At 38.8% G+C, this 1,118,632-nt stretch overlaps 49 protein-coding genes, 5 long non-coding RNA genes and 8 other non-coding genes across 106 annotated transcripts; 28 read left to right on the forward strand and 34 right to left on the reverse strand.

Annotated features, from left to right (window-relative positions):
* Positions 1-26,700: 26,700 nt before the first annotated feature.
* tigarb (TP53 induced glycolysis regulatory phosphatase b) lies at positions 26,701-36,280 on the reverse strand. The gene is made up of 7 exons (XM_042511650.2): positions 36,144-36,280; positions 35,795-35,832; positions 34,466-34,587; positions 32,619-32,696; positions 32,402-32,512; positions 28,190-30,139; positions 26,701-28,020 (listed from the first exon to the last, which is right to left on the reverse strand). The coding sequence occupies exons 1-6, from the start codon at positions 36,173-36,175 to the stop codon at positions 29,714-29,716; spliced, it is 807 nt and encodes a 268-aa protein (XP_042367584.1). The 5' UTR covers positions 36,176-36,280; the 3' UTR covers positions 26,701-28,020; positions 28,190-29,713.
* Positions 36,281-37,948: 1,668 nt separating this feature from the next.
* Positions 37,949-57,397, reverse strand: LOC121961335 (G1/S-specific cyclin-D2-like). Its single transcript, XM_042511282.2, has 5 exons — positions 56,973-57,397; positions 55,555-55,770; positions 50,093-50,252; positions 45,403-45,551; positions 37,949-41,641 (listed from the first exon to the last, which is right to left on the reverse strand). Exons 1-5 carry the CDS (start codon positions 57,165-57,167, stop codon positions 41,477-41,479), a joined length of 885 nt encoding a protein of 294 aa, XP_042367216.1. The 5' UTR covers positions 57,168-57,397; the 3' UTR covers positions 37,949-41,476.
* Positions 57,398-86,447: 29,050 nt separating this feature from the next.
* On the reverse strand, positions 86,448-93,508 carry usp18 (ubiquitin specific peptidase 18). Of its 2 annotated transcripts, XM_042511573.2 has the most exons (10): positions 93,008-93,508; positions 91,231-91,327; positions 90,971-91,113; positions 90,810-90,889; positions 90,592-90,726; positions 89,821-89,916; positions 89,588-89,749; positions 89,381-89,512; positions 88,659-88,702; positions 86,448-87,678 (listed from the first exon to the last, which is right to left on the reverse strand). In XM_042511573.2, the coding sequence occupies exons 1-10, from the start codon at positions 93,060-93,062 to the stop codon at positions 87,606-87,608; spliced, it is 1,017 nt and encodes a 338-aa protein (XP_042367507.2). In that variant the 5' UTR covers positions 93,063-93,508; the 3' UTR covers positions 86,448-87,605. The 2 variants fall into 2 exon arrangements, with proteins under 2 accessions (XP_042367507.2, XP_087928813.1); XM_088072687.1 differs by having other exon boundaries at positions 89,381-89,749.
* A 147-nt stretch (positions 93,509-93,655) lies between these two features.
* pex26 (peroxisomal biogenesis factor 26) lies at positions 93,656-97,783 on the reverse strand. Its single transcript, XM_042511166.2, has 6 exons — positions 97,618-97,783; positions 97,316-97,527; positions 96,117-96,257; positions 94,899-95,212; positions 94,672-94,812; positions 93,656-94,574 (listed from the first exon to the last, which is right to left on the reverse strand). Exons 2-6 carry the CDS (start codon positions 97,519-97,521, stop codon positions 94,462-94,464), a joined length of 915 nt encoding a protein of 304 aa, XP_042367100.2. The 5' UTR covers positions 97,522-97,527; positions 97,618-97,783; the 3' UTR covers positions 93,656-94,461.
* A 1,247-nt stretch (positions 97,784-99,030) lies between these two features.
* llph (LLP homolog, long-term synaptic facilitation factor) lies at positions 99,031-99,829 on the forward strand. The gene is made up of 2 exons (XM_042511168.2): positions 99,031-99,247; positions 99,363-99,829. The coding sequence occupies exons 1-2, from the start codon at positions 99,031-99,033 to the stop codon at positions 99,524-99,526; spliced, it is 381 nt and encodes a 126-aa protein (XP_042367102.2). The 3' UTR covers positions 99,527-99,829.
* Positions 99,830-100,363: 534 nt separating this feature from the next.
* Positions 100,364-108,072, reverse strand: hcls1 (hematopoietic cell-specific Lyn substrate 1). The gene is given in 15 exon segments (XM_088072685.1): positions 100,364-101,274; positions 101,370-101,438; positions 101,511-101,661; positions 101,881-102,024; positions 102,155-102,303; positions 102,416-102,485; positions 103,274-103,397; positions 103,399-103,522; positions 103,603-103,713; positions 103,815-103,869; positions 104,708-104,818; positions 104,974-105,097; positions 106,486-106,559; positions 106,643-106,726; positions 107,947-108,072. Coding segments are annotated over 14 exon segments (1,524 nt in total). The 5' UTR covers positions 107,947-108,072; the 3' UTR covers positions 100,364-101,140.
* A 1,066-nt stretch (positions 108,073-109,138) lies between these two features.
* Positions 109,139-134,204, reverse strand: golgb1 (golgin B1). Of its 2 annotated transcripts, none has more exons than XM_042511627.2 (20): positions 134,088-134,204; positions 131,821-131,899; positions 130,237-130,407; positions 130,041-130,154; positions 129,754-129,918; positions 128,781-128,903; positions 127,209-127,322; positions 126,303-126,984; positions 126,131-126,207; positions 124,331-124,391; positions 118,052-123,041; positions 116,888-117,299; positions 115,942-116,175; positions 114,188-115,024; positions 113,826-114,019; positions 113,579-113,738; positions 112,950-113,050; positions 112,511-112,582; positions 111,570-111,657; positions 109,139-111,453 (listed from the first exon to the last, which is right to left on the reverse strand). In XM_042511627.2, exons 2-20 carry the CDS (start codon positions 131,887-131,889, stop codon positions 111,316-111,318), a joined length of 8,802 nt encoding a protein of 2,933 aa, XP_042367561.2. In that variant the 5' UTR covers positions 131,890-131,899; positions 134,088-134,204; the 3' UTR covers positions 109,139-111,315. The 2 variants fall into 2 exon arrangements, with proteins under 2 accessions (XP_042367561.2, XP_042367560.2); XM_042511626.2 differs by having other exon boundaries at positions 129,754-129,921.
* A 4,177-nt stretch (positions 134,205-138,381) lies between these two features.
* On the forward strand, positions 138,382-141,702 carry guca1aa (guanylate cyclase activator 1Aa). The gene is made up of 4 exons (XM_088072698.1): positions 138,382-138,793; positions 139,696-139,845; positions 139,935-140,028; positions 140,944-141,702. The coding sequence occupies exons 1-4, from the start codon at positions 138,596-138,598 to the stop codon at positions 141,069-141,071; spliced, it is 570 nt and encodes a 189-aa protein (XP_087928824.1). The 5' UTR covers positions 138,382-138,595; the 3' UTR covers positions 141,072-141,702.
* A 1,269-nt stretch (positions 141,703-142,971) lies between these two features.
* orc5 (origin recognition complex, subunit 5) lies at positions 142,972-154,449 on the reverse strand. Of its 2 annotated transcripts, XM_042511257.2 has the most exons (15): positions 154,293-154,449; positions 154,003-154,162; positions 152,369-152,461; positions 150,881-151,066; positions 150,490-150,564; positions 148,145-148,256; positions 147,730-147,860; positions 147,500-147,548; positions 146,189-146,279; positions 145,978-146,033; positions 145,616-145,728; positions 145,420-145,467; positions 145,219-145,329; positions 143,372-143,484; positions 142,972-143,273 (listed from the first exon to the last, which is right to left on the reverse strand). In XM_042511257.2, the coding sequence occupies exons 2-15, from the start codon at positions 154,114-154,116 to the stop codon at positions 143,228-143,230; spliced, it is 1,338 nt and encodes a 445-aa protein (XP_042367191.2). In that variant the 5' UTR covers positions 154,117-154,162; positions 154,293-154,449; the 3' UTR covers positions 142,972-143,227. The 2 variants fall into 2 exon arrangements, with proteins under 2 accessions (XP_042367191.2, XP_087928822.1); XM_088072696.1 differs by having other exon boundaries at positions 154,003-154,435.
* A 1,279-nt stretch (positions 154,450-155,728) lies between these two features.
* lhfpl3 (LHFPL tetraspan subfamily member 3) lies at positions 155,729-223,731 on the forward strand. Of its 8 annotated transcripts, none has more exons than XR_015775533.1 (6): positions 155,729-156,612; positions 199,399-199,629; positions 202,248-202,303; positions 204,436-207,227; positions 207,319-207,432; positions 207,953-210,534. XR_015775533.1 is itself a non-coding variant. In XM_042511540.2 (4 exons), exons 1-3 carry the CDS (start codon positions 156,177-156,179, stop codon positions 202,268-202,270), a joined length of 690 nt encoding a protein of 229 aa, XP_042367474.1. In that variant the 5' UTR covers positions 155,729-156,176; the 3' UTR covers positions 202,271-202,303; positions 204,436-210,534. The 8 variants fall into 8 exon arrangements, 1 of the variants encoding a protein (XP_042367474.1); XR_015775532.1 differs by having other exon boundaries at positions 207,319-207,402; XR_015775528.1 differs by adding an exon at positions 223,580-223,731 and having other exon boundaries at positions 204,436-208,576.
* fgf23 (fibroblast growth factor 23) lies at positions 223,580-226,444 on the reverse strand. Its single transcript, XM_042511625.2, has 3 exons — positions 225,081-226,444; positions 224,860-224,963; positions 223,580-224,044 (listed from the first exon to the last, which is right to left on the reverse strand). The coding sequence occupies exons 1-3, from the start codon at positions 225,313-225,315 to the stop codon at positions 223,592-223,594; spliced, it is 792 nt and encodes a 263-aa protein (XP_042367559.2). The 5' UTR covers positions 225,316-226,444; the 3' UTR covers positions 223,580-223,591.
* A 124-nt stretch (positions 226,445-226,568) lies between these two features.
* LOC121961429 (fibroblast growth factor 6-like) lies at positions 226,569-255,390 on the reverse strand. Of its 2 annotated transcripts, XR_015775534.1 has the most exons (4): positions 255,253-255,390; positions 251,818-251,905; positions 235,583-235,686; positions 232,183-232,218 (listed from the first exon to the last, which is right to left on the reverse strand). XR_015775534.1 is itself a non-coding variant. In XM_042511418.2 (3 exons), exons 1-3 carry the CDS (start codon positions 236,538-236,540, stop codon positions 232,042-232,044), a joined length of 624 nt encoding a protein of 207 aa, XP_042367352.1. In that variant the 5' UTR covers positions 236,541-237,303; the 3' UTR covers positions 226,569-232,041. The 2 variants fall into 2 exon arrangements, 1 of the variants encoding a protein (XP_042367352.1); XM_042511418.2 differs by lacking the exons at positions 251,818-251,905; positions 255,253-255,390 and adding an exon at positions 236,198-237,303 and having other exon boundaries at positions 226,569-232,218.
* A 182-nt stretch (positions 255,391-255,572) lies between these two features.
* Positions 255,573-260,114, forward strand: rad51ap1 (RAD51 associated protein 1). Of its 2 annotated transcripts, none has more exons than XM_088072737.1 (9): positions 255,573-255,852; positions 255,945-255,991; positions 256,841-256,976; positions 257,486-257,592; positions 257,675-257,764; positions 258,142-258,270; positions 258,358-258,543; positions 259,382-259,519; positions 259,602-260,114. In XM_088072737.1, the coding sequence occupies exons 1-9, from the start codon at positions 255,836-255,838 to the stop codon at positions 259,724-259,726; spliced, it is 975 nt and encodes a 324-aa protein (XP_087928863.1). In that variant the 5' UTR covers positions 255,573-255,835; the 3' UTR covers positions 259,727-260,114. The 2 variants fall into 2 exon arrangements, with proteins under 2 accessions (XP_087928863.1, XP_087928862.1); XM_088072736.1 differs by having other exon boundaries at positions 255,578-255,852; positions 259,379-259,519.
* Positions 259,590-265,740, reverse strand: LOC121961430 (uncharacterized). Of its 3 annotated transcripts, none has more exons than XR_006107045.2 (4): positions 265,630-265,740; positions 261,848-261,916; positions 259,816-259,904; positions 259,590-259,731 (listed from the first exon to the last, which is right to left on the reverse strand). It is a non-coding gene; the product is annotated as an uncharacterized LOC121961430 (long non-coding RNA). The 3 variants fall into 3 exon arrangements; XR_015775536.1 differs by lacking the exon at positions 265,630-265,740 and adding an exon at positions 262,051-262,077; XR_015775535.1 differs by lacking the exon at positions 265,630-265,740 and adding an exon at positions 261,999-262,071.
* Positions 262,130-269,828, forward strand: LOC121961427 (putative polypeptide N-acetylgalactosaminyltransferase 8). Its single transcript, XM_088072735.1, has 12 exons — positions 262,130-262,277; positions 262,433-262,635; positions 263,493-263,736; positions 264,304-264,470; positions 264,706-264,889; positions 265,526-265,723; positions 265,838-265,952; positions 267,279-267,464; positions 267,584-267,721; positions 268,403-268,498; positions 268,574-268,741; positions 269,645-269,828. Exons 2-12 carry the CDS (start codon positions 262,443-262,445, stop codon positions 269,819-269,821), a joined length of 1,866 nt encoding a protein of 621 aa, XP_087928861.1. The 5' UTR covers positions 262,130-262,277; positions 262,433-262,442; the 3' UTR covers positions 269,822-269,828.
* On the reverse strand, positions 269,309-277,868 carry ada2b (adenosine deaminase 2b). Its single transcript, XM_042511417.2, has 10 exons — positions 277,759-277,868; positions 277,113-277,488; positions 275,871-276,090; positions 275,568-275,778; positions 274,369-274,496; positions 273,086-273,176; positions 272,847-272,955; positions 272,586-272,743; positions 272,047-272,249; positions 269,309-270,289 (listed from the first exon to the last, which is right to left on the reverse strand). The coding sequence occupies exons 2-10, from the start codon at positions 277,411-277,413 to the stop codon at positions 270,202-270,204; spliced, it is 1,509 nt and encodes a 502-aa protein (XP_042367351.2). The 5' UTR covers positions 277,414-277,488; positions 277,759-277,868; the 3' UTR covers positions 269,309-270,201.
* Positions 277,869-278,016: 148 nt separating this feature from the next.
* atp6v1e1b (ATPase H+ transporting V1 subunit E1b) lies at positions 278,017-288,542 on the reverse strand. Its single transcript, XM_042511306.2, has 10 exons — positions 288,406-288,542; positions 288,222-288,284; positions 285,786-285,851; positions 283,362-283,471; positions 283,057-283,123; positions 282,237-282,326; positions 280,974-281,042; positions 280,633-280,727; positions 280,443-280,530; positions 278,017-278,754 (listed from the first exon to the last, which is right to left on the reverse strand). The coding sequence occupies exons 2-10, from the start codon at positions 288,252-288,254 to the stop codon at positions 278,692-278,694; spliced, it is 681 nt and encodes a 226-aa protein (XP_042367240.1). The 5' UTR covers positions 288,255-288,284; positions 288,406-288,542; the 3' UTR covers positions 278,017-278,691.
* A 1,673-nt stretch (positions 288,543-290,215) lies between these two features.
* On the forward strand, positions 290,216-294,700 carry LOC121961690 (uncharacterized). Its single transcript, XM_042511756.2, has 2 exons — positions 290,216-290,375; positions 293,523-294,700. Exon 2 carries the CDS (start codon positions 293,688-293,690, stop codon positions 294,423-294,425), a length of 738 nt encoding a protein of 245 aa, XP_042367690.2. The 5' UTR covers positions 290,216-290,375; positions 293,523-293,687; the 3' UTR covers positions 294,426-294,700.
* Positions 294,701-296,260: 1,560 nt separating this feature from the next.
* Positions 296,261-296,347, reverse strand: trnay-gua (transfer RNA tyrosine (anticodon GUA)). Its single transcript is given in 2 exon segments — positions 296,261-296,296; positions 296,311-296,347. It is a non-coding gene; the product is annotated as a tRNA-Tyr (tRNA).
* Positions 296,348-296,701: 354 nt separating this feature from the next.
* Positions 296,702-296,788, reverse strand: trnay-gua (transfer RNA tyrosine (anticodon GUA)). Its single transcript is given in 2 exon segments — positions 296,702-296,737; positions 296,752-296,788. It is a non-coding gene; the product is annotated as a tRNA-Tyr (tRNA).
* Positions 296,789-297,113: 325 nt separating this feature from the next.
* On the reverse strand, positions 297,114-297,200 carry trnay-gua (transfer RNA tyrosine (anticodon GUA)). Its single transcript is given in 2 exon segments — positions 297,114-297,149; positions 297,164-297,200. It is a non-coding gene; the product is annotated as a tRNA-Tyr (tRNA).
* Positions 297,201-298,065: 865 nt separating this feature from the next.
* LOC148185858 (uncharacterized) lies at positions 298,066-311,341 on the reverse strand. Its single transcript, XR_015775558.1, has 3 exons — positions 311,291-311,341; positions 309,399-309,469; positions 298,066-301,245 (listed from the first exon to the last, which is right to left on the reverse strand). It is a non-coding gene; the product is annotated as an uncharacterized LOC148185858 (long non-coding RNA).
* On the forward strand, positions 302,838-305,668 carry spic (Spi-C transcription factor (Spi-1/PU.1 related)). Of its 2 annotated transcripts, none has more exons than XM_042511797.2 (5): positions 302,838-303,128; positions 303,295-303,382; positions 303,640-303,761; positions 303,868-303,964; positions 304,937-305,668. In XM_042511797.2, the coding sequence occupies exons 1-5, from the start codon at positions 303,090-303,092 to the stop codon at positions 305,416-305,418; spliced, it is 828 nt and encodes a 275-aa protein (XP_042367731.2). In that variant the 5' UTR covers positions 302,838-303,089; the 3' UTR covers positions 305,419-305,668. The 2 variants fall into 2 exon arrangements, with proteins under 2 accessions (XP_042367731.2, XP_042367729.2); XM_042511795.2 differs by having other exon boundaries at positions 302,840-303,128; positions 303,865-303,964.
* spi2 (Spi-2 proto-oncogene) lies at positions 305,819-309,786 on the forward strand. Its single transcript, XM_088072872.1, is given in 6 exon segments — positions 305,819-307,512; positions 307,515-307,535; positions 307,625-307,709; positions 307,792-307,892; positions 308,715-308,859; positions 309,223-309,786. Coding segments are annotated over 6 exon segments (915 nt in total). The 5' UTR covers positions 305,819-307,257; the 3' UTR covers positions 309,531-309,786.
* Positions 311,342-313,486: 2,145 nt separating the features above from the next.
* On the forward strand, positions 313,487-355,790 carry mybpc1 (myosin binding protein C1). 12 transcript variants are annotated; one of them, XM_088072418.1, is made up of 33 exons: positions 313,487-313,757; positions 320,749-320,775; positions 324,883-324,957; positions 326,454-326,669; positions 330,224-330,271; positions 332,194-332,235; positions 332,708-332,743; positions 333,504-333,614; positions 333,907-334,055; positions 334,829-334,946; positions 335,033-335,084; positions 335,724-335,780; positions 339,673-339,839; positions 339,939-340,071; positions 342,157-342,281; positions 342,388-342,493; positions 342,627-342,793; positions 342,904-343,069; positions 343,145-343,251; positions 343,357-343,493; positions 344,957-345,116; positions 345,734-345,838; positions 345,923-346,111; positions 346,666-346,800; positions 347,985-348,152; positions 348,292-348,380; positions 348,456-348,651; positions 349,755-349,894; positions 349,987-350,146; positions 350,478-350,686; positions 351,253-351,439; positions 352,879-352,917; positions 354,912-355,790. In XM_088072418.1, the coding sequence occupies exons 1-32, from the start codon at positions 313,736-313,738 to the stop codon at positions 352,896-352,898; spliced, it is 3,819 nt and encodes a 1,272-aa protein (XP_087928544.1). In that variant the 5' UTR covers positions 313,487-313,735; the 3' UTR covers positions 352,899-352,917; positions 354,912-355,790. The 12 variants fall into 12 exon arrangements, with proteins under 12 accessions (XP_087928544.1, XP_087928540.1, XP_087928543.1 ...); XM_088072414.1 differs by lacking the exon at positions 352,879-352,917; XM_088072417.1 differs by lacking the exon at positions 352,879-352,917 and having other exon boundaries at positions 350,550-350,686.
* Positions 355,791-357,128: 1,338 nt separating this feature from the next.
* On the forward strand, positions 357,129-369,122 carry chpt1 (choline phosphotransferase 1). Its single transcript, XM_088072734.1, has 8 exons — positions 357,129-357,557; positions 362,189-362,336; positions 362,440-362,581; positions 363,166-363,250; positions 363,725-363,856; positions 363,939-364,097; positions 364,735-364,860; positions 367,536-369,122. The coding sequence occupies exons 1-8, from the start codon at positions 357,318-357,320 to the stop codon at positions 367,650-367,652; spliced, it is 1,149 nt and encodes a 382-aa protein (XP_087928860.1). The 5' UTR covers positions 357,129-357,317; the 3' UTR covers positions 367,653-369,122.
* Positions 369,123-371,288: 2,166 nt separating this feature from the next.
* gnptab (N-acetylglucosamine-1-phosphate transferase subunits alpha and beta) lies at positions 371,289-397,009 on the reverse strand. Its single transcript, XM_042511316.2, has 21 exons — positions 396,710-397,009; positions 395,203-395,288; positions 394,691-394,810; positions 393,330-393,380; positions 391,676-391,878; positions 391,083-391,147; positions 390,772-390,906; positions 383,768-383,929; positions 383,497-383,676; positions 382,943-383,113; positions 382,524-382,647; positions 382,217-382,432; positions 380,802-381,853; positions 380,325-380,524; positions 379,662-379,881; positions 379,431-379,544; positions 379,216-379,301; positions 379,029-379,127; positions 378,736-378,903; positions 376,435-376,525; positions 371,289-374,236 (listed from the first exon to the last, which is right to left on the reverse strand). The coding sequence occupies exons 1-21, from the start codon at positions 396,869-396,871 to the stop codon at positions 374,165-374,167; spliced, it is 3,777 nt and encodes a 1,258-aa protein (XP_042367250.1). The 5' UTR covers positions 396,872-397,009; the 3' UTR covers positions 371,289-374,164.
* A 3,030-nt stretch (positions 397,010-400,039) lies between these two features.
* dram1 (DNA-damage regulated autophagy modulator 1) lies at positions 400,040-406,131 on the forward strand. Its single transcript, XM_042511245.2, has 7 exons — positions 400,040-400,430; positions 400,767-400,834; positions 402,018-402,160; positions 402,252-402,429; positions 402,675-402,733; positions 403,778-403,870; positions 403,955-406,131. Exons 1-7 carry the CDS (start codon positions 400,300-400,302, stop codon positions 403,991-403,993), a joined length of 711 nt encoding a protein of 236 aa, XP_042367179.1. The 5' UTR covers positions 400,040-400,299; the 3' UTR covers positions 403,994-406,131.
* washc3 (WASH complex subunit 3) lies at positions 406,118-412,004 on the reverse strand. The gene is made up of 8 exons (XM_042511428.2): positions 411,782-412,004; positions 410,408-410,522; positions 409,346-409,444; positions 409,174-409,239; positions 408,958-409,095; positions 408,499-408,615; positions 408,346-408,410; positions 406,118-408,258 (listed from the first exon to the last, which is right to left on the reverse strand). The coding sequence occupies exons 2-8, from the start codon at positions 410,456-410,458 to the stop codon at positions 408,159-408,161; spliced, it is 636 nt and encodes a 211-aa protein (XP_042367362.1). The 5' UTR covers positions 410,459-410,522; positions 411,782-412,004; the 3' UTR covers positions 406,118-408,158.
* Positions 411,377-417,173, forward strand: LOC121961080 (uncharacterized). Its single transcript, XM_042510931.2, has 9 exons — positions 411,377-411,554; positions 412,097-412,299; positions 412,380-412,481; positions 412,560-412,655; positions 412,749-412,859; positions 412,946-413,063; positions 413,830-414,622; positions 415,156-415,214; positions 415,312-417,173. The coding sequence occupies exons 1-9, from the start codon at positions 411,521-411,523 to the stop codon at positions 416,826-416,828; spliced, it is 3,033 nt and encodes a 1,010-aa protein (XP_042366865.2). The 5' UTR covers positions 411,377-411,520; the 3' UTR covers positions 416,829-417,173.
* Positions 417,174-417,596: 423 nt separating this feature from the next.
* LOC148185860 (uncharacterized) lies at positions 417,597-427,562 on the forward strand. The gene is made up of 4 exons (XR_015775448.1): positions 417,597-417,723; positions 418,525-418,619; positions 418,733-418,813; positions 427,202-427,562. It is a non-coding gene; the product is annotated as an uncharacterized LOC148185860 (long non-coding RNA).
* On the forward strand, positions 420,500-425,490 carry LOC121961194 (tetraspanin-7). Its single transcript, XM_088072651.1, has one exon. It carries the CDS (start codon positions 420,802-420,804, stop codon positions 421,888-421,890), a length of 1,089 nt encoding a protein of 362 aa, XP_087928777.1. The 5' UTR covers positions 420,500-420,801; the 3' UTR covers positions 421,891-425,490.
* Positions 427,563-428,183: 621 nt separating the features above from the next.
* def6c (DEF6 guanine nucleotide exchange factor c) lies at positions 428,184-437,476 on the forward strand. The gene is given in 13 exon segments (XM_088072779.1): positions 428,184-428,694; positions 429,542-429,682; positions 430,852-431,034; positions 431,652-431,882; positions 431,965-432,111; positions 432,259-432,367; positions 432,804-433,033; positions 433,106-433,213; positions 433,489-433,573; positions 433,576-433,654; positions 435,165-435,363; positions 435,485-435,575; positions 437,000-437,476. Coding segments are annotated over 13 exon segments (1,911 nt in total). The 5' UTR covers positions 428,184-428,598; the 3' UTR covers positions 437,212-437,476.
* A 993-nt stretch (positions 437,477-438,469) lies between these two features.
* mcat (malonyl CoA:ACP acyltransferase (mitochondrial)) lies at positions 438,470-442,971 on the forward strand. Its single transcript, XM_042510943.2, has 5 exons — positions 438,470-439,061; positions 439,753-439,840; positions 439,939-440,156; positions 440,876-441,013; positions 442,000-442,971. Exons 1-5 carry the CDS (start codon positions 438,639-438,641, stop codon positions 442,276-442,278), a joined length of 1,146 nt encoding a protein of 381 aa, XP_042366877.2. The 5' UTR covers positions 438,470-438,638; the 3' UTR covers positions 442,279-442,971.
* On the reverse strand, positions 442,447-446,510 carry bik (BCL2 interacting killer). The gene is made up of 6 exons (XM_042510944.2): positions 446,447-446,510; positions 446,330-446,358; positions 445,161-445,263; positions 444,771-444,923; positions 443,918-444,032; positions 442,447-443,709 (listed from the first exon to the last, which is right to left on the reverse strand). The coding sequence occupies exons 3-6, from the start codon at positions 445,253-445,255 to the stop codon at positions 443,599-443,601; spliced, it is 474 nt and encodes a 157-aa protein (XP_042366878.1). The 5' UTR covers positions 445,256-445,263; positions 446,330-446,358; positions 446,447-446,510; the 3' UTR covers positions 442,447-443,598.
* An 845-nt stretch (positions 446,511-447,355) lies between these two features.
* Positions 447,356-460,202, forward strand: ttll1 (tubulin tyrosine ligase-like family, member 1). The gene is made up of 10 exons (XM_042511426.2): positions 447,356-447,823; positions 447,945-448,068; positions 449,285-449,493; positions 449,579-449,759; positions 450,076-450,213; positions 450,574-450,682; positions 451,404-451,547; positions 453,986-454,072; positions 455,636-455,799; positions 458,108-460,202. The coding sequence occupies exons 2-10, from the start codon at positions 447,956-447,958 to the stop codon at positions 458,235-458,237; spliced, it is 1,275 nt and encodes a 424-aa protein (XP_042367360.1). The 5' UTR covers positions 447,356-447,823; positions 447,945-447,955; the 3' UTR covers positions 458,238-460,202.
* trnay-gua (transfer RNA tyrosine (anticodon GUA)) lies at positions 452,333-452,419 on the forward strand. The gene is given in 2 exon segments: positions 452,333-452,369; positions 452,384-452,419. It is a non-coding gene; the product is annotated as a tRNA-Tyr (tRNA).
* trnay-gua (transfer RNA tyrosine (anticodon GUA)) lies at positions 452,818-452,904 on the forward strand. Its single transcript is given in 2 exon segments — positions 452,818-452,854; positions 452,869-452,904. It is a non-coding gene; the product is annotated as a tRNA-Tyr (tRNA).
* Positions 456,190-456,276, forward strand: trnay-gua (transfer RNA tyrosine (anticodon GUA)). Its single transcript is given in 2 exon segments — positions 456,190-456,226; positions 456,241-456,276. It is a non-coding gene; the product is annotated as a tRNA-Tyr (tRNA).
* On the reverse strand, positions 457,470-457,557 carry trnay-aua (transfer RNA tyrosine (anticodon AUA)). Its single transcript is given in 2 exon segments — positions 457,470-457,505; positions 457,521-457,557. It is a non-coding gene; the product is annotated as a tRNA-Tyr (tRNA).
* trnay-gua (transfer RNA tyrosine (anticodon GUA)) lies at positions 457,805-457,892 on the reverse strand. The gene is given in 2 exon segments: positions 457,805-457,840; positions 457,856-457,892. It is a non-coding gene; the product is annotated as a tRNA-Tyr (tRNA).
* Positions 460,203-462,668: 2,466 nt separating the features above from the next.
* On the forward strand, positions 462,669-490,782 carry pacsin2 (protein kinase C and casein kinase substrate in neurons 2). Of its 4 annotated transcripts, XM_042511030.2 has the most exons (12): positions 462,669-462,827; positions 473,666-473,757; positions 474,012-474,168; positions 474,435-474,670; positions 478,076-478,231; positions 478,961-479,136; positions 479,276-479,396; positions 480,316-480,363; positions 482,529-482,659; positions 486,349-486,498; positions 487,652-487,833; positions 488,926-490,782. In XM_042511030.2, exons 2-12 carry the CDS (start codon positions 473,701-473,703, stop codon positions 489,036-489,038), a joined length of 1,527 nt encoding a protein of 508 aa, XP_042366964.1. In that variant the 5' UTR covers positions 462,669-462,827; positions 473,666-473,700; the 3' UTR covers positions 489,039-490,782. The 4 variants fall into 4 exon arrangements, with proteins under 4 accessions (XP_042366964.1, XP_042366967.1, XP_042366966.1 ...); XM_042511033.2 differs by lacking the exon at positions 486,349-486,498; XM_042511032.2 differs by lacking the exon at positions 480,316-480,363.
* A 1,158-nt stretch (positions 490,783-491,940) lies between these two features.
* On the forward strand, positions 491,941-502,227 carry arfgap3 (ARF GTPase activating protein 3). Of its 2 annotated transcripts, XM_042511448.2 has the most exons (16): positions 491,942-492,111; positions 493,239-493,357; positions 494,279-494,351; positions 494,470-494,601; positions 494,773-494,853; positions 495,297-495,390; positions 495,482-495,541; positions 495,633-495,679; positions 495,788-495,936; positions 496,606-496,737; positions 496,842-496,967; positions 497,889-498,029; positions 498,184-498,310; positions 498,501-498,588; positions 499,727-499,851; positions 499,947-502,227. In XM_042511448.2, the coding sequence occupies exons 1-16, from the start codon at positions 492,043-492,045 to the stop codon at positions 499,962-499,964; spliced, it is 1,581 nt and encodes a 526-aa protein (XP_042367382.2). In that variant the 5' UTR covers positions 491,942-492,042; the 3' UTR covers positions 499,965-502,227. The 2 variants fall into 2 exon arrangements, with proteins under 2 accessions (XP_042367381.2, XP_042367382.2); XM_042511447.2 differs by lacking the exon at positions 499,947-502,227 and having other exon boundaries at positions 491,941-492,111; positions 499,727-499,890.
* Positions 502,228-502,496: 269 nt separating this feature from the next.
* On the forward strand, positions 502,497-507,911 carry ikbip (IKBKB interacting protein). Of its 2 annotated transcripts, XM_042511281.2 has the most exons (4): positions 503,254-503,717; positions 503,809-503,926; positions 506,835-507,047; positions 507,238-507,911. In XM_042511281.2, exons 1-4 carry the CDS (start codon positions 503,512-503,514, stop codon positions 507,802-507,804), a joined length of 1,104 nt encoding a protein of 367 aa, XP_042367215.1. In that variant the 5' UTR covers positions 503,254-503,511; the 3' UTR covers positions 507,805-507,911. The 2 variants fall into 2 exon arrangements, with proteins under 2 accessions (XP_042367214.2, XP_042367215.1); XM_042511280.2 differs by lacking the exons at positions 506,835-507,047; positions 507,238-507,911 and adding an exon at positions 505,103-506,649 and having other exon boundaries at positions 502,497-503,717.
* Positions 507,912-508,957: 1,046 nt separating this feature from the next.
* Positions 508,958-512,648, reverse strand: ckap4 (cytoskeleton associated protein 4). Its single transcript, XM_042511414.2, has 2 exons — positions 512,231-512,648; positions 508,958-510,509 (listed from the first exon to the last, which is right to left on the reverse strand). Exons 1-2 carry the CDS (start codon positions 512,549-512,551, stop codon positions 509,325-509,327), a joined length of 1,506 nt encoding a protein of 501 aa, XP_042367348.2. The 5' UTR covers positions 512,552-512,648; the 3' UTR covers positions 508,958-509,324.
* Positions 512,649-515,465: 2,817 nt separating this feature from the next.
* bltp3b (bridge-like lipid transfer protein family member 3B) lies at positions 515,466-561,186 on the forward strand. Of its 5 annotated transcripts, XM_088073051.1 has the most exons (25): positions 515,466-515,905; positions 529,351-529,513; positions 531,678-531,716; positions 534,643-534,734; positions 535,549-535,738; positions 535,831-535,971; positions 537,818-537,985; positions 538,967-539,147; positions 539,389-539,472; positions 540,818-540,979; positions 541,425-541,540; positions 541,651-541,792; positions 542,815-543,008; positions 543,178-543,918; positions 544,856-545,535; positions 546,649-546,732; positions 547,476-547,624; positions 548,855-549,012; positions 549,211-549,361; positions 552,111-552,152; positions 556,299-556,558; positions 557,875-557,983; positions 558,148-558,305; positions 559,552-559,724; positions 560,670-561,186. In XM_088073051.1, exons 1-24 carry the CDS (start codon positions 515,862-515,864, stop codon positions 559,678-559,680), a joined length of 4,377 nt encoding a protein of 1,458 aa, XP_087929177.1. In that variant the 5' UTR covers positions 515,466-515,861; the 3' UTR covers positions 559,681-559,724; positions 560,670-561,186. The 5 variants fall into 5 exon arrangements, with proteins under 5 accessions (XP_087929177.1, XP_087929176.1, XP_087929178.1 ...); XM_088073050.1 differs by having other exon boundaries at positions 515,467-515,905; positions 559,552-561,186; XM_088073054.1 differs by lacking the exon at positions 515,466-515,905 and adding an exon at positions 528,034-528,257 and having other exon boundaries at positions 559,552-561,186.
* LOC121961262 (complement C1q-like protein 2) lies at positions 530,676-532,659 on the reverse strand. Its single transcript, XM_042511175.2, has one exon. It carries the CDS (start codon positions 532,642-532,644, stop codon positions 531,910-531,912), a length of 735 nt encoding a protein of 244 aa, XP_042367109.2. The 5' UTR covers positions 532,645-532,659; the 3' UTR covers positions 530,676-531,909.
* Positions 561,187-566,571: 5,385 nt separating the features above from the next.
* Positions 566,572-850,998, forward strand: anks1b (ankyrin repeat and sterile alpha motif domain containing 1B). 6 transcript variants are annotated; one of them, XM_088072744.1, is made up of 29 exons: positions 566,574-567,253; positions 636,800-636,880; positions 643,385-643,541; positions 662,076-662,228; positions 665,212-665,355; positions 673,756-673,831; positions 676,152-676,253; positions 683,076-683,198; positions 685,190-685,374; positions 691,421-691,552; positions 712,907-713,063; positions 729,102-729,238; positions 743,620-743,806; positions 765,810-766,465; positions 767,841-767,963; positions 771,174-771,243; positions 774,191-774,297; positions 790,216-790,314; positions 792,811-792,963; positions 821,793-821,900; positions 824,942-825,145; positions 828,303-828,428; positions 833,852-833,923; positions 836,163-836,249; positions 839,953-840,090; positions 841,428-841,595; positions 845,437-845,559; positions 848,388-848,479; positions 849,671-850,998. In XM_088072744.1, exons 1-29 carry the CDS (start codon positions 567,123-567,125, stop codon positions 849,717-849,719), a joined length of 4,140 nt encoding a protein of 1,379 aa, XP_087928870.1. In that variant the 5' UTR covers positions 566,574-567,122; the 3' UTR covers positions 849,720-850,998. The 6 variants fall into 6 exon arrangements, with proteins under 6 accessions (XP_042367239.2, XP_087928870.1, XP_087928866.1 ...); XM_042511305.2 differs by lacking the exon at positions 845,437-845,559 and having other exon boundaries at positions 566,572-567,253; XM_088072740.1 differs by lacking the exon at positions 845,437-845,559 and having other exon boundaries at positions 836,166-836,249.
* Positions 665,218-673,727, reverse strand: LOC148185862 (uncharacterized). The gene is made up of 3 exons (XR_015775541.1): positions 673,184-673,727; positions 667,745-667,849; positions 665,218-665,348 (listed from the first exon to the last, which is right to left on the reverse strand). It is a non-coding gene; the product is annotated as an uncharacterized LOC148185862 (long non-coding RNA).
* A 49,637-nt stretch (positions 850,999-900,635) lies between the features above and the next one.
* On the reverse strand, positions 900,636-920,811 carry LOC121961180 (uncharacterized). The gene is made up of 4 exons (XR_006107031.2): positions 920,363-920,811; positions 919,010-919,067; positions 913,864-913,936; positions 900,636-904,844 (listed from the first exon to the last, which is right to left on the reverse strand). It is a non-coding gene; the product is annotated as an uncharacterized LOC121961180 (long non-coding RNA).
* A 709-nt stretch (positions 920,812-921,520) lies between these two features.
* On the reverse strand, positions 921,521-973,580 carry apaf1 (apoptotic peptidase activating factor 1). Its single transcript, XM_042511053.2, has 27 exons — positions 973,428-973,580; positions 971,882-972,062; positions 971,164-971,353; positions 970,675-970,872; positions 969,709-969,901; positions 968,395-968,507; positions 968,112-968,243; positions 967,060-967,298; positions 966,750-966,917; positions 966,505-966,636; positions 965,330-965,443; positions 964,288-964,472; positions 963,781-963,907; positions 963,022-963,147; positions 962,769-962,909; positions 961,988-962,113; positions 961,756-961,902; positions 960,907-961,035; positions 960,478-960,603; positions 959,603-959,722; positions 959,140-959,265; positions 952,805-952,930; positions 950,945-951,076; positions 950,712-950,837; positions 947,656-947,781; positions 944,325-944,471; positions 921,521-923,190 (listed from the first exon to the last, which is right to left on the reverse strand). Exons 2-27 carry the CDS (start codon positions 972,023-972,025, stop codon positions 923,044-923,046), a joined length of 3,780 nt encoding a protein of 1,259 aa, XP_042366987.2. The 5' UTR covers positions 972,026-972,062; positions 973,428-973,580; the 3' UTR covers positions 921,521-923,043.
* A 1,492-nt stretch (positions 973,581-975,072) lies between these two features.
* tcp11l2 (t-complex 11, testis-specific-like 2) lies at positions 975,073-984,989 on the reverse strand. The gene is made up of 10 exons (XM_042511788.2): positions 984,864-984,989; positions 981,567-981,747; positions 981,131-981,263; positions 980,407-980,527; positions 979,968-980,191; positions 979,682-979,818; positions 978,252-978,427; positions 977,916-978,097; positions 976,554-976,726; positions 975,073-976,403 (listed from the first exon to the last, which is right to left on the reverse strand). Exons 2-10 carry the CDS (start codon positions 981,733-981,735, stop codon positions 976,141-976,143), a joined length of 1,578 nt encoding a protein of 525 aa, XP_042367722.2. The 5' UTR covers positions 981,736-981,747; positions 984,864-984,989; the 3' UTR covers positions 975,073-976,140.
* Positions 984,990-985,858: 869 nt separating this feature from the next.
* LOC121961113 (4-galactosyl-N-acetylglucosaminide 3-alpha-L-fucosyltransferase 9-like) lies at positions 985,859-992,406 on the reverse strand. The gene is made up of 2 exons (XM_042510977.2): positions 992,217-992,406; positions 985,859-988,834 (listed from the first exon to the last, which is right to left on the reverse strand). Exon 2 carries the CDS (start codon positions 988,824-988,826, stop codon positions 987,714-987,716), a length of 1,113 nt encoding a protein of 370 aa, XP_042366911.2. The 5' UTR covers positions 988,827-988,834; positions 992,217-992,406; the 3' UTR covers positions 985,859-987,713.
* Positions 992,407-997,907: 5,501 nt separating this feature from the next.
* depdc4 (DEP domain containing 4) lies at positions 997,908-1,004,588 on the forward strand. Its single transcript, XM_042511545.2, has 9 exons — positions 997,908-998,010; positions 999,487-999,910; positions 1,000,358-1,000,512; positions 1,000,607-1,000,802; positions 1,001,006-1,001,256; positions 1,001,444-1,001,586; positions 1,001,757-1,001,882; positions 1,002,192-1,002,270; positions 1,002,420-1,004,588. Exons 1-9 carry the CDS (start codon positions 997,908-997,910, stop codon positions 1,002,617-1,002,619), a joined length of 1,677 nt encoding a protein of 558 aa, XP_042367479.2. The 3' UTR covers positions 1,002,620-1,004,588.
* Positions 1,004,589-1,005,642: 1,054 nt separating this feature from the next.
* scyl2 (SCY1 like pseudokinase 2) lies at positions 1,005,643-1,021,997 on the forward strand. Of its 2 annotated transcripts, XM_042511468.2 has the most exons (19): positions 1,005,643-1,005,801; positions 1,008,533-1,008,729; positions 1,009,145-1,009,302; positions 1,009,715-1,009,859; positions 1,010,614-1,010,763; positions 1,010,869-1,011,090; positions 1,011,519-1,011,635; positions 1,012,397-1,012,522; positions 1,013,041-1,013,217; positions 1,013,492-1,013,503; positions 1,013,703-1,013,825; positions 1,014,097-1,014,210; positions 1,014,425-1,014,557; positions 1,015,731-1,015,849; positions 1,016,037-1,016,137; positions 1,016,381-1,016,450; positions 1,016,597-1,016,674; positions 1,017,079-1,017,201; positions 1,017,289-1,021,997. In XM_042511468.2, the coding sequence occupies exons 2-19, from the start codon at positions 1,008,553-1,008,555 to the stop codon at positions 1,017,925-1,017,927; spliced, it is 2,784 nt and encodes a 927-aa protein (XP_042367402.1). In that variant the 5' UTR covers positions 1,005,643-1,005,801; positions 1,008,533-1,008,552; the 3' UTR covers positions 1,017,928-1,021,997. The 2 variants fall into 2 exon arrangements, with proteins under 2 accessions (XP_042367402.1, XP_042367403.1); XM_042511469.2 differs by lacking the exon at positions 1,013,492-1,013,503.
* Positions 1,021,998-1,022,056: 59 nt separating this feature from the next.
* On the reverse strand, positions 1,022,057-1,028,135 carry LOC121961580 (uncharacterized). 2 transcript variants are annotated; one of them, XM_042511631.2, is made up of 12 exons: positions 1,027,968-1,028,135; positions 1,027,845-1,027,884; positions 1,026,829-1,026,958; positions 1,026,256-1,026,400; positions 1,026,059-1,026,179; positions 1,025,892-1,025,970; positions 1,025,302-1,025,415; positions 1,024,941-1,025,040; positions 1,024,572-1,024,677; positions 1,024,391-1,024,472; positions 1,023,460-1,023,632; positions 1,022,057-1,023,377 (listed from the first exon to the last, which is right to left on the reverse strand). In XM_042511631.2, the coding sequence occupies exons 1-12, from the start codon at positions 1,027,968-1,027,970 to the stop codon at positions 1,023,316-1,023,318; spliced, it is 1,155 nt and encodes a 384-aa protein (XP_042367565.2). In that variant the 5' UTR covers positions 1,027,971-1,028,135; the 3' UTR covers positions 1,022,057-1,023,315. The 2 variants fall into 2 exon arrangements, with proteins under 2 accessions (XP_042367565.2, XP_042367566.1); XM_042511632.2 differs by lacking the exon at positions 1,025,302-1,025,415.
* An 819-nt stretch (positions 1,028,136-1,028,954) lies between these two features.
* Positions 1,028,955-1,034,848, reverse strand: LOC121961443 (protein mono-ADP-ribosyltransferase PARP12). 2 transcript variants are annotated; one of them, XM_042511431.2, is made up of 10 exons: positions 1,034,792-1,034,848; positions 1,033,302-1,033,399; positions 1,032,433-1,032,652; positions 1,032,182-1,032,326; positions 1,031,305-1,031,437; positions 1,031,101-1,031,221; positions 1,030,916-1,030,994; positions 1,030,717-1,030,819; positions 1,030,108-1,030,231; positions 1,028,955-1,029,758 (listed from the first exon to the last, which is right to left on the reverse strand). In XM_042511431.2, exons 1-10 carry the CDS (start codon positions 1,034,805-1,034,807, stop codon positions 1,029,697-1,029,699), a joined length of 1,101 nt encoding a protein of 366 aa, XP_042367365.2. In that variant the 5' UTR covers positions 1,034,808-1,034,848; the 3' UTR covers positions 1,028,955-1,029,696. The 2 variants fall into 2 exon arrangements, with proteins under 2 accessions (XP_042367365.2, XP_087929046.1); XM_088072920.1 differs by having other exon boundaries at positions 1,030,108-1,030,228; positions 1,034,792-1,034,847.
* An 802-nt stretch (positions 1,034,849-1,035,650) lies between these two features.
* On the forward strand, positions 1,035,651-1,040,063 carry LOC121937713 (uncharacterized). The gene is made up of 4 exons (XM_042481034.2): positions 1,035,651-1,035,805; positions 1,036,779-1,036,872; positions 1,037,269-1,037,356; positions 1,037,435-1,040,063. The coding sequence occupies exons 1-4, from the start codon at positions 1,035,733-1,035,735 to the stop codon at positions 1,038,125-1,038,127; spliced, it is 948 nt and encodes a 315-aa protein (XP_042336968.2). The 5' UTR covers positions 1,035,651-1,035,732; the 3' UTR covers positions 1,038,128-1,040,063.
* Positions 1,040,064-1,040,129: 66 nt separating this feature from the next.
* epyc (epiphycan) lies at positions 1,040,130-1,060,003 on the reverse strand. Its single transcript, XM_042511721.2, has 10 exons — positions 1,059,780-1,060,003; positions 1,056,029-1,056,232; positions 1,046,935-1,047,124; positions 1,046,130-1,046,567; positions 1,045,627-1,045,821; positions 1,043,982-1,044,098; positions 1,043,628-1,043,786; positions 1,043,324-1,043,526; positions 1,042,573-1,042,668; positions 1,040,130-1,040,727 (listed from the first exon to the last, which is right to left on the reverse strand). The coding sequence occupies exons 2-10, from the start codon at positions 1,056,218-1,056,220 to the stop codon at positions 1,040,557-1,040,559; spliced, it is 1,761 nt and encodes a 586-aa protein (XP_042367655.2). The 5' UTR covers positions 1,056,221-1,056,232; positions 1,059,780-1,060,003; the 3' UTR covers positions 1,040,130-1,040,556.
* Positions 1,060,004-1,062,292: 2,289 nt separating this feature from the next.
* On the reverse strand, positions 1,062,293-1,070,036 carry kera (keratocan). 2 transcript variants are annotated; one of them, XM_042511758.2, is made up of 3 exons: positions 1,069,852-1,070,036; positions 1,063,404-1,064,278; positions 1,062,293-1,063,270 (listed from the first exon to the last, which is right to left on the reverse strand). In XM_042511758.2, the coding sequence occupies exons 1-3, from the start codon at positions 1,069,881-1,069,883 to the stop codon at positions 1,063,101-1,063,103; spliced, it is 1,077 nt and encodes a 358-aa protein (XP_042367692.2). In that variant the 5' UTR covers positions 1,069,884-1,070,036; the 3' UTR covers positions 1,062,293-1,063,100. The 2 variants fall into 2 exon arrangements, with proteins under 2 accessions (XP_042367692.2, XP_087929000.1); XM_088072874.1 differs by lacking the exon at positions 1,069,852-1,070,036 and adding an exon at positions 1,065,501-1,065,654.
* Positions 1,070,037-1,076,463: 6,427 nt separating this feature from the next.
* On the reverse strand, positions 1,076,464-1,080,031 carry lum (lumican). The gene is made up of 3 exons (XM_042511309.1): positions 1,079,953-1,080,031; positions 1,078,113-1,078,991; positions 1,076,464-1,077,850 (listed from the first exon to the last, which is right to left on the reverse strand). Exons 2-3 carry the CDS (start codon positions 1,078,984-1,078,986, stop codon positions 1,077,696-1,077,698), a joined length of 1,029 nt encoding a protein of 342 aa, XP_042367243.1. The 5' UTR covers positions 1,078,987-1,078,991; positions 1,079,953-1,080,031; the 3' UTR covers positions 1,076,464-1,077,695.
* Positions 1,080,032-1,090,448: 10,417 nt separating this feature from the next.
* dcn (decorin) lies at positions 1,090,449-1,115,791 on the reverse strand. The gene is made up of 8 exons (XM_042511406.2): positions 1,115,443-1,115,791; positions 1,106,837-1,107,069; positions 1,100,416-1,100,528; positions 1,098,349-1,098,562; positions 1,096,293-1,096,406; positions 1,095,807-1,095,900; positions 1,093,840-1,093,978; positions 1,090,449-1,091,849 (listed from the first exon to the last, which is right to left on the reverse strand). Exons 2-8 carry the CDS (start codon positions 1,107,048-1,107,050, stop codon positions 1,091,649-1,091,651), a joined length of 1,089 nt encoding a protein of 362 aa, XP_042367340.2. The 5' UTR covers positions 1,107,051-1,107,069; positions 1,115,443-1,115,791; the 3' UTR covers positions 1,090,449-1,091,648.
* Between the last annotated feature and the right edge of the window lie 2,841 nt (positions 1,115,792-1,118,632).

Here is a 1,118,632-nt window from a genome sequence, read left to right on the forward strand (position 1 = left end):
GTCAGTTTTTCTGCATGATAAAATATGATGCTTTTAGTTGTTTTTAGTCTTTTCTTCAAAATGCTTCACTATGATGTGCCTCGAAATGCTATTACATCGCATAGTATAGTATGGCAAAAAGGTGAAAATGTGAAAACTCAAAAAACCTTTTGACCCGTCCTAAAAATGGCTGAAGAACACAGTCAGAAAGACGCCCCATAGCATAACGTGTTGGAAAAAACAGCGCAAAAAAATGACCAAAAATCGCATACTATACTATGGCAAAAATCTCAAATTTTGACCCGTCTCAAAAATGGCTATGACCTATATAAGCGGTTTTCAGCCATTTTTGAGACGGGTCCAATTTTGAGATTTTTGCCATAGTATAGTATGCGATTTTTGGTCATTTTTTCAACATGCTAAATTTGGACTTTTTGGACTTTTTTTGGCCCTGTTTTCAACATGCTATGCTATGGCGCGTCTCTCTGAGCTATAATAAGCAGTTTTCAGCCATTTTTGAGACGGGTCCAATTTTGAGATTTTTGCCATAGTATAGTATGCGATTTTTGGTCATTTTTTCAACATGCTAAATTTGGACTTTTTGGACTTTTTTTGGCCCTGCTTTATGCGTGCTATGCTATGGCGCGTCTCTCTGAGCTATAATAAGCAGTTTTCAGCCATTTTTGAGACGGGTCCAATTTTGAGATTTTTGCCATAGTATAGTATGCGATTTTTGGTCATTTTTTCAACATGCTAAATTTGGACTTTTTGGACTTTTTTTGGCCCTGTTTTCAACATGCTATGCTATGGCGCGTCTCTCTGAGCTATAATAAGCAGTTTTCAGCCATTTTTGAGACGGGTCCAATTTTGAGATTTTTGCCATAGTATAGTATGCGATTTTTGGTCATTTTTTCAACATGCTAAATTTGGACTTTTTGGACTTTTTTTGGCCCTGTTTTCAACATGCTATGCTATGGCGTGTTTCTCTGAGCTATAATAAGCAGTTTTCAGCCATTTTTGAGACGGGTCCAATTTTGAGATTTTTGCCATAGTATAGTATGCGATTTTTGGTCATTTTTTCAACATGCTAAATTTGGACGTTTTGGACTTTTTTTGGCCCTGCTTTATGCGTGCTATGCTATGGCGCGTCTCTCTGAGCTATAATAAGCAGTTTTCAGCCATTTTTGAGACGGGTCCAATTTTGAGATTTTTGCCATAGTATAGTATGCGATTTTTGGTCATTTTTTCAACATGCTAAATTTGGACTTTTTGGACTTTTTTGGCCCTGTTTTCAACATGCTATGCTATGGCGCGTCTCTCTGAGCTATAATAAGCAGTTTTCAGCCATTTTTGAGACGGGTCCAATTTTGAGATTTTTGCCATAGTATAGTATGCGATTTTTGGTCATTTTTTCAACATGCTAAATTTGGACTTTTGGACTTTTTTGGCCCTGCTTTCAACATGCTATGCTATGGCGTCTCTCTGAGCTATAATAAGCAGTTTTCAGCCATTTTTGAGACGGGTCCAATTTTGAGATTTTTGCCATAGTATAGTATGCGATTTTTGGTCATTTTTTCAACATGCTAAATTTGGACTTTTGGACTTTTTTGGCCCTGCTTTTCAACATGCTATGCTATGGCGCTGCCTCTCTGAGCTATAATAAGCAGTTTTCAGCCATTTTTGAGACGGGTCCAATTTTGAGATTTTTGCCATAGTATAGTATGCGATTTTTGGTCATTTTTCAACATGCTAAATTTGGACTTTTTGGACTTTTTTTGGCCCTGTTTTCAACATGCTATGCTATGGCGCGTCTCTCTGAGCTATAATAAGCAGTTTTCAGCCATTTTTGAGACGGGTCCAATTTTGAGATTTTTGCCATAGTATAGTATGCGATTTTTGGTCATTTTTCAACATGCTAAATTTGGACTTTTTGGACTTTTTTTGGCCCTGTTTTCAACATGCTATGCTATGGCGCGTCTCTCTGAGCTATAATAAGCAGTTTTCAGCCATTTTTGAGACGGGTCCAATTTTGAGATTTTGCCATAGTATAGTATGCGATTTTTGGTCATTTTTCAACATGCTAAATTTGGACTTTTTGGACTTTTTTTGGCCCTGTTTTCAACATGCTATGCTATGGCGCGTCTCTCTGAGCTATAATAAGCAGTTTTCAGCCATTTTTGAGACGGGTCCAATTTTGAGATTTTTGCCATAGTATAGTATGATTTTTGGTCATTTTTTCAACATGCTAAATTTGGACTTTTGGACTTTTTGGCCCTGTTTTCAACATGCTATGCTATGGCGCTGCCTCTCTGAGCTATAATAAGCAGTTTTCAGCCATTTTTGAGACGGGTCCAATTTTGAGATTTTTGCCATAGTATAGTATGTATTTTTTGGTCATTTTTTCAACATGCTAAATTTGGACTTTTTGGACTTTTTTTGGCCCTGTTTTCAACATGCTATGCTATGGCGTCTCTCTGAGCTATAATAAGCAGTTTTCAGCTATTTTTGAGACGGGTCCAATTTTGAGATTTTTGCCATAGTATAGTATGCGATTTTTGGTCATTTTTTCAACATGCTAAATTTGGACTTTTTGGACTTTTTTTGGCCCTGTTTTCAACATGCTATGCTATGGCGCGTCTCTCTGAGCTATAATAAGCAGTTTTCAGCCATTTTTGAGACGGGTCCAATTTTGAGATTTTTGCCATAGTATAGTATGCGATTTTTGTTCATTTTTCAACATGCTAAATTTGGACTTTTTGGACTTTTTTTGGCCCTGTTTTATGCATGCTATGCTATGGCGCGTCTCTCTGAGCTATAATAAGCAGTTTTCAGCCATTTTTGAGACGGGTCCAATTTTGAGATTTTTGCCATAGTATAGTATGCGATTTTTGGTCATTTTTTCAACATGCTAAATTTGGACTTTTTGGACTTTTTGGCCCTGTTTTCAACATGCTATGCTATGGCGCGTCTCTCTGAGCTATAATAAGCAGTTTTCAGCCATTTTTGAGACGGGTCCAATTTTGAGATTTTTGCCATAGTATAGTATGCGATTTTTGGTCATTTTTCAACATGCTAAATTTGGACTTTTTGGACTTTTTGGCCCTGTTTTCAACATGCTATGCTATGGCGTCTCTCTGAGCTATAATAAGCAGTTTTCAGCCATTTTTGAGACGGGTCCAATTTTGAGATTTTTGCCATAGTATAGTATGCGATTTTTGGTCATTTTTTCAACATGCTAAATTTGGACGTTTTGGACTTTTTTTGGCCCTGCTTTATGCCTGCTATGCTATGTATGGCGTCTCTCTGAGCTATAATAAGCAGTTTTCAGCCATTTTTGAGACGGGTCCAATTTTGAGATTTTTGCCATAGTATAGTATCACGATTTTTTGGTCATTTTTCAACATGCTAAATTTGGACTTTTGGACTTTTTTGGCCCTGCTTTCAACATGCTATGCTATGGCGCTGCCTCTCTGAGCTATAATAAGCAGTTTTCAGCCATTTTTGAGACGGGTCCAATTTTGAGATTTTTGCCATAGTATAGTATGCGATTTTTGGTCATTTTTACACCTGGTTAATTTGGACTTTTTTGACTTTTTTGGCCCTGTTTTCAACATGCTATGCTATGGCGCTGCCTCTCTGAGCTATAATAAGCAGTTTTCAGCCATTTTTGAGACGGGTCCAATTTTGAGATTTTTGCCATAGTATAGTATGCGATTTTTGGTCATTTTTCAACATGCTAAATTTGGACTTTTTGGACTTTTTTGGCCCTGCTTTATGCATGCTATGCTATGGCGTCTCTCTGAGCTATAATAAGCAGTTTTCAGCCATTTTGAGACGGGTCCAATTTTGAGATTTTTGCCATAGTATAGTATGCGATTTTTGGTCATTTTTCAACATGCTAAATTTGGACTTTTTGGACTTTTTTGGCCCTGCTTTTCAACATGCTATGCTATGGCGTCTCTCTGAGCTATAATAAGCAGTTTTCAGCCATTTTTGAGACGGGTCCAATTTTGAGATTTTTGCCATAGTATAGTATGCGATTTTTGGTCATTTTTCAACATGCTAAATTTGGACTTTTGGACTTTTTTTGGCCCTGTTTTCAGCATGCTATGCTATGGCGCGTCTCTCTGAGCTATAATAAGCAGTTTTCAGCCATTTTTGAGACGGGTCCAATTTTGAGATTTTTGCCATAGTATAGTATGCGATTTTTGGTCATTTTTTCAACATGCTAAATTTGGACTTTTTGGACTTTTTTTGGCCCTGTTTTCAACATGCTATGCTATGGCGCTGCCTCTCTGAGCTATAATAAGCAGTTTTCAGCCATTTTGAGACGGGTCCAATTTTGAGATTTTTGCCATAGTATAGTATGCGATTTTTGGTCATTTTTTCAACATGCTAAATTTGGACTTTTTGGACTTTTTTTGGCCCTGTTTTCAACATGCTATGCTATGGCGCATCTCTCTGAGCTATAATAAGCAGTTTTCAGCCATTTTTGAGACGGGTCCAATTTTGAGATTTTTGCCATAGTATAGTATGCGGTTTTTGGTCATTTTTCAACATGCTAAATTTGGACTTTTGGACTTTTTTGGCCCTGTTTTCAACATGCTATGCTATGGCGTGCCTCTCTGAGCTATAATAAGCAGTTTTCAGCCATTTTTGAGACGGGTCCAATTTTGAGATTTTGCCATAGTATAGTATGCGATTTTTGGTCATTTTTCAACATGCTAAATTTGGACTTTTGGACTTTTTTGGCCCTGTTTTCAACATGCTATGCTATGGCACGTCTCTCTGAGCTATAATAAGCAGTTTTCAGCCATTTTTGAGACGGGTCCAATTTTGAGATTTTTGCCATAGTATAGTATGCGATTTTTGGTCATTTTTTCAACATGCTAAATTTGGACGTTTTGGACTTTTTTTGGCCCTGCTTTATGCCTGCTATGCTATGGCGCGTCTCTCTGAGCTATAATAAGCAGTTTTCAGCCATTTTTGAGACGGGTCCAATTTTGAGATTTTTGCCATAGTATAGTATGCGATTTTTGGTCGTTTTTCAACATGCTAAATTTGGACTTTTTGGACTTTTTTTGGCCCTGTTTTCAACATGCTATGCTATGGCGCGTCTCTCTGAGCTATAATAAGCAGTTTTCAGCCATTTTTGAGACGGGTCCAATTTTGAGATTTTTGCCATAGTATAGTATGCGATTTTTGGTCATTTTTTCAACATGCTAAATTTGGACTTTTTGGACTTTTTTGGCCCTGCTTTCAACATGCTATGCTATGGCGCTGCCTCTCTGAGCTATAATAAGCAGTTTTCAGCCATTTTTGAGACGGGTCCAATTTTGAGATTTTTGCCATAGTATAGTATGCGATTTTTGGTCATTTTTCAACATGCTAAATTTGGACTTTTTGGACTTTTTGGCCCTGTTTTATACATGCTATGCTATGGCGTCTCTCTGAGCTATAATAAGCAGTTTTCAGCCATTTTTGAGACGGGTCCAATTTTGAGATTTTTGCCATAGTATAGTATGCGATTTTTGGTCATTTTTCAACATGCTAAATTTGGACTTTTGGACTTTTTGGCCCTGTTTTCAACATGCTATGCTATGGCGTGTCTCTCTGAGCTATAATAAGCAGTTTTCAGCCATTTTTGAGACGGGTCCAATTTTGAGATTTTTGCCATAGTATAGTATGCGATTTTTGGTCATTTTTTCAACATGCTAAATTTTGACTTTTTGGACTTTTTTTGGCCCTGTTTTCAACATGCTATGCTATGGCGTGTTTCTCTGAGCTATAATAAGCAGTTTTCAGCCATTTTTGAGACGGGTCCAATTTTGAGATTTTTGCCATAGTATAGTATGCGATTTTTGGTCATTTTTCAACATGCTAAATTTGGACTTTTTGGACTTTTTTTGGCCCTGCTTTTCAACATGCTATGCTATGGCGCGTCTCTCTGAGCTATAATAAGCAGTTTTCAGCCATTTTGAGACGGGTCCAATTTTGAGATTTTTGCCATAGTATAGTATGCGATTTTTGGTCATTTTTTCAACATGCTAAATTTGGACTTTTTGGACTTTTTTTGGCCCTGTTTTCAACATGCTATGCTATGGCGCGTCTCTCTGAGCTATAATAAGCAGTTTTCAGCCATTTTTGAGACGGGTCCAATTTTGAGATTTTTGCCATAGTATAGTATGCGATTTTTGGTCATTTTTCAACATGCTAAATTTGGACTTTTGGACTTTTTTGGCCCTGTTTTCAACATGCTATGCTATGGCGCTGCCTCTCTGAGCTATAATAAGCAGTTTTCAGCCATTTTTGAGACGGGTCCAATTTTGAGATTTTTGCCATAGTATAGTATGCGATTTTTGGTCATTTTTCAACATGCTAAATTTGGACTTTTTGGACTTTTTTGGCCCTGCTTTTCAACATGCTATGCTATGGCGTCTCTCTGAGCTATAATAAGCAGTTTTCAGCCATTTTTGAGACGGGTCCAATTTTGAGATTTTTGCCATAGTATAGTATGCGATTTTTGGTCATTTTTTCAACATGCTAAATTTGGACTTTTGGACTTTTTTGGCCCTGTTTTCAACATGCTATGCTATGGCGCTGCCTCTCTGAGCTATAATAAGCAGTTTTCAGCCATTTTTGAGACGGGTCCAATTTTGAGATTTTTGCCATAGTATAGTATGCGATTTTTGGTCATTTTTTCAACATGCTAAATTTGGACTTTTTGGACTTTTTTTGGCCCTGTTTTCAACATGCTATGCTATGGCGCGTCTCTCTGAGCTATAATAAGCAGTTTTCAGCCATTTTTGAGACGGGTCCAATTTTGAGAATTTTGCCATAGTATAGTATGCGATTTTTGGTCATTTTTTCAACATGCTAAATTTGGACTTTTGGACTTTTTTGGCCCTGTTTTCAACATGCTATGCTATGGCTGCCTCTCTGAGCTATAATAAGCAGTTTTCAGCCATTTTTGAGACGGGTCCAATTTTGAGATTTTTGCCATAGTATAGTATGCGATTTTTGGTCATTTTTTCAACATGCTAAATTTGGACTTTTGGACTTTTTTGGCCCTGCTTTATGCCTGCTATGCTATGGCGTCTCTCTGAGCTATAATAAGCAGTTTTCAGCCATTTTGAGACGGGTCCAATTTTGAGATTTTTGCCATAGTATAGTATGCGATTTTTGGTCATTTTTCAACATGCTAAATTTGGACTTTTTGGACTTTTTTGGCCCTGTTTTCAACATGCTATGCTATGGCGTCTCTCTGAGCTATAATAAGCAGTTTTCAGCCATTTTTGAGACGGGTCCAATTTTGAGATTTTTGCCATAGTATAGTATGCGATTTTTGGTCATTTTTTCAACATGCTAAATTTGGACTTTTTGGACTTTTTTTGGCCCTGCTTTATGCGTGCTATGCTATGGCGCGTCTCTCTGAGCTATAATAAGCAGTTTTCAGCCATTTTTGAGACGGGTCCAATTTTGAGATTTTTGCCATAGTATAGTATGCGATTTTTGGTCATTTTTCAACATGCTAAATTTGGACTTTTGGACTTTTTGGCCCTGCTTTATGCCTGCTATGCTATGGCGCGTCTCTCTGAGCTATAATAAGCAGTTTTCAGCCATTTTGAGACGGGTCCAATTTTGAGATTTTTGCCATAGTATAGTATGCGATTTTTGGTCATTTTTCAACATGCTAAATTTGGACTTTTGGACTTTTTTGGCCCTGCTTTTCAACATGCTATGCTATGGCGCGTCTCTCTGAGCTATAATAAGCAGTTTTCAGCCATTTTGAGACGGGTCCAATTTTGAGATTTTTGCCATAGTATAGTATGCGATTTTTGGTCATTTTTCAACATGCTAAATTTGGACTTTTTGGACTTTTTTGGCCCTGCTTTTCAACATGCTATGCTATGGCGTCTCTCTGTTCTATAATAAGCAGTTTTCAGCCATTTTTGAGACGGGTCCAATTTTGAGATTTTTGCCATAGTATAGTATGCGATTTTTGGTCATTTTTTCAACATGCTAAATTTGGACTTTTGGACTTTTTTGGCCCTGTTTTCAACATGCTATGCTATGGCGTCTCTCTGAGCTATAATAAGCAGTTTTCAGCCATTTTTGAGACGGGTCCAATTTTGAGATTTTTGCCATAGTATAGTATGCGATTTTTGGTCATTTTTCAACATGCTAAATTTGGACTTTTGGACTTTTTTGGCCCTGTTTTCAACATGCTATGCTATGGCGCTGCGTCTCTCTGAGCTATAATAAGCAGTTTTCAGCCATTTTGAGACGGGTCCAATTTTGAGATTTTTGCCATAGTATAGTATGCGATTTTTGGTCATTTTTTCAACATGCTATATTTGGACTTTTGGACTTTTTTGGCCCTGTTTTATGCGTGCTATGCTATGGCGCGTCTCTCTGAGCTATAATAAGCAGTTTTCAGCCATTTTTGAGACGGGTCCAATTTTGAGATTTTTGCCATAGTATAGTATGCGATTTTTGGTCATTTTTTCAACATGCTAAATTTGGACTTTTGGACTTTTTTTGGCCCTGTTTTCAACATGCTATGCTATGGCGCGTCTCTCTGAGCTATAATAAGCAGTTTTCAGCCATTTTTGAGACGGGTCCAATTTTGAGATTTTTGCCATAGTATAGTATGCGATTTTTGGTCATTTTTCAACATGCTAAATTTGGACTTTTTGGACTTTTTTGGCCCTGCTTTCAACATGCTATGCTATGGCGCGTCTCTCTGAGCTATAATAAGCAGTTTTCAGCCATTTTTGAGACGGGTCCAATTTTGAGATTTTTGCCATAGTATAGTATGCGATTTTTGGTCATTTTTTCAACATGCTAAATTTGGACTTTTGGACTTTTTGGCCCTGTTTTCAACATGCTATGCTATGGCGTCTCTCTGAGCTATAATAAGCAGTTTTCAGCCATTTTTGAGACGGGTCCAATTTTGAGATTTTTGCCATAGTATAGTATGCGATTTTTGGTCATTTTTCAACATGCTAAATTTGGACTTTTGGACTTTTTGGCCCTGTTTTATGCATGCTATGCTATGGCGCGTCTCTCTGAGCTATAATAAGCAGTTTTCAGCCATTTTTGAGACGGGTCCAATTTTGAGATTTTTGCCATAGTATAGTATGCGATTTTTGGTCATTTTGTCAACATGCTAAATTTGGACTTTTGGACTTTTTTGGCCCTGCTTTATCATGCTATGCTATGGCGCTGCCTCTCTGAGCTATAATAAGCAGTTTTCAGCCATTTTTGAGACGGGTCCAATTTTGAGATTTTTGCCATAGTATAGTATGCGATTTTGGTCATTTTTCAACATGCTAAATTTGGACTTTTTGGACTTTTTTGGCCCTGCTTTTCAACATGCTATGCTATGGCGTCTCTCTGAGCTATAATAAGCAGTTTTCAGCCATTTTTGAGACGGGTCCAATTTTGAGATTTTTGCCATAGTATAGTATGCGATTTTTGGTCATTTTTTCAACATGCTAAATTTGGACTTTTTGGACTTTTGCTGGCCCTGCTTTCAACATGCTATGCTATGGCGCGTCTCTCTGAGCTATAATAAGCAGTTTTCAGCCATTTTTGAGACGGGTCCAATTTTGAGATTTTTGCCATAGTATAGTCTGCGATTTTTGGTCATTTTTCAACATGCTAAATTTGGACTTTTGGACTTTTTTGGCCCTGCTTTCAACATGCTATGCTATGGCGTCTCTCTGAGCTATAATAAGCAGTTTTCAGCCATTTTGAGACGGGTCCAATTTTGAGATTTTGCCATAGTATAGTATGCGATTTTTGGTCATTTTTCAACATGCTAAATTTGGACTTTTTGGACTTTTTTGGCCCTGCTTTCAACATGCTATGCTATGGCGTCTCTCTGAGCTATAATAAGCAGTTTTCAGCCATTTTTGAGACGGGTCCAATTTTGAGATTTTGCCATAGTATAGTATCACGATTTTTGGTCATTTTTTCAACATGCTAAATTTGGACTTTTGGACTTTTTTGGCCCTGTTTTCAACATGCTATGCTATGGCGTCTCTCTGAGCTATAATAAGCAGTTTTCAGCCATTTTTGAGACGGGTCCAATTTTGAGATTTTTGCCATAGTATAGTATGGATTTTTGGTCATTTTTTCAACATGCTAAATTTGGACTTTTTGGACTTTTTTTGGCCCTGTTTTCAACATGCTATGCTATGGCGCGTCTCTCTGAGCTATAATAAGCAGTTTTCAGCCATTTTTGAGACGGGTCCAATTTTGAGATTTTTGCCATAGTATAGTATGCGATTTTTGGTCATTTTTTCAACATGCTAAATTTGGATGTTTTGGACTTTTTTTGGCCCTGTTTTCAACATGCTATGCTATGGCGTCTCTCTGAGCTATAATAAGCAGTTTTCAGCCATTTTGAGACGGGTCCAATTTTGAGATTTTTGCCATAGTATAGTATGCGATTTTTGGTCATTTTTTCAACATGCTAAATTTGGACTTTTTGGACTTTTTTTGGCCCTGTTTTCAACATGCTATGCTATGGCGCGTCTCTCTGAGCTATAATAAGCAGTTTTCAGCCATTTTTGAGACGGGTCCAATTTTGAGATTTTTGCCATAGTATAGTATGCGATTTTTGGTCATTTTTCAACATGCTAAATTTGGACTTTTGGACTTTTTGGCCCTGTTTTCAACATGCTATGCTATGGCGTCTCTCTGAGCTATAATAAGCAGTTTTCAGCCATTTTTGAGACGGGTCCAATTTTGAGATTTTTGCCATAGTATAGTATGCGATTTTTGGTCATTTTTTCAACATGCTAAATTTGGACTTTTTGGCCTTTTTTTGGCCCTGTTTTCAACATGCTATGCTATGGTGCGTTTCTGTGAGCTATAATAAGCAGTTTTCAGCCATTTTTGAGACGGGTCCAATTTTGAGATTTTTGCCATAGTATAGTATGCGATTTTTGGTCATTTTTTCAACATGCTAAATTTGGACTTTTGGACTTTTTTGGCCCTGCTTTATGCGTGCTATGCTATGGCGCTGCCTCTCTGAGCTATAATAAGCAGTTTTCAGCCATTTTTGAGACGGGTCCAATTTTGAGATTTTTGCCATAGTATAGTATGCGATTTTTGGTCATTTTTTCAACATGCTAAATTTGGACTTTTTGGACTTTTTTTGGCCCTGTTTTCAACATGCTATGCTATGGCGCTGCCTCTCTGAGCTATAATAAGCAGTTTTCAGCCATTTTTGAGACGGGTCCAATTTTGAGATTTTTGCCATAGTATAGTATGCGATTTTTGGTCATTTTTTCAACATGCTAAATTTGGACTTTTGGACTTTTTTGGCCCTGTTTTCTACATGCTATGCTATGGCGCGTCTCTCTGAGCTATAATACGCAGTTTTCAGCCATTTTTGAGACGGGTCCAATTTTGAGATTTTTGCCATAGTATAGTATGCGATTTTTGGTCATTTTTCAACATGCTAAATTTGGACTTTTTGGACTTTTTTTGGCCCTGCTTTTCAACATGCTATGCTATGGCGCGTCTCTCTGAGCTATAATAAGCAGTTTTCAGCCATTTTGAGACGGGTCCAATTTTGAGATTTTGCCATAGTATAGTATGCGATTTTTGGTCATTTTTCAACATGCTAAATTTGGACTTTTTGGACTTTTTTGGCCCTGCTTTATGCATGCTATGCTATGGCGTCTCTCTGAGCTATAATAAGCAGTTTTCAGCCATTTTTGAGACGGGTCCAATTTTGAGATTTTTGCCATAGTATAGTATGCGATTTTTGGTCATTTTTTCAACATGCTAAATTTTGACTTTTTGGACTTTTTTTGGCCCTGCTTTATGCGTGCTATGCTATGGCGCATCTCTCTGAGCTATAATAAGCAGTTTTCAGCCATTTTTGAGACGGGTCCAATTTTGAGATTTTTGCCATAGTATAGTATGCGATTTTTGGTCATTTTTCAACATGCTAAATTTGGACTTTTGGACTTTTTTGGCCCTGTTTTCAACATGCTATGCTATGGCGCGTCTCTCTGAGCTATAATAAGCAGTTTTCAGCCATTTTGAGACGGGTCCAATTTTGAGATTTTTGCCATAGTATAGTATGCGATTTTTGGTCATTTTTCAACATGCTAAATTTGGACTTTTGGACTTTTTTGGCCCTGCTTTATACATGCTATGCTATGGCGCTGCCTCTCTGAGCTATAATAAGCAGTTTTCAGCCATTTTGAGACGGGTCCAATTTTGAGATTTTTGCCATAGTATAGTATGCGATTTTTGGTCATTTTTCAACATGCTAAATTTGGACTTTTGGACTTTTTTTGGCCCTGCTTTATGCGTGCTATGCTATGGCGCGTCTCTCTGAGCTATAATAAGCAGTTTTCAGCCATTTTTGAGACGGGTCCAATTTTGAGATTTTTGCCATAGTATAGTATGCGATTTTTGGTCATTTTTTCAACATGCTAAATTTTGACTTTTTGGACTTTTTTTGGCCCTGTTTTCAACATGCTATGCTATGGCGCGTCTCTCTGAGCTATAATAAGCAGTTTTCAGCCATTTTTGAGACGGGTCCAATTTTGAGATTTTGCCATAGTATAGTATGCGATTTTTGGTCATTTTTCAACATGCTAAATTTGGACTTTTTGGACTTTTTTGGCCCTGTTTTATGCATGCTATGCTATGGCGCTGCCTCTCTGAGCTATAATAAGCAGTTTTCAGCCATTTTTGAGACGGGTCCAATTTTGAGATTTTTGCCATAGTATAGTATGCGATTTTGGTCATTTTTTCAACATGCTAAATTTGGACTTTTGGACTTTTTGGCCCTGTTTTCAACATGCTATGCTATGGCGTCTCTCTGAGCTATAATAAGCAGTTTTCAGCCATTTTTGAGACGGGTCCAATTTTGAGATTTTTGCCATAGTATAGTATGCGATTTTTGGTCATTTTTTCAACATGCTAAATTTGGACTTTTTGGACTTTTTTTGGCCCTGTTTTCAACATGCTATGCTATGGGCGCGTCTCTCTGAGCTATAATAAGCAGTTTTCAGCCATTTTGAGACGGGTCCAATTTTGAGATTTTTGCCATAGTATAGTATGTATTTTTGGTCATTTTTCAACATGCTAAATTTGGACTTTTGGACTTTTTTTGGCCCTGTTTTCAACATGCTATGCTATGGCGCGTCTCTCTGAGCTATAATAAGCAGTTTTCAGCCATTTTTGAGACGGGTCCAATTTTGAGATTTTTGCCATAGTATAGTATGCGATTTTTGGTCATTTTTCAACATGCTAAATTTGGACGTTTTGGACTTTTTTTGGCCCTGTTTTCAACATGCTATGCTATGGCGCGTCTCTCTGAGCTATAATAAGCAGTTTTCAGCCATTTTTGAGACGGGTCCAATTTTGAGATTTTTGCCATAGTATAGTATGCGATTTTTGGTCATTTTTTCAACATGCTAAATTTGGACTTTTTGGACTTTTTTTGGCCCTGTTTTCAACATGCTATGCTATGGCGCGTCTCTCTGAGCTATAATAAGCAGTTTTCAGCCATTTTTGAGACGGGTCCAATTTTGAGATTTTTGCCATAGTATAGTATGCGATTTTTGGTCATTTTTCAACCTGCTTAATTTGGACTTTTGGACTTTTTTGGCCCTGCTTTTCAACATGCTATGCTATGGCGCGTCTCTCTGAGCTATAATAAGCAGTTTTCAGCCATTTTTGAGACGGGTCCAATTTTGAGATTTTTGCCATAGTATAGTATGCGATTTTTGGTCATTTTTCAACATGCTAAATTTGGACTTTTTGGACTTTTTTTGGCCCTGTTTTCAACATGCTATGCTATGGCGCGTCTCTCTGAGCTATAATAAGCAGTTTTCAGCCATTTTTGAGACGGGTCCAATTTTGAGATTTTTGCCATAGTATAGTATGCGATTTTTGGTCATTTTTTCAACATGCTAAATTTGGACTTTTTGGACTTTTTTTGGCCCTGCTTTATGCGTGCTATGCTATGGCGCGTCTCTCTGAGCTATAATAAGCAGTTTTCAGCCATTTTTGAGACGGGTCCAATTTTGAGATTTTTGCCATAGTATAGTATGCGATTTTTGGTCATTTTTTCAACATGCTAAATTTGGACTTTTTGGACTTTTTTTGGCCCTGCTTTATGCGTGCTATGCTATGGCGCGTCTCTCTGAGCTATAATAAGCAGTTTTCAGCCATTTTTGAGACGGGTCCAATTTTGAGATTTTGCCATAGTATAGTATGCGATTTTTGGTCATTTTTCAACATGCTAAATTTGGACTTTTGGACTTTTTTTGGCCCTGCTTTATGCCTGCTATGCTATGGCGCGTCTCTCTGAGCTATAATAAGCAGTTTTCAGCCATTTTTGAGACGGGTCCAATTTTGAGATTTTTGCCATAGTATAGTATGCGATTTTTGGTCATTTTTCAACATGCTAAATTTGGACTTTTTGGACTTTTTTGGCCCTGCTTTCAACATGCTATGCTATGGCTGCCTCTCTGAGCTATAATAAGCAGTTTTCAGCCATTTTGAGACGGGTCCAATTTTGAGATTTTTGCCATAGTATAGTATGCGATTTTTGGTCATTTTTCAACATGCTAAATTTGGACTTTTTGGACTTTTTTTGGCCCTGCTTTATGCGTGCTATGCTATGGCGCGTCTCTCTGAGCTATAATAAGCAGTTTTCAGCCATTTTTGAGACGGGTCCAATTTTGAGATTTTTGCCATAGTATAGTATGCGATTTTTGGTCATTTTGTCAACATGCTAAATTTGGACTTTTGGACTTTTTTGGCCCTGTTTTCAACATGCTATGCTATGGCGCGTCTCTCTGAGCTATAATAAGCAGTTTTCAGCCATTTTTGAGACGGGTCCAATTTTGAGATTTTTGCCATAGTATAGTATGCGATTTTTGGTCATTTGTTCAACATGCTAAATTTGGACTTTTGGACTTTTTTGGCCCTGCTTTATGCATGCTATGCTATGGCGCTGCCTCTCTGAGCTATAATAAGCAGTTTTCAGCCATTTTTGAGACGGGTCCAATTTTGAGATTTTTGCCATAGTATAGTATGCGATTTTTGGTCATTTTTCAACATGCTAAATTTGGACTTTTTGGACTTTTTTGGCCCTGCTTTTCAACATGCTATGCTATGGCGTCTCTCTGAGCTATAATAAGCAGTTTTCAGCCATTTTTGAGACGGGTCCAATTTTGAGATTTTTGCCATAGTATAGTATGCGATTTTTGGTCATTTTTCAACATGCTAAATTTGGACTTTTTGGACTCTTTTTGGCCCTGTTTTCAACATGCTATGCTATGGCGTCTCTCTGAGCTATAATAAGCAGTTTTCAGCCATTTTTGAGACGGGTCCAATTTTGAGATTTTTGCCATAGTATAGTATGCGATTTTTGGTCATTTTTCAACATGCTAAATTTGGACTTTTTGGACTTTTTTTGGCCCTGTTTTCAACATGCTATGCTATGGCGCGTCTCTCTGAGCTATAATAAGCAGTTTTCAGCCATTTTTGAGACGGGTCCAATTTTGAGATTTTTGCCATAGTATAGTATGCGATTTTTGGTCATTTTTTCAACATGCTAAATTTGGACTTTTTGGTCTTTTTTTGGCCCTGTTTTCTGCATGCTATGCTATGGCGCGTCTCTCTGAGCTATAATAAGCAGTTTTCAGCCATTTTTGAGACGGGTCCAATTTTGAGATTTTTGCCATAGTATAGTATGCGATTTTTGGTCATTTTTTCAACTTGCTAAATTTGGACTTTTGGACTTTTTTGGCCCTGTTTTCAACATGCTATGCTATGGCGCGTCTCTCTGAGCTATAATAAGCAGTTTTCAGCCATTTTTGAGACGGGTCCAATTTTGAGATTTTTGCCATAGTATAGTATGCGATTTTTGGTCATTTTTTCAACATGCTAAATTTGGACTTTTTGGACTTTTTTTGGCCCTGCTTTCAACATGCTATGCTATGGCGCGTCTCTCTGAGCTATAATAAGCAGTTTTCAGCCATTTTTGAGACGGTCCAATTTTGAGATTTTTGCCATAGTATAGTATCACGATTTTTGGTCATTTTTCAACATGCTAAATTTGGACTTTTTGGACTTTTTTTGGCCCTGCTTTATGCGTGCTATGCTATGGCGCGTCTCTCTGAGCTATAATAAGCAGTTTTCAGCCATTTTTGAGACGGGTCCAATTTTGAGATTTTTGCCATAGTATAGTATGCGATTTTTGGTCATTTTTCAACATGCTAAATTTGGACTTTTTGGACTTTTTTTGGCCCTGCTTTATGCGTGCTATGCTATGGCGCGTCTCTCTGAGCTATAATAAGCAGTTTTCAGCCATTTTTGAGACGGGTCCAATTTTGAGATTTTTGCCATAGTATAGTATGCGGTTTTTGGTCATTTTTTCAACATGCTAAATTTGGACGTTTTGGACTTTTTTTGGCCCTGCTTTATGCCTGCTATGCTATGGCGCGTCTCTCTGAGCTATAATAAGCAGTTTTCAGCCATTTTTGAGACGGGTCCAATTTTGAGATTTTTGCCATAGTATAGTATGCGATTTTTGGTCATTTTTTCAACATGCTAAATTTGGATGTTTTGGACTTTTTTTGGCCCTGCTTTATGCCTGCTATGCTATGGCGCGTCTCTCTGAGCTATAATAAGCAGTTTTCAGCCATTTTTGAGACGGGTCCAATTTTGAGATTTTTGCCATAGTATAGTATGCGATTTTTGGTCATTTTTTCAACATGCTAAATTTGGACTTTTTGGACTTTTTTTGGCCCTGCTTTATGCCTGCTATGCTATGGCGCGTCTCTCTGAGCTATAATAAGCAGTTTTCAGCCATTTTTGAGACGGGTCCAATTTTGAGATTTTTGCCATAGTATAGTATGCGATTTTTGGTCATTTTTTCAACATGCTAAATTTGGACTTTTTGGACTTTTTTTGGCCCTGTTTTCAACATGCTATGCTATGGCGCGTCTCTCTGAGCTATAATAAGCAGTTTTCAGCCATTTTTGAGACGGGTCCAATTTTGAGATTTTTGCCATAGTATAGTATGCGATTTTTGGTCATTTTTCAACATGCTAAATTTGGACTTTTGGACTTTTTTGGCCCTGTTTTCAACATGCTATGCTATGGCGTCTCTCTGAGCTATAATAAGCAGTTTTCAGCCATTTTTGAGACGGGTCCAATTTTGAGATTTTTGCCATAGTATAGTATGCGATTTTTGGTCATTTTTTCAACATGCTAAATTTGGATGTTTTGGACTTTTTTTGGCCCTGTTTTCAACATGCTATGCTATGGTGCGTTTCTCTGAGCTATAATAAGCAGTTTTCAGCCATTTTTGAGACGGGTCCAATTTTGAGATTTTTGCCATAGTATAGTATGCGATTTTTGGTCATTTTTTCAACATGCTAAATTTGGACTTTTTGGACTTTTTTTGGCCCTGCTTTATGCCTGCTATGCTATGGCGCGTCTCTCTGAGCTATAATAAGCAGTTTTCAGCCATTTTTGAGACGGGTCCAATTTTGAGATTTTTGCCATAGTATAGTATGCGATTTTTGGTCATTTTTCAACATGCTAAATTTGGACTTTTTGGACTTTTTTGGCCCTGCTTTATGCCTGCTATGCTATGGCTGCCTCTCTGAGCTATAATAAGCAGTTTTCAGCCATTTTTGAGACGGGTCCAATTTTGAGATTTTTGCCATAGTATAGTATGCGATTTTTGGTCATTTTTTCAACATGCTAAATTTGGACGTGTTGGACTTTTTGGCCCTGCTTTCAACATGCTATGCTATGGCGTCTCTCTGAGCTATAATAAGCAGTTTTCAGCCATTTTTGAGACGGGTCCAATTTTGAGATTTTTGCCATAGTATAGTATGCGATTTTTGGTCATTTTTTCAACATGCTAAATTTGGACTTTTTGGACTTTTTTTGGCCCTGCTTTATGCGTGCTATGCTATGGCGCGTCTCTCTGAGCTATAATAAGCAGTTTTCAGCCATTTTTGAGACGGGTCCAATTTTGAGATTTTTGCCATAGTATAGTATGCGATTTTTGGTCATTTTTTCAACATGCTAAATTTGGACGTTTTGGACTTTTTTTGGCCCTGCTTTATGCCTGCTATGCTATGGCGCGTCTCTCTGAGCTATAATAAGCAGTTTTCAGCCATTTTTGAGACGGGTCCAATTTTGAGATTTTTGCCATAGTATAGTATGCGATTTTTGGTCATTTTTTCAACATGCTAAATTTGGACGTTTTGGACTTTTTTTGGCCCTGCTTTATGCCTGCTATGCTATGGCGCGTCTCTCTGAGCTATAATAAGCAGTTTTCAGCCATTTTTGAGACGGGTCCAATTTTGAGATTTTTGCCATAGTATAGTATGCGATTTTTGGTCATTTTTTCAACATGCTAAATTTGGACTTTTGGACTTTTTGGCCCTGTTTTATGCATGCTATGCTATGGCGTCTCTCTGAGCTATAATAAGCAGTTTTCAGCCATTTTTGAGACGGGTCCAATTTTGAGATTTTTGCCATAGTATAGTATGCGATTTTTGGTCATTTTTTCAACATGCTAAATTTGGACTTTTTGGACTTTTTTTGGCCCTGTTTTCAACATGCTATGCTATGGCGCGTCTCTCTGAGCTATAATAAGCAGTTTTCAGCCATTTTTGAGACGGGTCCAATTTTGAGATTTTTGCCATAGTATAGTATGCGATTTTTGGTCATTTTTTCAACATGCTAAATTTGGACTTTTTGGACTTTTTTTGGCCCTGTTTTCAACATGCTATGCTATGGCGCGTCTCTCTGAGCTATAATAAGCAGTTTTCAGCCATTTTTGAGACGGGTCCAATTTTGAGATTTTTGCCATAGTATAGTATGCGATTTTTGGTCATTTTTTCAACATGCTAAATTTGGACTTTTTGGACTTTTTTTGGCCCTGCTTTATGCGTGCTATGCTATGGCGCGTCTCTCTGAGCTATAATAAGCAGTTTTCAGCCATTTTTGAGACGGGTCCAATTTTGAGATTTTTGCCATAGTATAGTATGCGATTTTTGGTCATTTTTTCAACATGCTAAATTTGGACTTTTGGACTTTTTTGGCCCTGCTTTATGCCTGCTATGCTATGGCGCTGCCTCTCTGAGCTATAATAAGCAGTTTTCAGCCATTTTTGAGACGGTCCAATTTTGAGATTTTTGCCATAGTATAGTATGTGATTTTTGGTCATTTTTCAACATGCTAAATTTGGACTTTTGGACTTTTTGGCCCTGCTTTTATGCGTGCTATGCTATGGCGTCTCTCTGAGCTATAATAAGCAGTTTTCAGCCATTTTTGAGACGGGTCCAATTTTGAGATTTTTGCCATAGTATAGTATGCGATTTTTGGTCATTTTTTCAACATGCTAAATTTGGACGTTTTGGACTTTTTTTGGCCCTGCTTTATGCCTGCTATGCTATGGCGCGTCTCTCTGAGCTATAATAAGCAGTTTTCAGCCATTTTTGAGACGGGTCCAATTTTGAGATTTTTGCCATAGTATAGTATGCGATTTTTGGTCATTTTTTCAACATGCTAAATTTGGACTTTTTGGACTTTTTTTGGCCCTGCTTTATGCGTGCTATGCTATGGCGCGTCTCTCTGAGCTATAATAAGCAGTTTTCAGCCATTTTTGAGACGGGTCCAATTTTGAGATTTTGCCATAGTATAGTATGCGATTTTTGGTCATTTTTCAACATGCTAAATTTGGACTTTTGGACTTTTTTGGCCCTGTTTTCAACATGCTATGCTATGGCGTCTCTCTGAGCTATAATAAGCAGTTTTCAGCCATTTTTGAGACGGGTCCAATTTTGAGATTTTTGCCATAGTATAGTATGCGATTTTTGGTCATTTTTCAACATGCTAAATTTGGACTTTTTGGACTTTTTTGGCCCTGCTTTAACGTGCTATGCTATGGCGCTGCCTCTCTCTGAGCTATAATAAGCAGTTTTCAGCCATTTTTGAGACGGGTCCAATTTTGAGATTTTTGCCATAGTATAGTATGCGATTTTTGGTCATTTTTTCAACATGCTAAATTTGGACTTTTTGGACTTTTTTTGGCCCTGTTTTCAACATGCTATGCTATGGCGCATCTCTCTGAGCTATAATAAGCAGTTTTCAGCCATTTTTGAGACGGGTCCAATTTTGAGATTTTTGCCATAGTATAGTATGCGATTTTTGGTCATTTTGTCAACATGCTAAATTTGGACGTTTTGGACTTTTTTTGGCCCTGCTTTATGCCTGCTATGCTATGGCGCTGCCTCTCTGAGCTATAATAAGCAGTTTTCAGCCATTTTTGAGACGGGTCCAATTTTGAGATTTTTGCCATAGTATAGTATGCGATTTTTGGTCATTTTTTCAACATGCTAAATTTGGACGTGTTGGACTTTTTGGCCCTGTTTTCAACATGCTATGCTATGGCGCTGCCTCTCTGAGCTATAATAAGCAGTTTTCAGCCATTTTTGAGACGGGTCCAATTTTGAGATTTTGCCATAGTATAGTATGCGATTTTTGGTCATTTTTTCAACATGCTAAATTTGGACTTTTGGACTTTTTTGGCCCTGTTTTCAACATGCTATGCTATGGCTGCGTCTCTCTGAGCTATAATAAGCAGTTTTCAGCCATTTTTGAGACGGGTCCAATTTTGAGATTTTTGCCATAGTATAGTATGCGATTTTTGGTCATTTTTTCAACATGCTAAATTTGGACTTTTTGGACTTTTTTTGGCCCTGTTTTCAACATGCTATGCTATGGCGCGTCTCTCTGAGCTATAATAAGCAGTTTTCAGCCATTTTTGAGACGGGTCCAATTTTGAGATTTTTGCCATAGTATAGTATGCGATTTTTGGTCATTTTTTCAACATGCTAAATTTGGACGTTTTGGACTTTTTTTGGCCCTGCTTTATGCCTGCTATGCTATGGCGCGTCTCTCTGAGCTATAATAAGCAGTTTTCAGCCATTTTTGAGACGGGTCCAATTTTGAGATTTTTGCCATAGTATAGTATGCGATTTTTGGTCATTTTTTCAACATGCTAAATTTGGACTTTTTGGACTTTTTTTGGCCCTGCTTTATGCGTGCTATGCTATGGCGCGTCTCTCTGAGCTATAATAAGCAGTTTTCAGCCATTTTTGAGACGGGTCCAATTTTGAACTTTTTGACATAGTATAGTATGCGATTTTTGGTCATTTTTTCAACATGCTAAATTTGGACTTTTGGACTTTTTTTGGCCCTGTTTTCAACATGCTATGCTATGGCGTGTCTCTCTGAGCTATAATAAGCAGTTTTCAGCCATTTTTGAGACGGGTCCAATTTTGAGATTTTTGCCATAGTATAGTATGCGATTTTTGGTCATTTTTTCAACATGCTAAATTTGGACTTTTTGGACTTTTTTTGGCCCTGCTTTATGCGTGCTATGCTTTGGCGCGTCTCTCTGAGCTATAATAAGCAGTTTTCAGCCATTTTGAGACGGGTCCAATTTTGAGATTTTTGCCATAGTATAGTATGCGATTTTTGGTCATGTGTTCAACATGCTAAATTTGGACTTTTTGGACTTTTTTTGGCCCTGTTTTCAACATGCTATGCTATGGCGCGTCTCTCTGAGCTATAATAAGCAGTTTTCAGCCATTTTTGAGACGGGTCCAATTTTGAGATTTTTGCCATAGTATAGTATGCGATTTTTGGTCATTTTTTCAACATGCTAAATTTGGACTTTTTGGACTTTTTTTGGCCCTGCTTTATGCCTGCTATGCTATGGCGCGTCTCTCTGAGCTATAATAAGCAGTTTTCAGCCATTTTTGAGACGGGTCCAATTTTGAGATTTTTGCCATAGTATAGTATGCGATTTTTGGTCATTTTTCAACATGCTAAATTTGGACTTTTGGACTTTTTTGGCCCTGTTTTCAACATGCTATGCTATGGCGTCTCTCTGAGCTATAATAAGCAGTTTTCAGCCATTTTGAGACGGGTCCAATTTTGAGATTTTTGCCATAGTATAGTATGCGATTTTTGGTCATTTTTTCAACATGCTAAATTTGGACTTTTTGGACTTTTTTTGGCCCTGTTTTCAACATGCTATGCTATGGCGCGTCTCTCTGAGCTATAATAAGCAGTTTTCAGCCATTTTTGAGACGGGTCCAATTTTGAGATTTTTGCCATAGTATAGTATGCGATTTTTGGTCATTTTTTCAACATGCTAAATTTGGACGTTTTGGACTTTTTTTGGCCCTGCTTTATGCCTGCTATGCTATGGCGTCTCTCTGAGCTATAATAAGCAGTTTTCAGCCATTTTTGAGACGGGTCCAATTTTGAGATTTTTGCCATAGTATAGTATGCGATTTTTGGTCATTTTTTCAACATGCTAAATTTGGACGTTTTGGACTTTTTTTGGCCCTGCTTTATGCCTGCTATGCTATGCTATGGCGCCTCTCTGAGCTATAATAAGCAGTTTTCAGCCATTTTTGAGACGGGTCCAATTTTGAGATTTTTGCCATAGTATAGTATGCGATTTTTGGTCATTTTTTCAACATGCTAAATTTGGACTTTTTGGACTTTTTTGGCCCTGTTTTCAACATGCTATGCTATGGCGCTGCCTCTCTGAGCTATAATAAGCAGTTTTCAGCCATTTTTGAGACGGATCCAATTTTGAGATTTTTGCCATAGTATAGTATGCGATTTTTGTTCATTTTTTCAACTTGCTAAATTTGGACTTTTTGGACTTTTTTGGCCCTGCTTTATGTGTGCTATGCTATGGCGCGTCTCTCTGAGCTATAATAAGCAGTTTTCAGCCATTTTTGAGACGGGTCCAATTTTGAGATTTTTGCCATAGTATAGTATGCGATTTTTGGTCATTTTTTCAACATGCTAAATTTGGACTTTTTGGACTTTTTTTGGCCCTGTTTTCAACATGCTATACTATGGCGCGTCTCTCTGAGCTATAATAAGCAGTTTTCAGCCATTTTTGAGACGGGTCCAATTTTGAGATTTTTGCCATAGTATAGTATGCGATTTTTGGTCATTTTGTCAACATGCTAAATTTGGACGTTTTGGACTTTTTTGGCCCTGCTTTATGCCTGCTATGCTATGGCGCTGCCTCTCTGAGCTATAATAAGCAGTTTTCAGCCATTTTTGAGACGGGTCCAATTTTGAGATTTTTGCCATAGTATAGTATGCGATTTTGGTCATTTTTCAACATGCTAAATTTGGACTTTTGGACTTTTTGGCCCTGCTTTATGTGTGCTATGCTATGGCGCGTCTCTCTGAGCTATAATAAGCAGTTTTCAGCCATTTTGAGACGGGTCCAATTTTGAGATTTTTGCCATAGTATAGTATGCGATTTTTGGTCATTTTTCAACATGCTAAATTTGGACTTTTGGACTTTTTTTGGCCCTGCTTTCAACGTGCTATGCTATGGCGCGTCTCTCTGAGCTATAATAAGCAGTTTTCAGCCATTTTTGAGACGGGTCCAATTTTGAGATTTTTGCCATAGTATAGTATACAATTTTTGGTCATTTTTTCAACATGCTAAATTTGGACTTTTTGGACTTTTTTTGGCCCTGTTTTCAACATGCTATGCTATGGCGCGTCTCTCTGAGCTATAATAAGCAGTTTTCAGCCATTTTTGAGACGGGTCCAATTTTGAGATTTTGCCATAGTATAGTATGCGATTTTTGGTCATTTTGTCAACATGCTAAATTTGGACTTTTGGACTGTTTTTGGCCCTGCTTTATGCCTGCTATGCTATGGCGTCTCTCTGAGCTATAATAAGCAGTTTTCAGCCATTTTGAGACGGGTCCAATTTTGAGATTTTTGCCATAGTATAGTATGCGATTTTTGGTCATTTTTCAACATGCTAAATTTGGACTTTTTGGACTTTTTTGGCCCTGTTTTCAACATGCTATGCTATGGCGCCTCTCTGAGCTATAATAAGCAGTTTTCAGCCATTTTTGAGACGGGTCCAATTTTGAGATTTTTGCCATAGTATAGTATGCGATTTTTGGTCATTTTTCAACATGCTAAATTTGGACTTTTTGGACTTTTTTTGGCCCTGTTTTCAACATGCTATGCTATGGCGCGTCTCTCTGAGCTATAATAAGCAGTTTTCAGCCATTTTTGAGACGGATCCAATTTTGAGATTTTTGCCATAGTATAGTATGCGATTTTTGGTCATTTTTTCAACATGCTAAATTTGGACTTTTTGGACTTTTTTTGGCCCTGCTTTATGCGTGCTATGCTATGGCGCGTCTCTCTGAGCTATAATAAGCAGTTTTCAGCCATTTTTGAGACGGGTCCAATTTTGAGATTTTTGCCATAGTATAGTATGCGATTTTTGGTCATTTTTCAACATGCTAAATTTGGACTTTTTGGACTTTTTTGGCCCTGTTTTCAACATGCTATGCTATGGCGCGTCTCTCTGAGCTATAATAAGCAGTTTTCAGCCATTTTGAGACGGGTCCAATTTTGAGATTTTTGCCATAGTATAGTATACAATTTTTGGTCATTTTTCAACATGCTAAATTTGGACTTTTGGACTTTTTTGGCCCTGTTTTCAACATGCTATGCTATGGCACGCCTCTGAGCTATAATAAGCAGTTTTCAGCCATTTTTGAGACGGGTCCAATTTTGAGATTTTGCCATAGTATAGTATGCGATTTTTGGTCATTTTTTCAACATGCTAAATTTGGACTTTTTGGACTTTTTTTGGCCCTGTTTTCAACATGCTGTGCTATGACGCATCTCTCTGAGCTACAATAAGCAGTTTTCAGCCATTTTTGAGACGGGTCCAATTTTGAGATTTTTGCCATAGTATAGTATGCGATTTTTGGTCATTTTTTCAACATGCTAAATTTGGACTTTTTGGACTTTTTGGCCCTGTTTTCAACATGCTATGCTATGGCGCTGCCTCTCTGAGCTATAATAAGCAGTTTTCAGCCATTTTTGAGACGGGTCCAATTTTGAGATTTTTGCCATAGTATAGTATGCGATTTTTGGTCATTTTTCAACATGCTAAATTTGGACTTTTTGGACTTTTTGGCCCTGTTTTCAACATGCTATGCTATGGCGCTGCCTCTCTGAGCTATAATAAGCAGTTTTCAGCCATTTTTGAGACGGGTCCAATTTTGAGATTTTTGCCATAGTATAGTATGCGATTTTTGGTCATTTTTCAACATGCTAAATTTGGACTTTTTGGACTTTTTTGGCCCTGTTTTCAACATGCTATGCTATGGCGCTGCCTCTCTGAGCTATAATAAGCAGTTTTCAGCCATTTTTGAGACGGGTCCAATTTTGAGATTTTGCCATAGTATAGTATGCGATTTTTGGTCATTTTTTCAACATGCTAAATTTGGACTTTTGGACTTTTTGGCCCTGTTTTCAACATGCTATGCTATGGCGTCTCTCTGAGCTATAATAAGCAGTTTTCAGCCATTTTTGAGACAGATCCAATTTTGAGATTTTTGCCATAGTATAGTATCACGATTTTTGGTCATTTTTTCAACATGCTAAATTTGGACTTTTGGACTTTTTGGCCCTGCTTTATGTGTTGCTATGCTATGGCGTCTCTCTGAGCTATAATAAGCAGTTTTCAGCCATTTTTGAGACGGGTCCAATTTTGAGATTTTTGCCATAGTATAGTATGCGATTTTTGGTCATTTTTTCAACATGCTAAATTTGGACTTTTTGGACTTTTTTTGGCCCTGTTTTCAACATGCTATGCTATGGCGCGTCTCTCTGAGCTATAATAAGCAGTTTTCAGCCATTTTTGAGACGGGTCCAATTTTGAGATTTTTGCCATAGTATAGTATACAATTTTTGGTCATTTTTTCAACATGCTAAATTTGGACTTTTTGGACTTTTTTTGGCCCTGTTTTCAACATGCTATGCTATGGCACGTCTCTCTGAGCTATAATAAGCAGTTTTCAGCCATTTTTGAGACAGGTCAAATTTTGAGATTTTTGCCATAGTATAGTATGCGATTTTTGGTCATTTTTTCAACATGCTAAATTTGGACTTTTTGGACTTTTTTTGGCCCTGTTTTCAACATGCTATGCTATGGCGCGTCTCTCTGAGCTATAATAAGCAGTTTTCAGCCATTTTTGAGACGGGTCCAATTTTGAGATTTTTGCCATAGTATAGTATGCAATTTTTGGTCATTTTTTCAACATGCTAAATTTGGACTTTTTGGACTTTTTTTGGCCCTGTTTTCAACATGCTATGCTATGGCGCGTCTCTCTGAGCTATAATAAGCAGTTTTCAGCCATTTTTGAGACTGGTCCAATTTTGAGATTTTTGCCATAGTATAGTATGCGATTTTTGGTCATTTTTTCAACATGCTAAATTTTGACTTTTTGGACTTTTTTTGGCCCTGCTTTATGCCTGCTATGCTATGGCGCGTCTCTCTGAGCTATATTAAGCGATTTTCAGCCATTTTTGAGACGGGTCAAAATTTGAGATTTTTGCCATACTATAGTACGCGATTTTTGGTCATGCTAACATTTTGAAAAAAGGGCTGAAAACAGCACAGAATAGCATTTTGAGACTTACTCAGGCCCAAAAAATATTACATAAAAAACTTGACAAAAATTACAAAAAATGGCTGAAAACAACATAAGCATGTTGAGACGCATCATTGTATCAGGGTGTAGTAGGACCCAACTGCAGCACAACAGAGCAGGTGAGTAGTTGGTAATGACCTTTATTTAATCTTTTGGCAGGTTGAACGGCGCAAAGGTGAGTAAATCAGGTTGCAGGTAAGTCGGGACAGTTATCAGTTCTAGTGTGGATCATGAGTCGAGCAGAGTTCGTAGAGAGACTGCGGTGGGCTCACGTTCACAGGTGTTAGTTCAGAGTCCCCAGAGTCAGCTCCCGACATCCCAAAAACAGCACTAGGCCGGGAGGGAGGAGGGGGCTGGAAGGGAAGTCTAAAACTCCTGAGAGCCAGACCAGCCCACATCCCCAACAGGGAGGGAGAAGGGGATGAGAGGGAAGGGAACCATTATCGTTGGACGGCCCCTCCTCAGGAAGATCCATGTCCGGGGGAACAGGCAGGAACGAGGCACAGACTGCCGTACCAGGACCCAGTCAGCAACAAGATCAGGGTCGAGGATGTGGCAAGCAGGAACCCAGGACCTCTCTTCAGGACCATAGCCCTCCCAGCAGATCAGGTACTGGAGCCCCCTACCACGACGATGGGAACAGACCAGGCACCAAACAGGTATGTCGATGACCAGGGCTTAGAAGAAGGCGGGGGCGTTGGTGAGGCCGAAGGGCATTACAAGGTATTCGTAATCCCCCCTGTGAGTGTTGAACGCTTTCTCCCACTAATCTCCCTCTCTGATGAGGACAAGGTGGTAGGCGTTGTGAGGATTGAGTTTAGTAAAGATGGTGGCCCCCTAAAGCAGGTCAAAGGCAAACAAGTTGAGTAGCAGAGGGCAGCGGTTCTTGACAGGGATGTCATTCAGGCCCTGGTAGTCCATACCAGGTCTCAGAGTCTTGTCTTTCTTCTCGACAAAGACGATACTCAGATGGCACCCCAGAGATATCGGGATAGGGCTAGTGCATTCTCTGAGCCTGAGCCTGAGGCCCCTTGGCCAAAAACCTGTGCAGCTCCCCGGCGATCAACTGGAAGGAGGCACAGGCCTGTGACCACCTCTCCCACTCAGCCGTCCCCCACAAACGAGCCCTTCCTGTCAGGTGATTGATGATGAATGCTACCATAGCTTCCTCTGTGGCGAAGGTGCGGGGCAGAAGGGGGAACTGCAGGGGACAGTTCGAGAGAAACGGACCACATGTCTCTGGGTCTCTGGGACTCCTCCTTTAGCACCTGTCCATTAGCTTCAGCCGACTGTCTAGCCTCTGAGGTGGCCGAGGACATCATGGCCTTGTGCTGTTGAAGGACAGCCTCCATTCTCTTGTGGTGACTCAAAGATGTGGACCCATTTGCAGCACAACACAGCAGGTGAGTAGTTGGTAATGACCTTTATTTAATCCTTTGGCAGGCTGAATGGAGCAAAGGTGAATATTATCAGTACATGGGTGGCGCAGAGTTCGTAGAAAGACTAGGGTGAGCTTACATTAACAGGTAATAGTTCAGAATTCGAATGGGGAAATTGTGAACGTGGAGCAGACTGGCAGGTGAATGTATCGGGTAAGTTGTAAAAACACTTACATCAGAGAGCTTGTGGGAAAAGCGGGGACTCCAGAGAGGGGCAGACAGGACTCATGGTCAAGTAGGAAGCAGAGTTGGCGTCAGGCAGGCAGGAAGCAGAGCAGACGAATCCAGTAGGAGCAGGAGGCAGGATCAAGGAGGACAAGCGGGGAATCAATGTACCATCAAAACAATAAACACTAGCAGCAATCACATGGGGGAGATGTTTCGCGCGATGGGAGGTTCTGTAGACGTCCGGAAGAACGTCTTAAAAAAACGTCATAATATATCATGTTGAAAAAACAACACACGACAGTATGTCGAAAAATGTCAAAAAAAAAAAGAGCTGAGAGCAAAATAGGTTAGCATGTCGAGACATCGCACAGAACGGCATTCCAAAATAATGGTCAAAATCAGCATAATATAGCATGTCGAAAAAACGACCAAAAATAACCTAGTATAGCATGTTGAAAAATGGCCGAAAACAACATAGTATATGATGTCAAGACCTGTCATAGAATAGCATGTCGAAATAATGCCCCAAAATGTCATAATATAACATGTCTTCAAAAATGTGACCAAAATGTCATAGTATAATAGATCGTCAAAAATGTGGTTAAATGTCATAGTATAGTAGGTCTACAAAATTGTCAAGAAAATGACTTAGTACATTATTTCATCAAAAATGTCAGAAATTAATAAAATCTAATCAGTTCATCTTTGCATCCGCAAGTTTTGGCCATTTTGATTTTGATTTCCTCAAGGTGTTCTTGCAACATACTGTTTACAAGAATGAGAGTGTTGAGGTCACAATGACTTTGACCTTTAACCTATAATCAATAAAAACTGATCAGCTCATTGCTGAGTCAAAGTAGACGTTTGTGCAAAACGAAATTTCTTGGAGGCGTTGAATATGCCGTGCGGACATACAGACGGATGGACAGGCAATCCGAAAACATAATGCCTCCAGCCTCGAGTACTGCGGATGCAGAGGCATAAAGACACACAGAAGAAGCAGCAGCTGGAAAGATATTTAAAATGAGGTTTCACAAATAAGTTTGTCATATGCACATCCTGTATTATTATTTTTTTATTCTATGTAAAACTCAGCAGAGGGTCAGTGTTGTCATGTTGTATTGCACAAGTAAAATGAGCAGCAATAAAGGAGTTACATCAACTTGAAAATGCCACACATACAGTGTCCAATAATACACAGATTTGTCACTTTGGTATAACATGATAAAAGAGGCGATACATTTAACAATATTAAAAATGTATATAGTATAACGCAAGTCGTCACTGACCTACAGCTAGGAGGAGGATGAGGCATTTTTATAATACAGTACTGCACACATCAAAAGACTATGATTAATGAGAGAACATAATTTAAATATCATGTGCATTGCTGTTTTTAGTTACCCGTGGTAACTTTGAGGTCTTTGTTTCTTATTTTCCCTTTAGTTTTCACGATTGTTCTTTCAAGAGACTGTGTACAAAAACAGTACACCATAACTTAAAATTCTGTCCCATTTCTTCCCCTTCACACTATTGAGCAGCTGTGAGGTTTTCCAGGTGATCCTTCCTGTTGGTGAAGAGGCAACGCGCAGAAGAGAGGACCGGGCCGGACTCAGAGTGACTCAAAGTGAAAATGAAGCGACTGATGCCCGTGTTCGGACACGGTGAAAACAGCTGAGACATCTTCAAACCTGCAGGCAGAGAGCTCTGCAAATCCTCTACAAGGTGCCTGACGGCCACACGGATGTAAGCGCCGTGGCTCACGACCAGAGCGTGCACCGGCACTCCCTGGAGACCGCTGTCAGCAGAGCCAACAGGATCAAGGTCTGAGGAAGCAGCTGCGGTCCCATTCGCAACTTCATTTGCTCCTGCAGAAACATGTGGTCCTGACCAGCCGTGTTCATCCAACATTTGCTTGAAAAGGACTTTGAGGAATTTTTTGAATCGCAGCTTCACCTGAAAACGAGGTGACGGTAAACCTGAGCAGGATCAACTGTCAGCATGAGCCTGATTTTGCTATCTGTCAGCGAGTTTTCTTTTTAATTTCTCTGCGATTGTACATACTTTATATCAAGAAATAAAGCTGAAATGACAAGTTACCTAATCAGTTTCTTGGTTGACAAAAATAATTATCTAAATAATTGTTTGTTTTAAGTTTTTTTTAAAGTGTTTTTTCTGGTTTCTATTGTCATTTGAAGACTTTTTTTTTTACATTTTATGGAAAAAATAAATCATTTTAGGGTGAAAATAACTGCCATTTAGAAAAGTACCACAAGTAGTCACCCATTTTTGCAATTGCTTGAAATTCTCCAGCATCCACATTTCAACGTGGATCATATTTTCATGTTTTTTGTGACTATGTGACTAATGGGAGTGACAGTTTTCTATATTGGTCCAGTGTTTACTGAGACAGCTGCAACCAGCAGTGGCACAACAAGCTGTAATGTAACCACTCCTGGCAGGTGCACCCAGTCAATTTACGTTCATTTAAAGCGCTTGTCTTTGCAACTGACAGGCTCAGATTATTACCATAAGTGTCTGACAACATTATGAAAGGACACTACAGAAAAGATTTGGAGAAACTTAATGGGAATTTGTCTTGGGTTAAAGTACTACGCAAAGTTATAATCACAGCAATACTTTAGAGACAATCACTTAATATAATAACACCACACTGATTACACGCAATAAATGCCACCTCGAAATGAGATCACAACAGTTTTATAATATTACATAATGCGATCACGATGACATAATACTGCGCCAAAATAGCCTGATCGCACTAAGATAAAATAAAGAAACTATATCAATGATGATGACAAGAAAGACAAAATAAAATTGAAGATAGATTAAAAAAAATTAAAATAGTAAAAAATTAAATAAAAATGTATGTAAAAATGAAAATAAACATTTTTTCCATTGTTCTATTCTGTTTTGTGTCTGATATCCCTCATGGAGAAATCTCATTCTGAAATCTTGTTGACTTTTTCACACTGTTGAAATAAGCTAAATATTCTGCCATGGTGTCGGTGAAAATATTTAGGCAAATAGTACCCTGTAAAAAAACCTAATTAAAAATATACAAGGTGTTTGAAAATACTTATATTTAGCATTTGTTATCAATATTAACCCTTTGAAACTTGGAGCATCACACTTTTTTGTGCTGCTATCAGACACCTTTCACAAGCTTTGGATCTTGAGCAAACTGGTGCAATTTGTCTCAAAAACGTGGAATAATAAGGCAATGGGCAAATTGGTAAGAACTGCTCGACAAAATGCAAGAAATTAGTAGATCTGAAAAAATATATATGTAAAAAAAAAAAAAGCTAGGGTAGTGTGTTTGTGTTTAAATGTCTTGGGGGAAACAGAAAGTTGGGGAAAAATGAGATAATTATCATAATAACATATTGAATGTTATATATTCTATGCAGAATCATAATTTTAGTTTTTAACTTTCTCTTTTATTTTTGTTTGTTTTGTTTTGTTTTGTTTTGTTTGTTTGTTTGTTTTACTCATTTTCAGGTAATTTTCATGAATTTAAAAAAACAAACTAATTTCTTGCTAATTTTTGGGGCATTTCTCCTCATGTTGCTCATTGCCTTCCTCCCATGTTTTTGAAAGAAATCAAGCCAATTTGCTCAGGTTTCAAAGGGTTAATAATTCACTTTGCCATAATTCTTATACACTGTCAGCACTTCAACAAAACAAACTCTTCCCGGCACTCCTTTCTCCAACTCTGACTAACGTTTCCACTGTTGTTTGTTTCTGCAATTTCCAAACTTTTCATTTCACTGTAGAAATCCTTTCTGTAATGTTGTAAGACACAAACCATAATAATAACCTAAGACTCTAAAACAAGCACTCTGCAGCAGACTCCTATATTGGAAACATCTTAAAAACCATTCCCACAAATCGCTTCGACACAGAAACATGGGAAAATATCGTCCATGTTGAAAAATGCTGGAGTTTGCCTTTAAGGTGAGTAGTTTGGGATTTTCCACATCAGCTTCTTTATGCAATGTCAAAAAATGAACTATATTGAACTGTTATCTCTCCAGAAAGAGTTTTTTTAATGCAGTATTTGAAATCGGCACTAGATGGCGAAGTTGCACAAACAACACTCTCTTGACTTCGAGTTTCAAAGTAGATGTTTTCAATTTTTTTACAGTATTGTACAATGAGTGTCCAAATGATAAATTCTGACTGTATCTGACTCACCTGGTCCAAAGTCTCTCCTCCTGGAGGAGTGTAGTCACGACATGACTGTCCAGCAGCGTTGGCCATGTTCTTCAGATCCTCTTTGGGTCGTCCTTCAGCGACACCAAAACCCTGCGTCAACAACACAACCACGACCTTGAGCTCAGAACAGAAACTGATGTAGCCCTACATGTAAAGTTTTAATATTTGGACAAAGTTTAAAGACAACACATCTTACCCTCTCCCTGAGTAACGGCTCCAAAACCATCTCCGTGCCAGAGCAGTGAGTGTTGTTCCTCCGAATTATTTCAGCTGTCTGAAGGAGGAAATGTAATCTGGAAATTACTGACTCAATACATTTGTAAGTGCCTAAAGAATCTGTTATGGACAAACTTAAAGGTCATTAATACACTGTCAGCAGAAGTGAGTCAAAGACCACAGAGACATGAATGTTCACACAACTATTTCATATCTGGAGGACTTTTACATGCATCCTGTCGTTCACTTTTTCACAATCGGGGGAGAACAATGGTGACATTTTACTGGTTTAACAGAATTATTTGTTCCTGATGGGAAATAAACAAGATGCTGATATAATTGTGGACAACAAATAAAAGTGAAGCTCCAACTGTGAAACTGTGCCATTTTAAGCATCACTGCTCAGGTCCAAGCAAAGAGTTTCTTCTGCATCTTGGTTAATGAAAACTATCTATTAGTTTAATGCAGGTCAGTGTCAACAACGGTTTTATTAGTCAGTGATTCCCTGTTTAGCATTAATTACCCCTATTTATCAAAAGCACCTTAAAAGGACAGTGTGTAAGATTTAGTGGGATTTAGTGATGAGGATTGTAACCAGCTGAAACTTCTCCTGGTCCCGAAATGTAACCGAAATAAAACTCATTCATTCATTCATGCATCTCACTGAATCCTACACACTGGTTCTTTAAGCTAATATGACCTTAGTGCCATTTTCAGTGTTATGAGTCAAGGTCATTGCAGCCCTCTGATGCTTTTGAGGCCTGTTCTGTTTTATATACATAATAACACAGACATATGGTGGGAAATTATCACATAGGAGTTGGTTAACATGTTGACTGAAAATGTGAGAGATTTGGTCTGGAATCAATTATTACAAAGGTCACTGATGTACGGCTGCTGCACGGTGGTAGTGTTGAAAAAATGATTACAAGGAAATTTCGTCAAAACGCATGAGAGGTTCCAACAACAAAATGTTAAATATATAAACGTCATATCACCTGGCTGCCATCATGTATGTAAAAGTAATAAATTATTCTATTAGAAGTGACCCCTCAAAATATCCATACGAAATCTCAAAAGTGTGGATACGTGGTTTTAAAAGATACACCTGACATTAGTCTGTTTTATTTTAATACCAAAAAATCCAATGAAATACCAAAACCAACACCTGTTTCATAATACTTTTTGATTTTCCTACTCTTTCTCCAATCATTCTTACCGAAGAATTAAATCTTTTTAAAAAATGATTCACAGATATCAGTGTCACGTTATGATGATGATAAGAAAATGATAATTAAAAAGAAAATACAACGACATGGCACTGTAATTTATGTTAAATATTAGTAGAAAGCAGTGCAATTGTTGGGGATAATATTTGGCCCTGGATTAATACACCTGAAGCTCTGGGTGAATATTTCCTGTAAGAAGGCGTATGTGGGATTGTCTAAAAATAAACAACTTTTTCATTCATTTTTTTGAAAAATAGCGTCACGGTATAATAGGAATAACAAATCAGACTTTGTATACTCAGACAATAATAGTTAGTAGGATTGTAGTCTAGTTTTTTCATGTAATTTGTTGACAATAAAATAAAATAAAATGCAGAATATCACCAAACATATCCTTTAATAAGCTGACAGAAAGACAAGACAATAACAAATTTGCATGATCTGATAGTGTATTAAGTCCATTTAAACCACCTATTTAGCCACTATGAAGGTGGAAAGGGAATTTATTTATTTTTTGTCACCTAATCTGTTTGTGATATACAAATGAAAGATGAATAGTTATTGTCTGGTAAACTAAAAATTAATTTGTCTGTCTTACCTGTATGGCTCTTTGCAGATTACTGGCAAACACGTTGTTGAATTTGATGTCTTTGAGGTATCGTCCCACCGCCTCGCCTTGCTGTATTCCTGTTTCTGACAGGGGAGTGTCCACACCTTGACCTAAAAAAAACAGAAGTTTTCATCTTCTGCAGTAATACTACGTATAGTGCAAATTAGTGTTAATCAAGTCTTTTGGAGTGCTAGTTTTCTGTGAGTGTTTATCCCTATTGTTAATCCTTATGTCTCTCTCTCGATATAAACTAACAGTGTAAGAGATTTTTATGGCTAATATGAACGTTTCAAATGCAGTTTGAAGGGTAAAAATCTCTTCATGGGAAAAATGTAACACCTGTACACATCATGCCACACAGGTTTTATAAAGACACGTTTTGATCCTACTTGGATCTTTGTGGGTTATAATGTTTGAAAAGATGAGTCCACAACTATATTTATACATAATGCACACCAATAGGCTGAATCTGTGCTCAATGGTGGCAGGTGTGGTCAACCGCCTCTACCACTCAGGGTGGTGAAACAATTGACAATTCAATAACTAACACAGAAAATGGGGGGAGAAAACAGTGAAGCAGAGGCGATTTTACAAAATATAAAACACATATCTCAATTGATAAATTGAAAAAAAAAATTGATCAAAATTCATCTGTCTATAACACCTTCAAAATTCATTTAGAGGCAGAAAAGCACCTCTCTAAAAAATAGTCTTAATTTAAATGAAGGAAAAGAAACTCAATAAGTGAAGAAACACACCTGTAACAAACAACTTATTGTATCATGACACAAATTTTCATTAATACATGTGTGACAGGGTCTAGATCAACATGTGCATGTAAACCAATAGTGAGAGCCCTAACCGTATAACCACTACTAATTATTTTAGAGAAAATGTTTAATTTTGTACTCTTGATTCAGACCTCATGGTGTAAGAGTGAAAATCTGTGCAGCCGCTGTGGAGATATCAATGTCCAAAGTCAAGAAAACTGTCTTGCACACAAGTTTTAAGGGCGTAGGTTTAAGGAAGTCATTCATATTATCAGTAGGCTATAAACTGTAGGTGGATGATTTCAACACATTGGCTCAGGGAAACTTATATTGAACATTTGATCAAAAAAAAAAACAAAACGTTATTGGGGACATAAAATAATGTGAAAGGTCTCCTAAATGAGTCATATACCGAGGATACTGAGCTGGAGAACACAGTCAGGCTCTCTAATGTAAAATGTAAGGTTATGTTTAGGCTGTTACACCTACACGTTGGACAGGGGTGTTTAACAAAGCAGATATGTGAGTCAGACTTTTAACAACGTACCTTGCAGCAGCTTGTCCTTGTTGTACTGCGTTTCTCCACTGTGTGAAAATACAGCAATGCCACTGAATTAGCTTCACCACTTCGATGTTTTTTAAAGCTGACAACAAGCTAGCGATGCTACCTGTGAATATACATCTGACTGAAAGACTGAAACATCATGTACACAGTCAAACTAGCGAAGCTACTTTACTCGTTTGTCAACTCTCAGCGCACACATTCAGCCGCCATCGTTATTACCGAGCTGACGGGTCACACAGTTTCCGTAGAATATCGACACATTAAAAATAAATCCGTGTTTAAGTCATTTAAGGACGTAAAAGAAGAATTAAACCTGTAAATATTCACTTACTGTCGTACGAGCGTTAGACTGAACGTAAACATTTTCCACAGCTGTTCCCGTGCTCTCGTGCAGCTACTTCCGGTTTGGCAAAACTGAGTAACGTAACCTCCGGCGTCATGGCGTCACTTCCTGCGTCATGACGTCACACACGTATCGCATTGCAGAGCTGCGTAGAGATTTTATAATACCTTCCTTATAATACATCCATGGTAGAGACCAATATCTGACCATAGAAATAACATGACATGACATGACACAGCATAACATTCCTATTTTTTGTCATAAATGCTGCATATACACTTTGCAGTTTTTAATCCCTATGTTGTGTACAGAAATTATACATTTTAATTGTTATGTCTTTGATAGATAGATATACTTTATTGATCTCAAAACGGAGAAATTGGGGTGTAGTAGCGCCATACAGTAAGAACAAAGAGAATAAAGAGTAAACAATATTAATAGAATATAAAAGGAATATGCTTAAAAAAACTAAAAAACTAAGAGACTATACATATATACATATATACAAGTGTAAAGTGCGGAGTGACTGCAGTTGCAGAGGTACAGTATGCAAAATTTAAAAAAAAATAAAATAAAAATAAGTTAAATAGACTGTAGGTGCAAGAGTCAGAGTCAGTTTGTGTCATCTGCTGTTGTCATTAGGCTATTATTATTATCATTATTATTATTAATATTTATTTATTTTAAAAGCACATAACATTAAATAGCAACAGTATAAAATACAAATGTAAATATGCCAGAGTTAGCAGGACTGCTAATTTACATCTGTAGTCCCTTGGCATGTAACAGACAATCAAGATATAGACAAAAAGAAAGAAAGTAAGAAAGAAAGACAGAAAGAAAAAGAGAAAAAAAAACAAAACAAAAAAAAAACAAGGACAACAGAAGACAAAAGTGCATTAACAGTAGCAATGTAACATGTTTTGTATAAAGTGCATGGTGCAAAGTGCTTTATCTATGTGCAGAGTGTAGAATTAAAAAAAAAAATGGTTGTGCACATATATCATGGATCACCGGATATTGTTATCATTTAATTATTGTTGTTGTTGTTATTGCTTTTGTTTCATTTTAATATTAAATGTATTTGTCATTTTTATTATAATTTAGGTTAATCTAAAATTGTTAGGATTGTGTCTTTTTCTGGATTATGATGATGTAGTCAAATAAATTCTAAATAAATTCTAAATAAAGTCTTTTTTATTTTTCATAAAGAAAAAAGAAAATCCTAAGCATCTGTAGACGTTGTATACCTGTATGATTACACAGAGAAATAAAAGCAAAAATGTACAGTTTAAAATTGATCATTGTGCTAATTTAAGATAATTTAGCATAAAAATAAAAATTTAACATGAACTTTAAATCACATGAACTATGTCGAACGTCAACAATGACCTACGTATTTTATGTTATCCAAAGCTGGAACAAATAAAGTATATTTAAAAATAAATAAAGAAAGATATAAAATCATCTGCTGTACTTCAAGTCTTAATATGTTCGTTATGAATATAGACCTATTTAAATTGTTGTCTTTATTCCAGAAAATAGTTACGTTATTTATGTTGAACAACAGTATTAAATGAAAAAAATCAACTAGTTTTTCAGATGTAGGACTGTGTTCCCATTTATATATTTGAGGACAACACCAATTTCTTTTTACCTGCTCACCTCAGTGGTTTTGTCATCCTCTAGTGGTGTTAGAAAGCTACGTTCTCACAAAAGGCACAATCCAGTTATTATTTCTGCAGATGGTCAGACTTTAGTCTCTACAGAGGAAGACAAATAAAACAGTCACATAATTTTAGCCAATTTATTGAGGAGAAATTGAGGTACACTGTGTGGTTGCACATGGGGATAGTGGGAGAGGAGTTTGGAAAAACAACCACACTGAACAATGATAAAACATTCTTGTGGTTTAAACTTCGACTAAATGGGTACCTCAAAAACTAACAATATTCCACTTTGTTCCAATGAAATTCCTAGGAAAACATTTTTTTTGTCTTTCTGATACATGTCAAACATACAGTATAGGCAGTTTTTTTATTTAGATATATGAATAACCTATTTTAAAGTATAGGCACTTACAACTGCTCAGTGGAATCTGGTGGCAGACATTTCTTGATTTAAAGAGAAGAGGCATCGTCTTTCCTCTCATCCAGACAGAAACAAAAAAAGTGAAACCCGTCCAACAAATTCAGAGTGAAAAACGACGTGTGTGTGATTGTGTGTGTGTGTGTGATGTGAAGTTTGATGAGGTAATGCGAGATGGGCTCTCGCTCTATTCGTCCAAATTAACCTGAGGTACACAAACATAACACAGAAGCAGCAAGAATACGGTAGAATATAAAGATACAAATGGAACGATAAAAAGAATAAAACATGCTAATCAAATAAAGATCGGCAAAAAACAAGTACTTCCAGTCCCGCACCAAACTGTGTTACGTTCCCTCCAGTACACATACAACAGAAAAAGCATGTTACATATACACAATTTCATAATATAGCAGCACACAAGTGAATCACAATAAGGCATCTTTGTGTAAGACTAGAAAAGAAAAAGCTTCGTAGCAGCAAGAGAATGATGTGTATAATCTAGTTTTCTCACTTTGGAATTATCTCTTTCAAATTATACACAAAACTATTTTAAAGCATACACATTTTTTTCTGTTTAAAGCACTTTTTTTTGGAAAAACATTTGGCTTTTTTTGCACAACAGAACATGCATGAATACAATTTAGAAACTACATTTCTGTTCTAAAGTTAATTACTTTTTTTGCTCCCGGGGAAATTGGTTATATACAGTCGAAACCCCTACCTACCCATGTCTGTAATGGAGAAATCTTCAGTTCAGAGAGCAGTTTACATAAAAAAGAACAAAAACACAAAGCATATTTGGGACACAGTATGTGTGTCACTCTTTGAAAGAACTATTGGAAGGTTTTGGCTATGGATTAAAAATTCAAGTAAGGTTAAATAAACGCACTGAATCAAAAAAAAGTCTACAAGTGACTTGGCTTTCCTTAGTTTATATACTAAAACACCGATTATCCTACGTCTACTCACCTGTCAGGGCGTAGCTTTCAAGACAATGTGCGTTACCCCATGGGAATCCAGCCCAGAAAAAAAAATCAAATAACTTAAAAAAAAAATACCCTAACAACCCACTGAACTCTCCTCAACCACCATCCCCTTACCATTCTTAAGGAGTGTGTTTTTAAAAGTGCATCAATATTGTTCCAAGTCGCTCACTCTCAAAAAAAAAGTTAATGGTGAAATTGATAACAGGAGAAACTGCAGCACAACAGATCTGCAGAAACATTACATAGCTTAAGTCAACTTCCTCGCCGTTTCGCTATCATCAATGCATTTAAACTTCTGGCATCAACCAACTTTTCACATGCATTTGTTTTCCGAAAAAACCTCACAACAAAAACCTTCAACCAAGAGTTGTTCCGATACCAGTTATGAAAATGCTTCCAATATTGTCCAAAACGCTTGAGTATTGGCGAGTCTATGAACCGATCTGATACCATGTGGGGTTTTCCCACATAATCACGCCACAATTAAAACATCTGCTGCCATAAATTGTTTTTTTATTTTTGAAGCTAGACTGATCATTAGGAGCGCTATTGGAATATATATGCTGCTGAGTTATTCGCTGCATCGCACTCTTGGAACACGGAGCGTACTCCGAACACCGATGGAGCCGCAGAACATCAGGCGCATGAAGCGTTCATTGTGCTGCGTCTAAAAGTCGGATTTACTCGCCGCAGCTGCTTCGCTTATCCATCGATCTGATCTGATCTGATCTGATCTGATCTGATCAGCTCTGCTTGGATCGACAAAGCAGTTATCAATCACGCGAAGAGCTCCACCTGCACTGGCGTTCACGGATCATCAGAACTTAAGAGAGGGGACACAGAATGATACAAAGGGACACATGCATTTAAAATAAAAATAAAAAAGTTTGATGCCACGGTGGCGGTGAAGAACTGATTTCTGGTAAACGGTGGAATGTTAGCCGTCAGCAAAATGTCATCAGCTGGATAAAATAAAGATCTATGGCATTTATTCTCTGTTTTTTTAAAATATTTTTTTCATGGGGTTTAACCTGAGTATCCCATACAAGGATAGCAATCATTTTACATCCACACAGGGTTAGTGGTAAACACCTTTTTTTTTCTTAACGCAATGGTATCAGATTGGTACTTTGTAGCAGCCGATACGCAAGTTCAGGTATTGGAATCGGTATCAGAACATCTCTACTTCAACCTGCATCCATTTCCTCTCAAACTTGGTAAAAACAACTTTCCAAATCTCCTTTACCTCGAGTAACATGACATCATTACTACCTATCAGAGGCTAAAATCGCCCGAAACCATCTACTAAGCTCTACCATGTAGGAGCAAAACCAAGAACTGAACAATAATAATGTAGCCTCGTTGAATTATTATACACGTACATATCGTTCTATTGACATACTGCACCGGTCTGCGGATTCAGCAGTGAAATCAAAACCTCTGCGCTCACCGTTAACAGTAGCCACTGCTCCAGATCTCAAAGCCCCTCATGTCCTTCCTCTGTGAGCAGGCCCAGCCCACTCCTGGCCAGCACTTTTCAGCATAAATAGTAAGCAGTGCTACAGGTGCACAGTATGATACATAGTGAGAGAGAGCGGCTAGCTACAGTAGCGCTCCTCCGACTGGATATCAGCTCGGTTTAAATGCCATGTGCTGTATTATCAGCATTTCAATCACTGCTATACGAGTTTTCCTGCACAGGAGAGGAAAACACAATAAAACTGTGAAGTGATAACTGCTCACTAAAGACGATAAAAGAGTAACATAACTAAATGCTAGCTAAATAGATATTATTTGTATTTATTTTTACTAGGTGGTATCAAAAGAAATATGTATATTTCATATAATTATGCAGGTTTTATTTTGTTCAAGTATGAAAATATATTTAGGTTTCCATTCTGGAGAACCTAAGGCACTATCAAGTTTTCAAGATAGCTTGTTTGATAACGTGTGGCCCGTACAAAAGGTGGAAGTAATAATAATAATAATAAAATTAATAATAATACCTTTATTTATAAAGCGCTTTTTTTTTTTTTTTTAGAACAGTACAAAAACACCCAACCGGGTATGAATGGGGCAAAAAAGGAGAAAAACTAGAAATTTCTTATTTTCTAAAAGTTCATAGATTGTCACACCATCATTGCTCGTGTGGCGTACATACTGGCAGCTCATGCCCCCTCGCTCCCGTTAGTTCATTGGTAAACCGGCATGAGTGGTGTGTGCGAGTCGGGTGGTGATGGGAGTTCATAAGTTGACATCACGTACATCTGTGGGGGTGCTGGACTGGTCTTGCTGCTCCCTCGCCTTGTTGCCTGCCCTGACGCCAGGCTCCTGCCGGTACTGCGTGCCCTGCTGCAGGCTGGTGGCCAGCACGCGCTCTATCTGCTCCTGGCACGCCCTCAAACAGTCCTGGAAAGACAGGGTCAGACGCGGTTACACATACAAATACTTCAGTCACACCTTTTGCTATTTGCTACTGTTTAAATGCTTCAAAGGCAGGAGTGACATTTACAAACAAACCAAACAACTCTCTAGAACGCACGCTCATTTTGGTTTATTTTTGCGGACTTTCTATGCATTAATTTTTGTCTTTTAAACTGCTCTTACCCCTCATGCATCGCATCCTGTTTTCAAGCTACAAGTTTCCCTTTTTTGTCACTTGCACACACTGAATTGTATTTTTTTGTTGAAGCCAGCCCTGATCAGACAGCTTTTTTGCTGTTAAGTAAACTCACAGATCTGAACCTTAAAATCTGCACCAAAAGAAAAGGACAGAAGCAGGACACCTGTCGGGGTCTAACTGAGGGTAAGAGGGTCAGATCCCTGTGGTTACAAGAGACCCCAAAGAGGAGAAATCACAGGGAGAACCACCAGCTGGACAAGGAGCTTTGCGGACATGACAACGACAACGACAACGACAATGGGATGATGAGTTGGGGACAGTTTGAAAGTTTGACCTAATTATAATTGTTAACATGTAGTTGAGGCTACAAATTGTGCTGATATGTCTTGCAGCTTGCCGGGTAACATTGCTAAAGCCGCCACTTACACCACCACCACCACAGGACAATTTCAATGACATCGGGCAACTTTCCACGGGTTGAAGTTTTTCAACTCGAGGCTTTCAGGGCACTACTGCAAAGACGCAAGACGCATAAACGTAATCTGCAGGGAACCAAAAAAACATACACAAAAATATAAAAAGAGAAAAATAAAAGAGGTGCCTGCAAAAATGTGCAAATCTTAAGTGAAAACATAATAGAACAGTTCAAGGTTTTAAAAAAATGTCACTATTTATACACAAAATACAGCAAAAAAAATAATAACTAGTAAACTAGGACACAGTCTTTTTACAGCTACTATGAAGTAATTTTTATCCCAACTCCAAACGTGTAGCTCTAAAGAGAGTTATGGTCTACACACAAATCTGAGATATTGTGTGAAAGCCCCAAATTAGCACATTCAGCTGTTTTTCTAAGACATGAGACACGTTTTTGAGTGAAAGATGTTACTGTAAATAAAGAACGCTCAGTGAATTTACCGATGACGGATGCCAGAGCGTTTAAACTGTCAACCTGTCTGCAGACACTAGCGTGCAAAACCACGGTATTTTATCACATTTGATGTGCAAGTTGTTTAACAGCTTTGGTCACATGGACGAAATACCAGCAGGGAATTAAGTGCGCTGAGGTAGGTGGTCCTGTCTGCATCATGACCAGAACAATGGGTACCAGCACGCTCCTATACCAACAACACACTGCAGCGAGTCCCACGGTGGGCACAGGACTCCTCTCTGACACGAGACCGGTGCATGTCTGAGGTATGAATAGCAGGGGGAATGTGTCGGGCTCCTAAAGGACCTCTGTGGTCTATCAGGGAACAGATAATCTGGACTCCCCTCCTCCACCCTCCTTTGGGTTTACAGCACGGTCAGTCCCATGTGGAGGTCTAGAGGAAATGGCTTTGACCTACTGCACCCTGAACCTCTGAGTTTGGGTGTAAAACAGAATATAGGACAGTGGGACCGGATGTTTTTGGACAACTTCTCCAGTGAAAGGGGATCCTCTGTCTCTACGTCTGCGTCTCTCTGCAGGTCTGTGTGGAAGATGTGGGAGGTCTGGCTCGCTGAGCCGGCTGCAGGACTTTAAAAGACTGAACCGAGGCTCGCAAAGAGGCCAACATTCCTTTGAAATGTACGGATAATTGGAACCCGATGGGCTGCAGTCGGAGCGCCTGTTGTGACGGCTGGGTTTGCGGGGCCCTCGTCGCCGTGGCAACGCAACCACAAGCTAAGAGGCAAACCGTGTTGTTCCTGTGGCTCATTGGCTGTGGCCATTTTGGGATTTCTAGGCTTCTGAAATGGTCCTCTGGTGTAATAAAGCCTCACTGTGACACTGAAATCACACACTGGGATAAATATATGATAAGTAGTATTTTTGTAAGCTATTGTGATTGTTGCACAGTTGCAAACAAAACGATATATATGAAATTCATGTTTCAAATCTAGCATAATCCTTTATGTCTACTGTGATTTTTCTTATTTATATTGATGATTGACAACGACATTATGAGTTGTTAATATTAAAATACAATAGAAATGGATTTTTTGGGAGATTCTATACATTTCAGCTGGGTATATAGTACATAAACCATAAACATTTCAAAATGCCAATTATGTCACACTGATCACCTGTGCAAAATCTTATGTTCGTGTATAATATCATGACTTATACAATACATTGAAGTAGGTTTTCAGCATTAACAGGCCAATTACAATGCAATTAAGGCCAAAACATAATGCTTTTTTAAAAAACTGTGTTATTGGTGTGTTGCTATTTTGTCTCAGGAAGTGCATAAAAATGTAAATGCAATGACTGATTCCCAATCAAGACAGTCAGGTAAGAACTGCTTCACCCTGTTAATATGGACGTTAGAGCTGTTTTGAAATACATAATACTAGATTTTTAAACACACTATTAAAAATGTGATTAATTGCTATTACAGTTGATTTTCAGCGATTAATCACAATGAAAGAACGTATCATGTTAGAGGCCTACATATACAGATACATGCAAACAGCACAAATTCCATTCAAGAGTCAAAATGTTAATTAGCGCACACTAATAAACTGTATGAAAGACGATGGCATATACTTCTTATGACTAATAGATTGCAGACAATGGGGGCCCATTTACTCCCACTGTATTTATAAAACAGCACCACGTGTATACAGTACAACCACCACTGATATCTGAAAATGCTCAGTATTGCCCACTGACTGAAGTGTGTAGAATTTACAGTTTATGAATTGTAATGAAGTAATATAATGAAATACGGTCAATGGAGGCCCATTGACTTCCATTTTATTTTTAATGCAGCTCCTATAAAAAACAAAAACTCCACTCAAATTTAAAAACGATTATTAGTGCACACTAACATACTATTAAATTGTATTATGATGTCATGTATGTTTTATGACTTACATAATACACTGAAGTCAGTGGAGGCCCATTCACTCCCACTGTATTTTTGATAAAGCACCTGCATACAGTGCAAACTCCATTTATTTAAAAAAAAAAAAATATTGCTGGTACACGGTTGAAAAGCTCATTATGATGACATGCACAGGTTATGAGTTGTATACAGTTAACACATTAAAGTCGATGGGTTTTCATACATTTATAAAGCTTTCTAAAAATGTTCTTAGTGTTGTTGTTCTGCAGATAAGCAGACAGCTTGGATGATTTTCTGTTTCTCAATTGGCTCTTTGCTCTGGTAAAGACGCTCCTCAACTTCAATTACGAACATATTCCTCCACCAGGAGGGGCACACAGCTAAAGTGGGAGCCATGCAGAGAAATTGCATGTGTCCTACCACAAGAATGTGGGCTCTGAGTTTTAAGAAGACATTCCCTCTGCCGCTGCTCTTTATAGCAGCAGTCTGGCTCCACTGCCAAGAGCCAAAAGCTCTCACTCCTTCTCTCTCCCTGAAAAGTAAATAGCTTCAATCTGCCACTACTGAAGTCATCACTGTTGTTTACCAAAGGGCCTTTTATGCTGCTGTCGTGAGATGTTGCAATGATTATTACTAACAATGCATTGTTGTGAAGCACTAAAACTAGTGAGTAGTTACTTCTGGCAGGTATAAATGCCCTTCACTGTTGTACTCACCACCTCTGTGTTGGTGATCTTGGCCAGCAGGTCTGTCAGGTTGTCTCGACTCAGCCTCTGGTCAGCGTGGTCCAGCTGCAGGCCACAGACGGCAGCTCCCATGCTGCCGGTGGCAATCATGGAAGGAGGGTTCATGGCAAGGCGGTCATCTGGCAAGGGAAGAGTATTAATGTGCAATTAGTCACATAGCAGTTTTAGGCCACAGTGGCATATGGAAATCACATTTGTAGCTGTGACATGAAGAGCTGCGAAACCAGAGGAAGTATGAGAGATGAAACATTTGAATCATCGTCAATACTTCACAGCTGAATCCATCTTTCCCACAGTGTGAGTTTCAGCAGACGTAGCTGCACGGTGTAACCTGTGTGGTTTCCGTCATAGAAACTTGAGCTCTGATTAGAAAAGCAGAGTAGGAATCCTCCTACTCGCAATGAGCTCGAGAAACGGCTCCCTCCGGTGCGTATCCCAGACTAAAGGCTTAAGTGACAACAGGCCAGGATGGAGGAGGCGGAAGAGGAGGCAGCCATGGAGACTACACCTCCGCATGTACTGAGCTGCTTCGGAACAGCTCATCATGTGGCTGTGAACGTAACCTTCTTCTCTCTTTTTCATTTTTATTTCATGGGAAATCTGAAAGTATCTGACCACTTGGAGTCCTCCTTAAAAGTTCCTGACTAAGAGTTTCCTCTTTAAACCGTCTCACAAAGCTGCTGAGAGAAACTATTTCAGAGGAACTGAGGAAACTCCTGCGACGGCTGCATTTCTATGGTTGAAATCATGTTTGGTGAATGAACTCACTCACTATTTCTATAGTGATTGTTGTTTGGAAGGTGACTGCTCTGTGTGAGGAACAAATACATACGGCTAGATAGACTGACGCTGAGACTGCAAACAAATCAGCTTATTCTGTTTACGTGTATTACCTGTGAACTTAATTTGTTGTTGGACAAAGTTGAGTCCGAGAAGCACACTTTTAGTTTGATGGATCAGAAATTCATATTCAATTCAGCGGAGAAATTCCAAGTCAATATGGTAAGCGTTGCAAACCGCTTTGGGTTGTCTCCCGTGTTAAACTGCTAGTGTGCTGCTTTCAGAACTGTCGATCAGTCAAACAGCTTCAGATGCCCCCTCCTCCCTACAATTTCCAAGTATTTCTGTAACTTTCCAAAGCTGACAATCTGACATTGACGCCGACTTCACAGTCTGATTGGCGAGAAAGGAGCCAGTTTTCTCTCTCTAGCTCTTTTTTAGATTCTTAAGCCCCAGTCACACCGAGATGTGCCGCCAATAAAACCCTCGCATGAGCTCTTCGCTTGCATCACCAGTTGCGTTTTTTGTTGCGGTTTTTAAGCACGCTTAAGGGTTAAGATATCCTCAAATTTTCAGTGCAAGGTGCATCAATAGGCCCAGTTCCACTGCAGGAACTGGAGGGTAGTTTTACGGGGTCTCGCCCATTGGTGCAAGTCTCCAACACAGCAACCGCCCGGGTAGGACAATTTTTGAGAGGTTTTACGGGGGCGAAACAAGCTATGATTTTCTTTGGGTGATGACTGTCACCCAAAGTATCCACTGTATCCACAATTTTTTTGTGGATACAACCGAGTGCAGCACTCTGAACACGAGGTTATCACCGGATGTAAACAGCGTTGAGTTTGCCTCTTTTCTATGATGACCGGTCGGCCTTTGGGTGTCCTGATCGAAACAACTTCAAACACTTCTGATTTTCAATGATGCCACATAAACCAGTTCTGTTCAACCATTAACCGACTCGTACTGGATTATTTCCATTTGTTGGTAAGCTGAACTTGTACACCATCAGAATATACTTTTGAAATTTAATTTCCTTTGTATATTTCCTGAGAGGAGTTCCAAAGTTAGGACTAACATGGCCCTCATTTTCAGGAGTTTCCTCCAACTCGGCCATTCAGGAGCTACTTAAGTTTTAGGATGTTTTGTGAATACAGCCCCTGGAGGGTTTTCCACTCTAACAATACACAGGCTTGATCCGACATCAGCACACGGACATGACCAAATTTAAAAAGGCAGAGACTTGGCACACATAATAAGTGCTTACAAGTCCAACCCAGCACATAGTCCCATCCCAGGTCAAACCAGCAGTGGTGGCCTGATAGCTTTGATTAAACCCTGGAGAGCAGCCTGCTTCACTACGCCCATCTTCTCCTCCAGAGGCCAGCTGTCCATAGGAGGAGCTCCTCCATCATAAGAATAACATCTCAACTCCATATAAAACTCCAAACATTTACATTACTGCACAACCACAGCAGGCCTCTTTTTTTTCCACTGCGGCTGCTTTGTGCTTGGATATAACCAGCTGCTTATGAATAGCAGAGTCGACCACTGAAACACACCCAAATACAAAAAAAGTGTGACACTAAAACTGTGCTAACCAGGGCATGAAGGAGCCTATGGTTCCAAAAACCAGCGCTAGTAAACAAGTGCTTATTGGCCAGATCTGGCCGCAGTGACTAAAGTGACCTTTGTTTTATTTCTTTTATTGAATTAGCGGAAAGGAGGTAGCAGATGAAAGGCAGTCTTGTGACAGAGCGGTGCTGTATGTTACGTGATCCTGCTGTAGTATTTCTGTGCAGGATATGAAAATATTAGAGGGATTCCTGGTATAGGCGAAAGAATGCCCTGAAAATTCACCTAGGGAGAGAGGACTAAGGGGACATCTGAGTTTGTGCTTCTCCAGAGCCTCCAGAGTTTATTTTGGACATGAGGCCAGGATGGGAGGCGAACGGAGGATCACTGCTCTGACATTTTAAATCTGGAAGATCCCTGTCAACAAACAACACAGCGAGCTGCACCTGAGTCATACAGCTCAAGACACAGTGTGATACAATCGGCATCCTTTTTGGTCCAGTGTGTAGGAGTTAGAAGAAGAAGGTAGATTCATTAGTCATTTTTTAAACAAAGTTTAAAAAACTAAATTTCATTTTTCCTTGATCCTGCTACAGCTTTGGAGTTGATGGATGAGCAGCGACTATAAAAATTCAGTTCTGCAACATCACCACTAGATGGCACTAAATCCTACACACGAAACCTTTAAAGCCACTTCAAACAAAGCCCAAATTTTTGTCTAAAGTGTTCCAGATTGTCTTAAAAACTGATTTTGTGGTTTCTTATGCATGCATAACGTTTGTGTGATATATATGTTAAATATATGTTTGGCCGATGAAACTTTTGTTCTAAATGATGTCAAATCTCTAAACCATAGCTAGCTTGTTTGGTTTAGCTCCCAAAAAGCATGTTTCCCATAGACCACCACTGTAAGAGCCAAGGACAGGACACCTTGAATTGCAAACAATGTCAAATATGAATATTTTGTATAACAAAGTTTTAATTCATGCTGGTTTTATATTTGAAAAAAGTGTCATCACCGCATCAAGTCCAAGAGCTGAACGGGAACTCGCTGGTGGGGCCAGCAGGAGAAACACTACAGCGCATGTTAGTGTATGCAGCACAACCCAGAAATAAACCAAGACTCTAGAAAAAAATTTGGCACCAGGCGAGCAGATCTATTGACCTAAATTGATGCCATGGGAACCGTTATCTAGTTACTATTATACATCTATGGGCTAGCCACAAAATCTGGTTAATGTTTGCTTTGTGGACAGAGGATTGTCAGTACTGTACATGTTTTTTTAAATGCTGTTATTTAATGTTGTTGTTGTGTGTGATAACGCTTATGTGTATAATCTTTTCCAGTCTTTAAACTGCATGTCTTGCTTTTTATTTTTTGTTCTTGATGTATTTAATAAAGTCTTTCAAACTGTATTTCTTTGCTGTTTCGCTTTGTTGTATTTTAGGAAGCCTTGTGTAACACCTTGGCTAAGCGACTACAGATGAAAAATAGCCTCCTGGCTAATTCTGGCATTTTTATATCTTGTATATTTATTGATTTGCACTGTCTCTCCTTAAGTAAACCAAACTTTAAGTAGTTACACTGTGACAGGCTTGCGTGTCTGCTACTTTCCACAAAGCACCTCAACTGAACGTCACCTAAAGTTTGTATTTGGTCAAAAAAAATATCTGTGCAGTTCATCAGTGTCTAAGCTCCATTTTAACACTGCATTTCGCTCCCCCAGTGCAGCCTTGCATGCACTTTAATACGCATAAAACTAGCATAGCCTTAGCTAACAATGCTAACTAACACAGCCTGACGGCTAAAACCAAACCATATGATCGGTTGATGCTTCACTGCATCATTGGAGCACCGAAAAAAAGTTGAGGTCAGCTCGCGTTATCAGCTTGCATTGAAAATAACATGTAAAAGGGACACAAAATCATGAATAATTTGCCTAGGACCCAAAGTTGCCATGTGGTAAGAAATGACTTTTACCCGTGTGCATGGCTCATCTAAACACAGCACCACTGACAGGATTTTTCCCAGACACTCAGAGGAGAAATGTGGAAATGGCCACTTCAAACAGCTTTTAGCAGCTGTGTAGAAAAACCCCTACTACAGGCTGAGACTAGAAAGAGGATAAGGCGGCCAGAAGAGTATGCCGAGAGAAGAAAGAGGTCACCGATGACTCACGATGGGAGAATGTTTGTGTGTGTGGGAATATTCTGGTGGATGTGGGAATCACAAGGCAGCAAAGTGAGCGTGCGAGTGAGCGAACGAGACAAGAAAAAAGGCTCATGAGATGATCTGCAGCTGTGTTACCTGTGGCACAGAGGGCAATGAATGTCTGAGTGTGTTTGCGGACCATCGCCAGCTTGTCTTTGGGAAGGGGCAGCCTGCGGATGATGTGCTCTATAAAATCATTGGGGATGACCGAGGCCATGTTCCACTTCAACTTCCCCAGCACGACCAGCTCCCAGTCCTAAAACACAGAGAAGATTGTCAATCATTTCATATTCACTCTCTTGGCAGAATCCACTCAGTCAGAGGGTTAAATGGCATGCTGCCATGCCTCCATTGACCGTGAAAAAGATCACAGCCCGTCCCTATTCCCAGAGGAAATAGCTCTGTAAGAAGAGTAACATTTCTTCACTTTATCTCTCCTCGCTGTATCTTATTATCTGCATGCCTTTCTCATTCCTCACATCCTTTGTGTTCATAACGCCGGCATGTGACAAGCTTTGCCCTGCCAATGAGACAGCTAGCCCCTTCCTTCCTGTCACAAGCCTCAAACAGCTACAATGAGTTTGCAACGCAGCGGCCGCAGCACAGAGCTGACTCTTCATACACTCATTTTGCATCAGCAGAAAAGCTATACGCATCTCATGATTTAATTTCCTGACTCATCTTAACAATTCAGCTATACAGTAATTCAATTTTAATGCTTTCCTGTTTGGCTTCCAGTAGTTTGAGTAAGTAATAGCAAGAGGGAGGATGCAACTTAAGTATCTATAGAAAAAACAATAAATAAATGTATAAAAAGGGGGCAACTGCATACATGAAAACTTATGAATGTATACTGATATGCTGACATTTGCAAACAGACCAACAAGTCAAAACCACACATTTCCAAGGATATTTAAAGGAATATTTTACCCACAAAATGATCTTTTTGTTTTAATCAACTACTCATCCCGTGTTTTGTTGAATTTGTGATGAAAACAGTGTTTTTCTCACATGCCTCCACAGTCAACAAAAAAACCCAAAATGGACAAGATTCTTGATGAATTGAAGTCATGGGGTCCACATTTAACAACAGCAAAACTATGTCAAAATATCCATTTACAAACTTACATTCAGTACAACAAGTGCAGTATTATCCAAGTCTTGTTCATGCAGTCATATGCTTAATACCCTAAAACATGCTTTTAGCTAAAACATTACCATTTAAAACCCTTCTACATATGGCTAGCATGCATGGACAAGAGTTGTGTTTGTGCGATCCACTGAGTTGCTCAGCTGCACTACTCGTCTGTGCATGAGACTGTTGTGGAAAGGTCTTAAATACGAAGGCCTGTTAGCAAAAATACATGTGCTTCTGAAATACTGAGCACACAGCTAGCTAGATGGAACCTGGATTATACCGCATAAGTTGTGAAAGTTCGTAAACACAGTTTTTGATATAGTTTGCTGCTGTTTGTTCTGCAATTTATTGAGAATTGTGTACGTTTTTGGAGTCTTTGTTCACCGTGGAGGCATGCAACAAAATACAAGTTTTCTTCACGAATTGAACGTAACACAGGGTGAATATTGATATACGGATGATTACTTTGTGGGTGAAGTATTCCTTGAAGTATAAAAGTCAGTTTTAAAAAACGCAGACAATCTATGAACGATCATTGACATTATCAGAATCAGCTGAACTCTCTGTGGATAACTTATTTTTACCCACGCAACAAAACACTCAGCCAATCAAATGGCTGCTAGGTCAATTTACAGATGAGATTTTCTTCAGACTTTCACATGTAAAGTCAACAGACTTGGAGACACATTGTCAGATATGCTAAGCATTGTGAACCAGTGCATTTGCATTTTCAAGCATTTGTACGTGTCCGCAAACACATTTCAGAAGCAGAGCGGAGGCAGAACTTCACCTACTCTCAATGTGCATGGAGAAATGTAGGAAGTATAAAGGCAACAGCTACGGCAACACTAGTCATATAAAGAACACATTTATTACAAAACCAGTGTGTTTTGGCTTGTGGCCTTCATCGGGAACATCACTTGACACATTGACATTGTAAAATTATGTTTTTCATGATAAGGGGTTCAAGCCGCGTGTCTTAAAAGAAAGTTGTTCTATATACTACAGGTGTTGAACACATTTTAAAAATGAAAAAGTCAAACCTACTATCCAGAATCAGTGCTGCTGCAGTGCAGTTTAAGAGCAAATCTGGAAAGTTTTCCTGTCTTTTTTCCTCGTGGTCCCCCATGACATCATCTACTGTCACTTCATAGTATGAAGACCGTGATATCGGCCACATGCAGACGACTACTGAGTCATTTCATTGAATCACTGTTACCCACATGGAACCCTCTAGAAGATCACAGCAACTTTACATTAATGAGGAAAGTTTATGCTTCTATTTCCTTTAATTTGACTGATATATGTAGCAGTAAGAGAAAGACGAGGCTGATTTTAAGACTAATTGAAATGTTTTTTTAAGTAATCAAAGTTTATATGATGACGTCCATAAAAAATTTAACTAATCACAGCTGAACTTGTTGAGATGAAAAAGCTTTATTTAGATAGTCCGCCTCAACCTGTGCAGCACATGTCGAGTAAAAAGTTTATCAAAATAACTCTGAGAATATGTAAGTATGGTCATGAATTTTTAAATTTATAATCTGTTATAAAAAATGAGAAAAAACTTTGAGGTCATGAAATGAAAGGTTACAAATACTCTATAAACTGTCTGTAGGTGGACTATCCAAATAAAGTGTTACCTGAATTAACGCTGATGAATTCAACTCCTCAGTTGCTCTACAGAAAAGCGTCACCTAAAAAGCAAACGTAGTAAACACCAAAACCCCAACGCCTGCAGGGACAGTCCCCCACCGTCACCAACACTTATCTGAAATGTCACCCATCATTCAAATTTACGTGGTTTTCCTTTACATAACCTGCCACACACGCTTGCTTTCAAACTATTTGAGACCCCTGTGGAGATTTTTGACTGTGAGATGAGCGGGGCGGAGGACTTCCTGGACAGCTGCCCTGGACACAACCACCCCTCCACCCCCTTAAAACGTGTCTCTTGCAGCTGAAGCTGCAGCTGAGTGTTCATTGCAAGGAAGAGCTGCGACATCTTTAAGCGGCTCTCGCTGCGTTCTCCGTGCATCCTGTCAGGATATCCAGGAATCTGGAGTCTTAGAACAATATGGAGGATCAAATGGGACACATGTCACTTCCCTCAACAGCTGCAGGCAACAAAGGAGGACGTATAGAGAGCATGTGGAGCCATTTAGCTGAACTAAGGAGCAAACTGAAAATGCTCTAGAACTGAAACAAGTAGCTGATTGGTGGATAAGTCGATCTACAGAAACAGCTATTTTTGATATTCAATTTATTATTTAAAAGGTCCAATGTGAAGGATTTAGTTGCAGCTAGCAGTGAGGATGCAGACATGAAACTTCTCCAGTGCGTAGGAGACCTACGGTGGCCGAAAACGTGAATGATCTGTGTTTCATTTGGCTGTTCTGGGTTACTGAAGAACAACATGGCAGACTGCATGGATGAAGACCAGCTCTGTATGTAGAATAAACTCAATCTACAGTAACGAAAACACAACCATTGATAATTTCAGTTGATTATAAACTAATGAAAACATAGATATGAATATTACATAGATCATTTCTGGCAACTGATGCCCCTAAATCCTACACACTGGACCTTTAATCAGCAGTTATTTTGATATTAAGATATTCAATTTTGAAATCAGGATTTGCAGCTTTTCTTTACTGCTGCAACTGATCATCTTCTCGATGACTGTTTTATCTATAAAATGTCAAAAATGGTGAAAAAGGCAAAGGTATGTTATTTAATTTATAATTTATTTTCTCTACAGTCCGAACCTTAAGGATGAACTATTTACTGTCACTAAAGAAAAACAAGTGCTGTAAATGTGCTTATTGGAGAGCTTGAACCAGAGAATTTTGGTTTGAAAAGGTTTTGAAATAATCAAGTTTTCTCTAAATAAGCGTATCCTCTTGGCTCTGCTTTGCTTAGTTTTAGTTCTTTGATGATGAACAGAGTATCACACTGAAAGTCAGAACACAGACTAAAAAGGTTCCCTGCAACTGAGCAAATTCAATCTGCTGAGCCGGACTGTGTGATACAGTAGAAAGCTCCTGAACAAGCTTGTTTGTGGATTTTGAGTTCAGGTTGTTTTGTTTAACTTAATATTTTTGGTTTTTTGACTGTTGGTCGATCAAAAAAAGCAATTAGAAAATGTCAGCTTGGGCTTTTGATAATGGTAAAGGCCATTTTTAAGGTTTTTAGATTTTAGAGAACAAATGGTTGGTTGGGAAAACAACTGAAAATGAAAATAATTGTTATTTGCAGCTCTAATATGACGCCTCTGAAAAGTTTGTGGACGGCACACTGGTCTTAAAATTTGTGTAATAAGCTTAATCTTTGCATTAAAGACTGAAAAGTATTCCTGAAAACCCATAAGTAGATATACTCCTGTTATTTAACTCTAAAATAGTTAAATGACAAACAGTACATCATCCCTTACTGAATGTTTAGCACCGGTCTGTCTTACAGGTGTATACTGTTATGTGGAAATGGAATTATTTTCAGATTTTATATGTAAGGTTCCTGCTCAATTTCATGGAAAAAAGTCCTAAACATTATCATGACTTTTCACAGACACATAATAAATTTTTACACCTCATCTTGCCGGGTGTTTTTCAAACAAATCAGATTCAAACTCTATTCAGACGTATATTCAGCTAGTTGGCATAGAGGTAGGGAAAAACGTAATGATGGCACACAAACGTTGTCCCATCAATGCATATTAGCGCTACATTACATTGACAACTACATAAGGTTGCCATTATGTTACATTATGTGGAAGGCTATCCACAGAATATTACTGTAACAATTTCATTACACACTATAAAAGTTCATACATTTTTCCAAATATTTTCTTTTTTTTTACTAATTCAATGACTTTTGAAGGCCTGGAAAGTGCCACTGCAAAATTCATTGACTTTTCCAGGTTTTCCATGACCGTGGGACATCTGTTTTTATATTGTTCTGAGTGAATAATGTGATGTGGAATCATACTTTTATTATAGGTGCATTACATACACACAAGGACAACAGATGGAAATTATTATTGTGCTGTATCTGCTGCATGTTCTGGCCCCTGTTTTAGTTAAGATGAAAATAAAATAAAATGAATACTAATGTGAATGTGAGTATTTTGGCTGCTTTTTAGTATAAACCTCCCTATATCTACTTGCAGAGCTATTCCATGCACTGCAAGATATCCTATTCTGCATAACTGGCACTAGATGGCATCACACGCCTCTTCAGTCCACATGGATCCAAAGAAAGGATGTGACTGTATTGTGCACAGCGCCGCTTATAAGGAAAATGGGATACTTCCTGTGAAACCAATATAGCCATTAGCATTTTAAAATCATCCCCAAAAATATGACACGGGCATTTTTATGCTCTGGTGAATGAATGGGGGCTTTCTGAAAGTTCTTACCAGCAGTTCCCGTGGTGTGATGGAGTTGTCTGTGTACATGCAAAGTTTTTCTGCTGATAGCGGCCTGAAGTCCTTTAACTTGGAGGCCAGGAATATGCACACAGCTCCCAGAAGCTGCAAATAACTCTTTCTTGTGGACATCACTGCTAAAAATCTGTCCAAATAATTAATGGCTAAAGGAAAGACGTCTTCATTACTCTTCTCCTCTTCACACACCTAAAGTGAAACAAACATGGAACAGAAAAATTAGGTTAAATGTAGGGGTGGGAATGTCCCAAAGATACAATATTATCACGATACTTAGGTCATAATCCTATGTTATTGCAATTTTAAATGTTCTGTAATGACAAATATCCCCATATCTTTTGCAATTTATGACTTTTCAAATGAAAATTGAGAAGAAAACTTAGTCAACATCTGTTTTTATCTAAAAATAAAAAGTTCTCAGTCTGTTCATTTCACTTTAGTTTTATTGCAGCAAAATGTATCTAGAGGACTGAAAAGGCAACTTAAAACTGTGAATTGTATTTGCAATATTTATACAAATATACAATTTATACAGCAAAAAATCGATACAGTAGCCTACTACCACGCAAAATATCGCGATACTATAAAATAAATATGAAAAATATAAAAGAAAACCAGAGTATTTAAATGTTTTAACAGCAAAGGAGCGGTTGAAGATGAGGTTGTGTTTTGTTGAAAAATGTGGTTTTAAAAGTTTGAGATGTTTTAATTTAAAACACTATTTTTGAAGTCTGCAAGGTCAGAGTAAGGCAGAGACAAATTAGTTCCATAGGAAGTCGTTCAGCAAAAAGTCGCCATGAACCTCCTCTTCCTTGTTGGGGCTTGTCGTGTTTAAAAAATATTTAAAATATAAAATATATCATCTCGGAGCTTTGAAACATGTGCACAATGTTCAAAAGCTGTGCTAAAATAGTTCCCGACAGTTAAAAACCTGAGTATTTTTGCAAACATGACGTGTTTTATCTTCAAAAATGAAAGTGGTTTTGCATGCACGTTGCCAGACTGTGAGCCACGAGCTCGAGCCATTTTTAAAAATTAATAATAATTATTTAAAAGCGGAACTATAGGTTTTTCGATTGTGTAAATTAAGACTAACTTCCCCTCTGTCACCTGAGTTGGCTATTTAGCAAAAAGCACCAACGTTGTAGCTTTAAACCAACGTAAATACTTAGCTAGGCTGTTTCTTTGAAGCTGAATTTTCTTCGTGGTGGAATTTCCGACTCTCCCACGCCTTTTGGTGAGTCATTCTCATTCAATTGTCAAATAGGTTAACATCCATGACAACTCTCTGTGAGCCAAAACACCAAGCTTACGAGCTACAATTAGCTTTAGAGAACAACATGCAAAATAAAAATAAAATTAGCCAAGTTAGCTTATCAATGCCTACAAACCTCGTGCATCCAACCTGCAACCATTCGTCTCATGTAAGGCTGAATATCCTTCTGGACCCGCTGGAAATAAGAGCATTGAGGTAAAAACCTGTCCTCGATAGTTAATAAACTTTGCAACACTCTGGCATCACAGAGGATGTTTGGGTCAGGCTGCGCTCTCACGGCTGTGTCCGACTCCAGGCAATAAAGCTCCATGACTCGGGCCCCCCTTCTCCCCCCCTCCACTTTTTGTGGCTTAATATTAGAAATAAAAAATAAATATTGTCACAATGTAGTCTTGAGCGGGCAGGAGGAGGAGGAGAAGCGCCCAGGATGAAGCATGGAGCTGAGACTGCGGCTCCAGTCCTGCTGCCTCTCTCAGTTTGCTGCCTCCGCTTCTGCGCTGCTGATCCGAGTCAAACCGGACACGACGAGGAGGACAACATCCGGATGCAGCCTACAAAATAAAAGCAGATGTGAAACAAACCCTCTTAAAAAAGGAGCATAATCAGAAACATGTATTAAAGTGGGTCATTCTGATTTAAGTCATTCTGTCAGGTACAAATATCTATCAGAATGAAGTACTACCTGTATAAATGTAGTTAAATGGGAGGTAGGTCATTCTGATAGGTGGAGGAGGCTATTCTACAGGTACAAATATCTATTAAAATAGACCAAAACCTGTAAAAATGTATTTAAAAGGAGAGTAGGTCATTCTGATAGGTGGATGAGGTTATTCTGTTTGGCACAAATATCTATTAAAATACACCACAACTTGTAAAAATGTACTAAACTGGAGAGTGGGTCATTTTGATAGGTGGAGGAGGTTATTCTGTTAGGTACAAATATCTATTAAAATACACCACAACTTGTAAAAATGTACTAAACTGGAGAGTGGGTCATTTTGATAGGTGGAGGAGGTTATTCTGTTCGGTACAAATATCTATTAAAATAGACCACAACCTGTAAAAATGTAGTAAAATGGAGAGTAGGTCATTCTGATAGATGTGGTAGGTTATTCTGTTAGAGTACACCACTACAGGTATAAAATGAATGTAGTTAAATGGAGAGTAGGTCATTTTTTTTCTATCTATTATTAATCTATTTTATATAATATATAAATAGAATATTTATAAGACATTATATCTATATTTTATTTTCTATATTTATATATATAAGTTTGTAATATGTAATGATTACAAAAGAATAAATATGACACTGGCTATGAATTGCTGCTGACAAATGCTAGAGACTACACAATAGTTGCAGCGATCATACATAAAATAGTGACAGAGTATAGCCTAAACCCCAAAGTCCTACAATTTGTGAATAAAATAGATGTTATGGGTCCTCCACACATCTCTAGCTGCACATAAACCTTTCCTCTCCTGTTTACCAAACTTCTTCAAACTTTTTCAAAGACCTAACAGTTATTAGATGTTAGGCACAAAAGAAGTAAAAGTGTTTATAAAATGGGTGTAGGTTAAATGACCATATATGCCGTGCAATAAACTTTTAAATGTTGAATTGGCTGAAGGCAGCATAGGAATATAAACAAGAACACTGCTTTATTTATAACTGGAAAAATGCAACAGCGCTAGTTTATAAATCATACATTGTTAACATTATTACATGCAATTTATGGCAGGTACAAATCATCACTTTGCACTTTCCGCCATTATGCTTTTATATCTCCAACGAGGATATATGCAAGCACTATTGCAGTGCTAAAAATGATGACACCTCTAAATAATACTATGCCTCAAAAAGCACCACACTAAAAGAAGTCAGAAGACTTTAGTTGCATTAGTCGCTCTCAATCAATTAGTTCAGTGTTTTTAGCTCACAGGCCACCATTTTCATCAATATCATATCATATTGTGCAGAAGGAAGTGTGCAGCTACTGCTAACTCACCTACAACTGAGTTAAGTTAGCATCATAAACGAAAAAGAATAAATGTGTAAATGAACTTGTACATTAACTTGTTTGAAACTTAGTCATTTCTAAACCATTTTATTTGTTTAAAGTATGTTTTATTATTTCTGTCTGTTCGGCATAACCTATTTACACTGTTTATAAGAAAAAAAAGTCTATAATTTAATTTGATGGAAGAGTTTCAAACAACTGGTGAAGATTTAAATAACATTATATTGACTAACTTTTAAAATCCAAACTAATTCAAACTTTTGCGATCCAATATATAAAAAAACTTCTCAATAAATGTATATATATGAATTAAAAGTTTGCAATTTAGAATATTAAAAAAAGCCTCTAATAACTTCTGAACCTTTAAAAACTTTGTACAATTATCTTTTTGTCACTTCACAGGAAATAACACCCAAAGAAGACCAGCTTTCGCCGGTGAGATGACTTGATTTCCTGTGAAGTGCTGAGATCTCTTGCACGCATGCGTCAGTGGCAATCTTATTGCGTGTGCACTTACGGAGGTCAGCGTGTCTACAGCCAGGCGGTCTTGCCATCTCCCACTCACACCCCCTCAGCTGTTGTACATTAAAAATTGGAATTGGATACTGTGACCCTGGATAGTTTCATAACAGTTTTCAGTACAACTCAAAAACATGAGCAAGCTATAATGAGAAAGCTGAGATGAGAATACAAAGAAGTCCTGAAGCAACGGAAAGAGATAACAGATCTCATGAAAAAAAGGAAGATTATTCCAGTCAGATGACGCTTTGTAGTGGAATGACGTACGTCCGACGTCTTTGAAAACTCTGCGAACAAAGAAAAAGGGATATTGCATACAACTAAGTGGATATGAGGAATTACATGGAATCAGAAACTGTTTCAATACGATTGATAGTAGGTCCTGAATAAATCTGCTCGCAACAAGCTCTGTGGATTATTTTAAGTAAGCGGGTCATGATCTCTGGGGAAACACTATGATGTTGAATTTCTGAGTATTTTTAGTTTTATTTTCTTTAAATTATTTTCTTCTTCTTTTTAATTTTTTTGGGGGGGAGGGGGGCATTTTTGCCTTTTATTGATAGGACAATTGTTAAGCGTGAAAAGGGGAGAAAGAGAGGGGACGACATGCAGCAAAGGGAATCAAACCTGGAATTGAAACTGTGGCCGCTGCTGCACCTGCTCTATCCACTGATCCACCAGGCACCCCCTTCTTTTTGTTTTTTAACAAGAGAAAGCAAACATCTCTATGGCTGATATCTCCAACACTATGCAACTCAAACCGAAAAAAACAAGATTAATAAATAGCACTACAGGTAAGAGAAAAAAATATGTATCTTTGATTTGGGGTTAAATTAGCCCTTTAAAGTACATCTGTGCCTAATTTCAGCCTCACAGAGACACTTGCATGGCTGTAGTCAGTCATGTTATGTGTTGGTATGTATGTTGATATGTATCTTGGTATATTTTCTTATTGTAAGTGTGATCACAGGTTCACTATCTGATAATATGTGTCATATCCCTAGCTTTAACGCAGCCTCTCTGAACCCACTGGTGCTTTTAATCAGGTCACAGCCCTGCCACATGAGCTAGGATTCGTGGGACACAGTGTGATGTTGCACACATCCTCACAGTGAAGGGTGTGGACGGCATGTTGATCCATTTCCAGGGAAAAGTTTTCCATAAAGGAAGTCCTCTGGCATACCACCATGCCAAAGGATGAAAGTATGAGGATGGACGTGTAAATCTGCAGAGAGTGCTTGCGGAGTCTCCAGGATGTCTAAAAGTTGTTGTTTTGTCCTAAATCAGGATCTAATCTGAGAAAGGTTGGATTATAAAAGAAGAGGAAGCCATGAGGTTGTTAACACCCTATCACGTTTGATCTCAAGGCCATTTCACTTCCGTGTGTTTTCTCAGTGCAGCTGCAAGTGCTAAACTCCTTATCTAAGACATCAAAAAAGGCACAAATAATATTTTAACACGTCTGAATTTGCTGCTTCCGATCATGGTAAGCATATTCACTGTCATCTGAATGACAGGCGCTGAACTGAACCACTTCTCCGCTGGATCGACTTCACAAACCCCCCCTCTCTTTCATAGACGCCACCAAAGAGCTGAATGAGATATGGAGTTTCATTGAGAGAAAAAAAAGTGGAGCACTGTGGAGCTATTATGAGAGCGGACTGTGAAGTGAGAGTGGGAACTGTCTCCGAGGGAATGTCAAGGTTAGCGAGATTAGTTCTACTTCAAAGGATTGGGTGTACGTTTGAAAGGATTCATCTTAAAATTGAGATTTCATGTCGGAGGGTTATCCCTTTGTCTATGCGCAGTGCATAAATCCCTCTGTTTCAGTCCAAACGGGGGTCTGTCTCTCTCTCTGAATGAGGACCATACCAGCCAGTCAAAGCCTGACACTTGAGGGAAACAGAGGTGTCAGACAGATAAAGCAGCCTTACCCTGTTGCTGCTGTTTGTGCATGTGTCCTATGATAACACATGTCAGCCGCTATCACACACTCCGGGCTGCACAGAGGTAATAGAGAGCGCCCGAAGCCCTGGGAAAACGTGGAGGAGCGTGAAATCACCTTGATCCAAAGATTCCTGCTGCATACCAGTCCACTGAACCCACCAGAGCACAGGGGCCCGGAGATGGGCAGGCTGCCACAGATCAAGAGAAAGAGACAAAGACAGAGAAAAAGAAGAGAGGTGGAGGGTGATAGTCAAGATCTTTAATCCCGAGATTGGATTGAAGCTTAACATCATCTTATGTGCTTCCTGTGCTCCATGAGGGAGGCCTCGCTCGGATATAAACACAGGATTTACTTTTACATGCCAGTTTCAGGGCCGAGCTTGATTACAGGTTGCCCATGTGCTCTGAGTCAAGCTGGCTGTTTGGGTTTACTGACAGTAGAGAAGAGGATGCTATGGCAGGAATGCTGTGGTGTGAATGGCGGTGAACACTCCTCCCAGTGCTGAGTGATAGCTCAGCCAGCGGAGCAGATAAAGTGGCTTCTGTGTGTCACATGGTTGCATACTATATGCTTTCACATCAACTGATTACACCCCTGCTGGAAGTGGACTAAACACCCGTTCCCAAACATGAAAAGTGGGCGACATAAATGTTCATGCATGTTCTTGCTCTTTCACATTCTATTCTGGTCAGGCTATCAGCAGCGTGGAGCGCGCCTCTATCGCCAATGTCACACATCAAAGCTGTCCCCGTCACTGCCACTCACTGCAGAGAGGCCGAGGGGAAAAGTGGGGAAAGAAGGTGCTTTCCAGGAGAAGTTGAGCACAAATCTTGCACAGGATCTGAGAGATAACTGTTTGGAGCAGCGCTGTTCCCAACAGTTGCCGTGGTTTTCTCGTTCCACCATCTCATAATTATATTTTCTTAAGTGAGTAAATCTCACATCTTGATGCTTATGTAACACCCAACATCAATCCTTTTAGATGTGATTGGAGGCCCTGTGGTGCATCCAGCTAATCTGCACTCAACTACTGTTGTGCTGCTAAAACCACCCAGGTTTGGTGACACACAAAAAAAGACATTTCTGGAAACGCTGCAACGTGTCACTCAAAATAACCGGGTTTGGTGGCACAAACCCAAATGGAAATCATGCGATGTGTCACCAAAAGCATCAATGTTTGGGTGCACATACACCACTAGAAAGACTGCAATATATCACTAAAAACATGCACGTTTGGTGACACAATCACAAATAAAAATGCTACAATGTGCTGCTTAAAAACAGCCAGGTTTGGTGTCATAGATCAAAGCTGTCATGCTACTGACTCTCACTGCAGAGAGGCCGAGGGGAAAACTGGAAATAAAAAGTGCTTTCCAAAAGAAGTTTAATACATTATGACCAGGATCTGAGAAATAACTGTTTAGAGCAGTTGCTGTGGTTTTCTCGTTGCACCATCTCATAATTATATTTTTTTAGACGTGTAAATCCTACTTCCTTAATGCTTGAGTAACACCCACCATCAATCCTTTGAGATGTGATTGGAGGCCTTGTGGCGCAACCAGTTAATTTGCACTCAGCTACGCAGCAAGATTAGAAAACAAATGGAGTGTCGTCAAATCAACGCAGGAAAAAGAGGGTGTTTTCCACACTGTGTCTTAGGAATGTTTTGGCTAAACTGAAATGCCAACATTTGAGAAGACAATGATGGGACAGATAGCAACATCCGGGCCTGGTCTTTAGTCGTCTGGGTCGTGAACACAAGAGGGTTTCTTTTCTGCACTTTGGGCCTCGGTCACTGCTGAATTTCCCCCCTCCTCCATTAAGTCTGTATACAAGTCTGACGTCCGGCAGCTTGCATCCCTCACTCCTACCAGAGTCTCAGAGAACATTGCCCTATTCTCCTGCATGCACTCAGGAGTAACAGCAGACAGAGGAGGGGAGAGGAAGAGGGTACACTTTAAACAAAAGGGTTTCTATAAGGTGCAAGAACAAGACATCCAGGCTTGTTGTGCAGAACGCTGCTGCTGTCTTTTCACAGGATGGTTTAAAATTTGAGAATTACACTTATTTACTTTCTTGGGAAAAGCTAGCTGAGAAAATTGACACCACTCTCATTTTTCCCCATTAAAAAATAAAGCTGCAACGAGCAGTTGGCTAGCTTAACTTTGCAAAAAACCTGGAAAGCATCACAAAAGCTCACTTACTAAAACATCACACGCTTGTGTTTAATCCATAAAAAATCCAACAAATGTGTCGCAAAAAAAAAAAAAAAAAACACTCAGGTTGGAGACACAATCACCACTAGAGACAATGTGATCTGTCGCCAACCAGGTTAAATGGTAAAAACAGCACCTGAAATTCTGCAGCGTGTCAAGAAAAAAAACTGCATTGGTGGCACAGATGCTGCTAAAAGTGCTGCTATGTGACACTAAACAATATCCAGGTTTGGTGGCCCAGACACTTCTGAAAATATGTTGTGTTGCTAAAAAACACTGGTGGCAGACTCGCCATTGGAAATGATGCAGTACGTCACCTAGGGTAAGTTGCAAAATCCTTGCAGAAATTCCCTTAATTTGTTGCTGAAAAGCCTAGGTTAGTGGTACAAGTGCTGCTGGAAATACCACCAATGTCTCGCAAAGAAAACCACCCAGATTTGGTAGCACAGACGCCACGTCAATGTCTTTCAAAAAGACGCCCACATTTAATGGCACAAATCCTGCTGGAAACACAGCTGAATATGTAGCTTGAAACATCATAATGTGTCGCTTAAAAAATCCAGGTTAGATGGCACAAATGCTGCTGACAGAGCTGTGGTATGTCACTAAAGACACCTTGGTACGGTTGCACATTTGTTGCAGGAATATATTGCCAATGTCTTGCAAAAAAACACCCAGATTTGGTTGCACAAATGCTGCTGAAAATGCGGATGAAATCCTAAAATCCAAGAAACATTCTAAAATCCTAGAAATGTCCTGACATCCCAGAAATGTCCTAAAATCCTAGACAGAAATTTTAAGACATTTTTGTACATGTAATGAGAACCACGTCTCTTTGTATATGTAGAAATGTACAAAGGTATCCGTGCTTTGTTGACACACACAATGCCCACATTGTCCTCTGTTGACTGGGTTGTGTATACGGATCTATTCTATCCAAAGCCCTTGAAGAACACTCATTTCTCTACACGTGTGGGGTGGGCAGGGACACTTGGCACAAAGGGGAAGCCTGGATTAAGTCATGAGCAGCAAGCGACATAGGTTGGATTTTAATTGGATGAGATCATATCCTCTCCATTTCACAATGAACAAACCTTGTTTCTAGAAGGAATCACTTAGAAATCAGGATCTGTCCTGTCCCTCCCTGCATGCCAGACTGAAAAAAAAACATGCATCACAATGTCCATGTTCACGGTTTGAGAGGCCAGCGTGCGTCTGCAAAACAGTGATGTTCTTCATGTGAGCGTACATGAGATTTCTGACTGTTATGTAACTCTGCTGTGGGGGCCCCCTTGTTCTGTTCCAGCAGTCGACTCTGAAGTCCCCCCAGCTTTCATTTGCCTCACATCACACAGATGTCTCAGGGCGGTGCAGAAGATGGGGGGCAGGGGGCCGGGCCAGGGCCGAGGCCGGGGCCAAGAGGCATCGGCTGCCTGTCACAAGAGAACAAGTGTGTGTGGTCAGAGATTAGGGAAGGAAGGACACAAACAAAAATTCCGTCGGAGGAGCTCCTGCGGCAGCTGCGGTTTTCTAAGTGCGAGGGATGCTGGACAACTGGAGCGAGCCGATTGGCCGGGGACGAGGACGAGTGGGCGTGTCCTGGCAGCGTCCTGCTTCCTCTGAGTGATCTTAAATGAGAAGAGTGACAATTCATCAGGGACAGGATGTCCAATAGGAAGACAGATCTCAGAGGGAGATAGCGGGCCTTGCAGCTGGCCACTCAATGACCTTGGATTAAACAAAAGTTAGTCTTTCTCTTTATGTCCTTCACTCAAACGCTCTGTGTACCCGTAGAAAAACGAGGCATTAATCAGCAGCAGAGAAGTTTCCAGTAAGTCATTTTGTGTGAGTTTATTTTAAGCCGACGGGCCTCACTGTTCCACAAATAACATTGCTTTCCTCGTCCATTCACTTCCCTTCGACTCTGCAACATTTCCACTCCTGCACACTTACATTTCCCTCCTGAGAGAGAGGAGGAAATGGGGGGCCTCGCAATGTGAACGAGAGCTCTTTGAAAGTGGCTCTAGTGAGGCGATATGCTCCTTATAAACGTCGAGTGGGGAGGAATTCAGGGGCTGGGGCCTGGACTGTCTGGGAGCTGCCTGGTGTTTTCCTGTGTGTGATGCATGCTAACCCTGGGCCCCCTCGACTTCGGCAGCGGCATAAAGAGGCCTCTGTGAGGCTGAGTCAGCTCCAGCTTTAATTTACTTCATCACTCTCATTGCTTGATTAAATTCAGCAGGGGGACTCAGAAAGCCCCGTTTACCCCCAAAATGTCTCCTGCAGTCAAACAAAAGGATGGAAATCAAGACAAAGCTGCAGCCTGTCACAACAATGGTCCTCAGGCAGGGAAACCGAACCAAACAGAACGATGAACTGATGAGTATTGTCAATGTCATATTGTGTATTATTAATTGTATTGTATGCACATTTTTAGATATTGTATGTTTCATATGATGTGTATTATATTGCAGGTATGCATTGTATATTATGAATGATATTGCTGCCGTCAGGCGCAAACCTCCTATCTCCAAAATTGCTATTTTTCAGGATTTAGAAAAAAATGCTGTTACACTGGAGATAGGAGGTTTAGTCACAAGCTTTGTTAAAATACATTTCATTGGTTGAGAAATGGTAAAACCCACTGACAGACGTAGAAGGGGACTAATAGAATTAATTTATATATTGAAAAGGTTATGAATATTATATTTAGACAAGTTTAGGAAAAATTAATTACAGTTTGGGTATATATAAATAAGGAAGCTGGTTAATTATAAATCAATGACTTCTGGAGAATTGGTGGGATTGATTAAGTCCTTTTCGAATATGCAAACCAAGTCTTTAAGTGTTTGACAATTTCTTTGCTTTATGTTTTTCATTGTCTGAAAATATTACTTTTTCCTGTCTGTCCGCTTGTTTGTATGATCTTTTTTTTTTTTTTACCTGTTTAAAATACATTTTCAAATCAAATGTCAATCTCGTGCTTTGAGATGCTTTTCACAAGCACTTCAACCTTTGAAATGTGAGCGCATTGATGCGAAATCTTTCAAAAAAAATGGGGAAAAAACAGTGATTTGGCATGAAATGTCTCAGAAGTAGATAAAAATAGACAAGAAAGACAAGAAAATTACCCTTTAAAAGCGAATTGCTAATTTTTGGGTCATTTCGGTAAGTCATTGCCCTGTTTTTGTGAGAAATTAAGCCGAATCACTCAGGCTTCAAAGGCTTAATAGAGCTAAGCAAGAGTGGGAAATATTGTGTCTGTGAGGTAATGAATTTGTCTTAAAATTGAAACCATTCTAGCATTCTTGGCCAAGTCTGGCATTGCAAAACAGTGTATTTATCCAATTAACCACAGAAGACAAAGGAAGAGTGTGTGAAATGCAGGAAGCATTCAGAATGTAGCATGATAAGATCCTGAAACAACCACTTCATGTCAACCACAAAGCCATCGTTTGGTCCATTTCTGAGTTTACCACCACAGTAAGCGATGCAAACAAACAAGCACTTTATGTGATGGCGAAACATTTCCCTTGCATATTGTGTAATTTGGCATTCCAGAGAGCGCCAGAATAAAAAATGTTAGAAATAAAAAAGCAAACAGGGGGCATACCAGGCCTATCTGCAGGAAATGCCATGATATGAGTTAGCATAGCGATGGCGTGTTCAGGGGCTGGATGACGATATCATTCTCCCCCGTCCCCTGACATCCAGCCTGGCTTTGATCCTATTCTGGGTGGGGGGTCCAGTGGAGGTCCAATGGAGCTAACACACTGGTGGCGCCCAGACCATTAGCTTGAATCTGTATCCACCGGGGCGTTCCTGTCTCTGGTCATGCCAAGGGATTTCACATACTGGGCAACATTACAGAAATCATCTCATCTCTCACTCAAGTGCAGGAATATGCGAAACAACTCAGTAATTGCCTCATCCTCTGATATAACGATTAAATTCATTCCAAGGCTCTTCCTAGAAATATTAAAGGAGTAGTTTGACATTTTGGCAAAAGTGCTTATTGACTTTCTTGCTGAGAGTTAGGTGAGAAGATTGATACCACTTTCGTGTTTGTCAGCAGACACATAACGTGTATGTTTCATATAAATCACATCAATGTTTTTTACGTGATGCATGTCTGATTATGTGTTTCAGCTGACTTTGTCATCGAGAGATGGAGAGCATGGTGGATGACACCTAAGCGAGACAGCTGCCAAGCTGCAGACCAATGTCTGGGACTAACAACAAAACTTTTTTTTTTGCAAGGCATTAGCAGCGTTTCCAGCTGTACTTGTGCCACCAAAACCAGGTACCTTAAGCCAAAATATGATCTTGTCATTACCATATCCAAGTGGATTTGGAGCTTAAATATAACCACACATTAATCTGTGTTGCTAAGAATAAAAAATAAAATAAAATGAAACATATCTGCGCCACAATAATTACAAATGTTACATATCTGTGGTTTGCAGAGTTGTACAATCCCGACATTAATTGTAACAATTGGTTTGGTGAAGCTACAGCCAAGTTGTATTTTCATGGTGGGACCTTTGTGTAGTGGACTATCTCTGGGCAGACTGCCATATAACTCATCATCATCAATCAATCACTCAATAAATCAAACAAAAATTTGGATAAAATTATATAAAACACGAAACATAATCCCATCAGTATACCTTTAATTTGTCTTAGACTCATTTGGCTGTCTTTGGCAGCATCTTACTTGTGGCGTGATGGTGGAGCTCTCCATTTCCACCAACAGTTCTATTTTGGTTCACTCTCTAATTTCCATTCGTTCAGAGCATTTAGACCAAAAGTAAATTGGTTAGAAATTGGTTCCAGTTCTGAGCTGTAACTTTAAAAAAAGCAGGTCTTCCTTGAAATGCCAATGGTGACAACATTAATAAGTGTTTCATATTCTACATACTGGAAGAAGAGGAGGGAGTCTTGCATGTAAAGTCTGCTATGTCCTCGTCTCATTAGTTGTTGATCCATGCTTGTTTTTTGGATTAATGATAATATCCATATAACAGAACAAAAGGTTATCAATGCAATCCACCGTCTTGCTACTATTGTTTACGTCTGTGCATTGAGCAACACGCTCCGTTGAAGATCCATCCTTGGTTACAACGGTTTGGTCAAAACTGTGAAAACTGGTTTGCGAAATAGCACCAAAGTGCTTAAAAACAAGAGCTAATTTAGTGAAAAAGGGGTATCAAGTGCTGGTTTGATGTATCTGGCACGTTCTTCCCAATATCAGCTGGGACAGATGGTCGTTATCCTGGTGGTTGGGATCTTTAATGATTCCCCTGGCCTTATTCCAGCAGCGCCTGCTGTAAACATCCTTTGGGCATGGTAGAGCTGCATCTATAGTGTGTTCAGCCAAACAAACTACTATTTGCAAGGCCTTGTGGTCCTGTCCTTTTAAATTTAAGTTGCTGTCATAACACTCTCTTTTGCACAGATTAAACTAACTATATAACATGTAATTAGTGAGTTTTAAAGATGCTAGTAGGTAGATTTTCCTACCTTTTGACAGAGCTAGGCTAGCTGTTTCCCCGTGTTTCCAGTCTTTATGCTAAGCTAAGCTAAGATAACCAGCTGCTGGCTCCAGTTATATATTTACTATAAAGACATTAGAGGGGTATCAATCTTCTTATTTAGCTCTCGGAAAGAGAGGGGAGTAAGCCTTTTCTCCAAAATGTCAAACTATTTATTTAATAAATGCAATTTTTCTCCTGTAATTTGTCCTTCTAAAACTGTTTAGTCAGCATTTTCCCATGTCTGTTACCCTTTACTGTGGGTGCAGCCCTTTTTAGCGCAGAGAGCTCAAATCCAGTTGAACAGGCTGATCTTTAGTTTAGACACAGACAGAGAGCAAAAAATACTTCCACCTCAAACAAAAACCAGTTGAAATCAAAACCCAGAGATTAGTCTTAATCAAATAACAAGCTTGCAGAACCAGATACCAGGGCTTTGTTACCGAGCTATGACACCCTCCGAGCTATAAGAGGTGGATCAGACTGATCATGATACGACATGCTACACGAACAAGAAATCATTTCACACTTCTGGAGACATAACATTTGATCCAACTAAACATTCCCACAAGGACTGCCTTGTTTATTAGGCATTTAATAATAGTTACCGCCCAGGAGAAATCTTTTTCCGCTTTGCCGGGAGTCAATGAGCAACTCATCAATTCTTCCCACCAAAAGTCTGGGAGGGACAGGACTTACTGTAGTAGTTGTTCAGATGTCAGGCGGCCCACGCTGGGAAAGAAGGAGGTTCACAGTGCTGCTCCGGCCTGAAGCGGCGATTGTCCAGTTGATCCTCGGCCACCGCTTCCCAGGACCGAGGCCTCGTCCCCAGGGAGCAGTGCAGATGTCCCGGCGTTGTCAACTCTTCTTACTCAGCACTGTCCATAATGGAAATCCATCTCATTGTAATGACCTACATAGTGTGTGCACACAATAATGCATGTTAGACATCACATTAAACAGTAGATGTAGAGCACAAATAACAAGGGGATATCAGTCACCTCAACTTTTTTAGCCATGCTGGTGCCATGGATGGATGCATTGGAAATACTGCCAAAAAATTTGGTACACATTTGTCTGTTGTCCTCATATCCAATATAGCTTGACCATTGTTTGATATATTGTCATGAAATCTAGTACATATATTAAAGGTCCCTGATGACATGATAAATTCTAGAGACTCTGGTGATCCTCTAACTTCTCCTTTAGTTCTTAGGTCGTCCTCTTTCTATTAAACTCATTGTATGTAGTGCACAGCACGCACCACCACAGTTCAGTCTCCGGTCTCTGCTACAGGCAGCTGAGCTGAGAGACACTGTGAGACCTAGTGGTGGAGGGATAAGTTACAGGACTGTAAACAGCCAGTGGCCATTAACAGCAGAAAGAGACCGTGGGGAATAACGGCATGTTTTTTGTTTTTTTTTTTTACATCTGACTTGAGTTGAGATTTATTTCGACCAAACTGAGGCTGATGATTGTTGGAATAGTGGACTTACAAACTAGATTATTAGCTTGTTGTTGTCTTTTTTAATTATGATTATTATTATTTACAAGAGAAACCACTGTTTCATGTCACGATGCCAGCCAAATCAGTTAACTAAGTGGAGTGGGCGGGTTCTAAGGTCTGGACCAAAGCAAAAAGTTTGCAGTTTGGAACACAGCAGATCATAACATTATCACTTAACATTACCTTGGAGATAAAAGCAAAATGCCATTTGCAGAGCTCGCCAGAGACAACAGTCAACCCGGAGAACTCTGCTGTTGTTACTTTGCAATGTATGTAGTTTTAATGTTTAAGTTTTCACTATATACATTGTAGATTCTAAGATAATGTATTCCCGACACTTAAATTATATATGCATTTCTCTGTATAGTCATTTTCAGAAATGTCCTTTTGTTTTATATTAGGTATCTTTATGATTATGTCAGCTGTCAGTCAGCTGTCATCTGTCTGCGGCAAAGTCGATATGATGTGACTTCCGCTGCACAGAGGATTGTGGGTCAGAATAGCCAGAAAAGTATGCTGGCTTGCATACTGCAAAATGTGACCGGATGAACTAGAACATCCTGGTATTTTTGGCATACGCATTATATACTGGGACAATGGGTATTGAAATGCACAGATTTAATGATAGCATGCAAAAATTCCCCTTTCAGTGTCACAATAAAACTTTCAATTATTCTATTCTCATGGAAATTGAGGGAGGAACTGGCCGCTTCCCTGACAACCTAGGATGTCTTTGTTTCCGACACTTATGTAATCATTGATAACAGGAAGTAGTGAGGCATATGTTATGGTTAGAGCCACGGCCAGAGCTCAAGCCCTTGGTCAGGATTCCCACTGTCACTGAGGAAATGAAAGCACAGGGAGGCTCTCTTTATGGTTAGCCCATGAAGACATAAATACTCACTGGGAAGAAGACTTTCTATCAGACTGCAGAAAAACTGATGACTGGGCAAAGAACAAATTGCACAAGACTAAATAGTGATATAGAATGATCTCTGAGAGCAGTACAAAGCCGCTGAGACACATACAATGCAGCTCTGCATTCATTCTCTTGACCTGGTAAAAAAGCAAACATTCTGGAGGAATGTGTGAAATGTGCAGCGTGGGAGGAGAAGTTTGACACATGTGGCTGGTTGCAAGACATGAAAAGTTGCCAGGGCTTTCAAGGTGCGGCTCCTCTCTCCACCCTTTGCAGTCCCGGCTGTCAAATTGATATGTGTTCTCAGATGTGAAGGGGACTGTATATGTTTGCATTCTGTAGGGATCTTTGAGTTCAGTCTGAGTCTAATACAAATACAGGGATGGTGGGGGTATGTCTCACATCACAATATTTTTAAGAACAGGCCCTACTGCAGCATCATCTGTGCTGCACCACACAGTCCAGTCACTGGGGGAAAATGTTTGCATTGTAAAGCTATGAATATGTTACACTTGCACAGTGGATGGCGTGACACCTAAGTGAGATGTCGGCAAAGCTGCAGACCACTGCTTGAGACCAACAAACAAGAACACAAGTTCTAGTGTTGCGTCAGCGCTCCCTAGATTTGGGATCACAGAGCAGGTGCATTGAGACTCATTTAGTGCTCCACTAACCTGAATGGGGATCAAAGGTGTCACTCTTCTAGATTTTCCAAATGCTATCAAACTGAATAAGATTCAGACAGTGAAATGAGTCATTTTGCAGGGGGTTGTGACGCTCAAAAAAATGTATCCAATGATTTATAGATGTCTCTTTCGTGATGTCAGTCAATGGAAAAAAAAAAGTCTTTTTGGGCCCAACAGCATCATGGGATGGTGTATTTCAATTGTTGTGCCACTACAATAATTAGCTTCAAGAAATACACATTTTGATGTTACATATTTGTGCACATAGATTGTCCAAACATAGTGCTTAGTTTTTAAACGTTTTATAGGTATTATGTAAAGTCTGTGACAATAATTAATGCCTTAAAGACAGAGAATTACAACTTAAATGCACGTTTCACAGCTTCAAACTTCCAAGTTAACTTTACCGTTTCTGTCGTAAACTATACTTGTAATTTAGTGGACATTTCTGAGACGAACACGCATGGTGAAGATCAGAAGTCAGTCGGCCAGGTTCAAGTTTAACGTGTGAGGAAAAGAATGAGGCAGGAATTTTTTGAAGTCAGACAGACAGAAAATGAACTGAACAAACAGGCTGGTGAGGAGCTACAGTGGCAGCTGAGGACTGCAGACTATTGCGGTTCAACAGAGAGGAACAACAAAGGTATCAAAGGCCAACAACAGCTGGGTCTGCTTCCTCCAGAGAGCAGCGTTTGATGGATGGAGAATGTGATATAGGCTTTTCCACTGTGCAGCCACACAACAGCCTACATGACATTTGATATTTCGCTGCACATGTCCGGTCTGAACTAATCGTCTTGACATGACACACAGAAGCGTTCAAATCTCACAAAAATGCAGAGGACATGTGTCATTCTCGTCCCAGTTGTGAAATGTGCTTCTTTCTCATCTTACAGATAAGAAGCACAAATATATGACATCCGACTGGTTGAGAGTATGCACAAGAGGGAGAAAGTGATAACACATTCCCTTATGCTATAATCATTTCCTCCCTCCGGCGCAGTTTCTGCCTCGACCGCGAGCTCACCAGCTGAGAGGCAGAGAGGATGTACTGGGAAATGTGCACCAGCAGCAGCAAAAAACAAAAGAAATGGCAACTTTTTCCTCTAAAGTTCACATTTAAAGTCAAGCAGCTCATACATTTCTGTCCTCGGCTGACTTGTGATGGGAAGTGAAAAGGCCAAGTCATTATTTTCATTGTAAGTAGTTTCGCACCAACGAAGCCAGAGTTAATTCGTGAAGACTCCAACAAACACTTCCCTTAAGAGCTGAAATGCTAATAAGCTGAGGGACTTCAAAGATATAGATTTTCAAGTTCTGTGTTAATAACTGAGTCATCTCTTATTACATAACAAATATATGTTCAATCAGTTTAGAGTCTTTTTGTGTTAAATTCCCTCTCTTTTCACTCCTTGTTGGTCGTGGTGGCTAATTTATTAATTTCTTTTGTGACATTAAAGCTGCACTTATCAATATCTTTATATTAACAATGTATTAAATCATTTTCCCAGAAGACTTTTTTCATTGCCCTTACCCAGAAGAAAATGTTGGCATTGTGAATTTCTGCAAACCATAAATACGATATATCTGCACGTTTATACTTACATTGTTTCTATGTGATAAGATATATGAACTTTGTCATCAGGAGGTGGACGGATGGTGGATGATGTGACACTTAGGTGCCAAACCAAATCCTGAGACGCCTGCCAACTTCAGACCACTATTCAAGACCAGCGAACAACAAAACCAGCTGCTTTTTTTGCCAGATACTGCACTGTTTCCAGCAGCATTTTGGGTATGGGTGTGTTCTGGGGACCAGTTTGTGTTTTTCCTGGCAAGATAGTGCAACACTTATTTGCTAAACTATAAACACATAATATGTAATAAATTACAACACAAACATTTTTTCTGGCAATTTAGGTTGACTGGTTTCCTCCCGGGGTCAAGATTCCACCATGTTTCTTTTCAACTTATGGCAAAGTTTAACCGCCTTTATGTTTACTTTTCATTATCACAAAAAGCTGCGCAGGGCATCATTATAATGGCTCCAGGGGCTTCTACACAAGTGTCAACATATAACGAGTAAGGGCGAAATCCAGTTACCACAGCAAAAATGCCACCTAACCTGCATGCATGCTAATTTTGGTGGAAAAGGGGAATCTGTCAATGCTGGGTTTATAGCTTACTGCTATTCCCCAAGCAGCCAAAAAAATCAGTTAATGCTGCTTTCAGGTAAGGCACTGTATCTGCAATTTCACTGTGACTCTAAACACAATCTTTTCAATCTGCCTTAAGAAAGGGCATTAAGGAGCATACAGTAAAGTGAGAGTGACTTGTGACTTTTGTCGCATGCATCAGCAATCTTTATCTCATCTTTCAGGCCACAAGATACTAAAACTATGCAGGAAATCCATTAAACATGCAACAAATATAGTTGTGATTTCATCATGGTAACAACACCTACACTGTGTGATTGCAGTGCACAGCTTCACAGCTCTGTACAGTACCTGGCAGAGCACTGAGAGTGAAAGCACTCAAAGACTCATCTCAGCAAGAGCTGTCTTTTTGCTCAGTCAGTTGTTTTTGTGCCCACAGACGCTGAGTTGCATCTCGGCCGTGACAGGAACTCCGACGTTCTCAACACCTACAAGCCTAATGTGACCTTCTGTTCACAACTGACAACCATTTTCTGTAACCGATGTGGGGAAACAACAATGGGCAAGGCGGACGGGCACGAGCCAACATGCAGAGCACTGCACCCTCTTCTGACACAACGGGAATGCATGTTTTCCCACACATGCTTCAGACACCAAACGTGTTCTCACAACTGTTCTTTGATACGATAACAGAGGTTTATGTAATCCATCTATGTAATCAGAACATCAACACACCTCTGTTTTTGTGTGCAGAAAACAAAGTGGCATGACTGAGCAGCTGCTATAAAAGATAAAAAAGTGTGTTTTATTACAACAAAGGTATCCAACATCTCGCCCAGCCCATGTGCTGTGTGTGAGACTGGCCACAGGGTAGAACCAGGTCTCATTCACAGATCCACTGCAACCAATTAGGCTTCACTCGCGTCGCCACATCAAATAGCCTCTTCAAAAACTAATGGGATTGCATTTTATTTTCCTGCTGATGGGATTTTTGTCTACAAGACACACATCTGAACCTGCAGAGGTTTAATCTCATTTCCAGATGTTTCATCCTCTGGCCATTCTTCACATGTGCTAGGAATTTCAGAATAATGCCTTGTGGAGCTTTACATCATCTATCATCAGTAATGCATCCGCATCGCAAGGCATGTGAATTTTCTTCAGAACTGAGAAATTTCAATATTACACACAATCGCTGGCTCCTCTGCAGTCCAGAGGTGCAGCACTGTAATGGAACTTTGTGTGGGCTGAGAGCTCACTGACGTCGCCTCTCGCAAAACTTCCACATGCTTTTGCAATGTCATATTTTGGAGAAAAGGCGCAGTTATCCAGACAGCAGTGGATTGTACGGCAGATCAAACAAGGCTGGCCCTGGGGCACGTTATATCAGATTTCATATTGAGTTGAGGCCCTTCATTCATTTTGTGACATTTACAGTTGGATCGGTGCGCCCCTCTCCGAGGCCTCTTGGCTCTCAGTCTGCGCTGAGGCCCCACCAGCCACTCTGGAAAAACCCGGTGCATCTGACTTGCATTGCCTGGCTCCACTTGTGTGTTCTGTTTGGCCCGTGCCGCTGGGGGAGGAGAGCGGGCCAATTACCAGCTGCCGCTCCGAGACCAATATGATGTCATCCTCCCGCTCCGCCATAACAGGCTGCAGATGAGAGGGGCTGGGCCTCTCAGCAGCCTTATTCACTTACGCAGGAAAAAGCATAAAAAAAATGTAAGCTGTATTGAATATCACTCAACATTAACATTTTCCTTCTACACTATTATGCATTAAAATAATGCATCACAGCCTGTTAGACTGGAGATAGCAAAGGTAATAGCTCACCGTTTCTCTCATGAGCACCTTGTTTGAATAACGCTGATAACAGCCCATGAGAAAACAGTGGTAATGTGAAGCGGAAGTGAGGTGTCTGAAGCTGCCGTGTGTTATCGACACGCCCCGCCCACACGGAAAATCACCTGCATGATATAGTCTGCTGTGCCCTTTTCGTTTGTAACGACACTCCCTCATTCTTTGGAAAGTCGCAGCCAGCCAACTGTGTCCTCACATATCAAAGAGTTTAACGAAAACGCTGGCGGAAGAGACGCCTAAATATACAAAGATACAGGCCCGTTCACACTCAAAACACATGCAAAACCCTGGAGACTACTTAAGTGCTATCCCAGAAGGCCTTGCATTTCCGAGGAAGTCTTGAAGCCACATCAGAGAATCCGAAGGGGCCTGTGGGCTGCAACAGATCTCCTCTCATTTCCCCACATACTCCATCCACAACACCCCACAACCACACACCAGGCCCACATATAGACTCTGGAGATGATATATAGCCTGAGCTGATAGGAGGCTGCAACTCAGAGTGTAAACAAATGGCAGCTTTAACTGTTTAGGTGTGCTCGGCCGTGATTTTATCTCCATGAGAAAAAGGTTCAAGTCCAACAAAACGTCTGAGGAAAAGGGCTTATCAACAACTGTCCACATTCATTCATGTGTAGAGATAGACAGTGTTTACAGGTAAAGAAAGCTGCAAGTTATGTGTGAAATGTGGAAATTACAGGATAGTTTACTAAAGCTATTCATACTGACAGCGCTCGGGAAGTCTTCCTGCTCGCTGATGTATATTTGTGGTTACGTCGTTACTGAAATGCAAACCACTGAGGTTAGCATTGTTTTTCCTGTGTATACATTCAGAAATATAACATAGGCCAGTTTAACTCTGTGTGGGTTATATGATGAAGAGAAGAAGGAAACTGTTTTATTTCCAAATACAATACATCATTTTGTCTAAGGGCTGAAGTCATGTTAACAGCGCTGTTACCCCTTTTTTCAGTAAATCAGCTCTGGTTCTTTAGCCAGTTTTGTTCAGGATTCCTAAACCTTGGTGTTATCTGGGGACCAGTCTGTGTTTCCACCAGTTTTAACGAGTTCAGTTAAACAGTAATGTATTTAGTAGTGTTGTTGATTGATTCAGGTCCAACTCTGACATTTTCGTGCAAAGTATTAAAATTCTACATCTAATTATGCATAGTGACTGCCCTCTAAAGGTTGAAACCTAGCTATTGAAATTTAATTTTGCTATTGGCTCGTCCTGGTAGTAGGAGCCTGCTTTCATCACCACCCGAGCCCCCTGTTGCCGCCCCATCGCCACTCTCTCTCTAACTGACTACTCTGTGTTCAGGGAGGTGCTGTAGATCAAGTGGTGGCATGACTGTGTGTCTTAGCCCCCTTCCCAGCGCTGCCCGTTTTTGAGACTTTTTTCACTTTTCTGTTGTAAAACATGACCCATCCACTGATGTCACCACAGTTCGCACTTCAGGTCAAGCTATTTTTTTGGTTCCAGGTGGGAACCAACAACTTTTTGGGTTCAAAATCAATTTACCTTTGGACGAAATGCTCTGAACTGTTTAAAGTTAGGTGCGCAAGCTGCAACAGAAACTGTTCCATGTTGGTGGGAAAGGGACGTGTTGAACATCTAATTTTAGTATGCTGGCATACCAACAATTGCAAATTAGTCAGAAAAAGTACAGTTAAGACTGATGGGAACTTCATTAGTTTCAACCCGTTTTCCTTTCCAGGTTGTCAAATACCTGTGCTTTGTCATGTCCTTCTGTGTCTAAAAGTGATGCAAGGGGCAATCTTCAGAGTATCTAGGTGACACACAGCTGTAACGCATTGTAACACATGGTTAATGTGTGAAAAAATCACTGTTACGTTTAAACAACAAACCTACTTGGTTAAGTTTTGAAAAAATCATGTTCTGGGTTAAAATAAATATGCTTGTTATGTAACATGATTTAAATAGGCTGCATCTCATGACTGATGTCAGTGTGCCACGACATGAATTGCGTCACATTTCGTTACAACAACAATGAGTTTTAGTTTCATATGAGAGATGAATTACAGTATCCTGGTCACCCTATGCAGATATTACCACTCTTTATGCAACATCATTCACGGATGGGTTTACATTAGAGTTAATTAACACAGTGTGTCTCAAAAAGACATGAAAGGGTGTCTTTGGCATCAATGTGACATGCTGAATGGGCAGTTAGTTTTCCATGTATTTAATCTTCAAGTACTGTACTGAAAAAATAACATTTTGACCAGATGATGACGCTAGATGAAAAGTCAGGGGGATTTCCAAAGTGATTTAAATTCATCTTTTACGTGACATTAATGTGCGTACCAAATGCCATAGCAATTCATCCAATAGTGGTTAAGATATTTCACTCAAAACCACAAATGTGAACCTCATAGTGACGCTAAGAAAAGCCAGAGGATCATCAAAGATGTTTGCATTCAACCTCTGGGGACTGTGAATGTCTGTACAAGATTTCATGGAAATCCATCAAACAGTTGTTCAGATATTTCAGTCCGATCAAAGTGATGGATGGATCGGCCAACATGCCAAAAAATAATTACCTGCAGTCTTTCATCAATAAATCCCACTAAAAAAATGAAAGAGTCTGGCCTGAAAACGTTTCATCTATCATCTTAAAGAACCTTAAAATTCGCTCATCTCACTATCTCTCTATCCCACATGGCTGAAGATGCATTATCAAGAATATCTGTTGGTATTTGTTGTGGGAGAGTGAAAAGGATTTGACAGTAAACTCCTCTCTAAACCCTCACAAGCTGAGGATCGCATACGACTCAGGGGAGGGTGGGTGAAGTGAGGTCAAGCACTTCACCTCAGCATGGGACGGTAAAGGAATGGACTTCATACCTTTACAAATGAAAAAGTTAGAAGTGTAATAATTTATGAGAAATGAAGGGAAAGAGGAGCTATCATGTATTTTTAGCTGAGAATGCGAACGTTTAAGGAAATGACCCTGGTTTGTGTTTGGCTGACTTTTATGGCAGTGGTTCCCAAACTGGGGTCAAAACATGATCTAGCAGCTCTGTCTTGTCAGTGTCAGATAGCAACACACCCTTTAGCACCGTTAAAAGACTTTTTTGGATCTCCAACATCGTCTAGTGTACAGAGCAAGAGACTTTGCAAATGGTGGATGGGAGGAAATATGGATGGGTCACAAACGTTTGACATAAGTTATTTTGAAGACACAGTACATGTAACTAGCATAAGTTGACATACCTACCCTGAGTGTCCAAAACTGACCCTGGAGGGGTACTAAGAGCATCATAGTTTGACATGAAGAGCAAGTTTTTTTTTTGTTTTTTTTTTTAAAAAAGACTACATTTCATTTAACAAGCAAAACAGTGTCCAAAACTGATACTGGAGAGATGCCTTGAGCATCATAGTTTGACAAGTTCAGAGTGAGAATGTGTTGATCAAAGATTCCTAAAAAAATCTATAGAAGTTCTCAGATGATAAAAAAAATTTAAACTTTTTCTTAAGGGCCAGGAGCCAAAAGGGCTGGGAGCTTTTGCTTGATTGCACGCCATGCTATGAAATAAAATCAAATACTGCCAAAAAAAAGTTGCAGTAGGGTGTCAGCTATAAGGGGATACACCCAGACAGCCAATCAAAGTCTTACCCACTGTGTCTGCAGATTAGGAGACGTGACTGTCTGTAAACATGATAAATGAGGGATGTATTGCAGTTATCCAGAGTCCTATCATCCCCTTTCATGAGACCTGACTCTGCTCTGTAAGAAGACCTCCACCTTGTCAATGTATCTTTGGGTCTGTGCCGTAGAGACTGTGTGAGCTATGCCCTGCTTGCATTCCTCTGCCATCCAACCTCTGTCCAGGCTGGACTTTCCCACAGAACCCTAAACCCTGTGAATGAGAGTAGGCCTTTGTTTCAGGCATTTTTCATCCTGATCCCAGCAACTTCCCCATGGTGGAATGCAACAGGAATGCCAGAGCCAGCTACCTGGCATTAGAGAGTCTTTGTGCGGAAATAGGAGAGGCTGAAGGAGAGAGCAGGTCAAAGAGGTTTGACAATGGATAGCTCACTTCTCAAGGTGCCCAGCCCATGCTACAGAGCGAGCGAACAGCAGAACCGTGGTCAAGTCTCCTAAACATAGCAAGGTGCACCAAGGAGAAGTAAAAAAAGCTGACATTGTTGTGCAACTAGGCCAGTTTCACTATGAGCGCTCCTGTCAGGTTTTTCTCCTACTGTACAAATCATTAACTGAAGCACTGATGTAGCACCTGATTGGCATGCATGCACAAGCACAGCTGAAATGTGTGTGTGGAGCAGTTAACAGGTTGTTGTGAGCTTAATCGCTAGCTGAGGCAGCGGTTAGCCTCAAGGTGCAATTCCATTCATTCCTGTATTGTGAGAGACCAAAGAAAAAAGGTTTTTAATTTGAGGGATGCCATTTGAGGATTTATGTGATACTATCTGGTGAGGACTTCTCACAACAGGTTACAAGAAGAGTCAATTTAAGTGACATCAGTCAACTGTTATTCTGTAGCTCATGCACAGCACTGCATAACCAAAACAGGCTGTTCTCATGCACTGTTGGTATGTATACCTGTGAAAGTTATGCACCAGAATCTGCATGTAACCCACAAACGTGAGTATAGAAGTGGTATAAAGAGAAATAGTCCGCATAAGGAGGGAGGTTGAGGTGGTGGATAAGTCAAACAACATGACTTTACCCCATGAGACAAGTATTTGTCCCATGCGAAACCAAGTGAACTGAATTATTTAAAGTTACGTTGTCATCACGTCATGATAAGAAGATAATTTTACATGAAGTTCCTAATGTGATGACTGCAAACCATGTTTCTTTTCCTTGATCTAAGCTATGTCATTTCACAACAATGCCTAACCACGATTCTTTTACTTCATGGTAACTAAGTAACGTAATGCCGACCAGCAATGATTCAATGATTCTTTTTCTAAACCCAACATAAATGACCTTACATTCCTAACCTAACCTACATTACAATACATTAAGTATGTTAACATGGGGATGTCCGACCCTGATTATTTTCCAAAACCTACGTAACTTTAACTTAAGTATGTAAAGTGATGACAACCAATCATGTTTCTTTTTCTATTCCCAACCAAACATTTGTATGTTTGGCCCATGTGGGCAGTAAATGGTTGGGCATCATCACATTATGTACTTAATGTAAACGTAGCTTAACATTACCTTAACATTAAGCAAGTAATGTGACAACGATCACCCATCATTCTTTTCCTACACCAAAACTACATAACTTTACTTTCCTAAACCTAACCTATGTAATATGACAATGCCGAGCAATGATTCTTTTTCTAAACTTAACCTGCAAAATTTTACCTTAAGCACATATTGTGTCGACAACCAACCACGATTGTTTTCGTAACCAGCATTTGCGTGTGGGGCCCTTTTGGGGTAGCAGAGTTGGGCGTCATCGCATTATGCACATTACGCACTTTACTTTACATAAACGTAGGCTACATGTACTTTTTCGTTAAGTATCTGACGTGACAATGCAAAAACATGATTCTTTTCCATTACTAACCCTAACCTAACCTAACCCATATGGGCAAATGGATGCCAATGGACACACGTTTTTTAGTTATCATATGAACTGTTGTGCATTTTTGTAAGATACCACACAAACTGCTGTATCGGGATACACTGAACAAAATGACAATGTATTGCACATAGATAAAAAAACAAAACAAAAAACCCAGTCATACTAGTATAGGCCTAGTGGCGGGGCCACCAGTGTGGAGGTGCACAAACATGGTGGTGTGTACATGTCAGAGCAGGAGCTTTGAGGCATGATGCTCACACACCAAGAGACAGGCAGTTACCCGGGCCCCGTCAGTCAAGCCATTTCACCTGTAACCTGAGCAGCTCGGCTTCTGAGACGACGGCTGATCTTCTCTGGATCCTGAGTCTGATGATAAGGAGCTGAGATAAGGCGCTAACTGAAGAGTAACGACAGAGCTACGAAGACAAGGGTGGGGCATCGGGTCATATATCCCAACCACAATTACCAAGGGGGGCCTCCGCTCACCTCCTGTGAGAATCAACATCTGTTAACATGCTGCCAACTCCGCTCGGTTTGAAGTCCTCTTCATAATAAATATAAATAACCTGAGAAATAACTGAGACTGAACACGTATCATTAGCCACTAAGTGGTGCTGTCATTTGCCATTTAGAGCCGACCAAAATGAAAGCGACTCATCTCGTCCAAACCAAACCAGAGCGAATTGGAACCGCACTTTTTTCTTTTCTGTTCACATATAGCAGTTTGACTGTTCGACATCCCCTTTTCCTAGAAAACTCAGCAGATGTTCTATTTATTATGCTCAGACTGCCAAGAATCTCGTGGAGGACAAGTGAACACGTGAAGAGAGGAAAACTTTGTGTTGACCCAACTCCCCTTCTCCCACCAGAAAGGAAATTTTATGAACTCACAGGGGAAAGATAAGACTTCTTTCCTCGACACGACCACTCATACTACAAATTCCAGTGAAGTCACCACAGTATATCCAAAGACCAATTTATATGTTAAGAACAGGCGTTTTTAAATTAGAGGTCACAGGTCATAAATCAAAGCAGAATACTGAAAAACCTTCTAAGATGGCCATAATTAGGAATTTAGGTCATTTGAATTATGAATTGAATTCTTTTATGAAGAAATATGCTGAGACATTTTCAGGTCTGTGCTCCTTTATCTGATTTACCACTTTTTTTGAATATGAAAGGAAATATTTAAGTCATGCAGCAGACATTTGCCTTCAGTTCTTGTTTGCTATTTACAAAAGCAGACTTCACCATGGTCACCAGGCCTGCACTTTGGACATGGAGAGGATGAATGAGAATCATTTCCTATTTGAAGCCTCATTATGTAACTAAAGGATAGCTGTGTGTGAGCCAGCTTGCCACCCCTGAAGCATCCAGAGATTTGCTGTTATATAGGATTAAAGCAAATGAGGGGCAGTCAAGGGTGTCTGTTTTGACATTACGAGGGAAACATCTTCTTCCCTTACACAGTCATCTCATAGCCATAAGGCAATTTAACAAACAAGACCAGTCACCATTCATAATCTCTGTCCTGAGCAGAAAAGGGGAACTGTGTAGAAACTGCATAATTTGGTTCCTTTTTAAAGGTATCAAAATAAAACCGGCAAATGCTGAATGAAACAAACATCTCACTTCCCTACAAAATGCAGTATTTTGGTTTTATGAAAAAAGAAAGACTTTTTATGTCATAGAAATATATAAATAAATGTAAAACACACAAAAAACAGTAGCTACAAAACAAAGCTAAAAGTCAAACTAAACCAAACTGTGTGAGGGGTCAACAAAGTCAATAGCTAAGCCCATTGACAATGGATAAGAAAACCTGGCTAAACTCCTGCTACAACAACAAAATTGAGCTAAAATCAAGTCAAACTTTGATCAAGTCTAAATGTATTAAAGTGACATCAAGTTATTATGCCATGGAAATGTATATTTTCTTTTTTTGGAAGATTATTTTTTGGGGAAATGTAAGCATGTATTATGTTCACCATCTTAGTTATCATGCTAACATTTGCTAATTAGCCATAAGGTCAAAGTGCTTGAAGCTGATGCGAATGCCATTACAGTTCAACTTCAATGCTCTTTTCCCCTTGTATGGCCAAACAGCATGAGAGCTGTTCTTTAACAAGTGACATGAAATTACATTATTGGTGATTATTATTGAAGAAGACAGGAGAGCTGGAACACTTGCTAGCTGGCCGTCGCTTTTGAAAAAATTCAGGTCAGACACAGGCATTTATCTCAGCCTGTGAAATCCTCCAAACAAAAAAAAGGGGAAAATTTAAGAGTGGTTCTCAAATAGCCAAATTCCATTTTCTCCTTGTGCATCGCAGTGGTGTGTGCTCACCTAGTAACTGGTAAACAGACATCAACAATGACGAAAAAGCATTAACGAATCTCAATCTATTCTCCAAAAAAAACAGTTTAAGTGTTGCCACACTGCAAGGCATGGGAAATATCATTATAGCCTACGTGCCCTCTGGGACGAGGTTCACACCATCATATATCTGCCTCAGTTTACTGCTTTATGGTGTCAATCACTATCACTGCTGGCAAAATGATATGCCAAAAACACCAACACCTGATCAAGATAAAGAGCTGCGACCAAGCTGCAGAGATTATGATCTGCAATAAAGTGCCTGAGTAACCGCATCCAGGGGCCAGAGCTCAACCTCAAACAATAAAGGCAAAGACCTCATGCATGTGACGCCTTCTTGGAAAAGAAACTAAGATGTCCAGACGTTCAGTCAGACTTTATTCGTGTGGCCTCGGGCCATGCTGCCTATGTCATGTTATTGCATTGTTAGAGTCTGTGTTGTGGTCAGTGTCAGGGTGGTGCAGGGCAGGTGCTCGTCTAACATGTACTTGACACATGTTTTTACAACATGAATTATTAATTAAAACCTAGCAAAGAGCCTAATTAGTTCCTTGTTGTCATTAATGTTTCTTCTAAAGTTTCAGTACTTGTTCACAATAATTGGATAATGGTGATGCATGTGATTTTTTTCTTCTTCTTATGAACACTGAGTATTTTAAGGTGGTGGAAAGTAACTCCACTTTATACTTCAAAAATAAATATTGTTCTTTTTACTCCACTGCAAGTACCTGACAGCTTAGGTTAATATTACTTTTGCATAGGTAGAGAATTAACAATTAATATATAATGTGCTATAAAGATTAACATACACAGCAGTATGTAACATTTGTAAATTAGCTTCATGTTGACATTAATGCATTAATAATAATAATAATAATAATAATAATAATAATAATAATACGGCAGTAATGGAGGAAACATTTAGGGAAAAAAGTATAAATACCAATATGTAAAAAGTTTGCCAATGAAAAATGGACTTGAGGAATCTTAAGTTAAAGTGCTCAACCTGCACAATGGGTCATTTCTGAGTGTTGTTTTATCATATTGTACATATATAATGAGAGGCAAACCATATTAAATACTACGATTTCTCAATAAGATGAGTGCTGGTTGGTGAATCAAATAAATGCTGAATGAAATATTGACTCTTATTCAATCCAAAACTCCCACCAGTTTCTCACTCCTGCCATCCATGTTAACTGTCTACTTGGTTTGCTGCTTTCTTTTTGTTGCTGGAGAGTTTTGTCGTTGGAGAGTGCATAGCTATTGGTTGTTGATGTTCATGTTACTGAACTCAGTATTTGTAGGAGCAAAGATTAAAAACTTTAAATAAATATATTTAAAATATTAAATTCCATTGCAAGCTCATAATGAGAAAAAGACCTATTTAAGACGACTTGGACTGAGTTTTAGGAATACTTTGTATGAAATGACTGAGATCACGGGAGCACACGCCAACTGAGGTAAAACTTGATTTTACCTCGACTCTGGAAATTTGTGTGCAACAGCGAAATTATTTAAGCAACATTTTTCAAATTATACAGTGATTTGAAATATTGCTTATGGCAGCTTTAACTGCATGATCTGACCTCATCCTGCAAAGCTAGCAGATAACAAAGCATTATATTACTTTCAAATCCATCCACATACCACAAATCTCAACATTTTAGCTCACGTAAAAAATTTTATATCAGTATGTGTCAAAAGTCTTTATCATTAAGACTGTTCCCAATGTCTGCTTCATACTTATACAAGTCAGAGGAGCAGGTCATCATATAGGTCACACTGAGTCAAATCTAGACACGCAATATAAACATGTAGCCCTGGTCTTTGGTGTGAATGTGGGAGGGAGATACCCCCTATACAGAAAGCTGTGCCCGTGCTGCATGGCAGTGAGATGACTAAGCATGGGGCCCGCTGCCTGTGGCCCTGTGCAGACATGTTCCATTCTGTCAGAGCTCTGCAGCACATAGGCACCATTTCACACGGTCCCCCGACTCTTGGCGGAGCGAGTGGGAACTTTAGAGGCTCTGCTGACAGCCTATAGCAGGCATTTAAGCAAAGTGCCTGCAACTGAAACGTCTAACCTCTATAGAGAACAGACATGTTTCAGTACCTTAAACGCTCAGGTTGGTAGGAGGTCTGCAGATGCATCAATAAGCACAAAAAGATTAAGGTGTGTCAAACTTAATTGGTTTTTGTAATGTCATGAAAAAAGGCCTGCAGGTAGTGAGAAAATGCAACACATAAACTAAGAATGAGATGCTGAGCGAGATTTTAATGTTGTTTTTGGCAGCCCAAATGAGCTTAAAATATGACTTCATTGTTCTTTATGTGTGAGTCATATATTAAACGTCAATGTCAGGAAAATTACTCCATAGCAGGTATTTTTCCCCTTATACAGTGACTATCTAAGCTAAGCATTCATTTCAAACCAGCCCCCCCAATCTACCTCAGAGTGTTCACAGTGTGTGTGGTCTGAGGGTGGGAAAACCTGTCAGTGTGTTGAGTCTTTACCGCCACCTGCTGGTGTTTGTAAGAAATTAGTCTATGCAATCTGTACGAGATCAGAAAATTCATTAAATATAACCTTTGACTAAATGACTTTAAAAAAATGGGCAAAACTGCTTAGAGACATAAGACTACAACAAAGACACAAAACAATTGAAAGGACAAACAAAATGACAGCAAAGAGACAAAATAGCTGCAGAGACACAAAACCACAATAAAGAGAGACAAAACTGGAAAAGTAACACAAAATGGCCAAAAAATTACCTCAATTGGACACAGATTTAACAGAGACCTATAGACCTACAAAGACACACAAAACAACCACAAGGAGACACAAAATGACTACAAAGCAACACAAAAACGACCAAAAAAACCACAAAATTACCTCAATAAGAAACAAAATTAAAGACACAGAAACCAATACAAAAAGGCACAAAACAAACACAAGGACACACAAAATGACAACAAAGAGACACAAAATAACAGCAAGGAGACACAAAATTACTACAAATCAGCACAAAAACAACAAAAAAAAACTCCGACAAATTACATTAAAGAGACACAATAAGGACTCAATAAGGCACAAAATCAAATCAGAGAGACCTAAACAACTACAAATAGATACAAAACAAACACAAGGAGACACAAAATAACTATAAAGACACAAAAAAACATCTAAATACCCCAAAAGACACAAAACGAAAAAAGAACTCCCACAAAAAAGAGACAAAGAGGGGGCCCACTGTCTCATAACTCACCAATGCCTTTCACCAAGTACAATAAAATCACAATAATTAATGTAATGCCATTATGTATTCCTTAAATTTCCTATAATTAAATGTTAATGTTAATGTTAATTGATTATTGCACCATGACTCCAGTATAATTGATTTTCATCCGTCCACTCAGCCGGAAAGTTCAGGCCGTCGTCCTTCCTCTTTGGAGCATCTTCTGTACATCAACATGTATGCTGTGTTTCTGTAAAAATAATTATAATAATAACATTTTAGAAAGAAATGTACAAAACAGAGTTATGCTTTTACAAGTTAGTGCACGCAAGGAATAAGAGGACTAACTAATTTCAGTGCAATTAACTGAAATAATAAGTGAAAATGTTGGGTCAAAAAGCCATTGATAGACCACATAAGACAGGATGGATTTCCTCTGTTTAGGAGTTCCAAAATTTGGAAGCCCTCATGGCAAAAACACAGTCACCTTTGGTCTCTAATCTTCACTGAGGAACAAACAATAAGGCTTTGTCTAAAGATCTAAGACAATTTCCGCAAGTAGGAAGATAAAAAGCTGCATGATGTCAGAGGGAGTCAAGTATATAAGGCTTTTAATGTTATTAATAAAAATGCTACACACGAAAAGCAACTGGAGGGTGGTTTAAAGCAGGAAAACATGGGAGTCACATGTTGTTTTGCTACTTTTTGGTGAAGGCATGGGTTGTATTTCAAATATTTTGAAGGCCAGAGACGATTTATAGATAAGGATGGATGCAGATGACCAGATATGGTAATGTGAGAGGAAATAAAAGTCTGAATGGCTCTCTGTATTAAGTTTAGAGATTCATGTCAGAGCATTTTGATATCTTCCTCCTTAAAACTAAAGCAATAGTTTGACATTTTGGGAAATACAGTTACTATATTAAATGTATCATTCTTAAAAGGATGCTTGGGAATTTGCCCTAAAACGTGGAAATGACTTAAGCTTTCAGCACTCCCGGTTCCCTCATCTTAAAGCTAATGGGTTTTTTTAAAATGGATTTTTGTTTAGATACCTGAAATAAGATCTTAACAAAAGCTTGAGAGATTTGAATGTTTTGTTGTTAGTTTTAAGAAAGCAAATAAGTGCAATTCCCGTAATGTGAAACTATTCCCTTCAGAAGACCTCATAACCCTCATGCATCGTTATCAAAAGAACTAGACATTAAAAAAATATGTTGAACAATTTACCTGTAATTTCCTCCAAATGTTCTCTGCACGTCTCCCCAGGAGGCCTGCATTTTGGAAAACAAATCAGGGACCAAAATTAATTACAAATTTTCATAACTACAATTACGGCTGCACAATTAATGGAAACATTATCAAAACTGCAATATGGCCAAATGCAATTTCCAAAACCCAGGACATTTTTTTTAATAAAGGTAAAATTTATCACAACATATCATAATGAATGAAGTATTGTAGTACTACAGGGATGTCCTGGCGTACAAATCATATTTGATGAAAGGGAACATGTTTGTGTGGTACAGACCCTAGTAAAAAGAAACATTACAATTTAATATACTTTCCAGTAAAAATGAAATGCAAAAATAATCACTACCACTAAAATCATGACCAACTGCAATCCTAGCATCTGTCAAAATAAACGCGTTATGATCTTTGTTGAGTATAACGCAGCCCTAAATACAACACACAAAAACAATCCCTCTTGAACAAGTGGAGAATAATAGTTATATTTCCCTCTCCCTAATAGTTTTAGGGAGCACACAACACAATTTCAGATATTTCATCCAAAACATTTCACAAACTTTTAACTTATACTTAAGATTCCCCAAATTTTGGCAAAATGTCTCAAAGGCCTTGAAACAGTGATCTACAGAAGCTTTTTCTGTACGTGTAAGACATAAATAAATTGCATTAAAGTGAGATTTGTTTTATCAGATTGGATGTACCTCTTCTACGTGGCTGTCGTCTGCGTAATACCAGGCCTGGTTCCTCCTGTCACGAACGTAGGCAGTGTAATGCCCACAAGATGCATATCCAGAGTGCACTACCACCGCATGCAAAGTGTACCTGCAGTCATTCTGGAAGAACAAACAAACGTGTGGATGACAAGAAATACAGTGTGAGTTTAGTGTATCATCATATTCTTCAAGTACCTGGTCAAAGTCTGAGGGGAACGCATCCGTAAGAGTCTCAGAGAAGTCAAAGGTTTCTGGAAACGTAACCCTGCAGTCAAGCTTTCGGGTGAAACCGCGGCTATTCCGAAACCTTTTCAGATGCACGCACAAGATCGGAGGCAGGGAGAGCAGCTTGACACCCTGACGAGGAAAGAAAGATGTGTCACTATGTCAGTTTATACTCCCTGGGAAGCATTTAAACCAAGTCTCACCTGTTTAGACGGGGTCTTCTTTTCACAGTGAGCACAAAAGCAGCAGTTTATGCCCGTCAGCTCCTGATGCTTAAAGAAGGAGGTCATGCAGCCTTCCTGAAAAGGTTTGTGGGGAGAAAACTTGTAAGTTCGACTTCAGGAAGGTTCACAGTCACAGTTTGGAAAATGTTTGTTTGCATTTTTAACAAGAGTAAGTTGAAAAGACTGAGACCACTCTTACTTCAAAATGGTCAGTTTGTAGTGGGAGCCAGTTAGCTTAGCTTAGCATAAAAACTGGAAAAGGAGAAACAGCTAAACTGGCTCTATCCAAAAAGTCCACCTATCTACCAATCAGCACCTCTATCTCTCACTATACTCTTGTGTTCACTCTGATTGCTATGATGAGCTTGGCTCAGGAGGTAGAGCGGGTTTTCCACCAATGGGAAAGTTGGCAGTTAAATCCCCGGCTCCTTTAGGTGATTGTGTGTGAACAGGTGAAAGTGACAAGTAGTGTAAAAGCAGCTAAAAAGGTGCTATACAAATGTGAGTCCATTTACCATTATCACTATTATGACTTTGTGGAGTCTTGACGTCTCCTGAAAACCACAAATTGTGAATCTTACACTTCTTTTAAACAGAGACTGGCTATCTGTTTCCAGTCTTTATACTGAGATAAACTAACTGGCTACTGGCTGTAGTTTCATATTTAAAATGGTATTAATGCTGGGCAAAAAGCTATTGTCGGTATTTCCAAAAAAGTCAGAATATTCCTTAAAAACTAGCAAAAATTACCAGAGAATCGTGGTCTTCCTTTACGTGCAGCGACAGGCTGAGCAGGTAGCTTTTCAGAGTCTGGACGGAGTTACACTCCATGCACCGCAGGTGATTCTCCACCGAAATCTTAAACAAATTCTGGATTTGAAGAGCCTGACGGAGAAAACAAATCCAGGCATTAAGGATAATGCACTTACGGGTAGAGATTTAACAGAAAATCACGATGAAAGACGAACCAGAGGTTTGTCATCCATCTGCTGCTGGATGAAGTTGAGGATGGAGAGGAACACCTCGTCAGCATCGTGCTCCACGTTAACTGCAAAACATTCACGTTGTGAGAAGTTGTGAGATAAACCACATCAATATGTACGTTTTTAAAAATTTTTTTTATCTTTACGTCGAATGCAGTTCCTATCCAAAGCGTGGAGGAAGTCACGATGGGGAACAGGCTGCGGGAGGTCGCTCTTCATGGCTGCAAGAACTCTCTTTAGCTGCAGCGGGACGTTACGACTTTCCTCTCTCACACCAGCTGCTTCCCACCTTTGTGCAATTCACAAACATTAATCTGCACACTTTCTGTTGCTGCCATTACACAGGTAAGACAGGTAAGTTTTTTAAAGTCAAGATCATGATAAACATGCAACTTCATGTCCTTACATGTCGAGTAGGTCTCCTATTTCCCAGGTAGCAGAGAGGGTCTGCAGTAACGTGTTCACACAGCAGGAAAGGTGGTAGTTGGGGAGGCCTCTCATTCCTGTAACAGACCATCAGAGACGTCAAAATAATCCCGTTCATGAAAACGTGAATCAAACATGTTACCCACAGCCCACACAGGGGCCCAGTATGCCAGCAAGCTTTCACGTGTGAAAATAAAATAAAAATATAATGGTTAAGTCTCTATCCTGAAGGTAAATATAGCCATGCAGAACACCCACCTCACCTACATACTGTACTAAAATAAACAAACCAATCACTTTTACAGAAGACGGAGTAAGAAAGACGTGTTAGGTTTATTGATTTAAGGCCCAGCGTACAGCAGATGTTTTTTTTACACAGATCCAGGATCAGTATATTTTGTTTTCTATGTCACTGCTGCTCACATGAGGGATTTATTGGTTGTGAAGAGAAAAATAATTGTGTGAACTGCAGTTGAAGTAGAAGACTCACTGATGAAACCACAACATGGTTGTGTAAAAAAATGCATTGTTGCAGGCTGCGGTGAAGCATGCAGAGATCGTAATTCAACCGTATTTTTATAACAAGTGGCAAAGAACCCAATCTGTGTGGGTCTGCTTGATCTACAGTGTCAAGTCAAGTAAATTTTATTTATGAAGCCCATTATCAAAAATCAGAATTTGCCTCAGAGGGCTTTAATAACTTTATTAAACCCAAAGGAAATTCTTGTGCCAGATTGCTCCAAAAATACAGTCACAAAAAGAATACAACAGAGCATCAAATAAGTGAAAATAAAATACAAAGAGTCTAATAATAATGTTTAAAATTAAAAAGTGATATTGCAGCATATGACATCCCTCTGTCCTTAGACCCTCACATCGACTAAGGAAAAACTTGCCCCCAAAAAAACCTTTAATGGAGGAAAAAAATGGTAGAAACCTCAGGAAAAGCAACCAAGGAGGAATCCCCTGTCCAGGACGGACAGAGTTATAGATGTTGTGTTAGAGGCCTACAGGATTTTCAGCGACTCCCAAAGTAACTTCAAAAAGTAAATAAGTTTTGACTTCTATAACATCGTTATAATATATAACATAATATAATATAATATAATATAATACAATAAAGAAAAACATAATAACATAAATAATACAATAAATAATGAAAAAATATATATTATGTTTGTAAATGACTTAAACTGACAGGAAGTAAAAGTGCACCCAAGCCGTTGCTTAGCAACGCAATTCCCGTAAACAGTCACTCTCCTGTAACATCTTTCTCAATCCACCTTTGGTGTAACAGCTCTAGACTTTATACTCAATGACATCATAAGTTTAAGTTTTAGCACTCTGGTTTTTGGATTTGGGAGATAATTATTCAGGTTTACATATATTTTTGGACTGACTGTCTTAGATCATATCTATAACATGGATGAATTCTGGTGTAGTTCCCCTTTAACTTTTTACTCCCTCTAGAAACAACCCCAAGCAAAACTTAGAAAATACAAAACCCTGCAATACACTCTTGGACCACTTTTCGGTGTGTTTGTTGCTTATAAATAAGCAATACATGTATTATTATTTTACCTACTTTATCTACACACTGGAACTACAGGAGCAAATCTATTGCAATCACTACAATAAAGTCAAATACAACGACAGCCGTAAAAACAATGGTGTGTATAATCGCATTTTAGCAACATTTAAATAATATTTCTCAAAAAAAAAATCTCCATCAGTCATTCTGCATGTGGTGTACTTACCGGAGCTGTGGCCCCTCAGAGGCAAGAAACGGCTGTAGATCCACGCAGACATCATCTCACACTTCACGTCCCACCTGAAGGTCTGCAGACAAACACTGATGTCTCCGGACTTCGGAAACACTTAAAAAAGGAGGTTAAGTTTCGTTTATTTCAGAGTTAAGTCTTCTCCTCTCATCTCACAGTAAACATCGACAGCTTCAGGTTTACTTTCGTTTTTAGTTTTCGGTTCGTCACTCTGCTGGAAATCGAAACTTAAACGATGCCATGCGCAGACTGCAAACTAACAGACTATTAAAGCGATACAAACGTAAATTCACGATCATTTCATTCGGCTTTTTCCGTCGTCTCGTATTATGTCGCTAGTAGAACTTGCTGCATCTCTTCATGCCAAAGACTGTATTTAGTATGGTGAGTAAAAAATGCCCAAACGTGCTGCGATTGGTCTAAATGCATGAAATCTCATAAACATATAGATGTCTGCGTTTGAATGTATTTCTCACATAATTATCCGTTCAATTTTTTTTGTCACAAACAAGAAGCTGACGAATCAATAAATCAAAGTCTTTTTCAACGGAGAGAAAATTAAAGAAAAACTGTCATATTGATTGTATGTTTTCATTTATGTCATGAAAATCACATTAATAATAATTCAATATCTTAATGATTTTATTATCAGTCTGTGTTATAGGCAGGCGTCTTTCATAACTTTGACTCAACAAAATAAAAATAAAAAAAGACTTGCAAAACTTGGACTTTAACACCAATAACTCATGACCTCACTTGGACTTAAGCCTTTGATTTAAAAAATACTCGATAACTTCATCTCCCACCCAAAGATTAAAAATTGTGTTTTAAAGTCTGACACATAATGTCATGAATCAACCAAGGTTAACACTGTTCTTCCCCAGCAAATCAACATTTAATTTCCCAGATCCACTTTGTCAGAACCAATCGACACAGCATCCGATCAACTTACAGGAGAGAACCACGAAGAACGAACTTTATGTTACTGAGCGCCAGTTAGGAAAAATTATTTTTATTACTATTATTATTATTTTTTTTTTGCTAGCATTAATTTTAAAAAGTCAAAAACAAAAAATGCATTATGACTTGTTCAAGACTTGAAATTCAAAGTTTAGGACTTGGGATTTGCAAAACAATGACTTGGTCCCACCTCGAGTTGTATGTTTTTTAACATGCTGTATATGCTGCTATTATCTTGACTCCTGTAAAAAGGATTTAAAGCTCAGTAAGACATTCTCCTCATTAATAAAGTCATTATTATAATGAAGCAGGAGTTGTTTCAGGATAAACAATGAAGGACATCAGTCTCTAATAGTCTGACGAGCATCTCGACAGCATCAAAAGTCTAATTTTTAACTCAGAAAACAGCAAATATTGCTGAAAATGTTTAAACTATTTGTTCTAACTAAAAAGTAATTAATTTAATTATATTATAGTTCTTTGCTCTGACTGAGAGCCTGATAGTACGGTGCAAACATGGCACGCCACATCTGTCTGAGCAGCTCAAGAAGTTTGGAAATCCACATGAATGAAGATGGGAGAGCTGCAGGGAAAGAACAGGAAGAAAAGGAGATTATTCCAATCTCACGTTTTATACTTGAAACTGAGAAATTGAGCCACAAAAAACAAATAATCTAAACCTGGATCCATTCGAAGAAAAAGCATGTAGAGAAGGACGGCGGCCAGAAAGACTCTCCGGAGAGGGAACGAGCCAGAACCGGTCCCCATCAGTTTTCTGTATAAAAACTTGAGCATGGCTTCACATTTACAGATCACAGATCCTGCAGAGCACAGACACAATCATTAAATCTGCATTCATCATTTCGCTTTAAATGACTCATTATAAAGCATTCACAAAATGTAAGACCGTGAGGCGAGACGGGATGCGCAGTGATCTCAGAGCTGTTTCTTAGAGCTGTTTCTCGACTCTCTCGCTCTTTTTCTTCCACAACATCCAGCGCCGTCTGCCTCTGCTCTTCTGTGAACGCAACGCCTCCGACCTCACCGAGGATCAGCTCCAGAGCCTCGTCTCTGTGCCCCAAAGACACGAGGACGTGCAGCAGGTAAAGCTCCGCCACCGTCCCAAACCCCGTGACTCTGCAGTTGGACGGGCAGTGTAACCAAACTCTGGCTGCCTCCTGCATCGCTGCCGGCTCTCCAACTTTAGAGTAAAGAAGTATGCTGCCAAAACGTGAAAAAAAAAACATATTCAGGATGTATAAAATACAAATAAGCTTTTAGTCAAGCAAAAATGTCAAATAGTATCTGATTTCAGATTAATCGTGAAGATTTGCTGTTCTTCTTTACATTAAATATCATTTTTTATATAAATCAAAGAATATGAAGAGGCTATCTTGCGGTGTTGGAAATCATAATGGCCATCTATTTTTCATATTTTGACCGTTTGTAATTAAATCAATTTTAAAAAATGTACAGACTATTTTACGGTGTATGGCCAAAGTCTGCAGACAGTGAAAGTGTCCGCTGACTTTTGGCCACATCGTGTAGCTTGATCATTTATGTGAAATTACCTGACCCCAACCTTTAATCATGGAAGCTACACTATATGGCCAAAAGTAAGTGGACACCCCTACTGTCCAATTATTTTTGGTCATATATTGTAGCTTGTTGGCCAAAAGTCAGTCCAATTGAAATTGTTGAATTGTTGTTGATTGAAATCACAATTTGTGATGTAAAGTTATCAGGCAGTGGAGTGACAGCGGTCTGAATAGAGAATGAAGTCGCGCTACCTCTGTGTGTGTTTTAACCCGAACTTCTTTGAGGGTTGTTTTGGTATTGCTGCCACATTAAAAAATAATGAAAAGGCCAATCACAATTTTCCTGAGTCCAAGGTGATGTATTCAAATCATTTGTTTTGTCTTTGGATTTTTTTCAAAATCTAAAAATATTCACTTTAAAATGATATATAACAGAGAAAATCTCACAGTTAAGAAGCTACAACCAGAGAATTAAGAGAACAAAGAGATTTAGACAATTTTAACGTGACTATCCAAATCGTTGTCAATTCATTTTCTGTTCAGCTAATTAATTAATGTACTGTACTAAATATTTTCACTCTGCTCACCACATCTGCATTATTTTAGCTGGTATTTTCTCCTGGTGCTCGTACTGCTGAAGGACCCATGAGAGGACACCGTGCCACTGATTCAGCTCAGCCAGAGCTTGAATCCCTAAGATGCAGAAGCCAGCCTTAAGCTCTGCACATCTGAGGAGACAAAACACACAAAATTTCATATTAATGTAACCTTATTGTAATGGTTATTTAGTAAATAGTAAGACCCTATTGTTGATTGTACACTAAATAAATCAAATAAAAGTACGAATTTATTTCCCATCATTTCCCAGTATTTCAAGAGTGTTAGCAACAGACAAACTCAATACCTATTATTTGACAAATATTACTAAATAAATAAATAATATTAATGCACTCATACATATTATTATAAAATTACTGCACAACAATGCCATTTTTTCATCACATCATACTTATTGAGACAAAAAGCAAAAGTAAATTAGTAATGTAATGTATTTTTAACATATTAACTAAACTGCAATATTTCAACCACAGCGTTCCTCTGCACTATTATTCAAATGAGCAATATTCCTTAAACTCTTGAGTGAAGGCTAAATTTAACATGTGACACAGATTGCACATATTGTATATATTCTTATTGTTATTCTTACTAATGTATATCTCTGTTGTCCATTGTAGCTTTGCACACATATTAATGTTTTTTTATATTTTTGCTTACATACTGGTTTTATATATTGCATAGTAGCGTAAGGCACTGTTTTACACTTTACACACTATTTAAATATTCACATACTAGTGCTAATTGTCTATTATTGTATTCTTTATATTTTTTACACATTTTACATACTCAGCATAGTATTTCTATTTTATATTTTTATATACTTGTGCTTGTACTTATTTCTACTTGCGACCATTCCCTATAATGGTATCAGAGGGACTGTAATGAACCACAATGTCCTCCCGGGGATCAATAAATTATGTCTGATTCTGATGTTGCAGCTGTCCCCAGGGTTGAGGTCAGTTGCAACATCTTCAATTTAAATAAATATTGTGAAAATGCGTCATATGTCATAATGTTTAAATGGTGTGGGTGGTTAGCATACAGATGAAAGTTTAATTAATAAAAAAATGGTTGGCGTAGTCCAAATAGTTTCCAAGTAACTAAGAAAATTGTTAACATTGTTGCAGCCGTCCCCAGTCTCCCCTACAAGCGGCATTTGGACTCTCACCTGTTGTCCTCGTGCCCCATGTTAGCGAGGCTCTCCAGTCCTCTCTCGCACGTGTCAAAAGCTACCTGGAAGTCTTTGAGGACCATCATTTGCTCCGCAGCAGTGTCCAACATGCTTAACATCTGAGCTACAGAGGAAGAAGAGGGCTGCGGGCTGCAGACTGAGCTGAAGCTGCGAGCTGCCAAACTGGTTGAACATCGGCTCATGACTCTCTGCCAAATTTAACACCAGTTAAACCACAAAACACAAATTATTTTACTTAACCAAAAGATAATGTTTTACTTTTAGCAGCTTATTTATACCTGAAGTCCAAATAAATCTGTTTAGAGGTTCACTTTGTGCGCTATCCTCTTCTCTACATGTTGTTTACAATTCATGATCCGTTGATCTTCCTGGTTCGAGATCGCCAACCAATCACATGTTACGTTCTTCAGCGTGACTGACACGTCATTGCGTCATCGTTTTCCTCCGTCTTGTAAACACGTGCAGGGAGCTGAGTGTGATCCTGTCTTTTCACGGAGGACATTTAAACAGCTACATTAGTTTTCTGTAAGTCACCGCTCACTTTTAGTATGTGTTATAATGCTAAAGCTCTATATTGATGTAGCATGCAGCGCTAGCTAGTTTTGAAATGAACTGTTTAGGCTGCTTTACCTTTTAATAGCTAACATGCTAACAGTTTTGTTAGCTTGCTACGACATAAATTAGTCTTAAAGCTAGTTGCGGTAGTTTGTATTGTATTTATATGTAGTCATGTAATGTAACTTCCACGAAATAGTGACAGTTTATTAGGTTAACTTTATATTCATATTAATGTACATTATATTCATGTTATTCCCATGATTTTACGTCGTATAAATTGATATGTTGTTTTTAAACAGCTAGCATAAAGAGCAGTGAATTCACATTAACAGAAATGCTGGATGGTGTGTTAAAAATGTCATGAAATGTCGACTGTCTGGTCAAAATAAGAGTATGATTTTCAGGGCATTATCATCCAAAACAAAATCAGAGATATGGAATAGAGTATAAGTATTGGAGAAGCTGAAACGCACACTAACCAGCAAAAACATTAAGATACAGGTGGGTGATATGGATGTTAATGTGCCTCACTTACCCAAAGACCATGACAGACCAGGTAACCCACTCTCATGCAAGAGCACGCCCAGATGGCAGTGCCCCCCCAGCGGGACAATGCACCATGCCACACTGCAAAAACTGCTCAGAAATGGATCCAAGAACGTTACAAAGGGCTCAAAGCATCAAACTTGTCTCCAAATTCCTTAGATCCCAATCTGATATAACATCTATGAGCTGTGCTGCTACCCTGCACACAGGACTCAATGAATCCGCCACCTTTGTCACATTCTTCGGGCCGATGCTGAGCAATTTATGCGGTGTGGCATGATGCATTGTCATTGGGGGGTACTTGGCCTGCAACAGTTTTTGTGAGGGTAGAGCGTGTCAAGTGACCTCTATGAATGCCAGGACCAAAGATTTCCCAGCAGAACATTGCACTGTAATGAGATGATCAAAGTTCACTTCATCTGTCTGTGATTTCAGTGTTTTGGCTCACTGGTGTATGAGTTGAGTGTTGGACCTTCATGCATCCGAGACAAACTTCATTTTTAAGACAAAAAATAATTGAAGTTTGGGGCCCCAGAGAGCTGTTCTGTCATCCAAGAATCTTTTTTTTTTCCCAGAACAACTTTAAAATGGCAAAGAGCCTCCGGAGCAAATGGAGGAGGAAGATGCGTGCAGAGAAGAGGAAGAAAAATGCTCCCAAAGAGCTGGCCCGTCTTAAACAAGCTCTGAGTCTGGATAAGAAAGGAGAAGCGGCCATGACTGACATGCAGGAGATCGCCACGGTGGTGCCCGCTGACAAGATCAAGAAGCAGACAGATGTGGAGATGGGTGAGGTAGAGGGGGATGGTGAGTGAGAGCCCAGCAGCCTTTTATTTTACATTTTAGGCCTTTTTTATGTTTGTCTTCTAGGCACAAATTTTTATCATCCTGGTTTGCTATTTATTTGTCTTTTGTGTTACAGAGGGGAAGATGGACATGGACAGCAAGCGCAACAAGAAAACTCTGCTGGATGAGAACGGTCAGTACCCTGCGTGGATGAGTCAGCGGCAAGCCAAGAAACTAAAAGGCAAACGGATGACAAAGAAAGGCGGCCAGGGCAAGAAGAAGAAGGGCATCGCCTGGTGAACAACCGAAAGACTTTCGCTTTGCCTTATGACAGACTTTTGACGCGGAAACACAGGATGATTTCATGTGTTCGTTTGTACATGATAACTGTGGGATTTGTGCTGTTGAATCTTGTTCTGTTCAGTGGATTAGAAGAGTTTATGAAGTAATTCACTGCAGGAAAGTTTTTGTTCTTATGGAACAGCAGCTTCATCTTCATGTTGGGACAAGTTTTAAAAAAGCAAAATATGTCTGTGATTCTCATGTCTTCTCTGCTACAATTTAAATCTTTTCATACTCTGATAAAAAAAATAAGAATTTACAGATCCGTGGCTTGTTTTGTTCACTTAAGTTGCATACAGACTGGGCAATATGATTCAAATCAATAATACTGATGTACCTGCAAAGCTTCAGGGGTTCATCCGCCGATCACAGACAGCAATAACACCAGTTTGAGTCACACTTGGAACATTTGATGCATGTCATTCCTCATTTTCCCCCCTCACTTTTTGCTATCTCTTTTGTTAGATTCGCCGAATAAATTGGAATATTTTTTCAGATATCTCTGCACATAACATAAAGGATGTATGCAGAAACAAATAAAAGAACTGGGTTTTACATAAAAACACTTAAGTTGTAAAACATCTTCATTAATTGATTATTTTTTACCCATTTTAACCTCACTTTGAATCATTAATTTGGGGAGCAGAATTATGTTAAGAATAACACAATAGATAATGATACAATAATATACATTTCCAGAGAAAATATGATAAACAACAGCCCTGACATTACTGTGAAGTGTCACTGTTGAAAAATGGACCAATAAAAGTTGTTGTCTTAAAAACACAAAAAAGCCTGCCTGTAGAATATTTTATTAACTCCACTCAGTTCATTGCAGATAAAAGACCTACCTGCTCTCCACTGATGTGGTCATACTGTCAGATACTCACTGCCACAGACATTAACTAAGATGAAACTATGGAAGTTAGCTGATCAGGAGCCATTTAGGCACACATTTCCTCTGATTTATTCTATAAATACAGTGCTAAAATTAATTCCCTCGATGGATTTCAAAGGCTTAAGGCAAGATTTAAGTCTTTTTAAATGTCATTTACTAAGGTTTCGGGACAATTTTGCCCCAATTTTTATCATTACATAATTACAGTATACATAGCGGAGACAAAGGAGGACAGAACTTGGAAACACCTGACGTTTGTTGGCGAGTTTTCTGGGCGATATTGTGTTTCTCACTCTGCCTCCCATCGTGAAGATTTTGAAAAACTTTTTGCATAAAATACATAAGCATTGAATGCAATCCTTGTGCCTGTTTAAGCCATGCTGCAAAAACATGATTAAAAAGCCAATATTCATTTAATTTTTTTTTCCTGTTCCATCCAGGGTGCAGTAACAGCTAACTAGCAGACACTAGATCCTCTGCTGGGAGCATCCCGGCCTTCAAGTCTTTTAAAAAATTGATTTAAGGCATTTTGAAACCAACTAGGACCTTATTTTTAGATAAATGAGTGATACTAAGACATTTTAAGGATTTTGGAGAACTGTGCCCTCCGTTGAACAGCATAAAAACATGGTTGTTTTAGTGAAGCTTGTGTAAAACCTCCCTGAGTGTTTCGCTCACTGCAGCTGCACGTAAGCGGCCGGGAAAAGACCGACTTGTCCGTGACAGTGTCCCTTCCACCAGCCCTCGTCAATCATCTCTATGTTGGTGATGATGTCGTCCGGGTTGAAGGAGATCTCGTCGTCGGCCTCTGTGTGTGAAAGAAGACGATTTAGGGATCTGTCCTCACACGTGTTGAAGGATGATTATTAAATGTCAAAAAATGAATTGAAAAAGGCGTCATACCTCCTTGGTAGTCGTAAATTGCTACTGCCGTCTGGCCGCTTGACAGGTCTTCATAATCGTTCTCATCAACTGTAACAGGAAACCTTGAAATAAGCATTTCATTTGCTTAAGGTTTGACATTATACCTACTCAGACACAGACCTGGCGGCGGTTCGGCGAGTTCCTCGTACTCTCCTTCATCTTCATCTTCATCCACATCTGCTGATCTGACGGGGAGCGGAGGAGCTTCCGGTTCAAGGAAATCGTCTGCGCGTGGAGGTAAGGCCGGGGGCTCTTCGTATTCTGGTTCCTCCTGGAAACACCATAAAATATTTTTGATTTCATGATCTCAAACCCTGGAGATGACCTAAAAAGCACTCACATGGTACCTCCTCTTAATTATATTCAAGTACTTTTTCAAGGACCATGTTACGGTATTCCGAAATTTCCACATTCCAAGTGTCAAATTCAAGTACTTCAAGCACCTCAAGCATCTCTACTTTTTGGTTCATCTGGTATTTGTGTGTCTTACGTCGCACTCTGGCTGTGGTTCCGGTGTTTCTTGGATCTCTGGCATGTGCTGCTGGATTTCTGTCTGTGGCGTTTCATACTCCTCATCTGGAGCCACATCTGGAACAGGTGGTGGACGGATTTCCTCCTCTCTTCTGCTCTCCTCCTACAGGAAACACAAAATCATTAACATTCATAAAACTTGTTATTCTGACCTTTCTACATGTGTACAGTGTCGTCTGTGTGTGTGTGTGTGTGTGTGTGTGTGTGTGTGTGTGTGTGTGTGTGTGTGTTACCTCTTGTCTGCGTTTGGCCGCCTCTCGCTCTCTGCTCTCTCTGGCTTGTCTTTTCGCTCGCTCTTCTTCTGCTTTCTTCCTGTTCTCTTCATCTGAAGCTTTGGCCATGTTCTCAAAACGGGCTTTCAGTTTTCCTGCACCTGAAGTACCTGCAAAATACAGACAGGAAAATATGAATACGGTGCGTTTAAATGTTTGAACACCTCTGCACTGAGACAGACGACACAGCAGAGTTGTATTATGAGTTAAAAATGAACTTACAGGCCTCTATTGGTTGTGTCTTTTCATACGCAGAGGAAGGGGATTCAATGTCAGAGAAGCCGGTGGCACTCTGAAGGAGACGAATTTGTCGTGAAAAATAGAGACAATTATCATTCGCCCTTTTCAGTCTTTCAATATTAACTAGTGCAGGAATGATTAGTTAATTTGTCATGCATATATGGGCCATAATACATCGATATTTAAGCTAATTGCAAAACCATAGCTGGTGCCAAGATGCTTCTACAAGTAAAAAAAACAACAAAAAAACCCAAATATACGTTGACCAAAACACTCTAAATACTTGACCTCAATAAAGATGGTATTTTATACAAAAATTAATTCATGTGTCAGTATATTGTTCATACAACCAAGCTTGTACAACCCTGTATTACTACTTAAAGTACAACAACACAGAGTACTAAAATAAGCTAAAATACGCTTAACAATTCTGTAAAATAAAAGATTAGAACAAAAATAATATAGTAAACTAAAAAATCGTTTTCTACTCTTTTCAACATCTTCTCTTAAAAAAACAAGTCTTTGTTTTCATTGTGCATCAAGCACTTTGATTGGCTGTTAAACACAATGATGTCACCACCAAAATAGGAAATGACTCTCTCTGCTGCAGATACACACGTAAATTAAACCACCACCTTTAAAATGGAATCAAACTTTTATTTTTTAAATTAATGCAGTAATTGCAAAAGGGTGACATTCATGCCAAAAGGTATAATTGATATGAAACCCATTAAAATGAGAAATTGACTATTCTGATGGTGATTTTCAACCATTTCTTTACAGAATAAAAAAATCAATTAATCAGAGAGAACCATGAATAGTAGCAGCTCTAACACTGACCTTATCCATGCGGTCTTCCTGAACTCCATAACGACCCCCAAAACCTGCGGAATAATCTAAACAGAAATCATTTTTATGAGCCTGTTGTAGTTTACTGTAAGTATATGATAAAATATACATATGTGGGTTTTTCCTCACCTTTCTGTGACTGATGTTTCTCTGTTTCTCCTTTATAGTCGTACCCCAAAGCAGCTTTGTCCACCTTGTCCTTCTCCACCCCGTACTTCCCTCCAAAGCCCTTAGCGTAGTCTGGCGAACATAAGATTCATAATAAAGCAAATGCTAAGCAAACAGTGTCAAAACTGACTGTTGCTTCCACTTCAGCTCACCTTTTTGTGACTGGTGCTTCTCCGTCTGGCCTTTATAGTCGTACCCCAAAGCGGCCTTATCCACTTTTTCCTTCTCCACGCCGTATTTTCCTCCAAATCCCTTTGAGTAATCTAAAAAACATAATAATTATAAGGGAAATTAATATCAAATGGCAACTTCCAAAATGAAAATATTGTACTGTAAGGGAGAAGGTGGACAACAGGTGGCTGACCTTTCTGAGATGCATGCTGCTGCACATCTCCTTTGTATTCAAAGCCCATAGCAGACTGCAGAAAACACAGAGATGACACCAAGGTTCATATATTGCTCTAAAGGGTCCTTAGAAAAGTGTTTTAACCCTTTGAAACCTGAAGGAGCTTGATTTCTTCAAAAACACAAGAAGTTACAAATTACGAGTTACAAGAAAATAACCTGAAATTTAGAAGAAAAAGGGGAAAAGATTTAACAAAAAATACATAAATATATATATAGTTTTAATTTTTTAAATTATTTTTTAAATTCCTATTCATTCTTATTAACTTATAATTTCTCTCTCTTTTTTTAAAAACAAATTTTCCTAATTTCTTGCAATTTGTGGAACATCTTTTACGAAGTTTCCTGGTGACTTTTTAACCCTGTTTTCAAAAGAAATTAAACCAATTTGCTCAAATTCCAAAGGTTTATATGCATGTAAAGATGATCTGAACGCAGCACAAAAAACTTTATTTTGTTCCAGGTTTCAAAGGGTTAAGACATTTAAAAATACTCAGAATGTTTTGTCTCAGTTGTGGGTTTTTTATTTCCCCACAAATAAAGTTAATTAAATAGTAAAAAAGTCATAAAATTCTTCAAAGCCTTCAATCTTGAGTGTTTAAGTTTCCACATCACACTTGTTAAAATTTAATACTAGACCAAAATTAGTTGTAATGTTGCAAAATCACGCTCATAGTTACATGTTAAATTCAGCACATAAAACAGAGAAATTTCTTCTAGTGTGAACCCTTTTATGTACATCATTCATCAAAAGTTAAACATTGACGTAAAGTAACAATAATCTAAACAAATCTTTGAGAGGAGGACAACTTTGAGAACTGAGTGTTTGCAAGACTTTTTTTGTCCTCTCACCTTGTCGACTCGGTCTTTCTGAACACCGAATTTCCCACCGAAGCCTTTTGCCGCATCTTTCTGGGAGGAGTGCTGCTCAACTTGTGCGACATAGTCGTGTCCCAAAGCCACCTGGACGGTAAAGATACATTCATACACAAATTCAGCCTCCTGCATACAATTTTGATCAGAAACAGCAGATTCAGAGTGAAGGACAAAATAAATCTACACTTGCATTGAGTAAGAGGAGCTTATCGCCATGTTTCGAAGATGAAAAAATTGCCAACCTTGTCCATTCGGTCCTTTTCGACTCCAAACTTCCCTCCGTATCCGTATGAGGCTTTGGGAATCTGCTCCTTCTGCTTCACCTGCTCGTGCTCCCCAACGACTTTGCTTCTGAGCTCTGCAACACTGAGGCATCACACACGGGTCAGATGAACACCGATAGTAATATTTGTCATTAGAAACTATTAATCCGTAATACATTCCTTATTTATACTGGGCACATTTATTTATACAGCACAGGTTATGCACAATTTGCTTTACAGATATAAAAGGAAACAGAAACAAACGTTAAAAAATGAATTAAAGAAAGTGTGAGCATATCTGATATCAGGATGTCAGACACTTAAATTCTACTTTTTTAAATGACCTTTTAAGACTTTTTAAAAACCAAATTTAAAACTGATTTTTGGACGAATCATCTTTTTATTATTCAAGTATTGCCAGTAATCAGTATATATGTGGTCTCACGCAGAGGCAGGTTTTATATAGGAATATGATTATTTGAGTTAGTTAGATTAATCTACATTTTGCCAACAGCTAAGTGCAAATATAAAATTAAAAAACAACATTTTCACTAGGTGTAGTGGTCGGTTTTAACATTTGTACCATCAGAAATGATTAAGCAGAAGTTCTTGCTTCATTTTGATGAAAAACAAAAGATATAAAATAGTGAAGAAGTAAAATTAGATAAAGTGTCTGTGGCAATTAAGACCTTACAAATTCAAATTTAAGAATATTTAAGGACTAATGGTATTCATAAAATCAAATTTAAGGCTTTTTAAGGACTCGCAGACCCTCTGTGATATCAAAAAAAAGGCATAAAACCAAAATAAAAGCATTAACCACAATATAAGAAGGAAGTTACAGATCATAGGTAAGCCATTAATGACAGTAATGTTGTGGCTGCCAGGTCGTGTAAAATCCCTCTGCTGGTGTTTTTTCTGTCTGTTTGATAAAAATGTTGAAAATCTATTAATAGATGCTTGGAGATTAAACACTTCCTGAAAAGGCATGAAGTCAAGTGTGACAAAAGTTAATTATTGCTAATAAATGGATTTTTGTAAAATCACTCATAATATCTGTATAAAAAGTCCATAATAAACATAATATCTGTATAAAAATATAAATCAATCGTCATTCAGGAGGAAGTTAAACACCAACTGAAGAGATTCGTTACAACCAAGCGAGTAAAAACTGTTTTTTAAGTATTTATAAAGTGTGACTTCTCAGGAAATGGTATCTAAATCTGTCAGCAATCTTTAGTCCTATTCTTACATTCAGCACCACTGCCTGAATATTTACGGTCTCACTGTCTGCGGTGACAAACACAGTGGTTTAAATCTCACTGTCAAAAGTGTCATCACCACATATTACCCATATTAGGAGAGACTTGCTGCCTGACAGCTCCGCTCTCACTTCCTCTTCCTGTTGCTCCACAGCACCCACTCTGACCTGCATTTCTCTGCATTGAATAAAAAGTCGTTCATTTCAAGACAAAGTAGTGCCTCCCTCACCTGATGTGTTCTTTACGTCCTGAACCCTCGATGGTCTTCGCTCCCCACCTCTGCTCCTGCTCTGATACGTCATTCTGAGACACAAAGGCAGAAAGAGTTTGCACACATCTTTTCCACCCATACATGATGACACACATCTCCAGGATGTATACAGTACCTCAAAGTCAGGGTCCGTCTCCCAGTCGTCCCCCTCTGCAGCCACCTGCACGCTCACATTGTGGCCCGCGACTGACTTCCACATCTGAGGAAGAAAAACACGATGAGCCAAACTGCAGACAGTTCGCCACTGTGATTAATGATCATGTGTGACAACTGGACACAATAAAAAACATTATATGTTTCTGCACTTATTCACTGTTTATTTTTAATTATAATGACTAAAAACGATACAACCAGACACTCTGACCACCATTTGCTGAAGTCTCAAAAAGGAAGTTATTTTCAACACATAACTTCATTTCCCCATTATGAAACACACTGCTGTACTTCATGTAGTAAAAAGACACTAAAATACTTGAAAAAAACTGTATCATAACAGCATATTATTTAAAATAATAATTTTAAGTGTAACCCACTTAAAATGACAGTAAACATAAAAATATAAACACAAAAAATGTTCTTTACATTAACCTAATTAATGCCAGTATGCTAAGTGTCACCTTTACTTTAATTTAAGTATCATAAAATGACTTTCTGTAGATCTTTATTCCTTTATAATCTGATCACTTTTCTTGTGCTGCTCTCAGATGTCTTTCACAAGTAATTAACTAATTTGCCCAATTTTTTAAATTTTTTAAACTAATTTTTAATTTTTAACTTTTTTATAACTTTTTTTAAAAGCTGGGGGAAATTGTTGTACTTTTCATGACTAAATATTTAAATTTATTTTACAGAATTATCAAAAGTATTCTTTTCAGTCATTTTTTAAACTTTCCCGTTTTTTTTGTTTGTTTTGATTTTGCTAATTTTCTTTTTCTCTCTCTTTTGTTTTTGTAATTACTTACTATATTTCTAACTAATTTCTTCATTATTTGCTCTTTGTCCAGAAGAGTTAAATCCTGCATAACACACTGAAAATAACACTATTTCTTGAGAGAAGCACGAAAAATATTCTCTACATTGATGTAATAATTGCTAAGTTACTTATACTATATATTCGTATCGCATTTTATTGCCATAAATTGCAGTTGTAGGCAAATATATGTAGTAGAATTTAACATAACATTAAACATACAGCTATATAAAATATAAATGTATATACATGTTAGCCCTAACCATCTTACTGTATTGTTTCAGTATCCATGTTTAGCTAACATTTGGTCCCAACAGTTAACGGCGCATTAGCTGAAACTACGTCTGACTAAATTTACTTCCTTAAAAAAAGTTTAGAAGACAATAAAATTAAAACACACACATGAAGATTTGTTAGAGTACGTTTGAGAAACAAAAATATGCAATTACCTTTCAGCTGTCAGGGTTTTATATCCGTGTTTAGGTGTATTTTTCACGGACAGACTGTTGATGAAGCTCTTCACTCAGGTTGTGACAGTTTGATGGGCGACACGTGAACGCGGATCCGGCGAACGTGAACGCGCGTTAATGTAAATAATTATTTTCTTAAATCGTATTTTAACTAATAACACGTGTACGGCTTTGCTAATGTAGTCTAAAATATGTTTATATTTTATTTAAAAAAATATAAATAATAAAATAAATTAAAGGCGTTTTTTTAAGAATAAAAAAGTAAGAAATGCTGCATTCAGGTGCGTACGAAATTCCGACTGCAGTTGAGTTTTGGGTCCTTATCAAGTCATAACGTAGTCTTCACCAACTGTATGGCGATTTTATGTATACTGTTTTGCTAATGTAGTCTAAAATATGTTCACGCGTTATTAAAAATATAAATGAAGGCCGGTTTTTTAATTTAACTCATTTTTTTTAAATGGAAGAAATGCTGCATTCAAGTGCGTACGAGATTCCGAAGATAAGGGACCTGAAAAAGTGGAGGTAACATTTAATGGGGAGATTTAGGGATACTAATATTGAGGTGGGACCAAGTCAGCGTTTTGCAAGTCACAAGTGGTCTCAAGTCTTTGCATTCAAGTCCCAGGTAAAGTCTCAAGTCCTAAATTTTAAGTCCTTAACAGGTCAATTGATTAAAAACAACAACAACACTATAACTTACAAGCTGAGTAACAAGGAAGTTACCTGAAATTTAGCAAACAAAAATAAGTTTAAAAGAGGTAACAAAACAAAAACATATAAATATATAGATAATATGGTAAATAATGATTTTTTAAATTATTATTATTCATTTCTAATAATTTATTTCTTACACATATTACTGATTTCTTGAAATTTGTGCTTTAAAAGATTCCAATAATTTAAAATTAAATATCATTTTGATAATAAGAAATACGTGTTTTTTCCCTTGCTTTTTTTCTTTATTACCTACACATTTTTCCATAACTTTAAATTTATTTATTTATTTTTCCAAATTTACTAATTACTTTGCAATTTGTGGAACATCTCTTTCTCAGGGTTCAAAGGTTTAAATCCTCGTTGAAAGGTATTTGAAAGCAGCACAAGAAAAGTGATTTTAACTTCCGTTTTTTAGTAATTCACTGACTGACATCAGTACAGACAGACACAGTTTATATGTTAAGTCTTTATTATGTGCTATAAGCACTTCTGCAAAAACCCATAGTGACCTAAAGGTCCGGTGTGAAGGATTTAGGGGAATATCTTGGCAAGAATGGACTATAATATAATAATTATGTTTTCTTCAGTGTATAATCACCTGAAAATAAGAATTATTGACTTTTTTTTATATAACCTTAGAATGAGCCATTTATAACTACTTACGAAGCGAGTCTTGTCCACCAGCTGGCAGAGTCTGCCACATTTCTACAACACCTCAGAACGGACAAAAAAAAAAGTTTCTGTTGGTTGCTAAGTGTAACCAAGGCCGCACGATGCCACTAAATTCTTCACAAAAGACCTTTATGTGTCAGCAAAAACAGTGTTTACATGATGCTTCCTCCCATTTATAGAAGCATTGTAGTGTTTTTATGTCACAGTACGTCATGACGTCGCTCCCACGTGTACAAATGTTTACTGAAAGTCACGCAAAATCACTGAATAATGACAGCCCATTTATTCTTAATGACTTCACAAATTAAAGGAATAAAAAGTGTTTTGATTTTCTGGATTAAAATGAAAAGAGCCCAAATAAAAAGAACAAAAGTCGTACTGTGAGTCAAAAAAGCCCCAATGTCGGTTTTTCCTACAGACAAACAAATCATCAAATAATTATGTTTGACCAGATCTACCCCTGATCCAAACCACCACTTTCATAACATTTTAGTTTTCTATACAGCCCTTTTTAAACAGTTATTTACAGTTAAAGTGTGTGTAAGATTTAAAGAAGACGAATATTAAAAGAAGACGAGTACAGAAGGATCAATTCACCAACTGAGAGCGATTAAATAATAAAAAGGATGATGTTGATATACATGTAGGTGGCTAATTTTAACTGTTATTAGCAATAAATTATGCTACATCAGAGCAGAATATAAGGGGATGGATATCATTAGAAAACACAGCAGTCTTTCTCCTCTGGAATGAGTCCACACTGTGGTAACATTGCACCTGAACGGCAGCTTCATCTGCCATAAAAACTACAGAGCGAACTGTAAAATCTAAGTCTGTGCAGCAGAAGCATGGACAGGGACTCTTTTTGGACATGTAAGGAGGGGAAACCCACATCCAGCTGATGTACATAATACATGTACATTATGTACAAAGAGTGATATAATGCTCCCATTTGTAAAATGTGATTTGTATCAGAAGAAAAGAAAAAGGAAAACACACAATAGGAATGTGTAAGAACAGAAATTGCACTGTGCTCAATTTTTGTGCATGAAATGAGCAGAAGAGGAAGAGACTGGACTATAACAGCACGCCCTGAACCTCAAGCCATCTATAAAAAATGATTATACATTTTAGGAAAAATGCTCATTCGCTTTTGGGCAAGAGCATCACCTCCTCCTAACATACAGCGAGCAGGCAAACTCTGGAGGATGAAGCCCAACAAGTGTTCAGATGTTCGATGAACATTTTCGTTGTCGCGTCCATGTTGTTTGCACGTTACGACTTCAAGGTCATGAACACGCCAATATTGCAAACTTCCCAACTCTGGACCATCCAAGGAGCATATGAATGCAACTTTTTATGTCATAACGTGTTCAATAAACTGATGTATAAAGAGAACAACAGTGAGCCTTAGAGTTTCTTTTGGAGGGTTTTGATACCCTTTGACACAGCCATGCTAAGTTAATGCTAAGCTAACTGTTTGCTGGCTGTGGCGTCATATTTAATGGACAAATAAACTGGCTTGGTCCCCAAAAATATCAAACTTTTGCTCTAAGTCAAAGTAACCCTTTTTTATGTCCAAATCTAAAGGCACGTGAAAAACACCATCTGCCAACAAACTTGATTACGGATCTACTTTTTTCCTCTAAAACCATCGATTTTTAAAAAGAAAAAAACCCTCTTTGCTTGGTTTCCCTCAAAAAAAAAAAAACATGAGCAACATTAAAACTAATGACAACAGCTCCCTAAATAAACCTACATACTTTGGCTAACAGACTACGTCCTGTAAAGTGCAGTGTTTGAGTGTCGAACTTCCCTCACACCCTCCTGTAATTCATCACATGTAACAATATAAAACATACTGATGGCTTGGGTTAGGTCTGTGTCACATTTCCATTTTCTCACCTCTCCTCTCTTTCTTTATCTGTGAGTTTTTTGTTTTTTAAGGAGCTGGTTTCAGAGGTATCCGCCCAGACACAGCAGCAGCAGGACGTGCACAGTGAGCAGATAGATGCTGAACAGCAGAGGGGTGCGCTGGCGGGAGCAGAAGGCCACTCGGAGCATCCGCATCAAACCCGGGCTGCTTCTCCGAGTCTGAGAGAGAGAGAGAGGGAGGACAAGGTTACGGAAAACATTCAGCTCATACGTCTTTGTTATTACGGTTATTAAGATGACGGATGAGGTGGTACAGGACATTAGTGGAGCCTTACTCGAGTGACAACTCCTTCCGGCTCGATAAGGACAGCGGTCTCTGAGTGATCCTCGTCGTGTGCAGAGTGCCATTTAGTCTGACTGTGACTAATAATAATAATAACAAAAACAGATGTTAGGCGTCACATTGTGCCGATAGGACAAATTTATCAGAGCCGAACGATGAATTATTCAGACGCAAAGAAAACAACAGAAGCAGAAAACATATAAAAGCACCATTTGTCAACTGCTGTAACAGAATATGATCATTAGTCTCAACTTTCTATTTAATCAAGAAAAAAATAATCTTTAATATACTTAATAACATTAATATGTGGAAGAATAAGATAATTCAATGTGGACTATAAACCTACAGCAGCATATCACATCACAAGTATAGTGTGTGTTTTAGTAAGACACAACTGATTTTGATTGTTAAAATTAAAAAATAATGAACAAATAAATAATATACATAATAATACATAATACATTTTAAATAAACAAATTATGAATAAAAATGAATAAAAAAAAAACTATTAATAAAACATTATTAAAATGTTAACATAATGATAAAATTATTGATAAAGAATGACTGATTCTGATTCTATTAAGAAAAAATGCCCCTAATTCTCTGGTAGCAGCTTCATAAGAATGGATATTATTTCATATTTGTAGTCTTCTATAATAATAATAATAATAATAATAATCAAAAACCATAATAATGATAATAATAATATCATAAACATTGGGTTTGGGACTGTTTGTTATACAAAATAAGCAATTCTAAAATGTCAGCTTGGTTTTGAGACATTTTTTGCTATTATCTAATATTTTATAGGTAAAATAATTAATAATAATAAAAAGCCACACCTTTCACATGAATTCCTTTGTTACTATAAAAGTATTTCTTACAGCAGTCATAATGTCCCTGTCCTTTTTTAACTTGTCTCACATTTCATACCGTTTGAGTCGGTCCTGTGTGGCCATCAGCTGCTCCTCAGCAGCCGTCCTCAGCTGCATCTCTTCATCCAGCCTGATGTCAAAGAGTTAAACACTGATTAGTATCCATTAGGGGTGTATCATTTTTAATATGATTTTAAAAAAAGATCATATTGTGATAACAGCAATATTCCCGGTTGTTGCCAAAATGATTTCATACCGTTATATACGGCAACAACAACCATAGATAAAAGCAACTCAGTGGAGTCCAGGTGGAAGAAAACAACTCAGTTTTTTGGGATTATTCCAAAAGAAAGATAATTGACTTTTTTTGTTACAACTGTATGTTCTTAACATCAATAATAAAATATTTTTCAGTACTTTCTAATATCCTGAAGAAAATAATTACTGCAAAAATACCCTTGAATGTTGTAATATAATATTAGTGTCATGTGCTTTACCTTCTCTGCAGCTCTTTGACCTCAGCCATGTAGGCGTTGCTGTCGATGACGCTGCTTCGCTCCTGTGGAGCTCCGGGAGCGCTGTCCACCTCCTCTGTACCCTTTAGACAAGATAAAACCATTGTAAAATAAAAAATTAAGATTATATACAACATTCTTGTCCTGTTTCTCACTGATTTGACAGTTTATATTATGCTTTCTATAAGCCAAATTACTGAAAGTACAATAAAGATTACTAACAACACTGATTAGTCCAATTATCAATTCCCAATGTGTTTTGAGATGAGGAACTTAAAGATTATGAATGACATATTCGGGGCGGGGGTCAAAGACGAAAGTTAGAAATTCTTTCACTTTTAAATCCTTTAGACAAAACAATGTGAGAAAAATCCCTCCTTGCATGTTTTTGCAAGGATTTTGATTCATTTTAAGGGGTAGCAAGCTTAAAAAAGTTGGAAATAACTGACTTAAAGCATGTGATTTTTGCAACACTGTCATTATCCATATAATCTATTCTTTTCATTTATTAATAATAATAATGAATTTTATTTATAAAACACTTTTTAAGAAACTCAAACACACATTACAGAAGTTCAAAAAATTTTTTTAAATTTGAAGCAAATGTTAACCTCTCTCTGGTAGTGCTCTTGTTGTATTTTGGGCTTTTGCGTGCGGGCCTCCTCCAGCATGGCGGAGAGTTGCCGCAGTTGTTGGTCCCTCTCCGAGAGTGTGGCGAGGGTCTGCTGCTTCAGCTGCTCTGCTTGAGCCATCCAGTCCATACGCTCCAGTCTAACAAAGCACGAGACACATTCACACACAATAGAAGTTTCTGCTTTGTCAAATCAGCGATAATAAAACAATGGCTCTGTGCCTCACCTGAGAGTTTCTATTTCCTGTTTGCCCATTTCCGCCACATTCTCCAGCTGCGCTAAGACGCCCAGCATGTCTTCATTCTTCTTCTTCTCCTCAAACAGCTCCTGGCTGACTTTAATCAGCTCTCCTGCTCCCAGTCGACCAAGCTCCGACTTCTGCTTCTTGATCTCAGACGTCTGTGCTTGAAGTTGCTCCAGCTGCACACGAACACAAGGTAAGCGTTAAAAATAAAATATTTAAGATGTAAATGTCAATTTGCAGCATAATGTAACCAATCACAATGTTTATATTCTTTGCCGGGAGGGTTTTAAATCTGTGCATTTATGACTCAAATATTTACTTTAACTGTCAGACATGTTACTCACCAGTCGCTCCCTGTCGTTCTGCAGGGCTTGCAGTGCGTTCTTCAGCCCCCACACTTCTCCAGTGGCGCCTGCGGAGCTGCTGTGCGCTGCGTGTCCACCTGCTTTGCTCATCTCCTCCAGCTTCAGGCTCAGCTCCTGGGCCTTGCTCACCGCCTGGTCCCTGCTGTCCTGGAGGGACGACATGGCTTTGGAAAAGGACTGATTCTCGGCTCTCAGCTGCGTCGTCACCTCTCTCTCCTCCAGCAGACTCTGTTCGACAACCAGCAAGTCTTTGGCCAGCTCGGCCACCCTCTCCTGAGCGCTCTCCGACTCTGTCCGCATCACGCCTCCCTCCCATCGCAGCTCGGCGAGCTCTTTGCTCCTGCTCTCCTGCTCTTGTCTCTCCTTCTGGAGGGTCTCCTCCAAAGCCTCCACCTGTTCTCTCGCTGCTTGCAGCTGCTCCCTCAGCTTCTCCACCTCAGCACCAGGAGCGTCTATCACCTGTGGAGCCGTCCTGAGGTCAGCCGCCTGGCTAAGAGTCTCCCTCTCCACTCTGACTGTTTCTATCTCCGTCTCTCTGGCTCTGCTGACGCTCTCAAACTGACTTTGCAGTTCCTCACGCTCCTTTTCCAGAGAGGCGATTTGCCTTCGCTGAGCTGCCAGAAGCTGTTTGTGTTGGGAGTCCTTCATGCTCAAGACTTGGTTGAGTTCATCTCTGTAGCCGTGAAGCTGAGCGGACAGCTGGGCCTTTTCAGCGTACAGGTCGTCTCTCTGAACCAGCAGAGAGCGCAGCTCCTCTTTCAGGCTGTTGTTTTCTCCTGCCGCCTCCTGGATCAGACCGTCCTTCTCCATCATCACCTGAGACGCAAAATAAATGTTATATTGGCTGCTAAAACAAGATCTACAGACACACTCCTGGCCCTACAGCTCAGCCTTTACGCCTCTGTTTTGAGCGTTAACGTCTCGGGGTCAGGTGTCCTGATTCTTGTTGGGACAGAGGAAAGTATTAGGACTCTGTGGCCCTGCAAACCAAGCCCCCAGGAAGTGTGCCAGGCTCTGAAGCAAATTTTACAAAGTGGACAAAAGTGGAGTTAGAAAGGGGTTTGCAAATCGTTGCTATCAGTTTTTATTCCTTTTTTAAAGTGTCCCTACTTTGACAGAACTGGAGTTGTAAATTGTGCTAAATTTTGACAGTTTGAGTGTTTTCCCAGTTTTAGAATAGTCTTGAACTTCCTTTTAAACATTAAGGGGAAATTAGACATTAGGACCATCACTACATTCAACCTTCACTTTGTAACTATGTTCTGAGGGGCATTTTAAAACAAAAAAAGGTTTGGGCCTGTAAGCTTTTGTGCTGGAAATTTATTATTAATGACATATTTTCACATATACCACACACATTACATAGTTTTTCTTGTCTTCACCTGTGTATGACTCGGCTAAGTTAATGACACGTTTTAGGTCACTGCAACAGGTTGTGCTACCTTGGATTCAACTTGGAACAAGGACGTCTTAACTTCTTTTTAATGAATAAACATGTTTTCGTGGTACCACAATCAGGTGATTTTAGGGAATGATTAAAAATTAGGCATCCAATGTCTGTTTTGATTGGTGTGTGAAAAAACACTGTGCCCTAAGAGAGGTTTTATCACTATCTGTGGCTTGCTTCAGTCTCTTTGCAAGCTGACTGAGATCTTTGTTATTCCAGTAAAGATCTTGTGTTTTTGATGACCATGCCCCAGAGAAGCTTGATTCCAACATTTTTTGTGGATTACCTGCAGGTGTTTCTCCTCCAGCTGCTTGTACGTGTTGAGGACTCTGTCTCTGTCGTCCTGCAGGGAGCCCATGGCCTTCATGAAAGAGTCCAGTCTGGCTTTTCTGTTGTTGCTTTCCTCCTCTGCCTTTCTCAGTTTCTCCTCCAAGTCACGCACCTCCCCTCTTCTCTGCTCCAGCTCCTCCTCAGCTCCTTGTGCCCTGCTGTCCGCCTCCTTTCTCGCCTCCTCTGCAGCCTGGCAAACAAAACACTTTCACTTTATTACGCTCATGGAATCAGACAGATCAAAATCAATCCACAACTTATTTGCTCGAAAAGGGGCAGAGAGAAGAAAATCTTATTTTACCAGCCCCTTTCTCAAAAATAAATCAACAATAGAAATAGATGGCCTGTCTGTCAGTTACTTGGCAGCCAAAACTTCCAGAAAAATGAGAGATTGAAAGACAAAAAAAAGCATCAAAAGCCATACCCAGCAACTCACTATCAATCAAAAACATTTCCCGGCAAATTCACAGTGTAATTATTTTCGCCTTACACATATTTTTGAACGGAAAGATATTAATATGACCCTTTAAATAGGTAAAAAGTAACATAGTTTGACGCCACATACTGAAATACACATTTGCTTTAAAGTAGTTTGTGCATACTGATGTTTAAAATTAAATGTTCCGCTATGATCCTCATCCTCTGAACTAAAAACAATTTTTGTATATTTTCTGGTAATACTCTACTATTGTCCTGAACATAACAAACAAAATCTATAAGTGAACTAGATCTGTAAGTTTCAGTAATCCTGACATGATAGTCAATTGATGTTTTCTCTTGAATCCACTTCGTGTGTAATTCGTACTGCGCTTTTCTGTAAAATAAACAATGGCACACACGAATGGCGAGAAATGTGTCATCCATGAATATGTTTACAGAAGATGAAAACGTGTTCACAATACCTGAGCAACAGCTTGCTCCTTCTCCCCCAGCATTTCCACCTCCCTCCTCTCCTTCTCATGTAACTCCGTCTGCAGACTCTCTGTCAAAGCTTTAGAGGACCTCAGGTCTGTCTCTAGCTGCTCCACGTTCAGGCACAGCCGCCTCTCTTCTGCCTCCCTCTCCCTCAGCTCGGTCCTGGCCTGGTCGACTTCACCCTGCAGCCGACCCACAGCCTCCTCCAGAGCTCTGGCCCTCTGATTCAGGCTCTCCACCTCAGTTTTCAGAGCACGGGCCTCGTTTTGTGCAGCCTGCAGCTCAGCTGTAGTTTGCTGAAGCTTGCTCTTCTCTTCCTCCAGGGCAGCTTGGCTCTCCGCTACTTTCTTTTCCGTCTCTTCCAGTTTCAGCTGCCAGTCTTTGTCTGCTTTCTGAAGTCTGAAATAAAAGAAATCACAGCTAAAGGTATCAGCAAATACTAGATATTACACGATAGAAAAACTTTCTCTTTGCACCTAAGGATGGACGTTTTTGCACGGCTCTAGGAGAAACGGGTACTATGTGTCAAGCCTCTAAGACCTGACTTTTTTGAGGTGGTAAGTTAAGGGAACATTCTTAAATTTTTGTTTACTGATTCTATTGGACTGCTACAAGCATTTTATTTTACTTTATTCTGGTTTATCTATTATTATCATTTGATTTCCTTTTAGCCATTATTGTTGAATGTGTTCTTATGTATTTATTTTGTATATGTGTGTGAGTGTGTGAGCTAGTTTTACATTGTTTTGACAGAGCTTGTTGACATGTAGGTATATATTTTGGAGAAGTCACAGGACTTTTCTAGACATTCACACATGCTGTGTTTTAAATGTTCTTTATAGGTGTGCTATCTAAGTTAAAGATGAAGGCGTGACCTTTAAGAGGTCAGGGGACCTTTCATGCTCACAGGGATGCTGGGTCACTGACAATCCTAATGTACGGTTACAAATGCTAAATGTTTATTTTGACCTTCATTACAATATGCAAGTGTCACAGGAGTCTTGATGTTGAACAAATACAAATAATGACATTGTCTGTTTGATTACATTGAAATAAATAAAAACTTAGACAAACAAAGAAAGAGGAGAAATCTTGTGACTTTTGAGATACAGCTGATAATATTTCATCTGAAATATATATATTTTTTTTACCTGTCCACTGACAGCTGAAGTTCCTCTTTCAGCGCCAATTCTCTCTGAAGCTGTTCTGCTAGCTCCTTGGTGCGTGTCTCAGCCTCCCGAATTTCAGCCTCCTTACCCTGTAGAGCATCATTAAACCGAGTCTCCCACTGTTTGGCTTCGTCCAACACTCTGTCCCGATCGTCTTGCAGTGAGGACATGCAGCGCGAGAATGCAGCTAACCGGGCCAACGACTCATCCAGACGGGCTTGCATCTCCTGGGCGCGTCTCTCAGCTGCTTCTGCGATCTCTCTCGCCTCTAAAGTAGCTTCCTCTTCCTTTTCTCTTTCTCTGTCCACCTCTTCCAGCCGCAGCTCCATCTCCTTCAGCTCTGCTCCAAGTCTGAATCTCACAGAGTCGAGGGTTTGCTCAGCTTCAGCTTTCATTAGGGCCTCTTTCTGTTGCGCATTCTGTTCAAGGGCTGTTTTCTCAGCTAACGCCTCACTTGCCTGCTTTTTAGCTTCATCCAGCTGAGATCTGCAGCTCTCCAACTCTGCTTCAGTCCTTTTCAGGTCATCTGAAGTTTTCGAAGTCTCCAGTAGGGACTGTGCCAGCTTGTTTTGGAGCTCATCGTGGCCGATCTGCAGCGCCTTAGCCTCCCGACCCAGCTCACTGATCCTCTCCTGATACTTGATGCAGTCCTTCTGCAGCTGACGGACCTCCAGCTGCTTCTCCCTCAGCAGCTCCTCCAGCTGCCGCGCTCGGCTCTGACTGCCTTCTCTCACCCTCTGAGCGGACCTCAGCTGTTGCTCCAGCTCCCTCTGCTTCCCAGACTCTGCCTCCGCTTCAGCTCTCTCCCTCTGCGCTTGCCTCATGTCCTCTTCCAGCCTTGCAGCCCGGTCGCTTTCACTCTGAGCCTTTGCCTCCAGCTCTGCCCGCTCCCTCTCTAACCTCTCAACCTCCCGCTGCAGCTGGGCAAGGTGCTCCCGGTTGTCCGCAGCCTCCTGCTGGTAGCCGGCGATGCTCCCGTTGAGCTGAGCCAACTGGTTCATCAGACGCTCCTCCAGGTTGTCCTTCTCAGTTTCGAGGCTTTTGAGCAGCTCCTTGAACTGAGCTTCCCTCTTTGAAGCCTCTTCAATCAGACTCTTTTCTCTTTCTTTGCCCTCTTCAACGCATTTCTGTAGAGAGTCCACAAGGCTCTCCTTTTCTTTACTCTCCTGAAGATCTCGTTCAAGAGAGGCCAGCTCAGCTTTGAGTCCGGCCTCCTGTTGCTTCCAAAGTTCCCTCTCTGTGTTAACAGCTGCCTCCATCTCCCTCATTTTATCCTCTAATTGAACACTCTCAGCTGGTTCTGCTTTTTCTTTCTCCTCGGGAGGTTGTGAGAGTGTTTCTGGTGCATGCACTGCAGCTATTTGATCAGCTGGTGTATCTTCGAAGGCTTTTTCTACATCCTCAGGCTCTGCTTTGGTTATGATTATGTCTGATTGCTGCGCAGTGACGACTTCCTCTACAACAGCTTGAATCACAGTGTCCTCTTTCTTTTCTGTTTGGGCAAGTTGCTCCTTTAACTCCTCAATCTGCTGCCCTAAAGAGTCTTTTTCTGCCACTGTGGCATCCAACTCAGCTCTCAGAGCCCCCAGCTCATCCTGAAGTCGTTCCACTTCAGCTTTAAGAGCTTTGTCTTCTCGTTTGACTACAGTCTTGTCTTGCATTTCTCTGAGTTTCTCATTCTCCTCCTCCAACTCCAGTATTTTCTGCTGCTTTGTTTTGGCAAACTTTCTCATTTTGTCTTTCACCACATCCACCTCTTTCTGCGCCTCCTCTGCCTGTCTTTCAGCTTCCTGTCTCCCAGCCTCGTGTGTCCTCACCCTGGCCGCCAGCTCTTGTCTCTCCTGCCTTGCTGCTTCCAGGACTCGTCTCACTCGCTCCGCCTCATCGCTCACGTTCTCGTATGACTTGAGCAGAGTCTCGTACTCGTCCTTCATGCCTTGAACCTTTTCCTCCCATTCTCTGCAGTTCCTGGTGGCCTCTTCTTTCGCCAGTTCTACTTCTCTCTTAGAGGCGTCTTTCTCGCTCAGTATCCCCTCCATCGCAAGTTTGAGGCTCTCACAGGATGATCCCAAGCTTTGGTTTTCCAGTAATGTCCGATCGACCTCATCAATCAGTCTGACTCTTTCTGCTCTAAGCTTCTCCAGCTCATCTTCTGCTGACTCCATTTTCTGCTGCAGCTCTGCCATGAGCTTCTCAGTTGAAGCAAGTTGCTCCTTCTGGGTTTTGTTTTCCTTCAAGGCTTCTTTGCGAGAAATCAGCGCCGCCTGAAGCTTCCGCTGAAGCTGCTGGGTCTTCGTCTCGCTGTCTTCCTCTTGCTTTTGTGGAACCTCGACCTCCAACTTTTGGGTTTTTTCTTGCTCGGCCTTCAGTTCTTCCTGTAAAGATGATATCAGCTGATCCTTCTGAGACACTGTGTCCTGCATCGAGTGTATGAGAGAGTTCTGCTCGCTCAGCTGCTGGCTAAGCTCCGAGATCTCATGGTTTTTATTGTCGAGGAACTGCTTGAAGTCCTCCAGTTGGGTCTGAAGAGTTGAAATGGAGGATCTGGAATCTGCAGATGCTGCATCTGCTGCAGCTTTCATCTCCACTTTCAGTGTTTCAGCGTAAGACTCAGCTTGGTGATACTTTTCTCGAAGACTGTTAACTTCCTCTGAGAGTGCATCAATCTGTTTTTCCTTTTCTCTCAGTGCTTCCAGCTCTCTGCCCAGTTCCAATAACTCTGCCTCCTTCAGGGACAAACTGGTGTGAGTTTCTTGCAGCCTGTTCTCTAGCTCGGTGTTAGCCACCTGGAGAGTCTGGATCTCTTCTCTGAGCGCATTCACAGATTCGCTCACTTGTGCAGAAAGGACATCAGACTGCTCTGCAGGATGCTGAGCTGGATCACTGGATTGTGGTTGCGATGAATCAGTCTCCGATGCTGCAAAATCCACCCAATCCTCCTGGACCCACTCACTGGCTGCTTGCTTTGCCAAATTCTCAGCTACTTGTTTGGCCTCTTGGATAGTGTCTTTATCTACGATTGCCTTTTCTTCAAATTCTCTCAGCTTAGTCAGGAGTACTTCTTGCTCGCCACTCTGCGCCTCAAAACGCTCTGAAAGCTCGCTGTATTCATCTTTCTGCTGCTTCAGCTGCTCGCGGTGGTGCCTGTCTTTCTCTTTTGCTTTGCGGATAGTTTCCTTGCGAGACTCTTGGGCCTCCTGGACTTTCTTCTGAAGCGTTTCACACTCTGCTTCAAGAGAGGCCACTTGGGATTGTAGCGCCATCATTTCAGAACTTTCAGACGCCTGTTGAGAGTTTTCAGCGTCTTCGCTTAGCTTTTTATTCAGAGCGAGCGTCTCGGTGAGAACTTGGTCCTGCTGGCTGATTTTCAGCTCTAGAGTCTCAACTGCCTCTTCTTTGGATCTTAAAGCTTGCTCCAGTTTGAGGAGTTTAACCTCCATTTCCTGAATCTCATGTCCTCTAGACTGTTCTACCTCTCCAGGAGTTTCTCCCTTTGCCGTTTCTTCCTGTTCCTTCCATTTCTTTGCTTCTACCTCAAAATCTGCGACCTTCTTCATGAGCTCCTTGCGTTGCACAAGAGCTGCCTGTAACTTCTTCTTTGTGGCTGCCAGTTGGGTTTCCACAGCTGCTTTCTCCTTTCGCACAATAACGAGTTCATCATCTACATGAGCGGAGTCCTCAGGACTTACTGTCTGTTTCTCAAGCTCCAATATCTGCCCCTTCAATTTGTTCACTTCACTGTCCATCTGGAACTTCTCCTCTTCTACTTGGAGTAGTTTAGCAGACATACTGTCGTTGAGCTCCATCACCTCCTCTTCTTTCTGGCTGAGACGAAGCTGTAGCTCACTGATCTCCGTGTCCTTCTTTGACAAAGTGTCGTTGTTTTGCTCTGATGTCTGAGAGTACTCCAACATGCTATTTTCCATCTCTTGTAGCCTCCTTTCGAGCTCAGACGAGAGGAGCTCTCTGTCCTCCAGCTGAGCGCTCAGCATCCTGACCTGCCCCTCCTGCTCGGAGAAAGCTTGGCGGGCTCTTTCCAAATCTGTCTGCAGTGCCTGGATCGTCTCCTCCTTGGTTTTACTTTCACTGCTTAAAATTTCAATCTGTTCTTCCAGAAGCTGCATTTCAATGCCATGTTTCTCCACACCAGAGCTGCTTTGCTGAGAGAGCTTGTCTAACTCCTCTCTGGCTGACTTAAGTTCCTCTACAAAACTATTTGCCTGGGACTCGGCCTCTTCTTTTGCAGCAGTAAGGGACTGAGTTTCTTCTTCCAAACTCTTGATTTTCTCCTGTGATTCTGCAGTTGCGTCTCTGAGGCTCTGGAGCTCAGCCAAAAGCTCGCTGTATCTCTTCTGAAGTTCCTCAGCTAACGCCTGAGCAAAGACATGGCCGGAGGGCAGGTTACCATCTGTGTTTGAAGAGCTCTGCTGAGTTACGTGAACTTGTACCGTCTCCCGGATGACTACGGAGGAAGACTCAACTTGAATTGTGGAGGTCTCCTGCTCCACACTCGTCGCCTCCCACGACTGCATCTGCAGCTGACCCAAGTCCTGCACCATGGACGGCCACTCCTGGCCCCCGTCTTGATTCACAGCTTCCAGGAGAGTCCAGCTGCTGTGAGCCACCTCTGAATCACTGCTGGCGACCATCTCGTCTGAGGAGGTCGCTTTGGATTCTTCTGGGGACTCAGACTGGTGTCCGATAAGCTCTGGGCTGCTTTCATTATCAGCAGAGATGGAGAGGACAGAGGTGTCTTCAGCAACTAAGGTGGTCTCTTCTTCCTGTGTATCCTCCATGAAGTCACGCAGGGCTTCAGAGCTGTCACTCGGACCCTGATCTGGAGTCTTACTGTAGTTTTCACATGATGCAGCTCCACTGGAGCTTTGCTCTTTAGCCAGTCGGAGCGATTCTCGCAACGCAGCCAGCTCGTTGTCTTTTTCTAAAAGCTGCTGCTCCAGTTTCAGTACGTGTTCTGTGGAAGAAAATGAAAAAAGTAATTCAAAAAACATTTTTGCTAGAAAAATCATTTAAATGATTAATTAATTATCAAACTTCACAAATCAATTAAATATTTCAGCTCTGAAGCATCATAATATATTAATTGATTAAATTTCATTCATTATCTTTATCTTAAATTCATTATCTTACAGCATGTATCTAAAGATACAATAAAACTAAAACTAGGGGTACTGAAATAAAAATAAAATACATTTAGTAAAAGAAAAACTTAAGATTTTGTGTACTTACAACTAAAATAGAATTAAAATATACAGGAAATGAATTTAGTTTTAAAATTTGTGTATTTGGTCAAATTTGTCAACACAACAAGCATGAAGAGGCATTGGTGCGTAATGTTTATTGAGAATGGGACGTCTACATGATTCCACAAAGGGCTGTGTTTTATTACAATACCTGTTCTGAACTTCTGAAATCTCACTGTGACAAAAAAAACCAACATTTTTAATAATAACCAATACTAAAACTAATAAAAAACTGAACTCAAACAAAACATTAATAAGCCCACTGGCTAAAACTAAAATAAACTGAAAACAAAAATTGAAAAAATAAAAATAATTGAATAAATATATAAATAAATAAAAATGAAAAATACAATCTATGATAATTCTGCCACAAAGTAGCTAATAACTTTAGCTGCAGTGAAGAAGTGAAGTGCCAAGTAGCAAGCAATTGAAATACTCAAGCAAATCAAAAGTACCTAAAATTTGTACTTAAATACTAAAGTTTAATTCTGAACACATTTTAAAGTATGGACAAATACTGTACTGTGATCAATATTTTATTGAACATGGTTTGCACACACAGAAAGTTGTTTTTGTCAGTATTTTGTCAGATCAAATCTTTCTTTTTTCATATAAATATGTATTCAGGTGTGAGACAAAATATACAAGTTGTCAGAAAACATGAATAGTATACTCTGTATGCCTTCATACTTGTAATGTGTATTTTGAGTGGGGGGGGTCTTCAGGTTAAGGTACATATTTTTATTCCATCTCTGCATCACAGTCAGTGATGTCAAATTATGGCTCCAGTTTTTTGTCCCTTTTTCTACACACAGTAGCTCTGTAAATAGGAGCTCTATATTTGATTTGGCACTGCATACAGATAAACGAATGCCTCTGACAAGCAGAGCAAAATCCCTTTCACTGTTTGTTTGAGTGTACTGATCTTAATCATTATGTTTGGTTCTGTTTTCATATAATGTGTGAATGTTATTTTGGGAGAACAAATCCAGTTTTGTACCTTTTTTAGCTTCAGATGAGTCCTGTGCTTCTGCTTCTGTCACATCGTCCCTTTTAGACATCTGAAACAAAAAAAAAAAGAGAATTGGCATCTTTACTGGAGAAAAAGAGCACTTTTAACAGTTGTTCTCTATGATTGTTTTTAAATACATATCAGCAGCGTATACGGCTGCAGCACAAGGTGAAGGTCGGTTAAGCCGGTCAGTTGTTACAGTGGATCAGTGCAGACGGGATTAGGCACACTTCCCCATGCTGAGTTGAAACATTGTCTGTCTGTGACCCCGCGTCTGTCCTGTCTGAGACATCAGCTGGCCAGACACAAGTCGTGACCCTCGACTGTGACCCTGGACCAGGTGAAGACGATAAGACCACTCAGACTGTCCTGCTCTCCAGATAAAAGTTGACTCTAAAAACTGTATTTTAATGAAACAGGGGAAATAGGACATGGTTGTCTGACTTTGTAGATAGAACAACTTTAACTTCTTATAGCTCAGCTTATACTAAGCTTCCAGCTCTACATCTTACTCTTCAACACCTTTTTTAATCGTATAAAAAGAAACGCAGAAGAACAGAAACTCATTATGAAGGTAATGAGAAACTCTGAAGTTAAAGCTGTACAGAGTATCAAGGAGCTTATGTGGGATTTTCTTTTGAAGTTTACAGCACATGTAAAACAAGCTGCAACTGCTGGGGTCCCAGAGCCTGATTCTGTGTTTTTAAGACTTTATATCAACACGATTTGTACGTGGATATCATATCTGGTGTGAATGCACGCAGAACGAACAGTGTTTGGAATGTGATCGCATCACACAGATCACATTTTGGAGGCGGTCAGATGTGCGTTGTGGTTGGATTTCAGCAAGATGTGAATGTAATCTGTACAGCATGACAACATTCTCAAGAAAACCCACACAGCAAGTTGAAAGGTCAAGTAACTCCTTCTCCTGCTTGCTTAAAGGAATACCTCATCCCCAAATCATTGTAATCAGTTACTTGCCCCGTGTGACGTAGAATTTGCAAAGTAAAATGTGTTTTTCTCACATACCTTCAGGGTGAAGAAAGAATTGAAAAATGAGATGAAAGGAGAGATGAATTGAACTCATCAGGGTCCACAATTAACAACAGCAAAACTATATCAAAACATCTGTTTACAAACTTTAACACAACTCATGCAGTATAATCCAAGTCTCATTTATCCAGTTGTATGCGCAGAACTTTTCAGACTGACAGCCCTGTGCGACAGGAAACTGAGCGGAGAGGGAAACGTATCTATGGTCTCTGCAAAGTCAGACTCCAGTAACAGAAACTGTAATTTTACCTCGACAAGCACAGAAGCTGCTGAACTATCGCTGCCTAAATCAGTTTCAGTCAAGTTTTTTAACACAAATTCAGTATAACACAGGGTGAGTAACTGATGTACAAATGATCATTTGTGAGGTAAAGTATTCCTTTAAGGTGCAAACGTTACAAAACCTGAATGTACTTGAAATCTAATCTCACCACAGGCAGACTCAAGATAGCAACAACCCACTTTAATACCAGGTGTGAATGCGTAAATCTCTGGATTATCCAGATATACAAACCCAGTTCCAATGAAGTTGGGACGTTGTGTAAAACATAAATACAAACAGAATACAATGATTTGCAAATCCTTTTCAACCTATATTCAACCGAATACACTACAAAGACAAGATATTTAAATTTTTTTTAATTTACGTTTTGCACAACGTCTCAACTTCATTGGAATTGGGTTTATAGATCATATGTTGATAGCAGGTGTAAATGGGTTTTTGGCACTCACTGTTACAATCTGATGCTCCAGCTCTTCTATTTTGGCGTTGGTCTCCTGCTGTTCTGTGGTTTTTCTGTCAAGTTGTTCTGAAAATCAAACATTTATATTAAAACATTCTGGTAAAACTAAAAAGGTTTGACATGAACACACTGAATTTCATAAACAGGTACAGTTTTCTCACCCTGAAGCGTTTCCATGGTGTGGGTGAGCTGGGCACAGCGTTCCTCACTCTCACTGCGTTCATGTTTCAGTCTTGTCAGTTTTGTCTCAACAGACTGCACAGTGTCCAGGAACAGGGAGACGTCAGCCGGGAAGGGGACTTCTTCTGCTGCTTGCACATCTTCCAGAACCAGAGGACATAGATGTCTCCAAATCTCAGCCAAGATCTCACCCTTCCTCTGGGCATCTTCATGCTGCTCCTTCAGTGATGCCAGCTCTCGCTCAAGTTTATCAACGTCTGACTTCTCCCTCTCTGCAGCGTCCCGGCTGGCATGGACGACCTCCTCTCTCAAAGATGCAAGTTCACTTTCAAGCCGAACTATTTCCGCCCTGTCGCCCTCTGAAGCATCGCGGCTCGCTTGTGCAACTGCGAGTTCGGCCTCTTTCATCAGAGCCAGCTCCCTCTCCAGTCTGGCCACTTCCATCTTCTCCTTCTCCAGAGCCTCCTGACTAACATGCTCCGCCTCTCTCAGGGAGGCCAGCTCGCCCTCTTGCCTCGCCACCTCCGCTTTCTGTCTTTCTAAGTCCTCCAGGCTGACTCGGAGGGCTGCTACTTCTTCGGCCCACTGCTGTTTCTCCTCCTCCCTCCGCCTGACGGCCTCGGACAGCTCCTGCTCCATCTGCCGGAACTGTGCAGTCAAGATCTGAGCGCGAAGAAAGGGAGAAAGAGGATATGAGTGGGTGTGTGTCGTGTGGCTCCTTCAAACAATGCACTACAATGCCGAGCCGTCAAGATGTGGGGTGTGTCTGTTTGAACAGTTTTCTTTTCATCAAGCAGGAGCAGCATTCATTTCAAGGCATCTGTAAATATCTGCCAACATGCAGAGCCAAGCAGCTCAGATGGCATCCAGTACATCAGGATCTGTACCTGTTTCTGCTGATCAGCGCTGCTCACTTCCTGCTGCAGCATTTCCAGCACTTGGGTCCGAGACATCAAGGCCTCCTCGAGCTCTTCACAGCGCCTCTGTGCTGCATTCAGGACCTGGGAGAAACAACAACAAGGGGACAGAATTATTGTTTAAATGGTGAACGTATCCATGAAGTGTGGCTGTGATTTCTTTCACAAGTATCCACTTACAGCCCTTTTTTTTTAACACTAAGGTTTTATTTGTCATTTTTTCAAGAAAACAAACCATGAGGAACATTGTCAGGTGTTATGATAATCATCACTTCTTGATAACAGACAAGTTATGGGCTGTATGCATGAGGCCTATTACTTAGTAAATTAATTAAATTAATTAAAAAAAACAGACAGCAAAAAACATGGAAAAAATTACAAATTAAGCAATTAAACCAACAAACACATTTTTTATTCCAATAAATATGTTTGCCATTTTGTTTATCTTGAAATGTATACGTCTTTTCTCAGTCTCAGTAGAAAAGTCAGTTTTTCCATCTCATGAATCTCTTTAGTTACAGTTCATGGACTATGTTTGGCCTGGTCTTGTGGTGTTTCCTTATCTAAATTGATAGTCTAAACAAACAGGGTGTTGCTGTATGTTGAAGAGACTGTTAATCCCTCTTCTGAGACACATTTGTGATTTTTGGCTATACAGATAAAACTGACTTAACTATATTTTTCTAATGGAAAATGACATAAATGACTTAACATAAACTATTATAAACAAATTGTAAAACATCTTAAAATTAACTAGAGATGAAACAATTTGTCTGTTCACAAATGTAGTTAATGTTGAGAAAATGCGCAGCAATTTTTATATCAGATTCATCTTATTTTTTCCAATAAATGCTATAACTTATGAGGTTCCAGCTTCTTTAACAGTGGACTAAATACATTTGGAAAGTTGACTTATAGTCAAAACAGTCTAAAAATAAGCAGATATAAGATATATACAAGATACATATCAGGCAGGATTTTCCTAAAAGAAAATGTAAAGACTCATATAGAAATTATGCTTCTTAATTATTATTTATGACCCAATAGATGTGTGTGTAAGTGTGTATTTCTGCAAAGACTCTGCCCTTTGCCCTTATTTTCTTCTTATTTTCTGTGTTCGGGATGTTTACGGGCGTGTACGTTCACAGTGCTTTGGTGAGAAGGGGGCTTTTATAAAAATGAAATGACCACGTGTATGATTGTAAGCAGCAGCTGAGAGCAGGGCTAAAAAAAAACAAATATAGTGACGCAAAATAAGAGTGAATCTGGGGTTGGACTTCACTTTCACTGGTGAGTGTGTTTACAAACAGTAACTGAGAATCCTGCATAGTGAACCTTTAAACTTGTCATCTTGGGCTCTTAAACATCGAGGTGAAAATTAGCAGACTAACTGATAATTAAAGTTATTGTTCATTGCAGCGCCATAACTAACAAAAAGAGAAAGAGAAAGAAAAAATTCTAATAGTCACAGCAGGGGTCGATTATGAATGAATAAACCATAAATTAAAAGTCAGTAATTTAAAGATCTCCTGGATGTTGTACCTGCTGAAGCTCGCTGTCACTCTGTGACTGTTTAGTCACCCTCAGCAGCTCTTCTTCATGTTTCTGGATCTGTTCCTGGAAACGCACGTCCTTCTCACACACCACAGCCTGAAGTTTCTGCAGCTGAAAACAAAAACCCAACAAAACATTGACTATGTTTACATGCACAAATTTTTTTTTTGTCCTTTTTTTCTCCTAAGCTGTTTCCATGGCTAATGAAAATGAATATTCCACTAATGTTCCTGTTTACATGCAGCTTTGCAATTTACAATTTATGTGCTCTAACATATCTTCAAAAAACTATTTAATGCATATTCTGAATGTACAATTTACATGGCCAAAAAAATAATACTATAACTATCAAGGCAAGACTATCAAATATTCTGTTTAAAATCACCCATATCAAAATCATAAGCAGGCTTCCTATAGCTAAAGGAACATCAAATTTAATACTTTAAAGACTTTCTTAATGCCTTTCTTGATGGGATGATATTTAAGGTCCAATATCACGATATCCTAAACTGGGAAAAAAAACATCAACCAAGCTTTTTTTATGATAAGAGTTATGAACAATTTTAACAAAACATTTATTGTAATAAAAAATATTATATTTTTGGTCCAGTGAAAAATTCAGATCTGGTCAGAAAATAGAAATACCTAGTATCTATTAGTGATTTTTATAACAGATTTTGAGTGCCGCAACATCAGAAAAAAGGAATTTATAACACCCTACTTCCAATATCTTTTTTAAGACTTTTGAAAGACTGTTTTAAGACACTTTACTACCAATCAAGGCCTTATTTTCTGATTCATTTATTTAATGCCTTTTAAGGCATTTTAATATTGCTATATTCGAAAAAAATAGTGGCATATTTGTGTGCATGTGCGTAGTCATTCAGAGTGAGCTTTCCCATGAAATTTAAAATCATTTGTTAACAACAACAACATGTAATGAAAGACATGGCCACATCACCTGTTCAGCGTATTCAGACTCCTTCTGTTGGAGGAGCAGTTCTGTGTTGTGGAGTCGCTCCTGCAGCTCTCTGCTGTTGGCCTCCTCCTCGCTCAGCTTGTTCTTCACTTCTTGCAGCTCCTCCTCAACTGCAGCACCGACTCCTGTAAAAGAGCTGTCTGGACTCTGCTGCAGACAAAACAGATGCTCCAGTCAGATAAAAACTTTATTGTTAGCTGGCTGCATATCTTAAGATCTGTATTGTAAAAGGCGGCTGAGGGAGGACTTGAACAAGCACTCAAACTTACGGTTGCTCCTCCTTGTCCTTTCAGCTCAGTTATCTGTTTGTTTAGTGAAGCCATCTTGGCTTTGGCTTGCAGTTTGAGCTTAGTGAAGCGAGCTTCAGCTTCTTCTTTCTCATTCTGTAGATATAAAGTAAACGTCGGTGCTCAGTCATAAAAGACATTAAGAATAGAGTGAACTGACTTTTGGAGTCTTAGTTACCTTGAGCTGTGCATCTTTGTTGGACAGCTCGGTGTCTTTGTCTCGGATGAGCTCCTTCAGCTGAACCACCAGTTGTTCCAGGTGAGCCAGCCTCTCCATGACCTCCTCAGGTGCCTCAGACTCCACTGAAGCCGGGACTTCTCCGGCAGGGAGCTGAGGCACCAGCATGCCCTGTTCAAGCAAACAGATAAGACACAGAATTATGTAAGCTGAATCAGATACTGCTGTTAAATATGAATATTTCACAAATCTGTTTTTTTCTCCATATATTGGTTTAAAGTTTGAACACCCTTAGCGGGACATTCGGTGTGACACTAACTGGGTTTCCATTAACTCTCAAATTGCGCATATTGAAATTACAAATATAAAATAATGGAAACACGTCTATTTCTAAAAAAAAAACACTCATATATAGCAAAAAAAGTTTCTATGCTCACATGAGGTGGTATTTCAAGCAATTCGAAATGCCATATTTTGCAAAACTGGAAAGGAAAACACTCTACAAGAGCTGTTATTGCATCTCATAACTTTTCAAAAGTTGAGCGGTTCATCTGGAAGTTTTTAATCCACAATTCCTCTGTGAAATCGTGGACTGCCACCTCCCAGAAATCCCTCATACGTGGCTCCTCACACATATAAGGGGCTTGCCTTTCCACTATTGCTCACATAAGACGCCTACGTCACCTTCGATTGGAAACAATGACGACTAGTGTGGGGACGGCAATAGAAATAAACCTGTTAATGTTTTGAACATCCATCGCCATGCTTCTTTGAGTGTTAGCGTGAGAGTAGAAGTCACATAACATCACTAAATGGAAACGCAGTCGTCTCATAATTGTCTTTTGTCAACATTCCCAAAATACTGCACAAGTTTTGCGCAAATCTGCAATGGAAAGCGGCCTACTGACAATAATGTAAAATGATAAACAAGCTAACAGCTCTAATGATGGATTGGCAATTTACAACAGAATTTTTTGCCGACACTAAATATTAATTGGTGTAGAGCATCTCTTCCTCTGTGCTTTATGTCCTCTGTGGTTCTGTGGTCTTAAGACAAATGCTACTGAGTTACATTATGGAAAATGGATGATATACATCATTGAAGCTGCCTCCTTTTGGGGGACTCAAATTTAGGATATCTTGGCCTTCAATTTTAACCATTCATTCTCTTTTGAGTGCCTCAACTTAATAAAAGTGACGAACTTGATCTCTTCAGCTTTAATGTGGGAGAGAAAAACGCGTCCTTAAATATGCAGACTCTCTGGAGCCAAAGGAGTTATGCAAATATCATAGTCTGAGCCAGTGAAAGTGTCTGAACGCAAGATTTCTTCTGTCTTTGACCTAATTCTGTACAGATTGGATGCCTTAAGAAATCATCTGTCTTTAACTCAAAAGATGAGAGACATTTTCTATCATCATCATCATCCTCTTGTGTTTTCCAACAGTTGCTCCAAATGGATGATAAAATACTCTGGAGATTTTAAATTGGACCAGACATAAAATCCACAGTTCTTTATTTAAAAAGCTGAGCACACAGTTGGCTCCTCATCATAATTCGTTTTAATGTATGTGTTGCTCTCTTACCTGTGGGTCTCCATCTGCGGCCTCCTCTCCAGAGAGCTCCTGGAGGACCGTGGCCAGACGGCTTAACATAAAGATGGCACTGTGAGGGGAAAAACATATACACAGCAAAGGTTTAAGGCTACAGCGAGTAATGTCTGGCATATAAATCATTTCATGCTGCACCTGCGTGAGCTCTTTTATGTTCGCTGCAGTTTAAAAAAAGTGAAAAATGTAAAAACCTATTTTGCAAAACCTCTCTGCTGTTTTTGCTTTGTCCTCCATCAGTGTTTCTAATTTTACTCATAATGCAGCCTGGAGTTAAACCTGTTCTCTTCCTAACACAGAGCAGCCTATATATTGTAGGATTTGTACATTTGCCCTCTTACTACATCTTTGCAGAGAACAGCTTGAAGTGCTGCCTGACGCTGATGCTGAATGACACGTCCTCTGGAGGTGTGAATATACACACAGTGCCGAGCATACTGTGTTTTCCTTTTGTATGCATATAGTGTCTGCAGACGGCAGCATGTTACATTACACTAAGGCTGAAGCTGTTGGTCCATTAGTCATAAGGATTGACAAATAACTGGCAAATATTTAGACAATCAAAAACTTGTTTTTCAAGTCAGCATTCCTGACTTTCAGCTTCCCTTCAATGTCCAAACATAAACCAGTTTGAAATGATGTATTAAAATATGATTTTCACAAGGAATGAACAGGGAGTTCGACAATCACCACGTGTTTACAGGGGTTACTGTTTATTTATTTGGTTACTTTTTCTCTTCAAGTTTATCCTCCTCTTTTCTGTTGTAATAATTGTAAAATAATCATCATAATAATCAATAATCATTGTGTAAATATTTTTGTGAGAGCGTCAGTAGTCAACCCTAAAACATGATATCGATTGAGGTGTTAAGTTGGAAAATATCATATCATATCATATCATATCATATCATATCATATCATCATTTGGGGCTCCAGGAAACTGTAGATGTAATGTGCTGTTTGTTTGTTTTTTCATAAATTCATACACAAATATAATGTCTGTGAATAAAAATGGTAGTTGTTTGGAGCCTGACAAAATTACATTACAAAACCCACCTCAAAAACTAGACATGAAAATTGTGAATAAAAAACAGTATTTTGGGAAATGATACTTGAATTTAGATGTGTAATATAGGCTGTATGCAAGTTATTTGAGTTTATACGTGTATATTATAGTATTAATAAAATTTTTATATTTATATATTTAAAGTTATTTGTCAGAAATAATGCCTATTTTTTAATGACATTTTTTGATTCTGTTTGTTTAATCCCTGCACTTTTTTTGTGGTAATTTTCAAGTACATTTTTTGTACTTTTACTTTTTTAAACTATGTCTACTTTGCTAATTCTAGGGTAATTTCTTTTTAAATATCTGCGTGCCTTCCTCTCATGTTTGTGTAAGAAATCAAGCCAGTTTGCTCAAATTGTAAAGGGTTAACTTTGGCTCTAGCAGCAGAGAGAGATAACTTGTTGGGGCCTTAAATTACAATAAATAAATAAATAAAAAATATAACTACACAAGCCACTTCACAACAACAGACCTGGAAATTGTAAATGAAAAGATTTTTTTGAGAGAATTATATTTTCTACATATGAGTTTAGATATGTTATATAGACTGTATGCAAGTTGTTTTAGTTTATACGTGTACATTATTGCATTTATGATATTTCAGGGCTTTTCAGAACCACACAGATTTTTAGAATCATGTTTTAAAAAAATAAACTATACAATCTGGGCTTACTTTGGTCCACATTTTCAATTTTTATTACTCTTTTCCCTCCTTATCCAAAGCAACACATTGGCAGACACTTCCCAACCTGTTATCTCCGAGTTGGACCGAACATAACCGAGTTCTCCCGAACCTGCCGAACACTCCACTGCGGCTGCGTCACTCCTTTTGTGAACAGTAAAGATTCAAGCTAGCTAACGCGAAAATGGACGGCAAACTTTCCCAACGGCTGGACAGCGACGTCTCCAAAGAGCAGTAGACACACTCGAAGATTAAGAAACGGCAACGTGAACAGGACGCCCTGTGAAAACATCCGGTGTTTACTCTGGCTGTAGTTTTCCACGATACAGTAAGTTAGCTAATGCTATCTAGCTCGCTAACGCTGGTCACTCGTAAATAAGGACTTAAAAAGCTGCTCGGCTGAGTTTTTCTGCTCCGTGCGTGACAGCTCTGTTATGCAGGGCGGTGAGAGGTGTCTTTTTTTGTTTTTTAAAGAGAGGACATTTGACTCACCTGTTCGAGTGCTTCCCAGGTGAATGTATCTGCTTTTTATTTGATATATTTCCTCGGATGGATGTCAGCGCTTAGCCACATCACCAAACACTCCCGGAAACAAAACTTCCTTTGCTCTGATTGGACGGCGACATCCAAGGGACTGTGAGCAAATTCCCAGGCGTCTGCTCTTTTTTTTAGGGAGTATCTGCATAAATATATACTTTCAAAAAACGAAAAAAATGAGCCCTTAAGCACACAAAAAAATCTACACCTGGAATCTGACAGAAGACTAATGATGGCAGGACATGACCAAAGAGTCAACCGGATCATCAACAGCGGCAGACAGCTGGGGAGGAGTCTGCTGCTGCTGGCCCACTACACCACAATGTTTGTGGCCTTTGTGGGGCGCACCGTGCAGTGGATGGTGGATGCAGTGAAGTGGACCAGCTTGTTTGCACGCTACACTGTGTCCGTGTTTGACTCCATCTACAGACATCTGCACTGGGGGAAGAGGAAAAGTGTTGGTGGTTCCCGAGAGATCTGCCAGAGCTCTGATGTGCAGCCACAGTGACTTCATGTTTATAACTGTGTTGTCCGGACATGAAGCCAAATTAGGACAACAAAGAAGCTGAAGGGGTGAACTTTTGGGAATACGTGGTGTAAATGATGCTTGATGAAGGAGAAAAATGAGGCCTTATTGACATCTGGAAAATTATAGCTTTTTACTTTTTTAAGCTCTTAAAACATAGCTCTTTGTTACAGTCTTATTAGTAGGGATGTCCCAATCAAGTTTTTTGCCCCAAAACAAGTCATTTGATACTGAGTATCTGCCAATACCGAGTCCCAATCCAATACTGCTGCACAATGCATATTTCAAGTACTTTAAAGTTTTTAAAATCAATCCAGTGTAAATGTGTGAGTTTCATAGCACTGCAATGGAATACAAGAAAAAATGTCTACATCTAAACAGTTCTCAATTTCCCTATTTTAACAAAATAACAAAGTAAACAAACTAAAAGTATTTTTAAATATGGCTCTTATCACAATTCAACTTGGTGCATTTTTTAAATAATCAAGTAAATCAACCAAAATGTCTTCAGAAACAGCTCTCGATCCTACTAAATGCAGCTTTAAAAAACAAAACAAAAAAACAAACAAACAAGTAAACAAACTAAAATGTCTTAAGAAATAGCTCTCGATTCTACATAACAGTGTTTTTTTTTTTATAAAATAACAAAGAACAAACTAAAATGTGTCTTCAGAAAGTCATCTCAAATGCACTTAGTGTAGCATTTCAGAACAAAAGAATTGCAGAACATTATAACTGAGTGATATAATAGCAACTCCACTTCAAAGTAGTTTTATAGCGTAACTAACATTTCCCGTCATAACGAACAAAACGTGTATATCTGCCACAAATCGTGTTCTCCATTTGCAATACCTGTGTGAAGGTGGACGTATAAATACGACGTATCCCCGATCGGGACATCCCTACTTATTAGTGTCATTTTTTACATGTGGTTCCATAATGTGTGTTTTGTTATTGTTAGGAAAAGCTCTTCCTAAGTGTTGGAAACTGTATTTCAGGCTATTTGTGAGACAAAAACCTGTTGCTGCCATTCATCATTCATATCCGCTGATATGACTGTTAATGCAAATGTTACAGGGTAATGCAAACGAGAGGCAAATATGTTAGAAGGGGAAGTTTTTTGTATTACATTATTGCACTACAGCAAAGGAAGGATTTCTGAACGAAAGCTACTTCACCAGCCAAATTTTTTTTACATCTGTGCCTGTCTGAAGCATACATCATATTTCATTTTGCGGCAACATCTGTTGTTTTTTGGCAAACGGGCTGATCCTTATGTGGCATGAAATCAACAATGACTGTGGCGACACCTGTTAGCTGCGGAGATGCTGCTTTCTGTGGTTTTCCTGTGATAATCTGAAATGTTTTGCAAATTTTTATGGACAGTAAGAAACACTAATTACGCTCGTGCTGTGAATGTATCTCAGAGGCAACTATTGTGAATTTAACAATTTTTTGGAATGTCAATGTGAGAAATTACAAAATGCAAAGTGAAGTGTTGCTTTAAAAAGACCCGCAGCTACATTTAATAATGAAGTTTTTACTTTTACTTTTGTATAACACATTTATTTTAGTCCATAGTTTAGTTAAAATTCTAATACGTATATATAAATGTGTTATTTGTCATTTTATGACTGATAATACAAGTTGTAAGAAAAATTTAACCACACATAGCTGCTGAATACCACTAACTCAATACTGCTTTTAAATATTGGAACGGCATTTAGAAAGTGAGTCTTCATTTCATACAAAGGCACTTTGACATTTTTGAGATATTATTTTACCTTTTTTTTCTGGTATCAAGTCTAAGATCAAAAAGCTTTCTGCAGTTTTTTTTATGTCTTAATTACAACACTAACTGTAACGTTTGTTAAGTTACTGTATCAGTCAGTCATGAATCATGCCTTCTGGGTTTAAACTGTGGTATCCAAATAAAATTCTCTACCAAATAATGTTTTGTAATCTTTTTTTCAGAATGTAACACAAGTATATATAAAAAAACTAAAAAAAAAAAAAAAAACATTTAAAATGTTGCTGGCAGATACCTAAAAAAGGCAAAAAAAAAAACCCCAACCACAATTTGCAGTTACACCCTCCTCCTGCACCCCGTATTTATTACGTCTTTATTAATTAATTCATAATATAATTTTCTCCCCCTTTCTTTCTCTCCTACATACCAGAATAACTGGTTTAACGTAGTGCATATTTGTTGTGTGCTTCACGTAAATGCATATTAAAATACATATGCAGAGGAGAGAAAAGAAAACAGTAATATTAATATTAAAGCTGCAAGCAGCGATGAACGGGTCCTTGCACCTTTGCGCACGTTGAGGCTACTTGCTGGACGCCTACTGATGCGGCTGCATCTCTCTGAGAAAGGGCAACACTGCGCACAGCAGTGAATTAGTGATTCAAAGCGACGCTGCTGGATTGACGCGAATGTCAGTCGAATAACCAACCTAAAACTAACTTCACCACAGTAATTATTTTTAATATCCTACATGCAAAATAGCTATTTTTTTGTTGTTGTTTTTATCACAGCCTGAAATATGTCAATGATTTGCAGCAACATTTATTGTGACAGCACACCTCGTGGAAACAGCATGTATTTTCTCCATGTGCAAAATATGGTTAAAAAGACGTCTACAGATGGAAAATAGTAAACAGACAAATTTCAAGGTAAAAGCCCCAGAATGACACCCAGAAATGAAACAATACAATGTTTTTATGCTTTAATGGCCATAGGATCAAAAATTGCAGTTTGAATGGGTTTGATGGTGTCATCACGTCACAAAGGGGCAGGGCCCGTTTGAGGGGGTACTACTGCGATGGAATCAACAACAACAGTCAAGGAAGCCCTTCACTGCGGAAAACGCCGACATATTTAATTTTTTTTAAAAATCAAGACACAAACTTTAAGATATTTAACTAAACAACAAACATGCGCATTCAGTCAGACTTTGAGTGACTCTGAGAAAATGCATGAAGTGTTCGTCCCATGTGATATGTTCAAGGACAGTCAGAAATTTAAAAATTTAATGATAATTTCATGTTTTTACAGCCTCTGGCTTTTATAACTTTTTTGGCGAGTTTAAAAATTTTGGCAGGTCCACAGTTTGGAAAGCATGTTATCTCATTGGTTGAAGTCTGTTAGGTGGCACTCTTGAGACATTTTTTTAACATGTAAAATGTCAAATTTTGCACCAGCCCTGATGTCTGTGCAAAATTTAGTGACATTTTAAGTATGTTAAGGCCCTTAAAAATGGGTCTCACTTGTTCAAAAAAAAAAGAAGAAGAATTCCTTCAGTTATAATAGGGTCCTCGCACTGGTCAGTGCTTGGGCCCTAATAATTAGAAAAAACGGACCAATTACAATAGGGTCCTTGCACTGTTGGTGCTCGGGCCCTTAAACAAAAGACAGACAAATTCAATTACAAATGTAACTTTTTTTTCCAAAAAAAAGTTGCCTACCTTTAATGATTAATCTACTGAGTTTGGTGTGTTTTGTAGTGTGCACACACTTAATCAACAGCTGCTCCACTCATACTTGAGTCTCATGCATGACTATTTATGCATGTCTGTGATGGATCCACGTGAGGGATGAAAGCTGTATTGTCTTTGTCAGCACTTCTCATGGTAAACGTGGCCTTTAAATGTGGCGATTATGCTGATCATCTGTGTGTTCGCCCGGATTACAGCCACTGATTAGACCCAAGGAGGACACAGAGGGGAGTGCGCCGCCTCATCCCCAAACACAGACGGCTACAAAAGGCCCCCGCCGCCAATCTCACCCCAAGTCCCATTGTTGTGTGACTGTGAAGAGGGATAACCTCCGCTTCACAGTAGACCAATTGGGCTGAGAGGTTTGGTGCACCAGCTGCAAAAAAAAAAAAAAAACTCCATCTATCTAAAATACACACCCAGGTATCAGAGAGAAATGGGTAACTCAACAGGAAGCACCGTGGATGACCTGCAGGCAGTGGAGATGCACCTCTGGTACAAGAAATTCATGACGGAGTGCCCCTCAGGTCAGCTCACCCTGCACGAGTTCAAGCAGTTTTTCGGGCTGCGAGGGTTGGATCCTGAGGCCAACGCCTACATCGAGCAGATGTTCCGCACGTTTGACATGAACAAGGTAAGATGCTGCACTTTTAAACACGATACATTCAAATTTACACTTTGACTGCAGTGAAAGTTGCTTGTTAAAGCTTACAAGGTGTGATGGTTACCGTGGGATTCCTAGTATGTGTGATGTTTTTGAATGAGAAAAAACAGAAATAAAATTTGCACAATATGGACATAAAGACCTTAAGCAAAAACTTTGTACCCCAGAGTCTTATGTTTTTATAAACTAACATTGTAAGAGATTGGTAAGGGCTATCTTTACATTTCAAATTACAAATACATGAAAGGAGAAAGGTGTTTAATGCAATTTTAATGGTAAAAATCTACTGTGAGATATCAATGTCTAAAGAAAAAAAAACTGTCTGGCCTGCTATATTGGGGCTGTGGGTTTTAGGAGTATAACATATGTAAGTGGGCTATAAACTGTCAGCTTTTTAAACACTTGTCCTCCAGGGAAACATACTGTACATTCTGTTCTCGTTAACGTGTCACATTAAAGGGATATTAAGCTAGAAAACGCAGGACTCCAAGAACGCAGATATGCTCCCCTTGTAACCCTCGAATCACTTTTAATTAAGAGTGTCTCGGAGCGTGCGACGGGGTCATTGCAGGATGTGTCTGTCTGAGAAGCTATATTTAGTCCCCCGTGGTAATCTTTCTGCATGATTTAAACAGTGAGATTATCTGTGAGACAAACGCTTTGATGCTAAAATTGTTGCCTGCGTTCAGACCGTCCCTGGAGATAATCCTGCGTCCTGGCACGCTTTATTTCACACAGACCGCTTGTGGAGTTGAGATGAGGGGGATCTCTTTCAACTGGGGGCCTGATTTATCACTTTGGATGTCTGAAAATAGTTTTATATCAAGTGTGCATTATAATTTAGTAATGTTTATGCTTTTTTAAAAATGCAGGATGGCTACATAGACTTTATGGAGTATGTGGCGGCTCTCAGTCTGGTGATGCGAGGAAAGATGGAGCACAAACTGCGCTGGTATTTCAAACTTTATGATGTGGATGGCAACGGCTGCATTGACCGGCATGAACTCCTCAACATCATAAAGGTACGGTGAACATTATGCACCTGCAACACTGGAATTTATAGCAAGTCCTGGCTTCAACATGGCACACTGATTTTACTCTGTCCCTGCAGGCCATCCGTGCAATCAATGGGAATGAAAATCAGGAAGGAACTGCTGAGGAATTCACGAACCGCGTGTTTGACAGGATTGATATAAACGGAGATGGTGAGTGTGTCCTGGCACTGTATGGGAAGATTTAAGGAGAAATCAATCGTGGGTGAACAGAGTTCGGACTTTTATCAGCTCCAGTGCTGTCTTGAGTCAGGGAAAAAAACCCAAGCACAATAAGAAGATATTCTGTAGGCGGCTGTTGAAGACAGTAACAATCAACAATCCTTTTTTTTAACAAAACTTGCTAATTCAACTTTTGCACAAGTAAGACCTTCAAATTGTCTACGAGTGAGCCAAAGTGCAGTGCTCACTGTGGATTTCATTATTTATTTATCTTTTTATTTATTTTAGGGTTTTAAATCATTCTGCATTTTCTGAGTAGTGTTACTTGTCAATTGTGAACATTCAAATTTTGGTCAAAGCATATATTTTTATATATTTTTGGCATAGCGACATTGTTGCATATGAATCCTCAGGACTGCGTTATTTCCCTTTATGTGACTGAGCTAAGCCTTCTTTAAGAATTATACGCAACAGTAGTCCAGCAACTCCTGTGTTCTGTGACGTAAAATTACTGTTTTAAAAGTAGTAGAGCAGAGTTTAGTAGAGTACATAAATTACATAAACAAATTACAAAACATAAATTATTTACGAGCTGCTGGATTATTTATATATATATATATATATATATATATATATATATTTTATGTGTATTATTAAAATCACATCAACATTTCATTTTTAAAATATCACTGTTATCATTAATACCGGTATATTGCAACACCCAAAATCTAGATGAATACTTAGTATTATTCAGCACTCAACGCTCTACCCTGCGTTGCTGCTAACAGCTCAGTGAGTGTTTTCATTTGAAAAACCCAGAAAAAATGCAATTGACCTGCCTTTAAATTTGAGGAAAAAAAACGCATGTATTCAATGTCTTAAAATACAATCTTTCCCCTCCAACAGGCGAGCTCTCCTTGGAGGAGTTTGTGGCCGGCGCTCGCAGCGATGAAGATTTCATGGAGGTGATGATGAAGAGTCTGGACCTCTCCCACATTGTGGCGATGATCCACAACAGGAGGCACAGCGTTTAGGATCTGCCCGTCCAGACTGCCTCATCCTAATTCATGATTTGACCCGAGAGCTTCAGTACAAGGCCTCCGGTGAAAACGTCATTCACAGACTGAGATTTCTATTAAGATTGAAACCAGTTTAATATAAATGCCAGTGTACTGTCTTGTTTTTATTCTTTAACGGTGACACATATGCACTTTAAATGCATTTGGATGACTCAGCCAACCTTTGCAAACTGCTCATTGTCCTTGTTTATTGACGCTGAGCTCTCCCAAGGCCACCTTGGCACAAGGGATGATCTCTCAGACGAACCCACAGATACCCTGCAGGATAAGAGAGCGAGATAGTGGAGCAGACTGGCAATTATATGCACTCACTGCTTCCCAAATCTTTTTTTTCTGGGTCTGAGCTCCTCTGCATCAAAATACTTTAATCTGTTTTTACCCATTCTTGCCTGTGGGGTTTACAGGAGGAAGCTCTGACTCTGCAGTGTGCTTAACATCCATGCTAATTTGATTAAGTCAAAGGCTGTGAAATACAGGAACAGGTGAAAGTGTCTGAAGAGATTTAGCAGTGTGCAGACTCTAAAATGTTTAACTTTTTTAACCTTTTTTAAAATGTTTTCAAATAAAGTTAAAGTAAAAAGAAAAACACTGGCTTGTGGTTTTGTTGCATTTGTGTGTGGGTGTTTCATTGGCCGAGTGTTCAGAATAAATACAGATATAGATTACATTTGTTATGTTTGCTGGCTTTGCTCGACTGGTGCCTTCTGTTAGAAGACAGCTGAATGTGTGTTTTTTTTCTCAGCTTTTGCATATTTGTGCAATAAAAATTAATAATTTAAGTCTACTGTGTAATGTCTCCATTAATTGTTCTGGATATAAATGTGTTGCAGGCTTCAGTTCAGCCTCTTTGTTGTCATAAAAACTGCAGACAAAACTTACAGTGCCTTGCAAAAGTATTTAACGCCACCGGATTTTTTCCTATTTTGCTGCATTACGACCCTTGAATTTAGTAAAATACTTATTTAGTTTGGATTTTAGGTAGGGGGCATACACAAAAAAGTTAAAATTGGTTAAGTAAAAAAAAAAAAACTTACCTTAAACTTACCTCAAGGTGTCACATAATGTGTTTATCCTTAGCAACATAAGGAAATTGGCTTTATTTCTCACAAAAATTTTGAAAATATGTAATGGGTAACATAACACCCCAAAAGTAGCAAGAAATTAGTAAAAATTAACAAGAAAATGACCTGAAATCAGCATAAAAAAGTGAGAGAACAAAAAACAAAAATGTTCTGGAATAAGTGATGCAATAAAATAAAAAATACTAAATATAAATCATAATAGCAATATTTTTTTTTAAAGTTTCTTGATGTTTTTCCCTAGTTAGGTAACATTTTTTAAATCTAATTTAAGATCATTTTCTTGTCACCTTTGTTTTTTTTTTTACCAGTTTGAAGGACATTTCATGCCAAGTTGCTCATTACTTATTTCCCCGTGTTTTTGAGCGAAACCACGCAAACTAGAGCCAAACTTAAGGCGCAGACTTGTTGATTTTACATAATAAATCTTCACAAAAGCTTCTAAATTTTCTCCATTACAGAGTGTAGTATCCTATGAATTCAGTGTGCAACCTCATACAACCGGATAAACAAAGGTGACACATCATGGAAACAAAATCCTCCCTCTGAGCAAGGACGATGATTCACTTGCACGGTGCCAAGGTTGCTCTATGTCAGAAAAAAACGCTAAACTTGCATCCTATTCATCTTGTTTTCTCCTATCATGTTAAGCAGAATGAACTATCTTATATACTGGCTCTCTGTGTGTTATACTAAAAAAGAAATCACAACTAGACTCTTTGGAAATTTCTTTTAAATAAATGGCAAAATTTGACTTTGAACAAAACAAATATGAATTGAAGTTGCCAATGTGGCATTTATTTTATAAGAATTCAAATATTTAACAGGGAGAGTTTTTTTCTAATTTTGAGAGACTTAACAAGAAAAAAAATCGTTTTCATCATCCACAAGGGGGCAGAGACATAATTGGATTAATTTTCCTCCTTAAAATTCCCAACAATAGTCCGAGCTCCTTATTTCGTTTTTAAAGGTAGAAATCCTTCTTTTGTCTTACTGTCACTGTGTGTCGTCTCTCCTTTATTCTCAGGAGACTCAGAGGAAGTCATAAAGGTACTTGACAATCTCAAAATTCACCGTCCTGGAACATAAATCACACAAAACACATTCTCAGTCAAAAAAACTTGTAAGAGGTGACTTTACTTGTTTAATTCAGCCTTTGCATTAACAGACACACACCTGGAGATGGCACAGATGAAGTCCATAGAAACGGCACATTTGTACTTGGGGGCGTCGAGCTGGTCGTCGTGACTGACCTGAGTCAACAGCTGCAGGGTCACTAGAGAGGAGATCTGAATGGAGAACAGAGGGGGAAACATGAAATGACTCTCTGTTCCACTTCTTTAAACACAGCTTCTTCTCACTTTGATGTGAGGCACTAAGTGATAGAGAGAGCCAGTCGCAGATATGGGTCGAAGCTAATTTCCTAAAACCATTTCATGCTCAGGGCCATAAATAGATCGGCATTTGGCCACGGGTCCCGAAACTCATGACCATATGGGTAGAAAACTGTCATCAGAGGCACTGTGGTCATTAGGCTTCATTTAACAGAAAACAGAGTGTCATTTGCACCTCGATATGAGGGAAACGTTGTTTAAAATACGTATTATCACAGTGTACATTCTCTTCCATTTACTTATCTGGGAAACTGTGGAAAAAAGCATAAATTAAATATTTTCTCATTCCGTAGAAGCCACTTTGCAGACTCATGAGACTTACTACAGCTCTGTTAGGGAGCCATTATCATGGAGAAAGATTACAGGCACCACAGGACTAAATGAAGGGCAAAATGAAACCACTACAGAGCTCAGTGTTTCTCTAACAGAACTAGTCATGTTGAAAAAGCATGCATACAGAGACTTTAGGAGGTTAATTTAACTACTATAGTTTCGGATTATTGATTTTAGTGTTCTGCTGACTTTATGTCATTATTTTCCGATAATCTCAGACTATCCACACCATCAACAAATGAAGGACTTGTCAAGAGGAAAGGTCAGAGGATCACAAAGTTATTACAGTTTATCCTGAATATAACCTTGAATGTGGGCATTACACTGACAGTAAAAGTTAGCAATATCTTCTGAGAGCAATTAATTTCGATAGAAAGATAGATACTTTATTTTTCCCCATGGGGAAATTGGTTGGCAGCAACAATTACTTGACATTTCCACATATCGACATAACAAAAAAGGGCTTGTGGGATAAAGGACAGTTTGGATCTGATTTTTGTAAAAAGAGGGGGGCAATACCGTCTTGCAGATGGTAGCAAGTTAAATGAGGAGGCCAGTGGATGCCTCTCATCACCCGCGATGATGTTTGCCTTGTTAATAACGCTCTCTGTAAGTACATTCAATATTTGGCAATTCAATCCCCAACAGTTTCCTGGCTGTAGTTACTGTTTTCCTAACAGTCTTTTTCTGTGCCTCAGCAGCATTTCCAAACCAGCAAATGATGCAGGTCTGAAAACTGAAAACTCGTAATAGACTCTTTTACCATTTGCAAGTAAGCCACAGTAGTGTACGCAGCTATGCAGTAGATATGTATGTCTTTCTTTGTTTTTACTGGTGTGTCGGGCTCAATGTCACAAACATGCCAGAAAACAGGGCTGGTAAAAAGAAGAAAGCAGCACGGATGGCGGTGAAAAAGTTACAGTGGTACTTCTTTTTTGTAGCTTTTATTTATTCATTCTCTCTTTCAAACTCAGTGCAGACTAATTTGGAAAAATGTTGATCAGATGGAATTTGAGACAGTGTTTCATTGCATCGCACTGGAAAAGGGACAAAAATTAGCGTGTCCAGTTGGATGCCATGTTTCATTATTGCCACTGGGAGCTGGAGCCGATTAATACCTGTGACTACTTTAACTTTTCCCATTAAAGACAAAATCCAGATGTTAGTAGGTGCTCTTTGTGCACTTAGACAGGGGTTTATATCTGTGCTTGCATTCAGAATGTTTAGGAAAATATGGTAAAATGCAAATGTGAAGTGCCTAAATGTGACTGCAGGAGCAGACAAGCGGATGCTGACCTGAGAGAAGATGCTTGCAGTGGGGGCGACTCTGCTGTCCACTACACTGTAAAAAATGGCAAGCAGGCGGTCCAGAGGGAATGGCTTTGGCCCCAGAAGGTGGTTACTTGTCTAGAAGTGGAGACAAATATATTATTATTGTATCAACAGGTTATATCTTAAACTTGTGAGTCAAAGCAAGTGTGATGTTAAGATGATCACCTTTTCATTTTTCTTCAAGAAGTTTGTTTTTCTTATTTTACCGTGGTGCTGTTGGGAGGACACAGAGACATCAAACTCATTAATTCATACAAGACTAAACAATTAAATAATATGTATGAATTACAGAGGCCCTTTCAATCTGTACAATATCAACACTCTTTCTGGTGTTGAACCTCACAAGATAAAATTCCTGTACCTTTAGAAAGAAGCGTTTATCTGTGCGGGCGGGGTTGTAGGATGCCAGGTAGGCAGCGATCAACAGGAACTTGGAGTAATAAGGCAGTTCAACATGAGTGTGAGCAGATAAACCTGTTGGGAAATAAATGCAATGAATCAGATGTGCACTATATCTTGAAAACTAAATAAACTTTAACACAGTACATCATGATGTTCAGTGCGACTCAAGATTTGTTGTTAATATGTTGGAATTTATTTTTGGTGTGATGCACAATTTTAACACAAATCCAGGGTGTCACAGCACCCTATCAGGTGTTTAACAGTTTAACATCTGCTCTGCAAATGTCACGATGTGCAACAGCGCTCAGCGTTTGTTGGTACCTCTCAAAGCACCGCTCTCCTTCTCCTCCATTTGCTGCATCTGCTCCCACTGAAGACTGAACAGAGAGACACGAGAAGACAGAAACTATGAACAATAAACCGCAGCATCAGTCATTACACTTAATCATGCTGTTCACCAGAGGGCAGAATGACTAGAAGGAGCCGTTAGATCAAAAGTGATACGGTTCATTAGCTGACTGATGTGAAGTACCTGGACACTTCTCGCAGGTAAACAGTCTGCATGGCTTTTTTCAGATGCGGCTCGATGTTTCTCCACAGCTTGTGCGTGTCAGTCTCCTTCACTGAGGACATAAAACAGAGCAGCATTGTTGAAAAAGCGACTTATAGCAACCATGAGTTCAAGGTTTGCTTAGAAAGAGAAGGTCAGTATTCAGAAAGGCTCAAATGACTGTGTGATGTGAACCTATAATTGTCACCTGACTGCAGTCTCAACCTATAATTGTCACCTATAATTGTCACCTGACTGCAGTCTATAATTGTCACCTGACTGCAGTCTCAATTCACAACTCTTGAATAAAAAAAAAATGAATAAATAAATCTAGTCCACACAAGCACTATTTTAAATCTCCATCCAAATGAAAAAACAGCTGAAGCTCTGTGAGACCATGCCAAACTAAGGTGGCAATATAACCGTAAAGCTACTTTGGCCAATCATGCAAAGAAGATGATATTGGCCAATCAGCCTGAAAAAAACTGAAAGTTTACTAAAATCTTCTACCTGGAGGGAGTTTTACAAAATTTCAGTGACCTAAAACACAGTCTGCGTCTGGACAAAAGGCCATACAGAAAGCTACATACACCCTTGTACGTGTGGACTAGGCCTCATTGTTTTGATTTTTCAGCTTTTTGAAATTGAAATAAATAGATAGAAAAGATGTGATTTATTCTTCTACATTACCCTTTTAGCTTGTTCAAAAATTAAATTTTTGTTATCATGGAGAAAGTAAAGTACCGTCAAAAGGTACTGTTGGGTACCTAACTGGAACTGGAACCAGTATCGGTTCAAATAATTAATGGTACCCAACCTTAAATGGCACACACATGAAGTTCGTGACTAGCCGAAGAAAGCTGATCACCAAGCAGCTAAGATCCAGATATTTCTGTCACACCAGATGTAGAGGAACCAAAGCAGAGCTGCAGGAACAGCAATTTTTCTACTTTAGCCTTGTTTAATCTTCTGCATTTTGGGGTTATGCTGATGTGAACCTCCTAAAAGATGGTGGATATGTAAACGGGCAAATGTTTTCCAACACATGCAACACAAAAACTTTGTATGGTGGGAAAATGTCAATGTTGTTTTTATAGCATCCCCCCAACTGGCCAAATAAAATCAATAATGCAGCTTTGAAGAGGTAAATATTGAAACGTCCAAACAGCTTCAGGGCATTTCAACATGATAGAGAGATCCCACTTCAAATAAACACAAAGAACAGGGAGAAATAAGGTATCTTTAAATATTGATCAGCTGTCAGATGAATGAATACACGTCTTTGTGCTTTACCTTTTCCTTCTACTAACGGCTCGCAGAACTTTGAAAAGTTGAGGGCAGCCTGGTTGAAAAGAGAAGAAAGAGAAATCAATGACGCAAGAATGAAAGAAAATCAAAACAATGAAAAATCTTTACTGACTTGTGTGTGTGTGTGTGTGTGTGTGTGTGTGTGTGTGTGTGTGTGTGTGTGTGTGTGTGTGTGTGTGTGTGTGTGTGTGTGTGTGTGTGTGTGTGTGTCTGACCAGGTGGCGCAGCTCTCTGAGGTCCCGACAGACCGAGTAAAAGACTCCCAGCAGGATGTTGATGTAGGACGAGTAAAGCTCAGCTGAATATGATGGATGTCTGTCCTGGGACAAAATCTGCTGCAGCTCACCTTCAAATACACCAACGGACAAAGACACACACAGGACACTACTGTCACCACACTCACACAAAAACAGAGATATTGTACATACACTCACATATGAAGTACAATGATTCACTCCCTGTAAAGTGCTGAATTTATACAGTGGCTGCTTAAAGTGTTAGAACAAAATCGCAGGTACAAATCTCACAACGCATCCGCCAAGTGTTCATCATCATTATGCAGCGTTGAGGGAGTTTATTCATGACACTGGCTGATGTAGCACGTGAGTGTGTGTGAGTGTGAGATTATACCTTTACTGTAGTCAGGGAAATGGAGCAGAAGGGGCTCGAAACAGCCGGTGTTTGGTCTGAACTTGTCCCAGACGATTTCACTGAGCAGGATGACGGTCACGTTGTCCTCAACCTGAGGAGGACACAGAAAGAAATATGTCATATAACAGCTTCTTTGTATGAGTGGACTCAGTGAGAGTACGTCTCCATGGCTACAGAAATGACTACCTCATTCACATTATGTGTTTTATATATTTATATCTAATGTTCTGTGTACTTTATTTAGTGCTGGCCTGATCAGTCAGTTGACAGAAAATGAGGAACAATTTTGATCAGTCAATTAATCATATAATTAAATTATAATGCAAAAACGCCAAATGTGAGGATTTTCAAGTTTATACGATTTCTGGATCGACATCAGTTTCTTGTGTTACGTTTGTAAGACTTGCACAAGCATTTAAACCTCTGAAACCTGCGCAAATTGGTTTGATATCTTTCAAAAATATGTTTCAAAAAGGGAACAAGTAACTTGGCAAGAAACGTTCCAAAAGAAATCAGAAACAACTGAGAAGAAAATTAATTGAAATAGTAAAACAAAAGTAAGGTCTAGGTAAGGTCTATTCAGGGGTACTAGAGAGGAGGGTCCGTCGGACAGTCGAATCCCGGATTCAGGAGGAGCAATGTGGTTTTCGCCCTGGTTGTGGAACTTTGGACCAGCTCCGGACCCTTGGCAGGATCTCTGAGGGTGCATGGGAGTTTGCCCAACCAGTCCACATGTGCTTTGTGGACTTGGAGAAGGCATTCGACCGTGTCCCTTGGGGAGTCCTGTAGGGGGTTCTCCAGGAATATGGGGTATCGGACCCCCTGATACAGGCCGTCCGTTCCCTGTATGACTGGTACCAGAGCTTGGTCCTCATTCCCCACAGTAAGTTGGACTCGTTTCCAGTGAGGGTTGGACTCTGCCAGGGCTGACCTTTGTCACCGATTCTGTTCATAACTTTTATGGACAGAATTTCTAGGCACAGCCAGGGTGTTGAGGGGATCAGGTTCAGTGACCTCAGGATTGGGTTCCTGCTTTTGGCAGATGATGTGGTCCTGTTGGCATCATCAGGCTGTAACCTCCAGCTCTCACTGGATCGGTTCGCAGCCGAGTGTGAAGCGGCCGGGATGAGAATCAGCACCTCCAAATCCGAGGCCATGGTTCTCAGCCGGAAAAGGGTGGAGTGCCCGCTCCAAATCGGGGATGAGATCCTGCCCCAAGTGGAGGAGTTTAAGTACCTCAGGGTCTTGTTCACGAGTGAGGGAAGGATGGAGCGGGAGATCGACAGGCGGATCGGCGCAGCGTCTGCCGTAATGTGGACTCTGCACCAATCTGTCGTGGCGAAGAGGGAGCTGAGCCGAAAGGCAAAGCTCTCGATTTACCGGACGATCTTAGTTCCTACCCTCACCTATGGTCACGAGCTTTGGGTAGTGACTGAAAGAACAAGATTGCAGGCACAAGCGGCCGAAATGAGCTTCATCTGTAGGTTGGCTGGGCTCTCCCTTAGAGATAGGGTGAGAAGCTCGGTCATCCGGAAGGATCTCGGAGTAGAGCCGCTGCTCCTCCGCGTTGAGAAGAGCCAGATGAGGTGGCTTGGGCATCTGGTTAGGATGCCTCCTGGACGCCTCCCTGGTGAGGTGTTAAGCGGATAAGCGGAAGAAAATGGATGGATGGATCTTTTTTGTGTAATCATTTTTTGTGCCCAATTCCATGTGAACGCAGTATAAATCATCACTTATGACCAACTAGAAGTGTGTAGCAGTTTATTTATCTGCAGAAAGTCTGCCTTCTGCCTGTATTTTTCTAATTTTCGTCTTATTTCACTGTTTGGGATATTTCCAGGGCACAATGCGCAGATTACGTCGAGACTTTACAAAAAGTTGCGACCAGGTGCCAGACCACAAGAGGCACACAACCAAAAGAAGGCTACGAATTTCTCCGAAACAGCACCCTCATTATCCTGTCATCCTTCACACACATGTAAATCTCCATCCTAATTATCACTTCAGATTCCTGTGTGCCTACACTGACGCGGCATGACATTGACAAAGGCTGATTCCTCTTAACACTCACAATCCAGCAGAAAACAGTTTGCTCTCACAGGAAAAAAACAAGAACGGTCATGTGAGTTTTCTTACTCCTGATGTCTTTAATCAAAATACTCTAAGTGGTTACCATCCTTCCTAACAGTTGTATGAAAGAGCTCCACACACTCAGTTCAAGGTCATTCATTTCAAAAGAAGCCCTTCAATCGCTCTTCATCATCAACACACTGCAACATCAATAAGGAGGCTCACTCGATAGATAACACAAAGAGCTTTCTCACCAATTCCTGAAGACGTAGCAGAGCAGGGAGCAAATTGGCATCAGTGTCTCTCAGGAGCTCGGCTTTTTCCATCACCTGGAAAATATACATGTGCATTCAATATTTAATAATGATAATAGAGGTGGTGAATGGCTGTTTTATCATGGCACATTACTGTTTAAATGATGTGAGCTCACTTTCCAAAATGCTAGATCAAACGCCCTCCTGTGCTGGCTGAGAATCTGGAGCTTTGTTGAGCATCTATTTGTACATGTTATCACTACTAATCATACAAATGTTTGAGAGCCACATCTTAAGAAAAAATATTTCAATGTTGAATGGATTACAGTAATGTGTTGTGCCAAGTGAGCAGTGATTTTTTCCAGTTGGGCGTAAAGTGTGAGGCACTCACAATGTATCGTGTCTGCTTGGCAGGAGACTGGGAGCACTGCTGTCTGTAGATGCGAACAAAGTCAGACAGGGAGGGACTGCGGGGGAGCAGCGAGGCGGCGTCGCAGCCGAAGAAGGACAGCAGCACTTGTTCAAACAGTAACGCAACCGAGACACATTCGACACAGCTGACTGTGGCGTGAGGCAGCTGCAGAGAGGAGGAGGGATGATAAGTAACAGTCAGTTTGATGTCTGCACAGTTAAACACACGTCTTAACGTTGTGCTGGATCTTTGCTTTGCCTTTTTTGCTCTCTAAACAGTTACAATCTGTCCTCAGGGAAATCATTCAATATTCAAATTGTCACAAATCTCCTCTGCTATATTTGGTGGTACATAAGAGTACTGTTGTCTAAAATATACAGTTTTAAAACTCATTTTTTTCTCAGTATCAATTTATAGTTTACTACAGTCATTCTGTGACTCTTTGCTACTAACCAAGAGAACAGAAGTCATCATTGTCATGTTACAGCATTGTTATTTTTATCTTTTTAAAAGAAATTGTAAATTTTATACACTTAATGTCAATATAATGTCAGAAATGGAATAGTTTGTGGGTTTGGACCAATTAAGACATTTGAGGACATCATCTTGGGTGTTGGGAAACACTGAAAGACATTTTTTTTTACTTTTCTGACATTTTATAGACCAAACAACTGGTCAATAAATCAAGAACATGATCAACAGATTAACCAACAATGACGTAATCGTTAGTCGCTGCCCTACATCACATAGCAGTAAAAACAATAATGAAAAATGATGATACATGACAACTGATGAGGACAAACAGCACGAACACAGTGTCAATATACAATATGATATATCTTTTAAAAACAAACTTAAACTTAACAAAATTAAAACAGCTGGATGTTTTTTGAGTTTATTAAGAGGAGATACATTCAGTATTCTAATTGTACTTGGTCAGAAAGACTTTCTGTGCTCATTTTTGGTGGCTGTTATTTGTCTACTGCGTCTCCCTGAGGGTAAAAGCTCAACGTGTGGGTGCAAAGGGTGGGAAGGAATCTAAATCAGACACCTAGTGATTCTTTCTATAAATTTTAAATCAAGCAGAGAAATGTGAGCCCACGCACACATTCAAAGTACACACACAAAGCTCGGTGAAAGGAGATTTCTCTGAAATTGACATTTTTTAGTACTTTGAATAAAATGATATATTTTCAAGGACTGAGCACTCTTTCAGCGGTCGGATGAAGGAGGCTCTGTGTGATTGAAGCTCCAGCATCTGTTTAAGGTTTATATAAGCCTGAAACAGTCAGTGAGTCAGACTGTTTCAGGTCACGCACCGACATTGTTTGTCCTGTAACAACTTTTGTAGGGAGAGAAATAACGGTGCACAACAGTCATTTTGAAAACAAATTTGACCCCTTACATACTATTAACAAACACCATTAAGCCAAGAGGGCCCCTGAACTGACAGTAAATGTCTCTCACCTCAAGTTCCTTCAGCAAAACATGCATCACATGACTCTTCCCCGAAGCCCGATGACCATAGATGAAGATTGACGGGTAGCTGTACTGGTGCGGCTGTAAAAACAAAATTTTGACAACCAATTTACTAAATTATAATCGAGTCATTTCCTTATGATCATTTGCAATCTAAACACACGAGTTCTCCATGTCATACTTCCTACTGCAAAAGACACACCTGTATTTTGTAAATTGGGTGTGGCTGATACTTGTTGATGTATTTGTGACATTTTTAGATGTATTTTATGTATGGATTAACTGATGCTTTTATTGTGTGTTTGTGCTTGAGAATGCATTTTCTTGTCTTTTTAATATTCTATTTCTTCTCCTTTTTTTATTTTTTAAAGGCTCCTGTGAACAGGTGTTGTCAAGTAGTGTTTCACTTCAAACACTAAACACAGAACATCTGGTTCCTGTGCATGACGGTATATTTCTAATGCCACTGTGATGTCTTTATCAAATAAATGATAGCTATTCCCATGCAAACAACATCATTAATCTAAGTATTTCTATGTCAACCGAGACCCTCATCCAAAATTGATATATGCCTTTGGATTAAAAGTGGTTGTTTTTTTTAAAAACAGGACTAATTGTTTATCTGTTGACTCAAAACTAATAAACAGGTGAAAAAATATCATTTTAGTAGGTTGGAAAAAAAAAGTTTCAGAGTTAACTTTATGCATTTATTTCCCCATATAGTTTATGTACTGCTATATCTTCTATGTTTCATCTTTTGTAAAAAAATAAATAAATAAATAAATCATAATTGCTGGAAAGGGAAAAAGGTGCCTATTTATTAAGCATGATCTGAACATATATACAAAATAAAATACTTGAAAATATAGTAGAGACTGTGCATTAAAGAGAAGGGATATGTTTTGTAGGAGTCGACCGATATTGATTTTTCATCATCATATACAGCAAGTTCCAAGCAACCTTTTTTTCATAAAGTCAAGTGAAAATGTAAATAAAAAATGAATGAATAAAAACATCTCTGTGAGGTTTAACAAAGTAAAAGGTCCTCCCATGCCACTGGACTTTTAAATTAATTAATTTGATCAGCACTCATTGAAACAAAACGCCAATACAGACAGAAATGCCAAATATTGGCCCCAATAATTGGCCAGGGCAATAACCTTTTAACCCCTAATGTACTTCTTTATTTTATGTGTTTCATCTTTTCAAAAATCATTGTTGATGTGCATGATATGTAAATTGTAATACGTAATTCATACCCCTGTAGAACTTTTGCTAGGAAAGAAGAAATCCATATTCATTAGGTATGATCTGGACATATATAATAAAACACTTGATAATAAGGCAGAGACCGTGCATTATAGATAAGGGATATGTATGTGGCAAAACTAAAATTCAGTCTAAAAGAATGTGTATCCCACACGCAAAACCTCAATGATACAAAAATACTAAAAATACATAATAAAACAATCTGTATGTTGCTTTGTTTGGTTTAATTTGAAGAAATAGAATTATGTCCACCTTCAAACACTTTACCAAATGCATGCGCGCTCCCGTGGCCAGGAGCGACCTCCTCCCCGGTGGTCGCTACCTGAGCGCGACCCCGGCGGCGACAGACGTACCTGCCCCATGAGCGACAGCAGCATGCCCGCCTGGACCCCTCTACAGGGCAGCTGCTCCCAGACCCTCTGCAGCCTCTCCTCCTCATATCCCGGGTGCTGTAACGGCGTTGACATCCCGGTCTTCGTGAAACAAACAACAACACCGTGTTTATCCCACCGGCTACAAACAAACAGTTTTACGTTAGCTAGTTTCACGTTCACGTACAGCAAACTATCGACGGTATTCACTCAAAACACGACAAAACGAGAAATTCAGTGGAAAGTTATTAACTGTGAACGCGACAGGGTACCGTTGAAATATCCATAACTGAGAGTAAAACGTGTAACAAACTTGAAATGCGGTGAAAAGCTACGTCAAAAGTTGGTTAAGCAGACAGTGGAAGACTCGAGAGTTTCGCGCCTTCGGATTACATCAAACGACGGTGTTGAGCAACCAGCCAATCACAATACACGCATGGAATCATGGGTAATGTAGTTTTTGGCTCCAAAAACTTGTTTGCGAAAGAAAGCATCATCGGATACTTTTATATACTTTTAAAACATACGCACACAGATAAAATCACACATTTAAATTAAATTAACACCCCCACACCAGGGAAATCCACACGTTACAGTAAATCAAGGATCCGAATCAAAAAATGCATAAAAGTGATGGCATGATAAATAGGATAAAAACAAGACAAATATAGAAATTAGATCAAATAAAAATAAAATAACACAATCTTCATACACTACATACACTTTTTATTTATACAGATTGTATGTATGAAGACTGTATGTCTTGGATGAATACTAAAGTATTTTAATGTACAAAATATTATATTAGATAATAATACATGAGATTGTTAATTGTATTATATTTTATATTATTATATTAATTACACAGAAGTCTATGTGTATAACATATACAGTATAATATATTAAATACATCTTTTAAAACACTTAGTTTTAAGAAATATGAATAATAAAAAAATATATATATTTTTGAACAATAATATAGGCTGTAATATATTATCAATTACATAACTTGGCAGTCTATGTGTAATGTGTATAACATATACAATATGATATATTACATATATATTTTCAAAGACAACACATTTTGTTGTGTTCAGGAAAAAAATGATAACAGGTATATTAATACTGGTCTCCCATTGGAAAACTCAATTTCACAGGGTAGACCTAATGCAGCAGTAAATGTAAGTTAAATCTTAAATTACTATCATGGCGGTTTTTTTTCCTTTTTAAATCTTTTTAAAAAAAATATTATTATTGTTATTATTTTTATTTAGGCCTATTTATTTAACCTTTATTTAACCAGGAAGATCCCATTGAGATTAAAAACCTATTTTTCATGGGAGACCAGGCCAAGATAGACAGCAGCAAGTACAAAACACAGATACAAAATACATAGATAAAACACAAACAAATAAAATAAAAGGTACTGAATTTTAAAGCAAATTATTGTTGCTGAATAGAGGCATTTGTTTGTATTTACTCTTGGTGCATCTGTCCACACCCCTTCACAGGGTATTACTGTGATGCGGCTTTTGAAATGGCATTATATGAGCATTCAATTTTGGAAAATTAGCTACAGTTGTTTTTTTATTATAGGCTGCAATAATGTCTGTTTAAGATTTCGCGCGTGTTAGCGGAATAATACGTCAGCCTGGGATTAAGGGATGTGGGTTGGCCCTGTAATATCCGAGGCTATCCTCCTACTCTAATTCAATAGGATCTCAGCTGCGGTTGTTGCTCTGTCGTCGAGCACAGACGGACCATTACAGCGAGCTCTCACACTGAATCACACAGCTCAGCCTGCTCATCGGAATAACACTCTGTGGCTTTGCACTCAGGTAGCGACATTTTGACATAAATATGAGGACAGATGTAGGATAAATCGCTGCTGAATGAGGGATGGATTTCTGAAGCTTTTGTTTTTCACGGAGCGCACGTTTTGTGAGAGTGATGAATGAAAATCAGAGGAAAACATCAGGAGGAAACAAAAAACCTCGCCATGGATATGAGAGTGCAGTGGGCACAGCTGTGACTGCATAAAGTCATAAAATCCGAAAACAAGTTGTGCAGACTGTGATTTTTGCCTTTTCCGGATCAGATGCTGCAGATGTGTTAATCCTGAGGACCGAGCAGACCCCCTGCACACAGACTGGAGGATGATCCCCGGGGCCCCCAGCACGACCACCACCATGCTCCCCGCCTCCGAGGCAGCCAAAATCTACCAAACCAATTACGTGCGCAACTCGCGCGCTATCGGCGTCCTGTGGGCCATATTCACCATCCTTTTCGCCATCGTGAACGTGGTGTGCTTCATCCAGCCGTACTGGATCGGGGACGGCATGGATACACCGCAGGCGGGTTACTTCGGTCTGTTCCACTATTGCATCGGGAACGGGCTGTCCCGGGACTTGACCTGCCAGGGCAGCTTCACCGAGTTCAGCTCCATCCCCTCCGGTGCGTTCAAGGCCGCCTCCTTCTTCATCGGCATGTCCATGGTGCTGGTGCTTACTTGCATCGGCTGCTTCGCGCTCTTCTTCTTCTGCAGCACCGGCACCGTATACAAGATCTGCGGCTGGATGCAGCTGGCTGCAGGTAGGAGGCTCTATTCTTACTACAGGTTGGAGTTTAACAGTTCAGTGTGTCAGGGGAGCTCGAGTGAGAGTTCAAATAAGTGAAAAAATCATGCAATTTAGTAGAAATTGCCCCAGAATCAAAGGTTCCTCCCAAATCTCTCCATCTTGTAAAGTTTGGTGTAAAACTAGCTGAATTTGCACACACTACACCTAAAAATCCAGATGTTCTCCTGCTTTTGCAGCTCACAGACACGAGTTTAATTTTACAATTATAATTACAACTGGAAAATGTCCCAAATCACAGATTTTAACCTTGTAAATAGATGACCACGGTCAAAATGCACACAACTTTTGCCTTAAATCTAGATTTTGCCTTGCTTTTTCAAGTAAATGACCATAATAGTTTATCCAAAAAACCCCAATTTTAGTAGATTTTGTCCAATTAGAGCATTTCTGTGCTTACTAGAGTCCTGATAAAACAATCTGAGACTGTCTGAAGTGTAGGTGGAGTGACAGCAGCCTTCCCTACAAAATCTTAAAAGTTGATTTAACTTTAAAAAAACAAATTGAGGAAACCATGAACATGTAAATTAACATAACTGCGAGTCTTAATTTATGTTTTTATATTATACCCAATTGGTAGGTTTACTTACATTTTTGTCACATTTACTTGATTTTGGGAAGTTGTTATGACTTTAAAATGACAAGTTTAATCAAATCAATCTAAGTTTTAGCTACTTCGGGAAACCAAGTTTTTTTTTTGCTGTATTAAGTCATAGTAATTTGGTTTACTTAGAAAAAAACAAGATAATTTCACTTGTCATTTTTAAATTGCAACAACCTCACAAATTAAGTAAAGTATAGTAACATTTTTAAGTAAATCTAAGCATTAACCTTAGCAAACATACATTTAATAGTTAATTTTACTTCACTTTTTCAAGGCAATGGGTACCTAAGATTACTTCAAGTAAGATCAACTTGTTACATTTTATAGTTTGTCTGCACCTAAAAATCCAGATGTTGCCCTGATTTCGCAGCTCACATGCTTCAATAGACATTCAGTTCAGATTATTCTGAGCTCAGATGAGTATGACTTTAATTCCACAATAATCTCTACATTGTCAAAATCACAAGTTTAACCCTTGAAAAAAATGATCAGGGATAAAATGCTCATGCCTTTTACCTAAAATGTACATTGTTTTCAGGTCGAGTACTCCAATAATGTGTCCAAAGAGCCCCATTTTGGTAGTTTTTGTCTAATGCAAAGCATTTCTACGCTTACTAGAGCGCTGATAAAACATTATGTAACTGTCTGAAGTGTAGGTGGAGTGACAACAGCCTTGGGAGAACGTAAGACCTCAGTGAAAACTCAGTGTGCTGATGCCTAAATAATGAAAAGATAAAAGCAGTTTTAACCGTTGCGTCTTTTGTTGGGGATGCTGTACTGATACCTGCAGGTCAGAAGTAGTCTTTGAGAGCCAGACAGTACAGCCCGGTCGCTGGAGGAAAAATGTTGGTATTGTAAGTTTCTGCAAACCACGAATATGTTACATTTGTACATTTGTGTCATGTCAGTGTTTTTAAAGTGAGCTGACTTTGTCATTGCGAGGTGGAGGGAGACACAACAACACCAGATGTTTTTTAGTGAGTCATCACTGTGTTTCCAACGGCTTCTTAACAACCAAACGTGGGTGTGTTTAGCGAGCCGTTACTGTTTTTCAACAGGGGATAATAACATTAAAAGCGGTTGTTCTTTATGTTGTTGCATTTCCTTCCAACGTCATGGCAAAAAAAGTGGATTTTTATTTTTTTGCGGAGGCATCGTTGTGTTTCCTGCCAGGATTGTGCCACGAAAAGCGCTTTTTTTTTTTACCAAGACATCAACAGCTTCTCCAGCTGTGATCGGGGCACCAAGACTGGCTTTTTTGTGTGTGTTTTTGTGTAATCTTTTCCTAACCATAACCAAGTAGTCCCTTTACATAACTACGTGTAACCACAGTGTGTTTTTTCCACTATACAGTAATGTAAGTAACTTATCTGTGGTTTGCAAAAACATACAGTGCCAGTTTTTCTCTGCCAACTGGGTTGGACTGTGTTACAGTAACTTTTATCAATATGACTAAAACTATAATCAAAAAATATTTTCTGATTGTTTGTCATCAAGAAATTAAATATTCATGGTTTCAGTCCCTTTAATGCTTCTTATTTTTAAGTACATCCAAAATTTTGTCATATTAGCCAAAAAAACTATAGAAACACGACTATCAATATAAAAAAAAAACAACCTCAACCGCATCATAGAAAAAGGCAAGTCCTCAGTGTTATGAGCTTTACATTTAACGTCCCAGCATGAATCACAAATATGCAAATGACCTTTTTCTCTTAATGAGAACAGAGAGGGTCTCTCTAGCATCTTCAAACCCACCATACACATCAAATGAAAAAATAAAAACAGATTTAAAAAGACATTAGACAGGAAAAAATCAAAGAAGCACAACCATGTAGTATCTGACTGACTGAACTACTTCAATTATTTTTAGTCAAATTCCCAGCATCCTCTCTGAAGCAGACTGAGGAGATCTTGATCTCCTGCCAAAATTATATTTTTTTTCAAATAACTGGTGCAGCTCGGCTTTTATATCTCAGCCAACTACTTCAGTGCACAAAGAAAAAAAAATAGTTTTGTTTATCATCTGTTTATTTGGATCTCGTTTTAGCTCTAGCCCAGTGTCCCAGGAGTTAACAAAAAAAACATTTACTATAGGCTACTATAGAGCATGTGCACCATCATATACACAGCAGATACACACACTTAATATATACACACACACTCTTTCACTTATACTTTGGCACACGTAACAATGATAATACTCAATCCGTCAGTTATAATATAAGCATGAAAAATGTGATTATCTCAAATCATAACGATTTGCTCTGAATGTGTATTGGCCGTTTAACCCTTTGAGAACTAAGCAAATTGGCTCGCTTTCTCTCAAACAAACAGGAAGAAGAGACGAGCAGCTTACCAAGAGATGGCCCAAATGTGTGCAAGAAATTAATAAAATGTTACAAGAAAATAATCTGGAAAAAAAGCCAAACAAAATGTGCAAGATTTAAGTTAAAAGTTTCAAGAAAAATCAAATAAGGAGAAAAACAGTCTATAAATGTAGTTTTATGGGCATTTTCCCCTGTTTTTGGATATCAAATAATCACCTCTATAGTTAATTTTCTGTTCTTTTTTATTTTATTTTTTTTAGGTCACCAATTTTTTTACCAAGTTTCTTGCCGGACACTTTTTGCTAAGTTGCTCATTATATATATATTTTTCCTTCCTTTAATTTTCAAAGTAAATCCAATCAATTTTCTCAGGTTTCGGAGGGTTAAATGCTTGTGAAAGGCATCTGAACGCAGCACAAGCAAATTAATGTCAATCCATGTGTTAAAGGGTTAAACTCTTTAACTTTTTCCGAATAGTTAAACTGAATGTTCACGCAGTGTAACTCCTTTTTATTTCAAACCCTGAGTGCAAGATCATTATCATTGCCTTCTTTAATACAATCAGTCCGTCTCTCTCTGAGCCTCAATTTGTCATTTGCCATTTTCATCACCTTTTTAGAAAGGTCAGTACTACGAGCTGTTCATGTCAGATTCATTTGTATTTGGACTCTCGGCAGTGTGACTTCTGTGACCTCTTCAATTTGAATCTGAGCTAATGCAGTCTTGAACTGTTTGACTCAAGCAGAGACGAGGAGGTAAAATAGTCTTTTGATATTCTCTTGTGCTTGAATTCTTGGATCTGCTGCAGTGAGGACGTAGCCTCTGTATATGGGGCGCCGCCCTATCCACTGAGCCACCAGGCACCCCGTGTTTTTTTTACTTTTAATCCTATCATCACCTGATGGTGTTGGGAAGGCTAGTCTCCTGTATCTTGGAAAAATTGCTTTTAGTTTTTCTGCTGCATTTATCTGGAACATCTTACAACGTATCTTCAAACTCAGCACAATTCTTGCTATGAGCCAGTTTAAAACTATTATCACCAATCACTCTGCTTTTGAATGAAGCTGTTTTTAATGGTGTTCGGCTTGTTGTTGTTTGTTCTTTCTTTGCGTTTTCTGTGCTCTCGACATCATTGAAAACGAGGGCTTGCCCTCAGTGATTCCAGTTTTAGCTTTCTGTTGGTGCTGTCTTGATTCTCACATTACATTTGTTACGGCAAATGTCAGTTAATTAATACTAAAAAATACTCACATTTAATCAAATAATAAAAATTACTATATGTATAAAATTTCAATTGTAGTTACAGGGAGTAATTAGGTAAAGTAATGCATTAAATTGTAAAGAAATAACAAGTAATGTGTGATACTTTTTTGACCAACGACTCCAACATCAGTCGGACGGTCATTAAAATGACCTTGACTCAACATTTATTTGTGAGAGTGGTGGACTTTTTAACATGCTGTGAAAAATTAGTGTCGTTAATAGACACAGCAGAACAAGTGTTTACATGAAGGAGCTGTAATTTAAACCAGAAACAAGATTTTATTTTCTTTCTGTGAGAAAACGAATGCCATTGCACTAATTTACACCCCCACAGAGAAACATATGACAAATAATGACTTTCTGAGCATAATATATGGTTCATTATTCCCATATAAATCAAATTTGTGTGTATGAATGATCTTCGCAGCGTCACACGCTGTGCATCTTCACAGATGCCTGCTCTTAAAACACAGCTTGTTCTCAATGGAAATTAAACATCATAACCAATAACAGTCACATTCATAGAGAGTCTGCTTTGCCTCCAGAAACACACAGCGGCTAAATATTCATTCTGATCGAGGGTGAACGTGTGTGTCCCAAAGTCCACTCTTCACTGGTTTTAGCGATAAATGTCAACCACAGACTGCTAATTCCTCCTTTCACAGCCATTGATTAGACATAGAGGTTAGTAGAGCCATTGACCAGCTGTGAGTGAAAAAAAAACACCACCGCTTAAGTATCCAAAACATCTCCAACCCAGCAGCTGTGAGCTGGATGCAGAAGCAGTGTGATGAGCTCTGTCAGAAGCCTAATGAGGGGCACATCCTGGCAGTTTGAGTCTTTGCAGTTTTCTTTTTTTGTCACAGATCAAAGCTGCTTTTTATTCCTCTGAGTCACATGTTGGATTTCACCATGTCAGGGGAGCAGATGTGACAGTTTGCAACACATTCAGGTGAAGAAATGAGTCAGATTTTCATCTCTGATGGTTTTTGTGAATGTAGTTTGGCACAGTGTAGAGTAATTAAGTGCATTTACTCAAGAACTGTGCTTATGTGATGGGCTGCAACTAACATCTGTTGTCATTCTTGATTAATCTGCCCATTATTTTTTTGATTCAATTATTTGGCAATAAAATTGTAGAAAATATTGAAATGTGCACTCTGAGGCCAAGGTGACATAGTAGTATGGTATGTTTTATTTGACCAACAGTCCAAAAAAAAAAAAAAATTCAAAATCATTCACTTTGTTGTTGTGTATGAAAAAAAGTAACAAATTCTCACATCTCAACAAAGGCCCGAGGAAATTTTGAGCATCAAATATTGAATTTCCTGCATTCCGATGATTTGTTTTTCTTCATCAATATGTACCTTTTTGGCATCAATTTAAGGTGGAAATGTCGGTAATTTTGTCAGAAGAAAAGTTCTCTGCTGGTTCAATTTTATTAAAAGGCCATTTAATAGAGTTGCTCTAAAAACTACAAATGTTACAGGAGTTTCTGCTTCTTAGAGGCTACTTAAACACTTACAGCAGTGCGCCTGGAGCAGTTGATCAATGTGATCTCATCCCTACTTGTCATATTTTGACACTTTGGCAAAGCCCTCACCACTACTTTAATAATGTCATAGGGAGCTTTTTGCATTGTGTTTTGCCACAGAAGGAGGCGGCACTAAGTCACATGGGGCATCTAACCCGATTAATGGGTTGGTGGTTAGAATTAGGCAACCAAAGTACTTGGTTTCGTGTAGGAAAAGATCATGGTTGACGTATTGACTCACAGGACTGACGTCTGACATGACAAAATGACTGAACATCGACTTTTGGGACACTAACACCAGTCTCCTGGGTTAAAGTCCTGTGCTTGTTGGACCCCCTCCATCTCCTGTCTGCCCACACTAAACGGACTGTCAGCCTGGTGCTTCTTATACAGACGCGAAACTGCCTAAATGGCGTATTTTGACATTCTAGTAGTGAGACTATAGGCTGAGATGATTGTATGAAGAAATCTTTCACGATCTCACACCAGCTTGTCTCAAAACATCAAGAGCATCCTGCATCATAACATTATGTGAGAGAAAATATGGAAAAGACTCATAGATCCCCTTTAAATGCATTTTGCCACTAATACTTGTGGATTTTTACTCAAGTAAAATAATCTTCTTTGATCATCACAATGCTTCTTTCACTCACAGCCTCATTAGGTATCACTCTGTCTCTCGTCTTATCGTCTCACATTCTCGTTGCTGTGAAATCTGCCATTTAATGGTTTTCTGGGCAACTTAAATAGCCAATATTGAGGTGCTTTCTCTCTCTAAGCAGTCTGAAATCCTAAGGTGATTGTGAAAAAATCCTCCCAGTCAGATGTCATTTCAGGTGGTATGAGGAGGCTGTGATGTGCTATCAAAGGCAGCACTTGCAGCTCAGAGGCAGCCCTCCTTTCCGACGATGGGATGTCCTGAATGTTTGATGAGCTCTGCCTTCTGCTAGATAAAGAGAGTTTTAGAGATGAGTAATGATGATGGCTGTAACGATGTAGCCGTGTCTTTGCTTCTTTGCAGATGTAGGGAAAAAACACAGTCTGGTTTGAATGGTCTGTTTTATAGTTTGCACAAATCTTTTGCTTTGCACAGTTGGCAGGCGTTTATCGACAGAACTGGCAAGCGGCCCAAAGAGACAACTTTCATGTCTTTCTCTTCGGTTTCTCACCTTCACTTTTTATTTCTGCATGAACACTATCAGCTCTCCAACTGCTGAATTTTCCCGATTTCCATTTATAACTAAAAGATGGACACTATGGCTCTTATAGATTAGCATGGATACTTCCTTTGTTTTGGAACGGAAATTGTTGGCTGCACATCAGTCCACCAGGGATGAGACCCAATTCGTGTAAGCTGCCTGATTATTGTGTAAAATCAGACCTGATCATGTGGAATCATCTACAACCTTAAACAGATTAACACAGCATGAAAATAATGTTGTTGCCAAATGAGGGAGTATCTTTTGGAGAAAGCACGTTTCATCCCTCAGAGATTTGTAGAATCGATGCCAACGAGTATTGAACCTGCTTTAGAAGCTCGCATTTGCACATCTAAGAAATTTTATGTTGATTTTTTTTCTTTAGTTTCTCTTTCTCTTAATACTTTAGTTTTTCGAATGAATTAAAAGGATAATTTATCCACAGAATGATCATTTGTATTTCAGTTACTCACACCATGTTGCGTTGAATTTCTGAAGGAAACTTTGTTTTTTTGTTTGCCTCCTCAGTAAATAAAGTATCCAAAAACAGAGAAAACTCTTAATGAATTGGAGTAGAATTGGGTGCATTAAACAACAGCAAAGCTAAAGTGTTTAAACTCATTGCAGCCTTCCTAAATGTGTGGGTTATACACGAATTCTTGTGCATTACTTGTAGACATATGTGGGAACAGTGCGTGAGAACAGCCTGACCAGAAGCATACAAAAAAAGCTAAATTCAACGTAACAGGCAGTGAGTAATTGACAAATGATCATTTCGTGGGTGAAGTGTTCCACTATACAGCTTTTAAAAAAGAAATCTAGAGGAAGCCAAATGGATTTTTCACAAACGAATGACCTGCAAGGTTATTAATGTCTTAAAATTTATATATAAAGCCACAAATAAGTTAATTATTTCCCATTAATAAATCCATTAGCCACAACATATGAACCCTTTTTAAAAGCATACTAAAAAGTCCCACTGATAATGAAAATAGGTGACACCTTGGCGCTCAGTAACTGCCAGGGCTTCTGATTATCATCTGAATCACAAAAACACACATGAAGGTTTAAATGGCATGAAAAGCGGTACATTTTATTTTGCTGTAAATCCATAGAAATCCACAGAATCAGATGTGGGTCTGTTATCTGGTTGTCTCAGCAGCAGCTTCCTGTGCAGTAAGTGGCTTCCCTCGTGTTGCTCTAAGTGGTCTCACATTCGGAGCCACAACTAAAAAGTCCATTTGGCTGCTGGTTGTTTATTGATCCAAATGTTGATTTCCAGAATGTCAGGAAGAAGTGCTCTGACAGGGACATCTTCATGTGCCGCAGTTCACTTCTGTGTTATTGTTAGAGAGTGACAGAGAACACAAAAGCTCTGGTCGCCTTATGTGTGACGCACGATAACACAGTGTGATAAAAGCATCAGACTGACTGATATCATATTACGTGAGCGCTCGGTGCGTCTTACGGCATTCAATTTTACACCTCTTCAGAAAGATGTCAAGCAGAAAGGGGACGTTCTGCTTATCACCGTCACATTGTGCGTGTGAGAGAAGAGGGAAAGATATGCAGAGACACTATCAAACTGCGTCTGCAGAGGAGAAGAAGAGATAATGAGGACCGATCCAGGGAATGTTTGAAAGCTGAAGTCTTCTTGTTGAAATACTGCTCGTGTCATTGTAATAACAACGCAGGTTTACTCCATCACATTCATCATATCTCATCTGAAGTTAGAAATCAACATATATAATAAAAATCACACATTATATTTTATGTTTCTTTCTGAAAGATGCGTAAGAATAGTATTGCCTGCAATTAAATTTTCTTTTTTTTTGCTTTTGTTGTTAATTAATTCCTTTATCTATTTGTCCGACTTCGTATTTAGATTTAGAAAGAACACTGTTGAACGCGATCTCTCTTTTACAAGTGTGCAAACAGAACAGCTCAAACACAAAGTTAAATAAAGGCAACACAAATGATAGTTAAGCCTTTAAAACCTGAGCCTGACTTCTTTCAAAAACATGGGTAGAAAGCATTGAGCAATTTAACAAGACATGGCCCCAAAAATTAGCAGTAAATTAGTCAAAAAGGAGAGATAAAGAAGAAAAAAGAGTACCAAGAAAAGTACCTGAAAATAAGCAAAACGTTTTTCTTGTAACATAATTTTCAATATATGGTTATAATACTTATATAATTTTCTGGAGATTTTCCCCATTTTTCCCTTTTTAATTTTTAACAAATTTTCAGGTCATTTTCTTGTCAACTTTTACAAATGTCTTGCTATTTGTGGTACATTTCTTGTCAAGTTGCTCATTCCCTTTATACTCATGTTTTTGAAAAAAAATGACATGTAATCTGAACTACGTCATACGAAACACAAAGGGAACATATCTGTGCTCGCCATGTTATTCTAGCGACTCAGCTGCAATGTAGCACTTAAGAAATGTCCAACCAAAATGTTCACGGGCACAAAATAGAGATATGATTTACCATATGACACATTTGAACGTCAGGCTGAAAGAAATCACTGAAATCACTGATCTCACCCCTGAATATAGCTGTTATAAGTTCTGAGGGTGGCCCTATAAAAATAGACACTAAATAAATAAATAAAAGCAAGTGTCTGCTGGCAGTAATTGGCTGTTGATCAAAGCTAATATTAAAAAAAGAAAAAAGAAAAAAAGTCATCTTAATGTGAGCTCTGTGAACACTTGCAGTGTCGCTGAGATGGTCTGGATTTAAAGCCGAGAGCTAATGACATCAGCCCGGTCTTTATCCTCTCACACATATAATGAAGGACCGGAAGAGTCTGAGAGGCTTTACAGTGATGTAACGTGACCACACTCGAGACTGAGACACCGACATGAACACACACACACACACACACACACACACACACACACACACACACACACAAAAAAAAAAAGCTATTAGAGGAAAAAAAGGAAGAAGATTCAGTGTGTTCACCCTAAGGTTTTTAGATGAAACCCTCTGCCCTCTTTTCCTTTACTCCCTCTGTGGACTCAGTTAAGTGCCCAGCTGGTTTCCTCCAGCTGCCCTACAGGAAAACTTCTTCTTTTTTCTTTTTTTTTTGAGCTCAGAAAGGTCACAGTGGATAGACAGTGATTTTTACACAGAGTCAGAAAGAAAGAAAAATGCTACAGAAGCAAAAACAAAGAAGAGATGTTGACGCATGCGGGGTGAATCAGCCAAATTAAAAGCCAGCCAAGTCAGCTGAAGCTCGCAGATCTCAAAACTACAGACTAATTCTGAGTCTGAGGATTAAGAAAGTGGATCACCTCCTTTAGCTGATGAGGTTTTTAAAGGTACAGTGACCAACCTGTGACCTCTATAAGCCTATAAAGTTGACACTCTTGTAGCCTCATTTAACAACAGAAGCCTTTACCATGTTGGACAACAATAATACAATCAAGATGCCACTTTAGTGTGCTGTTTTCTTGGTTTGCTTGAGAATTAAGCACATTTTATTATTTAGCGCACCTTAATATGTTTGTCTGCCTACCGCCCAAGTTACAGTCTACAGTTTACTAAAGGGGACCTATTATGCTCATTTTCAGGTTCATACTTGTATTTCATGTTTCTATTCAAACATTTTTACACCCTTTAGTGTTCAAAAAGCACTTTGTTTTCCTCATACTCTGTGCTGGAGCACCTTTATTCACCCTCTGTCTGAAACACTCTGTTTTAGCGCCTCTCTCTTTAAACAACCCTCCCAAAAAAGCTCAGTCTGCTCTAATTTGTCATTATTTTCGTGTCTCCCATATCCGCACCCTCACGACATCTCTGCTTCATCATTACAACCATGGTAATGACTGTAACCGAGTATAGCAGCACTTTTTACAGTGAAAAATCGCCAAATAAAAGCTTCTAAGCACAACCAGACATGTTCCAGTGGCCACCAAGATTACATGTTTCCCTGATGTTAGCGTGTAGCAGTGTAGGCTATATGTATATAAACACTTGCAGTAGCGTGCCTGGAGTGGACGACCATGTGAGGGAATCTGTCATGAGCCGATTTCAGCTAGTCTCAAAATGACAAAAAACTTTGGAAACAGAGTATTCAGGAAGGTCTGAAGCCTGAGGTTTTTACTCACAGTGATTATATTTTTATTATATTTTATTTTTTTTATTTTATTATATTATTTATATTTTACAATTATCTAATTATTTGAAACTTTGTCCACATTTACTATGAGCATCCAGCATTGTAACATTATATATGTGACAGAAAGTAAGGAAAATCACAATTAGGCCCCACTCTAAACAGTCCAAAAGAGGCTGACGAACAATCTCACTACGCCCATTTAATAGCTGTTTCAGAGAAGGTCTAATTTAATTTTTTCTGAGCACTTTTAGGACTTCTCTTCAAGGTTGGATTAAACTAAATGGACTTTGTAATGAGATGTTTTTGTCAGCTATTGTTACCAAGGTCAAGGATAAACTGTCAATCTCAATTTTTAACACAACATGGTCAGAAAGTCCTGAAAGTGCTTGAGAATAGGAGTCTTTAATGAATAGACAAACTACATCTGCTGAAGATCATGCACTAAAGGCTCCAAAACAGCTAAAAAATGGACCTTATTGTAAAATACTTTTGCTCAACTAAGATGAAGAATGAAAATTCTGTTTCCAGTCAAAAAAAATCAAAAATTGACTAGCCTACTCGCATATTATTACAGTTTAATTGGTACAGCTAAAGATTACAGGTTTAATCTTTGCTCCTTTTAACATGCCAAAGTGTCCTTGAGCAAGACACTGAACTCACATGTTGCATTTTATGGATTCAACATATGTGTATTAAAAAAAAGTCTTACTTTGGTAAAAATGTCTGCCAAAAAATACAATATTATGTACAAAGACATTTTTAAAAAGCAAAATTTAAACACACACTGCTGCAATAAATGTCACAAAACAACTTTTTTTAAATACAGAGAAAATTGCAATTTTTGTTTATTTTATAATATGACAATATATTTAACAGTTAAATGGGATGTTACAATGTAACATGTGTATTTCGTTATTTTCTGAGGGTGTCAGCCCCTGCACAGGTGGTTGTTTTGTGGTTTGAGATAAGAAAAAAGTCGCCCCGTTAAACACAGTCATAAAAAGATATAGAGCTTCATGAAATCACAAGTACAAATGCAGAAATGATAAAGAAAAAGCTTGAAATGTGTCCTTAAAAGTCTGCCACCCAGACGATCAGTGATCTACTTAATAGAGCTGTCACCCAGAGAGAATAAATCTAACAACAGTGTGGGTGAGGCGATTTAAAGGTGTCCCGGAGGGTGAGGTGTTTTATGGGGTGTGTGGTCTGGTGGAGAGGTGAGGTCGAACATCATGTCCAAGATGGTGCAATCACAGCCGGACTTGAGGTCCTAAAATCTGCCTGCCAGCTGCTCGCAAATCTGCGACAGCCAGGGGAGAAATTTGACATTAATGTGCGCTAACAATTTCGTAGGTAACAGTTTGGTCGGGGCTACAAGCTGCTGCAGGATTGTACTTTCACTAAAAAGAATTACAAGGTCTCTTATGGTTTGAGCTGGAGTGTTGTTGACCTTGAGAAAATGATCTCATATTCTTGACTTTTTATTGTTATTTATATACAACTTTTACAAAGTGCTTGACAGATATGAAAGCATATAAACACACTGACATGAATCATGACAAAAGCACCTAAAATACAGGATAAATAACAATGAATAAATTGCTAGCCAAGTCTACAGCAATGCTACTCTGAGAGCCAGAATATTGTGGCATAAACTGGACCCAACAGAACGCAAAGTGGAGCAATTGTATGATGAATTTAATGGTTCAGTCAGTACATGATGTCAGAAAAGGTCAAATTATTGTGTTAGTCTGACTCAAACTAGACCTTTAAAATACATGTAAACATGATAGTACAACTGAAATCGGACTGAATCGAATTTCTCCAAAATCGGACTAACACCCTGATTGGATGTCGAGCTATGCCATTGTATAAACATATAAAATAAATCAGTAAATCCTCTGTGTAATTTGGAGAAGTCCATGTAATGCTCAAAAAGTGACCATTAAAATTTTAAAATTGATGTGGTAACAAATAGGCAACCCTAGTTAAAAAAAAACAAAAAACATTTTGTATGTGCCAGGCGAGCAGCTCCATTGGAATAAACTGCACAGCACAAACTTGAAATAACCTCCTAGACATCCCCGACTCTGACCACTTTTAAATCAAAGCTAAATATGTTCAGTTTTAAATAATTTTAAATAATCTTTGCACTCTTGTCTGTGCTTTTGCTATTTTTAATTGGGATTTTTTTTTTCAAAAAAAAATGTCCAACTCATTGTCATTCATCCCTACAGCCGTGGCAGTGACATGAAATACAGGATAAATGTACATTTAATGAGCATAAAATACAAGCGACACCAGAAAAAAAACACTGCACAGATATTGTCAAGGTCACATTTATTTTGAGTCATTTACTGCAGCTTGTTGATAATAATAACATGTCACCCTGAGGCGATGATGAGTTTGTCTTTTATTAGCCGAGGTGTGATGGACAGATGGGGCTGCAGGAGCATCTGGAGCCCGTTTGAGGTAAAGCGAGAGTGGTGTGCCTGATTGGGGAATCGCGAGGTAGTTAGAGCCTTAAGTGTGACTGACAGTTTTGATTGCAGAGTAGTTAGGATGCCGAATGAGCGGAGAGATGGAGATTATGTGAGATGAGGAGAAGAAGAAACGGTCAGGGCTGACAGATGAAAATGACACCCAGAGTCCCTCGTTCTTCAAAATGCTGTGGGACTGTAATTATGTTCTATAAAATGGATACTCGTCTGTTCAGGGTAAAATTGCAATGAAATGAACCACAGCAATAGGGGTGTAAATTCACACGCACAAACAACACATAATATAATAGCACCAAGGCCACTGATATTGTGTGACTGGTATGGTGGGGGTGGGGAGGGGGGGTACCTTGGCTTGTTTGTAAGTTGGCACAATATGTTAAAGATGCTTTTATACATTTCAGTGGATGATTAAAGCTGTACTTATGTATATCTATGAATATATATATATATATATATATATATATATATATATATAGTTATTAATATGTTAAACCATTTGAAACCTAAGCAAGTAGGATTAATTCCTTTCAAAAACATAGGGCGAAGGCAATGAGCAACTTAACAAGACATGACCCAAAAATCAGCAGAAAAGTTTGAGTGAGTCAGGCAGCAGAGTTTGAATGTATTCGAGTTTATTTGGATTTTTGGAGGTGGAACCGAAGAGGATGCTGTTACGGAGTAATCTAGACAGGAAGTGACAAAAGCGTAAATGAGAGTTTCAGCAGTTGAGAAGGAGAGAGATGGGTGGAGACGGGTGATGTTCCGGAGGTGGAAGAATGCAGTTTGGTTATTTGATTAATGTGGGGTTCAAAGGTGAGGTTTGTGTCGAAAATCACGCCAAGGTTGCGGATGGTAGCGGAGGGCGACAGGGTGGAGTTATCAACGATGACGGAGGAGCGGTGAGGGGACTTTGTGAGGGATTTGGGGCCAATAATAATGAGTTCAGATTTATCGCAGTTCAGTTTGAGAAAGTTTGTTTGCATCTAGAGTTTGATTTTGGACAGGCAGTCGATGAGAGTAGTATGGGTTTGAGTGGAGATGGTTTTAGTGCAGATGTAGAGTTGTATATCATCAGCATAACAGTGGAAGTGGAGGCCAAGACCGACAGATGATGTCACAGAGGGGGTGGAGGTAAAGGATGAAGAGGAGGGGACCAAGTACTGAACCTTGAGGGACACCGTGGGACAGAGGGACAGTGGAGGAGGTGAGATAAGATTTAAACCAGGTGAGGGTAGTGCCAGTGATGTTGAGGGAGTATTAGAGACGGGACAAGAGGATAGTGTGGTTGATGGTATCAAAGGCTGCAGAGAGGTCAAGGAGGATGAGGAGATCATTTGTAACTTTGAGGCGTGCTGTTTCTGTGCTGTGTTTAGTGTGGATGCCTGACGGAAATGTTTCAAAGAGGTTATTGGAGTAGAGATGGGTTTTCAAATGGGTGGTAACAACACGTTCTAGAGTTTTTGATATGAAGAAGACGTTGGAGATGGGCCGGTAGTTACTGAGGGAATTGGGATCGAGACCGGGTTTCTTGAGGATTGGAGTAACACAGGCCAGTTTGAGAGGTGGGGGGACAGAGCCAGTGCTGAGGGAGGTGTTTGATATTGGTGATGAGGGGGGAGATAACAGGGAGGCAGTTCTTGAGGAGGGTAGATGGGATGGGGTCCAGACAGCATGAAGTTATTTGTGTCAGTGATGTATTTGGACAGTTGCAGGGGGAAACTGGGGAGAAATGAGCCAGAGCTTGAGTGTTGGGGGGAATGGTGGGAAGAGTGGGGGATGGGCAGGTGGATGGAGTCAATTTTGTTTTGAAAAAAAGGAGAGGAAGGAGTTGCATTGATCTGATGTGAATGAGTTGGAGAAGTTGTCAGGGGAGGAGAGGAGGTTTTTGATGGTGGAGAAGAGAGCCTTGGAGTTATTGGAGCCAGAGTTGGTCATGTGGGAGTAGTAGGTGGACCGGGTTGAGTTCAGAGCATCTTTGTAATCTTGGAGGAAGTCACTGTAGGCTTGCAGGTGAACTGTAAGGTGGGTTTTGCTTTCTGATTGGTTGTGGATGACGCTGAAGTGAACGGGGATTGGGGTTGGGTTGTCTCATGTGCTGTTTGTTGTGATGACGTCATGGGAAGTTGCAGAAGTGGCAGGACCATACAGAGGAGTTTGGGAATGAGAAATTGTAGTTAAATAAACGGCCAGACCTTCAGTGACGACAGGAATGGAGGTCTGCATGGTTGTGAAAGTGTGGATCTGTGGTGGAAGTGAAAAGCAGAGGCATGATGGAATACATCAACAGTTCTCTGGACAATTTTTTGATGATTTTGTATAATTTTTTCGAATAGGCTCACCATAGCTAATTATCAAGACAGTTTCTTGTTACATTTTACTATTTTTTTTCTACAATTTTCTGAACATTTCTTGCCAAGTTGCTCCCATGTTTTCAAAAGAAATAAAAAGCAATTATCTCAAGCTCCTTAGGATTAAATGCTTGTGGAAGATTTCTGAACGCAGCAAAACAAAAACAGATGTCGACTCTGAAGGGTTAAAAACTATCAGAGTTGAACCTCTAATTACACCCTCAATTTGCTTGCAATGATGGAGTGATGTGTCTTTCTCTGAGGTTTCTGCAGTGTTTGCCAGCGGCATGGCTTCATACATGTTTCATGAGGTTCTCTTATGTTTCGCTGAGGCCACAGAAAGACACTGTGAGTCTGTTGGCATTTTCCACAGCTGTGGTGCCCTTTAAATTGGTGGGATGATGATGGGACAGTGTCCAGTTGCCAGACAGAGGGAGCTGGTGGTGAAGCTGATGGGGCGATAACGAGGTCTTTCCAGGAGTCTCTGCAGGATGTGGATGTGCAGAAGTTATGGGGCTTAATAACGCTCCTAATCAGGTGCTAGTTACAGAGCAGCAGGAGAGCTAACAGCAGGGGATTTGAAATGAGAGCGCTGAATGGCACCAGGAGAGGAAGTAGAGTGATTGGCAGCTCTGAGTTTGACATCCCCGGTGTGTTGTTGTCGAACAGTGTGTCTGTGTGTATGAAAGACAAGAGATTTATTCAGCGAGTGGGAGTATCACTGATGCGAGCAGCAGCCATCGATGTTATTTTTCCTCTCCGCGAAAGAAAAAATCACTCCCAATCTGCTGTTGTAATATCCTATTGTATTATGTATCCCTGAGGGAGCGTCACTAAATAGCTAGCCCGCTGCACGAGGGATCAGTGACAAATCCCCCAGCAGGGGAAAGTGATAATCTCAAGGAGCATAAGCTCGTCCCGGAGGAGAACAAAACACTGTTTTTCCTGCTGCCTGTAAAAGTCTTATGGGAAGCTCCAGAATAACACTAACTAACTTATTCGTCAGAGTTGTGTATCAGTCTTTTCTGCATATCAAAAGGCTACCATGATGGTGGATTTTATTGTCTCCGAGTGATTCATATTTTATCCACATTCATTTAAAGAAAAAAAAAAAAACATCCCAGAATTTAACCCTTTGAAACCTGGATCAACATCACCTTTTTTGTGCTGCATTCAGACGCCATTCACAAGTATTTCGATCGTTGAATCCCGGTTTGGTTTCATCCAAAAACACGGAGGGAAAAAAGCAATGAGCTACTTGAGTACTGCATGAATTATTATAGATTTGTAGAAAAAAAAACATTTTTAAAAAGGCTAGGGAAAAATGTGCAGAAAAATAGATATCTAATTATCATAATGATATATTTATATTGGCTAATTTCCAGGCTATTTCCTTGTACTTTTTACATATTTCTTGCCAATTTGGGGTCTTTTCTTAAGTAGCTCATTGCCATTTCCCCATGTTTTTGAAAGCACTCAAGTTGATTGGCTCAGATTTCAAAGGGTTAAATAATCATTTATTGATATGCACACACTTTATCCATTTTAATATGACATTGTAAAAATGTTATTTTGATTAAGTGGCTAACTTTAAATCCACCCATATGACCATACAGAAAATTTTGGACTAACTCCACTCAGTCAATCAAAGCTTTTCCTGATTGATTCTGCCTGTTAAGTAATTGCTAAAATCCTTCCAGTCAGACCAGTTTGCAGAACTAGAACCAAATCCATTATTCAGGGTCCAAACAGTGTACCATTAAATATATTACTTTTTGGCTACCATTGTCAGAAATGAGTGCAGCTCTGTGTCTTCTTTAAGTAAATGTCAAAGTATATTAAAAGAAAAGTGCTTAAATCTGCCTTTAATGTTCCAAAATCCAGGTTGATGAGCATTTGAGGTCTGTAACTATCAACACAGAAATTGCTCTTTTGTCGTCGTTGTTTGCAGGGTTGCATCATCCAATATTCAACATTAAATATAGATCTTTTGTCATCATTTAATTCAGTGTGTTTAGCAATCATAGGCCCTATGTCATTGTACATAGAAAGGATCCGGATGAGTTTTACATAGTGAGGTAAGGGAGAATAGTTATACACACATCAGTGTAGAACTGAGATGTTTTCTTCATTAAAGTTGTAATGTGTGCAGATGTTACTTTTTTCCTTACATAGTGAGGTCCACATATTTTAAATGTAGAGAAAAGTGAGCACTGATATCAGATTGGTAAATTCTTAGTTTTGAAATAGCCTGATTTCACTCCCATGGCATAATAATTCACCGCTTGGACAGAGCCCCATGTGTCTTTTTGAAGCTGGGGACACCCTTTAGTGCCCTGGCGTCGCTTTAATAACACTCTTTCTAGGGTTTTGCAATATGCACCATTTGGAGTAAACTTATCATTCAGATTTTCAGAGCGTTCACATTGTGGGACATTGTATTTAGACCAGATTTGCTGTTTTATTATCAAATACAACTCGAGTTCATTTGATTTTTGACAGGATATTTGTGCTGTGATGTGATGTAGATCTTTTGAAGATACTTGTGAAGCACAGACACTTGAACATCAGCCTGCTGTGGGCATCCATGTGTCCCCAGCCAATGCACTGGGATGCATTTAGATTGGAAGTCGAGATTACCAAATCGGAATTATTGACTTCGGACTCGCATCTTGGGTATGATGTCACTCCTGGCTCTGACTTATGACTTTGAAAGTTAGTGGAATGCAGCCGGAAATACGCTGAAATAGAGGACTGTGAATATTTTTTTCCCTGCACAAATATTCCATAGAGGTGTGCATGCAGCCACAGTCAATTTTTAAACATTTCCTTGCAAATTTTTTCAGACCAAAATCCGCACTTGGTGTGAAATGGCTTTTAAACTCGGGTCTCAGCGCTGTCATCAGAGTGGACTGTTTCAGGCTCACAGTGTTCTTCCTGGGTGACCGAATTGGTGTAAAAAAAAAATCCTACAGAAGCTCCTGGAGATCGACTGAGGCTCAGCACCTCTGTTAGTCGAGACTGTCATGTCAAGCACAGCACTCAAGTCTTCCACGCCTCATTAAGATTTGATTATCCCATCTCCCCAGGAGTAATGTAATTAGTGTAACCAGGATGGTTGAGTGGAAAGGCTGATTACAGCTCTGCCCTGCTGCTCTGACCTGTACCACTTAGACACCTACAGTTACGAGGAGTCGTCTGTGAGGAGGTGGTGACCAGCGACTCCTCATAACCTCAGATGACCCGGAAACTTCTGCCAAAGTTGCCCATCAGAGCTAAAAACAAGACTGAGCTTTGAGGCTCTCCTTGCTGTGATGAGATGTGACAGGCTGAATGCGAGAAATGAGACCCGCGGACCGACAGTACGCCAAATCGACTGGCGAATGACTTTGTAGCTTCTTGATCCCTCGGGCTTTTTCAATCTGGGCTCACAGTTGAGGTATTTTGAACATCACGGCTTTGCCGACGACCTCACGGATTAAATGCTGCTGTTGTTGTTCTCATTGTCTCTCTGCAGCGGGTCACTTTGATATAAATTATAAATGCAAACATAACTGCTTGTTTGTGAATAAATCATTACACTCACATGAATGAAGGCCTCTGAGTGTGTCAAGTCTCATGTGGCGCTTTTTAAAAAAAATTTCAGTCATGTTTGAGTCGCACAAAGTAAATATCCTCATTTATCCGCAGATAGCAGCTGAAGGCTAACGACTCTGATTCTCAAGAATGCAAATGAACCTGTAGCTTTTCTGGAATCGCGTACAGTTAAATTATGAGCACAAAAATGAAGCAAAAATATCCAACTAACAACATGCTGCCCATCCTCTCCAGCTCTCTCTCCTTTTTCTCCTCAATCTGTTTGTATATCTACTCGGTCCAGAGCGAGCTCCTCTCTCTCCCCTGCTTCATAATTACGAGAAGAAGCAAGTTGAATTCCACCTAATTAGGACCTGAGGGCAAAGAGAGAGAAATAACTTCACACAATTAATCTCAGCCCGAGGGCGACGAGAGGGTGCCGTGTTTTAGCAACAAAAATGGGGAGATGTGATGTTTAACAACTAGACATCATGTTTGTATGAACATGTTTACTGTGCAGGGAAAGACAATACGTGGTGTTAAGTAATTAAACTGCAAGATCTGACTGTTGAGAGGCGCCTCCATGCTACTAATGATCTAAGCATTTTAATTCACCAGCATGTCTGTGGGCTGGTTTCGGCTATTTCCGTGTTGGCAGGGAAAATCTGCAAAGCTCCCGCTTCATAATTTGAAAGCCGAGATGCTTTGATTAGTTTTTCCACGACCCAGTCGCCAGATAAAATGTTGGCATTGTATGTTTCTGCAAACCACCGATACTTTTAGATTTGCGCTGCCATGCCATTGTTCAGACAGCCCAAAATTCGAAACATTAGTCCGAAAAATGTCCCGATTGAGACAGGTGCCCATTTCTCTGACAAGACGTTTTTTTCAAAATCAAACACCCATTGCTCCCAAGTCCCAATTCTCTGAAAATACTCACTCTCTGTAGTTAGTGTCAATTTTCCTGCAGCATTTAACTCTTCGAAAACTGGAGCAACATCACCTGTCGTGTGCTGTATTTAAATCATCAAACCCTGAGGCAAGAAATTGGTAGATTTTTTTAAAAGCTAGGCAAAAATGCCCAGGGAAAAAGAAAAAAGCTCTGAAAAAATGACATAACGACAAATTTCTTGCTAATTTTTGGTTGTTTTTTTCTTTTGTTACCCATAACCTTCTTCCCATGTTTTTGAAAGAAGTCAAGCCAATTTGCTCAGGTTTTGAAGGGTTAAGCCACCAGTCCTGGGTGTTTTTACCAAACCTTCATTTAGTCTCTTAGCAGCATTTGAGGCGCCGACTCTGGGTGTTTTTCACCAACGGTGTTCTGGCATCTCATCTACGTGTCACACCATCCACCGTCCCCTCCACCTCACAATGACAAAGTCAGCTTATACACTATGTCACCTTAGAAATGTTGATATGATGCATGTGAAAAATGCAAATGTAACACATTAATAGTTGGCAGAAATGAACAATGCCAATATTTCTTCTGGTGACTGGGCAGATTTCCAAGATGGAAGCTTTTAGTCTGTCACCATCTCGAAACAGAATCTCTGAGGGAAAAAGTTTGATACTGTTTGAAAATCTGAGTGAGGAAAAAGACTACCAGTTATTATGTTTATAAAAACTTGATACCTCAGTATTCTTTTTGTCTTTTACTTGTGTATCATTGAATACGGAAGAAAGGTAATAAAACTATTTCAGGTAAAAGAAATTACTCGACAGTTGATCCGTCTGTTTTCTTTCTGTAAACAAATGACTGACCAGCAGCAGACAGCAGCTATATCACGCTCCCGTTTGATCCATTAGACTCTGCAGCTGCGTCCGCTGTCGTCAATACGTCTTTCCCCTCTGCCGCCAGCTTTCACATGTTTCCCAGAGGAGGGGCAGGCTTTATAGATTTCCCATCGGGGGTTTATCTTCTTGATCACTGGGCCGGGATGGAGAAGACAGCCGTTTGATTTATCCTCCTCCTCCTGAGTTAGGCAGCAGGACAAGGACACAGTGACCCATTTGAAACTCTGTGCCTCGGATAAGCTCGCGTGTGTCCGTGCGTGCGCGTTTGAGTGATGTTCATTTCAACTTGTGCGAGTGTTTGAGTTAATGAGTGATGCTGGTGTCGAGGAGACAGACGCACGGGCTCAGATCTTCATCATATATCAGATTCTGTTATGACACCTGGCTGTCATTGTTCCAGGGTGAATGATGCGCAGATGCTCCTTGATTTATAGAAAAGACACTTCTGTGAAGGTTTCATCACAATGCCCAATTTCAAAGTCTGAAAAACAGCAATGGACTCTCTTTTCCAATGACAGCCAGGAGGACATGGCTTTAAGAAAGCTGCTTTTCCGTTTTAGCAGATATTACAAATGATGTCGAGAGTGAAAAAGTGGCTGATACGTCACTCTTTTGTTGATTCACAGAATGTCACTTTTGGTTTGTGATATTTTGCTCATGTTCTGCACTGATTTTTACTGTCAACCTGCATATTACTGGTGTAACACTCTTGTTTCACAGTCATATGTTGATTCTTGGTGGTATGCAACTTTGACTAGTCGTAGGTTCTCACGCTTCAATCGCTTTGTGTCACAAAACAATGATAAGTTACTCCACTTCAGTTGCAAATATTCAACATCATCAGTGCACCACTTCCCAACAGCTTATGTTGATTCTTAACTAACATATATTACTGCTGGTAGTAAACAGTATTTCACTTTTTTATATTTGCAAATTCAAAAATGCAGTTTTTTGAAAAGATACGATATGTATGCCAAGACATAAACACTTTTACCTGTATATACGCAGATTCATGTGAATTTAAAGTAAGCAAAAGCTTGTGCAGAAGAGTTAAGAAGCTAAAAGCTTGTAGAAAGAATCAAAGCAAGATAAGCAGAGTTGCGCTAATTAAAAATAATAGCAATAGAAACTCCAACCTGTTTAATTACCAACGGCAACCCTTGGCATCTTTATGAGAGACACTTTAAAGTAACTCCTGTGGCAAAACAAGGCTCAAAGAGGAAATGTCGAAAGTATGAAGAGTGAGAGAGGGGAAGCAAAGGATGGGAGGAAGGTGAGGTGGATGGGTCAAACAAATTTTAGAAGTGTACATGACAGTCTGTAGTTTGTCGATACTAAAAACAAACTAAACAAAACTAAACAAAAAACTTTGCACTTTACATGCCGACTTCCTGAGCTGTCAGTCCAGTGTTTGATCTCTACACTCTCTCTGTGCCCCTGGGTTTCCACCTCCCAAATGTCAAATTTATGGCCCACAAATCCCCTGTTCTGGTCGTCTCTGCAGGTCTAAAGTGCGACCACATTTCCTCCCCCAACGAGCCAAAACAAAACTCCCATCCATTAGATCAACTTCTCAGCAGGACATTTCATTCCCAACATCCCATCCTCTCATCAATCAATAGGCTCATATCGGGCGAGGAAGCTGTTTGATGACTGCAGCCTTTTAGCAATCATACAGACGTGACATCCAGAATATATTACCATCTGTGGCCTCGGAAGATTTAAGTGCCGCGTTGGGTCGACTGAAGGGAGCAGTTATTGAGTAATAAATGTCTACCTGCTGAGATGACCTCTGAATGGACGTAAACTGAACTGAAATCAGTTCATGGATCAGAGTCACAAGGCGTCTCCTCCTGCTGGTTTCCCCCCCGAGGTAGACGCCTAATTACACTGATCATCTATTGATGATTATAACGGTGGTATTGAGCTGCAAATGAGGAGGTGCACCATGCTGTGTGGAAAACATGACTAACAATGTTAACATTGGAAAACATATTGGCGGGGGGACTGAATCAAAGAAAGCTTAGTGAAAACTTGGAGTAGAGGGAGAATACAAATGAGGTGTGAGCTTGAGAGGACATCAAAAGGCTTCCCGAGCTTGTGTAGCGCCGCAGAAGAGGGTTGTTATTTGATAAACTTAGTAGGGGGAGTTAAGGAGTGTGAGCTGTGGGAGTGTTTGCATCCCAGCGGACTAACTTATGATTACACCGGAGGAACAATACTGCTCGCCGCACTCAGAGGAGGATCTCTGAGTCTAAGTGAAGTGGTTTCTCAAACCTCTTTTACACCAACATTAGCCCGTATATGTAGGTATTTTAAATGCAGATGACCCACTAAAAAAGTCCTTTCCCATTGCCAGTACACCAGAGCTGTGTACTAATACCCATGTCTACTGCAGAGTCATTTGATCTGGGTGTGGATGCCGATTTTAACCTTTTCCATTACAATAAAAGCCCGCCCGAGTTTGTGTTAGTGGGTTTTTTGAGAAGTGGAAAAGGGGCTGCATGTGTGTTAAAGAAGTATTTCACTGCTAGAAAGATGGCCTTTTAATAAAACTAGGCTGTCTATGCAGTAGAAAGAAGCAAATATTTTAGAAATTGGTGCTACATGACCAGAGAAAACAGAAAATGGAAGCTTTTACTCAAGAGAAAGAAAACCTACAACTACCAGAATGCTCTTTGCCGCACCAAACCAATAACGTAATAACCAGACCAGTGATGTTATGCGACCTTGTGCATGTTAAACAACAGTGCAGGAACATAATCTTGGTTTATCTTTAAACAGCACCTCTTGTTTTATCGTTTCATCGGATTTTGATTCAAGTATGAGAGACTGAGAGGGGCGGGTACGGGTGGTGCGGTATACAAAAATACGGAAGTACAGCCTGTAGTTTGAGCAACAACTCAAGAGCCAGCGAAACTCTGTCGCATCTGTCTAGATACTGGTTAGATGGAGGGAAGTTTACCACAGTTTGTTTTGATACAAAGCTGGTTAAAAAATGGCAAAGCACACCTTAAACAGTCGCTTGGTCTCTGCAGTGTGTTTGCTTACAGTCGCCATTTCTCGAAGGTCACGGACTCTGAGTGTGTGCAGAGAGCGGGGGGACGTGTGTTGTTTCAGTGATGTTCGAAGACACCTCAGCCACCCATTAATGCTCTTCCTTTCCTCTGAGCTTGCCGGTTGCCATGGAAACGCCTCTCCATGCTGCTGCTACTTCTGCTGCTGGCAGCGTCCTATCACTCTCCCTCTCCGAGAGATCGCCGAGGTGAGCTGCTCGGGCTTAGCGGGGTCCTTCAGGAGCTGCCGCAAGGATAGGGACGCGATCTGGGAGCTGATGCGCCCCCCACTAGTGAGGTTCAAGGTGTCTCCATGGCAACCTGCACAGATTTTAAAGAACAAGGTTCAAGCTGATTTGACCGCTTTGCAAAGCCAACCGCTTGCTTCAGGTCACAAACTGCAGGTCAGGAGAGCATCCCCAGAGCGCTGGAGCAGCACAGCTGCATGACAAGTGGCTACAGAAGGTTTTTTTTCTGACATCAAGGCAAGAGGGAAAACATTTGAAGCAGCTTAAAGGTATACCGCAGGAACTGAAGGTTGTTTTTTGTTAACACAACATTCACTGCTTCTGCGTACCCTGCGAGCCACTATTGAAGGAAGGTTACATTTGTTGTGATGGAAAAGCCGAACAAGCTAACTACAATAACCGGCAACAGGAAACGGGACAACTCTGCATCACTCTTCATCCGCATCCTCTCCTTCAGTGCACCAAATGTTAAAGTGAAAGCCAACTTCAGTTTCACTCTTATTTTGGAGCGAGCTTTGTCTGCGAGTCACTTCCCCTCGCAGCAGTGGCCACAATTTTTGTAGCTTCCTCTTGCATGTTCGCTGCTGCTGTGTATTCTCTAACTCTACCTTTTTTTAAGGCTCACTGTTACTGTTAACTTCCCAACCACAGCAAACAAATATGAAAACACAGGCAAAGGAGTCTCTATAGATAAAATACACCTCCACACACTTCTAATGGGTTATAACTGATGATTGAGAGGAATTACTTATGCATGAGTCCATACAACGTAATCTTACAGAAATACATCTTAATGACATATTATGGGGAGGTGGCAGTTATTGTGTTGAAATTATGTGGTAGTGACAGCACAGATGGATGTTACCCTGATACATAATAATCAATAATGCCCGTGTAAAACCTTTATGCAGGTATTAAAACCAAACATGCAAACAATACATTGTGGTAAAATATGGCCAGACACAGTATACTCGCTGGCTTGATCTTCTATTTTCTATTGTTAATGGCACAAATAAGAAATTTTTAAGTCAAAGAGCAAAACAGCCTATAAACAGACAACTGTATGAGCATTAAATCAAAAACAGAGCCTCGAGTCCTCATCACTAATGATTAAAGTGACCCATCACAAACACAGATGAGCACAGCAATTTCTCTGTGAAAATGGAAACTACTTTTTCCAAAGAAAACACTTTCAGTCTGAATTTTAGAGCCAAAATGGATGGTAAAAAAAGCTCCAAAAAAATAAAATAAAATAAAATAAAAAACTAAATTTAAAATTCCATAATGTCTGTGTGTAATAACGTTATAGAGAGGAGAGAGGGAGGGAAGGCTTGAAAGAAAATAAAGAGAGGAGAACATGTACTTTCTGCCATCACCGCAGATCAGAGACACATTAGAAGTTACTGAAATGGAGTGGAGCAATCCCCTCGGCTCCACTTCAAAGGCAGCCGGTTTTTGGAAGAGAAAATAAGGACAACCGTTAAAGATTCAGAACTGCCAAAGTTGTGTTCAAGAACGCTGTCAACGACATCTGAGGAGGCGAGGAGAAGAGAGAGCACTTAAATGAAACAGCGATTGATCAAAGTGTGTTATAACATTAATCGGATCGAATATGAATAAAATCTGACCACGTGAGCTTTTTCCTCGCTTTCCAACTGAGAAAATGAAAAGTCGTAGTCTTGTTTTATTCCTCGCCTGTCGCCCGCTGAGCCGTGGCAATGTTGGGCTTCAAAAACATGAGGGGGATTTTGGCTTTACTGACAGTGAGCATGTAAGGTCTAAAGGGATACTCTGGCGATTTTCAACCATATCAAAACAGTGCGAGTATTTGTAAATTTATTGTGGTAAACTTCCCTCCATCTCACCAGTGCCTAGATATTCCTTCTGCCCAGCCAAACGACGTATTTGAAGTCACACGGCAGAGTTTTGCTGGCTCGCTTGGACTGTTGCTTAAACTACAGGCTGTACTTCCACATTTTGGTGTTGCCAGCCATCTATACCGCTGCCACAGAGTATAGATAGAAGCAGATCAAAATACAGACCCAGCTCTTTTTCTCTCTCTCAAACTCAAATGAAAATCTGATAAAACAGTGACACCAAGAACCACTGATTGTATATAAACCAAGGTAATGTCGCTGCACTGCCTTTTTCTCACCTAAAATATTTTCAGAATTGTATTTTAACGCCGTTTAGCTGTAATAGCGAGAGTTTGTGAACAGGTAGTGGGCGCCGCACTGCTTCCAGCACAGTGAAGACAGAGGCTGAAAATCTACTCCAAACTGTACTTAGTTACTTTGTGCTTCAAATATTTTTTCAGAAACATGTTTTGTGTACTGTTTAGCTGTAATATGTGTTCGTGTCTTGCCAGTTGGCTAACATTGTTTCACACAGTTTGCATTGGGTCACCCACCAGCAGGAACGTTTGTTTGTCTAGTGTGTCGCAGTGCATTCTGGTAGTTTTTCTACCTGTTGAGCAAAGATGAATGCCTTGGTCCTTTTTCTCTGTTTTCTCTGATCATGTAGCACCAATTTCAAAAGTGTTTCCATCTGTCTACGTAGACTACACGAAGACGTTGTAAAATACCTATTTAACACGTGTTTTCCTTCAGTCTTGGATGCAGCATGGATCCTGTTTGGGAGCTTAACTCCAGATCCAGGTGGTAGCTGTTAATTAATGGGGACACCTGTTCTGAATCCCCCCCTGATAGTTTTTTGGGGGTTTTCCTGTACTTCCAGAGAACAAAAGCTGCTTCAGATTATAGTCATACGTGAGGATATGTTGCTCATATGGTCATACGGCAGAGCTTTACTTATCCGAAAAACAAGAAAGGCTTTTTGTGTCACATTCACGCCCCGGCACCGAGGTGTTGGTGCAGTCCTGACACTCATCCATACAAATCCACATATCAGTCAGAGTGGGGACAGCAGGCGGCCTGTCACCATGGCGATGCAGCATCTCCATCATCCAACCAGCCGACTGGATCCTCAGCGTGGGGAGCGACCTCCCACTCCCAAACATGTTTTGTGCTCAGAGGAAAAATCAGAGGAAGCTTTGATTAAAAGCTTGTTTGAAAACTCGGAAGAAGACTGTTCCAACTAGGAACGACTTCAAACAAGACGGGCACCGAATCTGAGGCGCCATCAGTGTTTGGATGCAACTTCTGAAGTTGTCTCCTGTGTATGGCGAGGCAGCAGGGGGGCCTCGTGCAATAGAGGAGGCATCCAAAGGAGGAAAACAATACCTCAGCCCAGGAGGATTATCATAATAACTATTATGCAGATTATCACTAAAATAAGAAGGCTTTGTTTCTGCTGCCTCGCTGAGGGGTTTTAAAAAGGGCCACTGGAGGTGTCTTAAAATAATCTGAATTTGATAATACACATCCTCACATCATCACCTTAAAAGCCTCTGAGCCATTTTCATTACATTAACTTACAGTATTTTTCTTTAAAGGAATAGCAGTGTTCACCCTCCCCTAAAAAGTGATTTTTCATTCATAGCTTATAACTACAAGGCTCAGTAAGCCTTTTGATATTTAGATTTTAATACATAAAGTGGCTGTAGAAAAAGAGATACTCTGCATATTTTTTTAGAAAATGAATTTCAGGAGGTGGAGGTTTTTTTGTATTTTTTATCCTTTGTGTGAGGAGGGGAGTCAGTAGCGCTTTCTGCAGCATGTCCAGCTAACTAGCTTGCTTACTACATCAGGAACGACATTACATACATTACTCACGAAACAAAGGAGCATCTAAAGGGACAGTTCAACCTCAAAATCAAAAAATACATTATTTTTCCTCTGTTAAAGCGAGTCGGCTCCTCCAGTCAATATGTTGACGTATCCTTGAGCAAGATACTAAACCCAAAATTGCTCCCGATGGCTGTGTGTCTGTGCATGAATGGTTAAAAACTGAATAGCAGGTGGCACCTTGTACGATAGCCTTGGCCACTAGTGTATGAATGTGTGTGTGAATGGGTGAAAGTGACTCATAGTGTGAAGACGCTTTGAGTGGAGTGACCCGAAAAGTGCTCCACCAAGGACCCTTTACTTCAAAAAATACTCAGAATTTTTTGTGATAAATTTGTATTTGTTATGATTGTTAACTAACAGAAACATAGCAACTCTAGCAAAGGGAGATGTAGCAGCAGTAATGGTCAATTACCCTCTGCTGAGTTTCTACCAAGGTCAGCTGTTTTTGCTTTGATAAATGATAAAGCACTAATGATATAATAACTCTTCTGTTTGGCCTGCGCTCACTACAGACCTGAGCTGCTTCCCTTTCCCTTTGGAGATGATTAGATCGTAAATTTGATCCTCAATCAATTTTACGGCCCTCTTACCTCCAGGGACTATCCCCAAACTAGCTTGTCTTTGACACAGTTATATTTTATTTTGCTTTTCAATAAATTGAATGAGGACAGCCTAATGGCTGAGGTTGAGTAAAAAAAATAAAGAGTGGATTAGCCAGGTTATTTTTTTGCTTCGCCTTTTGACTTGAAAGCCAGTCTGCTTTATGTCTTTGAAGTGTGGTTCCTGTGTCTGTGCGGCGCTCTCTGATCTGATGAGGGAGCGTGGTCTGTCTGCCGCTGCATTTTTAAACAGCCACTTTCATTCCCTTCATGTCTCAAATGAGGTGCATTGGGATTCCAATCATGTAACCCTTGTTCCTGCCGAACAGTCTTCATTTTTAATCCACACCTGAAAATGACACATTTATGACACAAAAGTATCGTACAATATCAGTAACATTCAGATTCTGTCCTCATCATCGTCCTGATCTTGCAGCCATTGTCTCTCCTCGCAACCAAACACTATGCAGCCACACATGTTATTTTAAGCCTGAACTGCACAGATCAACCATCTCTCTCCTTTACTATTTTCCCTCACTTTCTGACTTTATTCGTTCTTTCTCTCCCTTGTCTCTTCATCTTCAATTTGTGCTTTATCTTCCTCACCTCTCCCTCTGTATCGTCATCCACTGTGACAGCAGAAACACGGTTGTTGTAGGAGGTGGAGAGGGGAAAGTCTTTTGTTTCAGCCTGAGTGCTGGCATGCATACTGAGTGGCCCAGAGTGACCCTAGTCAGCATCTAAATCACAGAGAATTGTTGAGGCTGTGTAGTGCAGAATAGAGCCTCTGAAAAATGTTGTTTCAGCACCGCTGTGAGCGGACAGCTCCTTCTGAGGATCACAGTGTGGATTTGAATTAGAAACCAGATGTTCTCATTGCTGTTCTTATTCTCTGTGTTTTGTGTATCCGCAGTGGATGCAATGAGAGCCAGTGTTGTTGGTAGATTGGTTTGTTCAATATTGGGCCATGAATACATGAAATATTGATAGTATTTTTCATTGAGTCTTATGTAAATGCAGTGTGGGAACAAGAACTAACTCTGAGGACTCAGGGCATCTAAGGATCCTATTTTATAAGACTGTTTTCATTTCTAGATCTTCTGCATGGAACGACATAACGTAGTGTCTTTGGAAAAAGTCTGTTCCACAAATCTTACCAAGAACTACAAATTTGGTTGTTAAATTTGTAAAAATAAGTGTGACTATACAACGTATCTTCATAAAACTGTTCTTATAATATCTTATGAAACTGCATATGCAACAGATTTTTATTTACCCACACATGGCATGTATATGGTACGAACTTAATGTAAAGTTATGTACTTAAGGTAAAGTTACGTAGAATCATATTTGAGCGTTGTCATGTTACAAACTTGGTGTAAAGTTAGTACTTAAAAAGTTTGGTTTTGTTTAGGCATGCTAAGTAAGGGTTAGGGTTAGAAAAGTAAAGTTACGCAGATTAGGTTTTGGAAAAGAAACGTGGTTGGGCGTCATCACGATGCACCTTAAAATAAGTAAGTGTTCACCTGGTTTCCGCAAGGGACGCAAACATCAGACTCCTCGGGGAAAGTCCTGTGTTTGTTTGCCTCCTTACAAGGACTTTTGCTCTTTAATACTTCTTCCTTCTTTACTCCAGTCACCATATTGGTCATGTGACAGCAGCCTCACAGATTTTGCGGGTTGCATATGAATCACTGGCTCATGATTATATGGGTTATATGTGCGAATTCTGGTGCATTATTTCCATAGATGTAAGTGTACAGTGCATGAGAACAGCCTGTACTATAACACCAAAATAATGATTCGTTATTTGACTTTATTTTGTTGTTGTTTGTGTTTGTCACTTTTGTTATAGATTTTTTCCAGTAATTATTATCTACATTTTTTATGAACATATATGAGTAACATAATAAATTACTGTTGGCTTGCTGTAGGCTTTTCACAAGCCTGACGAAGTGCTGAACAAAGCATGTTGCTCATGCCAACGTTCATAAAAGATCCCTGATCTTATAGATTTTAATGGGCTGAGTGTGCAGTGTGTAGCTCAAACTCTTTTCTGACTTTCATCCTGCCGTTTAAGTAACTCGTGCTTTGTGGTACACGTTAAAGGAATTCTTCCCCCCAATACTCTCACCTTGTGAATCTGTGTATGTGTGCGTGTCAACATGGTGAAATACGGTCAAGGTGACACCTGTTGTATTGGGGACTACCACAGAGGACGTTTTGGGTATTTTGTCAGGTGTCCATCTGTCAGCCAGTGGACATAGTTTGTCAAGGTCATAACATTGCAAACGTGCATGATGCAGGCACAAACCATTGCAGGTGTGCAGTGGAGATCACAGTGAAGGTCATGGGTGACGTACAGGCAAGGGGGCCAGAAGTAGGGGGTAGGAATTAAGGAAGAAGCCATTGCTCACACTGCATCCCCCACTTTATGCCCATGGCCTGCATCTATGTTATATTTATGTTGCAGACTGATGTATCGCTTCTAGATTGATCCTGTCTTAAAAAAGCTGTACCGGGCTGGGTTTTAAAGCTACAGTGATGATACTGGTATTACAGGGTTTGCTTGACCTCTGACTTTAAGATATCTGAATGAAAATGGACCCTGGGTACCCGTGAGTCTGTGCCCTTTACATGATATGCCCACTTAATCCTAATCCCATACTGTTTTTTGCTATTATTTGTTTCCTAATCCAGACAGTTGGGTAAGAATTGTTTAATCTTGTTAAAAAGGACTTCGTAACTGTTTTCTGATTCAAAATGATGAAAGTAACAACATGCGAAAAATGCGATTAATTACGATTATTGATATTGTGCAATTAATTAACATGAAAAATTTGACAGCCCTAATATAAGTGAAGAGAAACCTCACTTTAATACACATCCACAGCTTGTTCATCCATATTATTACCTCTGCAAAGGAAGTTGTCTTTGGTTCAGTTTGTTTTGTCAGCAAGATTACGCAAAAACTATCTATCCAAACTTCTTTAAACTTGGTGAAAGGGTGTAGCACGGGACAAGAAAAAACCTGTTAAATTTTGGAGCAGATCTGATTCACGGGTATACTGATTATTTCTAATTTTCATTAACACTGTAAGAGGCATTTGGCTTGTGTGTTTGTATGTCTATCATGCAACATGTGAGTACGTGAAACATGCATAGCGACATCAGACAGCTCACTAATGCGCTGAGCCAGCGGTCGATAGCACATTAAAGCCCTGTGAAGCAGTGGACCTTATACAAGAGGTGTTAATGAGGATGGGGCGTACACGAAAGGATTTGTGTTGCAAATCATGCTGCCTTTCCACACACACACACACACACACACACACACACACATACACATGCTCCCTTAGTTGTCTGTGGAGCAGAAGGGATCAGGGCGGGGGTGGGGGGGTGGAGGGAGTTGGAGGTAGTTTGTACTCATACCTTCATGCATCTGCCAGTTTCTGCCCCAATTAACTCCCATTAATTTAATTTGCCACGGTCCACCTTGATGCTGATGCTCGGTGCATACAGTATGAGACCTCTGTATCTCCAACACGCCACCACATATGCACAAAAAGAAACACACCTGCACATACACTCACTCCGCTTTAGTAACTTTAAAGGAACGTGAATCACAGAAAGTAGACAGCTACAGCTGGGCCTGTGAAATGCACCATAATGAGTGGCTTCTTCTGTGTGTGTGTGTGTGTGTGTGTGTGTGTGTGTGTGTGTGTGTGTGTGTGTAGTAGCAGCATGTGGCGATCGGACACAGAGGTCTAGATTATGACACGTCCTCCTACTCTGATTGTCCTCAGTGTCACTGCCAACAGCTGTCAGCTGGGAAGCCTTTAAGGAGGGAGGAAGTGTGTGTTTAGCGTGTGTGTTTGTGTGTGTTTAAGCGAGAGAAATCAAGGGCATCCAGAATCATTTAAGGGGATGTTTGAGAAACTTTTTGAAGACAAACTTATTCTGCACCACCTTGTACCTCCGCGTGGAAAGGTAATTTCCTTTTATTTGTAGCTTTTTTGACCGCAGAATGACACAAATTACTAAAAAGGTCCATCTTTTTTTTCCAGAGCTTAAAACTGTTTTTTTTTAGTCGTTTCTGTCAACTTTGAATGAAGTGTATTATACGTTGATCAAATACTGTTTTGTGGATTCTGGTGGGTTTGATGATAGCAATTTCGGGGCTGTTTTTGGTAAAACAAAAAAGAGATCATACTCCGAACAAAAAGGTCTATCTTTGGAGGGATCCTTTACATAAAGCTGACAGATACTAAGAATAAAAGTCCAAGTCTGTCAGTGGCAAAAACAAACACTTTAAGTGGACGTAAGTTAACAGTGTGCAGATGCCCCAAGTGATTACATCGCAGCCTCTATCGCTGCTGCCTGCTGTAATGCTCTCTTTCAATACTAGACCAACTTAAAAAATTCTTTTTTTTTCACACTGATCACTTAGACACAAAGAAATGGAAAATGTGGTCCAGGCTGAAAGTTAAGTAACTATTTAAATGTTAAATACATTTATGAAAATGGTGTCAATCAACTCAACCCTAGTTATCTTCTAATCCAACTTTACTTCAGTTGATTTCAGAGGGAAGAACGCTGTCGAACATTACACCATACGGATGAAAAACCAATTCATTACTGTCGAGGAATCCAGAATATTTCATCTCTTCAATTCTGACCAAAGAGCAAAACACGCCTGAAGTCTCTCTAGTAACGAGAAAAAGATGAAAGAGTGAGATGCAGCGTTGCTCAGTAATTGACCTCCTCTTCCCTCTGCGATGAAGAGTCGTTCTCAGGAGTCCAAGTCTGAACTTCGGCTCATTACTATCTGCCTCCTGCAGAGTTGGAGTACTACATTGCTGAATGAAGCCTTCGGTTAAGAAGCTTGTTTTTGAACATTTCTGAACAACTTGTGAGCTCAATTTTTCCGTCGGTCTGAATCATTCGGAGCGCTGAACCCAGATCGCAAATGTGTTTTCTTCCTATGAGTCCGAATGTTATTCAGAGCTTTTTAGGTTGTGCAGGTTTAAAACATCACTCAATCAAAGTGTCGAAATCGGCTGACACAATTCCCCGTCAGAGGCTTTCATGATATCTTTCATTATTTATGGCAGGGATTGTGTGCAGGCTGCTGTGGCTGCAGGGAGGTTGAGATGAAGAGAATTTATTTATCAGGAGACGAGGAGGCTGACCCCGTTGGCTTATTGCACGTTACACTGAAGCTGCATGCCATTTGTGGGATTGTTTGTAGCTACATGACATTTCTATGCAAGCCTGAAAACAAAACATTTTTGCCGAAGATAAAAGATTGCCTTCGGCCCACTTTAGAGACATTTGGATGCACTTCGGGGGATAGAGACGATTTCTGTTAAGGCGTTTTGCTGATAAAAAATTGTCTGCTGAAGATATTCAATGCATTTTGGAAAAAAAAGTGTTTTTGCAGGAAGCATTAAGGTCTTTCAGATGAACATAATGATAAGATCAGTCAATGAAAAGAATGCTATCTTTTAATACTTTTATGCAAAACCATGCAAAGAAAAAATACGGAATATACATACATATATATATGCCTCTATATATATATATATATATATATATATATTCAGGTAGACATACACTTAGGGGTAACTTTGGTATTTTTCAGTTTGGACACTATTATCCAATTTTTTGGTGCCTAAATGACTGATGGCAGCAACATTTTTTGAAACTCGTCCACTATTGAGCATCAGAGCTGCCAGTGGCAAAAAAGGCTCCAATGTAATCACTTGGGGCAATTGTTAATTGTGCACTGTCAGTTTTACCATCGCCAAACCCACCAGACTCTATTTGATTAAACAGTCATTTTAGCGTGCATAAAGCCAACGATTTTTTACATTTAAACTGGGTAAATCAAGGGTTTATTTCAACCATACTAGAGTTGGTGATTGTTGGGATAGTGGAGAGTTAAACCAAGACGCCTTTATTTTGTTTCTGATTATTTTGAATCAAGTTTGTTTTATAATGATAAAATTAATAATTATTTAGTCATTTAAAACTCAGCATCAGTTTTCTTGTGCTGCATTCAGACCCCTCTAACAAGCTATTTAGCCCCTTGAAACCTGAGCAAATTGGTTTCTTTTAAAAACATGGGGAAAAGGCAGTGACCAACTTGGCAAGAAATGTCCCACAAATTGCAGAAATCCGTAAAGGGGGACGAAGAAAATGACCTGAAAATTAATTTTGTAATGGGGGAGAATTAGTGAAAAATAATAAAAAACTAGGGAAAAATGTCCAGAAAACTATATTCATAACCAATATATTTAAAATTCTGGAAAGAATTTTTTAAAAAAAATTTCAGCACATTTTTTCAGGTCATTTCCTTGTTTGTTTTTGTTTTTTACATTACCTTTTTTTGCTTATTTTCAAGTATTTTTTATGTAACTTTTTCCTTATTACTGGCTGTTTTTTTGGGCCATGTTGCTTGTTGTCATCTCATCGTTTTGAGAGAGATCAAAGCAATTTGCTCAGGTTTCAAAAGGTTAACGGCGGTTGGTGAGATTGATGTTTGTGGTTTTAGGACTGTTTCAAGTTGAAAAATACTGAAGTTACCTTTTAAGCTTTTGTGGCATCAGACCTGCAGCGGCTGAAAGCTAAAGCCTGAACCACCAGAGCTCATAAATGGACATTTTAAGACATTCATATGAGAGTCAGAAAGAAACCTGGTGTCTCCTTTTTGATCCTCTTTCTCTTCGACTCGAGCTCTGTGGGAGATTTAAGATTTGCTGTTGAGACAGCGTGCAGTTCAACTCTTTCTATTAATATTACAGCTGAAAAGCCTGCAGGAGCGGGTTGTTTACACAGGAGAGCTCTGTGTGCACTGTACCAAATCCTCTAATATGAATAAAAGGAAATCCACATTAATATACCATGGAAAAAATGTTGAAAGTTTAGCATTTTGTGAACATGAAAAAACATTTCCTGAAGATCAGAGGAGTCGGAAATTAAAGGCTCAACACATTTTAAGCAGCAGCATTTACACTTAAAAGGGCGGAAACAAATCTGAGGCTTTAAAGGTTTGTTAGAGCTTCACAAAGCATGATAGTAGTAATACTAAGCAGTCCTGTGAATTTAGCAAAAATACTAAAAAGAATTACTAAAAACAGTTTTTTTCACACCAAATTTCTTCATGTGATTTTCAGAGATTAGTTATTTTGGTCACATGGTGTTTAGCCCTGTGTGCAAATCTCTACCCAAATTCTCATATGTTGAAAAGTTTATAAGTGAACATGCTGATGTTTAAAAGTTATAATGTTTAACATATTCTTCTCTTCAGCACTTCAATGTGCTTTACAAAATTAGATTTAAAAAAAGTTGGACTAAATAGGTGGAGTTTAGTTTTAAATTATTAATAAAGTAACAGACAAATTAGAAGTTTGACTTAATGGTTAGTGTTGTAGTCAAGACCATACTTAAGACCAGGACCAAAACCAGAGTTTGCCGAGACCCAGACAAGACCAAGACTTTAAAGGGCCGAGACCGAGACCAAGACCAAAGTAGGGCGAGACCAAGTCAATGTGTATAAACAATTTTCCTCTGATTTCTGAGCAAATACAAGCAAACACCGATAGAAGTTTGATGTCGTCCGTGCCTTGCAGAACTTGCACTCTGACAAGTTTTTTTCTGCAAACTACAAATTACTTGCGTGATTGGCTGGATTTGAAGAAGGATGTTTTACATCCGATCACAGTAATTATGTTCACAAATAAATCTGTTGTGGTCTCAACTTGTCTCGATTAAAACTCGTCAGTCTGCTTTGTCTGAGAATGAGACAAGTCAAAATGCGTTCGATTCCAAGACAAGACAGAGAACCTCTAACTACAACAATCTTGAGTACTACAGAACTACTGATGGTAGTACTGGGGCAATTTTTGCACAAACATTTATGACATTTCGTGTAGTAATTGTTGAGATATTTCAGTTTGGATTGAGTGGTGACATGCAGCTGTCTTTTTCTGTTGTAACTCCAGGGAGTGCAGAATTATTAGGCAAGTTGTATTTTTGAGGATTAATTTTATTATTGAACAACAACCATGTTCTTAATGAACCCAAAAGACTCATTAATACCAAAGCTGCATATTTTTGGAAGTTGGTGTAGGTTTTTTTTTCGTTTTAGCTATTTTAGGAGGATATCTGTGTGTGCAGGTGACTATTACTGTGCATAATTATTAGGCAACTTAACAAAAAACAAATATATACCCATTTCAATTATTTATTTTCACCAGGGAAACCAATATAACAGCTCAACATTCACAAATATACATTTCTGACATTCAAAAACAAATCAGTGACCAATATAGCCACCTTTCTTTGCAAGGACACTCAAAAGCCTGCCATCCATGGATTCTGTCAGTGTTTTGATCTGTTCACGATCAGCATCACGTGCAGCAGCAACCACAGCCTCCCAGACACTGTTCAGAGAGGTGTACGGTTTTCCCTCCTTGTAAATCTCACATTTGATGAGGGACCACAGGTTCTCTATGGGGTTCAGATCAGGTGAACAAGGAGGCCATGTCATGAGTTTTTCTTCTTTTAGACCCTGTGGAGTACTTGGATGCGTGTGATGGAGCATTGTCCTGCATGAAAATCATGATTTTCTTGAAGGATGCGGACTTCTTCCTGTACCACTGCTTGAAGAAGGTGTCTTCCAGAAACTGGCAGTAGGACTGGGAGTTGAGCTTGACTCCATCCTTAACCCAAAAAGGCCCCACAAGCTCATCTTTGATGATACCAGCCCATACCAGTACCCCACCTCCACCTTGCTGGCGTCTGAGTCGGACTGGAGCTCTCTGCCCTTTACCGATCCAGCCACGGGCCCATCCATCTGGCCCATCAAGACTCACTCTCATTTCATCAGTCCATAAAACCTTAGAAAAATCAGTCTTGAGATGTTTCTTGGCCCAGTCTTGACGTTTCAGCTTGTGTGTCTTGTTCAGTGGTGGTCGTTTTTCAGCCTTTCTTACCTTGGCCATGTCTCTGAGTATTGCACACCTTGTGCTTTTGGGCACTCCAGTGATGTTGCAGCTCTGAAATATGGCAAAACTGGTGGCAAGTGGCATCTTGGCAGCTGCACGCTTGACTTTTCTCAGTTCATGGGCAGTTATTTTGCACCTTGGTTTTTCCACACGCTTCTTGCGACCCTGTTGACTATTTTGAATGAAACGCTTGATTGTTCGATGATCACGCTTCAGAAGCTTGGCAATTTTAAGAGTGCTGCATCCCTCTGCAAGATATCTCACTATTTTTGACTTTTCAGAGCCTGTCAAGTCCCTCTTCTGACCCATTTTGCCAAAGGAAAGGAAGTTGCCGAATAATTATGCACACCTGATATAGGGTGTTGATGTCATTAGACCACACCCCTTCTCATTACAGAGATGCACATCACCTGATATGCTTAATTGGTAGTGGGCTTTCGAGCCTATACAGCTTGGAGTAAGACAACATGCATAAAGAGGATGATGTGGTCAAAATACTCATTTGCCTAATAATTCTGCACTCACTGTAATGTTGTAGAGTTTGTGTGTGTAATTGTCATTGTCAGGGTGTGACTGTGAGCTGTGCTGATTTGTCACTGTGTATATTTTCATATAAACCCTAGGAAGAATAACTGTTGTACAACAGATGAACTCATAAGAGCTGGAAACTTACCAAATCTTAAAAATTATCCTTGTCCTTGTTGACATTTTTCACTGTTGATACAGAAAACACCAAATGTTTCTTTGTGAATTTCACACATGAAACTCTCGGTTGTTTTCTCACAAGCTTTGTTTTGGTGGCGAGGTGTTTGGCACAGAGCTCAAATTAGGACTCAAAACTGTTGTTTTGTGATCATGGGCTGAGTTTAAAATGGAACTGGAAAAAATTAAAGTTAATCACTGCAGTCTGATTTATGAGATGTACAAACAACAGATGAAATAGAGAAAAAATATGTCTAGTGAGCACTTTCTCTCCATTATGCACCAAATGGAGAACATGTTGTGTCTAATAAAAATAATATAAAGAAAACCAGTGCTGCTTTAAGCAGTTTTTTTCCCCTTTGCTCTAAGAACATTGATCTCCAAACTCAGGAAGGCTGCAGGAAAGTCAATAGACTCAGAGCCTCCTGGGAAATGTAGGCGTCGGATATGGATTAGAGTGCTTTCACATCAATACTGGTTATTATTACAGTAGCTTGTTGCTGCTTTTATTGGTACAACTCTGAGAGGGACGGCTGCTTGTGTTTGACTCATGACTAACAGAAAAACAGACATGACCCAGACACCCATGTGGTCTCTGCTCGTCCTCCGTCTCATTTATAGACTGCATATAAATGTCTCTGTCTCAGCGCTGTACCTCTCACTATCTGCTGTCATTGTGGCGCCACAAAGACGGCGAGAGGGGGGAGCGGGCGAGATAAGAAAGGGGGAAGCGGAGGGAAAGAGGGACACAAGTCCCTGACATTTCCGGAGATTATCCGTTTACTTAATCTGCTGCTGGCTCACCTTAGTGTGCTAACCTGACATACACACACACACACACACTCTTAAAGTTTCTCTTGTGATGCCCCTGCATGCAGCAATGCAATAGAGAGGCGAAGTCCCTTCCTTTTTATTGTCCCCTGTCTGATAATATTTAGGAAAAAATATGCACGTAGACATTAGACATTTTTTTTTAACTACATATACAATGTTTGTAAATCTAAATGATACATTTTAAAGTCAAGAAAGTCGTTGTTTGTCTTAGTACCATCTGTGTGAAACTGCTCAGTGAACTACATCTCTCTACAGACACGATATACGTCAAGGACATTTTTATTTCAAGCAAAAACAATTAACATTAACTTAAACTGATGTGTTTTATTAGACTTTTTATCTGCCAAAAAAGTGAAAGAACAAGCAAGATCTGTTTGTGTGGGTACATCCCAGTACGAAACACAGAGGCAGCAAAACTTCAGCAAGAGAGCAGGTTATGATGTCACCTACACAACTTTTGGGTGTGCCATCTCTCTTTGCATTTTCAGTCTTATACTTGAACAGTTTTACAACAAACTGCAACTTTTTTGACTTGTGGAATTATTTTAAATCCACAAACATATGTGTAATTCATGGTACATTTAAAAAGGGATGAAAAAATGACTCATCTCTCTCCATCGTAATTATTTTTTCCGAAATGAGGTGCCACGGCGGTCCACCAGAAGGGCAGGGAATTTGCCTCTCTATGTGACAACTACACTTAAAAGGTACTTCTGTAGTTTTTCAACCTGGACCCTGTTTTCCCATGTGTCAAAGTGACTAATGGGAAAAACAATTTTTGAAATTTGTCCAGTGTTGAGACAAAACCATCTGCAGTGTCACCAGTTTGGGCACTTGTACACTGTCACTTTGCTTCCACTAAAAGTTATTGTTTTTGCCACTGACAGGCTCAGATAGTTATAATAAGTGTGTGTTAACATTATGGAAAGGATCCCTACAAAAAAAGACCAGCCACAGCCCAAAAAGTGCCATCGCAAAACCCATCAGACTCCATTTAAATAGTGTTTTATCGCTGTAAAACAAACTTCATTTAAGAAACTTTTTACTGGAGTCTTTTCTTTTTGTGCCACTTTAAATTAAAAAATGTTATAAATCAAACGTCATAGTCCTTTGTTCACAACTTTAAGGTTTAAAAAAATGACCGTATTTCACAGTGTCTAATAGCATCATTTGTGCTCTGTATTGGCTCGTTTCAGTTCCTCATTGAAGCTTCATGATGTTGAAATATTGATGCCCAAGATTTCATGTTTTTAGGGCTGCACCATTCCAACAATATAGTCTACGAAATATTTTCGATATCTTTAGAAACTTTGGGATTTCCACTTGAATTGAAATGAAGTTTTGTGAATTTCTGTAAGTCTCTGGTCGACTGAGTAAAACAACCTCTTTCATGACGCAGGCTTTCTGTTAAAGTTATTTTCTCCGAATTTTAGAAGGAGAGTTTCCACTGTAAGCCCCTTTAAAGTCACTCTAATATTACCCTGTAAAACATGTTAATTTATTCTTTATTTAAGTAAAAAGGTCCCATTACGATACAATATCTTCTCTGCCAGGCAGTTCTGGACGTTATCCCGAAGTCTCAACCATCAGACATCCAACTTATTCTGCCTTCTTAAAAACGTCCTCACTCTCATTATCTAAAACTCAAACTGGCCCTCACAGTGACATGAATTAAAACCAAACCTCCGACATTCAGACTGAGCTTTTGTCAGTACTATCAACAAATAAATGCAGACCTTTCAGACCTGTAAATCATCTGATTGCCTCAGCTGACTGTGTGTGAATGTGACAACTGCTGGCAGCAGAAGTGTTGTTAGATGACTCTGCTCTCTAACAGCTCAGTCTGTCATTGTCAGCCGTGCAGCAGACGGCTAATGAAGGCAGCCCGACTCACCACATGGTGCTGTGACATGTTGTAACATATTCTCTCTCTTTCTGTCTCCCTCTTCACCTCTCTGTCCCGTTTCTGCACTGCGGTTATATCCTTTTCTTCTACTGCCTTATCTATTTTTGCCGTATTTATGCCTCTGTGCCGGTGATAGCCGTGGCTGAAGGCATTATGTTTACGGGTCTGTCCAACTGTCCGTCCATTTGTCCGCCTACCCATTCTCGTGAATGTGATATTTCAAGAACACCATGAGGGAATCTCTTCAAATTTGGCACAAACATCCATTTAACTTAAAGGTGAACTGATTTTGGTGGTCAAAGGTCAAGGTCAAAGTCTCTGTGACCTTGTGTGTCTCACTCTTGTGAAAGTGATATCTCAAGATAGCCTTGAGGGAGTTTCTTAAAAGTTGACACAAACGTTAAACTCAAGGATCAGCTGATTAGATTTTGGTGGTCAATGGTCAAGGTCATGGTGACCTTGCATTCATCTCATTCTTGTAAATGCAATATCTCAAAAACACCTTGAGTGAATGTATTCAAATTTGACACAAACATTCACTTGGACTCAGCAATGAGCTGATCACAATTTGGCGTCAAAGGTCAAGGTCACTGTGGCCTTGCATTCATCTCATTGTAATGAACGCGATATCTGATGGTGGCCTTGAGGGAATATGCTCAAATTTGGCACAAACGTTCACTCAGACTGAAGAATGAACTGATCAGAATCAGGTGGTCAAAGGTCAAGGTCACGGTAAACTCATAAAATATGTCCTTGGCTATAATAACTCAAGAACTTATCCACTCAAATTTTACACAAATATCTAATAATGAAGGATATATCAAAGTTCTGACATTTTACATCCAGGAGGTCAAATATCAATTGTGAAAACACTTTTCTGGCCATTATTAAACATCATATCTCAGAAACAGAAGGGACGACATTTGGACGGATATTGAATTGGTGACACTATTCTTGGGTGTCCGCCTTGAAACTGTGCTGATTGCATAGATCTTCTGTGCTGCCGGGGGAGGATGTGTGTGAAGCATCCATGTTTTAACAGACATGGATGTGCACTGTAAGTGCAACTTGGTGCACAGGGGCATAACAGCATGACAGTACTTCTAGTTTTGCTAATAACTGCTCATAACTCAAGTTCAGATACTCTTCTAATATATCCGCTATAAATTTGCATTTATCGACGATACTTACAAGTGAAATTGTAAATCACCTCCCCAAAGCACACTGTTTTTACACTGTACACCTCATATCTTGTGCATTTTTATAGCTTTAGAGAGTACCCAACTCCAACATGAAGTCCTCCCTTGGTAGCTAATTAAGCTCTTGAACACTAACTTGTCTCTCTCGCTCCTTCTGATCCAGGTACATGTCTGATCCTGGGCTGCATGATCTACCCGGACGGCTGGGACAGCGACGAGGTGAAGCGCATGTGCGGCGAGCAGACGGACAAGTACACGCTGGGGGCCTGCTCGGTGCGCTGGGCCTACATACTGGCCATCATGGGCATCATGGACGCTCTCATCCTCTCCTTCCTGGCCTTCGTGCTTGGAAACCGTCAGGACAGTCTGATGTCTGAGGAGCTGCTGGGGGACAGTAAGAGGATGATACCTTGATGGCTCAGAGGGCAGACACCAGCAGGGTGATGTTAGACTGCAGGTTGAACTGTTTTTTGGGATAAAGCAGCCGGTCAGGGAGAGAAAGGAGAAACAACAGTACTTTTGTGTACTCAGATCTGAGGTACTTTTTATGGTCAAATTCCTCAAACTATCTTGCAGATAAATCCCCAAATCTGAAGAGATGGGATTAGGGTGTTCATAATACCAGAATTTTAAACTTCGATAAAAACTATTATAAAAAAACCCAAAACTGGATTCCTATATAATATAACACGGCAAAACAACAAAAAAATGTCCTAGATACACAATATAGGATCAACAACCTGCACACAGAAAAAGTCAGTGAGCACATGGCAGCAGTCACGTAGTGGGCTCATTGTTGGAGAAAATGGCTTAAGGTCTACTGATTTTCATTTATTTATTTTATTTATTTATTTTAATTTTTTTTTGATAGCTTTGGTACTATCAAATTTATAATGAACAGAGATTGAATTGTTTTAAACACATGGTATCCAAAATCTAAAATCAAACCTAGAAAAGCTGCAATAATGGTGGTGCAACAAATGATAAACAAATTACTGAATAAGTTATTTAAAATGACAAATTTGTCCCTTAAATTGCTGTTCTTTCAATAATTGACTGACTACTTCCCTTCCTGGGTGTCAAGACTCATCAAGGGGTAACTGGATCAGTATGAAGGGCCACAATTTAATTACTATGACTGGAAATAAGGAAAACTCAAAACCAGAAAGCATTTTTCGCAAACAAATAAGTATTTTTTCCTAACATTTGCTTTCTATTGGAAAACTAGAAAATGCATGGCAGCCGAAATGTGGCGCAGCTGTGCCGGGTGGAAATGGTGGCAAGTTGTCTAACTTGCCACTCTTACGAAACAACAAGAGAAGTGAGAGTCAGAATCAATAACGATATAAAACAGTCAATAAAACAGATTTTTTAAGAACTGTAATTCACAGCAACTACAAGAAATGATTGAGCATACTGTTATATATATGTGCACAAAAATATTAGGCCAATCGGTCCAGTACTTAGCTGCAGACAGACAGATATGCACACTAACACACGCATAACCAAATGCATGATCCCCTCCAGGCTCATGCCTAGCAGAGATAATAATGGACAGTTTTACCAATTCAGGTCTCTGAAAAATTTTCAAACAAATAAGTCTGATCAATGAATATTGCTTTTTGGTTAAACTGCTCATAACCTGTAAATATCTGCAGCCTTTGACAAGTGATCACAAGTAAACACTGCTTAAAGAGTCATAAACCAAAGAACTAATTGATTCAACTAACTTTCTCAGCCTTAGTATTGGCACTCGAGCCCCAAGTTAAGAAAGGAAAGTCCAATAAACGTCATAATACATTCTTAACCAGATTTGTCGCCATTTCAAAAAAAACCCAAAGGCTCATAGTACATTTTGAACATCTTAAAACCCATTTCATGGTAATTCATGGAGCACTTTAACAGGGACAGTTCGGTGCACAGCAACAATGTAAAAGCACTAGTGCAATTACACCTGAAATGAAATTCAGGCTATTTTCAAAACAAAACAAAGCAGGTGCCACTAAACTTATTAAAAAATCCATTTGGACGCTGGCCTGAATGTCTGCTCTGTGTCTGAATTTTATTCCACTTTTGGCTCAAGTCAGAGTGAGTAGTCTGAATACATTAAATTTGTGACACATATCCACACCTCTTTGTGCATAATTGGCCTTTCCATTAAAGCTCTGTGCAATAATGAGACAGCACACATCAGAGATCTGATTCCTGCCTCACATCCCACCAGTAGCTTGAAATTAAAAACTCCTGCGTGCATAATTTCCCGTGCTCACATTATTCATTTCCATACATTAGACGGATGTTATACACCACCTGCTTGCTTCTGTTCCCAATGAGATTTTTCTGTCTTGATTGGGGCGAGGTGACAAGTGCACTCTGACCAAAAGAGAATGATTTGAGTGGCGAGGAAGGCGGCAGGAAGAAGAGGAGAATACAGATGAAGAAGGACGGTGATGAGACACACAGAGAGGGGAAGACGAGTGACTGAGAGGAAGAATGCACCGATAGCAAGGGTTAATTGAAGCCTGGGGATGCTGGACAGAGTCATGAATTACTAATGGCTGTTTACACAGCTTGCTGCCAGCCTGTCTAAATGAATCACAGCCACCCTATCAGCAGGGACACAGTCGCCTGTTAGCTTGTATAAGCAAAAAGACTGGGAGGAAGAAGCCATTATCAAGCCAGAGACCGGAGAGGGAAGGACAAGACAGGGAGGGATAATGAGCCGAGGAAGAGGAGGAGAGAGGAAGGCAGATGTACATGAAATATGAGAATGAAAGTGAAAAGTTGGGGATTCATCAAGCAGTAGATGAAGTTTAAATGGGATGTTTTCTTATCTTGTCACTCAGGAGGATGTATAGTGACACCTGTCCACGAACATCAGAGGGGTGTTTTAATTCATGCCTCCTTTATAAGAGAAGTTTAACACAACACTGCCACCTGCTGGTTAAAAGAATATCAGGGTTATTATTGTATCTTCTCATAATGGACTGGTTTCTCTCTTTGTCCCCACAGAGACTGGCAATAACGCCATATAATATCTGATCATGGTAAAGCATACACACACACAGGTAAGAATCTTATTTTACTGCCACTTTACATCTCAAGGAATAATCACATTATAGATTGATAGATGCTTTGTTGATCCTTATGGAAGTTACTGTATTATTATATATCTATTTTCTTGAAATAATACAACTCACTTTTATCCCCTCAACCCAACCAATCGTCCCACATTTATGAGGGCTGTGTGCACCATTTAAAGGGATGACACATTTGCAATTTTGTTATGCTTACAAAGTGACAAAAAAGTTCTTAAATCTTCCATCTTCTGGTGGCACAAAAGCAACACATCCTCACACCTAAACGACATAATAGATTGCCAATGATACCCAAAAGCACATATATGACTGTCAATGGTCACAGTTTCAAACACGTGGTAAACACTGTGAGATTTTCTGACTTTGTTAGGTTTGGCATCAAAACAACTCTGTTAAGTGTGGGAAAAGATCATGTTTGAGTGAAAATAAGTAATTTTGTTACGTATGTTCTTTTGCTTTTTGTTTGTTGTTTTTTTACTTTTTAACTTTTGGTTTTACAAAGGACACCAATAGAAGTCTCCTGGGTGAAAGTCCTGTGTTTGCTTGATGCATTTGTTTACCACAACCTCTTTCCTACACAGACTACACAATTACATAGGCCACTAAAGTTCGCTGCCTAATGATTAATGTAAAAATCCAACACGATTATAAGTCCACCACCACAAGTTAAAAAACATAAATTTGATTTAATTTTTCTTCCAAATTCAACCCGCTTTAGCCCTTTTGAATACAGATTTCCATTTTATTTCCCAGTTTTCAGATTTTAAAAAATTATCTATTTCCATACTAGTTGACTGTTCTGCAATCTTATTATCTGTGTGATAATCTAAGTGCCAATTCAAAGCCTTCTTTTCTCCTATATAATATAAATATAATCCTGGTGGAGCGATATTTATTAAGTTATTTTATCATAACTTTTGCATGAAAAGGTCAACCATGATGTTTACACTGAGTGAAATATTCAAACTCAAGACTACATGTTTTATTATAGCTGCACCACGGCTTTAGTGGAAACATTCTCGATGTCTAATTCATCATTTTATCCACTCTTCCTAGAAATGCAGCCTGATATATTTGGTAACTGGAAAAATTTTAGATCTTCACTGGAATTTTGAATACATTTTTGTATTACTCCATGAGTTTGTAATGACCCACCAAAACATATTTTCCACATGCTCCTCAAGCAATCTGTTATAATCAGTACAAGTATTAAAGGTAGTACTAATTACAATAATGACATTCATCATCAGATAAACGTCCTCATCATGTAATGACATGTATATTTTTTACTTGGCTTAGTATACATAAATCAGTACATAAAATATTGAAACTAAATAACAATAATATTCCAGTAATTATAATCACTTAATGGATTTAGCATATCAAAATTAATTTGTTCTTTATCTGCAAGTGCCTTCCAGCTGGTGCTGTGTTCATGATTTTGTATCAGAGATGCTTATGCATTTTAAGTGAATAATTCCTGTTTTAATACTCAGGGATGTGTTTATCAACTTAAGTATATAAATTGATTTGCACAATAATTGGATGATGTGTGGGGGAGTACATAATGGGGCTCCCACCTACTCCCAATTTTCTAGACAATTTTCAATTAAAAGCACAGAGCTAGAATTACCACGTCATAGTCACAATGACCTTGACCTTTTACCTAAAACGAATTAGTTCATTGTTAAGTCGGAGTAGATGTTTCTGCCAAATTTTAAGAAAATTCCCTCAAAGCCTTTTTGAGCTATCACGTTTATGATAATGAGACAAACGTGGGGTCACAGTGACCTTGACCTTTGATCACCAAAGTCTAATCATTTCATAATTGAAGCCAAATGAAGGTTTTTGGCAAATTAAATTCTCTCAAGGCAATTTTGAGATATTATGGAATAATGGGACAGACAGACAGACAGATGAGCAGTCAGACAAACAATCCAAAAACATAATGCCTCCAACAATGGCTATTCTATAGCATGGCCAGAGCTATGAAAACCAGGTTTTAGGCCATACACTGGCTTTATCAATCAAATATAGTGCAAACCTGTAGAAAAAACAAATCCATCCTGCAGATTCTACTTTACTTTTTTTCTTGCCTGCAGGTATTGCTGCCTAAACGTGATGTAACTTTAGGATCCAGCTTCTCTCTCCTGGTCCAACCTATGGCTGGGATGCAAAGCTGATGTGGGGAAAGAACAGATCGAAGAAAAGGAAGAAGAGGAGGTCTGAAAGACGCCACACAGCCTTGGTGGAGACCAGGATGCCACTTGTCCTCTCTGAAAGCTGCCCTCCTGTAAAATAGCCTTCTCATTCATCCCAAACTGCATATTTTTGCAGGATGAATTCTGAAAAAAGACTGTAAGTTTACCTGTGTTGGTATGTCACTACGTCATCGTTATCCAAGCTGTTCATACTGAACTGTTTCTCCGTGTGGATGTAAGGAACGCTGCGCAGGTTCAGCTGGAAAAAATATATATATTAAAAGGACTCTTCTTGTGGTAATTCAGCTCCAGGATACACACCGTGAAGCGACAGCTGCTCAAATCGAATTAAATCAAAACAAATTATACAGACTTTGACCGACACAAATAAGGACTTAACAGACTCGAGGTCAAAGCTGTCAGATCTTCTTTCTTATCAAGTCAACAAACTCCCTGCAAAGGAATTTGGCTTTGACACTGTTTGACCTCTGATTCAAAGGAGAGCAAAGTGAGGGCTGAAGAAAGCGAAAAAACGAACAGAAAAAAAAAATACTGTTTTGTTATAATTAAATGTTTGATGTGATAGAATCAAAGGTAGTAATTAGAGGTTTTACTGGTGACAACTGCAAAAAAAAGATACTAAATGGGAGAAAACATCAATTGTATCAAGTCTATAATCTGTGTTTATCTATATGTTGATTAGGTCCCTGTACTTTGTCTTGACTTTGAAATGTACACTTTGAACTGTCAAGCTATTGGTCCATTATTAGTGTGTGCCATACAGTATCGTGTAATCTGACAGTATTGTGGAGTACTAACAGGGAGTAAGAAACTGAACAAGGGTTGAAGTTGGATAAGATTGACTCTTTGTATCATTTCGTTGCCTGTCATTCTTCAGTCTTACTGTTAAAATTATGATGAATGATGCTCGACGTGCTATTCTACGTTGTTTTCAACACTTTTTTTTTTACATGTCATATTTTGACATTTTTCCACATACCATACTATGTTGTTTTCGGACATGAAATATTTTGACGTTTTTGGTCGTTTGTCATACTACGACGTGACTTGACATGCTATACTATGTTGTTTTCACCTGTTTCTTCGACATGCTATATTATTATGTTTTGGGGCATTATTTCGACATCCTATAATATGACATGTATCGATATGCTATTTTATGTTGTTTTCAGCCCTTTTTTGACGTGTCATATTTTGGCATTTTTCGACACACTATATTGTGTAGTATTTTGTCATTTTTTCGGCGTTATATTATGATGTTTTTAGCCGTTTTTTCAACATGCCATGCTATGATGTGGCTTGAAAAAAAATGTCATAATATGACATGTCGAAAAAAACAGCGTAAAACAAGACAGTAAAGCATGTCGAGACATGTCATATTATAGGATGTTGAAATAATGCCCAAAAACGTAATAATATAGCATGTCGAAAAAATAGCTGAAAACGACATAGTATAGTATATCGAAAAATGTCAAAATATGACGTCAAAAAATGGGCTGAAATAAAAGAAAAGCATGTCGAGACATGTCATAGTATAGCATGTTGAAAAAACGGCCAAAACATGATGATAAAACATGTTTAAAAAATGGCTGAAAACAACATAGTACAGTATGTCAAAAAATGTCAAATATGACATGTCGAAAACAAGGGCTGAAAACCACATCGTATAGCATTTCGAGACTTGTCATAGTATAGTATGTTGAAAAACTGGCCAAAAAATCATAATGAGATAAGACAGAACTTTAATAATCCCGAAGGAAATTCTTGTGCCAGATTGCTCCAAAGTACAGTAGCAAAAAGAATACACCAACAGAGCATCAAATAAGTGAAAATAAAATACAATATAAGTGTCTAAAAAGAATGTTTAAAAGTAGAAAGTAATATTGCACATGGAATTTAAAAATGTACATAAACATAAGTACTATTACATACTATTACATGGTAAGTAATATACCAGTTTCCTGATGGGTTCATTGAGTCTGACTGCAGAAGATGACGCTGGCCACCACTAATGACAGAACATCTGCAGCATGGTTCTGCAGACATTGACAGACCTGAGTCTCATGAGAAAATACAAGCGGCTCTGACCTTTGTTGTACACGGCATCTGTTAATCCAGTCTTTCAGTGCAGTCCAGTTTATTGTCTATATGTCCACCACTGATCCACTGATGGTGACCGGGTTCAGACGGATACTTTGTTTCCTAAAGTTCACCATCAACTCCTTTGTCTTTGTGGCGTTGAATTGCAGGCGGTTTAGTCTACACCACTCCACAAACCTGTCCACCACTCCTTTGTAATGAGCATCCTGACCCCAGCTGATGCAGCCCAAGAAGGCAGAGATGTCCGAAAGCTTCTGCAGGTGGCAGGACCGTGAGTAGAATCTGAAGTCCGAGGTCAAGTCAAGTCAACTTTATTTGTATAGCACATTTCATACATACATTTCATATCTAAGAGATTTAGGATTGTCTTGAAAGTTTAATTTCTTTATGAGAGCGTTTAAGTGCATTTTTAAAGATCTCGAGGTGGACCAGCAGCTGGACGTTCAGCCTTCCTGCAGGCTCTCCTCGGTACTTGTACTCTAACCCCGTTTCTCCATGGAGCCCTTGGTTTTGCAGATACCTTTTTTGTTTTTTCAGGTGCAATGTTGTCAATAATTTGACCAACAACACAGGTAAAATTATTCGCCATCAAATCACATGATGCTGTGTTGGGGGGAGCCATGTCAGCATACTAACTGATAAACATGTCAATTGCATTTTCAGGGATAAAACGCTTATTGATGGTTCTGACTGCATCGTCATCGACAGACCCTTTGAGATAACCAGGTCAAGGGTGTGGCCTTTTTTGTGAGTAGGTCCTGTAACGAGAGAATTCCAGTGAGTCCAACAGATCTCTAAGTTGTTTTGTATCTACAATATTTAGGTTATCATTGTGGATGTTGAAGTCACCTGAGATGACAATACAGTCGAATTCACCTAGATCCTCTTAGAAACCATGTTTAAGTTAAGGGGGGTGATACAGTGTAAGTAGTAATGTAGGGCACATGAATTTACAGACAACAGCAACATATTCAATAGAGGCGAAAGTGCCCAAAGAAACACGTCAAATTTAGATGGTCAGCATAGAGGGTTGCGAGCCCATCAGCCTTCCTATTGCATCTTGCAAGATGTACAAAGTTGAAATGTTCAGGTGAAGTTTCTATCAATTCTTTTTTGTCAGTCTCATCCAGCTAGTGTCTCTGTTTAGGCAGTAGCCCTTTAACCAAATGTGAAATAGCCAAAGCTAAATTTTACACGGACAAAACAGGGGAAGGGCAGTGGGCCTGAGATAATGCACTGCTTGCCAGTGTTGCAAATATTGCCCATTAAAGCTTATACAAGTAATGTCACCTTTAAGTTTCTCAGGCTACTGCATCTTTAAGTGCACCACGGCAGTCAAGACAGACGGGTGTCCTCGACTGCTACTTCGGTGGACGACCCAGGGCGCACATGTCAGAGGGGCAGGGTGGACGTCCCTTGACTCCCGCGTGGGAGCGAGCCGCAGTGGTGGCATTTTTCCCGAGATGACGAGTAGGCGGCGAGGAAGCCGGTCGCGGTATAATCGACAGAGGAGGGAATCCCTGCTCATTCAGGATATCGATGGTGGGCTCCAGGGAACTGTTCTCCAGGTGGAGAGCCTCCGGCATGGAGCGGCGAGGGGAGTGCTTCCTGTCTAGCTTTCCGCCCTTGACCATAGTCCATGGCTCCGGTGTAGAACAAGCTCCGGACCTGTGCTTTGCTCTTACTATCACCCATGCGTCCTCTTTCCAAGCCGCTGGGGCATCAGATTGGACCGACTCACCCTCGGCGAGAACAGACCCAGACCATGGCAGAATGGTGTCGGAGCCCGGTGCAACAAGCGCCGAGGATACGGATCAGGAGATGTGTTCAGCCTAGGCAGTGACGATTGTGCAGAGCTGCATGAAGAGCTCATCCTTCTTCCTCAGATCCTCTTGCAGGCGGCGGATTTCTTCAGTGATCTGTGAGTACGCAGGCAGACAGACTCAAGTGCAGAGATTATATATCGAAAAAATGGAAATGGTATGGTAGCCTATGTCGAAAAATGTCTAAATGTGACGTGAAAAAAAGGACTGAATACAACATAGGATAGCATGTCGAGACATGTCGTAATACTGAATTTTGAAAAGAAAAAAAACGGCCAAAAACATCATAATAAGATAATATTGCTCCAAAAATAGTAGCAAAAAGAATACAACAGAGCATCAAATAAGTGAAAATAAAATACAAAGTATCTAATAATAATGTATAAAAGTTAAAAGTAATATTGCACTTGGAATTTAAAATTGTACATAAACATAATAAAAGTATATTTCACATTGTAAGTAATATGCTTCAGTTTTCCTTCCTGCAGAAGGCGGAGGAGTTGTACAGTTTGATTTCCACAGTTAGAAAAGACCTCTTGTGGCCTTCTGTGGTACTCCTCTGTGGTCTCAGTCTAGGGCTGATGGTGCTCTGATAGGCCTCCAACGTGGCGTGCAGGGATGAGAGATGTTGTCCTTTACACTAAGCAGTCTCCGCAGCATCCTCCTCTCTGATACCTCCACTAAAGACTCCAGTTTCACCCCCAGGACAGAACCAGCATTCCTGATGAGCTCATTGACTCTGTCTGCATCAGCGGCCTTCAGCATGCTTCCCCAGTACAGGACAGCGCAGAAGATGATACTGGCCACCACCAATTGATAGAACATCTGCAGCATCTGTGTTTTTAGTCCAGTCCAGCTTAATGTCTATATAGACGCCCAAGTACTTGTAGTCGTCCACATTGTCCACCTCTGATCCGTTAATGGTGACCATTCGGACGGGTCCTTTGTTTCCTATAGTCCACCACCAACTTCTTCCTCTGTGTGACGTTGAGTTGCAGGTGGTTTAGTCCACACCACTCCACAAACCTGTCCACCACTCCTCTATAATCAGCTTCCTGACCCCAGCTGATGTTGTACTCGGAGACTGTGGTCAAAGTCAGGCCAATTACTTTTCCCTAGCTAGTGTAATCTATGTAGTTTGTATTTTAACAGTAATGGGCTATTCATCGTTACAGTGGCATCACGGTGTCATTTACATCAGATTCTACTTTTTTTTTCTGATTTTGGTGTCAGTGTTTTGACATGCTAAATTATGACGTGTCTGAACTATGTATACTATGTAGTTTTTTGAAGTTTTTTCAACATCACATTTTGATATTTTTCGACATACTATACTATGTCGTTTTCTGACGTTTTTTGACATGCTATATTACAGCAATTTCGACCAGTATTTTGATATGCTATGTTATAACATGTCTGGACATGCTATAATGTTATTTTTTGGACTTTTTTTGACATGTCATATTTTGTCATTTTTTGGACAAACTATACTGTCGTTTTTGGCCATTTTTTTCAATATCTTATACTATAATGTGTCTCGACATGCTGTTCATGTTGTTTTCAGCCCTTTTTTGACATCATATTTTGTTATTTTTTGCCATACTATACTATGTGTTGCGGTCGTTATTTCGACATGCTACATTATGACTTTTTTGGCATTATTATCAAGCTGCTCATTCCCCCTAAGGGAGACGAACCCCTTCATAATCATGCAAACGGCTGCACCCTGGCTCGTGAGCATGTTTAACATGTTCATGAAGCAGCAGCAGCAGCTGTTTGAGCAATCATTGACAGGAAACCACATGTGTAGGGGTGTGGAGACGGAGACGGAGAGTGGAGAGAGTGATGACGCAATGGACCTCCAGATGAAGATGAAGAACAGCTCAGTGTTTGAGTGCTTTTTCTGCTTTTGTCTTATCTTGCTAAGACTCTGTATTAGACTGTATATGTAATTCCTATAAAAGGGAGTGAGGTAACTGCTGCTTTTGATATATGCTTCTGATATTTTTGTCTTTGAATAAAGACTGCATCGAGCAGTTTTAACCTTTTCCTACCATCCCTGGGTGTTTACCTTTTCATCCTTCTAAGAATCTGGTGACTGAAAGACAAAAAAGAATCAGGTTGCGGGACAAAAGCAAACTTTAAGTTTGGTGCTTGGCTTTGGCTGTTCGATTATTTAGTGTCCGCGTAAGGTCGAGACATAAACTCTTAAAGAGAAGGGATTCAGCTCTTTGACAATGATGTCTTTGGCAGGTTTTTCAACATGCTATACTATGATGTGTCTCCACAGTCTATATTTAACTGTTTTCAGCTGTTTTTTCAACATGTCATATTTTGGCATTGTTCGACATACTAAACAATCTCGTTTTTCTGTCGTTTTTCCAGCATTCTATATGATGTTTTCGGACATTATTTTGACAGGCTATTTTATAACATTTCTCGACATGCTATTCAATGTTCAGCACTTTTTTCACCATACTATAGTATACAATTTTTGGTTTTCAGCCATTTCTGTGATGGGTCAAAATTTCATTTTTTGCCATACAGTACTATGTGATATTTGGTCATATTCTCAATATGCTAAAGTATGAGTTTATGGCCTTTATTTGGTCCGGTTTTCAACATGCTATGCTATGGTGCATATCTAAGAGCTATAATAACTGGTTTTTAGCCGTTTTTGGGACGGGTCAAAATTTGAGATTCTTTACCTTACTATACTATGCGATTTTTCGCTCACTTTGTCAACATGCTAAATGATAACTTTTTGGTCATTTTTTGGCGCTGTTTTCAACATGCTATGCTATGGCGCGTCTGTACGAGCTAAAATAAGCAGTTTTCAGCCATTTTTGGGACGGGTCAAAGTTTGAGATTTTTTGCCTTACTATACTATGCGATTTTTTGCTCATTTTTTCAACATGCTAAATTATCCGTTTTTTGTCTTTTTTTGGCCATGTTTTCAAAATGCTATGCTATGGCACGTCTCTGTGAGCTATAACAAGCAGTTTTCAGCCATTTTTGGGACAGGTCAAAATTTGAGATTTTTTGCCTTACTATACTATGCGATTTTTCGCTCATTTTTTCAACATGCTAAATTATACGTTTTTTTCATCTTTTTTTGGCGCTGTTTTCAACATGCTATGCTATGGCGCATCTCTACGAGCTATAATAAGCAGTTTTCAGCCATTTTTGGGACAGGTCAAAATTTGAGATTTTTTGCCTTACTATACTATGCGATTTTTCGCTCATTTTTTCAACATGCTAAATTATGACTTTTTGGTCATTTTTTGGCGCTGTTTTCAACATGCTATGCTATGGCGCGTCTCTACGAGCTAAAATAAGTAGTTTTCAGCCATTTTTGGGACGGGTCAAAATTTGAGATTCTTTACCTTACTATACTATGCGATTTTTCGCTCATTTTTTCAACATGCTAAATTTTGACTTTTTGGTCATTTTTTGGCGCTGTTTTCAACATGCTATGCTATGGCACGTCTTTACGAGCTATAAGAAGTGGTTTTCAGGCATATTTGGGGCGGGTCAAAATTTGAGATTTTTTGCCTTACTATACTATGCGATTTTTCGCTCATTTTTTCAACATGCTAAATTATGACTTTTTGGTCATTTTTTGGCGCTGTTTTAAACATGCTATGCTATGGCGTGTCTCTGTGAGCTATAAGAAGTGGTTTTCAGGCATATTTGGGGCGGGTCAAAATTTGAGATTTTTTGCCTTACTATACTATGCGATTTTTCGCTCATTTTTTCAACATGCTAAATTATGACTTTTTGGTCATTTTTTGGCGCTGTTTTAAACATGCTATGCTATGGCGTGTCTCTACGAGCTAAAATAAGCAGTTTTCAGCCATTTTTGGGACAGGTCAAAGTTTGAGATTTTTTGCCTTAGTATACTATGCAATTTTTCACTTGTTATTTCAACATGCTAAATTATGACTTTTTGGTCATTTTTTGGCGCTGTTTTCAACATGCTATGCTATGGCGCGTCTCTATGAGCTATAAGAAGTGGTTTTCAGGCATATTTGGCGTGGGTCAAAATTTGAGATTTTTTGCCTTACTATACTATGCGATTTTTTGCTCATTTTTTCAACATTCTAAATTATGACTTTTTGGTGATTTTTTGGCGCTGTTTTCAACATGCTATGCAATGGCGCGTCTCTACGAGCTAAAATAAGCAGTTTTCAGCCATTTTTGGGACGGGTCAAAGTTTGAGATTTTTTTGCCTTACTATACTATGCGATTTTTCGCTCATTTTTTCAACATGCTAAATTATGACTTTTTGGTCATTTTTTGGTGCTGTTTTCAACATGCTATGCTATGGCGCGTCTCTACAAGCTAAAATAAGCAGTTTTCAGCCATTTTTCAGAGGGGTCAAAATTTGAGATTCTTTACCTTACTATACTATGCTATTTTTCGCTCATTTTTTCAACATGCTAAATTATGACTTTTTGGTCAATTTTTGGCGCCGTTTTCAACATGCTGTGCTATGGCGCGTCTCTACGAGCTAAAATAAGCAGTTTTCAGCCATTTTTGGGACGGGTCAAAATTTGAGATTTTTTTGCCTTACTATACTATGCGATTTTTCGCTCATTTTTTAAACATTCTAAATTATGACTTTTTGGTCATTTTTTGGCGCTGTTTTCAACATGCTATGCTATGGTGCGTCTCTATGAGCTATAAGAAGTGGTTTTCAGGCATATTTGGCATGGGTCAAAATTTGAGATTTTTTGCCTTACTATACTATGCGATTTTTCGCTCATTTTTTCAACATGCTAAATTATGACTTTTTGGTCATTTTTTGACGCTGTTTTCAACATGCTATGCAATGGCGCGTCTGTACGAGCTAAAATAAGTAGTTTTCAGCCATTTTTGGGACGGGTCAAAGTTTGAGATTTTTTGCCTTACTATACTATGCGATTTTTCGCTCATTTTGTCAACATGCTAAATTATGACTTTTTGGTCATTTTTTGGCGCTGTTTTCAACATGCTATGCTATGGCACATCTGTACGAGCTAAAATAAGCAGTTTTCAGCCATTTCTGGCACGGGTCCAAATTTGAGATTTTTTGCCTTACTATACTATGCGATTTTTCGCTCATTTTTTCAACATGCTAAATTATGACTTTTTGGTCATTTTTTGGCGCTCTTTTCAACATGCTATGCTATGGCACATCTGTACGAGCTAAAATAAGCAGTTTTCAGCCATTTTTGGGACGGGTCAAAATTTGAGATTTTTTGCCTTACTATACTATGCGATTTTTCGCTCATTTTGTCAACATGCTAAATTATGACTTTTTGGTCATTTTTTGGCGCTGTTTTCAACATGCTGTGCTATGGCGCGTCTCTACAAGCTAAAATAAGCACTTTTCAGCCATTTCTGGGACGGGTCAAAATTTGAGATTTTTTTGCCTTACTATACTATGCGATTTTTCGCTCATTTTTTAAACATTCTAAATTATGACTTTTTGGTCATTTTTTGGCGCTGTTTTCAACATGCTATGCTATGGCGCGTCTCTATGAGCTATAAGAAGTGGTTTTCAGGCATATTTGGCATAGGTCAAAGTTTGAGATTTTTTGCCTTAGTATACTATGCAATTTTTCACTTGTTATTTCAACATGCTAAATTATGACTTTTTGGTCATTTTTTGGCGCTGTTTTCAACATGCTGTGCTATGGCGCGTCATTACAAGATAAAATAAGCAGTTTTCAGCCATTTTTGGGACGGGTCAAAGTTTGAGATTTTTTGCCTTACTATACTATGCGATTTTTTGCTCATTTTTTCAACATGCTAAATTATGACTTTTTGGTCATTTTTACGCTTGTTTTCAACATGCTATGCAATGGCGCGTCTCTACGAGCTAAAATAAGCAGTTTTCAGCCATTTCTGGGACGGGTCAAAATTTGAGATTTTTTGCCTTACTATACTATGCGATTTTTCGCTCATTTTTTCAACATGCTAAATTATGACTTTTTGGTCATTTTTTGGTGCTGTTTTCAACATGCTATGCTATGGTGCGTCTCTATGAGCTATAAGAAGTGGTTTTCAGGCATATTTGGCATGGGTCAAAATTTGAGATTTTTTGCCTTACTATACTATGCGATTTTTCGCTCATTTTTTCAACATGCTAAATTATGACTTTTTGGTCATTTTTTGACGCTGTTTTCAACATGCTGTGCTATGGCGCATCTCTACGAGCTAAAATAAGCAGTTTTCAGCCATTTTTGGGACGGGTCAAAATTTGAGATTTTTTGCCTTACTATACTATGCGATTTTTCGCTCATTTTGTCAACATGCTAAATTATGACTTTTTGGTCATTTTTGGCGCTGTTTTCAACATGCTATGCTATGGCACATCTGTACGAGCTAAAATAAGCAGTTTTCAGCCATTTCTGGGACGGGTCAAAATTTGAGATTTTTTGCCTTACTATACTATGCGATTTTTCGCTCATTTTGTCAACATGCTAAATTATGACTTTTTGGTCATTTTTGGCGCTATTTTCAACATGCTATGCTATGGCACATCTCTACAAGCTAAAATAAGCAGTTTTCAGCCATTTCTGGGACGGGTCAAAATTTGAGATTTTTTGCCTTACTATACTATGCGATTTTTCGCTCATTTTTTCAACATTCTAAATTATGACGTTTGGTCATTTTTTACGCTTGTTTTCAACATGCTATGCTATGGCGCATCTCTACAAGCTAAAATAAGTGGTTTTCAGGCATTTCTGGGACGGTCAAAATTTGAGATTTTTTGCCTTACTATACTATGCGATTTTTTGCTCATTTTTTCAACATGCTAAATTATGACTTTTTGGTGATTTTTTGGCGCTGTTTTCAACATGCTATGCTATGGCGCGTCTCTATGAGCTATAAGAAGTGGTTTTCAGGCATATTTGGCATGGGTCAAAATTTGAGATTTTTTGCCTTACTATACTATGCGATTTTTCGCTCATTTTTTCAACATGCTAAATTATGACTTTTGGTCATTTTTACGCTGTTTTCAACATGCTATGCAATGGCACATCTGTACGAGCTAAAATAAGTATGTTTCAGCCATTTTTGGGACGGGTCAAAGTTTGAGATTTTTTGCCTTACTATACTATGCGATTTTTCGCTCATTTTGTCAACATGCTAAATTATGACTTTTTGGTCATTTTTTGGCGCTGTTTTCAACATGCTGTGCTATGGCGCGTCTCTACAAGCTAAAATAAGCAGTTTTCAGCCATTTCTGGGACGGGTCAAAATTTGAGATTTTTTTGCCTTACTATACTATGCGATTTTTCGCTCATTTTTTAAACATGCTAAATTATGACTTTTTGGTCATTTTTTGGTGCTGTTTTCAACATGCTATGCTATGGTGCGTCTCTACAAGCTAAAATAAGCAGTTTTCAGCCATTTCTGGGACGGGTCAAAATTTGAGATTTTTTTGCCTTACTATACAATGCGATTTTTCGCTCATTTTTTAAACATCCTAAATTATGACTTTTTGGTCAATTTTGGTGCTGTTTTCAACATGCTATGCTATGGTGCGTCTCTACGAGCTAAAATAAGCAGTTTTCAGCCATATTTGGCACGGGTCAAAATTTGAGATTTTTTGCCTTACTATACTATGCGATTTTTCGCTCATTTTTTCAACATGCTAAATTATGACTTTTTTGTCATTTTTTGGTGCTGTTTTCAACATGCTATGCTATGGCGCATCTTTACGAGCTAAAATAAGCAGTTTTCAGCCATATTTGGGACGGGTCAAAATTTGAGATTTTTTGCCTTACTATACTATGCGATTTTTCGCTCATTTTTTCAACATGCTAAATTATGACTTTTTTGTCATTTTTTGGTGCTGTTTTCAACATGCTATGCTATGGCGCATCTTTACGAGCTAAAATAAGCAGTTTTCAGCCATATTTGGGACGGGTCCAAATTTGAGATTTTTTGCCTTACTATACTATGCGATTTTTCGCTCATTTTGTCATCATGCTAAATTATGACTTTTTGGTCATTTTTTGGCGCTGTTTTCAACATGCTATGCTATGGCACATCTGTACGAGCTAAAATAAGCAGTTTTCAGCCATTTCTGGGACGGGTCAAAATTTGAGATTTTTTTGCCTTACTATACTATGTGATTTTTCGCTCATTTTTTCAACATGCTAAATTATGACTTTTTGGTCATTTTTTGGCGCTGTTTTCAACATGCTATGCTATGGCGTGTCTCTATGAGCTATAAGAAGTTGTTTTCAGGCATATTTGGGACGGGTCAAAATTTGAGATTTTTTGCCTTACTATACTATACGATTTTTCGCTCATTTTTTCAACATGCTAAATTATACGTTTTTTGTCTTTTTTTGGCCATGTTTTCAATATGCTATGCTATGGTGCGTCGCTATGAGCTATATTAAGCGGTTTTCAGCCATATTTGGGATGGGTCCAAATTTGATATTTTTTGCCTTACTATACTATGCGATTTTCGCTCATTTTTTCAACATGCTAAATTATGACTTTTTGGTTATTTTTTGGCGCTGTTTTCAACATGCTATGCTATGGCACATCTTTACGAGCTAAAATAAGCAGTTTTCAGCCATTTTTGGGATAGGTCAAAATTTGAGATTTTTTGCCTTACTATACTATGCGATTTTTCGCTCATTTTTTCAACATGCTAAATTATGACTTTTTGGTCATTTTTTGGTGCTGTTTTCAACATGCTATGCTATGGTGCGTCTCTACGAGCTAAAATAAGCAGTTTTCAGCCATTTTTGGGACGGGTCAAAATTTGAGATTTGTTGCCTTACTATACTATGCGATTTTCGGTCATTTTTTTAAAATGCTAATGAAGGAGTTTTCTCTTGGTTGCTGCAAGTAGAAAAAAACTCTCACCCTCCCAGGGTGAGTGCTATGTTCAGAATCCTTAAAAACAACTCAATAAACAGTAAATAACTGAATGTCCACACACAATTTAGAATTTTGAATTCAAACATTTTTGTAAATCTTTTCAAGCAAGCAATGAGCAGTTACAGAGCTCTGGATCAGAAATGCCTCTTCCTAGCCAATAACATCAGCGAGTCAGCCTGCATTCTGACAACCTGTCTTTCCCTGATCCAGTATTTTATACTATTTACAATGAGGAAATGTGAATGAAGGTAGAATCATCTTCTGGTTGGTTCCCCTCATCATCTGGCTCCCCATTCAGCGTGGCATTATCTCTGGATTGGTCAACTTCAAGGACAGTCCCTTTTTAGGAGTTGTTTTTTTTCTTTTCTGCATGTCCTGTTGAGCACAGTCACAGAGACCAGACACCCACACCTTTCTTGTCTCATATACACATTAAATACTTCCTCTTTTTTGTCTCTGCATACGGGTGACCTTCACATGACACTCCTAAATGACTAATACAATAGCATTTCAATTCTTCTAACAGTAGTTTCAGCATTCTTAGTTCAGCATTCTTGCAGTTACATAACAATACTAGCCTTGCTTGGACAGAGCCTTAAGGGCTCATGTCACATAAAGCTTGTTCTCTATCTTACCCTATCCTAGCATTATAATCACACTTCAGCTGGAATCATTGTTCAGTTACAGAGATTTAGGTTACATACTTACATACTCCAACACTAAATTATACGTTTTTTGTCTTTTTTTGGCCATGTTTTCAACATGCTATGCTATGGCGCGTCGCTATGAGCTATAATAAGCGGTTTTAAGCGGTTTTAAGTCCCATATTTGGGACGGGTCCAAATTTGAGATTTTTCGCTCATTTTTTCAACATGCTAAATTATGACTTTTTGGTCATTTTTTGGCGCCATTTTCAATATGCAATGCTATGTCGCGTCTCTATGAGCTATAAGAAGTTGTTTTCAGGCATATTTGGGATGGGTCAAAATTTGAGGTTTTTTGCCTTACTATACTATGTGATTTTCGGTCATTTATTCAACATGCTAAATTATACGTTTTTTGTCTTTTTTTGGCCATGTTTTAAACATGCTATGCTATGGCGCGTCTCTACGAGCTAAAATAAGCAGTTTTCAGCCATTTTTGGGACGGGTCAAAATTTGAGATTTTTTGCCATACTATACTATGCGATTTTTCGCTCATTTTTTCAACATGCTAAATTATGACTTTTTGGTAATTTTTTGGCGCTATTTTCAACATGCTATGCTATGGCGCGTCTCTATGAGCTATAAGAAGCAGTTTTCAGGCATATTTGGGGCGGGTCAAAATTTGAGATTTTTTGCCTTACTATACTATGCGACTTTTCGCTCATTTTGTCAACATGCTAAATTATGAGTTTTTGGTCATTTTTTGGCGCTGTTTTCAACATGCTATGCTATGGCACATCTCTATGAGCTATAAGAATTGGTTTTCAGGCATACTTGGGACGGGTCAAAATTTGAGATTTTTTGCCTTACAATACTATGCGATCTTTCTCTCATTTTTTTAGCATTCTAAATTATGAGTTTTTGGTCATTTTTTGGCGCTCTTTTCAACATGCTATGCTATGGCGCGTCTCTACGAGCTAAAATAAGCAGTTTTCAGCCATTTTTGGGACGGGTCAAAAGTTGAGATTTTTTGCCATTTTTTGTTGTTTTTTCACCATGCTATATTGTGACGTTTTTGGGCATTATTTCAACATGGTATACTATGACAGTTTTTAGCCTGTTTTTTCAACATATCATTTTTCAACATACTTTACTATGTTGTTTTGGGCTGAGCGGTTGGCATCACAATTTCCTCCTCAAGCTCCAGAAACAGGGGTGGCTGATATCCGTACACACACTGGAAGGGAGAGAGAGACCTGTGGCTGAGACAGAGAGAGAATTACGAGCATATTTAATCCAAATCAACTGATTGCTCTAAAGGGACGGATTCTGAGACACTGCACAGCCGAGTCCTGTCTCCAGCTCCTGGTTGTAAAGGTCCATCTGTCCATTAGACTGAAGTTGGATTAAAAAAAAAGGCTGGCCATGGCCCCAATAAGCCTACAGAGCCCCTTCTAAAACCGGGCAAACTGGCGACCCTGGTCTGACACAACGTCCTGAGGGAGTCCATGTAGACAAAAAACATGAGATAACATAACCTCTGCTGTATTAGAAACAGTTTCAGAAAATCAATCCACAATGGTAAGTGTACCTGTGTTTACATCAGAAGGAGGCCGTCCAGGGACAAAATCTATGGAGATGTGTGACCAAGGTCGGAACGGGCAGAGGGTGTAGCAAACCAGGAGGCCGCTGGCTGGAGGTCTTCTTTTGGGCACAGGTTAAGCAAGCAGCAACGAACTCTTGGACGTCCTCCTTCAGCCCTTTTTTGACATGTCATGTTTTGACATTTTTCGCAATACTATACTATGAAGATTTCGACAGTTTTTTTGATATGCCATATTATGACGTTTTGGGGCATTATTTCGACACGCTATACTCTGACGTGTCTCGACATGCTATTCTATGTTGTTTTCAGACATTTTTTTGACATTTTTTGACTTACTATGCTATGTCAATTTCTGTCATTTTTACGACATGCTATATTATTATGTTTTGGGGCATTATTTCGACATCCGATACTATAACAGAGGTGTTCAGGAAGCATCCTGATCAGATGCTATGTTTTTTTTCAACCTATTTTTTTTTATCCATTTACTATTTTATGACATTGTCATTATGTTTTTGATGACATACATTTTGTACAACATACTACATTATAACATTTGTGTCAAATTTTTGATGATACACTATTTTATGACATTTTTATCACATTTTGAAATTGTAAAATTGTCTTAAAACCATCATGGTATGGTCTGTCATGAACAATGTCATAAAAAGGCCATATTATAGCATACCTTCAAAAATGCCATAAAAACTTCATAAAATATTTTATACGTTTCATAAAAAGGTAGTATAGTGCTTCGTTATAAATATTATTAAAATGTCATAGTATAGTATGTCATTAAAAAAGTCATTACACAATCAGTAGGATAATATTTTGTACAAAATATCATAAAAACATAATAATAATACCACAAAGTTTAATGGTAGTTTCTATGACTATTACAATATTACGTTTTAAGACATTTTTTACGACATACTACACTATGACGTTTTTGCAACATTTCTTGTGATACTATAACGTTTATATCATATTTTTAATGATATAATATGCTATGATGTTTTTGACATTTTTATGACAGTTTAGTTTGACTTTTTTATAGCAATTTTCACAAAAAATGACTTTTTTTTATAATTTTAATGGCATTATACTGTGATGTTTTTGCCAACATACTATGATTTCTTTTATTCATACCTTTGAGAAGCACCTTTTTCTGTGCTGGGAGCAGCGATTTCCTGGAACATATGCAGGTTCGCTGACAACTGCAACAGGGAAAGCCTTTTTCCCAAAATGTCAAACTATTCCATGAATAGGTCAAAGGTTTATTGGTGACTAATTTAACAGTTAGGTAAAGTAAAGACGGAACCAAGTGTATTTTTGGAGCGAAATGACTTCGTTGCAACTCATGTACCTGTTTGCTAATTAAGTGGAAGAGGTGTGAAAGTGCAGGATGTTCAGCTGTAATGAGTGGAACTGCTCAGTAACTGGGTCAGTGTTAAACGTGTTTACTCATTCATGACTTCCTCTCAGACAGCACCTTTTGACCAAATTAGCACACAAACGCTTGAACATCCTCACACATATAAAAGACACACCACACGAAACATATTTTCTTTAAGGTTTAATTTGTCCCAAACACTTTATCCACAACTCCAACTTATACATTCAAAGATCCACGGTTTCTTATATGTACATTTTACTGTAAAGTATCCTCATAAATACCATAAATAACAATAAAGGAATGGAATTAAATAAATAAATACTCTTTGGGACTGGTTTTAGTGTTTGCTGGTGGTGCCCAGCACCTGTAAAAATCACATAGCAATAGTTCAGATTTGATATCAAGATTTCTGCTCTGTAAAGGCTGTTTACCCTGTAGTTATATTAATTCAAGTCAGGAGTTAGTTTGTACAAATGCACATACACAAACACAACAAATACTGCAATTGTAGTATAGTGTGATTGTAGTTTTGAAACATTTTTGGAATAAGTTCAAACTCAAAAAATATACATACATAAATTTCTAAGTCAGTAAACATAGGACTTTAAAACAAAGGTAAAACCTAAACCTTAACTCTATTAATTGCAACTCTTAAGTATATTCATATATATATATATATATTTTGGTTTAAAATCATGTCTGCCCAGTTACATATCAGTAGACAAAGCCTTCAGTCCTCCGGAGGTAAGCTAAGTTAGGCTTCTGTCTTCCGATAACGTCAGTGTCTCTTTGAAATGTGAGTTTCTCAGACCAGCTGTAAAAACCTCAAAGAGAAAATAGGGGAAAAAAAGTACACGTGTTGATTTTTTCTCAGCAAGACTGTTTGTTTCTAAGGCTCTGTTTGCTTTTGGTAAGCAATTGCATCCCTCTAAAATTAATCGTGTAGTACTTCAGGGGAACCAAACATGAATAATTCAATCCATTTTTATGGCCATTTCTCATCGGAGCTACAGCTCAACTGACTGTAATGGATGGGGATGGGAAATGGATTTGCATCACCCGTCTTGGCACTAAGCCGAGATATTTTATATTTAGTAATTTGTTTGTGCGGGGAAAAGACTCACATATAACATCAAAGTCCATTTTTGGTTGCAATGAAATCCCTCTATGCTCCATTTTTCATTAAAACTTTGTAAGTGTAAAAACACTCATATTTAAGAGGATGGATCCGTGGAAAAAACACACCCCTTTAAATAAATTTAAAGGACCATTGTGTGGGATTTATCTTTTGGCAGATATTGAATATAATATTCATTTTCGTTAATGTATAATCACCTGAAACTTTAAATGTGTGTGTTTTTGTTTGCTTAGATGAAGCATGTCCTCCATGATGCACCGCCTTGTTTCTACAGTAGCAGTTTAAACGTTAAAGTGAAAGCTATCGTAGGTTCTACTGCACCAGAGGTCGGCAACTTTTCCTATGAAAATAGCCATTTTTGACCCAAAAAGAAAAATCTAAAAAAAAATTGCTTGGAGCAGTAAAAGGTATTTGAGTCCTATCATGAAGGTAATTGCTTCTAAATTAGCCTATCGACATTAAAAATAGGTCTAAATAAGCAACCATTAATCTGTTTTACCACAAGGTGTCTGCTCTGCAGTGGGCTTTTCATGATTATGTGTTAAGAATTGGTGGTGAAAGAAAATAAATCTGTCTACTCATTATTAAATTCTCTGTTTTTCTCTGAGACTTGAGCTATGGGGACTCGAATTTAGCCACCGCTGTTGAGGTTCAGCAAAATTTAGAGGAAAAGGCACCATGTCGTAGGTGTAAAACAACTTTTAGTTGAGCAAAAAAAAACAACTAAACATAGAAAAAACAAAATGTGTAAACATTTTTGCAGTTGAAGAATATAACAATTTCTTTAGGCCTAAAAAAATGATAATGAAAATTAATGTAAAAAGGTTTCTTAATTCTAACAGGGATGATTAAAATGGTGAAATTTAGATTTTCCCTGGAAGGTTTACTAAACTCTTCTCAAAAAAGCTAAAGACCGACTGATTCTCAGACCATCCTGCCCATTTGTGACGACTGAGCCTCCTCATTTCCCCATTTTTTCTTCTTTTGTTTGCTTTATTTTAGTTTGATTTATTTATTTAGGGCTAATGAGCTGCATGTGGCTCCAGAGCTGCAGGTTACCGACCCCTGGACTAAATGCTTGGAAAGCAAGAGCGGAGCATTCAGGAGGTTGCAATGTGCCACTAGATGCCACCAAATCCTTTACACTGGTCCTTTAATTTATTAAATCGGCATCAATCTCAAATTATTGCGTTTTCAACACTATTAATGGTGCAAAAGGGGCTGTAAGTCAAGTCTGATATTTTGTGTAAAAACACAGCTTTTCTGAGTGAGCGATGACATTATTTAGTCACAATGACAAAGAAGAAACAATCTGAATCTCCTCTCAGTTTTTCAAAATAAAGTCTGACGTTTAAGCTTTTTCTTCGCGTATGATCACAAACTTAAAAGTAAAAGTTTGACTCACTTTTTTGTCCATTTCAGCCACCACTATGATCAGCCCATGGTCCCGGTGCTGCGGGGGCTGCCCGGGTTGGATGAGTGCACGTTCCAGGGGTCGTGGGTGGCCGGAGCCAGCGGCGTCTCCCGGGACACGTTGCGCCCATCGTCCCCGGCCTCCAACTCGGTCTCCACCTCCAGATCGGCGTCGTCCTCCGGCACGGCCCGGGAGTCCGAGCCCTCCTCGGTCTGACCCAGGTAGACGTTGTGCGGATCGGAGGGATCCACAACCTGATTCCTCTTCTCCCGGTGCAGCAGGAGGCGCTCCAGCGGCACCGTGTTCTTCTTGGGCAGGAAGAGGGAGGTCTGCGGCAGGTTCTGGCCCGCCGTGAACACCTGCCGGGAGCCCTCCAGGTTGAACAGGATGCCGGTCCGGCTGGAGTAGTACACGTCCCGGTTGTTCTCCAGGAGTTTGTGGTTGAACAGACAGTCGTCTCTGAGACAGATGGGCTGACAGGCAGAACGAGAGGGGAAGTGAATTCAACAACAGTAAAGGAACATCTTAGTTTAGCAAGATGCACGACATTAAATGCACTTTTTTGTCGGTTTAAAATATGCAAACTAACTAACAAATCAATGAATAAATAAATGAAATAAAAAATATTTTTCTTTCCAGTGTAAATCATTTTTTACCCTATATATCAGTGAGAAAGTATTCTCTCTTGTTTCGGTGAATCTTAAATAAACTACCAGCACGCAAAAGTTCTTTGGAAAAGTGAAATGACTTTGCCAGTATCAGCAGTTTGTTTCCATAATATCAACAAAGAGAAATTCAGTGCATAAATTCATGCGTAAACACAACACACCTTCGGTAAATTCTGTGCGTTAAAGGATAGAAAACGGTTTTAAATAGTCTATGATAATAAACTGATGCGAAAACATCCCATAGTTGCAGTATGTTTGAGCGCAAAATGACGGCTCATAGGAAGCAATGTTAAAAACGATGCGTAAATCCACAAAATTGTGCTAAATGTGAAACCAAAAATGAACGTTAAGGAGATCCTTAGATCAATTCATAATAATAATAATAATAATAATAATAATAATAATAATAATAATAATAATAATAATAATAATAATAATAAACACAGTCGAAGAGGGTAAATAAATTGACGTTAAGACGTCCTACACTTGCAGTTTATTTGTGCGTAAAAAGATTTTTTTCCCGAAATGGCGATGTTAAAGCCAATTTATGAGTTAAGTTAGATGAAAATTAAAACTTAAAAACACGGAGTCGATTGAATTAATTGAAATTATTGGCTTACGGAGCTGAATGGGTTGCCCTCCAGATCCATACACAGGTAACGGCTGCTTTTGACGCCGAGGATGGCGACGCGCTCCCTTGTTTCAGCCCTCAGTAAAATCACACCTGCAAGGTAAAAAAAAAAAAAAAGAAGAAAATGCCAAAGAGCATTAAAAGACAGAACCACATATTAAACAGACATCTTCTTTAAAAAAAGAGAAAAAGAGAGAAAAAAAAACTCACTGTATGAGCTCCTGACTGTAGTTCTGCGCACAGTGCCATCTAATCTGATCTCCAAGTAGAAATTGTTGAGGTCTGTGGACGTCTGCAGGTGAATGTATCTCCTCGGGTTCCCCCAGTTGGACCCAACCAGCGGTGACGGGTTCGGGGCCGTTTCCGCGTGAGGAAATCCCTGGAGCACGGCGAGCAGGAGCGCCAGCACAGTGTCCCTCACCCCCAGTCTCCTGTTGACGTCCATCCTTGGAGCAAACCGGTGCTTTCCTCTGCGAGCTGCTGGGAGTTTTCAGATGCTCTGTTGTCCCAAAGTTTGGAGACAGTTCCTATTTAAAGGCCCCTGAGTGCCACTCCTGCTCACATCCTTTGCGTAAAAAAAAAGGAAACTCGCCCCCAAAGCAGATGTGCGGGTGTGCTGCAGCGGAAGGGCCACTTCCACTTCTGTCTGTTTATCCCGATGCTCTTGGTCAGTGTGGACTCTTATTTTTGGTCTTGACTCATCCACCTTCAGCATTATTCTAAGACTGTTTCCTAATGGTCCAAAGTCCACTGGCTCTGTTTTGTTTTGTCAAGACTGGAAACAGTGCATTGAGCAATGTACAGAAGAAAGACAAAAAGAAATGACATGCATGCAGAACCGTGAAAAAAACAAAATGATATATGAATTAAATCAAGGATTAAATATATTTTTGTTTGTTATGTTAAAACGATTCGTGATAATTCCATAGTTTGGGTGGAATAATAAATTATTTGGTGATTAAGGAAGCGTCATTTTTAATAGTTTATAGTTTTATTTCGTTGTCTGGAAGTTTAATCATAGTTTTAAACTCAGTTTACTGTTTTTACGCACCTGCCCAACTCGACAGTTTCACTATTTATTCCAGCAGAGGGAGCCACTCCCTCATGTAGTACAGTTTCACTGGGAGACTCTAGGAAGTTGCATTTGACTGGATTAACTATTTTGGGTTGCTAAAGTTTGAGCACAGGTCACATTAAACTGAATAACAACATGAAGAAAACTCCTGATCTGGTTTTAGGGAATCCACGAACACTTCAACAAAGTTTCTGAGAAAATAAAATGTAACTCTAAATAAAGAAGTTAAAACCAAAGTTTATTTATTTAACTTTTTTTTGGCTTTGAGCACCACAAGTTGAGTGCCATGTAGTTCCATTACACTGGAGAGAAGGCAGACATCTCTACGACTGATATTTCTACACTCAGCAACTCACCAAAACAATCTCGACTGAAAAATACAACTACAGGTTAGAGGAAAAATATATATTTTTGATGTCTACCTTTAAATTTGAATACTTTAAATGTATTTTACTCATAACACTTGCACTTTATTTTAGTAGCTTTTTAAACGCAGGACTTTTTACAGAGTAGTTCCACACTGTGGTATTGCTACTTTCACTTAAGTTAAAGATTTTATTCCTCGCTGCTAGATACAAAATCACCTGATCCAACGGAGCGGATGACACTTAACCAGCAACCAGTTAAAAAAAAACTTTTATTGTTATCTCAGGAATACAGTAGACTGCTGTGCACAGCACATACGTACAAAAATAAAAGGAAAAACTTTAATATCCTTACTTAGCATTGTCTGTTTTCAGAAACAATTAACTGAAGTTTGTTTCTTCTTAATTTACAGTCATCAGCAAACCAAAACTAAGGCAGAGGGTGAGGTATATGAGAACAGAGATGAGAGGAATACAGTGGACACTCACTCCCTTCAGAGCAGGAGTTAAAAAAAAAACACATGAAGCACACACCCCTAATTAAGTTTGGGGCTCAGGCATGCTAAAAGTACATAAACATAAAAAAGATATTCCTCCTCTTGAATTAATTCAGATTTGATCTATGATAAGCTGTGGAAGAAAATAAAAAGACGACAGAGAAATCTGGATAAAATTTTTTGGTCAAAGCTGAAAAGGTGAGCTTTTTGTTTTTAGACACAGACCTTCACTCCTTTAGGGATCCAGCTCTATTTCTTGATGAAAAAAAGTGAGAAAACTCTATAATCAAGTAAGGTGCTGCTACAGACATCTTTGATCGTGAGGTGGATGAGAGAAGTGCTCGTTGCTGTGCATGCGTTAAGTTCACTTCCACACCTTCCTCAGCTGAAAACGTTGATTTTTGTTTGCTACGTCAGCCAAAAAAAAAACGACGGTTTACTCCTGACAAGAAATGTACATCTGTGCTATTTCATGCAGCCTCATCTACAGCAGCAACAAGTCGGTTTGTTTTTGAAACTTTGAGCTAAGCTCCAGATAAGATTTGCATCTTGGCACTCGCGCACACGCACACACACACACACACACACACACACACACACACACACACACACACACACAAATCCTGCAAACAGAAAGAGCAAGAGATTTATCTGTTAGAAAAATACTGTTATGAATGGATCTGTGCGTCAAAGACAATTGAGCAGCAGGTGATACTGTGTCAGTTTGTGATGTTGGGGGCCGGGCGGTGCCCAGCAGCAGCAGCAGCAGTGGGCACGTCCTGAGGATGGCAAGGGTGCCGTCCTGCAGCAGGAGAGGAGAGGTGAGGCTCTGCGTGACTGTGCGCTCTGGCTGCTCCTTACACACTGCATTAACTCTGCAGATGTCCCCTCCCCAGAAATATCCCAAAGCAAGTACTTGGGAAAGGGAGAGGACAGCATGTTGTGGAGCTGAATTTTAAAGAGGTGGGCTCAATAAATCCATAAAGGGAAGTAGGATTGCTAAAAAAATCTGCAAAGATAAGAGCTGTCTATTGTTTTGAGAGAGCAACTCTTGAGCCATAATCTGTTAATGCTTTTAACTAAATATACCGCCACGTGGTTTTATGCCTCCGTGCACCAGTTAAGCTGCACTTACAGTTTACATCCATGTTTGTGAAAACATGGACGCTTCACACGCAGAACATCTACACAAACAGCACAGTTTCAAGGTGGGCACCCAAGGTTCATAAGCTATGGCAAACAACATGTTTTATGAAGTCACCATGACCTTGACCTTTGACCTTCAACCATCCAATTCTAATCAGTTCATTCTTGAGTCCAAGTGGACGTTTGTGCCAAATTTCAGGAAACTCCCTCAAGGCCATCTTCAGATATTGCATACACGAAAATGAGACAGATGCAAGGTCACAGTGACCTTGACCTTTGACCACCAAACTCTAATTAGCTCATCCTTTAGTCTACTCAAACGTTTGTGTCAAATTTGAAAAAAAAAATCATTTAAACTGTTCTTGAGATATTGCATTCAAAAAATGAGACAGATGAGGTCACAGGGACCTTGACCTTTGACCACCAAAATCTGATCAGCTCATCCTTAAGTCGAATTGACTTGTGTCAAACTTAAAGAAAAATCATTCAACATGTTCTTGAGATATCGCATTCACAAGAACATGCCAGATGGACTGATGGACGACCAAAAAACATATTCATATTGTCTCCGGCCTCAACTATCGATGGCGTGGAGACATAATAAAGTGTTTCCCGCATGAAAAAGATACTTCAAATTCCTATTTCATGGAAACAGCACGACCCATATAGACGACCACCCTGGCCACTGGGGTTGGGGCCAAGGCTGGTCCGTGATTCTGACCTTGAACTAAAAAAGGCTGAAAGGAGAGGAGGAAGCTCCTGGGTTACGGCTGGAATCCCAAGGTCCCTGCCTGCAGCGGGTGAGGGGGGTAAGGGACGAGCAGAGGTGGGCGGCGAGGGGTGACAGAGCTCAAAGGAGGGGGAATCAGGTATGTAGGAGGCCTGTCAGCCTAGCAGATTCACATTCCTGCAGGGGGTTTGACGAACAACAACAAAGACAGCGGGCCGGCTCACTCGCATGCGTCTTTTCCTGGATTTAAATAGTCCTGCTTCCTCTCTAAACACAAGAACGGACAGAGGAAGCAAGATTTGGGTTTTCAAGTCAAGAGCTGCAGAAACAGCAGGGGCAGATGTGTGATGTAAGCAAAACAAAATTCCTTGGAACATGTTACACGACATTGTTTGAATGGGACAATATACGCTTTCAATACAGACCACGTTTAAAAGCGCTCGCTATAATTTGATTGTGGTAAATTTCCATTATCGGGATATGCTGATATTTTTAAACTCATTTTGGCCAGTTGCCAATGCTGATACCGATATATGCAAATATTTTTTTCCACCTAGATTACTACTACTTTAACCCCGGTTACATGTAAAACAGGCCATATTTTGGGTGATGCTCTTACGACAATCCAAAACCAGGGAAAATCTGACCTTTTTCAACTAATTAAAGCTGCATAATAAAAGCGTCATCTTGTCAGCCTATCATATCGGCAGAAATGTTCATTTCTGACCAATTCAGATATTTCATTTGGTTGTATGCCTCTGCAAACGACTCCAATTGTGCTTTGAGTTTACATCCATGTCCGTGAAAACATGGATGCTTCACACACATCTTCAACCCAGCAGCACAGAAGATCTTTACAGTCAGCAGTTTTAAAGTGAACACCCAAGATTAGTGTCACCAATTCAGGATCTTTACAAATTTTCTGTATTACGCCGGTGAATAATGGCCAGAAAATTGTTATGTAGAATATTATCATGTCACAGTGAAGATGACCTTAGACCATCGTCAGCACTTCATTCATGTGACATTTTCGTCATAATAAGCGAATTACTTCTTAAGTTATGGCCTGAAATATGTTTTGTGAGGTCACAGTGACCTTCGAACACCAAATTCTAATCAGTTCATTGTTTAGCCCAAGTGGACGTTTGTGCCAAATTTGAAGAAACTCCCTAAAGGCCTTCTTGAGATACTGCAGTCACAGGAATGAGACAGCTACAAGGTCACAGGGACAGAGCTTTTGAGTGTTTTTGCGATATATCGCATTCACAAAAATGACATGCCTGTGGAGTCAGTTTAACCTTGATCTTTGTCCACCAATATCTAAGAAGTTCATCACTGAGTCAGAGTAAATGTTTGTGTCATATCTAAAAAAATCCCATTAAGGAGTTCTTGATATTGCATTCACAAGAATGAGAGAGAAAGGTCAAAGAGACCTTTGTACTATGACCACCAAAATCTGTTTTCTGTTGTGTCCAAGTGGACGTTTATGCCAAATTTGAAGGAATTCCTTCATGGTCTTCTCAAGATATAAAGTTAATGAGAATGGGAGAAACAAAGGAAGAGACTAACAACCCAAAAACACGATGCTTCTGGCCACAGCCATCGCCAGCGCAGAGGCAAAAAAATGCAAAAGATCCTTATCAACCACTGGCTCACTTCATATTCAAAGATGTGATAACATTTTTAAAAATTGAGAAGCTTGGATATTTTAGATTAATTGTTTTTCACTTAAATTCACTTAAAAAATGTTTCTAAAAATGTAAGGTAAAGTGATTCCAGTATGTTTTAGTGCCAAGAGTTTTAAGCATATTTTGATAATTATCAGGATATCACAATTATTTTGCACAGGAGAATGAATTTTTTCTTCGTTCCACATTAATAAATAAATCAATATGACAGCAGTGAGTATGCAAAGTGCGGTACATGTAAACTGCGATTATGCATACCAATACTCGTACAATTTCAAAAGTGCTTCTATGTTCTGTTAACCCCTCAAATTTAAAAAAAATCAAGCTAAAACTCAAACATTTCTCACACCGTGCATGCAGTCCACCAGCTGCACTGTCCTTTAGTCCTCCAGGGAACACATGATTGACTCCTCCGTAATTGCATTTAAAACTATCTGCCTCCAGCTCCCAACACCTCGCTGCCACTGCAGTGCTGCTGCAGAGCACACAGACAAACTGAGAGGAAATGGCCCAGGGTGCGCACATACTCCACCGAACACACAATGATAAATCAAAAGAAACAAAACGCGTGGGAACGATTTGTACCAAAGCATTCAGGCACCATCATCGATGGCCAACTGTGCAAACCGAACTCTTTTTCTGCGACAAAGCAGCGTAAAAAGCTCCTGAATTCTTTTACATTTGCAAGTATTTACATTGTTTTCATTGGTTTTAATGGACATCATTTCAACAGCAGCTAAAGCTTTGCATACACAGCAACCTGCATTACTGTAGGAGCTCTGTCCGAGACAATGTGTAGGTTTCTACTGTGCACTCGCTATCTATCCATTCAGCCGATTCTTGTGCAAGCCAGGTCCAAACCAAAATTCCCCCCATGCTTGGATAGTTAAATATTCCACCCTGTTTATTAGCTGGCACAGTCAAACTTATGGCCTCGTGCCACTCTCTATGGCCGACCACTCTCCGGTCTCAACCACAGATTGTATATTACTTAATCGATCTAATTACAGAAAAGAAAATAAACCAGAGATAGTCAACCCCCCCTCCCCTTTCTGAGGCCCTCTCCGGAGTGTCAGCCCTATTTCTGACTCCGGCGGGTGTCTCTTACATGCAAGTTTAAGGGGGCCACAAGTGGGAACACCAAGGCACCTTTAAATCGTGCAGCAAAGGTAGTGCATTTAAGTTTTCCCCACTGCCGGACATCGATAATCGAGCAGGGAGCCATCAAGCGCTCAAAAAGGTTTTCCAAAAAAAAAAATCATAAACTTAGCAGATATTTGAGCAGAAGTCCATGCATCCCTTAATCTAGTAAAGTGGTTCTTTGAGGTAATAAAAAGTATTCATTTCACTCTTTAAAAGCACAGGATATAGCTCATCCTCCATCTCAAAAAAGGAAGTGACACGTAGTTCAGTTACAGCAAGCACCAAGGTAAAGTGAGACAGGCAAAGGCTTTGACTCTCCCCGTCCATAAAAACAATAAGCAGCACAGTACATATACAAAGATAGCTATCCAAATATACAGATATATATAAACAGAATAAATATTTGTGTTTTCTCTAGCAGTCCATCGGTGTGTGTGTGTGTGTGTATGTATATCACGACTATGCATTTCTATATTACCTGGAAGAACATCCACATGTGCAAATTATTGAGTTATTGCCAGTTTCTCTCATAGTCGCGGGAGGAAGTGTGTGACGGTCATGGCGGTGGTGGCCTTGTTGCCTCTCTTTACGCGGCCATGCTTGCTGAGGGCGATGTAGAAGCCCTTGTAAACAAAAGACTCATAGGCGTTGTAGTTGTTGGGCAGCAAAGTCTCCTTGAACTTGCACTCGTCCACGAAGAATCTCTAAAAACGTAACAAAAGAAACAGTGTTAATAACTCTCATAGCAGATGCAGGATGAACATTCAACAAACAGCCTGGAGAGCAGATTGCAAAAAGATACCAGCTTCCCGTTTTTGCTCTTATAACTCATAAACCAATCCCACGTATGCTGACAAGAGAAAAATTTAAAATATTGCAAATACTTACAAGGGGAGATGCAACTAAATAAGCAATTATCAAATGCTAAACAACAGCTATTAGACAGAATTAGAAAACATTATTGTTGAGCAGAAGTTAACTGAAAGTTTGACACATATTTTTCAATATTACTTACCACATTTGGATGAAGTTTTTTAATCTGTTGTAATGGCCATGAGGCCACAGCTTGACATTTTAGTACCAAAAAGATATCGGAGTTTCGACACCAGCACAAAACAGCACTTTTACTTTCCTCAAAATAAAATATTGAACATATTTCCCATCAAATCCATTTTATTTATTTACCAACAGAAACTTAACTTCTCAAATGTTAAATGTTGATTGAACACAAGCAGAAATACAACTCTGTCAAAACAAAGCAGCGATCAAAGCTTAACGCTGCAGTTTGTAACTTTTAAAAAGTAATTTAAAAAGTAAAGAAAAAAATCGTGTCTGAATCAAAGTCAGAATTCTGTTACTGTGTTGCCGATTTCTCACCCCAAGTATTTTTTTAGTGTACTGTTTAGCTGTAAAATGAGAAGGTTTGGGCCAGAGCACAATTTCTCATTTTACAGCTAAACAGTACACTAAAATATGTTTCTGAAAACATTCGAGACTAGTAATGGGCATTGCAATGACAGAATCTTGATTCATATTTGATCAGTGTTGCTTAGTCTGATAGTCTGACTGCCGTTCACAATCCATAATTAACAATTTTGACAGCATTAGAGACACTTCAGCTCTGACTGGTTATCGTTCAGGTGCGGTGGATTCTTGTAAATACCATTAGAAGTACTATGATCATCTGTCTCATGCAGTACTGTCAGGATATAGAGACCGTTTCAGAAAATAGAACAAAAAGTAGTTTTTATCATCAGTATCAACTACAGCTCTAAACGAATTTGTTATTTTTTAAAATAATGATTTATATCAGACACTGCTGAAGGGAATTAATCTAAGCAAGTAGACTTGGTACTTTTAGTCCTGAATGCTACAAGAAAGTATTAACGTTTGATGGCCAGCCCTGCCTAACATTACAATGGTCTCTTTTAAATAAAGCTAAAGAAACTGATCCCCGAGGCTCATTATACAACAACAGCACAGTCATCAATCATTAAATACTATATCAACTAATACATACTGTACATTCGGGGTGTACATCTCAAATTTTCTTACAATACAAAATTATATAAATTCTTGGTGATATCAGAAAATACCGCACCGTTGTCCAAAGTCTGTCACAATATGATTTCGATTCATTGTCACTCTGTGATCAATATGTGACAATATCAGTAATATCCTCATCGTCTTTTTTATTGGCTGCTTACCATTAACTGTCCGCTGCTGGGTCTCTAGCACTGTTTGAATGTTTAGAAAGGTGAACACACATGCAAGGGAAAACGTAAAATAAAGGCACATATTAAAGACGATATGTATCGATGTTTTCACTTTGCATTCATAATATTGGATAATTGATATATCAGTCCATTATTATGTATCATAACAGCCCTTGTATACACTGTATACTGTGTATATACTCTAATAATGTCCTGTATACAGTATAAAAGACTCTTTTTTTATTATTCAAAGCTGTTGTTCCTAACCAGTGTTGGGACACCCTCAAAGGAGTCACAAATTACATGTGAGGGGTCATTACAATTAACTGTACAGAAATGTTCTGAAATGTTTTCTTGTGAAATACTAACTTTAATATCTGAATGCTTCTAAAACTCTTACAAACAAGAGTTTTAGAAGCATTGGGTCAAAATTGCTGCATTTTAAGTCGAGGCAACTAAGGAACAACTGATTGAAAGTTTCACAGAGTTCTTTTCTCAAAACGTATTAGTTTTCTGTTTCAGTGATTGTTCCAAACAATCACTGAAAATTATGTTTTACAGTGTATTTCATTAGTTTATTAGAATTCATTACTTTTGGGGAAAAGTTCATTATCTGCTTCAATGAACTTGGTAAGAAATACACAACATGTGTCAATACACAGATGTATAAATTAGCTAAATTTGCGTTAACATGTTGCTTACATGTTTACAAATCATTGAACATTATTCAAATAATATACATTAATATACACCTACTTGGGCAACTCCACTGTACAATGAGTACTTTTGATATTTAAACTACATTTTGTCAATAATATATCTGTACTTTTAATTAAGAGCAGTAATGAGTGCTTTTAATGAAGTACTTTTATATTGTGGCATTGCTGCTTTTCTTCAGTGGTGGAAAATAAGTACATAAACTCAAGTATAAGAATTTTAATTTTCTGCAATTTTATTATAATGACCTTCACTTTTAACAGCTGCAACATTAAAATACATCAATAATTAAATTCTAATAATATATTTTATTGTGGAATGGGCCATTTTCCATAATGACCACTTTTACTTTTGGTATTTTAAGTATATTTCGATGTTATGTCACCTATGTACAGTGTTAGTACTTGTAATGGAGTACTTTTATTATGTGGTAATGCTGCTTTCACTCTGGTGGAATGTTACTATATACATCAAGTACTGTACATTAGAAAAACTTTGAGGTACTTGTACTTGTGTATTTTAATTTTCTGCAACTTTATCCCTTGTTTTCCTCTACACTTTAGAGGCAAACATTGTACTATCTTCAGGACTACATTTATTTGATAACTTTAGTTACTTCGCAGATTCAGGTTAATAACAAAAAATAATCAACAAAAAAATGATGATGCATTATTGTAGGTTAATATTAAACTTTACTGATCTTCTAGGGAAAATTCACAAGCGACTCTGCACTTTATACAGTCATTAAAATGAGCTGCAGCTTTTTCAGTTGCAACACTAAAATGCATCAATAATTATAATCTAATAATATAGTATCTTTTATTGTAAAATGGAACATTCTGCATCACGAACGGTTTTATTTTGGTACTTTAAGTATATTTGCTGCTATTTGTACTTTTACTTCAGTAAAAACTTGAATGCAGGACATTTACTTGTAACAGAGTATTTTTACACTGTGGTATTAGTAAAAGGTCTTCTGACACAGAAACCCCCCATCATCATCAGAGCATATTAATAACACAACAGCGCTCATAAACCCTCGGATGCAGCAGCTCCATGAACTCATCTTACACCCGGCAGGATGTGTGTGCGCGTATGAGTGTGTGCGTGTGTGTGGAGTTCCGCACAAACGTACCGTCCCGTATAACCTTCCCCTGCTGTTCATTGCGACAAACAGCTCACTCCTCACCCCGAACATGCTGATCACTCCTCGGTCCACGGTGGAGATCTCTATCAGACCTGAAGGAAACACAATGTTAGGAGCGCAAACACACACAAACACACACACACACACACACACACACACACACACACACACACACACACACTGCAAAGTCGAGTAACTGGCCTCTGCAGCAGTGATGGGTGTAACCTTGCAGGTGCATTGCGACTGGATGCTGCTGCTCAATTACCTCTTTGGAATAATTGCAGTTTAACCATGAGTGCAGTTTACAGCGTGCTGAGTGGAGGTCTGTGTGTGTGCGTGCGTGTGTGCGTGCTGCTGCAGCGGGACGCAGGGTAAAAATAAGTGAGCGTCTAAACTGGGTCCAAGCATTCATGTCATGTTTTTGGCTTGGGAGGATATTTCGCACTGCAGGATGTAAGGGCTCAGCACACTGTTTTTGCTTTCGGAAACTTTCAACCATGCCGACACGTCTTATTAAATATCATGCAAAGACACCGCTCTAACTTTTACACGCATAGGGTTACACTGTTTTCGGCTCCGGCGCTTTTGCCGGATGCAACTCACTGTATTGGTTCTCATTGTGTGCACCGCTTATCCTGCCATCCGGGAGCACCTGCAGGTGAAACCCAATGCCCACGTTGCAGTACAGTCGCCGCACTCTTTTGATACCCTGCAAATAGTCACTCTCCCAGTTCAGCTCCGCTTTGCCCCCGTTTATACCCAGATAGGAGCGGGAGAAGAGCGTCTCCCACTTCTTCTCCAATAAAGTCGCATTAGTCCTGCTCGGAATCGGATAAGATGAAACGATCCCCCAGAGAGAAGTCCACAGTACAAGAACTGCTGCCAGCGTCCGGTGCGTCCTGGCCCCGTTGGACATACTGTAGAGGCACCTCTGCGCAACGGCCATCCAGTTTACCTTTGGGGCACGTGGTCAAAGTTACCTGCCCTAAAAATCTTCTTATTTTTTGTCCTTTGGCATGGTGATGGTGGTGGTGGTAAAGGCTTATTTTGGGATCAAGGCAGATCAGGGCCCCATAGCCCGAGATCTGAGCAGGAGGAGAGGGACAGAGCGCGTCGGAGCTTGAATTGGTGCCGGTGGCGATGATCATCTTTCGCCGCTCCGCGCCGCTCTGTACAGGCAACGCTGGTTGTGGAGGGGACACACCACTCACCGCAAAACCAGCTCACCTTGCCCCCCGACTCTCACATCCTAAAATGACATCACTGTGACTTCACCGCTGCACCCCCCCATCAAAAGTAGGAGATGGGAGGAGGAGGAGGAGAGTTACAGGACCCCAGCAGCAGCAGCAGCAGTTCTGATAGGACTGATGGGGGGGGTGCTGCACCTTCACATCAGCCTTAAAAAAAGCCAGAGAGAATAGGAAGAAGCGTTTCCTGTGGTGCGTTTCAAAATAAAACCCGCATCAGTGTGGCTGTGTTCCAACTCTTGCAAGTTTAAAATGCTTCAGCAAGTCCCTGGATCACCTCGTCTCCAAAAATATCCAAACCGAAATAAATAAATGACACATTTAAAAAAAAAAAACCTGAGTAAATGCTTCCGTACAACGCGCACACAGTTGTTGAGGAGTATAAAAATTATGTGAAACATTTGCTATGGCCTCCATAGTTTTAAGATGACCGGTGTTCAACCGGTGAATCAACCGGTGTTTTTAAGAAGACGTCAGGACATTTTTAGCCATGTTTGTAGCCACAAAACCAGGATTTTTTAACGAGATGTTTGGGCATTTCCAGCTATGTTTGTGGCAACAAAACCAGGAACTATTTCAACAACACACCAGGAAATTTCCAGTTGTGTTTGTGGTGACAAAACCGAGTATTTTTAACAAGACATCAGGACATTTCCAGACATATTTGTGGTGACAAAACTGGAAATTTTTAACGAGATGTTTGGGCATTTCAAGGTGTGTTTGTGCCGACAAAACCAGGTATTTTTTTTATGAGAAATTGGGACATTTCGAGTCTCGCTTGTGCTGACAAATCAGGAATTATTTTAACACATTAGGAAGTTTGCAGTTGTGTTTGTGATAACAAAACCAGGTCATTTTAGCAAGATGTCTAGACATTTCCAGCCAAAACTGGGTATTTTTTAATGGGAAGTTGGGATATTTCCAGACGTATTTGCAGTTACAAAACTGGGTATTTTTAGAACGGTGTCAGGACATTTCCAGCTGTGTTAGATGTGATAAAATGCAGGTATTTTTTATGAGAGGTCAGGACATTTCCAGCTATGTTAGATGTGATAAAATGCAGGTATTTTTTATGAGAGGTCAGGACATTTCCAGATGTGTTTGTAGCAACAAAAGCAGGTATTCTTAATGAGATGGGACATTTCCAGCCATGTTTTTGATGACAAAAACTGGCATTTTTATGAGGCTTGTGGACCTCTCCAGCTGTGTTTGTGGTGACAAAACTGGGTATTTTTAATGCAAAGTCGGGACATTTCCAGCTATTGATTGTAGTGACAAAACTGGGTATATTTTACAAGTGAAATTTCCAGGTGGGTTTGTGGTGAAAAAACAGAGTATTTTTAACAAGATGTCAGGACATTTCTAGCCATGTTTTGGTGACAAAATCAGGCATTCTTATGGAGGCATTGGCACAATTCAGGAATTCAGGTTTGCAAACCCCTAATATTCTCCCCAAACTATGTTAGTCTGTGTTTTTATTTTGAAGGTAATCTAACCTATTTTCTCAGTCTTCCTGAAGCTAATCGTGGCTGACCTGACGCAGCTCTTTCTCACATGGGAGACCTGCAGGAGGGGTGGGTGTGTGTGTGTGACTTTCATTGGCGTTGAGCAATCATGGGATGGATGGATGGATACTGTGTCCAGAACCCAAATCGGGACGGTGGTCATATGTCCTGGCAGCCTGCTGCCTTATTTAGAAGGAAGGTGTAAAAACAGTTACAGCCAGTCACAGGAGAGCAAATGGCAATCCTGTCTGACACTTCCTTAGCTGTTTGCTCAGGAAGTTTACACAACCAGATATTTTGCCTGGTCAGATTGCGCGTTATTATTGTAAGTAACACACCCAGCGACTAACATAATAATATATCCTGCATGAATCAAATGCATGGCATTGTTTGGAGTTCAGGTCCAGAAATAAAGCGGTTAAAGAAGTGCAGCTGATGATCAAAATCAGGCAGAAAGCGCCATTCTTTTTTTAGCAAAACTACATTTTGTTTTTGGTCTAAAATGTGGAAAAAAAAGTAAAGCAGATAAAAATATGCTCAGTGTGCTCAGCTGAACCTCCTTTACATCCCTGTTTGCATCCCATCCTGCAGGGTGCTGGTAGGAGATGAGGCCTCGGGGGAATTCCCAGCGCGTCACAGAGCACCAGGCTCTGGGGCCCAAAGGTGCTCTCGGCTGCCATGGGAGCCTCAAGCCCACCTTAGCAACCAGAGAGGCCGTGTTGCTGATAAACAGCAGTGGCAGCCCATAATGGAAAAACAATAAACAAACAAAACATCTTACATATCTTAGAAAGTGGAGATACACAAACTGCAACAGAAATGTATTTATACATGTTGACAATCATTAAAAATGTATTAGTTGCATCATTACTGCATGGAAAAATGTATTTCTATACATTTAATATTTAAAGTATGCACATATGTAGTAAAAGAGAAACAGGACCCTTTAGTCCCACTGGAGTAGATAGACTGGACCATCAAATTAATGATTTGCTGTGTAAGCACATGACTATGCAATCCAAGGCAACCAACAGCCTGAATAGACAAAACTACTGGGTTATTGACAGAGTGTAACTTCAATCAATGGAGAGTGGGCACCGTTAATGAGACGGTGCTGAGCTCTGGAGATTAATTCAGTGAATACCGTTATACTGGCTGAGGCTGCTTTTTACGGGAGGGTAATGCATTCTCTAAAAGAAAAATAAATCTGCTGTTTTTATGAATAAACAAGATTATTATTTGTGAATTTTAAGAAAAGTTTTCATGGAGAAAAAAAATCTGCTTTTGTTTTTCTGAACTAATGAGATAATAATCTTGTGACTTAGGATAAATTATAATATTTAAGATTATTGTCTCCTTAATTCAGGGAAAAAAGCAAAAAGCTTCTCTTCAGGGCTTGGTTTGTGGTGCTCTAAATATACTTTTGAAACAGCAATATCTCTTTCCTGAAATCATGACCTGGTTACTCAAGATAATACACAGATGTGAGCAATTTCACATAGGATATATTTTCTTTCTACCAAAATACACGCCAACCAAATCACAGCACAGAATGATGCATGAATCTACTTATGGACGAGGGGCTAGTGCTTGTGACAGTGCATGTAAACAGTAATGGCGTCCTCCTCAGCTGAGCTGTAACCTTAGCTAGCTCAGGGGTGCAAGATGAGCTAGCAGTAGATGCACGCTTCCTTCTGCGCAATGATGCGGTTTGCAGATGTAGTTTGGTAAAAAGAGAACAGTTCTTATATGAATCTGCTCACAACGAGGTCTGTGGATTATCTTGAGTAACTTTGTCATGATTTCTGTAAAGAGATGTTTTCAAATGGAGTTTTTGGCACTTTTAGCACCACAAGCTGAGTGCCATCTAGTTCCATCATTTTGGGGAGAAGACAGACAGCTCTACAGCCGATATCTCCAACACTCTTCAACTCACAGCAAAACAATCTAGACTGATAAAGAGTACTACGGGTAAAAGGAAGAACATGTATTTTTGATTTGGGGATGAACTGTTCCTTTAATCAACCAATTTCAGCTCTTGACTGGCGCAAGTGTGAGTGAAGACTGAACAACATCTGAGTCACAGTGGGGCAACAAGAGGGCAAAGAGAGGTAAACTGAAACTTGCCCACATTACAAAGCAAATTGATTTTGCCTATAGACTTGCCTTGACTGAATGTATTAGAGCTAAAGTAGAAGACCAGAAACTAGAGACTCGAGCAAGAGAAACATGTCTGCAGTTTACTATTGTCAGGTCAGCTGTCTTTGTTGCAATTATAGGATCTATTTAGTGCACACACACAGGCATCAATCAGAAAATGGACCGCGGGGAATAGCCATACAAACAGCTTTTGTGCATATTACCAATGTGTAAGTAACTGGATACAGGAGGACGCAAAGCTCTTTCAATTACTGTTTTATTAACATGGGGTTTAAAAGATGAGATTGAACAACAGCTGGGGAGACCCAGAGATGGAGGGGGGATTTCCCTGGAATGACATCAGAATCGCTGGCATAGGCGGGCAATAATACTCAGTCCATATGTATCTATAGACAACGCGACTAAGACTGCACAGACCTTCATACACAGTATTTACATGTATAACTTAAGACTAAACACTGGGGGGAAACTTAACATTATCGAGCAGCTGGCAGTGACGTTGTGATCGATCCTAACCGACTGGATTTCATTGGATCCAAGAGAGCATGGGCTTGTAAAATAGTAACAGTACCACCCTGAAAGGAGCTACAGGGTTCAGATTTTTGCTGAACCAGCTTATGTATAATTCAACAGCCAAAAACTGCATTGCTCTTTCCCTACGCTGCTTTGTAAATTTGTGACACAGTGGAGAAGCAGCAAATCCAGTGACATGTCTTGTTGTCAGAACATATGCAGAAATATATTAGATCTGTCCTGCTTATATTTTTTTTTGTTTTTATTTTTATTATGATTATGTCAAGCTTCAAGCTGCAGGGGAGACAAAGAACAGCCTGTCAGAAGGGAGCGTTCCCAGTAAAAATATCTTTTCAAGGGTACAGCTTGTGCACCTTGCAGAAAAAAGATGTGACTGCTGCTAAATTAGGCGTAGAGTGACTAAGGGGAAAAGAAGCGAGACAGAGGTGACTTTTACACCGGTTACAAATCCCGACCAATGACACAGCAATTTTTATGTTCCTGTCAGTAAGACTTATTCTAAAGCAAAAAAAAGACCCATCTGTCTTCGTTTTGTTTGGATGACTACCAGCAAGTAATTCAGCACAACATTCAACGTAGTTAAGAGTGAGGAAATGCAATACCACATTACCTCTAAATGTGCACAGCAGCAAAAGAAACAGTTACATTGTGGTTGTAAACTCAAGACCACCAGCAGCGACTCCCCCTCAGAAATGTTCACCTCAGTTAGTCAAATGACAGAAAATCAATCTGCAACTACTTTTTGAACTGTTTAAGAAATTCTTCAGCCCCAAATGATAGTGTGCATATTCAGTATATTTCCTTAGTCTGTGTTACCTTGAATTCAAGAAGAAAACTTTGTTCACATTGCATGCCTCCACAGTGACCAAAGAATCCAAAAACAATGAACATTTTTGATGAATTGATCGGTTAACAAACTAACTTAACTCGTGCAGTATATTCCAAATCTTATTAATCCAGTCACATGCTCAGTAATTCCCAAACAGTAATTCCCGCCCTGTCCAATGGGAAGCTGAACCTAAATTAAAACTGATCTATGTTCTCTTCAAAGTCAGACCTCATTAACATAATATTAATTTACCTCACTGAACATGGGAGTTGCTGGTCTATTGCTGTCACTCTTAGTCAAACAGTAACACAGTTAGTTTGTGTTACTGTTTGGCTCAAGTCACACAAACTAACTAACTGATTGAGCCAGCGATAGACCAGCAGCTCCTATATTCAGCAAGGTAAAATTACAGATTTATTAATATAGTTTTTCTTTGAAGAGAGCAAAAATAAGTTTTACTTTTAGTGCATTTTCCCATCAGAAAGGGCTGTCTGTTTGGGAGGCACTTAGCTGCATACATGAGATTTGGATTATACTGCACAAGTTGTGTTAGAGTTTGTAAATGGATGTAATGAGAAAAGTTTTGCTGTTGTTAAACGTAGACCCATATGACTTCAATTCATCGAGAGATTTCTAAGTTTTTGGATTCTTTGTTCACAGATTCTTTGTTTTTTGGGGTGAGTAAACAAATGATCATTGTGGGGTGAACTATTACTTAAATCACCTCAGTCATTTTCAAATCAAAACTGCTTAACTCTTACATTAGTATTTGCTCACTTTCATTATCATATGACAGTAAGTTGAATTTGGCATGGTTTCGAACAATACTGGACATTTGGATATACGTTGTTTTGCTCTGTGTGCATTTTTCGTCATTTTCTAGACCAAGCTACTGATCACTAAATTGAGGAAATATCTTAACTATTAATATCAATATATATATATATATATCAACATCAATCAAAATAATGGATAGTTGCAGGGTTTTTTGTAGTTTTCTGAAACAAAAACTTGAAGTCCAACAACAAACTTCAAGTACAAAGAATTCCCTTTCCTCGTTCCAAACTTTAGTAATTACAAGCCTTTTCATTAATTTTTTTAATTATTTTGTCAGCAAAAGACAATTTCATTGGCAATCCAAAGAAATATTGTCAATTGTCCAAAGGCATCCTTTTCAACAGCATCAATGTAAAATATGGCAACATTCTGCTTAATTTCCCTGCTGGAACAAAAAAGGTTCAATCCTAAATTATACTGTCAAACATTCAAAACACATAACAATCACTCCTAAGCTTGAAGACACCACAAAATCAAGTACTTGCAGCAGTTAGTGTCAAAGCCATAGATAGTGATGCACTCTTACTGATGGTAAGTGCCTCACTTTGTGGCCATTGATCTCTATTTAAGCTCAGTAATCACAATGCATCCCAAGAGAGCTGAAAGATGTGAAGATGTCTGTAACAGGATGTGATCAACAGTTTTGTGAGTCAAATATGGTGAGCCATGTTGCCCTGAAGTGTGCGAGCTCAGGGTTGTCTATTCACAAAATCCTGACGCCTAAAAACTGGTCAAAGTACATTTTGCAGAGCAGATTTAAGTCCTGTTGCCTTAGAGAATAACATGCACCAACAAATCCATTATATCCAATAAATATCTAAGGACAAGTAGAGCAAGAACTGACGGGATATTTTTATTATCCACGTAAAGTATTGGATCGGGTTCGGTATCAGCAGATACTCCATATCAAATGACTTGGATCAGGATCCGGAGCAAAAAAAGTTAATCAGGACATCCCTCTATGGGAGCATTGAGGTTTGGTCAGTGCCACATCCTCGCCATAACCAACTGCTGCTTCAAGACAGAAACTGGCAGCCCTACTTGAGGCCACGAGGAAAGCTCTGTTTACGGGCCGCCATGCTGAAAAGTCGGACAGTTTGGTTTATGGCAGTAGGAAGAGATAGAGATCAGAGGAGGTGTCAGCTGCTGAGTCGGCAGCCGATTCCCCCTGGCTCCTCTTCCCTCTCTCCCAGGAACCCAACACCGAGCCAGGCCACCAGGACCGAGCTGGAGAATGCGAGGAATTCTCTCAACACATTTGCTCTGCTGCTTTGCACGTTCTCACCCCTATGGGATGTAAAGAGTGCCGCCGGCCCCGAGGATGCGACCACCTTGCTCCACAGTGAGGGTGGGCGAGAGGCGGCAATGAGCGGAGGATCAAGGCAATTTGGCTGATGGGTAGAGGAGAGCGTCAGGAATGGCACGCTGCTGGGAGAGTGAGTCATCCTGGAAGGAGCTGCTGTCACTCGGCCAGCACAACAAAGATCAGATCATTTATTTTTGTCACGGCCCCTGCTGGATGAAATCTAAACCCACAAGGAGTTGATCAAAGGTTCTGCCGTCCCTGAGAGCGACTAAAACAAAATGATATTCAAGAATGATCCAGAAGAATCAATAGCAAGCTGTTGTTTGAACTGAACAGTATTCCTCTACAATACTAGATCATTTAAATAAGCAGATTAATCATAAATAGAAAAAGTGATAGATGCAGATTATCAATTTTCAGGAGCCAAAGGGCATGTTTTCAAACCAACAGTCCAAAATTTTTTAGACTTTTTATAGTTGGTATGGTAATCATGTGAGGCTCGTTGGAGGATATGTATAGCTCAGTTATGGAATCGGTTACTTGATATGGATAAAAGTAGGTTGACGAGGCAAATATTTATCTGGGATAAACAAATTATAGGTTCTTGGCAGAAGAACGGACTCAAGTCACATGACTTGGACTCGTGTCACAAATTTGATGTCTTCAGACTCAACATGACAAAATCAGAAAAGACTTGCAACTTGGACTTTAACACCAATGACTGCTGACTTCATTTGAACTTAAGACTTTTGACTTGAAAATACTTGATACCGTCGCCCAAGCCCAGAGATTATGTCCTTTAAAAAATGTGCCACAACTCAATTGAATTCCCTTTATTTCCTGAATCAACTAATGTGAACGCCATTCATTCATAGAAAGTTTTGACTTAATTCCCCAAATCCACTTAGACGTAACCAATCCAACAGCATCCAGTCAAGTTTCAAGAGAGAACCACAAAGAACTAACTTTCTGTTACTGTCCATCAATTACCAAAAACTGCAAATGATGCCAAAGACAGATTTCTTTCACAAACAAAAACTACATAGCGGCCAACAAAAAACTATGCAGATGAAGAAACTATGAAGATCACAAATTACACAAACTCAACTTCCAAATTTGTACAACGTCTGAAGTTAGAGTCAAAACATCAGTGGTAGCCAAACATAAATTAAAACACAATCACATCGTTTTTCTCCAAAACACTTTGTATTGAAGACTAAAACAGTGTTTAACCATTATTTGGGCAATGCTGGCTTCCACTGTCAGACAAATTTCTCAAGGTAGAAAAAACATTACAAGACTTTTACATTAGTCAGTGCACCCTCGTGATCTCGTTTAGTGTAAGATAGCAATAAAACTCAGTCCAAGCTGTCATAACATTACATTACATTATCATGAGTTTTTAATCTGAAGGTCAATGACAATGACTTGTTACAATGACTTGCAACTGCAGAAAAGGAGGAGAAACTGGTGGAGCTGCGGTATGAACGAGAGTCAGTGTTTAATTCAGCATGTATCTGATCCATCAACCAGCACTTATTTTAGAGAGAAATATTATTTTTTGACTGTTTACCTCCTATACCCATAGTCTTCTCCCACTTAAATACAGCAGCTGACCGACAGAGGCTGGTAGCAAGTTAAGGTCTGCTTTGCTAGGTGTTTGATTTGTGTGTGTTAACTGTGGTGGTTGAAAGGTATGTCAAAGAGGGAGGTGCTGGGGCTTGTGTGTTTTTGCAGAATTAGAAGTCAAATGTTGGATATAACAATACACTTTTAATTCAGAATTGATAGAATGGGCCAAATTAACAAAAAGAAAGGTGCTTTAGCACCACATGGGGTCTGTATGTGCACATGCCTGTTGTAAACTTTTTATTTGAGGTGAACAAAAAGTCAGGCAACAAATGAAAAGATTGTGTGTAAGGAAATATCATCGGACACCAGTGTGATGATGGCAGATAGTGTTTGTTCAATGAAGCACAGTGTGTTGGGAGGGTTGTGCAACATGTTTCAATTGTCCACGCAAATGTGGACATGTGGACGTCGCCCTCTGGTGTCAAACAGATGTTAAGACATCCAGTGTCTGTCTGAGGGATGATTACTCACTGCATTGCAGCACCGGGACGCTGGCATGTGCTTTGACTGAGATTGATGTCACTTTACTTTGAATAAAACTTTTTATTCAAAGCAGGATTTCTGTAAGCTTGATTTATTGAGTTTGGCTCCATCTGATGCACAGTGTGTCGTCAAGATGCTCAGCTAAACATAGTAAAGAAAACTGTGTCATCCCCTGCATTGCAGGTAGTGCGTCTCAGAGGAATATTAAATTAAAATAAACACAGGGCATCATTTGATTACTAATGAACCACTGAGCCAGAGTTATAGATTACAGTGAGTTTCATCATGTCTGGTCTCCCAAACTAACCACCTTTTGAGTTTACAGTGAAAACACGTGACTATTCGTTTACTAACTGACAGACTGCATGCATACTGAGCAGCAGGACTTCTTTCGAGGAAACTGGAGTCCCTGGAATTGCTACAGTAAGTGCTCTGCTGCTGTCAAAAGTATGTGGACACTCACTGGTCATCAAAGATGGCCGGGTGTTTAGTGCAGAGCACTTTGAGGGAAATGCACAACAGAGAATCTCATGCAGCCGATCTATCAACAAATGAGGCAGCAGTGTATCCCAGGCATGACGAGACATGAGTCACTGAGGTCTCATGTGCTTACGTCCTTCTGCCTGTGACCTCCCTGTTAAAAGGTCGTCCTAATGAGACTGCTCCCCATGTGCCCTTCAAGTGCTACACTGGAGTGCAGGAAACAATGCTGCGTTACAGATGCTATTTTGAATGGTGTCACGGTGTAAAAGTGGCGGCGTTGAATTATTGTCGGCCCTTTGATGCTGTTTTTATCCCAGCCGCCTTGTCAACACATATAATCATACTGCAGATTCCTGATCTAGGGCCCGATATTACCAAAAACACAATCAACAACATCTTGTCATGATGATTCAGCATGTAGGAATTCATAAAAAAACTTGATGTTTTTTTTGTTTTTATTCATTTCAGTTTGCTCTGCTCCTGTGCAGTAAATGTCTTGCTGTTTTGCTCATGCCCAGAGGTTCCCAAACTGGGGTCGGGTCTCCAAGATCAATCTGAGGGGTCATGAGTCATATGTCAAAGCTTGTTGGACTCACAACAACAAAAACAGAAGATATCATCATTTTTATGCTCCACACTTCAAATTTTTAGACTTTCAAACTTGGTCTTCGTCGCGACGCTGACTCAATTGACATCTCTTGAGGCAATTTATCAGTTTTCAGCTCCCTGTGGAGACCATAAAAGGCCTTATTAAAGGATTCCTCAAGACCTGTAAATAGACTTTGATTTGAAAAATCTGTGGAGTTTGCCTCTAAAGTGATTGGAAAAAGGAACAAATAAGGACACCTCACATCAGCTAAAAAACATTGTTCTAATTAAACCTGAATTAAATAGGTGTGATGTTAAATTGTCATTTAAAAGTAGGGCTTACTCATATGGAGAAGATCAAATATGATGACATTTTTCACCAAGGATTAACTACTAGTGCTTTCACAAAATATTTACACAATGAGATTTTTGATTAATAATTATCAGGATTCTTGTTTCATTCATGATATCAGTATGATATTAATATATTCTCAGCCCTAATTCAGCGAATTTTAAATCTCACATTACCAACTCGTCTTGATGGCGTGACCCCTCACAGCTCATTAACATGCGACGAGAACACAGCCAAGGCCACAACCTGTTATGGGGGGTCACAAGTGGACTTTGCTTCATCTTTAGAGGTCACAGGTCAAAAAGGTTGGGAACAACTGCTCTAGCATATTCTAAATACTTTTATACATGACACACCAACATTCCCTATGAGTGTCAGACACCAGAAAAACGTTAAACAATCACAATTAGCTGTGCACTTAACCCTTTGAAACCTGAGCAAATTGGTTTGATTTCTTTCAAAAATGTGAGGAAGAAGGCAAGGAGTAACTTAACAATGTATGGCCAAAAAAATAGCAAGAAAAAAATAGCAAGAAATTAGCAAAAAGTTACAAGAAAATTACCCAAAAAAGCAAAAATGAAACATAAGAAAAGATAAAACAAACAAGAAAATAATGCAAAAGTTCAGAAAATCAAAAAAAATACATGTATCATTTTTCTTTCTGTAACATCATTTTAAATATATAATAAGAAAGTATAAGTATAGTTTTCTAAAATACTTTTCAGGTCATTTTCTTTTTCACCATTTACGAAGTCGTGGGTCATTGCCTTTTTTTCCAATGTTTTTGAAAGAAATCAAAGCAATTTGCTCATGTTTTAAAGGGTTAAATAGCTTGCAAAGGTGTCTGAATGCAGCAAGAGAAACTGATGTCTAAATAGCTTAAAAATGCAATGTATTACTGTGGTTTATGCCGTGTAGACCTATCACAATAATTTTAAATATCCACTTATTTAGGTCAATAAAATTATTGAAGTCATGTTGTATATATTGTACGATACTGCCTTTGTGATTACATGCATGTTTGTATGTTTCTAAGAATGTCACCAACATACTTTTTAAAATGATGCCAGAATAAGAGCAGGGTTTGGAAGTACAACGCTTGCTGAGAAATGACTATATACCCTTGTGCTCAGTTCTTCAATACTTTTTCAGTGCAATTTTTGCTAACAAAGCCTGAGAATGCATTTTATTTATAATTTTGTTTGTGTGGTTATATTTTATTTCTGTTTTGTTTATTGAGGATATTTTATTTTATTTTTATCATTCCAATTCCAATGTCTGAATATTATTAGACTTAAAAGTTAAGAGTTTTTTTCCATTATTATGATATTCTATTATCATTATATCAATGCCATAACATGGTCTTAAAAAGACAATAATATAATTTATTGCAATTATTTCTGGGACAATATATTGTTCACTAAGGGCAGATATCGTGACAGTCCTAATCCCGTGTCTTCCTTAGAAGCACTTGGCAACCTCAGTTTGTGCAGTCACATGCCCACACTAAAATCTCTCTGTGACTGTTCTTCTCCGGTCGCTCATCTCCCTTGCAATTAGCTTTGCGGCTGCCGCGTGTGTACTCCAAAAAGAAAAAGAAAAAACTCTGCGAAAGCACGCACTTAAGAAGACAGGGTCTTAAAAAACAAACTCCGGAAGCCGCTGACTGACAGATGTGTCTGCCCACTCTGGTTCGCTGGCTGAAGCCGTGGCTGCTGTGGCTGTGCTGCGGTTGCCGCTGGTCCATGCCTGAAGACATCTGATGCAAGGCCATTTCTAAGTTACAATAACAACATCACACTGACACTGCAACCCCGCCGGATATCCGAAACACTTCAGTACACATGAGCACATATTTAGTTTGAGGCTTGTAAATAACTGGTACAGGACACTGGTGAATCTCATTGACAGAGCATTTTGTCTTCACGAGGAGCTAAAAATACCTGCAGCATAATAACAGAGTTCACAGGTAGCAAAATGGAACAAGTCATCTTTTTTTGGAAAACGTTCATCAAATTATTTTGCATCTTATTCATGCAAATCAAAGACATGTTTTGCATCTTAACTTAAGTAACTAATCAGTAAAGAATCCTATTTTTTCTTTGCTCTGTGTGGAATGTAAATAACAACACTGCAGTCTCCACCTGCGGAACAACCATACAAGGCCAAAGGCACCGGACCGAAAGAGCCCCACACAAACTACCACTCTGAGATGCTCTTCAGTACATAATGATGGCATTCACATCAGTGGTTGAGGGGGAAAACAGTCTCCTGACCACTTCCAACTAACAAGCTCAAATTAAGACCACTGATGACCTCACAACTGCCAACTAGGCCAGTAAATCCAGCTGGAGGTCTAATTCCAAAATAGTCTGCTGATGCTGCCTGCTGGTGTCACGGATATAAATCACAGTTATGGGTTTGTTTAATAACTTAAAACGCAACAGTTGTATACTGTTTGATCATTATATAGTTTAATTAAGTTTAATTAAATTTATAGCTAATAACTTTGAGATAGATAGACTAGATTGTATGACTTAACTTATCTGTGCATTGCCTTTTTAGTAATCGATTTTATTTTTAAGAACATTGTACTATTAGTGTTTTTATTTAAAATTGTTTATATATTGTTTGTATTATTTTGTTGTATGCTGCTCCAGAAGACGCACCAAACTGACTTTCGTTGTTTTTAACGACCTTTTTTCTGGTTGAGAAGATGCAGACATGTGCAACACCAACGTCTCACATTTACCAACAAAACTTACTGCTAAAGACCATGGAAGCCAATCCTTTGATTTTCTGCATGACAGCAGGGGCAAACTGTTTTGCACTGTGTGCAACGTGGTGGTGGAACAAAAATACTTTTCTACTGCAAAACACACCTGAAGAATGGCTGAGATTAATCACAATGACAGAGGCTGTTGCATCCATATCTATATTAAATATCTGCATGGTTTGTGGTAACGATAGTATAGTAACAATTACAAAGTAATAGAGCCATGTTTGTCTGTTTGCAGGACAAACTGTCTTTGTCTGCACGTGTGTATGTGAACGATAAAAAATAATAGTTTAGGAACGAATCACCTGAAAAAAAAAAAAAAAATTTAAACATAGTGTGAAAGCTTTATTCAGTCTTTTCAGTAAGGTTGCTCAAAATACTCAGAAATTTTTTTTTCTTCTCAGATTTCAGCTATTCCCAAAATTTAATTGCAGAAAACACATTTTAGACTGCAAGAATACCCCCCAAAAAGCCAGCAAACCTCTGGGGCGACTCATTATATGATGATTTCAGGGATACATTCTCTTGTAAAATGTCTTTTATTTCTACTAAGCTACCTGTATAAAATTAAAATAGGTAAAAACAACTCTGATAATACAAAATAAAATGAAGTACAATAAAGCTCAAGTAAACTTTCTTATTAAAGTATCCAAAGCTGAGTACAAATGTATATGAAGTAAATGTACAAAAAGCACTTTACTTATTTAAACATTTAAAATCAAATGTCTGGATATTTTTAACTCTGGACAATTTTCAGTACAAATCTTTTACCAGAGACATAAACTGGCAGGGTATTTCTACTTTCAGCTATGTGAAGCATAAATTGCTTTTCACTCTGTTGTCCACGTGCCGTTGTTTGGGAACATACAGCATAAGAGTGGAGGCGGCGCAATTTTCACTCCAGCTACATAAATCTAAATCATTTCCTGTGCAAAGTTAAAAAAGGACATGCCAGATAAATAGAAACGTGATCTCATTGTAACCTTCCAATTATAATTTCTCCGGTGGTTAATAAGTCAACTAAAGGCAACAATATTGTCTGGAGCACAATGTAAACATCTATATGTGTAAATGAAAGCGTGATGTTGTGACCGCAGTGTTTGCATGACTGGATCTGATATTTTGGTCACGGCTGTAGGAAGCACTGGAGGAGTTTAGGAATGTGTGACCACAGGGCCCTTTGGCCCCAATGGCTGCGTGTCTTCCTCCCTTGTCTGGGTCCGAAGACACGGACCATCACACCCCTGAACGTCTGCGTCCAGGTCCACTGTGTGACAAACCGCAGCCGACAGCCACCCACTCACAAACTAGAAAATGACAACCCTCAGGGACGGCGGCTGCTCTCTTAGACGGGCAGTAAAAAAGGAAGCGATTTCCCTTTTGCTGCACTTCAGAGGGAGCCGGGATTGTTTCCGCCCTGAGAGTGGGCGAGTGAGTGGCGGAGGACATGTCATGTTCACGTCAATCAGCATGTCAGAGTGTGCGTACCTCTGTGATCGGAGGCCCTGAAGCATCAGACTCCTGCTGCCATCTGCTGGCTGAACTCACACGTGGGCATAAATGGCACCGCCATGGCCTGCAAATGGAGAAACAGATGTTTTGAAGCTTTATTTTTCACTGTAGACATCTGACGCCGGTTTTTAAGGACGGTTTTACTTTCAGTGTCCTTTAATGTATTTTTGCATTTATGTATGTCACTGTTCCTTATGGCTGAGTCTTTGTGATTGTTTTATTCTGTGTTTTGTTTTACCTGGCTGCAAAACAAATTTTCCTTAGGGGACAATAAAGTTGAAAGTTGAAGTTTTCACAGTCATCAAAACAAAACTTAGCTAAGTGGTCAATCAATCATGTCTTTAACTCTCTTCTGTAGTTAAATGTAACCTTATACACAGTACACATCCTTATTCCCTGCAAAAAAATGTTAGTCCAAAATAAATTTGTCCAATTGGCAAGTGCGTCAAACAGCTGGGAATCATCAGCTCCTCTATTCGAGGTTTTAAATCTGCTGTCAAAAGTTTTTATGTATGAATATGTTTCAATAGCACAGTTTACCTGACTTAGTTATTTCATAACTTCTTTTTAGTGAACTCTGATTATCATTTGTATCCAACAAGACTGCTGAGGACATTTATCCTCCCTATTACCACACAGCTCTCAGACAATATGCTCTGAAAGACAGAGGACCATAAACACCAGTCCTCACTTTATTAAAACTTGTCCTCATTATTCACATTTAAGTCTAACATGGAAAGACTGTGTATGTGTCTGCTCCATTTATGATTATTATAACAACTTGTTTGTTTGTTAGATTGTAATGTTAAGGATAAATGTTTGAATTTAAATACACTGTAAATTCTAGAGGGGATGTTTTTACTATAAGCCCCTTCAGGTTTCTTAACCTCTCCTGCACAATTCTTATGTTTTTTATTATCTACTTGTTTTTATCAAATCTTGTGTGCTAACAAAAAAATTATAATAATAAATTAAATTCACAATCATTATTTTATTAGTTTGGTCCATTTAAAGATCCAGTCTCCAGGATCTTAGGGGAATATAGTGGCAGAAATGGAATATAATATAACTAGTATGTTTTCTTTAGTGTAGTGGTTCCCAGCTGGTGGGTCATGGTCCAAAAGTGGGTCGCAGGTCCATTTTAAATGGACTGCAAGTGACTTCCAAACATGCCAAGTTTGTAAAAAACACACTTTATTTAAATTTCTCGGACAGAGCTTTATTTTGAATGTACCATTTTCTCTCTACTATTTTATTGCCCTGCTCTTGGTATTATTTGGCCTCTAAACACCATGCCTTTTTGAAGCATTTTAATGTCACTGATCTTGAAGCAATAATAATACACACTTTAAAAACCCTCTGAACAGTAAACACTCAACTAATGCTATTTTTGGCTTGTTGCAATCTGCAATCCTCGCCACTAGATATCACTATAACTCCCTAAATCTTACAGACTGGACATTTAAAATATATAACATAACATAGAGTAGTTTGTTTTAAGTCTGTAAAAACTGACTATAAAGATGTATTGACAGGTATTACTCAGATTTTAATGTATTTTTGAGTATCTGCAAGTACATCCTTAATAAACTATTTTGGCCCCTCAATATACTGTATAGTTTGAATAATAAATACAAATATTTCCTTTTTTAAAATGTCCAAACATATTTTTAAGTAAGTGATGTTTATTTTTTCATCCCCCACACACCTACATGTACACACATGCAAACTTAGGTTTGGCAGCCCTGTGCTGTAGGTGTGGGATGAGTAACTACTTTATACTCTCTTTTGCATGCACTGTCTCAAAATGTCCTTTTTTTACTGGCAACAGGACATATTTACTTAAAAGAACAGGAAGCAAAGAGACACCAGGTGGCAGGTAACATATGTTGGCCTAACCATTAATTTACTGGAATTAATACTGGGTTCTAAAAAGGGTCATTTGAGTTTGATATGTGTAATTAAAGCTAATAATGTATGTTAATTTGAGCCTAAACAATACTGGATTCTTGGGTCTGACACGGGCATTTATACTGGGCAGTGGAATAATGATAATCAGTTGATGTTTAGATACCACAAACATTTATATTCGCTGACGAGGACACCCTAAATTTGGTTATTATAGATTTGTGACAGTGAGTTCTGCAGATAGAAAATAAACTTGTGTGCTCTCTGCTGGACAAACTGTGCATTGAGGACATTATCTCTAAATAAACTCATACTTACAGTGTATTTGGGTATTTAGGACTGCAATTTGTTGTTGCTTCTCAGCCAACAAATATGCCAACACAAATATATTTGCAGAAACATATTTCTGATCAGGCAGGCTCTGATTTTAAGTAGACTGCTATCAGGCAAACTCAAAGACAATAGTTTAATATGTTTTGCTTCAGGCACAATACAAACAAACAAGGCATCAACTGCTACACAGACATTGTTCATGTTTCTAGAGTTTAAAGTATTAGTCAATTGATTTCCAAAAGAAATTCGATGTGCAACAGTTTCTGATAATCAACTTAACTTTTACTTTGCAGCAAAAATGTCCAAATTAGCCTGTTTTTGTCCTAGTTTGTCTGATATAATTATGAACTGAATGTTATTGTTTTTTTAATTGTCTGGACAAAACAAACTATTGTAATGACCTTTTCTTTAAAACAAAAAAGTAAGTAAATTTATCATTAAGTTTATTAAGACTGCACTGATCAAAATCAACCATTACAAAGTGATTTAAAACGGCAAGCATAAGATAATAAATTATGGAACTATGAAAAAATGAATAATAATAATTTGTATCGTACTACTACTACTAATAATAACTAAATTTTAATAGCACATTTAAAACAGAAGAGATTTGACAGTTAAAGCAAAGCAGAAACAGGATACTTAGTGCCACCAAACATAATAACGAGAAAAGTAAATACAGATAGTAAAAAAGTGCAAAAACTGCAGAGGTAATTAAAGTAATAAATATCCAATAATAATTATTGTGATGTAAAATTTGCGGTCACAGTGACTGTATTTACTTACATCTTATTTAAACTGTTAGGATGTTTGAAGGCAAATTTAATTTGTTAGCTAGCTTTACTATCTACAGTCTGGTTTGTTTTAAGCTATAAGTGCACAAAACTACCTTAGGTTATCAGTAACATGTTTTACCATTACTTATATTAATATAAACTTAAAATAAATAGTCTATGAACGTTATTTGTGGTTGTAACAAACAGTTCCTCTGTTTCGGTTATATGCGTTCAACTTAAGCTAGCCTTGATAAATTCGCTGTTAACAGCTATAACACAGCGACATTCATGATATTGCAAGTAACACAAAATAGCTTTTAGGTTCACATATACTTACATATAATATTATTCCTTTAAAACGTGTAAAATGTACCAAAAACTTGAAGTTACTGACCAGATTGAGCAAAACTGTTCATCCGTTGAACTCGAGCTCCCCTTCATTCATGTTTGCTAGAAAAAGCGCAAAGGCATTTAGAAGAAGCAGATTCGTGATATTTTAAAAAACTGAAATAAAATAAAATAATTTCCCCTTAATTAATAATATTTTTTAAACAGCAATACATTTAATCTTAATCTCTATTACAGTCGTATTTTTAGAAGGGCCATAAAGATGCGTTTTTGGTTTGTTTGTTATTTTTTTAATGAACGAATCTTCTGCCGGCGTTCGTCAAATTGGTCAACAAAACGTCACGTCCTCCCCTGGTTCAGGCGGGCTGCTTAAAGGAAAAGCAGAAGCGCTTCAGCTGACTGTTGTGTAACAAAACTTACTTTAAATATTATAAATAACGTCATTTTCCGTTTTAGTCAGCTATAGTGAACACATTTCACTCGGCGAATCACCGGACGCATGTTTGCATCTGAAAGCTAGGTTAGCTTCTACCGCTAGCAAACATTAGCTTGTGTTTTTGCTTCAGGCTTCACTGTAACGTTGTTTTGGTTAATGTTGGCTGAATAAAAAACTTTTAATATCTCAAGCAATGGACCGACCATCAAGGTTTGTAAACGACTTTTAAACCCTAATTATTGGTTCTAGTTTGCCTGATATAGTGTCTGTTGAATGCTAACATGATTTCTATTGACACACAGGAAGACAAAGGTTGTGAGTTACTGTGAGGCAAAGGACTTTGATGATGGTGAGAAGTTTTGGCTTTTTAATCCATTAATTCTCCTTGTCAAGCTGTACTTCTATAGTTCTCAAATTAATCAGACTGCCCTGCACACAAAGTCAGCTGCAGAGTCAACATCTTTATTATTTATGATTAATCAATTGGAAATTGTAATATTGTAATATTTTCTTTTGCTTTTGGATTTTCCCAATCCCTAAGGGTGTCCAAACTTTTTTTTTTAATGGGGCCTAGATAAGATAATGTGAAATTACCTGCTCCTCGCATCATATGAGTCATTTAAAAAAATAATCACATACAAATTACACAAAGGTAACTGTTTCATCTTAAACATGGTTTCTACTTGGTGTATGTCTACAAACTGTACGACTGTCTTGCCATAGTGAGGTGAATTTTAAAAAATGCAAAGTGATCTTGCTTGATTGACCAAAATTGTGTTAATCATATAGTATATTCTGAAAGACAAGCCAAGGGATGCTGAAAATCAGTCTGAGGGCCACAGTTGGCTCCCGGGCTGAACTTTGGACCTGACTGCCCTAATCTAATAGTATAGATGTTATTGGTCTGAGCAGTGGTGACCAGAAACCTTTTGGCTTCACATTGGTCTGTAATACTAGCTGAATTCAGTGCAATGTTTCTATCTTGTGGGTTTTCAAACTGCAACCAGTCTGCAACATTTATTAAGAAGAGATGTTTTTAAGCCCTTCTTAAAATGTTGCCTGTAGTAACAACTCATTTGCAGGAGACTTGAAATGCCCATAAATATGAATATGTACACATACAGAGTATAAACAGACATACAGCAACAGTCTCCTCACCATCAACATATCTCTGTCTTCTGGCGTCATGTTGTGACAGATGAGGATTTTGCCTGTGCGAAGGCTCCACCTAGCAAAAAGGCCAGAGAGAGTGTGAAACAGGAGCACAAGAAACCATCAAGCAAGTCCTCCAGTCAGGAGTCCAACTCACAATCCTCGCAAAGCCAGAAGAGCAGGTACAGTAGAAGACAAGATGACGTGGCATAATGTGAAACATTTACACAAAAAGATGGTTAAAATCGTGGTGACGACAAAGCCCGTCTTGATTTAAGTTCAGCATATGAAATAAAATGCACAAATTTAATGGTGCAGCAAGTAGCCAAACTCTCCATATTTGCACAGCTGTACGGTGTGTCTTTAGGAAGTCCACATTTCTGATGTTACAAATGTTTAAACCAACCATTGAACCTATTACTGTCTTTTATTTTATACTTAAACTTATGTGTTGGCTTTATGAGAATTAACCTAACTCACTCTAATGGCTCTATTCCTACACACAAAACCTCTGTTACTTACTGTTATACAATGCTTCAATAAGAAATAGCTTATTTGTCCAAAAATCAGTCTTAAATTTGGTTGAAATTTTTCTTAAAAGGCCTTAAAAAGCATTTAATGTAAGTATTGTATACCTGTAGACACCCTGATTATGCCTGACATTATGATACATTAATCCTATTTTTTGCAGAAAACCATTAGACATGAAGTTATACGAAAGAGATCTAGAAGCAGCCATCACACTGTCCTTGCTCAACAGCGCAGATGGGATAAACAACCAGCCTCCCACCAGTAAAGGTATGATTTACATTTGAAAACGAATATATAGTTGTCTATCGTGAAAGAGGGGTCAGCTTACATAAATGTTAAATTTCTCTAGGAGATGTCAAGGTTCACGTTCCTGTAGATGAAAACACAGATCCAGCTTTGATGCACCTGTCCAACTGCAGCGTGGATATGACAGTTTTGGGTAACTTCCTTTTATTTTTTGTCCACTGTTCATCTATTATTGCACATGTGGTTTCCTCATGATTAGGGCTGGGCAATAAGGAGAAAATCAAATATCACAATATTTTTGACCAAATATCCATATCAGTATTGTAGGATACAGTTGGTGCTTTCACAATATATTTACACAATTTGATTTTTGATAAATAATCATCAGTAATGTGGATTTAATGACTAAGTGGGTAAAGGCACATAATAGGACATTCCTGTAAGTTCACAAAATTACATCACTTTACTGTAACACAACCTATAAAAACCACAAGAAAATAACAACAATAGCCATGTAATATCTATATCTATATCTATATTTCTCTGTTTTTTTGGGTTTTTTTTCTTTAGGCCTGGATGAAATCACACCAGAGTCACCCGCTCACTCCAGACAGAGAAAGGCTGCCACTAAAGCCACTGAGGAGCTGAAGAAAAAGCCTACGGATGAAGATGACAACTACGAGCCCAAACTGACACCAGGTTGTGACCCTTTAATCCCTAAATATGTGGTTTCTAATTAATCACTTTCTTTCTTGCAACAGTAAAATAACAATAGCACCCTTTCAGATTCAGAAAGTGAGGAAGATTTCAGTGAACTGGATGAGAGCGAAGATGAGGAATTCTCAGTGAAGAAAGCCAGCAAAACCAAAAATAAAGAGAAAGTAACTAAGAACGAGAAGACCAAACCGCCTCCTGCCTCTAAAAAAGAAAAGCAACCAGCAAAACCGTCAAAGTCGAAATCACAAGCACCAGGTACGTTCTTGATGTTACCTCAAAGAAGATTTTGCTTTTTTTAACTTCAGTGTCCTGTTTTCCTTTGTTTCTGTGTCTAATCAACTAATTGGAACAGCAATTTTTCACTGTCGTCCAGTATTGAGTGAAAGAGCTGCAGCCGTGAAACAGGTTGCAGTGGAATCATTCAGGGCTTATGAGCACTGTGAGTTTATGTCCAAAGTGCTTGTTTTTGCCTCAGACAGGCTCAGACATTTAAAGACTGTTATGTGTGGCGACATTATGGAAAGGATCCCTACAGAGACAAACCTTTTAGTTTATGAGTAACATCGTTTTTCAACCAGAAACGGCCCCAGAGTTTTCACATCTAAGTGGGTGAACTAAGGGTTTATAACCAAACCAGAACTGATAAGTCATTTTTGTGAGTTTTATTTTGTTTCTGTCAACTTTAAATGAAGTGTGTTTTGCAGTTATAAATGGCTGTTTATGTATATGGAGTCTGGTGTAACTTTTTTTTCACACAACTGTTTTTTTTGTTCTTCCAGCAGTTTTTACATGAACTACTTCTATAATACTGTCTGTGTCCTTTCCAAAATGTTGTCAGACACAAAGAATAGTAATCTGAGCCTGTCAGTGGCAAAAACAAGCTCTTTTAGTGGAATTGACAGCGCTCCTATGCCCCGAGTGGTTTCAGTGCAGCCTGTTAGGTGCTTGGTTTTTTGCTGTCTGTCGCCCTCTCACCAAATACTGGACCGATGTCAAAAATACTTAGTCACTTTGACACAAAAACGTTGAAAAATAGGGGACGGGTTGAAAATGAAGAGTAGTCTAATCATGAGAAGTACCTGTCTCACAGCAGCTTCCCCAAAAGTGAGAAGTCCTCCAACAGTCAAACCTGCACCCAAGAGACCAGCTTTGTCCTCCACAGCTTCCACATCGAGACCTGCATTATCAGTGAGCCCAGCAGGGGGCAGGATACCCAAATGGAACCCACCAGGTAAACGCCAGCAGCAATACTGAGAGGACCCTTACAACGTATTTCAGTAAACTGAGCGCAAATTACCTTTTATCTTCCGCAGGTCAAGTTGGTAAAAGTCCCACGTCATCCAGTCCAGCAGTGAAGTCTCCAGGTCAGGGTCTGCGGCTGGGACTGTCCCGTCTCGTACGAGTCAAACCTCTTCACCCCAGCGTTGCGAGTCACTGACCTGTCTGTGGGTGCAAGTGTATGAGTCAGTTCATGTCATCTTTTTAGCTTTATATTTAAAAAAATACACTTTTCATCTCTATACTCACGACTAAACGTGAACATATGCAGCCTGCTCCTAAAGCTATTATTTGAGGTCGTGGAACAGTCGTGGGGTGTTTTTCATTGACTCTGGTACCTGAAATGAGTTAAAGCAGATCATTATCAGTATAGTAAGCGTGCATAGATGTTCATATTTTTGGCAATCCAATTGGGAGTTCACATCAGGATAAACAGCTGTTTGTATTACTGGAAAAGTATAAATACTCCAGTTTTTTAAAAGTATTGTAATGTTGTCAAAACACTGTATATTGTGTACATATATTAATAAAATTTAATAGAAGTCCGATTTTGTCTGCTGTTTCTTCAGGATAGGTTGCAATCATTTTAAGACTATGGCGGGCTGTGGATATCATTTTAACATCTTTTTTTCTATCGAAAAGGGTTTGGCATGCTAACAAAAACTGATCTGGTATGATTCATTTTACACATTTTTCTTGTCCACTCATGAACAACGAGCAAACAAAATCCTCCTGGTTTTGTACAGGTTAAACCAAAGATCAAATATATTTAGAGGAGCTGGTATGAAGATTTTTTTTAGCATTGGACTGCCAGGCCAGCTTTCTTTTTGTTTCCAGTCTTCATGGTAACCTGATTTCTGGCTTTAGCTTCAAGTTTAAGGGACAAACATGAACGTGATCTTCTTTCTCATTTAACTGTACGCCAGAAAGCAAAAAAAAGTGCATTTCCCTAAATGTCTAGCTATTCTTTTAATAGATCTAGATGGAGCTTTTTCTATACTTGTGATAAACAACATGTTCGAGCATATAAATCAGAGTATTCAAGTCTATCTAAAAGGATTGTTTTTTGGTTCGATTTTAATTAATTGTTGTTTTTTGGAAATATTGGAATATTTTATGCATTTAAATGTAGTCAAGTAGATGTCAATTGAAATTCTACTGATCTATAAAATGTACTAAAGCATCAAGAAGACATATTCTAAATAGGTTTGGTATTTTTCAATACAGACCCTGTCTTCCCATGTTTAAAACTGGTCCAGTATTGAATGAGACAGCTGCAGGCAGCAATGTAACAGTTTGGCACTGACAGGCTCAGATTATCACAATGAGTGTCTAACAAACTATGACAAGAGTAAGATCCCTTTTCTTTAACCAGAAATAGCTCCAAAATCGCCATCACCAAACACGCCAGACTCCATTTAAATAAACTAATTTTATCATGGCAAAACACACTGCATACAAAGTCGACAGAAACAAAATAAAACCCACAAAAACTGTCTTGCTTCATCTTTCCAATGTTCCAACAATCACCACTTAGGTTTTGATTTAAATAAACTCTTAATACACTCAGTTATATGTGAAAATATTTGGCTCTATACACACTAAAATTACTGTTTATTTAAATGCAGTTTAGATAGATAGATAAATAGACAGATACTTTATTGATCCCAACAGGGACACTTTTCTACATACAGCATTTTGTACACAAACGGGAGCACAAAAAAGTGATTCTTGTGGCAGGAATAATCTCTACACCACCCTCCCTCACCTTCATACTTCACTGTTTACCAAACTGCTTAAGAACACAACAGCGTCCTTGTAGTTGTACGATTAAACAGAAGGAGGTGTTTCTTGGGGATATTTGCTAAAGTCTAAATAGAGTTTGCAGTCGTGTACCAGCATTGTTCTCAAAACATGAAATATTATTGGAAGTAAAGTGATAAGTATGGTGGAAAAAGGGGAGAAAATGATGTGTTTTACTGGAATTGTGCCATATATGTGTCACTGAATTGATATTAAAACTAAATATTGTGTTTGACAGTTCTGGCTGTTTGAAATTTCAGCTATATCCTTAATCTGCGGTTAAAATAAGAATGACAAAATTAGAATTAAGAGATTTGTCACTTAACAGTATGTAAACCTCGACCACCTAATGCACACATTTGACTCCTCTGACAAAGACAGACAGATGGTAGGTAATGTGTCAGATAGTACAAGGATGTAGTGTCAACATCTGTTATATAGGTGCCATTAATATGGGTGGAAAATTAATAGGACAAACCCAACATGTTAACATGAGGCCACCACAAGCGTCCAGAACAGCTTCGATGCCCGATGTTTCAATTTGATCCTGTCACAGAAAAGACAAGAAAACAAAAATTATGTAAAATTGTGAAAGCAATATAGCATCACACAAAAACCTAATAAAAGACCTGTCAGACATGCTGTTAGCAGAAAGGCTCAACCATTTCTGCTGATACCAACAGCAGTGTTGCACCAGTCAGTCAGTCAGTCAGTCCTGATTGTGTTACCTGCAGAGTACTGCTGGTTTTCTTTCCTCCCAGTTAACTACAGCTAATGGTGTACACCTGGTAACCAAGAGGAAGCAGAGAGAAAACTTCTGAAAACTACACTTTCAGCCAATCAGGTGTCAACCTCAGGATATCAGATAACACTGCCATGCGTCAGTCTGCATGACTGTATTTGTGCAAGTATGTATTTGTGTAAGTGTGTGTGTGTGTGTGTGTGTGTGTGTGTGTGGAGGGGGTGGGAATAAAGAGAGAGCACCTGAGAATAAAGGCAAGGGAACACTTTCTCCTCCTTTTCCTATCAATGTACAGCAAAACAAATTGTGTAACATCCACAGGAGCCCCAGAATGAGGTCTGGCTGGATTAAAGCATCACTTCTGGCCTTTGCGGTCGCCTTGGCTCTGTTATACCTCGGCTCCATTAAGAGGGAGGTCCATACCCATTCGGAGAGACTCCAGAAGGCCCACCACAATGACTCCATCAGGAGTCAGGGAATGCTCAAAAGGATGGACAAGATGGAAACAGATATAAGTAGACTACGTGAGTCCAATCTAAATTCTTCATTCTCTTAATTCTTAAAATGTGGTTAACCCAGAGCAAGAAGGAAATGAGCAATTTAACAAGAAATGGCCCAAAAATTAGAAAAAAAAGGAAAATGCCTAAAATGACACACACACACACACAGTTTTGTGGACATTTTCCTCTCATATTTTTGTTTTGTTTTAGTTTTTCCTCTCATTTATTTGTTTTGGGTCATTTTCCTGACATTAACGTATACAAATTTATTGTTTATCTTATTGCAATTTGCAGACTATTTTTTTTTTTGTAAAGTGATTGCTTTTTTCCACATTCAAGAAATCTGAATTTTTAAAGGTTTAGATGCTTTTGAATGGTGACTGATTTCAGGCCAGTTTTCAAAAGGTTGGAGGAACACTGTGTAAGATATTTAGGGGGATTAGTGGCATCTATAGCAGTGAGGATTGCTGATTGCAACCAACTGAAACTTCTCTCCATTAGAAATTCTTCAGTGTTCATTGACCAGGAGTCAAATTATCCCCAGAGGTCTCTTACTCTCCAAAACAAACAGACTTGATGATTAAAATTAGTAAAAATACTGAATAAAGCAGTAATCAATGTTTCTTCATTATAACAAAACTTTACAGTACACTGTATATTAATATTTGCTACTTTGGGTGGTTAAAAGAGGTAACTGCACATGTAAATGCACATGTAAATAACCACACCTGTGTGTGCACAGACAAACACTGACTGATATTTGTTGGTTAAGTATCACTCATGCTGTATTTATGTTCCAGGGAGGGGCACGTGTGTGATCAGCAATCTGTCATCCACTTTAGATTAAGAACTGTGAAGCTAATACTCTCTTCTGTCAACAGTCAATCTGATGAGCAAACTTGAAAAGAAGGAAGTGCCAAAACAGAGCAAAGAAGAGGCGAAGAGGGAGAGGAAGGTGGTGAGGAAGCTGTACCCGAACTCGCTTCTGTTCAGGCAGTGGGGAGATGAGCTGTCGGAGGAGGAGCAGAAGGAGGCCGAGAGGCTGTTTCAGAGATACGGCTACAACACCTTCCTCAGTGACAGGCTGCCCCTCAACAGGGAGATCCCTGACACCAGGCCTGCCAGGTGGTTATCGCTTATAAACTAATAAACTGCTACTAAACCACTGCCTCACATGCGGGTGTAGTCATGATGAGCTGCTTTATGATGCCTCATTGTTTGAGAACCAGGTCATACACTGATTTTCTGACTTTTTACAACTTCATATTTTAGACACATAGTTTAAAAACCATTACACACTAAGTCCATATCCTTTAACTGTAAATGTCACACGCTTAAAAATAAATATGACCTCATGTTGTCACAGTCACGTTTATCTGATGTGTTGCTCGGCGACTCATTGTCCCTCATATAGGCTGGTTGTACTTTTCTTTAAGGGGATAGTTCAATTTTTTTTTTTGTCGCTGTATGAGATACTTATCCATAGTCAGTATAATGCAGACAGTAGATGTCAGCCGGCACATGCCCAATTTGCAGGCTGTAGATTCCAGCAGTAAAGTGGTTAACGGCCTCAGTTTCCATCTATGCTCTTGTCAAAATCACCAGACTCCACTGATAAAAACAGTGATTTTAGCTCAAAATCCTCTGAAATTTGATTCAAAATCTACCACTTTTTCTCTTTTTCCCTCACAGATGTGCTGAGAAAAAGTACCCCGTGGATTTACCCTCCATCAGCGTCATATTGATATACCTGGATGAAGCTCTTTCTGTTATCAAAAGGGCTATCCGCAGCATCATAGACAAGACGCCAGCTCGGCTGCTGAAAGAAATCATACTGGTAGATGACCACAGCAGTAACCGTAGGTCAACCTGCTGTGCTGTTTATGGTTCTCAATTTTTCATTCAGCTCTGAGTGAATATTCAAACTAGTGTCCATTTAATTTAAGTGTCTATTAAAGTTAAGGTGAAATTTTAGTATTTTGGGTGAACAAACCATTTAAAACTGAGTATTCTGTGGTACAAAAATGAAAGGTTGAGTGAATGATATGGCCACGATGCTTGATGTAAAACTCAGATTATTGTTACTTTCTGCAGAAGATTTAATGGAGAAACTTGATGAATACATCAGCTCTATCCATGAGGAGCGTGCAGACCTGGTGAAGAGAATCCGGCACTCTGAGCAACTCGGCCTCACCCAGGCCAGACTGTCGGGATGGAAAGCTGCTGTGGGGGACGTGGTGGCCATCTTGGACGCTCACATAGAGGTTCACGTCCAGTGGTGGGTTTAAATGGAAAGTTCACACAAAAATTAAAATGTTGTCATTGTCTCCTTACCCTCATGCCGATGGAAAGTCCATAAAACACTGCCAACAGTCTCCCGCACACACAGTAGTTTAATTCTGACAAAGGGACTTGTTGCTTGCTGCTAATATCAGAAGTCTGTCTCCGTTTGTGGGTGAGGCTTTCGGGTAGCATGTAAACACTGGTGTACAGATACCTCAAGCTCTCAATGGTCTTGCGAAGGCCCGCATACATAAATGGGGCTCCCACACTAGGAGCTACAGGCTACACCAAGGCAAATAACATGGTGCCAATGACATTTTTCAAAACAATTTGGCACGTCGGGGCTTCAGGACACTTAGATTGGCGTGGCTCCAAAACAAACTAAAATTGTAAATGACTCATTCATTGTAGGTGAAAACTTTGTGCACAAACAGACTTCCTTACAGTGAGAGAAAGACAAACTGCAGATGACGGAGAGGTGAACAGCGCACACACTAGACTGCAAGAAGTCAAAATTTTGTGAGCATGAGATATCCAGCCCTCGCTACAGTGATAGAAACCTGTCTTCACACTTTCTGTGTCTGCTCTGTCAAGACATGAACCTTGAGTCAAACTGTCACTGTGTGTCCAGGGCAGAGCCGCTGTTGGCTCGGATTAAAGAGGATCGCACCGTGATATTGACGCCAGTGTTTGACAAAGTTTGTTATGATGATTTGTCACTGGAGCCCTACATACCTGCTGCGGACGCCTTTGACTGGGCTCTGTGGTGTATGTACGAGTCCTTCAGACCAGAATGGTATGAGTTAAAGGACGACTCACAACCTGGAAAGTAAGTTTGAAGAGTCAGTTCACTCAAATCACACTTAATTACCCACATACTGCATGCATAAAGTTTGGTTAATGTTTCATTGTAAGTTCTTAACTTGTCAGAGTCTGTCCTCAGGAGCCCCTCCATCATGGGGATTCTTGTAGCTGATCGAAAGTTCTTCGGGGAGATCGGAAGCCTTGATGGAGGAATGAAATTATATGGTGGTGAAAATGTGGAGCTCGGCATCCGGGTGAGATTTTCAGGATGTTTCAGAGTCACCAGAATAACATATTGGCATTGTATGTTTCTGCAGACCACAGATGTGCCGCATAAGTGCATTTCATAGGGAGTATATCAATCTTTCTAAAATGACGTAATTGCTGTTGGAGGCAAACAAACATCAACACCGCTTTGACCCATCGTGGTGTTTCCACTGGTGTTTGAGACACTAAATCTGCGTGTTTTACACAGCATATTGCAGGATTTCCCAGCAGAATTTGAGCCACAGAACCTGGGGTGTTTTAGACCGACCCACATACGTGTTTTTTTGTGAGAATTACCTGCCATTAACTTCTCCTCCTCCTCACTTTCACTTTAGATGCTGGATCATTACTATGGTGCTCGCATGCCATGCCGTCTCACTTTTGCATATTTTGCAGCTGACACACTTCCTTGTTTAGCAAAACATGAAGTGCTCCAAACTTTTGAAGTTTTTCGTATGAAACGTTCTCCCTTCGCTATGCCTCTTCAAAACACCGGCCTCTCTCATCTGCATGTGAAGTAAACAGTCCTGCGACACAGCGACTGACGTAATCGCGCGACACAACGAATCGATAGTTTTATTCGTTGCTTACACATTTAATAATCAATTATAATCGATTTTATCGATTTGTTGTTGCAGCCCTAGAATTTTACAACAGCCTCCTCTGTAGGTAAATGGGCTTTGTTACACACTGAAAGTGAATCTATCAAGGAAACATATTGTGAGGGATTAAAATGAAAGTAAAAAGTATGATGACCAACCCTGTTTCCCCCCTTGGTGTAAAGGGGGGTGAACAAAACCTTCTTTACATGTTAACATTGTCATTGGTTGCATGTAAGCATGCTGACATTACCATTTGGCTCAAAGAAGAGCCTTAGAGCAGGACTGGCAGCTCTTGTTGATTTTGGGTTTATGTAGCTGTTTGTTCTCTTGGTGTTTGCATGGATTTCTTTCAACAATTTAAGTCAAACAAAGTCGTTGGAGGATCTATGATGACAAAGTGTGACTGTCTGTCTCTGTCTGTCTGCAAACCACTGGTGGTGATTTATCAAGGATGTTTACCTCCCCTTTAACCCTGACCTCTCCATCCCAGCATGCATTAGACAAAGTATACAGCTTTCATTGTTTGAGCATTGAGGTGTAATGAGCATGCTGCTTTGGATTCCCCGTTTAAAAAGGCAGAATGTTTCCTTGTACAATGTAAATTTATGCTAAATATTATTCACCAGCAACTGGTTCATAGTATTATGCATATAGTGTGTTGAATGCCCTAAAAATGTACTATCTTAACATTTAATCCTTGTGTTGTGGCAGGTGTGGCTGTGTGGAGGAAGCATAGAAGTTATACCTTGCTCTAAAATTGCCCACATTGAACGGGCCATCAAGCCTTACCTCCCAAACTTGAGTGAAATGGTGAAACGTAACGCACTGCGGGTGGCGGAGGTGTGGCTGGATGAATATAAATACAACGTCAACATTGCCTGGAATGTTCCCCTGGAGGTAAGTGACAATTATTTTTTTTTAAAAATCTAAATACACAAATAAGGCTTATAAAAATATGAGTAAGACTACAATCTAAAATTACATATTTTTGTGGCCTTTGTTTATTTTCCCCACAGAATCATGGGATAGACATTGGGGATGTGTCAGAGAGGAAGAAGCTGAGAGAGAGGCTGAATTGCAAACCCTTTAAGTGGTATCTGGATAATGTTTACCCCATGTTGGACCCTCTGACAGACCTGCTAGGTTATGGAGCGGTGAGTAGATACGATGTGTCAGATGTGACCCATTTGAAGTCAGAATCTAAGGGTGTGACATTCAGCCTTCAGAGGGTTTTATTTAGGGTTAATTTTTTTTAATTTTTTTACTATCAAATTGATTCTCGTTGAAGAATCTGAATTACCCAAAGACACAAAATATCTAATAATAGCGAGTCAGTTGTATTTGGCTTAAGATTGTCATGTAAATTGGTGGTTCCCAATCTTTTTTTGGCTTTTTTTTTTAATCCCAGCAATGTACTTGTGACTCATTGTCAGCAGTTGCACACATCTATAGGCTATAACCAAGAGTGTTAAATAAATATATATATTACATATATTTTCAGGGTAATGATTGTGGCTGGAGGTACTATGTTTTCTTTTTCATGCCATGTTATCGTGAACGCCTTTACAAATTATCCTAAAATTTGGCGCAATCGTCCCCTTGGACACAAGGATGAACTGATGGGAATTTGGTGGTTGAAGGTCAAAGGTCACTGTGACCTTAGACAAATTGGAATTTGTTTTACAACAAAAAAAGGATATCGGTAACTTTTAATTGCATTCTGGACTGAAACCTCGTAAATTATATGACTAGATAATTATATATATTTTATTTTTGCTGTGCTACTATTTACAACTGATGCTTTATTTAGTTTCTATTTCTGCTTCTGTTGGCAGCTGATAAATGATCTGAAGCCAGACCTCTGCATCGACCAAGGCCCGATGCCTGGGAACTCGCCCATCATATATGGATGCCACTTCTACTCCCCTCAGGTACGTTCGGGGATTCCCTGCATGCACACAGACTGTTATTTTGTTTGTGAATACTTATTGCTTTTTTGTGTGTAGCACTGTTATTATCGCACCAACGGAGAGCTCTACATCGGCGGAATTAAATCTCACAAGTACAACAGTAACCGCTGTCTGGTGGACCCCGGCACTGGAGTCAACCCCGGACTGTACGAGTGCAAAACGGCCAAGCAGAAGAAATTCAAGATGCTGTGGGATTTTAAACAGGTAATTATACAATTATACGAGGATCATGATAATATTCATCAGGCAGGAAGACAGACAAGAACGTTTTGGAGCAGTATCAATGGATTCATATTTAACAATGCAGAACTGAAGGCAAAGGTTGATGAAGTTCAGCTGAAATTGTGAAAATTAACAGTGAACTCACTAATTAGGGGTCAACTTATATTATTTTTTTCAGAATCCGAATCCGGTTTTATTGCCAAGTACATATACATATACAAGGAAACTGACTTGGTGTTTTGGTGCAAAACAGTTAACATAAGGAAGAATAAAAAATATTGAATTTGAATAGTATAAGACATAAGACTTTTTAAGCAATTTAAAAATATGAAATGAAAAAATAGAATATAAAGAACACAAAATGTATGTACAAAAGGTAAAATAGAGGATTAGTACAGCTGTGCAGGGCAGATACTGATAGTGATACAGATTATTAGTACTTAATGAGACTTACAACTGATATTTGGAACAAATATGCATTTACAATAAAAATGAAAATATTTCTGTCGAAATTTAGAATTTGGAATATAACAAACCCCAACACAAAACTTTGTTGAAATGCTTTTAGCAAATGTTTAATCAAAACTGAAACTTTCAACATCATATACAGCAAGTTCCCTGCAACTTTTGTGAAAATTTAAATTAAAAATGAATGAAATCCCGATTGAAGCAAAACGTTTTGTTTGATAAACATGTTGTGAATTTGGGAAATGATTACATCTATCTTGCTGATCATATCACTGTCGTGCCAAAAATGACATGGAAGCACACCCCCTTGTGTCTTTTTGCTTAAATATTCCTGGTCTAAACTATAAATCGTCACCACAGGATCTGTTTGGAGAACAAGAGATGTGTTTCACTGTACGTGCTGTGTTTTATCTCCAGAACGGACAGATCCAGAACAGAGAATCAAAGAGATGCCTGGAAATAGCGATGGCTGAAAATGGCCAATATAAACTTATTATTCAGCAGTGTACCAGTCAGAGCTGGAAGATTCAACATCTCATCAAAGACCAAGGACAGACTGGTGGGCAGGACCCGAAAAAACAACATAATGTATGAGCCATTGTTGCACAAAAGCTACATCTCAGAGAAAGATCAAGAAAACTGTGTCTTTGGAGTTTACATTTTGCACCTATCAGCCTGAATCCACAAGAGTCGGACTATGCACGAGCAAAGTTTTGAACATTTCTAATTTAATTCTTGTTTTGTTTTTTTTTTTTACAAATGTAACTTTGTGACTTACGTTTGTGACAAAAAATATGTATTACCACTGAGTAATCCTTTTTTTCTTGGTTTAGATTAAAAAAATGTCTTTGTGTGAAAATCCTTTTGATGACGGCAAAAGAAACAGATTAAATAGAGGCATTTAAAAGTTTGCTTTGGTTTAGCGCTACTATAATAATCATTCAAGTCAAACAGGATCTGTAAGGGTTTGGCCGTCATGAGTGACTTAAGATGAAGGCGTCCCATTTTTTCTGCCACATGACCTGACCCTTGTCCTTCAGATGAGCTGGCAGGGAGCTGAACCTGCAGGCAGAAGAAACTTTTAATCAGAAGGAATTCATTTAACTGCGATATTATAGGAAACGCTGTTGGCTAAAAATATCCTAGTTTTCCGCCATGGACTGGAAATCCCATTTTTGACTGCTATCAGAGGCCACTGTGAGTTTTGGACAGTCGTTAGTTCTGTATTATATTTAATGGTAAAGTCAAGGGTGCGACAACATCCAAATCCAGAAAAAAACAACTTAATCAAATGAAGATATTATTTAAAAGATGAGACTTTGTTTTTTTCTTGAAATAAAAATATCACTGTTCAGTGACCAGTTTCACAAAAGTGATTTGAGAGCCTTGCTTTCACACAGATCGTAAATGGTGGCAGCACAACGTATCCTCATACAACGGTTTGTATCATATCCTAAAAAGGAGCGGCTTACGAATGACCTAGGTTAAAGGTTTTTTGGGGGATGGTGGGTTACCTTTATTGGGACAGGACAGCTTAAGTGTGTATGGGGGAGAGAAAGAGGATGACACATAAAACGGCTGCAGGCTGGAGTCGAATCCACGTCCGCCACTGCAAAGATACAGCCTCCTCACATGGGGCGCCCGCTCCACCAAGTGAGCCAATGCAAAATAATGCAAATATATATATACAAAGGAAGGAACTTAACGTAGAATAGAATAAAATAAAATAATAGTAATAATAAAGATATATACAGTATATACAGAGAACAAACAAACAAACAAAAAGCCAAAAAGTTTAAGAAGAGCAATAAAAAAGAAAAAAATGTGCAAATAATGAAGATGGATGTGCAAGTGAGTCCAGTGCAGATGGTGAGTTCAGCTGCCACACAGAGGGGAATTGTTAAGGAGTCTTTGTGACATTACATACTTAACTTAAAGTCATGACCTTAACATAAAGTCACATACTTAATGTAAAATTACTGAGGTTCTGTTTAGGCGAGTAAAGGTACTGTGGTTAGGATGAAAATGACTAGTGTATAGTTCCAAACACCAGCCTCTCTGGGAAAGTCCTGTGATAGAAAGTGTTGTTTTGTGTCCCATCCAGCACCCAAACCTACCTCCTTACAAGATCAGTGCATTGGTCCTGTGATTCCTGCCTCCCCAAACACACACTACTGGCTCATGATTACATAAGGTATGTATATATTTTGGTGCATTCCTTTTCATAGGAACAGAGAGATCTGAGGATCCTACAGGGATTCATTATGTTCATATGAAGATGAGTTAAAAATCAGAGAAGAAATTATATAATGTTGCATATTACCGACTGTATGTTGCATAATTGGCGAAACAGGTTACAGGAGGGGAATCCTGAATCTCACATGTCACTGAGGTACTGCCAGGAAAAGACTCAAAATGAGACACTGTTCCTTAAATATTAAATTACATTAAATTGGCAATTTTGTGATCCAGAGTCTTGCAAGTTTTGTTTATCTGCAAGACTTTTATTCTGCAGTGAAATTAAAGCCTCTCAGTAATCATTTATGACCTGCTAGAAGTGTGTGACTCTGCCTTCTGCCTGTATTTTCTTACTGTTTTGTTATTTTGCTGTGTTCAGGATGTTCTTTGTTGACTTGGCTTGGGCGATATGAATTTTTTCATACCTTCATGAAATTTCACTGGGAGTGCCTGACATATCTAACCTACAGCTGCCTGATAATAGACGATAAATCTAAAAACACATGCTCAATGAAGTTTGGCATTTTAGTCAAATATGTTAAAACACAGACCCGAGAAAGCAAAAATCAACTGATTCTCACCTGATGGAGTTAAGAGCCAGCTCTTTCAGAGTGCCCAGGTTTGCTTTTAACCCTCCGATGCCAACAAAGGCTTGATAGAAGTCGTAGGAGAGGCCCGTGGTGCCGAACAGAGACGGATCATCAGAGCTGATCACCAGCGGGTGGCCCTCAGACATCAGCACAGCTGCAGGGTGGTTCCGCAGGTCCGATACCAGCTTCAGCACCTGGAGGTCAGAGGTCAAACACACTCAGGTACTTCATATATGAACACAGGCACACAGGTGCTGAATCCAAATGTCCAGACTTTAATGCACTTGTAGATTTAATGAAAACATTCTCGAGAGTCTTCAAGTTCTGTGGTCTGTCCAAATCTACACGAGTGGCGAATTTTCTGCAGACTTCCAGAGAGAGATATGAATTTCTCCAAAGTATACTCTGAAATAAGCTACATGGGTCAGGAATTTCAGTTCATCTTAATACTTTTTACAAAAGTCCAAAGGTAGACGTTTGGATTCAGCCGTATTCTTTTCTGTTGTACCAGTGACAAAGCGTGATCTGACCTGGTTTGAGATGGGGCACAGCTCCACAGCCACGTTTCTTTTCCGAGAAAGCTCTTTGGCGAGTGGGTGGTGTGCCAAGGCAAAGCCGTGCCCGATGCGTGTGGTGTTGAACAGGAGGGCGTCAAGAACGTTTTGATCTACGTCGGTGCCTTCATCGTCTACAGACAAACATACACAGCAGAATAAAAGCATATTAACAAAGATTTGTTCAACAGTTTTTATTATTAATTATAATGCATTAGGTGCTTTTGAAACAGTTACCTGTTTCTCCTGCGTGAAAGAAGTACGGCAGCGTGACGCCAAGATCAGCTGGCAGAGAAAGTGCCTCCCTGAAGTACCAAAGAGTCCTCCCGCTGTCCTCCCTGCCAACCTGCAATTTGTAATGTTAGCTCATAGCAAAGCGAATCCAACTATCACAACAAACATGTGACATGCTTTCCTCTTAACAAGAGCTTATTGTTTTAGTCAGACGACATTCAACCAGACAGATCGCTTCCAACCATGTCAAATCCTGCAACAACATCGGGGAAGTCCTTCTGCAGCTGGATGGCCTCTTTTACAGCTGCTGTGACCTCCGACACACTCAGAGCTCTGAAGAAAGCAGAAACCGTCACTGTCACTTTTTTAGCATTTGTGCATTTTGCATTAAAATTTACATTATAAGGTGCCTAAAGTTATGCAAATATTAAGCAGATTTTATATATGTTTTAATGTTTGTGCATCAGTCAAATGGCTTTCACATGTCCCATCTTACAAAATGATCTATTCCACTTTTAACTGCATTTATTTTACTGATAAATATTCCTTACCTCCATTTTACACATCCACATAGATAACCATATTTTTGAAATATCTGTACCTTAAAAGGTGTTTTAAAAATATTCATTTAAGGTGCACTTTATATATGTTGAAGTGTTTTAAATAGCATGTTTTGCAGCAAAAATGTTGTGTGAGAGCTGGTAAACATGATGATGTAGTTTTGCTGTTTTTCAACATGGACCCCTATTACATAAATTTATCAGGATTTTTTTTTTCTCTCCAGTTCTGTTTTCCAGAAAACAGGAAATGAAATTATTTACAAATAATGCAATTGCAGTTGCAGATTTCTTTTTTCAAACTGAGACTGTGGTTACTCATAAATCATCCAACTTATTCTGTTAGTGACTATGAAAATCTGTGAGTTATATGGTGAAAAATAAGTAGGTACATTCACTTATATCCTTTGCTTTTACATCTTTGTAGTCGTTTTGTGTTTCTTTGTAGTTATCTTGTATATTGAAATTTTATGACTCTTTGTAGTAATTTTTTGTCTCTTTGTAGCTGTTTTGTGTCTTTTTGTAGTCCTGTAGTTGTGCATTTGTAGCTGTCTTGTGTAGCTTTATAGTCATTTTTTTGTCTAATTATTATTGTCTCTTCATAGTTATTTTGTGGCTCTTTGTAGTTAAGTACCTATACTCAAATACTGTACTTGAATAAATATACTTTGTATATATTTTTGGACTCATATATGGTGTATAATGATATATAATAACACAGGGGTCATTTTTCTCTATATTGGGCACTTTTATTACCTTAGGGATATTTTGCGATAATACCAGCAGGATTTTGAATAGGGAGTTCGGATATGACTTTGACTTATTATTCAATTTTATTTATTTTTTTAGTTTCGAGTAAAAGATGTGAGTACTTCTTCTACCGCTGCAAGTTTTTTTGTCAGTCTCTCAAATTAAGCCAATAATGAATAACTGTACATTAATAGGAGACATTCTTTGAACATCAGTACCTGTGCGCGGCGATGATGATACGAGCGCCGAGAAAGTCCGGGTGATCGGCTACAAATTTCTTTGTAACTTCTTGAAATGTTTTCAGAGCCCAGACCTTATCGTGAATGGTTCCATCCAGTTCATACGTCTGAAACACAAGAATGAAATTCAGAAGTGTCAAATCTACCACAGCTACTTGTAATAATAAATAATACATTTTAGTAGTGATTTAAAAGAGGTTAGGAAGGTTTCAAGACTAATTTCAACAGAGACACTGTTTTGGGGCCCTGACAGTAAAAAGCACAGTGTTCTTGAGTTGTAAGTCTCAATCAAGGGACTGTTTATAGGTTTTCGTCAAACAATCTGAGATTGCGTTCAAGTACATAAAAGGATAAAAGTTTGCAGAAGTATGCAGTTGCTAGGCTATGTAATGCTTTCAGAGTAAAGCCTTGAAATCAGTCCTGAAGGAAGCAAATGCAGCGCTGCAACAAGGGCGGGTTTCAACCAGTAACAGTCTCACTGTAGAGCGTGACCGCACTGTTCAGTAGGGTTGTCCCAAATACCATTTTCTGGGCTCTCCAACTCTGCCGTTAATGAACAGCAAATAGTCGGAGCTTTATTCGGGGAGGACAGACACCTTGCGCCCCAGAGCTTGGGTGACGGACAGATAGTGTTATTTACGGCTTTAACATCAAGTAGGCGAGGGAACAACACGTTCTCATCCCTGCAGTTTTCTGTGTCAGGAGAGAGAGACACTGTGCGCCACGTGTTACATGGCAGAGGGCCCAGTGTGCCTCTGACCGCTGACAGCAGTTGTGACACTTTATAGTTTGTGAAGTTGGAAAAAAAAAACATGATTAACGCAGTACAATAGTCTGCGTGTTAATTTTGTTGTACATATGAAATGATAAGTGTCCTCGTTATGGGTAAAATGATCATTCATGTCACTGTGTGTGTGGCAGGTGCAGAAGCAATATCACAAACACTCAAATGGCATTCGTCCACTGCAAAAAGGAAAAAAACAAGAGTATCCAAACACCTAAACTGAAAACCGAATACTTATTCAATTAACAAATACCCAAATATCTGAATATTTGGGTCCAGCCCTACTATTCAGGCAGTTAAAGAGTGAATTACAGTGGTCTAGTCTTGAAAAAATAAAGTACAATACTTTGGCTCCTCAAGAGAGGCTAGAGCTGGGAATCAGGTGTGAACAAACCCTTGTGAGGCCGCTCCGAAGTTCCAGGTACATGATGTTGTCCTGGAGAAGCTCCTCGAGGCCCCTGTAGAGGTAGTCCCTCAGCACGGGCGCGTGGGTGATGAGCCCAGCAGCTGCGATGAAGGCTTTCTCAAACTTCTCCCACACCACCTCTTGGTTTGGATATTCACCATCTGGATCCTCAGTGAACAGTGTGAGCTGCTGGATTAAACTGAAAAACACCCAAAAACAAACACTTTGGGTTCAGTTCTTGCATTATATTTTGACTTTAAATGTGTAAGAGAAGGTGATATCTTACTGAACCTGTTATCAAAGCCTGTTGGGTCGTCCATTCTGGCTCTCAGCGTCTCCAGCAGCTGCCAGTAGAAGCAGTCCCATCGAGGGAAGGGCTGGCGGGCGGAGAACAAGAAGCGGACCGAGTTGTCCCAGGTGAAGCAGATGTAGCAGTTCGGCCTGTAGGTGACGTTTCTCACCAGCCATTCAACACTGACCAGAGAGGAGGTGTGTATGTGCAGCACTGCACCTGTCACCAAAACAGCAGAATACAACCTCAAACTTCGACCACGTACACATGCATTTTCAGAAAACACTTCACTGAAAACATTCATTTTGGAAAACTGCCAGGGTGAGGATGTTCAGAAACACTAATCTCTATTTTGTGTAGTGTTGTTGTAACTTTTACTTGTTTTGTGTGTAATTACAGTTGTTTTCTATCTATTTGTAGTTGTTTTGTGTCCCTTTCCAGTTATTTTTTGTCATTGTAATCATTTTGGGTCTCTTTTTTTGTAATTTTGTCTTTCTTTGCAATTATTTTGTTATGTAGCCTTGAAGCTATGCCGTCTTTGAAGTCGTTTTTGTGAGGTTTCAGTCATTTTGTGTAATTTCTAAAGTTATGTGCATTTTTGTGGTCATTTTGTGTGAGGTTTTAGTTGATTTGTGTCATTTTTAAATTGTTTTGTGTCTTTGTGGTCATGTGTCTTTTGTTGTTGTGCATTTTTAGCTTTGCAGTTATCTTTGTATCTGCAGTAATTTTGTATATGGATTTTGTTAGTTTGGGTAACTTTTAGTTATTTCTGTTCATCTTTGAAGGTGTTTTCTGTGTCTTTGTAGTAGTTCGGCAACTTAGTTTTTTTGCGTGTCTTTGTAGTCATTTTCTTTGCGTTACTTTGCCTTTGGAATCGTTTTGTATCTGCGTTTTGCAGGTGAACTAGGACTCTCAGTTGCTCAAGTTGGCTCAAACAGTGTTTAATTTAGTTGACACAGAGGTGAGTAGACACTAACTCCTGTCCAAAGCTTCCTGCCACAACAGTTATATACAGTATTGTACATAATCCCAGATAGATAAAGACAGCAAACAAGAAATTATCAGAGAAAGCCTGAGATGAACAGACTGTATTTTTACCATTTATAATATGCATTTAATTTACTAATGCTATTGTATTTGACTTCTAGCCTCAGTGTGTTGTGCAGCTATAATATTAAGAAAAAATGAAGAAAAACAGCCTGTGTCCCCTAGTCCCCATTTCTCCACCCTCATGACATCACCTTTAGGCATCTCCTGCAGCAGCTTGAAGATGGGACTCCTCTGGATGAGAGCTTTTGCTTTGAAGAAGTGGATAGCTGGAGGAAACCGCGAGGCAGACATCTCCTGCTCCTTCAGTCGATGAAGGTAAACATCCAGCTTCTGCTCAGCCGCCGTCAGTGTCACTTTGCCTCCCGTCTGTCTGGACGCCTCCTGACGCATCAGCAGGTCCCTCTGAGCGGGGTCGGGCATCCCCTCAGCCACTCTTACACACCACAGCAGGGGCACATAAGTGAGCACAGCCTGGTAGATTAAGATCAGCATGTCCTTATGTGACACACGAGGCTGCTAGAACATGATCACAGTCCCTCCACAAGAGCAGGTCTGCTGTTTTTGGTGCTGTGAAGAAAGAAATACTCAGTGTGAGACAAGAACAAATGACATTAAAGCGCCCTGGACAAGAGGTCACGTAATTTAAGCTGTACAGTGGGTAAATAAACTTGTTTCAGCTGACAGAGTTTATTCAGTAGTCTGACCATGACTATGCTTCGCTTTCTGAGAGAACAGTGGAGGAAAGCAACAACCAACCTTCAGATCATAACCAGAAATTAACCAAAATGGAAAACATTCAAAGGCAAATTTAGCTATTTTAAAAAATAAAATACTTACAAATCATAAAATGCTTACAAGTAGGAAGGAGCTTCTGGTGTCTTGTGTCTCGGCTCAGCAGCCTCAGAGAAAAAGACTCAGCTGTCAGTCGAGCATGTCAGCAAAATACTTGGCGCAACTGGATAATTGGAGCATTTTTGTCTGACAAACACCATGTGATAAACTCTAATGAATGAAGCATGAGTGGGAAATTAAAATAAAAAAAAGTACACATTACTCAGGAGTGACGATATTGTTTAAGCCAAGCAGAGGAAGTGATACTAATGATTTATATTTTATTATGTTGTACATTTCCACAATATAACATCTTTAGTTTGAGACACAAAAACAAACAAACAAAAAAAAAACAACCACACATAATTTAATCTGGAAACTTCATATACATACAGTGCACCCTCTGGAATGATATCACCCATTCGTGTAATTCTGAATAACACACATCAATAAATTAATTTGGAAAGGGCATGTACGGTCTTCAGATTTGTTTCTAGGATACCATCTGTTTTCTCTGTAACTGGTTGGAGCAGATATCCATTAGCAACAAAATGCCCCGACTTATATGAGGTTGGGAAGAGGTTAATGAAACTGTGACACGGATGCTGTGTTTGTCATGATCCAATTAGAGGACGACTTGTTAAAATCCAGCCAATCACCAGATCCCGTCATCCCTGACTAATCAGTGTAAACCGAGACCCTCGAAGGGCGAGCAGCAGAGTAAACGACTGTGCAGTACCCACGATGCACGTCTGTGTATGTGGAGCTGCAGCATCCATCACGTCCCTTAATGCACAGAAGAAATACAGGAATACATCACACAACAACGACTCTTTTGCACCAGAAAAATTCGTTTCACAGACAGAGGAATGACGTCTTTCATGAAAATAAAAAATAAAAGGATTTTTTTTTTTTTTAACTCTTATACAGAAGAGATATTTAATCCATAAACTTGCGATTCGGGTTGGCACCGAAGAGAGCCACTCGGATTTCCGGCATCATCTGCAAACACAGACACACATTGTTTATAAGCAGGGCTGCAGCTAAGGACTATTTTCTGGATTGTTTTCCTGATTTAAATGTTATGTGTTATATCAGATAGTAAAACACTCCCTTTACAATTTCCTAAAACCTGAAGTGACATCAAAATTCTTTTTTTTCATTTCTTTTTTGTTCAGAAGTCAAAAATCCAAAGATTAAGTCTTTAATTGTTCATCACAACTCGATCTATAAGGACACTCAAACAAACAAAAAAAAAATACAGTAGATGACTTTTATTTGTTTGTTTGTTTGTTTGTTTTGGTTTGTTTTTTTTGTGTATAATATATCTGACTTTTATTTAACTCCAAAAGCATTTTTGGGACTAAAAATTTATTTTTTCAATCTTCTCCTGTGGTTGAAAAGACAATGAGGGGGGCAGAAAAAAAGAAAAAAAAGACAACAACACAAAATATAACTACAGAATTAAACTAATTGTAATGGAAAACTAACATAAATAAAATTGATAATATGTAATAAGATAAGAAAGAGAGATATGAAAATGAGAAATGAAAAAATGAGGTGGTGGCAATTATAAATCTAAGTGACGAAAATATTAATAACAGTTATTGTAGCTTCTGTTATTATTCTAACTCATTGTATATGAGTTACAATAGATCATATTGTATATATGATCTATTGTTACTTTTGTGTTTGTTTTGTTTTTATTTGCTTTGTTTATTTGATATAAACTCAACACTTGATGTATTTTTCCTAATGTAAAGAAAGATGATGTAAAATAATACCAATCTAAAAGTACCAAATAATGAATGAATGGGTCTAACACACATACTGTATATACAAACATCTATTACTCCATTGTGTGACAAGTGGGGTTAGTTTTAGATCCTTATGTAGTAAATTTAATGTTCAGCTAACGTGAGAGCTAAACTAATCTCATTTAGTCAAATGCTTGTTAAGAACTGCACCTCTTGTTTAAAGAGGTAATTTAATTTTAGACCATTAAAAGCAATTTATATATTTATTTGACCTTGGTTTAACCAGGAAAGCCTCACTGGAAAACTTTAATAAATATACTGCTGTATCAGGTGCATAACAGTACTTAAGTAACTATAGTAAATTCTTGTTCTCATCTCCTCACTTTTATTTTTCCCTCATTTATTTATTGTTTTTTGGTTATGCTGATGCTGATGTGCCTATATAAGAGATGTAAATTATTTCTTTCTCTATTGTTTTTTATTCTCTCAATAATATAATTGTCAATAAAATTTCAATTTTTTCAGCAAGTTTGTTTATATAGCTCCTTTCTAGATCAAACATCACAAAGTGATTCACAATAAAATACAACAGCAAATACAGAGACACAATATTAAATTGTTTTTAAAAAACGCTATTCAGTGTGCCACTCACAGCTCCTCATATTTTAGAACTAAATTTTTGGTCAAATGAAAGCTACAGTAATTTAATTTCTGTCAAATCTAGTTTATTAAATCTGTTCTTGACTGCACTCCTCATTGAAAGAGGAACTATTTGAACCAGCATGAAGCTAACAGACAAGTCCTTTTAAACATGAGACGAATACAATGAGAGATAAAAGTAAATAAAGATCATTTTAATGCATTTTTTAACAAGTGTCAAGAATAAAAAGTATTATTTGAGACCGAAATTATGACTTGTCTGTCTTTTCCTACCTGCTGAGCCATGAGGTCCAGTCTGCTCTCCAGGGTGTTGGACACCTTGATCTTTCCGTCACCGTTGTAGATCTCAACACCTCCAGAGCTGAAGAAGAACATCAAAATAACAGAAATAACGTAAAGAGAAAAAACCCACTTGAGAAGTTTTCAGATGTCATTTTAACGATGTTAAAACTTTGCTGCTTACACATCTGGGGAGATAAAGTTGTCCTGGTCGATGCGGACCTCGATGTTGTTCTTCACAGCTGCTTTATAAATGGGAATATTCCTCTGAATGGAAGCCTGAAAGAGTCACAGTACAATTTGAAATTCAAATTTCAGCTGACTTTAAGGAGTTACCAAATATTCAAAATTATATTGATATAAATATACATAATAGTTCTATTTTTTTTAACCAATCTTCGGTTATGTCCTTATTTTTAGCTTTAAGTCTATTTAATATTCTAATTCCTTGTGGCAACATATTAAAGCTGAGTCTGAAATGGATTAATATATAAATGTGAATTTAATATAATCTAGTTTACTCACCTGTACAATCTGCAGGTCCTGTTTACGGCAGCGAATCGTCACTTTGGGCTCCAGGAGCTGATAGAAGCCCTGATATGACAGATTAGAAAAGGGTTATCAAACCTCTGCTCATTGTTTTCTTGATTGTTTTGTCAATAAAATAGTGAAAAATGCCGTGTGTAATTCCTAAAACTAATGCAGTCCAACACCGTGGTTCAATACTTCACATCGTTAACCAGCTGCCGGAGCCGAACTCCGCAGCAGCGATAGATTTGGTGTCTGGTCTAATTTTGCTGCAAGTGACACACACTGATGATGTATTTTGTGCTGTTGCTGTGGTCCTGTCCGAGGCTGCGCCTGTTTTGGGGCCTTGGTTGCGCAGATGCTGTGATCCTGCTCCATGCAACCTTCTACTGCCATTATTATGAGTCATGCCTCCACTATTAATATATGCATGGGACTCTTATCAACACCTACAATTTTTGCACGCAACATCACATGGTATCATAGAGTGCATTTAGTAATTTTATGTCCATCACTACTGTTATATATGTTATGCTATTGTTAGCATTATTGCTGTGCATCTCTCCCCCTCTCTCTTTCTTGCTCTCTCTTTGTCTTTACTGTAATTTAATTGTTATTTATGACATCTATTGCACGTCTGTCCATCCTGGAAGAGGGATCCCTCCTCAGTCGCTCTTCCTGGGGTTTCTACCATTTTTTCCCGTTACAGGGATTTTTGGGGAGTTTTTCCTTAGACGATGTGAGGATCTAAGGGCAGAGGGATGTCGTATGCTGTAAAGCCCTCTGAGGCACACTGTGTTTTGTAATAATGGGATTTATAAATAAAGTTGAATTGAATTGAATTGAATTGAATGATACAACAAACATTAATTGCGTGGTAAGTAAATTGGGGACGGTTGTTTGTACACTAGTTGTGAATAATTTTGGGAATTAAGAGGAAAAAAAATTGAGAAAGGGGTACGAATAAATACGTACCTACTCCTTTTCAGACACTAAATATTTTTTTTATTTTTGGTCCGAAGTAAAGTCATTCATTCATAACACGCAATTCTACTATTAAATTCCCGAAATTGCGTAAAACAAAATGACAGAAACACCTGTCAGCCTAAAAAATGATCACACATTTCAAATCAAAACCGTTTTAACGCACATCCAACAAAATGTGAACACTAGAACCTTCATGAAACAGGGATTTATTGCAGGGCCATTATTTCAGACTGCATACGTTTTAGCTCTGTGTACCCGAGAGTCTAAACTAACCTGTAAGATCAATCCGTCCATCAGAGCTGGATACCTGGCCTGGTCTTTTGCAACGTTAGCGAGCCGCTGGCGGGCGTCATTCAGCATTTCCTATGAGCACAAAAACACAAAGAGTTTGTATTATTTACAGACCGAATCATTCTCACGATCAATATCTCTCTCCTGTACATTAAACATGACAGTGTCACCACAACATACCTTATTTACTATAATATTGTCTAAAAATATATATATAATATATAGCAAAATATATATTTATATACATATATATGTGTATATATATGTATATATAAATGTATTGGCCATTTCTGATATTAATTCTCCAAATATGTATTTTTAGTGCTGTTTAACTTACCAAAAAAACCCCAAAAACCTTAAATTACTTTTTTAAATTATTATTTATAATGCTCAGATTGTTATCCAACTAGACAAACAAAAATCCTTCACCTACCAAAATATCGCACATCTAGAGGACAGTACTCTGAAATGCTGCAGAGGCAAATTATGAAACATGAACTTGAACTTCTTTGTGTTTGTCCCAGTGCTAAAAAATAAATAAATAAAAGTGTGCTGTGTGGTCGCTGTGTTTTTGCATAGTGCTGATTTATGTGGTCTTATGTTTTTTTTCTTTTTAGATGATTGGGTGGAAGATATGCATTTATATTGATATTTAACTTTGAATCATGTTGCATTTCAAAATCTATTCATATTTTATTCTTTTCTTTAGGTGACAAGCTTGTTGTGAGTTTCTGCATGTGTAAACCTTGTTTTTTTTTTTTACATTTAAATGTGCAAATAAACACAAGGTGCAGCTGCTCACCGAGATCATATCATCGCGGGACTTCAGCACCTTCAGCCGAGCCTGGTTCATCAGGTTTGACATTTGACTGTTGAGTAGACAAATAACACACACATTGGGTCCGTTTAGACTTCTGAGTGTTTGTTTGAAAACCTTTCAGACTGTTCAGGTTACAAAAGAGTCATTGTTGGACAAAGAAATGAGTAAATTAAATCAGGGAAACGCTGTGTCACACACACAGATATTTCTTTGTTCTTAAAAAAAAAGGGCAGATTAGGGAAGAAAGCACTTGATGTGTCCGGTGATTTTTTTCCGACATGACTCACATTTTCTTCTGCTGCTCGATCTGCTTCTCTTTCTTCTCGTAGTACTCCATGATCTTCAGCCTCTGAGTTTGGACCAGACGGCCCTTCTCGATGTTGAACTCTTCTTCTGCCTGCAGGAGGAGACACAGTTCACTCAGAGAATCGTCTCCCGTCATGTTTATGTGATTATTAGTCAGCTTTACATCGACTTTGCTGCTGCTGGTGGTCACGATACTAAAAGGTAATTTTTTAAGGTTTTAATTTGTGATATTAAACACACGTTTTTCACAAACTTTAAGAACAGGATAGATTTCAAATCAGGGTTGTGTAATTTAAAATCTAATACTGATTCCCAGTGTAATGCTATCATCGAGTGTCAGCAGCCGAAACGTTGAGTTGCAAGTATTTTTTATTGAGCCAAAGATTTTACATACAGTATACTCTTTTGTCAAGAAATATTTCAATTTACATGAAGAAATTGAAATGAAAAAATATATCTTGCCAAATATATCTTGTATTCATGCATTGTGATATATGTATTTTAATTTATTTCCATATTTAGAGTATTTTGTGTTTTAAGACTGAAGGCTGTATATTTGAAGTACAATTTACATGTAAAAGCCCAACTGGGAGAAAGAGTTTATAAATAAGCAATACCCCTTTAAAAAATAGCAACTGTATCATCACTATCAAATAATAAAAAAATAAATAAAAATAGATTCACAGACATGAAATGGATCATATAAAAGATGTAGGATTCCATTTTGAGATGTATCAGAAATATGTTAGTAAAAAGGAGAAACTTTTCAAATAAAAATAATATTTTAATTTAATAAAACAATGATAAAGCTTAAATAAATGTTTACATACTAAATAAAAGAGGCATGAAATACATCTTAATGTAAGGATGAACATAACATGAACACCTTCAAAAATAACTTTTAATCTATAAATATGGCACAACACTTCCTTCACACATTTAAGCGTATTTATAAATAACTAGGGTTGCAACTAAGGATTATTTTCATTCTTGAAAAGTCTGTGGAGTTGGGTTTTTTTCTTGATATTCAATAATTTCATAAAATAGTTAAAAATGCTTTTATTTCCAAATCCCAATAATATTACATTTACATTTTTTTTACTTATAAAAAAAGAGAAAAACAGAAAATCCTCAATTCTGGAAAGGTAAGAAGAAATGAAAGATTTAAAAATTACTATACATTTTTTGACTAAACTTAATCTTTAATATAAGTAGTCTACTTAACCATAAAAAACCTAATCATTCAACACTTCTAATACCACTGATTGACTTAATGGGACTTTTAGAATTAGAGTAAATGCTTTATTAAAGAGGCATGTTGATAATAACAATAATAATCATGACAATTATTATTATTATTATTATTATTATTATTCAATTCCAGAGATGTTAGTTATGTGAGGGGAAAGATCATTTCCAAAGACTTCAGGGGGTTCAGATTTTGTGAAATATGCCAGCAGACTCAGATATTTGCACTTACTGTGCTTTGAGCCCCTCTAGTGGTGAGTCTCGGTTATGACATTAATGGCAAGAAGAAGAAGAAGTGTTTAATGCAGATAATTATGATGTCACAATAAAGCTGACCTTTGACCTTTTGGATATGAAATGTCATCACTTCATCATTAGATCATATCAGATATTTGTGTGAAGTTTTGTTACAATTAGAGTAACAAATGGTCTTTGGTGAAGGCCAAACATGTGTTTTTTGAGGTCACACTGACCTTGACCTTTGACCACCACATTTTATCAGTTTATTCTTAAATTCAAGTGGACGTCTGTGTCAAATTTAAAAGAATTCCTGCAAGGTGTCCATTAGACATCGTGCTGACGAGAATAAGACGCATGCAAGGTCACAGTGACCTTGACCATTGACCACCAAACTCTTATCAGTTCTTCATTGAGTCCAAGTGAACCTTTGTGCCAGATTTGAGGAAATTCATTGAAACTATTCTGACGATGTTGTGAGACAGACAAGGTTACGGTGAATTTGACTTTTGCCCTTTGACCACTAACATCTAATCAGTTCATTGTTGAGTCCAAGTGGATATTTATGCAAAATTTGGAGAAATTCCCTTAAGGCGTCATTGAGATATTGCATTCAGGAAAATGGGATGGACAGCAGATGGACGGACAGACTTAAGCATAAAATGTCCAAAAACTACAAAAAGGTATTAATGTAAACATCCATTCTAGTCGCTGTGTGGTTTTACACATAATGACTGTTTTGTTTTGCACTGTCCCTTGTGTATCTTTTATTGAAGTTTATATTTTTAAGGCCCACAAAGGAATGGATTGTTGCAAAAAAGCTCAGTCATAAATGCTGTAGTGTGTGGCATCTTTTTATGGTACAAACATGTCAGTATGCAAACAAAAATTAAATTAAATAAATACTGCAATGATTTTACCTTTGCATCGATCTCTTCTGCCTTCTCATTGGCCTCCTGTTCAATGAAGGCCATCATGTGCTTGATCTGTACACAGGAAGAAGAAACATTAATGACAAAGATGACTTCCTCACAAACATACAATTTCTCCGATAACATTTGCAGGGTTTTAAACACACAAATCTTCATCATGAAGCATTAGAAGTGTCAACGTTAAGTATTACAAATTGTGCTGTTTCATAAATGAAACCCAGAGACGATTTCTCGCCCTGCTGCGAGCTCAGCTGCTGCCTGACCTTATCACTATGGCGAGGAATGTTTCTGCCGGTGGATGAAGTTTTCAGATACTTAAGTGAAAGTAGTAAAGCTGCTCTACAGCTGCTCCGTTATTTTGTTTGTGTTATTGTGTGACTTTGGCGTTTAAAAAGGTCATTTAGATTCAGCAAAGTCACAGAATAACACTAACTAACTAACTGATCAACGGTAAAACCAGCAGCTCCCGCATTCAGCGAGGTGAAATGACTGATTTTGTCAATGGAGACTCGTGTTTGATGAGAACTGAAGCTGTTCACCGCTTCCTCTTTGGAAGAGGCCGTCTGATGGAAAGGTACAGCTGTGAAAATACACATAATATAAGATACACTTAAACTCATGGATGTTTTTGGGTGGGACTATTTTTTTTAGGGTGGCTTAAACCTGTTTTGTTCTGGATCCCCTCCACAGCAGCACATTGCTAAGCTTCCATGTCGAACTCAAGCCCACTTCTTCAAACTGGGAGCATGGCGGTTTACTTGAGGTATCATAGTAAAAGTACTTGTTATGCTGTAAATTGTTCCCTTTGCAAGTTTTACTATGATTGTATGATGTTTTTGTATTAATATCACTGCTGCATTAATGTACATTTGCTTTTTACTGCTGTAGATGTTTAAGGATATGCTCATTTTAACTCCTTTAACTATGGGGCGCCCGGTGGCTCTGTTGGTAGAGCGGGCGCCCCACGTACAGAGGCCATGTCCTCGCCGCGGCAGCTGCAGGTTCGGCTCCAGCATGTCATCCCCCCACCTCTTCCCCTTTCATACTATAGCTGTTCTATCACCAATAAATGCAAAAAAAGACAAAAATAATAATCTTAAAATAAAATCTCCTTTATATACTGGTGAGTAGTTTAATCTACAGCGATGCATCATGTTCTATAAGATCATCATATTTTTGTAGCGTGGCTGTCCTGTAACAACTATGTATCTCTAAAAATTCAAGTTTTCATGCATTTTTCGGCTTTGTTTCAATGCCTTTTCCAATTGATCCATTGGGTTCTTCAAATTGTTTATTTAGTTTAATAGGCAGGAATTTTTTTTCAATAGAAAGGCCTAAAAGCACTCAATCCTTCAGTTTAATAATTAAAAGATAAATCTAAAATCAACAAATGTGAAGAGATACATGGTTTTAGATAGATAGATAGATAGATATACTTTATTGATCTCAAAACTGAGAAATTGGGATGTAGCAGCGCCATGCAGTAAGAACAGAGAATAAAGAGCACACATTATTAATAGAATATAAAGGAATATGCTTTAAAAAAAAAACTAAAAAAAAAAAAAAAACTAAGAGACTGTACATATCTACATATATACATGTGTAAAGTGTGGAACAGTATCTGAATAAATATAAATAGAAACAAAGTCAGCAGTGCAGAGCGACATGGAGCTAAGACCGGGGTTTAAAGCGCAGACAGAGGTGAGTTACTGTACAGGTGGATGGCTTGTGGCAGGAAAGATTTCCTGTATCTGTCCTTTCGACAGCGAAGCTGTCTTTCACTAAAAACCATGACCTGGACAGTAAACTAAAGGTGTGAGACAAATGTAGCGTAGTAAAAGTGCAATATTTGACTGCATAAAATTGCATTAAATGGGATTACATTAGTACAAGTACCTCAAATTTGTACTTAAGTACATGTAACTAGTAATAAACCCTAGACCTCTAACAAATTGTATGTGCATTTAACATATGCAGCAAGTTATTTCCAGTGTTTACTAATATTTCCCATTAAAGTGAGCAGACAGTGGCTCACTCACTCCCAGTTCCTCATCTGGTCCTGGCATGTGTTCATCATGTGACCATCTGGAAACATGACCCCCTCCATCTCAGCCACAACGTCCAACACAACACTGGCTTCATAAACGGCTGCATATTTTCGATTTCACCAACATTTTTTAGCACAAAAACCGCAGTCAAATACACTCTAAAACAACAAAATAACCAGCCTGTTAGTGTTGAATTCAATGCTAATCTCCTGCAGCTCGCTCAATGTCATTCTCCTCCACACACACGTATTACAACTAAAAAATACATTTTTTGGATGTTTTAGCAAGAAGATTAGTAGCTTAAGGAGTCTTTAAACATTAACTGAAGAGACACAGATAAACGGTGACATCTTTGAAGGTTAAAACGCTTCATTACCTGCTTCTGAACATCGGCATCGCTGAGCGCCATGGTTGCAGCTGTCAAAGATCCGCGAGGGCCCTGCGAGTAAAATATTTAAAAAAACACAAAAATGTAAACATCGAGGAAATAAATGAAAGCGTTAATAACAAGAAAATGATTTTGATTATGAACGAAGGGCATCAAATCGATTTGTATTTACCCCAAAATCACAGACGAGGAGGTATGAATTAAACACCGCAGTCGTGACTCGTAAAGATGTCTACGGAAGATCAGCTGATTTGCGACGTCACATGATGTTTACTTCCGGTCGAGCAGCCAATCAGGCGCGAGAGAAAGAGACGAGCTTATATCGATGAGGAAAAGACGAAAATTATAGGTTTTTTTCGTGATTTGCAGCCCGTTTTGTCATTATACTGTAATTAAGATATGTATTTTAAACTCTCTATATATGTTCTAATATACATTTGAGTTCTACAAATGTGTATATCGTGTTGTTTTTAACCTTTACTGACCGTTTCTGTAAATTTTAATGTGACATTAGGCACATCTTTTCATTTTATATGTTTAACATGCATAGATCAATAAAGTTATTGTAGGGTTATGTCATTTTTAAATTAATCTTCGTGTTATTTGTATAGCTTTGGTTTTAATGGGGTTTTTTGTTTGTTTTTTCCCCCCAGTAGATCAATTTGTTACTTTGTCATGAAAACTGCTTTGCAAATAAATGTTCTCATTCATATATTCATTGTTTTATGAAATATTTTTTTAAGATACTTTTATATATGTGACATGTTTTTAAACTTGATTATAAAACAAAACATCAATATTTTTTATTCATATGTTTTTCTTTAATTTAAATACAAGTACATTATATATTTTTTATAATATATTTCATATCACCCTGAACTGAACTTTTTTCTTTTTTTTTTTTAACAGTTGAAATGACAAATAAACCAAAACTTGGAATTTAAAAATAGCTAAATGAGTAACTAAAGAAATTTTTAACTAAAACTCTACATTTTCTAATTTGGTGTAAAATGTTGTTATAGGGAAGTGGTAGCTACGATATCTAATGATTTTAGGTTGTGAGTTTTTAGTGACATTTGTGGATATAAATGTGTTCAGATACTTGATAACAATCTAATATATGCATATTAGATTAGATTAGATTAGATTATTATTGAGTATCTGAACACAGCTATAAGACCTGTCAAAACCTTTCAAAACCTTTTTTTGGCTTAATATTGTCTTTAATTTCTTTGGCATGGCTTAAATGTATTTGCAATATTGCTGTTTGTATTTCCAAACTTTAATTATGTTTGTCAAGACCTCTGAGTTTTTCTCCTTAGTGCATTTGTCAGCTTCACTTGACTTATTTTGGTTTGTTTGTTTGTTTTGCAGACAAAGAGAACACACAACAAAAGACAGCAGAGAACATAAAATAAAATGAATTGAATAAAATATTGAATAGCAAAAATGTAAGATAGGGGGAGGGGAAATCCATAGTTTGGGTTAGCTATGGAGAAAAAAAAATGTTTGCATTGTGACTCAGTGTGTATCCACACACTGCACATGTTGGTGCTGTGTAAGTGTATAATAGTGTATAACAGCTTCCTGGCATAGTTTCCAGTCATGTAACATGTCTTGCCAGTAGAGGGAAGCAGAAGTTGGGAAGTCCAGCTTTAGAAATAGCTCTCTTTCCACTCGGTGTCAGCGGCTCACAGCAGCAGACTGTGGACTGACTGATAATCTGCTCTTTAAACAGTGAACATAAAACTCCACAGACCAAAAAACTGACCTTCTGACCTCTGTTGACCTTTCAGAAACTGTGAGCACAAAGTCTATTTCTAAAGTATTTTTTCCACTTTTTACTCACATTATTAATCATCTTTCCCACTCTGAGCAGACAGCAAAGTCACTACTGACAGCTCTCAGGCCAACTGTTATGTCATGGATTTGGGAGGTGGGGTGGGTGAGAGCGAGAGAGACGGAGAGGGGGAGAGGGAGAGACTTTTGCACAGCTTGTCCATCTTGTTAGTCCTGTGCCAGCTACAGCATGCCTGTCTGCCTATCTGTTGTTGTGTGGCTTCGTGTCTGAATGCACGTCTCGCTCTGATCTCTGGCTTCTCATCTAGCAGCTCGCTCAGCGCCGCAACTGAGAGGACACAGGTATGCTCAAAAGTTGTTTTTAGGTAGAAATCAGAAGAGAAAATGTGCCTTGGATGAAGAATGTGATCTGATTTTTTTCCTCCTTGGTGTGTGTGCTTTGTTAGAGGTGTGTTATCTGTAAACATGTCAGTGTTGGAGGGGTCACTGTGGGTCAGTCTGATGTTGTGAAGGACAAAATCTCACCTTGCACAGAACAGAGAAAATGCTATGAGGTGGTTTCTCTTATCTGAGTCTCCTTCTTTGACATTGAAAAGTGACCTTTTGTCAAATTCTTGCATCTGATATCACACATTAGCACAGAAAGAGTGCCCTAAATCTCTCTGATCAATTACTTCACCATGTTATCGCTGGGATAGGATCAGTGGGAATCCAATTACTCAAGTAGGCCAGTAAGTAAAGGAGGGTCACGGAGTAGAAAGGTTGACTGGTTTCTTTGCAGGCAGAGATGTAGACGAGCGTGTGAAGAGTTTAAAATGTTGGAGGTCAACTTTAATGTTTCAGGGATTGAAGTCTGCACAGGTCAACAATATGGCAGCAAGTCCGTCATTAAATCAGTGACGTCGTGGAGGCGTACGTTTCATTCTGGAAGAGGTGGAGTGATACGACAAAGGATTTTAATTGTGAAAGTGTGGCAACGTCCAAAATATACAAAACCACAAATAAAAAAAAAAAGATTTAGCGGGTGATTTAGGTCTTTAAGGCCTCGCTGTGGGCTGGATATGTTTATCGAAGGCCTAATGAGCCCTTGTATTGATTTTGTCCAGCTGCCGGACTCAGAGTCAGAAGGTTTTATTGCACAAAAAGTAACCAAAATGTTGTGTAACAGGCAGGACGGGGGTTTCCTTTGTGAGGCAACACAAAAAGAAACAGTGTTTTAGTCTTGGAATTTAAGTGAGTGCATGTTTTTAAGGCAACAACAGTGAAACAATCAAAATCTATTTATCTGTGAGAACATACTTCATATACTCACAGGACATATTATACACCAAGGGTTTAAATTTAAATACGCTGAGTAAGGGGCGCAAAGCTTTGACAAGTTCTTTAAGGGAAAGCAGAGAAACTTATGACTGCATATGATGAGGGACAATGCATCTTTATGGATGCGGCCGATGGTGATGTCGCCTCACTTTTGTAAACGTAAACTTTTCTGTCAATTCTACAGCAAAAACTGAATTAGCACTAGATTTGAAAACTAAAATGCAGAACTACCTAAACTGAGTCTAACTGGTAAATTTAATTTACATTTCATTTCTTGCTGTAGCTACTAATCACTAATCATAACTTTTTGTTTTGCTCACAGTAATTAGCAACACCTCTTAAAATGTGTTTTCCGACTGAATATAATAGAACACAATATCATATTATATTATATAGTGTTAAGTATAAAGTAACAGATGTTCGAACCCTAGAGAGGCTTTTTTCCTCATCAAGCAGGTCTCTACACTTTTATTATCACCTCACAGAGGGAAATTAAATGGCACCATTGATTTTCTATTGAAATTACGTGAATGCATCTTTTTTTTTAAGAACTAATAGTAAAAAAAAAAAGCATGGGCAAAAAAGAACTTAACTTGCAGATTACTAAATGATATTATTAACATAAGAACAAAGGATTGGAAGGCACTTTGCTTCTTGAATGCATCCCTTTTTCCAACAGCATGAGTGTACTTTTTCTTTTTGGGTTTGGTATAATAGTTAGGGCTTTGTAGCATATTTAGTACTTATTCCAAATCCTTTCTAATCTATTAATGCTTAGCATTAAACTTTTGAAAGTTACTTACCCTTTCTGCTAGACCAATTTTACTCATACTATTACCAGTTATTTTGGTATTACTTACGACTGTTATTTACTAATAATTATTTTCAAAATATTGTTATTATAATATTATTTCAGCAATACTTACAACAACAAAGTCACTATATAATCTCAACAATAGCCATTAAAATATATATATTTTTAAATATCTGGCATTAAACACAGAGTGATTTTTTTTAAAAGATTGGAAAAAAAACACATAGAAATAAGTCAATATCACTTATTGATCTTGACCCCCTCTTTCTCACTCACTGATGTGCATGTAGCGGTACTGTTTACAACCGGTTCCTATCTAGAACCAGAATTTCTCTGAGAGACAGAGTGCGCCGCAAAGCCCTGGCTGTTAAGAGATGCGTTCTGAAACCAGAGAAAACACACGACAGGCCACATGTTGTAAACGTGATCCAACATTAGACAGTGAGGAGCAAGTGTTGAGAGAATCTATTCTGGGGCTGGCATGAGGCGAAGACTTCTGCAATCAAAGCTCAGATGTGGCACAAGGGGTGAAGAGGGTCACCTTGAGACTAAATTCATTTATGCAAACCCCCATGTAGACATAATCCTTAATCTGGGAGTGGTTTTCCAGAAATTGTGATTTTATTAAATGCTAACATCTCAGTATTGGTTAGAGTGAGAGTTGGACTGCAGACATTTTTCAGTCATTATGAATAACATGTCAAGTGCATTTTACGTTCCTACTCTCAGGTCATGTGAAATCACTGACATAGCTTCCACTCTTGGGTGACAGATGGAGATGTATGTAGCGCCTAAACATAGTAAGATATGCAGGTCGAGGCTATAGATAGTCACAGCCGCTGCAATACAGAGCAGCCAGAGAGCAACTTTTTCCAACCGCAGCCTCACTGACGTCACTGAGAACACCAACCCGTTTAAAAATGCAGACAAGCATGTTTATTAAGCAGATCATTATTTTAAAAAGCCACTACGTGTAGGAATATTGCTGAAATTCTGAAGCGAATGAGACAATCCTGGTGGAAATTGGTGCAGTCAATAGACGGGTTTCCATAGCTGGGTTACCATTATAGATTTGTGCAAAACTTAAGCGATATTTTCGGAAATTTTGGGGGGGTGGGGGGTGATAAACGGGAGTTTTTTCAAAATTGAAGTGATTTTCAATTTGAGGGTTAACGGAAACCTGCCTCATAACCCTCAAACTGTGCGAATGGAAACACATCAATTTATCAAAAACAACTATTTTTTATTGCAAAAAGTGAAATATTTCCCTCTGAAATGTAGCCGAGTAGAATAACTGAGGAAATATATATTTTTTTAAATTGACAAACTACAAGTAACTTATGTTGTCCCTGCAGCAGCCAGCCTTCACTCTGGAGGAAAAGGCCCCAGTCAAGTCCAGCGGGGGGGATGGAGGAGGCGGGGAGGCTGGGTCCCTCAGCCCCGGCCCTGCTCCTCAGTCTCTGACCCCAGCAGAGAGTCCCTGGCAGAGCGAGAGCCTGCTGGCAGAGTCCTGGTCCACGATGGGCGACGTGGACCCCGAGGACACCAAGAGCCTGGACAGCAATGACGAGGTGGTTCTGGGCGGGGAGGAGAACCACTCCTCCAACTCTGACATGGTCCACCTGGAGCGAGAGCAGGCTGAGATGCTGGAGGAGGCAGAGAAGGAGGAGGGAGAGAGGAGAGCGGAGGAAGAGGAGGACGACGACGAAGAGCTGCAGACGAGTGTGCTGAGTGTTTTAGGAAGCGAGAGGGAGCTGGTAGAGCTCAGGGAGGAGGTGCAGGACCTCCGGGCCCCTGAAACTGAGGAGCTCCTGGTGTCAGTGGAGGAACCTCGCACGGAGAAGAAGCCTGCAGAGTTCATGCAGGTGGTTCCCCCGATGGCACTGCCTCCTCTGCCAATCGTCAGGCTCGACCCCCCGTCCGCTACGTCCACCCCGGTCCCTTCAACCACGGCCACTGAAGCCGAGGAGCTTTACTCCACTCAGGGGCTCCACCCTCCTTCTATCCTTGCACGCATCACCGCTGAGCCTCCCTCACAGAGTGTCGAGCAACAGTTCTCACAGATTCCCCTCTCGGATGTGGAGGAACATTCAGTCAAAGCGTCTCAAGCAGAACCGGAAAAGCCGGAGCCACCACAGCCGACTGCTCCCAAGACTCCCAAACCTCTGAGCTCCACCGAGCTGCTGTGTGGAGGCGCTGCTTTAGTCGCTGTTGTGGGAGTAGTGGCTTATGGTGCTGTGGCCTACTGCAGGAAATAGTCTCATTTAACCCAGAATTTTCAACACAAATCTATTCCAAATGAAAATATTCCACTTCAACTCTCTGAATTCAGGATTTTACTCTCCGACACTCTTTGTATTGTAGTGATTATTACACACATTAATTAGATTTTTTTCGGATTTGTGCTACCTCAGCTCACAGCGGAGCTCATGGCCTTTGTTTTTCCGTGTACAACAGATCTCCGATCTTTTAAAATGTAAACCTGGAATGTAAAATCACGTGAAGGAATTTTAAAGAATCCTGAAACTTGAAATGTTTCGTCGGTTTCTTTGTGTGATTGTGTCTTTTCTCACTTCTCCAGAAAACAACACAAGAGGTGAAATTAGACACCAATTCCTCTTCTAGCTATGTCATGTCGCTCTAGATGTTACCATCTACCATTTATTACCAGCTTTTATGCGTCATGCAACTGCATGAGTCTGTGTTGCATATCGGAAATTAACAGCAAGTATAGCAAGAAAGTTGAAAACAAGCTTCTTAGTTTTTGGGCCTTAAAGGTCCAGTGCAAAGGATTTAGGGGGACATATTGGCTGAAATTTAATAAATATTCAAAAGTATGTTTTCATTAGTGCATAACCACTGGCAACTGAAAATGGTTGTGTTTTCATTTCCTTAGTATGAGCCAGAAATTGGTGTAGAACCCACATTTATTGGGAAGGTTGTGATCATGTGACCATTGCACTGACAGGAGTAAAGAAGGAAGTAGTATAAAGACCGAAAGCTCATGTAAGGAGGCACGCTGGGTGGAGGACAGGTCAAACAAACACAGGACTCGAAACCAAGTGAGCTTTGACTTATTTTAAGGGACTATTTTCTTACACAGAACCATAGTTAAGTTTATTTTAAGTGCATAATGTCATTGGTGGGGCGCTAATTTGTCAGAAATCATCCAGATATATCATACATATGTGCATTTTAGTAAGACATCATGTGAACTTTTGTATGAGGATATGTTGCTAAAGACACTAGACCTTTAAATCTGCACGAAATGATTTGGCCACTTAGGAACAGTATAAATACACTTTTTTGCACATCCAGCAGATGTAAAGCAACACTAGCATTCAGTTGGAGTTGTGTCTGATGAATGTGAGTCCAATATTACCGCCCTTTAAGCTCTTTTGTTTGTCTACACTAACTCCTAAAGGGAAACGCTGACTCTTCAGCTGCTTAATGCTCCACTGTGTTACCAGCTGAGGTTAGCTGCTAACTCGGTGCTGTTCAGCGGTTAGTGTAGTGTTGATGCTATGAGAGCTGTGAACCCAAACTGTAAAGTTGAGGGTCAAAAAAAAACCCCCCAAAAAACAAAAACAGAATGACTAAAGATGCCTAAAATCTGTGAGAGATGACAAGAACTGCAGTCTGGTGATAAATCTTGGAAGGCTCATCTATAAGAGCAACTTCTTTTACATACAAGCAGCCATGTGAGCCACTGTTAATTTATAAAATAGTAATTATATATAGCAAACCCTTGTTATAGGTTGTGTATGTCATTCAGTTATAAGACTAATGCGCCCTTTTCACATCTTTTCACTCGAAAGAAACAAAATTATCCAGTTTAGTTTCTTTTGTCAATTTCTACCATGATAATCACTCTGCAACACCTCAGATATTCTTGTTTATGACTGCTTTATCGCTTCAGTTGGGTTGTGATGGTAGAAAAAACAGACTTATTTATCAGTTTAGACTGTTCTGATGCAAGTTGCAGATATCACCTATAGAGATATCTGCCTTCTCCTGAAATAATGGGACTAGCTGCCATTTCCTATCTAGAGAAGGCAGCTGTCATCACCGGCACAATACCTTCAGAAGTCTCTCCTTCGAGCCGGATTTGAACCAGCGACCTAAGGATGTCTGATGTGTCCACTACAGTCCTCCGCTCTACCAACTGAGCTATCGAAGGATACAGCAAGGGCTCCATGTAGGAGGATTTTTACCTAATGTATTCACCAGCTGTTTATCACTTATTATTGTGATTTCATGAGGTTACAATAATAATAAAAATGATATACAGCTGGTAACATAACATGAACTTTGTTATATAAAAGCAACTCTTTTGAAATGCCGTCAGACATTCAGTACACTGACGGCTTCACAACTCCTGGTTAAACAGTAACAGCAGTGCACTGTGCTGACTTGTCTTAACCAATTTTGTCTCCAATACTGTGAAGAGTATTTATAGACAGAACAGGTCCAATGGTTTTAACAGCTCTTTCATAGCATATTCAGCTGTGCAACTTTTACCCCTAAAAGCCACTCCTTCGAGCCGGATTTGAACCAGCGACCTAAGGATCTCTGTTGCAACCACTACAGTCCTCCGCTCTACCAACTGAGCTATCGAAGGATACAGTAACTTCCTCATGTAGGAGGGCTTTTAGCTAATGTATTTACCAGCTCTTTATTGCTTATTATTGTGAGCTTATGAAGAATAACATAACATGAACTTTGTCATATAAAAGCCACTCTTCTGTAATACTGTCAGACATTCAGTACACTGACGGTTTCACAAGTCCTGGTTAACAAGTAACGGTGGCACACTGTCCTGATTTGTCTTTCCTGTTTGTGTCTCCAATACTTTGAATAATATTTATAGATAGAGTTTTTTTCAATGGTTTTAACAGCTATTACATGGCATATTCAACTGTGAAAGTTTTACCCCTAAAAGCCACTCCTTCGAGCCGGATTTGAACCAGCGACCTAAGGATCTCTGTTGCAACCACTACAGTCCTCCGCTCTACCAACTGAGCTATCGAAGGGAGTACACCTGCTATCTACACTGACCCCAACTTTTCTTTTCACAGTCTACATACTGTGTGCAGTAGAAATAAATCTACAAAGAGTACAAAGAACTACAACTACAAACTACAAAGAGACCTCTTTTTTATATATATTAGCTGTTAGAAATCTTGTTAATAGCAAAATGATAAACTTGACCATTTTTCATGTTGGAGCACGAACCCTGTATAGTAAAAGTGTGCCTGTGTGTCAGGTGCAATTACGCAATGTACAAAATAGGGTGAATCAATCCATACGTCTAAAGACTAAACTATGCATTTTCTGTTTCTGTTACTCATATAACAGCTACACCATTCAACAGCAGACACATGAAACTATTTGCTTGCAACTTAAGGTATCCCATAGTGAGGTAAAAAGTACAACATTTGCATCTACACTCTAATTCAGTAGAATCAGAGCGTAACAGAAACTGTAGAGTACAAGTCGTTTGGCTCACTGCTCTGTGCTGCTATCTGCTGGTCAGTTTGCACCATTTCAGCTATTTAGAAAAAAAAAATCATCATTAATCAACCTCTTGTGTGATAAATCACTTCTTCTAAGGAACAATCATACATTCTTTCTAATTTAGATAAAATATATAAAATATAAGCCATATGTTTTCTCTCAGATAAGGCAAACTAAACCGTTGAATTTTGAAGGAACTCTAAACAGATTTTTAATCCCTCTGGAACCTGAGAAAATTGGCTTGATTTCTATCAAAAACATTGGAGAAAGACAATGAGCAACTTACAAAAAAAAAACAAAAAAAACCAACCCTAAAATAAACAAGAAATTTGTAAAAAAAAGTACAAGAAAATTACCTGAAAATTAACCAAAATTAAAAAAAAAAAAAAAGTCTAAAACAAAAGTCGAAAATAATTAAATTATAACTAATAATTATAATTATTTAAAATATGTTGTTATGATAATTATAGAATTATATAATTCTAAATATAGTTTTGTGGATATTTTCCCTATTTTCAATTTATAATTTCTTTAAATAATTAAAAATTTATTTGATAGAACTTTCTACATTTCTTGCCAAGTTGCTTATGGCTCTTTCTGCAAATTTCTGCAAGAAATCAAACCAATTTGTTCAGGGTTCATAGGTTTAAATACTTGTAATAGGCACCTAAATGCAGCACAAGAAGACTGATGTCAATACTGATTCAAAGTGTTAAAAAGTTATGAATTCAACTTGGTTTTCACTGCAAAATAAAACTTCGCAGGGATTAAGAATGATTGAAACTATTTCTAAAAACATGGATACAATCAGCAAAAACTCAGTGAAGCAGTTTGAATCTGCTGTGTGCATCTTTTTTTCTTATGCTCTCACCCAGGACACAAACATGATCTCATAGATAATGATTATAACTTTGCGGTCACAGCAGCATTCATCCTCATTGACTAATTATATACCAGTGGCTTTGACACTTCTTGATTTTCATCGAGTGCCGGTAAATAAAGAAGAACAATGGGGTTGACTGTGCTGCGGTCGAGCTGCTGTTTCCACATCGGTGCCAACATGCACGCAGCTATTGAATTGAGAAGAGGAAGGAAAGTGCTTCTTTGTTTGGAAAGATAAAGCTGCAGCATGTCTGCTCTGCCAGAAAATATACTGTACCACCTTCATAGACAAACATGAATCTCTTTCTCCCTTCCCTCTCCACACACACACACCTAACCACATAACAAAGATGGATTTACTGACACTATCAACATTGTAATATACAGATAATAGCAATAAATGTACTCTACAAAAGCATATGATAATGCAAGCTACATACAATTATTATCATTGAAAATACATTAAAAAATAATTACATTATATTGTCCGTTTTTTTTAAAATCCCTTAAAAACTATTTCAGCATAAAAAAGATTCAAAGTAAATGTTGAAATTTACATCATTAATTCACAGTAACACAGCATATCAGAAAAGAACAGAATAGAACACAAATGAGTAGAATAGAATAGAATAAACAGAATACAATAGATCATAACATCTTAGAATAGAAAAGAACATAACACAATAGAACAGAACACAACATAACATAATAGCATCAATGTAATTCAATAGAACAGTAGTATAGAATAGAAATAACACAATAGAACAGTAGAATAGAATAGAATAGAATAGAATACATCAGCATAAAACACACAATAAACTGAAATAGAAAATAACAGAAACAACAGAAAAGAACATAATAAAATAGAATAAAACCGAACAGAAAAGAAACAACATTATTGCATAGAACAAAGATAATATAATAGAACAGAGCAGAAAATTATAGAATAGAAATAACACAATAGAATTGAAATAACACAATAGAATAGAATAGAATAGAATAGAATAGAATAGAATAGAATAGAATAGAATAGAATAGAATAGAATAGTGTGAGCTCAACAGGTAGTTGAACCCGGAAACAAGTGACACCAGCTGCTCTGTGGCTGCATTGTGACATAGCGAGTGGTGCTTTGAGATAACATGCTGATGTTTTAGCAGGTATAATGTTTAGCAGGTGCACCATCATAGTCCAAGTTAAGGGATCACCAAAGTGTTTGCACTTCAACCTCTGCAAACGATGAATGTTTGAACAAAAATTTGTGCCAAAAGTTAAATATTTTAGTCTTGAGCTAAGCAGTGGGTTGAGCAACACTGCCATCCCAGGAGCCTTGTTGTAAGTAAGCAGCTAAAAATTGAAAACTAATTAGCATACAACAGAAAAGAATAGTATAGAAAAGAACCAGTGGAAAAATTTAAAATAAGAAAAATGAAGCAAAAGCAGAAGTGGCAAAAACTGCAGTTCCTTGAATGTCAACTTGAGGCTGGCTCCAAAACAGAGTCAATCCCCAAAATCCACCATAGTAAAATGCCCGACTTTACAGCAGAAATAAACATGTTTACAGCCCAGTACAAACAATGGTTTTGGTCTCTAAAGCTTAATACAACATTCACGACAACTGTTCCACAGGGAATTTTATATAACTCAACTGTTTACAGTTTATACAAGCCAAAAGTCACGTGTATTTAGGGGCAGGGCTGTTTGCGTGACAAGCTGTCTGAAACATCGCTACGGTCTGGGCATCACATCCAGCCCTCACTCCTCCACAGCTCCAACCGCTCATCAGCTATCTTTTTCTGGCTCCAGAAAAACAAGATGGTGACAGCGAAATGCTGAACTCAAGGCCTTAAAACAGTAGTCCACAAATCACTTGGTGACTACGTCTATTATATATTCAATCTATGAAAAGTACTCAAAAAATAGCAAGACAACTATAAGAAAAAGCATTCCACGCTACGTCCTTCTTGAATATTAGTGCAGTAAATGATCTCGCTATAATTCTAAAGAACATAGTACGGAAGCCAAGAATGGCTGTGCTTGCAAATTTTTATTTATTTATTTATTTAAATTACAGTATCTCAAAAGGATCCTCTTCTTGCTTAGAATGTTTATCAGAGATCAGTCCTATCAGTCCAGCTTTAAAAGATGGCATCTTGACAACTTTAACAAGTGATTTTAACTCAACAAAAAACTAAATTAAATTAAAAAAGGCAGTTCAAGGAGTACTCATTACTGATCGACCCGTCAGACTGTATTTCAATATAGTCATGAATCCCCCACGACAGTTGGGAGTAATCTTAAAAGCTGAAATCAGGTGTGATCAAATGAACTGGCCACTCGTTTTCGAGTTCTCATAATTATTCTGTGATCTTGAAAAAACAAAAGGGGACATAAATTAACCCATATTATGAATAAACTAGCTTCGCTATCTCGTGAAAACAAAATAATTAACCCTTGTTAACAGCATTTAAAAAATAATTGCAAGCACGGATGTTTTTGGCCTCCGTACATAACACATAAAACAGTTAAAAACAACATTTTTAAGACCCCTAAAGTCCAACCTAATAAAGCACAAAGAAGCCAACTCTGCATCCCACAAAGTGCCAACACCAGCACACAGCTGTCAGGCCCGACAGGTTGTGGTCTTTAATTTATGGAGCTGATTTGACAGAAGTTTCACCCTGAATGGAGAGAGGGAAAGACCGAGTGGGTGAAAGGTTTTGTGGTTCTTTGTTTTTATCAGTGTGCTGCACAGGCAGGAAACACACACAAACACACAAGTGCCACGCTCTCTTATGCACACATGCATATTTGCATGCTTGCACACACACACACACACACACACACACACACACACACACACACACACACACACACACACACACACACACACACACAATATGGTAATTTATTATGACAAGGTGTTTTCGTTACTGATTGGGAAAAAGTCTTTTAATGAATAAAATAAAGTAAAATAATGATCTTATCACATCAAAACTGAGGCCGATGCCTCTTGGATCATATTATTTAACTGTTTTTCTGTAATCCGTGCACTTCCATCTCTTTGTGTCCATGTTGTTTCCAGCTCAGCGATCAGGCCTGACTGCCGCCACACTTAACCGGGCTGAAAGGGGAACTTCAGGAGCAAGTCAGTTGATATTTAAAACTGCACGCCTGAGATAAATGAACTTCTCAAAAAGCCCTGGGTGTTTACTTGAACAGGGGGGTTGGCTTTGTGGGGAAAATAAAGCGCAGGTTGAGTTTAACAGCGATCACCACATTATTAACCATTAACCTTTACAATCACATTTATCTGAAGCTGTGCTCATGGCTTTCTGGTCAATTGGAAATTTAAATAGTCACAACTTTAATTTGGGTTCAGGCCAACAGTGACACACCTGTGGAGAACAGAATATTGAGCTTGTTCTCAGTGACATGGGGATTTGATAACAATCTTAAGTGCAAAAGATGCATTTTATTTTTTATTGCAACCTTTAAAATAAACTTCTCTAAAAATTCAAGCAAACAGTAGTAAAAAATGAATGAGTACATGATGTATCTTTAATGACCATGAGGGATTTAAAAAAAAAAAAAAGTGTTGTAAAGAAATAAAAAGTAAGGAAAAGAGGAACAAAGATTGTTGTTTGCAAGATTTGAGATGACTCGTGTTGTTTTGTGAGGAATGCAAATGTATTTAGTAATTCTTTTAACTAAATATTTTACCAGTTTTTTGTTAATTTTTTGTCATTTCTGTGTCATGTCATTGTAGAATAACTTTAAAAACTTAATTTTCAGGAAAAAAATGTAATTATAACATTTCTAACATTTCAGTTATAAAGAATAGATAAAAAATATGTATTAAATCGTATTAAAAAATATGTTTTGAGATAACTTTGCCATTTTTGCTTTTTAATATTTGCATATTTTTTATTATAAGTGACAAATGATTTATTTCCTTTGATTTATTGCAAGTTAGTGGTTACCCATTGTTTGTGTTTCTTCTAAGAGGTCAGCCACAGCCTCATATCATGAGCGCTCGTCATGCAAAACTTTGTTTGTTCTAATTACTTAAATTTCAGAAAACGGAACCACAGAGGAAAATTTCCTGCAATTCCATAGGCTCTGATTTCAGTTTACAGAAAAGTGTATTACTGAACAGCGCCAATTACAGATATGTATTTTAGAAGATATCTCGGCCCAGTATGCAAATTCTCGGGTCAGGCTGAGAATTGGTGGTATTCCTGGTCGATGGGTGCAATAAAAGAGGTTTTTGTTGTTCACAGATTGTGATCTCCACTATGAGAGACTGTGTCAAGCTCAGACGTCTATCTGATCTGTGCTTCCAAAAAAGAAGAAGTGTACGGCTGCAGAACATTGTGATGTGAACACATTTAAATTGACCAGCCTCTCTACCTATTCATGTGGCTGAAACAAGAACAGGTATTGGAGGGGTGCAACATATATATACCTGTCCAGGTACTGCTCACCTGCACTAGTGTAGCAGTGTTCGACAATTAGGACGAAAATGGCCTCGACTGAAGGCAACACTCAGACATACAAGATGGTGAGTTTTTGGGATGCTAAATATAATTCATGAAGAATTACTCTTGTGTATTTTTATAATGTCATGTTCCTAATTTTTATACTTATTTGAAGGAAAAACGAAAGGTGTAGAATGCATCACGTTTTACATTTTTGTGGGTGAAAATAAGGTTTTGTATCTATTCTAGACCTCCTTGGACAGCGACATCAATCAACACTTTCAGGATGCGATTGATGTGATTCAGCAGCATTCAAATAATTCATATTATGATTCAGGTACAGTAAATAATCTTTCATAAACCTTGCATATTTTACTGCAGAAATACCTTGCTTAAAATAAAGAAAAACAACTTCTAATTATATAGCATGATTTTATGTGTAAAAATTTACAATTGTCCTCTCTTTTACCATCTAAATAAAGGAATTTTAATTGATGGTATTACATAAATTAATTTATTTAAAACTGATCTGGATAGAAAACTGATGTTTTGTGTTGGTGTTTTGTTTTTTTTTTGTTTTTTTTATTATTTTAGAGTACACATATTATGAGACTCTGGGCACTCAGCAGCCAGCGCTGCAGTGTCAGATATCCTGCTGCTTCGTCACACATCCGTCTGATGTACCAGCTCCGGGATATGACTGGAATGACATGGCTGTAAGTTGTGCAAAAAAATTTCTGTATTGGTGTGTTTAGGAAAAAAAGGGGGGATGATATAGAAATAAAGTTTTATTTTAAATTTTTAATGTTTCTCTTTCAGCAGCAGCCTTGGCCTCAGGTCATCCCTGATGTCTCTTTGAGTCGTTCTGTGCAAAATGAGACGCCTCACTTCTACTTGCCGCCACAGAGGAACAGCAAAGGTAAAGGTATCAGTTTTTTCATGCGGTCAAATTTGACATTTTGGGCTATTTTGCTTCTATAACATGTCCTCTGTCAGTGGAAAGAATACATCTAAAATACACATTTAAGTTAATTTTAGTTCAGATTTGTGTGCTGAAATGTATCTACAAAAAAAGGGCATATTCACACCTAACATTTCAGAAACTTTGTTTAACAAAAAATTATAATCAGAATAAAGGTAATCAACTGGGAAAGTTCTAATTTTGAGATCTATTAGTTTAAAAAAAAACTATTAACCTTACATATTTTTGCTCTAACAATGTATGAAATCTAATCACACATAAGACCATAATGTCAAAAATGCCAGAAATTTTTTTACATAGTTTTTTTATGGATTGGCTTGTTCTAATATCATTTAAATCCTTATTTATATCACATTTTATTCCTTAAAATGGCTTACTTATAATCCATAATTGTGGATGAAAATTCATTTTTTCAATGACTTTTGATAGTAGATTCCGTTTTATGGGTTTCAAAGTTTTTGTTCTGAAAAACGCATATTTTATTAGATAATGCCTCATTTGAATATTTAAACATACAATTCCAGAAAACATGCACAAGACAATAATTATTTCTTGGTGATAATTATTAATCATTTGTTACAATCTAAAAATGTTGATTAAAAAAATACATTTTTTAAAAAATGACCTTTGACAGTATTTCCTGATTAATGGGGTTTTAAGGTTTGTGTTCTGGATATTTACGTGAAAATATGCATACTTTACTAGATAATGCATCATTTGCATATTTAAATATACAATTTCAGAAAAAAAGGTACAAGACAAACATAATTGCCTTACTGTAAGTAATCAACTGGAGTTTCATGGTTAATTTAAATTTTGATCCTACACACCTGTAGCGTCACCCTTTAAGATTTTCAGTATAATGTTGATTACAAAGCTCCTGTAACTAAAACAACTCAATCTCCTCAGGTCGTAAGAAGCTCAGACTTTATGAGTACCTCCACGAGGCTTTGAATGATCCCAGCATGGGCGACTCAATCCAGTGGACAGACAGCGGCAGCGGCACCTTCCACTTTATCTCCAAGAATAAGGAGAAGCTGGCCGAGTGCTGGGGCCAACGCAAGGGCAACCGCAAGACCATGACCTATCAGAAGATGGCAAGAGCTCTGAGGAACTACAGCCGCACCGGTGAGATCATCAAGGTGCGCCGCAAGCTCACCTACCAGTTCAACCCAGACATCCTGAACAGGCTGGGCTCCGCACAGGTGTCCGTGCACGTGCCCTGCCGCCCTGCACAGGAGGAGGCTCACACCCGGCAGCAAAGCCCAGCTGAACAGAGCTACAGCAGCTCTGCAGCGACAGACTGGCACAACTGGTACGGACACTATCACCTGCAGGAGGACTATGACCTGGCCTCCAGCTTCACTTCACACAGCACAACCAAACTGTGAGCTGGAGGACGGTTTGATCACAGAGAAGAAGAAAAAAAAAACCTTGAAAATATTTTCAGACTTTCTGGGTCCACAGACAGTGCCTATAAAAAGTAATAGTGGGACCACTAATGTCACAAAAGGTAACAGTCTTCGGTAAAAGGAGTTTAAATATCCTTTATTTTTGCATTTTGTGACCAATATAGGATTGTGTGTGTAATTATATTTGTGAGTAGTTCAAATATGAGTGCTTTTTTTTTTTTTTAGAAAATCCTTAGATTAAAATTTTTAAAAATGCCTAAATCGAACTAAAAATTGAAGATTTAATTAGACATTTAGTTAATAACATACTTATATTTGCAGCTATTGTAGACTTAACAGGTTGACCTCACCGGTCAACACAGACACTAAATTTAATGAAGCACTAATTAAGAATCAAATTTAAAGATACTTATCAGCCCTTAAAAACAAATCATTTAAAGTTCATTAATATTACTTCATGTCATAATTTGACTGTATGGGTCACAAAAACTGACAGTTTTGTGGATTTATACACAGCCAGTCAAATATATCACAGTAAATTAAGTACTTTCAAACTACAAAATATGAGTAGGGCAAATTTATAAGTTTATCAAGAAAAGAGGTTTCTTAGAAAACTCCTAGAATTAGCCTAAAAGATAATGATAAGATAATTTAGAAACTTTTAATGAACCTAATACAGTTCTGCCATTAAGTTAACACTCACACTGATCTTAACATATATATATTACCAGGTGGACCTCACCAGTGAATGCACAGACACTGCATTTAATAAAGGACCAATTAAAAGTCTAATTATCAGAGACTGGGTCCATATTCAGTCATGAATGTTAGTAAATGTCATAATTTAAATGTTTGGGTCCTCAAAAGTTATAGCTTTTTTTGCTTAATCCTCTGCGAATGAACTTTATTACTGTAAATTAATTGTAAATACTTTTAAAATACAAAATATGAATGTAAAAGTTCTCTTGGCTTCTAGAATAAAACCCATTGATTTAAAAGATAATTCCCTGAAAAAAATAATAAAAAATGTGATCATTTAGACAATGGAAATTAATTACAGTTTTATTTGACATGCTCCAGTCTGTACACCTGCATTTAATAAAGCACTAATTAAGAGAAACCACTTAACAAGTAGGATTTAGGGTTTTTGGTAGAGTCTGAAGAAATACTGTCAATGTTATTTTACGTAGCACTGCAAAATAAACTCTGTATTTTATTTTCAATTTTGATCAATTAAAACCATTTGCAATGTATTTAAATAACCATGTACCTATTTTCTAATGAAGATGTTTTGACTCAATGGTGTTCACAATAGTGAAAGAAGGATTCATTTCTTTTAGAAGGATAATTTTATAACAATAACAAGAATGTATATTTAAAAGTTTAAATCTATGGCTTCTGTTGTTACAACAAGCAACCAGTAATAAGCATGACTTGTAAATCTTAATCATTTTATTGATAATATGATGTTTTGTACGCTTGTTATATTTATTGTGTATTAATATTTTTTTGTTATTAATTTGTTTTTGGTTTTTTTTAGATTTTTTCAGAATTTGTCTTTTGAAAATAACCAATAAATCAGTCTGTACTCTCACTTGTGTTTGGTTTTGCTGACTTGATGACAACAAAATAAAGCCGCACTCTTGTCCAAAAAAACACCCCCAACACTGACATTATCACCGCGTTGAAAGATTTGGCACTGTCTCCATTGTAGTGAAATATTACAACACCCACGACAAAAATCTGAAATTAAGACACATCCTGTGAGGAAAAATATGGCAGCAAGTGTGTTTTTCCTGAAAAGCGAGCGCTGTGTCGATGCTGCCTCCAGGCCAGGTCTTATCTGCTGCAGCGGGGAGGATGTGGTCAGCGCTGGGAGGCTTTGTTGATGGGTTGACTGGTGCTGGTGTTTGTGGGATGGTTGGTCATTGTTCCCATGAGCCTTGGGTAGAAAACATCTGGTGTTGTGCAGAAAGCCCCGCTCCTGAGGGGGGTATAATAAGAGTCGGGGCACTTGAGCGTCTCAAAGTCAGTTTGGTGAAATTCTCCTGAACTGCGAGGACTGTTCAGCATTAGATTCAACCTCACTGGTGATGGTAAAGAGCTCACTTATTAAGAGGATGATAAAATATCTTCATATTTTGGCAGAACCAAAGACTGATTTTGAATTATTTATCTTTCCTAGAATTCCTTCCAGGACACTCAGTCTGATTTGGAGGTGATCTTAGAGTTCCTAGAGGAGTACTACAGACAAAACGCTGCAGAAAATGGTAACAGGAAATCTGGAAAAATTAAGTTATAACACTTCAAGGCTATTTTGATCTTTGAGTATTTGTGTTACTTTTGTTGCAGTGGACAAGGGGAACTGGACTGCAGGTGTGCCTGTAAATGAACACAGTGCACCTGTGAGTGAAGAATCAAGCGAGCAGTGCTGGATGAGCTATGGGCCGCATGTAAGCATTAAAATGTCCTTTTTTCACACAAGACGCACATCATATGTAGAGAAATTTGCACGCATTCACTCCTGCCTTTAAAGGTCCAGTTTGTGAGATTTATGGGGGATTTAGTGCCATCTAGCGGCGAGGACTGCAGTTTGTAATCAACTTCTCAAAGTTGAAATTCCTTGGGTGTTCTTTGTTCAGGAGGTTTTAACCGTGAGACGAATTATCCGCAGCGGTCTCCTCCTCCAATACAAACGGACCAGGTGATAAAAATCTGTAAAAATACTGAATAAAGTCATTTCATATTTCAATAATCAGTGTTTTTTAAAGCTGCTTGTCACGGAGTGATTAATATAGAGCTGCTATGAAATCCCTATGCTGCCTTTGTGTTTTTAAATTAAATGAAAGACGGTAAGAAGGTTCTGGACCTCATTATTTTTCCAATTTGTGGACATTTTTGGCTTCTGTTCTTCTTTGTTGAGTTAGATGCTAACTGCTACTAGCTTTTTAAGGTACAAGGTATAAAGTTACAAGGTAGATTTTTTTCGTCATTTTCTGAATAAAAAAATAAAGAAAAGAAATGACAGTAAAAATTAAATAAAAAATAAATAAAATAAATAATAATAATTAATCATTTAAATTACATTCAATTAAATCAAATTAAATCTTAAAACATGGCGGTGAACAAGGCGAGCTCGGTGGATGAGGATCTGCTTTCTGTGTAGATAAAAACAGCTCATTCCCCACGATTTTCATTTTCTGTCAATATGTTCCCCTAAATCCTACACGGTGAACCTTTAAAATTGTGTCTCTCCATCATTTCCTCCATCAAAGATCAACAAACCTGCACTTCTGCCTCTGCTACCACATGACGCCCTGCCACCTCTCAGCCAGAACACAACAGCAACATTGTCTGAGCGTGGGTCACTGCCAAACTTTGTATCGACACGGCAACTACCCAAACACACAGCGGGGAGTGGTGAGTTCTCCTTTTTTTGGTCATTAGATACTGGTATTGCCTCGGCTGCTATTAGCCTGGGGGAAACAAAACCAAGAGAGCAAATAAGAGCTCTTCCCTTTACTGTCAAACACAATGGAGCTGTGCATGGCCGAGCTCAATAGCTGCTTTTACATATCTATCAGATAACCGCACTGTTTACAGCCTTACCCTCTCCACTAAATGCCATCCCATCAGTGACAAGATTTTCTGGGAATTGTTGCATTTGAGGAAATGATTAACTGTAAGCAGCAGCGACTGTTTCAGAGCGGCACAGCTGCCTCCTTCTTTTAAATCGCTGTCAACTCTTCATCATGCCACTCTCTGTTTGGTTAATGGCTGCAGGAGGAAAGGTGCGGCTCTTTCACTTTCTCTTTGAGATGTTGGAGGATCCGAACATGGCTCACTGCGTGTCCTGGGTGCCAGCGGCCACCGGCGTTTTCCGCTTCTCCTCCACAAACAAGGACCAGGTGGCAGCGCTGTGGGGGCAGCGAAAGGGCAACAAGAGGCCCATGACTTACCAGAAGATGTCCCGCGCCCTCAGGAACTACGCTCGCTCCGGAGAGATCTTCAAGGTGAAGAAGAAGCTCACCTACCAGTACAGCAGAGAGACACTGATGTTACTGCAGAAGTGTCAACAAGGAGATTTGTAATGTGGATTTTTCTATGTATATTAACTCATATAAGACTCTAAATGTGCTCTTTTTTTTATTTACTCTTATGACAGTAGTTTTCTTAAAGTTAGCGTGCATTGAGTTTGTGGTGCAAATATATTTTTTAAATAAACAAAGGACAAACGTTTTGCCTCACAGTGCTTTCATCTTTGTGATTTTATTTCATTTTTAATGCAATCAATAATACATTAATTGCACCAGGTTATTGCAAAAAAAACTTCCATCTGTTGTCTGATGGGCGGAGGCCACCAGTGATGCTCAGGGTGACAAAGTTGAAGATAACAGTTGTTAATTACACTTAACATAAAGACTTTATATTTGGGCTGTTTAGAGAGTAGAGAGTTGGAAAAGTAGCTTCAGTATTGACAGATGCTTTTTAGCAAGCGAAAAAACTGTAACGCACTACTTCTTAAAGGGTAAATAAGTTTTTCCATTTAGCAGAATTCCTGAGTAATATTGACACTTATCCTAAAATGTTCCTATGTCAATGCAAGAATACTGGTTTTCCCCAGAGAGAGAAGAGTCATGCAGCAGCCGAATGTGCACATGTCGACAGTGTGCATGTGTTTTCCTTCATGTATTTTGCTGGCTGTTAGGAACCAGAGGGTGTCAGTGTCGTCCATGTCAAAGCCTCTCAGCCTCTTTTTCCTTTCCGTGTGCTGTGACCTCATGGCTAAATCGCCCCTGTGATGTGAACCCTCGGCCGTCCCGGGCAGCACCAAATGGTTTTGTGCTGTTTGTAGCGGACCCACATGATACTTCCTTAAGCCCAGTATTTACTGCTGGAGCCCGCTGAGGGTTATAAATGGGCTAACGGAGCTATGGGTGTCTGTTACCAAGAAAGGCCACATACTTTGAACTGAATTATAAAAATGGTCATTTAAGAAAAGTTCTCAATTAAAGGCTTCCATCTCATATGATATGTGTCAGCTCGCAGTATCTAATTTTGTAGCCGCAGTGATCTTCCTATATGATGTGACTGTCTAAGCAAATTTCTGAGTGGATGTAAGCTGCATTCCTGTGCATAGGCAGTATCTACAGCCCCTAATATAGAGCTGTGCCCCGTCTTGACTGTCCTATCGTGGTGTCTGAGGAATTAATGTTGCATGTTTGAAGTGCACTTCCATGTTGAGATTATTAACATGCTCAAGTGTTTATGATATTGTTAGAGGCGCTTGGTACCACACATGTAACGATGCCTCAGCACCAGGCGTGTCGTTGCTTGTAAATCCGGCAGCTTTCAGCCTTGCTGTTTAATCTTTCTGACCTTTGATCATACACAACACCTGATTTATCACTCGTGTTTGACGTGCTGAAGAGATTAATTAGGACCAAAGCAGTCTCATTGATGATATAATTCATAATGAAACCCTCTTTTCATGTCCGATTCACATGTCAAATGTCAAGGTTTATGACAACTTTCTAAGTATAGGCCATACAACCACCGCTCAGGCATGTCTCCAGTATTTATTTGCCAGTTTGGAGAGCCTGCTGTTCTTGGGCAGCATTCCCAACGGATTAAACCGATATCTGCCATCTGGCATCAAGCCGCTGCATGTCATTTTAAACTTTTCTTTTGTAACAAAGCCACAGACTCTCTGAATATGTTTTCTATCCTCTGTTGTTGTCGGAGAGTATTACATCAGCCTCAGATATGTGTCAATGACGACACTTCTCCCTTTTTATATCCCACCTTCCAGCTGCTTCACCTACATCTGTTGTGCATTAAGGATACTCACCTCTGATGCCCCGCTGACAGCCCTCACCCTGACACAGAGGTGGAAATCTGGAAGTGATGATGACAAACGTAGTGTTAAAATTGAGATGTAATAAAAATGCCTTTTTAGATCACATCCCCAGCCATATTGTGCACCTAACCAGCTGGTACTGGACATCAAAATGACGTCAGAAAGACGCTGGACTCTCAAGTTAAATTTTAGTTAAAATAAAAATTGGGCTGTAAATAATTTAAATGTTCAACCTTACGCTGACGTTAAGATTATGATGTTTTACACACAGTTAGTTTTGTTTGTCAAACCACACAACTAAATGTTGATATTCTGATATTCTACATCAAAATGAGTTTGGCAGTTTGGAAGACGTTGGATTTTAGTTACTTCACAACACAATTTATAACCCCCTCCCAAAAAAGTGGGAATTAGACATTCTCCTAACATTGAATTTTGGTCACCAAACATTTAAACCAAGATTCAAACAAACATATGACCATCTAAGGATTTTGGTGGCCAGCTGGGTATAAATCCGATCATGTTTTTCTCCTGTAACAAAAATACATGAATGTGACGTGTGCTTACATGAGTTAATACCAACTAATTTCAACCAATAATATCATGACATCCACCAATCAAGAGCTGACATAAAGTTAGCGAGCTAGCAACAGCATGCTACATTGGAGTGTCTTCATTTCCCCAAAAATACCATGGTAACAAGCCCTCTGGCTGGAATTTAATCACTTTAAGAAAAGTCGTATCTGAAACAGCTCATGATTATGTGCAAGGCCTTTCATAGTGGGCATCTTACATGGAGAATACAATGATTTTTGTCCCTCTCTCTCTGACAGATACTTCTTTCCCATCGACGTTACATCATCAGGGCCTCACTGTAAAGACACGCCCACTTTTCAACGATAATATCTAATCCCTTCCAACATTATATCACGCCTTCGGTTCCTGTTTCACGGAAATATGTCACAATACTGAAGCGAGATACTCTCAAGATGTGTCAGCTGGACGTTAAATGACACCATTATTTTGGGCAATAGACTTTGTTGCTTTCTTGCCAAGGGTTAGATGAGAAGTTTGGTACCATTATTGTCATACTGAAAAGTACGAATAAACATGATGTGGTGAAACAGGGACTCATGTGCATGACTATACCCTGTCCTTAAAAATAAAATGGATCTAACTAATGAGATATACAATTTTAAGTGGTGAGCGCTAGAGGTGGTGGGAGGTGAATTTTGTTACCTTTCAACCTTTTACCTTTAGCTGGGCTATGCTATGCATTTTTAATGTACAAACATGAAAGTTGCATTGATCATCTCCCATAACTCAAGAAAGCAAGTTTCCCAAAATGTCAAATTAATCCTTTAAAGGTATAGTATGTAGGATATAGTTGCATCTAGCAGTGAGGTTGCGGATTGCAACAACTGAAACCTCTCCCATGTGCCAAGCATGCAAGAAAACTGCAGTGGTGTTTGGTTTTTCTGTTACTGGCTACTGTAGAAACAACATGGCAGACTCCACCACAATGATTCTTAGTTTCAGGTGATTATAAAATAATGAAAACATTGCTATGAATATCATCTTCAGTTTCTGCCCATACATCCCAATAACCTCTACGAACTGGACCACTTTGAATAATTTCACAAGAACATCCAGCCATGGAAATTTGGGCTCAGCATAACTCATAAATAAACAAATATATTGGACTTAGAAGCAAATTGACTTGATTTCTTCAAAAGAAAAAAGGGCATTTTTCTGTAGCAAAATTACAACATATAATTAAAAGATTTATAAATGTAGTTTTCTGAAAATTTTTCCCACAATTGTACTGTTTGTGGGAAATTTCTTGCCAAGTTGCTCATCATGTTTATTCAAATGTTTTGATAGAAATCAAACCAAATTTTTCCAAGTATCAGAGGTTTAAATGCTTGTGAAAGACTTCTGAATACAGCACAAGAAAACCAATGTCGATCCAAATGGCAAAATGCATAAATTCGATGTCTTTTCTGTGCACAAGGCAGCATTGAAAAACAAAAACAAACTTCTGATTTACTTCTTCTCATATAAAAAGCTGGCACAGCAGCCGGTGGGTAGGGGACAGTGATGCAGCGTCCTCCACAGAGAGGAGGAGCATGCCACCTCTCTATATAAGGCCTTTAAAGTCTGTCCCTCCTGGATCTGTCTCTGGTCCTCCTCTCCTCCCCCACTGAGATTTCCAAACCGTATCCCTGCGCCCTCCTCATCTCCCATCACTCTGGTCCAAGGGGTCCCAGAGGTTTCTTTCTTCTACCAGTTTCTTCCGTCATCTTCTCTCTCCCTCCTGGACGAGAGGGCTACCACGCCTTACCGGGCCTCCTACAGAGACACATTACTCTGAAGGCATCTACCTGTCCTATCTGCACCTTTTGACTCCCTTTTGTTCTTGGGACGCGGCTCAAGATGCCAGAGCCCACAAAGAAAGGTAGGAGTTTTGATAGTGAGGATGGGTTGGCATGTTGCTTCATCATTAAAGCAGCCAAAATCCAAAATATTGCAGGTTTTAATTAATTTGAAAACAAAAAAAAGTCTGTTTGTTTCTTATGATTGGCTCGTTTGAGGGGAGCAGAGTGCATCACTTTATGAGTTGCCTGCCAGCTTGTTCATAGGAATCCTCAAAGTGACTTTGACAGCGGTGTTGTATTACTGATGCATGCTTGTTTCTACCATCCCGAGGGCAAGAGAAGATTTGGGGTTTATGAGCAGATACTATTGTTTCCCGGGGGGGAGGGGGTTGGCATCCTGGATTGTTCTGTGTGATCCAGGAGAAAGACGATGAAGCGTGGCGGAGGAATGTTGACGAGTGCCGAGCCGGACGCAGGCAAAGACCTGTGACGGATGATGCAATTTGAGCAACTGCCGGGCTGTATGAGGATAAATGATTGTGTTTGTGTTTCTGATGATTGATGGGAGTGTAAGACCTGCCCCCCTTATCCATAATTCAACGCCTTATTCAACCGCACGCAGCATCTTAACCCACCCGCTGCTCCACCCTAACACTGAATCGCTCCTCCGCACCATAACGTCACTCATCTGTACCATAACGGTCGTCAACATTCCCTGTTAATCCGCTCTTGTCTGTCATTACGATATGGTGTTACTCCCACCCTCTACATTAGTGCAGCTCTTTTTGGGGGTGTGCCGTTCACCCAGACATGCCCATGTAGAGGAAATAGAACATTTTGTTTCGATCTTGGAAGCCTTCCTGATGAGAGCCGATACGTTTTTAATAAACTTGTTATCCTCCAGGGGACCATTGGTTTGTTTGTGGTTGTTTCTGATCTATTTCTTGTCTGTCATATGTCATCTAAAATATGTTCTTTTGGAGGTTTCTTCCTTTGCTTTTCCTCAAATAGAAGTTTTTCTGGAGAGATTTCCCTTTTCAAAGCCAAGAGTATAAGGATAGAGGGTGCCCTTTGAAGCAAATTTGCGATTTTTGGCAATATTAACTGGTTCCCTTTTGGATTATTTGCATTGCATTTGAAGATTTGCTTCTTTGGAGCTCTTTGGCATTGATTGATACATTTGGGGAGACCAGCTGTTCCCACAATCCCATTCCTCACATCTAATGTGTATCCTAATCTCTACATTATAAAATCTTACAAGTTGATTTACTTTAAAAAATATATTGAAAACAGACTGTCTTGAAAAATGTCAGTAAAATTCAACAATTACTCAAAATATATATTTACTTTATTGTTGAGTTTACCTAAAATTTAGATACATTTACTCAATTTTGTGAAGTTGTTGCAACTTTAAAACGACACGTTAAATTATCTTGTTCTTTCTAAGTGTTAGCAACTTGAGTAAACCAAGTTAGTCTGACTCAATTTGATCATCACAAAGAGGATTCTGCCAATGATAAAGTTAGGAGATCTGCAAGTTCTGCTTAGTTAACATATTTAAGAAAAGACTATGACTGAAAAGTTTGCAACCAGCAGAATACAGATTAAATTTAACAATTAGATATAAAGTAAACATAAATTAAGATTAACAGTTATATTTCAGATTAACAGTTATATTTCCATTTTCATGGCAATCAGTTTTGAAAATTATTCTAAGTGAGATCGACTTGTCAGATTTTACAGTTGTTGGGTCATTGGTGGTTGAGAGAGGGTGGGAGTTTGCAACAGCCAGAAGAAACTAAGCCCCAAAAGTGATGTGAAGCTCAGGTTGGTCTTTATCTTCATGCACCTTTGAGACGTTGATTGTCTACAGCCCAGTTGCCCCCATAGCATTCATCTATTGCCATAAACAACCCTGATCCCCTCAGAGACAAAGCGGTGGGCAAATAGATGCAGCAGATTCCAGTCTGCTACAAACACTACCCATAAATAGCTTTCCAGAGCAGCAGATAAATGAGAGTAGAAAAGTATTGTTCTTTAACTGAGCCTGAACAGCTGAAGAGGAGGAGGCCAGCACTGTTGTTTTAGACACCACTCTCAAGCCTTTAAAAAGTCTCAACCAGAGATGACGGACTGGCTGAGTCGCCCGCACATCTCTTGGGACCTGGATTCTTGTCCCGGGAATAGTTCAGAATGAGCGCACTTTTAATCCCCATCCCTTGTTCCCTGCCATCTCCCCCCAGAGCCGCCAAACCCCTCCTCCTGTGCTGCACACCAAAACAGACATCTCCCTGCCATTCTCAGCTCAGGTTGGATCACTCCGAGGTCAGACACCTCCCCAATAACCCTTTGAAACCTGAGCAAATTGGCTTTATTTCTATCGAAAGCATGGAAAGAGGGTGATGAGTAGTCTTACCAGAAATGGGCCAAAAAAAAGCAAGAAATTATTTTAAATTTTATAAGAAAATTATCTGAAAATAAGTCAAAAAAACATTTATATATATATCTATCTATATATATATATATATGGAGAAGAAGAAAGAAAATTACCTTAATAAAGTGCTTAAAAAATAATATTTATTTAATATTTTTTTCTTTTTTGTGTAGCATAGTTTAAAACATATAATAATGCGAATTATAAATATAGATTTCTGGACATTTTTCCTTTTCATCACTTTTTTTGGATAATATCTAATAATCACCCAAGCCTATTTTTAGATAATTTCCTTGTCACCTTTTACTAATTTTTTTTACAGTTTGCAGAACATTTGTTGCAAAGTTGATCATGTTTTTGACCCAAAATTAGCAAGGAATTAGTAAAAAGTACAAGAAAATTATCTAAAAATTAGTTACTAAAAGCACAAAACAGAGGGAAAGAAACAAGTAAAGGAAAGTAAAAAAAAAAAAAAAATGACCTGGCAAAAGTGCGGAAAAAATTCAAATAATTTTGTAACAAAAATTAAGATATGTAATTCTGAAAATTTTAAATATAAATAGTTTTTCTCAAGCTTTTATCCTTTTTCCATTTTTCTTTTTCACTATATATTTTTCACTAGCTTTTTTCCCTAGACATTTTTTGTAACTTCTTTTCTTTTTTCCCCAGACATTTTCCTACCATTTTTAAAAATAATTTTCTAAACCTACTAATTTGTGGAACATTTCTTACCAAGTTGCTTAGTACCTTTTTCACATGTTGTTGAAAGACATCATGCCAATGTGCTCAGGGTTTAAAGGGTTAAATCTATGACCCTGTGCCCAGGGGACTTACAGTGCTGTCATCGCCACCGCTCAGTTTTGGGTTTCAGTTGTGAACAAGCCCTTGTCTTCACCTCAGGATATTTACTGTCCCTGAGGTCCGTCACTCTCTCTGGGCTCTGTCCTCTTTCGCTGTTGCTTTATGTTACAGGACACCACCTCATAAATCAAACCCATGCTCAGATACAGGAGGAAAACCTGTCAGCAGCTAATTTCCTCTCAGCTCTCACCTCTCATCAGACTTCTCATAGAAGTTCCTCGTCAAAGTCCTTGTCAGAATTAAAATAAAGAACCACAACAAGGGCAAACAGTATAATTAATGTTGGCTTATAACAGCAATAAAGGGTCTATACTGGGAAAAATTAAGATGCCGGCAGTTTGGCTCACATCAGAGCCTGTATGAGCCCTTCTGTCTGCACGCCAGCAGGGCCAACAGCTGAAAATACCTGCAGCCCTGTCAGCTGCACTGGGAGTCCTCAGAGGTAAAACAAAACCTTTCTCCACTCTCATTATCTCAATGGAGATGAGACAGAGAGCGAGCAAGGCTCATTTTCGGGTGTGTGATGTGACCCTGCAGGATTGTGGCCCAGTGGCCAACGATACATTGTTTTGCAGTGAGGTGGGAGTGCAGCTAAATTTGACGAGGAATGCTTAGCGGGAATCGTTACAAATGGAGGGATATCAGAAGCTAAGAGGCGATGGGAGGAAAATGGTTGTTAAAAATGGTGCATGGTCAGTGGACATACATGGAGTAAGGGGTGCAGTATTCTTAGACCGGCTGCAAACAACTGGCAGTGAGAAACTGAAACTCCTTATGAAGGAAAGATGCTAAAGGAAGAATTTCAAGTCACAGAGCGCTGTTTGTGTTATGTAAAAGGATTTCAAAGAAACATCAGGCTGGTACTGTCCACACATTCTGTTATTTTGGTTGAAAGTGGGACTCTTAATGTCAAGGATATGGGATTTGGGTATTGAAAGACTGTGTGTACTCGGGGTCGACCAATATTGGCTTTTCAGGGCCGATACGGATACCAATAACTAGTACCTTGATCATTAGTACACTAATGGTCAACCTAGGCTTTATACTCCAGCTCTCGGCCTTTTAGAACGGAAGAAGCATTTTGGAGAAAAGGGCAAAATGTCTTCAAGAAACCTCAACAAGTCCAGTTTCCACTTTAAGGAAACCTTGGATTACCATGACCAGGATGACTAAGAACCTACACAGACAATTATTAGTAGTTAATGAGACCGATAACCAAAATTTGGAACCGATATCTATTTACAATAAAAGTTAAAATCTTTCTGTCAATACCAAGAATTTGGAATATAACAAACTCCCACACAAAACTGAAAATTAAAAAAAAGAGAAGAAATACAAATATCTCCCTGAGCTTTTACAAAGTAAAAGTTCCTTCCATGCTGACACTTTCTTTTCACTTTTGAATTTATTAATTCCAAAGTGCAAAAGTTTTAACAGATTTCTTTTTATGGTGCTTCAGGCACACTACTGCAGGTGTTTACATTACGTAGGTTACACTGCTACATGTTGCTACATGCTAACATCAGGGAAACAAAAAATTATGATGACAAATGTTGCTAATTTCAACTTGAATTCTGATAAAATTCCTGCTGTAACATTTTTGGTTGCACTTACAGGCTTTTATTGGTGATTTTTTCTGTGTTAGAAGTGCCATTATACTCCATTTCAGTCATTCCCCAGCTGCAGCGTCACTGCTAATCTACATGAAGCTACATGCTAACATCAGTGAAACATGTAATCTTCATCATTGATGTTGTTTATTTTTCCCTGATTTCAGATCATATTACTGCTGAAACTTAGCTGTTTGTTTTTAGAAGTTTTTATTGATGATTTTTTTAAGGTAAAAAGTGCTGTTATCCTCTGTTACGGTCATTCATCTGATGAGATGCAGGAAACTCTAATGTATCGCAGGCTGGGTTTTTTCAATTGAGGGGTCTTTAAGAAAAGTGTGTTAAAACAGAGCGTTTTTATACACAGGTGTTTGTGCACTTTGAGAAAAATAGTGTTTTTAGACCATTAATGCATGTAAACATGATCTAGTAGGAACCCAAAATACAAGTATAAACCTGAAACTGAGCATAATAGATCCAATTGTTTCCTGATTAAATTCTGAATTTGTCAATGCTGTGTGTTGCATAACGAGTGACGCAAAAGACACTTTGAAATCAGTTTTGCGCAACTAGAGCATCTGGACTGAGCCAGCTGTAGTAGAAATATGACTGGAACTGCATTTTATTTGTTTTTATTTTTGTTTTGTTTTTGTGGTCTACACTAAAAAACCTCTGGATAAAATCTGGAAATGATTGGGCTGGGCAATCAACAATCTACACCACTATTTGGAAACTTGCAGCAGGAAGTTTAAGATTAAGCAGTTTCATTTTGGCGAGGTGCAGGACAGCTTATGTGACTAACCACTTCCGTGACAGGTACTTTTGAGAGACTACAAACTCATCTGAATAATGACAATAAAAAATAGGCTGCTCCAGATGTTTCATGACTTTTCTGAAGCTCCCATGAGTATTAGACAACCTCTCAGGGCTCCATGCTCCACTAACCCACTAATAACATAAGAGGTATATTTTTTAACCCCATCATTGCATGTCAAGGACTGTATGGGTGCTTTGATCTGTTGAGGCCCTGCTTGAGTCCTGTTACAGGTTTTGAATGTCGTATCCAAACGTGTCTGTTGCGAACCCGCCACCACCACCACCACCATTAGCTCCATAAGTCTAGACGAGGCAGAGGGCAAACAAATGGTGTGTTATTGGGGCCTCTGTTGTAATCAGTTAAGACAACATGGTGTCTGAGCACGAGGAGCCGGTCAGCAGACACAAAGATGATGTGGCTTAGTGGTGAATGGATGTCAATAAAATAATCAATGGGCACAAACGGAAAGAAAATTTTTGAGTGATTAGGACTGTCAGAAATCTTGTTATCTACACAAGGAGGAATGACCGAGAAAAGTTTGTCAAAATTTGGTTTCCTGTCTGGTCCCATTTCATTTCTTTGCGACCTAGTGAGTTCTCCTCTCTTACCTAAGACTATTGTTTATGTGGTTTCTTAACGCCTTGAAATCTGGAGTGACATTGGTTTTCATGAAAAAAGAAAATTACCTGAAAACTAAGAGAGCGTGAGAGACAGAGAGAGAGAGAAATATAAGACAAAATACAAAAACAATAGGTAAAATGTCCTGAAGACCATATTTATTACTACCATAATTATTATTAAATATTTTATCTGTATTTTCATTTATTATTTTGTTTTGTTTTGTTTTTATATATTTTGTTCTCCTTTTTTTTTTTGCTCAATTTCAGGTCATTTTCTTTTAACTTGTAAACTCTTCCCAAGTTAATAAAAGAAATCAAGCCAATCTGCTCAGGTTTCAAAGGGTTAAATAAATGTTAGCTTTGAGGTAACCTTATAGTGCTTACTGTATATATAAGGGCTTTTGCACCTTATTCCACTGATTGATATCTGTATTGAACCTTTTTTCTGTAATTATTATTCTTTTATCATCCTTTTTTCTTACTGTTATTGCCCCCATTTATTTATTTTTTTATTTATCTATTTATTTATTTTCTCTTTTTCTGGTGTGTGTTTAAGTTTATGTGCAAGAGGTCGAGGATGGGTGGGAAGTTAGGAGTAAATTCTATTTGGTGCTCATGAGATTTATTGTATTTTGCCCTTATCATTGAATACTCAATAAAGAGATAAATAAAAAAAAAGAGAGATCTCGTTATCATGTTTGACAGTGGTGTGTTTTGTTTTTCTTTCAGATGAGGTGCCAAACGGCCAGCCAGAAGGTGAGTGGATGGCGATAGACATCTGATCTCCCCCTGCCACCTCACAGTCTATCAGATTACAGCTGCTCAATGTATGCAGCAGAACGGATTGATAAAAACAAGGGTAGCTGCACAAGTGAAAGAAGGACAAAGTAACAGAACAGGACACAAAGTTTTATGGAAAGCGTATACTTTTGTCCATCAAACACCAACCCTTGTTTGCATTGAGGTGCATGAACACAGAGCAAAACCAAGCGCATCTAAACATATAAAGTGACGATCGCAGCTCTGAACTTGGCGTGAATGTGCAAACACACTCGCATAGGAGTGTAAATGTGCAGCCAATAGTCGGCAGTATGGACGAGCTGCTGTGCTCCAGAGCGATCTGTGGCGACGGCCGAGCTGTCAGCATCTCTGACATTCCTCTCACCAGCCAGCTGATCCCTCTCTGTTGATTCAGCTGACGCCCTGGCCGCCCCATGTGAGCAAGGTGCTGGCATGCAATTGGCTTTTTGCCGCCGCTGGGGTTTGACCTTGGAGCATCTTGAGGCTCCAACATGGTCGGGGGGGAGAGCTCAGCTTTTTAGGGTCGAACAAAAAGTGTTATGAGCTGACAGACAAATAATTTCGACGTTTTTTTTTTTTTTTTTTAAATGCCAGTCACAGCTTTGTTGTAGCAACTAGCAGTATCTTGAAAAATGTACTCGGGGCAAATTACTCACTCTTTACATTACTTTAATAGGGCTGGGCGATAAAATGATAATGATAAATATCTCAATGTAATTTTTGTCAATAGTGATATAATAAATGTTTGATAAATCCTCCATATAATTAAACCAGCCAGACCCCCATAGAGGGAGATGGTAATGCTCCTTAAATGCCAGTTACCACCTGACATTAACCAGTAGAAGAAGAAGGAGAAGTGGTGGTAAAAGTAGCAGAAGAAGATGGCTTTTTGCCAGGCACTAAATCTTATAATGTTACAACAGTCACTACTGTAGCCATATGGAAGACTCATCTAATGTTAATGGTAAGTTAGCAAGTTCACGTGATGGACTAATTGGTCATGTCATTAGGATGATATGACATAACAGGACTAAAGATAATGTAAATAAAGTTTTCATACATTTTTTCATACAACTGAATGTAACATTTCCACCTAAGTCACGTCAAACAGACTTTAATTGCTATTTCACAACGTCATCAAAGTCCGTCTTTTGTTTTTGTTTTGATTGAGAAAATTACAGACTGTGGGCAATGGTGCCATATAGGGGGAAAAAGTTAGGATGATTCTAAGGGCCCCTGACTGACAGAGGCTTTAAAAAAATAAGATTTTTTTAAAATAGAAAACTATTAACTTGTCATCATTAACATAAGGTTTTGTTTAGAATGTGCTAACTAATACTAAGGGGTTCTTTTTCTTTTCTTGTTTTTGGCAAAAGCAAAAAAAAGTGGGCATCCTTCCCCCTGTATTTTAATGAAATGGTTCAGTTCTGCCTCTAAATCTGGAACGTGGTAAGCAAATTTGGGAATCCTAAGATGTTTAAAGATTTGCCCACCTAACTCTGCCTCTAATTGGCAATCCCTTACATTCTTACCCTAACCCTAACTAATTACGCTCATCTTGCCTAAACTTAACCAATCCAACCAACAAAGGCACCAAGTAGTCAATCATAGGCAGAGTGAGACGGGTCATTACTTCATCCTAGGATTCGCAAATTCACTCCTAGAATTCGCACAGTCGCATTTGGTTACAGACTTGCTAAGAGAGTGGAGTGAGGCATGTTGATGGAGCTGAGCCTGTCAGCTCCCAAAAGAAAAATCTGATTGGTAGAAATGAAAAGAAAGACACGAGAGAGAAAACAGTGCGTCATCCATATCTTCACAAAGAAAGGTGGGTCACCATTAGTGGTGAAAATTAACCTGTGGAGTCCAGAGTGTTTACATTTTGACCCTCTTTGAACGCTCATTTAATCAATAAACGCACACTTTTAGCAAGTTATTCATACTAAATCAGTTGTCCCTGTCCCTGCCTGGTATCAGGCCAAAGTACAGATGCAGCTTCATCCTCAGGAGACCTGTCTCCCAAAACACCCCCTAACAAAGAACCAGCCCCAATCCCAGCTGAAAAAAAAGGTGAGCAGCTTTCCGTCAAATCACATGTCCGTTGGCGATAACCGAAACTTTGGCTATGATGTTGTTACCACTGGATAAAGACGTACTCAGATTTTTTAATCAAGTGAGGGTAGAAATACCACAGTCTAAAAATATGTCATTACAAGTGAAAATGTTGGATTCAAAATGCTACTTAGGTAAAAGTTCAGAATTATTATCAGCAAAATGTACTTAAAGTATTAAAAGAAAGTATAGTCATTATGCATAACCATAGAAGTGATAATAACACGAGCTCCTTTGGCTATGATAGAAAACTGTGAGTCTGTTTGCATGTTAATGTCGAAATTTGTCAATGTGAAGCCAATTATTTTGTATACTACTAGGTAGATTAGTAGTACAATACTGCATAATATATATGGCAAATATCATGTTCTGACAATAATAGTTTAATTATTTTTTATTATTTTTAAATTAATTTTAAATAGTTTTTAAAATAGTTTAAACTACAGTTAAGCAAATTACTTCTTCAGCTTTCATTCAAGAGCAAAAATAAGCATTGTAACTTAAAAGGAAATAAAGTTTAAGTCTTTTGGAGATAATTATCAATATCGACCATTATGAAAGTTTTAATCATGATAGCATTTTCAGTCATATCGCCCAGCCGTACTTTACTAATAACTAAACATTAAAAGTAATACTTTACAACACATTTGTTACTCCACCATCTAAAGGCAGCATAAGACATCTTTGGAGTTAAATAGCATCGCATTTCTTGACTTTCCTTTGAGGCTAATTTCGCTCCTTCGTCAAGCTAACATGATGGGGTTCAGATCAACTTTTGCTTTTATCCCTCTACCAAACTCATGTTAAGACAACAAACAATCCAAACTTGCAAAATGTCAAACAAAGCATTGCTTTAGCACAGTACAAAAAAATGCATCACTTCCCAACTAGTGTTAACCTGTGTAACAAAATGTGGTGATATAAGCACAGTGATGACTTGCATTTCATGATCTAGTGAAGCCATTTTCGGGTGTAATTCTTCCTGCAAGCACATCTTTTCGTAAAGAGATAATACAATTATTGAGGCTCCGTTCAGACTGCAGAGGAATCAGATCTGATTCTCAATCAGAAAGACAGACTGTCTACACTGTTATTTGCAAATGATAAGATCGGATTTGTTTGTCCAGATATCACCAATCAATCTGCACGAGCTTCTGTGGTACATACAAGTATCTGCAGAAATATCTTAGGTATCTGCAGATCTTCAACAGTAAGTTCAGCACCTACCTAGTTCCACATAGTTTGGGACAAACGGTCCCAACAAACTAACACTGAAACAGCTACTCTTACGCAGTGTATTTGACGGAGTTTGCAGTTCATCACACCGAGATGCCACCAAACTTTCAAAAGTACGGCTTACCTATTACACACCATTCCATTCACATTATGGGTATTGATTGACAAACTATTTTGGTATTGCTTACACTTCATGAGTTACCCAGTCTGAGCAGAGTCTTAAACACTGTGTGGAAATGAATGACACTTCAACAAGTGTTGTAGTGTTAAATCCTGCCTACACCATAAGCATCTATATAGCAAAACCACCACAACACCTTGATGGAAGTATAATGTATGATCGAGCCTTTATTCATGTGCATTTTAACTGTGAATCTCAATGACTTTTGCATAATCCCAGTCTGACATATTAACATCATATTTTGTGCGTTCACTCCAGGAAAATAGTCCAACAATAAGTTTTCTTGTATTTTTTTCGTGTGTATGTTGGTGTTGCATCAAATGTAAGAAAAATTTGAAAATGCAATTTATGGTGATGAAGTGTGAATGCTGCAGGTGTGAGTTAGTACATGTTGTGTGCTTTTATGTCTGTGTGTGTGTGTGGGTGTGTGTGTATGTTCGACTGTGAGACTGAGAGAGGCATTGCAGATGCTGAAGCTTTGTGCTTGTAAAAAGCAGCTGTTCCATCCACCACTATATTTGTCACATGCTCAGAAAGTGTTGCCCCAGACAGTAACGGCCCTGCCATGCCCCTCCCTGAGATTTCCCTGGAGGTTTCTCCACCCCCAGGTGGGTAACCCTGACACCCCCTTCACTCGCCCTAGAATGTTACAGTTTTTTTTGCACATCGCACTCACATCACGTGTTTGTTTGGTGTGTGCCATCACGATTTCTTTGTTCACTTAATTCACTCTGAGAGGCCTGAAACTGCACTTTTCTTGTGTAGGTATGATTGCTGGACACACCGTATGTTCACACAGAAAGTTAATTAGGTTGACTGTAAGACCAACACTTACTGTATCTACATGCCTGCTCTGCTCTGCCTGCATTTGTCTCAACGCATGGTGCTGACAATAACTCGTGCTGTGGCTGTCTGTTTAACAGCGTGACATATTAAGTCATCGCACAGGAGGTATAGAGGGATTGAGGATATTGGATTTTAATGACTCCACTGGCTTAAGTCAAAGGCCAGCTGTCTTAATTTAGTGATTGAAGCAATCAGATAATTCCATACATACTGTGTGAGTCAGTAAATCCATGCCTCCTTGATCACTTTACAGTATAGATGTGCGATGACCAGATAGATGCTACATTGGTGCAACTGATCAAAACATATGACACAATAGCAATGAACATTTTGTTTTCAATAATAGATATAATTTGGACATAGTTTGATTACTATTTTGGATTGATTCTTTTGCCACACTAGCAGCACAGCTCTACGGACGAAAATATTAGTCGGCCAGTCCATCACTGTAGTCCAGACTGAAATATCCCAACAGCCACTGGTACAAAGAGGATATATACTGCTGATTTAGGTGATCGTCCGATGTTTTCATCCAGTCAAAATCTTAATTTGTCCAATGACCAAAAACCATTAGACCCAATTAAATGCTCATCAGCCTCAGCAGCAAGTTGGTGCTAATTAGCAGAGGTGTGAACTCGACGCATGAGTCAAGTCACAAATTTGATGACTTTAGATTCGACTTGACAAAATAAAAAATAAAATGTACAAATGTATGTAAATACAATAGCTATTGTAAAATAAACTGCAAATTTAATTTTTTGCTCCTCTGTTGTCAGAGTGGTATTAGGACTCAAAACGCAAAGTTTGGGTTTGGGACTTGACCAACAATTTGTCAGTCTTAACCTGGGACTTGACTCAGGACTTGGCAATCATGACTTGGGACTTGAATTGGGACTTTAGTGCAAGGAGTTGACATTAATCTTATTTGTAACTTGCAAAACAATGACTTGGTCCCACCTCTACTAATTTGCAAACATTAGCATGCTAACTAAAGCTAAGTTAGTGAGCATCATACCTGCTGAACATTAGCGTGTTAGCATTTAGCTCAATACGTGTTTAAGCCTTACAGAGCTGCTAGCATGGTTATGGACTCTAAATTTGAAATTCCCTTCCTTACTCAAATGTCACCAATTAGCATCTTGGCTATCTGGCCATTAGCTATTTATACCCACATCGTTCGCAAGCATTGCCATGCAGCGCTGCTGGTGGTTGTGCTCCATGCTTGCTGCTCCAGCCTGGCGCTTTATCTGCTGTACAGAGCCAGTAGCAGAGGGGAAAGAGCCAGTAGAGACTGATGGGAAGAAACCAGAGCCCACAGAGCCTGAGCCACCACAGGCTGTGGTGGCTCAGGAGCCGAATCCTACCGAGAATGGCTCAAACCAACCGCAGCCTAGTGGGGTTGCGGTAAAAGAGCCAGCAGAGACCAGTAGCTCTGCTGTAAAGGAAGAGGGCCCTTGCCCTCCCCCAGCAACTGGTAAGTATAACTCTTAAACATGAATAAGTCCCATTTCTCTCTCAAAGTGCATGTTTACCCCTCTAGCTCTTTCAGTCGAAATGCTACTGAAACAAGCCCTAAAAGTCTTACATTTCAGTTGCACACTACATAGCTCAGCAGCATGGCAATAATGACATAAACCTAGATGTACTTTCATTTTAAAGCTAATGTATAACCTCTACTTCCCTGCTGAGAACGCCATGGACTTCACTCTCACTGGTTAAACACGATCTCACAGAAATACGTGAAATGTCCAGGACCTCAAAACAAAATTTTGTGCTGGTGGCATGTATTGTGTTTTAATTACGCAGTGGTGACACGGTTTAGAAAAAGGTTGTGTTTTCGGTTAAAATAGCTAGGGTTTTATTTGTACCGAACCTAAGAATATCTTTAAGTGAGGTAAGTACATCACAATACGTGACAAAAAAGTTAATTACAAGAAGCAACATTGACTTTTAAGGAGCTTTTGTGGCTTTTGTATTTACTGGGAAAGGTTACAATCAGCATTCACTCCCGGAACAAATGACTCTGCGGTTGCCACGGGCTCCAATCAGCTCTGATTAGCAGTGATGGAAATACAACACCCGGGTGGCTTACTAATTTTAGCCCCTTTGCTGATGCATTGACATTATGCACCGTCTTCATCTAAGCAGCACTCGAATATCGCTCAAAATTTAGTCACCACTGAGTTAGAGAGAGACTGAATAACTAAGAGATATTTTTAAAAAAAGTAACCAGCATAACATTTTCACTGGCATTCATGCTGCTTTCTGCTGTTTACCAACCTGTTTTCTAGCCTGTCCATGACGTTGAAACAAAAAAACAGGCAAAGGCATACTATTTCTTATGGGGTTTCCTACGTTTAACCCTTTGAAACCTGGAGCGACATTACTTTCCTTGTGCTGCTTTGAGATGTACTTAAAAATTTTAACTCTGAGCAAATTGATACAGTTTCTTTTAAAAACATTGGAAAAGGGAAAAAAACAAACATGGGAGCTAGGGAAAAATATAATAATATTATCATACCATGTTTTTGCAAAATTACTCTAACTTTTTAAGCACCTTTTCCAGGGCATTTTGTTGTACTTTTTACTAAATACTTGCTAATTTTTAGGTCATTTCTCCTTTCATTGCTCACTGCCTTCTTCCCATGTTTTTGAAAGAAATCAAGCCAATTCGCTCAGTTTTCAAAGGGTTAAGAGACCAGCATACAGCATTATAACCAGCATTTATTTTAGTAGAAAAAAAGAATATTATTTTCATATGGGAAACAAACAGTGGCCTCCCGGGTCCAGTGTTTGTTGACCCATCCATAACCCACCCTACATGAACGTTTTTTGCTCTTTATACTACCTATGGAGTCGTAACCTTAACCACCACCATGGTGAACCAGGGAATACACGTATCCATCACGACAAAGGATCCTAATTGGCTTTTTATAAGCTCTGTTTCTGAGGTGCCAGCATGCTATTTTAAAACAATACGTGCAACCACCACTGAGAGAGGCATTGCAGATGCTGAAGCTTTTTGCTCGTAAAAAGCAGCTGTTCCATCCACCACTATATTTGTCACATGCTCAGAAAGTGTTGCCCCAGACAGTAGCAGCCCTGCCATGCCCCTCCCCAAGATTTCCCTTGAGGTTTCTCCGTCCCCAGGTGGGTAACCCTGACGCTCCCTTCACCACCCCACAGAGTAGCGTTCTTTCGTACATCACACATCACGTGTTTGTTTGGTGTGTGCCAGCACGATTTTTTGGTTCACTGAACTCACTCTGAGAGGCCTGAAACTGCACTTTTCTTGTGTAGGTATGATTGCTTGACATTCCATATGTTCACATGGGAAATTGATTAGGTTAGCTGTAAGATCAGCATTTATGTGCACTTATCTACATGCCTGCTCTGCTCTGCCTGCATTTGTCTTGGCGCATGGTGCTGACAGTATCTGGTGCTGTGCTGTCTCTGTGTAACTGTGTGACATATTGAGTCATCACACCAGAGGTACAGATCTACTGGCAATAGGAAAGCAGTCTATTGCCTATTTTACCGAGGTTTCCTGCATATAACCAGTGACATCACTTCTCGTGCTACTTTTAGATGCCTTTTTCAAGATATTTAAAACTTTTGAACTCTGAGCAAATTGTTGTTGTTGATTTGAAGAAGGCAATGGGCAACTTGGTAAGAAATGTTCCACAAACTGCAGAAACTGATTTAAAAAAAAAAAAGTATTATTTGTAATTCATAATTATGTATCTAAAATATTTCACAGAATTATATGTTTTTAAGCACCTTTCACTAAGTCTCGATTGTTTGTTTTTTATTTTATCTTTTTTTTTAAAACAATTTTTCAGTTTGTTTTTTTTTTGATTCCTTGATTTCTTAATCATTTTTGGGTTTTTTCTTTTTTCATTGCTTATTGCCTTCTTCCCATGTTTTTGAAAGAAATCAAGCCAATTGGCTCAGGTTTCAAAGGATTAAAAGGCTGGCATGAAGGCACTTATTTTGGCGGAAAATGAGTATAAGTTTCACATGAGAAACAAACAGTTGTCTCTTGGGTTCACTGCCAACTGCAGGATCCTAATTGACTTTTTATGAGCACTGTTTCAGAGGTGCCGGCATGTTATTATATTACAATACATGCCACCACCACTCAATGCTTTGTGAAGAGGTCGTGGTCATTTCACGTATTTCTTTGAGACCAGGTCGTACTGGTTTGAGCCATGCATTGATTTCTAATTTGCTTAAAAAACAGTGCTCTAACTCCTACATGGCTTGAATTGCATGCAAACTTCAAAGAAAAAAAACAAAACAAAATACTTTACACTGGATGACCTTTTGGTGTAGTTTTCAGATGTCTGAAGAAATAAATACTAATATAGACTAATGAATAATAATAATGAATAAGGACTAACAGATGAAGTCCTGAAATGGCAAACTGAAGGTGATGCGATTTGTGTTTAAGGTGAGTCATCAAACTCTTCATAATCGAGAAACATGAACGTATAAGCAGAACAAACACGCTTGACATAGTGTTGACAAGGCAACTGGCTGGTTTCCTTTTATCAGTTTTGCTTATGTGATATCTTCAGGTGAGTTGGAATGAACTGCTTTTGAGAGAAATGATACAACCAAGGTGAAGAAGCTGAGCGCCTTTGAAATTACGTTGTTGGCTTGGTCATGAGCATTTTTTTTTGCAATATGAGTTGCACCTGCTGCTTAAAGGTTGATTTGTATGATACACCTGTGTGTTTATGTGCGCCACGGTGCTAGCGAGCTTGTGCTTCTGTTGCGGCGGCTTGAGAAGCTTGCGGTAATAAGCAGTGCTGATCCCACACTCTAGTAGCTAAGGTCAAATCATATGTTGATATTTTGGTCTTATTCTTGCTGTCCAAGAGCTGCATGTTATGCTCCATTCAAAGTCTCGTCTCGCATGTGATCAACGGCCTTGTTGGCCTGCCAGTCTTGTGTCTTGTTGGCCTGCCAGTGATGGAGATTTTTGATAGGTGGGTCTATTTGTCAATGACACCTTTATTCCAGGTGAGGATGATGCTGCAGCCAATCCCCCATCCCCAACAGCCCCAGCAGGTTGGTACCCTTAACAACCCTTACTACTTCCTAATTCATTCCTCTTCATCTTACCATTTGAGGACGGTTGCAATCGAGCTTTCTCCTTAGGTCAGGCTCAAATCAACTCCCATCGCCTCATGGGTGCTTTGAGTAGAGAGCTAAAGTTGGTAGATATGTCGATGATATGTTAGTTTATCAGCTATATTGTGGCGATCGACTTAAATGTTTTCTGGTGCTTAATGTGAATTTCATCTTCAGGTTCTTGGTTAGTGTTGTAGTCTTTAGTAAGAAAAAAGCATTGGCCCTAGTCGACTTCACACTCGAAGCGGTGTATGTATTTTCGTACGGATTTTAATGTCTGTAAATACTCTGATGTATGTCTGTGCACTGACATACACATAGCAGCCTAAATGTGTGATTTTTACATGCAAATACTCCTATGAACACATCATCCTTTATTTACACCTCAGAAATAAAGGTATGCATGTGACCATATTTCACATGTATATATTAAACGTACAAAATAAATACATGGTTGCTAAATGTGCATTACACATGCACATTATTGTTCAATTTATTGTTTAAAATCCTGTCTATCTACTAAAAGGGAATGCTGCTGAATTGCAGGTTTTATATATGTTGTTTTCATGTCCCAAGACTGTTTGATATGCGGTAAACTCTAAATTATTACAATTAATTATCCAACTTTCGTCATGAAAATTAAAAATTAAATATATTATTGAATCGCCGTTGTGAGAGAACAGGTCACGGCAACAAATAGCTAATGTTACATCTTAGACGGGCCTGGGCATTGCCATTCCCTTTTATGCTGATACACTTGGTTTTTTAAAATACTCAGACGCGGTGAATTAATTTACTTGCTGTCTTAATATCAACTTTATATCTGCATCCCAAACTAGCTCAGTGACATACATATTTATCCTAGCTTGCAGCCTGTGAGCAAAAGAAAGGGGATTATTTTTAAAGGAAATATACAGTACTTTCCAAAAACGTTAAGGCTTTCCCATTGCATTAAGTCTTTATGCTAAGCTGGGTTAAAATGTACCACCACTGAACTGAATGTTGATAAAGCAGCGAATAAGTTAATTTACCAAAATGTCAAAGTATTCTAAATTATCTTGCTTATGTTTTAATTTCCCCTACTTGTATATACATGATAATCATTTAGGACTCTATAAGACATATTCCTGGATACTTTTCATTATAAAAGCATAATAAGCTGCTGTGGGTTGGAGAAGTTAATCAGACATATCAAACCCACAATTAAGTCCTTATCCTTGAAGCCTTTTTGTCTTGTAAAACATACTCAAAAAAGCTTCCGATGAAGCCTAAATTTGTCTTTTGTTTGGCTTATAAGAATACGTTTTCTGGGGAAATTTGTTGCCTTTTTTTTTTTTTTTAATCAGTGTACCAAGCAGTGTGGATGGCATGACATTTTGGTGAGACACCAAGCTGCAGACCACTGTTCAAAACCAAAAAATAATAAAACCGGTTGTTTTTCATTCACTGTTTCCTGCTCTTCAAGCGGCTTTTTAGCTACCAAAACTGGGTATTTTAGGCAAAAATATTATCGTAAACTAACCATAACAAAGTGGATTTTGTTCCTAAATACAGTGAATGGGTTGGCGGTGGTCAAAATGCTAAAAACAACCAGCTTCAGAACAAAAGTCCACAAATAGTTTATAATTAAAACCCTTCATTTTGATTTTAAAAGGGAAACGACTTCAAGGGTACGGAATTTGTAGTCGGTTGGATTAACTTCCAAATAAAAGATAGTCACACAGCAGCTTCCTAAAGCTGTTCAATGGAAAACATCCAGCCGCTAGTCACACTCACACTGATGTAGCCGCAATATTCATCAAACCACCTAGTTAAGTTTTTCCTCATTAATTTCAATGACTACTGTGCTTTTTTCACAGAGGATGCCAATTCACTCAAGAAACTCTCAATTGAGCTGCCTAGTAAGACCCCTCTGTCCAATCCTACCACCATTTTAGTACCTGTGAAACCAGTAGCCTACTCAGAATAAATATCAACCACTGTCTGAAAGTAGGAAACATGTTGGAGACATGTTTATTTATAGATACTTTTTGTGTGTTTGGAAGTTAGCTTTTCAATATTAGAAAGTGAAGATGTTAAAAATGTCCTTGCTAACACATTAACATACACCCATTAATACCAGTGACTTTCTTGGTTCTATGGTAATTACAATTTTAAGGTTTTACTTGACCATGTTTTTCTGTTTTCTGTACACATAAATTGCTATTTATGTGAATACATTTGGAATTCGGCTTCAGAATTCCTTGGGTCAGTGCTTGCAAATCAGTACTTGCTTGTTGGTTTCACTTTTTTTTTGAGTGTGTGCTTGCTTCAGTGGACTTTACAGTAATATTCCTTACAATATGCTGTAAATTTCTCTCTGTCTTTGTTTAGATGATAGCGTGCCAGCCATGGGGAGAAAAGACTCAGGTAATAAAGTGGTAGTCCAAAAAAAAGACTTGTATGGTAATTATGTACGTTCCTTCACACAATCCAATTTAGACCGGTATCAAAAAAATCAGTTTGTTGTTTTTTGTCATAGCTGGTCAGATGGAGCCTTGCCAGCAGCTTAGCATGATCCAGGTTATTTCGTCTCAACAACATGGTGTGCAACATGATAAAGATTGTTTTCCTGATATGTCATAGTCCCAGTTCTTGAACTGACATAATGGGGCATTCGGAAAATTAAATCTTTTTCATTTGCATTAGAATACTTAATTAAAAATTAGCAGCCAGCATATTACGTTGGTTGGATGGTTTTGTCCATGGGAAACTTGCATAAAATGTGAAGACAAGCAAAGGAGACAGTGTGATTTATCCACGTTCAGACCTCCCATTGCAAAGAAGACTGGACAAAAAGGAAAACGAAGACTTTACAAACTGTAAATGTCCCTTAAATGTGGTCTGACGTACTATTTAGACGCTTAATCTGTGTTTCATATTGTCTGTTTCATGCTTTCCATGTTGCAAAGAGCTTAAATTCTGCTGCTGTATGAGGTGTGATAGCTGAAAGTGAGAATATGTGTCTGTTTGTCTGTCTGTGTAACTCTCCTCTGGTAAGACTAAAATTTTCAGATCAAAAGTGAAAGGTGGGTGTATGAATTCTTCCACTGTATACTGCTGTATTTTTTCCTTGGACATTGACAGTAGAGAGCACTGTGTCATATATGTGTTTCTCCTGACTGACCAGTGTGGTCTCTGGGAGAGGGCCAGGCCCCAGAGGAGATTGAAAAGCCCATTGACACCCCACCACGGTCCACCCTGCTGATAGAGAGTCCCCAAAGTGCCTCTGTCGCTGTGGGTGAGTAACAGCACAAAAAAGGCAGTTAAAGAAGAGTTGAAGATGGTAAAACATGGTAATTCTAGACATTAATAAGGGCAGAAGAAAATTAAAAAACAAAAAAAACTTCCAGAGTGGAACACTAGACTCAGTGTCTACATCAGTGTTACATGTGGAGGTATGGTTAGTACCTCTATAGTTTAACATTTTATTACATCAGCTGTCTTTGTGACATTATTGGCTTATTGATTGGACATTTGGTCCTGCTGGACTCTGTTTTTCTGTGGTCACATTGTATTTTCTTTGTCTAAAGGTGGAGACATCACCTTTATTGCCAAGGTGGAGGCCAAAGACCTCCTCCGCAAACCCACTGTCAAGTGGTTTAAAGGAAAATGGATGGATCTGGCCAGCAAGACAGGAAAGCACTTACAGCTGAAAGAGACCTTTGAACGAGTGACCAAGGTACTGTAAAGCAAGGCCTAAACCTGTAACAGCTCCTACGTGAGCACAACTCAGTTTTTAAAGGGAAATGGCGGCACTGCACGTTTCTGCAAAACACCATATACGTATCATATCAAAGTTTCGAAAGTGACATAGTGTATGAGCTGCAGACCACACACACAGATAAACAAACAAGTGTTTTTCCACCAGGGCACAAAAAGTTGTTGTTTATCCAAAAGACTTCATTATCTGCCAACGTAGTGCAACAAAGAGCGGTTGTTTTCAACCAAGATGTAATTTCGTTTTAGGCTGGGATTGCGAGACAATAAGCAGTTGAATTTCTATCAAGACATCGACTAATTTTCCTCTAGGATAGTGCAATGAAAAGCGTTTATTTTTTAAAAAACACATCCCTGCATTTTCTGCTCGTATAGTACCTGTAAAAGCAGTTTTTTTTTACTGAGACGTCGCCTCTTTTTTTGCCAAGACAGTGCAACAAAAAGCAGTTGTTTCTTACCAAGACATCACTGCATTTGCTGCCAAGGTAGTGCGATGACAAGTAGTTCTCTTTTACTAAGGCATTGCTGCATTTTCTGTTAATATGGTACCAAATTAAACAGTTGTTTTTTATCAAGACATTGCCTCATTTTCTAGCGGTATAGTGTGACGATAAACTGTTGGGGGGTTTTTTTTGGTTGTTTTTTTTTTTTAACCAAGACATTTTTCTGTCGTCTGTCTTGGTGAGCACATCCTCACAAAAAGCTTTGTTGAACCGATTTTTATATGTCTGGTAGATCCACACATTTGAGATGCACATCATCAAGGCCAAAGAAAACTATGCTGGAAACTACAGGTGCGAAGTCACCTACAAGGACAAGTTTGACAGCTGCTCCTTTGACTTGGAGGTTAAAGGTTTGTTAAATCATCAGAGTGCATTACATTTATTGTAATATGTCAACAAAATACAGATTAGCTTATGTATTGTTGCTGTCTTGCAGAGGCTGGACAGGGCTCACAGAATATTGATATTCGATCAGCTTTCAAAAGAAGGTAACAAAAGAAATGTCAACAGCAACCATTATGAATTCACTATGTCCCAGTACAGTATTTCCTTTTTTTGCCACTTCACCTGAACAAACCAAGGTATTTATACTAGAAATGATTATATCATACTAGAAATGACACTAATAAATGCTCCTTAGTAGTGAAGAACAGAACTAGTGCGAAAAACATTTCACCTTGTAGTATTGTATTGTACGACATTTAAGTGTGACAAGATGGTTGTAATGATGTCATTAACCTTTCTCAAAGGTAATTACAAATCAACCAGCCGACTCAATGTGTAACTGAAGGCCAACTCTTGCATTTTAAATCTCCCTCCAAACAATGTGTCTGGAAAGCAATGCAAAGCATCCCAGTTTCACAATGTTGCTGCTCAGTAATGTTGCTTCGACACCGCACATCTACTGTTGCAATATTACCTGGGAACGCTCTTTAAGTGTCTTACACAAAACACCTTTTTTCAAGCTTTTATCCAAAAAAAGACACAAAAGGGTTTTTGTGTAAGCACCAATCGGAGCTAACGCAACGATTGACGTCAGAGCTTCTGCTTTGTGTTGCTCTTTAAACATTGTTTTCTAGTGCCTGTAACTGTTTCATCTCTGATTAATCTCTCCTTGTTAACAACAGCAGTGAAGGACAAGAGGATGCAGGGGAGCTTGACTTTAGTGGTCTCCTTAAACATAGGTGAGAATCACATCCCAACCCTGAGTGGATTTTGTCCTTTTTTAATATTTTTAAGCCCTTATTTTTATTTTTATTTTTTTTTTTTGTTGATTCGCTACTTTTCTCCTTCTTTTAAATCTTTTGTAAATTTGATTTGTGATAGTCCACGGTATAAGTGGCAGGTACTTTTTTTTTTTTGATGATACATTACACTATACCAGAGGTTTTCAGAGTTTAAAACTGTGGGCTCCACCCCAGACAAAATTGTCTCCCATCATCCCCATCTGTATACAGATACAATTAAAAAATAAATAATAGAATAAATAAATAAAACATATAAATATCTATAAATAAATAAATTATTATATATGTCTAAAACATAAAAAAAAAAAATAATAATAATAATACCTAAATTAGTAAAAAAAAAAATATGTGGCTACGTCAATGATAAAAGAAAAGAAAATACAAATACTGCACTGTAAATTATTTTAAACTCAATGATTTAAAAAAAAAGCTCATCTTAATGGATTTTTTCATTCACTTTATTTGTCTTTGTCTGATTTTGACTTGAGAGACAACCATGCATCATCTAGGGTAATTGACAGTAAGGAGTAAAGAGTCGGGGCTATAAATTTAATTATTTAGACTTTGGCATAATTAAAAATATGCAGAATTAGCTATAAGAATTTCCTGTTTGCAGTTTACTGATTGATGTACTGATAACTATTAATGGATTATTTTGATACGGAATAAAACGTAAAATGTGATGGTTCCCAGGAAAGCTCTGGAGTGATAAGGTGCGTCTTTATACTTTGTACTTAAGCAGGTATATAGACATTTATTTGTGACTGTTATTGGAGATAAATCACACTGAATCTAAAAATATGTGTATCATGCCTGTGTAGTCAGATTTGATTGAGTTATGAGTCTGAAAAGGAGTGCCAATTTTGGGAGGTGCGCCTCACAGTTTGAAAACCTCTGGTTTACCAAAGCTACTGTGGTGACTCAAAATAAACACCATGATGCATATTTCAGATGATACAGTACAAAGTGTGAGAACAAATAGACCTAGACAGTGACACTGTTCACCGGCGAAAGTATACATTTATTTTGGGCTTGTCTCTTCTTCTCCCCTACATATTCAGAAATCAAAGGTTAGTAGAGAGAAAATCATAGGTTTTAAAACGATTAGACCTTACTGCGGGTGAGTACTGTATAATCCTTTAGAGTCCCCAGCATGACATGTAGCTCTAGGAATTGGACGAGCAAGAGTGTTGGCCTACTGTAGCACGGTAACACTTCATTTGAAAGCAGCATTCCTAACCGCTCTGCCAGCAAACAGCAATGATGGAAATGGGCCTTGCATCATAAAAACTCGGAGGTGGCGGCTCTTCATCGAGACGTGAAGTTAGACGCCACCTTTATGAGGCAGAGTGCGCCATTTTGGATCATTAATGATGTGCTCGTGGGGCCACGGTGAAATGATGCTGTAAAATAGTGTTATCTCTACATTGTCGTTTTATTTCAACATAGAAATATAAGGCAAATACCACCATGTTTATTTCAGCTGTCTTTATAATTGCCTGAAAATAAACAGATGAGAAAAACAAACATAGAATGGAATAATATGTGACGCTATTCACCTCCAATCTTTCGGACATTTGGGAAAATGTCTACGAAAGAAAGGGCTGTCTGAATGTTCTTTATGTCAACTAATGATTACACTCGTGCAGGGCGACGTTTCTTATTAACTTGGACCTCACAAATCTAACGTCTTTAGTATCATTATCTAACAGTGTCGGAGCATTTCTGAAGTGATCACTCAAACCAACAACAAACAAAGGGATGGGCCAGTTCATAAGAGCAATATGAAAGACATTAAAATCAGCATTAAAAATCTTTGTTACAGGCTTTCTCTAAATCTCTGCATGCTGCATATCATGAATTCCAGCCTTCAGCATTACAAGAGGTTATATTACACATATATTTTCTATTAAAATGGAAACAACTCCCTAGTTGATCTGCATTTTTTCCTACGTGCTAATTTCATCCTACAACACTGTTAAAACCACTTAGTGTTCAATGAACTCAAATATCCTCCATAGTTCAGTTCCATTTTAATGTTTTGTAACAGCGTCCTAGGGCTGGGTGGTATAAGGGAAAATCAAATATCATGTTATTTTTGACTAAATACCTCGATATCAACATTGCGACAATATTGTAAGGTTGAATACATGTGCTTCTACAAAGTATTTACCCAACATATCTCAAAAATAATCAGCAGTAATATGCATTTTTGTACTGGAGGAACTTAATTGTAGTTCTAAGACTACCCCTTTCAGATTGTGTCCACACTGCAAGAACTAGGAATGACCATGGTACTTAAAATGCCATTTTGAGGGACAAAACACATGAGCCAATGCAGCACCGGCAACCACCATTTTTAAAAACCTCTTAAACTGACAATGCTAAACACAAACAACAACTTGTAACAAAGTTTTTATAAAAGGAAGAAAACGAAGGTATTCTAATAGAACGGTTCATCTGACATCCCACGAAAATGCATGCACAACAGCTCGTATGATATAATATGAATTAACGCCCCATAAATTACATTATGTCCTTAACATACAGTTATGTAATTAAAATACAGTTACAGAGGTTAGCTTTAGACAATAAACGTTTCTATGGTTAAATTTAGGAAAAGAAACATGGCGAGAGCGTTCCGAAAAATGTATCAAAGTTCCCTAAAAGTTCACACAGATCCAAAAAGGCGTCTCCTGGGAAGAAAATCCTGCGGGAAAGTCTGTTTTTTTCCTGGGAAAAGTCCATATTTTTGGAAAATTATGATATTTGTGACCCATCCAACATGCCTCCTTCCAAGAAAACTCAGGACTGATTTCTTGTTTACTCCCGTCAGCACATTGGTCACGAATTTGTATGATTTTTGAACAGTTTGTTAGAATAGACTGAAGAAAAAATTTGCAAATAGGCAGACAGTAATGTCCATTTATACCCAACATGGAAAATACAAAACAATTGGGACTGGTCAGAGCAAAAACATGAGAATCCACAATAGCCGCCTTACATTACTTTAGCATTTTTATTTGCTGTGTAAATGCAAACAGAACAAAAGCCCTTGAAAGTATGTAGTTCTCAGGGGAGCTGCCCAAAACTGTTTGGTCTGAAAATGCCTAATATGGATATCATGACTGAGTGGGTAAAGGTAAATAATAAACCAGCTAGAACAGTCTGTTAACTTCAGAAAATTACATAACTTTACTGAAATGCAGCCTTTAAAACCAGGAAAAGACATCACTATGGTATTGATATTGTAAAATCTAAGACGATAACAATATAATCTCGATATATTATCCAGCCCTACAATTTTCCCCAATTTTCTTAGTCAATAAAGATCCATTCAGATCATTTTAGTCTGTCAAGGAACTCCACGGTACGACACACACCTCACTAATCAAGCATTCCTGATTTTGGCATCTTGCACACTTCAGATTGAATCGTGGTGGACAGGCACGTCAAAGGACACGATTAACCCTCCATTATTTCTAAGCCAATTAGATAACACCTCTGTGTCTTGTGTTACGGTTAATAACATCTGACTCGAGGGCTGATGCAAAAAGCTATACAGCTCGCCATGCCCATCCCTTTGTGTGACATGTCCCAAGGAACGCTCTGCAGGGAAATGGGTTATGCAAACCAAAAATGGCAGAGCAGGAACCAAAGAAAACATGAACCAAGTTAAATAAGCACATATTTTAGAGCTGAAGAATCACCCTACCAATGCCTCAAAAACCCTATTCTAGAGGTACATGAGTAGTTCCTCAGGACACGTTGCAAACATCAGTCTATGACCGCTTCCCTCACATCGTTCCCTCGTATTCGGCACCGCTAGGGAGCCGAAACAGCAGGATGATACCCCAGAGGTCGATGTGTGGGAGATCCTGAAGAACGCTCGGCCAGATGAGTACGAGAAAATCGCCTTCATGTACGGTATCACAGATTTGAGAGGTCTGCTGAGGAGGATGAAGAAGATCCCAAAAGAGGAGAAGAAAAGCGAAGGTATATTCCTGTTTTCCAAATGTTGGATGTGCTCCTTGGTGTCAGTCTTAATCTAGATATTGGTGTCTCTTTTGTGACCTTTATTCCGTTTTTTCAAAGCTTTTGCGAAGAAACTGGAGCCAGCATATCAGGTGGATAAAGGTGGAAAGATCCGCTTGGTGGTCGATCTGGCCGACCCCACAGTGGAGCTCAAGTGGTACAAGAATGGACAGGAGATCAGACCCAGTCCCAAGTATGTCGTGACACTTCCTTCAATATATCTCCTGTGTCTTCTCCCCTTCAACACAGCACAAATGAAACATATTTTCAAAAATGTGTTTCATTTGTGGCATCGCCGTTCTTTAGCAATCTTCTGATATTATGTGTTTCACATAATGTTTTGTCACCACCTAAAGCACAATGGTTCACATGTTTTACATCACACGGAGTTTTATTTTCACTGATTTACGTAAGCTCGAAATCCAATCATGGACCTACATTTTTACAAATGCCTCAGTAGAAAGATATTGAAATCTAAAAGTGACTCAATAAGAGTTTTTCTGGTGTAACGTTACACCACCTTCACAATACAACCCACTCAACTGTGAACCATTGCCAGTGAATAAATAACGTTCTCTCGGCTCTAATGTGGCTCTACTCAGTTTCCACAAAGTTTCACACACACACACACACACACACACACACACACACATTATTATGAACATTACGAATTCACAGGGCTATGTAAAAAGGCCCTAGAGCTACATTTGGGTGTAAACGCAGTGAATGAAGTCAACTGTTGTAGTTAATTGCCATTAACTACTGTATATGTCCTCCTCTGTACAGGAAAAAAGGTGGTACCTCCTTCACAGGTCTTTAACCAAGACTGGCTTTGAAAAAAAGTTTAGTAGATGCTAAATTACATAGTAAATGTACTTCACCAAGTGATTACTACTGTGGCTTAACAACAACAATCCTGTTATTATGTAGGCATCATGACTGTTTTTCTCAAATCGTCTTTAGTTGAAAGGATGTGAGTAATGGCTTCATGTGAACTTATTAATTAGAAATGAAGACTTGAGTATAACAACACTAAAAAGTGGGAATCAGAGTGAGACATATTATTAACCTTGCTTATAGTAACAACACCTTTTGTCAGAGAACAATGATGTTACATGTACCTTTAAATCCATCTGCTGGTTCAACCATGTCTGATCTTTAACTGTTATTTTTAGGAGACTTCAGACCACAGATGCCTCTGTACGTCCTTTACGTGGTGAAGCAATACTATGTTTACTTGTAAAGGAGTCATTAGACCAAGCAGTGCTAACAAAATGTAAACGAACTAATATTTCGCCATTGTTCTTAGTATATGCTAATTACATAAAGCAACACGTTCACATGGATACGAAGTAACGTGAGTTTTGAAAAATCTCCACCCTAGAAGGTGTTTTGGAAACCATTGTTTCAGTGACCTAAAACTCGATTTGCATAAAGACGAGAGGCCAAAACATAGAGGAAACTATCCATTTACTCTGTATATGTGTAGACAGGGCCTTACAATGTGTCTAACTGGTGCGTGAGTTTCCTGGCCACTAAACCAGTGCCATAAAGGCTAGAAAGACAGAAATTCAAACATGTTTGCTTTAAGAATCCTAAAATATATTGAATAGATTTTAGGTTTACAGACTTTTAAACTAGATGAACACTATGTCGAATCAAAATGAAACTTCTGTTCAAAGCCATACAAAGTTAAAGCCATCTGGGAGGTTATTACTGTTTTCTGGTTTTGGTCTCCTGTCGCATTTTCTCCAGGGCTCCGAAGACTTCACTATAAAAAAACACTCTGTCTCTCTCTTGACTCTGTTTGCTGTCTGCATAAACCCCTCCTCCAGGCATGATGTCTCTCTGTCTTTGTCTGTCTGTCTATCTGTGTGTCATATCATGATGCTCCTTCCTGTCTGTCATTTTCACTTCCTGCACACTCCCTGTGCTCCGGCCCCATTCTGGCTCCACTGCCGACCTTTAGTCAAAGGAAGTAAGTCCATCCATCCAGTCAATTCTCCCCTCTCCACGTCAGTGTTTTGGTGTGGTTCACCCTCGTTGTATAGCGTGAAACATGGGTTTATTCAGCATATTTGATGCATGTTAAGTATAACAACGGTGCCAATTATTCATTTTGTCAACACGGCTGTACATTTTGATTTAGAGAATGATTTTTGTCTTTGCTTTACTAAATATCTTGCAATAAAATCTATTTCTACCTATATTTTACCACATATTGGCACAATTTCTGTTGTCTGTGATGAGTGATGTGACTAATGGACTTCCTGTTTAGGTATATTTTTGAGCATAAGGGCACACAAAGAATTATGGTCATCAACAACTGCACCATGAATGATGACGCAGCTTATTCTGTAGCTGCGGGAGATGAGAAATGCGCCACAGAGCTGTTTGTCAAAGGTATCTCAACCACTGCTCACCTTTAACTTACAAAGAACTGCAAATGACATGTCACATGCAGATTTCTGATCAGTGATAAGTTTCTTCTTCTATTATTGTTTTACAGAGTTGCCAGTAAAGATTGTCAAAGGTATTGAGCCTGTGAAGACCACGGTGAATGAGAGGATTGAGCTGGAGTGCGAGGTGTCAGAGGAAGGCGCTCAAGTCAAATGGTAAGTTTTTTATGAAGATTCAATGTGTCCCAAATACAGGGTTCCCCACACATTGTCGCTCAATCATATTCAGCTGCTCATGTATCCATGATGTGTGTATGTGACTAATTTCAAATGCTTCTTCCTCTTTAAGGATGAAGAACGGCGTTGAGGTTCCTACAGGAGTGCGCTCCAGATACCGAGTTAAGGCTGAAGGAACAAAACACTATTTGGTGATTGATGACGCCTCCAGAGAGGACACTGGGACTTACTCCATCATGGCTACTGGTGGCACATCTGAGGCTCATGTACAGGTTGACTGTATGTACCGAACTTTTTCCGTAATTTCAGTTTGGTTGCAAAACTTTCAGAGGACTCTGTATAAATAATTTGTTCTATTCTGTTTTACACCCTTCTCATATTTTGATTAGTGAAACCGCTGAAGGTGTACCAGGACCTGCAGGACATGACGGTAAAGCTGGGCGAACCCATCAAGCTGCACTGTGAGATTTATCCCGGTAACGTCCCTGGTCGTTGGTACAGGAATGGACAGCTGATCCAGCCCAATGACCGCATCACCATCCTACACAGAAATAAGTATGTAAAATGTAATAATCTCTGTTCTATCAAATCCAATTTCGCACAAATGCTGACATCATTTTGATTTTCCAGGAACCATCGTCTTGAAATTGCAGCCAGCTCCCTTCATGATGCAGGAGATTACACTTTTGTACCAGAGGGATATTCACAGAGCCTCTCAGCCAAAATTCACATCATTGGTACACAAATTACCCATCATTTATTTAACTTGACATTATACTAAAAAAAAACCTAATAAAAGCAAACACCTTAATGTAATTTCTTTTATGATTTAATTTCTGCAGACCCACCCAGGGTGCACTTGGACAGTTTGAACTTCCCAGACAACACTGTGACAATTGTGGCAGGAAACAAACTTCGCTTGGAGATCCCCATCAGTGGAGAACCAGCACCCAGGGTGGTGTGGATGAAGGGAGAACGGGTGAGCTTTAATCTTTTTAGTCTTTTAAAGGGTGGGGCTGGGGTTATTTTTTTCATAGTGACTGACTACAAATTGGCAGCACTTTCCGACGTCCTTATCCCACCTCTGGCAGGATTGACTGGCAACAAAAATCAGCCCCGGACTTTGTTGTCAAGCTGCCCCAATTTGACACACAAAATTCAAACTGACATCTTTGTCGATCAATGAATAATTAATTAAAAAACACAACTCAGTTTTTATTCTTTGTGTTACTAAAATGCGGAAATTTATTTTCTAAGGTTTTCCTCCCCCATGCATGCAAGTACAGAATCCAAAAATACAAAGCTGAATGAATGCATTGATCACTAAATTGCCTCAATAACCTACTCTGCAAAACAGTCAACAATGTTTAAGCTAAATTAGAAACAGAAAACTCTATCCACAGGAAGACCCTATATTAACACTACATATTCACACAAAGTACATTTAATTTGTGTATAATAAGTGTTACATATTTAGTGTTTGTAAAGTGTATAAAGTACACCTTATAAGCACTAAATATTTAACAGATCATTGTATTGCTAGGAAGGCTATCAATTATTAAACACCTTATCAGGTGTGGCCAGCATGGTGCCTGCAAGGTACTAGATGCTGCAGGGAGCCAACAGAGAACAACTGCAGTCAAGCCAGTCATCACTGGCATCTATGTGGTCAAATCAGCCCATGCTCCGACCGTAGTGCATCCATGTACTGACATTTATGGTGAATACATTCAAACAGCCCAGCTCGAGCTCATGGGGAGAGCTAGCAACAAAGTTGGCAAAATCAGCAAAAGTATTCACGTGCGACTAGTTTTCAAAATAATGTGTAAACTATGGGTATATAATGCTGAACTTGGAAAAAAAGACTCTCACCAGACAAGACCACGAGAAAAATTCCCAAACTTCCTGAAGGCTAGTGCATGCCAGGTTTCTGAAACTACGGCTCATTGCTTACTACCAACAAACATCTTTAAAAAAACTGGTCACAGATATGTATTTTCTGTTTTTTTATAAAGCAAAATAATTCCCTAAAACCCCCGGGCAATGTAGGTTTTATCAAACGTTTAAGGATTAAACAGTGCATTTGTTGGGTACTATTTTCAGCTGTGGATTAAAACAAAATCAATGCTCCCGTGGATATTTCCAGTCACAGGACCGCATTTGTTGGATGCACTCAGAATAACCTACAGTGACCTTGTTCACAGTATTGAAGGAACATGTCACTGAGTGCAGTGTGGCAAAGTGATGATTTTAATAGTTTTTGGAGAAACAATAGAGCTCTACAGAACTGAGGAATAATGTTAATTATTGGTTTTGGTCTTGTTGACAACAGTAATAACAGAAAATGGAATATTCTCAGCCTTGTATTTTAAATGTCATCTGGTAGTCACCAGGCCTTTGATTTTTAAGATGTATATATTTTTTCTGTCTTGTTTGTTTTAGGTCATTCTTGAGTCGGGCCATCGTGTCCACGCTGAAACGTACGGCGACCAAACCAGCCTGACAATCGACGTCACAGAGCGAGAGGACACAGGCAACTACAAGATAGTCCTGCAGAACGAGGCTGGTGAAGCCACAGCCAGCATTAAAATAAAGGTCGTAGGTAAGAGATCACAGTCAAAAAACACTTAGTAAGTATTTCACTGCTGGTAAAAGATGACCTTTTCATAAAACTAGGCTGTCTATTTAGTAAAAAGACACAAATATTTTTGAAATGCTATATTATCACAAAAAAACAGAGAAAAAGGGCTGTGGCACTGAGATAGGAGACCAACTACCAGAATGCACTGCGCCGCACTGTACCAATAAATGCTTGCAATGATCGGTAATATCATGCAAGTTGCCCATCCGAAAACAAAGTGGCAGTCTGCTGATTGAAAATGATCTTGTTTTACAGTCCACAATAAGGTTATATATGTTTCTGAAATTAATAACAAGCAATAAATAGGCAACTCTGTGCAAGGATTTGGCCCATATTTGATCTGCCTAGTTTCACATTCAATCTCATTATTGTCAGCCTCAGTTTACACAATACAGAAAAAATACAAACTCTAATATTAAACAACACAATATAATATGTTACTCTTGGCATCCTAATGTGGAAGTACAGTGTGCATACATACTGCCAACATTGTTTTGATTTAAAACTAGTTGAAAATTGGCAAAGTGTCCCTTTAAATCAAAACAGCATGTGATGAATTGTAAATTTGTTGTCTGCAGACATCCCTGACCCTCCAGAGGCTCCCTTGGTCCCAGTAGTGGGCGGTGATTGGTGTTCTATGATATGGGAGCCGCCAAAATATGATGGAGGTTCACCATTATTAGGTAAACATTGCATGTTATTTATTACCACAGTTTAAATATATGCGTTGGTGGTTCACTGATAAGCTCTCTGGCCGCCCTCTAAAGGTTACTTCATCGAAAGAAAAAAGAAACAGAGCTCCAGATGGATGAGACTGAACTTTGACCTGATCAAAGAAACATCGTTCGAACCCAAGAAGATGATTGAAGGCGTGCCATATGAAGTGCGGATCTTTGCCGTCAATGCCATTGGTGTGTCCAAGCCCAGTGAGCCATCCAAAGCCTTTACTCCCCTTGGTGAGTAGCCCAAATGACTTTTGAGTTGTTATTGCCAATAATCTGTCCAAGAAAAGTATTACACGAGGTTTCAGCTCATCCAACAACCGTTTCATGATAATGGAGGAAATTTTAAAGAGTGGGCCTGTGATAGTGCATGTGTGATCTGCCCTCGTTACCCCGGCGCTGCAGCTGTTCCTCCCCATACCCCACCATCCAAAGCACTCTGACTGTGACCTCCACTGGACACGCAGGAGCTTTAGAGGATATTAAATATGTCTTTATAATGGCTGCCAAATCATCTGCGGATTAGAGGTTTAGGAGATCAGGTCTGTCAGAGGGTTCAATAGGAGTTAAATATGATTCAGAATACAAGAATAGATGGAAAGACCAGGGACTAATGAGATCTGACGAGCAGATTGATAGCATACCAGCCAGAAAGAGGCAACTCGCTCACGTGTTCACAACCTGCCAAAATGGATGTTTTCCGATCTCGCTCATAGCCGTTGTTGGAAAACAAACAAGGAATGGTGATTATGACTCCTCTGATCTATAAAACCTTTATCTCCACGCAGCTGTGACCAGTGAGCCCACTATGCTGGTTGTGGATGATGTCACCGACACCACAGTAACAGTAAAGTGGCGTCCACCAGAAACCATCGGAGCTGCCGGTCTGGACGGATACCAAGTGGAGTACTGCATAGAAGGAAGTAAGATGACCCACAAATCCTCTAAAGGCCCCCAAACACTACGTGACTGAGTGTTCAAGACGAAAGTTGACATTCATGAGGGAAACATAGTGAAATGTCTGTCTTCAATTTAAATTTTGGTCCCAGATCACATTGTAAATGTGTCTCCAATCACCCTTTGTGCGCATTTTTAATTTGTATATAAAAAACCTGAACAGAAGGAACGGATGGAAAAGATAAAAGATAAAGACTAAATCTGCATTTTCTTTAGTCAATTTACCAAAAATTTGTATATAATTTTCGTTACATTTTAATGGAACCCAACTTGTAACACACATTTGCCAATTTAGAGCCTTTGCACCCAAATTTAGTCTGCATAGAAATTGTTATGGTTTTAAGAATTTTTATGCATGAGTATGCTCAAAAACAACACAGGATGTGGTGGGACAATGTCTGATAGCAAAAGTTACCTGACCCGACCTGCCACACTTGCATGCAGGGTGTACAGTCAGCCGTCATGGAGTAGTGTAAGACACAATTATCATTGAAATATGAGAAACAACACAATCCAACTCTAAAAGTGCACTCAGTAGGCTGAGGCGGCTACATTCCAGCTCCCCGAGCTGATAAAAAGCCACTCTTGACAATTCTAGCTGCACGCTTTGAAAGATACCATGCAATTATAAGTGTGAATGTATTTTTCATGACTAAAACACTGCCACAAATCTTTGATCTATGTCATTCATTACTGGACTTTGTCTGTAGGCTACAGCACAACAAAGCAGGAAATGACAATTAAAACAATAAAGAAAGAAACAATTTAGCATGGTAGCATTCTCACTTTCTTAGGATAGATACAGAAAATATCATAAAAAATGACCAAATCAACAAAATCTGCCGGTCTACAATATCTGGCAGGCAAAACAATCTGCGGACAAAACAAGTCACAGCAGGACTACAGAGAGCTGCTCCCGGTGGGATTTTCCCTCCTGGCTCCGTTATGGTCAAGACGGCAGGAAGGATAGCAAACATTGCGATTTATTCATCTCATAACTTGCTTAACTTCAGTGATCATAACATATCAGTAATGGGATTAATTTTGCAGATACTCCGATCCAAATGAGACCAAACATTTCTATCAATGTCAGTTTTTGAGCGAAATTCAGCAAAGACTATTTTTAAGCTCGACTGTTTTTTCTTTGTAGCTGATGACTGGATAGTATCCAACAAGGAGCTGACAGAGAAGACCAAGCACACCATCACCGGGCTGACTCCGGGGACTAAAATCTTAATTCGAGTCAAAGCCATCAACGCTGCTGGAGCCAGCGCTCCACGGACCATTCAGCACTCCGTCCTGGTCAAGGAAGTTATTGGTGAGCTCCAAATATATTTGAACACAACTTTGATTCTGTAACATGGCTTAAAAGTGGTTTGTTTGGAATGAAAACATTAATAAACTGATATCAAGAACCATGCATCAATCGCATGCCATATGGTTTGTTTCCTCCACAGAACCACCAAAGATCCGCGTCCCCCGACACTTGAAGATGACATACACTCGCAGAGTCGGAGAAGCAGTCAACCTCGTAGTGCCATTTATGGTAAAGCAACCTACCAGTTGAACAACATTCGCTGAATCTAAGCAGAATAATAAATTGCACGTGTGTTTTCTGCAGGGCAAACCCAGGCCGAAGGTCACCTGGGTGAAAGAGGGCAAACCCATCGACCCTACCCACGTCAGCATCCGCAACACAGACTGCGACAGCATCATTTTCATCCGTAAAGCCGAACGCAGCCACTCTGGAAAGTATGAGATGACTGTGCAGGTTGAAAATCACATGGACACGGCCATTCTTGACATACAAATCGTAGGTGAGTTAACAAATACCTGCTACTACAGGCTATCTGAAGGTATCAATATGTCTTAAATATATTCCTTTGCCTGCTGAAGATAGTAAGTGAAATAAAATTTGTGTATCGGGCTGCAGGCTGCCAGGAGACATTAAAGACGTGTAAACTATAAGTAGACTTATAACTTTAGACTGTGAACATAACACACTGTTCACACTGCTGGTACAATTGTGACATAGTTATTAAATTGAATTCTATCTGATATAACAAAGGTCTTAAAAAGGCCTTCAGACACTACAACACCTACCTTGATTCGTCTCGACTTAATCCATATCAAAATTACAGCTGTGAAACCAGACCACTGAGTCGAACCTTGGTCTGACAAAAAATTGTGGTCTCAGGCCAGATCAAACTGAACAATAGTTTGGTTCATTTCTGGTGTGAAAACACTTTTTGGATGTTTTAGGCTTTAAGACCAGCAACAGGAAGTTTTGGTGGGCTATCATTATGTAATATGAGTAATGTAGCACCTCAGTGCATAGTGCATAGTGTGTGTGTGTGTGTGTGTGTGTGTGTGTGTTATTGGTTTAGTGACAGAAAGATGTTGGCAATCGAAACAGAGGAGAAATTAGCAGTAAAACTGTGGCAGCAAATATACAGTAAAGGGTTTCAGTTTGTCCATGAACAACTCAACATAACAAAATGAGCCATGGCAGCACACGAGGAGGAGAGAAGATGATTTTATAAAGATTCAGTTGGAAAAAACTGAGGAGAGAATGAGGAAGAGGCCATGTGAGAGGACAGGACAGACATCTACAAACCAATCAATGTCAAGTATAGTGAGACACAGCTCATGTAGGCGATGGCGACAGGACATAGGTAGGTCTTGTTAAATTCTTTAGTGCGCTTGCATAAATGCAATGTGGAAACAAAACTAACCGTTTCAGTTTTATACAATATAACAAAAACTGCGAACCTTGGACTTTGGTTTTGCCTTTCAGGTGAGAAAAGGTCCTGAATTTTAATTTGGGGAACCACGCAGCAACACTATTTTTAGTACTCCGACTTGAAATAAAAATAGTATTATCAAATTGCTGGCTTACGATCTATTCTTTGATTGTCAGACCTACCTGGGCCTCCTCAGAGTGTGACGATTGAAGATGTCTGGGGAGGAAATGTGGCTCTGGTCTGGACTCCTCCAAGGGACAATGGCAACGCTCCAATAACAGGCTACACTATTCAAAAAGCAGACAAGAAGACAATGGTAGAAGATCAGTTTTATAAAATATACTAAACTGAAACTGCAAATGATGTGTGTCGGATATTCAGATGAAAAATCTTCGATCTGCTCTGTAGGAATGGTATACATGCATTGAGCACTACCATCGCAACTGCATCACCATCACAGAGCTGGTGGTCGGAAACGAGTACTTCTTCAGGATCTTTGCGGAGAACATGTGCGGCTTGAGCGAAACCGCCACCCAAACCAAGAAAAGCGCCCTCATCGTCAAAGAAGGTAACAATGAGCGAGCAAATGTGAAAGGTTACTAATCATTTCTGATGGGGGAAAATGCTTCCAAAGTTAGACCTTTGGAACAAATCACATTCATTTCAAATGTCAAAAAAATGTCAATTAAGTTTCATTTTTTGCCAGTTTTTTTTCCACAGTTGTTTTCTGAAAGGTACTGTCAGTGATGTTATCCACCCTAAAGTGAGCCTGAATTTATTCACAGACTCACTTTAAAACTTTACAAGGGTCGAGCTATGACTGACAGGCCCTTTAACAATGTTGTTATAGATTCAGCCGATTATAAACCAAAAAATATTGTCTTTCCCTCATCACTTAGGGAATTTCCCACATGATACCGCTCAGCGACAGTATCATGCACAACCCCATTCCTTTACCCTTCCCCCAACAGGCTTGCAGGTCAAAACACACGAGTTTGAGGACCACGACTTCAAGGAGGCACCAAAGTTCACACAGCCATTGATCAATACTTTTGCCATCGCTGGCTACAACGCTACTCTCAACTGTAGTGTCCGTGCCAACCCAAGGGTAGGTGGGATAACCCAAGGTAAAAGTGGTGTATGTATAGATTACACATCGTGCTCAGGTAAATATACAAGTTGATCATGTTGTATTACTGCACTGATTCTCTTTTTGGTGTGCAAAAAAAAATTGAAGACGATATTATAAATATAAGTAAGAGGACAGAAGTTAGATCTATTCATTTTTTGCAGTTCAAACTGTTATTTACGACTCGAAAAATAAACTGAAGGTGACCCTCAATTTAAATGAAACACAGCATGATTAAAGGCATTAAAAGAATCAATAAGCAAACCTAAAACTGTTAGAATAAACAGAAAGCCAATTGTGGACCATTTAAAACAGAAATACAATTATTAAAAACAACAAAATATATTAAAAATATATAGTAACTAAAAGTTGAAATACTGGATAAAAAAAACATGCTATGAAGTAGAAGTAAAACACTTTTAGTAATATCCCCCATTTTTACACATTATAAAATTGGTAGTTTTCAGAGGTAGTTTTGGTCATCATTCCTATTGGTAATAATAACGTTTGTACATGCTGCTGATGTTTCTGTCGTCTGACTGCAGGCCAAAGTGATCTGGATGAAGAATAAGATCGTCATCCTCGACGACCCGCGCTACCGCATGTTTAGCAACCAGGGAGTATGTACTCTGGAGATCAGGAAGCCCAGCCCCTACGACGGTGGCATGTACTCCTGCAAGGCCATCAATGACCTGGGAGAGGCCCAAGTGGAATGCAAGCTGGAGGTCAAAGGTCAGTGTGGACCAGGAGGCGACCCCTTCTTGGATACCTGTCTGTATCTTAGTCTGGCTTCCCAAAGCCTCTCTAGTTTTGTTTTTTTTTTTAATTTCTGCTGCCTCTGCAGAAGACAAAGTGAATCATTTCTAATCACATTCATCTATCTGAAACGACTATAAGGACATTAAGGATGCTTTGGGAAACCAACTCAACTGGAGTACCGTAGTGTTTGAACTGTGTGTCGCAGTCTACCAAAGAGCTGACCACATAAGCGGTGGATATGTAAGTATCTGGACTGGGTTGCTCCAGCTGTTCGTAAATTCATGGCTGCAGATGTGCCTGAAGTCCTTCTGAGGTTCTCAGGGACTGTAAGCTAGTTCCTGGTGACTTAAAAAATCAGGTTGCACCATAAAAACTTAACAAATGATTAAGCTGGTGAAGACGTTAGTAATATGTACATGTTTAATTTTTAGGAGTGTAAACCAACATTTGTTTGAGAAGAAAAAAATGCATTCAGGCATGTCAAAATGTGAATCCACTGACATTTACATGATCTTAGGTCTTTTTTATCTTCCAAAAATGGGCATGGACTTGAAATTTTGAAGTGCCTGTATGTGCTGGTCTGCTAAAAATAACATCTTTAGGAAGCCAAACTATTTATTAAAAAGTTGAACTGCAAATAATTTGTGAATATGAAGAACAGCCGTCCAACCAACCACGAGTAGCACCATTGATCTCCAGCACGACGATTGGCAGATATTGCTGTCAAGCGTGATGTCAAACCCCCTTTTTATAGCATCAAATAACAAATTAAAACCAAACTCATCAGAAAAATTAAAACTAGAATAAACATCAGAATGATAGCAAGCACCTTAAATTATAATTTGTACTTTGATGTTTTCATTTGCATGGAGGGGGCGGGGTTTATGGTTTTATCAGTTTGTATGGTGCAACCTGTTAAAATTTAGCAATGTGTCACTCTCCATTTCGTGGACACATGTGGGTTGGAAACAGGAATCTATGAACAGCTGGTGCAACCATCTCCTGGACACCATTTTCAAAATAGATACAAATAATGACATAATAATCATAATCCGTTCATTTGTGTGCAGTGCACATAATATCTGGTGACACTTTCTTCATCACCACCATATGTAGAGGTTTATCCCCCGTGTTCTCACACAGTCCAGTCCATCATCGTGTTCATCATCACAACACACCACCTCCACACACAGTCTGTCACCAGTCACACCTCAGTAGGCATAACTTATAGAGCTGTGATGTTTTTGTGTCGTCTTAAAACTATTCTCCACAGACTCCAGTGTCTCCTTTATGCCACACAGTTAACTCCTCATATAAAAGAGTTCAGTAATAACTCAACAGTATTCCCCTTTGCACACATATAACTCCATGTAAACATTTTGTTAACCCCTCTTCTCTTCTCTCTCCCCCAGTCCAAACTCAAGAATTGTGAATGTATGTTCTCATATAAGGTAAGCTTTCATATGGTTTTGGCATATGAAGCTTATGTCATTCATTATGCATCTTTCAGACAGCTTTGTAACCGCGCTTTTCTCAGTCGGTGGGACCGTAGCAGCTTTTCTTCCCCCATGAAAGCAGGACTCAGAGAAAGAACGTGTAAAATCGGGCATTAATGACACAAAGTTTGCATGACAACTTTTGCCAAATTATTCCCTAGTTCTGCTTTGCTGGCTGAATTTAAAAGCCCGGTTTTTTGATATTTTAATTGACTGCCATAGTCGCTGGTGTGAAATGGAGTGAAAAGACTACCTCTCATGTATTTTGTGCCACTGATAAGGTGAGTAAAACGTCTTGCAAACTTGCTAACCTCTGCTGAGAGATCAAGAGGTGGGAAGGAGGTATAAATGTTGAAAAGAAGTTTACATTGCTTTTTTTCTGCTGTTAAATAAAATCATACAGGATCCAAACAGAACATACTAACACTGGGTATTTTTCATCTTCTGCTCCAAACTGAGTGATGAGTGTTGAAAGAGAGCGCAGTTCCTGTCAGATCCCATTAGCTTACAGTGGTGGAAAGTAATATTAACTGAAGAACTATAATTTCAGGAATATTTTGACATTTTAGGAAGCATTTACTTTCTTGCAGAGAGACGAGACGGTTATTACCAATCTCAGATCTGTCAGTTAGATATGAAGCTACAGCCAGTTAGCTAAGATTAGCAAAAAGACTCAAAATTGGGGAAAAAGAAGATAGCCTGGCTCTGTCCACCACAGCTCTGTAATGTCAAGATTTTACTTTGCTAGAGCTGAGGTGCAGATCTATATGTTTCTACTTTGCTGTATATTTTTTCATGCCAGTGTCCACTCCTTTGGACACTGTTTTTTTCTTCTTTTTCACTGCTTTCCATATATTTTTGCTGTATTTATCTATTAGACACAGTCTAATAAAGTGCTAAAGTGCCCATCTGTGTATTAATTTGTTCAGATTAGCTCCTCTCAATGAGCCAAAACAGTATCATGCTGCTTACATGTCAATGTATCTGAAATAATCATCCAGCAATGTATATTAAAGAGTAACACTCTAAATTAACATTTCAAACTTGTGATACTTTAATTAATGGTACATTTTACTCATAATACTCTTGTACTTTTACTTAACCTTTGGAAACCTGGGCTGACATCACGTTTCTTGTGCTGCGTTCAGACACCTTTACAAGTATTTAAACTTTTGAAATCTGTGCATATTGGTTTGCTTTCTTTTGAAAACATGGATTTGGAAAATGACTTTTTAAAAGCTAGGGGGAAATGTCCAAAAAATATATATATAATTATCTTATTATTTTTATAATTATATATATATATATATATATAAATATATATATTTTAATTATATTTTTCAGTTATTTTACTGAATTACTTCTTTTTTTTCTAATTTTAATGTAAGTTTCTTTTATTTTTTTTTACAGTTGTTTTATGCTCATTTTTGAGTCATGTTGTTTATTGCCTTTTACATGTTTTTTTAAAGACATCCAGCCAGTTTACTCAGGTCTCACAGAGTTAAGTAAAATTTTGGATGCATTATTACATTTAATAGAATAAATTTACGTTTGCATGTTGCATTTACTTAAGTGAAGGATCTTAGTGCTTCCACCACTGTTAGCATACTGCGGATGACTAAAAACAGTGTACGCTTCACTAATGTGATTTTAAAAAAAAAGATTATGGACCCGCATTGTATTTCGGTGGAATCATCGATGCTTCTGGTTCTGCAAGCCTGAGCTGATGCAGAGATTTAATGTGCATTGCAAACACGAGCTATTCTGAGCGCCTTTCAAGTTCTTTTACTCGGTCTCCACTGTGGTGAACACTTCTTTGTTCAATCTTTGATCTGCTTGGTCAGCCTCTTGCTCTCTCCTCCACTTCATTCTCTCTCTGTTTTTCACTCTCCACACCTCCTCTGTCCCTTTCAAGAGTATCATGAGAGATTTTTCCTCTCGTCCCTCAGGAGGCTTCACCTTCTACGAGCTCATGCAACGCGGAGTACCCCTACACCTGATTGACAAGTACATGAATGAGAAGATTGTGGAGCAAGAGAAGTAAAACGGGACAGAGTGCAATGAGACACTTTAGCTTTGCAGACATCTGCCGCCACTAGTAATCCTCTTCTCTCACTCACTGACGTCAGTGGCCTGAAGATTGGATGGAGGGATGATGGAGGGATGGTGAGACAGGTGGAGGAGTGTGGGGGAAGGGTGTACTGGTCTGTGGTGTGGCATGCTGTGTGCAGGTTTGGAGCTAGTTACCATAAGAATTTTAAAAAAGCCACTTCTTTGTCACCCTCTTGTGTTCAAAAGACTCTGTTTCAGCTCAGATGCATGCCGGTAATGTTTTGGTTCTAGCTTTGATAAGTACATGTGGTGTATAAGAAAATAAACAATATATAGCACAGTGGCACACACTTACAGTATTTCACATGTTGATTCTTGCTGGGAGTGTCTATTGAAGGTCACAATTTGTTTCCAGGGTCTGAAAGAAGGAAACGGGGAATGTATAAACAAAGGTTTAGTGTGTGTATGGTGTGTCAGAACTTCAGTATGGCAGGACAAATGAAAATAGACCAGAGTAATGTTGGATAAATGAATGTGTCAGCCCTTTCTAAGATAATTTACATCAATATTTGTGCATTTCACTTTTTCTCCGTAGGTCATTTTTGTCTCATAAGTGAGAAAATGTAGAGGTTTACACACAGTCCATATTCTGCATGACACATTATGCTTTTTGGATTCATGTTGGACTTGAAGCTTGATTGATGCTCAGTCATGTGCGCATGCCTTTACCTTTGTAATTATGACCCATGGATTACAATAAAAAAAACATTTTAAAAATGTTTTTTTGTTGTGTGTGCTCTTTTTGTTTGGGACTCATAATAGTTTGACTATCAGTAAAAAAAAATATATTGAAGCTTTTACACAAAGCCTTATTCTTGAAAAAATAAATTCTAAAATTAGAAGAATTAGGCTCTACGCCCCAATTAAGCTACTATATTTGACTGACAGAATATACACAAAATTTATAATTATTTGCTTGAAAACAACTTTAACATATTAAATCCCACTAGAGGTGTAGACCGGGACATAAAATATAATTAAAAAAATAAGTACAATTACAATTAAAATAGCCTAAATGAATAAATTTAAAATCACTGGAGACTGTTGTTACATCCTTCTTATTTCCTCTGGGAATTTGGGGGAAGTTTTTCACATTATACAGTGAAATATTTACACATTATGGGTGTTTCAATATTAATTATTAATTAATTACATTAAAAAAAATTTTTTTTATAATAAGTAATATATATATAATTCTTATATATTAAAAAATCAGAGGTTCTCACTAAGCCCCTAATCACCTTAAGTCTCTAGAAACATGTATGGGGTTTCTGCGGCTGGCCCCTGCCCTCCTGTCATTTTGCAAACGTGGCCCCCATGCAAAAGGAGTTTAGTATCCCTGATCTAGATTGATGAATAGCACTACAGGTAAGAGTTAACCCTTTGAAACCTGGACAAATTGCCTTGATTTCTTTCAAAACATGGAGGAAAAAAGGCAACAAGTAACAGTTACAAGAAATGACCAAAAAATTAGCAAGAAATGAAAGAAAGAAAAGTAAAATCAAACAACAAAACAGCCAGAAAAAAAGTGCTAAAAACAAAAAGAAAAAAAAATTGGAATGTTTTATTTAATGGAAAATTTGAGGGATTTGTGGGACATTTCTAACCAAGTTGCTAATTGTCTTTTATCCCGTGTTTTTAAAAGACATCAAACCAATTTGTTCAAGTTTTGTCCCTTTAAATGCACAGAAAATATAATAGTTAGCTTAATAAAAGTGAATGTACTCCTTAAATCTCTACATTTAGTAAGTGAAATTATAGTTATTCTTTCTACTTTCAACATGTAGCGCTACAAACTAGGATGAGACATTCAAACATTAATATGAGTATTTTCCTTTAATACTTACTGTTGTTTGAATATGATTGAATTAATGGATAAAAACTTCTAAAACCACTCAACTGTCGTTTTAGTTTTGTATTTTTTACGTGCCAACTGACACATTTTGCCAATTATTACAGCACATAATGGTTGAAATAACCGCGCATTTACTATTTGTTTACGTTGTAATTTAAACTTCCCGGTACGCAGCTGTATCATTCCCTTCCGGTCCCTCGCTTCCTGCCGAGACGCACCTCGACCAGAAACGTACAGAGTATCGATCCTCATGGTTCCGCTGTGGAAATGGCCTCGTACAGTCACCGAGCTATAAATGCCAAATGAGCTGCTTTATTTTGGAGAGAGAAGAAAGCCCCGCGTGAAGTTTGTTACGGTAATCTGAGGAGTGACTTGGCAGAAAAAAACAATGCCACATTTCCTGTGGCCGGAGCCGCTGTCACCCGCACAACTCAAGCGGCTGGAGGAGCATAAATACAGCTCCTCCGGTCGGTCTCTGTTTGAGCCCCCGTTTCAGATCTACTGGAACTGGCTCGTCCAGCAAACTCCGACATGGATCGCACCAAACACTCTGACTATTGTCGGACTGCTGGTGAATATCCTCTCCACGATGGTGCTTGTCTATTATTGTCCCACGGCAACAGAGGAGGTGAGTAAAGCGACCTTGGCCAAAGTTTCTACACGGGGACTAGCCTCGATTATGTGCCCTTCTCTGGTATGGAAAGAACGCGGATCCTCCATACAAAAGTTGCATAAGTTAAAGTTGCGTTGCCACCTGCGCCAACTTCACACGCGTCAAAAGCCACTATGAAATATTTTTTTCAATCAGCAGAGCCTGCTTGTTAATTCGGCATACGTTTTAGCCTTACAGCTACTCTTGTTTTAATAACATTTCCACTTCATTAATAGGGTCACCCTGCTCTCTTAACACCCGCGGTGTGTTGTGGCAGCGGGTTCAGGCAATATTAAATGAATCACTCTGGATAGTTAATGTTTTATTTAAGAGGCAATATAAGCCGAATTGAAGAGTGTCTCTTGTTTGTTTGGGAATTATATTAAAATTCAAGTTTTCACATTTGTACGGACACAGACAAGCGAGGGCGCTTTAAATTGTAAGATTTTTAAATTGGATTTGGTGTGACATCGCTTGTCTCGGGAATACGTGTCCATCATCGCGTTAGTTTTTGGAAAGTTGACAGCTTTGACGTTATGTTTTGTGTTGCTGTTTGCCAAGGCTCACGTGATGCAGTGTTGTTGATGGTAAAACACAGAAATTGTAAGGAAAAATGGTGTTGCTGTTTTTCATGAGGCAAACTATGGTTAGTAATACTACCAACAGTTACTTACACACTAACAACAGAGGAAAAAAATATTCATATTGCTCAATTGATGTGAAATGGCTCCAGATCCATCCATGAATGGATTAATGAATGGGCCCAGAAGACATTGGTCCAAAGTGTCAGGGCCCCTCTGACCTTCACCTGCAAAATGTGGCTTGAGGAGACACATACTGACCAGGAAGAGACTCAAAATGACCCAAAAAAGAGGCAAAGTAACTGCAGGGATATACAAAATAACTACATAAAGGTGCAAAACAATCATAAAGAGACACAAAATGACCAAAAAAGACACAAACTTTAAATCAGAGACACCAAGTAACCTCCAAGAGACACAAAATGACACTGAGATGAAAAAAAAAGATGCACAAAATGACCAAAAAGACACAAACTCTACCTCTACCTCGAGACTCAAAAAGACTACACTGAGACACAAAACCCCAAAAAGATGCACAACTACTGACAGATGCAAAATGACTACAAAAAATGACCTAAAAGAGACACAAAATTACCACAAAAACTGATACCAGCTGACTACGGTGAGACACAAAAGAGCAATGAAAAGATGCAACATGGCTACAAAAATACGCAAAACTAAACAAACACACAAACTTTACCTCAAAGAGACACAAAATGTCTACAATGAGCTGCAAAACCACAAAATATGCATAACGACTATGAAAAGATGCAACATGACTGCAAAAATACGCAAAATAACAAAAAAAGCCCACACAAACCCAACCTCAAAGAGACACAAAATGACTACAGACATGAAACTGCAAAGGGATGCTTAAAAACTACAAACAGGCGCAAAAACACAACAACGTCTGTGTTTCTTGCTTTTTTGTACGTGAGCTGTTGGTGGATCCTTCTGCAGATCTGTGCCGAGGGGCCCATTGTGTCATAATCTGCCCATAGATGAGCCTCTAATGTATTCTATAACAAACCTATAACCTATGGTCCAGTAAACTTGTGTCTGTAGAGCAGTGACCCATGCAGGTGCTTAGGTGTGTTTATCAGATTTACACCTTTGTCCAATCCAACTAAGTCCACAGTCCACGCAGCATGCTGTCGCTGTCAAACTCCACATGTGCAAAGGTATTTCAGTTCCCTCTGTTCATCGTTTCAGTATTGCTGGGTCACTCTTCTTCCTTGACTGTAAAGGTATGAACGTTTCAGATCTGTGCAAACAAACACCTATTAAAGGAATTCATACTATAATGGACACAGTTTGACTCTGTCCCCACTGGTCCACGAGGCTTTTAGGACTGTAAAGAAAACAGCAGGATCTCTGAATATTTAGGACAGCATGAGATTCTCCGGAAACACAGACTGTCTTTGTCTCCCTCCTCTCACACACTCACAAGTATACACACACTGTAGTGGTAAACACGCTGGGTTGGCCGGCTCTACCGTCCAGATGGTCCATAACCTCCACCCCAGTTAGAGGAACTGAGTCACACCAGTCAGCAGGAATCCCTCTTTCCCCAAACCTACGACACACACACAGATACACGTGGTGTGTGTGTGTGTGTGTGTGTGTGTGGAGAGTGTGTTACGACTCAAAAGTGATGAGGAGCAGTTTTAATTGAGCGTGCACGTCCTCTCGTTTTGTGATAAACTTCTTACATCTATATTTATATCCACAGATCCATTAAAAAAGAATATTTTTAGCTTTTTAAACACCAATTCCCCCCCTCAACCAGCCATTGCAACCTCTATCTCTTCATATTTTAATAAATAAATAATTTAAAAAAGTTTCTTTAAAAAGTAGTAAAATTCACGTAGCAAACAAACAAAAATAAGCACTTCAAAAAAATAAGAAAAATCCGGTGAATACATTTTTAGCAAAATAATGTGCATACATTGACAGGAGGTTTATCAGAAAGGCACAGCAGGAGTGCATGATTTCAGGAAGAGAAATACTTCATATCTTAGTTGCTCTTACATATAAATGCACGGATTTATTTTAAAAACATAGAGAATAAGAAGTAGGTAAAGAAAAAGAAATATGTGCATTATGCTACAATATATAACAATCTATGTATAATAAAAAAAATAATAAAATATGTGCGTTATACTGCAAATTGTGTTATATATGAATGCAAGAATTGAACAAGTAAGAATTAAATAAGAATATTAGTTGAAAGGATATCAGACGGTTGAATTATTGCAGAGTGCTGTACAGAGTTGAATTATTGCACAACTCATTGTGCACATTTCCATTGCCTCACAGTAATCCTGCTTCCTCTCAGCAGGAACACAGCATTTCATGGTTTATTTAGTTTTTGTAGCCTAAAAGTAGCCATGCTCATTAAATATATGGCATTTTCATTGTGAAATAGAGAACCTGCTTTTTTCCCGTGACGGTTATACTTTTTTATGTCACACAAGCATCTAAAGTTTTCAGCCCATATCAGTTATAAAACACTGTTTGTGATGTATTTGTAAAATGAGACCTATTTCACCTTTTTTTTTTTACTAAACTTTAAATTCATATTATTTGAAACATCTGTGTAAGATATTATATAAATATAGTTGTGCCACACACTTAGTTTCATTTTGACATCGTTCCTTTGCTTTTTGGCTGTAACTAACTGTTATCGTCACCATAGACGAATGAGCAGATCACAAATATCAGGAAAAAGATGCAACAGTATGAAAATGTCATATCATGATTATAGTGATAAAGTTATCATGGTAATCAGTATAATTTCCATGTTAAAATGTGCTGAAATTGTCCAGAAAGTAAATCATTTCACCAAGTTTTATCCTGAAAACTACAAATAGAATCAGCAGCGTTTGTTGTTTGCATAAACATTAGAATAATAACTTAGCCAATGTCTTATGCAAACATTATGAAAAAGATATTGAACGTGCATAAATGTCAAAGGCAGCCAGTCTTTGAAATGTTCGCTCGAGGACTCAGAACCAGCAGCATCACAGGGTTTGCCTGCGTCACACCCACTCTGTAAATAAGGAAATGCTAAGACAAACTCATGTTGCACTCATGCAGCGTCTCTGAGACTGTTCCTAACTTTTTCTAAAAGTGTTTTTTAAACCATTTCATACCTAAAATATTACTCCTCGTGAGCTCGAATAACCCTGCAATCCATTGCAAGTCAAAAGTTCATAAAAAATCCTGACTTTCAATCTAAATACAAGAAGAGCATCTGTTGGGGAAACATGGGCGTCAGCTTTTAACTCGTATTTATAGTCAAGTCTCGTACAACAGTGCAAAATTGTGCGACGGTTCACAAAAACTTCTCGAGCACAAATCGATGGAAATGGAATTGATAGCTAAAATGTTAAAGCGCATTTTATAGCAAAAACTACATATAACGTTAACATTTTGAAACCTGAGCAAAGATTTCTTTCTGGTACAAGGCACAAGAAATGAAAAAAGAAATGACGCAAAAAATTGCAAGGAATTTGTAAAAAGTACAAGAAAATTACCTCAAAATTAGTGAAAAAAATAAATAAATAAAAAACAAGATTCCTGAAAATTTGAGGGCAAAAAAGAAATTAAAAAAAGCAAATAATCTGAAAACATTTATTGAAAAAAAAAAGGAAATTACTTAGAAAAGTGCTTAAAAAATTTAATACTTTTATGAAATAATTTAAGATATGTAATTATGTTAATTATACAGTTTTCCCTAGACATTTTTAAAAAATAATTTGCAGTTGCTGGTTGCCTTTCGTCACATTTCTGAAAAGGAAAAACGCACCAACTCGCTCAGGGTTCAAAGGGTTAAATAAAGTAAAATAAATGATAAATGATTCTGCGTGACTGTGCACCGTAGGCACCGTCACGCTGCTGTGAAGTCAGGTTTGTTTTTGTTGGGCTTGGTGGTCTTAAATCCGACTTAAATGACCAAGTTTTCCAAGTTGCGAGAACAACGGATTACGAATTAAAGTCCGTCTCTCCTTCCTCCACCTCCAGGCTCCAGCATGGGCCTTCATCATGAGCGCTCTGGGCCTGTTCATCTACCAGTCTCTGGACGCCATCGACGGGAAACAGGCCAGGAGGACCAACAGCAGCTCGCCGCTGGGGGAGCTATTCGATCACGGCTGCGATGCCGTCTCCACAGGTGCTTAACTGGTTAACGCTGGACAATTACAGACAAACTGAGAACGACAGAGACGTCAATTATTTGTCTGTTGTTCTCTTTCTTTCTTTCTTTCTTCCTTCAGTCTTTGTTGCGATAGGAACATGCATTTCATGTGGAATAGGAAGATACCCAAACTGGATTTTCTTCTGTGGTTTCATCGGGATGTTCATGTTCTTCTGCGCCCACTGGCAGACCTACGTGTCCGGGACGCTCCGCTTCGGCCTGTAAGTCGCACTTTCAGCAGCATTCGGCATTGAAACTTGAGCAAATTGACTTGATTTCTTTCAAAAACATGGAATGAAGGCAATTAACAACTAATTGAGAAATAACCAAAATAATTCACAAAGCATAATAAAGCATAATAAAGAATTCCAAGGAAATCAACAGAAAATTTGCAAAAATTAATTAAAAAAAATAATCCAGGAAATGACCTGGAAAAAAGGACAAAAAATTGGGAAAAAAGGTAAATATGGCTATATATGAGTGAGCTCTGTTCATCTTATCTCTTTTAATGCATGTTTTATACAGTTGATGCTCAATAAAAATCGTTAAAAAATATGGCTATGTCTGTATTGTTTGATAATTTAGAAAATTATTTTCTCTCTTTTTTATAAAGCTGGTTTTCTTGTCACCTTTTACTAATTTTTTACTATTTTTTTTTTAAAGAAATCAAACCAATTTGTTCTTGTTTTGAATTTTTTAACTGCCTGTTGAAGATGTTTAATGCAGCACAAGAAAACTGATGTTGATCCACGTTTTAAAGGGTTAAACTAATAATCTCAGTCTTCTCTTGTTGCTTTTTTCACAGGATTGACGTCACAGAGGTGCAGATCGCCATCATAACCATGTACTTGATGTCGGCTTTTGGGGGCGTGAGCCTCTGGCAAACCACGGTAACAGATATGTTTTGTAGCGCCACATGTACAGATACTGAACACACACACACACACACACAAACACACACACACACTAAGAAACTCTTTCATTTCACCTTGTCGTAGTAAAAGATTTTTCACCATCAGTTTTCACACCAGACTTAATATCTGATCAGTTCCTAGTTTTTAGTCGTCATTCTTTAAATAGAATTTGTGTTTTACTTTTACTCCGTGCTGCCTTTGGAGGCTTGACTTAACATCACATGAGAGAAGGGAGAAGGTAAATATGGCTAGCTAACGCCATGGCAACAGGTCATCTATTGGACATGATCTGGCTCAAAAAAGCTGATGATGTCACCCGCATTTTTTTTTTTTTTGCTTTGCCCTCCCATCTCGCTCAGCATGCCTGCAGCTTTCAATTAAGCTCTTTTCTTCTGACTGAAAAGATGATTTATGTACAAGCTTTAATTTGACCTGCATGTGTTTCCGTAGTTGCCCATCCTTGGACTGAAGCTGTACGCCTTCCCCATCATGGGCATCATCGGCGGGGCCCTCTATTCCTGCTACAACTACTTCCATGTTATTTTGAACGGAGGTGTCGGCAAAAACGGCTCAACCGTCGCTGTAAGTCATCAAACATTCACACTTTGCTTAAAGTCTGATCAAAATCCGATGAGGCGTGCTTCATGACGTCCCCTCTGTTCAGGACACCAGCGTGCTGACTCCCGGTCTGCACGTCGGCCTCTTCCTCACCCTCGCCTTCATCATTTTCAAGAAGTCGTCGAGTCAGCTGTTCGAGCTCCACCCCTGTCTCTACCTGCTCGCCTTTGGCATGGTCATCTCCAAGATCTCCAACAAGCTCGTGGTACGTTTCATCGTGTCTCGAAGTTGCAACCCAAAACAGTTTCAGACATCCGTTAGCAGCTACTCTGTGGTGCATCTGTTTACAGTGCAGCCAAACAAACTAATATAATTATGTAGTTGATGATGATGGTAAGGTTTGCGACTGCGAGTCATTATGGCCTATCATGACGCCTGTTTAAGTGGGATGCACGATATTGGATTTTTTGCCGATATCCGATATGTCAATATAAAAACAACCAACACTGATATATTTACTTTTTTCCCACCTAATTTTCGTGATCAAGTCTCTTATGTAGTGGAATAAACGTCATATTATGCATTTTCTTATCGTGGCGTCCCACCAGCATATGGAGATATAAAATACGATGCTTTTTAATGTTTAATTGTGCAAAATAAGAAAAAAAAACTTCAGCTTAGGATTGTTGTTTTTTTTGGGCCAATTAACTTGGTCAATAAAAAAAATTGTTATATCGCCAGAAATTAGCATGTTGGCTAATTTTGATATTTCATTTTAAAGCCAACATCAGCTGATGCACGATATTATCATTCATCCCTAATTTTGTGTATTATTGCAGGTGTTTAAAATATTTTGGTATTAATCGGAGTTTTCTCCTCATTTTTTGTCCCCATGTCTGTAGATCGCACACATGACCAAGAGCGAGTTGCATCTCCCGGACACAGCCTTCGTCGGCCCCGGCCTCCTCTTCCTCAACCAGTACTTCAACAGCTTCATCGACGAGCACATAGTCCTCTGGGTCGCTTTGGTCAGTGTTTGACACATTTATAGTTTTAACGATTCCTTCTTTTTTTAAGGGCTACTCCAGAAATGATTATATAGTATTATATTGTAATACAGCTCCCTTGACTGATAATCACCATTTGACATGAGTGCGACCTCTTAACTGAGCTAACTGAGCTGTTTGACTATTATCATTAGGTGGGTAAACACTTCTGTTTAACCCTTTGAAACCTGAACAAATTGGCTTGACTTCTTTCCAAAACATGGGAAGAAGGCAGTGAGAAATGAAAGAAGAAATGACCCAAAGATTTGCAATAAACTAGTAAAAAGATAAGAAAAATTACTTTAAAAAAAATCAAAACAAAAAAAAAGTTTAAAATAAAGCAACGCAAACAAGACTTGGTAAAAGTGCTTGAATTCTAATAATTAGGATCACTATAAATGTATTTTCCCCAGTTTTTCTCACTTTTCCCCTAAAAAAAACAAAACATGACATGTTATCATGCTTTTTCTTCTAAATATTTTTCCCTTGTTTTTTTTTCATTTTTTATCCTAAATCTACTAATGTCTTGAAGTTTTTGCAACATCAATTAGTTGTCTTTTTCCCAATGTTTTTGAAAGAAAAAAAAATCCCACCAATTTTCCAGGGTTCATGGCTTTAAATACATCTGAAAGCAGCACAAGGAAAATGACATCACTTCAGATTTCAAAGGGTTAAGTTTTATCACTAAAAATGTGGAAGTTTTTGAGAAATTAGCCGGTTCAATTTAGATTAAAAATGATGAAAACAAAGAGCGATTTTGCAATCAGAGATGCTCAAGAGACGTAAAGTGCTCTCTCTCAAACTGGCTGCTTCAGTGCTGATGTGCTAAATAAACTGAACAGTTATTCTTAATGAGGCTGCACCCACGACAGAAAAGACAGATGCAAACGTGTCTTTAAGAAAAGAAAAGAATCGTTCAGCCAGAAAAACCCAACTTCAAGGCGTGTGTTTTCTTTGCACACCTGCCTCTATTACGAGCTACACATTTTCATGACAGCTTGATTGAACCAGTCGCGGTAAAAAACTTGCAGGACAAGTGCTGACACATTAAGTCTGTGCACACGTACGCACAGTGTGGTTTTCAGTCCTGTTTGTGTGACTTTCACTTTCGCTGCCTAATCAGGACATCACCACAGCTGCAGTTTAAGGTTCAGTTCAAAGTTTAAGGACGAGATGGCTCGACATAAACCTTCCTTTGACATCTATGACGCGCGTTCTCTTGATTTAATGCTGCTCAGCATTGATAGGAAAGGATGAATATGGGTCGTGCTGCTACAATAAAACCACAACTTAATCTAAAGGCACCTCCACAAATTCCACAAAAATCTAATTTGAGAGCTCAAAACGGATTTAAATGTACATTATATTAACTGATGTGTATAAAGGCTCATATGCAGGTTAAGTGGGTCATAAATCTGTGCAGTTTGCAGGGTTAGTTTGTGAACGTTGTACTCGTTAGGACAGAAAATAAGCGGTGCTCAGGCTCAGGAGGAGCAGGACATGAGGTTCTGTTGCAGCCCTAAAATGCGCCGCACACCCACACAAGTGTTTCCAGTTATTCTGGCTGATTAGACCTCTGCTTACCAAAACATCACTGTGTTTTCACAGCAGACATTTCGACAAGTCGCAACAGGAGAAGCAAAGATGTGACTGATGACATTAAATACTCCTGCTGCTGTGTGTGCCGGCTCACTGTCATCGTGGCTTTAAAGCAACAGAGCCGTCGTTAATGTCTTTAGTTACACCTGTGCTTTTCCTGCTCAGGCTTGTCAAAATAGGCTTGTTTGTGATAGACTAGATAACCCTCAGGGACTTTTCGGCGCATTTTCACCTTCCTTTTTTTAATCATTTTGGCAGTGTTCATGCATATGGCAGAAATTTTGGCAAGATTGCGTTTTTTTATTTAATTTTGAAATTTCCAGTTAAGCTCATCCAGTAAAGTCTAAAACACACCGTGTAAACAGAACTGTTACATTCATACTGTCAAGTGTGAAAGAAATGCGCCTTCAAAGCATAAAAACATGCATTGTGTTATTTCTGGATGTCATTTGGGGCTTTTTTACAAATTTTTACGATTTTCCACCTTGGACGTAATTTTTACCATATTTGGCATATTGAGTAAATACATGCTATTTTCACTAGGGGCACTGTTGCAATCAATGTTGCTGCAAATCACTGAAAAAATAATAATAAATAATAATAATAATAATAATAATCAACTTGGCATGTAGTATATTGACAATAATTCATTTTTTGTGTTGTCTTTTAATTTATCTAAAACCATAGTGGTATCATGACAAAAACCAGACATTTGAAGGGTTAAAATTTTGAGAATAATTTGATATTTATGATTTGGACTGATGTTGGCTGAAAAATTAACTAATATATAATGATTGAATTGAATTGAATTTTTGAAGCACATTTTGTGCACAGAGCGATGCGAGTGTGTGTAATATTAAAGCGTGCCCTTAAAGGTTGATGCTTGATTTCAAAATGTGAGACTAAAAGTGTATTTTTGGGGTGTGGGAATGACTAAATATATTTAATCTCTGTTGGGTCCATTTAATGGGAAAGAAATTTGTGTGAAAAATCGATGTAACATTAGCTCTATCTGTAGTAAAGTGTCTTATTTCTTTATCCTCTCCATCTTTCCTCAGGTCTTCTCTCTCCTCGATCTATCGCGTTATTGTACAGGCGTGTGCCTCCAGATCGCCTCCCACCTGCGCATCCAAGTCTTCAGCATCACGCCGCCGAGCAACGCTCACCGCGACTGACGGCTTGCCCGGCGGGAGGAGGCGGGGGGAGATGCAGACCTCTCCCCGCTCCTGAAAGCAGACAATGACGACGAGGGTCTCTCCTCGTCGTCGACGCAGAGCCACTACAGCCTTGACAAAGTGACCACTTCTGAGTAAAACTGCCTCTCCCACATGACGGAAAAATATCTCAACTCTACAAACCAAAAAAAAAAAAAATATATTGAAAAGCATGGAATGAAAAATTACAGGAGTTTCCCTGGAAAGTTTTTAATTTGGACATCAGTGTGCATGTTGTTAAAAAAAAAAAAGGAAAAAAAAGGTTTTTACATCTACTTCCTGCTTATTCAATTCAAATACCAAAATATTTCTCTAACTTTATAGTTTGGGCAAATATCAAAGCATTTTTATCTTTTATATTTACAGACATGTGGGATCAACATAGAATAAATGATGCATCAATAATGAGGTAAAAATGTTTGATAGCTGCCCAAACTAAATGAATAACCTTTTGAAAGTTTTCTCAATCATTTGTTTTTATTTATATAATAAATCTGATGTGAATCAGGGCTTAAAAATGCAGATCTTTTTTTAAATGACCTTTAAAACCTCATAATTTCCAGTGATGTTTAAAATGTGGGCTGGCAGGTTGTCAACGCGGTACGTGGCGGGGTAACGGTCTGTGTTAGTGCTGAAAACGACGACAGGTTTTCTATCAGGCTTCTCTTACAAACACCTCTGGATTAATATCTGTATCCTCGGTTACTCATCTCATCCTACAGTCCTGGAAAATAAAAAATAAAAAACACCTCCGGCCTTGTAGAGCGCCGTCGACTGATGAAGCATTAACACACGACTTGTTCTGCTTTCTCTGTTCTTCTCCCTAAAGGGCTAATTATTTGTGATTGTACAGAATTCAACTGAAAACGCCTTAAATATTTTTGTTGTAATTACTGTTAAACTTGTGAATATTTAAAAAAACAGCTTTGTACGTTTGTTTTTTTCACTGAAGTATCACACCAGGTGCAACAATAGTAATAATGCAACTCTACTGGAACTGCTCACTCATTAATCTCTTCACTTATACAAATATATGTTATATAAAGGTGAGCGATTCATCGGGTTCTTGTAATTTTGTATTCTGACGGACTCATTATTCAGGTTCATTTGGACAAAAGGGGATGTTTCTGTAGTGCAGGTAAACTATGTAAGGGTAAAAGACAAGTGTACTCTTGAATTTTATATTGAAAATTTAATTATCTTCCTTTCAGATTCTGCTTTGCGGGATTACGGACATAAAAGAGGGGCATGTCCTAAAAAAAAAAAAAAATTGATTTTGCATAATTTTATGATGGACTTTGGAACTATGCATTGAAATGTTCAGCTTTGATTTCAACACCATGTTGCACTGTTCAATAATACAGTAAAACACCTTTCTACTAACAGATACTGTATGAGTGGAAAAGATTGTAATAAAGAAACTATTTTTCATGCGATTTGTTTTTATTGTCACTAGTGAAAGAAGAACTCAAATGCTTGACTGTAGTAAGGATATATATATATATATATATTTTATATATATGTATATTTATTTATTTTATGTTATAATTTTTGAAAAGAAATCAATTGCTTGACTGAGGTAAGGAGTTACATATATATATATTTTTTTTCAGTCTTCATCTCTGGCCTGTCTGCAATTTATTTCCAGAGTTATGGTATCCATGTGATGTATAATGATTTTATATATATTTATTTTTATATTTGTAAATAAATATACTTCTATATATTTTTAGGTTTTCACTTTTTAGCACTCGTGAAGCACATTAAGCTGCATTTTATGTATGAAAAGTGCTATACACGTTATTATTTTCTTTAATTTTTCAGTTATTCAGGTCCTTTGCTCAGTAGCTTTACTGTGTTGAGGCACCTTTGGCAGTGATAACAGCTCCAGGTTTTCTTTGGTATGACACAGCAAGCTTTACTCACCTGGATTTGGTGATTTTTTGACATTTTTCTTCTTCCATCAGGTTGTCAGGGGGTCCGGTGTTGGGCGGTCATTTTCAGGTCTCTTAAGGAGTTCATGTGAGGACTCTGGCGGGGCCACTTGAGGACACACAGAGTTGTCCATAAACCACTCCTGCATTCTTGGCTAAGAGTTGTTGTCCTGTTGAAAGGTGAACATTTGGCCCCGTCCGAGGTCGTGAGTGCTCTGGATTTCATCGAGCAGAACCTCAGTCCACGCAGCTGAATAACGCGCCCGAAGCATGACGCTGCCTCCACCAGGCTTCACTTGTGGGATGGTATCAGGCAGGTGCTGAGCGGTGCCTGGTTTCCTCCAGACATGATGCTTAGAATTGGGGCTAAATGTTGGTTTCATCAGACCAGAAAGTCTGTTCTTTTCTTTTTTTGCAAACTCCAAGAAGGATTTCTTCTGTCTTTCTGTGTCACTCTGCTGTTAAGCTCAGATCAGTCTCGTGTTGCAGAGACGGTTTTTCCACACAGGATCTCTTGAGCTCAGCCAGAGTTACCTTCAGCTTCTTCGTCACCTCTCTTAACAACACTCCTCTCTCCTAATTGCTCAGTTTTGCTGTGCATTCAGCCTGATTGTGGAAAACTAAACAAAACAAAACAAAAGCCACTAAGCTCTTGGGAACATTTAACACAGCAAATGTTTTTGGAGCTTTCTGTTTCATGTTTCTTTTTTTTTGCTCTAATATGCATGTCAGCTGTGTGACCTTTCTGACTGTGTGCGTCTGTCCAAATCATGTCCAATCAACTGAATTTACCACAGGTGGACTCTAATCAAGCTGTGGAAACATCTCAAAGATGATCAAGAGAAACGAGAGGCACCTGAGCTAAACTTCAGGTGTCATCAGGAGTCTGAATATTGTAGATAGTAACTCTGGCCGAAAGGAGAACTTACAAGAACTCTTTTATTCCCACCACAATATACTTTTTAAATAAGGCAAATAATCACCTCTTTTTTTTAATGTAGCTTGCAAGTTTTTTGAATCTTGGATCTTATGTCAGTGTTTGATTCAGTTTTTCCTTTTTAATAAATTTAGATTTAATAAATGAATTTCTAAATTCTGTTTCTGTCCATCCATCCATTTTCATGGGCTTATCTGGTTGCTGGGTCAAGGGGGCAGCGGGCTGAGAGAGGTACTCCTGACGTCCCCCTTCCCAACACTTCCTGGGGGATCCTGAGGTGTTCCCAGGGCAGATGAAATATAAAATCCCTCCAGCGTGTTCTGGGTCTATGCCTGGATGTCCCAGCAGGTGCCTGGAAAACCTCTAATGGGGGTGATTAGTTCCCCAAACCACCGCAACTGGCCCCTTTTGATGCAAAGGAGGAGGAAGTCAGAGCTCCTCACCCTATCTCCACGGCTGTGCCCAGCAATACTCTTGAGGAAACTCTGCTTGATTGTGTGATCTCGTGTTTTTGGTCACTACCAAAAGCTCATGACCATATGTGAGGGCAGTAAATTGAAAGCTTTGCCCTCTAGCTAAGCTCACTGTCCGCCACGTCAGTCTGACGTAGATTGCTGAGGAAAAAATTTATTTAAACGACTTTAGAACAAGGCTACTGCAACCTAATAAAATGTGGAAAAACTGTGAAAAGATGTGAATACATTCACACGTGACAAAAACACCAAGTTGACTGAACCAAACCACATTTTATTTCAGCCAGAGGAGCCACTGAAGTGACGCAGTCTGAAGGAATCCCATTTCACAGATGTGTGATTCATCGCCTCGCCTGCTGACATCACACCACCACACATCATGTGACTTTCCTGGCAGCGGGAAAATGCTGACAGCATCGAGTAGTCACTTCCATTTTTGTCAATATAATAAAGAACTTTGTAAAACTGACATTCAGAGGGAAAAAGTTTGACGAGCATTGTCTGAGACTACGTTTACATTCTGCAGCATTCAAATCAGATGCATCAGTTACCGGGCTCACGGTCACGACAATACAATCCAAATAAGTTACACAACATGCTGAGGGGGTCTGAATTTCAGACAGTAGCGAGCCTGTTGAGTCCCACAGGGACACACACACAGGTGGCTATGAAAGCTGTAGTATCACTTACATGTAGCTCCAACAATCACATGTGTACCACATTAATGATCATATTATCCTATATCCCATTCATTCTATTATTAAAATATTAGATTGGGGTGTGATGTGGCACAACATTTACGAGAAGATGTAAAAAAAAAAACAAACAGGAGATAAACAAAAATGTTCAAACAAGCAGGAATGAACAACGAAGGCACTTCAAGTTTTCATGTTTTTTTAAAGACAACAGACAGAGATATAACAGCCGACGCTTAAAGCTGGGGTAGGCAGTTTAATTTTGGCATCACTGGGGGCAAAAAGTCCATAATAAACTTTGAGCAATTTGTAATTTAAGTGGACTAATAGAAAACTACTTGCACCTCCTTTTGGCTCTGTTTTCAAGGATTTGAAAATCTAAGCCCTGACAGGTGACTTTGGCCAATCACAGGTCATTTCAGAGAGAGGGAGCTCCTATTGGCTAATCTATTAATGCAGATGCTCTTGTGCGTCCCGTCGGTGAAAGCCTGATTCAGTGGCGGAGAGTCTTACAGAGAATTTTGTTATTCCTGCATTGGCAACAACTACCTACGCTGCAAAGCAACCCAAAAATAGGAGAACAGACTTATCAAAAAGAGTATAAAAGCATATACTCAATATCTCACAGATTCAAATTCATGTTCATGCAGCTAATGTTAGCTAGAGCCATAAATTGAACCCGCCTCACTCCCCGCAGCTTCGGTGCACCTCGCCAAAAGGAGAGCAGGCTGCAGCTCAGGAGACGGACCTGAAGTCAACCGTCGCTGTGGGGGAGCAGGCCGGCCGGATCAGCAAACTTTCTGTTGCTGTTGTGACACAGGTGAAGGCTTTAACATACTTTCCGGACGGTCCGTGTCGGCCACGTGCAGTAAATGGGAGGGCCGCGAGGTGAGCTTACTGTCCTCCTGTTGCGGACAGCAGGAGGAGTTAAACTAAACAATGCTGCTGGATCTGGAGTGAATGTCAAATATCCCACTTTAAACTAACTATACAATGGTGAGGCGGCTGCAGCTGCTTGACAACAGTGTTTTGAACTGGACTGGAGTGTGGAATGAGAGATTGGATGGCATGATGTAGGCATTTGCTATGCACAAAAAAATGGGCGGCACGTGAAACTACGCATTTAGTCCGAGCGGACCCTTGCGGACATGGGTGTATAACAACATTTACGTCACATGGACCAAAAACGGACCCCTGAGGACACTAATACTATGGATTTGCCTTTAGACCCGGTGCTGCCACTGGCGACCAGCCCTTTGTGACACTCATCACTGGGACTGCGTTAGCCAAAATCAAACCGCCACAGCCGCCAACTGAAGGTCTGTGACTCCAAAGCTGCCGCCTCGCTCACGTCAGTCCACGGCAGCGAGGCTGAGCAAATGCTCTGCGTGCAGCTCTACAATGAAATAAGATTAAATAAAGGGGGGTTGCTGTCTGAAGTGTGTGCATACGCCTGTGGCCGTCTGGTGGGAGGGGCTTAGGAGAGCAACGAATGACCTGCAGGAAGGTGTATTTTCAATTTTCAATTTTATTTTTTTTTTGCCTTTTCAGATTACCCCAGCTTTAAGCCTTTGAACCTGGGTCAAATTAATTATTTTATTCTTCCTATATGTAGTTTTTCCTTCATTTCCTTAAAATGAAGCCATAGCAGTAAAAGCCACACAAACAGGGCTGCAAGTACCTATGCTTTTCAACTTCTGACTGATGTTTCAATAAAATTACAACAAATGCCTATCACAGTTTCCCAGCATCCCTGGAGACATCTTAAAATGTTTTTTTTTTTTTTAGTTTGACAAACAGTCCAAAACCCAAAGATAAACAACTCACAATGATATAAAATAAAGAACATACTCACATTTTTCCTTCAAAAATGACTCAAACGATTAACCGATTATCAATATAGTTACTTATTGATCAATCTGCTAATCATTTGAGCTTAAAACACAACAGTTTGTGGATTTTATGGTAAACTTGCTGCACACACATGCACACAAGTCCCGACCTGCTGTTGTCAAATGTTTCACACATTAACAGCACATCCATCAGTGACACAGTGAGGGCAGGACATGAGGAGGGCGGTGCAGTGTGGAGGGAGTGTTTGTTTGCGTTTCTGTCAGTGTGTGTGTGTGTGTGTGTGTGGTACAAACGTCTCAGACGCCCCCAGTGGAGGAAAAGAAGAATTACAGGCTTCTTCTTTCTGGCTGCCGTTCCTTTCTGGCCAGCCCCATCCATCATCCTCCAGAAAATGTTTCATCACCATCTCACATTGAGTCTCTATCTTCCGTCTGTGCTGATGCAACACAAGCACCGCGGACTTCGGATTCCTGTTTCCACCCAGTTCCCCCGCCCTGAATCCTCTCGACTGAGCAGGAGAGAAAGGGGTGGGGGGTTGTTGAAGTGCAGAAAGGAGAAGAGAGGGACGTTTTCCTTTCTTTCACACCCGCTCAGGGTTGCTGTCTCTGTTCACTCTGCGTCTGGGGAACAGCTTTCGCTTCAGGAGAATCAGCTGTTATGAGAGGGAAGGAGAGGAAGCGGCATAATTAGAAACTGCATGATAAGGAAGGACAAGAAAAGCTTTGTGCCGTCTGTCAGCAAGAGGTTGAGTGTGATACAAAAGGACAGGGATGTTTACACTTCAAGCTATGATTCAGCACTTAGTTATTCGCTCCCTGGCAGAGAGGATCAGTGCCACTCTCCAGTGGTGGAGGACATGCTCAGATCTTCCACTCAAGTTCCCCTATACTACAGTATAGGGGAGCTCTTAAGTAAAAGAACAAAAGTGTCTTGGGAGAATAAATTGTTAGAAATGGAATAAGATATAAATATGTTTACTTCATTACCTGTATTAAGAATTGTGTTTTTGTTACATTAGAATGAGACGTTTATATTTACATACGGAGTGAATGGAGATGTATGTTCTTTTCACAGTAGTTCAGAATATGCACGGACGGTATCACAGTATTACGGTATTCCAGGTGGTGTGATTTTAAATACCGTCAAAAATATGAGCACTCACCTTTCTATCAACTTCATATTGGAGAGGCTGTATTGAGGATGTTTTGCGTGCAGTGTGCATCACGCGCCCTAGAGGTTACACCAAGGCCACACTTCACACTGCCAGCGTTTTTTGTTGCGGCGCTGCTGCAGAGCTGCTGCAGAGCTGCCTACTGTTATAACTACCGTATTTCCACAATTAAAAGCACATACTTCTCTCATTTAAGAAGCCATGGGAGGAGTTAACGCTCCACACTGATGCCGTCCAAGCCTAGTTCAGATTTGTGACAGACTTTTATTTGTTGGGACTGGGACCGTTAAAGTTAAGCTTTAACACTCTGAAGTGGAATTGTCAATATACTGTATTATTTTGTTGAAAATACAAATGTGGAAGTGGAATTGTGCTAAGAGCCATATAAAAATATATTTAGTTTATTCACTTTGTTATTTTGTAAACATAAAATAATTAGGAACTCTTTGGATGAAAACATTTTTGCTAGTATTGCATTGCAGAGCTATTAAACTGTCAAGCATACTCACTTTTAATAAGTTTAAAGTGTGCATTCACAGCTGTATTATCCAGCTAAGTACCAGATCCTGACTCAACATCGGCAGATACTCAACATCAAATGACTCGGAGCAGGGAAAAAAAACTCAATCGGGACATCCCTAGCTCTCTCCTCATTGCTAACATTTATTTTTAAAAAGAGCTAGCTCTCGATAAAGGCTTTGTAGCCTGTCAACACATTTAACCCACGGACGTAAGTAGTATCAATGTTCCCAAATAAGAATATTTACAAAACGGAGTACTCCTTTCAGGTGATCAAGACTTGGTTACTGAAAAGGATTTTGACACCAAATTCCCCTCAGACCTTCTGAAACCCAAGAAAGTAAAGATAATCTTAGGAGTAGGGCAGCAGAGTAAAATCACCTCCCTCTGGAGAGAACGATCTTTTGATCTCTCCGATCTAAACTGCACAAAGCCGACTCTAATTTCTCCGCCTTAATAACTCGGGCAGCAGAACAGCCAGCCTCCTCTGCTGCCAAAAAGACATCAAAAGTCTGTTTGTGTGTGGTGACAGAGATGCTGGAAAAGTCTGACACATTCCTAACTGGGAACACTGGTCCCACGGGCTGCTGTGGGGGAAAATTCTCCTAAGGTCATCGCAACTATTAACCTTTCTTTAGGTTCGCTGAGGAGAAACTGGAAACCTTCGGATTAAGGAAGTACCTCAAAACAGCTCAATGTCAAATATGAGTCGGGTAGTATTTGTTAAACATTTCCTGGCATTTGTTTCAATTTCTTCATGGACCAAATTGGAGCAATTTGTTATGAAAGTTTACCAAGAGCCCTCTTCTTTTCAAAATGATTTACTAAAATGTTCTTTGGATGTTCTTCCAGCTAGAAATCCCGCTTCTCTGGCAACAAAGAAGGTTAAAGTAAATAGAAGTACAAAGACAGACAAGTGTTGTGTTTCACAGAAGACTGCTGGCCGTCTTTCATTTCTGTAAAGTCAGGTCCTGGCTCAGCCGCTCATACTCGCACGACACATGAGACGGATGCACCGCCGAGTGGAACTCGGGTAGCAAAGGCCTGAGTCATAGCTCAAGTGTGAATCATGGAAACGGAGAGGTGTCTAAGTGCATGTCCTGTGTCTCCATCTGAATGTGTAAAGAAACTGTGTGTGGTCCGAGGCTGGACGCACTGACCTGTTCGGCAAAGAAGGACATGATGGTGAAGATGACCAGTGTCACAAGGACACAGTGCGTCCAGAACTTTAGTTTGTCCCGATACACCCGCCTGGGGGGGAAAAAAACACATTATCAGTTAAGTTTAAATTAAAAACTAGTATAACTGCCTTGTAGTTGTATGCCTCCAGTAAGTTGCACTTACAGTTTATATCAGTGTCTGTGAAAACAGCGTATTCATTTTTGAGTTATGACCAAAAACTTGTTTTGTGAAGTCACAATGACTTCTAGCTTTTAACTACCAAATTCTAATCAGTTCATTCATGAGTCCAAATGAACATTTGTGCCACATTTAAGAAAATTCCCTAAAGGCCTTTTGGAAATACTGAATTCAAGAGAATGAGACTGACCCAAGGCCACAGTGACCTTGAAATTTACCACCAAATTCTTATCAGTTCATTGTTGAGTCCAGGTGGATGTTTGTGCCAAATTTGAAGAAATTATTTTAAAGTGTTCCTGAGATACGGCTTAATAGGAATATGACGGACATGGTCACAGTGACCTTGACCTTTGACCACTAACTTCTAACCAGTTCATCTTTGAGTCCGAATGGGTATTTGTGCCAAATTTTAAGAATTTCCCTCAAGACATTCTTGAAATAGACAGACACAAAGTCTTCTATTCACTTTATTAGTCCAGGTGGATGTTTGTGTCAAATTTGAACAAAACGTTCACAAAAGCACGCACATCCAGATAACAAAAGGGGACATTTGTGCCAAATTTAAAGAAATTCCTTCAAGGTGCTCTTGAGATATCACATTCACTGGAATAAATCGGATACAAGGTCCCGTTGACCTTTGACCACCAAAATGTAATCAGATCATCATTAAGTCTGTTCGAACATTTGTGCCATTTGTGAGGAAATTGAAGGAATTTCCTCAAGATGTTCTTGAGGTATCACATTCACAAGAATGAGACAGAAGAGGTCACGGTGGCCTTGACCTTTGACCACCAAAATCCAATCAGTTACTTGTTGAGTCTATCAGACAGCAATCAATCTTGAGATATCATGTTCACAAGAATAGGACTGATGATTGTAGGTATAGCCGGGTAAATGGAATACCCAAAAACCTAATGGCATAATGTGAAAAAACATCGGTACAGATGCAGAAATAAGACGTATGTTGAATGTCGGAGGTGGCACGTCTCCCTGGACGCTACTTGTGCTGTGATGTAACAAGAAGTACACATGCAATATGCAGAGGGCAGCAGGGCAACAGGGTGACAAGGTGACATCAGCCAACGCCATCTGCCTGTCACTTCACTAACTCAGAGACAGGACGGGAGGAGACGGGAGGAGACGGGAGGCTCAGCTGTGTGATGATCTTACAACTATCTTACATTGAGCGACTGATCTGAGGCGGCTCGGTCTAATTTTAAAGCCTCTATGTGACACCGGCATTAAGGGGCTGAAGCCCCCTCAGTACAGGAGCAGGATCTCTGACAAAAACCCTCTAAAGCCCCCGAGGGATTCCCACCGCTCCAACCTGGCAACGCTCTGTCACATGTGGTGATAGCCACAAAGTCTTAACTAAGGCTGTTTCTGAAAAAAAAAAAAAAAGATAAATTACCGGCTCACGTGAAACAAAGTGTCTGGTGTGTTTTTTAACTATTAATAACTGCCAGTGATTGATTTATAGAGTGATTGAGCAAACACTTATCAAGCAGAAATGTCATCATGTCAACATGAGGATTTACAGCTTTTCTGTGTTTTATTTCAGTGTAAACTGAACCTTTGTGGGTTTTGGACAGTTTGTCAGACAAAATATGTATACGGAAGACCTCACTTTGGTCTCAGGGAACTTGTGATGGATGTTTTTTGCAACTTTATAAACCATTATTTGATTAAACAAAAAATAACCCATAGATGGTAAAAGCAAGGAGAAATCTACAGCCATCCTAGCGCCAGATGTTAAGCAAGGATAATGTGTTGGGGTTGGACCCAAATATTTGTCTCAGATTCTGAGCCTATTATAACTAGTGTTTATTGTTAATATGTTTGAATATTCACTGCTGATTACTACAGAAGCTCGGGAGCCCCAAAAACAGCATTGGGAAAGCCCAAATGTTTACTGTGTCCTCAGAAGTTTCAAGCAAGTTTCTTTTGCTTTCTGTTTCTCATTTTCTATGTATTACCTTTTTGTCTGTCTGCTTGTTTCTATAATGACTTCTCGATTTTCTATTGTACATGTTCAAAATAAATCGAATTGAATCGAATCAAATCAAAAAAATGATCGAAATGATCTCTGAACTATATCCTACCATTCCTGGAGCTCGTCCATATGCAGGAACCTGTTGCGATACTCTCTGGGCAGCTCAAACTGGGACGGCAGTGGGAACATGGACTCGTAGAAGTCTCTCAGCACAGCTTTCACTGTGGCGGCGTCCTTGTGGCTGTGGTCGATGTTATCATTCAAACAGATGAACTTCCTGTTGGGGATTAGTGACAATACAAAAGGTAGGATAGTTTAATAGCCAATATGGTAAAGAGATAAACTCTGCACTACATAGAGGGGAAAAAAAGAAGAAGAAAGGCTGATCTGAGTCTTTTCTACCTGGGATTCTTTCTAATGTCGTCTAATTGGCCGACCACATGGGACACATTTGTCCGCACCATTTTGAAAGCGATCTCCTCCTCCCCCATGATCTCAAACCTGTCCAACAGAGCACACATTAGCAGCAGCAGTAAATCTAAATTTTAAGACTGTTTTTAGATTGAATAATGGTACTTAAAGCTCTCACTTGTATTTATTCTGGTCTCTGAAGGCTTTCTGGATGCGTTCTGTGATCGGCTTGCAGTGGAGGACGAGGCCTTTTGTCACGGGAGGCTGTCAATTAAAAAAAAAAATAAATTTAAAACTCCTTTAGGTCTTGCAACCTTGCAAACGTGTAACCATAAACATGCTTACAAAACATCAAGTCAAGGTTATCTCTTTTTTTCGGGCAGTGTGGCTCACCATGCTGGGGTCATAGTAGGCCTCCTGAGTTGGGTTCACCAGGTGGAGCAGCGTCAGGTTAGTCGGGAGCGTCTTTGAGCAGTTTATCAACATCTGCTCCAGGCCTGTCAGGTCCTACAAAATGCAACAAATAATATCAGACACTTCGAAACCAGAAGAAAATATGCTAAAATATTACCCGACAAGTCTCTTGATTTTAGGGAGAGAAGACGTTTCAAAGCTAGGACCGACCTGCAGGCTGAGGGGCAGGTCGTTGATTCTTGTGGCCAGAGTTCGGATCTCTCGGTCGGACAGGACGCCCGAGTGGTCGGTGTCGATCTCATCAAACACCTCGGACACGTTGAGCTGCTGCTGCGCGCTCATCAGGAAATAGAAATATGAAAAGGCGAACTGCATGTCCTCTGAGTGACGAACACGATGGGCTGATGTTTTGTCAAACTCCTCTGGGAAACTGAAGAAAAGAGAGGGGAGAAGTTTAACTTCCTTTAAAAAGGAAGGAGTCTCTGTCTGCATGTCTGTCCTTCGATTTTCTTGACAACCGCTCATCAGACTACCTCACACTTGACGAGTGTATTGCTGCGGTCCAAAGCAAATGCACTGTCAAATGCAAGCTCTTAGGGTTCGCAGGAAATATTTATTAGCAGTGTGTTATGTACACACTGTGTTGTGTATTGAGACGGGAACCAAATCAACTATTACAGCGTGCTTGGTACAACTCACTCTCAAACAACTAGCTGTTACCAAATGATACGTAGCCTCTAAAGTAAGCACGACATCGAGTGTGAAGTTGTTTGGATGAGCCGTTCTTAAAAAACTGTAATATTTGAGGCCTGTTTCAAACAGACAGGATTTGAACTGGTGTTTAATAATGCTAAGAATCTATAACACACTCACGTGTCGTGCAGCTCCTGCATGATGAGACGGTCGATCATGTGCGGCATGTGTGCGGGCACTTTTCGGGACGTGAATCCAAACTGGCCGTTGAGCAGCTTGTTGACGTAGCGCAAAGAGTCTGCAAAAGTGTCCCGCAGCCTTCGAACAGTGGCGGCACCGTCTGCCTCGTATGACAACTCCCTCTGCAGACGCTCCTCTTCCTGGAGAGTCAACACAAAGATATGAATATTGGAAAAAAGAAAAATAAAATACTCGATTAGAAACTTTTAATTTCAGTGTTTTTCATCTGGGAAAAGTGGCAACTGGACTCGTAAAGCAGAACAGATATTTATTGCAAATACTACTAGCAGGTAAAAAAAAAAGCAATAAGGAGAAAATAACTGAGTTAACAGTCTCCAACAACTTGAGCGGAAAGAAATAGTTAAGGAGATTAATTTTATGGAACAAGTACTAAAAAGAAGATGTTGCCCTTCTTACCTCAAGCAGCTCCTGGAAGTATTTCTTCCTCTCCCACGGCAGGAAGCCTCTGTCAGAGGAGATGAAGTGTTGGAGTCTCCTCCCGACTGGAGATCCTCCTGCAGCGTCGGCTGGTTCTGCTTTACTCTCTGTGCTTTTTGTTTTGGAGAGGCTGCTCAGCAGTTTTGAAGTCATGGGCCTCTCGATCGCAGCTTTCAGGTTGTATTGTTTGGGAGGTTCAAAGCCCTTCTTGTGCTCATCGTCAATATTCACTGCGGTAAAAGGAGGGACGGGTTTTTGTTGCACCGCTGCTTCTTTTCTGGACGTTTCTTTTGCTGAGTTTTGATTTTTCTGAACGATATTTGGTTTTCCCTCCAGGTGCGCTCCATCCAAGTCTTTATCTGGCTTTTCCTTTGCTGCACCCTCGTTAGCCGGATGTGAGTCTGCGTCCTGTTGTTTCTGAGCCAGTGTTTTGTAAGGCTGAAGAAGTTCAGCCTTCGTGAGGTTATAACCCTTCATGGTGATGTCACCGATCAGAAGCTTCTCCTCCAGCTTCTGCAGCTCACTTTGCACGGCGGCCGGTAGAAGTGACACATTCAGCGAGGGAACTTCGATGTCGACCTCGGGTTCACCCGGCTGCTTCTTCTTGATCTTAGGACCCCGTTTGTCTTCTGGAATGTCTGAGAAGGGGAACGGCGGCTCTGGCGTCGGGGTCGGCTTTGGCTCTTTGCCGCCGTCTTTGCCCACAGCCTGGGACACGTTGACCTGAGGCATCTCTCTGGTGTCGACAGCTACAGTGAAGCTCATTGCGAACTCTGTGTCGTCTTGTCTCTGGAACGTGAGATTGTAGTGGATCTGTGTGGCGTTGTGGCCCGGAAGGAGCAGCAGGTGAATGGTCTTCCACTTGTTGGCGACGGAGGTGTGACGAAGTGCTTCGTTGTCCCTAACGTGGGCCTCGGAGACTCTGCGGGCGATTCTGTCAAAGCTGAAATATGGTCTGGTTTCGCCTACTGGGAGGGTGTACAGGCTCTGATTCCTCCGCAGGGTCACATGATACAGCTCGCCAAAGTGCTCTGTAACACACATTGATACAATTAATCAATGAATTATTACTTTTGTTAAAGGTTTCGGCTGGAAATATTCTTTTTTTTGTCATTAACAACAAATCCCAACAAAACCAACACAAACAATCATCAGTCTCTCAATACTTTCAAATGGTTATATTCTTTAAAAAAAAAACAGTAAGTTACTTATTAATAGCTCTCAAGCTATCAAAAGCAAAATTAACAAAAACTTCCATCTTGTAACAACACTCACAAATCACAACATGTTTAAAATCACAATATTTAATCCTATCTTAAGTATCCCGATAATATATACCACGATATTGCAGGCCTTTGGTGATTCGTAAATATCGTCATGGTGCTTTAACTCACCTTGGCCGCAGTCTCCCACATCAAATCCACAGGAGAGGACATTGCAGGCCTGGTCACAGAACTTGTCCGCCAGCCAGGAGTTGGCACAGCCTTGATTACAGTACGACGTCCCCCCAAGACCTCCGAGACCGCCTGCAAACTGCCACACCTGTCCTCCAGCTCCACCAGGCCCGCCACCGCCAACACCCCCTGCAAACCGACTGTTCCCCGCCGCACCTGTCAGAGGAAAGGGACGACATATTAGACATGAAGGAAACAAATTTGCTCATTTACACAGGAGAGACGGACATATGGTGGATCTGTTTACCGAGGCAGTCTCCTCCGTCCCAGTCACACGCAGAGTTGTTGCAGGCTTTGTCACAGTAGCCATCTTTGATCCAGGATCCTGGGCAGCCCTCAGCGCAGTTGGGGACGGGCCAGGTGAGATACACCTGCAGGGAGGTGAGAAAAGAACATTAAGAGCCAGTTTGTAGTCAATTTAGCCATCTGAAACCTGGAGACACTTTCCTTTTCAGCTGCTTTTCACAAGTATTTCAACCTTTGAACCCCAAACAAATTGGTTTGTTTCTTTTGAAAACATTTTTTGTTTTACTTTACCATTTTTTGTTTGTTTGTTCATTAGTCGGGGGGGTATTTTATTTGTTTTTTTCCTAAATTTTCAGTTTATTTTCTTGTACTTTCTATTAATTGCTAGCTGCTCGGCACTGTGTTCTGCTGCATTCACACCTTCTGTCCTTTGGAGTGACTGTAGAAGTCGTCTGGCCAGACGTCTTTGCCAAACATCACATCATCGTTGAGGTAAATGAACTTTTGGGAGAGCCCTGGGATGCGATGAATGTGGGTCTCTATGGCAGGAGAGCTGAAAGTGGGAAGGTGGCTGCTGTTCAAGAAGATATCCTTTAAGTAAAAAAAAGAAACATTTATGTTAATATACTAAACTAAACATGTAATTTCCAACTAATACAAAGTAGTGTCTCTGAAAAGAGACTTCAGGGAATGAGCTTTGACTGTATAAAGCATAGATATTGTGCTGCAATAAAATCTGAATTTTAAATGCTGAAAGAAGATTTTTAAAGCTCATTAATGTAAAAATAACATGCACAATTCAACCAAACATTTTAAGAAGAGGTGTTCCTGTCAAGTTCTTTCCAATAGGACAAGTTGTGTAATTGTTTTGGTATTTTTTTATTTGGTTTTTAAGTCATTAAATTAGCTTTAGGAGCCAGTAAAAATAAGCTGACCACCCATCCCTGTTTAAGAGGTTGAGGCTTAAAGTTTACCTGATGTGTGACAACTGTAACTCTGGGGTTATCCAGGTTGAGCCAGGAGGGAATCTGCCCGTTAGTGACGATGAAGATGTGTCGCACCCAGGGGGCGTGTCTCTCCACGGAGCGCAGCGAATAGCGGAGCTCCTCGTTATCCTCAAATCTGCTGGCTGAAACGTCTTCATCCTGTTTGGACTGGAGAGGACAAACAATAAATACTTAGTGTATATCTCAGGGGGACATTGATGCTCGCAGTGAACAGGATTTCAGGAGGGAGCAGTCGTACCTGTGAGATGGCGGTGAGGTCCCAGAACAAGTAGCCAGGGCTGATGGTTAACTCTTTACCATCAAGCGTCAGGTTCTTTTTAGCCTGCTGGCTGAGATCAGTGAAAGCCTGCGGAGTCTTCAGGTGGAGGAGGGCGATGCTGGCTTCAGAGTACAGCTCAAACTGAAGGACAAATAAACACAACAGTAAGGTGTTAAAGAGTACTCGAGAGATTTGGAATTGCATTTTCGCAAAGTTTTTGGACTGATTATAGACACTATTCCTACCATCTCCTGTTGCCACATAGTGAATTTTTATTCAGCACTGGTTTAATTTTTTAATTGTTCCCTATGGAGAGCGGGTGTCTGCAGCTGCATGCGACTACCTGGATAAAAATGCCACACCAGGCATCTTCTTTTATTTTTTTATTTTTTTAAGAGTGCACCGCCATTTTTGTGCAGCCACTCCCGGCACCTCCAGTCGCTCCTTTAGCTACTGTCACAACAAAGACAGACAAGTAAATTTGTGGCAACAGACCAGCCAGCGGACACTGCATGTTGCTGGTGAGTGTTGAGCTTTTATCACTGTGCTGTCTTAAGTTTGTTATTAACTGTGAAGTCAACCCTCTGTTCATGCAGCGTCATGTTAGCTTACTAGCTGTCTAGATATCGTTGTCATGGAAACAAAACCCATGCCCAGTGCGTAATAAAAAAAAGGGATGTATCCTGACAACCTTTGTTTTGTGAGTATGTGTCCTTTTGTTTCATTCTGTGTCCCCTCACTAAATTCATAGTTTTCTGCAGGTCTGCAAATGCAGCGCAGGCAGATTTTTCCTCAGCAGCAGTTTGTGGAGTTTGAGTTGCGGGAAGGATAATTGATTAATGATCAGAGCTGATCAGAGTAGATCTATGGATGACTGCAGAGAGGAGTGAGAGCAAACTTTAAGAGCAAGCAAGAACGGTTAAGTTTTACTTTTACTGTGTCTGGCGTTTTTCTGCTCCATCTGTGCCCAGAGTATGTTCTGCGCTCCGAGAGTGTGGCGCAATTAATAAGCAAAGCAGTATATATATTCCAACAGCGCCCCCAGCTCAAAAAATTAAAAACAATACTGGGCAGCACATGTTGTTACTGAGGCAGGCTGCCACAAATAAATAAAAGAGGGGGAAACCCTGCTGTGTCCAGTTACTTTAATGTTAAATGTAAAATCAGTGGAGTGCTCCTTTAAGTCAAAAATCACTACATACACTGTGGGAACATCAAAAATAGAAATTTCTCAGAGTTCGTGTGACATGCCAGCGATGTGGTGCAGCCAGGCTCGTGACAGAGACTTTCATGAGTCTGTCATTGGGGAGGTTTCTGGAAGTCTGGGAATGAAATGACAAGACCGACAGTGTGACCTCTGACCCCGCAAGGATAGAGGTCACATCAAAACAGTGATGATGCCTGCATGGAGGCATCTGTGTGTGTGTGTGTGTGTGTGTGTGTGTGTGTGTGTGTGTGTGTGTGTGTGTGTGTGTGTGTGTGTGTGTGTTTAAAGAGGTGAGCGCTCGGAAAATTCTGTGATGTCATCCTCTCCATGGGGGTCACATGAGGGTAGCTCTCTGTCTGATCTCAGGAGAGTTATGTGAGGCATTGGAGGACTCCGTGTGTGTGTGTGTGTGTGTGTGTGTGTGTGTGTGAGGGAGACACCCTCGGACTTGCCCATTTCAAACAATGTGTCTCGCCTCTCATCTCATAAACTCTAAGCTTCCCAGGAAAAGTCTCACCCCGTCTCACTCCATCACCTCACATCGACTCCTTTGTTTTCCCTGCTCCTGTTTTTAGGTGAGGAGGATTAGCTGTGTCTTATAAACGCAGCGAGGAGCAGCCTGGAGACATTGAGCCGTGGATCACATTGCCGTCTCTATTATAGCTCTCTTCACGGTCCTGTTAATGCTCGAACACTCGCACACAAAGTGGAGGAGTTTGTTGGCCAAACACTGGCACATGTCTGCCCACAAGCGAGTGTAAACCACTTTACATACACACGTGCCACATAATAATTTACTTGACTGCAGCGAAAATAACAAATGAAATTATTTTACTAGTCCTGAAAGCATCAGTCATAACTTTTTAACATTTATCAATAATCTATCAAGTGAAAAATTGCCTTACTTTTTCTGGATCTAGCCTCTAAAATAAAGGATTTGCTCTTTTGTTTTATAGAATTTTAAACTGAACATTTTCAGTTTTTTTGTCTTGGACTTTCTTTTGGGGTGGGGGTGCTTTTATGGCTTTTATTTTACAGCATTGCTAAATAGATGACAGGAAATGGGGATGAGAAAGAGTTGGGATGACAAGGTAACCGGTCGGACTCAAACCCGGGGCCGCTGCGACGAGAACACATGGCCTCTGAATATGGGACGCGCGCACTCCGACCAAGCCATTACACATTAGGGTGGGCATGTTTCGCTATTTTGTGTTTTTTCTCTAGTCCAAATCAAAGGTCTCAAACTGCCAGCCGAAGCCAAGATCTGGCCTGTAAGACAATTTCATATACCCCTTATACAAGGATGTCAAACAATCGGTCCCCATAGGATCCACTTTGGCCCGCTGAATGACTTTGCAAAGTGTGAAAATTGAAGATTAGTCCTAAATTCTAATTTTTTAATAATATACATTGCTATTCTTATTTTCCACTGGGTGTCACGCTGGAACGGTCATTTTTTTTTAATGGAAAGCCAGTGCACTAGATGTGTTCACAGCACCTTTTAGTGCAGCGGGTTGGAGTCAAACCTGCGGTCCCTGCAGCTAGGACGCAGCCCGTGTACATGAGCTGCTTGCTCTACTGGGCGACCTACTGGGCGCCCCCTCGCCACAATATCAACATGTTTTGTGTGAGTTTAGTCTTGACATGTATACTGTGGCTGTATATGTGTCTCTGCAGAGGCAACAGAAATGTAATTAGTCTAGAAAAAAACAGAGTTGACACTGTGGGCAAACCAATTAACCTCATGGTGAGTGATCTGTTTGAGCAGGTGGACTGAGAGGCTGCGGTGGCGTGCAGCGCAAAGGACGCCTCCATTAGAGCTGCGTCATCCTGCATCACCTGTGAATCTGACAATCACAAACTGACCTGCAGAGGAAGTTGTAGCAAGACTTTACAGTTCTTGACGAAACAGACAAAACATGACACGACATGTCAACTGTGGCTGGTCTGAGTCCCGAAATAATCCAAGTAAAGATATCGAAATTCCTTAGTGCACAGCAGCATTTTTAGCACAGCCTCAAGAGTGTGGCTGTGCACATATAGTGGGGTTGGGCGATATGGCTTTAAAATAATATCATGATATTTTTAGGCTATATCGCAATACATGGTATACATCACGATATTCTGAAATCACCCCTAAACTGCTGTAAACAACTAAAATAGCAACTACTTACTTAAACTACTGTTATAATAAAGTTTAATAAAATACTGTTATAATGTTAAAGTATAAAGTTAAAGCACTGTTACAGTAAAGTTAAAAAAAGTATAGCATAATATGAAAACACAGACACTTTTATTATCGTCAGACGATATACGATATACTCTTGCTTCACAGTGGAGATGAGACTCCGTGTGCACAAACGCGAACACATAAAAACACAAGCTTATGCAAACACATCAGCGGGCTTGTACACAAACACTGGGAGCAGATGATCGGGGTTGTGGGGCAGCTTTCATCACCATGGCACTCGGGCTGACACCAGCTAAAAATACCGTCCGTCTCTCACCGCTGAACCTCTCCCTCCACACTATGCACATCATCCCTCTTTCACAGAATCGGCCCTGCGACACCAGGAAACACCTTGAAACCCAAACTGTGTATTGTGTGGTGGCCCGTGTACCTAGAATCCTTCAAGCCTTAAACCCCAAACACACACACTTTCCATGCCGGACTCCTGTGTGGCTCCACGTCCCAGTATCATCTCTACTCCCACCAGTCCATTTAAATCCTGCAGCACATTTCCAGCTTGTTATAAAATATGAAAACTGGACCCCTCACAGGTAGGCAAACATAGACATGTCTGAGATGACGGGGTGTGTCCAAGAGAGCGGAGAAGGTCACTAAAATCCTTGTGACCTTTCAGCGTGCTGGCTGGCGCCGCGCCACTCCAAACAGTTGTTCTAATGTTAACCCCCGCAACGCCAGCTAGGGTTACAGCCCAAATGCCGCTGGCTATTATCACATGACCTGCCAGGCTACAGAGCGACCGCAGACCTGGAGACAAATGCAGGGAATGATGGGACAACTGCGATCGGTGATGATATGTAGGTTAAACACTGTTAACCTACATCATCATCATCACATGCAGCGTTATACGAGTTTGACTGAAGCTGCTCCTCCACCTGTTTGTGCCCATATGTTATATAAACTGGAGTATGTACAGTTTATCAATGTAATAATCGGGGCTGCTGCAAGTTTGTGTGGGATTTTTTTTTAATGCTATCTGGAATTAAGATGACGACTTAGTCATTAATTTTTTAGAAGAATTTTTTTTTTTAAAAAAACGTATGATTTAGGGTTAGGGCAAATGGGTTTTAAGACTTTTTTTAATGCCACCTGGAATAAAATTTAAGATCAATTTTACAGTAGCCAGTGTTGAAGAAATAAAATTGAACCAACAAAAATTACTTAAGGTTATGGAGAATTTTATTTTATTTTATAAATTAATACTGAAAGATAAAACTTGACATTTTAGTGATGTTTATGCAAAAGAAATTTGGTAAATGACTATTATTATTATTTTTAAAGTTACCCATTATTTTGAGTTTTGCAAGGCAATTTCAGAAAAAAGAAAATCCTAAAAATCCTACTTCCCATTAACATTTTTAAGACATTTGAAAGATTGTAAGACATGTCAATTAAGGCCTTATATTTAATTAAATTAGTAAATTCAATGCCTTTAAAGACTATATGAACAATAAAATAGAGCAAATCCTATACAATATCAAGTGCTCGCTGATGCGGTCCTTCTGTGTTCAATGCCTGTGTGGCATAAGGAATAAGACTTCTCTAATATGTTGCAGCTGGTCCTTGGGATCCTAAATCGATGGCCGAACAGGAGCAGCTTAAAGTCTGAGTGTAGCTGATGTGAAGTATCTGCAATTATATGTTTGGCCTTCCTGTGTACAGCACTGTCAAAGACACTGCAAAGGGCTACAAGAAAAATTACATTTTTTTCCATTATCACTTAATATGCAGATCATTTCTTCAATTTGCTTGATAAAATGTCAAAAAAGTAAAAGCAGCCTGGCATAATTTTTCCAAAACCCAAGTTGACGTTAAAATTTCTTGTTTAGTCTGACAAACAATCCTGCATGTAAATATCTTCCGTTTACTCTCCTTAAGGACCAAGAAAACCCCAAAATATTCACATTTAAGAAGCTGAAACAAGGGTATTTGGGGAATATTATCTTTTAAAATGACTTAATTTGATGCTGTAAATCCACTAATCCAAGGTACATGGTACCAATATAAAAGGTAGATTTATTAGTCATGCCGTATGCAATTTGTCCTTGATCCTGCTACATCTTTTGAAGCTGAAGAAGGATTTTAGGAGTCTCAGCTGCTCTGTTGTCTATATCCATTAATTTATTCATTTTAACTTAAAAAATACAGCATTAAGAGGTTTTTAAGGCTGATTTTTTTAGCTATCTGAAGAGTCAGCTGACACTGAAGCTGTTGTAAAAGACCTCTGTTTTGCATTTAAATTCTACAAAAGGCAAAAGATGTTATCTAATCCTTCACCCGTCAGCTCTAATCAGCCATGTGAGTTTATTATCGGAAGACGGGACAAACAGTTGACTCATGCCCGTCCTGCTCGTCTGCTGGGGAGACAGGGTCACTCCGGTCCAGCCTGCACTGTTTTGTTTTCTTTGATTATTTCAGAGTAATCCACGCTCGTTAGTGGCATTCCTCGCTCTCAAAATATAGAGCAGATTTCTGATGAGAGAAAATTATTAGATGCACAAGCCGCCGAGCTAAACAGAGGCCCTTTTATCCACATCGCAGCGTAACTGTTTAAAATAGAAAAAGCCCATATTTAGCAGGACAGCACAACCTCCTCTCCAAGGAGGATCTGACATTTGTGATCGTCCCTTTCTTAGATTACGCTGCTGCTGTGATGTATAAAAAGACTTTAATTTGCACTCACACAAATATACAGTACACGTCTGTACTAAGAGACACCCTTCAGCGCTGTGATAGTTAGGACGCTGTAAGACTGACATCTGGTGGCAAAGTTCAGTCATGCAAAAGTTGCCTTTTAGCTCAGCACTTCCAAAAAAAATTAGAAGAAAAAATGCTCATTCTCTGAGTCGAGTTAGTAATATAACCAATGAAGTAAAGCTAAAAGTCAAGAGTGTCTACTGTATATTTATCGTGTGTGAAACTCTGCCACCTGCTGTTCTGAAAATGAATTATCCTCCATAGACACATACATGAAATGGATTTTCAACTATTTTTTGTTAATTTTTTGGGGAAAATGCATCAAAAGAGATCTTTGATGATATTGCAAACAGCAAGAGAAGAAGAAGAAACAATGTCCTCTTCTCTGCAGACACAATAAACAAGAACAAAAGGATGAATTGGTAGTTGTAAGGCGCTTGTTGGGGCAGAGTTGTTTTGCAGGCTGTGATGTACCGGTGCCTTGGAGTTTTTCACTTTCAGTTCACTCTGACCTGCACTCTCACATAATGGCAAACATTTTGGCTGCGCTGGCTGGCTGCTCCAAAATATCATACTTGTATGATCAATTTATTTCAAGAAATGCAGAATTTTATATCTTAGAAAAGGGGCAATAATCTGGGAACACAAGTATTTGTCATGCTCTCTTTTCTTGTTTTTTCCATACTTATCCACGCCTGGAAATTAATATAATATAATTCCATACTTTTCTAGATTGTGTAGGAGCTCTTACGTGTAAATGGACTCTGATCGCAACATCCCAAGTAATAAGTAATGATTCACTAAGTCATTATAATAAAGATGTTGTTTTACCTGTTTGATTTTCTTAGTTATGGCAGAGGGCAGTTTGGCTCTTAGCGTCTCCGTTTCCTTATAGGATGCAGGGAAGCCGCTCAGGTAGGCCAGAGACTGCATGCGGATCAGACCCGGAGCCTCTTTATCTGTCGTCTGCAACACACACAATGAACAAAAGTACATTTCAAAATTCCAAAAAATACCACATTTAATGTTTAATAATAGCAGACTTCCATTATAGGAAGATATGTTGAGGATTTATGTTAAATCAGAGTTTTTCATGCAGTTCAACATTCATTTAACAGTTAATGCAACATGTATAAACTCACCAGGTAACATCTGGACACAGAGAACTTCTGGTCCTCTTTAGACACATCTGTATAGGCTTTATCCGCTAGAAAAAAGAAAGAAAAAATAGGATAAATAGTGAGAAAATGAGTCCTTCAGTCTAATGCCTGTTTTAAAAAGAAAAAAACTTCCTGAATCTTTGAAACTCTTGTGTATGTCTATCTGTATGAGACATTTAAAATCAATAAAATGGTTAAACATCAGAAGTATCATATTGTAAAACGTCAGATTGCCGTGTCTTTTGTTTGTCTGTGTTTAAATGCAAATATGGGCAGAATATTTGCAGAAATTTATGACACAATCAAACACAATAAAACTGCTCACACTGCCTGTTACTGGCAGTGCATGTTACCGCTGCAGCATCCTCACGTTGTGTTTACTCATTAACTACACTTCAAATATCATCTTTTGCATTGTGATTATTTTTTCAGATCTCAGCGATAATCTGCCTGCTGGTTTCGGTTCATCACTCTCCCTGCAAAATCTCTCACATGCTGCTTGGAATCAGTCAGGAAGCATCCTCATCTGATCTCAGTTCAAATCGGTGTTTCTGCACTCTTTTGTGTGTTTTTACCGTCAGCCTGCGAATGGAAGACGGCGACAGAGACGGTGGTGGACGGGTGGAAGGGTTTGTTCATCAGCAGCAGCTCTTTGGCAGCAGAGAAGGAGGGCGAGAGCGTCGGCAGCTCTTTGAGCGTGATGTTGGCCGGCAGAGCGGGGTCCAGAGCCAGCATGGGCGCGATGATGCAGCGGGACAGCAGGCATTCTGGCTTTACACTGATCACAGAAATAAAAAGTACTAAATGCATCTTCACACATTGTGCTCTGACTCAGACGAGCACCTCCTTAAACTTTGTGGTTTTGGCCTCACAAATACTCAAACAATGTGTGAAATTAGTCATGTTAACACCTTCAGCAGCCGGCTCCCTTTGCATCGAGACCCATTTTGTGTCTGCGGTCAAAACTAACAGGTTTTAAATGTCGAGAGAAAGAAAGGGTGAGAGAACGAGAGAGATGGGGCCTAACATTTGGTGGCGATAACAGGAAATCCTTACCCTTAACCCGAATCTTCTGGGTGGTTCAGTCACACCGAAGTTGAGTCAGTGCAAAAGTTTAAAGGACTCTTCCACCTCGTTCGATTTGTCTTTTCAAGAACACATTTCACAAAAAAAGGCCAGAAATTATATGAATTTTAGAATCATATCCCATTGCTTTTACTTCCTGCAAATCATGTTATATTTGGCAATCACGATCAATCAGTTATTATCAATGCTGACCTATCGCACCAGTTTTCACTCCGTTCTACCTCCTTGTGGTTAAACTCACCCCGCAACTTCCTCTTTCAGCCTCAAATTCTCACACTGCTGATCCATTTTGCCTTTAACAGTCATTTCCCACTGTTTCAAAATGCCAATGAGTCTCAGAATTACTTCTAAAAACAATCATTTCAACAAAAAAAACTGCTATTATAAGCTCCATAGAGGAAGGCTTTGAGTTAAAGCTTTGCATTTTTGTTGTACTGGTGCATCTCTTAAAGGATGCATATATACAATTAGACTATGTATAGTATACAGACTATATACTATATACAGTTGCCAGTTTATTAGGTACACTAAGCAAAAACTACTGCAGCCTCATACAACAGTACTGCGATAAATCCTGTCTTCATTAAAGTTAGAATATTCAGTATTAAATTTGGAAAGGTGTTGAGTCACCTTTATGTGTATTTTTGAGGATGTGGTGCTGCTGAATTAAAATGAATTCAGCTATATTTTGCCAATAGGTAAATGCAAGCGCTAATTTGACATTTTTTATCTGTTTAAGTGGTAGGTTTAAAGATTTGTGATATCAGATATGTGGACTTTCACACAGAGGAGCTTGACTCATGTTGATAAAAAGACATTTTAAAATGAATAAATGAAAAGTGATCAAATATTTGTGGCAATTACAACCTTACAAATCCCATTTTAAGTCTATTAAATGACTTGTAAAAACTGATATTTATAAAATTGAATTTAGGCCTTTTTCAGGACCCGCAGACACCTGGTCCAGGATGTAAACATTAGTCACATGTTCCAACAGACATTTCACCCCGGGCTGGAAAAAGTGCAGTTTGAATGTCATGGATTAACATGTGTGTGTAAAAAGGGACTCAGTTAGCCCAGGGCTAATAAACTGTGGAAATCCCAACATGGACCATCACACACCCAACATTTCTTCACACTCACCTCTCTTTTGGCACTTCAGTTGTCTCACTTGCATTTTTCCCCAGGCGTTCTCTGTGTGAAACAAAACAGTGAATTTATATCACTTTCATCACATACAGCCACTGTAGAGCAGTGATACTCAACATACGACCCGCGGGCCAAATCTGTCCCCCTGACCATTTTCTAGATTCACGATGAAAAAAACGTGATTCACGCTGGGAATTGTTTTGTATTATTAGTAATCAAATGTAGACACAGTGCATAAAACAGCATCAAAAAAGAGGTTGTTTACACATTTTCTTTTTTAAAAAGAGCCTGTGGCGGATCCCCACACCCTAACGTCCTAAAATCCAAGAAATGTCCTAAAATCCTGGAAACATCCTGAAATCTGAAAGCCAAGTCTGAGAAATGTCCTAACATCCTAAAAATGTCCTAAAATCCTGGAAATGTTCTAAAATCCTAGAACTATCCTTTAATCCAAGAAATGTCCTAAAATCCTAGAAACTGTCCTAAATACCAGAAACGTCCCTAAAACCTAGAAACATCCTAAAATCCTACAAACATCCTAAAATCCTAGAAATATCCTTTAATCCAAGAAATGTCCTAAAATCCTATAAACTGTCCTAAAATCCTAGAAACATCCCAAAATCCTAGTAGCGCCCAAAAGTGAGAAACATCCTAAAATCCTACAAATGTTCTAAAGTCTGAGAAATGTCCTAAAATCTGAGAAACATCCTAAAATTCTAGAAATGGCCAAACATCCTAAAAATTTCCTTAAATCCTATAAACTGTCCTAAATCCTAGAAATGTCCCTAAATCCTATAAACAGCCTAAAATCCTACAAACATCCCAAAATCCTAGAAATATCGTTTAATCCAAGAAATACCCTAAAATCCTAGAAACATGTATGGGACTGCTGCGACTGGCCCCTGGCCTCCTGTCTTTCTACAAAGCTAAGCTAGTTGAGTATCACTGTTGTAGAGCACTGTATTGATTACAGAGGTCAGTGGACGCCAATAAACATAAAAACTGCCCCATTTTAACAAACAGATGATGGGAGGAAGAAAAGCACAGACGAAACAGGATTTTTCTCCACATAGTTATTGTAACCTTTGGTCTCAGAGCCCCTCTTCCTCAGGGGCAATGTCTGAACACACCAATCAGAGTGAGAATGATTACGGTACAGCTCAAGCTTGTTTGCCAATTCTGACTGTATTCAACTGAAAAACTGACGGTACTCAAGTGTGTTTGTACTCTATAACTACATACAGAAAAAAAAGATTATTGTTTGATTGCAGGCCTGGTAGGTTTAGGCCTGGATTGATTCTGTTGCAAGCTTGCATGCACCCTTGTGTCTTCACAAACACTGAAGCCACAGATACCTCAGAGCTTTTTGTTCCTCCTCCAGTTGCTCTTTGACCGTCTTCAGTTCCTTCAGCAGAGCCGTGTCTGTGCCGTTCACCCATGTGTAGACAACATCAATAGGCATGGGCAGACAGAGCCTACCAAAGAAAAAAAAAAAAACTCGTATCACTCAAGACAGTCCTCAAACTGCAAAGCTGTGACCCTGTTTCCTTCCCCAACGAGTCTGGATTAGTTTTTGTTCATGCATTGTTTCACCCCGCCTAGTTCTGTCAGATTGCTCTCAAGGGAAGGGCGCAAACAATCCTGTGTGGCATGAAGGACAGCTTTTGCAGAAAGTTGGTGCACTTTTTCACATCAACATTTGTGAACAGGATAAGATTTTTACTCGTAAACCACACCCAAGAAACGTTGCATTTCTTATTTTTAGTACAGAGATAAAAATAGTCAGCTGTTTCCAGTGACACCACCGGTAAATTCTGAATAAAGTGTTACAGGCATCCTTCCTTAGCAGCATGGATGTGTCGCTCACCTGCTCTGGAATGATTTGCCACCCACGTTGTCTCTGTAGGAGTCAAACAGCACATGATACTGGTCCCGACTCCACTCCACCACCACCTGTATGGAGAGGAGGGGACACAAGACGATACAACACTCTGGGACAAGAAGTTGTTTATGTTGCTGCATCATAAATATCACACACAGCCAAAGCGACACCAAACCACACTCAAAAAACAGCTTGCTCGCACATTATCTGCACAGCTAAAAATCCTGTAAAATAAGACTTTCTGAATATTTAGGGGAGTATTTAGCTCTTAATTTAACATATTTTCAAACAACACAAGAAACACGTCATAATAAAATCTAAATTTTGCTCAAAGCTTTGCATCATATGCATGGATGGGTTACTCAACGGCCTACTGGGCACAGACGCATTATTTCAGAGACATAAAGCAACCCAAAAAAAGACACAAAATTACGTCAGAGACACACAAAAAACCCAAAGAGAAACAAAACAACTACACTGAGACACAAAATGACAAAAAATATACAAAACTACAAAGAGACACAAAGTGCCAACAAAGACAAAAACAACCGAAAAATGTCCAAAACAAAAAAAAATTATTTCAGATACAAAACAACCAAAAAAAAGACATAAATTACTTAAGAGACACAAAATATCCCACAAAGAGATAGAAAACAACCACAAAAAGACACAAAATGGCAACTAAGGGGGGAAAAAGATGTAAAATTGCCTCATTGATTCACAAAACAACTACAAAGGGACACAAAATGACAAAAAAAGACAAAAACAACTACAAAGAGACACAAAGTACCAACAAAGACAAAAACAACCAAAAAATGTACATAAAAACACACAAAAGTATTTCAGTCATGAAGCAACCAAAAAAAAGATTACATCAGAGACACAAAATATCCCACAAAGAAATACAAAACAACCACAAAAAGACACAAAACGGCAACTGTAGAAAAAAGGATGCAAAATTGCCTCAATGATTATCAACCACAATGAGGAACAAAGTGACAAAAAGACACAAAACAACTACAAAGCGATGCAAAATGCCTACAAAGACAAAAAAGACTGTACTGAGTGGAAAAGGTGGTGGGGTCTTCTGCATATCTGTGCCCGGGGGCCCATTATCTCAATCCGCCCCTGGTGATGCGCGCAAATCTCCCTCAACAAATATGGTTCAGCTAAAACATGAAAGGCTGTCAGTTAGCAAACACCTGGGCTCAGTTATTTTTAATACGTAAAACCACGTGATTAATTATAATGCCGAAGTCGCATGAACACCCTAAAGATTCCTAATACGTTTCAAATAAGTATCTGAAGACACGTATGTTTATTCACAAGCTAAATCAACTTAAAGAGCCATTTTTTGTAGTGGAATTTGGTGGGACGGTGACTTAACTCGAAAGGAGGAGGAAACAGCTGTCGAGCGACGGACGTTAGCTTGTTAAACAACAAAAGCGGCAGCCAGAAAGAGACAAGAGGTGAGAAAACAGAAGCAGCTCACCTCTCCAAACTGAAAGGCGGAAACTATCATGAGGACGAGCCCCCCGAAGCAGAGGTAGAGCCCGTACCGGTGGGACAGACAGGTGTACGTCTGCCGCTGTAACAGCTTCAGCACCGAGTTCACGACTACCATGGTTCTCCTCGGCGAAGCATACCGCTGCATTCATTAACAAAAAACGGGTTTAACGCACTAAACAGTGAAAGTAAACATCAGAAGCGACCCGGAGCTGTCAGCTGACCTGCAGCCAGGCTGCATGACACATGACAACCATACATCTCACTCTTCTTTTGCGGCGGTGACGCTGCTGCCACCCCGCTGCTGCTGCTCCGCTCCGGACTCCTGTCGCCCTCTGTTGGCCAGGAGGAGCAGGAAGTCCACTTGCAAGCAAAGTCAATCCGGAAATGTTGAGTACCCCGACGTTTTATGTTATAAATGCATAATTTGCATATGTTGGGCATTTTGCATAATTTACCTAGTTTGTATATATGTGCATAATCACATATACTGACAGTATTTCAGCCACTTCTTGGGCATTTTGGACATTATCTGGTTGTGTTGTGGGGGTTTTGAGGAAGCTAGATCTATTTCTGATATTTTCAAAATATAAATGTTGTGTTTTAAACCAGACATTGCATATTTTGAGTCACTTTAGGTCATTCTGTCAGGTGCAAATGTCTATCAGAATGGCCTACCACATGTATATATAAAGAAACTAAACTGAAACCAAAGTTATATGTGGAGTAGGTCATTCTGATTGGTACAAATGTCAATCATCTGTATAAATAGAGTTTAAAATAGTTTAGGTCATTCTGTCAGATATACTGTACATGTCTATCAGAATGGCCTATAACCTGTATAAATAGTTAAATGCAGAGTAGGTTATTCTGATATGTACAAATGTCTGTCAAAATAGCCCACCACGTCTCTAAAAAAGGTTCAGTGATGATTTGGTCATTTTGTCAGGGAAAAATGTCAATCAGAATGGCCTACCAAATGTATAAATAGAGTTAAAGGTAGCATAGGTCAATCTGATAGGTACAAATGTCTATAAGAATGGCCTAACACCTGTATAAATAAAGTTATATGTGGAGTAGGTCATTCTGACATAACATAACATAACATAACATAACATAACATAACATAACATATAATTCTCACAATACGGAACAAAAAAGAGAGAAAAATAAAAAATAGAAAGAAAAACAATCATAAAATAAAAACAGGGTAGAGGGTAGTTTAATAATTGTTCTGCTCGTCCCTCTCCTGCACACCTGTTTGGAAACAGACGTGCAAAGTTTTATTTTGATCTGAGTGGAAAAAAAGCAGAGACACCACTGCTCAGAGCTAGCTTTTACACGCCAAATAAAGAGAATAAACAAGAAACTGCCGGGAAAAAAAGTGGAACTTGCTCAGGTACCATCACATGACCTACATATAGGATTTAGGTCATGTGATGACTGCTGGTTGTTGTTGTCTGTGGGTAACATAAACCCTGCCTCTGGTCAAAGACAGTTTCTGGCTTCCTTGGGCCTCATGGCCTGAGCATAATCCAATTGTGAATCACTTGACAGATTTCCAGAGAAACCAAAAGTCATTTTCTCTCGAGACCAGACAGCTTGCGTTTTTCTTTTCTGTTGCCTTCCTCTCTCTGGAGTTTAGGGGTTCCCTGGGATAACCGAGTCATAGAAAAGGCCTTTTCAACCAACAATTCCTTCAGATTGTTGCCAAATCAGGCACTGGCGAGCTTCAATAACTGCATCAACAACCGAGGCTCTAAACTGGCTGCACTTGGATTCTGTGTCACTTGGCTTTCCTGAAATATAAAAAAAGTTGTGCAAAGTTTTGAGCTTAAAGACTCATTTACTGATGTGTTTTATGTCATAAAACAAAACAAAGAATACTCTTAAGCTTTTTGAAAGAAATCAAACCAATTTGTCCAGATTTCAAAGGGTTAAAACATATTTTCTGTAAATGTGACTATGAAATTCTATGAGTCATGCTTACTTTGTACGCAACACTTTGGTTGTTGAGATTCTGGGAAATGATTATTCACATAAAACACAATCTATGGGGCTAAGCTGTGTACCCTCCTACAGCTTTCCAAATAGCAATGATTTTCACGTGGATAATTTTAAACACTTATCTCTGAGTCTGAAAGTAAACACAGAGACAGGCATCCTCGAACAGCAATGTTGTCCAACTGCATCCATGAATCATCTTTATTCATGACAACCTGGGAGGGTTTGCTTCTCGGATAACATTACAACGTTGTCCCCAGGTGAACCCGTCCTCAGGATCCCAGCCAGATGCTAAAAATCTGGGACAAACCAACCGCCTCCAAAATCACCTCCACCACCAGAGAGCAGTGATGTGGGAAATAACAGTAAACATATCAAGTCTCAATGCCATAATGTAGAACAAACACTCAACTAATCAAAAGTCATACATTCAAAATCTTATTTTAGTAAATGCACAGAAGTATTACAGTTTTGTGCTTAAAGAATCAAAAATAGACTGTATTAGTGTTAATCATTTATGTTGCACTTCATGTGTAATTTATGTGGACAGTAGAGACTTTTATTTACTTTATATTCTTATAGTAGCCTATACAGTGTACTTGTAGCTATACTTGCTTATGTTGAAAAAAAACAGGATTTTTCTTTTCAAATATTATTCAAAATGACCAAAAAAAGACACAAAATTACTTTAAAGAGAAATAAAATGACAACAAACTCACACAAAATTACCAAAAAGACACAAAATTACCAAAAAGAGACTCAACGAAAAAAGACAAAAAAAATTATCTCAGAGACAACTGTACACAAATATGCAAAATGAGCAAAAAATACACAAAATTACCTCAAAGAGACACAGAACCACCAAAATAAGACACGTCTTCAAAGAGACACAAAAATGACTAAAGAGACACAGAATTACATCAAAGACACACAAAATGAGCTCACAGAGCCAAAAAAAAGCTTCAAAATTAATACAAAGTCTGTTTATCTTGCTCCTAAAGGTGGTGGGACCTTGTGCATATTGTTTCCCCAGGGGCCCATTGTCTCATAATTCGCCTATGCATTTAATGCACCAGAACCAAAAAGTCTGAGGGCAGCTCCAAAAATCCCACCAACATAGTAAATTATGATATAGATATTTATGTGCAATATAGACATTATGTGCAATTACTTTTGTTATTTGAAATGTTTCTGCATCTCTTACTTCACAAGAGGATCTGAGCACTTCCCTGATTACTGGCAGTGACACGCTTGTAGGGAAAAGAAACAGGCTATTCTACTGTGGGAGCGTAAGAAAAGACGGATGAAGGAAGATGATCATAACGGGAGGCTGAATTTGCGTAGGCCGGCCCACAGAGTCATTTAAGGGGAAGAGGTTACTGTATACTGTATATCTGCTCGTTGGCAAAGCCCATTCTTGTTCACACAGCACCATGTGACTGTCGGTAACTTCATCAGACCTCACCGCAACACACTGATCCTGGGACAGCTATAAAACGCGTCTTTTCTATTATTTAGTATCATTTTACTCTCGAAGTGTTTTCTGCAAGTTTCGCGTTCAACCTCTCTGAGATGTTTTGGTTCATGCAGGGATTATGCTTCCTACCAGTGTTTTTGGTCATCTGGTCCTCCAGCACTTTTATTGTGTCCTACATTATTGCGATTTACAGACGGGATGTCGACATTATTTTTCCATACATAAGGTGAGTTTTATTCATTTACGTGTTTTTTAGAAAATGATCAAGTCAAATCCGAGGTTCGGAAAATGCACGTCGATGTTTTATTTCTGTGATTTCTGAGACTCTAAGTTTAGTTTCGTTTTCCTTGCGTCAGCTTGGCTGCTACTCAAACTCCAGCTGCACGTACACATCTGTTATTTCGTGCTGTTTTTTTTTTCACTTCTCCCTTTCAAGTTTAAAGTTTATTTCATCTTAAAGCTTGAAATATAATAATATACACACATATATGCATATGGTGCCAAATAACGGGAAGTAAGTTGCATGCATGTTAAAATGCAGGTCTGTCTTTTCCCTTTTCAGTGACACAGGTGCAAACCCCCCTGAGAGCTGCATTTTTGGCCTGATGACCTTCATTTCTGCATGTGCAGGTAAAGGGGCGCATTTCCAAATTTTGGGGGGAGATACATATATGAGCAGATTATGAGACAATGGGCCCCTGGCCACAGATATGCAAAAGGCCCAACGCTGCTCCTACAAAGGAACAAGACACACAGACAGAGTTTATTGTCTCTTTGAGTTTAGTCTTATGTGTTTTTTAGTTGTTTCTCTGTCACCTTGTAGTCAATTTGGATTATTTTGTGTCTTTTGTAACAATTTTGTGTCTTGTTGTGTTTTTTTTTTATTTCTTTTTGTAGTCATTTAGCTCTCTTGAGGTAAATTTGGCCTATGTCGGATCATTTTTATTTCACTTTTTGATGTCACACCCCTTTTTATGGTGGTTTTGTGTCTCTTTGAGATTAATTTTATGTCTTTTTAAGTCGGTTTGTGTCTCCTTGTACTTATTTTGGTTCTTTTTGTAGTCATTTAGGTCTCTTTGAGGTAAGTTTGGTCATTAGCTGTGTGTGTCTATAATTTTGTGTCTTTTTGGGTTTCTCTGGCACTTATTTGTAATTTTCTATTTTGTGTCTCATTGCACTTCCTTTGCATCTCTTTGTGGTCTTTTGTGTCTCTTTCTAAATATTTTCAGTCTCGTCTTTATTGGTTGTTGTGAATTGTTAAAAGTAACATTTTGCAAATGAAGGCTGCGCCCTCTGACACTTTGGGCCCATTAGACCCATTTAGTGATCCATCCATAGACACATATGAAACAGGGGTTTAGGGTGCTCTGCCAGAAATTTTTGAGCATCAAACATTTAACTTCCTACATTCTGGTGAACTTGTATGTACAAATTTGTTTCTGCATGAATTTATGCTGTAAATGTCTTAGTTTTGTCAGAAGTCCACTGCCACTTTCCTATTTTATCAGCATGTTTTAAATATTGACAGTGATGTGTCCCCTGCACTCCCCCCAGAAATCTGCTTCTATGTGCAGGTATTTTCACTCCCATCAGTATGAACATCTGCAGTGTGACCTCTGTAAAGTCTTTTAGGCAAAAATGGGCTTTCCCGAGGGAGGAACAAAGCCTCCCAAAGATATTAGTCACATTTCCTCTTTTTTAAGAAAATGAAAACAAAACTTATTTGACGGGATGCAAGAGGATGTTTTTCTTTTTTAGTGAGTCATAAATTCACAAACCTCTGCGGTAAATGAACATTTTCACCTTTACACAGGAATATGCACCATATACGCCAGGTACAAGTATGTGGATAAGCTGAGCGCGGACACAAGTGTGGTGAGCCCGCGTCTCAATAAAACTGCTCTTGTGCTTGGGTTGCTCTCGTGTTTCGGCATGTGCGTTGTTGCGTCGTTCCAGGTATGCCTTGCCACATGTGGTGTACATTCAAATCACATGAAGATAATCTAGTGTTGGACAATGTAATCTTGTTTTTATGGTTTGATTTCAGGAAATAACAGTGACAGTCGTTCATGATATCGGAGCTCTGCTGTTCTTTATCTCTGGGGTCTTATACATAATCCTCCAGTCTGTCATATCATTTCGTGCCTATCCATTTGGGTCTTCGATGTGTGTGTGTCGAACACGTTTGGGTATCGCCATCCTTGCTGTTGTGGCATTTTTCCCCAGTATCCTTTTACAGTGGTCTAATCCTGTCAAAATACATAGAAAGTCTGTCTGTTTAGTTCTTGATGCTCTATTCTAATCAGCATGACATGCATTTAAACATGAGCTTCGCTTTGTGGTTGCAACATTATTCTCTTGTCGATATTATCATCGGTCATTACCATTAAATACACATGATGCAATATTTCTAATACATTTACAAGGGACAACCGTTGTTAATTGGAAATATCCTCAACGGATGATTCAGCTGTCATCTGTGCGTTCTTTGTGAAACAAACTGAACTGCACAGGGACACGACAGACAAGGTAGGCTGTTGTTTGTTACTATGTGTGTCATTTAAAGTGGAAACAGACAACTTTTCAATTTTTACCCCCCTATATTTTGCAAGTGGTTTTAATGTTGGCAATGTTGCAAAACAATTAGATCGCTTTCTACTTGCCAACGGAGCTCTTTTTCCTTTGCCAGGTAGTTTTCATGGTTACACCCTGATATAATAAGGTAATAAATAGTTAATAAAAAAAACATGCTTACTAGAACCATAGAGTGGCCCAGAGATGGTGTTTTTCTGTAGGACTACTGAGAAGCTAACAACGCTGTTCGCAGCCCCCTCACCAAAAAGCCTATGGGATTTTTCCATTGGATTTTGGATTATGGTAGAAAATAAGCTCTGTGGCAAATAAACGTTTTTGATACTGACATGCTTTGTTCAGCAAGATAATCTTCACAAATGAACACCAATTTCAGGATTTTTGAAGCCTAAATGCTCTAGATTGGATTTACAAAGGCTTCCTCAGTCTTACAAAAAAATAACTTAAAGGAGACTTTCTTCAAAAAAGGGAACCTTTAGTTTGACAGAGAACCCTTTAAGAAGCAAATGGGTTTTCAGGGAGAAAACTTTTGGAACAATTATGTACTTTGGTTGTTTTACCCTCCACCGATAATGCTCCTGGCAGACAGTAACTGCACAGAACTTCCATTAATACCCTTTGGTGACTGAGATTAAATATTGATAGCTATCGGGGAAACAATAGCGCTGTGTTTTTCTTGTTTTGGTTGCACAGGGGTTGACACACTTCCTTTATGCATTAAGTCGAGTCTTCATTTTCCCAGGAGATCATATGAGATCATTGCATAATGAAAGTATTGCTTTTTGGGAGCCAGTATAAACAGAAATGGTAATTCTATAACCATTACATTGTGCAATCAACATTTAGATCATAGTAAGTTCCAGTAAAAATCTATTTCCTCGTTAAAGCTGAAACATTAGACAAATAACCAGCAGCTATATAGATAACAGATTAATACGTTTTAATGTTGAATGTGTATTAATGTTTGTGCCTCTCTGTCAGGAATATCCCTTCCATGTCGCCAGCGCTGTGTGTGAGTGGATCGTTGCCTTCAGCTTCATCTGCTTCTTCCTCACGTACATCGACGACTTCAAAGTGAGTATAACACGATCAAACAGATCTTTTTTTTAATTACTGCTGGAATGGGATCTTATTTCTCTCCCTTTTTATTCTCCGCAGCTGTTTACCTTACGAGTGAAAACTGAGAATGTGGAGTAGTCGTGATGAGTCTGAAACTGACACCGTATGCTGTATGAATATCAGTATTTTAGTGTTTAAAAATGTGCTGCATTTGTTTTTTTAAAAGCTTTCATGCACATACATTTTGTACATTTTACACTGCCAGGCTTTTATAGGATTTGACTGAATTTGTTGGTAGAGTACAGTAGGTACATTGTAATTTATACTTTTTCAGTCGTGATGTTATGGAAGAAAAAACTGATCACAGCCTGCCTGTATCTTTATACTTTTTATACAAAATATTTTTTTTTTACGTGTATGTAACTGCTTCCTGTGTTCAAACGACACTTTGCACTTTGCTCTTGATGTTGCCACACCAGCGTGACTCATCCCATCAGACCTGTGACCAGTAATAAGAGAAGTTCATCACACAGTGAACACATGATAGCGACACGTGGTTAAATGAGACTCAAAACTAATAACAAGCTCACCCGTGGGAACATGGTGGTACTCGTGTTTGGTGGGAAAATAGTGGCTCTGATGTTGTATGTAAGTGACCAGTTTTTTAAATTTGTAACATTTCCTTAATTCCTTGGATTGCTGGACTGTTGTAACAACAAATCAGGAAGAAAAACCTCTTTCTATGAATGCTCCGGTTCAGTTTTAGTTTGGTAGGTACTGTATTCTGCTCAAGTGCTCGATGGTTTAAACTCATACCGCTGTATTGTTCTACAGTGCAGCCATAAATGAGATTTTGCATGTGTCTGCAGCCTGTAGACAGCTTATGCAATGGGCATTAGGCTACATAATTAGTTTGTTCTCTACAAATGCCAAATCAAATGTAATAATGTAATAAAACAGGAATTACAGCTAATTCGAATTAAAGGGACAGTTCACTCTAAAATCAAAAATCCGTATTTTTTCCTCTTATCTGTAGTGCTATTTATCAATTTAGATTGTTTTGGTGTGAGTTTTAGACATGGTCTGTGGATAATTTGAAGTTACTGGGTTATGATTTCTGTTGTTTTTTTTTGTTTTCTTCAAATTTTCTTTTTTGGCAAGTGACATCTTCTTCCATTTTATTAGAGAGAAGACTACGGATGATATCTCCAGCACGTGACAACTCATACCAAAACAATCTAAATTGGCAAACAACACTACAGCTAAGAGGAAAAACATGAAATTTTGATTTTTGGAGTGAACTTCCAAGTACAGCTTTTTGGTGTGCTTTCAGGCAGATAATTAAGCTGTCTATAATTTGTAGGATTTTCATGGGCCAAAAAGAAAAGACAAAAAGTTTCCAGCATTTCAAACATAAAATGTTTCAAAGACTGAAAAATACAATCATTTTTGGTAACAAAAATATATTTTAATTTTCTATTATGAAGTATAAACTTCTAACCTATTACATTTTGATAGACTATCCACAGCTTTTGCGCTTACTTCCAATACTATAATTTCTTTTTAATGGTTTGGAGTGGAGGTACGCACATCCAAAAAAAAAAAAAAAAAAAAAAAAAACTTTTACAGGTGCTGGATCAAAAAAATCAAACTATGGCAAGAAACAGAACGATCTGCATGTGTATTACAAGCTCTGGGAATGTTTTTATTGTGCAACAAAGATTTCTGTTAGATTGAAATGTTGCACAATAAAATTACAGGAAGCTTTTAATACAGCTTGCAGATCTCCTGTGTGACTCTTGCTTCAGTAACAACACTGAAAAAAGCAGAAACACTTGTGGTTAATAGATAAAATGGACTTAACACATGGGAAAGTAGAAAATCCGAAATACTGTCAGGCTGCTTGAGGTGTTTTTAATTCTTCTCACATGCTGAAAATTGTTTAGTGTTGATATCGGCCAAATGAGTATCGGCTGATACGTTTTATCAGCTAGTACTTTTGGAGCATTCCTTCATAGATCTTGTCTGTAACTGGTGATCAGTAGACGGGACGAACTTACAATACTCCAGAGAGAAAATCCTGTGCTGTAACGGTGGTTCACATGTACACAGATTATTAACTTGTCCACTACAGATACTGTATTTTAAATACAAGAGAGATTACTTTTTCATTCAATAACTTTGTACTGAAACGGTTTTGCTTGTGACACAACGTACTGTACATTATGGTGAGCTGGCGAGCTGAAAAATAAAGATACCCTGTTTTTTTATGCAAACTGTTTTAATGTTTATTACAGATCTGGTTGCTTTTATACACAAAGTGCTTTCGAGACTTCCCAACACTCCTTTTTTCACAGTCATCACAGTGTAATATTCATTCATAGGAATCTTATGAGTATTTCTTTTATGCTTAAGACTTATTGACTTCATTATTTTGCATTTTCGTGGGCATGTAGTCACAAGTTCTGATGGATGTAATGATAAGATGGTACAACTGACATCGTCAACACAAAAAAACATTGACGTTTCTGTTCTGACAAGTTTGTTTACTCTTCATTCCAGCCGAGGTTCCTGCACAATTATCCTGGGCAAAACATAAAACTCTACAAATCTAATAGAAGATTCAGAGAAATGTCAATGGGAAAATGTCAGCCATGCAAGCAGCTAATCAAGCTTAAATCTTGTGCAAAGACACTGGAATATTGTCTAAAATGATCAGAAGGAAGCAACAGAGGCCTTACACTGAATGTACTGTAGTTTTTCCACCTGTAACTACTGTTGATCTCTAAAAAAAGACCATGTCCATTTTTTGTTTCGTGGCTGACAACGACACAGACACCTGCTACTCTTTTACAAGATTCTCTTGTGCGATACCAATTTAAAACTCCTGTTTGGATATTGTTCAAAATATTAAAAATCCCAAACTTGCTGGTCCAAGATGAAGAAAAAAACTGTCGGTTTCAAAGGATTACTTCACAAACCAAATAATCGTTTGTATAACAATTACTCACCCTGTGTTGTGCCAAAATCACAGAAAAATGCCTGCGGTTTAAGAAGAATTCACAAATGTTTGATAAATTGAAGTCACGGCAAAACTATATCAAAACATCTGTTTAGAAACTCATACACAGCTCATGCAGTGTAATGCAAGTCTCATTTATCCACTTGTACAGTCAGGACTTCCCAAACAAACAGAACTTTCCAGCGAGAAAATCTCTTCACACCAAACTCCATTGACAAAATTAGTAATTTTACCTCGCTGAATACAGGAGCTGCTGGTCTAACGCTGCCTCGCTGGGTTAGTTTGTTTGTGTTGTTGTGTGTCTTTGGTGTTTTAAACGGTTAGATCAGATTCACCAAAGTCACACAATAACACAAACTAACTAACTGATCAAGGCAGCGGCAGACCAACAGATCCTGTGTTCAATTCAGAAAAATCACAGTTTCTGTCAATGGAGTCTGGCTCTGAGTATCCTGTCAGAAAGGGCTGATGTATTTTGGAGGTACTGCAGATACGCCTTGAATCATACTGTGGGAGTTGTGTGAAAGTTTGTGCTGATGTAACTCATGTTTTGATATAGTTTTGCTCGGTCATTAATACAGAAATGCTCATTTTGGGGGATGATGTGTTCCTCTAAGCATTCTCATACAGGTTAACAAGTCAAAATAGTCCTGGGATTATTTATCAAACTACTTCAAAATAACGGCTAAATTTTTAAGTAGGAAACCAAATGCTGAACGACATGTGGTTTTCCTTCCTATTAGTCTGGTATTATAATTTAAAGTCTATCAATACTGAAAGATTATTGTTATATTTTTTCTCCCCTGGCCTGAAGACACAGAATACCAATGTACGTGTTCATGTCTAACATACATGTTTTTTTTATACATTTTTAGCTCTTGAGTGTGGCATCAGACCGTGGTTGTAGTGTGACCACCAAAAAGAAGAACAACAGCTTCGACAGGATATAATTACTTTCTGTAGAAAAACGGCCACTGCCATGTTTTGATAACCAACATAATCAACAGGGGAATTGATTCCCTCGTTCTGAATTTGTCAAAAATGCTAGATGTATCAAAATGAAGGCGGTCACTGACCGACCAAAAGAAAAAATATTTCAGCACTTTTACACTGAAATTACAATCACTCTGGGTGGAGTTTCCTGTTTCAGGCACTTACATTTCCTACTTCTCGCTGGTGGCTCACTGCAGCCTACTCATTTGTCTCAACGCAGGCCTGCAGAAGCTCAGAGCAGCGACGGATGGACGTTACAGGAAGCTTTGTGGGTGATGGGGACAGAAATCAGTCGCTGAAAGATGATTCGCTGTCAGAGCTGGTGGCAGCAACATCCTGATCCTCCGTGCTCCTCGCTCCTCCATCAGGCACGGGGGCATCCGGTGTGCTGTCATCAGCAGGGAAGGAAACGTTAATGGCGAATTTCAGTAAAAGATTAATCAGTGATCATCAACAGCGACAGTGAAACACTCACTCAAGCAGGTTAGGATCCAAACCCTCCAGGACCATTTTATTCTTAATGGCCATAACTGGAACTCCCTGTGACAAAAAAAACATGTTTTAAGATACTGAACACACATGTTATGTTTTTTTAATCTCTACAGTCTGTACTCAGGTATTGACTTACCACTTGGACCATTTTCAGGTATCGGGCATAACGTGGGTCCTTGGCCACCGTCATGACGTTCTCTGCAGGCGCTTCTGCTTTTGGTGTGGTTGCAGGATCTGGTGCAGTCTGAGCGGGCTGCAACATGAAATAAGCAAATTATTAAAACAGCATGACATAACCAGCGGTTTAGGTGGCACAGGATATCGAGTGTGGTCTCTTATTTTGCATTTTCAGTAGGTGGTAGTTTTTCGTAGTTTCAGACTTGCAGAGTTTGTTGTTTGTTTATGTGAAGTTGGAGTGTACACGTGACACCTAACTCACAATAAAAAAGACCTAGAAGACTGAGTGCTAGATTTTTATTTTTTTGTCTGCTTGTTTTTAATCTGAGATGTACTTGAGAATGTGGAGAGCACTGCGCTATGAAGTTGTAAAATAAAAATGCTATATACTCTTTTGTGTGCATGTCAGTGTATTCACCTCTGAGGGAGGCAGGGTCCCTGCTGGTGGACCATCTGTTTGGCTCTGACTGGTGTTCGTGGGTCCATTGGCCTGAGCTGGTTGTTGCCGACTGAGTCCATCTACCGTGACGTCCTCGAGTCCGGGAATGGATGACAGCTGCTCATAATATTTAATATATAATCAGTGCGTGGGTGTGACATGTTTATATAGCGTCATAAACTGCAGAGAGCTCACCTTGGCTTCTAGGATGCACAGGGTCGTTTCAATCTGCTGTATGCGGAGGGATATATTTGAAAGTTTCTGTAGGAACAAAGTTTGACAGTTTGATTATGCTCAGTGTTACAGAGGTCGTGTGAATTTATTCAGGACAACATATTCTGTTAAGCGCACAAGAAGATGTACAAACCTCTTCACAAACAGTGGAAAAGCGGTTAAGGAACCGCACTGTGTGCACGACAAACTGATTGAGATAAGCAACAACTCTTCTTTGTTGAATAGCAGGGACCTGAAGGGCAAGAAAATACTATTTCAAAAAGGAAACCAGGCTGTCATGTAGTGAGGAAATGAAGTAATTCATACAAAACAACAACTTCTACCTCCAAAGGCTACTAAAATCCACACACACAAGATTTGACAACAGTAATAATTTCTGGCATAATATGAGTTAATAAAAAGAGGAAAGGAGAGGGGATAAAATAAAAGCTAATGGGGTGCAGGACAGAATTATTAATTTTATTTTTAATTTATTTTCAATATTTTAATTCTTTTTCTTTTTCTTTATTTCATTTTCTTGATTTCATAAAAATAATAAATATTTAAATCTATACAAATTTTATTTAAATCTTAATTTAAAAAATGAAATTAAAGATAATAAATAAATAAAATCTTTTTTTTTTAAATAAAATAAATTAATTAAATTAAAAAGAATAAAATCTCAATTCTTTTCTGAAAATTTCATGTAATGGAAGAGACTGATAAAAGTTAGCCAAATTTTGTAAAATTTTTTACTTTTTTGCATTCATTTAATTTGAACATAGCAGATATTGGGAAATATTTGGTTATTTACAACAAATTTAACACGAACCTCAGTCATTTAATATTTCCACCACAGTTGAGCCAGTTTATATGATATTTTACAATAACTAAACACTTAAACTAGCAGCTAATTACTCATTAACAACTGCTCTAATAAACAGTTATTGCTACAAACATGGATATCTGTAAAAGACACGATAAAGGAAATGCTATTACACACACTGATGTTGGCTAATGAAATGAAACTGTCAGCTGTTTCGATTACAGGTCAACCATGTTGGTAAACCACATTTACTTTAATTATCTGACTTGCTACACAGAATGACAGCTGTCCTGCAGCTCTGCTTTTGGCCTGTTTCCTCTCATTTTCTTAATATTTAACTTAATGTTAGTAAGCCACCGTTAATGTTAGCAAGCTAACTCAGACACTAACCTTCGTCAGATCGACTCCAGAGCCCACAATCGGCAGCCCGTCCTCGTCCATGTCCAAATATTAAACTTCTTGCAGATTATAAAGCAGTTTCAGTTACAGCAGCCAGATTTTCTTACTAAAAAAGACAGAAACGTGAACATAAAAATCATCTGATGTGAAACGTTTCATGTGACCGAGTCGTGACGTCACAGTCTAGCCAATGATTGGTTTAAGCTTTTACTTTGAAGCTTCATTTCCTGTCTGCGGCAAACAACAACATCCGATTATGACTTAATTTGACAATTTCTGGTTGTAAAAATCTTATAAAACAACACATTTCATTGTGTGTTAAAACAACGCGTGCCGTAATAATTAGGTTTCTGTTATTCACATATGAGACATTTATCTGTACACGCACCCCATTGCACAAAATACTATTTCCAGACATTTCTGAATTAGTTAGATTCATTATATCAGAAGATATGTTAAAACCTGGATGTAACTTATGTTTTAGGTTAAAGTTGAAAGAAGTTTTTGTAAATCAATTATTGCTTACACTGCGACCGACTTACCAAACCTGATGTATCTGCCTGTTAGATAATCCTTGTTTATATAACTGTATCTTTTTTTTTTGTACTTTTTTGCTTTATACTTACACACTTTTTTTTTTACTTCAAAGCTCAACCTTGACTGAAGGTTCACTAATTATTATTTTTTTTTAATCAGAGCTTTCTACTATTCCATCTGCTGATAAAGACTTTTGTTTTTGTTTTTTTTAAAGCCTGTGGAAAAAGCTAGTATATGAACTTTGAGTTTGGGTTGTTTTGTCACATTATATTTTATTTTATTTTGCTTTATGTAAGTAAATTACAAATCAATCCATCCAAGCTGTACAACTATTAAGTTAAACACACATTAAATGATATGTCCTACTGTTGAATTGTCAGATAGGAGCAGAGAAATAGGAACATGAGAAGACAGCTGAGTTGCGAGACTTTTATTTTGAAAGAGGAAGCGCAGGAGAGTTGAGGAAGCGGGTGTTTGCGTACTAACAGCGCATGTTAGCTAAAAACACAAATCAATAAACATTGTTTTACATCCATTTCTCAGCGTTACCGGAGACACGTTGCACCGATGGAGGTTGTCGGGTCAACTGAGACAACAAAAGGTATGTATATTAATATGTTTTCCCGCTGTATTTTATAGCAGGCTATGTTTATGTCAGTCAGACAGTTAGCGGGACCCGTCTATTTAAAAGAAGTATTACAGTCAGAAGCTGTTAGTCTGAAGCTATTGCATTATAAATTAACCCGTCACAGTAACATTTGAAAAAAAATATGTCAAGTAATACAACTAATTGTGACGAGGTCTACAGCACGGATACAGATACTTTACCTGGTTGCACGTGTAAAACACCCTTTAATAAAAGGTTTATCCAGGATTTATACGGGTTCATAAGCTAAAGGAAGGTTCTCAATTGATAGTTATACTAAGATATAGAAAATTCAGTAACCTTGCCATTGCTTTGCTTTAGCAAACAAGTACCTTAAATATATTTCCACTGTGAAAAAGCAAATTTAAAGTGGATTAGTAATCTGTAATTGCATTTAAAGGAGTGCCAAACAGTTTGCATGCAAGTGCTCTCTTGAACTAAAAGCTCATTGATGCCCTCAACAGACCAGCTCTCACATTGCACTTTTCATGCCCCAGACCCAAGCCTGTCTCTTGCATCTCTTCGCCTCCTGGTGCCTCCTCTGCAGCTCCTGTCTGCTGCTATGTGGCAGCTGACAAAGCAGAAAGATGTGATGAAATATGAGAAGGTGCAGGAGTTTGTGTTCATGGTGACAGAGGCAGTCCCTGGACTGATCAACCACAGACAGAGAGCCCAGCTCATCCTGGGTCTAAGAGCAAGGGTGAGCAGACGTTGTGTGTAGTATCATTTTGTTAATTTTTGCTTTAATGATTTTGCAGTAACAGTTTGTTAATGTTTCAGTTGATTCTGGAGCTTTGCAAAGGCTCGACTCGGGGTTCTGTTGATGCTCAGGTGATCCAGAGCTATTTGGATAGACTCCCAATATCCTCTGCAAACACAGATGTAAGTAAAGTGCAGATGTGCTTTTTTGGAAAACAAATAACTCTAATCTTTAAGTGACATGAATCCTTTCTGGGACAGTACAGGGACACAGAGGTGAAAACAACAGAGTCCACTTTTATCGCACTTGTTCAGAGCCTGCTGAAGGATCCTGTTGAAAGAGCATATTTCTTCCAGGTCAGACAGATTTTAAATAATTTCTTATCTGGATCATTCTCATAATAAATTCATTTAGTTGTCCTGTAAGTGACATTAAATTAACTTTTACAGGAGGTGTTCCCAGTGGAATATGGGCCACAGTACGATGCTGCTTTGCATGTCTTATTGTGGGAGCTGCTTTCAAAACTGGAAAAGCTGCTGCCAGTACCAGACCTGAAACAGGTATTCATGGACTCAGTCCATACATATGTCTCAGGGTGTTTTTCTTCTGCAAAACATGCCAAATTTACCACGAACTGTGATTACAGACTACTGCCTGGTTTGGCTCCACTCCTTCTGTGTTGGAGGAATGTGTTCAGTTCTCATCTGAGGAGCTGAGCTTAATCTTCGAGCACTACAAAAGTTTAGGACTGCTGAAAATGCCATGTGAGTAGAGCTGGAATTATGTTACAGTCTTTTAAGCTAAGATAGCAAGCATAAATATCAAACATGGTAACATTTAAAAAAGAAAAACAATGAAAAAGCAAAAACATATTAACTCTAGTATATTCCAATATTAAGTCTCAACATTTGAAAATTAATATTTGTATCTGTTTTCTCAGTGAAGATGTGTAATTTTGAAAAAAAAAAAGCTGTCTTAACACTTCTTATACATTTTAAAGTTTAATATATTTGTCTGCCAGTTTTGACCCACAATTCTATAACAGGGAAATGTGTTCACAATTTCACTTATAGATGGTACATTAAGCCATTTTATATTGACCTGTGTTGCTGTTTTGTGAAATTAATAGACTGAAGTTCCAAAAAATTAATCCCGAGAAGCATTTTTATAATTATTAAGCTTTGGTATTTATCTGATAGATAGAATCCAATAGATATTGAGTTTCTTAATCCAAATTTCATCAAATCTGGAGACTGGTGCACATTTCCAGCCCTATATATTGTTGTAAATTAAATATTTGTGAGTTTTTGACTGTTTTTGACTGTGGATGTCACCTTGGTTCTGGGAAAATATGACAGTATTTTCTGATGTTTTATATACTATGTGATGGGACAAATATTTAATAACAATAATGAAAAATGAAATAAAAGTAATCTTTACCACTGCATTTAATTACCTCAAGGTGTTTCCAAAATGTGCCATAGGAGTAGAGTTTTTCAGCCAGTGACTTCTTATTTTCTTCTCTTATAGATGGTCCTTCATCCACTATCGGCAGCTGCATCATGTCCGCTTTATCCATTCCTCCCTCGCAAAAGACAAACATCTCTGTCGGACTGGAATCAATCCACAACTATGCTAATGTGCTAAACCCCGTCACTTTCGTTGGGACGGACCAGTACAGTGTTGTGGCCGTGTACACAGAGGTGGAAGTTGGAGCGTCTGAAGTACACGAAGAAATGGTCGAGTCGTCTGAAGTTCAGGTTCAAACTGATTTCTATGAAGAAGAGATTGTGGCTGTGAGCGCAGACAACGCCGGCAGCGAGGAGGCGACCAGCTTGAGAGCAGAAGAAACAAGTGAAAGTGTGGATGTGGCAAAAGCTCTGGAGACTCTGACGAAAACGTTCGCACTAAGAAAGGAGAGCCTCGGTCAAGATGCACAGACAGGAAAGAGTAACGATTCATCCCTTAATGATGAGCCAGGAAATACGCCAGATGAAGCACAAACACGCAAAGGACACGAAACAAGTGAGCAAACTGACAAGAAAAGAGAAGATGTTGAGGAGGTGAAGGAGAGCGTCCAGGCTGGAGGCACAGAGAGCAACATGAACTCTTGCACAGACCTGGAGGACGACCATGAATCCTTTTCTGCCCATGAGGAAATGACCGGTGTTCCCAGTGAAGCTCCAGTCTCTGAAGCACAACAGTCCCCCAGTTCAGAGAATTTGCGCCGATCCACCCGTCTACAAACAAAAACGTCACCCAGCTGGCAGGAGACCTGTAAAATCCAGAGGCCGTCCAAAGAAAGTAGTGAGGAACTTAAAATGTACGAAAGTAATACTGGAAATCTTTTATTTCTATCTTTTTTGCAGTATATTTTTAATCATCTAAACCTGCAGATGGACCTTTTTTCCCTTTTGTTGGTAAATTAATTTCTGAAAACTTTTGCTGTTTTGTGTTTTGAATGACGTCAATTTTCAGTCGTGCTCTTTGGGGTCTGAAGATATTTGTCAGTTTTCCATTAAAAAAAGAATTATTTAGGAATAACGGCCAATAGACATGCCGCATTTTTTGCACCCTAAAGTCCATTGTTGTCAATGTAAATGCGCTCAAAAGCAAAGGCGATGATGATCATAGCTGCCCAAGTGCCTATTTCTCAGGTAGCGATGACGACGCCCTGAGATAAACTCAATTCAAAACACAGCGACATGCACCTCATGTCATCTGACGAGAAACAACCTGTAGACATCATTCCATTTCCCCAAAACAAAATTATTCAACAAAATTTACACAGTATTTGCAATTATTTCCAAAACTGTCATATCTACATTTAAAGATTCAATATTTTTATCTCACCAGGAGCAGAGCTGATGTATCAGTCGCCCCCACAGTTATAGCCATCAAAGGAATCGACAAAGGTAATATTTTTATATGAACAAGAGAAATGTCATGCACCTTTTAAAATAAAATCCACAAAGTTAACGCACAATTACGTTTGTGTTTTTTTAATTGCAGATGATTCAGATGAGATGACGTCCATCATTTTCACCTGCTCACAGTGTCCCTTCCACAACTCGGACAAGAACAGCCCGCCCCACTTCCACATGCAGAGTGTTCGCTCTGAAGTGTACAGGACTCTCTCAGGAGCCAAATTTACACCGTCTCCTTCCAGCACGGATGAAATATTTACATCCATCAAACTTTTACCCACAGGGAGCACAGGCGGGAGTAAAGCAGAGCAGACGGACAATCAAAGCAAAGTAAATGTTTCCCAAAGCAGACAGAAGGCCCTCACGTGTGAAACATGCGGCAAGACGTTCACTCGGTCGTCAGACGTGAGGAGACACCAGCTCACTCACACCGGAGAGAGACCGTTTCTTTGCTCGCAGTGTGACCGAACGTTCCAGCACTCGTGGGATCTGGCCAAACACGAGAGTAAACATCACGGCGTGGCCATTTCTTTCTCCTGCAAGCTATGCGGGAGCTCCTTCGCCAACCTCCGCGCGCTGACCGTCCACCACAAGAAGTCTCATTCCCAGGAGAGCCAGATGCCTCAGATCTGCTCCATCTGCAGCCTCAGCTTTGCCACTTCCTCTGAGCTGCTCGAGCACAGGAAGTCTCACGTCATCACCAAACGCTACATCTGTCAGAAGTGCGGCGAAGGCTTCGACACCTTGCTTGCGCGTTCTCAGCATCGGCAGATCCATCAAGTGAAGAGTCAGTTCAAGTGTCCGCATTGTGAGAAGACGTACACACGGAGGTCTGACGTAAAGAGGCACATGTCCTCTCACACTGGGGAGCGACCGTACCAGTGTAACCAGTGCAACAAACGCTTCTCGCTGCGCTTCATGCTCATGAAACACCTTCGCGTTCACACAGGAGAGCGGCCTTTCCAGTGCTCCCACTGCCCCAAGAGGTTCACGCTGGTGTCTGTGCTGGCCAGACACGAGCGGATGCACACCGGCGAGAAACCTTTCCTCTGCTCTCAGTGCGGGAAGGGATTTCTATCGCAGGGGGAGCTTTCAAAACATCACCGGTCACACATGGACGACAGGCCCTACTCCTGCCCGCAGTGTGACAAACGCTTCAAAAGCAAGAAAACCCAGCAGGAACATATCGTTTCCCACACCGGCGCCCGCCCGTACTCCTGCGCCTACTGTGGGAAGGGCTTCACCAAACCATACGCTCTGACCAGACACAATCTCATCCACACAGGAGAGAGGCCGTTCCCCTGTGGACACTGTGAGAAGTCGTTTCTCACCCTCAGCGAGGCTCAGCTGCACCGGCGTATCCACACGGGGGAGCGGCCGTACCCCTGCAACGTCTGCGAGCTCAAGTTCAAGAGCTCGTCGGAGCTGGCGCGACACAAGCGCAGCCACTCGGGGATGAAGCCGCTGAAGCCGTACTGCGAGCGGTGTCAGAAAACGTTCACGTCAAAGGCCAAGCTGAAGAAACACATGGAGAAACACAGCGAGGAAGGAGAAGCAGCACAGTCTGTGGACGCTATACAGCCTCAGGAATCAGATCTTTAAGTGAATAATGGAGAACATATAAGTGGTTTAATTAGAGAAAAAGAGATTAGATATTTAGCTTTATCAAATACAATAACTTCTGATCATGAGAGCAATGTGTCCACAACTACATGTCTTCTCAACAATACCAACTTTACTATAAAGTGTGGACAAGGAGTGTTTGGTACTGCTGCATCCTTCAACTTTTGAGTAAAGCACTCTGACATCATTATGAAATATCATTTCCACTTAGACTTTTGCAACAGCGAAGTAAAAATTATGTTTAGGTCATCAAGAATTGTTTGTTTGAAATGTAAATCCCAGGTGAACAAAATTTTTCATTAAACACATTTTTCACAACATAAACTCTGTTTGTTTTTCTATATTATTGTCGTGTCGGAAGGGTACACAGACAGTTTCAGGATTTTTATATAGTGGCCTCTGCGTACTTGCTCGGCGAGGGCTGCTCGTGGCCGGGGTGCTACTACCGAGGCTCCCCATATGAAAAATTAATAAAAATTATTTGGAGATTTAAAATGTAAAAATATTAGCATTTTAGCTCAATAGCTCCCAGGTCATGTGACCAATGGACTCAAAATCAGTGTGTGATGATAGTTCTCCACTGGCTGCATGAGATACACCTCTTATTTTTACATTTTAAATCTCCAAATAATTTTTATGAATTTTTTATATGTAGCATAGGAGCGAATGTCTGTCAACATAAAACTATCTTCACTGCGGTCCGTAATGATCTTTAACCATCATGACTTTTTTTTTGTTGTTTTGTGTGTGTGCACGCGCGCGCGTGAAATGTCTTTCCAACTATCAGTGTGATTGGTACCTACATTAACCCCCTCACGGTGGATTGTCATAACTTCGGTTATTCCTTTAACTTTTCCTCCAGCAGCATTATCAGGTAAACATTTCACTTTGTCTAATAATTTATGTCTAAAATACATTTACAACATTAGCCTCGGCTCTGTGTTAACTACTCATTAGCAAACGTTAGCATGCTAACACACCAAACAACGATGTTAGCATATTAGCATGTTTGGGGTTAGCATTTAGCTCAAAGCATCGCTTTGCTTTTTGAGACCTATTCTTGTTTTTATCACTTCAGGCCTGTAAAAAAAACAAGCAAACGTGACTAGAAGAAATAATTACTATGTGGTGAAACTGCTCACAACGCTTTAACATAATGGGAACTGTAACATTTGGGTGGAAGTTAGCCATATAGCTTTGTTTAACCCTTTGAAACCTTGGTAAATTGTCTTTGTTTTTCAAAAACATGGGAAGAATGCATTTAGATAACCTATACAAAGTACAAGACAACCAGCTGAAACTGAAAAACCACAAACAAAAACGGGAAAGTAAACACAAACATGCACAAACCCCAAGGAAATTGCAAGAAAAAAATCTAATAATTCTCTGTTAATAATTTTAAATACATAGGCCTTTCTAAATCTACCAACTTTTTTGGAGTTTGGGGGACATTTCTTACCAAGTGGCTCATTATTTTGCCCCCAATGTTTTTAAAGAAATTGCACCAATTTACTCAGGGTGAAGGTTTAAATACTTATAAAAGGTTTCTGAATGCAGCACAAAAAAAGTAATTTAAAGCCATGTTTCAAGGTATTAAAGGGTCACTATCCAGAGAGGTTGGGGAACTCTGCTGTAAGGTGTTTCCTAAATGTTTTTATAATGTCTGTTTCAAAAGGGCAATGGTGGTTTCCCCACTCCCCTTCTGCCCCTGCTGTATTTTCAAGGAGCTGTATTTGAGCTGCCTCTGAAATCTCCCTCTGCATGTGTCAGGTGATGTATTTCCTTCATTTCTGTCCAGTGTGCACATAAAACCCGGCAAGCTGGTTGTTATAGAGCAAAGTTTAATTATAAACATCATAAACATAACCTCATTTCCTCTGCAGACCTCCAGCTGCATGTAGAAAGAAAAATCCCTCTCTCTTCACTGTGCTCGCTGTTGTTTTCGTCACATACTGCAGAACAAGGTACTTTAATCTGTTTGTGTAACCTTGCAAACACATGAAAAATCAATACATGAGCTGCTGGGGCCAGTCACACATAATGTTCTCATTATTTAAACCCAAGAAATGTATGTTGAGCTACTTTCTGAGCCCTAAAACAATTTCTAAGTTATTCAGTATGGTATAAAACAAGATATTTCTGCAAAACCCTTCCTCCCTCCCTGACTGGGTATTTCCTACTCTGTAGTCACTATCATGATTGTGTCCTTATAAAAAAAAAAAAAGAAGGGCGATATAAATGTGTTTAATTAACTGAGAGGTTTTAATTAGCTCTGACTGGGGGGAGAGTTGATGGGAGGGAAGCCGATGCCAAGCAGGAATTACCAGAATTAAACTGGCTGCATCATTTAACAGGGGACCAACAAAGTGCTGCAACAGAAAATCTATTTTTAGCTTTGCATATTTTTCCAAATGTAATGTGACTAAAAGAACATTGATAAATGAGGTATTCTACAATCCAGTAACTGGAGTTTATCTAAGAAAATTGCATATAACATTTACATATTACATATTATATATAAATTCAAGTCCATTTTTGGGTCATGATTCCACTTCTGTTCTGGGGTGTGGTAGGACCCAATTGCAGCATAACAGAGCAGGTGAATAGTTGGAAGTGCTGGCTTGATTGGAGATGAAGAGCAGCTGGGAGCACCAGGTGGAGGTGATGAGGCTGATGAGAACAAGTGGTTGGGTGGAGGGAGAGAGGTGGGGGTGGGGTAAGTGGGAAAAAATCCCACAGCAGCAGGAGAGAGGCAGAGCAGACTGTGACATTTTAACATTTGATTAATACCACAGAGGAAAGATAGGGCCAAAATCAACACCACATAAAAAGTAAACACCCAAGCCACTCTAACCAACAAAAATTGCAAATGTGGTACCATTATCTAAGGAATTCTTTATAAAAGGTTAAAAATCAATAAATAATGGCTTTATCACTGTTAACATATCCCTTTAGCTGTGTTGTAGTCTTTCTGTTTTGTAGTAATGTTGATATGTTTATTGTCTATTGAATAAATGCTTGTGGATTTTTCATTCTGATGATATTTTACTAAAGGGGGGTTACAAAAATTCATCCAATAAGTCAATAAATAGATTTTGGATTTTGTTATTTTTTAAAAAACAGATTATCAGACACATCATTGATGAGAAATGTATCTAAATTCACAAATTAAAAAGGACTTAGGTTTGGAGAGGCGAATAAAAGAGGCGTATGAAATGGGAGAGTATGAAAATTTTGAGCATCAAAAGCTTAATTTCCTGAATTTTTATGCACCAATTTATGCCTTTTCTGCATCTGCATTTATGGTGTAAATGTCAAAATAGAAGTCCTCTGCAAGTTTGATTCTTTTAATAGTTGGGGACAAATGCGCATGTTCTACATATTGCCTGTAATTTGCCACTATACATAAAAGTTGAAAATGGATAAAGTTTTTACTTTTTACAAAGACATCACACACACTGTAAAGACAGCAGAGGAGTTTTTCCCACTTCATTTATTCCACAAATGGCTTATAGTAAAACTCAAAGGGATGTCTCCTCCACACCGAGAGAGGGTGTGCATGGGTGGATTTCAGGTCCTTCCCACTGCAATCACGTCCCGCCTCAACCAGTGTGAGGTGCAGCAGCCAGCGGCCAGATGTCTGGATGGGAGTATCAGCGCAGGAATTTGAAGAGCTGGTGACCATGCAGGTGGAAACAACGAACGGAAAAACAAATAAATAGAGACAAGGGGGCTGCGGATGCCGATAACGGAAGGACGCGACACCCATCAGTGTGATTTACAGTCGGGTCGGCGTTGGTGGTGTTGATGGCGGATTAATAACCGGTCATAAAGTAGTGGAGGGATTGTGTGTTGCGGGAGGACAGGAGTGAAGGCGCTGATAGAGAAAGAAAGAGAGGGGAGGAGTGTGAAGAAGAGAGAGAGGAGAGCAGATAAAGCCAGAGCTGGGATCATGAGCTCTGCACTGCCTTACAACTCGCTGTCAGCTCGGCCGAGTCCCAGCAGACAAGCTTTGGACTGGGAGTGCCAACAGCTGGCTGTACGTCGACTCTCCTCGCCGCGGAGTCTCGACCTGCTCTCTCCACCTCCTCTTCCTCGTCGACCCTCTGCGATACCTGGTTACCTGCTGACGACCCACCAAGACCAGGAGGAGCAGCTCCAAAACCGGCAGCAGCGCCTTTCCTTGTCGGTGTGCTCAGAGGCATCGCTGGCGCCCCCTGCACCTCCACCTGTGGGCGCTGCCCCACCCTGCTGCCGCCCAGTAGGAGTCATGCACCTCCTGCGCCTGGGTCTGCTGGCCTTCAGCTGCCTCTTCTGGGCAGCCGGTTTGGCCATCTTCACCCTGGGTGTGTGGGCACAGATTTCACTGGCAGACTTCATGCTGCTGTCTTCCAACCGCTACCCCAACGCCCCGCTCATCCTTCTGGCCACAGGGGCGGCCATCACCACTTGGGGCTTCCTGGGTTGTCTCGGGGTGGCTGCAAACCTGCCCTGTGTTCTCCGGGCGTATGGGTTCTTCCAACTTGCTGCTCTTGTAGCGGGTTTAGCCGCTGGACTCTCAGGTCTCTTCTATCGTGAAGACATTGCCGGAGGATTTCGCAGCGGCTTACAGCGAGCGGTGGCCGGCTACACCGAGGACGAAGGCCGTGCCGATGCATTAGACAGCTTGCAGAGGGCCCTGGAGTGCTGCGGAGCTGAAGGTTGGCGTGACTGGCTTTCTTCAGACTGGGCTATCCAGCATATGACCTTTCTGCCCAATGAGAACGGCACCTCGGTGTCCCTGCCGGACAGCTGCTGCGTCAGGCGCAAGGGTTGCAAGAATCGACCTCTTCTGTCAGATGATGTTGAAGGAGTGGAAGCTGCAGGAATCCATCCACACGGCTGCTTCCGCAAAGTCTTCAGCTTGGTCAACGACAACGTCTTCCACATTGCCGCCACTGTGTTGGGATTGGCCTTCACCCAGATCGGAGGCATTGCCCTGGCCTGTCTGCTGGCCAACAAACTGGCGCCAAGACAACATCGACGTGTGGTGGCACATTAAGAGTCAGTTGTCAAAACATGCGCTAAGGACTGACCAATTTGTACATAACTAGCATTGGGAATGAACTATGCCCTTAAAAGTCAGAGAGCTGTGAAATGTTGCGAATTATTTCAGGTATCTAGGTTTCCAGGAGTAAATATTCTACTCATTTTCTGACTGTGTCAGATGATTGGCATTTGGAGTCCATCCATGGCTGGTATGGGCCTGAAAACTTTTCAGACACAAAATTACAACTGCTTCATGAAATATGACAACGCAGTCAAAGGTACGAACCTGTGTACACAAAACTGTTAAAAGAGAAATCAACTCAAACTCCTGCTGAGCATTTCGGTAAGAGGCATCAGCAGTTAGCTGAGGCTAACATTTTGTAGAAATTTGTTTCTGATGATGCATCCAGCAGTTAGAATCTAATTCCTTTAAATTTTGGGGTTAATATCTATAAATTGAGCAACTACAGTGTGATTTTATCACAGCTCTTCAGAAACTAAGTTTAGTAATACTTAAAACCGATGGTAGTAACATAAATCAATATTGTTAATTTTTCTATTTTGAGGGAAATTTTGGACATCATTAAAAGACCAGAAAGGCACTTGGAAAGCGTAAATCTCTGTTAAGGCTGGTATTCTAGTCTGATATGCAACCCTGCAATTGCAACCTCTACGTCTGGATATATTTCCAAAACTATTGGAACAAATGCTCCATAGCGACAGCTCTGAAAGTGTATTGTGATATGGAGTAACTGAATTACAGTTGGCTTTGTTTTGCCACCACTTAACTTCACTACCGTCTGCAGGATTTTAAGATATATGGTATCCATTCTACTAAGGTCAAATGCCTGTCTCACAATGTCAACAATTAAAAAAAAATAGTTTGCGTGTGCGATTTGGGTTCGTCCTTGGCCTATGCTACACCACAAGTTTTTAGGAAGTCTGGCTTGTAGTTTTTCCGTAATCCTGTTGCCAAACAAACAAACAGAACCAAAATCAGAACCTCTTTGTTGATGGTACAAATAAGAATTTAACGACAAAAAATATTCGAATACTTTGCAACTCTCTTGCTCTCACTGTTTGCGTGACTGTATGTTTTGCACAATTTCTAAAAATGCTCGTTTAATTTATTGTGGGTGTGAGGAGTAGATGAGCTGAAGTATGTGTCTATGTGATACCTGCAAATGTGAAGTTTGACATCTCAAAATGGGGGCAATGCCAGACTGGACAGCAGGCTGTAAATATCAAAAACTAGACAGTAGTTGGAAACGTTGCTCTTTCATTTTGCTCCAGAAATTTTTGAATATTGGCATGGATTAATATGCTCCATTATGTAGAATGTAAAAACAATTATTTAATGTTAAACTGATATGATTTTGATTATCGTTGGATTTAAGACCAACATCTCTCCACTGAATGCACAGGAATGTTCACCAGCAGTTTTCCACTTCACGTGATTTAGTCTGAGTTCACCAGATATTCGTATCTTCATCATTTCGTGATCCCATCACAAAGACGACACTGTGCTAGAATGGTGCTTTTGAAACGAGCTCGATAATCTATTGCTGTCTGTGGCGTTTTGTGCTGTTTACACACCTGACGGGCTGTAATGTTAAGGCGATAAGGTAAAATCGTTTCTTTCGGATGTCTTCGTGTTGCTAAAATTTGTAGATTCTGAAGCACAAACTTGTTTTAAATCACTGATTATTGTGAATAAGACTTTGAACATTACCTCTTAAATGCACACCAACATTGGCATAACCCAAATGTTGTGTAACCCACTAACTTACTAGCATGAAACTTGCACTTCTTCAACATCAAAAAGAAGTTGACATACATGAATAGCTCAAACTGTTGGAAAAATAGCTAGCTTTCTTGTCAAGATAAGAGAGGACTGATACCACTCTTAAAAGGAAGTTAACTTTCGTTTAATCTGTACAAAAAATGACCATCGAACTCATGTTTACTTAATAGTCTTTATGTGCTTTAATGTCGAGTTAGATAAGATGATTGATACCACTCTCATATGAAGCTAAAAGTTTGCTAAACAGCCAAAGGGATGTAGGGATTGCTTCATTTTTATTTTTATTTTTTTGATACGCTAAGCTAACCGTCTCCTGGCTGTAGCTTAAAATTTAGCCAGAGTTGCTATTTTGTCAGTTGGGGATATTTTTATCAAGAGTAAAAGTACAAAATCAAATGTTATTAAATTATTGTTATTAAATTATTTATGTATTTTTTGTTTGTTTTTAGTTTTGCTGCTAAAATGCAATGTCTATAGGCCTTCAGTAGGCTATTTGTCATATTTCTATTTGCATTATTTGTAGTGGCATTATTGTGCTCATAGTTTACATGTTGCTAAAGAGGCTACTGGATGCCTCTGCAATAGTCATTAACCTTTTGAAACCTGGATCATCATCAGTTTTCTTGTGCTGTGTTCAGATGCCTCAGATGTCTTTCACAAGCTATTTCACCTAAAGCACCTGAGCAAACTGTTTTAATTTTTTTTCGAAAAGATTGGGGAAAAGGCAATGGCAAGAAATGTCCCAAAAATTGCTACAAAAAAATTAAATAAAATGTGACAATAAACTTTCCTATAAATCAATTTTAAAAAAGAGGAAGAAAAATATCAAAAAATAGGGAAAAATTCCCCAAACTATATCTATAATTACAATAATTGTGTATCTAAAATTATGTCAAAGAAAAAATATAATAAAATACAAAAATTGAATACAGATTTTATTTTACATATTTTTGTTTGTTTTTGCTTTTTACTTTTAATTTAGGGTGCCTGCAATGCAAAGTGCAGGCACACTATATATTATTTGTTTTAAATTCTTTTGCTAATTTTCAGTTAATTTTCTTGTAGCTTTTTTATTTATTTATTTTTCTAACTTTTGAACCATATCTTTTTTAGTTGCTAGTTGCCTTCTCCCCATGTTTTTCAGATAAATAAAGCCATCTGCTTTGGTTTCAAAGGATTAAAGTAAATTAAAATATTTCCCTCAAACACATTTTAACTGTAGTCTACGTTATCTTTCTAGAGTTGTCTTATTGAACCGATTATGGCATTTTTCAGGGTTAGGCTAATCATGATTTTGTCTTCTACTGTCGAAATAAGCATATTTGTAAATATATATATCTGTCTGTGTTATTATGCTTTGGGACTTAACTGGGCCTTACCGAGGCAATTTGACAATTTTTATTTGTCCCCCTGTTTTAAAACTATCTAGCCTTTTGCATGCAGACAACAACAAAATCTGAACGATAGGCCTCTAAAAGAAGCATCAGTCTTCTCATCTCTGCAAGAAATCAAATAAGTGAAGCCTAGTTCCAAAAACGTCTAACTATTGCTGGGATGCAATCAGATGATACACATCTATTTGCCTTTCTTACAGCCTCAGCATTACATCACTTCTCTCCTGTTCAGGATAGACACTTTTATTGCTCTTGTAATTGTAATGTATGATATATACTGTATGTGTATAATGTATTCTAATAATCACCAACAGTGCAAACGAGCATGACTGAAACTGTAAACTATATCTGTCGACAATAAACCAAGAAAAATCTTTGCCTCATTACAGGACATGATATTGATTTAACAGTGGGAATGTTAATGTCAAGGTCTGCTGTCCTTGGATGTATTAAATATATAAATAGGAGCAACATTCTTGTCATGAAAAGTTAATGTAAGCAGCAAACAAAGATACAGCACTGCACTGGTAAAGGTTTGAAGTGTGTTAAGTCTTGTGTAATATTATATAGAGCTCTTTTTGGAGTTTAATGTGACTTTTTTCCTCTTTAAAATAGAAATAAGTGAAGATTATCCCCCATCCTAACAGATGGCAGGTGCAAATCTCCTGTCTGCATTTTTAAGACCTTTAGAAACAGCTCGAGCTCTGTATTTTATGAGAAAGGCCACGCTGGATGTGTGCCAGAGTGGTAAATTCTGAGCGCTGGGAGTGGTCGATCCTCATTGAGGCCTCTGGCCACCGGGCCAATGCTGAATTATGGCTAACTGAACGACATCTCATTTCTACCACCTGAGACGGCGGTGATTAGATCTGCCCTTGAAGGGTGACAACAGATTCGGATGACACTGCAGAGCGTGACGAAACACAACAGCGTGACCCAGCATTGATTAGTTTATGGAGCAGAAAATCATGAACTACATCCTCTGCTCAAATTGGGCGATATGAGTTTTTAATAATTCATCATGAGGATTACCTAAAACCCAATATACAGTATATATACATTTAGACACAGGGAGGCTGTGAGCCGTGGCCTCTAAACAATGACCATTTTCATGACCTAATTATGGTATTGATTAGCCTACATAGTGCTCTAACAAGGCTTGCGGATGCTTTCTGTCTGATTGCACTGTCCTTGTTTAACCCATTTCGCCCGGGGTTGCCACATCCCCACCAGCAGTTTCATCACACTAAAGAGGAGCTTACACCTTGAGTCATGGAAACCACAAGGGCCTTTTGCTCGTAATACCTTTAAAAAATATACTGGGTTGGGCGCTTTAATGTGCACTATTTATAACTTCTATTTTACCAAAACAAAAGCACAGTGGAAGGGATGTAAAATGGCTGCAGAGTGGTGCAAATATATAGTCACTATCAGATCTACATAGCCCCAAAACACTTCCTAAAGACAGAGAGCAGTGAGGAGAACATCGAGTAGGTAGATAAGGTATTTAAAGCATTAAACACTGATAATATAAAGGGGTTTACATGTATGCTAACCTGCATCACAACCTCGAAAACACATTTAATTCATAAAAATCACAAAATTAGTTCTCCAATTTGTATGTTGATTATTTTAAGGTCTGGGGTACCGCTGTTGAAGAAACTAGTTTGACCAGCTGAAGATGGTTAAGCTGGGTCAGAGCCATCTTCAAACAGCTAAAACCAACTAAAACCAGCTACCAGTATAAGCCGGTTGTTAGTGTTTTTCTGAGGGGATGTAGCTTTTAGGGGAATATGTCGGCAGAAAGTAGTATGTTTTCTGTAGTGTATAATGAAAATAAGAGTTCTTGTGTGTTTGTTACCTTAGAATAAACTGTTTATTTACATAGCGAGTAGGTCCTCGTCCACGGAGTCCGCCATGTTGCACTGCCATGTTTCTACAGTAGCCCAGAATTGACAAACCAAACACTGGCTCTAAAAAGGGGCATTTGTGTTTTGATGTCAGCCACTGTAGTTAGCAGCCCCTCCACAACGGGAGTGTCAGAAAAACACAGATTTTGTAACGTGAAACTGCTTCATTCAGTGTTTTTACTAGTTTTAATCACCTGTCTGTTTGTTTTGAAGCAGAAGAGACCTCTGCGGATAATCCTGCTTCTACTAAAAACCTCCTGATAATCTGGAACCAAATCAGAGAAAAAAGGTGAGCACACATTAGCTGATACTAGGCACTGACAATTGATTTTAATTGTTGTATTTAGTGTTTTTACTCATTTAACTGAGGAAGAGAACTGCTGATAATTTGGCTTCCACTAAAAACCTCCTGAACCTCTGGATCTAAAGAAATCTGAAAAAAAGGTGAGCACACATTATCAGACTGGGCTAGCAGCCCATGGGTGATATACCAAACACCATTGGAGAGACACTGATTTGCGAGTAAAATGGCTTTTTTTCTGTGTTTTTACTGATTTAAATCACCAGTTCTGTTTATTTTGAGAGGAGGAGACCTCTGCAGATAATTCGGCTTCCACTAAAAACCTCCTGAATGTCTGGATCTTAAGCTATCAGAAAAACAAGGAGAGCACACATTAGCAGGTGCAAGGCTAACGGCCTGTCTCAGACATGCACTGGAGAAACACTGATTTGTGAATCTGATTAATCAGTGTTTTTACCGCTTTGAATCACCTGGTCTGTTTATTTTGGGTTGGAAGAAACCTCTGTGGATAAAACCTACAAAAACCTGTAAAAACCTCCTGAACAATGAGCACAAAATGATTTCTAACTAGGAGCAGTTTCAGCTGGATATAATCTACAGTCCTCACCACTAGATGACATTAAATCCCACTAAATCTTACACACTGCTTCTTCAAAATCCTTAAACATATAACAAACCCTTTAATATCTATTACAAAAGGGAGCTGGCCGGTTACATTTCCCACATTAGCGACATCAGAAGATTGTAAAAGTGGTGTATTTAAACTTCTGTAGTGTCCTTTAAGTTGCCAAAATAACTGGGCTTCAGGCTCTCATCACAGATGGGTGTGTCTCTAAAGCTGCCTCCGAAATCTGATAACAGAGATTCCTCTTATTTGTTTTTTGCCTGCAGTACTCTGAGGAATTAAAAATCCACCCCTGTAGTCTGGATAAATGTCTTTGGGGATTCAGTTCAGTTATGTGTAGATTTGCCCTTTAAGTTTCTCTATTTTAATCAGACTCACGTTAAGAGTGGATGTTAAAAATATCAAAATATTTTGAAGAATGAAGCTATAAACCAGACTTTTATGAATTTTAAAGCCGTTTTAAACGATGTATTCTAGAGAGATGTGTAGGCATTTATCTCTACTCTCCGCCTCTTTAAGTCTGCCCTACATCTGACTCCTTTTGGTCCTTTGCACAGCAGCCTGTACTCTGCCCCACATTTTTATTTGGCAATTCTCAGCGTCGCTCGCTCGCGCCGTCGCTGCGTAAAAGTCGCCGCGCTTCGCTTGGAAATGTAGTTGTTTCTGCGCACAGCGAGGTCTCCAAAAATGGACTTAAGATCCGAACTCCTTAAGTCAATCTGGTACGCTTTCACGTCGCTGGACGTCGAGAAATGCGGGAAAGTGTCCAAGTCGCAGTTAAAGGTAAGCAGGAATGTTTGTCGTCATTTTGAGATCAGGAAACTGAGAGCGAGGGGCGTCCACAGGACACAGAAACAGACTTTAACGCCGCTACTTTTAACTTTTAATATTTTTTTAAGCTGAGGAAAAATGAAAACTTATCAGTCTGTAATTGTCTGGTATATATTGTTAAATAATAAGTTGTACTATGTGAATCATCGTTGTAATCTGAGGCACAGTTTACACACACAAATTCAAATATTTGACAAAGCTTTAACATCCTAAAAACACACACAACCTGCTCAGACTGTAGGTAAGGTGTGGGCCAGTTTCTAGATCAAAGTCCAGCCTTTCTCTGTGGCCCAGAAACATACCCAGTGACATAATACCACCACAGCTGGTGTTTCAAATAAAAGACCAGACAAAGAACAGCAAGTAGAGATCATATTTTGCAGTTTTCTCAGGTAGTGAGTGTTGTTTCTTTTCTGTTGAATTGGTTTCTGTCCAGTTCCTACATGTCTGGCTGAGGCCCAGTAGGAGAGAGGAATCCAGGGAAATAGCAGAAAGCTGTCCTGACATGCTGAGGACCAGCTGTCTGCGATTGTCTTTGTGTTTGTGGATGTGTGAAGAAATAGTGCGCAGAAGAAACCTTGAGACTTATGTTACTATGTGCACAAATCATGTATCTATATATGTAACCAGTGTTGGTGTGAAGGGTTTGTGCTGAGCGTTTACAGTTTTACCCATCTATCAGCCAAAAACCCATTGAAATACATAGAATAAACCTACTTCCTCCTCCTTGTATTACACCCACCTTATCAGATACCACTATGTATCTATATATGTGCATGTTTCTGTGTTACTTCTTCAGGTGCTTTCCCACAACTTGTACACTGTGCTGAACATCCCACATGACCCGGTGGCTCTGGAGGAGCACTTCCAGGATGATGATGACGGGCCGGTGTCTAATCATGGCTACATGCCCTACCTCAACAAGTATATACTGGATAAGGTACTGATGATTCGTTACTCATTAGAAATCATAGAAATACAGAAATGGTGTCTATCAGTTTCTGTATGTGTGTTTCTTTTTTATGAAAGTTAACATTTCTGTTCACAAAAGAGACGGTGATATGAAAAAGACATAAATCTGGTTGAAAAAAGAGCTGTGACACTGTTTACACACAAACTGTCGGTTTTATTTATATATATATATATATATATATATATATATATATATATATATAGCTGTGAGAGAGAGAGTAATTTATTTATATTTGTGTAGCTGCGACAGACAGAATTTTTTTATTTTAGCAGTGACATTATAGTGTTTAACAGCCAATAACAGTGCTTGATGCACACTGACCTGATTGATTTTATAGGGTGGTTTTTTTAAAGAAAATATTTTTAAAAAAGCACATGGTGTGAACATTTCTTAGCTCTAAAGAAATGCTCTGTAAGTAAAACTCATTATTTAAAGTAGTTGTGGTAGTAGTACTAATAATAGCTATTATTATTATAATAATAATATAGTAGTACAACTAGTAGTAGTACTATATAGATGCACTATATTTAAATAAGGCTAGTGGTTGAAAATGCCAGTTACAAAACCACTACAGCACATGATCAATGAAAAATATCAGTTAAATTTGATATTACTTTATGTCTGTATTTCATTGTATCAGAGTTCTGTTATTTTATTTGTCATATACACATTTTTGGGAATCCTCAAAAGTGCTCTATGAATAAAATTATTATTGTTTGTTACACTTTAAGTCCTCTATTTAGCCTTGATAAGCAGTATGCAAACATTTAATAAATGGTGGAAAACACACTCAGGATTGTATGCGATAAGTTAAAGTAATGAGCCAAAATAATCCAAGTTGTACCAAAACGTCTTGAGTCAAACAATACCTCCATTCGATCTTTTTTGTGCCCGGTGTCGGGTGAAGTTGGGAGTTTAGCAAACTGAGATGCCACCAAAACAGTTGCAATTATGGCTACCATTTACTAAAATATCACTATATTCACATTATTGGTATAGAATTTAGTTGTATTCTATAGGTATTACTTTTGGGATACTGGTAGCAGTACTGGTATTGTGATTTTTTTAATGATACCCAGCACTGTTTGGTTGATATATATAGTTTATAGTGTAGTAAAGTCTTTCTGCCTTTTCAGGTCAAAGACGGGATGTTTGACAAGGAGAAATTTGACGACTTGTGCTGGATGATGACCATGAAGAAGAACTTTAAGGGGCTACCAAAGGGGGCGCCGCTGTCGCAAAGAGACTGTTTCAAGCTCTTCTGTTTGTTCAACCTGCTGTCCGAGGACCGCTACCCGCTGGTGATGATACCAGAGGAGGTAAGAGACGTAGATGAATGTGTGAAGCAGGAATTTGTAGTAGGACTAAATGTTAGGAGTGACTTGATTTGTGGGATTAGATTTGAGACGCAAGTCCATGATAATTTTCTTTTGTGAAATTTTGTGGCATAAAATGCAAACATTCTTACAACACACAATGAAACAAAAGGGTCTTTAAAATACACAAAAAAAGATTGTTTCTCAATATTCACAAAGCAAATAAAGATTAGTAGAGTAACAAATCGCACTTGGAAACAAGGCAACACCATTTTTTTTCAGCCACTGTGATCTGTTAATTGCTAGAAAGACATAATATGCTCCATATGAACGCAGCTTGTGTCCTGACAAAGTCAGAACATCTTACAGTTTTTCATAGCAAAAAAAAAAAAGCAAGTGCAAGTAAGTCCGTTAATGAGTCTCTTCCTTCTGCCGCTTCCTCCGTAATGCTTTTGGTTTCCTGTCAACAGATTAAAATAAACTACTTTTGTGCTATCAGCACAGTAGCTTTATCACAGAAATACACTCATACAATAAGTTATTAACACCAGCAGTTATTTTTGGTTTTTGTTTGATCTTTTTTTACAATCTCTCACAGTATTCTAACTTTGTGATTTTAGGTGGAGTATCTCCTCAAAAAAATCTCCACAGCAATGAGCCAGGAGTGGGACGGGAAGCCATTGGAGGACTTATTATCCCAGGATGCAACAGGGCGGGAAGAGGACATGTCCGTGTGGTCGTTCCTGGAGCACATGGGCGCAGGCCGGCTGCTGAAAGTGACCAGCGCTGAGGCCTTCAGTCTGGCTTTAGATGAGGTCTTTCTGGAGATGTATCACAATGTCCTCAAGAGGGTAAGATTTTGTGTATCCTCCAGTTTCTGTTTGCTGTCCTCGTGCTTGTCTTTGTCTCTTATATTCTGTCCCATGTTTCCAGGGTTACATGTGGAAAAAGGGACATGTACGCCGGAACTGGACCGAGCGTTGGTTTGTGCTGAAGCCCTCCTCCATGGCTTACTACGTCAGCGAGGACTTAAAAGACAAGAGAGGGGAGATCCATCTGGATAAGAACTGTGTCATCGAGGTGGGTGAGGAAATGTAATGTAAACACAGCATGTTTAATTATACGGTGTCCAGGAAAATGTTCAAACAAACTTCTTAACAGAACAGAAACCCCCTAATTTTTGTATTTTTAATCTGTGATCTCTATTTTCTCCTCTTTCCATTTCAGCCTATTGCAGACAGGGAGGGGAAGCGCTGTTTGTTCTGTGTGAAAACTCACAATAAAACCTTTGAGATGAGCGCGTCCGACCAGAGACAGAAGGTGGAGTGGACTCAAGGTGTGTTGGTGTGTATAAGTGTTAGCAGACAGAGTCAGAAATTACATTTTGGCTGCAGTGATTTATCGTGTGTGTGGTCACCGATGGCTTCTAATTTAATTTGCTGGTTTTAGATGAGACATTTTAAATAGTTTAGCAAAAGTAACATTTCCGGATTAAATCAAAGCGGAAGGCCCTAAAATGATTAAAAATCCTTCTCAAGAATAACAAAATAAAGCTAAATGAATTTATATTAAATTCACTGTTAGAAATGAGTACCCACTTCACATCTTGGCACCTTTATCACTCAGAAATGTCTTTCTTACCCATTTCTATTATTTTTGAGGTTTCTGGTAGAAATACACTTTTGATTAACAAAGAAACACTCATTAATCAAAATAAAGAAACACCAGTAAGAGTACACCATCTATCATTTGTCTTTTTGCTGACTCTCCAGCTATTCAGACAGCCCTTCGTCTCCAGAGCGAGGGCAAGTCCTCCCTTCACCAAGAACTCAAACTAAAAAGACGGGTCCAGCGGGAGCACAGCCAGCGGGAGCGCAGCCGGAGCTCCCGGAGCAGCTGCAGCAGTCGGAGCAGCCAATCAGACGACTACAATATCCAGGACATGGAGAAGATGGAGAGAGAGAAAGACAGACAGGATTTAGAGATAGAAACTATCATACAGGTGAGAGGAATCAGTGAAGGGACGATTACTTCAATCATAACTCAGCTGTAACCATGAACATTTATCTGGCAGCATGCACGCGAGTTGGAAACCAAACGAAGGGAGGCAGAGGAAAAAGAGAGGAGGAGACAAAAGGAGGTACAGATGGAGCTGGAGAGACAGCTGAAGGAGGCCGAGACGGTAAGTTTTACAGATGACAACGTTTATTTACAGTTCGCTGAAATGGGATTCCTGAAAACAGCACAAAAACGCTGGCATTATAAAAGTCAGTGAGTTTTAGTGGTGGAGAAACCGTAATGACATTCCTGGAAAAGGTGATTCAGGAATAGGTCACCCAATGAATGTGTGTGTGTGTGTGTGTGTGTGTGTGTGTGTGTGTGTGTGTGTGTGTGTGTGTGTGTGTGTGTGTGTGTGTGTGTGTGGGTGTGTGTGTGGGTGTGGGGGGGGGGTCCTAGTTGAGAGACAGCATGCAGGCCGAGATGCAGGAGCGGGAAAAAGAGGCTGAGCAGCAGAAGAAGAGGATCCAGGAGTTGGAGCTGACGAACGGAAACTTGAGGCTGCTCTCAACATGGAGATCCAGGCGCGACTGGAGGAGGAGAGAGCCAGACAGGAGCTGGAGAGGTGATAAACAAACACACCCACTGCAGTCCCGTTACACTCTGACCCAGATGTTTTTTAAACTCTGACACTGTGGTCCCCCTCTACCAGGGCTCCCGCGGGTCCTTTAGAAGTCTTAAAAGGTATTGAATTCATTTATATAAAAATAAGGCCTTTATTGATATAAATGATTGATGTATATATATATATATATATATATATATATATATATATATATATATATATATGTATATGTCAGTATTTAAAAAAGTCTAAAAAAAATGCTCAGACATGGCAAATATTTTTTCAATATATATTTCAATATATTTTTTCATTTTTAAATGCTAACATCTCATTTTTATTTATTTATTTAAAAATAGCAATGAAACTTACCAACAAAAGCCAGGTGTTTCCCAGTTCTCTCCAGTTCTTACTTTTTTGCTGGACTGGAATGTTTTATGTAACAAAAAGCATTTGGGCAAAATTGTCCTTAACCTTAAGTTTTAAAAAAAAAAAGTAGATTTTCTTTCAACTTTGGTTATTGTAAAATTTGTCTTAAGTTTCATCCCTGGTGACATTAAAAAATGTCTTTAAAAGTCTTAAAAGGCATTGAATTCATCAATATAAAAATTCAGTAAGGCCCTAATTGGTATTAAAAATCATTATCAGTATTTTACAATTCTTACAAATGCTCAGACATGGCAAATATGAGTCTATTTTTTTGACATTGCATTTTATAATCTGAAAATATATGGTAACACAAGCCAGGTATTTGATGCTATAATGATGCTCTAAATTTTTGGACTGCTATTTCCATAATGCTTTGAATCTCACTTAAAATGATCATGAAAACCCCTTTTAATCTGTCTGTTCAAGGTGGGAATATCGTGCTATATATGTCATATAATATGATTTTTACTGTCATGTCATACTAGTGGCGGATGCTGTTGTGTTAAACATCACACTTGTCACCCTTTTTCTGGTTCTGCGATGCTGGCATGCTGTCTAAAATCACACTGGAGCTGCATGATGCTGCTGTTGTTTGATTCTGTGTAAAAATGCAAAGGCATATATAGCGAGATCGCTGTGTAAAAAGAGACACGTAATAACTCAAAAAAATGTCCACAAAGACACATAAAATGTCCACAAAGACAGAAATTTACCTCAAATAGATACAAAACTACCACCAGGAGACACAAAGTCTCCACGAAATGATGCATAACAACTGCAAAGATACAAAACAACAAAAAAAAAAGAAAGAGGCAACACCTTTACAAAGTGTCTAGCTCCTTTGTAGGCGCGGGGGTGGGGCATTTCACATATCTGTGCCCAGGGGCCCATTGTCTCATAATCCACCCATGGCGATGGGCATCATAGATATTGACATCCTCAGGAAATAGAAGTCACACTGAAGCTAAAAATACATGTACAGCCCACAGTATGAAAACCTCTTCTCTAAACCAAACCAAACTACTCAGACATTAGTGGTTTCCTAATTTCACGTCTTGCCTCTTCTCTTTCTTCTCTTCTCCAGGTTGCTGCAGGCCGAAGAAGCAAAGAAGAAGCAGTTTCAGCTCCTCCAGGAGCAGCAGAGGGCCCTGCAGTGCCTCAGCCCCATCCTGGAGGCCTCAGACGGCAGTCCAGACGAGGACACCCCCTCCGCTCTTCACTCGGCCTCTCAGGAGCTCCAGGACCTGCGGGCGTCTCGCCAGAGGAGCCACCAGCACCTGGAGGTAAGAAACAGACAGTGTGTGGCTGTGCTGAGCTTGGCTCTGTGTGCGACATGTTTGAAAAACACTCAGAAGAAATAGTTTTTTTTTTTAGATTTTATTTAATTTATTCATTTTATTCCAGGAGGTACAAGAGAAGCTGAGATATGCCAGTCAACACGTACGACACTGGAACGTCCAGCTGACGCGTCTGATGAAACCCATCGGTCCTGGAGGTGCAGTATGATGTTAATCTGCTCTGTTTGGGTTTACAATTATACTTTATGCTTCTCTGAACTTTTTTGAGCTTTAAGGACTGTAGTCAAACACCAATACCTCTGAAATATCAGTGATCAAAGGAGTAAAAATCTACACTTGGCCAGGGGTAATAATAAAAATATTAATAATTTTATTCATATAGCACTTGGTTAATCAGAGTTACAACCTTTGTTTCTGTGAAGCTTTAACTTAGAGCAAAACAGAGTAAACTGTTTTTAAAAAAAGCTAATATAATTAGGGTTTTAGAGTTATGTTAAAGGTAGGACACAGATTAAAACAGTAAAATAACAAGACGCATACAAAAAATGAAAACTGGTTAAAAACTAGAAATTTAGGGAAATGCCTCACTGATCTGCAGTTGAGCTTGGTCTCTATTTCTTGAATTTAAATAAATGACATTTTCTACTTATGTTGCAAATTTGTTGGTTTAAAAAAAGTCCATGGAAGATTTTTCTTAGTTAACCACTTTCATTTAAATTTTGAATATTTTAAAGTTAATGTTTCATTTTCTCCAAAGGTCACTGATAAATAGTATCATAATGAGGTTTTTTACTGTGTTGAAAAGAAGAAAAGAGAAGTATTTCCTATAAGGAAGACCATTAAGAAGTGGTAGAGATTTTTTCACAGTAAATTGATAATACTTAGATGAATATGTACTTAAATTTAGTCCATTTTGGATCACTGTACAGATAATGAAGCCAAAACAAACATTTACAGAGTGTTTAAATCTAAGGCTGCATTTATAATAGAAAACATTTTCTGATGTTCATCTAGATGCAGATGTGCATCAGTATATAGTCATGGTATTGATATGCAAGGTTTTTTTCCCTTCTTTTCCCTCACGTAAAAAAGAATGTGAAAAATGCAATTAACCCTGCCATACTGCTACATTATGAATTCCTTTGATCTGTCTAAGTGTAGATTTTGTGGGGGACGCAGGGGACATGTCCCCCAATAAAACATTAAAGTAGCAGAGGTCCTTCTTTTTGACAAAATTAAAGACATTTACATAATAAACTGATGCAGTGAAGGTACAAATTTGGCATTAAAATTTACTAGAATGCAGAAAATTAAGTGTTTGATGGTCAGAGTTTTTCTGGAGGACTTCCCGAAGCCTCCCTTGTGTCCGCCCCAGTGTTAAAACCAAACCCACACCCTTGTGGTTCTGCATCAAAAACTAAGAATTTGTTCTATGTACCATGGTCTAACTTTCCACTAAATTTGATTAAAAACTGTTGATAGTTTTTTTTTTAATATTCAGTTAACAGACAAACAAATGTCATCTGAAATATAACCTACTTTTGCATTCCTGTGCGAAAAGTCAACTGTATCAGTGAACATCACAAAGATCAAACTTTATTTTGTTTTTCTTTTTTAACAGAACGTTTGGAACATCGCTTATCATCAAATCGCAAGTGTCCCAAAAAGGAAGGCGCGCTGGCCAGTAACGAGTTCATCTCTAAATACAAGATAAGAGCCGAACAGAACAGCCAGATACCAGAGGACGGCAAGACGGTGGAGGAGCAGCTGGAGGCCGCCAACCTGTCTGATGGATCAGAGGAATCACAGGGAAAACCCAACGGACAAATGTGATCTCCACGTCAACGGGTTCAGTTTAGAAATGATCAAAGAAATGTTTTATTTGTTTAAGACTGAGCGGAGAGTGGAATGCAACTCACAAAAGAATCTATGCACAAAAGTGATGTATTATATTTATGTTTTCAGACGCACACTAGGATGGAGAGCAATGATTACAAACACAGTGTACGGCAGGATTTAATGAAAACACATTTGACTCAGATCAAGTGAGATTTACAGTTTTGTACAATAAAGTTTATTGGTGAATACTAAAACATCATTTTGTGATATTTGTCATTTTCTTGAGAAAATTACTACAACCTCTCTTCTACAGAAGTCTCTGTTATTATAAATTTCCTGAAGCTGATTGGAATTAAAGATGAATCACTCTTCTCTTTCAAGTTGTAACCTGATAACTGACCTCACAGGAAGTAATGTATGCAATGCAGATTGATGCATTTTTGCACTAGATTGAGCGAGTTTACTTTTTTGGTTGTCCATATATTGTGGCTTTATATATTATTTTAATAATAATTCTCAATACTGAGTAGTTTGGCCAGACCAATCAGCAAGCCAAAGGTATTTCTGTATTGATACATGTCAGATATAAAGATATTAAAGTAATAAAGAAGCAGCGTTTTTCCTTTTGAACAGTAAAATGCCCCACGCAGCACATATCCTGGCCACAACTTTTGAATAGGCTTAATTATAGTGAATTTTAATCAAAATGTTAAAATGTATTTATTTTTAGCTATGAAAAATAAAAATGCATTTATTTATTTATTTTAATGTGCCTTAACAGATAAAACAACAAAACACAAAAAAATCCTTTTTCACTGGGACAATAAAGTCATTTTGGCTGCAAAAATATAATAATAATAACAATAATAATGACAATAATAATAACAACAACAACAATAATGTATTAAATAATTACCGTTATAATTGATTGTATTTATTTTTATCTATAAACAAATAAAAATGCGTTATTTATTTTTTTATTCTTTCATTTATTTATTTATTTTAGACTTTCTGAACAGACAAGACGACAAAATTAATTACTTAGTGGGACAATAAAGTTATTTTGAAAAAAATATAAAATAATAATAACATTAATAATAATAATAATAATAATAATAATAATAATAATAATAATAATAATAATAATAATAATAATAATAATAATAATAATAATGGTGTAAAATTATGACTATTGTATTGAGGGTGGCGCTGCTGCAGCCAAAAAAAAAAAAAAAAAAAGTAAATGACCCGGAAGCAAAATAAAATAAACCCGTGGTGACCTCAGTCAACATGGCGGCAGTCAACACCGTGTCATGCTGACCGTCAGACACATATTTTATTTTTTTCTGTCGGTGAATTGCAGTTTTTTCAGGCAGATTATGGGACTGTTTTAACCCGCGAAGACACCCTCAGGTGACGCCATGTTGACTTCGGTGGTTTTCAGGGTGCCATCAGTCTCCAGACGGAGGTTCAGGTCTCTGGTGTCTCTGAGGAGGACACTGTCCACCAACCAGCCCGGCTCTCCGGACGGAGCCCACCACCCTCCGCCCGAATACCTCGTCGCGGAGGAGCAGCAGCGGAGACCGAGGAAGAACCCCAGCGACGGCTCGGTGCTCCTGTTCCCCGGGCAGGGCAGCCAGTTTGTGGGCATGGGGAGAGGACTGTTGAAGTACCCCAACGTTAAAGACATGTTCCGGGTGGCCCAGAAGATCCTCGGGTACGACCTGCTGTCCCTGTGCCTGGAGGGACCCAAGGAGGAGCTGATGAAGACGGTTCACTGTCAGCCGGCGGTGTTCGTCACCTCCCTGGCTGCTGTGGAGAGGCTCAACCACGAAAACCCCCAGGTCAGATTAGGGACTGTTCTTAATTTATCAGAAGAGGGGGCTGACGGGAAGCCTCCCTGCGTGAAAATGCCTGACCTCCCTCCACTAAAAATTAGTTGTTAGATTTTTAAACTTACCTGTTTGGGTTTTTGGGGGGTTTTTTTGGCCAATATGTAAACGAGTAAAATGATTTTGATGAAATATCACTAATTTAAGCTCATATTTGGATATATTTTTTCCCTTAAAGCGTTCATCGACATATTCTGTCAGAAAATAGAAAATCTGACTATTATTTATTTATTTATTTTTAAATCGTAGGTAAAATAAATCCAAAAAAACATACAAATGTATGCGCCTCTCCCCTAAAAAAAACATAAATCCCTCACTCCTTATATGGCATCATATACATAAATATAAATATATATATGTATATGTATATATGTATGTATGTGTGTGTGTGTGCGCGTGTGTGTGTATATATATATATATTTAGAGACATAAGTTAACTTAAAGTATAATCTTAAAATCTGCAAATTAACTCGAAACTATAGTTAGATGAATGTGTTGAAGCGAAAAGTACAAAATTAACCTCTGAAATGTTGTGAAGTGGTGTAGCTGATGTAAGGAACTTACTGTGCTTATGGGAAGTTAAATTATTTACAGCAACAAATTTTTGTATTTTTTTGTTTAACCCTTACACTTCTGTCCACAGGCCATAGAGAGGTGTGTTGCTGCTGCAGGTTTCAGCGTCGGGGAATTTGCCGCCCTGGTTTTTTCTGGTGCCATGAACTATGCAGAAGGTAAACACGTCTCTGAAGTTGTTTATAACAAAGATGTTGCACAGTTCAAATTATTGTAAGTGTTAATTCATCCGTCATCCCTCCTCTGCGTCGTCTAGCTCTGTACGCGGTGAAGGTTCGTGCAGAGGCCATGCAGAAAGCGTCAGAGCTGCTTCCCAGTGGGATGCTGTCAGTCATCGGTAGACCTCAGGCTCAGTATAAATATGCCTGTGTGCAGGCTAAAGAGCACTGCAGGAGCCTGGGCATCGAGGAGCCCGTCTGCTCTGTGGCGAACTATCTGTTCCCTCATGGCAGGGTCATCGCAGGGCACCAAGAGGTATGGAGCATTATGACAGCTATGAATTTTTTCACTCAAAATACAGCTATAAACACGTAATCTGATCAAATATATGTGTTGCAATGTCACCAAAATTACCATTACCTCACACACAAAAGAAAATAATGAATAAATATTTGGATGACTAAAAATGACTAAAAAATAAACAGACTAATGGGAAAAAATGGAAAACAATAAAAATGACATTTCTGGCTGCGCCGTGTAATAGAAGATGAATTAATGTATGAACTGTCGAGAAAGCAGTCGAGATTTTTTGGTACAAAATTAGAGCCGATAGTTGTTTAGATTTTGTGGTGAGTCCTGTTGTTTCGTGTTTTAAATCTCTTAAGATTAAATAAAACAAAAATGATGAGCAGAAAAAAAGCCAAAAAAGCCAAAATAACCTGCTAATTATGATTGTTGGCAAGCAAACAGTTCTTGTTTTTTTAGATTTATTAGGTTTTATAAACATGCTGTAACAATATATAAAAATGGCTGAGAATAAAAAAAAAGAAAAAAGAACTTTTTTTTAAGCAAGTATTTTATCTCAAGTAATATTTTGACTCAACAACTTTCACTTGTATTGGAGTAATATTTGACCACGAGTATTTGTACTTTGACTCAAGTAGACGTATGTATTTTGTCCACCACTGACCACAGCTGATCGATGGAAGGATCTTTGATATCCTTCACATTTGTGTCCTGTGTTGTCCTCTCAGGCTCTGGACTTCCTGCAGCAAAACTCGAGACGTCTCCAGTTCGTGAGGACCAAACTTCTGCCGGTCAGCGGGGCTTTTCACACCGAGCTGATGGAGTCCGCTGTTGAACCCCTCAGAGACGTGCTCAGACAGGTGGAGGTCAGTCAATTTTTTTTCAGCCGCTTCATGTTTTTTTTTCGTTTTTTTTCCACAAAAAGCATACAGAGGACATATTCTTATAATCAACTAGCGTTCATATTTAACAGGGTTTTAGTATAATGATTTCCATTTTTATTGCTTATTTATTTCATTTCATTTTGATATGTTTGGAAATATATGTAACAGATCTGAAACAAATAATCAATTACCTGTCAACTGGAATATTAATTGCCAACTTATTTAATAACTGAATAATCTTTTGGAGTAATTATTTTAAGAAAAAAAGTAATAATTTTCTAATTCTGGTTTCTTCAATGATAATATTATTATATATTATTATAACATCAGTAAACTTAATATTTTAGGGTTAAGGACAAAACAAGACATTTAAGGAAGTCATCATGAGCTTTGATCAACATTTTGTCATTATTTTCTGACATTTTATAAACCAAACAACAAATCGCTTTTTGGTGAAAATAATTGACAGATATATCTATAAAATTCCCATAATGTAGACATATAGTAATTTTAAACTGTGCTGGTAAATCTATGGTCATGTCAATAATGCATTATAAGACATTCTTACATTATAGTGCAATGTGTTGTTACCTTGTTATCAAATTGTTTGTTTTTATATGGTGAACAATATTGAAATTATAATTAAAAAATATGAATGTATAATTTTTCCTTAAGGCACCTACTTTTGGAGGGACCACTCAAAAAATGTTTGGGCTTTTTCTGACATTTTATAGACAAAAAAATTAATTAATTAATTAATTGGAAAAAAAATGCAGACCACTTTTGTGCACTATGGGAAAGTAAAAAAAAAAAGTCTTATCCCCCTTTACTATTTATTAATTTCCTTCAAATATCACTTAATAATTTCTTACCTCAACCTTCGCCATTTTGCTCAGCTCTTGGAAAAGTAGCACACTTTGACCAATTTAGTACTTTTAATCTGAAATCTACACTTCTCTCACGTTCAGGTCCGTCGTCCCGAGATTAACGTGTACTCCAACGTGGATGGGAAGCGCTACATGAGCGAGAAACACGTGTGCAGTCAGCTGGTGAAGCAGCTGGTGTCACCGGTGAAGTGGGAGCAAAGTCTGCACGAGATCTACGAGAGGGCGCAGGGAATGAAGTTCCCTTACACCTACGAGGTCGGCCCCGGAAAGCAGCTCGGTGCCACGCTTCAAGTGTGCAACAGGAAGGCCTTCCAAACGTACTCACATGTGGAAGTCACCACTTATGAGGAGGACGAATAATGCAGATATGCAGAGGTCGAAAAAGGGCTTCGGTGCTCCTTTTGGTGCGGACACGACCAGCAAAGCCTTTTGAACCTGCGAGCTCCTGTGGTTGCCTCTTATGGTCTTGTATTTGTATTATTATGTAATTTAAAAAAAAATGTTTTTTTTTTAAATTAATGACAAAAGTTCTTTATTTTTGCGAATTTCATTTATTTGCATCACATGAAAGAGCAAACCTGAAACAGAAAGTCCAGCCTTCTTCATTTTATATTAAGCCCGGCTACATATCGTTTGTTAAAAATTTGGCCTCTTAAACCAGTAAGAAACTAATCTGGGTACAAAAGACTGCAGGCCAGCAACAGTCCAGTCATTGGTAACATGTTTTTTTACATTAATACAAATGTGAACCAACATGTCACTGCTACAATACGCTGGCCATCTCCCAGGGCAACACTGTAAAACCAATTTAAACAATTTTCTTATGCCTTCACAAATTTTACATTTTTTTTTTTTTTTACTTCTGTTTCATATAGTGTTTAGAGCCCCTAAAGTCCTGGAAGGTTTTTATGTTGTGCACGAAAGTTTTTATTACTTGTTCCCAAAAGTCAGTTAACTTGGGCAAAGATAATAACCCTAAATGGCAAGATAGAACCTGTAAGCAGAACATAACATGTTCCCACAAAATAAAAACTTTTTCCCACAAGATAATAACTAGTTCCCACAAGATAAGATAACAACTTTTGCAAAATAACTTGTTCCCACCATATGACTCGTTCCCATATGACAATAACTTGTTCCCTCAAGATAACAACTTCCACCGTTCCCACAAGATAATTAATTTGCGCACACAAGTTAACAACTTGTTCCCACAAAATAACTAGTTCCCACAAGATAGTTAACTTGTGCGCACAAGATAACAACTTGTTCCCACCAGATAACTCGTTCCCATAAGGCAATGACGTGTACCCTCAAGATAACAACTTCCACAGTTCCCACAATATAACTTCCACAAGAAAATAACTTGTTCCCACAAGATAATTAACTTGTGCACATAAGTTAACAACTTGTTCCCACAAAATAATAACTAGTTCCCACAAGATAATATATTGTTCCTACATGACACTTAAGTTTCCACAAGATAATAAGTTTTGCACACAAAATACAAAATATCACCTTTCGGGACTTTAGGGGCCGTGTCAACTTCAGTACATTATTAAAATAATATTTTAAAAAAGCAAACTTAACGTAAACTGCAGAAACAAATCAGTTAGCAAAAACTATCATTTTGAAAAAAATGTCAAATATAAAATGGCCTGAAAGACCTGCTCATGGCCTTTTTTAGGCTCTCCATTCCACCCACAGTGCACCGAAAATGGTCACTGCGGCCACCAGCGCCACCAGTGCTCTTCTGGTCCAGCCAGTGCAGGTCACTGGTTTCAAATTGGGCACCTGTAAAATTAACGAAAATACAAGTCAAATTTCTCTTTTGATCATGTAGCAGCAATTTTCAAAAAGAGAGATATACAGTGTCTCAGTTCTGAGTGAGTGTGCAATTCGAGAGACTTTTTGCATGCATATATATTATGATTTCTACCCAGCAGTAACAGTCAGAGGTCACTTGAGACACGGATATAATACAAGAGAGAATGAGTTTTACCCAGGCTGCCCAGGCCTCAGCTCTGAGGATCCCCTGCCCAGGTGCGGTGCTCGTTATCCAGGCCTTCACTGCAGCAGACAGGCCCTGGAAGCCCAGTAACTGGGTGTGGATATCCCTGCAGGAAAGCAACACCAGGTGAAAATGCCTTAACAACCAATAACATCACAGATGTAGAGAAAGGTGTTTTTTTTCCACGCCTCCACACTGGCAATAGATTCTTGTATACATGATATTCCTTGAGGGAATTTCTTCAAATTTGGCACAAACATCCACTTGCCCTCAATTATGAATTGATTAGATTTTAATGGTCATGCGTCAAAAGTCAAGGTCACTGTGACCTCATCTGTCTCAGTCTTGTGAACACGATATCTCAAGAAAAGCTCGAGGAAATTTTTCAAAGTTGGCACAAACGTCCACCTGAACTCAACGATGAATTGATTATATTATGGTGGTCAAAGGTCAAGGTCACTGTTACCTTGCATCCATCTCTTTCTCGTGAACGCAGTATCTCAAGAACACCTTGAGGGAATTTTTGCAAATTTAGGACAAACATCCGCTTTGACTCAAGACTGAATTTGTTAGAATTTTGTGGTCAAAGGTCACTGTGACCTCGCAAAATATGTTTTTGGCAATAACTCAAGAATTCATTTGCAAATTATGACAAATTTTCACACAAATGTCCACAAGAATAACATGTGGAAGCGATGATATTATCCACCAAAAAGGCCAAAGATCAACTGTACTGTGACATCATAATGTTCTCACAGACTTGATTTTAAACTTTTTCTGCAACTTGACTGGTTCACAGAGGCAAACAAGGTGGTAATTTAAGGGTTATTTTCTGATTTTATACCGATATATGGTCCTGGTCAGTGCCTGAGCGGGTCTCAACATGTGAAGAGGAGTTGGTAATCTGTGCCGCTGTCTGCTCGTCCACTCCCGGTCCAGCTGGTCTCCAATTACAGCCAAATGGCGCCCAAAGGTCCGTGCAGCCCTGTCATTAACCCTGAACGAGTGACCAGAGGTGACAAAGATGTTTGCAAGCAAGTCAAAGAAGAGTGTGATGAGAAGATTACACTATAATCAGTGCTTACTTTGCTTTTTTTTTTTTAGATTCTCCAAGTTAAGTGTCTTTTTAAATATTGTTTATCTTTGGTAAAATTGCATTTGTCTGTTGCCTGAGGCCCAGTGTGTGTGAGCTGTGTGTTGTTATGACTGGAGTGGGAAAAGGCCTGCACTGTACCTGAGGTTCACGTCAAACAGGGTGTCAGAGTCCACCTCACCAGGTCCAGCCTGGAGGGACACGGCACGACTTGGCTGTCTTGTTTGTTCAACCATGATGTTTTCTGAGAAGAGAAACGGGTAATATTCAGATCTGTCATATCAGCACAGGTGAGAGAAAGCTGCTCAAGCTCCATCAGCCATGCACGATAGATAATGGCTCCATGGTTTGAAAGTGTTTATCACTGCTTCAATCCAAACGTTCATAAAGAGGCTGTGTAAATACTGCGTCATGTGACCAGGATAGGCGGTGGCTGTGTTACTGGGGAGAAAATCCAGGTTGATAAAACAGGCTCTCCCAGCTTTGAAGAGATGACATCATCTGTTAGGTTAAGTCCAACGGTTGTAGCTCGCTTACTACAGTTTACCACAACAAAAGTGTGTTTAAGTCCCCTCTTGTGTGAACTCGTTAATGCAAGAAACTGTGCTTCTAATCTGCCTTTATTACAGGATTTATGACTTTTTATTTGTTCCACCAATCAGGTGTGTTCCCACCTACGCGCACCTGTCCTCAGACTAGTTCCTGTTGTGCCTGCATTCATGTGCCTTAATGCAAATGCACCATTTCCATAACTCAAATCAACCAAACTGCCTTTTTTAACTCAAGAAAAAAATAAAACACCATTGGCTCCAAATAATCTACCTATAGACTTTAGATATTTACTTGATAGTTTAAAAACTTTTAGTTATAAGGCTTTATCTTTACAGTGCCAATTCAATGTTAAGGTTTTCATGAAAATATAGGTATAAATGTGGGAAAGTTGACAATATAACCATAGTTTAGACTCCACAATAATACCCTGGGGACAGTTTTTGAGTATTAACCGTGTAGTAGCTTTTAGTCCTTTGCCATATTGTCATAACAAAGAGATGAAGTCATCCTTCTCACCCAAAGCAAACAAAGGTCGTTTTCAAGATCACACACACTGGATTACACATTAAGCAAATATGAATTCATTTTGACTATGACTAACTGACTAACTGACTAACTATGACTAACTGCATTTACAAATCACTAATATATTATGTCATGTTGGGATAGTATCATGTTTATTTCAAAAGGATCTCGGGCAGTAAAACAGGTGCATGCACAATAAAAGAAATAAAAGAAAAAGACGAAAGTAAACCTACCGTTTGTGTAGATTAAAGTGGACGCCGCCCTGTAATAAATATAAAGACATTATTGTGTAAATGTTGTGGAAGTGATAAAATAAAGAAATATTCGTTAGATGATTTTGCTGTACTTACAGCAGCGTCCTTTAATCTCGTCGCTCTCAGGTAACTGCCGCAGAAATGACTGGCCACGCCTTTACCTGCTGCTACACAGAGGGAGCACAAGGGGGCGCTAATGACTATATAAAACATCTTGTATGCAAAGGAAATATATTTATTATAGTATTACACATCACACATAAGTTATACTGTGTAATATGTTATGTCAGTATATAAAAAGCTATAAGAGAAGTGAACATTTTTAAACGACAACTGAAAACCTATTGATTTAATCTGGCTTTTTATTGATGTAATTCTTGTATTTATTTGTTTATTTAGTAATTTTTCTTATTTATTTATTTACTTTTTTTTTTACAGGTCTATCTTTTTACTTTAACTTTTATATTTTAGTAATCGTAGCCTGCCTTTTGATAGTCTAATCTTTTTTTGCACTGCATTTTTTTTTAAAATAGTGAAGCACTTTGAGCTGAATTACTTGTATGAAAAATGCTCTATAAATAAAGGCTATTATTGTTATTATTATCGTTTTTATCAGAATATAATGGAATGTAAATGTAATAATAATAATAATAATAATAATAATAATAATAACCTTTAATAATTATAATTATTTGGGTTAATTTGGATGATTTCAATAACATTCAATAATAATAATAATAATAATAACAACAATAATAATAATAATAATAATAATAATAATAATAATAATAATAATAATAAATATTATAATAATCAATATTCTGCGAGAATTTGACAGTATGTAATACTTCATGTATATTATGCATGTGTGTATAAATATATAAATATATATAACGTGGTAAACTCCACATACAGTTCAACCATAGACTCCAACACTGGCCTCTGCTGGTAAAATGACGTAATGACGTCCTGCATGACATCATTGCGTCCTCCGTTGCTAGGTTATTCCCCCGGAAGGACCAAGCCCTTAACGACGTAGTTTAACAGTTTTGAGACATTTCTTGCTCTTAAACTCGCTTGAAATTGCAATTAAGTCGCATTAAATGCTTGTTATTGTTATATTTTATTACATTTCAATAACTAAGGCTTTTATTGTGAAGAGCAGCAGTGGGCGTTTCGTCACTGTGTCCAGCTTCACGTCGCCGGGATCAATAAATGTAGCCTGTTAGCAGTAAAACCGCGAACATGGAGGCAGGTATTTGCTGTTAGCCGGAGCTGTTAGTGATGCTGACAAACTGTGGCCGCGTTTCGCTATGAGTTAAACCAGCCAACGACAGTGTGGTGAGATTGCATCAGTGCCTGGGTGATGTCCGCCCAGCCGCCTCTGCAGCACTCCTGGGAGGATCCGGCAGCCTGCTAACAGCCCGGCTAGCTGATGCTGATGACTGGCTGTTTCCTGACATTGATTTGCAGGTAGGTGACTGCCTTGGTGCACGGTAGCTGAATGCATTTCACCCCTTTTTGTCTGTGCATTGTATTTTTTTTAGTGCTTTTTGTTTAATGTGTTTACCTGTTGTTTTGTGCTCCACCCCAGAGGGAGGCACCATGGCCGGTAAGGTGAAGTGGGTGACAGATATCGAGAAATCAGTGCTCATCAACAACTTTGAGAAGAGGGAATGGGTTCAAGTCACAGAAAACGACGACTGGAATTTCTACTGGTAGGTTTGCACCTTTTTAACCTGACACCTAATTCTTTAGTCTTTGGACAGTGTATTCCGTATGCACCAAATATAGGTAGTTGTGGAAGTAAGAAAAATTAAATAAAATTTGCAGGAAGCTGTAGGAACCCTAATCTAAAGGGTAACCAGTGACTAGAGCTGTCAAATACATTTATTGGGCTAAAATGTACAATATTTCCCTCTGAAGTGTTGTGGAAGTAGACAGTGACATGAGATTTAAAAACTCAAATGAAATAAAAATATCTCAAATTTGCATCTGAGTACAGTACTTGAGTAAATTAAAATAGTTGCACTCCAGCACTGCTGAAATATTGTACATTAGAAATATAAAGTACCAATCTCCTGGTACTCAATATACTATGTTCTCTGCAACTTTCAACAGCTGTATATACAGTGCATGTTGATCCTTTTCACAATCATCATCATTCATGCTTTTATTTCCTCGTGATTGGATTGCTGCAATGGTCTTTTAACAGGTATAAATCAGATGTCAGTTCATGTACTCCAAATTGTGCAAAATGCAGCAGCAGGACTTTTAACTAAAATCAATAAAGTGGAACACATTACTTCAGGTTTAATAAATTTACACTTGCTGCCGATTTGTTTTAGGATTGATTTTAAGATTTTACTTATTACTTTTAAAGTCCTTCATGGCCTTGCCCCAGAAAATATATCTGTACTGCTGTCCCGATACCAACCAGCCCGCAACCTGAGATCCTCAGACAGGAACCGGCTGACTGTTCCCACCTCATGCTTAAAGACTAAAGGCGACAGAGCGTTTGCTGTTGGGCTCCTCGGTTGTGGAAAGATCTGCCTGAGGAACTCGGCTTTCTGCATCACTATCCTCTGTTAAATTACTTTTGAAGACTTATTTTAATCGAAAGGCATTCCTATAATTTCTCTTTAAAGGATTATTCTATTATTATACTGCAATTTACTCCTGGAATTGCGTTTAAGCTTGCACTGCTGTTTTGATTTTTAATTCAACCATTGTTTTTAAATTTTACTTTTGTGTTGTATGTTTCCTGTGCATTGTTTTAATTTTTTAATTTTTTAGTGTAAAGGACTTTGTAACGTTAATTTTGATAAGTGCTATATAAATAAACTTTATTATTATTATTAATATTTCATCACCAAGTTCATTTCTAGGCTTTCCAGATCACCATAATGCAGATTTATTTGTGCCCACATGTAGGATGAGCATCCAGACCATCAGAACTGTGTTCAGCGTGGACACTGGCTACCGCCTGTCAGATGAGCAGATGGTTAACCACTTCCCAAACCACTACGAGCTGACCAGGAAGGACCTGATGATCAAGAACATCAAACGCTACCGCAAGGAGCTGGAGAAGGAGAGCAGTCCGTTGGCAGAGAAGGACGAAAACGGGAAATACATATATTTAGGTATCCATTAGAGAAAGAAATGTGCATTATCTGTCCTGCAAAACACAGCGAATATGTTTAACTATTTGCTCTGCGCTTGGTGCAGATTTCGTCCCTGTGACGTTCATGCTGCCCGCCGATTATAACCTGTTTGTGGAGGAGTTCCGCAAGAACCCGTCCAGCACTTGGATCATGAAGCCCTGCGGGAAGGCTCAGGGCAAAGGCATCTTCCTCATCAACAAACTGTCCCAGATCAAAAAGTGGTCCAGAGACAGCCGCACCTCCACGTGAGTTACCCATGACATCACTGTAACACTTCTTGTGAGCTTACTCTTTTTACATAGATTTGCATGGTGCTCTATATTCTTTTTCATTCAGTAAAAATAAACCAAACCTGTTTTATTCCTATTCTCAGCTCAGTTAGTGAAGAAGAGTGTACTCATAAGTTCTCAGTAGTGACATTTTGAATGTAATTGCGCACAACAACCTATATAATGTACTCTATGAACATTTGATTCTCAGAAAACACATCCAAAACTGATAATCATTTTCATCAGACAGTTGTGATTTGCTAATGTTTGGCTTCTTTTTTTTCGTCCTCAGGTTCGTAGCAGCATCAAGCGGCAAGGAGGCGTACGTCATCTCCCTGTACATCGACAATCCTCTGCTGATAGGAGGGAAGAAGTTTGACCTGCGTCTCTACGTTCTGGTGACAACATATCGGCCTCTGAAATGCTACATGTAAGCCGAGAATATACATAAGTCTCTAAATGTTGGATAATACCAGCAGCAGTTAGCAGTAATAAATAATCTACATTTAACAGGAGACAACAGGTTTGTTCTAGCATTTTAAAATAGTCAAACCATCACAACAGTTTTGTCATGTTTGATTCCCTCAGTGGAAATTTTGATTAGTGAAAACCTTTTATGTAGCCTTTATTACTTTAAGTATTTTCTGGTATTGAACTTTTGAGTCTAGATCTGCAATAGAGAAGTTGTCTGGTTGATGGATGGAAAATGAATCCAGTTATAATTCGGATTTTGATGCTTTAATTGTTAATTACAGCGACGACTGAACCCTCTCTGTGGTTCCATCCTCAGGTACAAGCTCGGCTTCTGCAGGTTCTGCACAGTCAAGTACACTCCGAGCACCAGTGAGCTGGACAACATGTTTGTTCACCTCACCAACGTGGCCATCCAAAAACACGGGGTAAGTCTGCATCTCGTCTGTTATGACATGTAAGGATTATTATTAGAACTTAGTGTTTTAAAGGGGTATTCCACCAATTCAGTATTCACTGAGTTCAACAGATCCTTATAAAGTCTTAAAAGATATTAACCTAAAAATAAGGCCTTTATTGGTATTAAAATGTCTTATTTTAGTCTTTCAGAAATCTTAAATATGCTATGATTTGAGAAGTCTTTTTTAGGATTTTTCTTTTAGGTAATGCATTGTAAAATTAACTGCCCTTGTACCATGGACAAATTCAACAAAAATTGGCTTTTTAATCAATGCATAGTATGGATCAAGCTCCAAATTTGTACCCTCTATTTACCATTATGCAACTCATTGCCACTCCCTAAATGGTAGTCCTCATATTTCCAAGTCCATGTCCCAAATTTGTGACACAGCTTTCTATAAAAAAATGTACTTCAAAGCCCCAGGTGACATTATTTCTTATTTCTTTCTTTCTTATTTTTCAATAGGTGAAACTGTTGGACTGCCCCTTTAAATTAAAGCAGGAATTATTTTTAAGTGTCCGTTTAGCTATATTTATTGTTTCACAAAATGATAAAACTTCCAAAGACGCTGTCGATGAATTGCAGATCATGATGCACTAAATTTTTGCAACAGAGCTCAACAGAACAAAACAAACCCCCAAAACCACAAGAATTTCAATATCTAGTCACACTGTGTGCCTTTAATGCAGGATGACTACAACCACGTCCATGGAGGCAAGTGGACAGTCAGTAACCTCCGTTTGTACCTAGAGAGCACCAGAGGGAAGGAGGTGACCAGCCGACTGTTTGACCAGATCCACTGGATCGTGGTGCAGTCTCTGAAGGCCGTGGCTGTAAGTGGACATCAAGTCTTTTTTACCTAAAAATAAAATTCTAAAATATGTGACCATTACTTATTACTCAGTAGTTTATAAAATGTTGGGTTTTTTAAACAAAAAAAATCAACTAAGGATGATTAATAACCAGTAAATCCATTAAATACAGACCATCTGAATAGAGAATTTCCAGTTTTTGTGAACCTTTGATAGCTCAGTTGGTAGTGCGGAGTAGTATAGTGGATTTGTCAGCCATCCTTAGGTCGCTGGTTCAAATGTGGAGTGACTTTTAAGAGTTAATACTCATAGTCCACAGTTAAACATGCACAGCAGCAGTTAAAAATCACATATATTATATATATTTATACAGTATGAATATCTTTTTATGATAATAAACTGTAAGTTCAGAAGATAGTCATTCTTGATGCTTAATTCACAAAATTGAACATGTTGTGAGAGAGGCTGTCTGACCCTCAATAGTGAGGGTGGTGTGTTCTTTAGCGGCTTGTGTACACAGTAAGTCTCTGAGCCTGTTTACACCGGGTACTAACATGCGTCACTGGTGATCGGATCACAAGAGGAAACCTCTGCGTCTGTCCGTTCATACTCGGCATTAGAATGCGTCTCCACATGCATCTTGTCCTGGGATCTCACTTCCTCGCTCTGTTGGCAAACGAACACATCAATCATTCCCGTTTTCAGAAGCTGAACACCCAGGACGACTGTTAACACCAGATGTGAACAGGGCCAGTGTGACAGCAGCTCAGGCATGCGGCAGCTGCATGTTCACATGTTGCAACACACCTTCGATAGCTCAGTTGGTAGAGCGGAGGACTGTAGTGGATTTCCCAGGTATCCTTAGGTCGCTGGTTCAAATCCGGCTCGAAGGAGTGACTTTTAAGAGTCAAAAGTACACAGTTGACTGTAAACCAGAGGTCCATAAGATGGTCAATCTCAGAACTCCATTCACAAAAATCAACATGCTGTGAGAAAAGTCACCTGACAGCAGTTGTCTTATTCTGAGCACAGTATTGAGGATGGTGTGTTCTTTAGAGCCGTGTGTTCACAGTAAGTCTGTGGGCCTCTTTAGCATCAGAATGCGTTTCCACATGCGTCTGGAGTGACCACTTGGGATCTGATCTCACTTCCCCACTCTACATGCAAATAAACACATCACTCCTTTCTGTTTTACAAAGCTGAGCACTTAGGACATTAATACCAGGTGTAAAGAGGGCCTATGTGAAAGCAGCTCTGGGATGTGCCACCTGCATGTTCACCCTTTAACATCCCTTCGATAGCTCAGTTGGTAGAGCGGAGGACTGTAGTGGTTGCATCAGGTATCCTTAGGTCGCTGGTTCAAATCCGGCTCGAAGGAGTAACTTTTAAGAGTTAAAACTCGTAGTCCATACATACATACTGTACAAAAGCAGTTAACAGCTAGATTTGAACTTTAGGGCGAAGAACTGTCAAAGTTAAATCAGATATCACACACACCAAACCGACAACAAAGAAGTAGCAGCGATGAAAGCTGATTGTTGCATTGCCTCACATGTTTCAGCCAAGATTTTGCACTTGAATCCACCGCACACAGCAAAAACTAGAACAGCAGATGCTCGATGGGTTGTCAGGGCCCTTAGGTTGCTTTTTCAACTCTGGGTCGCAGGAGTGATTTTTAAGCGATTTAACCCATAGTTTACCCATGATTAAAGTTGTTAGTTCAGATTCACACGATAAAATAAAAACACTAACAGATTGAGGCAGTGGTAGACCAGCAGATTTTTTTTATATACTCACACTGTTATTAAACATCGACCCTTATAATTTCAATTAATCCAGAATTGTTTCAGTTTTTGGATTCTTCGTTCACTGTGGAGGAATGGTAGAAAGTTCTCTTCACAAATTCAGCCTAACACAGGATGAGTTATTGATATACAAATGATCATCTGCAGTGTAAAGTATTTCTTTAAGTTAATTAAATTAGTAAATGTACATTATTTATAGTCAACCACAGCTCATTGACCATTTACATCTCTAGTGCTGCAGACACATACAGTACAAAAACCATGATCCCACACATGCTGATCCCTCCGGTTGTTGTGTTTTTTCCTTGTGCCTTTTAGGCTGTTTTTGGTAATTAGTGTTTTCAGCAGAGCAGCACAGTCATACACACAGCTGTAAAACAAACAACCCTGAAATTCTGTGATTTCTTTTTTTATTTTAGCACAACAGTGCACTCAGGTTCATGCACACTTCCCTTGTCTGATCTGACTCACTTCCCCTCAGGCCACAACACACAGGCTACTCTGTGTACTGCTAGTTATGTCCACTGGTGTATTTGGATGTTACTAACATTTCCCTGATGACTCATTCTGTATTGCATCAATATGACGCAACATATCACAATCAATGTAAGTTGAGTCCTCCTCCTAATTCCATCTGTCCGCTCTCCCTCCCAGCCTGTGATGAACAATGACAAGCACTGTTTTGAGTGTTACGGGTATGACATCATTATCGATGACAAGCTCAAGCCATGGCTTATCGAGGTGAGTAATTTAGGAATTATTTCATGCATACACTCTCCCAAACACACAAAAAGGGCTTTAATTGACTATTATTACCACCTGCTCTGTAAAAAAATATTGTTAATCTTTGCCTTGTTTTTGTTGCGTATTTTGCAGAGCCCAAAGATATTTAACGTGCTTACACACTGACTCCGCGTTCCTTTCCACAAGTGATAAGCAACTTTAAAAGCCCTTGAGGTTGTGTGTTTTGTGTTTGAACGTGTGCCTTTCTGTATTCACATGTGTGCTGAAGGTGTGTCTTTAACCCATTTATTCCAGCTGAAAAACACTGCTGTTTTCAAACTGAGTATGTACCAAGAAACACAGGCTGATACAGGCTATTTGCTGGCAAGTCTTAAACTCGAAACAGAACGCCGCTGTCATGATTCTGTTATGTTTTTTGCATTTTGCATGTCATGTGGCTGTCATATTTCACTGTACTCATTCTGACAGCCGTGCAATGAGTTGCTGGGTTTCCAGGCTAGGTCTGAACTATTTCTGTTGAATAGACACCAATCTGATCTATTTTGAGCAACATGAAAGTGGTTGTAGGACATAAAGGATCCTCATGAGGGACTTCAAAAATGTGTGCCACAAACCGAGTCAAGATTGCTTTTCATTTGTTCGTTATTCCTGCAAGTAATCCTGCAGGCAGTCAGTTTTCATTAGCAGGTGATGCATAAAAAGAGATGAGAAGCTAAACTATTTTTTTGTTTGTGCCATCTATTCAAGGAATTCATTTGTTGATATCAAATTAGCTGCTTCATCTTTCCCTGGGCACTCTCTTTAAATGTATGTCTATAAGTATGGACTATAAAAAATGAGTATCAATAAATAGATAATGTATGAATAAATAGAGATGTAAATAAATCTATAAATAAAAACAGGAATCAAAAAAATGTGAAAATAAATTAATGTTAAATGAATACAGTAATGAATAAATCAATATTAATATAAATAAATATTTGTAAACATAAATATGAGAATAAATAAAAAATGTTAAGTAAATATATGTATAAATAAAAACAGGGAAAAAAATGTATACAAGTATAAATAAATAAGAAAATTGTATACATAAATACAGGAATATGTAAGTGCTTAAATAATTCTAGAATACTTAAATGCTGACATAAATGTATAAAATATAAATAAAAACTGTTTAAATAAATATGGAAATAAATAGATCAATGCATTCTGCTTTAGAGTGAAGACCTCCTACCTCATTAACATACAGACAAATAAATAACTAATTATCAACTTTTTTTTCCATGTTTACTTTCTACGTTCAGTTATTATTTTATTTATTTCATTTTTTATTTCTTAATACTTACAACATTTTTTTGTCCTCCATGTATGAGCACAGCTGTTACAGCAGAATTTCCTGTCTGATAAGAGCTTCTATAATGGGGAGAGGAGGAAATGAAACAATGTGCTCATGCCTGTTTGGATCCTACTTTACATTATTACGCTCTGCTTGTCTCTATGTGTTTTGGTGCATAACATCATTCTGTGTAAATGTCAGTTCATTGTCTGTGTCATTCTCAGGTCAACGCTTCTCCCTCGCTGACCTCCAGCACAGCCAACGACCGCATCCTAAAGTACAACCTCATCAACGACACCCTCAACATTGTCACGCCTAACGGGGACATCCCAGACTGCCGTTGGAATCGCAGCCCACCCCGAGAGGCCCTGGGCAACTACCAAGTCCTGTGAGTGACGTTAAAATCTACAAACTCAGCATCTTCTGACAGAGGAGGAGGGTCACACAGCTGCTAAAAATATCAGCCAAACATGAAAGTTTCACCTCTACAGTTACTGGACTCTAGATGTTTTCTATTTTTAGCCCGTTTACACACTTTCAAAAGCTCATTTGGTAGAGCGGAGGACTGTAGTGTAAAGTACCAGACATCCTTAGGTCGCTAGTTCAAATCGGCTCGAAGTAGTGACTTTTAACTATGTATTGTGCAATAACACCTGAAACACGGACGAACTGTCACTGTACGCGGTGCTGAGATGGCTTATGGTTCCATGCTCTTAGTTGTTTGGTCAATATATAGTACAGCAATTTTTCTATTTTTGAAAATAAAGAACTGGTACCACCTTCGATAGCTCAGTTGGTAGAGCGGAGGACTGTAGTGGTTAAAACAGACATCCTTAGGTCGCTGGTTCAAATCCGGCTCGAAGGAGTGACTTTTAAGGGAATAAATTCCAAAATTGAATATGCCATGTAATAGCTGTTAAATCCATTGGAAATGTTCTATCTATAAGTACTCTTCAAAGTATTGGAGACAGAAACAGGGAACAGCACAGCACGCCGCTGTTACTAGTTAACCAGAACTCGTTACATAGTCAACGTACTAAATGTCTGACGGCATTTCAAAAGACATTCTTTTATGCAAAAGTTAATGTCATGTTATTGTTCATGAGGTTACAACAATAAGTGATAAACAGCTGGTAAATACACTAGCTAAAAGTCCTCCTACATAAAACTATTGGTGTACAAACTGTTCAACATCTGCTCAGCACGATATGGATCACTTTAACCCTTACACACTTAGGCCTAGTCTACACATACACTGGTATTTTTCAGAAATGCGTATTTTCCACCTTCAGTTACAAAAAAAATTCCCGTCCACACCAACAGTATTTCAAAAAAATCTCCATCCACATCAAAATACAAATGCAAGTCAAGTGCATGCCAAAGCAACAGGTGGCATATACTGTTAGGCCACGTTTGCCAATCAGAAGCCTGAGGTACTTACCGGAAAACACACAAAAAAACAACAACAACAACAATGAAACGCAGGGGAGACGGAGGTGAAGTTACACACACTGCCGTGTTTTTGAATGTTTTGAAAGTGCTTGAATAACTTTTGATCAAATTGTGGTCTCTCTGTCTTCACATGCAAAGATTCTGCGTGCTTGCGAGTCATGTTCATGCTTGTGTCAATAATAGCTGGAGACCTCGCTGTCAACAGACTTCAACACGTCTCCCACCACATGGGGCAAAACAATGGATGGCTACGCAATATTTTGTCCGACTCGTGGTAATTTTGGTAATCTATTGAGCGTTAGTGCTGTCATCGAAACAACCACCATGTTCTGCATTCATGACGAAGTGTTTGTAGGTGACGAATCAGAAGGCAGTAGTGTTTAGATTAAAAAAAAATAAAAGAAGTCAAACATGTCTCACACCACCTCAACAGGTGGTTTATGTGAACAAATTTCACTTTTGATCAGATCACCCAAAATGTATTTTAATACCGCTTACTACTTAGTGTACACGTCATACACAGTACGAAAGTTATAATCTAGGTTTGTATGACTCTTGTACAGTATGTACAACAGTGGATTATGGGATTAAACTCTTAAAATCTACTCCTTCAAGCCAGATTTGAACCAGCAACCTAAGGATGTCTGTTATTTCCTACTATAGTCCTCCACTCTACCAACTGAGCTATTGAAGGGAGAACATATGGATCACAATGTACATATATGAACGGTCAAATATTCACTTTTTTCGTCAAATTAGATAGATACCTTTTGTATATATCTGCTGCTTAGCCACTCGTTAAATACCAACATGTGAAACTTCACAGAGTTTCTATGAATAAGGTCACAAACTGAGGTACTCGCATTCCTAACTAGTTACAGCATAGCAGTGAGTCAGTGTCCTTGTAGTGAGTGCTATTGAGCAACACTAATAAAAGTCACTCCTTCGAGCCGGATTTGAACCAGCGACCTAAGGATGCCTGGTATTTTCCACTACAGTCCTCCGCTCTACCAACTGAGCTATCGAAGGGACACTGTGTTGAGTCCACAGAGAGCTGCGGGAGTCTGTTCAAACACAATGGTGAGGGTGAGGTGGGCTCAGTGTTTCGCGGTGAGGCATTGTTTGAATAAAACACCTTGTTTACATAATCCATAGCTCATGAAAAGGCAAAGAGCAGGAGAAACCAGAGTCCCCTCATATGCGTTTCCTCACTGCGTTATTCCTCCGTATCTGTGTTTCACCAGGTACGACGAGGAGCAGGCGCAGAGCGAGAACGCCGAGCGTGACCTGCGGAGCCGCTCGGGTCAATCCCTAGGGTCGAAGGGCACCAAGGGGAGTGCAGGCGTTCGACCCGTTGCCGCCACCTGGAAGTGAGGTGATATTTGTTAACTCTGAATGACTTCCTGTACGTTATAGCAGGGTCCAGTAGAGGGACACGGGATTAAAAAAAAAGACTTTTTTGTAGCCCAACTATTCGCTCCCTGTCTCCACTTTTCACCGACTGAGCTGTCAGGAGGCAACAATGCCTGTCTGGAGGGGAGGAAAATCAACAATGTGGTCGTATTTGGAGAGTTTAAAAGCCGGAGTTTAAAGGCCGGAGTTTGTTGGCGTTTGTATGAATGAGTAACTAATAATGACGACATTATGTTTGCCATGGTATGTTGGTGGGGTCAATGTGTCAGCGACAGAGAAACAGCAGCTCCCGCCTCAGACGAAGCTCCCTGTAAAGATAAAGCAAAAAGATAACTTAATGACAGGAAGAAAAAAAGTGGATGATTCAAAAAGAAGATTCCTCTCCACCGATGGAAGCTGCAGGTGGTAAAACGGCAACAAGACAAACGAAAAGAACGTGAGATTAAAATCCAATGTGAAGAAAGAGGATTGCAACAACCTGAACTATGCATGATTACCGAGTCCCGACACTTTAACTTGAGCCACCGCACAGGCGATAAAAAGGAGCTCTGTGAGATCAAGTGGTTTGGAAAATAAGGGATGAAGAATCCATAAAAGGGTATAAAGATATAATATACTGAGAGTTAACAGTACGAGATGTGTATAAACCCCAAGATGGACTTTAATAATGTTTTTTATAGGTTTATTATCAGTATGCATTTACAGGGTGGGTGTCATTAAGATTGTATTCCGTGCTTAACCCTATTGCACTTTATTTTTGCTTGAATATTAAATAGATATGTTGCATTATAAGTTGTCATATCTGCTGCACATCTAAAATGTTAATATATGTCGGGGAATGTATGCATTCTTAGCTGTCAGCTGTTTATGTCCTGCATCTACTGCAATATTGAAACATGACGGAAAACATTCACCTTTTTCATACACATAATATTATTGTTATTAGTATTATTATTAGTATTATTTTCAGTATTATACATTGTGGTATTTTAGAACAAAATTTCTGATGAAAAAGCTTTTAGAGCCTTTTGGAAAGAATGTATCATTTAAAGGGAGTGTTCACCCCAAAATCAAAAATACATATTTTCCCTCTTACCTTTAGTAAATAGCGGGGCTGGACTCGAAAATTTGGCTGTTTGAATATTTGTTAATTGGGTCGGTACAATGTTTTCGATTTAGGCATTCAGATATTCTTCTTTTTTTTTAATTTGCAGAGGGAGAAATCCATTTTGATTTTTGTGAGAAAAAATTGAATATATCAGAGATGTAACATTTGTTGGAGATGGTTTGCTTCGCTCGTGTTTCACAGGACTTTGTCAGGTTATTATGAGTAGTTTGTAGGTCGATAATAATTTTTCCATGACAAGAGAAAAAGCCCTAGTTTATAGTTCCAACATGAAACTGTTCACAATAAGTTTTGTGGATAATCTTGAGTAACTGGTTAATGATTTCTGGAAAGACACATTGTTGATGAGTTTATCAAATGTAGTTTTTTGATGCTTTTGGCACCACAAGCCGAGTGCCATTTAGTTCCATTATATTAGAGAAAAGGCAGACATCTCTGCGGCCAATATCTCCAACATTTAGAGACTCACACCAAAACAATATAGATTATTAAATAGCACTATAGATACGAAGAAAAATATGTAGTTTTGATTTTAGGGTGAACTGTCCCTTTAAGTCATTATTAGGGGTATTTTAAAGAAAAGAGCGGGGTTATTTAAAAACCTGTTTGATTCAGTTTTTATCAGTGTGCTCACCAATCAATCCAGAAACAGCCTAAAGTCCTTTTTTAAGATTATCACTGCAATCCCTTTATTTACTCCAAAAAATCTTGTGTCAATGGACGAAAGAAAGGCTGTGAAAGGGTTCTAGATGAAACATTTCTTTAATCAAAATGTGATTAAATCAAGCTGTTGATGTTGACTCTGTTATAGAAATCCATTTGGTGCTTTTTGAAATGAAATTGCTGATTCTTAGTGATGGAAAAATTCTCTTCTGATTATGTAACAAGCTTCTTTATCTACTTTCTTTGCATCATAAAGGTAAAATTAAACCAGTTTAAATAGTTTCTCGTCACCTCGCTGTGGTAAGGGGCCCTAAAGCCTTTGATGAATCTAATCTGTCTGTTTAGAGTAATCAGAGGTCAATCCTTTAAAAGCCAAATGACCTTTATGTGCTTGCTGTTACATGCAGCAAATTAAGCCTCTGCATGGTCCTTGACCTTGAAAGTCTGACATTCCTCCACCTCCACCTTGTTGTTTCCTCCTGAAGTTGGTTACGACACACAGAATGCCAGGTGTGTAAACCATAGACGTGATGGCGTGTGGTTGTTTGGCAGGAAGACGTACACATCCTCCTTTGCTAGAGACTAAATTTACTGAAATGAACTCAGCTCTGAGACGTGTCCGGTGTCAAATTAGGAACTTGTTTTCTTTGTTGTGGTTATAAACTGTGCAGCTTATGTTGTGTACATCCAGTTTTTAGCAGTAATGATATCTCTCTCTATGAGTAATGCATCATTTCCTTTTAGTTCTTATCTCTCTTTGAATAAAATATCCATATTGGTGCTGCCTTGACAATACAAATGTTCATTTTAAAGTGGGAAAATATGTCATTTAATTTAGGTGAAGTGGGCCTTTAAAAGTTTACAGAATTTTACAGAAATGTGTTGATTTACAATTTTAAAACATGCAATTTTTCTATTTTGTGGACAGCTCTGAAGTCTGGTCAAACTGCACGTGCTAAAGCAAAAATGGCAATGTACTGCAGATCTGAATGTGTCAATACATCACTCTATATTAAATATATCTCTGTCAAGATTACATAATTAATTTATGGCTTCTGCATGAGTAAAGTTGCATGTTAGCAGTGGAGGTGGTTCATTACGAGAAACATCAGACATATTTAACTCCTTATTTCTATGAAGGTACCTGAGTCTGAATTTTGTTTACATACTGCCTTTATTTGCTTGATATATTTTTGCTTATGGAGACATGTTATCTTTACAACATCACTTTAATTTGCAGTAAAACATGCCGTGTTTACTTCATTGTTTAATTTTTATATGGCCAGTGACATAGATAACCTCTTAATTTATGGCATCTCATGCCATAATTATTTGGCATATTTAAAACTTTATTTAAGGCTGGATTAACAAGCATGAAAAAACTTCTGCAGGGCCTCCAGAGTGTCATTTGGTTTGTGGCAAGTGGTTTGTTCTCCAAATTTAAGAATAGGCTCCATTAGGGCTTACCATCACGCTGGATAGTAGTGGTTTTACTTTTAAAAAGATAAAGAGAAATCAAAGTCCTGCTTTTTATGCTAATGACCCCTAAAAGCCTCTGGAGGGCCCCTGGAGGGCCCCAGACCTCACAGTAGGTCCCGCTGCTTGGGGTGCCTCAGGATAAAGTAACAAGAGAAACTTTTTAAGGGATGTGACGTCAGACAGCCGCGCCTCTCCGTAGTTTGCATAAAGCTGACCAGATTTAAATAGTTCAATAGCGGAAGACTGGGCATTTCAAAATAAAGATTTTTTATGGCGCCTCCATACCTTAAACAAACTTAACCTAATTACTGGAGACCTTTCCATGTTTTTTTGGTTTTATTTTACCAGTTTGATGTTATATTTAGGCAACACAAGTTGCAATCTTAACTCTCTGTGACTAATGTTTATTTTTGTTACTGATTAATCTGTAGATGATTTTGTTGTTTAATGATTTGGTTTCCAAAACAATAGAAAACAGTAAGTAAGACTAATATAATAACCTGGAGCCTAAAGTGACTTCATCAAATGTTTTGTTTGTCCATCTAACATTTCCAAATGCAATACATTAACTTTACTATAATATTATTATAGATATATAGATAATAATATTATCTATATACTTAGAAAACCAGCAAGTGTTCATATTTGAGAATCAGGAAATATCACATTTTGAATTTTTTGCTTAAAAAATGACTTTCAAGATCAACTTATCAACAAAATAGGATAGTTGCTGATTTCTCTCTGTTGATCGAATCATTTTTGATAATTGGTGCAGCTCTATTATTGGATTACTATTAGCCAGCTGATGCGTTAATTTGTAAGTGTCATTAGATACATTTGATTATTACTAGACTCGACTAATATATGTTTATAAAAACTTAAAAACTGGGATGATTTGGCAAATTTAGATTTGTGAGTCTGTCAGATTTACCTTGCAGGATCATGAACAGATTTCCAATGATATGCAATGAAGTTGATGCATGACTAAGTAAAGAAAGGAGATGTTTAAATAAAGTCCAATTATCTCAAAATTGTACCCCAACTTGGTTATTCAGTTTTGTTATAATTCTCCACCCCTGGTAGTCCTCCGTCGCTCTTATTTTGAAATCCTTGACCGGATGCGCCGGGCCTCACTCTGGCTCGCTGACGGTTGTGTCAGTCAGTCGATCGATGGTGCCGCTGCTGAGCAGAAAAACGGGCGAAAAGATTTGTAAATCGGCACCACCAAGAGAGTTAACTCTTCAGTTGAACCTAAACCACCGAGAGGAATAAATTTGAGACAGGTAAGCTCAAACCACGACTTTTAAGCTCTACATTTTAACTTTTTGCTAGAGGGGCTGTGGCTAATTCGTTAACCTTTGAGCTAGGGGGCTAACGTTAAAGTTAAGTTACTTCCCGATGGGAGGAGGTTGGTGCTGTGGTCAAGAGCAATTGAAATGACTAAATTGAGTAAAAGCTACGATAATGGCAGCACGTTTGTGAGCTTAGGTGTGTAACAAGACATCAAATAAAAGTTTAAGTCGTTTCCTTATCTATTGCACGGTTGCTTGGGTGTTTCAGAGTATCGAAAGTCTATAAGACTTAACGTGAAGCTAACACCGTTAAGTCGTAGTTAGTTCACAAAATGACCTTGTTATGAATGTTTTGGTGGTATTGAACCGGGTTATTTCATATATAGATGATGTTTGACCCCAGCTGTGTAGTTTTGGTAGGGACAGTCCAGTGTTTCTTTGCCTGGAGTGATAAAGGGCGGGGCAGGTTTCGCAAGTAAAGATAAGCCCTGGTCCATGCCATATCATCCTGCATGCATACAATATTACATAATTTTGTCATTTTCTACGGAGAGAGGTGGCTCAGTTCCTGCAGGCTGTCTGTTTTCTCATGCCCCGTGCTCAGCCTAATCGAGGCATTGGTTTGAATTGCGCAGTGCCAGTTTGCTGCCAGGCTCAGTCCTGACTCCTTTACTGCACATTTAACCCCAAAAATGCGTACACACAAAGGAAGGTTAGGTTTTTCATTAGAATCAGGCCTGTGAATATTATGATAATTTCCTGCAGTGATACTTAACGTGTAGCCTGCCAGCCAAATCATCCCCCAAACCAACATAGTTTAAGAGAAAAAAGAGCCAGTGGAAGATCCCCCAAATTCCTGACAGAACTCCTAGCTAATGTCCTAAAATCCTAGAAATGTCAAAAAATCCTACAACCAGCCTAAAATCCTAAAACATCCTAAAATTAGAAATGCTCTAAAGTCAGAAAAATGTCTTTAAATGTGAGAAATGTCATAAAATCTTAGAAACATGTATCGATCTGGTGCTACAGGCCCCTGGCCTCTTGTCATTTTGCAAAATTGGCCCTCAAGCAAAGCAATTTCAGTATCCCTGATATACAGTAAAATTCTTGCCACCACAGGGTTATTAATCATGTAAAACAGAGAACCTATTTTCTGAGCATGACAAACAGCCACTACTCATGATATTGTCATGAATCAGTGGGAGTTATCAGTCACTTGTCATGCAGCTGGAGGAATAAGTCAAGCCTAGTTACAGTTCTGTTTTTTTGTTTTTTTTTTATATATATGTGTGGTTTCTGTTGTTAGGTGAGTTAGTGTTGTATGGTTAGAGCAGTAGTGAAAGCAATGTGGTTCCTTATTTCTGGGGGGCCATGTGAACTGATTGCTTCGTCACAGAACCGAGCTAAACTTAGAGTGGGTATTCCAGTTCAGGCTGCTCTCCATTTAGAGAGATCTTTATCGGTCTCCAAGAGCGCACACATGAAGCAGTTAAAGGGATATAAGACATTATCCAGCAGGATTTAATCATGTTTTTCATGCAGCCTGTCAGTATGAGTGAACATCAAGCACTCAGAGCTAGAATCCAAGAGAGCAGAAAGACTGTATTTGACATAAGTTAATCACATACCTGACACCCCAAAATTGTTAAATGTCCTATTACAGCTCATACATTTAGTGTTTTTATTGAGTGATCGATCAAAAGATTGTTAAAGTGCAAATATTCTGATAACTGATTGAATGTTGGGAGTTATTTATTCAAGCAAAAATAGCAAATGGTCATTGGTTCCCACTCTTAAATGTGAATATTTGCTGGTTTCTTAGTCTTCAAAAATGAAAATGAATGTTTTAAGGATCTGTACTGTTGGACAGATGCAGTAATGTCAATTATTATTGATAGTTATAAACCAAAAAGAAATCAATTTGTCAAGAAAATTTTAGTTTAAAGGTAGTCAAGAGATTATAGGATATTTTTCTGCAACAATTAAGAAAAAATAAAAAAAATGGTCATTTTTCAAGCAAAATTGCCAAAAAAAAGTGTCAGCACTAGCCTCATAATTGTAAATATAATTTGCTTGTCTTGTTTTTATCCTCATAAAGTTTTTTTGTTTTCTTTTTTTTTTCGTGATAAAACAAGTGTCCAATAAATTGATAATGGAAATAGCTGTTATTTTTATCCCTCATTCACAGTCCCTCTGGCCATTATAAATACAGTGAAGTATCTTCAGAATGTTTCAAATGCTCAAGTCAGATGATGTTTTTTCTGCGGTCTCTGTCTTTGTAGAAAATTGCTAAAGCACACATACAGTACAGACGACACCATGACAGGTCACAGGGTTAACAGAATACTTCTGTTCATGGCCACTTTTCCTGAAAAGTCTTCAGCTTTAAAAGCATCACATGAGACTCTGCGTGCAGGACAGGGGCTTCCACAGGAAAATGTGCATGTGACGTCAGGATCTCCCCTTCCCTGTCATGTAATACTGAATTTCCCTCCATTATGTTCCTCTCTTTGCCGCTTGCGTGTCCACTGGAAAATGCCTGAAAGTGTGGAACAAACGCCATTGTTTTACCCTGACCATGGAGCAAGGGGTTTTTGAGCAGGCGGACCGGTCAGTTATGTTGAGGCGACAGTTGACCTGGTGTTGATGGACCAACGGTTTCATTGTCTGGTGTTTTTGGAGCCTCTTAACCACAGCATGAGGCTGTCAGTGAGGCTTGTGCTGGTGGGAGTGAGTAATCGAGAGGCTCCACATCGAAAAAGGCTGTCCTGTGAGATCAGCAGTCCCGTGCAGCTGTTGAGCTCACATGAGGAAGAAGGGCAGAGGTGAATGACTGAGAGGGAAAGAAAATCAAGTTCATGAACTGCGATTTCTGTGGAAACTTTTGACCTTCAAGCTTGTGTGCATGTGTAACCTACTGAAAAAAGAAAGATGCAAAGGAATTATTGCATTTTTTTTCTCTCATAACCCAGGCGGGATTTAGCAATGTCCCGCTGTGAAACCGCAATATTGAGGGGATAGATCAGCTCAGCTGCAGTCCCAGCTTGTGAGATATTGCAGGCATTTTATGCAACAAAGGAAGGAAATGGAAACCGACAGATAAGCAATTTTCATGTGATTAAGACATTGGGGCTTTGGCAAACTAGAGCGCAAACTTATAGTACTTTTTAAGCTTGTTAAGTAATCACCTTCTGTTCAGTCAGTGCCCATGATTAGCATTTGTTCTGCTGATTGAAGTAATGGTCAGTGGAGCTACAGCTAACAGTTATTTTATATTATGGATTAATCTGCTGATTGTTTTCTTGAGTAATTGTTAAGGTCAAAAGCGATTAGTCAATTAAATGGTTAGTTGATTGACAGAAAATTAAACAGCATCTATTTTAATAATAATTTAAGCCATTTAATAGAAAAATGCCAAATGTTTACCTCTCAGCCATATTGTCAGACATTTTTCAAGCAAAGATGTCAAACATTTGCTGGTTCCAGCTTCTTAAATGTGAAAAATTGCTGCTTTTCTTTGTCATTTTTTTTAACTAAGTGAAAAGACTTAAAGTTTACGACTTGGTTGGACAAAACCAAGGAAAATGTAGTTGGATTTTTCATGATTTGTTGACATTAGAGCTGTGACAATTAGTCAATTAATCGATTAGTCAATCGAAAGAAAATTAATCGCTAACTATTTTGATGAACGAATGACAGTTTCAGCCATTTTTCAAAACGAAATATCAAACATTTACTGGTTCCAGCTTCGTGATTGTGAATATTTGCTGTTTTACTTTAACTGAGAGTCTTCAAGATTTGGGCAGTTGGTTGGACAAAAGAAAACGTCTGACAACATTACCTGGGGCTTTTTTGACATTTCATTGACTAAATGGTAAATTGATTAGTCGTGAAAAGAATTGGCAGATTGACTGATAAAAATAATCATTAGCTGCAGCTCTAGTTGACATTTTAAACACCAACAAACTAGAATGGAGAGAATGGTCTACAGAATGATCAATAATGAAAATAACAATCATTAGTTGCAGCCCTAGTTCACTTTACAATGACATAAGAGAGAAATGAAGCAAACCCTCACATTTGAGAAGGTAATGTTTGGTTTTTTGCTTGAAAATGATGAATCCATTATCAAAAAGGTTTAGTTTCAAAATAGCTTATTGATTAATTAAGTAATATTCACATCTGTGATGGTCAGCAGAAACACCACACTGGTTTTGACCAATATTAACTTCCACAAACAATGAAAACAACTGGAAATACAGAGACTTAGTCAGTTCCTTCTGTATTTATAACCCTGGAGAAGTAGGCCTTAGTCATGCCTTCTCATATAGACAAAATCTGTAAGCAGTGTTGGTTCTTGCTCCCATTGACATTCATACAGACAAGGCTGGGCGGTCTCGATATTTTGCAGGAAACTGAATATGACACTGCAGCAACCCTCAGGATAACTCCACTTACTGTGCACACATTTCCTTTCCAGCAGTTACTGATTAGTAGGCCGGCCACATTGAGGCAGAGTGAAATGTTGAGATTGTGTGACATTAATCTGCAGATGTCCTTGCCACATTTTGTTGATAAGATTTTTTTCTAAAGTGACCTGGCTAAATCATTAAAATAAGACAACCTCCCACATCCACAACAGGTCAAAAGTGATAGAAAACATAAGGTGATTTATGAAGTCTGAGTGCAGTGTGTGACAAAATACCACCCAGGTTGGTTTCCTGAAGCTCTGATTCTATTTTTCAACCACTAACATAAACACACATGGCTTCAGGGCAGGTATGCATGTGCCTGTCAGTTGTGTATGAGCTCATCTCTGCCGTCTGTGTATCCTGTTGTTTCCTTCGCCTCAGCTCCATTCATGACACTGTTTCTCCAGAGCACTCTGAAAAACATTTGAGCCTTTTTTACACAGAGATGGTGCTAAAGAGCTGCTACGATGTCCCCTCTTTATGCTTCCTTTACATTTTTAAAAGAATCAAAACATGCTGGCAGCATCACTCCGCTGCATTGTGCGATTATAGACTGCATGCGGCATCGCGCAATCAAAAGAGGCATGATATTCAACCCAAAAGTGTCAACCTTTGGTGTGACATAAAACATACACGTTAGCAGCGCTTTCTCAACAATAACAATGGCATAACATGGCTACAACATTCATTTACCGTCTCTGTTATACAGCAGCTGATCTCGTCCTCTGCTCTAAGGGTAAGAGGAGGTTTGTGGCAAAGCGTATGTTCGTGGGGCTTATTTGGAATATTTGGTTGCGTCTTCATCTGTCTTCAGTTTTGCCCTCCCTGTGCTGGCTGTAAAGGTCACTGTCACTTTATGTGTCCATTTACAGCACAGTACTGTCAGCTTTCATGTGCTTTTAATAACACACATGTCTCACTTTTGCTGTCTCACTATCTGCCTCTCCTCTCACCCTTCAGCTCGCAGCTGGACACATGCAGCTGTTGCTCTGAATCATCACCCAAATTTGTCAACTACTTCTACTTTAAAGCAAGTAAATCTGTGCAAGTTTGGATACAAATTTTTCAAAATGTGTAGAGACAGTGTGGGAACTTGCTAAACATGCCAAGGTTCAGTCTAGGCATGGTAACACTGAGGAATGCATTTGTTCACTTCTATCTTGAGGCTGTCGTCAGCAACCAAATTCCAGCATGCTCAGTACATTCGCTTATCAGACTTTAATGGATATCTTTGTCGTGTTTGATTACGTAATCACTAAGCTTGTAATCTAAGATCCTCTGCTCAAGTTTCTGCAGCCTCGATGAACCTGTTCATTTGTTGGCAAGAATGTGTTTATTTGCCACTATAAATTTAGATGACAAAACACAATGCCAAATGGTGATTTCTCTATCTGACATTCTTAAAAAATTCATTCCTGCGTGTATTTTGGTTGTGCATAGCAGCACACAGTGTTTGATTTTCCAGTGTTCTCTGGTAGAGTGGACTTCGGACCTGGCCTTAGTCAACAGCATTGTTTATAGTTGTTGATCAAGCTGCGTTCAATTGTTTAACACAATCCCAATGTCCTTCAGAGCCAAGGGTGTGCAGACGGCTGTTCCTGTTTGCAGTAGATTACATCAGGCCTGGAAATGGATTTTGTGATGAAGGAATTTCTAATATGTGTTGTGGCTTCAGATTTGATGGCTAAAAGGTCATTTTCCGTACATCTGCATTTGTTGTTGTTGTATATCTTGATAGTAGAGCTTCTTGGTTATCCATATCTAGATTTAAGGACCTCCAAAATATGTCTTACTAACAGCTGTCTATCCTACTGTGCAGTACTATTTTATGAGACAAGAAAACAGGGATTTTCATGTACTTTAAACTAGGGACGCATGATATTGTATTTTTTGCTGATATGCCAGTAATAGCTCATTCGGCTGAAAACTGATATCAATAGGGAAAGTTATGGAGCTTTCTTCCCTTTGACTGAATTTACCTCATTGTTTGTATGCCTGTACCTCCAGTGGTTTTTTATGTATTTTCATTTATTTAGTTGTTTGTTTTACCGTCTGTGTAATGTTTTTAATTTATATTCTTCATCCAGATTTGTCATCAAGGCAAAGCAGCTTTATTTGTATAGCACATTTTATACAACAGAGTGCTTTACAGAGCAATACAATATAAAAACATAACAAAGGATACAGATTTACAATAAATTAGTAAATTAGATAAAATATAAAAGATAAAATTAATACTCTAATTACTAAATGATTTAAATTAATTAATACATTTTTGAAATAAGAATCAGGAATATATATAGCAAAAGTGCAGACAAAAGGTGCAAAAAAAATTATTATTATTATTTAAAATGATTTGAAATCAGTTCTAAGTTTACTTGGATATCTTTCAGACATGTTTTGTTACCTGTGCTGCGTCATTTACCAGATGTTTTGAACATGATTCATTTGTCAATATTAAAAAACAAACAAACAAAAACAATCAGTTTGTGATATCGGCAGAAATAAGCATGTTTGTTGATTCTGATATTTCATTTTATGGCCAATATTGGCCAATATTGATGATTTGCCAATATTATCATGCATCCCTAGTTTAGGCGTTAAATGTGCTGATCCACATGACCACACACTTAATTCTCAAAATGTCCTTGTGTGTAAATATCTTCTAAAACTATTATTACGTTATTAATATACAGGGGAAATGTTGTCACTTGTTTAAATATCTTTTATGCTGCTGTGATCTTGCTGTCAGTGGAAATTTGTGGTCCACAGTGTCTGAAGTCAGAGGACTTGTTGCCATGTTTAGAGAAGATATTTGTGGCTCGTTCCATGTGTCCCTCATGTGTCCCTCTCTTGCGCTGCAGCAGTGATTGATGAGTGAAGAATATGGACAGCTGGTGGGGAAATGCACCAGAGTCAAGAGGACCAAACTGGGCTGGATAGTGTGTGATTTTTAGTGCTGAGTAATGGGCTCTTATTGTTTTCCTTTTCCTATTACACGCACCTCATATAAAATTAGACTGTGATGGATCTCTGGCAGTCCGCAAAGCACATTAATATTGATATTAATGCTTGTGAGGGTGTGTAGCAACAGAAAACTTTGGATTTTTGCCCTGTATGGACACAGTATTTGTTGCGTGTGTGTGTAACTAAAGTTTTAGATACAAGATGATTTCGGATCTGACAGAAGACAGAACACATTTAAGCAAAGCTTGAAGATTTGTTAATGTTGTTGGAATATATTGTTATAACTATAATATATATAATAATTTATACACCTTGATGATTTGATGCATACAACTAACAATCTGCCTGTTATTTTTCTGATAAATCGTTTAAATTTCCCCACAAAATTTCAATAAATCTTAAAATAGTGTATATCTTAAAAATTCTTTTTTTGTAGTAAAAAAAGAAAAAAATTCAGTTAATTTTAATATGTGACAGAAAATTTGAGGGGCTACTAAAAGGAGCTTAATAGAATGGTTTTGACTGATTGCTACGCTGTCGTTAAAATAACTGTGATGTAGCGGAAATGTTTCATTTTCTGGTCTTCAAAGCTGTATAATTACAGTGAATGAAAAAAACCGTGTCACATGAAAATGTGATCAAATTAAGCCACTGAATAAGAAAGATACTTTGATCTTATTGTAGCTTTTGAGGCAAAAAGATACTGTACACACACTCTTTTATCAAGGCTGTCATTCACGAGGAAGCTGAATAAAATTAAACGAGTGGTTTTCTCTAGAAAAATTGACAGAAAAAGTCTGTGACTGTGTGTACATGTTTGTGTGTGTGTGTTTGGCTGTTTGACTGACCTGATTGTAAACTACAAACACAATTAAAGGGAGGATTGTTCCCCAGCTCGCAGTGACCACAATACTTCCCTCTGTCCACGTCCTGCCCTGCAGGGCACGGGCCAGTGACCATTGACCAACACACACACACACACACACACACACACACACACACACACACACACGCACGCACACACACTAGCAGACTAAGCACCAGCCATCATCCTTTCAACCGAAAGAGGCTCTATGTGTTCAAACTTGGCTAAAACATAGCTTGTGTGATCTGATCACAAATGGACAGCTCCGTTACTTTTAAAGACGAGTATTTTGGTACATATTTTTAACATTTTAATGAGTATAACTGACCCAGTCTTAAAAAATAAAGAAAGAGAGTGTGGGATGGAGAAAGAGAGGTTTTATGAGTGACACGGTGGGCAATAAGTACTAAGAAATTGCTGTACAAAAATGGCAAAAATTAAACATTTATTTGAATAAAAGGTTGCTTACACATACACTACAGTACATATGTTTTTATAATTGGTTATTTTTTTATACCGCATTGTTATATATTTATATATTATTTAATTTTTTGAATATTTGTTTCTTTTTTGTGTTTGTTGTTGTTTAGTCATTCTTACTAATTTAATTTTGAGTGAAATCTTTTCCATAAAATGCACATACGTAGTTGCTGCACCTTTTATGATTTTGATTAAGGCTGCAGCTAACTTTTATTATCAGTTAATCTTTTTAAGCATAAAATGTCCAAAAATAGTAAAAACAAAAATACCATGACAGTTGTTTAAGAGGAAGGCAACTCATTTTGTCTGACCAAAATCCAAAACCTAAAGAGATAAGAGGCTGTAAATGAGTAATGTTTGATATTTTCTTGAAAAATGACTTAAATGGTTAATATATTATCAAAACAGTTGCTGATTAATTCTTGGTTACAACTGTAAAATTAACCAAATTATATCCAAATCTTCAAACACAACAAACAGCCAACATAGCTGACCACATTATAATCAGATTTTGGTATCAATTAAATATCTGTATTGCCTCAAAAATATCCTCTAGTCTACATTTACTAGAAAATGACCTCAGTGTTGAATTGTTTGTTGCATACAAATTGCTGCATGGTGGATCACAAGGGCTGCAGAGATTATTTTCATCGTCAATTAATTTATGAATCATTCTTCAAGCAATGAATTGATTATCACTATTGAATTAAAATGTTTTCCTCCTGGTGGTGGCGGCAGTTTTCCCAGAGGTGGAAATTAAAATCTGATCTTGAGTGGTCACTTGAGATGCATTTTAGACGATACCAGGTGTCCGCTGCAGTCCGTCTCAGCTGAACGTAACCTCAATCTGAATATATATGGTTACAAGACACTAGATCTGAACGGAGCCAGTCAGGCTGTGAAGAGGAGACGCTCCTCGTTGATGGAGAGGGGAGGAGAGGAAGAGGATGGAGGGGATGAATAAAGAGGGACTGTTGAGTTTGAAATGATGGCCGTGAGGAGAGAAGAGGGGGAGAGGAGAGTAACAGAGGACTGTCTGTGGTACCCGTCTGAAGGAAGCGGAAACTGCCCGCTGTGTGCTTCTTGACAGTTTCTTTTTCGCTCTGTCGGAATTACACACACACACAGACACACACAGTTTAGCTGAGACTGTGTGTGCTGCCAGCAACCACTGTGGTTTCAGTTCATCGTGTGTTGAGTGTGTGAGGTTATGGAAATGGATGAAAACACCCACCTGCTGCCTAGATTATCAAACCAGATCACACACTCTCTCTCCCCTGCATCACTGTCTGTATCACTCCGCCCAACTATTTCTGTTATTAGCCACAGTATTCATGCTCTTCTCAGTAAAGTCGTCTAAGTCTAAGTCTAAGTCTATCTTAGGTATGTCGTTGTGCTATAATGATAATGTTGGCTCGATGTTGTTGTCCTTTAGCTGCTGGTTTTGTTGAGAGAACAAGCTTCTGAGACCGTCTGTAAATGAAAAGATTAAAAATTGTTTCCCTTTTATATTGCTTTATATATTTAGCAATCCTCGAACCCAGCAACATGCATGTCTGTTATGATTTATCTACACATCGATCAGTTGTGTTCCCTTTAATTTGTTCATGTTGGAATAAAATGGAATGTGTTTATTCTCTTTTTTTTTTGTAAAACCGTAACCAGCAAATAGATTTTATGTTTGGCAAATAAATCTGATAAAGCTGTCCGCCACACAGGCAGGTAAATGTTACTACCAAATTAGTCATATAATGAAAAACTATGTGTTTTGGTGTCATATACGGGCACATTGCTTGTGTCCTTTGCTGTCTGTTTCAGGGTCTTACACAGAAAAAAATACAAAGACATTGGAAGCAGGATGTGACGAATTGCTTTTTTCTGAAGTTGCACTGTAAAATCACAAAATAATTGGTAACTTTTTAAAAAAATCTTTTTTTTTTTTTTACGGAAGTCCTCTTCTTAGTGTCTTTGTGAGACATACAGAATGAGACGAAATCAGGAATAAAAATCACTATTAAATGCTTGTTTTCTGTGTGTTTTTCTAGGCCCTACACACTGAGTGTAATTTAGGGCAGCAGCGATGTCGGGCTCCTACGATGACTCCATGATCGATGTCTCCAGCGATAGCTTCTGGGAGGTGAGATGCACGAATTCCTTTACGCTTCGTGCCCTTAAATCCAGGATCCTATTTCTTCCATAGTATTAGTAATAAATCAAGTAGAATAAATCAAGTGAATATTATTTCACCACAACGTATCTGCAACACAATAAGCTGATACCTCTCTTTTCTAAATAAATCCACTAGATTCAGGGAGCTACACTTTTCAGCAGCTGAAGCCATAACCAACAGTTTCTTTCACCTTTTCAACTATCTTTCTGCTTTCTCTGTAGGTTGGTAACTACAAACGTTCAGTGAAACGGGTAGACGATGGCAACAGACTCTGTAATGATCTGATGAGCTGTATCCACGAGCGGGCACGTATTGAAAAATCCTACGCACAGCAGCTGACAGAATGGGGCAAACGCTGGCGGCAACTCATAGAGAAAGGTATGAATATAAAAAAACTCAAGCTTAAATTACATTTTATACAGCAGTATTTATTACTAGAGTTAGTACTTGTTTAATCTTGAAAAAAAAGTACTATTTTATTGAGAATATATAGTAGAAAAAATGGATTTTGCCTTTGGGGATACTTATGCAAAATATTGATGCTTTTGGCATCATTGTGAAGACTATATATTTACTGTTTGGATTTTTTCTGTCCCTGCAAGCATGACTTTCACAGACACTGACTGCTAAAACTCTTCCCTCAGGCCCTCAGTATGGCACGTTGGAGCGGGCGTGGTCTGCTCTGTGCACGGAGGCGGAGAAGGTGAGCGAGCTCCACATGGAGGTGAAATCAGCGCTGATGGGAGAGGACTACGAGAAGCTGAAGAACTGGCAGAGAGACTCCTTCCACAAACAGATGATCGGCGGCTTCAAAGAGACTAAAGAGGCTGATGACGGCTTCCGCAAGGCTCAGAAGCCCTGGGCAAAGAAACTCAAAGAGGTGTGGTTTCAAAGAAGTTACTTAACTAAAATATATACCTTTTTCATTGCTATTCTGTTGTTGGAGCAACAACTTTGGTCCCTGTTTACTTCCTGTCAGCAGCCAAGGAAACAATAACATTTACAGGTTCCTCTTCAGCTACTGCGTTAACAAACAGTCTAACAGAAAATACAAAGAGAACCCTTAAGAATGTTTATTTGTCAAATTTGAAAAGGTCTATAGTCCGTAGAAGTGGTAGCACCTTTAAAAACTGAATCACTGAGACACTATGTCTGCAGCAGAACATATTTAACAATCTGAAACCTATATTGTAATCACTTTTTTTGTGCTGCATTCAGATGCCTTTCACAAGTAATTTAATCCTTTGAAACCTTAGCAATTTGATTTAATTTCTTTTGAAATCATGGGGGATAAAAGGCAGTTAACACGTTGGTAAGAAATTTACCACAAATTGCTTGAAATTAGTGAAAGTTGACAAGAAAATGATAATAAGTTTAAGAAAAGAGGAAAAAAAAAACATACATGTAGCCTTTTTTAAAATGTACTTTTAGCACTTTTGGGGGCCATTTTTGTGTTTGTTTTTATTTTTTCATTCTCTCTCTTCATTTTTTTCATATTTTCAGGTTTTGACTCATTTCTTGCTGATCTTTGGGCAGTGTCTTGTTTAGTTCCTTGTTGCCTTCTACCCATGTTTGAAAGAAATCAAACCAATTTGCTCAGGTTTCAAAGGGTTAAAGGGTTTGAGTAGATGTTGTAGTAGTAGTAGTAGCTGTTGTTATTCAAGTGTACGCTATATTTGGAATATTTTCTCCGCTTTACGTTACGCACTTACTAACCAATGTAGTCGCAGACCAGTAACTCCAGTGTTCTGCAAAGTAAAATTACTCTTTTTGTTGACGGAGTCTGGTGGCCTTGTTATAAGAGCTTCAGTTCCCTGTCAGATCAGGCTGTCTGATGGTGAGGTAAGGGGTGAAAATACTTTAAATATGGTAGTTTTGTTATTTTTCTTTTGTTAGTTGGCTAAAAATGAACCAATGCAGGTAGTGTTTAATCAGCAACTTTTCATTTTATGTATGTCATGTAGGGTTTTCTACCCGGAGGTTTTTGTCAACAAACATTGTAATTCAGTCTATAAACAGCTAAGCAATTACCACAAGCAAGTCATTTTTCAAGTCACTGACTATCAATTTAACCCTCCAGTTCACATGATTACATATTACTGACTCGCCATTGTTTTGCCTCCATGGCTACCTGCTTACTTAACACCGGAGCAGAACAATAGCTGCAGCCTCTTGATATTGAATAAGAGGCTTTTGCTAAACATTAGCCGCAGAGTGTGCCAAGATTGCAGCCAGTAACTGTGATCTGCAGTTATTTGACTGTCAGTCGAAGGAAAGGAAACACGGAGCGCTCACAGGGAGACCGGCACTCCTAGTTCAAAATCAGGTCAATGTATTTCCTACTACTGCTTTCATTTTAGCAGCCTGTTTACTCTGCTACATTCCTTTCTGTGCATGTGCATATATGAGCGTGCACATCCAAGTATTTGTATGTTCAAAACAATTTTGCAACATCCAAGCTCCTTGCCCCCATTTCCTGTGTGTGTGATGTCACCAGGGGGCGTTGACTTCCTGGCCTTGTCATTGAGTAGGGACAGAACAATGCAGCGTTGTAGCCCGACTGATTTATTGATTGACCAGACAGACAGGGACAAGTGGGTAGAGGGCAGAGAGGAAATGAGGCTAATTAATTGGTCTAGAAAATGAGTAGCTGACGTGGGCAATGTGTCAATAATAGACACACACAAGCTAAACTGGATACAGTATTTGACTTATGATAGTCCTCAGCCCTCATGAGTTATAGTGGGTTGACACGCAACTGCCTATTTGATTAAACTATGGAGGAGGACAGGCTGCTGTCCTCTTTTTCCATCCTCATGGTTCGTTCACACGGCTGTAAAACCTGGCACAGCCCAGGTGCTCTTCAAATAAAACCACGATGGATGAGTTCACTTCCTCAATTCTATCTGTTGGAGTTTAAATATGTACAAAGTGATAGAGGAGTGGTTTCTCTCATAAACGAATCACACAAAAGGCTTATCAGGTGTCAGCGTTCCCATGTTGCCTCTCTCATATGAGTTGGTTTCTGCATATGAGGTGTTTTTCACTCATTCATTCCGACTGAAATGTGTCTGCGGCCTCATATGACCAAATTTCTCCAAGTAGGAAACTGGTTGTAATGATTCCTAAAACGAATGATTCACATTTACTCACTGAAGTGAGCATGTTTCATCCACCTTACTAACAAAATTAAATCAAATTTCCTCAAAGCAGTGTTCCTACAGGTCTTTAAAGACATTCATAGTTGTATCAAGGCCTTGAAAGCTTTTATAGACGTGGGACATTAAAAGTTCTTGAATTTATATACTTTGTGAATAAATAAATTAATTGTGAGAATAGAAATTATAGTTCTTTTGACATTGTCAGCCATCAGCAGGGTTCCCACAGTCATGGAAAACCTGGTTAGTTATTAAATCTTACAATTACATTTTCCAGGCCTGGAGAAGTAATTGAATTAGTAAATATGATTGAAATATTTGTAAAAGTTATGGAATTTGTTCTTTGTAATGAAATTGTTACCTGGATAGCCTTCCACGTGAAGTAACATAATGGCAAACTTGTTTTCTGTAGCTGATGGGGAACAACGTTTTGTTTACTATCACCCATATTTCTTCATTTTCTCCTTACGTTCTCACTCTCTGTGTATGCCAACTAGCTGAAATTATGTCTTAATAGAGTTTGAATCAGATACATTTGAAAAATTTAGGCAGGTGGGGTAAGAAAAAACTTTGGTCCATTAAAACTTATGGGAACCCTGAAAGTATTCACACATTCATTAACTGTTATAATTAACATAATTGTTGTCTATAAGCTTCTATAAATCCTGCTACTTCTCATTATGAAAATGATCAGTGTTGTAACAGTATCTAACCCTGATCTATGTCACAAACTATGCGATGCTGGGTCCTTGAATTGAATGAATTGGGCCTGGAGAGTCATTGAAAAGTCTTTGAATTTAATATGTAAGAGGGTGTGGTAACCCTGTTAAAGAAGACGTTCTCCAAAATGACAGAGGCGGCCATGTGCATGCACATTTCAGGAAAGGATGACTCTACAACAATAATCCTATTGAAAGATATTATTGTTGTTATTGGATTAAACATGAAGTACTTCCAGTGACAGACTTAGGCCAATTTTCCAACAACTGAATCCAAAAAAGATGATGTAACCAATGCCTAAATCCCTCAGTCAGACACCAAATGTCAATTGGTCTATCAACACCTCCACAGATAGTTTGTTCTAAGTTACTGTTGCCTGTATTTTATTTTATTGCCTGAATCCACAGATGGAGACGATGAAGAAGGCTTATCATTCTGCCTGCAAAGAAGAGAAACTGGCAGCCAGCAGGGAGACCAACAGCAAACTGGAGAGCAACAACAACCCCGAAGCCCAGAAGAAGCTCCAGGAGAAGGTGGAGAAGTGTCAACAGGAGGTGCAGAAGGTAGGGCTTCATAGGGTGTCAAGATTGGGTCTTTTTTTTTTTTTTTTTTTCTAAGAAAGGTTCCACATAAAATTAGAAAAAATGAATATAAAAAAGTGCAAAAGACAATTTTGAAAATAATAATAATAAAAATACTAAATTATTTTTTTAAACTAGTAAACCAATTTAATGAGACAGAAATGATAGGTTGTACATAAATAAAATGTAAAATCTAATATAAAAAGTGCAATAGAAAATTAAAAAAACAATAATAATAATAATAAAAATAATTTAAAAAAATTTTAAACTGCGGTGTCCAGTGGCTGAGTGGTTAAAGCCCCATAAATGAAGGCAGTGTCCTTGCTGCAGTAGCCCCGGGTTCGGTTCCAACCCGTGGCTCTTTGCTGCATGTCATCACCTCTCTCTCCCCCTTTCATGCTGTTGACCTGTCTTATTTAATAAATGCAAAAATAACTAAAAAAAAAAAAATCTTTAAAAAAAAATTAAACTAGTAAACAAATTTAATGGGACAAAAGTCATAGGCTATACAGAAAATTAAAGAAAATAAAATGTAAAATCTAATAAGTCAGATTGGGCATGTCTTTTGGACACTTCATTTATAACTCGATTAAGAACAGTAGCCTGCTAAAAAACACAGCAGCACTGGTAGAGATTATGTTGGGCTGTCTATATACAAGAGTACAGATATCAGGTATTTTAATTGTCACTTCATTGCTCCCTTTCTCCCAGACTAAAGAACGCTATGAGAAATCTCTTGAAGAACTCGACAAGTTGACCCCTCAGTATATGGAGAACATGGAGCAGGTGTTCGAGCAGTGGCAGCAGTTTGAAGACAAACGAATCCGCTTCTTCAGAGAGCTGCTGCTGGAGGTTAAACAGCACCTGGATCTCTCAACGAATCACAGGTCAGACACAGGAGAGTCACCTAGGTTTCTCTTTTCCAAGTAATGGTCAAACAAGCCATTTAATATCTGAATACATACACGTTGCTGTTGCAGCTAATGTGCAGTGCCGTGAAAATAAAGGCCAATGTTGTCTTCATAGATTCCAGACAATCTACCACACGCTGGAAGACACAATCTCTGCCACTGATGCTGAAGACGACCTGAAGTGGTTCCGGTCCAATCATGGCCCCGGCATGCCAATGAACTGGCCCCAGTTTGAGGTACTACAGCCTGATTTATACTAATAAAGAGCAGAGGGAAAGAGAATTTAAGGCTAAATGTTTAGTAGAGGAGGAATGGAGGAGACACACTTAAAATTCCATAAACTCTTAGGATTTGTGTTGTTGCTGACTTAAAACAAATAGAAAATGTTATTATTTAGTGAGGTAATTGTGAATTAAATACAGTTTTTACTTATCTTGAAATGCTAGCATTTTCCCTTAAAGACAACTAGTGCTCTCCCACTGCGGGAACCATCAGTCAAGAGGACAGCAGAGATGGACTAATAAGTCTTGCTGTAAAACCTTCAAGGGCAGGCTTTTTACAATGTTGCACGTAGCCCGAGCAGCAGTTAATGCCCAGTGTCATTTCTGTCATTGACTTATACCGTTTGGCAGCAGGGATGGAGATAAATCTTAACTCAGCATCACAGTGGCAATGGAAGGAATGTCGTTCATGTCATCTTCCCAGCAGGAGGTGAAATAAGGGAAAGAGGACGGGTAGGAAAATAAAAGCTTCTTGCACTTTCAATGCAGCAATTTATAGTTCTGAGTGCTCTTGCAGGCATAGTTTTGTCAGTGGGGCGTCCACTTCCACTTCCATCATTACCAGGCTGTTTTTCTTTCTGAGTACCATTTGGGTTTGGAAAGCTTTTAAAGAAAGAAAGAAATCTTTTCTGTAAGATGATACACAACCTTTTAGACAGTTCAACAGTGTATTACAGTGAGCTCGCGTGTTAATTATTCTGCAAACTACTGGATCTGCAGTTCATGTAGTTTGTTCTAGAAGCAGAATCATTTGCCAGTGCAATTCATCTCTACATCCACATACTAACATTTCTGCAGCTTACAGTGTAAACTCCACATTGTTTTCCACATTAACCCTTTTCCACACCTGCTTCCCTTTCCCTATGTCTGACAGAATTTGGACTGGTCCAATCCTCGCTCCTTTAAGAGAAGGTCCATTGTAGTGAGTTCTGCATGGGAGGGCTGTTCTTTTTCACAGCAGCCATGGGGGTGGGAGGGGGATCCTTTATCTTCCAATAACACTTTCACTCCTTTCTTCTTCTTCTTCTATTTTCATGTGTGTTTGAGGTGGTTGTGTTTGTATCTTGTACTCAAGTTTCAAAGAATATTAGTAGGACGAAGGTGGTACATGCAGACACCACACTGTCCCAGCTATTGTTTGTTGACGTGTCCACTTCTGTTCCCTCTACCTGATAACTGCAGGATGTTTACATCCTGGATGTCAGAATTTCTAGAATGACTCTGTACCACTATTAACACAACCAGCACTCTCTGTTCATCTCTGACCTCTGACCTCTGACCCCTCAGTGGCCACTCATTATTCTGTCCATGTGAACTCTGCAGTACGTCACATGATGCTTCAGTGGCTCAGCAGTGTCACAGAGTACCAGAGGTCAGGAACCAGACCAGAAGGCCTTTGATGTGTGACAGTTTAAATCAGAGGGGTCAGACAAAGACTTAGTAAATCTCAGAGGTCACACTTACCAGTGTAATGTGTCATTTATATGAAAGGGAGACCAATGGATTGCTGTTTGAATATGTTAAAGGGATAGTTTGGATCTTTTGAAGTGGGTTAGTTAGAGCTTCTTATCCACAGTCAGTTTATTACACACAGTAAATGTCAGTCGGCATGTTCTCAGTTTGGAGAAGCAGACAGGAGTACCGAGACAGAAGCATAGCAATGTACTGCTTTAGCCTCCTAAAAAAAAGTCATACAAATCAATACTAGTTTAACTGAACGCTATATTAAGATAATATTGCTGTCAAGCCCTTTTAGACACTGAAACCTTTATAGCGCTCTCTTCAAAGGCACACTCCATTCAGAAAAACAGAAATTTACATCAGTTACAGCCAAAATACATGGAACGACATGGAGCACATGATATGTCAGCTGCGGCAGACTGCGATCATTATAATCCCATAAAGCTGCTACACGAAACACAGAGGCCGCGCTGGGCGCCATGCTGTTCGGTTTTGTTAATTCTTTTTTTTTTTTGGTCTATTTTCCCTCTCCCTCTGTGTGGCTTTGCGGCCTAAAAATGAGCACAATCTGTTTAAAAATGACAAAAATTAATACCTCATAGTAACTGTGCAAGTGTTTTTACAATTCACATTAAAATAAATCAATCAAATCAATGCATCTCAGCGCTGGGGCTGGATTTCGGCCATCAGTTTGTTTGTGTTATTGTGTGACTTTGGTCTTTAAGTGGCAAAGTTCAGATTCACCAAACTCACACAATAATACAAACTAAGTGATCAAGGTAGTGAAAAAACAGCAGCTAAAATGACTGTTTTTATCAGTGGAGTCTGGTAGCTTTGGCGAGACCTCAGAGGCTGTTAAAAGCTTTTCTGTTGGAAAGTGGTGAAAATATTCTAAATATAGTGTACACTTAAACTTATACTATTTCTTTTAGGTGGCTTAAATAGATTTTCATGTTTTCATCCACAGCGGTACATTGCTTAGCCTCTGTGCTCCTGCCTGCTTCTCCAAATTGATGACGTGCTGACTGACATCCCGCATATGTAATAAACTAATTATAGATAAAAGCCTCATATAACCTCACTTCAAAAGTTCTGAACTAACCATTTAATTAAAGCCATATTGCTCCAAAAGATTGATATCAGGCTGCCATGTTGTGATAGATACTGGAGATTAAAGTCAAAAAATAAAAAATAGTTAGTGTTAGGAAAAAAAAAAAGTTTTTTAGCAACATTTCTAAGTTTCTTTCCTATAACTGTGTTGCTGTTACGGTCTCGGCTTCACTCCACTCTCCCTGGTTAGCCTCTGGTGGAGGGGAGACTCCTTGGTGCTGTGTTTCTTTCAACAGGTGATGGATACTGTCCGTGGTTGTGTTCTCACATCTTATCAGGCCTACACTGCGCTGTAAAAACACTCATGCATGTTCAGTGTCAAAACCCAGCGTCCGTGTCACGGCCTGAGAAAGGGTTCAAATATTTATGGACTGTTTTGAAGTGTGTGTATGTTGCTGTGCACAACCCTGTGACTTATTCTCCCACTGCTAGCTGTAAAGGCATGTTTTGAACCAACCATTCAGTTTGGTCAATTCGGCAGAGTAGTAATACTTAACTCTCATGTGTGTCCACCAGGACTGGTCCTTAGACTTGAACAGAACCCTCAGCAGACGAGAAAAGAAGAAGCCGTCGGAGGGCGTCACGCTGACCGGCATCAGTCAGACTGGGTCAGATCAGCCCGTTCAGCCTGCCAAGACCAGCAGCAGGTAGATATCTGATCACTCACTGACTCACTTGTTCTGTCTCTAACACAGAAAACGGAGCATGTGTTTGTAATGCACACACACACTAACACACACACACAAGCTAACTCTTCGTCATCCAAACTCCCCACATCAGAGATAATGCAGCCCACCACACATGGCGTCTTCCTCTTTAGGAATGCTTGTAAAACGTTACATAAGGGAAGCTCCGGGATTGACGTCTAGTTGTGCCACCGTTTCCATGGCAACGGTAAACATTTTGTCAAGAGTTTGTAGGGAAAGAATTCATCCCTGCAAGACTGGAGCTGGCTGGTACATGGTTGAAAACAAGCCAAAAAGTAATGTGGGAATATATTACTCACACACGGAGACCTTCATAGCCTGAATATTGGTACTGGGAAGTTCAGAGAAGGTCGGATTAGTGTTTAAGTCAAACACCTGCACCTGGATTTAGCAAGTTTGTCATTAACAGGAAGATTAAAAAAAAAAAAAGAAAAAAGAAAGTTCCTCGAAATAACATGTTTTTGTGACAGAAAAAGAGTGTATTTTTCACAAGCTTGTTTAAGATTCAAGCAAAGTCTTAGCAACAAAAGCTGTAATCACATGATACTTTTTAAGGTGTAGAGCCTCTCCTCATAATATAATCTTTTTAAGACAAGATAAGATAAGACTTTAGTTGTCCCTGCAGAGAAATGTGTCTCTGGTGTTGTGGCAACAGCAACAAGGACATAACAGCGGTTCATGGAAACGACAACAAACATCAAAATAAAAACCTGTTGCAAACTCATGGCAGACACTTCTATATGTGTTATATCCAGGGTTCCCACGGTCATGGTAAACCTGGAAAAAGTCATGGAATTTCACATTTTCAAGGGCTGGACAACTCATGGAATTATTCAAAATCATTGGAAGTTTTGAAATAGTCATGGAATTTTGTTGTGTAATGATGTTGTTACAGTAATTTTCCATGAATAATAATAACAACATAAATAGGCAAGGCATATTGATTTATATAGCACATTACATACCCAAAGGCAACCCAAAATGCTTTACAGATTAATCAAGTCAGAGTTCATTGTTGGCCAATCACTAAGCATGCCCCAAAGGGCTGAACATTAGTAATTTCAATTCAATTTCAATTTGATCTGTAAAGTCCAGTATCAGAAATCACAATTAGCCTCGGAGGGCTTTATAACATACGACATCCCTCTGTCAAATCAAAGTCAAATTAATTTTCTGGAGCTGAGGACATAAAGTAGCTCTAATATTTGTCAATGTTTTTTGTTTACCATCATGTACGTTTCCCTGTTTCCGCCCTGCGCTCAGTCTCTCCACAAGCTAAAATTATGTTTGAATAGAGTATGATGGAAAAGTTTTGAAATTTTTGTCCATAAATTTTATGGGAACCCTGTATATATCCATTGTTCAGAATTTTAAATAAGTCTAGGGGTGATTATCCTCTCCTCTTATCTAGACATCAGTATGAAGTGTCGTGCATATCGAAGTCATGAGAGCACTGGAGGTGTGTCTCGAGGAGTCAACAAAGGGAATGTCAGGCACGGAAAGCATTTAACCCTTGAACTTGGGAATATTGACTGCCTCTTCCCCATCCAACATTTACAGCACATTGTTTTCCTGTCATTTCCTACATCTGTGGGCGTGACTGAGGGATTTTGTTTATGCAGAGGCTCTGGAGAGGTTAATTTTGAAACTATTTTGGATTATCTTTCTCCTTGTCACAGGATTTTAAAACACAGACTTCACTGTGAAGTTTGGCGACTTATCTCGATGGTAGTTTTTTGTTATCAGCATCAGAAAGCCAACCCTTTTTCATATCACGTGTTTGCCCTTTTTGATCTTTCCCCTGTTTGTTGTCTGAAGCTTGAATGAACACGGTGTTAACACTCAGTGGATAATCCACTGGTTATCAGGTCAGGTTTGTTTGTTGCCTAAAACCATCCAAAGTTACATTGTGCCAGACTCCTAGCACAGCAGTGTTTGGTGTAATAACTCCCTAGGCTCAAAACTCAAAAGAGCATGGCATGACTGTGCAAACAAAGGCGTTCACATTTCTCCGCTTCACATTCTCAAGGGCCAACTGATAGCTACTGCTGTTCACGGTCCAGTAAGTCTGTAAACAGGGAGCAGAAACCCTGCGTTTCCTCTACTACAGGTGGACTATTGGTTTGTTCCTTGATGCGGAAAGTGACAATGGTGGGAAGTAAACAGTCCTCGTGTGACTTCATTTGCACCTACAAAACCCAGAGCTGACAATTTAGTGTTTTATGTGTCATTCAGAGAGTGTCTTATTGATGTTTATATAGCTTTACTTTAATTATGCTAAACATTGCCTTTAGGAATTAGTGGAAGCACTCAAGTCAAAACAAGTGGAATTGTTGTTATGGTTTCTTTTGAATAAGTTTACTCTAAAAAAATTGGTGCTTTGTTTACTGGTTCAGAGGACGAAAAATAACGTAAGCATTAATAAGGAAACAAACTGAAAGGAGTAAGTAAGATATGTATTTTTTACATATACTGAAACAAATATGGAACTGAAATAATAAATGAAGAAATAAATGCATAGGTTAGGACCTCATATCTATGAGGTGCCATAAAAAGCATAAATGTGTTTAACATAAAATAAATGTGGTAATATAAAGCAGAATAAATAAGTTATTAAAAATATGTAGACACAACTGAATTAAATACTAAATAAATAAAATGAAGTATGTGGACATAATTTGAAATAAATGTGTGAGAATAAAGGAATAAAAACAAATGTGACATTAAATTTTTAAATATTCAGGAAAATAGAGTAAAAGTAATTAATAAATAATAACATACAGAATAAAAATAAAATAAAAACAACAAATGTGAAAATATATATGGAAATATAAAGTATTCTTTATATTTTCTATTTTTTTCTCTTTATGTCCACATTTATTCAGTCTTTTACATTTTCTCTTTATATTTTCCATATTATATAGTTTTAATGAATGTATCCATTCATTCCTCCTTACATTTTCACATTTATTTGTTTATTTTTAATGGATTTCTTCTTTTTTAATAGCACTCCTCCTGTGACCATACCGGCCTGATATTGTACAGACACAAAACTAAAAAAATATATGTAATTGTACAAAAATGTAGATTTAAATTAGATAAAGATGTTTTGTTATCTATGTCCTCTTTAATTAACAACTTGTATTTAGTTATTCCTGTTTATGTCAATATGTCAACATTTATTTATTCATTATGTACTCAATTATTTATTTATTCGGTAATAATTTCAGCTTGTAATCATTTATTTATTGCTGTATTTATTTATACATGTATTTATGTATTAATTAATTCTTGAGTCATATTTTGTCCTCCATAGACTGGTTGTACTACTTTGTTGACTCAGGCTTGTTATTATGTAGACATACAATTATTATGGGATAATGTGTCTCTAACAAAGCCACAATTAACTGTTGGCTCAGCCCCTTGACTCCTTGGTTTTGGAAGTGATGCACATGATTGTAGGTGGTAAACTAGTTAACCACGTATTTGCAGCATACATTTAAGTATGTCCACAGGTCATGAATGTCACATGTGTATCTTTATATATATGAGTGTTTGTGTGTGTGTGTGTGTGTGTGTGTGTGTTTGCATGTCAACAACCGATCTCTCACTGTGTCCCATGTTGTCAGCCTGACTGTGCCCACTAACACAGCACCAGTGGGCTTAAACCCCTTTGATGAAGATGACGATGAGGAGGAGGAGGAGGAGGAGGAAGAGAAGGCCGCCGAGCAGAAGACTACGGTCAACCACATCAGTGTGAATAAAGACGAAATAAAAACGTTGGTGAACAGAAGAGAAACACTCCGCCCTCCCAAAACCTCCCCGCTTTTACTTTTCTCTATCTTTTGTGTCACGGATCGCCAGTCGCGCTGCATCTCTTTGGCGCCATTTCTTTATCTCGGTTACTTTGATCCCTTCTCGCTCGTGTCTGTTTCTCCTCCCTCAGGTGGCAGGTTGTTGTGTTGCTCTGCATGGTCGCTGGAATGGCATTGCACACAAAGTCAGTGTGTGTCTGTCCTGCACTCCTAACAGTGCCATGTCTTGCGGGAACATTAAATGTCATGCGCATGGGGGCGCATGTCTCTGCTCTGGGAAATGTCTTACAGTCAGATCTGAATATTCACACACGTGCACATGTATATAGATCGTTCTATCTCACAATTGTCAGACAGCTAACAGGCTGTATAACAACAAAAGAAGTGCACGTACAAATACAAATGGATCAAAGAACAATCAAGGTACAAATTATGTGGGTTCAACCTTTGGGCAAAGCATCACGCTGCATTTTTGTTGGTGTAAATCAACAAAAAAAAGCAGAAAAACCAAAGTCAGAAGTAGGTTTGCAATAAAAGCCAATGTGAGCAGGTCTGACTGTAAATCCTTCATGTACGTTCTGTTGTGTGTTTATTGTTTTTCAACTTCTCAAACCTCTCTGTCAGAGCAAAGTTCTCTCTGGTGTTTAGGTGGCTCCCTCTGCTGGCCGCTCAGGTTAAACTCCAATCATGCATTCACAACAATGATTTGTCTTGCTTTGTCCCATGCTGTTTGATATGTGGTCATGTTGTGTTGTTGCCGGCATTGTGTGCACTCTCACTTGAAGCTCTTGATCTTAAAGTAGCATTAAAGAGGCTTTTAAATCATTTATCATGCTGCCTGCTCTGTAGCGTCAATGCCAGAAGTAAGCATGTTTTGCACTCATGTAGAAATAAGAGTTATGTTTTCAGGATGAATCACAAAGCTGTCACAGGATTTTGCATTTTGGGCTTTTTGTGTGTTTGACTTAACTTGGTGTATTTATTTTCTGGCTTTCCTAACTTTGATCTTTGGTTCCTGCTTACGCCTGGCATGCTGGATATGTCCCGTCAATGAGCGAGGCCCTGAGATGAACTTGAAAATACATTTTCTAAGTGGCTTTTTTGTCTGTTTACTCAGTGCGAGCAGTATGGAGAAGACTCCAGACTGGTCAGATGAAGACACAGGTGGTAACCCTTTCTCTGCCAACGGTAATGGGAATCCATTCGAAGATGAGCCGGCTTCTCCAGTCGTATCTGTGCCGGTCAGAGCCCTCTATGACTATGAAGGACAGGAGCAGGACGAGCTGACCTTCAAAGCAGGTACATATCAGTAAAGGTGTAAACTCCAACACATATTACCTGTCAGTAATATTATCTACTCTAAACTACTGTAGACGAATAAAATACCAACCTACTTCATATACAGCAGTTACAATAAAGTTAAAAAAAAACTAAAGTACTGTTCTAACGAAGTTAAAATATGATAATAATTAAGTTGAAATACTGTTATAATAAAGTTTAAGTTCTGCTATAATTAGATTTAATAAAGTACCATTATAATTAAGTTTAAGTGCTTTTATAATAAAGTTAAAGGACTTACTGTCACAATAAAGTACTATTTAAAGAGTGTTGCAATAAAGTGAAACGAGCTCAAAAGTACTTTAATAATAAATATTTCTTAAATTACTGTCACTATAAAGTTAAATAATGTACCGTGTTCGTTCGTTGTTATAAACGTTTTAGAAAGTACTATTATAATTGAGTCAAATAAAGTACTGTTAACATAAGCTTAAATACACAAGTGTAATAAAGTTTTTAAAAGTACTGTTAAAATAAAGTTAAAAGACTTAATGTAACAATCAATCTCAATTAAAAAAAGTTACACAAGTTAAATAAGTTCTGTTTTAAGAAAGAACTGTTATGATAAAGGTCATCGAAGTAGGCCACTATTTAACTAGTTAAAGTTCAATTATTGTTACAATGACGTAAATCGAAGTGGAACCACTGCTGCTTTTATTCTGAAGTACCCATCTCGTTTCGGGTGTTGATGTTCTCGCTGTAAACTTGAAGCTTTTGGTCAGCATAGAAGCAGAAAGTTAAACCGGCGTCTTGAAAGTTGAGCATTTATTCACGATCTTCAATGCAGATATTAATATTATTTTTAAGTCGCACTCGTGCTCCATGGTTGCAAAATGTGACTAAATTGTCGCGGCCTGGAGCTCTGCAAATACAAAAACACACACCTCGCCTCACATACTATCATCAAGTTTTTGATATCATCATTTTATACATCCCACGTAGAACAAGCTGCAATACAACCGAAAAAGTTCTACAAAAAAACAGGCAAACATTTATATAATTTCACAGGTTTTTGTTAAACAAATATTCGTCCCTTCCTTCTTCTTTCTCCAGGGGACGAGTTCACCAAAATTGGCGAAGAAGACGATCAGGGTTGGTGCAAAGGTCGACTCAAGGACGGACAAATAGGCCTCTATCCTGCTAACTATGTGGAAGACATCCAGTAATAGTTCATCACAAACGAATAAATGTGAAGAAGAAAGTGGTGTGTTGCAAAGTGACTCTGCGGCTGGAAACGAGAAGGCTCTGCCTCATGTTAACCCTTTTCTCCCCGTCGGTGACGACTGGACCGATGTCGGAGCAGGACGGAGAAGACAAGTGTCAGATGATTAGAGGACCACTTGAAATGTTGTTGCTTGCCACAAATTGACAGTAAGAAGACGGAAATTACCCCCTAAGTTTCCAGATGATTCCAGACGAAGAAGATCACAAAGAGAAATTGCTGTCAGTGTAAAATATGTTACTTAGAATCCCATTTATGCTGTTACAAAAAAATAATAGCCTTTTCAAGTATATATTAGATGCAATTCAATTTATGTGTGAATTTATATATTGTTTAAACAAAACACTGGGATGACAAATCGTCTTGCGATGTTACATGCAGCCTTAATATGCAAGCCACTATGGATTCATTAAGGGAGATTACCCTTTTTAAAACCGTAATTAACTATTTTAGGTTTGAAACCATTTCTGCCCATTAGGATCCAGTCCATAAATGTTCATTGTTAGATTTTTGTCAGACAAAGTAGGCCCTTATTTAGAGATTATTGTGTTAGATTTAACCGGATTTTAAATTACATTGTTCTGTCGTTCCTTTCAGGGTTCTGTTTTCTGGGTATTTTATAAGGAATGATAATGATCAGTCGAGCCTCATCCTGACGTTCATTTAGTTCACGGTGGGTAGGCTCCTCTAGCCACTGCATTTGAATGTATATTCACTGATTGTATTTTCTCACTTATTGATTGTTCACTTTTGCAACCACTGACCCATTAACCTCCCCCTCTGAACAATCTGTTCTCAAGCTTTTCACACAAATCTCTACTTTGTGTAGATTGTATTACTATTATTTTTCACGCAACACTGAAGGTTTTTCACAAACGTTTATCTCACTTGAATCTCCTCTCACTTCTTGTTAAATGTCGAGTTTTGGGAGATTATTTTAGTGTTTTGTTTGTTTGTTTTTTTTTGAAAATATATAAAAGTTTATAGCAATAAAACCACGGCCGAGTATGGCGTCGCATACACACGTGTAAATAGCCTGGATGAAACGTACAAGAACAAATTAAGCATCAATATCAGATGATACGTAGTTGGAAATTGATTGTTAATTTATGATGCCACAAGTGCTTTTGTTCTACTCTTGTTAGAATGCTGTGACTGAGAATCAGTTTGTATAGTAATTGAATGTTTTATGGCAAAATATCCCTTGAATCTGTTATTTTGATATATTTGTAAATATGATTATTTTTCCCATCGCAGAGGGCCATACTCATTGAATTAATCAACAGATATGTGAATAGTTGTTAATTTTCCCTTTAGGAGCTATGACATGAATTGATAACTGATTTCGTAACCTTAATGATTAATACATCTATTTTGAATGATCATCCAGTACTTTGTTGGCTTGTGTGTTTCCAGAGATGAACTGCAGGGTTTTCACTTGTGCAAGCTCCATATGAACCCAGCGCCCATTGTATCGATGAAATCATTGAAAACAAGCAGGCTACGTGATGCTTTTGCCTGCAGCACGAGAGAAAGATTTGTTGTCTTTAATAATAGTGAGAGAGGAGACGTTTTGCCATGTTTTCAGGGCATGCTGTCGTTAAAAAGGCAGTAACAGCTGTACTTGCACAGTAAGGTTTGTAAATGTTGTCCCACAACGTAATAAATGAATTTATTGGATGAAAATATTTTGCCCTTGTCATGACATTTTTTTTATCTTTAACTTCTCAGATATGATCTCAAGATATTTACTGGGTCTAAAAAGAGCTTCATCTTTTTCGTTTTGAATATACTTTTTGTAACATTTAACATCAAAAGTTAAGTTTCACAGTTCTGTTGAGGATAATGTCAAGTGAGGCAAAAGACAGTTCAGCTGGTTTAAATTTAATGTTTGTTTAAGCAAAAATAAGAAAAATATGAGGCCTCTAAAGTCTCAGAATGTGAAATATTTTATCTTGTGTGAATTAGTTAACAATACACACTTTTTTGGGGGGGGGCAACTTATTTATCTCGTGCACAAGATAATTATCTTGTGAGAGGAAGTTCTTTTTTGTGCACAAGATAAGTGGAATATTTTGTGTGCAAATAACAAAAAAATCTTATTCTATAAACTGCATAATTATCTTGAGTGCACAAGATTAAGAAAGAAATCACCTTTTGGGACTTTAGGGGCTTAAATTACATGGAAGTCAATACACCAAAGTTCTTTACAGAATCTTACAAGTTTGTGCAACTTTGTATGTATTTACGCCACTCAATGTTACTGTGTCATTTTGTCTCCAAATACTCTTGTATAGTTGCTATTTTTCATTTTAGTTTAGGTATCTCTTATTATTTATCTGTTACTTTCTATACTGAAATTTGTATATATTTCTTTCCTTGTATTGCTGCATCAACCTAATTTACCTTCTGGTGATTAATAAAGGTTTATCTTATCTTATTTTAGGATGAGACCAAATTCAGTGGAGGAATATGGCATTCTTTATTTCAAAGGAGTAAGATTGTACATATTCATATTTGATTAATTTGCATGGAGTAAAAAAAGGGGGAATACAGAAAGATAAATTGAATCAATCTGCACCTTGAATTAGAGGTTGATATTGCCTATTCAAGCATACCTATAGATTAAACAGTGTTTAAATTTATATATAAATGTTCATAAATGAGATATAATTATTTACAAAAACTACTTTTACTTTTCAGACATCAATAAAAGACCCCAAAATGCCATAAACGCTGTAAAAACATAACTGAAAGAACATTACTACACTACCCAGAAGCCCTTACGACAATAACATAACCACGTGTCGTTTTTATCCAATCAGAGCCTGACCATGATGTTCTCCTATTGACGTGTCGTATTCAGTTATTATTGAGGAAAAACACGGGCTGTTTTTCCTGTTTCTTCTTCTCTATCAAACCGACAGTTATTAGCAACAGATAAAACAATGTCAGAGCCCAGTAAACACGATATCGCAACGATTTTTAAGCGTCTTCGCTCCGTCCCTACGAATAAGGTGAGAGTTTTTACACGGCGGTCAGTTTACTCTCTTTAACAAGGAAGTTCAACTGACACGTCGCACTTTGGGGAAACGTCAAAGCTAGCTTTAATTTAACAGCGTGATTTAACAAATAGCTTATACGTGAAGATTTAAAATGGGTCTTTTTGATTGAATTGTGGCCTGTTGACAGTTACAGTTAAATAATGTGTCAGAAAACTTCACCAGACGTAACGTTAGCCAAGTGGTTGACAGTTAGCTGCATTTTGACAGTTGGCGTTGAGCTAGCTGTGTTTGTTTAGGCTTCATTTTTACCATAAACTCCCCCAAAGCCTTCAGCTGACCTGGAAAAACTGCAGGGCAGTAGTTAATGATAATCACAAACAAACAGTGCTTTTAGCTTTATCATTAACAGTTATTTTCACTGAGAAATTGACAACCCTTCACAAACAGCTGTTTGAATCAGCAGCTAATGTCACAGGCAACCTGCACTTTAGACAAAAAAGTATTGGAAAATAGATAAATAAAATACTTTGAAAATAATTTAAAAAAACAAAAATAAAATATTTTTAAAAAATGATAGATGAATAAATAAAACACATGCACTTAAGACCTTGTTTGCTTCCACGTCTTTCTTATTGATTTGGACAATTGATTTTAAATGATAATTTCAGTCCATATTATTTTATTAACCCCTTTGAAACCTGAGCAAATTGGCTTGATTTCTTTCAAAAACATGGGAAGAAGGCAATGCATAACAAAATAAGAAGTTACCCAAAAATTAGATTAAATAAATAAATAAATAAAAATAAAAGAACATTTACAAAAGCAAAAATGGCCTTTAAAGATGTACATTTTTAACATGATTTAAATATGTAATGATGATAATAATAAATATAGTTTTTAGTGAGCTTTTTTATTTTTTCACAAGATATTTGTCCCCTACCTTTTTTGTTTTTCCTTGGGCACTTTTTCAGGTGTTTTTTTTTTTTTTTTTTAAATAACTTTCTGAATCTACTCATTTGTGAAACGTTTATTACTTTTATTGTATGTTTATTAGTTGCTTTTTTTAACCCATGTTTTTGAAAGAGGCAGCAAATTGCTCAGGAGATAAAGCTTTTTTTTCTTTGCTTTCTTCCTTCCAGGTTTGCTTTGACTGCTCAGCTAAAAACCCCAGCTGGGCCAGCATCACTTATGGTGTGTTCCTGTGTATAGACTGCTCGGGGACACACAGGTCTCTCGGGGTGCACCTGTCCTTTATCAGGTAGGTCAGTAATTATCAGAACAAAAGTGCCTCATGATAGGAAATGTTTTACATTTAGAGGAAATGTAAATCACAATATCAAACAGAGAAGGGCTGTTTCAGAAAATCTGATAGTCTGATTAAAAAATGTAAATATATGATTAATGGGCTGTGAGATTAACTGTGTCACTGTGACATATGTCAATACCTTGTAACTTATGTGATGAATTTTATGTACCTTATTTTCCTTTTTTGTGTCACCAACCACCAACGTTTTAATTTTGTTTTACTTATTTGATGTTTTTTTTTTGTTTGTTTGTTTTTCTTTTGCTGTTGTTTTTTTTTTTTTTTCTTGTGCATTCGTGGTTGATGCCTTTTTTTTTTTTTTTTGTTTTATTTCTATCCCTTTCTTCACAATCAAGAACCAATGTTGCAAAAAAGGTCCTGTCAAGTCCGGTTTAAAAAAAATAATAATTAAAAAACCAAGAAAATTTAATTCACATACAATTTTGATTTCTGATGAATTTGGTTTCGAATGGTGAAATGTTAATTTTTGCAAAATAATATTTAAAGTTGAGCTCCTTTAGTTATTTTTTTCTCCTAAAGTCTAATGTTTAGTCTTGTTATTTTCATCTCACTTAACTAAAAATGTTTTTTCACATCTAGTGTTAGATTTTACTTTAGTTTTAGTTTACTATAACAACCTTGCCACAGATTACTACATCTCCTTGGTCGAGTCAGACTATAATGAATTACAGTAATCTAATACTGATAACACAAATGCACAGGATTTAAAAGATTCTTAATATGAGTAGAAAACATCCCGAAAAGTGTTTAATGATGGGGAGAATTTTTTTTCAGAACCTATTTGTCCCTATCAAACCATTTAGTGACATGGAAATTGAAAGTTTGTTAAAATGCTGATCGTGTTGCGTTCCACAGGTCCACTGAGCTGGATTTCAACTGGTCGTGGTTTCAGCTGCGATGTATGCAAGTTGGAGGCAACGTCAGTGCGGTCAGTACCTGAAGGCAACATATCAACACACCATCCACAGATTGTAATCAAAGCACTGCTTGATACTCATGGGATTTAACTTAACTCTTCCTCTCATCTTTTTTTTGTATCCGTTCAGATTTCATTTTTCAACCAACATGGGTGCACAGCCAACGCTGCCAATACCAAGTACAACAGCCGAGCTGCTCAGCTGTACAGAGAGAAGATAAAGACATTGGCCACGCAAGCCACCAGACGCCACGGCACTGATGTAATGTTTGCTTACTCTCTTATTACATCCTCTGCTTGCAGGTTGCTCTGCAGCAATTGAAAATTTTGAAAAACAAATGTTGGCTTCTTCTTTGCGTAACACACTTTGTATAAAATACATCTTGAAGTGCGCAGATAGTTGTATCAGTTTTACTGCTCTCCTCCTGTGCAGTTGTGGCTCGACAGTCAGGCTCCTCTCTCCCCGACATCCCCAGACGACAAACAGGTGGATTTCTTCAGTCTGCATTCACAGGTGAAGAGTGCGTCCCCCTTTCTTTAGTGTGATTTTTATTAGGGGTCGACCGTTAGTGGTTAAAGAGATTGATCATCAAACTCCAACACAAAACTCTGTTTAAATGCCTTAAGCAAATGTTTAATCAAAACTGAAACGTTCAACATCATTTAGAGCAAGTTATCAGCAACTTTTTTTTATAAAGTCAAGTGAAAATTTAAATAAGAATGAAGAAATTTTAAAAAAAGCTCCTGAAGGTTTTTCAAAATAAAAGTTTCTCCCATGATGACACTTTTCTTAAAATAAAACACCAATACAGATAATCTGCAAAATACCAAATATCTTCCTCAATAATTAGCCATGCGGATGATCTGTCGACCCCTCATTTTTTATCCACATTCATGCTTGTCTGATACTCACACAGCGACAGAGGATTTTACTGTGAGTGTGTGTTTACTTCCCAGACTCCTCCCGAAAATCTGAACATGGCCAAAATGAGTCTCAGCTCCTCCACATCAGAGAAGCCTTCAAGCGTGGAAAAAGATGAAGACAGTAATGGTATTCACAAAGTACAACCCTTACGAACAATAGCTGTTTTTATCTTTGTCCCATTTCTGCGGCTCATCACACGTACATGAAAACTTTTCAGGTAATCTCGATGAGGGTCCCAGTGTGGACATGCTGAGTGTTTCTCCCAAAGCAAATCTAGGTTGGTTTACATTCGTCACATTTACTTAAAGATCTTGTTTATGTAGTAGAATAACTGTAGATGTAACTTTACTGTCCTTCGGTCTCTCCAGAGCCGTCCTCTCTCATCAAGAAGAAGCCAGCTGCTGCCAAGAAAACAGTACGTAGTCATAGTAACGTGTGGTTGGACAGTACGGATTAATGTAACTGTGTGTGTTCACAGTATTTGCACTCATGGCGTTTTTTTGTAAAATGTGTCTGCCTCCAGTTGGCCTCTAAGAAAGGCGGTCTGGGCGCTCAGAAGGTGAGCAGTAAGAGTTTTTCGGAGCTGGAGAAGAAGGCTCAAGCTGCCGACAAGCTCAGGGAGAAAGAAGAGAGTGAAGCCGCTCCGAAGAACAATCAACCGGAGGAATCCATGTATGTTTCTTTACTTCTTCATTATTTCTGATGTATTTCTTCATCTTTATTCCTCCGTGCTGGCAGTAGCTGTGTGCGGAGGCCTTGTGTTTTCTGGTTGTCCGTTTGTACGTCTTTCCCATTCTCATGAATTCAGTGTCTTTAGGGGATTTGTTCAAATTTGGCACAAACGTCCACTTAAACTCAAGAATGAGCTGATTAGAATTTGTTGTTCGAAGGTCAGGGTGAGCTCACATAACATATTTTTGACCATAAGGCAAGGATTAATTCACTAATTATGATGAAATGTCACACAAATGTCTAAAAGGACGTAATGATGAATTGATGAAATTTTATATCTAATAGGTCAAAATTCAACCGTGACCTTTGCCGTTTCTCAGTGTCATTAGTCAGAAACAGAGGGGGAGACGTTTAGTTGAAATGATGACACTAATTTTAGGTGCCTACCTTCAAACTGTGCTGATTGTGCAGATCTTTTGTGCCGGGGGAAGATGTGTGTGAAGCATCCGTGTCTTCACAGACTTGGATGTAAACCGTATATGACAGGGTCGCACAGGCATACAATTACAAGGCGGTTATTTTAGTTTTTTTGTTCAGTAAATTGATTTTTTGTGCTTCTCCGTTTGTTTAATCATGTTTTTAAAATCCTCCATCCTTCGTCCTTCTCAGCGCTCCGTCACTGAGACTGGCCTACAAAGATCTGGAGCGACAGAGGAAAATGGAGGAGAAGAAGCTGATGGGATTAGAGGGGAAGAAGAAAGAGCAAGCTGAGAGACTGGGCATGGGTCTGGGCATGAGGAGGTATGATGATGATGATGATGATGATGATGATGATGATGATGAGTTACCTTGGAGCTGGCTTAGTTTTCATGCTTCTGTTTCCTGCTCTCATTATCATCCTGTAGTGGAGTGTCTCACTCTGTGATGGCGGACATGCACATAATCCAGCAGGAGAATCCACTGGGCGCCAGGAGCACCAAAGGACGACGGTTCGCGGACGACGATGATGATGACGGGTCCTTCACCTCTAGGTCAGATAATTATTATTTCTTTATCTGTTATGATTAATGTTATTATTGATATGTTTACTGAATTTTGCATGTGAAGATTATTTTGTGTTCCACTGCAATATTTTGTTGTTTTCAAAGTTATGAAATTTACCTGCTGTTGCAGTTTGGTTTTTAACCCTTTGAAATGTTGGTGAATTGGCTTTAGTTCTTTTAAAAACACAAGAAGAGTCACTTAACAAGAAATGGCCAAAAAATTAGCAAGAAATTAATAGAAATCACCTGAAAATAAGAAGAAAAAAGAAAAGTAAAAAAATATATACAAAAAGGAAAATATCCTCAATATTGTGCAAAAAAGATTTTTCTGTAATAATTTAATATAAATTATTCAAATTAAATATGATTTTAAATAAGAGAATAAAAAAGTCTTCTGGACATTTTTGCATTGTTTTTTGATAATATATCATAATCTCCCCAGCTAATTTTCAATTTATTTCCTCATACCTTTTACAATTTCTTGTGGTTTGTGGGACATTTTCCACCAAGTTTTTCATTATGTTTTTTCCCCTTGTTTTGAAAGAAATGAATCCAATTTTCTCAGGTTTCAGAGGTTTAAATGTTAGTGAAAAGGGTCTGAATACAGTACAAGATAACTGATGTTAGTCCAGGTGTTAAACGGTTAAAGCACGTCATTGAATATTCTGAATTTGCAAGTGTTGCACATATTTATTTAGTTTTTGTTTGTTACTTTAATAATCTGAATATATTGTGAGTTAATGACAGTATTCAAACACTGTCTCAGCAATACTGAACAATTAATTTAATTGTAATTTTTTAAAAATCTGACTTTTCTCCAGCTTCTTATGACAGCTGATTCAGTTCTCAAGCATTATCTGTATGCACAGCATTCTTCTTATCCGATATTATTTTGTTCTTTGTTTTTAGGGTTTCATCTCGATTTGATGATCAAACAGAGACCTCAGACGGCTGGGACAACAGAGGCGAGGGAGGAGGCTGGATGAAGGAGAGCAAGAAGCCGGAGCCGGACTTCTATTTGACCTCCACTATATCGTCTCTGAACGACAGGTCGGATATTTAATGCACCGTACATCCTGCTGCTCTCACTGTAACAGACGCCTCATGACTTTTCACCACTTTCCGTTGTTGCCTGGTACAGTAGGAAGGTGACCTTTATGCTTTCAGAATACGCAGCCGTTGGTTAGTGTTTATTTGTTTTCAGGCCCTCAGGCAGAAGAAAACCAGAAGCTGTGCCGGTGGTTGACAGCGGAGAAGCTCAGAAAAAGTTTGGGAGTGACGTGAAGGCAATCTCTTCTGACATGTACTTTGGAAAACAAGATAATTCTGAGGTACGCAATGATGACATGCATCCTGCACTTTCCACGTGTTGTGTAAACTGTTAATATCTTGCTGTGCATAAGAGTTGACTTGCATACTGTGTGTTTTTGATTGTAGATAGTCAATAAAGTAATTGCACATATCATTAATTAATTTAATACTCTGCCAAAAAAAAATTAAAAATGATCTTTTGTTCTTAAGTATGAGGCAAAAACAAGACTGGAGAGATATTCTGGGAGTTCCTCTATAAGTTCAGCGGACCTCTTTGATGATCCAAAGAAACCGGCTGGTAAGAGACCACGATTCAATATCTCATTTAATTAACACTTAAGTTCAGGTTATTGATACAAATGAATTTATGTGTAGTTACCCAAAGACACACTGAGCCTCGTGAAAGAACATTTTCGTGTTTGTGTGTGTATCTTTTTCTGCAAAAATTGCTTGTTTTATGTCACATTTATCAAACTGCACCAAGTAAATTACTAGTTTCAATTTAACGAACTTTTACATGATCTCAAAATTGCTACATGAGGCCTTTTCCTCTTCTTCCCTGGGTTTTGTGTCATTCACAAACATTTTAGCCAAAAGCAAAAAGAAGAACGACAATAAATCATTAGACTGAGAGGCGTGACTATATCTGCGCTGTCGTGCAGAAATAATGAGGCCTTTAGCTGTTTGTTTTTATTTTAGTGTAATTCTGTAATAAGTTTTGACTCCATATCTATTCAGATAAAGGTACTGTGATAGTTTTTAAAAATATAATATGTAACGTTTCATGTTAAGATAAATCTGTAATTGTAGTCTGGGTCATTTGGTTGCCGTCGCCTATCAGTGGCGTCATATCCCCTTTGCGCTGTCTGACAGAAGCTGTTGAATTCTTATCCAGTTTCAAGCCACATTTTTAGGATGTACCATTTATATCTTGGTTGTTTTTGACTAAATGTGAATGTAAATGACTAACCGCATGAAAGATAACAGTCATCTGAAGATATCAGAAAGACAAGCTGAGTAAACGTTAGCACAGTTCAAAACAGCATAGGACTAACTTTTTTTTTAAACTTCAGATAGCTTTATTCAGTAATTTTACTGGTTTTCATCACCTGGTCCATTTGTTTCGGGGAAAAATAAAGAAATTCTAACCAGGAAAAACTGACTGTAATGACATCATTGCTCCGTCCTCTGTTATTGTTTTGATTTAGACCTTTGGCGGCAGAAAAATATATATTTTAAGCCAGAAGTGGTTTTTTCTCCTGTGGAGAGAAGAGTAGACTATCTGTATAAGATTCAAACTACTCATGAATATTGTGCAAAAGAAAATTCTTATTTTAAATCGTCTCTGTGTGCCACTTAAAAACAAATCCATTAAGTGGTCCTCGCATGTTCTCCGTCTGTCTGCTTGACTCTTTTTGTTTGTCTTGTGCACACAGCAAGTTCGTATCGTCTGAGCAACGTGCTGCCGAGCGCTCCTGACATGACGCAGCTCAAACTGGGAGTGCGCTCAGTCGCAGGAAAACTCTCCGTCATGGCCAGCGGCGTAGTTAACACAATTCAGGTCGGTCAGAAACACGGCACGTAAAAACATCTTATCTGCCAACCCTAAACTCTAATCTCAAAGTTCTAATAACGTTTTTTAATTTTTTTTCCCAGGATCACTACGGCTCTTGAGTCATGGAGTATCTCCTCTTGGATTCAGTGCAGTCGTCCTCGGTTTAACAGAGTCAGATAAGTTTCTCAGATGAGCATCAAAATTTAACCCCCAATAATCCCCACCGTTATCTAGTTTTTAATGAGATAATGTATATAAAATTATTTCTGGAACCAAGATGATGGAAGCACAATATTTTCAGTGGAATAATGTTTCCCTGCAGGCATCTTGAAGGGAGATTTACATTTATATTTCAGTTATGAAGAATATTTAGTTTGCAGTTGCTTGGTTGGCTTTGAGGTCTTGGGGTTTAAATATTTAGAAGTATTATATGTAGCAGAGGGTTTATGGTGTTTTGAAGGATGGTTTTGATTCTTTTAGTTGACAAGGTAAAAAAAAATCTAAGCAGTGGAGACAATTTTAATTGGTTAACATACTCTCGCTCATATGCTGGAGTTTTAGGGCCACATTGAGGAAAAATGTTTTTTTTCTCGTAATATTATGACTTTATTCTCTAAACTTTTTTTTTCTTGAACATGGCCCTAATCCTCTGTCGTACGCTCATTACATGCTCAGTGTTTTGGGCTTTTTTTTGAGTCGAAGAGTAATTATATTTTACTTTTTTTTGCACGTTCCTGCAGATTTGAAAGTGTCCTTTCCGTCCCCGAAGTGCACTTATGTTTGCTCCTCCACAGACAGGACCAAAACTTGACAAAGAGGCCTTGGGGGACCAGATGTATATTATCTTAATCGCGCACACGATCAGTTTTTTAAATTGAAAGTGGCCTCATTAGCATATAAGCTTCACTATCTTGCAAACATGTTTTGCGTTTCTTTGTTTTGAATGGCATCTGTAATCACAGAAGATGGCACGAGGCCTAAACAGCTATTAAAAAGTGAGTTTAAAGGATAAGTTGGACACTTTGAGAAATAATGCTAGTCCGCTTTCTTGCAAGCAGTACGTTGAAAAGACTGATAGCACTCTCTTATGTCTTCTTTTATCTCATGGACAGATAAGACGGTGGTTTCAGTCTGCATCAAAGCAATCTCTTTAATCGCACTAGAATGACCCTGCACGGTGGAGGTCAGCTGCACTTTCTTTCTCAATCCTGTTGCTTTGAATCTGACACTTTAAAACGTTGAAATACGGTCAACATTGTAACGTGTAGATAAATTGAATTTTGAAGGGTGCCTTGTGATGTTTTGGTTTTAATTTGTAGCTTCTTTCTGTTGGTGTTTACATGTCTGCAGTGACTTTCTACGTTGCCCCCTTTTGGTATTTAATTTAAAGACTCTTGAAGGCTGGAATTTCCTGATGCGATGGGACCTTTTGTAGCTTTTGAGGCCCTTTGGACAGCGACACATGTCCACTTAAACTAGGAATCCCTTTAATGCCTTCATTTTTTTGTTGCTGTAACATACTGCCAAGGTCATATCTTTAATTCTGAACTGTTTTGGGGGCACAAATAGCGCTACATGTGATGCTATTGTGTCATTTTTTGGATTTGACATTTAAAAGCAATAGAAAGAGCAGTTTGATATTGGTGGCTCTGGTATGGAATAACTACGGCATGTGCTTTAGCATTTAGGAAAAGCTTCCTGTGAGCTTTTTTAAGATCTGATTGGAAACTGGGTGATTATATTACTGAGCAATTACTGTACTGTTTATGCTTCTCAGGAGTTTATTTTCAGTTAAAAAAAAAAAGAAACACTAAAAGTTGTAGATCCTTCAATGGCCAAATATTTGTTTACTCCATCACTCAATGCCTTAGTCCAAAGATCTCTTATTAATGCGCCCTCACATTGCAAAATTGTCGAGTCATCTGGTTACCTTTTTGCACATTATTTTCGTAATAAAAAATGCATGTGGCAGCTTTTGCTTGAATGTACTGTATCGCAAATTTGCCTCTAAGTTGTCGTTGCGTCCATGTTAATTTGTTGATCTTTGTAAGATTGTGTCTTCTGCTGTTGAATATGGTTAAATGTTACAGAAAAGAATAGTAGCTTGCGTAATATGCATGGCCCTTTTAGTGAGTAGGACACGCCCACACATCCTGAATACAAGATGGCATTCTGCTGATGGGACCCATTTAATAACAATAATGATGATGGAATAACAGAGTTGTTCAATAACAACTGTGTACAACTGCTACATACAATGTTGTATAGGGCTTTGAATTACTGTTTATAGAAAGCTACTGATAATCAAGTTTTGACATATTTTGACACTCAAAATGTAGGTAAGATTTTTGGAAACATGCCAAATAAAAGGCTTGTGCCGAAGCTCTTTTGCCTGGTCATTTTGTACCCAAACTGCACAGAAATGCTTGCTTGATTGACTCGTAATTAATTTGTTAGGAAATAGTGAAAATGTCCATTATCCAAGCTGGCAGCTTCTCCAGAGTTAATATAGTTGTTTTTTTTATAGTCTTTATTTTTAGTTAGCTCCCAAAGAGGTTTGCTCATTTCATCTTAGTTGTTTTTCTTTTAGTTTTTGAGAAAGTTTCATTTTTTGATTTTTAAATTAGTTTCAGTAATGTGTTTTTTGGTTTTTTTTGTCGTAATATGGTGGCATTGTCAGGGGTAAGATGAATTTTATTGTTGATAGATTTTTTTTTATTTTATGCTTTTTAAAACAGCATTACAATCTGTTTCACAAGACAGCAAAAAAATACATACAAGCCATACAAATCAATAGGTTTTAAAAAGAAAACAGATAAAGAAAAAGTGTAAAAAAAAAAACAAAAAACAAAAAACAAAAAATGTTTCAGAAATGAACAAATTCTCCAACTGTAACTGCACATTTTTGTTTTGGTGTGGTTATTTTGATTACACAATATAGTTTATTTTTTCTAATAAAAGTCGGACTTTTATTATAGTTATAGTAACTATTGACTTTATACCTACCTAACTTTTAGTTTTTATGTTTAGTTTTAGTTGACTATAATAACATTGATCTTCACATGGCTTGTGTTATCCTACCAACAGTCTAAACCCCAAAAATATTAACTTTACAATGATTTTAAACAGGGAAAAGCTGCAAATTTGAAATGAAAGCCATCATTATCTCAGCATGGTCACATCAGGACAAATGCTGGCAGCCGCTTACGTGGCTGGCTGAGGCGTTTGTGGTCCTTGATACGGTGTCGGAAATATGAAAGTACAAGCTCAGTTTAATAACTTAAACAAATAAACACGAGTTTGATGATTGTATTTTTAAACCATTGTGTAGCTTGATATAGCTTTATAAATATAATATAGCAATCCATCAATTTTGGAGCTATGGTTGATAAAGTTTTTAACTAGGGTTTTCTGTTAGTTTTTGAACGTACGAGCTTTAGAGGAGCACTTGAAGGCAGCATTTTTCCAAGGAGCAGAGCCTGGCTAAAGGAAAGTTTAACGGTAAAACTAGCCGCTAATTTCACTTTTAACGTTACTTTAGCGTCGCGCATTATGAATTTATCAGCAAAAGAAGTGCTTTATGTAGCTCTGCAACGTAATAAATAGCTTGTCAGACTTTAAAAAAACTATTTCTGTTGAATTCCTTCAAAGTAAAAGTTAGCTAAAATGCCCGCTGAGCTGAAACAGAGGAAAAAGTCACAGAAACAAAGCGACGAAGTGACTGAAACTTCGGCTGCTAACGGCAAAGATGAAGCCCAAAAAGTGAAGACGGAAGCTGGAAACAACTCAGGAGCAAATAAAACGTCTTCGGATTTGGATATTAGGAGTATAATGTGCTTATTGTCGCTTGTAGCCTGCGGGGCTCTGAGTTGGTGAGTCATAAACCTCAAATTATCATCTGCATCAATGTTATTAAAAGAGTTTTTGTCTTTGCTGATGTTTTTGTGTCTTTCCGGGTTTCAGGGTTGTTCTGCAACAGAATGAGAGGTTTTCTGAAATTGAAGAAAAGTACAAATCTTTACACGGAAAGACTTCAAGCATGTTTGCCATGGAGGAAGAAGTCTTGAAGGTTTCCAAAAAGGTATTTATAATGCAACGTGTTTTCAGTGGCACAGCTTTAAAGGACCATTTCACTCATATTACACACAACATAAATGAACCTCATGCAGCCAATATTTGATTTTATGTGACCAAGTTTTGAATTAGTAGTGTTTGTGATTTCTACCTCCACCCCCCATACAACTGAGGTGAATGGGATTTGTAGTTTGTAGTACATTAAGCCTTACATCGTCTTAGGGGTAACAAATTACCAGCATCTATGTTAAACAGCATAGAAAAGACCACCTAAATGATTTTTTTTCAACCTGAAATTTGACAGCTTTCCCTAAAATAACCCCAACATTAGATAAAGTAAAACATTGCCTTTGTTCATATTTCCATGAAAGCTGTACAACAACAGGGTAAAAATCTTGTCTTAGGGGTCATTTTTAACAGGCAGTTATAAAATCATTTTCATAACAAAAACCACACATAGAAATACATCCTCAACGCCCATGCACATAAACTTGCATGCACACACAGCAGCACATGGGTTAGTTGCACCCTCCTTTTTAGATAATTTCTTTTTAAAGAGAAAAACTAAAAGGGAGGGAGGCAACTCCAGGATGTGAAATGTAAAACATGAGACAGAGTATTTACCACAAGTAATTTATATCAGTTTGTGTTTTTTCCCCTTTAATTTCTGTGATTGTAAAATTTGTCTTTCATTCCAAGTAGCATTAAAAAGTTTTTTTAAAAGTTTATTTATTTTGCCTATAGCTGTAGGAGCCCATTTTTCTTATACAAATTGGTTCTTGTATCTTTGCTTTTATTTTGAAAAAGCATTCAAGTATTCAGCCCTGGAGAAAACCATCAGTCACAACTCATACACTCATACAACATATTCGACCTGTTACAATGGTGGTCACATACAGACTTTGAGCTATTGTAGTGGGCACAAGTCAGAAGAGTTGGGAACTACAGACGTACATGTGTAAAGTTTTAGAAAAACGACTGTCAACTCAGCCTTCTCGCAGCATCTCGCATCTCTAAAATCCACATCTGTGCGCTCTTTAACACTTTCATGGTTCACTTCTATTGCACACAGTGCCTTTGTGTCTGCATGCCTTTTGCTTCCTGCTGTATCTGTTCTTTATGAGTACTGAGGACGATAGAGCTCCCACAGAAACAGCCCTCCTGTTTTGTGTTGCGGCTGCAGCTTGCTGCCTCTGAGGAAGACCTACGGGAGGCGCTCTCCACCGTCTCCTTGGCAACGAGACTCCAGGAAGACATCACCAACCTCCACGCCGCTGTCATGGAGATGCAGGATGACGAGAACTCTGCCTCCCGTGACCTGCAGACGGTCAACGCTCACTTCCTCAACGTGACGGAGATGTGGCAGGAGCGACTGGCCGCCATCAACTCCGACTTGTCCACCCTGAAGGCCGAGTCACGGGAAGCTCATGCCACAGCCACAGAACGGGTCAACGAGGCCGAGCGGAGGGCTCGGTCGCTGGCGGAGAAGCTGGAGGAGCTGGAGGACAGCACAAAGAGGAACGCCAGAGCTATGGAGCGCACAGAGGAAGACGACGCCAAGCGGGCGCGGGATCATCTGGACTGGAACACCAAGCAGGTCCAAAACCTGGAGCAGCAGATCAGCAGCTTGAGCAAAAGGGAGGCGGAGCTCAGCTCTCTGCTCCAGGAGCACATTCCCCGGGCGCAGGAGTGTGAGGAGCACCTGCCCCAGGTGGAGGAGGCGGTGCGCTCCATCCTGAAGCTGGCGAGTGATCTGAGCGGGGCGGAGAAACGGCTGGAGGAGGTGACGTTACAGGTTTTTGGGACTGAGGACAGCATGCTGAAAGCACTCAATGAAATCCTTGAGATCAGACAGGAGCTGGACACGCTGCAGGCTCAAAACAGCATCCTGAAGATGAAGAGCGAGTTATCCGTGGTCAAAGAGGCGGTCCGTGAACTCACCATGGTGCTGAGGGAAAACAGAGTCGACAACGAGAAGGACTCAGACACTCTGGAGGACGAAGGATGGAAATACGAAGAGGATGAGGAGTGGGAAAAAGACAACACGGATGAGACAGCTCAAACGCCACATGATGTCCTCACTGAATGATGTCATTGTTTTGAGTCAGCGAGGGAAAAGGAGCGGCCCAGTCTTATTATTTGCTGTAAAAAGTTCAGTGTGAATGTTTTTCAAAATGTGTGCCTCAGTTTCAAGTCAGAAAATTGGTGATTGTCACTGCATGAAAGTTCCCTGAATTCAGCTCTAGTACACATGCACAAGTACAATCAAAAATATTTATTTTAATATTTGTTCACAGATTTGTTGTTGGCTTTTTTTTAGTAATTGTGTACAACATTCCCCATTACTCTTAATAGTGATACAATATTAGTACTGGTCTTTCCAAATGTTTTTTTAACCTTTATTTTAGGATTTTCAGCCAAGAACAAATGGTTGATACAGACTCCTCCCACACACACATTTATTTTATTTATTTTTTAGACTAAATCTGTTAACTGATAAATCAAGAAATATAGTCGATAATGAAAATAATCAGTAGTTACAACTCTTAATCTGATCTCCGTCAGTGTTACTGTATATTTGGTACAGAAATAGCTTTTATACATGTGTAATAAATCCTTATGTTTTTAATGACAATAACATTTCCATCACATTTTGGTTTCACAACATGGCCATCATTTCATCACTGAATGTATTAGATATTATCACCTTTTTGTATTAAAAATGTCTAATTGTAAAAAAAATTGTCTTTGTCCTCCTCTTTAATTCTCCTGTGTACTGCAGCAACAGTTTGTCTTTTTTGTTTTCTTAAAGGAAAATACTCTGAAACTGTATCTTAATTTTTTTTTTTTTCAAATAACACACAAACGTACAGCTGTTGTATGTATCAATCCATGTGCTGTTTGTGCCGTTTCAGTGTGAGAGCGTCCAGCTGATGCTTGAGGGTCTCGGGAGTCATCGGGGGACTCAGCTGGAGGGTTTGGAGAAGGACGTGAGCCGGCTGAAAGAGTGGGCCTCCGGGCTGACCGAGACACGTGCTCAGCTTCAGACCAGCATGGCGTCACTGAGAGACGCCGTGGGACAGATCGAAGAGCGCACCTCTGCCATTGCGAAGGACTTTGCAAGCAAGGTTTGTGAGACAGATGTCCTCGCCGCAGTGGCCGTGGGTTTGACTCCAACCTGCGGCCCTTTGCTGCATGTCATCCCCCTTTCACACTTAAGCTTTTTCATCCTAATAAAAGCCAAAAATCTTTAAAAAAAACAACAACAAATAAATAAGAAAGAGTTTCTGAGCGTGTTCTTCTGTTTTCTGCCTGTAGGTGGCGTCAGTGAGGACAGACGTGCGCAGGATGGACGGCCTGCAGTCTGAGCTCGAGTCTTTGCTCGCTCAGCTGGCAGAGCTGGAGGACAAGACGTCTCAGGTGGAACGCAGTATGGTCAAACGCATCGGGGACGTGCTGGCCAGCAGCATCGACCGAGTCTCAAATCTCCGCTCTGCTTCTGAACGCAACACTCAGGCCATAGAGCAGCTCCGCAGGCGCATCCCTGAACTCACCGCCGCTGACAAACAGATCTCTGAGCGCCTGATGGAGCTGGAGAGCGGCAGAGCTCGTCTGATAAGAACAGTGACCTTTGCCAGCGACCTCAAACCAAAAGTTGCTGCGATTAAGAGAGACTTCGGGGCGTTTGAGCCTCAGCTGTCAGACCTGACTCTGCGGATAGGAAGACTGGCAGAGGATCTGATGGAGAGAGAGAAGGAGGTCGCTGAGCTCAGACAGACACTGAGTAACCTCACTGCAGTAGAGGGAGATTTAAGTGTAACAACTAAACAGGTTAGTGAAATAGCTGATTTATCTGATATTGGAGAAATGCACCAGCCAACATAAGCGACACACTTCGACAATCAACATTTCCTCTTTTGTTTTTCTCTGCAATTACACCTGGTCACCTGTCACACTGCTGGTTGAAATAAATTGTTTTATTATAAATTAAATCAGTATGAAAAGTTTTTTAAACTCTGATCTAACCTCAGCACGGAAAAAGCAGTTATCTCGACGGTTGGGAGGTTTGATGTCTTATTTATGCAGCGTCTGATATAAACATCGTTTTTGCAGGGTAGAAAATTCATGTGTTCATGTGAACTCACCAGGCTTTGCAGAGTTTTCTGATCCTTTTCAGCGCTGTTTCCAGGCAGTGAGATTCCCCATCAGGATGATACCTGGAGTCTCTGCCTGGCCAGTCTCACCAGTGAGCCAGTATGCAGGGTCCAGATCAGGCCCACGGTGATGTGAAGGTACTTTAAGCAGTCCACCCTCTATAAAGACCCCTTGATATTAAGAGGGGTGTAGGTTCATCCCTGCCCTGGTTGAAATTATCATTGTTTTGCCACTGTGAACTGATTGAGGCGCCACATTTCACCCTGATTCCTCATACAATTATTTTTTCTTGAGGTTCTTTATGTTAGGTGTTTTTCAGAAGTTGTGCAAATGCGCAGAAAACTCTAGATAAATGTAATATTTTGGCATTAATATGAGGGCATTCAGTGTGGGCACAAAATACTAGATAAGTTAATCAGAAAGTCTTAAAAATGTCACCAAAAAATGTGTGAAAAATGCTCACAACAGTTTCTTAGAACCCAAAGTGATGTTTTCAATTTTCTTTTGTCCAGTCAATAACTCTTTATTAATGACTGTAAATGCTGAAGAAAAGCAGCAAATTTTCACAATAAGGAAACTAGAACCAGCAAAAGTTTGATGTTTTTAATTGAAAAATTACTTAAAAGATTAGCAAAACATTTGGTGATTAATTTTTTATCAATGGACTGATGGATAAGTCAACTAAATGTTGAACCTCCATTCATTGCTCTTATAGTTGCTCCTTGCTAAAATATAGTCACATGATCAGTGAACATGATTTTGAGGAATATAACGCCCATCAAGGAGTGTAAATTTTAATTCCCACCTGTACAATAAAACCAGCTAAATTTACTAAATTAAAGTATTACGAACAAGGTCACAGCAAGAAATAATTATTCACAGCTTTAGGTCAACAAGAGTTTTTATTCTTGTAAAAACGTATTGAGTAAACAAAGGAGAGCTCAAAAGGAGCTTATTGTTGCATTTGGCTTAAAAAAAAACTGTCTTGGCACAGAAAACTGGACAAAACAAAATCGAAAAAAAAAAAAACTACAGTGCAGAATGAGTGTGGATTTGAATTCACAGATCAGCAGTACAGCTGTGGCCCATCTCTCCTGATCTCACATTCATTTTCTATTAAAAAATGTGCAACGTGGTGACATCAACCATCGCATAATTCTTCATGAAAATAGGAGGAGTGTGTTATGGTGGCCCTTTGGGAATCATTGTCAATGTTTTGGTTTCCTGATGTCGCGTAGCGAACTGGACGCCTACTTTCCCTTCTTGCCTTTGGTTAAGCCCTCCAGTGTCCGCGTGGTCTGCTGCAGAGCTTTCTGAAGAGCAGAGATAGCCTGATCGTGGCCTTCGAGCTTCGCCGCTTTGCTCTCCAAACCAGCGACCACGCTTTGTAAGCTCTGAAGCTGCTCTGGCTTCATGCTGCTGCTGCTGCTGCCCTCCACAGCGGCGAGCCTCTTCTCCAGGTCCTCCACCTGCTGACTCAGGCTGGAGTCCTCTGACGACAGCTGGGACTGGAGCTCCCCTAAACTGCTCCTCAGTGCCTCCAGCTCCTGCTCCAAGCCTGTTTTGACTTTCTCTGCAGCTTGTACCTGTGCAGCGAGAGTGCTTTCATGGGTGTCGTATTTGGCGAATAGTGACTCCACCTTGGAGGTGATGTCTGCTACTGATGCTGACAGTGAATCTCCGCCCTCCTCTGTGGTTTTAACTCTGGCCTCCAGGTCGTCTGATCTTTTCAGGGCCTGCGCAGCTGCTGCGTTCGCCTGCTTCTCCATGTTACGGACAGCATCTGTCGCCTGCTCCACGCTGCCCTCCAGTGTCACGCTTTTGTCCTTGAGAACCTTGAGATCGGCCTCCGCTGTAGACAGCGACTGCCTCAGACTCCCAACAGTCTCTTGCACCACTGACCTCACTGTTTCAACTTCCTGTGACAGTGAGGCTACTTCCTTGTTACGAGTCTGGAGCTCTGACCTCACAGCGCCTACCTGCTCCCTGAATGAATCAGCTGAGGCATCAGCGGCCTGTTTGGCTGTTTTGATTTCAGCTACAGCATCGACAATGGCGGAGAGCTCCTGTTTGATGAGTGCAGGGTCTTCAATGTCGCCCAGGCGGGCCTTGAGGTCAGCCAGCTGGCTCTGCGCCTCACCTTGAGCTTCGGTGAACTCCGTCACGCTGGCTTTGATGGACTGACTCACCTCAGCCAGACGTTCCTCCACAGTCTTCTCCAGAGAGGAGAAGTCTCTCTCTCTGGCCTCCTTCACCTCGTTAATGCCCTCTGAAAGGTCCCTGAGTAGATCGTTTTGGAGCCTCTGAAGAGCCTCCTCCACCCTCCTCGTCTCCACCTCGCCCCTCTTCATCCGGCTGATGGCGCCCTCCAGCTCCACCCGTGTGATGCCCAGTGATGACTCCAGCCCGTCCACGACACTCCTCAGAGACTCCACCTGTACACCAAGACGGGAAACACGCAGCATCAGTGTGTTAGTCCCACACTTTTATTTTGTTATGTTATTGCAGTTTAAGTTCTTAACAAATGTGCCTGTAATTTTGCAGTTGGAAAAAATATTCTTCTACACGGTCCACTTCCGGAGCGGACATGTTGATTGAGACATTTACAGATGAAGACCATGTGATGTGGCTGGGAGCTCAGGAAATTGCAGGTAAGTGAACCTCAAGTTAAAGGAATACTTTGTGTTTCTTGCATGTCTCAGTGATGTATGAAGAAAAAATTAAAGCTGCAAGCAGCAATGAACACCCAAGGAATACTTGACCCCCCCCCTCAATTTTTCACCCCATCTTAGGTTGAATTGATGATCAGACATCACTGTTCACCTTCGTTTCACTTTATTCTGAGCTTTCGGACCTTTATCATAACACACATGACTCAACAATGGACTTAAAGCAACCAATCCTGTTCTGATAATTGGCCCATTATGCAACACACCTGAAACAACAATAGTGACAGAAGCTCCACCTCTTGGGAAATGTAGTTTTTTTTTACTGAATGAAGTTACTATGAGGTATTTAAATGGAGCTAAATACAAAAAAGAGGTAGTGAATGCAGAAAAAGGTATACAATTAGGAAGCACCTTTTAACAGGACCGTATAGTTTAATTATATAGTAAATTGGGCTTTGAGAGGGATCAGGCTTTTAACATCATTAATTAGAGATCCTCATAAGAAAAAAAAACATCTCACCCATTTTTGCGTTTTATAAGAAGTATGGCTTCTATTTGTATTCTTCATAATAGTCCATTCAGTACTTAAAAAACCACAATTCCCAAGAGGTAGAGCCGCTACCTCCAGGGCTGCTGTGTTGATTACTTTTACCTGTTTGGTTCATTGTTAATTCATGTGTGTGATGAAGGCCTGTCAGATTAAAGCTCATCAAAAAGGCAAACACTGAATGGATCTAAGTGTGCAAAAGTCTTTTCTGTCAATTTGGACTAATTATTGCATCCAGCATTTTTCATGCTTTTTACAAAATATTTTTATGTTACAACAATAAACTCTTTCTTGTCATAATAAGACAAATTTGTTATTATAACCACATTTTTTAAACGTTTTTACAAGATATTTTCATGTTATAACAAGAAACATTTCTTATGAAATATCTTGTAAAAATGTGAAGAACATCTTTTTATAAAATGAAAATATCTTGTAAACACGTTTAAAAAATCTTGTTATAAGAATAAACTTTTTTATGTTATTAATTGACACTGATTTTTTTTTCCTGGCCTGGTATTTCTGCACTTCCTCGAGAGTTTGTCCTTTTTTCTGCAAGAGACAAAGTGAACTCATCCTCCTTATCTTCCTTCTGCAGATTTAGAATCAGCAACTGCTTTTATCTGATATCCAAAAGAAAACACTAGAAAATATAAAATAACACAGAAGTGATTTATTTTCACAACGTGTGAAACTTAAATTTGTACTTATTCCCTGAATGAAAAGTCAGCAGATCCATCACAATGGCTCACCAAACCTACCCAACCCCCCAAAGTACATCAAGTACAACAACTCTATGGAGGGTTATGTAATGTCTAACAAAATATGCATTACCTGTAGGCCTATATAGTTTGTATTTTTGTTGTGAAAAAAGTTTGGGAATGCCACTCACAGTTAGTTTCCTGCCACTTTCCATTGATTCATATCTTTTTCCACCTACCTGTTGAACGATGCTCTCCATTTTTACGCTCAGCTCTGCGCTCTGCTTTGCGCTCTCTTCGTGCTTTGCGCTCGTCTCCCTGATTTCTTCCACAACTTGCTGTAAATAAAAAGCAGCAAACCCAGCGGCGCCTATCAACGCAATATAAAACACTACAGTGGCTAAAAGCCCGAGGCAGCTCCCTGACCGTGGCCCCTGAGGTGCGGGGCCACTCACCCCGTTACCGGTGCTCTTTTGGCTTTTCTTCGGCGCATCGTCCTGTTGGCTGGATGCGACGCTCTTCTCGCTCGAGCTGTTCTTGTGTCGGTTTTTGGCAGTCATTGTCAGTGGGAGCTCGTGGAGATTAAGTGTGTGTGTTGTGGGAGCTGCTGGTTTTTGCAGTCGTGGATGGAGATGGTTTCCAGTCCATGCCCACTGACTGGACCGGCAGCGTATCAGTGAGCGCGTCGTGTCTTTCCACGGGACTTTTTGCGCTGAGGTATGCGGATGGGGGCTGTCCCATGTTTAACTACAGGCTCTGTATGGGTCCCTGTAATGACTGAAAACACCAGAAAACGATGAATGATTTCTTCTACTCTTACACTGTAGCGATACTTTATTTTTAAACCGGAAACTGCATCTGCCATAGTTTCGTTTTATTATTATACAGCCAAAAAAGAATAAAGTTTCTGCAGAAGCGTCTCTCTGGTGCAGCAATGATATTTCCTAAAAGGTGTTTAAAAAAAAACTTATTAACTCCTCAAAGTGTTCCACAAGGTTACTATTTAAATTAGCATAAACTTTATTTCACTTCCAACCAACTTGAAGTGAGAAAATGTCACTACGATCTAATAAAGGACAAAAGATGCACCATCTTTGGAGGAAAACAAATAGACACCATTGTCTAAAATCTATAAATCTAAGTGTTTTGACATAAAGTCCTGTATTATAACTTTTTTGCGATCACACACGCTTATAAATGCTGTTATGATTCTAAAACATTGAGGATTGATGCAAACTTCCTGCAACCGGTTCACAGTGAAGCAGAGCGGTGCAGGGAGGGGCTGTTTCTCTCAAAGTTGCTCCTCCTTTCATACGTGGCAGATACAGTCTGCAGACTCTGCAGGCTGCTGTAAACTCCCAGAGTTACATCTCTACACAGAGACACATCAGCTAAAGTTACAGCTTTATGTCCACTAAACTAAGGTTTTAAACTTTGTTTAAAAAATGTATGATAAATCTTCCTTCTACCCTCTTAAAAAAGAAGTTAAAAGTCAGTTTCATCGCAGTACAAATTTGAATAATCATATATTTTTATGGCCTCTTAGACTGTGTTTGCAAGTAAATGAACACAATGTATTTTTTATAATAAATTAAAAAAGAACCCCACCACTATTACATTTTTCCTTTTCTTTCCTTCTTTTTTCTTAGTCTTTTTCTTGGTCTTTATACTGGCCTTATTATTATTACATAACCAACTTTATTGTTATAGGCTAATCTAAGACAATATCTCCGTAGGACTTTTTTCATATCACTATGAGCAAATTTTCTCTAACGTTCATTAGAAAATATATTATTGTGGTTATTATTTACTTGTTTACACTGTTGGTGTAAATTATGTTCACATCCTCGGTTTAAACACTAGATGTCAGTAAAAGCGTTTTATGGTGGCAGCAATCATTGACAATGCAGATAACCCCCTGCAGCCATGTCCAGTGTGGTGTAGATGAATGTAGCGGTTATTCCTAAACAATAATTAAATGTAAAAGAATTATGAATTATATATATATATATTCGGCCATTACCGTATCTTCCTCTAATAGGCAGATAATTATCGAGATCATAGCAGAGTTAATTTTCTTTTCTTAAAATTGCATTTATCATCAACAAAGGATCCAGAACTGCTTATATATTCCTCTTTTTTCTGCTCTTGTCAATACATTTTATGATACCAGTTGTAAAGCATAATGTCAACACTAATTTGTAACAACTACTATAATAATATATACATAACAATGAATCTGCATTGTTAAAGAAAATATTTTTGATTATTTATATTTACTTTTTGAAGGTTATTTAGCCGTATTACTGAGAATCAGGGCATGGTACCACTGGATTCATCAAATCTTTCTAGTTTCTCATGATACCGGGATCATCCCTGCATCTCTAAAAATCAGCCTGTTACAGTCTCTTAAAAACACAAAAATTGGCCAGCGATTAACACAATAAAAAAAAGAAAAAAGTTATCTTGTACCTTAATTGCATTGTGATTAATGTGTTAACACTGACAGCCTGAATATATAAGCATCACAACAGAGTTTGTTATTAAAGAGCACAAATAAATTGACATGCTACACAGAACATAAGAAATAATAAATAAACACAATATCGATACATGAACCAGTAAAAATATTTTTTAAAAATGGACATGGACCGAAACAAAATAATACATATTCACATCAGGGGTTTCACCAAATAACTATCTGTAATAATTTAAAAATGTGTTGCTTTTATTTTATTTATAGGAGTAAGAGAGGAAAATATAAAGTTAAAATGAATCAAGAAAAGATGGAAAGAGAACATGGCTATATAACATCCTATGAACATTTTATAACTATACACAACTTTCCAATTCCTTTTAAAGAATATGATTTCTGTTGTCAAATCCATTCACTTTTGGTTTAATTTTATCAGAGGTCACTTATTTTTTGGTAAGGGAAACACTTCAGAGATTCCATCTCCATTGATTTTTAATAGTGTTAGCATATTTGATAGGAAATGGAATAATATACATATTCGACAGATTTTTAAAAATAAAATTAAAATCACCCCAAGAGGATTTTTTTTTGGAACTCACATTTAATTGGCAAAGAGCATGACTTTTACCATATAAATTTTGTATTCCTAACAAAGTCAAAGAAATTTATTTCAAAATTTTGCATTTTGCACATGTTGAAAACTCTTGTTTTTTCTATGTAATTATACTTTGATCCATTTATATATGTATGTGTATGTATATATATATATATGTATGTGTATGTATATATATATATATTTAGTGTGATATCACAATTAATTTTTGGTCTAATGTAAGTTTTTAATAACTGTAACATGACTCATGATTTTAACTTTAAAGTTATATTTGGATATTTTGATGATTCAAGTAACACATATTTGAATTATGTTGTTATTTCTCTTTTTAATGGGGAAATTCTTTATCCACAAACCCATTTTTTTGAGGTTCACCCTTCTCTCTGAGTTGAGGAGTTTCCGACCGGACCCTGAACGCGTCATGACGCTCCGCCCAGACGCCGTGACAACAGACGCCGCTCGTCCGCCGCGCTGTCCAGGTGTTCAGTGTGTGATATTGCAGAGATCTGGAGCGTTTTGGAGCTTTATCAGTTTATCTGCATGACATGGCCTAACGTGATATGCCTTGTCCGCGAGCCCCGGCTGTCACTCGGACGTCTGAGACGCCGTCTTTCCGCCTCAGCTCCCCAATTTCTCAGAGGATGAAGCGGGAGCCCCGTTAAGATGAAGACTCGCCCGGGGATGAGAATTTGAGCTGTTTACACCTCGACTGGGAAAAGCTAGCGGTTAGCCAGCTAGCTCAGACACCCGGCAGCGGCTCGGATATCGGATTTGCGCCGCCATGGCCGGGCTCATCAAGAAGCAGATCCTGAAGCATCTCTCCAGGTCAGTCCTGAGCGCTGTTAGCGGGCAGGGAGCGGAGCGGAGAGGGCGACGGAGGGGAGTCAACTTTCACACAGACGTTAGCTAGCTACCACCCAAAAATGTCAGTTTACAAGCGAGAAGTTGTTATCTTCTCTTAACGCTGATAAAAACGTCCCTCTTGTGGTTAAGTTAGCTGGCATCCTTGTTGTCTGTCAGGCTGTCAGCTGCGTTTTCAGTTGACGTAACCCTCGCTGACCCGAGTCGTGGCTATCGGCTGCTAACGTGCTAACATTAGGGGGTTAGCTAGTGAGGGCTAATCCCTCAGCTCGCTTTAGCAGGTCCAACCAGTCTCGTGGTTGAGTCAGATTGTTAAAAACAAACAATCACAGCTTCCCCCTAAAGGCAAATCATCCTCAAAGTAACTGGTAGTTTATACGCCCTCTCACTGCAACATAAATCACATTTATTATGACATATTTAGACTTTAATTTGACAGGAATATTTCGATAATTGTTCAGGCAGAGCGCAAAGGACAATTCACAGGGGGGCAGGTTTGTTTACACAGGTTTAAACCCGGCTTATCTCGTCTTTTAACCCTTTAAACTCCGAGCAAATTGTTACGATTTCTGTCAAAAACGTAGGGAAAAAAAGTCATTCAGCAAATAGGATAGAAATCTTCTACAAATTGCAAAATATTAGTTGATTAGATAGAAAGATAAAATAAATGAGCTAGGGAAAAAACAGTAGGGAAAATTATTCTGAATATAATTCTATTTTTAATTTCTATAAAAACGTATTTTTAATAATGTTTTTACACGCACACACACACACACACACACACACATATATGGAAGTAATCAAGTTAGTTAGCCCAGGTTTCAAAGGGTTAACCACTGTGACTCCTTGTCTTCTTTTTTTCCAAGTCTTTTTTTTTTTTTTTGGTTTTTAAGGACAGATAATGTATTCACTGAAATGACAGCACTCTGTATCCAACATAAAACCACACATAGTTTACATAAATACACAATGCAAGATCATATAGAGAGAGACATTGACTTAACGGTCACCTTAGGGACCGTTCATTATTTATGATAGGGGAGGAGGTGGTGCAAAAAGAAGGAGGCATGTGAAATTACTTTTTAAGCACTGGGGAGGGACTTATGTTTTTTTAAATTTTGACTTAGGAGAGGGACATACAACATTTAATGGCTGTGTTTCATATCTATTTTACAGCTCATTTTTAAAGAAAACATGCCCTACAAGCCCACTGGTTTGGCGATTTTTGTAGAAAACAAAATCTGTATTTTGTGTGTATATGACCTCTGATTTTTAAAGCAAATGTGCTTTCTAAATGCTAAAAATAAAAAATTTGCACTAACTAAAAAACCTACTAAAAAAATTAACTCTAGGATTTCCTCTTCAACTTTTGACTTTCAAACATTAAAGGGAAAGTGTAAAAAAAAAGAAAAAAAATGGTGGTGAAGGGAAGGGTCACACTTTTTCCCCAAATCACTCAGGGAGGCTCAACGAAAAATATTTGTAGCTTTAAGGAGGGTAAAAAAAAAAAAACAACAAAAATGGAAGTCACACCCCATTTACCCCCCTCCTGTGACAAATAAAGAACAGTCCCTCAATCAAATATATTTGACAGTGTTTTGTAGCACCAGCAGAGAAAAATGAACCCAATGTGGATTCAGAGTCTGTTCAATGGTGCAGGCGCTTGCTGTGTAAGACCCCATTTATTTTTTTAACGTCTTGCTGTTATGGGCAGCGTTCAGCACTACCCGCTTTACATGCATTATTTATCGTTTTCCACTGTCCCTCAAGGGACTTTCAATGGACTACTTCCTTGTTTTGTTCTAGGGGGAGAGCCTGAAACATGCAGCACTGTTTTCCTCCTCGCTACTAACCTGCTACTGACCTATAACAGAGCGCCTTCAAACACTACTGAACTACTGAATAATAATGATAAGGCAGTAACTAAACTGAAAGGTGGACAGCGCCCAAATGCAGTATGAGAAATGACAGCTGTCACATTTATTGCAGCTCACAGCTGAATGAGTCTTTGATAAACTCATCAGTATGCAGGTGCACCGGCTCCTGTTCCTGAAGAAAAAGCACAAAGATGATCTTGCTTAAGTCTTTGAAATGACTCCATTTTGATTATTTAGTCACTCAGTGGTTAACCCTTCGACATAATTTTTCCTGTGCTACATTCAGGCAACTTTCACTATCATTTTTTTTCTTTCTTTCTTTGTTTTCAAAAACATAATGAGCAACTTAGCTAAAAATGTCCTGCAAACTGCTAAAAAAAAAAACCAAAACAGTAAAAGGTAACAAAAAATTATAGATTAGCTGGGACGGATCATTAAATATTACCAAAATATTAGAGAAAAATGTCCAGAAAACTGCTTTTATAATTCTCTTTATTATATACATATATATATATATATATATATATATTATAAATATTTTTTGCAAATGTTTGGGCCATTTCTTGTAAATCTCCTGTTTTTTTAGGGGGGAGAAAAGAAGCTAAGTTGCTTAGGTTTTAAAGGGTTAATGGTGGTTAGGATTTATTCGTCCTTCATACTCTTGCACAGTGCCATTTGTCTGCAGCTTATGAGTGGCGTGCCCTTCATTGTCCTAGTGCTCGAGGTTGTGTGTTTGTGTCTCCTTTCGCTGTGTGTGTGCATAAGTGTTTGCACATGACTGTGCATACCCTCAGCAGCATTATCATCAACATTGACAGGAAATAGCTAGAAGAGTAGTGATGTCATCTGTCTTTGGGCTTGTCATCTGATCTTCTTCGTCCTGGCCTGATTGGTCTGTGGCCGAGTGGAAGCTGACCCGTCTGACTGTCAGCCAGTCCTGTGCCGCTTTGCGCGGTGATGTCACGATAAAAGTGCTAGTGTCAGAGAGCCGAATCTGCATCTTTATGCCTGCATATAGATCATCAGCGTAATGCGTGGCTGGATGATTTAGCTCGAGGATGGGTTAAAGAGTTTGCTGAGTTTGTGTACTGCTCCGTCAGCATCAGCCAGGAATAGTTTACACTGCTGGGTGGATTGTTCATACACACTGTGGGTGTCTTCACACAGCTACAGGTTGTGTTGTGGGTGTCAACATTGTCAGCTCAGCCTCCACGCTTTACAGTTGTAGAGGTCGCACGTCTGTCCAATAGTGTCTGTGACCAGGATGAGCCTGTTAGAGTGAGGCGGCGCCACCATCTTTACAGCTCATTGACTCAGAAGCAATGGCTGCTCCTCCTCAGGCCAACACATGTGCACTGAGGCGTTCATGACATATTAAACTAGGTGAGAGGGCCTTTTTTGTGCTGTGCAAACTGTTAGAGAAAGCATTGTCCGTGGCTTTTCATGTGCAAGGATGAGTTCGTTAATATCAAGTGACATGGCTGAGTTTTCATTGTTTTTTCCGACGTGAGAGTGTATTGATGAAGAAGGTCGCACTCAGGGAGCCTCCTGAGACTGATCAGTTGACAAGGTGTGTGTTTGCCTGCATTACAGATTTATCGATAGGACGTCGGCCCACAGCCAGACAGAGTGAGATCCTATTACACATAAAGACATGCACAAATATAGATGGGCTGAGAAATGGCGAGTTAGTCTATTTTTCTGGTTTACTCCCCCAAAAGAGAGCTGATCTCTGAGAGGTTGATAGGTCAGGCTCAGCTGGTCCATATTCTGACACAGTGGTCTTAAGTTAAAGAATTAGACTCCTTATTTGTGCAGTTTGTGCCCATTCATTTCATAGCAATCCTGCTTACAGAGTAACTGGCTGCTTGTTAACGTCACGAAACCACAGCACAACAGTTCTGCAAACTGCATGTGGCATAATTCCCATCCTGCATCACAGGGGAAATCTGGAGCGGTGGAGGGAGATTTGCTATATGTGTATAAGAAGAAGCTGTCGATAGACAAACGTACGCACAACGTGGCCCTGAGAATGAAAAGATTATGACTGCCTTCTAATGGAAAGAGTTCGTGACCTGGGAGATTAGGATTATAGTCAGGCTGGTATGCAAGGTCCATGTTTGGGGTTAAGTCGGGGCGTTATGGGCGAGTTGACACAATGGCTCGGGCATAACCTCGCCCACCTCTCCTCTCATTTTTAGGATTCAATAGTGAGCGTGTTGCATTCAAGTCCAATACTCAGTAGTGCTTTAAGCATTTTATGTGATGTAATAAAGACAGTGATGTAACTAAGTACATTTATTTACGTACTCTACTTAAGTACAGATTTGAGGTACTCCACTTTATACTTTAACCCCACCACATGTCAGAGGGAAATATTTTACGTTTAACTTCACTGCATTTATCTGAACACTTAAGTTTCTTTACAAATTAAACATGCAACAACATACATTTATTTTTTTCTGTTTTTTATTGTTTTGAGTTCAGGGTTTATTTTGTATTTTTTTCCTAATAATTTTGAGGGTTATGGGTGTTTAAAAAATGTTGTTTTTTTTAAAAAAAAAATTCTAATAATTTTCCAATAGACTTTCTTTTTTTGCATTTTTTTAACTTTTATTTTTGATACTTTCAATATATTCTTCTGGTTGTACTTACTTTTATGTAAGTAAAAAAATTCAGTGCAGGACTTTTACTTGTAACAGAGTATTTTCAGCGTGTGGTGTCAGTACTTTTACTTAAGTAAAGGGACTCAATACTTCATCCACCACTAAATAAAGTTGATGCATTATGTTAATGTAAATCTTTGGATGGTTGACGGATCACAAGAATTTCATCCATTAAATTTTTCAATCAGTAAAGAGGGTTAGTTTAGGGAACTATTTTCATCTCTGAGTCAGATGACGTTGAGGACAAAGGACAGTAATGCCAGTGCTACGATCCATATGTGCACATAACTGTTCTGAGATTTAGCACCCATTGCGGAGTGAGAGATGAGTCCGTTTCTGCTCTTGTGTCTGTCATCATGACCCTCTTTAGGCATCCTGCAGCAGCTCCGTGATGATGCACCATGGTGATGAACTCCAATATTCCCAGTGTTATCGCTCACTGGTGTTGGGGAGGCTGTTATGGCATGAGTCACGACTGAGTGCGTAGCTGTGGGTGTCTCATCAGTGTGTAGCTGTGAAGTACTTGTGTGCGATTTCTGTAGGTGTGACATTTGACCAGGGTCCCTGCAGACCTTGGCATCCTCTGCTGCTGTGTAACCGACGTCTTGGATCATTTTCTCCTTCACGCCGAGCTGTGCGCCGTCTCCACAGGGTCATGAATATTCCAGGACTCTCGGGCCTTAGCTGCCAATATTAACTCGCTTCACTTCGACAGGTTGTCTGTGTGTTTTTAGGTTGTTGTCCTACTGACGTGTGTGTGGAGGTGTTTCGTAGGAGTTTGTGTGCAGCTGTAGAGGTGTGTGTTTTGTGCACCAGTGCTGCTATGTAGGCTAGAAAGTAATTCATATAATCCCTCTTGATGACAACTTTGCGATGACGCAGTAATAACTGTAATAACTGTTCTGCCAGAGCTGCATAATATGTTTTTGTCTCCTCACATATATTTCTGCAACAAACACGATGCAAAGAGCTTCAATATTAACAACAGTGTAGAATCCTAAAGTTGAGACGTCAACATGTTTGTGCTTTTTCTTAGCATGATATATGCTGTTACCATTGACAGCAATATAATGTGTAAGAAAACAACTTTCGTTTAAGTTAGGTATATAATACATCACCGATTTTTTTTTCCTGTTTGTTTTATCACAACTTTATAACGTGATTTGTTGAGGGTTGTGAAATGTTATGGAACCACTCAATGTCATGTTTTTTCTGTCTTGTATGCACAAGATATGTCATTGAATTCATTAATCCAAAATTAAGGCCTTAAATGTATTAAAATGTCTTCAGTTAATCCTTCAAAAGTCTTGAAAAAGCTAAGACATGGGACAGGAAGTTATCAATTGTTTTCATGATATTGCATTATAGAATCTCAAAATAATTGTTAATATATATTAAAAAAATGAATGCCTGATATGAATTATTTAAATAAATGCCTGTCACATTAATGTAATGCAGATTGGAAAAGTGAAATCAACAACACTCATGTTTTGTTTCTGGCATTTTTCTGGCTTTTATGCAACACATTTTTCAGACTAAACATAATGGAATCAAGACAACATAATCCCACATGCAATGTGAGAAACTTAAAAACAAAAAACATCTGCTTACTGTTTAGCTGCAGAAATTCAAAGGTGAGAAGTGATGAGGTGATTAAAAGTTTGATAAGATCTATATTGCTGTAGGTTGTTGGGGCCATACTTATATTGATGATGAAATGTTTCCATCACTGAAATAGACATAATTTTTTTGTTAAACTGCCTTTTTTATAAAAATGATAACCAAATTCAAATAATAGTGAAACATATCAGTTTAACATCCCAGAGCTTAAAGTGAAAAAATCAAAGCTATTATTATCATATATGACAAAGAAAAGCATCAAATTCTCACATTTAAGAAGCATGAAAAAATGGCATGTGTTTGACTTTTTTTTTGCTTAAAAAATGACTAAAACCATTAATCATAAAATAGTTTCTGATTAATCTTTGTCAGTCAAGTATTTGATTAACCGTCAAATCATTGTAGCTCTAATTTGAAGATTCCTGAAAATGATGTTATTTGATGTGACTATGAGGTAAGGATTGGTAGACAACAGCAACTGGTAATTAAGAAAAGGTTCACGCGTGTAGGTGGCGGTTTGTTTTTTGGTTCGGGTTGTTTTAAGGTTTCCATTTGATTTCCCAACACACCCACACTGTAGGCAGTCAGCCTGCAGACACTGCAGTGCTGCTCTGCACCGACAGCAGTGAAACAGAGCAATAACGACCATTTTATCTCTGACAAGACAATAACGTGTATTTGATAGAAATCAACAATACTGGATTACATTGAAGTTGGCTGACCACCACTGCGTTGTTTTAGGAACACTTATTTTAATTTGTCGGATTGTTTTTGTATATCATGTAACCACGGGCATCTTGTGTGCTTCAGTGGCAGTTTTTTGTTAGTTTTCTCAGCCGATCTTTAACTGCCTAAAATCTCTTGATACTCATTACACTCTACTCTCGACACTGAATGGGCCAGTGAAGGATTTAGAGGCCAAATTAAATGTCACATTCTCCATTTTTGTAGTTGAGCCAAGCCTGCTGCTTGGTCGAGTGAACACTGGCAGGAAAGAATGTGGTAACATCCCAGCGAGATCCCTCTTTTTCTTGAAAACCACACTCTTAAATCCCGGAGCAGTAACCTGAGGACGTCTCTTCTATTTCGTTCTTTTATTTTTATCATTAGTTTCTGTGTCTCTCTGTCTGTTTGTCTCTTTATTTCTCTTGCTCTTTACATTACCACAGTCCTGGTTGCTAAAACAAGGTGGTTGTCTGTTTGAGTCACTCTGGCCGTCTTCCCTCGGGCTGCTTGCTTGCTTGCTTGCTGGCATTGATGTCATCAGGCTGCGCCACGAATGCACCATCAGGGCAGGAAAAAGTTTCCATTCACAGGAGCCACATGCATCAGCATTTAAAGAGTGGCGGACCAAAGTCTGCACTCTGTGTCTCCTGTGGTTAAGATGAAAAGTTGTAAGATCAGCTTACTTTTACAGACATCCTTTCAGTTAATATATGCACAAAATGTAATAAGAAATTTAATCTATTTTAATCTATTTTTTTTGCTAAGTATTTTCTAAATTGTGATGTTTATTTTATGATGATCAATTTATACTTGTAATCCATCTATATTTATCATTTCTTTCTTGAAGGGATAATTCGGATCTTTTGAAGTGAGGCTGTATAACATACTCCATAGGCAGTATATTACATATAGTAGATGGTGGTCGGCACACCCCCATTTTGGATAAGCAGACAGGAGGACTAACACAGAATCTAAATAATGCACTGCATTAGTCACCTAAAAAAAATCTATTAGTTTAAGTGTATGCTATATTTAGAAAATTTTCACTATTTTACCTTGCTGCGAGACTGAGACTGAGCTCAAATTCAATTTTTCCACAGCAGCTGTTTGTGGAGTTTGGGTCACGGGGTTGATATTGGATCAATTGATCCGATCAGAGCTGATCTAATAAAATCAATGCATGAGAGGAGCAGCTGCTGCAGAGTGGAGTGAATTAAAACTTTTAGACCCAGTTCAATGAATGTTAACTTAAGCTTTTACTGCACCTGGCGTTCTGCTGCTCTGTATGTGCCAAGAGTACACTCTGTGCTCCGACAGTGCTGCAAAATGAACAACTGAACAATATATATATTCCAACAGTGCTCTTAATGAATGCCAGCTCCAAAAATAGAAAATTGATATGTGGCGGCAGATGTTTTGCTGGTGTCGGTGTTATTGATTTTTGAAAAAAATTTTTTACACTGACTATGGATACAGCCTTACTTCAAAAAATCGAAACTATTCCTTAGAAAAAAATAATACAGTACAAGAGTAATGCGTTAAAACTAACTTTTACGGAAAGGAATGTTGGCACGGCTTTTTACTGCTGAGTAGTTAATGTAGCGTCTGACAGGCGGACAGGCTCCTCTCCAGCCAGTAGCGAGTCCTAATCTCTTTATGGGCCTGGTTTTGGTCCGGTGAGCTCGGCGCTGCTGACTGGAATAATGGCTGACAGCAAGAGAGGAGGAGATGAAAAGGAAAGATGACTGTGTGTGAACTTAATACCCTCTGCCTCTTGCTGTTGTTCTCGGCAATGATTCGGATCTGTTTGTGTAACTTAGCTTATTAGTTGCATTGATATTCGACAGCAGATCAACAACATGTTATTACAGTGTTGGTTTATTTATGACTTTAGAAGAAGGGGAGAGGAAGCGAGAGGTGACTCAGGGGAGGCCGAGAGGCCGGATAAGGAGCGAGTGAAGATAGCTGGCTAGCTGGTTGATACTTGATCGGCAGCAGGAATGAATATTTCACTGCTCACAGGACTGAGACACACCAGCAACAACACCCACCTCTCAGAGACGGACTGTGTTTCCGTCCCTGAGCGCGTGTATGCCCATGTGAGCACATGTGCAAATAATACTATCTATGTTTTGTTTGTGTGTGTTTTTTTTTGTCTTGTTCTCTGTACCACTGCACCAAGTCTCTGTTTATGTCTGCTGCTGCCGCTGAATAATTTACAGGTTACGTGTTGTATTAGAGATGAATCTAACACTGCAAGGAGAAGGTGTTGGGTGGAAAGAAACTGGAGTTTGACAGACTGAGATCATTTCAAAACGTAGGCAGCTGAATCATAAAGCATCATGGGGCAAAGTCTCTTTCACACCGCAGATACTGAGAGTCTCTGTGCACCTTGCTGAAGTTTTCCATCAGCAAACACTCAGACTGAACAGCAGAACAGAAATCTTTTGTCTCCCTGAAAATATCCAGCTACTGAGGGGCTCCATATTCATATATCATCACTTTTGATGACTAACATTTAGTATTGAAAGTTGGACCAATTTAAGCAGATACTCATTGTATTGAATTCCACACAGTGAGGTATATATTTGGTAAACTTGGGGAAATGGAAGCACATTTAGTTATAGTAATAATGATGCATTTTATTATTTACGCCAGGCGTAATTAATCATGAGGTGAGTGTGTGTGTCCACAGCTAATCTTGCAAACTACTGGACCACCCAGCCTCATATTTTGTGTGTATATTTATGACTGTATGAACGAGGAGTTCCCATGGTTACGCTGATTCACAGTTGATGAAAAACCTTTTTTTTTAAACCAACTATCTTATATCATTGACTGCTAACTCCTCACTCTTAATGGGACGATAGCGGGTGGACATTTTTTCTAGAAACAGGCTCGGCTAAAAACAAGCAAAAATGCCATCCATTAAAAAAAAAAAGTTTAGTCTCATTTTGAACCGCAGCATCTCCAGATTAATATAATTCCTTATATGTTATGATCCACTTAAGTTAGACATGTAACGGGATAAATTAGTCCTCATTTTTCTCATTGTTGCTGCCGTCTTGACCGTAAGGGAGCTGGGAGGGACAATTCATCCTGTTAAAAATAGACGAGGCGTGTATTTTTATTGGCTGACTCACATGAGAAATCACAAATTAAAATCAGTTTTAAAAAGGTGGATTTTGATTAATGATGTGAAGCGGGACAGATTGGTGCAGTAGTCAGTGCTGGATGTGATGAAGGGTTTTGGCAGTAGTGAAGGAGAGTGATGGGCAGAGCCAAGCTATGTTTTTTAGGTGGAAAAAATGCAGTTCTGGTGATTTGATTGAATGGGTGTTCGATGGAGAGGTTGCTGTCGAAAATAACTCAGAGTGTGGATGTGTGGGAAAGGAGCCAGAGTCGAGTTATCGATGATGATGCAGAAGCTGTAAGTGGTTTTGAATGGGGATTTGGGACTGACAATGGAAAAAAAATGTAGGGATGCTGAGAGGTAAAATATGCTGACCATGCAACAGCAACATAACTGTTTGGAATCAGACCAGGCACCTTTGTTGCATGTCAGCCTAATTCACAAAACCATAAAAAGTGTGTCATAAAAAAATATTGTGGATCCTATAAGGAAATAAGGAAGCAAAAATTAGCTTTTGGAAAGATGAGTCTCCACCTAAAAATAAGCATTGTTATCAGTATCAGTGCTGAAAATGAGGTATTGTATTGCCAATCTGCCACCAATGCTAAAGAGTTTCAGATGATACCCATCGCTATTGTGATTTGAGCAGAGCTGCACACATTCTTCATCGCGCGTGTGTGTTATCTAAGTTAGCAGGGCAGTAAAATACTAAATCTTCACTCTGCTGTCCTGGCCGTGATAATTAGGTCACTCTGTCAGTGATGTGTGTTGGTTGTGAAACTCTGAGCTTTGATCCGGTCCTCTTTACTGACAGACTGTAAGTGTATGAGAGATTAGCAAGGTAACAAGATTAAGCCTTTGTGTACTGTACGTGTGTGTGTGTGTGTGTGTGTGTTTAAAAGTGAGTTTAAACACTGCTACCAACTAGTTTAGATCTAGTGTTACTCTTGTGCTTTACCTACTAATATCATTGTTTCATCACATAGTTGCATGATGATAAACCTCCATGACTGTTCTGTTGAATTTCAGACTGAAACCAGAAAAATGTCCTAGGGCTGACCAGAGTATCAATTTATTTGGCAGTAAAGCTTAAGTGACAAATATCAGCGACTAATCAAAGCTTAAGTTTACTTAACTAATACTAAATAGTATCTTACAGGTTTTCATTTGAACTCTTTGCAGATTTGTGACAGTTTACTTTGGCATATCTGGTACTCCACTTTTTGGGGGGTCAAGTTTACAAATTTTGAAACCATGACGTTTTTTGACATTTTGCTATATCTGTAAACCTGTCACGTGTGGTCAAACTGTCCCAGATTCAGTAGTGCTTGAAGGCTGGTGACTGACAATTACTGATTCAAGTATTTATATTGATATAACATAACTATAATGGTCTTTAGGAGTAGATGATTGAATAAAATATTTAAGTATTAATGAGACAAAGTTTTCTGTATTTATTTTTGAGTAAATAAATTGTTATATTCACCGAGTAATAAAAAAAAGTAGAATAAATTCTAAATTAGATTAGATTAATCAATTAATCAAAAAAAAAAAAAAATCAGTTAGAACAATTATCCTAACAGGTATTAGTTGTGAGCAATCAGTCACAAATAATAAAATAATAATAAAATAGATGCTCACAAGGTTTTTCTTTGGAAACTTTAAAAAAAGTATTGAATCGCAATATATGGCGATATACAGTATATTATCACGATACTCAGTATTTTGCAAAACCTTTATAATCATAGTTATATTTATCATAACTTAAGTATCATGATAATATTAAATAGTTGATCCTCTGGTGATTCCAAACCCTAATAAGTAAATATAAATACATTTTTTCAATGGTGCATTTGAATACTGATGAAGACGTAGATAACCATGGCAACGGTCAAAGCTTCCAAGCATTCGGATGAGCCAGGAGTGCACAGACAGTATTGTGCACCTCTTCATGTCGCAGGATAAAGGCTGTGCTGCTCCTGATAGCTACAGAATGTAAAATCAATACGATCCCAGACTGGTATGCGGACATAGACGGGTCAATAATCCATTTAGTATCTGGCCACTCTGCTAACTATTAACCAATAATCAAACCGTAAGCGGCGGCAGAAAACACTTAGGTCATGGACGCTGAGTTTGTGTGTTCAAAGCTGTTTACTTAAGCTAAAGAGCAAATAGACAGAACAGACAAAATCACCGCAACATACAGCAGAGACTTTAAACACACACACAGCCCACTGAGCAAGACGCTGAGGTTATAAATATCAATATTGGCTCATAGCTTTTAATTAAAGGTGAGTGTTGGCGGCTTGTTGAGTGAATGTGGTGCGAGGGTTGAGTACGCTCTGTCCTTGCTGTGATCACCGTCCAGCATGGATCTCAGAAACGGCAATTATCTTGAACGCCGATGTATAGTATAGTGTGTGGGGGCGAGATGTATACGGTGGGAACCTGTTGTGTGAATGTTTATTTATTCATTTACTATTTTATTCTAACCTTTCTATCTATAGGTTTTATTCTGCCTTTGGTGTTTCCTCATTTATGGTAGCGTTTCCTCAGTTCATGGTTTTAATGAGTACTCCTAAAGTTTTGCTAATATTCATGTGTTTTGGGCGTGTGTGTGTGTGATGCACTTTGTAACAGTCTGTTTGTATGAAAAGTGCGATTCAAATAAAGTCTCATTGATTTGATTTTTTTGAATGTATCTTGTTTATTCATAAAGGTTTTATACATTTTACATTTTCTATGAATAATTTCTTTAATATACTTTTAGCATCTTGACGTCTGTCTTTATATGTAAATATAACTGTATTTGTCATATTTTAGGTTGCTGTAGAAAGTTTTTTTATAATGAAAACAATTAAAAACATGATTAAAAAATATATATTAAATCTCAATCACTCTGCACCTTCATCCTCTCTCCTGCCGTCATTATCAGATGAAGTGGTAACAATGGAAACAAAGCAAACATGCTGAGTTAAAAACAAAGTTTACATGAAGAGAAAAACATTATTTTTCAAACTGTGGTTGCAGGTTTATGGAGTTTTTATTTCCACACTTGTAGTTGGGTTAATTGTCTCATAATATGACCTCAACGGCGATGTACAACCCTAAATTATAGGCTTGTTTTTGTGTGAGCTATTAAAAAGATGTGGGTTTTGTTCTTAAGTATAATTTTCTCTGAAATGATTGCCTCATATTCATGACGAACTATTTTTAAAATCCTGCATTTGAGGAAGTGATGATGTGTGTGTTGCTTTGGACAGGCACCCCTCTGTGCCCATCACAGTTGGGGTTTGTTTTGGCCGGCCGTCGCTTCGCCAAGAACCTGTTTCTATAAATATTCCCATGCTCAGAGCTCAGCCTCTTCTCATCTGTGTCTCGCAGGTTTGCTAAGAACTTGTCGCCGGACAAGATCAACCTGAGCACGCTGAAGGGGGAGGGCCAGCTGACCAACCTGGAGCTGGATGAGGAGGTGCTGCAGAGCCTGCTGGATCTGCCCACCTGGCTCGCCATCAACCGTGTGGAATGCAACAAGGCCGCCATCAGGGTGAGGGACACTGTCACATGTTGAATTTGTAGATTTAATAGTGAAGAAAATGTGCGTATTTGCTCTCTGGTCAGATGAGAAGATTGATACCATACTCAGTTTTTACCCATTTACATTGCTATAATTGTTTGCTGTTTTGTGTGATTTAATCTCTATTTTAACTGTTATTTGTTTGCTGGTGGATTGTTTTTAATGTCTTTGCTCATGCTCGGCATCACTGAAAATAAGCGTCTCCTGCAGCTGATTTCCCGACTCTTAAATAAAGGTTTAAATGAATATACCATTTCTATCAATACATCCCCACTAAATCCTACACACTGGGCTCTTTCAAGCTTTGTTGCACAAAGGGGATCGTTAAAGCCAAAGTACAAATACATGATTTATTTTACCAAATAATCTTTAAAGTGATGTACAAAATGGATTTATGTGGTTGCGTTTCAGGCTTAAATGAACAGAAACTGCAAAATGATCCTCTGTAGACAGGCTGACACCTTTATTAAGATGCAGTGTATTAATACCTATCTTTTACACTCCTAATGACTCTTTTGCACCACACACACACACACACACACACACACACACACACACACACACACACACACACAGACACACACTCTGCTGGAGTGTCTGATGCCCCTGATGTGGTTATGGTCATCAGCTAAGTGCCATGTATGATATAAGAGCAGAGTCTGACACACCCTGGAAACATTGAATGGAGCTGCGTACAGTCATTCTCCTTCGTCACTGGACTTTTATTCAGTCCAAGGTCCACTTTCCACCTCCTCTTTGTCTCCCCCACCTTATTTTTATTCCCCATTCTCCCCCACCCTGTTGTTTCACAAGTCTTCATACCTTTGCTGTCTGTCCCTTAATTGGTCTGCTGGCTTCCACTAATTGCTGTGTCGCTGACAGTGTGTAATACTAATGCAAGTGTTGCAACTGTAACACGCGCATCATTTGCTGTGAGTGTGTGTGGATTTCTGAGTGAACGGTGGTGCTGCCTGGCTCCAGTTTGAAGTGCATAGTGGTGTTAAACTGGTTAAAAAAAAAAAGACAGATACATTTCTCACTTCCTCACTCGTTAACATCCCCCTCTCATTTCTGCGTCTTCCTGTTACAGATGAGCTGAACACTTTCGTTTTAAAAGCGTGTCACACACGAATTGAAAGACATAAAAGTTGCTTTATTGATGCCTCATTAATACACACACTAATATAAACTCCAATGAACGTTTCTGCTCCGATGACTCAGAGCGACAGGCCTGAGCGAACACCCCCTGCTGGCACCTCCCAGCATCTCTGTGTGACGGAGGCGAATAAAATGTGCCTCTAATTCAATTACAGCCGCAAATCCTCGATTCTTGATTTATGACGTCTCAAAGAACGAGCCGCCCCGTGGAAGGAACTGCGAGCGAACATGAGCATTTAACCATTTTTTTTTTGCTGTATAATTTGACACGGAGTTGAATCAAGAGGCTGCACGCGGAGGATTAATGGAGCTCAGGAGCTGAATGGAACGAGCTGCCAGTCTAGACTCATTGATTTCTTTTTTCCTTCCTTCATCTCTGAGCTACCTCGCCTGCTGTTTTGACTTGATTTCATTGCGTGCACTTGAGTTGCATTTAATTTAATTTGTAGGTCCCACTGAATGGTGATTTAATTTAGTATTTTAGGGGGACTGAAAGGTCAGATGTTTGCTGTACAGCGGTAAAAACTTAGTACATTTACTCAAGTACATTTAAGTACAAATTTGGGGCTGCCTGGTGTCTCAGTGGACAGAGCAATGCCCCATATACAGAGGTTGTATCCTCGACGCAACGGCCGCAGGTTCGATTCTGGCCTCAACCCTTTGCTGCATGTCGCCCCCCCTCTCTCTCACCCCCTTTCACGCTTAAACTGTCTTGTCCATTTAAGACAATAAAAGCCCAAAAAAATAATCTTTAAAAAAAAAAAAAAGTACAAATTTGAGATATTTGCACTTTACTTTTTTAATTTTTGGACAGGATTCCCGTGAATCATCGAAAAATCTTAAGGCATTAAACCCATTCATCTGAACAGAAGGTCTTAATTTGCATTTAAATATCTTTAAATTAGTTTTTTGTTCTGTCTGCGTCAGAATACGGTGACGCTGAGAGGCTAAGCTGCTGTTCTGTTTTCACTCACAGATACCATGGACGAAGCTGAAGACTCACCCGATCTCTTTGGTAAGTTTCACCCGCTACAATTGCATTAGTATTACACAATAATGTCTTTCTACATTTATTGTCATTTAAACGGTTGAATAATAACAAATAATCAGCAGAAATGAACAAGAAACTTGAGACAGATTGTTTTATAGAACAGATTAACCACTCAGGATCTGGGATTAATCCCCTCCCCCTCGTCACACTTGGTTGATCACAGTGTGAAGAGCAGGAAACCTCTGAAGGTGTTGTAGTGATTGCTGTCGTCATAGAGCACTCTGTGTGCGTAGAGCTTCACGTACACGCTGTCTCCGGCCTCCAGCTGCACCACCGCGCCGTTGGTCGCGCTGCCGTGGTAATCGTCCCCCTCAGTGTCCCAGGTAGACACCAACATCTGGCTGTTCATCATCAGCGACACCACCGAGTTGGGCTTTCCGGAGCTGTTGTTGTACATGGTGAAGCTGAAGTAGTACATTCCTCTGACCCTGGCTGTGAACATGCCGGTGGCGGGGTTGTAGCTGTGGTCGATGTTGGAGAGGGTTTTTTGATATTTGACTGGTGTGTCTTGTTCAAACGGACCTACGGAGCTCCCTAAAGCAGCGGTGAAAGCCATCTTTGCCGAACTTGCAGATGTGACCGCTGCGAGTGCCTTCAGTTGCTCGTCCTGAGCCGCGTTGATCTTCCGCAGCTCCTCAGCCTGGCTTTTGAAAAACTGCAAGCTGGCTTCGGCGGTGGCCTTTTTCTGTGTCATGGCGCTAAGGTTTTGCTGGAGGGTGCTCTGTGTCTGTGTCACGGCTGCCAGCTTCTCCCTCATGGCTGCCACCTCGCTGAGCAGGGCGCAGGTGTCAGGTTGGCAGACTGCCATGCTGGTCCCAGTTACCAGGTCGCTGTTACTCTCAGAGCACAGGCTGCTGGAAACCAATGACAACAGAAGGAAGACGCGTTTCATTTTTAAACACTCGTCTCAACAAAACCTGGATGTTTGCTGTTTTCCACAGTCCTCATATATATACTTCCAGCACCGGCTGTTACGCAACACTGAATAAATGTTTAATCAATGAACGCTTGCTTTATTACACAAGATGTTGCAGCAAACACATCAGGGAACATACAGCTATCACAACAGCTTCGGCTCGTCCTTTAATCGGAGGGTGGGTGGTTTGATCCTTGGCTCCTCCAGGAAACATGTCGAAGTATCCTTGGGCAAGATACTGAACCCCAAATTGCTCCCGTAGCAGGTGGCACCTTGCACGGTAGCCTCGGCCACCAGTGGGCGAATGGGTGAATGTGACATGTAGTGTGAGAGCACTTTGAGTGGTGAGAAGACTAGAAAAGCTCTATGCAAGCGCAGTCCATTTACAACACTTATGTATCAACTTTTTAAAGTGACTGCCACGACCACATAATACAAGGGCATTGCACTAAAAGGTAACACATTAGCACTGTTGAATCTGCTATTAGTCATCATACTGTAGAGCACAATGTTATCACACCACCGACAAAGGCAAGGAAATATTATACAACTGTGTGAAAAGGGAGCGAGGCTTCATCACGAAGGTGGTACGAGTTCTTTTAATTTGAGAGTAGCGACGGCATAATTTATGGGGTTTCAGGGTGTTTTGTCGTGCTAGACAGGCTGCTGCTTATGCATAAGTGAACAATATGTAGGCAGTGTTTACAACTCAAGTGATAAAGGGCTAAGCAGGCTGCAACTCGCTAGTTTATCAGTTGAACTGGACTGCACATCTCAAGTCACAAAAATGGTCTTTTTTTAGTGTCATGTTGTAATTGGTTGACCGGCACAAGATGAGAACAACTTGTAAAATGCTACTTGAAGCTTTGATGCTACCATTACTAGTGTATGAAAATGGTAAAGACTGTGTTTAAATACAGTCCACATGTTTACATGATACAAGAGAAACGTAGCTTGGCGCGTAGTGAGTGTCTCGTTGAGCAAGACAGAGAAAGTGACACTGATGCTAAATTTAGATTTTGCAAAATAGATGACGAACATTAAAGGAATTCTTAACCCGTTTTTCTCGCTTGCCTCCACAGTGAATGAAGAACAGACAAACCTTGATGAATTAAAGTCACATTTTGACAATAGCAAAACTATATCAAATCACAGTCTCAGTACTACACAATGTGGTGGACATTTCTTGTACAATTTCCTTGGTGAGAAAATACAGTAGTATGAAAATACAACCAAGTTTAAGTGTTTTATTAAAGAGGAGAAATCAAACATCGATCCGTTTTTGCAAAAGAGATTAACCTTGTCCCCTTCTGCCCACAGCTGCATGGGCATATGTGTATCCACACAGTTCGTTCAGGTCAACGACATCTATTTAGGACAGTTGGTTACGATGTTTTTCTGTGGAAAAGTACATAAATGTTGAACACAGTCGTCAAATACAGACAAACTCTTGTCAAGACGATTTCCATTACACCCAACACATTTTTGATAAAAAACTGAACTAAAAGTGAAACTTATCAGTGCTCAGTGCCAGCCTCTATTGACAAAAACAGTAATTTTAGCTCACTAAACACGGGAGCTGCTGGATAAATGAGACTTGGATTGTTCTGTATGAGTAGTGTGAGAGTTTGTAAACAGATGTTTTGATACCGTTTTGCTTTTATTAAACGTCGACCCCCTTGACCTCAATTCAAGAAACATTTTCTCCAATTTTTGATTATTCATTCATTGTGGAAGCATGCAAAAAAAGTCAAGAATTCAGTGTCATACAGGGTGAGTAATTACAGAGCAGAGCAGTCATATTAAAAAGATGGTCATTTTGAGGTTGATATATTCATTTCAGACAGAACAGCAGTAAATATTAATTAATATTCAGTTAATATTGTACTTAATATTGTGTCAGTCTATATATCAAAAGCTAAGAAAATCATTTTATGAAGGCATTAGTTAGTTAAGCCTGTGACTTGTTTGCAGACTCTGGATAAAGTGGTGATGGAGATGAGTACCTGTGATGAGCCCCGCCCCCCGAATGGTCCGTCTCCCATAGCAACAGCGTCAGGACAAAGGTGAGCACTCTGATTGTTTCTTTAATTCCTTCTCACTGCAATATCTGCATTTAGGTTAAAGAGCCTCTTTTCTTCCCTGGACTAAAATAATTTGATTCACACACATTTAACATAGTTAAAATCTAACATATGAACAAATTCATAATCAGTACATTAAATTTAATAGCTTTAGAAGGTTTTTTTTTGCTCTTTTACGCTGCTGTTTGTGCATTTCTTACTTCTTTTTATGATGAAATATTAAAAACAAAAAAGATAAGAAAATGCATATGTGGAATAACCACACCCCCGAGGGCTTGTCAAAGGACCCCAATTAACACTGACATCACAGGCAGCTGTATATACTTACCACCAATTTACAAACAGATATATATATATATATATATATACAAATTATTTTGATAAAGAAAAAGTATACAATTTCCATAAAAGTAACACTAGAGATAAAAAAGTGAAAAAAAATCTCTATTTTAAAACAAGAAATACTGATAGATAAATAAATAAAAATAATGATAATAATAATAATAATCAAAGCATTGAAGTTTACATTAAAATATGTGTGAGAAGATAATAATCTGGAGGATAATCTGAGCTGCATGATTTTTTTTCTCAGAAAAAGTTTGAAAAGCACTGACTTAACAAATCGCTGTGTCCTCGTAGCTTCAGTGTTAAATTTAATTATTTGAACTTATAATTATGTTCAAACAAAGTCTGCTTACAGGACAGACTAGTAATAACCCTTTTGCCAAACACTGCTTATCACCTTGTTTATATAACTGTCTCAACACCTGTGTCCACCTGTCTGTCCCTCACACAGTGAATATGGGTTTGCTGAGAAGGTGGTAGAGGGGATGTCGCTGTCCATCAACTCCATCGTCATCAGGATCAGTGCCAAGGCCTTTAACGCCTCCTTTGAGCTCTCCCAGCTGCAGGTCTACAGCGTCAACACCAGCTGGAGCATCAGTGACCTGCGATTCACCCGAATCCAGGACCCTCAGAGGGGAGAGGTCTGTGTTCATGCATTCTGTTTATTCCAAAGACCACTAGGATGTTGTTTCATGTTTTTTATTTGTTGCGCTGCCGTTCCTTTTTGATTCAGATCCTGACATTCAAGGAGATCAGCTGGCAGATGATCCGTATCGAGGCCGACGCCATCCAGAGCGCCGAACATGAGATGTTGAGCGCCCCGATTCGCCTCATCACCAACCAGTCCAAGATCAGAGTCACTCTCAAGAGACGGGTCAGTCATACACAAACATACACAGACACACACTCTCATCTTTTTACTTTTTAAAAAGAAATTAGTGTTGCCTATTAAAAGCATTTCACACAGCCATCTTTAGTTAGTTACTTTCACAGAGTGATCCAACTTTTCAAGTCTTTACAAACTAATGATAAAACAAAAAAAATATGTTTTTTTGTCATTTAAGATAAATAGATAATAGCTGTAATAGTAAAAACAAAGAAATATATACAAAAAGGGGCATTTCTGGAAAAAACTTGTTTATTTTTAGTTCCTCAATTTTCCTTAATTTAAATTTCCTGAAGGCCTGAAGAAAGTAATTCTTTCCAAGATTTTAGATGTGAAACCAAACCAGTTTTCTATAGATATGGTGTCTAGCCTAAAGGAGCAGTCTGCAAAATGTATTGATGAGGATTGCAGATCGGAAACAGCTGAAACTTTCCCCTATTTAACATTCCTTCAGTGTTCATTGTTCAGGAGGTTTTAACCCGAAGCCATTTTATACACAGGTCTCTTCCTTTCCAAAACAAACAGATGCGGTGATTAAACCAGTAAAAACACTGAATTTCCGACTGATAGGCTTGATAGGTCACAGAGGAGCTGCTAATTACCTATGTAGATATAAACAGCTTATTCTAAGGAAACTAAGGCATGATGATTCATATTATCAGGTGATTATACATTAAAGAAAACACCCATATTATATTAGATTCATTTTCTGCCCAAAATATCCCCTTAAATTCTACACGCTGGACTTTAAGTCATTTCTTTGTAAATACTTTTCTAGCTGCTATTCCACTTTGTGCTACATTAAATGTATGAAAAGTGCTCTATAAATAAAGTTCGATTTGATTTGATTTGATTTGATTCCAAACAAGCATTTTGTTTTAATATTTGTAGATGTTGAAAGTAGAAGCCTAAAAAGGAGTGCAATTTAAAAGAAACTTTCATCCAAAATATAATCACTAAGTAGTAGAAGTCTTTACCCTTGAACAGGCCCAGAACTAGTGGTAGTGGTTGGCTCCCTGAGAGCCACAGTTCCTCGAGCGGCTTGAAAAGTATTGAGCATTTCTGAGCAAGCGTCATAAAATATCTACCCAGACTCTTCCAGCCAAACGCTTTCCATCAGGTTGAGCTTGATGTCTTCCATTGAAATTTACATTATTTTATCCAGACTGTTTGTTTCCCGCTCCCTTTTTTATTTTATGTACATGGAATTTGCAATTTTAACCACCTGAAGTTCCCTTTACAGTTTTCAAATTACTTAAAACCCTGAATCCGTCCACATACATCCTTTAAAGATGCATTCACATTTTAAATTTTGATGGATCGAGCTTGAAACCCAGACTGCTGTAAGCAACAACCTCTTTTTCCACTGCAAACAATAATCCCTCTGTGTGGTCTCACAGGCTGCAGGTCCAACAGCAGCGATTAATCAAACCGCTAGTGTGCATTTAAACAAAAAAACACTGCTAATGTCTGTTTTGGAGATGTGGAGATTTAATATAATGCAGCATAAAGCACACAAAGACCTCTTGTGTGAGGTCTGTGGAAGTAATTAACCCCAATTGTTTCTTTGGGCTTTTACAGAAGTGCTGAATAAAGCATTCATCGCAAGACACAAATATGCTGTCAGTGCAGTTTTAGTTCATATTGTAAAAAAAAAAAGGATATTCTGTTTGTTATTGACCTAATAAAGAACACATAAGGGGTACAAAATGTGTAAAAATACCTCACACAGTAGGAGAATTCCCCTCCGAGTGTCATGTTGCGTTAATAGCAGCTCTCAGGCTACCTCCACCTGCATAATGCATGTTTATACCACCGTCTCTACCTGACGCAGATTAAGGACTGTAACGTGGTGGCCTCCAAGCTGATTCTGATCCTGGACGACCTGCTCTGGGTGCTGACTGACTCGCAGCTCAAAGCTATGGTGCAGTATGCCAAGTCTCTCAGCGAGGCCATGGAGAAGTCTGCACAGCAGAGGAAGAGCATGGCCACAGAGGACCAGGTGCACACGCATATACACGGACACAGTGACTTCATCCACACGTAGAGGGCAGATTTCACATTATTTTGATTTCCCTCCCTCTGTCCGTCTCTTTTTCCCCCTCCCTTTCTCTGTCCATGCCCTAATTCTACCCTCTGTGGGTAAGCCATGTCATGGTCTGATAGTTTGCCCTTGTGTTCATGGAAATCATGTCTGCCCCTCTCTGTGTCACCCCTCATGCCATATGGCGTCTGTCCGCCCTCAACATCTCCGTCTCTCTCTGTTGCTGTCAGTGTCTTTCAATGTGTCCTTTTTTAAATTTTAACAAGAAAATCAAACAATGAGATAATGACAAATAAACAGGCAGATAGACAGGTATTGACAGACATCAATATGAAAAGACAGCTATTCAGTCACAGTAATGTGGAATAGAGAGACTTAATTGTCCACCTTATTGGAAATTTGTCTTTGTCCTCACTCAGAAACAGCAAAGATTCATGCAAACAACATTAAAAACGTACAACATACAAGATACAATAGTGCAATTATATAAATATAAATGAATAATAAAAGAGAGCACATCTTACAAAGTAGTAGTTTTACATGGTCAAATTGTTCCCTGACATACTTCCGTTGAAACTGTCCCATTGTTCCTTAACCACATCTGTCCTTACACTTACAAAATGTACTTACATTTATCACCCACACAAATTCACACCTATGCAGGTTGCACAAAATGTACAGCAGTCTGTGTCTTTTCTGTCTTTGGGTCTTATTCGCCCTCTGCTGGAAGGATAGAGCATTGCATGATTCAGCTGTTGATTTGCCAGCTGATAATCTCTGTGAGCCGCAAATATACATTTAAACAAACCAAAAAAAACCAACATCAAATCAATCAACTGCTTTTAAAACATAAACACCACCATCACAATCATCAGCAACAGCATCTAAAACTAAAGACACTTCTCATAGTTTGTGCGCTTTTTTGTGCATGTTCACCAGGTGTCGTCAGCGCCCCCCTCAGCCCAACAGGTGCGCACCCAGCAGGCGTCCACAGCCGCTGACCAGAGCGCAAGCATGGCCAAGCTGTTCAGCGCGTACGACGTATGCGAGACATCCCACCACCTCCAGATCACACACCTGGACCTGCACATCTGTGATGACATCCATGCCAAGGACAAAGGTAGCATATGGAAAAGATCTACATGTAGTGCGCATTGTATTCAATATTTATGGTATATACACACACTGTTGGGTACACGGAAAGATGTTTTTCTTCAGTGTGATGCATAAATATACACTCAGTCAGTCATCTTTTCTTCTTTTGTTAAATTGCACACAGATTAGTGCAACAAACAGTTTTTTAGACTTTTTTAAAAAAGCCTCAGCTTGACTTTTTATCTGTCTGTCTTCCCTCTGTGCAGTGATCAATAAGAGAATAACAGGTGGAGCCATGCAGCTTTCCTTCAGCTCCATTACTCTGGACTACTACCCTTTTCACAGAGCGGGTAAGAATCCTGCTATGATGCCTTTACTACCTCACCACAAAGTCAGTGCAACACATTATCTACTCTGCAATGCACCCTGCACCCTCACTATAACCTATAGCTGCAATCCATCTGCTTCTTCCTGTTGTGTCACTTTAAACGGTTTTACAGCAGCAGTTTGTTTGGCTTCTGCTGTGCACACTTCTAGGATGATCTGATTATTTTCCACACTCCTCATTTTAATGATTTTGGACTTATTTTCATCTCTGGTGTTGTCTAATTTTTACCTTTTATCTCCCTTTATGTTTTGTTTTTTCATATGGTTAAAACATTGCCCATTTTTTGTCATTTTCTTTTTTATTTATTTACTTTAGAGAGTGCAACAGAGTAGTACAAAAACAATAACAAAAACAGGGTATTGATAAGCAGCGCGTACACGGGAGTATATGAAGACAGAACATTAGACAAGACAGGAAACACAAAAAATGACAACAAACATTCAAAGAAATGATCAAGCGTGGCGCTATTCTTACTGCTATTAATATGCAAACAGTTTATTTGGTGTGTGTCCATTATCCACACCTACTACTTGTGCCAATTTTCTCTTTTTTTTGTTCTTTGTTGTTGCTTTTTGTATTATTATTTGGATAGATGGACCTAGGGAGTGTACACACACATTGTAACAAAGCCTCACCTTTCTGTGCGTTTTTAAAGCAGTTGCATTAAAGGACAATAATAACAAGCGCTGAATCACAATAGCTGCGGCCACTTGTGCACATGCATCCAAGTGTTCATGTATTCACACACAAAAAACCTCACAAACAACCTCACAAACATGTCTCTAGAACAATGATGCTCCTTACAACAATCAGTTCATGACTTAAGAAAGGGGAAGTGGCAAAATCGCATGTGTGTGTGTGTGTGTAAGTGTATGCATGTCTGTCTGTATGTGTGTCTTTAAAGTTTGGTCATGTTGTGTAAGTCTGTTTAGAGATTACGCACCTTTTTGCACTTCCACTCTAGCTGATTGGCATTAACACAAACACATGTTACACACTTGATCTCCGTGTTAAAATTCAGCCTACTAAGGCAAAAAGTGTGGCTGTCAAAGGGTGGGAACATTTTTGTGAATCAAACAGCTAACCGACAGAGGGTCCTACTGGTTAGAGCTAGTTGTTAGTTATAACAAATAAAACAAAAACAACTAAGTACAAAGAAATGAACAGATGGAAATGGGAAGATATACAGAATAATGTGCATGATTTAAATTTAAAAAAGCAAAATGTGATATACAACAAAACCTTAGGATTTACATGATGATATTCAGTTTACTACAAAATCAAAATCTCCTCTCCAACCTCTTCAGGTGACAGTTGCGTCCACTGGATGCACTACAGCGAGGCCACCAAGACCAGAGAGGGCTGGGCACGCAGTCTGCACGATGAGTTCAAGACCAACGTGGAGATGCTGAAGAGCGCGGTCCGAGACCAGCAGGGCCCGCCCCCTGCACACAGCTCCCCACCACCCGGTAAACACACGCTGAGACGCATGTTAAATGCTATTACTCAACTTGATCAGGCTTTATAGTTGTGCTGTATCTCCTGACACACACACACGGCACATCATCCCTTTGGGTTTTCTGTCCTCCAGTGTCCCTTAGGGACGATGTGTATGGGCCTCTAGGAAGTCAGGAGAGAGCAGGAGGAGGAGTAGGGCTTAGGGAGGCAGATGGAGGACTCCTAGAGTGGAGCCCACACACACAGCCCACGGCCCAGTGCTGCTGGTGCCTAGAGCCAGGTACCATGGTGTGTGTGCGCACAGCCGGGTGCGGTGATACACACCTTTTGAAAGGCACAAGGGTTTGTCATTGGAGAACTGAGTGGTTGCTCTGTTTGTCTCCTTCTTTGTCACTCTGTTTTCATTTTTATTCTCCTCCGTTTTCTATCCCTCCATCTCTCTTTCTTCCTCTGCAGGTAAGATAAACACCTCCTCCAGCGCTTCCTTCAGTCCTCCTCCCCCTCAAAGCCCCAAGACGCAGCTCATGTCCAGCTCCGTTGTTCTCAGGATGGCTGACTTCAGCATCTACCAGGTCATTACACACACAAGCGCACTGCTTACACACCTTCACATATGCAATCACTGACACGAAACACGTCTTCTGTGCTAACTTTGAGTGATAGTTTGTCTATTTTTGCGCAGGTGTCAACAGCCGACCAGCGTCGCTCCAGCCCCAAGACCATGATCTCCTGCAATAAGAAGTCTTTGTACCTCCCCCCAGAGATGCCAGCCATCCACGTCGAGTTCACAGAGTACTACTTCCCAGATGGAAAAGACTACCCTAGTGAGACTTCTGCTTTAGCATCTCGTTTAAGAAACATTAATCTTTATTAGTAGGTCACAAGCTGTTTTTTTTTACACCACTGTTCTGGCTGTGACTTCCTGCCTCTCCTCCAGCCCACTTATTCAGCTGTGGGGAAGTCATTGACTGCTGTGCGGCTGAGAAGTCATTGATTTTCTGAGTTACGCCCAGTGTTCTGAATGAGGAATCACCCAATTTAATTCATGTTATGGATTTCTCACAAATTTACTCCATTAGGAAGCATTATACAAACATATGGAGGTTTTTCTTTTTTTTTTGGCAACAAAGAGGAAGTTGGTCTCCTTTGTGTTTCTTCTCTGTGATTCCTCTGTTGTCTCTGTCTAGCTTCTTTCCCACTGCACTAAAACCCCACTAACATCTTGGATTTGTATTTAATGGGAAAGGATAAAATGGGCATTCATTTCCGGGACAAATAACTGCAGTCACGGGTCTTTATCGACTCTAGCTCTGATTGGCAGTCATGGAAACATGATACAAGGGCGGACTTATTACATTTTGTTCCCTCTCTGGTGAGAGCATCGATAACTTCCGCAAGTCTTTGTCATCTCAGCCACTAAGTTTTTTGGTGCGGAGCAGAGGAATTTGAGAGGAGTTGGCAGGGAAGAATGTGATTTACACAGAATCTGCACACTATCGAGAGGACGTCTCTTCTCAACACACCATCCTGGGAGAACGAAATAACAAAAAACATCTCAACACTCATTAAAATATACATCTGAATGCAATAAAATATCACAAAAAAATAATTTTAATAGCTATGATGTATTTTTCTGTGAAACTTTTTTTCAGTGCAAATGTTTTATTCGTCACTGCCAAATTTTATTAACAGCACCAAAACTTATTCTCACTATTCTACCTCTGTAGATTTGCTGTGTTTAAAAAAACTGATAGCTAAACTCTAATTTGGGCTGTAAAAGAGTGTAAGACTTACAACTGTGTAAAACCAAATCTTCTCCCTTCCCTGCCTCTCCTTGCTCCTGTAGTCCCGTGTCCCAACCTGTACGCCCAGCTGAACGCCCTGCAGCTGGTTCTGGATCCTCGCAGCCTCGTTTGGATCAACCTTTTCGCCCTCGACCTCAGGCAGAGTCTGGAGCAGTTCATGGAGATCTACAAGCTCAGCGACTCGCAGAAACCTGAAGAGCATGTGGACATCAAGGTGGACGGTCTCATGCTCAAGGTAAGGTGGACACATACACAACCTTTGTTCAGGTTCACTTTGAAATCAGATTATTTTTGTGAGAGTGGAAGTGTGTATCCACTGTAGAGATGTCTGCCTTCTCTCCAATATAATTAAAGTGCAGACTGTATTCTTTGGTGCTTGTACTAACTTTATAATTTCTCTTTAGCTGGTGATTCCTACCGATCGGGACGCCTCCTGCGCCGCTGATCTGCCTCGCTCCATCTCAGTGCAGACCTCAGAAATGGTTGCCACGAACACCCGGCACCCGGCTAACTGCACCCGCTCCCACCTTGAGGCCCTGCTGCAGGCCTTTGAAGAGGAACTCTTCTTCTCACCCAGCTTCTCCGAATTCCCTCGTTCCTCTTCCTCACTACCCCTCCTCCATCCCGTCTTCCACCGCCACGCTCACGAACAAGACACCAAGCTCCACGACATCTACCGGGGCCTGGTGGTGCCGACATTGGGCACGGACGCCCTCAAGATGCCGGCTGCCACGGACTTTTGGGCGTTGCATTTTGCACAGTTCTGGGTTGACTACGAAGGCACCCGCGGAGGCAAGGGGCGGCCGCAGCCCTTTGTGGACTCCTTCCCTCTCACCGTGTGGGCAAGTCAGCCCGCCAAGATCGTCCAGCACCAGGAGAAGCTCAGAAGTAGTGCTGGATTAGGATTGTCCAGGAGCACATCTGGCGAGGCCGTCACACGTCTGCAGAGGAAACGGTTATTAAAGGAGTTTTACAGTGCCGACAGCGCACCAACATCAGCACACAATTCACTGCCCCCCAGTAACGGACTCCATAAACCGCTCTCGTTGGACAGTCTGCCTTCCTCCTCTCCATCTTTGTCATCATCAAGTAAAGATGCAGATGTGCATGTGTTGGTGCAGGTGCAGAAACATTTAAGCGCTCAGGTAAGTTTTTTATTCTTATTGATTTCTTTTTAATTTTGACATGCTTACATACTGTATTTTCACAACAGGTATCAAACTTTACAAAGCACATATGTGACAAGGCACAAAGCATGAAATACAGTCCTCCACAATCACACTTACCCCAAATAACAGCCCGAATGTCGTCAACAGGACAGTCCTCCATCTCTGGAGTAGTACAAAAATGACATATGAGCTGAAAGTCAGGTTTAGTATTCAAGGTATTCGAAGTTGAAGTGAACTATGCAGAAAAATCTTTTTAAAAAAAACAACAAACAAACAAATCCTACCATAACCTTGAAATTATTAGAAAAAGGGAAAGAACACCTAAAACCTCAAAGTAAAAAAAAAAACACCCCAAAACCTCAAAATTATTAGGAAAAAAAAAACCCCACTCTAAACTCAAAACAATTAAAAAAGAAGTAAACATCTCAAAACTCTGCATTATCAATCACAAAAAAATAAGAAAAATAAATAAAAAACACCACCAAAAATAAAAATTATTTTTAAAAAAATGAAAACAAAGTTTAAATGTTTATCAAACAGTTAGCATTTTTTTGTCAATCAACCAGTTAATCAACTAATTGTTGCAGCTGCAATTGGTTAATCTGTTTAGTAATTTAATGTATTACAAAACAACATATTTTTGAAATTCTTGCTTTGTTTTTACATAAAAATCTCAATTTGTGAAGTAACTTAAGTGTTTAGTTAAACGTAGTGAAGTAAAAGTACAACATTTCCCACTGAAATGTAGTGAAGTAAAATTATAAAGTGGCATGAAAAAAAAATGCTCAGGTCAAGTAAAAGTACCAAAAATGTGTACTTAGGTACAGTACTTGAGTAAATGTACTTAGTTACATTTCACCGCTGGTAATTCATCACCATACATTTCAGTAACCACTGTGGTCTGTGTGTCCAGGTGAGCCATCGGCAGTATGTGTTTCTGATGCAACTTCAGCGCAGCATCAAAGCCCTGCAGCAGACTCTGCAGCAGGATCTGGAGGAGATGGGCTCCAAGAGAGACCGCAAGGATCCCTCCCAGCGTCCCGCAGACCACCAGCCCTTCACTCTCTGCCTGGGCCTCCTGCTGAAGAGCGCAGAGGTGTCCCTGCTCCTTAAGCCTGTCCCCCAGCCCGAGGGTTCGGGATCTCCTCTTGGGTCTGAGCTCTCCCCCTCAGAGAGCCGAGGAACTCTGGAGCCCGGGAGCGATGCAGGAGACGGGGCGGAAAAGGGGAGTGAGGGAGCTGGATCTGGGTCTGAAGGAGGAGCAGCCAAAGGGGCGTGCACTGTAGACCAGCTGTTATGTGGTGACAGCTCAGAGGGCGGAGCCACGCACGGTCCTGCTCCTCTCGTACCCAGCTCCAATCCAGCTCCGCGTCCTGACTCAAATCACAAAGCATTACTGGATGAGAGGACTTCAGCTAAGAACTCTGGGAGGTCGAGTTCAGAGGAAGGGGGCGAGGCGGTGGTGGATGGTTTTGTTGGAGGTGAAGATGCGGGAGCTGGACTAGACTCTAAAAACCAGACGAGTGACCCGCTGTCGGAGTGGAGCGACAAAGAGAAGGCTGCAGCCGCCAAGATGCCTCAGTCGATATCCAGGTATTCAGTTTATCACACAAAAAGGGTGTTAACGTACGTCAGTGTCATTCTAACTGAAATGTGACTGTAGTGAATTCATTTCTGCATTAAGTCGGTGCCATCAGAGGCCATCAACAGATTTAGACATTGAAGTTGTTATATTTGCATTGCAAGTATTTGTAGTATATGTATTTAATTTTATTTTAACCATAATCAACGGATGGATCGAGTCAGTTCTTAAAGATCAAATATCCTCCAAGTAATCATTTGTAACACTTTTAAAAAAAAAAAAATTCTATAAGTGAATCAGAATATTCCCCCTCTGTGCTTCACTGTATATTTGGGGTTTTTTTTGTTTTTTTTAAAACATTTTTTAAATATTTTCAGAGATTCACATTATTACAAAACAAATCCGTCATGGATAGACACAACGGTTTCAAGGTATAAACAGTCAGACCCACCCATTTTACAGCGGTAAAACTTGGCTGTGAAAAACATGTTTAAAACAATAATTAATTATTATATTTAGATAAAAATAATTAAATAAAAATATAATAAAATAATAAAATAAAATGAAATAAATTAAAATAAATAAATTAAATTAAATTAAATTAAATTAAATTAAAGTAAAGTAAAGTAAAGTAAAGTAAAGTAAAGTAAATACTACTAATATTGACAATATCCCAAAAAGTGAAGTACACTGTCCTCAGACTGACAGCTTAAGACAAAGATGATGTGGGTGTGTTGACCTTGTAACAGTTTTTTTGAGTGCAGATGGTAAATATTTTAGGAAAGGACCTGTGCTTCGCTGTTGATGATCTAATGAATCTAACAATTGAGTCTTTCTCTCTCTAATTTAATCTGTCTGTTTCTGAACACAAGCGCTGTGTGTTGAACTCCATCCTGAGTGTTTGTCAGTATGAATGTCCAAACTCCACTTTGTGTCTCTGACTTTATTCATGTTGGTCGTCCTCAAGCTGACGACGTCTTCTTCCTGTGTGTTTAGTCTCATTGTCTTCCTACTCATCACTTCATATTCTTGTTATTCCTTAACTTCCTTTTCTGCCTCTTGAGCTCCGCTTTGACCCATGTGAGGTGTGTGTGTGTTTGTGTGTGTGTTTTCTCTCTATCAAGGAAAGGAAGTTTGTCTGTGGTTTCTGATCTCCTCAGCTCCTCAAACTCCAGCAGATCCACCTCCCTTTATTCCATGTCCAACATGTAAGGCACTGGATCTGTGACTAGCTGTATTAACAAGTGTGCGTGTGTGTTAACAAACTGTGTGTGTGTGTGAGTGTGTCTTTGTGATCCTTGGATGAATACAAATCAAAGCGTGTGTATGTGAATCCCCCGTGGGCATGCATTTGCATGTGTGCATGACGCGCTGGTCCTCGACTCGTCTGTGTTATGTGTTTTAATGAGTCCCGTGTTTGGTGTCTACCTGTTGACTCGTGGTGACGGCTGGGATGAAAAACAAATCTACTCGTTTGTGACGACTCTTTTTCTTTTTTGTCAGCCTTGTGTTCTCAGTCTTTTGAGAGCAACTTTGATTTTTATCCTTTGTGATTTTGCTGTAGACGGTTTCTTGTGCTCGGGTGGATAGCACACTACATGACCTTACACAACGCCACACAAAGCAATGAAGCCATATTTAATTCATGACTTGTTGAGAAAGCCCTGTCAGCTCTCTGAGAGCGCAGCGGCCTCTGCTCAGTGTCGGCACAAGAGCAAATCAGATATGATGAAATAAAAGCACTAGACCAGTTGTTTCTCCTCTTCTCTGGACTGTTTAAATGTTACAATAAATGTCACTGTCAGTCATAAATCAGTCGCTCAAAATCAAAAGCATGCATGGACAGTGTCGCCCAGATTCAAACTATACAGAAAGTTCTGATTAAAATGATCTGTCTCTCACACACTCCATGTCTTGTGTGTGTGTGTGTGTGTGTGTGTGTGTGTTGTAGTGGTCGTCTGATGCGGGACCGCTCCCAGTCCAGTTTCTCAGTGTCCTATAAGAACATGAAGAAGAGCCCGTCCCTGCAGTCGCTGGACAACATCTCCATAGACAGCTACCTGATGGAGGACGGAGACACGTACAGTCTGCTGGAGAGAGGTGGAGCAAACATCGATGCATTCGTACACACAGATATACTGCAAATAGACTTTTATTTATCCAAAGAAGGAACATTACAAGATATGATATGTAGGATTTTCCAAAAAACGAGACTCATACAGAAATAATTCCTCTCAATCATCACTTTCGACCCACTAGAAGTGTATTTTTCTGCAGAGACTCTGCCTGTATTTTCTTAATTTCTTCTTATTTTGCTGTTGGGAACATGTCAGAGTAAGTGGCACATATGCAAGAGGAGGTTACAAGAATCCCAAATACATTGCTGACAAAATGCAAATACAGCGAGGAGAAAGGGCAAGCGGAAAAGCTCGTTCTAGTATGAGTGAATCTGTGGTTGGCTTTAACTTTTACTGTCGAGTGTTTTTATTAAGTAACTGACAGATCCTGCGTAGTGCAGGCTGTCTAAAATGCCTTGAAATATCTTAAATACAATTTTTAAAGTAAATTTTAGGCCTCAAAAGTCTTTAAATAGTTCTAAATGTAATTTTTTTTAGGTTTAAAATGAAACAAATATTTCATCTAATTTCATTTATCAAGCTTTTAATTTCTTTTGTCAGAAAAAGTTAAGATTTTCTGCATGAATGTCCACATGTCTGATGTTCAAATCTTTAAATCTGCCGCTGAACCTGATACTTTTTACTAGTCTTTTTACTTTATACTGCACTAAACCTGGGGTCAAAATGTAGATTTACTCACTCTTCTAACCACATAAAATCCTACATAAAACCTACCTCTGCACAGGACTACATAAAAACCACATACCTGCATACTCACCTGCACTGTCTGAATCAGAAAAAGATGATTTGTCCGACCTTGAATTTGGTTAAAAATTGTCTTGGAAAGGTCATAAAAGCATTACATTTAAATGCTAAATACATTTCTGTAGACACCCTGTAGTTTAGCTTTAGGTTAGTTATTATCGTCCAGCCCACAAGGACATTTTGGACACCTGAAATACAAAGATACTGAGAGGCAAAGTATGGTGGGAGTACGGTCGGAAAAAAATTATTGTAGTTTTAAATGTTTTTTACCATATGCTGTCTTTCATGGAAAAATTGAAATGAATACTAACACAGTAGAGTATATTTTTCAGCAGCAGTAACTGTACTGACCAGAAGGTGGCAGCATCGCTCTAATGTGTCAGTAAAGCCTGACGGTGCTTACAAGTCAAATGTGAGTAATATTTCTCAATCTTTTCGTGTGCCACAGATGATGTGTCCATCTCAGGCTTCAAGGACGCCATCAGTGAACAGAGTGCCACTGAGAGCGCTACGGAGGCAGTGATTGGTCAGGAGCAGGAGGGAGGCGTGTCCCCCGACACTGTCAGCGCCACCTCGCAGAGCATCGATGATCCCACCAAAGATATTGTAAGATACTGAAACTTTAAGAAGTCTAAAAAAAAAAGGCTGATATTGTCTCCACATTGATTATTGATTATATGAGGTCCTTGAAACATCATGGAAAGTTTTGAAATTTTGTTTGTGAAAGTGTGTGGGAAGCCTGGAGTCAGAATTTTACACACAATAAGAATATGTTGATTGTTTTTGTTTGTGTCTCTCCTCCAGGTGTCGGTGCTGGTGCTGAAGGTGCAGTCGGTGTGTGTGGGCGTGGAGGCGGTTGGCGAGAGCACGGCCGTGGCTTTGGAGGTGGGCCGGGTCACACCCAGCCAGCTGGGCAATGTCAGCCTGAGACAGTACCTTAGCAACCGCAGCCTGGGTAAGACAAGACTGCGTACACGGTTTATTCTGCTGAAATCTGGTGCTTTCTTTTTAGCTCTAATATGAATTGTGTTCTAATATAACAGGCTTTTTTTGTTGTATAATTTCAAGTTTGGATTCACATTTTTTCTCACTGCTGACTTTCTTGGCCTTGGAAAAAATATTCTTCATCAAAATGGGACCAACTTGGTAAATAAAGGTTGAAAAAATAAATAAATAAAACAAGCTGTAGTAAACAGTAAATATTTAACACCAGGCACTGACTTACTAATTTAAAACCAAAATCACACTGTGAACAAACAAGAAGACTGAAATATTTGGAGGCGTTGGGATGAGAAAAGCAACCTTTATCCCCTTATGTAAAGCAAAATAAAAAAAAATCTAAAAAAAAGTAAAGATTCTGCCAGATTTGGAGCTGAGTTACATAGTCGCATCCTTCATGCAACATGAAGCAAAACAGTTTATGGAAATGTGACTTTATTTTGAAAAGCACTGAGTATAATACCACTACCACTGTGACTCAGGGTGACAAATAATTTCCATGCATGGTCTCATTAGTTTGCAGAATTGATATGAAGCTTGATTTGACAGTAATGAAGTTTGAACATGCTACACAGGACTTTTAATATTTGTTTGATATTCCTGTCTACACTAAACTTCCATACAAATATTGTCAAATTGAAAAAATCAACTATCATCTTTTTTCAAATCGTAAATTGGCAAAACACTGGAACAAGCTGCTCCTATTTTAACTGGTGAGGGATTACATAAAAGAAATCCACCAAAATAGACTTCTGTTCAAGTAGTCTGCAGCCTGTTTTTTAGGTTCAAACTGTTGGCTGAAGATGAAAGTGAAGGGACATTTGTCAAGATTTAAGCACACAAGTAGGGCAGCTACCAGACAAGAAAGAACAATGTGGGAAATGACTGCACTGTGTGTGTGTGTGTGTGTGTGTGTGTGTGTGTGTGTGTGTGTGTGTGTGTGTTTTGGGGATTGAGACCAAAGCCAGCCACATAACCAACATTTGTTTTCCTCTGTGGATTATTTTTAGTTGATCTTTTATGGTTTCGCTTTATTTGACAGTAGAGAGTGAAAGCAAACAGGAGGACAGAGAGAGGAAGGACATGTGATAAAGGTCCCAGGACAAACCTGAAGTTGTGTTGCTGGTTTTAAACCACCAGGATGTTTTGTAACTGACTCCATATCATGATTAATGTTTGAGAGGACCTTTTGAGTGTGTAACATCTTTGACACAGTATTTTACGCACATAATTTTAACACATTTTGTGCCTACTGCCCACCACCAAGTGATGTGTTGTAAAGAGGTTGTATCCATTTCATGTATTTCTGTGAGACCGTGTTGTTCAACCACAACAGATGACAACAGGAGCGGGAGCTATTTTTACAATCCGTTAATTGTTTAACCCTTTGAGCGCTGAGCAAAATGGCTTGATTTGAAAACATGGGAAAAATAGAAAGAAAAGTTCTGCAAATTGCAAGAAATTTGTAGATTTGGAAAAACATTTATAAAAATGCTAGTGAAAAATGTATGTCCTAAAACTATATTTATCATTATCATATTTATATCTTTAAATGTATTGATTTTTTTATAATAAAATTATTATTTTTGAAAGCTTTTTAAGGTCATTTACTTGTTCTTTAGAAGAAAAAATACTCTTTTTTTCTCTTTGTTTTCATTGTTTTTCTTGTACTTTTTACTATTTTGGGATCATTTCTTCTAAACTTGCTGTTTGCCTTTTATCCCTGTTTTTGAAAGAAATCAAGCCAATTTGCTCATTTTTTTAAAGGGTTAAGTCAGTTTTCGTGCAAAAATGCCACATAGTTGATGGGTCAAGGTCAAGGAATGAATTGCTTTTCTTGGTCTTGTAGTGAAAAACACTGAATATTTGTGGGTTTGGGCCTGTTTGCTTGGATAAAGCATTTAATGACGTCACATTTGGCTCTAGGATATTGTTATAGTAATTTTGCACTGTTTTCCAGTGTTTAATACATCAAACAATTTCTGGATTAATTGAGAAAATAATCGGCAGATTAATCTATAATGACAATAATAGTTAGTTGTAGCCCTGAACTGAATTAATTAATCCTTTAAACCCTGGATCAACATCAGTTTTGTTGTACTTTGTTTAGACACCTTTAACAAGTTTTTAAACCTCTGAAATGTGAGCAAATTTGGTTTAATTTCTTTTGAAAACATGAAAAAAGGCAGTTAGCAGCTTGGCATGCAATGTTTCATAAATTGCAAAAAAAAGTAAATAGGAGACAAGACAATGACTTGAAAAATAGTTTTTAAAAAAGTGTGAGAATCATTAGAAAATTTTCAGATAACAAGGAAAAAATATCAAGAAAACTATGTTTAGATTTATTATGACTGTATTTAAAATTAGGTTACAGTAAAATATATAGTTTTATTTATTATTTTATATTTATTATTTTATTTTAGCACACATTTTTTTTTACTTTTCTTTTTCTTTCTCATTTCAGGTAGTTTCTTGCAATTTTTTTTTTACTAATTTCTTGCATTTTTTTGTCATTTCTTTTAATCACTCATTGCCTTCTTTCCCACGTTTTTGAAAGAAATCAAGCCAGTTTGCTCAGGTTTCAAAGGGTTAACATTATTTCAAGTACAAACACTCACTGACACACACACACACACACACACACACATTTGCACACTAACACAGTCACCCCCTCCTTTTATTTACCTTGCCATAACTCCCCACAGGTATGGTGTGTTCAGTACCAATACCTGCTCAAAGCAGCCAAGGTAAACTGCTGTGTGTTAATTCACCATCTGTAACTTAACATGCATGCTTGCCTCAGTGTGTCTTTTTCCACCTGTGTGTGTGTGTGGGCACACAGACTGCGTGTCCGTGTGTTTTCTTCCAGAACGTCCTCTGTCAAATCTCATTTCCAGACTCGACGGCATGCACTTGAGATGCACATAGATCCGGCGTGTTGCAATGCAAGCGATCGCATGAAGTGACTGCTCATTTTTCAGCAGCGGGGGGTGTTTATGTGACATTGAGATCTCTTTCCTCCAGTGTGTGCGGCACTTAAGAGAGGTTAAATTTGACAGTAATGGAGTGAGTGGACCCATTATTTGCCACATTAGGCCCACAAGCTTTGACGCAAGTGTGTGTGTGTGTGAGAGAGAGAGAGAGAGAGAGAGATTCAAATTAACTGCAACCATAGCACAGACTGGTGTTATCCCTGAACTTCTCATTCGCTGCTTTGTCTAATTTGTCCTCTCTCTCTCCGTCTCCCCCACCTTCCTCATCTCTCCACTGCAGCAGACTTTGCAGTTTCAGTCCAGTGATTCAAGCAATGAGAGAAACGCTGGCTTTACCCCTTACTGCCTCTCCTCCTCCCCCTTTTCCTATCTCACAAGAGCAATCCCTCCTCCTCCTTTCCTCCTCACTCTTCCCTCCAGCTCCTACTCCATCTTCCTACTAATCCTCTGTCATTTAACCCACCCCTCTCCACCTTTTCTTCCCTTCATCTCCCTCCCTCTTCAGGCCATCTTTTCTCCTCCCTCCTGTCTTATCACAGTCACTCAGTCCCTGGCTGCTGGCTCCCTCCCTCCCTCTCTCTCTCTTTCTCCTCACCCACTCCCATCTTTTCTCTCCCTCCATTTACCTCGACCCTATAGCCGCCCAGGATTGAGAGAGAATATGTCATTTTATCTGAGAAAAGCTGACAGCGTTGTGTATGTGTGTATGAAATTGCTGTATGGTATTAACCCTCTGCTGACTTTCCTTCAGAGAGCATATAAAGGGGATGTGATGCACTTCTCACAGTCATAATGAGGAGATTTCTTTCTTTAAGTGGCCATTTTCATGCCTTGCTGAGTGTTTCGCCTGTTAAAAAAAAAAAAAAAAATTGTGCCCGTAATTGTGTGCTTGCCAGCTCATTTTGTGTGTAAAGTTTGTATGAAAGGAGGGTTTTAATTACCCTCCCACTTAGGTTTAACACCTCTCAACCTCGACTTTCATCAGTTTGTGTCTTCTTTCTCTCTGTCCTCACTTTCACCTCCTTTACCTCTTTTTTCCTCAATAAACAGGAAATGTGTCATCGCATTTTGGATTACTGAATGGGCTTACGGGGCACAGGCTCAGGGGCCCAGAGAATCAGCGGGCCAGAGACTCTGTTTGTAGTTGTTTGATTTTTCAAACATTTCAAAGACATACTTAACAACCACAAAGGATCATAAAACCACTACAAAGACACTCCCAAAAATGCTGAAAAACAAAAACAAAGAGACCAAAAACAACCAAAAAAGCAGAAAATGACCACAAGGCAATGTGTAACAACTGCAAAGAGAGGTAAATGAGCACAGAGTGGAATAAAACAACCACAAAGGCCCATAAAATGATTACAGAGAGGGGAAAAATGACCAAAAAAGGGATGGAAAACAGCTACAAAGAGACATAAAAATGATCACAAAGAGACATAAATGAATCACAAAGAGATGTAAAATAACCTCAAAGAGAATTAAAACATCAACCGAGATTGAAAACAACCACATTGATATGTAGAACAACTATATTAAACAACCACAAAGAGACACAGATCAACTACAAAGAGACATAAAACAACCACAAAGAGACATGAAACAACTGCAGGAGACACAAAGCAACCACAAACAGACACAAAATAACTATAAAGAGACAAAAAACAACCCCAAAGAGCTACAGACACACAAAATGGCCACAAAAAGATGTAAACCAACTACAGGAGACACAAAACAACCACAAAGACACACAAAACATTTACAAAGAGATGTAAAACAATTGAAAAGAGGAACATAAAGACACAAAATGACTATGAAGACACACACATATCACATTAAGGTGCAAAAAAAGCATAAACATGCACACAAGACATACTACACAGATAGAAGACAACCACAAAGAGACACAAAATAAATAACACAGTTTTGTGGCTCTTTCAGTCATGCTCCTGTGTAGGAGGGGTGGGGGCCTTTTAGATGTCTGTGCCCAGGGGCCCTCTGTCTCATAATCCTTCGATGCATTTTGTGACACTAAGAGTTCAAATTCAGGTCATTCTTAATATTCACCATCATATCCTCCGCAGTTTTCCGCATCTCAGATTCTTTTTGTAGAGTGTCTTAATTCAGGAAAAGGGAAAAAAAGAAAAAGATTCAGTGGTTGGAACTTCACTCTGAATCCTCAATACTGAGGTGGGAGTTTCCACCGAACCCTCTAATCCCTAGTCCTCGGAAATAATTAAACATCACTGCAGCGAGGAGCCCGTGGGATTGTACAGAATCGAGACTCTCCTTCAGCCCACCTTTTTCTTAATTCTTTCCTGCTTCTCTTCCTTCCAGCTCACTTTGCTTTTTCTCTGTTTCCAGCTTTCTCTCCCACTCCTCTTTCAGATATTCTGCTTCCGTCATCCCACCTTCTTCACCCTCGTTTAAACCTGACCTTAACATGCACCCTATTTTTAGTGAGTAAAATCATATAAAACAAAGCTGTAAATGCACTCAGTTTGTGCTGATGACTTACAGATACGTTTTAATAAACAATGATTGACTGAATGAATTAGACCTTTTTAAACTAGATTTTCCCAGCTGACCTGAAAGAGCTGTGGTTTTTATGATTGGCAGATGAGCAAATCACCCCCAAATTACATTTGATTACATACATTATGTATCTCATCATGCAGATGGGCCATCAAAATGATTTCACTGTTGAGAAAAAAGGATGAAATAGAAAGGAAAGTGATATATAGCATACTCAAAGATAATTTTTTTACAAACTAAACTGACCAATAATGGATTTTATAGGCAAATGCTGGTATTGACATTTCAGAGATTAAAGAAATTGAGCAATCTATTGGCCTTCTTTTAAACATAAACACATATAAAAATGTTATTTAGGGTTTTTGTTTGTTTGTTTGTGTTTTTATAAAAGAGTTACAGAGATATGTACTGAACAGGACTTTTTATAGTTAAATAAATAACGGTGTAACTGTGACAATAATTGCTGCAAAACATTTTTGGCATCTCTGTACTGCAACTTATTGGCCAATATACACGATACCATTAAATCTGCGTTATGATAACATCAGCCAATATTTTGGCCAAGCCAAGTTATCTTTCTAGCTCTAAAAGCCCTGACACACCAAGCCGACAGTCAACGTTTTGTCAGTGTTGGGTTATTGGTGTGCATCTGTCGCCCTAGTTTTTTGGGGTGTGTCTCGCTCTAGTTTTTTGGGGGTGTGTCTCACCCTAGTTTTTTGGGGTGTGTCCCACTGCTTGGCACTCGTCTGCCCTTGTTGGCTTTTTTTCTGCCAATTCAGCAGGTTAAATCGGCGTCTAGAACGACTGAGTCCATCTGTGAGTGAAATCACTCTGATTGACAGTACAGTTTCATGCACAAGAAGAGAAGAGGAAGTGACAAAAGTAAACAAAGAGATTAAAGCAAAAGGGAGTGAAATTAAAACAAATTAGACTATATTTGGTAAAATCATTTTTTATGCCATTGACCTCTGTAGTTAAAATGGTTTGTAATTGTTTAATTATTCGCTAGCGAATCCTTTGTTTGCCACACAATAGTTTGCCTTCAGTGCTGCTGGTTCTTTGTTGTTTGTTTGGTTTTTCAGGCCTTAATATCAAGAGATTTGAATCCTCACTTCACACTGTCTTTGATACACAGTTTTAGTCAAAATCGCACATGAAATATCAAACAGCACTGGTGCGGACGGACAGGAGAGAGGGGATGCCCAGCGTCTGATTCAGAGCGTATACAGGGAGTGAGAAATGTTTTTTCATTTTGGGTGTATTTTAACGTCAGGTGTACGTGTAATTCAGTTTAATCATTTCTAACTGCACTCCGCCTACAAGACACTAAAGCTTTTAACCACAGCCTCCATCTCTTCCCTGCAGGTGGTGGTGAGATCAACTCTTCATCTGTCGGGGGCCGCCACAGTCCAGAGGTGCGTGCTCGCCTCGAGAGCGGGCCCTGTGCCGCCGCTCATTCCCCTCTGGCTGAGCGCAACGGATTCTTGCAGCTGCGACTCGATGGATACCAAGCCAGCTTCTTGATGTCCACGCTGCGGAACCTGGCTCACTTCCTGGAGGACGACTCTGCGCCACAGGTGCTGCCCATGGAGATCAGCGTCAGGGACACACACATCAATTTAAAGGTGAGAATCCCTTTTTGTGTAGCGGTGGGATTCCAGGTCCTTGTTTTCAGTTGCTTTTGTGTAACTCTGAGGTTATTGTGCCAGAAATACTGGACACCTGCAAGATTTCTTCTTCTTGTTTTCATGCCTCTGAACCAGCGATAGCCGAGGCCTGAGACATCATAATCTGGGGTTGTCCATCTGTCCAGGCTATTTTTGTGAATGCTGTGAAGGAACATCTTCAAATTAATCACAAACATTCACTTGGACTCAACGATGAACTGTTTGGATTTTAAGGTCAAAGGTCACCATCTGTCTCATCCTTGTGAACTGGATATCTAAAAAAAACCTTTTAAGGAATTTTTTTTTCAAGTTTGGTACAAATGTTTACTTGGACTCAAGAATGAACTGATTAGATTTTGGTGGTCAAAGGTCAAGATCACTGTGATCTTGCATCCATCTTGTTCTTGAGGGAATTCCTTCAAATTTGACACAATTGTTCGAGTGGCCTTAACAATGAGCTGATTATATTTTGGTGTTCAAAGGTCAAGGTCATCATGACCTTGCATCTGTCTCATTTTCATGAATATAATATCTGAAGATGGAAGAAGATTTGAGGAAATTCCTCAAATTTGGCACAAACGTCCTCTTGGACTCAAGAATGAACTCATTAGACTGGTGGTTAAGGTCATGGTGACCTCATAAAACATGTTTTTGGCCATAACTCAAGAATTATTACACACACAAATGTCTCATAGAACATAATGATGAAGATCTATTTTATATCCAGAGGTCAAAGGTCAACGGTGACATCATCATGATCTGCAAAAAACACTTTTCTGGCCATTGCTCAGCGTTAAAAGTCAGGGGCAGTAGGGGAATTATTTGATCAGATACTAAATTGGTGACACTAATCCTGAAACTGTGCTGCTTGTGGAGATTTTCCGTGTAGAGATTTCGTGTTTTCATAGACATGGACGTAAACTGTAAGTGGAACTTGACTGGTGCGCCGAGGCATACAACCGAGTAACGGTATTTCTTGTTTCCAATCGTGTTGCAGTAATAGACCCCATAACTCACTGTCGTACAGAGCAGCAGCTTCTTTAAAAAGTTAAATATTTTGAACCACGGCCTAATTGGATTTAGGATTTTAACTGAATGTTTAATGACACAGAAAAGCGTCTCTGTCCTCTCTCGGGTTCTTTCACAGGTGAGTAGATCTGCTGTGGAGCTGATGTGGAAACCTGGATGTGATTTTTTTTTTCTCCCCCTCCTCCTCCTCCATGCTCACACACATCAAAACTTACCACTCTCAACATGTGCTGTCTCTGCTGCAGGACGACGATCCCCGCGACAATCCCTCCGACTCTGAGCCCTCGCCGATCATCCTGCATGTGGACAGTCTCGTCATACACCGGAGAGACGACGGCTCCTTCTCTATAGGAGGTGAGAAACGCGCTCACATTTTTTTATCTGCCAGATATTCCCACCTCCACTTCAGCGCTGATTCACTGCCGTTATATAACGTGTCCTATTAAATACTTTTAAGTCCATGCTCGGTACATCCACACCTCCAACCTCCTTTCTGCTGTCTCTCTTTCTGCTCACAGTGGACACCGCAGCGGAGACCAACCCAAGGAAAGAAGGACCGTTAAATGACAGCGCTCTGGCTCCGGTCCCTGAGGTTATGGGTGGCGTCTGCGGTGTACCAAAGGCTACACAGACCCAAGCCCCGCCCACCAGCCCTCCTCCATCTAGCAGAGAAAAGGTGAGACGCACGATGAAAGCACACTGTGGGGGTTTATGAGAGAAGAATACAGTCAGAAAGTGTTTCCCTCAACACCTTCAGACAACCTTAAACGTGACGATTTCAGCCAATCACATGTGGCCGCAGACGGTTTTTCTCTTCTTCTGTTTCTCTCCAACTGCTGAACATGAAAGAGATTTTATTCCGACTGATCGCTCCGGAGGACGATATATAAAAAGATGCCAAATTTTGGTTTTGCCAAGCTATTCCAGTTTCCTGCTTGGCTTGCATTTTGTTTACAGTGGGAGTGATATTTATTAATTTATACAGGATACAAGCATTACATTTTCAAAGGGAAGATTGAATGTGAACACTTACATAATGCTGTTTAAGTCATCTGATCAAAACAGTAAAACAGGATGTTTGTCATTTCCTTTCATCCCGAGCTGTTTGAGCATTTTTTTGGGGGGGGATCTGTCACAGGCGGCGCAGGTAGTTTTGTAAAAGTCATGGAATAAGTAAAAATCTTTAAAAGTTTTGTAAAAGTCATAGAATAAGTAAAAATCATTGAAAGTTTTGTAGAAGTCATGGAATCAGTAAAAATCATTAAAAGTTTTGTAAAACTCATGGAATCAGTAAAAATCATTAAAAGTTTTGTAAAAGTCATAGAATAAGTAAAAATCATTGAAAGTTTTGTAGAAGTCATGGAATCAGTAAAAATCATTGAAAGTTTTGTAAAAGTCATGGAATCAGTAAAAATCATTAAAAGTTTTGTAAAAGTCATAGAATAAGTAAAAATCATTGAAAGTTTTGTAGAAGTCATGGAATCAGTAAAAATCATTGAAAGTTTTGTAAAAGTCATGGAATCAGTAAAAATCATTGAAAGTTTTGTAAAAGTCATGGAATAAGTAAAAATCTTTAAAAGTTTTGTAAAAGTCATAGAATAAGTAAAAATCATTGAAAGTTTTGTAAAAGTCATGGAATTAGTAAAGATCATTGAAAGTTTTGCATAAGTCATGGAATCAGTAAAAATCATTGAAAGTTTTGTAAAAGACATGGAATCATTAAAAATCATTGAAAGTTTTGTAAAAGTTTTGGAATTAGGATGTTTTTTTTAATGAAATCGTTGCAGTAATCTTCCGTGAATTACTGTTATCGTAAGGTTAACTGTTACAGAGATCTGTGAGGTGGTAAATCTATTTTTCATTTATTTTTTTGAACCTCGAAAACAAGCAAACACACTACCTTCTTGGCTGTTTGTTTCCAGATGCTGGTGGAGGAAAATGAATGTTTGAAAGTGGAGCTTTCCCGAGCCAAGATGGCGCTGGCTGAGGCTCAGATGGAGAAGGACTCGCTACTGCACCGCATGAAGAGCCTCAAAGTCAACACCAGCTAGACGCGGCTCTCTCTTCACACCCAGCCAGTCAGTCCGACCCACTGGTAGGCGGGACGGGTCGGCAAATAATCAAAGGCAACATCAACAAGCAAACAAAAGCGGGATTTCTTGACTAAAACGGCTCCTTTACGCGCTTATCTGTTGAGTGAGCCACCATGTGACTTTAGACTTCAAAATAATTCCCTCATAAAGCAATGCAGAGTCTGCGAGAAGACTCAAAAATACACGTTTTTACACGCTTGTCGTTTTACGTTCTCCACTTTGGAGGCTCATAGAAGGGAGAAATTAAATTTAATAATGTGTGTTTGTGTGTGTATGTGTGTGTGTGTGTGTGTGTGTGAGTGAAAGAAGGAGGATCTATATCCGTGGTCGTGCCTACAGAAAACCCTTTCCACACTATTCCCGTTGTGCAAGTGAAAAGAATCACAGCTAACCTTAGATGAGCTTCATTCAGTCCTGCGTACGAGGGAGCGCTGAATGTCGTATCTTCAGAGGAATGTCTTATTTTGCACCGCACAGAAATTAAAACGTTAGTGCTTTCATATTCAGAGGGGACGAGACAAATCACGCTCTCGCTCGTCCTCCGAGTATGTACAGTGTACATTGTATAAGAATGTGAACACACGACTATTTTCTTCAGAACTTTGAATGGTTAAATGCAGTGTTTCATGTGTGTGTTTGTCTCAGCCGGAACAAGCATTTCATTACAAGTAGAAGATACATTTATATCAGTCAGTTCCACAGCTTTGTCAGCAAAATGCCCCACAATAATGTCTGTACCCCCCCCCTCCTATTTTTCTATGTGTAAATACTTCACACGTGCAGCACTTTGAAAACTTATGTAAATACAAGCAGAACTGTGAGAGAACACGAGTTGAGCCGACGAGTGGAGAGAGAAAAATTAAGGCACATTGAAGCTGCCGGACTTCATATATATGTGTGTGTCTTTATGTGAACTTCTAATCTGCCATGTGTGATTTTTTTCACAGATAAACGTCGACCATTTCTGCTGCTGTTTCATGCTTCACGCGTGTGTGACGACTTCAGGGGGAAACCCCCCACGAGTAGATTATAAAAACGACTGACTTCTAACAGCACATGCTTTGACACAGCACAAAAGACTATAAAAGGACAGTTTTGAGGTCTCAACGGTTAAAAGTAGATCACATCCATCAGGCTAAATATGCAACTGTCATAACCTGAACTTCAGCTCGGCCCAGTTCACTTCAGTTTACTATCTGGTTCTTGCAAAAGTTATGAAACGCAACTCCGCACAAATGTGGTGTTAAGACTTCAGAGGTTTTAAACACGATTGTATGTGAGAGGAAAATCTGTCTTTTTCATGTTTTTTCCTCCGTTCATAGCAGCCCTTCTCCCCTCTCTCTGGGAAACTCCCCCCTCTGAAACCCTGTGGAGGAAAGAAATGACACGAAAAGTAATAAGTTGTATTTTGTCTGTCAAAGCTGCTGAAATACTGATGAAAATTAAAAAAGGGTCTCCAATTTATGAAGTTTCACTTTGGTATGTTTTGGATGTGGATTTATTTGCAAACAGTTTGCTTTTTATGCCTTTGCAGTGTTAAGTTTTTAGTTGTCTGTTTTCGAAAAAAAAAAAAAAAATAACATGACTTCCAAATTCACAGGCATTTTTTCTTTAAAAAAATGTTTGTTTGTTTTTTTTGGGTTTTTTTTCTTTTAAAATTTTGGGTGATTTAAAAAAAACAATTGTTTTTTTTTTTTAAATTTAATTAATTTAAATTTTTTGTTGATTTTATTTTTTCTTTACAAATTTTTGGGTGATTTTTCATATTTTCTGGTGATATTCTTTTTCCCTAAATTTGTTTTGTTTCTCTAAACATTGTTTTTGTAATTTTTAAATATAACATGTCTTCCAAATCGCAGACCCACCAGAATGAAAAATGCACAAAATGACACCACTTATCACAGCCACACACTGTAAAAACAGAAATTGTTGTTGGATTTTAAAATTTCTGACGATCTTGAACACATCACTTGGGAAGAACACTTCATGCTGTTATTGTTATGCTTTGAATGTAATGAAATATACAGAAAATATTTTACTTGGAGTTTTTAGTTCACTTGGTGATAGAAAAGGGTCCTATTTTCAACCAAAACACCACTTTATCCGATTTACTTCAATACATCCAAGATGTTCTTGCAATTGTCTTTAGAGCAACCAAAAAAACCAACTCTACACAACTTTTTCTGCATATACTTTAGTACTTCTCATGAGCTGTAAACAGACTTTCATGTGTAAAAATATGGTGAAGTTTCCATACAATATCATTTCAAGGTCACAGAGTACATGTTGCCACAAAATATAGCGTGGAAAATAATAAATATGTAAAACAAACCAGTCAACAGTAAGCAGGCGCTCTGAAATGGTCCCATGAGGAAATCCCACATGACAAGATTTTGAGTAAACACAGATTGTTATGTGCTGTTTCAGTAAAAGGCGTCACATCTGTTCTCTGTAGCTGGATGAATGCACGGAAAACTGACTTACCACCTTAAATAGGAACGTCGCATTGTATTTTTTTAAATTCTTTGTTTGTTTTTCTGGGTTACAAAGAAAAAGTCAGAAGAAAAAGTGCAGAAATGATGCAAAAACTCATTAGTTTGCAGTCAGAACAGATTGTTGTATCTTGTTTGAAGCCTGTAGCATGAGTTCATTTTAATGCAGCATTTCAGAATTAATTTAAAAAAACAATGCTGAAGTTTGCTCTGGTGATAAGTGGAAACAAGAAATAAGTGCAGCCTCAAATGAGCCGCGCTGAACCGCTGCAGGAGAGCGTTTGGACTTTGTGCACATAAATGGTCATGACATTTTACGACTGGAGCGCTGCAGTGAGTCATAGAAGGGCATTAACTGTTGCTGTGTGTGTGTGTGTGTGTGTGTGTGTGTGTGTGTGTGTGAGGGGGGAAAGTTCTGCTCTGCTGCTATTTACATGGACAGCTGTTTACATACTGTAGCTTAATGTTTCTGCGATGATGGCTGTTTCACAGTGCAGCACTGTTTATGCAGGCAAAGCACATTCGTTTATATACTGTGTGTGTGTTTGTGTGTTTGTGTGTGTGTGTGTGTGTGTGCCAGCACCATGCACAGCTGGATTGTGGGTAATAAGATGAAAGCGAGAGGCATCATCAGGTTGTGTGTTGGCTCACTGTTTCCCTGCTTTCTGTTTTATTTCTCTGCCGTGGCCTCGTGCAAATACAGTGATGCCGTAATAAAATTAATGATGGCTGAATTCCATTTGGCTGCTTCAGTTTACGTCACGAGAAAAGGTCTAATCACGGCGCTCTGTATGTGCACCGCCTTTAACAAGTTCCAGCTTCTCAGACTTGAGGGTTTTTATGTCTCACTCTTTTTATTATATCAATGAAATGTTTCGATTGTTTGTGGGAATATTTCTCTTAGATCTTCAACATAAAAGGAAATTAAACAATTAAATTGTAAAGATTATGCTGATTTGATTTGATAATATGATTTTTCAACATATTGCAAAAACATATAAAGGTCCAGTGTGTAGGATTAAGGGGGGTTTAATCAGTTTGGTTTAGATATTATTTATGGTTTTTAATGTTTAAATAATCTGGTGTGTGTGTTTTGGAGAGGAAGATTATTTGGCTCCCATTAAAAATACTGAAGGAATTCTAACTGGGAGAAGTTTAGACTGGTTGCAATCTGCAATCCTCACCACTACATGCCACTAAATCCCCCTAAATCCTACATACTGGACCTTTAAATCAATAATAATAATTATATATATGTTGTTTTTTTTATCTGTGCCAATATTTTTGTCTTGGCTATTTATAATATAATTGAATTCAACAGTTAATTTGTAAATAATATCATGAAAGAAAATGTGAACCATTTTTCAATTTTACAAATTAAATAATTACTCAACATTTTGCAAAAATAATCTACATAATAAATGATGGCAAAGATAATAATTACAGCACCCTATAAATTAAATGTCACTGCAGCAAAATAAAGTTATTTAACTGCAATAATCATTCCTAAACAATGTCCTTGTTAAAATAACTTATGCTGAAACATTAAGCTGACTGATGAGTTCGGCCATCAAGAGAAAATTAATCAGTAATATATTTATTTTTTCATAATTGGCTTATTGTCTAATTTATATTTCAAGAAGAAAATATTTTAAAAAATGTGATTACAGTGATTACAGCATTTTAAATGTTAAAATTTGCATTTTCTGCTCATAAATGAATATGTAATTAAATTTATTTTTGTGTGTGTGTGTGTGAATTGAACAGGTACAAACATGCATTTTTTTTTTAAATACAACAATAATTAGCAGATTAATCAGTGATGAAAATAATCTTTCTCTGAAGCCCAAAAATCATTTGAATCAGTCACAACTCGTTTTTACGAGCTGAGCCGTCAGACCTAACAGCTATAGGTGAAGCACGTGAAGGCAGCGCCTCTCTTTAAATTCCAATTAAGCAGCAGAGTGAAGCCATCAGCATGTCCCAGCATGCACCGGCGGCAAAGTGGGGGCGTAGTGGAGGAGGAGAGGGTGTGTTTGTTTCTCAGGCTGTCAGTGGACAGATCAGAATATGTTAAAAAAAACATCCACTGCCTTCATTCTCATTCATACAAACCCTGCTCTGACTACACAGAGGGGCTATTTTAGGATCTCACCTGTCTCCATTCAGCTGCAGCGGTGAGCACACCTCCAGCCTGGAGCCGAGCTGCGCATGCGCGTCGCTGATAGAATAAGTTAATATTGTGAGTGGAAACAAACAATAAGCGCATCTGGTGGGTCTGAGTGTGACTTTTTGAAGAGAGTAACAAAGGCATCGCCTCCTGTTGGTGTTGTGGCATCACCATCATCATCATCCACGCCCAGACTGTACACTTAGTGTGGAATCAGCGGAAGACGGCGGCTTGGCTTTCAAAATAAAAGCTTGGATTCGCACAAGGAAATGTCATTTAATGCGTATTTAGCTGTAAATAGCAGCCAAAGCAAACATGCTTGTCCAAGGTTTCTAATTAGGAAATGCAAGTAAAATCCCCAGTGGCCCCAGAACTCCAGGGCCCCGACAAAAAAAAAAAAAAAAAAAAATCCAAACAGTGTCAGGCTATGAGGCTATGATAAATGGTGTGGCTTTTGAGATTTCTTTTTAAAGAAAACATGCTTTTCAAACCCACTTTGCAGATTTTGGAGTTCTGATGGTATTTTAAATAAATACAAAATAGACAATTTGATGTTAGATGTCTCTGCCATAAGCCAAATCAAAATACATAACTCCCTTCCCAGTGCCTAAAAAATAATATAATATATATTTATAATTATCAAAATACATTTATATAAAACAAAATGAAATTACAATAAAAAATAGGTAAAAATTCCACCAAAACATGTCAGCACCAAACATATCTAAATATTGATTAGATTAAAAAAAAAAAAAAAATCCCCACACAAACTCATTAGGTCTTCACTGCTTGTTTGATTAGCATTACTTGTCTAACTTGAGTTAGCAAGCAGGTTTGTTGTTGGTTTAAAGGACTCCTGAGCATGTGTTAATGTGAAGTTGCATAAGGAAGTCAATTACTCTGAGCTTTTTGGAGAAATTTCTCTTATGAGGTCCTGAATACCACAAGAGGGAAGCGTGAAAACGGACTCTTCTGGTGAACAAGGTAAACACATCTTGCTAACTAATTTAGCTAACATAGCTCTCTGGCTAGCTCGTTAGCTTTATGGGCAACTCATAAATTGTAGGAGTACATAATATTGAAATACATAATAATACATATATTTACATATAAAAGTTTTTGACAATTGTTAGCATTATTTTAACTCTTACCCTTACCTTTAATACAAACAGAACAACGGAAAATTAAGTTATAGCTAATGCTACCGTTACTACATAGCTAGCTTGCTAACTAGCTAACCGACATTCTGAGGTCTGTTGGTGAAGTTTGTATCAGGAGAAAATAAATAAACTAAATAAATAGTGAAAACTTTTGGTGATATCGCTACAAAACTTCCGTAGTTAATTACTTACCCTAAGATATATTTTTATATTACAAGATTTCTTGTATTTTATGTTTAAGTATGCAAATTGGGCATTGTCATACTGAAAAAGCACTGATTTGCACTTTATTATGCAACTTACATTAAGACAGTTATTTTTTTGTATTGCAAGTTTTCTGAAATTTGATATTTGATCATGCAAATTATGCTCTATCAAAAAAGTTAACTATATTTTTTATTGAAGTTTCAACTGAACATAAAAAATGCACATCAGTATACAAATATACTTCCCATCAGACAATCACGCACTCCCACAGACAAAGTAAATTAAATGAACAATGACAATAACATAATAATACGTTTAATGATAATAAGAGATTTCAAAACAACCGAAATACATGAATTAATTAGGTTAGAAATAATAAATAAATAAATAAATAAAATAATGAAATAGAAATAGAAATAAAAACAGAGGAGTAAGTTATATAATTAACATCAAGCTATGATTTAAATAAATGAGAAATGATAAATGAGATTTAAAAAAGGCAGGATCAACACTTTCATGTTATCTTGTAACATTTCCCTTTCAGTCAGCATTACATGCCTCATTGGCCATGAAGGACATACATGAGTCCTTCTGTTTATGCATTATCTAATTAAATATGCTCTTTCCAGAACATAGATATGAACTAAAATAAACACCTAAATGTGTATTTTGTCTTTTCGCTTGTCCAAAATCTCAAAATTGTCCAGTGCCTGAAAAACACCCAACATGCTTTCACCTTCACCCGGTGCCTCGCCTTTATTTTGAAATCTGTAACAGGAAGTTTACATTTGCATGGTGTCTAACTTGATACCTGTGTCTCAGGCAACACGGCGAGGCACCGGCCAGTGCGGTAGCTTCTGGGGAGAGAGGTGGAGAGTACAGCGGGACCGGAGAGCTTCCTTTTGCGGCGAAGAGGGTTTCACTTCCCGCCTGAAGTCAGCTGGAGCTTCGGACCAGACGGGAGCGTGTGCTCGGTCAGAGACGGAGTTTTCTTCTTTTAAGCCAGGGTTACTCTTTTACTTTACACTTCAGGGATTCGCTTCGGAGCCCCCGGTTCCCCCTGCTGAGCTTGTTTGCACTGAGGTTACACCGGGGAGCCGTGCACGTCAGCGTACTAACACAAGAGGAGATTACGGAGCCGTGCGTGTGAATGAACTGAGGTTACAAAGCACCGGGGGAGCAGTGCGCGTCAAACCTGCTCTGCAGCATCAATAACACCTATTTCACCGTGCAGCAGCATGCAGTGAGAGGAATCCTTTCAGATGCACTCCACACACTGAAGGAAGGGGTCGGAGGGGAGGAGGCAGGAGGGGGATATATGGGAGATTTGTTGGATTTTCATCACCCCGTCGTTGCAAACTTGTGTCCGGGATGGGGAAAGAGCAGGAGCTGCTGGAAGCCGCCCGGACCGGGAATGTCGCCCTGGTGGAGAAATTGTTGAGTGGAAAGAAGGGGATTCTGGGGTCAGGCTCCGGCTCCATCCCTCTGCCCAACCTGCTGAGGTAAGAAGCTGCTCTTATCTCCTTCTCATGACCGCTTAAGTGTCCGGGAAGCCCCAGGGGTGCTGCAGGGGATTCCTTGGGGGGGTTCCCATGCTGCAAAATTAGGCATAATTTAGCTTCATCATAGGTCAGTACACTAGAAATGAGACTCTCCCCCAAGCTGCAGTGTTGAGTGTGCAAAACATATTCAGTGTTTTCCATACGATGTCCCCGAGATTACAAAAAGAGAGGTGTTCAGAAGCTTTTTGCTGCATGACACATGAGCATAAGGCTTGTGATGCAAAGTCAAGAGTTGTGTGAAGCTAAGTGCACTTTAAGGCAGATAAAATTGCTGCAGGCTGCAAGCTAAACACACATAAGGCACATACAGTAGCTCTGACAGAATGTATTAAAGGTTAGTGATACCTCTGTCCTCTATAGATGCTGGTGTTGGCGAGCCACTGATGATTGAGCACAAAAAGAACAGACAGTACGTTCAGACTTCAGACTGTGAAAGCTGTCAATATGTTGATTTCTTAAACATGGGAATTAAAGAGTGTGATGTCGGATGATGGATGCATTTGTGATGACTGTAGTTTGTCGCTGAGTGTCTATATGCCTATTTTGTGTGGACCTTGAGTTACAAAAACCTCAATACTTTTCTGTTCTATGTATTTGTAATGACTAGCATTTAAAGTATTTTCCTCTATTACATTGATAAACTGAACCCTGAGTGCAGGGAAACTCAACTTGCTTTGCTTCTGGACGACTTCTGTAAAATGACAAGAGGCCATTGGCCATTTGCAGCAGGCCCATACATGTTTCTAGGATTTTAGGACATTTCTAAGATTTAGGATGTTTCCAGGATTTTAGGACATTTCAAGGATTTTAGAACATTTGTAGTATTTTAGGACATTTCTATGATTTGAGGACATTTGTAGGATTTTAGGATCTTTCTAGGATTTTAGGACGTTTCTCAAATGTAAGGACATCTGTTGTATTTTGGGATGTTTCTTGGATTTTATAAAGTTTATGGGATTTTGGGACATTTGTAGGGTTTTAGGACATTTCTTGGATTTCAAGACATTTTTAGTATTTGGGAGGTTTCTGGGATTTTTGGGACATTTGCTAGGATTTGGGTATGTTTCTAGGATTTTAGGACGTTTTAAGATTTTGTGTTGTTTGTAGGATTTCAAGACATTTTTAGTATTTTAACTCTGAACTAGAAAGGACCTCTGTTGTTGTTTTGATGAACAAGCTCTATTTTGATGTTGTTTTTTGAACACTAGCACCTTAAGTATATGAAAAGTACAAAAACAATTCCTGGTGTGAACCACCGAATTTCTTTTGTGAATTACAAAATGGTCGGGAGGCCACCCGTCACCCGATCAGGGGCAAAATTTGCCCATAAGTGAAGTATCACTGCTTTAGGGATATTGCTGTTGTGTTTGCATGGCACTGTGTCTGTTCACATGATGCTGGGGAGGTCTGGCTTGTAGGATGTCCAAGTTGGCTGCAGAATGGCTCTGCATTCAAGCGCCAGAAAACAAACAATAAACAAACATGGGTTTCCTGAGAGGGTGACGTGGATTCTCTCTGAATCGGTTGCTTGAATCACTTGCCTCATTGCCTCCAAGAATAGGAATGTCAGCAAAGTGAGGAAATGTTTATGTAACAGGTGGCAAAACGTTAGATTACGTTATATTTCAGCTTTGCACCTTGAATTGCTTACACATGAATCAATGTTCTGATGAAAACAAATTAATTTTCTATTTAGTGATGTGACTGCATGGTGCTGATCATAGTAAATATTAGAAATCTTCCCAGGAATTTGCTTCCTTTTCCCTCTGAACTGAAACAAGGCAAAGGCTTCAATCTGGCTGCGAGAACAGTTGCTGAGGTTATTATCCTATCCTCCTCCTGCCCCTGCAGCCTCTCCCTCTCTCTACTGAGGCTGAGGCTGAGCCAGGTGATTAGGTGATGAAAGGCGGAGGCGTCCAAGAGGAGTACCGCCTCGGGGCCCTAAGCAGAGCGTCTCAAGACTGGGCTGAGGTCGCACACAGGCAGGGAGGATGCCAACCGCTCCTGCACTAAGCCGAGGGTTCATAAACTAGGGAGTCCTGCAGGTCCTCAAAGGACAAGAAGTGAAGTTGTATAACAAAGACAGCTTAATTTAAACATTAATTCATTGGCTCAGGATGTAGTTTCTGATCACAAGCTTCCCCCTCAGAACAGCGTTTTGAGCAGCCCTGCAGACTTCCAGTAGCACAGAGGCAGAAATGTCTGTTTTCTGACGTTACATTTTGCAGCTGATGATCTTTTCCGCAGACCTTTGTTGTCCGTCTTCATTACAGACTGCATCAAGTGGTCTAGAGTATGTGGTCACCACTGCACATGGCACCTGTGTCGTTTAGTTTATGTCCGTGCGTTTCTGTTCCTCTTTTCTTGCAAATAATTTCCTCTCTCAAATAATAAATTGTTTAGGTGGGAAGGGATCATTGAAGCCACTTGCACGCTAGTGCTTTTAGTTGGTTCCCACATAATCTTCTATAAAAAAGAAGTAGGCTCAAAGCTATTTCCTAATCCCAACATGCATTTTTAAATGAAATATCTCAAGCTTTCTTTGAATAGTCATAAAATGAGGTACAGGCATTTATGTCTTCCCTCGGGATGAATTGTCATAACTTTGGTGATTCCACAACTTTATCTGTATCACCATTATCAGTTAAATTGTTAATTTATCCAAAACATTATCAAGATGGTCTTACCAGGCAACAAATATCTGCAAAGCTTTTACATTCCCATCAGCCTCAGCACTATGTATTTTGTGCTTATTGTCAAATTTAGCATGCAAACATGCTGAGCTAAACTGTCACGACTACAGTAAACAAACTAAAAGTAGCTGAGAGGCTGCGACTGGGCCTGGTCTATTGTCTGACATACCAACAAAAAATATGACAATATCTAAAAATACATTCAAAAAATGTATCAATGAAAAGGAATTGGCTTATTATAACATACACAAACTTAAAAATAATCACAGCGATCAAAGAAAAGTGCGTCAACAAAAAATACGGCGACCCACCTCATCTTCTCTCCTATCAGGGGAAAGGCAGATACTCATATTGATTATTAATGTCACTGCCCAAATCCATGTGACCCAACTCTTCCAATAACAGAATTCATGAAACTAATAAATAATATCCCAAAACACTAATAAAAAAACATGTAACAACTTTGCCTTAACCCTAAAATTAAACCTACGGAAACCTCAGATCTAACTGTAACTTCAATTAAGGATTATTATTTATTTTTTAGTGGTCATCAGTTTACCAAGACACACTCAGATTTTTGCTCCTTAGTACTGCTGGCACTGCAGTACTAAGCAGAAAATAACTTTTTCCTGACTGCATCATCAAAATTAAATTTAATTTGTACAACTAAAAAGTTGTAAAACATATTGACTTTTAGATCGACTAGATTATGCTCAACAACAAAAAGTTACTCAGATGGGGTGTGTGTGTGTGTATTCTGCTATCAATAAAGTATCTGGCGTCATGCCCAGCTTAAATGAGTTTATGAGGCAGCCTCTCAGTTTCCATGTACATGGATGTGAGACCAAATAAACAAATTATAGGATAACATTGTTTACCCTGTGAACCTTCATACTTGTACTATTTAGTCTAGTTTGCCTAATTTTCTAGGCTTTAGAAATAAAACTAGTCAACTCAGCCCAACTACTTATTTTCATTAAACCAAAAATATTTCAGGATTTTTGTTCTGCATTCTTTCGATGAACACAGGTCATGATATAAAGTAGAAAACTCATGAATGTGCACTCACAGCACAAGATGAGATGGTCACGTATAGCTCGCCAAAGCGCACAATCCCCATCTGGGCGCAGTACAAAATTTTAAGGGGGGCCCTAACTAAGATAGTGTCATAATAAACATCACCTGCTAAACTCAGCATGTGTTAGCATTGTAACTGTAAGCATGTTACTATGCTGGTGTTAGCATTTAGCTTAAAGCATTGCTGTAGACTTACAGCGTTGTACATTATATTTTTCTTTCTTTTTGAACTCGAAGGTACGCTGCTAACCTTGGCGATAGGAGATACTGTCAAGTTCTGCTTACTGGAAATGCTGCAGAGCTTTCAGCCACATTTCATAGCCTTCATTAGGGCATTGAGTTTCCACAGTTGTCATGCAGATGGTTTAGTTACTATTTTTGAAGCAAAGCCAAAAATCTAGTTTTTAGTGTGCATATAAAATTATATATATATATAAACTGTTTCCGGGACTTCATTGTGTCACTTTTCCTGTGTGAACAAACTACACACTAAAAACTTGATTAGTATATAGTCTGGACTCTGATGAAATGTTTGTCCGATAATGTTTGTTTGTCCTTCATGGCGTGAATTTGTGTTGATAAAAGGAACTTAACTACAAAAAAAACAAACACCCAGCTTGCTACTGTATCTCGTCTCCCACATTATAAAACTGTACACATTGTCACATAGTGTGTTTGCTTTTCAAATTAGGATTTAATTGACTTTATTGGAGGACAGTGATTATTTACAGAACGCCAAATTAAGCTGAAGCTCATAGAGGAGATTAAGGAATGACCCGACCGAGGGAAAATGTTGGGAGTAAAGCAGCTTTTAGCTCAATATACTGTTGATTAACTGCAGTTTTTTCTGAATCAAAAACAGAACAAAACATGGTGGGTCAGTTGAGGTCAGGTAGATGCATCACAGGCGTAAATACCTCAGTAGGTTTTGGCGTTATGCTGTTGTCAGTGAGTTATGTCTCCTGTGTTACTCACATTTGGCTTTTATTGGGTCAAGACAGCGGCCCATGAAAAGATGTCTGTAAAACACTGGGTGGGCCGTACACATCTGTACATCTGTTTGTGTGTGAGCGTGTGTCCGTCAGTGGCCGATTGTGTGACGCACCTCCTGATAGAGAGCTATTTGTACTTTAGTAGATGAGTGAGTCAACAGAGAGGTCACTGCGGAGGAGTGTGCACAGGCTAATGTTATGGGAATGATCTCCGGGAATCAATGCATAGTTTCCCATCTTAAGGCCTCTGAGCCATTTGCAGCATTCCTAAGTCATGAGGTTCGTCTTTTCGCTGAAAGAATTGCCCTAGATCGCCAAGTGGTACATGAACACACACATACTGTATACACACATAGGCGCGGGATGTAAAGAAGATGATCCTCGGGGCTGTAACGCTGCAGTGTTGTGGTGTGGTGCACAGTAGAAAATCAATACTGGATGATCTCATTGCTGTTTAATGGGTCATATTCTCTTGTAGATGACCCGTACTGTACATGGTGACTGTGCGTTTGCTGGTCTCTGTGCTGGAAAAACGCAAACACTTCCCTTAAAATGCTTTGACATAATTACCTACTCATCCAGCTATTAGTCAGTGTCATACTGGGATATATCTAGTTACTGTAATTGTGTTTAAGAGAAGGGAAAGGCTTCTCCCCAGAGTGTTTATACTGCAACAACCAATTTTTAAGAAGAACCAGAGAGAGAGTTTTCCTCACGTCAAAGTTTATTTGTAGAGCACATTTAAAAACAACTGTTTGACCAAAGTGGTGAACAGGTACAACGTTTTGAGACAGAACAATAGAAAACAATAAATAGAACAGAGAACAGGCTTCAAACAGTAGCCTTAATAAACCAGAATACTTTCAACTCAAACACATCCTGTTTAAATAACAAATGAATAATTAAAACGGAAAAGGTGCATTAGTCCACAAATTACAGTTACGTAAATGCACCCAGTAAGACTTGATGAGATTACATAATTATGGAAGCACCAGTAACTCTGGTACGTAGCGGCATTTCTTTGCTGCTTCACTGCTAAGATGAATTTTGTGCAATTTTTGCACCTTTATTTTATTCCCAATACCAATTCCAAAACATTATCTCATGTAATGTGTGAGACAGAGTACCCGCACCACTGCCCAACTTTGTTTGTTTACTGCAACTCGCTTCGACTGAATGAATGCAACTTATTAAAAAACACTGAACTTTCTTAGGCAAAATAATCTGTTAGATATAATTTGGTCACATGTTGCCAATACCCGGTCCGCTTAATCAGGCCCGTACTGGCGGTTATGCCAAATTTGGTGGATCCTAATTATAACAAACGTGTCCCTTAAATTAGAAATGGATGGTTTTACATGAGGGACCTGGGCCCGGATTCAAGTACACTTGACCCTGAAGTCCAGTTCATTTGATTAGTGCGAACACGAGCGTATCAGACTCGGGTGTGGTTTGTTAACAGTCCGCAGATGCTCGGGTTCAGTCTGTATGAGGTGTGGAAGCGACAGTTCCTGTATATGTGTGTGCCGCGGTCACTGCCACTATAATAAGATAACTTCTACTTTCCCAAAGTCAGTTTTGACTTTCCTTTGTTTAAATTGTTTTATTTATTGCAGGTTATCAAATGATTTCAAAGATTTAAGTTAATTGTCATGTTTAATCCTTATGTAAGGAAATTGATCAGAACCCGACTTGTCTCTGTGTTCTTGTTTCTGACAAACTCTCTGAGCTGCAGCGAGATGCTGACGGCACTTGTTATGGCACTTAAGCGTGATTTTTGGAAACTTGACGTGCCTTTGAAAAACAGCCCCGTTTTATCCGCTCTGCTCTCAAACCTGAGACAACCTGCATAATACATAGTTGGATCACCAACCAACTCAACTCCAGGATCACTGAAATGCTCGCATGCACTTTAGCTGATAAACTTTGTCTTTAGACCTTTAATGATTGACTTGTTTCCAATTTTAAATAATTAGCATTTTCTTAAGGTATATATAGCTATATAAACTATACAGACCATATCACTATATATAAACATATTTACATTGTTGCTGATACAGAAAAAGAGGAAGAGATAGAAAAAGCAAATAAAACAAAATAGTACAAAATAAATAATTATACAATAATCCCCTTAAACACCTGGTGACTATCAATCCCCATCTTCACCCATGTACCTCATGAAAATCATATCCTTGTACATTTAAATTCAACAAATTAAGATTGCTGAAAGGTATTTTTGGAGATGGACAAAATCGTAAACTGAACAGGACAAGTTACAAAAACTCAGCATTTTATGATTTTATCGTCTTTTTAAATACGCTGTTGGATAGTTTTGAAAATTACCTGCATGAAAGCTACGAGTCTAATCTATCTGCACATTACTCGCTGATATTCATGCAACTTTTAATAGCGCAGCAGTGTGGGAAAGTTCCGTTTCCCTTTCAGCTGCTTTACATACAGAACATTATTAAGAGTGAAGGGGAACTGATGATGACAGCCTGTCTTCATACACTCATCGCACTGTGTCTTACAGAGGAAATGAGGACAGATGCATGTGCTGCGTGTGACAACATACTGACTGTGGTGGAGTGATTGAAAGCTGATACACCCAGAGAATGACTCATGATACGGCAGATGGAGGCTGATCCCTCCTCACTCGCTCTAACTCGCTCAGTAGCGTTCAGGGGAAAGCCCATCTTGGTTTTGTTTGAGTGTGTAGGTCAAGGTGTGTTTATTTCCCTCCTCTTTTGCAAACAAACAACTTTTAAGTGGAGTGAAGTGACTCCCAGAAGAGACGCACACACCCAAACACACATTTGGGTATGGTCGCTCTGTTTTAATTGGCATCCTCACAGGCGGCCGCTCCTCGGCGTTTATTTCATGATGTCTTCCCCTGCTGTCTTTGTAACTCACAGCATGGAGTTATGTTTGTGTTTGTGTGTGTGTGTGTGTGTGTGTGTGTGTGTGTAGTGGAGTGGTTGGTTTCAGTGTTGTCCAACGAGGAGGAACAGCGAGAAAGAAACCCGCAAAACTGTTTATTTTTCTCAAGTTGTTTCACTGCCGCCACACTTGAGCCCTGGAAACGGCAAATCAGACCAAAACCGAGTCTGGCAGGATGCATCTTTGTGTGTGTGTGTGTGTGTGTGTGTGTGTGTGTGTGTGTGTGTGTGTGTGTGTGTGTGTGTGTGTGTGTTTTTGTAAGTCCAACTGTGTGACATAACCACTGTCCTTGCATAACCACGACTGTGTGTGTGTGTTAGTTTGGGGAGCAGTTAGGGTGAGAGCTGATGGGGGAATCCAAGAGCTACATGTGGTGCGGCTGGACTCCGAAACTGGGTCAGAGGTTAACTGTGGAGAATGCAAGTCATATTAAGGATTAAAAAGACTACAAAAAAACACACACAGACACACACATACACACACACACACACACACACACACACACACACAAACAGAACCTCAGAGCATCTGTGTGTCACAAATGATAACCCATTTAGGATTTACTGAGACAGATTGTTCCTTTATGTGTAAGTCACTAGGGGTGGGATATATATAAATATCTTATATATAAATATATGCTCAAATTTCACAGGAATGTCTAATAGGATATACTGATGAATTTCTGACATTTTATATCCAGGAGGTCAAAGATCAACTGTGACATCATCATGTCCTGCAGAAACACTTACCGGCCATTACTCAACAAGATAACTCAGGAACATAAGGGGAGACATTTGGTCACATACTGAAGAGGTGACGGGAACATTGCACGGCCACCTTGATATTGTGCTGATTGTATAGATCTTCTGTGCTGCCGGGGGCAGAGATGTGTGTGAAGCATCCATGTTTTCACAGACATGAATGCAAACTCTAAGTACAACTTGACTGGTGCATGGTGGCAAACAACCGTGTGGTGGTATTAATAGTTGTTGTTTTAATTCTAAATTTTAGTTTTTTGGCATGTAGACGGTGTAGAAATGTGTGTGTGTGGGGGGGAGAGAGAGACATGCTGCGAAGCTCCCAAGGCTGAAAGCTTGAAAAAAAAATCCTTTTTTTTGGTAAAGATGGATCATTCTGTGCAGCCGAGGCCATTCAGTGAATCTTTTGCTTTCCTTTGGGTTCAACAGTGGCGTCAGTGCATTGAGTTTGTCTGGAGCCATAGTGATCGAGAGGGGAGGAAGGTGTGAAAAAGTGTATGTAAGTGCATATATGTATGTGTGTGTGTGTGTTTGTGTGTGTGTGTGTGTGTGTGTGTGTGTGTGTTCAAACTCAGAGGCTTCTTACATCTCCATTAGGGTGCGGGCCAAGCTCTGTTACAGCACCCTGCCAAGAAACCGAGACCTCCATACTCGCCAACACACACACACACACGCACACGCGCGCGCACACACACACACACTCTCCCTCTCTCTCTTGCAATCTAAGCCTCTGTCTCTCTTTGTTCCTCCCTCAATCTAAATCTTTGTTTTTTGTCTGAGTCTCCAATCTCTTCTTTCACTCTCCCTCCATCTGGTGCCCTGGATTCTCCGTCAGTATATCTCTCTGGCTTTCTCTCCATCACTCACTTCTCTCCACAATCTCTCTCCTCCCTCCATTCCTCTCCAAAGACAGATGAGCCAGCCTCCAGACTGTCGCTCTTTATCGTTTTCTCCTCCCTCTGCTCCCTACCTTCCTCTACCTTATCAAAAACACTGCTCCCCTCTTCGTCTCTCTTTCTCTCACTCTCATCTCATGCCGCACTACATCTGTTATCACCATGTGGGAGCATCTTTTACCCATCATGCCTCTCGGTTCGTGTTGGGTAACGGTGGCAAATGGGGAATTCGGGGAATCCACTTCTGAGAACTGCTTCCCCCGACAACCACAACCTGAGATTTATTAGTGTTGGCCAGGTCGCGTCCTCGGTCAGAAGAGGAGTATAACATGGTGATGTCTCTGGAAAGGGAGTGATGTAGTGGTGAATAAAACTGTGACTTAGCTATGACCTCCAGGTGGTGATTATTAAATAGAAAAAAACACAAATCTAGCCAAAGTAAAGCCTTTAAAAAGGTTTTATGCACGTGCAAACTGCTGAACACATTTTTTATCTCTATTTGAAGTTTGTGATGTACAAGATATTGAATAGTGGCATTACTGGTGTCTGTAAGTTAGGGATCGACCGATATTGTTTTTTCAGGTTTTTCAAGTTATTCGTAGCTGATGTGACCCAAAACCGATATTTGGAACCGTTATGCATTTACAATAAAAATTAAATTTTTTATTGTAAATGCATTGTAAAGTTTAAATGTCAATATTTAGAATTTGGCAGCAAATTCCCTTTTTTATAAAGTTAAGTTAAAATTTAAATAGAAAAAAAACCAAGCAAAAACTAAATACCTTCTTGAAGTTTTACAATGTAAAAATTTCTCCCATGCTGACTCTTTCTTTGCACTTTTTGATTAATTGATTTTATCAGAGATCATCATCATCTGATACAGATAATCGGCAAAATGCCTAATATTGGCTCATATTGGCTTATTGGCCTGGCCGATAATTTGTCGACTTCTACTATAAGTGACAATTTAGCAGCTCTGCTCAAATGCGTTCAGTAACACTGTCAGATTACCTTACCTTACTTGAGCCCCTCTCCAGCTTTTTTTTCTTTTTTTTAACGGAAAAGGTTAGAATCTGCATTTACTCCCGTGTCCTCCCGCTCCGATCAGGACACAGCAGAGCGCCCTCTCTACCTACCTAAATAACCAACTGGTATATGTATTCAAATAGTGCTCCAAAAACCTATTTGTGGTGGTAGATGTTTTAATTGTGCTGACCTGCCACAATTAAATAAATGTGTGGGAAACCCTGGTTAAAGTTGTGTAAAAGTTGCAATGATTGGACAAAATTGCAAGGTCACGCAGAAATTATGAAAAATCAGTTAAATTTGCATTAGTTCTTCGACATCACAACATCCTGGAGGCACAGATTAACTGTTTGTGCAAGACAAAAAATTCACCTCATGTTCTTGAATGAACCTTTAGAGTGTACTAATGTTGTGCAGAGACACTATAGATCCTACAGACATCCAGTAATTAAGCTCAGAGACAAATGCTTTACTGAGTTTGTCTGACCCTAAAATAGTGCAGTTCCTCCAAAACAGAACAAGCTGGGATGAACTGACAAACAAACAGTACGGTGGCCAGATTTGGCAGTGCAGATATGAGAAATTTAGCTTTGGGTACCAGAACATTGGGCCAGAGTCGATCCTTGAAATGTGGCGCTTTTTAATTATGAGTTTGGCATGAATGTGGCAACAAGATGTGCAAGATGACACAACATTTTTGGCTGCCTGTGTTGTTTGGCTTAATTTCCCAATAGATTACTTAATTAACTCATAAAATATGATACATGTACTTAATACAAGTTAAAAGGTGGACAAAGTGGATTTAAGTAGCTTTATTGTTTATTTTTTGACCTCCCAATGTCAACTATACAGGATATATAACGCACTTCACCTGGATGCATACATGAATGTGATTAGCTGAAAAAACATTTGACTTTGTTAACAGCACTACTAAGCATGAATGATATATAACAGCAGTAAATTAATTGCTATAAAGACACTTTTATGTCAGTTAAAAAGCATTTAGTGCAGTACCAGAAAGAAATATTGTGTTTTTGTTCAAACAAAACATTTTTCTTCTTTATTAGTCGTTGCTCACTGATAAGATGTTTGAAATTGATTCATATACTAGATAAAGAACAATTTAGAAAGTTGTAAGCCTTAACTGTGGTGTCAATCACCGCTGTCGTGACTTGTGGCATAAATACGTAATGAAACGCGTAATTCATGCTGCTAATTTGCTAAATCCCTTACCAGGAGGGTGTAGCTGGGAATTTCTGGTTAATTTAATTCTCTCATGACTTTCCGCCTTTGTTAGCTTCAACATAAGTAGATTTTGCACACTTCCTGTTCTGGTCATGTCGTGTTTGGTCCCGAGGAGGAAAACATGTTGATACTGAGTGGAGGAGACACAGAGGCAACATGCTGCTGGAGGACGGAGGGAGAGGTGTGACGTCCAGTCTGTCACACTAATCTACGAGCCTGTGACCCCACATAACACTGCAAGTGTTGTGGAGACACGCACGCAGATAGACGCACACGCACATTCCTGGCGGCTCCCTGCGCTCTGATAGATGGCTGTAGTTAATGAAGCGCTGCTTTTGAAGTAGATAAGATGTGGAGAGAAGAGGGCTAGAAATGCTAATGTCATTATGTGGTTAGGGCAAGGGCTACGCTGGAGGGCACTGCAGGGAAGTTATGCATGTGAGTGTGAGTGTGTGTTTAGAGGGGCGAGACTCAGATGGGCTTTTGAAGTCCAATCCTGATATCTTTTTTAAAATGAAACTGACAAGACTGTGTTCTGTGCCCATGTTCAGTATTTCTGAGTTTGGCCTTTCTCATGCCAAAAACTCCCACTAACACTTTCAGCCAAATTCTTATTGCTGTCATTTAGGCTGTTAAACTCACAGGGTGAGAAGCCACTACTACAGCTACTACTGCTACTAATTAAAATGGTGATAGACACATTAATACAGTCTTAAATCTTGATTTCAGTTTTACCTTATTAGTCATATGTTTGTTAGTACACGGTCAAGAATACAATGAAATGCATTAGACGAGAGATCGGATCAGCTCAGCAATAAAAGCACTTGTAGTAATGAAGATAATTGCTAATGGTTAAAATGTAATAACTATATTCATTGCTTTATATGTGGAGACAAAGTGGCTGTAGTAGTTCAGAGTTCAGAAGGTTGAGCAACACGTGCAAATCAGACGGTGAGACCATTTGTGAACAGTTAACATTTACTATCTAAATCACTATTCTGGGAGTAAAAACGGAGATCCTTTGCAAGAATTATAAGTTCATTCATTTCAATTGTATTTATGTCTGCTCCTAAACAAATAGTCCCAGCAACTTCAATGCCCTAGGTAGGTAACCTCTGCAACAAGTCCCCCTGCGTTTTCTCAGCATCTTGAGAAAATTACACTAACTACGCTGATAAAGAATAAAAAAAAAAGCTTATTTTCTGGGATTAATTTTTCTCATATGAGAAGACAACAGCACAGAGTCAAAATGTTGTTGTTTGTAATTTACATTTGGCAAGTGTGTGCTGTTTAAATGGATGTTGGGAAAGATGCACTCAGAGGTGGGGCTGAGCCAAGTGTTTTCTGATTATTGGTCCACTTATTGTGCTTTGCAAACACAAAACAAATGGGCACAGTTGGAGTTTTCTTTACATTGATTCTCTTATTAGAAGTAAGCAACAATGTTCATTACAAAAAAATTGTTTGATACTGCAGTCTGATTGGAAAATTACATTTTTTGTCATATTATTGATTTCTTTTAGTAAGTAGCCGTATAATAAGTACAGTGGGTCATGCATCACATTGTCACTATAATGACTCATTCGCTGTACATTTTCCCTTGCTTATACAATGTTTTAAGTAATTCCCATTTTGTGTCTTAATATATCAACAATAGTGAAATCCCGTGCTTGTTTACAGTCTATGTACAGTGCAGTCAGTGTATGTACTGCACACATACAGTGACATTTAGAGCTCAAATTCCCAGCTTCTGGTTTGTTTCTCAGGAGCAGTGATTACAACTCAGAAACCCAAATTGAAACCACGTTCCTGGAAAGGTTGTGGGGTTAAAAAGAGCATGTAGACATATTTTGTAATTTATACTTGCATGTTTCTCTTAAGCATACACACTATACCTTGAAATATGTTGACACTTCCTTTTCCTTTTGCGAACTTCTGGTCCGGGGCTGTTTTTCATGGTTTGAGCTTTGCCCTTACTTTAAATTACATCACTAATGCTCTTGTGGCCGAATGGGAGCAAATTCTTGCAGCCAGTTTCCTAAATCTTGTCGAAAGCCTTCAGGCGAAGAATTGCGGTTGTTAGCTGCAGATTAATGCACATAGTTTCGAAATGAGTTAGTCAAAAATCCCACATGGGCATTATTTTTCTGGGTGTCCACATACTTTTGTCCATAGTTCATCATCTTTCCCTTCTCCACAACCAGTGCAGGATCCTCTGTGAACCAGTCAGTGCCGTGACAAATGCGTATGGAAACATTAAAAGAGACATGATTGTGCATCGTGACTTCACATCAGCATCATGCACAGACACATGCTAAGACACACACATAAAATATACATGTGAAATGACATGCAGAATGTGAGAGGCGGAGTGAGGCAGAGACTATTAAAGGGAACGATTTCAAACACATTGTGCCACAGTTTAACCCTGAAACAACTGGACTGACATGAGTTTTCTTGTGCTGCGTTCAGACACCTTTCACAAACATTTAAACCTCTGAAACCTGAGAAAATTTGTTTGTTTTGAATACACTGGGGAAAAATGCAGTGAGCAGCTTGGCAATAAAAGTCCTGCTAATTGCAAAAAAAAAAAAAAAAATCCCTAGGATTTGTACATTTTTTAATTATACATTTTTTTTGTTACAGAAAAAGAACTTTTTTTTAGTTTCTTTTTTTGTTTTTACTGTTTTTTTTTGGTTGTTTATTTTAAGGTTTAATTTTTTTTGCCCATTTCTGGTTAGTTGCTCATTGCCGTCTGTTTGTGAAAAAAGCCAATTTGCTCGGGTTTCAGGGTGCTCACATTCATTGATGAAAAAGCTGCAGAAACGCCCTCATTTTTAGTCTGTGCTAGTGTCGAGTTTTCCCAATTATGCAGCACTCCCTCTGCCTCTTTGTCACTCACACACACACACAGCTAATCACCTCAGATTAGTGTGTGACTGAACACCTCCCCAGCCTGTCACAGAGACTCCTCATGAATATTAAACACAAATTCAGACTATGTGTGTGTGCTCTCCTGACATATGGCTGCTTACAGGTGTCTTATGTAATTTGTCATCAAGGCTGGATAACAATGGCCTTTACCTGTATGAGTGATAGAGCTGAAGTTTACAGTGTGTGTGTGTGCATGTGTGCATATGTGTGTGTGTGTGTGATACCCAGCCAGGCTGTGATGGCCTTTTTAATTCCCTCTGTGATTGATTCCCCACTCGTCTTCTCCCTTCGATGCTGACATCGAGGGAGTGCGTGCAGAGCAACCAGGAAGTAAATTACCTTGAGCTGACAGCCTCTTACAGGATACACATTTCCCAGCAGGCTTTGCTGATGCTCACAGATTGCCTCTTGTTGTCTTTTTCTCTCACGGTCTCTGTCACGTGTGCTCACAGAAGCGACGCACCCTCGGTCTATGATAATATGTGCCACAGTCTTGCAGCATCATGAGGAGGCATGCATTCAATGTATTCAGACACACATATACAGTTCATGTCCACCCACACATAGCTAACACGACTCGAGCATGTATGATTTAATGACCCTGAGCCCGCAACCGCTCAAGTTTCCTTATTTTTTACATAATATTTCTGTTTTCTGCTAAAACCGAGAGGAAGCAACCTCACTTAAATGTGTTTAAAGGGGACCTATTATGCTTTTTCTTAATGTACATCATATATGTATTTTATGTTACAATGTCAGATGTTTATGTGAAACATTGCCAACGTTTCAAATAATGAGGTAAATGCATGTAAAAGTGAAGGTTTTTACACCAACGCATGGTAACCACCCTAACAAGCGCCTGCCTGCAAGAGCGATTCCCCAAAAGGTTAAGTGTTTTCAGAGGCAGCTGCTGCCGCTACGGTCCGCTGTTTTCATGCCAGGCACGTGCTCCAGAAAATGCTTTTAGAAGCACAAGCTAGCTTGTAGCTGCATGCTGTTGCAAGACAACGGAAACCACTGAAATTACCAATGATTCTTTATATTTGAACAATTTACCAGTCTTTGATTCGGTTTGCAATTACAAGAAAAATTAAAATCTGTCTGTGGATATTTAGAATTTGGAATATAACAAAATCCAACACAAAACTTGTGCATGTTTAATCAAAATTGAAACGTTTGAAATAATATCCAGCAAGTTGAAATTTAAATAAAAAACGAATAAATTTAAAAAAAAATCCCTGAGGTTTTACTAAGTAAAAGTTCCTCCAATGCAGACACTTTCTTTGCACTTTTTAATTAACTAATTCTATCGACTGTCATTAAAATAAAATGCTAATACAGATGATTGTCAAAATGCCAGTATATCGGCCTTGATAATTGGCCAGGCTGATAATCTGTCAACCTGTATTGTGAATGCCTGTTAAACCCTGTGGGCAGAAACCTTAGGTTTCAAACAAAAAGGTTTCTGAAGACTCAATTTCCACCCATTTCTTTTTTTTAACTTTCGAGACAAGCTGATGTCATCTGGTGACGGACTGCTTTATATGGTCTTCTGCTCATCTAACCCATGTTATTAGTTTTAATAAGTTTTATCATATTCCTGCTGAGACATGTCCTGTTGTGAATACTTTCATTTACAAAGCTTTATTGGTGATATTTCACTCAAGGAAGTGCAATTATGGACCGGAAACCACTGATGAATCAGAACAGACCGGGCTTTTTTGGTGCTAAAGGCACTAAAACGGAGTGTTTCAGACAGTGAATACAGGTTAATTAAAAAATATATTTATTTTTTTAATATTAAAGCATGTAAAAATGTTCTTGTAGAATCCCAAAACACAAATGTGAACCAAAAAATTTGTATAATAGGTCTGCTTTAAATGAGCTATGATCTACAGTACAGTCATGCTCGGGAATCTGTGAGGCTGTACTTGGACACAGCAGTGCTGACATGCTGCTGTTTAGTATGAAGTTCACCATGTGCACCATCGTAGTTTAAAAACTCAGCATGCTTATGTTTGCTAGCTGGCCATAAAGAGAAAGTACGCTACAGCTGCTTTTTAGCTACTTTTGTTCTTTTGTACTTTTGTTTTTGTTCTTTAAAAAGTTAAAACAGATACAGCAGTTTACAGTTCCTTTTTAATTAGTAGAATCGAGTTTATTCATGTTATGATGACATTTTATTTTGATCAGTGAGTTTGTTGACTTTGTGGGTGATATCGACTGTAGGTGAAGCAAGTTGGAAAATATGTGTTTTAACTTTAGTAAGTTATAAAAAATTTCAAATATACATGTAGGCCGGGTTCAAGCAAAAGTTAAGATCGAAACATATTCCTATAACACGGCTTTAAAATCGGCCATTACAGGTGAGCGCAGGTTCACTTTTGAGAAGTTTATTGAAGAGGTTGACCTGCAAGTTCAAAAAGTTATATTAGTTTTTGGATGAGAGAAACTTTTAAGCTCAATATCTCCGACTTGAACGACTCCAACTGCAGATGGAGCCTCACCCAGCGCCGCAATTTGCCCCGCTCCTCCTCTCCGATTCTAACTCCATCACCAGCACACTCGATCTTCCTGATAATGAGCCTCAATAACTGGATGCTTTCCATAACTCTGTCTCGCCATTACCTCCTCCTTCGTTTTCCCCTGGCCAAGGAGAACTACGTGATGAATGAGTCTTTTGAAAAAAAGATATCAAATATTCATCTGCCCCAAAACTCTTGAATGAAAAATTGAGAATATATCATTTACCGAGCGCTCATTTTACTTTCCCTTACTCCCAAATTCAGAATTCACTTATCCCAGACAAGCAGCGAGGCTCAGAAAGCAGCCGGGTATGAATTATCCCGCAGATTGTTTTATGCATGACGGTTAAGTGCGAGATTCTTTTGACTGATGGAAGGCAAATCAGTGTCCAAAAGCTTTGGTAGTCATGATTAGACTTGTCTATGGTGCATTTTTTTGGGACCTTTATTTAGATTGGAAAGATGGGACTAAAACAATGAAAAAACTCTTTTTTTCACTTTTTGCTTTTGTCTTTTTCCCCCTTTTTGTTCCAAACTGTAATAAAAAATAAAAGTCTTCCAAATTGGGAAAGACTAGGCAGAAAGCAGGTTTAGAAAAAGACTTCTAGAGGAATAACAAGTGTGTTTCTGTCTGTTGGGGGAGGTGGAGGAATAATAGAGAGGTCTGAAGTTGGTTTTAAAGGTGTTGTGTGTCTGCGGCTTCAGGCTGTATTTGATGCACATCCACACACCTGGTGGCCCCCGAGGGACGGATCGGCAAATTAGAAAACTAACCTTTTCTCTCACCCCTTCTCTCTCATTTTGGCCATTTTCCACCCTCATCCCTTCATCCTTTGCATTTGTAAAAAGTTCCTCATCTATTATGTAGACCTAAAAATAATTTTTGGACAGTTAGTAGAAGGAAACAAATGGAACAAGATGTTTTTTCACTTAAATTTTTACAATTTTAACCAGCTGTTTTCATAGAGATTATGCCGAATTTTAGGTGTTATATCAACTTGTCTTCTAAAACAGTGTTTCCCAACTGGTCCAATCAACTGGTCCAGATTTTTCCTCAGTCATTAGTTTAAGGTCCACACAATATAAATGACCACATAGTCAATTTTATTTCACAAATGTATGCACAAATGCATTTTATCATGCATACTTTCAATTCAATTTTAATACAATGTAAGTGGATGTATACAAATATTTACCCCTGTACAGTAGTCATTGACAAGGAAATTAGCTACAAAGACCAAAACTGTCTGTTGTACCAGGTAAACATGTTTATTTCTGGAGTAAAGTTGGGCATTTTAACATGAAGGTATGTGGAGATTTAATAGCTTCGACTTCATTTTTCAGCCCTGCAGGTTGTCGCTTGCTCACAACCAACGACTTCTGATCAATATGCAGCTGCTACGGTCTTGGACTGTAATAAATGTTGCCCATGAACGTGAACTGGGGCAATGCTCAAAATATGCATTTGTCAAAGCAGGTTAATAGTGTATGAGCTGAGAGGATTTAAAAAAAAATTTCAGCAATTGTCTTTTTTATCGACTTTTTCTCTTGGCGAGTAAAAAGCAAGCATTAATACAAATCCCTCATAAGGATTTTATTTCCCTTCACCCCTCGTCCCTCCTCTTCTGTTTCTGATTCACTCCCAGTTTAACAGGGAGACACTGGAGCTCTGCTGAGTAAGCACTCCTGAATCTTGAACTAGTGAATACAGCAGAGCCCCCCTGCAGACTTCAACCTACGCACCAACCCTTTGTGTGTGTGATTATGTGTGTGTGGCTTTCAGTCTACGCCCGCCTGTCTTTCCTCATGTCCTCCGGTGTCTTTCTTTCTTCTTGTCTCTTTCTTCTTCTTCGCCTGTCTTCCTGCTTGTACCACTTTATTGTTGCTCCGTGCATTCTTCCTCCTCGCCTCTTTGTCCGTATCTGGCAGTGTGTGTGTTTGTGCATCTGTCTGCTGCCCGTCTGTCTTTCTGGCATCTCCACACACCCAAAATATTTTTTATAGCTTCTCCCCTGTGTCTACACCCCTACACACCCCCATTTTTCCTCTCTTTTTTTGAAGTGGATGAGTAAATGAATCTCTTTGTCTCGCACTGTAGTGTAACCCACTAATCAGGCCATTCACTGATTACACGCTTCACGCTAATCACGTATGCATGTGTCTGACTGTGTGCGTGTGCCTTTGTGATGGTGTACATGTTTGTGCATCGGGTATAACAGCAAGGGGCATTTGTTGACAGTAAGCCTTCTCCTCGGTGTCGTCGGCTCATTGTTTGGTGCAAAAATGCAAAATACGACGCACCGAATCTGGAAAATAATGTTTTTACAGCAAGTTCTTGCTCTTCTTTGTGTTACCTGCGTGGCTATGTCTGGGAATGTGTGTTATAGTGTGCAGAATGAAAGAGGGGTAGATGGGAGGGATGAGGAGGAGGAAGAGGAAAAGATCCGAGAGGGGTGGAGGGGCGCAGAGGGGAAAACCAATTATCGTCCTGATAACAGGCAGGCTATGGATTTTATACCAGGCCTCTTCTGCGGCTCCATTCTGCTTCTGTCGCTCTCTGTCTATTTCTGTCTCTCCTCCTCTATAATAGATTCAAATTCCAATTCAAGGGAGCTTTATCGACAACACAGAAAATCCCAAGTTTGGAAACGGTATAGATTCTATGATATAGTGTGTTGTTTTTGGCTCAGAGTGTGTGTGTGGTCTGATTAACCACAAAAGATGGCCTGTTGAAACGTGTCAGACAACGGAGACTGACATTTTATCAATATGCCCCCTGTCTCTTTGTGTGTGTGTGTGTGTGTGTGTGTGTGTGTGTGTGTGTGTGTGTGTGTGTGTGAGTCACTATGACCGGCAGGCAGTCACGTTATCTAACCTGCATTGTCATGTTGCCCTTCTGCATTAAGGGATTTTGTGTCCTTGACAGTTTTATCGCAGTTTGCAGCCTCTCAATGAGGCGTTTGAGTTTTTAGAGAAAAAGATTTTTCATTTTTTGTCAAATATCAATCAGAAATGCTGCTGCTTGTTTTTATAAACCAGTAATAAAAATGTTGCAGCATCATACTATTTTAAGTTATGGCAAAAAATTACTTTTAGTAGCACAATTTGACACCATAAAGGCTCAGATATTTCAAACAGACATCAAAGAATGACTGGTGACGAGTGGTTGCCTAGTGGTCGCCTCACATCGCCAAAATGTTGACTTGAACACGCAAAAACTGCAGCTGCAGGTTTGCTCTGGTATAGACAAATGACTCTATACTAGCAGACAGCAGTCGTCTGTATTTGGCATTTATAAAGAGAATCAAAAGTGTGACAGGACGGATTCAAGGCGCTTAATAACCAGTCAGCACATTAACAACACAATCTGATGTTAAAGAAGAAAATATATTAACCATGTGCTAGCGAACAATAACGCAAACAATTACAAATGATCATGCGTGTCCCATTTTTATCATTCTGTGTCCTCTCTCAAGTTGGACATTTTTGCAGGTTACCTCAGCAGCAGTTTGAGGAGTTTTAGTTGCAGGGTGGGTTCGGTCAGAGCTGATCAGATCAGTGGAGAAGCAGCAGGTGCTGTAAACATGAATGTAAAAGTGAGTGAAAGCAAACGTATTGACGGAGCCCTGTCACTGCGCTTGGTTTTAAGCTGCTCCGTCTGTACCCAGACAACGCTCGTAAAATAAATTACTGAACGGTATATATATTACAGTAGGGCTCCCAATGAATGGTCCTATTCAAAAAATATAAATTAATATGTGGCGGCAGATGTTTTAATCATGGCGGGCTGCCACAAATACATGAATGTGAGGGAAACTCCGACTAACATTGGCTAACACTAAATATGCATAGTGGGCTAAAAAAGTGATATAAAGGTCTATGATTTACTATGTAGAGGAATAAAATTATCTTTTTTTTGGCATTTCGAATCAGTCAGCATGTTTACAAAGGTAGTTAGACATAGGCGAAATTGTTGTGTTTTTTACCAGTACAACAAAACAAAGTGTGTTCATCTGTTGAGGAGCTTGTCTATAGGTGTTAATTGAGTCTATTTATAAAAGTAATTATCCTTTTGGATTAGCATAAATGTGTGTGACAACATGTCATCTCATCTTCTTGCTGTCACAGATGTTTGCTTTCAAATTAAACAAGTGGCATGCTATGCTAATGTCATTTGAAAGCATCTCAGCAGTCACACAACATCTGGAACAAGTAGTGCTCAGTGTTTGTCCTTTACACGTGCAAAACTTAGTAACAAATGGAAGATGCAGAGAGAAATAAAGCAAGTCATCTGAAAAACAAAGACTGGTTTCGAAATAAACATGTACAACAAATAAACATGTTCCCACAACGGGATGTGCTCATTAAAAACATGGCTTAAATCAGTAAAATTAAAGAATAGGTTCGCCCAAATTGCAAAAAAAAAGCTATTTATCTCAAAGATTTCTGCAGCCACAGCAAAACAGATGTTAAGGGAACTCAGTTTTTTGTTACACATAACATTGAACATTGCAAATAAATTTCACAAATCTTCTTTTATCTCTTTCCAGAAGAAAATGTGCCACGGTTGAAATAAAAATTTTTATTGGATCTGATTTCCTCTGGATAAATAGTCCCCCTGAGAAATATTGACAGCATATTTTGAGTAATGGTGATGCTTGCTGTTTGATTTTTTAAAAAATGTTATTTTTGCATTGTTACATACTCTGAGAAGTGTTTTTTTTATTTTTTTATTTTTAGTATTATTCATATAATAAAAAAAAATGGACAAAATTTCAAAGAAACCTGCTGTTAGTTATATTTCACCATACAATGTATTTACAACCTCTAAAATGATCATTAAATTGAATGAACACACTAAAGAGAAAGTTTTAGCTAGGTGCCTAATAAACTGCGTCTTAGTGTATATTTTTTGTTTTTTTGTGATTTGGGTGAACTAATCTTTAAGGCAACAAGTGATTGTCATGTGCTGCTGCTAAGTGCTTCTGTCTTATGGTTTAATACGTGGTTTTCATACATTTTTACATCCATGGGGACCAAAGTCATGATATTAAAATTTTAGAGGTGTTCACAAAAACACAGTTTCACAGCTGTAGTTAATATAGTTTTTGCATGGATATGTGTTAATTTATGATTTGGATTAATTCTTGTGTCCTTGGCTTTGGCTCGTTTCTCTTCATTCCTCTATCATCCTGTCTTTACAGCTGAGTCACTGTCTCTCTCTCTCTCTCTCTTCCTGCATGTCTCTTGCTCCATCTGTCCCCTGGGCGGACTGCTTTTAGACTTTCATAAACTCTTTAAAAGGCTCTTTCTCAAACACACACTTGACCTCGGTGCTCTCTGATAGTCTCTCCCTCCTTTGGACACACACAAATGTATCTACGCACATGCACATTTTACTCTGCAGTGTTTACACACTTAACTTGAAGCAGCCTTAATGTGCCCGCATCAGTTCAAATGTATCAGGGTGAATGTCAGTGATATTTCAGTCTGTCGAGCATCTAAAGAACCTGAGAGACAGAGAGGCGAAGATCTGTCGGCCCTTTTATCTGTTTCAAAATGTTATCATACTGCTCTCCATCCCTTCATCTTGCTGTCTGTCTGTCTGTCATCCACCTCTGTAATAATAAACAAATCATACTGCAGCCGAGCTTTGAGCACTGTGGAAGCTTACAGTTAGGCAAAGTTAGTATTTTAGGTTGCAGATATTATCATTTAGGATTCAACCGTGTCAACAGACATCAAATATACATCGATGTTGTGTTTGCATGAACAGATGAATGACAAATTAAAGGGAAAAAGTAATGTGGGCCACCATGAGCTACCAGAACAGCTTCAGTGCTCTGTGATAGTGAATGCACACGTTTCTGAAACTCAACTGGAGGGATTAACACTAGTCTTAATAATTACATGGAGAGCACGTTGGTTCAAAATCTTTGATCAGCGCTCAGTTAGGATGAGATCAGGTGACTGTGAAGACCATAATCCCGGTGGTAGGTTGAAGCCAACATTACTATGATGATATCTCAATTTGTAAGTCATAATGCTGTGATGTATGAAACTAAAAGATTTTACTTTTCCTTTGAAACAAAATATGTCCAGGACAATCTACACAACCTCGTCATAATAATGCCATTCAAATTAAGGCCATATTCTGAAAATATGAACTTGATTAATTTTAAAAAAAGAAAGATCACGAGCAGGGTTGGGTTGGCTACGAAACCTTGTACTTTTAAGGTTACTGACTAAATTATGTTTGTATTACAGAGTACCGATTCATGTTAACTCCATCGGTGCCAAATGATGGTACCTGAAAGCACATCTGGGTGAGAATACTGGGTTTTAGAAAGTGGTGGAAGTGCCGTAGTGTACCGTGAAGCCTGGAGGCCCCCCCATGCAGCTCCGCGGCAGAGCTCCATACTGCCACCAGGGTTTGATATTAGCACCAGCCACCGGCAAAATGCTGGTGAAATATGCAAGTGGCAGCTGGATTTGCTTCATTTACCAGCCACAGAAACAATGGTAATCTATTAAGCAGCAGGTAGACTTTGTAATCCAGTAGCCACAGTGGCAACTGGACAAAAAAGCTCATTTCAAACCCTGGCTGCCATGGGTTACAGGTTGCTTGGTCAGCTGCTCCGTCGGCCGCTCTGTTGGCAACTTTGTTGGTCGGTATGTCAGTTGCAATTGCTGCAGGGCCAAGTTACCACAATAGTTTCAGCGTTGTGTCTATTTTCTTGTCTATATATTTTAGCAATCACCTAGTTTCACTGCTAGACGAAACAAAAGATTGGCACTGAAAAAAGGTACTGTTGGGTATTGGTACTGAATTCCAGATACAAGAGAAGGTGCTTGTTAGGTAAACGGTACTCAACTCTGTTACTGGGTTTTTCTGCAGTCGGCTGCAGCAACAATAAAATTCAACTTCAGAACAGAAAGTAAAGAAAACACAAGCATTTAGTGTTGTCAGAAATATTGTTTTATCAGTATATATCAATTATGAATAGTTGAAACAGCTTAAATACTCATTTCCTGCAGTATCACTAAAACAGTTTTAGCTGTGTTGCCTTGCTCTCTCTTATTTCTAACAGTGACTTCAGTGATTTTGCTGACAAAGGTCATCATGTATAATAGTTTTGATATAGTTATCTTTAAATAAAGGATTTAATATTATGCTCCAATTTCTCCCTGTAGTATCATAAATTGTATCGCAGATTGATAATATTATATAATACATATAATTAATAATATATAATTTCAATGTAGTTAGAAATTCCAGTATCACAGTTTGCAAGCCTCAGCTTCATTAAATCAATTTCACCGCTGAAGATAAGCGGCCTGCCAGTGATGAAGCGTGAAGTCAGTGTCACCATGACGGCTGCCTACAGTGTGCCACTGCTAGCTGGGTGTTCTCATATTTCTGGGCTGAAATTGAACAATTTCAGAAATTTATTAAATTATGTGTTTAATTTGATTTCACGGCAACAAATTAAATGCAAATTTCATTAACCCCAAACCCGAACTGTAAGCATCTGCATTTGTGTTTCTGCACACATTTGTTGTGTTTTGTCCTTTAATTTGTCTGTATGTGTGTGTTTTTTTGTGGGATTTATTGGAATGATCCCAAATCTCACTGTCACGTGTTAAAGTAATCGTGAAGGCAGATGAGAGTCTGCTTGTGTGTTGATTGGATTAAAAATCACTTGTGAAGAACTGCAGGATACTGGAATGTTTTATATGATAAACTTCAGATTAATCCCAGTTTTTTTTTCCAATCTTGTTTTTGTCTTCGGTACTAAAGCTTTTTATACGTACAATCAGAAGTTTTCGATACGTCAGCATGCTGTCGACAGTGCACTGTTGCTCTGTACTTACAACTCTGCACTAACGGGAAATGACGAGAGCGCCTGACAGACGCCAGTCAAGCTGACTTTGCAGCAGAACTGTCACACTCAAACATCACAAATATTGAATATATTAATATTTATGTTTTACTTCGCGAGGCGGCTGTTCACATTTTTACCTTTGTAGTGCTTTACATTGTGAAACACTCAAAATAGTCTGGTTGTATTTGGATCTTCACAGCTTCGTTTTATCATTTTTGCCAGTTTAAACACACCATACCATCAGTTTTTTGGGAGATAAATGCCAGCTGCACCCTGAAACGTGTAAAATGCCTTCAGTAACCGCTTCATTTGAATCACAATCATGCTTTAAAGTAGAATTATTTTCTTGGAAAGCTTAGTATCATTTCACTAAAACAAAAAGCTTAACTACACTAGTGTGTGATTTAACAGGAGATAATGTTTTTATATGAATGAGATCTTGCGTGTTTATCTTTGTTTGGATGCCTGAAGACGAGTTGTTTCTGAGAGTGTGTATCGCTTACGGTGATGTTTTTGTGTGTGTGTGTTTTTTCTCCAGTGCTCCGTGTATGAACTCCAGACAGTCCCCAGTGTCTGACTGGGCTGTAAATAGCCATGGGAAAGCCAGAGAGAACACACACACTCTCATTCACACTCTTTTTGGATGTTTTCAACATCCAGAGATTTGGCTTGGGAGTAAAGCTCTCTTTCTCCCAATCCTTTTAATCTCTCCCATAGCAGTTTGGGTCTCCTTTCCCTCACAAGAAAAAAAAAATCACAGTTTCATGTTTTCCTATGAGGTGTTTTTCTCAGAGAATGTGTGTATGATTGTGTGTGTGGATCATTTTCACACAAGCTGCTCGCTTTGTGTGTTTTCCAAAATTGCTTTTCTTGTTTTATGTGTGTTTGCGCTGACTTTGGGTAAATACTGTGTTTGTTTTTTTGTTTGGTATGAAATCTTTTAATGATAATGAGAGCGTGTGTATTCATGGGCGTAGATTTCTTGCCCCAATAAAAACATTAAAGTAGCATTGGACTTTTATTTTCACAAAAGTAAAGACATTGACACCATAAATTAATGCAGAAACGGCACAAATTGGTGCATAAACATTCATCCGCATGCCAGAAATTGATTGATGTTCAAAGGTTTTTGGCGGTGGATGCCCAAACCTCCCGTTTCATATGCAATGCTCAAACATGTACGGCTGAATCTCTCTGATGTTTCCTCTAACCCCAGCCATCGTGATGCGTGCTGCTCTTTTATCGGTCAACCACAAGCAGCGCTGGAGAGAGCGTAACATTTGTTTGACTATTATGAGGGAAAACCATGTAAAACAAAATATTAGTACAGGATTTCCCACTCATTATTTAATTGGTGGCGGGCCACCATGATCAAAACATCTGCCGCCACAAATAGTTTTTTGTAATTTTGGAGCTGTGCAGTTCATTAAAACAGTGCATTTTGAAAATTAGCATGTTTCTAGGATTTTAGGACATTTGTAAGATTTTAGGACATTTCAAGGATTTAAGGATATATCTCAAATTTTATGACATTTCTAGGATTTCTGGATGTTTCTTGGATTTTGGGACATTTGCTTCATTTTAGGACGTTTCTAGAATTTTGGTATGTTATTAGGATTTTAGGATGTTTCTAGGGTTTTAAGACATTTCTAGGATTTTAGGAAGTTTCTAGGATTTTACAATGATTCTAGGATTTTAGGACTTAGCTAGGACTTCTTTCGGGTTGTGTGCGGTATCCTCCATTTGCACTTTTAAAAGTACAAAAACAATTCCCATCAGAGCCAGATTTGGCCCATGGGCCATAAATTGAGTATCACTGATGTAGTTTGCTGCTATATAAATGGTCTGAACGTTGCATACAGAACCTTTAAAATGTGTCTTTAGGGGGACTTTAGTAATTTTGTATCATTAGTAGCTTCATACGCATTGTGTTTATCAGAACTACTAAACTAACATGATGAGCCCGACCCACTTGTTTCCACATTTAGCTCGAACTGTTCTTAAAAATGTTGAAGAAACACAGTCGGTGTCTTTAAATTCAGCAGAATAAGCTCCTCGCGTATCACGAAATAACACTTCTCACAGGCAAATTCATGAAATAAGCTGAAATGAAATGGAAACAGTTGAACTTATCTCAGCCCCATTGGGAGTTTAAGCCTCAGCATGATATGAGATGACTTTTGAGGGTGAATATACTTCTGCGCTGCAGAAACAGCTGATATTCATAGATGGAGGGGAAAAACAGAGAGTGTGGAGAGAGAGAAAGATGTGGTGAAGCTGATAGATGAATGGAGAGATGGCAGAATCATTATGGTGGGACTCCCTCGGTTGCTCTTTTCTTTCTCTCTCGTTCCTAAACTAAAATGTGAACCTCAGATTGCTGTTTCCCAGGCTGCTCAGACAGCCGTCGCAGACATGCTGATAGTGACTGGCATGCAGGCCATTTTCACAAATGAATGGAGCTTTCACAAATGATCTGTCACTCCTCCTCTCTATCTCATCTCCCCGTGCTCTCCTTGGTATGATGCTGACTCTCTGCACCCGGCTCGGACACACACACAGCTAGAGACACACACTCTCACGTCCCAACTGTCATCTGCCACCTCGGCTCAGCGGGAGCAGTCAGCCTAGATCTCCGTGCTCTGCTTCCTGAGGTGTGTTAGCTGGATGAAGGGTGTGTCTGACCGTCTGTTACTGTCATGGAGGACACTAGCCGGGGGCATGACCGGGGACCAGCAGGTCTGAGCAGGTCCCAGTGGGCGTCACCCTGCCTGGCCTTGACCAGAGACTCACTGCAGGGCTGCTCACGTGTCAAAGACAGGCCTGTTTGCTACGCGGTAAAGGTTGACCATGTGTCCTTTTTACATACGGTACACTGTTCCTCAGTGGCATGATTAAGAAAATTAAATATATATTATTCAGAATTCTAATGTACGTCAAATGTTGGTAACTGCGGTTCAAGTCAACCAACACCCTATATAACACTATTCACCAATCTAAACTATATTATAGAATTAAGTGTTTCTTCATAGGTGCCGTGTGTAATACCTGCCCATACAAGGGACTGGGTGGCAGCATTTCAAGAGTCTACTTCTGTGTTGAAACAATTAAAATTTTTAGTCATTAGAATACCTCCCAGCCTTTAAACATCAACAATAGTGAGGATTTTGAAACAAAAGCGGTGTGTCTGTGAGTCCTTTTTTCAGGACTCTTTCAGACTCTTTGTTTCCTTAATTCTTGTGGCCTTTAAAGGAGTGATTCCCAACTGGTGGGTTGCAGCCCAAAGGTGGATTGTAAGAAAAAGTTTGTTAAAAAAAAAAACACTTTATTTTGAAGTGCGGTGAATTTCCCGATTCAAAGCTTTTATTTTGATGTTGTTTTTCCTGCTATAGAGTGAGAGAATAATCAGCAGCTTTTTAACAGCTAGCTTTACAACATTGCCAAACACACGTATGAAGCTTAATATATTTAACTTTGTGGACATTGAACTAATTGCTAAGGAGAAATCTGGACTAATCAGTTCTCATTCATGCTTGATGAAAAATTGATGTGGCAGATTTTCAAAATGCGTGCTCCTTTCCTTTCAAACTTTCTGTAAGATATTGAAATTCTTCTTTCCTGGAAGTTTTCTTGAGTATTTCATTCTCTTAGCTGAGACGTCAGCTATTAGCTAATGGTGTTAACTCCATAAACAGTGCTAAACAATGGCAACAGTGCTGACAGACCTAACTGTGTTCATCATGTGCGAACTGAAGGGTGGGCACTAAGTTTCCTTGATGATGCTGTCCCAATATCAGCTGCTGTATGAGCACAATTAAAAGCAGGTGCGATAAACTAGCAAATGCACTAACATGCACACTTGGCTGGACCAGCTTACCACAACAAACCACAGAGAAGCTCAGATTGCAACACACACAGAGGCAGCATGATTTTTTTCCCTGCTTAGGATGCCAATACTCCTCTGTAGTGGCTTGCTACAATAACAGCGTTTTGAATGTCGCATACAGAACATTTAGGATGAATTATTAGCCCCAGGCTATTGTAAAGTTGTATTATTCTCAGGACTAGAAGGCACTCAAAAGTTTTACATTCCCGAAAGAGGACTCAGAGAATTAGTAATTTTTCCATGTATATTTGATCCATGAGTCATCTTTTTCATGCACTGCTGACTGCCGTGTGGTCTGGTTACATAATTCACTTTTTTTAATTGGGTAAGTGGCTGCTCATGATTCATAATAATGATAATTCATAAAACTGTTGATGACAGTTGTCACATTTACAGCACTATGTGACAGACAGTTGTCAAAATGTGTCTGAAAAGCTTTGGTAATAATCATTTGTAATTGTTATGCTGAATAAGTATTATAGGGATATATACTCTGAGAATATAGATTTTATCCACATTGCTGCTCACTCCTATGAATATTGATAAACTGCATCAGCTTTTCTTGTGCATTTTAAAGTTAGTTTTCAATACCTTACACTCAGTTAGATGACCTCAGAATGCACTGTAGTTTAGATTAGATTAAGTCTATTAGACTTATTACTAAACTTTAAATGACATTTGCTGCATATTAGCTGTGGAGAAAAACAAAAAAATGTCCTCCAAAACCTTTCTGAGGACATTTTGGAGCTAATTTGGTATTATTAATAACTTTTATAGACTTTGAAACACCTTACCTGAGGCGGTCAGGTCCCGCTGTAGTGTCTGACTTTAAATGTCGTCAAACAGTTCAGTTTTAAAGAAGTTTTATGTAACGATCTGTATGAATTGGCTTTTACCTTATGTTTTGGGGTTATGCTTCATGTTGCTTTTATTGTGTATAATCTATATTTATTAAATGATGTTTTTTATATACCTGATGCACTGTGTAAATACAGATGATTCTTGTCTGCAAAATTCAACATACAAGCCTTAAGACTGATGGCATGTGGTTTGTCTGTAGATCTGTAGGTGCATGTTTTGGAGCTCTTTGCCCTAATCGATGCACTTGAACGCCCCTCCCGGCTTAGCAGATAACAATGGTGGCTCAGAGGTCGCAACCTCTCTAATGAGCTTCTAATTTGTTCATGCAGTTCCTCAGACTATGATGTCACGACAGCAGACGGGCAGGTATTTGGATCTGCTCCCTCCCACCCCGAGGCTATGAGTTAGCATATTTTACTCCGTGTGTGTGTGTGTGTGTGTGTGTGTATGCCCAGAAGCTATTTCTGTCTCAGCAGTTATGTTTTATCATGGGAGCATTAAGACATGAAGTGGTAGTCAGCACTGATCCTCGTATAAAGATCATATTGAATATATAGTATGTTATGTCTCTGCAGCTGCAGATGTCCATATGTACTCCCTTTGTGACTGCTTAAAAGCATGCAAGGATTAGGGCTGCCAACTCCCATTTAAGTTTACTTTTTGCATGCAATGCATCTGAATTGGTAGGACAGCGAATTGGAACGCCCTCTCTTTAAAATGACCTGTGATTGGGCAAAGTGTCCAGTCACGGCCTGGATTTTATAAAGCCTGAAAACAGAGGAGATGAAGACGTCTAGTTTTCTCTCAGACTTTTTAGGTTACAATGCTCTGAATGATTATTATGGATTTTTTTTGCCCTGTGATGCCAAAATAAAACAGCCTACCCCAGCCTTAAAATGTCATAATAAATAAATAATATTATTAATAATTAATAATAATAAAATGTCTTTATAATGTGACACATTGAAATTAAATTTTAATTGTCATGGCAAAGAATAGCAGATTCAAGTTTGAACCATTAAACTTGCTTGAAAAACGACTCAAAAAACAATCAGTCATCAAAATTGTGGCTGATTGACTGCTGATTGACTTGATCAGTGGTCACCAACACAGGGGTCAACCTTGAGATTAGAGCACAAAAAACACATATTTGTCTTACGCAAATGAGGCTTATTTTCTTCAAAATTTTCTTTTGGGCCCCTAAAATAATGCGAATAAACCAATGTGAGAATCTCTTCGGCTGAACTTTCAACGAATAATATTCATAGAAAGGTCATAACCTGTTTTTGAGGCTTGAAAGTAGACTTTGCTTCGTTTAGGTATCAAAAGCCAAAACAGTTTGGAACCACTGAACTGATCATTTTGGCTGTGCAGACATTGTGGCATTTTCTTTGGGAGTCGTGTTTATTCGACAAAACCTCCGCCATGATTTTCATGACTCTTAGTCCTCTAAGCATCAGTTCATGTGATCTCCATTTCTAAAGTGTTGTGTTTAATCAGACTGAGGTTTTATGTGAGACAAACCTTTCTCGTGTGTTTATTTTAGCACTCTGGGAGAGCTGGCGAGTAATCTGGCAGAGCTTTAAATTAAACTCGAACTCCGGAGAGAGTTTTTATTTGTGCCTGCAGTCATAGTTCAGGTTGGCATTTCAAGACAAGCAGACAGTAATTGATTTGGGGCACACGGGGTGACATTTGAGGTCAGAATTGAAGGTTGAAAGGATGATTTGTGATACTGGAAAAAGCTTTTTTCATACAACCTTGTTGTGCGCTGGGTGTAACTGTGTAGCCAAAGATATAAAAAAAACACTGTGATACAGTAAAATCGAATGCCTGCAATCCTTCAGAGTTCTCCCACAATCCAAAGGGCTCTCCCTCTCTCCTCCCACTGTTGTGATGGCCATGTGGGAGTCAAGTCACCGCTTAGCTCGGGATTTTATTGATCGGTTATGGAGGAGTCCTCTCTGGCAGCTTCCCTCGTTGCCTATGAATCATCGGGGTAACTGCGTGGTGCAGCACCGTCCTGCCTGGCACTGTAATGCATCAAAAGCAACGTACAGGAAGGTGTGTTGATGGTACATGAAGCTTTTCTTCACATAACCTCCTGCCCTCTCTCCTTTTTTAAGCCATTACTGTAATGGTGAGCATGAGTAATCACTCCACTGGCTGGCAACTTAACGCTCTCATTCATTTCACTGACAAAGAATTGATTACAACTGTAATTTCAGCATTCACACCAGCAATATTTTACTTTGCGAATGACTTGAACAGGCAATCAGGCGCTGGAGATAAAACGAATAGCGCCTTGTATGAATTTGTATTTGACTAATTGCACAAAAGAACCGTCTGCATGAAAGAGCAGCGACTGCGAGACAAAGAGAGATTTTTAAAAGGATACAAAAGTCAGGAAGGGAGGCAGTATTGTGACGGATTGTTTTTACACTGGTTATAATGGTGGAGGGAGCGCTTTGTTCTTTGTCGTTCTACTCCTCTCTACTAGTCGTTGCTGTTAGCAGACATTCACTCCCAACATGAGATCATCTGCAGCAGTGCTCATCAAAGTCCAATTTTACGCTGCCAAGCAGAAAATGTGAACTGCTGGTATCATCTGGAAGCCAGCATGCAGCGGGGTGTGTTGCATGCTGTCTGCTAATGGAAAATAAAGTTGAACCAACATTTAGGACCAAGTATATATGTTGAAAAATACATAAATGCACATTTCTTTTAAAAAAGGATCCCACCAGTTTGGTCTGTAGAATGTGTCAAATATAAAGTATTTTAAGCCTAATTTATGCATGACATTAGATTCAGAGACAGACAGAGACTTCAGTCTGTTCTATGTGTTCATTTTGCCCGTGCATGTTTTCTGAAAGCTTACGAATGCAGACGAAACTGAGCAGCATCCAAAAAATGGTGAAACGAAACAAAACGTTAACGTAATGGAAAGAATTTGCCTAAAACGCTCTCTCCGTTTTATTGTTTTTTATTATGAACTCCCTCACTGTCGACACGTTTGTTGTATAAAACGTTTGACTCTGCGCTCTTTATTGGCTGTATCTATGTTATCTTAAAGGATGCATGGAAGTATGAGGACAGCGTTGTTTACAGCATTTGAAATGGAAAATTAATTTTGTATGTAAAGGGAGTTTAAAGGAGCCCTTAGCCTTTAATACAGGATTACCCAACCTGAACCTGGTGGGAAGCGACAAAGATTCTGTTTTCATTCAATGTTTTTCTCCGATATGCAATGTACAGTATGTCCTTGAGATCTAACAGGTGCATTCCCTACTCATAACAAATGTTGTATGATTGCAAAGCAAATTAGTTAAGTATTTTAAATCCAGAATTGTTTACAACTTACATGTATACTCAATAGCAGTCTGAAATAAAACAGGACAACTCCACAGGGAACCTATAAGTTGCATAGAAGATAATTAGGATGTTGGTTGCATCAATGCAGCTCTATCATGTTTAAAATGAAGGCACTCTGAGCCGACCGCCTCATAAAGATCTGAAGGATTTGTTAGGTTTGGTAGTAACATCTCTGCACGTGTTTCTCTCCATCTCTCCTGCCTTCTCGTTCCCCGTCACTTTGTCATCCGTGGCCCTCACACATCTGCCTGGTTGTGATAAAAGCTATCCCTGTCAACAAGAAGCAAGGAAGGGCAGCAGAATGCCGAGGGGCCTCAGCAACACACCAACACACGCGCACACACACACACACACACACACACACACACACACACACACACACACACACACACACACACACACACACACACACACACACACAAGCTGAATCGGCCACACAACCTCAATTAAATTACAAAACGTGTTCCCCGGCCTGATGATTGTAAGATCGGTAAATGTGTGCCTCCTCAATGAACGCTTGGTTGCTGCCCGGAGACGGCGAGTTAGTTAGCATGCAGGATGCTCATGGAAGGCTGAACAGACGAGTGGGGGAAAGAAAGAAAGGAGGACAAGAAGAGAAAAGACGGAAGAGAAAGAGAGAGAGAGAAAGCACGAATCACCAGTTCTGAAATTGTGGCATCACAGCCAAACACTTTCTCTTTCTCTCTCACTCTGCAACACATTTTGAGGGATTTTCTTGACAAAATACAGAAGTTTGTAATCAGAGATGACACTCAGTGAAGATCACTTAGGCTAAAGTTAAAGTAATGCTGCAAAAAATGTCAATTGACAAATTACTTATCTTATAATTCTGTTTTTAGTGATGCTAGCAGCAACTATTAGAGGGATTGTCATTACATTTGGTACAGACATTAATGTTGCAGAATGAACTGTAACGACTTTGCTGAGCCCATAATTTTCGAGGTAGGGCCATAATAAGTTTAGAATTAAAATTCATACAGTACCTTGGTTAGTTTATGACCATATAGTCGCAAAACTAATGACATTTCACACTAAACTGAAATGGAGAACATGAGAAACATGACCGGCATATTATTATTGTGAGCGTTTTTAATGTGAAACTACTTATTTGAGCTGATTGCCGATTTAAAGCACCTGGTTTGTTTGTTTAGAGAGTTTGTTTTGGACAGGAAGAGACCTCTGTGGATATTTCGGATTCTGGTAAAATCCTCCTGAACAATGAACACTGAAGGAATTGTAACCGAGAAAAGTTTCAGCTGATTGCAATCTGCAATCCTCACTGCTAGATGCCACTAAATCCCCCTAAATATTACACACTGTTCCTTTAAAACAAGACACATGCAATCATGTGTGTGTTGAAAGCAAGGAACCGCAATCTGGGGTAACACAAATATGAAGTGTGTACTAAGAAGACTGTTAAACCCTCCTTACCTTCATGTCAAATATATTAAAAATAATCAAAATCTATCCTTTAAGAAAAAGACTTTTTGTTGCATTGAACTTACTTAGGAGCTTCATTTTTTGCAGTGTGTAAAATTTGTAAGCGATACCATCCATCTTCGCTGCTTAGCGTCCCTGTGGGTCTTGCTGAGTCACATATTCCAGGTCATCTGAGTCTTCACAGGAGTCCTGAGAGAGGACGGCTGTGAATGAGCATGCATTCATACCTTTGTGATTGGTGTGTGTGTGTGTGTGTGCGTGTGTGTGTGTCTATCTGTGTGTGTGTCTTGTTCTGTGTGCTCTCTCTTTCTTTTTAATGGAAAGGTCTTTGGCGTCAGCTGCGATTTCCTGGCTCGATCTAAACCAGGCAAACTAGACAGGCTGCTCTGTCTGCTCTGTGTCTCCCAGACAACCGCTGGGGGTAAAACTGAGGGGTCAGAGGGATAGGGCGATGCAGGGAGAGGGGTGTGTGTGTGTGTGTATGTGTGTTGCTGTCCCGACTCCCGAGGATGTTTTGCTGCTGATTCAGAAGCCCAATATAGAACAGAACACCCGTGCTTTTTGCATTCGATGCTGCACGTGTGGCGTGTTTGTGCTCAGTTTTTAGGGGATGGTAGTGTCGGTCTGTTGGTGGAATACTTTGAATTCATTGTAAAATATCTCGAGAACTATCGGATGTGTTGCTGCAAAACTTGGCACAGATCTTCATGTTCCCAAGAGGATGAAACCTGATGACTTTTGTGATCCTGGGACTTTGTTAGTGCCGCCAAGGGGTCAAAAGTTCAACAGTTAGCCTCAGATGAACTGTAAGATTAGAGGATAAAGCTTGTGATGATTTTTGATTTTATCAGTGTTAACAAATCCCTCGAAAAGACCAAAATCAACATGTTAGTCCGTCTTGCTACTTGCTGACTTCCCTACTTTGCCTGTGGTTCACAGCTCCTACTGCAGAAAATGCTGTCAATGCTGTCATAAACATGTTGTTTCATGGTTTTAAAAGACTCAGTTATTTCCCAAAACAGCTGGGAACTGTAGTATTAAGCAAACATTATCTGACACTTTTAAACCTGGATCAACATCAGTTTTCTTGAACTGCGTTCAGGTGCCTTTCACAAGGTATTTAACCCTTGGAAATCTGATTCCTATCTAAATATCCTGTTAGTACTGGGATGTGGCTCATTCATGTTTGAAACAACAGTTGTTGCACAACAATGAAGCTGTAGGACACAGAAGAATCAGATAAATCAGGCTTTGGCTACACAGCCAACACTTGCTTGTGGGATCAATTCATTGTTGGTTTTTGGCTTTTCGTAGGATTTGCTCACTGAGTCAACGGAGCATCAGACTAAAAGGAAAGGCCTTTTGTATGTATTTCACGTCATTCTGCAGTTTTTGTCTTTAAAATGAACTGGTATTAACTGAAACTTACATCCCTATTTGACACCAGACTTAAGCCAATATATATTAATATGTTTTTTCTCATGTACTAAGGTTGTGACAACACTAATATGAAGTTTCATGCTTTGTTATGAACTTTCAAGCCTCACAGGTCTGCCAGCAGAGGAGATGACGTTGCAAGAACGAATACAAATCATTGAAAACTGTCTATAAAATGAGTGATCCAAAGGTCGACTTTTTGGCAGAAAACCATGAAAAACAAACTTCGTTCCACAGAATAATAGCAGAAAGTAGATCAAATGAGGCAAAATTAGATAACCGTTTTCTTTACTGCATCCAGGTGTTGAATTACATAAGCCTGCCTGCTTGGGATGGTGACACAGCAGTTTTCTGTATATGTGTGCGTGTGTCTTTGTATTGTGTGTCCATTGGTCACAGTCTATAGCCCGAAGCTGTAAAGCTGAGCCATGCAAACCCTTTCTCTTTCTCTAACGCACACAGACATTTCCTCAGACATCTCTGCACCCACTCACATTCTCCCAGTGCAGCACATTCTTTATTACTGTAAGTCAAGAGGAATCCAGCATGTGCTGCGGAGGTTTAGCCAGCGCAGCCGTGTGCAGCAGATGTAAACATATCACATGATATCGAGAATGCTCTTAATACCGCTCGGACCTTCCTTCAACATGACACACTGATGTGCGTTTGTCTAGGTCAGGGCTAAATTATACTGAGCTGTTAATACACTCAGGTCAGAGATGTTTACACAGCGTCTACAAGTTTTGACTCAGCATGCGTCTCAAATCCCAGCACGCTCATGTTCGTGTCATCAAAACTGGAGAGCTGCTGTGCTGCAAAGTCTCGCCAGTTCTCAAAACAATTACACGCTGACTCATCGCTTGATCTAGTGGCCTGCCAGTGTAAATGCTTCAAAGTTTTTGGCTTACCGCCTGCGCTATTTACTGTAATTGAGATTTAAGATGCTGTTGAATTCGATTATTATGAGCTCATTTGCTGTCTCTCAAACACACACACACAGCCAGGCGGTAAACAATTGGAAAGTGGATTAAAAAAATCAATGATGGTAAAATTGAATTATAAAAATGCCATTTGCAGCACAAATATACTGTAGTTGCAGTGTCTATTTTTTTATGTTCTCTTAATAAACTGGCTAATTTGTAGCGTAATTCTAACCGTTTTTCATCTTTATTTTTACTCTTTGGAAGCTCTTTCTCTGCCGTCTTTTCCTTGAGAGGACTTTGTACTGTTAACTGCTGTAGTATGTATCCTCTTTTTCTATCCTCTAAACCCCATATTATGTCCAATCCCAGTGTTTCAAAAATTCTTGCACTCTTCAGTATCTGCAGTAGCAACTCTGGTAAAGTGAAGTTAAGAAAAAGGTTGTGATTATGGCAAATAAACTATGGTTTAGGGTTAGAGTTAGGGTTAGGCAACAAAAAAACCCAAACACTTGGATTATGTTTGGGTATGGTTCATGGAATAGTTAGACAATTTGGTAAATACCCCGACATGCTTTCTTGCTGAGACTTAGATGAGAAGATGGGGTCGGGATGAGGTTAGTCAACACGTCTCATCCTAAGTCCGTCACATGTTGCCGCTTTGCAATGGACTTATGTGTCTATATATTATGTTTTAACTGTTCTTCTGTGTCTGCTGTTTATGCCCCTGGATGACGCTATCGTAATGTCACCAAATACAATTGGTGGGATGATGCAGCACGTGGCAAACAAATGCATAAACGTCAACAAGCGCACATGCTGGCACAGATAGATTAGGGAACGGATGCACATGGTAGAAATAAAAACACGTTCAGACAGGAAGCAAACACTGGACTCCCTCATTAAAGTCTGGAGTTTGTTGGACCGATTCACTGCGCCTCCCACCCACCCAATAGGCGCCCTCATGCTCCTTATATCCTGTTGTTGACTGCATCATTTTAATCTGACGCCTTACTGCTGCTTTGCATGTGGATGTGACAAGTATTGTCTGCCTGTTTGCAAAACCACTGCAACCACCTCTGTCTCAGCGTTTCATGTACTTAAAAAAGTTGTCTTTTGCTGTCCCTCACTACGCTAATAGCACTGTCAAAGCAGCTCAATTAGCGTAGTGAGGGACAGCAAAAGACAACTTGGCGCAATGAGAACGGGCTGAATAAATAGGAAGCTGAAGGTAGGAAACAGCTTAGCATAAAGACTTGAAACAACTTGATCCATGGATCCGATAAACGTCCGGGCCTGAACACAGCAACATAAGAAGGAAATAAGAAAATATAGGCTAACTTATATATATACTTATACTTATACTTATATTATAGGATAACTTCTCTCTATACATTTTTTTAAAGGAAACTCCTCCATAGCATATCTTTAAACTTAAAGAGAGATTGTGGTTAGAATTAATAAATGACTCCATGAAAGTCTGGTACGCTCCACGCCCATCCACCACTTCACACCCTTACTTTCCACCCCTGCTACACAAAGGACACTTTTTGTCTGAATTTTTCCAATATGACCTTAATTCCTCGAATGCTGGGCTGGAAAATCTGTTAAAACTGTTAAAAAGTAAAGCAGCTTGTGACTGCAGCTGTTAACCTGAAAGTGACCCCAAGTTACTGAACCGAGACGGTAAACCCGCATCGGCCACTTTGCAGGCTCTGCGGACTTTAATATTAACTGTCACAGCGCTTGAGTGAGAAGGTGTGAGAGTGGACGAGACTGTGATTGATCATGTTTGTTGTTGAGGTGTATTTGGCTTAGCTGTCCCGCATCAATCACGATTATAGATCTGAGAATTTGAGCTATGCGAGGAGGGAAGTCACACATCTTCAAATGTTTCCCTTAAGAATAAACCTCAGTCCAGTGTTCAGATGAACCTGCTGTGCTGCATATGAAGTAGGTCGTACTGTATGTGCTCGGTAAGGTACAGTGCTATCCATGTGTGCATGCATTTTTCATGAGTCTTCACTGTGTGTGTGTGTGAGAGAGAGACGTTTATGTGTGTTTACGTGCTTCCTATGTTCGTGTGTGTGTGCATCTGTCTTTGAGCTAAGTGTCTCTGCTCCTCCATCGTTAATTAGGAAGAGCAGTGAAGAGGAGAGTGAATGGAGGAGCGTCTGACAGAGCCTACAGGGTGGTACAGTAAACCCAGAGAGAGGATGATGGTGGGAGTTAAATGAGAGGGGAAGTGATGAGCTGGAGGTTGAGAGAGAGGATGGATCAGAGAGAAAGATGGAGGGAAATCCCCATGCCAAGAGGATACACACAGACACACACGGCTGCAGTTACGCTGCTTGACGAGGAGAATCGCAATGACTCACCACAGACGACCTATGTGCTTTGGTTCTTTAATGTGCTGTTTGTGCGTTTTAATCTCCAGCTCAGCTCACACTGCTGCTGCTGCGGCACACCAGTTTATCTTTGTGGCAAGAATGCTGAAAAGAAATCTGAATTTTGAAAGATTAAGGACACAGATTTGTCATGTGAAAGCATTTTGACAAAGCTCAGTTTTATAAATTAGCAGATGAGATGCAACTTTAAAGTCCTCATTCACACAAAAATGTGTTTTTCCAATGTTTATATCCCATAAAATATTTGACCTTGACTAAAAAACTAAAAAAACTTTTTATCAGAAATGTCAGCGTTAACACGTTAATAGCAATAGAATTAAGTACCGTAATTAACAAGTTCATGTTTTTTTAATTGCGATAATCGCTGGCAAACTTTCCTGTCTTTAATACAGGCTGAGTGCTGAAGTGAGAGTGATGATACTTGTATCATATAAAACTAGAAAATTTGACATGCTAGGAACCCTCCTGCTTCAGTTTTTGATGTTTTAGGGATGATACGTCCTTAACGCACGTTACATTTTACGACTCTTTTTGAAGCACACTTCAGTTTCACAGGAAATGTAAAGTTCCTGCTTGTCAGATGCTTTTTCAAAATAAACGTAGAACGTAGGCAAAACAAAAGCAAAAGGTTATGTTTAAAACAAAACATTATGGTTGGCTTAAAATAAGTGTGGTTGTTGCTATTGTAATATAAAGTCACATGACATACATCATGTGACATACATCATTGGCTATATATGGAGCAGCGGCATTTTACGTGTTGGGAGTGAAATCAGGCCGGGGGAAACCATGTTAAACAAAAACTATTTACCACAGCTGAATATTTTTAAATACTTTTAAAAATGTCTGGAGGGAGATTGTATCGATCCCCGCGGGGAAATTACAGTATTTTAGCTGCAGAGAGTAAAGCAGAGACATGAGCAGAACCTACCTCATAGAATAAACAATTTTAAGATAAAGAATTTATCATTTTTATTGAAGATAATAAATATATTAAATTATAACAATGCCATATATTGAAAGTATTGCAACAGTAAACCAGTTAATGAACATGATGAAAACTGGAGCAATGCATCAACTACTGAATATCAACAGACACTGGCAAAACAATCTCACGTCTTTTAGTAGCTTTCGATCATTTTTATGCCCTCAGTATGCAGCGAGTAAAACACTGGTCCAAAGAGAGTGAAGCTGGCAGATGGCTGAACTTGTTTTATGATGCAGTGTTTTAATTTTGTGGTGCATATATCTCTACATAATGTCGTAAACAGATCAGTGAAGTCTTAAGTTAGTGGTTTTTGCATAGTTTGAAAGTAAACAGCGAGCAGCAAGTGTCTAAAATTGACGTTGTGGTATAAAGACTGTTTTCTCAACTGTTGCTTTTATGGTCGAGTATGAGCTTTGAACCTCAATTTTCATGCAAACTTAGATAAGAGGCCCTTAAAGAAATCCTTATCGTTAAAATTTTGAATGTTAACCTCAGAAATCCCGAGACAACTGCTGATGAAGACAACGTGATAAGATCGAAAGAGCAGCTACTAAATGGACCTTGTGGTGAGGATGTTTGAAACTGCCATTTCTGAGGTCAAGAATGAACTTCGAACCCAACTTTTTAGATGTGATTCAGAGCTAAATTGAAATACAGCCTGTTTGAAAAGTATTTGCTGCACTTTGGGGAGACTCACTGTGGATATCCATAAACTTTGGAGCGCTGGAGGAAAGCGTGTCGTAGCGCAGTGGGGGTTGGACGGAGGGGAGAGCGGGGTCAGAGGGAGGGAAAGGGGTGACTCAAATGGACCTTTTGTCTGTTGGCATATTCAGGCTAAAATTAGCCTGTTTATGTGATTTGCAGCATTCCTACAGGCATAAACACAACCACATGACAGGACGAAGGTCTCAGTGCTGCGCCGGGAGGCGAAACTAATCAGAGCCAAACAACTTTCTGCACACTGATGATTTATTGTGGATAAATCATTATCTAAAGATCTTTTCCTTCAAAAAGACTATAATGATCATATATTCCTTTATGATTCATAGCACGTCTACTGTTTAATAATTCATTTATATCAACCTTTTCAAACAATCTTTTTATTTTGATTGCCTTCTGCAGCCATGCTCTGATATTTGATTTAGATCTAGTAGTTTTATTTATTACAGATTTATAGATTTTATGTGATTGAGTCTACAGAGCATAGTTTATTTTATTTGTTTAATTTGGTTTAATTAATGAACATCAGTATAAAAAATACAAGATGTAAATATGTCCGAGTTAGTAGTAAGAATGCTAATTTACATTTGTAGTCCCTTAGTCTGACAGTAGCACTCATGCTTTAATAAATAAAAGTAAATATTAAATAAAAGAAATAAAACATTTAAGAATGATTTAATTTTTTGTCGACATTGCCTTCATCAGAGTGTTTGTTTCCAGTTTCCTTGATCTACAATCTATCGATCACTTGTGAGTTAAAGGTCACCATGGATACAAGATACACCAAACAACTCCATTGTCATTGTCTTTTTTAAAAAAATACATACCGTTAGTGTTTTCAGACAAATAGAAATGACCATCAGTACAAAACAGACATTATTATAACCATCTCAAAGTGTTTGTCACGCTGTAATCAATCACATCTTTGTGTCATTAGATTTGCAACATGTAAGCTGCAATTTGCAACAGGACATCATCACTTTTTGCCCCGTGTCACACTTAACGCATGTGCTTGTTATCCATGTAAGAGCCCGGCAGGATTCACAAATGTATTTATCTGCAACTTGCAAAAAACAATCTGCAAGTTAGGTGCAATAGACAGAAATGTTGGCAATGTACGTTTCTTCAAGCCCCCCGAATGCTTTAAATTTGAATATTTCATATGTATCATATCAACATTACTAAACTGACTTGGTCTATGAGCTCACTTTGTCATTGGGAGGTGGAGGAGATGGTGAGTGGCGAGACACCTGCCAAGTTGCAGACCAATGTTTGCGACCAACGTACAGCAGAACCATTTGTGATTCAGCGAGTCACTGCTGTGTTAAGTCCCAAATAGGTGTATTTTTGTAGCAACCTGTTGCTGTTTATCCAGCAGTGATATTGAAAATGTAGTAGTAAAAAAGGTTGTATTTACTGAGACAATGCTGTCTTTTTCTGCTCTTGTAGTGCCACAAAAAGCTGTTGTTGTTTTACAGAGACATTGCTGTGTTTCCAGACGTGGGTGCCATCGAAAGTGTGTATTTTAAGCCAAAACATTATCTTTCCCTAACCAAATGATTTTTGCGACTTGATCTAACCACACCACCACAGCAATGTTGAAACATTAAGTTTCAGCATGTCCGCTGCATAATATCCTACAATGCCAACATTTATGATTCATAGGCGGTTGCAGGGGACAGTCATTTTGGATCATAGTGCTGACACTGCAATCTGCTAGCCTCCTTGCTAACATGCATCCTGCCAATTACTTTATATCCAGTCAAAAAAGCATCAGTTTAACATCATTTATATACAGAACTTATTTATGTATAAAGAGATACATTTAGCCATCTGAACACATTATGCACATTTAAAGCCACAAACAAAGTGCACTCAAAGGTGGCAGGCAGGTTTTATAGTGATAAACAAATGAGTTTCAGGAAGGGAGCATGGGGGGGGGGAGTCAGAGAGTTCGTTTTAAAGAATGCAAATATCAGCGGAGGAAGTGGCATGCAGGCCGAAGCCATTCAGTTCCACTAAGCTGTGAATTATTCACTTGATTGCAGTGTCATACAGCTTGTTATTGAGCTTGTATCACTGCGTTTACTGAGAAAGCACATCATATCAGATCAGTGTGTGGAGTTTCCCACGCTGCCCCTCCATCTGTCTACTCTCCTCTCACCGAGGCCAAGTGGGCATTTCCCACGACGTCTGCGTGCGAGACAGAAAGAAATAGAGTGAGAGACTCATGCAAGCTGGCAAAAAATTTGCATTGGATTCCTGAAACTGAGTGAAAAGTTTCTTGGGGTTTTGTCCACACAGATGGTTAATTTTGCTGTTGGGACCCGTGTTTCTGGGCGCTCGGCAATCTCCTTGAGAGCGTTTAAAAGTCTCTTAACCACAAGCGCACATTAAACACAGCACCCAGCCATCTCTCTTTTGATTCAGAGTGCTTTATAAATACCTTTTAGGCCTCATACACCTCTCCTCTTACCGGGATTTACTGAAGCACGGGGACTGATAATGGTTTAATTCAGGGAGTAATATGACCCTCCTTGCTTTCTCTCTTTGTCTCCACTTCAGTCTTACATAACCGTCTGCTGCCTCTACACACACAGCCTCATAATGTGAGTTTGTGTGTGTTGTAAAGCATTTTAAGTCTGTTTTTTACAGCTGCTGTAAGCACACAGTCTTGTTGTGTTCTTAATAACCGGTGAAATGACCCATTTAGACGGTCGAATCTGTTGTTTACGAGCTCTGGATGAGCGGGACACATTTCCCTGCATCCACAGTGGCCTTTATGGTCTTGCCTGGCCATGTATTTATAGTATGTGTAAAAACTGAATCGCTGTTTGCATATATAATAACACAGCATGCTCTGTGTGTGTGTGTGTGCTCTGCATGACTGCCTCGATGTGGCTGGCCGTAGATTTATATGTTGGTCTGTAATTGGCTGTTGTTTTCCTGCACCTTTTTTCCAAGGCGTCTTCTTCGCTGTTACTGAAGGGATTTGTAATGACGGAGCAGGCTGTGTGTTTATGCTTGCGCTCATAGCCGCGTGCATGTTAGCGCAAGACTGAGAAGTGATCATTATGACTGGGCTGTGTCCTTGTTTTTCACTTTAAACGACCCGGCACAGTCTAAATTACACCACGCTCTGGTCCACCATTGTGCCTCACAGAGCGACTGAGGGATTACAAGTAGCTCTGTGTGAATCAGAGCAGAGCCGTTTGTTTCCTCTTTCCTCGCCATGTCAGTCTCGTGCATCTGCAGGTGTGTAACAAAGTACAACTCTATGAAATAAGAGTGCAGAAAACTGCATATTGGAGTTATTCAGTCTCACGGCGCACCTGTGGCTCCTGATCAGTGATGAAAAGCCTCTAATCCTTTTGTCACCCAGCACCGCTCACGTTATTTCTCATTTCAAGGTGGAAAACAGCTTTTCAAAGCAGTGTTAGGGTAATATACTGTAACCACATGCACAGCAGTATCAGTAACAGTGTTACTGATGTTTGCATCATTACCACAATGTCACAGAAAGGGCTGCAGCTATAGATTACTTATATAATCAAGTATTATACCAATTTATTACTCCAGTAATCGGATAAGAAATGCTTTTTCTTTATTAATCAAGGAGGAAAAAGGACAGGTTTCCTGTGTGTGTGTCTGTGTGTGTGTGTGTGGGTGTGTGAGACTTTCATAATAACGGCATGCCACCTCACTCCCCGCCATTTGGAGACTACTTTGCTGGGAGGAGAGCGGCCACAAGCTCCGGAGGTGGACCTTCAGTTAGAAGCTGTTTTAACTTCAATTTTGGTTTTACAACAGATACAGGACACTGTGTTTTGTTGCAGTTTGAAATGCTAACAAACTTTGGAAACTTTCTGTCATTTTTTCTGGCCCGTCGCTTCTCTTTACGTCTCGCTATTTTCTTTTTTTCCCCATTTTGCAATTCTGCGCCATCAAATCACACCCCTTGTCCACACCCCAAGTGCGTGCTCTGAAAGTAATAAGCAACCATGCAAAGCACAGTGCACTGTATATAGTTATTTAGCTTTTTAAGCTTTAATTCGAAGAATTTTAATTTTAGAAATAGAGTTATGTAAGTTTCTCAAAGAATCATTTCTTGCCCTATATAGTCGGTAGTTTGAATGCAGTTTGGGGCCTTGTTACATGTTGGCCCCATACCTGTGTTTCTCTTTTCATGTTTTTTGTATTTCTTCATTTTATAATATCTGATAAAGACTGGCTCCGTTTGTATTTGTAGTGTGAATGCAAAGCAGAATAAAAGCTGGATTTTGTGGTGGCAGATATGTGATTTCAACATGAATTGAAACGCTAAATAACTGTGAAATCCATCGGCTTATTATGGAAATTGTTAAGCAATCTGTGCTGGAGGACATCAGTGATCTATATACAGCAGTTATGCAAGTTATTTAGCAGTTTCTCATTAAAAAGTGAAAGGAACGTCGCCTTAATTGTCTCAAATTTGATTTAGTACTTTAGTACTTTAGTTCACCTCTCAGTGCATATAACTTAATGTTCTCTAGGTTTGCTTGTAATTAATAAGAGTCAGAAATGTAAACACTGAGATGAACTAGTGATGTGAAGAGGCACAAAAGTCACGATAAAGTCAGTCTTCAGGCGTGTTTTTCTGAAATGATTTAAAACAGGACATTTTTTTTTTACCCACCTGATCTCTTCAGGTAGGTTTTTCTGAAATATATCGACCCGTTAGGTAAAGGAAAGATTTCCTATAGGTTTAGCAGTAGTTTCAAGGGTGTCATGTAAGGGTCTGTGGTGGTGAGCTGGTTTGTGCAGCAGCAGTTAAAAATGCTGAAGTGGAGATTCATAGATGTGTCTCGTTTTATATGCGTGTGTATGTGCGACTGTGTTTTCAAGGACAAAGTGGAGAGCTTTTTTTCTTTTAGACTTTTAGATTTCTATTTTTTTCAGTTTGCACCCTTCTCACTTTGTATTTCAACTGCTGCTCAGCAGTTTTCTTCAGAATTTAGTTTTATCTTATCTTACACCTCCATCCTGTACGTCATCATGTATGTCAAGTGATGCAGCAGCGACGACCTGCTTTTCAGATGATTTGTTTGGATAACGCACTACAAACAGCCTCTGAGCTACAGAGGATAAAAGCTTCAGTCCTGAAAAGCCCTGGATGTTTACTCACTGTAGGTGTAATTGGAGCAAATTAATTGCCTCTCATGTAATAACCTTCTAGAGCCTCTCTCTTTCCAACTCTGTGTTCTGATTTGGAAGCAATTTAACTCAACATGTGTGACTGAATCCTTTTTACTCTGATATGAGTTTTTTGTATGTTTTGTTTTATTTTTAATTTCTTCTCATGTTAAAGAATTGTAATAAAAGCAGCCTAATTGCCAGAATAGATGTTGGCATTGTATGTTTCTGCAAAGCACGGATATGTAACATTTGTATGTTTTTATGTTGCGCATATGTTGAAAATTTACATTTTAACAACCTTTTTGTTAACATTTGGTTATGTTAAAGCACAAAAACCACTTGGCTATGATTGAGAAAACATCATGTTTTGGCTTTAAATACCCGCACAATAGCCGCTGGAAATATGCAGGTTTCATGGTACAATTTCTGCTGGAAACGCAGTGATGTATCACCAAAAAACACCCACGTTTGGTAGCTCAAGCGTCACTAAAAATGCCCAGGTTTGGGGGCACAATCCCCACTGGAAATGCTGCAATATGTCAAAAAAATTCCAGAGTTAGGTGGCATGACCGCTGCTGGAAATGCTGAAGTCACAAAAAAATTGCCAGGTGTGTTTGGTGGCACAATTGCTGCCGAAAGCGCGCAAATGATCACTAATACACAACCAGTTTTGTTGTTTGTTGGTCTTGAATAGTGGTCTGCAGCTTAGCAACTGTCTTGTCTAGGTTTCTCAGCATATATAAATGTAAACAATAGTGATATGATAAGTATAAATCATACAAATTTAGTGTATCCATAGTTTGCCGAAATGTACAATGCAGATGTTTTCCTCTGGTGACTAAACTCATAAAAGAGCTGGCTTACCTGAGCACCTGGAAAAACTAGTCATTATGTCTGATTCAGCTTCTTGTTGGCTAATGATAATTCAAGTGCATCTACTTTACGGAGTTATAGTTTGTTATACTTAGAGATATAGTGGAAAAAGTACATGTTTTTGCCTTCGTGTTTTTGTATTCATCTGAATAATATGAAACAAGTGCTTCCTACACATTTGCAGTTGTTGATGTGACAAGATGCCAAAATCCTAGAAAAATCCGGGACAGACAGACGAGTAGAGGAGTGAGATTGATGTAGACGAGAGGAGAAGCATGTCTTTTTCTCTGCTAAACTGAGACAGCTTTCAACCCTCTGGTGCATCGTAAGCAGGATGCCACTTGCTGTATACACTCATACACACACACACACACACACACACACACACACACACACACACTTGGCAGGTTTATAGACATTCATGGAAGAGCTATTTTGATAGATCTGATAAATGGCACAGACCAGAGAGGCTCATGTTTTAAATACCTTCTTGTGGCGGGTAATTGCATGCAGCTGTGTGTGAACATAAGTTGGCAGTGCACATGTCTGCATGTGTGCGTGAAGAATAGCAACTAAGATGGAAAAAAACGTGTGAAAGGGAATGTATAATTTTGTTTAAAGTTAGAGAGCAACAGATGGAGAGGGCAGGAAAGTCAGACAGATAGTGAGGAGATGCATTCAGTATCCGCAGGACACAAAGGTATTTACATGGAAATAAGGTTCAAGTAATGAGCTGTTGCAATCAGTGAAGTCGCCAGAGACAGAAAATGTGTTGGCGGTGGCCTCGGGGGAGCCTTCGTTTCAACTAAAACCGGAATACGTGCCTCCTCTGTGGGATTTCACTTCTTAAAAACGTCATGAACTGAAACAAATGATTCATCATATCTGCAGAATATAAATCTCTCTTTTGTGTCTGAAGACTAAAAACATGTGTTGCTAGTTTGTCTTTCTCCGGTTTGAGGGATTGCTGCGGCCTGTCAAAGCGTAGCTTGATTGTTAGCATCTTCTTCACAGTTCCAGGGCTTTACAGTATGAGTATTTCAGTCACAGTTGCCCCTAAAACTAGAGTGTGAACCAAAATATAATTTAGAATAATAGTGTGTGCGTAAAGATTGCAACCTACAGTGATCCTTTATGCCCCCTGCTGCTAATTGTACAACTACAAGTCCCATGATTCCACAGGCCACAATGTGCCAATCACAGTTGAGGTCTCTGATGATCCAGCCAGCGTCAAGTGAGAGGAAGATGAACAACAATGGCTCCGTACCATCAATACACCGGCGTACGCTTGTGGTGCTCAGAGTAGGCGGAGTCTGCATCTCAGCTGGAACATACAGCGGATGCCCCGCTCAATTCATGCGCCAAAAAACAGCATCTACGCCTACGTTAAGCACATTGTTAATGCGAAAACAGCAATAGTTCAATACTGTGATTACAGTTTTAGCCCCTAATAGGGGAGAACAACAGATTATGCTATTATAGCTTAATGAAGGCAGTCAGCAGTTGATTTCTGGTATCATTTTTTCCTAGTGGCATCTTCATTTTGTCAACAATTATTAAGACAATGAACCTTTATTGCTCCAACTGATCCATGCTTTGACTAACAGTGATGCCTTCTCCAGCCGTAAAATGTTTTCATCTCTGTTTAAGAAATATGCTCCTTGCTTGGTGCTCGTCATCACTTCTTTCCTGATTGTGTCCCGGCTGTTAGAAAAGGTTCATAATAGGCACATTTACAGATACTCTCACATCTGTCAGTTCATTATGAAGCTTCAGCAAGGAGATTGTTTGCTTAGCTTTGCATGAAACCTGGAAACTTGGGGAAACCGTTTGTCCAGTCTTCATGATGAGCTAAACTAACCATCTCCCTGCTCCAGCTTTATACAATTACAGATATGACCTCGGCATCAACTCTGTTGAAAGCAAATTTCGTCAACTATTCCTATTAAGAAAACACTCTCTGCTACTAAACTAATATTTAACCCTGATTTCACACTGAGGCCTGGTATATTATGTCGATACAGACAACATGTCAATGACACACTGACCCATAGATGTAGTTTTGCATTGACTCTTGTATCTGTTATTGATCCACCACTTTCCCCTCGGGGATCATCCAAGTTACATTTCACCTCATTATTGGGCATCAGCTGCAGAGAATGGCTCAGAGAAAGGCTGGTTTTGTGCTCTGAGAGAAAAAAGTGGGATTTTAGGAATCTTTTTTTCTGATGTTGCATTGTAAAATCTCAAAATAATTGGTGATCTTTTTTTTTTCTTTTTAAATAATTTAATAAATTACTTTTCTTAAACTCGTCATGATGGGAATCTCACATACAGATTGAGAAACACAAAAATCGTCCACAAAACAGGCCAGAAATCCCAGATATTTCCCACTTCTGTAGGCAAAATAAGTACGATTATAATCCTAAAAAGAGTTATTTTCCCAACATTTGATGCAGGTAACTTTTTCAGTTGACAAAAAAGGCATGCTTTTGTTACAGGAAACATTTGGGCAAAATAAAATTGTCCAAAAATTGGTCCTAAACTTAATTCTGAGTGGCATAAAAAAAAAACCACACACACACATTATATTTTTTTCATACCTGTTGCATGGAAAAAAAAACCTTAGGTTACTGCCCCAACTATTTAAATGAATAGTTAAAATAGCAATAAAACAACATTTTAGATAATTTATTTGCTCACTTGCCAAGAACTGGATGAGAAGATTGACACATATTTCAGATACAAAAGAAACGTTTAAGTGACTAAAAGTGTAACACATTTAGACTGTTGCCCAAGCTAACATCGAGTATTTTGTTTTGTGTCAACACATCGTCTTTTCATTTGACATTGCTGCTAGATGTCCTCTCATATTTACTCACTTTCTCTTCTGTAAAAAATGACATTTTGGTCTATTAAAGCACTTTTTTGTTGTTGCAATGTCTGAACTGCTGATAGAGGTTAATAAAACGCCACCGTTTGTTTGCCCGTGTATTGCCCCTTCAAAGCTCTTTGGTCTTGACCATTTTCCAGCAGAACAGGGATTATTTTTCCATGTTTCTTGGGGGAATGTCACAAAATATCCATCTTGGCAAATGGGTCCAACACTTCGAATGGTTTACTTCAAACTCACATCACAACAGTGGGATCAGTGCCCAGTGATATCTGAGCAGCTGCCCAGTACTTTACCAGAGACTTGCACTGTCAGGCCTACTATATTAAGCAGCGATGCTTGCTTTCATGTGTTTGCATGTTTTCACCACCACCACAGCAACAACATGAACGCCTATTAAGAACTTGACAATAATTTCTCATTTGGGTTATAACCTGTTTAGATGTCAAAGTAGCCTAGCAGTTTACCTATAAGTTGACAAAATAGCCCCCCAAATCTGTTTTTCATTGAAGAAAAAAAGTGATTCATAACTGCACTACAGTTTTACAGTATATTTTGTATTTAATTTGCACTATGTGTACCACATGTGTATGCAGTATTTAGTCGAGTATACATTTCTCCCATTTTTTATTTCAGTTATATTACTGGTATTTAAGTACTGCATATTTCTTTGCTATTATCTGAATTACTCTTAGTTGCTGTGACAGAATAATATCCCACTGAGATTAGCTCTAGGCTATCTCTAATAGGGCTGCAGTGGTATAAAGGTTTCAAGGTAACATGGTATTTGCTTATCTACGATATTAAAAATAAAATGCGACTGGAGAATCTCACCTTTATTTTTGTTATTTTCAAGAGGGAGAATTTTTACCCATACTGTTTATTTTTAATTGTTTTCAAACAACATTTAAACATTTGTTTAACTAAAAAAACCCTCCTGTTCTTCTTCCGTTATTATCATTGATCAGAACGACTGATAATGATAATAATTCTGTAAATCCATGATACTGTGAAAGTCTCATACTGTTGCAATGCTAATTTCTACTGACTCTATCAATGCAAAAACTGAAAAAACACATATTAGTTTATGTCTATAATATTCACTGAGTGCATTTATTTGGAATCTTTGTCCTCTGATGATGCATTTTTGCAGACAGTCCAATAGATTTTTAATGGTAAATTAACATGTATGAGGATTTTGTCAGCCTCTATTTGCAAAGCAAATTTAATCCTGCACTTTATCTGAATATTCAGGATCACCAATTTTGGAGCATGCTTTTCACAAGAACAATAAACAGACATCGGTATGCAATTATATCAATTTTCCTGGAATGATTATCCCCTCACCCCCCTGATGCTGTGTGTGTGTGTGTGAGAAACAAATGCCCAAAATATCCAGACAAACCTGCTCTGACCTCGGCCCGGCTGGTGTGTGTTTCAGTATCTGTTTGAGGCGTGTTTACCTGCGAGTTCCTGCAGCAGCAGATGTGTGATCCTGCGGCCTGAGCAGTGTAAATGGGATGCGGCAGTCCTGCTGACAGGCCTAATACACTCTCAGAGGGGGAAAAAGGGGGAAGACTAGCCTGCCGTGAGGAGACACAGCTGTTCAGTACACGAGCACACTGCGTTCCTCCTTTCCTTATCGTAAAAATGCTAAAAATATGTTGAAAACCTAAACAGGTTAAGTATCAAACACGGTTGGCTCACAGTAGCAGTAGCAGTTAATTGATCCCAGGACAGTTGCATGGCAGGTTGGTTGCCATGGTGAAGCGCTCTGTAGACAGATGTGGTCGTTTCCTTGCCTGTTTCTTTACAGGCTCTTTGCAGGTGTGAAGCTATGCAGGTGTCCAGAAATATCTTTGAATTATAGATGACAGTTTTGTCTCTAGATTATATCTTTTCTAAATTATTCTTAAAAAATATATTTTTGTTTAAACATCACAATACTATATGGATGAGGTTAATCATTTTTATTGTTTTACTTGAATCTTTCATAATTTATAAAGGCAACACAATAATTAACTCAGAGTTTAGAGAGTTTACAGTCGAAACAGATGTTAATAAGAAGCTATATACTAAAAATGTAGGCACATTTCAGAAAATTTTCCATTTTTCCGAAAATGTAATGAGATGGGAAGAGCTTTTGTGGTCTTTTTTTTAAATAGATTTATAACCCAATCACTGGCATTGTACTTCTCTGCAAACCACAGATTTGTTACATTTGCTCATTATTCTGCAGCGGATATGATGAAACTTTATATTTCAACAACGTGTGTGATTAGATTTAGGCGCAAAAAACACTTGATTATGGTTAGGAAAAGTTCATGTTTTGTCTTAAGAAACAGGGTATGGGGAGCACAACCCAGCCAAAAGCAGTGATGTCTCTGCAAAAAACAAACACTTTCTGTCCTGGAATATTCATATGCAGCTTGGCAGGCATCCTGCCTAGGTAACAAACCATCCACCCCCCCCAAATGTTTTGTATTTTATGACTCAATTTCTCCATAAATTGTACTGAATTGTACTTTTCCATCTAATTAAATCTAGGGGTGTAGGGTTTTTCCATCTTTTTGTTATTTGCGTCAGCGCTGTGATTCTAGAGATTCTAAATAAACATTCCTCACTGGCATTACTGATTTTCAGGTCTCGTGTGAGCTCGGTGAAGGCGGTCGTCTGTTGTTTAGAAATTTGTACAACTGAGCGAGAGAGATGAAAACGTGGAGAGGTCTCTGGGTAAACCAAAACTTTCTGTCAGACCATATATAGCCATGGATCTATGCTACTGCTCTGATACTGTACACACACACTCATACACACGCAAACACACCACAGTCAGCGGACAGATGCTTTGTCACACAACAGAGTTTTAATCATCACAGACACGGTTTGAAAATGTTTGTAAGTTTAACACGGACACTGAGCAGCCACGTAAATGTTTAGTTTGCAGCTGAGCTGAGCTGTTTCTTTGTTTCGTCATTGCACCTCTGAGAGCCGTGCTGAATTAAACACTTTACTTTCACCGCCTTCCCTGCTTGTCATCATAATGACTCTCCCACTGATAGCGTTTTATCATGATTTCCATTGCGGCTGCATGGCTAATTTCCTCGTGGCAGAGTGGATAATGAAGATAGACTTGGCGTGGCTGTAACTAACCTGATGAGTTGCCAGATGATATTTAGCCTGAATTGACTTGCAGAATCACTGCACTCCCTGTTCTGTATTTTGAAGAAAATAAGCTCGGCGTAAAATGCATTCGCCAAGTTGAATTGACCTCAGACCTAGAACTGAATTATTACGAGTGGAGCATTTGATAAAGTGGAGGCGTCTGGCTTCACACACTTCACAGTTGTTTCTGTAGTTTGTGTATTCAAAGTGAGCTTTTGGCGGGGGAAGTGAATATGAAACAGCAGGCTCGTTCTGAGGGACGCTGGTTCAAATCCTCAGACTACCCAGGGAAATCTAAGAAAAGCAAAGGACAAGAAGTGCATTTGTTGCTCCCATGATGGTGGTCAGTGCTCTTTGAAGCTCCCTGCTGTATGTGAGGAAATTGTATTTTTTCACTCTTGATTAAGTGGTCATTAAGAACTAGATTTTCTATATTTAAAAACCGGTTCTGGTGAGACAATGAAACAAGGTCAAGTAAGTCCAGCTGAGTAGTGGATGCATTTATTTTGAGTGTGTTTGCATGCATTTATTGCCTTGATTGATGACTTTAAAGCACAGTAGGTCGGTCTGCCAGAGGTTTTCAACAAGGGGATTGCCCCAAAAGGGGAATAGTTATATATTTACTATTTAATCAGGGTCCAAAAGTTCAGAGCTGCTTAGATCGAACATACGATTAAGAATGTTAAAAATGGTAAAATGTTGTCAATATGTACATACACACGTGGTTATATTGGTTAGATTCATCATGATACAAGCATTCAGTTCATTTTATGGAAACCATGAGCTCCAAAGTATTCTTACTTTGACAGCATAAAGTTTGACTATGTGTCCGTTCCTCATTTATTTGTGTCCCTTTAGTCCATGAGGGTCTACCAATCAAAGCATCAAAGGGGACTTTTATAAAAATTGATCTAAGTTGTGAATATTTTTAGGTTTACTATCCATGTTTCCTCCACTTTTTCTCCAAATCGCTAGCACTGCTGCTCAGCGTTTTTTTCACTTCACTTACACTTTCATAATCTGATCCAGAGTCAGCCCAATTATCAATGCTCGTGTCTGTCTTGTGATCGTGCTGATCATGGGTCTTCTTTGAATCATTTAGGTATTCTACTTAATGATAGAGGTGTGGACTCGGGTCACATGACTTGGACTGGAGTCAGACTAAATGACTTTAGAGTCAAAAAATTAAAAAAAGACTTGCAACTCGACTTTAACACAAAATACTTGTGACTTCGCTCGGACTTTAGCCTTCTGACTTGTGTAGGATTTAAAACTCAAAGTTTAGTGCTTGGGACTTGACTCATGACTTTTTGGTCTTGACTTGGGCTTTGATTTAAGACTTGCTGTTTTGACTTTGGACTTGCAAAACAATGACCTGGCCCCACCTCTGCTTAATGATTAACAGCTGGGGACCCACAATAATAGAATGGACCCCGACCTGGACCCAGTTGACCATAAAAAAATATGGACCCTAAGCTGTACGATCAAGTCTTGAGTCGAGATTCAGGTCCTATGGGTCACAAGTAGGCCTGGAAAGACATCTACTGTCCATCACTTTGTTTCTGATTGAAATATTTCAATGAATATTGGATTAATTGAAAAGAATGTTACACAGACTCTAATGATGCCCAAATATTGAATCCTACTGACTTTGGTGATTCTCTGTGTTTGCATCTGATTGTTTTTTTGTTGACTGGCTCATCTGTTTATTGGCTCTTCTCATTTTCTTATTCCCATGCAAATAAACCCTGCAGTGTGAAGTTTTACTTCCAGTGATAAAGGTAAAGAACTAAAGATCTTCACTGGGTTTCTCCTCACTAGATCTACAGTATAAATGCATCGATTGTTTCCGTCCACTTTATAGATTGGTTATCCCATTTAGATAGAGATCCAGAGCTGATGTTTCCCACCTCTAATGCTTCAGATCTGGGCTAAATCGATGCTCAGACAGATGGATTTGTGGCCGACTGTTGTAAAGTGGAGATCTAAGGCTTTCTGTCACTTACTTACTGTGGGGAGAATTGCCTTAGGAAGACACGCATAGAGTTCATACACGCACTTACAGATTGTTTGTAGCTCTCCAGATTGTGACTGATGGGAGAGGCTGCAGTGAAAATCAATAGCGGCAGCTTTGGAGCAGGTGGCGGCCATTTCTTCACCTTCGCTTCTTTCAGTTTGATTAAAGAGAGCCGAGGAGATGCTGTCTGCCTCCATTGCTGTCGCTCTGTCTTTCTGTCTCTCTTGTTATTTCCACCAGCTTGCATTGCTTTGTCTTATAGAAAGCCATGTTCTGTTTTTAACCTTCATGCTTCTTCCTCCTTCTGTCTTTATCTCATCTCATAATGTGTTTTAGTTACTCCTGAGCTGGTGCTCTTCGTGGAAAAAAGATTGTACTCTCTTGTGGTTTTGCTCTTCGAAGGTTTTAGTTCTAAAAAAGTCAACATCTAATTTACCTTAAATAAACACATCAATACGCCATTGTGCAATAGATGCAATGGTGTTGCTGTTTTTAAACCACCTTAAAGTTGACCTATTAGGCTCATTTTCAGGTTCATAGTTGTATTATTATTCAAAATCAGGGAGGAATTAGCAACATTGGCAACCAAGATCACAGTTTTCCCTGATTTTTGCATGACACTACATGTAGCTGTGCACTTGCAGCAAGGGAATGACTATTACCTTGTAATTCTGACACTGAATCCTTTAAATATGCACTTCTGTAAAGTCATGTCATGTATTATGATATTTATTGGAAGTTGCATACAATATAGCCAACAGCAAGTAGCCTAGCTTGTTGTGATTTACCAGAAACGTTCAGCTCCTTGGTGATCTCCCTTCAACTAGATGCCACCTTATGTTGGTTTTACAGTGAAATCAGGAGGTATCATGCAGATTATTCCTCATTTCAACATCATGAATCAACTGTTGGTTGTCCACAGTGCTTTCAAAGTGAGCACGAGGAATAAATAGAAACGGGACCTCCGACAAAACGTCTGCTCTAAACAGCTAGTTAGGACACCTCTTTTTTCAGCTTCAAATCCAAAATGTTGTCATATTGATCCAATTTTAGTTTTCCTGAGAGACTCACTACCATGAATTGTCTCGTCACCCCAAAAAGCACATGGACCTTTGGGTAAATAAACACAGCCTGTGACACTTGTCCTAAAATTTGATCTCCTTCATGTTGCCAATGCTCGTCTTGCAGCCTGGCAGATACTAGTGGCTCCATTTTTCTGTTTATCAACAGTCATAATATTGTGGTAATAAAGTTTTCATGTTGTTTATTACAAATGCAATACAAGTTGGATTTAGTGCTGTGACGCAAATGTTGCTAATGTAAGCTACATTTTAATTTGCCAGAACGTGTCATAATGACAAATGTTGATTCAGCCAGGATCGGAAAAGATATACAGACACAGTATATGTGCAATAAGATAATACTGAACATTTTTTTGGGTTGGGTTAATAGTCCGTATTGACGGGAATGTTTTTCAGTGTGAACATGTGTTCTGCTTCTGTTGTGGGAAATGCAATAATAATTTAATACAGTGATAAGTAGACATTAAGCAAAAGTAACTAAGTTTAAAAGAAAGAAAGCAGTTCCCAAGAAAGTATTTAAATAAGAAATAAGAATTTCAGCTTTTATTCACATGAGGGTGCTTAAATCAGGACTCCTTATATATTGTTTAATCAAAAGTCAACTTTGGTAAAAAGTTTGAAATTATGCCTGGGGGACTTTTGGGTTTAGGAACGTTTATAGTGGTCCAGCCAAACTCCTGTTAAAAAAACTAATTCTAGAGAGGTCACAGGGGTGTTTTTTTGTATAAAATCACTGCAAACGTTTGTGGTGCTTGAGAGAGGAAGCTGCCAGCTTGATGTGGATTCTGTAATCAGATGTGGAGAGGATGAAGAGTCAGCTCAGGACACAGGAGAGATGTTTCCATCTCTATTTAAGGAGGTGGGCTGAGAGACAAACTGCCAGATTGTTTAAGACTTGGAAATAGACGGACCGCTCTGATGAAGCTGTATCTGCTTAAGTCAAAAGTGTATTCAGATGTCTTCAGTTGGTGGTTGCTGAATGCTCTCGCTGTTTCCTATTTAAAAAAAAAAAATTCTGCTGTTTTTTGATGTGCTGCATGATAAGAATTTTGTCGATTGTTAGATACATTTCTCTCCCCCTCCTTCCTGTGCCGCCTCGCATCTCGCTTCCTTCCTCTGACCCAGCCCACCCTTTCATCCTGATCAAGTGACTTGTCATAATACGACAAAAGCCAAAGGTCAGGGACATTTGGATCTAAATGTGAAGTGTTTCTCACAATGCTAGTGAACTTTGTAGCTCTGACTGTTAGTTGTATTGTTATGCTTCTGTACTCTTGAGTGTTTTTAACTGAATCATTGTATTATTGTCTAACCATGTCTGTTTTGTATTTAACCTCAGAGCGTGCAGTGAGCCAGTAAATGCCACAGTGAAGTGTGTGTATGAGTGTGTTCACTGTTCCCCAGCGTGAGGCTGTTCAGTAATAAATGAGTCCAAGACGAATGCAGGCATAAGTCTTCTTCTCTGCAGAGTGTGGAGGGATAACCAGCCTACTTGTCACTGCAGAGGCTCCAAACCAGTTTTCCTCTACCAGAGGTTGAAGGACCCCCTAGGGATCCCTGAGGGAGTTCCAGGGGTCCCCGAAAAAATGGGGAATATCTTATTTCTTTCACTGTTTAATTCACTATCGAAGTTAGTTGAGGAGGGACTATATGGTCATAAGTTGCACCTTCTCCACTGTAATAGCAACACATTCTTGCATTAATGCAAACAGTATCCCTCCACACTAATGTGGGTAAAAATGTTATTATTAGGTGTATTTCCTTTAGTTTAGGAAACAAATGTCAGTGGTTAGGTTCAGAAAAAAAAACATTGTGCCTTGGCTTATAATAAGTATGGTTCTTACTCATGTAATATTTACTTACTCAGGTGAGGTACATCACTTGCATAATATGCTTCACATATAAGCACACACAGAGCAAACTATCAGCAGGCTCCCAGGTGAAGGTTTATTTGACCCAACCACTACTCTTCCTGCCTACCCTATATGGACATTTCTGGTCTTTACACTATGGTTTATTCCACCACAAAGCCTGCCTCTGTGCACCGCTGTCTGACACGTGTCCATTGACAAACATCGATATTTGATGAGTTGGCTTATGGCCTGCCACTGCTTGTTGCATATCACACCACCGTGATAGATACCTCTGTGCGTTAGTGTCAGGCACAGAGAACACTGGCAAAAGCGGCTGCAATTTTTTAAAAATGTTATGCTCTTAATGTCAATTTTTCACCATGGTATGCAATATTGGTATTTTTCAAGATATTGTATCGAAGTTAGAAATTCCAGTATCGTGACAACTTGAATTTACACCAAAATACATTATCTAATTTTAACTCCATATGTATTTCACAAGGCTCCCTCTCTCCAGCCAAATAACAAACCCTGCGGATAACCAAATGATCAATGTTCAAACTTCATCAATAGACTCACTGGAATCTCAGCGGTGAGCAGTGCAGCTATTGATTTTTTTGGTCTTGTTTTAATTATCGGTGAATGCGAGTAAAAGAGTGGGGTCAGCTACTACGTTTGTGTGTGTGTGTGTTTGACCCACTGCCCTCGACAACAACCCTCCATGTTCAGTTGTGCGCCGGAGGTCAGTTTGGCCTGAAGATAAATGACTTCCTGTGATGGGAGTGGCGGCCTCTTGACCCGCTGAACGTGTCAGTTGATGTTTGTTCCCTTGCAGGCATTTGTCACCGACTGACCGGCCTCGCTGCATATTCATCCACGTACAATCTGCATATTATCGCTATGCATTTATGCAGCAAGTGGACGCTCTGCATATTTAAGTATTCTATGCTATGTTTTCGCCACAGGTCCACTAACAATGCAGGTTTTTACTGAGAATCGCAATTGTGAGGTTTTAAACTAGAATGAATGTCCACTTAAGGGAGACATTTAAAAAAAAAAAAAGAGTAAGCTTTGTTTATTTATTTTTTTTGCTGTTTATGTTTTTCTGGCAGCAGTAGGCCTGATTTGCAAGTTGGATGGAGTCCCATGCTGGTGGGATACCACTGCGTATTCAAATGAACAAAATTGCTAACGAGGAGGTTTGTAGAGGAGAGCTGTTATTTTGCTAAATATGCAAAAACATATGAGCCAATTTTACGAGAATCAGTTCAGCAAATTAGGGATTTGCGAGAAGCTTATGAGGAGGGCGAGATCACAGACAGAATAGCTGTGCACTTCATTCTGCAGATTTGAAGCTCATATTCTAATTTATCATATTAAAATTGAAAATTAAGTTTTGAAATTGATATATTCAAATGTCTTCTGTAAATACTTAAATGTAGTGCTCATAGCTCAGCGAGAGACTTTTTGAGATAAAGAAATTTGGTTTGATATTTTCACCTCTTCCCCTTGCATCAGTCGTACTGCACTGGATTTACTCGTCACTGTAATTGGCGTAGAATCGAGCAGTGGAGACTGACACATCTGTGAGGAGAGTAAGATGGAGAGAAAGAGGGAAACACCTGCCTGTTGATTGCCTGTTGAGTTGTGTATGTGTGAATGGGATTTTTCTCCATGACGTTGTGGGAATATAAAGTGAAAATGAGATTGCTGACGTGTTCAACCATAACCTGTGGAAATCCTCAGTCTGTGTGATGTGTTTTTCACAGGGTGTCCGTTCATAATAGAGCATGAAACATGTATTGACAGGCTCGATATTATAAGCCAATATTGTTTTATCACAAATATACTATTGATGGAAGGTACTATTTGTCAAAACCTCTACAGACTGCTTTAAAAGGAGGACTTACTTTCTGTAATTATATATATAATCTTGGATGTTCATATTAAATAATTAGGTAAATATATGAAAAAGTATTGTATGTGAGCAAAAAACCCAGACTGTTCTAAATATTCTAAATGTTCTAAATATTGTGTTTCCGACTGTTTTTTCTGCGTTGGCTTAAAGACAACATCAGATTGTGACAGATATCTGGATACGTTCATCTGCTCAAGGCAAGCTACCACAAGTGGTTAAATTACATACACTGCTACATGTAGCCACATGTTGCGAAAAGGAATTATGTAGGCTAATCTTGATTGCTGATAATTTAATTTTTCCCCATTCGTGTATGATGTTCCTGTTGGAACATGTCCAAAATGTTTAGAAACTTTTATTGGGGATTTTAAATGTGAGAAAGTGCAGCTATTCTCTGTAACAGTCAGTCCCAGGCTGCAAGTACACTGCTACATGTAGCGTCATGCTAACACCAGGGAAACATGTAACCCTGGTTTCCGATGTTTTTAATTTCTCCAAGATTTTGGGTCATATTCCGACTGGAACATTGTGTTTGAAGCTTTTATTGGTGATTTTTTCACCTTAGAAAGTGCTGTTATATTCCATTAAAGTCATTGCCCCGACTGCTACATAGATATATTAAGGAGCCCCATTCATTCCTATGAAAGTCGCTCAGTGCAGAATAAAAAGCTCAATTTCTGCCGTATGAAATAACCCAGATTTTCCGCATTGTGGAGTCTAAAGAGCATGAGCAATCTGCACCTCCAGTTTAGCACTCAGGAAACCTAAATGTGGAAAAAATTATTTAATCATACAACTCCTCTAAACTTTTGAAATGTTATTAGACTGAATAAATCGGATCCCGGGTGAAAAACAACAACAAATAAACACACAGTTGTGATGCTAAAAAACATCTCACTTTCACAATGTAAGTCTATGGGAAAAGTTTTTTTGGGCAGAATGGCATCATGTGACAGACTGGGATGGTGTAATTCCACATTTGGGTACTAAAAATTGGCTTCAAAGCCTGGCACTGTTCCTGGGGAGATGCAGTGGACCCAAAAACACAGACCAATCAGAGCAGACTGTGCTTTTTCAGGAGGATTTTGTGTGAATACAGGTGATCCAGCACAGACAGTATGTGAAAATTAATTTTTTTTTTTGATTAAAGGGTGTAAACATGTTTTAGCACAAACCAAAAATAAAAGTATGAACCCCAAAATGGCCATAATAGGTCCCATTTCACAAAAAAAACAATACCAGTCAGACTCCAGCTCAGACCATGTCACTGTGTGCATATAGGGAGAAGTTTGTGTGTGTGCCTCAGGCATATTTATAGCACGAGCATCCTTTTAAGTGGTTGGTTTGTCATACAGTACATACAGTACAGTACATATGCATGCAGACTCTCCTCTGCAGTCTTTTTGAAGTAGTTGACTTTCTCAGTTCTCTTTCCCTCTGTATGTGCAGGGCGTTCATGTGCACTTAACTGTTAATGTGCAAATATACGCACATTTATTTGCAGATTCTATAGAAAAAAAGCAAAACAGAAGCTGAGAGGAAAAAAAAGGCGAAAAGAGAGTTAAAAAAGAGATGTTGGTTCTCACTTCTCTCTGCAGATATGTAATTGGTCTTGTGAGAGTTTAGACACACTTTAGACTATAATTCACTCTGGTTGAGCTCATCTCACCTGTGAGACACATACACACAGTCATGCACACACACAATTATATAAACCATACCTACACACCTGCTCAAGACGTTATTAGACTATGCCACAGAATATTCATGCCCTAAGGCATAAAAGGATGGAGTGTCTTTGTGAGAGTCACGGTTTATTAAACATCAAAGGGCTGGCTCTAAAGAAAAATGTATGTGTGTGTTTTCATCATCCCACAGGTCGTATCGGTTGATGTGCTCTAGCAACTGCTCTTAATCAGCAGGTATCTCTTTCTTGCTCAAAACAGGATATGAAGCAAGTCCACTTCCTGTCTGGCGTTATCTGCTTTGATAGGGAACACACCTCACCTCATATTGGTTCCTTTTTCTGATTTCCCGTGAACTCATTGCTGTTGTTGAGCTGTCCGTTTCTGTGGAACAGCCTCTCATTTCCATTTCATTATAGGTAGTGTGAGTATGAACAGGCTGTTGGATTCAACCTAACTTTCCTCACTACAGAAAAAGAAAGTTTCCCCTCTTAAAAGAATCCAGGACTACAAAGGTTTCCCCCGTTTCCTACGTTCGTTTTCCTTTGAAGACAATGCTACGCTTTGATGTGGCTTGAACTTTGCTGCAACGTGATGCCAGCTTTAATATCCATGGTGAGAACCAGCAAATTAAGGCTTTCATTCGAAACGCAGAATAAGAAGTTTGCATCCAAAATGAGATTTTTTTTTCTACTACTTGAAAGACATTACAGGTCCTCTTTCAAATCCGCTGATAATAAATAGCTTTTCTAAAGAGTTGGGGAGTAATTTTAGCTCTTGTTTGATGAGTGACACCACTTTTAATTTGCTTGGGATAATTTTTTTGCAAATGGGGTACAATGGGAACTTAGGTTTTAATCTCCCCTCCTCTTTTTGTTAAGCATGAATCTTCAAGTTAGCGTCACCCTGGTTCCCTCATCAAAAGCCTTTGGGATTCTTCCATTGGGTTTTGGATCATTGCAGAGAATAAGCTCTGTGGTAAACAAACGGTTATGATGCTTACACATTTTGTTTAGCAAGAAAATATTCGCATATAAACCACTTTTAGGATTTTTGAAGCCGAAAGGTAAGCGCTAAAGGTAAAAAGCTAATTTTAGTTTACTAGGAACTATAATACCATCGCATCTCCACCACAACAAGGCTGTAAAGCTGTTTGGTTCGGCGTGATGATGTTCTGGAGTCCCGCTTGTTAGCACCTGTCATTTTTAAGAAACACAGAAGCTTCAAAGTTTGTGAGTGGAGTATTTACGGACGTATTTTATGTCAGAACAAAATGTGAAAGTCTCTTAAGGTTGTGTTAACCACAGACCTTATTTTAGACATCTGACCAAAAACCTATTTTTAAAAAACCCATTGTGTTTGAAGGGAACTGGAGGTGCTGAAATGCTAACAGATTTCTGGGTTTTAGGACTCATTACTGGAGTTCTCCATGTATAATAGGATAAAAAGAGAAATTGATGACATTTTTTATCCAAAAGGTCAAAGGTTAATGTCAGTGTGATATCATAATGTTCTGCAAAAACACTTTTTGGCCATCATTCAACACCATAACTCAAGAACAGAAGGGGAGTCATTTGGCCAGATACTGAATTACTGACACTAATTTTGGTTGTCCACCATGAAAATGTGCTGATTGTAGAGATCTTCTGTGCTGCCAGGTTGAAGATGTGTGTGTGAAGCATCCACATATTTTATGATATGTAGCTTACTTGCAGCAACATCCATATTTGAAGCATTGTCAACTGTCATGGCCTCATATGAGTCTGGACAGTCATAAATGATAAAACTGCAATTTGACTGATTTGCAGAGGTGTACAACCACGAGGTTGCAATTCAGATTATTGTATAATTTTAAAACTGATGCTGTTTACTCCGATGTTGAGTTTAACTGTTAAAGGCACATGCTGTTAGATACAATCAAACAGATTTTTCTTTTTTTCTTTTCCTGATATCATATCATGTCAGTGCAGTCCTCAGTGTGCAGTTAAAGTGATGTTAAGGAGAAGAGAAGCTGCCATGCTGTAACTGAAGAAGGGTTCAAACAGAGGGCAGCATCGCTCTGCCTGCTGGGAGGCCTTTCATGATGTTTGACCCCTTTACCTTTTAGTGCTTTACCAATAACAGAAAATCCAGAGCAATGGCTGTCAGAGAAAGGAGAGGAGAGAAACAAGTTGTTAAACATTGAGTCTCTGATGCAAAATAACACTTGCTTATTGTTACATGATGCTGACAAAGAGACAAAAAACCCAACACAAAAACAGGGCATTAAACTTGAATGTATATGTGAGGTACAGTGGCAGTAGTTGTGCACACATACACAAAGACAGCTTTTGTAAGCAGAGCTTTTCTTAGCTGCAGCTCCCGAGGTTAATTAGGTAGGACGTCGTCTGCATATTTGACTAATCCACCAAGAGTCTGCATTCCTGCAGCAGCACCTCTCTGCTCCATTATCTAATCTCAAGTTGCCCACTAATTCTATTTAAACTCTGCTGGCTGGCTCCACGCTGTCACTGAAAGCACAGAAAACAATGGAGGAGCGATATGGCACCAAACCGTGTTTGGGAATTTAGAGGTGGAACATGGCAGAGCAGAAATGAACAACTGTGATAAGAAAACAGGTCTTGTTAGGAAGTGATTCACCAAGATCAAGCTGGTTGTTATCCAACATGTGGTATTTATTTTTTTAAAAGGCGCGGTCACTGGGGTTTTGTTTCTTTTGGCAGTTTAAAGCTGCACTGGACTCCATAAATGTACTAGTCATAGGCAGTTTAACTGGGCAGCAGTGAATAGCCTATAGATATAATATAAAGCACACCAAAGAAGTGTACGCCTCTGCAGTAAAATAACGCTTTGTGAGGACTATAGTGGGAATATCAACAGTAGTAGAAAATAATGCCTAGCACGATAAACAGCATTGTAATTTCATTAAATTGTAACAATTAAAGCATAATTAGGAGTTGATAATTTAATTATTTGGGTACAAAAGAATCCCAAAAATAAGTTAACAGAATGGAGCAACAGCAGCGTAGTTTGGATACTTTTATGTCTTCCAGATAAATAGTCCAGTATTTTTATTTTTCTCACCTTTTGTTCTTCACCAGCTCCTCTGATAATCATTGTGTCTTTAGCATCTAGCTAAATGCTTTTTCCATATAACTGCTAACTTTGTTTGTCCACAATTTGGTGTTTAGGTGGCATATGGTGGGCATGTTAAGACTTTTTTTTGGTAAATATTGTCTCCTGTTCTTCCTCTGCATCACAATTTATTGGTTATACTAATTTGACTAACAGGATCCCTTTTCTCAAGACTCAAGTAATACTTTTCACTGTGTCTGAGATAGCTGGATGTGTGACTATCCCTTGAAAAAAAATGCCAAATCTGTTGTTAAAATCGTGCTAAATCTTGCTTGTGCTGTTATATGATTCCTACTCCTGAAAGAAAACACCCACAAAATGCTTGCTAAGTGTTAAAGCACCCACTAGTAGTGACACCCACTGCTGATGTCACTCTAAACGCATATGTAACGGTGAAAGAAAAACACAACACCTTGCTCACTCACAGCGAGGCTCACGCACACTGTGAACAAGGTTTACACATTCCCCTCACAAAGTGGCCACATATATTTGTTTGTGCAGGTTTTTTATGAAGGTTACGGGGCTGGAGTTATGACTGCTGTGCTTGTGCATTAATACGATGCATTTGTGGGTGTGTGGGAGAGGTGGATTGTGTTAGGGGCCGTGCAGAGCGCTGCTCACATGAAAGAGTCTTTGTAAAGCAGGTTTTTAATGAATTGCTGTACAGATTGGTTGTTTGAAGGTAACAACAGCGGCACATTTGTGTGTGGGTATGTGTGTGAGTGTGCGCTCAAGGTCGGGTTTGTTCGGTGAATAGCTATCAGATATAGAAAACAGCTCAAGAGAGTTTGTTGAACATTAGCTGTGTTTCCATTCAAGTAGATTTATGTAGGGAATATTTTGATAAAACTCAATGGCTCACGCACAGTGGCTGTTTAATGCTCATTTTCAGGTGGGATGTTGTATTATAAATAAAGAGATGCAATTAAAGGCTATGGAAATGCATATGTTACTTAAACAAGGTCTCTGGCTTATTTGCTGGATGTTAGTCGTTGTATTGACTAAAATTTAAAGGTCCAGAAACACCACATTTGTAGTCTTTATTTAATATTACTGTCATTGTTGTTGCTGTATGACATTTAGAGCTTCTTTTCGTTGTCGATCAATCTGTCAGTTACTTTCTTGATTAATCTATTAGTGGTCTGGTTTATAAAATGTCAGAAAATGGTGAAAAAGTTCGATCAGTGTTTCCCAAAGCACAAGATGACGTCCTGAAATGTCTTGTTTTGTCCATGAACCTAAGACATTCAGTTTATTGTCATAGAGGAGTAAAGAAAACTAAAAATATCCACATTTAAGAAGCTGAAATAAGAGAATTTGGGCTTTCCTTTGTCCTAAAAATGGACTCAAATGGATTATCAGACTAGCTGGCAACTAATTTAATAGTTGACAACTAATCGATCAACATAAGTCGATGACATATATAAAAAAAATATGTTTTTAAAGGTCCAGTGTGTAGTGTATAATAACCTGAAAATAATATTTTTCATGTTTTTCTTTCCTTAGAATGAAATGCTTGTATCTGTCCACCCGTATTTCTACAGTAGCCCAGAAAGGACAAACAGAAAAACCTACTCTAGATAGGACCATTTGTGTTTTTGTGTTTGCACATCAGCAGCTGTAGTTAGCAGTCCTTTCATGATGAGCCAAACAGCGTCGGATGAGAGATTAATGAGATGATTCTTTATATTGTAAGTACCATTGTCCGTGTATGAAAAATGTTAGAAATGAGTGCTAATATCTCGAAACAAGCAGAATTTTGATGATTTTTTTAGTAAAAAATTCTGCTTGTGCACCTTTGATCTTACTTGTGTGATGCTCTCTGCCGCCTGTATTTTCTAATTCCCCTAATCAGCAAGCTGACCAAGTGTATTACTTCGTTTTTATATATGGCACTTACTGTACACCATTATCTGGCTGTAAAAGACAACAGAAAATGTATTGATTAACACTTGTCATATTTATAGTCAACGTTGAAACAGGCATTTATTTTACTCCTCGTCCCTTTTTCTGCCTCCGTCGCATTTTGGCCTCCTGCAGTCTGTTGTCTCCCCTCACTCTCGGGCAATCTGCTCTTTTTAACAACCCCTCCTGCTGGTTCTATAGGTCAGCGCTGAGCGGGGTCAGCAGAGCAGCATGGTCGATATGAACACACACACGCAAACGCACACACTCACAGTGCATACAGATCAGCTGACCCAACAGAAACAAGCTTGTTTTGTCTGCAGTCTCCTGCCCTCTGACCTCTGTGTTTGCGACATGTTTTTTGTGTGCGTACATGTCGGCCTGTAACGATAATATATTATGAACTTGTCGTGCAGTAGGCCGATGTATAGCTTGATATATAGCAGTTGTACATTTGTTGTTACTTTTGATTGTGACAGTGCAGCTATCTTTTTTATTCAAGAACACCTGGTTGTGGTTATTTTACAGTCTTGATTAAATTCAGGATTGAATGCAGCAAAGAAAAATGTTGTGCATCCGTGGCTACGACAGCCGTCTTCTATTGATCTGTGCACCAGTGTGTGTATGTGTGTGTGCAGTCAGGCCTTAATACCTTTTAATTCACGGTTAGTTTTGTGTTTGTGTGCACGTTGTGTAACACTGCTGACCTTGACTATTGTGTTGATGTCTGTCAAACTCGACAAGAATGATCTGCTGCCTCCACAGTGTTTAACTGTTTGACAGCAGCTTCAGCTCCAGTCTCTCTAAAGGGAAAAAAGACCTTAAGACTCAAAATCAGTCAATAAACAAGATAATAAAAGTAAAAGTGCAATGCATTTATTACAGTCTGTCAAATAAAACATTATTTTAACGTAATACAAGCCATAAAGTAAAAGGATGAAACAATAATGATAAACAAAAAAATTCCAGGATACCTTTGTGCCAAAGTTATTGAAAGATGAGAGTTGTGACTAGACACATATTTTTAACAATTATTTTTATTTATTTATTTATTTGTATTTATTTAACATACTTATCATACTTTTCACTTCATGACTTCATGTCCATTTACCGCCCTACTAAGTACATCTTCAACGGTATATCTAATATATATATATATATATATATATATATATATATATATATATATATATATATATATATATATATATATATATATATATATATATATATATATCACTTACCAAAATGCACCAATCAATTCGGCATGTACCCCAAACTTTACTGTTGAAAGTCCATTGAAAAGAGCATAAGGAATATTTATGAAAAAACAATAAAAACTAAAAATATGTTTAAAAAACAAAAATCAAGCACAAAAAAAAACACACAAACAAAAAACCCAAACCAAACCGAACTAACCTAAACTAAACTAAAGTCCTGGCATTGCCCATATTAAAAGGGACCATTGTTCATCAAATGTGTCCATTTTCAACTTTGATTTTTTTTCCATATTTAAGACATTTTTCACCTTGTCTCTCCATTGATTTATCCAGGAGGCTGTTATAATTTTTTTTTTTTTTTGCAATTTTTAACAATTAAATACATTAGTATGATGGAGTTCAGAGACTAAATTACCGTCATGTATTTCAGTAACAGACACTGTAAGACACAGACGCACATTTTGAGACTCTCCGTGTCAGAAGCCGCTGCATTGGGTTGACTTTAATTTAAAATAAAATATAATCCAGTCGCTTCGACAACTTACTTGATTTCTGCTTTTCAGCCCAGAGCTGCTCAGACTGGAATTCAGCTAATTAGTACTTCTCTCTGACGCGCTTGGAGGAGTTCATGTGAAAAAGAGAGGTCATATAATTATAGCCCTGGGAAAACCCTGGGCTCTATTTGTGTAATACTATGTGTGTGTATTTAGTGTGTATGAGTACGTAGCTGGCTATCGTCATGAGATTCTGTGTTTTGTGGTTTTATTTGCAGGCTCAGCTTTTTACGAGTACAACAGCCAACCTCACTCACTTTATGTATTTGCCAATATGATGAAATAGGACTTAAACTCTTCTGGCTAAAGCCCCAAATCATAAATTACACTTCTCGCCTTGGGACCCAAATACATGATTGTAAAACTCTTTTCGTGAAGAAACAACTGAACAAACAAAAGCCAATACTTGCTAGGAAGAAAAACAAACAAGAAAAGAGCTCTCTAAGGAGAAAACAATCCTAGCCTGCTTAATCTATTTGTAAGATCTCAAAACGCCTTTGATACAAGCTGAAGCCCCTATATTACAGGAAATGTAACAATTATTAAAGCAATTAACTCACAGCAGGTGTTCATCTGTTTCTCAGTAGATAAATTGTAATTTGCAAATATCAGTAGACAGTCAAAGGAGCTCTGCAAAAGCTGCTCGGAAATGTCACAATCCCCCTCTACATGTTTCACACTTGGTACATTCCAGGAGGAAAGTTTCATTTCCTGGGTCTAAAACAGAACAGGTGCAGCAGACAGGAGATGTGACAAACAAACCTAATGAAGTAAAGATTGTTTGATGTTCTCTGACAAAGACGCACTTCAAAATGTGTGTAACAACGTCTCTAAAACAACACTCAGACAGATAATTCACCAGCATATTACCACACAACAGGCACTTCAGTATTGGGACATGCTGTGAAAATGTTTGTGGTGTCCAGGTAGAGAGTGTGTGTCTCACTTTGAGGATTGATTCTGATGTGTCTCTGTTTCCTCTCCAGCATGTGGAAGGGCCTGAATGTCAACTGCACAGACAGCACAGGATACACACCTTTACATCATGCTTCACTGAACGGACACAGGTAAGACTGCACACGGTATTTTAAATCTGTCGAGTATTTTTTACATAGAAGAAATCATTCAAGTGCTGTGCAGTTTGAAGAGATGTTTGCATACATTTATATGTATGCAAATGTGCCTGGTAGGGCTGCAACTAAGATTCATTTCATTGTAGATTAATCTGTCAGTTATGATGGAATTACATTTTTTTAACTTAAATTAGTTTGCAATTAATTTTATAGTTGATAACTAATTGTTTAATGATTAATCATCACAGCTAGGGCTGGGCAATATAAATATGTTAAATCACACTGATGTCTTGTCTTAGATTTTGGATAGTGTTATATTGTGATATGGAATTATTGGTATCTTTTTCTGATTTTAAAGGTTGCATTACAGTAAAGTGATGTACTTTTCCCAGCTTATCAGACAGTTTTACTTGTTTTGATACTTGCCTTTATCCACTTAGTCGTTGTATCTACATTACTAATGATAATTGATCAAAAATGGAATTGCATTAATATTTTTTCAACATACCAATACATACCTACAATATTATCACATCAAAGAGGGAATTTGTAAGAAAATAAAAGAAAATAGTTTTATTCTGTCTCCCAGTTCTAATATTAATGATAGTATAGGAGATTTAAAAATATCAATATACATATTGTGTATCTAGCTATAGCTTAAAAATATTGTTAGATATTTTCAGCCCAGATTGCAGCTCCGGTTCCTATATCTATAAACTGGATCCATGTAATTATTGATGTTTGAAAAATGATGCAAATAATCAACCATCGGAGTTAATGTTTATTAATTATCTGTATATTATTTTGATGTGCTTGAATGCCTTGTATGTAAATTAAATTGAGTAGTCGGGAAACCTATATCTCCTGTCAGGTTAACAGTGGGTTAACAGTGTGAAATGTTTACGCTCGACCCTTTATTCATCTCTGAGCCTGTAGTTTTATGCTATGTGAGTGTAAATTCATATTTTTTTGTGACATTAACTACATTTTGATCCGAATACTTCCCGGATAAACTTAATGACAGTTCGTGTCTTTGCCACGTGGGGGCAGCATCGAGCGACAGCAAGTCGCATCACAACATTGACCTTCTCTGTTGTCATGGCGAGCTTGCCAACAAACAACTGCTCATTTACACTTTGAGCATTTACCGAGCACCGTGGCTTACAAACTGAGTCTCGTATGTGGACATCTGATGACTGTAAGCACAATAATCGCAGTATTTGAACGTTTATCTGTGTTTTTGGTCTCCTGTGGTAAATAACTAACTCTGCAGGCGCTAAATGATCCGCTATGTTCTCCAGCTAGCGTTAGCCGGTATGGCTCGTTAACTTTTGTTTATCAGCCGTTTGGTGCTGAGAGGTAGTGTAACCTTACAGTAAGTTGTTTTTCAGTTAAATTAGCGACATGCTGTGGCGGAAAACAACGTTAGGAGAGCGGTGAGGATGAAGCAAAACACTAGTTGTGGCAGGAGAGTTAGCAAACACTGAGCTAGCGTTAGCTAACGTTAGTTAGCTTCGGATCCATACAGCGGAGGGGATTCAGGGTTTTTAGATTTTAGACGAGTTAGTAGTGTTGGTACAGTCTTACTTTTGCTTAAACATTAAGTTTAACTCAAGTTAGACTGGTAAACAAGAGTGGGAACACTTGTGTTAATGGTTAAAAAAGCTAGCCAAACTACCCGCAGGCTAACTTTGAATTTAGAGCCAAGTTTCGCTGGTAATTAGAGGCATATTGGGTCATACTGTAAGAAATTACAGCTTTTCCTTTAGAGACCTGTAAGTGCTGGATGAGTAAATAAGAAACCGCTGCTTATTTACTCATCCAGCACTTACGGAGAATGACTGTAAGTCCAGTAGTCTCTTACTGTTTTTTAAACTGTTAGCTGTGTCTTCGGTAGTGGTCCATTATGTAGTAGTTAATCTTGTATGTTTGGTGCTGAATAGGTTGTGTAGAGAAGGTTTTGGGGCTTCTTTTGATGAAAACAATAATTGCTTTTGCCATAAAACGGTGCCGGTAGAGCGAAAAGTAAATAACAGTAAAGTTGCAGCATGAAGAGCGTAAACCGAGCTGAAGCTTGTAAACATTAGCCTCAAAGCTTCCTAAAACGTTGGAGATTTTCACAGAGATTTTAGACCGGTCCGTAGTGTTAGTCCAGACTAGATTTTGCTCTTAAATTAGTCAAACTGTAGTTACACTGTAAAAAAAAAAACAACAACATTTTTGTAAAACATAACTGTTATAAAAGTTAGCCAAACTAACACAGGCTAACTCTGCCTTCAGAGCCATGTTTTCATGGTAATCAGTGGCACCAAATGACAGTGAAAGGAAAATGAAAAAGTGGCACATTATGCTTATTTAAGGTTTTCTAATAGTGGTGAATGAAGTGCATGAAAACCCATATATGAGTATAAGTGCAGATTTCTCAAAATTACTTATGTAGACATTAAAGACACCTATTACAATATTACGTAAGTAAAAGTATCACATTATCTGATATTAATTGCACTTAAGCATCAAAAGTAGTTTTATTAAATGTATATAAGTACTGACGGAAAAATTACAAGTAAATTCTGTTAATAAAAAAGCAAGCAGTGAGAATTTGGAGAATTATAAAGAATATTTCTTTGTTACATAGACAACCTAAAAAATGGAGCCTTCTTTATATATGAGAAAAAATTGGATCTTTTTTCTATGTCTTTTTGTGTGTTTTTTTTGTAGGGTTCTTTGGGGTCATTTTCTTGTTTATTTTTATTTTTAACTTCTTTTCTTTGTGCTTAATTTTCAGGTAATTTTCTTGTTATTTTTTGAAACTAATTTTCTGATCATTTTTGTGCCATGTCTTGGTCAGTTGCACATTGCTTTATACCCATGTTTTTGAAAGAAGTCAAATTAAATTGCTCAGCTTTGAAAGGGTTATAATGTTTAAAGAGACTGCAGTAACCTGTAGGCAATATAATGCTACAGCAATGAGGACACCGTTAGTCATTTGTATTTACTCCATGCTTTGATAAAAGGCTGGTTTATCCATGGAAACTATTTTGAGCGTCAAGTTAGTTGAAGTACTGAGTCCAACCAACCTACATAGAGAGCCACACGATCTTCTCTGCTACAGGTCTGCACTACATTTTATGCTACTTGTAGTTTTGGTATTGTTGCACTCTTTGCTGAATTTTCCACTAAAATGTCCCTGTAACTGCTGGATTCCTCCACAATACTATCTGCTAGAGTGAAGGCAGCGAGTGGTTTGGGTTTGGCACGGTTGCTCAGCTATAGTAAAAATCTTTCTTTGTGAGACCTGCCTCTGGTGATAAGTCGAATTAGTTTCATCACTACCAGCAGCTCCATTCATATTGTCACATTGTTTTCACATTGTTCTTTGATGTGGTTTTATTCAAAAATACACAGTACTGTGCAAAAAACTCAGTCCCCCGTAAACTATGTTATCTTAGCAAGGTTAAAATGATCATAAATATTTATTTCTCAGTAGTCTCTTTACACAGGGAATACGTATACAGTGTTAAAAATGCAAATATTTCAGAGTAAAAGAGCTTAAACAGGCAAAAATTGCAAGTATTTAGTGCAACTTCGCTCTCCTCCTGGCATGTGTTGAACTCTGTTGGGCAGACAATATGAGATTATAATACTAATCTTCTGGTGTATTTACTCCATTCAAGACATGTTCACAGCTCATACTGATTGTTTGAGCTGCCTTTTCTTATGGTTGTTCGATTCTATGTTTCACACTAAATACTGACTTGAAGAAGATATTTTGTTCTAACTTTTTTGGTGTTTAAATGCATTGTACATGTTCTCTGTGTTCTTCGTTTGTGAGAAATACACATATATCCTCTTTACAACTTTGCTAAAACAACAAATCTATGGTGGCCCAAGACTTTTGCACAGAACTGTATATTATAGCCACTTTAGATTGAATAAATATATAAATAGTGACACATTTTTAGACTGGTGGCAGTGCATTTCAGAGTTATTCTGAGTTTCCAAAAGGCTTCATTAAATAAAGGAGCACAGGAATTAGAAAACAGTTAATTGCACTTGAAATGTCTCCACATCACCAAATTATAACAGTGTGGCATTGCTCCAGGGTCCTGACACACTTGTACTCTCAGAATGAGCTGTCAATAATAGTCAAAAATACACAAGTTAACCGCGTGACTGTTCTTCGTGTCTGCATCTGCACAGAACTACAGTGCAGCTTCCTTTCTTCACCTGGGCCTGCTGAGAAATCCGTTACACAGTGTGGATTAGCTGCAAGCCTGACCACTATCCCAGCTTGGCGGAACTGAAGGATTAGTACTGTGTTTTGGGGGCAATTATGTGGATTTCCTCCTTCAGATCAACTGGAGGAGGAGAGGAGGGAGGGAGAGAAAACTGCAGCCTCACAGTGAAAATTAGGCCGCCAACGAAAAACTCCAGAGGAATGATTTAATGTTAAGGTGGGAAAGTAAAAACAGAACTGGCGACTGAGATATAGATTGTGCTGTATTCAGAGATATGTTATTCAGGCTGGGGTTTCAATTGTTTATTGAGATCAAGGTTTTTTTTTTACCACATAAAAAGCTTTTTTTAAATGCACACAGGCTCACACCAATCAGCAAGAAGTTGAATATTCTCATATTTGACCCCAGTGACCTCCCAGTGTGATTTTTGCCATACAACCGCCACTTAAACTTGAGTGACTTATGTGAAAATTTGATATATTATTGATTAACGAAGCAGTTCATTAAGCATCTCTGTGCTGCTTTCACCTCTGCTCCTGTGAGAGGTTTTGCCCTTCTCGCCTCTCTGTTTCTCCCTCCTGACATTTCAAATGCAAATGAAGCACTTCACCTTTTCTCTTCAGAGAGAGGTGACAACTTCAGCTGGAGACTCCCTAATATGAAACAGTATCGCTGACATTCCTCCTGAGCAGCAGCTAAATGGATTTCCAGCACAAACTGAGGCGCTGTGATTTTGTCGCTCTATTTGTGTAACACTTTATTAGAGGGAATCATTAAATTAATTGTCTTCTCTAAATTGTTGATCATTTCCAGTTTAACTCTGCGCTATCAGTACCTCCTGTACTGGGTGGCATGTTGCGCATTCATTCTCTTGGTCCCTAAGTAGGTGCTAACTCGTTGCTGACCACATCACATTGCTGCATGCTCTAATGAAGGCAGGCCGAGTCAGTCAGTGAAGGAGGAAACACGGGAATAGTTGGCAGCACAAGCAAATAATTTGACGTTCAGCCTCACATGTTGATGTACATAAACCTGTTTTATGAATATCAAACATGGACAGCTTACTCAACATCTGAAGGCAATGATTGGGGAAAACAAAGCTGAGTGCGATTTTGTATTTTACAATGTTTACATGCAGCTGGGAAGTGCAAAATTTACAAGCAGTGTAGTTTATTCTGTCTAATCCAGTCTTTGTGTTTCATTAAAAATAGAACTGCTTCTGTTTCACTTTTCCTCTTGAGGGCATAATAGTTAAAATAGAAAATAAGAATTTAAAATTAGAAGAGGTTAAAGTGAGGATGGTGCTGGTGATAAATTATGTAAAGCTTAATCACCCAAGTCTCAATTTTAATGCACATATCAGGCAAAGATGATGACTTAAATAATGCATGGTACAGAAAAAAAACCCTGTGTTGGTTATTAAAGCTCATTTTGGCTCCAGCAAGTTATGCAGACAGAGTGAAAACACAGGTGCAGCTTGAAAACGTTGATACCCAGAATCACTGACTATGTTTACATGCTCAGAATATTGTGGTTAGTTTTTGCTCTTATTCCAAAAAAGACAGTATTCCTGCCAAAGTGTTCACATAACCAATGAAAACAGTTATTTGGAGAAAGGCCTAATATCTTACTGGAATATACTGTCTATATCAGTGGTTTATTTTACAAACTTGACATGTTAATAGGTCACTTGCTGTCCATTCAGAATGAACCTGCGGCCCACTTTTGGACCGTGACCCACTAATTGGGAACTACTGGTTTACATGATCCCTATCAAATTCAGAATATTGTCACATTGTCACATTATTTGATTATTAGTGTGCATGTAAACATACTCTCTGTCATGCCTGCGGCAAGGTAAAGGTTCAAAAAGTTTGTTTCCAGGAAAGTCGAGATCGTTCTGTAGAAAATAGCACTGACTATGAGAAGAAGCACAGCCAAGGTCACAGCTCACAAGGATTTTCATAATTGATTTTTTTTTACATGTTTTCACTCCTTCTTGGATGTATGTAATATTCAGTAAAAATATTAATAATGCAGCATGTTGAAGGGTTGCATTGTACTGTATGTGCCCAAATGAAAAATGCATTATATGGGCAACAAGGTTAAAATATGTTTGATTTGGTGTTCTCGAGGGAAATGAGAAAATATTCCATGATAAGGATTTCAGGGCACCCAGCTCTGCCTCTGCTCCCTCTCTCCATCCCTCCATCTCTTGATCTGATGATATATTGACCCGTATATTATCTGTCTCTCTCAGGGAAGTGGTACTAAAGCTGCTCCAGTTTGAGGCATCCACAAACGTGGCTGACAGCAAGGGTTGCTTCCCGCTGCACCTGGCCGCCTGGCGGGGAGACGTGGACATCGTCCGCATCCTCATCCACCACGGACCCTCACACTGCCGGGTCAACCAACAGGTAAACACCATAATAATCATCTTTTTCAGGGTCCTGTGGATCCCTAAAAACTCTTAAAAGGCATTAAATTTATTAATCTAAAAAAAATCCCTTAATTGCCATTAAATTGACCTTTCAAATCTCTCAAAAATGCTCAGCTAGGATTTTCTGAATCTTATTTTCTGACGTTAACACTGTAAAATCACAAAATACTTTAGAACATCTGTGTTTTTAAATTATTTTTAAAAAATCATTTTCTTAAACTTGTCATGATGGGAATCCAACCAGTGGAATCTAACATGCACAAAGAGAAACACAAAGTCCCCTGGAAAACCGGAAAGAAATCCTAGATATTTCCCATTTCTGTTGGTAAACCAAATAGATACTATGATATTATAATATATTCATTGCTTTCCATGTGTTCCAAAGAGGTTGTTTTTTCCAACATTCGATGTAGATGATCTAACTTTTTCACCAAAAAAAAAAATCATGTTTTATTTGACAAACATTTGGGCAAAATAAACTTTTATTTAATTTAATTTTTGCTTTAATTTTGGTTATTTGAAACTTTATCTTAAACTTTATTGTGAATGGCATTGAAAAAGTGTCAAAAGTTTTAAATCTCCCTTTCCTTAAGCTGCAGGAACCCTGATCTTTTTAAAAACTTTTATCTTCAGTGCCATCTTTGCAAAGCATCTTAAGAATTCTGTTTTTTATTTGGAAGTGCATGACTTCTTTCTTTACTCCAACATACGGCTATAATCACAGAAATATTGAATTTTAACACAATTATTAAATTCATTAGAAAATATGTTTCTTTTGTCTACTTAAAGTTGTTCACAGCATGTTTTTATTGTCAGTACAGGGGGTGAAAACAGGACATTCAAGTATTATTTTTATGAATTTGTCTTCAAAGCATAGAAAGAGACTGGATATGCTACTGCCAGTGTTTGTGTTTTCCCTTTATTGGGGTCAGTTTGGGTCAGCCGTTTTCTGTATCTGGCTCTGACCTCTTACATGCTCCAGGGAAAGGCGGACGAATTCATTGGACTCAGAAGAGCATCATTAAAACTTCATGTCTGGGTTCCTGTAGCACAGAGAAGCCATTATTAGGTGAAGAAATGATACATAAATCTACTTTTTTACATGTTGTAGCTCCCACTTACACGTTAAATGGTCAATTGTGGCTGAAAAAAATGCGTTTCCCTGCATGCTGTAGCTTTTTCCAGAACAAAAAAAGGTCTTAAATTAAAGTTGAGTTCTTCCGGTGTATTTCTCGGGGCATTTAAACCAGCGCTGCCACAGGTCATCTCGTTATGGCTCCTGTCCAACAGAGTCGATCTTTTACAGTTCCCAGCGATCTCTCCCTGACAGCCGGGTGAGCGTTTCAGCTCTGGGAGCATTCAACCTGCAACTGCTGTCATTCCTCATCAGCAAAAATGACCTTCTCCTCCTCCCTCACTCTTTTTCTATCTATTTCTGCTCGCAGCATATCGATGATGTAACGGCCCGCTGATGCGCTGTCATTTTAAGACGAGCATGAGGCAAACAGGAAGTGCTGGCTGAAATTTTGATGGCTTGGATGTCTTTTTTAATATTCCTACTCCTGATGGTGGTGCAGTAATGGACCCCCAGGTTATTGAAGCGTTATTTACTCTGCATAATAAGCACATTTTCCTCTGTCACCATTAGCCAAATCGTTTCCCCCTGAGAGTTGTTAGAGCCTAATTGTTTGCTGTGATAAATGGCGTCCCTTGCCCCTGAAATGAAGAGGTTTGTCAGCAAGTGGACACGGGTAATTTTCTTTCTTTTTTTTTTTTTTTTTTTACCCCGTCAATGATTTGTAAGGCTGAGCGAGCTGCTGTGCAGGCAGCGTGGACACACACAGGGTGGAAGATGCTGATTGAGAAGATCCTGTCATAGATGCTGACCTCAGTGCACAGTCGACACGTGTTCATGTGTGTGTGTGCTTTTGTATGTTGACTGTTATGTGTGGGAGGGGATACTTGCTAGCTATAAGGCAAAATATTACAGTCAAAGAAAAAAAATAAGGACACACTAATGTTGTCGTGTCAGTATTTGCTTTGGTGTGCCGTAAAAAATCAGCAAAGACGGTGTTATATGCTGCTAAAACATGCAAAGATATGAGCTGTGACTGCATCACTGTTTTGGTCTGTTGAGTAGCACAGGTCCCTTGAAAATTTAAGGTATTTATCAATGCATTTGTATGTGATTTATTTGAAAACACAGTTTACAGTCTTTGATTAGGCTTGTCCTGGCATTAAAAAAGTTTGAGAGTGAAAAGAGAGAAAATAAAGTTATTTATTCCGACATTTAGATATTCAGATCTCACAGAATCCCTCCGGTTAGGCTTAAAAGTTCGCTTGTATTCATGTGCATCTGTGAAATGAAAGGGGAAAGGAAGCTCACTTGTTAAGTCATCTAATTACACTGATGAGCTTTTCTTGTATCTCTCTTTGTATCACACATCTCACTTTGAGCCTTGTTTATCAACAAGCAGGAAATGACTGGTTTTATCTACCCTGTTATCATCAGTTTTCATCTCTGCTCCTGTGTAACAAACACCAGTGAAAATGCTAAGCTACAGAGCTCACATTAGAAAACCTCGGCTGTCTGTCACGCTGTGGCACACAGACACAGCGGTACTCAGCATGACTGCGCTCTCGCATTCTTAAAGGCGCAGTCTCTATTTTTGCCTTTTGCTGGCCCCATGTTGGAGGATAATTGGTTAGATTTTGGGTCCGAATCGCCCCTCTGTGCAATGGCAGTGGGGCTCCCAAATCAAAGCTGGTCTGAGTAAAACTATCTGTGTGAGGAGTTTATAGACACAGTCTGAATGTTACAGACTGGATTGGGTTCTCCCTGATTTGGTATCCCAAATATCAAACATGTTTGATAACACAACTACAACTTTAAATCTTGGTAAGGCTGCCCCTTCAGTCAGAGATTTGAATCATCAGTTGGAGACCCTCAGTTGACTGAGACTGTTTCCAGTTGAGCAGTAGTTTTTTCTCTGTGGAGAGTACTTCTGGAGATTTTTTTGTCCCCAGATTTTGCTGCAGAGTGATTGCTCTTGACTTTCACGCTATTCTTTGACAAACAGAGCTGCAGACATGCAGGTAGCGGCACAGAGGAGAAGAAAGGAGGGGAGACTTTCGCTTAAAAATGGTGAATTTACAGCTCACAGCAGTTTAATACGATACAGTCTCTTGGTGTTGTTTGACAGCACAGTTAGCTTGTTTACTATATTACATGAATGCTGCTGTCACACTGAACATCCAGCAGAGCCCATTCAAACTTTCAAACTTTGTACGGAAAACAAAACGAACAGTCAAATATTAGAATTTAATAGTCAAATCCAGTTCTACTGACATAATTCTGAGTCAGCACGGCCCTAAATCTTGTAATGTAAAAGCACAGCAGCAGAATATTGAGCAGAAACACTCAGCAGTCAATGACAGCGAGCTGAGCAGGAAGCATCACCGACTGGATGTCGCGTACTTGTGTGGGACAGTAACATGGCTGCCAACAGCATGAATACGACTTTTGTCTCCAAAGCCAGGTTGGCAGTAGTCTGCCTCGTCGGATGTAGAATGAGTGTATAAACCTGGCGCTGGCTGGCTATGTCAGCATGCGTCCTCCACCCCTTCTGTTATCTTTGTGCTACTTTTTTTGCAAAGGCACTGTAGCTGCATCCTTGGCTAAGCGCAGCATTTAGAGAAAAACAAATAATCCATTTTCTCCTTTTTTTCTCACTTCCTGCATTGCACCTTTAAATATGGGTTAATTCTGTCATGTCTTTGGACTCCCATGTTTTTAAAATCAGTTAAGACTCAAAAATCCTCTGGTGTGCACCAGGCCTTATTCGCACTGACTTTTGGAAAATATTTGTTTAGCACCAATTTTAAATTTCAGTACCTCTGCATTTTATGTATGATTCATATTTGTTCAGTGGTCTTGCATTTCTGCGTTTGTCGGTGTCAGGGTACAGCTGTTCTCAGGTCGCGGGCATAAATCTGACCGGAGGATTTATAGTGTGTTAGTGTGTTTACGATGCCTAAGCTCCATATTTTCCCCCTGTCTGTCCTGTCTGCTGTAGAGAGTAGGACCTGCATACATTAGTCAGGTTGATATACTGAGACCCGCATACGCTCGCACCCATCATCGAGACTTACAGCAGCAGCCATTGGCTGCACATTACCCCATTCTCGACGATATTACTCTGCCCACGCACACCATTACTTGTGCCAGAGGTTGAGTGTGTATATCTCTGTGTGCAGCTTTGTTTTATCGGGCGACTCCAGAGGAGCACGCTGTTTGTCTTAATATCTGCTCTTTCATGAGCATGAGAAACACAATATTTTTGCTTACCTTTGTGCTGGAGGTGACAAATAGCAACGTAAGAGTGTGGACAAGGACGCGGGAGAGAGCTGTAATGAGTGTGAAAGGTCTTGAGAGAAATTGACGGAAAGAGAGGTAGGGGAAGTGTGTAGGTGGGCCAGTTCTCCGCTGCAGCAATAGAGGATTATTGGAGGTTAGTGGATGTTATTAGTTGGCGGTAAACCAGTTCCAGCCCACTGTTTAATGCCTAATTGGTCCCAGTAGTTCCCATTCACAGCTGTTTTTGTTTATTGTGGGAGCATGTGTGTGTGTATGAGAGAGGTGGAGGCAGTCTGGCTGGAGAAGATTATTATACCATACAGTGTGTGCATGTTTATGTGTGTGTTTTTGTATGTGTGAGAGACAGTGATTGATGTTGAAAGATCGCTTGTTTACTTGAGGCTCGCGCTCTGCTTGCAGGGCCAAAAGCATGTTTTGAGGGGTGAGGCGTTGTTTGTTGTGATCTCTCTTTCTCCCACTCAGATTGACTCATGAACTGATGCTTCACTTTAGGGCTGTGCCGAAGGAAAACACTTAAGTTTTTGAAGATAACGTGTTGGATTTTTCCGAATAACTATATATATATATATATATATATATATTAAGTAAAATATTACATTAGCCTCAACCAAAAGTTGAGCAAATAATGACATGTTAAATTCAGTAGTCCTGTTTTTGCAGAGGGGAGCAGACGCAGCTCGAATGAACTCTCAGATAAAAAGGAAGTAGCTTGCCCCTTGACCTGTTTTTGTAGACTGCTGGTCATAGATCATCACACCACTTAAAAGGATCTTCAGTCCTTCAGAGTCCCACAGTACCCGTTACAATTATTGAACTGAAAATAATGAGAGAGATGGCAGTGGCTGAGGTCCCTCCGGTGTGTTTTAGGGCTCAGACACACCAAACCAACATCAGAGAACTAGTGCAATGAAGGCCAACTGTTGCTTTACCTCATGTTGCCTGTGTCTCGACCAAAAAGTTGCACTTGAGCACACTCCAAAGACTACAGCTAACTACCACTTATGGTATGTGCCTGGGTGAGAGGAAATATCTCTCCATACTTGCAGGCAGCGGCCATCATATCATATCTCTCTCGATTTTTTTGCGGGTCCAGCTGACAAGTGCTTTTTTGGGGACTCGGGCTCGTTTTTTTCTGTCATGTTGCCAGACGACCTGTATTCAAGCTTTAACTAACATTGAAAACTCTAATGAGAGTAATGACATTACCAAACATGTTTTGAGCCCTTTGATTTTTTGTAATTTTTTATTTGGCCTTCGTGGAATCACGTCAGCATTTTAAAAGACGATGAACAAATTGCTGAGCTGTAAAGTGGTGGTTAACAGTTCCTCCTGGCTGGTTTGATAAAAGAGACCTTGGTACACCACTCAGCATTTTCAAAAACTCTTCTTGGTGGTGCATTCAAGGATACTCCAAAATTTGAGAATTGGCTGCTGAAAAGCATCACAAAAGTTCTTGCCACAGAAAATACTTCTTCAAACTTTTGCCTGCTTCTTGAATAACAGTGATGCTTTTGCGACATCCACTCGCAGAGCGCTGCCTGTTTGCTCCTCTGCCTCCAGTCACATGGTGGATTCGTTGATGTAACAGCCACCAGTCTCGTACGGCTTGATTTTCTTTTCACTGTTGCTTTATCTGTTCAGCCTTGGGTTGCAAATCTGATTATAGATCTTTTTTTTTCAAGGCTCCAGTACTTTCAATGCTATAGAATGCATAAAACGAAAATAGAATAATTTTAAACCCTTGGTATGGAAAAAGTATTGATGATTTTGAAAACCTTGCATCCAGTACGTGTACTGACTAATGACGACACACTTTACCCAAGGTGCCCAGAGCAAAGCTGATTATAAAGATTATTTTGCTTGTGCCTGTCTGTGGCAGTGTGAGGGACAGTTGAGAGATATAGAGCAGATGTGGAGTGTGTGTGTGTGTGTGTGTGTGTGTGTGTGTGTGTGTGTGTGTGTGTGTGTGTGTGTGTGTGTGTGTGGGAACCAGCGCACAACCTTGAGGCTTTCTCTGCACGGGGCCTCTGGACTAGTCAGTTTAAGGGTTATTTTGTGTGTGTGTGGGTGACTGACTAGGTCAAGTATGTCCCCTGTGTGGCAGATATACCCTAAGAATGTTTTCTTTTCCAAAAACATTGTGAAGGAGGGTCATACTATCCCTTCTCTCCCCTCCTGTCCTCCGCTGTTTTCTGACTCCCCTTTGTGCTCCCCAAGGAGGAGGAAGGAGATCAGCAGCATAAAATCAGGAGAAATAATAAGAGAGATTAGAAGGATGTTGCACCATCTGTGCTTCAAATGTGCCGTGTGCATGTGTGGGCACATGCATGCATGAAATACTTTCTGCAGGCTTCTCTCCAGGTACACCTAGGCCTTCTGGGAGCCCAGAGGCTGTGTGAACTAAGACAAAGGTAAAAGATCATGAGGTCGCTCGCCTGCTGTGTGCTTCCACGAATGTCTCTCTGTGTTTATGCCTGCGTGCATTCATCTTACAGTTTTGGTAATTCCATGCCCGATCATTCACACATGTTGCTACCGCACATGAAAATGAAGCCATATGTTTCCTGATGGTCAACATGTGAACACGGCCTCTAAGAGAGCAAATGTTACAACGAGAAACCGCCCTGGGAAAGTGCTCGCTCAAACATCCCTTGCCGCCATGCCCGCTGCTGCCAAAACACACAGTCACACTGAGCCATAGGATGTTTTCTTATGAGTAATCTGTTTAAAGAAACGTTATGTCATGTGTTTTCCGCAGCCTGACGCTCCATCGGCATTGGGCTTCCCAATTAAAGTTCAGCAAGAGAGAACTGATTCATCTTACCATGAATCAAAACAAACTATAGCACCCTAAGTGATTCTTTCAAGCTGAGAGCAGATTGTGCGTGAGCGTGTTAATCGAGGTGTTGTGTGAAGACACGGAAACACATTTGCAGCATTTCCCTCTTCTGTGCTTTGACAAAAAAATGTAAATATGATTGCTCTTTAAATTGCTAATCCCACAGAAAGATTAGGGTTTGGATTTCATCAACAGAGCAGCAACCCTAGAGCTAATAGGGCTTTTGTGTTTTGCTCAAGGGCACTGTAGAAATATGAACCCAGGTCAGCCAGACTGTCAGTCTTTATCAAGCCGAACCCACAGCTCCTCTGAACACAGCGTAATGTAGGACTTGAAGCAGTCTAATTTGACAGAAGGTTATTTCTTTGAATTTCCTTTATTGAATTCTTTGTGTCTATTTTGTCATAAATGTTTCAGATTCTGATTGAGGTCCAGGATAAGAGAAATGTTTTAATGATGTTTTTCCAAATATGGTGAATAAAGATAAACACAGTTGTTGATGTACTGAATGAAACTAGTCCAAAACTGCATCTACAAAAGGGTGAATTTTCTGAAAACATAACACTTCAAACATCTAGTTTTATGTTTGAAATAAAATCTCTGAAAAGATCTTTGGCTGATGCATAGACATGCAGATCTAGTAATAAAATCCTTTATATGTAATTATAACTTCGGTTGAAGGTTATCATTTTAATTTAATACTGTGATAAATGAAACATAAAACATGAACAAATAGCACTGTGAGCAGTTGTCAGCAGTTATGATCACAGTTTGAAAGTCAATACAGGAAAATGTGAAAATGTATCATAATATTAGTGGAGCTAAAATGATTGATGATTAGTTGTTTAAGCCATTTATCAAGCAAATGCTTTTCTTTTCTTTTCTGCTCAGTTGGCAGAAGAAAATGTTGGCAATAAGTTTCTATAAACAACGGATACTTTACATTTGTACATTTCATATGAGGCATATCAAAGTGTTTAACGTGAGGTATTTTTGATTACCAGTGAACTGATTTTGTCATCTGGAGGTGGCAGGGATGGTGTATGGTGTGACACCTGGGTGAGACATCTGCCGAGCCGCAGACAACTCTGAAGCTGAAATACATGGGACACGGCTGCGGCACATACCGCAGGCAGGGCGGAGCAGCCTTTTTTACCTGCTACACAGACTCCATCTCTGCAGACTGTTGTTGCTGCCAGCTTCCCTTGTGTTTATTGACTTTTACCAAGTGATACTGCAGTTGATTATTGAGGGTTTGGAAGCATTTCGTATAATATAATTAGTACTAAATGAATCATCTAGATCTACAGGATGCATTGATTTGATAGATTTATTTTATTGTGTAATGTAAAAACACATGACATTGCTCTGCTGATAGAATGACGTATTAATTTTTAGAATTTTTAAACAATTTCACTTGTTTTTACAAGTTATGTGTAGTTTTTACCTGTTTTCTGGCAGCTGGTTTGTTTATGTCATTGTAAACTAATAATGACATTTGAAGTTGCAATGTCGGACTGAACTAAATGATTTTTCACTATTTTCCGATATTTTATAGACAAACTATTAATCTGGTAATAACAGTAAAAGAAAGCTTTAACCCTAGATCACAGTTACCAAAAATTACAAATTGAAACTCGGCATCATAAAGAAAACAGTCACAAAACTGGCTTGAACAGAGCACATTGGCAGTCATCGTAACAGAATTGAAGAGTTATCATGAATTATGTCCACACAATTAAATATAGATAAGTACAGTCAAGTATTTGATGAATAATTTGGTAGTTTTCTGTATTTTGGAATCAAATTTTGATTGCCTACCGTCGACCTGTGCACCCCGGGGAAAATCGCTGGTGTGTGTTTCTTGAACTTCTTATTGGGAGTGTGAGCGACGGATCAATTGGCTGTGAAATGTGGATGGCTGCTTTGTTCTTCCTCTCTCCCTCGTCAGAGTCCTTTCTTCCTGCGTCATCATCTCCTTCCTGTCTTATCTTCTCAGCTCTGTTTTGCATTCACTCCTCTTGGCCTCGGGTACTTCGTTCACTTTCCATGTTCACTCTCTTAATAATGCTCTTTTTTTTTCCTTTTCTTTTCTTCTCCATCTCTTCCTCATGGCTTAAGGTTACAAAGAGACATGAGGGAAGCAGGAAGCACACTGCTCCTTCTCGTCCCACCTCTCATTCTATACAATATTCTTGTATGATGTGAAAGATTTAATCTTAAATATAGTTTTTATTATTTAGGCTGGAAAACAATCGTTATTTTAATAGTCCATATAAAGCTACAAGTCGTCGTTGCAATTTAAGTCAAAAAGACTTTTATCTTTGTCAGGTGTTATCTGTGGGGATCAAGCATTTGGTAGATTTGTGTGTATCTGTATCTGCAGCTAATCTCGCAAACTACTCAACCAGTCAGCCAAATACTTTGTGTGCAGATTTATGTCTGTATGCTCAAGTATCTCTCATGATTGTGGTTATTCAGAAATTTTTATTTAGTGTTTCATACCGTCATTTGCTTCTGTCTGCTCACTCAAAAGTTTTTTTTTTTAGATATCATCCCAGCTAAAACAACAAGCACTACCGTCTGTTGCCTGCTACATTTTGGCCTTCGTTGTGGCTCAGAAATGGACATCCATACGAAAGTTTAGTCTCACTTTGAACTGTAGCATTAAACATTGTAGGAAATGAAAAAAATCAGTTATCAGTTTTGTTATCTTTACTGCCATCCTGGCTGTAACTGCTCAATTATACCCAACAATACATATGGAGAAGGATACAGACAGAGTCTTCTGTCTGCGTTTATTTTGTCTGTATTTGTGCTTGTTTTCTGAGAGCTCACAGATTCGGATGAAACGGAGCATAATTCAAATGAGATACGAGCGTAGGAGACGACAAAGAAATTTAAATAATAGCGGAACGGAATGAATTGGAAATATGTAATAATATGAAGCAATATATACAGAAAAGAATTTTCCGCCCACATTTTGTATATAATAGCTGTAAAGACATCCGCCATCTACAATGCTGCCTCATTTTAAAGCCACAGTATCAGAACCTTCTGTGCTGTTGCTCTTTTGTTGTTGTTTGACGCGTTTGACTCTGCCCTCTAGTGCCATCTGTTGGCTTAATCTGTGCCAACATAAAGGACCCGTGCAAGTGTGAGAACAGTGACGTGTACGTTTTAAACGGATGTATCTCTTTTTTATATGTAAATGGAGTATTACTGAGCCTTTAAGAAAGCGGAGAAGAAGCACCACGTGCATTGTCTAGAGAGGATGTGACGCACTTCATTCAAACACGAGAGAAACAAAATAACAATTATCAAACCTTCTATTAGGTAGTCTTGTTTGTCTTCTGCTTTGTTAGCGCACTGTTTCAACAATCATTAACTCGACTTTGGTCGAAATAAAAAACCTAGTTCCCCAAGTTAGATGTGAAAATAGGCTGTTTGCCCCACAGCACTACATACAGTAAGTAATAGAGAGAGGAGCACCAGTATTTTTGACAGCATTGAAAGTCTTCAGTTCTGTAAACTGTTCTAAATATTCATGTAACCATAATACCATGATACCGCCTAAGCCTATTCAGCGTTTGCACCATAAAAAATCAATCCTTTCTCCTCATCATGATTTTACCGAAGAAGTACACAAGAAACACCAAAATATGTGAGCTGACTTCTTAGCAAGTGTGAATTTTACTTTCAGTTTAACTGTAAGATAACAAAACATAAAACTGCGTATAAAGGGAATAACAAATAGCAGATGAAACATCTTCAGCGTAGTGTTTTATGTTCTAAGTATATGCTGTGTACTTGTTAAAAGAAAGATGGATCCATATTAATAAGAAGAGACAAGAGCCAGAAGGAGAAAAAACAGTTTCACCTTGTCTCTCTTGTGTTTTTCATTCTCTGTTTATTTACGCAGCTCTCCCCAGGCAGCGCGCTGAGCTGCTGGGATTATGAGATGCTGTAACGTAGACGAAGCTCATCCTGCATATCAGGCCATCAGCTTTAGCACGATGTATGTTCAAACAAATACCTCTGTGCTTCATTCACTCTGGTTTCATTTCTGCCCCGGCCTGTCTGATAAGGCTCTCTTATTTGCATGGGTAGCTGTTTGTTTGGTCTCATGCAGATGAACTTAGATAACATTGATAGTGTTTGTCATGGGAAATGTGTGTGTGTATGTGTGCAGGTAATTGTACTGTAATAGAGTGCAAGTAGATTTTGTGTGGGTCCTTCAGTTATGTTGGATAATGTGGGGGATAATGCATAGATTGTGAAGATGTAACATAAAAAAAGCTCACAGATTTCTCCTCAAATATTCATAAAACCCTTCAACGTTGTTGGTAAAAAGGACAAGCACGTACTTTTCATTATAAATACCTTTTATATTCGACCAGTAATTGTGTATCAGCACATTTGCCACTGAAAGAAAAGCGCTGACATCCTTTTGTATGGGCATGTCAATAACGCGCTGCCACGCGTGTTGATGTGTCATTATTAGATGGCTGTTGCTCAGGGCCCAATCAGCAACAATACACCAAGTGCTAGACGATATCGGAAAGCTGTCAGAGCGAGTGTAATGGAAATATATAGCCCGCTCTGAGAACGTGGAAGGATTTTCTCTGCTTCTCCCGCTCTCTCTTTCCTCCTCTTCTTCTCTATCTCCCTCACGCTGTCACTCTGTGTCTCTGTTCATCTCTTTGTCACTCTCCTTTCTGTCTGGGAATTGCGTTTTCCCTATCTGAAGCTGCGTGCGTGAGGCACAGCGGATTGAAATGACAAAGCTTTATTGTCTGTTTAAGGCTGCAGAGACAGAACGGGTCAACGGCAGCAGCAACAACAATGGCTGCAATCTACATCCCGGTGGTTATCATATCCGCGTTGAGCATTTGTGTGTGCCTGTGATTGGTTTGCTTCATTGCCTCTGCGTGTTTGTTCTTCTGTTGGATATGAAAATGCAGTCATTATCACCCTCAAAGCATAATCCGTGATCCAAATGTTAATAACCAAAATGTTGACAAAACAATCTCACCATTAGGCCCTCTCATGGATGATATGATAGATGTTTGAATTTTCATTTTTCTGAGCACTTCAGGGTTAATTGATGACCTTGGAAACTGTTGACAAAGCAATCTTTCCTGTTGTATCCTAAATTTGTATTTTGTATTTTACATTTGTATCCTTAATTTTTTGGCATAATAAACAACCAATATTGAAAACACAAGAGTGACAGCTGCAGTTACTTCTGAACCGGTCCTTTTAATAATGGTAGTTTCTATCTAAATGATTAATAAGACAGTTTGCTAAATGATTAATAGGATGGAAAAGCAGAAAAATATATTTCTGTAATACTGTCTTGTTCTTGTCTTGTGAGAACGGCCTCTTTGACTTGAAAATGAACTGATTAGAATTTTTTTTTGAAGGTCAAACATCAAGGTCACTGTGACCTCGCAAAACACGTCTTTTGCCATAACTCAAGAATTCTGTTATTATTACAAAATGAAGCACAAATGTTAAATAGGATAAAGTGATGAAGTTTTATATCTGAAAGGTCAAAGGTCATCTTCACTGTGACATTGTAATAAGCTACAAAAGGGCTTTTCTGGCTGTTATTCAACATCGTGACTCTGACACGGTGACACGAAATCTTGGGTGTCCACCTTGAAACTGCTGGATAGATCTTCTATGCTGCCAGGTTGAAGCTTTGTGTGAATCATCCACAATTTGAAGTTGTTACTTCTTTACAGCAACATCTGTATTTGAAGCATTGTTTACTGTCATAGCTACATATCAGTCTGGACAGACATAGATGTAAACTGAACCTTGACTATTTGTCATAGGCAAACAACCACAAGCTTGTAATTCTACTTTAAGACCCTTTTCTTTCCTCTAATTGTCGCTTTTTCTCTCCTCAGTTACTGGATAATTGTACCTCCTCAAGCCACCATAAATTATTCAAATACATTAATCTGACTGTGGTTTCACTCCAAACATGCATGAGCACAGAGAGGGACTGTTTAGAGGGAAGTGCACGATGTAACCCTATCTAGCAGAAAAGTAGGATACTAATTGCATTGGAATACAATAAACAATAATAGTATACATTTCTTAAGCTGGTATCCCCATACTCAGATATATTACGGCAAGTTTGAGATTTTCTTTTTTTTCACCCATGGACCCAGTAGAAGCATAAAGAGTAAAATTTCACCTTTATAACAAAAAGTGTATCCTTCATGTCTAGGTCATCTTCAGTAACAGTGTCCATGAAAAATACTGGCAGTGTTCTTTAAATATCTTACAAACAGTGTAGGTCGAAGAATTGTCCTAAATCGGTGTGCTACGTATATCATCTGCTTATAACTATGTTTTTTATTATGTTGTGTATTTTTTTCTTCAACACTACTAGTGTAAAGGTTATAGTCTACAAGTGCAAAAATACTCTGTGAGGTGTCCTCAGAAGTAATTGGCCCTGTGGCCAAAAATGCCACCACTGTGTGTCATGACATTTGTCATTTCCACCTTGTTTTCTATATTGGCATATTTTGTTGTCTATCATTGCTTTCAAATATACCTGTAATTGTAACACGGTCAAAATAAATGACCTATTGCTGTTGAATTTAACCTTTAAGCGATGATCTATCCCCAGACACTGCATGGGTATTCTCCACAAAATACTGTCGCTGGCAAATGAAGAGTGATTGCGCTGCATTTGTGGTGGTTTGGGACTTGGCAGGAGTGTACTCCACTGTGATGAAGGATGTATATACAACAGATTAGATAAGATGAAACCTAAACGATCCCCTGGCGAAACTGAGTCACTCCAGTGGAAAATAATAATATGGTGGAATATCCACACAGGAGGAGAGCAAGTGGAGTTTATTAAACATAATGCAGCCAACAATTACACCAGTAAACTGTGATGAATGGGAATTACAGTGTGCATGAGTGTGTGATTATTGTGCTTACAGTACAGTGGACCTGCAATCAGACCCGCTCTGGAAGCTTCCACTGTGCCATCAATGGAGGGGTGTGTGATCCAGAGGGGAAAAAAGATGGATCTGATTGGCTGAGGAGGAGGGAAAGCTCTTTTTTTTTTTTTTTCTTTTTTCTTCCTCTATGCTGCTTGATCACGTGTAAGTGTGTTTTCATATAGGGGCTTTTTCTCTCAGTTATTCACACATGCAGTATCTCCTCATCTCACTCGCTGCTCAGAGGGGTACATGAAAGGAGGAAGAGGATGGAGAGGGAGGAGGGCTGAGGCTCTGGGGAGAAAGAGAGTAAGGGAAAGAGAGTAAGGGAAGGCGTGAGATGAGATCTGAACAGAACTAGTGTGGTCATGGTGTTTTGGAGTCTTATTGTGGAAGTTTGAGAGACAGGAAATGTGAGGGAATTTGATAAGGAATGGAGGGCGAAGCGGGGAGATATCAAGGATTTTTACAAATGAGTCACTCAACAATAGCATGTCTGTATTTTGGATCATGTAATAGAATATCGTGAACTGTGATCACGTGAAATGGCACGCTGGTGTTTACTCGAGAATCAGACTCAAATGCCATTTTATCTTACATCATTCATTCAGCGTATTGTGTTTATGTGAATCTATTTCTTGTTGAAAATGAGGCTTTTTTTTGACCACCAAGGGTTAGTGTTTATAGTATGTTTATAGTATTTCGCAAGCTGAGTTTCACTAACCTGTGAGAGCCAACCAAGAGAACAAGATTTATCTATCATTAACAGCCCATTACTCGCTGTCTGATAACATAGTCAAGCCGAAGGCTCTTGTTATCTATTACGTTTCTAACCTTGTAGAGAGCAATGAGCAAAGTCGAAGGTGAGCAGGTACGCTCGAGCTGCAGGTGAGCAGCTGTGGGCTGGAACTCATTTACATATTCATGGATTCACACATGCTAAATGAAGCAAAAGTGTGCAGTTATATCTAAGCCATTTTAAGGCTTGAAGTGTTTTTTTGTGTTGACTTTAACTTGTTAATATGTAATTTGGATGAAGAAAGATAATTTTAGGGGTCTAATCGATGCAAGGAGATAAATGACTATTCTTTGATAGCTTTATTGGTTCTCCAAGTGGTAAAAATAGCAATCAGTCAGCCAAAAAGCAAAGTTATATCCATGGCTAAACAAATATGTTAGTCAGTCCACACCTTGGAATCTGTGCACATGTCCTAACAGCCCTGATAACTTGACTGTGCCTCTGCCACAGACTCAAAAACTGCATTCAAAGTTTGCTTCAAACACTTGGCTCACGCTGATACATCGCCATCAGTCTCTTATTGTATTACAACTCAAAACTTTCCTTGATTCCAAGAGCTGATTTCTATTTTTACCTGACTTTTTAGTGGGTGTTGGCCAGAATGAAGTGAATCATGATGAAAGATTTGATCACAGAGCATAAAATTACCAATTTTCCCTATAAAATGGCAAATAATGTTGCAATGCACACCATAAACGGAGACCAGAAGCTATTGATGGTATTCTGAAGTTGCAGCACATACTGTATATTTTAACTATTTCAGTAAAGATTGATGTCTTTGATTTGTTGACGTTTGATTTTGTGGGACAGGTTCCTATTCTGTCTCTTTCTAAAATAATTCCTGTAGTTCCTCTACGTCCTTTCCAGCTCGTCTCCCGCTGTCTCTGCTTGCTTTTGTTCATCCTCTCCCTCCTTTTTTCCTCCCTCTCTTCCTCCCTCTCTGTTACATCACCTCGTGTTAAATTTCAGCCACTTACTCAAAATGTAGGTTTTACTTTTGGACAAACACCAGCAACAGCTCAGCTACACACGCATGCTCTTCTGTAATTCTCTCTCCTTTGATAATATCCGCAGAAGCCCGAATGTGCCTGCGTCCATCTTGTGTGTATATCTACTGTATAATATATGGCTGACAGATTATCTATTTTGAAGTGAATTGGAACACACACAGATTTAATCCCTGTAAGGCACACTCATGCTCTCTCTTTCTTCTTCTCTCTCTCCTCCCCTGGCTCTCCATCATGTCTCTGTCCTTCATGGGTGTCCCTCTGCCCAGTTTTCCAGTCATTACTGGGCTGTTTTAACCCAGAGCTGCAGGACCCCAGGGACCACCAACTATGTTCTTGTCCTGGCAGGGGCCCCTGGAGAACCAAAAATATGTCCATAGTTCCTATAAACATGAGAGTCTCTCAAGTTCAAAATAAACTTTCAAACATACGCAATTCTCTCAGAGACATTTTAGGCCAAAGCAACTCATATCATTTAAGACATCTGTGTAACTTTGATAAATGTGGCAGGTAAAATCAGGCTGAACCAAAGCCATGTTGTTTCACATGAACATGAATTAAAGGTGATACTTGACATTAAGTCCCCCCACTTACAGGGTAAGTGTAGGTCCTTTAAAAGTTTTAAAATGTGTTAAATATGTACACATTTACCAATTTAAGACCTTAAACTGTTTTAAATTATCTCAAATGCAGATTGGATGGACCTCAAGTGTTAAGTCATGTCACCATGAGAATTTGTGGTGTTGGTGCTTCAGGAAACACCTTTTTAACAGAAGGAAAACTAATCAACAAGGAAATGGACACAATGTCCCTGTTTTTTACCTCTGTGTGTTTAGATGAAGCAGTAAGTCTGCATCTTGCACTAGCACTGCACATCTAGCACTGATGCCATTTTACTTTACTATTCACGTTGAATTGACATCAATGTCGTTTACTTGGAGATGTTATTTTTTCACTTCTAGCATGTGTTTCTATTGCCATTTTGTTCTATAATTTCATTAAAAGTGGGTTTTCAAAGGACTTAAATGCCTTAAATAGAACTTGTTTATACCTGTAGACACTCTTAGTTATCATTCATAAGCAGTATATGACGTAATGATAAATAGTTTAGAACAGACTAAAAAGTTGCAAGTGGGGCTGCAACAAGTTAGTTGAAAAGGAAATCAGAAGAAAACTGCAATTTAAAATGTAAATATCCCTCTTTCGTTTTATTAGTGCCTCTTGTGCTCAATTCAGTGTTGATTTTATTCAGTCAAAGCATTGGAAAGGAATTTCTTTAATTATCTTCCTGCAACAAGCTATTAGTTGCATTTTAGCGCCAGAAAGGCAGAAATGAGTACACTTTATCTGTATTTTTATTACAAGTAATAGCTTTATTGCATATCGTATATTTTCCTCATATTGTGCCATCGACGTTGTAAACAGATGTAAGTCTTTATTAATGTATTTGTCTATAACTTTGACATTGAGTACCCGTAATTGCAGGCTGGTGTGTAAACAGATAATAAAGACAGTATAGTGGAACACAGTTATGATGATATAAAATATGTCTTCATTTGAGAGGTTTAAATTGCTAATAAAAACTATACAGTAATGCATACTTAAAATATCTGTCTGTGCACATAAGGTGTATGCAGACATAATTTAAACAAATAAATCAGCAGTTCGGACAGTAACTCGTGAGCAATTAGTTTAAAGATACCAATAAAAAGCATTTGTATTTTGAGTAACATGATGTGTATAGTGTGCACATTTTGAAATATAAATTGATGATTGAAATATAGTACAAACTCTTAAATAAATGGTCTTTTCTTCTGAATATGTTGATTGTCCAATTGAATGGACTCTGACAGGCTCAATCTGTGAGTGTAGAGCAAAGAGTTAGACCAAAAAAATCACAGAGGGTTTGAGAAAAATGCTTTGTGTTTAGTGGTAGTTTCTATTTCACGGACAGGAAGCTATAGATTTTCCCCTGACAGCTCTTCACAAACCCGACACGCTTCTGGAATTTGAACATGCAGGATGTTACACTGACCGAGACATGTGCTTCATATGTGTAGCAGAAACATCTGCACAGAGTGTAGCTCTCCGTCTTGAATTTCACCTTGTGTCAATGTTCCAATAAATAAAACTAATTGCTTTGTCCTCTTCCTTCTTTTCCTCCTTTATATGTCAATCCTCTCACCCACATTTGTCCTACTTCTTACTCACCACCTCCTTTTCTATGCTATTAATTGCCATCAATTTATTTCCCATCCTTTACCTCCACCATGTCTGATTCTGTCATTGCTTCACCTGCCTTTCTTCTTTATTTTCGACCTTCTCTGCTGCCTCACTGCATCCCTCCATCCTTCTTCATCATGTATTTCCCTCTCTTGCTCTCCTCACTTCATCGCCCTGTTCCCACTCTTCGCCATTCCTGTAATTCCTACATCCACTCCCACCTCCTCTCTTATCCACCTTTCTCTTTTCTTCACCCTCTCCATCTGTCACTCCTTTAATTTAATTCTTCTGCAGAACCATGAGAGGGAAACAGCGCTTCACTGCGCCGCCCAGTACGGACACTCTGAGGTGGTTTCAGTGCTGCTTCAGGAGCTGACCGACCCCACCATGAGAAACAGCCAGCAGGAGACACCTCTGGACCTGGCAGCGCTGTATGGACGGCTGCAGGTCGGTGCAAATTTGTCAGTTTTGTGGAAATCATACAAATACTGCAAGAATTTGGCACTGTATCGTACTTTGGTAATTCTATGCAAAAGGTTGGAAAGAAAATTTCAAATGCATGTGTAAAAAGTATTATTATTTTGATGACAAACTTCGATAAACATTGTTCAGATAACTTTCAACTTTAAATTTCTTTTTGCTGCAATGAAAAACTTGAACTAAACATTCATAAAACATATTGAAATATTTAAAACCGATAAGGTAAGCTAACGTAAAATACAACACAATTAAAGTTGCAGCATAATGTTAAACCTGAAGTACATCCCGCTATCACCATCCAGTTTAGTTGTTAACAAATTAGCCCATTAATTTTTACCTGGAAGACTCATCCTTAGATGGCACTATGGCTGTGGGTACTGATCTCTGTAGTTTCAAGGGGAGCTGACTAAATAAAGTCACTACCGGGGCGACCCGGTACGGCTGAGCCCTACTGCAATGGCCTGCGTTTGAATCTGGCCGGGCCCTTTTCTGCATGCTGCTGTGCCTTTCCTCTTTCTCCCTCTTCCTTAAAGCAGAAATGTGAAAAAAGTCCTAAAACCCCCCCCCCCAAAAATGCAAGTACTACAGAATACTGATTGATGTTAAATCATTTTGGGCAAAATGTTGGTACCTGAGACATTGGGGGACAGAAGAAAAGCGGTTCACAGCAGTGCGTTACACAGTGCTGTTTATTTATTATTATTATTTTTTAGATTATTTTTTGGCTTTTTATGTATTCATGTCGTAGTTTTTATGTATTTATTTTTGCAGTTGAATCCGTAGCCTCTGCGGCAAGGACATAGCCTTTTCTACATGGTGAGCTAATGGGCGCCCCGAGCTCTCTCGTTTTAATCTGTTGTATCTGTCTCAACCATCTCCACACAGGCTCACTTCTCAGCTACATCTCTCAGGCGTAACTAGGACCTGAAGGGTTTATTTATGCCTCTTTTTTATTTGACAGTATGCACACAAACATGAGGTTGATGCCCAGTAAATAGGAACAGAATAATATGAAAATATATATCTACTTTTGCAATCCAGGCAGAGCAGAGCACCAGAGAGCAGCACACTCTACTTCTTTTGTCATCCCACAGACTCTCCTGACACTTTTTCCCAGCAGCTGGAGTTTGAACCCATTTTTTTGAAATGACATTTTTGTTATTACAGAGAATAAAGTACCAAAAAAAACGGAATTACGGTACCAGTGGGTTTATTTTTGAAAGGTACCCAACATTAGGAACATGGGGATTTCACAGTTTGATAGCAGTGATAAAGTAATATGTCACCCTGTTAGCCTTGACCTTTTGGTGCGTCCATAGGGGAGAAGCTCAAGTCTCGATACAGAGAAAAGACGGTACCCTCCAGAATAATTCAAGACTTTAGAAATTAATGAGAATGTCATACAGGCCTCATAACGGTCTCTACAAGGGCAGCACACCCCTAATAACATTTAATTTGCAATGAAAATTTAATTGCAACTTTTACAAAATTTGTTAAAAAATGTAAGTCATTTAAGATAGCACATTGGGAAAATACCAGTAAGTAAGCAGTGTAACTAACAGGGTGGGAAACTGGTGAGGGATCATGTTTTTATTGTTGAAACAGCCACTTATATGATTTGAGAGAGTGGGATCTTTGGGAGGCACGTGTGAACTCCTGCAAGCATTACGTATCCTGGCATGTGAGAGGAAGCAGCCGGCGGCTCAATCTGTACCGTCCCCAGGACAACAGCGGGTGTTAGCAGCGACAAGGACCACTGAGCACGAGATATTGATGACTTTAAATATGGTGGATATATGATATAAAGAACACTTCTGCAAACACTAACTGTGCCCGACAGGCAGACAGGCAGGCAGGCAGTTTTAGAACTGCAGCTTCACTCTTTTGTCAAAGATGTGACAAAAAGCACACAGTCACAGTGAGAGGCGTATGCCACAAGTGCCTGCTGATGTTCAAATGCAATCACACGTTCTCTCTGCTGAGGTAGTGAGTAATTGCAGTCAAGCCATACAGGTTTGTCTGAGTATAAATGAATAATTTATAAAGGCAGCGGCATTTCTCTGCCGATCTCCCTCTCTGCATAATAATGAAGGGAAATCCCTGTGGTGGAAGCTGCTGCTGCATGTAACTAACACAGGGCAAAAGTTTAGTGCACACACACGGAGCACACACACACACTGAGACACACTTTAAAGGAGGATGCTTTCGAGAGAACTGCGAGCTGTTGAGCTGAGTTATTAAAGGCACCATCCATGATCAAACAAAAGGGTATCTGCAGCACCACAACACGCAGCCTCCTGCTGCGCTCGAGATGATTGACAGGTCTTATACTGTAAGAACTTGCACTGCAAAAAGAATAAACAGACCGACAGTATATTTCCTTTAATGATTGGTTAAAAAAACCCACTTTTTTTCCATCTTCAGCTAAACCCTGACCCCATTAGTTACTTTTGCTTTACGTTCAAGCCTCACATATAAATGTTTACAATAATAATGGTGGCAGATTTACCATTCAGAATCATAGACTGTAAAAGACAAAATAACAGGGATACGCCCGCTGGTGACGTCATAGGGAGCCAGATTCTGAGCAGTAGCGAGCTCAGCATTGGGAGAGTTCCCGCCATAGCATCCACCTGACCAGTTGCGAGCATCGACATTGAAGTCGCTCTAACTTGAGCACCTTCTAACACTTTATTATTGAGTATGCTGAAGGGAAAATACAAATGCATAATGGACTGGAGAGGCTTCTGCAGGTGCAGAATTTCTCTTTTCTCTGAGTGTGATTGCATAACATTGCTTCTTTGATTCTCAGATGCTGACTACAAAAATATTGCTTTCTCTGAAAAACTTCATCGTGTTACTGTTTTCTACAAAAAAAAGTGACTAATGGCCCAGTTTCTTCAAACTTTCCTCATTTGTCCCTGACATGTGGCTGTGTTTTTGTGTGCAGGTGGTGCGCATGTTGGTGAGCGCTCACCCCAACCTCATGACCTGCCACACTCGGCGACACACTCCGCTTCACCTGGCTGCACGCAATGGACACCACAGCACCGTCCAGACGCTGCTCGAGGCCGGCATGGACGTCAACTGTGTGGTAAGAAAAAAATTAATGGCTTTTAGCTGTTAGTGTCCTCTATTCAGCAGCCAGGGATTAAACAGATCTCTGGCACAGATTATACTTTCCTTACGGACAAAAAATGATAACAACATAAGAATATGGCTTTTTCATTTTCTGTTTTTGTCTTAAGGCAAACCAAGTTCCTTTAGACAAAATTGGTTTTGAAAATGGTAATGTCTGTTTACAACAGGACTGACTTTACATTTACTAATCCACAGATCCTGTTGTTGTCTGTCTCTTTTTTTAAATTGGACAGCTTGAAGGTGAACTTATGCAGGAAGTAGTTCTCAAAGAAAATGGCTCACCTTAAGGTTATTGGATTATTTTAGACACTTTGTTTGTGAGTTGTACAAATATGTGGTTTTGGAAATACTACTCTAAGTGTTGTACTGTAAAAATCTGGATAAAATGACCAGAAATAGTTTGTTATATTGTATTTTGTGGTGAAATTTTTTTAGGGTATGTAGACATTTCCTGTACAATAACTGTAAAGATACAGGAACAAGTTAAACATCCCATCCGCTCAAGATGTATGTCCCATAAAAAGTTTGATCTCGGCTACTCTGACTTCTTTTTTATCTAATAAGATGCAGTTTTCAGTCTGTTCTCCTCACTCTAGTTATTTTTATTGCAGCAAAATATATCCAATGGACTTATTTTTCATTTTTCTAAAGTATCTGCATACATTAAGGTGAAATATTGTTATCCCAGCACACAGCAGTGCAACAGAACAAAAACAATGCATATCTAAAAACCTCTTGTTAAAGACAACTCTGCATCTAAAAATCTCTGTTAAGAACATGAAATAAAATTAAAGGAGTCGCATACATGTAGCAGCATTCAAGTATTTAAATTAAAATGGTGCAATAATAAAAAGATGCTAACTACACTAACCATTCTGATACGTCTGCTAGTCGCCGATTTTGCTGCACAATAGACTTCTCATCTGAGTCTGACTAAGGCTCAAACATGTATGGGTGAATCTCTATGATGTTTCCCCTAACACTAAGCATCTTAATTTGCAATGCTCTTTTACTGGTCAACTAGCGTAAGTAGCACTGGTGAGCAGAATGAAAGCCAAACCCAGAATTTCTTAATGACGGAGAAAAAGTAGATCTGCTTCAAGCCCCTTTTTAGAATATTTGTTTTTAACTTTTTATGTTGAAAAACCATGTCAGACAAAATATTGATCATTTCTACATGCTTTAAAACGCCTCTGGAGGGGAGCTTTAAACATTTTTGGTCCGTAGGTGCAATTCTTAAACAGAGTCGAATACTAAAGTGGGACTTGACAGACATTTTATTATCTGATGCTGCTGCGAGTGGAGAAGGTGACTCTTTCTGTCCTTTTGTCTGAGTAAATCTTTCAGAATCTCTGAGACTCTGAATCTCCTTCCCCTTCTCATCTCTGCTGTATGTGAATATTTCAGAAGCTGCTGTCTTGTGTTTTTAATCAAAGAGGGTACAGCAGCTTTGTTTTTGTGTGTATATAATCCACCACAGGCATAAATGCTTGGCAGATTCTCCTTTAAAAAGTGTGTGCGTCTTCAGAGAGCGTGTCTACGCGGTGCATGCCTCCCATGGTGTGGTGGTGGAGAGGGATGAATAATTGATTGGGAGAAAAGATTGAGAGAGCAGGAGGAGGAAGAGGAGGAGGACAGGGTGTTCCTGAGAGGTCCTGAAAGTCACTGTCGCCTCTCTCTCCTCTCTACATGCAATACACCTGCAAGTCAGGGAAATACGGAGTCATTTACAGGCTATGGTGCTTCATTACTGCGCAGTATTTGGACTGCTCTCCTCCTCCTCCTCTTTCATTTACATTTTGTCTTATCGTGTATTCAAAGTTCTCTGGACGATTCAAATGCAGCTTTGTCCCGACCCTTTCTGGGCCATTTGTTTTCGTGAGGCCTTGTCAAAATACAGCCACGCTTTGCTGCTTTCTTCTACACTGTTTTGTTTCTCTTGAGACGATTTTCTCTGACAAACTGAACTATTTGACTTTGCTCACTTCTCTTGACTGTTTAGAGCGGAAAAACAGCCCTATGCTGTATTTATAAGTCTCTTAAGACCCAGTCGTTTTCTTGTGTGATCAGAAAAGCTGTACTACTCACATTACAAGGCGTTTGTTTGTCCCAGGCTGCTGTTATATTGATGCCGGGGTGCACACAAACAGCACAACTTATCTTAGACAAGGTTTTCTGATTATTAGAGTACTTTAAGTAGACAGATCTGCATCTGGTGTGATTGGTGGTGATATTTAATGAAAAAACTTGAGAAATCATTGCGTCTATGTGCTTTTATGGGTTTATGAAGCCACATATGTGTTTGAATGCACTTAAATGTCTGTGGGGGGGTCTCGTTTTACCTTACTCCAGTCAGTGCTGTTAGGTGATCATGAACAGTTGAAGGAAACCCAGCTTCAAAGGTTTGATGCCTCAGTCAGACTCAAAGCCTTGGGAAGCCGTCGAGTCTGAATCAAGAAACAAGACAGTTCAGATGCTGAGGAGCCACCGCAGCAGGGAGCAATCAATATCTGAGTTTGCTCGACAAACGTGAATAAACCCACAAAGGCTTTATATAGAAAACTCTCTTCTCACCCTGAAAGTTTTGGATGACCTGAATGTTCAGTTGTTACTGTGGTTGACTTCTGCTGTTGTCAAACTCTGATCTGACTCGATGTTCATTTGCTACAAAGACATATGGTCTAACAGATGCCGTGTTCACTCTTTCCCTGGCTGTGTAAGTACAGTTTATGTACAGTATGTGAAGCATGTAAAATAACTTCATGCTGTGCACTTAGAGGCTGAGGAGGATCTTTGACTGCAAGAAAACAAATCTGGTTGTAGAAAATACTTTGTCACATGGTGCCCCTGCCCTTTAGAATATGTTCAGATCTGTCACAGACATGTTGCAGCAGCAGTTTGTAGGATTTGGAGGGTTAATGGCAGCGTGTGTTTGCGTGTGTGTCATCCCTGGAAAGACAGAAACAACTTGACCTGTTGGATATGAGAGTCATTCTGGTGCTCTCACAGCGAGGAGAAGCATGACTCAGCGGCATTGCGCCCATCTTCTCTGCCTTCTGCCCTTGTTGCAGTGTGGTGTGTGTGCGTGTGTGTGTGTGTGTGTGTGTGTGTGTGTGTGTGTGTGTGTGTGTGCGCATGATCTGAAGAGGAGGGCTGTGTATCTCTGCAGGGATTTGGCCTCGGGCTTCATGTGTCTAGTGAAGATGAACACTACACGCCTTTGATTTGCTTCGTGCTCTCTTCTATACACACTGCTAGAAACCTCTCTCTCTATTTCTCTCTCTCTTTCTTTTTGTGTCTCTTTACCGAGCGATGACCAGCACTGCAAGTTTTTGATACCTCAGATCTTCTCAGCAATTTACCATAGACTCTTGTTCTGCTCTATCTCCTTTTTGGGCTAAACATAATGTGCAGAAACAGCACCATCTTTCCCCTTTTTTCCATCACCTCTCAAAGACAGACAGAAAAAGGCCTAACGCTCATTACTTGATTATATTGCACAGATGGTGAGCAGAATTGGCCTCCTGGTGGGTTAAACTCGTTCATTTTGTGTGAAATGACAGTACTTTGTGAACATAAATTTCTTTTGGGACTGTCATCAAATGTAACTAACATTTAAACATTCAGTGCAGGTTATGATTTAGTTTTTGGAGGATCCCTATTATGTGTCGCACACATATTCTGGCTTCAGAAACCAAGAATCAACTCTGCGTTGAGGTTTTTAAACTGTTATTTAATACAAAAATCTTTCTTTTTTTTTCTCGGATAGCTGAAAGTGACTCCTATCACTCCCCTTAATCTTTTTTTACCACTTCATGTGTTTCAGGGGCATAATTTTGAGTCGTAAATTATAGTTACATATTTTGCTTTTAATGACTAATTATCAAATCTGCTTTAATTGCTGCACAGATGTATAAAAAGTCTCTTTAAGCACAGTTATGTTCAGCTACACTAACAGTATAGAAAAAGGCTGATTAATAATAATTAATAATGCTTTCCATAAAGGGGCTTTGTTTGTGATGAGAGATAGGTGAGATATGTTTTATGGAATTACATGATTATTTAGGAGTTCATCTTTTAGAAAAATCTCTAACAATCACATGATGAATTGACCTGGTTGGATATTTTTAAAAAAGCTTTGTTTAAGAAAGAGAAGAGGCAAAAAATATTTGTTCGCATTGTAATGTCAGTCACGTCAGTCCATGTAGTCTCGACACCTGTATGTACATTCACAATATTAGCAATAGTGTCCCATACGCGAGTACACTTGTGTCACGACCTGTGTGACATTTTGTTGTGCTACACTGTAGAAAAGGGTCCAGCAGATGGACATTGCTGCCCAAGGCACCACTGAAACAGTGAGGCATAGCTCTCCTCCTGGCTGGAAGAGGGACCGCTGCTGTCGGGCATGAAGCTCTCAGCCTCCCGCTGGAGCTCTGACTGCAGGCTGAAGGCGGCAGCAAAGTTGGATACGGGCCTGTTGGTGTCTGGTTATTCTGCTCCCTGATTTAGGCCACATTTAGACAAGAGAGGCCCTATTAAAAAGGGAACAGTCTTTCCTTTGCGTTTTTACACTGCAAAAACAACCTAGAACGCTGTAGTATGCATACCAGGCCAGTAGATGGTTTCAACAGTTTGCATTTTCAGGCCCCCAAAGCACCACTGTGGTGTGAACAAAAGGCCAAACCGCAACAAAAGTTTAACGTTTCATGCAAAAAACGCAAAAAATAGCCCCTTAGAGGCATCGGTATTGTATTGAGACTGTTTTGTAAATGATTAATAAACTCCTTGTAGTGGCGTTAAATAGCAGTCCCCATAATTGTTTGTTAAAGTTGGTGTTCACACCTGATGTGTACTGCACTGGAGTACACAGGAACTGTACTCAAGCCCACCTTTTTAAGTGGATCACCATGTACCATGCCCGGGTTTGGTACATGGTGTTCACACTAATCAAACGAAGTGAACTGTGGGGTCAAGTGTACTTGGATCCTGGCCCTGGTCCCTGATGTGAAAGCCCCCCATGATACACAGGTTTTTCGTTATTCTCTGTAATGTTCAGATCCAGTAAAACAAAACATATGTAGCCGTGCTCTGATGGTTAGACACTACAAATGTGGAAACAACCTGTTGTTGCCTCTGTCTTCAGATGAACAGATGAAGACGCTAAATCTAGTACAGTGGTAACACTACAAACTATTACAAGAATTAGGCTCAAAACTCATTTTAATGTACAATTGAATATACTTGAATATTGTATTTAAGGCTGCAGTATGAGATCTATACTGTTGACCGTACAGGGTCGATTCTGTGGGCCAATCACAGATGTCCACATTGTAAATTGTCATGAGTGGAAAGCACTTAATGTGTGTGTGTGAGAGAGAACGATAGTGCAGGTCAGTAATTGGAGTCAAGCCATAAAGGTCTGTCTAAGTGTGAATGAATAATTTATCGAGGCAGCGCAGTCACTCTCTCTCCTTCACTCTGTGTCTTTCTCTGTCTCTCTCTCCTCCTCCGAATGTTTCCATAATAATGAGGGGAAATCCCTATAGAGGAACCTGCTGCTGGGTTGGGCAGGTAGCCAACAACACAGGGCTAGGGTTTAGTATACACACACGCTCACACATACACACTCAGCGGCGTTTTCTAAGTGGACTCAAGCATTTATATTCATCCCAACATCAACAGAGACTGCTACTTTTCTGCCAGCAGCCCTGAAACAGAAAGTCATCTGCCTTTCAATGCCCGGAAACTCTTAGAGAGTAAGAATCGCCTTCTCAGTTTCCTTGTGACATCACTGCGTGATCACCATGGGAAACGGGACGGGAAGTGGTATAGCGATGACCGTAGAGGGGAGGAGGTTAGGAGGGCAAGTGGTGTGTGTGAGGAAAAGGGGGGTGGGGGGATCATTTCCTGCGCTCCCACCTCCTCTCGCTCGCATGTGGGTAAAACATTGTCTCCTTGGGCCAAACTTCCACAGTTTGATGCAGTGAAGCTGCAAATGTGACCAGTCATCGGTTTTCACTTTGGATTTACACCCACAGTATTCTCCCCCTAAGAGAACTGGACAATTGACCTTTGACCTCATCAGGATATAGGAGTGGCCGCATCTGCCATATTATGGGATGACACTTTTTGTTGCAGAGAAAGCAAAACAGTAAGTTTAGTATTCCCTGCAGAGGACGAGTGCGTTGATCTGGTGCAGTGTCGCGTTGAGTTGAATTTCCCGGCCGCGTATCAGCGGACCTGGCTGTCGCCCAGATAATTTGTCTTCATTAAGGCTGAGTTTGGTTTGGTCCAGGTTTTCATCTGTGTTGTCAGGAAGCCAACCGTGAAGGATGAGACGCATTCAGCATATGCATGTGTGTGTGTGTGAGACAGTATGATTTTTGTCATGGCTGCATGTACGCATGAGTGTGCGGTACAAGTTCAAGTCTGTGGTGTCCCTGATGGGTGTTTTAGCCTCGAGCGAGGTGCACTGGGCAGTACGCTCAGTGTGTCATAGGGACATAGAGAAACATGATGTCCCACAAATGTGCATGAAAAGCAGAAGTGTTACAGTCATAGTGGTATCAAAGTGGCAGACATGAAACTTAGTATGATTTATGACCTTTTGAACTGTCGTCACTGGTCATGACCTTTCAACTTGAAAGCACAGGGATTTTGATGTTGTATCAGTATTGAATAAATAGCCTATCATAGTGTGTGTACCTCAGGTATTGTGTTTTTTCCATTGGCCTGCGACTGTCTTTTTTTAGCAATGCCTTGATGAGCTGTGATGACGTTTCCTGGCAGCAGGGGTAGCTGTGCTGGGACGAGCTGCTGTGGTTCTGCTTTTTTGGGCTACAATTAAGTAAAATCACAACAACCATGCTGATAGTCAGCGCAACAGCCCTCAACTAAAATGTAGCAGTCAATTCAGGTATTGTGTATTTCATTTTTAGGAGATAAAATCGGTCGGACTCTAATATTAATGACTTCTTAGAAACTTCAAACTTTGCAACGTAAGCCAAAGGCCTGGTTTGAATTCTTAGGCGAGCGGGTTCTCATCCGCGGGCCGTATGTTTGACACCTCTGGTCTATCATGTACGTTTGCCTTTATGTTTCCATTCACTGTGAAACAGATGAAATAAGAGTTTATTGACGGTTGCTTTGTAGGCATGTGTGGAGTCCGATGAGTTAACACTGCTAGCATACCTGGAGGTTTGCAATGAAGTATCAAAGCTTCTTTTATTCCCTTTGTCCTCTTTTGACAAGCATTTATTATTCAACTCAAATGTTATTAATGGAAATATGTTTGCCTTTGACTGTTAATGCAGGTTAATTAATGGTTAATGTCATTAAAGTTTGAGAAAGGTACAAGGTAGAATTATTTGTCATTTATTTGTCAAACCTTGTAGAGCTGAGTGATACATGCATAGTAATATGTTCCAGTGCTGTTACACTCTATATTAGCACTAATTGAATTGCTCTTGTCCAATCACATTACTTGATCAGTACTTTTGTATAAAACCCCGAAATAGAGCCTGTGCATGTAAAGAGTCACAACAGCAGATATTGTTTTTATCAGCATTCTGTGTCAATTCACCAAATCTGATTTAAAGTTTGAACGCTGAATATTATTTACTCCACAACAGAGGAGTAATGTTACTGTAATTGTAAAAAAAAAAAAGTGTAAATGAAGGTAAACTAATTCGCCACTACCCTCTACTTAATTTGTCTAAAAACAAAAACTAATGACATCCAGATAATTTAAAATACGTCATGTTCACGTAAAAACTCACCTGTTGGCTTTAAACTTTTGTCCTAATCGCTCCAATGCAGGCTGATTATAAACATCTGTTCCTTTGTCTCACTGTGGCTCCTGAGCGTCGCTCTCATAAAAGTGGACTTGTCAGATTAATCGTCTCTCTCATCACTGTTGATCTGAGATGAGGCGCTTACCAGCGTCCTCCCCTCGCTAGTTTCCACGTGTTGCATCATATCTGTAATATCCCCATTAGAAGCACTGGAGGCTGATACGGACGGGCGTATGGTGAGGGAAATTGGGACATTTCCACACTGCTCCTGCTGCTTGTGTAATGGTTTGAAATCGGTGTGGCCTCACACTGGTTTGTAGGCGAGGGAATGTGGCTCTTTTAAATCTCGCTGAATCTCTTTCGTTAAACTGCCAGAGAGAAAGAGACATTGGATCAAATCAAAATATTGTTTTCTTGCTCACTTTTGATCTTTTTTCTTTGTAATGCCTTTCGTGCTTTCCAGTCCACTCCTGTTTTTGATGTCTATTTTTGTCTCTGTGTTCAATTGTTAAAGTGATGGAATATTAACACACACACACACACTCTGTCTCTCTTAGACCGAGAATGGCAGTGCCCTCCACGAGGCAGCCCTCTTTGGGAAGATGGATGTAGTTCGCCTTCTGCTTGACTCAGGTGGGTCTATAAATATATCCTGGAAAAACAAAAACTCTCTGTTTGTTTCCCTCGTTGCTCTTTTTTATTTTAACCTGGGGTGAGATGCTCCACACGTTTTTACCACCAGATTGTGGGTTGAAATTGCCCTCAGGTGAACTGAAGGCATCCGTCTCACTGCGATAAAATCCACAACAACTTTTTTTTTTCAGTTGTTTCAGGAGGTGGCGCTAAAACTTCAACAGGATATGATATGTGGTGTCTCGGTTTAATGATGTCACTCGACCTAAAAACTGGAGCAAAGATCATGGTTGTAAGCAGTCAGAAAAATGACATTTTGCACATTAACACTCCTGCTATTTAGAGCAGATTGAGTCTGCACACTGTTGTCCTTTGATACCACCACCACCCCCCCCACCCACTTTTCCTTTAGCACTTCCTGTTTCCTATGGAGCTTCCTGGCCATGTTCTTTTGGCCTTGATTTTATTAACATCCTGGATCAACACAAGGCTGCGCTGACCTGATTCTCTGAACCCAACACAATCCTTCAAACTCTGTATGGATGCTGGGGAGCGGCTTGTAAGTTATGCATGGAAACAGCTAATAAATATAAAGTTGTAGCATCAAAGATCTTTGTCATGTTTTGGATTTAAGGATGAGAATTTTCTAGTTCTTTTCTAATATTGGAAACAGTTGTTTACCAAAATAATATTACGCATGAGACATAACTTATAAATGAGAAATAACTTGTTTTTAATTAGTGAGCTTTAGGAGTGCATTTTTGCTACTTTAAAGGCAATTAAAACTATCTCATGCCAAGCCTTTAGGAGAGCTAAAAAACAAACAAAAAAACTCCCGCAAATGGCTGTATTTAGTTTGTCCATTATGGTCTGCTGTAGAACAACATTGTAGACCCCATGGAAGATTGTTATGTAGATATTAACGCCTCATTCGAAGGTAACCATAAAAACACAGTTCTTATTTTCAAATAAGAAATAAGAAAAGTTATGAATATTATGTACAATTTCCACCAAATCCTACATACTGGACCTTTAAGAAAGAGGCAAAGTCAGAGGCAGCTTTGTAAATGGCAGCGGTTTGTGATGCCGTTTAATACATTGTAACATTTTTGAAAAACTACAACCTCCTTCAGAAAGTTGTGCCGTATGTAAAATGTCCTTGTTGTGTCCTGTGGGCTATACTGCTCCCACAGTGCCCGGTGGTACTGCTCTGTTTAATCTGTATGTGTAAGATTTTAGAAAACATGCATGAATGTGGAGACCTGAACAAAGATTATGGACAGAAGGCTCCAACTGTGTCCATATTTAAACCTTACCTTGAGGGAGTATGTGGTTTTAGAGGGAGCCAGGCTGTTTCCATGTTTACCTTAAGCTAAGCTAACCAGCAGCTGGAGGTCGCAACACATTAACTGCAGAGACATGAGTGCAATATTGATTTTTCTCTTTTTTTTCTTTTTACAGCATCAGTACAGTTCATTTTTCATTCTGTTTTTGAATTTACAATAAATGCACAAAACACAAGAGGAAATCCTATGAAATTAAAAGCAAGAGCAAAGCAATGAAATGTGTATAAAGCAGGCAGGAAAGAGAGAGAAAACTGGCACATTACATGAGGGCCAAATGCGATTTCTCTCGCATTTTATTCATTTTTTCTTTTATGGAGCTCAGCAGAGTGACTGAAATGACATTTATTTTTCATGTTGAATTGGATCAGCGAGCACAGGAAGGGATTAAACAGGCTAACAGTCAGGTAAATCAAGACTGATGATGGAAGAAAGAGAAGAATGAGTTATTTATTTTACCTTCTCCAGTTTGTTTTGTGTTTATTTGTGTCTGAGTGTTGTTTGGTTTGTATGCCGTTGTCTGGGACTGTGATTGAGCATGGTGCGAATGTGCATTTGATCGTGAGAGTGCGAGAAACTCTGGTCTAAAACTTGATGAAAAGCGTGTTTGCTGCTTGTAAGAGTCTTTATGAATTAATAACATCCCACATCCATCCTCGGGTGAATGTGACTCATTCATCTTTTGCTGAGTGGAGTTTTGTGACTGAGTGGGTGTGTCAGCAGATCTCAGGTCTCAGTCAGAGCATGTACATGTACAGTATATACAGTATGTGAGAGTACTGTGCTTCTGTGTCTGTAGTCCAGTGTTATTGAGCAAACATGAGTAGGTCTATCATGTTCAGCAAAATCACGGCTGTTGTGATGTGACCTCTGCCCTGCTGTTTATGTGTAACAACAATGCATATGCTGTATTTACGTGTGTGTGTGTGTGTGTGTGTGTGTGTGTGTGTGTGTGTGTGTTTGTGTGTGTGTTGCAGAGATTGACACCAGTCTGAAAGATAGTCAGGGGAGAACAGCTCTGGATATCCTGAGAGATCATCCTGCACCGAAATCCCAGCAGATCACTGCTCTTATCCAAGGTAAGATGCTCACAGACACACACACACACAAACACACACACGCACACGCACACACACTTTAGATTTAGATGAATTTCGCTACTAAAATTGGGTCATTTCAGGAGCAAAAAATAGAATACCGACATAGAGAAAATGTAGTACAACATAACCAAGATTAAATACACACTCAATATTTGGTGTTTTTTTCATATACAGTTTAAAAGCTTACAGCTGCACAATCATGAACAGTGACGGATGTCAAAGTTTTAATGTCCTGAACTTTGCAGCTACGTTAGAACTTTAACACAAACATGTCTTTTGGACTTGACAGTGACAAGTTTTGCATTTGTAGAAAAAAGCGTTTCTGCTGATTGGATTGGTTGTAGGTGAAGATTAGACTGCAGATGTGTTGGCATGCAGGGTGTAGAAGTTGTTAAAATGTGAAAGGGCAATCCAATTTTGAGATGTTTTTGTTGTGGATGTAGAGTTTGACATTGTGACCGTCGTTGCGTGCGGATGTAATCCATTTGAGAAATCTTGTTTTCCAGGAAGTTTATCTTCTGTTGGTGAAACAATGGGAGATCCTGTACTGTATGTGTTCTGTTGCTTCAGAAGGACATCCCAGTTATACAACTCAAGCCCTTTTAATGTTGTCCTTGATGTTACTTCAGTATAGTGTACTTCCCAATTCACCTGTGTTGTCTTAGTCTTTGAGTTGCATCAGAAGTAAAGGGGTTACAAGGATTTTTTTGGTAAAGTATTGACACATATTTACATTTATTGCTACCTCGAGGGTTAGGGTTAGTTGTTATGACGGGAGCAAAAGAGGATGTCAGGCAACACAGTATAAAAGGCGACAAAGTTTGTTTGCACCAGAAGAACATCCTAACATCCCGAGTGAAAACTAAAAGTTAACGTGGAGTTATTGTATTATAGTGTGTCACATGACAAATGTCACATGAGATATGTTGTGTTAGTAAGAAATAGGGTTGCAAGGATATGAGAGGTCTTTGGTGTAATAACCATCTCAGAAAATATTAGGGTTTCATGGAATCACAGAATGAGGCAATTTTTGTTATTATCATTGCATGCAATTGGACTGAAAGGAAGGTAAACAAGTTTTTGGGGTTTTTTTGTTAAAAAAATGCTTAATTATCATTAAACTTATTTTTTTCAAATGGAAACACGTGTTGAAAGTCTGACTGGCAGTTAGGAAGGAAAGGAGATGCACAGGTGCAGGGGAGATCATTCTTCTAGTTGTTTTTTGTTTTTTTTTCTCAATACCGTATATAAGTCAATGTACACAATGTGATAACCATCAATTTTCAAACCATGGTATACCACGAAACTGGCATACTGTTGCAACCCAACAAACCTACATGTTTAAAACCAAACCACAATCAGTTTTCTAAACCTAACCAAGGAGTTTTGTTGCTTCAACCTCACCATACAGTTTTGAAACAACTGAGACTGTTTGACGGTGTTAACCACATGTTTAAAACTTTGACTATTAATAGCCATATACAAGCTATTCTGTCATCCACCAGTAAGTATGCTAATCCAGAGAAGGGTAGTAGGGTAGGAAGATAAACCAACTGTACACTGAATTTGTTTAAACCCATGATGTACAGTATATATTGTTTTAGACAAAATCCCTATCATTTACAATAAGAGCAGTTACAGTTGATATCCAGGAATCTGCACAGTAACAGAAACACAGAAATGTATCAGTAACTAGTATTGTAGAACTTGTACTGGCACACAGTGTACAGGCACAGCAGGACCTCACTGTACTTTATATATCTCACTTTTATTATGAGAGCCATCATCCTCACATTGAATCTTAGCAGCTTGACACTAAATATTTCAGTCTATGATTACTGTACAGCTCTGTTTACATCCAAATATACACAGTCTGTTCAAATAATGGCTGAGTATGTTCATTTACATGGACTGCAATTCAATTGTTGATATATTTGAAGACCACAGGCAGACTGGAGCATTAAAATCACGAAGGAGCACGGTTTTAAAGCGATAACAGTTTGAAAGAAGGACTGTAGGAAAGAGGGACTGTTCAAGAGTGTTTAAATATTCAAAAATTCTTTGTGAGTTAGCATGTTCATGCCTGTCAAAATCATCTTTGCCGAAAAAATACCACAGGGAGGGAAAAAGATTATTGTGCTTTTAAATGGGGCTGCAGCTAACAATTACTTTCCTTCTCAATTAATCTGCAGATTATTTTCCCAATTAAATCGGTTAATCCTTTGGTCCCTAAAATGTAAATATAGTAAAAGATAGCCACTATAATTCCTCAGAGCCCAAGGCGAAGTCTTATTAATATTCCATATTTTATCCGAATTGTAATCAGACTTTTTTCATCATGCAACTGCAGCACTTTTTCATTGCAGATAATCCTTGTCAGCCTATTTCAGCAACAGAGTAATATATATAATTTTTTTGTGTTTTCACTTTCTAACCTCAGTCTTCCTCATATTGGTCTTGGACCTGCCATTTAAAGGTCTGTTTATGCTCTCATGTTTGCTGCAGTATGTGTTTTGTGTGTCACCAGTGATTGTTAGTGTGAGTTTAGTCCACTGTCCCCGGAGACCCAGAGATTCTCCAGATTGCAACTTCTAAAGACAGCGTTGTCCTGAGGTGATTATGAGGCTGAGTGTGAACGCTGTAATCTGCGGCTCGGAGGCCTTCACGATCTTTCGTTGTGTAATCTGTGGGTGTATGTAAGCCACGCAGTTACACATGATTTAAAGAGGGCGAGATAAAGGCAGACAGTAACAGAGGGATAGAGGGATGAGGAGAATATGTCAGAGCCAAAATTAACAGTGTGTTGGTCTTAACTCGGGGGCAAATATAGAAAGGGAAACACAGACTAACTCTGAGGAATGTTACAAATTGGCCACAGCTAGAAAATAACAGACATAAAGCTGACATTAAACCAGGGAAAACACAGTGATGCAACAGACAGAGCAGTCGTAATTGGGGATTCCAGTTTCAAGTTTCATGTAATGCTCAAAGAATCTGATACAATAAATAAATTTGGTTCCATGATCCACAGCTTATCAGTCTCACGGCTCTCATCAACATTGTTTCTACTGGCAACAGGCGGCTGTTTTCAACAAGAAAGTGCTAAAAAAAACACTGTATTCTACCTGCTTAGCACCAAACAGCAGACAAAGTTGGTAAAATATAGTAGAAGTCCAAAGAACTGATACATATTCTTATAACATGATGGTACTTGTTTTCTGCAGTACAGTAGGTACTGGGAATGTAATTACTCTGGACCTAACGGGGCAGCATATCTGCCTTTAAGTGTTCTGGTCTGCTGTTTAAAGTCAAAGCAAGAAGAAGAACGCCTACCAGCGTGGAAGAACAACAACAACAACGTGTAAAATTTTGACAAACACACCTGCAGCAACAGCTCTATCTCGACCCATCAAAAAGAAAAGCACTTTTTTCATGAAGTCAGTGTATTTTGTTAATTCTTTGCACTGGGAGTGTTGTGTATATGCACTGTGCTACAAATGGTAACAGCATCACCAGGCAATGAGGGTCTGTTCTGTGTGAGCACTGCTTGTTTAACAACTTTTGTGGTTGCTGAGAGTTGAAAAATTTTCAACTTTTTCAACTTTTGGGTAAAATGTGCTAGTGGAGGAGACCAGCCATCACATCTGATATGTACAAGTGCAGAACAGGAATTTTGACTGTCATGTAACTGAAATATTTAAAAAATCAGATGTACGTTGTCTTCCAAGGATCTTGAGTTACTAATACACACTTTCATTTTCTCCCACTTTTTTTTTGTAATTCTCTTTACAAACGCCTTAGTCATGCTGCTCTGAATCGGTTACAACTGGTTCAAAACGCAGCTGTGAGACTACTGACTAGGACGAGCTGTCGCACCCACATAACAACAATTCTTGCATTCCTCCATTGGCTTCCAGTAAAATTCAGAATATACCACAAGATCCTGTTGATAACGATCAAAGCCCTGCACAACCTTGCCCCCAGTCTCTTATCTGTACCCCGCTACTACTTTAAAACAAAACATGGTCGTGCATTCGCTGTTTTAGCCCCTACCCTCTGGAACAGTCTTCCCCACCGCGTTAGGTTTGTTGAGTCCTTGGACTGCTTTAAACGTCTACTAAAAACTCACCTTTATAGGCAAACCTTCCTATAGCCACTCCATGTGTGATATTTTTCTTTGTTTGTTTTGGTCTTGTCTGTCCCTCATTATGAAGTGTTCCAAATTGTAATTCACTGAAACTCAATTAACTCGTTCATTCACTGATATATTTTTAAGTGTGTATATATGTGTTTTGTGAAGCACTTTGTAACTGTGTGTTTTAAAAAGTGCTATATAAATAAAGCTTTACTTACTTGCTTAATAATTTTTATTAACCGTATTGTAAGCGTTATGTTTCCTCACCAACAAAATCTCATGAACCCACACAGACTCATATTCTGAATTTTCTGATTAATAACATATTTTGATTTTAATCTAAACATTTTGATAAAGGAGTGCATATTTGAACACATGGGGTTTATTTTGTTTTTGCTTTTTACCGTGGTATTGAATTGGGTGTCAGCTACTAAATTTCTGGTAACACTACATGCCTACGAACTGGTGAACAAAGTGAAGCATTTAGTAGCTAAAGAGTCAGATATTTTTCTCAGGAGTTTAAGAGAAAAACACATAGCTTGGAAGAAAATGAGTATTTGATTTAAAATTGTCAGGTGGCCAGAAACACAACTCTAAATGAATACTAATGTTCTCCATGTCTGCTGGATATGTTAATAGACAACTAATACTTTAGCAACAACAAATTTAGTGCTTGTTCTGTTGCCCCCAAGTGGCCTAAAAAAAATCAATAGTATGCAAAACATTGTTGATGTTTTGCTGTTTTGTACACATTTCCCCAATGTTCACCTTGATATTTGGTATTTCTGAACACCTTTGGATCTCCACTGGAATTTAAAGTAAGGTTGGATGTATTTGAACAAAGCTTCACAGGATGAGCTTGTACTGACTGACCACTCGTGGATCAGTGAGGTTGAATGGGTTAATGCAGCTGCTTTAATGTATTTTTCATTCGAGCATCCTTTGAATTCTGCTGCTCAAATCCTGAGCAGTACAAATACAATATTGTGCCTTTTTGAGACCCTGACTCGTCGCTCTGACTCCGAGCACAATGCTTATGAAACTAAAAGTCTAACAAAAAAGACATATTTCATTACTTTTTTTAACAACATTTTCCGACCCTTTTGGCATATTGTACTATAATGTTATTATTGAAGATACAACATGTTTTTTTTTTTTTAAATGTTTTTTGGCACACTTTACCAAGATGTTTTTATACTATACTAGGACGTTTTTATCAAATATTATTCTATAACTTTTTTGAATGACGTATTTTTAACTTTTTCAGCATACTGTACTATGACATTTTTATCGATGCTATGACAGTACTATACAATGACTTATAAATTACTGTTTTTTTACAGATATATTTTTTGTGACTTTTTTGGCATACTTGGTATGATTTAGTATTAGTAAGAGTTTTATGGAATACTACACGCTGATATTTTTTCCCACTTTTTTAAGTTGTTCAGAATCAATGAGGGAAACACTTTTCTAGACATGAATAGATGACTTGTAGCTTTTTAAATGTCAAAAATTCTTGGCGAGGAAAGCTGCAATCAAAATCAAGATTTCAGCAAACCAGTGCTGGAAACAAAGAGATTTGGACTTCAGCATGAATAGGAGACTGGGTGTGTGTGAGTGAGGAAGACACAGAGGGAGAAAGAGGACACAGCTGTGACTTGGTGAAAAGATCAGCTGCATGCCATTTCCTGTTGGAGAGGAGATGGAGAGGGAAACACACACAAAAAGAGCAAAAGATATGTCATTTACTTGATTGTACCAGCTGAGGGGCTTTCTGGTTGCCACAGGCTGCTCATTATGAACAGATTCTCATTACTTCTACTGTTCGGATTCATTAACAGTTCACTTTTTACAGCCCACCAGCAACTGGTTATGTACTCGTAGTGCAGCGCAGTAGTTTAGCAGAAATGTCAGGCTGTTTGTCTTCTGCTGTTTATGACAAATCTAAAGTATGAGTACTGGGAAATAAAACTGTCAAAGCTGTGCAGTCCTCCCTGTCAGACACTCTCTGATATACATTCCTATGCTCAGTGTAATTGTATGCTAATGTATGGTTGTGTATCATAATTATCGAGCTGAATGCCACGATTCATAGCAGGAATACACACAAATACACTTTTCCTGACATGAATAGGATTCCTCATTAGAGCTCTGCAGGGAATCTGCCACATGATTTCTCTGTGGAAGCGTGTTAGTGTGGATTCAGCTGCTAATGCCTCACTTAAGCAAGTTTATTATCTAGTCTTCAACGTGTTGTCCGCCCCCCACACCTGAACCTGCTTTCTCTGCTCCTCCTCCCTACTTTCTCCCCTCTCCCCCCTCCTCACATTATTCTTCTCTTTTGCTTTTATGAACAGCAGAGTGCTCTATTAGCAGAAGCTGTGAAGTGAATTTGCGGCACGGGGAAAAGTGCGAATTGAATGCAGCACAAGCTGTTTACCATGCTGATGCCCGCGCTATTATATCGATCCAGTAAAATGCCTCTGAAATGCTTTTCCTCCCCCACCGTCACACCACCATTGCGTTTTACTCCAAACTCCTCTTCAGGATGGAGCCTCTTCCTCCTCTTTCTTCCTGTTTTCCCAAAATATCATTTTTTTCTTGTTATTTGTACCCTGCATCTTCTCACCATCTCTCCCTGCTTTGTTTCCATGTCCGTGTAGAATATATGATGGACGAGATGGATAGGAGGAGTATCGTGGAGGAGCCTGTTCGCAAGTGTCCCATCCCTGCACCTAGAACCTCTGTCCCCTCGCCCTCTGCTTCCCCCTCCCTCAGACACAAGAGTGAGTAAACATACACATACACAATAATGGCAACAACTGCAACACATAATCAATCAACGGGTTTACACTGAAATTCAAGGTGTGTTTTCTGACCAGTAATGTTTCAGTCGAAAAATGGCAAGTGTTAGAAAATTAAAAAAACAGCAGTGGAAAAAAATTATGGTACTGTGCAAAAAGATAAGTTTTAATGAAGTTGTAATGACAATATATAAAATTAATACTCTCTTTACGTCTATTTAGTAAGATACAAACAAAGAATACAGAATTGATATATAGTGTGACACATGGAATCCAATATTTATCTTTGGACATGTCTTAAATGCAACCTGGTATAAATACACCAGAAGATTAGTATTGTAAATGTCTTCCCGAGAGAGTTCACGACATTCTCAGTTGAAAAGGAGGTCACAGTAAATATTTGCAACTTTAGCCTGTTGGAAAATGTTTTATTGTGAAATATTTGCGTTTTTAATACTGTATACAGTTTTCTTGTACGTTATGGTTGTATTTTAGTAACAGAACTTCTGAAAAATAAGTATGTATGATCATTCTAACCTTGCTAAAGTGACAAGTTTGGTTAAACTTTTCTATCCCCTTGGATCCACATGCAATAATGGGCATAATCTAGATCCTAGTAACCCTGAGAAGCAAATAAAATACTTACTTAAAATTCTGTGGACATTTACAAAGTACTTGGTAATTTCACTATATTGTATTTTCATTATATTGTGCTGTGAATCAGTAAAGACTCTTCTATTATTTTGTCAGACGGTGGATACCAGAGCAAATGTGGCACAGATGATTTTTATATGCAATGGCCCAGTTATTTATGTGTCATTCACGTATGCACTTTATTTTGCATGTTTACAGACATCCCCATTCACTTTAGAGCTTTTCTATTTTGAGTTTTAAAGGCACGAGATCACCTGTGGGTCTATACGCTGTGAGCTCTCACTGTATTCTTCTTAGTTAGCATCTAATACCAGTAACACCATTGAAGACCAGCCACTACCTGCGATAGTGCGATTTTGTCATTATATTTTGTGTTGTTATATTGTTCCACCTAAATGCAGTTGGCAGTCAGCATCTAATACCAACACTCAACATCAAAATTCGGTGGCAGTGCATTCACTCAGCATTATTACATGGCCTGTGTTAATATGCAGCTGTACCCTCCACTGCTGCAGTCGAATCCAGTTATTGCTGTAACATGCAGATGCAATTTCATCATTTTGTTGTCTTTTCTTTCATTTATTTTTGCCTTGCATTGTAATAAAAAACGGGTCATTGTCATGAGAACGCCAATCTGCAGTTGCCCGATATCCAGATTTCTTCTAAATTAAGCTATATTTGTACCAAATTTGGTGCTTTTATCACAGAATTAACGATAGGTTAGCTATGTCGCCCCACTAATAACATTTTAGAAATAATCTCCATAAAAAGAGAAGTAGAGAAAGCACTGTAGGCAATCTGTGCAGCCCTGTGGAAGAATTTAACTTTAATTCAGAATATATTTCAACTTAATTTTTGTGCATTTCTATATTTTTTTTTGTAATCAAAATCTATCTCTAAATTGGATCTGAAGTGCTATTTATTTTTGCAATGTGGGCAGACAATAAAATAAAACTCCAGCCATGGTGAGCAGCTCTTTTTGTGGAGAAAGACAGTTACTACAGCTCTTAACAGCCATGCATTTTCCCTATCCAGCGCTGCCCTCTGTGTTAAGATTTTAACATTGCAACAAGCTGAATTACTGCTGATCCATTGTTTTGCCTGTTATAGAAACCATTAGTTTTGTCTAGTGATCAGAAATATCTTCTACTTTATTGTGTGCTTGTGTGCAGTCTGTTTTTGGTGGTTTAACAAAGAATCAAACTTTACAGTATGTGGTCTTTCTCTGTATTCAGTTAGATAAGTTATATTCTTTACCACTCTGGTACTAACAGAGGTAGATACTGACTTTATTCTGACGCTTTATGCAATTTCCCCAGATGACGCTGTGACAAGTGAGCTGTCCAAACTGCTCCACGAGATCAAAAAGTGCCGGGACAGGGACTACTCCTTTGAGGAGCTCTGCCACACCATCTCCTCCCACTCCATGGACAGCTTTGGCAGCGGGCGGCTCTCTGACGAAGAGCGCCCGGATCGACCCAACGGCACCCTGACCCGCGTCAAGGTACGGCGCTCAGATATGACAGATGATTGGTGCATATGAGTTTGGTGTGTTATTTATCTCTGCTAACTCACACTTCTGAGCTAAGAAATCACAACTTGTCACATGTTATATGTGCGTGATGTATTGTAGAAGCACAGAGGTAGTTTGTGCTAATGGTAAGTGGACTGCATTTATGAAGTACTTTTTGTAATATGGTTGGGGCAACTCATCAACATCACTGATAACAGAAATATGTTGTTTTGCAAAACATGCCTCAGCATGTTACAATGAGGTAGATGGTACTTAAGAACAGACAAAAAACTACAATTCTCTTGTTCAGTGAAAGGGTTGATATTGTTTTTTAGCAAAGATGATGGAAGAAAATATAGATAGCTACTTAAGTGAAAAAAATTATAGCTACTTCAAATTCTCCTGTCTATATAATGATTCTTCAGTTCAGTAAAATGGTTGATATTGTTTTTAATCACGGATGACAAAATAAAACATTTCAATATTAATGTGATAAGTTTTTATATATATTAATGTTATAATAATGTTGTAATTTTAAGTAAAATCTTAAAAATAATGAATAAATTAGTCGTTAGAATAACCCTCCCTCCACAGACCAATTCACACACAGTCTCACACACACTGATGACAGAGAGCTACCATACAAGACACTGGCCAAACTGTTGGATGTAATTAGGATTCAGTGTCGCTGTTGCTCACTCTATGTGCTTATCCACAGCTGCTCCACATCACAACTTCAGTCTGACTGAAGTAATAAGTCACCAAAACAATAATCAGCAACAACTTTGATAATCAGTTAATGTTACGGGCATTATTGGTTTCAGACACTTAAATTTAAAGATCTGATGCTTTTATCTGTGTTATGTCATTGGACTGCTGCAGTCAAACAAAAGAAGCAATATGAAGAGGTCACCTCTGCATGCTTGACCACCTTTAGACCTCAAAATTAGGGAGGATTTCAGTTTAGTTAGTAAGTATTAGTTTTTGATTTGTGCCCCTAGTGCTTGAGTAGAGTACCCCTCTCCAGCTCCGGAGGGTTGGAGGAGGAGTGGGGAAGCACCAACGAGGAGGACACATTAGGCTTTTAGAGTATTAGAGTGCAAGGTTGTGAAAACAAAAAAGGAAACAAACATTAAACAATACAAGAAATTTTGGAGAATTTTATCCCTGCAATGAAGGCAGGAGAGGGCAATGAAAAACAAAAGTTTGCACCCTTTGGAAACGTTTCACCATTTTCTAACATTTGACAAATTCAGTTTTGTTAAAATAATCATTTAGTGAGTTAGTTGCAGCCATAGTTAAAACTAGGTGCCACTTGTGTGTTCCAGAAATAGTTTCAATGACAGATTTTCAATATAGTAGAAACCATTTGTACTTTTTTATAAAATGAGTTAATGAGAGAATGGTGCAAACACTTAAACTTCGGTATAGATATTTTGTTTCAACAAAATATTACAATAATCTCTCTACATTATACTGGATTTTTAGATCGTTTTAACACACAAACGTCTTCTTTCATGTCATTTGTGCAATGCATGTACACAACTTCAGCATTTTATCGTAATTGTAGACAGAGAAGCCGCACAGACCGCCAGTTTCTGCTGTGTGAAGCGAGTAAAAAGCAAACTTTTCTCTTTTAAATTAAAAATAATTCCCCACTACATGTCTACCACCTCTGCATCAATGTTTTTAACACCACAAAGGATCCAGATAAAAAGCCCTGCAAATGTCCTGTGCAGAAATGAATGCTTGTACTTTGTCTATATTGACAACAGAGGGCAGTATCAGACTGATGCCGCTGATCTGGCTCATCCAATTGAGTATTCACTTGTTGTTGCTGAAACCCAACAGCTTCTGTTTGTTGTTTGCTGAATTAGTTTAGAATTGTAATTATTATTTGTGCTCAAACAGCCGGTGACAGCCTGCAGACATTGCTTTTGCTTGACCTTGCTTCTTCTCATTAGGTGCTTTTTGTACTGAAATATTGCCAGTAGTATCGACTTCACTTGATTACTGTCTCTCCACACTCACAGCCACACACACACACACAAACACACACACAGGAAAACTGATTAGACCTTATTGGTTGGAATTCCACTCTGAGGATGAAATAGACGACTTTTCTCAGTATTAGCTGAGCAGAGAATCACAGCTGCAGTTTATTTCTAACAGCCAGCACAGCGTGACAAAGAGGCTCTGAGGTTTTTCAATTCCACTGTCCAGGAAGTCAGATGCACCGCAGGACACAGAGGTCATCTATCACACTGACCCCCCACCTGAGCCTTTAGACCACATACACACAAACACACACAGAAGCATCCAAAGAAATGCGATTGTCTGTGTCTGTGCCTCGCGCAGGCTTATTACGGCTTGTCTGTCTCCATTTTTCTTTCTATTTCTCTCCTCATTCTAACACACACAAACACACATTACACACACCTCAGTGAGGGAATATTTTGACACTGATCAATAGCTCATCTTCTCCTCCATATCTGTAATATGCTCAATATGAAAGCAAGCTGGGGAATGTTTACGCCCAGTGTAGCAGGCGTCCAAACCTGCACAGGCTCACGCACACACACACACGTATGTTAAACACACACATCTCTGCTCACTCAGACTGTAATTATCTCAATCCATCTCTCTCCCTTTCTCTCTATAAGTACCAATTTGTATTCTATTACTGACGTTAGCAGTGCGTATGTATGTTTATGTGCCCCCAGGCTACTGTCTGTACGTGTGGCCGGAGCTATTAGTATGTGGTTCGTTGTGTCTGTTACACATGAATAAAACATGCAAAACCTAAGACGGCACACACTCAGGCACACACATGCACTTGACGGAGGCAACGAGGGCTTGTCACATTGCCGTGATGCCCTTTGTGCGTAAACCGAGTAATAATGGGAATGCTTTTTATGTTTTTATAGTCCTCCTGTATTTTAATGAGTACTCACAATGTGTGTGTTCATTGTAGTTACACCAGTTTGTGTCCTTGAAAAAACAAAACATAGTTTGACACTAAAATGATAAAAAAAAGAAGCAGCACATCGTCATAGTTTAGAAGCCGCAGTCGTGTGCTGGGCATTTTTGCTTCTTAATGTATTTTCTGCTGATTGACAAGAAACATTAGACATTGAAATATCTGCAGAATGTAGAAAAGTTTAAGCAGCGCGCACAACCAAAAGCGATGACAACTAGATGCTGGACCAAGCAAAAATAGATATGGAAAGCAGAAAAAATCGGCACACTAGCATATGCTCCCAAAAGATTTATTCAAAATCTCCACACATGTGAGGAAATGTCACACGTGTGGAGATTTTGAATAAATCTTTTGGGAGGATGTGCTAGTGTGCCGATTTTTTCTGTTTTTCTGTATCTGCCGCATGTACCTGTTCTCCTGTTCCTTCTTTTACTCCCTTTTTCTTTTAATTTGAAGCCGAGTTGTGTTGTTACCAAGCAGCAGCGTCCAGGGCTGAAAACAAAGGTGCCAAAAACTGCAGTTCCTCAAATAGCCACTGAAGTCGGCTCTCAAAGAGCGTCAAAATGCCCAACTTTACAGCAGAAATAAACACACTTATAGCCTGGTACAAAAAAAAGGTTTTGGTTTCTATGGCTAATCTCAACACCCATATGACAACTGTATGTGGGGTAATTTTTATATAACTCTTCTGTGTACATTTTATGAAGGCTTGAAGTTGCGTAAAATTAACAGCAGGGTCACTTTGACTGACAGGCTGTCTGTGAGGCGTCACCTCAGTGTATAAGTCAGATCCACCTCTCCAAATATGGTCACTTCTAGCGCCAAAAAACAAGATTGCGACTTCAAAATGCCGAACGAAAGGCTTCAAAATGTCAGTCCACAAACCAGTGAGTGACGTCATGGTGGCTATGTCCATTAATATTTATACAGTCACCAGAAAACCTTGAAAAACTGTTGAATGTGTGGATTCATAAATCTATGTGAAAATTTGTATACCTACATCTGCTTAATAAAAGGTACTTTTCTTTAAATAAAGAGCCTCACATGTATTACAATACAATAGTCAGTTCAAGTCAATATTCATCCCACAAGCCCTTAAAATGTACACACAGACATACAAAACAACAAAACACCCTTATGTAGATAAGTAGAAAAAAGAAGAGGGCTTCCCATCAACAACTAATGTAATATTGATCAGTTATGCAGTCTTCAGTGATGAATAATTAATTTGTTCTTTTTAACAAACACTGGCTTTTATCTGATATTTACTGTAATGAAAGGATGTATCGTATGCATTGTGCATGCATGTGGTGCAGTGAGTGTGTGTGTGTGTGTGTGTGTGTGTGTGTGTGTGTGTGTGTGTGTGTGTGTGTGTGTGTGTGAGGACTGCAGTCCCTTTTACATCAATCAATATTCCAGTGTTGCAGAGGTCCCTTTGCAATCTGGAGTGATTTGTGACCTTTTGGTTTCAGCCTCATTTTCTTCCTCTTTCTTCAGTCTGACTGCTTCTCTGTTGCTCTTCCCATCTGTCCTTCCCTCCTGCTGTGTCTCCTTTCATTTCTCACAATTTTCTTCCTATTTAAGCTTTTTCTTTCCTGCAGCACTTCTCCCTGTCTTTAACATGTCCCCCTAAGTTCCTCTCCTAATTCTCTCCCTCTTTACCTTGATTTCTCTGCCCTCCTGCTTTTTTTAGACCTTCGCTGCAAAGATGATTTCTCTTCTCTCGTCATCAAGCCTCCCTCGGCTCTCCCCCTCTGCCCCTCTCTTTCCTCTCCTATTGCTTCTTTTAAAAGCTACATATCAGACACTGCAGTGGTATCTGTCTATGTAATCCGCTGTGACCTGCGTCCTCTGCTGCATCATACAGTTCACTGAGATATCAGGTGGGCGGCATCTGCCCTCTGACACCTCGTGCCACCGAGCTCATCCACACACCTGCCTCGTGGGAGCCAAAGAGCCCCAGGAAAGGACACCGTGTGCATGTGTGTGTGATAGAGTTGCTCTGTTGTTCCTGCACCTCTCCTTTCAGGTTAACTCATTGTGGCAATGCAGCAATGCAAAGGTATTTCAGCTTTTAATGCTGTGCCAGTTGTTTCAGGAATTTTCCTGAAATGAAAATCGACATCCCAGTAAAAGGGAGACGGGGCTGAACAGAAGAAATAATATGAAACCTGATTTCAGTGATATCCTTGAAACTCTTGATTTACATTGAGTACGTATTGTTATCTTATAGAATGTGCATAGTTTTTGTTTTGCCCTTAATATAAAATCAAATGACAAAAAGTTGCGCTTAATGCTACATACAATGCAGAGTGTATAGATCAATGGTCTGAGAAACTTTTTTGGAACTTTCTAAAAACCTGCCAGTGCACACCACTGCAACAAGAGGAGATTTGATCTCTGGAGCAACTGTGTGCACTTTCAGTTTTACAGACTTATTCTGTGGTTGAATATAATTTGTAGCTCCTTAAAATAAGAGTGAGGATAATGACAATGAAACACGTACTCACGGTTGCTTTTGTAGTATTAAATAAATGGTAAGAAACATAAAGCAGCCTGAGCTTTAGAGGGATGGTATTCATAATAAATTTGCCACAATAATTGAAATGACTAGTGCTAAGTAATTAGTCAGTACGGCTTTCGTCAGATAATGCTGCTGCAAGCGAACACGCCGTCTTCGATCGTTTTGACAAGGCCAGCTGCCTTTGATACAGGCAAATTGGCTATTGAAATGTGATGATCCTTTGTTATAAAACCAGCTGCTGGCGATTTTGGCAAGCCGAGTTGCAGGTGACATCAGCAGAGGCTTGAGTTGAGCTGAGACAGGCCAGTTCACACCGCTGCAGGTTCTCTTTGCAACGTTTTGAAACAGTTTCATCTCATCGCAGATATTTGTTCTAACGTGGGCTTTACATATTGTCATTGCGGATTTGTCTTCTGATGGGCACGTAGATCCTCTGACCCTAACATCTCTTCACTATTGGTTACTCCTTGTGCTGGTGATCTGATGATGTAAGAGTTTTTTACTTTTTTTAATGTTTTTATTTATGCTCACAGCGGCCGAGCCCACCTCTCGCTGTGGCTGTGGAGGAGGACGAGGCTGAAAAGAGTTGTGGCCCCACTGGATTCTGGGAGGCCCTGACACCCTGCAATGGCTGCCACAACCTTGGCTTTTCCAGCTTGTCACAGGTCAACACACAAACAAACACACACACACACACACACACACACACACACACACACACACACACAGAGTAAATTACAGTGATTTTGTCACTTTTTTCCTGCAATTTGCATTTTATCATATTTTACAGTGTGCACATAATGGGACTTAAATAACATAATCATATCTCCTCATAATGAACATACAAGCTTGTCACATGATGTGAAATAATGCAGCACACACACACACACACACACACACACACACACACACACACACTGCTTCAGTACAGTGAAATTACAGGCTAGTGATATCGCCATTGTTCTGGCTGAATACTTTTACTGGTTACCTTGGGAACGCAGCGAATGAGCCGTCACTACAGAGGCCGGCTCTCCTGGCAGCTCTGGATGTTCAGTATCTGTCTCTTTCTTGCTCATATGCTTGTTCTGTCTATTTTTCATCTTCATCTTCTCCTTTATCAGAATCCACCCCCTCCCAAAAAAATCCCCCTATCTCCCCAGTTTTTAAGCTTTTACCTTTGTGTGAGAAGGACTTGGTTCATGAACTTTGAATGAGTAACATTCAACTGAAGTATCTGATACAGCGGGATCACATAAATAGATAATCATGCCTGTGGGGGAAATGTGAATATTGCAGCAGCAAAGGAATACACAGCAGAATATAAATGTGACTTTTAGCATTTGATTTATATTGTTTTTCTTTGAGGACCCGAACCTGCATTGATTTCTCTGTCAGAGGACTCAGGTGAAAGAGTTTTATGTAAACACTATATAGAGTTGATATTTGGCATCTGATCTCTGATAGCAACAATTCATAAAGGCACTGAGAAAAAAGATGAAGTATGTATTTATATATATATATATATTTATGTATATACACACACACCCTTGAAACATATCTAGGTGTTGTAGGTTGTAGTTTGAAGCATTTGTGCTTCACATCCACCCATTTTTTCAGCCCAGGTCACAAAGAGAGGCACAACATGAGTCTCTTATTCCCACAGATATCAACCTCATATATTTACCCTCATCGCCCAAAAGAAATATTGGTCTTAGGTACGCTCAATTAACACATAAAAAGTGGCAAATCAAAAATGTAGGCCGGTTACACATTCTGCACAGCAGGTGTATTGATTTCTGTGCTTGCACCGTGAATGTGTGTGCACCTTGTGGACATGTTCAGTGTTTCTCTTTAATTTTTATCATATTTGTTTCTGTAGTCATTCAGATATTTAAATTTTTTATATTTTCACATTTTGATGTTTTAGTCTTACTAGTTTCTTTTATTGTAACCCTATGAAGAAATCCAGTCTGCTGAAGACAAACCTGCTCAGACAGATGTTTGGGTATTCTATTTATATATTGTATATTCTTATTCCTGAACTGTTTTTCATCATCATCATCATCATCATCATCATTATTATTATTATTATTATTATTATTATTATTATTATTATTATTATTATCATCATCATTATAACCTCTATTTGAACTTCAGAAAATCATTAAAGGCTGGCCCTCAGTTACAGCGATGTCAAGAATAAAGATTTTTTAAAAAATCAGATACCATTAATAGAAGATGAAAAGAACAATCAATCTTTAAAACAAATAGAAATAAGAAAATTCAAGATACAAATTGCAAAAGCAAATTCACAAAAGCAGGTACCATATTTTTGTATCAGTAACAAAAAACAATGAATTAAAACAGGTTAAAACAGATGTTAAGTGGTCAGAGATCATAGATTTTGACTGACAAAATTTGACCAAATACTTGCTTCAATGCTTCCCAATAATGTATTGTGCTCTTAGTTTTGCACTTCTAAATATGTGACTTGGGTAGTAATTTCGTCTCGTTTCGAGTGTTGTGAATGCCCTTGTAAAGCACTTTGTGACTTATGTCTGTGAAAGCACTATACAAACACATCTAACTTACTTGATTGTGTAGTTTGAAGTGAAGATCGCAACCTTTTAGTAAATAGTCACTGTACAATGACAGCACCCAGTAAAATGCTGCTAATTTGTAGTGCAAATCTGTATTTTCACTACATAAGCTGTACAGCAAGGTAACAGCCTTAAAAAAGAATAGACTGTACGTTTGATATACTAATAGACAAAGGAAGAGGTGGACATCAGTTATACAACAGGAGTCAAGATGTCAGAGAAGATGCACTTCAAATTCTTCTATATTCTGTACCTACTTTTAACTAGAGGGTCAGAAAAGTTGGCCTTATTCTGAATGGCCGCTTAGGAAAACGGTTTCATGAAAGCTTTGAAGTGAGTCCACAGTCATGACAAAAGAAAAAAAAAAATATTTAAGGACGAGTTTAAAGTTAGCCAAATTCAAATTTTTGAAGCCTTAAGCGAAAATAATTATAAACCCATGAAAAGAAAGATTAGTTCGCCAACTTAAGCTCTTGTGCAGCTCTCATATATTCTGTACCCGGGTACACCCGCTGATATAGTATGCTGCATTAATTGTAGAAATTAAAGTTTAAAATGAATAGAAATCTCTCACTTGTTTACCTCAGTTGTACAATTAAAACCAAAATATTTCAAAAATCCCCCCCCCCCAAGGCCTTCGTGCTGTGTGTATAAGTGTGGTTAAGTGTGTGTGCAGAGGAGATTGTTTAGCGGAGGGATGCGTGCTGGCTCAAACAGCAGGACATCTGACATTTACAACACAGCAGACCCTCTGTCTTGTATACTGGCAGCCTGCCTGCATGACTGGCACTATGCCTGGAGAGGTTTGCACCTGGATAAGTGTGTGTATATGTGTGTGTGTGTGTGTGTGTGTGTGTGTGTGTGTGTGTGTGTACACATGTGCGCTAATCTGTATGTGAGTAGAAAAAAACCTTGCATGTCAGTTTATGTGAGCATGGGGGTGCATAGAGCATATTTGGTGGCATCAGCTTTACTGTGTGTGTGCAAATTTGGCATGTGTTCATTTTGAATTTGTGTGGGTGGGTTTGTGTGTGTGCATGTGTGTGTGTGTAAATAGGGGGGTTATAGAAGAAGAAGGAACTGAGAGAGTTGTTATCACATAATTAAGTTAGCACCGTGCTAATTTGCCCCGTGTAATTATGAATAAACAGAGTTAACATAAAGAGAGGAGCCTGTGCGTCCCCTCCGAGGGTGAATGGACAAAATGAAACGTTTTTATGCTGCAGTCTTTCCATCTCTTTCTTTATTCTTTTCTTCCCACATTAGATCTGTCAACCTAATTCTTTTTTAGCTTGTTTTCTGTCATCCCTCTCCATCCCATGTTTGTCTCTCTCTCTGACTCATCTATTTTTCACTTTATATTCCAGCAGAAGTGTGTTAACCTTTGTATCGATTGTCTGAGCACGAAAGTTTTCTGGTAGTCCAGACGTCACTCAAGACTGTCAGTCAAAGAGCTGTCTAACAAATCATACAGAAAAGATCTCTGTACTAAAAACTTTAGCTAGTTAAACTTTGTTTTAATGTTTAAAGAGGCTTTTTAAAGCAGATGGAGGCAGAAATCTGAAAAACGCCAAAGAACGGCAAAATTAAAAAAAAAACTCCTTCTGCACCTCTCCCCTCTCTGTCCTTAAGCCCCTGCAGCAGGACGACCACACACACGCATGCACATGCTTCATACAGAATCTGTTTGACATACATTTATTTACTTTATCTTATTTCATTTTAGCATTACACACAGCTCATTCACTTAATCCCTCACTCCCTTTCAGATTTCCTTTATTCGTCTTCTTTATTACAACTTTATTTAAATAGCACATTTAAAAGCAGAGTTGATATAGTACTTTGACAAACACAGCAAAGCAGAAAATAGTATACATAGAAGTCAATACAACAACAGAAAGCCATAGCATAACCTTCATAATGGTAACATTTACTGCAGAAATGTTCTATTAGCCTGCATCTGTGTATCAGTTTTAGCTATGAGGTGCGTCTAATAGAGTGCAGTTATGAGCATGCTCCTGGATTTGTATTGTGTGTGTCTGTGTAAGTGTGCACATGCTTAACCAGGTGCATGCACAAATTAAATGGATGTGATCATTAGTGTTTCAGAGTGTGTGTGTTTACACAGTGCAGAGCCTGTCAGAGTGTCATTTGTATCAGATTTGCCAGAAAACAGAGTGCACTCTGCTCCAAGCTGATGGATATAACACATCATTAGTCTGTCACATGTTTGTTTGTGTGTGTATGTATGCGGGCATACGTGCCTGCATAAGGACTCTCCCCTTGTTGTGAAATTTCATTGCCATCCGCAGGTTTCCTCCCACCATCACCGTGCGAAGGCCGACTGACGCCAGAGTGTGTGTGGAGGAGGTTTCCTCTGCAACGTCGACTTTGACAAAAAAGTTCAGACCTTGCTTTATGGAAACCTTGAGAGCAAAACACAGAAAAATAAAAAGGAGAGCGATAATGAACAAATGTAAGATATTCAAATAGAGAGAGAGACCGGCTCTTTCTGTGTTGCCAGGCAACACAGAAATTCATAAGACATCAGGCGTGGGATGTCCACCATTGACAAATCTCAGTCACCGTCAGCACAGGAGCGTCAGAGTGCTGCACGCACACGTCAGCGTTTCCCGTCTCCGAGCTTCGTTCGTCTTTTCACCACCTTAACTTCTTCCTTCCTGTTTTCCTTCCTCCATGTCTCTCTTCCTCCACACTCACATTTCTCCTTCTCCAGTTTTCCTCCCTCTCGAGTGGGTGGCTGCTGACCTTAAATGTTCTCAGCCCAGGGAGTTTGGCGGAGTTGAGAGGGGAGGAGCAGAGGTTAAGATCAGAGGCCCCATAAGGACTCTTGGAGATGTGAAGGAACATCAAAGGCAGGTGTTTCTGAGAGGGCAGAGATTACGTGGAGCGCTTTATGAGCCTGTAAATGAAGGGCTGAATGTGCGCTGCGGGAGATCGGGTGGTTTTTGAGTTTATGTAAGCGGTTTTGATCTTTTGTTATATTTAATTTTTATAGTTCAGTATCGTCAAAAGTTAGGCTATAATAATAATAGCTTGATATATTTAAAGGGGAACTATGCCCATTTTCATAATTCTTACATATTATTCCTATGGTCTAAGATACTGCACAAATATTTGCGAACATGAACAACTTATTACCGAATCCAACAACTAGAGTGCTAAAACTTAACTTTGTTCTTCAAAACTAGCTAAAATATATCCACAATTGTCTCTACATGCGATAGGTGTAGATTTGCAGACACAACATTGATTCACGTGCTCTGGCTACGTCCCAACTCTGAGGAATCTGGGAGAACGATTTTCGAAGTGCTTTCTAACATATTAACAGTTAAAATTGATCCAGAACTGCTCATGCCACTATTTGGAATTACTTCTGAAGGAATGCAGCTACCTGTTGGGGGCCCGAAGGTCGTTGGCTTTTACCACCCTCTTCGCTCATCGCCTGATACTCTTAAAACAGAAGGATGCTGCCCCACCCTCAATGTGCTGTTCAACCTGAAGCTCGAAAAAAAGAGATATACACCACAGGGTTTTGGAAAAGAAATTTAGTGTGGAGACTCTTTCTGACATTCTAACCCTCCGCTCACGTGCATGAATGAAATAAGAGTTTATAATGTTCTAGCCTTTGCCATACACACCTGATATTTGTTGCTAAGACATGCTGCTCCTGCTAGACCCTGTAGTTTTACACTTTGATTAATGCACATACAAAGGTGTACATTGTGTTATATATTGGAACAAGTTTTGTCATCGAGTGTCAGCAAGGGGAAGGAGAACGTTGTTACTCCTCCCTCAGCCCTTTCCATGTGTTAACTTATGGCCATCTAATGGCCTAACTGGCGATGGCCAAAATACCGAAATTAAGGCTTCATAACAGGACCCCACGAATAAATTGTTCATGTCACGTCATGGCTGTGATAGCAAAGCCAGCCAGCTAAATAACTATGGTTTTATTATTCCTGACTGGTACATTAGCAACCAGCTTTGAAGCGATGGTTGTCAGTGCAGGCTAAAATTACACTCAGTGGTCCGTGCTCACCCCGCTTTAGACTGCATGTCTAATCTCGACAAAAGGAGCTCATCACCCCTGAATACAGATCCAGTGTAATTCACCTTTTTATCTCAGCTAACATCAATTAAAGCACAAAGACATTTACAGTTGGTTTCCTGCTGTGTGGACATCGTGTGGTGGCAGTTTGGAGTCAGTTTGTCAAAATAAATTTTTAATTAGGCATGCAAGTAGAGATGCTGAAGTAGCAATGTGATTGGTTGTTTGTTTTAAACATGTTATGGGTGTCCAATTGTTTAGATCGAACGACACATCATCGGCAGAATGTCCATTATTTTTAGGCAGACAGTGGTCTAAATGCGTGTGTGTGGTGAGAAGCATATTTATTGGGGTAAAAATATGTGTTTTTAATTGATTTTAATGACAATTGTGGATGTCTCTGTCTTTGGTGGGTTTTAATTATATTATTCAGTTAATTATTCCCTTAATTAGCTTAAAACACAAAGTAAATGTTCAAAAGAAACATCAAAAGTCCATTTCTTTTGTTTTCCCCTCGCTATATTTCCTACTTTTCTCTGTGTGCTGCTCACTGTGGGATGTGATGCAGCTCCGTGTTTTCACTTAGTTCTTGTTAATGGCTTTATGCCCTGCAGACTCCGCCGTCTTCCTGTCAAGCTAACCTTCAACACACACACCTATAGCTGCTGTCAAATATGTTTTACTGAAATAGACTGGCACACACACACACACAGATGTGCTGCCCTTGAGTACTTGGAGATGTTCCCTTTGTGCTTCTCTGTGTGTGTGGTGTATGTGTGTGTATGTGTGTGTGTGTGTGTGTGTGTTTGTGTGTGTTTGTGTGTGTGTGTGAGTGAAGTCTGACATCCTGCTGGAGTTCAGATATCTCGTTGTCCTTGAAGTAAACAGGAAAAGGGAGAAAAGATTGGAGAAAGAGACGTAAGAGCTTCAGTAAAGACCACCAACAGGAAAAAGTGCGCTCTACGGTACTTTAAAGTAAAACACAACACCCATGCCACTGCTGCTGAAGTGTCCTTGAGCAAATCATTCACCCTGAAAATGCTTCAGAAGAACAAACAGAGTGGTGCAAGGTGTTGGTGGAGGTGGCAGGAAGAATTTTGCTTTTATTTATTTAATTATAAACTAATTCAGTTTTTCTATCCCTCATATTTTAACAGGACAAACAAGATGAGTGATTTGTGTAATTCATATTTAAAGGCAAATCATTGTGCTCATGCTTGTGTGTGCGTGTTTAACATCTCACTTGAGTCTTGACTTAGATGCTTAAGTGTTAATATTTCATATGAAGCAGTGTATTGTGGCCCCAGATGACTTGTTAATATTCAGAGCTTATGCTGTTACTGTTTCAGCTCCTGGCAACACCCTTATGGAAAGCTCAAAAAAAGAAAGCTCATTGCTATAGGTTTCTTTTAATTTTTATTTTGAGTGATTTATTCACAACTAACAGGTTTGTTGAGAAATATTAAGTTTTATAGTATTATAATAAGCAGTAGTATGATGATGTAGCATTACCCTTCAGGGGTCAATAAAGTTTAATTTAAATTGATCCGTAGTCTAGAAAAGTATGAGTGACTGGAAAAGATTGGGTCACATTTAAAGAGTGCACACACTGTTTCTGCAGCAACTTCACCTACTTCCTGGGTGCACGGAGAAGGGACATAAATCAGAGGCGTAGTAACTCCAGCAACACTTGTAGTGCTTAAACCAAATTTATTACAAGACCAACACATTTCACCTTGTGTTCTTTATTAGGGTATATAAAAAGGAAAAACTGACTCATTTATTATATTAATGTCATGAAAACAAGAATTTGGACCATGTGGCAAATTATGGACTAGTTTTATAGCTGAAGCTTGGAAATTTAGGCAAACTAGACATAAAGACATAAATAATATATTATTCATGTTTTCGTGTAACTTATGTATGTGTATTGAGACTGATTGCCTGCTTTGTAAGCCCATTGGACCGGTCACGGTGCCAGATACTTCACTGATATCAGAAAACCATCCCTCCATCGAAGTATATTTTTGTGGTTGGGTGTAATTTAGTCCGTCTTAAACTCAGGAGATTTTTAGCATTGTTTAGTTGACATATTTTTTGGTATAACATTGTGATGCAGTCAGGTCAAAGTCATTTAAAAATCTGCCGGGAGCTCTGGTTCTGGTTGTAACAGTGCCAGCAAAGACCAAAAAGTGTTCCTTTGTAAATCAGTGATCACAAAAAAGTAACCGTCTCTAAAATTACAGTTAGGCGTGAGGAATTCTGTAGGTTTGATGTTGGCGTTAAGGCTAATGTTTGGTTGATTAACAACTTCTGAGGTTGTGGTTTTGCTAATATATTCACAAGTTGTAAAGTAAACACAAACATTTGATTATTATCACAAAGTACACCTGAGTTTTGAGAGATTTCGGTCTGGATCAAAGTGACGGACCAGCTGACCCACCAACATTGACGTTCGGATCTGCCTACCTGTACCTCTGAAGCGCAACAATCACCAGATGTTTTTTTATTCGTTAAATCCAAATGACATGATGCAACTTTGACGGTTTATATACTAAGATAAGATAATTGCAACTGTATCTTTGCTGTAGGTTCATTTTTACCTGCAAATATGAGAGTGGTATTGATCTACTCATTGAAGTCATAGTTAAAGAAACAATTAAGTGCTTTTCCTTAAATGTCAACCTATTTCTTCAACACCATATGTGGAGATCTCAGCAGGTATAAATGAAGACATTTTGAAAGTCACAGGAACAAGTCGTGTTTCCGAGCTTCAGTTTTAATGCCACAGACCTTGTTTTTTTTTTCTTTCTTGAGACTTATGTTGTTTGGAAGTTAAGTGGTGCTTAGTGGGTTTCTCAAGGAGAATGGCTTTTTGACGCATAAGTTGAGGCGTAACGCTCCACTTCTTTCTCCTCGTTTTGACCTTTCTTCCTTCTCCATTTTTGTCATTTTTCTGTCTTTGACCACTTTCAGTCTTTCTTTCTCTCTCTCTGGCTGAATTGAACATGCGTAGGCGCTTCATTGTGTCCATATATGTGCTAAACCACCTTAGAACAGTTTGAAGTGGATGATTTTATAAAGAAAGATAACGTTCTTTGAGTTTTTGCATAGATGCCACATTTATATTGTAGATTTTTGGTGATTCAAATTACAGTTGCAGGACCTACAACCCCCTCCTGTTAAAGACAAAAGGACACAGCATACTATATTTCACTACTCCCAACACAAAGCCCATCAAAAACAAGGGCAGAACAGTTTTTCATGCTGTGCTGCACATCAGCAAAGTGTGTGTGTGTATGCTGTGAATCTGACGGGAGCAGTAAGCCTCCTCTAAAACAATTCCCTGTATCACAATTGAGATATAAAAAGCAGAGTACCCATAAAAGTAATAAATAGGAAGTCATTTTTAGCACTATGAGCCACCACTAAATGTACTGCCTGGCACACACAAAAAAAACAAGGAAAACTCATTCAGCAAAACAAGTGAGTCTCTGAGAGGCCCTTTATTTCACAGGTTTTATCTTTTTAAATCAGTGCAAATGTTTTGTAATTCCAGTGTTTATTTTTTAGCCTCGTCATGTTGTCTGGCTGATCTGAAGCTCACATAAAGAAAGAGAAGTATGTTTTAATGCATGGCTTGGATCCAGGTGAAAGTCAGTTAAAATGCATCTGGTGGTTTTTGGAAATCCTAGGTGTTTCTTGTTGAGTAAGCTTTACTGCATAGAGTTTATTGATGGGAAGAGGAGTGAAAAATCCTTTAAAACACTTATGGAAAAGAGCTCCTACATTTGGTGAATACTGATGTGTCCGTTTTTCACTGCAGCTCATTGGTGCAGCAGCTCAGGCCAGCACGAGTGTTTTTGCCAGACATCTTTCTTAAACTGAATACTGGTTTTGCATGTGAATACAGAAATGTGCATGTGCTTAAACAAGATATTGAGAATAAAAACTCTAAAAGGGAAAGAAAATATAGTTATGCTGCCATTTATCTAAGCTAAGCCTATTTTTCTAAGTATTTATTGTATTTATTAATTAAAGTGACACTGACTCACAGTGACATTTTCTATATACATCACTCACCTCCTGTTCTGTTTAGTTCATCAAAAAAACCTTTACTCGAATGCCCGCGGTAAATGAAGAATCCAAACAGACAAATTTCTTGAAGTCATAGGGGTCCACATTTAACAACAGCAAAACTTCATCAAAAAAAAACAGCTACAAAGTCACCTAATGCATTGTAATACAAGTCGCATTTATCCAGTTTTATGCTCAGTACCTCCCAAACAGCCCTTCCCGATGGAGAACTGAATAGAAAGTGAAACTTAATCTTTAAAAGAAACTAAAAGCCTTTATCCAGTTTATGATAGATGTTATATAAATGTTTATTAGGTGGGTGAAGTTTCCTTTAAACCTTTATCGCTGAATTTAAAACATCAAATAGATTTTTACTTCCGGTGTTTGTCTCTGCAGCACACTTCACATCTGAAACTTCCTCCAAAGTGTGAGTCTTGCAGTGGAACACAGTGAAAGTTCGGTCACACAGCGGTGGCTCTCAGTCGGTGGCCTCTCGCTCTGGCTGGTAGCCGTGTCTGTGGGATTAAGCGTGGAGCCAAGGGAAGCCACAGTTTGAGCTTTGCTCAATACAGCAGCCATCATGGGGAATGTGAAGGGTGTTATTTTCTGAGGAGTGACTGTCGGTGTCCCCTGGGTGGCTCAGCTCGCTGATTTCTATGGGATTAGCCAGCCATGGAGGGAAATCCAATTCTGCAAGGCAATCCCTGCTCGCTGCTCTGACCAACCCGCACACCTCTCTTTCTCGTCCACTCTTTGCTTTCATCTCTCTCACTTCTCACAAAGATCAACAACTGCTCTCTCCTATCAAATTATCCACCACTTAGGTCCTAATTAGCATGATAACACACTAAAATAAGACGGGAACACGGTAAACATGAGACCTGCTTAACATCAGCATGTTAGCATTGTTATTGTGAACATTTTCAAGATTTAGCTCAAAACACTGCTGTGCCTAATTACAGACACACAGAGCCACTAAATACACTGACTGTTGACTTTGAGCAGAGCCTAGCAAGCTGTTTTCACTTCTTCTAGTCTTGGCGCCAATAATGAGAATGATAATAATCTTAATTTATAGAGCATTTTTTATAATAATTTTACAGGGTGCTTCACAAGATTAAATACAATAAGATGATATAATACAATAGAAAAAACTGAAATAGAATAAAATTCAGACAGAGATAACCTCTTTTTTGCAATAAAAGACTGATATAAGAAACTATTTTAAAAGAGTGATGGATTTAGAAAAACCTAATCTCAGCAGGTAATTCCAGAGTTTCGGGGCATGATAGCCCTTTGTTACCAGGCGTTCTCTGAGAAAAACCAGAAAGAGGGCGCAAAGGGCCATAAGGGGTTATTAAATCTTTAATATGATTAGGAGTCTAGTCCTTTAAAAGCTTGACGGTCAAGTTTAAAATAAAAAATCGATTTGAAAATGAAAAGAGAGCCAATGCAGGGAGGTCAGAATTGGACTTCTATGATCTCATTTTCTTGATAATCCTGTCAGCAGCATTTTGGACCAAATGAAGGCAATAAAGAGGATTGAGTTATACCTGTGTGGAGGGCATTGTAGAAATCAAGACAAATAAATAAATAAAAGCATGGAATTTAGTTAAGTTTTAATTGCTCATATGTATGTTTAGAAAAGACGGAAAAAAAAAATTAAAAAGTTTTAACCTTGTTCAGGAGAGGTTAGAAGCCAAAAATGGCTTATAGAGATACCTCCCCTTTTAAATATCATTCATAAAAAGAAAAAGATAAAAACAAAGATTTCCTAATTGATCAAAAGTTCAGGACTAAGCAGCTTGCAAATTGATTTTAAAAAAAATTAAAAACATTTTTATCTACAAAATAAAATACATTACGAATAGATCAGTGAAGTGTTATAAATCTCTGCATATCAGAGTCCTTTTCAGATCTTTTTTGAATAAAGATCGGGTGGATGTGGATTGTAGTGATGGAGGAAGGCTTTGTGTGTAAATCCTCAAGGATAAGATGGATCTGATTTTTGAAATTGACTGAAGTTGAAAGAGAAATGAGTGAGCAACCTTCTTTCATACTTGCCAACTTGAACTCCTTAAGAATAGGAAGGATTTTGGAACGAAAATGGGGGTTTTGGCAGTTTTCCTGCCAAAAAAGATGAGTTTGAGCAATTTATTTTTTCTGTATTTCTGCATTTTTCTGGTGACTTTTACAGAATGAAAAAAGAGAGAATAAGTACACTGCACTAGCATTTTCATGGTAAATTCATTTAATTTTTGGTTAATGCACCTGGTACTTGGGCCAGGAGGATCGAGGGAGGCCAGGCTGTAGGCTTCCCTCGCCCACACACTTGTGGGTCTTGAATGCTTAAGCGATTGGGAACGAGAGGCTCACGATCTCTGGAAGACACCTTGGCAACCTTGTGCAGCAGAGGAGGGCAAGTAAGGTCCCCACAGCCCCCAAGCTACTCCTTAAATCCCTGCAAGAGCTCACTGTTGGGCCTATGCACGGAAATGAGGAGTCTACTGGCAGCAGTGGTTGACTCATGCAGGTGCCCCTTGAGGGTCTTGGAAGAAAAAGGAAGGGGCAAACGCCAATTAGGAAGAAGATGAAGACTTTTGGAGTCATAGGGCTTGACTTATATATGCTATGACGGAAAATAATTGTGAAAACTTATCATAAATCAGGAGAAATTTAGGATAATTTTGACTCATTGAGGGAGCCTGGAGAGGGGAATGAGAAACTGGCATCTCCTGGGAAAAACAGGAGGGTTGGTCACCAGAACAAGCTAATGTAGGCATATTAACAGTCATGAGATCAGTATTAACCTGCTCATCTTACTCTCAGAAAAAAAACGTCTATTTGCTTGCGTATCAGCTGGAGTTAAGCAGTGTTTCGCTTCCTTTCATTTTTTAAATGCTGCAATCTGTCATCATTTTCCATCTCTGTTTTGGTCAGTGTGCCTCTCGAGCACTGCCCTCTCATGACTGCACCTCTCTCTCCCCTCATCGAGCCCTCAGAGGGTCCATTGTCCTCTTTGTTGTCCACCCCTCCCTTTTCTCTCTAATCAAATAGCCTCCATGAGGAAATGCCAGCAAATTATAGCCTCTATTCATATCTGATGGCCGATGAACTCAGTGTACAGTGTGAGACAAGGGGTTGAGTTGTGACTACTACAGTAGAGTGCATAAAACAGCATCAAAATAGAGCTTGTTTATAAAAAAAGTGCCAGCAGAGGGTCCCCTGCACCCCCCAACAGGGGTCCTGGCTAAGTCACTAATGCCCTTAAATTCATAAAACATCTCAAAATCTAAGAAATGTCCCAAAATCCTGATGATGTTCTACAATCCTTGAAATGTCCTAAAATCTGAGGAATGTCCTAAAATCCTAATGATGACGTCAAATCACAGAAGTGTCTTAAAATCCTAATGGTGTTCTAAAATCCCCCTAAATGTCCTTAAAGCCTCCCGGCGTTCTAAAATCCTAGAAATGTCCTTAAATTCTAACGACATTCTAACATCTTAGAATTGTCCTAAAATCCTAGAAGCTTCCTGAATTCCTAGAAATGTCCTCAAATCAGAGAAATGTCCTCCTGTTATTTTCTGAACGTGGCCCCGAAGCAAAGCGAGTTCAGTATCCCTGCAGTAAAGGGTTAAATAGAGACACAGCGAGGAAGAGAGAGTCACAGGATTTAAGACTGGAAGCGATAGAAGTTCCTTGGACGTGACCAAAGCGACAGAACGTTTCCTATTTGGGTTATCAGCCCTGCCCACACACACACACACACACACACACACACACACACACACACACACACACACACACACAGTATATAATACAAGAAGAAATGCATACACAGAGAAACACAAAGTAAGCACATAAGCTCTCACATGATCACACACGTCAACTGTATCTGTTGCTGGCAGGCAGACACCACACTGCAGTATTACGCAGATATAATCACATACTGCTACATACAATTTTTTGGTCACATGTGCAGACGCCGTCACACACACACACACACACACACACACACACTCACATACTCACAAACATTTAATCTGGCCCCTGCAGTTGGACGGGAGCTGCATACGACCTGCTAATTAGTGGCCAGAGGAGGCCTCTGTTTGTCTGCTCTCTTCCTGTTCAGCGCAGACACAAGTTTCTCTGTGTGCTATCTCTGCCCCGAAAGATAGAGAGGGAGGGAGGGAGGGAAATGAATGAAGACCGGGTGTGTTTGTTTGTTGGAGCGACTGCTCACAGTGAACCGTGCGAAGCCTTTTCTCCAACTTTTTAAATCCGTCCAAACCCTCCAGGGCTGAGCGGGGGAGAAGAGGTGAGATACATCAAAATATCAGGTAGCTAAACCTGCTGTCACACCGGCGGATTCATCTCAACTGCAGATTTGCGGGTTGCTCCCGGGCTCCACTGTGGACCGAGGGATTTCCTTCCTGTGAGTGTCCTCTTAGAGACTGAGAGCAAAGTAGTTTCCTGCTGGTGAGGGAATAGCTCAAACCTTAAGCTCGCTGCTCACTTCGATTCAGCTCAATTGGATATTTTGCCGTTTCTTACTTGAACTCCTGTTGCTCGCACTTGAGTTGCATTTCTGTGTCTCTCTGCTGTTTGTGTGTGTGAGGAAATCCCTGCTCCAAATTCACTGCACTCCCACTTCCTCTGCTTCCCTTCCTCTCTACAAACTCATTTTCCTCTTCCCGCTCTGTCTTGTGCTCATCTCTTTGGGACTCACTGACACAAACTCCAAAGTAAGTGTTGAGTTGGATCCTGGCGTCCTTTGATCTACCTGTGTTTACTTCTACCTTTCCTTTTCTATCGCTCTCTTCACGGTGGGCGATGGGTTTTGTTACCCCCGTCAGCTTCGGCCTCGCTCATTCTCTTTCTGTTAGAGACTAAAATTATAATGAGAGATGATGTAGAGGTAACAGAGGGAGATATGAAGTAGGAATAGTGATGAAGGGTTGGGAAGAATGGGTGGAAGAATGAGAAATTAATGAGCACACTGTAAAATCTGACAAGTGGATCTTAATTAAAATCATTCTGGAAACAGATTGACTTGAAGGAAGGAGAGTAAATTTAACTATTAATCTTAACTTCTAAATACCCATCTGTTCACTCTAGCTTTTATGTAGCGCTTATTTTCTTCTTTTCACACTTAAGACTGTTGCAATGTTTTATTTTAATTATGTCATTGATGATGATCATGGTTTTATCCAATGATTTTAAGCACTTATGTTTGGTTTTAAACTGTTTTTAAATGTCTTTTTATGCTGAACTGCAACTTAAAAATAACAAGTGTTAGAAACTTCAGTAAACGAAGTTAGTCTGACTCAGCTTAATAACAACTAAGAGGATTTTGGCAATGATGAAGTTAAGAGATCTGCAAGTTCTGCTTAGTGAGAATATACATTTTTTTTGACTAATATTCAACCAGCAGAATACAGATGCATAGCACAATAAACTTGATTTACTGAAGTTTCTAAAACTCAAAAAGATTGATTCAATTAAACTTGTCATTTTTAAGTTGCTACAACTTCATAGAATAAAGTAAATAATATAACTAATTTTAAGTAAATTCAACAATTAGATATTAGGTTTACATATATTAAGATTAATTAATTAATTAATTTACTTTAGGTTTTCTCAATTAAAGAAAACATTACAATCAACTGGTATTTTTACAGTACAGCACATGTTTTGTGTGGTTCCTTGTCTTTTTTTAAGATAATTTCAGGCAAAATTCTCAATCACTTCCTGCTTTTTATCTCCTTCCCCTCTTCATTTTTATTTTATTTCTCCCTGTAGACGCTACAGAGAAATCTCTTTCCTGAGCTCAGTCTGTCTTGGAGCTTTTCTCATGTGCTTTCTTCATCTATTAATGATGCCGCTCCACCTGTGGCGTTTGGAAACATCCGTATTTCATTGTTAATTCATTCTGACAACTTGGTAATTACTGTAAACAAATGAGACCACGGTTGACATGTTTGATAGCCTCAATCTCATTTTCCTTTTTGTTCATCAGAAATGTAGGAGCCGCTGTTATGTTTTCACATCAGGGCTGCACATTTCCCATTAACCCTGTCACTTCCTGTTGCAAAGACAATGGTTTAACTTGTTTCTGTTTTGATTTGAATCTGCTTTTGCTTCCAGCAAAAGCTTCAGCTTTGTGCCATAAAGCAATCTGTTGCATTCCCTGCTGGTGACACACAGTGTTGTGCGCTTACTCTCAGAGACTTGAGGTTATGCAGGAAATCTGACACATTTACAGTAAATCTGTGTTTACGTGCAGCAGTTAGTAAATAGATTTCTGCCTTACCATACCCTTATTTTAGAAGATTTACTTTTATACTTACTTTTAAACTGTTATAGTGCTGCTGCTCTGTGTGTGTGTGTGTGTGTGTGTGTGTGTGTGTGTGTGTGTGCGTGCGTGCGTGCGCATGTGCGTGTGTGTGTTGAAGGACTGATAGTAAAGTGAGAGGACAGACTCTGCAGTGAGAGCAGAGATTTTGTGTTTGAACTTTGGGAAAAAAAATAAACAGCCCTCAGTTTCTAGAGCCCACTGTGATGGTTTCAGTTTTAGTCAAACTTTGCATGGAATTATTCATAATATGCGGATGCTGCTGTGTGTAATTGTTGCTGTCACAGAAACCCCCTTCTCCTAAAATTAGGATTTTATGCAACAAATTTCACAGCAGAAGATGTGTTTTTTTAAATCAATGTTTATCCCAGTTGAAACCAAAGATTTCAGACAAAATGAATTGAACTACTTGCAGCGCACCACTCTGCAATTTTCTGACACCTGCCAGTTAACACCAGTGCGACTAGATGTGGTGGTGTATCCTCTCTGTAGCCAGGCTCTCTGAACTTCCATTGTAACTTAAGGCTTTCAGCGTTTTTTAAGCAGTCCGACACATTCTTTTCAACACAATATCTCAACAACACCTTGAGGGAATTTCTTCAAATTTTGCAAAAAACATCTACTTGGACTTAGTAGTGAGCTGACTGGATTTTGGTGGTCATAGATCAAAGGTCAAGGTCACTGTGACCTCAGTGTCATTCTTGTGAATGCAGTATGTCAAAAACACCCAGTAATTTATTTAAATTTGGCAAAAACATCTGAGTAGACTCAAGGATGAGCTGAGAAGATTTTCGTGGTCAAAGGGCAAGGTCATGGTGACCTTGCATCCATCTCATTTATGTGAAGGCAATATCTGAAGATGGCCATGAGGAAATTTCCTCAAATTTGACACAAACATCCACTTGGACTCAAAAACAAACTGATTAGAATCTGGTGGTCAAAGGTCACGGTGAGCTCATAAAACATGTTGTTGGCCGTAACTCAAGAAGCACCTTGAAACTGTGCTGATTGTATAGATGTTCTTTGTGTGAAGCGTCCACATTTTCACAGACATGGATTTAAACTTTAAGTGCAATTTGATTGGTGCATGGAGGCATACAACCGTGTTGCAGTATTTAAAGCTTTTTGCAGTTGAATATAATTTGTATCTTCAACTATTACTGAAGAATATGATATTGGGATACTTGCTGCAGTCGCATTTCTATTAGTGATGAAACAGCATAAACATAAAATAAGAGGGTCAAGAGTTTAGCACCATCCATGTGCTATATGAGAATACCCAGGCAACTAATGCAAATTTATGTGTAATTTTTAACAGTGTTGATCACAGTCACATGTCTGTCACATGTGTACATGTGTAAGGTCAAGGCAAAAGAAATCCAGTTTAGATTTTTAAACTAGTAAGACTAGTAGACTTACAGAATAAAAATATTAGGGCCATTTAATAGTTAGTGTTAGGGTAGTTTGATTTTGGTAAGTCTTAGGAGTTTGGTAGGTTGAAAATGTAAAAATACATGTACTTTCTTGTCTTTTTCTTAAATCTAGACATCATGTTAGTAAATGTGTCTGAGCCCTTATTCTCAAGCTTTCGATAGCTTATCAGGGAGTCTCCTTTCATATCTTCATTATGCCTCATGGTTTTTTGTGAATTAATTGAATAAATTGAGTGTGCAGAATACACAGCTTTCTTCAGTAGAAATCAAACTGGAGAAATCAGGATACTGCAGAAGTATAACTAGACTACTTCACTACTTGTAAATACACAGTATCAAATGCAGTGTGATGGTTTGTTGAGGCCTTTTGCTTTTGAAATCACAATTTGGCTAAACTGAATATGATATTATGGATATGAGGTTGATTAATTGCACATTTAATCTGAGCTGTCACATGAGCTTAAAGTTTGGAGTGGAGGTTTAACGTAGGAGCAGCGGCTCTTTGTGGCTCCATCAGCGCACTCTCAGCCTCTCCTTCAGCTCTGTGAGTGAAGTCTGCAGCTAACCAGGTTGTCACGTCAAATCAGGATCAGCTGAGGCCGGGCCACCTGCAGAGAGGAGGCATAAAAGACGGACTGGGCCTCCATTAGCTGGTAATGGCAGCCTAATTGAGTGCTGATGGAGATAGAGAAGGGGGGGGGGTAGTTTGTGGGCCTTTTAATAAAGTGCAGTGTGAAATAAGTCTCAGATTGAGTGCAGAGTGTGAGCGAGAGGAATCATCAAGGGACTGATTGCTCTGTCAGGCAGAATGATTAATCCATTTTGAGTGTACTCAGTGTGTGATTGATGGCCTGGTGCAGTCTGGGTAATGTAGTAGCAGATGATGACAGGGAGAGTAATGGCTGTTGAATGAGTGTGTGGAGGCAGAGGGCGAAGAGGGGAAAGAAAGAGTCAGAGGGTTGAGAGATGTGTGGCTGAGAACAGTCGTAGCCTCACCCGCAACTTATCGCCATGGTGACAAGTTTACCACTGATCCCATTAGGAGCGGTGTAACCAGGGGCTGGTTGCCAAGTGACAATTCAGAAATGATGATTGAGTGTTGCGTTATTGGGAAAAGGCAGACATCCAGAGGCAGCATCTCTGGAAAGAAGTGTTTTGTCTCTTTGGCTGAAATGACGCATGTCCCCGTAACCTTTTCCCAAGCTTCACATCGCTCACTCTTGTTTTTCATTCTTTCTGGGTACACATCTGCCTCAGAGATAAGGGACCTTTTGGTCCCAAGCTCTCTCTCAGAGCCCTTTGGGGCTCAACCTTCTCACCAGTGCTGCAACAAAATGAAATCCGAAATTTCTCCTCAAATACCCGAAGGGAACACTGTTATATAAAGGTCCCAAAGAACCATTTCCTTACATGTTGTTCTGAATTAATCACCTCCAACTGAAGAGTTTCTTTCGAAATGCTGCAAGTCCCTTTTGGTAAAAATCATTGATGTGTTTCATACGGTATGTAAATTAAAATTTAGGCATTTGGCAGATGCTCTATTCAGAGAGACTGACAGTAAGCCTCAGTAACAACATTAATTAAGACAAGTAAAGCAAGGACACCAGTCCTATTAACAGTCTAATCACATACTGTCAGGAATGATGAATACTTTTTTCTGTTGGGATTTATAACTCTCTTTTGGTGAACGCTTTGTATTAAAATGGAGGACAGAAGGTTTTTTTTTTAAAGATTATTTAGAATATACTAATGAATAGATTATATATTTTCATTTGTCTTTTGCAATACAGTTCAAGGAATATTTCACCTATAAAACCAACCATCATTTGTTTTTAATTTCCTCACCACTTGAATTTGTGAAAAGTATTTATATTATCCCTTGACGATGTAATTCTATGCGTTTCATTGGCTCACTGTTGTTCAGTATTTGGCGAATTTATCCTCTTTCTTCTTTGTGTTTCTGCTATTTTCTCCTTTGACTAAGAAACTTTTAAGCACCTTAAAAGTCCTCCTGCCTACTCACCGTTTCACCTTTTCACCCTAGGAGCTCTCTTGAGGCCTGGCAGGACCCAGTCTTAATTTTAAGGGAAAAATCTTAAAAAATGTCAAAATTCTAAAACAATTTCTCAGAATTTTGTAACTATGAATAACTCTTATATATGAGAAAGCATTATGAATACGGACCCCGCACATCTTGTTTATGCCAAGTCTTTCTCTGCCTGGTTTCTTTAAGATAATGGTTTAATGTTGAAAAAAAAAGTATGCTAAGAATGCTTTGTCTTAGTTTTACAGTTTAGCTTTTTTGGTTTTCTATTTTTCACACTCTGGTGTTTCTTATCTAACACATAAGACAAAATAGATGTTTTGATGCATTTATCAGGAGTTGTTGTTCTTTTTCTAAAATGCATTCAAACCATGATGAAACCCTTAAGGTTTTTCACTGGCAAAGGACAGATTTTAACAACAAATCTTTCATCAGTTATCAAGTTAATGAATTAAAAGATAGCCATTATATCTCAAATCGTCTATGTTACAAAGCATATCTACTAAATGTGAAAGCATTTTGCCATGCAGATCATTTTTAGCACATTTACCACATTAAACTCTTGAGTCTAAAAATGATGGACTCATTTTTCCCACATAAATCAACATACGATTGCCTGACTTTTCTCTAATCTTTGCCAGTCTCAACAGTTTTACAGCAGATGAATGTTGAGAACTTGAGACAGCTCTTTCTTTTCTTTTAGCTCCAGCAAAACCCCGTTGATCACACTTATCACACAGAACAAAACCCAAAAGTCCTGAAGGGACCTTTGAGAGACTCAAGCATAAACTCACCCGAATTGAAAAGCAGAAAAAAAAGATTCAAACTTTTTACAGCCTTTTATTTTCAGTGTTTGCTTTGAACTTCGGTCTGAATGTTTCATGATAATCCAACAGTGTGAACGTGGTCGGACTTGAGTGCTAGCCTCGAGCTGAACTGAGAGATTACTGAGCTGATGTGTTTGGTTGTTTTCTTTTTGTTTCTCATGATGCACCTCGGGCAAAGGTGAACAAAAGGAGATGGACATCTCTGGCCTTGGATCGACACTGTTTACCACACATTTGAAAATCCACATCAAACGCCTCTTTCTGCTTTTCTTTTGCTGAGTTTTGTATTGCTGTGTTTTTTGCCTCTCATATACAGCTCATGAAAATCAAAATAACTCTCAATTGTGCATGTGAACTCACTGAGAGGGCTCTTTACTTTGCTTTCCAAACACTATTTATCAGCATAATGCATCATGTATGGGTCTGTTTGAAGGGATAATAGGCCAGTGTGGCTGTGGTGCATAATTAATAATGTAATTAGCAGTTTGTTTGTGTTTAGCTCAGTGAATATAACACTGCTGGTAGTTCCTTCTGAAGTCACTTAGTTATTGGATATGTTTAACAAATTGCACTCAACATATGTCCTTTTTTTCTTTCTGTTATTCTCCCAGGATTCAAAGCGTTCAGCAGAGATTGTAGCCTCTCCATCTCTGGATGTTTTCCTGCCAGAAGACGAGGACAACCCGTACGAGTCCGTGACCACAGCCGTCACACGCAAACCCTGCTCGCTCGATATCAACCACCGGCTCAACGCCTGTCCTCGCAATGGTAGGGCAACACACTTTTTGATTTTGCAGTCAGTGTGTGTCACCTGCAGTTTCAGTTCAGATGATGTCTGAACACCCACGCAGTTTCCCGGCTGATTAGACCTCTGCTCAGGTTGGAGGTGGGCGGGAGCTTTTTAGGTCACAAAACTCCATCTAAGAATGATAAAGGTGAAATTTGTCCTGATCTAACAGGTGCAACTAAGCAATACATGTCCACACGGTCCTGAACAGAGGTCTAATCAGTAACTAAAAACACCTGTGTGGGTGTTCAGAGGCTTTTAAAAGTTAACTTGGTCTTGCAGTTGTGACTTATAACACATGCCCTGAACAACAGCAGACAGAAGTAAGAAACATACGAATAAAGTAAGATAGGTGAGGATTGGCTAATACTAAAAGAATAAATAAAAGTAAATAGACAAACAATATAAATGATAAATTAAGATAAATCAAGATAAAAGTATTAACATGGCATAAGAAAATCTGTCAGATTTCAACCATCCCACTGTTTAATGTCCACTCATAGTCCTTAATCAATTTATTTTAAAATAGTTTCAATGTAATAGTGTCCATAAAAATGTTCTACTAAGTCTCTACTCAAAAATATTTGATGGACAGAAATAATATCTATCTATCAGAACTTGTTGCATAAAGGAGTTTGAGTTATATGTTCAGTCCTCTCAAAACCCCCTAAGCAAGGTTACTCCTTTATTTCGACATTTGCTTCAACTAGATTTACAAGATGCAGTTTGTAAACGGTGACTACGTAAAACTGGCTCAAACTTTAAACTGCAGAAAGAGTCAACGACCAACAGTTGTTTTTAATTATTGCATAAAGAAACTGCTAAATTGAACGGGTGATGTCTGGATCACGACCATTGCTGCCATCATCTGTTTTCTTGACCATCTTTTACATTATTTTCTTTGCACACACTCTGTTTTTGGTCCTTTAAAAAGTTTGCTTAAAATAATCTGACAGAGGAACATATGGTGCCTTCCAGCGTGATCATGTTTACTGTGTTCACGAGCAAGAGTCCATATGAACATCCCGCTGTTGCGATGATCACAACTTTAGCGGAAGACTTGAACCACCTGAATGCCAAGCGTAGTGTTGATTCAACATTAACGCGAGTTTCATAGCAACAAACAGGTGTGGAAAATGTGGGTGAGAGTGAGAGTAATGTTGTTTGGGATACATTGTTGAATTTATGCCTGCAGCAGTGTTTGGATGGGATTTATTTCTCAAGGGGAGGGCTGGCGATTTTCAATGTTTCTTCCACTGATCAGATGTTAGTTTTCCCATCCAATTTTTCTGTCCATACTCCAGTATTAATTACAGTTCAAAATACCTGCTGTTTATCAGTGTGCTTGTTTGTCGTTGCATATTCTAAGTCTCCGCCGGACAGACACCTTATCACCTTTTGAATATCACCTTAAAAGTGGAACGCCACTATTTTGCACTTCAAAGTCTGTTTACAGGTCTTTGGGAGCACCACTAGAAACACAGCTTCAGAGGAAGCTGTGTTAAGTTCGGTAAATTGCTTCAAGTGAGGTTAGGAATCCAACCTAAATGTCAGCAGTCGAGTAGTGTAATAGAGAGCCCCAGAAATGAGTCTGAAAACCTGGAATTGGATTAGCATTTCAGCACCTCTAGCTCCCTCGTCTCACAGTGAAAGTGTTTTTTCAGTGGTTTTTTGGTTAGAAGCCTTTACACACAAACTTTAGAGCCTTTCAGGTTTTGTTCCAAGACATAAAATACTTCAGTAAACACCTCACTCGCAAACTTTGAAGGTTTCATGCGTCTTAAAAAAGGCGACTGCTCACAAGTGGCTAAATAAAACTACAGAGCGTCATCATCAGTTTGACAGCCTCGTAGCAGTGGGGACGTGATCGCAGTTTGTTTTAGGAATAGCTTTTTACTTCTGGCGATTACATTTAGGCTTCAAAAATCCTAAACGTGATGTTCATTTGTGGAGATTATCTTGCTGAACAAAATATGTAAGAATCATAAGTGTTTGTTCGCCACAGAGCTTATTTTCTGCAATCACCCAAAATTCAACAGAAAAATCCCAAAGGCTTTTTGAAGAATGTTAGTTTCCAGGTCAGCTGGCAGAAAAACTTCATCTCTGGGGCTCTGTATGGGTAATGCAGGTTTTGACAAGGAAGAATATTGTGTGAAATAAAAAGGCCATATCTATGGTTCTGCTGCGTTTATTTTAATACTTTTGTTTTTAAACTTGACACTGAAACAGACGTGCAGTGCTAATTCAGAGGCGTAGTCTATTAACTCAGAATTCTGGTTTGAGGCATTTGAAGGCATTTTGGCCGTCTCCATCATGGTTTTTGGAGCTTTAAGTAATCATATTTGGATAGATGAGTTGAGCTTTGGAGCAGTAAGATGTGACTGAGAGCCTGAGGACACTCCCCACAATCAAAGTGGCCCGCCCGTAATTATGCATAATGTTAATAAAATGTAAACAGGTAAGTTATACAAAAATGAATCCCCTATACAGTTGTCATGAATGTCATGAAAGGATGAATGAATTTTTTATTCTTTTTTGTTTTTTTCTCACTATTACGGGTGGCACGAGCAGCTGTACACACAACGCTGACATATTGTCTCTTTATAAGGTCAACACAGTAAACATGTCAGCATACAGTTGTCTAATTACACATCCAGCAACATTTACATTCACTTAGAGTCGTGTTACCAGCCATCTATTAAACGTAAGTACAATATTCCCTCTTCTTTTAGCTCTGTTTATGTCTTAACCAACTCCTGATTGTGTTCCAGGTGACTGATAGTAAAACCAAAGCAATGAGCTGAAAGATGCTAAAATGCTCTGTAGAGCTCAAGGGAGGCTGATAATTACCTGTGAGTGTTGCTTTGATAATCTCTCATTCTAATACAATGCGCCGTCTGTGCTTTGATACCGGTATAAATGCATTCACAATGATGAATTTAGCTGCAGAGAACCAGATGAAATACCAAATATTTCATAACCATCTCTCCCATGGAGTATACATTTTGTCCAAATAGGATTTTACAGCTGAAGTAACTATTCAGCGCTTTATTCTCGATTCACTTCACTCCTCCACCCTCACTCAAATGGTCTTCAAAGCTGTTTTCAGTTAAGGATTCAGAGTGAGTTTCTCCTGCAGCCTCGGACCTCTCAGCCGATCCTGTTTTTTGTGTCTTGTCAGTTGTTCTTCGGTCTGCAGCGTTTTACTTCGACACCCACGACAACAAACACCCACAATGTGCTCTTCCCTTTCACTCAGTTGCTCCCATAGCGATGCTACACACTGCAGGTTGTCACGGCAACTGCATCACCGGCTGGTGAGTCACCTGTATGTTGCTATGGGAACTGCCTTGCTAGTGACACCCCCCCGCTCCTTCCCAAACCAACCAACACCCCCTCCCTCCGACAGAGGATACTGTAGAGACTTGTTTTGTGTGTTCACGTGTGTCTTGTCCCACGCGTGGCTGTTGCATCTCGTCTGTGATTGGCTGCGGGACGGAGGAGAGTTGAACCGTCCATATACAGTGAAGAGTGTGTTTGTGTGAACTGGGAGGTTAGTTGCTTTATGTCAAAGTGTCTTTTGGTGGAAAATTGCTCCACTGACGTAGGTGAGCAGTGTGGGTGTTGTGTTTGTTCAGAGCTCTCTGAGCGCTGTTACCTGGCCAAATGAGAGAGAGAGACACTTAAACATGTTATGTGGGAGAGAAAAAGAGACAAAAACAAAAAGAAAAAGTCAGATAAGACAGGAATGGTGAGGGAAAACACCATACATTTCCATGTCATTGCAAAAAATGAGTAGAAACGCAAGATGTCTTAGAGGCTGCAGATGCTGTCAGACTGTAAGCAGAGGTGAGAGACAGAGAGGGGGCAGATTAGACACTCACTCCACAAAGTTGGAGGGTCGTCTCAGGCTAAGTCATCTACATGAATGTAAATCTGTGACGCAGCAGGAGGGAAAATCCTGGATTCCTGCTTTGAGTCCAGTCACATGTCGAGCTAATTGGACATGGGCGTGAGTCAGACGCTCTTTATCTGCCTCTGAGAGGAGGCATACGATGATGAAGGAACATAGGGAAGGAGGGATTGAGATGAGAGGGAAGAGAAAATAGAGAGAGAGACTTGGTGCATTACACTGCAAAAAATAATCTTTCTCAATAAATCAACTGGTCTGTCAGTGAGTTAAAATAGATCTTCCTCTTGGCAAGTGTTTCATTGTGCATGCAGGATGAAATAATTCATTTTTTTACCCCACTGAAAATCATCTTGTTTTAACATCATGTTTCACAGTCAGCTGTTTTTCTTGTTGCTCAGTTGAAATTAAACTTAAAATAGTTTTGGGATGTTGCAGCAACAATACACAGCACAGTTAGGGCACAGATAGAGTATCAGTATATATGTAAGTAATAACAAAAATCTACATATTTTCATAAAAGTACACAAGGGTCACTGCATGTCTTTCACCTGACAACCACTATGTGCCAAGAACATAAATTAGACAGAAGGTCTGAAACATTATTGTTGAAGTTGAATTTATGTTACCAAAAACATTAATTTCAAGTGGCTGATGTGTTTTTTTTCCCTAGAGGTTTTTGTTATTGTAAAATTGGTCTTTATTGCATGCCCAGTGGCATTTAAAAGTCTATAAAAGTCTTAAATTAAACTAGTCTTAAGCTGTAATAACCCTGGCTAGAAAACCAATCTAAATGCAGATAGATTCATTATTCTATAGCCATTATAATGTGCAATTGACATTTACTTCAGAATGATCAGTTAAAGCAAAAAACGTGTTTTTTTTCACTGAGGTGACTTAATTAAATCAGGTTTTAATGACTTATGGCTTAATGATTCAACTCTTATTCCCACTACCACACTTTTTTTGATTGTTTTGCCATTAAATTATTGATAAAATATGTATTAATCATATTTGTTAAGCAAAGTCAAAATAGTTTAAAAGAATGAGACTGCTGTTGATCTGAAGTAACATGTGGCTACACGGGTCCTGTCCCCTCTTGGCTTTATACCCAAAAGTTTCCAGCAGACGATCAGCTGATTATCATGAGACAACCAAGAGCAGGGTGATCAACCCAAACATAACAGGATGAGGAATAAAAACATCCTAATCAGAATAAAGACAGGCCAGTGTTTGTCAGGAGGCTGGTGGATCTCAGAGGTAAAATGATATTTCTGACATTAGTAGCAGACATGGCTGATGCAGAAATAGCCCATAATAATTATTTTTAATTGACCCCACATTTTCAGTCTGAAACAAGAGGCCGTTAAGCTATTTCAAGAAGTTTCTAAATAAGCTGAATGTTAGTATTACAACAGTCACAGTGGGCATTTTACCGCAAAACAATATCATTTACTGTAGATACTTTAATTATGATGTACTGTCAGTACTTTTTACTGAAGTAGGGTTTTCAATGTGCATCTTGTTTAGCCTTTTAACACCTGGAGCAACTTCACTTTTCTTGCACTGCTTTCAGATGTCTTTCGCAAGTATTTGAATTCAAAAACATGGGAAAAAGATAATTGGCAACATGTTAAGAAATGTTCCACTAATTGCAAATTTAAAAGCCAGGGGAAACTATAATTATCATAATTACATATTTTAAATTATTTTACAGGGTTGTGATTTTTAAGCACTTTTTTGTAGGTGTTTTCTTTGTTTTTTCTTTTAAACTTTTTTTTTTTTTTACTAATTTTCATGAAAATTTCTCCTACTTTTTTGTATTTCTTGCTAATTTTGGGCTCATTTCTTCTTTCGTTGCCCATTGCCTTTATCCCAAGTTTTTGAAAGAAATCAAGCCAATTTGCTCAGATTTTTAAGTGGTGAAAACTAACTCAGCAAAATTGGTCTCTAAATAAAAACGTGGGGCTGAAGGATTTGCGGAGATGGATATTTTTTGCAGCGTAAACCCTGCCTGATATCCACCTGTCCTGTGCTGCTGGCTAGTCATCTGCAGCTACGGGCTGCTGCAGTCTCAAACTGGAAGAAACAGAGACACTAAAGCGCTCTCTGAAGCCTCAGATAATCAGGGCGGCTTTATCAAAATCCATCTGGTGGCTGTCACTCACACCAGCCGCTACACAAACACCAGCCGCTACACAAACACCAGGGACCTGTTGTCAGTGAAACTGCCACCCCAAACAACTTCCTGCTTTTTCATGTCTCGGCTTTTTTTTACTTTTGTCATCTTCTTCTTCCTTTGGTCCTTCTACAGCTTTTGTCCTGAGATCTTCTATGACCTGATAGAAGAACCGTTCCTCTTTGTTATATTCATGAAAGATTACATGGGAATGTTATGCACGATATCCCATTGCACTACATGTCCTCAACGTGACAACTGTCACTTCTGACAGTGAATAAATTGAATTCTCTCCATTGTTATGCGGCTCACGCTGAGTACAGACTTGTGTGCATAATCCTGCTGCTCAATGAGTCCTGAGGCAGTCTTTTTGTACATTAACTAAGGATTATACTTATTGCATTTGAAGGATTCTTTTCTGAGGGAATTTTATTTGCTACAAATGAGGGAATCTTTTACCCCCTGCATCTTCTGGCTGCAGATATATACTGTATTTTGTGTTCATGGGTTGCATGCATTAAATCTATTCTACAATACATTTGCACAGATTTTGACATAAAACTGCATGCTGGTCTTTTAGGAAAACAGATTTAGCTTTCGGTTTTAGTTTCACAAGCAACCATTATTTTATTTATTGATTTTTTTGCCTCCACCCCGGCAGTAGTCGAGGCCAGAGGCATTATGTATACCGATGTCTGTATGTCTGTACATACATCTGGCACATTCTTGTGAATGTGATATCTCAATAAAGCCTTGAGGGAAATTCTTCAGATTTTGCTGAATTTTGCACATTTTGGTGGTCAAAGCTCAAGGTCACTTAGACCTTATCAGTCTCAATCTTGTGAAAGGGATATCTCAAGAATACTTTGAGCGAATTTCTTGAAATTTGGCACAAACCATTGAGTAGGCTCAATGATGTGCTTATTAGATTTTGGTGGTCAAAGGTCAAGATCACAGTGACCTTACATTCGCCTCATTCTTGCAAAAGCAATATCTCAAGAACACCTTGAGGAAATCTATTCTAATCTGACACAAATGTTCACTTGGAAACAACAATGAGCTGATTAGAATTTGATGTTCAAGGGTCAAGGTCACAGTGACCTTGCACTCATCTCATTTTTGTGAACACGATATCTGAAGATGGCCTTGGGGGAGTTTCTCAAATTTGGCACAAATGTCCACTTGGATTGGAGTATGAACTGATTAGAATGTAGCGGTCAAAGGTCAAAGGGCAAGGTCATTGGCCTCATACAACATGTTCCACAACTCATAACCTTGATTGTCCATCTTGAAACTGCAGATTGTATAGACCCTCTGTGTGTGAAGCATCCATGTTTTCACAGACATGAATATAAACTGTAAGTGCAACTTGACTGTTGTGCGGAGGCATTCCACTGCTTGGCGGTGTTTCTAGTTTAAACTTCTTCTCATTTAATGTTTCACAGTAGACATTTTGGCTCATCATTGCAAGAAAAGCAGAGGTGTGACAGAAAACATTAAAAATGACTGTATTCCATTTAGGTAAGCTGGTTCCAGCATCCTGGACACCTGTGTTTTTCCTGCCAGCTTCACATGTCTGCTATGAATAGATTTCTCACCAGGATTGTGAAACCGAATTCAGCCAACATTTTTATTATTTTTTTTATATTTGCAACTGTGCTTTTTCTACTGTGACATGCCAAAATTTAAAAACAAAAGAAAGAAATAGAGGTGATGATGATAACAGTGAGCTTTCAAATTAGTGACACATGCACTTGACCCCAAACTTCAGTTTATTTGATTAGTGTGAACACTGTGTACCACCTTTTCAAGTGTAATTGTGATCGTCGTACCGGGACCAGGTCCACTGGGAAAGGTGGTCTCGAGTACGATCCATGTGCACTCTGTTATGGTACCGATCAGGTGCAAACACCAACTGTACCAAAAATACTCACTGCATAAACACCCAGATCTGGCTTTACTGCCACCTTTGACTTGCAGTCTGAGCTTTAGCAGGAGGCAGAGACCTCCACGCCCGACAGCAGCAGCTCCTCCAGTCAGAGCAGAGCTTCGCCTCACTGCTCAGTTGCTTCCTGCTGATGATGCTCCCCGGGGCGGCAGTGTCCGTCTGCAGCGCTCTTTTCTAGACTATCGCACAAAAGAAATGTCACAGATGAAGATGCAAGTGTACTCGGGTAGTAAGGTAAAAGCTGAGCAGCAGGGACAATCTTATGGATCAGTTGTACCTCACTTGAAAACGCTCTTAGATGCTTACTAGCATAACTTGTGCAAGTATTAGCCACAACTCCATGATTATTTCTTTGTTTTCAACTCAAGCTTGCACCATGTTTCTATGGTAGCCCAGAATAAACAAACCAAACAGTGGCTCTACATTTGTATTTTCCTGTTGTCTGAGTTGTAGTTAGAAGCTCATCTGCATGGAGCTGTGTCCGACTTACACTGATTTTTAAGGTGAAACTGCTTTATGCAATGTTTGTACCTGTTTTAATCACCTGGCCCGTTTGCTTTGGAGAGGAGGCGACCTCTGCGGATAATTCGGCTCCTGCTAAAAAACCTCCTTAACAACGAACACTGAAGGAAATCCAATCAGAAGAAGTTTCAGCTGGTTGAAATCAGACACCACCAAATTCCCCTAAATCTCACACACCTTTTCTATTCCTATTGCTCAATATTTTGAGATTTATTTAAAGATTGCAGCTTTAACCTGGACATTTCAGATTTTTTCAAGTGTGTTTTGGAAAACAGTAGATCAGCTGTTACAATCGTTCTCCCACAGTAGGTTTGCACCACAGGACCGTGGCGCTGACAGCCAGATTGCAGCAACACAAAAGCATTGCAGGCGAAATGTGATCCCGGAGATAGGAAGACAGGCGACGTAGCGGTGAGGAGCCTCCAGTCACGTATGGAGCAGACAGGGAGCTCAGAGCGTTTCCAAGCGGTTAGAGCAAAAGTGCCTCTTTTCTGCTATCGACTGACTCCTCCCGAGATAAACGCACACTTGTCTGCAAGAGGTAAACAAGCCACTGCTGACGTGTACAACATGAAACTACAAACCTGTGTGTGTCTGTGTGTGTGTGTGTGTGTGTGTGTGTGTGTGTGCGTGCAGGTGTGTGCTCGCTACAATACTTTAAAAGTATTGTGCTGCATATCTCAGTGAACTTTTTATTTATGACAAAATAGGTCAAAACACAGGTAGAGAACAGAAATTTCCAATTTCTGGCAGCAGGATGGCAAACATTACTGTTGTTTTTCTTACTTTTCCAGAGATATTCACTGGATTGTCATCCTAAGGACATTTTATTGGTGTGAAAGAATTCAAAATACTGTTGTACAGAGACTCAGCACATAATGCTGCTGCTTAATTCAACACCTTCATGTACATTTACTGAACATTTCTGCGTATCCAGAGCTCTGATGGGGACTTTTTGTCTTTTATATTCAGTTTACATGTAAAGACCCTAAATTACATATTAAGAAAGTTTTTTTTTTATTTGGGTTCCCAGAGGCATTAAGATTCAGACGTTCAGAAGGTTTTTGTCGGGGGTCTAACAAGTTTCAGAAGTCTCTTCCCCTCCAAAACAAATGCATCCAGTGATTTAAACAGTCAAAAACACTAAATAAAGCAGTTTAACGCAATAAAAAGGGGTGTTTCAATTGCTCATATCGAGGAGGGGCTGCTAACTGTGGTGGCTGATGCAAAAACACAAATGCAGTCAGTGTTTGGTTTGTCCATCCTGGACTACAGTAGAAATGTGGTGCAACAATGCGATCTCCATAGACAAGGACCTGCTCCCTTTATAGATAAAAACGGCTCATTCTATAGGAACAAAAACATGGCAATTCTTATTTTTAGGTGATAATACACTCAAGAAAAAAATACGTATTTTATTTTTCCAGTGTATCCCCCTAAATCCGACACACTGGACCTTAAAATGCTTAATTACTGTTAATTATCCTGAGCTACCACCAGAATAATGTTAGAGAAAGAGGCAGCAGTAATGTGGCTTTATCACAGTTGTGCTTCATCCATGAATGAGTTCAGATTAGCCAGTCCCAGGTATGCACACCACAGTTCTGCTACCTGCAAGGTTTCTGCATGAATCTCTTGTGTGTTACTCCCCCCTCAATGTGAACTTCCACCCTGAGTTCTCTCTGGTGGATGAAGCTGTGATGTCGCTGCATCTCGCTCCATTTATCCCACTTAGGCTTAGAGTGGCTAATGGCAGCAAGTAGTAACTCCAGGGCTTTGGCATTAAAAGGGTCGAGGCCCATTGACTTGCTGAAAGAGAGGCAATAGAGCATCGTTCTCTTTGACTGCCAGGAGAAATCAATGCCTGGAACATTTGCAGGCATTTCTAATGTACGATTAAACTTTCAAATATTTTTGCCTAAAAGAAAAGCCTGCTGTTGTTCCTTATTTTCCTTAATGTCAATAAATCCAAAGAAGAAGACCAAAAGCAGCAGTGTTTTTGTTTGTATCTCAACATGACCAACAGTAGTTTCGGGGGAGTGATATTTGCATACATGTATTGATGTATCTGTTCCTGCTTACCGATGGATATGTGTAGGCATTTGTTTACGTATATATAGTATATGTATATATGCAGTGCATTTATAAGTGATAGTCCTATTACTATTATTATCTGAGTAAGATGAGTACATTTTTTGTATTCATTTATTTTCTCATCTTATTTCTGTATTTATTCATTTTTGGTGAATAAGCAGGGCCCCCCAAAAAAGGCCCTGCTGTCGATCCAGGTTTCAAAGGGTTCACTCACTAACCCTGTCGTAAAGGTTTTTTATTTTTATTTTACAGACGCTCAGTATTTGATCATATTTGAGGCATTATACAGCAATATAAGCTGTAATTTTTTCACTCTGACATAGAAGAGAACATGTGAGGGCAGCTACACACACACACACACACACACACACACAGACACACACACACACACACACACACACACACACACACACACACACACACACACACACACACAGAGATTCAGTATACATATGAAATGCTACTTGTCAGAGCAGCATAGAGGCAGAACTGACAGCCTGAAGAACACTTCTGAAATTGACAGTTTTGTCTTGTTAGGCGGGTGGGCAGAGGACAGCCGATTCAAACGCTTCCTCGCTCCGAGCGCTCACTTAGAGTCACTCTTACTGTACACACTGCTGCATGCCTGCAGTAACAAGCTGTGCAGCTGGCGTACACAGAGATACATTTGCCTGAATCTTTGTATCACACACATACTGAACTGTGCTGTGTGCTTGGCATGCAGAGAAAATCTGAATCCTGTGACACTTGTTAAAGCATTTCAAGTTTTACATTTTCCCAGCGGCCATGTCTCTTTACACACGCATGAACCTGAACATGTGGCTGTAAACTGTTGAGGTACAATACCCTACAGTTATCAAATCCACGCTCCCATGCATGTGTTATGTGTACACACCTTTATATGCATACTTATACAAGGAGGGCTGAGAGTGTTTCCCCAGGAGTGAGCTCAAGGCAGATCTGAGACACACACACACACACACACACACACACACACACACACACACACACACACACACACACACACACACACACACACACACACACACACACACACACACATTTCACATCCATCATCAAAGCCTCAGTGTTGACAGGCTTATTTACTCAATAGGACAAAACCTCAATCTCTGTCTATATATATCTCTCTGTTGCGTCCTTCCTTTCTTCTCTCTTTCTGTCATTTTTCCTGTTTTTGTTTTATCTATTTACGCCCACGTTCAATCATCGATTCAGCACCAGGCAGCTCTTTATGATGTGTGTCTATTTGTATGTGTGTCTGCAGTTGTGTGTACTTTCGCAACTCCAAGCGAGTGCTACTGTCTCTGCACATGCATGCACACACACGTAGACATATGTGTTGATAGATGTGAGAGCATGCTGTGAAGCTGTGTCACTTTCCCGCAAGGACTGGTGTGCATGTGTTTTTGTTTGTGTGTCTCTGCGTCTGCAGCCAGACTGCTGAAATTCAAAATAAACATATGACGGAAGACTGTGGCAAACTCTGCAGAAGGAGCAGACACTCTGTTTTAAACCACCGTCATGATTCAGCTGCTATAATTAAATGAGATTAAGTTATTGTTTAAAAGACAGGATGTACTAATGAAGGAAATATGAGGAATTAATTAAGTTTCATTAAATTTGTGAGACACATTTTTAGTAATTAAAGGATAATTCTAGTCTGTTGTGTCTTTAAATGTGCATCATGAGGCATGAATGCTGGCAAACCTTGGTCCTCTCTCATCCGAGTTTAGTTTTTTTCAAGGTTATTAATAAATCTCCAGTAAACTCCACTCTGCTTTCTGTTGCAATGAGGATATATTTGTCTTGCTGCAGTTTTTAGTGAATGAAATCATTTTTTTTTTTTTTTTTCACGTCATGGAAGTCAGATCTCATGTCTCAGACATATCTTCCAAGAACCTTGCACTAAAGCCCTGTTTGCATTGGTCAGGTGCTGATTATTTGTCAGTTATGGTGTGAAGGCTCATTTAATCAGGATTACAGAGGTCATGAAATATGAAAAAGTTATTAAATAAGAAAATTTGTTTTCCAGGCCTGGAAATGGTTCGGTTTTCACAGAATATTTTGGAAAAGTTTGGATATACATTGTTGTGGCTGTTTAAAAACAATATGTATGTAAAAAATCCTGAAACATGCCTATTGTTACATAAAAAAATGTAAAAAAAAATTGCATTACTGATTTAAAATTTAGCGCTGTGCTATGTGACCATTGTAACATCAAAAGTATCACTTGATACACATAACTGTGCAAACTGTTGAAATATAGTAAAATGTTCCATAATGTATGATGTCATGCATGTCATCCATCACGTCATCTTTCTAAATTTCGCTCTCCTGGTAGATTAGAGCTTGCTTTTTCTACAATGGGTCTCTATGCTTTTTTAGCCTTCTGAATTTGCACCAAAAATTCTGTCAGAACTTTTTAATTGAGAAATTGTCAGCGCAGCCTGCATAATTCTTAAGTGTAGGGCTTCCCCTTCAAAGTCAGATATTTGGATGATCAGTTGGAGACCCTCAGTAGACTGAGATGGCTATCAAGTGGAGCAATTGTTTTTTTGTTTTTTCTGTGCAGTGTACTGGGGACGTTATGGTCCTCAGATTTTGCTGTGGAGTGGGTGCTCTTGACTTTCACACTACTCTTTGATATGACGAGCTGCAAACATGCAGGCAGCAGCACAGAGGAGGCAAGATTAGAGACCCTCTGCTTAGAAATGTTGAATTTACAGCTGACAGCATCTTAATATGATAGTCTCTGGCTTTTGTTGATATCTAGTGTCTGCAAAAAATGGTGTATATTTAGGACCCGTCCCGCAGCCAACAGACCGGCCACTATGGGGAACAGAGAGGCTTGGATTACACATACACACAGAAAGTGTGACCTCGTTCTCTGCTCAGGACATTATTACTCCACTATTACATATCCAGTAGTGGTCTGCTGCTATATTAATGCTCTGATTGTCATATACATTGTTTTTAAATGCAAATCTCCTAAAATTCCCGGCAAATGTAAAGGTGCTTCCATCTCATTAAATTGCAGGACACTGAATCACCATTGGTGTCATCATCCAAAACATCAACAGCCCCACTTTTTTTTGTTTCTGTGTTGCTTTGTTCTTTTTGAATATGTGAAAAAAAAGATTTGTGGGAGTTGTGAAAAGTCACACGTTCAACTACATTCAAACTTAAAACAGCAAGAAACACTGTGTGTGTGCTAATGAATCATTCATATACTGCATCTGTAAGCAACAATCCCTCCACAGCAAATATGTGACTGCGCTGTTACTGATAGTGATGTCATCCTGTGTGTGTGTGCGTGTGTGTGTGTGTGTGTGTGTGTGTGTGTGTGTGTGTGTGTGTGTCCTGGCTGGATCTCACCATAATTGGATGATATTCTGCCGTCTGATAGGATCCATGTAGGCAGGTGGCAGCTGACAGAAAGCCACTGTTATGTGCATGTGTGCGCGTGTGTGCGTGCATGGGTGTGTGTGTGTGTGTGTGTGTGTGTGTGTGCGTGCGTGCATGCGCACGTGTGCGCGTGTGCGTGCGTGTGCGTGCGTTTGTGTCAGCAACTCTGACAGCAATATTTTACGAAAGGTGTGTTGGTCTGTGTTTTGTGTCTCCTCCAGCTGATTAAGTCAGATGCTCTACCCCTCTGAAATTTAACTCAGGCTACTTCAGCACGTCTCTCTCCTTTTTTCCCTTCTTATTTTATTCTTGTGTTTCTTCTACTCTCTGTTAAATGATCATACGCAGGGGAAATTAGTTCCGACACTCGTTCTGCACTCAGCCGCACACACTCGTGTGTGTGAAACACTGAGACAGCCATCAAACTGCACTGGGCAGCCGTCATATTTTCCTGGTAGCTGCCCTCCCTCTCTTTCTTACATCTCTTTGATTGCATGATTAGGTGGGCGACACATTAGGTGTTGAGCTGAACCCTCTTTTTCATTTCTCATTTTAGCCAAAATTGCACGAACGAGTCAATTTTATGCCAATATAACATAAAAGCTTGCTGGCTGGCGCAGCTTTACAGTCACTCTAAATCTTCTCCTTTTAAAACTCAAGCGACCGGGAAAAGTTTCAAAAAGATAATTAGGATGGAGCACAAAGCACAACAGCTTCAGAAGTGGGATTATGCCGCACAAGATCTGTAGAGTTCTCATCCATTTTGTGCACTTTTTGTAACTCAGTAAACAGGCTCAATTTCCTGTGATTTTAATCCAGTTCATCTTATTTTCATAAATAAACCTGGGCAGTTTCAATGCATTCAGTGGTGACCACAGAGATGTGATGGTCGGCCGGTTTGATGCAGAAACAGTCGTTGCCTCTGGATGGCCAAAGGACAGGGTTCCCGTGGATCCTAAAAAAGTTTTAAAAGGCATTGTGTTCATTCACAAAAAAATAAGGCCTTATATTAAAATAACTTTATAAAGTCTTAGAAAATGCTCAGATATAGGCAGTAGGATTTTATGAATCTCAAAATAATTAGCAACATCTATTTTTTGTCAAATAATCTACCAGGTTCCCCAACTTAAATTCGGAATCCAGGCACTAAAATTTCACATGTAGAGTATAAAGCACAAAATCGCCATGAAAACTGGCCACTTGGTTGGCAAACCGAATAGATTATTATAATATGTTGTCTTCTATGTGGTCCATTCATTTTTCCCCCCAATAATTGACGTAGGCAATCTAACTTTTTTACAAGACAAAAAACTTTATGTTTTATGTTATCATAAACATTTGGGCAAAATTTTGTTTATTATAAAATTGGTCTTAAATGTAATTTCAAATGCAAAAAAAAAAGTCTTAAAAAGTTTTAAATCTAGCTGCAGAAACCTTGCAAAGAGCACAGGAGGATTTGATCCAGCTTGGCTAACAGACAAAAAGACTGTGGTCAAGCTAAAGGGAGTTACCAGAGCAGCATGCTCATAATTGACATCAACACATGGCAGCAAGTATTTTTTTCTGTCCATTTGGATTTTTGTAAATTTTATCCACATTTTTACCAGTTCTAAGACGTTTTTCAGCTGATTGCATATTTATTGTCAAATTCTGTGATTGATCATGTTTTCATCATCAGGCCCATTTCAGTTGTTGATGCTGGACAAAAAGCTGGTTGTGATCAAACATCAAATATAGTCTCTTGGCTAAGTCTGACAGAACTATGATCACTAAATTTGATGTGATGGCCATCTTGGAAGAAGCAAGTGGCGTCCAGTCTGATCCCGCAGTAGCATCAATCCTCTGCGTCTAGTGTACAACGACAGTGATTGCAACATAAAACACAATACTGTAGTGACAAAAACAAAACAAGTCTCACCCGCTCTCTCTCTCTCTCCAAGGTCACTTGTCCCATGTAACGGTGAGTGAGGGGGAGCCCGGTAACCATAGCAACTGTTCAACGGGCCCCACTCCAGACTGCTCCCCCCCCTCCCCCGACACGGCCCTGAAGAACATCGAGAGAGTTATCCGCCCACAGGTGAGTGAGCTCACACACACACACACACACACACACACTCACACACACACATACACTCACGCACGCTAATGAATGTGTTGCAGAGGCACCTGATGCATTATTGAACATCACAGTATCCACCTACAAGAAGCTTAAACACCTGCACCCTCCCTCCCACACACACACACACACACACACACACACACACAATGGTAAACATGTCTGTCTGTTTCTCCCTGTGATTGTTTCTCTCGGTTTCATTTCATCTGTCTCGGTCTGTTAGTCGATCTCGCAGTAGATTGGAGTTTAGACTATCTGGTTAGAACCTAAACATCATATCCCGGATACAGAAACCCAGATGTGCCTTGTGTCCTGGCTCTGAGAGCTTGACTTTGCTTGTTGGTTTACTGTGAAAGAACTGTACTAGTGGGGATGTAAACACAAACAGACAACTTCCTGATGAGTGTATAAGGCTGCTTGTGCTCAATTCTTCATCAGCTTCACCCACAAACCTCCACAACTGTGCCTTTAAAACAATATAGCCTGCAACTGCCCCAGCTTGGAGTTTATTAAAAATCATGTCATTGGACTTTTTTTACCTCTATCACCTCCCCTTTATGGTCTTAAATCTTAAATCTGACATTGTGTCGCCTCTAACTGATTCCTGTTGGACAGGGCGATTTGATTTTCCCACACAATCAAACATATATTGCTGTTTTAAGTCCCCATTGATGCAGCCAACATAGCTGTTTTACTGGGTGTAGGCTGTTTTACATAGCTGTTTTAAAGTGACAAAGTAGCGCTCTGAGTAAGTTCTTATAATTTACGGAAACATTTTCAATCATCCACTGTAGACCTTCTCTTACATTTGATCTCTTTCTGTCACACAACAAGCAGCTTTCTCATCATCGCTGCTGTGCCCAGGCTTTCTGATTCAGCTTTTGACCGTGAAAATCTGTTAAGGTCCAGACATATTTAAAACTCTTATCACAGATTCTGGTAAAAATATATTTCCCTCTGCAAATATGTGTCCTAACAGTAAGCAAGAGTCTCTTTGTCCACACTGAATGTGTAAAATATGCACTTATGTTAAGTCATGTAAACAAACCACCGTACCTATCAGCTGTACAGTCATGTAAACAAACCAACAAAGTGTTAATTAAAATATGCAGTTAGTATCCATCAGTATCATTATGTTAGAGGTAGACAACTCTGCTTTTATTCCAAAGCCTGTAATAATGCTCACAAAAGCTCATTTTCTCTTTTATTTTAGTAACAGACTTGTACAACAACAACAGCATAGATTAATAATATGTCACTGATAGTGAATAACTTCAAATCAACATTCAGCAATTCAAATGCAACAGCGAATCAGCCTCCGTAGTGACTTCAGATTAATGTAGTCCTCTCGCTTCTGTCACTTGGAAGATAGTATCACACACACAAGCTCAGCGCCGGCGTTTTGCACCTTGATAATTTAAGTCAGTTGTTTTCTCAGTTTACGCATGATGTCTGACATAAGACTGAAATAATTATCCTTCTGAACTGCCTGTTTAGTGTAGCGATGAATCATAATATATTAGTTTTACTGAAGAGTGAGCATCGTGTGGTGAGGTAATTAATTTGTAAATCAGTCTTTTTTTTTTAAAGAATTTACTTTAATGTCTCTTCCTAATTCAAGATTAAGAAACTTATTGGCTTTTTAAAAAAATCTTTTAATTAAGAAAATTTGAGTTTTAAGACTCATAAGAGACTCAATTGCAAAGAGAGACAGCTCCTCACCGCTCTCTGAATGTCCGTCACTCAACTCAACATCTTCTTTTCCTCCCTCGTTTCCTTACCTCACCTCTTCACCCACCACCCCCCTCATCCTGGCTCTATCTTTGGCATGTTAACTAATGTGCGTAGAGGGATCACATGTGGCGCTCAGCGTGACTCCGCTCGACTTGAAGCGCACATAATCAAGGAGCACCAGAGTTCACTTTTATAGCGCCTAATTAATTCTGTAGAATTCATTTCATTTCTTTTTAGTGCTCCCGCCGGCTATTTCATCAGTGCATACTGTACTCACAGACACGCACATGACTGTTGCAGCATGTATAGAAGCGTCTGCTACAGTATGGTCCCTCTTGGGTTCCTTATTGGAATATTAATGTTGGTCTTACAGAGGGGGTTTTCAGCAAAAATCTGGATTGAATTTCACCGCTGTGATACAGTGTAAGGATAATTTGATCAGATGGTTTACTGCCATCTCACAAACAGTTATATAACTCTATATTAAATCATATCTAGAAATAGAATTTTCTTAGAGAGGTTGCTTTGGACAAAATTGAATAATACATCTGATGGGGATCTCTTAAGGGACCTTGATATTAAAATTTCCAAGGTCGACAGTAATGCCTACACCACAGTGCACACAAATTGTTGATTTAATTACTCTATTTTATGCTGTCATTTGTCTTATTTATTTTCAGTATTATTGCCTTAACCTCCACTGCTGCATATCATAAAGGTGACAGTGATTTATGTATAATGTAGCGCTCAGTGTCTTTAGTTTGTGCTGAACATTAACAGTGTGTAACTTCTCTTTTTTTATCAGTCATTTCAATAAAGAGTGCATCGAGCACTTCTCATCATTCGTCTTATATAACCTTTGGCAGAAAATCAAAGTATAAAGTATTTTGCAAAACCTCAAACATTTCTTTAAAGTCTATCTATATTTGTCATGTAAAGCTTAATACAGAAATGTATATGTTTGTAGTGAAACATAGAAATAATCACTCAATTCTCAGTAGCAAACACTAGATCCAGACAGAAGCAGAAGTGAGCTCATCAACACATTCTCACTCATAAACCAACATTTTGGTCAGTGTCAAAATGTGTTGTGCTGGGTACTTCTCTCCTGTCAATTTTGGACGACCGGGGACGGTGTGCCAATTTATGTTTGTTATATAGATTGTGTCTTTTTAAGAAAACCTCAGTTTCACAGGTAATGTTTAGTTTTTGCTTATTAAATGAATTAAGTCTCCCTTCAAAAGAAAATTACAATGTAGGTTAAAAAGCCTCAGGTTCAAAGTTTACTTCCTTAGATTTATTTACGCCACAAAAGTTCCCTGTTAGGTCTAGAAAGAAAATAAAGTTTGTTTTAAATTGAGTGTGGTTGTTACTAATATAATGTATTCAGTCATTATCAGCATGCTACACATACTAGCGCACAACTTTTGACTTTTGGTTTCCCATGGGACACCAACAATGTGCTCCTGGGTAAAAATCTGGAGTTTTTGTCCCATCCAGTTCCCTTCCCACCCACTCTGTATAGATGTTCTCACTCTTTATACTACAGTAGTTTGCTGGAAGGTCAAAAACTGCCAGCACCCGGTGCATCTCATACCGCCACTAAGCATCTGTGTTTCATTGTCTTACACCAAGAGCCACTGACCAAGCTCATGGATGTGTGTATGGTGAAAAATCTTCATGTAGAACTCAGTGTTATTTTACTCTACAGTAAAGCAAGATATTATACTTTAATGGACAGACTTATATAGTATAATTATCTTGAAATAACATTCAACATTCAAAATAACATTCAAAGACAGCGTGTAAACCTCCCTCCCCCTTTGACAAGGCTCCCCAGGCTGTTGCTGTAAATAAAAAAATATGTTCTGAGTAGTTTTCCTCTTTAAATCCGGGTTTAAAAGAAATTATTCCGCTTGCGTGCCGCTTATGCTGCCGCAACATTGACCACAAGCCAGTTGCTGATAAAAAAACATGTGATCACTTTGTAAAAGCGTGAAGAGATCACACAGGCTATGCTGACTAAAATCCCTGGGCTTAAAGTTTGGGTGGTTTTTATTTATTAATCGCTTGCTTCTTGTCCAGACTGTCAGCTGGGCATGTTAGATCTCCAACAAGCTCTTGATCGCACTCGCGGGCAGATGGGATGTGAAACACAGAGAGAATGAGGGTAAAATCAGATGGATGAAAAGAAGCAGAAAGAGGGAAAGGAGGGAGGACAGCTATTCACACTGCAACTTGGGGTTATCATTTTTATATCCACTGGCTGCTTTTGTGTTTGTGTGTCTTCACAGTAATTTATAATAACCACCCAGTTATTCCTAGTTACAGTCGACATGTGATAGACTCGTGTTTGCGTCTACAAAGGCTGAAGGTGGTTTCTCAGACAGTCACATGACAATGACTGTCTCATGAATCCTACTTTCATGAAGGTTATAGTGTTTGAAACTGAGTTAGAGGTGTTCATTCAACTTAATGATCATTTGGAGAATGAATTTGTTGTTTTTTTAAAGATTATTTTTTGGAGCATACACAGCAAAGGCCCATAGGCCGGACTCAAACCTGGGCCGCTGCAGAGGCCTCAGGCACCGGGAGCGCACACTCTACCCGATGAGCTAGAGGTCGCCCTAAGAATGAATTTTTTGATGCAGTTGAGCAATATCATGTTTTACAGAGAGGCGTTTCTAATATTAAATGTATTTGATATAAATACAATGAAAAAAAATAATAGAAACATCTGTCAGTAAAACATTATTCTCTACAATACTAGAGAGTAATACAACTACCTACCTCCCTGAAGTCATAATTTATTGCATTGTTGTTGTAGCTCTGCACTGTAGTGTTTGGCAAATGTCGCTCAAACATGAGTAAATCATGTATTTGTCGACTGTATGATGCAATAACATCAGAAGGATAGGAATGCATTACAGTGAATCTGTGTGTGTGTGTGTGTGTGTGTGTGTGTGTGTGTGTGTGTGTGTTTGTGTGTGAGTGTGTGTGTGTGTGTGTGTGAGTGAGTGAGTGAGAGAGATCCAGTAATAACGACAGCTTCTCTGTCATTGCTTTCCAAGTGTGACTGATGCCATATCAACGTAGATTGCTAGTAGTGTGTGTATATATTGTCTTTCTTTAAAATTTCTCAACTCCAGATGCACCAAACCTTCTTAACCATCTAAATCTGCTCCTATTCAGATGTGTTGAATGATGAATCTTACTTGATGAGAAGTTTTAGGTGCTGTTTTTTTAGCATAGAAAACAGTCTTTAAGTGCAGGTGTTGTGCCTTGTGCAGATACTTTGGCAGATGCCCAAAGAATTGGAGAAATGCAGTCAAAGAAAAAGCTGTAAGAAGCAGAACTTGTGTTGTGTTAAATTAACTCAAGTTGGACGTGATTTTTTACTAATCGTCAGTACCAGCATTACAGGAAAATCAAAAACCCAGCAATGACTATTCATTTGTCTAATTAAATGAATCTGCGTGGTCTCTAGAGCAGCGTGTAAGCCATTCAGAATCTGAATGCACAAAATATCATCCAAGGGTTTTTATTGTCTTAATTGGGATCAGAGAGCCAATAGCATTTCTGTAGCCCACAAATTTAATTTTCTAGTCATTATAATTATTCTAAAACATTGAAATAATCAATTTCATTACACTGGTCGACATTAATGTTTTCAAAATGTATGTTTCTTTGCATTGGACAACAATTTGTGGATGGCGAAAACAAAATGTTGCTTTTCTTATCATGGCAAAAGTGCTCTTGATCACATGCAAAATTTTCTCTTTCCTTAGATAAGAACAGCAATAGCAAAACATTAGTGAATCCCAGACATCACTGTGGACTAACGATTAAGACCAAATATTGGATTCAAACAAAAATATGAAGAAATCTGTGTAACAGTTCCTGCATGAAGCGTAGTGTTACATATGAAGAAATGTACACTGTGACAATGTGGTAACACAGATAGCTTTCCTAACCACATGCACACTCAGACAATCTCAGAGTGGAGTGCTGATAAGGCAAGATATCTGGTTTCTGATGCTTCTGATATTGTAGATATTTGTCCCATGCAGAGGTGGAGAGAGGCAGAGATACACATATGAAGCACTTGATGGTAAATGTAGAACATGCGACACAGCTGTCACATAGGGGAGCTTTAAGAAGAAGTCTAGCAATCAGTTTGTTGAGGGATCTTCTTGAGAAAAATGCATGACTTATTCTGACCCCAAATTGCTGCGGTCAAAGTGCTCTTAAGCAAGGATCATTACCCTTAGTCAATCTGACCTCAGTGAGAAAAAGGGGCATTGATTTTTGTTTCTTGAAGTAGCGAGCGCACACAGATCTTGTGAACTTAAAGGTGATAGGTGCAATTTTCACGTCAGCGTAGAGTAATTTTAAGATGGCAGCATAATTATAGTAAACAAACAAGACAATCACAAAAACGGCTGCCAGGCTCGAGCAGCTCAAAGATATACTTTTTCAACTGCTCTTCTAGGGTATATTTTATTGGAAATCTGTTAAAGGATCAGACCAGTGAAAGGGTTAAGCTGGTGGAACGAGTGTCAACCCAATGAAACAATTCCTCCAGCATTTGTATCATCTTCATTAAAGCCAATAGGAAAACTAGTATCCATTTTTCTGCAGGACACCAATGATTCCAGAAACCTACTTTTTTAAGCTCCATGAAAAAAAAATGTTTTTAATTATATTAAATCAAATGACTCATTTAAGACTGATAAAATAAAATTGCTGGTACTACCAATCACACTGTTAATCAACACCTTGTTCCCCAACTCACAAGCTCACACAGGCTGATTGTAGGCTATGTGGTTGCCCATTTTATATATTTTTCTCTGGAGTTGGCGGATCAGATCAGGGCTATAATAAACACAAATCTTGTATTTATGTTTAACAGTCCAATGGGAGGTTTGCTAACATGTTAGGGTTAGGTACTGTAAATAAATGCAGTACACTATATCTGGTATATCTGAAACAAGTTGTTGATTCACAAAACAAATTTTTTGAAAGCCAACCCAGAAGTTAGTCCTGTTCCCTTGTCAAAAAGCCAACTGGATTTTTTCATTGGATTCTGGATTGTTGTAATGTAATCACCAGAAGTAAATTGCTAACGTCAGGGTGTAAATGAACTACACCACGGCTGAACAACTTCAGCATCACAACCTGTAAGCTGCAAACTTTTAACCACAACTGGAAAAGACTATTATTGATAAGTCTACAAGATGGAAAATTTGAGTTGCAATTAATTTGGAAACATTAGATGTATCGCTGTTAGATAACCATTATTTCCACATTTTGCTATATTCCCATTTAAGGAACTTTTCTTGCAGCCCAAATACATGGTGCACAATGCATCACATAGGTGGGTGGAACAGGGTTTTTTACCTGCTACACTGACTCCATCTTTTATAATGTGGTTTCTGCCAGCCTCACTAAGTGCGTTTGATTATACAGTATGTAATGCAGGGTTTTTAAGGGATAGTTATATTAACTGTATCATTTTCAAACCAGGACACACTGATTTGATTGATTTGGTTAAGTGTGAAATTTAAAAACACACACAAGGTTGCTCTGCTGCGTTGCATAGCCTCAGATACAATAGGGCATTTATTTTAATCAATTTTAAACAGATTTTACCCGTTTTTTTTATACAGTTTTCTTTAGTCTGTACTTGTTGGAGGGCAGTGCACTCGCACGTGGTGAAAAATAAAAGTAGACCCTCTGCCAGCTTGCATGGTCAGTGTAGCAGCTTCAGTTGATGTAGTGGATGCGCTCAGCTGTGGGCATGCTGCAGTGTCACATCGAGTCCATGCCCCGTGTATTTCGGACGTTATATTAAACCTGCTTTCCTGACAGAAAACCTCCAGATTCTGTAATTCAGCGCGCATACGCAGACAGTCCACTAATCACTTTGGCAGTTAGAGCTCATTAATCTACTCACACTCGTCAATCAGTTAGCTGTTGAGGTTGTGTTTGTGCTGAATACACACACAGTCACTTGATGATCCCTCTCTGACAATGTAGCTCCAGTCCGTTAATCTTCCAGCAAATTTGCTCGGATCTGTACGTAATCACAGAACACGTCTGCACTGTGCAGTTGTATGAATACGGCTACATTTGTGCCAGCTCTTTATCGAGCTGCTGTGCAAAGACCACACATGTACAAATACACACAAGCACACACAATCAATAAACAATCATAGCAGCTGTTTAGAGAGCGCTGGCAAGAAAGGAGGTTATTGGAAAGCAAAAAGAAAGATAATAGAAAGGCCATAAGGTGAGGGATAAAAAGATCAGTTTACTTTCTCCTACCTTGGTCAGCTAATTCCTCTCGTAAAAGCTGGTTGCTTACAGCACTTCACCTGAAAGTTTCTGAGCCAACGAGGAGACCTTTATGTGTGCGAGAGTGTGTGAGTGTTGTTAAAGAGGTTTGCTTTCCCAGCCAGCAGGATGCTCGTGGCCCCAGAGGAGAGACTTGGGTCATACACAGCTAATTGAACTGACAAGAGCTAATGCCAAAAGCTCTCCAGTGGGAGTTGCACATCTGAGCTATATCCTGGTATTTGCCACCTGCATTAAAAGGATTTGTATGTAGCATTTTGATGAACCAGCTCTCATTTGTCTCATTAGTTGTGCTCCAAGAAGACTGCCAGCTTTTACTGCCGTCTGCGCTGCATTTTAAATTGTGTGCCACTGTAGGTTTGTCAGGGAAACTGCTTTGATACTTTATGGCAGATAACAAACAGGAGGTGAGTAACTTTTAGTTTAAATTGAGCTCCCTGAGTTTCTCTTAATTTTAGGTGATGGACCAAAGTGAAAGACAGAGTTTGTAAACCAAACTAAAGCGATAGCAGATAATGGGAGGGAAGGCAGTTATAGTTGTGGTGAGTTTGTAGTTGTTTTTTTTCATAGAGAACAAAGAAAAATTTCCACATATGAAATTCACCTCTGCCATGCCTTCTGATTATTTAATCAAGATATTCCTCATGATGCACTTATACATACACAAATACTGTATACACAGTAGGTAATAAGAGAGGTAAATAAAGGGAATATTTATTTGTTTTCTTTGGGTGTTTTTACTGGAATGAGGATTTTTCAGATCACTTATGTGAGTAGTTCCTTTGGTTTGCTTTTTCTATATTTCATTGTAAGTGTGTGGGACCCACACTGGTCTGGTCTTAATATCATTACACTCTGGTTTTGGTCATGACATGGTCTTGACTTCATCACTGGACGATCAAAGCAAAGGAGAAATTAATAATAAAGTTGTCAAGTGGTAGTAAATGAACTGTGAAGGTTTGAGTTTGTCTATGACTAATTGCTATTAATTGCTAATAATCCAGATCATCTGAAAAATAGCAAATAGTTGAAAATAGCATGTTTATATTGTTGAATTATTTTTTTTAATTAAATCCATTATTGATTATTTGACCCAAACTTAACTTATGATATACTACTGTAGTGGACTTTTAAGAACAGTTATTACTGGGACCACTACAGAAAAATGCAGATAAAAATGTAATATTCATATTATAGAATTCACTGACCCTCCCTGTAACAGTTTGAATGCAGTTTAGTAAATTGGCCAAACACCATCCCGCCATATACTATTTTTCCACCTAGTCCTGTTATTTAAAGAAATAAGACTATGCCAAGGCAGTAAAACTAGTGTATTACCAATGAGTCCCTTCACTACCACATTTTTTTATGACCAGCTGAGAGGTTATAATATTATCTTTACTTACCTACTTCTGTATTTCCAACAGTTGATAAAAAGGCAAAAAGACACTTTTTTAAAACCAGCATTTTTTCGGTCATTAGTAACTTTCCTGATGAAAGCAGGGAGACAAAAGAGCACCCAGTAACTCTGCAGTACTTCAGTGGGCAGCGTCTGTGTGTCTGAAAAGGCACACACGCTGCCGAATGAACCACGTTTGAGCCTTTAGGGGTGGCACTATATATGTTAATGTCACTGAAATTGTTTCAAAGTGTGTCAGTACCTGAGGGGCTCAGGTGAGTGAAACTTTCTAAAAATTCTTCTTGAGAATAATAATAAAAACTAAGCTTGATCAACATAAGCCAGAATGCATCAGAGGAGAGCAGAAATGCAGAATCAAGAGCTGAACAGTGGAGTAATAGTTTTTAAAGTGGCAGTTAAAGGTTTGTTTTGGGTGTGTGTGGGGACAAAGAGGGTTTGGATGTTTACTTCTTTTATTTTTTATTCTCTTGATGTGTCGCCTGCTCTTCTCAGCTTTATGCCCTCTGAGTTTGTGTGTTTACATCTTGCTGTGAATGTGTGAAGCCACTGAATTAAAGACAAAGGAGAATAGGGGAAGAATGAAAAAAGTAAAAAAAAAACACTGGCTACAAAAGAAATGTGCATTGCTCCATGCACAGCATCTTTCACTCTGGGCAACTTTTAACTGAAGAGAAGTTGCTCTAACAAATGAAAATATGAAACCATTATGGTAATTACCTCTCAATCCCCTGCTCATGTTAAATTACTAAATCAGTCAGCCACTTAAGAGATTTAATGGAAATAACAAAATTTTGAATAAATGACCCCACGCTCTCTGGTACAATCAACACACATTATGTTTTTTTATGCTTTCACGCAGGCAATCGCCGTGGCTAGAGGCATTATGTTTTTGGATTGTTTATCCATCTGTCTGTCCCATTCTCATGAACGCAATATCTCATAAACATTCAAATTTGCCACAAACATCCACTCAGACTCAACAGTGAACTCAGTAGATTATGGTGGTCAAAGCTGCTGTGACCTCATCCGTATATATTTCAAATCTTTTGAGAACATCTTGAAGGAATTTCTTCAAATATGGCACAAACGTCCACTTTGACTCATTAATGTACTAATCAGATTTTAGTGGTCAAAGGTCTAGGTCACTGTGGCCTTATCGGTCTTATTCTTGTGATTGCAACATCTTGAGTAATTTTTTCCATATTTGGTCATATGGCCATAACTCAAGAACTCATGTGCTAATTCTGACAAAATTTCACACACATATCAAATAAGATATAATTATGAAGCGATGCTATCTTGTAACCAAATGGTAAAAGGTCAGCTTCACTGTGACATCATAATATTTGACGAAAACACTTCTCTGGCCATTACTCAAAGCCATGCTCAGGAGCAGAAGAGGAGATATTTGGACACATACTGAATTAGTGACATTAATCTTGGGTGTCCACCTTGAAACTGTGCTGATTGTAGGAAACTTGTGTGTCTCGGGGTTGAAAATGTTTGTGAAGCATCCATGTCTTAAAATTTTTAGCTTCTTTGCAGCAGCATCCATATTTGAAGCATCAGCAAATGTCATGGTTGAATATTAATCCAGACAGACATGTATGCAAACTGTGACTATGTAACTTATCAGATTTGCATACACCCAAGAGGCGGTAATTCTAGTTTATCATCGCCCCTACAGATATTTTAATCATGATCATTTTATCATAAATGATTATTCTGTCATTCATAATTCAGCACACAATTCCTCAGATGCACACAGAAATGCACACTTTTCAATGTTTGCAAGCAAATTTAAGCTGCAGAGCATATCTCACCTCATTTAGGTGAGGTGTCACACTTTTTTTTAATGGGTGTGTCATTTATTAGTGCCCAAGCACAAACGCGCACACACATTAGTGAAGTGTTAAACGACATATTTTCCCCCAGGGATGCATTTACAGCCAGGAAAGTGTCTTTTGCTATAGTTTAGTGAAGCATGGAGGACCTGCCTGCGTGTGTGTGTGAGGTTGTGTGTGCATCTGTGTGTCTGTGCTCATTAATACCCTTCCAGTCGGCCATGACATGTTCATTAGCCTGCTGCCTGTTTGCATTGTTAACGCTAAGCCTCAGCCAGAGCTACAGTACGTGTGTATGTTTTGCGGTACGTATCGGCATGTGTGTCAGTGTGCATGTGTGAGCTCCTAATGAGCACGAGTCCAGAAAGAAGACGCCTGCAGTTGTTCGAACGACGCAGAACCCAAATACACAGAGACAAGGCAGAGATAAGTGCTGGAATAAAGAGATGCTTAAAGGATGAACAGAAGAAGTTGAAGTTGCAAATTAAACTCATTAAACATTAGATGCTTCGCAAAAGAAAACACGAGCGCGGCGTCAACCTCCCACTTTGAAACACCACAGAGTCACATTACAGCAGTTCCATCATTCTGCGTTGATTGCTGTTTCATCTCATTTATTTTTGGGTCGTTTTTTTTTGTAAGTTGTTAAGCCTGCGGCAAAGTAAACACCACAGGTTCTGTTTTCATGCGAGTTCTTTGTGTGAAGTGGTTTAATATCAGTATGTTTGACTTTGTTTCGTCACCAAAGGTCATCAATGCTTTTGATTACAAAGAGGACATACAAATTTGCAATGATTTGGATTGATTTGTATTTCTTTTGACATTCAAAAGAAAATACACGTTTTTTTTTACAGCAAGCTTGTGTAATGTTTCCTCCCCGTGGCCCAGTAAGGGTGACTCCCTGTCGGGTTCATGCATCATCGTCTTATTCCCTGTTGCCTGTCTGGGCTGTTGAGATCTTGTTTGGTTGATGCATTGGTCCTTTAAGCATCCCAGGTCTCCAAGGGACACTGCAGCTATGGTGTTACTCCCAGAAGAGCAAGAAAAAAAGATGATCTTAGTGCTGTGTCTGTGCTGCTTTCTGGTCTGTTGAAGCTACTTTGGTTAGAACTTAAGTGTCTGTGTTTCTTATTTACTGGATTTCTTCATTTATAAAAGCTAAAAATGCTGAGGCCAGAAACACTCTCTCTTTGACTGACTGATACCAAACTGTGTGTGTGAGTATGTCGTCATGTAACCTTTGTTCATCCAATTATTCACTGAAAAAAAAACACACAGTCATGACCAAAGTGACCTTGAAAGTAATACAGATGTACAGAAATTGTAGGGTTACCATTTAAGGCTGTTTTTTTTCTTTAGTGGGAATGTTAAAGAATGCCCTAAATCACCTTATTGCCAAGTCTTTGCTGACAGGATCGATACCTCTCTCATGTCTGTACAAGGGATGGATATTGTAAGTAATTTCCAGATTTGAGAACTCGCATTAACTTATCAAGCACTCAGGAAAAGAAATGAACACAAGCAAAAATGCCAGTAATGGTTAAGGTTAGCCTTTTTTGTGCAGCACTGACTGTAAAGATTGACTATGATACGCAGGTTAAACGTTATATAGCTTGCTCTGCACATTCATTTTTTTCTTTTGTACATGCACACAATCATTCTGTAGTCACACATTTATTTTTTATGTGTAAAATATTGTAAGACAAATTGCTTATTAACTTTAATTGTTGACCTCCTTCTTCCACCTCCTTCCATCCTAAATCCTGCTTTTTTAATCTTCCTCACTGATTTATTGTTGTGACCATGTCCTTTCTGTCTTATTACTCTACTGTACTTGTTTCCTCCCTTCATTCCTACCTTTTTAGCTCCATTCTGTCTCGCCCAACATCCGTCTTCTCCATAAAGTTCTTACCTCTATTATTTCCTCGGTTCTTTGTTCCTTCCTGTTACCTTTTTGGTGCATCCATTTTCCCTCATTATTGTCTTTCCACCTTTCCACCCACTGATTTTCATTTCTCCCTGTCCAATTCTCTTTCATTTTTCACACCATTCTCTTGTTCTACCTGTTCCCCCGCTCTCGTTTTGCTTTTGTTTTTCACCTCAGTTTCGTTCAGTCGATCTGAAGACTCTTCAAGGCCCAATTTGAGTGCACCGTGCACGGAGAGGAGCGCTCTCTTCTCCTCCGCTTTCATTTCCTCTCATAACCTCCCACTCCATCTCTTTCTCTCCCAGGGGTCAGGTTTGTGCCTTGAGTGACATACAAGACAGTGAAGGTCTCGTGAAGGTTGTCCTGTCATGCCTGTCAACATTTCAGGATGTTATTTTCCCTTTAAGGTTCTAGCTGCATTGATTCACTTTGCCTACGTTCTTCGACATGTACACACACACACATGCACGCCCACACACATGCAAGCGCACACAGCAGCAGGGTTTTGACTGCCTGAGCTGTTTATGAAGCATAGCAGCAGGTTGTTGAGAGCTGCAAATGCCTCATTATGTAAGAAGTGTTTACCAGATGCCAGTCTACAGTTTCAGTTGTCCTCTGCCTCGCTTTCTCTAACACTCTGTCTCACTCTTTCACTTGCTGTAGGCAAAGCAATCATTATGACTCCCTCTCTGGTATCTGACTGTCCATATCTCTGTTTGTCTGTCTCTTGTTCATACTTTAATTCCAATTTTACATTACATAAACTCCATCTATACATCTTATTACATCACACACACATCCAGGTGTCAGAGTGAATTAGTCTGAAATTATGAGAAATTATAATAGAATAAAATCAGCAATATAATACTTAAGTGACACCAATCATCTTGAAGGTAGAATGTGACAGCACCATAATTTCTCACAGGAAGTGTTTAATTGGCAGGCTGTCATTGTTTATTTGATGTAGTCCAGATTGGAAGCCAAAATTCAGTTCCTGTGAAGCTCTTCCAAAGCAACCCAAAACAATTACTTTTATCGTCTCCTCCTGTCTTGTATCCAGCCCAAGCAGCGCACCTCTCTGTCTTCATCCCTGGACGTCCAGAGGCCGGTCAACCACAGCTGCGAGCCCAGCGAGGTGAGCTCATCCTTGGGCTACGCCAGCTTCAGCACCAGCCCGCCTGCCAGCCCGCCGCTCAGCCCCAACCAGGAGGACTCGGCGGGCTCCAACGACGACTGTCAGCTCGCAGGTAAGAGTCGCGAAACGGGCAGGAGGGTGGGAGGGTGATTTTAAAAGCTGTCATTCAGCCAGGAGAGTGAGTGAGTGTTGGCTCTGCTGAAATACACTCTATCCTGACCTCTCTTCTCCCCGAAGAGGAGGATCAGCAGAAACACAAATATTTTCTCAAGGGGAATTTCACAATATGAAAACTTGTAATGTCAGGTCTCTTGACTTTGCTGTGTGGACGCCAAGCAAACTTTAGACTTTAGGATTGATTGTTGTCATTCAAGGCTGTGAAGATACGCACTTAATGCTCGAGATCTCTGGAATAATAGTAGTTGCATTGTACAGTTTAAAACAGTTATTTCTCTAAGGAACGTTTATGGACAGAGAGTGCATTGCAGTTAGACGTGGAATGAATGGAACAGGGTTTATACAGTCATGAAAAACCTGGAAAAGTCACAGAATTTGCAAATAACAATTTCCAGCCCTGGAAAAGTTTTGGAAAACTAAATATGAACTAAATATGAGTTATATTTAAATACTCTGTTTTAATCCTTTTTTTAAATAATATATATTTTAAATTTATTTATGTAGTAATGAAACAGAACCAATAAGGCGTATCTATTCTCGTTTCAGAGAATGTACAGTTGAGTTTGCCTCAAAGTCATAGAAAGGTCCTTGACATTTATTGCTAAAAAGGTGTAAGAACCCTGATATAAACTAGTCAGTCCAAAATGGGAGATCTTTGTAGAATCTGACATATATCATGTTCATTCGATTGCTGGTTACTTGGTGAGTGGTGAGGTTATTTCAGCACCATTCAGTTATGGTATCAATAATACATGTGCACACAATCACTCTGAAGGTCAATTTATTGAGTGTTTGTACAACACACCACCTTTGGCCTTGTGGTGCGTTCATTTGTTAGCTGTCTTGATTATTATAAAGCTGCTCAAGCTATATAGTTTTTATGGCTAGTGTCGAAGCCTCTTGTGTCATTCACTTTCTTTGTTGCCTCAGTGCTGGTATTGTTTAAACTCTTTCAGCCTGGAAACCAAATTAAACTTTGACCCTCTTGCTCTTGGCTCCAGGAAACTAAAATCATATTTCCACTGCTGTCATACTTGAGCCAAGAGGCAAACACCTTAAAGGCTAACAACAGCTCTTCGAGAGAGCTGCTGGACTCTGATGGACTGTGGGAGGAGTGGAGGGCTCACCATGAAAACTGAAATATCTTTGTCTCAGGGGAAATAAAGATACGATTCTATATCAGGCTGAAATTGACCAAATATAGGCAAGTTTCAGAAATAATTTTAAAGTTTTTGTCATATTGGCTTTTTTTTACCCATGATTTCAGCCTTCGGTGTTACAGTATGTGAGCACTAATAATAATTCCTCTCAGGGTTTTGACCTTTAGAAAAAGTCCTGTGGGTCTGACAGATGTATGGCCGCACAACATGCCTTATTAATGTTAGACCTACTGGGGTTTTTCCTCGGTGGAAGAGCATCAGTATTAAGGCTGGGTGCACTGTGATATGAAAGTTGAAGATTATCATACCATATACATTTAATGATAATAATAATAATACTGATAGTAATAATACACTTTATTTGTATAAAACATACAAGAAATGCAGCCCAGCCTGCTTTACAACAATTAAAATGACATGCACCAAGTCCCTCACATTAAAAGACATTAAGACATATAAAAAAACGCATGTAAAAATAAGAAAAGATAAAACCCACTTGATGATACTAGTAAAAGTAAGATTAAAAAATAAGGACAAAAATAGAATGCACCGATACATAACATAAGATGGAAAATAAAACCCACTGAGATAATATTAAGAAAAATAAAGCTAAAGATAGTGTATAAAATGCATTTTGCATAGTTTTCTTTTAAAAATATTGAGCGAGGTGTCGTCTCTGATATCAGTAGGTTTTATCAGTGTTTTTATCTCCGATATTTTTAACAGAGACTTTTTATTTTACTTTACTATTGATTCTTTTATTTTAAAAAAATGTTCAAGTCTGAAATATAGCAATAAAACATTTGTTAAACCAAAACTAATCCGTCTATTCGTAGTAATATTTGTACTGGTATTGTTATCTTTTTAACAATACCATACTCCATTAAGTAAAGGGCTTATATAACCACTAAGTGCCAAAGCAGGTAAAAATAATGGGTGCCGTCAGAAAGTGATATGGTGCATACTTGCAGTGCTACTGTAGCTGGCGTGCTACCTGGGAATATGCTAGTGCACGTCAGTCACAATAGCACTTCAACCTACCATGCTAACCGTCAGTTATTACCCGAATTACAGTGATTCCATTGAAATTAATGTTTTTTTTATATACTATTATTTCAAAAGTTTTTGAGGTAAAAACTGAAATTATCAAGTATATTAATCTCACTCAATCTTAATCTCTCATGTGTTCGGCTTGGAAATTAGGATGCAAACGAGCACTTTCAGCTGAAAACTCTACCAGATATCTTAAAAACTCTCCAAGACAGCAGCAAAAGATGCTCTATTAGTCTCGCTGGGAGTCTCTTTTACTGTCAGAACAGATGAAACACTGTTAGTTTCATCTGAACTCCTCGGTATCCCGGTGCCACACTTTGCTCCAGACCTCCGTTTCCTTTGTGTCACTTCCTAGTCACTCGCTTTATGCGTTGCCATAGCGACGAGATTCCTTGTTGTCATGGCAAATTGGTGGCCGTAGCGATAGTTAACTGCTGACGTGGTTATGAATACTTCCTTCTCTCACCTGGGTTTCAGTCCAACTGTCCCTAACACCCCGCTGATATCAGGCTCTGACAGACGAGGCAGAACAGGGGAAGTCGACCAGGGAGGGTTTTTCTCTCTTTGTGAGTGTGTGTGTGTGTGTGGATGTGTGTGTGTGTCATCCAGGAGCAGTTCAGAGGCCCATCTAGTCTTTCATCTGTGTAGTGCCTAGAACGAAATGCACATTCGTTATCAATCCACAGGTGTGCGCACTCACACAGACACACTCACACACACACACACACACACACACACACACACACACACACACATAGTGATGTAAAACTGAATGAGACATCTTCATCTACTATTCTCATTGAAGCATCGCCTGGCATTTATGTAACCGGGAGTGTGTTATTTCCCTGTTAAACCTACATAATGACTCAAGGGCCTGACACTGATGTCTGGCTAATGTCATCTAAGGACAGACTGAGGAGCAGTTATTGATCACAGTGTTGAAAAGCTCCACACTTGCTCAATTTACTGTCAGTTTACTTATCAAAGTCATTTTGGGACTGCTAAGTTGTAGATACATGAGAATTTTATGACGAAGAAGATGCTTTAATAGTGATGCTGGTGATTAGTTTCCATGTATTTAGTATGGATAGCTATGGGTAGTATATCTTATTTGCATTCATACTCCTTGCTATGTTTTTAAATAAAAGAGGGACATTTTCTGATAATGACATCTAGATTTATATTTGAGACAAGGCAGACATCTCTATGGCCAATATCTCCAACACCAAAACAATACATGTTTATAAATAGCACTACAGATTAGATATTTGGATATTTTTGTGGCACAAACTACCCAGAAATTTTTCTGTATTTCACTCCTATTTAGTGCATCTTTATCTTTATCTTTATCTTTATCTTTATCGTCAGTTAAAAACATTAACTGTCACCAGCATTACCTAACAGTAACAAGTTGCAAGTCAGTTATTATTTTTCCTCTCTTTTTGGATTTTCCTAAATTTAACCCAAACACTCTACTTGTATAATATTATTTGCAGCATTTGAAATGTTCCTATGATTTTTGCTTGAGGTTGACTGTTGATGCAAAAGCTGTGCAACTCGCACCAGTGGAGGAAAAACTGTCCTCTCCTCTTCCTCTCTTTAAATTTGATTAGAGTTCACTTTGAATCTCTGCTGTCAGATGATTTGCTGTAACACCGCTGTCAAAACAGGTAAAAAGTACATTTACATCCGGAAACTGCAAAGCACTCATAGTAATATGTGTACGTGTATTTTGTGTGTGTCTCTCTCGCTCTCCTTGCCTGAAGATCCAACACCAGGAATAGATTGGCACCAATTTATTTTTCCATTTAATTTTTTCTCTATTTTATTCCCCTCCTCCTTCTTTTTTCTGCTACTCTGCTCATCCCTCCTGCTCTCTCTACTTATTAGCTTTATAAGGCCCATTGTGGGGTTTCCATGGTAACAAGTGGCTTACAGAAAGAGAGACAGAGAGAGAGAGAGAGAATGAGAGAAAGAGGGAGTATATATGTATGTGGGTACAGAAGGCAAAGAGTCACAGAATTCAAAGGATGCCAGTGAGAAAGAGAGTGGGTGAGAGAGAGAGAATGAGAGTCTAACGTTGCAGGGTGGGGGGAGCTGATGATGAACGAAAATCATGAAAATGGAGAAATGAAATGTGAGATTTCAAGGGGTTGGATAGAGAAATGAGGACAAGAAAGTGAAGGAAACATTTTTTTTCTTGCCTGCACACCATAAAAGGTCTTTCCTTCCTTCCTCACAATATTCGTCTCTCTCTTTTTTATTCCTTGCATTTTCTTCCTAAAAATCCTGAACCGCTCTTCGACTCCAACCCAACATTTATACATAAATCTCCGGCCCTGCAGCACAGTATGCAGGTGTCAGCCACCTGCGTGGGCAGTTGGATAAAAAGGAGGCCTATTTATAACCCGATCCATCACTGGTGCTGCTGTTGATGCTACAGAACTACAGTTTACGTAATGTTGGACATTGCCGGAGAAGATATTCCCTCAGTGCCCTCGGTGCACAGTGCCAAGTGCAATGCAGTGTTATGCAAAAGCAGTGCAACTGTAGACGCAGTTGTCCTCCATGAATTATGCAGTGCCCCCTGCGACAAGTCAGTAACAAACAGGCACAAACCTGCAGGTCTGTATTATTCATCTGGAGGCTTTTAAGTTGCTGCGACACCTCACAGCTTCTCATACACACCTGGTTAATACAACATGGGACACGTTCTAATGTTTTTTTGCCTATCACAACAATATTTGAAGCTCCACTAATCATTGTTCTAATGTAAGCAATGGGCCAGTTTATAGCTTTTTAGCTTTTTTTTTTTTGTGTGTGTGTGTGTGTGTGTGTGTGTATGTGTGTGTTATTTTCTGTTTTACAGACTAAAACTTAAATGTTTTGATTTGGTTTTTCTGCTCTCACAAGCAGCAGGAAGTTGTTTGTAGAGAAAAAGCTCAGATGAATCTGCTAAGCCCTTAATGTAAGACAGACACAGTTATAACCCTTCTTTATACACATTTTCTGTCTTGGCTTGACGTGGTTTGACCCAGCTCATCAGCCCAGCATGGCAAAGATTTGCATCTCCATACAAAAGGGCTACCCACTTAAAGTTGTGCTTTTAACTGATGATGCTCGTCTTGAGTTGATGGTGTTCATGAGCAGTGCCCTTTTCAGCATTGTTTACTGTTGCACTTTGCAACTTTTGTTTGTAGCCAGCTGCTTAATGTCATGGGTTTTATGGCTGTTGTTTCGATTTTGCTCGGCATCTACCACCTATTGCTTGAAGTATAGAAACGGGATCTCTGAGTGGATCTAGAATCGTCACTGAATGTTGATGCCGAATTATCCCTAAGTGATGGCGAAGACCATCTGACAACACCGCGACTTGCTTGGATGTGCTTTGACGTGACTCTAGAGGTGGTCCATCTTGGGGGCAAGCTTGGCACAACATAGCGTGTTTTAACTGGTAATTGAAAAGCAAATAAACACAAAATAGTTTGACTTGGTGTGAGCAAAAGTGCCAGTGGAAAAGCCCTATTAGCGACTAGCTGGAGCACATAATGGAGCACTTGGCAGCTAAAGAGCTAGATGTTTACCTTATGAGTTGGTGGAGAACAAAACAAAGTTAAAAGGAACGTTAATATTTGAGTTAGATTTGTCAGGTAGCCAGAAGTACTGCTCCAAATGAGTGCTGATGTTAATCCTGCTCAATATGTTAAAAGGCAACATGTTAGCCAAAATTGTAGTCTCTTGTCATGCTTGCTGCTACTTCTCCAGCACACACAACAAGCATTTAAAAGCAAGCCACAACCTCATACTAATGTGATTACAGCAGGCAGGTTAAATGCACTTTGCAGTTTGCTACAGGGATTTTTGGTGGACTTCTCTCTGGCTTTATGTTTTATAGGACAACACTTCATCCTGCTTACCCTGATTAACGTCATTCTAGTCCAGATCTCCACATCAGGCTGGGTACACTATGTTTTATCTGCGGTGTTTAGCATTTCAGACTCTCTCTGACTAACACACTTAGCCTCGCTTTATGAAATACTCATTTGATCTACATACATAAAATTTCTCACGTTTTTTCTGACATGTAAGACTTTTAAATTACTGTAAGAAAATTAAATTGTCTTAATTAGTTGTGGAAAAACAGCTGCCTGAAATAACATGACATCATACTCTCTTCATAATGCAAAAAAACTGCCACAAAGGGGCAGAGTGATCGATGAGCTCTTATAGTTAATGAGCCATAAATGGCAAAGCTGCTCCGTATGTGTGTGAGTGCGGCACCGGCTGTGTGTTTACTTGAAAGACCTAAGTTCATTAAACCTCCAGTGCTTGATTCAGTCCTTTTGTTCTGAAATATCACACGCTCCACTTGTACCTTGACATCAGCTCACAACTCTGTGCACACCCTTCTGCGCAAATGCACAATAGGTTTGTCAGCCTGCTGCGCTTGATCATTAAGTCATACTCAAAGTCAGCAGCGCCTTTGTTTGTAGCGTTAATGTGACAGTCGTGCACACACATGCCCATATACACATGGATTTTCTCATGGACACCTCAGCTTTGCCCTTTCCTTTTTGTCATGTACAATCACATTTGAAGCCATTTCCTTTTTGTGTGTTCAGTATAGCCCAAAGCTTAATGTAATAAACCTAATTTGTGGCCACTGATAATGACCATTTACATATTTAATTATAACCATGCCTGAAAGGTATTCTATGCAAGATTTTCCTAAATTGGCATGCAGGTGAAGTTATTAAAAAAGGCAGCAACCAAGTGCCTGACAGTATGCAGCACGCATCCAAGGGGATGTTAGAAAAATCGCAGACACAGTGCTGAATATAGCAAAACAAAACACCATCCTGGTAATGGCTTTCATATTTCTTTTTTTGGCGATGCTGTTGACAAAAATTAGCCAGCAAATGCTTTTTTTGCAAATAAAGTCATATATTAGCGTGGTGTCCAAATGGAGGGCATGCAAGTGGAGGCAAAGACTAAAAACACTGCGCAAATGCCAATGATTTGCGCTGTTTACAACTGTTCCATTTAGTCAAAATTGGAAAGAACAAAGGCCTCTTTAAGTCCCAAGAGTAGAAGAAAGTGAAGTGGAGAAGTAAAAGAAAAAAAACTCACTGAGAATCAGCGGCAGATGTCGATAATAAACCTCCATCCTTAGTCATGTCACAATTTCTAAGTGTTCAGCATTCTTTGAGTTGGATGCAATTACAATGTGCTGTTTCAGCAGACCTTTGGGAACGATCAGGCAAGTAGTAAGTAGAAAAAAAGTCTCTTGAGTTAGCTAACATTAGCTAGTAACACTAGCCGGACAGTTGTGCATCTGGGTACAGAGTTGAAATATAAAAAAAACAGTTATACTCAAGCACATTTACTCACTCGGCCAAAAACAAGATGTTGGTCGATAAAGTCTTGGACCCAACCACGTACAAAATAGTTGTAGTAATTGTATGCTTTAATCAGCTGGCAGAGTGACGTTAAAATGTAATTTATAACAACAGTCGTGCCAGCTTTGGATGAATGAATCACATCCAACAAGATAACTACTGACGACTGCGGCTCAGAAGCAGGTTATCCCCTTTTCGGAAGACTGGCCGCCCCCAGCTCCTCCAGTCTGCATATGAAAGAATTCTAGGGCAAGAAGCTGAACCCGAAATTGCTCCTTATGACTGTGTCATCGCCGTGTTAGTGTGTGTGACTCAGTCTAAACTGAGTAACAGGTGGTACCTTGTTTGGTAGCTTAGGCCACTCATGTGTGAATGTGTGTGTGTGGCTCAATGTAATTGCATTTACCGTACTGCCAACTTCCAAGCCATGCAGTATATGAATTTATTTCTTCCTTTTCTTCATCTGAATTTGTCATAATAGTCACATGATTGCAAACAACCTTTCCTGCATAACATAGTTTTCCCTCTTTTTCTCCTCATTTTGCAATAAGCAGAAAAGCATTGCGACTGTCGGTAGACTTGCTCTCACTTTACATAAAATGGCAGGAATTTTCCCTGCTGTTCTACCCAGGTTGAATGTGCTGAATGTTTGCCTCCCCCCTGTTGTGTGGCAGAAGGCAAATGTGATGAAATTATAGCTCTTTCTGCACTTTTGCACTCAAGGGTGAAAGAGGATCAATCAACGATGAAAGCTGTTAAGTCAAATTTCACAGGTGGGAGAGAGAAGGAGAAAAGTAGAGACAAATCCAGCAATTTTCTTGTTTATGGGGTTTTGTTTCTGTCTTTGCAGAATACCGTCTCTTTGTGAAGCTTCTAAGTGATTCAATTTTTGGGACACTTTTTAGTCAGTGGTGTTGAGTCTTATTGTTTCTTACAATCAGTCGTCCTTGTATGCACCTCTCTGATACAGAATACGTTCGGGCACCACCGGTCTTTGTAGTAAAATGTCCTCTCCAAACTGTGCGGCCCTCAGAGATGTAGCTCTAATTACCTCCAAATTTCCATTGATAAGCAGGATTGTTTTGATCACACGTTCTATGCGCTTGTATTGTTCAGTTTTGACCTCAGGCATTTCTGCTAGACAGTGATGTGTGTTTGATTTAATTTGTCTAATAATTTGATTTACAGCCACATACCTACAAAACTAACGACACTCTCATCAGCCTCAGCTGTACTTTATATTTAGTGCTAATTAAAAAATGCTAACATGCTTAACTTTTATAGTGAACTTCATAAAACAGCTTAAAGGTATATTATTAGGAATTGATGGTTACTTTTTGTAAACACAGCAAGCCACTATTCATTTTCTCCAGGATTTTGCAGTCTGTTTTTGGGATTGTTTACAGCCTCAAATGCATTGTTTTATTTTCTCAATGACATTGTGAAGGCAATTGAAAATTGCAAAAAGTTCTGTCACATATTCTTTGCTCATTATTGTAGGGTGGGGTAAACAGATAATCATCTGTGATCAGCTGTTGCTGCCGACACGGTACTGAAGAACTGTCTATGTGAGCCACTCTCCTCCTCATGTCTCTGCCCGATTAGCAAGAGCTAACATGTCACAACTTGATGTTATTCATACTTGTAATATTTTGCTGCATGGGCAGAGGCCCGGCAGCAGTAGTTAACATCCAAAACAGAGCCGTTAATTTCACAATGACACTAAAACAGCTCAACTTCATCATCAAACCAGTTAATAACCATTGGGTGATTTTAGCCGTGTTATGCTACAAGTTAGCCCTGTCACTGTGTAAGTGACTCTGCCAGGCCCAGAGCTCACACTCCTAGAATTAGTAATCTCATGATAAACAGAGGGAAAGACTGAGCGAATCAATACACTGCACACAGCTCGAGCGAATCAATACACTGCACACAGCTCTACAATGAAATTAGATTTTAACAATCTTAAAAGGTAAAATTTGCAATAAAGTTGCAGCGATTGGATAAGACTGTAAGGTTGCAGATTGATAGAGACTGGTGAAAGTGAAACCAACACTAACTTCATTATCATTGTGGAACAAGCTTTCTCCACAGGGCGAATCGCCTCACTGTATTTGCAGTGGGGTTTTTTCAGCACTGTGTTTGCAATTTTTGTTGGGCGCCTGGTCGCTACCCTTTAGTAAAGTCCTGACATCATGCTGTTATTGGAAAAGATTGCAGCTGATAAATGTCTTGAAAATAGCAAATTAAGAAGAAAATACAGTCAGAGTCTATGCAGATAAATACACTGTCACACACTACTACTGGGTCATACATGATGCTTACTTTTATCTGAGTCCAAACATTGTTTTTTAGGAAAATCTTGCATAATGTTACTTTAACATCAGCATGTTACTGTTGTTATTGTAAACATGTTAGCACACTGATGGCAGCAGTTATCTTAAAGAAGTGCTGTGCTCAAGTACAGCTTCACGGAGCTGCTAGCATATCTGTACGTGATGGTGAGTCATGTTAAGAAACTCTGAACACAAAAGAGGCTCACACAGACACGCAGACTCAAATCCAAACAACAAAACAGAGAGTAGAATTCAGTCAGGTGCGGAGAGGAACTCATCCCTCTGTTGATCCCATTCAGCAGTAGTGACGAGGACAATAACGGACCTGAGTGGACTGAATAAAGTGCAGATTTATGGAGTACATTTTATTCTTATGAGTGTTTTGTCATGCTACCTGTGACAATGATGGAAATGAATTCTGGGTGTTTTGTCCCTAACACAGTCTGATGTGTTGCATCTCAAATATATTTATATGTCCTCACCAAAGCAAAATAACCACACATGCTCATTCAGGGCTGAGATACAAACACATGCGCACATGCATCCCACACACGCATGCACACACACACACACACACACACACACACAGACACACACACACACACACAAACACACAGTTTATTGGTGACAATCTTGTTTAACTCTCACTGTCCCTCTCCGTCTCACACTTACAGTACACACTGACACACACACACACACACACACAAATGGAATTTCAATGAGTGTAGTGAGAGACTGCTGTCACTCCCAACTTCAGGAGACTTGAAAAATAGGTTACCGCGGGAGACGAGCCAGTTGCCGTGGCAATATACTCTGCGTACTTGAATCAGGAATGAAAGTGTGGATTCAATATCTACAGACTGGCCCCTCGCTACCTTAAGGCTGGGGTGACATACATACTATCAGACATGAAGTAATGCTCTCAGCAGGGAGTCCCATCCCTCCCATTCCTGCCGCCCACAGGAGGAGCAGGGGGTTAAGACTGTTTGCACCCGTTTGTGTAACGCTGGCCTGGTGTCACAGATCTGATGCTGAGTTTTTAGCATGCACATCCAGTCACAAAATGCAAAAAAGATGAAGATAGGGAAAACTGTTCCCCAGTTTAATCTTGGAACATGATAAGCCAGTGAAATTTTCACTCAGCATTGAAATAAATTAAATTAGAGATGCAGATTCGGGGATTATATGTATTACTTTATGTGATTACTTTCTAGATCTTGTGGAAGACCTCTTGACAGAAAATGATGAATAATCAATTTTTTTAAAAAACAAAACCTGCTGTAATGCTTTAGAGTAAGCAGTTTGTGTTAAACTACATCACATTTCCTAACAATTGTCAACCTGACTTTGTTGCACCTTGAAGGGGGCATATCATGCTCATTATCAGGTTCTTATTTGTATTTTAGGTTTGTATTGGAACATGTTTAAATGCTTTTGTCGAAAATACTTTGACTTTGTCATTTGGTCTGAGCTGTATTTACCCTCAGTATGAGATGCTCTGTTTTAGAGCTGTAATCTTTAAGACCCCCTCCTGACAAAGTCCAGTCTTCTCTGATTGGTCAACATTTCTGGGTCCTCCATATCTCAGTGTCTCTCTAATGGACAGCTGCGGTGAAAGATTACCCATAAAAGCTCTTATACCAAAATCTTCAGAACAGGACATGTCCCAGCAGGAATATGATCCAAAATCTAAAACAGATTTACATTTGCAATTAATATTACATGTTTCCCCAACATTAGCATGTAGCTACATGTAGCAGTGTAATGCAAACACTTACATTACCACGTATTGAACAGACGATCAGATGATGATAGAATAAAATCCATCACAAATCAACATCAGCTGGTGTCGAAGGTAGAAAAACATGTTAGAAACAAAGTATTCAGAATGTTCTAAACCCAAAAAGGGGTGAAATAACGACACCAGTAGCCACAATTTCATGTCTCCCGGACGTCAGGATGTAGTCACGTAGCAGTGTAATAGTGTTGTTTTATATATATATATATATTAATATGACATAAAATTATGAAAAGCATATGTCTCTTTTCACTCCCCTCAGACTAAAAAGTTTGTTTTTGCGTTACTTCCATATTCAGTGCTTTTTGCTAATGCAGTAGTATCTTGACTAGTCACTGGGACTGATGAGGGCTTAATATCCGACCTTTGGTGTAATTGAAACTCAGTGCTACTTAGGAATGCTTTTATGCCTTTTAGCTAATGCTTGTGGCATTTCCAACAGCACTTGAAGGCAGCACTTCCACAGCTCTCACATGCAATTCATTGAATTTCCTGTTACCTTAACACCTTCTCAAATCAACGATCTAGACTTGAAATAATATCCTTTCATCATCAAACCAAGTAGCAGCCCATCAGTCTTACTTAGTCTTAGCCTAGCACCGACCTAGTGCTAGCTTAGACCCTGATAATGATTTATCCAGGCCGGTGGCGCTTAGGAAACAGGGTTCAGTCTTAAATCTCTGCGATGACTGACAGCTCAGATATTACTCTGTAGTTTTTAATAACAGTCAGTGCAGCCCCAACAGAGATAAAGTGATGAACACGGCGCTATCAGTTGTTTGGATCATCTCCCAGCTCCTCCTGCCATCACACACAAACACACTGACACAAACACACACAAACACACAGAGGAAGACATCCCACTGTATGAGAGATTGTGTGTGTAGTATTTATAGTGTTTGTGCATCTGTCTGCATTCACGGGCTCAAAAACGACTGAAACGATAAAGGCGTGGCAAGTTTATCTGTATTGCACCTTTGAACAACAAGGCAATTCAGAGTGTTCTATAGAAAGTCATTAAGAAAACATACACAAGGAGCACCGAGCAACACAGAAAGACACAAGATTTTAATAAGCGTAAAACACAATAAAACAGAAGATAAAAAGAAGAAAATAGTCAAATTAACATTTGATTTGAAATTACAGCGCAAGATATGAATATTCAAAATCAATAAAATGCTGTAGATAACAAAAAAGAGACACGAAATGGGAGGTTTGGCATCCTCCATGAAAATGTTGATGTTCACCAAGAAAGGCAAATGTTTTACAGCAGCAGTTGTTACTGCAAAACAGAATGGAAAATTCATGTCATTATACTGTGCTGCACAGCGGCAGATTGGTTAGAGCACATGTTCACACACCTTGCAATGTAAGTGGGCTCCACTCTTCTGCAGTGCAGTGCATTTGGGTATCAGATTTTTCCATGCAGTTCATTTCATATTTCTGCATTTTCAGCAATGCTCTGAAACACATTCAGCTGTCAGTGTACACAGTGTTTTTTCTACTTGAAATTGGGGTTGAAATGGGAAACTTTTAGTGACCTCTCCGGCTGTTCGCTCTTCTTACTTATCAGCAAGATTTGGGTTATAGAATGTGCTTGGTGAGCGTGGAGTCAGACGACATGTCAGTGACTGGCGGGGTGACTTAAATGCGAGGGATAACTAGCTCTTCCTTTCTTTATCAGTGAATCCCAAAAGGCGTGAGGTTGGGTAGAGGGGGGAGAAATTACAACTGATCTAAGAGCTGGGTTTTCAACACGCTGACATTTAAGCTATGGTGTTTTATCTTTATTTCGTTGGGGCTGCTGCTTGTCGGGGAGAATCATTTTGAGCCTGGCAGATGGATGTCGCAGACTGATCCAAAAACCGTCCATCAGTAATTTAACTCCAGATCGGCTCAGGATAACGACGCAGCAAGATGACTCGTCACATCTTTTTTGCAGATGCAGATTTACTGTTATTAAATAGTTTTTATCACTTTTTTAAAATGGGAATTTAAATAATTTCATGACTATCTGTCAGTGTGAAAATCAGTAGTAAATTACGTTTCTTGGATAAAATTCTCCAGAGATGATGCAGCCCAACCTGCTGTGTGCTCTGTGGAATGAATGGATTTACTACCTCAGATCAAACCTTACTCCCATCTCCCCGGTTTCTTTTACCTCCTATTCTGACATATAACCTCCAGCTCTGTATCCCCACTCTTTCATTTTTCCACCTCTTCCACCCCTCTGCCATTCAATCTCTCATTCTGTCACTCACTTATTTCTCCAGCCACTTTTCTGAGCTCTCATTTGCTTCTGTCTCGCTCTCTCTGCCTGTCATTCACTGTTATGTGCTCTCTGCCCGCCCCCTCACTTTCCCTCAGCCTCGCTGCTAGTTATCAAGCCTTCTTCAGCTTTTCAGTTGTGCTGTATTGCTACAGTTTGCCTCTCATAACTCATTTGCTCTATCTCTCTTTTTTTCTCCCTCGCTCTGTCGCCCACTCCCTACCTCTTCTCCCTCTGTTTTCTTTCCGCCCATCCTGAACAGTGGGCAAGAAACTGGTGGTGCTGACCGCTGCAGCAAGAATTTATTAATGAGCAATTAAACACGTCTGAGATTCTTGCAGCATGTGTGAAAATAAGAGAAAGTTCTCTAATCAAGGATATACAGTTTATTTTTACCAGCTGTGAAAGCAGAGCTGATTTTGTTTGTGTGTGTGTGTGTGTGTGTGTGTGTGTGTTTATCATCATCACAAAGTATGTTCCTTAAGACACCTACTGCAGAGGGGACTACCTCAGAAGCTATTTGAAGTATTTTGCCAGATGTTCATAGGCCTGTCTTCCTGTTTATGGACAGATTTTTCACAACCATGCAAGATACAGTCATGAAACTTTGCATGTGGCGCTTTGTGCACCACAAGCCGAGTGCCATCTACAGTAGTAAGATTATATGGGAGAGATGGCAGCCATTGCTACAGCCGATATCTCCAACAATCTGATTCTCACACTAAAACAATGAATACTGATAAAAAGCACCACATGTAAAAGGAAAAGTTATGTATTTTGTACTATGAGATTAATTGTCCCTTTAAGCCACAGTAGCCATCATTTTACAGATGCCTTACCCCTTTTGTTTTTCCCTCACTTTGACTTGTTCTGGATTTAGACATTGTATAAAGGGCTTCACCTATAATTCAGGTGCTTTATGAAGTGATGACTTTCATAAGAAATAGAGAAAGTTATTCTGGAGAAGCTTTACATGCCAATATTAGACAGTTAAAGACAATATCAATGCAATATAATATATTCTACTAATTCTAAGCAGTTTTTTTGAGTAGGCACTGTGTTCACACTGTAAAATACACAAGCATACTCAAAATACTCAGTATTCACAGTAAAAAAGCTTCCACTATTGTCTTGCATTGCCAAAAGGAAATGGAGAAGCTGCTTACAGCTGCATAGCATTGCAACAAATAGCAGATGATGGCGAGGCAGCTGGAGGAAGATTTTAGAAAACAAACATTAAAAAAACGTGTTAAATCTTTGGAAGAAGATTTAGCTTTTTCAATTCAAATAGCAGTGTTATTTCAAGTCCTTGTCAGATTGATGTTTGTTTGTGCATGTACAGACCTTTTTTGACAGTCTGACATAAAGCAGAGGTGTAACTAATGGCATTCATCATGCTGCATTCCATTTAAGTGTACACGTTCCAGGCCTTTGATATTGTGCATGCGGCCTCACTGTTATGGCTTACTGAGGTCCCTAAATCGAACTGAACCATTGTTAATGTTTTTAGCTATGCCTGTGTTTTTACTGCAATGACAAGTTAAAATATCTACTGTGGAAAAATGGTTTATGACATCATTCCCTGTTCCTACAAAAAGGTAAAGCATTTTTGTTTTATTTTACTGCAAAAACAGGATCCCAGAGCACATACTGTTTACAATATGATACAGGATGTAGGACTGCGGCACAGATGTATGTGTCTAAAATGCTTAGATATAATAAGTAATAAATTTAAGTTTTTTTTAAAGGATGCTTCCTGTCTTGAGACAGCAAAGCAGAATATCCACCGGTGTCAACAAACAAGCAGTGCTCACAACAACAAAAAGTCCACACACACTGTTATATAAATATATTTATTGCTTTGGCAAAACTAAATTAAGGCTGTAGCATTCTGACTTCAGCCCGGGCATGCTGATCTGACCGGTCCATCTGAAACAGACAGAGGCAAATATATTGTGATACTGTACTTGTACAGCTAAGAGATGATCCAAACAACTGATATCACTTGATACTGTACAAACAAGAGCCTGGTTTGTACTATTTTATCAGGTAAAACGAAGCAATAACAGCAAATTCATGCAACTTAGCTAATTTACAGCTAGCTGGCTAACCTTTGCTGGGTAAAGTTATCAGTATGTTAGTTGGCTGGCTTGCCAAATTACTTCACTAGCTGACGTGATAAATAATGCATACTTATGTATTATGACAGTGTTGATTAAGCCAACAGTAAATGATGTAACAGTACAAAGCAAAGGTGAATAACTAATGATTGCTTTTGCCAAGAGCGATGCAATGCAAGGGGGACCTGGCCCAGACCTAGGCTAAGGTTAGCCAACTAGCTGTAAAGCTACTCTGCACAGGTCTGCATTTGGCTGCTTTGTCCATTACTTCAAAAAGTAATTTGCAAATTGAAAATAAAATAATGGAAAATTGCAGATATTAACTTTATTAACTTTATTCTAAATATGATTGTATTGCATTTTCCAGCATTCTATCAGCACAATGCCATGCAATCACATTAGGTATTATGTTTGTTTTGGCCAATGCCCAGGTGCTTGTTTGTGCCTGCGAAGTCCATTTGCAAGCAACATAATGCAGACTGCAGTTCACGTTGTGCATATCATTGTGCAACAATACTCCAGTGTCCAGCAGCAAAGCCCTTAAAAAAATATGACAGATCTGGAATTGGGACGCAGCAACCATATGCTCCTTAAACCACTGGACACCGCAGAAGAGATTACTTTTGAGTATTTTCTTTCTATAAATAGAAATGGTGTTTAAATACATTGAATAAACTCTCCATTTCACATCTATTTCTCTCCCGCCCACTCTCTTCTTCTCTGCCTGTGCTCCAATGATAGGTGGGTGGTGGGAGGAAGCACACAGCTGAAGCTTTAGCCTCTTGCAGTTTTGAACTTGAGGAAGTGATGTCGTCATACATCGTTGCATCAGTCAGTCAATCAATAACATCAGTCGCTAAATCAGCCATTGCTTTTATTAAGCGCTGTGTATTAATGATGATAAATGATGATAAAGATATATGGATTGATCCTTAACTAGTACAGTTAATTCTGTACATGTAACACTGAGACACACTTGTCTTCATTTGTTGCAAAAACAAACACATACATTACTGCAGTTGTTGTCTTGAGATGAACAGCAGTTATCCAAATGCCAATCATTTTCTGGGCTGAGCTGCTGCGTGCTACAACTTGTGTGTGTACTTGTTTCGCAATAAAAATGCAGGTATGCAGAGTGATACAGCTGCCGTTTCACCATTTGATTCTTAGACGTTGCAGGATGATGAGTTGCTATTAATGTGTACAGTACATACAGCACGATTGTTCCTTAGTCTGAGCCGATATTGCTTTGGATGCCCAGGTAAGACACACGCACACACACACACACACACACACACACACACACACACACACACACACACACATATACACACACAGAGGACGATTTGTGAGGCTGCAGAGTGATTAGTAGGCTTAGGAATGAATAGGTAATATAATGTAGGAAGACTATTGATTGTTTGCAGGGGAAGAAGAAGAAGAGAAATGAGTTTCCTCCCTGTAATTAGCTGCAAATTGTCAGTACGCGGATACTCTCATCAGTTAAACTGCTGTTTTTTCTCTATCTATACCTGAGATACATTTAAAAAAAATCATGCTTGTATTTCTACAGCTGCCCTTTTCCTCGAACCTTTACTTTCAGACTTGCAGATATATCAGCTCTACGGCTGTAATTGTTTCTGTCTAGACAAAAACACACACCTGCTGATTTGATTGCTGTGTTTATCAGCTGTCCACTTTTCCCTTGCCCTCCTGAAGGCTGAAGACACTCAACCACCCCAAAAAAAACAAACAAAAAAAAACCCTGGGAGAGATGCCGGCGCTGGGGCTCTGTTACCATAGCGACCAACAGGCTCACCTGTTGCCAACGGTTGTCATCTTTAAAAAAGAGGAGAAGCAAAGAGAGAGTGGTGAGGGATTGCAAAAGAAATGCAGAAACACCACTGTGTGAATGTAAAATAAAATGTCACTTACTGATGCCTTCATGTTGCAGTCACAATGTAGGAATTGTTTGCATTAATCACATCTACAAATGTTAAATTCCTTTTATGATCTCCAGAATTCTCCATTTGTAATTACTATAATAAAAAATATATTTGAAGTGTATATAGATGAAATCATCATGACATTGTGCCAACAAAGTAGATAACTCGCAGCTCATTTCAGTTGTAGAGATATGTAAAATCAGCAAACTTGTTTATTCCTGTTGTCATTTTCAGTCATAACTGTAACATGTAAAGAAATATAGTAGGTTTGGCCACCAGAGCTCAGTCTCAGGTCTCTACTGGTGGAACAGGCAGTTAAGCTGAAAGACACCGTGACACCCAGTGGTGGAGGGATAAGTTATAAGACTGTAAACAGCTGGCAGCAAAAAGAAACTGTGGGGAATGACATATTTATTACATCTGACTTAGTGAATTAAATATTTATTCGACCAAACCCGAGCAGGTGTTTGTTGGAAAAGTGGACTTACTAACTAGATGACTAGTTAGAGTAACCAAGATGATTTGGATAAGTTTTATTTGTGTCTGTCGAGTTTTGAATGAATGAATTGATTGAAATGTGTTTTATGATGAGTTAACGAGGCAATTAAGCATTTTCAGTCTTCTGTGACTGAGACGAAGTTGAATTCAAAAGTTGAACAGTTGTACTTAAGTAAAATAGGTGAGAAAATTACTTTTCTTTACATTTTGTAGTTTTCTATTGTGTATTTGTTAGTCTGAAAAGCTTAAAGTAAGCAGAGTACTGCGGCTGTGCTTTTTTTATGAACTGTGCTGCTTTTATAGCATCTTTGATGAACCAAATTTACTGACGGGGAAGCCAAACAATGTGCTGCTGTGGATGGGAACCACAACAAAACTCGTTTTAGCCACCCCAAAAAAATTCAATACCTGTTCATGTTTACACTGTATTTTGAGTATTTTCTTCACTTAACCTCACGTACTAAGCAATAAGGCAGCAGTAGACAAGCAACTCCAGCGTTCTGTTAAAATGACAGTGTTTTTGTCAGTGGAGTCTTGTGGCTTTTTATTTAACAGCATTAATTTCCGTACAGAAAAGGCTGTGTGATGACAACGTAAAGTAGTGAAAATATTCTAAGTGTAGGTATATTTAAACTGAGATAGATTTTTTTACAAGGCTTAAAACTAAACAATTGAGGTGGTGTTTGCTCAGCGCCATTGAAATGGAGAATATCTAGTTACTTTAAACAGCATTGTACAATAGATCAACTATTGTCTTACCAGTTAAAGTGTAATAACTCACAAAATAGATTTATTGACGCATTGTCAATGTTCTTTGCTATTGATGGATGGTCAAACTGCACAAGTCACTTGGAAGACAATGCAGGCAAAACAATGTAGTTAAGCTCTGAAGAAGAAGGATGCCTCACTGAGCATTTATGCTGATCTCTTGGCCACTTAGTCCTGATTATCCTGTAAAATGCGGAGGATTAGTCATAACTAAAGAGCTCTCTGTGAGAAGGAAATAATGACAATTTCAGTCTATGTAGCGCTAGAGGATGACTCATTACCTGAAGACTGTTAATGGGTGGTTTGTACTTTTAAACACAGCAGACCAGTGCAGTGAAGGTGCAGTAAAATGGAGCATTCATATTCCACATGATATGAAATTGCTCTCCATTCGAGGACTGGTGTTAATATCGTTGCTATTTCTCCCTCTTTAATTTTCCCACAATGTGAAGAGGTAGAGCATCACCACTTCTAATTGGCATGATTGAATCCAGTCGGTCACTTTTGTGGAGAAAAAGGAGTCAAATTTTATGTCTCAGCTTATATCATGTGATTGTTTCATATGGAAATGTGGCTGGATGTGCCAAAGACAGTCATGAAGTGCTAGCTAACATTGGCTGACAGCAGAGACTGTTTGCGTGTGTGGCGGGTGAGGAGGTGGTAGGCAGCAGGACTATGCAGTCAAATGACGAGATTGTAAATTCGGTGTGTGTGTGTGTGTGTGTGTGTGTGGAGCAGTGGGGTACGTGCAATTACTCAAGTGACAGCTTTGATTAGAAGACTGCATTTATGTGAGTGTGGAAAGGCAGTGTTTCTATTCATTCCAGTGACTACGTGATTATGAGACTATGTGAAGCCTGTGTGTTTTGATACTTATCATTGTTTACATGACCTGGAACACACACACACACACACACACACACACACACTTTCAGCTATTTAAAGAATGCAAGGCGGCAAGGCAGACTATTATGTTGTATTATGGTTAAATCTGCAGACGACTTCAGAACAAAGATCCTGCAGGTTTCATATGTGTGTTTGAGCAGATCAGGGTGATGTCATCTTTACCTGCTGATGGATTACCATGCACACCAGCCGCTCTGCCACTTATAGCCAATTATATACAAATTGCATAGCTGCTGCACACATTAAATTGGCGCTAACCATTACTTTAGTGCCTTAAATTAATGTTAATGATGTTGTTGTGTTTAAAAATGTATGAATGTTTTTTTCATACTGTTAGGCCCATTCATTTGTTTTCATTAATTTCCATTCAAATCTGAGTAAATTCTTGAAAGTAGCTCAAGATGTTTAGTCTGCACTTAGTGGGCATCAAGTCTATAATTGTTTTCAAAGTTACTAATAATCGTAAAACATTATTTTAAAAAGTTACTAAAACCCCATTCTCCTGTGTGACTCTAACCCCACCGAAGTCCTGTTGTCGTTTGACCCATCCACCACCCCTCTCTCTCCCCCAACATGGACTTTCTTGCTCTTTATACATCACCTGACTTTCTCTCGTCATACATTTTATGGCCATGAAAGGTTGTCACCTAACAATAAGTATAAATGACCCATATCTGTGACGCTTTTAACCAAGTTCATACCTCCTCTAATCATTCTAAGTTGATAAATTTGGCATTTAGTTTCAGTCACAGTATGTCAGATACTTTATATTTAAACGATAAATAAAAAAGAGCTGGGCTAGAGCTATTTCCTCAAGGAGCTGAGTTACAACCTGAATCTCACTGGAACATTATGTTATTCGTGCAGTACAGTCTTGTATTGAGTTGGAGATTTATCATTATGACAATGCTCTGGCAAAGTGTAATAAATAATCGCCGTAGAATAAGAATAAATAACGCACCGCTTATTTTGCATCTTGTATCACGAGGAGTACATCTTTTAAACATGGGGGACAATCTGCCTGACCTCAGGTGTAACTTGTTTGCAGATGTGAACATAAGCGTACACAAACTGACAGGCGAGTAGTCAAGCAGACGCACACAGACTTGCATTTACAATTACACTTACATACACAGAATCAAAAGAAGCTTTCAGCGGATTCCCTTTCACCCCACTGCACACAGACAGTGGGCCTCTGAAAGCATCCCCTCAAAAAAATAAAACCAGTCAGTGGTGTAAGAACGTCTGCCCCGATGAGTTTATGCATACATGCACAAGTTCAGACACCCAAACACCGGTTTTGCACCCAGACAGTGAAGGAGCAGGGGTGTAAAATCCAAGTCAGGAGTTCTTTTTATTTTTCCTTGGAGGAACAAACAGCTTTTCAACAGGGAGGCAGAGGATGTATTACCTCGTTCTTATCTTCCTATTTGCAGCTTTAGTTGTTTTGCCGTATTAAGTTTTTTGCCCCGCTGTTTTCCTGTCTATCTGTTCTGTTGTGTACGAAGTATTTTGCTCTCCACTTTTAAATATTATTTTGTGCTTTGTTTGCAGTGAGTATCTATGTCGATCCGTCTTGTTTTTCTTGTTGAGTAACTTCATTAGTGTGCTGTTGTTGTGACAGGACCATTTTATGCAAATCTCTGTGATTTGATCCTAATCAGTTAATGTTTTTGTCCTCCATGCAGACGACGGGCCTTATCAGCGAGACCCGGCTCCTCCTCCTCTCTGCTCTTCCTCCACATCCAGTGCTCTGTTGGAGGAGCGCAGGAAGAGCCACATCCCGGAGGAGTTTGCAGGCCTCCTTCATGGATCTTCCCCGGCTTGTGAAACCCCTGACACGCCTTACCACCTTTACAACCCCAAACCCCGAAAATATGCCTCTACGGATGTCCAGAGCAGCCTGCTGCAGACCCCGGAGTTCAGCATCGTGATCGGAGGAGGACCAACTCAGATCTTCTCCAGGTCGGGGAGCGAGTCATCACCTCAGAGGACTGTCAACGACCCACCGAAGCCACAGGTGGTGTACCGGACTATCTTCCACACTAGGGTCAACCAGGACCAGGCCCGACCCAGGAACTGTGAGCAGGCGGATCCCCCTTTTGGCTGGTCGACGCTGGGCCACCCACCATCCAGCTCCTCTGGTCAAAACGGGGAGGTTTCAGAGTTACGGGGTATCCAGACAGGAGTTGTGCCCAAGGGGAGCTCATCAGGTGCTGGCTACGAAGAGAGGGCTTGCACCCTGGGAAGGATGAGGTCCATGCCTCGCAGTGTGTTGGACCTGCAGCTGTCCAAGTCTCTGTCCAAGTCTGATTCCAACCTGGTAGCTGTATCTCCCATACAGGTAAGTTGTTGGGTTGGGCTGGTGTGAAAATGTTCGAATAGGTTTGATATTAAGCCAAACACTGGACCGGTACATTTTACCCATTTAACTAGGTGTCCCGCATGATTCAGCAGTTAATTCTGAGTGGAAAGTAATGACACCATGTCCCCAGAAAACGAATGTCCGACTATCTCTTCGCATCGTGTAACACCGGAGCTTTCCGTCTGCACTGAAACCATTAAATAAGCACCTCTGTTACCTCATGTAAACAAACTGCTTAATTATCAGCTGTGCGCTCAAGATCAGACTGGGGATGTAAACACTTAAAAGATGGGTGAGTAAGCTATTTGCTATTTTCCTAAGTTTCTCATATGACTTTTTGAACTAGAACACACACGTTTTATCTTGTGATATGTACTGGAAATGATAAACGAGAAAACAAACAGCAAGTAACATTAGCCTATCTTGTTTTTAGCATGGTCATTTGCTTTAGCAGAAACTCTCAGCTTCCCAGCAATCTCCCTCCAGCCAGGTGACACTTTGTTTAGGTGTTTGTGGTGAAAAAGTATATTTCACATATATAATTCCTGATTTCAGCTTCACGAATCAGTCGTTTGTCATCCACTGTTGCGCTTTCAAAGCGAGCATAAAATATATATAGAGGCAAAAGCATCTGTTAAAAGTTCAGCTCACCTGTGACAGTAGTTGCTCCACTGGTAGGTTTACAAACATATTAGGCTAATATTTATCATGCTGTCATAATGCTTAATACTAATGCAATTCAAATTGGATTTAGCGCTGTGGTAAGCTACTTTTTTTTTTGCATTATGAAAGCAGTTGAAACTTTAACACACTTTTCACTCTTCTGAGACATTTATGTAAGAGGCCATGGCCAACATAAAAGTATCTTTTATTAAAAGTTATAAGAAGTTCCTCTTTTTACATAAGTGTAGGTCAGCAAAGAGATCTCAGTTAGCAATGAGAGCAAATGCGTTTATTGTAAATATTCAGCTGAATCAATTATCCACAGAGATAGTTTGCATCTTGCTGTATCATGCAGTGACTTCAGAAACAGCACAGAAACCAGTGCAACCAATTAGATAACTCAGTAATCTGGGCCACTGTGCTCCCTGCTGTGCGGCACATTTTTATGAGAAGACTTCTTTAATTCATTGTAAATAAATCATAAGCTAAATACATAGTCTGTTTGATGAAAAATGCTTCTTTAAAGATGAAACTTTGATGAGTGCCGAAAGGACTCGGTTATTCTCTTAACAGTTTTTAGTGCTCAGTTGTCCAGATTTTTACTGTAAGGTTAAAGTATTTGGCAACCTTTGCATCTCATTGTAGTAGGATTATGATTAGAAAACAAATTGTTGGTTTTTGCTCTGGCCAGGAGGAGCACAGCTGGGGGTCTGGATCTCGTGGCCAGGGGCCTGGGACTCCGAGCCCAGGAGAGGGTGCCAGCCCGGGGGGGAGACTGGAGAGAACGCCTTCCTTCACTGCAGAGTGGGAAGAGGTAAGAGGAGGATTTTCCAGACATTTAAAGCTCAATACCAATGTTTAAGATTGATTGAGATATAGAGGAAAGTGGTCAGTTTTACAGAACTAGAAATCAACCTCTTTTCCTCTCTTCGGTTATTCCCTTTACTGTGACACTGCGTGTATTTCTGTAGTAAAAATCATGCTTTTCCAAGTGAAGGATCTCTGCAGGGGGCAGTCGAAACCTCTGCACCCACAGCAATGAGCTTCTCCAGTTTTTGCTCGCTTTGAAATTCACTCGGCTGCTACAGCGCAGAAGGAGCTCCAGTGCTAATTTAAACATGCTCTCACATTGATTTTCCTCTGTAACCAGCACTGGAGCTGCAGGGAAAAGCAGATACAAGAGAGAAAGCAGTTTCTCTTATAGGAAGCAGAGGTCGAGGACGCTGCTGTGTGTTTGGTCTCTGTGTTTTTGTGCCCCGGGCTTCCGCGGTGTTAAAGGGTCTTTGACACAGATGTGATGCATCGACTGGACGAGACTGTTGGATCTCACTTCTCTATAAACGCGTCAGGTCACAGACACATTAACTTCTGCTCACTGGTCATTATTCACACTACAGACAACACACACTTATGTAATCTGGTCCTTATGCATGTCTACACCCTGAAATGAAGTATCTCATACTGTTATATTTTGTTATGATGAGAATGACTTAATTAGTCTTTCTATTTTTAAGATAATGCTAATGCATGTAACTGGAAGTACATTTGTGCGTGCCTTTTCACATTTGCATGTGCATGTTCATTAGTTCCTCAACACAGCTCATAACTATAACTTGCTGATGGTGATGAATTACCATATGGAATTTCCCATAATTCTTTGCAATTAAGGTGACCTTTCTTGTTTAATTGCATGCTACGGGAGGACGAGATAAGATGGCTTCAGGGAAATTTACGGAGTGATTTATGGGGATTTCACAAGCGAAAAATAACAAAGTTGCAGCACATGCTCAGGAAAGAGTTGCTTTATTAGCAAGAGGCAATTCACGGGGGATGTCCCACTACAGTCAATGATCTGAGGATATCCATACTCATTAGTGCTACAGGCACAAACAAGGTAGTTTCTGCATGTTACAAATGTGTGCTTTAATCCGGCTTTACCTTGAAAATCGCTGATGTTGAATTGTTTGTGGTTATTTGGATGTTAATTAACAGCCTGTAGGGAAATGTTGGTGTGTGTGATGTGTTCAGTATGAATAAGACTACAGTGATGGTGGATTAGCTATTGGGTAATACAGGTTTATAACTACCTGAATCTTATATTTGTAGTTTAGTTACAGTCATCAAACATAAAAATAAAGACTAAGTTACGTGACATTGTGTTGCATGAGAGTCTTGTGTGGACTGAACATGTTGTTAATACTATAACTAAAATGGGGAAGAGCACTGCTGTGACCAGGAAATGCTCTGGGTTTGTAAGATCAAACACCCTTTTTTCTATCACACCTTGAGTGCTTTCCTGCAGCGAAGAAAACTCCACATTGCTCAATTATCTCTCATGATAGAGAAAAGATTACAAAACCGTTTTTTGTGTGTTGGGTTCCAGGAAGATTAGCTGATACTAGGGCATTAGCTAACATGGATCCTAATAAACTTTACCCCTTACTGAGATCTTCTTGCATAAAGAAGTGTAGTATGTGCAGTCAGATAATCTTTTAAACAAACCTACAGGTTTGCCCAACTTATTTGAAAGAGAAAATGCAGCAAACCATAAATATATTACCAAAACATTTTAAAATGCCATAAATGTTTAGTTTATCCTGTACATATACACTGATCAGCTGCAACAATGAAACTACTGACAGGTGAAGTGAATACTATTGATCATGTCGTTACAATGCAATGTTCTGCTGGGAAGCCTACGATCCTGGCATTCATGTGGATGCCCGTTGACACGTTTCACCTACCCAAACTATAGATTAAGTACACAACCTCATGGCAGCTGCACTCCCTGATGTTCCCTGACCGCCAAAACTTCTCAGGAATGGCTTGAGGAACGTGAGAATGAGCTCAATGTGTCGACCTAGCCACACCTAGGAAGTGTGTGCACTTGGACTTTAACAATGTCTGGGTGGGTGCACTCAAGGTTTCCTGGCAGAGTATTGAACCCTAACAAGATAATCAATGTTTCCTTCATCTCTCAGTGGTTTTAATGTTGTGGCTGATTGGTGAATAAGTATAAATCTGTACATAACCATTGCAATTTGCAGGCCAACATCCTAGTTGTGTGCACAGTTTTCTTTTGCAACAAAGCATTATTGAAAATTTCCAGTGAGTTCACTTTTAGTTTAACCTCCAAATAAAATGGTTCAGAATAAATGGGCCTAAGATCATCTGACTCTATTGTTTGCTGTATTCCCAAAACTCAGTAATAACATTATTTTGTACAAATATGAAGAAAACAACAGTAAGCTGTATCTATAGTTTTTGCTTGAAGCAACAATAATAAAGCAGAGTCAAGTGATCAGTTTTCGTTAGATTGTTGCTACGATCGACTTTGTTATAAATAGCAATGTAATCTATTCTTCAGATTGAAAAAAACTAATGTAAAGTTATTCACGTACAGTGAGAGTTGAGCTCCTAGGTTCCACATGGGAGGTACATGTGAATTAGTGCTTAGTGTGCAGTGACATATGCAGACATTGCTACCTGTATTTTATTTAGCCACATGGATAAGGCCACGTTCGTGCTGTGCCAGCTTGTAAACTCTGTTTACATCTGTCAGACCTTGAACCTTTAAACACCCATCTCTGACCAGCCGCAACAAGGCCGGTTCTCTGACCTGTGGTGAGCTGGCGGTCCTGACAGGTGGACGGATGTGCAGGTCGCATAGTTCAGTGGTTAGCAGCAGGTCCAGGGTCAGGGCTGACCGGTCGACAGCCGGCAGTCAGACACTAATGAAGCCACTGTAGCTCCCTCCAGTCACTCTAACTCTTTCTTCATCTCTGCTCCACCTTTAAGATTCCTGCTAACACATCTTTTTTTTTCCTGCTCTGCTCCTCCATGCTTTTCAATTCACAGGGGGAATGACTGACATTCAGCGAGCTGGCTGGCGTAATGATCATGTTATGTGACACTTGAATCCAGAAACAGGAGTCAGCCTTATTAGTGGGAAATGACTTTCCCTTGAACTGCTGTACATCTCTCTCTAACTCTGGCTCTGTCGCTTTCTCTGCCATTTGTTCAGATCGACAAGATTATGAGCTCCATTGGGGCGGGAATAAGCAGTGGACTGGACATCAAGGAAGATGCCTCAGGTAAAAAACACACAAGTTTGTATGTGTAAAAATGTCAATAAATCTGACTTATTAGAGTTTGGTCTTATTTGAGTAGTTCTGGCCATCATTAATTGTGGTTATAACACTGTACTCGCCGTAGTTAATGCTGAGAAGACTGCAACATTTTTAACAACGACATCTGACAAGGTTAGAAACACAAACAGCTGGATTCTGACAGCCAACAGTGGGGGTAGATAGCGCCCAGCTGGAGATCCCTCAAGGTCAGCGGTCCTTTCCCTGGAGGTCGAGAACCACAGTAAATCCTGGGGTAGTGAACATTTAAAGAAGAAAAGCATTTGCTGCACAATTTTTTTGTGTATATATTCTGAATGATTGGAAATATCACTTTTTTAGGCTTCTAAACTTTTTGGTAACTAGTTACTGATTCATAGACATATGCAGCTGTTGACAATAGAATTGGTTGGTTTTTTTTCAAATTTAACTTAATTTTCCAATTAAGAGAGGTGGGCAATGCCGGTAATGTTTGGGTTTTAGGAGCATTCTTTGGACATGTGGCGCATTTGAAAATTACGTCTCAACTGACTTATGGCCTCTTTCCTTTTCATGGTCAGCTCTGCATGTTGGGCACAAACCAACAGTTTTCAAAGTTGGTGTAGGGATGCATGCTGAAAAAAAAAGCTCATATTTCTTGTCAAAAGGAGAAGCACACCGGCTATTAAACATTATGAAAGACTTGGATATCAAAAGGTTAATAATACAACATCAACCTTTTCAAGAAGGTGGTTGAAGGAATGAAAGAGGGAGGCTGTGTTTACACAGTTGAGCAAATCTGTCACAGGTGAAAAGCTTTAAAAAAAAAAATCATATTTTGACTCAGAGAAGCAAAATGTCATAAGTGGCTCCACTTTTCCGTATTTTGACAAGATAAACAACATGTCAGGGCATGTTAATGGGAATATATGCGGCTGCATGTAAACAGGAATATTAGTGGGATCATTATTTTCATTAGCACTGTAAAGCCAAGTAGGAATATTGCATTTTTCAGGGTAAACGCAATAAACAGAATATTTTGTGCATTGAATTGATATTAGTGATCAAACAGGTAAAGTAATTAATGGTGTAATATGCAGGAATGTCAGTTATTATGAATCAACATGATGCCATGCCTACTCAACAAACGCCAAATTAACTCTTGTTTGGCATTTCGCCTCACTATTCTTTCTAAGTAATGCTAAGTAAAAGTTCCCACATAGATGTGCACCTGTTCACTACTTTTTCATAAAGGTGGGTGTACACAGCTGTACATGTCTCGAACCTGAAAAATGACAAGAAAATAAGGATATAAATTCAGAGAGCAGAGTCTCTGCAAATAAATACTCTGCCACACACTACTAGTGGGTCATAAGTGATTTTTTAGAGGGGTTTCTTCTGTATGAGTCTTTTTTCTTTTATTTTTTACAAAATCCTGCATAGTTTGTCTTCAGTGTCTCCGAAGCTCTTTGGTTATGAAGAAGCCTTCAGAGGAGGTGGAGCCACAGAGAAATGATGAATGATATTTGTCTCCCTGCTTAACTTGCGCTGAAAGCTTTAACCATTATTACCAATCAGAATGATGGTCAGAACTACAAAAATAAGACTTAAATAGACATGAATCAGAATTATCCTTAAAGATACGAGTTTGTGTTGGTGATTTTGCTTTTTGACTTCCTTGTGCGCATCAAATCCCTGTTTTCTTCTACAGTTTTTTTTCACCTGCGTACCTTAAATCCTCCGCCACTCATCTCTATTTACTGCGTTCATCCCCCTCTCCCTGTGTTAACTCCCCCATCCTCCACCTCCTGATCCCCGCTCCTCTCTTCCTCTCTCTTTTCATCTATGAATGCTAAGCCTCTGCTAACCATGGTTACCACAGGGCGAAATCCTGTTTGTGCCAAACCAGCCCCCCCACCAACACACACATACCTACACCACAAACACAGACAAACACACACATATAGATGCGGCAGCATACATACACTCAGCACGGTGTGTGTGTGTGTGTGTGTGGGAGGGAGCTCAGCTTCTTGCAGACAAAGAAGCTGGAGCTGTTTGTGATGGCTATTATCAGCAGAGCGAGCCAGATATATGGAGAGCAGGAGAGAGCAGGGTGACGATCGACACCGTGAGAGAAGATAGAGACAGGAGGTAGACAGAGGAAAGTGAGCAAGAGAGAGAGGAAGAGAGAGAGAGAGGGAATGAGGGAGGAAAGCATCGCTCAGAGAGAGGAGAGAGAGAGAGGAGGCTGCAGAAGCATACAGATGAGAGTGGGAGTACTTGATAAAGAGAAATCTACAGCACAGGCAGCTCTCGCTCTCTCTCTCTCTCTCTCTCTCTCACACACACACATTTGCACACACACACACACGCGCTCAAGGGAGCAGCCAAGCGAGCGCAACAGCTGAAAAAGAAAGCGGCTGCTGTGCTGAGCGCGACAAACACAGTCAGTCGCTTTTTGCTTGCAGGATCTATACCTCCAGTCTTATCCGACACCCATCTCTGGCAGGATTTAACCCCAGGACGGTAGCTGGTTTCTGGATACAACTTCAGCCTCCGCCCCCCCTCCTCATCCTCCCTCTGGCTGGATTCAGAGAAAGCAGCATCTGGACCTACCCTTTACCCACTTGCACCCGTGCATGCTGACCCCCTCTCTCCTCACCATGCCTCTAGCCTAGCCTCTCCTTCTTCCTCTTCCTCCTCCTCCAACTCCTTTCTTCACCTCTTCCCCTCCCTCTACCTGCCTCCCCTGTATCCTCCTCCTCCTGCTGCCTTGCCAAAAGACTCCTCAAAAGCATGGCGGGCTCCTTCGACAGCCACTTTGCCCGCCATAACATGATGTGGCAGTGCCAGCTGTCTCAGCCGGACTGCCGCTGCTACCGCGTGGACGGCTACTCCTTACTGAAGCGTTTGCCCCTCCACCCCCTCATAGGTCCCCGCTGCCCGCTGCAGTCTGTGGGCCAGTGGCTTGACTCCATCGGTCTGGTCCAGTACGAGAACCACCTGCTGGCCAATGGATTTGACAATGTCCAGTTTATGGTAAGTGTTTGCACATGTGTTTTTCAGGGTTGAAAGGGAAGCAGGTGGGATCTTTACGCTGGGAGTTTAGGATGATCACACATTTCTCTTTCCTTCTTGTTCATTTTTGTCTTTTCTTTGGCTCTTTTTTTGATGCTTAAAATGTAATCCCCTCTCTCTGTCTGTCCCACCTCCCTCTAAGCTGTCTCTGCTCTGAGGTATAGCTCATCATCACTCATCATTTTCTTTGCAGTGATTAGCGTCCCCTTACTCTGATCCCCTTTTGTTAACTGGATTCCCTCCTCTTTGTATCGTCCTCTCTCTCATTCTTCCTTTCCCATCATCGCTGCCTCTCCCCGCTGATGCCATGTAAGGTCCTCCTACGCACAGAAATCCTACGCCAGCATCGAGCTGCAGACATACATGCTATACTGAAAAAATGCATGTCAGAAACCACGCTTGTAACATGGTTACATACTCTTGCCATACTTGCATACTTTTGTGTTTCTATGCACGTCGTGGACGTGCTTAAAAACACAACCACCTGTAGCCTGTGGATCAGGATGCAACCTGATCCTCCTTTTTATCCGATGGTCCCCTCATCCACAGTGACGTAGGAAGAGAAACTCGCTGGGTCATTTCGCATTCAGAAACTCCTTTGATGTTGGCGTGTGAGTGTGTATGTGTGTTGGTTATATCCACAGGAAGAGAGGGTGAGTGAACGATGAAGCAGGGAATGAGGAGAGAAAAGCACAGAGAAGCGATGAAGTCAAATTGAGAGGAATTGCAGCAGAGGCAGAGCGAAGAGACGCTGCAGAAGGATGCTGACTGGAGGAGTTTATCTAGAGTTGCACATTGTTGCTGTTGGGGAAAATGGCAACTTTTCAGGACTAAAAACAGCTTTTTTTAGGGGTTTATCTGAAGGGTTTTAAAAGCAAAGTACTATCAGTAGAGAAGAATGTGTTTTCTTTTAGATAAGGCTGCTGATGCTTTATTTTCATACAGTTCTACCAGTTTAACTTCACTTAGATGTCACTTTCTTAAAAGAGGTCAACTAACAATTTATGCAGGCATTTGTATGTGTGTGTGTGTGTGTGTGTGTGTGTGTGTGTATGCGTGTGTGCGTTGTGGTCCTCCACTCAGTGTGACCTGCATCTCTTTCTTTTGGTTACCCTGGCAACACGGGGAAATCACAGAATCTCTTTCTCCGTGTGTTTCTCCCTCACGTGGTCACTGTGTATCTGTATGATTTTGACTGCACTTTACAGGCATCATTAACTATTTCATACTGGTGAACTGGTTTTGGGAGGGATGGAAAGATGCTATTAATTTCGTGTAGCATGTGTGTGGGAGAGGACACTCTACAGTTAAACATCGCAGATCTCTGCAGTGGCTAGTGGCTTTTTTTTTATTATTATTAACCAGTCCTTAACTGCTACAGTCCTAACACACCCTCTCCTCCTTTACTACTCATTTTGTTTTTCCTTGTCAGCTCAGTTCCATAAGGCTTCATTGACATGTTAAGAAGGAAAAACATGTTGCAAGAGCATGAACAAAGTAAATTATGCATTAAATGCCTGTGTTAAAAAGTGGTGATATTTAGAGCGTGTGAAGTGAAACAGCTCATTTGAAATAAGTAAGAAGAGAAATACACAGCACCATAAAATTAAACATTCTTTATATTATTGTCTTTCTTTCTTCCTCTGCATCCTGCAGTAATGTTGTGTGCAGTAATGGCTCCAGCACAAATGTTAGTTATCCTTTTTGTACAGATTCCACAAGTATTAAAGTATTAAAATTATTTAGCCATAATCTTTTTTTCCCTTTTTTTGCATTATAAGAAAGCATATGACATAATAACAGTGGAGCTACTGATCACAATATAATAGGACAAAACAGGAAGTTAAAAAATTTCACATATGTTCATATAAAAAAAAAACAACAGCTTAATACATAACACATAACTATCAATTCATAAGATATTATTTACAAATAACTAATAAATTTAGGTCAGAGGATACATTTGGTCAGCATAGGACATGACAGGGGTACCATAAACACATGCATACACACTCAGGTGAACCAAATTCAGCTGTGTGATTCAAAACACGTCACTATGCGTCGCTTATGATTTTTCTGGGGAATGTCACCACAGACAACCAGTTTGTATTATTGCAAATGCAACGACTTTTATTAATTGGCCACTGGTCATTGGCCAATCAAGCACTGTGTTCCCTTATTCTGCGATATAGTTACTTAATAGACATTTAAATGGAAATCTTTGTCTGCCTGATGATTGTAGTCTAATAAGCACTTTCTATACCTGAGGGAAATATCTGGCTTTTAATAAATGCTCCACAATGTTCACCAGCTAGTTACAAACTTTGTACAGTGTACAAACCGTTTCTATGAGCTATTTGCTGAAAACAAACTGGTGAGACTGAAACAATAAGCTAAATGAGCTAATGCAGTTTTATAATGTCATTTCACCCAGTGTTAATATTAAAACATAGACTGGTACAGCTGAAAATTAAAAACGTGACTTGGCATAGAAGTCACTGGGCAGTGTAGGACCATTAGACCACCAGTAATACCATTTACTGTTTACCATTTACTCAGTGAGGGAATTCATAACCAAATGTGATGATTAGCAGAGATCCAGTCCTCCAAATGTTGGCTGTCTCTTTTTGAAAAAAAAAAACAAAACACCTTTTTTCCTTTTTAGGATTATTTTGGGTGGTCTTTTCCCCTTTATTGATAGGATGGCCGTATAGAGGGGAAATGAGTGAGAGAGTGGAGGGACAACACGCACCAAAGGGCTGCGGGTCAAAATCAAACCCTGGCTGCTGCAAAGGCCTCAGTCCATATTGTACACTCTAACACATTAACCAGAGGTCACCCCGAAAAACAAAAAAAGTTTTGTCTTTTGTGTGTGTGTGTGTGTGTGTGTGTGTGTGCGTGCGCGCCTTTTTTTAGGTATTTCTGACTAAGTTGTGGTTGGAATAATTGCATTGCGTAGGGAAATTTGTCTTGGCTGCTATATAAAGATACATACATGGTGCAGAAATAGGCTTAGTGCAGACATAAAGTGCATTCAATTATATGCAACACTGCCTCTCATTTTACACCCTCCTTCTGTCGAGTTCAGGAGATTCATTGACGGAGGGATCAAAGAGTTTTATACCTATTCAGGTCTCTCCTCCTGTCTTTAATAGAAACCCTATATAGCATCTCCTTGATGGAAGCAGTTTGTATTCTAAATACAGGACATGAGAAGGGTCTGCAATGACTTTAGCCTTTATAACTACAGATTTTTCAAAGAGCATTTGGAGGGGGGAAATGCTCCCTTTCCGACATCACTTCCGTTGCTGCAGGGTTCCTGCAGGCATGCAATTTCTGCAAAAGTTGTGAAATTTGAAGAAAAAAAAAAGCAATCTTTTTTTTCACTTTTTTGATTTGTATGATCAAATGATGTTACAGGAAAAGCAGACATATGAATGAATAAATGACTTATGGAGGGAATTTAACTTTCTTAAAGTTTTGTAGAGAATTTAACATTCATCATTTTAAGTTTGTAATAGAATATAAGTGAAAGCATTCTGTCATGGCTATACGATAATTACATGAAATGATAGACATGAAATGATTTCATTGAATACATTTACTCAGTTTTTTGACACCATAGCAACATATCGTGATACGTATTGTATTTTGCCATCCTGCCATTCCATCTGATTTTTTCTTTTTTTTTAGCGAGCCGTCCATGAGGTTTCGCCGGTCTGCCATCTGCCAGATTTCTTGTCACTGCAGCATTACTTGCATCAAGTTATGGGAATTGATACAATATCATGGAAAAGTCATGGATATGTTTTGAAAATACATTGATAAATGTGTGGTAACCCTGTTGCTTTGACTGGTTTGTTTATTTGTAATTTAAAAAAGACGCTGTGTTAGTGCCCAGGCATCTGTTAACTTAAGCAGTATTTATTTTTGGCTTGAAATGTAATATAATCCTCTGTTAGTAAAGTCCCCAGGTAAACTCTCCCATCATTTACACCTCTTCCTGTTGCACTCTCACACTCACATGACAGCGCACTAAGGTATTTTACTCTCATTTGCACCTATTTTGTAGTCGCTTACAGTATTTGGCAGTGCTTCTGAGAGACTAGGGGATTCTGTGCTCTCCTGGCTGCGCCCCTCTTGTCTTAAAATGTTCCTCAGTAGCTCAGTCATCTCCTGTGAAAAGCCTTTGGATAGAATTAATATTGAAAAGAGACAAAGATGAAACAGCCCTACAAACATCACGGTGACTTCGAAGTCCCTGTTGTGGCTCTCTGTGAAAGTTTCAGCGGCGTCTCACTTGCTGAGCAATTTTTTAACCTCTTTTTGTTGGTCGTGATTAAACAGGAGGACAGTTAGTGCTTTCCGACCTTGGGCAAACTCAACACAAATTGATATTAATGCAGTTGAGGCACAGGCTGCAGGGATTACATTTGCGCTCCTTTTTGATTGTTGGCTGTGGATTTTTCAAGGAGATGTTTGGGTCAAATTCATTTCAGCTCCACTCAGCACGGGGAATTGAGTTAAACTGCAGATTCAAACAGAAACAAGTCAGCGCATTGGAAAGTTAAAGCTTTCTTTTTCATTTCAGGGCCAGTTCAAGTTCGTCTGTGGAATTGATTGGTTTGCAAATGAATTTGACCTCGAGCACGATCTTTATCAGTAAATGGCAGCAAGAAGGTGATATGTACTGCAGGAATGTATGACACACACATAAACATGGACCAGTCCAATCTATCATTACCATTTACCACTAATGGGGGTCATTAGAGTGGGCGTGACTGCTCACCTTAACCAGCCAGTAGAGGACAAGTGCTGCTGGATTGATGGACGGACAGCAAAGGGGTGGACTGGTTGGTATGGAAACTGCATTTGATATGAAGGACACCGGATGGAGACTAATCACACCCTTTTTGAATGCGTGCATGCGTTTATATGGGTGTGTGAGACAGGGGGAGGGGGAGCAATGGAACAAAGAGTCATATAGAGAGATTTTATTGTGTGTTTACCCAAAGACCAGCTGAAATGACACTGACTGAAAGCAGAATCCGCATCAAAAAAACAAACAAAAAAACACAACCCTCACTATCCTTCTTGCTTAAAGCTCAGTTAATACTGTGCAATTTTGGGCTGTCCCAGACGAAAGATGACCAACGTGAAAGAAATGAGGCCCTATCTTTGGTCGTGGCTCTAAAACGGTGGTTCTGCGTCGCACAGTGAGAAAGGTTCAAGGATGGCCATTGTCACGGTCATGTGATCAGACATTGTCAGACATTTGGGATGAGTATCTCACTGTGTGGCTGCTGTTACCACCTACATCTACTAACCAACCAATAGAAATGCAGCATGAAATTACCGACTGATCAGCGCGACACTGGCACTAAAAGCTTGTAGATGGTAATGGATACTTAAAGCGTTCGTTGCAGATTAGGCATGCCAAGTTGGCCTCTTTTCCTGAGCCATGACTGCATCCACATTCTCCTCCTCTTCTGTAGACACACATAAATGCCACTATAGCGAGGGCTCGGTTCATGATTGTTTCATTTTTCTTTTACCACTACAGCAGCACAGATAGGTGACACAAGCTGCGACGTTTTGTTTTTGCATATCGACCTCGATGGACGTATGTTGTAACCTGCGATTCAGTAGGTGTTGTTATTGTACAGTCTGCATGCATTAAACCTGATGTCGTACCCATGTTCATTAAGCACCATGTCTCACAGTGTAGCTGCACTTTGGCTTGCTGAACAGGCTAACAGGGAAAAGGGCCTGCTAATGTTAATTTGCTGGCCTGATTAGCTTGTCAGTTGTAGCACAGACATAAAGGAGCATTTTTTTCTGCCTTTAAATAAAAAAGTGTTTTTTTGGCCACCTTGGGATGACGCAGTAACCTCGTAACATGTAAACGACACATTGACTTTGTTGACATGCACACTCATATTCCCATTTTATTCAAATTATGGCAGTATTCTGAATTTTATACTGATCGTATAAACAGCAATTTCCAATAATAACATGGGATATGACGATATTAGGGTTTTAGGTGCATTTTTTGACATGAATACTGTGCGTTTTTTTACTGCAGTCTACTTCTCTTGTCTGGTTATAGTCAGCTCTGTGCATCATACACAAACCAAGTAGCCAACAGTTTGCAGGGCTGTGGTTGAGATGCACGCTCAGAAGAAAAGCTCACTTTCTGATGAGAAGCAGAAACACATTGCATAGTCGTAAAATCCACCACTGGTGGTAAACTTGAAAAAATCCCAGTTTTGATGTAAAATGGTACAAGTGTGGAATTTTAATGGAATATTCATTTTAATTAGCCATGTAAAAAGCTTAGAATGAATATTGTCTTTTTCATGTTTTGTGCATGGAAAAGTAGTTAGTGTCACCTTAAAAAGTTGATTAGTGAACTTTACAGATCCAGCAGACACAAAGCAACTTATCATTCATTTGAAGTCATGCTTGTGGCTACCTGAGGATTATAATAGCAATAATAACTCTCCTTTTCTGTTTTAGTTTCTACTGAGGCCTGCGGGAAATATCTGTCTCTTTAACTGCTAAAAGCTCCACTTTGTTCACCTGCTATTCAGTAACTTTGGGTTCATCAGAGCTTGTTTTTTTGCTGAAAACAACTTCCAGTTCCTGCTGAAAAATAAACTAATGAAAGCGGTGAAACTGAGACAACAGTTAAGTTGCAGAACGTTAAATAAAACAATGAGCTTTAAGAGCTAAATGGCTCTCTGTAGATTTATGGGGAACTGCAGTTTGAAGAAAACTCTCAATTGTGGCATTAAGAGCTGCAGCGATTTTCTGATTAGTCAGTTAGTCGTCAACTAGTAAATTAATAGCCAACATCATTTAATAAGCATTTAATCAGTTTGAGTCACAAGGTTTAGTCACAAAAAACAGCTGTTTAATACTCCACTTTGTTCTTCAGGTCGTCAGTAACTCTCCGTTCTTTCTGTTCATGTTTGGTTCTAGGCTGGTAGTGTACAGTTGGTTCATTAGCGCTTTTTTGTTGAAAACCAGCAGCCCAATGAATTTCTGATGAGAGCAGTGAGACTGAAACAAAACAGTGAACGGATGACTAATTGTGATTTCAGTTAGATTTTGATTATTAAACTGTTTTCAGTGCAAGGTCCGGCATAATGTGTTCCACAAAACTGCATCCAGTCAGAAAAAGGTTTGCTTTTGATAGAAAGCAGTGTCTCAAATTCATGCATGTTCAAAACCACTTAAAGGAGGATCTTGGGCACCTTCATGGGACTAGGCTGCAGCAAAGAGCCCATTCACCTTGCATAGTCCTCTGACTGCAGTCACACTGTCCCTGTTAACACATCATTACCATCAAAGATACACACACTCCACACAGGACGTGGCATACCAGCGTAGACGCTCAGAAGTGTGACCAGAATATAGAAAGCGGAAGGAAGAGCGGGAAGGAGGTCGATAGTGGAAATGATACGATTAAGCGCGGACTGTTAGAGCTCTCTTGGGAGATAAACACTACAGAAACTCTCTTAAGACTCAAATAAACTGATGCTCTGTAAAATGTGGAGGCACAAAAACAAATACTCAAAGAATTTCAAGTAACACTCCTTTATGAGGATGCTTTTTTATTTGGTGTCAGGCAGCACAGTGAATTGAAAGAAAGATGGAAACCAGCTGATGGAGATAGAGGTAGAGCGGGATTGTGCAAAGATGAATGGGGGCGCAGTAGTAGATAGATAGCAGAAATGAAGAGATAAAGCATGATGTCGTGCAGTGTGTACTAAAGAAACAGGAGTTGATAAGAGCCGCCGTGAGGCTAGCGAAATTAATTTGACCCAACTGTTCTTCAGAGGGAGGAAACATTATTTGAAATGAAATATTGCATATCAAATGCAAAAAAAAACCAACCAGATAAATGCAACAGTTTGTAAAGAACCAAAATGAGTTTGGATTACGGGCAGAAAGTGAGAAGAGATGGTTTGAATAGTAAGTAAAAAAGAGGCAACAAAATAATGAGAAAAGACTTTGATAGGAGAGCAGTGGAGAATGGAAAATGACTGAGAGAGGAGAGGCGAGGGATGAACAGAGGCATGAAAGAAACACAACAGAGAAAGAGCAAGAGATACAGTATGCCGAGCGTGATTTGTAGTACTCTTCTAAGCCTGTTGGCACAGATAATGGCCTTCACTACCATCACTGAATATCAATTTTTGCTCCGTCTTTAGTCTTGCCTCAGCCCCCTACCACCGTGCATGAATTTTAATTCCTGCGTTCACAGTGCTTGTGACCCACTGCGGCGATGTTTTTAAGCACTGTGGTCGGAGTATCACAAGCTAACCACAGGCCATTGCAATTTTTATCAACACTGCGGATGCTAAACACCTTTCGCCATCAGCAGAATAAATTGTTAGTGTTCATAACAGCTCTGCATACTAAGTGTTTGGGAATTTATCATACGTATGCAAAACAAAATAACTGTGTTTACTCTCACAGTACAGAATAAACAATGTAGGCTTTAGCAGGAAAAGCTGAGCCCAGAAAACAGCCAATTTTTGATTGTTGTTTCTCTCTCATTTATCTTTGCTCAAGTTATATTGATGTATCTGTGCGATATACATGCCCCGATCCATCATGTGCGCTCTGAGATGACAGATATGGGACAAACATAATGTTAAGACACAACAGGAGACGGGGCACGATAGGTTTGAAGATAGAAAGAACAAACATTAAGAAACTATATCTCTCTCTATCAGGATCCCAACAGGGAGCAATTAGTCATGCCTTTGAGTCCCCCCACAGTCTACTCTGCGCTGACTCCACGAGTCATTACTCTGCTGTGAAGTTAGAGCATGGTAACTCCAATGCTGGCTTGACTCTGCACTCTATTAATCAGCTTGGGAGCTGATCTATGAACTGCACTCGTCTCACCGAGGCCCCGGCGAACAGGTCGTTGAGCTGAATGTGGAAGGAATAAGTTTAGCCACAGGATGAACTCAATCAGCTGCTGCCGCAGATTTCAATGCAGGGACAGACTGCTGGAGCACCGGAGACAGAGTTATACTAATAAGCCTGCTGCTGCATAACTCACTTTAAGGGGATTCTTTCGGCCAAAGTGTGTTGACATTTTAAACTTAATTCTTGAAGGTAAAGTTTGGAGAACTCCGCCAGAGGAATCTAAAAAAAACTGTTGTGGTAACTGAATGAGAGGATGGATTCGTAAACCATTTGTTTGATTTGGCAGTCTGTGTGCACATGGATTCATAAACTCAGGGGGAAATCATTTGGAAACACAGAATGAAGATGCATTAATGAGAAATAGTACTGCTTTTAATGTGGACCTTTGACCTTCAGATTAAAAGGTTTGGTTTGGTTGGATTTTAAGGCATTGCAATTAGTTATTTAAAGTTTCTACCATCTAAATAAAAACAGCTATTTATTTAGTTTTATTTAAATTTTATTTAACCAGGCAAAATTACAGGCTGCATAAAGACTACCACACATTGACTGCGCAAGCAGTTAATAACTGTACAACATTTATTGTAAGACAGCGGCCTCTTCTGGCTGTTGTAAATAAATCAGGATTAGAGGAGGAAGTGACGTGACGTAGCATAAGTCTGCATAATGTACAAATATCAAAAAAAGTTCCTATAAGGTGAGCGGGAGGGGATATGGATCAACTAAACTAACACAGGACTTTCCCCCAGGGGACTGGTGTTCTTGTCCTGAGGTCATCATTGATTTCTTTTATTGTCGGTGTAGCCTAGTATCCCAGTATTTATAGCTAGTGACGTATGTCATGTGACATATGTAATGTTATTGACAAAATTAACTATTGAATGCCAAACCACAGTGCTTTTGCTGAACCTAATCAGATATTTTGGGAGGCGAACTGTGAGTGTTTCATGAAGGTAAGGACATGTTTAAAACTATAACTGTAGGAATGTGATGTATTGGGGCCAGTCATTTAAGTTGTTTTGGAAGTCAGTAGATAATGGATTTAAGGTATACTATGGTGTAAAAGTTTATCATACCGTGTACATTTGCTTATCTATGATACTGAAGAAAAATGCAACTGGACTGAAAATATTGCTTTTTAAGCTTCTTTTCAAAAGGGAGACTTATTACACATTATTCCATTAAATTTTTTCAAGTCCCAATTATAGTGATAAAAAATGTGCTTAACCAAAATCAACTCTTCTGATTTCATTTCTCTAAGGGTCATTATGACTGATGATGATAATAATTCTGTAATTCCATGATACAGTGAATCCTCATACTGTTGTAACCCTAGCGGAAATAGACCGATTCTGTTGTTTAGTTATTAGAGTGTTGCATTTAAACAAAGTTGCAGACATACAGCATCATATAATGGTTACAGACAGTAATCCCTCAGAGTAACTGCATGAGCATACTACAAAAATCAGGTCATCACATCCAGAATAGCTGATTAATAACCAGCATCAGAAAAACATTGAGATGATGCTACCATGTGCGTCCTGTATGCTGCACATAACGGGATGTCAAACAGCCACATAGTCCCAGTGTCGTGTTTGATTTTGTTCAATTATTAATGCAAAATCTATATGTGGTGAAGGACAGCTTAGGTGCATGTTTCTGAGTTGTAATTAATAGGGGTGTAACGATCCATCGATCTGCATCCATATATCGATTAAATGAGCAACGATCACGTCACATCGATGCAAAGAGTACTATAACACTTTGGTGCCACAGCTCTGTAATATAGTAATAATATACAGTTATATACAGTCTATGGTCTGTACTCTAAGATTTGAGTGAAATACCTACTCCCAGACTGTGGAGGGCAGCATTACACTTTATAGTGTACAGCAGAGCGCTTTATTCTAGTGCACTACTGTACAGTCTGCCGAAACGGCATTAGAAGAAGAAAGTCTGCGTCACCGTCAGGCAGATGGTGGCGAGCAGCCAAGAGGAGTATGATCAGGATAACGCAGTTTACGCGGGAATAAGTCATCAGTGTGGAAATGTTGTGTTTTCGGAGAAACTGCGAGTCAACAGGCAGCGCGCGTCATATGTAAACAAAAGCCGCGCTAAGGAAACAGGAACTTACTTCTTGCTAACGTTGCATTAGCTGCTCTGTTTTGGCAATGTTGACTGAAAAAATGCGCATATAAACTGAAAGTCATCTGTTCTGTGGGGAGGTGCAGGGACTTAAACCAGTGGTGAGTAAGACAAAGCATAAATAATAGTAAACTGGTTAAGTTATGAGTAGAGGAAAAGTCCGCTAGCCGCTAAGCTAACGTCTGTTATTTAAAATGTCATAGGCTAATGCTAATAACATTAGCATGTTGTATATATAATGATTGTGTATATTTGTATAATGTATAAGTAATGTATAATGTGACCTACTAAAGACCGTTGTTTTGTCTATGATCCTTGACAGTTGTAATTGAGTTTTATACTTTAGTTAAAATATCTTGTTGTTAATCCACATTTTGAGGATGTTTGGAGAAGTTTGTCTTAAGATCATGATTTGAATTCAAATGAAAACATTTTTTTTCCAGAAAGCGAAAAAAAATGAACCAGTTTTAATTATTTCCAATTCTGTTTATGTTGTTTTTATCTCCTCTGAAAGGGGTGGCAGCTTCTCTTGTAACTGACTGTGTTAAATGAGCAGATAGTATTGGCTCATATTGATCGCAGGCCCCTAAATCAAATTGAAATCATATTATGGTAGACTTTGTAATGTCGGCAAATATCATATTGTTGTCCAAAGTATTGATATAATATTGTGTCGTGATGAAACCAGTAATCTACACCCTTAGTAATTTGTGTTTTACCAGTAAAAGAACTATTGTAAAGTTGTTAACAAGCTGTGTTTTTAGAGCTTTAAATAAGTACTGCACCCTGTCTGATAATTTGGCTGTCCATTTAACTAGTGACGACAGGCTTTTTCTATACCCTGTGGATCTGTGGCACCGTAGTACCATACTACACTTGACTGCACCTGACCGCATGCAGCTGTGATGTTGAGTGTCGTCAGACATTAACTAGACTTACACCTTTCAGCCTAGAGAGGCTGGTGCAGCTGTTTTTCCTTCCTCCAATATCTAGTGTGGAGTTACTCTTTATCGTACTCGTGCATTCAGTGTTTCTTAACTAAATGCATTTCATATATTCTCACAGCTTTTATTTACTCCCTCCTATAACGTGCAAAAAAGATCTTTTCTAGTATTTTCAAACATTGTTTACATCCATGTTTGCTCGCCAGCAGTCTCCTTCCTATTGCTTTTTTTTGGCATATTGCTTCTTGGCACATTTCAGCTACCAGCCTTCAATCAGTAAGATAGTCTGAAACTGGCAAGCTTAATTTGCTGACACAATTAGAGTGGTTTATTAACTGCTAGTGTGGTTTATTATTCCAAGAATACATATTGCTAAACTCATGATCTAGATTAGATAAGACTTTATTGTCCATCAGTAGACTTAAAAACGTGCAACAGCAGCAGTTGTCGTCAACAGCAGTGGGACTGGGGGGGTTACATTTTGCGTGAGGTCTTCCAGCATATATTCATGTCTTTGAATAAATAGAGACACACACATTCAAACCTGGAGATGCCCAGTAAACAGCCTTAGTCTTTGAAACCAGCTCAGAAACGGCTCCTCAGCAGTTTGATCTGAGTGCTGCATGATGTTTACCCATTCATATTTTCCATATTTTATTCAAGATGGTATCCTTCTGTTTACTAGAATTTTAATCCCAGCTCTTGCCTTCCATTTTTGACATTTTTGTTGAATGACAGCCAGATTTTGACCAGTCATGTAAAGTGGGCCGGTTCACAGCCCTGGTGCTAGAATGCAAATGGTAATTGGTTATGTGATAATCCTGTCCTTAAAGTTAGCTGCTCTGGAGTCTCAGAAGTAAAGCCACCTTAACAGAGATTTTTCTGGTGAAGGTTCTCCAGCATATTGCGGTAAAATCCAGACGACAGCTATCTCGCTGCTACCTAGAATTAAAATGTCACAGCATCGGAGCAAAATGTCCTTTTCGAGGGCACGATGGTCCCCAGAGACGACTTCTGGACAGAAGTAAAGTAGAGGGAGGAAAAAGGAGATATCTGCTATCTACCTGCTTTATTGTCCTCGTCTCTTGGATGTTTATCACTGTTATTAGTTTGACAGGAAGGAGATACAGAGAGACTGACAGGTGTAATCCGTCAATGTGTGTGTGTGTGTATATGTGTGTGGATGGTCCTGAAGATGCCTCCAGGCTGGTCTCACAGTCCCTCTCCTCCCTCTATATCTCTGCCATCATTGCAGTGATTACCTTGCTTTACTTTTCACTTCTGTCAGAATCCATATTTCGGATGGTATTCCTGGCTCAGTTCAGCCTCTCTCTGCGCTGCAGCTGTCTGCATTCACACCGCACCTCTTCCCTCCCTGCGAAGCACCTTTCCTCCAATTATCTGTCTGCTTGACGACTCTCTCCATTACACTCTCTGGAGAGAGGATGACTGATAGGTCTCTTAATGTTTCCCATTGGATTTAATTAAAGGGAAAACTGTGTATAATACTCATACTGGCTTCAAGGTGTGCCTGTGTGTGTGTGTCATAAAATAGAATATCAAACTACTACTTTCTGCTGATGTTTCATGGCTTTCCTGTCTTTTCTTGGGCTGCATTCAGACTGCAGGCAAATCAGATTTGTTTCTAAAATCAGATCTTTAAGATAGACTGTCCGCACTGTTATTTGTAAGTTATCAGATTGGATCAGTGTGTCCAGACATAATCAGCGTATCTGCATGGGGTCCTGTGGTAATGATGTAGGCGTCAGTAACGACATAGCTAAGGTGGCGACACGATTTTTTCGCCTTTCACACACAATGATGATGTCTCCCGTCACACCAGACAGCGACAGAGCGCTCTGCTGGTAGAAGCCGTGGAGCATCGCTTCTGCTCAGCACTTGTTACTCTGATTTGACATTACTCTTGTGTGTCCTGTTTTAAAATCCACATTGAGTGGCTAGAGCTGCCGATCTGAAACACTAGGAGTTTACCGATTCATCACCGTGGCTTGATGCAGCTATTCAGTCACCGATGATCCAACATCATCGATGCAAAGTGAAAATATCAATACAGATCATCATCTTTAAGCTATGGCTTTGTTTTTTTAAATTCCCTTGCCACCTCTGTGTCACCATTCCTGTCCAGTTGCACTAACTTCCTAAACATCCGAACATTGTTAGCAGCATAGCATAAGGAGCCAAGAGATAGATCATCAATTAGTGTGTCTAACTGATCGCAGACACCTGACGTTAATCAAATTAGAATCGGATTGTGGCAAACTTTGTGGAATCAGCAAATAAAGTATTGTTGTCCAAAGAATCAAGATAATATTGTAGCATAGTGGACCTTGAGACTTACACCCCAATGAATGCATCTTAATGGAATCACTATTAAAACAACCTTCAAATGTGGTTCAGCTCTGATTTTGAAAAATCTAATTTCTTGTGGTTTGTTGCTGTCTTTTCAGCTCTGTAATAAGTCTGGATACAGTCTGAAAATGCCAAAAAAGGATTTGGGCTGGCAGTCTGAACAAGGCCTTAGTCATGTCATCTATGATATTTTTACTCACAGACTGATGTTTTTGTTGCCTTATTATTTGAAAACAAACAAGCTAGAGTTTTTCCGCTAAAGCTTGTTCGGCATTTGTTGTGCAGTGGAGTATGATGTTGTACTAAATTCAAGGGGGATTTAGTGGAGACTGCAAATTGTGCACACTGCTTTCTCGTTCCCATTTTGTGTAATTCTACATGACTGCATTTTGACCATTTGTGGTTATAAAGTTGTCATGTCCACGTGGAATTAAAGAAGAGTCGGTAAAGAGACAGCAGTATAGTTTTTTTGTTCTTTTTAACTTATATTTTACTTATGATTTTCTGATTTGACTAATGCATTTGCTCCTGTGGCAGTTGAGTGGTAAACAAATACCTTACTTGAAAAACTTCTGGATTTATATATGCAATAGATGCCAAAAAGGATGGTTTTATTGCTATCATACAAACATCAGTTACTTAAAACAAGTCCGTACCACCAGTGTTTTGTCATGTTTCAGCTTATTTAATACTGCACACATTCACAAATAATCATACTGCAAACCATGAACAGTTTTCCAGTGTTTCACAAAGCCATTGTTTTTATACATTTCTGTACAAAATGAAAAGCATAACCACACTGTCGTAACTTGCATGTGTTTTGTAATTCATCACACATTTTAATACGTTATTGTAAGGGCATAATGCAGCACAGACTTCTCGAATCAATCTGCTTGTAAAGGATTACCGTGTAATGATAAAACGACAATGCTTAATGTTCACTGTGATTGATTACACACCTCGAGCAAGCTTTGAGAATCTCTGACTTGATTTTCAAATAGTATGGAAATAAATGGTAAACAGTGATCACCTGCTGTGGTGTGAAAAACACATTTAAACAGCTAGAACTGTATCGCTTGCAGACAAATATACAAAGGCTACATGAGTTTTAGTGGTAAAACTTGCAAACACATGTCGTCCTTATTAAAGAAGTTGAAGTGTTTAAATGAGCCAAATTATCTGCAGATATCATAAACCTTTACTACAGGAGAAGAAAAAACTGAAATAAATCAATTGAATAATAAAGGCCTTAAACCTTGAAATGCTAACTGCTGCTGCTGGTGTTTTGTGTAAGTGTGGACCTTAGCGCTTAGAGCTGCTATTGTTTGGGGTTTATTTTGCAAGGGAACTGTCTGTTAAAGTCTCCTGTGTTGAGCCACACTTAACCCTTGCAGACACTGTTTCATTTTTTGCTCTGGTTGCAAAGATGCTGCATAAATCCTAACGTTATCTGTTGTTTCTTGCTCTGCAGGGCAGCAATGTTGTGGAAGACCAGGACCTGCTGGAGATTGGGATCCTCAACTCGGCCCACAGACAACGCCTCCTGCAGGCCATACGGCTGCTGCCCAGGGTCAGTACTGCAGCTCCAGCTTATTGTGTTCACGACGGCTATCATTACTGTTATTATTTCTATTTTTGTTTGTTCATTATTTTAATTTTTATTTAGTTTTTTCAAATGCATGTTCTTATTTTGTAAAGCCCTAAGGGTACCCTGAAAGGTGCTTTATTAATCCAAATAATAATAATAATAATACAGTTATAATAAGTCATCCCACCAAGAAAGGCTTAGACATGAACTAAACCTGCAATTTCTTAACTGTGTTTATTGAAATGTCAGTCGCATGCATAAAGTCATCAAATTTTAGACTACTTACTTTCAGTTTAAGATTGACATAATCCAAATGAGAGATGATGTTCACTTGAAGCTGCAGACAATTTGTTAAGTCAAAATTTCAGCAAATCCCCTGCTCCATCTGTGTGACATATAGCTCTCTCTGTGGGTGGTTAAGTTTTTCTCTGCATGTTCTGCTGAATACTTTAACAAGGCGCCAAGGAGTTGGGGGTTCAAGAAAACTCTAAGTCAGTGGTTCTCAAACTTTAATCAGTAATTTAAAATATTTTTAACTCTGACCAGTGCAAAGCATTTTTAGCTTAAACTCAGTGAACAACCATGTTATTATGTTACCTGTATCCCCGTTTGAGAGACACTGTGCTATCTAGCATGTTGCAGTGAGGACTGCAGATTGCAACCAGCTGAAAACTTTTCCCTGTTAGAAATCCTTCAGTGTTCATTGCTCAGGAGGTTTTTAAATGAGCCAAATTATCCAAAGGTCTCGTCCTCCAAAACAAACAAATCAGGTGATTTAAATCAGCTAAATCACTGAATAAAGCAGTCTCACGTTCAAATCAGAGTTTCTCCAACACAGTTCAGCTTGTCGCAGATGGCTCGCTTACCAAGCACCTGCTAAAGTGTGCTCATCCTTTTCTTTGATAACTGACCATCCAGATGTTCGGGAGGGTTGTACCAGGAGCCAAATTATACACAGAGGTCTCTTTTTCTCTGAAACAAACGCACTCAATGTTTTGACCTACTGTGAAAAACATGGCTGTGCGAAGAAGCAGACTCCATTGATGAGCACCCTCTCTCTATGTAGACATAAACAGCTCATTCTAAGATCACAAAAAATGGGATGATTCTTTGTTTCAGGCGAATTTTAAACTAAAGAAAACACATTTATTCTGAAAAATCCATTTCCACCAATTAAGTGTCACCTCTTGCCACCTTTAAGTGACACAAGAAAACTTCTCTCACTTTGCTGAGTGTTATTTAACATTGTGCTGTTATTTAACATTGTGTTGCATCTGAAAAATTCACACGCAGGTAAAAACAACTAGACACACTTTCATCTTTTATTAGTCACGGAGCAAAAAGGCCAGCAGTTGCTTTCAAGGGGACCAATGATTTTCAAATACTGCAACAAAATACTTTCAGACTAATAGGGGAGTTTTCTGCTGTATGTTAGCAAGGTCAAATGCTTTTGTGCGCATGTGTGTGAGACAGAAAAAGTCCGATCAAAGGTGTGGAGCTGGAATGAGAGAAAGAGAGAAGAGACCGAAAGAAAAAAGAGACTCTGAGCTCAGAGATAAGCAGGTTTTATACAGACGCCCAGACAAAAAACCTTGATCTCCAGTCCGCATTTTCCCCTCCTGATCCACCCAAACTTTCTCAAAACACTAAAAAAATGAAACGTTAAACTTTAGCCTGCCCTAACACAAGTAGTCAAACACATGCTCAACTTTAGGTGAAGGACATGGGCTGTTTTTTTTTAAACACCATAAACTCTCTGAAGCTGTTTTGCCTGTCAAAATGAAAGCGAATGAATTATGAATTTTGTGCTACACTCACAAAGTCTCTCACTAAAGGCAGTAACCCCCTGCTGATGGCATCCTATTCTGCCCTTTCTTAAAAGTTGGGCTTGTGTTTACTTGTTTTCAATGCAAATATGAGAAGATTTTAATCCAGTTTGTGCTTTATCTCAAAATATTCACTCCTTTAGAGCTCCGTATCTGTGGCTTCCTCCTGTATCCTGCTTTACTGGGGAAGGTCTTAAATATAGAATAAATCTTTAATGATCCTTATGATGAAATTGGGCTGCTGCAGCAGAATGAAAACAGAAAATGTGAGAAAAAAGAGCAGCGCAGCATTCAGTGTAAATAAAATTCACACAGCTGTCATGTTATATAAGAATTAGGTATGTAGGCTGTATGGTAGTTAGCATTTGTACGGAGTGTACAAGCTGTTCTGTGCTGCAAAGCTCCAGGTCAAAGGTAGTGCACCATATGGGCAGAAAAAACACATCCAACATTTCATCACAGTTTCTCCTTTATTCATGAGAACACAGAGGAAAACAAATTTTATGTCATGAAACCCTCAAGCAGCAGAGATATTCAAAAATATGCTCAGGGTATCCAGGACATGTTTCAAAGTCTTGTAAAGAACTGCAGAAAGTAATAATAAAGTTAAAAAAACAGCACTTTAAGGATCACTTTTCTCACTGTGCTGAAGGTGCGACCTGTTGGTTACGATGGCAACAACCCCACGTCGGTGGCAGAGTGGCTGGAGTCATTGGAGCTCGGTGACTACACCAAGTCGTTCCTCATCAACGGTTACACCTCCATGGAGCTGGTCAAGAAGATCTGGGAGATCGAGCTCATCAATGTGAGTCACGTAGTTTATTTTCTCTTCCTACCTTCACATGAAGTCTTAAAAATGCTTCATTTTAAAGGATTAGGCAGGTGATTTTCTTTTTTTCCAACAAATTCCATGAAAATATCAGATTGTTGTCCATGTGTCCACATCCTGATATATCTTGTTTCTCTGAGTCAAAAACCTCCATTGTTGTCCAAATTTGCTACTGTTGAACCCGTATAGACTGTCTTGCTTCTGTTAATAAACCAGAGAACCAAATATGTATTAATCCACAGTCGAAAATTGTCCCCGGTGCTACTACATAAATGTAAAGTGGCGCTCCTTTAAATATTTACACATGAAGGTCAGTTTGCTTTAGTTTCTAAACTGAGAAATCAACCCTGAAGATGGTTTAAATAATCAGCCAGCTTTTTCTAGAGCTTTCAGCTATCTCTCGGTCTTCATCAGGCGCTGAAATTTGCTCAGTTACTCAACATTTAGGCCAAATGGCTTGAAGCTTAAAAGTCCTGTCTAACGTTTGCTGTTGTTTGACCGATACAAGCGGCTAAAGGTCCGGATATGTCAGTGCCTCTTCACGGGCGACAGCTGTAGTTGAGGGCATCATGTTTTCCCATTTCAGTCCCTCTGTCCCATTTTTGTCAACAAAATAGCTCAAGAGCTCCTTAAGAGAATTTATTCAAATTTGGCACAAACGTCCATTTGAACTCAACAGTGAATTGATTAGTTTTTGGAAGTCGAGAGGTCAAGGTCACTGTGAGGAACATGTTTTTGGCCATAAACCAAGAATTCTTAGGCTAATTAAGGCACATTTGACACAAATGTCCAACAGGACGAAATTATGAAGTTCTGATTTTTCTTATCCAAAAGGTCAACCTCACTGTGACATCATAATGTTCTGCAAAAGCACTTTTTCGGCCATTATGCAACACCATAACTTGGGAACAGAAGGGGAGACATTTGGTCAATTACTGAACTGGGGACACTGATCTTGGGTGTCCACTTTGAAGCTGTGCTCATTATAAAGATCTTCTGTGCTGCCGGGTTTAGGATGTGTGCGAAGGTTCCCTGCTTAGCCACAAAATAAATGGAATACCTTTTATTAAAATCCCTTAATGTCGTCTTGACAAATATCCATTTGGACAGACATGACTTTTCTACTTGCCCGGTTGGCAGAAGAAGCAACTGTGAAGCGGTAATTCTAATTTTAAGTATGTCTCTGGCTCTCTGAAAGTGCAGTACTAAATGGCTTTAAAAGTTTCATGCCTTCTTAAGGGGAAAAAAAAGGCTCAGGACTAAGTGCCACAAAAGAGTGGGGAAAGCAGAAAGTGCTACAAGTCTCCTTTTTTGATCTTTTCTTGGGATTTGTTCACAATAGGAAAAATACACCAGCTTTATCTTTTAAGAAATGTCTTCTTAAAACAAGGTTTATCTGCAGACTGCACAGAGATGGCCGATATTTCACTGGCTTGTTGCGTGAACCAACTTCTTTTTCCAATCAAATGATGCAATCTTGATACTAATAAGGCAATCCCTCTTGTGTTGGCAAACAGTATTATCTATTGTTTTGAATAAATGTGTGTGTCAGGTCAAATATCTCCCTCGCAGAGAGATGCTAACTGCACCTTTAAGCTGTGGAAAACAAGTTTTTAGCCTTAATGATGGTTACTGATGGATATATTCTCAGCTGCGGCTTTGTGAAGCTGAGCGCTTGTTGGTTTCTGTCCTCATCTCTCACCTGAGTGACGGGGTGAATTTGTTTCTCCGGCTCAGTATATCGCAGTAAAGGCCCATACATCAGCAGACGGACACGCTTTGTCCTTTGGCTTTTTTTTTTTTGCTGAAACGAGGATGAAGTCGATGTGAAAGTTTCCTCTGTGGGATGCAGAGTCCATACTGAGTGTGCAGAATGCCCATCAGGCATTTCTTCTCATTACTGTGCAATGCGTGCTAAGAATGCAAACAGGAAGGAGGTGCTGTTATATCATAACCGTACTGCATCTTCTTTTAAGGTTATTCTCTGTTTTCCTTCTTGTCATTGCAGCTTATCTTCTTGCTGTGGAAGTTTATGTTTTAACGTTTGCAGTAAAAAAAGGAGCGAGCAGATAGTTTGCAGCAGCTTTCCATTGATTGAGTCCTCTCCTTCTGTAAATATCAGTAATGGTGGATGGTAACGAGGTTTGACATTTCAGCTTCTGTGTTGTCACAAGTGGTGCAGGTTTATGATTCAATTTTTACCAACATAAAATCTTCAGTAGAGATGGGATTTACTGCAGCCTGATCTCTTCGGAGTGATGTGCTCCTTTGATGCCACGAGTGTAACGAAATCATGCTCGATTGCAGAGGGCGCCTGCCTGGCTGATTTCAGTGAGAGAGAGGAGAGAGAGAAGGGGTGTTTTTCCTTCCCAGTGGAGGATAAAGTGATAAAGTGATGAGTGATCAGCTGGAGGAGGTGGAGAGGGAGTTATATAAGCATGTGGGATGCAAGATGTTTCACAGCGCTGGGGATACCGCCCACATGCTGCGCGCGCGCGCGTGTGTGTATGTTTGTGTATGTTTGTGTATGGGTATGTGTTTCTAGATGCATATGTGAGACAGACAAAGTGTTAATACATGCTTTTGAGCTTATATGTGTTTAAATGCATCACTTTTTACACACAAACCAAACTATACATCAATCTCCTCTCTGTTATGTAAAACAGAGAAACAAGAAAATCCAAATAATGTGCGTATGAAGTGTATTTATGCTGCATACTCCGTCAGTACTCTATTTCAGACCTGCATGTGCATGTAGATAAAAGTATTGTATAGCACGAGGATTCTGTATTTGAAGTGAAGCTGCATTGCAGTGCAGAGTAAAGCCACTAGAGGCTGCACAAGCCTACATTAAGGCTATACCTCTATGTGTCCACATACTTGTCAATACGGGGATTATTTTCAGGGCAAGGCTACAACAGGATGCACCCACCTTTGTGGTGACAGTTTGGTGAACGTCTCTTCCAATTTTAACATGACCTACCCCTATGCACAAAGCCAGGTCCATAAAGAAACTGTTTTCTAGTTTGTTTTGGAAGAATTTACTTAATTTTACAGGTCCTCTCTTTTCAAAATGGGTACACTTCATACTTTCATTGAATAATTTATTTTATTCCATTCATTTTATTTGGGACAACACACATTCATCAACATTTCTGTAAATATGCCAGTGTTAGCCAGCTGGATAATTTTCAACTGTAGTCCTTTGCCAAGATGTTTTGAAACCTATAAAATGATTTTGTTTTTTATTTGTTTTACTAAGACAGAAGGACACCATAAAGACAGAAACAGCAATAACAAACAGGAACTCTTAAGACAGAACACAGATACAACAAAATATCAGTACAAAACAATAACAGCAAGATAGCCATGCAGGCAGCATAACTGACATTTAATAATAAATTTAATTAATTACGTTTTAATTTCACTTTTTAAACATAGTTTAAAAATGACTAATAAATCTACCTTGTAAACTCATTGGCATTTTCCTAAAAAGGATTTCATAATGTATGGCGCAAAATATAGAAATATTGTGTCTTGTTTTGCCCAACCAACATATTCAATATACTATAATGTAAGACCAAAGAAAGCAACAAATCCTCAAATTTGAGAACCTGAAAACATCAAATTCTTTGCATATTTGCTTGAAAAATGACCTACACGTTGAAATGATCATCAAATTAGTTCTTAAGTAAGTTTCTGTCCTTTAAATAACTGATACAGTGAGTACTCGTTGAAGCTCTAGATAAGACACTGTGTCTGAAAATACTCTTTGGTTCCATTTTTTGGACAATGTTTAACTTTATATGATAATTATTTTGACTGTTTTCTAAGTGTTTTCCACTTTTAGACTAGTCTAGTTAAAACTTGAAAAATCTAAAAACTTTAGTTTAAAGTTAGTCATCAGGAACATCTCTAATATATAGTTGGGTTTTAGTAGAGCATTGATTTCAGGAGGAAATATCTCTGGAGGAAAAAACAAGTGCTAATAATTTCAACGCAAAGTACAGAACTCAGATAACTGAGCACATAGTCTTTATTTTCATGAGAATAACCGTAGCACTAAATTTTGTAGTTGTGTCCAGAAATCATCCTTAAATTGTATCAGTAAAGCATTTGATCCATAATGTTAAGTTACCGTAGACCGGCCTGCACAGAGCCCTTACCTCAGCGCCATCCGACACCTCCGGGATAAGACAGACCGCAGTTTGTGAACCACGTGGATTGTTCTTTTGTCCATGTAGTGTTTCATTTGAAGCAGATCTTATCGATCGTGCAGGACTGCATGTGAGGGAGTAGTTGCGTGTGTGTGTGTGTGTGTGTGTGTGTGTGTGTGTGTGTGTGTGTGTGTGTGAGCATGCGTTGTACAAGCTGTCCTCATGACTGTGTGCCACTGCAGCAGTACGCTGTCACTGAAGTAGTCTCCAGGGTGCTGGAGAGGTCACTACTGTACCTGAGAGAGGTGTGTGTGTGTGTGTGTGTGTGTGTGTATCTGTGTTTGTGGAGAGAGATACTGTAGTGGTAGAAATAATAGATTGATGTGGGGAAGGACATATGGCTGTAAGGGAAGTGAGGGGATGACGAGAGAGAAAGAGAGAGAATAGGACAATGAGTCTTTCGAAATAGAATTTGGCCGCTGCTTTCATGTAATCACCAGATAACCGCTACGGGCAACAGATGCTGTGGTATCCAGGGAGACAGGGGAGGAGTGTTTAGCATTTTTGGACCATTGTAATATAGAGGGGCAGAAGTGTGGGTATAGAAGTGTGTGTGAATGTGTGTGTCTTTTTGATTGGGCACATATGTGAAGTCCTGCTGCCGTTGGATTAGAAATAAAACACCTTTTAATCCTGCCTGTCAGACAGAGAGCAGGTGCAGCACTCTCAATCTGTAGTGTGTGTGTGTGTGTGTGTGTGTGTGTGTGTGTGTGTGTGTGTGTGTGTGTGTGTGTGTGTGTTTTATGCCATCAGAGTAGATGGACTCATCTGAGTTACACCTGGTTCATGTTTTCTGTTACATGCAGTTCATGGTCATAATTCTGTATTTGCAGACTATCGCAGTTTATTACAACTTTTTTTTTTTAGTCCTTTTAACCATAATTTTTTTCAGCGTTAAGATAACATCTAATCTTCATCTTCCCAAACATTGTGAAAGCAGGGGCCATTTCTCCGCAAGATTCGGGGGGCCCAACCATCGGAATTATGTGTCTTATTTGGTTGAAATTACATTTTCAGAAAAAAAGAGTTTTAGGTTTTTTTTTTTTTTTTTTTTTTTTTAAAAAAAAGCATTTTCAGTCATAACATCTATAACTTTTAACCGTTTTAGTATGTTTGATTATATTTAAATTAGGTAGAGGTAGTCAAAAAGGCTTTTTTCTCCCTTGCTTGTCATTGGTTTGATTTTAACCCGTGCAATATAAAAACTCAGATGCAAACTCAACTGAAATGTGAGAACGAAGCACACTGAGCCAAACTTACGTAGAAGAGAAAATAAAAGTGAAACTCATTATTTAAACTAATCCATCAGAGTCCACAGAGTGCATGTGACATGAACATCATTTACACTGTCAACTTTCATACATCCTTACAACAGTTTGTATACTGCATGTGTTGTGTGAAAGTTTTTAAACGGATGTTTTGATAAAGTTTTGCTTTTGTCAAACTGGGACCCTATAACTGCAGTCCATCAAGAATTTTCTCAGTTTTTGGATTCTCCATATACAGGAGGTGGGCATGAAAAACAATGGGTTTTTTTCCCATTAATTCAGAATAACAAGGGTACGTAGGTGATATAGAAATTTCATCATTTTGGGGGTGAACTATTCCCTTTTGAAGCCTCTATGATTGTGCTCATTTTTATTTGTAGATATCAGATTTCAGCTTCTTTAGTAGCTATACTTTTATTATACTGCTAAAAATGATGGGGGAGTCTGCAAAATAAGGCTTTTGATATCCTTTAATGTCAAATTTACTACAGTAGGAACTATGCCAACAGTTTTAAATCATAGAGAATAAGGTGAACATAATTACAGTTAGTATAATCAATCCATATACAGTTATTAATGGGACAGTTTTGATATTTAAGCAAGAAAAAGCCTGTATTTTATAGCAGAGTGGGAATTAAATGTCTCAAGACCTGAAATGAAAACTCATTAAATTAGACTTTCTATCTTTAAATTATTAAATTAATTTGAATAATTAATAGGAATTCATTATTATAAATTCATGAGTACTGTAAGTGTGCACACACTGATTATAATTGGAGTTTTTTTATGGTATGATTAAACTAATCACAGTCCTCTGAATGTACCAAGCCAATTTTCTTCCTCCTATAGCGCTAACTCAATTGACAGCTAATTAATAAGTGACAATTTTCATTAGCAATTATTTTTCAAGTAATTAATCAAGTATGAAACGTTTGGCATAGTACAGTTCAAATGAGTATTTTTTCTGCATTCCTTCATGTCAGACGATGAACGGAGTATTGTGTGTTGAAGCAGTTTTTGAGCATCTCTGTCTTTAGGGAGCTGCTATTTAAGCTGCTCTGTGCCCTTAATTTTATGTCACGTACTTGAGAATGTAATAATGGCACGACATTATGACTCTATCGGCCCGCTTTTAATATCACTAGTCTCCTGGTAAAAATCTGTCAGCTGTCTTAAGAATAATTGTCACAATCTTTGCTTAATAAAGCTTTGAGCCTGTTGGGCAACTTCTGAGCTGAATCTGGAACTATGGTGCAACATGAATGTTAAAACCAGGACTTTCAAAATAGTTAATCAAGATTTGTATAGCAATTTTCTAACAATTAAGTTAATTCATTGCTGTTTTAAAGTTTAGAAGTCTGTCTGTTTAACCTTTAGCCACGCGATGACTGATCGGTTATGAGGGGAAGTTGTGTAAATGCAGCAAAATAGACAGATGCTGCTTACAAGCACATGATTGATTTATCTGTGATTAGGATGATAAAAATGCACTTAAATATAGAGATGATCATAAATCAGATGATAATGCTTCTTTTTTTTCTTCTCAAACACGTTTTATGCCTTAAAAAAACAGCCTATACATTTATATGATACACATCATAACATAAATGTGCTGCATTGACAAGAATAAGGAGAGAGGGGGAAATGTTTCCGCTGTGTAAATAAATGGTAGTAAGCAAATTATTAAATTATTCTCAAAATGTGCAAAATGTGACAAGTATTACAAATAAAAATTGTACAAGCTCAGAAACTGCAGTATCCTCAAAAAAGTGTCATTCACTGATCAGTGTAAATCATAATTTACGAAGGGCCTCCATATATTTTCAAATGTGTTGTCATCATTTTTACTTTAGTTATGCTTCTCTGGTTATAAGCCTAATGGAGAGTAACGCTTCTAATACCAAGAAGCATTCTTAATATATTATATTTGATTATTCTTTGAGGCGTCTCATTATCCAACAGAACGTGAATGAGCCCCTCATATACATATTCATTCCCCTGCAGTGCAGTGAGCTGCAGACACATCACTTATAAATCCACTTGGTGGTGCTGCTGCCTCTCATTTCGTTCGGACCACCTTGTCTTGAGGCGAAGAAAGTACAAAATAACTGCGTCAAGGCTGCAAATTGCTCTCATTTCAAGTGAGTCCTCAGAGAGCCCAGAGCGAAGCAATTAGAAATGGATTTCGTTTTGGAAAGACACACTCACAACGGTGGAGTGCAGATAGTTTCTGCCCCTTCAAGGAACAATTCCCTTAATGTTTTCTAGATGAGTAGACCCTGATATCACAGAGGAGGGTGCCTTTAAATGTGTGCGTGTTTGTGTGAGAGTGTGTATTTTGTGTGTCCTTGGTTACCTGTACATGGTGCTGTAAATGAGAAGCATTTGATTGAAGGTCAGATATTAAAGGAAATGCAGTCATTCTGGTCTTGTTTTTCTCTTATCCTAACCCTACCCCTTACCTACATGTTCTGGTTGTGACCCCTTAATATAAAGAGACATTTTCAGGGGTCTAAAAGAGAGAAATTATAGCATTTCACAAGAAAAAAAAAGATTAGAGAATTGGAAACAAATTTTACATTATTTTGCTTATTAGAAGATCTTTTTTTATAATTCGTTTCTGGATGATAGACTTATAGATTAATCTTACGATCCCATGTAGTGGTCCTCCATCGGGAATCGCTGCTTTAGATGTGTGTGTGTGTGTGTGTGTGTGTGTGTGTGTGTGTGTGTGTGTGTGTGTGTGTGTGTGTGTGTGTGTGTGTGTGTGTGTGTGTACATTTTAATTACTTGCATCTATAAAAGGGCTTTGATCACTTTGCATCAGGGCTTGGTCATGTAGGTAAAGCTTTACATCATAGAATATGAAAAATAAACGTTGTGGTAGTGGTATATGTTACAACTTAGCAGTTTCTACATATGATATCCAGAGGAATTGCTGTTTGGAGCTAATCCAGTAAAACTGAGTAAATATTTGACAAATCGAGGTTAATTTCATCATGTCAACTCCTGTCATAGTATTGCCATAGAGCAGTTCTTCTTATAGGTTTAAAAAATGTCTTGCAGTGGTCCAATACAGTAGATCCCAACCATTTTGTCTTATGTCTGGTTAAAGGTCCAGTATGTACGAGTTAGCAGGAAATATTGGCAGAAATGGAATATAATATTTATATGTATGTTTTCATACTCGTAATCATCCAAGACTAAGAATTTCTGTGTTTTAGTTACCCTAGAATTAACAATTTATGTCTGCATAGCGAGTAGGTCCTCTTCCACAGAGCCCACCATGCTATACATCATTTTTTAATTACATGCACATGCAGGTCTACATGGGAGTAACAGTGGAGTATGTAGTTTAAATATGCTTCATATGCACATAATTGAGACTTTAAGGGTTTTCTGTTCTACATAACAGAAAGGAAATTGATTTATAGTTTCACTTGTGTTTTAAAAGTGTTGCAGTTTAACGTATACATACACACAAACAGAATTTTCAGCTGGTTGAAGTCTGCACCCTCACTGCTAGACATAGATATTGTATTCAAGTGCAGTACATGATTAAATGTACTTAGTTACCCACTTCCACTGTATGCTGATCTTACCGATCATTACACAACCCCTTCTCTGCTTTGTCATGTCTGTCTCTTGCATGTGAAGGCCTGTGGTTGTGTGCTCACTGTGAGTAGGTGTGTGTGTGTGGGTGTACGTGTGTGTGCGTGATTCACCTATGGGTCCTGACTTGTCCCTGCATTCCCCAGTATTATTACCAACATGTCATTTCAGGAGGTATTCACACTCAAAAGTGGGAATGTGTCCTGAAAACCTCAAAATGACTAACTGTGTGTGTGTGTGCGTGTGCATGTGTGTGTAACCGTGCGAGGGGTCCAAAATAAATTGAGGACAGTCATGAGAGTTCAGCCTTTTCTTCTACCGCTTGTACTCGGTTGCCATGACGGCTACTAGTTACCATAGAGACTAGAGATATGTGCTCTTGGTATAAATGAAGTGTGTGTGTGTGTGTGTGTGTGTGTGTGTGTGTGTGTGTGTACGTGTACTGGATTGCCTTTTCCCGACACTATTCCAAAGACTTTCTGAGTGTGTATGTGTTATGTTCCTGTGCTTATCACCTTCTTTGTCACCTCTCCAAATGGACAGATTGTCTCACATCCCGACACCAGATGGTTCCTGCCTTCGTTAGACACTGCAGGATTAAACCCTATATATCATACAATAACACACACACACGCACACACACACGCATCCAGACTTAGTTCACTTGATCACAGGTTCATGATTTTTCACACCATAAAGGCGTCTACGTGTGTGCAGCTGTCAAACACTTGTATCTCACTCAAACTGAAGGTTTTCATACGTGTCCGACGTGTTCAAATGTGCGAGGACACGGTACACGTGCAGTATGTGTGAAAAAGGAGTGAGTAGTAGCTTTTGGTGTGGGTGGATTTGCCTCAGGACTGCAGTGTATTTCACCGTCCCTGCCTGCCGATATCACTCTCCTGCAGCCTTATTTGGCGTATGCACTTCCTGTTGTAGCACTCAGTGTGGGAGGTATCGGGAGATAATGTGTGTGACCCCCCGAGTGCACCCTGAACCTGTGGATCAGTAGTATCGCTGCAGCTGCTGGTCTGCTGCCTCACAATCGCCATCCGCAGCTGTTAGCTCTGGATGGATTAATCCCCCTGCACACGTTTTCTCAAGATCTATATTTACTTTATATAAATGGATCAATGACGGTTTGTATTTAATGGCATTCACACCTTCATTTGCACTCAGCTTGTCACTGATTCCTCCTTTGACTTTGCTGCGTAGCACACCAGCACTAGTCTGGAGCTGCAACAATTAATAAATAAGTTGGCAACTATTCAATTGATTGCCAACTGATTAAATAATTGATTAATCTGTTTGAGTAATATTTTAAGAAAAAAAAGGTTACCATTTTCTGATTCCTGCTTCCTGAATGTGAAAATGTTCTGGTTTCTTTACTCCTCTTTGACAACACATTTATTTTATTTCATACATTTTTCACCATTTTCTGACATTTTATAGATCAAAACAACTCATCCATTAATCAACAAAATAATTGACAGATTAATTGTTAGATGAAGCCTTTATTAGTCCATTTAGTAGTTGTGTTAAAGCTTTTGATGACATAATAGCATCCTCATCTGCTGTTTTTAAGGTCACCAATGAAGTTTGAAGTTAAACTATAGACCCGTCATATATTAAAAGCCGAGATTCAAGTTTGTATGTTTATACTTTAAGGTAATTGAAATCTATACTTCAGTTGTTTAATAGTGTTTCTCAGAGATGGTAATAAGGATGAGTCATTCACTATCTTTAGTTTGTCTTCTGCTGGATAACATGAGTAGACTCTTGTAAAGGACAGAAATAGGTGGAATGACGTCGAACTTTATGGGTTGGATTTCATTTATGTGACACTTGCAGTCATGCATGGGAATATATACCCTCATACATAAACACATGCACATGTTTTATATAATGCCCCAAACACAAGCACTGGTGTGGCCCCAGCTGTGTCTTGTTGTCTGTTGAAAGATTTGTTAAGAGCACATTAGGGCATTTTATTTCTTACTCAGTTATGTATGTTTGGTTGTTTGGGCAAAAACCTTCTGCACATATTCATATATTACGAAAGTCTGCTCAGTAATGACGTTTCTCTGAAGAAATTGTGGCCTAAAGAAACATTGCAAAAGCGTAGTTAAGATCAGATAAATGGGAGTTTCTTTGCTCTGAGCTATTTTCTGCCAAATGTCTAAACTTGTCTGCATCTGCAGCTGAACAGTAAAATGCGCACAATTGACTAATAACAGTGTTGCAAAGAGGAAGGGCTGATTTTGAGCATCTGCAGAAGCAAAAGTCTCCTTCATTTTCTACAAGCACAATGTAAGGGGCCTTATAGTTGGCGCAGGTCCATGGCTTAGATGGCATCAATCGGTCACATATATGAGGTTACAGTGTCTGATATTAATGTTAAATATGACCAAAGTTTTGAATAATGGGGTAAACATATATAAATTTAATCTCTGTCATCAGAAAGGTGTTTTTTTTTCGACTTTCAAGACAAGCTGACATCAGCTCATGATAATTTCTTTACATGGTGTTTACAACTTTACATACACTGCTGAATGCAGCTGCATGCTAACGTCAGGGTAACATCTTATCTTAGTCGCCAATGTTGGAAATCTCACCTGTGATTTTTTTGACAGTATAAACTCTCCATCACGGTCATTTCTCAGCTGCAGTGACGATGCAGAAACACAGATACAGAAGACCTGGACATGCTGACTAATCAGAGCAGAGCTTTTTAGGAGGGAGGCTTTAAAAAGCAGGCGCAAAAACGGAGTGTTTCACACAGAGGGTAAATACAGGTGTTGCAGCCCAGGCAGCACGAGTAAAATAAAGTGGTTTTTGAACATTAAAACATGTAAACATGTTCTTGTAGAAACCGAAAATACAAGCATGACCCTAAAAATTAGCATAGCAAGTCCCCTTTAACCTAATAATCACATTGCAACAACTGTCTGTTTGATTTGTGCCTCTGCCCGACTTCCTCTCCATAGCAACTAAGGCTGATGGGTATTGTATTTAGAGCCTTTCTTTGTACCAAACGTACTCATACCTCATATGGAAATACTCACTGTTTTACTCAAAGATTGATGCTTCTCTCACATCTGTACAGTAAATGTAAAGCTACAGCAACCAGTAGTGGACAAAGTACACAGTGACAGTTGCTGAGTCAAATGATTACTTGAATTACAGTACTGGTGTACTTGCTTTAATAACACTTAATTATTCAAAGTACTTTTTTTAAAAATCTCAATGCATATTATTATATTGTCACAATACACTTGAATCTCACGACTCTACCGATGAGCAGCCCAGTCTGAGTAGTGCATGCACGAAGTAGAGGTACGGGAACATCATTTCACCAACAAACCACACGTAGAACTGCATGATAACAGTTTATGGACTTTTGCATTTTAGAAAAGAAAAAAAAACACATCTGTTGGCCTCGGAGCAAATGTAACAAGTAACTAAAGCCTTAAAGAAATATAGTGAAAAGGTTAAATATTTGTCTTTCAAATGTAATGCAGTCAAAGTAATATGTTTCTAAAAAATACTCACGCAAAGTACAGATACTCAAAAACTGTACTTGAAGACAATACTTAAATAATTGTACTTTATTATGGTCCATCACTGATAGCAAACAGTCAGCTTAGCTTAGCACATAAACTGGAAAACTGGGAAACAGCTAGCTTGTCCTATTCTTCTAAAAGGAAATGTTGAAATGGGAATTTACGGTGGAGAAACTTACTTCTACCAGCAGTTTTTGTAAGTGGAGTTTTACATTGAAGTCATATTGTGGTATTTATACTGTTATTAATGAACTGTCTCACCTCGAGCTGCACACAAACACATTTACACCCCTTGTGAACCAGCACGATCTTGTCTCTGTACGGGCCCAGCGTCTCCATAGTGACGAGATGGAGAGGGGGAGGAGGAGGGAATGTAAACTGGTTAGAGAGAGAGTGAGAGAGGGAGAGAGAGTGTAGAGAGGGAGGGAGAGAGAGCGCTCAGGCAGAGACATGTAGGAGATGTAGTCTGGCTGCCGCAAGCTGAAGAAAGAGGAGGAGTTGGTGAGCGCTGGAAATCTGCAGAGAGTGAGGGTGAGAGAGACAAAAGCTGGTGGTGAGGAGGCGAGGAGTAAAGCTAGGAAAGCGTGGCTGAGGAGAAGAAGAGAAAGAGGAGGAAGACGCACTAGTCTTGAAAGAAAGCAGAAGCAAAGAGCGAGAAGAGAGTGGGAAAAGGAAGGAGCCAGAGGAGCGCAAACTGAAGACGACTTTAATTTGGAATAAGTCCAGTCTTAAGGAGAGGTAGGTGCTGATAGACGTGATGAAGAAACAGAGGGATATCTTAAAGAAGGGATACAGTGATAAGCCAGCCATTGGTGCTTTTGTTCTTTGCGTGCTGTTTTATTTAAACATCTGTCATCCCACCGCTCGGCGAGGCTGAGGTGATTACAACATACGAAGTGCTTCCATGGTTCTCAATCAACACTGCTGACTTGGCTAATTTACGGGCTGTGCGACTGTGTGTGTGTGCAGGAGTTAGAGATAAATGTTTCTGTGCATGTAGTGTGTGGGAGTCTGACCTCGAACCACCTGAGAGAAGGAGCGCAGTTGAAGCAGTGAAGCATCCATTGTGCTTTGATGAAACTAAGGTTTAGCGTCGCAACTGATCTCTCCTCTTTTCATCTTTTCCCCCGTAAATGAATGCTTATAAATCTTTGACGAATTTTCTCAGTTGCATGACAGTTACTCAGATGACAAGGACTTCTGTTAGCATTGTGGACTGGGTGTAGTTTGGGTTTTCTCAAACATAATCACAGTCTGTGCCAGAAATTGGACCAAATTCATACATTTGTCACAAGACTTTCTAAAAAGCAAATCAGGTTGCAGCTCAGGACATGTCAGGTGTTATCTGTACCTCCAGATTCAGTCTAGTGGAGCAGAGAATAAGAGCAAAAAGCATTTACTACTACAGTTAAAGCCACTCAAATCCAATTGCTGCCCTAATTTGTGTCTTATCCTCATTTGCATGCACTAACATACTCTTGAAGATGGCGAGAGAAGTGAAATCTGGGACGACACCAAGAAAGAACATAGTTGCTCAAGAGAGGGATGTTGTTGGTTTGTGAGAGTGTGTGCAGGCGTAAAGGCTGACTGCAAGCACACGTATACATGTTTAAGTGATAATCACAACGTGTGAGGGAAACTGTAAACGTTTATTAGCTCAAGGAGGGATTATCCGCTGTCACATGATGACTGTTTTTTAGTTTTTTAATCTCCAATTCTTTTTCTAGACCTGCTTTTTGTTCAAGGTGAAGTTGCATTTTAAAATCACTCCAAGAAACAGCAGTGATTACCAAATAATATAATGGAACTAGGTGGCAATTAGCTTGTGATACTCAGAGTGCAAAAAAACCCCAAAAATAAAACAAAGAATAAGATTTTGACTCAACAGCAATCTCTCTCTCCAGAAATCATGACCCCAATAAGATGAACTTACTCTGTATTTTATTGAGCTATTTTAGAAATGCTGTTGTCTAATTCTAACTCCCACTGTACTAGAAAATCGTCTGCGGTGTAAAATGAAAACACACAGTTTATGTGCTCACACTGTGCAGTCCGATCGCCAAGCCACAACCTGAGTGTTCACACTTGATGTGTTAAATAGACAATACACCAGCCCTGTGGCCCCCGTGGACTGTTCTGGATATTGACACTTGTCAATAAAGACTCGTTTGAAAGCAGGTAGAAGTTGACTCGTGGCTCTGCTTCAATTGTGCGAGCTGATGACCGGCCAGAATTTCTGACATGTCAGAAATTTATCTGATTATCTGAAAGGCTGTCGAGTCTAGTTCATCAGTCCATCATTGGTCTGAGCTCAAATCAGACAGTATATGCCCAGCTTTGCTCGACACAATCCACAGATCCTTTTGCGGGCAGTTTCCTGTAGAAAGTATTTTCTTTCTACCGAGCATTTGCCAACCAAATCACCATGCGGAAGTCCGCGTGCATATACTCATGGATGAGAGACTCGTGACAGTGAGAGATGTAAACATAAGTGGCATTTTCCTCGGCTGAGCTGTAATGTTCGTTAGCTCAGATGAGCTAGCAGTAGATGCACTGCTTTCTATGCACAGTTGGCGAATGTAGCTTGGTAGAAAGAAAATAGTTCCTGCTTAAAAACTGCTCACAACCAGGTCTGTGGATTATCTTGAGTAACAAGGTTGTGATTTCTGAAAAAAGACATTGCTGTTGAGTTTTTTACATGTATTTTTGTGGCGCTGTCAGCACCACAGTCCAAGTGCCATCTGGCAACTCAAACTCAAACAGTCTAAACTGATGAGTGGCAGTACAGGTAAGAGGAAACCACTCTGCACATCTCTGTTTTTTCCTTTTAAGTTGCCTAAAATCTAAAACAGAGAAGATGATAAGTTAATCATTTCTATCCTGTTTGGACTCGTATTCCAACAACAGTGACTGGAAACAAGTCAACATTGATAGTTAAACGGGAAGTAAGCGAGGACCGTGCAGGAGGTGAATAGAGGGAGAGGATGAGACAGGTCCCAGCGAGACGACAGAGGGAGAATATTTCTCTTCTCCCAGCTGTGGAAGAACAGCCCGGACGGACAGAAAGATTGAGTTGGAAACACTGCCAGATGCTTTTTACCTCAGACACCGGTCGATCAATCACAGTCCTGCCTCCTGTTCATCGAGTCGTCACCGCGGCAAGTCACAGCCATAGATTCCCCTTCCGTGACCAGCATTAGTCAGTAGGCTGCCCAAAGAAACCACAGCATGATGGATGAGGCCGAGAGAGACATTTCACGAACAAAGGCTTTTTATATACAGTAACCAGCGTGTTGATGCTGAAGGTGTAAATTCTAAATATCAGTCTGACTATGCTGCCAGTATTTTCGGAAACTTATTCTATGTAGATTAGTTAACTCTACGACATCTCCTTTTTTTAAGCAAGTTCTCGTATGACTCACAGTGGTGGCACGCCAATTTCACACCCTTCAGTCATTTATAAGAGTTTATTTTCAAAGTGTTGACGTCTTATTTTGGGACTGAACCGAGTCACAAAACAGGAACGCAGGCCGTAAATGAGCTGACACCCAAAGCGTTTGTCCTCAGCAGCAGGTTAAGCAAGGTGGCCGGGGCGTGTGTGTATATGTGCTTTTTGTGTGTGTAACCTCAAAGCAAGAAAGACGAGGCATCTTGTTTTAGGTTCGGTCAATCTATAGCAACTTTGACCTCTCTATCGGCCACTTATAGTATTTGGCTACAATTGCACTGCTGCTCTGATGTGGTTTGATTCAGTTTTTTTGACATATCTGATACAAATCAGGAGCTCTTTGAAACTAAAATTTGGCCTTGTTATTGTATAAGTGTGTACCGCAAGGATATTGGCGCATTACTAAATTGAAAAAGTCTGCAGCACTCCAAATAAGTTTTTATATAGATGTCAGTCTTTACTAAATATTTACACCCAACTTTTACCCGGTGTAACTGTTTGGTACTGTAGGCTAACTGAGTGAACTTACATTGATTACATAATATATGACCTGTTTAGACTGAAGAGTAAGAAAAAGGTACAGTGAAATATAGTCTACCAAACACTTGATCAAAAAACTGTTGAATACCAAAGTAAAATGGGATTTTAAGTTACATTTCACAAAAATATACACAACATAGCTCAAATTACAATCTGTAACGCTGATAAAGTTCGGCCTAAATGACTCTCAAATACAGATTAACAACGGGAACTCAAATTTACGCAGAGCATTTCTTTTACAGTAGACAGAGCGCCAGACATTGCTCTGGGCCAGTAGAACCCAAAAGTTGCTACAAATTTACATTGCTGCCAGTATGAATAGTTTGATTCAATATAATTGGAGGCAAGTTTTTTCACATTTTCGAGTTGTTGTCATACGTGCTTAATATGTAAGGGCCTAAACTTGCATTGTCTGCTTGAAACAAGCACCCTGCTTCATCAGGAACAGCACCGGCACAAATATGCAACTGTTCCTCTTCACATTTTAAAATTTTGCCCACCACTCACAGGGAATCACAAATGCATGAAACAGCATGGTCCCATCCAAAGCTGTCTCTCAGCACAGAGTTCACAGATGCACATATGGTTGCTACATGCATCCCGTTAACCTGATCTTGTATCTGTAGCCTTTTTTTTTCCTGCCAAATAGTGCATATACTATATGTTCCACTTACCTCACTTACTCTGACCGCCAGCAGCTGTTGTTGGTGAACTCTACTGTACCTCTGAAGTGCAAGATACCAAACAACAAACACGTAAACATCACTCCACCGGGCTCTCACTCAACCTGTTGTGTCATGTGGACATCAGACATGCTTGGTCACACACACACACACACACACACACACACACACACACACACACACACACACACACACACACACACACACAGGGTTTTACACACATGATTGACAAAAGACTTTGCATTTACTATAACAATAATAATAATAATTATTATTATTATTAATTAATTTATATAAAGTTTTGTTGACAAGGAAAGCAAAAGCAAAAATGAGAGGGATTAAATCAACAGAAAGCCAAACAGTTTTACTGAACACAAGCGAGTCAAAACCAGGGTAGAGTTAGGATTAAAATAAAACAAGAGGACAAATATTTCAAAATACAGGATACAAAATGATGCACGGACAATAAAAGCAATAAAACCACAAATAAACAAATACAATTTAAAAAAAAAAAAAAATGTAATTTTTTTAAAAAGCAAGGTAAAAAGTTACAATAAACCTAAAGCATCAAGACAAAGAAAAACCTGAAATGTAGCTGTCATCATGGACTTTTAAATTAATTTTCGTAAATTCTTTTTTCAAATTTTAAATCTATTTGTGAGTTCTAATTATTTTTGCAATATTGCGTCTGTGTCATGAACCCGTCTCTGCGTTTTTAGCGTTCTTACACTTGCTTTCTCACAGTTTGGTGGATGAACTCTGAAGCACCCACACTCAGATAGCATTGTACTCGTAAACACACACATCATGCACGCATGTTCACACACAGCCTGGTGTCTGAGGAGAGCTTGTGCTCCTCTGCAGTGTGAAAATCGCTTCCATCTTGGGGCTTTGAAGTATTTATTAACCCAGAAAAATATCATACACCATTTCCTCTCTCATCATGTTGGCACTTCAATTCACGAGCTCCTCTGTGTGTGGCAAAGAGTGTGTGTGCTAGTGTGTGTGTGGGTGCAGAAGAAAAGGTTTGAGAGATCTTGTTTCAACCTTGATCCTGCAGCAGCACTTGGTAATATTTGCACACACACACACACACACACACACACACACACACACACACACACACACACACACACACACTCACACACTGTGCTTCCAGTCATAGTTACAGTTCTCTTGCTATTAATGGAGATGTATCTGTCTCCATGTAGGCGGGCTTATCAACAGCCTGCTCTCATTGGCTGCCTGCTCTGTCAGCGCTGAAACAAGCCTTCCTATTGGTCCCTGTTGGACATCATTTCCAACACATCGCAGTCATAACTCCCCTCCACTCTCTGGTTGCTAGGTAACCAGTGGTCTCTGGTTTCCCTCCGATGTCCCCCACCCCCCCGCCATGTAGCGTCTGCGTGCGTATATATACAGTATATCTGTATGGAGGAGCGGCTGTAGGTCTAAACAGAGCAAACAGATGAAACCTGTTATGATCCCAGCCTCGCTCACTGTTGCTTTTTCTCTGGGAGTATATGCAGTGTGTGCACGTGTGCGCATGCATGTGTGTGTGTGCAGTCTATTGAGAGTCCAGGCAAATCGATACTCATCATTCTAGCCGAAAAGCTCCACCTCCAAACAACACACACATTAAGTGCTGGATGGAGCAATGAAGGAGGAACGGGAGGAAGGTGGCTGGCTGTGATGAAGTATTCAGGGTGAGAAAAACGTCAATAATGGGGGTGAAAAATGAGCCAAGCATTGTCGCCGTAAATGTCTGCTTTCACACTCAGTGTATGCCATGCACATTATCCACATCACATCAATGCTCTACTACAACAACAAAAAAAATAGTGATTGCAACATGGAGGCTAGTTTCTTTTATATCTCATCCACATCCCTTTCTATCCCTCACAGATTTAGTACTACAGCTAATGTTTATTTTTAAAAGCCACTTCATATGACTGCTGTAATTATACTACTCAACCAGGCTGTTCAAATTCCCCCAGCACCAACCCACCCACCTAAAAAGTGTCTTATTAGCCACCAACTAAATTCAGAACAATTTTCTGAGTATTTAACCCTTTCAAACCTGAAGCAATATCAATAGTCTTGTGCTGCGTTCAGAGGCCTTTCACAAGCATTAAAACCTTTGAACCTTTTGAAAATGTGTTGGGAATAAAAGACAATTTGAGTGAATAGGCAAGAAATATTTTTAAAAAATGCAAGAAAGTAGTAGATTTTGAAATTTCTTTTAAAAATCTGGGGGGAAATATCTAGAAAACTATAGCTACAATTGTGATAATTTCATTTTTAAAATTATGTGACAAAATAATTATGATTTTTAAATACTTTTTAAGGTCATTTCTATGTTTGTTCGTGGGAAGTTTTTTTTCTTTTCTTTCTTTTTTTTTTTTTTTTTTTTTTTACAAATTTCTTGCAAATTTTTGGGTAATTTCTTCCTAAGTTGCTCATTGTCTAAGTCCATTTTTTTTTTTTCCTTTTTCCTTTTTTTTTTTTTTTTTAGAAATCCAGCTAATTTGCTCAGGTTTTTCCAGCACACCAACTTTTTGGAGTCTCCACTGGTTTCCTTGCATATGCTCATGGCCTAGTAACAGTCCGGCACATAAACCCCTTAAAACTGATTTGTCATTGTTTCACTTGTTGCACTTGTATGGATTAAACAAACGAGACATAATGCATTAAATACTAACATTTAGAGGAGGTGGAAGGAAAATGTTGTTACCTTTGGACAGAGCCAGGCTAGCTGTTTCCTGCTGTTTCTGGTCTTTATGCTAAGCGAAGCTAACCAGTAGCTTGGCTCCAGCTACATGTTCACTAGCGTTGTCCCAAATACCATTTTTGGAGCTTCAAAGCTTTAGTGGTAATTATTTGTGAATATCTGAGGCTTTGACAGGACGCCACTTTGGTAAGACTCTCAGTAAGTTATTAATAACTTGGAGCGCTGCGTGTTGGGGAGCATCACTGGATGCAAAGCAATGTTTCACTACAGTTGCCAGACGAGGATTACTGTGGTTTAATGGCTGCGCTGAGGACATTGGCTTCATCCGTGTCTGACATTTGCCACCTCCCCCCAGTTCCCTCCACCAGTTTAGGGTGTGAGTCCTCATAGTGTATTCTTTGGCAGAAAACGATAGTAGGGCGCTTAGGAGCGTTTCATCCCAACACCTCATAAAAGAGCTATCCGGAGCGTTTTTTTTTTAATGACGCGCTGTGCATGTGATTTGCATCTATGACGACAATATCTTGACATTACTGTTAGCTAGATTGCTAACGTGATGCTATGTTAACACCTCTCAGTGTGAAAACGGTTTCCATCTTTGAAGCATTAACTGAGTCTTATACAGTTGACACCGATCTAACAACGGTACCATGATAAAAGCGCAGCACTCACCAGCAACATCCAGTGTGCACCGGCCAATCTGCTCCTAAAATGGGCTTCTCAGTCCTTGTATTGGCAGTAAATTAGCTAAAGGTGTGGCAGTGACACCACCAGTGCCTCTTTGAAAACTTCAGAGATTTTTAAATAGAAGCTCAGGGAATTGCTGCATAAAAAAGCCAGAGCGCTCCGAAAAATGCCATTAGGTGCTTTACTTATTCTGAGCTCTCTCCTTATTGGGAACAACTGAAAAAAGATGCTAGTACTGAGGAAAAAAATCTATATACTATTTCGATAACAGGCCTTCATTAGTGAAAAAAAACAAAACAAGATAATCAAATATTGACTTGGGTATCGATTACAATAGCATCAATTGAAACTTTCAAGCATTCATGTCAGACCTAATATTTACTATACAGATATGAAGCTGGTATCAGTCGGCTCATTTAACAAGTGTATTTCCCCAAATGTTGACTTGTTGCTTTAAAAAAATCACAGAAACTGTTGAATCCGCATGTTACTCAAGTATGTAATGGTGGAGAGTAGTAAACCTTTTTGTGTTTTCTATTTTTTTCATTTGTTTTTATCAAGAAACAGTCAAATTTTGTGATATTAAGTATGAAAAATACCAGAATCATCCTTAAAGACCCAAAGGCTCATAAATATTTCTGAGGATGTGACCTTGTTCTCAATGGTAGACTCTACAGCCCTATAATCAAACTCTGACATGGCACTGAGGCAGACATGGGCAATTTTCTGATCAATATTACCATTCAATTGGTCTGTAATATATTCTGACCTGGGCAATTTAAGTAACCTTACACCAGTGAGTCTTTGATCTGGAAAAATCGATGAAGTATTCTTCAAAGAGTCGAACCTCAGCCGCACCATTAGCAGACGACGCCTGAGGGCCTTCAGGGGTCTGCAGATATCACAGAGGTCGCAACCTCATAGTCTGCAGGGGAGAGGTGATCGGTGATATCGACACAAGCCTGGAGACGGCAGATACACACAACGCAAGTAAACGAACAAAGATAGACCAATCACATGCAGTTGCCAAGGCTGAAGAGAAGAAGCTCTTTAATGTGTGGCTGCAGAGCCTCTTCTTTTATTAGGCCGAATCACTGACACTCGCACTATTTATTCCCTCTGACTGTCTTTTCTCTTTTAGCCTCTCCTTTTATCATGTGGATATAGTGCGAGGGTAAAGTGGGAGAGACAAGAGCGGATGATGAGAGGTAATTTGAGGTCAAGGGAATCAGAATATGGATGCAGAGTGAAAAGGGATACGAGGGCGATGAAAAGGATATTTAGGCGAGTCAGTGTGGATTAAACAGGAGCAGAGAGACCGATGAAAGCGTTCACAGTCCCTTCCCTCTCCATCATTAAAACTATGTGCTAGCTTGAGCACAGACAGTGACTGGACTGTTGGTTCCCTCGCTGGGTTTTATGCTCCAGCGAGCCGACCAGCTTCCAGCCTCCCCTCCAGTAGGAAACAGAGAAAAGGCTTTTTGTCTCCAGTGTCCTGAATAAGAGAGGTCGTTGTTAATGTCCCCAATCACCACTTAGCCGTTATTGTTGCACTGGTTTCTTTGCAAAATATGTCATTTTGTCACAGCTGCTGTCATTATTCTGTGGTCGCCCTTGCGTGTAAAGAGGTCAGTGTGTGCGCTCAGGAATTTTTCTTGGAAGTTTGTACAAATTTAGTGTCTTTAAAATTTGAGAAAAATAAATTTGCCTGGATTTGTGAAATCTTGTCTCGACTTGGAGAAGTTTTGCTTTTGACTCATTGCTTAATAAAATAACTTTAAGGTGGAACAATTTACATGCATACAAAAACATCTAAATTGCAAGGAATTAAATTATTATAATACCTAGAGATGCACCTATCGGTTAGCTCGTGACTGACAAACTTACAAACTTTACATGTGTAGCATTTTGTACATAGATTTTGTTAAATATTTACATACTGGTGTGGAAATTGATCCATAATGCACTTTTTTTTTTTGCTTGTTTCTTACTTTTATACCTCTTATTTCTACTTTCGATAAATGTATATGCTTTAAATCAGAGCAACTGCAATGCAACCATTAGAACCGTTAGAAAAGTATTCTTTTTCTGATTATGCTGTCTATTATAGCTCTTAGAAAAAAAATCTGAATTGGCAGGCCAGACTTTTTTAAACTCAGAAAATCTGTGCATCTCTTATTTCATATCTTTTGGTCAAGTGACATCAGGCTGCACAGAGGAGACGGCTGTGAGAAAGCACAGCTCTGTTACCCGTATGTGTGGAGCCTAATCCGTTAATCAAGACCATTCAATCTGGGCTAACGGGACTGTTAACAGGATTAGTGCATTGATCGGCACACGCAGACACACTCACGCAAGACGCAAACATAGCAGCCCAGTCAGACACTGGAGGCAAACAGCTCCCAAATCACTTCATACTACGGTAATAACATCAAGAGCAGAGGGTAAGTAACCCTCGTCTAGCCACTCAGTGACGCCACTGTCACAATGCACAGAGACATGAGATCATGTCAACAGCATGAGCTCTCCGAGGTGATCTGAATAGAGCTTAAATGAATGAGTGCTTATAGCGACAGATAGGAGGACGGGCGTGCAGAGGGGTGTCTGCTGTGGCAGCTCAACACTTCTCCTGTCAGTGTATGCAGCTGCTATGAATATAATTTAAATGCAAATGGGGCGATGCTGCAGTCAAGCATCACAGAGAGAGTGAGAGTGCGAGTCTGTGTTTTAACAATAATGGCCGGGTTGCATTCAAATTCTCATCCATTCAGGGATAACAATATAATCTTCTTCCCCGGGCTCCGAAACAGCTGTTTGAGCTGTTTGTGTGTACGTGTGTGTGTGTGTGTGTGTGTGTGTGTGAGTTCACATCCACGTGCATGTGGATATATATATTTTTTTCTATTGGACGAGTGTGTGTGGGTGACTGCTGCTGCTGCGGCTCTGTGTTGCCATGGTGACAGTTGAACTTCGGGCTGAGGTTGAGGCTTCTACTGTAGTTGAAGTAGTTGCTGTTGCATAACACAATCTGTTACACACAGATACACACACACACACGGATGAGCATCATGCAAGGCAGTTACTGTTCTCTTTCTGGAGTGCATGTGTGTATTTTTACGTATGTGATGAAACAGCAGCGTGAGGACTGGTGTCACGCTACAGCCCCTCAGCAGACAGACAGGAAAGACGCAGAAGCAAGAGGATGAATATTTCATAACCTTTACTACATCAGGCAAAAAAATCCATTACACAGGTTTCTACTTTATAGTTTAATCAAAAGTAGGACTAGTAATTTATCTTTTATGTCAATGTCACGATAAGAGAGTACATATTATCCTGGATTTTGGATATTGTTAGTGTTGCGTTTCCCTGGTTTCAAAGGCTGCATTACAGCAAAGTGATGTGATTTTCTAAACTTATCAAACTGTTCTATTATTATCTTTCACCCACTTAGTCATCATATCCACATTGCTCATGATTATTAATCAAAAATCTCACTGTGTAAATATTTGAAGGCAATAATAATCGAGTTATTTAGACAAAAATATAGTCATGTTTGATGACCCCACTGTAGTCAGAAGTCATCTATTATTTTTCACAATAGGTTGCATAAACTAATGTCAAGTTAAGGAAAAACTCTGACTATTTTGATGACATCAAGTGTCATTTTCCTTTTACTACTGGAGCAAAAAATGTCATATTTCTGCTATGGCTGCAACTTCTTTTTAATTTTCTATTCATCTGTAGATTTTTGTTCTAGCAAGTGTGAGGTATTTGTCCTGTTTGTACCTGCCCAGGGACTGCAGGTGTAAACTAGCTAATAGCTAAATCTGGCATGAATCATCTCTTCTCTTTCTGAGATTAATGTTTTTTATGCATGGTCCTTGTTTAAATAAAGACTTGATATACAAAATAAGCAAATCAAGTTATCATTAGATTAGGATAATGTACAGTCACAACTCCCTAAAGCCCAAGTCTGTGATGTCAGATATCATATTTAGTCTGACCTACAGTCAAAAATGTAAAATCAATAAACAAACAATAAAAAAGACAAACACTCAATTTATTATCATAAAAGAAGAGAAGCAACAAATAATCACAATTGAGACAATGAAATAACGTTTTGGACATTTTTTTCTAATGAATTAAACAATAGATCATTTATTAAAATGTGTTTTCTCTCTATTGACTAATCTATTGATTGACTTAGTGTTTCAGCTCTAAATTCCATGCTATTTAAACTTGCTATTGAAATAAAATTACACTGGAAACAAACAATTTAAATCTAAAAGCCTCAGACAGAGACACATGCAATATTGTCACCTGATCAAAGATAACAGAATAAAGTGTCATTTTTATTTTACTAGTGATGCAATAACATTCTCATTAGGGCCTGCAGATTATTTTCATGATAGATTCATTGGCAGATTATTTTCTCAGCAAATACATTCATCATTTGGTTTATAAAATGCAAGAAAATAGTTACAACTGCCCAATTCCCACAGCAATGCTATCAAATGTCTTGTTTTTTTCTGACCTACAGTGGAAAACAAAAAGATTATAACAAATACAAAGAAAACTCAGCCAGTCACCATAATTGAGAAGCTGAAATGTCAAAATATTTGCCTTTTTTTGCTCAAAAATTACTTAAAGGATTTACTTATTACCAAAATAGCCAACTGATTTTATATCAACCAATGGATCAACTTATATCAGCTCTAAATGTCATTTTATGACATTGACACTTTTGGCTAAAAGCACCTGAAACAAGCAATTTAAAGCTAAAAACCTCAGAATGAGACAAGTGCGCAGTAATGTTGCAATCTAGGGTCATTATTTTCCAGAATGTCCTCTTATATCAAGTGTCATTTTCTTTTTACTAGTGGAACAATAATGTAATATAACCATTAGTACTGCACCTCTCTTTCATTACGGATTCATCTGCGGATTATTTATCAGTAAATCAAGTCATCATTCAGTTTATGAAATGTAAGAAAATATTAGACGTGTGCAGAGATGTTGCAATCTAGTTTCATTATTTTCAAGAACGTCCTCTTACATTGAGTGTCATTTTTACTAGTGAGGGATGCAACATATTCTAATTTCATAATATCGACACTTTCTAATACAAACTGCTTTGGAAGTGAGGTTTTTTTTTTTTTTTTAAGCCTAAAATTAAGACAAAATGACCTGATCTTAATGCACCAAATTCAGTATGTCAATGTCATTTAGTGTAAAGCGACACAGAGATGGGGGGGGCAGAGATGCTGTAGTCTGACTGACATTGTGTCCATAAAGGACGTGCAACAGAGAGATAGCGAGCTGTGAGAGAAGAGAAGAGGAGAGGAGAGATGAGTGAATAAAAATTGGTGGAGGGAGCATGGGGCGGCCATAATACGCCAATTAGTTCCACTACCCGCAAGTCCCAGCTCCCCTCTCTGTTTCCCTTTGATCCGTCTAATTTTAACAATTAAAATACATTGTTTCCATGCAGATAAGCACAGCGTAGGATGTAGTTTAACCCCTTGGCAGCTGCTGTGTTTTTAACATCCTACTCTTCAAACTGTCCTATTTCCTTATTTACTGTATGACATAAGAAGAAATTTATAAAACTTATGAAGCAAAGAAAACAAGAGGACAAGTTTAGCTTTTGTTGGCATTCTTGATGCATTATATATCAGCTGTTTGCATGTGATTTGCATGTATGCACGGCTGGGGTTGGTTTATTTATTATCTGTTTGTGTGTTTAGGGTCAATGCACACACACGTAGAAGCAATGTGCATCCTATGCCGCTGTTCTCATTGTTATTTTTATGTTCTCTAGCAGATGTAGAGCAGTAATTGGTGCAGGAGATGATGAAGTATGAGTGTATCCATGTGTGTGTGCTGACTCAAAGCAGGACTGTTGGGAGAATCATTAGACCTGCAGCAAGTCCTCGCATTGAGGCTAATTACCACCTTTTGCCCCAAAGACACACACACATACGCATTCTCTCACACTTGCACATACCATCATTGGAGGACTTCCAGAGGCAGCCCCATAAAACCAGGCAGGAGTTTGTATACTGAAGTATGTGAGGGTGCCAGAAGGTAAACAGTGCAAACAACATCTCCGCAGAAAGCAGCCATGGTCCTTGTCTCTTTAGAAAACCCAGTAACTGGCACAGTCAGAGGACGCCTGGTGACCACAGAAAGAATGAAGGCTTTCATTGGAGTCCAAGTGTGTGTGTGTGTGTGTGTATGTGTATAATGAGTGCCTGGGGAAAATCAATAGACTATTACAAATTTGTCACAATCTGATATTGTTGAATTTACATTTCATAGCTGTCAGTGCGAAAAACTCTGCTCTCAGTGACAATGTTTTATCAGATGGTGCCCTCACAGAGAACCTGAAAATCTGATTTGGTGGTCTTTTATAGTTAGTATATTAGGCTTAGAGCTGCTTTAATGGAACCGTTTGACATTTTGAGAATTATGTGTATTAGCTTTCTCGATGACAGTTCGATGAGAAAATCAGTATCACTGTTGTGCTTGTGTGCTTCCGTTTCTGTTTTCATGCAGTTCAATGAAAGGAGATACAACATGCTAATTACAGAGTTTTAGAGGTGGTTTTAGGTGTATTTTTAAACTTTGGAAAGTGACTATGCTAAAAAAGACTAATCTTATCCTGGCTTCAGAGTGATATCATTCCCTCATCTAAGTCTGTCAAACGTTTCCTTTAAATTTGTATCAGGATTAGGACTTTAGGTTTAAGTATATCCGTCCCAGAGCTGTCTTTTGGGTAAATCCAATAGAGGCTGACATTCTGGTGCAGAGTTGCCGGATGGGGAATGATAAATCATGGTACCAGAAGCTTAAAATTATCGCATTTTGAGGAAAATTATCATACATAGCTGTTTGCTTTCTTTGCTATCTTTGTGGAACTGTAACCTTGCATTGGAGAGGGCTCATAGTATGGGGTTTTAGGTTTTATCTGACCTTTATTTAGACAGGTAATCTCATTTAGACAGTCAGTTCTCAAGAGACTGGAGATGCACAATATTGGATTTTTTGCCAATATTGGATATGCCGATATACAACTCATTTGGCTGTTAACCAGCACCGATATTGATACATCCACTTTTTCCACTCCTAATTTTAATGACCATCATCTCTCTTCTGCCCTAAATCGAATCAAATCGAAATCCTATTTTGTAATATCGGCAAATATCGTACCGTTGTCCAAAGTATCGATATAATATCGTATCGTGATGAAACCAGTGATTTATACCCCAACTTCATGGCACAACTAGCAGCTTTGACGGAGCCGTCCGAGCCTTTTGGTCATGTAATAATAATAATGACATGATGTATGCTCATGCTCAGGGGCATTTTATGTCATTATGCGCTCATTAGCACTTACCTGAGTGCTGGTGTTTTTCTCTGTGAAACTCGTCTCTGAATAGCAGCATTATCTTCCATTTGAGGCTGGTGATGATGACAATCAAGTTACCTTTTATGCAGGTTTTTTTTCCACACATGCTGATATAATCTTGCTATTATCCAGTCTGAAAGCCTTTGAACTCTTCCTCTCTATAAAAGCTGTTGTAAATTATGCAAATGTCGGTGAGAGTCATTATTTTTTTGCAGCGTGGTGACTTTTGACCCAGGGTTTGCAAAGAAAACAAAAAACAGACATCTTAACTCTTTCTGCGCCATAGTGGAGAGCCGCAACTGAAGATTTTATTTGATTAATCTGTGAATTGTTGTTTACAATAAGTGCTGAAAAATTACCATCACAATTTCCCACAGCCTCGAGGGATGTCCTCAAATTGCATGTTTTGCCCACACAACTGTCCAAAACCCTCAAATATTAATATCACAGTGATATAGACTGAGAAAATCAAGCACATCTTCAGGTTACTGAAGTTGAAACTTGAAAATGTTTTGCATTTTTGCTTGATAAATGATACCTTCTTTGTAAGCAGACAAATAATTTGATGATTTTTGTGCACAATACATACAATTTACCCTGCATGTAACTTGTGTGACATCAAATATCTGTGCGTTTATACAGGTATTGAAGATCAGTCTTATCGGACACAGAAAACGGATCCTTGCCTCATTGGGGGACCGGCTACACGAAGACACCCCACAGAAACCTCCGCGGGCCATCTCCTTAAGGGTGAGTGAGTCTGAGTGAGCAGACAGTACGTTATAGGAAACCTTCAGCGTTATCTAAACCAGTGAGGATTCAGGTTATTATGAATCTATCAGACTTCAGAGGGAGGAAACACTCGTTCCGTCCCAGATGGCAGTGTGTTTCTCTGAGGGAGCTACAGCCTCCCCAGTGCGGCTGTTACCACCCAACTGATTACCCAAATCTCTCAGGCAGGCACAAAATGGCCGACCCGCTGCAGTTTCCCCCCTGCCGGCTCGTCCTGGATACTAATCACAAGGAACTGGCTTTCTCTCTCCCATTGGGGCTACGCTCTAATGTCTTTATAATAGTCTCTTGCTCTTTGTGCTGTTGAGCCAAGGGAGGCCCTTTGAGAGAACGCTGAATGTGTCGGCCTGGTTGATTCGGCTCCTTTCTCTACCTTTTGAAAAGCCTAAACTGTCCACTGTGTCCAACATGTCCACGTGAGAATCGCAGATGGTTACTAAGCCTCAAAAAATGTGAAAACAAGAAGTCAGTGGGGTAAAAAAAAAGGTAAACTCAGTCAAAAAAATGTCAAAAAATGCTACAAGAGTAAAACAGAAGAGAAGGCAGCAAGTTTTTACATTTGAGAAGCTAGAAAAATAAAATTTATGGCATCTCTGATTTTTTTATTCACATGATTGATTAATCGACTAGTTGTTTCTGCTCTAGAGGTGCAACTGGCTTAAAATTAAAAGCCCTTTTTGCACAGAGATCGCACCATAGGGCCACTACAAAGTCTCTTTCATACGCATCCTTTACATGTTTTACCATAACAAAATCACGGCGGCATCATCGTGCTCCAGTGTATGATTTTAGACAGCATGTCGGCATTACGGAACCAAAAGACACATAACGGCCGTCATGTGACGTACAGCACATTTCATACAACAAGGCAGGTCAAAATATTTAACAGAGCAAAGAGCATAACACACATTAAAATGATAGAGATTTGCAATAAATGGTAAAAATGAGAAATATGAAAGGTACAATTACAATTTTTAAAAAAAGATCATTAAAAGTAACAAGTGAAAAAGATAATAAATAATTAAAATGATTTAAAATCAAGTTAAAAAATAATAGAGTGCATTAGGCAGAGTGGAAAGGGGATGTTTTTAGCTTTGACTTCAAAGTGGTCAGAGTTTCAGCTTGTCTGACATCATCTAAGAGGTTATTCCAGGTTTGTGCTAAATGATAAAAAAATGCTGCTTTACCATGTCTTGCATAAAGAATAAGATACCGCCCCTGTTATACGGCAGCTGATCTCATCCTTTGCTCAGAGGGTCAGGGGCTCCTGACATTTTTTGAGTTTACCACTAACTGCCATTAGCTGCTTTAAAAATCTCCCCTGAGGGGGGTCGTACACATAACATGTCATTAAAGCATCACTTTCTGGCACTGTTACTACCCCCAGATCTCCGATCGTACCTTATATACATAACAGCGAGGTGGCATCATGGCCTCATATTCCCACCTTTGATGATGCAACGTAAAAGGGGCTTAATAAAAGCATGATTATGCTGTATATGGCTCAGTGCTGAGGTTTAAATGATAAAAAAAAAACGTTGTTTTCTATCAGTGTGCGAGCAGAGAGCCATGTTTGCTCAGTAACACAGTACAAACAGAGGCTGTCAGCTGGGTGCATTAGAACAAATGGGGTGAATGAACAGAATGTGGCTCAGGACGAGAACCGAGAGGCAAAGTTGTAACACTTCCACAGCTTGAAAAGCTTGAGGATAATCACCAGAAAGGCCGCCTCCTCTGAGACTCTTCTCATATGTAATCAACTCAAAGCAAATAACCTCTCAGGAGAAATGACTGACCTTTTACTGTGTAAAAGCATTACTCCATAAAAGTATGTAAAAGTTTGGAATTCTTTGGGGAATTTCAGTCCCCGCTCAGCTTGGAGAGCCTCTCAAATGAACATCATTTTCCACTTTGAGGATGGAGCCACTTAAAGTGAGCAGGCGAGGCTTCGGTGCTTAAAGGGGCAGTTCACCCCCAAATCAAGAACACATTTTATTCATCTTACCTGTAGTGCCATTTATCAGTCTAGATTGCTTTGACGTGAGTTGCTGAGTGTTGGCGATATCAGCTGCAGAGATATCTGTCTTCTCTCCAATATAATGGACCTATATGGCACTCGGCTTGTGGTGTTTAAAGTGCCAAAAAAAAGACATTTTAGGAACTCAACAGCAATGTCTCTTTCCGAAAATCATGACCCAGGTACTCAAGATCAGCCACAGACCTTGTTGTGAGCAGCTTCGTGTAGGAACTATTTTATTTCTACCAAACTACACTCACAGAAGAAAGCGTGCATCTACTCATGGACGAGAAGATTGTGACAGCGCGATTTGAAAATATTGATGCCGTCCTTTGTAACATTAGCTAACTCAGTGGTGATTGGTGAGCTAGCAGTCGATGCACACTACCTTTTGCTCAGTAATTCGGTTGGCAGGTGTAGTTGGGTACAAAGACCTTAGTTCCTACATTAAACTGCTCACAACAAAGTCTGTGTGTTGTTTTGAGTAACCAGGTCATGATTTCTGGAAAGAAACATTACTGTAGATTTGGTCAAATACTTTTTTTGGCACTTAGAGCACCACAAGCTGAGTGCCATGTTGTTCCTTTATATTGGAGAGAAGACAGACATCTCTACTGCTGATATCTCCAACACTCTGCAACTCACCAAAATGATCTAGATTGATAAATAACATTACAGATAAGAGGGAAAAGATTTTTTATTTTTGGGGTGAACTTTGCATTTAAGGATACTCTGATGGAGCAGCTGAGACCCTCTAGTAACAGAACGGTGTCTTTGTCCCTGATTTCACAAAGCACTTTTAGATACTCAGCAGCATGGCAACACTGTAGCTGAAAAATAAAATGTGACAGTGCACAGTGAATGCAATTGCCCTACTTATTGTACTTGCAGCAGTGACACAGCACATTATGAAATGATGAATGAACTCTCTCCTGCTTCCCTCTATTCCTACAATCTCCCTCCACCACCCCTTCTGTCCCAGGAGCCCGGCGGGAACCACACTCCTCCCCAGCTCAGCCCGTCTGTGGGCCAGGCAGCGTACACGGCGGGGGTCCCGGGCGGATCTCTGGACGTGCAGCACCTCATCATGCAGGCGGACGCCCGGCGCAGGCAGCGCAGCAATGACAACTACTTCGAGGACGTGCCGCGATCCAAGCTGGAGCGACAGATGGCTCAAGTCAGCATGGTGAGGAAGGGAGGACAGGATGGAGGAATGAATGGAGGCAGCGAGGGAGGGAGGGGAGTATTATGAATGGTCGCAGTCAGAGATGAAGTTGGCTACCGGAATGCTAAAAAAATGGGTTTGGTATCGTGCTTTATTTTTTTATGGAGAAGAAACACACAATTGCACTGAGTGTCATATTTATTGCCATGAACATGGACACTATTGTTTATTTTAAGTTGATCCCGCTCTGTTGCTGTAAACACTCAATAGAGCTCCACATGTGTATTAATCCGCAGCTGAAAATAGACCCTAACAAATACACTTATTTCCTTCTGTTTGAGAGGGGTTAGCTTAAACCTACAGTGATCAGCTGTTTTGGGAAATTACTAAGTATTTGTGAGGCTTTTTTTTTTTTAAATAAAATTTACCTGTTAGGTAGCACCAGTACAGTGCTCCAGGAATTACTTTTTCTTTAGGTTGACTCAGAAGTTGGTGTCGCCCTCGTTAAACAGCTAATACATTTTTTCCCTCTGATTGTTGCAGAAAATAAGCTCCGTGGCAAACAAATGGTTATTGTACATGCACGTTTTGTTCAGCAAGATAGTCTTCACAAATTAACACCACTTTTAGGATTTTGGAAGCCTAAACGCAGTTGCCAGAAGTAAAAAGGTAACATTAGGCTATAGAACTTCACTATGGTCGCATGTCTTGGCATCGTCGCCACAACGAGGTTGTAAAGCTATTTTCGGTATGATGACATTCTGTAGTCTCATTTAACCGCTTGCTCGCAGCCACCCTTAAGAATCAGAAAAGTTTCAAAATTCACAAGAAGGTTATTTATGGATGTATTTTAGCAGAACAAAACATCATAGTCTCTTCACCTTGTGGTAACCAAAACCCATTTACTTCAAGACGAAGGAACTGGGATCGCTAAAATCGTTAAAAGCTTTCCAAGAGTTATATGGGAACGTAGAATATTTACTACTATTTCTTTAAGGCACCTGCTTATATTAAGTAAGTAATTTCACCCAAAAAAAATCAATTTCGATGGAATTTCAAAGTTGTTTCTATTTTTTTTTATTTATTTTTTTTTTTACAAATTCAAAGCAATGATAAACTAATGAGCTGAAGGCCGTGTCACATTCCTAATCAGGATGGTGGAAAACATCTTAATCATAAATGAAGTATCTCAGTAATTAAACGCTGGTCCCTAATAGAAACAAGATGCAAGCGAAAAGTGTTTTATCTGCCTGTTTGCTTGTTGAAAAGACAGCATTAATAATGTGCAGCAGGCAGACCATCTGACAGCTGCAGCCGTCTCTGCCGTTTAGAGCTCATGTGAATTTTACAATTAAAGAAACATGAAATTTATGACTGAAACTTTGTGCTGTAAAATGATCAAATATGCAAACCACAATCAGGTGGGCGGAGAGCAACAGTTACTTTGGCATGCATACAAATGCAATCAGGCGTAATCTACCGCTTTAGGAAATCAATTTTTATCTCAAGGAGTTTTAAAAAAAGATGAAATAGTTCTGCATCAACAACATAGTTTTTCTTAGAATAGGGGCGTCAGCCTCCCAGCCAATATTATTTTCATCCAAATGCAAAATTATAAGTTTATGACTTCCAATCAGCAGAAGAAAAATGACTCACACACACACTTACACGTGTGCACACATCCGAGGCAGCAGCTGTGTTTTGATTCAGTATGATTAGGGTCTTTTTGTGTCTCCGTGTGAATCACGGAGCATATCAATGCAGACACACTTGTGATTACCCTGCTGAGTCTCTCAAGTGTGTGTGCGTCACAGAGTTCCCCCTTTTCTAGAAACATCACTCTTAGGTGGCACCGATGACTCAGCTTTGTCAGAGTAAAAGATAACTATTACAGTGAGCAGAAAGATCTATATAGAGAGGCAGAGTCCCCCTCCAGAGTCTCTGATGGGACCTTATTTTGGAAAAAATACGTACAGCAGTCAGTCATGACAGACAAATAATTTTTTGATCCCTTTTGAATTGTTCCATGAATTGCACTTATAATATTTGTCGCTGTAAAAGATAATTTAGCAAATCAAGAAAGTCGCAGTTTGTTGGAGTACAACTTAGTTGTGGGTAAAACTTTTAAAGGAACTAAAGAGATGTTACTTTTTTGTCACCTACATGACTTCAGTAGTCTTTCTAATTACATATTTTCACAGTCCTATACTTTCACAGCTTTATAATAAACTGCGACTTTCTTGAGTTGCAAAATTGTCTTTTAAATTATCTTTTATTAATTCATGGCACAATGCAAACTGTACCTTGTGACTGACTACCATATATACATTTTTTTTCCAAAATAAGGTCCCATGAGGTCTACTGGAACGGAAACGGCTTTATCTCTTTATTCTTTTTCTCTGTTCCTTTTTTTTTTTTTTTGAAAACAAAACCCTGAGAATAAGTGCAACACATTTTGTGGTCTATAAAGTTACACATTAAAAAAATAGTAACTGAATATTTCCAGCTGAGTCCGTCAGCTGGGTCAGAGTGTGTGGGGAAAAACGTGCAATATGGTTAAGCTGGTAGAATTTAGCACAGATTTGGCAAATTCTTGTTTCTAAAGGCTTATCCTCAGGCTGTTTATCCAACATCTTTGCATCTGATTACAAGATCTCACCTCTGCACGCCCCCACCAGCGTCCTGACGGGGATTACGCACATAAACAATCAGATATGGATAGACACATAAACATGCAGTGTAAGGCACAGGGTGTGCAGTACCTCCTCACGCAAGAAAGCCATCTGGTTTCATTTATCAAAGAATGAAGGACCATAAAACAAAACTGTTATCCGCAGACATTTGAGAAGTACGCAGATAGGATTTAGGTTTTTCCTTTGTTTAAAAGGTGAAAGCTCACTGGGTGAAAAAGCGGCAAGCAGCAGCAAAGAGTCTTAAACTGAGCTGCAGAACATTTAGAAGCATAATTCATCCAAGTTTAATTTCCTCCTGGATGTTCCTCTGTGAATCTTGTTCATGTTCGGGCAGGAAAGCTGTTCCATTATGAACTTACACGCATTTATCAGGCCAGCGAGTCATGTCAACGTGAGATACACAGCACAAGCCTCCATGTAACGCCCCGTCTTGTAATCCAGTGTGATCCAGTCTGTGTCCTAACGTCGATTGGTTGTCATTTCAGGCAGGCGAATGGTGCGAGCCAATCACGTTGCGTCCGCCCAACGAGGCCACCTCGTCCACTCCGGTGCAGTACTGGCAACATCACCCCGAGAAGCTCATCTTTCAGTCCTGTGACTACGAAGCCTACGTGAGTCCTGACAGTAGTATTTATTTCTCTCCTGGTCAACTTTCAGCAGAATTTCTTGATTAATCAGTTAATAGTTTGGTGTATAAAATGTCCAAAACCAAAGCTGATGTGTTCAAATCACATGTTTTGTTTAGGTTACAAAACCAAAAGAGAGTTAGGTTTCAATCATAGTACAAAACTAGCAAACGGTCACATTTACGAAGCAAGAACTGGTACATCTTTGGCATTGAGAAGCCAAAAATGGCTTATGTGTCTAGCAGGAGAAATGGGTTTGTTAAACTTGAATGGATTTTTTTAAGCCTGTTTTTTTAGTTCCCTAAAGCAGTCTTGTTAAGAATTTGCCTTTTGTCAAGGTCATCTCATGGCCCATGGAGTTCATTTGGCGGCTTTCTTTGATTGATGCCTACGGGAATGGCGAACGTCAGTTTTCATTACCTCTGAATCAGACAACATGCAAAGACAAATAAAGCCACTTTTTCATATAAGTTTGATATAAGAATCAAATGAAAGGGTCGCTCCTGTGATACAACCACTCTTTATTGATAACAAGCAGGCAAATGACACATTTTAGGCCCAAAACATAACTTATATGAAGATACTTCCCTATTAAATAAAAACAGTCATACTTAAAATTATTGAAGTTTCAAGATTAAGCAGAATTATTACAGCAAAGTTATTAAAAACATGTCCAAATTACATGAGATGTGTTACAAATAAATAATTGAACTGTTGGAAATCTATGCAAATTTCAGTCCTTTTCAGATGTTTTTTTGAATAACAATAGTGTAAATGTTGATTGTAGTGATGGACGTAGGTTGTTCCCAGCTGGTGGATCGCGGTTCTAAAGTGCTTCATGGGTCAATTCAAAATGGACCACAAGTGACACACAAACATGTCAGGGTTCTAGAAAACACACTACAAAACACAGTTGTTTGAAGTACAATGAATTTCCAGCACAGAGCTTTTATTTTGAAGTGCCGCTTGTGTGAATAATGGACTCTGTTAGCTGGACCAGTTGGGAATAACTGGGCTATAAATTTTCGTAGAATACGAGTGAAAGTCAAGAAAAATCTGGAAGTCATGAATTAGATGTACATATTTTTACATAAATACACAGGTATGGTCCATGTTTACATGAAAAACTGACTTTTGTATTTCCTATAGAGAGGAGCAGATGAGGCGAATCTTTTAGCAAAGCTAATCACTGTCAAAAATGTAATTTTAATTAGAAAAGTTGTATCGAGGTAAGTGAGATGTGTGGTGGCTGGAACAGTATTACAAAACATAATATGAAGACAAAAGTTAAAATACAGGAATGATCAATCAGTCACTTCAACTCTCTTTGCTTTCCATCAATACACACCTACATAAAAGTAATAATATTAAAGATCAATGACCCTTAACTTCACCTTTCAGTCGATACTGTAGTCAGTTATTCTCAGCACTTTAAATTTAGACGTTTTCCAGTTACATAAAGGGTGTTATATATCCAGGTTACCACGGATACAGCCTTACACCTCTGATTGGTTATTCGCTCCGCACCCAGACTGGAATGATTACTTACTCAGAGCAGTGCAGAAATGCAATTTGAAATGCTATTGGCTCTGAGAAACATCGAGAGGGAAATGTAATTGGATATCTCTGAATTAAACAGTCTGATTGGTTGGGAATCTCTGCGCTGACGATGAAGAGGAGATGTGAGCTGAAGGATAAAGTGAGAAGAGAGCGGGAGAAGAAGAGGAAAAAGATAGTTGGAGAAAGATCGAAAATTCAAGTTTGAACAAATAGGATGGGAAATCGAATGTGATGCTGAAATCAAATATGAATGAAAGCATGAAAAGATGAGATAGAGGCAGTGAATAAGAGATAAGTATCCCAAGAGCGCGTCTTCTCTCAGTCAGAAATCAGCCCTTTTTTCATTTTCTCACCTCAGAAGATTGATAGAAACAGCGTGGACCATTAGGCTTCTGACAAGATGTACAACTACACGGGCAATGTGTTTTTGGGTGGATGATGGGGAACGTTCAACGGAAGGGCCACCGGGGGGAAAATACCGAGGTGCTTTCATAGAGCCATTTATGACAACATCTCTAACGCTCGCCGTCCCAGGACAACGGGCTCCAGAAAGCTCAGAAAGTGAGATAAATGAGCGGGAGCCACAACAGAGGGGGAGGCAGAGCGCTCAGTGTGAATATTGGCAGGCAGAGGGGAGATGGAGAGTGAATAAGAATAAATTAGATGGTTAAGACAGTAATGAGAGGGAGAGAGAAAAGAGACGAGTGAATTGTGTTTGTGTTAATAGAGAAACGGCGATGGTAAAAAGCCAAAAGGACGGAATAAAGGATGCATCAGCACAGTTCACATTTTCATCTCAGGCGCTAAATAAACACTTCCAGCACCACCTCAGATGGTGTCCTAACTTTATTATGTCAGCTTTACAACCACAGCTCCAAAATATTATCTCAAGTTATTACAAATCCATTTCCAGTAAAACCCTGCAGACATTCTAACATCATTACCAGACAGTGTTATCTCAACATTGACTCTGTGTGCTACTTTATATTAATCTAAAAGCTTCTGCAGATGCGTCAAATATACAAAATATTAGGGAGTTCGTCACGGTATTAAATTGCAGCTTGGATTATTAGGTCTCAACACTAACTTGCACACAATCATCATTTGTTTGCTGAAACTGAAAATATAGTCAACTCATATTTCGAGTTATTAAGGTACAATGCAGTTATGTTGAGTTGAATATACTTTATTTTGAACATATAAAAAGTAGGGCCGGGACTCGATTAAAAAAATTAATCTAATTAATCAGAGGCTTTGTAATTAATTAATCGAAATTAATCGCATTTTAAGGTAACACAACGCTACCATCCGCCCGCTTTTTAAAACAAAATTTCCCATCCATGGGGCCAACCAAAGCGGTCTCATCTGCTTCTTCGTTCATTGTTGTTGTCTGTAGCATGGATGGTCTGAAGTCATGAACGGTAGGTGGTGCGCTAGTATAATCGGTCCCCCGGAAACTCATCAAGTGAGAAAGGTTCCGCGGTGCAAAAATTGGTGGGATTAAAATGCGTTAATTTTTTTAACGCATTAATTTTTGTGTAATTAATTAATCGTGATTAACGCGTTAAAGTCCCGGCCCTAATAAAAAGACAAAATACTATGTATATGTAAACAAAACCAACAAAAATAACAAGCATGTATAACAGATTTTCAATCAGCAACATAAATTAACATTCACTGTCTAACGAGGAAGAAGCAAACTGCTCGTTTAGTCTGATCCCTGTTCACTTCCTGCCTTCATGTGCTCATTGGAAATATCATTTTTACAAGTTACGAGCACATAAACGGCCCTCCAAAGTCATAATTACGAATGGGAAATTTGGAAATTTCGATGATACCCGAGTTGCCAAGTTGTGACGTTTCAAACAAAAATTGATGGCAAAAAAATAAATATTTTGGTATTTTGTTCCTAGTAGCTATGATTTACTTTTAGTAGTTGCACATTTTAGTTTATGCATCTCTTTGCCGTAGCAAGCAAGAAAACTTCAATCATAAATGACATCATGAATGCATAAACATGGTGGGTTAAAGTCAATGTTTGGTCAATGGTAAGAAACTTTTTCATTAATTCATATATTAAACATAAATTTCTGATCACATGTACAATTTAATATGCTAATAATGTTGACTGCTGTCCATGAAGAGCGACCTAGATTAAATAAAACAATATATAATATATAAAAATATAAACCACAGCGTGGGTGAGCCCTGTTTATGATTAAATGCTAATAGCTGTGCCATCAGTTGGTTGGTTGCACTTTGTATTTAGTGTTAATTAGCAAATATTGGTATGCTAAGCTATGATGATGAACATCGTAAACATTAAAGCTGCTAAACACCAGCAGGCTAACGTTGTCACTGTGAACATTTTAGCCTGCTAATGATGAAAACAGCCACACAGAGGAGCCTGCATGGCTGTAGAGTCTTAGTCTAGTTATGTTACCGACATCTTTGAATTTAATTTGGAACTAATAAAGACGTGTGTTTGTGTACACCAACAATTACCGCCACAGAGACCTGCTCGACACGACAGCAGCTGCTCTCGTGTGCATCTGTAATGCAATTTCTAGGATAACTGCCAGCGACTCGGCCATAACAGCGATTTAAAATTGTTAGCTTGAGTCAAGACAAATTATTAACATGCCCAGATGACCTCTTTCTGATCCGCCTAGGAACCAGACTGACTCCTCAACTTAAAATATGGCTGAGTCACAGTCTGTTACATAAAGCAATTTGTCCAAAAGAGGTTTTTTTTTGCCTCCATATTGAAATTTATTGCCAAGATAAACCCTGTGAGGTAGACGTTCAATTTTTGGTCCTTGATTTTGGAGTCATTAACTGTGGAGTCACACAGGTGAAGCTATAAATATTTCTCTTCTAATCCACTAAAAGCCTTGTTAGGGTCCCACTTTAAGGAACAAGGCCTCCTCCAGAAGCAGGAAGGGCACAGCAAGGTGCTGGATGTCACACCCATTAAGAGCTCTAATGTCGACATAAACATTGTCCCTGTAAAACACTGTCACCATTAGTTGCTTCTTTATTAAATCACAGACTACGTGTGCAGAATGTCTGAGGACAAAGTCGCCGTCAGACCGGACGAGCGGCCAGACTCTTGTGTTAATGTCCCTCCGGGAGCAGCTCAAGGTGGATGCAGTCTCTGCCATGTGTCACTGTGCATCTAATCTAACCCTGTTAGTGCAGCTTAATGCAAAGATGACATTCATAAATGACTCAGAATATAAGAAATATGGACTTTATTTGTCACAGAGAAGTCCGATAAATGGAACAAATACACTTGTTAGAGCTGAGGGTAAATATGGTATAAATATATTAATCAAAAGATTAGAAATAATGGAGTTTATTTGTAACAGAGAACACATTTATATAGAACCTTTCAAGAGCACAAAGTGCTTCACAACAAAAACAAAATAGCAAGTAAAAGAAAATACAGACATCACGGTAAACTAAAAAAACTAAAATGTGTAAAATGTCTAAAATGTTGGTGGGACACATCTTCATCTGAGAGAGGAACATACATTTTACTCCACAAATAACAATTTTAGCCACTTCAATAAACTACAAAAAAAAGCTCTAGTTCAAGCTTGTTATGTGAATGTTTTTGTTGTTACCACACTTTGGGGAACTTTGAAACTTAGACTGACTAGAAATAAATTTCAAGAATAGTCGGCAGCACAGTTCAAGTTCGTAAAGAGAGACTGGAGTGTCTTGTTGAGATTAGGAGGTTGATATCAGTTACAGAGTTTTGTTTACAGCTGTATGCAGACCCTCACATACTTTTATACTCCCAGTGTGTATTCACTAAGCATGTGTTTGTGTGTTTTTCACAGTACCTGGGCTCCATGCTGGTGAAGGAGCTGAGAGGGACGGAGTCCACACAAGACGCCTGTGCCAAAATGAGGGTAAAGCACAACCTAATACACTTCACTTCTGTGTTTAAGGTTGTTTTTTTTGGGGGGGGGTCCTTATGTGCTACAAGGGTCCAAGGACAGAGCGATGTCGTATGTTGTGAATAGAGCTGTCCTCAGTACCATTATTTGGGCTCCGGAGCTTCGCCATTAGACAACAGTAAATAATCGGAGCTTCGGTCGATGGGCGGGTGGACCACAGGAATGATCATGGCTGTGTGTGTGTGGCAGGAGCAGCAGTATTATCACAAACACTGAAATGGCATTTGTCCATCAAAAAATAAAAAAATAAATAAATATCCGAATGTCTTAATTGAAAACCGAATACCTACCCAATTAACGAATTCCTTAATAGCTGAATATTTGCGTCCAGCCCTAGTTGTTAGGCCTCTGAGGCAAATTGTGATTTTTGATAAGGGAAACATATTTTTCCATACCTGGAAATTACTTGAATTAAATATATATTCCATAATATAAGTCCATAATATTCTGTATTGCAGAGGAACACTTAATATATTTAACATATGTTGCAAAGACCTGTGACACAGTTATGTTACAAAAAATAAAGTCTTAAGAAACAACAAAAATAAACATGAAACATGAATGCACATGGATTTATTATGTAAATGTTTTCTAAAAAAAAAAGCCATACTGGACTTTAAAATCTGGGACACAGTCTCGTAGTCTGAGTGCCCTCAGTCTCACACTAGAACTTAAACTTAAAATATCATGACGGCGGATTAAGTGTATTGAGGGATTTATTTTTAATATCCTTGCCTGGGTGGCTCGATCCCCCATGACCCCGCTGTCACCTCCAATCACCACATCTCTCTCTCTCACTTTGTGTCGTTCTGCTGCTCTCCTGTATCTCTCCCTCCTGCTCTGCTCGTCTTTTCTACTCACTCGCTCACTCTCTCCATATACTACTGTAACTCTGACTCCCTCTCTCCTCTCAGTTCATATCTCTCCCATCCTGAGCTGCTGCAGTGTGAAGATAAATTTTAATATTCATGAGCAAAGCTTTCTGTTCCTCTCCCTTCCTCCGTCTCTCCTTCTGTCTCAATATTTATGTCACCACATCACATACATGCATCTTTCTTTCTCCTACTTCTCTCCCTTCTCAGTTTGACTCACCTGCGCTGCAAACTAACGTTGTAATCAAGCGCAGTGAGACGCGCATCATATCGTTTTTGCTTTTATTACCTTCCTTTCTTTACTCGCTCGCCCCTGTTCCCAGCATCCCTCCTTTCATCTGCCCCTCCATCTCTCCGCTCTGGAGGTAGATGTGGATGTTAAAACTTCACAGGCTGCAGCTGGGTATCTGCCAGCGATCTGCCAGGCAGCGCTGCCTTTGTCAGCTTTTCAGCACTACCTGATCCTGACAAGGCCGAACCGCAGCAGCAACACGCTGCGAGCAGGGAGGAGAGAAACGCAACAAAGAAAAGGAGCAGATATGGAAAGGATAGCTCAACGAAGGGGAGAAATGAAGGACGGAGTGCGATAGAAATATGGATACTGAGAGAGGGAGATGACAAGCGATGAAAGACGAGAAGTGATACAGAGAAAGCAGCGAAGGGGCTCATCTGGCGTCAATTTCTTTGAATTTATAAGATGTTTTGGCAGGTAGAATGACAGCTTGGAGGTTGACGCCGACATTGCTGTAAATCACACGATCCTCCACACACCTCACTGCATAATGAGTTTAAATAAAGGTAATTGAGACGCATAAAAGTGCCAATATGTAATTAAAAGAATTGGGAGAGGTATATGATGAGGCTTAAAAGCTAATTGACTTATTGGATTGGCAGTGCTGTCGTCGATCGGGTTTAGAAATGTGATTCGGAAGCAGTTGTGTTTTTACCTGATAACCCTTGACCTTCTCAGATTATTTGAATTGACTTTGGTAATCAAAGAGGAAGTCATCAATAGATTGATTAACTCATCAGCTTTCTTTATTTATTCAAGTTCTGTTTAAATTTTCCGTGTTTTTCTCACATGCTTGTAGGCCTGAGGACACGGATTAAGTCTTGCATAAATCGAAAAGGTTATTAGATTCAGAGGAGATCTCCACCAACTGAAATCATTAATCTGGAACTAATTATAATTTTCTGTAGACAGCTGAAGTTCAATACCTCAGCTAATTCCTGTGCACTTTTTTTGGTTTTTACATATGTAGTGCCTCATCTCTCCTCTTTTTTTTGTCTCTCCCTTTTGTTTTTTTGTGCACTCCAAGAAGTCGACAGAACAGATGAAGAAGGTGCCGACCATCGTGCTCTCCGTCTCCTACAAAGGGGTGAAGTTCATCGACGCCACAAATAAGGTGACGCTCACAGTGCTTCCTGTGACGCCTAAATAACACGTGAAAGGTCAGGCTTTTGAACACGAACATGAGCGACATTCAGAGGTGTCAGACATGGGCGGCGGCGCTGCGGTGCTGATGTCTGCTTTTGCTGCAGCCTGACTGATTTAAAACTATATGGTGTAAAAATCAATGAGGTGTAAAAGAGGGCAACACAAACACAAGCAATAATCAGTATGGAAACAGATGAAGCGGATGGTAAGAAAATCAATAACAACCCGCTCTGTTCATTAAATCCTTAATGAAATGTTTAAAAACTTAAAAAAAACCTTTGAGGTTTTAATGTTATTAGAAACTAATTTCACACAGTTTATCATCACCTCCTTTCTCTCCTAGAGTGACATTTGAGTGAAGGGTGTGTCAGCGTCTCCAGCTTAAGCCCTGTTTGCACAGAAACAGTATCACGTGGGGACCTCTGGTAATTTGTAATAACTGCTCAAGTCGTCTCTCTTCTTAATCCTGTGCAAATCTGCCGTGTTTGTAAATTGTCGGTTAAAAATTCCACTGCGAAATACCCGCTATCATTCGACAAATACAGAGGTTGCCTGATAATATTTGTCTTGTGCAGTTCGGCATCTCTAAGATTTGGGATCATTTTTAGGGTCAGATACTGAAACCCAGTTCATATTCGATTGGTACCTACTGCATCAAATCATAACGCAGATTTCGGTGCCTCATTTCGGTGCCAACGGAACTCGTCTCGGGTGCCAAGACCCAAGACGAGTTCCCGTGTTTTTCTTGTCACCTGCTGAATAAAGTGAAGGGTTAAAACTAAAGTTAGCAAGTTTAGGTAGCCTCCCAGGCTCCCTTAAGGTGGACTGTTAAGATGGACTAGCAGTTCTCATTGTAGTGGCAGTCTCAGCCACTCCTTAACATATAAATATGTAATAAATGTCTGCTGAGTTTCTCTTGAGTTTGTGAGGATATACAGATCCCAAATCAAAATTTATGTTGCTTGTAGTAGTCCTGTAACTGTTATTTAGAGTTTAATTATTGTAGCTTGGTTTGGTTTTATTTATAAGGTGAATTTGTGAACAATGCTTTGTATTTATTCATAATTTTACTGTATATTTAACTTTAAACTCTTCAGTATACTGCAACAATTTCAAGTTACAATTTGCCTCTGCAGTATAAAAAGCCATCTTTGATTGACATTTACCATTTTGTGTTTTTAAGTATCAGTTCAGGCCTTGTTTAGTCACGGGTACCGTTTTAAAAGTATTGTTTTAGGGGTGTTCAGTGGCTCACCTAGTAGAGCGGGCGCCCCACGTACAAAAGGCTGTCCTTGTTGCAGCGGCCGTGGCTCCACTGGCCCTTTGCTGCAAGTCATCCCCTCTCTCTCCCCTTTTTACACTACCTGTTGTATCAAATAAAGGAGAAATCAATCGTTTTTTGAGGAAAAAAACCTAATATCCAACCCTTGTCGGATTTAGGTTTTTTGTTTTCTCTGTATATCTGTATCTATACATCATGGAGACCCATTTGCAAAAAAGCAAAACTCTTGAAATATTAAGAGATGGACGACATGCTGTAAAATCATTTGCTTGTTTAACCCACATTTAAAAGAAAAAAAGGCTGAAACTGCCGGATTAGTTATGTAGAGTGGAGTTACAAATAACTGCGTGCGTCATATTTGGGGGATAATGCCTGACTAATAATTTTACAAAGGAGTCAATTATTCATATCAGGTACTGATTCCTGCGTGTGCATGTAAGACAACATGATGTAATCCACCTCAGGTGGGTAATAAAAGTCACACAGTTAGACACAATTTGAAGATAATTAGGATCTTGCAAAAATGTGTTAATTTAATCCTCTCAAAAGCACACACAGCAGAGGATGTGCATAACTTAGTGAGTACATTTTGAGCAGCACTGCACAGAGCAGACTAGATTAAGTTGAACGTGATAAATAAAAAATATACAGAGACAGATTTAGATGTTTCAAGTTAGCCAACAATGATGACACAGTGGCCAGACGGAGACACCCACCAGGAAAGTCAATTCTTGTTTTTTTATTGAAGTATTTGCTGTCTGTCATAGCAAAAAAACATGATGTTTGTTCATCTACTAGTTATTCTTACAATCAGTTGATTACTTGTTTAGTCTATAAAATGTCAAAAAAACTTTGAAATAATGTTCATCATAATTTCCCAGAGACCAAAGTTATGTCTGTCAAGGCTTTGTTTGTCTTACCAAAAGTCCAAAACCCCAAGACCCCTAATTTACTGTCACAAACAACAAAGAAAAACGTCACTCTCACATTTAAGAAGCTTGAACTGGCAAACGTTTGACATTTTTGCTTGAACAAAGACTGAAACAAATAATTATCAAAATTGTTGGCGAGTGATTTTCTTTTGATCAGTTCATAGATTAATGATAGAGCTTTACCACAGAAGCTAAGCAACGTGCTGCTGTGAAAAGGGGGAGCAGAAATATGTAATTTAGCCACCGATATATAATTAAGATCGGTTTAACTGTACATTTTATTTTGAGTATTTTCACCAGTGAACTTTGGCATCAGACAGCCCTTTCCGATGGTGAACTGATGTCAAACTGTCAAAATAACTTTGAATACAGCATATTTTGATGTTAATGGCCGTCTGATGGCAAGATATAAATGCTCAAAATATAGCGTACAATTAAACTGAGTAATCTTTTTGGCTAAAATACATGTCACTGCTGCCCCATTGAACAGCAGCACATTTCTTAGGCTCTGTGTCTTTACTCTGTCCGCTTCTCAAAACTAGAGACACACTGAGAGCCAACACACTATAGATCTATGGATTATACCAGTTCAAACTTGAGAAAAAACAAAACAAAAACTGAACTCTCCCTTTGATAGTTGGTTTCTCTCAGCTCCACACAGTTTCAGCACACAGATCTGAGATGAAATGTGCTGGTTCTGCCTCTAATTTCACCATCAGGCAGTCGTTACTCATTTTGCATCGCCTCTTAGTCCGCTCAGAGACACGCCCCGGTACGTTTTTGATATTTAGCGGCCGACAGGTTTGCAAAATCCATCGCAGTATTCTCCAGGCCCTCAGATCCTGCTGTAATTTTTAAATGGGTCAAATAGAGAATGAGACAAAAGAAGAAATAATAATGAGGGTAATAAATAAATTAAGGGGGAAGGCTTACTAAAAAAAGGAAAATCAAGAAGGGAAATTGGCTTTACCCGGATTCAACTTGCTGGGATATTTCGTGAATCATCGCCCTCTCCTTATCATATCTGCAGAGCCTGTGAACAAAAAACAAAAACTAGAGGAAGTGGTTCTCACTTAACTTAGAAAAAACATCAGTAGGCTGATATCTTTTTACTCCATGAAAAACAAAGATGATATTGTCTGCGTGACACAAATACATTTTTATCATGCGTTACTGAAATTTTCTTTTGGAGCTTTAACGTCCCATAATTCACTGAGACTTTAATTAACACAAAGACAAGAGCGTTCTCCAGTGACATTACCGGAGGACAAATTCCAACCCAGTGACTCCAGAAAACTCTCAAACCCAAATTGTGCTACAGTGATTATGGTTTTGGGATGTTTGAAATTAGATGAATAATGAATCAGATTTGTTTTTCCATGAAGTGGCTCACTGGAGATAATCAACAGTGTCTCTCCGCGCCTCTTCATCTTCATCTTCTGTTTCTCTCTCCGCAGAACATCATAGCAGAACATGAGATTCGTAACATCTCGTGTGCGGCTCAGGATCCAGAGGATCTGTCTACGTTTGCCTACATCACCAAAGACCTCAAGTCCAGTCACCACTACTGCCACGTCTTCACTGCTTTCGATGTGGTCAGTGCTCACAGAGTCTGTGTGTTTAATAGCATATATCTTATTCAGAGTGTTTGAATTACATCATGGCTTTTAGAGAAGTCCTATATTTTGGGAGGTGGGTGTAAGTTGGTACTGTACACATGCATGTGCATAAATGAATTTGGCCACCTACGTGCAAAAATACACTTTATATACATTTTAAATCATACAGAGAAAATTTAGCCAGGGACAACCAAAAACCTTCAACAAAAAAATCATTGTGTTTTTTAATCTTTCTCTATTGAAAAAACAACAAAAGTGTCATCAGACAATGGTTTGTATTACTTTGTGAAATAGATCAGACCTAGGTTGCATCCCATGACAAATATGAACCCGTCCGCAGTGTAAAGTGATGTTCTTTGGGAAGTTGAAACAGGGTAGTTATACACACATCACGTAGGTGCAAGGCTATCAAAAAACAGTGTACATCAGGAAAAAGGCAACGCCCACTAATGCACACTTATTCCATGTCGCACAAGTTTATTTACGCCAGCCTTTCGATTCTACTTCGGTTTTCATCAGGTTATAATGTTTGTAAAGATGAAACCACACCTACATTTATACATAATGCACACCAATAGGCTGACGAGCTTTATGGTGGCATGTGTTGTTAACCATCTGAAACACTAAAGGTGGTAAAACTAAACATGGCAAGATAACTAAAAACTACTCTTAGCAAAATGCCCAATTGGGATTGCGGCAGTAGATTTTCTTGGCACGAGAACTGTCTGAGAAAATATCAGGGTTTCATGTTATTTGGTGTAGCATAATTATTATCAGTTACAATGAGGAATGAAAACAGAAGTAATTTAAACTTGAAACCATTTTTTGGAAGTGTTTGTAAAAGTCAGTCAAGGAGAAATAAAGATGCACTGACGCTCTTCTCCATCCAGTGCATTTTTTCCCAATACTGTAGATATGCAAATGTACACAGTATGATATGTCTGTCATAACTGTATACTGTCAGTTTTCATTACACAGTATACAGTCTCACTGTAAACCGCTGCAACCCCATACCCAATACTCCCTGCACACTTTAACTTTGCAATGCAAATACATTATCACAAGGAGGCAACATGCATTAAGTGCAACAAGCGCTTTACCATTAGCCTATGATTTATTTCAGTAGCCTAAATGTAAAAGAAGAAAAAGAAAAAGCTTCATAAAAAATCACAATAGTTTAGAGTTCCACCTAAACTTCTCAAATGAGGTTTCTGGGGAGCCACACTCTCTGGAGCTCCCACATTTTCCAGGACCTGTCTCAAAAAAATCCCTGTATTCTCACGGCTGTGCTTTTGCCTTTACCCTCTTGTCAGAACCTGGCGTACGAGATCATCCTGACACTCGGCCAGGCCTTCGAGGTGGCCTACCAGCTGGCCCTGCAGGCCAGGAAGAGCGGCCACGGATCGTCCACGCTGCCTGAGAGCTTTGACAGCAAGCCCAGCAAACCTGTCCCCAAACCTCGAGTCAACATCCGCAAAACTGTAAGCAGCGCTGCCACACAGAAGCACTACTGTTTGAAAATCCATCCTAAACCCAAATTCACATCGGTAACATTTTTGCTTATCTAGATTTGAAGCATTTTAGTTAAATTTTCTTGCATTTTCTTATAGATTTTTCATAATAGATTAAAGGTTTAGATGCTCTTTTCAGAGTTAATATGCAGCATTCAGTTGTTTATAAAAGAAAAATTATGTTTTAAGATGGATTTTCACTTCTGATAACACCTTTCAACTCTGCGTCTAATCAAATCTAACAAGCATCCCACTGACTCTGTCTCATTCACACGATAATCTGTGCGTAACTTTCATCCGTCCATAACTTCAGTCCCTCCGCTATGATTCGTTCGTGTTTTAATCCTCACTCATGTTTGTTGTTTTCAGCTCACAGTTTGGTTTTTTGGAATTATCTTGGAACGCTTGTGTTTGTGTGTGTGTGAGTGTCTTGGCCCAGTGGACACTGTGGCAGAGGTGTAGGTGGATATTTGATCTGCTAAGCGTCCATTCGGTCCTCCTGTCCCTGCAGTCTCTTACACACTGGGCTGATTGATGAAGCCTGTTTGCATACGGCTCAGGGGAGGCTTGCTTGGCTCTCCTCAGTGTGTGTGCGTGCATCGAGTGTGTGTGTGTGTGTGTGTGTGTGTGTGTGTGTGTGTGTGTGTGTGTGTGTGTGTGTGTGTGTGTGTGTGTGTGTGTGTGTGTGTGTGTGTGTGTGTACTAATACGAAGTATCTTCATGTGGAACATACTGCAGCCTTGCATGTAGAATGAATTTACTGACATTTCAGTCCATCAGAGCTTCATCAAAATTGCTGTTGTGTGCAGGGTGTCTGATGGAGTGTGTGTGTGTGTGTGTGTGTGTGTGTGTGTGTGTGCGTGTGCGCGTGCGTGTGCACGTGCGCACAGACCTGCCTGCTTTTGTTTATGGTGTTTTTAGTGTTGTTGATGTTTGTCTTGCTTGCATGTCGCTGTTCAGTTTGTTAGATTTGATAAAATCCACCTTTATTAGGGTGTGAAGTCATTTTAGCTGTCACATTTTAGCAGTATTTTAGTAGTATTGCAGGAATGATCATCATAATAAATATATAAGTACATATATGGAGATACTTGCTTTTAGTTATGTGGCTGCGTGTACATGATGGCTGCCTTGTGTATCTTGCGTCTGTTTTGAGCGTTGACTGTCCATGTCAAAGGAAATTAACTTTTCACATCTGCAAGATGGAAAACGCACATGAAGGAAACACACCCGCTGTTTTAATGAACTTCTTGATTTTTGGGCCTTTGTTGCTTATTCGTGGTGTACTGTCATTGCACAGTCCACTGCAAGCTCTTTGTCTTCTCTGGATAGTTTTTAACAGGCTTTGCACACGGGACTGCCACCAGATCTTTTCCAAAAGCCCTTAGCTTTAATATTAGTTGTTCAAAACTCTGTTTCTGCTTTCCAGTTTGCTCTCCATAGTGTGAAATTGGCGTCCCTCCTGGCTCAGGATGCAAAAAAAAAAAAACAAAGACGCACCCATAGAAACACTGCTCTGTTGCTGTAGTGGTCGAACATGCCACAGGCTCTTTTTAACAGTTGTTTGATACCCGCCCGAGCTTTGTGATATAGATACTTGTGTCCCACTTTCTGTCACGAATTTCTGTGTGTGTGCGTGCAAACGTGTGTGGCCATTCTTCATGCCTCCTCCAACCGCAGCGTCACAAAGTCTATCTGTAAACCTGTCAACCTCCCATTAACCCCTGACAGAGCTTTAAAATAGTCGCGCTAACACACTTCCCTACTCCAGCGACACGCACCGGCTGGCACAGCAGCACATGTGTGTGTCTGAAGGGCGCAGTGTAGAGTTACGGTGTCTGCTACACTGGTGTGCTTATAGACCAAATTTAGGTCCATTTACATGCTGGAAGAAAGAGATGGTGATGGAGGAGAGCCGGTGGCTTCGGAGGAATGGTCTCACTTTCCAAAGTTAGAGCGAGATGTGAGACGGTGAGGAGAGACAGAGGAGGAGGAGAGATGCAGTGTGTGTGTGTTCGCTCTCCTCCTCTGTGTGTGTGTGTGTGTGTGTGTGTGTGTGTGTGTGTGTGTGGGGTCCTGTGCCTACAGAGATGATGTACGATGGCATGTGTACACACACAATCTGCTGACTCCGCAAACCGTTACATTAACCATTAATTGCCTTTTTCCTCTCTGTGTTCCTGTGTGTGTGTGTGTGTGTGTGTGTGTGTGTGTGTGTGTAGTTAATGGTGTGTGGTGTGCAGCAGGGCAAAGATACTGCAGGATTCGCTTAATATTCCTTCCACCTGCCAGCCATAATCTCCATCCTGCAGCACCTCTCAGGCCCGTGTGCTTAAAAATACTGTCGCTTTGTTGTTCTGCCCACAAGTATCTGTTTCTCCACCCTCCCATTTTCATTTCCATTTTCATGTTGTGTGTGTGTGTGTGTGTGTGTGTGTGTGTGTGTGTGTGTGTGTGTGTGTGTGTGTGTGTGTGTGTGTGTGTGTGTTGTGTGAGCATATCTGCTTGCACATCTCTCTCAGCATCCTCTTAACTTGCCCTTATGGGTGTGACCATGCCTGGTATGACTATTGTCTTTGATCAGCGTCAGTATGTTGCTGTAATCCGAGTGCAGCCTCATATCAGGATTGTAATACATGACCCTAACCCTGTGTGACTGAGTTTTACAATCTTGTGTTTCTGAAAGGAGTGAAAAAGCCTCCCAGTGAAGTGAAAATAGCTCGTTCATTCAAGCAGCTGGTTCATGTTCTCTGTGGTCTTGAGTGTATATACTCTCTTTAACCCTCTGAGAGCAACATAGTCCCATTTTAGGGAAGGATTAGAATAGTATGATGGAAGCATATGAGACCATTTTATGTCTCATAAATAGTTGCAGCAATTTTGGGTTGATACCATTTGTTACACAGTTTCGGTGCTAAATGTAGTCAAGTTTTACTGGTCGAGAATGAATAAATATGGTCACAAATCCTTACAGAATACCACATTAAGACACCAACATCTTTAGGAAAACCGCAGAAAAACCCATGATGTGATTTGGTATCAAAAACTTGTAACATTTGTTGAGTACTTTGCTCCAGAAAGTGCTGAGAAACCCCGTCATTGTCAACATACCTCTGAAAACCAATCATCCGAGGTCTCCAGTTTGTGACTGTAATCATCATAGAGGTCACAACAGGTCATTTTACATTGTGATGTCGGTTTGAAAAAATGGTCTCATTACATTGATATGGATACTATGGGCGCAAACGTCATCACACATCCAAATTCATGCATTTCCAGTTCTGGTCCAAATATAGTTCACTCTAGCTTTAAAATTCAGCTCACTACAATCGTCTGAAAAACAGGATCGCCAGCAGCCGTGTGGGTCTCAGAGGGTTAGACCAAAAACAAAACAAAAAAAAAACAACTCAAGGGCAAATGAAATGTAAGAACAAGCTATGTCTCACCTCATTGGAAACATTTTCACGACTTTGGAAAAACGAAGATGCTTTTGCAGAGTGATGTTTTGCATAGTTGCCGTGTCGGTGGTGTTGTGTTTGCAGGGTATAAATGTGGCGTAACACGGACTCTGGCTTTAGTCTCGCTGTGTTGCGGTGATGCTGCTGTCCCACGCTGTTGCCAGGGCGAAGACTCTGCTGCCATGTTGTTGCCATGGTTTTGCTTTTGGTTTTGGAGTGTTGTTGCCTCTCACTGTTGCCATGCAGCTGCTCTGTCATCGCTGTGGTTTTGGCCTCGCTGCTTTGCTGTTTTTCGGTGTTGGCGTTGCCGAGCGGGGCCCACTTTGACCTGTGTATGACCTCTGCCCCTGTAGGTCATCATGTCCCCCGTCAGCCGCTGGTCACTGGGCCACATTTACACCCCTCACCGGCCTCCTCTCCACCCTCCTCTTCCTCCCCCTCGACTCTTCCATCTTCCTCACAAAGCTCAGTCACAGGTCCTCCACGCTTTTTCCTTCTCTTATCCTTTATTTCCACATGATTTCTTTTCTTTAAGTCAAGGAGAAAGCGGCGTCTGTAAGTGCTTCCATTTTACTCTGTCGCCTTGATTCAACTCACTCTGCATCCGTGTGGTCTGTTTGCAGTGAGTGCAGCGAGTGTTTGTGTGTCTCATTCTCCAGTGATGACCTCTATCTCCACATCAACACTCAGCAGCGTTAAAATAAAAAAAACAAACAGATGTGACACTTCAGCCAGTCTTGCAAAGCCAGCCAGTTTCTCTCTTTACAGCCAATTCAGAGCTGAAAGCAGACATCGACTTTAATGCCTCAGTCAGTTTTTAAGTGCCCCGCTGCATCAATTCGACCCTTCAACGAGGACACGCTCCATCCTTAAACATTGAAGATGCTAAATGTGTAAATAAAAAGGGTTTAAAGCAACAACCACTACTTAAAAATTGGCTAAATGCTTATTAAAACACTCCAGTCCATTAAAACCTCCATTGAATGCTTGCAATGAGCTTTTACGCTTGGAGTGTTTTTCTCGCTCATCTTCATCTTGCACACAAGGCAGCTGAATTTTTAAAGGGTCATCAGAAGAAGACTGCAGCACCAGAGCGTTCACGCTGTGCCAAGAAATGTGTTAAGCGCAATAGACTCCCGTTGCAGTCGGGTCTGTTTTGCATCAGTTCGGAGGTTTCTGTCCTTTGAAGGTTTGAAGGTTTGCAGAACTCACTGTGATTTCCCCGCTGCATCACTTCAAGATCTCATGTTTAGACCTAAAAATTGGGCTGTTGATATGAAACTTACTGTGAAGGCAGGCGGAGTCCATTCATTGGCGTCATGTGTGGTTGATGAGTTTGAGACTAATCCCGGCGATGCTCAGAGCCAGTTCTTCACTGAGCGTGATGGTGTTGTGCTGCTGTGGGATCAAAAGTGTGTTTTTTCTTTAATCCTGTAACCCGTAACAAGATTATATGGCCTTGCTGTGGTTGTCCGAGTGTGTGTGTATATGTGTGTGTGTGTGAGAGAGGGATAGAGAACTGGATTAATATTTCAGTTATTTTTTATATTGTTGCTGTTGCAGTGTGTTGAGACAAGATAAGAGATGCATGGCACTGCACAACTCTCAGAATAACCTCCAGAAGTAGATGCTTTTTTATGAAATATTAACATTATTTTTACATACTGGGGCAATTTATTGACGTCATTGATTATGGAAATGTGCTGATTTGCAAAGTTTACATGTTGCAGTACAGTGAGCTGAACGTGGTCCATGTGGCTAAAACGGCCTGTAATAGGTGTAACTGCTGTGGACGGACACATGGAGCAGCACTGTGCTGTTTGCTGTCTGATTTATTAGGATTATTAACATGTGGAGCGTGTTTCTGTTCGTTGTAGTCATTTTAGCTTTCTGCACCGCTGCTAATGCACCATGCATCACCTAACGTCGTTATTCGCCATTTTACATGTGGTTTATTTTAGCGCTCATGCACAAGTTGGGAAAGTAGTTTAAAAAGTATTCCCACACATTTTCATAGACAAGATCTCTAACTTTTCCATGGCTTTTCAAGGTCCCATAATTTAAAAAAAAAAACACAACAAAAACAAACACGATGACAAACAAAACATCACACATTGGTGCATATTAGAGCAATTTTACGTCAGAAGCTACAGATAATAAATTTGCCATAATGTTACATTTTGTGGGAGGTTAACCACATAAGATTAATGTAACAATGTTATTACACCCAAAAAAAATCAATTCAGATTTGGCATCTGACAAATAGGGTCTATTATTATCACTAATATTAATATCTTACACAGAAATTATGGAAAAATTAGACAGACTTTAAAATGTGCCACTATCATTGTTTTTTAGAGAAAATGACAGAATTTTTTTTTTTTAAAAATACTCATGAGACAAGTTTTTTTTTTTATATTTTGGGTAAACTAATTCTTACATTAATAGAGTAATAAAATAATCTTTAGAATAATTGATAAATTAGTTGTCAGATTAATCAAGAAAATAATAATAGATAGGTGCAGTCCTATTAGTTAAATTTAATATATTTGTTCAAATCCATAATTAGAACTTGAAAAGGACAAATGTAGTCCTCCTCTGTCAGAGCTGCAGCTCTCCCAGTCGAGTCTCTCCTCCCCCCAAATCACCTGAAAATAAACCAATAGATTGAAGGAAAAACACCCTCAGCAACAGAAGCCAGCCGCTTGATTGGTTGCCGTGAGGTTATTTTTGAAAGCAGTGTAGATTGTTTGGTTTGTTTCTCAGCACTGAAGCCACAAAATCTTCACAGTGGCAGCAGCAGACGAGCGCGCCGCTCTTAAATGACCGTACAGGAAGTGCAGTGCTGCGGATACAGCACAGAGTGATTGTAATTGTTCGGGATTTTGAATTTAGAAATGTAGACACGGAAAATTTTAAGAGATTTCTTTAGACTGTGAGCTTTTGTCCACGATCTCTATTCTGCTTTTTCATTTGTCATCTGTATCTCGTCTCCCTATGACGTTTGAGTTATTATTTTTCATTACATTATTTTTTAAGCACACGCTCCATCCCATTCTTCTATGGTCGCACAGACTTTATTAACATGAAACTGTATCAGAAAATTCCCCCTACGGTGTGCGAAATGTCGAATTTCCCCAGCCGTTTGCACTCAGTTATGTCATGATAAATTGTCTGCATCCTTAAGAAGCATCAGTTCATTCATGAGTTTCAAAATTGAGGAAAAACAGCTAATTCTAAGAAATTCGCCTCCTTTTCCGACTTCCATCTGCTTCCTCTCTTTATACATCTCTGTGTGCGTCAGATGGAGCAGCCGTCCATGGACCAGAAGGGCCACGCCAACGTGCCGTGGATTGTGGAGCCGGGTCAGGAGGCCAAGAGAGGAGTCAACACCAAGTACGAGACCACTATTTTCTAACATACACCCGCCTTGTCCACTCCTGTGTGTGTGTGCCTTTCAGAGGTTGCCCTGTACTGGGGCCCCGCCCCGGAGTTGGGCACGAGCGACGCACGCCGCCGCGTCACCTCACCGGCTGAAAATAAAAAACAAAACATCCCGCCCCGCCCCCGTTAGCCGAGCCTGTCCACTGCATGATGACGTTTGGCGCTGCGCTGTCTCTCTCTTCTTTCTCCTTGTCTCTTCTTCTCTCTCTTTTTGTTTCTGCTCTCCCCCTCTGTGGCCCCGGGCCCCTTCCTCCTGCCTGCAGGGCTGGCGCATGACCTTTGAACCCAGGGCTGTGGTGCACTTCTCTGTCTCCACCTGTAGGGGGAACGGTCAGCTCCCCGTCCCACTTCCGTGTTTGTCGGTCAGTCAGCGGGCAACCGGTCGGTTGTTCAGCTTCAAGCTTCTTGTTTTTCTTTTTTTCCTTCCTGTTGATGGATGCAACTGTTGAGCTTCGTCTCTCTCCTCCTTTTTTTCTCCTCTGACTGCCTCCATCCCTCGCTTTTCTCTACATCTCAGCCCCTTTGTCCAACTGCCCCTGACAACTTGAATGAGATTTGTTACCATAATACTGCTGAGAGCTGTGACAGTGTTTTAGCTGTCTGCTGAGCCCAGTGTGGGAGCTGACGATGACGAGGGCTGTTGTCGAAACACGACAACTGGAGGAGACTTTTTAAGACGTTTTTTAATCAGAGAGGGGAGCTGAATTACAGGAGAGGTGATGTAGCACAGTCTAACTCTGACTCATCTGGTTCATCCAGCAGGCTACTAGAATGTATTTCAACTTTTTGATTCTTTATATCAGATTATTTTTTTGAAAATATTAACAAACTTGTGAATTTCTTTGAGAAACTTGACCTGTGACACGGGAAGAAGTAGTTTTTTTTTTTGTTTTTTTTTGCTTTTATAGCACTTTTTTCAGCACATGTGTGTGTATATGTTTAGAGTTTAACCAAATGGATTTTTTTTCCCTGGCCATAAACCTTTTTTTTTTATTTTTTGGGGAAAACAAATCTTGTATGTAAACGGTTTAGCATGTGGCTTGTGAGACGCATGGTGGCCATTTTGGATTTGCTGAGCAGGGGGGCCGGTGGAGAGGCGGGGTGTGAGGGCTCTCTCGATAAGTGATGTCATCTCATTTGCAGGGCAATGCCGGACGCTCATGTCTATTACTGTGGAATGCAAAGAATGTAGCCAGCCCTAAACACGGACCTTGTCACACTTACAATGCAAAATGGACTACAAAAGGACTCACTTTTCAAAGAACTACAAACATGGATGCTACTCCACAGTGTTTAAGGTTGACTACCAAATTTTGACATGATTCATCCACATGATGCTTGACACAGTAAACATATGACAGACACTTATACGCACTAACAGGACTGCATCTTACAGACGACGGTCTGCTCTGAATGTACACTTATTTGAAAGCAGCCTCAAATTTCTGCGACTACAGCAGGATCTGTTTTATGCGTCCGACTGGGACGCATGGCCTGTGAACTTTTGGGCAGTCACAGCGTCTCCATGGAGACAGTGAGTACGGTTACAGGGCATCTGTTGGTAACAGACAATGGGCTCGCTAAAGGCACCACTGGGCATGTTTCAGTGTTGGAATAGGCATGGGTTTGAGGACGTCTGGCTGGCTCTTTCGGTCTTTTTATTTTCTTTAAAGTCAGAGAATAATACAGAGATATATGCACAAGTGTGTAAATGTGATTGGACTAGCTGCAACGCGCTGGAGATGCAACAGGTGTGTCCTCTAACGGACAATGAACCTATGTGAACAAAACAGCATCTGGCGTTAAAAAAAAAAAAAAAACTATTCTATTCGTATTGCCCGACATTTTAATGTTTAATATGAGAGTATTATATTACCATGATGATTATGATTATTCTTGTGCAATTCTTGTCTACTGTTGTCTTAATGTTACATTATTTTTCTATGGTATGATGAGATGAAACCTTGGGCTTGAGAATGATTGCCATCCTTTAAAAAATCTGAAACTATATGATCATACTTGTACACAGAGAGTGAATGTTGCAGGTGGCTAGCTAACTCTTGTCAGGTCAACCCTCCATCATTTCTCATGGGGCTCTACTTATCTAGCAGATGTACTATTTTAAACGCAGTATTACTGTATTATTTGGATGAGACATTATCCAGTTATAAAATGTACATAGATATTTTGCCAACTCATTGTTCATACATGTAATGTAAAAGAGAAGAGAGTAAAGGATTTGCAGTACGTGGCACTGGAAACAAGGTACCAAAATAAAGGTTGGACATTAAAAGAAGTGGTTGATTGTAGAGATTGTATTTTGAGGGAATCTGAAATAGGTTATTTGGTGACATCCCTGCTGACCAACTTATGTACATAGGCTTGGGCTTCCAGCACACTGATTTTTGTAATTTTGGCCATTATTTATATCCTTGTAAAGCACATGGAATAAAATATGACTTGTAAAACCATTACTGGGCAGTGTCGTAAGTTATTCCCTTTTACTCAAAAGTTTTTTTATACTACAACTTAAAGCTGGGGTTGGTAACATGAGCGGGGAGAGACTGCACTCCTCTTCCCTCCCTGCTGCTCCTCAGCCCTGCCTCCACACCGCCTCCACACCCCATCCTCTGCAGAGGAGGCCATCATGCACGCGCAGGCTCGAATCTACAGAAACCAATACGACATCTCGAACACACTGGTAAGTACTAAATACAAACAATACAGGCAGAAATATGCTGTTTTAATATAACTGTTGATGACTGTTTCTCATGTCGTGTAAGCTCACTGACATGTTGTCTATGTTGCTGCAGGAACTTGGAGAGCGTGACGCTGGACTCCGCTGAGGAAATCACCATCACAACGTAATACGAGCAGACGGGCGGGTAGAGGAGGGACACCCGAGGACCTTGGCCTTTGCAGGAGGGAGCCTTGCGCCTGACGGGGGTCTGTAGCCGATCCCCCAGAGGAAGACAGCAGACAGTCCCGTCGTGTTGCATGGCAGCGAGAGACCATCACAAGTAGTCATACCTGGCTAATGTGTCTGGTCAGTTCTTTACCGATATCTAGACTTTCATGGGCAATACTACTATTCTTTCCCTTATTACTTAGGTTTTTTAGGGAATTTAAGCTAATATGCAAAACTACAAATCAAGTAGCATTATTTTCATATGAAAACAACATAGTATAGCATGCTGAAAAATTATGACATGTCAAAAAAAGGGCTGAAAACAACATAGATCAGAATGATGAGTCACGTGATAGTATAGCATGTTGAAAAACGACCATAAAACATCATCTTATAGAATGTCTAAAAAACAACCGGAAACAACATAGTATAGTTAGGGGAGATGCGTTATAGTGTAGCATGCTGAAAAACAAAAAAACAAAAACATCATATTTTAGCATATTGAAAAAATTACCAAAAATATCATATTTTAGCCTGTTGAAAAAATTACCAAAAATCAGATACTATAGTATGGCAAAAAATATGACACATCAAAAAAAGGGATGAAAACAACATAGAACAGCATGTCGAGGAACGTCATAGTATAGCATGTTGAAAACAAAGACCAAAAACAAATATCATAGCGTGGTGAAAAAACTAAAGATGCATGATAATTATCAGACTGATAACAGGACTTATGAATTCCGCTAATACAGTTTTAAGGCCGATAAAGACAACCGATGATAATGAGCATAAATTGCTTTGATTTCGCCTGTTTTGCCCATGGTTTCGCTCCTCCGGTAGGCTACATCACACACTGCATCATGCTGCACGTCAAACTGCTGCGCCTGCTGTCCAAAACATGTCATCGCAGTCAGCAGCAGGGCTGAGCAGGAGTGTAGGGGATATTGTTGCGGATGTTGTGCAATAAAACAACATTTCCACGTCCAAAATCCAACGAGCAAGACGATCTAAGGTCCCAGGGTGACAGGAGAAATAAATAAATTCCACGCCATCTTGGTGCACATCATTTGTAGACCAAACCGTGAAAAATTCATGTAAAATTAATTAATTAATATTCATGTGAGGTGAGGTGAATGTTGAGATTGAACTTATCCAGGGCAGGTGAGTTTTACAGGCCCATAGACGAGTCTGAAGTGCAACTAAAAACACAGTTGAAACGTATAAAGGTTTAACGCAGTTTATTTAGAGGGCTTTATCACAGACTTTGAGATTATCGCTCAGGATTTCCACCGCTTAAATGTGCGTTGCGTTACGGCTCCGCTGTGGTTTTGCTCCGTGCTCCACCGGTTGCGTTTTGAGTCCATGGATGCATTATAGTAAAATCGGTTTGAGTCCGGCATGACGCAGCAGTTTGATCAGCTGGAGCGGCGAGACCGAGGAGTTCCCGCAGTAATTACAGAATCACGCGCATTAAATCAGCACAGAAGAATTGAGTTCATTCATTCCCATAACTCCTAATAAATTGCTGTCTAAACGAGAGTTTGTAATAAAACGTTGACAGAAAAAGTGGTAGGAGATTTAGCTCACTGGGATACATGACTGATAAATAATCACAAGATTTGCAGATCAAATTACCCCCAAAGTATTTTGCTCCTCAAAAATGTGACAGCTGAGCTGCAGCTGAGGGGGGTAAGACGGCCGATTACCGGCACTTATACTGGCGATTGAAGCCTCACATGCGACCTAATTCCGCAATAGTGCAAAATCCAAGGCTGTATTTTAATGGGATAATGCCAGAAGTGGGGAAAACTATAGGCAACATATAAAAGATAAGTTAACACTTGTGTCACAAGCAAACTACCATACACTTGAATATTAAATAAAATAAAATGTTTCCGCTTAGATTCGAACCGCCGTCCTTATGCACATCAACCAAAAACATAGTCCAATAAGCCAAAGGTGGGGATGAAAACCTCTCTGAATTGACTTCTATTTATATCTTCTATTTACTATTTATTTATTAGCCGACGTGTTTTTATGTTATAGATGATATAAATAAATGTTTTTAATGAGAATAAAACCATCAACTTCTCGCAATCTAACCAAATAAACAAACCACTTTGTTAAATCTTTCCACATATGAACTTCCAAGTCAACTTCCTGTTATGCTCCTAAAATTGACTTTTTCTTGCTGACTGGCAGTACAGACGTCTGTCAAAAATTCGACCGATATATGAGTCAAGCCGATAGTTTGCGAAAGGGTTAAAATCAGTATCGGCAGCGACGTCTGTCGAAACTTGACTGATATATGAGTCCGGCCGATATTTCTTGATTTCGACAGAGGCGTCAGCTGATACTGGTCTTACCTGTTTTGAAGACCACTTCACCACGTTTATTGTCGACACATTCCTCAACTTTACTGCCTTAATTTGTCTGAAATATCACAATCAGTGTCTAAACTGTATAAATCTACAGCCAAATTATTTTTATGGCATAAATAAAATAAAGTGTTTTCAATGAGATTCAAACTATCAGCGTCTAGCATTTCAGTCTAATAAACAAGCCACTAAGCTAAATCTCTAACCTATAAGATGTAAAATTGACTTTTTCTGACTGGCAGCACTGACGTCTGTTGAAACTCGACTGATATATGAGTCCGGCCAATATTCCTTAATTTCAGCAGACGCATCAGCTGATGCTGGTCTTACCTGTTTTTGGGACCACTTCACTTCATTTATTGTCCAAAACGACGCATCCATCAAGTGTATGTGCCTTCATTCGTCTACAACATCATAATCAGTGTCTAAACTGCGTAAAACTACAGCCAAATTAAAAAATAAGTCAGCATATGATATCACATGCTGGATGTAATAAAAACTCATATATAAATGATCTCGATTCAACACATTACTATCATCAGACATTTGGCTCAGTGGATAAAGTTTTTGGCTAGCGTGCAGAAGGTCGGAGGATCGAGTCTTGAACAACACCAATCATTTTATTTATGCCGTAAAAAGTAATTTGGTTGTAGATTCATACAGTTTAAACACCGATTGTGATATTGTAGGAAAATGAAGGCAGGCCAGGCCAGACGTGCGTACCAAGTTTCACGAGTTTTGGGACATTGGGGATAAAAATAGTAACAATAATTCCTTGTATTCCTCGCACTGGTTGGTGCTCGGGCCCTAAATATATGTCATGTCTTACCATGCTCGATGCTCACACTTACCGCTGAACACTGCTGTAAGCAGGGGCTGATGTTTGATTCCTTCCAACTCAACAGAGCCCTTAAGCCTACTTAGGGACTGTTCTGTAGCTGTGCTGCTTCCTGACATTTTGGGGAATGTTCCACTCTATATTTCCACTATAACTCCAACAGAATATTATTTTAGACATTGTTTTTGTACAATTCAAGTTGACATCAGAAAATAAGAGACCCCCCCCCAAAAAAAAAAATTATGAAAATGAAATTGATTTTGCTTTTGAAAATGACAGCTTTTTTCCTGAAATGTTTTTTTAAAATTTAAATGCACAAATTCAGATGTTGATAAAAAAGAAAAGAAATAAGCTAGAATTAAATGTTTTTTGTTTGTGTATAAAGGCTGAAGATCTGTTCTGTATTTATTGTTTTTATAAATTTAAATCACAAAATATTCTGGAGGTCTAAACAGTCTATCATCTATCTGTATTCTTCAGTGTTTTATCTGCAGACTAAGCAGCTGTTGGGTTTTGGTTGTATAAAAGCTTTTAGATTTTTATTGAGTGATACAATTTACAGTTACTCTGATTTGACAGATTGCCGAAGCATTTCATTTGAAAACAAAATGTCCACTTGAAGAGTCAAAATTGCTATAATGTTAAATTCATCTGTACTGACTACATCTCAGCCTTTCATACCCTCAGATAATGAAAAACATACAAAAAGAAATGATCGGTTATTGATATCTTATCGGCCGCAAGAAGCTGCAAAGTTATTCAGTTGGTTGAAAAAATCATTATCATGCATCACTTAAAAAAAAATGCAAAAATGGCACATTATAGTATGGCGGAATGTGAAAATATGACGTCAAAAAAAGGCTGAAAAAAAACATAGAATAGCATGTAGAGATACATTATAGTGTAACATGTAAAGGAAATGACCAAAAATATAATTTTATAGCATGACAAAAAACGACTGAAAATGTCATAGTATAGTATTATGAAAAATGTCAAAATATGACCTGTCAAGTCAATTCAATTTTATATATAAAGCCTATAATCACAAATCAAATCAATCAAGAGCAACTGAGGAGGAATCCCTCTTCCAGGACAGACAGACGTGCAATAGATGTTAGACATAACAAATAAATTACAATAATGACCCAAAAGAAAGAGAAAGAGAGAGAAAAAAAGAGAGAAAGTAGGAGATGCAAAACAACAATGATAACAATAACATATATAACAATAGTGATAGTCATAAAATTACTATTATTATGCAAATATTGTAAGTGTTGATAAAAGCCCCATGTGTATATTATTAGTGGATGACATGACTAAATAATGGCAGTAGAAAGTCATGTAGAGCAGGATCACAGCATCGGCACAATCAAGGCCAGCGACACAGCCACGCCGTCAGACAGGACCACAGCAGCAGCTCAACCAAGACCACAATCCAGGCGAGCCGGAGGTACAGCATCAGTGCAGCCACAGCACGAGCACGGCCAAAAATGGCTGAAAACAACATAGAAAAGCATGTTGACAGGTGTAATACTGAACATGTTTAAAAAATGACCAAAAAAACCCGAAAACATCATATTTTGTTATACTGAAAACATTGACAAAAGACTCATGCTATATTATGGCAAAAAAATTTCATACCAAAAATCGCAATCTATACTATTGCCTTTTTGGCAATTTTTTTGCCATGCTAAAAATTTTTTTTTCTTTTTAACTTTTTTGGACTTTATTCCCACTTTGTATACTATAACGCGTCTCTACAAGCTATTCTAAGTTGTTTTTAGCCATTTTTAGGAGCGGTCAAAATTTGACTTTTTTCGACATACTATACTATTGCCTTACTTTTGCCATTTTTTTTGACATGCTAAAATATGAGTTTTTTGACCTTTTTTGGGCTTTATTCCCACTTTGTATACTATAACGCGTCTCTACAAGCTATTCTAAGTTGTTTTTAGCCATTTTTAGGAGCGGTCAAAATTTGACTTTTTTCGACATACTATACTATTGCCTTACTTTTGCCATTTTTTTGACATGCTAAAATATGAGTTTTTTGACCTTTTTTGTACTTTATTCCCACTTTGTATAATATAACGCGTCTCTACAAGCTATTCTAAGTTGTTTTTAGCCATTTTTAGGAGCGGTCAAAATTTGACTTTTTTCGACATACTATACTATTGCCTTACTATTGACATTTTTTTTGCCATGCTAAAATATGAGTTTTTTGACCTTTTTTGGGCTTTATTCCCACTTTGTATACTATAACGCGTCTCTACAAGCTATTCTAAGTTGTTTTTAGCCATTTTTAGGAGCGGTCAAAATTTGACTTTTTTCGACATACTATACTATTGCCTTACTTTTGCCATTTTTTTGACATGCTAAAATATGAGTTTTTGACCTTTTTGGGCTTTATTCCCACTTTGTATACTATAACGCTGCGTCTCTACAAGCTATTCTAAGTTGTTTTAGCCATTTTAGAGCGGTCAAAATTTGACTTTTTTCGACATACTATACTATTGCCTTACTTTTGCCATTTTTTTTGCCATGCTAAAATATGAGTTTTTTGACCGATTTTGAGCTTTATTCCCACTTTGTATACTATAACGCGTCTCTACAAGCTATTCTAAGTTGTTTTTAGCCATTTTTAGGAGCGGTCAAAATTTGACTTTTTTCGACATACTATACTATTGCCTTACTTTTGCCATTTTTTTGACATGCCAAAATATGAGTTTTTGACCTTTTTGGGCTTTATTCCCACTTTGTATACTATAACGCGTCTCTACAAGCTATTCTAAGTTGTTTTAGCCATTTTAGGAGCGGTCAAAATTTGACTTTTTCGACATACTATACTATTGCCTTACTTTTGCCATTTTTTGACATGCTGAAATATGAGTTTTTGACCTTTTTGGACTTTATTCCCACTTTGTATACTATAACGCGTCTCTACAAGCTATTCTAAGTTGTTTTAGCCATTTTAGGAGCGGTCAAAATTTGACTTTTTAGACATACTATACTATTGCCTTACTTTTGCCATTTTTTGACATGCTAAAATATGAGTTTTTGACCTTTTTGGGCTTTATTCCCACTTTGTATACTATAACGCATCTCTACAAGCTATTCTAAGTTGTTTTAGCCATTTTTAGGAGCGGTCAAAATTTGACTTTTTCGACATACTATACTATTGCCTTACTTTTGCCATTTTTTGACATGCTAAAATATGAGTTTTTTGACCTTTTTGGACTTTATTCCCACTTTGTATAATATAACGCGTCTCTACAAGCTATTCTAAGTTGTTTTAGCCATTTTTAGGAGCGGTCAAAATTTGACTTTTTTCGACATACTATACTATTGCCTTTCTTTTGCCATTTTTTTGACATGCAAAAATATGAGTTTTTTGACCTTTTTTGTACTTTATTCCCACTTTGTATAATATAACGCGTCTCTACAAGCTATTCTAAGTTGTTTTTAGCCATTTTTAGGAGCGGTCAAAATTTGACTTTTTTCGACATACTATACTATTGCCTTACTATTGACATTTTTTTTGCCATGCTAAAATATGAGTTTTTGACCTTTTGGGCTTTATTCCCACTTTGTATACTATAACGTGCGTCTCTACAAGCTATTCTAAGTTGTTTTAGCCATTTTAGGAGCGGTCAAAATTTGACTTTTTTCGACATACTATACTATTGCCTTACTTTTGCCATTTTTTTTGACATGCTAAAATATGAGTTTTTTGACCTTTTTTGGACTTTATTCCCACTTTGTATACTATAACGCTGCCTCTCTACAAGCTATTCTAAGTTGTTTTTAGCCATTTTAGGAGCGGTCAAAATTTGACTTTTTCGACATACTATACTATTGCCTTACTTTTGCCATTTTTTTGACATGCTAAAATATGAGTTTTTGACCTTTTTGGGCTTTATTCCCACTTTGTATACTATAACGCGTCTCTACAAGCTATTCTAAGTTGTTTTTAGCCATTTTTAGGAGCGGTCAAAATTTGACTTTTTTCGACATACTATACTATTGCCTTTCTTTTGCCATTTTTTTGACATGCTAAAATATGAGTTTTTTGACCTTTTTTGGGCTTTATTCCCACTTTGTATACTATAACGCGTCTCTACAAGCTATTCTAAGTTGTTTTTAGCCATTTTTAGGAGCGGTCAAAATTTGACTTTTTTCGACATACTATACTATTGCCTTGCTTTTGCCATTTTTTTGCCATGCTAAAATATGAGTTTTTGACCTTTTTGGACTTTATTCCACTTTGTATACTATAACGCGTCTCTACAAGCTATTCTAAGTTGTTTTTAGCCATTTTTAGGAGCGGTCAAAATTTGACTTTTTTCGACATACTATACTATTGCCTTACTTTTGCCATTTTTTTTGACATGCTAAAATATGAGTTTTTTGACCTTTTTGGACTTTATTCCCACTTTGTATAATATAACGCGTCTCTACAAGCTATTCTAAGTTGTTTTTAGCCATTTTTAGGAGCGGTCAAAATTTGACTTTTTTCGACATACTATACTATTGCCTTACTTTTGCCATTTTTTGACATGCCAAAATATGAGTTTTTTGACCTTTTTGGACTTTATTCCCACTTTGTATACTATAACGTCTCTACAAGCTATTCTAAGTTGTTTTTAGCCATTTTAGGAGCGGTCAAAATTTGACTTTTTCGACATACTATACTATTGCCTTACTTTTGCCATTTTTTTTGACATGCTAAAATATGAGTTTTTTGACCTTTTTTGGGCTTTATTCCCACTTTGTATACTATAACGCGTCTCTACAAGCTATTCTAAGTTGTTTTTAGCCATTTTTAGGAGCGGTCAAAATTTGACTTTTTTCGACATACTATACTATTGCCTTACTTTTGCCATTTTTTTGACATTCTAAAATATGAGTTTTTTGACCTTTTTGGGCTTTATTCCCACTTTGTATACTATAACGTCTCTACAAGCTATTCTAAGTTGTTTTAGCCATTTTTAGGAGCGGTCAAAATTTGACTTTTTTCGACATACTATACTATTGCCTTACTTTTGCCATTTTTTTGACATGCTAAAATATGAGTTTTTTGACCTTTTTTGGACTTTATTCCCACTTTGTATAATATAACGCGTCTCTACAAGCTATTCTAAGTTGTTTTAGCCATTTTAGGAGCGGTCAAAATTTGACTTTTTTCGACATACTATACTATTGCCTTACTTTTGACATTTTTTGACATGCTAAAATATGAGTTTTTGACCTTTTTGGGCTTTATTCCCACTTTGTATACTATAACGTCTCTACAAGCTATTCTAAGTTGTTTTAGCCATTTTAGGAGCGGTCAAAATTTGACTTTTTTCGACATACTATACTATTGCCTTTCTTTTGCCATTTTTTTGACATGCAAAAATATGAGTTTTTTGACCTTTTTTGTACTTTATTCCCACTTTGTATAATATAACGCGTCTCTACAAGCTATTCTAAGTTGTTTTAGCCATTTTTAGAGCGGTCAAAATTTGACTTTTTCGACATACTATACTATTGCCTTACTTTTGCCATTTTTTTGACATGCTAAAATATGAGTTTTTGACCTTTTTGGACTTTATTCCCACTTTGTATACTATAACGTCTCTACAAGCTATTCTAAGTTGTTTTTAGCCATTTTTAGGAGCGGTCAAAATTTGACTTTTTTCGACATACTATACTATTGCCTTACTTTTGCCATTTTTTTTGACATGCTAAAATATGAGTTTTTTGACCTTTTTTGGACTTTATTCCCACTTTGTATACTATAACGCGTCTCTACAAGCTATTCTAAGTTGTTTTTAGCCATTTTAGGAGCGGTCAAAATTTGACTTTTTCGACATACTATACTATTGCCTTACTTTTGCCATTTTTTGACATGCTAAAATATGAGTTTTTTGACCTTTTTGGGCTTTATTCCCACTTTGTATACTATAACGCGTCTCTACAAGCTATTCTAAGTTGTTTTAGCCATTTTAGGAGCGGTCAAAATTTGACTTTTTTCGACATACTATACTATTGCCTTACTTTTGCCATTTTTTTGCCATGCTAAAATATGAGTTTTTGACCTTTTTGGGCTTTATTCCACTTTGTATACTATAACGCGTCTCTACAAGCTATTCTAAGTTGTTTTTAGCCATTTTAGGAGCGGTCAAAATTTGACTTTTTCGACATACTATACTATTGCCTTACTTTTGCCATTTTTTTTTGACATGCTAAAATATGAGTTTTTGACCTTTTTTGGACTTTATTCCCACTTTGTATACTATAACGCGTCTCTACAAGCTATTCTAAGTTGTTTTTAGCCATTTTTAGGAGCGGTCAAAATTTGACTTTTTTCGACATACTATACTATTGCCTTACTTTTGCCATTTTTTTTGACATGCTAAAATATGAGTTTTTTGACCTTTTTTGGGCTTTATTCCCACTTTGTATACTATAACGCGTCTCTACAAGCTATTCTAAGTTGTTTTTAGCCATTTTTAGGAGCGGTCAAAATTTGACTTTTTCGACATACTATACTATTGCCTTACTTTTGCCATTTTTTGACATGCTAAAATATGAGTTTTTTGACCTTTTTGGCTTTATTCCCACTTTGTATACTATAACGTCTCTACAAGCTATTCTAAGTTGTTTTAGCCATTTTAGGAGCGGTCAAAATTTGACTTTTTTCGACATACTATACTATTGCCTTACTTTTGCCATTTTTTGACATGCTAAAATATGAGTTTTTGACCTTTTGGGCTTTATTCCCACTTTGTATACTATAACGCGTCTCTACAAGCTATTCTAAGTTGTTTTAGCCATTTTAGGAGCGGTCAAAATTTGACTTTTTCGACATACTATACTATTGCCTTACTTTTGCCATTTTTTGACATGCTAAAATATGAGTTTTTGACCTTTTTGGGCTTTATTCCCACTTTGTATACTATAACAGCGTCTCTACAAGCTATTCTAAGTTGTTTTTAGCCATTTTAGGAGCGGTCAAAATTTGACTTTTTCGACATACTATACTATTGCCTTACTTTTGCCATTTTTTGACATGCTAAAATATGAGTTTTTTGACCTTTTTGGGCTTTATTCCCACTTTGTATACTATAACAGCGTCTCTACAAGCTATTCTAAGTTGTTTTTAGCCATTTTAGGAGCGGTCAAAATTTGACTTTTTTCGACATACTATACTATTGCCTTACTTTTGCCATTTTTTTTGACATGCTAAAATATGAGTTTTTGACCTTTTTGGGCTTTATTCCCACTTTGTATACTATAACGCGTCTCTACAAGCTATTCTAAGTTGTTTTAGCCATTTTAGGAGCGGTCAAAATTTGACTTTTTTCGACATACTATACTATTGCCTTACTTTTGCCATTTTTTGACATGCTAAAATATGAGTTTTTGACCTTTTTGGGCTTTATTCCCACTTTGTATACTATAACGCGTCTCTACAAGCTATTCTAAGTTGTTTTAGCCATTTTTAGGAGCGGTCAAAATTTGACTTTTTCGACATACTATACTATTGCCTTACTTTTGCCATTTTTTGACATGCCAAAATATGAGTTTTTTGACCTTTTTTGGACTTTATTCCCACTTTGTATACTATAACGCGTCTCTACAAGCTATTCTAAGTTGTTTTTAGCCATTTTTAGGAGCGGTCAAAATTTGACTTTTTTCGACATACTATACTATTGCCTTACTTTTGCCATTTTTTTGACATGCTAAAATATGAGTTTTTTGACCTTTTTGGGCTTTATTCCCACTTTGTATACTATAACAGCGTCTCTACAAGCTATTCTAAGTTGTTTTAGCCATTTTTAGGAGCGGTCAAAATTTGACTTTTTTCGACATACTATACTATTGCCTTACTTTTGCCATTTTTTGACATGCTAAAATATGAGTTTTTTGACCTTTTGGGCTTTATTCCCACTTTGTATACTATAACGCGTCTCTACAAGCTATTCTAAGTTGTTTTAGCCATTTTAGGATCGGTCAAAATTTTACTTTTTTCGACATACTATACTTTTGCCTCCCTATTGCCATTTTTTTTGACATGCTAAAATATGAGTTTTTGACCTTTTTGGGCTTTATTCCCACTTTGTATACTATAACGCTGCCTCTACAAGCTATTCTAAGTTGTTTTTAGCCATTTTAGGAGCGGTCAAAATTTGACTTTTTCGACATACTTTTCTATTGCCTTACTTTTGCCATTTTTTTTGACATGCTAAAATATGAGTTTTTTGACCTTTTTTGGACTTTATTCCCACTTTGTATACTATAACGCGTCTCTACAAGCTATTCTAAGTTGTTTTTAGCCATTTTTAGGAGCGGTCAAAATTTGACTTTTTTCGACATACTATACTATTGCCTTACTTTTGCCATTTTTTGACATGCTAAAATATGAGTTTTTGACCTTTTGGACTTTATTCCACTTTGTATACTATAACGCGTCTCTACAAGCTATTCTAAGTTGTTTTAGCCATTTTTAGGAGCGGTCAAAATTTGACTTTTTCGACATACTATACTATTGCCTTACTTTTGCCATTTTTTTTGACATGCTAAAATATGAGTTTTTTGACCTTTTTGGGCTTTATTCCCACTTTGTATACTATAACGTCTCTACAAGCTATTCTAAGTTGTTTTTAGCCATTTTAGGAGCGGTCAAAATTTGACTTTTTTCGACATACTATACTATTGCCTTACTTTTGCCATTTTTTTGACATGCTAAAATATGAGTTTTTGACCTTTTTGGACTTTATTCCCACTTTGTATACTATAACGCGTCTCTACAAGCTATTCTAAGTTGTTTTAGCCATTTTTAGGAGCGGTCAAAATTTGACTTTTTTCGACATACTATACTATTGCCTTACTTTTGCCATTTTTTTGACATGCTAAAATATGAGTTTTTTGACCTTTTTTGGACTTTATTCCCACTTTGTATACTATAACGCGTCTCTACAAGCTATTCTAAGTTGTTTTTAGCCATTTTAGGAGCGGTCAAAATTTGACTTTTTCGACATACTATACTATTGCCTTACTTTTGCCATTTTTTGACATGCTAAAATATGAGTTTTTGACCTTTTTGGCTTTATTCCACTTTGTATACTATAACGCGTCTCTACAAGCTATTCTAAGTTGTTTTTAGCCATTTTAGGAGCGGTCAAAATTTGACTTTTTTCGACATACTATACTATTGCCTTACTTTTGCCATTTTTTTGACATGCTAAAATATGAGTTTTTTGACCTTTTGGGCTTTATTCCACTTTGTATACTATAACGCGTCTCTACAAGCTATTCTAAGTTGTTTTAGCCATTTTAGGAGCGGTCAAAATTTGACTTTTTCGACATACTATACTATTGCCTTACTTTTGCCATTTTTTTTGACATGCTAAAATATGAGTTTTTTGACCTTTTTTGGGCTTTATTCCCACTTTGTATACTATAACGCGTCTCTACAAGCTATTCTAAGTTGTTTTTAGCCATTTTTAGGAGCGGTCAAAATTTGACTTTTTTCGACATACTATACTATTGCCTTACTTTTGCCATTTTTTTGACATGCTAAAATATGAGTTTTTTGAACTTTTTGGGCTTTATTCCCACTTTGTATACTATAACGCGTCTCTACAAGCTATTCTAAGTTGTTTTTAGCCATTTTTAGGAGCGGTCAAAATTTGACTTTTTCGACATACTATACTATTGCCTTACTTTTGCCATTTTTTTGACATGCTAAAATATGAGTTTTTGACCTTTTTTGGGCTTTATTCCCACTTTGTATACTATAACGCGTCTCTACAAGCTATTCTAAGTTGTTTTAGCCATTTTAGGAGCGGTCAAAATTTGACTTTTTTCGACATACTATACTATTGCCTTACTTTTGCCATTTTTTTTGACATGCTAAAATATGAGTTTTTGACCTTTTTGGGCTTTATTCCCACTTTGTATACTATAACGCGTCTCTACAAGCTATTCTAAGTTGTTTTTCGCCATTTTTAGGAGCGGTCAAAATTTGACTTTTTTCGACATACTATACTATTGCCTTACTTTTGCCATTTTTTTTGCCATGCTAAAATATGAGTTTTTTGACCTTTTTTGGGCTTTATTCCCACTTTGTATACTATAACGCGTCTCTACAAGCTATTCTAAGTTGTTTTTAGCCATTTTTAGGAGCGGTCAAAATTTGACTTTTTTGACATACTATACTATTGCCTTACTTTTGCCATTTTTTTGACATGCTAAAATATGAGTTTTTGACCTTTTTGGACTTTATTCCCACTTTGTATACTATAACGTCTCTACAAGCTATTCTAAGTTGTTTTAGCCATTTTAGGAGCGGTCAAATTTGACTTTTTCGACATACTATACTATTGCCTTACTTTTGCCATTTTTTTTGACATGCTAAAATATGAGTTTTTTGACCTTTTTGGGCTTTATTCCCACTTTGTATACTATAACGTCTCTACAAGCTATTCTAAGTTGTTTTTAGCCATTTTAGGAGCGGTCAAAATTTGACTTTTTCGACATACTATACTATTGCCTTACTTTTGCCATTTTTTTTTGACATGCTAAAATATGAGTTTTTGACCTTTTGGGCTTTATTCCCACTTTGTATACTATAACGTCTCTACAAGCTATTCTAAGTTGTTTTAGCCATTTTAGGAGCGGTCAAAATTTGACTTTTTCGACATACTATACTATTGCCTTACTTTTGCCATTTTTTTGACATGCTAAAATATGAGTTTTTGACCTTTTTGGGCTTTATTCCCACTTTGTATACTATAACGCTGCCTCTACAAGCTATTCTAAGTTGTTTTTAGCCATTTTTAGGAGCGGTCAAAATTTGACTTTTTTCGACATACTATACTATTGCCTTTCTTTTGCCATTTTTTTGACTTGCTAAAATATGAGTTTTTTGACCTTTTTTGGACTTTATTCCCACTTTGTATACTATAACGCGTCTCTACAAGCTATTCTAAGTTGTTTTAGCCATTTTAGGAGCGGTCAAAATTTGACTTTTTTCGACATACTATACTATTGCCTTACTTTTGCCATTTTTTGACATGCTAAAATATGAGTTTTTTGACCTTTTTGGGCTTTATTCCCACTTTGTATACTATAACGCGTCTCTACAAGCTATTTTTAGTTGTTTTTTGCCATTTTTAGGAGCGGTCAAAATTTGACTTTTTCGACATACTATACTATTGCCTTACTTTTGCCATTTTTTGACATGCTAAAATATGAGTTTTTGACCTTTTTGGGCTTTATTCCCACTTTGTATACTATAACGGCGTCTCTACAAGCTATTCTAAGTTGTTTTAGCCATTTTAGGAGCGGTCAAAATTTGACTTTTTTTCGACATACTATACTATTGCCTTACTTTTGCCATTTTTTTGACATGCTAAAATATGAGTTTTTGACCTTTTGGGCTTTATTCCCACTTTGTATACTATAACAGCGTCTCTACAAGCTATTCTAAGTTGTTTTTAGCCATTTTTAGGAGCGGTCAAAATTTGACTTTTTTCGACATACTATACTATTGCCTTTCTTTTGCCATTTTTTTGACATGCTAAAATATGAGTTTTTTGACCTTTTTTGGGCTTTATTCCCCCTTTGTATACTATAACGGCGTCTCTACAAGCTATTCTAAGTTGTTTTTAGCCATTTTAGGAGCGGTCAAAATTTGACTTTTTCGACATACTATACTATTGCCTTACTTTTGCCATTTTTTTTGACATGCTAAAATATGAGTTTTTTGACCGTTTTTGGGCTTTATTCCCACTTTGTATACTATAACGCATCTCTACAAGCTATTCTAAGTTGTTTTTAGCCATTTTTAGGAGCGGTCAAAATTTGACTTTTTTCGACATACTATACTATTGCCTTTCTTTTGCCATTTTTTGACATGCTAAAATATGAGTTTTTGACCTTTTTGGGCTTTATTCCCACTTTGTATACTATAACGTCTCTACAAGCTATTCTAAGTTGTTTTAGCCATTTTAGGAGCGGTCAAAATTTGACTTTTTTCGACATACTATACTATTGCCTTACTTTTGCCATTTTTTGACATGCTAAAATATGAGTTTTTTGACCTTTTTGGGCTTTATTCCCACTTTGTATACTATAACGCGTCTCTACAAGCTATTCTAAGTTGTTTTAGCCATTTTAGGAGCGGTCAAAATTTGACTTTTTCGACATACTATACTATTGCCTTACTTTTGCCATTTTTTTGACATGCCAAAATATGAGTTTTTTGACCTTTTTTGGACTTTATTCCCACTTTGTATACTATAACGCGTCTCTACAAGCTATTCTAAGTTGTTTTTAGCCATTTTTAGGAGCGGTCAAAATTTGACTTTTTTCGACATACTATACTATTGCCTTACTTTTGCCATTTTTTTTGACATGCTAAAATATGAGTTTTTTGACCTTTTTTGGGCTTTATTCCCACTTTGTATACTATAACGCGTCTCTACAAGCTATTCTAAGTTGTTTTAGCCATTTTAGAGCGGTCAAAATTTGACTTTTTCGACATACTATACTATTGCCTTACTTTTGCCATTTTTTGACATGCTAAAATATGAGTTTTTGACCTTTTGGGCTTTATTCCCACTTTGTATACTATAACGTCTCTACAAGCTATTCTAAGTTGTTTTTAGCCATTTTAGGAGCGGTCAAAATTTGACTTTTTCGACATACTATACTATTGCCTTACTTTTGCCATTTTTTTTGACATGCTAAAATATGAGTTTTTTGACCTTTTTTGGGCTTTATTCCCACTTTGTATACTATAACGCGTCTCTACAAGCTATTCTAAGTTGTTTTTAGCCATTTTTAGGAGCGGTCAAAATTTGACTTTTTCGACATACTATACTATTGCCTTACTTTTGCCATTTTTTGACATGCTAAAATATGAGTTTTTGACCTTTTGGGCTTTATTCCCACTTTGTATACTATAACGCGTCTCTACAAGCTATTCTAAGTTGTTTTTAGCCATTTTTAGGAGCGGTCAAAATTTGACTTTTTTCGACATACTATACTATTGCCTTTCTTTTGCCATTTTTTTGACATGCTAAAATATGAGTTTTTTGACCTTTTTTGGACTTTATTCCCACTTTGTATAATATAACGCGTCTCTACAAGCTATTCTAAGTTGTTTTTAGCCATTGTTAGGAGCGGTCAAAATTTGACTTTTTTCGACATACTATACTATTGCCTTACTTTTGCCATTTTTTTGACATGCTAAAATATGAGGTTTTTGTCCTTTTTGGGCTTTATTCCCACTTTGTATACTATAACGTCTCTACAAGCTATTCTAAGTTGTTTTTAGCCATTTTAGGAGCGGTCAAAATTTGACTTTTTCGACATACTATACTATTGCCTTTCTTTTGCCATTTTTTTGACATGCTAAAATATGAGTTTTTTGACCTTTTTTGGGCTTTATTCCCACTTTGTATACTATAACGCGTCTCTACAAGCTATTCTAAGTTGTTTTAGCCATTTTAGGAGCGGTCAAAATTTGACTTTTTCGACATACTATACTATTGCCTTACTTTTGCCATTTTTTGACATGCTAAAATATGAGTTTTTGACCTTTTGGGCTTTATTCCCACTTTGTATACTATAACGCGTCTCTACAAGCTATTCTAAGTTGTTTTTAGCCATTTTAGGAGCGGTCAAAATTTGACTTTTTTCGACATACTATACTATTGCCTTACTTTTGCCATTTTTTTGACATGCTAAAATATGAGTTTTTGACCTTTTTGGGCTTTATTCCCACTTTGTATACTATAACGCGTCTCTACAAGCTATTCTAAGTTGTTTTAGCCATTTTAGGAGCGGTCAAAATTTGACTTTTTTCGACATACTATACTATTGCCTTACTTTTGCCATTTTTTGACATGCTAAAATATGAGTTTTTTGACCTTTTTGGGCTTTATTCCCACTTTGTATACTATAACGCGTCTCTACAAGCTATTCTAAGTTGTTTTTAGCCATTTTTAGGAGCGGTCAAAATTTGACTTTTTTCGACATACTATACTATTGCCTTACTTTTGCCATTTTTTTGACATGCCAAAATATGAGTTTTTTGACCTTTTTGGGCTTTATTCCCACTTTGTATACTATAACGTCTCTACAAGCTATTCTAAGTTGTTTTAGCCATTTTAGGAGCGGTCAAAATTTGACTTTTTTCGACATACTATACTATTGCCTTACTTTTGCCATTTTTTTTGACATGCTAAAATATGAGTTTTTGACCTTTTTGGACTTTATTCCACTTTGTATACTACAACGCGTCTCTACAAGCTATTCTAAGTTGTTTTTAGCCATTTTTAGGAGCGGTCAAAATTTGACTTTTTTCGACATACTATACTATTGCCTTACTTTTGCCATTTTTTTTTACATGCTAAAATATGAGTTTTTGACCTTTTTGGGCTTTATTCCCACTTTGTATACTATAACGCGTCTCTACAAGCTATTCTAAGTTGTTTTAGCCATTTTTAGGAGCGGTCAAAATTTGACTTTTTTCGACATACTATACTATTGCCTTACTTTTGCCATTTTTTTGACATGCTAAAATATGAGTTTTTGACCTTTTTGGGCTTTATTCCACTTTGTATACTATAACGCGTCTCTACAAGCTATTCTAAGTTGTTTTAGCCATTTTAGGAGCGGTCAAAATTTGACTTTTTTCGACATACTATACTATTGCCTTACTTTTGCCATTTTTTGACATGCTAAAATATGAGTTTTTGACCTTTTTGGGCTTTATTCCCACTTTGTATACTATAACAGCGTCTCTACAAGCTATTCTAAGTTGTTTTTAGCCATTTTTAGGAGCGGTCAAAATTTGACTTTTTTCGACATACTATACTATTGCCTTACTTTTGCCATTTTTTGACATGCTAAAATATGAGTTTTTGACCTTTTTTGGGCTTTATTCCCACTTTGTATACTATAACGCGTCTCTACAAGCTATTCTAAGTTGTTTTTAGCCATTTTAGGAGCGGTCAAAATTTGACTTTTTCGACATACTATACTATTGCCTTACTTTTGCCATTTTTTTTGACATGCTAAAATATGAGTTTTTGACCTTTTTGGGCTTTATTCCCACTTTGTATACTATAACGCGTCTCTACAAGCTATTCTAAGTTGTTTTAGCCATTTTAGGAGCGGTCAAAATTTGACTTTTTCGACATACTATACTATTGCCTTACTTTTTGCCATTTTTTGACATGCTAAAATATGAGTTTTTGACCTTTTTGGGCTTTATTCCCACTTTGTATACTATAACGCGTCTCTACAAGCTATTCTAAGTTGTTTTAGCCATTTTTAGGAGCGGTCAAAATTTGACTTTTTCGACATACTATACTATTGCCTTACTTTTGCCATTTTTTGACATGCTAAAATATGAGTTTTTTGACCTTTTGGGCTTTATTCCCACTTTGTATACTATAACGTCTCTACAAGCTATTCTAAGTTGTTTTAGCCATTTTAGGAGCGGTCAAAATTTGACTTTTTTCGACATACTATACTATTGCCTTACTTTTGCCATTTTTGACATGCTAAAATATGAGTTTTTGACCTTTTTGGGCTTTATTCCCACTTTGTATACTATAACGCGTCTCTACAAGCTATTCTAAGTTGTTTTTAGCCATTTTTAGGAGCGGTCAAAATTTGACTTTTTTCGACATACTATACTATTGCCTTACTTTTGCCATTTTTTTTGCCATGCTAAAATATGAGTTTTTTGACCTTTTTTGGGCTTTATTCCCACTTTGTATACTATAACGCGTCTCTACAAGCTATTCTAAGTTGTTTTTAGCCATTTTTAGGAGCGGTCAAAATTTGACTTTTTTCGACATACTATACTATTGCCTTACTTTTGCCATTTTTTGACATGCTAAAATATGAGTTTTTTGACCTTTTGGGCTTTATTCCCACTTTGTATACTATAACGTCTCTACAAGCTATTCTAAGTTGTTTTTAGCCATTTTAGGAGCGGTCAAAATTTGACTTTTTCGACATACTATACTATTGCCTTACTTTTGCCATTTTTTTGACATGCTAAAATATGAGTTTTTGACCTTTTTGGGCTTTATTCCACTTTGTATACTATAACAGCGTCTCTACAAGCTATTCTAAGTTGTTTTAGCCATTTTTAGGAGCGGTCAAAATTTGACTTTTTCGACATACTATACTATTGCCTTACTTTTGCCATTTTTTTGACATGCTAAAATATGAGTTTTTGACCTTTTTGGGCTTTATTCCCACTTTGTATACTATAACGCGTCTCTACAAGCTATTCTAAGTTGTTTTTAGCCATTTTTAGGAGCGGTCAAAATTTGACTTTTTTCGACATACTATACTATTGCCTTTCTTTTGCCATTTTTTTGACATGCTAAAATATGAGTTTTTTGACCTTTTTTGGGCTTTATTCCCACTTTGTATACTATAACGCGTCTCTACAAGCTATTCTAAGTTGTTTTAGCCATTTTAGGAGCGGTCAAAATTTGACTTTTTTCGACATACTATACTATTGCCTTTCTTTTGCCATTTTTTTGACATGCTAAAATATGAGTTTTTTGACCTTTTTTGGGCTTTATTCCCACTTTGTATACTATAACGCGTCTCTACAAGCTATTCTAAGTTGTTTTTAGCCATTTTTAGGAGCGGTCAAAATTTGACTTTTTTCGACATACTATACTATTGCCTTTCTTTTGCCATTTTTTTGAAATGCTTAAATATGAGTTTTTGACCTTTTTGGCTTTATTCCCACTTTGTATACTATAACGCTGTCTCTACAAGTTATTCTAAGTTGTTTTTAGCCATTTTTAGGAGAGGTCAAAATTTGACTTTTTTCGACATACTATACTATTGCCTTACTTTTGCCATTTTTTTTGACATGCTAAAATATGAGTTTTTTGACCGTTTTTGGGCTTTATTCCCACTTTGTATACTATAACGCGTCTCTACAAGCTATTCTAAGTTGTTTTTAGCCATTTTTAGGAGCGGTCAAAATTTGACTTTTTTCGACATACTATACTATTGCCTTACTTTTGCCATTTTTTTGACATGCTAAAATATGAGTTTTTTGACCTTTTTTGGGCTTTATTCCCACTTTGTATACTATAATGCGTCTCTACAAGCTATTCTAAGTTGTTTTTAGCCATTTTTAGGAGCGGTCAAAATTTGACTTTTTTCGACATACTATACTATTGCCTTACTTTTGCCATTTTTTTTGCCATGCTAAAATATGAGTTTTTTGACCTTTTTTGGGCTTTATTCCCACTTTGTATACTATAACGCGTCTCTACAAGCTATTCTAAGTTGTTTTTAGCCATTTTTAGGAGCGGTCAAAATTTGACTTTTTTCGACATACTATACTATTGCCTTACTTTTGCCATTTTTTGACATGCTAAAATATGAGTTTTTGACCTTTTTGGGCTTTATTCCCACTTTGTATACTATAACGCGTCTCTACAAGCTATTCTAAGTTGTTTTTAGCCATTTTAGGAGCGGTCAAAATTTGACTTTTTTCGACATACTATACTATTGCCTTACTTTTGCCATTTTTTGACATGCTAAAATATGAGTTTTTTGACCTTTTTGGGCTTTATTCCCACTTTGTATACTATAACGTCTCTACAAGCTATTCTAAGTTGTTTTAGCCATTTTTAGGAGCGGTCAAAATTTGACTTTTTTCGACATACTATACTATTGCCTTACTTTTGCCATTTTTTTTGACATGCTAAAATATGAGTTTTTTGACCTTTTTTGGGCTTTATTCCCACTTTGTATACTATAACGCGTCTCTACAAGCTTATTCTAAGTTGTTTTAGCCATTTTAGGAGCAGTCAAAATTTGACTTTTTTCGACATACTATACTATTGCCTTACTTTTGCCATTTTTTTGACATGCTAAAATATGAGTTTTTTGACCTTTTTTGGGCTTTATTCCCACTTTGTATACTATAACGCGTCTCTACAAGCTATTCTAAGTTGTTTTTATCCATTTTAGGAGCGGTCAAAATTTGACTTTTTCGACATACTATACTATTGCCTTACTTTTGCCATTTTTTTGACATGCTAAAATATGAGTTTTTGACCTTTTTGGGCTTTATTCCCACTTTGTATACTATAACGTCTCTACAAGCTATTCTAAGTTGTTTTTAGCCATTTTAGGAGCGGTCAAAATTTGACTTTTTTCGACATACTATACTATTGCCTTACTTTTGCCATTTTTTGACATGCTAAAATATGAGTTTTTGACCTTTTTGGTCTTTATTCCCACTTTGTATACTATAACGCGTCTCTACAAGCTATTCTAAGTTGTTTTTAGCCATTTTTAGGAGCGGTCAAAATTTGACTTTTTTCGACATACTATACTATTGCCTTACTTTTGCCATTTTTTTGACATGCTAAAATATGAGTTTTTTGACCTTTTTGGGCTTTATTCCACTTTGTATACTATAACGCGTCTCTACAAGCTATTCTAAGTTGTTTTTAGCCATTTTAGGAGCGGTCAAAATTTGACTTTTTCGACATACTATACTATTGCCTTACTTTTGCCATTTTTTGACATGCTAAAATATGAGTTTTTGACCTTTTTTGGGCTTTATTCCCACTTTGTATACTATAACGCGTCTCTACAAGCTATTCTAAGTTGTTTTTAGCCATTTTAGGAGCGGTCAAAATTTGACTTTTTTCGACATACTATACTATTGCCTTACTTTTGCCATTTTTTGACATGCTAAAATATGAGTTTTTTGACCTTTTGGGCTTTATTCCCACTTTGTATACTATAACAGCGTCTCTACAAGCTATTCTAAGTTGTTTTTAGCCATTTTAGGAGCGGTCAAAATTTGACTTTTTTCGACATACTATACTATTGCCTTACTTTTGCCATTTTTTTGACATGCTAAAATATGAGTTTTTGACCTTTTGGGCTTTATTCCACTTTGTATACTATAACGCGTCTCTACAAGCTATTCTAAGTTGTTTTAGCCATTTTTAGGAGCGGTCAAAATTTGACTTTTTTCGACATACTATACTATTGCCTTACTTTTGCCATTTTTTTTGACATGCTAAAATATGAGTTTTTGACCTTTTTGGGCTTTATTCCCACTTTGTATACTATAACGTCTCTACAAGCTATTCTAAGTTGTTTTTAGCCATTTTTAGGAGCGGTCAAAATTTGACTTTTTCGACATACTATACTATTGCCTTACTTTTGCCATTTTTTTTTGACATGCTAAAATATGAGTTTTTTGACCTTTTTGGGCTTTATTCCCACTTTGTATACTATAACGCTGCCTCTACAAGCTATTCTAAGTTGTTTTTAGCCATTTTAGGAGCGGTCAAAATTTGACTTTTTCGACATACTATACTATTGCCTTACTTTTGCCATTTTTTTTGACATGCTAAAATATGAGTTTTTGACCTTTTTGGGCTTTATTCCCACTTTGTATACTATAACGCGTCTCTACAAGCTATGCTACGTTGTTTTTAGCCATTTTAGGAGCGGTCAAAATTTGACTTTTTTCGACATACTATACTATTGCCTTACTTTTGCCATTTTTTTGACATGCTAAAATATGAGTTTTTGACCTTTTGGGCTTTATTCCCACTTTGTATACTATAACGTCTCTACAAGCTATTCTAAGTTGTTTTAGCCATTTTAGGAGCGGTCAAAATTTGACTTTTTTTCGACATACTATACTATTGCCTTACTTTTGCCATTTTTTGACATGCTAAAATATGAGTTTTTGACCTTTTTGGGCTTTATTCCACTTTGTATACTATAACGCAGCGTCTCTACAAGCTATTCTAAGTTGTTTTAGCCATTTTAGGAGCGGTCAAAATTTGACTTTTTTCGACATACTATACTATTGCCTTACTTTTGCCATTTTTTGACATGCTAAAATATGAGTTTTTGACCTTTTTGGGCTTTATTCCCACTTTGTATACTATAACGCGTCTCTACAAGCTATTCTAAGTTGTTTTTAGCCATTTTAGGAGCGGTCAAAATTTGACTTTTTCGACATACTATACTATTGCCTTACTTTTGCCATTTTTTTTGACATGCTAAAATATGAGTTTTTGACCTTTTTGGGCTTTATTCCCACTTTGTATACTATAACGTCTCTACAAGCTATTCTAAGTTGTTTTTAGCCATTTTTAGGAGCGGTCAAAATTTGACTTTTTCGACATACTATACTATTGCCTTACTTTTGCCATTTTTTTTGCCATGCTAAAATATGAGTTTTTTGACCTTTTTTGGGCTTTATTCCCACTTTGTATACTATAACGCGTCTCTACAAGCTATTCTAAGTTGTTTTTAGCCATTTTTAGGAGCGGTCAAAATTTGACTTTTTTCGACATACTATACTATTGCCTTACTTTTTGCCATTTTTTGACATGCTAAAATATGAGTTTTGACCTTTTTGGGCTTTATTCCACTTTGTATACTATAACGCGTCTCTACAAGCTATTCTAAGTTGTTTTAGCCATTTTAGGAGCGGTCAAAATTTGACTTTTTTCGACATACTATACTATTGCCTTACTTTTGCCATTTTTTGACATGCTAAAATATGAGTTTTTTGACCTTTTTGGGCTTTATTCCCACTTTGTATACTATAACGTCTCTACAAGCTATTCTAAGTTGTTTTTAGCCATTTTTAGGAGCGGTCAAAATTTGACTTTTTTCGACATACTATACTATTGCCTTTCTTTTGCCATTTTTTTGCCATGCTAAAATATGAGTTTTTGACCTTTTTGGGCTTTATTCCCACTTTGTATACTATAACGTCTCTACAAGCTATTCTAAGTTGTTTTAGCCATTTTTAGGAGCGGTCAAAATTTGACTTTTTTCGACATACTATACTATTGCCTTACTTTTGCCATTTTTTTTGCCATGCTAAAATATGAGTTTTTTGACCTTTTTTGGGCTTTATTCCCACTTTGTATACTATAACGCGTCTCTACAAGCTATTCTAAGTTGTTTTTAGCCATTTTAGGAGCGGTCAAAATTTGACTTTTTTCGACATACTATACTATTGCCTTACTTTTGCCATTTTTTTGACATGCTAAAATATGAGTTTTTTGACCTTTTTTGGGCTTTATTCCCACTTTGTATACTATAACGCGTCTCTACAAGCTATTCTAAGTTGTTTTTAGCCATTTTTAGGAGCGGTCAAAATTTGACTTTTTTCGACATACTATACTATTGCCTTTCTTTTGCCATTTTTTTGACATGCTAAAATATGAGATTTTTGACCTTTTTGGGCTTTATTCCACTTTGTATACTATAACAGCGTCTCTACAAGCTATTCTAAGTTGTTTTTAGCCATTTTAGGAGCGGTCAAAATTTGACTTTTTTCGACATACTATACTATTGCCTTACTTTTTGCCATTTTTTGACATGCTAAAATATGAGTTTTTTGACCTTTTTGGGCTTTATTCCCACTTTGTATACTATAACGTCTCTACAAGCTATTCTAAGTTGTTTTAGCCATTTTAGAGCGGTCAAAATTTGACTTTTTTCGACATACTATACTATTGCCTTACTTTTGCCATTTTTTTGACATGCTAAAATATGAGTTTTTGACCTTTTGGGCTTTATTCCCACTTTGTATACTATAACGCGTCTCTACAAGCTATTCTAAGTTGTTTTTAGCCATTTTTAGGAGCGGTCAAAATTTGACTTTTTTCGACATACTATACTATTGCCTTACTTTTGCCATTTTTTTTGACATGCTAAAATATGAGTTTTTTGACCTTTTTTGGGCTTTATTCCCACTTTGTATACTATAACGCGTCTCTACAAGCTATTCTAAGTTGTTTTTAGCCATTTTTAGGAGCGGTCAAAATTTGACTTTTTTCGACATACTATACTATTGCCTTTCTTTTGCCATTTTTTGACATGCTAAAATATGAGTTTTTTGACCTTTTTGGGCTTTATTCCCACTTTGTATACTATAACGCGTCTCTACAAGCTATTCTAAGTTGTTTTAGCCATTTTTAGGAGCGGTCAAAATTTGACTTTTTCGACATACTATACTATTGCCTTACTTTTGCCATTTTTTTGACATGCTAAAATATGAGTTTTTGACCTTTTGGGCTTTATTCCCACTTTGTATACTATAACGCGTCTCTACAAGCTATTCTAAGTTGTTTTTAGCCATTTTAGGAGCGGTCAAAATTTGACTTTTTTCGACATACTATACTATTGCCTTACTTTTGCCATTTTTTGCCATGCTAAAATATTAGTTTTTCGACCTTTTTTGGGCTTTATTCCCACTTTGTATACTATAACGCGTCTCTACAAGCTATTCTAAGTTGTTTTTAGCCATTTTTAGGAGCGGTCAAAATTTGACTTTTTTCGACATACTATACTATTGCCTTACTTTTGCCATTTTTTTTGCCATGCTAAAATATGAGTTTTTTGACCGTTTTTGGGCTTTATTCCCACTTTGTATACTATAACGCGTCTCTACAAGCTATTCTAAGTTGTTTTTAGCCATTTTAGGAGCGGTCAAAATTTGACTTTTTCGACATACTATACTATTGCCTTACTTTTGCCATTTTTTTTTGCCATGCTAAAATATGAGTTTTTGACCTTTTTGGGCTTTATTCCCACTTTGTATACTATAACGTCTCTACAAGCTATTCTAAGTTGTTTTTAGCCATTTTTAGGAGCGGTCAAAATTTGACTTTTTCGACATACTATACTATTGCCTTACTTTTGCCATTTTTTTTTGCCATGCTAAAATATGAGTTTTTTGACCTTTTGGGCTTTATTCCCACTTTGTATACTATAACAGCGTCTCTACAAGCTATTCTAAGTTGTTTTAGCCATTTTAGGAGCGGTCAAAATTTGACTTTTTTCGACATACTATACTATTGCCTTACTTTTGCCATTTTTTTGACATGCTAAAATATGAGTTTTTGACCTTTTTGGGCTTTATTCCCACTTTGTATACTATAACGCGTCTCTACAAGCTATTCTAAGTTGTTTTAGCCATTTTAGGAGCGGTCAAAATTTGACTTTTTTCGACATACTATACTATTGCCTTTACTTTTGCCATTTTTTGCCATGCTAAAATATGAGTTTTTGACCTTTTGGGCTTTATTCCACTTTGTATACTATAACGCGTCTCTACAAGCTATTCTAAGTTGTTTTTAGCCATTTTAGGAGCGGTCAAAATTTGACTTTTTCGACATACTATACTATTGCCTTACTTTTGCCATTTTTTTGACATGCTAAAATATGAGTTTTTGACCTTTTTGGGCTTTATTCCCACTTTGTATACTATAACAGCGTCTCTACAAGCTATTCTAAGTTGTTTTAGCCATTTTTAGGAGCGGTCAAAATTTGACTTTTTCGACATACTATACTATTGCCTTACTTTTGCCATTTTTTGACATGCTAAAATATGAGTTTTTGACCTTTTTGGGCTTTATTCCCACTTTGTATACTATAACAGCGTCTCTACAAGCTATTCTAAGTTGTTTTTAGCCATTTTAGGAGCGGTCAAAATTTGACTTTTTCGACATACTATACTATTGCCTTACTTTTGCCATTTTTTTGACATGCTAAAATATGAGTTTTTTGACCTTTTTGGGCTTTATTCCCACTTTGTATACTATAACGTCTCTACAAGCTATTCTAAGTTGTTTTAGCCATTTTAGGAGCGGTCAAAATTTGACTTTTTCGACATACTATACTATTGCCTTACTTTTGCCATTTTTTGACATGCTAAAATATGAGTTTTTGACCTTTTTGGGCTTTATTCCCACTTTGTATACTATAACGCGTCTCTACAAGCTATTCTAAGTTGTTTTTAGCCATTTTAGGAGCGGTCAAAATTTGACTTTTTTCGACATACTATACTATTGCCTTACTTTTGCCATTTTTTTGCCATGCTAAAATATGAGTTTTTGACCTTTTTGGGCTTTATTCCCACTTTGTATACTATAACGTCTCTACAAGCTATTCTAAGTTGTTTTTAGCCATTTTAGGAGCGGTCAAAATTTGACTTTTTACGACATACTATACTATTGCCTTACTTTTGCCATTTTTTTGCCATGCTAAAATATGAGTTTTTGACCTTTTTGGGCTTTATTCCCACTTTGTATACTATAACGGCGTCTCTACAAGCTATTCTAAGTTGTTTTAGCCATTTTTAGGAGCGGTCAAAATTTGACTTTTTTCGACATACTATACTATTGCCTTACTTTTGCCATTTTTTTTGACATGCTAAAATATGAGTTTTTTGACCTTTTTTGGGCTTTATTCCCACTTTGTATACTATAACGCGTCTCTACAAGCTATTCTAAGTTGTTTTTAGCCATTTTTAGGAGCGGTCAAAATTTGACTTTTTTCGACATACTATACTATTGCCTTACTTTTGCCATTTTTTGACATGCTAAAATATGAGTTTTTGACCTTTTTGGGCTTTATTCCCACTTTGTATACTATAACGCGTCTCTACAAGCTATTCTAAGTTGTTTTAGCCATTTTTAGGAGCGGTCAAAATTTGACTTTTTCGACATACTATACTATTGCCTTACTTTTGCCATTTTTTTGACATGCTAAAATATGAGTTTTTTGACCTTTTTGGGCTTTATTCCCACTTTGTATACTATAACAGCGTCTCTACAAGCTATTCTAAGTTGTTTTAGCCATTTTAGGAGCGGTCAAAATTTGACTTTTTTCGACATACTATACTATTGCCTTACTTTTGCCATTTTTTTTGACATGCTAAAATATGAGTTTTTGACCTTTTTGGGCTTTATTCCACTTTGTATACTATAACGTCTCTACAAGCTATTCTAAGTTGTTTTAGCCATTTTTAGGAGCGGTCAAAATTTGACTTTTTTCGACATACTATACTATTGCCTTTCTTTTGCCATTTTTTTGACATGCTAAAATATGAGTTTTTTGACCTTTTTTGGGCTTTATTCCCACTTTGTATACTATAACGCATCTCTACAAGCTATTCTAAGTTGTTTTAGCCATTTTAGGAGCGGTCAAAATTTGACTTTTTCGACATACTATACTATTGCCTTACTTTTGCCATTTTTTGACATGCTAAAATATGAGTTTTTGACCTTTTGGGCTTTATTCCCACTTTGTATACTATAACGTCTCTACAAGCTATTCTAAGTTGTTTTTAGCCATTTTAGGAGCGGTCAAAATTTGACTTTTTCGACATACTATACTATTGCCTTACTTTTGCCATTTTTTGACATGCTAAAATATGAGTTTTTGACCTTTTTGGGCTTTATTCCCACTTTGTATACTATAACGCGTCTCTACAAGCTATTCTAAGTTGTTTTTAGCCATTTTAGGAGCGGTCAAAATTTGACTTTTTCGACATACTATACTATTGCCTTTCTTTTGCCATTTTTTTGCCATGCTAAAATATGAGTTTTTTGACCTTTTTTGGGCTTTATTCCCACTTTGTATACTATAACGCGTCTCTACAAGCTATTCTAAGTTGTTTTTAGCCATTTTTAGGAGCGGTCAAAATTTGACTTTTTTCGACATACTATACTATTGCCTTACTTTTGCCATTTTTTGACATGCTAAAATATGAGTTTTTGACCTTTTGGGCTTTATTCCCACTTTGTATACTATAACGCGTCTCTACAAGCTATTCTAAGTTGTTTTAGCCATTTTAGGAGCGGTCAAAATTTGACTTTTTTCGACATACTATACTATTGCCTTACTTTTGCCATTTTTTTGACATGCTAAAATATGAGTTTTTTGACCTTTTGGGCTTTATTCCCACTTTGTATACTATAACGGCGTCTCTACAAGCTATTCTAAGTTGTTTTTAGCCATTTTTAGGAGCGGTCAAAATTTGACTTTTTTCGACATACTATACTATTGCCTTACTTTTGCCATGTTTTTTTGCCATGCTAAAATATGAGTTTTTTAACCGTTTTTGGACTTTATTCCCACTTTGTATACTATAACGCGTCTCTACAAGCTATTCTAAGTTGTTTTTAGCCATTTTTAGGAGCGGTCAAAATTTGACTTTTTTCGACATACTATACTATTGCCTTTCTTTTGCCATTTTTTTGACATGCTAAAATATGAGTTTTTTGACCTTTTTTGGACTTTATTCCCACTTTGTATACTATAACGCGTCTCTACAAGCTATTCTAAGTTGTTTTAGCCATTTTTAGGAGCGGTCAAAATTTGACTTTTTTCGACATACTATACTATTGCCTTACTTTTGCCATTTTTTTGACATGCTAAAATATGAGTTTTTGACCTTTTTGGGCTTTATTCCCACTTTGTATACTATAACGCGTCTCTACAAGCTATTCTAAGTTGTTTTTAGCCATTTTAGGAGCGGTCAAAATTTGACTTTTTCGACATACTATACTATTGCCTTACTTTTGCCATTTTTTGCCATGCTAAAATATGAGTTTTTTGACCTTTTTTGGGCTTTATTCCCACTTTGTATACTATAACGCATCTCTACAAGCTATTCTAAGTTGTTTTTAGCCATTTTTAGGAGCGGTCAAAATTTTACTTTTTTCGACATACTATACTATTGCCTTACTTTTGCCATTTTTTTTGCCATGCTAAAATATGAGTTTTTTGACCTTTTTTGGGCTTTATTCCCACTTTGTATACTATAACGCGTCTCTACAAGCTATTCTAAGTTGTTTTTAGCCATTTTTAGGAGCGGTCAAAATTTGACTTTTTTCGACATACTATACTATTGCCTTACTTTTGCCATTTTTTTTGACGTGCTAAAATATGAGTTTTTGACCTTTTTGGCTTTATTCCCACTTTGTATACTATAACGTCTCTACAAGCTATTCTAAGTTGTTTTTAGCCATTTTTAGGAACGGTCAAAATTTGACTTTTTTCGACATACTATACTATTGCCTTACTTTTGCCATTTTTTTTACATTCTAAAATTTGAGTTTTTGACCTTTTTGGGCTTTATTCCCACTTTGTATACTATAACGTCTCTACAAGCTATTCTAAGTTGTTTTTAGCCATTTTAGGAGCGGTCAAAATTTGACTTTTTCGACATACTATACTATTGCCTTACTTTTGCCATTTTTTTGACATGCTAAAATATGAGTTTTTGACCTTTTTGGGCTTTATTCCACTTTGTATACTATAACGCGTCTCTACAAGCTATTCTAAGTTGTTTTTAGCCATTTTTAGGAGCGGTCAAAATTTGACTTTTTTCGACATACTATACTATTGCCTTACTTTTGCCATTTTTTTTGACATGCTAAAATATGAGTTTTTTGACCGTTTTTGGGCTTTATTCCCACTTTGTATACTATAACGCGTCTCTACAAGCTATTCTAAGTTGTTTTTAGCCATTTTAGAGCGGTCAAAATTTGACTTTTCGACATACTATACTATTGCCTTACTTTTGCCATTTTTTTGACATGCTAAAATATGAGTTTTTGACCTTTTTGGGCTTTATTCCCACTTTGTATACTATAACGCGTCTCTACAAGCTATTCTAAGTTGTTTTTAGCCATTTTTAGGAGCGGTCAAAATTTGACTTTTTTCGACATACTATACTATTGCCTTACTTTTGCCATTTTTTTTGACATGCTAAAATATGAGTTTTTTGACCTTTTTGGGCTTTATTCCCACTTTGTATACTATAACGTCTCTACAAGCTATTCTAAGTTGTTTTAGCCATTTTTAGGAGCGGTCAAAATTTGACTTTTTCGACATACTATACTATTGCCTTACTTTTGCCATTTTTTTTGCCATGCTAAAATATGAGTTTTTTGACCTTTTTTGGGCTTTATTCCCACTTTGTATACTATAACGCATCTCTACAAGCTATTCTAAGTTGTTTTAGCCATTTTAGGAGCGGTCAAAATTTGACTTTTTTCGACATACTATACTATTGCCTTACTTTTGCCATTTTTTTGACATGCTAAAATATGAGTTTTTGACCTTTTGGGCTTTATTCCACTTTGTATACTATAACGCGTCTCTACAAGCTATTCTAAGTTGTTTTAGCCATTTTAGGAGCGGTCAAAATTTGACTTTTTTCGACATACTATACTATTGCCTTTCTTTTGCCATTTTTTTGACATGCTAAAATATGAGTTTTTTGACCTTTTTTGGGCTTTATTCCCACTTTGTATACTATAACGCGTCTCTACAAGCTATTCTAAGTTGTTTTTAGCCATTTTTAGGAGCGGTCAAAATTTGACTTTTTTCGACATACTATACTATTGCCTTACTTTTGCCATTTTTTGACATGCTAAAATATGAGTTTTTGACCTTTTTGGGCTTTATTCCCACTTTGTATACTATAACGTCTCTACAAGCTATTCTAAGTTGTTTTTAGCCATTTTTAGGAGCGGTCAAAATTTGACTTTTTCGACATACTATACTATTGCCTTACTTTTGCCATTTTTTTGACATGCTAAAATATGAGTTTTTGACCTTTTGGGCTTTATTCCCACTTTGTATACTATAACGCGTCTCTACAAGCTATTCTAAGTTGTTTTTAGCCATTTTTAGGAGCGGTCAAAATTTGACTTTTTCGACATACTATACTATTGCCTTACTTTTGCCATTTTTTTTGACATGCTAAAATATGAGTTTTTTGACCTTTTTTGGACTTTATTCCCACTTTGTATACTATAACAGTCTCTACAAGCTATTCTAAGTTGTTTTAGCCATTTTAGGAGCGGTCAAAATTTGACTTTTTTCGACATACTATACTATTGCCTTACTTTTGCCATTTTTTTTGACATGCTAAAATATGAGTTTTTTGACCTTTTTTGGCTTTATTCCACTTTGTATACTATAACGCGTCTCTACAAGCTATTCTAAGTTGTTTTTAGCCATTTTAGGAGCGGTCAAAATTTGACTTTTTCGACATACTATACTATTGCCTTACTTTTGCCATTTTTTGACATGCTAAAATATGAGTTTTTTGACCTTTTGGGCTTTATTCCCACTTTGTATACTATAACGCGTCTCTACAAGCTATTCTAAGTTGTTTTTAGCCATTTTAGAGCGGTCAAAATTTGACTTTTTCGACATACTATACTATTGCCTTACTTTTGCCATTTTTTTGACATGCTAAAATATGAGTTTTTGACCTTTTTGGGCTTTATTCCCACTTTGTATACTATAACGGCGTCTCTACAAGCTATTCTAGGTGGTTTTAGCCATTTTTAGGAGCGGTCAAAATTTGACTTTTTTCGACATACTATACTATTGCCTTACTTTTGCCATTTTTTTTGACATGCTAAAATATGAGTTTTTTGACCGTTTTTGGGCTTTATTCCCACTTTGTATACTATAACGCGTCTCTACAAGCTATTCTAAGTTGTTTTTAGCCATTTTTAGGAGCGGTCAAAATTTGACTTTTTCGACATACTATACTATTGCCTTACTTTTGCCATTTTTTGACATGCTAAAATATGAGTTTTTTGACCTTTTTGGGCTTTATTCCCACTTTGTATACTATAACGCGTCTCTACAAGCTATTCTAAGTTGTTTTTAGCCATTTTAGGAGCGGTCAAAATTTGACTTTTTCGACATACTATACTATTGCCTTACTTTTGCCATTTTTTTGACATGCTAAAATATGAGTTTTTGACCTTTTTGGGCTTTATTCCCACTTTGTATACTATAACGTCTCTACAAGCTATTCTAAGTTGTTTTTAGCCATTTTTAGGAGCGGTCAAAATTTGACTTTTTTCGACATACTATACTATTGCCTTACTATTGACATTTTTTTTGACATGCTAAAATATGAGTTTTTTGACCGTTTTTGGGCTTTATTCCCACTTTGTATACTATAACGCGTCTCTACAAGCTATTCTAAGTTGTTTTTAGCCATTTTTAGGAGCGGTCAAAATTTGACTTTTTTCGACATACTATACTATTGCCTTACTTTTGCCATTTTTTTTGACATGCTAAAATATGAGTTTTTGACCTTTTTGGGCTTTATTCCCACTTTGTATACTATAACGTCTCTACAAGCTATTCTAAGTTGTTTTTAGCCATTTTTAGGAGCGGTCAAAATTTGACTTTTTTCGACATACTATACTATTGCCTTACTTTTGCCATTTTTTGACATGCTAAAATATGAGTTTTTTGACCTTTTTGGGCTTTATTCCCACTTTGTATACTATAACGCGTCTCTACAAGCTATTCTAAGTTGTTTTTAGCCATTTTAGGAGCGGTCAAAATTTGACTTTTTTCGACATACTATACTATTGCCTTACTTTTGCCATTTTTTTGACATGCTAAAATATGAGTTTTTGACCTTTTTGGGCTTTATTCCACTTTGTATACTATAACGCGTCTCTACAAGCTATTCTAAGTTGTTTTTAGCCATTTTTAGGAACGGTCAAAATTTGACTTTTTTCGACATACTATACTATTGCCTTACTTTTGCCATTTTTTTGACATGCTAAAATATGAGTTTTTTGACCGTTTTTGGGCTTTATTCCCACTTTGTATACTATAACGCGTCTCTACAAGCTATTCTAAGTTGTTTTTAGCCATTTTTAGGAGCGGTCAAAATTTGACTTTTTTCGACATACTATACTATTGCCTTACTTTTGCCATTTTTTGACATGCTAAAATATGAGTTTTTTGACCTTTTTGGGCTTTATTCCCACTTTGTATACTATAACGTCTCTACAAGCTATTCTAAGTTGTTTTTAGCCATTTTTAGGAGCGGTCAAAATTTGACTTTTTCGACATACTATACTATTGCCTTACTTTTGCCATTTTTTTGACATGCTAAAATATGAGTTTTTGACCTTTTGGGCTTTATTCCCACTTTGTATACTATAACGCGTCTCTACAAGCTATTCTAAGTTGTTTTTAGCCATTTTAGGAGCGGTCAAAATTTGACTTTTTTCGACATACTATACTATTGCCTTACTTTTGCCATTTTTTTGACATGCTAAAATATGAGTTTTTTGACCTTTTGGGCTTTATTCCCACTTTGTATACTATAACGCGTCTCTACAAGCTATTCTAAGTTGTTTTAGCCATTTTAGGAGCGGTCAAAATTTGACTTTTTCGACATACTATACTATTGCCTTACTTTTGCCATTTTTTTGACATGCTAAAATATGAGTTTTTGACCTTTTTGGGCTTTATTCCACTTTGTATACTATAACGTCTCTACAAGCTATTCTAAGTTGTTTTTAGCCATTTTAGGAGCGGTCAAAATTTGACTTTTTCGACATACTATACTATTGCCTTACTTTTGCCATTTTTTGACATGCTAAAATATGAGTTTTTGACCTTTTTGGGCTTTATTCCCACTTTGTATACTATAACAGCGTCTCTACAAGCTATTCTAAGTTGTTTTTAGCCATTTTTAGGAGCGGTCAAAATTTGACTTTTTCGACATACTATACTATTGCCTTACTTTTGCCATTTTTTGACATGCTAAAATATGAGTTTTTGACCTTTTTGGGCTTTATTCCACTTTGTATACTATAACGTCTCTACAAGCTATTCTAAGTTGTTTTAGCCATTTTAGGAGCGGTCAAAATTTGACTTTTTTCGACATACTATACTATTGCCTTACTTTTGCCATTTTTTGACATGCTAAAATATGAGTTTTTGACCTTTTTGGGCTTTATTCCCACTTTGTATACTATAACGCGTCTCTACAAGCTATTCTAAGTTGTTTTAGCCATTTTTAGAGCGGTCAAAATTTGACTTTTTCACATACTATACTATTGCCTTTCTTTTGCCATTTTTTTGACATGCCAAAATATGAGTTTTTTGACCATTTTTGGGCTTTATTCCCACTTTGTATACTATAACGCATCTCTACAAGCTATTCTAAGTTGTTTTTAGCCATTTTAGGAGCGGTCAAAATTTGACTTTTTCGACATACTATACTATTGCCTTACTTTTGCCATTTTTTGACATGCTAAAATATGAGTTTTTGACCTTTTTGGGCTTTATTCCCACTTTGTATACTATAACGCGTCTCTACAAGCTATTCTAAGTTGTTTTTAGCCATTTTAGGAGCGGTCAAAATTTGACTTTTTCGACATACTATACTATTGCCTTACTTTTGCCATTTTTTGACATGCTAAAATATGAGTTTTTGACCTTTTTGGGCTTTATTCCACTTTGTATACTATAACAGCGTCTCTACAAGCTATTCTAAGTTGTTTTTAGCCATTTTTAGGAGCGGTCAAAATTTGACTTTTTCGACATACTATACTATTGCCTTACTTTTGCCATTTTTTTGACATGCTAAAATATGAGTTTTTTGACCTTTTTGGGCTTTATTCCCACTTTGTATACTATAACGTCTCTACAAGCTATTCTAAGTTGTTTTTAGCCATTTTTAGAGCGGTCAAAATTTGACTTTTTTCGACATACTATACTATTGCCTTACTTTTGCCATTTTTTGACATGCTAAAATATGAGTTTTTGACCTTTTTGGGCTTTATTCCACTTTGTATACTATAACGTCTCTACAAGCTATTCTAAGTTGTTTTTAGCCATTTTAGGAGCGGTCAAAATTTGACTTTTTTCGACATACTATACTATTGCCTTACTTTTGCCATTTTTTGACATGCTAAAATATGAGTTTTTGACCTTTTTGGGCTTTATTCCCACTTTGTATACTATAACGCGTCTCTACAAGCTATTCTAAGTTGTTTTTAGCCATTTTAGGAGCGGTCAAAATTTGACTTTTTTCGACATACTATACTATTGCCTTACTTTTGCCATTTTTTGACATGCTAAAATATGAGTTTTTGACCTTTTTGGGCTTTATTCCCACTTTGTATACTATAACGTCTCTACAAGCTATTCTAAGTTGTTTTTTAGCCATTTTAGGAGCGGTCAAAATTTGACTTTTTCGACATACTATACTATTGCCTTACTTTTGCCATTTTTTGACATGCTAAAATATGAGTTTTTTGACCTTTTGGGCTTTATTCCCACTTTGTATACTATAACGCGTCTCTACAAGCTATTCTAAGTTGTTTTTAGCCATTTTAGGAGCGGTCAAAATTTGACTTTTTTCGACATACTATACTATTGCCTTACTTTTGCCATTTTTTGACATGCTAAAATATGAGTTTTTGACCTTTTTGGGCTTTATTCCCACTTTGTATACTATAACGCGTCTCTACAAGCTATTCTAAGTTGTTTTAGCCATTTTAGGAGCGGTCAAAATTTGACTTTTTCGACATACTATACTATTGCCTTACTTTTGCCATTTTTTGACATGCTAAAATATGAGTTTTTGACCTTTTTGGGCTTTATTCCCACTTTGTATACTATAACGCGTCTCTACAAGCTATTCTAAGTTGTTTTAGCCATTTTAGGAGCGGTCAAAATTTGACTTTTTTCGACATACTATACTATTGCCTTACTTTTGCCATTTTTTGACATGCTAAAATATGAGTTTTTGACCTTTTTGGGCTTTATTCCCACTTTGTATACTATAACGTCTCTACAAGCTATTCTAAGTTGTTTTAGCCATTTTTAGGAGCGGTCAAAATTTGACTTTTTTCGACATACTATACTATTGCCTTACTTTTGCCATTTTTTGACATGCTAAAATATGAGTTTTTTGACCTTTTTGGGCTTTATTCCCACTTTGTATACTATAACGCGTCTCTACAAGCTATTCTAAGTTGTTTTAGCCATTTTTAGGAGCGGTCAAAATTTGACTTTTTTCGACATACTATACTATTGCCTTACTCTTTCCATTTTTTTGACATGCAAAAATATGAGTTTTTTGACCTTTTTTGGACTTTATTTCCACTTTGTATACTATAACGCGTCTCTACAAGCTATTCTAAGTTGTTTTAGCCATTTTAGGAGCGGTCAAAATTTGACTTTTTCGACATACTATACTATTGCCTTACTTTTGCCATTTTTTTTGACATGCTAAAATATGAGTTTTTGACCTTTTGGGCTTTATTCCCACTTTGTATACTATAACGTCTCTACAAGCTATTCTAAGTTGTTTTTAGCCATTTTAGGAGCGGTCAAAATTTGACTTTTTTCGACATACTATACTATTGCCTTACTTTTGCCATTTTTTGACATGCTAAAATATGAGTTTTTGACCTTTTTGGGCTTTATTCCCACTTTGTATACTATAACGCGTCTCTACAAGCTATTCTAAGTTGTTTTTAGCCATTTTAGGAGCGGTCAAAATTTGACTTTTTTCGACATACTATACTATTGCCTTTCTTTTGCCATTTTTTTGACATGCTAAAATATGAGTTTTTTGACCTTTTTTGGGCTTTATTCCCACTTTGTATACTATAACGCGTCTCTACAAGCTATTCTAAGTTGTTTTTAGCCATTTTTAGGAGCGGTCAAAATTTGACTTTTTTCGACATACTATACTATTGCCTTACTTTTGCCATTTTTTTTGACATGCTAAAATATGAGTTTTTGACCTTTTTGGGCTTTATTCCCACTTTGTATACTATAACGCGTCTCTACAAGCTATTCTAAGTTGTTTTAGCCATTTTTAGGAGCGGTCAAAATTTGACTTTTTAGACATACTATACTATTGCCTTACTTTTGCCATTTTTTTGACATGCTAAAATATGAGTTTTTTGACCTTTTTGGGCTTTATTCCCACTTTGTATACTATAACGCGTCTCTACAAGCTATTCTAAGTTGTTTTAGCCATTTTTAGGAGCAGTCAAAATTTGACTTTTTCGACATACTATACTATTGCCTTACTTTTGCCATTTTTTGACATGCTAAAATATGAGTTTTTTGACCTTTTGGGCTTTTATTCCCACTTTGTATACTATAACGTCTCTACAAGCTATTCTAAGTTGTTTTTAGCCATTTTTAGGAGCGGTCAAAATTTGACTTTTTTCGACATACTATACTATTGCCTTACTTTTGCCATTTTTTTGACATGCTAAAATATGAGTTTTTTGACCTTTTTTGGACTTTATTCCCACTTTGTATACTATAACGCGTCTCTACAAGCTATTCTAAGTTGTTTTAGCCATTTTAGGAGCGGTCAAAATTTGACTTTTTCGACATACTATACTATTGCCTTACTTTTGCCATTTTTTTGACATGCTAAAATATGAGTTTTTTGACCTTTTGGGCTTTATTCCCACTTTGTATACTATAACGTCTCTACAAGCTATTCTAAGTTGTTTTAGCCATTTTTAGAGCGGTCAAAATTTGACTTTTTTCGACATACTATACTATTGCCTTACTTTTGCCATTTTTTTGACATGCTAAAATATGAGTTTTTGACCTTTTTGGGCTTTATTCCCACTTTGTATACTATAACGCGTCTCTACAAGCTATTCTAAGTTGTTTTTAGCCATTTTAGGAGCGGTCAAAATTTGACTTTTTTCGACATACTATACTATTGCCTTACTTTTGCCATTTTTTTGACATGCTAAAATATGAGTTTTTTGACCTTTTTTGGGCTTTATTCCCACTTTGTATACTATAACGCGTCTCTACAAGCTATTCTAAGTTGTTTTTAGCCATTTTTAGGAGCGGTCAAAATTTGACTTTTTTCGACATACTATACTATTGCCTTACTTTTGCCATTTTTTTGACATGCCAAAATATGAGTTTTTTGACCATTTTTGGGCTTTATTCCCACTTTGTATACTATAACGTCTCTACAAGCTATTCTAAGTTGTTTTAGCCATTTTAGGAGCGGTCAAAATTTGACTTTTTCGACATACTATACTATTGCCTTACTTTTGCCATTTTTTGACATGCTAAAATATGAGTTTTTGACCTTTTTGGGCTTTATTCCACTTTGTATACTATAACGCGTCTCTACAAGCTATTCTAAGTTGTTTTAGCCATTTTAGGAGCGGTCAAAATTTGACTTTTTCGACATACTATACTATTGCCTTACTTTTGCCATTTTTTGACATGCTAAAATATGAGTTTTTGACCTTTTGGGCTTTATTCCCACTTTGTATACTATAACAGCGTCTCTACAAGCTATTCTAAGTTGTTTTAGCCATTTTAGGAGCGGTCAAAATTTGACTTTTTCGACATACTATACTATTGCCTTACTTTTGCCATTTTTTTGACATGCTAAAATATGAGTTTTTGACCTTTTTGGGCTTTATTCCCACTTTGTATACTATAACGTCTCTACAAGCTATTCTAAGTTGTTTTAGCCATTTTTAGAGCGGTCAAAATTTGACTTTTTTCGACATACTATACTATTGCCTTACTTTTGCCATTTTTTTGACATGCTAAAATATGAGTTTTTGACCTTTTTGGGCTTTATTCCCACTTTGTATACTATAACGTCTCTACAAGCTATTCTAAGTTGTTTTTAGCCATTTTAGGAGCGGTCAAAATTTGACTTTTTTCGACATACTATACTATTGCCTTACTTTTGCCATTTTTTTGACATGCTAAAATATGAGTTTTTGACCTTTTGGGCTTTATTCCCACTTTGTATACTATAACGCTGGCGTCTCTACAAGCTATTCTAAGTTGTTTTTAGCCATTTTAGGAGCGGTCAAAATTTGACTTTTTCGACATACTATACTATTGCCTTTACTTTTGCCATTTTTTTGACATGCTAAAATATGAGTTTTTGACCTTTTTGGGCTTTATTCCCACTTTGTATACTATAACGCGTCTCTACAAGCTATTCTAAGTTGTTTTAGCCATTTTAGGAGCGGTCAAAATTTGACTTTTTTCGACATACTATACTATTGCCTTACTTTTGCCATTTTTTTGACATGCTAAAATATGAGTTTTTTGACCTTTTTGGGCTTTATTCCCACTTTGTATACTATAACGTCTCTACAAGCTATTCTAAGTTGTTTTAGCCATTTTAGGAGCGGTCAAAGTTTGACTTTTTTCGACATACTATACTATTGCCTTACTTTTGCCATTTTTTTTGCCATGCTAAAATATGAGTTTTTTGACCGTTTTTGGGCTTTATTCCCACTTTGTATACTATAACGCGTCTCTACAAGCTATTCTAAGTTGTTTTTAGCCATTTTAGGAGCGGTCAAAATTTGACTTTTTTCGACATACTATACTATTGCCTTACTTTTGCCATTTTTTTTTGACATGCTAAAATATGAGTTTTTGACCTTTTTGGGCTTTATTCCCACTTTGTATACTATAACGCGTCTCTACAAGCTATTCTAAGTTGTTTTTAGCCATTTTTAGAGCGGTCAAAATTTGACTTTTTTCGACATACTATACTATTGCCTTACTTTTGCCATTTTTTGACATGCTAAAATATGAGTTTTTGACCTTTTTTGGCTTTATTCCCACTTTGTATACTATAACGCGTCTCTACAAGCTATTCTAAGTTGTTTTAGCCATTTTAGGAGCGGTCAAAATTTGACTTTTGGACATACTATACTATTGCCTTACTTTTGCCATTTTTTTTGCCATGCTAAAATATGAGTTTTTTGACCGTTTTTGGGCTTTATTCCCACTTTGTATACTATAACGCGTCTCTACAAGCTATTCTAAGTTGTTTTTAGCCATTTTTAGGAGCGGTCAAAATTTGACTTTTTTCGACATACTATACTATTGCCTTACTTTTGCCATTTTTTTTGCCATGCTAAAATATGAGTTTTTGACCTTTTTGGGCTTTATTCCCACTTTGTATACTATAACAGCGTCTCTACAAGCTATTCTAAGTTGTTTTAGCCATTTTAGGAGCGGTCAAAATTTGACTTTTTTCGACATACTATACTATTGCCTTACTTTTGCCATTTTTTTTGCCATGCTAAAATATGAGTTTTTGACCTTTTTGGGCTTTATTCCCACTTTGTATACTATAACGCGTCTCTACAAGCTATTCTAAGTTGTTTTAGCCATTTTAGGAGCGGTCAAAATTTGACTTTTTTCGACATACTATACTATTGCCTTACTTTTGCCATTTTTTTGCCATGCTAAAATATGAGTTTTTGACCTTTTTGGGCTTTATTCCCACTTTGTATACTATAACGTCTCTACAAGCTATTCTAAGTTGTTTTTAGCCATTTTTAGGAGCGGTCAAAATTTGACTTTTTTCGACATACTATACTATTGCCTTTCTTTTGCCATTTTTTTGCCATGCTAAAATATGAGTTTTTTGACCTTTTTTGGGCTTTATTCCCACTTTGTATACTATAACGCGTCTCTACAAGCTATTCTAAGTTGTTTTTAGCCATTTTTAGAGCGGTCAAAATTTGACTTTTTCGACATACTATACTATTGCCTTACTTTTGCCATTTTTTGACATGCTAAAATATGAGTTTTTGACCTTTTTGGGCTTTATTCCCACTTTGTATACTATAACGCGTCTCTACAAGCTATTCTAAGTTGTTTTTAGCCATTTTAGGAGCGGTCAAAATTTGACTTTTTCGACATACTATACTATTGCCTTACTTTTGCCATTTTTTGACATGCTAAAATATGAGTTTTTGACCTTTTTGGGCTTTATTCCCACTTTGTATACTATAACGTCTCTACAAGCTATTCTAAGTTGTTTTTAGCCATTTTTAGGAGCGGTCAAAATTTGACTTTTTTCGACATACTATACTATTGCCTTACTTTTGCCATTTTTTTTGCCATGCTAAAATATGAGTTTTTTGACCTTTTTTGGGCTTTATTCCCACTTTGTATACTATAACGCATCTCTACAAGCTATTCTAAGTTGTTTTTAGCCAATTTTAGGAGCGGTCAAAATTTGACTTTTTTCGACATACTATACTATTGCCTTACTTTTGCCATTTTTTGACATGCTAAAATATGAGTTTTTGACCTTTTGGGCTTTATTCCCACTTTGTATACTATAACGCGTCTCTACAAGCTATTCTAAGTTGTTTTTAGCCATTTTTAGGAGCGGTCAAAATTTGACTTTTTCGACATACTATACTATTGCCTTACTTTTGCCATTTTTTTGACATGCTAAAATATGAGTTTTTGACCTTTTTGGACTTTATTCCCACTTTGTATACTATAACGCGTCTCTACAAGCTATTCTAAGTTGTTTTTAGCCATTTTTAGGAGCGGTCAAAATTTGACTTTTTTCGACATACTATACTATTGCCTTACTTTTGCCATTTTTTTGACATGCTAAAATATGAGTTTTTTGACCTTTTTTGGGCTTTATTCCCACTTTGTATACTATAACGCGTCTCTACAAGCTATTCTAAGTTGTTTTTAGCCATTTTTAGGAGCGGTCAAAATTTGACTTTTTTCGACATACTATACTATTGCCTTTACTTTTGCCATTTTTTGACATGCTAAAATATGAGTTTTTTGACCTTTTTTGGACTTTATTCCCACTTTGTATACTATAACGCGTCTCTACAAGCTATTCTAAGTTGTTTTTAGCCATTTTAGGAGCGGTCAAAATTTGACTTTTTTCGACATACTATACTATTGCCTTACTTTTGCCATTTTTTTGACATGCTAAAATATGAGTTTTTGACCTTTTTGGGCTTTATTCCCACTTTGTATACTATAACGCTGCCTCTACAAGCTATTCTAAGTTGTTTTAGCCATTTTTAGGAGCGGTCAAAATTTGACTTTTTCGACATACTATACTATTGCCTTTCTTTTGCCATTTTTTTTGACATGCTAAAATATGAGTTTTTTGACCTTTTTTGGACTTTATTCCCACTTTGTATACTATAACGCGTCTCTACAAGCTATTCTAAGTTGTTTTTAGCCATTTTTAGGAGCGGTCAAAATTTGACTTTTTTCGACATACTATACTATTGCCTTTCTTTTGCCATTTTTTTGCCATGCTAAAATATGAGTTTTTTGACCTTTTTTGGGCTTTATTCCCACTTTGTATACTATAACGCTGCCTCTACAAACTATTCTAAGTTGTTTTAGCCATTTTAGGAGCGGTCAAAATTTGACTTTTTCGACATACTATACTATTGCCTTACTTTTGCCATTTTTTGCCATGCTAAAATATGAGTTTTTGACCTTTTTGGGCTTTATTCCCACTTTGTATACTATAACGTCTCTACAAGCTATTCTAAGTTGTTTTAGCCATTTTTAGGAGTGGTCAAAATTTGACTTTTTTCGACATACTATACTATTGCCTTACTTTTGCCATTTTTTTGACATGCCAAAATATGAGTTTTTTTGACCTTTTTTGGCGTTTATTCCCACTTTGCATACTATAACGCGTCTCTACAAGCTATTCTAAGTTGTTTTTAGCCATTTTTAGGAACAGTCAAAATTTGACTTTTTTCGACATACTATACTATTGCCTTACTTTTGCCATTTTTTTTGACATGCTAAAATATGAGTTTTTTTTACCGTTTTTGGGCTTTATTCCCACTTTGTATACTATAACGCGTCTCTACAAGCTATTCTAAGTTGTTTTTAGCCATTTTTAGGAGCGGTCAAAATTTGACTTTTTTCGACATACTATACTATTGCCTTTCTTTTGCCATTTTTTTGACATGCTAAAATATGAGTTTTTTGACCTTTTTTGGGCTTTATTCCCACTTTGTATACTATAACGCATCTCTACAAGCTATTCTAAGTTGTTTTTAGCCATTTTTAGGAGCGGTCAAAATTTGACTTTTTTCGACATACTATACTATTGCCTTACTTTTGCCATTTTTTTTGCCATGCTAAAATATGAGTTTTTTGACCTTTTTTGGGCTTTATTCCCACTTTGTATAATATAACGCGTCTCTACAAGCTATTCTGAGTTGTTTTTAGCCATTTTTAGGAGGTTCTAGCGTCTCTAGAAGCTATTCTGAGTTGTTTTTAGCCATTTTTAGGAGCAGTCAAAATTTGACTTTTTTCGACATACTATACTATTGCCTTTCTTTTGCCATTTTTTTGACATGCAAAACTATGCGTTTTTTTAACCTTTTTTGGACTTTATTCCCACTTTGTATACTATAACGCTGCCTCTACAAGCTATTCTAAGTTGTTTTTAGCCATTTTAGGAGCGGTCAAAATTTGACTTTTTTCGACATACTATACTATTGCCTTTCTTTTGCCATTTTTTTGACATGCTAAAATATGAGTTTTTTGACCTTTTTTGGGCTTTATTCCCACTTTGTATACTATAACGCGTCTCTACAAGCTATTCTAAGTTGTTTTTAGCCATTTTTAGGAGCGGTCAAAATTTGACTTTTCGACATACTATACTATTGCCTTTCTTTTCCCATTTTTTTGACATGCTAAAATATGAGTTTTTTGACCGTTTTTGGGCTTTATTCCCACTTTGTATACTATAACGCGTCTCTACAAGCTATTCTGAGTTGTTTTTAGCCATTTTTAGGAGCGGTCAAAATTTGACTTTTTTCGACATACTATACTATTGCCTTACTCTTTCCATTTTTTTGACATGCTAAATATGAGTTTTTGACCTTTTTGGACTTTATTCCCACTTTGTATAATATAACGTCTCTACAAGCTATTCTAAGTTGTTTTAGCCATTCTTAGAGCGGTCAAAATTTGACTTTTTTCGACATACTATACTATTGCCTTTCTTTTGCCATTTTTTTGACATGCTAAAATATGAGTTTTTTACCTTTTGGACTTTATTCCCACTTTGTATACTATAACGCTGCCTCTACAAGCTATTCTAAGTTGTTTTTAGCCATTTTAGGAGCGGTCAAAGTTTGACTTTTTTTCGACATACTATACTATTGCCTTACTTTTGCCATTTTTTTTTGCCATGCTAAAATATGAGTTTTTGACCTTTTGGGCTTTATTCCCACTTTGTATATTATAACGTCTCTACAAGCTATTCTAAGTTGTTTTTAGCCATTTTTAGGAGCGGTCAAAATTTGACTTTTTTCGACATACTATACTATTGCCTTTCTTTTGCCATTTTTTTTACATGCAAAAATATGAGTTTTTTGACCTTTTTTGGACTTTATTCCCACTTTGTATAATATAACGCGTCTCTACAAGCTATTCTAAGTTGTTTTTAGCCATTTTTAGGAGCGGTCAAAATTTGACTTTTTTCGACATACTATACTATTGCCTTACTTTTGCCATTTTTTTGACATGCCAAAATATGAGTTTTTTTGACCTTTTTTGGACTTTATTCCCACTTGGCATACTATAACGCGTCTCTACAAGCTATTCTAAGTTGTTTTTAGCCATTTTAGGAGCGGTCAAAGTTTGACTTTTTCGACATACTATACTATTGCCTTACTTTTTGCCATTTTTTGACATGCTAAAATATGAGTTTTTTGACCTTTTTGGGCTTTATTCCACTTTGTATACTATAACGCATCTCTACAAGCTATTCTAAGTTGTTTTTAGCCATTTTAGGAGCGGTCAAATTTGACTTTTTTCGACATACTATACTATTGCCTTTCTTTTGCCATTTTTTTGACATGCTAAAATATGAGTTTTTTGACCTTTTTTGGGCTTTATTCCCACTTTGTATACTATAACGCGTCTCTACAAGCTATTCTAAGTTGTTTTTAGCCATTTTTAGGAGCGGTCAAAATTTGACTTTTTTCGACATACTATACTATTGCCTTTCTTTTCCCATTTTTTTTGCCGTGCTAAAATATGAGTTTTTTGACCTTTTTTGGGCTTTATTCCCACTTTGTATACTATAACGCGCCTCTACAAGCTATTCTAAGTTGTTTTTAGCCATTGTTAGCAGCGGTCAAAATTTGACTTTTTTCGACATACTATACTATTGCCTTACTTTTGCCATTTTTTTTGACATGCCAAAATATGAGTTTTTTGACCGTTTTGGGCTTTATTCCACTTTGTATACTATAACGCTGCCTCTACAAGCTATTCTGAGTTGTTTTTAGCCATTTTAGGAGCGGTCAAAATTTGACTTTTTTCGACATACTATACTATTGCCTTTCTTTTGCCATTTTTTTGCCATGCAAAAATATGAGTTTTTTGACCTTTTTTGGACTTTATTCCCACTTTGTATAATATAACGCGTCTCTACAAGCTATTCTAAGTTGTTTTTAGCCATTTTTAGGAGCGGTCAAAATTTGACTTTTTTCGACATACTATACTATTGCCTTACTTTTGCCATTTTTTTGACATGCCAAAATATGAGTTTTTTTTACCTTTTTTGGACTTTATTCCCACTTTGCATACTATAACGCGTCTCTACAAGCTATTCTAAGTTGTTTTTAGCCATTTTTAGGAGCGGTCAAAGTTTGACTTTTTTCGACATACTATACTATTGCCTTACTTTTGCCATTTTTTTTGACATGCTAAAATATGAGTTTTTTGACCTTTTTTGGGCTTTATTCCCACTTTGTATACTATAACGCGTCTCTACAAGCTATTCTAAGTTGTTTTTAGCCATTTTTAGGAGCGGTCAAAATTTGACTTTTTTCGACATACTATACTATTGCCTTTCTTTTGCCATTTTTTTTGACATGCTAAAATATGAGTTTTTTTTACCGTTTTTGGGCTTTATTCCCACTTTGTATACTATAACGCGTCTCTACAAGCTATTCTGAGTTGTTTTTAGCCATTTTTAGGAGGTTCTAGCATCTCTAGAAGCTATTCTGAGTTGTTTTTAGCCATTTTTAGGAGCAGTCAAAATTTGACTTTTTTCGACATACTATACTATTGCCTTTCTTTTGCCATTTTTTTGACATGCAAAAATATGAGTTTTTTGACCTTTTTTGGACTTTATTCCCACTTTGTATAATATAACGCGTCTCTACAAGCTATTCTAAGTTGTTTTTAGCCATTTTTAGGAGCGGTCAAAATTTGACTTTTTTCGACATACTATACTATTGCCTTACTTTTGCCATTTTTTTGACATGCTAAAATATGAGTTTTTTTTACCTTTTTTGGACTTTATTCCCACTTTGTATACTATAACGCGTCTCTACAAGCTATTCTAAGTTGTTTTTAGCCATTTTTAGGAGCGGTCAAAGTTTGACTTTTTTCGACATACTATACTATTGCCTTACTTTTGCCATTTTTTTTGCCATGCTAAAATATGGGTTTTTGACCTTTTTGGACTTTATTCCCACTTTGTATAATATAACGCGTCTCTACAAGCTATTCTAAGTTGTTTTTAGCCATTTTAGGAGCGGTCAAAGTTTGACTTTTTCGACATACTATACTATTGCCTTACTTTTGCCATTTTTTGACATGCTAAAATATGAGTTTTTTTACCTTTTTTGGGCTTTATTCCCACTTTGTATACTATAACGCATCTCTACAAGTTATTCTAAGTTGTTTTTAGCCATTTTTAGGAGCGGTCAAAATTTGACTTTTTTCGACATACTATACTATTGCCTTACTTTTGCCATTTTTTTTGACATGCTAAAATATGAGTTTTTTGACCTTTTTTGGGCTTTATTCCCACTTTGTATACTATAACGCATCTCTACAAGCTATTCTAAGTTGTTTTTAGCCATTTTTAGGAGCGGTCAAAATTTGACTTTTTTCGACATACTATACTATTGCCTTTCTTTTGCCATTTTTTTGACATGCTAAAATATGAGTTTTTTGACCTTTTTTGGGCTTTATTCCCACTTTGTATACTATAACGCGTCTCTACAAGCTATTCTAAGTTGTTTTTAGCCATTTTTAGGAGCGGTCAAAATTTGACTTTTTTCGACATACTATACTATTGCCTTTCTTTTCCCATTTTTTTTGCCGTGCTAAAATATGAGTTTTTTGACCTTTTTTGGACTTTATTCCCACTTTGTATACTATAACGCGTTTCTACAAGCTATTCTAAGTTGTTTTTAGCCATTGTTAGCAGCGGTCAAAATTTGACTTTTTTCGACATACTATACTATTGCCTTTCTATTGTCATTTTTTTTGCCGTGCTAAAATATGAGTTTTTTGACCTTTTTTGGGCTTTATTCCCACTTTGTATACTATAACACGCCTCTACAAGCTATTCTAAGTTGTTTTTAGCCATTTTTAGGAGCGGTCAAAATTTGACTCTTTTTGACATACTATACTATTGCCTTTCTTTTACCATTTTTTTGACATGCTAAAATATGAGGGTTTTTTAAAAAAATTTTTTTTAACCTTTTTTGGACTTTATCCCCACTTTGTATACTATAACGCGCCTCTACAAGTTATTCTAAGTTGTTTTTAGCCATTTTTAGGAGAGGTCAAAATTTGACTTTTTTCGACATACTATACTATTGCTTTTTTGGCCATTTTTTGACATGCTAAAATATGAGGTTTTTTTTGTTTTTTTTTTTAAACTTTTTTGGACTTTATTCCGACTTTGTATACTATAATGCTATAACCATAAGTTTCTTGGTCTTTTTTTGGCCTTTATTTACACTTTATATATTATGATGCGTCGGTATAAGCTATTCCAAGTCGTTTTAAGCCATTTTTAGGAGCGGTCAAAATTTGACTTTTTTCGATATACTTTACTATTGCCTTTTTTGCAGTCAAATATGACATGGGGTGGAAAGAACATAGAATAGCATGTCAAGATGTGTTATAGCGTAGCATGTTGATTAAATGACCTTAAACAACCAAAACCATCTCATTTTAGCATATTGAAAAAATGACCAAAAGCTGGTGAAAAATCTCAAAATACAACATGTGAAAAAAATGGCTGAAAACAACATATAATAGCATGTCCAGACGCATTATAGTGTAGCATGTTGAAACAACCAACAACAACCAAAAACATCATATTTTAGCATATTGAAATAATGGTGAAAAATGTCAAAATATGACGTAAAATAAAGGGCTTAAAACAACAAAGAATAGCATAGTGAGATGTGTCATATTGTAGCATGTTGGAAAATGACCACAAACAACCAAAAATATCATACATTAGCATATTGAAAAGATGACTAAAAATATTGCATACTCGTTTTGGGAAAAATCTCAAAATATGACATATAAAAAAAAGATTGAAAATAGCATAGAATGGCATGTCAAGATGCGTTATACTGTAGCATGTTCAAAAAATGACTAAAAACAACCAAAAACATCATATTTTAGGTTTTTTTTTTTTTTTTTTTTAAAAATGACCAAAGGTCAAATACTATAGTAGTGCAAAAATGTAAAAATATGACATGTAAAAAAAAATGGCTGAAAACAACATAGAATAGCATGTCCAGACCAGTTATAGTATATCATGTTGAGAAAATGACCAAAAACAATCAAAGACATACTATTTTAGCATGTCAAAAAATAACTAAAAATTGCATACTATAGTATGGCAAAAATGTCAAAATATGACATATCAAAAAAAGGGCTGCAATAATGTATAGTATGCCCTCAAAAATGTGACCAAAACAGCATGGTAAAGTATGTCATCAAAAATGTAACCAAAACGTCAAAAATGTGCGGTGTCTCCACCCTGCTCGGAGGACAGAGGAGAATAGAGGCGACAATACAGTACGTCATAAACGTGTCATAGCAAATGCCAAAGCGTAATATGCCATAAAAAATATCAAAGTATGGTTTGTCATAAAAATGTCATAGTGTTGTACGCCGAAAAAAATGTAATAAAATGTCATTGTATAGTATGACATAAAAATGTTCTAATGTACTATGCAATTAAAATGTCATATTATGCCATGAAAATGTCATTAAAAATGTCATTATGGTATGCTATAAAAATCTTATTTAAATTTGATTGTTTGAACTGATTGAAATCTTTATTTTGAATATGTAAACATGTAAAAGAGTAAGTAAACAAACCAAAGAAAACAAAACAAGGAAAGCAAAATAGCATTTACAAACAAGAACAAGTATGTAACGCCACAAAATTAGAAAATAAAATATAAATAAATAATATAAATATCATCAAAGTACTAAAAACCAAAACAAACAAAGAAACAAACAAAGAAACAACAAAAACAATAATAGTGATGAATTTGGGACTTTTGATTTCACATGTCCGAGGTGTGCGCTGAAGTAAAAAACGTATTTAATCCCACCCCTTCTTCCTAAGTCAATATAAATTAATTAATTATCCAGCTTCCTTATAGATATACTCTCATATTAATTATTACTTAAACTAATCTAAATATATAAATTAGTTATCAAATCAATTAGTTATCAATGCAATTAGTTATCAATTCTATATGTCTTATAAAATACAAGTTTACTACTAATAGAATAGAAAAGATGGAAAACACACAACAACAAAAAAAAGAACAAAAAGAAAATAAAAAGATAAAAGATAAAAACTAAATAAATACACAGTTAACACCCAGTTATGGTTAATCACATTCATCCCTATACCTCGTGAAAATCAAACTGTTATACATCTTTTTAAAATAATTCATGTTTGGACATCCCTTGAGCTCCTCATTCAAACTGGTCCACAGTTTCACCCCAAAAAACAGAAATATACTGTTTTCGAAATTAAATAAACCCCTTAAATTATCACATTTTTTGAATATTTTGTGGTAGCTGATTATTTTTTGCTTTGAACAATATCTGTGCAGTCCGAAAGTCCACCAGATCTGCAAATTTGAGTATTTCTGACTGTAAGAATAATGTATTTGTATGATCCCAGTAACCAGCCTTGTGAATAACCCTTATTGCTCTTTTTTGGAGGATGAATCATGAATGTATAGTACTTTTGTAATTGGGTGAAACAGGGTGAAACCAGTGAACGGTAAAGAATGCAAAGTGAATTATGATCTAGAAACTGTTTTGCTTTGTTTAATATCGCAATACATCTTGATAATTTGGAATGTATTTTTTTTATATGTGGTTTCCAAATGAGTTCTTCGTCAATAGTTGTTCCAAGAAATTTAATTTTTAACTCTTTCATTAATAACCTAATCTATCCGAATATTCATTTGAGTGTTTGTTGTTTCCATATAATATTACTTTAGATTTGCTCAAGTTTAATGATAATTTGTAACTGTTGAACCATATTTTTAATTTGATTATTTCCATTGTGATCTCCTCCAATGATTAAATTATCACCAGAACAAAGAATATTTGTGTTATCAGCAAACAAGACAAGTTTCATGACTTAAAATACTTTGCATGTGTCATTAATTTACAGTATAAAAAAATTGGGTCCCAACATTGACCCCTGGGGGACACCACAAGTTATGTCCAAACATGAAGAGGAACTGTCTCCCAGCTTCACAAACTGTCTCCTGTTGCTTAAGTGGCTTTCAACCCAGTTTAAAGCTATGCCCCTGATGTCATACTGTTCCAGTTTTTTAATTAATATGTCATGATTTACTGAATCAAACGTTTTTTTTTTAAAATTGATCAATATTCTGAGTCACTGAAATTGTCCAGTCAGTTACTGAGAAGTTTTTCGAGGATTTTGGAGAATTGTGGAAGTAATGAGACAGGTCTGTAGTTTGTGAAGTGGTGTTTGTTCCCTGATTTGTACAGAGGTATGACATTTGCTGTTTTCATTCTGTTTGGAAATGTACCGGTTTGGAATGATAAATGACATATATATGTAAATGGTTCTGATATTTCCTCAAAAACTTTTTTTCAGTATCGTCATGTCAATGTCATCAGTCGGTAGATTTTTTTTTCTCACATTTCACAACAATATCAACAATTTCTTTTTCATCCACTGCTGTGAAGAACATTGAATAAGGATTTTTATCTATTAAATTATCCAGATTTTCATCAGGTGTTCCTGGATCAGGGATTTGTCCTGCTAAGACTGGTCCTACATTTACAAAGTAATGATTGAAGCTTTTAACCACAACATCCATATTATATTCTTCTTTATCGTTATTAAGAAAGTATCTAGGATAATTTATTTGTCTAGACCCATTTTCTTTAATACTATTCAGTGTGCTCAATATTCCTTTGATATTGTTTCTGTTGTCTAATAATTTCTTTTAATATTCTTTCTTACTAGCCCTTGTAATATTAGTTAATTTATTTTTATATTTTTTTATATCTATTCTCTGCCTCTTTAGTTTTCTGCTTTATTTTTCTTTTTACAGGCATTTAGTAAACCCTTTGTGATCCATGGACATTCATATATTTGATTTTTTTACTGTACTGAATAATTGGGCAATTTTCATTATATATTGATGTAAATATTCTCAGGAATTCTTCATATGCACTATTTATGTCTTTTAATCGGTATATGTCATCCCAGTTTTGTGCCACTACGTCATTCTTTAAAGCGTTCATTGATTCCTCTGATCTACATCGTCTGAAAAGTTTTGGGTTTATCGGCTTATTTTACTCAAAGTTTGTATCATAAACTGTCAAAACTGGTAAATGATCACTGACATCATTTATCAGTAGTGCACTTACTGTATTGTTAAAAAAGGTCATTAGTGAATATATTGTCTACGAGGGTGGCACCGTGTGAGGTGATTCTGCTGGGTCCAGTGATTTTCAGGAATAAGGTCACACTGTACATTGTGTTGATAAATGTGTCTGTCATTTTGTGTTTATTTGGATTTAGCAGGTCAATGTTAAAGTCACCACAAATGAAGATTGGTTTGTGACTCATTTTAGAAAACATTTCCTCCATCGAGTAGTTAAAGACCTCAATACTAGAGTCCGGAGCTGTATATATACAACTAATAATTACATTTTTATGCTTTTCTCTGTGAATTTACACTGTTATGCATTCGGGTATGTTGTCAATTACTGTTGTCATACTTTTCAGTACATTGAATTACAAGGCCCTCTCCACATATATGGGCACCCCCCCTCCACCTTTGTTTTGTCTATTTATGAAACTGAATTCATAGCCCTCCAGCTCAAAGTTCGTGCCTTTATCGTTATTTATCCAAGTTTCAGAAATTGCAATGATACTGAACGGTTGTGAAAACTGATGTAGATATTCCCTGATGAGATTGAAATTTGCATACATGCTTCTGCTATTGAAGTGGATAATTGAGAATTTGCCATCTGATTTTATGCTCCGACTGTTCGTCAGTGTAGCAGTAGCAGTTGCTGTCAATGGAAGAGAAGAAATTATTGTCAGGGTCTATATCATATTCCAAATCCTGTGTTTTGTAATCAGTGTATTCAAATGTTTTTAGTTTCAGCAGGTCCTGTTCCTTAATCCTCTGAGAAGAGATGTAGAGGAGTGTAATCGTTCAGTGCAAATCATGGTTGTGAGTGTGGATGTGTTTTACCTGATATAAGGTCCAGTTCATGATGGTCACTTTTAACTTTACGGTTTCTCCCACTTCATGTTGGTCACTGATACTTTTCCAGCTCCTCAATATTTTTGATAACCAATACTTTGGCCACCTCGGGGTTTCCGTCTGCCATGTGGGGAGTTCCCTGACACTGAACCTAAAGGGGAGATTCACACCCGAGAGTTATGAAAGCCATTACTGATGCAGTAACTCAAGTGTCAATTGTTGTAAAACTCCTGGAGAAAGATATTGCGATGGTATCAAAATGAACTCCATCCTGCTTCTACTCCTTTTAGGAAAGGTTGTTGAAGCACAATAACTCCTCTTTAAAAACCTCTTTTATTGTGTCATCATAATGTACACATTTCAGCCACTCCATTGTAATAAATTTATTCACGATCCATACTTTTGCTGTTAAAGTTTGACGAAGCCTTTGGGCACAGCCACCGTATCTCTGATAGTCAAGCCACAACTGAAAATGCAATTGATATTCAAGGAGCTTCTCCCTGTCTTCTGGTGATCAGTTGGAACCTCTAGTCGCTTTGCCCAAAATCAATAAAGGTGATTACGACTGCCAAAGAACTGATAAGAACTGATTAATGGTGATGACCAGATGAGCAACTCCAGTTTGTGACTTACTACTGCTCGACATCACAATGCGGACAGCTCAGGAGTACATCGACTCTGACAGAGGGGTTTGCACCAGGTCAATCAAGTACTTCCACTGCCCTCCAGACCACCCAGCTGACACATTGATACATGTGGTAATGATAAGCCAGGCTGTGGTTAATGTTGATGTAATGTTAAAAAACCACTAACATACAATGACACCACCATGACAGACAGCCAGCGAACCATCACAACAGCTATGTTTATACTGAAGGGACTTGTGCTACTGCAGCATCCACAAAATAAAATCAGAATATACACAACACCTAATGAAGAGCTAGATAACACTGCCACTGATGACAGATCGTAATTTGAGCCAAATCTCAAGGTGCCACTAAGTATAATGAGAGAAAGATCCCTCTACAGGTTGTCATTCCTAAGCTGGCAGATGCTTGTTATGGTGGCTCAGTTTGGCGCAGTAGCCAAAAAGTGTATTAAAGGAATGTTATTAAAGGTAAAATTATTAAAACAGACCAGGGATGATATATACCACACTGGATTTTGTTTGTTTGTTTCAACATTTATCATTATTTATTTCTTTTATAGCATGATTTATAACAACTTTTATGGAATACTATGACTTTTATTTACTTTTTTATTTAGTGGCACACTACACTATCGTTTTTTTAGTTTTTGATGGCATACTATGAGATTTTAAATGACTACTATATTTTTCATGAAATTTTAGACATTTCAATGATTTTTTAAAAATTTCTGTCATATTATTTTTATTTTTATATGACATTATTTTATTTTAATGACATGAAGTTTGGTATGACGTTTATATTGCATCCTCTACTATGACATTTTTTATGACATCTTTATGGCAGACTATACTTAACTTTCTTTAAGACAGAGCTATCATTTTTTATGACATGATACTATGACATTTTCTTGTACAATACTGTACTTTTTGGGAAAAGGCACACTATACTTTGACAGTTTTATGGCATACAATACTACGACATTTTTAGTGACAATTTGGTGGCATACTACACCATGACATTTTTTAGGACATTGACAAAAAGAGATATACATTGGCTATTAAGACCTCACGAATTTAAATTTCAAGATATTTAACCCCATTCAAGGCCTGCTGCTTGTATAAATAACTGAATTAAGGATTTTTAAGACTATTAAGGACCTGCAGACACCCTGTAAAAGCTGAACATACATATGGGATTTGGAGGGATATGAATTTAATATGTATATTCAATACTTGATTTGCATAAATGCTCAGGATTTATGCTGGCTCAGAAATACAGTGTAACTAAACTATAGGACGTGCCACATATAAACTGTATAAAGAGTTTACGCTCCACTATAATCCTGGATTTACTGCCAGATTTGCACTACTGGTAGTTCTTTTACACACTATCCCCATCTCATACCAAGTCTTATAAAAAAAAATGAATAAATAAATAAAAAATCAAATATGTGTGGAAGAAAGGATGAGCACCCCTGGCTGAGTGTTTATTAAACTCCAGAGGACTGACATTTACAGTGAGCCTCTGAAAGGCTGAACAAGCATTCGTCATGAGCTATAAACCGCTGAATGAAAGGGCTCACAATCTACGGTCACAATCTGCAGCCAATAGAAACGACCGCTGGGCCGTTTTCTGCGATTGGAGGGGAAAAGATGGCGGCTGCGGTGCATTGGTTTGCTGGTGATTTACCACCAATCTGCAATTTGGTGCATTCTGTTGAAAACTGACAAAACATTTTATTGTTTGTAAAGAGTAGACCACAGCAGTATGAGAGCAGGAGGTAATTCAAGGCATTATTTCTGGAAGACTAGACCAGGAGTGGCGAGTGGTGCAGTGGCTGCTGTATTTAGGCTTCCTAAAGCTCCAACAGCTTGATTTTATTTCTACTGCTGGCAGAGGTTGAGGCAAAGGACTTAAATTAGCACAAAGCGGGACGATGAGATGGGGACAGAACAATGACGGACGAAAGAAACACATGAAGAACACTGCAGATATTTTGCTCTGTTAAAACAAAAATAATAATTGGCAAAAAGAAATCAAAGACATTAATGTCTTAAATTTCTGTCTGTAGTGAAGTGTAAGACAGGAAGAGTACATGCTTTGTTTCGTTATCAGACTGTGGGAGAGGGCCAAAGTTCCAGATGGTGTGTGCTGCCCACGGCTACCGGCTAAATGAGACGACTATGTAAAAACTGCTCATGTAACAATCACAATATTACCTGGCGTTCGTTCAACAGGGACAGCTTCAAACAGAGAACTAATGAACCCATTTGGGGGCAAAAGTGCAGGCTTGTGATCACAATGAGATTCTGGTTCTCACTGTTTATCCTGCGTACACACTCAAATCCACACTGAATACACAAACGACAAGAAACGGAGGAAGGATCTGCGCTGAGAAACTATTTTACATAAAGTCAATTTGCAGAATTTGGTAAATAGCTGGCAGAACACAAAACATTTCTTTGCACCTAGCACAGCGCTCACATCATCATAACGAACTGAAATCATCCAAAATGGAACTGACTTGCTGAAAAGTGGGTGATAGAGGAACAAACTACCTCTGCAAAAGACTTTAACAAAAGGTGTGGACACAAACACACACACACAGATACACACCCTACTGGGCTTAGCTCAGGATGTGCAAACTGATAAAGCTGGACACAGTGAGGAGAGTGAGCCAAATAATAAAACTCTCTCTCTTATACACCGGAGAACACACATTCACAGAAGACTCTGGCAGAGTTTATCTCTGCAAGGTACAAAGAAGCAACTTGGACAAAACAAACCTGCACTGTCCTCCAAAAGTAACATTCACAAAAACAGCCTCAAAGTGTTGCTGTCTGTTTTTACGGGTAGTGAAGGAGCGGCTGGATCAGTCTGAAAAACATGTTTCCTTCCAGGGCTACAAAATGAACGAAATATTAATCTTGATCACGATTTTGTCTTCCCAGAATTAATTGAACATGACTGAATGTGATACTGATGTTTAAACGCATGCTGCAAAAAAGCTGCACCGATCAGCCAAAAAAACTGAAACTAGCAGCTGGTAAAGTGGATGATGCCATTTATCTCGTTACAATGCAATGTTCTGCTGGGAACATAGATGCAGAGATGCATTCTCTAAAACAACCACTGATACTCCTTACCGGTTCTTTTTCATCACTATATAACAGCTTTTTAAAATATATATTATTTTCAAGAATAATGACAACAAAACAGGATTAGAACAGAATATTTAAATATAACTAAGGGACTGTTTGCTATTTATGAGAGGGGAAGGGAAAAAGGGGATGGCAGGTCAAATATTTTTTTGAGCACTGGGGAAGGAACGTATGTTTTTTTTATGGCTTAGGGGAGAGGCATACATTTTTTAAATTTAACATTACAAACTGTGTTGAAAAACCATGATGGAATAATCGTATTAAATTCCAATCAATTGCACAGATATATCTAAAAAAAAAAGTGGCCACTGAGTGTACAATCAGACCTAAAACTTAAAAAAAAAGTATAATAAATAGAGCCACGACAACAACTCCATTTAAACTAACGCAGATTTGGTAAAAATAGAGTTGAAGCGGAGGCTGTTGGTCGAGATAGAAAATAACGTCACATTTGCGTCGAGTTTTTATTCACTTAATTTGCACATTTGTACAGAAAGCCAGCATCAAACAGAATTTAAATCTGTGTTTGTTAGCTTTGGCCTGCTTAGAGTGCCAAATGGGCAGAGGATAAGCATGTAGGTTAAGTGCCACAGCAGAATGAGATTTGACAGCACAGCAAAAGGCTCAGAGGAAGCGTTTTACATAACGGCAATTTGCTACATGTGCCGCTGAATGCAGAAGCGTCTCTCTTGTAAGGCGGGTGATGTTAAAGCGTGTGGGAGAGCTGTACGGTGATCTACCCTGGAGAACACAAAAACTACAACTGGCATGACTGCGATAAGAGCTGACGGGCTCTTGCTAACGTCCTGGCCGGCATATCTGAGCCGAGTTTGACGTCTGCTCCCAGAACACCTAAAGCTGAGACGACACTGCGGGCTCATAGAGAGCCGTCTCCCAACGGTGAACCCAAGATGACAGCGGCAAAGCCAAGCAGTCACACAAAGCTGCTTATGTCACCTTTTGCAGTACACAAGACTCAGCACAGCAGAGATCACAAACTCATCTTTTACGCAATGAAGAATTAAGAAGAACATGAGATGAGGAAGACGAGGAAAAATCTAGCTGCACGAAGAAAGATGTTTATGTAAAGAAACCACTCATATTTATTTACCCGAAATCACAAAGTGGAGCTGCAAAAGAAAAGAGCTCCATACTTCTCATACAGTTTATTATTTTACTTTGTCATGATGTTGGTTTACTCCAAATTAAAAAAGCCAAAAACAAACACAGCTATGGGGACTGCAAATTAGCTTCAGCATCTGTTGCATACACCTTTTCTTTGCAACATTTAAATATAATGCACCTGTTATATAAACAAATACTGTCTCTCCTAAGAGGACAATGAATGAGATGTCAAATTGATGACTGAAATATAAACTGCCTCTGTCACCCCCTTGTTATAGAGCATTACAAATCATCCAGGTTGGTAAACATGCTGAAAGCATAATGTGCGTTTAGACCACTAAGGGGGCGGAACAGGACTTCAGTAAAGCCAAAACAAAATCATAAATAGTTGAGTGCTGTAGTTCAGTAACAAGTTTCCCAGTTAGATGTTGTATCAGGATACCATTTCCCATCATGTTTACTTGTCATCACTGGTGCTTGATGAATTATCACAAATAAGGGTCCTTATGAGAACAGTTTTGACAAAAGCTATTTTTCTGGGTATAAAATACCCTGATCTATTGGCCCATAAGGCATGACTTATGGGACTTAAGCGTGCCCAAGCAGATTTTTTTAAAAAAGTAAAATGTGTTCATTAAAAGACAGCGGTGTTGATCACCTCATCTTAAAAATAAATATGCTTATATTCCAAAAATGTTCAACTGTTCTTTTAAGACTGATTCAAATAAAGACATGGGATAAATCACTAGAAATGCCCTCACTCTCTGCTAAAATACACTGGATGCATTTACTGATTTTCCTGATTGTAGGTTTAGAGGAGCCACTGATTGCACCACTAACCAGTACAGTAGAGGTCAGAGAGGCCACACAGTAAGCTGTCTTCAGCGGTGCTTACTATATATTCAAACACAATGACACATTAAGGCGCTCTATTTAATGAGCTCTGTTCTTGAGCAAGTTTGCTTGAATGGGCAGAGGAGCTCCTCAGACTGGAGTCATTAAGCCAAATTAAGCCATCTGCCATCATGAGCGGTTACATCTCATAACGAGACTGAAAAACCGTCACCGACTTTCATCCCATCTATATCCTCGAAGTCAAAAACCAGCATGAAGTCTAGTTGCTGTTGTGCGTGTTGCTGCTTTTAGCAGCACCACAAATGAGTAAACAAATGTTTTCGAGCAGATAAACTGCACGAATGCGCAGACACAGAAGCTTCCTGAGGCTAAACAGACTGTGAGCCCACACAGCTCATCAGCCCGCTCCAGTCACGCGGCTCCAGCTCTGTCTGCCTTCATTTCAGCTCGGCAGCGGCAGCACTAATTGTTTGGGACAACCAATGTTTAATGCTAAATGGTGCAAGAGAGCTGGCACAAGTAAGCACAATAATGGCTTCCTTATAAAGCCGTGTTAAAAATGACTCAGTTTGTTGCTTGGTCAAACTTAAAGGTTGTTTACCAATCTATCCCCCTCCTCCCCACACCCATTTCACCTTTACTGGCTCTGTAAATTGGAGCTCAAGTTTGGACACGAAATTTGTAACTCAGGAACTCACTTTATTATATTTAAGTGGGTTCTGTATGAGAAAAAAAAAAGTTTATATGCTCCAAAATAGGGCATCGAAATAAGTAAAGTTTTGGTGTTCGTTCTGAAACGCAAGAATCGTATCAGCACTTTCAGCCCTCAATGTGAATGATTATACACAAAAATAGCTTCCACTCACTGATGTTGGCTCATATTTAACAAAAGAAAAAAGAGAAAGGTCACTCAATAAATATAGCCAAGACAGAAGCAGCACTAACACTCGATACCATAAAAACAAGACTGCGCAGTGTTGTGAGGAGCAGAGAGACTCTTTAGGCACACAACTTGAGATAAAATTAACGACGAGAGCAGAAATCTGCCCCACAACAAAACAACCTCAAACGGCAGCTCCCTCAAAGCTGTAAACCAAACAAACAAGAGTCTGATCTGCACCACCAAGAGACAAAACAAGCTCCATTGAAAATGTGCTTTAATGAATTCAGAATTTCACCTTCAACATCCAAGCTGAAAGTTTACTTGAGCTCACACCAGAGTGTGTTTCTTTTCTCCATAAGACATCGTCATAAAAGCTGCCAGTGTGCCTTCAGTCAGTGGAGTCACTCCAATAAGAGTCTCTTATGGCACCAGAAGGCTACTGCACAAAACCTAGATAGCAGATTAAGCCAGGATTTTCCAGGTGTCGAGGCTGAATAGACTTGACTCCCGACCAGGCCAATTTGTTTAATCCCGGTGCCTCATTTGTTCAGTCAGCTGTCTCTCTGATCAGAAATAAATATGTTTTATAATTATTCCATGGTCTTTTTTTCCATGGTCTTTATTTTTATTCACTTTTATTAGCCTGCATTAAAATACTCTGTAATTCATTAAAGCAGGCTGACTGTTATCACTTTCATTGTACACTGAGGGAGATTTAAAACAATATCATTGTCCGCTGCACTATACCATCAACAAATTTATGTATTTCTCTCATTACTTTCACATTAACTCAGCCCACTGTCTTCTGTGAAGTTTTTTCTGTTTGATTATAACGTCCATATTTCCCTTTTTTGCACATTATATACCTGCACATACATTTCCATGAGAAGCTGCTGCTCAACTGCTGCACATGTTTTCTCCATGTCTGCATCACGACAATCTGTGATCGACACATGTGGTCTACTCATGACAGCCGTGAACGTGCATTTATCCAGAATACTTACACCTGGCTTGACATAGTCGCACCTTCTCGTCCTGGCTTAGCAAACGTGCAACGGATTAAGCCAGGAGTCACTGATGAGACTAGGTCAAGCCTCGTGTTTTTCCCTTATCCTGGATTTCTAAATTCTAGTTTTGTGCAGTAGCCCCCAGGAACAAAAGCTTGGCTAAATCAATTCTAGCTTTCTAAATAATAGGATTTAAATATCCCATGATAGTAAACGCACCACATGAGGGTTTATTCCAAAAGGGAAAGTCCATACTATTTTACAAGCCGAATCCTTGTCAACCAAAGAGATCCTTCACATAGAAAACGACATCTTCTTAGTTTCTTGAACCCTCTAGGACCAATCACACCCTGTTTAACTCATTGAGCTTTTAAACCAAAACCACAAGTTCCTTGTATTCCTCAAATTATTTGTTTAAACAATTGTCTCTCTTATTTTTTTTAATGCATAAATAACATTGTGAAATGACACTGACTATATTGTTTTGTTTTTCAAATGACTCAATGTGACCTCTAACTTTAACATCCTTCTGATCATAGCTGTCGCCTTTGGAGACTTAAAGTTCACATGCTCTTAAATGTTCAGAGTTTTTATCCATCCCTCCAAAGCTCTTTATGTAAATAACTATATGATGGAGATGTTTAAGGGCTCACATTTGATATTGAAGACACATGCTGTAAAACATTAGGGGTAGCATCTTGGGACCTTATAATCTGATCAGGACACAATATGCATATTTTAGCCTTAATGCTGGTAAGATAAAACTCACCGTCATTCCACTCAGCCTTAAGAGGCTTTTAAAACTGCAGCTGAACTTTAGGTGGCCTGCACTTTCCCTCTCGTCACGAATCTTGTTCACGGGTACAAAACCAGATTAAAGCATAATGCTCTGTCTAAAGTAGTTTGTGTCTGCGTGCATGTATTTCAGGTTTATCTGTTGGGAGCAGCACCTTGCTTCATCCTAAAAACTGCTGCTGTTAAGGTTTAAATGACTCCAGCCTCACAATTCTTGAACACATCTGTGCTTAAATGCTTGGATGAGTGACAGAGACTGAGTGATTGAAGAGGCAGCAGCGATACAAAGGGGACAAATGAGTTGTCAAGCAAGACACTTTGATTGTCTGCCTCAAAATGATGTTGTATAATGTGTAATTGCAGGGTGGCCAAGTGGTTTTGAGAAACTGTTTTGTAAGCAGAAGCGTTTTCCTGCAAACAGCCGGTATATGCAAACACATCATCAACAGGTTTGAAGTGCCCTTGAGCAAGACAATGGACCTTTTCCCTCTGAATAAATGTCTACTTACTGCTGCTTTCATAACACCTCATCCAACACTCAGTATACTACAGGCTCTAATAGGAGAAAAAACACAAAGCTAAACAGGAATATAAAATAGAAATACTGTGAAACGAGTGCAAATTTGCAAAAGCTGTGACCATGTATGTGCATGCATCCATATGTTACGCATTTACTTACTTTGCTAACACTTACTAGTATAATGACGCCTCCCTCAACAACTGGTCTCCATCCCACTGTACATTTTGTCTCAGCAAGGCAGTTTTTCCTGCAGGGAGAGAGGACATAAACACAATCAGATTTGCACACAGCCAAAGACACAAAGTGTGCAGAATGAAAGTAGGACTGGACAAATAATCACATCTGTGTTCTCAGGCCTTCAATAAAATCCAGCAAATCGTTTCATATTACCGTTAATATTTAAATTTAAAAAAGCTGACATTAATTCACCCTCTCCCTCTCTTTTAGATAATCACAGTCTCAATAAAATTTATAAAAAGGATCAAATGAAATTCTAATTTACATAAAGTTCTGCACGATGGCAGACTTTAAATTGTTTGAATAAAAATAATTCAAGGGGTCAGTGGGCCATTTTTTTTCACAGCACACATTTGGTCTTTTGCACTCATTGATGCCTTCCAGCTGGTGAAGGGGTAGGCCATCTCCCCCTCCTCCTTCCCTCCCTTTCTTCCTGTGGTTTGTCAGTGAGGGTGCCACTGGTCTGACTGAGTGAGCTACTGGACAAGGCGAGACACAGGTGCCCACAGCATCTGCTCTCTCTGGGCCCTATTCCATTTCAATTTCCACTTAAATCCTATATCTCGCACCCTGACTAGTTTACACAGCAGCAACTAGAGTCTACGTTTTCTGACATTTCTCCATCCCTGCTCTGTGTGACGTAGCCACCGTTTCCCAAATCGACCCCAAACCATCTGGGCAGACGGGTGAGGGAAGGTGAAGCAGCTATGGAGAAATGGGAAGCGGCCCAACGTGGAACGACTTCTGGCCCTCAGCCCTGTGGCTCCACGAGGGAAAGCAATAAAGGTGGTGCGCAGCTGAGCCAACAGCTGACAGGAACAGGAACCAGTGTTTGGCCAAGGTCAGGAGAATACACACACACACACACACACACACACACACACACACACACACACACACACGGAGTGAGGATGTAACAACAAAACAGGGTCAAAAGACACAGGGGAATGATAATGTGGCAACCCAATACTCCAGGGGTGTCAGAGAGCAGACGGACAACACTAACGTGTGTGTGTGTGATGAGTTGTGTGTGAGTGCTGGCAACAGAGAGAGAACTGTAACCAGTGTAGCTGCTATTGTTGGCAGGCGTCACCGCCAGGCCTGGTACCAGGTAGAGATCACTCTCTCTCACACACACACACACACACACACACACACACACACACACACACACACACACACACACGGTAGATAAGGTCTTTCTCAGTGTGCATGGGAATAATAAAGATGTATCATTAAGAATAATTCTTTATGCAAATTAGCACAAAGAAGATTGGCTGTAAAGCCCAACAGGCAGATACACTCACAGATATTAGTTTAGTGAAAATATATCTGCAAAGCCGAGATGTTTAAAAAAAAAATGCAACAGAGAAATGCCAAAAATCCGTCTGTAGTAATTTATGTTATGTACCGTATTGCCAACAAATTTCCAACTGTTTAAATTAATATCCTTGGTCACAATTCTTTAATAACCAATTTTAAGGAATTTAAGACAAAAAATTATTAGTAGCTACTATTAGTCAATTAATAGATTAATCAATCAATAGAAAAGTAGAGCTGGCCCTGAATATTCAGCTATTCCTTTGCCAGGTAGATATTCTGTTTTTAATATTGGAATTTAGATATTCAGTCTTTTTGTTTTTTAAGAACATACAGAAATTAGGGGATTCAAAACACACTGTAAGTGACAATAACTATGATATTTAAAAAGTTAAATATTGATTTCATGTTACTAATACAAATACGATAATATCATGTAAATAATTCAGGACCTGTTTACATTCTCTCTTTGTCCCCCTCTTCACCTCACCTTCACTATATTTTCTGACATTTCATACACAAAACAATCAATGAAGAGAATACCTGACACACTCATCTACTATACTTAAGGAAAGAAGGAAATTAAAAAAAGGCAAAAAGGGAATTCCTGCAAAAAAGTTAATACCTCTGCTTTAATTTATTTTTAAAAGTGTTGACGTTTCGGTCACGAGGACTTTTTTCAAGCTTAATCAATTATGAAAATAATAATTAGTTCAACTGTTAGAAGATCAGTCTGACTTTTATAGCTGTTAGAAGTAGCTAATTAATTTGCCAGTTAGTGAAACTATATATACATTTTAAAGACGTATGTGTTCAGTAGGAAGCAGTGCCACAGACAGGGTGGGGAAGTTGGAAATTGCTTAAAGACAGACAAACAAATTGTGTGTTTGGCTATTGTCATGGGACATTTTTTGACTATAGGAAAATAGAGAGTTAAACCAGTGTAATAATTAATTGAAAAAGGAACCAACACATTAACCAATGTCTAGAATAATTGTTATTTGTAGCCGTATTACACCACAAACATTGATTTAATCACTACTGCTCAAACAAAGTCACACATTACTCCTACCAACCCAGCACAAACTGACAAGTCACACCTCTCTCCCTGACAGCGTACATGTGTGACTGTATTTAAGCCCACCGTCCCTCACTTTTTTTCAAAATATGCGTGTGTGTGTGCGTGTGTCAGTGTGTTTGGCTGGCAACCCGAAAATCTGCATGCACAATTGCACGTCGCAGAGCCACGAGCTTGAGAAATAGCATGCAGTGAAAAATTAATGAGAGGAGAGAGGGAGAGCGGAGAAAATGAAAACAAAATGAAAGTCTTAGACAGCAGACGGAAAGCCGGAGGGGAGCTGAGTTCTTTTGAAACAGAACCTTTTAAAATCTCCTGGGAGTCCACGTGCGACTGCAGACCTCTCACTGGGAAAATAGAAAGGTTTAAATATCAACCTCGCATTAGCCTACACACCTAAACCGATACTGCTGGTAAATCAGGCTAATTAGGCTACAGAGCCTCTGAACTTTACATTTTCAATGGCTTTTTAAAGCTATCCAGGGTGCAATCTAAAAATCCAAAACGATTTCCTGATTTAATCTCTTAACATGACTTTGTTTTTTTTGTTGTTGTTGTTTGTTTGTTTTTGCTTTTATCATCAAAACAATTACGCATTATTAACTCAGCAGCGTCCTTCTGAAGGACAGAGAGAAGCTCTTTTTGGAGATTGTAAACATTGTACTGCCACTCACGAGAGCAGCGGCTGATTATTATTTAATATTCATTTAACACGGGAAGACATTTTCAGGAGTTCAAAGGACAAAGCCTCACCTCCTTTTACTCGGGGTCATGCCAAAGTGAATTAGTGCTTACAGTATGACAGACGTCAGAGGCTGCGGGAGGGAAACCCTGGCCCAGCTGCACCGAGAGGGGAAGGTGGTGTCAGTGGTGTGTAGACACACAGACAGCCAGATCGCTGTAATTACTTCAGCAGCAGACAAAGATTAATTAAGCAAGAGAGAGCTGAATTAATGAAGTTAGCGCACACCTCAACCAGACTTTAAAAAGTTCACACCATTCCCGTGGAGACTGCAGGGTGTGTAAATGCACGTGGTGACGGAGGTGCAAACAAAGACACGGAAACAAGTCATGGAAATCATTTGTTTTCCATTTTCAGTTATATGGCTCTTCTAAAGCAGTCTGCACAGGTGTAACTGTGATAAAAAGGAGATCAAGATTTTTCTCACACAGGCCTGTGGCTAACTGCATGCTTAAAACCAGACATCTAGGCTTTCTTCTTATGCAAATGTGAGTAATTGTAGCTTGAACATGATTAAACCCTCATGCAGCATTCATCCACCTATAAAAGACACCACCTAAATCTGGCACAATGTTTTCGCTCCTCTTTCAGATCATGGAAACATCCAGCACAGACGCCACTGAACGTATACCACCCGATATATAGGCTTCTGCAGCAGGAAACCGGGGCGCCTTTACATCACCCTCTAAATGGCAGTCTATAAATAGAAAGCACTGAAGTCTAACTGACAGCTGGCAACATTGCATTAGCATGTCATACGGCTGCTCCAAGTCTTGCACCGTGATTGGACCAGTTCCCGAATCTGACTGGCAGCCATGATGCTCTCCAGTGCCCAGAATGTCTAAAGACCCCGAGACAAATGGTTTCAAGTTTACTGTCAGAGGATAAGTAGGTGATGTCGTCCTGTTCTGGCCAGATAACAAGGCCTCTTGTTGTGTGCTGGAGCTCGTCGTTATTTTAAATCTAAATAAAGGACAGATTTACCAAAAGCATCCAGAGCTGCGGCTCCAGATGAAACAAGGATGGTGAGCTCATGACAGCCATATTTTACACTGAAAAAGGTCTTGTTACAAGGTCCGTTGGTGTTATTTTAGGCAAACTGAGGATTATTTTCCATTTTTCATGCAAGAGATGGTTTGACTGATTTCTAGAGGCATTTGTGACCACTCTGATGTCCCGTCAACTGTCTTATGCAGGGCCGGCTCTAGCCATTTTGGTGCCCTCAGCAAGGTGTCATTCAAACATACAGTAAATCCATTCTACTTCATGTAAAACAGCACTGTACAAACTTTATTCAATTTGACTAAGACCTGCATTTAGTTTGTAACAAGATGTAACTGTTATATTTAAGCAATATCACAGAAGAATAAGATACCAAAACTTTGAACCACTTGATAAAATCAAAAATGTGGCAATTGAGACACTTGAATGCAAACTGTGAAGTTTGTATAAAACATATTAACATATGTACTGGGCTTTAAATGGAGTATTTAAACCCCAGTACTATTTTCCCTGTAATTAGTATCAAATTAATGTAGTTCTTTCCAGGAAATTTCTGTCGTAATAAATCATTGGGATTTTCTGGTAACACTGTATTTAACAGGTCTATAATCTTCTGTGGGTGAAGTAACTAAATCCTCATAAAAACTCCCACAACAAGCCCTGATACTATAGTGAGGTTAACACTGCTACCATTTCCTCCTCCAGTCTAATGTGCGATCTACTGACGCTCACCTTCATTTTAGCCCTCCACACACATCTGTCATCACACAGAAATCTATTTAATTACGCAATGACGAATCACACTTGAGATTTATCAATCACTGCTACAACACATAACTCATCTCAGAATTGGATCCCAGCCGTCACCCAGTGATACAAGTTTACTCAGCTGATGGATGTGGTGACAGGGTGGTGTTAAAAACACACATCAGCTACATTACCTCAGTAAATGTGAACACCTCATGACATCATGAACTGCAGCTCAGAGTGTCCTCCAGCCTGTGTGTGTAAATCAGAAGAGAGATGTCAGTATGTAGAATATATAAAAGTCTTGTGTCTGACCCCACAAGGCAAGTTATATATTCCCGCAGGCTGCTAGAACTGGCAACATTAAAATCACAATACTTGGTTTATGATCACTGATCATTCACTGACTCACTATACAGTAACACTGTTGCATACAAACACCATACACTGATGGTGACTTTAGCTGATAAACTACAACAAAACTCTCTATTTTCCATCTAAACCTGTGGTTATTTTTTTATAGAAATGTTCTAAAATCCTTGTAATGTCCTAAAATCCTTTAATCATCATAATTCCTAGAAATGTCCTAAATTTCTTGAAATGTCTTAAAATCCTAGAAATGTCCTAAAATCCTATAAACTTCCTAAAATCCAAGAATTGTCCTGAAAACCTATAAACATCCTACAAATGTCCTAAAATTCTAGAAATGCCTTCAAATCCTTGAAATGTCCTCTAATCCTATAAAAATCCTAAAATCCTAGAAATGTCTTTAAATCCAAGTAAATGTCCTAAAATCCTTGAAACATTCTAAAATCCGAGAATTGTCCTGAAAACCTATAAACATCCTAAAATTCTAGAAATGTCTTTAAATCCAAGAAATGTCCTAAAATCCCTGAAAAAACCTAAAATCCTTTAATCATAATAAATCCTAGAAATGTCCTAAACTCCAAGAAATGTCCTGAAATCCTTGAGACATCCTAAAATCCTGTAAACATCCTAACATCATAATCATAATATAAATCCGAGAATTCTAGAAATGTCCTAAAATCCAACAAAATGCCCTGAAATCATAGAAATGTCCTAGGTTACTATAAATGCCCTAATAGCCAACAAAACCTTCCTTAAATCTTATAAATGTCCTGAAATCCTACAAACATCCTAAAATTCTAGAAACGTGATGAAATCCTCGAAATGTCCTCGGAAAAATCGTGGAGGCGTCCAATGATCCTAGAAAAGTCCTAAAATCCGAAAAACACCCTTAAAATCCTCGTACGGGACTGAGCGTCCCTGCTGTAGGGCGACATTATTATTTAGTCAGCTGACAGTTACGTGATTGGTGCTGCTGAAACCAAAAAATCCGTTTTAACATTTAATTTTTCCAGAACCAGCGCACCGAAAGAGCACCAAAACATCACGCAGTAAAACTGTTATTGACTTTCTTTGATAATTCACAATAAACCTCTCTATTTTACATCCAAATCCTTCTAACTGTACAAGCAAAACAATAAACAAACCAAAAAAGTGGTGTGGTTGAAGTGCTGTTTTACCTTAAACCGGTGTAGAGGCTCCACCACATCATTTAATTTGAAGACACATAACATTTTGTTATGACACTTCATCCTTTTGGCCACAGTTTAAAGAAGTATTTTGAGCCCAAAAATGCTCTGAAAATGTGCTGAAGGCGTCTTCAGCCGCTGTCAACGTAGCCGGTTAGCTTAGCTAGCATCAATGACAACTTCAGAGTAACGGCGATTGTCTCACGCTGTGTCGCTGTTTTGTTCCGCCGAGTTGTCTTCAAAATATGTCCCGCTCAGTAGTGTTGTTGCTGCTGTTGTTGTTTTCTCCCCTGGTGTCCAGTATTTTCCAGTAAATTAAACCGTTTTCAGGCTTGTTTCTCCGGTAACCTGACTTGGGTTTTGGCTGGTACGCGTCATCAGGACTCCTCCAGAACGTGCGTTTATTACGTCCAATTGCGTCATGTTTCTCGCGTGCAGCAGCGCCCCCATGTGGCAGCCAGAGTATTACAATAACATACATTTATCAAAGTATTTATCAGGAAAATCACTTATTAGTATGATTCTACACAGTGGAGCAGTCTTTCATTTTCGGCTTTAAGTATCAAGACAGCTACATTTTAACCCAACCATTCGTTTTAAATGTAGTGCATTACAAATAAAAACTATTATTATTATTATTATTATTATTATTATTATTATTATTATTATAACCTATATTAAATATATAGTGCACACAGATTCTGTTCAGCTATTTGACAGATTTGTAAGTATATATTTTGAGAAATACTGATGACTGTGAAAATAAATCTTAAACATATACTGTTAAATCATTGTAATTCATTGACTTTTATGATAAACTTTCTCAGTGAATTTCATATACACAGATCTAAATTTGACAAATCACCCTCCTGTTTGAAAGTTGTTTTTTCATAGATTTTCTTAAGTCTTATGCAGATGTAATGTCAATGCCATCTCTTTGTCCGTCTATTGTTTAATTTCACCTGTTTTTGCTGTCAGTTTTGACAATGCTGGGTTTCTATGTTGTCTGACTATTTAGTTTTTTTTTAAGTAAAAAAAGCTGTGTTATTTAATTTTTTATTGAAGCTGAATTAAAAAGGGAAATTTTTTTAAGAGTGACTCAATTAAAAGTACAAAATCAAGACCTCAAGATCATGTCCTCATGGCATGTGGAGTTTAAATTTTTATAAATTACACTCACATTGCACCACACCATATAACAGGATTGAGTGTCCTGATCAGACATCAATATGTTTGTAGACAGAGACTTAAAAGCACCAATCGATAAGAGCACAATGTGATTATGACAGCACTGTTCAGAAACACTGAAATGCATCCTTACTTTTATTATTTTATTGTCTTTATGTCATTATTATTACTCCCACTAGACCTGGAGTCTTGATCATTTCCACTGCAAGTCTGTCACATACTTGGGAATAAACACTCATCTCTATAATCAAATCAAAGTAAGGATCCATTTGATTACGTCTGAACAAAGCCGCATTTGTAAAGTTTTGTGAGAGATTGTAACTCCTGCGTCAAAGTGCTCATAACAGGAAAAGGCTCAGTAGTTTAGACAACGTGCAGATAAAAATGTGAGAAAAGTGGTATAGAGTGTCAAAAAAGATGGTACAAAACACAACATTAAGCCAAAAAAAGCACAAAAAGTACCTTTTCACAATAGCAAGAGTTGATTTGATTATAAATTATAAATCACAGTCATTTGTAATTTTTTTGTAGAAAACATTTACCTTTGATCCAAGTTCAAAAGTACAAATAGTTCGGATGTACAAATAGACTTACAGGCTTTAAAAAGATTTTAAATGCCTGGTCATTAAAACTTAATCGAACTATCAATTTTTAATGTTTATCAAAGTGCACCAGGAGTTCTCTCTATGCTGGTGGTTTGAAACTCATGTACACAAAACATACATACCCTCCAGTACCTACAGTATTCACATTAAGGCTGCAGTGTAAATAAAAGGCCCCAAACTGTTCATACTATGTTTCGACCAGACACTGAAGATTTGCCCTCAAACAAAAACATGAAAAATTAACATCAAAACATGAATAAATGCACTTAATTACTTCTAACAGATTAGGGGACGTGCACGATAGTAGTAGAAAATCTCTCATGTCACATGCAGTAAATATTCAGCCCTAATGCAACATGGATTAACACCTAATATTCACATTTGATGCAAGGATCACATATCATATATCACATACCTTTTTATTAGGTATTAATGATTCAAAAGATCTGCTGGTGAAGATCTGATCGTCAAAAAACGCATTTTTGATGTGAACATTTTGCTTTGTATAAGAATTGCTGCTCTATTCTTTCTACAAAACATAAAACAGAGATTGGAGCAGGGTTTTTTTTAGAGTTTCATGGTGCATCGACACCTCCGATGATTGATTGTCACTGGAGCAGTTTCACTGAGAGCTGGTGCAAACTGGTAAAGTCAGCGGAGTCGTTTGACCCCACAGAAGTGACAGTGATTGTTTGTAATGCTGGTGACTACTTTCAGCCTGAATGTAAACCTGGTATCAGAAATGTTTGGTTCTTGGATGCAGCAGCTTTCATTTCAGCCCTCTGCAAGCGTGTGTGTACAGTCTGTAGATTTTGTAAGACAAATGCAGTGTTTGGTTAGAAGAGAACTTCCCTCTTTTTGGTCTTTTGGAGTGGGATGTCACACTACCTTCTGCAGGATGTAGAGGATACCGATGCTGTCAATGGTGACGAAGGTGGAGAAGTCGGATGAGACATGGATCCTCTTCAGCGCTGTTCCCGTTGGAAAGAAGGTCTGCAGGGCCTCGCCTTTGTCCACATCCCACCACTGGGGAACAAACAGAGACACACTGACAAAGAGACTATTAAAATGCTTCAGGCTCTTAAAAGACAACACTGCTGCAGAGTATCTGGGAAGGGAAAATAATCAAACAACAATAGGCGTCATTCACCAACCGTTCTTAATAAGGAATTTCATCTTAAAACCCTCTTCTGACCATAGACTGTATATAAAGATGGACAACAGCTCCCCAAAAGTGTAGTTTTTCAATCTTGATCGCCCCCTGGTGTCTGTCTGCAGTATAGGTCATAAAGCCCCCCCATGTCAGAGAATGGCACATAAGCCAAACTAAAAACTCATGCTAAATAAATTTTTCCTAAAGATGGTTTCTGTCACCAAAGGCAAATCTCATCACCCTGCTGTTTGTTCAAGAGATCGTTTTAATGATAAGTTCGATTTCTATGAGTTATTCAATTCTACACAAAGGGGATTTTCCACCATGAATGACAGCTGTGACAGCCAATCCATGCGCTCACACTCAATGGGGCTGCTCATGATTGGTTGGACAGGTGTTTTGGTGGAAACTCACCCACCGTGAATATTGCTACTGTGAAGAATCAGGCTCCGAATGACGTTGCCAGTTCAAGATGGCAGCCGCAAAGATACTGGAACTGCGTTTAAAACTATTACTACTGCATAACCTAGCTGACCAACTGTCACAAGCAAAATGCAGATCTCAGGGTAATTTGTCTCAGATCTTAATTATTTCTCTCAGGACACGTACATAATGTCAAAAGTTGTGCAGCTGTCACTCGATTTTATCTGAATCAGAGCTCCGAGACAAAGGCAGGAAGAGACAGACTGACTGAGAGCTTTATATTTGCATCCAAGGAGACCATGATGAATTTAATAGTATTATATTACCAGACTCAAACTCTTACACACACACACACACCCTCAGGCTCGCTCAAACACACACACACGCTCCCCCCAACACACACACACACAAAACCCCCACCAGCTTTTCTGAGTGATTCCGTTTAATCTCGGTTTAAAGTTGACATTTTCCATTGAGGCTCCATCTCACTGGGATGAATCATCAAAGGCACATCAAGTCAATCATTTATAGTCTGGCATGAGTGTGTGTGTGTGTGTGTGTGTGCACATTCAACTTTGACAATTACTTTGATAACTTCACATCAAAACTGTCCCAATTCCATCTGAATAAAAGACAACATGAACCATATCAATAGGTCGAAGATTTAGTGGCATCAAGTGTTTTTTTTGTGTGTGTGTGTGTGTGTGTGTGTGTGTGTGTGTGTGTGTGTGTGTGTGTGTAAATGAAAGCAGACTAACTCTTCAGTCTCTCGACAGACAGACGGACAGACCGAAGAGGTGGTGGCAACAGATGTCTAGCTTACAAACCAGTCCCAACACACAGACACACACACACACGTAGAAGCCCGTAGAAGCCCGTAGAGGCGCGTGGTCCATTAATCACACAAATCCTTCCACATCATTAAGGGAGTTCATTTGCATATTCCTGATATGGCATCGAAACACACATGCCTTAGGTTTTCTTCATTTTTTCCCCCTGATTGTCATGCAGTTCTGTTCATATACTACAGTGTGTGTGTGTGTGTGTGTGTGTGTGTGTGTGTGTGTGTGTGTGTGTGTGTGTGTGTGTGTGTGTGTGTGTACACACTGAAAACGGCCCAGCATATTTCTGTTGCTGCAGGGGGTTGGCCATTTTTCTCCTGATTGGACTTCCTCCACTGCAACCATCGTAACACACACAGGCATATGCACATGTATGCGCGCTCTCGCTCACACACACACACACACACACACACACACACACACACACACACACACACACACACACACACACACACACTTTTTTGCAGCTGGTTAAATGGAAATGCAAAGGCTTCACAGTGACATTGACTTGGTAAAAAAACGTAAAAAAAACACATTCAATGGCATTAAATGACAGAAATACAAGAGGTGGCCTGGAATAAATGGTACCAAAATACAATTTTATAACGAACAAGACTCCAAAAGAAACAATTCTGCTCCTTTTATTCTGAGATCTGGGGCGGAGGGATTAACAAAAACAATGACTCTTTGAAATACTACCTCTTTTACACAAAATATGGTGCATGTATGTTGTTGTTTTTTAAATTGTGAAAATACCCGTTAAAGATAGTCGAAAGACTGCTTCCCATTGCCAGTAGAGAAGTTTGCCTTTCTGGGTTTATTTTGTTTTTGTCAGTGTCATATTCGATGTCATGGACAGACCTGACAACACGCAAGTAACCCGTAGAAAGCAGTATGGAGGCCAGTGAAAATGCTATAGTGGTAACTCCTTTTTAATACGTCTCACTTATTCAGTCTCTCTCTAAAACTCAGTGCCGACTAATTTTGAATGATAATCAAGTGCTGCTTAGATGGAAACAGACAGAATTTTGTGATCACCCATCATCAGATCATGCCAGCAAAAACTAAAAACAGTGCATCCGCCCGGCTGACAAATTTTCACCCACTGTCGATCAGAACCTTTCAGAACTGGAGTCGAAAAATATCCATGATCCTGCAGGGTCATTTGACGTGTGTGAATATAACCTTTTCCATTAAATACAAAAGCCAGATTTTGTGGGTGTTAGTGGGAGTTTTTTTTGTCCAGTTTCTTTTTATGTGCTTGTGTCTGTTCTTATTTTGTGGCTTTAATTATGTCTTGTCTTTATTGTGAATTTTAAAAAAAGAAAGAGAAATTAATTCCTCATTTCAATGCTGCTGAGCAACTTTGTGGCCATTTAAGCATTTTACAAAGAACAAGTAAAGTCTGACTAAATATGAATAAAGACCATGCGCTCGGTCAGGGTGTGATTTGAGATCTTTACACAGGTCAGATCCAATGTAATAAAAACTAATTTTGTTTAATTAAAAAAAGGCCTTTGATAACTGGCCTGCTGACCTACCTGCATTAATAATCCGCTGTGCAAAGACACATCATGGTTCTCTCCTCATACATATGTGGTCAGACAGGAAAGCATTTTATGCAGCATGCTGTGAAAAACACAGACTATAAATCAGTGCAATCAGTGGCTGCTTTACATAATGGCTAAATCTTCTATTTGTGTTTATGTATAGAGTAACGTGATCAATTGATGTGATGTTTGTGACGAACATGACATTTCGTCAAAGTAATTAATGTCATGTTTCTACATGGTTCATGAACATATAGACTGAATCACACGGCTTAACATGATTAATCATCGCTCTGTGTGCTATTTAACATAATCCTTTGAAGATTAGTGGACTGCACGAAAAACATGCAAAACAACTGTATAGTCATTATTGGATGATTACACGGGTTGCAGCATCTTGTATCTAGTCTCTACAAGCTGACGTACATACTGCATATACTGATGTGCCTGATCGGGCTATTCGTGTTTACTTTTTATCTTTTAAAACATCTTATTTTTGAAGTTGGAAAAAGCTACATTCATGTGCACAGTTTATCTACATGTAAGTGTGGTACGAATGTCAGCTTATGTTCATATATGTGTGTGGTGGATGGGTCAGTGTGAGCTTTGTTTGCAGATTTGTATTGTGAAAAGCTCTTCTTGTCGGGCCGGGTGGAGTGCCAGTTTCATCTATGAAAGACTGCAGTAAAAGCTGTATATATGCAGTTTTGAGGTCCATGAGCCTCCACGTCTGAAATGCTAATGATTCACCCTGTGACATATGCAATTTTTTGGTTGACTCCGTGTGAAAAGGTCAAATTTAAATGTGACTATTGCACAGAATCTGTTAAAGATGAATGCAAAGATGCTGCACCAGCAACAACAAAGAAGCTAAAATCAAGTGCTGGAAATCTGAGAAATAAATAATGGCAGTTTTTCATCTCATGCCTGAGCAAAGGACTTTTCAAGGTCACAGAAAGATATCTACAGTATCATATCAGCCATTTGTGGTTTTCTTTGCTCCTAAAAAAGACAAATAGCATGAAAGTGTGTGAAGGTAGTTAAACAGGAATTCAGCAGCTAAAATATATAGTATTTTTTTGCACAGATCACTTTATATAGATAAAATTCAGATTGTTTTTTCCAGGGATGAAGACAAGAGGAAAAATAGGGCTGGATGAAGACAAGATAAAGGTGAGATCGATTGAAATGTGGAGAGATAGATCAAGCGTACACATGGAGCTGGTATCAGAGGAGTAATTGCATGCGAATGGAAGAAAAGATGGCTGCCGAAACACTGACAGCTCAAACGGAGAAGTAATCCTCAGACGCCTGCATACACACATGTATAAATACAGAAATAAACAGACAGACTGAGACGAGGGGGAGAACAAGTGCGAGTGGAACAACAACTGAATCCCACGACAAACAAAAGCAACAGACAAGTGATGAAACACTGTGACGAAACCGAAAATAAAGGGGGAATAAAATCACTCCATAACTCCAACTGATTATATAAAAAAAGGATTAGAAGGGAGAGGATTCGACGGATGCAGAACAGAGCTTGTGCTGAATAAATGTTTAAAAGCTGGCTCGACGGTGGCGGGACAGAGGGGAAATGTGTGGACAGAAAGTGTGAAAATGATGCGAGTGAGACTGGTTTTACTATGAAGGGAGAAAAAGGGACAGAAAATCACTATGTTGAATCATTTACACCAGAGGACGGTGACAAGACCAGACTGGCTGCCATGCATATTTATGCGTTTGTGTGAAAGGGAGACACAAATGTAGAGACGGAGGAATACAGAAACAGAGATTTCTTTGATTTAAGATAAATAAAAGCAGAAAAGGGGAGAAATGAGGGTGCACATAAAAGATAGAAGGCAAACAGAAAGGTGCACTAAACTAAAAATGATTAAAGATGCTGTAAACAAAAAACACATTTATCATACTAACAGATAAGTCTGTTTCCATATGGTTTTGTTCTCTGTTGTGGGAATACGCAGCAGAGTTTTGTGTGTGACACCGAATATCCTGAGAGCAGATGGCTGATGTGCTGATATAAACACCATCACTGTGGGACCATTGATTTATGGCTGTTGGGTGCTAAATGTGTATACAGTATGTGTGTTTCTGTGTTGGTATTGCGAGAACCCCTGGGTATTTTTACTGTTGGTTTTTCTTTACGCAAGACGGAAATATTTCTAAACATCCAGTGCATCGTCCTCACTTTCCTCCTGCTGAAATTAACTGAAAGGATGGTTCAGAAAATGGACAATATTCAGCTCCACGCTGCATGAATACTAATGCAAAGCACACACAGGTGGAGTTGAGTGGAAATATATAAAGAAAAGACATGAATGCATTAGCAGGAAAATGACACACTCTTAATTTAAGTATGTAGATTATAATCTAAATTTCATCATGCAAATAGCAGGTAATTTAATGGAATAGTATAATGAAGATTATTCCAGAGCACTGACTTACTTTATTCAATTTACACCAATCCCAGATGAAAACATGGTGAATAGCAGAGAGAGGTAGTTACTATTTATTGACTTTCACTGGAATACAGTGTTATGAATTTGCTAATTTATGTATTTTAATTAAAAAATAGACAGAAATAGTAAATAGTTTCAGTTTGTTTGTTTTTTTTAAAGATTATTTCGGGGGGCTTTTTTTCCTTTAACTGATAGGACAGCTTTATTGTGAAAGGGGGAGAAATGCAGCAAAGGGCCGAGGCCTGAATCGAACGTGCGGCTGCTGCGGCAAAGATATAGCTGCTGTGCATGGAGTGCCAGCTCTATCCACTGAGCCACCAGTTGCCCTAAAGTTTCAGTTTTACATGTGTGAAAATGAAGGCAGGAACAAAAACTGCCTTCAAATAAAAAGGTAAAATAAAGTGCAAAAGCACGACATAGGGAATTATGGAGCAACAGCCGAACAAAAAGAAGAAAAAAATAACATAAAACACAATCAACAAGGGATCTCGAAATATAATACGACACCAACAGACAAGAAAAAGATAAAAGAGACAAAAGAAAAGACTAGAATAGCAACATAAAGCCCCAATGGCAACATGACAGAGCTGTTTTATGTAACAAGTCATCTTTTGGCTGGATAAGGAGGTCAGTTTTGGGGTTTGTGGTGCCGTTGAATTGTATAGATTTATAATGAAAGGTGCTTTCTCATGAGGGCAAAATATTATTTATGTAGTTCGACAGCAGCCTCCAAATTAACCATTCACTAAACTTAATCTCTACACAGTACAACCTCCATCGACCAGGATATATTGCAGGACTTTTATATCAGATTGCATTAACCCTTTAAAACCTGGGCAAGTTTGGTTGATTTCTACATGATACAATAGTGCAAACAGACAGGAAGGAAATTATAGAAATAATAAATAATAAAAGAGAGCTCATCCTACAAAGTAGTAGTTTTTCCTAATACAATTATTCTGTGTTCATTGCCTGAATGGCATAGGGAATAGAGGACATCCTATAAATGTTTCGACTGTTTTTTGGGAACCTAAATCGACGGCCAGACAGGAGCAGCTCAAACTGTGAGCGTAATGGATGTATGGAGATTTGTAGAGTAAATATCGAGATATATATTGTATATTGCCACATAACCTGAATAAAAACCGACTTATCATTAGTAAGCCATATCTTTCAGCCCTTGCAGAGAGTATATATGTCATCTGCTTCGGTGGAAACGTGATGACAGACAACAAGAAGAGCCACTGAAGCCTTATCTATGAAGCCACACCATTCTGCATGTTCAGATAAGCTTCTTTTCAGTGTCACGCTCACATACACATGGGTCAACATCACATCTGGGGAAGCCGGGATAGCTGTCGTGTGAATGCGAGTAACCCCGATTCACTTCAGCTAACAGCAGAGGAGCACTAAATCTGCCCTGACAGGCCCGCCGCCACCGCCGTTAGCTCTCCTCAAGCTAAATAGGTCTGCTCATTCAGGCTACCTGAGGGAAAGCCAGCGCCGCTTACATAACGGAAATACCTGTCCATGTGTGCTCTTGTGACGGCCGGAGAGATGCTTAGGTGTCAGCGGGTGCGTCTTTCATGACGAGTGGAGGGAAGTAATTCATCTTCCTCTTACATAAATAGCTCAGAAACAGAATCCGGGGGGAATAGTTAAGAGTTTCTACACTTTATAAAAAAGTATAAAGACTATACAGCCGGCAGGAGGTACACAATGGATGGAGGCAGGAGGGGAGGAGGATTAAAGAAAGAGGGGATGCCAGCTGGAGTAGATTCAGGCGATTTTGTCAGGCCACCTCCATTTCAGAAAGAAAAAATGAGGGATTCAGTGTGTGTGTGTGTGTGTGTGTGTGTGAGACCAGGCCAAGAGTCTTGCGGAGAGGGAAACAGTGTGACACCAAGGTTGAATTATTCATCCAAGGTTCTATCCACTGAAATATTGATGCTCAGACAATCCTCTACACATCTCTCCCTCACACACTTTCTTCACTTCCACCCATTCCTTTATTTCAACCGCTCTTTTATCACGCATGCGAGAAGAGGGAGAAAGGGGGGAAAAAAGCAAGAAAACGGAAATGAATATTGATTGTAGGGAGCAGGAAAACTGAAACAGAGATTTTACATCCTTGTATTAGAAGGGTTGTTACTCTTTCCATTTATTTTTCTGTCTCTCGCGCACCTTACGGCACACGGAGGAAGGGAGAGACAGAAAAGATTAAAAAGAGAGAGAAAAAGAGAAACATCAAAACAGAAAAAGAAAAAGTGAACCGATGGGTGAAAGAGGAGCTGGAAAAAAAGAGATACAGAAATATGAAAAGAGAGAAAAGATTGTGTGAGAAACAGAAGAAAACGATGCAGAGAAAGAGCCTTTTCACACCGACAGCTTAATCTGAAGCGTGGACAGGAATTCAGCTTTTTCAGAGAAGAACTGCTCTCAGACCACTGAACCTAGTGAAAGCAGAACTTTCAGTCAAACTGCAGTGATTTTGTTTGCAGTCTGGATGCAAAAAGTACCACCACAAAAACATAAACCCATGACATGACATTATTTTCTGCGTTGTTGGTAATAAAACATGATAAGATCAAATGTTTCATGAATGAGCATTTCTTCCTATTAGGGTGGTGAAACAGCCCTTATAGAAAATCATTTTTTGACATTGAATGTGGTTTTACTTCAGTTTTCGGTCTACATCAAAATGCTGATTAAATACTCCGAAAAAAAGGCTTTTCTACCATCGAAATACCACATGCTCTTAAAGTTTTTCCACCTACACTCACAAACACGTCTTTCCCTTTTGCCAAACGTTAGATGAGAAAGTTGATACCACTATTACAGTAAATTCCAGCCAGCAGCCAGCTAGTTTCGCTTAGCATAACAACTGGAGAGGGGGAAACTGGCTCTGTCTGATGGTGAATGCTGAAACACGCTGAAAATGGACATTTTTACAAAGATTTAGACTTTGCAATGAGGCATGCCTGTTGTTCTTGCAGTGAACTGTTGCAAAGATTTACAACAATTAAAGCAACTTATGAACGCACCTTGGAAAAGCCGAGACTGCAACCTGCAAGACGCTAATGCTCTATATATGACCCGCTTTCTGACTCTGTTTGACTTGCCACATATTTTTACCGATTATGGCAAAAATAGGTCTAACTTTTCCATTTAACACAGAAGAAAAAGAGAGTCAAAACTCCACACACAAATTGCACTTAAGCCATGTGTGTCAGATTTTCCGTGCACTACACTTTGAATATCAGCCCGGCCCGTGGGGCTGCGACGGGTCCAGTCATTCTCCGTTTGTTCAAATGTTTACAAATTTGAAATATTCACAAATGATGTTCTGGTTCGGGTCAGATTCATCCATGACATGGTGCTTCATGCTTCTCCTCCAAGTTAATATCCACTTATTGCTATGCTGCCTTTTCGGTTTCTTGTGCCAATGACACAAGGAAATGGACACGGTAGAGTGAAGAGGTTGGCCTGCGTGTTTCAGCAGCTGCACAGTAGCAGAGTGTTTTCTTTACAGCAGCAACGGCAGGCTCATAGGGTTGAAAGTCAGGCTCGGTTAGACTCAGGTCGGGTTCGGACAGAAATGCAGCCGAGTCGCAATCTACCATGTACACCGATTCAACATTTAATGCTAATGTCTATTAAAACAAAAACGTTCTAGATTATTTTCTTGAAGTTGGAAGTATACACTTACAATACTGACATTCATTTATGTAGGGTTGTATTCATTAGTAAAATGACTTTATGTTTATCAAAATCTGGTGGCTTTTAGATAAGAAGAGGCTTATGCGAATGCCGTAATGTAGTAGTCACAAATGTTTGTACACATTTGTAAATTTTGTTTATGTTTCTGGCTCACAACACAAACATTTATCAACAGTTTTGAGACTCATTTCTCTCCATATCAACACTTTTCTGGCAACAGCAGTAATCAGCCGGACTTCACACAAATGCACCACAGATCAGAACAACAGCAAACAAAGGATGAAAGCAGACCAGCGGGTTTGAAAAGATGGAGGGTGGGAGGCTGACACTCAAATGGATGAGTCCAGTGTGAAAAAGCAGAATTAGACAGAAAAAAAGAAGTCTAACAAATAAGACAAAGGGAGAGAGTTTATTACAAAGGGTGTAAAAGCGAGAAATAAAAGACAAAGAGATGGAGAAACTCAATCTGTGTGAGTGAATCCACTTATTTGAGAAAGCATACACCATCAGCGGCCTCCTCCACCTCGTCCTCTATCACTGATCTCCCATCTCCACTCTGCCCCATTTCGTCTCGCTGCGATTCGCGCACACAAAGGCCCTTCTTCTCCAGCCAGAGACAATTAACCCTGGCTTAATGAGCAACGCAGGGGAAACAACTGCCTCCTAGAGACAGATAAATATTTCACCAGCCTGTGTTTATACCTCGAGCCTGACAACAAAAGCACAGAAACCAGGCCACATTCGTTCTCCGAATTTCAAAGTTCTTCACTCTTGCTCTGTCTCGTGTGGAAGCAAATGCAAAAGCAGTGAGTCAAGGACCTATGGATTTCTACTCTGGGTGCATTTTGACCACATGAGGAAGACCCTGCATGTGTTAAAATACGTCTCTGGAATAAGAAAAAGACAGAAAATGATGTGAAAAATTCTGAGAAAAACATTAATGCACTTTCAGGAGCTGTTTTGCATTGTCGGAGTGTGTGTAGGTATTTTTAGAGGCAGGTCTTGCTACGCTGGAGCAGCACTGCGGGGTGCTTACTTTTGAAACAGCGTGACGGAAGAAAAGCGTTGAATAAAATCCAAAGTGCGAACGCTGCCTGAACCAACACTGTGGCCTGTTACACTGCTTCATTTACATACACGTCCCCTCAGAAACAGCAGTCATCAAAATGTGTTATTTCTATCTCTGGACCAATTTTGAAGGAGGTGGGGGTGCAAATATCAAAGTAAATAGTTGAACATACAGTAGCAGTGACGCCCAAGAGGGAGATCTTTATGTTGCTGCATAAATGCAAAAGCTGCAGGGAGATCAGATGAAAGGTTAACAAAGCCTGTGAGAGAATCAATTGATTGCTTTTGCAGATAAAGTGTCCATGAAGTTTTCTTCAAAGCAGTGCCGAAACATTAAAAGAACAAGACAAGAAAGTCAGACGACTCTCTGGTTGCCACAAGAACAGACACAGCTATTAATAATCAACAATCTATTTATAAAGCATCCTGTGTTCATGTATTTCTGAAAATAAAAGATAAACTTGACACTGTTGATTTGCTGCATGTGTGTCCCAACTCTCCTGCAGGCCGGTCCAGTACAGCACACTCACTGTAGACCAGAAGGGATCAAATATATATACAGCAGTCAAAGTCAGCCGCACTGTGGCACAGCAATGAAAGGTGTACTCTGTGAGTCCAGTTCAGTCAGAATATGTGACAGTTTTACAAGATAGCTGACTTTAAAAGCCTGCCATGATTCTACTTAAAGCACTTGGGTGTGAATGCGAGTGTGTGTTGCTGAAGTGAAGGCTTGTTAAAGTGCTTTGACATGCAGTTTGAGGAGTAGAAGTGAAAGACTGACTATAAATTTGGAGTCCAAAACTGGTATTTCTTTATGAGATGACTTATTACCACATAAAATTGCACATATGTGTAGTTGCACTTTGCTGCTTAAATGCCTTTTTGTGCAAGCAGGGTTTTTACTTTAAGCATTTGAGAGGTTATAAAAATTAAAGATTAGTGATGCCTGTAATATGTGTAAACACCAAGCCAACAGGGACTTCTGACAGAAAAGCAGACTCATGTGCTGCAGCGCTGTGTTCACTGGCAGTGGGAATGCAGCCAATCGTTCATATTTAGCAGGTTTACCCCTGTTTACCCCTGCTGCTCTTTTGAGCAAAAGGGGCCAGTTGAAGTGGTTTGGGCATCTGGTCAAAATGTCTCCTGGGCACCTCTGGTTAAAAGTTTCTGGGCACGTCCAACTTGTAGGAGGCCCTGGGGCAGACTGCAAACACGCTGAAAGATTATATATCTTATCTGGCCTTTGAATGCCTCGGGATCCCCAGGGGGAGCTGAAAATTGTTGTTGAGGAGAGGGACGCCTGGAATACCTTGATCAGTCTGCCCTGCAACCCGGTCACAGATAAGCGGATGAAAATGGGTGGACAGATGAATTATATGGCAATGTCTCTCTGGTCATAACTTGGTATCTGTTGCGTGTTTAAAATGACCTTTTCCTCAAACTTAAGCTGACACACTTTGAAATCAGTTAATCAAACCCTAAACTACAACGGCTGATTTTTGTTCTGCTCTTTGTTTCGACACTACATCACAAACTAACTCTGTGATGCTTCTAAAATAAAACTTTTTGTTTTGCACACACAGACAGCTTTGTTGTTATTTCCAAAAGAAGTTGCATATGTGACAAGTTGCAATTCTGACTTCTGGAATAAAAACAGACCTCAGATGGATGCAGCTGGGGGCAACATAACTCCAGCCTGAGAAAGACGAATGAATACTTGGCCTGACTGATGTTTGGCCTCGAGAGAAAGCACAGAGGTCTCTGCCAGTGAGGGAGAATGGAGACACATTTACTTACGGCTTAGTCAATCTCATTATACGAGAATCTTGACTGCCTGATACCCCATCCATCCCTCAGAGAGGTGATTGCATTTACTTTGCACTCCGTCCTTTCGCGCTCAGTCCCGCACTGCTCGCTGCTGCGCAACTGTTTCTTAATCTTTGGCAGATACTCCGTCCATCAAGTGTCTCCTGAGGGAAGGTCAGCGCAACCTTCGCTCCATCATTTCATCACAACTCCCTGCCGTCCTTCCCTGCTTCAATCTGAGTCTTGCTTAGAGTGACGACCGGCTGTAATGGTTCATTAGCCGCAATGGCCTCGTTTGGATTCATTTAACGATGATGGCTCAGGCTGAGAAGCAGTAAAGAGACGGACTGAGACCTGATGGGTGAAAGACATCACCTGTGGTCTTTACTCTGACCTACTGTACAAAGTAAGTTTGGGCAGTATCATCGCAGTACTACGGTATATCGGGGTATTTACAAATACAGACGGTGTGATTTTAAATATCGTCAAAAATATGGACCCTCATCTTTCTATTAACTTCATACTGGAGAGGCTGTATTGCGGATGTTTTGCGTGCAGTGCGCATCACGTACCCTGGGCCACACTGCATGCGTGAGCAGTGTGTGTTCACATTGGCAGCATCTGTTGTTGCGGCGCTGCTGCAGAGCTGCCTACTGTTATAACTACAGTATTTCCACAATTAAAAGCCTACTCCACTTAGTTATGAAGTTGTGCAAGCTACTGCATTGCCATCAGCAAGGTTCTGAAAATGTTTCCTAGTAAAATGCTGTGTCAACAACTGAAGGGCTTTTACTTTGAAAAACAAGCAGGAAAGGTTGAGTAAAACAGATACGTTTGTATTTCCTCATGTCTCTTACAGAGTCAATACAATTAGCAAAAGACCATTTTCGCTGTCTATTTTTGCCGAAAACCATGCGTGTCATGTGGTAAAAAAAAATGGCCTGGTACTTACCTAGTAACATGTGCGCCGAGAAAAAAACAAAAAAAATACAGGTTTCATGATGCGGAAGTATTAGTTTCCATAAAAGAGAGAAACATAAATTCAGAAGGTGTATTGTTGTCTCCTCTTTTTAATAAGGAAAACGGGTTTAAGAATATTACCTTTTGTTGACATCTCTTGAGTGTATTGTGTAATAAGAAGACTGAAAATGGCAAGACAGCCTGCAGAATGTAGCGAACTGTGATACTGTCATATACAGTATACCCTGGTGAAATTCCAGGAGAGTATTAAGGTATTTAAAAATAGATACCACCCAAGCCTAGTCCAGAATAAGCATCATTTTAAAGAGAACCTCAGCGCTCATGGTACAAAGATCCATCGAGGGAGGGCGGCTTCAAACGTAAGGTCAGAAAAGCGGACACACAAAGAAAATGACAGCAGACAGAAAATAAAAAACAACTGAGGGTGTGAAACAGAGAGATAGCGTTAGAGGAGAACACAGAAAGAGCACGTCTGGTGGGAACTCGGGGACAGAAAAATACACAATGAAAGAGACGGAAGTGTAAGAAGGTGAGATAAGGTGAAATTGTGTTTCTCCCTCTCTGCTCCATCACAGGCTCGGCTGATAAGTGATGTCTGACAACAATGGTGGCAGGGGAGGACTGTCATCTAAAACACTCCCATCCATCTGGGGGATATACTGTTTGGAAGTGTGTGTGTGTGTGTGTGCGTGTGTGTGTAATGCTACAAATGTCAGTGTGTGACCATTCGGGAGTGTGAGTGGGGAAAAAAAGAGATAATAAGAAAAGAAACCAGCCTCTGTCCTGATCATGTTATGAGTTGACTTTACTGAATCGAACACCACTGATGAATCTGCAGCTCAGGTTGCAACCAAGCCGCAATCTCAGGGGCTGAAAAATGAAGCCAACTCTAAAATGCCCAAAACTGCAGTTCCTCTAATGGCCACTTGACGCTGCCCCCAAAAGCAGGTCAATCCCTATAGACCCCCCATGTTAAAATATTAAATTTTAAAGCAGAAATTACCTTGATTACAGCCTGGTACAAAAACGATTTGGGTGTCTATGGCTAATTTAAACATTCACAACAACTGTTCTACGGTGATTTTTCCATAACTAACCCCTTAAAATTTTATAAAGGCATAAAGTTATGAATTATGGCTGCTTCGACTGACAGGTGGGTGCTGTCCATTGACAACTCAAGATCAGTGTGACAACATTGGTTAGGTAACATAATCATTGTGTAACCCCAGATTCACAGAGTATAGAAGCTGTCCCTATTTCCGTGTATTTCAGTTTATCAAACTTAACGGTCACATTTTGATTGCATAAAAGTGTCTTGTTTAGTGTTTGGTTGTTCATAAAGGACTCTGCTATTCATTTTTTCCAGTAAGTACTTTTTTTATGATTGTTTTATTAATTAGCTTGAATATAAAGACTTGGGAAGTATGAATGTCAGCTGAGTGAATTTGGAAGGGACTGATAAACTTCTCTGCTAGAACCAGGGTGGAGCACTTGCATTCCTCGTTTCATGTCAACTGTATGGTGAGATGAAGTTGGACATTGGTGATAGTTAGCTGTAAAGAGAAACATTTTCATTTTATTTTTTTTATCTTTATTTTATAATTTTCATAGTTTTTTTTTAATTTTTTCATACATTTTTTCATTTTGGTATTTTATTCTATTTTATTTTGTATTTGTCTTGTGTGTTTTTATATTGATCTAGTCATGCATCATTTATATTTCTTAAACTAACCAAATCAATAGTCCTAGCTCCTACTAATTTCCCTCATCTAGATTTTCATGTTTAAAGGTCCCCTTCCCCAAATTTTAAACATTTCTTTTCTCCAAAGTAATAGCAGTGAGCTGGTTGCATCAGTGAGTCCAATCAAACTGAAATAGGAGAATTAACAAAACAGAACAGATGCTGACGAGATGGCACCTCAGCCTGGTTTCTGACAGCTGGTTTACTGAAAGAGACAAAGCTCGAGAGTACCAGAGATATCGATTAAGGCTAAATAAGGACAAGTCTCCCGCGCCTCTGTTCACTCTGTGAAAAGAAGACAAACCGTGAATTTAAAAGTAGAAAGATCTGGGTCAATATCTATATTTCTGTTTTGTTTGCAACATGACGACTTGGTGTGAATTACTCTGGGCTGCTGGGCGTGTGTGTGCGGTCAGGATGAGCCTTTTCACACCTGCCGCCTCCCTCTTGGATCATGGCACCGTGACAGATTGTCTCATTGCCGTTTGGAGAGTGTGTCCGTGTGTGTGTGTGTGAGTGTGAGTCAAGGCCAGGTGTGAGACAGGTACAGCATTTCTTGGCAGGACCCGGAGCAAAAGGGGGGAGGACTGATGGGAGTCAGTGTTGGATGTAACAGCCTCTCTCAGAGGGCCGGGCTGCACCACTTCATCACACCCTGACACACACACACACACACAGAGACACACACTGATCTGCTCACAGGCATGTGAGCTTACAACTGAACAACCGAATGCACCGATACAAGCCCGTGTGTTGTATTTTTTAATATGCAAAGTGAAAAATCTGTGATAAGAAGCATGAAAAATGTTTAATTAAACACTCTACACAGGTACATTCACGCAACAGGGGATCGGACAAGCACATATACCCCCACACAATAGCCCGCTGCTTTTAATTACACTCGCACCATTCACCCGAGCATACAGAGGGGGAGGGAGCGATAAAAAAGAGAGGCAGACACGAAATAGGAGCTTGAGAGATGATTAAAGCGGGAGAACTGACAGAGACGAGTAAAAAACCACAGGGACAAACAAGAAAACATCACATCTACACGGGGAGCAGAGGAGACAAATAGGAAGAGGCAAACAATAAGGACTCCACACGCTACACGCCTCACGTTGCAGCATATCAACCCATCAACTAAGAGGGAACCATGGGAGACATCACCCGCTGTCACTTCTTTTGCTCTTATGTGTCCAATAACAGCATCATCCTGTTCAGCAGCACACTGAGTCTTTCTGTAGAAAGACTTCTGATGTTCAGAGAGCGTGTGATGGCTGAAGACTCAGCACTGCATCACCATAAAAAAATGCCTTCTCTATTCTGTCCTGCTTATTCTTATTTACTATTCCCATAATTTTCTTGAGGATTAATGTCACAGCAATGAGGATCGGTGAACACTGAACACACAAGACAAGACATAAAAGACCGTGGTGCGTCTTCTGAATGTGTAATGTCTATGTGTGTATTTCAGGAAAAAGAGACAATGTCAGTGGATCTAGATTATAATCAATGAAACAATCACTGTAGTAATTACACAAACAATGCTTAAAGGGGTTGTTTTTATGTTCAGACATAATCCAAATTAATCTTATCTTGCTGGTATTCATAAATAGCCCTTAAAATGGATTTGCCACAGTCTTCAAACTCTAATTTGTTTTTTTCTGTATGCAAAACAATTCACTGGAGCTCTGAGCTCTGAGCTGCTGTTTATTTGTGTTGTCTAATAAAGTTAAGACTGAATTTAAGTTTGTACGTTCTGCTTCTGCGTGAGAGGAAATCCATAGCAGCAGTGCTTGACAGTCCGTATTTGTTTTTCTTTTTAGCTGGTTAGCACATCAATAACACAACCTGATGTTGAAATTGTTAACTCTATGTGTGATTATAAAAAGGGCAGAGGAGCAGAATTGCATTTTAGTCTTCTACATCACCTCTCCAGCTTCTTCAAAAGTTTAATTTTTGTTTTTACAGAGAAAGTTGAGTACAGAAAAAAGACATCCCTGGGCACTAATAACAAATTCCAGGCACAAGAACTGGTACCAGTATCTGTTCAAATATCAACAGTACCCAGCCCTGGTCATTCGTCTGTGTTGCTGCTGCCGTTGCAAGAATACAAATGAACAGCAGCCTTTTAAAATAAGATAAATATGCAATTTTTTCAACATGACCTCTTATTTTATCATGGTGTTATGAGGTGAAAAATTGATTTCTAACCTGTAGTTTGTACTTTCTAAGAAAACAAAAAGTTTGTTGTGCCCAGCAAAGCCGTCATTCTGAGCTTTTCTCATATTCAAGCCAAACTTCAATATCAATCAGTCCACATCTATGATCCAAACGCACATTTAATTCAATCCCACTGATCCTCCATAATGAAATCTCTCCCTTACACCAGCTGAGGATAAATACAAACCAAATACCCTTATGATAACGTCCAGACGATTGCCAAGCCTTTTTCCAAGACTGACAGAAAAATAATTACAACGATCTATGATTTTTTTCTTTCCTTTTAGACGTCAGTAAATATTTCATTTGAGCACTGTGGTGTTCCTGCTTCATATTTACATGGAAACAGCATTCCCTTTTCATTTGTACATCTAAAACTGAAAACATGGAACAGCTATGGGATGAGAGAGGATTTTTGAATATCAACTTACTCACTAACAAGTCTGTTTAAAGTTCTGTGTCTGAGCACAGTTGCCAAATTTTAGTTTCAAGACATTTGCTGGTTGCAAAAACAGGCGAGCCTGGGGACACGCCTTGGCAATAATCATTAAACAGATAGACAGTTAGATTATCATCATGCTTCCTCACTCTGCAGGCTATATTATCTGTCATAAGAGGTACGCACTGTGTCATGGTAATTACTGAGACAGATAGGGTGGCCTCTCATAGCTGTCCGGCCGAAACACACAGTACGATTAATCAATCAAAGCTGCGGACTCAGGGGGGTTCACCCTTTTAAGACAGGCATAATAATCCATCACTGCTCCCATCTTCCAACATGCTGATCCATCAAGTCAACACGGCTTGCTGAAGACGAGAGAGAGCAGGAAAAGACTCTGTGAAGTGAAGTAATGGAGTGATCCGTTAGCTGATTTTGAGAATAATTATGACTGTCATGATGATGTAACGAAGCTGATGAGCACTACATTAGTGCATCAAGTGGAGCGGACCTGTCTGTGAAGTTTACCAATAAACAAATTAACAGGTTTATTAGTGGACTTCAATGGCTGTGAAAGTTTTGTTTTTCCAGTTTGAGCAAAGTTTCAAGGGTAAAACAGACAGAAATCTATTAAAAAAAAACAAATAAACGCTATGATAAAAAGCACAGCAAACGCACACAAGAGACCAAATGTACTCATTTTACTTCAGAGGAACAAAAAACAAAAAAATACATATTTTATTACATTTTAAATAACTTCAGTTCAGACAGAAAGCTATGTTTTTTTTCTCCTGCTTTTTGTTTTCATGCTATGTTTCTAGAAATAAGGGTTCTTGGTGAAGGGCTGAGGTTCTACCCAGAATCGTTTGCAACCCTTTTCTTGAAGAAAGGGTTCTTAAAGGTTTATTACCAAGACTAAGTGTTTCACCATGAACGCCTTTCATCCAAAGAACCTTTTTTGCAATAAAGGGTTCTTAAAGGATTCTTTGAAAGTCTAAGGGTTCCATTAAAAAAACCCTTTTTATCCACAGAACCCCCTTTTCTAAAGAAAAAGTTGTTAAACATTCTTTGTAAGACTATGGATTCCATTGAGAACCAAAAGAGGAGTACTTAAAAAAGTTTTTTTGCTAGATTAGGAGTGCTTCTCATCCAAAGACCCCTTTTTTAGAGAAAGGAATCCTTAAGGCCTATCATTCAAAAAATCTTATTTTTGTAAGACGGAGTTTAATCACTATTTTTTAAAGCCCCTGGGTGGTTTTTAATAAAAAAGGGTTCTATGAAGAACGCCCTCGGTGGGTTCGAAAAAACAACACTAGCAAAGCCCCATAGAGGGGGGAAAGGGTCTTGATTGAACCCCCAGAGACCCTTCATGTTGGGTTTTAAGTGGAATTCTCTTAAAAGGGTTCAAGGTGGAACTTTTATAGAAGGTTTTACTAGGAAGAAAAGAGGGTTATTCTACAGGGACAAGCCAAATAAAAGATGCTAGTTAGCACCTTTATTTTTAAGACAGATTTTTAAGGCTAACTAAAGCATCATATTTAATTTTAACAAGTATAAGAGTGATAATCAATCTTCTGATCTCTCAGCCAGAAAGCATATAAGAGTATTTCCCAAAAATGTAGAAGCGTCCCTTTAAGCTCCACAAAATCTTTGAGCTCAGCAGAAATACTGACTTCATTTATGTTGTAATATAACAGTTCTACACATATTGATGGACATGAATTATTACTGTCATAACATTTTCGGACAGTCTCATTGGCAGACAAAAATCTGGAATCCGGCCAAAAGTGGCCCCTTTTATCGACATCCTCAGTTGGCTTGTTTGCTTCATATTGATTCAAGTACGACCTTAAGCTCCTTCCTGTTAGAAAGGCAGTAAATCCAAACCTTTATGTCTCCATTCTCACATATGATGTCACGCCACTGTGTCTGCTGTTCTCCACAGCACCCCATCTTTCTTTTTAATAGCCTACTGAGGGCTTTGTGCTATGCCTGCCTTGAGAAACAATTGTGTGTCAGACAGCTGAGAGCTTTCTGAATATCTGAACACTATCAAATACATTTAAAAAAAGGTGTTAAGTAACAGAAATACATGGAGCTCTCATTAAGTTTGAGCTCATTTCCAGGATTTATGATCTTGTCAACAGGAATCTGCCGCAGACGAGATTATGATGTGTTTTTGGCCATCTGTCCATAAAAAGCCTGAAGCGCTGCCTTCAACAGTAACATCTCTGCCGACCCACACAGGCAGGTATAAACAAAGGCGAGCATGCACATATTCACTCACACACACACAAAAACACGGCACGGCCCCACACACAGCATGAAGAGTAATCTGAGATATAAAGCCTCATCGATCAGAACTGCTCTCCCTGGAGGATTACATCATTGCCCAGCAAATAGCCAATCAGAGCACAGCTGAGACTGTCCGCTCTGTGACCCCATCTCTTGTAAAAGTAAAGGCAATAACAAAGAGCCACACGCGCACACACACACACACACACACACACACACACACACACACACACACACACACACACACACACACACACACACACACACACACACACACACACACACACACACACACACACACACACACACACACAATTCCGGTCACGTCTCAAAGAGGCATTGATATCACTCCCTCAGGTATTGAGTGTTTTTATGTAAACCTGCACCACTGCAATGCTCCTCTGGTTAATGTAACAATGGTGCACATCAAACACGTCTCAATCAACATCTCCCCCTCTCACATACACAAGAATATAATGCTGAAAAACAACAACAGGCATGCAAAGTGAATGCTGCAGAACTTTGCGGAGGTGACTTTATGTGCACAGTCTATACTCAAGTTTAAGCGTGGGCAGAAAGAGGCACGCAGTACATTTAGGTGCCAACTACCAGTCTGTTGCATAATAATAATGCATTGCTAACAATCTGATGCAGTAGAAACATAAAGTCATATATTAAGAGGTCATTGTTTGTTGCCGCATTGGGAGTAAATACACAACTTTAGCTTCATTATTTGAAGCTCGAGTGCAGAACTTTACATATAAACAGCGGTGTAGTGCCGCCAGAGTGCACAACGCTCCGCCACTTGTTTTCTTGAAGTGAAAACATAGAATATTTGCAGTTTGCATAGTGCGGTTGAAATGCATACGCATATGTTTAAGCGCTTGAAGATTCAGTCATCACTAAAGAGCATGTCATGCAAGAGAGACAATATAAAACAACAGAAAAGTCAAAGTTGTCATTCTGACATTTAAGGTGTGTTGATGATAGACTGTATATAAAGATGGACGACGCACCCCTACTTACCCCGCTATGCTTAAGTGAAGCTAAAATATCCCAGATATGGTAAAATAAGAATTTGGTGAGTGGAAAATAACACTATTCTTGTAAAGTAAATATGTTGCAAACAGCAAACCCAAATATTCTCAAAGAAAAAGTGATAACACAAACATAGAACGCAACATACCGTATTTAAATACAGCTCAAGACATTTGTTGGATATTTTTTCACACACCTTATTTTCTGCCGTCTCTCTACTGTTGACTCTGAAATTAAGGCGAAAACTTCCAAATAATATACACTTAAAAAGGCTGAATTTATCATTTTTGGCACAGAATCTACCATCCAAACTGTTTCTTCTGCTTTCCCGTGAGTCCACAAAACCAACTTAGACTTTAAGTAACCACATGAGTTTAAAAGTATAGCATGTGTTATCATACCTTGATGTAGCCACCAGTTGAGACCAGGAGAGAGTTGTCTGGGGAGAAGTGCAGGTCGGTCAGCCAGCCTCCGTGCAGTGAGTCCATGCCGTCTTTACCTTCCCGAGACAAAATCTTGAGCAGAGAGCCATCCTTCACACTCCAGAGCTGTGACAGACAGACGTACACTATAAACCAACCAGGCCTGTTCTGAAAACTACTTCAGTTGGACAATAAATTGTACCAGAAATAATGACAATAAATTATATTTTTGTCATTTTAAGACCACTTTATGCCACAGACTTAATGGCAATATAATGATGCAAATACAACCATTTAAAGAGCAGCACACTTGTTAAATGTTAATATGAAAATATTCCAAATAAATAAATCAAATCAAATAAAATGACAAAACAAAGCAACAGAAAAAATGCATGAGTAAATATTGGCACTGATATTTACTTTGTGCAGATATATTACATTGGCAAATCTGTCTATTTCCATTTCCTAGTTCAGCTGTAACTGTAACATTTATGATGTAGTAAAACACTGTGATCTGACCTATCTGATGTTTGTGCTGTGTTTAATTTATGCACTTTGTTGCTTTGCTAGTGTTGTTTTTTTTAAACAAAATCTACCAGCACGGAGGCTGAATAAATTACTACTGTGGACAAGGCCACAGCAAAAAGTATTTGAGCAACCTACAAGGCCCACCAAAAGAAATCGATATCAGTTGTGTATGCTATATTTGGAATATTTTCTCCACTTAACCTTACGCACAAACTGAGTGAGGCAGGGGTAAACAAGCATCTACAGTATTCTCCGAAGTAAAATTATTGTTTTCGTCGATGGAGCCTGGTGGCTTTGAGATAACGGCTTTGGTTTCCAGTCAGGAAAGACTGTCTGACAGCAAGGTAAAGCATTGAAAATATTCTAAATATAGCATGCACTTAATAATTATAGATTTTTTAGGTGGCTAAAAAATAACTAATTGAGTCAGCGTTTGCTTTGCGCAATTTCATTTGACGTACATAAGATGGGGGTTTTCTACCAGGAAGTTAAAGTAAAAAAAATATTGTGATTCAGTGTATAATGGTCTGTATAAGCAGCTGCTCAGTTACTATGGAGATGGTTTGGTTATCACATGACCTAAATATGGAATTCTGATAATGTGATAACAGGTGGTCATAGATGAGGGAAGATATTAACATCTGTCTCTGTTCAAGGATGTCTCTGGCATCAGATGTGACAAAAAATCCCACGCTTAGGTCACATGGTGATAACAACCAAACACCATCTGTTTATTAAGGTCATAATCATTTTTTGTTATCGAACTTCTACTTCTAGAGGTCAAGATGAACATATGAGCTCAATAAAATGAAAAATGAAATGCATTTGCGGTGTGATATACAGCATGAATCCACCCGTAATGCACCCCATAAATAATGAAACGACTGTTTATGGTTCTATCATCACTGATGCAGCACATCATGCCGATTGCAGCTGTTATGCAACTGTTCACATGCCATGTCCATTTGACAATGACACATCACACGTACAGCTATATTTAACACTTGGCATGCTTTTGTGCGGAATGACTCACATTTGTTTCCATAGAAACAGGGGTGAGATTTCAGTGTGGTTTATGTAATTGGATCTGATGGATTCGTCCATTTATGGATAATGGAGCACATCAGCTCAGAGGCCACCAGAGGGCATTAACCCCTTGTTGACTGCAGGCTGAGCACCACTGAATCCCAATCTTCCTCTCACTCAGTCCAAGTTCTCATTTACTGTGTTTGTGTACAAGCTGCTGATTCCAAAGCCTTGGGGAACCAATTTGGCAGTCTGAGTTCTCTCCTTCACCTCCCAGTGTCAGACATCTCCTCCTCTTCCTGCTCTCTTCATCCCAACTTCCTCACACAACCTGCACCTCCTCCAACTCCCGTCTGAGAAGGAGCCCGGCCTCCTTCCTTTCATCTTGCGCCTTCTCTATGCACTGCAGCAATCATGATGTATTAGTAAGCACTTTATCTAAATGAGTGATGAGATGTAATTATGTGCTGATCTCTGGAATAAATGTTGACTGCTGTAACTGCATTTTTTTTATGTTGCATGTAAAATTAGATGGTTTCATACTAGTAACATAATGTCATTTGGTGTGTGTGTGCATGTGTGTGTATGTGTGGACACACTGATTTGAGGCAGGAGGCTCGGTGTGGAGTCACCTCTTATATGCTGCCTCTGTACTTTCTTCCAAATGACCTCCATCAACAACTCCACACTACTCTCAACTACCTCATCGTCCTCACAACTCTGAAAATGTTTTACATCCAATTTTCTCCATTTCATCTTTCTGCACTTATGCACTGTGCTGAGAAGCCTTATGAGCCTGAATCCTGAGATCAGCACCCAATGGGATGAAATGCAAAAGTTAAAGGAATACTTTATTCCCAAAATGATCATCTGTTCATCAGTTACTCAGGCCGTGTTAAGTTGAATTCGTGAAGAAAACTTTTTCTTGGGTTCATGGTGAAAAGAGGAATCCAGAAATGACAAAAAAGCAAAAATATATCAAAACATTTGTTTAAAAATGCTCACACAACAGTAATCCAACTCTTATTTATCCAGTCGTATGTTCAGTACTTCCCAGACATTCCTTTATGACGAGGAATAAAGAGAAAGGTAAACTTATCTGTGCTCACTTCAAAGCCAGACTCCATTGACAAAAACAGCATTTTCACCCCCCGAAACAACGAAGCAGCTGATCTACTGCTGCCTCGATTAGTTAGTTTCTTTGTGTTACTGTGTGACTTTGGTGTCTGAAGATTAAGTCTGGATTTACCAAAGTCACAGAATAACTCAAACTACCAATCAAGGCAGTGGTAGACCAGCAGCTCCTGTGTTCAGAAAGTTAAAATGACTGTTTTTGTGTCTTTGAGTCTGGCTTTGAAGAAAGCCATATAAGTGTCACTTTCCGCTCAGTTCCATGTCTGAAAAGGTTGTCTGTTTGTGAGGTACTGAGCATACGACTGGATAAATGAGACTTGTATCAACCTGCACAAGTTGTGTGAGAGTTTGTAAACAGATATTTTAGTATAGTTTTGCGGGATCTAAAAACTGACTTCTATGAATTTGTTTTTTTTTTTTTGTTGGATAACAGAGAAACAATGTTTTCTTTGAGAATTCAACATAAAACACGGCTCATACGTCCTCGAAAGTTTGAAAATGTTTTTCTTTCACTTCACCATGTTGCATTTATGCACTGTGTTGAGATGCACGTAAATTCCCAGATCAACAACCAATGGTATGAAAGCAAAGGTTAAGAACACTAAATGTTTTGAACACGCACCCGAATCTCTCCGTTGTCATCTCCGGTTGCGAGGCGTCGGCTGTCCCAGGAGAATCGGCAGCTTCGGACACAGTCTTGATGGCCGCTCAGCATGTGGAGGCACTGCCAGGACTCACATTGCCACAACTAGGAGCAGAAAGTAATGCATCAAGATGATTGAAAAGCAGAAATCAGTGCATTAATTGTGCGTGAAATATAAAAAAAAGACAACCCAAAACTGAAATGTTCACATTCTGGCTTGATTGCTGCAAAAATCTGCATGTGTTTTCATTATAAAGTAATCCGTTGATTATTTTCTTGATTAATCACTTTGTTGTTTGGTCAGATGACATCTTCAAATATCATGTTTTGTCCACAACCCAAAGAAAACTGTCATAGAGGTGGAAAGAAACCAGAATATGTTTACTGTATATTCAAGGAGCTAGAATCACAGAATTTCTACCTTTTTTTTTAATGAATTTTAAATATTCTTTTATTTTGGTTGTTTTCATCTGTTTTTTTATGCTAATGCTTTTAACTTGTAGCATTTTCAGATTTGTTCCAAAAATAAAGTGTATTACAAATGAAATCTATTATTATTACTATTATTACTATCATTATTAATCCTTTTTTTCATAAAAAATTGCTTCACCTGACAATTTATCAGTTAATCACTGCATAACGAACGCCATCGGACACATTTACTTCATTTTACATTGTAACAGAACTGAAGTGACTACTCCTTAACCAACCCTTTACTGTATCACAGGTGAGAGTGAGATATACTGAAAATGAAATGTAATAACAGCAGCAGTGTTTACTTGGGAATAACAGGTAATAATAACTATAATAAGTTTTATTTCTGAACCTCAAATGAGTCATCATCTGTTAATAGGTCTTATGAGGACAAACAATTGAGCGAAATGCCGAGTCGTTACAGCACTGCACTGGAATGATGAAACTGTTAATGAGCGCTCTCTCACTCTGCCGCTGTTTTCTCTCTCTCATTTTGTTTGGATTTCCTTTTCTTTACTTTCTGTCTCTCATCCGTTGTTCTCTTTATACTCCTCCCTTCCTCCACTTCCTCTCTCTGCGTTTCCTCCTTACCCGGGTCACATCCTGCACCGCACAGAAAATAACACAGCTCATAATTACACTTCATTTAGCAGTCGGCTTACTATGTCTGCACAAAGTCCCATTCATCTGAAGGTCAGAAGAGAAAGAAAGAAAAAGGGGGGAAGAGAGCGAGAGAGGTGGAGGAAAAAGAATGAGCAGAATAGAGAACCCTCCATCTTTCTGTGGAGCCTTTTGGTTTGACCTCAACATACATGGAGACTTTATATTTGTGTGTGTTTTGAGCTCCCAAAGCCCCTACTCGGTCTGGAGAGCAAGGACTATGTGACTGGCTGCTAACCAGCACCACAGTACACACACACACACACACACACACACACACACACACACACCTCAATTATCATCTTTGCCAAATCCATAAAACACACATTCTCTCTCACTACCATCCACTGACAGAAGCCAGGTTGGCCGGCGACCCAGCGGCTGTTCGCTACAGTAAGTGTCGACCAAATCCAAATTCCCGTGTGAAACTTGGTGGCAGTGGCTGTACATAAACTGCTTTAACTCTTTAATGCCCTGCTAAACTGTTTAGTAGAGCATATTTTGAGTAATATTTAAAAGAAAAATGTGTTGAATTTAACCTGACTGAGCATTCTCTACCATTCAGTTTCAGTATGTTATGCTTAAAAAATCCACTAGATGTCGTCGTGTCTTTAAATAGTCTGCCTTTTCATTTCGCCTCCCACAGAAAGTCAGTAACAAGAAAAAATCACCAGCCATGAGGGCTCTAAGTGGTGGGATTTTAATATGTTATAGTAATTTTATACATACAATAAAAATCTAATGAGGGTCAAATAACTTTTTAAAAACATGTTCTACCACACGGTTCATTTGGCCTTTTATGGTAAAGGAAGTTAAGCTAAGCTAATGACATTGAAACTGACTATTTGGTAAGATATAAATGAAGTTATGGGATTTTTTTTTTAATCATGCATGTAATTTTATACATTAAATATATGGTGATAACATTTTTTGTAATTATACTTTTTTGCTGTCTAAAGTCATACTTTACCAAACGGTTTCAGTGATCTTTTATGGTAAAGGTAGTGATGCTTATATAATAAATTAACCTTTTTTCTTTCAATAACAAAAGGATAAATATTCACTGTTGTAATTTTTGTTACATTACATATTTGATCAGTTAAATCATATCAGGATGATTTTTTCACCTTCTCTGAATTTCCCATTGCTTTTTTCTTAGTGGGGTCTTTAAAGGGTTAAGACACGCCAGAGAGAGCAGCTGTGTGCTGTTTCTAATACTGGACATAGAGGAACGGACGTTTTCATCCGTGGTTGAATATTGGGCAGAGAAATATAAATCTAACTCCGAACCACAGCTGTTTTTATGATCCAAGAAATTGAATGACATTGAGAGGAAGCCAGTGTCAAAGAGCGTACAGTCTCTGCACTGTTCGGTCTGTTCTGGGGCTCCTTTTTTGCGGATGATGAGCAGGAAAAGCGATGATTTAAGAGCTGCTCGGGGAAAGGTTAAAAAACACATCTCCAGCCCACTGAGTCAGTCAAAGTCAGGCCAAAGTCAAGCGCAGCAGTGTTGGTAACCTGGCAAAAACTACACCCAGACATGGAGGTGGGTTTGTTGCAGAGCGGCCAGGCTGCCAGGCTGGTGGGTCAGCAGGTCCACGAGCGGCAGTCAGAGTCAGTGATCACTACATGTAGGAGGACAGGCTGACCCGGGGGCCATCTGCTGCACGCTTATCTCTAAGGTCCCTCGCTTCCCTGCTGGAGAAGCCTCAGATATCACCCGCAGCAACGCGTCCGTGTTTATGTGCTGTTAGTAATGAGTTCAGAAGGCGGTCTGATGTGTAATAGGTCACGTTGTTACTGGCAGCACAAACAGATATGTCTCATCCCATGTGTGTGTGTTTGTGTGTGTGTGTGTGTGTGTGTGTGTGTGTGTGTGTGTGTGTGTGTGTGTATTGAACCTTAGCGGTCTTGTCAGCAGAGGTGGTGGCGAAGAGGCATCCGTCTGGCGAGACATGACAGGACAGGATGGCTCCCCGATGAGCCTCAATGTCCTGCAGCTTCTCTCCGCTTTCTAGGTCCCACATCTTAGAGCGAGCAGGAGAAAGAGAGACAGATTATTTTTTATTTCATGCTACTGTTGACTGCATTTGATGTGTGTGTGTGTGTGTGTGTGTGTGTGGGTGAGCTTTACCTTGACAGTACCATCGAAGGACCAGGACAGCAGTCTTGTATCGGTGGGTAAGTTGGTGAGTAGAGAGAAGCATCTGACCTGTTCTTTGTGACCCTGCAGTACTTTACACTCCCCAGACTGCCACCTCCACACCTACAGAGAGACAAACAGGAATCTTTAAGCCACTGATGCTTTTGACTTCAACCTTTTTCCAATATCCACCCTTGCAAACTTTTACAGGTGCTTTTGAAAAGTCCTGATAAGGGAAATCAGCATGTGCTGTGTTTATGCAACTCTGCAAACTATCTTGAGAGTATTACCCATAATCCATAGCATTCAAATAGGAGCTTCACACTCTGCTGGCTAACATGTTATGTCTGTGCCTCATACAGCATTTGTGGCTCTTGAACCCTCTTTCACTCATGTGCATGTATCAAACAAAAGAGCTACACGCTGTATTAAAATCCTGGTGAATCCTGGTGAATTTTAATTGTGCAACGCTTTGATCTGACAGAGATCTTCGTCAGGCTTTTTCAAAATCACCATCACAGAGCAGAGCAAGCGATATTTAGAGACATGCACAATCATCTCTCACCTGAGAGATGTATATGCTGTGCCTTTATATTACTTGTAATCAACAAAATGCCCAAATATCAGCCCAAATAATCAGCCAGGCCAATAATTGGCAACCGCTTGTAATAATTCAGTAACTTTTAGAGCGCAGAAATTCAACTGTACAACATTGCTAATGGTACCGTATATTATAATATTTTATCCTGTTCTTTGGGTTAATTTTTTGATTTTCCCTGGTGCTGATTGCACATGCTGCTCTCTGTGAATACTAATGCATCTGTGGAGTTACAAACTTCTAAACCTGCACATCTGTCTGCAGACTGCTTGTGTGATAATGGTCTAAATTAGGCAGGTAAATGAGTGGAAAACAGGAGTTCAACTGAGCTCACAGATGGGAGCAGAACAGACAAAATCATCGAGATCATCCTGTCAATCACGCTCTTGCGTGCAACGTTGCACCTTTTCTCTCTCTGAACAGAATCTGTCAAAGGCCCAAAGGTCAGAATCCATCACCAGCTAACATCGGTGTCATCAGATCTCTTTACATTCGCTCTGCATTAACATCTAAATGCACACTTCCATTTTCTAGCGAGAACATGTCAAACAGCATGAATTTGAATAGCTTCTGAATAAGTGGCGGACGGTCCGCGAATAGCGATGGCATGGGCAGCAGCCGCATGAATACGGAACAAGGTGCTGCGTTATCGGAGAGGGAAGGAAGTGCTGCAGTGGACGGGTCTGTCAGCAAAAAGAAAAGATGAAGGAGGAGGAGGAGATGAGAGGGGAGGAGAGGAAAGGGGAAATGAGCAACAGAGCATGAACGGTGGGGGTTGACAGACCGTAACGGCACGAAATACACACACACACAAACACAGATAGCAGCACACGGTCAACAGAAGAGCGGGAGGCAGATAAAGAGGTATCGAGAGCGGCGTGGCTGAAGTAAAAAGAGGGAGAAAGGAAGGAGAGGAGACAAAAGAGGGGGATGAAGAATGGAGAGGTGAGGAGGCAGGCAGAGGGGCTGGTAGAGTGTAACAGGTAGGGGAAAGAGAAAGCACCACAGAGACCTGAACCCCTGTGAGGATGAGCAATTCAGCAGAGTAGGCAGTTTTAGTCAAGGTGAGGGATGCGGATGGGGGAGAATAATCGATGGTGGAGAGGAAAAATGGAAGCAGGATGGAGGAGGAGGTGAAAGATCATGGCCATGAATTAGGCAAAAAAAAAAAGATGGTGGGGTGATGAATGGGAGCAAACAGGAAAAGCGAGCAGAACAAGAAGAAAGGAGCAACTGGGGTGAGGAGAGCCTACCCTTATGGTGGTGTCCTCGGAGGATGTGATGAGTGTATGGCCGTTCTGGCTGAACCGGCAGTGCAACACCGTCTTTGTGTGTCCCAGCAGAGTGGCAAGGAGCTTCCCAGAGGGCACCTCCAACACCTGGAAGAAAAAGACAAACATTAGCACCACAAGTATCCAAATAAACAGCGACAAGACTGAGACTCAATCCCAATACACCCTTTGTCTCCACCATTTCACCCTCTGTTTTGTGTGTTCATGTCTGATTCTTTTTGGTATAGAGGGATAGGGTGAAATGTTTGGGCTAAATGGCCCTCCAAACTGAGTTTATTCAGAGGCACACCTCTCATCAACAAAATGTCTGCACAAGCAACTAAAAAAGAAAAGAAGAAGAAGGGAAGAAAACAAAACAAGATAAAGTTATTCAGTAAAGCGTAAAGTATGGATGAAATGTACAGCGCCGAAAAAGTTAACCATGTTGTCAGACGGAGCGGCAGAACATCAGGCGTATTGAAAGCGAAGCTTAATTGTTCATTCTGTCGGGTCTTAAAGTTTGCATTCATTTGCAGCAGCTGCTCCTCTCATCCATCAATCTGATCTGATCAGCTCTGAACAGATCGACTAGCTCTACATAAAAGGCAAAAGAATCTCCGAAGTAATTGCTGTTCATCCTGAAGGAAACACAAGTGGCAATACATCCAATAGTTTTCAAGATTTGTTTCCAAAAGACAAAAATCTTTGTGATGTTAGAGGACATACAGGGTCACAAAAGTCAATGGGTTTTATCTTCTGTGGAGCCTGATGATATTTCAGTCTGGACCAGAGTAGTGGGCCGACCATCCATAGAGCTGCAGAAATACTATAGCTAAAAACGGCTATATGACATTTGAGTATATTTGTGTAAAGTTAAGACAGTACTTAGTCATAAAAATGTGAAAACAGTGCACCGAGAGCTCTACGGTACCAAGAAGTCACACAAGGTTCACATCCGCTGTCTAGAATATCTATGCAAGCCTCAAATGATAGCTGCGTTTGCCAGGATATACTCAGCGAGGAAACTAGAAATCCTGACACAAAGTCACATTTTGACGGAGTAACTGAGAAGGAGAGAGGTGAAGTGCTGCTGCTGGCTTGATGGTGATAAGCACATCAAAAAGAAAGTAAAGAGAGAGGGAAAAGTGTGAGCTTTGAGGGCCACTGTTCAGTCCGGTCAAGACCGCGGAGGGCTGCCGGGGGTCTGACAGCCCTGCAGACATTACTGAGGGAGAACAGAACCACTTTGAAGCTCAAAGACCCCGCTCCAAGAAACAAAAGACATCATGCGTGTTCTCACTTGGGGTAGCTGCCGCTGCATGAAAAGCTCTTCTAATAAGCTCTTGAGATGAAAATCTTTCACAGATTATTCAAAGCTGGTTTTGAGAGAGATTTTGTGAATGCCCTGCAAAGGTCAACTGGATGGTTGCTAACTCTATGGCCCAGAGGCTTCGAGAAATCCTTAATGGGGTTCCAAGGAGCTCTGAAGCAAAATAGGAAAGTGTTAAGTCATGCTCATGGCGTGGCTCAAGGGATGGCCTGTCAATCATTTGGTCCAGACTGAAATATCTCCACAAATATTAGATGGAAAGCTATGAAATTTGGTTTGGACAGTCATGTTACCCACAGGATGAATTGTCTTAACTTTAGTTATCGTTTAAATTTTCATCAAATGGTAATCAGAACTAAATCTGGTTCCAGCCCTTTTCCCACGGGACAGGTATTGCCAAGGGACCTCATGTGCTTTTGTTTTTTACAGTGTATTCGCACGGAATGAGCAAAGTCTGTATTTCTATGTCATAGTGGGATCAGTCTCCTTAATTTCCACCAAAATGTGGTAAAATTTTCTAACTTTCAATGCAGCATCCAACATTGACTGAAAAACAGACCCAAAAGAATTGTGAAGACAATGAAAAACCAATACCAAATACCAAATACCAAAATACCAAAAAACAATACGAATCAAATAATGAGATGCTAATGCACACAAGATTAATATAATCATATGACTATCCGTTTTTTGGTGAAATAAGGTAGGTAACTTGCAGCGGAAATTTTACTTGACCAATTACGGCAGATTTGCACAGCATTAAAATCATGACCTTCACATATAACATTGTTACGCTGAAATACAACACAGAGCTAGGAGCCGGACTGTCAGTCTTTAAAATATGTTTAGTACTCACTTTCAGCAATAAAATATTAGATCAGGGCAAAAATCTTTAATTTTGTAATTTTTTTTTGTAACAGAATTGTTTTCATCACTAAAATGAACTTATTCTACTTATCAATGACTTTTTCAAAGAAGGCTAATTAAAGGTTTTATGAGGCGAAACATGGATATAGATTACAACTGTGAAAACATTTTCTGGCACTTATCAAAGCCTTTCATTTTTCTAATTAACCTCCAGATAGATCTATTTAGTGATTTAGCCTTGGCACAGTTGAGTCTGCAACTTTGTAGACTTCACAACAAATTACTGAAAGTCACACAAAAACAATCATTCAACTTCATTTAAAAACAAGGAACAAAGCATAGAAATCTCTTGTGAAAATGCAGAAATGAAATAAGTACAGCACAGCACCTGTAGTTTTCAAGAGGCTGATAACACTTGGGATTTTACCAGCCACTAAAATATTTACATCTCAGAGGAGAAGGTTGAAATGTCTGAGCAGAACAAGCCTCAGGGCATGCCGACCAATGTTTGTCAAGCTCCTCATACTGAGACGCAAGTTTCAAAGCCTGAGAGAGGGCGCTTTGGCGAGGTTTACACGTCCGGCTCAAGGATTTCTGGGATGGCGCAGTTGGGAATAATACCTTAGGGTGTTTGGTAACAAAAAATAAATAAACAAATACAAAAGCAGGCTAATGTAAAGAGAAAAGATGGGGGACGGTTGTTTTAACTACTACTATCAAGGGAGTAAACAAGTCGCTGAAGCGCCGCAGAATTCATTTTAATAAAACTTAAAAGTGGTGAAGGATTGAGATGGTCGGTGTTGAAGCTGGTCCTACACGATGAGACATTTTGAACAAATAAAATACACACATACCGTGCTCTTACTGTACATTGTGTTATTTTGGGTGATTCTTAAAGGGTCTGAGACACACACACACACACACACACACAAATATTACTCTCTCCCTGCCATACCTGCACGCTGCCTGAGCTTAGCCCTACAGCCAGCATCAACCCCCTGAAGGAGATCAAAAGTCGTCGGATCCTGCGGCCAACTCTCCTCAGTACCTGACTAGCTGTCAGCCCTGCTCCCTGGCACACGACACACACAAACACATGCACACACACACACTCACAAATGCACTTTTTTTATAGTAAAGAAACATGAACCTTCTGCCCTCACCTGCACATCTTACATGATATTCATCACATTAGCAGAGCAAAGCTGAATATGTCAGACTGATTCCAAGGCTGATTATATTTTTCTTTTGGTAAACTGGTTGTAAATAACTCCAGTTAAGGGAAATGGATATGAATGCTTTCCACTGCAGTGATCACAGGCAGCAGAAATACCTGCAGCTGACACCGGGGCGCCCTCTGGTGTTTGCTTGGAGGAGTACAACAGCTAAACCTGAGTGGACTCTGTGACGATTACATAACACTTCAAATGTGTCTAATTCTGTTCGAGGTAACTGATTAAGCTTAAAACACAAAATATAAAAAAAAGGTCTTAGCTTTTGTCACCCTAATGGCTCAAAGACTAACTGGAAAGCAATAGTATCTCTGTCTCATACTCACCATATAAGAGACATCCTTCATTTTCTTAGATTGAAAAAAAGACATTCATTATGTGGTTCCTATAATGAATTTGGAAATATATGAGGTCCATTCTTCCACTTTGTTAAAAGGATTAATTTCTCACTTATGTGTTTCTTTCAGAGGGATTTTGTTCAGAGGTGGATGACATACCTGAAAGCCATACTTGAGTATAAATACAAATTTCTTACCAGAAAATGACTTTCTTCGAAACTAAACCACCTATCAGAATATTACTAAACTGTAAGTCTTAAAGTATTTGATGGCTACTGTACTTAAATATAAAAGCATTTTATGATATTAAATGTATCCAAGTAAGCGCCCAGAATTCTGACAATTATGAAATTTATTTTTGAAGAAAAACAAGGGTTTTTTTGTGTATTTTGTGTGCATGAACTGCAAATATCTTATCACCCTCCAATGCTCTTTTGAATGCTCTCTTAGTTTTAAGAACTCAGATTACTAATAATTTGTTCTTTAGGTCCTTGTGTCAGCTAATCCTTTCTTCTCATATCTCTGGGACCAAGAGAAGAGCTGTCATTAACAGCATTAACCCCTGTATTCAATAAGACTTTAACACCTTTTATTAATTAATCTGCTGTAGGACGCTGACCTTGTGCAGCATGGATATCTCAGGCGACTGTGTGCATGTGTTTTAATATTGGGAGAGGAACTTTTAAGGATGTGGTATACAGCTGCAATATGCATAAAACATGCAATACACACACAAAATGTCACAAAAACACACATCTGCCACAACGCAGACTCAACTCAACCTCATTCTCTGCCTGCAAACAACAATTTATCACCAAGACAAAGAGCGGTGGAGCGAGGAGAGCAGAGGGACAGACAGAACAAAAGGAAGAGGAGAGATAAACAAAACAGAAGAGGGAATCAATTTTTTTTTAAAGAAGGTATGTGACAGAGATGGTAAAATATGAGAATAGGATGCATGAGTTTGGAGCGCTGAGAATACAGATCACAGGTGAAAGAGAAGGCAGAAAAGCGAGGGGCTGAGGGGGATGAAAGAGGTGTTTTGAGTTGACCTGACATGCAGCTGACAGGACAGATAAAAAGGGTGATGGCGTTAATGTCAGATCTCATGACTCAACATGGTCTGAAAAACACCTCCTACAGCCACATGGGGTGGAGACATACACACATATGAACATGCAAAAGACGCATCCTCACATGCACACGTACAGTTGAGTGCGATTTTGCAGTTTTTCAAAAATGCAATAGTTTGATGAATGTTAATGTTGCTCTTTATAGACACTGACAGGCAAATGCACAAAGAATGTTGCTGGTATGAATTGTGCATCACTTGCAAACACTTTCTACCCTGTCTCAAGGTTAGATTCACAAAAGATATTGCGTTAATGATCTTACAGCACAAACACGCCCATACAGATTTGCAGTTAAGTACATTTTGCCCTTTTTTGTCTCTCAATATGAATGTTGCATTTGAACCAAGAATACAGTAGACAGAACAACAGCAGAGAAGGAGAAAACTGAAATTTTCTTTGAAATATTTGGGGTTTACTATCCCATTCAATCAGAGCACTTCATTTACTTCTAACTCTGAAGATGCTAACAATTTCACTGTAGCTGTGTAAAGCTATGAGCGCTGATCTCTGTGAATGAGACTGTTTTTGCAGTGAAGCTTATTTGCACAGAAAGGGGCCAATTCTGTGCCAAATGTATGCTATAATACTTCATTTAAATAAATGCAAATAGCAGCGGAGCATTGAGACGCTCTCAGTTTCTTTTTGTCTTCTCTGTGCAGGTTTAGCGGCTGCAAAAGCGGCACAATCCTTTTATGGATATGCCCAAAAGTCCACCAGTAGAGATTATACTTTCTGAATTGAGAGTGCAGCGTAAAAGATGTGCTAAATGTGGGACATGAAAATACGTTTTATCAAAAGGTATAGCTCCAAATTTTGGGGAAACAACCCTATTTGAGTTCTTGCTCAGAGTTAGATGACAAAATTAGAGCCGGGAGGCAGTTAGTTTAGTAGCTTAGCATGAAGACCTAAAGCAGGTTCAGATTTACTGAAGATATGAAAAAGGTATCCATATTCTTAGTTCTAGTCTAGATTTAGTCTAGATATGTCATCCAATAAGGGCTGAAATGATTACTTCATGAATTGATTAGTTAAACATCAGAAAATTAATCTGATAATCCATTAAAAGTCTAATTTCCATCTTCTAAAATCTAAGATTTTTTTTCTTGGTTTTTTATGATGATAAATCAAATATCTTTCTCATTGTTTTTTGGATGAGCGAGCTATTTGAGGACTTCGCTTTGGGCTCTGGGAAACTGTGATGGCCAGTTTTCAATATTTTCTGAAATTTAACTTTAACACTTCAGGAAAATTCATCATTTCCATATGCGCAAAAGGAAGTTAAATTTAGTTTATATTGCATTTCTTTGACAAAACCAACACATACTCGATTTACAATTATATTAATTTGTAATAATTTAAAGGCTTAAACCGCTCCATGTTTTGTATTTTGAAGTGTAGGTTTAAGTGATTTTTCTACCTGTACGGTGCCGTCCTCCTGTCCCAGGGCCACAGCAGAGGGCTGCCTGCACATACACGTACACCTGATCCTGGACGACATCTCCTCCGACTGGAACAGCACCGATCCTGTCCTGCCATCACGCACCTGACACACACACACACACACACACACACACACACACACACACACACACACACACACACACACACACACACACACCCACACACACACACACACACACACACACACACACACACACACACACACACACACACACACACACACACAGAGAGTTTTCAGTGACAACCTGATCATCAGAGTTCATTAAAACTTTTCTGCACTTTAACTTAAACTCATAGAAAACAAATATTCCAGCTTCACATTCCTGCTTCTACCAGCCCGCTGCCTTCCTTTCTTTCTTTCTTTCTTTCTTTCTTTCTTTCATTCATTCACTCATTCATTCATTCTCTCTCCGTCTCACCTGCAGTCTGTTGCAGTTGTCTGCAGCTGACACTATGATTTCTTCATCATTGAAGAGAACGTCAGAGTCTCTTTTCAGGCAGACAGCTGAGGACGTGTGCACCTTTTTAGTCTCCCATAACTACAAGAAACACAAGACAGGAAACGGGCTTGAGTCGAACATAATATAAAAGTTCAGCTGAGAGAGCTACAGCCAACATTCACTTTTCTCGTGTTTGCCCTCTTAAATTACATCTTTGTAACTTGCATTTATGCAAAGGAGTTTATCTTGGGCGAGAAAATCTAAGCGTCAAATTAGTTTACATAGTCAGCGATGTTGCTGCAGAAGCAAACTGGGAATAACCTGTCTGTGGCAATAAATAAGTCATCAGTATCTGTCTCATACATTTTTGTTTTGCACTTCAAACTTTATTTCCAGATGGTCTGACAGCGCAGAAACACACACTGGTAACAGAACGCCTTTGCACCACAAGATGGCTTTCTGTCCTCTGGATGAACATACACAAGGTCAGGTGTACATTTGCATTTTTAGCAGTTTTACAAGCCTTCTGCTTGATCTTACTTCTTGTTTTTATACAATTTTTCTTTTCTTTTTTTTGTGTGCCAATTTTCTGGGAATTTTCTTGTATTCCTTGCTAATTTGGGGTAATTTCGTGTGAAGTTACTTATTGCCTTACATGTTTTTGAAAGAGATTAAACCAATTTGCTGAGGTTTCAAGGGGTTAACAGCTGGCAGACTGGGAACAGAGTGCAATTAGTCAACGTGTGATGTTCAGTGTTGATTTCACAAGAGGTAATAAGAAGAATAGTGACAATAACTGTGAGCTGATACTCTAATGTAGAAACAGTGCATCACACACACTGAGGCAGTCTTACCCTGACGGTCTGGTCGTCAGAGCAGGAGAGCAGCTGCGAGCCGTCAAGAGAAAACTGGACGCGCTGGACCCAACTCAGGTGACCGCTGCAGTCAGCCATCTTCTTATTGGCCTCCAAGTCCCACAGCTGGAAGACACACACACATATGAGCTACTGTACACTAATTCACCAGTATATTTAACTAATTTTTTTTTTTTTTTGACATGCTCATACAAAAGCAACATGTCCCGACACACATTTTGTTTATAATAACAAGTACAGTAAAGTATTCATAAAGAAGAAATGCAATTTAAGAAATGCAGAACACGGGGCACAAAGAGAAGAAATAATGTTGAAAAACACTAAACATAAAATAATTTCTACATTTTTTTAAACAGTGTTACATAATAAAATGAAAAATCTCTCTGTGTATGCATGTATGTGTTATACCTCCACTGCATAGTTTGAGAAGGCGATTGCCAGCAGGTTACTGGTAGGACAGGCGTGACAGTATTGCACAGTGCTCAGACGATTTGTTCTGATCTCCAACAACATGTCCGACGTCTCAACATCAAACACCTGAGAAACAGCCACAAAAAGCAAGCGTTTTACACTTTTATCATTTTAAAATAAACTTTGATACATTCTGTCATTTGTGTCATACAAATAATTTCTTCTTGCCTTTCACTGATACCAGTACATCTGTAAATAAGCGGGTAACATCAGACATGTCCATGTAAAGGTTGGCTCTACACAGTGTGTATTGCACATATTGAGCGTGTGTGTTTAATCGTATGTGTAATAAAAAGTAGTATCTTTTGCCTAAAGATCAAAATCTTAAGCAAACTTGCAACATTAAAGTCTTGTTTTTTGTACTCTCCGTAAAGTCAAAAGAACAAGCTCAGACGTCTCTGCTGGGTTGTTTCCCAGAATACAAACAAATGTGGACGCAGAGGACACAGACAGACTGATTACGGGTCAAGACTGACTGATTTTGGAAAGCTCTGCAGAGGAGGGGCTGCTCACATTTGCAACCAGGACACACACTCTTCAGACTCTCTGCAAGACAAAGTGACAAACAGCCTCTCTTTCCTGTCTCCTTCAATGAAGAGACACCCAAACATCAAGGGCAGGGAGGATGAGGTAAGCCCAGAGGTCTTGGATTATTATCCGAAAAGCCAAGGCATGTACGACAAGACGGATTCTAACCTTTTAAACCCTCTGTATCACACATTCCCCACAAAATATCATCTCCTCTCATTAAAATATATATTTCAAAACTGCTCACAAAATACTCACCAGAGCAGCGTTACGAGCTGCACATACGATGCGTTTGCCGTCAGCGGTCCAGGTGCTGCACTTGACGAGGACGTCTTCATCACTCTCTGTAAACATGTCCCTCACATTGACTGTCTTCCACTCATTGGCAGACGACACCTGAAATAGCTGCACACATACAGATATTTATGACTAGCCCATATTGCTAGTTATTTAAGACAGCTTTACAAGTATCCAGTTTAATGGCAGTCACCTTAACGGTACCGTCGTTGGAGGAAGTGGACACATAGGTGTCATCGGGGGAGAAACAGCAGTGATTGACGGGCTCAAAGTGACCAAACATGGTGTTCTGGGAGGAGGGTTTGTTGAGGTTCCACAGCTGCAGAAACAGACAGAAACACAGTGAGACAAAAACAGAAGAGAGAGGAAGAGACCTTTTACAGCCAAACAGTCAAAAGAAAATTGGGAATGCAGCGTTTGTCAGTTACGCCCCAAAGCCTTTTCAATTTAGCCTTTAACTAGCTCTGACTTCACTGCTTTGCATTCTGCTTCGCACTTGTGTACTGCTGCACATCTTTAAGATGTTGTATTTTCCTCAATTTTATGCATTTCATAACTCTATTTTCTGCTTATTTTTATTCATGTCAGTGGGTTTTATTTTATTGATTTTATTTTTTCATGTTGTGCATTCTGTGCATTCAATTTTTATCCTTGTTTTTATCTTACTTTTAAGATGTTTCTTTTTATCTTACTTTTACTAGTGGGTTTTACCCATTTGAAGATGCACTCTATGTATTGTATTCTTATCTTATTTTGTTTTTACATGCAGGTTTTATTATGTCTATTTGTCTTCTATGTGTTTTGATGTGAAGCACTGCGTGTAATTTCTTTCTTGTACGTTGTACGTTGAGCTGCATTTCTTGTATGAAAGGTGCTCTACAAATAAAGTTAATTATTATCATTATTATTATTGTACTAATTTCTTGCAATAGTACTAATTTTCCGAGACAGGCAAAACAAACACACTCACACACCTTGACGTTCAGGAATTTGTCGTTGGAGCAGGTGGCCAGCAGGAGGCGTCGCGTCGTGTTGGTAAACTGACAGTGGTTGACCTGCTCTTCATGCTCCTCCTCAAAGACCCTCAGCAACATGGCTCGCTCCACGTTCCACACCTGCAGTAACAGACACACACACAGTTTTAGGAATTTGATGATAAAATGCTGGATTTGGCATGGACTTTACCATTACTGGTCACAATGAGTGAATGGACAGTTGTCTGTTTACCTTGACTTTCCTGTCGCTGGAGCAGGTTGCTAGGAGACGGTCGTCAGGGGAGAAGGCACAGCAGAGCACCTCGTCGTCATGGGCCTGGATCTCTGTGAGCTTCTCACCTGAGGTGCTTTTAAACACCTGAGCATAAAGGTACAATCACAGCAGTTAGCCAACAATATTCAGTGAAATGTTTGTATAACTATGACGGAGGATTAGGGTCATGTTAAAGAAAAAAAAGTTAGATTCTGAGAATAAAGTCATAATATTAAAAGAATAAAGTTAATATGAGAAAAATGTCTTAATATTACAAGAATAAACTCGTAGTATTTCTCAGAATATTAAAAGTTTAAGTCTCAAAAAAAATGTTTTTCTCAATGTGGCCCTAAAACTCTGTTGTAATATACCCAAGAAGGAATAAAGTACACTATTAAGTAAGAGCAGTTTTTGCTATAACATTTGGACAAATCTTAACTGATATACAGTGACATGCGCAGAAAAACTTAAAACTAACAATAATAAGGATAAAATTTTAAACCTAAAGCTACAGTGTATTGACCACAACAGTATAAAAATGGTTACACAAGATAAATGCACACACTAAGCAGCGTTTTCTTTTGTTTGTTTGTTTGTTTTTTTCTAACATCATCTGGCAGTAACAGTGTATTGCCCTCCATATTTTCCAGTATTATGTCTCCATGGAAACACTTTGCCCTTCATGGTTTTATCACATGCACCTAAACACAGACGCAGAGAGAAAATCTGCTTTGATACCTTGAGTGTCTTGCTGGCTCCGCTGGAGGCGATCTTCGTTCCATCGTGGGAGAAGCAGGCCGAGTAGATGGAGCCCTGGTGGGGGTGGATCACCAGACGGGACAGACTCTCTACACTGCTCTTATTCCTGTGCAAGAAAAAAAACATAAATATCCATTCAACATGGGATACAAAGCCTAGGATCGCCATTTTTTTATTGCATATTTGCAAAAATGTGTAATATAAAGCTAATTTACAGGTTATTGTTCAGTTTATGAGAGCTATTTTGCACTGAATAAATCAAATCCAAAAGAAGCCAATTGAGTGCATTTATCTCCCTAAACCTCCCACAATTTGCACAAAAAAAGCTGCATCTAATTAGCTTTTATCCTAATAAAGCTGCAGAAATTGCATAATTGTATGCATAAATATAACTGTTGAATAGATGAACACAACGGCCAACACATAACTTCATTACAACAAACATTCACACATCTGAATGCCATAATGAATTATTTGCTTGCTTACAGCCAGTCAAAGTAGAGTTTCCCTGTGCCAGCTCGGTCCTGCGCTTGCAGCAGAGCCTGCCTGTAGACCTCAGAGGTGTGCGGCTGAGACAGAGCTAGCTGCACCACGTCGGGGAAAGGACGCTGCTCCAGCTGGTGGCCGTTCAGAGAGAGAAACTCCTGGAAGTGACTGCGGACTTCACTGTTCTGGTGAGACAGAAAACAAGCACTTAAGCCCAAACTAACAAGAAACTCCACGAGACTGACCCCTCATCATTAGGGCACAACTGTTCTGCACAAACAAATCAAAGGGGAGTTTATTTAAATCATCTCTTGATGTTTTATTTTTGTACAATAACTATGTTTGTCCCCATTTCCATAACCGTCACCCTAACCCTCAGGGTTTTGCTCTAATCCTCTTCTGTGCCAGTATTTTTGTTGTTGTTGTTGTTTTTACATAAATGCTAGAGTGACTCACTCTTGTCAGAAATGTTCATTTTCTGCTATGCACACTTTTCAGTCACAACTTTTAATTGTTACTTTGGCATGAAAATCATAACTTAGTGCTGCCAGCACTCTTACTATGAATGTCCTGGTAACACAGGTGTGAGAGTTACGGATCATAGCTCCTTGCTTCCCCACTCGGGTCTGATAAACCATTTGCCAATTATCATATCCACGCTCTTATCTTGCACTGATGAAAATTGGAAAGGGACCAGGGGACAGCAAAAACACGGAAGGGCAATAAACTTGAGTTTTCATAAGAGATAATGAAAAACAACTTGGGGAAAGATAACAGAGGGACCTTGTTTTGATTTAATTCACCGCGTTTGACTGAGAAGGGCAAGGGCATGAAAGACAGATGCACCCCTGAACCTGCATTTTCCTGAGAGGGACTCACACCTGAGCACAGTTCAGAGTTTAATGAAGGAGAACTGGATTCACCATCACCTGCCAGAATTTTAATCTTTCTTGTGACAGTGAAAGATCAGCAACTAAAACACAAAGTCACCACACTAGCTTAGTTTCACACATAGTTAAGTTTCTTTTTTCAGTCTGCTGACCTCTTTGTCCAGAATGGGTCCGTACTCCACATAGTCGTTGATGAGGTGAGCCGGACCCATGATCTGGGACTTGATGCTGACCCAGTCCAGAGAAAACATGAGCGAGTAGAGCTCCTAGACAGAGACAGAGACAGAGACAGACAGAGACAGAGAGAGACAAAGACAGAGAGCAAGATGGTGAGTAAGAAAGAAAAGGATGTTGGGAAATTCACATAAGCTTGTCAACTTTCTGTCATGTCTGTACATACCAAAAAATACGAAATACAGGCAAAATATAACAGAAAATTATCACGCGCGATGTTCTGTTAAATAAACTGATGTTTAGTGTTATGCAATACATCAGAAAAAGCTCTTTTTGGGCCTACAAAAACTATGCATCTCATTTGGTTAGTTTTTATGCACAATAATCACATCTCATTCTGTCCTATAAAGGCTAACCACAGTAAGTACAATTTTGGCCAAAACAGAGATGTGACCAAAATTAAACCTGTGGGCATCTGTTCTATTGTATGTGTGTTTTTCTTGGGTCAATGTAGTTCTGTTTTTGTGAAAACAGAGTGAAAAAATTGCAGTAACTACAAAATCCCACCTAGGACCAGGACAAACAGCTGCTCGTTTAGTAACTGTGCTCTGCCTTGGGTTACCAGAGTTTGGGATTCTAAGCATATTATGGCGAATGGTGAAAGTGAGAATGACGATGATGCTAACGACAAAATAACTAATAATGTAACTATGACGAGAGAAAGATAAGTGATGAAGAAGATGATAATGTCAAGCAATCTTAATTTAAGTCTAACCTGGTCAAATAATACTTAAGGGTTGCTTAAAATTCTGTCTGTTATTACTTTTAAAACAGACATCTATCAACGAAACAAATATATATTGAATCTAAAGTAAACACTTCTCCTCATACTGTAAAAGATACCCCACTAAAATTGTCTTTTTTTACTTTTTACTTTTACTTTTTTACTGCCTTTGCAGTACCTTACACTGTTATAGAAGTAATGCAAAGGCAGAGTGCAGTAACTACAGTTGTAGTGCATGTTTTGGGTTCATGGGTCCATTCACTGGTGAGTTTTCAGGCATAAAAAATACTTCATGAATACCTGTATACACATTGCAGTGCAGTGCACACTGCAGCATTCATTTAAAAAACAAACAGGTGTGTGTTTTACCTGGGAGAGGTTGGCTTTGGCCATGTGGTACGTCAGGAATCTGATCCAGTAGAGACATTCCTCGTCTCCTGAAGTGGGAGGACCGTCTCTGTAGTGCTGCTGGTACTGATGCACCACTTTAGAGTGCAGGCTCTGAAACACACACACATAAATGTCTATAGCTAGGAGGCCTTTCTTCCCCACACACTTAACAAAAAGATCACAGTCTTACTGTTTGATCTATTATAGGGAGCGTCCAAACTTACCTCGAGCTGGGTGCGATTCTGCTCCTCCAGGAAGTCCAGCTGGAGGTCGTGGAGGTAGTAAAGGTAGGGTTTATTGTGACTGTCCACAAAGAGCAGAGACTTGTTGACAAACTCCTCAAGAATGTCCTCCACCTCCTCCGGCTCCAGCTCCCACAGAACGGACAGCACCTGAAAGAGGGAATAACACTGTAGCCTGTGCGTTTCTTTGGTGTGACTGTCCATTTCTTTGTTTAGAGGAAGACTATAATTGATAATTTGTCCACATATAATACATTATATGCAACTCATAGCTCTTGTTTTGCAGCCAGACCTTGGCAGGCACTTTGATGTCCTTCTCCAGCACAGTGAGGTCCCTGTAGAGCTCTCGATGCTCCTCAGGTAGGACTTCAATGCTTGCAGCCATGGCTTGGTCGAGGGCGTCGTAGTCGTAAGACGATGACTTCCTGATACGCTTGAACTGCTTTTGCTGTAACTGGCGAAGGTAATAACGCCAACGGTTGGGTTTTTCTTTGAGTAGAGCTCCGATCAGAGACACAACCAGAGGCGAACCTGAGATGATAGCACAGAGAAGCAGAAAAGTCTGGATGTTAAAGACACAATATGAACATTCTCTTATTATATGACATAAATATTTATCAGATATGTGTTTTTATATGTAAATACATCTTCTTACCATCTTCTTAACCTTCATCTTTTAACCATTTCTTTAGTTTTACAGAATTATTTCAGTGTAAAGATATGGAGTGATAAATTAAACTTTATCTTTAGAAAAGTTTAAAATCATTAAATTTAGTTCTCATTTTATTCTTTTCATTGTGTTCAATGTATCCCTTGTTTTTTACTGGATTAATGTTTACTGAAAGGTTACTTTTTCTGCTGTGTGCTCTTTTTTGTCATTTGTGTTTCATTGTATTTTTCTGTAAAATGTTAGTTTATTTTTTGTTTGTTTATTTTTGTTTTCTTCTTTTTTTGGTTATTTGTTTGTTGTTTCAAATTGAGGTAAGGTCCGTTTGTATAAGCCTCTGGCTTATTGGCCTCACCTGACACATTTCTTTTTTATTTTTATTCATCTGGATTTTACGCAGTTTTTAATTGTGAGCAAATAAACTAAAACTAAAATTTACATGAGTTTTTAAAAAGTAACCACATAAAACATAACTTACTGATATGTTCTGATGCTGTTAAAGAGTAATTTACATAACAAATATTGGCAAATGCAGGATATTGAATTGCTTATTTTTGTAATCCTATAAAATACATAAAAATATTCAAGATCTGTATGCCAAACTGTAGATTTAACAATATCTGTTATATTGTGAAAAAGACAGAGATTGCATGTATATAATGTTTAAGTTTGTAGACCTTTACACTCTCTGACGATGCTGCGAGCCTCCTCAGGAAGTCCCTGGAGTTTAGTTTGAGTGTACAGAGCGAGGATCTCCAGTCCCTTGTTTTCATCCAGACCACTCTCCACTCCCACCTCATACCTGGCACCTACAAAATAAAGAGAAGCACATACATTTTTTGTAAGTACAAGAGTCTTTTCCAGTGTAAATAAAAAAACAAGGTTTAAATCACTCAAGTTTGCGTGTGTATAGTGTCCAGATTTAAAAAAATAAATAAATAAAAGAAGTAGGGCACATACCACTAACGGAGTCAGTCAGGCTTCTGTTTCTGGTGGTCAAAAGTATCCGACAGTGAATATCAAACGCCTTCAGCACTGTGCTGTCCCAGATGTCATCTAGAATTAGCAAAGATCTGAGGCCAAAACAGAAACAGACAAGTGATCAGAGACATGAAAACTAAGAAACAGTGGTTACCAGAGCATCTACAGTGGCTGGTGTTACAGAAGATCAACACACATCAGACTTTAAACGTTTTTATAGAGTGTATTTGCACCAAATGATGACACAGTTGTATAAAAATAGTAAAAAAAAAAAAAAAGTGTCATCAAATTAAATTCATCATACTCTTTAGTTTCTTTACTGACAACACCAACCTCCTGCTAAGGGTTTTGAGTATCATCAGTATGTATTTAATAGAGTATACGTAATAATAGAGTATAGACAGCTTGCAACTTGCTCTAAATGCAGAAAAAAACAAGACTTGTGTTTTTTACTACTTCAAGAGAAGTAAGAGAAAGTTGCAGAATAAATTAAGCTACTTTTAAATACAGAAGGTTTTTAATTGATGATCACTTGTCTTCTAAGGCTCATATCCATATATATATATATATTTATCATATATATGTCACAAGAAGCTCAAGCTTTTACTTGGATTTACCGTTAGAAACAAGTCTTGCTTTTCTTTATGCATAAACAGAAATGTGTGGAGTCAACCTTTTTACCTCTCGTATATTGTGATTTAATTTATTGTTGGCTGCATATCTTTGTCCTAATATCACAATTTTGTTTTTGTTTTTATCTTGTTATTTAAGCAAATTATGAAGAACTCAATGACAAATGATTTTACATGAGCGCTGAGCGATACGGAAAACTTAAACTATCACAATCTTTTTGAGAAATTACTTCAGTGTCGATATTGTCGCAATATTGTAAGGTTGACAAGTGATGCCTTTAACAAAATATTTACACAACAAGATTTTTGATTTATAATCATCAGTGGTTAAAAATAAATAATAAAACAGCTAGAGCAGTCTGTTAAGTCAAAACAATACATTACTTCATTGTAATGCAGCCTTTAAAACCAGTAAAAGACAACATCTATGATATATTAAACCTAAGAGCTAAGACAATATCTAGTCTCATATCATGATATTGAAATAATATCAATATATTATCCAGAAATGTTTGTATTTATTGCTTAAATGTTTTGTTGTGGCATTAGTCGATGTATGAAATCATCAAGTCAATTTGGCTTGCACTGCAGTCCCATTTAAAATATTAATATTCATCTAAAAAGCACAAAGCGGGTCATGTTTATCTGAACATTTAGTAACCTTGGATATCTGCGCAGCATGAGGAAGCGCAGGCGCTCCTTGGCCTCGTCCAGAGAATTGGGGGGCCGATGGTGGAGCGACTGGGAATCCAGGCCCTGCTCCAGACGGAAACACAATGACTGGATCTTCACCAGCAAGTCTGGTTTGTCCAGCTGGCCGATGGACAACCAGTGGATCCCTCCAGGGAAGCACTCTGCAGGGGGAAGAGTAGGGGGAGAAAAACAACATACCGGAGAGGCAAGAGGTGAGAAGTAACACAGGACTGATAATCAGGCAAACATGTTTGAGACTGTAACACTATTGAGCGGGAAAATCAGCCCAGGATTAAAATTTGTACAATTTCTGAATGTTTTTTTTGACGTAGTTTCAAAATAAGGTCTGCCAATAGTGTTAGCAGGGTCCCTACAGCTTATGGCAAGTTAAAATTAATACCAATTTTACAATAACCACAACAAAAAAAAAAAAAAAAACATTAACTGACATCAATTACTTGACAATTTTTATGAAATATTTACTTTAACACTTAACACTTTTTGGCCAAGTTAAAAAGTTAGACGATCTACTTAAAATGCTGAAAATATTAAAACTTTCTAGAGTCAAACACACGTTAAACATTGACCATGTGTTATTAAAGTATCCATCTGTTTTGTCTTAAAAAAAGTTTGTTTAATTATCATTTGAGCAGATGCGGTAAATGTTTGAGTGACTGTTGGTTCTTCTAACTTGTCCTGCGTGATGTTCAAATAAGTAAATCATATAAAAACAGACACTACCAATTATTTTGAGATTTCATGGTGCAAAATCAGAAAATGTAATCATAATATCTTCCTCACAATGTCTTTGGATTTTTAAGACTTTTGAAAGATTGATTTAAGACATTTTAATAATATTTGAGGCCTTATTTTTAGATGAATGAATTGAATGCCTTTTAAGACTTTTTAAGGATCAGACTAGGCAGCTATTCACCCTCAATGAGTCCATGGTGTCTGACAGCCTCGGCAGCCAGGACAGATTTCCCAGAGCCAGCCATGCCGAAGACGGTGACCCAGCCAGGCTCCTTCTGTAGTCGGTACAGTTTCTCCCTGACCCGGTTCACGAGCTCTGGTCTGCTGACAAACACCACGGGCCTCTGTGGCACGCCGCCTTCACTCAGCACTGTCTGGACTGAAGAATTACAACAATAAAGGCAAATAAACTTAACAAGTGTTTAAGTTTTCACACATTCCACATGCAAAAAATGAGACATTTGAAAACTAAAAAATAAGCTTTTAAGATATTGGGCAGCCTGTCAGCATACTTTTTATCTCATGATGCATTAAGCTGCTGCAGTAACCCAACACGTCTAACCAAATAAGCACATGCAACCGATTTTTTCTCCAACACTCAAGGACTCCCACACACTGTCATCAACGCCTCCATTCTCTCCACTGCTGAAAACACCCCCAGCTTCCTCACCATACGGTGTGCAGCCGTTAGAGGAGCTCTTATGTGCATCAGGCATCATGTGTGGTAGGTCATCGTGAAGCAGATTGGCCAAATCATCGTATGCCTCCTTGATCAGGGCATTGTAGAAGGAGATGTAGGCACGGTTGTCCTTCCTCAGCAGCAGCTCCAGCAGAGCCGCAGCCTGGTCCTTCCTGGTGGACTGAAGACAGAGAGAGACATTAAAAACAAGACGTGGACTTCAAAATATGCATTTTACATAGGAGAAGAAGGAGGCTGGAGCACAATGATCAGTTTACAGCTTTTAATTGTGCAAACACACACACATATATAGTATATATATGTTTTTCAATGGCATGTATGACAATGTAGAAAAATATCCCTACATTTCCTACAATAAAAGCATGAAATTCCTTAATATTCCTCAAGATATATAGGTCAGTATAGCCATACATACAGGGTTCCTACAATTTTTTATTAATAAAATAGCAACACTATTCCATAATACCTCATCTCCATGACTTTCATAAAGTAATTTTAAAACAGGTAGACCTACTTAGTGTTTATAAGTTGCATTAATAAGGCTTTTAGTGTGCCAATGGAGCTGGGAGCTGTGGTTACAACATGGGACGTCATGGACACAATTTGTGTGGCGTTCAAGTGGTTAAGTCACTGTGAGGCAACAGCAACAACAAGGCTTAGGCTTACAGCAGCCTAAACAGCAGCTCACCTTTGTCCTGATCCTTTCCTCCTCATCCACAGTCAGCACACCATCACTGATCATGTGGTCCATCAGGAAGGAGGGCTTGATGTCGTCCTCCAGTCTGTGGCGAAAGCGCAGCAGACAGCTCCTCGCTCCTTCCTCCAACGCCATCTCTGTGCAACACGCCCACCATGCAGGACTTGCTAGACTGCAAATTAAAGGAGGAGATACCTGAGATTTGATTAACTTTAAGGTTGTGGACACCCATCACAGCCATGTGTCATTATTACAGTATTTAATTCCAAAACCATCTACAGTAATTAATCTCTGTAACAGTCTATATTCTTATGGGAAGTCTTTTCACAAGATTTTTGGACCCGGCTGCAGAGATTCTCTCTCTCTCTCCTTACTAATGAGCGCTGATGGCTTTTATACAGTCAACTTATTCAACACCAAACTGGGAAAACCACTGCTTTACACAGATACAGTTGCGATTCGTGATAATATTTGAAAGGTCCAAACTATATCCACACGTGCTAATAATTTGGGTTGTGTCACACACTGTGGGGTGTGTCACACAGTTATGTGTGTCATCTATTTTTACATACACTACAGTCAACCGTGCGAACCAACCCCATAACGCAAAGCACGACTTTAATCACAAATCACGACTTTAATCACAAATCACTCAGTCTTAGAAAACATTAGGATAGGATTGGATAGGACAGGATAGGATTCACTTTATTGATCTCAGAGGGGGGCGCTGGTCTGCCACCGTAGACATAAAATAAAAACCACATATGCAGCATGTATACAAAAACATAGACAGAATCCACACTTTAGATCACCAGACAGAGGCATTGAACAAAAGTACATATCTCCACTGCAGCAACAACAACAACAACAACAACAACTCAAGAGAGCCACTAAAAACCAACAAGTCTGATAGTAAAAGAGGAGGGAAGTCATACAAACACAAAGTGCAAAATCCTAGATACCACCATGTAAACATTTGTGTATCATAAAACATATTCATTTATAACTGAGACCTTAACTTAGAATATTCTAATATAAATTATGCCAGACATAAAGTAAAATGTGTGCCAACTATCCCTCTTAAAAGAAAGAGGAACAGGAAGCTCCTAAAAGTGAAAATACAAGAGTTCACCAGCTGTTCACAGAGGCCTTACCAAGGTCTAACTCAACAATAGAGAAGTGACATTTCACAGACTTTAAGCAGTCACCATGATATTATGTTTTAGTGTAACACAGGCAACATTTAGATAAATTACCGACCTGTTTATTACCAAGTTTAAAGGTTAGCTTTCCCAGTAACGACACAGCATATAATGCTAACAGTTGTAACTATTATATATTGGATGTGGACGTTAATATAGATACTGTAAGTCTGGGCTAAGCTTAACTCTGCTTATTTACTTTATTACGTACTTTCCTCTTATCACTTATCTGACGTTTGACTGACACACTTTGCTCTTTACTTGTCTCGACAAGTTCACTCACTCTGACCTGCTGGAAAATGAAACAAAGAAAGTAACCGCCGGTGGGTACTTACGAATATTTCCTCCTCTTTACCGAGGCTGGTATGTGTTGAACTGTAAATGGCTGTAAATTGAAGTCCCGTTTTAAAGAATCCAGTGAATTAAAAGGCGATTTATTCCTCTGTTGGTTGCCGTTCACTACACACCCAATTTTGAAAGAGGAGAGCTTCCGGATTCACAACAAAAACAACTACCCCCGCGGGGAATCAGCCAATCGCGTGGTGGGATTTGAACCACGTGATGGGTGAGGTCATCATTTCAGGAATCTGTAACTGGGCAAACTGATGCTGCTTTTAATGACTTCTCATACACTCGGAAATAATAGTGTTAGCGTGTTTATATGCCTTTTTTTGCATTACTTTAGTCATGTATCAATCCGTTATTTATTTAACTGAAAGTTTCTGTGTAAAGCACTACTATCTAAATATTTTTGCTAAATTTTACAGCGCTTGGTAACCGAAAAAGTGTCTATCCGTGTTTGCTGAATTCCTGAATTTAGAGATTTTCGGACTATTATGAAGGTAACATTGCTGCCTGGTGACAACAAGCGATGAGCGCATCTTGTTTATTCCGCAGAACAAGGAAGTGCTGATAATGCAATTATAAGAAGCCATAAATAAACTGTATACAATACATACAATAATACAGAAAATAAATTAGCTTGTTGACAGACCTGAAAAGCGCTATAGTAATTGCATAATTAAAAGTCTATGATTTAAAATACCATCTCTGTATCTTTAGCATCATTAGTATTACTTTTGGAATTTGGACTCTTTCTTTTTGTAAATTTGTAATAAGCATGCACACCTGTCTTTAAGTTCAATTTTATATTGGGTGCTTTTACATGTTTTGTTTTTATACCACCTGTGCATTTTCTCATGTTACTGTTTCTCTTTCTTTTGTCATATGAACAAATGAAGAATGAAAGAGCTAAATGCCAGCATTAGCATCCAATTAGGGATGTTTATAGCAAAAATTACTATTTAAAAAATTCTGATTGTTTTATTTATTTCATGGGAAGGAAAATATACCCTCTGCATTAAAATGATATATTATGGTTTAATTTTGTATACCTACATATACCTCACGGCTTAATGTCTGTTTTACAATATACATTTAATTTATTAGCCTTAGAGCTAGTGAAAAACAACCATTGAGTTAAAGGTATCTTAAAAAACACAATATTATGAATCATGAAAAACACATTTAGATTAACATGCCTTCATTATTATATGACTTTTAAGATGAAGTAGAACAGCATGGCTGTATTCCAAATTTATTTTGTGAATTTTTGTTAGAGTTAATGGGTAATTTTCTCGTCATGGAGTTTATTGACCTTATGCACATGACAACATGGTCTTTTACATATTGTTAAACAAATATTTAATGTACTCTGAGTCAGTGCATACAGTTTTGGCTTTGTGCTTTAGTTGCGATTATGATATTTCTGTTAATGTGCAATGAAGGCCGTGTACAAAACTAAATTTCACCCACATGCTATATGTAACTGAAATAAAATGTAGGATTCTACATGAGCACTGACAAGCCAACATACAACACTATTTACTGTATGTTAAACATGGATTTTGGTTTTGGTAGCACACACATATTATTTCATCAAAGCACTTCAAATCTGTCCTTAAACAAATGTAGACGTGATCAGTTTTTCTCAAGTTTTATTATATTAACTGTGGTACAGAAGAAAAGAACAACAACTTCCCACATTTTCATGTAAACCTTTGTAAAAGTGCACAACTGCTTTTTCTTTGTGCATCGTTGGGTCCATTGGAAACTTTGGACACAAAATCTCTTTTGAGTTCAGCACCTTTCATTTCCCCACACCCAACGCAGCAATACTGTAACAACAACAGTACCTCAAAAATGTAACAAACAGAGCAACTAAATCAATATAACAAGTATTTCACTGGCAGAGTGTGAGTAAAAGTATAGAACAAACAACATGTGACAACAAAACTAAAATGTTTTAACCCCAACACAAAGCTACTCATGCAGACAACAGTTATTTCTTCTTCTTTTTTTGCAAAGTCAATATCCAAAGCATTTCCTTTTTTTGTGCCTTTTTTTGCTGTATAGTAGTAGATTAAAAAAATACACAAAGTTAAGTTCTCTGGCTGATAAAGAAGTTAAAGGGAGAACAATGAAAAAGACTTATTCCATAGGAAAAGGGCTCTCAGGATTTGCATTAATGTGTTAAAAGGTGGTCATAGCTAACTATGTAGTTATACATAAGGATGCTACTCTGCTACAACTCTAAATATATAAGCTTCTTCCTCTTTTCTTCATAAAGCTTTATGCCTTAGACACACTAAGGTTTTGCCCTTTTCCTCCCTGTGGACTTCCTCCATCCCTCTGTACGTATAACATGACTGGAGACAAATCCAAAATGTAGGAATCACTATTAGGTTCAGACATGGATCGCTGTAATACTGGTTTCTCTGTTTGAAGCTGTAATTATTAAAAGGAGAGCATGTTTAATCACAAAGGATGCAGGTTACATTTAATGTCTACTGCATGGCACCTACACTGCAGCGCCTTCACTGCTAAATGTAGTGATAAAAACTACATTTACAATATAATGAAGGTAACTCCAACTACTGGAGTACACTGGCTTGAGCGGAGCAGATGCACTGCCTAGCTACTGTAGGACCTCCTTTGCTTTTTCTGTGTCTACTAGCAAGAAGAAGACTGCACGGGTCAAAATTTGGTTTATTTGGAGGTGACAGAGTCCTGAGCAGTGTCCTGAGGAGGACTCGCTGCTGGTGGGCTGCTGCTGAACATCAGCTTCCTGATGATATCCGCGTAGAAAGGTCCATAGACAACCTTGTTGTAGTTAACAAGGGAGACGAACTTTGCTCCTATCAGTGCAAGTTCGGGCTTGATAGCAGTCAAGCCAGCTGGTACTTGTTCAAGTTTGACCTGGGGTTTAGGATCACACATGAGGGCCATGAAGTACTGCTGCACGCGATCCTCTGCAAAGAAACAGAGAATGTCGGGTTAGAAAATGCCAGTGAGTAAAAATGAATTTGGTGCACTCACAAATGCATTTTTCTCTTTCCAATAAATGGTACGAAAACATTTTGACGATCAAGCACAAGGCTCATATAAGCACACATTCTTACCAACGAGAGTGCGGATGGGATTGTCCTCTTGAGTGATATTGCAGATTTGGCCTGTGAGTGTGGCCTGCAGCGCCGGGGTCAGCGTGGGGTAGTTTCTCTCTGTTAAAGACTTGTTGAGCTCACAGCAGATCTGAGCACTGACGCCCTCTAGTGCCTCTTCTAGGTTAAAGTCCCTACAGATAGAAGGAGAGGAGAGGTCTGGTTTGAGCCTATTTTATGTAAAGTGGAGAGTCAGTAACTACGGAAGCCCATTTTCCCTGATATGATGAAAAAAAAAGATTAAGTAGAATAAGTCATTATCATGAGAAGTGTCTCATTATTATAAGTTACTTTAAAAAAAAAGCGTTCATATCATTTCAACATGACAAACCTTCGCCAGATAATGAGTTGTGTGTTATAATAGGAATTTTTCTTAAAAATAATGACTTTTCTCAAAATGAATTAGAAACATTCTCAAAATAATAAGAACCATAAAAAAAGTTAGTATCTTAAAATAATGAGAAACTTTCTCAGAAATGATGCGTATTTCAAAATAATGAGTTGGCATCTTAAAAAAAAATAACATACTTTCTCAAAATGAGTTACCATTTCAAAATAATGGGAAACATTTCCCAAATAATGACCTAGCATCTTCAAAAAATAGGAATTAATAATTAAGAAGCTATTATCACAAAATAATTTGTATCTTATAACAAGTATGTCAAAAATGATGACTTGATTTCATCATTAGTTAATATCTTAAATCCTCCTCAAAATAATGAGTATCTATCTCAACATAATGGGACACTTTTCCCAAAAATAATATTTACTTGTCTCAAAATAACAAGAAACTTTCTCAAAAATTACTCACTTGTTCCAAAAATAATGACATAACGTCTCCAAAAGAGAAACTTTCTCAAAAATTACTCACTTGTTCCAAAAATAATGACATAACGTCTCCAAAAGAGAAACTTTCTCAAAATAATAATTTAGTACATAGAAAAGGGTAAACTTTTCCCAAAGTATATTTACTTATCTCAAAATAATGAATGTAAATAAGAAGTTAGTGGCTCTAAATAATTAGTTATAATTTCATTTTACTCAAAATAATATTAAGTCATGATCTTAAATAATGACTCAATATCCTAAAATTGTAAGTATGATAAAATAATGACCTGGTATCTCAAAATAATGAGTTGGTATTTAAAATAATGACAAATAATCAGTAACTTGCTCAAAATAATGGGGAATTTTCTGAAAATTATGACTAAATATCTTAAATTATGACTCAGTATCTAAAAAAAAATGACTTCATTTCATTGCAGCGATAAATGTTTAACTACAGATTGCTGATTTGAGATGGATGAAGAAAAGTCAACTGACGGCCTGTGCATCCCGTCCAGCAGCACACTGATCATCCTCTTCAGGCGGTCAGACAGCGAGGGCAGACCCTGGATGGGCCCTCCAACCGTGTTGTAGATAATGAGCAGCACCTCGTTCACCGCCTGACACCGCTGGAGCTGCCACTGAATCTCTTGCAGACGGGTCTCATCAGTCATCCACGTCTAAAAACAGTCAATTTGGAAAATGAATTTACCTTCATGAAACTAGGAGGCAGTCCACATGACACACCTTTAGGTAACTTGATTGTTTTGCGTTACACAAAAATGTAAAACCTCTCTCTGTCAGTTACATACACAAATTCAAAAACTCGCTCACCTCAGGCAGTTGGCTCTTATCGTAGTCCCACGTAAGGATGCGAAGGTTTGCAGCGTTGATGACCTGAAAGGGCCCAGGCACCAGTTGCTCTCCTTTCCCTGGACTGTCTTTGGGGGTGATGGCCGACAGCTCCTCCAGTGTTGACTTGATCCACGAGGTGGTGTGTTTCAGAGCATCTGATGAAGTTTATCACAGAATTACCGACTGAGGAGTTTGTTCTTAAAGGGATAGTCTGGATGTTTTTTTGGGTTTGTATGAAGTATTAATCCATATTCAGTGTATTATGTACTGTAGATAATGGTCAGCATGTCACCACTGTGGAGAAGCAGCCAGATATACAGAAGCTAAGCAATATAATGCTATGGACGGGGGCAGCGGCAAAAAAGTTATTAGCCACCAAAAAATTCAATATCAGATTAAGTGTACATTATATTCAGAACATTTTTACTGCTTTACATTTTTGCCAGACAGTTTTTTCCATGGGGAAAGAGACACCGTTATGTCGCCCTCTTCAAGTCACCAAACTCCACAGACAAAAACAGTAATTTTACCTCACAGAATATGGGAGTTGCTGTCTATCCCTGCCTCCACTGCTTAATATGTTTTTGTCATTGTGTGATGCTGGTGTCTTAAATCAGGTGTCTTCAATCTTTTTAAGTCCAAGGACCGCTTAGCTGAAAGAAACACAGAGCAGGGTGCCCCCACTACATATATACACACTCACACTCATAAATTGTCTCGATCTTTTAGGCATTTTTTGTTGACCCCATTGTATATTGCTTGCATCAAAGTACTGTAATTTATTGTATTACTTGTAATTTATTGTTTAACCTTTGGTGAGATATTTCTATAAGCTCATTGGGTTTCTAACCGGTCCTGGCACCCTGTTTTTCTGTATTCTTTTTGACGCATTTTCTGTTACTGTTTTTAAAAGGTGCAAATAAATAAATAAAATGGAATGAAAATTACTTTGTATATTAAAACTGACAGATGAAGGATGTCAGATGTCTGATATCATACATATGCTGTATTTTATACACTGACTGTGGTTAAGTACCTCATACAACCCACTTCAAAAAATCCAAACTATCCCTTTAATACCTTTTACGTCAATAAATTAGAATAATTTTGAAAAATATGTTTATTCCACTCATTATTTTGTAATTACCTGGCAACTCCAATTCTTTCATTCCCTCTGCTAACAGGTTACTAAAGTCTGACAGTGGTCATTTTAAATGACATTTTTAATGCTATTTATTTGAGTTATTTTTATCTTGTTGTCCTTCACCGACCTCTGCTGTTTATTTGTATTTGTTTTTGACATGTAACATATTGTATTGTGTCAGGGTAAACTGTGAATTAATTGCAATTGAAATGATAAATATCAGCATAAAAAGCTATAGAAAAAAATGGTGCACTTGTTCACTTACTGGGTGTTTTGTCAAGGATGCTCTGAAACTTTGCCCTCTCATATTCAACACTCTGCCTCTGCAGCACAGGCCTCAGATTATCGATTGTGAAGTTGACTATGTCCACCTTCATCAGGTCCAGCACACGGAAGATCTCCCTGGTGTGTCAAAAAAAAAAAGAGGAGCCACTGTGATTCTGTTGCTTCTTATTAAACAGTCAAATTCATGTTTTCTCTCAGACAGACAACACAATCTCTGATCATAAACAAATGTTTTCAAATGCTTTAAACCCTGTGTGTGTGTTTACCTGAATAGTGTCACGATGTTTTCTGAGCTTCCACGGAGCTTCTTGATCTCTTCATCCCTAACTGGGGCACAAATCTTGCCCATGGTGGTGATAATGTACGAGGCAAGCCCCTGGATGTCAACAGCATCGTTGTCAGCCTGCTGACGGATCAGGTCCATGTCCAGCACTTCCATGATCTGGGTCCGCATCCGATTGGCACCCGGATTAAGGAATGACAGTAAAGTCTGAAGAGGAAAATTATGGCAAGCATTATTTATAACTTGAGTAATCAGTGATTAAGTGATTTTTCATATAATGAGGGGTCGACTGATATTGGTTTTGTCGACCCCTAAATATAACAGTAACAAAGGGAAGCCAATGAATTAAAGAAAAATCTTAATCAATAAAGTCCTTTCAACAAATCTAGTGGAGCCGTTATTATAACATTTTGTGTGCTGACCTCTCTGATGTCCTCCAGTAATCTGATGGCTTGCCCATACTCAGGCGGGTCGTCGTTCAGCTCAGACTCCAGGATGTCCCAAAAGGCCTTGTGGAGATTATCTCTAACTGCCTTCCATAAACTTAAAAAAAAACAAATGGAGCATTTAAATTAGCTGAGTAGATTTCCTGTAGGAAAAATGACTATTTAATAAAAAAGGGCTTTAGTAGGGATGGTGCATAAAGTACTATATAACTAACAGCATCTTATTCCACAATGCAGGGAATAAACAGCAGACACTGGAGTGTGAGGAGTGAGAGACAACAGCAAGCACATAGACTGCGAGACGTCCCCCCTTTGGTTTGTGGACTGCTGTTATGAAGCCTTGAGTGCAACATTTTGGCCGTTGTCATCTTGATTTCTTTCGATTAAGAAGTGACCATATTTGGACGAGAGGGTGGAACTGTGGAGGAGCACACTGTGCAATTTTGGGCTGTCAAAAAGACGAAATATGACCAAAAGGAAAGAAAAGTGGCGTATTTGGTTGTGGCTCTAAAATGGTGGTCCTAATTTGCAAAGTGAGAGAGGTTCGAGGATGCTCAGTGTAATTCAGCTCATGTGCACCTACTTCTATATTTCTCTAAACCCTTACCTGAAAAACTGGCATTTATGTTAATTCAAAATACACAAAACATGATCAGGTTGACAACAAATGAAGAGCCAAGATATTTTTTTCACATTATACCTGCCCTGGGGTAGGGTGTCCGGCTCCAGATGGAAGTTGCGGTTCACAATGATCTCATGGGCGATGCTGAGATTGGACATGTCCCTGGAAGACTCCATGACTTCATCCAGGGTTAAGGTTTTGGGTGGACTTGCTGTGGGAACCAAATAGTGAACAAGCTTAATAAAATGATGAATAAGAGCTTAAACAAAAAAAGAGGGAGCATAAAACTGATGATTGAAGCAGCATGATGAGAGTGGTGAGGTTAAATACAGACTGAAACTACAACATAATTCTGCTTTAAATTGTTTTGTCAAATTAAACGCTGTCCATTTGTTTTTTAATTGTTTTTCCCTATCTCAGGCTTGTAGTAAATCATAAATTCTTGATGTTTGGTCTGAGACAGTGCAGAAACAGAAAACCAGAAAACCAGAAAAGGGCGAGGTGGCAAACTCACAGGAGGGTGTACAGTGTTTGCTGGAGCAGTCGCTGGTGAAGCTTTCGCGGGAACAGTCCAGGTCGCTGGTCGACGTCATGCTGTCACAGCGCTCCGACGACGACTCCACATCACTGCCCTGGTCCTCGCCGCTGGATGTGGAGGCGGGTCGCTCATCGTTTAGAGGCATCTTGGGTTACAGCTGCACATGTGAAATTGGTTAGCTTTTTGACTGCATCTTCAACAGGAGGCCTTTATGTCTGACTGAACCTGTTCAGCGGGTCATAGATTGATGGGTATCTGAAGACTTTTACAGAAACAGCAACAGGTTTGGAATTTGAAGTTAAAAGTTTATCATTTCTTGACTGTTTGTTTGCTCTTCTAAGTGCTTCAGTAAAATACTTTGGACATTTCACACCTTGAATTTCCTTACAAGTATAATCTGTGTTGCCAAAGCCTGTTGTAAGTTTTTTTTTGTGACATAGAGCTTCATTCTTGTCCAAAATAAATTAGAAATAATAACCTAAAACCAAAAATGTATAATTACGCAGATAAAAATTGTCACAACATTAACTTTTTGGGTAACATCTGCTAAAACTAGAGTGCTCAGCTATTTTATTGGTTTACTTTGCCTTGTTTTTTTTTTAATTGCGATCTTCAGTTCTAGCAACAGCCGTACAGCCAGCAGGTTCGGGCGGGGAGATCTGTGCTCTGGTAAGATGGAGGAAATTTTACAACAGTTCACCTACACATACTACTCACATTGTTATGACACATAACCCCTTTAAGAGAGCTTTTACCATCGTTTTTCTTGTGCTTGTCTCAAAGGCAGAAAGTCTGTAACTGTCAGTGAATGACAGAATTTATTTTCACTTTAGCAGCAGTTGGCGTTGCCAAAGCAGTTAAAGCACTGTAACAAAAACACCAGTCACACTTAATAAAACAGCTGGCAGCCCAGTCTCCACGGAAACAGAGATAGCTGCTTTGTTGCCCAATTCTAAGTATCAACATCTTGATCTGATGGTGCATGAGGTAATTCTTTGAGAAAACACAGTGTGCGTTAACTGTCACAGAGGTTGACAACACTCTCCAAAGTCAGGATACAAACAGAACAAATCTCCATAACTAGGTTTAAACAAAAGCTTGTATTGCTTGAGGACAAAAGGGACGCTGTGTCCGGAGCTATCTGAGATCATTTGTGTCTCCAGGGCAACACGGAGACAACAGAGGGCTTCTCAACTGCTGAAACGATCCTGTTACACCTGTCCCTGTGTTGTCTGTCCTTTACACGCAAATAAAAACACATTTGCATAAGAAAAAGGGATTGTTTATGTTTGTATGTGTGTCTTTAGCTTGTATTTTTCTTACAAACACATAAACAAATAGCCACAAATAAATACACACAAATACATACTGCAACGCCTTTAATTAGTCAGACCTCTGCCTTTCTAATATTATCTTACAGCACTGTATCAGGCATACAGTGCTGGCAGGGTGACCCTTGGGTGTTCCTGTCCCCGGTCTCAGTTATCTGCTCCTAAAAATGAATGCACACTCCCTCTCGCTGCTCTTTTGGTTTAAAGATAGCTCAAGGGGTGAGGGTGGGTGGGTGCGCAGGGTGAGTGTGTGACTTCTATGTTCCCCCTGCTGTGTCCGCAGCTCATTCATTACATCATCTGCTAGACTTGACAGCTAGGTCACAGCAACGCAGCAGGCCAATTTTCAGAGATTATCCAGAGTGATGGGCATGGTACAGTCCAGAAAACTGATTACGGATTAGGTCTCCTCTGTCATCTGCTGCTTCATTATAAGCAATCCTCTTAAAGTAGTCTGCATACTAGGTAAAATAAAATACAGCATGCAAAAACTGAGAGATAAAACCTAAACATTTGGCATGTGTGTAGACACGTGAGCTGAATTAGGAACTGTTCTTTATTTATCAGAGGAGGGGGTGGGCTGAGATGTGACCTTTTTATTTATTTTTTTTATTTTGAAGCTCACTGAAGCCACAAATACTTTTCCTTGAGCCTCCCTGAATGTCTTGGGGAAAATATATGACCCTTCCTTATTCCCTAATTAGTTACTTGACTTAAAACTTTGAAAATTAAAAATTGAAAACAAAATCCTGGAGTTGGAAAAAACAGCCTTCACTCTTGTTGTGCATGCTGGTTAGTTAGAGCAAACGGTTAATGTTGTTTTACATGAGACGTAGAAAAAGGTGATTTGGATTAAATCTCATTATTTTAGGCTTAAAATTTTTTTAAAAATATAACTGTTTGTTGCACATGATGTGTCCAAGGACTGTCAAAAAATGTAATATTTTCAATTATTACAGTTTCTGTCTCTTAAAAATGGTGTAATTTAGGTGTAAGCTCTGTAATAAATACAACATACCACCATTTAAAGTCGTATGCCCCTCCCATAAACCAAAATAAAACACATAACTCCCTCCCCAGTGCTTAAACAGTATTTGACATGTCTCTCTCTTTTTGCACCACCTCTTCCCCTGCATAAATAACCAACAATGCCTTAATAAAGTGTCTAATGTAGACTGTAAGCTCCAGCACAGGAATGCAGTGTGCTGACATGTCTGTCAACAACCCAATAACGTGCCCAGGTGTTTTGGATCTACGCAGTAGAGGTCCATATAGGCTCCACGCTGTTACAGTAACTCCTGCAAGAACAAAGACAGTCTTCTGGGATCCAGATTCTGCTGCAGTATAATGTAAACAAAGCACTGAATCGGGGAGGCAGGTCTAACTACACGGGGACTCTTGTTATTGGCTGCAGCTCTCTGTCTCTCACCCCTGTATGGAAAATCTTTGGTTACACTGCTATGCACATGGAAAAAAATTATCCACACACGCGTAAGGAGTGGGTACACGTGATCTCAACAACAGACCAAAACAAGAACCCCATGCACATTTAACAGTACATTTTGTCTCTATGCTGACACCAGAGCTCGTACAAAAAAAACAAAAAACAAAAACACGCTTACTGCAGACGACATTTGTTGTTACTATCGTGGATTTCACGAGTGTTGTTTACATGATGGTAGTGTTTGCACGACTGTCTTTGTTACTTTACCAAACGCTCTGGCGATAACAGCCGAATACAAATCATGACATTGGTTAATGTAACACGGCAGCTATATTTTGACTTTAGCTTGCTAGTTCTTTCGACGACTGTATCCAAGTTTCCGCTCCACAACAAAGACAAACTCAAAGCCAACACGATGGTAAAAGTTGCTAACAGAACCAGCCGAATGATTCACAATTTTAAATTAAGTAAAATATCCGAAACAAAAGTGACCTTTACCTCATTCAAGTCTCCGGATGGGAGACTGATTCCCAAAATAGCTCAACTCTTAAGGGAGGATTCGTCGTCGTACGGAAACGCTCGTGTATCTGTTTAAAGGTCCTTGTTACCCTAGCTAGCTCTTAGGACAAACCGACGAAACCATTTCATACATAGGGGTGAACAACGGCTGATTGAAGGCGAATACAAGGTTTATGATTGGACATTCAAGTCTTTCCATAAACATATAGATCTTAAAATTGCATGTATGAAAGTAAATGCTCACATATAGCCCCGTAAAATAATTCTGATACAATACTCTGCATAGTATCACCCTTGGTTGAAATGGTACGCTCTGTTCTGCTTCACGTGGGCCGTCTTTGTTTACGGATGTGACGTGACCTCAGTGAGTTCACAGCTGTGCGAGTATTGTCTGTTTGAAAAACATTATGGGGACATAGGCCTAAACCAAATGCATAAAAGAATAAACAATTATGGGTGTTGTTTTATCTTGTAGGTCTTTTTTGGTATGATATTTATAGCATAATATAATAATATTTAATACTAGTATATATTACACAGTATAATAATGCTATTATTATTATTATAGTATTTCTTATTGTTATAATAATAATAATAATAATAATTAAAAGAACAATAATCTCCCGTGGTATAAATAACAACATAATTTATCATTTTAGTATTATTGTATTGTAAAACAAAAAGTGATGTTTAGTATTTACCCTTAAAAACAAAAGATTGTGGCTCCATCTTATACGTGGGGCGGCCACTAGATGGAGGTAGAGATGTACTGTAAGAGTGCATAGTGTGCGCAGAAGTTGAATCTGAGGAAATTTTCTATATATTTTTACCAAACAAATGCTTATATTGTGGTTTGTTGTATTTGACAAATGTAGTTCTCATCATTCTCTCTAGAGTATAACAATTTGTTACAAATGAACAGAGAAAAACGTGAACAGGGAAAGTCAAGCACATGTGATGCAATATTAACAGAGTTTATGGTTCTTCTCTTTGTTCTTTATTAGTGAAAACTTGCAGACCTTGCAGAGACAAAGATGAAGATTGCATAGACAACCATGAGGATCTATGTTAAAGAAAATGCTGACACTGAAGTAGAACCTGTTGAAGCAGATATGTAAGGTGTTTGGATGTTTTATGACTACCATGACTACTGTATTCATAAAAACAGTGTATCATAATTTTTCCCAACAGCCAAATTGGGCCCCTCAGTGTCTTCATAAAAGACTTTTTAGGGGAAAATATTTCCCACTGACCACCTTTGTCCCCCCCGGCTAAAAAAATGGATAAACAGGTCAACATACTTCTTATTATGAAACAAGATTTTCTGAATGTCCAAATAAAAGGAAGTCCACTGAGAGTGCCAGAAACTACCAACAGCAGTCATAACGTAAATCATTGACTTGGTGATGGCTATAAAATGCTGTTTTATTGGCTTTCTGTAAAGAATAAAGTCCTTTTGTCGCTGCTCGTAAAACAGGAAGAGAACAGAAGAACTGTTTTGTATCAGCAAAGTAAATATACCAAATGACCTCTATGTTTTTGTCCATGGAAAGAAACCTTTTTAGCATTAGGTCAAAGTTAGTTCATAATTGCAGCTTCAACTTTTGATATCACATGAACAACTGGCATTGAAGCATAATTTATATATTCAAAGTTGACATTTTAAATTTCTGATATTAAAGAGTGGCAATTGTTTATGAGAAATTAGATTTTTGATATGAGAAAATACCTTTTTAACTTTTACTTAGAAAATTCTTCACATAAAACCTCCTGATGAAAAACACAAATGCATATATACATTTGCATAAATCGCAATTAACAGTTGGGTTCGCACAAATTAGAAAAACAGAAAAAAGAAAACATACATACATACATACATATATTATCTGTTACTTCTAGACAGGTTTTGAGATACACATCTCTGAGACACTGAGATGAGGTAATGTTTTAAAACACTAAACAATGGATATTAAATTCCATATACCTTCACTGGATTGGAAGCACCCATGGAAAAATATGTGAAAAGCAATTAAAATGTATTATTATGTAACAAATGTCAGATGCAGCGTTTGTGAGAATAATGTTAGCCCAGATAATCATGTGGCAGACCATAGTCCTGAAAGTCTACTATTGTAAGGATTTGTGTGAAACTACATTCACAAAATCCAAGGTTCTGCAGACTGTCTCTGCTGCATGCATTATGACACTTTGAGCAAAGGCATCCCAATCACTAGAAAAATATGTTGGCATCATATGTTTCTGACCGACCACTTGGTTGTGGTTAAGAAAAAGATCATGTTTTGGCTTAAAATACATGAGTTTGGGGGAACAATCCCCACTAAAAAGCAGCAATGTCTTGGTAAAAAACAATCTCTTTTCATGGCACTATAAGCTGATGCAAATAATGGATACACACCAAGGACCAATTTTATTGTCTGTTGGTCTTGAACAGTGGTCTGTAGCTTGGCAGGACTTTTGCCTCAATGACATTCAATCCACATTCCCACCCACCTCCCAATGACAAATTCAGCCTAATTTTTACCTAATTTTAGAAACGTTTATATGATAAATGTTCAAATGTAGTGTATTCGGGATTTGCAGAAACATACAATGCCAATGTATTTTTTGTGGCGACTGCCCAGGCAAAGAAATAAATTTAACCCAAAATATAAAGAACATCTATATGAGTGATCACAACACCTTTGAAATTATTTGGATACAGTACAGTTTTGTTTGTAGACAACTGGCAGTGTGGTATCCTGAGTTCGTTATTGCCTGTGTCACAGACTGAAATGTAATTCAGCAAATATCCTTTTTGGTAGAGTGCTGTTAACCCCAGTACCATTTGTTGAGGCCATGAAAAGCTTGGTACCCTCTGTGGTTTTGTAAGTATTTACAAGTTTTGCAAGCATGTTCTTTTCCGAACCAAGCAGATTTAACTTTATACCTACTTGCCCAATCAAAGTATTTCATGTACTCAGAATGATTTTTGTCTAGGTAGAGTAGCCTCTCTGCCAGCTCCTTTGGAGTAGAAAAGTCATTGATGTGAATGAAAGAGTCAGCTGGGATATGATCCTCATAATTTTGTCTTGAAGGGCCCAGAACTACTGGTACAGTTCCCCTCATCATAGGACTGTATAATTTCTCTGTGATATAGTCTTTGTAGACAGAGTTTTCAAAGGAGAGGTAGAATTTACAACTAGAAACTATCTTCGAATAGTCTTCGTTACTGATGCGTTGGCCAAAGGCATTTCCATAGGCATGAATGTTGACGTGTTTCTTCAGTTCATTGTAGAACTGAACTCTCTGATATCGTACATTCCAGTTGCTCACAATCCAACACACCAGCTTGTCCTTCGCTGGCAGTTTGAAACTCTTATCTTGAGGAGTCACTGGAACCAGATACCCGTAAGGCACTGGAATATTTGAATCAAGACGATAATTGCATGTCAAGTTGAATAAGTGATTAAGATTGGACATTTGACCTGAGTTTGCAGGGGACTCCATATTCCACCACACCCACTTCTGGAAATAAGGACGTGGCTCTTTTGGCAAGTTTTCCCCATTTCCATGTATGTCCCTGTGGTGGAAGAGAACCCCGTGGGCTTTATGGTAAAGAGTCTTGTCGTCTGTCAAGTGGCATCTTTCAATATTGTAAATACTGCAGCTGAGGTCATGTCTGGAACCAAATGGCCACATCCAGATCAAAACAATGGTGTCAGTCCCAGTGTCCACTGCAGTGGTTGAGTTCTGGGTCTGTGCGCTCTCTGCACACAGAACTGCTGGACAGAGTTGACGACCTTTTTCTAGGTAAATGCCAAAATTAGGGAACTTGATATCAGGCTGGTAGTATGTGAAGAGAAGACCCAGAAAACACAAAACTATTAGGCTGCCGAAGATGATCGGGCGCAGAGTAGTCCACTGGCAGGCGGAGATGCTCATGGCTCACCCTTGGAGAGAGAATGGTTGTAGACAGGAGATGATGGGACAATGCATTGGGTTGTCTGATTGTAAGCAAGTGATGTGCTTTGGGACAATAATTAATGTTAACAGCTAGATTTTCCCAAACCCCAAAAAGTCATTTTTACAAAGTCACTGTAATTCTATTTACATTTCTGACATCAACATGTTCAAGGTGTTCTCAGAAACTGTACATTCTCCTACAAGTTTGTACATATCCCAAGTATTTTAAAAGGCTGCGATAATATGACCAATGCTCTAATGATAGTAAACAAGGGGTGCATTTGTAATTTTTAACAATCTACACCAAAACAAAGTGGTGTTCGAAGAAATTGAGCATTCTAGTCTTACATGAAATAAAAAAACGGTGTAGTTAATCACAAATTCACTACTTTGGGCACTCTGCTGCTCCATCTCCAGAGACAGAGTGCGCAGTTTGTGCTAAAGTGCGCTCCTGCACTCAGAGTGAGTATTTCCGAAAGCACCCAAATAAGCAAGTAAGGAGGTAGGATGTAGTGGTAGTTCTCTTCTCTGTTTATACCAATAACATCTCATGTAGCAGTGAAGGAATGATTCTTTTTAATATGCAGACAATGTGGCTCTGGTGGCTCACCTGCATGATAACACTGCACTGACCTGATATCAACAGGCAGTTGACAACTTGGCCCAACTCATTTAAGATTAACATCTCAAAAACAAAGTGCCTCCACCTACTGAGGAAACTGCAGACATTTAAAGTCAGACATTTTAAGCCTGGTTTACGTTTCACTTATTAAATCCATCCTCACTTTTACATTTCATCCTGGTACAGCTTCCTCTCCACCTAACACAAAACTAAACTCTCCCGTATTGTTAATCAGGCCAGCAAAATCATTGGTTCACCATAAACTCCTCTCTCTGAACTGTATAACTGCTCTGTGATCAGGAAAGTCACCCTGATCACAGAGGACCCCTCTCACCCCCCCATCACTCCTTCCAGTTGCTGCCATCAGGCAGATGCTACAAGGTCCCTCTGGCCCGCAAAAACATCTACAAAAAATCTTTTATTCCCTCTGCAATAACCACCCTGATCAAAATGAAATAGACACTCCACTACATAATTTTATCTGCTGCTGCATTTTAATATATGTACTTTGTGAGTTTGAATGTGCCTTAAGTGTGTTTAATAATGTGTTATATTTATTGCTGGAGCCTTGTCAAAGGAGAATTTCTGCCACTGATTGGGAGAGACAATAAAGTTTATCTTATTTTATTGATGATATTTATGATTTAAAAGAGAATTAATAAAAAAAAACAATGGTGAAAAGGTAGATTAGCATGGATTTGAAAGTGCTCAGCATTGTCTCAAGTCTTAATTTGATTTATTAATTGAAATGAAAGATTGTACAGGTAGAACAGAAAAGCAATTAAGTAATCATTTAAATCATAAACAATTTAATGCCACAAATATGGACCACATTGATTGGATATATTTAGGCTAGGGTATCCAGTCAACTTTTTTTTTTAGTAAATAAGTTCTGTGAGAGACTTTCACATTTTGTTCTATGACATAAAATATGTCAGTAAATACCCTGTTCATAAACTTTGAAGCTTTTATGTATCTAATTAAAAAACAAGTGGCTAAATAAAAATACAGACTATCACCCTGATCTGCGACAAACACGGCTTTACAGCCTCGTAATGGTTGCGACACGACTGTTATGTAGTTTGTTTAAGCCTAGCAATAGCTGTTTTTCTTCTGGCGATTGCGTTTAGGCTTCAAAAATTCTGACAGTGGGGTTTAATTTTGAAAATTATCTTACTGAACAAAAGACAAGTATCATTAACATTAATTTCTCACATAGTTTATTTTCTGCAGTGATTCATAATCAAATGGAAGAATCCCATAGGCTTTCTGACGAGGGAACCAGGGCGACATTAGCCTCTAGGTTGGCCTACAGAAAAACCTAATTCTGGGGGCACTCCATTGTAGCAGGCTCCAGATAACGCCAAGTCAGTGGGTTTGTCTTGTATTAGTGGGTGAAGTTTGTAGAGGTTGCATGTTGCGTAGCCTACTCTGTGAATGAAATGTGTCTTTAAAACTTTAACAAGGAAGGAGAGTCATGTTTGTGAGGGAGGTGGCGTGACTTCATTTTACGGAGAAATAACATCAGCGCTACTAGTATACTGGTAATGTAAAATGATCAACATCTCTCAACGCTACGTGAGCTTGAATATCAGGAATGTCCTGTTGCCTGTTTGACAGTCTACACTTGAGTTCCACTGTGTCTCAACCGAGCAGCTTGTCTGTTAAACATCCTCTATTAATATAACATAAATGCCATGCAGGTAGGATTAGCAGATTTTTTTTCACAAATAAAACACATAAAAAAACAGAAATATTCTCTTGTTTCATCCAAACTGTGCTCAGAGATAATAAAACAGTTGCACTGACAATGAAAACCTCTGGAGGACTTTTTCTTTTCATGCAGAAAATTGATCAGGAATTAAAAATAGGACTGATGAAGTATCAGACTGATATGCAGAATCAATAATTGGTATCAATAAAATCTCATCAATTCCCATCCCTAGAAGTAAGAGTATAAAGTAGAGAAAACCTATAGAAGTTGCAGACTTTGTGTAGGCCTACTTAATGGTCATAAATGCCTACAAGTGGGGTGCTTTGAATGGTATAAAATGCTTTAAAATAAAGAAGTAAAATCTTGTAATTAATTTAAATTTAGACTTAAAAATTCAAAAAAGAGATGAGGATGTCTGTTCTGGTTTGGGAGATACAGAGATTACCAAGACAACCATGCGAATGAGGCGCCATAATAGTGAACACCACCCAGTAGGCAAACAGAGAGTCGAGACAATCAGTTTAGAAAAAAACATTAAACATAATTGTCTCCATGTCAAGTGGAAAATTAAAGTGGTGCTGTGATCAATGACAAACAACAGAGCTTAATTTCTTTCACTTTTATTATATCTTTAGGTTTTGCTAGTGTTTTTTCAACCAATCTGCACCTGCACTTTTTTTGCAGGTGAATAGTCCTTGCACCCATTTGATAAATAATTAATGAAAAATATGTGGTACAATTTCCCTCTACGAGTGAATTATTATCTAAACTGACCCGCTGATACCATTCATTCAGACTCTGGAGCAAAATTACTGGAGCTTTATTTCTGTAATAAAAATGTTACACTAATGTCTGTCTTTGTTAGACAGCGGAAAAAAAGATATTTAAAATTACTCACAGGCATGACACAGACCACGTACTTCTAATTTTTCAACTGTTAGAGATTGATTAAACAGCTTTAAATTATTCCATCATAAGAGGCCACTGAGGTCTAATATTGCAATAAGAAAAACACAAAGAGCAACAATCTCACCTTTAGGTTGATAAACACTGGAAAAAATAAAAAATAAAAAAAATAGAATTTTTTCCTGGTAGCACAACTCCTGTAAATGCCACGTTCATAAGAAAAACTTGTTTCTCCTCCTCTCTCCTGGGTTAGTCTTAAATGTCCATCATTATTGCAAAAGCTCGGCACTTCACAGTGGGGATAGGCTGTCTCTTTGGCACAGTCACCTGACTTTATGAAGTATGCTGATCTCAGATAGCAACCATAAACAGATTGGGTGTAGGGACAGATAACAGTGTGCTACGGGTAGTATAGTTTTATATTTTGTTTTTCAAGGTTTCACAGGTGTGTTTTCAAGGGTGTAGATTACAGCAGGGATTTTGGGGACACAGACACAGTATTTAGAATACGTGCATTTGTGCCCCCCAATAAAAACCACCGATTGTATGACTTATAGATGTAGCTACTGTGACATCACTTATTGGTTTGTGGACTGCTGGTTTGAAGCCTCAAAGTTAACATATGAGTGAGATAAAAAGATAAATGTAATAGAGGATTTCAATTTTGACAAAAACAAAAAGCATCGTACATTGATGCAAAAAAAGGTACAAATGGCTGCATAAAGATTTATCAGAAAATTATCAGGAAATGAAGAGTTTGATGCTTAAAATTTCCTGGTAGAGGAACCTGAAACCTCCTATTTCAAATTTGTTACTTGAAATGTTGATACAAAACCTTTGCCGCTGTTGTCTAATGTCATATGCATTATTATGTTTTCTAGTTTTCATGTACTTCTGAATGTGAATGTGGCTGTGAAAATTTAAGGTTGACAGGTTAGGTTAGGTGAAGACAAACTCTTTTTAAAGCTCACCAAAGCTTACCAAGCTTTTATTTTCCTTGGAAATAGCCTGACCCCTCCCTCCACCATAAATAATCCAGCCCATTCTCATTTTGAAGTTGTCAAGTATCATCGCTTTGTCAGTGATTTTGACTCAGACACTGAAGCCAAAAGCCACCTTTCACAGTAGCATGAAATGTGGGCATCCTCTAATTTGATTTATCATTCCATTGACATTTTTCATTCAATATTTTTTCTGGACTGATTTGGTTTGGTTTGTAATTGAATAAGAAACATGCAAACGCACAATTACTAGATCTGTAAACTGTTAGAGTACTCATCTGTTCACTTTCCCTCTGCCCTGCTGCTTTCTTACCAGATTTGACAACAACACAACAAACAGAGAATAAAGCACAGTAGCGATCAACAGAAAGGACCTCCCTTTGCTAGAATGAAAAGGGATGTGGATTGACAATTAGAGGAAGCCAGCAAGAGTGACGTATCACTAAATCCAAAGGTCACTTTTACAGAGAGATAAAAATATAGTTATCAGAAAGGTGTGTAGAGGTACAAAGATAAAAACATTTTTCAGCTTTGTATGCATGTGTAGTCCACAGGATGAAATAACGACGCTTTGCTGTGTGCAAATTGCTAAATTACAGTAAAGGAAACTAATATGAGGCTGGATTGTACCAACAAGGATTAACTTTCAACCTGATTAAATCATTGTTGAAGTAAAATTTCTTTTGCTCCAAACTTTAAAACACGCTTGAAATGAATATGACTAAATTGAAATCTCTCTTTAAATCTCACTTTAGTTTTGACTCCAAACCTAGATTAAATTCTTTGAACTCTTTAAACGTACTGTTGATGTGGTTTAACTTTGTCAATGCCTGCCTGTCTAAGATGGATTCAGCAAAAATAAGTTCCTCGAAGAAAGTTGAGAGACACACAAGTCTCACATTTACAAAAGGTCCTTGTTTGATTTCAAACTTTATCATATGATTTCTGTTTGTCCTATTGTAAATTAAAGGATAAGTTCACTTTCCCCCCCCCAAGTCTTAAAACAATAGTTTGTTTCTGCAGTCAGAGTTTGACTGATGAAAGATTTCGGTGTCTGCTGGTCTGCTGACGTCTATTTATAGAGCAGGAAAAGTGAGAAAATGTTTTCTCCAAAGATAACATTGAAGCAGTAGCTTTGTTGAGGAATGAGTCCAGTTATCAAACTGTCGTGTTCACGGTGTTGACACAATGCGTTCACAAATGAAAACCCTGTTTAGGATTTAAACAAAAATCATAATTTATGACTTGTTTTTTTCAAAATTGTCATAGCTTTTATGATAATACATTTTTGTCAAGTTTTTCTCAAAGGAGTAAAATATTTTAGTCTCTCTGCTGAGCCATCATAAGTATGCTTATAAGTAAAGCAGTCATCACCACCTCTCTTTTATACTAATTAAGCTCAGACAGCATGCTGATTATGCATGTATTAATATATGTATTATTTTAATTTCAAATTGTCCCAGTTGATTAAATTCTATTCTATTCAATTTTAAATCTGGGTTTACTCACTTTGAACTTATGTTTAAACTCTGATTAGAGCCAATTTTAGATTAAATTAATCATTGTTGATGCAACCCAGCCTAAGTCTGTAACTCAGTCTGAAATGAGGAAAAGATCGCAAAAACGAGTAAAGAATTAACTCAGAAAATCCCCCCATCAAAACTAGAGTAGGACCTAATATCCATTTATTTTCCTACGTCTTGTCTAGGTGTAAAGGAGATGGTGTAAAATAGAACCATTAACTAAAAGAAAATCTTATTACAATAAATATACAGCTTACAAATGTGTGTCGCAGGCATGTTTTACACCAACAGAATAACCTTGGCAATATTTTGATATAACACACCTGGGGTTTAGTGAGAAACTGCCCCAGTGACATTTTCAGACACATGTCATGCATTCAGTGTGAATAACATAGGGGCTCTTGGTGCCACAGTGTCCAAAGAGTATTTGCATTTGGGGAAAAGGCTATTTAAACCATCCATGAAAAGGGTTCATCTAAGGTTCTTTTCCTAACTTTTCAAGGACATATAGTACATGTTTTTTCTTGCCCCACACACTCAGAGTTTTGTCACGACGGGGTCTATTTGCCAAAAGACTTGTACATGTGTTCATGTAATAAAATATTCTTTTAACTCAGAATTAGTCTGTCCGGATTGAAAAGCCATTGGAAGCAATTCAAGAGGGCAGAGCAACATGATTTTTTCACAAATTTGAGCCCCTTTTCCACTGCACGTAAAACCCGTTAACACCTGCTGATATCTGGCTTTTTAATGCAATGGGAAAGGTTATAATGGCTTTCACACCTGAGTCAAATGACTCAGCAGTTGTCTCAGGTATTTATCGCCTTTGGCTTCAAACGGCATTAATGGAGAAACAACACCATGGTGAACGCATTAATTTTAGCCCCTTAATGAGCAATGACGGGCCACCACTAATTCCTAATCTAAACTAGCCTGTGATGAGTTTGAAAGAGAGACTGAATAAGTAAGATATTAAAGTTTTCACAGGCCTCTCTCCATACTGTTTTCTACCTCTAACCTGTTTGCCAACCTGTCTGTGATGTCGAACGTGACAAATCAAAAAAGCCACACACACACACAGACAGGCATACTTGTCTGCTGCAGAGCTGTGTACACCAATCAAGTCTACTGGCAATGGGAAAGGAGTCTCACCTATTTTCAGCAGATTTACCCCTGTTTAAAAAATCTGCCTACAAATGCTAATTTTTTAACAGGATTTTTAACAGGATGTGTGAATTGTGATGACATCAGTGGTGGAAAAGAGTTAGTATAACGTTACCTCTTTTCCACCACTGATGTCATCACAATTCACACATCCTGTTAAGGAAAACCTGATATTTTTTTATTTAAGCTGGGTATCAAATTTTCGGGATTGCAATCAGTCTATTTTTTGTCAAAATAATCAGCCTGATTTAAAATTAGTTGCTGGAAATGGGACAGAACCCATCCCATGTTGGACATGTCATATTGCACAGGTTGGAAAGATATGATGGAGTCTCATACATAAGTCTTCTACATCCTTCATAGTTGGTCCATGCTTGCTTTTGGATAGAAACAAATACTTGTAATATCTGAACAAGACCCTAACCCTAACCCTAACCTAACCCTAACCCTAACCCTTGCAGGTATTAAATGTGATAGGACTGATTGCCTCAGTTGTTCATTGTGCAATGCCCTACATTGATAACACATCTTTGATTACAATGCTTATGCTCAAAACTGGTTGACATGTGGGTTGCTTCACTTGATAGTACCAGAGCTAATTTAGTGGTAAATGGATTTGTGTGGTTCTAGTGACAGTTTCAGCACATTTTTTAAAAGTCTTTTTATTGTGTGAAAGAAAGATGCAATTAAAGTGAAATAAGTGGCGAACAAGAAAAGGAGATTAAATAATTTGCTAATTGAAAATAGTAATTGATAACTAAAGGAAAAAAGAAAAATAGAGAGAAAAAAACCCAAAATAATAACAACAACAATATAATATTCTAATAGGTGACTTTAACTTATACTTAAGACAATTTCTGTTAATATCTCTGCACTTTTACACAGGTATGGCTTTCAGGTACTTCTCCCACCACTGGAAAAATTAGATTAGACATAGATCATAGAAAGACTGGGAGTGTTGGTGTTATTTGTCTTTATAGGAGTGTATTTGAATAAAAAGATAAGGCTGGGAGAATGTTGTTACCTTTACTTTACAAATGGATCATTGTGGCCTGGTTTTATGAAAATCATGAGCAAATGTCCAGATGGTTTATGTGTGATAGATGGAGTCTGGATGGACCATTTTTAATATTATCACCTGTTCTTCTATATCAGACAGTTCAGTGCATGATTGAAGAACTATAATACTTTTCATGTAACTCAACCAACTTCTCTTCCTGACTTGGCACTAGTTCAGGTTAAAGGAACACTTTTCTGATTTTCCGCCGGCTTTGTATCAAAACAATGTGGGTAGTATGTGAACATAAACTGTGGTAAACTTCCTTCCATCTAACCTGTGTTTAGATATCTCCCTCCACCAAATTCTTTTAAAAATGTGAAGCTGCTTTATTCAGTGTTTTTAAAAGCTTTAATTAATCATCTTGTTAGATTGTTTTGGAGATGAAGAGGCTTCTTTGGATTATTCAGTTTATGGTAAAAACCTCCTGAACATCCATTTTAACCCTATGTGGGTTATGGGCTCTCAGTGGGAACCTCCTGCAAAATGAACACTGAAGAAATTCTAACCAGGACAGGTTTCAGCTGGTTGCAATTTGCATCTCGACACTAGATGCACATAAACTTCCTTAAATCTTCCGCACAGGACCTTTTTTTTTGCTGTCCAGACTTTTTTTTAGTCAGAGTTGACAGAGGTCATTTATGTACATTGATGAACAATGCAAAGAAGAGTATATCGCTGGTAGTTTTTGATTTACCCTTTGCGCACGAGGCGCATGCAAACTCTGCAGGCAAGCACGATTACACACTTGTGGTACCTGCCAGGAGGGGAGGTGGACTGCTTCCAATCAGTGAGACAGATGCGAGCCGTAAGTGCAACATATTGTCCTTTCGGCAAGACAGGAAATTAAGCAAGAAATGGGTGAATGGTCGCTATACGTTTTGTTATTTGACTTTTAACACGTTGTTTTATTTTTTAAAAAAAACAAACAAAAAAAAACCCACCTATGACTGAAGCTAGTTTTAAGCGTCGTTTTTGTAAGAAACATATATTTTTAAAAAATGCAGTACGTGTGGTTGCCTCTCGAGGGCAGCAGCGCGCGCCCTTTCGTTTACGTTTAGCAGAAGAAGAGGATGCCTACGTCACACGTAGAGCTCGCGATGGCGCTTGATTTGACTCCCCGTTTCAGAAGGTTGAACAGCCAAACGAGAAGTTTTCGCGAAAATATACAACATGGTAAGATCTGAATATTAATGCTAAATATGTTTTAAGTTGGCTTATGCCCCCTTTTATCCAAAAACGACCGCGCAACCAAAGGACAGCTGTATAAATACACACTAAGACGAGTTCAGCGCTGACAGATAGACCCAACGGTCGTGTTGTTAGCCGTTTATTACAGAAAAATAGATTTGGCTAAAATGTTATAGAGTCCATGGATGTTGTTTACAGGTGTAGTGGGTGGAATATTCGGGGTCTTTACCTACGAAAAGTAGCAGTATTACATGGTAAAAACACTCTATTGTAAGTAGTAAAAATGTATTAAAAACAATAGTACGTGATACTTTTCCAGTACGTTAATGATTTAAGTAAAATGTACTGCTTTACATACTTTTAAAAAGGATGTTATCTCAGGAAAAGTTTATTATTCGATTACTTATATTATTAACAATATACTATTATTGAGTATTACGGATGCATTGATGTGTAAGGAGCATTTAACTCTTGTAGTTACATACTAGTAGTAGGTAGGTTAATATGAACGCACCGGCTGTTTATAAGCACATTATAACCCCTAATTTGTAAATAAGTAGTACCAACTATGACTGTCAGATTAATATAGTGGAGTAAAAAATATATTTAAATATATTTCCCTCTTAAATTTAGACGAATACAATTGTAGAGACGCATTACTGAAAATACTCAAGTAAATGACACCTCAATAGCACATGTGTAGAGTACTTGAGTAAATCTACATTTAAACATTACTTATATAGTAGATTAGTTATATCTTCTCAATAGAAGATATAAAACAAAAGTTTGGAATTGATTCAAAGAACTTTTTCAGTGTTACCAAATGAGAAACCTAATAACAAAAACATGAAACTCTTAACACTTCAGAAAAGACAGCCTATGCCATCATGAAACAAGTGGCCAAATCTCCTAATTTAACCAAATTATTATAGCAATTCTTCAGAGGCTAATAGACTTTCTTGGTGTTGAGATTTCAGAATAAATCTGAACACCAACAGGTTTCTAATGTAATGTAAGAAATTACATTAGAAGAATGACAAAAGATTTGTTTACAATACAAAGTTAAAACTATGACCAAAATTGCTCTGTCATTGAAACTCATTACTAGACCAAGCAAACAATCTTGAGTTAATGAATTTTTGCAATGTTTGACTATGGAGAAATTTAGGTTTGTTGTAAAGGGAAAACATTAAAATTTGGGGCTCATTCATGAAATCTCTTGGGACCAGACGGTGATGAGTCATTACATGTCACATTTTTCTCCACGCAGTATTTATGTGTTTTGTTCACCTTTAATTTGGGACAGATCATGTTTATCTGAAAAATGTATAAATATGTTTTTCTAAACATTTAATTGGACTTATCCAAACACTTAAAAACCCTAAAATGATCTACTATACAAAGCTCATGACAACATTTAACTCCGGTATTGATCCCTTCCCTCTTTTTCTCTCCCAATAGGTTTCTCGGGGCCCTTCGGTGCCACCCAGTTGTGGCACAACATCATCCAGGCCCTGCAGACCCAGGTGGAAGTGCGCCGCTGTCGAAGGCATCTTCGCCTTCATGCTGAATGTTTTACAGGCTCAGACGCAGTGGACGCCGTCCTCAGTTACTTGATGCAGAATGTGGTGTTTTGCACGAGCGAAGTGTCTCGCCTCAAAGCTGCTCGACTGTGCCAGGCTCTGATGGAGGCCAAGGTGTTCGAACCCGTCGGTACAAAGCTGTTTTGCAGAGACAAGGAGGTGACCTTTGAGGACAGCAGCTGCAGCCTGTACCGTTTTCTGGAGTATAAAGTGGAACACAGTTCTCCAATGAAGGAGTGCAGTAGTGACACAGAGAACATGGTGCCAGAGGAACAGGGGCTAAAGAGGAAGAAGAGCTCCAGGTTGGTTTTACTTTAAATGTTCAGTGCTTAGGATTAATAAACATATAAAAGAGGTGTTGATTTGCCGAATAACAATGTGAGACCTCACTGATAATGAATGAATCAAACCTTTACGTGCTGGTTCTATGAGTGAACAATCTCTACAGGTTGTCCAGTAAGAACTAACTAACTAACTTAATGATGATGATGATGATGATGATGATGATGATGATGATTCCAGTTCACACACTCATTATCATGCCACTCATTTATTGCTGGTTAAATATCCGTGATGTGTGATTCGTTTTCATGGACACACAGAATAATGAACCATTGAGTAACAAAGGTGAAATACAGTCCAGTAAGTTGCCGCGTGAAGAGATTTTTTCCTCCGTTTGGGCCACATCCTCTGATGACGTCGAGTTAAGGTCTGTTGAAAAGAGACCACAATGTTTCTTGTTGTTTCAGGAGGCTGAATGAACTGAGGACGATCTCTAATCCTCTTGCTGTTGGACCGTCAGACAGGAGGGTCGAGAGGCTGCTGAGGACCATCAACCTGCGACCAACTTTGTCTACAGCTTTAAACACAACCCCCACTACCTCTACCTTTCTGTCCAAAACTGGTGAGCTAATCTGTCACTGTTTGCAATTACTGTGGGGGACAACAGTCCATGACAGTTTATGATTAAGAGATATTTTTTTCCCATTCTTCCCTAGTGGTGGATGAGATTTGGAAGCAGCAGACGCTGCTGCAGCTGCTGCAGATAGTAGAGTTGCCTATGCTGGACTGCATCTTGACCTCTCCAGCCAGCGTTCAGCTCCAGGCCTGCAGAGCTCCTGTGGCCGCTCAGGACCTGGTCATCTCTAACACATGCCTGGAGAGAGAGCTGCCCGACACCCTTAATCTGCCCCAGTAGGCACTCTGTTTAATACTTTGAAGCTTTTTTAGACAGTAGACATAAAACTAGAATTATGAAAACCGATCTCGCTCTGGCATTTTAAAAAAAATATAGAGAAAATAACTTATAGCTTGTAAACTTTGCATTTTTGTTGGCAACAAATCTTTGTATTCCACCTTTCCTGCAGTGACAGGAAAACATTGTGTTCTGTTTCCAGCTTGGATGAGTGGCTGTCGGCAGCCGCAGACTGCTTGGAGCTCTTTCCCGACCAGCTGATTGTGGTGGCAGGGGAGCAGCTCAACCAAAAAAGCGTTGACACCTTTTCAGAAGAGGACCAGGCAGAGCAGACGGCAAACCAAAAGAGGCTGCTTTTTGACACTATCGCCAAATACTACAACGGACAAGAGAGAGCGCCGCTTCTATCAGGGCGCCACCTTGACATACACGCTGCTATTCTGAATTTGCTGGGTGAGACCTGATAAGGGTTACTGTGATTTTATGGTTTTATATTTTTGATACCTTGTTTGTGTAAATATGAAGTGATAAGTGACAGTTCCTCTGGAAATCTAATTTATTTTCTGGCACAGTTTTGTTCCTGTCATTTTTTACGTGAAGATCTTAATCCTTTTCCACTTCGTGTCTTGTTTCTTTCCAGATGAAGGAAAGCTGCAGGATGCCATCAGAGCATCTCAGTTGTGTTTTCGACTGCTGGAGACAAGCGTGAGAGATGAACTGAGGAGACTGCTGGCCTTTATGGCGACAGCAGCTCACCCAGATTCTTGCCGTCTTCAGAAACAGGTAGTTAACTGCTTGCAGCTCTCACTTTTTATACACACTTGTCACAATAACATATACAATAATAAAATGTAGCTCTAAACGTAGTATGTGTTTACTGACAGAGTCCGACATACTTGTGTCTTCATAGCCTTCTGAATTTATCGTTGACTTTCTCCTGTGTTCCCTTTCAGATTGATAACAGGGCCGCAGTCTGCCGCTCTTTTCAAAGAGCGATTATCCAGAATCATGAACTGACTCGATCCCAAAGTGAAACCCTGGTGCTGTTCCTCGTGGACAATTGCACTGAGCTCTTCATGGTACGCTTAATTTATTAATATAGTTATCACTAAAGGAACAGTGTGTAAGATTTAGGGGGATTCAGGAGGTTTTTTATCGTGAGCTGAATTACCTGCAGAGGTCTTTTCCTCTCTGAAACAAACAGACCCGGTGATTTTAACAGGTAAAAACACACACAGGTTTTTATTTTCAGGTGATTATCCACAAAAGAAAACATACATATTGTATTTGACTCCATTTCTGCCTTAATGTTCCCCTAAATCTTACACACTGTACTTTTAACATGCTACTTTAAAGTTTGTAAATTACTATTATTCTTATAAATACAGACTCCGACATCCCTGATTGAAGCTGTGAGGAGAACACTGAGGACTATGCAGCAGGGAAAAGACCCAGACTCAACTGCCAGTAAGTCAAAGTCTGGCTGACATTACACATGTCACCATAACATGACACAATACTCATAAGTTATACTTCAAACTTCAAACTTCTCATGTCCACATTGAGCTAATTCTCTAGTGAAACACTAATGTCGTCCTCTCCTCTGCGTGTTGCAGCGTTCACCTTCTGCCAGCAGGTGACGCCACAGGAGTACGAGGATCAGCGAGAGGCTGCCACCCTAGTGAGCCTCAAACAGCTTCTTCATGACATCTCCTCCAGCAAAACCATATCTGTCAAAGAGCGGAGGAGGCTGCTCAAAGAGTTTGAAAAACATCACCCCGTGGTCTTCCTCCAGCATTTATCCAGCACCTTCTGAGACATACAACTCAAGGCTTATTGGTTTGACTTGATAGGTGCACTTCACAAAGGCGGTTTGCAGTGGTACAGCGCTTTAACTGAAGAATGGTGATAATTTAATGAACTTGATTGGTCTAATTAAACACACTGTCTTTAGGGAGCGACACTTTATATGACTATCAGTGTAGATATTCTTAGAATTAATAGAAATAGTGCTGCTTCATGTTAACAGCATGGCTGTAGCTTCCCTACATAGTGTCCATTCACAAGAGGCGTACGATAATTGAGGCTTAATTTATAGATATACTAAGTCTTCTTTTTTCATATCATGTAGCACTACATGCTTCATCTATCACAGTGGTTCTCAACGTTTTTTGTGTCAGAGACCCCCATTTGATGAGATTTCTCTTCACAGACGCCAACTAATTATTTTTACTAATTATTTTAGATTAGTTGTTTGGTCTGTAAAATGGCTAAAATGATAAAAAAAAGGGAAATCAGTGTCTCCCAAAGCCCAAAATTACATCCTCAAAGGGTTTGTTTTGTCTATAACCCCAAAATATTCGGTTTACCGTTATAGAGAAGTAAAGAAACCAGAAAATATTCACATTAAAAGGAGCTGGAATCAGAGAATTTCGACTTTGTTTCTCTGATTGATATGACTGATTAAAATTAGTTGGCGATTAACTTGATAGTTGAGAGCCGGTCAATCATTTCAGCTCAACCCCCATCTGAAAAGATTTTGGTTGTTGGATATGGGTTCACTTCTATAATGGAAATATAGCCCCTGAAGCTCCCTCAAGGCCACTGATTGATAACCATTGATCTACCTGATCAACACCTCAGTTTCATGAAGCATTTTTTTAGAGAGAAATCTGTTTGTCCAAGCTGTAATCATAGTTGTGAATGCTAGTTTATAAAGAGTGAAATATCAGCCCATCTATGAAATCGGGTTCCTAAGCAGTGGGTGAACTGTGGTAGCTTCGGATGTTGGACTTGATTTTGTGTTAAGTGAGGATACATTATATAATTGTGCATTAATGACACTGATTTTTGGTCGAAGAGATAAATAATGTTTAAAGAGGGCATTTGTGTGCTAGATTGACCTAGCATTAACGTAAACCACTGTAGAATGATAGTCTATGCAAAGTATAAAAACTGAAAAGGGATTACTGGAAAAAAAACCCTCTTGAGATTGATCATTCATCCTGCTGCTTTGAGGCTGTGATCGGTGAATAGCTTGTGTACTAATTGATGTACTTTTTAGTCGAGGTATACATACTGTCTTTGGATAAACAAATGTGTTATTCCTAAGAGCTATTTGAAGTAGGTTGATATGTGTGGTTTTTGCAGAAGTAATGCTGTGCACTTTGATCAGGCATTAACATTTCTACATGTCAAATGAAGAATAACAATATTATGGTTTTACTGTAGCATGCTGTAGGGTGGTGAAGGAAAACGACTGGTGAAGGCAACACTAATGTATCTGTAGTTTTAACACTAATTTGTTCCTGTTAGAGAGGAAGACAGATCTTCCTGTGAAGATTTTTTAAAATTAAAACTACTCTGAAATAAAAGCAGAAAGGTTACAATAATGTTTTAGGCTAAACATAGCTCAGGTTAATGAAATGCGTTTTAATTTTCAGGGGTTTTAAGAATACTTTTGTCTTTTAATTGTAATTTTTTAGGATTTTACTTGAAAGGTGGACATTATTCCTTTAATATGAAAGGTGCATAATTAATATTATTTTAGGTTACTAATTTAATATGTTTTAACATGATGCCTTAGTTGGATCTTGTTCTTTTAACTCATGAAGCCATGGTCATGCAGAAGTAATTTACAGGAAAATCTCAATTCAGTCAGCATCTTTTGTTTTTTTACATACACTGAAATCATGTTAGATTGCACTTTATGATGCTGAAACGTGCTTTATTTTCTGTTGGAATAACACATCTAATAAATGTTTAATTGATGTTCTCTCACACAAGACTGTCGTATTTTTGAGTGAATGTGTGTAAGTGGAGTGTGAAGATCTTCAGTGGTCCTTGGAGTGGTTTCAAGGGATTTAAGATTACCTTAATTTAAGGTAACCAAGAACTACAGTGATTTTTTCCCCGACATCCCTCTCTATATTATACTGAATTATGTGGCATCAGATTCTGTTACTGTTCTGTTAGATTCTGCTGAATCATACTTGACCACATGCTTTACTCTTATAGCTGTTATAAAAACGATGTGAACTATTAATGTCAGCATGTGCTGTCTCTCTGTGTCATTACTTCAGATGGAGTAAAAAGAAGTTTTGAAAACTAGAATGTAATATGAGTGTTATGTAGGCTATATCACTAGTTATTGTTTTAATTTTTGTAAAGTGTTAGTATGTCAAAAAACATCATAGTATGTACACTTGTCCTGTGTGACCCTTAATCAAATGCTTTGCTTCAAATAGCACTAAAACCTTCAGTTAAACTGGCAACTTTGTAAAAATTTCTATTAAAAGACACATTGTGACTCACATTTCCCCAGTCTATTTCCCTTTTTCTTTTTGCAACGGTTTTTATTCAAGTTTTTAAAGTTCACATACAACTGGAAAAGGCATGGAGTGAAAATAAAATTTTGTATATCAATGTATAGACAACATTATATGAAAAAAAAATAAAAATAACCTAAAGAGTAAGTTGTCATACATGTTTAGCATATCAAACAAGTTTTAAAAAATGACATTATTACACATAACATTATTTTTTTAACTGGAAAAAATGTATATTTTCTTAGTTTAATAATGGTACCAATAGAATCAAACACGACTGAGCTGGAATAAAAAACAGATTAAAAGATAAATTAAAAGACAAACTAAAATAGATGAATTGAAATAGAAGAAAATAGTACAAAAGTTAAGACTTAAAAAGACGTGCAACACACTGAAAATAAATCATGAAAGTTTGTTTAGTCTGTGAATCACGACAATTAAAGTAAAGTTTATTTGTATATATAGTTAAAAAAAACCTCAGATGACGTAGATGCACCTGACAACCCGGAAGTAGGTCTGTTCGCTGTTCGCTCACTAGCGCACTAAGCTACTTCATTTCGTATGCTACTGGAAGACATGGGGGCTGTGTTTCACAGCTATTACTGACAGCGGCACAGCCGAAAGCCCACTTAAAATAAGAAATACAACGGAGAGCCCTCTTCATATCAAGGTACGTAGCCGGAGGATGTCGGAGTGACAGTTTTTGGATTTAAACAAACAAACGGTGTTTGACTGTAATGACAGTCGCGTTACTGTCTACTTGCGCATTGTTGGCTAGTTAGCTCGGGTTGGTAGCGACCGTGATTTGTTTTTGTAAAAAAGTCTTTCAAGGCAGCTTACAGATTACAACGATGATGTCAGCCCTCTAGAGCTACATGGGTAGATAAAGGGTTAAAAGAAGGTCTGGAGAGGTAGCTACAAACAGCTAACGACAGTGTCACAGTGCTAGTTGTTGCGTGCGGGCTAAACAAGCTAACATCAAGCTATTTCACAATCAGACATGTCACTAAAGGATAAATATGGTGTTTAAAAAGCTCCAAACCATCGTTTAATTGATTGTTTAACCTGATACAAATAGCCTGTCGAGTTATAACTGTGTTATTACGCTGGTGTTAATGAACTGTCAGGTGTCCTGACGGCTAGCTAACGTTAGCTGGCTACAGACTGTGCTAAAGGGGCTCTGTGCAGGTGGGTGTTTAAAACGCTGCTCTCAGTTTACTTGTTTGTCCGGCCAATAACCAGTTTATAATGTTGACTGATTACGGCTCTTTAAAAGTAAATCGACTGCCATCATAATGTTACGTTATTATAATATCAGTGTTATTACATCCTTTTAACCTGTTGCAGTTAATGGCTTTTAACAGCTTCATGTTATGAGAAATATTTGATAATTAGACTTTATTGTCATAGATCTGCTGCTGGTATATATTGATTTGTGTTGCATGCATTTTTGGCTTGGACCTATCTATCACAATGTTAATAATGAGTTATGACACACTTATGCTGCAGTGTTATGATTCCTTTGCATCTCCCAGCAAAGCTTCACATCTTCAAATGATAGCCTTTCTTTAAGTCTTTATTAGGAATAACCCTCTGAGATGTACCATCATCAACCAAAGTAATACATTATTAACACAATTACACATCACATTTAGAAAAAAACAAAAGTAAGAGGTTAATGAAACAGTACTAAATATGACAAAACTAACAGACACTAACAATGATAATAGGCAAACAGCAACAAAAGACAAAAAAACAATAAACATTAAGTAATAAGCAGTGTTGGAAAGATAGCTTTTGAAATGCAATGGGTTGCAATTGCTTGTTACCCATTTAAAAAAGTAATGTTATCAAAGTAATGTAACTTATTACATTTGATGACTTTCTGATGACTTTTTCAACAAATGTTATAAACAGGGCAGTAAAGCTCGAAAAAGCTAAATACGCAAATGCATAAATGTTGTGCTCAAAAAATATGCCAAAATAAAGCAGTCTGCTCTGCAAAAAGATGTAAAGCAAAAGAATGGATGTTTTATTCAGCATATAAACTTTTTTTCTGTGAATATTGTATTTTTTCTTATGTAATCTCCTTGGAATTGCCAACATTTTGATTAGTAACTGTAATTTAATAGCATATTTTTTCTCAGTAACTGTTACTGATTACAGTTACTCCTCAGTACTGGTAATAAGACATACACAATCAGGAGATCATATTCCCAACAGAGCTTGAAATAGATAATTCAGTCACAGATTAAAGAAAAGTATGAAAGCTTGTGATAGCATTAAATTATTGAGTTATAAAACATAATTTGACAAAATTATAGAGGTGCTATTATGGATATGTCCAACTGATACTATCATAGGAAGACAGGGCGTTTTTAAACAAGCGGAAAGATGATATGCATTGAATATTTACAGGTAGATTATTCCAACCAGGTGGCATTTTAACCATAAAAGCCCTTAAGCTAATGAAAATCTAAGCTCTATTGAAGCTGTATTGTTTTGGATTTGGCTCAAGTAGATCTGACTGTTGCAGCATATTTACAAAATGAGGGGGCCTGAAAAAGATGACACACCAACCTTTTCAAATCGAGCCATGCTTTTTGATTTTTTTTAATATGTTTGTGCACCATCATTTTGGCATTTGGGTCTGTCTGAGGAAGCATAAGCGACTGAGCCTAGGGGAGGTGCTGTGTAATAGTGTATAACAGCATTTCATACAGCACAAGCAGGGATTCTCATTAACTGTTTTGGCCAGGGTTAGTATTGGCAAAGGGCCTTTACATTTTGATTAAGATTCAGTTTGCTTTGATCCAGTTAATACTGATGCTTCATTTTTTTCCATGCAGGAATGAATTAATTATGCATACTGCCTGTGCATCTCAATTTATAGACAAAAGCTTTTTCAGCCTTGTTGCAGCGGTGAAATAAACAGGTCTAAGCCCACTTAAGACACATAAAGCCCTGACTGTTCACATAGAAATAATTTGGCTGCATAACCACCAGCCATGTTCTTTTGTTTGACTTCCTGTTGCCCAATATGCTTTCAAGTCACTCTGAAGTATTTTGTAAGAAGGGCTGAAGGTGGTGTGGCTGCTCTGAGTCATTTTAGATTTCAGGGGACAGCTTGGCCTGTTGTGGTGCTTTTCTCCTGAGCCGACACAGGCAGGACGCTGGTGGGCACTTTGATGTGCAAATTTTCAAGCAGGTGCATGTCGAATGGATTATTGGAGGCTTTTGCTTCGCTATAAAGGCTTACGCTCAACTGCCTCTTTCAGTGATTGCAGACTTTTGTTGTGTTGACATTTGAGTGACTCGTCTTTACCTCTTAGTTCTAAAACTACTTTTCTCTTAACGCTCACCTGTCCTGGGTGGTCTGTCACCCACCTCTCTCCCTTCAGCTGCCAAGTCAGCCGTGAACATGGAGTCTATGCTGAATAAGCTGAAAAGCACTGTCACCAAGGTGACGGCGGATGTCACCAGTGCTGTCATGGGCAACCCGGTGACACGGGAGTTTGAGGTTGGACGACATATTGCCAGCGGGGGTCCTGGCTTGTGCTGGAGGATCTACAATGGCACTAAGAAGTCTACAAAACAGGTGAGAGTGTTTTCGCCTCCTAACCAGACAAGTTCCAATTAATAACATTTTAGATATAGATGAACAGTATGGAAAATTTGGGGGCATTTAGACATGTAGGGGCAAGGATTGCAGATTGCTTAAACATCTCCCAGTTGGAATTCCCTCAGTGTTAATTGTTCAAGAGGTTTTTTACTCATATTAAGGTAACAAAAACAGACACTTATTTTTAGGCAATTATACAAACATTCTCAGTATATTATACTCCATTTCTGCCAGTATATCCCTCTAAATCCTACACACTGGACATATAAATGGACAAAAATGATTATATTTGTGCTGTTGTTCAAGTCAACAAGGACTTTTCACACTAGGATCAGTTTTGGGACTTAATAAAACTAATTTCGAGGTCTTTTGTTTTTCTTTGACCCTCCAGGAAGTGGCAGTGTTTGTGTTTGACAAGAAGATGATCGATAAGTATCAGAAATTTGAGAAGGACCAAATTGTTGATTCCCTGAAAAGAGGGGTGCAACAGCTAACCAGACTGCGTCACCCTCGTCTCCTGACTGTGCAGCACCCTCTGGAAGAGTCACGGTGATTAACATGCACTCACGCATGCACACAAACAGACAAACCAAGGACAAATTGGAAGGAGCAACAGCTCAAAGAGGAGCTTGACATTTGTGGGAAAAGTTGCATAATAATTCTGTTTGTCTGCGTCTATTTGTGCATGTGTGAGCAGGGGCTCGTCATCATCAAACGACTCTGTAGAATGCTCTCTGAATAATTTATGGCCCCTGAGGTTGAGGCTGTCTTGTGCTTACTTTCTTTTCACCACTTTGTCTTTCTTAAACTTTCACCCAGGGCAGCTCTAAATTCAAAGCACTTCTCATGTCTCTGTTTTTGACTTAGCTCATGTTTGTGTTTGTCTGTTCAGGAATAACTCAACATTTAAAAGGCAGTTGCATTAAATGTTTTTGATGTTATTTCTGTGTCTGGTCCTCAGAGACTGCTTGGCGTTCTGCACAGAGCCGGTGTTTGCCAGTCTGTCCAATGTGCTGGGCCAGTGGGACAACCTGCCCAGCCCCATGCCCAGCGACATCAAGGAGTACAAACTTTATGATGTGGAGACCAAGTACGGCCTGCTACAGGTGAGAGAGCAGATGGGTTGTCATGCTCAGGCTGCAGTTTTAGGATTGTTATTTTTTATTTGAGCCTATTTTATTTACCAATTATTTGCTATTTATTTATTTTTTCCCTTGGAAATCATCAACCTCTGTACACATTATGTACATGTACATAAGTCGCAGTTTAGTCGTCCAGCTGTCAGATGTATAATTAAACATTTCTCAATAAAAACTTGTCTGTTTGTTATTTTTGAGCACATTAAGTCTTAGTTGTCTGGCAGGTTTTAGCACCACGTCATCTACATCTTGAAGACCGATATGCATTCATGTGCTAATACAGCATTTATCAAGGCCAGTGGAACCAGCTCAATTTCATGCCTCACCTTTCAGTGCTAAAGTCTCTACACACAATATTCTTTTGTGTGATTAATTCGTGTGTCAAAATATTTTGTCATACAGAATGCTGATGACATGCAGTGAAAAAGCAATTTTTTTTTCCAGAACAAGTTTGACTTTTCTGAGCTTTGTCACTGTTACTGTCACTTAAGATATAATAAAATATATATTAAATTAATTGAAAAATGAGCCACTTTGGCTTTGATGCAACCGCTTGTTTTTGTGTGCGGTCACAACTCTTTGGCCTGATTCAATGTTGTCATTATGGCTAATAGGAAGAGAAAATACCTGGCATGGCAACCATGTACTAAACCTAGAGCAACATTTCCACCCTTTCATACCAAAACTCAAGCTGACATTTTTATTTTTCTGTCCCTTTTAGATATCGGAGGGTTTGTCGTTTCTCCACAGCGGGGTGAAAATGGTCCACGGCAACTTGTGTCCAGAAAACATCATTCTCAATAAAAGCGGAGCCTGGAAGATCATGGGCTTTGACTTCAGCATCTCCTCCAACAACCCGTCAGATGCTGAGGTGTGTTTAAAGTCTCAAGCTTACTGCCTTCCAAATGCTCGAACAAAATAATGTCTTGCAGTTTCGTCACATCTTTATATTCTCATGTTCTCTCATCTTCTTCAGCCTAAATACACATGTAAAGAGTGGGAGCCCAACCTCCCCCCACTCTGCCTCCCCAACCCTGAGTACCTGGCCCCTGAGTACATCCTGTCTGTCAGCTGTGACTCCGCCTCTGACATGTACTCTCTGGGCGTGGTCATGCACGCCGTTTTCAACGAGGGCAAGCCTGTTTTCCAAGTCAACAAGCACGACATATTTAAGAGCTTCAGCAGGCAGCTGGATCAGGTGGGTTGAGGTGTGCCTCGTGTGAGCGTGATGAGTGACTGGATCAACAGAAGAACATAAATCTTTCAGAAAATGATGACATACACAGCCATGCATTTATTTTCTTGAGACACGTGCTTTTTTTTTTATCCTTCTTGTCATCATCTCTGTGGCAGCTGCAGTTGTCTTCTCAGATTCGTGTCATTGTTGAGCTCATGGTTCAGCCGGACGTCTGGTCCAGATTTGATTTGAGTGGTTAAACATGTTTGAAATAATCCCGATGATTGTGACGGGACACTCTCCAGGATCAGACGCTCCGAGCTAATTTGGACTTGAGCTGCATGATGTGATTTTTAAGAATATATCCAGCTTGTGTTACTATTACTAATCAAACACTGCTTTTATTCTGCTCTGTTGCGCTAATTTTTTTCTGTGTCTTTCAACTGTAGCTGAGCAGCATAAGTCCTGCCGTGCTGAACAAGATCCCAGAGGAGGTTCGGGAGCATGTCAAAATGCTACTCAGCGTCACACCCAACGTCCGGCCGGACGCAGACCAGATGACCAAGGTTTGCACTGTCATGACACGCATGAATATTAATTTTTCCAAAGCTCAATTGCCACAATTTTTTCCTAATATTACAGACACAGCCTGCAGTCTAACCCATATGTTCTTTTTCTTGTCCATTATTATTTTAGTTTTGTCAGGGCTACTTTAAATACAATGTCAAAAAGACTTTTAATAACTATAAAAGTCTCTCCACATAGTGCCAAATTTGGGTTTTCAGAAGTCTAAAATAGATACACCTCCAAGCAATCTGATATTCTAGCTTTTTTTCACTAGAAGTCTTGTAAAACTTTCTCCAGCTCTCAGTCATGTCATGTCTTTTGTAAAACCAGAGAAGATTAAATATTCAGCGAAAATCTATTCTGATAAGTTCTATAATGAGTGGCAGTCTTTTTTTAAAAGATTTTTCAACTCTTTTCAGTCTCTGTCCTCTGACTGATGGATTATTGTTTGTATTTCATTTATTTATTTTTTTAGGTTTTTCTGTTGTTTTGCTTTGTTTTTGTGGCTTTAAACTTTGAATAGTATGATTTTTAACTTTAAAATGCAAAGATATATGGCTTGTGTTTCTTTTGTTTCAATGAGATAAACAGTACTTTGATTATACCATTGCTATTTTTCTATTTAACTGTGATTGTCATTGTTTTCTGACATTGTTTTCTCTTTTCAGGCACAATATTTTCTTAATAAAAATATTTTCATAGTACGTGTGTATGCTCATAATGTCTGGTGACCTCTGTTGTGTTTTTTTTGTAAATTCAGATTCCATTTTTTGATGACGTGGGTGCTGTGACCCTGCAGTACTTTGACTCCCTCTTCCAGAGGGACAATCTGCAGAAGTCCCAGTTCTACAAAGGCCTCCCCAAAGTGCTGCCCAAACTGCCAAAGGTAATCGCTCGTATATTTTGAGTAGGAAATGTGCTGTATATCAGGTAGGGTCAAAGTATATGTACTGCAAATTTAGTATAATTTGTTAGTCCTCCTTTTTGTTTTTTGTTTTTCTGGACAGCAGTTTATGGTACAGAATATAAATCAAGACAGACAGTTAAATTCTCCCTACTATTCAGATTTTCCAAAATTTTAGGACTTTTTACAATTTGAGAGAAATAAAGTGTACATGTAAACGTTCTGTAAAATATTTCGATAGTCCTCATTTTTCAATAACAGAGTGCTCATGTTTTTGACCAAAAAACCTTTCAGCGCTTCCATAGCTATCAGAATACGTCTCTCACATGCTGTCTGTTTAGTTGTGTTTGAACTCTCACACAGACAAGCAATTGTGAGACAACTTCTTGTCTTCCTGTTACTTTTGTTCCTATTTTGCACTCTTTTTTTCTCTGTACTTTTTTATAATCTCATTTGTTTAAAGTGTTCCCTAAATGAACAGTTCATCATCTTTGTCCCAGAGAGTTGTGGTGTATCGGATCTTGCCGGCGCTGACGTCTGAGTTCGTAAACCCGGACATGGTTCCTTTCGTGCTGCCCAACGTGCTGCTGATCGCAGAGGAGTGCACCAAGGAGGAGTACGTTCGACTCATCTTGCCTGACCTCTCGCCTGTTTTCAAGCAGCAGGAACCCGTTCAGGTAGACAAACATACAGTATTCTGATGCACATAACCAAAAGTTGGTCACTATATCTAAGCATGTGTTGTTAAGCTGACTGGCTGGTACACTCAGATAAAGTGTGTTTTCCCTCTTAAAATCTTTGCATGATATTTTCTCCCTTTTTGACAATTGTGTTTGAGGTTTGAATAATCAGTTTAATATAACCAACTAAAGAGCATGCTCCGTTTGGGTTTGATCTGTGACTTTATCAAGACTTGTCTCTTTCTGTATTTTTCTTCCCATGCGTCTTCAGGCTAGTAATATGGTGAGTGGTCTCTGCTGTGAATATGCTCCAGTCATGTCAGCTAATTTATGTTGTCTGCAGTACTAACTGCCTAAACTAAAGCCACTGAAAGCACAGTCACTTTTAACTTCTACTAACCACCTCACTCATATGTGGCAGAGAAATAGCAGAGAATTTTTTTTTCTTTTTTGTCTCTTAATTGGGTCCATGTGCTGTGCAGATCCTGCTGATATTCCTGCAGAAGATGGACCTACTGTTGACTAAAACACCAGCGGAGGACATCAAAAACAGCGTGCTGCCGATGGTCTACAGAGCTGTGGAGGCTCCTTCTGTACAGATTCAGGTACAAGAGGAGGAATAATGAAATGTTACCTATTTAATGTGCTTTCTAGATAAATTCACATTTATAAACATTGTGATAATATGTGACTATTTTACTTTATTGGAGTATATTTTTAGCATTTCACTTTAAAAAACTTCTTATTTTTTTCCTCCACTTGCTGCACTCTTCGTTCTTTTTTCTATGCTACCTCGAGAGCACAGTCAGATTGAACGCACTTGGCATCATAAAGCTGTCACATTTCATAACATCTCTCTTATCTGTGGCCGAGCAGGAGCTGTGCCTGAACATCATCCCGACGTTTGCCAACCTGATTGACTACCCGTCCATGAAGAACTCCCTCATCCCCCGAATCAAATCAGCCTGCCTGCAGACCTCTTCACTCGCTGTGAGTCTCTGTCAGTCATTTCTGCTCTCAGCTTTTGCCTCTCAGACTATCTGACTATGCATGAATAAAATGTGTCTGCATGTAATGATGCTTCTTTTTAGGTTTGCCCTTGTCTTTCTCTAACACTGTTATACTTTTAACTTTCATCACAATCTACAGCCAACTTAAATGTCTGAATGTGTAAATGTATTTTTGTTTCTTTGTTTCTGTGTAGGTTCGAGTGAACTCTCTGGTGTGTCTAGGAAAGATTTTGGAATATCTCGACAAGTGGTATGTCATTGATGAGATCCTGCCCTTCCTACAACAGATCCCTTCCAGAGAACCAGCAGTGCTCATGGGAATTTTAGGTAAAGAAAGTGGATGGAAACTTGGTATTTCACCTGGATGTGCACTGTTTTGCGAGACAGAGCTTTGCACGCTTTTGGCGAGCACCTGGACTGTTTCAGCCTGTGCTGTGTGTGCACGTTCATGAGTTGACTGAATAATTTACTGTCAGGTTGTCTGATTTGGTTCAGGGGATGAGCAGAGTAACAAAAAATAAATTTAAGTTGGGAAAAGTAAAAAGACCAGCAGAGTAAGTGTATGAAGAAAAGCTGTGATTTCTTTTAAAAAACAAAGCACTCACACACACTGCCACACACACTGCCACACACACTGCCACACACACTGCCACACACACTGCCACACTGGCTCACAAACTCAGGCACTCAAACATTTGGCTTCTGCAGTTTTTATACTGCATGCTCCTGATCAGCAGATTGAGCACAGGTGTGCTCACAGGTGTGCTCATTCACTCTTTGCTTGGTGAGGAGGAGGGAAGGGTGGCACCTGGAGAGGCACACACACACAGACACACACACACACACACACACACACACACACACACACACACACACACACACACACACAAAAACGGGCACAACCACCTTCACCCATAACATAGTCATATATGACAGGAGTTTATATGCTGCCATCTGAATGTCAATGCATTTTAGCACTACTTAGTGCCACATATTATCCAGTATAATGTTATGATGGTCAATTTGAGAATTCATCAGCAGTCAGGTAAAAGTCATTTGAAAATCTGCAGGGAAGTCTAGTCGCAGTTGCATCCTTGCAGCAGTACAAGGAGCCAAAATCTCTCAAAATCTTACATATCTTCGTAAATCGATGATCATGACAAACTAAAGTCATCTTTGTTTGAAGTCACTGTTTGGCACAAGTCTCCTGTAGGTTTAATTTTAGGTTTAACGCAAAGACTAAGTTAATAAACAACTTTTTGGTTACGGTTTTGCTAGCTCATACAAAAGGTAATGAGACAACTGCATGCAAGCCAACTAGAATGTGAATCAGGAACACAACGCTTGACGTTATGTAGGACGCAAATGAGGGTGAAATACGAAGATTTTTGAAAACACACACTTCACTTCACGTCCTACTTGTATTACTGAAATAGCTGAGCCAACCTCTCTGTTTGCTCAATAAATGGTTGGTTGACATTTTCTAATTCCATGTTTTAGGAATTTATAAGTGCACCTTCAGTCACAAGAAGTTGGGCATTCCCAAAGAGCACCTTGCCACCAAGAGCCTGCCCCACCTCGTCTCTCTTAGTATAGACAACAACCTCAACCTTAACCAGGTACCACACACCCAAACACACATGCATGTGTTTAAATATTATTTAATTGTAAATCTATGAAAAAGACATCAAATTTTTCAATTTTTATTTCGAGGATAGCACATTTTGTAGCATCTGCTCAATTTATATTTAACGCTATCTCTGTTTCTTTTACATAAAATCTTAACGGATATCTTTTATGTTTCAGTTTAACTCGTTCATGGTGGTTATACGGGACATGCTGAGTCGCATGGAGAATGAACACAAGACCAAGCTGGAGCAGCTGCACATCATGCAGGAGCAGCAGAGGTGTCAATTTTGAACCATTGTCTCATTTTTATTCTCTATGATCAAATATTAAATGGTTCTGCATATTAATGGGGATTTTATACAGATTGGCCAGAACATTAGAGATGGTAATTGGATCTGTCATTGAGAGCTATTTGATACTGAATATATATGATAATTGTATGACTAACCTGATAAGTATAAATGCCTTGATTCAAATTCCCTCAGCTTCCTAAATTTTGGTCTTTATGTCTTCTCTAACAGGAGTATAAACATCTCAAACCCTGGACACCAAGCAGAGGAAACCAAGAGCCCACCGAGCAGTGGCAACCAGGTGGGAAGTCACAGAACATGAGTATATATACAGCACTGTTCAAAAAATATTTTTATTTGCCTTAAAAGTTCCTGAAAAAGACTTAAAATAATGTATTTTATGTCGCTGTGCTGCAGTAATACCATCTACGTTTGTCTTTCTTTCAGATTGATGATATCTTTGGCAGCTCAGGGGTTAATGGAAAAGAGAATGGATCTGCAGCAGCAGCCCCACAACCTAACAGAGTGAGGAAACATCGTCAAACCTCATTTACACAAATCTTCACCTTTGTCCTTTTAGCATTTTACAGAGGAGTGTTAGTGCCAGCAGGCATTAGAAAAAATACATTAGAGGAGGAAGATTTTTTTGTTGTTTTTGCATTTGCATTAATTTGAAATCAACTCCTCTGGTGCATCATATTGTGATACAAACTATCATATACTCTATGTATGTTCTCAAAATGCTTTCTTTCCTTATACCTGTCATTAATACTAAAAGTTTGAGTTTATTCGTGCCATTTCGACTTTGCTCGTAATGCAAAATAAATAAAAATCCTCCAATTTTTTTTCCCTTTATGCTTGGCTTAAATACTCCTCTGTAGCATGCAGTCCAATTTGTTCATGGTCTGTCTTCCTTTGCCTCGTTCTAGATGTCTCTGACTCTAGAGGAGAAACAGCGATTGGCTAAGGAGCAGGAGCAGGCAGCCAAACTGAGGAACCAGCAGCCTTTAGCACCACAGAGCGTCAAACCGGCCAACACCACCAACACAAAGGTAACGCCCGAGAACGTCTCTGTACACAAACACATGCTGGCACGCTTTTGGCCAGTGATGGTAATTTTATTGCCTCTTATGTTGCAGACTAAGGATCTGACGAGCAGCCTGCTCAACAACATGACATCTCTAAACAGCCTGTCGTTGGCCAACACAGCACGACCGGCTCCAGTGCAGGGCACCACCATGTCTGCCTTCCCCTCATCTGGCCCCATGGTGGGCTCCATGGGCGCTCCGGTCTCCAACGGCTTCAACCCGACCATGGGCTTTCAGACAGGAGGCATGGGCATGGGGATGGGCATGCGGCCCGCAGGCCCCGGCCTCTACGGCGGCATGGCCACCACCACCAGCACCCCAAACTTTGGAGCCCTCACACAGAATCAAGGACCCATCGGGCAGACGAATAAAGCCCCCGACATGTCAGCCTTGGACAGTCTTTTCTCACCCAGCCAGCCCAAAGTCACCCTCAACCAAATGGGTCCAAAGCCGACAGCGGGCACCAACACCCCTTGGATCAGCCAGTTTGGTTCAGCCCAGAACGCTCAGACTCAGATGCAGGGCGCACCGGTCGGCATGGGAGGAGTGCCCAGCGGGTTTGGGATGCAAGCAAACCCTTTTTTCAGCCCGCAGAACTTTTCTCAACCTGCTGCTGCTGCTAGCATGAACCAAAGTGGAATTAAACAAAGTGCATCTGTTAACAACGACCTTAAAGACTTATTCGGCTAAATTTACAAAAAAAAAAAAAGATGCCAGGTTGAGTTTATTCTTTTATTAATTCTGGACAGACGAGACTAGAATTCTCACATAACAAGACGCTGATTGAATGTGAAGATTTCAAATCCTTGCTGTCTGTATTTTTAATCTGACCTGGTATAAAGTCTGATTCACATTCAGCTGGCAAATTAACCTGAATTCCATTTCTACTCGACCAGAAGGACAAACGGTTGGGGCGGGAACTTCTTCTATGCTGTGTTCTTTAAATGCTGGGGGTTTCCTACTGTTTTGTACTTGACATTCTTCGGGAGTCCAAATGTCGTGGGTTGCGATGAATCCCAACTCAGTTTATTCAGGAAGGTTTTGTGTTCGTATGATGAATGATTGAGCGGATGGAGTGGATTTTACTTCCTGAACAAGCTGCATCAGAATCACTCCTTAAAGAGAAACTGCGGTATTTTTCAACTTGCACCCTGTTTTCCCATGTTTTTATGTCTAAGTGACTTGTGGAGTCAATTTTGGACCTTTGGTCCAGTATTGAGAGAGACTGCAGCCTCAGCGGCGAAACAGGCTTCAGTGTAATCGCTACGGGCAACTGTGCACCGTCAGTTGACGTCCATTAAACAGGCTGGTTTTTGCCACTGAAAGGCTCATATTGTTAATATAGACGTCTGACAACATTACGAAAAAGACACTATATAGATATTAAACATTTTTTCTTTCGTTTTGCTGAACTGTTTGTTATTGCAACCATGCGTCACTCAGTCCTGACAGTGTAGTTTAGAGTTATCTTAAAGATTTTTAATGTCATACATAAATATTAAACTGATTTTGACAATGTAGAAAAGTGAAATTTCAGAATGGGACTTCTCCTTGGTGCACCTGTAAATCCCATCTGATGCTCTACACAAAAAATGGGGCACTGTATGTTTACTGCCCTGTTTTATGGCCTGTTTTTGATGTTGAACGTGACACAGCAAAATAAAATAACAGATAGGCACACTTGAATACTGGCCGTGGGAAAGCAGTTTAAAAAAACGATGCTTGTTTGATTGGAAAAGGTAAACAAACAGACTGGATCAGCAATAGATAAAGAAAAATGTTGAATTTCTCTGCAGGGTCTTTTCTAATGTTGTCTAATAACAATCTGAGTCTGTCAGTGGTAAAAACAAGCACTTCAAATGAATGTAAATTGATGGTGCACAGTTGCCCATAGGGATTACATCGCAGCTTGTTTCACTGCTGCGGCTGCATAGGTCTCTCTCTATACTGGAACAATTTCAAATACAGTTGTCTCTTTTAGTCACTTTGACACAAAAACATTAGAAAATAAGGCCTAGGTTAAAAAATACCAAACTTTCCCTTTAAAATTTTGCAGAAAAGGAAAGAAAAAGTGGCCTCACATCGGCTTCTGTATCTTTATTGCTTCTCCAGACTATTTTAGGATGTGCTGCATGTCTAAAGTGATCAGAGAGTTGGCTTAAAAACAAAAACACCAAAATGTGTGAGCCCAGTGGGAGGCAGCTTGAAGTGTAGCACCGATGAGCCTGCAGTCACTGATCTGCGTCCAGGAGGCTCGTCCGTGGAGAGTATATGAAAAGGGGGTGCTGGAAATTGATAGTCGTGGCTCAGATGGGGGAAAACCAAGTAGCCCCTCTGCAGTCCGTCTCCATGGTAACGGTTTCTCTGCAGCACCAGTAACCCCCATTTTGTGAGCACAAATTGGACTCTGGTCGTCATTATTTTTACTATTTTGTCTCAATCTTTCATCATCAGGTTCCAAGGCTGAAAAGCTTGCTTCTTTTTTTTTAAACCGTTGCTTAAAGAGATAGTTTAGATTTTTTTTAACTGGGGTTGTATGAGTATATTACATACAGTAGATGTCAGTCGGCATGCCCTCATTTTGGAGAAGCAGGCTGGACTTCTAAATTGAAGCTACGCAATCTACTGCTATGCAGGAGTCAGCAGCAAATGCACTTTGGCCACAAAAGTCCCACTTTGAAAAAAAAAAAAATTATCACTTTAGGTGTATGCTACATTCAGAGTTTTTCCACTGCTTTACCTTAATGCCAGGCAGCAGTTTTCACAGGAAAATTACGTGTTATATCGCTCTCTTCAAAGCCAGACTCCATTGACAGAAACAGTAATTTTACCTCACAGCACACTGGAGTTGTTGGCCTACCACTGACTTGTTTGTTTAGCTTCGAAAACATGGGGGAAAAAGCAGTGAGCAAATTAGCAAGAAATGTCCCACACATTGCAAGAAATTAGTAAAAGGTGATGAGAAAAAGACCTGAATTTTTCTTTTGAAAAAGAGAGTTAAAAAATTTGCAAAAAATCCCCAAAAATATATTTAGACTTATTATAATTACATATTTAAATTTATGTTACAGAAAAAAAATTACACATATATCCTTTTTTCAATGTGCTTTAATTTGTGCTTATTTTCAGGCAGTTTTCATGTAACTTTTTACTTATTTCGTGCTTTTTTTGCTGTTTCCCATCGTAATGTGCTCTCTGACAGAAAGTAAAAGCAGTAAAAATACTCTCAATATAGTGAAAACGGTTAATGATTTAATTTTTTTTGGACACTTTTTTTAGCTCGCAAAAACGTGTTTTGCCCCCGTCCTCAGCACTACATTGCTTAGCTTCCGTGTCAGACTCCAGCCTGCTTCTCCAAACTGAGGACATATCGACATACATCTACTGTATGTTGCCTAATACACTAAATATGGATAAGTACAAAAAAGAAAATCTGAACTGTCCCTTTAATTAGTCATCAAAGCAAGCATGTTGAAAAGGACAGGGTCAGTTTGTCTGGTCAAAGTTTGTCAATGACCGTTTCACCTCCTTTTCTAATGTATCAATTTCTGTAAATGCAGTATGAATGATTTATCTGTGTCTTATAGAGGAATAGGACGAGTGGAGTAGCTATTACAGCAGTGTCCTTTTAACAAAATGCTAACGCTAAAAGCGATGAACAAGGAGTGTATGCACTGCGTAGGCGATTGTGCCTTACATGGGTACACCTGTAGGACTAGACAGCCAGCACTCATCTGTTACTCAAGTATTAATATTTTCCCTTTTAATCAGCTGTCTGGCTTCTCAAATGCTTTGTTGCATGTTACTGAACTCGACCACAAAAGATCTAACTTTTAGCATCTTTTCTAATGATGATTCCAGCTGCTTTTTTTTCTCATATCCGGCTGAATTTGCTCGGATGAAGTTTTTGAGGGTCTCAAAAAGCAAATTTCTGTCGACCAATTTGTACAATGATGAAGATTAGCGCTATATATTTTGATTTCAGCACTTTTCAGCTGTCGGAGGACCTGTGCTGGTGACGTGTTATTATGAAGTGTAAATACAAAGCTATTTAAAGATGGATTGCTCTGTGAGGGCCTTGGCATTTTTTATGTCCTCGTGATAATGGTGAAGAGGCCTTAGATGAGTCATGTGCAATAATCAATTTTGGTTGCATATCGAGTGGCTCAAGAAGCTGTCGATGTGCTTTTTCTTTCATCTCCGCTGACCTAAAATAATTACGTGGATCTGTCAGATTTTCTTAACAGCTGAATATTAACCTGTACTCATTCAAATCTTACATTTTTAAAGAGAATTACACAGTTTTAGGGTTTTTAGATGCACCTTGGTCACACTGTGTTTCTGCTGACAATGATTGTTGTTAACATGCTGAAGTGTAATGTCTGTTTTCGGATTAATTTTTTTGTGTGTAATAAGGCCGCCTGTATGAGGTGAGCTTTTTTTTTGACTGTTCAGGTTCTGTTCATTTCCCAATTTTTGTCTCTCAAAACCACAAATGTGTCAGTGATTGGAGCTTTTTTTCATCAGTGGAGTGCAGTTTCGACTTCATCACAAAGTGGATGTGATCTGTGAAGCCTGCGTCACATATCCCGGCAGAAACCCCAAAGCAGAAAACTAAAAGCTTATTCTTCTACAAAATTATTTGTATACCACTGCTGTCGATGTATGTGTCGTGTGGCCCTTGTTTTATGTGTGAAGGTGCTGGTCTCTGAGGTGGTTCAGTGAAAATCTGTACATATAAAGGAAAGTACACAATCTAATACACTCAGAGGGTGGTCATTATTTGTGTGATGGTTTTTAAACACTAGATCAGACAATGAAGGGTAATCATCTTTAATTAAAAAAGCAAGACAAAGCGCACTGATTACATGGCAGTATTAATGAAAAGATTTATTGTCAGCTAGTCGGCAGTGTTAAATGAAACATTGAAGTTAACCTTTCTTTGGTTTTAGGATAAAAGATTTTTAATCAAAATGTAATAATAAAGTGCTCTGACTACAAGGCAGTATTCGTGAATCATGAACATTTTAACATGCATAGGCACAAGAACAGGCAGGTATTTAAGACTTTGGTGAACATGTCTTTGATTTTAAGGTTAAATGAGGTTTTTCAGAGTCTGTTTCCACATAATTTTGCCTTTGACACGGCATACTCTTAGCCTGTAACTAACTTAGCTCCTATTGTCACACACACAGTTAACCTGAGTCCAAGGCTGTAGGACTGACCCTGCTTTCTAAGAGCCCGGGGTTAAACTTTAGTTGGAAGACATTACTTATTCTAACATTATAAAATTATTTTGTTTATTTAAATATGTATCACATCAGCAACTTTTAGCCCTGAGTTATGTCCATTAGCCGACACGGCTGCAGAGCAAGGCCAGGTAGACCAAATGTTAGATAACAGCTAACAGCTCCCTTAAGCCTAAATTCAAGGATCAAAGTTGATGCTGCAGAACCAGAGGTATGTTTTGGGTTTTTTTTTATTTTTTATTCCTGACTCAAGTGATGTCACTCATGTCAACATCACTTGAGTCAGTGTCAATTGGGCAATTTATCAGATTTTACGCAGCTCCCTCTGGAGCTGCAAAAGACTTTATACATTTTTTTACATAGAATATTACTCCCTAAGACCTTTTTTTTAAGATTACTTTAGGGGACTATTTTCTTTATTGAATAGGACAACTTAGAGGGTATGACATGCAGCAAAGGGGCCAAAGTTGGACACTGCAGCGAGGACGTAGCATCTACATGGGGTGTCCACTCTATCAACTGAGCTACTACTACTTAAATTTCAACCCAACATTAACTTAACTTAATCTTTATGATGCCTGGAAAGTTAAACCTAAAATTAAATGAAATTAATAAATAAGAAACTGTACCCAAACACACCTTTTTTTAAAAAAAAATCCCATGTTTAAATAACAATTGAGTAACGCCAACAGCAAAGAGATGAGGCAGCTTGTGAAAAACTGTACTGAATCATTCCAATGTAGAGAGACAACCTCCAGCAGGCAGTGAAAAACTGTGAGGATCAACATTAAGTTAACTGTTGACCTCCAAATCTTTCTCAGTCCCACAGTCACTGGTTCAGTCGTCGCACTGATCTGGTGGTGTTTGTGGAAAGGTTCCTCTGAGTCATGGCTGCAAAAGAAATGTAACATTACCACTTCATAAGTGTGAGAGGAGTTCTACACAGCAGTTAGTGTCCACGTTTCCAGCTCACCTGAGAAGTTTAGCTCATAGCTAAAGTGCATGGTGGTGAACGTCACGATGCCCGACGGGTTTTGTTGGTACTGGAGCTCGATGTCCTGACTGGAAACGCTGCTGCTCATTTTGGAATAATCTTTCCATCTCCCATTGATATCCTGAAACTGCCATCGTGGCTGTGTGCCCGAACTGAAGAACAGAAGGATATAAGTTTATAACACTTACAGTAGCACATCACTGCCAAATGAACTGAGCTGGTGTTGCAATGCAGATTTAGTGCAAAAAAGAGTAGAATAACATTAGTCTAAAATGGGAGGAGAATAAAGGCAAAGTCATGTAGACCTTAACATTTAACCCTTTGAAAAGTGGAACAACAAAACTTTTCTTTTGCTGCTTTTGGACGCCTTTCACAAGTATGTAAGCCTGTGAACGCTGAGCAAAGAAATCGCTTTCGAAAAAGGCAATAAACGACTTGAGAAGTAATGTCCTGCTATCTGTGAAAAAAATAGCTTTTTTTAAGCTGGGGAAAATGTAAACTATATTTGTATTTATAATATTGATATATTTAAAATTATTTAACAAAATATTAGCATTTTTGAAACACTTTTTTTTCCAGGTGATTTTTACTTTACTATTTTTTGTTAGTTTGTTAGTTTTTTTGGCTAATTTCAGGTAACTTCTTCTGTTTTCCAAAAAACTAATGTTCTCAGGTTTCAAAGATTTATAAGATGTTTTTAATTTAAGGCCTTTTAAGTTAAGGTGTTTCGTGGAGTTTGCCTTTTAAGAAGTGGTTATTATGAGGCTGGCAGATTATTTTAAATTGAATGTGTAATTTAAGAGGGCTTTTCAAATTAAGTGGGTTTGGTCCATTCGATTCAGATGTTACGTATGTTTTCAGGGTTTTAAGGATACATTTGTGGCATTTTAAGGGAAACGTTTGTCTTGACCTGCTGATCTGTTGACTGCCATCGTCAGCAGTCCTCCTCACTGCTCTCGTAGTTCCGATATTGTCGTTGACTTGACACATTCCTGTGATAAACCAGAGTACACAGAGTTTAAGTGCAGATTTAAACTGCTGTCCTCAACAAAAGCAAAGTGTGACTTTGTAGCTGCACATGCGTTTGTTACTTGAAAAATCCAGCGTATATGAGTATCTCTTGATCCTGAAGTGCAGCTGGCCCTGTGGATTCAGCTGGTATTGTCTTTCAATGGCAGCGCTGTCAAATGAACATATCTGCACAGAAATACAAAAACAAGCCCACCTTTAAGAGGAATGCATATTTGATGTATTTCAATTTGACCACCAGATACCACTGATGACTCTCAGACATTATTTACCAGAAAAAAATATTGGAGAATGAAAATTAAATATCTTTAAAAACAAAAATATATCAGAAGTTAAAGTTTTGAGTTTAACCTTAACTGAAAACTTTTCGGGTAGGTTTCCATTATAAGCTTTTGCTGCAACTACCTGAAATAGCTGCTTGCCCTACTTACATGTGCTTTATATTCTGTCCATTGCTCCTCTTCTCCCATGAACTCCCACTTGTAGCCTCCATCAGTGAGCTGAGAGGAGGAGGCCGCGGGGAAAACAGCACTGCAGAGAGAGACAAACTTTTTTACAGGGATTTAGCGCTAAAATTCTCTCTCAAGTTGCCCTTAAGTAACAAAAATCCAGTTAAGGATTCAACAGAAGATGAGTACAACACAAACATTATGAGAGAAAATAGCACAGTAAAAACAAAGGAAAGGAAAAAGGATCCCAACTCAAAATAGAGTACGGCTCATGCACAAAAAGATTTGATCTGCAGTTGAGACACCAAAGACACCAAAGAAACACCAAAGACAGTTTGCTGACCTGTCTCCTGAAGGGAGACTGTTCCACAGCCTGCGACTCAGGACAGCAAACGTCCTGTCCCGACGATTTTTCTTTCTCAAACGAGGTACAACTAGCTGACCTTGTTTGGTGGACCTGCGGGGCCGAGCAGAGGTATAAGGGGATAGTAGTTCACTAAGATACTCTGGAGCAAGACCATTCAAAGCTTTATAGATGGAGAGGAGCGTCCTGAATTGAATCCAAAATTTGTGATGTGTGAGCAATATGAGGTCTTAGCGAATTGTCTTGCTGCAGAGTTGTGAATAACTGCAACCAGGTTGGCTGAAGCAGAAAAAGAAAAGGTTAGGAACTGGTTCCCTTTGTGGTGCACTGACTATGAAAATGAAATAGGTCCAAGAATAGACCCCTGAGGTACCCCACAGGTTAAAAGAGCAAGTGTGGATACAGACTGTGACCAATGGATTTAAAAAAATTCTGGTTTGATCAAGAAAAGAAAAAAACTGTTTAGAACTACACCAAATAACTTGTGCATTACAAACATGTGTCTGTCTGAATGCAGGAAATAAACACTTCTATACAAAAAAAGGAATCCAGCAGATGAAAAGTCTCACCTCTCTGTGTTGGAAGTGAATTTTGGACGCCTTCTTACATTCCTCTGCAGGCCTGTGACACAGTTTGTTTGTGTCATGGCTGCAGAGAAAAATAAAATCAGTTACACTTCCCTGTATGAAGACACATTTACTGAAATTAAAAAGCTTGCACATGCAAAATGACGTACTGGAGAAGTTGAGTGTGTATGCCGTCGAGCCCACGGTGAAACTGAAGGTTCCTCGAGGGTTTTGATGGAACTGATGCTCGATATCTCCACTGCTGATTGAAGAGGACACCGTGCTGGAGCTCTGAGGAAGAGGACGTGAATTTAATGTGTGAAAACCTTGAGAATAAATTGAACTCAAGGGTTGAGATTTTCCTCACTTGGGATCCATATTCACACCACAGCTGGTCATCTCTGAAGTACCAGCCTACATCCTCTGTCTGGCCCGGCAGTAAGAAGCTTATTCTCTGCACCTTCAGACCTGCAGTCAGAGTCTCTAACTTGTCAAAGTCAATGTAAACCTTCCTGTGGAGACACAAATGATTCATTTTGATATACTTCTTTGACAAGACATTTTGTTTTGATTGCACAGAAACAAAACACATCAATTCAAGTACTGTGTAAAGATGTTGTTCATCTCATTAATATTATCATTTCTGTCATCATACTTTCAATGGACAGTTTTATTCTCAGAATTATCGAACTGCTGTTTCAAAGGCCAAACTTTTAATGGCATGAAAAAAATTAACATACTTTCACTACAAGTCTCAAAATCCATTATTGGTCAAACAATATTTGCCACTTTCCATTCAAAAATCTCCAGATTAGATTCCTAAACAAAATACATGAACTTCAATTTTTCTGTGATTGTCAGACAAATTATAAACTTTAAAGAAAAGTTTGATGCCCTCTTTCGGGCTGAAAATGAGACCAGTGAAAATCACAACACTGACCACTGGTTAAAGTTGAGGGTGATTCCTTTAGCTCCGGGTTGACAGTAGTGGGTCTCGATCACGTGGTCGTTTTCAATCGGCTGCCACTGATGTCCGTTTGACAGCTGCCACTCATAATGTTTCCTTTTAACTGTAAAACAAAATTAAATGTGACCTTATCATGCATTTGTGTATTCTCTGAAATATTCCAGAGGCAGAAGCCAGTTAAAGCGAGGTTAATGTCTGACTGTTTATCTCTTTACTGCCTGAAACAGGTGCGGAGCTAATAAAGTTAGTCCAGGTGCACTGCTGGCCTGCGGTCAAAGGATGTTTTTGTAATGTCTGACTTTATACAACACAAGAGGCAGAAAACAAATATAAAAATAACTGATTAATTATTATGAGGTAGTAACTCTCAATAAAAATGAAGCATGCTTGCAACATAATTCAAAACAAGGAAACTTGAAAAACTGACAATAAAAATGACTTTGTATAATATAGTTATGAATAAAGCAGAAAAAAGAAGAAAATACCAGATACAATTTAGCAACTGTGATTTTATTGTTTCTGTTTTTTTTGTTAAATCACATTTATTTAATTATTTTTTAGTAAATGAATTTGACCTACTTATGAGAATACGCTCAGTAAAATGGGTCATAAGCATAAGGCCTATATATTTTTTGGTTTTATGGTTTTGGTTTTTTCCCTTTAATTCAGTACCTTGTTATATTTCTTCCCTATGTGCATTCCTTAAGGAAAATTGTTAACAAGGACCGAAATAAATTACAGCTACACTAATTACCACTATGCTACTGTATACAATAAACAGATGTCACAACGCTTTTCTGAAGTCACACTTTGTCACTTATTTAAAATAAATAAATAAAATTAAGGCTAATTCTCTGCGGAGTTTCAGTTGCTTGAGAACTTCCTTAGTCAGCCAAAAGGGCTAAAATGCAGACATTCAAGTAAAAAAGTCATACTTTAATCATAGCCTACATGCACTGCAGGAATTTAAAATGTGGAGGCACACAGACCTGGAGTCTCAGGACAAAAGCGCATCGACTCTTCAGTATCCTGTTAAACGATAAATAAAAACACAGTAACGTTAAACGTCCCAGAAACTTTTGGTCCAAAGTGATTCCGTGATGAAGACTCACCATGTTGAGAGGAAAACACACTGATAATGACGAAAAGGCAGTTCAACAATCGTACAGACACCGAAAAATCTACTTATATGAACTTTCTAGTTGAATTAAATCCCCTTTATTCGCTCTTACTCAGACACCGATGTGAAGGTTTCATTTCACGAGAATCTCTTCTTTCACTTTCGGTTCAGGGCGCGAGCACGCACGGGCTGCACGTTCATCACTCACGCAACAAAGCCAGGGATATGGGTCATTAAAATAGTTATATAATGATACACGCAGCTAAGTTTTTGGGGAAGTTATTCGTTTTTGTAGTATATTTGAAAATCTGTGATTTTTGGGGGGCTATCTGCCTTGACTTATGTTTATATTTATTGTCATTGTCTCAGTTCTTTTATTGATTTGTTTAGGATAACAGGGATCTGGATATTCCCTGTAATTCAAAATGTATAACTGACAACAAACAAACAAAAACAAAACAAAACAACCCCTCCCCCCTAAAAAAAAAACAGCATTGGAGGCATTTCTTTTTATTTTATTATTATTTTTTTTACATGCAATCATTACCAAATTACCATTACAGACTATTAAATACAATCTGTATTAGTATAATGCGTATGAAAGAATAAACCTCAAGACTGGATTTCCAATCTTGAGCAAAAATAATGATCTGAAGTGAAAAGCTACTTTTTTGTTGCATAATGTAACCTGTCATGAAGAATAACAAAAGGATTTGCATGAATTTGCATTAGATTTGGTTTTAAATTAGTCGACTCTATAATATCAGAAGAGGCAGTGCACGGACGTGGCTGCATGAATGAAGTATGAAACATATGATTTCAGGAGTGTTTGTCCTATACTTGCATCCCCTGGTGTGGCAGCATCTACTGTGTCATTTTTTGTTGTTGTAAAAGGCAAGTTGGTACAGTACATAATCTGAGTGCCAAGTTTATCAGTTAATATTCAAAATATTAAAATAACTGGCAGAGACAAATGGAATTTCGGGTACTGATATGTTTTATTGCCTCAAAAACAGACACCGAGACAAACAAAAAGAAACACTGAAACAAAAAAACCAATGACACTGGATGCACTTTATCATTGCAATAATTCCCAAATTACCATTACAGACAATTCAATATTACCTGCATTACTGAGAACTATTAATAACATCCTTAAACAAAAAACAAACAAAAGACACCAAAATGATTTTTATTGTATAATGTAACCACCTTTGTCATGTAAAACACCTAAAAGGTAATCTGCAGAGGCAGTATTTGCATACATTTGCATCAGATTTGGCTCTAAGTTTATTTATATCAGAAGAGGCAGTATGTATGCAAGATAAATGGCAGCATGAATGCAACATAAAATACTTTTTTTTTCTGATAATCCCAGGAGTGACTGTTATTTTTGACTTCAGATTGGGAAACCATTTATGAATATATATATATATATTTTTTTAAAAGGCACATTGGTACAGTATACAATCTGAGTGCAAGTTCATTAGGCTGTATTTAGATGTGTGTTGGTAAACAATCCCCTCTGGCAGCCAAAAAAAGTCACAACCACCCTATATATAATTAAATCTTACCCTGAATTCATTTCTAATGTAACACAATGTTAAAGATCCCATTATGAGGCCATGTATATATGTCAGATGATGAATGATTGTATAAATATATTATTGCACGGTAGCTTGTTGTTTTCTTCTTGTGGTCTCGAAAACCACCTTTGATTCTCACACCAGCACACGTCTGATCTTGCGTGTGCGCTTGGTTTTGAGGTTAGTTTGGATCATCGCTGCAGAGAGAAAATGAAATAAAACAAATAAATAAATGCCCTGTCATGTTTCAGGAATACTATTCAAAGACATTACAGCGTATTTTAGCTGAGAGAGATATATTTTCTCTGTATTACTTTAATCTACAGGACTGTTCCCAAGTTCTTAAAGTTTTCTGGGTTTAAATGGAGCAGTTCTTTCACAAATATTCCTGCTTATAAACTCAACATAAAGCTAAACTCTATTCTCTACTTATCATGAAATTATCCCAAACTTTTTGGAAAATCTTCAGGAATTTATGGAAACAGTAAAGCTGTAAAATAAAGCGTTAACATTTTCTTCCATCACAGTATATAAACATAACTTCACCTCCAAAGTCCAGCTTGTAGGAGTGTCCCTTCACTTTGAAAGTCATGCTGTCGTTGGGGTTTTGCTTGTACTTCCTCTCAATGTCATCGCTGGTTACTGAGCATTCAGTTTGAGTGCCGCTCTGCTGAAACAATTCAAATTCAAACTCATATACAATTCAGTGAACTCAACTACTACTATGTGTGTTTAGGCTACAAAACACACATTGTTGAAAAAATACAACCAGACAAGTGCACCAGGAGCCGGAGAACCAGGATAAGAATAAGTTCCAGAAGATGATATAATGCACAAAATACAATATAAATCATGCACCTGCAGGGAATTTAAAATTCTGACTGCCAGTGGGATAAAACATTTGAATGGCAGTTTGTTTTGCAGGCAGGTAATGCATAAAGACACTCTGATGGAAACAGAGAAAATTCACCTGTAAGGACCTTGTTAGTGCCTTCTGTAGGATTCACTGGTGACAGTAATCATTAAGGTTTCACTCCAATGATTTTAAAACAGATTTAAATAACAGTGCAAAGATGTAATGATGATGGAGCAGCTTGAACTGTACTGTAAAAAACACAGATAAGATTTTTAGCTAACTGCATCCCAATAACTCACCCTTTGTTTGAACACGTGCCACGCTCCGCTGTCCCCCTGAAACTGCCACTGAGGTTTCGTTCCCACGGAGAGATTCTGCAGATCCGAGGCCACGTCTGAAACTCTGTAACGAGAACATCGAATTCTGGATTCTGTCACAACATTTAAAGGTACAATTTAACATTCTGGTAAATAAAAAGAAAACAAAAAACAAACTCACGCTGCTCCTGCTGTCTGTTGTCGGTACAGCGGTCGACGACTGACTTTCCTCTTTCTTTTCGAAGTCACCTGTTGCATTCCTACCAAACAACAAAAAGAAAATAAAAATTGTATCTGAGAATGGACTGACAATGTGCTACTTGTGGATTTTTAGTATCCTGTGAAGGTTTCGTGAGTTTACTTCACCTCTGAATCTAATCTCAAAGGTATCAGCACCGATGGTGAAAGTATAAGAGCTCGCTGGGTTACTCTGGAACTTCGCCTCTATGTCGGCACTCTTCACAGGGCTGGGGTTTCCCTTTGAATCCTATCCAAAAAATAATCAATAACTATTACCGAACTGAACAGGAAGAAAAAAAATCATCAATGCAATAGTTTAATTCCATCTACCTTGTCTCCATATTTGATCCACTTGCGGCCCAGCATGCAGTACCAGAGCCACTCAGTGTTTCCATCATCCAGACGTCTCACTCTCAGACTCTTTCCATACACTCTCATCCTCTTAAAGTCAATACTGACGGCCCTGCGGAGAGACACACAGATTAAACAAGAGCCAGCTCTGTGTGTCTGCACTTAGAAGATATTTAACCCTTTAAAAATCTGAGCAAACTGGCTTGATTTCTTTCAAAAACATAGGAAGAATGCAATGGGCAACAAAAGAAAAAATTATCCCAAAAAATAGCAAGACATTAGTAAAAAAGTGCAAGAAAATGACCTGAAAATTACTTTAAAAAAATAAGCAGCAAAATGGAAAAAAAACAGGAAATGACCTAGAAAAAGCGCTTTACAAATTATAATAATTTTAAATATATAATTATGATAAATATAAACATAGCTTTTCACTAGCTTTTTGTCCCTAAATATTTTTTCCTTTTTAAAAATATTTTTCTAAATCCACTAATTTCTTGTAATTAGTGGAACATTTCTCTTTTTTTTAAGTACATTTTTATTGATTTTTAAATTAACAGCACAGTGCTCCTCACATTGTCAAAAACAGTTTAGACTACAAAAAAGACAAAACCAACAAAGAAATGTCAATCATTACTTAAATGAAAAAAAAACCCACCATCTATTATGAAATAGGCAAAAACATTAAGAAGGCTGACCAGTGGTTCATTTCTCACCAGCTTGCTTATTGCCTTTTTTCATGTTTTGAACAATTCTGCAAAGATTTCCTCAGGCTTCAAATGTTTATATACTTGTGAAAGGTAAAAAAAGTGATGCTGTTCCAGGTTTCAAAGGGTTAAGCACCGTGTTTAGCTCTTACCCGTATGGTGTGTTGTAGATTTTAATACTCTTGGTGTGTGGCAGCGAGTACTGAGCCTCCAGGATGTGATCATTAGCAACATCCAGCCAGCCGTTTCCATCCTTCAGCTGCCACTGGTAGAACCGGCCATCAGTGAGCTTTGGCTCTGGTTTAATAAAAGACAAAAACATCAACTTTTACCCCACTTCAAAATATCTGAACTATCCCTTTAAGCACACAGTATAAAAAGTATGAAATGAGGTTGTGGCAACCTTTTCTCTCCTCCTCACTGCTGGATGCTGATTGGTCCGAGGCTCTGTTTCTTGCACCAGAGGACTCTCCTCCACCTTCGGGGTGTTTGAGTTTACACTTCGACCCGTTGCGACAGCGTCCGGTCAGGGCGTACTTGCAGAAGTGCAAATAAGAGCACCTGTCACCGTCCTTACAGCCGCTGCTGCTGTTGTAATACCTGCAGGGCTCTTTCCCATAAAACTGAAAATTAAAGTATAGAAGATTTGTCATCGCTGAGAGGTGAATCGAGTTATGTTGTGTATAGTTATGGCAGTAAACTCTCACCAGCATTTAAATATGTGGGTTTAAAGCGGTTAACTGGGGATGGGATTATATTACTCATTTATAATGTTCTGTACTTTTATCAAAATGCTACACTAAATGAATTTGAGAGTAATTTCTGAAGACACATTTTAGTTTGTTTACTTTGTTATTTTGTTGAAAAAAGAAACACTGCTCTAAGTGGGATTGTGATAAGAGCCATAGAAAAAATATTTTTAATTTGTTTACTTTGTTATTTCAGAAAAATAAAATAAAAAAAACCATTTGGACAATGTTTGGATGCAGACATTTTTTGTTGTATTGTGTTGCAGAGCTGCTGAACTCTTAAGCACAAACACTGGATTGGTTTTATTAACTTTAAAGTACTTGACGTGTGAATTGTGCAGCTGTGTTATCCAGGTAAATACAAGTATTGGATTGGGGCTCGGTATCAGCAGATACTCAGTATCACATGAAAAAAAACCCAAAACAACATGACGGGGACATCCCTGAGGTTAACGGATCACTTCTCACAGCTTTATGTGTATTTAGAGAAACGAAAAGACTCCAACATGTTGCGGAAACAAACCTGACAATCGTTTTCCACATCTGAATATCCTTCACTGCCCGACTCGTCGCTGACATCAGATTCACTCTCACTTTTTGACAGATTCTCCTCGTCAGACTCTGGAAAAAACACGTTTGACAAACACTGATTTATAATGCTCAGTGATGAAGGCTGAACATGGTGGAGATACAGTCTGAGTATGCATGATATGGCCAAAAGTATAAGGACACACGCTTTTTCCAACTATTCCAACTCATTTTAATTTAGATTCTTAATGTTACAACACACAGTGATATTTAAGATTCATTATATGTCATCATGAATCATTAACTTTGAATTTTATGGCAGCAGTTTAGAGAAGACCCTTTCCTGTTTCTACATGACGATGACCCTGTGTGTAAAGCAAGGTCCATTTAAGAAAACAGTTTGTGTTACAAATCTTGACTGCTCAAAACCGTAAGTGTAATAAAGAAAAATATGTTTTAAAGTGGTGTTATCTGGGGTGTCACTTTAAGTTATTACATAAAGTTGCAATCATTTTTTGAGTAGATGTTTGATTATTTGTCTTGTTATTTGTCTATTAGCTCTCATGAACAACTTCATTAAAATCAGTGATATATGGAGAAGGGGTGGGATTAAATAACTTCTGATCTCTTCTCACACCTTTTTGAATAAGTTAATCAAGTCATTGTGTGTTTGACCATTTCTTTTGCTTTATGTTTTTCATTGTCTGTAAATATTACTTTTTTTTGTCTGTCTGCTTTTGTATAATTGTTTCTCTATTTCCTTTTCTACGTGTTTGAAATAAATCAAATCAAACATCAAACAATACTTTAAATAATAACGGAGTATTTTCTTTTTATTTTTGATACATTTGGAAACAGTTAAAAAATTAAGTGTAAATCTACAATTCACACACACACACACACACACACACACACACACACACACACACACACACAGTTGTTCATCTGCTGCCCCCTGCTGGAAAATAAAATTAAAAGCTCTGTGGTCTTTATCTACACGTTGGAAAACTGTTTATGGATTAAAGTTAGATAATTAACCCAGCCTCAATTAAACGCCTTTTATTTGAGAAATTAATTATTATTTTTATTATAAAGATTTGGGCTACGGTTGCACATAAACCCAATAAAGAAGCTCCATAAAGAACCACAAAATAACAAAAAACGAAACTGAAACTATCCATTTCAACATAAACGCAACTTTAGATAAATCTGTGCACCGACTGAACGTTTATACTTGTTTCTTTCCAAAATATCTACCATAAAATGGCATTTACCAGTAATCACATTGGGTTTTGGTCTGATAAAGACCTAAAAAATGTCTCATATTTATAGATATATATAACCATAAACAAGCAGTGGCCATACAGGTTACAGCTGTTTCACGAGGGCATAAAAAGTGGCTACATGTAGTTAATGACACATTTAAAACCACAGATAATCACAAATAGGCTGCATAAATTAAGCTGATGTTTAAAGGGTTCTTACCGTGGGCAGTCGCCATTCTGAGGTCTGCAAAAGTTTCGTTTTCATTACCACACTTTTCATATTTAGCCACACCCACATATTTTTTTTTTGCCAAGAGGCTGGTGATGAAGTGATTCATATCAAGTCATCTGCCCACAAACTGTCAGCTTTATGTGAAGGCAACGGATAAATTATAAAATGAGTTATATATCATGAAGGCACCAGAAAGCACAGATTTAGATGTGTATAGATGAATCTTCAATCTCCAGAATCCAGGACCCAGAATTAATTAATTTTCTTTAAAAAAAAAACAAAAAACAAAAAACAAAAGTGACACATTGTATCTATATGAAGCTTTTAACAAACAAGCAAATCTATAATAAAACAAATCTATAATAAGAACTAAGTTTTTAAAGAAACTGCCATCATATACCAACAGATCAAGATACCTTATACATGATAAAAAAAGTTTTCCAACTATTAGTTTATACAAATCTTTCAGCTTTGTTGTATATCTAATTTGAGGAAACTCCCAGTCTGTGTTCATACTTCTATTTTATTTTCTATTTTTTATATATTTATTTTTACTTATTTTTGTCATTTTGTATGTTTTAGTCTGTCTGGTTTGTACCTACTTGTCTTCATTATTTTTGTAATTTTGTGTATTAGCCATTGAATGTACTAGTTTTAAAACGGTTAATAAAATATTAAAACAAAACAAAACAAAACAAAACAAAACACAACTTAATATTGTAATGCGCTTAAACATCCACAGCGCTGGAGGGCGATGATGAGCTGATTCAGCCGTTTTCGCCTCCCTGCCCACAGGTCACTGTTAAGCGCCTTCTGTAAAAAAACAAGCGAAGAAGAATATAGGGTCCTTCTGAAGGAGGAAGTAGCCTTTTCTAACGAAGGGCACTTGATAAAAAAACTAAAAAGAAGAACGGGAAATACGAAAAAAAATGGACTTTGAGGATCACGCTTACACCAGCACTACTTATGATAAAGTCAGCCCCGTTGAGTTCACATATAAAAGTAAGTATAGGCGGCAAGAAATGCCATTTTATTTAACTAGCTAACGTATTAAGAGGAGTTAGCTTGGACACTTAGCAAGCTAGCAAGTGGGCTTCACTCCATAGAGAGAGTACTTAAAAAGAGCACTTTCTTTCAGCAATACAAAGTCAATTTAAGGTTATTTAACTCACATTTTTTCAGCCGTCCACCACTGGTACTAAATGTTAGATTATATTTGTTGTGTGGTGTTTGTTTAAATGAGAGCAGACTAACCAACAACAGGTGACAAACCAAAACAACTGACAACTTTGTTGCATTTCTTCCCCTTGGGGCAATAATGCAGAAGGTCAATGTTTTTGATATTTATTTATTTATTTATTTTAAAGTTATTTATTTGTTTAACAGACCCCATAGTTTTTGTTTTTTTTTTTTTTGGTTTTTTTTTAATATAAGCTTGTACCAAATAGTTGAGTTGTCACTTCATGGTATTTGTAAAACAGAAAGAGAAAAAAGTTGATATAATATGTAATATGTTCCATTACAGTTCTTTTACAACATCTCAGAAGTAGTGAAATTCATAATATATATTTTTTTATTAATATATTATCGTCAAAATATTTTTTTATTTCATAAAAATAAGCCAAAATGAATCACCAAGTAATCTGTTAATGCAATGCAATTAATCAAATCATGAGTTTTTTTTTTTCTCCTTTGTGACATTAAACTGAGTATCTTTGGTTGTGGACAAAACAAGACATTTGAGAATGTTATTCTGAGCTTTTGGAAATACTGATTGATATTTTTCACCATTTTCAGACTTTTTAAAACCCAAACAACTACCGATTAATTGAGAAAGTATACAACATATAAATCAACAATAAAAATAACTAAATGCAGACAAATGCAATGTCATTCATGTTGAGAATTGTGGACTGTCATCTCCAGCCTCCATGCATTCTTTTCTAATTATTTTTCTCTCCCTGTTTTCTTTTAGTGTCTGCAAGCGAGATTGAAGAGTTTGTGAAGCTGAGGGTTTCAAATAATTACCTCTTCTCTGGAAAAAGAAATACTTCCATGTGTGCATGGAGGTATGCCAGCAAGTTAAAGCTCTGAGAGAAATTACTGTGTGAAAATATAGAAAAATGTTTACATATGCAGGTGCATGAATAGGAAGTATCATACTGGAAAATAATGCACTCAGAGCTATAAATATACATATTTCCAAGTCTGAGGGGCATGCACGTGCGTCTGCGTTTATAGAGCAGTCAAAAGAAACGGCCTCTCTCTGAAATGTGTAGTTATAGTTGTGTAGTTTGTGTGTGTAGTGCAGCTTTCAGTCCACTTGAATTACAATATGCTTGACATTTATTTGGGATTTTTGTCCAATGACGCCAAAATAAAACTGCCTACATCAGCTTTAACTTAATAAATCAAAACTTAAACCTTAATGTTTTTGTGTGCTTTTAATAATTATGTTTTTTTAGGGCCATCTTGAAACATATGGGCTTGCAACACAAGATGACTCATATTCAAGCATCCAAAAAGTGGGAAAACATGAAGAAGAGATACAAGGTCAGTTTAATCAATCCCATTTATTAAGCATTTTGACATTTTCATTCTTGATTCATTGTTTTCTCTCTTCTTCATCAGGACCTAAAGAACCCTCCAGATGGGATGAAGGTGTTCCCTGATGTGTGGCCTTATTTCAATCTGATGGATGACGCCATGGCGGGTCGGCTGGAAGGCAACGCCCCCATCCTTAAGGCCATCCCCAACAACGGCGATATCTCATCCATCTCCCAGCCCAAGAGGAGGAAGGTGTCCATGGAGATAAACTGCCCTGGGCCTTCGTTAGCAGGTGGGCCGGAAGTTGAGATTTCCCTGAATGAAGATGAGGACGAGGAGGAAAGCCAGGAAATAGGCCGCACCGTTCTTGAGAAGGAGCACGGGAGGATGACTGACAGCGAAAGACAGGTGATGGAGAGGGAGGAACAGGTGATGGAGAGGGAGCGGCTGGTGATACAGAGGGAGAGAGCGGTGCTGGATCGAGAGGTTGCCGCTCTGGACCGAGACCGAGCCTCGCTGGAAAGAGAGCGGGCGATGTTAGAGAGAGAAAGGGCGGTGATGGAGAGGGAGAGGGCGGTGATGGAGAAGGACAAAGAAGCTGTGAACAGGGAGCGGCTGGCTCTGGAGCGAGAGAGAGCCAGACTGGAGAGAATTTGTGCACCTAAAGAAAGGACTGAGGAGGTCACAGAGGACGGCAACAACGACAGCGACACAGACATTGTGGACAGGAAGGAGCGATTCCTCATTATGTTTGAAAAACTTGTTGAAAATTTTTGATTAATTGTCTCTTTCTGCACAAAATCTTCCCCAAAGAAACAGAGTTCTTTGCAGTTTCCAGCTTGGTTGCATCTGCATATTAGAGGTCGACTGATTATTTTCTGCCGATAGGACGCTGTACAAACTGATGTTATCCGCAGAACTAGCCTCCGAAAGTGGGTTATGGCTGTTCAGCCTCCTGTGGAGACTGCTTTCAATTCCTTTTTCAAATTAAAAGCTGCCATTTCAAAATAAAGACCTCTACTGTTTCATACACTGTTCAGCCATGTACTAGGTTTTGACCTAATCCTGTTTTTAAGATCCGACAATATTCTTAATACAGTGTATTCCACTTTGGTCTTCCAGATTAGGCCCTTTTCTGAATTTAGCATTTTCTCATTAAGACGAGGAATTAGCTGCTATTATTGGTATTATCTGGACTTGCATACAGCGCATTCAGAATATGCGTCTCAATTTGGGTTTTTACTGCGGTTTGCAACACTTAGCCTTTCACCTGTTTACAATCAGCTCTGTGTGTTGTCATGGAAATGTTGTACACAGATCAACTAGGCGACAGTTTGCAGCACTGCGGTAGAGATGTATGATCGAAAGAAAATCCCACATTTTTGGTCAAAAGGAGACAAAGTTCAGCAGACTAACCATTTTTGAATATTGTGTGTGTGTCCCATTCATATCATTCTGTGCCCCCTCTCTAAATTCAGACCTGAATGCAGTGTAGATGAGTTTTTTCCCCCTCTGCAGCAGTTTGAGGAGTCTGGGTTATGGGTTGAATAGTTGATCACTTGATCCAATCAGAGCTGATCAGATCAGATCGATGGATGAGAGGAACATCTGCTGCAGAAAGTTTCACTTTCACCGTGCCTGATGTTCTGCTGCTCCATCTGTGCCCAGATTATGCTCTGTGCTCCGAAAGTATGGTGCAATGAATATTAAAACAGTATCCAATATCACTCCGAATAGACATTTCAACTCCAAAAATATAAAGTCACTCTTGCCATTCTACTGTTTCATATTTTGACATGATAAATGACGCATAAAGGGACATTTATCAGGACTATGCTTGACTGACTGTAAAGGGGAATATTAGTAGAAAAGTCATTTTAATTAGCCATGTAAACAGCTTGATATAAATAAACCCTCGTATTTTGAGCATATAATAAATTGAGTGACTGAGAAAGTATTTTTAAGTATTTCAAAAACACAAAATGAAACAGAAATACTACAAATTAATAGGCTTTTCCCCCTTCCAAACTATTGCTATGATATCGGCCTTAAAAAATGTATAATCTGTTGACCTCTACTGCCTATCATTTATATCAAAATGCACATTAAGCTTCACCTATTAGTTGTCAATGAAAACGTTGAGCCACTCCGGGTTCGGAGAGGTCTTCAAAACAACTTTATTCACTTGTGGTTATTCCATACAGAGCAGACAATAGCAAGCTATTAGCATTATTCTTAACCCCATCCACAATCAAAATCAACAACCCACCCCTCCCAAATCAAACAAAAGTCTTTATTTGATCAACTCCAGACATTAGAGTCTTTGCTATTGTGCACGGTTAAAACATCACCTTGTGAAATGTAATATACCAAATATTGCAGTTCATGTAAAAAATCTTTTTTTTCAGAATATATATTTTTTATATTACAGTACAGACTTTACAACAAATGATTGTGTTTAAAATGCGTCTTTTATTGCATTAGATACTCAATTTACCTTTCATTAAGCTCCAGCTTCAATAAGTTTATGCTAGTATACATTTCCAAAAAAAGTGTTAGATTTGTCATTAAAATTAATATTATTATTTTTACAAAACAAACATATTTAAACAATGTTACTGGTTGTTATTTCTCTGCCAGTCGTGAACAGACACTAAACAGACACATGCATGCCATGTGAGGGTTTTTAATAAACTGATTTCTCCGAATGCCATCGATTGTTTACTCTCAATCAAGTTGCGGAACAGTTTGGCTTTTGAGAAAGTTCTTGTGTGTGTGTGTGTGTGTGTGTGTGAGTGTGTGAGTGTGTGAGTGTGTGTGTGTGTGTGTGTTTGTATGTGTGTGCACATGCATTTATGTAGGTAAGAGAGTGACAGTTTGAGTGTGTATGCATGTTGCACCTGGCATAAGAATCTAGAAAACAGGAAGAAGTAGAGCTAGCAGTGTATATGTGCTTGAACACCAGAATCTGACTAGGAAAGTTAATTGTTTGCGGATGTTTATGAAACATAAACATTCACAGCGTTTTAATGATCCGTAGTAAATGTCAGCAGCATGTATGATAGTTTGTAATTTATAGAGTTTTGTGATAAACGGTATGCATGTCTGCGTGTGTGGCTTTTGTGTGTCAATATGTACAAAGATGTGTGCATGTGGTTGTATTTGTGGGAGTCAGTGTGCAAGAGTGTAGGTATGTGTCTGTGTGGTTAAACGAGATCCCCGATGGGTATACGGGGCAGGCAGATGTAAGCCTGTGGGGTCCTGCTGAGGTTGATGGGGTTGCCGTCCAGACGGATGTCCTCCAGTGCGTTCCTGATGTAGTTGAAATCTTTCAGGTTGCAGAACGTGTCCTCGTGCATCATTTGAATATTGTTACGCTGCAGCCGGAGATAGAGCAGGACACAAAATTAAATCTCCATGCATAATATGCTTTGATAAAATGAATCATAATGGAGAAACTGAATCAAGGGATTGAACAAACTGATGACCCCTGAATAAGTGATATGTGTTTTGGATTTTAATGCCATCTTTGTTATATGAAAATAACAGTACTGAACAATTGATAAACTTTACAATTAACCCGAATAGTGAACGCAATAACTGCAGGAAGTTTGTGCAAAATTAGCTTTTGGATGAATTCCAAGCAGATTATTTCAATTTCAATGATCATACTTATATAAATCATACCTAATAGGCTTCTATTTTTGACCGCTTGAGTGTTTTATTTTCCCTGACACTTGGTCATTTTTCTTTTTTATCAGCTGTTTGGTTGTTTTAAATGGCAAGGTGAGGCTGTTCAGCAGATCTGAGGGCTCTGTGAATGTAGTTTCTGTTCAGGTCTTCACTCTATGTTTATCCTCTGAGATTTATAAGTCTATATCTTAAATAGTATATAATATCTATATCTTAAAAATAACAATTTCATTTAGTTTTCTTCACAGAAATGAATCAAATGCTAAGAAATGGGCCTACTGTATAGATTTTTAAAGTTTTCTTATATAAATTAAAATGTCCAAATGTTGGCATTGTACATTCCTGCACATCAGATATGTAACAATTGCACATTATTATGTTGCAGATGGTGGCACAAAACCACTTGGTTATGATGAGGAAAAGACCATGTTTTGACTTGAAATGCTCCTTTTTGGGGGCACAATTCTGCCTAGAAATGCAGCAATGTCGCTGTAAAAAAACAGCCACTTTTTTCTTGTGAAGCAGAAGCTTTGAAGCTTTGATGACTCCTCATGGGGGTCAGGACGTCAGGTTGGGGACCAGTGAAAAAGAGCATATAGGTACATCAGATATATTTCTGAATGTGAATCTTCTGGTCTTAATTCTCAATTGTTATTTGAAACATTTATTTATTTTTCTTGAGGGATTTCCAGCAGAAATTCATCTACTTCTAAAGTGCATGGAGTAAAGCAAAAGTCTGAGGAGGTAAAGTATATTTTGAAGGGCTTCAATATCAATAGGTTTGAAAACCTGTGTCAGCAAAAACAAATCCTGACCCTATTTTATAAGGTTTCAGTGTTTTCTGTGAGTGCGTGTTTTTTTAAAAGCTTTAAAGGGTTTTTATAAGAAAGCTGCTAAAGCGTGCTCATAGAGGCACGCAGCAGAGGGCCATCTGGAACCAAACCACGCTGCGACCAATGATTTGCTCTACATTGGACATACAATCTAACACATGAGCTAGAGGTGACTCCCATTTGTGTCTTTTTGGGGGAAATAAATAAATATATTTTGTTTCTTGAGCTGTTCAGTGATGAGAGCGTGCAGCTTCTGTGTCAAGCAAACACCAGAAAGGATTTCTCTGTCTAAGTCAGCTACTTAAAGGCTGAGCACACTCCCATGATCCTCTCACACAGGTGTCATCAATCACTTGGCCTGATTAGCCTGCTGGTGTGTGTGTGTGTGTGTGTGTGTGTGTGTGTGTGTGTGTGTGTGTGTGTGTGTGTGTGTGTGTGTGTGTGTGTGTGTGTGTGTGTGTGTGCTGACTGTGTTGCACCAATGTTTGGTGACATGAGCAACATGAGCAAAGGTCTAATCAGACCAAAGTTGAAACACCTATGTGGTGAACAGCACCTGCAGTTTATTATTCCCGATTTCCCTCTCAGTTGCCTTATTTTTTATATATATATTTTCAATGGATCAAATTAAAACCATAAAGGGCAATTTCCTGTTGACCAGTGTAGTGATAGGACATGAGGCCAGAGCAGATGTACCTGTAGGTGTAGAGATCGCAGGCTGTCTGGTAGAGGCACGGGGATGTAGTCAATATGGTTGTCTGTTAGGTACAGGTACAGCAGGTCCGTCATATCCTGTACAAAAAAAAGAGAATATAAAAATTATGATTAGCTCAGGCCTGAGGAAACACATTAAGGCACATATTTTAAATGTTATGGTAATCTGAAAAGTCAAAGCTTTTGCCACATTTAGACATAAAACAGATAGATAGATAATCCATCATATTTCAAAATTAATCGCTCATTTTGACAATTTTGTCAAGAAAAATCTCATATTAAAGGTAGTGGTGGTCTGGTCTGTCTACCAACTCAAAGTGTTTTTGATGATATTGGGAATGAGACTCAACAACCAGTTACTGACAACAGATAATTTTGTTGGTTTGAAGTTGTGTTGTTAAGTATCAAAATCCATTGTCTACCAAATGTCTCATGCTGATTTCATCTTGACGTTGGATACCAATATTTAGTCATAAGGTATGGGGAACAAAATTCACTGTCTTCCTAATGTCTCATACCAAAGTCATCTAGATGATAAATAATGACATTTAGTTGTAAGATATGGAGAACAAAACCCAACGTCTACATCATAATGTTAATAATCTTTAGAATAATCGATAACTTAGTCATAGATTCATCCACTAATTGAAAAAACAATCATTAGATACACTTCTGACATCACACTGACATCTGGAGCCAGCTGGGTTGGGTTTGGGTGCGTAACAGTACGTACTTTGAACGCCTCGTTGTGAATGCCCTTGGTGCCGATGTTGTTATGGCTGGCATCGATCAGACTCATGGTCTCTGGGAGAGCAGGCAGCTGTGAGATATGGTTTTCTCGAATCACCAGCTCCTCCAGCTCAGGTAGACCCATAAATGCTTTGTCGTCGATGGACCTTATCTCATTGGCGGTTAAGTCGATCCTCTTCAGCTTGCCTTGAAGGAAGCAACAACAACAAAAAAATCAAACACCAAAACTTTTTGTTTGGCTCCGAATATCTCTGGACCAATAATTATACATTTTCATTCAAACATACTCATGTTTGCGAAGTCAGACTTGTTGATCTTGGTGATTCTGTTGTAGCGAGCGTAGAAGTGAGTGGTGTCTTTGGGAAGAGGTGGAACACTATCCAGCTTCAAGTCGTCACAGTAGACCGAACCACCGAGGCACGTGCACAGCAAGCAAGTGGGCATACCTGGAGCACATGGATAAGAAGAAGGAGACGAAGGGAATAAAGTATAAAAAGGAAGCGGTACAAAGTACTTCAGAGGACAGCTGGTAGTTAATGGAATCAGCCTCTAGAAATCCACAATGTTCTATCAAATCAGGATTGGGGATATTGGGGTTTGTTGAAATTTCTTACTCCCCTCTCTGAATATTAAATACTGACCTGTCCTGTCAATCACAGGCTCATCGGGCTCGTCAGGTTCGCCAGAGCTCACTGACCCTTCTACACCGCCAGTACCCTCCTGAGGGGTTTCTGGTGTAGTCGGAAGCAGCCCCTCCTCTTGTTAGAGACAAGATTAGGTGTTAAAGAAACAGGTTAGATCAGCATGGACGAAGAACACAAAGTCTGGCAATCAGTAGCCACTGTTTGCCGCAGTTATAAGTCACACACAGTATATTAGCAGTGTTAACTAAAGTGTTTATGGCATTTAACTGATGAATGGGAGTTAAATGAAAATGGCTTTTTGGTGGTTAATAACACAAAATGTGAGCTGCTGAAGGGTCACAATGATATGCTTGTTAGGAAAGAACAAAAAAAAAACAGTTTTTGGGGAAGCCAGTTCAAATAGGTTTCAGTTCTATCAATAGTGGGCTTCAAGGCTAAATATCAACAGTGGACTGCATATAAAAATAACTACAATAACTAAAATAACTCAACGCTGACATTCAATTTCACACAAGACACAAACAGTGGTCTCCTGGGTCAGATTCCTGTGTTTGCTTGACCGATCCTTCCATGGTAAATTATGAGGAAAAATGTACTGGCAAAATGTCAGGTGAGGTAATATAAGGAGGGATACGGAGTGAGTAACATGATGGATCAATAGATTAAGCACAGGACTGACACACAGGTGACTTGAGTTTAAATCTTGTGTGAGTGAAAAGGTGGGTTTACATTACAGATTTGTGCAAAAATTAAGCGATATTTCTGAAATGCTGATAAAACACAATTGCGAGATGACTATGTTTCCATTGAGAGGTGTTCGGCAACTTCTCCTCTCACGGTAACGTTCCAAGAAGCATGGCGATGGATGTTCAAAACATCAGCAGGTTTATTTCTATTGCAGCCATGCATTAGCCGTCATTATTTCCAATTGAAGGTGATGTAGGCGCCCCTTATACGTGGGAGCGGTTACGTATGAGGGATTTCTGGGAGGTGATAGTCCATGATTTTACAGAGGAATTGTGGAATCAAAACTTCTGGATGATCTGCTCAACTTTTAGGGGTTATGCAATGCAATAACACCTCTTGCAGCGCCTGCTGCATCATACCCAAAGGAGCCAGCAACAAGCGCATAGCCATAGCATCATGTGACCTATAAAAGCAAAAAAACTTTTTCCATTGGAGTTTTGTGAAATTTGCCTTTTTTTAATCACCTGTAATACCACCTCATGTGTTTCCATTAGACGTATTTTATATTTGCAATTTCAATTTGCGCAATTTGAGGGTTAATGGAAGCCTGCCTCATATTGGCTTTATATTTTAAAACTTAGTTGACTTATTCTTAGTTTTAGGATGCATAAAGATAAAGAATGCAGACTGTGAACAGAAACGTCGTATTTCAACGTTGCTGGGACGCTCAGGAATATCCACTTGAGTGTAAATTGCCACATTGGCTATTTACACCAGGGTGCAAATAGCATTGTTGGATATAGACACTTGGGTGCTAAAAGCCTAAAAAGATTCATTGGCCCAGCTTTGGCACTGGCACCTTGTTTTTGGTATACTTTTTGACGTGTGAGGTATGGGCTTTGGTTTGTTACTTGGCCTTTAACATATCTCACACAAGTCTGGATTAGATACTGACCTTCTTCAGTGTCAGGGACCAGAGTTACCTCAGGGACCTCTGTGTCTCCAGAGCCAGAGACACCAGAAGCCCCAGAGGATCCAGAGAACCCTAAGTCTCCAGAGGCCCCTGAGGTTCCTGAAGCTCCTGAGAACTCCCCTGAAGCACCCGATGCCTCGCTAGGGGTAGGCTCGGGAATAAGGGGCAGTTCCTCCTCTTGTTAGAGCCAAGGGTTGAGGTTAGGAGACAAGATTAGGAAGGTGGAGGGGTGAAATGGACAATCAGTCAACCCATTAATATATCACACTCACACATTTTAGATTAGACAGGAAGTTAGGAGAACATTGATCATGAGTAACACAATACAATGGCACAGAATAGGACAAAGATTATAAGCAAAATCAACATTTAACTACTTTAAAAAGGATGCAGTTAAATGGAATTAAGACAATGAATCAACATAAATCACATAGAATAAGATTATTTCTGCACAGACCAAGACACAGAGTGGCATCTGTACTAACCTCCAGATATCAATGTTATCCCTGAGTCACCGGACTCACCAGAGTCCCCAGAAAGCCCAGAGGCTCCTGAGATCAAGAGATCTCCAGAGAACCCAGAACCAGACTGGTCCCCAGAGCCCAGGGGGAATTCAATAGCAATTCCGGAGCCAATGTCCCCGGAGGCTCCAGAAATATCCCCGGATCCCGAGAGATCCCCAGATATCAAGAGATCCCCAGATAACAAGAACTCCCCAGATCCCCCAGAGCTGAGGAGCTCCTCAGAGGCTCCAGAGATCAGGATGATATCACCAGAACCCCCAGAGCCACCAGAGACCAGTATGTCCCCTGATCCTCCAGACCCAGAAGCCCCAGAAGCTCCCGAGGCCCCAGACTCAACGGAGCCCCCAAAATCCCCGGACACATGAAGGATGTCAATGGGCGTCAGACGCAGCTCCACCTCTTGTTAGAGACAAGATTAGGTATTAATAAACAGACACATGAAATGGATCAAAACCTGATTGGTTTGGAGCTCACAGTGATGATTGGGTTAAGCAGTCGATGACAAATGGACACAGTGGTTGAAAAGTACACATTTAACCATTAACAGCGAGTTAAATGGAACACATGCACATGTAAAAGATGATTGTTTAAGTTAGAGACAATACGTTTAGAGAGTAGATTAGTCTATCTTTGTTTAGGATGGTTTTCGTCTTTTTGGCTGCTTTTCTCGCTCCACGGGCCCCAAGAAGAGCAAGGCCTTCCCTTAAACCCAAAGAACTTTGGATATGAGGTGACTCTATGTTTATGGGTGTGTGCTTTTTCAGACCTTTCTGTGTGTCTGGGCCCATGAGAACCCCAGATCCCCCTGAACCCTGAGGGATGAGCTGCGGTGTTAGGGGCAACTCTTCCTCTTCTCCCTCTTCTTCCTCCTCCTCCTCTTCTTCTACTTGTTCTTCCAGCGAGGCCTCGGGTACAGGGTAGCTGTAGTCAGGTGGGGCCAGTGTTCCAATCTCTATCTGAGGGAAAGACAGCAGCAGTCAGTGAAAAATCTTTGACAGTTTGAATTGAGATTGAGCATCAGAAAATAATGATGGTTAAAACTGAATGAACACATCTTATTAAACGACTCCTTTAAGTGTCTGGTATGTACCAGGGCGGGCAATAAGTGCCCATGAATCCCTAACTTGACTTAAATCCCTGACTCATTGGGTACTTCTTATGCTGCCTGCTACGTTGAGTGAATGAGAAGTGATTAAATTGTATTTGAGACGAGACCTCCAAGAAAAATGGTGAATTAATTTACTCCTTGGATTGTCATTCTTCCAACCTCAGTGTGTTCATGTACTTTAAGTTGTAATGTTGAAACATAATGAATGCTACAAAGAGGAAGCGCTCATACAACATGTTGATAAGGAGGATCAAAGAAAATAGATCAGGTGAGTCAGGAAACATGACTTGGAGCTCTTTTCCCAGATTATTCCAACACCAGCACAAGGCTGCGGCAGTAAGTGGGGTGTCTTGCCCCTCATAGAACGACACAACGTTGGTTAGTGACATTTCTCTAACATTGTATTAAACTTACATAACTTTCCTATAAAAAAGAAGGACGTTGAATCTATGCTTGAAAGGCCAATCCATATTTATTAATAAACACGTATACATGACTGGTTATGAATTGACGATAAGTTTTGAGGTGTCACTAGCTGTCAAACATGCATGCACTATAAGTGTCGCGGAAAAACACACTGTATTTTACAAGAAATATTAAAACATCAACCACAGTGTAAGGTCTGTATTAGTCTGTGTAAAACCCAAAACTAGTCAAAATAAGCACTTTACTGTATGTAGGCATTATTTTTTGCTAAACCTGATTGCTAATTTTCCAAGATGAAAGCTGCCTTTATCCTGACACACGGAAAGTAAAGGCCAAGACCTTTTGGTCTTTCAAAATAAAATAGTTAACCTAGACATTTCAATGCTTGGTTAACTCCAAGATGCACACTCAAATATTTTTCAGGTAATTTGACAGAGTGTGTGGAGAGTAGCAATTTGCCCAAAACAGCACGGCAATGACAGATTTCATTAATGAACAACCAGAGTCCTGACACTGAAAAATACTGCAAATCTTATTGTTACAACTATCATATCAACAGAAACATTAATAAATTAAAGCTTGTGTAAGTACAATAACACAACACCAGCACCAATGTCTTTTTATATCCCATTTACCATTTAGTCCATCACAGGCAAAAGTATTAAACGTGTCCGTTATGCAACTTTCATCTATTCTGTCTACATGTCTAATCGCCAAGGATGTGCAGGACAAGACATTTTAAGTGCTAAGTAAAAAAACGAAAACAAAAGACCTGAATTACAGTTGTAGAATTTGGCATTGTTATCCGGTGAGTTGAGTACATTTGGATTCAGAAAATAGAGAACGGATTGATGGACCTAACACAGACAAAACGTTTATCATCACTTCCCAGTTCTTCTTTTTGTCTCTCTACTGTGACAGATGCAAAACTGTCAAAAGGTAAACACAGAATAAAGAAAATCCAACAACAGGAGAGGGTGACGCGGTTCGACTGCCACATAGATCAAAGATCAAAGCAAGAGCCATAGTGACAATCAGCATCTCTACCACTAGATGACAGCAAAATGCACAGATTTAAATATCCAGAAGAGAGTAAAGGCAGCAATCACCACTCAGATGCAACCATTTCTGTGGTGCAGACGCCTGCTGGTGACCACAGTGATAACTGTGATGAACTTTTTTTTCACTTGCCTCCAACCATTAGCACTCTCTGAATGTACATCTGTATATGAAATGTGTTTGCCATAACAAATCGACAGAAATTGTGCCATCTAATGTGCCAAAAGTAAAGTAACTTTCCTTTTTGACTTTATATGGACCCTGTAAGGAGCTCTCTTAATCTCATTGCTTTAGAGGGAGCAATAGAGGACTATCAGTGACGTTTTGCAAAGAAACATTCACAGCTGCAAACATGCTGGCCTACTTGCTTAATGTCTGCACATCATCATCATCATCATTAACCATTGTTTCTTCAGGGAAAACAGAGCCTTGAGGTCCTTTACAGCAATTCCCTGAATTTATATTCAAACAGGCTAGAAGGATAGATAATATTTGATAACAACCACAATATTACAATGAAAAAATCCATAAGAATAAATCAATAACTGGCAGTGATGTCTGTCAAGAATAAAGAGCAATAACAACTGTAAAATGACAAGAAAAGTTGGATGCTCGTATCTTCATAAAAGTGAATTAGGTATGAATCATACTTTTGCGTCTATCGGGTATCAATATTTTTGCATAATTCGTGATGAAGATTCAGAAAAATAGAAATAAAAAAACCCAACCTGAAACAAAACATTATAGAGAATCTCCAAAAACTTTAACCCAACTTGCATTGTATAGCATTTTATAATTTACATATTTTCTGCAGCACATTGCATGGTGTTATCAACTTGTTTGTACTCAGTTTTGTGGCCTTTGACAAAATGTAGAGGGTACATGCAAGGACTAAAGCTCACAACCACTCTAACTTCTCTACCTCATTTCATAATATCAAATTACTTTCAAAACAATGGCTTAGCAGCATTTAAGGTTTATGTTGGGAAATAAATTAAAAGAAATCTCCGCCAAACCAACTAAAAATTACAGTGCTTTGTGGTTCCTTCATTAAAAGCTTCAGGTATATCCATCTGGGATTATAATTGCATATACAGCTGCTGCAGTTGCTGTTTCATGTTTGATCAAACGTGCAGTTCTGTCATTCTCCAGACGAGGGCAATGAACCTCCACACACTGCCACAGGTAATACCTGACACCCTCTCACGCCCAACGGCTGACTCAACCCTCCAAAAAGGGAATGGTCCTTGTGGAACCAAGACACACATGGTAGCTGCAAGAATCTATACTTTCAGCTTCTTTCAGCTACAGTAACCTGATGTCAAAGAGGTATCAGAAATGAACATTTTCCAGCACAATAAATCAAGTCAAAAGGCTTTAAGTTAGTTAGAAGAACTGTAACTGAGCAAAGGTCATGCAGAAACTTAAAATGCAGCAAAGAAGAACTGCCCAGTCACATTTTAAAGCCTGGCAGAGACAGAGTTTGGGATACAACAAGGTCGGCCTTTGAAAAGTCTTGCACGTAGAGTTTGCTCGCTGCAGCTTTTTCCTTCATTTCCCCCTTTCCCCAAAGCAAACATATACACCCGAGGGGAAAGAAGAGGCGAAAGGCTGGCAACCGAAATACTGAAGAAAAAAAAGCTCTGGAAACGGCATGGGAATACAGAATGCACAGGGAGAGACGCTGAATGTGAGCATCAAGCCGATGCCAAATGTTATGTTGCTGCTGTAGCATATAGTGTATCAATCAGTAGGTGCATTCAGCACAGTAAAGTCTCAGACTAAATCTTTACAAAAAATCCTTATAGTGGTTCCCCAGCTTCATCTTAACAAAAAAAATGACAGAGTTATTTGCTAAAGTATTGATCACCTATCTTATGATTCATCTCCAGATACTGCACAGCATGCACAATATCAAGTTAATTCATAAAGTCCAGTGAAAAAATTTTGAGTCACGTCTGGTTAGAGTGAATGCCAACAAAATCTCTGCCCTTTAACCCTAACCCTAACGTTTTAACCCAAACCTAACCCGCACCTAACTTAACCCTTAGTTCAACACTTTGAGAAATTCAGTTGTTTGCTTTCTTGCGAATAGTTAGATGAGAAGATTGATAACACTTAAGTCTGTACAGTGAAGAAAAACGTGGGCGCAGGCTCTTAGGAAATGCCCATTGACTTACATGGTGAAAGAGACGTCTGTAAATCAGTGGATACATTTTTTAATACTGACAAACCCTGTGAAATTACTTGTTTTACTATTAGGATTTGATTAGTTTATTATGATAATATTTGGAAAGTGTTGAATCATTTTATCCCCATTCAGGTTAACGGAGCCCCAAACTGGGAGATAGCCGTTGGAAGTCACTAGTGGTCTTATTTTATGGGACCAACAGTGTGGAAGAAATGCCAATAATCCAGGCAATTTTATACGTGCTAGGTAAACTGTCATAAGAGTGAATTGGGCCCCACCTCCAGTTTTCTTTATACATCCATGCACAAGCCAGAGGAACTTCCCAAAGTCTGTTTGTCCACTGTGTTGGTTTTACACTTTGTTTTTTGTACGGATTAAACAAACAAGATATATCCTGTTAATTAGTGAAATTTAGAGGTGCTCATTGACAGATTTTGTTACCTTTGGGCCAGTAGTGTACCCAGAAAATTTTCATAGAGGTGGCCAGATAGGTCCACTGAAAATCTAAAGTATGGCACACCAAAACTAAAGAGATTCAAAAAAAGACACGCACATCCTTTAGTGGGTGCTGGATCCAAAATAAACCAAAATGTGAAAAAATAGAGGTCTGCACACCGGGGAGCTCCTCTTAAAGGATTTTATTCCTTGAAAATAAGTGACGTTTCGAGCCAAAACGCTCTTCCTCAGACGTTTTGAGCCAAACGTCACTTATTTTCGCAAAATAAAATCCTTTAAGGTGAGCTCCACTGGTGTGCAGATCTCTATTTTTTCACACCAAAACTAAAAGCCATAACTGAAATTCAGGAATCCTGTCATTTGGTTGTAGTGTAAAGCCTAGTTGAAAACTTTTCAGTATTAGAGTTAAGGAATGACATACTGATATAAACTGTTTTAAGGCATCTTTTGATGGCTAAGAAACAACTTTGTTGCTCCATGTAGACATCCAATCCAGCCACTACTGCACATAAACAACATATGATATACTGAACTTTAGTCTTCCTGAACTGTAATACACACTGTGGGAAATGGCGAAATTAGTTTTAGGACCTTGCTGCTCAGTGGGAGGATGTTTCCTTTGAGTGGGTACAAACCTGATGTCAGAAATACGAATCAACCACTACCCTAAAAAAATGCTGTAAGTCGAAAGAACTTGACACCTTTAAGAAACTCTTTAAAGGTGACAACATTGTATCAGGGTGGCCGTGGCCCCACATGGCCACCCACCTCTTGTTGGCACCAATGCTTTGGACAGAGAACGGCTAATCGTTTTCCCTGTTTCAAGCCTTTACACTAAGCTAAGCTAACTATAGATTTATATTTAATGCCCAGACATTGCGGACAGAGGTATAAATCTTCTCATTAAGCTCACAGAAAGACAAATACAGGAAAATAATTCCCTACATTTTCAAGGGACGATATGACTTACACAACATCTACTTACTATGTTCCATAATACAATCCAAATCTGCCACAGCACAAAAGATAGCTTCAGAAGATACCTCTGAGTTTAATATCTGATGTATGTCTTTGGTTCAAAATGCCAAAAGACAGATTTAGGGTCCTGGTGAAACTGAGAGGACGCCTAAATGAATCTAAAATGGGTGATTAAAGCATCTGCAGAAACTTTTGAACGCAGCAGACTGAGGACGATTTGCTTGGATAACATCATAGATGAGCCTTCGCTCCTCTCAAAAGAGACAAGCCCTGAGGAGAAAAGGGAGAAATACCGACAGAGAGCTGGATGTGGAAACTAAAGAGTCAGCATTCCAGAGGCATGGAGCTCATCATCGCTTCATTTCTCCCTTGACATCTGATGTGTGTGTGAATAAAATCCATTTAATCCTCGCTCTTCTTAAGTAACCAGACTATGTGAGGAGCTGCCCTCTCACCTTTAACTGTGTCGTCGACAAAACAAAATATATCAACATGCAATGCTGCAATTATGAATCAAAACTTTCCATTTTTTTCTTTGCAGTATGAACAACAAGATGGAAAAGATTGTAACTGTACAGTTTCATAGACTCCCACAAAAACTTATGCAATGTGCTGTGTCATATCCGGACTTGTTAAACATCATCAAAGCCATTCCCCTGCAAACTTTCCCACACTGAACACTGTCACATGTCACACTCTGCTGTAAAAGTTTGCACAACAGAATTAAATCCTGTTAAGGCAAAATGTACCTTTTTGCAGTGGTGCATGGAAATAATTAACTGCCTTATATCGTTCGTTCTACTACATCTTGTCATATTTGCTAAATCTGTGTTGGATTGTGGGATTGGTCTGAAATAACTGCAGCGGTGTGAGCGTAATCCACATCAGTTTCAAGTTAAATCGGGCTCAGAAGACAGCTTTTGAGCATCAGATGTGGATGGTCGTGCCATCTTGACATTGCCTTGGCCTAATTTCCGTGTTACAAAGAGGTTTAAACGGGAACATGAAATACGACTAAAGCCTACCATCCCAGTGTGCCCTGCAGACTTGCCACATCACACTCAACTTGAGCTGATTTAAAGGGCACTTCTGGAACCCATCATGCAGCAAGTAACCCTTTCTGCTTCTGTTCTCCAGTCATCTTTTAAGAGCTTTGCTTCTTTGCAAAGTTTGAGCAGAATAAGAAAAGTATTAAAGGAGCAGTTTTTAAGATTTAAGGGGATTTAGTGGCAACTAGTGGTGATAATTGCAGATTGCAACCAGTGGAAACATCTCTAGGTTAAAATTTCTTCAATGTTCAGGAGGTATTTTATCAGAAAAAACAGCAGTGCACACAACTGCAAAGTATATATGACAGCATCAAAAAGATGCACGGTGGAGGTTAAAGTAAATTATATTATTATTATATTATCATAATATTATCTGTCTTTCTTTTTGGTTTGTCATGCTGAAGATGGCTTGTTAGCTTAAATGTGCTCTCGTCCACGTTTGCCTTAAATAAATAAGTTAAGTCTTGTGAGTCCCAGTGGTATTTTTTCTGAAGCCGAATTATCTGCAGAGATTTATTGCTCTCGGGTAAAAACAATGAATAAAGCAGTTTCACATGACAAATCAATGTTTCTCCTGCACTGTTTGGCACACTGGAGACGGGCTGCTCGCTCAGCACCTGCTAATGTGTGCTAACCTTTTTTCTCCAGTAACTCAAGATCTAGACATTCAGGAGGTTTTTACCTGGAGATGAATTATTCGTCGAGGTCCTCTCCAAAACAAACAGACCCAGATTAAAGCCGGTAAAACACTTAATAAAGCAGTTTCATGTTGAAAAAGTCAGTGTTTTTCCAACACAGCTTGTCGCAGAGGGACTGGTAACTATGGTGAGCCAGTGTCTACTGTAGAAACATGACAGTGCAACATGGCGGACTGCATGGACAAAGGCCTTGTCCCTGGCTCATTCTAAGGTAACAAAAGCACAATGATTCTTATTTTCAGGTGATTATACACTAAAAAAAAACATAGTTATTATATTATATTTAATCTCTGCCAAGATATCCCCCGAAATCCCACACATGGACCTTTAAGTCACAGAGGGCACAGCAGTCCTTGAGTTTGAGCACATAAAGATAAGTACTCGTTTGTGGTGCTGAACCAAAGTTCATATAATTCCAACGTTGAATACACAAAGGGAAAAAAGGCAACAAACAGATCTGTCCACGCTACATTTTAACATTTGATTCTCCATCAGTGCTTCTTTTATTTTTCCTTTTTACCTGTTACTGATACATATATTGTCTTTGACTGAATGTAAGGTCAAGATGATATCATGGAAAAAACTAAATGTTCAGTCGCTCCTTCTATTTTGCACGTATATGAAAACATATCCATCATTGGGGCATAAATATTGTTTGATTTCAAGAATAAAAACATCTCCAGATGCGGAAGATTTAGGCCTGTGGAGACTCTGCTCCATCTAACTTAAATGGTCACTGGCCAAGGTATAAAATAAAATATTTTGGCCACAACAGAGCACAAGCTGGAAAGCTGTTTGTCCATTTTCCAAATTGGCGGCGCTGGTATCAGCAGGATGCCTGTGTGCTCCATAAACCTGGTGACCTCAGTTCAAAACAAGCAGATTGGACAATATTACACCGTAGTGGTTGTGATTTGTTTATTCAGAAGAAAAGATGGACTTCTGAGAATTGTGTCAGCCAGCACGTTTTAAAATGCGAGTTGAATATCACGTAGAAGTCATATTATTTATATATTTTTTGGTCTGTCTCTGCAAGTTTTCCCAACCCAGTGGCCAGAATAAATGTTGCACTGTATGTTTCCAAAAACCACAGATATGTAACATTGGTATGCTTTATACTGCGAATATATAAAAACTTTATGTTTCTTTTTGTTTCAATTTTAAATTTGTTATGTTTAGGCACAAAAACTACTCGGTTAGGGTTAGAAAAATCTATTTTTTTTGGCTTGAAATACCCAGTTTGGCAGCAACAAAAATGGCTGGACATTTCCCAAACTCTCTTTAAAAAATCCCATTTGTTGGGTTTGAACAGTGGTCAGCTGCTGTCTGCTGCTTGGACGCTGTCTCACCTAGGTGTTACGGCATCCAACATCCCCTCCTCCAAATGATGAGAAACCCAGCTCAAATATATGTAATCTGAATTATGTCATATGTATGAAAAGCACGAATGTAACATAACATTTACCAATATTTTAGTCTTTTTTCAGCGATCACCCAACTTCTAATGGTTGAAACAAGTGTTTTAAGATTCTTTCAGCAATACTTTTTTACAGTGCACAGTATACAATAGACTATATTACACCAGCACACTGATTAAAGTAAATGTTCTATATCAATCACATTGGCATGATCTGCCTGATTTACCTGAACTGTCAATAAAAGGTGACCAAATACAAACTGAATCATTATGACTCTAGATCTCTAAATCATTGGTTTAAGTATTTAAATAACTGTAATAATGATAATAATAATAATAATAATAATAATGATAATAATCAAAATGTCATACTATATTAGGCTTTCCTTTTCAATGACAGTTGGAGTTGTACGATTAAAGGCCAGGGTATGTGAATGTTGGCGAAACTTGTTTTTTTTTGACCGATGCAGTTTCTTACCTGAGGATCATCAATCGTCAGCCCGTCTTCATAGTCATACATATCCTGGTTCTCCAAGGTTAAATTGTCTAGATCCACATCATAATTGGCGCTGTCGTATGTGTCCAATTCCGCTTGTCGGGAAAACCTGGGGCTCGCCACCACCGCTTTGAGGACGAAGAGTCCCAACATGAGCCGCACGAGCATCCTCATACTGTCGTCCACCTTGACACGGACACACAGAGACGTTCAGTCAGAGATGTAGTACAGGACATTGCATGAAAGCTAATCCTCCGTAAGGTAAGTTTTCACTTGTTCTCTGTCGTTTTTTATTGTGTATTTTATTGTTGTTTGTCCCATGTAACAAATAAAATGCTAAAATGAAAAAGGAACAAACATTTAGACATGGGCATTTTTGTTTTTGTTTTTAGCATGGCAAGTTCTCTCGGTATTTTAAAAATACATTAAAGACCAATCTTTTTAATCTAGTTTTTAATTTTGAGATATCTCAGTCTTAATTTTGAGTTTTAATCACTGCTTTTACCTTATTTATTTCCTGCTTTTTAAAAAAATATTCTACTGACTTTTCTTAATTTTTTTTAATTGTATTTTTTTGAGTCTTGCAAAACTTATGTATAATTGTTTATGTTATCCTTTAAATTGTGTCTGTGTTGTTTCAATTTTGCTATGTGAAGAACTGTGCTGCATGTTAGTATGAGAGGTGCGATAAAGATAAAGTTGAATTATTATACTACTCCAGTGCCAATGCATATGTTGTTAATTACTCAAAACCACTAATATTTTTAACATCACAACTGATAGTTAATCTGAAAAGTTAGAAAACAGTTTTTGTACTTTTACTTAGTACTTTTTGATGATTAAGATGTGTACCTTTAATGTGAATAAAGAGGGTGAAAAACATCAAATTAGAGCTTGTTCATCAAAAAAGTGAACTTGCGGAAAGACAGAGGTCCAGGCTTTGCCCACAGTGTCCTCAAATGCCTCACTTCCAATTTTATTTTTTACGGTGGACACTTGTAGTGTTGCAGAAAAAAAAATCTCTATAGGCCATCGTTGTAAAAGATGTGTCTGTAAAACTGTCAACAGGACACCTCGAAACTAGGTCAGTTATTGCTTTTTAATGCATAGAGGTTTTATATTTCTAAAACTTTCCTAGGCTGAAAAACAAAAAAAAGCAATTAAAAAAAAAATAAAATGACGTCATCACAATTTAAAGTCTATAAGCCGAGCGGGCAATCGATGGGCCAGCGGGAGAAACACCACTGTGCATATTCAGTAGGTCGCATAACGTGAAGTGAGCCCCAAAGAGACTTTTTTGGCATATGTGCCAAGCGAGCAAATCCATTTGAATGAACAGGCAGCATCCTGTCACCCGGTATCTAGTTATAATTGTGCATCTATGGGCCAGAATTTAGGACCAGCTATGTGTTAATACATAGTTCAGCATACTGTAGGTGCAGTTCAACAAGGCATGTCTTCATGATATCGGCTGTATAATGAGCATACAGTAGTAGCGACCAGGGTTTGACATTGTGTCACATCACTAAGGTCAGTGATTTCATTACTGAGGTGCAGACAGCTCGAGGGACCGAAATATGAGGGCCCCTTGCCTCGCTGCGGCCAGAGGCTCACCGTTAAAGGAAGCAGCCATCTTGGCTCAAATCAGTGCTCGTCTGTGGCGTGTCAAAGGTCAGAAGTCAGAGTTGATCTGATAAGGAACCATGGGTAAGTTTTCATCAGTCTGCAATGTTGAACACTTCTGAGAAATCTAGTTTCCGCTTGAAGGATTTTTGGATTTAAATGTAGTTAAAGCAGATTCTGGGTTGCTTCTTTTCCAATAAAAAACTATTAAAGCTGCATTTTCTGTTTTTGACTTGAATTAGTTTCTCCATTCACATCCAAAAAGGCTTGTTGCAAAAATTCTTGGCTTCAAACTTGAAATGAGTTTGCAGACAAGAGGCTCTTTTCTATCTGAATATAAAATTAGCATGTATGATTTTGGGTGAAGATCCATGATGCGCTGCCTTGACCCAGATACCTGCTGTTCATAATCTCATTCATTTCCTTCACAGCACAGATTGCGAAACTTAATGAGGTTGGTTAATATCATAAATGTGAATTCTAGGTGGGAAGTCCTAATAAGATTACGTTAATCACCGCTTAATTGCACCGCAGACATTAGGTGTAGGAATTAATCATATGTCAGTGGAAGTAATTTCATAGCACACTAATAGCAGGTGTAGCCACATGTCAGCAGGCCGGAGACAGATGACGTGAAATCAGAGAAAAGAGTTTGAAGAGAGTCCTCAAGGCCGGGGCAGAGAAATGGAGAGCGAGGGAAGAAGAGAAGGGAGAGAGACGTGGACAAGATGTTGGCCCTCAGGGTTAGATGGAGAGAGAGAGAGAGAGAGAGAGAGAGAGAGAGAGAGAGAGACAGGTTTCTAAGCTAACTCGACCCCTCGCCCTTTACAGAGGGCCTTTATGAGGCCCGCTCGCTGCCTGTCTCAGCACTCAAACTCCAAATTCCACCGAGGTTTGTGGACAGGATGGCAGCGAGTTACAGCTGCAAGGAAAAGCTTCATTCAGGGTGCTCAAACACACACACACACACACACACACACACACACACACACACACACACACACACACGCACACACAAACACACACACACACCAACACACATTTATGCACACACACACTTGGAGAGACACATCCTCTCACAGATGCACGCTCTGTCTTAATTTCTCAGAGAGAGAAAATTGAGAAACCTCTGCTGCTATTTTTGGTTTGAGGACAGATATAAAACAAAACACCTTCACGGGTTATTTAAGCCATGAATCAAACCTTTGTTGATATCAGAAGGATTATTATGCAAATAAATCCCTCATTATCTCTCGGATAAATGAACTGAGTGCACCCTGTGCAGAAAAGGTGAGGGTCAGCATCCTCACAGAAATAGACTTTGTGTCACGAGGCTAAGAAATCCTGCATGGTCACACTGAAAGAGGGACTATACTAGAGACAGAGGTGTGCTTATACAGGCCATCACAGTGTACAGTGTGTGGAAACTGTGTATGTGTGTAGCCTCCAGACTACCTCCGTGTTATGTTTGGCTCCGTGTTGGGCATTCCTGATATCCAGTGATTCTAGCATCTTTGCGTTTAAACAAACTCGACAGACGTCCCTTTGCTGCAGGCTGGACAACAAACTTGCAACTTTGTGTTTTGGAATTTGACCAAAATGTAAGAAAAATTATATATGCACATAGTTTAGAATGCGTAGAAATGATATCAGCAACATATAAGATTATTTGAAAGTTTTGGGGGGCTTTTTTTGCAAAAACAATTGACAAAAAAGTTCAAGATTTGTTTAATCTTTCGTGGCAAAATTCATCTTGCATGATTAAATATTGCATCCAAAGAAAACACTGCTGTCAAATCTGCAAAATAAATTATTACACCAAGGTTGTCACAAATCCAAAAAACACCTGTCAGACACCTGAATCACATCTACTGAAGATTAAAAAACTACCAGCCAACAGCCCCTTAGATTGCCAAAAGACCTCAACATATCATTCACTAAAACAAATCCCTGATTGGAAATAAAGCAGCTGCACCACCAACCAATTAGCCAAAGCATCTCTTATGCAAACCCTGAATAGCAGTGTTTTTGGATGTGCAAGTTGAGCCTAATCCCCCCCGCACCAAAGAGCCATTGAGCCAGCCATGAAGATAGCACCAAGAACGCTTACCTCTGTCTCCTGCTTTCCCGAATGGTCCCTTCAGCCGTGATGGAGATGCTGAGGGCTCCGGGACTTGGCCAATGGTGAGAGGTCGTGCAGGGTGCCTTGAAGAGGGGAGGGTGTGTGGAGTGTGTGAAAAGGTATGTGTGTGTGTGTATGTGACAAGAGTGTGTGTGTATGTGTAAGGTCTGTGCGCTCTGGCAGACCTGAGTGCCCTGCCGCTTATGTGTGAAGGTAGGCACTGAGACTGATTGGACAAGAGCAGATTGCTTTTGGTCAGTCGTAGTGCACCCACCCCACACCGTACACCCTCATGCAGGACCCTCTCAAACACACACACACACACACACAGAAAGAGAGAGCAAAAGCCCCCCCAATGGCTAAAGTAGCTTTTTATCCTCTACATGAGTATCCTTTATTTTTCTAAGAGTGTGGCTCAATCAGACTGAAATATTTGTCCGCCTTTTCCTGAGGTGAAACTCTGGCATGTGTTGCTTTCATGTATGGGGGGGATCTACGGGGTCCTTGTACACAATGGGAGCTCTGTGAGGAGCCCCTGTTAGCATGGTGCTGAGAGGAAGTCCCTGCTTGGAGGAAGGCCTCTGCCCTCCCTTTTTGGTTGCTTTCTCTTTGCACCGTCGCTCGCTAAACCTCCCGCCTTTAACTACAGATTTGAGTCCAGTCGTGGGATGATATGACATGACGGAGAGTGAGCTGATCTGAGGTGAGCGCCGAAGACACCAAGGGGAAGTGGTTCTTTGCTGCTCTGTACTGATGCTACATACACTCTTCGACTGTCTTACAAAATAAGACACACACAGGAAGCTTCTGGCTACTCTTTCAGCTTTATTTGGCCACAGTTTTGTCTCAAGCTGCCCCCCTGTCTCTCTCACTCCCATGGTAACTCTAGACCGTTTGATGAGTGAGGGGAAAAGGACATAGCGTCAATGCCAGAAATCCTTCCGCACCTGCCATATAGGCAAGGATTTATATTCAGGGCTTCTGTGCTGCCAAGTATTCTCAAACTGTATGAAATATTACCCAAAATATCCTGACACAATGATTGATGTCCATAGTGTATGACACAGTTCATTGTAAAGAGTCTGGGAAGTCCCGCAGAGCTGGTTCACTCTGTTCAATCATTCTTAGAGTAATAGACAGTGAGGTGAATATTTTATGCAAAAAAACATGGATTATTTATGTTGAGCGTTAATTCTGGAGCTACAGAGTCAGACATGTATCAAATAACTACTTGAATCAGATTTTTTAAAAAATTTTGTACGATGTCATGAAAAATGTTTACATTGTGAAAATGAAGTTATTAAAATGTGTAGAAAATATTTATTTATAATATTTATAATATTTTTTTTTCAAAATTGTACATACATGATAGCTGTCTAAGTTACAACAGCTGCAAACTATGACCAGTGCATGTCAACATGTATGCAGAAAACTGATATTTTCCCCCTACATTAAAAAAAAAAATCTGTCCATGTGACTTTTGTTTTGCAAAATATTTCTATCCTAACTAGAATGCAAAAAACAAAAACCCTCACCAGCAGTCTTCAGCGGTCTGACACAGATAAATTATTCATGATAGCAAAACACCAATTGGAAATATCAACAACGCTGATTTCCCCTTCAGTTTAAGGAAGAAGAAGCTTTTGACAGATGAAAGTTTTACTACCATTCCTCATCGATAACAATCTCTCAAAACTGTCCTACCATATTCTGGCCTGATCCAAAACCACTGTTTCTGCCGGACTTTAAACTGTCATTAGACCAGGCAGTGCTTTTTTATTGTTTTAGTGCATGCTGATTAGACAAAGCAACATGGGGCATACAGGGGCATAATTTATTGTCTCATCAGAGTTTTGAAATGTTGTATTTGCACCATAGAAGGCATTTTAAAAAATCTCCATTTTAGTTACCTAAAACTCTGTTTGCATGTGGATGAAAAGCCAAAATATACAGGAAAATATTCATTTTGCCCAGAAAATTAGATGGTACATGTTTGCCAAATCACCAAGCTCTATGTGGAGCCTTCAAATGTTTGGGGAGGGCAACAAATGACTGCGAGTAGGAAGCACTGATCCATGAATGTTATTTCACAGTAATGTAATTTCAGGGCATTGAGTCTTTTGAGACTGACGCACAAAAGGTTTATGTTATATTACCGTGTGTCTTGTTCGTGCCCAGGACAAGATGATCTTCAAAGCCTGCCTGACCCACTTTGGGCCCTCTTTTGACTCAAGTCTCAGGACAACTGACCCGGTGTTCCCCCTCGTTGGCAGCCCTGGCTACACTGTTCGCTTAATGTAGGGCTATTGTTACTTGGTTGATTGATTGCAAACATTATGCAGATGATGATCTACTGAATGTTCACTTCATCTGCTATATACCACAAGTAGTATAATTGTTATTTGTGTATGTACGTTTAAATTTAGGTTGCATTAAAATGCAATCTAAATGCTGGAGTTGTAAAAAAAAGAAATAAAGAAAGACAAAAATACACAAGGGGGCACATGTTAATTTTTTAGGTGTTTTATTCAAATTGAAGACAATTAAAATGAAATCTCTTGCTCAGTTTATTCAGAAAAATAATGACCAGGATTAAAAAGTGTGTTGGCATTCTTTAAAAACAGTTCTCACATTTCTTTTGTATACAAAACATTAAGGAATATTGGCCATGAATATTCACATGATTCTACTTATTTGCCCTCCAGTATTAAATAAAAATAAATTACCTACAGTAAATATGTATATTTGTAGAATAGAGTAATTTTCAGAAGTAAATAAGACCACAAACCTACAGCACAAGACCATTCATTTGGCTTCAAGTCTACAAGTGTAAAGCAAAGGTTTTCCTGAAATAATAGAAAAAAGGGATTTTCTGCCTACGCATACATAAGCTTTGCCTCCTGCTCCAAGAAGCATGATGACAATGAGTCCTAAACATACCATTAACACATTTTGATCACCTATCTGTCTAAATCACTGTTATGCTAAATTATATTCAGGTTTTCACTCTGAATTGTACATGCAAATGTTTACACAAACATAAGGCACAACTTGTGGTCAATACAATCAATAAAGCGTTAAAAAAAATCAACCTCTAACTTGTCAGTTCCCTGTCAATTTAGTTTTCTTTAGAAAGGAACTTTAAATCCTTAAATCAAAGCAATCAAACAAGTCGATGCCAACTAGTGTCAATATTTTAGCTTCAGAAACATGCAAATAGTACTCATGTCACCATTTGTTGCATACATTCACAGATCATCTTCAGTTGTGGGAAATTCGTCTTCAACATGCTGATGATGTTTCTATTTTTTATATGACAATGGATCTCAGGAGACGGAAGCACAGAATGACATCCCTGGGAATTGGTGGCTTAATATCGTTGCCGTCCAATCTGAGGTAGCGCAGTCGAGGAACGCTGTCATTGACGGAGTCGTCCACGGATTCGACGGCAACAGGACAGACATTGGAGCCACTTACAGCTGTAAATACACAAAGGAAATACATGACTTACAAAAGCTATCTATTATACATCTCTGATAAACAATGCTTTTTAATTGATGCATAGCAGAAAGATTTATCTTTAGCTGCTTTGGGAAAATGTTCCAGACTTACTTTTGATATTGTTGTGGTCGAGGTGAAGTTGTTCAAGGCCTGAAGGGATGAGGGGAACCTCGGTCAGCTGGTTGTGGGACAGCTGCAAGTCCAAAATGCTGGAGACATTAAACACATTTTTGGGAACACCGCTGCTGCCAAGCTTGTTGTGGTTGAGCCTCAGAAATGCCACTTTTGGTAAACCTTTGAAGTAGCCGGCTGGGATCTTCTCAATGTTGTTGCCATCAAGGTAAAGCTGGGTAGTGGTGGGTGGTAAGCCGAGAGGCATGTTACTCAGCTGGTTCTTGGCTAGGTTGATCTGCACCAAGTTGTTCAGTCCCTTCAGGCTCACTTCAGTCACAGCATCATCCATCAGCTTGTTCCCCTGGAGGTCCAAGAGGTTGAGTTTATCTAGACCAATGAAGACACCAGCAGGGATCTTAGAGATGCGATTACGAGAAAGACGTAGATGCTCCAGGGTGGGTGGCAAGGAAGATGGCACAGAGGACAAGAGGTTGTCATCCATGTAGAGGTGCGCCAGGTGAGCCATTCCACTTAGGACACCTGCTTCCAGTCCCTCACTGGTGATTTTGTTGTGGTTTAGATTCAGCCAGCGCAACTGAGTGGCGTTACGCAGGGCATCTGCTGACAGGACTTCGATTAGATTATTCTGCAGGTAAAGATACCATGTGTGAGGAGGGATGTTTGGGACGCTCTTCAGGCCTTTATTGTCGCAGTAGACAGCACGAGGGAAGTTGGAGGGGCAGCGACACTCTTTAGGGCAGGCCTGAATCTGGGCCAAAAAATCCTCGTAAGGCATGTCCTGGCTGAGAACTTGCCCAACCAGACACAAGGTGCAGAGAAAGCTCAGGAGAAGTGCCATTTTGCTTCCCAACCTGTGATGGAGAAGAAGACAAAACAATATTATAAGGAGTAGAATAATGTGCTACACAGTGTTATATAGGCTTTAAGAGAGAATAAGGCAAAAAGACATCTAAATGAACTATATATCCAACGTAAAGAGGATCTGAAAAGATGTTTTAACTGCACATTATTTGGTACTTTGAGGAATTAGGACTACAATGTAACTTATTAGTTTAATAAATGGCTGCATTTGAGAACCTGTTTCTGTTTCGTGATCCTAGATAAACAACATTTTTGGTCTTTCCCACATCAAACCGTCACTTTAAATACTGCAAATCATGTGGCTACCATCACATACCACTCAACTAAGTGTTCACAAATGTACGCTCGTTTAAACTCTGGCCCAAATTAGCTACCACCAGCGTATGTCACCTACTATACCACTAATGTCATTATCATTAAATTCCAATGGCAGCTGCCAACGGAGAAGGGTAACCTGCTCTTTCCGGGTCATTTCTTTACTGCCAATGACACGGAAAGCTCCAAGGCAGGATGCCGGGCCAGGTCAACTTAAATTGCATTAGGACAATCTTGAAGCTTAGACTTGAAGACTTTGCATGCCAGCTGTGATATGCACTGTTCAGCAGACTTAGTTTGCAACACATATGGCAAAGCCCGCCACACATCTCTACATCTCCTTGCTTTGGTTTGTAAAGGCAACAGAATGATGCATGCAATACCCACATATGCAAGCACTGTACATATTCACAATTTTCTCTCATCAGGGAAATGCTATGTAACGAAGAATGCTATGTAACGAAGAAGCACAGAAACAAAAAAGAGAAGAGAAGTGACCAAAATCTGAAGACAGCTGGACCACTTTCTATCCGCTCATCTCCTAAGCCTTAACTTGACTTAACATAACTTCTGCTCAGCTGCCATATGGTGCTTGTTTAAATTCTTGATGCACTCCACATTTGTCTGGAACTCATTTTGGGTAGGCCACGCTTTTCCACGGATGGATGCACTTCAAAGGCAAAGCAGGCACACCTGTTTTAAAAGATGTGCTCCTGCTTTCGCTGTACAGGGGTCAAAGCTTCTTGACCCATCTTTGGAATATCAGGCATGGCCCAGATGATAAAAGCATGATCCTGCTTCTACAAAGATATAACCCAATTCACTAAAGACAAACATCTACCGAACTACCAACGCTGTCATCGTATCAATGTCTTTGCCTTCAGAAATGCATCTTACCTTAAACTCTCAGAGTTCCTTCTTGCTGATGTCCTTCGTTAGCAAGTTACCAAGCGTAGTCCCAAATGGTGATGCTGTACCTCTCACTTCCCTGTATTTGTACTACTAGTTTTTTCATTCAACCCGTGCCAATCTGTCACTCAAGATGACAACTAAGCCTCTCTTGTCCAATGAGATTCTCCCAGGATCAAAGGTCATAATCCTATGTTGGTGTAGTGTGCTAAACCTTCTCAGCGCTTGAGACATGGCCCACTTACAAACAGGCTAATACAAGCCTACCTGTTCTTTGTTTGCTGGCTTCCCCATGTACAATCCGTCCTCCCTTGGTTCACATGCTTGATCTCTTTTTAACTCCACTCACAAATCCCTAAGAGTCCTTTTGCCGACCTTTTGCGCTGATTTTGTGCGGCTGCTGTCCAAGGTGCGATCGGGATACATTAATCTTCTTTATTCAAATTATACAGCCTTACAGTGTTTGCAGTCAACAGAGAATATAGGATAAACACAATGTCCAAAAGAACAGATCACTGTAATTGTAATGTACAGATGATCTCAAAATACCAGCAGGAGGTCATCAAGCCTGTCTACGAAGACTGTAAACACATGATCACTAAATTCGACTATTTTTATGTGGCAGGATGTGGCTTTAGTCTGATAAATCTTGGGATTTGCTATAAATGTATACAATCACCATCCTGTCTCACACCAAATGGACAGACTAGTGGAGGTGGAGAAACTTTGTGTTGTCTTAACAAACATTATACTGACCATAATTTGAATGCCACAGTATATTTAAGGGCCCTGACACCATTGGGGAGTGTTTGTCACCCTGGTTTTTGCAGTGTGTCCCATAAGGATGCCACTACTACTAAGGTAGTCAGCCCTTGTTAGCTGTTTTCCGGCCAGTTCAGAAGGTTGAATCAGCGTCCGCAGTTCAGCTCAGTGCATGAGAAGAGAGACGGAAGTGAGAAAAGCTAACTAACAACTTAAGTCAAGAGGACATGAGATTGGAAAAAAAAGTTCCATAAGGTATGCCATTAAGCTCCTTAGAAGAAATGATTCGTAATTCTTTGTGATATTTATATAAGTAGCAAACGGTAAATTTCATGCTTGCTCTTTAAAAATCCGATCATGTTATTATTGTGCTAACTGGCTAAATAGCGTCTTGAATCCGTCCCATTTCCCCTTTTTTGAATGACGAACAAAGACTGCTGCCGCCTGCTGCTATAGAGAGTTATGTCCTCTCACGCAGGCACAGAATGTACATGCTTGTTAACTGTTGGATGTAGTCTTTGCGGTGTGTTTAAGAGCAACTTTTTGGCCGAGATACAAGCGACATGAAGACGCACAACAGTCTGCCTTTGTCGCAGCTAGTTCATTGATGTCGGTTTGGTGTGTCTTGGCCTTAAGTCTTATATCTGGGCGTGTGTCTCATCATGCCCCTGGATAAACTTACTTGAATACTTACTATGTCATGAAGCAGGTTGGAGGCAGCTTGATGGACTCAGTAGCTTCAACTGACTCCAAAACACATTTGAGATGCGTCACTAACATGGACCAAAAAACCTACAGTAACTGCAAGATGCTGTGAAGTTGGCATAGAGCATTGATGCAGTTTTCAAGGTAGTCCTCGTGGGAATTCTGTGCCGGATAAAGGAAATTAAGTGCTGTGCAGTAAGTGTAATTGCCTATTAAATTCAATGTATTTCTGTTTTATGACAAATCATAAGGTTTTTGACAAATACCTTAGCTTACATTGATTATATACTGGCTGCAGTGTTCAGGCTATACTGCTACAGGACGCAGATGACGCACTGTGCTTTAACATCGGCTGCAGACATGATAAGTGATGTTGTTATGGGAGGGAGGTCAAGCTTAATCTGGGGGGGGATTTTACAGCACGCTGGTCAGGCAAATTGTTTTTGTACAGACTAGCCAGCGTGAGGCTTGGTGACCTTTCAACATGCCAGCGTGAGATTGCGCTAATTTCCAGTGATGACGGCAGAGGCTTGAATGCAGCAGGATAATCCCAGCTGAGTTGTGTGAGGATAGGGGCAACACTTATCCATGATCAGCCATGCAATCCCATCAGAGCTCCTCCTCTGTTTGCCGAGGTGTGCTTGGGGACGGTGATTATTCCTCTCCAAATGTTTGTAATCTTGATCAGATAACATCCATACATCAGGACAGGTATAGGTACAGTGCGTCAAAGACAAATTACAATCTACATGAATGGACACATGTTAGCTGAGTCACTGTACGGTCTTAAGAAGCTTGGCTGGTTAGCCTGAAGTGAATTTACTTATTTGCACGCCATTCTCTATAGCTTTATCTTTTAATGAAAGCGTGTGTAGCTATTTACAGATATGCCTAATCCTTCTTCTTAAAGTAAAAGGCATATAATGGGTTTTTAAGCTTATAGATTAAAGAAGACAAATGTCCTTGCATATCTCTGAGCATGAGGCAGTTTGCAGTCAGGCTGCAGAGGCGGCTGACCAGTGGTGAAATGTTACCAAGTTCATTTACTCAAGTACTGAGGTACTTGTACTTTAGTTGAGTATTTCCATCTCATGCTTCTTTATACTTATACTTTACACTATATAATACTTTTTACGCCACTACATTTACAATTTTAGTTACTAGTTATTTTTCAAAATTACATATTTAATTAAAATTATGAATCAGCTTTTTAATTATGATGTATTATTATAGGTTAAGCTACCCAGTAGCATATAAAATAAATAAAATGAGTAGGGATGAGCAAGAAAACTATTATTTGTATCTGTTCAGTTGACTAAATTATCTGTAGCCATGGCCCTCATACTTCCATGCGTCCTATATGACGAGATAGATACAGCCAATAGATGGCACTATAGGGGCGGAGTCAGAAGTTTCAGACAATAACAAACAAGGCGACTGTGGAGGAGGTCGTCATAATGTACCTTTTAATGGAGGCTGTGCTGTCCTTAAATACATTGTGACATGTTGGTATAAAATTCTTTTCACATATTAATGACTTGTTCCGTTCTGCGAAATGTCTTCGTTTCCTAAGTTCACTTTTTTCACGCTACATTGCCCCATGGTATGCTTTGTTTTATCCGTATCTGTAAGTTTTCAGAAATCGTGCATAAATATGGACAAAGTAAATGCAGTCAATACAGACAGAAGGCTTCATCTGTCTCTGTATCTAACGCTGAGCATAAAAGAGCCCTTAAAGTTACTTGGCATGCAACTCAGTCTATTCAGCAACAGGACAGCCAGCTGGTAACAACCCAAATGTGCTTCCACTCAGGCTTCCTACTACAATGGCCGACCAGCAGCCTTATAAAATGGTTTGGGATTAAATCAATAATCAGTCCATTTGATAAGTATTTCATTCAACAGACCAAAGTTGGACACATCTGTCTTTTTACAGCCATTTTAAAACTGAGTGATTAAACACTTATTCAAGCTAACAGAAATGTCAATAAAGTTTTAAAATACAATTAATGAGGTGTAAATAGCCTTTTTTCCCTCCAAATGTAACTGACACTGGGTGTGATTTGATAGAAACTGTTTGACCATCCAGTCTCATTACTAATTACAATAGTAATAGTAATAATGTGTGTCAAGATTTACAATTGAATACCCCAAAATGTTAAAAATGGGGATGCAGGGCTTCACAGATCTCTGCAAAATGGAACATATATTACTGAAAACAAATGCTGGCTACAATCTGCCTGACAGACTAAGGAGAAACACATGCAGAGGAATATGATAATGCTCATTTCCTGCCAGGGGCTTTGTGTCAGAGCCAGCTATGTTAATTATACAACGGGTTGTATTTGCACTGCATTGGTTTTTGCGGGATCAGTTCCAGTTGATGGCTTTGCCGAAAATCCACTTCATGACTTTGAAACATTTGGAAGAGTTTGCATGGCTTACTGCATCCAGAGCTGAGAAAGTAACCGTGTTTATGGATAATTATAACGTGGAAAAAACAGGTTTGGCAGTAGAAGTGACTTTCCAAGATGTCATTTGCAGTTGTTTCTCTCTTGCTCATTTACTTCCAGGCTTGATTGTAAATTGATTGATTGCAAAAGTGCATAAAATCCATTTATCTTCCTGATGTTAAGCATCCTAATTCATGAAATAAAAATACATGCAATACTTTTAAAGCCTCTTTTTAATTACAAGGTTACTTCACGCTTGCAAGATCTGAAACAGATATTGGCAAGGTGCACAACATCAAAGGGAAAGATGAAAACAATCAGATGAAAAACACCTGAGAAATGCACAGTCCAAGCCTCTCACTCCCCCCTCTCTCATGTAGATTTATTAGGCTGCTAAAGAAATATAAGATCATGTTTACCTGCTCATCCAACTGGCGAGAGTAGTTTGCATGCAGCCAGGTGTGGTGTGGTTCTTCTTCTTCTCCAATGAATTACTCTGATGATTGTCCAACAGTGTCAGAGACTGTGATGTGGCTGAACCCGGTTGTTGTTGGTTTGTCTCCCAAGGGCTGCACCTTGGACACCGGTTGAACCGAGGGGATGGAGCATGTGTTGATGGTGGGAGGACGATTGTGTGTGAGTTGGGATGTCCTTTGAGAGTTTGTGTTGCCTACTTTTTGCCAGCCCAGCACTTTTTTCCGCCTCTTTTTCGTTTTGTCTCCTCTTTTTTTTTTGTTGAAATTTAAGTCATCAGCTTGGTGTTAAGGGTGAAACGGCTGTCACTCCACCCAACTTAACCATTTGGTCTGCAATACAGGATTTGCTCTTCACCCATTACTCATGGGGGATGGGTGCTCGACCATTTAATGGCTCATTTCAGCTCACAGGCCTGGGGTGTGTTCCTGCCAGGTGAGGTTAGAGGGGAGCTTAGAGGGGTTTGCACCCAGACGTTCACACCCAACCTTTTACAGGAAAATTCCCACTTTTACTACAAACCAAGTCTTCTTTTTGTAGTTTTTCCCATCATGGCTATTAGGGGTAATATATTACTCACTGACGTCATTGTAGAGAATTTTTACACCTGATTATTGCTAGAAGCAGCTTTTCTGTATAACACCGTCTGTTGTGGTAGAACAGGAGCCCCAGACCACTTTTAAAGACTTGGAGGTAAAAGTTAAAGTTTATGGGAATTAAAGTGGCTCACTCATGGAAAAATAATGGAAAATTGTAATTCTAGTAAATCTTGCTCTGTGAATAACCTTTTATCCAACTAAAAAAAGTAATTTTGTGCATCTTGTTTGATGTTTGTTCATTTTTATCCAAATACATCCAAACCGAAAGTGAAGAGACGGTGTCCAGGTGGGATGGTAGTGAACAAATCTCGGACCTTCATGCAGCGTCCGGTGTTCACTTCCTGTCTGAATGTAATATGTTTATTTTCTGCACTTTACCATATGCCTCTTTAGCCCAATCTTAAGTATCTGTGCCAGCATTTGTTGACATTCCATCATGTGCTGTTGCTGCCTAAACATAAGCATGTACAGCGTCATCCCAACATGTGCATTTGTTGACGTCATGGTAACGGCATCCCAGACCATGAATAGCACATGTAGAAGGATACCTCAAAAGTAAATGTAATGAGGAAGTTCAGTGACAAAGCGGCAACATGTGACGATTTGGGATGAGAATGTGTTGTCTGACAACAATTTAACATAAGCAGTAGTCCTACCCATGGTGCTGGTTGGATTATTGTTAATCCCTCTGCGGTGCTCATTGGCTGTTTTTTATTTTAACCGAGAAACTGCTTTTTCATTTCATGATGCTAAACCTGAATCAAAACTCAAACTCAGTGGAGTGGTCAAATTCAAAGTTCTGGATCCACAGTTTAACGGCATGCAACTAAAGTCTGCTCGAACATGATTGGTCAATGCCACTACAAACGGAAACCAGAACGCTTCCAATACCAAAATCTTGTCCCATTGCCTACAGATTGTGCTAACATATGCAGATGTATGATTATAAATATTAAAGTCGGTTTAACTCAGCCATTACTGCTCCAAAAATATGTGAATGGGGTTTTGTTTAGAACAGCGGTTCCAGTCACGGGGTCCAGATTTCTCCTTGGTCATTAGTTCAGGGTCCAGACATTATATAACTTACCACATATTCAATTTTATTTCACAAAATATGAACAACACGTTGGCGAAGAACACAAAGAAATAAAACATATTGCATGAATAAACACACATGGCACTTCAAAATCATAGCTCTGTGCTGGGATTCACTGTACTTCTAAATAGAGCATGTTTTTTTTACAAACTTATCTTGTTCATGAGTCACTTGCGGCCGTTTTTTTAGAGCGGAGCCATGAACCACCAGTTGGGAACCACTGGTTTGGAAAATCTTAAAATATTAGTTGATGTAAAGAGCCTCGACACAGATTTACTTTCACAACATCCAAAGACAAACCTTTGAAGGTGGATTGGGTTAATGCTGCAGTCTTTCCTGCTGTCAACCCTCCCCATCTTCTTGCCCTCTTTCTTATTTCAGCCGTGTGCATGTCTACGTTAAGGCCACAGATGGGACATCTGGAGGCCATGTCTACACTTTGGGAGACAAGGTTGAGAAAAAGAGAAATGAGGAAAGACAATAAAATAAAAGAAAGTCAGGAGCTATTCAGCAGCAAATAGGAGAGAACTGAAAAGTGTCAGTTGAGCTACAATCTGTAGAGAAAAGTCAGAGACACAGAACAGGAAAAACAACAGAGATAAGGAGGTAGAGCAGCTGGAGACGGTCTGGTCAGCGGGGTGATCTTTGGAGTTGGGCCGCCAGGCTGCAACAGCTGAATATACTTTCACTCACCGTCTCCAGCAGGAGGATGTGAAGCTTAAGGCTTTATAAAAGGACTTTATTGTCTAGACACGGGCAGCAGGAGCTCCACTCAGGATTTAAATAAGAGCGACCCAGGAGGAAGAGGAGGAAATTGTCCTAGATTGGGAATTGGTACAAATGATCGTATGAAAACATGCAGAATGTGAAAAAAGCTGTTAAAACAAACATGTAAGACATTGTAATGGCAGTGGTAGTGAGTAGACCGCTAATGTTTTTACCTCCTCACTTTTATTGGATGGCACAAAGAAGTGCTGGGTAACAGTCCTGAAATGAAAATAATACTTACGTAAAAGTAAGTAAGTAAAATCAGGAAAAACTATTTAAAGGTCCAGAGGTAAAAGTACCCAATACATAAAACTTTTCAAGAAAAAAGTCAGATCTAAACAACTCAAAATATATAAACAAAACCCAAACCTCCAAATTATATATACATTTATATATATATACACATTTTAAAAAAACCTACCAAAAAGCTCAGAGTTATAAAAAAGAAAAAATCCATCCACCAAAAAACAAAAAATTTAAAAACATAAAAAAAGAAGAAAAAAACATCCCCCAAACCTCAAATCAAATTAAAAAAAAAAACCCTAGATAGGCTTAAATGTTTATCAAAAATAATTTGCGATTAATATTCCATGAATCAAATGATTTATCAACTAACTGTTGCAGCTGTATTTATATAAACTGTTAAGTTTGTTTCTTTGTGCAAAAATCTCAAATTGTAAAGCAACTAAAGCTGTCAGATGAATGTAGTGGAGTAAAAAGTATATTATTTCCCTCTGAAATATAATTGAGTAAAAGTATTAAATAGCATGAAAATAAAATACACAAGTAAAGCACAAGTACTTTGAATTCATACCCAAGTACAGTACTAAATCTAGTAGTAAGTAGTTGTAGTAGTGTAATAGTAAATGTACTTAATTACAATCGACTGCTTGGTATATAAAGTCCCAGCAGCTAGTGAGAGACAGGCTCCTGACATTCATTTACATAAGTGGGTCAAACTGTGAATCTAACTGGACTTGGCAGATGGATATAATTACAAACACCTAGCAGGAATCAAATGGGACATCTGGAAGCTATTTACATAATAACTGTAAATGCCACGATTCTAATCAACTAACCTACCAACTTTTAATGGTGTCTGCTCTAATAAGGAACTCTTGACTAATACTTTCAGAAGAAACCAGCGGTTCCAGCACATGTGGTTCACATCAGCCAGGATTAGTGGTGCTGTTAGTGCAGAGCTCTGCAAAGGCGCCATTGATACTGTAAAGAGGAATGACAAGTGAATGTCAAGTAAAAAAAAAAAGACAGTGACAATGAATCTTTGCTCCTGATTTATTGTCCACAGTGTCGGTGCATTCATATATCACAAGGGACATTTAAAAGCGTATTGTAATAGTTTCAAAAGAGCATATTTTTCTTTGTCACTTCAATGATGACAGTTATCGTTCTTGTCTTTTTCTGTCTACTTGCACAATGTAACTGAACATATATCTGTTTTACCTGACTTCACCTGCACACTTGTATTAGCTGAGGGTGCATGCCCATAAAAGTCATGGCAAAATGTAGAGAATTTAAGAAAATACACGCAGAGGGTGGGGTCTCTGCAGATAAATACCAACACATTTTCATCCCAACTCGTCATATGTTTCTGCTTAGTCAGTGGACTTCCGTGTCTATTTATCACGCTCAAGGTATCCTTTTGCATCTGCTGTTTATGCCCTAGGATGCCGCTACTGTGATGAAAACAAATGCACATGGTGGGATGATGCAGCATTTGGTTATGCTTAGACAACAGGAGCATGTGGCAGCTAATGCTAGACTGTCGTCAAACGCACATGCTGGCATGGAAGACTCCAGGTCTAAGTGACATCCTCAGTTAGGTTGGCATGTTGTAACCAGTCATGTGTCTTACCGTCATGGGGAACAATAGTTTGATGCATACAGGACCTGTATGAGTCAGAGAAAGCAACTAAGCTCGAAGTCCTGAAAAGTGCAAATGCTGTCAAGAATTGCTTCACCTTGTGATAAGAACTTCAAAACTGTTTTGAAATCCAAAATAATGGAACGTGATTAATTGCAATTAACTTCTGATATTCAGCAATTAAAAAAAGTAATCGTTTGACAGCCCTACTATATATATTGATCTTTAGGGACGTCCTGCATAGTATACCTCTAAAAATGATTCAGTATGGGCTGTACAAGAAAACTTGAGGCAGAGACTTTTTGAGAAATGATAACATTAAATCACTTTTAACCACAAGTGGTGGCAACAAGCCTAAAAAGCCGAATATGCAGACTACTGGAAACAATACACCAGGAAAGTCCTCTTTTAAGAATACATTAACTGTTTGTATTGAAGCTCCACGGGGAAGCATTCCTAAAAAAAAAAATAAAGCACTTTGAAATCATCATGGGATAGTTGTGGTTTCTGTCTGAGAGAGCTGGAAGAGTATTTTTACACTGAAAATATCTTAAAGCTGTGGTGTTAAACAAAACCCTACAACCCCTGCATCCCTCCAGGACCAGCAGTTTTTTGTTTGACTCTACAGCTACATTGAAACATTGAGCAAAGATGATAGGTTCTGTATGTAACTACGGTAGATTAATGACTGGAGAGACACAAAGTGAAACCTGGGGAATTCAAGATACAGATGGAGACCACAATGTACGGCTCCTTGAAAACATCTGGGCCATGAATGTAAACAGTATATCTGAAACATACTAAAAAGCCTTTGGAGAATAAATACAGGCATCTTACAGCAATCTTAAAACAAAAAAACAACCCTTTTTCCCCCTTTTGTAAATCATGGTGACTTCATTCTGAAGATTTAGGCCAAAAAGGAGGACGGTAACAGCCAAAAATGACAGCATAACTCCACAGAATAAGAAGTAATCTGCAACTAATCATGCTCTGTCTGAATGTTCAGTTTAAATCTGATACAGCACTTCTTAACGGCTTGTTATACTGTATTATCTTTTGGGACAGGACTGACTGTAGATTGTGTTGTTTTATTTTTTGGGTCCTTTTACTTGGCTTTAACTTGTTAATAAAACCAGACTATGAGGGTTGAGATTGATTAGATTCTTATTTGTATTTGTATTTAAGTATTAACTTCAGAGATTGGAAGATAACACCCAAATTTGATTGTTTCTTTGACAGCATACCTTTACAGATATGTCTCAATAATGCATGCTTTATAAAACTGTATACAGTGTATCAGCTAAATGTATTATTTTTCCAACCCCAAAGTTGTCTTTATTAGTTATGAATGTATATAGAATTATTATAGGATTCTCCTCCAACAAGTGGTATAGCACAAAGTCTCTGTCAGCATATAAATTCAGTATACAAGGCCATCCTTCAAGGGGACCTATTATGCTAGGTTCAAACTTATATTTACTAAAACATGTTGACATGCTTTAGTGTTAAAAAATTACATTATTTTCTCATACTGTCTGTACTGGAACACTTGCATTCACCCTCTGTCTGAAACACTCAGTTTTAGCGCTTGTCTCCTCAAGCCCCCTTTGTGTCAGTGTATCCTGGTCTTCCATCTGCACCGTCATTGTAGCTGGGGAATAACTGGAAAGGACTACAGCTGCACTTTCTACTGCAAAAAAAAACCAACAAAAAAACCCAAAAAACAAACAAACCCCAAAACACTAAAAGAAATTTTTTAAAAAAAGTGTATTAATCAAAATCTTCAGAACCAGACATGTTCCAACAGGAATATGATCTGAAAATGGGGAGAAATGATCAACATTGGCAACTAAGTTTAAATGTATTCCTGACGTTAGCATGTAGCTACATGTAGCGCTGTATGTAAACACTTGGGGTAGCGTGCCTGGAGCAGATGACCATATAAAGAAATATGTCAACTTGTAGAAAAAGCAGAAAAGTAGAAAAAAAACCAACCTTTCACACAGATTATTGAACGGTCTGAAGCCTGAGATTTTTTTCACATCAGGATTACTTTTACATCCGTTTCCTTCGTTATTTAAAGCTTTGGCCATAATTGACACGAACATCCAATACTGCAACATTATATAGAAAAGCTTAATAGGTCCCCTTTGATTACATTTACGCTCAAAATTAATTGCAGCAGGCTTAAAAAGCGATATCATACAAATAAGTTGGAAACATTAGTTTATTCAACTGTGTTTAGTTTCCTCACAGCAAATCCAAGAGCAGTTACCGAGTCAAAGGCCACAAAAGAAATCACGATATAATAAAAAAAAATTACCTGAACAATATGTGATATTCTAATAACAAAACTTCAGTCAACATGGCACTGCTGCCACACTGACTTTGTACCGGTGAGAAGCATTCATCAAACATGGTGAACAACAACGTAACAATGAGAGCACCTTAACTGCAAAAGCTGTAGTTTATTATCAAAGAATGGTACCATTGGTTGCATGCAAGTAATGCAAATGTATACAAATCAGCAATGCGCATGACAGCTAGGAATTAGGAAAAGAAACAATTTGACTCGTGATTTCTGGAAAACATCATATCATCTCAAGGCTTAATTGAAAGTAGTTTAAAGGAGAATACCAATGTCTTTTAATCATGTATTGTTTCTGTTACTCTCTAAAAATAAGTACTGGAAAGTACTGGGAAGTTATTCTCTCAGTATTATTATTTTTCAAGTCAATCAAGGCACAATTTGGTGTTTTGTAGGCATTGGTATTTACCATAAAACCACTTTGATACTACTTTGACCAAGATGTTGAAAAATATGACTGCTATGTAACTGCTACTTTACATTTCTCACATTAGGCATTTTACACTGACATCGGACTACGCAGTCCTTATTTGCTGGTCCTTTGCACAGCAATGGATTAATTATTATACATGCTAAACATTGGGACAAACAAGACAGACAACAAAAAGACAACTGAATTGAGACATTGGAGCCGCTGTTTACTCCATTGTGTCTATAATCAATGCCATCAAATGCAAGTTTGGAATGTTTAAAGTGTGTGTTGTTAATCAAAGCATATGAATTCATTTCTATTCATATTGCTTTTGGTCCTTTTTATATATGTTTTTTTAGAGTTTCCCCCCATTTTTGCCTTCATATATATTTGAGCAATGAGAATCTTTAGAGAATCTGTTATTTCTGATTGCATGTTTGGTGAAATTGTTGTCTTGCCATCCATTTTTGTCTCAAATTTGCACAGCTCGTGATTTATTTAAGATATATCTTTAATTGATGAAGATGCCATCTCAGTACTTCAGATTTGCATACTGATTATGTGCATGGACATGTGACCGCTATGACAGGAGGGATATTTTGCCCTTTAATTCCTGAAGGCTTTGGGCTGAGCTGTGTCATGGAAGTAATGAGGGAGGTCCTTATTCAAACATGATATCTGAAGCTTGGCGCAGGCAGTTGGTGTATTCAGGGGGCATGTCGGTGTGTGTGACGTTGTTGGCGTCCAGACGCAGGTGCTTCAGGTGAGAGAAGTGGAGGACATCAACGTACTTGCAGAGGCTTTCCAGGTTGAACTCTGCGGAGAATCAAAAATGGAGACAAAGTAAGTGAAGTGTTTGACCACTGGTAGAAGGATGCATGTGATACACATTTCTGTGGTTTCACGTTATTCTATGTACAAAACTTTCTAGCAATAATGCACAAAGAAGTGTAGTACTTCAATAGACTAGACTTCAAGCTAGCAAATATGGATGGAAACAAAGCATGATTTGAAAAATTTTAAAAAGTAAGCTTTGTAAATGCTTCTAAGAGAATAAAGAGTCCTGGTGACCACTCACTGTTGATCTCGTTGGCCTGGAGGTAGAGTTGCTCCAGCTGCTGGTTGATCTCGGGGATGGACTGCAGTTTGTTGAAAGACAGGTCCAGCTCCACCAGCGATGACACGTTGAACACTCCTGCAGGGAGTCCAGAGTCCACCAGTTTGTTGTGGGAGATCCTCAGGTACTGCAGTGCAGGCACCTTATTCAGGTATCCCGCTGAGACACTGTCGATGTCGTTGTAGTCAGCATAGAGGATCTCCAGTGAACTGGGGACTCCGGCTGGCAGCTTCTTCAGCTTGTTGTGGCTGACATCCAGGGACAGCAGCTTCTTCAGCCCTTTGAATGCACCGCTGATACCGTCTGAGCTCAGCTGATTGTGCTGAAGGCTGATGGAGGTCAAGTTCTCCTTGTCGTTCAAAAGCCCAGAGGGAAACTTGGACAACTGGTTGTGCATCATCTTCAGCTCTTCGAGAGACTTTGAGGGAGGGATGACTGGCTCTGTTAGGTTGTTGTTGCTAAAGAATAGCTTCTCAAGAGCTGTGAGTTTGTCGATTGTACCCTTTGCTATCTTACCACTGGTGATCTGATTGTTGTCAAGGACCAGCCAACGAAGTCCATCGGTAACATTATCAAACACTCCGGCCTTGATCTCTTCTATCTGGTTGTTTTGGAGGTACAGGTACTTGATTCCCGTTGGGACAAAGGGAACAGACTTGAGCTTGCGGTTGTCGCAGTACATGGCGGTGGGGAACAGGACTGGGCAATCGCACTCTTGATTACAGTTTGGCCCTGAGGGTCCTAGCATGGATACGGGCTGGTAGTCGTAGTCATAATATTGGCACAGGGCCATACTGACCAATACGGCCAGCAAGGGTAGACGAAGAGGGAACATGACTTCTGGAGATCCAACAGACAAGAAAGGAGAGGAGGCAAAAAATAAGTTTAGAGGGGTCAAGAGCAACAAAAATGTAATTTATTTCTAAAATAAAGAAAACTGAAGGGAAAAATAACTATAAAACAACTTTTTTGAGCTATTATGCTCAAAAGATGTCAATCTTACTCACTATTGCCGCTCTCATACATGCACCATATCACCACACCCACTCCCCAGGGTATTATATAATCGGTCAAGAGTTCACGTCAACCGAATGGAGACCCATGAGTCCTAGATTCCTTGATTCAACTCTTGATTCTAAATCTGTGTCAAGCCACATCAATACAGCTGTTGCTTCAAACAAACTCCCACTTAATCTATCAGCTTCATTCCTACATAAACCAGCAATGGGAGCCATAATGCAACACAGATGTTCCAAGAGTACACAATAGTTTATGTATACATACCGGTACGTCAGTGTTACACCAATTTTTAACATGTGTTTGAAACCCTAAAAAAGTGTTATTTTGTCTTTTGTTAAAATGATTAAGCAAGCACATTGACCAAATAACTAAAACCAGTCAGTTTAGGATCATGACTGTACAACATCAACCCTGCAGACAATGCAAAACCACAATAATTAATTCCAGACACATGAAAAATGCAGACAGAAGCTGGATCCAAATGCAACACTATTATTTCCATAGTCCTAAATCCCCGAAATCTACGAAACAGTCTCAAAAAGGCACTGCAGATCTGCATAAACATGTAAGATTTAGGCTAATACAAGGATTTCCTTAGAACGTCAAAGTTCTATCACTATTTTTTGTTCTTTGTCCTGGTATTCTTGTCTTCTCTCTGCAGCACTAGCCACTGCCCAAAAGCCTTGCAGTGACAGCTGATAATCCCATCCGGAAAACAGAAATTAAAGAGGAATAATCAAACAGGAAATCACAAATCCATGCCTCCACATGCAAGGCTTACCTGTGGTTCTCTCTCCTCGTGTGCGTGGGGTAGAGGGCCAGTAGGTAAGAACAGTGTGGTGTTCAAAAACTGGAGGTCTCTGGAGAAAAACACAGAGGAGAAAGAAGGAGAGAGGGGGAGGAGAGAGAGAGAGAGAGAGGGGGTAGAAGGAGAGACAAAGAGGGAGGAGGGGAGGCTTCTTTAGCAAACTGGATGGAGTCAGGTCGTCATATAAATTCAAGGTGTCATTCGTTTGAATGTCTAGAGGAGCATCATCCAAAAACTGTGGTAAACTAACCAACAGCAGGTGCAAATACACCTCAAAAAAAGCTAAAAAATGTAGGATGTTTTTAATATTACCTCCACCTTTTCCAACGTTAATCAGCTTTACAGAGTTTTGGTAATTATCTTGCAAACAAAACAAAACCCAAATGTGTGCAAGCAGAAACTCAAAGTTGGGGAGTCTGTTTGTGGAAAAGAGTAGGAGACGCTATGGGTGGAAAAATGTGAAAACGATCTCTGGCAGCCATTTAACCCAGACGCCGCTTGTGAAGAGGAATAAATTCAGCCGTACCTCTCAAGCTGTGAATAAGGCTTTGGAAAATCTGACAAAAAGGTTATGAGACGGCCAGAGAGGACTTGCATAACACTTGACGCAAACATTTCTTCTCCTGCCTTTGTTTTTGACCAATGGCATGGTTCTGTAAGGGGTGAGGGTAGGTAAAGTAGGATCAAATTCATCCCATATGTCTTTGCTATAAATTATTTTCATTCCTTTAGCTCAACATTTTTCTTCTCCACCAGCCCTCCAATCTGTATTGCTATACATACGACCACAGTAGATCACCTGATAGGTGCAATTGAGGTTGGGGGGTGGAGGAGATAAATGGCCAAATGTTTCTCCCATTTGTTGGTGGACGTCCATCACAACATGCCGGGAATTGACGCCTGGATTTAATTGGTCGCAGTGCGGTCTGTTACTCTACTCACAATCCATCTTGGACGCATTGCTCGTGTGTGGAAAACTTTCATACTTCAAATTCTAGCTCAACATATCTGATTTCCCAAGATATTTCTCCCCCACCAGTAAATCAGTTTAACAAAATTTTATAAATCCTTTTGTCTTCGGTTGCATCTGGAGCCCTGTTTGACCCAATAAATCATCTTTTTTATTGACTCGTGCAGTCATAAGAAATTACACCCTCATTCTCATTGATGTTGAAAACACCATTTTGAGATGTTTATTTAGAAGAAATAAAGTTTTTGATAGTATTGGCTTTGAAAAACATGTTAGTACTACTTTTTTACTAGTACTAATACACTAATACTAGTGTATACTAGTATTAATTTACTAGTACATACTAGTTCTACAATTGGGTCTACAAGTTTGAAATCTTAGTAAAAGTGGAGCAGTGGTTCATAATCTAATACAGCACTGCAAGGAACTATGTGAGTCATCTCGTTTTCATCGCCTCCCACACTTACTTTAACTTGAATACGCAGATAAAGTTCAGCAAAAGGAAAGAAGAATGAGGCATGAAGGGAAGGGTTAGGCTTGTGTTGGTTGGCCCAATGGATGCTTTTGCAGACTGTTCATGCATCAATGAGTAACGTTGCACAAACTGTGAGGTTGAGAAAGAATGCAAAGTTACTTTAAGTAGACGCCGTGCTTTTCAAACATGGGAAAAGTGAATGGAAACTGTATGAAGACCAAAACAAACAGTTTGTCATTTAAGTACACAAAGCATTTCAAAACTTGCACAATGAGAAAGCAAGAAGTAATTTGCAACAGTTAGTCATCTAAGCAAACTTAATGCATCTCAGATTTTTGCTGTTTGGTGAAAAATGACCTATAAGCATTTCCTCTCTCTGTAGCCAATTTTGACCCATTCAGCGAACGTTACATTTCAGTTTTTTCTTTCTTTTAATCTATGTGAATTTCTCCTCATCTGACTCATTTGCCTCTTTGTTTCTGAAGAAAAAATCCCTCTTTTTATTCTTTCTTGTGTGTCTCCATTGACATTTAGTGATAGATGACTTTAGAGTCACAGTAAATGCCTCAAACGCCATGTGAGCAAGTCATTAGTGTTGTTGGGTCAACAGTTCAAACCCCCTTAAGGGCAATTAACACATGTATGCACAATCAGCTGCGAACCAGTGAGTGTGTTGTATTATCATATTCTTGAATTGTTTTCTGGTTTCATTTGAACAAATTAAACCAAACCTAACAACAAACCTACACGCAGCCAGAGTCCTTAAAGTCTCTTAAGGTATAGTTTGGATTTTTTGAAGTGGGGTTGTATGAAGTGTTCATCCACAGTCAGTGTATTACATACTACTTTTTACAACTTTAGCATTTTCTGATTTAAACAAGGGATATGTTGATATTATTTGGGTTTTAACAGCAATACTTGGGCAAATATACAGTGCATTTGGAATATACATCTCAATTAGGGTTTTTACTGCAGTGTGTGGTACAAGGCCTCTGCTTCTTTATGGCCAGCTCTGTCTATTTTACGCAAACCAACTTGCCAACAGTGTGCAAGGCTGTGGGGTAGAATGCATGCACAAAATAAAAGCCATTTTGAAAGCTAAGGAAAGAAGCAAAAGGACTCCAGTCATTCCATTTTTCTGATTTTTACATGATAAATGGCAAGTTAGGATATGTTAATCAAAGTATGCACACCTGCATGTAAATGGGAGTATGAGTGGAATGTCCTTTTTCATTAGCCATGTAAACAGCTTAGTGGGATAATTTTCTTTTTTGGAATAAGGGCAAAAAGTGGACTGTTTTGTCTACTTTTACGACTACTTTGTAAATGCATTCAGTGAGCCAGCATGCAGAATACAAAGATCCTGAAATCAAAGAAGCTAAGTGGATTTTCAGCATTAATATGATTAATTACACCAAAAGTGACATGTAAAAATGTCTCCTGTAAAAAAAAGGCCGATAAAACCATAAGCTGGAAACTGGAAGTTAGGCTTTCCTGTAGTTCTGGACCCAAAACCAATGCTGTGTTTGTATGTCAAGAACAAATAATGGATTACTAAGTTTTAAGCAAATATTTGGGTCATTTGCTCTTGAGTTGCTCCCTGACTTCTTCCCAAGCTCTTAAAAGAAATCAAACAGGTTTGCGTAGGTTTCAAGGAGTTTAAACAACCAATGGGCGCGCAGTGAACTGTGGGATGCAGAGGGCTGCAAAGGATGCATTGTTGTTTAATTTATTTCCTCCAAATTCAGGAAAAATAAGGCTGCTCTTTCAAAGATTCAACTCCTGACACACACCTACAACGTGCTGCCTACCCAGTGCAGAACAGAAGGCCAAGTGTGCTGGTCTTTTACATTGTGGGTAACGAGCTGCACCTGGTGTCACAGGCCCACAAAACCCAGGTGCATCTTTAACGTTCCTAATGATTCTCTCTCTCTTTTCTCCCCATGCACTACAACATGTTTAGCCCATTTCACACTATAAGCATCACCTTTTACATTAAATATTTATTTCCACAAAACCATTGATTTGAGCCAGAAATCAGTACAGAAGTACAGAAATCACTACTTCATGTGCACACATGATCAAAAACTAACCCTTGATACTTGGTACAGCAAAGAATAGACAAACCCCCTCTCACTGAATAAAGACACAGAAGACACAGTTCGTATTTGTGCCCTTCATCGGGAAATTGCTCAAAATATTTATTTCTTTGAGGCTGGTGTTACTGGCAGTGTTTTTGTGTGAGCCCAGACTTAAGTTGTTCCAGACTGTTCGCAGAGTGGAAGCTGGAAAACAGACATTTTGTCATTTTGCTTAGTCACTGTGCTTCTTCTCCTCCACTGTATTGATGTCTGCTTTATGCTCTCATATCCTTTCCATTAGGCCAGATGGCAGACATTGGCTTCCAGTGCTGTTTTCCTAATACTTTTGTATGTACTCAACTGTAACTTGTTTAATTTCCCTGCAGTAATGCCAAGTAATGAATTGTGTTAGAACATAAATTCATGCAACAACATAACATTGATACAACTGCCACCCATGAAAAATTTGAGAGGCTGAACCAGATTTTTGTTTAAAAATAATTTGTATTTTGTCTTTTAAAAGTCAAAGAAGTAAAGTAATATTCACTAAAATCAGTTAATCATCATTGCCTCATTTGCACTTTCTTTAAACTTTAACATGTTTATTGTTAAGTTGCAATTGTAAGTAAAATAAAGGCCTTGCTATGTTACTGACATCATTTTAAGATACGTTAAATAATATTTTCCATATAGAATTAATTTACTTCCAGTAACAGCAAAAAGAGACTGAGAATCCACATCTCAATCTGCAGCATTGTGCAGCTTTTGACTGCTTTCAGTCATAATTTTCTGGTCTAAAATTATAAAAAAAAAAACATTTTTTCCATGTATTGTCTTGTTTTTGTAAATGCTTATCTGTAGAGTTGTTTCTGTAGTTCTTTTAAAAAAAAGGTAAACTGTAGCAAAACCCTCAGATAACAAAGAAAAGAGAGTTCTTTCCACTCATGTACACACAGTCCACATTGTGCCCTTCATCTGTAACTTGCCCAGAGTGTTTGTTTCTCTGAGGGTTGGTGGCCTTTAACTGTGTTCCTGGCAGTGTTTTTGTGAACCAGAGTGAAGCTGTTCCAAACTGATCTTATTGGAAGCTGGAAAACACACTCTGACATCTCGCTTAGTCATCCCGCTTTCCCCTCAAAAGTGTTCTGAGTTTTTCTCACTGTTTTTCGCAAAATTTATTCATCCCGTTATAGTAATTTTGAAGAGTTCCTTGTAATAACGCCAAGTATGGATGACACCCTTGAACAAAAACATAAGAGGCTTGAAACATGAGTGGGTCTAAAACTTCACAAACCCCAAACCTCTGATTATTGCTCTCCTTTCTGCACAAATATTGAGTTGTGTGAACAGTAATACAGTTTTGTTAGTCTCCAATAAATATTTGCAAACCTATCATCTTATCTGATCAATCTTAAGTCATAAGGAATACAGCTCTATGTCAGCATGCACCTTCATCTTTTCTGTTAGGAGGGATTCTTTAACACTTTGAAAACAGAGCTAATTGGCTTGATGTCTTTCAAAATCATGTGCAGAAGGCAAGCAGCAACGAGAGATGAAAAAAGCTAAAAATTAGTAAGAAATTAATAAAAAGTTTTAAAAAATCTTAAAATAAAACAAAAATAAAAGAAGGAATAGAGCTTAACAAAAGAGCAGAAAAAATGCTTGAAAAATTAATATTTGAAAACGTTATTTTAATTTTGTAATTATGACAATTATAAATATAGTTTTTTCTCCAGGTTTTCTTTTAACTTGACATTTTCCCCTAACCTTTTAAGAATAATTTTATACATCTACTAATTTCTTACAATTTATGGAGCATTTCTTACCAAGTTGCTCATTGCCATTGCCTCCATGTTTGTCGTAAAAAACTGCACCAATTTGTTCAGGGTTCAAAGGTTTAAATACTTGTGAAAGACATCTGAAAGCAGCACAAGAAAAACAATGTTGCTCCAGGTTTCAAAGGGTTAAATAATGTTACTCTACAATTTTAACTTGGCCTGATCTTTTTGTGTAAAAAAACATCCGCCTCTTTGCATGATTGATTTGCAGATCTCACAAATCAGCACTGGATTTATATATAGATAAAACATAACAGATAAAAACTGAGATGTTAATTAAAAAAATCTGGCACGTGTTAAAGTGCACTGCAAAATACCTTCTCTGAATTTGTCTTCCTTGTCAACACCTCACACAGACACATTCACAGATTCATGCACACAAGCACATGAGTAAAGAAAAAACTTTACAACTAAGATACACACACACACATTCAGACAGAGGTACACAGATGGAGATCCAAGCAAGCATATTAGCAAACAGGGATATTCTTGGACTTCTTGGCACAGACACACAGAGGCTAATAAAATCTCAGACAGCGCCCAGACACCACCTTCTGTTCCTACCATGTGTCCTCGTGGTATAAGCGCTGCGCTTAAAACCAGAGACACTCATCCCGAGGCAGGCCAAGTGATTCTCTCACCTTAGTCTCTCATGGACTCACATGTGCTGCAGGAGTAAAATTGAAAATCTGCTTTACACAACACACCTCTGTATTTTTGTGTTTAAATTACCTGTATCACACAAATCCCATTCTCTTACAGCCCCAAAATTAAGGGATATAGCTATTGTTTTCATTTAAAATCTCATGCACTGTAATAATAGGGTTTAAGACATTGATGTGGTGTTGATAGCAAGATTTGATTGAGGAATTTAGTATCATATTGCAGGTCAGACAGGTATAAACCCAGCCTACAATTGATTAATGTAGCTTGCAGATTGAAACAACCCTCTGTATAAATCTGTGACACATCTGCTCTCTGGCAGGATCTTGCTTCTCTTTGCTTTCCACACGGTGAAGCAGCTCAGCTTACTTTGGTTGCATAAGCGCCACAAGACAGGCACTTCACCTACACACACTCACATGTGCATGTGAAAACACTAAGCAATGAGTGTGCGGTATGCGCAAATATGCTCTGAATTAAGTCAATGGAAACATATTTGAACACAACTGAGTTTCTCCAAAGCACTTCTTCTCAAGCTTTTTACAAATGAACTGAAACCTCGCAGATAACTCAGTCCACAGCACATATAAATACTGGCAACGGGCCTAAAGCAATAAGTCTAAGTTCTTATGGTCGAGAAGATAGACGTCTGTTGAGAAGATCAAGTTGCACTGCATGTGTGTGTTTTACTGGAGGAGAGACAAAGACGAGAAAATGCTGTGCTAATATCCACCACATGGGGGCAACAGATTGATTCACGTTGCTATTTAAAACTGACTCTGAGGTGCTGGGATGAGAGCCAGCACTCAAACACTGATGCTTTTCAGTCTGTCCTTGTCTGAAAAAAAAAAAAAAGTCGTATCAGTGGGGCCAATCATAGCATACCATTTTCATAGCTTCTTATTTTGGGGGAAGGCTGTTTGCATTATTTGTAATTTAATGCCCCACAGTTTGCATTTTAAGTAAGGGAGGTGGTTTGTATGGAGGCCCAAAAATGACAATATTAACTGTTTATTTTTTCAGTAAAGTTGTGAAAGGGAAAACTGTATTATTATAACTAATTATTATTATTAAATTGTATATGTACTAACACACATTTGATCATATATTTACTTCTACTCACACTATTTAATTTAATTTAATTTAATTTGATTGTTTAATCGTTTAATCAGTAAAGTTGATAACATAAATGAAAAACATACAGCTACAGTGTATTATGTTAAGTAATTATTATTATTAAATTTTATTATTGCTATGTTTCTACGGAGGCCAAAAAGTTTTCAATAAAAAAAAATCAATAAAGTTTATAAAACAAATTTTCATTTTAGTCATTGCTTATAAGATAATAAGAATTGTTTTACTTGTTGTTTTTTAATAGCTTCTTTTTTGAGGTATGGCTGTTTGCCATACAGCTAGCATTTTGAGTGAGGGAAGACATTTTCTGTGGAGGCCTAAAGGTGACAACTTTCACAGTTTGTTTTATTATTCTTGTTGGTAAAATAAATCAAATTATATTATTACTATTATTATTATTATACTTTATTTCACCTCAAAGTATTCTATTTAAGTATGCATTTTTCTCTGAAACTCTCTCAAACTTATCTCAAACTTTATATTTTTGTTGTTCCTTGTATGATAATGAGAATTGATTAGTCTGGGTGTGTGCCGCAGATTAGCTGGGAATGATAAAACAGGAAAAAGGAAAAAAAATGTGTTGAAAATAAACAGTTTTTGGCAAGAATGTACTGACACTTTTTCTACCAACTGCTGAATTAAAAAATGTTGTTTTTTTCAGGTTAAATTGAAAATAAATGTTATTGTCACTTTTGGGACTCCACAAAAGTGATGCACTACAATGAAAAATTGGTTACTTAGTAATCGCAAACTGAGCATTGATCATTTGACACCATACAACCTGAGTGGCGGCAGTCTCAACCACCACATCTCAAGGGAGTTCCATTTCTTTTCTTTAACCTAAATATTCCCATTGCAGTCTCTTAAATGACTGAAGGATTATAAATCACTGGTGACTCAGAGGCCAGAAATGGCCCATGTGCAAATATTTTTATTTTATACCTCAGACCACAAAACCCATCAACATGAGTTAGAGGCTGCAGAGGCAGTTTAGCAAATTATTCCACCAAAAGTTTGATTTTTAAACTTTCTCTAGACCTTCCACCCAGCTGTTTTCACCTCCCAGGAGACCTGGAGTTGTTGATAAGATTGCTCACTGATCCACATTGTCTCCCCACAGCAAGTAAGTCTATTAGCCTCTCAAACCTGTGTACATATTCTGTCAGTTTGATTTCCTCAGGGAGCTCCAGTTTCCCCCCCACAAACCATGGACACGGTGGACCGGAGACTCTAAATTGAATGCGTTGTCTGTCTATTTGTATATATAGATGCATATATGTCCTGTAAATGTATACAGTACATTCTGTGATGTACCCTGACTCTTGGCCAGTGCATGCTGGGAATGACTCCACCCCCCTGAGCCCTGTACAGGATTAGGGAATACAGAAAAGAAATAAGGAGGCTGCACTTGGAAAAAGTAATGTATTTTGTCACCTACTGGCAATATTATTTATTCTTTTATATAAAAAATAGCTCTCAAGGCTCAGTGGGACTAAATTAACTGTTAAAAGGCTTTATTTTTCAGTGTATTTTGCAAATCTTTGGTCTATAATAGGAAACAGTCATTGATCTAATTTACAATACTGTTTTAATCAAAGCCAAAAAAGTAGCTATGACACACCTATTCCTACAAGACTGATTGCTTAATGTCTGGGGTGAATGAACTTGATGAATTGGTCCCATGTTACATATGTAGAAGAAGAATCAACCTATGACAGGAGTCTCAATAGTGCGCTTTAACATCTGTAATGTGACTTATTGTTGCCAGATGATGAAAAACCATCACTTTGTTAAAAAATGAAAAAAGAAATAAAAATAATAATAAAAAACAAAACACACACACACACACACATTAAGTGTCATACAGAGGCCCTAAAGTCCTGAAAGGTGATTTAAAAAAATTATTGTGTCATAGATTATAAAAATAATGGATTTAGCTAACATGCACTCCTGTTTTAAAACCTCAAGTTCTGCATTTTAACCATTACCATCTGACAGCCTGTCACTCAGAGTGGCCCATCCTTAAATATGTGTAACTTTAAGAATTAATAAAATGTAAATGGGTGAGTTATATATATATAATTCACCCCCTACAGTTATCATGATTGTTGAAATTAGCTATACAGACAAAATGTTGTACCGAGCTGTAAACATGTTTATTTCTTCTGTGAAGTTGGGCATTTTAACAGGGAGGTCTATACAGAGCCAGCCTCAAGTGGCCATTGCAGGAACTGCAGTTTTTTGCACTTTTGCATTGGTTTCATTTTTCATCCTTGGAGGTTACCGCTTTAACCAGACCCATATTTATCCTTTGACAGAAGTCTTGAAAGTGTGGTGTAACATCTGTGATGGGACTTATTGTTACCAGATGACAAGAAACCACTGCTTGTCATCTGTGAAAATGATTGATAACTTTTGAATGTGCTCATGAGGCAGAAATAATACATGGAGGCCATAAAGTCCCGAGAAGAGATTTTTAAAAATTTTTATGCACAGTTAATTATCTTGTGGGAACAAGTAAACTATTATTTTCCTAGTATTATTTTAGAACAAATTTTATTTCATTAAAAAAAAATCTCCTTTAGGGGCTCTGCAGAGTGTGTAAAGCCAGCCCCAGCTGGGCAGACACCTTATGAAATATCTATTAAAATGTGGCAATCTACTGTATGGATATTGTTTGGGTGCATTTAACAAGTCCTTGCCTTAACATATTAACATATTACATAAATATAGCTTGTTTTTTTTCAAACTTCTGAATATCTTTGTCTTTATTTTATTCTCAAAATAACTGCACACAAGATTTTAAAAAATAGGTTCTTATACTTGAGACAATCTGTTGAACGTGTAGAGCCAGTATTCTTTTGAAGTGTATTTTTATTTTATTTTAAAGTGCAGTCATCAGCTGGGAAAACACCTTAAATATCTAAATATCTTTGAAATATGGCAGCAAATCTACTGTATGGATGTTATGTTGGTGCATTAAAGACATTAATATACACAACTATCCAACAAAAATGGCAAGTTTTCTAAACATCTAAATATCTTTGTCAAACTTATTAGATAAGTCTATGTTAAGGTTTTCTTTCCTTAATATGTGACTGATGCTTTTCACCTAATATATGTAGAGCGATGGTGCCTCACCTGTTTTTACCTGTGCTCCTCTTGACCTTGTTCACCAGGAAGCCACTGCCTTCTTTACATTTATGCTGTAGCTACTGCAGCGCCATCCAGTGACCAGGAGCCCCAAATCCCCATCCACATTATTGATCATAAATCAACTTCTGTTCATTACATCCATCAAAAACAGCTACTTTTTCCATTAGTATTTTTATTTTGTTCAGGACACCTTAGCTGGAGCCCCTGCTCCGGGAAAAAAAAAGAGGAACACCTTTTGTTGCTGATATATTAAGTCTGAGCTATGGTAAGTGCTTGTGCCTTTAAGCAAATGAGAGATTTTTTTTTTATACAGCATTTATATACAGCGTCTATACATACAACATTCACACCAACATGGTTGCAGTGGGCATGCCGGTCCACATACACCGTCCAATTTTTCTTGACTCTTAAAAAAAAAACAAAAAAAGAAAGAAAGGGCAGGGAAACATGGAGAAAAATACATACACGCATTAACAAGAGATTCCAGAAAGCACCAGGTTCAAGTTGAAAGGAAAAAAAAGAGCATGCATATAAATCTTTGGGAATGGCTTCTGTTTAAAACATATATGGTTTATTCTACATTTTTAATAAGCTATTTTCACCTTGTTTTTTTTTGTTTTTTTCAATGGAACAACATACACTAGGAGAGGAAATGTGATGAAGTGAAAGTGAAAATACCCAGAACTAAATCAACACTGAAGTAAGCACAAGAAATCACAATGTGAGAGAAGTCACGGTTGCTTTTTATCTCTACTTGAATTGAATACAATACAAATAGAAACTCGGAGTTGTTTCAAGGAGTGCAGCGTGGTAATGTTACACTCTGAATCCTAGTACACAGGTAATATCTAGTACATTCTAGTTATACCAGTTGTTAAAGGTAAAACACAAGTTAACCCCTTGCTGCCTGCTCTACAGGCCAGCGTTTTTATAATTCATACAATGGCTAAAGGTTGGGGACGCTTTTCAAATCGTGAGATTTTCCGCTGTTTGAGGTGTCGCATCTTTTTGTTTAGGAATCACCTCTAAATTCCAATTTGTCCACTGAATGAAAATGCATATTTGCAATGTTAATGCTTTGTGTGTATGAAATGATGTGCTGTGTGCTGGTGTTTGCTGTAAGCTACTACTGTTGCACCAACTTTGAAGCTAAATAATGAAAAAATTATACGCTGAGGTCCATGTCTGCTATTTTGAAAATGAGCGCGTGGATTAATTACACCATTATTCGTGGGGAAGGGGAGGCAGTGTTGGTGGGGGGGTCAGTGTTGTAGGGCAAACACGCACACTTAGAAAACTTTCACACACTCATTTACAAACACACACTTCCTGGCAGAGGCGCGTGGGACGCTCTACTTCTTCCTGTAGTTGCCGAGCTGGATGGCGGAGCGGTCGAAGACGCAGCGGAAGGTGATGGGCTGGACTTCCCAGTAAGGCACAGGGTTGCTGAACAGGCTGATGCCAGAGTACATGGCCTTCTTGTGGTTGAGGCCAGGAGGACAGAAGTCCCCTGTTCCCACAGCAGCAATCTTGTTGGCATGGAGGTAGACCACCTAGAGAAGGGATTTAAATAATGACAACCTTTGGTCACTGAGTGGGATGTACATGGCAATAATTTAGAATTTCAAAATAAAGCAGATAAAGAAGATAATCATAGGTCACCAAATGAATAATAACAGCTCTAGAAAGTCGAACTGTTTTTTTCTTCTTCAGGATGTTTAGCTAAAAACAGCAGGGACTTCCTTTAGGATCATAACTAAAAACAGTACGGAAGAGGACTTCCTATACTTAAAAATGACTACAAGTGTATGCTGGTTGGTATTTAGGGACAAGTATGACTCTAGAGGCATATAAAAAATAGAAACACATATTGCTATGAACATATGGCAAAAAACAACCATGCAACTAAGCAATGCAGCACTCCTAGAAACAAGAACAAAAGGAGGGAAGCTCCACAAACTCGCTGCGACAGACAATAATGCTAATTACAGATTCAAAAGCCACTAAATGACACTAAACTATACAAGTCTTAACAAACTTCATGTACCATCATGTACAATGGAACATGAAAGGACAGAAGACACAGAGCAAAATTATGTAAAATTTGTGAAAAAAGCATCAAATTAAATCCCTGTGGTATGTGGTTTCTATGATGAATCCCTTTATAGCATACTGAATTCTCTTAGAGGTGGCTTGACTCTTTACAGTTTTAATTGTGATGTTACAGTTTATTTCTAAAGTTTTGTTTTCTTTTGTATTCATCAAAAACATCCCAAACTCTGTTGTTATTTTCAAATATTCTCTCTGTCTTTTGGTATATCTCATTACTATTACTGCAGTGACTCAGTCTTGTGGAAGAAATGTCAGTTTAGCACAAACTGCACATAAGCCTGTTGGGAGTTTTTTCTTAAATTTGTTCCTAGTTAAGGTACTATGAAAAGTCTAGGTCAGACTCATGATGGCTTCTTAAACCGCAGAACTGTTGGTAACTATGTTCTAATAATAATGACGAATCCCATTATCCTCGTAAGATAAGCATTTGAGCATTTTGAGATGAAGTTGAGCGTGTGTTTGACGGAGTGACAGAAATGAGGAGAGAAAGTGGAAGGTGGACTATTTCACACAATGTTTACTTGGCATAATCATTCATGAATTAGTAGATTTCATGGTTCCCATTTACATAAGTGATGTAAGTTTAAGTTTTAGTGCAGTGTTTAAAGGAGCATAATGCTTTTGTAAGATTAATAAAGTAATTACAAAAAAATGTGTAAAAAACAAATAATTATTTTGAACAAACATCTCATTGAAAAATGTATGTAAGTGTGCTCTTTAGTGTGCATGGATTCATGCATCACCTATAAATCCCAAATTAAAAAACATTGTGAATGTAAGAATCTTTGGGATGAATTTGGTTTAAGGTGAAATTTCTTGTTAAAAACGGTTGGTGAATGAGGCCCATTGCTATTAAAATGTGGTTGGAGTAAAAAGATGGCTGACAGGTGTACAGCGCTGCGGTTCTCTTGGAGTGTACATACAATCCCAACCAACGACAACAAATTACCCCTAAAAGGTTTCATGGGGACTTAGAGGCCTCATGAAACAACGAATAGACTCAGGCCAGACGAAAGTTAAAGGGTCTTGAATCAGGTCTGTTTACACTCCCACTGCTGCAAAAATCTGTACCATTATAGTTTGACAGGCTACCAACACTCTACTCCATAAACAAACTAAATGAATCCAGGTGACTTTTGTTATGGAAGCCCCAGTTGACTTGTAATCGGGCAGCGTGAACCTAAACAAACTACATGCAAAAAATGCGACAAAGTAAACTTTTCCAGTATGGTTTGGATTAAAGAAAATGAGCTATTTGTGATGACACTATAAGAAAATGAGACACACAACATATAACGCTCAAGCAGAGTTAATTTGCTGGAACTAAATGGTTGCAATAATTCCTGTGATCATGTTGGGGATTAAAACTTGTATAAATAACAACGAGATATAAGAGTACTGTAATTATAATGTAATGAAACCAGTATGTACCTGGATGTACTTGTGGTCGGGCAGGCCAGCAGGAACACTGGTCAGAGCGTTGTTGTCGAGGTGAAGCTCTCGCAGGTGGGGGACGTTAGCCAGAGTGCCATTTTCCACAGAGCTGATCTCATTGTAGCTCAGACCCAGCCTGCAGGAAAAATCAGCAAGCGTGAGACATGGAAATATGCAAATTTAGAGAAGAACAAGGATCACAAAGGAACAAATTGCATGAGTGGAAGAATGCAAATGCAAATAATCAATAATGTAGTACTAAAAAAATGATTTCAGGAAATGAGGATACAGGAAAGAATCCACACCTGAAGTTAAGGTCATTACTTTCCCAGTATTTCTTAATTAGGAGTGGGTGGAAAATAAAAACCATCCTTTGCTCACATCCTCTCCAACATACTCCACTCATGATGTATCAAAGCCCTCTTTGTTCTGGTTTGGTATGCCATCTTTGGCACAATCGGAGCACTAATCTTAAAAACACAGTGTGTCAACATTTTATAAGCAAACCAGTTATTTTGATTATCTAAAAACTACTGTTTAGGTCTTAGTATTTTAAAATCAGCCAATCCCTTCAAGGGTAATACCAGAGTCAAGCTAATACAAGTCAGACCAGAATGAAAACATGAGACAGCATGAAAAACTAAACAGGATAAGAAGGGCAACCTATGTTTCCAAATGAAAGATACTGTCATTTTTGAAAGATAAAATAAGGCAGTCTTTCTATCACAAATGATAACCAGAATTTATTAGCAATGAATTTGCTAAATACACTCAGGGATTTTCCCACAACAAACTTAGTCTGATATAGCTTCTGGTGGTTAATGCCAACGTTATAACTTATACCGATAGAGCTGACATTTTTAAAGTTGAAATATCACAGACATCCTCTTTTAAAGCTGAAAAATCACACCCTGCGAAATTCAGTACACTCAGGACTCTTCTCGCTAAAACCTTTCTTAGGCTGGTACAAGTAGCTTATGGCAGCTAATGTTAGTAAAGTTTAGAGGAATGCAACTGTTTTACTGATGTAAACAATCATGTATTCAGTCACATTGATGAACATTTCAATGGTCTTATACCCTAAATAAAACAAGAAATTAATGCAGTATAAGTTGTGCATGAATGTATAAAGAGAACTGGATGCAGCTTGGGAGGTGGTGCTCATTTGTATAAAAATTGCTCAGTGTGCATGAAGCCAAAAAAAATTAAAGTGCTGCAAATGAAGTTACCCGGATGATCAGCACTGCTTCCAATTTAGCTTTGTACGTATTAAGACAACTGGATACAGCATTGAATGTGGTGACCCGTTCATTTATATGAGAGCTGCTCTGTGGCAAATGAGTCAAAATGGTTCAGTTGTTGCATGTAAAATTAACTGGATGGTCTGGGGATGGCTGGCACTATTTCAACACTGTGCGGTCCATAGAGCAAGTGCACTAGAGATTTGTAGTGGCCAAATGGCTAACTTGTTTAGAGTTCTGCTAACGTGAATGGGAATGAAAACATTTAATCGTGCAGCTCTCCTAGGCTTTCGAAGTGGTATCAGGCTGAATGGATCAAATCCTGATAATGAAATGAGCCATTTTATGGAGGTTGTGATGCTCAAAAAAGCATATCCACTGATTTACAGACATCTTTTTCCCAATGTAAGTCAATGGGAAAAAGTCCTTTTGGCCAAAAGGGGAAAACATGACAGTGTAATTACACACTTTGGCCACAAACAAAAAATTGACCTCAGAGCCCAGAGTACTTCCTATGGGGCTGAGTGTACTTCACCAGGAGACATGACTCAAGAGAATCGTATTTAATTAAGGGAAACTCAATGACACTGCTGAATTACCATTTGTGGCCACAGTGGCTGCTGTTCAACGATAGTTACATAATCTGTTTATAAAGCTCAGTTAAAAAAGAAGTGGTAAGGTTAATATGGGTTAATGTAAAAGGAGAATCATAATTTGTATTACTTGGCCAGGTTCTTCAGGCCCTGGAGGCTGGCAGCCGTCACCTTGGTGATCTTGTTTCCATCCAGGTGGAGCTCAGACAGAGAGCTGGGCAGACCTGACAACCCACGAGACAAGGATTACCACCACGCACAAGGAGATCACTTCAGTAACATTTAGCTTTGTAGCTTATGACACTTTAAGCCACTTTTATGTATAAATGCAGATTTTATTCAATTATCAAGGAGTGGCTGTTTCCAAATCTATCAAATCCAAAGGATTATTCCATGTATCACTTTACTAAATACACCAGACATGTTCCCACCCTGAAATGGACTAGTTTGAATTACACGCTGTGCAGTTTGTGTTTCCTCACACTGAGCCCATTGTTTAGCTGTTAAATCCAAGCGTGCATTCTTTTGATAGGAGAAGGTTGTTTTTGGCTGAACGTGACTGAATAAAACTTGGATTAAGCCAAATTATTAGTGGAAATACATATCAGAGTTTTACCTTTGGGGATGTCTGTGATGTTGGTGTCTGCAATGCGAATGTAAGAGACCCTTTTCAGGTCAGCAAAAGCGCTGGCCTCGATTCCTGCGCTCTTCAGAGGGTTGGACCCGAGCTCTGAAAAAAATGAGTGAATTGTGAGCACAGACGAGGAAGAGAGAGAGAACAGCAGTAACAGATCACGTCTATGAAGTTAATTTCCCTCCTGGTGTGTTACGGGAACAGAGAGCTGAGTCATGGGTAAACAAAGTCTTGGGCAAGAGAATAGCTTGTGTTTGCAACGCAGTATTTCTCCACGCCAGATTCCCTGATTTTTCAGGGATCATCATTCTCATATTATTACATTTTAAGTTATTAAATCCAATCTTTGAGCTTCAGTTGAGCAAGGACAATATGACGCTTTTAATTTGTGAAGTGGGAAGTTTAACAAGTTAGTGATGAGATGTCAAAAGGACATGTGGAGCAAAAAGATAGGACAAAAAGGATGAAGGACAAATAATCTGTGATTCTTTTGTGAAAAAGATATGCTTGTAATCATTCATTATTAAAATGCTCGTCTCATCACTTCCCAACAATGATGTGAACATCTTTTTTTCAACAGTGAAACGTCACGGGGCAAACTTTCCGTCTGGTCTTTCCAAATCAGAATCAATCAAATTTATCATTCCCATGTATACCCATTAAAAAATAAACAAATTACTGAATAAAATGATGAATGAATAATGTTTTAATCTTTCACAGCTGTTGAAGGGTACTACTGTGACCCGAGGCAGGTTGTGCATTTACGAACACTTTCTTTCACCCTTTGTGAGGGCCCACTGTTTGTCATGGAAAATGGTGTCACACAACTTGAATCGTGCGGCAAATCTTAAGACTTGAGACTTGCTTCAGTAACAATATTAAAAAGACTCAACTTGACTTTGCCTTGGTGTTCATGTAAAGTTATCTCAAAGAAATATGCAAAACTAAAATGTCTGAGTACCCCATTACATGGTAGTGGCACATATTGCGTTTGGTTTGGTTTAAGCACCAAAACTATGTGGTTAGATTTAGAAAAAGATTGTGTTTTTGATTAGAATAACTACGCTTGACACACACAGGACTAAAATACATTGTAAAGTAATGCAACTACGAAAAGGATGTAATACGTTTAGTTTAAAGAAGTCAACGTTGGCTTTTAGTTTAACAACGGACACTAACAGTGGTCTCCCGGCCAAAAGTTTGGGGTTTGTTGAACCATCCACCACCCAGAACCTCCCTATGTGGATTTACGCGCTCTTCACACTCCCTCTAGGGGCCTGAATATTAACCATTGCCAATTGCGTGATGTTGTTGAACCAGCGATTTGTGTGTCCACCACAATACGGATCCTAATAGACTTTCATGGGCACCTTGTTCAGGCTTCCGGCATGTTATTGCAACACGAAATGTGCCAATGATGTAATGTGGTGTTCAGATGTCGTAGTCATTTCATGTATTTCTATGAGATCAGACAGTATTCATGACTTCAGACTTGACTTGAGACCGATTACTATAATGGAATTGATTTTTTTTCTTCATTAAGTATGTACATTTTTCAGGATATCGAGTTAAAAATTAGCTACATTTAGATTCCAGGATTAAGCTGTTGATCACGGTAGTAAGAAGGAAATGGCAGTATGCAAGGTCTGCAGCTTAAAAATCAAGTGTGACTGTACCACCACTGACTGTAGATACCTGAGGTGATTCTTTCAATAAGTTTTCAAACAATCCTCATCTTTTGTCAGCAGTACTTTGATCAACAGTGAACAGAGGATAAAAAAAGGATCTTGTTTTTCATGATATTACTAGAAAACTGGGCACAGACTGTGGAAACATTACATTTTTACACCAGTTTCACTCGGGGTAAATATTTTCATCAGTCCTGTGAAACTGCAGCCATCCACAAAATCAAGGACACACCCCCGCAGATGTGAACTGCCGCTGAAAAAAATACCTCATACCTTTTTCAGACTGCTGGTGCTATCTAAATAAACATCTGCATTTCTGAAGGAATCAGAGAGTGTTTTTATTTTCATACCCATGACGATGATGTGGCCCATGCCCTGGAAGGAGGCCTTCTTGATCTTGGTGATCTCATTCTCATGGATGCGCAGCTCCTGCAGGCTCTTGGGCATGTTGGCGGGCACGTCCTTCAGCATGTTCTTAGACAGGTAGAGACGCTGCAGCTTGGTCAGAGGGCTGAGGGCCTTTGCGTGGATGATGGTGATTTTGTTGTTCACCAGGATCAGAGCCTATAAAAGAGAATACCAGATAGATTACATATGAGTGTTTAAGGTCCAGTGTGAAGGCTTTAAGGGAATATATTGGCAGAAATGGAACCGATAGGCTGAATAGGTTTTTCTTAGTGTTTAATCACCTGAAAATACGAATTGTTGTGTTTTTGTTACCTTAGAATGAGCCTACATAGGGAGCTGGTCCTTGTCTACAGAGGTTCAACATGTTCTCATCCCAACTTATCAAATGTCACCGCTCTGTAAGGAGACCTACATTTCCAGATATCACTTGCTGGTACACTCGTGTTGGTTTCAGATGCCTTCGGATGGCGGGTCAATTTCCGCTTGTTTTATGTGTTGTGTCTTTTCAAAATACACTTCTGTTGTTCCAGGAAATGCACAGTTTTTGCTTGTTACATACTCTTTTCGAAATAAACTTACAACTGAGGTAAAACACTTATCTTTTAGCTTTCCTTCGGTTTACAAAAGCACATGGTTAGGTTTAGTTAAAAAATCATGGTTTGGCTAAAAGTCATGCAGGAAGTGAAAATGGGCTCCTGGGTGAAAGTCCGGAGTTTGTTTGACCTGTCCAGCACTACTCCTGCCCTATGCATACAGACTTTTTCCCCGACAAGTTTCTACAGTAACCCTGAATGGACAACCCAAACACTGGCTCTAGATAGGGCCTTGCGTTTTGACGAAAGCCATCGTCGTACACGAGCGTTGGAGAAACACACTTTAAACTTTAAACTGCTTTATTTAGTGTTTTTACCATGTTTTTTTTTATCACCTCATCTGTTTGTTTTGGAGAGTAAGAGACCTCTTTTGATAGTTCAGCTCCTTGTAAAAACGTCCTGAACAATAAACACTGAAGAAATTCGAACCTGGAGACGTTTAGCTGGCTGCAATATGCAATCCTTACCACTAGATGCCACTAAATCCTACACACCGGACCTTTAAATATATATTTTTTAAAATTCTTGATGCATGTTGTAGTAGAGCTTTTAACAAAATGCTCAAATAACTTTGAGGTAGTGAAAACACTGAGTCAAAGATGAATTCAATCTGGCATGTTTAAAGCAATTTTTCTGTCTGCTCTTGTTTAAGTTCACATCAGTGTTTAAAAATTATGCTGTTAGGGAATTTGACCTTTTCTCCAAACTGTTTTTTTCCCCAAACAGAAACATTTCCTGCTCCAAATGCACCATGGGACAGTTAAACATTCGTACTTTCCAGATGAGATTCTACAAAAATAAGACGTTTTGAGCTCGGCAGCTGTTCCAGCCATGCAGGTGCCTGTGCTGTCAAGTGGGAGGGTCAAGTTCAAGTCCACTGTGGAGATATCCCTAATGCATTTTCAGAGGACTCTCACTCCTGCTGTTCTACTCATGTAAAGCAGACATTAGGCAATGTGAAGTATGTGGTCCACTCCCTTGAGAGGCCGGTTGCATTAAAGTGGAAAAAAACTCTGGCCGTCAGACGGTGGTATTTATTGCAAGCAAGAAAGCTAAAGGATTTTTAAGGCATGAGGGTGTAGGGCCTACGGGTGAATAGTTTCCATGCACCTGGTGATTGGGGGAGTGGAGGATGTATGGAAGAGGATGAAGACAGTTTTGAGGTGGGAGTCCATGTTGTGTACATGTTTCAGAATGAGCAATTGCTTTGGGGATGGTTAGTTGAATAGAAACAAGCAGGGAACGAACATGAAACAACCTAACAATTAATACATCAATGAGAATCAAGATGTTTCCCAAGGTTTTTGTTGACGAAGGGTTGCAATTTGTGTTACAGTTCCATAACAACAGATTATATAACATTAGGAATAATAAACAGACACAAAGCTCTGCAGATGGAGGTGAAAAGTCTCTTACATGAAGGCCTTTGAGGTTCTTGAAGTCATTCTCCTTGATTTCAGTGATCTTGTTGTTCTGCAGGTCCAGCAGGGTGGTGTCGTCTGGGATGTCCTCAGGAACAGCCTTCAGACCTGATGGGCAAATTTTAGGAGACATTGTTTCATCAGATGTCGGGTATGAGTGTAAGAAGCATGCAAATACAGTAAATCAGAATGATTGATGATGGGAAACTGAGTTTGAGGTGAGGTGATGATAGTCTTGGTTAACCAGACTCTGACCTCAACAGGAAATGGATACAAAATAGTTACCTACTCGTCTGCATGACCATGGTGAGTGTTTGATGGTCAGTTCCCATCAACTGTAGAGTTTAAACTATACTGAGGAGCTGTTAATCTGGTTTATTGTATTTTAAAGGCCCTGAAAATCAATTTTCTCTCATTAAGTTTCTTTAATCAAGTAATAAACTTGGGCCAAAATTAGAACACATTTGGAGATTCTGTTTATTTACTTTTCATTAACAACTATGTCACATCATCAAATGTGTGATTCAGTGCTAAAAAGGATTTGAATTTCTCACTTTTGTCATTAGTTCAAAGCATGGATGTATAAAGAGAATTGGATACAGCACTGGACGCTGGCTGGCATTCATTCATATGTAAGTTGCTCAGTGGCAGATAGCGCCAGAAGCATTTTATTTCTGGGCATAAAATTACCCGAATTTCCATATCCATGGGTCCAAAGAGGAAACACACTTGTGTTTTCATTAACCCCATCTCCCAGCTGCTTGGTCTCAGGCTTGCTCACATCTTTTTCTGGATTCTGCTATTACAGACTTTCAAGTGTCTCTTTTGCAGTATGTATGGACTCATTTAACCAGTAGACCAGGGCTGTGCACACGTCTCTGCAGTAGATGAAGAATGCCTTTCTATTAGTTTTTCTTTTTCTTTTTGGATGTGTCAATATTGACATCATGAACAGGCAGGAAAAACGAGTATTAAACTGTAGAAAGCAGTATGGAGCCCAGTGGAAATGTCACAATCATTATGGGTTTTTTTTATATCTTTCTTATTCACTGCTGACAAAGTTTTGAACAATCAGTGCTGCTTGAACAGAAATGGACGGTATTTTTTGGCAGTAAAGGGACTAAAATTAGCATGTCCAATCAATGTTATTTTTCCATCACTGTCAATTGAAGCGGATTGGAGATGGCGCCAATGAATACCTGTGAATTCTGCAGAGACACTTGACCCAGCAGTGAACGCCAATTGAAAACTTTCCCATTAACGAAATAAAAAAACCCACAACAGCTGGCTTTTTTTTTTTTTGGACCATTTGGAGATAGTCATTTGCGGGCCACATGATGTGATGGACCAGGAGGTTATAATTACACAATTTTTCGCCAATATGTCAAACTGGTTTCAAAGTCCAGCAGTGTTCCTGGGGGCTTAGTTTGAAGATGGCAGAGCTCAGCTGGAAAAAGATGATGTCACATATTTCTTTGAACTAATCAGAGTTTAGCAACATCTGAGTCCAAATATGATGACGGATGTTTGTTTATGCTGCTAGCACTATCAGTCAGATCTAACTGAATATTTACTGAGGATGTTTTTTTCTGGACTTAGACTTTGTTGTTGCCTATTTAGCTCTGAATATTTATGCTTTAGAGAAGTACTGTAGGTTTGATAGCAAGTTTTCAGGGGCTTTAAGCTCTTGAGAACTATTATGACAGAAAGTCAAACCCGAATAAACAGGAAAGAGTTACAGAGTTTACAGTAGCGACACTCTGAAATAACAAAGTCTTCTTTGTCAACGCTGCATGCTACATAAAGTCTCAATGATAGGGACTTAAAGCAGAATGGGTTTATAGTGACATTCCAAAGGGACCAAATGAGTGTTTGAAGTGCTCCGGAGCACACATGGTGGAAATGGACCTTAAAACAAATTTCCTTTGGAGTAAGAAAGCGCCCGCATACCTGGACACTGAGCTCACACTGAATCGCTTTGCTTGGACTTTATCATGGCACGTCATGGCTAATGTGACACAGAAAATGGCATCTGAAGTGAAAGACTGTTTAGTTGAGTGGACTTGCTTTTAAAAAACATGAGCAAAGACAGCTGGGAGTCAGTGTATACGCTCTTCTGCATCCGTGGTAACCCAAAGAATACACTGAGATTCATAATGGGCAGTTTACATTTCAGGGGAAGAGGCGTAGAATAAACTGTTTAACAAAAGAAGCTTACATTCTGCATCTCCAGTCCACATACATACGTCTAGACACATTCTGTCCTAAAAGCTTGGTGACGACTTCTGTTCAGCTCACCCAAACATTACTTTCAGTTAGGCATCTTTTGTGTCAGCTTTTCCAACTCAGCAGTAAATGACCCACAAACCATCACAGCTGTTTGTGGTCACCACCATCATTGCTGCACCACGCTGTATACCTCTGCACACACATTCTTGTTTTATTGTCCTTCTCTTAAAAGTCAGACTATTCAACACATTTAATACTCTTCTTTAGAAATCTGTATATTGCAAGCACCCGGACTTTTGGAAATGCAAAAGTAAATTCTCAATGCCCTTTTTCCATCTATTATAAACAGTTCAATAGTTTTTGTATGTGTGTAACATCATGAGAAGTTTAAGGGTAATTGTTTCAGTTTTACAGATTTTCACACTCAGAATGTTTATGCTTTAAAATAATTCACCCCCCTCCCAACAAGATTTTATCTCCTTGCACATCAAGTTTGTTGTATTTCCTGCTGGAAGACGCTCCTCCAAACAATTTACATTAAACTAAATTAGCTTGTGACAAACACAGCTTGAAAATTGCTTCCAGTATTAGAAAATGCGAAGAAAAATGAGCAGGAAACACAAATGAGCTGTTGATTGTACGAGAGCCTGACAAATTTATCTGTCGGTACAGATATATATTGGTATCGACATAGGTCCTTCTGTTTTCCACTATGCTAGGGTATGAAAACTTTTTTTTTTTTTAACAGAACACATAATGCAGATGCTCGGGGTGGTTTAGAAAGGGTGTCCTTGCACAGTTTTCCCAGCACAGTGTGCTCAGGTCTATCATTTTCAATTCTCTCAGCACTGTGCTGAACATAAGTGCTTCACAGCTGAGCAGATGTCGATGGTGTGGAGTCAAGCGGCGTCTTCACGGTAAGGTAGGTTACCAACTACATTATGAAATACATATGACTATGACTCCATCACTTTCCCTTTTCAGTGATATAATGTTAGCCCTGTCCCTGACAATCGGCATGTTACTGCCTTTATCACATCTGTTTGCAATGTTAGCAAAAATGAAAACTCATTTATAGGTTTTAGGACTCATCCCTGGTGCACTCTGTTGATGCGATAAGCTGGAAAGTAAGCTAAATATCCCCATCTTTAACTCTCTGTAACAATATTATCATACTTGTTTGCTACATTGGCTAATTACCTAACAGCATAGCTACTTTATACCTTTAAAAAAGTCATTTTTGAAAAGAAGCCCTCTGAGTACGTTTGCATAATTATAACAGTGCACAACCTACATATAGAAGTTCTTTTAATTCCAGCTCAAAAACTCACTATGTTGGCCACCATATCGGTTATCAGTGATTTTTTTCCCTCTAAACTTGGTATTGGTCTCAAAAATCTTATATCTTTCAGACACTAGACAGACTAAAATTAAAGACAGAGAATAAAACCCGCCTGGTATAAACACATGATTTCTGTGCAAAAAAAGTCATGTTTTGGTGGGTCACATAAGACAAAGCAATTAGTGCTGAAATCAGCACAAAGATGACAATAACACAAACTGAGTAGTGCAAATAAATGACTCGGATGTCATGTTTCGGTCAGCATCTCACTTTTCAGCTGAAAGCCACTGGCAGGGAGTGAATGAGTAAAATAAGACCTCAAGTCTCAACCCCCCCCAAACTATTACAGTCACTATTAATCACTCCTTTTTAAAGCAAAGTGATTGGGATATGAAGCGTATGATTGTGTTGGAGTGGACTGGACTCATTCTGAGCACTTCCAAGCTTTAATGACAGTGTTTATGTAATATCCTCTCGTTGTTTGGCGCTGTGGATGAGCACGAAGTTGATCTGGCTGCAACATCAAAGGCCCGATTGCCTCATGGGATATGAGTAAGCTTGGGTTTTTTGGTTAGTCATTAGAAAATGCGGGTAGATTTGATGTGCATGCCCACCAATTACACACCTTGCACAATCACTGTCTATGACAGATGATGTTTTAATCAGAGAAGCTGCTGATTGTGCCATTAATCTTAATACTTGGAAGAACAAAAGGCTGTTGTGCCAGTCGATGGATAAGCGAAACCTTGTTGGCAAATATAGTTACGACTCATTTGAACCCAAGGCTAAAATTTCTCTCCTGAATATTTAAGATGTCATTCTGCCAGCTGCAAACTTCCAAAGAATAATCCCCATCGAAAAAAGAAAAAGGGTGCTTTTGGATGGTGAGCAGATTCTTCTTTCTTGCCCGGGCCTGTGCCCAAATATATACATATAAAAGTATTAATTCTGTGTGTGTCACAATGTGTGAGTGTGTGTGTTTGCGTGCAGGCCAGCAGGTCTGGAGAACAGATGGAGGCGCGGGGCCAACAGTGCTGATGCAGGAGTTGAAAATCTAGCCACGGAGCTGCGTCTCAGGGGAAAGCGCCGCTGCCGACTGGGGCCCCGGCTGAAGGACTGATGTAATGGAACCGGTCTTTTCCCTGAACATCACTCTCTCCAACTGTCTGTCGCTCTGACTGTTGAGCCACCTGCCTAAGTGTTGCCCGTCTGTCTGCATCCTCTGGTATATCCTGAATCTGCAAAATGCTATTTAATTTTACCGTCTCAACCCTGGCCCTCTTTGGCTCACTAAAACCAAAGTGGTTATGAACCGCTTATGTCTGTCTGCTCCTCTTTTTCTTTTTATCCTCCCAGTTTGTCTGTCTGTGTCACTCCCCTCTCTCCTTCATCTGCCTCCTTGAAGTTTGTGCCCCATCCTTTCCAAATAAAAGCAGAGCCAAAAAATGATCAAACCCAACTGCGCGGTGAAGCAGTTTTACGTAATATGGAGGAACAAATGAGGTCAGGGACTTTTCTGTGACAAAGTTTGTGAGATGACTCAAGCTATTGTATACGCTATACATCAGATTAGACAAACAGAGTGGATATGCTCCAAACAATCAAGTAAACTGTTGTGACTGTGCTGAATTTAAAAGCAGATAAAGTCATTGTAGTCTTTTGACCCTTGTGAGTAAGCTATACATTGAGAAACAAGTTTTGTTTGGGACTTTCCTGTGATTAATCTAACCTTTAATCTCCACCACTGTTTGAAAAACAGTTTGGCCAGAAAGGGCAACTCATGTAATTGTTACAGGAAGTGAAAGCTCACAGCATCTGTGAGCATTTAGGGTGTCAGGTGACTGGTCTCGTGTTCTCTGGAGGACTTCATTGTAATGCGTAACATAACATACTCCTGAAATGACCCAGAGTTTTGGGTGGACGGCGGAGACTGTTTGTAAAGTCAGGGACTTTTTACTGCTCTTAAAAACTCAGTAATGTCACTCAGTGCAATAAAAGTACAGTAAAACTACTGCAGACACCCATCTGACCTCATCCCATCCAACAGAGTGAGCTCATTTGTGTAAAATTCAGGCCAGGCACTAAATGAAGTGGATGAAGAAAATGGATTTGAACATAAAGCTTGTTACATTTAGTTTGAGCTAATTTTAGTGATTTGGGGATACATATAGCATCAGTGCAGTAGAGCAAGATGACTGATGATTATTATACTGCTTGTTCTCATTCCCAGGGCATCAAATAGCTTGGTCAGTGGCCGTTGGTGCGTGATTACATTAGTGTAGAAAGGAGGGGTGATAGATTGGTCAAAGAAAAATGGACTTTCTCTCAGGAAACTGCTGTTTGTGTCCTATTTGACACCACAACTCAATATTGGTTTAATGTAATGTTATATCGCTTAGGTACCTGTCCAGTTTGAAACCAAAAGTCTCCGCTTTTCTTAGTGTCAATCATTACAGGTTAAACAAATATGACATTTGCTCAGCAGACCGCAGTTTATGTCCCTTATGAGGCCAAAAGTAAATGTTGGTTTAATGTTGCATAACTTATGTACCTATGTCCCCTGGGAAACCAAAAGTCGCCACTTTGTACCATTATATTAAGGATTCACATACGGCCCAGAGCACTGATGTCACTTATGTGATGGTCAAACAAAAAAGGACTTTCACCCAGGAGTCACCAGTTTGTGACCTGTAGCCCCTGAGCATCTAAAACTGACGCTGCAGGAGTACCCAGAGCGTCATAGCTTAAAGCATAGGGCCACTGGCCAAACTGCCAAATATAATGTGTTGGGAGTGAGAACATGTTGAAATATGCAAAGCCATCAGTGGGAGGTGTCTTCTCTTACCGAGGTCAGAGCACTGGATCACTCGCAGATGGCACTGGCATCTGAAGGGGCATTTGGGTCCTGCAGGCGGTGCAGGAAAGCCTAAATCTGGAGTCGTGTCAGGCAGACCTGATCCCGCCTCATCCTCCATCATGAAATCAAGGAAGCCAGACTGGCGGAAGGGCAGAGCCCAGCAGGCCGTGACCAGGAGCAAAGAGAGACAGGCTGACCTCATGGTACTGCTAGCAGGGAGCCTGGAGGACGAGAGGACACAGTTCAAAGGTTTGGGTGGATACACTTTCAAAATAGTCTGTCTATGATTAGTGTTGAAACTCTGCTTTACTGTTTGTTTCTCCTTCACTGTGATAGTCAGAAGGAAAGTAGGTTGATTTTCACTGGATAGAAAGAACGCCACAGTGAGAGAAAGACAGAAATAAGACACTGAAGTCCAGAGAAGCAAAGGGCAGAGGTGAGAGGTGGAGGGCTAGAGGCTAGAGGGTTAAACGCTTAGGTGTAACAATTTAGTGAGGTTGGTCAAATAAGCTATTTAACTGAGTCAGTTTTAGGCAGAGGGTGAAAGGTGATAGAGCAGGGGTCAGCGCAAGCAAAAATGTGAAAATGACACAATGATGCTTTGTCAGAAGAGACAAGTTTTAGGTGTACCAAATGTTTAAGGGTAATGAAAAGACAGCAAACAAAAAAAAAAGACCAATTCCTAAAGTACTAATACTAAGGTACGCAATATCTACTGTAACTGTGGTTTGCAGGTGGAATTTAACATTGTTGATTATATAAAAGCATACATTGTTGCAATAATGTTATAATAGAAGTTATAAAATTCTCATGGTCAGTTTGCGTTATTAACATTAGGCTATTATTACAATCACATTAGGATACAAGAGCTGGATGTTCCAACCACTTATCATTACTTTTAGTTAACAATTTAAATTTTTTATTTTAGGCATTAACCATTTGTCCATTGGGCTACTTTTACATATTTAGCATTGCTGTGTTTTAATCATTTATCATTACTTTTAGCTTACTAGTTTAGCCATTTATCATTTAATTGTAGTAAAACAGCTATAAACAATTTTAGCATTGGCATTAGCTGTTTTTGCTTTTTAACTAGTAATTTTCACACACTTAATCACAACATATGGTGTTAACTTGTTACGGGTGACTGTGGATATAGTTTTTAATCAAATTATTTTTTTGTTTTTTTTAACTAAGTTCTGCTACTCCACAACTTTTTCTCCTACCCCCTGCAGCCGGTGAGGTGCCCCTGACTAAAAATCACTGTATTATAAGATGTAAACATTGACTGCTGCATAACATCTGCACTAGCTTTTGCAAGAAAACACATGGGATGCATCATGGGAAATTTCACAGCTGCCACTTTGCACCACTGTGCTACATTTACAATTGAAAAGTAATCAATCACAGTAATCATTTATTTTCCATTAACATACTTTGAGGAGCATGCATCAACTGTACTCGTGGAGTCACTGGGAGAATCCTGCTTCCCTTTGCTGTATTCTATTTCTAAACACAACCACAAACCAGTTGACACATCCACACACTCTTTCATACTCAAACAGTGGAGATCCACAAAACTCCCTGACCTTTAACACAGCAGCACACATACATACACACACATACACAGTCTCAAAGACCCAGCAATCTGCTTGTCATGTGTATAGCCAAAAAGTTGCTCCTTCCCTCTTGGTGCCACAATAATTGAAGGGCGGATTTTAGCCGCAGCTGCTAACAAATGATTTGGGAGTAGCTGGTCTGTAGCAGACCTTGACCTGAACATCATGACCAGGATGATGAAACTGACCCAAAACCATCAGTTGGCCCAAGTTGAAAGTGATTCTGGGCTCTTTTATATGGTCTTTGTGCATGTGCATGATGCTTACGAGATGCATATTTGCTTACTTTCTGTCATTTGAGTAAATATTTGCATATTTTAAGGTGTGAATGAAACAGTAGTTTGTGTTTTTAGATGCATTAAAGCAAGTTCACAAGTTGTATGTGCCTCTTTAAATGTGTACAAACTGGAAGTGTGATTAAAAGTTATTAGTAAAAAGCTTTACATTTCAAAAAAGTGAGAGAATGCAGGAGAAAGAGATGTGCTGATGTAGTGTAAATCCAGGTTAGGGTTACGTCAGGTCACGGGATCACGGCTCACAGGGACTCTCAACATAAGCAGTAATTATAGTGCCTGTCCACAAAACAGCCACCACTTTGACACACTGTACAGCTCCAGTCCAGTGGTTACAGTGCTCGCATACAGTACGACCAAGCTTGAGATCACTTCCATTCAGAAAGGAATTGTATTGGATGGGATAACTCTGCCTTTTTTAATGTTTCTTTTTCACTCTTGTTCTGTTGCTACGATGCAGAAAAACCTGAAAAACATCCAAAAGGGTGATTCATAAGTCGGCACTTGGAGCCTGGAATCGTGTCACATAATGTTTGATGTGTAGATGCAGTTTTCCGTGTTAAACTTTTGCCATTTTGTCTTGCTCGGAAACATGGAGTAGTGGGAGGCGTTGAAACAAAGAGCTCTGGTCTGAACATACAGTAGATCGAGAGTACACGTTGTTCCAGTCTTCGACAGACTGAGTAATCTTGGCTGTGTCAAGCTCTCTTATCTAAGCGTTACTGAAAGCTCAATCCAACAAAAACCTTGTCTGCAGACTTGGCAGCACAGTTTCGCCGTCATTTTGGATTTAGGGACTCTTGGGTTAAAAAGTGCTTGTAGATGCCTTTGATGGTGCGTTTTATACTGCTTGGATGCCAGATGCGTTCGTCTCGTAGTATGATACATTAATCGCCAATACTGGAAAGTATTTGAGAGTCGGTTTATCACGTTTCACAGGAGGTACTAGTGTTGTGAACTCCTTACATCTGGCACACTTTGCAGGCTGGAACATTCAGATTTATCTTCAAAGCAAAATGTACCAGCTCTGTTTAAAAGGAACACCAATGCACACAGAATAACACGTTTCACTGCCGATTACTGAGCCTTATCTCCCTTCTTTGACCCATGACCACTTGCACATTAACAGATATACATGCACATGTGCATTGGTGCAGGATTTCAGATGGGCCTCCATGTGTCCTGCCATCAATCCATCAACCTTTGTCCATAAATGCTTCAGTGGCTTTAATGTGAGCCAGACAGGAAAAAAGAAGAAGAAACGAGTGATTTTAAAATAAGCTCTATGGGCCATAGAATTATGGCTAAGACAAGAATTACTGTTATTTTGTGAGTCATAATCAGGCGCAGGAGTTGTTGATGATGAGACTAAAGCAAGATTTTGAAACAACACCAGGAAAAAGGACTTTAAAGGATTTTCAGGGATTATTCTTAGGGACATTAACTAACAATTTGTAACCACAGCTGCATCAACTTTAAGTTGTATTGTTATTATTAAGTTAGGGGATCCTGGATTTGGAGATGGAGGGCTGTACTTGGTAGAGATTTATTGCTCTGTGTCAACATAGTGGGCAACCAAGGCCTCTCTGGGTCACCCTAAATTCAAAACAGAACAAGGAATTGTGGTCAAAATGCAACTTTTTTTTTTTTAAAGTTTAAATTCAGTGCCTTTCACAGCAGGTATGAGCCTCTGAGGATGATGCATGAGGCAACCTGCTGTGCCCCAGGCATCGATTCTTTCATTACCAGTGTGCTCTGATGTGTCCACCGGCCCTGCAAGACGGCCCTGCTCTAAAAAGATGCCCCCACCTCCATACAGACACCTGAAGAATCTACTGAACTCACAACACAAGTTCTTTAAAGACACGTGTGTGTGTGTGTGTGTGTGTGTGTGTGTGCGCGCTAAACCCAGAGGGCTGCCAACAGAGCATGCTGGAACATGACTTGACCACGCAAACTTAACATCTCGCCAGTATCAGCATCTCTAATCCCCTTAAAGAAGATTTCTGTCATGGGATAAAAGATATTTGCCTTATCATTTGACCCACAGAGGAGTTGTACTCATCAAACCAAGCTTGAAATCAAAGTTTTGATGTTGCAAAAGGTTTTATTTACTGCCCTGGAGCTCAGGAAACACGATCTGCCTCCAAAAATTAATGTATTGCTGAGGTGGAACTCTGCAGCCTATTTTTTGTTTGTATCTACAAGTATTTTAAATAATCACTATAGACAAACCAGGTTCAATTATTAAATTACTAATGGCATTCCTTTGAAAAAAGTGGTTTAAATATTTGATTATTGGGTTTAACAATCTCTCCAAAGTTTGTTTCATTATGTATCAGATCAGTGTGGCGTCACTGGGGGAACATGGCCAGCTTCACCCCGTGTTACGGCTGTATGCCAGATTACAAGATGAAAATGGGACAACCTTTATTCACAAGAAGTGGACTGACACTAATCAGTGCAAATGTGGAGGGAATTGATACACAATCTACCTTCACATTAGTGGACTTTTATGAACCATACAAAATGATTCATCTGAAGAATTTAGCCATTTTTGAGCATATGGCGACTTTTATGACATTTGAGGATGATTATGAACTACTGAGCTGATCTGTAATGTAAGTTATCACATTTTGAACTTCAATCATACTAAATTTCCACCAAATAAGCTCTGGTTCTTGATCTGGTTCCATTCAGCACTCTTTGAACCTTGGAGCTATCTAGCGAAGCAGCCACCAGTTTTGATTAAAACCATTTTAATCAAAGATGTGTAATCAACTGAGGGCATTGCACAGTGTACAATCTAAGTAAACTGCAATAGCAAGATTTGTTCTTTTACTTTAGATATTTGTTTTAAAAAGCAGACAAAGAAGACTTTTATGTGCAAGTGTCTTTCCAACTTGTGGAATTAGAGACGCCTTCCGATGTTGTCATGGTTCACAGCTTAGGTAAAAAAACGAAAAAACAAAGTATCCCGGGGAACCAAATTTTTTGGAAAATTGGTATCATTGGTGAACCAGGGGGAAAAAATAGCTGAAATAATTGTTCAAGGACTTCCAAACAGTATGACAAGGCTTTGGGTGGTCAGCAAATGCCTGAAGCCATGGATGTATAAAAAGAACAGGATACAGCAGTCAAGGTGGGGTCCTGGTCATATATGAATGTTGCTCAGTGGTTTAAGCTAAAAAACATTGACCTCTCATGTATAAAATTACCTGGATCTTCTGCATCATAAAGAAAGTGCACTAAATACTTTTGCCAACAAAATGGCTAATTTCCGATTCACCGGACTGCTAACCTGAATGCACTGAATGTCTGAATGTCTTTCACAATAAGTCTATAGGTAATGCTTTTTTTTGGCCGAATGGAATCATGTGATGGACCTAAAAGTTGTAATTCCATTGTTTGGCCTCTACAAAAAATAGCTTCAATGCCCGGCACACTTCCTGGGGGCCTGGTTGAAGCACTGCTCACAAAACTAAAGCTGATATAGAAGAAATGTATCAAAAAATAAAGAAGCACAAGCAGCTGTGAGAAAGTTTAGTCTGTATCTTCAAAGAGATTTACAATCTACCACATCCCAGAAAAGGACGTGTGGGAAATGGCACACGAACCATCTCTATCTCCTTTCGTGTTTCCCAAACCTGCGATTCATCATCCCATGTCAAGACCAAGAAAAAAGGGGTGGAGGTTGACATTTCCTGTGGCAGTGGCATCCTTGTCAATCCTCCCGTGTCCCTCTTTTGTCTCATCCCTCTCTCTTCCCTCCCTTCCCCCTAAGTCTGGCCCCAGCATTACTAATGATTCCCAGACAGGAAGCAGAGCTCGCATGAGGGAGTAAAGTAATTTTCCCTCCTTTGCTTTGTCACTTTCTCCTCTTTGTCACTGCCTTTCACTGACACGTTCGAGCTCAGAAAATCAATGAGATACCCGTAGAGTGATTACCATATCAACAAATCTTTCACCCGAACTCCTGCAGCATGAAAGGAACCATAGCGACCTGATTTGAGGAAATCAAACCATGTTGCAATGAGGAGAACAATATGAAGCAGACACCAACTACCATCCCACCCTCCACCTCTGTCCGCAAACCCCCCCTCCCACCTAACTCTCCACAGGCCTGCGTCTGCCTCTGCAGAGCGTCTGTCAGCAATGAATCACTGGAAGGTATTTACAAGGCCACAGGACGTTTAAAACACGTGTGGCCCTTTTAACCCATCAGCAAATGAATGTGTGCTCCCCTCCCACACAGTTGCACACACAAACACGATTGATAATAGCGCAGAAATGTAAAAACACGACTGATTTTGTTAGCTTGTCCTTTGGCAGTCGTGTGAGGAGTCAGTGGTCGTTATGTCCAACAAATTTCTGATATATCGGGGGATTTTGGGAGTAAGAACATGTGTATCTGCAAATATGCAAAGACATGGCCAACAAACAATTTTAGAGCCAAAACGTTCTTGTATTAGGACGAAATTAGTCTTATTTGAAAAATAGCCATCCATGCTACCATGTTTGTCTGCATCGGATGTTTTTTGGCTCCAAGAATGCCCAAGACGCTCTTTTGACCACCACAATTAATGCAATTTCTTTATGCAGCAAAAGGGAATACGTGTCAGAGCCATAACTATTACTGAAAGATCATTTTAGGGTCTTTAAAGCATGCTGTTTGGAGTCATGGCACGAGAAAGCCAGCGAGTGGTTTCAACCACATTTCAGCTGTTCCATGAGAAGAGCTGTCGGCCTGCCATCAACCTCAGTCCCATTATCAACAGTCTGTGCTGCACAGACGTGGATGAACTGCCCAACCTTCTCTCCCTTTCTTCTCTTTCCATCTCCTCCTCCCTTTTTGTGCTCTTTTCCTTCCTTCCCCGGCTTTTCTCCCATAGCCTATGGTATTTTCTTTCTCTGTCTGACCCTTAAAACTTTGGCTTGAAAGACTGTCATGTGGAACTTTCTGGTATTCAAGTGAGCAAAAGGGGGGAAGAGTCTTCATAGCTGATGTCTATTCAATTGTTCTTTTGCTCCTTTTGACCCTGAGAGTTGAAGTCCAGATGGAAAAAATGCAGCCCCTGAGTGCAAATCTGGGCCTTGTCTCCTCCTAACCTCCCGTTCACTCATTCCTGGTTCAAATGTTAAACATCTGCTCAGCTTGACTCAAAAGTATGAACTGGTGAAGTACTTTGATTGCTCTGAGTGTATTTTAGCACAATGTTTCTGCCTCTTTTAGCCTCCATTCTATTCTGAGTCCCACTTTTCTTTCTGTTTTGTTTGTCCTCGTTTTCAGTATTCAGTTTCACTCCAGTCCACTCAGTGCAATTCAGAGCAGCTGAGCCTTATTAGGTTTTTTCCCTTCTGGCAAAAAGGATGTAATGAGTTAGCTAAGAGTTGTGTGGTGGCTTGCCGGGAAGCCTTCAGACCTCTCTTTGATAGAGGAAGCTGTACCATTATGGGATTAATGGCACTGTGCATTGCCAGGTACGGCCTTTTTTTTCATCTCCTCTTCAAAGCCTCTCACTTTAAGTTGCCCCTAGCAATTTGGGTTCTTGTTCTGCTCCTGTGAAAACACAGCAGCAAACGCCACAGTGGGCAGAGAAGCTTCAAGTTGAGAAGAAACAGGCCCCGCAGAGCAGACAGATAAGAGATTGGGGTTAAAACGGTCTGGTGGCAGTCTCGAAGGATCTGCTGAAATGGAAAAGTGTGAGAAGCAGCAGAAACAACTCTTCCAAATCAAAGTCTTGACAAGCATTAATGGCCTGAACCAACACAAAGAAATCCTCATTGTTGTTTCAGCTTTTTTTCCCCCTCATTTGTTTGTAGACTGCCTAAAAGCCACAGGGAAAAAGGAGGAAAAGAAAACTAAACAAAGAGAGAAAAGGAACAAATTAATGCATTTTCCACTGACGTTAGCAAATGCTGTCCAGGAGAAGCAAACAGCTTAAGAAGAAAATCTTTTCTTTATGTAAGCATTACAAATCTGAGTCCCTTGCCACAAAACTTGGGGAATGCACCTCCATATGGGTTACATCCAAACAATCAACAAACAAGTGTCCAAACACTTGGTCAGTTATCACAAATAGCAGCACATTACAAAACTGTAAAAAGAAATTGTAATCTGACAAAGAGCTGAAAACATCACATGGCACTCAGCAGCAGATACCTAGGAGATTAACGACGGGCCAGGAGAATAAGTCTTCTTGGCAGTGGAGTGAGGTACCAGCATCAACTGCGCTACCACACCCCCTTCCCTAGCTTGCTGCTCTTTTCACTGAGCTGTATGCAGATTGGACTGGAAATGATTAAAAGGTCTCTCATCACAAAGCCAAAGACAGCTGTGGGAACAAGACTTGGCAACATATGTGGAATATACACAGCATAAATAAATGTATGAAGAAGTGAGTCAGACATGCTCAAATCCAGTTTAACAAATGCAACTGCAAAAAAAAAAGGATGTGCAGTTATCATATGTTAATAATATAACATCATCGGCAAATAATGTGACTTTTAAATCACGACTTCTGTCATGCAAAAAGTGACAATCCAGCAAAATGCAAGCAATTCTCTCAAGAGTATTATCCATCTCATTAAAAAGAAGTCCATAGTGACACCTTACTCTTTATCCCTAACCACCCATTATTTCCCTCTTTTCTCCTCTCCCAGAGTCAAAGGATTAACCTACCTGTTCTCAGTAGAAGCGAAGAGAGTAGAAGTGTGCGAGATGAGCTTGACTCCCAAAAATCCAGTCGAGTGGGGGGATGAGACTGTGAAGTGGCTGCGAGGGCCTATGGGGTAATTGGACTCGGAGCGCGTGCAGCCAAGATCAAGCAGGTGTGCTCTGTCACAACAAGGGGAGGAGAGAGAGAGGGCGAGAGAGGAAGAGAGACAGAGGAGAGAGAGGGGAGAGAGATAGGAGGAGGGAGGGTCCGACCGCCGCGCTCCTCTCAGGACTGAAACAATTGGTGGAGAACTTCCCCCGTTCTTGCTGCGTGCTCCAAAAACAGCTGGAAATGGAGAAGGGAGGAAGAAAAAAAAGGAGAGAGAGAGAGCAAGAGAAGAGAGACAGGGGAGAGCGAAAAGAAGAAAGAAGGCAGGAGAAGAGGAGAAAGAGGCAGAGAGTTAAAGCAATAAGCAGTGATTCGGCTGGCAGCCACCCTCACTGTGACATCTGGTAATGATAGGTCCTGTGCAGAGCTCAGCAGAGAACGCTGCACACAAACTCCCTTTCTCCCTCTTTCACACTCTCTCTGTCATTCATCCTCATTCAGCCTCTTTACTGACTAAGCCCAGGAAAAACAAAAACACCACACACACACTCACACTTTTGTCTAATCTATTCAGATTGGCACCTCCTCTCAGTAAACCTCCGTCTCTGTTTTAACCCCATTCCCTAAATCTTGACTGGGTTTAAGTTGTCTTAATGGAGCATTGGGTTTATTGGTCTAAATTAGAAGAGAAGGCATCTTGGGTACTATGTGGGAGGTAGTCCATTTGGTCTTTTTTTCTAACCCTATCACTAGAAAACAATGTCGCAATTGGACAGTTCGTGTGACAGCTACCGTATTGTTAAAGTTAGGGAAAGGACGTTACGGTTTATAACACTAATACCGCATCTCCACTGCATGGTTCCACTTGATTTCACAAAACTCACTTTTGGTATCAGGTCCTTTTCTATTCTTTGTTTTCCATCCACAGTGCACCTTAGTACAGGTTGGATTTTCAGCGTATCACCACAGCACTGCTTCGTAAAACTGCCATGACATCATCTTGATCGTGACACTTACTGAATTCTTTCATTGGCAACCCAACAGAAGAGCTGGCACTTTGACGTTTGTACAATGTAGTGTCCAGGTTGCCATTTTTAAAAAGGGTCAGGTGAATTAAAAATTTTGGTCGCTAGTGCATTAACTTGGCTATATAAAAATGTCAGAGTTGTGAAGGACGTCTCGCACAGAGAAAAGAGTCGTCGAATGTTTAGAGGGTATAATGTTTGACATGTTCATCATCTAAAGGCCTTTATACACCAAGTCTATATTTTACGTATGTTATTAATCTTTTAATCTGTTGTTAGCTACAGAAACTTTGCACATTAAGTCCGATGCATTTTATTTTTCAGTTTGTAGTGAAAATTCGCAGTACAAGACAAAATTTTGCAACATACTTCCTCCCTTGCCTTAGTCTTGACTGGAGCTATCTCCCATTTCTTTTCTTTGCATTTAGCACCAAGGCTACCTGAAAAGGCTGAGCTTTCTCCCTTTTTTGCCACCATTAACCACATAAATATTACTATCTTAGAATTTTAAAAAGATGCCGTGTGCCCTATTCTTCTCTCTTGTTGCAGATGTATGTGTCTTGCAGTTTATGCCACATTTTATTCACCGCTTTTTGTTCAAACTCTTTGGTTGGTTGGATACAAAATATGGCAGATTATTGAACCTGTTCCATACAATTTAATGACAGACAACAGTTTCGGAGTCAGTGTGTAAAGTTTGTTTTTAAAGGGCCACATTTTCATGTGAAAAATAGTGACTTCATGTGCAAAGGCCCTTTGTTGGTGATCTGCTATTTAGCAGTTAAAATAATCTGTGGTTGATGGAATGCCATTATTTTGCAACTATTTCGCCATAAACCAAAGTATTGCACAAATGGACAAATTTATTTGATGTCATTAAACGAAATGTCAGAGAATCACAGAAGTTATTACAAGTCATCCTGAAGGGGACATGAATGTCTAAATTAGGTCATGGGAGTCCACGCAATAATTGTTGAGGCATTTCTCTCAAAATCATAAATGTAAACCTCATGGTAGATGAAAAGTTATTGGGATTCATCCTTTTGAAACGATATCTTCAGCAATCTTTCAGTAAATTGATGTAGTTGATGTTAAGATATTTCATTAGAGAACTGAAAATTTTGACCCGCTGGTGGCGATAGATAAAAATCATAGGGCAGTACTTCCTGCATTGACACTGAGAGTAAGTAAGGAGGTACAGAATTGACCAGTATGGATTAATTCCTTGGGATAATTGGCTGCTTTTTGAAAATATGCTACATCTGTTTTCACACTCTAAAAAACAAAGTTGCTTTGAATCTGGCCTTACTGAACTAGAGCTCCCAAAGCTGGATCAAAACAGGACAAATGTGGGGTTATATGGGGTTTGTTTTTTAACCTAAAGCGAACCCAGCCCTCACCTTATCATAATGACTGGAAGATATCGGGGGTGGCCAAGTGTTTTGACTGTGTCGTGCTGTTGCAGGAAGGTCACAAGTTTAACTTCTGCATAAGCCAAAGTCTCCATCAGCAGCCATGTGTCGGGTTGGCGAGGTCTCGGCCTCTATCTGCTTTCTTATTGTAGTTCCCTCTGGGTCATTAAACCAGCCATTGAACTTCGAATGGAAATTATGATACATGGATAAAACCTTTGTATTAGTAATCTCTATTCTTGTGTAAATCCAGACTAGTTCCTCTTTAATGTCCCGAATTGGATCTGAAATTCCATCCAGTCAGCACTCATGGATTTATGTCACAAACTGAAGCAACTGATGGTGACACATTTGAATGACATCTTTCTAAATCATATTTGATCCTAAAATATCAGAAAAGAATCAGTGTTTCAGCACTTTCTTCTTCAACTCTTGATTTTGATCACAGTTTGGATCAAAATGACAGTTTTAGCAGGAAAGAAAGAAACTCAGCTGCTCTTTCTCTTTGTCTTTTGCTCCATTTTCAAGACTGAAAGGGATCAGATAGCACAAGAGCAGGTTTCATCCTGCCTTGCTTTTCCTCTCTCAAGATGACTGTCTTTCCCAGCAGAAGGCAAAGGGCAGACCACACAAGTGGCGGCCCTGAGTGGGTCGAAATGGTCCATCTT

Source organism: Plectropomus leopardus, chromosome 22 (assembly GCF_026936395.1).
Source record: "Plectropomus leopardus strain MGB_pleo_1.0 chromosome 22, ASM2693639v1, whole genome shotgun sequence".
Lineage (NCBI taxonomy): Eukaryota > Metazoa > Chordata > Actinopteri > Perciformes > Serranidae > Plectropomus > Plectropomus leopardus.

Bases quoted from the DNA above. Each gene is read 5' to 3' on its own strand.
- tigarb (XM_042511650.2), bottom strand. From the start codon at position 36,175: ATGTTTACGTTCAGTCTAACGCTCGTACGACA. The intron at 32,513-32,618 runs GTAAGATGTGTT...TTGTTGACGCAG, and splicing joins AGCCGTTACTCAGGGAGAGG to GGTTTTGGTGTCGCTGAAGG. The intron at 30,140-32,401 runs GTGAGTCAGATA...CCTCGTTTTCAG, and splicing joins GAGGAGAGACTTTGGACCAG to GTGAAGCTGCGATTCAAAAA.
- LOC121961335 (XM_042511282.2), bottom strand. From the start codon at position 57,167: ATGGAGCTTTATTGCCTGGAGTCGGACACAGCCGTGAGAGCGCAGCCT. The intron at 55,771-56,972 runs GTTTGTAGGCAT...GTTTCACTTTAG, and splicing joins TTGCAGGTTGGATGCACGAG to GTGTGTGAAGAGGAGAAGAG. The intron at 50,253-55,554 runs GTAAGAACTTTC...TCTGTGTTTTAG, and splicing joins TCACACCACGGGAACTGCTG to GACTGGGAGCTGGTCGTGCT.
- usp18 (XM_088072687.1), bottom strand. From the start codon at position 93,062: ATGATGTCTGCGTGGATCTACAGCCGTTTCTTGCCTCTGAGGGGCCAC. The intron at 91,114-91,230 runs GTAAGGACATGA...AATTGCACAAAG, and splicing joins ATAGGAGACCTACTCGACAT to GTGGGAAGCAGCTGGTGTGA. The intron at 89,750-89,820 runs GTGAGACTTGGT...TTTCCTCGTCAG, and splicing joins AGAAGACCCCGTCTAAACAG to GGTGTCAAGCTGCTCTCCCT.
- pex26 (XM_042511166.2), bottom strand. From the start codon at position 97,521: ATGAGCCGATGTTCAACCAGTTTGGCAGCTCGCAGCTTCAGCTCAGTC. The intron at 96,258-97,315 runs GTGAGAGTCCAA...TTGTCTCCTCAG, and splicing joins ATGGGGCACGAGGACAACAG to ATGTGCAGAGCTTAAGGCTG. The intron at 94,813-94,898 runs GTCTTACATTTT...TGTGCTCTGCAG, and splicing joins GCATCCCGTCTCGCCTCACG to GATCTGTGATCTGTAAATGT.
- llph (XM_042511168.2), top strand. From the start codon at position 99,031: ATGGCAAAGAGCCTCCGGAGCAAATGGAGGAGGAAGATGCGTGCAGAG. The intron at 99,248-99,362 runs GTGAGTGAGAGC...TTTGTGTTACAG, and splicing joins GGGTGAGGTAGAGGGGGATG to AGGGGAAGATGGACATGGAC.
- golgb1 (XM_042511626.2), bottom strand. From the start codon at position 131,889: ATGTTAAGCCGTCTGGCCACGGTCCTCCAGGAGCTCTCTGGAGAGGAG. The intron at 127,323-128,780 runs GTACAACATCCA...TGTTTCTCCCAG, and splicing joins GTGACAGCGAGCTTCAGCAG to GTCCTGAATGCAGCACAGAG. The intron at 114,020-114,187 runs GTGAGTAACATG...GTTCGTGTGCAG, and splicing joins AGAACGACAGGGAGCGACTG to CTGGAGCAACTTCAAGCACA.
- guca1aa (XM_088072698.1), top strand. From the start codon at position 138,596: ATGGGTAACTCAACAGGAAGCACCGTGGATGACCTGCAGGCAGTGGAG. The intron at 138,794-139,695 runs GTAAGATGCTGC...TTAAAAATGCAG, and splicing joins GCACGTTTGACATGAACAAG to GATGGCTACATAGACTTTAT. The intron at 140,029-140,943 runs GTGAGTGTGTCC...CCCCTCCAACAG, and splicing joins GATTGATATAAACGGAGATG to GCGAGCTCTCCTTGGAGGAG.
- orc5 (XM_042511257.2), bottom strand. From the start codon at position 154,116: ATGTCAACGCCGTTACAGCACCCGGGATATGAGGAGGAGAGGCTGCAG. The intron at 147,549-147,729 runs GTCAGACACACA...CTTTTCAACCAG, and splicing joins TCAGAGAGCTGCGCCACCTG to GCTGCCCTCAACTTTTCAAA. The intron at 143,274-143,371 runs GTGTGTGTCTGT...TTTATGTTCCAG, and splicing joins TTCATCTGTGCCATCTCCAG to GACGGTGAATTTTGAGATTG.
- lhfpl3 (XM_042511540.2), top strand. From the start codon at position 156,177: ATGATCCCCGGGGCCCCCAGCACGACCACCACCATGCTCCCCGCCTCC. The intron at 156,613-199,398 runs GTAGGAGGCTCT...CTTCTGATCCAG, and splicing joins CTGGATGCAGCTGGCTGCAG to GTACATGTCTGATCCTGGGC. The intron at 199,630-202,247 runs GTAAGAGGATGA...TTGTCCCCACAG, and splicing joins TGAGGAGCTGCTGGGGGACA to AGACTGGCAATAACGCCATA.
- fgf23 (XM_042511625.2), bottom strand. From the start codon at position 225,315: ATGGACGTCAACAGGAGACTGGGGGTGAGGGACACTGTGCTGGCGCTC. The intron at 224,964-225,080 runs GTGAGTTTTTTT...TTTACCTTGCAG, and splicing joins TACAGTCAGGAGCTCATACA to GTGTGATTTTACTGAGGGCT. The intron at 224,045-224,859 runs GTAAGCCAATAA...TCTGCCTGTCAG, and splicing joins AGGGCAACCCATTCAGCTCC to CCCATCTGTCTCAGAGACGA.
- LOC121961429 (XM_042511418.2), bottom strand. From the start codon at position 236,540: ATGGCCGTTGCGCAGAGGTGCCTCTACAGTATGTCCAACGGGGCCAGG. The intron at 235,687-236,197 runs GTGAGTTGCATC...TGTTTCCTTCAG, and splicing joins ACACAATGAGAACCAATACA to GTCTGATAGAGATCTCCACC. The intron at 232,219-235,582 runs GTACGTTTGTGC...TTACGTTTTTAG, and splicing joins GGGGAAGGTTATACGGGACG to AGATTCTTCGTGGACGAGTG.
- rad51ap1 (XM_088072736.1), top strand. The intron at 257,593-257,674 runs GTATGATTTACA...AAATTTCTCTAG, and splicing joins CCAGCCTCCCACCAGTAAAG to GAGATGTCAAGGTTCACGTT. The intron at 259,520-259,601 runs GTAAACGCCAGC...TATCTTCCGCAG, and splicing joins ACCCAAATGGAACCCACCAG to GTCAAGTTGGTAAAAGTCCC.
- LOC121961427 (XM_088072735.1), top strand. From the start codon at position 262,443: ATGAGGTCTGGCTGGATTAAAGCATCACTTCTGGCCTTTGCGGTCGCC. The intron at 263,737-264,303 runs GTGGTTATCGCT...TTTCCCTCACAG, and splicing joins CCTGACACCAGGCCTGCCAG to ATGTGCTGAGAAAAAGTACC. The intron at 267,465-267,583 runs GTAAGTGACAAT...TTTTCCCCACAG, and splicing joins CCTGGAATGTTCCCCTGGAG to AATCATGGGATAGACATTGG.
- ada2b (XM_042511417.2), bottom strand. From the start codon at position 277,413: ATGCTGATCTTAATCTACCAGGCTGTGCTCACTTATGTGCCCCTGCTG. The intron at 276,091-277,112 runs GTGATGTCATGA...TTTTGGTGACAG, and splicing joins GCTGCAGGAGATGCCTAAAG to GTGCAGTGCTGCACATACAC. The intron at 274,497-275,567 runs GTTTGTTCACAC...CTTGTGTTTCAG, and splicing joins TTCGGAGCGGCCTCACAAGG to ACGTATGAACTGGATGGAAC.
- atp6v1e1b (XM_042511306.2), bottom strand. From the start codon at position 288,254: ATGGCGCTCAGCGATGCCGATGTTCAGAAGCAG. The intron at 281,043-282,236 runs GTTAGTTTAGAC...CTGTCATATCAG, and splicing joins TGGACGGATTGATCTTACAG to GGCTTCTATCAGCTCCTGGA. The intron at 280,728-280,973 runs GTGAGTAAACTA...TGACTCTTTCAG, and splicing joins AGGACCTGCAGATTGTACAG to GCTTCCATTCAGAGGAATAT.
- LOC121961690 (XM_042511756.2), top strand. From the start codon at position 293,688: ATGGGCGACGTGGACCCCGAGGACACCAAGAGCCTGGACAGCAATGAC.
- spic (XM_042511795.2), top strand. From the start codon at position 303,090: ATGGCCTCGACTGAAGGCAACACTCAGACATACAAGATG. The intron at 303,762-303,864 runs GTAAGTTGTGCA...TTTCTCTTTCAG, and splicing joins ATGACTGGAATGACATGGCT to CAGCAGCCTTGGCCTCAGGT. The intron at 303,965-304,936 runs GTAAAGGTATCA...CAATCTCCTCAG, and splicing joins GCCACAGAGGAACAGCAAAG to GTCGTAAGAAGCTCAGACTT.
- mybpc1 (XM_088072414.1), top strand. From the start codon at position 313,736: ATGCCAGAGCCCACAAAGAAAG. The intron at 343,252-343,356 runs GTACACAAATTA...TAATTTCTGCAG, and splicing joins AGCCAAAATTCACATCATTG to ACCCACCCAGGGTGCACTTG. The intron at 343,494-344,956 runs GTGAGCTTTAAT...TGTTTGTTTTAG, and splicing joins TGTGGATGAAGGGAGAACGG to GTCATTCTTGAGTCGGGCCA.
- chpt1 (XM_088072734.1), top strand. From the start codon at position 357,318: ATGCCACATTTCCTGTGGCCGGAGCCGCTGTCACCCGCACAACTCAAG. The intron at 362,582-363,165 runs GTAAGTCGCACT...CTTTTTTCACAG, and splicing joins GGGACGCTCCGCTTCGGCCT to GATTGACGTCACAGAGGTGC. The intron at 363,251-363,724 runs GTAACAGATATG...GTGTTTCCGTAG, and splicing joins TGAGCCTCTGGCAAACCACG to TTGCCCATCCTTGGACTGAA.
- gnptab (XM_042511316.2), bottom strand. From the start codon at position 396,871: ATGCAGCGGTATGCTTCGCCGAGGAGAACCATGGTAGTCGTGAACTCG. The intron at 393,381-394,690 runs GTATCTGTGGCT...TGTTTCACACAG, and splicing joins GAGGAACAAAAAGCTCTGAG to AGAACGCCTGGGGAAAAATG. The intron at 382,433-382,523 runs GTAAACAGATCC...TTCCTCTGACAG, and splicing joins GGACGGAGGAGACTGCCTCG to GTGCGGCGGGGAACAGTCGG.
- dram1 (XM_042511245.2), top strand. From the start codon at position 400,300: ATGTTTTGGTTCATGCAGGGATTATGCTTCCTACCAGTGTTTTTGGTC. The intron at 400,431-400,766 runs GTGAGTTTTATT...TTCCCTTTTCAG, and splicing joins ATTATTTTTCCATACATAAG to TGACACAGGTGCAAACCCCC. The intron at 402,430-402,674 runs GTATCCTTTTAC...CGGATGATTCAG, and splicing joins TGTTGTGGCATTTTTCCCCA to CTGTCATCTGTGCGTTCTTT.
- washc3 (XM_042511428.2), bottom strand. From the start codon at position 410,458: ATGGACGAGGACGGGCTGCCGATTGTGGGCTCTGGAGTCGATCTGACG. The intron at 409,240-409,345 runs GTTTGTACATCT...TTGTTCCTACAG, and splicing joins TTTCCACTGTTTGTGAAGAG to AAACTTTCAAATATATCCCT. The intron at 409,096-409,173 runs GTGAGCTCTCTG...TATTATGAGCAG, and splicing joins TGTGCATCCTAGAAGCCAAG to CTGTCATCCATTCCCGGACT.
- LOC121961080 (XM_042510931.2), top strand. From the start codon at position 411,521: ATGGAGGTTGTCGGGTCAACTGAGACAACAAAAG. The intron at 414,623-415,155 runs GTACGAAAGTAA...TTATCTCACCAG, and splicing joins AGTAGTGAGGAACTTAAAAT to GAGCAGAGCTGATGTATCAG. The intron at 415,215-415,311 runs GTAATATTTTTA...TTTTAATTGCAG, and splicing joins CATCAAAGGAATCGACAAAG to ATGATTCAGATGAGATGACG.
- LOC121961194 (XM_088072651.1), top strand. From the start codon at position 420,802: ATGAGCTCTGCACTGCCTTACAACTCGCTGTCAGCTCGGCCGAGTCCC.
- mcat (XM_042510943.2), top strand. From the start codon at position 438,639: ATGTTGACTTCGGTGGTTTTCAGGGTGCCATCAGTCTCCAGACGGAGG. The intron at 439,062-439,752 runs GTCAGATTAGGG...TTCTGTCCACAG, and splicing joins TCAACCACGAAAACCCCCAG to GCCATAGAGAGGTGTGTTGC. The intron at 439,841-439,938 runs GTAAACACGTCT...TGCGTCGTCTAG, and splicing joins TGCCATGAACTATGCAGAAG to CTCTGTACGCGGTGAAGGTT.
- bik (XM_042510944.2), bottom strand. From the start codon at position 445,255: ATGGTTGAACAAACAAGACAGCCAAGTCGTGCCGTGTCCCTCCAGGCT. The intron at 444,924-445,160 runs GTACAGTGCAGG...TCACTCGTTCAG, and splicing joins CTGTTTGACGTGAACCTCAG to GGTTAATGACAGGGCTGCAC. The intron at 443,710-443,917 runs GTAAAACTCATT...TTAATTTTACAG, and splicing joins CTGAGGCCTGGGCAGCCTGG to GTGCCCAATTTGAAACCAGT.
- ttll1 (XM_042511426.2), top strand. From the start codon at position 447,956: ATGGCCGGTAAGGTGAAGTGGGTGACAGATATCGAGAAATCAGTGCTC. The intron at 450,214-450,573 runs GTAAGCCGAGAA...TTCCATCCTCAG, and splicing joins CGGCCTCTGAAATGCTACAT to GTACAAGCTCGGCTTCTGCA. The intron at 450,683-451,403 runs GTAAGTCTGCAT...CCTTTAATGCAG, and splicing joins TGGCCATCCAAAAACACGGG to GATGACTACAACCACGTCCA.
- pacsin2 (XM_042511030.2), top strand. From the start codon at position 473,701: ATGTCGGGCTCCTACGATGACTCCATGATCGATGTCTCCAGCGATAGC. The intron at 474,671-478,075 runs GTGTGGTTTCAA...CTGAATCCACAG, and splicing joins GGGCAAAGAAACTCAAAGAG to ATGGAGACGATGAAGAAGGC. The intron at 479,397-480,315 runs GTACTACAGCCT...TATGTCTGACAG, and splicing joins TGAACTGGCCCCAGTTTGAG to AATTTGGACTGGTCCAATCC.
- arfgap3 (XM_042511447.2), top strand. From the start codon at position 492,043: ATGTCAGAGCCCAGTAAACACGATATCGCAACGATTTTTAAGCGTCTT. The intron at 495,391-495,481 runs GTATTCACAAAG...AAAACTTTTCAG, and splicing joins AAAAGATGAAGACAGTAATG to GTAATCTCGATGAGGGTCCC. The intron at 498,030-498,183 runs GTCGGATATTTA...ATTTGTTTTCAG, and splicing joins ATATCGTCTCTGAACGACAG to GCCCTCAGGCAGAAGAAAAC.
- ikbip (XM_042511280.2), top strand. From the start codon at position 503,512: ATGCCCGCTGAGCTGAAACAGAGGAAAAAGTCACAGAAACAAAGCGAC. The intron at 503,718-503,808 runs GTGAGTCATAAA...TCCGGGTTTCAG, and splicing joins GCCTGCGGGGCTCTGAGTTG to GGTTGTTCTGCAACAGAATG. The intron at 503,927-505,102 runs GTATTTATAATG...TTGCGGCTGCAG, and splicing joins TCTTGAAGGTTTCCAAAAAG to CTTGCTGCCTCTGAGGAAGA.
- ckap4 (XM_042511414.2), bottom strand. From the start codon at position 512,551: ATGACTGCCAAAAACCGACACAAGAACAGCTCGAGCGAGAAGAGCGTC. The intron at 510,510-512,230 runs GTAGGTGGAAAA...CTTGGTGTACAG, and splicing joins TGGAGAGCATCGTTCAACAG to GTGGAGTCTCTGAGGAGTGT.
- bltp3b (XM_088073051.1), top strand. From the start codon at position 515,862: ATGGCCGGGCTCATCAAGAAGCAGATCCTGAAGCATCTCTCCAG. The intron at 531,717-534,642 runs GTAAGTTTCACC...ACTTGTTTGCAG, and splicing joins AGACTCACCCGATCTCTTTG to ACTCTGGATAAAGTGGTGAT. The intron at 547,625-548,854 runs GTGGAGCAAACA...CGTGTGCCACAG, and splicing joins GTACAGTCTGCTGGAGAGAG to ATGATGTGTCCATCTCAGGC.
- LOC121961262 (XM_042511175.2), bottom strand. From the start codon at position 532,644: ATGAAACGCGTCTTCCTTCTGTTGTCATTGGTTTCCAGCAGCCTGTGC.
- anks1b (XM_088072744.1), top strand. From the start codon at position 567,123: ATGGGGAAAGAGCAGGAGCTGCTGGAAGCCGCCCGGACCGGGAATGTC. The intron at 691,553-712,906 runs GTCAACACACAA...TTATTCTCCCAG, and splicing joins GCTTTTCCAGCTTGTCACAG to GATTCAAAGCGTTCAGCAGA. The intron at 792,964-821,792 runs GTGAGTCACGTA...GCGTTTATACAG, and splicing joins GGGAGATCGAGCTCATCAAT to GTATTGAAGATCAGTCTTAT.
- apaf1 (XM_042511053.2), bottom strand. From the start codon at position 972,025: ATGGCGTTGGAGGAAGGAGCGAGGAGCTGTCTGCTGCGCTTTCGCCAC. The intron at 961,036-961,755 runs GTGAGTATTTTG...GCTGTTTCTCAG, and splicing joins CAGCTCGTAACGCTGCTCTG to GTGTTTGATGTTGAGACGTC. The intron at 952,931-959,139 runs GTAGAAAAATCA...TTTTTCTTCCAG, and splicing joins AGGAGGACGGCACCGTACAG to GTGTTGGAGGTGCCCTCTGG.
- tcp11l2 (XM_042511788.2), bottom strand. From the start codon at position 981,735: ATGCCTCTAAACGATGAGCGACCCGCCTCCACATCCAGCGGCGAGGAC. The intron at 981,264-981,566 runs GTGAGTTTGCCA...TGGTTCCCACAG, and splicing joins CAAACACTGTACACCCTCCT to CAAGTCCACCCAAAACCTTA. The intron at 979,819-979,967 runs GTAAACACACAC...TTGACACACCAG, and splicing joins AACATCGTGACACTATTCAG to GGAGATCTTCCGTGTGCTGG.
- LOC121961113 (XM_042510977.2), bottom strand. From the start codon at position 988,826: ATGAGCATCTCCGCCTGCCAGTGGACTACTCTGCGCCCGATCATCTTC.
- depdc4 (XM_042511545.2), top strand. From the start codon at position 997,908: ATGCCTACGTCACACGTAGAGCTCGCGATGGCGCTTGATTTGACTCCC. The intron at 998,011-999,486 runs GTAAGATCTGAA...CTCTCCCAATAG, and splicing joins TCGCGAAAATATACAACATG to GTTTCTCGGGGCCCTTCGGT. The intron at 1,000,803-1,001,005 runs GTAGGCACTCTG...TTCTGTTTCCAG, and splicing joins GACACCCTTAATCTGCCCCA to CTTGGATGAGTGGCTGTCGG.
- scyl2 (XM_042511468.2), top strand. From the start codon at position 1,008,553: ATGGAGTCTATGCTGAATAAGCTGAAAAGCACTGTCACCAAGGTGACG. The intron at 1,014,211-1,014,424 runs GTGAGTCTCTGT...GTTTCTGTGTAG, and splicing joins TGCAGACCTCTTCACTCGCT to GTTCGAGTGAACTCTCTGGT. The intron at 1,014,558-1,015,730 runs GTAAAGAAAGTG...TCCATGTTTTAG, and splicing joins AGTGCTCATGGGAATTTTAG to GAATTTATAAGTGCACCTTC.
- LOC121961580 (XM_042511631.2), bottom strand. The intron at 1,026,401-1,026,828 runs GTCAGTGTTGTG...GTGTCTCCACAG, and splicing joins ACCCTCAACTTTAACCAGTG to GAAGGTTTACATTGACTTTG. The intron at 1,025,416-1,025,891 runs GTGAGACTTTTC...TCGGCCCCGCAG, and splicing joins TTCACTTCCAACACAGAGAG to GTCCACCAAACAAGGTCAGC.
- LOC121961443 (XM_042511431.2), bottom strand. The intron at 1,032,653-1,033,301 runs GTTTGTTTCCGC...TTTAATTTTCAG, and splicing joins ATGTGGAAAACGATTGTCAG to TTTTATGGGAAAGAGCCCTG. The intron at 1,031,438-1,032,181 runs GTAAGAGCTAAA...GTCTCTCCGCAG, and splicing joins ATCTACAACACACCATACGG to GGCCGTCAGTATTGACTTTA.
- LOC121937713 (XM_042481034.2), top strand. From the start codon at position 1,035,733: ATGGACTTTGAGGATCACGCTTACACCAGCACTACTTATGATAAAGTC. The intron at 1,035,806-1,036,778 runs GTAAGTATAGGC...GTTTTCTTTTAG, and splicing joins CGTTGAGTTCACATATAAAA to TGTCTGCAAGCGAGATTGAA. The intron at 1,036,873-1,037,268 runs GTATGCCAGCAA...ATGTTTTTTTAG, and splicing joins ACTTCCATGTGTGCATGGAG to GGCCATCTTGAAACATATGG.
- epyc (XM_042511721.2), bottom strand. From the start codon at position 1,056,220: ATGAGGATGCTCGTGCGGCTCATGTTGGGACTCTTCGTCCTCAAAGCG. The intron at 1,044,099-1,045,626 runs GTCAGTATCTAA...GTCTCTAACAAG, and splicing joins GGTCCCTGACACTGAAGAAG to AGGAGGGGCTGCTTCCGACT. The intron at 1,043,527-1,043,627 runs GTATGTTTGAAT...GCTTCCTTCAAG, and splicing joins GTCTGACTTCGCAAACATGA to GCAAGCTGAAGAGGATCGAC.
- kera (XM_042511758.2), bottom strand. From the start codon at position 1,069,883: ATGCAAACTACTCTCGCCAGTTGGATGAGCAG. The intron at 1,064,279-1,069,851 runs GTAAACATGATC...TCTCCATCACAG, and splicing joins CTCGCCAGTTGGATGAGCAG to GTTGGGAAGCAAAATGGCAC. The intron at 1,063,271-1,063,403 runs GTAAGTCTGGAA...GTGTATTTACAG, and splicing joins CGACCACAACAATATCAAAA to CTGTAAGTGGCTCCAATGTC.
- lum (XM_042511309.1), bottom strand. From the start codon at position 1,078,986: ATGTTCCCTCTTCGTCTACCCTTGCTGGCCGTATTGGTCAGTATGGCC. The intron at 1,077,851-1,078,112 runs GTGAGTGGTCAC...GATTCTCCGCAG, and splicing joins CCAGGCCAACGAGATCAACA to AGTTCAACCTGGAAAGCCTC.
- dcn (XM_042511406.2), bottom strand. From the start codon at position 1,107,050: ATGAGGTCAGCCTGTCTCTCTTTGCTCCTGGTCACGGCCTGCTGGGCT. The intron at 1,100,529-1,106,836 runs GTAAGAGAAGAC...TTTGCCCATCAG, and splicing joins GATCCAGTGCTCTGACCTCG to GTCTGAAGGCTGTTCCTGAG. The intron at 1,095,901-1,096,292 runs GTAAAACTCTGA...GTGGGTTGTCAG, and splicing joins CATCACAGACATCCCCAAAG to GTCTGCCCAGCTCTCTGTCT.